The sequence below is a fragment of the Girardinichthys multiradiatus genome, chromosome 9, assembly GCF_021462225.1.
Source record: "Girardinichthys multiradiatus isolate DD_20200921_A chromosome 9, DD_fGirMul_XY1, whole genome shotgun sequence".
Taxonomy (NCBI): domain Eukaryota; kingdom Metazoa; phylum Chordata; class Actinopteri; order Cyprinodontiformes; family Goodeidae; genus Girardinichthys; species Girardinichthys multiradiatus.
The window spans coordinates 26,642,973-27,786,959 of NC_061802.1; the positions used below are offsets into that span (position 1 = coordinate 26,642,973).

Here is a 1,143,987-nt window from a genome sequence, read left to right on the forward strand (position 1 = left end):
TTATCCTTGACATTTGTATCAAGAGCTTCTTGGTACATTTCTTGACTCATCTTTCCTTAATTTATGTGAAGTCTGCCAGTGCCAAATGCTTAAATGCAGCCCACATCATGATGTTCCCACCTCCAAACATCACTCTCAGTATGGTGTTTGATGTGCAGTGTCATTTTTTTCTCCAAACATGGTGTGTGCAATGATATGCAGAGTTCAGTTTTGGTTTTATCTGACCAGACTATTTCCACAGTACTTCAAAGGCTTCTCTAAATGTTCTGCTGCACACTTTAAAAATATTTTGTTCTTCTGCAGTAGAGTCTTGTACACTGAGCATACATAGATTTCATTGCAATTCTGTGTATTACCTATTTTTTGTAGAAACAAGTGTTCCTGCTAACTCCAGGTCTTTCTGAGTTCTTAGCGAGTGGGCATTGGCTCTTGGATTTGTTGTTCTGACTCGTCTGGCTGGTTTATGGTGAAACAATGTTCTCTCTACTTTTGGATTATGTGCCCAAATGTGCTAACTGGAACATCCAGGAATTTAATTTTTTTATAGGCCATCAATTCAATTCAATTTGGTTAAGTTTTATTTACATAGTGCCAATCTCACAACACAATCATACAGATTTCAAGTCAGGTTCATACATTCCAATTAATCCTAACTATCAAACAGAGCAGTCAGATTCAGTTTATTATTCAAATTGGTTCAAAAGTTTTTCTATCCAAGGAAACCGAGCAGATTGCATCGAGTCAGTGACTTGCAGCATTCACTCCTCCTGGATGAGCATGTAGCGACAGTGGACAGTGTATTGCATTGACTTTGCAGCAATCCCTCATACTGAGCATGCATGTAGCGACAGTGGAGAGGAAAACTCCCTTTTAACATGAAGAAATCTCCAGCAGAACCAGGCTCGGAGTGTCTATGGGAGAGAAAAGTAAAACAATGTCAGTAGCTCCTTTAGTAGCTTCATCTAGGAGAGAAAGACAGATAAGCAAGTGAACTCTAAGCCAGTTTTTAAGGCTAGAGTATGAAAGAGAGCAGATACAGCTTGTCATGGTAAAAGCTCAGCCAATAGCTATGTCTAAGAGAGACAGGTTTAAACACTGAAAGACGGGGCCAAGTGTGTCATCTGTAGAAGGAAAGCATTGAAATGTTGCCAGCAGTATCCCAGCCGATGTCCCTCTCAAGGAAGGTACCACAGCTAAACACAGAGCAAGGCCAGATGTACCTTCTAGGAAGAGAAAAAAATTGAGAGAGAACATAAAGTTAAAAGTTGAAATAACAGCAAATAACGCAAAACTGGAGAGTAGTATGAGAATGTAGAGTGAGGGAATGTGGTCGTTATTTTCTCCAGCAGCCAAAGCCTATAGCAGCATAACTACAGAGATAGCTCAGGATAACCTAAGCCACTCTAACTGTAAGGTTTATCAAATAGTTAAGTTTTAAGCCTAGCCTTAAAAGTAGACAGGGTGTCTGCCTCACGGACTAAAACTGGGAGCTGGTTCCACAGGAGAGGAGCTGATAACTAAAAGATCTGCCTCCCATTCTACTTCTAGAGACTCTAGGGAAGCTAAAATAGGAGAAATATGATCTCTCCTTTTAGTTGTCATCAAAACTCTTGCTACACCCATTTGAATCAGCTGAAGGCTTTTAACGGCATTTTGTGGACATCCTCATAGTAAGGAATTACAATAGTCCAGCCTTGAAGTAAAAATTGCAAGGACTAGTTTTTCAGCGTCACTCCTGGATAGGATATTTCTAATTCTGGCAATGTTGCGGAGATGAAAGAAGGAAATCCTAGAAACCTGTTTAATCTTGGATTTAAATGACATGTCCTGGTCAAAATGACACCAAGGTTTTTAACTCTATTACTGGAGGTCAATTTAACGCCGTCTACATTAGTTGATTGACTAGGCAGTTTCTGTTTCAAAGACTCCGGTCCAAAGACGACAACTTCTGTCTTGTCTGAATTTAGAAGCAGAAAATTTAAAGTCATACATTATTATGTGTTCAAGGAATGCCTGCAGCATTTCTAACTGGTTGGACTCAACAGGATGTATGGATAAATAAAGCTGAGTATCATCTGCATAACAGTGTAAATGTATCCCGTGGTGCCTGGAAATTTTACCTATTGAAAGCATATATAAGGTAAAGAGAATTGACCCAAGAACTGAACCCTGTAGTACTCCACAATTAACCCTGGAGTTTAAAGATGATTGTTCATTTACATGAACAAACTGGAATCTGTCAGATGAGATTTAAACCAGCTTAGCGCTGTTCCCCTGATCCCTACAGCATGTACCAACCTTTCTAAGAGAATATTGTAATCGACTGTATCAAATGCAGCACTGAGATCTAACAGGACAGTACAGACACAAGTCCATTGTCTAGGGCCAGGAGAATATCATAATGACCTTTACCAGTGCTGTTTCAGTGCTATGATGAGACTTTTCAAACAGATCATTGCTGTGTAAATGCTCACACACTTGATTAGCAATTATTTTCTCACTAATCTTTAAGAACGGAAGATTGGATGTAAATTTGTAATCTATTAAATCATCTTGATTAAGAGAAGGTTTCTTAAGTAAAGCTTTGGTTACAGCTTCCTTAAAAGCCTGTGATACATATCCATTTACTAAGGATGGAATAATCCTATCTAAAATAAGGGTGGTGATTAAAGGGGACACTTTCTTAAATAATATGGTTGGGATTGGGTTTGACATACCAGTTGAAGGTTGAGAATAGATGAAGCTAATATTTTTGATAACTCAGGAAGCTTCACTGGATCAAAGCAGTCCAAACACATCAGTTTCTACAGTTGCTTCCAACCAGACACGTTTTGTGCCTTTTTGCCGCCCTAAGACGGACGGAGACCGGCCGCCCCCCGGTACCCGCAAATCGGTGTCGGTACCTATTTTCGGTACCATGCTAACGTCATCTTAAAGACTAGGCTTATTTACCTGGAGCAAACGAGGATAATGCGGCTGCCTCACCCATGTTGCTGGCTGCAGACAACGATCTGCTAACGGTGCCGAATGCAGGAGTTGTAGAAGTATTCCCGTCGCTGGCCTTGCACTTCGCGTCACAATATTGCAGCGAGCTTAATCTGCATCGCCTTTTGAAAAGTGGAGCCTTTCTCTCGAGCGCTTTCTATTAGCCATGCTTGCTTTGTTTACTGTAGCAGCGGCTTCTGACGTCACCACGCTGTGCTGCGTGCAATGCTGTGAAATTCGCCCACTCTTCAACTACCTCTGTGCAACACTGATTCTTAGGTACCGAAACATGGTAGCGTTTGATTTTACGTGAATAGGTACTCATCATTACTCTATAGCTATAAAAGTACCGAATTCGGTACCCATCCCCAGGTACGACCATGCCCATGTGTAAACATTTCTCATCATAGGAAAAAATTGTAAAAAAAAAAAAATTATATATATATATATATATAATTTCTTCCAGTGCCTTTTCCGCGGTTGCGGCCCTATAGCCAATTCCCTTGGTTTCATATACGACAAGGCCCTGCTTCCAATGCAGTCTCACTGAGGATGAAGTTATAATGTTCGGGAGTATGCCAATGATTTTATGTTTTAATAGAATCAATTGTATTTTGAAAAATCCCATAAAATCATTACTTCTGACCAAAGGGAATGGATGGCTCAACAGAGCTATGACTCTGTGTAAGTTTAGCAACTGTACTAAAGAGAAACCTAGGATTATTCTTGTTCTCTTCTATTAATGATGAGAAATAAGCTGTTCTGGCGAAGTGTCTTTATACGACAGTAGTCTATTTTTCCAGATTAGGTATGAGTCCTCTATGTGTGTAGAGCGCCATTTTCTCTCCAATTTTCAAACATTGCGCTTTAAAGTACGCAGCTCTAATTTAAACCAGGGAGCCAGCCTCTGAATAATTACCTTCTTTTTCGAGGGGGCAACATTGTCTAATGCACCACGCAGTGATGAAGTAACACTATGAAACAAGAGAATCAATTTGTGAAAGGGAATAAACAAAATGACTGCCCTCCACTGTGTTTTTCTGTTACACTAAGGAAGTTAAAAATGAAACAGATTCTTTAAAGGTTTTTACACCATTGTCTGATGATGATCTACTATAATGACATTTTCTTTCTCAATTAAATTAAACTCAAAGTTTATTTAAAATGCTCAGACAATCAGGACAAAAGGAGCTGATATTAATTTTCACTGTTGGGCTCCTGATTATTTTAAATACTAACAGATTTCAGCTGGTTTCTACTTTTGCAGCTTCTTTTTATGTATGTTAATTCTCTTTCATGTACATTTCCACCCTATTTGCTGGTAATTTATAGAGTAATTTGTTTTTAAGTGTAGATTACCTGGGTGTTATTAACATCTATGTGAATTACATGGCAGGAGCCTCGTTTGAAATGTGCTTACTGAGAAAACCATTGAGATGTTCAAAGCTTATTTTGCCTAATGTATCTTGTTTATAATTTGTCTAATGAAAAACGCAGGATTGTTTTCAAGTGACTTGGACATATTTAAACACACAAAAACAAGCGAAAACGAGAAGATGGCAGAACTTGTTAGCTCTGATTTGGTCAAGTAATCCATGAAGACACCAAAGTGTTTTGACGTACGTTTATTTAGTTTGATTTTATTTGGTTTAAAGTCCAGTCTTCACTGACTTGGTTTCAAGTCTGTAAGAGAGAGAGAGAGAAGGAAAAGGTTTATTTTAGATTTATTTAGGGTAATGCAAATAAGCAGTTATGAAATATGCATAACTAAGCCTCTCATTCAAAAATGTATGTGCTTCAACGAAGAAGAGTGCTTAATGTCTGCGGTGCAGCGTCACACCCTCAGACGCAGAGCAGATCACTGATAGGTCACGCTCCAAACACTGTCCAACCAATTAAAACCCTGAGCGTCTGAGTTTACGTCAAAAACGACTGCCTTCATTAAAGCCTATATATGGCCAGACTCCTCCCCTCTCTTTTTCTTTTTTCAGTTAACAAATGTCCCACCCACCTCCACAGAACCCAAAAGAATACCACAAAGGACTAACCTAAAAAGCTTTAATTATTTCAATAATTCCTCTAACGGGCTTTGATTTCATATTTATTTATTCATTTAAGGAAACAAGGATTACGTGAATGCAGCCGAAGTTTTGTTCGAAATGAAACCGAGGCCTACAATAAGTTTAACTGATCACCCTATTCCGCTTTAAATGCAAGTAATAACTTTATTCTCTTTACCAGAGTGCATTGCAATATAACGGATCCAGTGCTGTAAACTGTGCATGCTCGGTTTCAATAAGGTAATTCAACCGTTTAACTGTGACGAGTAGAGAGGAGCAGGAGGCCGCTCACGCAGATCAAATCATATTTAAAGTTAGGATTTAAACTTTACCAAAACCCATCACAATTCACACAGTTTTATTAGCCTTAACACGACAAGAGCTAGAAAAGCAGTCAGAGAGCACAGACCTCCGCCAACGCAATATGGGGTCACTGACTGCTGACAAGGTGGTGAACCATGTGGGAATTTCAAGTTGTCGCAACATGGTCTGGCAATAATGAGAATCCTTCAACAAAAAAACAAAAACATCACCACCAACATCTAATAATTTCCACCTCATCTGAAAATGTCATTAAAATCCGTTTAGAACTTTTAGACACATTTTGACAAAAGACACACAAACCAACGCCGACAAAAACGGCCTCGTTGGCGGAGGTATACATTGTGTAATAGCCTAAAATATAACTAGATCCATCGTTACCAAGACGTACTCGGGTAATGTATAAATCAAATCTGTTAACATTTGGGCGTGCCGCTTTTTCACAAATAATAACTCGGTCATAATTAACCCAAATGATTACTTTTTGATAACCAGAAGCACCAGATTTTATTAAAGGGAGGTATCCAACTTTGAACTAAAGCGTAATTCAGTAGCTATCATCTAATACGATAAGTTTATCCATACCAGTTTTGTGCAAGTAAATGGAATTATCTACCTAAATCAGGCTTAAAACAGAGCATACAAATATGGCCGCATTTATGGCCAACCCAGGAAAATATGCATATAAAGCCTTTTACAGTAGCGAAATCTATTATAGAAATGTCCATGTAAATGACTGTTTACATCGGCTGGCCTCGAGGTGTCGGTTTATTTGACCGCAGTTTTGCAGGGGCTACTGCAAGAATCAGGCGTTGTCACTTACCGCGTCTTGCAGTAGCCTCCGCTGTGACCCGCAGGTTTTGCAGGTCACGATCATGATTCGTGAACCCTTTGCACTTAGAGTAGGCCTCTGTAGGCTACTGGGTCCATCAGCTATCCATCTCTAAAGATATTCACCAGTGTCGTGCTCCTTTAGATTCACAAGGACTTCATGTGGTGTGTTTCTCAAATACAGATCGAAAAAAATAAGATGTTAGGGCCTTAATGTCAGCTCTGCGTTTAAACAATTTTGCTCCTTTGTTTAATGAATGGAGCTACTTGTTCTTTTCCTCCTTCCAAAATACTTTATTTTGCTTTGGTTTATTCGTAGGTGTACCAGGTTATACCTGCGCTGTCATAAGATACAGTGATAGTGATAACATTCTTGCAAGGTTGGTGTGGGCGGTATATGGCGATGCTCTCAGAGCCGTCTGTGGATTTCTGATGTCAGCTGACGCACATCTATTAACGCAACGGTGGAACCTATAAACTTTCATATTGCTGCTGGACTCCACGGCCAAGCTGTCGCAAAAAGCTCTTTTAATAAAGCTCCAGACAGAAAAGGGATGTGGACATGCACAAAGACGGATTTTCTTCGTTTATTCCCACGTCTGCATTTTGCTCATTAGAGGGAAGAATGAAAAGTGGCACAACTTTCTCTGCTTTCCTTGTCCTTCGAATAATTCAGACTAACAAGTTTAGACCTGACCTCGATTAACCTGTTTGTAGGCTCAATCTAGTGTTAAATGCAGCTTAAACATTCAAACCTTACCCTAAACAAACATTATTTGTGCGTTCTCCTTGCAATGTCAATGATGAATGGTAGAAATCTACCAGGAAAGCAAATGAAATAACAAAAGAACATATGACCAAATAAGCCATAGGCCACAAACATTTTATTTAACCTAAATATGAGAAATAGAATATGTACCCCTACTACTAAAACTGCTCTTCATCTGAAGACCGCCGAATTAGCAGAAAGACCTTCCCTTACATCACTCACAGGAGCCCAAACACTGCTCGATGAAATCAGCCGTCTCCTCGTGCTTGGCGTCTCGTGCCAGCTTCAGAGCGGAGTGTCCCAGATCGTTGGTCTTCTGGGGGTCCTCGGTCAGCTCCAGGAGAAGCTTCACCACCTCCAGGTGCCCCTCCTTCGCGGCCAGATGCAGTGGCAGGTTACCGTTTTCGTCCGCGAGATTCACATCCGCCCCACGATCTACCAGCACGCGCACTGTCTCCAGGAAACCCTCGCGTGCGGCATCGTGAGTCACGGTGAGCTTTAGGATCATGTCGCGCACGTTGGGGTCAGCTCCTGCCTCGAGGAGAGCGTTGACGAGAGCGCTGTTTCCCAGCATCGCCACCTGGAAAGGTAAGGAAAGTAAAGATGGAGGGAAAAATTTGAGAACTTTTGAGGTTTTAGGCCAATATTTTCTTACATAAAATAAAACGGGGGGGTACAACTCCTGTTATGACCCATTATGTGTCTTGATAATGGGGAAATTTTCCTTTTAATCACTGATCCGCATCTGGACCAAGAGTCAGAAACTTATTGCTGGAGGGGTGTTTCTCACTGTGGACAGTGAGTTCCTTTACGCTGTCTGTTCCAATGTGGAGCATCCTAATTTAACCTTTAGCCCCAGTGGAGACCTTTACCAATACGTTTTAGTTTTACAGTTTAAAAAGAACAATCACAAGCAAATCAAATGGGGTTATAACCTTGATTTAAAAGAATTCAGGGATTCAGCATTTTTGCAGTTTTTGGTTAACTCTGATATAAAGTTACCTACTGATACAAAAATGTCCCTGTCCTTCAAGTAAACCTGAGTGAAAGACGTCAAAGCAGCTGGTCATTGTTAAGATGGTATTTAACTGTTAAAAACACAGCTTTTTCAATAACCTTACTGATGAATGGAAGATTTGAGATGGGCCTGTAATTTTGCAATAGCAACTTGTCCAGATTATTCTTTTTTGACAGTGATAATTGCTCTAAATTACGTTCTGGGCATTGAGCTACAAGGGCTGTTGAAACAGTAAAGCAAGAATATCTTGTATTATGTGAAAATATATTGGCCCATCACACATATGCTCTTGCTTTTAATCACACTTATATCAGACAAATAACCAGAGTAACTACAAAATGCAATTTCAGATTTCATTTATCAAGACAAAAAAGCTATTCAAGCCAACCTAACCCTGTGTGAACAAGTAATTATCCCTTAATAACTGGCTGTGCCACTGTTGGCAGCTGCCATCAACATTTGCGATAACTGGCAATTCTATTGAATTCAGTTTATTTATATAAACCTGACAAGTGCTCATATCTTGTTACTGTGGTGAGCACAGAAACCTGACAGGAAGACGTCAACGCAGATTAGTCTCTTACATCTGTGGAGGGAGTTGACCCACTGTTCTTTTCAGAAATGTTTTAATTCGGGGTTGGGTTGAAGCATGATTGACTTGTTTAAGGTCATGCAACAGCATTGCAATTAAATCTGGACTTTGAATAGGCCACATCAAAACCTTCATTTCATTTCTTTGCACTAGTGGCATTTATTAAATGGTAACTTGACAGAAACAGGGTGTGTAGAGAAGGGAAGGAAGAAGGGACATGCATTAAATGGCCCGAGACCGGGAATCGAACCCATCACCCAGAACAGTCGAGGATTTTAGCCTCTGCATATGGTGCACCTGCTACCAACTGAGCCACCCAGTGCCTCCACAACCTTCATTTTGTTTTAATGAGCCATTCAGGGGAGGACATGCTGGTGGGCTTTGGATAACTGTCCTGCTACATAACCAATGTACTTGAGGGCGTATTTTAATTAGCAACATTTGAAAAGTGGCCAATACAGAAAGGAGTTGAGTTTTGGCCAAATTTGACTATTTAATGAAAAAACAATTCCCAACAGTTGCAAATATTCAAGGTATTACTTAGAAAATGTTAATAGGACCATTGATGATAAAAAAAGATTTCCAAGTTATTTTAAAATAGATACTAGAATATGTAATCCAACTTGAACGCACCACAGAGGTAAAATGCTATGCAGAGGCTTCACTGGTAAAAAAAAAAACACTTCTTGAAATGGAAGTTGGCTCGACGCAACAGCCATGTTTCATAAGTGTATAATCAAATTTGTGTGTGGTCCAAGCACTGTCATGTCATTTCATTACCCAGACTTTCACAAGCAAAATAATAAAACTAAATCAGTTATTTAACTAAATTAAATTCTGATCCATTTCATATTGGTGATATGAGCCTAAAATTGGAAGTATGAAAAACAGATCAGGGCATGATGTGTTACTTTTTGAGATCTTTTAGCCTACTTTATGTTGAGAGACAAAGTCCATTTGTATGTGATTTCTCGATTTCAGGTCTGGCAGTAATCAACCCTGGGTGTGGCCAGTGAAACTGTATTTAAGTTTTTGTGGTTAATAATGTAATTCATGATTTAACAATGGGGCAATAACTTTTTCACATGGGGCCATGTTGATTTGGATAGCTTTTTTTTCCCTTAATAAATGATGAATGATGATAAATAATGATAAATGTGTTGATGATCCAAAATATTTAAGAGTGGAAAAAAAAGCAAAAATAGAAGAAATCTGTAAGGGTGCCAATTCTTTTTTTTTTATACCATTGTACATACAGGCATATCTTAATCAAGCACAGGGATACCATGGACATTAACCAGATGCTTTTGGCAGATACAGGGTCGTGGTGGAAGGGGGAATAAGCATCTATTGCAAAGCTTGTTGGCAGAGCAAAGCATGAAGTGCTTTAAATATACTGCCAGAAGTTTGAGCTAACGTTGGACTTGATAAAACAAAGTGGACCAACACCAGCACATGACATGGCTCCCTAAATCATCACTGACTGTTAAGGTTTCACTCACGGACATTGATTTCAGAATAGTAGTCAAAATTTACTTTCCTCTGTTAACCACACTTTTTCTTTCCACTCAACTTTCCATTAATTGGCTTGGAGACATTACTTTGTTAACGCAAAGCTTCTTTTGCATTAACATTTGGTGGCTTCAATGACTGTCTGAAAAACGTTGTGGGAAAGACTGACTTAATGGCAAAATTGGGTATGCCATAAAGTAATATTTCAGATTTAAAAATATTTTTTATGGATCTTGTGCTAAAAAATACAATGTTTTGCACAAATTACAATATTTTCGAATTTTAAATAAAATAAATTCTCTATTACTATTGGTACTGAAATAAATATTAACTTTTTGGAGAGGCTTTTAGATTACCTCTAAGACTTGAAGCTCATCATCAGACATTGCAAACAGGCGCATTCTCTCAAGAGCTAAAAATTGTAATATAGGACACTACACAGCCGGGTCATCATCTGTTTGAACTGTTTCCCTCCAGTAGGTGCTACAGATACTTCAAATCCAGAACTTCCAGACTCACTTTACTATTCCTACTTTACTGTGTATTTTAAATTGCTGCATGTGTATTTTTTAGTATTTACATGTGTACCATTTGGAGTTGCACTCTGAATTTCGTTGTTGTACCTCAGTTAAATGACAATAAAGGCTTTCAAGTTCATGTTCAAACTTAAATTCAACATGTAAATTGTCAAAATACCAGAGTTCACAAGCAAAAAGCTGGTCAGAAATTAAAAGAAGGGTGGGTGTTGTGTGGTGTAGCGATAGTGCGGGCACACCACAAAGAGAAGCTAGTCCTCGATGCAGGCGTCCTGGGTTCGATTCCTGACTTTAAGACCTTTTATCACGACCAGAGACAGAGAACCCAAATTCAGCCAAACATAAAGTGATAAGTAAAAAGGTTTATTCAGTAACTCAGGATCAGAAAGCAGGTGAACATCAGTCAGCTTCCAGGAACCACTGAGGACAGAGAGACTAGTTAGTGGCTGAATAAAACTCAGGATTTGCAAAGAGTTAGATAAAGCCACTAACTTTCTCAGTCTGGGGATGAAGCACAGAATCCAGAGGAGGAAGTGATCCAGACAGTTAATGAGGAAGCGTCCAACAGACTGAAGTCGGATTTCCGACTGATCCAAATCCTCCGGGGAATCAGCTGAAGCTGTGACAGGAACACAGAGAGCTGTGATTGTCCTCTTGACAATAATTCCAGGCAGACTAGAGAGCCAGGCGGGCTCAGGCTGAATAAACCAGTGGTTAGGCTGAGGCATAAATCCAGGGACAGACACAGGGTCGAATTCCAGGGCTAGAGGCGTCACACAAGGGGCAGTCAGAGGCAGAAAACAGAGTCGAAATCCAAAAATCCAATCCGTCAGACAAGGAGCAGGCAGGCAGGCAAAAATCCGTGAGGCAAGGCAAGGTCAGAGAACTAGATCAGTCAAGAAGGAACGCTGGATAACTACTCACAAATGTTTTCGAAAATCTGGCACTGTCTGCCTGTCAGGTGGCTGTATATAACTGCAGCTCCACAGGTGTGTGGCATGACGGTGATTGCGCAGCAGCAGACAGGTGAAGCAGATGAGTTGATTGCATGAGTGAGAGCAGAGCAGGCAGACCGGCCAGAATCATAACAGTACCCCCTCCTTAAGGTCCGACTCTGGTCCGAGGCAGATCAGGATGGAGGCGGTGGAAATCCCGGATGAGGGTTTTGTCCACGATGAATCGTGCAGGAATCCAGGACCTCTCCTCAGGACCATAGCCCTCCCAGTCCACCAGATAACGTATGCCACGTCCCTGCTGTCTGGACTGGATGATGCGCCAGACAGTGTAGACTGGGCCATCAGCAAGATGCCGGGCGGGTGGATGGGGCCCAGAGGTGGGCACGAGACGGGACACCACATAGGGCTTGATCCAGGACACGTGGAAGGTAGGGTGAACTCTCATGGTACGAGGCAGATGTAAACGAACAGCCACAGGATTGATGATCTTGGATATGGGAAAAGGTCCCACAAAACGAGGTGCCAGTTTACGGGAGTCAACCAGAAGCGGAAGGTCCTTGGTGGACAGCCAAACCTTCTGTCCCACTTGGTAGCTTGGAGCAGGGATTCTCCGACGATTTGCTGTGCGTGCCTGCACCTCCAACATCCTGATCATGGACCTTCTTGCCTTTCTCCAGATGCGCTGACATCTTAGGGGCGCGGCCTGAGCAGAAGGAACCTCAGCTTCTTGGGACTGTGAACATGGGTGGCTGAAAACCAAACACGACTTGGAAAGGGGATAACCCCACGGCACTAGCCAGGAGGATGTTGACAGCATATTCAACCCAGAGTACATTTTGAGACCATCTTGTTGCGTCTGACTCACATAGTGCGCGAAGTTTGGTCTCCACCTCCTGGTTGGCCCTCTCAGTTTGTCCGTCCGACTGGGTGAAATCCTGAGGACAAACTGACTGTAATCCCCAGCAAGGAACAAAACTCTCTCCAGAAATGTGACACGAACTGGGGCCTTCTGTCTGAGACAATGTCTGTGGGTATGCCATGAAGGCGAAAAACCTCACGTGCCAGAATGTCCCCCATTTCCTTGGCTGAAGGCAACGTCTTGAGAGGGATGAGGTGAACCATTTTAGAAAACCTGTCAATGACAGTTAGAACTGTGAAGCCATTTAATACTGCAAACCTGTCACAAAATCCATGGCGACATGGGACCAGGGACGAGGAGGAATAGGCAGTGGATGTAGGAGTCCAGCAGGAGGGCGATGAGAAGACTTGGCTTGGGAACATTGAGTACAGGTTGTGACGTAATCTGTAACATCTTTGACTAGAGATGGACACCAAAACTGAGTCCGGACCATCTGCAATGTCCTGCTGATACCAGGATGACAGAACAGACGTGAATTATGACATGAATCTAGTAGCTTTGGTACGAGGCGCTCCGGAACAAAACACCGGTCAGATGGGCATGAAGCTGGGACAGGGAGATCTTTGATGGCATCTCTGACTTCTCCTTCCAGTTCCAGCATAGTGACTGAGAGTCTCACTGATTCCGGGAGAATGAACTCGTCCTCCCCAGTGCTCTGTGGTTCTGTGGGTTCCAGAATTCTGGACAGGGCGTCGGGTTTGCCATTCTTGACTCCAGGTCTGAAAGATAAGGAAAAGTTGAACCTTCCAAAGAAGACAGCCCACCTAGCCTGCCTGGGATTAAGGCACTTTGCTGATCTCAGGTACTCCAGGTTTTTATGGTCTGTCCAAACAAGAAAAGGTTCTTTAGCCCCCTCTAGCCAATGCCTCCACTCTTCGAGAGCCAACTTGACACCTAGAAGTTCTCGGTCCCCCACATCATAATTGTGTTCAGCTTGAGACAAAGTCCTAGAAAAGAAGGCACATGGGTGAATACGATCATCAGAACTTCTTTGGCTTAGGACTGCCCCAACCCAGTGTTAGAGGCGTCGACCTCCACTATGAACTGCTTGTCGGGTTAGGGTTCTTGAGCTTGACGAAGCTCAGGTTCTTGAGCTTGACGAAGGCTTTTTCTGCCACCTCGTTCCATGCAAACTTGACTTTGGATGACGTGAGAGCAATGAGAGGGACTGCAACAAGGCTGTAATTTCTTATGAAACATCTATAGAAGTTAGCAAACCCCAGAAATCTTTGAAGCTGCTTACGGTCAGTAGGAGATGGCCACTCCAAGAACGCCTTGACCTTGGAAGGATCCACAATGACTTGGTCAGGAGAAATGATGAAACCTAAAAAAGATGTGGTTGTGGTGTGAAACTCGCATTTCTCAGCTTTGACAAAAAGATGGTTCTGAAGGAGGCGAAGGAGGACAGCCCGGACATGATTTCTGTGGGTTTCTAGATCCTGGGAATAAATCAGAATGTCATCAAGGTATACAAAAACAAACTGACCGACCATGTCCCTCAGGACATCATTAACTAGGGCCTGAAAAACTGCTGGAGCATTGGTTAACCCAAAAGGCATCACACGGTATTCGAAGTGACCTGTGGGAGTGTTAAAAGCCGTCTTCCACTCGTCACCTTCCTTGATGCGGACCAGGTGATAAGCGTTTCTCAGATCCAACTTGGTAAATATCTTGGCTCCTCAAATTACGTCAAAAGCAGTGTTCATGAGAGGTAGAGGGTAATGATTTTTAATGGTTATGTCATTCAAACCCCTGTAGTCTATGCATGGTCTCAGGGACCCATCCTTCTTACCCACAAAGAAGAAGCCTGCCCCTGCTGGTGAAGAAGGAGGTCGAATAATTCATCCATAACACAAGATGGCGCCGCAGATGGTCCCCTCGGCGTGTTGGTGCGCATTGTTTTGTTTTGTTTTTTGCTTTAAAACGGTCTTCTGTGATGGTACCCGGAGCTCTCTCACCAGAGAAGAACTCATGAACATCAGGGCTACTACACCAGAGGAGTTATTTCCCACTTTTCTGCCTACTGCTCTGGAATTTTTGGACATTCCGGTCAAAGGTGCGCTCACCTTTGTTCACGCGGTGAAACGCCGGAAGAGAGGGAAACGGGCTGGGGTGCTGCTACGTCTTCGCCAGCGTGGACTACGAACACCGTTACCTGGAATATTTCTCTCTAACGTGCGCTCACTTCCCCACAAAAATTGAGGAACTACAACTGCTGTTGGGGAAAAACAGGGACTTTTATTCATCGGCAGCTTTGTGCTTCACGGAGACGTGGCTGTGCGGATTAATACCGGACTCTGCGCTGCAGCTGGCAGGATTCCAGCTCTACAGAGCGGACAGAGACACGGAACTCTCCGGCAAAGCGAAAGGTGGAGGAATCTGTTTTTACCTCAACAGTGGTTGGTGCAACGACGTGACAGTGATTCAGCAGCACTGTTCTCCAGACCTGGAAGCCTTCATCATAAACTGTAAGCCTTTCTATTCCCCCCGTGAGTTCGTTTCGTTCATCCTGGTCGGTGTTTACATCCCGCCGCAAGCTAACGTGCAGGTCGCACAGCGCATGCTCGCCGACCAGATACTGAGTGTGGAGCGGACCAACCCGGACTCCTTAGTAATTGTCGTTGGCGACTTTAACAAAGGTAATCTCACCCACGAACTCCCCAAATATAGACAGTTTATAAAATGTCCGACCAGAGAGGACAATATTCTGGATCACTGTTACACCACCATCAGAGACGCTTATCACGCCGTCCCACGTGCTGCACTGGGCCAATCCGACCACATCATGGTCCACCTGATTCCTGCATACAGGCAGAAACTAAAGCTCTGCAAACCTGTTGTGAGGACGACAAGGAAGTGGAGCAGTGAGGCTGTGGAGAATCTCCAGGCGTGTTTAGGCTGTACAGACTGGGATGTGTTCAGGACTACTACCAACAGTCTGGACGAGTACACAGAGGCTGTGACTTCCTACATCAGCTTCTGTGAGGACAGCTGTGTACCATCATGCACCAGGGTGAGTTACAACAACGACAAACCCTGGTTCACAGCTAAACTCAGAAGGTTAAGACTGGATAAGGAAGAGGCCTTCAGGAGTGGGGACAAAGACATATACAGAGAGGCAAAGTACAAGTTTGGCAAGGCAGTGAAAGAGGCCAAACGACTGTACTCTGAGAAGCTCCAAAACCAGCTCCCTCATCAAGAGGATGTTCTTCCTGCGGCAGCTGAAGAAATTCAACCTGCCAAAGACTATGATGGTGCACTTCTACACAGCCATCATTGAGTCCATCCTCACCTCCTCCATCACCATCTGGTACGCCGCTGCTACAGCCAAGGATAAGGGCAGGCTGCAGCGTGTCATTCGGTCTGCTGAGAAGGTGATTGGCTGCAGTCTACTGTCGCTCCAGGAACTGTACACCTCCAGGACCCTGAAGCGGGCAGGGAAGATTCTGGCTGATCCCTCCCACCCCGGTCACAGACTCTTTGAGACTCTCCCCTCTGGCAGGAGGCTGCGGTCCATCCGGACCAAAACCTCACGCCACAAAAACAGTTTTTTCCCATCTGCCACCAGCCTGGTTAACAAAGCCCGGAAACCACCCTGACACTCTCCGTTTCCCCCACACCCCCTTCATTTTTTTGCTGACGGACACCTGTAACCTGTAACTCTATGCGTTACATTAACGCTCAGCATGGACTCCTGCTTTACTTGCACACTGATCATCTGCACTGTTGTATTGCTCTTGCGTCTTATACTGCTCTATATTTACTCTCACTCACTTAAAACTGTGCACATATATTTATATTATATTGTAGATATGTTTATACTGTTTAATTTGTATTGTATTGCACCGACTACGCCAAAACAAATTCCTTGTATGTCCAAAAACGTACTTGGCAATAAAGCTTTTCTGATTCTGATTCTTTAGTGAATCTTCGACATAGTTTTTCACGGCTTGGTTCTCTGGTCCAGACAATGGATACAATCGACCCCTAGAGGGAGATGTGCCTGGTAGGAGATCTATTGCCATAGGGTCTGTGAGGAGGAAGTGCAGTGGCCCTGGACTTGTTGAAAACCTCCTTCAAAGCATGATATTTGGGAGGCACTTTAGATAAATAGGGGCATGTCTCCTCAATGTCATTTTCCGGAACATTGTCTGTGATAGCAGAGGAAAGACATGTGGCCGAGCAGGACCTTGCCCAGCCCAAAATCTCTTGGGCTTGCCAGTCTATGTGAGGGTTGTGTTTTTGTAACCATGGAGACCCCAAGAACAATGGGTAACTTAGGAGAATTGATGATCCTGAATGTGACTTCGTCCTGATGATTGCCCCCCAGTGTGAGTTTTACCTCTGTTATGTAGTGTGAACAGTTGATGCTGTGGCCATCCAACACCAGAACATTCTGGGTATCAGACGTGGGAATGAGCTTGATGTCAAGGTCTCTGGCGAACGACTCATCCATAAACTCTGTGTCTGCCCCTGAATCAAGAAGCACAGACACTTGTTCCCTAAACACAGCAGATTGATCAGGAATTAAGGCAAAAACAGGCTGTTAAGGTGCTAGTGTGGGAGCAGGTGAGTGAGCACAGCATAGCAATTACTGTTTCTACGCCGGCATCCAAACGAGAAATGGCGTGGTCCACACTAGCGTGCCATAGTTGTGTTGGCGATGGGTCCATCTTTTGGCCAGATTTTTCTATCACGACCAGAGACAGAGAACCCAAATTCAGCCAAACACAAAGTGATAAGTAAAAAGGTTTATTCAGTAACTCAGGATCAGAAAGCAGGAGAACAGCAGTCAGCTTCCAGGAACCACTGAGAACAGAGAGACTAGTTAGTGGCTGTAACAGGAACACAGAGAGCTGTGATTGTCCTCCTGACAATAATTCCAGGCAGACTAGAGAGCCAGGCGGGCTCAGGCTGAATAAACCAGTGGTTAGGCTGAGGCGTAAATCCAGGGACAGAAACAGGGTCGAATTCCAGAGCTAGAGGTGTCAGACAAGGGGCAGGCAGAGGCAGAAAACCAGAGGCAGAAAACAGAGTCGAAATCCAAAAATCCAATCCGTCAGACAAGGAGCAGGCAGGCAGACGGGCCAGAATCATAACATCTTTACTGCATTCAATTCAATTCAATAATACTTTATTCATCCTAAAGCATGTCTTACCCCTTCTTTCTCTGCCGATTTACAGTCTGGTAGCTGTCAATAATGACCACTAGTGCCTAAAAATTTAAAAAAGGAAGATAGAGGAAGGGTTCGATTGCTTTAATGCTAATAAAGTTTCTTTATAACTGAGAAGGATATATATATATATATATATATATATATATATATATATATATATTTTGTTAAAGAGTTTTGTCAGTTTGTCAGGACAACTGAAACATATTTTGTTAATGGGTGAGAGAAGCCCACAGTTCAAACAAGCAGAATGTGTTGGATTATTTATTCATCCACTGCGAATGAGTAAATCAAATTTTTTACTGTTTCCTGTTGTTTCTCCTGCTCTGGAAAAAGAAAATAACAACAAAATAACAATTAGGCCAATCCAGTTCATGTTTATTGTGAACCTACCAACTTATTAATGTGATATATATAGCATCTACATGGCTTTTAAAAAAAACAAAAAACATAATAATAATAAAAAAGGATTACCTAATAATTATCTTATAAAGTAGTCCTTTATAAAAAACAAATAATACAAATCATTACTTTATCTATTCATAGAGTCACTGCACTTGTTTTCTGGCTCTTCAAAAGTTTAGCTCATTACAAGACCTAAGAAAATTTCTTCTGACCTACTTTTCATACTGTCACTTAAAAAGTCATTTCAAAACTACTACAGCTTTTTTTTCTTAATTCTTTTTTTTTTTTTTGAGGCAATAGTAACCTTTATTTTTATCAGGTTTTTTTTCGACAGTAAGGTGACAGGAAAGGGGTGGAGACAGCCTCTGAATATGGGTTGCATATTTTACCCCTGCACCACTGCCGCGCCCAGGTGCACTGTCCCCCTTTAATAGTTACAAAGACAACTACAAATAAACCTAGATCAGGGTGTGCAATGATTAGAGGCACTCACAATGCTCCATTGAGTTTCTACCAGGCTACTGACCTTCTGAGTGTGTGTGTGTGTGTCAGAAAAGTCTAAAGCTTGTTTGTTAAATAGTTACTGCTGGAAACGAGTAATAATTTCAACGTGTGTTGTTTATGGTGGTGCAGCTGTTATTTCCTTCTGAATTACAGAATTACTTTATTTTGTTATATGATAAAAGTTTACCTTCAGTGTGAGGCCTGTACTTTTCCACTGAGCAACAACTACCTATTTTCTTTCTCTCTTTGTTCTTAAACTCCAAATGTTTTGTGTGTGTGGATATTTAGAAACAGAAAAATAATACATAGTAAAAGTATTTTCTCAGTCTCTTTTATGTCTGAGTAACATATTCACTGGTCTGTAAAAAATAGACATACTTTAAGTAGTTTAGGTTATAAACCAGATTAAGTGACATGACAAACTATAAAAAACATTAAGTTATTTAATATCACAGAATAAATTAGGAATAAATCTAACATAAATTTAGCACATTGTAAAGAAATTTCAGTTTCATTTTGAACAAAGAGAATTAAAAGTAGGAAATGCCACAATGTATCATACAAGTTATAGAATAATTTCATAACATTTTAACCAGAAAAAGTGAATGGTTTTAGAAATACCTGCAAAGCAGTTCTCCCAAACCTATTTCTTCCATTAACATAAGTTCCAGCTTGCAACAAAGCAAGCACTTTTTCCAGCTTTCCACATGCCGAGGCATTACAAAGCTGCTCTGTTGACTCCATTCTTGAGGGAAAAAAAGAGGTAAGCGAATTAGATCCCAGATATCGACGGTCTCCAAAGCACATGTGGCACAAGTCTCGACATAGTGGTCCAATATAATAAGACAGGCACCTCCTCTCCTGCTTGCATCATCCAGGGCCCTGCCTGCTGCTCTGACCATGGCAGAAAATGCTTATTTTTGCATAAAGCTGGTTGAAACAACTTTAGGGGAAATAGATTTGTGAAGCATATTCATTTATTCAATATTACTGTGAGGAATATGCGGTAAAGGGGAAAACATTTCCTTCTTTCTTCTTTATGCAATTATTGGATTACTTTCACTTATTAAAAGCTACATCTATTAATAATTGCAAACTGAATTAGTATAAATTCACATTTTACTTCACATACTTCAACTTAGACTTCACTAAAACTTAAAAACGTAGATAATGTATTTTAAATGTAGATATAATAATTTGCATAGCAGAAAATAAGCTACACAATGTTCGGTAATGCACTATTCAACAATAAAAGCATGAAAAACTAGCCACCAGCTTCTCTTCTCCCCAGATTAGGGCTGTATGATATATATTTGTTTCTCCTACATCCATGTAAGCTTAAAATATCTGCTAAAAGTTCAAATACTCTGGTATGCTGGAATATGCAACCAGATAGTGCTTCATTGGTCATTGGTCAAATGCAAAAATCTCCAAAATACGCCTACAAAATTTATTTAACTTTTAAGTTACATTATATTTTGCTTTATATTTTGTAGAATTATAAATCCAAGTTCAAAGTTGATCCAAGTTGTTGTTTCTCTAACTCGTCTATCTTTGGAGCCACATCTGTTAACCACACTATAGTCTGCAGTATATTTTCTGTGCATACGGTGAGTTGCAGTCTGAAACAATTAAAAATGGGTTTATAAAGGAATAACACAACAATCACGTCGAAAACAAATGCGGGACTTACTTGAAATGAGATCTGAACCGCCGCACGTGTCTTCCTCTTATTCAGCGCCCTGCTAAAGACTTGAATTAGTCGGTTGAACATGCTAAAAAATAATAAGCTCAATTAAAAATAAAACACCAATCAATACTGCACCATAGTGTCATTTACTATCGGTTCCCGTCCATTTTTAATCAACCCATAGTCTGGCATCATCCTGTACGACGAATCCTGCAATATGTGTCAAAATATCACTGAATCATAGCGAGGATCCTCGTATTTCCAGAGATGACTCCGTCACAGCGCGGATGATGCTGTCGCAGCCCGACTGAATATTTGCGATATTAATGCTCAGAGGAAGAAATGTCTGACTATAATACCCTCTGATACAAAAACGGTGCAATTAAGTTTCAAACTGAAGTGCTCCCTTTTATTCGGCTAAAAAAATATAACGTTCGGGCGCTTTGTTTGAAATTAAACTAAAAACAACTAAGTTGGCCTGATTGGACCATAGCTCATGAAAGGCGGTGTTTATTTGACCGAATCCTGGTAAAGAACCCGGATGTGCACCATTTTATCACCCGGAGAGGCAACTGGTGCGCCGCGTATGTGTGGTCCGCCCATTCGCTCAAACTGCTGAATGAACCGTTCACATCCACTTCCATCATGCGAATGATATTTCCACAACAATGCCGCCTGCATGTTAAACATTAAATATTTCGGAATTACTGAATAAACTCGGTGAATGTGCAGAATATGATGCATTCAAGACTGTTAATAATCACCAGGGGAACTCTAACAATTTAGATTTCGTTATTGCTCAGATCTCTGATAGATCGTCTCTGTTCTCATCCCGCCAACACACGCTTTGCCCTCTTCGTTAACTGCAAGAAACCCCGCTTTCACCCTTTCGTTGTCACCTCTACCAGGTCATCCGCCGGCGGTTTGTGAAGGAGCATTCTTGAGCCACCATCTCATTGCTGCGGCGTGGCCGGGAAAATGGAGAATTAATTTTAGAGCGCACTGCAGCGTGCTGATAACCTACAGTAAGGAAGCGAGAACCTTGTGTTTTAATGCTGCTACACAGTGCAGCATCTTTCTGCGTTATTTTGTAGCTTCACTCTCTGGGGGACATTTGCTCATAGGAGGTTGTAGTCATTAATGGATGTAATAGCAGCCTTTCCTGCATCAAATAGTCCTCTTATGCACCTCGAGATAAAAAAAAAAGCCCCTAACAACCCGTCGTGTCCGTCGTGTCTTTATTTCCTGCCTTTTTGTCTTTTTATTTTTCTATTTGTACAATCTTGCAGTGGAAATAGGACTGATTAATGGATATGCTGAACTGGCCCAAGGTTGTTTGAGCCCATAAGCAGTATTTTCTTCGGGCCCACATTATTTAATTTAGCAGTTTTCTATTGAGCTTTTTAGAGCTCTGAATAGGTTTCTTAAAACAGGGTGAACATCGTCAGACGGTGTTGTGCTTCATTTCTTTGTTATTCTGGAAAAAAATGAATTTAAGCAATTTTGGGATCTTGTTTTTAATGTTTGTTTTTCATCTGTTGACTCAGTTGTGAGTAATGTGTCCTAACTTCTACAGTTGAGCAGAAAAGTGCATAAATGTGAAAAGTAAAAATATTTAACAATTTAGTGAAACTAATTCCAGAATGTGAAGCCTAATCAGCAACAAGGTATTTGAGAAATTCACAATGTTATATTATAGCGTGTTAAAATAAATGTGTTTTTTTTTATGGGGAGAAGCTTAATGTTGCCTTAACATCCAACCACACAGAAAAGGGGTTAGTTAATAAATGCTCATTTCTTTTCGAAAAAGTTAACGAAATTAAATGTTTCCCCAGCTCACAAGCAGTGGAAATGTGAAATTAGCTTTAAATATGACTGCTAATTTAACTGTGAATATTTTTATTTGGATGTGCATTTTCCCATTCTTTGTCACTTATTATGTGTCATGGGTTGGTATGAGATGTGTGTGAAAATACCAGTGTAATGATATTTACGCAAAAATGTAAAACAAATATGTATAGCTAAAAAAAATATCAATTATTTCTACTGCTGCGAATATACACAACATTGTCAAAAGACATGTAAGTCTACTTTTACATGTACATGAACTTTGATGACATCCTATTCCTAATCTATAAGATCTCATTTGTTTAATGGACCCACCGTTGACAACAATAGCAACTTTGACTATTCTGTAAACATTTTCCACAAGTTCTAGGAATGTGTTCATAGTTACATGAGAAAACCAGAAATGCAGCCTCTGCTCTAATTCATCCCAAAGGTGTTCAAGAAGGTTGAGGTCAGGACTCTGTGCAGAACAGTCAAGTTTCTCCACACCAACTTTCATACACCTGCAGCCAGAAAAGTCATTGTAACACCAGAATTCATTGATTTGGTGGTGTGTGACCCAATACTTTTGGCAATTTAGGGTATTATTACAACATTTTTATCTTTTAGTTCTCAACCATTTCACTGGAAAAAAGAATGACATTGATGAGTCATATTGCACTCCCCTGCTGTCTTGTGGATCTAGCAGGAATTCATTTGAGTTTCTTCTAACACAAAGATCAGTCAAGTAAAGTGTAAATCATTCTGTTTCTTGCACAGTGCAACAACTCGCAGAGGGCTTCTGCAGTTCTTTATTGTGCTTATTTCTAACTTTTTCCATCACAAGGTAGAGTTTTAAGAACTCCAACACACAGTAAAGCATTGTCTGTTTTCTCACTTCTTTGTGGTGTTTATGTTTTTGTGTTGTGTATAGAGAAGGAAATAATAAACTTAAAACATGTAATTTTTCTCCGTGAATATGTTTCCAATGGGTTGACTGACATTTAATTCACTCCAGATTTTGGTAACAACCCAAGTAACCCAAAATAAAAATCAAAACAAATGAGTCCATAAATAAGGCTATGTACACTGGAATGGCACAGAAAGAATATTAAACATGCTTACTGAAATGTATTTTTTCTCTTGCTCTCAGTAGAAGACACACGCATTTTCTCTCTCTCCCTCCCTGCCGATCCCTGCTTCTGCTTTTTGTCTGTATTTTTCTCAGAGCCTCACTTTGCATATCCTCCAAACTTGTAAATTATGGATTTGGTCAGCTGGACTCTCAACGTAATTGGTCAAAAAAAAAATTTCCTACGGGAAGACAGGGTAAAGGAGACCCTCCTCTCTTGTCCAGGCAGGACGTTCTTCTCTGGATACACAATGGACTCTTGGCAGCAGTGGAAGATTGTGTGCCTGACTACAATGTCGGTCGAGGACGTAGAAAATGTGTACATATTTGGACTTTTGATAACAGGATTTCTGCTTTTTTGAGTTGGTGGTTACCTGACTTATCGAGTGATTCGCAAAACGCAGGCGGCTGTTCAAAGCGTTCCACAGCTTCCTGCGATGTTGGATGGAGTCTGTAGAGCGATCAACACTGAAATGTTAAGAGAGCAGAATCGCAAGCTGGACACGATTCTTGAACAGAATCGCAGCTTGGCAGCGGTTGGATTCAGAGGTTAAAGGATATAATCTTGGAGAAGTTGTACGCTCGAGACCTGCAGAAAGTACCAGAAATTTGGCTATTTGGATTCGCAATTGAGACATATAAGTAAAACTCTTAAAGTGGTTGGAAATTCACAACTGCCTGAACCACAACATTTATTGTTTTTCTAAATCTGTCGCCCCAATGTGGCATTGGCAACTTCTGCTAACTGGCTATCGACAAAATATCTCCTGGATGTTATATAAACACGACGTTCTTCCCCAACACTCCTCTACCAGCTGTGTGTTGATAGGACTATGTGGCCGATTGATAAAACTTTCGCCTCTCTTCTCAAGGACAATGGCGCTTCTATCAGTGTTGACAGTCTAATTCTTGCAAACACACTCAGACTTATATATTCACACCCTCAAGATCCCACCGTAGACTTGCTGAATCTTTACTTATGTGTGTGTTGCTAACACCTGCTGAGGTTTTTTTGTACTGTAATTTTTTTCCCTTCTATCTTACTTTACCTAAAGATGTGATTTCATTACTTTTCATAGATTTTACCAGCGAAAACCAAACATTATTACTAACTTGGACTTTAGCTGCTCTTACACCAATGACCCAGCTTTCTTAATTAGATTACTTAGTTCAACTTCAGCACCAGTAAAAGCAATATATTATTAGCACCTGAAAATGTGGATTAAAGCTGTTTTGTACCAGTGACTCAGCTTCACTAGTTAGAATTCAGTGGAATGATGAGTCTTCTTAGCACAAGATGCTTTCCCCTACATAGAGGACTTAATGATATAATTACCTCTTTAGAAAGATTGGTTTAGAACCAGCTCTTACCAGTAAAACCCAAAGGATTATTATTATTAAAGAAGGATTCATAGATTTTTAGATTTCTTAGCATTTGATTTGTTTTTCTGTGTAATTGTATGTACAGCGCTATGAGTGTCTCGTTACTGAAAAGCGCTATAAAAATAAACTTACCTTACCTTACCTTTAATACTTTGACAATCTGCTATATGGAGAAAATTGTTGCATAAATTGTTCAGATGCGGTTTTGATCCATTTTCCCACACAAACTGTCAATTACAGTCAACTTGGGTGATTTATTGAGCCCCTTGCTGTTCTTTATTTACTTTCTCCAAAACCATTTGAGAGTATCCCTGTCTGTGTATCTAGGGTTGTTTTGCTCATCCACACTCGTTTAACCTTTAGATTCTTCTTATTAATTTCTCTGTAAGAATGACTTCATCCTCACAGTATTTTCTTAGCTTGTCCAAATGTTCTGCAGCAAACTTTAAATGTGCTTCATCATCCTTTTCTTTTGCAGTGGAGTCTTGTGCAGTGAGTGTCCATAGAGACTATTGTAGTGGAGCACATTTTTTAGATGTTTTCATGGGAAAATGGTACTTGCTAGTTTCAGGTTTTTCTTAAAGATTCCTTTTTTTTCTAGATAATTCATTTTAAAGTGTTTTTCAACATCTAGAATTGGGCTCGTGATACTTTATTTTTAGGTTTTTATTGTTCCAATAACCTTAATTTAAAAAATTTGTTATTAAACTCCATTTCTCATCTGCCTCAGGGTCATCCTGTCAGGGCTGCTTCATCTCTCTGTGTTTTGCACAACTCTGTCACCAGATTGTTTTTCTTGATCTAAACTAAGATGCAAATGTGTAGCTCTAAGTCGTGGCTACAAATAGACATTCCATTGACTCATGTCAAGATGAGGCCTATGTTTAGGTTTAATGTTGAAATCAGATTTATTGCTCTCTGGTTGTGTGATACATTGGTAATGAAAAACCCTTTTAAAGGCTATCAGTTGGGAATTAACCAGCTGATATTAACTTGTACTGTTGGGAGCAGGATTCCTTTCTAAATACTGACAGATTTAATTTGGTTTCTTGGCTTTCTATTCTAACTTATTTTCTTCATGTTTTCAATGCTTATTCCCTGTTATTCCACTTAATTTCACATAATTTTTGGGCTAATTTGTTTTAATTTATTTACATGTGTTGGTTACTTGAGTTTGTTACAGTTGAGCTTCATGGTTTTACTTTAAACACGAAAGAGAAATCTATGGTACCAGCTGCTAAAACCGAGCAGATTACGTAAATTCCTGTTACGCAATCTGCTGCAGTCCTGAAATTCTAAAAAGGGGAACACACAAATTCCTATGTTGTGGTTCATTTTGTTTCAATCAGGACAAAATGAATGCTAGGTCTGGTGATGAAGGTCATGATAGCCATTTCCTGAAATGGTTGCAATAAAAATAGTCTGCCCACACATGCTGGAACTTCTCTTTTCTTTTTTGTAAGCAACAATGCAGCTGCAAAATACAATATGTTCCTTGAAAATGGTTGCTGACTATGGGTGATCTGAATCAATTACTCCTATGTTTATGGGATATTTTGATAATGTGTTTGTAAACATGTCTTTTTATTATAAGACCTGACCTAGAAGATACATGCTTTGTGGAACGTAGAAATGTTCAGCAAACTAAACACTACCAATGACAAGCTCAGTTAAACCTACGCCTACAGACACTGCCATCTGTTTATGTATCTAGAAATGTTTGCTAGTCAAAATATTGTCTTCCGGTAATGGTGGGGAAAAGAGAACTGGGCTAAAATGTTTCATATCCAGCTGATGCCTGAGCAGGGGTGGCCTATAAAGTCCCAGAGTAAATTCGGCAGATTTAATAGCTTATTTGGAAAGCTTTTATAATGTGGTTGTGGCTTACTGAAGTGGCATGAAGCTCATAACAAAAAGCCAACTGAAAGGTTGACTTTTTGTTTTAGCACATCTGATTTATTTCCTTTGTGGACAGTAAAAAAGGAAACAGTTACTCATAGCTGCAAAATTTTTGTTTCAAAATCAAAGGCCTTCAGTTAGTCTCATTTAGAATCAGGTAAGTTTTCCTGATATTAACATTTAAGTCAGTTCTAGCAAATGTGTAATAGCTTGAAATGAATATAGCTTCTGAAGAAGACAGTGATCTTTTTTATCTAAAGGGCAAGATTTGTAAATTTAATAAAATAATTAAAATGTAAATATCAATGTCATATTAGTCTCCATCATGCCATTTCTTTGAGGCTTCTTTACCTTTACCAAGAGTTTTGTGAATAGTTTCTAACTTTGGATTTTAGGAAATGTGTGAAATGTTTCATATTCCTGTATCACTGAATTTCTAAGCAGCTAAATATAACCTGGGTTTCATAATCAGTGATATAACCTTCAACAAACTAATCTGAGAAGTAAATTAATGCAAATTTACTTAGACTGCACATTATTGGGGACAGTGGTCATTAGTGGAGATGTTTGAAAAAAACCCATCATCAAACAGATGCTGTTCCAACAAAGATCAAATCTTATCAATTAGTGATGTTCTTTACATCACCTGCATGTCTTTCTATTAAAGCTAAAGGTCAAAGGGTCATTTTGCCTTCACTGCTTTGCTGAAACACGCACACACACAAAGTGCACACACATACACACACAGTTTACATGTTTCTTATTATTTCAGCTGAGGAAGTCACTTTCACAATTCCTCTTTCCTGTTGAAATCACTGGAAGTATCTCAAGTATAAAGCTACTTAGTTAAAGCCTAGAGGCAATTCTCAGTTAACCCAATTATCTCCTATTACACATGAGCAGAAATGTGTTGCTGGATTTATTTTATTTGTGGAAAACAAAATATGACAAACTGCTCCAACAATTTTTTATTTCTTTATTTTTGTTAATGTTACTGTTGCCATAGCAACAGACACCGACTGCTAGCTGTAATCTGTGGGAGGCACAAGGTCCAACGGAACATTTGACTAGCAGTGTCTTTGGAGGTGGGGAATGGGGTTTTCTTGGTTTATTTCCAGCGTTCTGTTGCCTTGTCTTAGTGGTCCAAGAACAAATATTACAACTTTGAGAGCCAGAGAAGATATTTTGTACTGAATCTACTATCATAATACACGTCCACAAAATTATTTGTTTAACACTTTCAGAGAGGCAAAGAATTTGCTTCACGTTTTTGTTTGAAAACACACGTTACATCCCATTCAAATATTTTAGTCCAGTTTAAAAAGTCAGAATGTTTCAGCTCAGAGCTCAAAATAACTCCAAGTCCTGATCTTCACTGACCTTTTCTCAAGTCTGTAACAGAGGGGAGATGAGAAAAAACAGAAGTGGATTATGATATAAACCTTTACAAACAGTATATCATAGTAATGCAATGACTAAATGTGAAATATACATTACTCATATCGTGAACTATAGCACAAAGGAGAATGTTTTGCTCTGTTTTAGTTTATTTATCCCGAAAAGACTCAGCGCTGTTTTATTGGAATTGACAGTAAGGCCTAGATCAGATTTAACTGTTTGTTCGCACTTCTCTGGCTCAAAAGATTGTATTAATCTTATTCTCTGTGTTGTAGAAAACCATTTATTGTTTTTGGCATATAAAGCTGCAGCGCATGCGCTGGTCAGTTTATAAAGAAGTAATAAATTATCCGACCGACGAATTGGGTTGAAGGAGGCCGCACTGCTGGAGCGGCGGAGTTTTATTTCAAACTTTTTAAATGTTAAATATATAGTTATATTTTCACGCAACAATTAATTTGCTGTCCTATTCTTTGAAATAAAGTAAGTTATAAAGACACACGGCCTGGGGAGCGCAGCGGATTTAGATTTTCTATGAATCTGTTTTTGATACAATCTGCACATGGAGGTTTTTGACCAAAAATATCTCACCAGTAAAAGTCCAGATCACTTTACGGAGGAATGTTGATAATCACCACATTTAAAGAGGCTAGAATAAAAATCGGTGCTGCCACAGCAATCAAACAGGCCTCCCAGTTATTGTGGCATTACAAGCGCCTTAATATTATACGGTTATGTATTTTATTTCACAATTGTGGTCATTGTCTATTCGAGCCATAGTTGTCGTGGTTTGCATTTAAGTAAAAGTAAAAAAAAAAAAAAAAACAACTGTTTGCACGGTAACATCACATTTTTTGGTGTGGTGTTACATTTTGTCCTCCAACAAAAATAATATCAACATAACCGCTCGATTTGGTAACTTTTCACAGAGTAGCTAATGCGTTTGCTCTGCTCATTTCGGAGCTAGAACCGGAGAAAACATCACAATAATCAAAGTTTTTGGTCATTTCGAACCTTCGCAGTAGAAAAGGGGCTGACTGCCACAAGACGTCTCCGGTTATGCGTCGATTTGCGCCCTCCAGAGCGAGTTTCGTACCTACTTTGTAGATATTTGTTTATGTCATCGGTTGTCAGTCACCTCAAAGGCCACGAAAGAAAAGATACAAAAGCCTAATTTTGTTTTGATCAGGTTGCATAATGTCTCATGTCAACTGACTCGGGGAAGAGAACCAGAACCAATGGACTTATTTCGCACAAAGTAATTACATAATAGGCTAGAATAGTGTGATGTGACACTTCCCTAGATATATCAACTCAAAAGGTACAAAATGCTAAATACAAGCTATGCATTTGTGACAACCATAGGGTTAGCTGTCACTGTGGTATTTTCAATTTTATAACGGGGGTTCTGTTTTCTTTTTTTAAATCTTTCATTTTAAAAGATTCAATTTCATATTTTTGTTGCAACAACCTCATTTGGGGGCAACGACCTCACATATGCCAAGGACTGAACATATACTTAAACAAAATCTGTATAAAAAACAGTATAAGGAACAGGACAACAGACCAGAAGTAAGCCTGCTCCAGCCCCGTGGTATTTCATTGACAAACAGTGGCTGATGCAGGTGTGAAGTCCAGGTGCGCTGGTTCTTTCTGGCAGCAGTTTGAAAAGGCCTCACCCACACCGAACTGGAAAAACAATTTTTGTCTGAGGATGAGTATTTGCATGCAGGTTGATGAAAATTCAACAGGAGAAAACTCAAACTTTATATCTGAGGGAGTGATGAGGTGATGTAGCAGTCCTGCTTTTCACAGAAACTAAACAATTTCTGATATAACGATGAGTGAATATCATTTCCGACAACCTCCGATTAAATAATTTTAATGCAGTTTATACCTAGTAGTCAATAGTTAATTTGAAACTCCTTCCCAGTGCTATCAGTTTATGCTCTGACTCTTCTCAGCATTACATCAAACAAGTATGATCAATTTCTTCCTGACACATTCCTTATCCATGTTGCACATCTTCATAAAAAGAAAGGATTACCTGTATGAAATCATGCATCTCTTTGCCAAAAATACATGTTTTAGCAGTTAAGCTGATGAGCACAGGCTGTAGCCTAGCAAAGAAAAAAACAATTCTAACTATAGTCTCCAGCTAGTTAACACCACTTGGAAGTAATTATGAACCACTGTATTTGAACCCCTTTTCTGGTCTCTAAATTAGCCCAACAGAGTAGAAAAGCATCAAGTTTTGACCTGACTTTGATAAACCCGTTAATCTGCTTTCTCATTGTTCAGTTATGCACATCTGTCTCGCCCAAATCATGCTCATACAAACTGATTCAAATGAACACAATTACAACACTGTTAGGAATTAGCCATATATTACTCATAATCTACAAATACTGGAGAGAAAAAAAACCCTCCAGAACAACAACAAACAAACCACTTATAAGAGCCTGGCCTGAGTTTCTCAAAGCTGCCATAGACTGGCTGGAACAAAGGTGATACTGTACATCTGAAACAAGTTGTGAGCAGAGCAATATCCTGTTTAAATATATTTTAACAACGGGCATGTTCCACTCCAAATGTATTAGAAAAAGTATTTTTTTTTTTTATGAATTGCATTTCACGCAGTTCATTCTACATTCAGTAGCTTCTTTTCCTTTCGTGACTGGTGTGAGCAGCAGAGATGATTTGTATTTCAACGTCAACAAGTCATTTCAAAAGTGCAAATAAGTTTTAGCTAACAGAATGAGTGTGTGAAAAATCTTTTGTGGTTTTACTTTCATATCAGCATCTTTCCACATTCAGCATTCGGCCGCGGCCCCTCTGGACCCAAAACCCTCTCCATGATGTGTCCTTAATTAGCAAGTTAGCTAAAAAATGAATCTTTCAAAGCAGTATTATTTCAAAAATAATAACACAAAGTTTGGTTGAGGATCTGAATTTTTACATGTGGTGGTGCCTCGTTTTCCAGTGCATTAGCCTTTATTTGTGACCTTTTAAAAATGTTTTAATGTAAACAGAGACATTTTTAAAAATCGCCTGCATTGAGAATGAATAAATCCAGTAAATGCCATATTTATATATTTTATTTATTTGTTTTTACAGAGACAACTCTTTAATTTAACTGAAATACTTTGTTTTATGACATGTATTTTTCCTATTTATTCTTTATTACATTTGACTACCTTATCTGTAACATTGACAAACTGTTCTTTTGCCACCTACTTTGGGTTGTGAAAAAGGAAAAGAGATTAAAAAAATATAAGATCAATTTATGTAAATGAATTTGAAAATTGTTTCAGACATCCATCTTTCTTGCAAACTGTTAAACCAATAGGTTTAATGCTTAAGGTAACTATTATGTTGATACCTTATATCAATAGCACCAAAAAAGTAGGAAGAAATGCTTGCAAATTGTAATGGTATTAAAAATTGAAAAAGTAATTACATTTTAGAAAAATCTACTGGAAAAAAAGAAAGGTTTTATGCTGGCCTGTAGAGCAGTTCTGCCAAACTTATTCAGCCTATTCCAACCCAGCAAAAGCAACACTTTCTCAATTTGTCCACTAGCTGAGGCATTACAAAGAGAGTCGGTGAGTGAGGCCATTGTTCATGAAAAATAAACCCTCCAAACACAAATGATTCAAAATTTCGCCAGGCTTTGAGGAAGACATGCCCCATAACTCTCCACACAGTGTTGATAAACTTCAAGCACCTCCTTTTCCTTTTGTAATCTGCATGGGTCCTGCCTTCAGTGCTGACGACTGTAAAAGATGGTCAAGTCTTCTTCCATACCAAGCTGTGATGATCAAAGAGCTGAACTGGAAACAGATGCCGTGTTATCCGTCTTAAATCATCGATTTGTGTAAAATTACTCTGAATGGGCATGGATTTTAAATAACTGTACTTTCGGGTCAGAATAATGGAATTTTACATTGACTTTTATTTGTTGTTACAGCAGATTTTCTCTTCAGCCACACACACACATACACATACACAAACACACACACACACACACACACACACACACACACATGCACAGAAGTGTTTCCAAATTAACCTTACCTGAAAAGGTATTTCCCCCTTGAATAATTTATAGGTTTTTATTGTAGAGTTTTATTGCTGATGGGAGGAAGGACTTTCTAAATTGTCTAAAATGTATGTAACTCAATGTAATATATATATATGTGTGTGTGTGTATATATATAAATATATATATACACACACACACACACCTGTATTACTGTATTAATATATATATATATATATATATATATATACTTGTAAATAAATCAGTTGTCTAGAATGCATGTAATTCAATTCAGTGCTGTGTTGTGTGTGTGCAATATAGCATGACATTGAATTACACTCATTTTAGACAAGTACCAGTAATTTATTTACAAATTCCAACTCTGACTTTAAGGACATGTGAGCTAGAAATGAGAAATGAGTAATGAGACTTGAACCGTAACACATACAGTATCTTCGTGGTCAATATGTTATTTTACACTTGAATTCATATCAAAGAGTATAAAAAGGCCTAAGGCAAAATGAATGACTGGGCAACGCCGCACTGATCCCAGCCAAAATATGATGTAATTAACTGTCACTTCCCGCTCATTTTCAAAATCAATAGAATAGAGCCTGTCTCTTACTGTATTCGCGCATCTTCCTGTAAGGTCGTCAGTTTAGGACGGAAATAACGCTCAATCATAGAAAGATTTCCTTTCATTTCCAGAAATAACTCCTTCAGGTCGCAGCTGATGCTGTCACATCTTCATCCGACAGAATATATATTAAATAATAAGGCTTTTAGTTAGAAGATCCCCGCTGACAATGCCCTCATTGATGAAATTAAGTTCAAGAGGATGCATATGAAGTGCGCCTTTCAGTTAGGCTTTAAATACAAATGAGATGCTTAGACGCTTTGTTTGAACTTACCAAAATGAGCTCAGATGACCTGATTGGACAGAACAAATCTAAATAGGCGGTGCCATAACTGAAAACTGGAAAAAGAAACCATCTTGTTGTAACAACGTGACTATGTGGATTTCAGGAAATGGAGGATTTAGTCCAGAGAACACAGCTCACTGCGGCATGTGGATATTAAGTCTCCTCAGCCTCTTTTTCATCAAATGCTATAAAAAAGCAAAATATTTGTAGTGACGTTAGAGATCAACGTTTCCGTTTCATATCCCAGTGTCTCCCTCTGGTGGCCAGATGTGCTATTACCTTATTCCATGTTATATTAATGAACATATCTTTCAACCTATACTTAAATATTTTATTCAAAGGATTCAAATACATCTCTTCTACACAGAATTGGGTTTTTTTTGTTTTGTTTTTTTAGCAAATTTGTCTAGTGGGCTTCTGTTGGTGCAGACAACCCTATTTTATGTATTTCAGAGTGTGATGTTTTAGTTTGTTTTTTCCCATTGATTCAGGTGAATAATTGAGAACAAACTCCCTGAAGATTCAGTTAAAAATAGACTGTGCATTGTACCCAGTCCAAACTTTGTCAAATTACCTTTCACTGCATTTACAGCTACTGTATTGAGTTACACGCCTTTTAGACAATATCTGGGGTATGTTTGTATGTCTAGAGACTACATTTTTTGCCTATTCCTCATTGCAAAATAGCTCACGCTTCTTCAGATTGGATGAAGAGTCTTCTCAAGCAGAAAATTTCAAATTTTGCCACAGATGCTCTTTTGGATTTAGGTCTGGAGTTTAACTGGGTCATCCTAATACTTAAATATGCTTTGATCATTGTAGCTCTGGCTGTATGTTTAGGGTCGTGGAAGGTGAACATCTGCCTCAGTCTCAAGTCTTTGCATCCTATGAAAGATTTTCTTCCAGGATCGTCATGCATGTAGCTCAATCCATCTTACCATGGACTCTGAGCAGATTCCCTGTCCCGGTGGAAGAAAAGCTTTCCATATCTTTACATGAAGGGATGGCCTGTGTTCAGGGTGATGTGCAATGTTAGTTTTCTACTCCACATAGAGTATTTATTGTTGTATTTATTGTTGGCCACAAAGTTCTGTTTTGGTCCCGTCTGACCAGAGCAGTGAGATGAGACTGCTTGGAAACATATTCTTCCACATGTTTGTTGTGTCCCCTATTTTGCCTGTGACAAACTCCAAACACAACTTCCTATGGCTTTCTTTCAACAACTGCTTTCTTCTTGCCATTCTTCTATAAAGGCAAGTTATGTGCACCAGAAATAGTCACTTACAATGCCATGAAAAAGTATATTTCATGGTAGTTTTTTCTTTGTTTCCTACTTCAGTGTTTTAGACCATCAAGAAAATTTCAAGAAGATCATTGAAAGATAACCTGAGTAAATAGAAAAAAAATGTTTTCAATACCAATAATACCAACCAATAACAAACAGTGTTTCCAAAATAACCTCACTTGAAAAAGTAATTGCCCCCTGAATGTAATAACTTGTTGTGCACCACTTCACTTAACAGCAACAACTGCCATCAAGCATCTGTGACAACAGGCAATAAACCTTTACATCAAGGTTCTGGCCCACTCCGCTTTGCAGAATTGTTTTAATTCCGCCACATTTAAGTATTGTCAAGCATGATCAGCCTATTTAAAATAAAGTCACAGGATCTCAAATGGATTAAAATCCGAAGTTTGATTAGGCCATTTCAAAAAACATAATTTAGTTTTTTTGTACCATTCACAAGTTTAATTTGTCAGGGAGCTGGGTGTTGCGCCTATATGGTGTTTATCTTTTTCCTGAAGCTGCAGGTTCACATGGTGGATGTAGCTGTGTTTTGTGGAGTCTTGCGCAATTGCTTCTAATCAGGTGTGTCAGGGGAGCTGTAAATACTGTATGTAGTAGACCGGTCACTCCTGGAAAGGTGCAGCAAGGTTCTATGTTTTCGCTATTTGTGGTCAATGGCTCTCATTGTGTTTGACTGAAGTTCCCAATCCTTAGAAGCAACTTTTTCCAGGCTGATATTATGTCAATGACTTTGTTTCTCATATGTTCTTAATATGTGTTGTTTTTTCACTTCATGTTGTAAGGGAGGTTCTGTTTAAGTAAATTCTTGTTTCTACGGGTCTGGTAGACCTCTGCTTCTGAGGTGTACCTCAGAGATTCATTCTTGTTCCTCTTTTGTTCACTCATTATTTGCTCCCACTGGGTGCTGTTTTTAAAAGTATTGCATACCATTTCACTTATATGCTGATGACTGTCAAGTCAATTTCTCTTTAAAACATAATGGTTTTGTTCAGCCTCTCCTTGAATGTCTCTGTGACATCAAGTAATGGATGGTGCTTTGATTTTCAGTAAATCCCTTCTATGACTTCTCCTGTCTGGCCCCGCATGAAAAAAAATCCAGCATCACTAACTTAGGTGTGAAAATGGACCCCAGCCTAAAACTTGGCTCACATGTCACCACTGTGGTTAAAGCATCTTTCTTTCAGTTAAGGCATCTGTCAAAAATTAAACCCATCCTGTCTGGACACCACCTAGACAGTAATTCATGCTTTTCTTACCTCACGCCTGGATTATTGTAACACTTTTAATTGTAATTAGCCAGGTCTACCTCTTACCCCTACAACTGGTACAAAATGCTGCTGTACAATTTTAAACTGGCACAAGCAAATGAGAAAAGATCTTTGGTTGATCAATGGAGAGGGCACAGGCAGCTTGAATAAAAGTCCACTCATGCCATTTGTCCTGCCATTCTTCAACACTACAACAGTAGGGTCAATGTGTTAGAGGTATTTCAATTCAATTCAATTCAATTCAATTCAATTCAAAGATACTTTATTGATCCCCGAGGGGAAATTAGAATTCCAGTACAACCCATCCAAACATACATCATGACACAAGACAAGGGGGGACGGGTCACCGAGGCTTTGCTGCCCACTCACAGGCGCTGCCCTTGTTAGATGAGAAAAGAGACCACATTAGGAAAGTAGAGGAAAAAAATCATATTTCACACTTTATCCTTAGCAGGATTCAGTTTGAGATTGCAAAAAACCTCAGCACAAAGAAGCAACAAGAAGACAAAACAACATCATGCCGGGAACGGTGAAGGTGGTGTGAGGGGTGCATATGTTTATCTTGAGCATGTGTGTGTGCGAGTGAGTGTGTGCAAGTAAGTCCATGAAGCACTGTCACAGAGGCCATTGTCCTTGATGGTTCGTTGGAATGTTCATCAACCGGCCACAAAGTTCTGAGCAGGTCCACAGATGTCCTCAGGGAAGGGAGGGGGCAGAGGGAGCAGAGCGTCATGTTTAGATAACATCCAGGAGAAGTTGAACATAGCCAGCCATCAAGGCCGTGCAGGGGAGCCAGATTCAGAAAAACAATAATTATTTGGGTTAGGCTGACTCTTAATTTTCCGTCAGCCTTGAGAGTCTCGCTGGTGCTTCTCAAAGGCGAATCCAAACAGCCAAATTCCTGGTCTTTCGCCAGATCCGAGCAAACAACTTTCTCCAAGATTTATCCCATTTCACCCCTGAGTCCAGGAACCGCAACCTGCCTGCGATCCTGTGTAAGGATCACATCCAGTCTGCGATTCAGCTCACGTAACATCTCAGTCTGAGTGCTGATCGCCCTGAAGATCCCATCATACATGCCAGGCAGCCTTACAATGGCTAGAACATCTGCTGACATTCTCCACATTTCTCGATATGCCAGGTAACCGCTGACTCCAAAAAGCAGAAATCCTGATATCAAACATCCATTTATATACACATCTTCCACATCCTCGACTGACATTATCGACAAACACACAATCCTCCACTTCTGCCAGGAGTCCATTGTGTATCCAGAGAAAAACGTCCAGCCCAGACAAGTTGGGCTCTCCTTCACCCTGTCTTCTCCTCGAGAAAATTTGATCAATTGCATTGAGAGACCAGCCGACCAAATCCATAACTAAGAATTTGGAAGATATGCAAGAAGAGGCTCCAAAGACAAGACACAGAGCTGAAGCAGGGCAGATATGGGAGGGGGTGGGAGACAGAGAAAAAGCGTCCTCCTCCAGCGAGAGCAGAAAGTAAGTTTGTTTATAGAATTAGCGTTTTTACAAATGTTAGTGGATCATAGAAATATTATTAGTTAGTGGACAAAAGTCACGATTCAGTAAGGGAGGACAGAAGCTAATAAAGACGAGCCCTCAGACTTTCCTACAAGTTCTTTGCCTGAGGGTGAAATGAAAAGAAGGGCAAATGTTCACTCCACTGAGTCTAATAAAATGCTCAGCGTAAAATGGTATCAGGCAAAGCCATCTTGCTCTGCAGTAGTTGAAGTGGTGTAAACCAGGCTTACATCCAGCAGCTACAGAAGGAATATCTAGTATATTGACACCTTTCTGAGCAGGCTTACTTTTAGTAAATCTTTATCTTACATAGGTGTATTATATGCATAATTTTCTGTCTGTGTGAATCCAAGCACTTAGCACATATATTTTGTTTTATATCAGTTGAAAAACTATGTAAAGCTTTTTCATCTTTGGCAACAAACATCAATGTTTTTATTGTTATTTTATATAATAGACACACTGAGGCACATTGTATGGATTGTATGGAGCTATAAATACAGAGATTGGGCAAAAACCTTGCAAAGGTTTCAAATATTTAAGACTCGCACGTAGGTTCACCCAGGATAACAACATTACACACACAGCCATAGCTACAATGCTGTGGTTCAGATCAAAGCACGTTCATGTGTTCGAATGTTCCAGTCAAAGTTTAGACCTAAACCCAATGAATCTATGGCAAGACAAAATTGATGTTCACAGATGTTCTCCATCTAATAGGACAGAGGTTGAGCTATTTTGCAAAGAAGAATGGACAAAATTTCAGCCTCAATACAGATGCCTAAAAAGACTTGTAGCAGCAGTTACAGCAAAGCTAAAGTTATACAAGGTATTAACTCAAAGGGGCTGAATGCATTCAGAATTCTTTAAACCACGCATCCTTGTTCTTCCACATTACAATTATGCACCAACATGCATTGATGTATCATACACAATCCCAAAAAAATACATTGAAGTTTGGAGTTTATAAATCAGCAGAAGGTAAAAAGGTCCAAGGGGTATGAACACTTTTACAAAGCACTGTCCACCACAAATGACAAGCATGAGACATAACCAACTGCAAATTTCTTGACAGCCCATATTCACCATAAAATAAATGGTTTCATTTTTTGTGATGTGTCAGTTGTGACTGAGCCAACACATTGGGTCAGCTCGTTTAGATGAACATAAAGAACTCGTTCCAATATGAAAGGTGCTTATTTTGTCCATGAGTTATGCAGACTAGGCACAACTTTACCTACTTTATTTTGTAATGACTAAAAGCCTGCACATAGTCTATGCTGATGTTCTTCAATTGCAGTATTTATGCCATATTAGTTGTGATAAACACCAGGATCCAGGGGTCATCACTTTTTTCACCTTCTTTTTTAATTCATAACTAAAACCGCTAAGAAATATTTAAACGTATGTTTAAATTTTCAAAAAGTATAGTTTGCTCCTCTGGTTATCATTGGTGATATTTGTATTTTGTATGCACATATACTTATTAAATATCAAAACTCTACTTACAAATGGAAACTATTTAGGAAATGGTACAGAGTAAACAGCTGTTTGGGAGGCGAAATAACCGTTATTTGTATCTTCTGGCTTGAGCCAAACATTCCGAATCCCGGAAAAGATTCGGAATGTCTTCATGTATTTCAAGTCTTCTCTCGAACGGTTTACGGCAGCCAAAGTCACTTTACGTCAGCGGTAAAGCAATGGGCTAGCTGACAATAATGATTTGAGATAACCGGGCACTGTAACGTAACTTTACTGAACTTTGTCTGTTTTGAGGCTGTTAAGTATATGTTCTCTTGAATATCTCAAATTGACTAACATTACCCACCCAGCCGCCTCTAAGCACCCAGTTTTATCTGTACTCAGCGTCTCTCTGTGAGCCAGTGGAGAGGTATTGCTTTTAGCCAGTCATTGCTATGGCCTCCGACAGCGGCGACAGCAACATGGATCGAGAAATGATCCTAGCCGACTTTCAGGTGGGTCTCTGTTTGTTTATCTCTGACATTGTGTACAGTCTGTAGTGTTCTGCCTGCTGTTGTTAAAACAACTTAAATGGCTGCCGTCAGAGACAATAACTCTGGTCGTAGGAAACAGCAAAGATCTCAGAGTTAGCACAAAGAGCTAACTAACTGACAGCTCGGTAACGGACATTTACTAACCGAAAGCTCGGTGTTTACATTACACTCTACCGAAACTGCCGGTCCAAGTATGGGATAACACTAGTATTCAGTGCCAGTTTAACGGACAATGAAGCTGCTGCGTCCATTAAAACCATCAACCTGTTTACATGTTGCCTCTTGTTCTAGCAGTTTAATACTTAACATCACACTTTGACACATTCAGGCTTTCTGTCCTCACACACCTTGTTTTGAATCAACTTGTTCTCAGCAACCATAATCGGTGATCTTCTGCATACAAGTGCTAGACAATGTCTTCTCTCATGTAAGTTATTTTTTCGTGTAAAAAATATTTTAACATTGAGGGAAAATTGGGTTTCCCAATTGATTTAGTTTAGAATGGCATAATTTCCATCAATAGTCATCACGCTATGATTATTGCTTCCTGATTGAATAAATTACCATTTGATAAAGTCATTTGTAAGACAAAAGTAAAACCACTGTCAATTCTGGGGGTTTAAGTAGAGATACAACACTGAATTGGCCAGAGATTGGAATCGAAGAGTTTTTGTCTGATTAGCAAGTCAAATACCTAAAAATCATACTTTCTGTTTTATTTATTTACAAATACATCCTAACTAAGAAATTCCACTATTTTGTGGCCTATAAATGCCTCAACCAGCAGCAGGTAATTTTAGGCAGTCGTTGAGTGTAATAAAATAAGATAAAATGTTGCGCACAGAAGCGTTCACGCATAAATGTCAAAAACAAAAATGAAAAGTTAAGTACACCCCAAAAACCCTAGACATCAAACAAATATTGAAAAGCGCAGTTTTTTTGTTTGATGATGTTTGTGACAGACAAAGGATCACTTGGAGTGACTTCCTGCAAATCCAGTAGAACTCGGTTATCTGATAGATTTCAGTCATCATGTAAAAACCCTTTTAAAATACACACATTCACCACCTTTAAGCAGCAGTTTGATAACAATTACCAGCGTGTGGGCGATGTAGTGAATATGCTCAAACATCTGAGAAAGAGGTCAAACCCAAACACTATCATCTACACACCAAAACATGTCATTACCAAACATATCAGCGCAAATGATCAGTCAGACCTGTGATGAGCAATCATAATGAAAAATGTCAACCAAGATATTTATTGAGAGTAATTTTCAGTACAATGTTTCGGTTGGTCTTGAGGCACACCAGCCATTGCATTAAATTGTTATGGCTGCCAAAAATCTAAAATCTGTTATATCATTCCTCCCATTTAAAGACCTCTTAATGAGACAGCCTGGTATACTAGTGTTACTCTGTAAGCAGCACGCGAACGTAAATATTCAATATACTGCGCAATAAGCATGTTACTTGTAAACTACTAAAGTGGGTGTTCATTCTATAATTTTGGTTAAATGTGAAAAAAACAGTACCAACAATTTAATGATCAGTGTTATATTTGCAGCAAAATAATTGTTGCACGTCTGTTTTAAATAAAACCAACTAGTTCATATTATACATCTGTATTTTAAAGTTTTTGTGCAAATCCAGTGAAACCTGGGTGTTTTTACTCAAGGTTCTTATAGTGTGAGACTCGTCCACCGGCCCAAACCTACGTGGTTCCAGATTAATGTCAAGTTTTGTATTTCAAAAATTAGCCCATTTTATATTCAGCTCAGTTTTCTAAAGAAAGTTAGGTATAATGAACAGACTTCAGACTTTTCATTTCTAAATCTCCCATGTCTCCGACAAGGTCATTAAAGGCTAGATTGGAGAGATATTGTTGGCTCTTCTTAAATAAGGACATCTTTTGTGATAAATGAGAGAGATATGTTGCAGCAGACCTACATTTTCATGGTCCATGCTACAGCAGCTGAACACATATTGCACTTTCTGTTTTTCTTTCCTTTCACAGGCTTGCACTGGAATTGACAACATCGCGGAGGCAATCACTCTGTTAGAGCTCAATAACTGGGATTTAGTGGTAAGTTCATTAACTTCTGGCTCTGGGCTTTACTCTTGAACATTTAGTTTTCAGTTCATCTAAAGTGGAAGTTTCAAGAGGGCAGTGATCATCCGGCGGCACACAGTTTGTTACCTCGCAAGAGTCAAAACCCTGTCTTCAGTTGGGTGACCGTTTCTGCCATGCAACCTCCCATCTCAGCAGAAGGTTGTTCTGACACAAAATTGTAAGTCCTGAATGGTGTGAAGGAGACAACGTGGTGTTCAGAAAGAGTGGGTGCAGTCTGGTTTACATTAATTCATGACGAGCCCCTTACAGTGATGTCCCGTTTGGAAGGGGTCAGTCTATAATTAGATGCATGCTGGCAGGAGCTCAGCAGCAGCGCAGACAGTGGGGGCTGGACTTTCTGCGGCGGTGGATCTGATGACTTGCAGTTCCTCTGCAGTGGGTGTTGGTTTTTGTAAAAAATTAAAAACAAAAACAAGGCTGTGGGATAGGCGAGGATCAGGGGTATGACTTATGAAGTGATAAAGGTACCCAGTAACTGATTTCTTTTGTTTATAATCTTTTAGATCTGTAGTTGAACAAATGTCAATTCCAAGGTTATTGAGCCATAATTTCATCTTCAAAAGTACTCTTTATCTACCCTTCAAGTTTGAATTATGATTAGGAATACTGATGCCTTGCTTTCTGTAACTGTAGCAGTTGCTGGAGCCTGATTAAGTCTTGCCTGCTTATCTCTTTGTCACATGTCACTGTAAACTTTTATTCTTCAAAACGGAAACTAAAATGAAGGGACCTACTTTTATTAGTTAGGTTGCCACACATAAACTCTCTTCTGTTACTTTTACAATATTGCATAATTTGCAGCAACTACATGGGACATTTCAGTTTTCCTACGTTTAAGTCTGAGCTATTCTTATTGTTATAAACACAGTTACTGCTCTCTGTATGCTAATAAATGAGGACCATAGTCTTCATGTACCAGACGTGCAAATGGTGCTAAAATGGGTGTATAGCTATCTGCATGTTCATATTGGGATTATATAAATGTGGGAAGCCCCATGCCTGACCTCCAATCATGTATGCAAGTTTAAATCAGTGTGAATTTACGGCGCAGCAGGGGAAATCAAGCTAAATTATTGTATTATTATGATTTACTTTGAAGATGACAAGGCCTGATTAGGCGAACAATACGTTTATAAAACCTCTAACTTCTAAAACGGTATATTTTTAGAAAGCTATGTCTGAGGATGGGTGTTTACTTCTGGACCGTGTGAATGATGTTTGCACTGAACAGTTAATAGGCCTACCACAAGATCATGACCAGCTTGTCAGGAGGTTTAAGCAGTCGGTGTTGTGTATCTTTGTTGTGCGTAGATGCACACAGGAGGTGAGGGTTTCCTGAATCAAAGGTTTTTTTTTTTAGAGTGAGTTTGTCACAAGTTTATTTTTCTCTTTCAAAGCATCAAAATATGGAGCTATGAACAAATCTTGAACCTTGATTACAGGAGGGGAAACTTAGATCTCCATAGAAAATGCTCTCCTAGCTGGGGTGTTTGGACAGCGAGGCCTGTCAGTGGGAGGTCTGGGAAATGTGAATTTAAGAAACGGGCCATCGGTTTATTAAAATAGAGACGGGTCTGCCTCTGATCAGCTGGAGGAATGTCCGAGAAAGTGTGTGTCATCATTTGATCTGTGCAGCTCTGCATAAAGTTTGGATCAAGTTGATGCTGTACGGTGTGATGAAGTGATGTGGATCTAAAATAAAAGCTCTCAGACAGACAAGATAACATGCAGCAGGTCTAAAAGGTGATGGTTTAATCCTCATCTTTTTGAAAAACATACTAATGAAATAACAAGATCTAACATAATATTTGCAAAGACTTTATCATTGTGAGAACCTGCTTTTTAGGTTTCGTTTGTGGCGCAGTCATTTAAAACCTGAAATATCAATAAGTTAACTGCGTTTTGTTCATTAATGTCCCAAATTCTGTGTGCAAAATTTGTCAAAACCCAGTTGTTTGTGTGCAGGGATTGGCCAGTATCCACACGGTTTCATAAATCAGACTATGATCATTTCTGCACCCAAATTTACTCTAGGTTTTCATAAACGAGGCCCTATGCCTCTGAGCCAGTATGTACAGCGGGGGAACATTTAGAAACACCAGATCTATTTGTTATGTAACAATTTAGCAGGGCCTTCTATCTCTGTGTTATTCTAAATCTTATCTTTAGTTATCAGAGGTACGTTTTGTCATTGTTGCAGTGAAGTTCAGTTACTTTGTATCAGCACTTTATCACTTCACTTTATGTCATTAACACTTTTTTATAATATAAAATTGTTCTGTAAAACAAAAGCTTCTTATATTTCTTTTTAGAGAAGAATTTAGTTTACTGTCTGTAAACACTGGCTTTTGTCTCACCTTTTAAACCTTACAAATATTACAGATAACTTGATATCTCTCTCTCCCCATTTGAAAACTGCATCACTAAACACACGTGCTTGTGCAATCTTGGCTGAAAGGTGCATTCATTTGGCCTGAAAACGGAGGGCAAAGACAAACTTCACAGATCGATTTTTGAGACCAACTTCTGCAACTTATTGGGCAAGCTCAAAATCTGCTTGTTCAGTCATCTTCTGAGCAATCGGTGCGTGGTTGTAACAGACATGAGCACTACATTTGAGTATCTGAATAGATGAAATAAATACAAAATAATAATAAAAAGGCCAGTCACCACAAAATAAAGACAGCAGAATAGCAGATCTCACCTATTCCCCACTCCCCTTGAAAGCAAGGCTCCATGTAGAGTAAGTGTTTGGCTTGTCCCCCCCTTTGCTCACAATTGCAACAGAGAAACACCTGCTTCAGCTGTAAATTTAAAAGTTTGTTTCAATTTAACAAAAACCCATGGAATGTTTTTCTGAAGAAATCTGTTTTAACGAGAACTTGCTAACAGGGTTCCTATGTAGTTTGGAGAAGTATGGAAATTTGAGTTCAGTATTTTCTAGGTCTGGATAAGTATGGAAAAACAAAAACAATAAGGAAAAATATTTGTTTTTCTCTACTCCATTTTCTTTCTTTCTTTCTTTCATTCAAAAAAGTATGGACATTGGAGTCTCTTAAAGTATTTGCATTTGTAAGTAAAAAGCTAGCAGGAACCCTGTATTGAACAATAAAAAAGACAAAATTTTCTTCTAAGCATTAATTAATAACTTCTTTTATTTAATTTAAAACATTTCTGTTGCTTTCAAGCAACAGAAATATGTCTGGCTATGATTTTAACCTGAAAATTCCAGCAAACATTATTTCACCTGTTTTCTTGTGTAGAATAGTGGCAGTTCGAGTGAATTTCAATTGTCCATTGAAACAAAAGTGTGCCTCTAAAGCTGACAGAGGTTGTATTTGTCTTTTCAGTGCCTCTTGTTCAGGTCAGCCTCTTTAAATATTCCAGCTGCCACGTTTTGACACAGTTGACTTGTTTGAAATCATTGAGCCAGCAACTTTCACAGTGTCTTTTTTTTTTTTAATGGTGACATCAGTGTCTCGGTATCTCGGTGAAACAAGCTCTTTTTATGGTGGCTCCTGTTCCTCTTTTAGTTGGTAATTGCTTTATTGTTTTAGATGACACGGTTTGAACTTTGTGTGTTACAGAGGAGTTGTCTGTTTTTCTTGTAGATTCTTGGTGATCTGCGCATTAAATAAACGTATTGGGTTGTAAAATGTACGTTTGCTTTTGTTACAGGCAGCCATCAATGGAGTGATACCACAGGAGAATGGGATCTTACAAAGGTAATGACTGCTTGACTATAATTTACAGTAAATCATACAAAATCAAGCTAGTCTTAAGTCATTGGCATAAATTAAATGATTTGTTAAGGTGATGGGATGACATAATCTAATGCTGTATAAAATTAGCTTCACAGACAGCCGTGTCCAATGACGGTGTCCAGGAAACTGTTAATCAGCTGACGGCTCAGTCGGCTACTAAACAGTGAAACAACAAAACAAACCACTGAAATTACTCCTCCGTTTAGTTGTAAAGACATTGGAGGCTGATGTGGCTAATAATAATCTGTTATGGTGGAGCCAGACTGAAGCTGATAATTAGAGCAGAAAAAAGTAGGAATCTGTAGCTACCTGCTGCTGTAGCTAATCAATAAAGAAAATGAGCAGAAATACAAAAAATTGTCCTGGGCTGCTGCTGAATACATTTGCATGGACCAGATCCTTGTTTAGACTGAACAAAATGTGCTTTGTATGCGTCAGATCCATGTGTGTTTTGGAACATAGTTTTACTATCGAATGATCCTTTATTTTTCCCCAAGTAGTAATATTTATTTGTATCGACAGCAAATTGACAGCACACAGCGGCACACTAAAGATGAGCAGTTGTAATAAAATAATTGCACAACTAAATCAGAGGTACTTACTTCCATAAAGGATATTAACACTAATGTTAAGTGTTTTTGTCTACTGTTTTGCCAAACAGGGAAGAGACTCTTTTAGATTCTATATTTTTATAAATAAGAGCTGAATTTTCACACTACTTATTGGTTTTGCCCTGATTGAGGAAGTTGAAACATTGTCGTATTGTAATTAATCATATTTATTTTTCTTTTATCTAGAAAGAACCCTGTGGTTTCAAAATATGTTGCTACGGTATCGACAGTGGCATCGAGTGTTTTTCTTAGTTTCAGAATCGAATTTAAAATTGTAGTATTGTGAAAACCCAGATAAAACCAATGTTAAAGGGCCTTTTAATTAAATTGGAGCAAAACTGTTTTTTGACAGGCTAACGTCAGCAAGAAGCTAGAAAAATGCTATTTACAGTGGGTTCTTTTCTAAGTTTTCTCCTGGGCATTGATATTTATGAAAATTAAATGAAGACTGCCAACACTGAGACTGAGGCAGTTGACATGGATGATAATTCCCCTGGTACGGTATTTATTATGAGGATAGAAAAGGAAACGTGTGAAAGACTGTAACCGCAAGGAAACCTTTCTGCTTAGAATGGAGGTGTTTTCCTAAAGTGTTTTTGTGCTCTTCCCTTTTTCTCCCAACCAGCAGTGGATACTTGTGAATGCCATTCACTGATCCCAACGCTCTAAAACTCGAGATGTTTCTGTTAAACCGTTGTGCGGTTTAGGTCCTTGAGGCACCAATATTGCAGCTCTCTCTTTAGAACACAGATCGCTTTGAATGGAGGCTGGTTGCCAGTGTGACCGGTGGCCAACACATTTACTAAATGCCTGGCTTTGTTATGAGAAGACTGGCGTTGCCCAGTAAACACTGATAATATGAGCAGGGGACAGTTGGAATGTACACCAACACTAGAATCATTTCCCTTCCTGTTTGTGGACTCTTTTCCAGACATTAATGGAATTAGAAAACAATGTCCCTGTTAGTGAGAGCACTAAAATAGTTTTTTCCTGCTGGTCTTACTCATAGATGCAGACATCAGGCATTTCCTGTTTAGTGATCCATGCCTGCCTGTTTGCCTTGGGAATAAATATGAGGTGACAGAAAGGCCCATTTCCTTTAGACATTAGGCTGGATGAGGAGCCATATTTATTTTTCCACCTCACGCAGCAAACAGGATGAGATAATGTCCAAACCCACTGAAAGAGAACTTGAACAAAGAGCAGCATCTCTGGGTCAGCAAATCTCCATAAAAAAACACTAGATGCTATGTAAAGACAGTACTCAGGCATAGAGTGGAGTTCTGCATTAACTGACCCAAAGTAATGAGCTGATCTGCAGAATAATAGCACATAACGCAGCTCATAACACTACTAATTTAAGGAAAAGTTAGGAATTGATTTACAAGTGTGTTAGTGATATCTTGCCAAGGTCATTACTGACTTCCTTGTTTGGTTTTGGAGTGTTTTTTGTTTTTTCTAAAAAAAACTTGATATTTTAAATTACGATATCAAGACTTTGTGATCAGTTGTTTACACATTCAGCAACTGTTTCATTTCCGGGCAGTGACTTTACCAGCGAGGCGAGCCAGGCCACCATGTACGGACCCCCCAGCAACCCAGAACCAGTTGATGCAGCAGCAAGAAGTGCGGGTCCACCCCCTTCCTCATCATCTTCCTCCTCCTCTCCTCCGTCGTCCTCCACTTCAGCATTTTGCCCCATCAACTCTTCTACCCGACACATTGTAGAGCGCCAACCCCGAATGATAAACTTCACGGTGGAATACAGGCAAAAATCGGTGGAGCTGATGCTCGAGGAGAGCAGCACAGTTGGTCAGCACCACACACATGACCTCGCACTCATAATATGCTCACACTCTGAGAGAAACGATTGTGCTTGGTAGAGCTGCACCAATCAGGTGCATCTCTATCATGTCAGATGCATCCTATTCTAGCCAATACTGACTTCTTTTGCTTTTTAAAGGTCTGAGTTGCATTTGACGTTTGGACTGACTCAAATTTTGGTTGTTTTTGCTAAGAACTGCTCAACAAAGAATTAAAAGAAATATGGTCTTGATTTGTTTTTTTGTTTTTTTTGGTAGAGGTATTAGCTTTAAACTCAACAGTTGAAAAACTTACAAGAATATCCCCATGTATTCGTCCCTGACCGTCCCTTTAATGTGATTCAATTTACAGGAGACATTAAAGGAATCCTCCAGACAGAACTCGGCATTCCAGCGTCCAAAATGCATCTCAAGGGATGGAAGAGTGGAGATGTGTCGGATAGCGTGAGTTCAGTATCTGTTTTTTTTTTTTACTACTAAGATTTAAAATCTCCCAATGATGTGTGAGGATGAAATTATCTAAAGCTGCTCCTTCTGTTTATCTATTTGGTGCATATTTTGGGTTTTAGCATTTTTATGTTACATTTATGTTTTTACCAATGTTGGCCAAAACATTCTGGAATAGTTTGCTAATTTTTAATGAGTGCGTTTCAGTTAAGAGAAGCATTTTTGTCTATGTGTGTAATCAGACGGTGCTGAGAAGTTTACACCTTCCCAAGAACAACACCCTATACGTCCTGACTCCAGACATCGCCCCTACTGCCAGCACCAGCAAAAACAGGTAATGTTCACTACCGCTGGCTTAACAACTCTTCTTTTTCCATCTGCTTTTTACAACAAGTCATTCATTCATTAATCCTGCTTCCCAAGCTAGATTGAGTACTTTAAATGATTATTGTACATGCAGTACTTACTAGCGAACACCAGGTGGAGATATATGTCCATTTATAAAACAGAATCCAGCCAACAAACTTTACCGTCATTGATTTATCAGAAAACCTTTGACCAGGCGTCGCACATTCATATCCTCACATCCACTGTGACATTTTGAAAGGAGCGTCAGCTGCCACAGTCCTTGTTTATGTAAATAATCATTTTATCCCCTCCTCGTGTATTTTTTCTGCAGAACATTGTTTTTTCTTGAATGTAGCCTTTTATCTAGGTCTTCATATGTTTTGCACAACATCCACACAAATCACAGTTTATGCCGTTTTCGAAATCCTGCACAGTTTAGGAAATAAGGGTTTGGAAAGAATGCTTTATCATTGTTCGGGCGAGCCTTTTCAGGGTTGCCCTTATGGTGTTCTTGACTATTTTATAGTGTTAGCAGCTTTTCAGTCTAAAGGGTGACCCAGACGGGGTCAGCAGTAATTCAATCACAGGTGGCAGACAACACTCCTTTAAATGCTTTAATCAAAGAAATGTATGTTTTTTTTTATTTCAGCGTCTTATTGTAGATAGATCAAAATATGTTTGAACAAATAAAAATGAGATTAAAGTGTACACAGATTGGACTGACTGAAGGATCATTTGTTGTTTTTACGACAGTGTTTTTGCAAGTATCACATAGTTTATGGCAATTTCTTGTCACGCATTTAAACCCTTGCGCTGTGTTTTACTGTCAGTGGTTCTGTAAACATTTCTTGGTAAAATAAGAAAAATGTCTGTTTTTCTTGTTAAAAAAACTTACATCCCAAAGACTGATCTTGAAGTATTCTAAAACATAATTATAATAATACATTTTAATATTATGACATGATGATGGTAATAAAAATGATAATGATGATTGTATCATTGAAAATAATGATCAATTCTATATATTAAATTTTACTTTTAAAGTTTGTTTTGTATTCAATATTTTAGATCCAATTTCTTTTTTTTCTTTTTTTTTTTTAACCATCTAATCAGTACTTGGGTAAGCTGTCATCTGAAGCTGTCCTCTTTTTGGCACAATGTGTACAGCTTGAAAGACTCATAGTTTAACAGTGATTCTTCCTTAGTTCTCACCCAAACAAGCATCCACATGTCAGCAGAACCCTTGTGTAAGTCATTTGGCAGTTTGCCTTTTTGCCTGCTAGTTAGGCTAAGTGGTAGCTATATTGTGTTGGCAGCTAATGGCCCTCATCTCCCCAGTCTTCCCTCCGCTGCGCTCCACATCCTCTCACTCCCCCACTAACTGCTGTGTCTTTTTAGCAGCACCGTTGCCGTTTCCCTAAGTGTTATCGATATCATTTTGGGTGACAGGAGCTCATTATTTTGCATCAGCTATTTTAGCTGCGGACAGTTGGGGCTGAAAGGTCCGGGCGGACTCCCATTGTGTATGTACGTGTATTTGTGTGTGTGTGTCTGTGTGTCTGATGACCCTGCTGTCATACAGGGAGAGGATAGGTGACAGATCACAGAAAATGAGGGGAACGGCCCTCCTGGAGGGAGACCAAACAAGCTGTTAGCTTGGAATAAAAATAAACTGTTCTCACACCATATACCCACAGTATGCTGACAATTAGTTTGCAGTGTCTGCAAATCTGTCGCAGTAAAAACAGGCCATCGGCTAACCTTTCCAGGTAGACTACGGCACATTATTAGCAAAACACCAACTCAATGCTGTAATGTGTTAGCATAAACAAAATTAGCTGGACTTTACTTCTGGTTTATTCCGTTTACCATTACAGTCATGATTATTAGGTGGACTTCAGCGCTAGGCATGGGCCAATATATCGTAGTGTGATAACATTGTGTAAAAATATCATCATATTTACACAAGAATTTAAAATTTAAATATATAACAATAAGCTTATTTAAAAAATCAGCCAAAAGCAACAGTTAATCTCACTGCTGCTAAAATAATGTAATATAGTGATTATTAGTTATAAAAATGTTATCTATAAATATTGTGATGCATAGACTGAACACAGGCTAAATGTAGTAGCTTGTTTACAGCTGGATTTGACTTTCTTGTGAGTGACACAAAGTAGTTATAGCACCTTGCTTTCACCCAGCTGACTGGCAATGTGCAGCAACAGTTGTGGGAGGGGCCACTTTGTGTTTTATGCTATGGTCAAAACAGTGGGAGAAAACTTGCTGTGGCTTCTCATTAAATTGACTATTTATTAAAACTATTTACTGGCTTTGAATCTGTAACTTTAAAACCTCTGTATACCTAAAATCCAGTAACTAAATTGTTCACTTGTCTCTTGATGTCATGTAAAACAAGAAAATTAAAGACATAAGTTTTAGTTTTTTAATAAGCAGTTTTTGAAATAAACTTGCCTTAGTTAAAAGCATAATCTTTGAAGCTTAAGTTGTAGTAATGGGTTTCTGACACATCAAAACCACACCACAGTGCTTTTGTGTCCATGGCAACAAATTCTTTTCACTAATTACAAGCAAAATGACTCGCAGCATCTCTTCTCGGGTGCATATTTTGTCCAAGGCCTTTTGAATTTTTCATCTGCTTTTTACCATTTGTAACCTAATATTGTTAATGTTTTTTTAAAGCTATTTTAATTGCTTGGAGATTTTATATTAGATCATTTTTGCATGTTTTGTGTATTAGTTTTGCAATTTTAAAACCATTTTTAGACATAAATAAAAAAAAAAAATGCCTCTTCAAAATAACCACAAAGTCAGCTGTATTTATAATCATTTTAAGTTAATTTGTTTTGCTCAGTTCTTTAAAATGTTTCTTTTTCAAATTCAGCCCTCTCTCTATATAATAAGTCTTATTTATGGTGTCTACACCTATGTATTTATTTGTAAATGTGTGTTGTTCTGAACTACAATTTAATTTGGTTACTTCTTCTGCTAAAACGTTAACATGAAAACATCTATCGTCACTTTGAACAGAAGCTGGAAACCATTGCAGAACAGCCGTAGTGCATGGGAGTCAAGATGGTCAATAGTGTTGTCCTCTTGTGAAAAAGTACAACTGGGTGCATGAAACACTAACATTTGGCAATACAGAGTAAAAAATTCAATGCAATTTCCCTCAAATATGTAGTCAGTCTGGTATCACATTAAACATGTATAGAAACGGTTGACCTTATTGTATCTCAAACAAAAATGAAATCTGCTTCTTAAAATGTGACATTATCGGACAAGATTTATTTTACTCAATGCACCAGTGTATTTTTTTGTATGAATGTATCAATGAAACTTGTGTCCTGTGAAAGCTCAGCTCTGGTCTACATTGTATGGTCACTATTAATCGTATCAAGTGAGTAGGCCCAAATTGTTGCTGGGTGACAACGCAAATGTCCCATGAATCGTATATCCAGCGATTGCTATGAGCCTGGCTCTCAGAGCACACACCTAAACCGAATCGAGCGATTATACAGAGCTGCACTGTCATTACGGTCGCCCTGAGCAAACGTTCCCTGCTCGTCTTGTTTGATTAGAAATAAATCTAGAGGCTCTGGGAGATTTTCCTCTGAGCACCAATCCTCCTCCGGTAGTTATTTAGTTAGCGATGTGATGGGCAGTTAGCAGTGCGGTGTGAAAGCCCGGGGTCTGAGGACAGCCATGTCGATGACTCTGTGAATACAAGAGAGTGTTGAGGAGGAGCTAATCTCCTGCATTAATGATGAAGGTCTGATGAATATTTAAATGGAGCCTGTTTCCTTTCTTGTTTATTCTTTGCTCCAGCTCCCAGCAGCGTGTTTGCCAATGAAAGGTTATTTTAATTTGAACTCTCAAAGAAGTTTGAAATTGCACAAGGACTCATTAGGTTTTATATGATTTTGTGTGCTTTTGTTTCTTTCTTTTTTTATTTGTCTTAGCCTCTTGTTCACTCAGCAGTGTGTGAGTGATCTAGCTGCAGAAATGTATAGCTTTAGGGGGAGATCTTATCAGGCTCGATGGAAAGGATCCAACAATTAGCATCTTCTCTAATTTTCAGACAAAATGGCAGACCGAAACAGAGCACAGCCTGAACGGTCTCACATTCTTCTGCTTTGTTGTGGATGTAAAATGTGGCGGAGGTAAGAAGACAATATGTGCAGTTCTTCATCCCCTCTTGGTCCCTGCTGTGAAGGCATGACGAGTTTGCTTGGTGTTTCAGTGTGTTTTTAAGCAGTTTTAGAAGTAAAAGCACAGGTTGCAATAATCAGAATATTTCAGTGAACAGTTTGAGAAGCCAGGTATAGGTCAATCTCTCAGTGCACATAGTGGGCTAGTTTTTTGTCAGGCACATGTCACATTGTGTGCATGCAGGTGCATCTCTGTGTCTGGCAATACTTCTTTAATAAGGTCTGGAGTCTGCTCTGTGCCAGAGGGACCCGCAGCTGAGACGACGGGCTTACCTCAGAATGAAACCAATCTGTTTAGCCTGCTCTTCTCCCCCTGCACAACGCTCCATTTTTGCTGCCCGTAAAGTTAAATGACATTTTCCTCCCTCACGTTTATGCCCACGTCAAGTGCCTCCAGAGATGTTGCAGGCTGACCTAGATGTCACAGACTATGTGTGTTGAGTGAGAAAGAGACCTCTGTTGGCGGAGGCAAACACGAAGACATCCGTATTTCAACCCTGGACTGCTTCAGGGTCTTGCCTCGGAGCCTCAGTGGGAAAAGGCACCCAGAGAAAGGGATATTAGGCTGGAAACGACCCATGCATCGAGCACATTTTCTGTGGCAGGTTGACGTTTCTTGGTGAAACCTTAACCTGCAGATACAGATTATGGACAATTCTGATTCTCTGTATGAACTATGTTCTAGAGGTTGTAAGAAGTGTCAGTCAGTCAGTCATTTTCTACCGCTTATTCCATAGTGGGTTGCAGGGGAGCTGGTGCCTATCTCCAGCAGTCTATGGGCAAGAGGCAGGGTACACCCTGGACAGGTCACCAGTCAATCGGAGGGCAACACACAAACAACCATGCACACACTCATTCATACACCTAAGGGCAATTTAGAGTGACCAATTAACAGGCATGTCTTTGGACTGTGGGAGGAAGCCGGAGTACCCGGTGAGAACCCACGCATGCACGGGGAGAACATGCAAACTCCATGCAGAAAGACCCCCGGCCGGGAATCGAACCCAGGACCTTCTTGCTGCAAGGCAACAGTGCTACCAACTGCGCCACCGTGCAGCCCAGAGGTTGTAAGAAGTGTATTCAAAATATTTATTTCTAGCGTTCCTGTCATTAATGGTTGTAGGTTATTTTGGAGAGGAGGAGACATCACGCTGTGTGTGTGAGAGAGAACAGTTGCAAAACTAAATTTTATTCATTTTGAACAAAGACAGAATGGTCTGAGTTAACATTTTAAGCCTAGCATTTTATACCAGGGGTCATCTCTAATAAAACTGTCTCCATGTGCATTCTCTTGATGTTTTAGATCATTATTTTAACCCTGATGTTTTCAAAAGTACGCCAACATTTCTAATCTACCATGTTCATTAACAGAAAAGGATTGAAAGCTCAGGATAAAAAAAGGATAAAAATAACAGCAACTTAGCCGTAATATGTTCTGCCTTCCTGTTTTCTAGTGGGAGTTTTGCTCTCCTTTGTGGCCTAAATGAATCGTGAACACGTTTCAACATGTTTAGGAAATGCAGTTTCCATTTAAATAACTTCTTGAAGGCATTTAAAAAATGCTTCATCTTAATTTTTTAAACACCTCACTGACACTTAAAATAGCAAGCTTTGAATCTTCTCTTTGTGACAACTTCCACACTATGTGGGGGTCATTACAGAGTGAAGTTAGTGTGACCTGGCAGCACTTAGGTATACCGAGGTCCCTAATTGAAAAAATGTCAGGCTTCTGGTTGGCTGGACACTGGTCAGGACTGATCAACCTAAAAATCAGTCGACTGTGGAGAACAGCCGACTTCTCTACTTGAAGCATGCTAGCTTGGTTTGTATATAATTATATTTATTCATGCAACAGGCCTCTTTAAACAGATGGCAAATTACAAGGAAATGACTCATTATGTATGATATTTTTTTTCATTTCCTGCAGAATGCACTCAATGATTGGAGTGGCTATATTTGTTGTATAGATAAGAACATTTTTTCCCAAAGTAAATCTTGAACAGAACTCTACCCACAAACACACATAGTGTTTTGTCAGCCTGCCATGAATGACTGATAAGATGTTCCTTCTTTGCTTGGAAGGACAGAGTAACACTTCCTCTCAGTTTACCCTCTATCGCTGCCTATTTAGGAGTTTAGCTGCGTGCCAGCAGCAGCTCGGGACCGTGTCCAAACATAATCATGATATTAGCAAGATCCTTATTTATGTGTCCCTACCCCTTCCATTTCTCCTCTTTCACTCTCTCTCTCTCTCTTTTGCAGACACACATGCACACCCATCTTTCGTCCTTCTGCTCAGCCCTATTACATATGCATCCATCCTTCCCACTTCCCACTTTTCCAATCTTCTCCAGTTAGCTACAACAAACATTACATTTACATATTGATTTCGTAGTTTTAGTCAATGTAAATATGCTGTCATTACAGTAAATTTGAGCTTCTGTTAACATAAGCTCGTCCAGATCTGCACAGATTAAGGGTGTGATTGCATAATTAATATGTGCTCTACATATTAATTCCCTCAGCCTCCTCTTTCTCTAAAGTCTTCCTCCTACCCTTGGTTTCTGAGCCCCGATTAAGTGCCCGTTTCGGCCCTTAAGCCTCCCATTGCTATTCACCCTCACAGATCCAGCGTTCGTTAAAAACGTTACTTAACCTCGCAGCTTATTGTAAATGAAGCCTCCAAAAGTTGAATTCCCTCCATCTTCCCTAAAACCTAATGAGTTTCTCCGACATCGCTGTAAGGTACTATGTGAGTTACTGGTGTCAGTCCAGAAGCAACCCGTCAGATCAGAGGTTACCTGTAAACACTCTTTGCTGCTGATATTCAGCAATTCCTCTCCTTCGTGATACAAGAACTGCAATATGTTGCCATAGCATTTCATTAGTTAACTGTTGTACTTTTTTCATTCATAGTAAAGAAATTAGATTTTATTTTGAAGTCTGGAAATAAAATCAGTCGCCCAGAGTTTTGCGTTTTATCTAAACCGTATGCTTCAATTCTTCAACCAGAGACTTCGGTGCATTTTGTCGGGATTGTTTTGTGATAGATCAACCAAGATAGAGTGTGAATGTCATGTAGATGGAAAAAGTTACGTGGTTTTGAAAAAATGTAAAAAGTAAAAAGCTAAAAGAAATCCTGTTTGCGGTTTCGCACAAGCCATTTCTGGTGACACAGGAAAGAGGGTGCTCCAGCAAGATAAGGCCAAGATTGAACTATTTGGGTGACATGCAAAATTAACACTATGCATCACGTTGAACTCACTATTTTCACTCTTAATACGTGGTGGTGGCAGCATCATGCTGTGGGATGCTTCTCTTTATTAATGACGGGGTAGCCGGTCGGAGTTGATGGGGAAGATGAACTGTATTCTGGAAAAATAAAACTTGTTGGAGGCCAAAAAAAGACTAGAGCTTGGACCTGAGGTTCACCTTTCAGCAGAACAAAGACCCTAAACACAGTCAGAGATACCATGGAACAATTTAGATGAAACATATTCATTTGTTTAAATGCCCCACTGAAAATCCAGATGTAAATCAAATTGATAATCTGTTGCAAAACCTCAGCAGTGATGTTCAGACGAATGAGCTTGACCAAAACATTAAAAGGCCAAAAAATCAAATAAAAAAACAAAAATCCAGGTATGCTTCTCTCTCCATTTCACAAGTACTAAAATACAGAGATTTTTTTGGTTTGGTGTGAACATTTTTAAGAGTTAAGAACACTTTTTGCAAGGCAGTGTAAATAGATTTAACAAAGGTAATAATAATTAAAAAAATTAAATAAGCAACAATGCATACAGTTCCACAGTTTACATAACTAACACTGAGGTGGAAGCCCAACCATATCATCAGGAGGGGATCCGGTTGTGCTACTGTAATTTGTTTACCATTCAAGTCTGCTTCAGAGGGGTCATTGGGTTTTGAAGATGAATCACTGAAGGCTGTCCTGGGTTTGTTGGCAATAATGCAGCTTGCTAGGCTCCATGCTGCTTCTGTGCAGGTGGCCATGTGCGAGAGCCTGCTGTGCTGAACGGTACTCTGGCCAGGCTTGTTAAGACACCACCAAGAAAGTGGCCGACCGGCCCCCCTTGAGGTGGCACCCACTTAGCTTGGGGCCAGCAGGACACTCTCACTTGACAAGTTTCAGCTTGCCCAATCTTTGTCTCAGAGATAATGTTTGATTTTCTTGCATCTTTTTTTTTTCTCATGTCATTATTCTGTGTTGCCTCGTTTGTTTTAATTTGCTTTACATTTTTTTTATTTTTATGACTGTTTTTTTTTTCCCCTTGTCGTTTAGCGCACTTCAAGATTCGCTAAATCAGAACTTCCTGCTGGTCATTAACCACCGTGAGGCTCAGAGGGACTACAGCCTCAATTTTCCCGGCTCCAAAACTATACAAGAGGTAAGACGCTGCAACAACATGGAGACACCGACCATGAAGCCAACTCACAGACCCATACAGAAGTTCCCTGTAACGCTCTCACCTACATAATATTATTGCACCTGATTCTCATCTCCCCATAACACGGCTTTCCTTCTATTTGCCAAACATTGCTAGTCTATCTCCACCATCGATTCATTATTCATCGCAAATGATCACATTTCGGAGCACATAATTACTCTCACAGCTGTGGTCTTGTACAACCCCATCTTTTCCTTCCACTCCCTGTATACACTGCGTCTTTTCCCTTCTTTCTTCATCTCTGCAGACTGCTGTGGCAGAGGCAGTTTAAATGACTGAGCATTGTTTGATCAAGGCATGCGGAAGTGCTTGAAAAGTCCATTCATTTTCTTCATCTGAAACTAAACAGTAGATTTGGCTGCTTATGAAATATTAATAGCTACTCATTCTGGACCCTGTGTGAAGGCAGAAACGGCTTCCGATCCACTGGGTGTTCTATCTGCATGGAAAGTAGTTTAAAGGTTAGGAAACGCGAACATATAAGCATGGGTTAATGTGCTTATGCAGATGAGTGTGTATTTGTGTGTCAGTGTTTGTGAGCTGAGACCATCACTTGACCACACATACATACATTACTGCCATGATCTCACCCCATCTGCTAAAGGGAGACCTGAGTACCTGAGTCATTCATAATTAACAAGTTCTCCTCTGTAATTTTGGGAAATACGCCTCACCAAGTAGAATCAGGTGGAATCATTGTACTGCAACTCTGAATTAAGAAATTCATGCTTTTAGTAGAGATACACCACTCAGAGTTTGAAGATTTTCAATCTCCCTTTTATGCTGATGCAGATTAAAAAAAATAAAGTTAACATTTCAAAGCGTCTTTTGCATCTTATATCAGCGAGTAGTGAGAGAAGCATTACTGAAACCTCTGTCTCTGTGTGAATATTCTATAGTATGATCCTTAGATCCTTACCTTGAGATTTCCAAAAAAAAACTGTCAACATTTCCAAATCCTCCATGTTCCCTGACAAACTCAAAAGGCTAAAACAGAGCAGCCTTTGCTGTACTGTGTTCACCCTTCCTGTTATCTGCTGAAGTCTTCCGCTCTCTGGGTCTCTCACAGCCTGAAGGAAAGTTGGTTCATTACGTGAAACAGTTTTTTTGTTTTGGATTAAACTGATTGATTGAACTGCGACAAACCTCTTCTGTTGTACAGTGTGACAGGATTTTCTATCAAGATTTTATTTTATTTAGCTCAGACAGTGGGATGTCTGAGTCCCATAGGTATTTGAAATCACACAGTGTGCCAAGATTTTAGAAAATACAGTTTTCTTTAATATATCTTCTTACATCTCTGTTTTTCCTCTGACTTCATTCTGAAACATCCTAATTGGCCCTGAAAATGGCTAACTTCAACTCTTCGTCACTCAGTTGCAACTTCCACACCTGAAGAGTGTTGTCAGTGTGTCCTGGTTGCACTTAGCTTTTGTGCAATCACCACTCAAAACTAGTCAAGCTGAAAATCAGCTGTTTTCTCCACACATCCCTAGTTGCTACCAGCTCCTTCTGTGGCTTATATGTTCTTTCTGGTTGTCATGTTATACATCCAAACTAATAACACAATCTCAAAGTAAAAGTCGGCCAGTCGTCTGTTTTGCTCTGTGCAGCCACTGTGGTTAATGCATGGACCCTCCGTACAGCGGAAGAACACATAATTAATAATCAGGCTTCTAACAGAGCTTGTAATGGTGCTAATTGATTAGATTAGTTTAACTAGCTTCTTAGCTGGAGGCTGCCTTCCTCCCTGGATGTCCTCCTCTCGTCTTTCGCACTCTCCAGTTTTCTCCTCATTTAATCATTTCTATTTTTTTTGTACTTTCACTCTCCTCTAAGGCAGATGGTTTTGATGAGCACCCACTGTGAACCTTAAGTGTTTCTGCTGGGATTACAAACACAGGGGAGGGGCCCATGTGGTGTGGGAGTGGGAGCTGCGGCCGCAGAAAAAAGAACCGAGGACTGTTAGCTTGGTGGGGGGGGGGTGCAGAAAGAGGCAAGAGGGGATGGAGAAGGGACAATGTGGGCTTAAACAGGCCTTCATGTAGCGGTCTTTTCCTTACACATGTTTGTCTTTAGGCATCTGAAAGTCCCCTGCTGAGAAAATGAGACCTAAAACTTTAACCTGCAGACATCAGATGTGTAGGCCAAGGTTAGGCACAGTCTCAAAAAATGCTGCTGCTTCCAAGAAGTGGAAAAATATTCAACAAGGTTAAAGTTGCTTTTTCTGACTTGCTTATGAGACAGAGGAAGGATAGTGAAAAATTAGGAGCCAAAAATAATAAAAGTAGGTACTCAGGGGTAAAGTAATTTATTTTCACTTACAAAGAAGATTGTAACATTTTCAGCCTGTCTGACTCTGTTTTTCCTCTCTTCTGGCTTTGCCATAATACTTTTTTCCTTTGCCGGTTTCTTATTTTCTTAGCTTAAGATTTAGGAGTCCTGTCTGCACATTTCACAAAAAAAGTCTTATCTTCTCCTTTTATTTATTTTGGCTGTCGAAACCCAACAATCTTCCCTTATCCCTCCTTTTTTTATTTTTTCTTTCTTTACGCCTTTCCCAGTGGCCCTCTTCACCCTTTTTTTTCTCCTTCTCCTAAACCAAAGTTTGTGTTGGTTCTTAATTGGCATAACCAGACAAGGGTTTGGGGTGGGGTGGTCTATGTTGCTGGCTAGCTTGTGAGCTAAGCTGCAGAGCAAATGTTTGCTAGGGGAGTACCGGGTAGAATAGGAATGGCTGCTGGGTCCCGATTTGTCCGTGACCAGACCACTTGTACTGGGGATTCTTCCCTCGTCTTGTGCACCCCCACCAAGGCCCCATCCCTTGCCCTGCAGCTGGGAGACATAGGGGAGCAAATGCAGACAGCGGCTGGGGGACTGAGAAAAGCAAGGCTGGGTGGAAAGCAAAATGAAAGAAAGGCATCTGGTGCTTAGATGGGATGAAGAGAAAGAACAAGAGAAAATGAGAGAAGCTTGTGACTGTTTAATGGAAACCTTTCCTTCTCTTTGATTTGCTTCCAGCCAGGGATTATAGGCAATTGGCATTTACAATGATTGGATCGTTAATTTTGTCGTTTGGTCCACTGGCCAGCAGCTGACTCTCCTTTATGTTCAAAAGAACTCAGACATACATACAGCTTTGGAAAAAACAGAGATCACTGCAACATTTCTCTGAAATCAGCCACTCGACATGTATGACAGCCATTTCATTGCAGTGCCTGTTGAATTCCAGCAGAAATACACATCATTGTACTAAATAAGGTACAGATTACCTGAGGAGACCTGGTGGGGAACTTGACAAGGTGCACGAAAGCTGCAATTGGAAATCAGGATAGTCCCACCAAATATTGATTCCTGAACACTTCCTAATTTAATAAGTAACATTTTCTAATTTAATAAAAAACACGAAGTTCACTCATTTGCTTTGTTTGGGCTCTGAAAATGCTATATTTAGATAAAGTGACAATATTTTGTATTCTACAAATAATTAACAGTTAGGAGAAAGGTAATAATTTGTAGGATGCAATATTTTATACACCAGTTGGGTCCAATAGTTTTCTTCATTTGCAGTAAGATTCTTCAGTGGTACATTAAGTCCAACCATGAATCATTGCTAGCTGGGTTTTTTGATCTAAAATATATATAATGTTTTAATTGGTTGCAGTTTGACTTATTTTTGACATGTCGCTCTTGGTAGACAGGGGGCAGCATTAGACAGTATTGCTTCATTTATGGTGTTTGTAACAAAAAATGTAATTTGCCCTCAGTATTTCAGGAATGATATGTCAGTCTGATTTTGAGTTATTTTGTCCTTTTTTTTATAACATTTTGTAGCCATATGGTTGCACCAAACTCTCATAATTGCACCATATTTTTGCATGTCAGGAGAGGACTGCGCATATCCGAGCTGTGTGGTTTCAGGTGGGTAGGCCGGCTGTTTGGCTGTGTTTTCTTTCAGCGCCGGGATTAGATTGTCCTCTGCCAGGTGTCTTTCGCTGTCTGTCTCTGCTCCATTCCGCTCCCACCTCTCACCTTCGGTTTCTCTGTGGTGGGCGTCAGTTTGTTGTTTCTCTGATGCTGCTTTAACCTCTGACTGCAGCCTCTTCATTACTAGTGTTTATGCCTCTCCTGTTCCTCCCTTTCCCCCCCAACTCTATATGTTGGCCGGCCAGCCGGTCAGTCAAATCCCTGTAGTCTGGCTGGTCAAACACAGATATTACACTCTGTAATAACACTGGCCACCCGCTTTGACCCCGGCCTGCTATCTTGGCCACGACGTCTCCTCATAAGGACAGACTGAGCAGTGTGATGTGGGATTTACAAGAGAGAAGCAAAGTGACTCTCCCACTCATTTATCATTGTTCTTTTAGATTGTCTCTCTTTGTTTGTACTGTAAATTGTGTTGCTCTGTCAGGTTCAGCACAAATATAATATATTTTCTCTGAGGGATTTATAACTCAGATAAAATCTTTACTCATCTCAACAAAAATATATTTATATCCAGGTGTGATGACATGGAAAAAATTAGTAATAAGAACAGTGTTTGTCCCTAAAATTAATACATTGTTAAGCAGATTCTTTTATTTAGAATCTAAAATGTCCTTTGTTGATGTGTTTGTAGCATTATTTAAATTTCCACCTCCATGAGCAGCAGCCCTGAGTACATCGAAGGACTCCTGTCTTCGGTGCACGTTACAAAGACAGGATTTGCTCCATGTATGGAGGGATTTTTCCTCTACAAAAGGTTGTTATTTCAGCGTCTGCGTCCTGCCCGCAGGGCCCGAATGTCAGGATTCTCCCGAACAAACGCACCAGAATCCACCATCATCAGAGCTCAGGCGCTAACTTGTGGCTTTGATCTGCTTTGACTTTCGCACATTCGGGCTGGCGTGAGGGCTTTAAACCAACAACCCACTGGAGGGTGTAACACGCCGCTTGGGTTGACAGCCGCTGCTGGCTGCTAACTGTTTAAAACTGAGGAATGTTATTAAGTGATGCTGATACAGGGTCGGCAGATGAATGGGAGAAGAGAAATACTGTTCATTTCAGAGTGTGCGGCTGTTGTTGCTGGGAATTAGCTGAGGCATCTGAGGAATGCCTGCAACACTGGCTCTATTTTATTTTTTTTTAGTTGTCTTCACTTGTGTTATCCGTGGAAACTTGTAGTCTTTGTTTTAGAGTTGTTAAACTCGATAATAAGTAGACGTGGGCCGCTATGAGACTCCAGGATTGGTAACATTTAGTAGTGATAACACAACCTCATTTAATCAAAGATTTAAAACATGATTTATTTGCTACTGCTGCAAAAATGACCCAAAATATTAATTATTCAAGTTGTAGAAAGTTTGTAAGATTTGTGTGTACTAATATGGATTTATAGATTGGATCTAAAATAGAATAAACAACCTAATATTCAGTAGTACTTGTTGCACAGAATATTATCCTGTATTATTCACTTTTCTTAAGAGTAACACTAAAATTAGACCTGGACATGAATCACAGTCATGAACATAAATCACTGTATTGAATCACAGTCGTTATAGCAATGTAGGTGTTTACAATATCGTGGTTGCAACGCACTGCTTGGATGCAATATTGGGTAAGTTTTTATATTTCAGGTGTCATGCATTCAGACTTTCATTGTCTTTTGCGACCACACTTAAAATAGATGTTATTAACCAGAGCATTTAAGCTCAAAGAGAATGATGGGGTCATTGTGATAATAAAAAAGAAATAGAAAACAAGGAAGATGTGGGTTAGTTACGATCAGTATCATCATTGCAATACTTGACAATAATATTGAAATGTCCTGTTTTTTTAATATTGTACTGTCTGTACTGGAAGTACAACAAGCTGATATTAGCTGGTTAATTAGATAGGCTACCTGCTTTAGTACCTAGCCTGCATTTGGCTGCTTTACAGACACACTTTGCTAGCTGTTGGTTTTAAGGCAGCATTACCTTAGTAAGATTGATTTTTGCTGCTCTTTTATGCTGAGGACATCGACACGACTTTTACAGTCGGCACGGATTTTAAAAAGACTAGGTGTTCACACTAATAGACTAGATTTTGTTTCACGACTGAAAGACAGGGGATCAGAAACCTAACACCTTTGCCTGCTGCTGGATAACAGATTGCAGGATTTTTTAGACCAGCTAAAACTAACTGAACTCCTCAAGCTCTCGAGAGGGTGACACTTTGGAGGAACCAGCACACCAGTTGGTGGCGCTAATAGAAGATGTTCTCTGAACTTGGACGGGGTAAATTATAATTCCCCATTATGTATTCTTCGTTATATATATCTTCTACGTTTTTTAATTTTATGTACAGTTTTGCTTTATGTATTTGAAACTATACTATGAAGCGCTGTGTGATAGTTTTATTGCGAAAGGCTATATAAATAAAATATATTTGTTTTACTCATGGCATTCCACGTCCCTAGAGCCAGCCTAAGCATCTGGAGATTGGGTCGTCGAGGTCTCCACCTTTGTCCGCTGCCCAATCCTCTTTGCACCGGTCCCTCTTGGTTCCCCCTGCAAGTGGTGGGCCCACTTGGGTATTGCCTTGCGTCTCTGGTTCGGGCTTGGCCCGGCTGGGTCCCGCAAGGAGCAACCCGGCCACCAGGCGCTCTCCGACAATCCCGACCCTAGGCCTGGCTCCAGGGTGGGACCCCGGCTCCGCTATACCGGGTGATGTCACGTGCCTCGACTTTGTGGGTCCTCATGAAGGCGTTTTGAAATGCTCTTTGTCTAACCAGTCACCCATAGCTTGTTTGCCATGGGAGACCCTACCAGGGGCATTTAAGCCCCAGACAAAATAGCCTCTAGGATCATTCGAGCACTCAGACCCCTCCACCACGTTAGGTGGCGGCTCAAGGAGGGGCTCTTGTCGTCTTCAGGTTGGAGGGGAGTTTCTGCCTCACGTGGAGGAGTTCAAGTATCTTGGGGTCTTGTTCACGAGTGAGAGAAGAATGGAGCAGGAGATCGACAGACGGATCAGTGCGGCTACCTCAGGTAATGGGGATGCTGTGCCGGTCCGTTGTGGTGAAGAGAGAGCTGAGCCAAAAAGGGAAGCTCTCGATTTACCGTTCGGTCTAACGTTCCTACCCTCACCTATGGCCATGAACTTTGGGTCATGACCGTAAGAACAAGATCCCGGATACAAGCAGCTGAAATGAGCTTCCTTCGTAGGGTGGCCGTGCACTCCCTTAGAGATAGGGTGAGGAGCTCAGCCATCCGGGAGGAGCTCGGAGTAGAGCCGCTGCTCCTCCACATCGAGAGGAGCCAGTTGAGGTGGCTCAGGCATCTATACCGGATGCCTCCTGGACGCCTTCCTCGGGAGGTGTTCCAGGCACTTCCCACCAGGATGAGGCCCAGGGGACGGCCCAGGACACGCTGGAAGGACTATGTCTCTCGGTTGGCCTGGGAACACCTTGGGCTACCCCCAGAGGAGCTGGAGGAGGTGTCTGGGGAGAGGGAAGTCTAGGTACCTCTACTGAGTCTGCTTCCCCCGCGAACCGGTCCCAGATGAAGCAGAAGACGACGAGTACAAGTACTATACTCATGATGAGAGATTTGGAACTTGTGTTTGAAGTTGTGACGTTGCTGGGTTTTGCAATGACTGTCAATGTTGGTTGTAATCAGAACAAGTCATTATTTCTTTCATGGAAAACCATTATTGGACAGAATTGATATATGATAAATAGGTTTGTTCTTTGTGTAAAATATTTCATTCAGGAATGTCAGTTGGTCAAGTTTGGTCCCATTACCTTTATGTTCAATAGGTGAATTGTTTGATTTATTTCTATATTATTTATTGTGTTTAGTATTAAATATATCTAAGAAATGTTTTCAAACAGCTAAATTTGTCTATCTGTAAGTGAGGAAAAAGTATAGGAGCCTTCTCTTAGCCAGCTGACCAGCAATGCGCAGCAGCGGATTGGGTAGGGGATTCATATTGCCCCTGGAAACTGCCATCCCTCAGGTACGGTCTCTGGCATTTCAGTAAACAAGCTTTAAATTGTGGGAACGTTATGAACAAAAATCTTAATGTTTTTGACTTTTAAAACCTCATTATAGCTTGATAATGAAGATCCTAGTTTGAAGTTGTCATTATAATTTAGCTTAGCTAAAGGGGTCATTGACAATGTGAGTTTTCTGCTGCAAGTATTTTGTACTAATGTTAAATAATCTGTTTTTTCTAGGTCAAGAGAAACGTTTCAGACTTGACCAACATCCCAGTCCGGCATCAGCAGTGGGAGGGATGGCCCGCATCGGTGTCCGATGATTCTGTAAGAGCCAAACACTCATTAATAAATAAGAGCTGACCTCTACATTTATCTGATCGGTTTAGTATCATTTCCTTTTTTTTAACGTAACGGCTTACAGTGAAACCTGGCTGTGTTTCTCTGTGATCATTCAGCAGATTTGTGTGAAATACAATGAATGGAAAAACACAAAATGGATAAAGAGATTACAAATGCTTTATGGTACTGAAGCATTTGAAAAGCTTGAGGCAGAAAGCACTGTGGCATTGTGGTGGTTTTGATGTTGCAGTACTCTTTGCTTAATGGCCACCATTTAAAAGTTCATGCAAAGGGTATGAGGAGTCTCTGACAATGTGAAGAGACCTGTTTCTGAAACACAGCTGGAACAAAGGGTAGGACACTCCAACCACCTTGTCATCTCCCCTCACTAATAATGTAACCAGGCATGAATTGCTATAATATTCACATGGGATGATACCCTTCAGGACAAAATACCAAGGACTCATTGTGTTAATGCAAAGATTGCAAATCAAACTGTAAAACATGATATAACTGGTTTTATTGACGCCATTAAACAAACACCGTCGCTAAATTAAGCTAACACATTGTTTATTACAGAAAAAGTAATCTAAACATGTATTTGGTATTTTTATTTTGATACCCTTATTTAAGCAAAAATAAAGCGCAAACATCTGCTAAATATTGTAGTAGTAAGTGTTTATTGTGCAGAATATTAGATCTCTTTATTATACTGTAACAAGCTGATGTTGGGTGATTAGTTAGTCGGGTTCTCTGCTCAGGTAGCCAGTCTGCCGTCAGCTGCCTAGGAGATACGACCAAATTAATTTTTATTGTAAATTAGGGAAAGTGTAACAGACTTCCCTGGCGGTGCACAGCAACAGATGGGGGAGGGGATTCCTGCATAACTTTGCTACGTAAAATTGTAGACAACTCTGGTCTCTATCTCTCTATCTTGCAGCACTTTCTCCGGCTCCTATCTAACAAAACTTTAAACAACACGAACCACTGGAGGAAAATATTTGTTATTTTGAAACTATTTCAAACCTTTTAAAACTGTAATATCAGTAATCACGCCATACCCAGGGCATATGGACATATTTATCAGAAAAACTAGCCATTCTTTTTGCCGTATAAATATTCTATGTTTGTTTGCCTATTTTTTATTGGATCTAACTCTGTGGTTTTAATTGATACCTAAAATCTCAGCTCAAATGAAAGTTTTGATTAGTATGTAGTTATACGTTGCAGTTTCAAGCCTTCAGAGAGTAAGATGTTGAAGCTAATTAAGATGTCAAAGACCATTCCCGTCCCGTGTCCCCTATCTGTGGACATTAAAGCTCACATCATTGAGTCCCGCTGACCTCGCTGTCCCACGGTTGCTCTTCCTAGCCATTCACTGTTCGCAGTGTCAAGCTGATCAGAGGTCGGGCCCATACAGAATGTTAAGGAACCTTTGACCCCTTTTGTCTCCCCACACTCTTTGACAGCATATGTGTTCCCATGCTAATTGTTTGGGATGGTTTATCATGCCACATTGAGAAGCTGCTGGGCACACATTCTTGGGTTAACCCTCAGCTAACGTTTTCCCTTTAGATCTGCCCGGCTAGTGTTTGGTTCAGAGTATTGCTGTTGACTTTGCCTTTTAAATCCATACTTTGACACATGTGTCCTATGCAATAAAAACGGTTTGTAATATGAGTGCACATGATAAGAATGAGCTGTTTCATTGTATCCAGTGTTTTGGTGAATACAAGCTTTTTATATCTGGTACCCATTGTTCATATTTCAAACCCTCAAAGTGAGAGAACAATAACTGCACCTGACTTGTTATTAAGCTTGTAAGCATTGACAGTAAAAGCAAATACATCAGTTGCTTTATGGTGCAGACATGGGCTGACAAAGCGAATCCACCCCTTTTACTTTACAGAAAATTGTTTGCTTCTTTTTTTTGTGTATCGCAACTAAGAGAAGCCGATTGTAAAGCCATCGAAAATCAAGCAAAATACAGCGCTACAATGCAGACTAACCTGCAAACAGTGTTGGGTTGCAACAGAAATAAAAATGTTAATGCAATAGGCATAGAATGCATTGAACTTATGTATTTGGTATTGAATGAATTTAATGTCGCCCAGTCTTGCATAACACAAGTTGTAAATAGTGCTTTCTATTTTTCTACACTAAAGCAAACCTAGGTAATTATGTGTAAAAAGCCTTAAAGTATGCATATATTTTAATGCTGTTACTGAATGTTACACCAAAACTTTAGAAATATTCTATATTTAATTTGAGAACATTTACTCAGTGGGGATAAAAGGTTAATAGCATCCCCTACAATTCTAATAAAATGTGGTTTTTAAAATAAAATTGTACTTATTTAATTTTACCAGTGTCTAAAAACTTTTAATAATCCATGACTTTTTTTTGCCAAGGGTATTGAAAAAAACGATGACACATAGACCCATTTCTCCCTACCCCTCTTCAAAACGGGTAAGACAAGAGAACATGCCATTAGAGTAGCGAAAGTGTGTAATGATGGCTATAAGTCAGGAAGTGGCCACAAGAAAATGGCTACTGATCTAAAGTTGGCCGTATCTACAGTCAGAGCAAGAATTTAAGAAATGAAATGATTGGTGACCTTGACAACCACCCAAGTTTGCCTTGCCACCACAGAAAGTGAGGAAGGAAAAATAATCTTCAAAACCCATCATCAGATAAATGCTCAGAAATTATTGGTATTTGATACTGCATGGAGACATCAGTTTATTCATTTTGAGGATTTTTACATGTATTTGGCAAGTCAAGCAATAAATGTAGTCAGGGATATATGTTCAGTTTCTTTTTCTTTAAATTAATAAACCACAGAAAATGAGAAAAGAATGAAAAATAAAAAATTCAAACATTTTAGCATTTTATTTTCAGTAATTGTAAGTCGAGAGGGTAGACTATTATTATTATTATTATTATTATTATTATTATATAAATGTTTTTCTTTTTCTCTCTGATCTAAAGGAGTTCACCAGTAGTTAAATACAAACAAATCTAAATCACATGTATATTTTCATGCAAAAACCTTTTAAAGATCTTTATTTCCAAATACATGCTTGCTTATTCACTAAAAAAAACAAACTCCATTTATATTCAATCACCAATCAAATGATATTCCTAATTTGACTCTAAGCCTTATAAGGGTATTGTATATTAATTGACCAATTGTTTTTATTTTTTGCTGTTTTTTGTCATCTGTGGACATTAGCTCATAGCTGGAGATTTATTGGCCAAAGACCATGAATAAATTTGAGCCTCTGTGCCAACAGAGAACCAGTGCTTGGCTAACACATAACTGCAGTGTCTGTTTTTTTTTCTTATTTGAGAAGATATTAAAAAAGCACAGAGAAGAGAGAGACAGAAGTGTAATAATGGCCTCTGCACTAGCCATAGCCCTCTTATTGAAACGTCTGAAGGTATTAACAGAGAAAGCCCGGGGCTTGGCTGGCCTAGCGGGCGGATGGAGAGCCAATGTGAGTGTCTAGCTCATTAGCCCAGTCTCATCTCTCGGGGTTTGGGCCAATAAACATGGCAGCTACAGACCCCAGATTACTTTCAGCTCCACACATTCTCATGCTTAAAGTTGATTTGGTTGTTAATTAATTCTGATTTTCCTTCAAGTATTTCTCAACTTATTTGTGTTTTTGCATCCGTGTGCTTTATCTATGCTTTTTTTTGCATTTGGGCTATTGCAAATGTAGGGCTGGTTATTGATTCTAGTGGTGAATATTGTACATAAGTGTGTCACTACTCCATGTAGGGCCTCAGCAACAATAGTTGGCATTAAGAGCTGATATAGTTCAGCTGAATTAGGTCAAGTTGTTTGAGTATCTGGAGTTACTTTGAAATATTCAATTCAATTGAAAAATACTTCATTATTCCCAAAGGGAAATTAATTGTTGTTGTAGCTCATATTATGAAGGTTTCCTCAAAGAGCCGTTGTAGATGCTGATGGCTGTGGGCAGGAAGGATCTCCTGTAGCGGTTTGTCTTACAGCAGATATGAAAAAGCCTCTGACTGAAGACACTGTTGTTGTAGGACAGTCTCATGAAGAGGATGATCAGGGTTCTCCATAATGTTCTTCATTTTATGAAGAATCCGTCTTTCCACAATGATCTCCAGAGGTTCCAGAGGAGTCCCCAGAACAGAGCCAGCCTTCTTTATCAGCTTGTTGAGCTTTTTTAAGTCCCTGGCTCTGATGCTGCTTCCCCAGCAGAAGATGGCAGAAGAGATCACACTCTCCACAACAGACTTATAGAAGATATGCAGCATCTTGCTGCAAACACCAAAGGACCTAAGCTTCATCAAGAAGTACAGTCTGCTCTGTCCCTTCTTGTAGGTGGCTTCACAGTTGCATCTCCACTCTAGTCTGTTGTCCAGGTGAACACCGAGGTATTTATACTCCTTCACCACCTCCACTTCTCCATTATGGAAATAGTTTTTGACTTATTCCTGTTTCTCTTAAAATCTAAAATTATCTCCTTTGTTTTATTCACGTTCAAGATGAGATGATTGTTTCCACACCATGCCCCAAAGCGGTCCACTAGCTCCCTGTACTCATCGTCTTGTCCATCTCTGATCCACCCCACAACTGAATCATCCGAGTATTTCTGCAGATGACAGGAGTCTGTCTTGTACTGGAAGTCTGAGGTGTACAGAGTGAAAAGGAATGGTGAGAGTACAGTCCCCTGTGGTGCTCCTGTGCTGCTGACTACCTGGTTAGACTCACAGCCCTTCAGTCTCACAAACTGTGGTCTGTTTGTCAGGTAGTCTTTGATCCAGGAGATTGTTGAGGCCTCCACCCGAGTCTCCTGGAGTTTCTGACAAAGTAAATCAGATTGGATTGTATTAAATGCACTGGAGAAATCAAGGAACATGATCCTCACAGTGCTACTGGCTTTGTCCAGATGACAGTGGGTTTGTTGAAGCAGGTGTATGATGGCATCTCCACCTCCAACTCCACAGTGATGAGCTGTCCTAAAACTATTCCAAAGTATTCTGCACCATGTGTCTCTGGGAGAAATTATTAAATGAAGAAATGTTGCATTGTTATATAACTATTACAGTTTCTTTAACTGACTATATAGTGCTCAAACATATTTAAGAAATCACAATGGCCGTATTTATTATATTGTACATTTATGCTAAGAAATAAGATGGGAAATGATTTAGTATTTAGTTGTAATTTTTATTTTATTTTATTGAGCATATATATATTTTTTTGGATTGACATTTCTGAAGACATTTACAGTGTAGTTTAACTACATTTCCTGTAGCAGTTGAGGCATTTACCTTTTGAAGCAACCAATAGCACTTTTTTGATCAACCTGATCAACAACCTCATAGTTCCACTTTGTTCTGCAAGTTATTCATTGTTCCTGAGAAAGTTCTTTAAGTTGGTGTGGTTTTAGTTTAATAAAGTCATATATTGTCTGAGTGAAAGAAAAGAGGCTTGTAAGAACTCTCACCTTTCAACAAGGCTGGTAGTTATGTGTTGCATCATCCCTTCAGGCATTGTCCACTAAATCTGTTTCATTGTTTATTGCGCTCAGAATGATTCAGGGCCTGATGAAGGTTTGAAACTGGATCAGGATGCATAACGCTCAGTTGGCACCTAACAGTGGATTGGTTTACAGAGTTTACTCTAGTGATACGGGGCGCTGGAATTGACTGCTGAGTCTGTTCAAGTGATGCTCATTTGGAGCAGGTCTGGCTCTAACCTCTCTTGCAGAAACAGCAGGATAAATTATTTTATGCCTACATATATAGAAATATAGATTTTCTCAATATTGCAAAGTTTTTTGACATTAATATGTCTTTTTACTTATAGCACATTCAAAGCCTTTACATTTTAGCTGTGCATCACTTATTGACATGCTACAATCCTCCTGTAATGGTTTAGTTTCCATTCCAACATTATCTCCTCTCTGGATTTACTAGAAGACAGTTTATAATGTTTTTTTCTTGGTAGCCAAATAGAGGATCACTAGAAGATGCACGCTGTCTTTGTGTGAATGTTTACTTTAGCATTTGTCTTAATTTTCTTGGGGTTTACTGCATCACAATGGTCTTGATAGTATTGGAAAAAGTTCCCGCTCAGATGCAAGTCTGATGGACTTTGCAATAGTTAAAACTTGACGAAGTTCATTTTACTCCAAGTAGATTAAAGCAAATACTCTGGCATTATTTGTGAATACCACAATGTAGCTCTGCCTTCAAATTCCTCTTGATTCTCGAGGCTTTGGCAAAGCTCTGCTGAACAGTGCTGAGGATGACAGAGGTCTGTGCAACAGCTGATTTGAGAGGCCAGTGGGACGGTAACGTCCTCTGTTGTTTGGGATGAATTGATCAAGCTTGGTCTGTTTCCAGCCCGGCCTCATCTCATTAGAGCAGCTTTGATTGGCAGTGCCTCCTCCACACCTGTTGCAGTGATTGACAGCCGGTGGAACATCCTTATTGCATCGCCTCATTCGTCTACCCCCCTCCCCTTGGGCCTGTAATTGCTGACATTTATGCAGTGTTTCATGGTGTTTGCTAATGTATTAATGCCGAGGAACCTCCGAGGTGCCTTGCCTTGTAGGGCAGCGCCTCTCTCCGTTTCCCAGCTGGCATTAAAGGAATCCTTCTCTACCTGATAGGCGTCTGTGGAACCAAGGGTTTATTGAGGAGGGCCTGGTGGTTTCCAGAGCAACAGGGCTCAGCAGTAATCTCACACACTACACCACCTGCCCCCCCCCCATTTCAACCACCCTCCATCAGTCGACATTCAGAACTGAAGTAGTCCATCTGACTGAGCTTCCTTATCTGCTAATGCAAATTTTTTTTTTTTTTGTGTATACCTCCTGAGTTGCTTAGCTGTATCTTTACTTTAGGAGGTAGGTGTCTGAAACTCTGCCTGCTTTTACGCATCCCAAAAATTCACTTCTGTATTTTGTCATTTTATGTCTAGTACAATGACGAGAGCAACTGCATTATTTCCCGTAAGCCGAATATTTTTTTCTATATCTTCTTATGCAATGATTATACATTTTTTTATATATTTAAATCTACTCAGAACTTTATAGATCAACCTCTTCTAAAGATATGACAGTGGAATGTATCTAATGTAAGGAATGCATCTGAAAGCAAGTTTTTCCAACTTTATGGCTAGCCAGTCTTTAGGTTTATGAGCTTCTGAAGTCTGAACTCAGATCTGGGGGATATGCTAATTGTTTTGCACAGAAGCCAAAGTAGCTGCTATAAATAATTAGGGATGAGTAATGTGGTGTTGCTGCTTAACGGGGACAGCAAATTATTGTCCTAGGAATTAGTTGTCCAGTTATTTTTAACAAAGAATTCTAATTGATGTTGACCAACATCCAGAAATGTGTCATTGCTAATTGTTGTTCCATTGGCATGTCACTCACAATGTCATCTCCTTTGCCGACATCATGGATAGCACAGAAAAAGTAGGAAAAACCCAACTCGGGATGCACAGAATGCATGTAGCAGCAACACTTTCAGCTTATAGCCCAAACAACGTTGTGTGTGTTTTCAGAGATGTTCATAGGTAGAGCTTTCACCGTGTTTATTATGACAGTCACAGTTATATGTGTCGCAACCATATTCGTCATCAAGGTGATAAGGTTTGCACAAGTTCTGACTTCAGGTGGTGTTCCAGTTGATTCACTATGCTCCAAAAGTCAAAAATTCACACTTTCATGTGCAAATTAACTGCAGCATAATAGTCAATCTCTCTGTCTTCTTTTTGCTTTGCATCTCCTTGTCTGGGTCTTGGTACAAACATGTGAGAATGGTATTTTTCAGCCTTGTTTTTTCTTCTTTTCTTACTCTTTACATACTCATCTCGTTCTCTCCTTGCTCTATACATTGCATGCTGGTGTGAGGTGGCTCGGTTTGCTGTGATTGTGGTTGCCTTCAGTGCAGCTGTCAGTGGTAATTATCTCACACTCACAGCCAGACACCTAATCCAAACACTGCCTTCTCTAGAAAGGAAGAAAAAAAATGAAATGGAGAGGGAATGGAGGGAAAGAAGAAGAAGAGCCGGGAGGAGAAACAAGGTTTAAGGGAAGAGGCACAAGAGAGGTGGGGGTAAGGAGGGAGAAAATTCTTTCCCTGTATCAGCCCCTGAATACTTACAGCCTCAATGCAAGTGTTAATTAAAAGAATCCAAAAAAGAGGAGCCAGTTTCTTTTGTGTGGAGATGTGAGAGAGGGTCATTTAAGGGGGGTGTTACCCTCATCTTCCCCCCGACCTAATGCCCTGCAGCGCTTCAACCTTGTTTCCACATTTTATTACTGAGCCGCCAAGCTGCACTTATGTACTTCAACATTGGTGAAAGCCATCCGGTCAAAGCTAGACAGAGGACTGAGAGGCACTCAACTCATTTTTTCCCCATTTCCAGCACTCCTCCTGGCATCAATGTCAGTTCCAAACCCTTCAGGCTGTCCTTTTGTGGGGAAGTGATGATCAACTTGATTTAAACACTTATTAGGTTGTTGGACAAAAGCCTCTCATTGTGAATAGCAGCGTAAAGGGTTTACAGCGATCGTCTCCGTACTCGCTGTCAGGATTCTCACATTTGATTGCCACTCGATTAAAAGAAATAGACTTGTTGTCTTCCTGAAAGCTCAGACCTCGTATGGCTTTCATTGGCTCTGCACCTACAGCCATCTGTGCTAATTCAACTCTTAGGCTTAGCACATATGAGGTCCTAATTGGCCATGGCTTTCTTCAACCCATTAAGACCTGATGCTACTTGTGAAAATACATGTTCTAATATGAACATTGTTCTTTAAATATGGGTTCATTGTATATTGTCCTTTCCTTTAGAAATCGGAGTCTGTTTCTTACCTACTTTGTTTTACCATTAAAGAGATAGTGTGTTTTTCATTAGAGATGCACAAATCAGAGTTCTTTGTTCTGTTTTTCATTCACTGTTTTTACAAAGCTTTGATTTGCCCATTGCCCCTTCCAGTATCTCCTTAAGAGCTATAATTAAATAAAGATATAATTATTCAAATAGCATGTTTTTTACCCTTCTTTTCTAGAGCAGTATTCATTGTTTTAACTAGTAGCTAATGACATCGTGCTAAACGTGTGAGAGAGAGAGGAGTCACTGTAATACAGGGTTTTATTAATCTTTTAAAATAAATTTAAAACTAACTTTGGAATTTTGCATGAGCAATTAGTTTGGCTTAATAAACAGTCTCTATGTATTCCTTAAACAAAGCAGACTGTTACCTTAACTCTTGACCCTTTTAAATCATTGCTCCACAATAAATCATGAACCACACACATTATAAAACACTATGTCCTTTCACATCATAAAAGGCGATCAACTGGGATCGCCAGCTGTGTGAGCTTTCAGCTAATGTTGCTGCGATTGCGGAATCAAATTGGTAACTTGCCGCCATCACTTTTGGGAATAACAAACACTTGTAGATCACTGAAGGAAAGGATTTAAAATGGGCTTCAGAGATCTCCAAAAGGCTGCCTACATTTCCAGATCTAGATTGTTCAATTACAGGTGGGTTGAAAGTTCAGAAAGATGAAACAGAGCAACTTTGCTGTACTCTGTTCAGCCTTTCAGTTTTCTGCTGAAAGTCCTGTTCTTTCTCACTCTCTTACAGCTTGTGCGAGCTTCAGACATGTCTTAACACATAATGGAGAATACAGTTTTTCTTTAAATAACTTCTGGCATGTCTGTGCTTCCTCAGTAGTTATCTCTTGCAGGTCTTGCGCCCTTTCAAAGCCGAAATGAAAGGTTAGGGTTAGTTTTTCTTTTAATTTGCTACTTACATTTCTGTTCTTCCTTTTCTTTTATTTTTGAAACCTCTCGCTTGTACTAAAAATAAATAGCTTTTACTGTTGACCTGGCGATACTTTTAGACGTGTACCTGCAGTTTTCAGAAATGAACAGGTTCATTGAACGGTTCTGTAGTACGTAACAGGTTACTTCAGCTACATGAGGCAAAAATAGCTTTTTTAGTTTTTCTTTTGCTTATTTGGGATGCTTTGCCTTCCTTGGTTAAATTTACTACAATACATGGGAAACAAAAAATAGTTTGTTTGTCATTCTAGTTGTTGTCCAACACATTTATTCTTTACAAATTGCAGTAAGGTGGTCTCTGAAAGAAAGCTCTTGCAGCCAGTGTTTGTGCGTCCTTTGGTTTTGATGTCATTATTGGTTTGTGGTTTTTAAATATTGCAAATCACTCTAGCCAATGTGCTTAAAATAGCACAGAGGACTGCTCATCAGGATGTTATTCTTTCATAGATGCCATGGGTAATACTAGCCTTCCCGTATATCCTTCTCTTTTTATAAAGTCCAAGGAGGAATCTGAGACACATCAGTCAATTGTAGAAGTGGTTTTAGTGTATTCTCAGTTGATTTTTTTAAGATCTCAGAAAAATAGTTGCTTGCTCCTCCAGGATCAATAGGATAGAGGAAATGTTCTCAGTTTAGCATTAAAAGCGTGTGTAAACAATTCAGATGTTAGGGAATTTGTATGCATATGAATAAATTTTACAAGGTTGCATTTCAACTTTACTTTCTACATTACATTGTTTACATATGTGTTGTGAAATTTTATATTTCTGTGAGAGAAAAAACTAATTCAACCTCAGTCAAAATGATTGAATATTATTTAGGTCACGTGGAAGATGTATGCAATAATATTTTTGTTGCTCCAAACAGCTGGCCCAAAATATGAGAATATTTTTCTGCTCCTGATTTGCTTTCCAACTCTCAGGAGATAAACTAATGCAACAGACATTATAGAAAGCAGGGAACATTGGCAGATATATTTTATCTATCAGTGCAAGTCAAATAGCAGAACATCTGAGTTCATGTTGCATTCAAGGTCTGTTGGCTACACTGATCTCTCCTATTGAAGAACTTGAGGCCGGCATGGGCAGTTGCTCCATTTCAGAGAAAAGCTCTGTTCAGCCTGTTCGGTCCTTTTCAGATTCAATTGGCGTTGCATGTAATCGTCTCTTGATTCAACCATGTCCAGCTGCTCTTTGTGTGTCTTTGCACCTGACAATAGAGCAGATAACAGGACCTCTGCAGGGGACACTCAGCTTCTGTGTTTCCCTTATCACACTCAGCTTAGCTGCCCTGCCCTGCGTCTCTGCTGCTGTTTAGAAGTGCACTCTCCCAGAAAAGTCTTTGCATCTGGTCTTTCTGATGGACTCTTAACAAATAGTCCAACAGTGATATTGTTACATTATCGTGCAGCTTCACTACACCCAGGAAGATGTGTATAGACGACTTTCAGGTGTCACTGTTGATTTAAAAACAAACATATTTTTATTACCAGAAAATGGGCTGCATGGTGGCGCAGTTGGTAGCACTGTTGCCTTGCTGCAAGAAGGTCCTGGGTTCGAATCCTGGCCGGGGGTCTTTCTGCATGGAGTTTGCATGTTCTCCCCGTGCATGTGTGGGTTCTCACCGGGTACTCCGGCTTCCTCCCACAGTCCAAAGACATGCCTGTTAGGTTAATTGGTTTCTCTAAATTGCCCTTAGGTGTGTGAATGAGTGTGTGCATGGTTGTTTGTGTGTTGCCCTGCGATGGACTGGCGACCTGTCCAGGGTGTACCCCGCCTCTCGCCCATAGACTGCTGGAGATAGATTCCCCGCGACCCATTATGGAATAAGCGGTAGAAAATGACTGACTGATTACCAGAAAATTTTGATATGAAGATACTTTCTTCATCTGGTCTCAAGTAACATCAAATATTTCTTTATTCTTTCATCCAAAAACCACCTTGGCTATATTGTTGGCGTCCCTGGACGCCAAAGCAGGAGACACTAGCTGTAATGAGTCCCCGCTGAATGCCAACATTTGTTCCATGCTGGCTTTGGGTCTGGGAGCTAATTAGTCAGTTGCTCCTTTACCACAGACATAGAACCTCACCGGTGGCTGTTGCAGGTGTAAGAAACCACAGCATTGTCTTCCCTCATTAGGATGATTAGCATGATTTTGATTCAATGTCATAAAAAATATGTCATATCTACTATGACTCTCCTGGCCAGCCCTGGATGTATACATTGTCTTAAGAAAGTATTTCTATTGCTTGAACCTTTTGTAATGTTAAAACCACAAATGAAAGTGAAGTTGAAAAGAGTATATTATTTTTTAAACTTCTTTACAAATAAACCCAGAAAAGTTTGTCATGCCTATGTATTTGGCCCTCTTTACTCTGATGCCCCTAAATAAAATGTATTGCAACCAGTTGTTTCGAATGCCATCAATTTATTGAATAGTCAGTGTAATCTCAATATAAATGCAGCTGTTCTGTGAAGGCCTCGGTGGTTAGAAAATATTGGTGATCAAACACCAACATCACCAGACGGCTTATGGATAGCAGAGAAGCAGCCAAGAAACCCATGGTAACTCTGAAGGAGCTGCAGAGACCGACACATCATGGAAGGAGGATCTATCAACAAAGATGGCTCTGAGTTGTGTACTTCACAAATCTGACATTTTGTGGAAGAATAGCAAGAAAGCTCTAGAGTTTTTAAGAGTTTTGTTTCAGTTTGCCACCAGTCATGTAAGGGACACAGCAAACACGTGGAAGAAGATGCTCCAATCAGCTGAGAAAGAGGTTGGTTCCTTGGTCTACATGCAAAGGATTATTTTTTGCAGAAGACTCACATTGCATATATTCCTTAGCACACCCTCATCACTGCAAATATGGTGATGGCAGCATCATGTAGTTGGAATGCTTTTCATTCAGAGAAGTCACAAGTAAGGTGCTTAAAGTTGATGGAAAGATTGGTTGAATGAGGATGTAAGAAACCTGTTAGAATCTGCAAAACACCTGAGTGGGTTTTAGGTTCACCTTCTAGCAGGAATCCAAGCCTGAATCCAGTAGATGCTAGTGGAAATATTTAAAAATTGGTTGTCATAGATGCCAATCCCTCTTCATCTCCATCAAGTGATCTTGAGCTATCCTCACCACACTTTTCAGATATTTATGTTTATGTTTTTCATAATTTGTATTTATTTTAATTGTTTAATCAGGTTAACCTGGTTAATTGATCGGTACAGTAAGTCATTTTAGTCAACAAATTTTACTCAGATGTTTAAAACGATTGGTGCTCTTTCCTCCCTATGTTTAGATGACATTAGCTCTCTCTGGAATCAGCTATCCATGCCATCACCTCAGTGTTTGTCGAAGGTCCTCACCAGCCAATGCCCAGGAACCCACAGAAGAGGTATGTAGCCTGAAATGCACAAACCCGGTCCTCACTCCTCTTCATTACTTTCACAGTCGTGCATGTATGTTACCTGATATGTAAATGCTGAATGTTTACAGTGTACAGATGTTCACATGATCAGTGACAGCGAGGGGGATGATTTTGAAGACGCGTCAGAATTTGGTGTGGACGATTCAGAGATGTTTGGAATGAGCTCTTCAAGTTGTCGGAAATCACCCATGAGTACGTATAAAAAAAAAATCTGTTTCTAAGTACTAACTAGGCTTGTATTACAGCTGAGCCTTTATAGAGTTTTATTTTGAAAACTATATAATGGCTCATTTAGAGTTTGACAGGTTCATTGTTTTTCGTCTTGCAGTGCCAGAAAACAGTGAGAACGAAGCGGATGCCTTACTTCATTTTACTGCCGAATTTTCCTCAAGGTGGGCATCTTGTCTAGTGATGACGTTAAGAACCGATCTAAAGAAGAGCAAAGACTTTATTGTACCTGAACAGTGAACTATGTGCTTCCTGTGTGTGTATCGTAGATATGGAGAGACCCACCCAATGTTCTATATTGGGTCTTTAGAGGCAGCGTCTCAAGAGGCCTTCTACGGCAAAGCCAGAGATGTAAGTAAACTGTTCTGCTGTTTAGACCTTTTAGGAACATTTTTAATTTAATGTGATATAGTATTTGGTTATATTAGACATTGACTGTCCGCCAGCACTGATGTCATTCTTACTTCATGTTGTCTGGTCCCTAGTTTATTGAGAAGTTTTCTTTGCATAAAATAACATAGAGCAAGATATTATTCATTCTGTATTCATCAGGTGACTTACTGCATTACTCCTATTTTCTTTTGTTACTGAGCTGGTGGGAACATCAAACATATTAGCCATTTTTATAGGTAATGTCTGGACATGGCTGACTCAGTCTTTTCCAAACCACAACAGAGCTGCAGTAAATTGTTTTACTGATTTTTGCTCATTTAAGCGATGTTGAAAGTGTCAATTAGTCACAGACTTATATGAACATCACTAAGTGTTCGTTTCTGACCATGTCTACATGTTTATCCTGAATATGTTATCTATAACCATGTCTTTATTAGCAGAACATGCAACAGAATTAGTCTTTTTTTTAAATGCTATCAATTCAGTAACTTGTAATTTAAGTGGGGAAAAAGCAGAAAGACAAAAGACCAAACTAAATCCCTTGATGGGTTTAGTAAAAACATGTAATCTGTTCCTAATTAAGGCTACAAAATAGATATTTTTGGACGGGCATATGCCATTGTTGATTAGCCACACATGTTAGAGGCCACATTTCATTTTAATTTTTATCAAAATTCAGTATAGAAATTTCCTCAGTGTTCCTATGCAGTCTGAAAAAAAAAACCAGGAATTTAAAATCAGTATTTTCCAGGTCAGGATCTGTATCTGTCCTTTTCTTCCGTCCTCCCTCTATTTCTTCATCCTTTCCTTTCATCATTGTGCCCTTTCTTATTTCCTCTTAATTGTTCTCCTTCCTGACTCCCTCCATTCATTCTACCTTTCTTCCTTCCTTCTTCCCTTCATTCTGCCTTCCTTCCTTAAATTTAATCCACCTTTATTTAATGTAACTGATTTGAGTATTAGTTTATAAAGATACAAACATCCAGGTTTTAGATTAATTACATTCTAAGATGAAAATCAGCAACTTTCCAGTTATTTAGTTAGCCTACACTAGGCCAAACTGACACTAAGTCAAAAAATAAAACAAATGTGTGTTCGGCTGATGATTCACAAGCATGTTGAACCACATTTAGCAGTGATAACTCCCTAGTTATGAAGGAGCAATCTTCTCATGGTGTAGCGGGCTAAGGCCGCATCTTTGATACATATGGGAGACCCAGGTTCAATTCCCGGTTGCGTCAGGAAGGGTATCTGGCATTAAAACTCTGCTGAATCTGTGTGCAAGTTGTACTGACTTGCTGTGGCGACCCCTGCATAAGGGAACAGCCGAAAAGACTCCTCTTCAGTATAATGTTGGGTTGTTGACATTTGTTATGTGCACCTTTCTGAACCTCCATCAGCAGTTCAGTTTGTTTAGAAATGAGACTATTATTGAGAAATTGTAACATTTCATTTATTTTCCACTTTTCTCTGCTATATTTGCTGCTGTTCTTATTTTCCTGCTACATGACTCGATATCAGTCAAACCTTAGCACACAAAAAAAGATTGTCCAACCTTTCAGTCTGCAAACAGTGATCACATTTGACTCAATGGCTGTAAAGTGTCTAGAGTTTATAGTAGAAAAATCCACAGCTCTCCACCCCTGTGCTTGTAAGTTCATATGAGGGGTTTAATGTGCTGTGTTTAATGTTCTTCTAGCAAGAGACTCTGCATTATTACCAGACATCTCACTTTGGTCTTTTTCTATGCTTCTTAAAGTATGTGATTTTGTTAAATCAGAATTTGCCAAGTTTTGTGCAAACAAACAAGGAATTTGTCTTCGTTTCCACTTTTCTCTCAACACACAAAGTACTAGAGAACGAAGTCCCGAGGCTGCCATCCGTGGCACCGTCTTGTTGACTAATTTTAAAACTTAACACAGACTACTGTAATCTTTCAGAGGGAAAAAGTAAAAAATGAAGCTCTGTGGCTTTTACAGTTTGTTGGTGCATTGAAGTGCCGGGCCTTGTGGTAAATCTACCAGAAGATCTACCCCTGGGAAGTTTAGCTGCTCTCTTGAATGATTTCAACTTCTAAATGATATTTTTCTGCTGGTTTCATGCCCAGTCAGACCAGACACACCTTTGTTGCACTTTGGTGTCATGTGAAGGTAAAGAGGCTGAATCTGAAGCCCTCAAGCATATTCTGGCTTGTTTTGACCATCTTTATCTCTGAGCATGCAGTGAGCATGGTCCTAGTATTTACACACTGCATGTGCAGTATGTCCTAATTTGTTCTATCATATAATATTTGATTAAATATAGCATTACATGTTGCTGATTTTATTTAAAACTTTTATACTTTTAACTATGCCCTCAGAAGGAAACAACCAAAATCATTCGTTTGATCCAGTCTGTGAAAATAGATTTAGTATGTAGCTTCTTTTTTATGTAAAAACAAAACTTTTGAAAAAATTATTTTTTGTGTGGAAGCAAGTTGTTTTTGATCCTATGACAGTTTCTCATAAAAAAAATAATTATAAACTTGATTTATTTAGCAAATCTTTGAACAAAATAAGGAATCCAGAATGTTTTATTTCAGGTTCACTGTTATGAATCTGCATCTGTTCCACCTTTTTGAAACGTGCTATTTGCATCATATTTAGTACAAACATGTATCTTAAAAACAAACCCAAACAAATCCCATGAAGTTAGGATGTTGTTATGAGATCATTTCTATAAACATTTTTTTAGGACAGGAGGTTGTTGGTTAAATTCTATATGGTACCATTTGTAATACATATTTTAACAATTAGACAATTTACGTAGCAAATAGAACTCAGTTAAAGCCTAGTTATTAAACTTGTAAAAACCTAAAGCAGAATGTTAGATGACTGTCTGCACCACCTGGAGTTTGTGACTCAAATATGTCTTATTGTCATAGTTTTACAGTGAATAATGCCATAGTGTAACACTGATTTAATTTTATCAGAAGTTGCATTAGCTTTTCAACCTGAAAGTCGAGGCTCTGCTTTTGCTTCCTGCTTTCACGTCTTGTTTTTCAGCTTTTTTTTTTCTTTTTAAGGATGCCTGTATCAACTGACAGCTTGTGTGGATTATGGCCTTATTAGACTGAGAGGACACAGGAACATGTTTGGTGGGAGGGAGGGTTCAGATCGTCACGCTCACAAAACGCGATGGTGATAAAGATGACACTGATGCTGCATTGTTTAGAAAATTTGAAATAGGAGAATCAGGCCAAAATGTCAGCTGGAAATGAGTCAGGAGAGGATAATGTGAGTTTGTTGGATGAAGGATGGAAAGAAAGTGAAATAAACAGAAAACTAGGAAGACATTTGGCATCCTGTCATTTTCCCAGCTGATCCCTGCTTCTAAGCCAGCACAATATGGCTGATGTCTCTGGTGTTCGCTCGCTCCGTACCATTGGTGCTTTACACAGTAAAGGGGCAAGAAGTATTTATTTTCACAGTATTTTGTGAGTTTCATTTAGCCTGCCAACTGGTTAAAATGGTTTATAGACGGTGGTTATGACAATTTCAGAATAAAAAAACAGTATCAATTTTGTTTCTTGTTTTGTCAGCATGGACGACAGGCCAAAACATGCTTATTTTAATGTTTTCATTATGCTGCAGTGTGTGTGTGCAAATTACATTTTGTCATCTATCGATTCAGCTTGTTTGCTTCCATTTAAAAAGAGATCCAGGTTTTGTGTAATCATGGTAGAAAAGGCCTACTTCATTAAGGGGATATTAGAAAAGGGCAGATCTGGCTGAAGAGAGACAACTTCTTCCTTTATAAACAGAGGAATCAGTCTCAGTCGCTCATAGCCTGGGAGAGGCTAATCACTAAGCAAAACACTACATTTGATGAAGTGTTTCTGAAGGTGTGTGTTGGGGCACTGTTGAGATAGACTCAATCCATCCTTAATGAAAATGCTTTGGGCTGCCGAGCTGAGCTGAACTCTCTCGGGGATTGATGGTTTAGTCGGAGCGTACAGAGTGATAGGCCACCCATCACTAACCACGATCCTCGCTAAATCCCCATCAACGCAGTGGTTAATCACTCTAACCCCACTCTCCTTCGCTCTTCACTCCTCTCTCGTCTGCCACACACAAAGACACATAAAAATTCATAGCCTTGAAGAAGAGGGGAGTTCGGGGATGTATCACTACCAAGTATCCACTTCAGATCCCAGCGATAGCCTTGAGGACTCGAGAGGAAAGAGCAGCAGCCTGACAGAGCAGAAATATGGGTCTTTGGTGTACTTATATCCATCAGCACAGAAGTGTAGAAACCAAATTAGCTGCTGACGTTACATGAACACCTTAAAAAACAGAAGTTATGATAGAAATAAAAATTTTGTAGCTGTAAACACAAGAGGTTCAGGGATTTCTATATTCTATGACATGCAATCTGTAAATATGAAAAAACATACAATAAGTTGCCTCCCCATCCTTCTCTTTTTCATTATTACCATGTTCTTGAGCTCTAGCATCTCCGGCACTATTTGTGTATCAGGTCTGGGCATCAACGACAGTAAAAGTCCATCTAACACACAAAATATATGAAACTTTAGATATAACAGCAAATGGTTTTCTTTATGTTTATGACTATTTACATTGTAGATTCTCAATGAAGGCATCAAAACAGTGAATGAGCACATATGCATTTATGTAGCAAACAAAAATAACTTTAAATATGTTATATTTTAGAATCCTTAAAGTAGCCGCCCTTTGCTTTATTGACTGAAATATTAACCCTCGGTTGTCTCTCAATGAACCTTTGGGAAGTTCTTTCAGTTCTTTTGGAAAACCATTTCAGGTGACCTCCTCATGAAGCTCGTGGAGAGAATGCCAAGAGAGCAAAGCAGTCATCAAAACAAAGGCTGGCTGTTTTGTAAAAATCTAAAATATAAACATGTTTAGAGGTATTTCACACTTGTTGTTTACTACATAATTCCATGTGGGTTCATTCATAGTTTTGTTGCTTTCGGTGAAAGCTTGTTAAACATCTTCTTGTTGAAAAAGTCCTTTAAGATAACCAAATTGACCCCCTTTGCCACTTAATCCGCCGTGGTGATGGTTACCCTGCCATGACTGAGGTAAATATTACTACCAGCCTAACTGAACCAGTGGCATTTTTAAATGTTATTATTCAGGGGTATAACAATATAAACAAGCTACATTTCATGAAAAAGTTATGAAGCATCATAAGAGCCTTTTAAGCATAGCATGAAGAACATATTACAAACTATAGATTGATGAGTATGAATTAAAGACTTGTGAATGATTTTCCTCTGAAGCCAGTACTAAAGCATGCACTGGCTTTACTTACTGTGTTTGCTTTTTAATAGTGGGTTTATTTAGGCTGTTCTACACATAGTATACTTTTAAAAACCTTTTTTTAAACCTAATCCATAGAAAATGATTCATTTATTACATTAAAAGCAGTTGGTATAAAAAAGATCCCTACTGAATCTCTCTTCCTGATTCTGCAGCTCTGAATGAAGTGTAAAAGGGTAAACACTTTGACAATGTTTTTACAGCAAGTATTGTGATAAAAGAACAATATCAGCTAGTATTTTGGTTTTATTAAAATCAGTTTTTGCTCCAGTGTGGAGCGCCCCAGCAGCTGAGTGTGTGTTGAGTACAGTGTGGTTTATAGAGCTTGTGGGTAGATATTAGTTTGGCTGCATTGTGGGATTTATACCCATGAGCAACCTCCCTTTTAATGCACAGTGTATTTTTCTTGTCATTTTGAAAAGGTCACTGTGTTGGCATGTATATGAAATAATGAAAGTTAGTACTGTTTACAAGAGAAAAGCCAGACAGGTTTCAGAACCAGTTTTTAATACAGCAAGTCTCCATGGAGCAAATGTAGGTTCCCTCGCCATTACTGTTGAGAATATGTCAACGGGATAGGTTGTTTTCATCTGCTAGGGGATGCTTTTAAAGTGCTTTCTGGTCAAATCCAATTAGGTTGACAGTTAATAAGATAAAGAAAAGATGTTACTGAGACAAAGCATTAATTTAAAGATGTTTCTCCCAAATTTAAATGAACTGTTATATTGTCCAGTGATGTCTGGCATAAGAAGACTGAAAATATGTTCGCTGTAGCAAGTGACTGTTTTTACCAAGTTACTGTTTTGTAATTGAATACACAGTTTACAGTTAGTATTTCTAACCATACTAGTCACATAGGACTGTGAAGTTAATTATATTAATTGTTCAAATTTGAATTTGGTGCCAAGCAACCAAAAAAACAATTGTCAAAGAAAAAACAGTTTTTGAAATCGTTATTGAGGCACAGTACACTCTGTGTATATGTTCTTATTTTGTAATCTCTCCCACCTGATGCTCATTTGCAAAAGCCCTTTTATTTGAGATGCAACCAACATGCTTAGTATCGTCGTATTATTAAAAGTCAGAGCAAGGAAAGATGGCAGGAAGAGAATGAGTTGACGTGGGGTGATACCAGTTGCCCGCAGTAGCCCTGGGCAACACATCAACCCTGTTTGACCACCTGCAATTAAACATTTTCTTATTAATAATTTTTGTGATTCATTTATTTATTATCTTTGGCTATTCAGTCTTCTAGTTGATACATTGTTTCCCCAAACTCTGTAAACAATTTAAAATCACAATCTTGACTAATATAATTAATGATTATCAGTTTTTCCATAATCAGGCAGCCCTATAATTCCTAATAAATTTGATGCTAAAGAGGGTTTAAAATGTTGCCTTTTTAATTATGTCTTTGTTTTTAAGCATGTTGAAATCCTGTTTAATAGCAGAGCTATGTAACACAGACTGCTCTCTCACACATAGTTATAAGTCTTTGCTCCCACAGACATAAAAATGAAAGACAGATCGCAGAAAGTCTTGTCAAGGCCCTTAACAAGAGTACCTGGATGAATGGTTGAACAGTCCAACATGTCAGATGGCTAATAGGAGCCTTTTCCTTTCAAATTTTCAGTTGGACAGAAATAAAAAAATGCCTTGTTTACGGCTGCAATGATTATTTTGCTAATTAGTTAATCTCTTGACAATGTTTTCGATTAACCTATTAATAATCAGATAGCAAAAGGTGCTTAATAGGGTATTTTCTTAATGAATTTGAACCAGGTGAAGCTAAAACTATGTCAATTGAAAGGCTCTGGATAGAGCATATTTACAGACAAAGAAGGTTTTTCATCTTAAATGCAAAATGTATATATTTTTTGTACAGTTTTGGCTTAATTACTGCTTTGAGTGGGTTGTTCTTTTAGCAAATATTGTGTTTTAGAGTCTGTATACTTCAGTTAACAATTATTTCATTGCTAAATTAGTTGATAATTATTTCAATGATCAATTAATCGCGATTAATCCGATTAGTTGTTTCAGCACTAATCTTGTTTGCGCCTCACTTTTTTATTTTGAGGTGTCCAAAAAAGGGTACTGAGCGATAAGTTAGCTTCTTAAGGACTAAGATGTGCCGTAATTGTTTTTATTTTATTTTAATTGTATAAATAACTGCTGCCTAGGGCTACACGATATTAGGAAATCTTGCGATGACGATAATAAGGATAAATATCGTAACGATGATATCAGGTGAAATATATGCCTATTTTCTTCTTTTCCCCGTTGTCCTCTGTGCTTCCAACACTCTGTGACCTTAAGCTTTTTGGGCAATGTCGTTTGTGTCCGGTTTGAGCATCTGCTGCCATGAGACTCTGTCCTACTGGCTAAATGCTGCATTACCATGTAAAGTGTTCATAGCCCTTGGAATATATTAACCAACAGTTATTGCACTCTGAACCGTCCTTTGCGACATTAATATTGCACACACTTATATCTTGATGACACAATATTCGCAATATATTGTGCAGCCCTACTGCTGCCCGTAACTTGGAGGATTTTAATGCTTTAGTAGATTTCCAGTGATAGAGAGACAGCAATGTAACACGGTACTCTTAAGAAAATCATTGTAAATATAATTACATTTTCAATTTATCAAAAAAGTAGTACAGAATATATTTTGAATGTTATATCTATTACTTAAAGAGAATTTGAAATCAGCCAATTTCAGGATCAGCAGATCAGAGCTTCACAAAATCAGCTCAGATTTTGGCCTCATATTCTGTAATTGGTGCAGTTCCTTAGTTGTGTTATTTGTGAAAGGAACGTGGTGGCAAGGGGGGTTGAAGCCCACCCGCTGCCATTACTCCTCTGAGCTGTCGTGGCCGATGTAATCTCTGTTGTTTGTGCTCGTAGCAACGTGTTTTGCATTGAGGTGATAGAAAGGTGTGGAGTGCTGCAGTAGTCGATTCACCTTGGGCATCTTCTTCCAGATTGACATCAAACTCTAGGTGCATTACTGCCACCTACCGGGCTGGAGATTGTTTCTCAGTGATACCAGTGTGGTCGAAATTAGACTACAGCCTTCAGCCCTATTTTCTTTCATTAAATATCATAATTACTCTTTTTATTGCTATACATCCCCCTAAGGTACTGAATGTCATTGCAATGTCTTTTGAAGAGGAAAAAAATGCCCACCTGAAGATGTTTGTTTTTGTGTGAATGGAGTTAAAAGGGTAGTTTGAATTAATAAAACAAGCTCACTTTCAATGTATTTTCTTTAGGTTGATTTTTGAAAGAAGGATGCTTAAATTATGCCCATAGACCTAAGGCGTGATCAATGTTCTATTGTGTGAAATCTTTAGTCACTTGCTCTCACAAAATGAGCTTAGATGCTGTTGAACAGGTGTGAGGAAGGGCTATGGGGTCACTATCTAGTTCAGGTTGGACCTAGTAATTTAGCTAAACTAAGGGATTTGCTCCTCCCTGCTAAGACAGGCAACACAAAAGATCTCACTTTGAAAGTTGAGAGGGAACAGAGGGGTATGGACAGTTTAACTAAGATGAAGGAGTTCAATTGGCCAAAATGCCTACTTTGATTAGTCTTTACACTTGGTCTAATTGAGCATGCATATTTGTGAGTATAAATCCTTCTTTGCCTGTGGGTTCAAACTTAAACTCAGGTTGGGACACCAGTATAAACCAGTATAGAGTGTGTATCAGGTTCTTTTTTTTTTTCTCCTCTCGGGTTGTAAAACTCTCACTATCCTCAGACTCATTCCTCCCTCTAGACTGAATTTGCTTGTCTTCTCAGCATGAGTGTTTAATCTTTTCATGCTGGTGAATCGGCCCAGTGAATGAGTCCCCAGGTCCTTCTCTCTAGGAGCCTCTGAGATTATTCTAAAGCACTAATCGTTGAGCAAACACAGCAGTGCTCTCCCATTCCCATTCTACACAGGCCACAGTATAGCACAACTTCTTCTTTCACTTCTCTACACATCTTACGCCCTGTGTAGATTTCTTTGCTTTCTGGCGCACGTAGCCTAGATTACTGCTCCTGAGAAACAGGCCCCTTAACTCCCACCATCGCAGCCCTGCTTAAAATGAACCAAGCACAGATTGAGTGTTGTTCTTATTTGTTCTTTTATACGGCGCAAAGTGACATGTAATTTAAAGAGCATTATTTCCTACATTGTCCCCTCAAAACCCTTTACTTTTGTGGGTGTGTTTGTTTTTTAATTAGATTGTCAGAAGGGAAAATCTAGCGGGCTTATATGATGGTGTCAATATCCTCGGATTTAGAGCTTCGTCAATATTGTCTGGCCTTGCTGCTACTAACCTGAGCAGGCTGCTGGCATTTGGTATAAAATAAATAGAGTGATTTGTCTGTTTTGTTTTTACTATATCTGCCTTGCATCCAAGAGAAGTTTTATTTACACCGCTCTCCACTTGCTATTTGCTGTTTTTTGGCGGCTGTGGCCTTCCTTTGAGCTGCACAAGTCTCTTCGCCTAATTGTCTTTAATATTGTTTCATGTTGCTTCACCCTCTCTTCAATGAGGAGACACCCCTATGTGGTGAGACTGTGGCACATAGTATTAACCTAAATCAGAGAGGCACCAATCAATCAGCCAGAGATTGAGGGGTTAATGTTTTCTTGATCAACTGTAATCAGTAATCGGCAAGTCAAAAATTGATTATCGTCATTAAATGCATCCAAACTAAGAAGTCCCACCATTTTCTTTCTAGAAATGGATAAACCATCATGTACTCAGCACGTACTATGATGCACTTTTTGTTGAGTGTAATGCAGAACATATAAACATGAGTGACGTACACTTTGTGCATGAATGGGGTTAATGTGTTTACTCCGTAATGTGGAGTCAAACCTGCTATCTCTATATCAAAAACTAGAGGACACTTTTTCTCTTTAATGTTCTTTCATCCTTAACAAATAATACTAAAAAGATTTAAAGAATTAAGAAAGAACCAATCAAGATGGTTATCAGCCTAATCAGTGCATCTCAAGACTAAAAAAACTTATTTGTGATTTGTTATTCTATTTTTTATTGCTTGTATTTTATTATCTGACGGGCTCTGATGTTTCTCTTTTTTTTGTAATTATTACATTGTTACCCCAAAATGTTTTCTTCAGTTGCTTTTTACAAACTGAGAAAAGCGGCTGGGGCCCACGGCCACTACTCTGTATTTTTGCTTCTTTTAAAGACGAGTCCTCTTCCAAATTAGAACAGAAAAGGCGTCTCATATCTCTAAGGCAAATACCCTGAAGGCTTAAGGGATCCACTCTGCTGATATTTTTGTCTTTTCCTGCCTTTTAATTTATTGTCTTTTTTTTATCTTTCTCACAGAGAAAGTTGTTGGCCATCTACCTCCACAATGACGACAGCGTCCTCAGCAACGTCTTTTGTTCCCAAATGATGTGTGCCGACTCTATTGTCTCCTACCTGAGCCAGAATTTCATCACATGGGCCTGGGATGTCACTAAAGAAGCCAACAAAGCCAGGTATAGCATCAGAATTGTCTTTGTTTCCACGGTTACTACTTTTTAAGTCATTATTATTATTACCAAATCTGCATTTTACTTCTTAAAGGTGAAATTTTCAGATTTTACTTATTTATTTATTTATTTTTTGCATCGAAAATGTTGTAGAAAAGATCTCAGAGTGCAAATTTTAATGGAAGCTGAAATAAGTTGCAAACATTTTCTGCTCCTTTTGAAAAAATGTACTAATGAAAAACTAGTTTATTTTTATTGGTTTGCTGCCATCTTGAAAAGTCTGGAAAATTAGAGGTTTCTTAAAACATAAGTTTTCATTAATAAAGTATGTACTCTACTTCTTAAAACATAAAAATTAGCATTTTGCAGTTTATTTTGGAACAAGGAGCACTTCAGATTTAGACAAGCGTCAATCTGTGCAAGTGAAATATTATAGGAACTAGGGATGCATTGATGCGAAAATTCAGGCCGATATCGATATCTTATAACAATATCCATTTTTTTATGGCCGATAACCGATATTTACTGATATTATATATATATATCTCACTACGCCTTCGAAACCGGGAAAAAACAACCACATTGCTGACATTGCTGCTCTGCTTCTGTAAAACACCCAACTGTCCTGCAATGCGTCTCTCTCACATGCCTAAACAAATGCCACGTGGCCAACTGCCACCCATCTCTCTCCTGAAACATGTACACACACCCAACAAGATGGTAATAAATATTGTTTTTTAATATCGTTCCAGTTTTACTTACCAGACCGGTACCAATATTTTACAAAAGAACACAAATCGGCTGATACCAATGTTAATGCCGATATATCGTGCATCCCTAATAGTAACACCTGTCAACCTGCACAATGGGAAAGACCAGACTGTACAACTTGTTGCCCTAGCACGTTCAGATCAGACACATCATTCAGTCAATAAATGAACAGCGAGCTGCGGCTGTTAATGTGCTTTTTGTTAAGTGTCGGATGCAGAAAAGGGGGAGAGGTGGTGGAGAAACTGGAAATGGCACAGAGGCACTCGTGTCTGGGCAAAAGAAGACAAGAATTAAACATTGGTTGCAGCGCTCCGACAAGTATTAAATTTGTTAAGTTGTAACAGGAAATGTAAAAATTAAGTGTTTTCTGTATTATAAAAGGTCTAATTAGGCTGAGATCACATTCAAAAAAGCATTGCACAGATGTTGCACAATAAGTATGTTTTTCAACTTTTGAAGATTTTTTATATACAAAACTATAGTATACAAAAAACTTTTGAGAGGACAATAAACCTTGTTTTTCCATTGATTTATTAATTGCTTAGGTTGTATTTCAATTCTATTTACTTCAGTGATATTTTTTATTGTTATTTGTTTTTTGCAGATCATTATGCAGACCACAGGTTGGTCTTAAATAGAAGCACCTTTCAGGCTCCCGTAGAGAGCTAAGCTGGTACCGTCTTTGATCAAATAAAATGCTGATTTAGTTCTGGACATCCTGCCACCTGTAACAGATGGACTTGGCCTCTAGCCTCACTTAGCTCTTGAAAAAGACTGAAGCCTTGACTTGGACTTGAGGATTTTGGGACTCATGAGCAGTCTTTATCTCAAGTAAACAGGGCACAAAGTCAGCCTGTATCTTATTGACAGACCACCCCTCTAATAGGGAAACATATTGTCGTCTGAGGCGGCATGTTTGATTAATCAAGGATTTTTGTGGATCACTAATGGCTTCCAACCATCTGTTCATGTTTTAGCTGTAGCTTCAAAATAATGACCACACAAATGTCTTTCAAACAGAAATCTTTATTAAATGCTTTTTAACTTGCTGTAATTGTTGGAAAATACAGAGTTGGTAGTACTATCTCTGTATGTTCATACAATTATAATAGCACCGTTGCAAAGTTTCTTCAAAATAAAACCGCTTCCTTTGACTTTAATTAAAGGATTATGCACATTTTTGCTATTTTTCTCATGTAAATGTTGCACTTTAATACTATTTAAAACAAACCACAGCATTCCCTAATAATCAAACACTATTTAAATGTTAAATAAATGTTCTGATAAATGTAGTATAGCATATTTTGGGTATTAAATTAAGAAGTTCATTTTATTTAAATAAAACCAGCATAGTTATGATTCATAACCTATAGCAATGCAGTGCTAAAGGCAAAGCAAATGGCTTGCATCCAATGAGGAAACATTAATTTTAATAAATAGAGATTTGGAAAAAATGACTAATGCACATCTCTACCACCAATTAGTCGTACAGCGTGTAGTATTCCGCTTTGACAGCTTTAAAGTTGAATAATGCTGTAACTGTGCCTTTAAGGCTGGCCGCCAGCTGAATCCTTATGTTTTATTCATGTGTGACTTCCAGTCTGGAGAAGTGAACAGTTTTTATTAATATTAAGATGGATGTGATAAAGAGGATATTGAATGTATCTCACCATGAGAAGATCTGCAAATCTTGGGAGCTGCCAGAGTGTGGAGGGAGATTGCAGGCTGTATCTTGTCCTTGAATCATGATGTTTTCTTCTTGGACTGAATTGTAATTGTTTAACTGTATAACTGCTGGTTACACAGGGAGTTTTAGGGAATGTTAAATCATGTACTGTTGGTGGAAACTAAGGCTAGATCTCTGTTTTGCTCTCTCTTCAGCTTCATTCTATGATTGAAGCTTGGAGGTTGCGTGCTAACAAAAGGCGTTGTGTTTGCACGGTGAGGCCCCTGATTGGGCATTTTTGACTAAGCTGTCTGAATGGAGGGTCAGTGGGAGACTCCCTTAGAATCCAAACATCTCTATCACTGCATTTATCCTGAAAGTCCAAACCTCTGTGCCCTGTTATGGTGATGTGATGGTGTCTACATCACCTGTTTGGTTTTTGTTTCCAACCTCTTTAACTTTTTTTGTACAGGACAGTGAATTTTTATTAAAAAAAATAGAACTTTTGTATTTCTCTTGTTTATTTCCCTGCTCTAACATTCTCCCTCTCTCTCTCCTAAACTTGCTGAGTTAAGCCTGCCCTCTGGTAGTAGTCATTTAAGAAAGACTCGCACCCTGACCTTACCCCTCCATTATTTCTTTTAAGGAAGCCCCCTCCTTCCTTCATTCCGCTTTCTTTCCCTTCCATTGCCTCCTTTGCTTTTTGCCCCAGCTGGGCCTTTTTTATTGCACATTAAAAGAGAGGCAACATCTGGAGCTTTTCATCACACACAGCTAGTCGCAGCTTTGCCGCTAACGCATGCATGCACTCGTGCGGGCTAACCCGCTCACACATACGCGGCCGCTCTGCATTCTCACGCTCTCTGGCTGATCCAAAGTGACTGCTGGTTGGCATCAGTCACACAGGCTGTTAAAAAGGTGTCCTAAGTGTGTGAGTGATAAACCTGCTGATACTGGAATGTGCTTGTCTCACAGGCATCCCTGTTAAATGATTAATTATGCATAAAAGCAGGGCTGGGGATTGGATGCCAGAGTTTTTGTCAGAATTGTGGAAAACAAATCGTACAGTCAGTATTCTGTTACACAGGGCCTTGCAAAAGCAATAATACCCCTTGAACGTTTTCACAGTTTGTCACCTTACAGCCACAAACCTCAGTGCATTTTACTGGGATTTTATATGATAGAACAAGACAAAGAAATGCATAATTGTGAAGAGAAACTAAAGTAATGCATGGGTTTCCAACAGTTTTATGAATAAAAATGTGAAAAGTGTGATATGCATTTGTATTCAACCCCCTTTGCTCTGTTACCCCTAAGTACACTCCTCTAACCAGGTGGCTTCAAGAGTGTTGTAATTAGTCCATCTGAGAGCATTATTCTCAGTATAAATCCAGCTGATCTATGAAGACCTCAGAGGTTTGTAAGAGAACATTAGTAACAAACAGCATGATGAAAGCAGACAGGTCAGGGAGAAACATGTGAACAAGCTGAAAGCCATTAAGGTTATAAAATAATATTCCAAGCTTTGATCATCAATTGGAGCACTGAAGGACAGGTCAGGCCTAGTTGAGCATTAATCACAGAAGGGGCCTATGGTAATCTAGAGGAGCTACAGAGATCCATTGTTCAGGTTATAGGATCTGTTTTGACAATTATTAGCCCTGCACTCCACAAATGTGGCTTTTGTGGAAGACTGGCAAAAGAAAGCTGTCATTGAGGGGAAAAAGTCAAAAGAAATCCTTAATGCAGTTTTCCACAAGTCATTGAAGGGACACTGCAAACGCTGAAGAAGGTGAGATCAAAAATATTTTTTTGTGGCCTGTGCTTGGTGGAAAAGCAACCCTACTGTGAAACATAGCGATGACAGTATTATGCTGTCTGGAAACCATTGCTTAGCTGGGACAGAGAAGCTGGTCACTGTCAAATACTGGGGAAACCTAGAAGAAAATCTGTTATAAGTTGCTGGACACATGAGACTGCGCCACAGGTATCACCTTCCAGGAGGACAATGACCTTAAATTTACAGCCAGAACTATAATAGAACGGCTTAGACCCCCGCATAGAGTGGCCTAGTAAAAGTCCAGATCCCCATGTTATCTGACAAAACTCAAATTAAATGCAAAGAAAAATGGGCAAAAAAGTCAGCATCTAAATGTGCAAAACTAATAGAGACATACCACAAAAGATGTAGCTGTAAAGGCAGCATAAGGTAGTTCTGCAAAGAAATGCCTCATTGGGCTGAATATATTATTTGGACAAAATAAATAATAATGTCTATCCACTTCAATTATTCACTACCCTGTCTTGGTCTGTGACATGAAATCCCAATTAAAGGAACATAAAACTCTGTGGCTACAAGATACAAACAAAATGTCTAAAGGTTAAAAGCTATGAATATTTTTGCAAGTTTGCAATAATTATGTCAATATATATAAATGTAGAGGTTAATATTTGTTTTATTTGTGCGCTCTGCTTCCTAAAATTCTGACAGTGTGATTATTCTGCGGTCTTAGTGTAAATTAACTGCGCACAGACCAATTTGCACACCTGTTCTGCATACCTGACTACTCCTTTAGACATACGCCGACGTGAAAACATAACTGGTTCGGAGGGAGAACAAAATGTCACTTTCAAATCAAAACATGTCCAGGTTAGCTCTGAAACAAAGTGCACAGTGAGCTACTGGAGCATCCGGTTCCCAGACTGCTCCCATACAGGTGCCTGGCAGAAACATTCCCCGCAGTGCTACTGTACTAACCTGATTCATCAGCTGCTCACTGGAGCAGACCTCAGCTCCTACCTGTCAGTTCATATCTTAACGCATCAGTTGGGCATTAAGAAATGTGCGATGACAGCGCAGGGAAACATTAACTATTTTTGCTGTAGAGATCCGTATAGAGAAAATATGATGGGATGGGTGACAAATTAGAAGTTGTCAATCACGTTGGCCGTTGACACGGAGTCTTAAACGACTTAGTGGCAAGTTTAATCAGGTGTTTTTCTTCCACGTTTAGTTTTCTCCATGGATTTTTAGAGGCCGTGGATCTGGTATGGGCTCAGTTACATTCTTTACCATGTTAAATTATACCTGGATGATGGTTGCTCCTCACCTGGAGCAACTCGGCTTCCTCCTGCCCTCTGTGTTGTGTCCGTACATGTTCCATGCCGAAATTCAGAATTGCTTTAAGTTCTAAATGCAGCCTAAATCGCAGTGGAAACGTAGTTGATGTAGGCCATGTTTCTTAGTTGTACAGTTTTTATGTTGCCGTTTTGTCTGTTTTCATTCTGAAAGACTGACTTTCTTAGATTTTGTGTTGGAAACCGAAGCACCTTGGCTTGTGCTTGGTTAGAGCTTAAAGATTAGGTTACCCTTCAAGTTGTTGTCCGTTGTTCTCTGGCCTTTCATTACAGGTTAGAGTTTCCCTGCGGGCTATTGTTATGGTGCGGCTGGGTCGAGGGCTGAACAGGGACAAATGTCAGATCAAAATGATCCTTAAGATTAGAGTGACCCATCTTTTTCATTGCGAGTCAAGGGTGACTGAGAGTTCATTTGGGGAAGTTCTGACTGAATTACAGTCCGAAGCATTTCTTTTCCGTGGTCTTTTTACTATTGCATCCGAGCTCACATGGAGCTTTGGTGCTCAATTTCTTAGTTTGAAAGTTGTGCAGGCAGCTTCTATAGCTTTGACTCCATCTTTAATGAGTTACACCCCTCTCTCAGGCAGCTGCCTTTCTATCTATGCTCGCTCTCTCTGACCTGCCCTCCCACCACCCATTCCATTACTTCTCGATTTACCACCCAGTTATTAAAGTAGATCTTATTAAAAGGCAGGAGAAAAAGCTAATCTATATTTGCATTCAGTCTATAGCAATTCATTAATATTATGACATTTACAGCGAGCTTGGCGGGGCCCCGGCTGCCGGCTACCCTTTTCCCTCTCTGAAATGTTAATTTAAAAAGTTCTGTCTTTGTAATGGAATAAGAAATCCTCTCTTGCCCTATCAATTCTGGGTGCCTGGTGAGGAATACTAATTCATCTACGCTTCCGATTGAGATAGCATGTCATTCTGATGGAAAAAGAAAATGCAGAATTGGTTTTAAAGTCCTTAATGCCATGAGTTGTGGGTATTTTTCATATCTCCTACAGCCTGACTAGAGTGTACCATTACCAGTTGTTGTGAAAATATGTGTGCATACTTGTGATCTGCATATTTCCTTTTTGTATTATTTCAAGTTACAAATTCTGATGCTTTAATGTCTGTAGCAATACACATTAAACAGAGCATGAATCAGATGAGATTTTTGTTTTCCAGACTTCTCACCATGTGTACGAGGCACTTTGGCAGCGTAGTAACGCAGACTATACGGACATACAAGACAGACCAGTTCCCCCTGCTCCTTATAGTTATGGGTAAACGCACATCCAATGAAGTTCTAAATGTTATTCAAGGTAAATGTTTTATTTTAACAACAAAAAAATTTCTGCATTATCTTTAGAAATTATGTGCTGAAGATTTTAACTTTCCGAACCTATTTTTCTTCAGGCAATACAACAGTGGATGAGCTGATGATGAGGTTAATGGGAGCGATGGAGATCTTCACAGCACAGCAGCAAGAGGACATCAAAGATGAGGTACGGCTGGAGCCTGTATCTTGCATTAGAAAACAAGTGGCAAACTGAGAATGTTTATGTTGTTTTGCGAAGTGATTCTGACATATACTGCTTGTCACACAGTACAGGAAGTGCTTTAATATTGTTTTGCAGTCTTTAGAAAAATTAGTTAAAAACAGTAGTTTAAATCCAAGTTTCTTTATTATGTTTCCACTCCATGAGGCCTTCGTGAGGCTGTTTCAGTCTGTTGTGTTTTACTAAATCTTAAAGACACAGTTTACCTGTGGTTCATATCTAACAAGATGAAGTGACAGCATAGCATTTATATTTAATTTTTGGTTTCATTAAATTTTGTCTTTCCGTACCCTGACCGCTGTGGTTTTTAGTCTTTGGGTCAGGGACTCATGCAGTGCCTTGAAAAAGTATTTCTACCCCATGAACCCTTTCACATTTTGGCACAATATAACCCTGATTTCAATGTATATATTGGGGTTTTATGTGATAGCCCAACACAAAGTAGTGAATAATTGTGAAGTAGAAGGAAAATTATACATGTTTAAAAAAGATCTATCTGAAATGAAAATCTAAACGGTGCTGCATGGATTTCTGTTCAGCTCCTTTTAATATGATACCCCAAAAATAAAACACTTTAAAGCCAATTAGTTGCTATTAGAAGTCAACAGCTGATCTTGGAAGAAGTTGCAATAAAGTAATCAAGTTGCAATAAGTCTAAAGCAGGGTGAAGTTATAAAACAATTTCCTCAGGTTTGAATATCAAACAGATGACGGTTCAGTCCACAATCAAAAATGAAAAGAGAACAGCACAAATGTATACCTACTTACACATTAGCCGGTCGACTAAACTGACAAGGAGAGCATTAATCCGAGAAGCAGCCAAATGACCCATGGTAGCTCTGGAGGAGCTGCAAAGACCTGGCCTCAGCAAAAATGTGGGAAAAAGAAAGATATAGTTGAAACAAATACATAGGATGTACAGTATATTAAAATGTTTAAAAAGATGACACATTTCTAAGGCTTTTTTATTCTTGATGTATATATATATATATATATGTAATGCTTTATACAAAAAGTAACATTAACATCTTAATTAAATATATAGGTTTGCATTTGTAACGTGACAGAATATTAAGACGTTCAAGGGATATAAATACTTTATCATAACACTTCTAGTAACAATAGTTGGAGCTGGAAAAGTACCTGGAATACCAGCGCCCATTCTAAGAGGGGGATTCATCGAATATTTTTAAACAGTGAAATCCACGCAGAGAGAGTCATGAAGGGAACTTTGTTTTTCACCTTTTATAAATTATGATTCCATAGTTATATGGATATATATGGTTATATTTGAGTTACTCTGCCAAACTGTCTTTTTAGTTCATATAGAGTGCGATGAGATTACTTTTTGTTATGTTTTGGGACACTTTAAATAGACTCAATTAAATTGAATTTAGACCATACACTATAATATCCAAGCAAGCATTTTAATTAGCTAATTGAAGTGCTGGGTTATGAATACGGTATGCTTTATTTCAGGTTGTCACAGCTTTTTGTCAGGCTTTCAAATTCTTCCAATTTTGTAACTACTGTATCTACAGATGACAGGTTGTCACTCTGGATTAGCTGTTAACTGTTGAAGAGTCAGCCAACCTAATTCCCTAACAATGCAGTTGTGAGTTTCATAACATCTTTGTTGCATGAGTTATGAGCAGCTAATTAGTCTCACACACACACACACACACACACCCTGAGGGTTAAACTCGTTCCAGTCAGTTCCTAGATACTGAGCAGCATCTTTTGTCTCTATGTTGTTAATATTTGAACAGTTTAATGGCTTTTTTTGGATTTGTCACTGTTGATGAAAGACAATCATTAGTGACAGCTTATAGGAAGAGGAATGTACATGTAGTGTTCTCTACGCCCAGACTGGTGAGTTTTAGAGTTTTATTATAATTGTTGCCAAAGGGAAATTGGTTCATAGACACCAAGAAGATACTTTTCTTATTTTCCTAGACATGAGCATGTTTTCCTACAAAATCTTTCTCCTTTTTGGGTAAAATGCTCTGCAAGCAAAAAGTCTTCAAATGTTAAATATTGTTCAAACACAAGCTGCTGCACAAGAGATGTGCGGAAAGTAAACACATAAAATGAAGAATTAGCATTTCACAGAATGCTTAAGAATAAGATCTTAGCAGACATTTGGAGCGGGTGGCTCTTGGTGGTATGTAGACATTTTTATTTAAACCAAAGAGCTATTGACATTTGACATATTCAGTCTGATTAAGTCTGGCAGATGTTTCTATTTTTCACAGGCCCTCAATCTTTTTTACTTTTAGTATTTTATTTTATTTTATATTGGTTATTATTTTTTCCCAGAATATTAAAGGAATCTGATTTTCCATGTTATAAAGGTGAAGCAAAGATATTTTGAGAAGGGCAATTGTTACCCAGAAAGGATCTTCTTTGTGAGAGAAACAACTCACAAAAGGAAGCATTTAAGGGGAGAAGTAATAATTTAAACATTCAGTGGTATTTAATATGTTCATTAACCTTATTACTGCAATGTTTCATTGAAATGAGAGCTTCATTGCCTGCGTCTTCCAAGTGAGTTTATCTTGAACTTTGCTGATTCTGTTGTCCTTGTAGATAATTGTACTGGTGAAATTCCTTGTTTGCTTTGCTTTCTTTCTTGTTACTTTTTTTTCTTTTCTCAGCTGACAGTTCCAGCGAATTCTCAGACTGTGTCTCACTCAGCCCAGGCATACCTCCCTGACACCACCTTCGGTGTCCGTCTGGAGCTGTAGCAGCTACACTTTGACTTCAGGCAACCTTATTGACACGACAGTCATTCCTGAGGTTGTCTGTGTTTTAGCTTAGTAGTTACTAACCGAGTGACTACTCAGTCCAGGTTTTTTGATCTACATCTGTCCTCATTACAGGGTTTTTCAGGTCGTCCTAAGGTCATGTCGCATTAACATCCTATAAAGTGTGAAAACACCCCCCACAAAATATATAGAAGGACCATTGTACTGCACAGACATAACAGTATACTATTGAGGTATTTTGCAGACATGCTTACTCTAACATGAGGTCAGTGAGTAAGCCAAACCAGAACCAACATCTAGATGCCATGCTTTATTCGGATCAGTTATGGGACCTTTAAACATCTTCTCTTAGTTTTGGTGGGAAGACTCACTCATTTTAAGAAGCAAGCCCACAGAAATCAGGTTAGGAAATTAGGACAAACAATATAAAATAACACACAAACTAAACTAGTTTTCCTGCATTCTGTCTTCAAATACACAGGGTCCACTTAGATGGTAGTTTTTCCTGTAGTTCCAGATCAGAACAGCTGCAGTCTATCGAATCTGTTTTACTTTGTTTAAAAAAAAGCATTTTGTGTAATGAATAAAATAAATTAAGGACATTAAGCAATAAATTAGTTTTTAGATTTCATGATTACTTCTTTAGATATTCAAAGAGCCTTACTGTTTACCTCCTCTGTGTTTCTGTACAGGCGTGGACACATTTGTTGGCACCAATGGTATATATGTGTAAAAAGCCTTTAAATAAATCTATTTTTTAATGTAGTAGGTTTACGGAGCCCACAAGGGGACATAGGGGATTTTATTATTTTTTTTGCGTCCCCACGCAATACTTTTGCGTTCGCTCGCAATACTTTTTGCGTAATGGAACAAACACTACACCTGTTTCTGAGATTTATTGAGTTTTATTTTGAAATCGGCATTCAATATAAGGATATTCAATAAGACTGAAGCACAGTTATTATCCATAAGCTGTCAGACTACTGAACTTTGGACAATAATACTGGACTAAACCACATTTGTGACTCTTAATTGCTGCTGCACGATGTGTACTTTTTTATTGCACGCCATTAGTGCTTTTATTTTTATAGTGAGTTGAATGGTTCTTCTTATCCCAAGCATTTCATTGCATTAACCTGTGTGTTAACCTGCAAATGACAAACAGGGTTAGGTTACCAATTCCATAACTGTGCTGTTTGTTTTGTGAGCAGTTTGTCATGTGTGGTGCTGTTCCAAAATGCACAGCTTCCCCGAGGTGAATAACAACTTTTGCGAGGGAACGCAAAAAGTATTGCCAGCGAACGCAAAAGCATTGCGTGGGGAAGCAAAAGAACAAAATTCCCCCATGTCCCCTCGCGGGCTCCTTACAATGTAGTTGGTTAACTTACAGTGAAAAAGTAGGGGAAAAAACTTAATTTGAGAAAATGTATCCAGTGGGGAAAAGCATACTATGTTAAGAAAGTCGTTAATTACTAATTAGATGTTTGTAGAAATTTGAATCAAGTTAAAGAATTAGAATATGCATTTAAAAGATGCTGTAGTTCCATTTTTTGGAAAGATTTTTACAGAGTACTAACATTTGTGTCACTGGTAATTTTATTAAAAACAGTGATATGTCAACATTGGATTTTATTTCCCTCACTAAGTAAATGTTCTCAAATTAATGGTTGGAATTTAGAGAACCCTACATTTTTCCTTAAATGAATGAATAATATAATTAATGAATTTATTTCAAGCCTTTTTTTACACTTCTTAACCAGGGGGGCCAGCAAATCTGTCACCATTTGTACACACACTAAAGTGTTTTGTTGGCTCTGTATTTGTTTTAAATATAAATATTTTGGACCAAAGATGGGACTTTGAGGAACTCCACAATTGATCTTTGGTAACTCTGATTCATCTTGATTTATTGTAACATAATAATAACTATTTTCTAGATAACTAGTTAGTCACAATTATGCTTTCCCTTCTATACTTTTTCTCTCTAGTTTCTGTAATACTAAACTATGTTTGATAATATAAATAGTTTTTTGACCAATAAATATCGCTATAGTCAAATTGTTGTTGTCCAGTGCTGAAAAATATCTTCAACCAGTCTCATTACTGGTTAAGAGAACAAATGACTAAACAATTACAAAAACAATTACATTAAAAAGATACATAATATTGTTTTCCACCAAAAACATACAATTTCTCCAGATCATAGTGTCATATGTGGACTTTAAATACTCTGCAAACCATTGTATTCTTTTTTTTATTTACATTTTCTCCAGCATCCCAACTTTTTTTGGAAGCAGTCTAATCTATGAGCTGTTTGGTCCCAAAATTGAAAAGCAAATTAAGAAGAGCCATTTAAATTTCTTATTTGTTTGCAAACATTGAATGTGTGACAGCTTGATTTTTTTTTTTTTTTTCCCTGAATACCAAGTGTATCATCAACACTAAAAGATGCCACATTTCATGCCAACGTGAACACGAGCCACAATTTAATTGTGGAAAATCTGTTTCTTTTTTTTCCTCCAAAGTTAAAGCTTTCAGAAACACAGTCTTTGTGCTGATACATGTTAGAGAGAGATTTGCTTCATGCTGCTTCTCATTAGTCTGTTAAAGGTATAGGAAAATGTTTAACCAGCTCCAAAGTGAGTATCATACTTCGGACTCTGTGACCTGTTTGCGTGACTTGGGGTCAGTCTATTGATGGCAGGCACTTTTGAAGCTTTTGTCCCTCTCTGCCATTCTTTTACAGTTTCCTTTCACTATTCCTCTATTATGTCAACCCAAAGCACAAATGTATCTTTGCATTTTCTGATTCAATGCAACAATAGACGCTGCCATTTTGCTTAGCCGCCTAGCTGCACAGTAGCCCTGTGATTGTCACAATGAGCGTACTTTGCCATATCCGGGTCGGCACACAGCATGGGCCTTCAGAAAACAGAAAACTAATGGCTGTGCAGTGTTAACACAATGGGACACTCGTATTTAGACCGAGTCTTTATGAAACACTTTGTAGCCACAGCAGGTAGAAAGAGAAAGGCCTCCTGTCCCCTTCCCTCTGTACAAACAGGAAGAGAGGGGCAGAATGAATGAAAGAGAAAGGGAGGGTGAAACTGAGAATAGGAAACATAAAAGAGGGTCTGGTAAATGACAGCCCAGTCACAATTAAATCCCTTCTACTGCTACTCTTTCATACCTGATGTTTGTACGTAACCACACTTGACATGCTGCATTTTCTTTTCCCCCGGTTCTTCCTGGCTTCTATTACCAGATCCTCAGCATAGATGTTTTGTTCTCGTTGTGTCCTTTATTATGTTGTTAGTTAAACAGGCCAAACTCTCTTTCTCACTCCACCCAGGACGAGCGCGAGGCAAGAGAGATGGTGAAGAGAGAGCAGGATGAGGCCTATCGCCTGTCCTTAGAGGCTGACAGAAAGAAGGTACGTTGTTGCAACCCCTAGAAAGGAGGTCTAAATTCTAGGAGGCACAGGGTGTAAGTAACTCGGAACTATTAAAATAAATCTAGCAACCAACAAACTTAAAAAAAACGAATAAACAAAACCCTGCTCAGTGTAAAAGGGATTTATTCTCACAAGGTCGTGGTTTCACACAGGACTTAGAGGAAGCAATAAACCTCAGCATCTTCAAGGCTAAAACAAGAACAAAGAATATTTATTTGACTCTCTGATGTAATAGCAGCTTTTTTCCTCTTGAGAATTAAAATGTTTAAGTGTTTAGTCTTTAAAGTGACTCCACATTTATTGTGTATTTAAATTATTAGATTTTTCCCACCATAGGTGCTCTTTTTGAGATCTTTTAGAGGCTGAGTCTTGTGCAAGATAATATGCAATGCGTTGCAAAATATTTATACCCCTTATCATATTTTGTCTACAACCACATATTTCAATGTATTTTATTACAATTTTTTGTGATGGGCCAAGATAAAATAGTTTTTAAAATGTGGAGTTAAAAGACAATGGTTCGTTTGTTTTAAAAATAATTCAAACGACAAACTTCTGAAGTTTAGTGTGTCTTTGTATTCAGCCACCTGCAGTTTCAGCTCCAAGTCTTTTAGGGTTTTCTGTCACTTTTACAAATCTTGAAACAGAAATTTTTGCCAATCCCTATTTTATTTAATTAACACTTACCCATACGATAATCTTTAACTATGCATCACAATACAACAAGCTATAAATTACAGCCTATTTACTGTTTTTTGTTCTTGCAACGTAAAAGGAGAGAAGTGCTTCGGTTTTCGCTTCTTCTTGCTTGTTGAGAAGTTAAACATTGGCATGCATTAAACTATGCATTCTGTTGTTGGGCATGTAAAATATTTTAAACTGAAATATTTGAGCTGTGATATTCTTTCAACAATTAACTATAATAAAGTGATATCAAATGTTTTTAACACTTAAAATTAGACATTACATTGGTTATTGTTTAATGAAAAAATTTTAACTGAGAAGATATTTACATTTGCACCTCCAACCTTACTTTTTAAGAGCTAAAAAACCAAAAACCTTTTTCCTTTACAAATGTGAGGTTAATGGCAGTGACTGTGGGCCAAGGGCTGAAACATAATTATTCTAACAGGTTCACTTCCTGGATTTTTTAGCCTAAAGCTCCATCCATCTTGCCATCAACTCTGACCAGCTTTCCTGTCCCGGCTTAAGGAAAACATTGATGATGCTGCCACCATCGTGCTTCACTGTGAGGAGAGCGCTTTCAGAACGACGTGCAGTGTTGGTTTTCTGCAACATCAAGCATTTTTCATGCAGGCCAAAAAGTTAAATTTTTTTCTCTCATCCGACCAAAGCACCTACTTCCAAACGCCGTGACCCTTTCATGGTTTGTTGGAAGCCGCAAACAAGACTTCTTATTGCTTTCTTTCAATAAAGGCTTGCTTCTTGCCGCTCTTCCTTTCATATTTACTTATTTGTTTTTTTCTGAAGTTAGCTGTTTGCACTTACTTTTAATTAGGGGTATCAGAGTAAAGGGAACTGAAAAATGCATGTCACTCTTTTCAGATTTGTATTTGTTAAAAATGTACAAGAAATGGCCATTTCCCTTCTACACCACAATTTTGCACAGCTCTGTGTTTGTCTATCATTAAATCTCAATAAAACACATTTAAATTGGAGGTTTTAAAGAAAAAAATGGTATGAATAGTTTTGCAAAGCTCTGCATTACTTGAGGTGTAATTCGATTTGTGTATTCTGGATTAAGAACCTTGTGCATATCAAAAGAGAGCAGGCGGTTTAGATCACTGATAAAACATGATTAATAATTAATCAAGCAAAAGTGACACAGTCTTGGAAACACATGGTAGTCAGCATTGCAGCCATTTGGGTTTTGTTGACCCATTTAATTTATTTTTATTTCCTTCCCAGAGAGAAGCCCAAGAAAGAGAAGAAGCTGAGCAGGTCCGCCAGGAACAGATGAGAAAGGAGCAGGAGGAGGAGAAGGAGGTGAGAACAGCATACTATGATCTTGTCCTCTTATTTTTATGTGTTTCTGAGCTTTGCTCTGATCGGTTAATTAGATTGTGGTTTTGGAGAACCCTGCCAGTCAGTGAACCCTGTGTGGTGATGTTTTACAGCCTGGTATCTATTTCAAATGAAGAAGATAACCCAATTATATCCTGTGCTTCTTAATGGCACCTTCCCTAAACACTGTCATTGTTCTGTATACCGGCTTTCTACGGGTAACGCACACAACGCCATATTCAAACCTAATCGAACAAAAGACGGCCGCAGGTCGAGGAGACCAGCCGATGCTCAAATATACACACAACCTAAGCAAACACATATTCACTTGAAAACAATTATTGTCTGTGAAATCGGGGCAAACACACAAGCAGACACAATGCCTCGCATACAGGAAAGTAATAATTGTCGGTAATCATGGCACTAATGTCGTACAGATTAATACAGTGTAGTCCTCAATGATTGTTATTTACTCAACAGCAGGGAGCCCAAAGCAGGCAGAGGTATCTGGTGACCTGGCTCCCTCAGATGATTCGTCACTTAACTTAAACAAATGACAACAAAAGAGCTCTGGACCTGGCCTTCTTAATTATACCACTGTAGTGAGCCAACAATACACAGTGAAAACAGTACACAATACCACAAACAGTACCCCTACTGTTCTTCATGTAGTTCTGGTTAAATTAATTTCCTCCTCACAAAAGTTCAGTGATATCTACTGGTGCTCCTAAGCTAACAGACTGTTAATGTAGTACATTTGAGCACTGGCTTTTTGCTTTATCTAACCAGCAGATTGTTTATTATATTTTTGTACATTTATTTATAAATCAATGACTACTTGAACTTGTTAGCAGAAAGCTTCTTAACCTACCAAGAAGTGTAACATGTAGTCTTGATTACTTAAAAAGCAGCATTAAATCAGCATTTTGAAAAAATATACCAACACTGATTTAGAATAGAGATGCACTGATCAGAGTTTTTTGACCATTATCTGTCTCTGGTTTGTAAACTTGCCAATATTGATTTTAGCCATTCACGATCTTTTTGTTTATAGAACTGTAACTACCCTCAGTCATGGGGCGTGGCGTGGTGTAGCGGTTGAGCAGACGGCCCATATAAAGAGGCTATAGTCCTCGACTCAGCTGTCCTGGGTTCGATTCCCAACCTTGAGACCTTTGCTGCGTGTCTTCTCCCCTTCTCTCTCTGCCCATTTCCTGTCGGGTATCTGTCAATATAGACCATTAGTGCCAAAACAATATTGAAATAACAATAATAATTACCCTCATTCAGGAAGACTATATTTAATGACAGCCTTTCTACGGTGAGCATTATTTATACCAGGAGCAGAGGCCACATCAACATCAACTGTGTGTGAGAACAGTCAATGTAAACCAGGGTTTTACCGTTTATTTTAACACAGGACGGACATTAGTGATTAGCAGGGTTAGCATTATTAGCTGTAACTGACACAAACAATTAAAGGAGACGTGTTTTCTTTTAACAGCAGCAGTATAACAATTAATTGCTTTAATCAATATAGACACAACATAATTTAACAGTTTTTACAAAGATGACTATAACAACATTGAAACATTTTTCAGGTATCTAAAAAGTGTCCGGCTTTGTTTTCTTTTTCTATCTTTATATATCAGTACCTCTCCATTTCTCTATCTGTTATATACTTTATGTTTTTATAAAATCAATCTTGTACAGCCAGGGGGAGTATTTCCCTTCTTAAGTTTTACTTAACTTAAGTTTTATTAAATGAAAAACCTTCACACTTGAGTAGACTAAAGACAATAACATAAAATAAGTGTATAAATGAATAAATGGATCTGGAGCAACTTTGAATGATCTTTCTATTTTAATTAAATGTAAGTGTCAAATTTATTTTATTTTAAAATTCCTTCTCCTTATCTGAACTATTAATAGTGGCTACTCTGTTAAATTTTTTATATGTCTTTCTTAAGCAGTAATTACTGTTGTACTACATCTACAGTGTGTTACCTAACTCTTGACAATGAAAGAACAAGGAGCCCACTATTCCACTTTTTATAATTAGTGATTACCTATTTTGTTCAGTGATTTCATTTGAGTCTTATGAGGCACCAACCAGCACACTGTGTGTTGGAAGACGTGCAGACACAACAAAAAACTCAAACTGCCACCAGAGAGAGGGCAATGCTAGAGGGAATGCCTTCCCTGTGATTTTCTGCCTTTGTGCAAAGAAAAGGGAGATGAAAGTAAGAGCCTCTGAATTGGGGGTGTGGTTGTATGTGAGCTGACATTATTATTTACCTCCTTCATGGGGTCTTAGCATACAGTTGTGTGGCTGTCAGGTGCTTCTCTTCCCCCTGCTCGTCATCTGTTTGCTCTCTGCGGTTAGCCGAGCGGAGCTGCTGGCGCAGGTGAATAGACGGGGAGATGCTCCTGATTATTTGTGCTGAGCTCCCTGGGCCTGAGGCTTGACCAAACGAGTGTACTGTGGTTTCTGGTGGGATGCTATCTCACTTGTTTGGGTGGATATGCCCTTGTGTGGTGTTCACTCACTGCATTTGTATGTGCAAAATGCGCACTTCTGTCTGTTATGTGTGTGTGTGTGTGTGTGTGTGTGTGTGTGTGTGTGTGTGTGTGTGTGACTTTGTCCCTGGGGGCCCCTTTAACCCAGTCAGCATCAGCTCGTATACCTGGGGGAGCTGATGGCGGAGCGGCACGCGCCCTACCCTGCCCACCCAACACCAGAAGCTGCTAATGAGCTACTGTTGTACACTCTTATGAAATATAATTGCATTATGGTGTGTAAATAAAGCCGGGGCGTGTTGTCACAGCATATGCTCCCCGGCTGGCCAAACAGGAACAACAAGCGGGAGGTGGGAGAGGAGGAGGCGAGGGGTGAGGAACATAAAGAAGTGGGACGCTCAGGGGAGCAGCTGAGGCACGTTTTTCTGGAACTCAGGAGAATTGATTAGCCTTGCTGTAAAGATGACAGTTGATGTTTGTGTTTGTACATGATAATCCACACATAGTCTATTATAGAACGTATTGTCACATTTGCTGTCTATAAAAAAATATTTAGCTGTATCAAACAAGACACAAACCCATCTTCCATAGAGAGATACTCTATAGCATCAGTCTCAGTTTAACAGAGCAAAAAGTCAGAGAATGAAAAATGTCCACGCTTGGTGCTTTTTACAATACTTGTATGAAACTTGGCATACGACCTTCTGAGCTACACAAGGCTTTAGGGAATGGGGTGAGACACAGGGCAGCTAATTTAATGATTATAATCTTAGGACAAGAGGGTTGTTTAATTAATGTTAAGCTACAGAGCTTCAAACAGACTTTGGGCTTTATTTCACACATTTTGATAAGGGGAGGACATTATGGACTGAACATTTTGTTGACAATAAAAATTGACAATAACATATTCCAAACTTTATTTGTCTTTTGAAGTGTTCTGATCTGGCAGCTTGTGCAGACACAGAGTTGGGTCTGGTTGCCATGAAGTGTCAGAGCCAGATTTGCTCTACAGGAGGGGGAACATTAGACATTCCCCCGCTTCACAGTTGACTTTATTAAAGTATAGGCGAGGCAGGCCATATCTGGTTCAGAGAGCACACTGGACAGGCCCGATAATTATAGAGAGACAAACAAGTGGAAATACTAATAGTAATAATGCTACTAATTAATACAGAGGGTTAATAACAATAAAAATAAAAAGACAAAAAATTCAAGGTCCTGAAGAAAAATTACAAATATTTATTGCAGTCTTTCTAGCCATAAAATGGTCACTACAGTCAGTCAGTCTTATATTTCTAACACAATTTTGCCTTCGAAATAAAGCGTATCCTTTATTAAAGGGTACTTCACCTTTACAGTTTTGAATTACTTTTCTGCTGAATGTTACAGAATAATTACATTCTATCAGCTTTTGAATCATCAATGCAACATGTATTTATGTTATCATGGAGCCAGTAGTTGAAAAGTAGCTTGAACAGCAGACTAACAATCCCAACATACTAACAGTTTTCCAGGTTTGCAAATGTTGTGTATTAGAGTTTATCAATATGATCAGAGAATTAGTCATTATTATCACATTCAATTATTTTTCTCCAGGTACATGATAAACGATAAGTTATTGCCTAGCCCTACTATTTGAGTATTTTGTTTGAACAGATTTTCTTTCATAAAGATTTTCATATTAGTCGTCTGTTTGCTAAAATGTGCAACACCTTAAATTAGACCAATCTGGAATTACATGGACTCTAGTTGTCCCTCTCATGCCTGACGTTTGGTTGATATATACCTGAAGGTAAGTAAAGGGAATAAAAGTCATAATAAGTTTGTGATATTGAGCTATACAAATAAGAACTGATTAATTTACATGGCAAATGTGATTGACTTGTTAAAAGGTAGGTTGTAGCTTCCCTGAGGGAAGCACCTGAATGCAAACTTGTCTGCTTTCTGTGAGCACTGTTTCTAAAATCATCAAATTACTTATATGATGAAGACGCTGGATTTCTATATATATATTTTTTTTCCTTTTTAGGCGATTCGTTTGTCGTTGGAGCAGGCTTTACCAGCTGAGCCCGGTGAGGAGTCAGGAGAACAAATCAGCAAACTGAGAATCCGCACACCGAGTGGCGAGTTTCTGGAAAGGCGTTTCCTGGGCAACTGTAAGCTCCAGGTCCTCTTTGACTTTGTGGCCTCCAAAGGATTCCCCTTCGAAGAATTTAAGATCCTCACCACCTTTCCTCGTAGAAATGTGAGCATTCGGCATATTTACTTACCAACATGAAGGAAATGTGTGGATATAATTAGGCACTGTTTACTAGATATTTCCCAGTCAAGATTTTAACATTAGCTTGTTTATTTTGTTTTACACTGATAATTGAAACCATTCACTAAATCGTCAGAAACGTTCCCTTGTTTTACAAACTTCCCAGTGGTAAATATAAATTTATTAAATTGTGTTTCAGCTGCTCTACAAAAGCAGGTGTAGTGGGATATCCAAGCACAGCCACCAAAGCAGGTCAAATGATAGGAGTCTGTTTTATTGTGAATATCATTGTAAAAAGGGAAAACAGCCTGGTTGTAGGGAAAATCCAGCACCTATAATGTCAGCCAACGTGGTTTGCTTTCTAACACTACGCCGGGGCATTCACTCGTTCAATGTTTTGTTGTTCTGGATGAGGAATTAAAGCCTTATTACCCTTTGAAAACAAATACAAAACATGTGACATAGGGCAGTAAACAGCCCTGTGAGGAGGTACATAATTTTCCCACCAATATCAAAATCCCGTAGAAGAAAATGTATCCATCCTCTTTTTACAAATGTATGTAAGTTAATTGAACTTACTGAAACTTGCAAAAACAGTGTAGGCAGTTCACCATCAACAGGGATTTGAGTGTATTCACCATCCTATGCTGATCGTTAAAAATGTCTTCATCAGGACCCCAAGCCGATACGTAGTTCAAGAGATCCATACTATTTAACATGGGTTCATTTATACAGTGAACATGAGGAAGTTACTGATCGCTGCAAACATCTTACATGAAATGCCTCGGTTCGTTTGTACGTGGTCTAAGTCTTTTGGCTCAAAAGGCTGCAGAGGGAATTTAAAATCGGTCCTATTATAACAGCTCTACGCAGCAGGTTTTGTCATATCCTTAGTTATAACTATCAGCTCTGCTGGAAAAATCCTTTGCTATAATTTGCTCTTTCAGTTGGACATAAGATAAACCTCAGGCCGCGAATGGAGAGCAGCAGGGATTATGGTAAAGGTAATCTGTTGTAATTTGCTAAAGGTTCAAAGTTTCTGTTTTGTTTTCTCTTTCTGCCTCCATCTTAGTCCTGCTGGTTTTGTGCTGTTGCAGTACTGCTGCACCGGTGTTTACTTGTGTCTAGGTTAAAATGTTTAATCTGTCCTTGCATCCTCCTGTGTGTATGTATTATTTAGTGAATATTAATTATTACTGGTCCGTTGTCCCTACAGTACAATTTGACAATGTTAGGATACAGTTGTCAGCACTAACAGTAGTATTCTCTTTGGCTCTTCTGTTGATGCTTGGCAGCAATCAGCTAGCTACAACCAGTCTTTAGAGGGCTTGGTCGCCACGCTCCGTGGTAGCAAGCTAATGAGCGCCGTTTTAACTACCAGTCTAATTAGCCGTGCTGCTAGATTTCCATTAATCAGGACAGGAGTGCATGTGGAGGGGTGGTAGTGGCTACAAAGAGGTGTGTGTGTAGGCTTGCCCAGACAGAACGCTATTACTGTCTGTAGAGACCGTCAGGGCATAAACACCTAACACACACATTAACGCGTAGCTCACACTCTCGATTCGACGCCATCGCACAATTCAACACATGCACAAATATTTTCAAGCAAACACATGCCCCGCTCACAACTTTGTCACTTAAAGGATTCACAGTTGTCTCTTTATAATCAAGAGTAAACATGTGTTTGAGACAGAGATAAAGATGTGCCTGCATCGCAGATGAAATTCCAGCAAAAACAGGATGGGAGGATTAGAGGAGAACGGGGGGAGAGGAGCCGGAGGAGGAGGATAATTTCAGAGCTGGTGAAGGAAAAGAAGAGAGAGGACAAGCGCTTGAACAAAGAAAAGATTTAATCAGAGAAACAGTCTGAAAGACAAAAGGATAGAGAAGACAAGTGGCGGCGATATTAAAAAGGAGAAAATGGGAGATAATTCCAGGAAACTGAAAGGCGAGGAGCCGAGTTTTAGTGCCAGTACGAGGCTGCGAACACAGGTCCCCGTCTAATCCGGCAGCTCTGTGTTGTAATTAAATGAGAGGGAGCATAGAAAGCTCCCATCCCGTCCAGACGCTCTCACTGTTCCTCTGCCAGGCTCAGAGGATAGAGGATAGAGCACTATTGCATTTGTAAGACTGCACAACTGTTGAAACATTCTCTTAGTTTTCAGTCTGCAGTGTCACTCTTTGTATTGCTCTCTGTGTTCTCTTCACTGTTTTCAGCTCATTTGGCTTTGCAGAATCCAACTTGAGAAAATTAACTAGAGCTGCAAAATGGTGTTATTCAGCAGGATAAAAGGCAAAGTTTATCTTGGGTATATATCTGGCTACAGACCTAATTACGTTTATTTCAGCTCTTGAATTTTAACGACTTTAATGTTTAGATACATCTGATTCATGCTTCTGCTACCTTCCCCTTCCTTAGCCAATAAGTGTCTATTAGTCTCCACATTTTGGACTCCGTGTCTTCCTCAACATTTGGTATCAGAGGCTTATCTCTTCAGCACTACAGCAGGCCTTACACTGGCATCATTTGTACCAGGCTTAGCCGTGCTCAGGGAACTAACCCTTCCTCCGTTTCTATGACTGTCAGCGGGTTTGACGAAGAGGTGGAGGAGGGGGAGCGCAGGGCTCTGTGTTTCAGTTTTCAGCTTTTCATTCAAGAATTTCCCCTCCTTGTCTTTGATGCTTGTCAAAGAAAAAAAAAAGGTCTTCTTCCTTCAGTATGTGGAAAAGATGTTTAGACTGCCATTAAAACGATTTTTCAATTGCCGCTTCCTGCTCAGCCGGTCACACAAACCCAAACACTGTCAAACAAATGTATTGGTTTGCTCAACGTGATACTGTAATGGGTGTCAACTCCTTCGTAATGCCTCGCCCAGCGTAGGATTCTTGTGTAAAACCGGAGATGGAGGAAAAATAAACAGTGACAAAAAAAGAAGCTGTGCTCTGTACTGAAATAGGTTTTACATCTGTTACATTTCTGTGTTTTGTCTATCTTGTTATCTGAAAGATTCCTGGGACAACTTGAGGGAGGTTAAACAGCCGTTGCTTTAAACGTTTTGTTTAAATTGCTTCTTTAGGTTTTTCTAACATTTTTCCATGTAATATCAACACCAGCTTCATAATAAGTCAGTGTTTCTTATTCTAAACACAGAGAGGTATATATAGTGTGTCAGACACCAAATCTGGTCTTAAAATCCCTTTTCACTCAATGTTTCATTTTGTTTATTGTTGCTTTGCTGAAAGATTTTTGGCGGTTTAGGAGGCTGATGCTGTTATTGGATTAATCTGTGATAGGAAGAAAGTGTATTCTGAACAATCTTCCCTTGATGACCTCTGATTATTTGAAAAATGTATTTATTTATGTTTTTTTTACTGTTTATTAAATGCGTCAAAAGTAAGAACTCCCACCCTTTTGTTTCTATAAACTCTTCCATGTCCTTTGGACACTTTTAGAAATTTTATAAAAATCAACTGAAGGTCAGGGATATATGCTTTGATGGATAAGTCAAGATAATTTTCTAATTACTTTATGTTAGATTTAAAGCTTCAACCTCTGTTAAAGGAACAGAAGAATATTTCTTCTGTGTTAACGTTGTTTGAGAAAAGAATCGGAATCAGTCAAAATCGAAAATCATTAGGTGAAACTTCGTAGGACAGGGAAACTCTGATTGGCCAGAAAAGCCTGATTGGTGCCTCTCTTGTTGGATCCTTCTTTAAGATTCTTTACTACTAAATTATACTTTTTAGTTGGTATCTAAATAGTCTATTTTGGATAATGTAAGAAACCAAACAAGCAATCAGAGTTGAAAAGCACAAACACCTGAAAAGACAAAAAGTGCTGTAACAGATGGCATGGCTGTCATTAGTTTCTGATGTAAGGTCTGCCTGTTTTTTATTGCAATTTTTTGGGGTATTTATTAAGATTACAAATTACAGTAAAAAGTAAAATCTCTGCGTGTCCCTTAGTAAACTGTAGCTGAAAATGATGCTTCACAGCTGACGGCATCAAACATCTCTTTCAGGTTGTTTAGTGCATCATAAAAACAATTATTGCTCTAAAAAATAAGCTGCCAAACATCGATACCAACAATTCATATTTGAAACAAGAACCCAGTTTTTGTTGTTTCCCCCAACTGCTGTGGAAAAAAAAAACTTAATCAGCAAAGATAACAATCCCAACCATATAATCGGATTTTTTGATTGGCAAAAGTTATTCTTTTTGCAGGACATACTATATGTCAAGATATGTCAAGAGAATATTAGGCAGCCTACTGAATCCCTACTGAATCTTTTTCATCATCCTCAAATTTTGCTTCATAGAAACACTTTTTATACACCTTTAAGTTGATTATTGAAGAACAAGCTGCTTTCTCATCTCTCCTCTTTCTTTCTCTTCTCCTTTTTTCTATTTTTGAATCTTCAGTTCCCCCCCGAGTCCCGTTTTTTTTCTCCCTGCTTTGAAGTGCCGTACTCTTTTTCTGTTCTGCTCTGTTCACGCCCCTGCACTACATGCTGTCAACGCTCCTGGCAGCAGATAATGATCTCCCACTGCTTTTGTAATTGGCCAAATAAACACTTGACAACACTAGTTTAAAACAGACAAGTTATTTGGTTTTAATTAACATAGCAGGGCCTGTAATGGCTTCATTAAAAATGCGTTATTTCAGCTGCACGTTTGATTGTGCTGGAAACGGACATCTTGAGGGCCCCGTGTTTATTTTCCCTTTCTTCTCTTTCACAGCGGAGCGTTGCTCGGTGTTGCCTCCTCTCTTATCGGCCTGCTTCATTCATTTCATTCTAGTGACGTACAATAATGTTGTTTAATTTAAACCTCACATTAATTGCTAATTATGCGGTTTTAACTGTGTTGAGACACCCTGTTCCTTGATGGTAAAAACACAGATTTGGTTTTATTTTTTTTTAATCAAGAGAGACGAGAGAGAAAATTAAAGATTGCTGAAAAGCCCCCATCTGTTTTAATGTTCGGATCCAATTTTTAAGTGAGGCTTTGTAATGCAAGGTATCACATTTATCTTTCTTTTTATCTCTTTAAAATGGATCTCGAGTAAAAAGATGTTAATTTAGCTCCTATTCTGTTGATTTATGGGATTTTTCTCCCAGTTATTAATTAGCTCCAGATGTTATTCTTCTAAATGTGAGATGAAAAGCTCAGAAGACAAATGTCATATTTTCAGCCATCCCCTAATTCCCCTTATTGATTTCACTGTCTGATTTAAAAAATCATATTGACTTGAGGTTAGATGTTATCTCTGTGCTGTTCTGTATGTATGCATGTGTGTATTTATGAATGCATGCATGACTGTATAGGCAGGAGAAGAGAGAATATGGCTTAGGCAGAGCAGAGGAAAAACAACAGCTTTGTTTGTTGACAGATGCCTCCATGCTTATGGTCTGTTAATTGGATAACAATGTAAACAATCACCGATGGCGCCCGTCTCCTGTGTCAGTGTGGCATGTTGTTTCCCTGCTTCTCTTTCTCAGAGTCAGATGCTGCTTTCTCTCCCTGGTGCACTCACAAGCACAAACCCTTCCACCCGATTTCACTCTCAAAACACACTCGTACTGATTCTGCACACACACCTGCTCCACCACAAAGCCTCATTTACTCCTACCTGATGCTGTGGTGTCATAACAGCCTGTCGGGTTCATTAGCAAGGCAGCCAATTGTGACGCGCCGCTCCTGAGGTGGGAAAAGGAACGCAGCGGTCCTGTTCGTCATTCCTCCCACCCCCCACCTTTGGGATAGAAGAAGTTTGTAGCACAGCTCATGTACACAGGCTTCTTTGCATAGCATCTCACCCCCCCCCCCCCCCCCCCCCCCCCCCCCCCCCCCCCTGCTGCTCTGTAAGGCACTTGACTGGGTGAAGGGTATGAGGACGATGTGCTCCCCAACACCCTGCTGAGATGTCAAGAGTCTAAATGACACATTTAAATGAGGACGGGGAAATGAAAACTGGAAACCAGCTTCCACGCGCAGTGACATTTTCAAGCACCTGTGGGAGACGGAGAGTTTATCTCACGCTGATATATCCTCCTCAGCTTCCCCTATTTCACTTGCTCTCTTTTTCTCTTTTCTCACCCTTTCACAGCCTCTGTTGTGGGGCAGCATTGTAGGAAAGGCAAGCACAAATGATAGGAGTAGAACTAAAATAACAATGGATAAAACAAAAATAAGATATATTTTTCCTCTCAGTGTTAACTAAATAAGGTCAGTTATAAGTCTAAACATTAAAACCACATTTAGCTAAACATCTAACTGAGATGTCATTTAAATGTAGACATTTGCTACTTAGTGGTATCAAGATATACCAAGGTTTTAAACATTACGGTCTCAAAATGACTCAATGTTTTCCATCATGCTATCATTTCAGTTTGAAGTCCATAAAATCTGAGTCTGCTTTAGTAGCTAAGATTGTTTGCACAAACGACAAATTTGACTTCGGTTTCAAGAACTTTAGAGGAAATAAATAAAGATGTAGGAACAGTATGGACATTTATGTGTATGCACAGCTATTTTTTTTATGTATAAAGAAAAAGGAAAAAAAAGGCATGTTGTGGTAGTGGAAGTATGCTGACTACTCTGGTTGTAAGCTGTTCATCAGAGAGACAGCCTGGGGGTAGAAACTCTGTGTGACAGCTGGTTTTTGCGAATCGTTCTCTGTGGCGCTGACCTGAAAGTCTAAACAGACTGTGACCAGGCTGTGTAGGGTCTGCAGTGATGTTAGCTGCTCTTTTCCTGACCCTAGACCTCCACAGGTCTCCCTGAAAGTCCACCATCATTTCCACAGTCTTGAGTGGGTTAAGTTCCAGGTGGTTCTGACCACACCAGTGTACCAGCCGATCCACCTCCTGTCTGTATGCGGACTCGTCACTGTCCTGGATCAGTCCAATAACAGTGGAGTCTTCTGCAAACTTTAGGAGTCTTAAAGACTGGTCCGCTGAGGTTCAGTCATTTGTGTACAGAGAGAAGAGGAGTGGGGAGAGAACACATCCCTGGGGGGTGCTCGGTACTGATGGTTTTTGTGCGGGAGAAGATGCTCCCCAGCCTCATATGGTGCTGCCAGTCAGTCATGTAGCTGGGCATCAGTTGACAGATAGGGGTGAACCTCTGGTAAAGGATATCTGAGTTGATGGTGTTAAAGCCTGGGCTGAAGTCCAAAAACAGAATCCTGGCATACGTCCCTGGGTGGTTGAGGTGCGGCTCCATAGACTTGTTTAAGATCTGAGGGGGTGCCAGTTGGTACAGCGCAGGCACAACGTCTTCCCCTCATGCCTATTTACATCTTCCTCACTGATCTTTAGTGCAGGCAGGGGGTCAGAAGAGAGAGAACGTGATGCTGCCCCTCCCTCACCTGTTGCTGGAGTCTGCCAGTCAACTGGCTGAAAGAAGGCTGCTGCACTTTTTCCTGACTCACAAGATAGCCAAATCTTAACAGTTTTGAAATGGAGAAAAGTTGCAGTATTAGTGTGTGAAGCTTGCTGCTTGATAAAGAAGCAGTAGAAGGGTATACAGGTTTTCTCTGGGTTCTTAAAAGTGTTAAAGAGTCTTCGATTTTTTTTAGTTTAAGGTCTTTACTGCACTTGGATCATACTGTTTGTACTTGTTTTAAAGTTTTGTTAATACTGTGAAGCAGTTATTTATTACTGTATGCAATGTAATACAGTAAAAACTTCATGCCACCCCATATTTTTTAGGTAAATGTATTAATTCTCCCTAATTCTGACTGTGCCACATTCTCTAATAATAATAATGAACTGTGTAATTTGTCTATAGATGGTGACCAGATGTAGAGCTGTGGCTCAGTTCATGGTCACGACTCATTTTTCGTTCCCTACGACGGTCGGTGTGAAGACTGAGACTTTACTTGTTGGGAGGTGTGACCTTTACAGCTCTCGGCTTGCCCTCTGACCTTTGTACAGCAGGTACAGGGAGCCGACTAATTATCCCGCTGTGAGGTTAGGAAAGGATTCCTAATCAGAGAAGGCTGATGCAGCAGTGATCAGATAAGCCCCGAACACAGCTCGGTGTCACACCACCTCGCCCGTTCAGCCCAGGTGTTAGATTGGCCCAATGTAACACAAAACCTCCAGTGATTAGCTCACATAAGCTAAGAGGCCCACAGGGGTGCTGGATGTCAGGGAGAGTTGGATTGTCCTGTTTAATAAAACAGCTCAGACCCCCTTTATGTTAGCTAACTTGATCAGTGGCGTTGTGGGTGGTACACCGTTATTCCTCTCCTTTTTAGACAATTGCTTTTCTGGGGAGTTTTCAGCAACGTTAAATGTTTCTCTCCTTTACACCATCAGCAATGCTTCACTTTGACCTTTTTCACTACCTAAATCAGTCCTTATTAACCATTTAAAAACACATCGGTTAATTCACTCTCTCACACTCGCCTCTCCTGTCCTGTAATCTTCATCAGTTTGTTCTGGATCGGGTCCCTTTTAAGAAAACAAACCAAACCATTCTCTCAGGGTAACTAGACTCTTGCTGCTCACATTTCTGCGTTTTTTATGCAAACATTATGTTAGAAAAATACACACACACACATTAAACTACAGCTACACTGTTCTCCACTATGAATCACAGGGGATATCTGACCAGACAGTCACAGAGGGATTTTAACGGCAGCGAATTAGCTGAGGCCCTGACGACTTAATATGGACAAATCTGAGGAGGCAGTTCAAATGTTTTAGATATGGTGGGAAAAGAGATTTAGAGTGCCTTGCAACCTTTAGTTATGTTACAACAGCAAATTCCAGTTTATTTTATTGGTCATTTATATAATAAACCATCCAGTGTATTGCATTACTCTGAAGTTAGTTTTGCAAATAAAAATGAAAAATATTGCTGTTCATTTCTATCAACTCCTACTGAGTCGATATTTTGTAAAACCACCTTTGACTCCATTTATAGCAGCAAGTCTTTTGGGTTATGCCTCTACCAGTTTTTTTCACATCTAGAGTCATTTTTTTGCCAATTCGTTGCAAATCTGCTCAAGCTGAGCCCTATTGGATGGACAGCCTCTGTGTGCGGCCCTTTTCAAGTCTTAAGAGAGATTCTCAATTGGATTTAGGTCTGGACTTTGACTGGACCCTTTTAACCCTTGAACATCCATTGATCTAATCCATCCCATTATACACTCTAACAAATAATCATGTAAATTTACAGTAAAAAAAAACGGCAGCTATAAATACCAGTATTTTACTATACATTTACATTGTCTGCACTGTAATTCATTTGTAAAGTGGTTTACTGTTAAAGTAAATACAGTGGTGGAACTAAATATACAGTAAACTACTGGCATCTGTAGCTGCCAGTAAGGCTAGTTAATGTTACTACTGCATTCACTTTATCAGTAAGCTACTGCAAACATTTTAATGTACAGTGTTAGTTTCACAGTAAAATAATGTAACCACAGTAACCAGTATTTCACATGTACTGTATAATTTATTAGCTGTAGTAGTAGTTGTAGACTAGTAGTACTTTACCCAGTGTAGGCTTCTTGTTAGAAGTGCTTAAGTTGCGGCAGTTTTCAAATGCATAATCATTACGTCACATTACACAAAAGAAGATAAGTGACATTCTATAGGACAGAAACAATCAAACCGTACACATTTATATTCTAACAAATGAAAGAAAATGAGCACATTTCCATGCCTCAGGGAATCAGTGAGGAAACAAAATTAGACCATCAATGTCAAGAATTAGCCATGGTTGCAATAACGCTGGAATAAAAATTGAAGAATTACAATTTGCAGTGTCTTATACTAGGTTTAACTGATCCGGCTTTACAATCTTGAGGACATAAAAAACAATGTTCTTAAAAAACAGGATCACATATCCATGCCATTGGGCCATCATTAAAGAAAACATAGAAAAAAGACCCCCAAAATCAAAAATTAAACATGGCCACAGTGACGCTTGAATAAGAATGTTGTACCATCCTAAACAGGGTTTTAAACTGTGAACTATTACTGGTTTGCAATAGTTCAAGTGTCATTTACTTTTTTAGGTGCAGGTGAAGGCACCATCTAGCATGAAGAAATATAAAAATATACAGAAATATTTCAAAGAAGAAAATGACAGCAACTATGAAGTGCCACTCAAAGTCCATCAGGTTTTTTATCAGGGTAGAAACATGCATATTCCCTGTCTGCAGTTTCTTATGGATTATCTTGCCTCCCACAGTGATGCTGCCGCCACTAGTTTCATGATGGAGATTGTGTTTTCAGTGGGATCTGTTGTATTACGTTTTTTGCTGCATAAAGCATTTTGCGTGTCGGACAAAAAGTTAAATGTTAGTCTCATTTGACCAGAGCTCCTTCTTCTACATGCTTTCTGTGTCACCTCCATGGTTTGTTGTGAACTTTAAGCAGGGCCTTTTATAGTTTGCTTTAATAATTTTCTTCTTGCCACTCTTCCACAAAGGTTTGTGGTGTGCACGCCTATAGGCCAATACATACTCCACAATAACAGAGAAATACCTTCTCTCTCCCTAGGCTGCCAGTACAAAATTAGTTCATTTGGTTCTTGCTACATATTCTTGTTCTTCATAATGTTGTTTTTTCACTAATGTTCTTTAACAAAGCTCTAAAGCCTTCACAGAACATCTTATGCACAACCCCAACATGCATTGAACGCTGTGATTGTTGCTGATCTGGACTTGTTACAGTTTTAATTTTCATTATATGTTTGTATTTGGACTTACAATAGAATACAGCAGCTATGTTTTTTCATTCTGTAAAGTAATGTTGGTTATTTTGACCAATATTGAAAATAACCTCTGGCTTGTATCAGGGTTTTAATCTGAGGTTCTCCCCACCTTGTTTCCCCTCAGATCACCCAGTTGGATCCAGGGTCAAATCTGCTGGAGGCCAAGCTGTTTCCTCAGGAGACGCTCTTCTTGGAGGCTAAAGAATAGGAACGGACCCCCTGAATGCTGAGAACTCACTGACTGATGAACCGGCTGGACTCACACTAGTCACAGAGCGTGGTGCCCCCTCTTCACAGTCTGGGCCAATCATACACACACACACACACACACACACACATTATCCTACCATCTCTCAGACGAGCAGACACTGGCATGCACATCCAGTGACACACACACACAAACACGCACGTTCAAATAAGGTTTTCTGCTCACGGCCTGTTTTGTAGTACATGAAAGTCTGGCGTTGCACAGAGAAGAAAGGACAATATCACAAGCACACAGCCAAATTTACACCTTCCCGAATCTCTGTCCTTTTCCTGCATTGTTCACACACCTGACAACTTCACATCTCCAAACTGCTGTGTCATGGTTCTCTCTCACAACACAAAGAACAATAACAGTGTTGAGAGACTGAGTAGACAAATCTTTGTCACAAAAAAAAAGAGAATAAATAAAAATTAAGGACTTCTTCCTGTTTCCTCATTTGATGCACCAAGGCCACTTTTTTTTAGGATGTGGTTTTTGTGTTTGAAATAAAAATGAAATGTTAAAATTGTAATAAAAAGGGAAATTACAACTAGATGTTGCCCTGTGAGGGTTGGGGACTCTGATCTCCGGCTGTATTTACCCCATTAACCGTTCCCTAACTCTCTCTGTGGAGAGGGGACACGATGTCAGTCTCTGCTTCCTCTGGTTTTAACTTGCACTACTCCACACAACAGAGTGATCCATTTTTTCCTCCTTAGTTTTCTTTTTTCTGACCTTTTTTTAGTTTGATGCTGTATTAGTTTTAGTTTGATATACATTATATAAAATATATGAATACAAACATCTTTGTCCTGCCCAGAAATCTGTTGAAACTTGTCAGACACACACACCCTTATATCATTAACTCATTTATACTGTATTAAGTATTTCAGAAAGACATTTATATATCTATCCTAATAGTATCTGAGTAGGAATGTGGGAAATGTCCTTCAGAGGTTTACATACACCTATCATAGGCATGCCCAGGGTTACCGTAATTTAGGCATTTAATTTTCTCTTTTTTAGAGCAAGGAATCTTTTAAGACAATAATTGGGTTCACAAGTTGAGTTCATTGTGGATTTTCTCATTTTTGTTTTACATTTTCTTTCTCTAATGCACATAACTTATACAGGTTCAAATATATACATGGACACCTACTTGACCACTGACATTTCGAAGCCATCAGGCTTCTGGCTGGACGTTAGACCACTCTGTTTGACAGAATTTGTTTAAATTGACTGGTTTCCTGGCACAGACCTGGCTTTCTATAAGAGTTCCCCAAATGTTCAAGATTACTGGGGTTCCAGAAGTTTATTGTTAGCCTGTTTTATCCAATCTAAAACCACCAGGGTCATTACATTGCTGAAACACCCAGGTTTGTCCAACTTTTAACCATCAGGTAGCTGTTGATGGGAGCTGAAGTTAAAGAATTTAATTAGTCCCTGCACACTGGGCAGTGCAGCCGTACTACTGGCACCATAAATTCCCCACAACACTGCCACCACCATGCTTTACAGTTTGTACGCTGTGTCATGTTTGAATGGCTCACCTTATCTCTACCAACATATGTCTTGTTGTGACTAAATGGCTCAATTTTTATATCAATTTTTATGGAGAAGCTGGTTCTTTCTTGATCAGTGACACTGGTGATCCATCATATTCCAGGTCAAAAGACCCCAGTCATTGTTCCTCAATGTCGTAACCAAATATCTGACATCTGAGGGTGATGGTTTGGGTCAGATGTTTGAAACAGAGCAATGATCCCAAACGCACATCACAGCTGGTTTTGAAAATCATAAAGCAGGCTAACATTAAGCTTCTGGAAAGGCCTCCTAAAAGCCAAGACCTTAACCCCAAAGTTGTGAACTTTGCTTAGATGTCTGCAGTAGAAAACGAAACGCTATCAATTAACTCTTCTGTTTCCTCTAAATGCCAGAATTATGCCAGAACCTTTTAGATAAGGTGCGGTCAAGCTGCAACTTACTGGGGACCAATTGACCAAATGTTTTAGGGTTATATGTATATGCTTGAGCCTGAATGTATACTTTTGGCCCATGTGGATTAGAGAATTTTGACAATAAATTCAAACTTGTGAATTAAATTCTTTTTTTCAAGTTGTATAGTAATTCCTCCTTGTAAAAACATCCTTAAATGCATAAAACAAACAAATCAGTGACATTCAGGTCCAGGAGGACGTCATCTAAACTTCGACTGGAAGGAACCTATCAATTTCTATAAGTGACACTATTCAGGTAGACAAAGCCAGAAAAAAAATACCGTTTTTACATTTTTTTTTACTTATGATCTAGATTTTATTTAAGAAAAAGTAAAAACAAAGTTGTGATTTTAAATGATATTTAAATATAAGGAACATCAGCTGCAGAAAACCGTCATGTCAAATATTTCAGGTGATTTTAGATCCATATTTCTAATAACTTTTTTTCTGATTCTCCCTCTTTAGTTTACACCAGAGTTTAAATGTGCGAGATCACATCTTGGTTGCCACAGGCAGACCTTTTGCTTACCTTTCCTAACAAATGTTTTAATACCCTCACTATCACACCACCTGCTAATACCAGCCACACAGTTTGATGCCTCCAGCAAGCAGAGATCACTGAGGCTTAGCCCTCCATCTGCTGCAGGGCTCCTCTGTCAGCTGAAGGCAAAGTTTGAGAAAGAGATGCCAAACATCTTTGAGGAAAATGTAGCTCCTTAATAAACCCTCATATCTGGGATACACTCACACATCTAAATGGTTTTCATTGAGTATTTCCAGTGTAAAAAAAACATGTTGGTACTCTCAGTGACATCTCCTTAATAAAAGTGTGAATAGTGTTGAAGACGGGGGGGGCAAACTGATGAGCCCCTTTTAGTAATTTCTGCTGTTACCATTTATTAAATTATTCTAGGAATATCTAAACATTTTCTAAAAGAAAATTGCGATTCAAACATTTTTGCTGAATTCGGCAAAGAATATTTAGTTTATTGTGACTACATCTCAATTTTCCCCTTTGACAGTTCGTAACCTCCATTTTATACCCTCAGTTTAATTTCATACCAATAAACAAGCCATTTCATTCCCATGTATTTACCCTTTACCTATCTGTGCAGTGAGGTATTCTGATAAATTATGGAAATATTTATATATCTTTAAATGCATAAATATCTTGGAAATTGTTATATTTAGCTAAAGATCTTATATGATCTATATGATCCCGTGTTTGGGCCAGCTGACAATAAAAAATGTGACCAGTTATGAATGTGACCTCCTAGTGGTAGAAATTTATTGTAATCACATAGCCACATTTTAAATCATCAGTTCTTAAAGCAGGTATGAAACATTTCCAAGAGCATCCAATGGCAGATTGCTCCTTTTTCTTACTTAAAAAATCTGTTAATGGATGACAAAAACTGCAAAGGTTCACAATGGGGAAGGCGTGACTTGACCAGAACCTGTTACGTTTTCTCCTCGGTGCTGTTGTAAGACACTGATTCTGTCCAGTTGTCTGTGTTTGCTATTCTAAATAATATCAATAGTTTTATGCCAAGTTGTTTCCTCAAAAATTATCTAGGAATTATATATTTTTTTGCTTTTAAAGTGCAATATAATGCACACATGGAACTATGTTTTTAATATTTAATGCTTTAGTGCACAGCAGAATGTAGGTCTACCTTCTAATAGGAGATCTGGTGACTTTACCTCCCTTCAAGTCGCTGTCATATGAATCTGATCTCTTGCAGAATTATTTCATATAATTTGTAAGCTTCTTCAGTTATTACTGCATTAGTCAGTTTCTCTGTGAATGTGTTGCTTCTCACGCGAAGAATGAGTCGACTTAATACGCTCAGTCAGCCTTACTTCCTCGGGTTCAGTCACACCGTGTCTTCAGGCCCAACTCAAGCACTGGAAGTAAATCCTGCTAATACACCGGGAAGAAAATGTTTAGACCCCTCTAGTAAAATACCAAGTTAGACAATTGAAGTGTGTACTGCTTTCCATAAGCCATAAAAGGTAGTAATGTTTATTTTTTATACTTAAAGGAAAGCAATTACAGTAAAACTCTCCTAATTCTTATCTTGAACACTTTGATGATCAGGTTTAGTGTCTTTAACAAGTACTTCTTAGCATTAGCTTTCTGTTCTGTGTAATTATGGGACTGTCTTCTATTTTTGTTTAGTTTTGTTGGTAAAAGCTGTAATCATTCCTGTGTGCAGTTTTAGGTGCGTCTGCCACCACTTTTGTGTTTAGAAGCCTTAACTTTGGTAAGTTTCTACCTTTTCTGATGTTTCTTATTTGCTGAAGATGGTATAATTATTAAAATACTGTGACATGGTAGCAAGACGAAATTTGAGAAGAATTTGGAAAACCCTTGCAATGGGAAAGGACATCTCAACATCAATATCACAGGACCATAATTGACTGTTTTTATTCATAAAGGTTCCTTAGATTGGGGAATTGGGATTGGGATTTCTTCAGAAATCATTAGAATTGGGCTTATCGGGACTTGCAGAAGCTGGAAAAAGGCACAATGCAAGCAGCATACAAAATGTCTTTGGCTTCTGTAGCTTGCAAAATAAGTGGTCTTTTTTGCCATAGTGCTGTTAACATACCAAATAATAGATTGTTTGACATATTTCAAGTGTGGTTCTGTGAGGTCTCTAACCAGTATCTTACCTGCAATAGAAAGAGATCAATGCTATCCGACTGAAAAAGGATTTCTAATGAATAAAACATCTAAATTATTCTCAGGACTGACTGAAAAGCAAACTTTTAACAACCTAATACCACAATTTAGGCCCTCAAAAAGTTCCCGTCAGTTCAAGTAAACTGCAATGATGTAGATTTTTATACCACAATGCTTTTGTCTCAGATAGTAAAGACGCCATACATCAAGACACGTCAAACAGTATGTCTATTCATTTTCGCCCCATGATCCTTTCAGTATACTTCTCTTTTCAAGCATCAGCATTTCTGATAAACTAACCATTGCTAAACAGTGGTGGTTTCTGTTATCTCAGCTTAATTCAACACAATGACTTCTATGTGTATTATTGGCAAAAACAGATGCATGTCAAATGATGTCTTATTTTTTTTTTTTTGCAAAGACTTATATCCCTGTCACACTATTGCATATGAACTCCAGTGATGATGATGACATGATACCACAGCATACACAGTTTTAGTCAGCATATAAGCCAGCCTGCCAGGGATTCTTTAAACAAGTTGATAATACCTGCCACATAAATGCTGTAGCACAATGTATACCACACATATGCGCCAGTGCTCCAGAATCAACACAGCAGCAACCCAATAAAAGCCTTATTTAATCTTATGCTATGCAGTGCAGGTGCTTTAATCACCTAAGGATGCTGATTGCTTGAAACGTTTGGCTTCACTTAATGTCTTTTTTGAGATATTTTTTTTGGCACTAGAGGCCTTTATTTTTGATAGTAGGTAGACAGGAAAGAGGTTCAAAGAGAGAGGGAGACATTCGGCAAAGGTCGCCGGGTCCGGGACTCGAACCCACTTTGTGCACTATAGCCTCTATATGTGGTTGCACGCTTAACCCCTACACCAGCGTCATGCTCGACTTAATGTCTGATTAATTTTGCTAACACCTTTGGGGCCCTAATAGATCATTGAAATGTATTTCCCAGATGGTCAGTTGATTTTTTTTTATGTGCTACAAATAAAGAAAGAAATGAAAATGCCATAGAGACAAGTAATGTACCCAGTCATGAGGCAACAGGACATGGAGTTTAAAACATTGATCCCAGTAAACAGACACTATTTAAATCCTCAAAAGTGACGCACATACTTTACAGACATGACAGGACTTGATGTTTGACAAAATCGTTTTCATTCCCTGACATTTACACACCTACAACACTTGTTTTACAAGACCCAAGCATGGATGGCAAGATAGGAAATAGTCTCACACAGCTTTAAATAGACTGGTTCCAGCTAATGCAGTTGATGAACATAGAAAGAGTTAGTTTGTCAGTCATCTGGATAATCACATGGTGCAAAGTGATAATAGACAAAATACACAATTTTAACTCTCATGAACTGATAAAATTGTGTAGATTAGAGTTGTTTTTATCTGTCAACTGTGTTTTCTTTGGTATTCTCCTTTTTGATCATCAGTTAAGTTAGCTTGTATTTCAGGATTCTTACCTTCTAATTGAGAGCTAACCACTCTGCTTTGGGTAAGACACTGACAACACATAAGTACTAAGGAAAACCCATCTTTGACAAAAATGGCAACAATGAACTTTCCTTTTAACTTGCCCTTGGTAAAGATTTACTCTGATACTGCCATAGAAGACATTAAAAGTCGGCAAGAGCACAGTTACTTTAAAGTAATAAATGTGTAACATTTGCAAAGCTTCAAAGGAAACAGTTATGTCTCTAAATGGGATTTGAGCGAGTAAGGGGTGCACACAGATGCTTAGGTTTTCCGCAGCATTGTGCGGTGGCTGCACAGGCACGTGCGGCTCGAGGCGAAGGCGAAGTTGAAACAGGGTGCGGAGCTCAGTGAGCGTGAAGCTGAATATGGTTATGAAAGAGGCAGACAGGTGCATCTTTGCTCCTCTGTCAGAGTGCGTAGTCCTCAGGAATCATTGCACATAGTGCAGCTCCTCTGAACTGTGAGATTACAGTTTCTATCCTGCAGCTTTCTGAATGAAACGTGCATAAACATGTTCACCCATTGTGCAGCAACTAATGATGATGATGCAGTCGGATATGCCCATGAGATATAATGATATTCCTCTCCTTTACCTGACCACACTTGTCATGAGATATTTCTTTTCTGCTGGTTGATGTTGACATTTATATAACACAAGTTTCTTGTCAGTGAAAATGTTTTGACTCTAACGTATAAAAATATGAATTACAGACTTCAGATCTGCTAATGTGAGAAAGTTGTTACAGATCAATTTCATCCATTTATCTGTTTTCTTTTGCCTATCGGTCATGAGCGGAGAGGAGGAGACCCCTCAGCAGACCCAGAACTCGCTGGAGGGGTCATACAGTGACTTGTAAAAGTATTCATAACATTTCCCTTTTTTCACATTTTTTTATGAAATCCTAAGGGGTTCCTAGACCAGAAGGAAGACACAGCACCTTGCAAAAATATGCATAACCCATGAACCTTTGAATGTTACAACCAGAAACATTAATGTCTTTTTTGCGATTTTTTGTGATAGAGCTACACCAAGCATTGTATAATTAAGAAATGGAAGGAAAATAATACATGATTTCAACATTTTATGACATATAAAAACTGAAACGTTAAATGCATTTGTATGCAGCCCCCTTAGCTCTAATACTCCTAAATAAAATAAAGAGCATCCAGTTGCTTTTAGAATAACTCTACTTAGTAAATACAGTCCTCTTGTGTATACTTTAATCTAAGTACAACTACAGCTGTTCTTTGGAAGCTTTAGAGGGGAACTGGAAAGAGTATGGACCAACAGCAAACCTGCTAAGACATGGCCATCCAACTGGACTGACAAGCTGGGCAAGGACAGCATCAATCAGAAAACCAACCAAGAGACACCATAGAAGCTCTGTGAGAGCTGCAGAGATCCACAGCTCAGGTGGGAGAATCTATCGACTGGACAACTATATGAGTCGTGCACTTTATAAATTTGTTCTTTGTAGAAAAGTGGCAACAAGAGACCCAAAAATGTCTCATTTGCAGTTTGTTAAAAGTCACAGGGGACACATCAATCATGTGGACGAAGGTCCTCAGGGTCCAATGAGATCAAAATGTACCATTTTGGCCTACATGAAAAATGCCATGCATGGCAGATAGCTAATACTAAACACAGTCTCCACAGTAAAACATGGAGATATATACAGGGAAGGTTGAAGGTTGACCGTCCATCAGAACAGCAACACTGAACATACAACCAGAGGTACAATGGTTTAGTGGTTTACATCAAAGCTTATTTAAGTGGTTGAGGGTACAATCAAAGTCTTAATCCAATTGAGAAGCTTCTTGACACAGTCTTCAGATTTATATCTATCTGAATCTTTGTGACAGAATCTGGTGTTCACAGACCTTCTCCATCAAATTTGGCGGAGCTGAAGCAGTGTTTTACAAAGAAAAGTTGGCAAAAATGTTCTGGTCTGCATCTGCTTATCTGGTAAAAACACAGTCCAAAAGACTTGTAGGTTTAACAGCAGTGAAAGGTGGTTCCTACAAGGTACTGACTCAGTGAGCTGAATATAAACATATGCCACACTTTTCAGATTTTGAGCTGTGTAAAAATGTAAAAACTAAATATAATTTTCAAACCACTTGTGCTACTTGTGTTGGTCTGTCATGTAAAAATCCCAATAAAACACTTTTAAGTTTGTGGCTGCAGCAAAGTAAAGCTTCAGGAGTTATGAAAACTTTTGCAAGGCGCTGTATATTCCTTCTGGCCTGAGAACACATTGGGTTCTCCATGACTGAGCTGGTATGGCTAGGGAGGGAGGTGTCTGAGCTTCCATCCTGGATGCGTTACCTTTGTGACCAAAAGCTTGTTTTCACATAAATTTAAAATTATATTTAAGTTAGAAATGTTTCACTTTTAATTTTTCAGTATTCATTGTTCAGTTTTCTTATATGTCATGTAACAAACTGCACAATAGATGTCTTTTAAAAAACTGTACAGCATTTACATTCATATTTCAGAGGATTTGAGTATATTTAGTTAGCAATTGCAATGTATTTTCTCTTAAAATGTTGTCTTGCTTTGGATGGATGTCTTAATCAGTGCCCGTCTAAACTGAACAACGTGGAAGAGGGTCGGGAGAAAGCGTGATAATAAGCTCACTCTGCCGGCTTCCCCAGCTAAAGATTCAGGATGGCAACATCAGGTTGCTGTCTTGCCTCTGTGATGACAAAAGAGAAAAGCGTTGATAGTGTTTAACCAGCCCCGCCGGGGTCAAGAATGTAGCCCACTGGCGACGAAACAAAATTCCTGAGTGATCTCCCCTTTTTCCTTTTGAAGTGAAACCCTCTGAAATCTCAGAGGCCGGGCAATCCTTGAATCGACGGATCCTTGCCTGTATACCAGACCGGCCTAACCTGGAGGGTCACCCCCAAGTTTACTTTCTCAGAGTCGCGGGCCCTGCTCAAAGAAACAGAATCTCTGCAGCTTAAACTGTTGTGTAGACACAAAAAGAGGGTCATCTCTGCGCCTCCGTCTCCTTCTCTTCACAGCTCTGTTTGTCAGCGACACAATGGACATGAAGAGACTTTGATTTTTATCCTAGATGGAAAAACAGAGGACATTTTATTTAGCCATGTCACAAATCTGATTAGGTTTGGCTTTTAAATGGCTCTAAATTCTTTAAAGGCTTAAATATGTGAGATTGGATCCTGTTTTCACATTCGAAGAAAGAAGGGTTTGTGTTCAAAGCTAAATTCATATTATTCAGTACATAAAGGAGAAAATATAGCATCCTAATTAAATGAAATACCATAAAGTGCAGAAAGTGGTTTATTTTCTCTGTTGGTTCTTAGATTAGTGCCACATTAAGGTAATAAGATCACATAATGTGTTATCAGCTTAAAATACTAGTCCAGATTTACTAAAAGATTAATGCAAATTCATGCTGCTTCAGGTCAAAGGCTTTATTCCTCTTCATTTTTAAAGATCAGATTTCAATGCCGCCATTTATCACATTTTTTTGATGATGTCTTGGAATCTATGCATGAATAATGAAATTCTATTTGTTTTAGCTTGAATTATCCTAATAATTGGTTAAAACGGCATTGTGAATTTACTTGAGTTCAGATGTGGTTTTGGCCTTTGGAAAACTCAGTAACTTCCAGTTAAAGGAACCCAATAACCATTTAATTTCAGACTGAAGACTTAATATCTCCATTTCCCACTTTCAGATCACTGCATTTTCATGCCACAGTTGATAAGAAAATGGTGTGGTAAAAGTGTCACGGAGCGGTTATTCTCATGCTGAGAACAATCTGGCAGCCAGCAATTTTTTTAATAGAAGAAAGTTTTACTTTTTTTTAACTAAGCCTGAGTAGAAAATTTAACGTATTGCAGAAATTCTTTGAACATTCAATAGTGTGGGTGAATTCATTGTTGTTTGCACTGATTGCAAATGTTGATCACATCTTTGCTCCTCGGATCAAGTCATCTTTATTTATTTATTTATTTATATAACCCCTTTTTAATGCCAGGAGCAACACAATGTGCTTTCCATGAAAACAAAGCAGGAAAACGGTTCAAACTTAAAATGCAAAAGACATAATTTATTCCTTATGGTAATAAAACTGGCAGCTAGACATATTTAAGCCACATATATACAATAAAGATTTAGGTCATATGTCATATTAATTTTAGCAACATGTTTCTTCTGACTGAAAGTAATAGTAACATTTTGGGCAGAATCCCCTCCTCATTCTGAGGGAACTAAAAATTAGGGTTCTGGTAAATAGGTTTTCCAACCTCAAAGACTTGGAGCTCATCTCATACAAAAACCAGTGAAAACATGCAAAATCTGGTCTACACGGAGTTTTAAATGCTGTATACCCAATAAGTGTTTTTTTTTTCACTGATAGCTGGGAAGTAAATAAATAATTTTAAAATAAAATATATTTAAAAAGATTAATATTGCTTTTATCAACTTTGCTACTCCCTCATTCATTATCTTTTGAGAGATGCTTGTGTCATTTCTTGTCAGAAACAAACAAAATGGTGTATAAAGAACTTTATATACATACATATTATAATAAGAGCACAATAACAATATTACCACAACAGCGTCAGATTCTTTTTTAAATCTAATTTTAAAGCGACAGTATTTTGACCTGGGGTTCAGTCTTATAGTTATTTTCATTGTACCATAAATATCACAGGCAGCTTCCCCAGATCTGAACAAACCATGAGGTATAACTAAATTACCACTAGCTGTGATCTTGCTAGTAAAAAACAAATCAATTTTAGGCTTAGCAGCAAGTCTGTATAATACTAGTGCAAAGATCTGAGAACTGGAGTCAAATGTTTAGATGTCTTAGTACCTATTAGTACCCCCTCTCTATAGCAAAACCTTTAACTTTTGTGATATAAGTTTAATGATGGAAAGTTTTAAGTGTAAAATGTATTATTACACCCTAATTTCATACTTTATTTTTCCATATAACTGAGATGAGCTTTGATTCTGAGCCTTAGCAGCAAACATGAGTTTTTCTGTTGCGTTTTTCAGTTCTTTGTCTGGTATACATGAGTTGATTTCATTAATTTAGAGAATGTGTGGGACTGAAGTCATCTGAAAACATCCAGAGACTGTGCATCCAAACTCTCACCTGGTGATGCATTGGAAAAGCCAATCTAACAAGACTTATTTAAGCTTAGAAGAATAAAATAAATGTTATTGTATGCAAAGAATCATTTTAAAGAATGTTCCTAGTTGACCTTTTAATCCTAACCTAAACTAAAATGCAAGATTATCCAACTAAGGAGCCAATTGGGACATTTAAAATATTTTTCCTTGATATCATTTAATAGGAGCTTGATGCTATATTAGGTGCACTGATCAACCAATAAAATTGATGTTACAAATTCCATACATTTTATTTGATTGACTACATTTGAATTAATATTTTTTAATATTTAATATTTATAATTTTAATTAATAATACAATTTAGATCATCTGATTTTCCTTCTATGAAATACAATGGTCTGAGATTATTGCAGAAAATATTCCTACAATGCCAATTACCTTTTTAAATCAGCTCTAACATGGCAACATCTTGGTACAGGGAGGTCTCCAACATATTTTGTTCCCATAACCACCCCACAGCATGATGCTGCCACCACCAGCAACAATATGCTCATGGTTGTGTGCACTATTACTTTCCCATAAATGTTTTTTTTTTTTTTTTACATAAGAAGCTCTAAATACATACAAAAGCAAGACTACAGTAAGGAAACAAAATGATGAGAAACCTTTGCCAACCTGCCTTTTTAATGAACTGCAGGCTTCAAGTCTTCTTCAGTACTATCTGCTAAATTAAAACATGAATTTTACTACCTTATGAAAGTTTTGACATGTAACCTCAATAGTCATTTAATGTTTTAAACTTTTATAACACATTTTTAAAGGAGCTACTGCTGTGTGACAGTATCGCGCCCATTCATTCAGTCTTTCTTTCATATTTTGCTTCCAAACAGCCAGACCATCCAGCCAGACTTTAACAAATTTTACATTTTTAACACAAACTTTCAGTATTGTCACTTTTTGTAAGTGCATAACACGACCAACGCCGCACTCAATGAATGTGAGAAGAATAGTTGACTGAGCAAACGTCTTTATTAAAACCCAATCAAAAACGTTTAGGTGGGGGTTTGTTACCAAAATAAAGTAGCTGGTGTTGCGATATAACCAGAACTGAACCTTGGATTTACAAACTAATAATTCAAAATTGAATTACCTTAATGACTAATCTTAAAAGCCTAATTTTATGGTGTTTAGCCTAATTTACTGATGTACAGGAACTGAGGGAATATTGAAATCTCCTCTCAGCTGTTGTCAATGCGCTAATGGGGACCGGAATTAATAATTAAGAGTTTAATAATGGCGTCTAATTTATTGTTGCGTCGCCTTTAATCTCTCAGGGCTGCATCCTTTTATGCTCCGTTTATTTATAACTATGTTCAGGTCCGTCTCCTCCAGCACACCGCAGAGGCCCTAGAATAAAAAAAGGTGGTATTCGGATTATCAGCCGCATGGGATAAAGCAATAAATGGACCGATGGGGTCCTGAATGGGTGCAGCGGTGTGAAGGGGAGTAATTACGGCTTCATATTAATTGTGTTCCCCCCTCCCCCTCTCTCTGGACACACACACACACACACACACACACACACACACTAGTGACATCTAGGAAGGCCCTGTCTTTGTGCGGAACACTTCAAGTTTCAAAAACAAGGCCAATTGAAGCGGCGCAGCTCAAAGCCGGCACCATTGTCGGCGAACACATTGAGTTTTGATTGGGGACAATGGTGTTTCTCAAATTTCGAGCAAAGAGAAAGCCATACTCCATCTGTGATCTCAATGAGCGCCTATTCATGGGCTTCCTTCTTTTCTGCGCCATTCGGCGGTGGAGAAAAGGAGGCAGATGTGGAGGGATAGAGCAGGGGAGAGTGCATTTTAATTGGCTGCAGTGTGTAGCTCTCTCTCTCTCTCTCTCTCTCTCACACACACACACACACACACACACACACACATTGTAGTTATATGCCGCTATAGTCTGTGCAGAATGGGGAGCGAGGGAGCCCAATAATCTCGCCGTGTTGATGAATACTTGTAGCCCATTCATTAAACAAAAATAATCCCTGCCAACCTACCTCGGGGGCAGAAAAACGTATTTTGTGTTTGTGTGTGAGCAGAAAGTGGGAGAAAGAGATAGATAGATAGATAGATAGATAGATAGATAGATAGATAGATAGATAGATAGATAGATAGATAGATAGATAGATAGATAGATAGATAGATAGATAGATAGATAGATAGATAGATAGATAGATAGATAGATAGAGAGAGAGAGAGAGAGAGAGAGAGAGAGAGAGAGAGAGAGAGAGGAGGAGGGGGGGGGGGGGGGGTTTGCTGGCCAATAGCTTTGGCAGAGAGAGACCCTTCAAATCTTTGAAATATTCATACGCCACTCTAGGGTTATCCCCCATTTATAAATAAGTGTTATTCTAGCGGCTGAAGAGCGATGCTTGAGGGACCTCTGTCTGCCTCTTCAGCTCAAGTGCCTCCTCATCTCATGGCCTTACAGCCCAGCAGTCACAAGGACATTTAACCAGCATGGACGACGATAAAGCATAAATAAATGCATATATAATCAATGCAGACATTCATTTATACTCAAGAACCGGACTATAAGTTAAAATAAATAACAAGATAAATGACATTACAAGATTGTCTAATGTTATGCAAAGGATTGTGTAAGAAATGATTGCTTAGACCAAGGATGTCAAAAAGATTTAAAAGCCTATGGTCTGCTGTTGGAAGCTATATGCACAATGCATAACTATGTCATCCTACATAAATAGGAATTATATGTTGTAAAGTGTTTATTATTAAGCTCCTGACAGAATTAGATTTAAAAAAAAACGGTTTTTATTCCATCAAGAACTGTGTTTCTGATAAGAAATGAGACAGGTATCTCTCAAAAGAAAATAAGACAATGTAGTAGCAAATATAAAAAACTTTTTATGTTAATTTTAATGAAAAAAAACCCCCCAAAAAACAGTGAACATTATTTCAATTCTTCTCAACAGGAAAAATCTTTATTTACATTTTACAGCAATTAAACCCTTCTTCTAATTGCTGACCAGTTTGTTTTACATGTTTCTACTGGTGTTTAGATCAATTACCTTTGATGAAGAGCTCTATTTTTTGAGGCTTAAAGTCCTTCTTATCGTCACCCTAATCTTTACCTCCCTCTAAGTCGAATAAATTCAGGATTTTGGCCGGGCCGCTCCAAGACGTTAATATTGCATTCAAATTAAAAGATTATTTGTCACTTTAATCTGCCAGGGGGTTGAATAATTTTGAGCTCAACTATAATGACCTTTTATCATATTCATTTATTTATTAAACAGAGACGAAGCAAAAATCCAAGAAGCAAAAATTGAAGAAACCAAGTGCATCTTACCAAGGGGAGCAGCTGCTGCTTTCAAATGCATTGATTAACAGATCATCACTGGTGTCTAGGTTGGCCGTTTCTGCAAACTGCTGCACTGGGCTAGTCAAAGTCCAGACTCCAAAGCAACCTTGGGACTGGCAAGGAAAGCTGGTCAGAATCCTTTCTTATGTGTGAGACTGATAAACTAAAAATTAAATAGAATAAACAACAACAACAACAACAACAAAAAAAACACTGAGAAATATTGCTCCTAAATGTGGATCCCAGTTGTTGTTGGATGTACTTAGTTTCTTACAACCAGCTTTTTGACTTCGTCTTTGTTTAATAAATAATTGGATCTGTTTCTTTTATGGTGTCCTAAGACTTGAAACTCTAACCTCACAGACCATGTAGGAATGTTTCATCTCTAAAAGTTTGGATGAAATGGACACTATTAACCTTGTTTGATTCTAAAGATTAACATATTTTATTAACAGTGCTGTATAACTTTATTATAAAGATAACCAATTTTGTTCATTCATGTTTTGTACTGTGACATTGTTCAGCTGCTATGAGGGTAAAACTGTGGTTGAATCGCTCCCTCCCTGCTCCCCTGAGTCTGCCTTATTTGAAGGAATGCATTTATCCTGATCCATTTCCCCAGCGCAGTGGAGCTGGTGTGAAGTGGCAGGTTAACAGCCTCTTGTCTCTGAGCCCGGGGCCTACACTCGGTGTGCCCGTCAAGCTTGTAAGTACTTGAGTGAACCCCCTCCTCCTCCCTGCTCCCCTCCTCCTTGTCCGTTTTCTTTTCTCCGCAGGCCCTTGTCTAACTGCTACTCTAACCTCTGCCTCCGCGGGACAGAGACGGCTGCAGCGGCGGGGCGACACGGGAGGAGATCCGGGCCCCGCAGGGCCTCAGGCGGGGCAGCGGCGGTGGGAGAGGCCGCTTAAGAAGGAGGAAAAAGGCTCCACCGGGGTGCAGGGGCAGCGGAAACATGCTGCTACATATGTTGGGTCAAGCATGGCCTTTGTTGTGATCCTAAAGGGTGTTAAAACTCCACTCATCTGTGTGGCCTTCCTGAAAGAAATGAAAGCATCGCATAGTTTTTTAGATGCATATGGGCCTAATGAAGTGGGTAAAAGAATGTTGGGTTTTCTAAATGCTCACAGTCACGTTTAATTGCATGGGGGAACATTTTTAATTGGACCAGGACGAATAGAGAACTTAATCCTCATCGTAATGCATATTTCTCACACATGACATTTCCGTTGCTGGACCAAGAACTCTGCTCAAACCCAGGCTGAATTCATATTCACCCATTAACTCTCATCATCAAACATTAACCCTTCATTTCGGACGGGCAGGGTGTTCCAGTTGTTTCAGTGGTGGGTTAAGGACCATGACTCTGTAGTCCTTCATTAAAAAATATACATTTCTAGGACCACTCTATACACAAACCCACTCACAAATGGAAATGTTTTGCCAGTTAACATTTTTTAAATAGTCCTGAGAGTTTGTTGATAGTTTTATGTTGATAGTTAATCAACATAAAAAAGTAACAAATACAATTTCTGAGCGTCACTGCTGGTGGTGGGTTTTGATATGGGCTCACTACCCAGGGCGGCATAGTTTTGGAGATGCCTCAGTGAAGTTTTTTATTGCTTTTCTGCATGTCCCAGGGTTTCCTCCAGTGTCTAGCACTGTGTAAGCACAGCAAAAAAAATGTGACTAGCAGATGGCTAAAGTTGCTATTAGGTTTACAGAATCTCATGTAAGACATCAGTTGAGAACAATTTCACTTTTTTATACAAATCAGGACTGGATTTCATTATCCATAGCTCTAAATCTAAAAAGATCATGAAGGATTAATGGGAACCCAGTTTAAGATTTATGAAACCTTTGACATTTTTGTGAAATCACACACACATGGGCACACAAAGCATTTTGTCTGCACATGGAAACACCTTCAAATATATGTGGGATGCACAAGAACCACCACTGATTACAACAACCAATATATTGTGGTTTGATGCAAAAGAAAAAAAGTATTTTGTGTATAATGTTTAGTTTTTTATGTTAAGTTTAAAATTAAATGTAATTGAACCTTCTTATGACAAGAATTATGTGATTTGCTCAATCTGTGCAGATTGTTATAAGAGGATAAAACAGCATAATGTTTTTGTAGTTCAAATACAGTTTTGAATGATTTAAATTGTTTTTGCAAAATTATCTTTAGCTAATTTACAGTGGTTTATTTTTAGCGTCACTGACAGGCATAAAAAAAAATCATTTCTGCAGCAAGAAACTCAAACAAACGCTGCATTCCTGTATGTGCAGCTTCTTGAAGGAATGTCTGATTTCGCGATGGGATATTTTAACCATGCACTACTTGAGAAAAAGCTTGAAAGGCAGGGAAGGTGTAGGGCTAAATGTAAGGGTAACCCTAGGAAATGAGATTCATCCTAAATCAGTTGTGAACACCTTCAAAATTAGTCGCTCCCTTTTTTTTTATTTATTTATCTCATAACTCAAATAATTGGCATTTATATTCTCGAGTCATCAGCGGTAAAAAAAAAAATTGTGTACTGAGAAGATGACACTCTTTTTCTTTCTCTCTTGTCTCAATCTAACACTTAGACCGAAACGCTTTTTTAAAGTTTCTATTCCTGAGTTGAACATCCATTATCTTTCCAATGAGAGCCGGGCCTTCTCCGCGATTTCCATCCGAGCGAGATCAACGCCCATGCAGATAATTACTTTGAATGTCAAAAAGATGTAGTTTTAATATCGTCTCTATTAGCCCGTTGGCTAGGTAATTAAGGTGCAGATGACAGCGGCGAGGGAAACAGATGGCATTTGCTTACAGTGATTCAGAAAGTAAACAATGAGCCTGGGAGTGGAGAGAGGAAGGGCTGCTGCAGAGCGCCCAGCACCCATTTATCTCGGCTTCAAGGCGTTGATCACCAAGGCTATTGTTGTCATCCTCAGAGGCATTGACAATTGTTGATTAGAGAAAACACCTAGAAGTTTATTTTTAATTTAGACTCCCAACAGCAGCATCAGTGGGCATGGCTCCTGAACGAGCAGGTGAAGAAGCAGGTGTTGCCCTTTGGCGGCTCTGGCGACGTCGACTTCTTCAATGTCTGCGAGCATCGAGGCGACATCACTTGTTAGTTAATAATGGAGGTGTAATCAGAGGCCACAGCTAAGCCTCGATTTTATAGACGGCAGTGAAGAATACGGAGTAAAAGGTTCTGTTTTAAAAGTCCATTGTTATCATTATTATTATTTCCATTTATTACATCCTGAACTATAATAAAAATACATTAAATAAACATGAAAATAAATAATGCCCAAACTAAACAAATACAACAATAAGTAGTTGCATCTTAAAATAAATTTATAACATATTCTTATGTACTATCTACTCTTAAAACATTTTGAGATTGCTTTTATAAACTTAACTTTTCATTTTTGTCAAGGCAGGAAAATGATTTAACCAGATGATTAAATGTGAATTGTTGCCGCTTAATTCATATTTTTTTAAAATGTCTCCATATTTTTTTTTTAAGTTTAAAATATATTTATTGAATATTAAAATAAAGGAAAAAATGAAAACGCAATGAGACACAAAACGCTTCCAGCACGTCGAGCGTGCGTCTTTATTTAATAATGAAAACAGCAAGAGTTGTACTGATTTATTTATCTACAAATTGCATATACCGCGTAACATTTTAATCTCGTTAAAATAACGCCGTAAAAGAACAAATGTTGTTTTGTTACACCTTTCTCATTAATTTGAACAGTTTAAAGCGCTCCGCTTGTTTTGGCAGGGTGAACTGGGACATGCAACATGCGGTCAATAACTGGGAGCAAATTACTTGATTCCCCCCTCAAATAGTTAATCTTACATATTCTTAAATCAACAAAAATATCTTACACTTACCTTAATGCAGAGATTAAAGACGCGCTTCAGGTTTAATCTGAACTCGTCTTGTAAATGTGAATTAAACTCTCATTGTGTAGACGCAATAATGTTCCCAAACGAAACAGAGCATTTTAAAGTAATATACAGAAACTTATTTAAAGGGATGTTAATTTCCCTTTATTATATGACATGAATTTACTTGTTTTGGACTCTTGCCGTAAGGCTGCATTGCCTGAAGTGATACCAAACGTGCAGTTTAAAATCTATAAAATTAATTTTTTTGGAGGTATACACTGCATCGATTTGAGCTTTCCGGGAACTCCCTTCAGATTCTTAACACTTCATATTTGAAAAAAAAAAAAGAACTCAGGTGGACACTGTTGAAAAAAAAAAGAGAGAGACACAAACCAATCAGATCGCTCCTTCTCCCTTTGGCCAATGACAGACGCCACATTGTTGTCAAATTTGTCTAATGAAAATGTAGGAGCAACAATAGGGAGAGGGGAGAGAGGGATCTGTATCCACTGACGATCTCAGGAGGAAGTTAGTGTCTCAGACTGCGGCTCCTGGACACTTTTTAACTTCTGATCGAAGAGGACTGATCTCTTCTTTCAGCTTCATCTCTTGTCGGATCTAAAATCGTTTCTCCACATATTTTCTGGATAGCTTCCACCAGAGTTCTGTTTCTAAGTCAGTTTGTAGAAATCGCTAACTTCAGTTGTTGCGCAGAGATGTTGCAGCAGATGTGATCAACTCAAGGTCAGTTCAGCTAAAACAGGTCGATCATCCAACATTGCTTACTTACTTAGTTTCTATTAAATAATTGACTTAGACGGCATGGATCTGAGACCGGAGCTCCCCACAGCGTCTTCCGCCTCCCAGGTCCACCCGGGGGCGGCAGCGGTGGCCGCGGCGGCCTCCATCCCGGTAACCATGGCCAGCAACCTGCTGCGTGGCCCTCCGCTGCTGCTGCGCGCCGCGGACAAGTATCCCCGCACGCCGAAGTGCGCCCGCTGCAGGAACCACGGCGTGGTGTCCGCGCTGAAGGGCCACAAGCGCTACTGCCGCTGGAAGGACTGCATGTGCGCCAAGTGCACGCTGATCGCGGAGCGGCAGCGGGTGATGGCGGCGCAGGTGGCGCTGCGGCGGCAGCAGGCGCAGGAGGAGAACGAGGCCCGGGAGCTGCAGCTGCTCTACGGCACCGCCGAGGGCCTGGCTCTGGCCGCAGCTAACGGTATCATCCCCCCGCGTCCCAACTATGAGGTGTTCGGCTCTGTCAACAGCGAGAGCAACTCAGGTGAGTGGATAGGAATGTTTTTTATTTGGAGCAGGTGGATTTACCTGTCAGCAGATCATTGCTTGAAGAAGTTGCTGTGAACTGTCTTTATACTGTATGGACCGCATTAAGAAGCTACTTCTTATACATGCAATATAGCATGATTTTTTTTATGTCAGACCCTTCGCCATTCTTACTTCAGTGTCGTAACATTAAACAAAAAAAATCTTACCCATGCAGTTACAAAACAATCAGGCTACTTCTCAGTTATTTATTTATTTATTATCAGAAATGTTTGCTGTGGCCTGCTGCATATATTGACATCTATTCAGGTTCAGATCCCTATTTGGGCCAGTTGACTCATATGGCCAGTTATGTCCCGTGATTAAACCACACTGACCCCTAACCCCAAACATGGAGATATATAACCATACTTTCTTACTGTAGCCTATAAGAGAAAATTAGTTTAAATCATCAAAGTCTGTGCAAAACGTCCTCATGGTGGGTACGAAACAGACTACAATGGGTGATGTTCCACTAAGTACGAAACGATCAAAACTGGAAAGGTACCAAATTACAAGATTTCCTGAGAGTTTCGAGTCAACTGACTAATTCCTAACTTTTTCACTAAGTCACCCTGAGGTGTTGCTATTTAGACCCATCCTGCATGCAGTAACCTGTTAATAATAATAAACCACTTTGACACCGATTCATCCTACACTTATTAAAAGGCTTCTCCAAAGGACACAAAGTATTCCTTCTTAGCTTTCACTAATCTGAGCACGGATGTTTGTGTCTGCAGAGGCTAGTATCCAGAAGTATGACCTGTTTCCAAAGACCCAGATGTCCGGCTCAACCACCCCTCAGAAGTCCGTAGGGAAACCTGGGTCCACCGAGAGCGACTCTGCTCCGGGCATGTCCTCCCCAGACGGCCGGCACGGAGGAGGCTCGGGGTCAGAGAACGGAGACAGCGAGTCTTTCATCAACTCACCGGTGTCCAAGCCTTTAAAGGACGGAGAGGAAACCCCCGGATCCGTCAGCTCGCTCGCGTCGGACTCCGGCTCCGAGACCGACAAAGACGAGCAGGAGCCCTCCCCGTCCTCCGCGGCCTCCCGGCACATGAACGCCATCGACATCCTGACCCGGGTGTTCCCGAGCCACAAGCGCAGCGTGCTGGAGCTGGTTCTGCAGGGCTGCGGCAAGGACGTGGTGCAGGCCATCGAGCAGATCCTCAACAACAGCGGCGCGCAGACCCCTAATAAGGCCGGGCCGGAGGAGACGTGGACGGCGGAGAGGATGGTCCAAAGCGCACAGCAGACTCCCGCTGCATCTGGAACCGCAGCCACTCCGACCAGGCCGATGCTCGCCGGAGCCATGACGCTGAGTAACCGCTCCGCGTTTTCTCCGCTCCAGCCGAACGCCCCGCACTTCGGAGCAGAACCCGGCACCTACCCGCTGGGGACCCACCTGGGACTGAGCCCGCTGCGGCTGGCCTACTCCGCGCACAGCCGCGGTCTGGCCTTCATGACGCCCTACTCCACCACAGGGCTCATGCCCACCTTGGGCTTCAGACCCCCCATGGACTATGCTTTTAGCGACCTGATAAGGGACAGGACAATGCTGCACAAAGAGCAAGGCTATGCCAGCAGCCTGTACGGGCCTTTAGTCAACAACACGCCGGACAAACAGTGAAACTGCTGGACTGAAAACACACTCCACTGCAGTATAACAAACCTGTGATGTGTTCTGTATATATTAGAATTACCAGACTTGTAGACAGTTGTTCAGAGAGGGGGAGAAACTAAACTGAATTATGTGTAACTTTAAAGCTTATTTTATGTGTTAGATTACAAAAATCTGGACGCTTTTCCCCATTTATCAACATCATAAAATTAAAGCGAACAAGTTCCAAGTTAAATCGAGCTGGGAGACACTTAGTCCTCCAACTGCAGGTTTTATGTAAAATTGTAATAAGATAAATATTTATCATTGGGTTTGAATTTTTATAGATTATCTTATTTTACAGCCAGCTGGCACAACTAAACAATTGGATAATAAATGGTGCGAAGCGAATAACGTGTGCAGATCTTTTTTCCCCCTTTCTTTGTTGTATGATTTCAACAATCTCACTTTTTGCCTGTATTTTATATATATATATATATATATATATATATATATATATATATATATATATATATATATAAAACCAATTGCATTTGGCAACATGAAATGTTTGACTTCTCATTTAGTCAGACCCACTGTTGAAAGATATACTGTCACATAAATATGCTGGGAATAAATGTTATTTTAAAAATGTGTGTAACTTGACTCTTATGTTTTACATTACAGCGCTGTCCGTTGGAATAATCTTTTTACAAGCCGAAAAAAACTAAATGTTGCGACTTCAAATTTTGCCAAAGTGTTCTTAGATAAGAAACTAAGATGGTTTATCAAGATAAAGAATAGACGAAATAAATAATGCGCAAAATCCTCTCTAGGTGAGATCTGCTTTTCCTAAACTATGCAGTGATCTAACTGCAAGTAAAGTGTTTGGCCTAAACTTAGAACACTGTTTTAAAGCAGAGACAAATTTAACTTGTTTAAACAAATACCAGACCAAAAACTATAAATCTGATTTTCCTTTGAATTGTTTTAAAAACAAACTATCCGGAGGCTCCGACATGAAATTTAATCCGTTTTAGGGCATTAGAGTCATTAGCGTTTTACGCTGTAATTTAAATAAACAACGTAAAGATTAGTTCAGATAAATAGACCTGTAGATAATAATAATAATAATAATAATAATAACAATCATTATTAATATTATTTTAAAATGTCCAGTATGCACTCAACAGCTTCCTCTGACTGAAATCAGAGGTTTTGTCATCATTCTTGGTGCTTCATTGTTCCATGTCATTAAATAATTTATTACAATAATTAAATCATTGCGGATTTAATAGCTACAACACACAAAAATAAAATAAAAATAAGATTTAAAAAATGAAATATAGTAAATGTATATTATAGGCGTAAATCAGACTGGGTTTTGTTTGATTTCGCTGCACATGATGCAGTTTTACAGCTAAGTCGCTGGATTGTGCCACCTATCAGCACTTTCTCTACCCGTTCAGGTAACATGACAACCACGACTCAATGCTCAAAGTGCAAGGGCTCCCCCTGCCGGTCAGTATTGTTAAAGAGATTCGAAAACATATCTCCGAGCATCACCACTCTGCTTCTTTACTGATTGAAAAACGTCCATTAAAAGTTTTTCTTTGTCATTGTTTTGCTGATGATCACCTGAACAAACGTGTTCGTGTAAAACAATATTTAGTTCAGACTCAAAAGTCAAATATTTTGTGACACTCCTGTGTCTTCCGCTGTGCTACAAAGCAATTATAATAATACAAAAATAAATAAATTAGAGTTTACATAAATGCAGATATCATTCCACGGAAAGGTGATTATATCTTTTTAAACTGGGAAAACCAACATTATTTAAAACGTTGTTTTGAAGCAGTTCATGGGTTGGATGCCGAGATGTCTGTGTGTGACAGACGTTACCGCTAGGTGGGAGTCTCATCAAAGGAACTGCATCCTCAGCATCATCCTAGATGTGAAGGACCAGCATCTGTAAATCCGAAGATGTGCAGGGCCTTGCAAAAGTATTCATTGAACCTTTTTTATGTTTTGTCACATCACAGTCACACAATTTAAGGCATTTATTTGGATTTTATGTGACTGACCAACACAAAGTAGTCCAAAGTTAAAGGAAACATTTTCAAAGGTCTTTGAAAATGTTTACATGTAAAAATCTGAAAAAAGGTGTCATGTGCATTTGTATTTAGTCCATTCACTCTGATACTGATTAAAGGTATCCCAGCCATTTTCTTTAAGAAGTCAGCAAACAAACAGCATCATGATGAACAAGAAACAGCAGACAGGTCAGGGAGAAGGTTGTGGAGATGTTTAAAGCAGGTGTAGAACACGGCACAAACCATCGTCCGAAGATGGGTCCAGAGACATGACCGTTTACACAAATTAACAATCTGGAGAAGGGGAACGTTGCTGAGGAGTGGACATCCCCTCGTGTTGGGTACAGTGTAAGCACGGTAACAATATAACTGTACATCAGCAGCTGGCACTATATCCTTTTTGATCTATTACTTCTGAGTTGGTGCTTTAGTAAAGAGGTATTTTAGATTTGTTTCATTTGTTGGGAATTTAGGACTCCATTGATTATCTATATCTATAGACTGGTCTTCGTTGAACTGGATTAGTCTACACTACACATAGATTATTAAAAAATATAATTTGACATGTATCTGTATTTTGACAAAAAATCATTTTCACTTCTTGTTTTTGCATATGTTTGTGATTGTAACATGACAAAATGTGTCAAAATTTATTTGGGGTGTGGATACTTTTGCAAAGGCCTGCAGATAACAGAAGATCCAATTAAAATGACTCTCATTAAAATACACAAAGCATGATGTTTTATTTTGTCTTACATACCAAGTTACATAAATAAACGGACCTATAGCACCCTCTGCTGGTCATCTATGTGCAAAGTGCTGGGATAAAACATTCCTTGTAGCAGCATATTCGAGATCAGCAAAGCAGAGGAAATCTTTCTTATCATGTGTGCATTTGCAGTAGCAGACAATAACTCCTAAGCACCACGTCTTGTTATTGTACAGAGACATAAACAGATATTATTTATCAATTCTTTTGCATTGCAGTATATTTACTAGTGATGTTGATGTGAAGATTTCAAGTGCAAATCCATCTACAACCATTCCAGTTGGTTTAAAAATATGGAAAGGAAGAGCCAGCAGCACCAGCTTGTAGAGCATTTCTGGTCTGTGCAATCATAATTTCTGTGCTCCATTCTCTGTGTTTGCTAATGAATAATTAGACAAAAGCAGATAAATAGCCACAGGCTTCCAGAGTAGCGCAGAAACATGAGGGAATCCATTTATGTTATTACTCTATACTTAAAACCCATTTTCATTTTTAGAAATGCTGTTTGGCTTACTGTGAGAATAATAAATAGATAACAGCAAAGCACCAAGACAACGACAATTGTGCACATTGTGGACTGAATTTAGTGCCTCCAATCTTACAGCTCGGTAAAAATGTAGCTAAACATATAAAATAAGAATTAAAGTTTTGTTTTGCTACAGTATGCACTAAAAGGTTTTATAGCTTGACTGAATCATCAACAATGTTTCATCAACGAGCTGCCACTGATGAAAATAACCAAAAGCCTTGCCTACAGCTACACAAATACCAACTGTTCCACATAATAATAAAACAGCAGATAGATTAGCTTTAGCCTACCAGTTCGTATTCTTTTTACTATTTAAAAAATAAAGCCAGACATTCAGGTAACCTATCAAAGTATTATTCAGGATGCACACTCTGCTTTTGAAAGGAGCCCGAGCATGTTTAAAATATAGGTTTAGTATTGTCTTTATCACTAAACAACCATAATAGTCTGTAGATTCTTTTAAGAACTAAATATCACTGTAATAATTATTTTAACGAAAGAAGACAGATAATTTAGAGAAGTCTAAGGATAGTAAATTAAGTAATATAAACACAAGGCAGTAATTGTGCAGTGGGCTGGAGTCATGGTACCCTCTGACCAGGTGAACAACCATGTATCAACACTCAGACTCAAGAGAAGCCAATGAACCTAGCAAGCATTTTTTAGGGCGGTATAAGAAAGCTGGTGAAAATCAATGCCTGCATAAGGAGGGGTTATAGGACATGGTTACAAGGTTCATTAACAAATAAATAACGTTTTGCAACAGTATTCTTGAAAAAATACTACTGCAAAAGTATTGCTTTGAACTTCCCCACTACTTTATCCCTGACCTTTTCTGCTGTGTTCCTTGGTCCTCATGATGCTGATTGTTCACTAATGTCTCTAACAGACCTCTGTGGCCTTTACCGAACCACTGTATTTCATTAAGAATAGCACACAAGTTGACACTATTTAGAAATTATCTGAGTTTTTTTTACAGCAGCAGTGGCGATCGAGGAGCTTGCCCCACATTTACCTTATTGCCACTTCAAGAATGAATTGATTAGCTTGTCGAGAGAGAGACAGCGCGGGCTTTGAGGAAAAACGCCAAAGGATATTTGGCTAACTGTTACCTCTCCCTCTCATCTTCTCCTTGCTCTTACTTGGTTTTACACTTACAAAACATGGCATTGCATTTCACTTTTATGCAGATGTTTGTCAGATATGTATTCCCGTTAAGAAAAAAAAGCACATACTGTGCAGCCAATGCTTTAGTGTCTTGATGACATTGAAGCCTAGATGGCACTTAACTTTTTAAAATTCAATGAGAAAAAGACTGAAGTAATGGTTTTTGGTAACCCCACTGAGACCACCAATGTGTTTTTAGATTCATTGGCCCAGTATAATAAGCCGGTTGTCAAAAAATCTGGGGGTCAAATGGACCTCGATCCTAAATTTGACAGTCAAATTAAGGCAGTGGTTAAGTTAAGCTTTTTACACTTGAGGCAGCGGGCTAAAATGCATCCAATTCTCTCCAAGGAGGACATTGAGACAGTAACAGTAATCCACCCATTTGTTACTACTCGACTGGATTACTGTAATACAGGTCCTTCTCAAAATATTAGCATATTGTGATAAAGTTCATTATTTTCCATAATGTCATGATGAAAAATTAACATTCATATATTTTAGATTCATTGCACACTAACTGAAATATTTCAGGTCTTTTATTGTCTTAATACGGATGATTTTGGCATACAGCTCATGAAAACCCAAAATTCCTATCTCACAAAATTAGCATATCATTAAAAGGGTCTCTAAACGAGCTATGAACCTAATCATCTGAATCAACGAGTTAACTCTAAACACCTGCAAAAGATTCCCGAGTCCTTTAAAACTCCCAGCCTGGTTCATCACTCAATACCCCAATCATGGGTAAGACTGCCGACCTGACTGCTGTCCAGAAGGCCACTATTGACACCCTCAAGCAAGAGGGTAAGACATAGAAAGAAATTTCTGAACGAATAGGCTGTTCCCAGAGTGCTGTATCAAGGCACCTCAGTGGGAAGTCTGTGGGAAGGAAAAAGTGTGGCAGAAAACGCTGCACAACGAGAAGAGGTGACCAGACCCTGAGGAAGATTGTGGAGAAGGGCCGATTCCAGACCTTGGGGGACCTGCGGAAGCAGTGGACTGAGTCTGGAGTAGAAACATCCAGAGCCACCGTGCACAGGCGTGTGCAGGAAATGGGCTACAGGTGCCGCATTCCCCAGGTCAAGCCACTTTTGAACCAGAAACAGCGGCAGAAGCACCTGACCTGGGCTACAGAGAAGCAGCACTGGACTGTTGCTCAGTGGTCCAAAGTACTTTTTTCGGATGAAAGCAAATTCTGCATGTCATTCGGAAATCAAGGTGCCAGAGTCTGGAGGAAGACTGGGGAGAAGGAAATGCCAAAATGCCAGAAGTCCAGTGTCAAGTACCCACAGTCAGTGATGGTCTGGGGTGCCGTGTCAGCTGCTGGTGTTGGTCCACTGTGTTTTATCAAGGGCAGGGTCAATGCAGCTAGCTATCAGGAGATTTTGGAGCACTTCATGCTTCCATCTGCTGAAAAGCTTTATGGAGATGAAGATTTCATTTTTCAGCACGACCTGGCACCTGCTCACGGTGCCAAAACCACTGGTAAATGGTTTACTGACCATGGTATCACTGTGCTCAATTGGCCTGCCAACTCTCCTGACCTGAACCCCATAGAGAATCTGTGGGATATTGTGAAGAGAACGTTGAGAGACTCAAGACCCAACACTCTGGATGAGCTAAAGGCCGCTATCGAAGAATCCTGGGCCTCCATAAGACCTCAGCAGTGCCACAGGCTGATTGCCTCCATGCCACGCCGCATTGAAGCAGTCATTTCTGCCAAAAGATTCCCGACCAAGTATTGAGTGCATAACTGTACATGATTATTTGAAGGTTGACGTTTTTTGTATTAAAAACATTTTTCGTTTATTGGTCGGATGAAATATGCTAATTTTGTGAGATAGGAATTTTGGGTTTTCATGAGCTGTATGCCACAATCATCCGTATTAAGACAATAAAAGACCTGAAATATTTCAGTTAGTGTGCAATGAATCTAAAATATATGAATGTTAAATTTTCATCATTACATTATGGAAAATAATGAACTTTATCACAATATGCTAATATTTTGAGAAGGACCTGTACACTTTATGTAGGGGTCAGTGCTTCGTCCATCACTTGTCTCTAGAAGGTGCAAACTGCTGTATCACGTCTTTTGACTGGCACTCAGACGTTTGAACATATTTCCCCAATCTTAGCTTCCCTTCACTGGCTGTTTATTTCTTTTAGGATTTATATTAAAATTATTATTATTCTGTCTCTCTGAATTTATTGCAGCCTTACACACCGACCCGCTCTCACTGAACGTAGGACTGAGAGTAAACTTAGAGGATATCGTGGTTTTGCTGTAGCAGCTTCAAAACTGTGGAATGATCTGCCTTGGAAATTGGACAGACGACCTCTCTGTCTGTTTTAAATCTCTTCTGAAAACCCATGTTTTTATCCTGGCATTTGACACCCTGTGAGATGTTGGTTTTAGGTCATTTTTAAATTAGATGTTTTAGTTGATTTTTTTTGCTGTTTTATGTATGTATAGAGCTGTTTACTTGTGTATTGTGTGTCTTAATGTGTTTAGTTTTTTTGTATTTAACTAATTTAACTGTCCAGCCCTTTGGTCCTGTGCTGCTGTTTAAAGAGCTTTATAAATTAAGTTGTATTTGATTGGTTGGAGATTGGGATCAAGCACAGAACCTTGTGGAACTCCACAGCTAACACGGCTATGTGAGAAATATTGTTTATAGGAAAAAACGAGTCATTTAAAATTCTAGAACCTTAATAAAACATAAATTACAGTTATCTGTTATAAAAGGTTGTGGTCAATCACTGCAAATGCAGCTTCCAGATCTAACAGACACAATGTCATTATGGAGATAATTTGTAACAATCACATTTGCTCTTTCTTTGCTTCAATGATTATAAGGCTGAATGGTCTAACCAGGGTCAAGATAAACTTGTATCTGGCCCTTTCTTTCATAACACCATTTGCAACTAGTCAGACCTCCTCAGGTACAGACTATCTACCTATTTATTTATTTACATGATATTTGTACAGGCAGCTGATTTGTAGAACGTGACTCGACACAGACAGAGAGTCACAGTGCTTCCCTGTTGCCAATTTAGTTCCTTATTCTGTTATAGAGATGCAAAAAAAGACAACAAACTGCTGCCAGAATTACCTGCTGTATGGGGCTAAATGAATCACAAAATACTACAGGCTTCTTCTTGTTTAGTGATTTCTGGGTAAAGACCCAGAAATCACTAAACACTAAATTGCTTTTTAATGAAAAACACAAATTGAAATGACTTTTTTTAAGACCGAAGAAAATATTACTCTTGTATTTCTATCCACCTTCATTGGTTAGTTCAAAACCTTTTGTTTTTCTTTGAAAACAGCCTTTTGAAGAAAGTAGTGCTTGTATAAAGGGGAAGCTGAAGACCATACATGTGTTGGGTGCTATGTAAATCTGGTCAGTTTGAAGCTCAGAGGTTGTGTATGACTTTAGACATGCAGCTGTGCTGACACAGCAGGAACACACTAAACCTCAAAATGTGCAGAATAACAGTTAATACTGCAGGGACACATAAGGTGTGCTGAAATCTGACAGTGTTCATGTGTGAGCGCTCTGGATTATTTACGATCTATTACTGCATGCTGCATGTGCACACTGTATTTTTTTTAAAATGTGTGTGTAACACATGCCTGAACAAAATTCTTGAGGAGGTGGGGTGTGTTTCAGTTTCCCTTGAGGCTACTGCAACAACTTGGATTTATTACCCACATAATTATCCGCATCAGGTGTTCAGTTCATTTTCCTCCTAGTGCCAATTGCTAAGTGACTACTGGGATAAGAGCATATCCTACACAGCCCTGGAAAAAAAAAAAAAAAAAAAAATTGGTATAGAAAATAAATGAATGAGGATTGTGAGATGTGAAAAAAAAAGAAACGCAAGCACACACACATACACTGTGCATGAAAAGCTGTGGTCCTTGTGACTGTGCGTACAAAGAGTGGCACGGGTGGACTGCTTGACACATTTTTTCAGCTCCACAAAGATGGTTACAACGTTAGAGGTTCCTACCAGTTTTTACTCTGTCCATACTCACTCTTATAAATGAGTGGGCAGTGAATGGGCTGCAGCGAGAAAAAGCAGCAAAGCTGGGAGGAATAGTCCAAAATGCTCACAAAGAGACAATGAAACCTTCTCTGCAGGTAATAAATTTGTCTTTCTAAATATAAAACTGCAAGGCCTTGCAAAAAAATTTCAGACCCCTTGAATCTTGAAAATTTTCATTCGTTATATCTGAAAACTTGTGATGGACCAACATAAAGTAGACTACAACTGCAAGGCTTGCTGAAAACTATACCTGGTTTTAAGTTTTTTGTAACAAATAAAAATCCTTAGCAAGCATTTGAAATGAACACCTTTCACTCTGACACAACAAAATAAATGTAGCATAGCCAACTGCCTCCAGAAAGTCATAGATAAACAAAATCGTCTTGCGTGTAATTTAATTTCTGTAAAAATAAGCTGTTCTGCGAATGCCACACATAGTTGGTGGATGAACAGGTCCAAGGTAACTCTGGAAGAATTGCAGAGATCCACAATTTGGGAGGGAGAGTCCGTTAAGACAACAAGTATCGATCATGCACTCTATAGCTTTGGCCCTAAAGAAAGAGATTAGTATTTTTGAAAAAGTCATGAGAAATTCCATTTTGACACAAGCCATTTACGGGACACAACAAACATGCGGAAGAAGATAATTAACTCTGGTGTGAACCACAAGCAAAACACTACATTTGGTGGAAAGCTAGTACTGCACATCACCATGAAATCCATCATATTGGTAGTAGCATCGTACTGAGAGGATGCTTTTCTTCATGCTACCACCATGTAGGAACAATCCAGGAAGAAAATCTGTTAGAGGAGGAAAAAAACTCGAGACTGGGGCTGAGTTTCTCCTTCCAGCAGGACATATACAGCCAGAGCTAGAATGTTTTAAATAAATGCTTATTGATTTTAATGCATGACCCAGTCAAGGTCCAGACCTAAATCCAATTCAGAATCTGTCACAAGACTCGAATATGCAGTTCATAGACGCTCTTCATTCAGTCTGACTAAAACTTGTCATTGTAACATGAGAAAAAGAAGGAAAACTTCAAGTGTTATGAATACTTTTGCAAGTCACTGCAGAATCTGTATGTAAAAAAATAAAGCACATGTGAACTTTGACTTCATTGTGTACTAGATAATGTGTGCAGTATATGTATGACAGATCTGTTATAATAATCAGTATTTATATTTTTAAAGATTAAATGGCCTAAACTATCATGCACATTTTATAAAAGAAAAAAAGCTAGCATTTCAAAATCTCGAGCTGCTGGTCTTGCCCAATGCTTACTGAGAGTAAAAACATCCATACACATACTTATATCCCCCCTGTCTACACCCCTTATAATATACATATAGAACACCATATGTGATATGCTAATAAAATTCTTAACACAGGTTGAAATGTTGCTAGCTTCTCCCTGAGCCACCATTCCTAGCTGTTCCTCATCGGTGCTTTCTGCTGAAACGCACAATTTGCAATGTGCAGTTAATGAGTTGTTGAAAGCTAAGAATGGATCCCATTCTAGCTGTAATTGTGTAAGGTTTCCCAAGGGGGGCAAGTCTGTGTGTATGTGTGCATACAAGGGAAATTTATGCATGTGTAATTCAGCAGATATGTGTGTCTTAGCCAGCCGGCTGCCTGTGCGTGTGTGTGTTTGCAGTAAGTGAATCAAAGAAAGAGCCAGAGAACAGATCTATTTTTTAAGTGGTCTTACGTCTTTTAGTCAAGTATCACAATAAAATCAACAACTACATATATATATAACATTTAATTGAAACCACATATTTACATACAATTTCAAAAAAGACACGTTAGCTGTTTTAGGTTAGCTCAGATTACCCAAACTATTTGTCTTTGCTAAATGCCAGAATAACGAGGGAGGAGATTTTCTAGATTTTCTTAATTACTTGCTACAGAATCAAAGGGTTACATACACTGAGTTAATTCACATCATTTGAATAAACCAGAGGCAGCTGTGAGTGTATTTTACATTTAGTAGAAAAAGGAGGAAATTGTCAGGCTTGAAAGCCTGAGAACATCCATCTCATCTGTGAAATACACGGGTGGCAGCATCAAGTTATGTTGGTGGAGAAAATGGTCCACTTCTCAATGTAACACCATGAACTTTACTTGCTTATTCGGTATGCCGTTAGTGTGGCGTACTAATGGTCCGTTGGTATCATAGAGGCCTTGATATTAATTCCAGAATCCTAGGACTTCCACAGAGTAGCTATACAAATGCAGACTCCAATTAACTCATTAAAGAGGAAACATGAATCAGCATTACTGAAACATGATGAACAGTTTTCACTCCTTTGTGTATCAAACAGACCAACCTTTGAGAGCCCATAACCCTATTAAGAGTTCAGCTGGTTTACTTTTAACGTAACAAATTTGGAATTAAATGCATACTGCAAACATAGAATACATTAATGATACTTACATTCCTGCCAATATTTTAAGCTTCCAACATATAAAAGTTAACTTTCATTTCTTTTTCACCTTATACATTTATATTGTCTGACAGCTGCATTATAAAAAAATATTTGAGATGTATGAAATTAGGACTTGCTATGACAGCTTATTATCGAGATACGCACAGGCACTGCTTTGTTGAGTCATATACTCTGAGATTAGCACAGCATTTCCCACCAGTTCTTCAGCTGAAGGCAGCAGATGTGAGGCTTAGCAGCACTGTTCAACCTTTACCAGGTGGAAAGATAGTGATGCAGCCCAGAGAGAACAAAGAAGCAAAGAGTGAATCATTTTTCACCTGCAACACTGACTCAGTGTCTCATGTAAAATCAGTGTTAGCCTTAAAGAGTGTTTACCGAAAATAAACAAATGTTTTAGACTTCCTTGTTACTTACTGAACAAACCTTAGCTCAGGAAAGAACGTATTATTGCTATTAATTAGTATGTTATAATTTAGAGTGGATGGTCTGAAATATAAAAATCTCTAGTAAAGCAACACTATGCTCTTTGTAGCAAACTTTAGTCTGGCCTTCATGTTTTTATTAGTGTAAAGGTTTCCTCTTTGCACACCTTCCATGAAAGTAAAACTTGTGCTGTCTCTTTCTGACATACAGTTTCATGTCAACAAGATTCTGCTGTAGCCCCCATGTTGACGATTATGGGCTTTTGGGGACTTCTTTAAGCATCTTGCTGACTGCTTTTAGTGTGAACATGCTTGGACATATTGGCAGTTCGTTTAAATATCCCCCACTTGTAGACTGCTTTACATACAGTGAAATGGCTGATTTAAGATAATTTTAGACCTATTTGAATCCCTTACCAGACTCACAACCTGCTGCATTTCTCTTTTACAAGGCCTCAGACAGCTCTTTCAGTCTCACCAAGGTGTTCACTCTGACTTTAATAGTCAGTCAGGAACACACATCTAACTAAATATTTGAGGTTTAAACAGGGCAAACATCCTTCAGCACGCCAAGTAGCAATGTTTTAATCATGTATATCTGATGTGAAACACGTGTGTGTGATTGTTACACAGGGAGGTGCTGTGTGGAAAAGAGGAGAAATCACTCTGACTTGACTGAATAGCAAAAGAAGTCAGTTTATTGTCTTCCAGTCATTACACAAAACCACAACTCTCTCTGCCACACTCAGCCGTCCATCCATATACCCTCAGACTCCATCTTCTCAATTAAAATGTGCCTATTACATCACAGGAAGGGAAAAGAAAACAGATTTCAGATAAAAAAATGTCAACATTAACAATTGTTAATCAATAATGAAATATATGTAAACATATATATAAGGATTATGTTTCTCGGCTGGCCTGGGAACGCCTTGGGATTCCTCCAGATGAGCTGGCCCAAGTGGCCGGGGAGAGGGAAGTCTGGGTCTCTCGGCTGCTGTCCCCGCGACCCGACCCGGATAAGTGGAAGACAATGGATGGATGGATGTAAACATATACAATTCAATTAAAAAATACTTTATTAATCCTGAAAGGAAATTAAATGTTGTTGTAGCTCATATGATGCAGGTTTCCTCAAAGTGCCGTTGTAGATGCTGATGGCTGTGGGCAGGAAGGATCTCCTGTAGCGCTCCGTCTTACAGCAGATCTGAAGAAGCCTCTGACTGAAGACACACTGTTGCTGTAGGACAGTCTCATGAAGAGGATGCTCAGGGTTCTCCATAATGTTCTTCATTTATGAAGAATCCTTCTTTCCACAATGATCTTCAGAGGTTCCAGAGGAGTCCCCAGAACAGAGCCAGCCTTCTTTATCAGCTTGTTGAGTTTTTTTAAGTCTCTGGCTCTTTTGCTGCTACCTCATCAGATGACGGCAGAAGAGATCAAACTCTCCACAACAGACTTATAGAAGATATGAGGAATCTTGCTGCAAACACTGAATGTCCTAAGCTTCATCAAGAAGTACAGTCTGCTGTGTCTCTTCTTGTAGACGGCTGCACAGTTACATCTCCACTCCAGTGTGTTGTCCAGGTGAACACCGAGGTATTTATACTCCTTCACCATCTCCACTTCTTCTCCCAAGATGGAAATAGTGTTTAACCTATTCCTGTTTCTCTTAAAATCTACAATCATCTCCTTTGTTTTATTCACTTTCAAGATGAGATGATTGTTTCCACACCATGCCACAAAGTGATCCACTAGCTCCCTTTTTTTCTGCAGATGACAGGAGTCTGTCTTGTACTGGAAGTCTGAGGTGTACAGAGTGAAGAGCAATGGTGAGAGTACAGTCCCCTGTGGTGCTCCTGTGCTGCTGACTACCTGGTTAGACACACAAGCCTTCAGTTTCACAAACTGTGGTCTCTTTGTCAGGTAGTCTCTGATGTAGGATATTGTTGAAGCTTCCACCTGAGTCTTCTGAGGTTTCTGACAAAGCAAATCAGGTTAAATTGCGTTAAATGTACTGGCGAAATCAAAGGACATGATCCTCACAGTGCTGCTGGCTTTGTCCAGATGACAGTGGGTTTGTTGAAGCAGGTGTATGATGGCATCTTCAACTCCAACTCCACAGCAATAAGCAAACTGAAGGAGGTCCTGGTAGTTTATTGTTTGCTTTCTCAGGTGGGCCAATAGGAGTCTCTCTAGGACCTTCATGATGTGGGATGTCAGGGCAACAGGTCTATAGTCATTGAGGACTGATGGGTGAGTTTTCTTTGGTACTGGAACAAGACAGGAGGTCTTCCACAACACCGGATCCTTCTTCTGGGTCAGGCTAAGGTTGAAGAGGTGCTGCAGAATCCCACAGAGCTTCTCTGCACAAGCCTCAAGGACTCCATGGCTGACACCACCTGGACCTGCAGCCTTGTTCCGATTCAGTCTCTCCAGTTGTCTCTTCACCTGACTTTGTGAGACACACAGGTGGAAGGTGGAGGCAAAGTGAGCATCAGCATCTTCTGATTTGGTTTAAGGCAAATATATAGAAGCAGAAGCATGGCTGAGGTGGAAGATAAAACATTTGAGGTGTGACAGGAAAGCTGTGGGTCAAAGGAGGGTGGAATGTCTGTTTGGCTGTGAGCAGGAGAGGAGGATGCTGAGTTTGTTTTTGAACTGAACCTAATGAGGAATGTTAAGTTTATTGGCTCTGTCCAGACCTCCATCGGACCGATCTTCTTTCTGCTTAAAGTTTGTGATCTTCATCCCTGACCACACATCTCTGATATTGTTTTGCTGGAGCTTGCTCTCCAGCTTCTTCTTGTACACCTCCCTTCTGTCTCGACTTAAATCGCTTCTGTATACTCAATAATTTCCTGTCTCCCTCTCTGAAGGCTCTTTTTTCATGTTAAGTAGGTCCTTCAGGTCACTGGTGATCCAGGTTTTGTTATTGGGGAAGCATCACACCGTTTTGGTGGGGATAATGTAATCCACACAGAAGTTGATATAGTCGGTGACACACTCAGTCATGGCATTGATGTCCTCTCCTTGTGGCTGGCACAGCATGTCCCAGTCTGTAGCCTCAAGCAACCTTGCAGGGCTTCTTCAGCTTCCTGTGACCATTTTCTCACAGTTCTTTTTATTACAGGTTGCCTCTGAACAAAGAGCTTATATTTTGAGCAGAGAAAAACAAGATTGTGATATGATTTGCCTAAAGGAGGTCTTGTTTTGGAGATGTATAAGTCCTTTACATTTGCATAAAGCAAATCCAACATTTTGTTTTCTCTGGTAGGAAGTGTAGCAGAGAGTGAAGCATGGTTAAAATCACCAGATATTGCCAAACGTATTGGGGTTTTATGTCTGTAGCTTAGCAACAACTGATCTGATGGCATCACATGCAGTGTCGGCAACAGCTAAAAGTATTAAGACCAGGGACTTGAGGACCCAAAATTCAGCCAGACACTATGTAAAAAGGTTAAAAGGTTTATTCAGCAAGGCAGGATCAGCACACAGTTAACCGACAGTCAGCTTCCACGAATCACTAAGGACAGAGAGGCGAGTTAGTGGCTGAATAAAACTCAAGACTTGAATAGAGTTAGATAAAGCCACTAACCTTCTCAGTCTGGGAATGAGGTTCAGAATCCAGAAGAGGATGTGATCCAGACAGTTTATGTGGAAGAGTCCAACAGACTGAAGTCGGATTGCCGACTGATCCAAATCCTCAGGAGAATCAGCTGAAGCTGTGGCAGGAACACGGAGAGCTGTGATTGTCCTCTTGACAATAATTCCAGGCAGACTTGAGAGCCAGGCAGGCTCAGGCTGAATAAACCAGTGGCTTTGCTGGGGTATAAATCCTTAAACAGAAACAGGGTCGAGTTCCAGGGTTAGAGACGTCAGACAAGAGGCAGGCTGAGGCATGAACCAGATACAGAAAACAGAGTCAAAATCCAGGATCCAAACAGTCAGACAAGGGGCCGGCAGGAGGGCAAAATCTGTGAGGCAAGGCAAGGTCAGAGAACAAGATCAGGCAGGAAGGAACGCTGGATAACTACTCACAAAATGTTTTCGAAAATCTGGCACTGTCTGCCTGTCAGAGGGCTGTATATAACTGCACATCCACAGGTGTGTGGCATGATGTTGATTGTGCTCCAGCGCAGCAGCAGACAGGTGAAGTCGATGAGTTGATTGCATGAGAGCAGAGCAGGCAGACGGGCCAGGATCATAACAAAAAGTGGAAATGTAAACTGTTGCCAAAATAACACTGGTGAACTCTCTGGGGAATTAATATGGATGAAAACTTACTCCTAACAGTTCATTATCTGGATTGCAGAGATGATACTTCACAGTAACGTGTCCTGGATGAAATCATCTGTTGTTCACAAGTACTGCCAGTCCACCTCCTTTACGTTTGCTGCTCCTCTTTAAATCTCTGTCTGCTGGAATTGTCAGAAAGCCAGGCAGAGAGACACTGGAGTCAGGGATATGATCCTGCAACCATGTCTCATTGAAACACAAAATACTGCATTCCTGATATTCTGGTTGGGTCCTTTGCAGGCCTTGGAGTTCATCCAACTTGTTTCCCAACAATCTCTCATTGCCCATCAGAATCGATGGAAGAGAACTTCCTCCTTCTCTCTCTTCTCTTTGCTCCTGCTCTGCATCCACGGCGCCTCCTTTTCAACTCATCAGGGATTTGGGGTTGTAGTTGACGTATAATTTTTGCTTTGAGTTGACGTATTATTTGAGCATGTCATGTATATACAGTACATACACAATGTTAAAAGTAATTTCCAACTTCTTTTATTTACTGTCAATTTCCAGACTCACATGCCATCCCCATGGTCGACCAATCAAACTCTTGCTCCTCCCAGCTCACACCCTGTAAAATAGCTGCACCACAAGATGGCTGCCACAGAGGCTGCCATGGTGATGTTTGGCCTGAGTGACTTAACCAAACATTTTACTAGTGCACTGGTGCACAATGGAATATCAGCACTCATCTTACAACATTCACCAACTGCTACAAAGTAGTTAAGGAAGAATTTAGGTAGAATCCTAACAATGATTTCAGTTATTTTAAGTGGGAATAAATGTTGGGATGTCCTATTTTATTCCTCACCGGTGATTGCATTTTTTCCACATTTTAAATATAAAAGGTCTTTCCTTCTTTTTAAAAGTTTAGTTATATTACTTGAATCTCTCGATATTGCTAAAATAGATATTAAACATCCATACGGTCACTATGTCAGGACAAACAGAGGCTTTCATAGGGTGTCCTAATTTTTTCACATTAGTCTATATTGAATACATTCATTTTTATAGCTTGTACTTGCAATGCTTGTTAAACTAGTAAATATTAAGGTTTACAAGATATGCATCTTTAGACATATTTACAATGATATAAATACAAGCAGAAAATCAGATGTTCAAACTTGGTGTTATTGGTCTGGAGTGGAGAAAAACTTCAGGAGGACAGACAAAAAAAACAAACATCCCCCTTCAGACACACCAATGTGGAATCAGAAAATAAGAGTGATAAATTATGTTGATGTGGTCTGTGGATCTTTGTAGATTGAACTATGAGGGGAAAGTGAGGATGGCAGGAGAAGTGAGAAGAAGGAAGATGGAGAGGATGAGATGAAGAGGAGTGAAAGAGGTAAACTGGGTCAGGCAGGAGAGTAGGGAAGACAGGAGGAGAGGACGATACTCTAGAAGCTTTATTGACGTCCCTCTCCCCCCATTGGCTCCCACTCCCACTGTCTGACCAGCAATTACAGCTCTCCAAATTATGATCTATACCAGCAGAGTGAACCTGACCACGGATGGAGATAGATGGAGATAGATTGAACTCTATCTCCTTCTTCCTCCTGTTTTTTTTTCAACCCATCTTTCTGACGTTCTCCTCTCTTTCCCTCCCAATGGTGACAGATGGCGTGGGCCCCTGGCCTTGGCCCCAGCAGATTGATTATTGATCTGGGGGACAGAGATGGATGTAGGAGAAGGAGAAGACACCAAGGAGTGACGGGATGAGGACCGTGGAGCTGCTGCAGAGGTGGGAATGTGGGAGGATTTCAAGGAATTTATGTCTGAAGAGAGGGACTTAAAGTATGGCAGGATGGAGAGAGGAAGAGGAGCAAGGAGGAGAGTGAGGATGCACAGCAAACATTTTCTTTCTCCTTCAGAGGGAGCTATTGACTAAGCTCCAGATTTATGGCAAATGTCTTTTTGGATTCTGATCAGGGCTTCCTCGTTTTGTCACTGAAAGTCATACACTAACTTTAAATAGATGTTAATCGTAGGTGCATACACAAGCCAATTCCACAAGAATGAAGGAAAAATACTGTAAGGAGATGTAGCAACATGTAGTTTGAATTCTGAGCAGTTTCAGTTTTCATTTTTTAGATAAAGTTATCTAAGCTTTCATTTCTGTTAGATAAACAAAGAACAGCTCAAAGTCACACTCAGAATATCTTCTTTTACTTATCATCCGTAAATGCACATTGGTTAGATATGAGTACCTGCCCCTGTGTTTGCGGTATGAATGTTTGTGAGCGTGCTGATGTGTTGGAAAGGTAAACGTGTCTTTCCTTTGCCAGACAGATGGCTATCAGCAAGGTTTCTGCGAGTGAGTGGTGCTTTACAGTGGAGCCATGAGGTTAAGCTGCAATCTTCACTGTCTCTCTTTCCCCTCTTCTTTTTCTGCTCAGTTCCTGTACCTTTCATCTTCTCAGTGTGCATCCATGTGTGTGTGTTCGTTTACTCCCTTTGCACTCCTATGTGTGAGCAGCGTTGTGTGTGATAAAGGAACAGACGCAGCCTGTTGGCTGCTGAGCATGAGTGTGCTAGAGGCAGATACTGGAGGAATTAAATGGCATGCAGGCCGCAGCCCAGCACACAGTTTACACTGGGCGCCATTGCTGACGGCTAAACCTGACTGTGTGTCCTCCAAAACTCATTAATTAACTTAAAATGACCAAAATTCATTTCCAGAAATGATCAAAATGCCTGCAAAGTAAGTGTTTAAAACATAAAAGTACAGTTTATATAGTTATTTTGGCTGTTAATTAACAGAAATTAATCATTTCTTTAACATGTGGTTCAGCCTGCGGGCAGAGAGAGAAATATCCCAGGAAGAGGTGACTTTGTGAGCATTGCCTTCAGCAGGAGACTAGATGCAGACAGGATAGCATTCTCATGGCTGAGTTTGTCTTTTGGGGCTTTATCTATGCAGATGAGTGACATCCCGTTCTTAATCCATGGGCTTTAATATAATGTCAGCCCATCCTTAACAGCTGGAACAACTTCAGCTGTTCTGAAAAGGCTTTCCACAAGGTTTAGGAGTGTGTTTATGGGAATTTGGATTTGGACAAGGAAGGCTGGTTCATAGTCTTTACTCGATTTCATCCAAAAGGTGTTCTGTTGAGGTCAGGATTCTGTTTCGACCAGTCAAGCTCTTCCAGATCAAATTTGCGCACATGTATGCAGTCATGTTTGAACAGGAAGGCACCATCCCACAAACTGTTCTCGCAAGATTGGGAGCTTGAATTTGTCCAAAATATGTTGGTATGCTAAAGAATGAGGAGTTCGTTTCATTGGAACTAAGGGCAGAGCCCAGCTCCTCAAAAAAAAATCTGGCTCCATAATCCGTTCTGCAGGAAACTTTACTCTTGACACAGTGTAGTCAGACAAGAGCTGTTCTCCTGGCAACTGCCAAACCCAGACTCTTCAATTGGATTGCCAGACAGCGAGGCATGTTACATCACTGCAGAGAACATATCTCCACCACTCTAAAGTCCAGCGTCAGATACTTTGCATCATAGTTAGTGATGTAAGTCTTGGATGCAGCTTCTTTTGTTCTGAACAGCACTGTTACTCCGATATGTACATGCATCAGGATACTTTATATTACCCAGCTGTGCAGAGGTTGTCTAAAATATTACAGCCATGTATCCACTCTGCAGTTTAAAACAAAAAAAAAATCCTCATGCAATAGTGCCTGTTTTGGAGAGGCGTTGCTCCAGAGGGTCTTTTCCGCCACAAAATTGCGTTTTTATGTTTTTAATTTGTATTCAAACTTTTAGGCTATGGTGATATTTGTCCTTCAATTTTGGAGGAATTGACAAATTTGCTGTATGGAAAACAGCTGGAGCCTCCTGAACTGATCAGACAGTCCTTGTAATGTTTGCACAGACCATACTTTCCCCTCCAGCAGCATAAGCAGTTTCAAATGGTCTAGAGATAATTCATGAATTGTTCAAAATTAATCATGGTGTAGTGATAAGGAAAGTGGTTACTATGATTGATTAAATTATAGATTTATAGATATTCAGGTAATAACATTTTTTATGCAGTTATCCTTTTATTTGTGGTTTTCCAGTTCTTTCTTTCTTTCTTTCTTTCTTTGAGTTCCTTGTGTAATGTGGTGCAGCATTAAGGAGCTAAGAAAACAGACATTTTTCCAAACAAATGGTGTCATCATGACTAGATAAATCTTAGTAACTGGATTCATTTATAACAGATGGACGTGTAAAAAAAAAAACAAAAAAAAAAACTTTGCTTGCATGTTATGCTTTCACAAAGCTAACACAGGTTATTTGTTTTTACAGCTTGTTACTGTTACCCTCGAGGCCCTAAAAACTGTTGTGGCTAATTTGAATGCATTGAAATGACAAGACAAAACTATTATGGGGTTTACAACATTAATTTGTATTGCCTTAAATTTCCCCTTTGGCACATAAAGAAAAACTAAAGTGTCATGTTAACATAATTATAACAAATGAGGGTTTCACAGGCTGTGAAAGCATGGTGAGTTTACTATTGCTAAAACTACACATCTGCATTCATGTCATATTTATCACATAATTTTAAGACTTATCCACAGCCCATGAAACCCAGTCTTGTAGATGAGTTCTTGACAATTTACTCGAAGTGTGTAATACACCCTGACACTTAGCAAGTTAGTGTTTACAGCATTTAAAGGCTGCTTTCAGCTGCATTACACCTGCACATCTCATGAAGCGGATGTGTGGCAGTGGGGCTAATGAAATGTCTCTTTGCTGTGGTGCAGAGGAGATTTATCTAGTGAAGCAGGAGGTGGCTGTCTCTCTGTCTGAATGTCAACAGTGGTGGATTCCTCCATGAATGACAAGAACCTGTTAAACCTCTGTCTCACCAGTGTTTGGTAAAAATTTAATGATTCCTCTTTAAATTATTCACATATTGTTGAATATTCACACTTTGTGATACATTTAAGGCATATTTTAACCATTTTTGTGTCTTTCTGTGTGGGTTTAGCAAGATCTGTTCCTGCATGTATGGGTTTTCTCTGGGTATTCCAGCTTCCTCCCCCCGCCAAGAAAATGCCCACTTGGTTAAATGGCAACTCTAAGTTGCTCATAGGTGTGAATGCATGGTTGAGCATCTTTGCGACACCCTGTGATGGACGGGAAATCTGTCCAAGATGAACTCCACCTCCTAACAACTGACCGCTGGAGACATTCAACACTGCAAGGATTAATTGGTTAAAAGAAAATGGGTGGGTGGATGGAGACAGTGAATGTTTGTTTCTTCTATATATTCTACTCTATACTCTAATTTTGGTTGATGTCGCTATGGAAAACTCCACTTCACAAATATAGGATGCTTGAAATAGAGCCTTCTGTGTTTTGGTGGTGATATTAGGATATTTTACCTTGACCTTAACACAGAATGCAGAGAGATCTGACGTCTAAGTGATACTTTTGTGGTCACTGCCACTTTTGATCTCTAGTAGTCGTTATTCTATCACGGACAAAGTTGAATCATCATGTTTGTTCAAAAACAAAAAATCATTTTATCCCTGTTTTGAGGATCTTTTATAGCTGAGAAATAATGGTTGAGCTTTATTAAAAGCTGAAAAAGACATCTTGCACAAGTGCGGAGAATAAGAGCCCAGTAAAGGTTGCCTCCAGGATCCCTGGTAATGTTGGATGTTGTGGTTAACATTGTCGGACCATTTGTTTGCTGAATATTGGACCATTTGTACGTTGCTGGACGTCACTACGCTGTTCAGCGTCATCGGCCATTTTGTACCCCAGGATAGTCTGCTACTACAAATCCCAGCGGGCACCGTGGCTGATAGGACGGGGCGTCGCAGCTCTGATGTCACAGTGGGCTATATAACATACTCTGAGACCACCCCCATTGCTTTTCAGCTTGGAACCGAGACGCGGTTACCGGCATCTGAAGCGCATTGCTCTGGAGAAGAAATCCCACATGGATTCTCCCATTGGCCAGAAAACTAAGTGAATTAAGCTTACAAGAATAAGAAGGCTTGTAAGTTTCAACTTTACCGATCGAAGACGTGGATTTAGTACGTAACCAAAAAACCAGGAGGTTTCAAGGAGAAGAAGTTTCATCCTTGTTTTCTTTGTTCCAGTTGACTAGTGACGGTCCGTCATATTTTTCACCTTTCTGCCAAGGAGGCCTAAAGGACGAGGACGGACCGCTTTCCTGAGTTATCCACGGACGCCTGGAAACTCTTCCCCCCCTTTTTCCTCTACCTCTCTGTCCAAGGAAGACTACATCAAGTAAAGTCAGTTCGTTTTTATTTTCTTTATTAGTAATAGCTTGGGCAGCATAGAGTAGGATTTTAGGGCAATTTAGAATCGCCACTTATAGTCTATTGTGTTCTAAATTGTATGTGCACGCCATTGTTTATTGAAACTTGATTGCAGTTGATTTCTGAGGCCGCCAAGTCTTGCAAGTTGTGTTTTTACTGTGTGAACACCTGAGCACAGGTGTGCCGTAAAACTGAACTGCTATAATAACCTTATGGTGAATATCAACCATTTTCTTTGTCTTCAACTTCATGCTTTACTGGCTTGCCGCCAAACGTTTTATGATTCTCTGTGTGCGCGGACCTCCCAGCATTGGGGGATGTTTTAGGACTACTGGTTTTAACTAAGCTACACTTTGGGAGTGGAACTCCCAGAGCTTCGTTCAACCATATTCCTTTTGTATTTTGCCATAACTGCTGGTTTGATTTCATACATACACAATGCTGTTTTCTTTTGTTTAGTTAGATATTTAACCCTTTTGTGAGGAACTTTGCATGTTTGATTAGGTGAAGATTATTGAATCGGAATAGCGAGCTGTATCAGGGCTGTTGATTTAATAAATATTCACGTAGATAAAGAGAAGCCGTTTGTGTTTATTTTGTGCAAGAGTGATTTGTCAGTCAAAATAAGGTTAAAGTTCCCCACGTTTCGGCAGAAACGGTTGATTAAACAGTGACATCTAATAATAGTTATCAACTATTACTGAGAATTTAATAATTGTAATTATCAAGGGCATTGAGCCACAATTACAACCCCAGAGGACATCTCTGATTTTGATACATAAATGAGGATTTTTGGTTAAGAAATGAATTTTCTCAAATTATGATTTTCAGTTATAATTATTGATAAATATTAATTAATCACTAATTATCATAATCCCAACAACATGTTTAAAATCCCTATCGATATGACAAAAAATAAAATTTTTCTTTAAACGCAACAACAATTGGCCAACTTGAATACAATTATCTTTCCTCACTAAAATGACAGACTGAACTCATTGAGCAGGATGAATATGCCATACAGACAAGTAGGTTTTGCAATTTACTCTTCACTAGTTAAATGTGCTGCCATTGGTGAATGTTTTTTGGCAATAAATCGATGGTGCAGCTCTCTGGTCAGTGATCTCACTTCTGGATTCAGTAGAAATGCCTTTTAATATCCCACCAAACCTTGAAAACTAATTAGTTTTTTTTGTTGTAGGTCCAACGTATTGTTCCACAGCTTTCATTTTTGCCTGTACTGGACAAACAATACCCTGCCCTACCACATGACCCAAGTACATTACAGTTGCTGGAGCAAACTCACATTTGGCCAGGTTGAGAGTAAAATATGCATTAGCCAAATGATTAAAAAGGCCTCTGAAATGTTGCTGTAGGATTTCATACACCATAGGGCATGACCCTGTAGGAGTACATGGCACTTGGTTTTATGAAAGATGAGATTTCACGTGAACAGTTTGACAAAGAGATCTGCCAATGACCCTTTAACAAGTTTGCTAACATAGCATGGGCCACTTTGTCCCCACAGTCCTCCATCTATGGAAGAGGGGACACATCTGGCTTGGTCGCAACATTCACCTTGCAAACATCAGTACAAAATACAAGGGTATTGTCAGATTTTGGTACAAGGAGACAAGGCGATGACCAACTAGATGAAGAGGGCTCTGCAATGTCATTAACCAACATGTATTTTACTTCAGCCTTCATGGACTTACTCTTCTCAGGATTAACATGACAGAATCTTTGGGTGTATTCACACTCTTCACTTTCGGCCCGCTTTAAACGGACCAGAGGTCGTTTCCCCCCTTGGTCCGGACCTTTTGTGCAGGTGTGAATACACTCAAGAGAACCCTGGTCTGGACCAAACAACCGGACCGAGACCCACTTTTTGAGGTGGTCTCGGTTCGCTTCCAAACAGACTCTGGTGCGGTTCGCTTATGGTCTGAATACAAACCGGCCCCGATCCAAACCAAAGTGCACGTCTCTTTGGACATAAAAAGCCACTGTAGCCGGTAGCAAAGGTGTGTCTTGTAAGGTAATCATACCTGATAAGCTGTGTGTTGCTTAGCAACACTACTGGCTTGTTGTGGGACAAGGCACGCAGAAAACGTCGGCGTTCGGCACGCATTCTCCGACGGGGTTCCAACATTATAAATGGAACGTCTCAAAGTCTGTGTTGAATGAGTTGCTCTTCACTCTCACAATAATATTGCAGCTGTAATAACGACATAAATATGCAGAACAGAGATGCTGCACGCAACACGTCTACAGCTGTTTTCCTCAATTTCTGGGTCTGTGCTCTGTCCCGCCCCCATCATTTCTGTCCAATGGGAACAATGATCGTCACCCGCGTGGCTTTGTTTACAAGTAATAGTTCACTTGCAAAAAGTACAATGTGAAAACAAACCTCACCAAATGAAAAAAATAAAATTTGCTTTTGGTCCGGTCCAAACAAGCGGACCAGAGGACTTTGCTGGTGTGAATACACCCTTTGTTTAATAGGTTGAGCTTTACCTCATCGTTCAGTGAGGTGGAAAAAAGTCACGCACCTGCCCTTTTTGCTCCTTGACCAAAACGGCAGAAGTATTTATTTATTTATTTACTTATTTATTCCCATAAGACCTCCTTAGACACCTAATGAAAACATGTATTAATACTGCTATTTAGCGTTATTTCGTAAGAGAGATAGCCTTCTTGTCACCTTGATATCTTTAACATTTAGCCCCACATAAATACACAACCAGGAAGTATGAGAACAACAAGCAGCAGCAGTCTGGAGTTGGCTTTTAATTATTTGGACTGAAAAATAGCTTTAATTAAGCTGTTAATTTGGAAATAAAACATTAGATCCTTCAAATTATTCCTAATAGATTATAGTTCTGGATAGATAATGTATGTCTTGAGCAATGAAAGCACTTTTGTCCTGTGAAAGTGTAAGATTAGTAAAAAAATAAATAAACATGACTCACACTCAAAGTCAAAATCCTTATAATACAGCCTGCAGAGGCTCAATGTATCATTTTCTCTCAAATGACTTCTGTTATGCAGCTATTGACTGAAAAATGTTTTTTCTTTAATACAAGGAGAGAAAAAAACAGGTAGTGCATTTTAAAATATTTTTTAGATTTTCATTCATTGTTTGTTTTTTTTAGTTTCAAGATGCCTTATAAAGAAAGACGTCTGAAACAAACAAACACGGAGCTGCTTGAAGCAGCCTTAGGTAGTGGATTGTTAACCAACTGGGTTAAATAGATTACAACATGTAAGAATTAAAGTTTGACAGTTTTATATAGTCAAAATACAGGTCCTTCTCAAAAAATTAGCATATTGTGATAAAGTTCATTATTTTCTATAATGTAATGATGAAAATTTAACATTTATGTATTTTAGACTCATTGCACACTAACTGAAATATTTCAGGTCTTTTATTGTCTTAATATGGATGATTTTGGCATACAGCTCATGAAAACCCAAAATTCCTATCTCACAAAATTAGCATATTTCATCCGACCAATAAAAGAAAAGTGTTTTTAATACAAAAAACCGTCAACCTTCAAATAATCATGTACAGTTATGCACTCAATACTTGGTCGGGAATCCTTTTGCAGAAATGACTGCTTCAATGCGGCGTGGCATGGAGGCAATCAGCCTGTGGCACTGAGGTCTTATGGAGGCCCAGGATGCTTCGATAGCGGCCTTTAGCTCATCCAGAGTGTTGGGTCTTGAGTCTCTCAACGTTCTCTTCACAATATCCCACAGATTCTCTATGGGGTTCAGGTCAGGGGAGTTGGCAGGCCAATTGAGCACAGTGATACCATGGTCAGTAAACCATTTACCAGTGGTTTTGGCACTGTGAGCAGGTGCCAGGTCGTACTGAAAAATGAAATCTTCATCTCCATAAAGCTTTTCAGCAGATGGAAGCATGAAGTGCTCCAAAATCTCCTGATAGCTAGCTGCATTGACCCTGCCCTTGATAAAACACAGTGGATCAACACCAGCAGCTGACACGGCACCCCAGACCATCACTGACTGTGGGTACTTGACACTGGACTTCTGGCATTTTGGCATTTCCTTCTCCCCAGTCTTCCTCCAGACTCTGGCAGACTCTGACCTTGATTTCCGAATGACATGCAGAATTTGCTTTCATCCGAAAAAAGTACTTTGGACCACTGAGCAACAGTCCAGTGCTGCTTCTCTGTAGCCCAGGACTGGGGAATGCGGTACCTGTAGCCCATTTCCTGCACACGCCTGTGCACGGTGGCTCTGGATGTTTCTACTCCAGACTCAGTCCACTGGTTCCGCAGGTCCCTCAAGGTCTGGAATCGGCCCTTCTTCACAATCTTCCTCAGGGTCCGGTCACCTCTTCTCATTGTGCAGCGTTTTCTGCCACACTTTTTCCTTCCCACAGACTTCCCACTGAGGTGCCTTGATACAGCACTCTGGGAACAGCCTATTCGTTCAGAAATTTCTTTCTGTGTCTTACCCTCTTGCTTGAGGGTGTCAATAGTGGCCTTCTGGACAGCAGTCAGGTTGGCAGTCTTACCCATGATTGGGGTTTTGAGTGATGAACCAGGCTGGGAGTTTTAAAGGCCTCAGGAATCTTTTGCAGGTGTTTAGAGTTAACTCGTTGATTCAGATGATTAGGTTCATAGCTCGTTTAGAGAGCCTTTTAATGATATGCTAATTTTGTGAGATAGGAATTTTGGGTTTTCATGAGCTGTATGCCAAAATCATCCGTATTAAGACAATGAAAGACCTGAAATATTTCAGTTAGTGTGCAATGAATCTAAAATATATGAATGTTAAATTTTCATCATGACATTATGGAAAATAATGAACTTTATCACAATATGCTAATTTTTTGAGAAGGACCTGTACAGCTGTTTGTTTGGTAGTGAACTTATGTTGAATTTTACAAGCAACCAGTTTAAGAGTTATTGATGTGAAGATGTACTGTAGTTAAATGTAGATTTATTCATTGCTAATTTCTTGCTCCTAGAAGTGACAGATCAGATGAGATGGAGACAGAAATAACAAGAGACGCTTAGCTACAGTCAACACAGGGAGGATGAGACAATGAGGACAAATAGAGAATAGACTAAGGGAAAAAAAAGACAATCATAAATAGAAGAGATTTAACCAAAGGTTCGGTGGTCAGTTAGCAGTATCAACAGGCGTAAACACTAAGGTATTTCATTTCATTTTCATTTTGTCTGCAGGTCCATGGTAAAGTTTGATGCACCTGTGCTGTTCTGAATGGACCATATTCACCTCCACTGTAAGTACAGAACATCCAGGCTGCTTTATTTATAATTAGGGCCTTTATCCCAGTACACTTAAAAGTTGTATTGTGCCTCTTTGTTTATATTTTTAACAGTGTTATGGTGTAAAACTAGATGTGTTCGGTGGTCTAGCTCTCTAATTTACATCTCAATACTTCGATATGATGAAAGGAGTCCTGCAGAGTGAAATTCTGATCACAATAAAATATTTAATGAACATCAAATGAACATTAAACTGTAAATAAATATATATATATATATATATATATTCTGTGGCATTAACTGAGTCAATGACATTTTTAGGAGGTCATCCATTAACCAGCCTACAATGCCAGGTGACTGTGTACTGTATGCCCAAAGACCAGATCATTTGGACTAAACCCAGTGCTCTCCAGTTTCACTTCTCGAGCTGCCATCATCAACCAGGACAAACCTTCCTCTCAGTCTTTCTTCAGCTGAGTGCAATAAGAACGCAATAACGTGTTCAAAAGTACCATGAATCTCTGGATGATAAGCAGATGATTTGGTGTGCTTAACATGAAATTGTTTAAACCCATACATTTCAGCAAATAAATGCAAAGAAATGTTATCTTAATCAATTTGAATAATTTTCAGATAACCAAAGACCAAAATGAACTGTGCTAAAGTAGTACAACTGCTCTTGCGGTTACAGTCCCCTACAGGTATGCAGCTGGATTCCAAGTATGTTGTACCGAGACCATTACAGCATGCAATCATTTAAAGACCTGAAAAAGTCTGCAGCTTGTTGACATCAATAAAATACATAACATATCTTCATGCAGATCCTTTGGAAACGTGTGGCACAATAAATTAGCATTACAGTCTCTTTATGGTCAACCTGAAATGACTCATTAATTAACTCTGGCTCATTGTCTATTGCTTTTTCATCAACCTGTCCATTATGTTGCTGGCACAAAAGAACTGGTGTTTTTTTCATGGCAGCCTTTCTAAAACATTCATTGGAAATCTTAGCGACAGGCAGGATAAATTCTTAATCGACAGTAAAAGCGTTCTTAGGTTTAGCAATGCGGTAAGCAACTAAAACTGATGATTTCAGACACACTTGTTGAGCCTTCAAAATGAGCTCCTTTTTCTTTGCGTTTCCTTTTGTTTTGTTTGAAAAACTACAAAGACGTGTGCTTAAATGCAGAGTTGCTGGTGTCCAAGTAGCATAGTAGTTTAAAAGTTTTTATTGCTTCATTAGTGTCCTGGCATGTAGCTCCACAGCAGGCTTGAAAAATATTAATCACCTTCTGTAATGAGGCTGTGATTTGAACAGGAATCCTGATATTTTCTTTTAAATGCAGCTTTATCTTTCTTGTCCATCTTGGATTTTTTCTGAGGTCACATTATCATATTTTATTTCCATTTTTGCTAGCTTTAAACTGTTGGGGTACAGGTGCTCAGACCTAACCAGAATTAAAACAATTTCACAGTAAAACAGCCTGCACCTCAATATGTGTGTAGTGCACTTTATGTTCAGAGTACATTGCCGTTTTTCCTTTTCTAGTTATTATCCTTTGGGGCCAAATACCAAATGATCTACAGATCCTTGAACTGATCACTGGGGACCCCGGGCTAAAAGAATTTCACTTTTACAGACTTTTTTAACAATAGGTTATGACAAGAGTAAACACACAAATCACATTTAGTGCTCAGTTACTTTAGTTTTTTCTTTTGTGCTGGCTCTGCAGGAAGTATGGGCCATCGTAATTCAGAGGGTCTATTTTAGCCGCTACCTTAAACAGATGCTCCCGTGTCTTGAGCATGTTATATAAATGGAAATGATTGGTCCATACAAAAGGAAGAAGACTGACTCTAAAAATGTATCACTGCAACAACCTTTACAATTAAAACCTTTAAAAATTTGCAAATTACAACAATATTTAAGTTCTCTTAAAAAAGTATTAACTAAAACAAACAAACAAAAAAGATTGATAGTGCTTATTAAGACACCATTTCACAGATAAATTAGATCTTTTAGTAATCCTGACTCGCCTCTTAAGCACTCCTTGCATATTTTGATACATCCTTATTCCCATATGCAGTGTGAAGAAAACACGTGAATGTATGAAGTCCTTCAATAAGCTCAATGGTGCTTTACTTTCTTTCAAAGGTTTTTAGTGTCTAAAAGCACCAAGAATAGTAGTTTATATGAAAAAATTTTAATGTGAGGTTGTGAACACACAGATGTAACTGAGTGTATTTCTGGTTGTTTAATCTCTCTATAAAAACCTGTCTTTCATCTTCTCCACACATCATCAATCTAACTGTGCACTGTTTAACTGTCAGGGACTAAACTGCAGGTAAATCCGCAGGTAAACACAGGTCTTAGGGTATTTATGTTCAATTATCTAACCTGTTAAACGGTTTGTATTCTGAAACCAGGCTGCAGTGTGGTGCACTTCTTAGTATTTGTCTCCCATCAAGAAGCCGGGGCCTTTCTGTGTCGATTTTCTCCATTGGCTGCGTTACTTGACTTCAAGTACTTCAGCTTCTTCCCAAATTACTGACACCATGGTGCCTTATCGGCAAAAAATAAACTTAAACATTTGCAATATATCCAAAAACTTGACTGACATGTTTTCATATTTATACATCATTTACTGGAAGAAGGACTTAAAACAGCCAGGATCTCTTTAGGGAGGTTCAGACTGAAACTCATTATAACAGATAAACACGTACAGCATCTATTTCAATAAAGTTTGCAATAAAAAAATGTTAGGTACATATACTTGCAATTACTTCTACGGTCTTAAGATTTTAATCAGGAGTGTATTTTCAGTTACAGATAATTGTCTAATAGACTGAATTATGATGAGTGGGTTTAATCAGTAACATTTATTTATTCTATACTAGTTTTATATAACATTGTTGGAATTTTGTTTTGCAAACTTATGTCTGTAAATATCTTCTGCAGTTTGATAAATCTACAACAATTAAGGACCTTACATAGCCTGTAACATGTCATGTAAACATAATAAAATCACTCTTGTATTTCAAACATAATTTAAACAATTTGATTCATCCTAAAACTGCCTTATTAAATAAATATTTGAGTAGAAGGACAGTGATATGTATTCACGGAGTCAGAAAAGAGAGAAATTCCCCCAAACATATTTGATATATGTTGATGAACTGACTTTCTGAGAAAGACAAGTTATTTATTTTTCACATAAAATACAGCAACAAAAAGTGTCCTTCAGAAAAGCACGCTCTATCAGGGACAGAAGTTCACTAATACATTCTGGATGAGTGCACACTTTTTATGCAAACCTCACTGCATCAATTTTTGGAGAACAAAAACTCTTCAGCTCATCTTTCAATGTATTCAATGACAAAGATGATCCCTTCAATAAAAATGATTTTGTTTTGGCAAATCAAGGACTCTGACTAATGTTCCTAAATGGACTATCATTTGTAGCTGTCAGCAGTAAACGGTAGACATGGCTGGATGTACACAGGATGGCTACAGCGTTTAAAACGGAACCAAACAGCTCTGATTGATGCTGCTGCTGCTCATCTTCTCCATGATACACCCACAGTGACAACACTTAATGCTCATATAACTGTGTGCATTACATGCTTTTGGTAAACAACAATTTGACTGCAAACTCAAATCTTTCTGCCGATTATATAGTCACATTTGTCTTTTAAAATGTGACCGTGATAAAATTGAATGGTCAGATATTTGCATGCAATGCTGGCCTCACTGAACAGGTAACAAAACTCTTGTGTTATTCCATTTCCATGTTGCATTTCTTCTTTTTTAATTTGTTGATTTAATTTTTTTCCCCCTTGGTGTTCCTGCTACTTCCAGCAAAGAGAAGACTTAAATAAAGGAAGGTGCAGGTGTCCCTTAGAATAAACATTTAGCAGGAGCTTGATGTTGTCTGTTAGGCTGATGAAAGGCGGGAAAGGATACACTGTTGGTCTGATTATAATTGTGAGCAGAACTGAAGAAAGGTAGTAAAAATAAATTGTGAATAATGTTTATTGCTGGACTCTTAATGCCTCACTGTTTAATACCGACCTAAATCCCTCAACTTCTCGTAAAAACTTCAACAATTTCGCAGCCGAGTAATCTTCCGATTTAATAACCTTAAGCTTCCCTAGCTCCATAAATCTGACGTTCTTACGCCTTTCCTCCCCAACCTCGTCCTCCCCTCCTCAACCTCCCTCCGTCCTCCCTCATTCCAACCCTCTGTACATTTTATCTCCATAATAGCACAAAGCGAAGCGAGCTGGCTCGAAGGAAGAGATAAGGGAAATTCCTGCCTGTATTTTAATAGCTTCGCTCAGCTATCTCTCCCTACCAACTCCTCAGGAGCTGCCAGCGAGCACACTCACCTTGGATGCAGCACCCAGAGGAGAATCCTACAGAAAGGCATGGCTGCTGAATGCCTGCTCTCTCTCTCTCTGTGTGTGTTACAAGACAGTGTTTGCAACATTTCTGTACTTGTCTGTGAGTTAAAGTATGCCAGAATGTTTGTATGAATGTCCATTTGTGTAAAAAAAAATGCATTTATACCTGTGCCTACTGTGTATAGAATAATGAGTTTGAATAGGCAATTATAGTTAATCTAATTAAGCAGAAACAAAATTCAGCAAGCTGTAGCTGAAGAAATCAGTCACAGGGAACAACAATAACCAGTTAACACAGACTTACAAAAGGCCAAATCTCTGAGTCTGCAGCTAAGCTGAATAAAAACACCTTTATCTGGGGGTAAATTCTCGCTGAAAAAAAGACAAAAACAGCAACAACATATAACTAATATCTCAATTTGCTATCTAGTAAATATAATAATTTCTTAGGTATTTGTTTAAAAAAAACCCGACAAAAACAAAACTGAAATATTTTTTTAATGTTAAAACTAGTGGTGTGGCATGATTAAAAAGGTTTTGTGATGAATTGATCACAATCAACTGCATTTTGATCAATTTGACACTATAATATCAGTTTAAATACATTTTGGTGCTTAAATAAATCAATAAATAGACATATAAGATTTGTGTTAAGATAATGTTCAGCAATTTCTACCCTGATTTACTGGAAACTGGAATGTCGTGGTTATGCTTTCCTGCTGTGGTTTGTCTGACCTTACAGATCAAGAAGCAGTTGCATTCAAAATATTGTGTTGCAAGTAAAGCAGCAGCTTTTTACAACATATTTCTCTGTCCCCATCTTCCTGACAATATTTGGTTCTGGTTGTATTTGATTCTTCGTACCATGGAGTGAAACTTTAAAATCTTTTGATCTTTTAACTTGTAGTTTTTGTTTTTTTCCCCATCAGTACTGGCTGATCATGAGAAACACATTTCTCAGTTAGTTAAATAAATTAAAAATGAGTTAATTTAGTGTTACAGAGCTTCAAATTTAAGTTTCTCAGCTTTGCATCCTCTATATGAAATGCACTTTTTTTGACATGCCTCACCTCCTGTCTGAATGCTGGATAAGTAACCAAAAGGCAGAAATGAAGTAAAAGCAGAAAAACTGAACCTCTTGGTTCCTAATTAACTATAACCTAGTTATCTATAATGTTTACTCAAAAAAACGCAGTTTTACTTTACTCACACTTGTGTTATCCAGCACTGTTTCCCCATATAACGCTATCATTAAATGGTGATGCTCTCATGACCTGCTTCCTGCCACCAGCCAAACATGAAGGAGGGGATGTGGGAGCAGCTTGTAAATCTGTGCTGCATTCACTTGCATTGGGACATCTAAAATCTACTCATTTTTAACTCTAGTTCAGATGACATATGGATTATAAATCGGCAGCACGCTTACATGCAGGTTTTTTTTTAGATCTTTATTTTATCTGTAAATAAATACCTGAAATAAGCTCTAGTTAAAAATTTCACACATCTAAACAATGGACATTCATGGACATATTTGTAATTGCTATTTAAGGGTGATCCATCATTGTCTTTATTTAGCCCAGAATAACATGTTGAAAACTGCTGCTTTAGTCCATCTGTTGTGTCTACATTTACCCTGAACAGAATTGTTAAAAGTCAAGGATGGTTGGCCGATTTAATGAACCCCACCACCTTCCAACCACCCAACCACATTTAGACATCTGTACAGTGGTTTTTAACAGCCTGTTAAAATGTCAGTTTTTGTAATGTTAAAAACTGAGTCGAAGATGAATAAATTTACATATTTCTCCTTCTTTAACATGACATATATGATGTTCATTTTAGCTAAAAAACTGTTAAATATGTTAGAACAAATATAAAATATAAAAAGAGGTTCAATAACATGGTTAAGCATGCAGACCTTTACACAAAAATTTTGTTAAGGCATCTTTTGATTTTTATTTTAACATTCAGTCTTATAAGATACACACCTAACATCAATTATTTTAAATTTAATGGAGCCGAAACTAAATTTAGTGGTCCGAGAAGGATTTTTCTGACCTTTCTTAAATTGCAGCTAAAGCTGCAGTTTGCAGAGGGGTCTGGACAAAGGAGTTTCCAAGAAAACATCCAGGCCTGTCAAAAATCTAACAAATCTTTGTGAGAGAATGTGTTCTGGTCTGGTGAAACTAAAATTAAACTTTGTTGGCCACAGTTATAAAAGGTAAGTCTGGCACAAAACTAACCCTCAACATATCCAAAGCAATAATATGTGGGGTTAATACTTTTTAAAATGGAACTCGAGTTTTTGTAGAGGTGGATAAAAATAGTTTCGATTTCAATCATTTTTCACCCAAAACCTTCAGGTGCCTGCTAGAAAGCTGAATAGTTAGAGATTTTATTTTTTTAACATCTCTGTTAGTCTAAGATCACATCTTAGAGTCGGGTAGACTCAGGAGGAGTAGGGACAAAGTTGGTTTGGAGTTTGCACATTCTGCCAGTCCTTTCACAATGCTGACATGGAACCAAGTATTTTTTTGACCCACATGCAGAAACTTTACCTTCAGAATGAAGGTAAAGGATTGTGATTTGTTCTTAGTAAAATAACAAAGACAATGAATCTGTTGCAGGACTTAAGCAATCAGGGTTTGACTGGGCCTGGAGATAGAGAAAACAGTTGAAGCAAATGAAGCAACAGCGTGATAGAATCCAAACTGTTGGTAAACAGTGTAGAACTTACTGTGGAAGGATGGGAGGACGGAGTTTGAGGGGGATTGTTAACCTGACAGCGACGTGAGGTGTGGTGAGTGGTCTCCAGAGTATATGGCAGGAGCAGAGCAGAAAAGGATCTTTTGAGTGCCAAGAGGAGAGCGTTGGAGAGCAGACAGGCAGAGAGTTTAGGTAATGAAGGGGCAGCTTGAAGGCAGTTGCGGGTGTTGGTCCAAAAGAAGACTGTCTTGGAGAGTTCTTGCCAAGGGGGAATCCAGAATTGGCATAAGGCTTCTAACCGGGAAACAGCAACCTGGGAAGCAGCAGAGAACTTCAGCTAGGCAAGGACTGGGACAAAACACAGCAAACATAGAATCGGGATTTCTAATCTCTTTAAAGGGCTTGGCTTATCTCTATTGGGTAGGTTAAGCATCAGACGAAGATGGATTGTCTCACTGCTCCTTATATTTTCCACAACCTGATGAGGATATAGCTGGCAGGTGTGCAGCTTGTCAAACAAACCTCACCTTTGAGTCAGATATTCCCCTCCTCACTCCTGAGAGTGCACTGTACCCACAATGTTGTAGTTTGCGGAATTTAGTTCACTTAAAGTGGACTGAGACATATGTTTTTTTTGGCAGATCAGACTTTGCGTCCTTGACTAAGTTCAAATGCACATTTACACGTCCATGAACAAACAGGATTTCCAACCAGATTTCCAAGCCAGCGATCTAGAGGTTGATTCAAAAAGGATGGTGTGAATGCACCCTAACAATACATCCAAATCAACTAAGTAATGGATTCATGACAGGAAAATTAAGGTTTTCGAATGGCCGAGTAAAGCCTAGAACTAAATCTCTGAACTCACCTGAAGAGAAGCTGTGAAGAAGAGTTGGCCTTATAACTAAATACATCTTATGTAGTGTGGGCAAATATTATGAAGTCAAGATGTGGCATGTTGACTGAATCTTGCCAAAGAAGACTAAATGCTGAAATTAAATCAACAGATGCTTAACCAAATTATTAGTTCACTAGTTTTCACATTAATGCAACCAAGGTATTGTCCCTTCTTATTTTTTTTCTTTCTAACTTGCTGTTTTTCTGTTGAATTCACAGAATATTTGTGACATTATTTGCTGAGCGCATTCTGAAAGTATTTTATTTCCTTTGGTGTCTACACTTTTGAGATCCACTGTAGGTGTCTTTATAGGTCCTTCTCAAAATATTAGCATATTGTGATAAAGTTCATTATTTTCCATAATGTCATGATGAAAATTTAACATTCATATATTTTAGATTAATTGCACACTAACTGAAATATTTCAGGTCTTTTATTGTCTTAATACGGATGATTGTGGCATACAGCTCATGAAAACCCAAAATTCATATCTCACAAAATTAGCATATTTCATCCGACCAATAAAAGAAAAGTGTTTTTAATACAAAAAACGTCAACCTTCAAATAATCATGTACAGTTATGCACTCAATACTTGGTCGGGAATCCTTTTGCAGAAATGACTGCTTCAATGCGGCGTGGCATGGAAGCAATCAGCCTGTGGCACTGCTGAGGTCTTATGGAGGCCCAGGATGCTTCGATAGCGGCCTTTAGCTCATCCAGAGTGTTGGGTCTTGAGTCTCTCAACGTTCTCTTCACAATATCCCACAGATTCTCTATGGGGTTCAGGTCAGGAGAGTTGGCAGGACAATTGAGCACAGTGATACCATGGTCAGTAAACCATTTACCAGTGGTTTTGGCACTGTGAGCAGGTGCCAGGTCATGCTGAAAAATGAAATCTTCATCTCCATAAAGCTTTTCAGCAGATGGAAGCATGAAGTGCTCCAAAATCTCCTGATAGCTAGCTGCATTGACCCTGCCCTTGATAAAACACAGTGGACCAACACCAGCAGCTGACACGGCACCCCAGACCATCACTGACTGTGGGTACTTGACACTGGACTTCTGGCATTTTGGCATTTCCTTCTCCCCAGTCTTCCTCCAGACTCTGGCACCTTGATTTCCGAATGACATGCAGAATTTGCTTTCATCCAAAAAAAGTACTTTGGACCACTGAGCAACAGTCCAGTGCTGCTTCTCTGTAGCCCAGGTCAGGCGCTTCTGCCGCTGTTTCTGGTTCAGAAGTGGCTTGACCTGGGGAATGCGGCACCTGTAGCCCATTTCCTGCACACGCCTGTGCACGGTGACTCTGGATGTTTCTACTCCAGACTCAGTCCACTGCTTCCGCAGGTCCCCCAAGGTCTGGAATCGGCCCTTCTCCACAATCTTCCTCAGGGTCCGGTCACCTCTTCTCGTTGTGCAGCGTTTTCTGCCACACTTTTTCCTTCCCACAGACTTCCCACTGAGGTGCCTTGATACAGCACTCTGGGAACAGCTTATTGGTTCAGAAATTTCTTTCTGTGTCTTACCCTCTTGCTTGAGGGTGTCAATAGTGGCCTTCTGGACAGCAGTCAGGTCGGCAGTCTTACCCATGATTGGGGCTTTGAGTGATGAACCAGGCTGGGAGTTTTAAAGGCCTCAGGAATCTTTTGCAGGTGTTTAGAGTTAACTCGTTGATTCAGATGATTAGGTTCATAGCTCGTTTAGAGACCCTTTTAATGATATGCTAATTTTGTGAGATATGAATTTTGGGTTTTCATGAGCTGTATGCCAAAATCATCCATATTAAGACAATAAAAGACCTGAAATATTTCAGTTAGTGTGCAATGAATCTAAAATATATGAATGTTAAATTTTTATCATGACATTATGGAAAATAATGAACTTTATCACAAAATGCTAATATTTTGAGAAGGACCTGTATGTGGACGACTTTTCTGACCTTTTTATTTTGAACCTCATTTTCACTTTCAGATGTGAGTCATGTTACAGGACCTGTTGAGTATGACTGTCTTTTGTTATTTCAGCTAATTGCATCCCTCCTGCTTTTGGTAACCAGCCATCAGCCGCATTTTGGGTTCCTGGTAAACCAGAAGGAGCAGCAGGAAATGTCTTCAGATAGTGAAAGATCTGTCTGCTATGCTTTTGTAGAACAGACTTTTTGGTTTGCATTATCACATACCATAAATCGGAGAAGCTAATTATTTTTCTCTACGAAGCATTTAAGACACAAGAAATTGGCATTGAAAGTAGTCAGAGAAAAAGAAAAAGCAGTTGCTTTTGTAGTATCTTTTTAGTATCGTCTGTTCAGATTTTAAATGTTTGCTGCAGACTTGACCAATATTTCGTGGAGTAAAAGGTGTGAACACACCCATTCTTGACCCATAAATATATTTGTCTGTGCCAGGGTTCATAGTGTATACAGCCAAATGTTCGTATGAGATAAGCATGTTTGCTCAACCTGGACATTGCCTCATGTAGGGAGGTGTGCAGTCTTCAGCTTGGACTGTGCCAATGTCCTGGACAACTGTAGGAGTCACTAGTGCATGCCGTGGTGGGAAAAGTACCCCTTCGTGGCCCCCCACCAACATTGTTTATTTTCTTTGAGTGCCCTTCCAAGCCAGACGGGAGCAATGCAGATTTAGACAGTCAGAAACAGAAACAGCACAGTTACTTCATTTTTGTGCTCTTAAGGGTCAAGGCCAGATGAAAGTAAAGAGTATTTTCTCCCAACAGATTGTGTCACTAATGGCGTTGTTACCTTCAGGGGCCACTTAGCCTAAAACGGCTCCTGTTTTGGAGTCCAGAAACTTAAATCAGTTTAATCTCCTGCACTGAGAAATTAATGAAATCATCAGAGACAAAATTGTTTTTTCCATTTTAGAAGACCTGGCTGATGTTATTATCTAGAGTGGCTTGCAGTTGGTGGAAGGAATGTGACCTGCTGGAGGAGACTTTAAAATTAATGCAAACAGCTGAGCTCAGAGGTATTCTAAAAAGTGACCACATGTGGATGTATTGTACATCATAAAATGTTTTTTTTTTTTAAATACCGCAAAATGTCTAAAATTGTCCTTCAAATAACACCTTTCTGACAGTGTGTGACTCAACAATTATGACTGTATTTACCTCCGCTAATAAAACACTTGAAAAGGAGGTTTTAAATCCTATCACATTGTTTTGATGTGTGCCTGCCAAAAAGGTGATCAACACTCAAAAGTCCACATGTTCTAGAGACCTTTAATCCATCTGAGTCAATAGACATCAAGGTGTTCATGAATGTTATTGTCAGTACAGAAAAACCTCCAAAAACAACTGGTGGATCTTTTGGAAGTGGAAAATAGAAGAAGGAAAAAAGTTGATCAGGCTCACAGCAGGAAACATGGGCTGTTAGATTCTGATAGGCTGCTTGCCAATGAGTGACAGAGTGAGGTGCTCACAAACTGTGATGACACAAAGCTTTTGCCAGTCAGTTTTGTATGGTAAGAACTGTTAAAGGAATCCACGTAGATTTTTACAGCAGGTGTTGGCATAGGTTTTTACAGTGAGAGCGGATTTTTATGTTTTTTGGTATATCTGAAACATCTCTATGTGTTTTGGTTATGAAACATACACAACCTCGTTTTTATTTTTTTTATTATTTTTTTTACGATAAGACAGATGCCCGTATTAAGCAAGGAAATTAAATTTTTTAGAAATGCACCGATCAAGCTTTTATTGTCTGACAAAAATTTCCAGTGTCCTTTGAGGTAATCAGAATCAGAATCAGAATCAGAAAAGCTTTATTGCCAAGTACGTTTTTGGACATACAAGGAATTTGTTTTGGCGTAGTCGGTGCAATACAATACAAATTAAACAGTATAAACATATCTACAATATAATATAAATATATGTGCACAGTTTTAAGTGAGTGAGAGTAAGTATAGAGCAGTATAAGATGCAAGAACAATACAACAGTGCAGATTGAGATTTTATTTCTTTGGATAATAAAAGTGCTTTCATACCTTCCAGTCAACTTCACCATCAGCTTGACTAGAAAATCTAAGCATAAAGTTTTGTTAACTCTACCTGTCTACTCATCCTATCCGCTCCTCCATGATTGGAGACATCTGCATGCGGACATTTGTTGTCTGTCCCAATAAACTACCCATTTAAATAGTGAGTAACATCACAAGATGAAAAGAAGAAGAAACATGCTTTAAGAAACATGCCATGAGGAGATCTAATGCTTTTTTCTATGTGGAACATTTAAAGCACTTTCTCACATTAGGCATGGCAAGATTATTTGTACAGGTCCTTCTCAAAATATTAGCATATTGTGATAAAGTTAATTATTTTCCATAATGTCATGATGAAACTTTAACATTCATATATTTTAGATTCATTGCACACTAACTGAAATATTTCAGGTCTTTTATTGTCTTCATACGGATGATTGTGGCATACAGCTCATGAAAACCCAAAATTCCTATCTCACAAAATTAGCATATCATTAAAAGGGTCTCTAAACGAGCTATGATACCCCATCTGAATCAACGAGTTAACTCTAAACACCTGCAAAAGATTCCTGAGGCCTTTAAAACTCCCAGCCTGGTTCATCACTCAAAACCCCAATCATGGGTAAGACTGCCGACCTGACTGCTGTCCAGAAGGCCACTATTGACACCCTCAAGCAAGAGGGTAAGACACAGAAAGAAATTTCTGAACGAATAGGCTGTTCCCAGAGTGCTGTATCAAGGCACCTCAGTGGGAAGTCTGTGGGAAGGAAAAAGTGTGGCAGAAAACGCTGCACAACGAGAAGAGGTGACCGGACCCTGAGGAAGATTGTGGAGAAGGGCCGATTCCAGACCTTGGGGGACCTGCGGAAGCAGTGGACTGAGTCTGGAGTAGAAACATCCAGAGCCACCGTGCACAGGCGCGTGCAGGAAATGGGCTACAGGTGCCGCATTCCCCAGGTCAAGCCACTTTTGAACCAGAAACAGCAGCAGAAGCGCCTGACCTGGGTTACAGAGAAGCAGCACTGGACTGTTGCTCAGTGGTCCAAAGTACTTTTTTCGGATGAAAGCAAATTCTGCATGTCATTCGGAAATCAAGGTGCCAGAGTCTGGAGGAAGACTGGGGAGAAGGAAATGCCAAAATGCCAGAAGTCCAGTGTCAAGTACCCACAGTCAGTGATGGTCTGGGGTGCCGTGTCAGCTGCTGGTGTTGGTCCACTGTGTTTTATCAAGGGCAGGGTCAATGCAGCTAGCTATCAGGAGATTTTGGAGCACTTCATGCTTCCATCTGCTGAAAAGCTTTATGGAGATGAAGATTTCATTTTTCAGCACGACCTGGCACCTTCTCACAGTGCCAAAACCACTGGTAAATGGTTTACTGACCATGGTATCACTGTGCTCAATTGGCCTGCCAACTCTCCTGACCTGAACCCCATAGAGAATCTGTGGGATATTGTGAAGAGAACGTTGAGAGACTCAAGACCCAACATTCTGGATGAGCTAAAGGCCGCTATCGAAGCATCCTGGGCCTCCATAAGACCTCAGCAGTGCCACAGACTGATTGCCTCCATGCCACGCTGCATTGAAGCAGTCATTTCTGCAAAAGGATTCCTGACCAAGTATTGAGTGCATAACTGCACATGATTATTTGAAGGTTGACGTTTTTTGTATTAAATACACTTTTCTTTTATTGGTCGGATGAAATATGCTAATTTTGTGAGATAGGAATTTTGGGTTTTCATGAGCTGTATGCCAAAATCATCCGTATTAAAACAATAAAAGACCTGAAATATTTCAGTTAGTGTGCAATGAATCTAAAACATATGAATGTTAAATTTTCATCATGACATTATGGAAAATAATGAACTTTATCACAATATGCTAATATTTTGAGAAGGACCTGTATAACGCATTTCAGCCACGAGACAATTCAAAGTGCATTACATGATGAAAAAAGTATATTGCAGTGACCAAAAAAAAAACATAAAAAAGTACACTGTAGTGGCATGATAAAAGTAAAGTAAAGAAAAGACAAGTCTGACCTCAGGTTAAAATGAACGATGTTTCAGGGTTTCAGCATTTTTGCAGTTTTCTGGATGTTTTTCCATTACAAAATGTTACAACTGCAAATATATGAATGTCAAACAGTTACTACTCAAACTGAAAAGCATATTGAATCAGCCACTTACAGACTTCAATTCAATTCAGTTTATTTGTATCGTGTCGCGTCACAATTCATTTGCACAGAGATAGGCTGATAAATAAGCTGATCTCTCAATAAGCTCTGTGTTGAACCAGTTCTATGTATACTATCACTTGTCAGTTCCCAAAAGTTCCTAGAGAGCAAATCTAAAAACAAAAGGTGCAGTAACACCTATACTCAAAACACCTGCTTTGGATTCAACAACTTCAATAACCTTTGTCCTATCTCCAACTCCAAAAAGTATTGGAAAAAGAAGTTGCATCACAGGTTCATGCCCATCTTTCAAACAACAACCTAGACGAACAGCTCTAATCTGGTTTCCGCCTTCGCCACAGCACAGAAACTGCCCTCCTAAAAATCTCCAATGACCTCCTGATGACAGCAGACTCTGGGCTATTGAGCATTCTCATCCTACTCGACCTCAGTGCAGCTTTCGACACCATCTCCCACACCATCCTATTTGAGCGACTACACTGTATTGGAATATCAGACACACCTTTGGATTGGTTTAAATCTTACCTGACTGACCACTCACAATTCATTCAGTTGAAATCTGCCACATCCCAGCTATCTCCACTCTCCTCTGGTGTTCCCCAGGGCTCTGCCCTTGGCCCAATCTTATTCATAATTTACCTCCTCCCTCTTGGTCATTTGCTCTATAAATGCAGCATCAATTTCCACTGTTATGCTGATGATACCCAGCTTTACCTCTCCACCAAACAATCCTCTACCTCCCCACCTACTTTGTGACTGTTTACAGGAAATCAAAGCCTGGTTTTAATCTAACTTTCTTAAACTCAACAATGAGAAAACAGAACTTTTCCTCATTGGGACCAAATCCATCCTCTCAAATCCTTCCACTTTTACTCTCATCATTGACAACTCATCTGTCTTTCCATCCACTTAATTTAAGAGTATGGGTGTCACATTTGATGGCACTCTATCTTTTCAAAGCCACATTAACAACATCACCTGCTCCGCCTACTTCCACCTACGTAATATTAATCGCCTCACCCCGTCTCTTGCACCTGACACTGCCGCAGTCCTGGTCCCCACTCTGATCACATCTCGCCTGGACTACTGTAAATCTCTTCGCTTTGGTCTACCCCATAAATCCACTCATAAACTCCAGCTGGTCGAGAATGCTGCTGTCCAGGTTATCTCCAGAACATCAACCACCAGTCACATTTCATTTGTACTTCAAAAGCTCTACTGGCTCCCAATCAGATACTGCCGGGAATTCAAAATCTTGCTTTATACATTTAAGGCCATCCATCACATTGCTCTTTCATTAATACTCCCTCCTGGTCTCTTAGGTCAGCCTCCTCTCTCAGCCTCATCATGCCTTCTGCTCGTCTGACCACCATGGGATTCAGGGCCTTTAGCCAATCTGCCCTCTGCCTCTGGAACGCCCTCCCTCCTGACATCACAATCACCGGCACCAGCACCATCTCTCCCTTTTCAAATCTTGACAAAAACTCATCAATTCACACAAGAATGTTTACTCTGATCAAGCACCACGGTCCTTTTTATTTTGCCTTCTGATTTCTTTTTATTGAGTGCCCTGAAAGGCACCTTGAATAAAATGTATTAATATTAAAATGGGCACAGCAATTACATTAAAAAAACTGTTAAAAAGTGCACTAAATACCAGTGGCCATCATTGTTTTTAAAGTAAAAACAACAAAAAACATTCTAAAAGCATGACCGAAACAAATACAGAAACTATCCAATTTATTGATCTGAGTCAGACGTTGAGATGTTTCATGAAATCATTTATGTGTTTTTTTTTTTTTTACCAGAAGTGTTTTGTGAACATGCACATGTGAATATGTCTATGGTAATAAACAGTATCCAATAAAATGAGCTGGATATTTGGTTGTTTGAAAAAATTTGATGGTGGTCAACATCTAGTTAATGTCCAAGGTAATAATTTACCAGCATTTGTGCATGTTATTAAAATTGGTTGATTGAAAATCAATGGCTAGGGGCCATTGACTTTTTCCAGGGAAGATGGGACCTACAAAGACCAAATGATTACTGTTTCACTGCGACTGTTCACATGTCCTCAGATGAAGAACAATGCTGCGAGAGGCTGTTGAGGTCTTTTGGGACTTTTATCATGAAAGTGTTTTGCTCTGTCCTTAAAGATTACTGTGTTCGGCCTGATTCACTGTCAGTAGAGAGATGCTGTCAGAAGACAATAAGGCTTTTAAATAGCTTATTCAGATTTGGCTCCTTTACCTTTCTGCTTTATAACTGTATGCTTGTGATGAAATGATGTTATGACAAAGACATTTTTATTTTCAACGCAAACTGCGACACTCAGAAGTTAAACTAAAACCAACTCGGAGGTGGAGGAAGGTGGGACAGGAATTTAGCAATTGTTTCAAGTTGTCATTTCTGTTACGTAAAAAAAAAAAGCAACATTAGCACTGTCTATTAGCATCTTAGCATAATTTCAATTTAGTTTATTTATATAGCGCCAATTCACAACACATGTCGTCTCAAGGCCTGAATTCAAATTCTGCCTCGGATCTCTGTGTGTGAAGATCTTACTTTCTCCTTGTGCATGCTTGGGTTCTCTCTTGGTACTCCGTCTTCCTCCCACAGGCAAAAAACATGTATGGATAGGTTGTTTGGTGTCTCTAAATTACCCTTAGATGGGAATGTGTGCCTGCATGTCTGTTTGCTCTGTGTGTCTTTGTGCTGGTCTAATTTGGACTGGTAACCTGTCCAGGGTGTCTCCCATAAGCCCATAAATCTTTAGTATTTCACCCGCTGATCACTGTTCAGAGCAAAGGTAAACTGGCTAATTAATTGGTGGATAACTAGTTAAATAACAATTAGCTTTTATTCCAGTGTAGATGTACCTGTCCTTGTTACATTCAAACTCTCACTCAGGGTTACAGAAAGCCTAAACTTAGTCAGATCAGTCATGTCACACTTACATAGTACTTAAAACACTACTCATACCTTAACCTCTTAGGCCCTAAGGGGTTTTAGAGCAATTTCCGGCTGAAATTACATACCTTGAATAAATCAAGTATAGCTCCACAGTTATAAGGCCTACATGCAAACGTTTGGCACCTGTGTTAAGGTAAGACATAAAATAATATTTTTCCAGTGGAACCACTATTGTAACTGTTACTATGTCTGATTTATTTGCAATTAAACAAAGAAAAAATAAACGTTTTGAGCCTTGCCAAAGGTTTTTTTTTAAATGAACACTGCAAAACACAATGGAAATCCTTTGGAATTTCTAGGAGAACCCCCAGGCTGCATTCATCCACATCTTCACTATAACTTATGTTGCACAAAACATTTAGAGGGCAATGTGGCAGATGGAAATGGCAGTTATGCAAAGGGCGTCAAAACGTTCCCAAATGTGTTTTTCACCTCATAAAAATAAAATAAAAGGGAATCTGGTCAAATAAAAGTGCTGATTTCCATTGTAGGTGTCCTTCTGCATATGACATTTGACATAGCCTTTGGTTATAACATTTACCCTGTGTATCATCAAATTGTACATTTGCAAATATAACTGGAAGCTAACGGAGTAGCGTGCAAGCTAGCAGCCGGCGGACAGCAACCAGCAGACTGTAATGTGCAAGCAAATTAGATCACCAGAGAAGGTGCTAGAAAGACAAGTTAAGCCTTGTTAAAAAAGTTGAGTGTCTCTAGTTTGTTATGATATGAGATATGTGGAGGTGCTCCAAAGAGAAAGGTGCTTTTTGTACCGTTTTGTTTACAGAGTCAGCAATGTCTGAGGGACCTTAAAATGCCATCGCCTGTGTTTAAGTTGCTGTAAAGCTAAAAGGTATTTGTGCGAAACTTATTTGGGGAATTGTTTTGTAAAGATTAAAGCTTCCTCTTGCGACATAATTAAGTAAACAAAATTGTCAGAGTTTAACCTAGTTTTGTAGACCGCCAAAAAGGGGTGTGGCCTAGCGGGCCGCCAGTGGGCTTAAGAGGTTAAGAAATATCCAGGTATGTATACGAGTAAATAAGGAAAAAGCTTTTGTATCTGTGGACATCCATAGATCTAAAGTGCATCAGCCATCTAAACCCCATCTTAACTTTATTTACTTTTAAGAAGATGTTTTTATCTTTCTATAATTTTGCAGGAGTAAAAGAAGAAAGGAGTTAAAACAAGCAAAAAAAAGGCAAAAAACCAGGAGGAACTAAGTAGGGATTAAATGTTGTCACTATTTGTTAGAGCCCAAAAATACACCATCTACTTCCCTCTCTGTCTGGCTTGGCAGCATCCTCGGGCAGTTTTGTTTAAGAAAGTGACTCAGCTCTTATGTAATAGTCCCTTGCAGCTTTCCACTGAGGCTTTTATGAAGATTTGGCTAAATCAAGTTGGAAGATTGTTGGAAGGCAGTTTCTGCTAGATGAAGGTGAGAGTGATGCATATGGAGAAAGGTGGAATAGCTGAAATTTCAAAGGTAAAGAATCTGGAAAATTATCCTGTGGCATCAGTAACAAGCTGTTGTAAGCAGTAATGCCTGCTGCAGCTTGTTACAAGGTCTGAGATACTATCATAAGACAGTAATGCTTTATGTTGTTGAGTCAAGCAAGTTAGAATGTATGGTCTGTCTTGTCTTGTCTTCTGTTTTACACGTATTTTTTTTACACATCTGAGTAATTGTTATTTATTGAAGAACGTTATCACCCCAACACTAAGTTGTTTTTATATTTGAACATGATAGGTTGCCATCATTGATTACCCTCATGACACCCTCCCCTCACCCCCATCCCCATCCCCAGACACGCGTATACAGTAAGAAGAATATCTCATGCAGTTACAGGACGTCATGTCTGGATATCTGTTTACAAACATCTTTTGAAGGCCCTTTTCCAAAATTCCCCAGCCTGCTCTGAACTACAACTTCGCTGCTTAGAAACCTAAATTTGCTCATTTTTGGCATCTCCGAATTTTATGAATAAATTAGCCCTGTGAGATTTGCTGCACTCATGGTAAAAAGAAATAAATTCTAGGGTTTTATGTCACAGATGCTCCTGATTTTATCAAGTTGTAAACTTATTTAAATTACAACCTCAATTGCACAAAAAGACACATCACAGATCCCACCACATAATTTTTTTAAATCAAATTAGAACAAAACAGAATGATAATTAGGAGCAGATAATGTATAAAGCATGAAAAAGGTCATTTGCTTTTAAATACCAAACCTAGGAGTGAGAAGTAGGATGGAGGAAAAAAGGGCGGAAATCTGAAGATCTTTGGCAAGAGTTCAGGGTGGCTCAGTGCAAACTGGGAAGCCTGGACACCCTTAGGTAAATTTGGAGGACCATGATTTAATAGATGTGAAAGGTTGAGGCAGAGGATGTGAGGGTCCAATACCTGGTTGTGCTGGAATGAGGGGTTTATATATTGTGACGTGGTGTATTACTAACATTTAGGGTGATTTTATGACCAGTTAGAAGATCTTTTTGAGCCTGTCTTTAGTGCATTTTTAGGTTTTTATTTGCACTCGATAAAACATGTATTTTCCTTTGAGAAGAGATTACTTACTATCAAAGCAATGATAAATGTAATCATCCAGCAATTCTGAGGCTGCAAAGGTTTATTACCCCTCCACAGCAGATTTAATAGTTTAAGTATCATCATTGGTAATAGATATGTAAGATGTCACTTTATATCAGCAGTTTAAGATACTGGACAACTCTGCCCTGCTTTATTTTTTTTGTCTTTTTAGTATTGCTCTCCTTCTTTGTGTTCATCTTTGTGTTAGCCAAAGCTAAGCTCATGTTTTAGATGTTGGTGGCAGTGAAGAGGCCTGCGATTTGATTTGTTTACAGGTCACAGTATGGGTCATTAAAACATCTTTAAACAAGTTTTACAAACATGAAGACCTGAGATTAAGTTAAAATCATAAAATCACCCTCAACATCTGCACTTCCCCTGAAACAGGTTATCGTAGAAGGAACAGTGGTGCTGAAATGTGTGTTTAGATAAGCTTTATTAACCGAGATGTGTAAACTTCCTGAATGCAATGTGTGCTGAATATCTATTTACTTACTAATATGAGCTTTTATTAGGGCTTGTGCTTGTAATGTTCAAAACCACATGAAGGACACACTCCATCCTTCATGATAGTCACGTTAGCATGATCTGCAACCTGCCCCACTAAATAAGATGGATGGCCAGAGGAGATGTGGGAAAAGAATACATATGAAAGCTTATTGTGCACATATGGTCCATTAAGCCCTTTCCTGCTTGTTTTTATGGCTGGTTTAATCTATTTTAATCTGTCAGAAAATCAATTTGTTCACGTCCCTGCCAGGTTGCAGAGTGGAGCACTCCATCACACGTCCACAGACCTTGCCTGCCGGAGCTCGGCATTGTTCTGGATGCTAGTCATCAGAAAAAAACACCATACAGAGATAAATGAATGCACTGATGGATGGATAGGGCGACAACGATGGAAAGAGACGGAAAAAGTAAGCTACAAGCAAGTTTGTGTGAAAGAGGGTGGAACAAAACATTGTTGGACAAATGGAAGAAAAACTGCTTGCAAGAACTAAAACAGACCTATAGCAAAATTTGATATTGTAGAGATTGTCTTACTATTGCAAAAAAAGATAGATGTGAAATAACTACAATGATAATGAAAAATGGTAAGCTCTTATTATTTTAACAAAAACTATTCACAGTTCAATCTCTTACAATGTAGCCAAAATATTGGCTTCCGCAATTTGGTTTTGTGTCCATTATGCACACAGATTACAATCAATGTTTCAGTCAGTCAATTAAAGACTTTTCTGACCTCAACTGGTTTTGTGCATGACCCAGAAATGTAAGCAGAATCATTTAACAACGAGAAAAAATAGGAAATAACAGCCTGGAGCTCAATTCAAGATCTTCCCTCAACGCATAAGGATAAACATGAGAATGGTGAGGAATCAGCCAACAAGGCCTTCGGAAGAGCCTGTTAATGATGTGAAGGCAGCTTGAATAACTGTCTCCAAGAAGACCAGTGATAACGAATAAGCTGCAATGGATTTAAATGTTGCAGCTTCCTGCCATAAAGGCCAGTGTTGGGCTTGCCAGAGAACACCAGAATGATTCAGAGAATATCTGGGCAGGTGAGACCATCTTCAAGCTTTTTAGCACGAACATGATTCAATGGCAGAACTGGTGATTATGTCCTGAATAATACTATCCCCACAGTCAAACATGGATGTGGAAACATTATGATTTGGTGTTTTCTGCTAAGGGTACAGGAGGAGTTTACTGCATTGAGTGGCTGATGAACAGGGCTCAAAACAGGGCTGCAGAAGATGGAAGGAAAACTGTCTGTATGAGTCTGCATGTTTTACGTTAAGCATAAGGTCAGTCGCATGCAAATAATGTTCCACATAAAAACAGAAAAATGGAAAGAAAATTCCTTTTAGTCAGTAAATTTATTTAAACAAATTAGATTTTTTTAGTATTTTGCTTGTTTCTGTGTAAACAGAATATTTAATATCCATGAGAAATATGCAAAAACAAAATCAAATAAACTCCTTTTGTGTACCGAAGATCTACATCCCCAGTCTGAGATGGTAAGTTCAGCAAAAAACAAAATAAGTTCTGTAATTTCTCCAAAGGGCTGCAGTGCTATGAGTTCTAATTTGACAGAACGAATATAAGAGCGGAAAAAAGTATTTTCAGAAATAATCTGTGGATTTAGAAAGAGAAAGGGGTGATACCTGGGATAAAGATGGAGGTTTGGCTAAATCCATTACACCACTGCTGTGGGATTATTAACACAGCCAGAAGTCACTGGGACTGATAAATACCCATATGAAGACATTGCAGGGGCAGTGAAATGTGTCACTTCAACTCCGGATAGCACAGAAAAAGGAAAAACCATTAAAATGGCATTTATTCCTCAGCTTAGAAAGAAGAAAAAGTCAATCTCATGCTAGTTTTTTTTTTAGGCAGAGAGGCTATTTTCCCCTTGAGCTGCTCGAAAAAGGAATACGCCTTATTAGCCTCTGCGATACACAGAGCGTTATTTGGTTATGCAGTGAAGCCTAAAACAGTGTCGGCATTTAAAGCCGCCTGGTTCTACCATCTCACTGAGTGATTACCTCTGTCAGGACTTCAACAGAGCATGCAGGACACACACAAATGCACAAAAACAGGCAAGAACACATAGACACCCCTGTAAAAACCATGCACATGCACACACACAGAGCGCATAAACACCTGTCCCCTAAAACGCCCGAGAGCTCTTATCCTGCCTTTGTGCTGCACCTCAATGTGCTGTAATTCTGGAGTCCTCTTTAAGATTTGAGGCCATAAAAGAGAAACGCAGTCAGAGCCATTAAATGGTGGTTGTGGGTGCTGGGATGCATCTGCAGCTCAGAGAAAGGAAACATTCCTACCATTATCCTAACACTCAGATCTGTAGGGCAAAGGGAAGGAGTTACTTATTAAATGTATTTTCTTTGTGATGCAAATGCAGTAAATGTTATGGTGTTAGTGAAACTGTTTTTATTTTAGTGACAAATGGAAAAAAAATAATGGAGCTGAAAACCCTCTGCATCATTTATGGGTTTTGCTCAAAAGTAGGAAGCTGTTGGCTTGAAGCTCCTCTCCAGCCTCTCTCCTCCTTGAACATGACAAAACTCGTGTTGAAGAAATAAACTCAGAGGAGGATAAAGAAATGCCATGGTTGCTGTGGACACTGATCTACTGTCTAACCAGGTCGCAATTAAAATGCAGAGAAAAAGTAAGAAAAGCTGGAAAGTAGAAGTTGAGAATATTGCACAAAACTGTTCTCCCTGTTCTCCATCCAAGGACATCCACTGAATGTTTAATTTCAGATCAGACAGTAGTGGTTTTTTAAGGATTTCCAGTGGGAATACCAATAAACAACCACCATGGATAGAAAACCAAGATGGCATTAGAAGGAGAGATGGAGGCAAAGCAGTGTGGCTTGTGACTAAAAGATATGGGAGAAAATGTGGAGGTTTCCTAATGTTTTGCAAACCATTGTCTTCACTTCAGTACGTTGCCCAAGTATTGGGTTTAAGCAGGAAAAACTACAGTTACTGTAAAATCCCTGTATGATAAATCCCTCTATGACTAGAGCAGAAAACTGCATAAGTATTGTGCTGTATGCGTTGTAGCCCAAATAATTTTCTAAAATATTTTTCAGTTCGAATTTAGGAGGACATGTTACTAGCTAAGTCACACTGCTTTTTGGGGTAATTTTTGAGTAAATACCCATGAAGTATGTGGATTAGAAACAGATTAATTTGGCAGCTTGCAACTACAAATGTTGAAGCAAAAAAAAACCTTTTCATAAGCTTGAATACTTTAAAAATTAAACACAATTACAGAAAAAGAATCTGCCTCCTTACAGATTTCATCAGATTTTTTGTGTTTGTGTCAAATTTAAATGTTTTAGATCATTGAACAAATTTTTATATCAGATGAAAACAAGCTGAGTAAACAAAAACTACAGTTTTCAAATGATGGTTTCATTTATTAAAGGAAAAAAGCAATCCAAACCTGGCCCAACGTGAAAAAGTTGTCCCCCTTATCTACATTCAGAGGGCGTTAGGGCAGGGATCACTAAGTCCAGCAGGCAAGAGGTGGGGTACACCCTGGACAGGTTGTGATTAACACTTTTTTGTAAAGGCTCATGCTGGGTTCCATTAACCTTGGAGATTGAAACTGGGAAGTCGGAATTTACATCATCTCTGAGTTGCAGCATTCCAGTTTCCTGCTTGTTTTTGTACACATCGCTAACTGTAACAGCAGTCTTACAACCATAACAGTGACAATAAACACTATATTAAGCGGTATTTCATGCATATAAACAGCATTAAAAAATCTCCTCTTATAAACACTGAAAAGTACTACGGGTAGGAGTACTATGACTAAATGTTACATAAATAATAAAGAATTGCCCAAAACTGTCAAAGTAAGAGCGGTTTACTACTGTTGATGCAAGTAGCAACCATTTTGAATATGGAATTCGGGTGTGGTCGTGTTGCACTGACTTTCTTACTGGTAATTCCGACATTCAAGGGCGTTTTGGTTGAAATTTCCTACTCTGAGGTCGGAAATCCCGATTTCCGAGAACAAATGGAACTCACTATAAGTTTAATTTTACAAGCCACACCCAGGATCCATAGAATCCGGATATATCTTAGTCTGACAACAGCAAATAGGCTAAAATATCTCAAAAAGCAACACATTATGCACCAATGTAAAGCTAATTGTAGAACAATTAAAAAAAATGCTATAAGGTGGAAAATACCTTTTCAAGGCACTCTTCTTAATTGCAAGAAAAGTGATGTATTGTTTCAAACATCAACATACTGTGTATCAGGGAAATGTATCTCTAAACGTTATATTGACAGTAAAGACTGTACCACCTTCAGACAACTTAAAACAGTTTAGTTTACTTATGTAGAACCAATACGTTTTCTTTTTTAACTCAATGCGTATAATATTATAACTATATGTTATAGTTTTAAAACTGTGTTGAATATTCCTTCACCTGACCTTCATACAGATCTTTGTCCTTTTGTAGCAACATCTTCCAATATTTACTAAATATATATATATTTTTTATCTTTTGTAAGGTTTAAAGTTACAGTTATTGCTTTTATGGTCCATAGGGAATAAAACTTTTAAATGATGTAGTTAATCTGCACTTATTTCCCTGTTACTCTAAGTGGATGATTTAGGGGGGGATTATATATTTAACAGTTTGCCCATAGCAGTCTCTAATGCAAAAAAATAATAATTGGCTCGACTCTAGATAGTATGGGAAATCATTGTGTTTATACTTAAATGTTTTTCACATTCATTGAAGTTTACTTGTCAGTTTGATGACTTGAAAAGATCTGCTCACCTATCTGGTATATGTGACCTCAAAAAATAGCTTCATCGTATTATACTTAAGTGAACTCTGGTTAGACACAATAAAGAAATGGAAAGCAATAGCGCCCCAGGTAAGACGAAACTATGCTGAGAGCAGTACTATCATTACCTGTCAGATGAAAGATATCGTTCCTTTGAAAAAAGGGGCCCTGCTCCATATGATTTATGCTTATTTGCACCCTCATATCCCTGCAATTCATCCATCTCTTTTTTTCTTTATGCCTTTTTTTCTCTCAAGTCTACTTACTCGAGGCATACATTTTCTTCTCTCCATTCACATGTCAGTTCCTCCCTCCACAATCCTTTCCCTGCAGATTTATTCAAGAATACAAATGAAATTCTCTTCCACTTTTGGCTTATATTAAATTCCTTCATTCAAACTAAGACTTGCAAAAATACTCCCACTGAGGAGATGTCAGGCCCCAGAGTCCTTAACATGCAGACAGTACACTCAGCTTCGTCCCCCTACTCAACATATGTGACCTGACCTGTCAAAGGCCTGGATAGACAAAATGAAAGAGAGCTTTCTGCCATTACTGAAGTGAGGCCATTTTAAAACACCTGCCTTCTCTCCATACCCTCTATCCCTGTGTGTCATATTCACCTTGTACATCTTTACTTTGTGCATCCTTATGCACTGTCGTGACAAAGTATTCAACCACAATGAACCTTTTCATATAAAGTCACACCCACAAGCTTCAGCATATTTTGGATTGGATTGGGATTTTGTGTGCAGACCAACACAAAGTAGTGCGTAATTGTAAGGTGGATGAAAAATGATACATGGTTCTTAAAACACATTACAAATACTTAAAACATTTTATAACAAAAAAGTTGGGGAAAAAAGTAAGTTTTACATTCATTTTGCTTATTAGCTCGAGCTCAGTCCTATTGAATGGATATTGTCTGTGGACAGTGTGATGGAAATTCTTGCAGTAAGCATTTCACAGTGTATAACCTTTTTTACTCCTCAGAACATCTGTGTTAGAGGAAGAAGCTGTAAAAGCCATTATCAGAAGTTTGATGGTTCAGACCCATCTTTAGGACAATGTCAGGAAGGGCAGTTAGGTCTGTTCCTAGATAACCTTGTCACTTTTGAACTTAAGAAGGGTTTGGGTCATAAAACACAGACTCTTTGCAGTTGAGATAACACTGTCATGTTCTGGTATAAATACTGTGTGTAAATGTTGATCGGGGCTCTGTTTCAACTGACTTGCTCGGTGACAGAGTCATTCAAACGCTGAATGCCTTTGAATAAAACTTATAAAGACAAAGTCTGGATTTTCTCTTGTTATGAGTCAACTTCTACCCACTTTGATAAGAAAATTTCACAACAACAGCAATATTTCTTACCACAGATTCTCAATTGGTTTGCAGTCAGGACTTTGACTGGGCCATTCTAACACGTGAAAATGCTCTGGCCTAAACCATGCCATTGTAGCTATAGCTTGGTGTTTAGGGTTGATTTGCTACTGGAAGATGAATCTCCACCTGGTCTAACGTCTTTTCTAGCATCCAATAGGTTTTCTTCAAGGATTGTCCTCACTGACCAGTTCCCCCATTCCAGCGGTAAATACGCATCCTCACAGCATTATTTTGCCTGTATTATGTTTCATTTTGGGTGATGGTGTCTTTGGGGTAGTGTGCAGTATTAATTTTCCCCCAGTTTTGAATCTAGGTAACTTTTAGGTCACTTTTCATCTTATCTTCCCAGAGCACCTTCTTCAACATGTTTTCTGTGTCCCATACAACTTTAAACAGGACTTTCCACTTTTCCACAGATGTCAAATTTGTGTTTCACAACCAATGGCTGTCCTGTTAAGATTTGTCCAGCTAAGCTGTGGACCTCACAGATATGAACTACCTTTCGTTGGTATATCACATAAAATATTCCCAAAAATACATTGTTGTCTATAACATGAGAAAAAACAGGTGTGATGAGTGGGGTATGATTATTTTTTTGTCTCTTTAGTCTAATCAGACTTAAGACACTGAAATGAAATGTCTGCAGTTTTTATTCACCCATTGGAGATTTAACATCTGGGTGGTTGTCCTTCAGAAGCAGAAGGGCCATATCATTATTAAAACTATTCTGATTCACAAAGAGCACTGGGAGAGGAAGGATATATGTTCCCCTTTCATTTAATGTCAGACTTTTAGTTCTGATCATTGAGGATTGAATTGGCCATCAGAGTTTGTGTTAAGCGCATATAATTGCCATTAAATCAAATGCACCCCTTAGTGGATTTAGGAAACAGCTGACTGGGACTTTAAGATGAGGTCTGTTTGAAAGACTGATGAATCAGCGTTGCATTCAGCAGTCAAACAGATGTTGTTCCCCTCCTGTTGCTGAAAAAATCCTATGGTGTCCTGCACGGGACATTTGGCACCCTGATGTCTGTCATTTTTCATCCTGAGATGGTTTTCAATAACAAGGGCAGGCAGGGGGCATTTTTTCAGCATATTATCCAGAGGAAATGCGTATATAATGCATGGCTCAGACATGGAAACACAAAGCACAAAGTGGCCTCGGCTCAGTGTGCTCCCGCCTGGAGAGCTGAACCAAGGCACTGCTGAAAGTGCCCTTGGAAAGAGAAAGTGTTTGGATACGTATACAGGCCTGTGGGTGGTGGACATCAGGACATCTTAAAGCTGACAGGTTTTATCATATTCCTCAGTGTGGACTAAGGGCTAAAGATAGAAAAGCATGTGAAATAAACTTCATTGCAAAAAAAGGCTGTCTTTAAATTTTTAGTAGCTCAGAAAGTTTCTGCCAGAGCCGTGTTCACAGTAGTACTATGTGGGAGAAGCAGCAGGCATTCACTGCAAAGTGTGAGGGGCATATGTTACTTTATTCTCATGCTGCTTCCGTACTATATCCGGAGAGCAGCAGCAATGGGCAAAAAATTGAGCAATGGACATTAAGGAAAAATAAAATAATATGAAAAATCAGCACTTCGAGTTCCACTTTGAGAAAAGGTGTACAAAAGAAGACTATATTGTTGTGTTTCTATCTCCTTTGTTTTTCATTTTTTAACATGAACAATGTTTGTTAGCTACATATGCAAAATTCAGTTAGTGAGTATATAGACAATGCTCATGTAAACCCTCCAAAGTTAAGATATTTCAAGTCAATGTCAGAAAAATGGTTTATTTAAAGTAACCTGGAAAACTGAAGGTCATTCATAATATTTCATTCTCCTTCATCTTTGGCTCTAACAAGTTTATGAAGATTCTGTTTAGTGTTTGCTGCTTCCTATCCTTTTAATAAATAATTGTTGTCTCCTAATGATATACAAAGTATTTTGTTTTCCAAGACCCTGGTTAAATATTTGGCCTTGATCACGTTGTGTCTTTGGAGCAAGAAGTCACTAAAAGGTCTTCTCCCAGCAATTTTCCTCCCCAAAAATTAAATGTAAATGAACACAAACAAACAAAATTAAAATAAATCTAAACTTTTGTGGAGTAAGAAGAAAATAAGTACGTTAACAAAGATTTTAATTGGATGGTGAAAATACTCGTTCTTACCATAGATTGAAAATGATGTTGGAGGAGAACAAAACCAATGTTGCTAACACAATGAGATGTATGGAGAGGTTGTGATGTTTTTCAGCATCAACCACAAATAAAATGTTTTAGTTTGCTTGCTTGTTTGTTTTGCGTAAAATACGCCAAAAGGTTTCCAGCTGATATTTTTGGGAAAATTAATAGATATTGTGAACATACACAAACTGATCCCTCTGCTTCCATTGTCAAGTCTGGTTTTAACTCAGAGATGTGCCACAAATCCATGTCACTCAAATAAACATGCTGCAAGCATACTTGCAGCACTAAAAATCTATCCTGTACCCTCTAGACAAACATTGATAGGAAGTGGAAAAGGACAGGTTAACAAAGATGCAGTAGCAGGAAAAGGTTTTTGTGCTGTTGACTGCCCTGGCTGTTATCAAGTGAATTTGTTAGCATACTTCATTAGCATAGTCTTTTAGCCTACATTAGAATAAATTGCATTTATAATAAAGTCTTCAGACATAAAGATACCACAAAAATGAATTTCACCTGTGAAACGCTCATTTCATCTTAAAAAACAAACAAAATTACTACAAATGGCAACATACCAGGAGATTGGTAATTGGCTGCTCAGTCAGCTCAAAGTTACCGGATTTGTGGCTCATACACTACCTCGTGTCCAAACTACGGCATTAGCATCCTCTTAATTTCTCCCACTGTCTCTCCAAAACAAATCCTTGCAGTATTCTTGCTTTAGTTCTCCCCATTGCTGTCTTTTTAGCACAAAGGCATAACAATGCTTACAAAATAATGATAAAAATGCAATTGTCATGACATGGTAAATATTTCACTTTGTGTTGTTTGGTGGCTTCACAAAGGTTTGAAATTACCATCAATTCAAAATCTTGTTATGATGTATGTTAAAAGTAAATGTCTGAGGTGGCAGGCTTGAGTATTGGCTATTCGAGGCCTCTATTTTGTCTTCCACTTGAAGAGTCATTTTGTATGAGGGGAAAAAAGATCATATTTACCTGAGTGAGTTGTTGATGAAAAATAGCTTTTGCAAGTAGTGGTACTAAAGTGACAAAATTAAAAAGTTTCACCACTGAAAAAAAACGACCAGATGTCAAGACATTTTAACATAGGCTGAAGAGTCACTGCTTTATCAGATTATAAACATGTGCATGAACTCAGCATGTCTATGTAGATCTAAAGTAACAGTAATGTGTTTCTAGAAGATTGTATTTTGCTAACATTTACAAGAATAATATATATGTTTTACATTCACTGACAGTAAGACAGTGTGTAAAACACAGATGCCTGATCCCATTCATGAGTAATTTTTTCAAATCTGCATCTGTCCAAGTCAGTGGGTATTGTACTGCAAGCTGTTTTAACTTTTTTACAAAACCCCACTGTTTAATTTGGCTATGTGGCTCTTTGGTTATCCTCCTTCTGTAAGCATTTTTGTGAGCCAAAAGTCATGTATAAGAGGAGGGCAATGGTTCTTTCTCTGTGTCCCAGAAGTAGGATTTTCCAATTCTTTGTTTGAAAATGCAAGATGAAAGACCACTGAACTTGGAACTCAGAATGGGAATTTAGAAATCACAAAAAAAATGTGGAAGCTCCAGTGGTTTTCGAGAAATAAAATAAATAAAATACTCCGAGCTTTGATGTAGTGCCATTCCCAGCTCTCAACCCTGACTTAAGAGACACATCAAACACATCTTAGGCTTTCTTTCTGGTTTGGTTCAAATGAATCTTAAGCTAAAGGTATTTTGGCTTACCTGGAGTTCAGTGGGAAACCACAATGCTCCAATTATATTCTGAAAAATCAACTTCTGCTGAACCATCAGCCTTCCCAAGACTTCTCTGACTGAAGACTTGATTGGTTAAACTTCTTCTTACACCCCACTGTTGAATTTCAATAGAAATATTACAGTACTTCTAACTAATTTAGAGTTTTATCCTTTCACTAGGCAGGGATTCATAGCAAACTCTTTTGTGTCGCTGAAGTTTTTTGTGTCAAGTCAGTCAAGGCAGATGCAAACTTGTCCTGTACTAAAAGCATTTCCTCTCACCTGCTTCCTTTTGCCCATGCATGCTATGTATAGTGGACTTTTTCAATGTGAAGATTTAAATGAATTGACTTGTTTGAGATTGAAAATGTTTTACTAAATGGTATTTCAAAATGTCCTGAATTTGATTGCTTTGATACTTGTTCTCCTCTTGCATTTGGTTGTTTCTCCAAGTACTCCAGTTTTCTCAGAAATCCAGTGTTCTCCTTTACTCCAAAAATATGCATGAAAAGTTTATTAAACACTCTAAAATTGTCCTTTTGTGTGAGTGTGCAGGTAAATGGTTGTTTGCGGTTGAATGGGTATCTTTTTTTTTCTCCCTTTGTTTGACTAGCAGTCTGTCCAGAGTGTTTCCTACCTCTTACCTATTGGTCACCAGCCCCACACAACACCATAAGCAGTTATAGAAATTAGATAGGTGAATGTTTGTTCCTGGTTTTGTTTGGACATTGTATAACAGGACTGGAATGCTACTCTGACTCTACTGGACCGGGGTTATAACTGGAATGGATTGGTTTGGAACATATTGGCTTTAATTAACATTTAAATTCGACGTCTGGACACGACGTGGCGCTGAGAAGAGCACAACAAAAAGTGTGCACCTTTTGTTGTAAATTGGTGCAATATAGTAAATAAACTATTCTCAACTTTACCAGCTTCATTAAACCAGATACAGATAAATATCATTAATAATTGTATGAGTGTGTGCATGAAAACATCTCGCTGAGCTGATTACAGACGTGGAGAAAAAACACACGGACTCTTTCATCATAGTACTGGGAGATTTTAACAGCGCAAACCTCTCCAATGAACAAATTCGAGCCGTAAAACAACCATCCCCCTACCTTCAGATTCACTGCCTGCACTAAAGATCTCCGAGGAAGATGTAAACAGACTCTTTCAGCGCATGAAAACAAAGAAAGCTGGAGGACCTGATAACGTCTTCCCATCATGCCTGAAAGCCTGTGCAAATCAACTCACCCCGATCTTCACCCAGATCTTCAACAAGTCACTGGAGACGTGTGAGGTCCCCTCCTGCCTGAAACGATCCACCATCATCCCAGTGCCCAAGAAACCCACCATCCTAGGATTAAATGACTACAGGCCTGTAGCCCTGACGTCTGTGGTCATGAAATCCTTTGAGCGGCTGGTGTTGAAACACCTGAAAGACATTACAGACCCCCTGCAGTTTGCTTACCGAGCAAACAGGTCGGCAGGTGATGCTGTCAACATAGGTCTACACTTCATCCTGCAACACCTCGACCACCCAGGGACGTACCCCAGGATCCTGTTTGTAGACTTCAGCTTGGCTTTCAACACCATCATACCAGACATACTCCACCAGAAGCTCACCCAGGTCAACGTCCCAGCCTCCACCTGTCAGTGGGTCAACAACTTCCTGACGGACCGACAGCAGCAGGTGAGACTGGGGAGCATCTTCTCCCGATCCAAATCAATAAGTACTGGTGCCCCACAGGGGTGTGTTCGATCCCCACTCCTCTTCTCCCTCTATACTAATGACTGCACCTCAGCGGACTTGTCCGTGAAACTCCTGAAGTTTGCAGATGACACCACTGTCATCGGTCTGATCCAGGACGGTGATACCACAGAGACAGTTTCTTCCCCCAGGCTGTTTCTCTGTTGAACATTTAATAGAGTACAAAACAAAAGCATACAGATGTTGCAGTCAGTCAGTCAGTCAGTCATTTTCTACCGCTTATTCCATAGTGGGTCACGGGGGAGCTGGTGCCTATCTCCAGCAGTCTATGGTCGCCAGTCCGTCGCAGGGCAACACAGATGTTGCAAATGCACCTTTTTATTTATATATGTGTATATTTGTATATTGTATATATGTATATGCTTTAATGCAAAAAACAAAAACCAGAGAGCAAAGTGTACCGGAGTCAAATTCCTTGTTTGTATGTACAAACTTGGCAATAAACCTGATTCTGATGTGTGTACATTTTATTTTGACAGTTAGGGTCTTGACAAATGAAAGCCTACAAAGACAAATGCTTTAGCATTACATTAGTTGTCAAAGGCAAGAAATTTATTTCATTTAAAGAGATTATGCTGAAATAAAATTGACCCAATATAATTTTCTGCATACCCTCTGTATAAATGTGCTTCTCAAAACTAGAATAAAAACCACCTACACTGTCGCACTGATACTTTGCACAGTTGTTTAATTTATTGGCATACAATCTGAATTTTTATGACTGACAAAAACACACATTGACTTTGGCACTAAATTGATAAATGAAACTCCAAAGGTCAACAGTGTGGTTTATTAGCTTTCACTCCAATCCCAAGACTTTCTGTTCAGTTAATATTAAAGTTATGCATGGTAAGCTAAACGCTACATTAGGGGAGCCTAGGGGAGTAAGGTTTGACATTGATGACTTTGTTGAGGGGAACGTATGTTTGAACAGATCACCCCTCTTTAAATATAGGCTGGTATTGAATCCCCATGGCCTGAAGGCTGGCGGCAAAGTATGTCTGCATGACATTCTGCAGAAAGAGAGTGAGGTGGGTGGGATTGCCTGAGTGGATGATGGAGCAAAGACAGAATGGGGTAAGAAAGGACATCAGAGTATTAACTTTTAAGCTCAGATTGAAAAAGTGTTTTTCAGCTGAAGTGATACATTTTTTACTGTTTGACTTTGAAAATTTAGATTTTACGTACAAAAAACTTTCCAGATGAACATTTAAAGACCTTGTTCTCTCTCTTTAATACTGATTGTTTTTCTCTATATGACATAAGAAAAACTGCTATAAAGACACAAATAATAATTGTTTACAGTGGAATGTGTTGGTGCAGATTTGCTCTTATCTTACCATGAGACTTTTACACAACTTGATAAGTATTAACAAATGTGCACTGTACCATGAATTACAAATAAACTATAAAAAAATAAAGTAAAATATTATTTAAGAAACAATTATTCACTAGTAGAGGGGAACAAGAAATGATTATGCAATAAGCTGTCAGAAAAGACACTGGCTTTTGCATATACAGTATTTACAAACAGTATTCACTGCTTTCCTGAGATGGCAGTTATAGCATATTTCAGTTGGTATTAACCTTTTCTTAAGAGTCTAGAAAAATCTTCCAGCTTGAGCAGATGGTAAGCACTGAAGTGCCTGTTGACAGGTAGCCTATAGCGTGATGTCTGGGCTGGCGGTATCACAAACGCAGCGAGACACACGCAAAAAAAAAAAAACCACACACCTATGCACACAAATTCCAGCAGCTTTAAGCCCTAATTGGTACCCAGAAGAGTTTGAGGGAGATGGAGACAGAGGGTGATATGAAAGAGGATATCAACATCAGAAATGCAGACCAGCTGGTCAACTATTTACTTCAAAAGCAGTGAAGGGAAAATTCACATTAAATGTTCAGTTTCACTCAGAGAAAACAATTGGAGCAAATTAAATGAAAGAAACAAATGCATGACATGCAGGATGAACCTGTGAGGTCTAAAGACAACAACGATAACAGAAACCCTTCTCCAAATTGATGTCTTAAATCTCAGATCTGCAACACCCTTTTCTAATTTTGTCAAATTTCTTTTTGACATCTCACAAACCTATTTGGCCATAACTGAATAAGATATTCCTGGGGGAGTATTTGTCAGTTAAAGAGTAAACACACATTTTGTACATATATTTCTGTAAGGATCAATATTTTCTATTTTGAAACATTACTAATGTAGGAAAAATAATTTGTGTAGCTATGTTTTTAGAGAGCTGCTCCTTCGAATCTAGCACAGATGATGTAAAATCATTGTTCTGCATTCAGAACTACAATCAAGAGACTCTCAAAAACAAAAGATGCAACAGAATACAAAACAACAGACTAACACCCCCATACTATACAGTTAATTAGTGTTCTCAGGCTTGCAAGCTTGCCCCTTTTTCCTCTAAATGTAATAATGATCTTTATGTCCAAATGCTTTATGTCATTTTTGTTTTAACAGACCACAGAACTTGTCTCAAAAAATTAAGGACTTTTTGCCTGAGTGCATTTGGATGTAATCTGGCGTTTTATGTCAGTTTTGGAGTGATGGCCTATTTCTTTTTGAGTTGCCTTTTGTCCGATGTCGGTACAGAACTCGTTTCACTGTGTATAATTGCAGGCTATTACCAGCTTCAGCCAGCATATTCACATGATCTTTTGCTTTTGTTAAGGGATCGATGTGTGCTTTTGCATCAAAACATGTTTATATCTAGGACACAAAACCAGTTCTCTTTCCTGAAAAGCATAATGACTGAATATTTCCATTCTGTTTCTATTTCATATGTTTTAAGTAGATGGGCATAGTACCTTGAGGTATCTGGACCAGATGAACCAGAATAGTGGAGGTCTGCATTAATCTTCCTGATATCTCGTCTGGTTTCTTTCAAATGATCAATGATGTCACACAAGAAAGCAGTATGTTTGAGTTACTCTCTCAAAACACATCCACGGGTGTGGCTCCATCCAACTCAAATGTTGTGAATTAACCTAGAAGGAGCTGTGAAAGCCTTGGAAACTCTTCTGGGCTTTCTATAAGTGTTGATAAGAGTAATCTTATTTGATCTAAATAATTATTATTGGATCTTTGTATTCTATTCTGTTTTATCATCAGTTTCTGATTTTTTTTTTTTTTTTTTTTGCTAGCATCAGTCTAGTATCAAGAAGAAGAAATTGTGAATCAGTGAGATTATTTTTTACCAAGTTAAATAAAGCTAAGTATTTTAGAAGCACAAACAGCACTTTAGGCAGATCTCAGTTAACTTAAGCAGCTACAACTTATCATCTATCCTGAAAGAGCGGTGAACGAAAGGCTGATGCTGCCTCTTCTTGACCCAGTACCAGAATACTGTGACATACTTAGATGGGCAGTACAAAGCCAAAAGAACTGCATCTTACAAGAACAAAATACTTCAATATTTCAAAAATCCCTACTTTGATATATACATCATATTATACAGTATAATCAAATTTAATGGCAATTATCAGCCGTTGAACTCTTCCGACTAACTAGAATGTTTTTTGTTTAACTGAAACTATAATTTTTTTCCACCATATTACCAATAAAACCTTATAATATCATTGTTTACCATGTTATTCTTTAAAAAAATTTACTCTAGTCTCCCAGCTGATAAACTGCAATAGATCTGTTTTGCTTTCACAGCAGCTTGCTTGACCTTTGTCAGACTTTGCAACTCTGTCTTTTGTGCTAGTGTTACAAGTATGACAGCACTGACAAAGAGACCAACAGTGAGGCTTTGCGCTGGTTTGTTTGTTAGTGTGTGTAAGTTACAGCCACACATTCCAACCAATGGTCTGAGGCCAAATGGTGCATTGAGAGGCTTTGCCAGCGTAAGTGGCCACTGGGGGCAGTGTTAAGAGTCTTGGAGGGATACACATACTCACACATACACAAACCACATTTACTAATGCGTACAGACAAACTCAGAAATGACTGTGTGTCCTGGAGGGACTGTGGGGTCGTTACCCTACTAATGGGGCCATATGGTCACAAAACAAACACAAACTGTTCCCCCTCTTTGCCTGTAATAAGGTCATGAAGACGCTGGTCTCATTCAGATGGAGAAACCAGTCGAGGAAAATGTGCCACTGGATGTAGACTGAACTCAAAGGATGGAGGGTCAGTAACCTGCAGCATTACCTTCCCATACCAGCCTGAGCAAAGTGGATTCAGTTATTTTATAGATGGAACTGCGAGGATAGCATAAATGAGACCTTTTACTCCAATAAACTGTAAGAACTGTCAAGCAAGGTACTAACAGTATCATGGTGTGTGGCTGTCTCGCTGCCAGAGCTACTGGGGCATTGCTCAAATAAAGGAGGACAATCTCTTAATGAGTCAACCTCATATACATATATGTTTGAAATTATGCCATCTGTTTTTTACTTGAAAGCTGTCTTTCTGTACAATTTGTCCTTGGAGAGATTGTTTAAAAGCTAATCATTAAAAGCTGAAAATTGATGACATTCTTGTGCATCATGCCCATAAGTATATTTAATGTGGATGTATATATCAAATTAGATTAACTCTTAAGAATTAACTCATCAGAGGATGGTGCTTTTTAAGAGCTTTTCGTATGTGTTGATTGAGTGGATGTGCTGCTGAAAAAAGGCTGAAGTGGGTGGAAGTTATCTCTTATTAAATCTTCTTCTGCAGGAGTTGTACAAGCTTTACAAGTGTATGTGAAGCTAACTGAAGCAAATTACACTGCGAGAGAACAACCAAGTAGAACATAAAAAGTAGTAGTAAATTAATATTTAGATACTGCATGTCTCCAGCTGAGCTTCTCCACATTTGTCTCACTGTGTTGTTGGAAGACAGAGCATTCCATAATGCAATTTTTTAATGAACTCTGCCTAATAATTCACTTCAAAATTCAAACCTTAGATGATTGGGCACTGGAGCACATGTGGGCAGGTCGGTGTTAAAACATGGTTAGCTGAAGAAAATCTCTTGCAATTTCCTCACTTCAAATTCTGTCTCACCTCAGAGGAAAATATTTTAAAGATGATTACTAGTTGTTGAGAGGCTGCCTTCATCAGAATTAAACTTTCATCTACAAAAACTGCTTTTCTCTAGGTCGTTTAAAATGTACTCTTAGAACCAAGGGTCTTGTCAAAATAATTTTACTCTTAAGCTGCTGTGTCTGCTGGTCACCTTGCTACACTGCCCTTCAGGCAAGTGCTAGGTTATTTCCAGATTTGTGTCATGTTTTTTTTTATTATTTTATTTTTTTAATCAATGCACTTAATGAATAACAAGTGTCAGAATTATATTCCATTGCAATACATACACTAAACATTGAAAAGATGTGCATACTGGTGAAAAGTTAAAAGCTTACTGAGTTTTAAACTAATTATATAAGAATATTTGCTTGAAATAGCTGCACATGACATGTATTGAAATGCAACTAAATAAGCAGTTTGTTGATCATATCACCATAGCCACCCGTTTTACAGGTTTCAGGAACATCATCTGCATTATAGAAGACCAGCTGTTAAATTGCCTTCTTTATGATTTAAAGGCCTTGGTGAAAGGTGTGCCTGTGTATGCAAAATACTCCTAATAATGATTATGTTAATAATAGATTTAATTCCTAATTTTATTTATTGCAAGTTCTCATTTATTCTTGGTCTGATCTTTAGATGAAGTGTAATTAATTAATTTAACATAGATTATAATTCTGAGAAATATAGAACAATCTTCTGATTCTCCAATAAATTTGTAATAGTGGTTGTCAATAGTACTATCAAGGAGTCATCCTTCAGATGGATCTTTGATAGATCATAAGCCAGATTTATTTTTGACCATTAAAGTGGCTTAATATCACTGCACAATCAGACATTGTTTATCGTATTTAGAATATTTTAGAATTACTTTTCCAACTGTGTGTGATTTTTAGGTGTGAAATGCTGTGCCTTATATGAAAAATAAAGTTTATTCAATTGCACTTTATGCATCTCTGCTTGTCAGTTTTGTCCCACCAAAACTTTGCCTGTTTTTTACTAAATTAACAGTGAATGACTATAAATGAGAAAATAATGTGTTAGTCTTCTTGTTCCCAGAGGCTTTGATTAAAACTTACTAACACTTAAGAAATCTTGACTTTTGGGAGAAATTGAGCAGTTGTTTAAAAGAGGATATGACGCACATTACCACTTGGTGGGGTTGTTAGTCCAGCTATCAGGTGCCAGGTGAAAGGGCATCATAGCATTAAACAGAATCCAGATGTGCATAGACAGTTTTTATTTAAAGAATCTCATCTGTTACCAAAGTGCCCATGGGAGAAAAAAAAAACAATGTGATCACGGTTTCCGTCCTCTAAAACTGCAGGAAGCATCCCAGGAGTCACAGCACCAGATAGCTGATATTCTCTCTTGAATTATTTTGTTAAGGTGAATCCCCTGGCATAAAAGCCGCATTAATTCAGTTCATGATTATTAAGGTTTTTGCTTCAGAAACAACAGTAATATTCTCTGAGGAATACTTATGCAACAGCACTTGATACCATCTGTTTCTCCAAAACAAGGAGAGTATGACCAGAAAGGACACACAAATACATTTATTATCAGTCAGAGAGATTATTGGTGATTAATGAGAAGTGACACCAGATAATCATATTACTATTACGCTATTCATATTCAGATTTTGTTCTGTTCCAGGCCAGCCCAGGAAAACAAAGTGACTAATCAAAAGCATGTCATAGGCAGACTTTAATAGATGCATTAGGATTGATATACCCCTGGGGTGATAGGGTTATTGCTCATACAGCAGAATCATCTGCACCGGCAATTAAATCATACAGCCTCACAGGTTCATTTAAGAGACCACTACATCATGTAGCCATAAAGAAAATGGTCAAATACGTGGCAATTTAAGTGTTTGAGCAAGAATATATTAACGGGATTATCAAAGTTGTCTCTGTGTCTGGAGCAAAGGGGAAGATTGAGCTGTGTTACATTTGTGACCTTTAAAATTAGGTTCACTTTATTCACAGAAGAGATTAAAGGAAAATATATGACTACTGTATTCAGAATAAATATGCTTTTTGTCTGTGGAGTGATTTTTTTTTTTTTTATAATTCTGTTTTCCGTAAATACTTGACATGAGTCATTCTAATGTGGAGCAAAACATTGCAAGGCACAGCACTTTTGTATTTAAAAGAACATAAAATATGTTCACTAATTTATTTATTTTATTTAAAAACATACATACATACATACAGTGCCTTGCAAAAGAGTTTCTACCAGAAACTCTACAAACTTAATTGTGGTTTGTTGGACTTTTATGTGATAGACCAATGCAAAGTGGTGCATTATTTTGAGGTGGAAGGAAAGGACATTTGAACAATTTCTACAAATTCAAATATGAACAGTGGTGTATTCATTTGTATTTAGCCTATTTTACTCTTAATGCCTCCAAATACTGTATAATCAGTTGCAACTAGTGTTGTTCAGATGTCACCTAATTATTAAATTAAGTCCAGCTGTGCACCTCAGTTAAATCCAGCTTTTCTTTAAAGGCCTCTGGGGTTTGTTGGAGAACATTAGTGAACAGACAGTGTCATGAGATATAAGATGTGATACATGATGTTGGCAACATGATGCTGTAGGGATGTTAACATGGAGAGCAGAAACTGGTAAGAGTTACATATAAATCTTGCAAGAAAACCTGGGGGAGGCTGTAAAAGGTTTGAGGTTCACCTCCCTTTAGGACAACAACCCCAAACATCCAATCAGAGGTCCACTGGAACTGTTTATGAAATATTCATGTCTTAGGATAGCCCAGTCAAAGTGCAAATCCAAATCTATTTTTGAATCTGGAACGAAACTTGAAAATTGCTTGTTATAAAAGTTCTCCATTCAATCTTGAGTTTGAGGCATTTAAGAAAGAAAAATGGGCAATAGTTTTAGTCTCTAGATGTACAACTCTGAAAGATGTAACCCAAAATGCTTGGTGTTGTAATAACTGACTCAGGGTGATATATGAATGCATGTCACTGTATCATTAATGTCCCACTTCACAATTATTCACTTATTTGTGTGGGTATGTCACATAAAATCCCAATAAAATAGATTAAAGTTTGTGGTTGTAAAAAGAGAAAATATCAAAAAGTTCAAAGGGTATAACTACTTTTACCAGACACTGTAGAACCAATGCCAGCTAAATTACACTAAGGTTAAAGTACTTGCTTTCTATATTTTTAGAAAATCATTTTCATTTGTAAAGTTACACATTAATGATGTTAGTCTTTTTCTATGTTTTCTACGTTTGTAAGCGGTTTATTTTGCTGTTAGACACGCTAACTCTCAAAGCGTTGTTGCAAATTTCCATTTTAAAAAGCATCACCTGGTAGGGAAAGGATAGGTGGGGCTACCACTGATGTGATCTTATCTTTTGCTTTCTCGAGTAAGAAACACACACACTGTGTTCTCTGTGCACTTGTGAGAGTTAGGGAGAGACGGGGAGAGAGGGTGAACAACATTCAGAAAAGATGATATGTGCATTTAACATGGGCAAGAGGAAATGTTCAAATACACTTTTGGCATGCATGCGCGTGCTGCTGCTGCTTTTTCACACCAGATTAAAACCTCCTGTGGTCAATTTGCTCTCCCTGATGTCAGGTCCCCTCCAAAGACTTGAATCTCTCGTAGCCTAGCAACCGTGGCTACAGCTAAGGGAAGCGCAGTCATGCATGCAACATTCCACCTGCCAAGGTGTGTGAGTGTGTGTGTCTGAATACGTTCTGTGCAAATATTTGAATGTATGATTTACTCATCCTTTAAGTGTTCAGATACTTGTCTGTGTGGGTGTCTCTCTCTGTTAGGCGTATAGCTGCATCTTTAACATGAATGACTATTGCTGGTGGATCTTGAGATAATTGCTCTAATATACTTTTTTTTGCTTCCCCCAAAATCCTTCTTTTAGTTTAACATTTTTTCCTAATTCTGAACTATTCTGCATTCCTCTGAAGTGACAAAAGTCACAACTGCTCTACAAGGAAACCAACTTTGGATAAGATTTACAACTTTCTTACAGTGAGCCTGACTCATGCTGTACATTGTATTGGATCTGGAGAGTAAATCAGGGTTATATTTTCCCCAGATACTACAGTGAATCAAAAATAAGCGAGAACAAGAGCGAGAGATTAAGAACCAGTACCAAACACCAGCTGGTCACTTAGCTAAATGTAGATGGGATTCAACATTTAGTGCTTTATTTGTTTAAACACTGGTAACTTTCCTGTAAATGATAAAAATGGATTACACAACTACCTTAATTTCAGAAGTGTGGTTTAGTTAGATTTAAGGGACACTGAGAATAGCTTTACCTTGATATAGGTAGGACATCACTTATGCAACTGAATTAGGATCAAGTTTGATGTCAAAAATAACTTAAACAGATAAGTGCTCATATCTATTGGACACATAGGATTCTGGAAAAGAAATTGTCCTAACAGAATGAATTAGGAAAATATCTGTAGAAATGTCTTGTAAATATGTTGCAATTTGTAAAAAAAAAAAGTACACTTATCAGGTGTTTGGATAAAGTACCCATTAAGCAGTACACATAACAGGAAACTGGAACTTAACAACGCGTTGTCGTCAAACCTAAAACTTGTTTATAGCCACCTTTAGGATACTTATTTGTCCCGAAGTTTATGGCCAAAAACGACAGCTTGTCTCAAAGCAAGACTCGTTTTCTTTGGATTGTTTTTTGCAAATCTTTTTTTGCAAATGAGAAGGTGCTTAATAAGAAGTATTACCTCTAAGTGGGAGGAGTAGTAATTTTGAAATCTGAAAGTTGTGGGTTCAATTCCAGCTTCCTCCTGCCACATTTCAATGTGCCCCTGGGCAACCTGAAGTTGCCCACGATCTGCGTATTATGCATCAATGTGTGGGCTTGTGAGTGCGATTGAATGTTGGGTATAACTGGAAAAGTGCTCTTATCCATCTTGTGTGATGTTTACCTTCAGTCTGTGTTTTTAGTTGCCTAAAAGATTTGATTTATAGCTTCTTCTTTATCTTGGTCCATTACAGTTCCTGATTCGTTCCTTGAATGTGCTTGTATTACAGTACATCAGGACAACTTGGAAGGCAGGTGCATAACTTAGGTTGTCAATGGGAGATTTCAAAACTTTAAGAGTTTAAATTTATTTAAAGATTTTACGAAGCTCGGTAAGTAGGCTTTATTTCTTGTCAACCATTTTAATCATATGCAAACACATTGCTATTGATCTTAAGCTGACATTACACCAAATGATTACAGTTTGAAGTTGATTCATAATAGTTTACTTGGGGCTCTGCACAATCTCATCACCGTGATCATTCGGTGTGAGGTAATGGTAAAAGTCAGTCCATATGGTGTAAAACCTTAATATTACTTGCTTTGTTGCTCTGTTAATATCAAAATATAACCCAGACAGTGGTTTAAAGAAAATGTTTTCTTAATTTCACAGCTTTCTGTTTTAAGTTATCATGCTAAAGCTCACAATATTTACAATAATTTCTCTGAAATTCAGAAATATGAATTAAAAAAGGCAAGCATTATGTAGTAAAGAAATCAGCTAAAATTTCCCAAAGACTTCTGAGGTCATATTCAAAACACCAAAATTACGTATTAGTTCATAACACAATGATCACCCAAGGGTAAAGCAGTGATAATAAGGTTTGCAGGGCAAATTTAAGTTCTTAAAGTAAATATTTTTATAGTGATTTATCCAGCAAGTCGGATGTCAGGGAAAATCTAACAAACCAGCACCCAAAGGTGCAATTTAAAAGCTATCTGTGTTGATCCCAGTCTGCCTATAAGTCACAATGTGATTGATGACTACTTGAGAGCTGTGTTTCGGATCAGGCACCCAGACTACCATTTTTCCCAGCAACTTTGTCTAAAGAACAGGCTACATTATATCAGCTTGTAGAGCAGTGATTGTGCAGCAAGGCAATTTCTCTAGTAGTCCATCTTAAATTATAGTTTCCTCACAGCAAAGTCTCATTTGGTTATCCCTTTAAACTAATCCTGTGGATGCATGGAAAGTTAAACATCTTCAGTCTTGATTCATTCGGTATGGACATGGAAAAAAAACAGGGCACAGATGCAGCTAATTGTTGTTGCTAAAACCTATGCAGAGGAACATTTAGAGAGGGCGCTTCTTGATTTATTCAATTATGTGATCTGTGGATGTTTTTTTTGTGACCTCAAACAACACCCACAGCTACCATCGTGGTCTGGCTGCCAACTTCCTGTCCAAGCTTTCATTTACAGCTATGGCATTAACTGTGTTGTTCCCTCTTCCTTCAGCTTTGGGTTGCTTTTTCCTCTAAATCCAAGATTCCAGTTGTTTAAATAGGCAAAACGTGTTTACTGCATAAACATACAGGCCAAGATAGATAACAGTTCATGAGTAATAATGCCCTTTGTTCAGAAATGTTCAAAACAAAACTTAGACAAGCTACAACAAAAGAAGGACATTCAAGGAAGTTTAATTAAAATAAGATTGAAACTGCTTTTTGAAGAGGAATGGCAACACAACCTTTGTTTCACGCTTTTCACAACATTGCAATATTGCATACTTTCTCGACCATAGATAAGTATCTAGAGTCATTACAGCCTCCTGATAAGGCCATGTACCTCAGGAAAATTGCAACGATCAACCAGGTGGATCCATATGTTGGTTTGTTTAACACAAATTGACGATTGGCCGCACAACAATTTTTTCATAGCCACATCATAGGTCAAAATCCATAAGATCAATATTGCCTTTAATGGATAATTACAATAAATGTAGACGAAAATTATTTATTTACCTGTCACAAAATGTGCAATATACACTCGGGCGTGAGTGAGGTTTAAGCCGTGCAAATCCGCCCTGGATATCTGATTCAACCACAGTAGTCGCCATAGTGTACTGAGTGTTTTTGTTTTCTCACACTGATTTTGTATCACGGCTGGCAGATGGTAGAATGAACATTGGTCTTGACCACCACGTGCAGCACAACACACAATTAAGCAAGTTTGCCCTATAGTTAAATTGAATGATCCGAAGTTTTGCTTCACTGATCAACGAAAACAGGATGCAGCTGCCACCCAACATGGTGATCGCGAAGTGCGTTCCATGATCGCGGCGTTATGTGAAAACCCCCCATTAAAAGAAATGCAATGTACGAAAATTAAACAGATTATATTTCAGGTGTTTTGAGCTACATTTGGAGAGAAAGCATTAAATTTGATATTTCATAATTACTGAGGGGTTAATTGATTATTTATTAGGTCACTGAGCTCTGTTTGTGACAAGGGTTACATCTAAAAGGTGTTTCTGGCCATGAAATAGTTGAAAAGAAAATGGGAGGGCGCTGCAGGGAGGGAGACATGAGCCAGCAGCAGCACTAGATTACATTAGCAAGGCATGAGGCAGCGAGAAGGTCAGTGAATCAGATACCGGTTCAATATAGCAGCCCGGCTGTGAGGGCAGGAGCTGAGCTGGTGTGCTATCCTAGCAGATTGCTGAGGAAACCTTGTCTTTGCGAATCTGTTTAAGGAATTTGAGCATGCTGGGAATGGACAGAAGAGCTGAGTCCTGAAAATGGCAGCACGTCCATTTCATCTGTGTGGGAGGAGGAACTTTTGTTGCTGAGTAGATATGTATTAGCAACACAGAAGACAAGCAGTTTCTGTGTCGTTTTCATCTTCGCCTCTGTTTTGCATAAATCAAATCACACCTGCATACTTTTATCCTACAGTATATAAAGATATTTCCACAATATTGCTTATTGTGTGAGATGTCTTTCTGGAGTTTGATAGATTACAGCATCATATGAAAATGATATCCACAGTGAAACCTTTTTCATTTTTGTTTTGTTTTGCTGCACTACAGTTTATAAAAATCAATTACAGCTATGTCTACGTCTGAGCTGTGCTGTGAATGAATCTAAAATCTGAGTGGCTAATAGATCACACTGACTTAGATATGGTCCCTCTAACTTTTAATGGCTGGCACTTACAGTAGATGACAAGTTCAGCACTCTTAGCCCATTATACTGTTAGTGGACACACAGTGCAATCAGGAGGGTCAAAGATTTTAGTGTGCTCCATCAGTCAAGTGCACCACTCAGTTGGATTCTAATTGACCTGCTGTAAAAGGAGTGGACAAGCTAGACCTCTCCCAGTGAGAAGTAATAACTGCTAATCGTCAAATTGGCCAGTAGGGGAAGTCAAATTGCACTACGGTCCTTTTAAACATCTGATGTTCAAACCACTGAGAGAAAAATACATTTATAATAACTAAACATGAAGTGAAAAGATCTTAGAGCAGAGCCTAATAGCAGAAAAGCACAATCATCAATGCAAAATGTCTAGATTTCACTTTAAACACAGGGATATATATAGGATACATTAATTAAATACCTATAAATTACATATTAAACAGCACAAAATCTACTAAAAAGGTGCATTGTTGAGAGTGAGAGGTGATAAAAAAACAAGCTTCCAGGAAGAATATATGGCACACTTGTACAATAGTTCCTTGAGTATGCCTGCAATACATAATGCTTAAAGTAATATTTGAGGTTTTTGGGATGGTATTCCCTGTGAAGCCTTGCTTTACAAAATGGATTTACCCTAAAATCACTGCCTTACAGTCTTCTGCCTTGAGAAAAGACACTGATCTCCCTTATGTTGACTAGCAAAAGGGTTTGACTTTTAAGAGTCATTGCAAAGCCACAAACCTGAATGTATCCAGAAAAATCCTTCTCATCAAAAACTAAAAGCAAGCCTGAGAAAGTTAAAGGCTTAGAAAATGCAGAATAACTGTTATCTAGAATCAAACACACAATATTGACTGAAGAATAACAGACATATTAATGTCTTCACACTTCAGCTACAACTTTGGGATTGACATTTTTAGGAAAAAATATATTTATATGTCAATACATCAATTATGTGTAAGAAGCAGGCAAAGGTTTTGAGTTTAAACCTCTGCAATAAAATAATTCAAATAAAATAAATTGTAAAACACTGGCAGGTAACATCGTTTAAATGCTTCCAACAGAGACGACTGTGGCTCAGTAGGAAGAGCAGTTGTCTTGCAATCAGAAGGTTGTGGGTTTGATTCCAGCTTTCTCCTGCCATATGTCAATGTGCCCCTGGGCAAGGCGCTTAATCTCAAGTTGCCTGCGTATCGGTGTATGAATGTGGGAGCGTTAGTGAGTGCGATTGGGTGACTGTGGCTCTAGTGTAAAGTGCTTTGAACAGTCTGTATAACTGGAAAGGTGCTATAAATTCAGTCCATTTAATGTAAGCCATATTTAAACATATTTAATTAGTGGTTAATTACTGTAACTTGAGGACACCATTTATTTTGAGTTTGGCTCTTTTCCAGATGTCAATGTTCATAATATTTATTTCCCTGGTGAATATTGCTTTTCTGAAATTGTTGTTTTTACTGTTTTTACATGCCAGAGATTTGCCAGGTGTTTTAAAGATTCATTGTTGTATTAAAAGATCAGTACTTCAGTTGCAGTGTGATGAATTGTTTTTGGTATATACACTCCTTGAACCCCTCCTTGAACCATCACCTTAACGTGGTGGAGGGGTTTGAGTGCTCAAATGATCCTAGAGGCTATGTTGTCTGGGGCCTAAATGCCCCTGGTAGGGTCTCACATGGCAAACAGGCTCTAGGTGATGGGTCAGACAAAGAGTGGTTCAAGAATCCCTCATGAAGGAAAAAATATCGAGGCACGTGACGTCGCCCGGTACGGCGGGGTCCCACCCCGGAGCCAAGCCTGGGGTCGGGACTCGTCGGAGAGCGCCTGGTGGCCGGGTTGCTCCTCGCGGGACCCGGCCGGGCCAAGCCCGAATGAGAGACGCGAGGCCATCCCCCAGTGGGCCCACCACCTGCAGGGGGAACCGTGAGGGACCGGTGCAAAGAGGATTGGGTGGCGGACGAAGGTGGAGACCTCAGCGGCCCGATCCCCGGATGCTTAGGCTGGCTCTATGGACGTGGAATGTCACCTCGCTGGGGGGGAAGGAGCCTGAGCTTGTGCGGGAGGTCGAGAGATATCGACTAGAAATAGTCTGGCTTGCCTCCACGCACAGCGTGGGCTCTGGAACCCATCTCCTTGAGAGGGGTTGGACTCTGTTCTACTCTGGAGTGGCCCACGGGGAGAGGCGGCGGGCTGGTGTGGGTTTGCTTGTTGCCCCCTAGCTCAGCCGTCTCGTGTTGGGGTTTACCCCAGTGGATGAGAGGGTCGTATCCCTGCGCCTTCGGGTTGGGGAGAGGTCTCTGACTATCATTTCAGCCTACGGGCCGAGTGGCAGTGCGGAGTACCCGGCCTTCTTGGCGTCTCTGTCGGGGGTGCTGGATAGTGCCCCTCCTGGTGACTCCATTATTCTGCTGGGGGACTTCAACGCCCACGTGGGGAACGACAGTGACACCTGGAGAGGCGTGATCGGGAGGAATGGCCTCCCCGATCTGAATCCGAGTGGTGTTTTGTTATTGGACTTCTGTGCTAGTCACGGTTTGTCCATAACGAACACCATGTTCAAACATAAGGGTATCCATCAGTGGACTTGACACCAGGACACCCTAGGCAGGAGGTCGATGATCGACTTTGTTGTCGTATCATCAGATCTTCGGCCACATGTTTTGGACACTCGGGTGAAGAGAGGAGCTGAGCTGTCCACTGATCATCACCTGGTGGTGAGTTGGATCCGCTGGAGGAGGAGAAAGCCAGTCAGACTTGGCAGGCCCAAGCGCATAGTGAGGGTCTGCTGGGAACGTCTGGCGGAGCCCTCGGCCAGGGATGTATTCAACTCCCACCTCCGGGAGAGCTTCGACCAGATCCCGGGGGATGTTGGAGACATAGAGTCCGAGTGGACCATGTTCTCCGCATCTATTGTCGATGCTGCTGCCCGTAGCTGTGGCCGTAAGGTCTGCGGTGCCTGTCGTGGCGGCAATCCCAGAACCCGGTGGTGGACACCGGCAGTAAGGGATGCTGTTAAGCTGAAGAAGGAGTCCTATCGGCTGTGGTTGGCTTGTGGGATTCCTGAGGCGTCTGACGGGTACCGTGAGGCCAAGCGTGCTGCGGCCCGGGCTGTGGCAGAGGCAAAAACACGGGCCTGGGAGGAGTTCGGTGAGGCCATGGAGAAGGACTACCGGTCGGCCTCGAAGCGATTCTGGCAAACCGTCCGTCGCCTCAGGAGGGGAAAGCAGTGCTTCGCCAACACTGTTTATAGTGGGGGCGGGAGACTGCTGACCTCGACTGAGGACATTATCGGGCGGTGGAAGGAGTACTTCGAGGATCTCCTCAATCCTGCCATCACGCATTCCGTGGTGGAAACAGAGGCTGGGGACTCGGGGTCGGACTCTTTCATCACCCAGGCTGAAGTCACCGAGGTGGTTAAAAAGCTCCGCGGTGGCAAGGCTTCGGGGGTGGATGAGATCCGCCCTGAGTACCTCAAGTCTCTGGATGTTGTAGGGCTGTCATGGTTGACACGTCTCTTCAACATTGCGTGGCGGTCGGGGACAGTGCCTCTGGACTGGCAGACTGGGGTGGTGGTCCCCCTTCATAAGAAGGGGGACCGGAGGGTGTGTTCCAACTACAGGGGGATCACACTCCTCAGCTTCCCTGGTAAGGCCTACGCCAGGGTATTGGAGAGGAGAGTCCGACCGATAGTCGAACCTCGGCTTCAGGAGGAGCAGTGTGGTTTTCGTCCCGGCCGTGGAACACTGGACCAGCTCTATACCCTCTACAGGGTGCTCGAGGGTTCATGGGAGTTTGCCCAACTGGTTCACATGTGTTTTGTGGACCTGGAGAAGGCATTCGACTGTGTCCCTCGTGATGCCCTGTGGGGGGTGCTCCAGGAGTATGGAATCGGGGGCCCTTTACTAGGGGCCATCCGGTCCCTGTACGAGCGGAGCAGGAGTTTGGTCCGCATTGCCGACACTAAGTCGGACCTGTTCCCGGTGCATGTTGGACTCCGGCAGGGCTGCCCTTTGTCACCGGTCCTGTTCATAACTTTTATGGACAGGATTTCTAGACGCAGCCAAGGGCCGGAGGGGGTCGGGTTTGGGGACCATTGGATTTCGTCTCTTCTTTTTGCAGATGTCGTGGTTCTGCTGGCCCCCTCTAGCCAAGACCTACAGCATGCGCTGTGGCAGTTCGCAGCCGAGTGTGAAGCGGCTGGGATGAGGATCAGCTCCTCCAAGTCCGAGGCCATGGTACTCGACCGGAAAAGGGTGGCTTGTCCTCTTCAGGTTGGAGGGGAGTTCCTGCCTCAAGTGGAGGAGTTTAAGTATCTCGGGGTCTTGTTCACGAGTGAGGGAAGAATGGAGCGGGAGATCAACAGACGGATCGGTGCGGCTGCCACAGTAATGGGGGCGCTGTGCCGGTCCGTTGTGGTGAAGAGAGAGCTGAGCCGAAAAGCAAAGCTCTCAATTTACTGGTCGGTGTACGTTCCTACCATCAATTATGGCCATGAACTTTTGGTCATGACCGAAAGAACGAGATCCCGGATACAAGCGGCTGAAATGAGCTTCCTCCGTAGGGTGGCCGGGCACTCCCTTAGAGATAGGGTGAGGAGCTCGGCCATCCGGGAGGGGCTCGGAGTAGAGCCGCTGCTCCTCCACATCGAGAGGAGCCAGTTGAGGTGGCTTGGGCATCTATACCGGATGCCTCCTGGACGCCTTCCTTGGGAGGTGTTCCAGGCACGTCCCACCGGGAGGAGGCCCAGGACACGCTGGAGGGACTATGTCTCTCGGCTGGCCTGGGAACGCCTTGGGCTCCCCCTGGAGGAACTGGAGGAGGTGTCTGGAGAGAGGGACGTCTGGGCGTCTCTGTTGAGTCTGCTGCCCCCGCGACCCGGTTCCGGATAAAGCGGAAGACGACGAGTACGAGTACATTGGTCCATCATTTATTTGATATGCCTAAAAATATCTATATTTTACTAATAGAATCCGCATCCCAGAAAGGAACGTACTGGGGAGGTTCTGCCCAGTCTGTAAGTTCTGAAAGTTTTTTGATGGTTCATTGGAATGTGAATGGATGGACGTTTTGAAACTGTTCCCTGAGAAAACCTTTACTACACTCCCTGGAGACAGACTTTATTTGTTTAAATGAAACAAATTTTTCCTGTGACTTAATTGAATTTGAAGGATATTCTTGGTTTGGTCATAATCGCTTAGCTCATAGGGGAGTGGTGAAAGCTTCAGGAGGTGTTGGTATTTTTGTTAAGAACTTTATTGTGGGGATTTCATTAGCTGTATTTCAGATCGGAAAGATTTCGTACAGTGAGTTGATGATGTTTCTTCTAGAATTATTCTGGATAAAATATTAAATAAACATGGGGAGGCCGTTATTGAACTTTTAAAGGGAGCCAAATGCTGCGTGCTTAAGGGAAGATTCAGAGTTAGATAATTTTACTTCTATTTTTGTAAGAGGTAAAGCAGTTGTTGATTATATTGTGACACCATACATGGATGTTAAAACATGTCTTGAGTTTAAGGTTTATACACCTTTTGATTTAGTAAAGATGACCGGATCTGAAGCTAAAGCTATGATTAATTGAGGCAGCAGGCTCCCTGATCATTCAGTATCATGTCTAAGACTTCAAATAGGTGAATCCTACATTCCAGGGAATATTATAAGCCCAGGCTCTCAACAGGAGATTATACGGATAAAAAGAACTGTTCCATCGGAATTGCTCTCTTCTGCAATGACTAAAGGTTCCTTCTTGGAAATTGAAGAGGAACTTGAAAAAGGGACGCATATGCAAAAAAGTGTTGGTTGTTGTTATAATCAGTTTTACGACATGGTGTATAAGGAAATGGATGTACAGGGGTTGGACAATGAAACTGTAACACCTGATTTTAGACCACAATAATTTATTAGTATGGTGTAGGGCCTCCATTTGTGGACAATACAGCATCAATTCGTCTTGGGAATGACATATACAAGTCCTGCACAGTGGTCAGAGGGATTTTAAGCCATTCTTCTTGCAGGATAGTGTCCAGGTCACTGATACTGATACTGGTGGAGGAAAACGTTTCCTGACTCGCTCCTCCAAAACACCCCAAAGTGGCTCAATAATATTTAGATCTGGTGACTGTGCAGGCCATGGGAGATGTTCAACTTCACTTTCATGATCATCAAACCAATCTTTCACCAGTCTTGCTGTGTGTATTGGTGCATTGTCGTCCTGATACACGGCACCGCCTTCAGGATACAATGTTTGAACCATTGGATGCACATGGTCCTCAAGAATGGTTCGGTAGTCCTTGGCAGTGACGCGCCCATCTAGCACAAGTATTGGGCCAAGGGAATGCCATGATATGGCAGCCCAAACCATCACTGATCCACCCCCATGCTTCACTCTGGGCATGCAACAGTCTGGGTGGTACGCTTCTTTGGGGCTTCTCCACACCGTAACTCTCCCAGATGTGGGGAAAGGTGGACTCATCAGAGAACAATACATGTTTCACATTGTCCACAGCCCAAGATTTGTGCTCCTTGCACCATTGAAACCGACGTTTGGCATTGGCATGAGTGACCAAAGGTCTGGCTATAGCAGCCCGGTCGTGTATATTGACCCTGTGGAGCTCCCGACGGACAGTTCTGGTAGAAACAGGAGAATTGAGGTGCACATTTAATTCTGCTGTGATTTGGGCAGCCGTGGTTTTATGTTCTTTGGATACAATCTGGGTTAGCACCTGAACATCTCTTTCAGACAGCTTCTTCTTGCGTCCACAGTTAATCCTGTTGGATGTGGTTCATCCTTCTTGGTGATGTGCTGACATTACCCTGGATACCGTGGCTCTTTATACATCACAAAGACTTGCTGTCTTGGTGACAGATGCGCCAGCAAGACGTGCACCAACAATTTGTCCTCTTTTGAACTCTGGTATGTCACCCATAATGTTGTGTGCATTTCAATATTTTGAGCAAAACTGTGGTCTTACCCTGCTAATTGAACCTTCACACTCTGCTCTTACTGGTGCAATATACAATCAATGAAGACTGGCTACCAGGCTGGTCCAATTTAGCTATGAAACCTCCCACACTAAAATGACAGGTGTTTCAGTTTCATTGTCCAACCCCTGTATATGGTATGGTTAAACAACTTATCAAAGTATGAAGACACGGTGTAGGTTAAATCAACCTTACTGGAACAATGAATTAAAGGAACTATGGTGTGATTCTTTTTTAGCTCAAAGACATTTTTTAAAGTACAAGGACCCTAGTAAAAGAAAGGCTTTAAAAAGCCAATTTAGATACTCTCAACATATCTTTGATAAAAAGTTGAGATACTTTAAGAGACGTTTTCAGCGATGTTGGGGTCTTCAGCTGTAACATTTAAAATGTAATCATTCACAATAATTCTGGAGGGAAATGAATAAACTTGGACCTCAAAAAATAAAACAATTCTGATGGAGATTCTTAAGGAAAATTGGGAATCATGTTTTGAACCTGATCTGGTATTAAAATAGTGGGAATTGGATTATAGTTACCTCTATGCTTGAAATAATTGTTTATCGTTTAGCGATCGATTTCTTGTTGAGATTTGTAAAATAAAACATAAGCTGGAAATTGGGATGAGTAATACAGCCTTCTGCTCAAATAATTTTTCCATTGCAAAGATTATTCAGGAAGAGGTGCTGAAAGTGCTGGACAAGGCTAACGCAACAAAAGCTGTTGAGATAGACAACTCCCAAATGACGTTCTAAAAAATTCTAAATTGCTTATTTCAGACATGTTTCTTCCATGGTATTATTCCTTCTTTGTGGAAAAAGTCAATTAGACGTATTAGTGGATGAGCAGAATGGCTTTAGAAGGAATCAAGCCTGTATTGATCATATTTATGTTATGGCTACAATAGTGAGAGTACGACTATATGAAAGAAAATTACTTTTGCTTGTTTTGTAGATTTCAAAATAGCGTTTGATTTGATTAACAGAAACCTTTTACAATATAAATGATTAAATCTTGGTATTGGAGGAAAGCTCTACAATGCTATTAAAGCTCTTTATAATGATCCACAGTCATGTATACAGGTAAACCACTTTGTGACTGGTTGGTTTCCAATCCCTTTTGGAGTGAAACAGTGAGATTTACTTTCACCAACTTTATTTGCTATTTATATCAATGACCTAGCCGAAGAAATTATCTAAGCTACTTCAGGTATTTGTGTGGATGGTTGGAATTTAAGTATTGTGTTGTATGCAGATGATATTGTGTTGGTTGTAGACACTAAGATTAATTTACAGAAAATGCTAGACATTTTAAGTTTATGGTGCAATAAATGGACATTGACAGTTAATAGTGATAAAACTCAGATTGTGCACTTTAGAGAAAAGGGGATGAAACAATTTGACTATATATTTAAAATTGTAATAATGCCTATAAGTTTCACTAGCTCTTACATATATCTTGGTTTTGTTTTTAATGTATTGGGACCCTCAGCCATGGATTACAACATGAAGTCCGGTACAAACATTTCTGGAACTTTCAAAATAAATTGGATTAACCAATTTTCAGCACAACTTAAGAAGGGGGGGTAACAGCGGACTTCCCGTGAGGTCACTGCCTATATAAAACCACCACCTTTCCAATGAATCGATCTCTTTTATGCCGATCTCTAGAGGATTGGGACAGGAGAGGCACAGCGCGCTAATGTCTGTTTGCAGGCAAAAGTATGAATGAATTGCTGTTTGTGTATCTGGTATTCATTCATAAAAAGGGGTAATTAAGGTACAAGCGTTGCTTGACTTTCTCTCTGAGATCTGCAGAAGCGAACTGTTTCCAGAGAGTTCCCAGCAAGCCGAGGGAAGCAGTTTCCCAAAGGAAAGACAACGGGACGCATCACCGTGGTCACGGCAGTAACTGTTGTGGAAATATAAATGCCTTATCATTAGTAGCTAAAGCTAAGATATATTTGGGATTTGCTGCTTATAGATTGATTATTATTAGGAGTTTTTAGTTATGCTTTTGAGAGTTAGAAAAATCCAACGGTGCAGGGCAGAGAAAAACAGATGTGTTCCTGACTACGCAGATGCAGCACCTCTATCCCTGGCCGGGTGAACAACTTTATTAGTCCGTGTTTTTCTTTCTTAGAGATTCAAGTCTAGTTTCTCGTACAGAATTAAGATGCTTTGACCAAATAAACGAACGCGCAGGAGTTTAGAAGGACAACTCCAACAACTTGGTAACCCCGACGTGATTTGGGAAAAGCGAGGACTTTCGGCTAAATCAGAACTTCACCAAAAGACACCGGGGTACCTCCTCACTTCTTACAAGGTAAGCAGAAACCTGTTTAAAACGAACTCTGCACTTTTGGCATTGTCGATAGGCCTAAATTCTTGGTGTCAGATGTCTGAGTAAGTAAAATGTTCTGCTAAATTTAAAATGTGTAGACCAGTGTGTTAGGATAATATAAAAGAGGTCAAGTAAAATAAAGTGAGAAGTGTGTTTCCTGAGCTTGAGGATTAGAGTCCTTCTGAATAAGTGTCCGAGGCCCATGTGTTTCCTGAGTTTGGCAACTCCACATGTTTTCTGACGAGAATTCATGATTTTGCTGGGTTGAAGTCCCGGAGGGTGGGGACCTCCGAAGTGTAAACAGTTTTCTTGAGGTTTGAAAGAAGGTTATTCATTGTATTCTGGAGTCAGAAAGCTAAGACCAGGCAAAAACACAAAGGTTTGAATGCTGTGTTCTATTCGAGTTCTGTCTCAATAAAACCAAATTACAGATGTAGTAAGTCATAAAACACATAGTCTGAAGTCCCGTGAAGCTATAAGTTACTGTGAACAGTTTTGATGAATCTGTAAGACCAGTAACAGTGAGTGCATGACTGTGAGTTATAAATGACATTTGTAACAAGACCAGCAAGAGAAAACTATGAGCTGGAATAGGATAATTCAGCAAGAATAGTTAGACTTGGAGGACATCTAGTGGACTCCAGAGAAAAGTACATAATACACAAACACATAAAATCGATGAGCTGTTCACAGAAGGGATAATTTGTGAGACAGACTTGTTAGGAGGAGTGTCTGAAAAATACGGTGTGACTGGAGAGAGGCGCAGCGGTTCGCCAGACTCTCATTGCAGGTGAATGAGTGCAGCATTCCTGTATGGAAACCTAACTGGTGTCAACAATGACAGAGTGCTGATAAGCTGCTTGGTTTGGAGGAAAATTGAGGTGTCTTGAGACGTGTGTATGTCACTCTCAAAATAGTCCAGATACCAGGGACACAGCGTGCCATATTTTCTGGACGGCCTCAGTTGACCAGTGAATGAACAGAGTGTAGTGAAGAAAGGTGTGAATACTTTTCAGAGTGCTAATACTTTTTCGGGTGCTAATACGTTTTTGAGTGCGAATACTTTTTTAATGCTAATACTTTTTTGAGTGCGAATACTTTTCACAGTGCCAATACTTTTCAGAGTGCTAATACTTGTTTGGGTGTGAATACTTTTGAGGGTGCTACAACTTTTGGTGAAGAATTTATACAGGCTAGTAGGATGGACGGTGAATATGACCGGGACACAGATGACTCAGGTTGGGTTGAAGAGGCACCGGTGTGGAAAACATTTAAGGAACAGGTGTGTGTGGTGAGGCAGTTGGTGCAGCAGACGCAGGAAGAAAAACAGGCAGAAAAGTTGATTAAGAAGATGAATCAGAAAATACAGGAGGAGGTCGAAAAAGATGGAACTGATAAAAAGAGCAGAAAAAACGTGGGAAGGTGGTTTTGGCTGAATATGAAGAAGGCTAAGAAAGAAAGAGAGTTGGCTGAGGAAAAATGCAAAAATAGTGGACGGTTTAAAGGGAAGTTTAAAGAAACAAGAGATAAAGCGGCAAAGAATGAGACGTTTTGGTCGCAAATTGTGCTGATATGGCAGGGAGGTAAACATGCTATGTTTGACAAACCCCACACAACACCCACCAACACACACACTGGAGATAAACCGCCACCATATGGTCTTCCTCCTCCAAAATCCGCCACTAAGGAATCTTCTTCTCCCACTCCATTGGGCCTTTACCCCACATTGGACATTTCTGGGGGCAGACTGAGGATTACTGGTTTGCCTGAACAAAACTCTCCAGCAGGCGGAGCTTCAGCTCCCCCACCGCAACCACCCCACACAGCATCTTTCTCTACTGTGTCTTCCGGACCTCTGTCCGCTCATATATCTCCCGGAAATCCTTTCTCTTCATCCGATTGTATCTCAAAATCATCCACAGATGAAGAACCCTCTCTTGACACATACAGAGGGTTGCCTCTTGACAATTGGAACGTGCGTCAGATGATAGAACGTCTCCAACAGATTGTTGACTCTGCAGGTCCTCTTGACTCATCTCTACCCCCACAGCCGCATACCAATTACTGCGAACTTAACCAAACTCCCACCCAACCCACTCCTCAACACACTCCACAAACCACACAGCCAACACAGGGCTCAGTAGTCATGGCCCTTAACGGCCAGTGGTACACAGGCCCCCAACCCTTGCCTACTCCTATTTTCGTTCCACGGACCGTCAATGCTTCCACCCCGGCGGATCCAGCCCCCCCAGTCAATGAGCCCACTAGTCTAGCGGACGAAAATGAGGAAGGTGTGGGGTCCTCATCCGTGCATAGTGGGCTCATACCTAACAGGTATCTTTTGCGTGAGGTGGCATCTAGGGAGCCAGGACATACGTACAATTTACTGCTTCTTGAACAGCCGGGGTCCAGAGGTCAAAGAAAATACAAACCTTTCTCCTTAGGAGATCTCACCACTCTGTGCGACAAATTACCCCCTATTACAGAGGGTGCATCTATTTGGTTGCAAACATTGGATTCTTTAACTGCAGGAACCACTTTCGCTCTAGGGGACTACCGCGCAATTGCAGCACGTTGCATGATACCACACAGCTGTAGAGAGGTTGAAGCAAATGCTCGCTCCCTTCTCTTCCCAGACACAGCACATTTCTCTCTCCATGCCCAAGACATAGGGGACGCGTTGAGGGAGTTATACCCTGTAACCAGGGGGCACACTATCCCTAAATTTGAATGGAATCCAAATACTAATCCAAGAGAATATTTGGACCAGTGTAAATCCATGTGGCAAACACAAACCGGTACTAATCCAGCCAATGAGAGCTCACAGAGGGATTGGTTCAGAGATGCTGTGTTAAGAGGCTTACCAACACAGGTTAAAACCAACATGGAGGACAATCCTGATTTGGCAGGGGCTGATACTGGAATATGGGACCGCCATTTAATTCACCATTTATCTAAAATAAGAGAGGAAAATAAGCAAGATGAGGAAGAACTTAAAACATTACAAACTCAGCTACTGAAAATGCAGTTAGCTGAAGCAAAACAAAAAGCTGGAGAAAAGAAGAAAGAAGGTAAAACCCCTAAAATAATGTATGAAAGTGCTGTGTCCCAACCTCCACAAGCTCCTCCCTTTCCTAGCCACCAGGACACGTTTGCACAGGGGCCTATGGCCTCTGGTCCTTATCAGGCACATGCTGGTCGCTTCAGGGGAGGGGGTGGGCCCAGGGGAAGGGGATTCCAACGAGGACCGCCACGGGGGGGAATGCTGATGTGTGATATTACTGCGAAGAGCCTGGTCATTGGAGCAGGAATTGTCCCTACAAACGCGCTCCATATGTCGGTTATGGATGGCATGGACCTATAGGAGGGCCTGCGAGACGCCCACAAAGGGGACAAGGTGGTCCATCACGTGGAGGCCAACAGCAGCAACCTTCACTCCAACTGCCAGCCTGGGATGAGCCAAGTCACTGGCCAGACCACCATTGAGGGTCCCCACAGAACCCCCCGGACAGAGGGACTGAGGACCCCTTACTGTCCGTGACGGTGTATGGACAAGGTCTTCCTTTTCTAGTGGACACTGGGGCTACATGCTCAACCATCCAACAAACCCCTCCTAACACTCTCTCCACAAGGACTACCACTGTCATGGGGTTTTCTGGGCCTAAACAGGTCCTACCTTACACCATGCCCCTAAGAACTGAAATAGGAGGGCAAATTTTGAAACACAGCTACTTAGTGTCCGCAGACACACCAGTAAATTTACTGGGCAGAGACATGTTGATCAAAATGGGCGCAACCATTCTGTGTGGTTCAGATGGACTGCAGGTGCATCTTCCTAATGGCACCCAACTCTCATGTGGCAGCAACACATTTTTTTCACATGGACAATATTTAATCCAGCCCTTGCCCGATCCTAAGGCTGACATTTACTGGGTCTTGCTACACCCAGAAACCACGGCATGCAGAGGTGTTCTCTCTTCCTTCCTTCGGTGGAAATCCTGGATCTCCACTCTGGCACCCTATGTTCCTCCCCCTGACCCACCACATGTCACACTGTTTTATGACAGAAATAACTGTGAATGCTACCAGGAAAGCTTTGCTGAAGAGCTGGAGGGTACGACATGGGACATTGTCACCACTGATATTTATGTAGCTCCAGAGGGAGTTGTCGCCTCTGTACAGTTATCAAAAGAACAGTAAGAGTGGTTTAAAATGTGGTCTGATGGCGTTCCATCGTTTCTTTAGCCCTCCATCCAGGACATGAAGCACGTGAGTTAGGGGGTGTGTTAAAACGCTCCCTCTCCCTACAGGATTGGCATCTCTCTTCAACTCCTAACCTCTCCTATTCACCTTCAGGGAACACGTATCGCATTCTGAATCATTCCACAGATGTAGGCACCCTGGAACATGTACAGTTAGACAGACATCATGGCAGGGAAAAATCAGATCACCCACTGGCAGCTGCAGTTGTACAGAGCATGCCCTCCACACTTTGGGCTGAAGGTCCTACGGACGTAGGTCTCATACACTGTACTCCTATTACCTTTCAGCTTACTTCTGATCAAGGTGTGTTGGAGCTGACTCCTCCTCGTGGAATACACCTATCTTGCCAGTAGAGAAAAAGGGGACAGGAAAATGGAGGATGGCACATAATTTGAGAGCTATTAATGCAGCGCTGTCCACTCCCACTGTCCCAGTTCCAAATTCTTATGTCGCTCTCACTAACCTTAATCCGGAACATGCATGGTTCACATGCATTGACCTGGCCAATGCTTTCTTTTGCCTGCCTTTAGCTGAGGAATGCAGGGACGTTTTTGCTTTTACCTATAGATCACATAGGTATCGATACACTCGTTTGCCACAGGGTTTTGCTCTGTCTCCAGGAATCTTTAACCAAGTTCTTAAAGACTCTCTACAGGACTGTCCCCTTCCACCACACACCACATTGATTCAATTTGTAGATGACATCCTTTTGGCAACGCCAACTGTTTCAGAATGTTTGGTGGCCACGGCTGTGGTCCTCTCACACCTTGCTAAAGCCGGGTACAAGGTCAGCAAATCCAAACTGCAAACTTGCAGAAAACAGGTTGACTTTTTAGGTAGAGTTATCTCCCAACCGGGCACTGGGATGTCCCCTACTCATCAGTCAGCTGTTCTTTCCCATCCCAAACCCATTTTTGTGAAAGACATGCTTTCCTTCTTGGGTCTCACTGGATACAGTAGATATTTTGTTCCAGGATACACTGATCTCACTGCTCCACTTAGGGACCTGGTCAAAGAGCAGGGCATGAGAAATCTCACTGCCCCACTGGAATGGACTCGAGAAGCTGAGGAAGCTTTTATAGCTTTGAAAACCAGCCTATCCCAAGCTGCACAGTTGGCACACCCCGACTACACATTGCCGTTCTATTTAGATGTTTCTGTAACAGCACACACAGCCAATGGCGTGCTGTTTCAGAAAAAAGGGGGAATAAGAACAGTGCTAATGTACATAAGTGTTATGTTGGACAACATGGAACAAAGACATCATGAATGCACCAGACATGCAGCAGGGATGGCTAAATTAATCCAGAAAACAGCCCATGGGACACTCCCTCCACATTCTCACATCACATGGAGTAGTGGCTTTTGTGAACTCAAAGACATTCACACTGCAGGGGAGAGAAAAACAGATGTGTTCCTAACTACGCAGATGCAGCACCTCTCTCCCCGGCCGGGTGAACAACTTTATTACTTAGTCCGTGTTTTTCTTTCTTAGAGATTCAAGTCTAGTTTCTCGTACAGAATTAAGATGCTTTGACCAAATAAACGAACGCGCAGGAGTTTAGAAGGACAACTCCAACACTGTGCAGTTTGGTCAGCGGACAGAGCGAGCCGCCCCACCCAACAGCTATGGAGATTAGCTGAAGCTAATCTTTTGTTCACAGAGCTTCCTTCAAACTTCGACGTCGCCCGGACAACTTTCCTCAGCACGGTTCACATACGAGGTTAGGTTTTGGGCAGAGAGAAGTAATTTAGGATGAAATGATCTAAACATTTTTTCATTTTATGAAGTTTGGTTTTGTTTGTGTTGAACTCAGCTATCTTAGTGCTAGCAGGCTATCTGCTCAGCACACATGCTCAGTTTTTTGTTCTGTGTTTGTTTGTTTTTAAAGTTAAGACAAACTTTACTTGAAGGGTGATTTTAAACACCGAAGATTGATCATGACGCACCGTCCGCGCGTATGCATTTTAACCCTTTTATTAACGATATTTTAAAGGTGTGTGTTTGATTCTGATAAGCTATAAGCTTCTTTTGTTAGCTTTAACTGCTAACAGCTAATAACACGTGTGGTTACAGCTAATCTGCTAAGATCAGTTACCCAAAAAGGTTTTTAGTTTTCAATCCAGTCAAATATTTCCCTAAAAATTGTTTTTCTAAACTCGATAACTAAGTAAACACCATTAAGCCCCATTTCTCCAGAAAGATTTGGTTCTTTTTCAAAATATTTCCTTAAATATTTTACCATTTCCTAAATAATATTTCTTTAAATATTATTTTAATAAATAAAGGCAGCTAATGAGACACCGTTGAGAATTGGTTATCCAGAAGGTTGGTTTTATTCAGCAGATCATTCTTTAAAATATTATTTTATCAAAATAATATTTTATCTGATCTTGCGTTGTGAGTGGTTGTCTAAACGCTTGCTGATTATTGCCTAAGTTAGTTCCAAGACTAACTTAACTTCACTTCCAGATTCTTCAAGATAATCCTTGGTTCTCAAACATAAACATTGCATGGTAATGTTGCATCACTCTTTTGGTCATGGTTTCCAATCATCTTTAATCAACTTGTTTATATTGTACATAGCCTATTAGTCTTCGTTATTCTTTAATTCTGCTTGGTAGTTTAGTTGGATTGTTTTAGCATAGTAAAGAGTTTGTTGATGGAAATATGTTTGACTTTGTGTTGTCTTATTTTTGTTAATAAATTCTTGTATTTTAAGAAATTGTGTGAATTCATTCCATGTGTGTGCAGAGTTTTGCTGTTCAATAATGTCAGAGCTTGGCTCACCCTTTTGATTTTGTCCTAATACCACCACCTTACTGGGCTGGTATTCACAAGACAACCCTTAACAGACCGAAATATTATTTGATAAAATATTAAAGTATTAATATTAAATAATATATTCATAGTCACAACAAATGGAAATATAGACTTTAATGGGAGAATGCATGTTCTGTCAGACTCAGCTGGAGCTTTGGGCTCTATATTGAAAAAAATGAAATTATGTCCTGACCTTAATTTTGTTACTTTTTTCTACCTTGGTTGACTCTATGGTATGTCCAGTTTTACGCTATGCTGCAGGGGTGTGGGGTTTTGAGGATGCTCCCACAAATGATGAGAACTGATGTTTTCTTTAGAGCTAGGAGGTGTTTTCTTGGTGTGCATAAGTTTGCTACTAAGCTGGCTGTAGAAGGTTTATAGGAATACTTTATGTTGTGATCTGAATACAGTTAAACTAAGGATGTTTAAGTAGTATGAAGATCAGTGGGTGCAGGACATTTGTGAGAAACCTAAACTTAGAACTTATATTCAAATTAAGGATGTGTTTCAAACGGAATTATTTGTAAAGTTAAATATGAAAAGAAGTCATTGTGTGCACAGTTAAGAACTGGTACTCTTAAAGTGGGCAGATTCAAAGGGGTTTCTGAAGACCAGCGTTTGTGTGTGTTCTGTGAAATCAATGTTGGTGAGGATGAATTTTATTTTTTATTTCATTGTCCTTTATATTTTTGATTTGAGAAATATTTTATTTAAGAAAATGCAACTGAAAAGTCCTGATTTGTTCTGGTTGTCTGAAGCTGATATATTAAGGTGGCTATTTAATGAAGAGACCTTTGTTTTAGCAAAATTTATCGAAAATGCTTGCCAACTGAGACAGAGAGTTTTGTATCCCTCATAATATATGGTTGTTTTGTAATTTAGTTTTGGCAAAGGTCTCGGTTGTGATTTTTGTTTGATGGTCATATTGGTGTTCCTTTTGTTTTGTGTAGAAGATGTATAGTTTTTTTATAAGCCTATGCAGGCTTGGTTCCACATGGTACATGACACTTCAATCAATTAATTAATCAATCAAGTGTCCACTGCATGGCTTAGCCTTGCAGTGGACACGAGCACATTTTCCTTTCAATATCCTTCAATATGAAAATCCTTTTCTGTGTTTTTCAGAATTCGAATACAAAAGTCTTTTGAGAACTGTCAGATTCCAAAAACGATAGTGGGAACCTAGTGCATTTGTTTCTTACTTTGTTTAGGGGGCTTTAGGAGAATTTGTTGTGGATGTGGGTCTTGAAAACATAATGCCTGGTTCAGACAGCAAGATTTTAAAAACACATACAAACAGATTTCACTCACAAACAATCAGATGTCAGACGGGAAATCTCGCAAACCCTCTCACGATCAAACGTTCAGATCAGATTAATCCCCCCCCCATGTCTCCTTCACCTTGCTTTCTGATAGGCTATAAGTCACAAATAAAAGGCTACATACTTGTTTGTCCTCTGAGAACACCCCACGTGGTAAGATATTGGGACAAGACAATCCCACATGTTGAATATCCCTGATTTCGGAGGTCTGAGCAGTCCCTACTTCCTTCCGAGCAGACTAGATCCCTCTTAACACACCACACACCACAGGAATATCTTATAATATTATCTTAAAAGTCATTATGATGATCAGGGCATGTTGGAACGGGAAAATCTGGTAAAAAATTAGCATATAAATCCTGCCGTGTGAACCAGGCATAAGCAGTTTTTGCAAATGGTTAAACATCTAACCAAGGTATTTATTCATATTACTACTGTCCTTGAATATTGGGTATTTTCATATTTCAACCTATGATGTGTTCAAAGTGACAAAATATGATTGGATAGCACCTTTAATTTGGTTAATATTACTTACAGAACTAATATCATGTGTGTAAATGCATAAGATTTAAACATGATTGTGCTTCACTACACCTAGGCCCGCACCTATTTGTACATTCTTGACAAATTATTATATGAAAATTAACATCTTACAAACAATATTAAAGCAATGTTTTATCCTAAGCCATTAAATGTTTTGAAGAGCAATGAGTTCAGTGCTTACAGATAAACCACCAGAGAGAGTCTTTTGTCATGGCTGCTCCTGCTTTTGCGTCCCTTTTAATCTGAAATGTTGAAACTAAAATTCATAATGAAGGAATACATTCTCCTCTGCATCAGAGTGCTGGTGTGTTAGATGTACGTCTGCTGTCATGTCTTCAAATTCTGTCTCATCCTTGAGGAGTCATTGTGGATAGAACTGCCATGGAGTTACTTGACTTTCTTTGATTTTGTGACAGAGTAAAGTACTTAGTAAGTGTTGGAGGATTTGACATTGTTTTTCTCTTTAACTTTGACAGGAATTCGAACTAGAGGGTGACACGGGAGTGGATTTTCTCTCCTGTCCCATCCCGCTCCCACAGAAAAATGTCTTGTCCCATCCCAATCCCAGACCAGCATAAAAGAAAAAATCCTGTCCCGTCCCACTCCTGGTAAATTGACTCCCATCCCGCTCCCATTTAGAATGACTCCCACTCCTGTGCCTCTCCCATTTTGGTTTTCTTCATTTAGTCTTTTGGCAATTTCTTTGTTTGAAGGACCAGTTAGGTCCCTGTTTTTAGATGTAGTAAAGGCCAGTTAAAGTAAAAAGAATAATAATGAAGAAAATATCAAACAAGGAAACAGACCATGTCTATCTTAGTTGAATAAACAAAATGTACATAGTTGTATTTTACTCATTTATTAAGTGATTGTTTCCTTTGAACAATGGCATTACTTTTATGTTTCAAATTGCTGAAATGAAAGAAAAATGCACCTAGCAAGAGAACTGTACTCGGTGAACAAAATGGCAAAAAGGCATTACCTTCACAATATAGAAACTGTACCTCAATGGTTCACAGCCCTGGTCCTCAGGGACCCCTTCCCTTCAAGTTTTAGATGTGTGTCTGCTCCAGAACATCTGATTCAAATTCTGACATGACCTCCTATACAGGCATCAAGAATGGAGGGTCAAACTGGACAAAATTAATACAATAAAATCATCATTAAATAAATAAATGTTGTGAATGTCCCATAAGTGAAGTAAATGTAACATGAAAGAAATGTAACATTAAATTAAAGGTACCATTTATTTATTTAATACATCATTAGAAACAATAAATGTACAATTATAACATGAAATGGACTATTATTGCAATTAAATGTGCCACTGAATAATTAACTATAATTTTAAAGACGACATGACGTAATTAGTGGTACACTTAATATTTAATGATGTATTAAATAAATTGTACATTTAATAGTACATTCAATTTTTTTTCTATTTCACAATATCTTCCCTTGATGAAGCCTTTCCCCTCTACTGTGGCAAAGGCTCTTAAATCTTTAGTGCACATGCAGCAGTTTTGTTGGTCAGATGAGAGTTGACATGTGATGGTACTTTTCGTTTGATGAATGAAAAGCTGCAGGGCTGATTTAATCCAGAATTTGTCTTACAAGTGTCCCTTAATCACTGGTGTACTTGATTACAACTAAACACGTTTTACAAGCAGCAGACTGCGTGGTAACACCGCTACATTCAACTCTCCTGAAGTTCGGTAATATTTGCGACTTTCCTGTCAGCTCTATGATTTTAATAGATAAGTCCTTATTTCTTACTTTACGTTGCAAATCCAATTTTACCACGTCCAGTTCTACACCTGGGTTTGCTCCCTCCATCCTGAACGCAGGTGGAAAACATCGATCAGAAGCACTTTTGGCTTGTGGGTCGTGTAGTTCGTTTGACTCGCATTATAGTATAGGCTTCCTGGAAAAAAACTACACAATGGCGGCGTCGATCCAAGTTTTTTTTTTTCTTAATGTTTATAACAAGTCTAAGTTTTACATTCCCAAAGACAATTCATCCTTGTTTGTTCTCCCTCCTATTGGCTCCTATTGGTTAGCTCCCGCTCCCGTCTGCTCCAGTTCATTTTTTATCCTATACCGTCCCAATCACGTGATCTTTACTAATGCTGTCTCCCGGCCCGCGGGATTCCCGAAAAAATGTCAGCCTCTAATGCGAACACACACAGCTTCGCTACTTTAACGCCTGGATGAAGACACTGACTGGTTGTTTTGACAGCATGGACAGGTGGACCTTTTCAATGTCAAATTCTTGTTTTAGGAACTATAGGCAAAGCAGTGGATTGTAAATGCATTCCCTTTCCTTAGACAGTGTTTATCAAAAAAAAAAATAAAAATACTTTTGAGGAGATGGGGATACAATTTTTAAAAGGTCTGTGCGGTTGATAGAAAAAATAACAGAAAGTGCTTATGGTAATGAATGGAAACAAACTAAGCAAACACGTAATAAAATAAAATAAAAATAATACATAACTTAAATTTGAAAAAACAAAAAACAAATTCCTATTAATTAAGTTTTGAATAGTGGCCATGTTCTAACTCATTATGAAGTTTGTGTACTTTTTTATTAAGGTGCTGTTTTAGACCGGCTGACAAGAACCCCCAAAAAACTGTTTGTCCTCAACATCTCCAAGTTGACAGTAGCTTTGCCAGAGAGAGATACATTCTGTTCACATTTGTCAAGTAAAATAAAAACAGCATCATTAAGGTCAAAGTCCTAAAAACATTTAAAGCCCCTCATGAGCCTATCTCAAAATGTTTGTGCACTGGAGCCCAAATGATAGAAAATATGTTTATAAATGTAGAAAATGCTGAGAGCCTGGCACCTTAGAGACAGCTTATCAATAGCCTTAGCATAGTTGCTCATATGATTTAGGCAACTATGCTATGAGGCTAACGTTATATCATTCATTGCCAAAGAAACCTTTGTAATAGGGGTATCAGTTGCCAATACATAATAGGAAAATTAAAATAGAAAAATACTGAACATTCTCACCTTAATAGTAAGCCACCTATATGGATGCTGTAATGCAAAATTTCACGTCTTTTCAAGCAATCGCTAATGATAGTTTTAAACTTCTACTTTTCTAGCTTCCTGCAGCAGCTAACTGAGCTACAAGGCTTTGCTCACATGTACATAAACAGGAACAAAATGAGAAAATGTGGTTGCAGTGGTGTTAGTTTTTATTCTTACCTCAATAAAAGGACTAATGCTAAGAATATTTTTGTTCATTATCCACCTATTAAAGTGTTTTTTATTTGGCTGCTGCTCCTTTAAAGTTACTTTTAACTTGCTAAATCATTCAGTCTGAATTCTCCAGTTACATTGCATTAGCAACAAGTATTTAGATCTCACTTGTAAGCAGAATTTTCTCCAAGAAGTGAAAGGGTCTACTGAGTTTTCAGAAAAAGTGTCACTGCAATTGTTAGGTATGTGTGCCTGTGTGTGTGTCTTCCTGCTGCCTGATAGGAGCATGTGGCAGACGTTATCATTGTTTGTGTGTGAATGTGTATTTGGCGTGCTGGACCGCAGTTGGAAAGCGGAGCGAGAATCCTAGAATCTGTTGGAAGGAGATGATTGGCTTCAGAACATGGTGGCCCCTTTGTGACAGATGGTTGGGTGATGGGCTAGCTGAGCTGAAATCACCCACTCACACATATGTGGGCTCCCACAAGCCTGCACACAAACACACACACACATGCATACACAAGGCAACATTTAAAAATTCCCTTACATAATCCAACAAGCATGTCTACATATGAACACAAATACAAAGAGTGTGCAGTCTTTATCTATATACTTATTATTATTATTATTAGCTCTAATGGAAAATCCAGAAAATTGAGGTTTGCCAATATAGAAATATGGAATAATGACACTCAAACAGAGGCAGATAAACAAACACACCAGGTTTGACAGTTAGACAGATGCACAGACAAACGTTTAGGCAGACGGGTGTGACTCTGGATAATGGCATAAAAACAATATGTACTCTAACCAGTGCCAGTGTTTTGGTTTATGGGGGGTTTGCAGTCTTGGGTCTGACAATGCAGCTTTGCAGTGTGTCTCCCTGAACAAACAGGAGGGGATCTGCTGCCTGCTGTTTCTGCTAGCCAATACTGCTCTCACTGTCACTGCCACCACCATCACAGCCGTTAGTGCTGCAGCAACAAATAACACCGCTTCGCTTGCCATAAAAGTGTACGCTGTTAGCAATGCCAAAACTAAACATCCAGCCAGATTTGGTTAGACAGAGGATAAAAGCGCACCCACAGATAGCATTAATGGAAAAACTACACCAATCAGTCTGATTTTGATGACCCTTCAAATATTGACTAGCTTACTCTTTTGCTGTTGTGAGGGAAAAATGTTCGTAGGTCCAGAAATATGCTGAAGTAGGTATCAAGTTTAAAACAATCATGTTACGGCAGGTGGTCAATGATCCCAGGAGAACTCTGCAACAAGGTAGACAGTGTTAAGTAGTTTCCTTTTTAGAGGTCACAATGGCTGATTATCTTTTTACATATCAGAAATTGATTTGAAACATATCAATATCCCTGTCAGGCTCTTCTTTTCCAAGTTGTATTCAAAGCTCCTACATGTATATACTGCCTTTGACATATTCCTTGAGTCTTATTTACCTGTGTTGGGAAAATTCTCTTAAAGGTTAAGAGTAGTGTCTAATCTCTAGTTCCTCCAAAAAAGGTGAAAGATTTATGCTAAAATCACAAAATATCCTTAGAGAAAGGAGTAGCATTGTAACAGTTAGAGCATAGTGTTGTCATAAGTCACAGGTTGAATGATCAACTCTATATATAGCTGGACATACATTTGTTAGATGTTGTTGCTTTTAGCAATTTCTCAAAACTTTGTTGTTGTTTTCTAGTGTCTGCCAGAATGATGAAATCAAACTTCATTATGAATTCAGCAGACGTGGAGATGCAAAAGTTGTTGTTGCTGATCTCATCCGTTTGTCTCCAGATTAGCGGGATGTTTTAAATCAGTTTGAGCTTGCTGCATGTGATAAACAGATTCAAGAATTACTTGACCTAATTGGAAATCCAACTAGAGAGATTCTGATTTCAGATGTTGTTGGTAGGCTTACCTTGTTGTATCAGCAGAAATCACAACTGGAAGCTAAAATATATTTTCAGTTACAGACTGACCATCAGATGGCCCTTGAAAGACAGAATGCTGCAAAGCTTGAACTCTCAAAAGCTGAGGAGAGGACAGAAAAAGCTGAAGCAGAGTATGATGATCTCAAGGCTCAAGCTCTCAAAGCTTCATCCCAAAGGGGGGAACAGACCCCCACCTCTCAGGTACCTGATTTGCATTTTCACTCACACCAGCCACAGCAGGGGGCAGACTCAGACAGCAGGCATCCAGCACCTACACAGTGTCCCCTTCCTAAACTTTATCAAAGTGTTCAACTTACTTCCACAGACTTTAACAAAAGTGTTTGAAGTCAGATGGTCTCCAGTGGTGTCCTGCCAAATCCCATTGCAGTGAACAACCACCAAAATGACCAAGTGCCAGACTCAGCATGCAAAAGTGGTCCAATTGGGTGGGAGGAGCAGCCTTCCAGCCTGATCGGCACCCCTCTCACTTCTGACTCTGTGTCGACCCCTAGGGGCCAGGAGGGACGCACATGGTTCTCAGGTGACTCAATCCATCCTGACCCACCACCACTTCCACGAGTCCATTCATTAGAAAGCTCTCGTTTAAATTATGAGAAAACTTGTTTCCTTCCCCAGAGGTTGAATCATGATCTTCCACCATTTAATGACTTCTCAGATGGACGCGGTCCACCGGAGCATGGTGTCCGTTTCAAACAGCTTGAATCCCTTGCTAAGGACATAGAAGTTTTTGATCCAGGTAGCCAAGAGTCAAATATTGAGACTTACCTGCTTGAGGTTGAACATTGTCTTCTTGACTTGCGTTTTCCTTCTGATCGTGAGAAGCTGAGGCTTATTTGGAAAACAACAGCTAAGAGTGTTCATAAAAACTCTTCCTCCATAAATTAATGACAACTATCCAGCTCTTTGCCAGGCTCTTAGAGAGGAGTACTATGTTTACAGAGATGAAGCCACTGCCACTATTAATGCTTTGACAGTTTTGCAAAAACAGGATGAACCTCCCCGAGAATATTTCCACCGTTTAAAGACAGCTTATTTTCAGGGATGTTATGCTCCAGGTCTTGAAGAAGACCACATTTTAAGTCTTTGTTTCTTCCCAACCTCCAAGTTAGCGTGCAGTATGAAGTGACCATGCATTGCATAACAGAGAATCTCTCCATGCAGGAGACTTGTAGATATGCTCAGCTTGTGTGGGAAACACGTGTCTGTTTAGACAGAGCAGGAAAAGGCAAAGTTAGAGTGTTAAACATTCAAACTGAGAACAGGCCTAAGAAGAAGCGCAAAGTCAGTCCCCAAGTGATGCAGCAGAACCAAGGGGGTGGTAACTGGCGCCAGCCACAACCCGAACAACCAGTTAAAAGACAAACACCTTTTCACAGTGCAACATCAAACTGTAAGGTTGGTGGTAAAGAATGGAGCCACGCCAAAGATGTCATCACAAAGGAGGAGTTTGAGATGATCTGCAGGTGCGTTATAACTGAGGTAATGGCATTCCTAAAAGACACGGCAAGCCGTTGCAGCCCAGAATCAACCCTGTAAAATCTATCAAACAAGCTATGAAGATAGTAAATAATTTCCAACACCCCATATTCTGTTTTAATCTTTTTCTTTTTAAGGTTTTGAACTTGAGAAATTATTAAGGTTTTAAAAGCGGTATTATTATGGTGTGAAAATTATAACATGATTTTTTTTTTTTCCATTAAAACATTTTATTAGTGTTAGTCTCTGCCCAAACCTGCCTCACTCCTGTCCAAACACTAACCTCTGAACCAAAAATTAACTGTTGAACTCTGCCTACCTGCAGGAACCCAGTGACTCTTTTCACATGGCTGAGGACAGATGGTTAGCCCCAAAGACTGTGAACTTCATCTCATTCTTCGGAACTAAAGGGGGGATGTTGTATCCACAACCATGGATACAACGTGAAAGGCCAGTACAGACTTTCCTGGAACTTTCAAAATAAATTGCATTAATCTACTTCCGGCACAGCCAGGAAACGGGGTAACTACGGACTTCCTGTGACATCACTGTCCAAATAAAAGCACCGCTGTTGCTACATCCTGCTTCTTCCACACGGCCTCCAGAGGGACCGGATAGGGGGGACAGCGCGCTAATGTCTCTTTGCTGGCAAAGACATAAATTCTTCAAACTGGATCCAAGGGTCTCATAAGATCACACGATCATATGCACAAGTTAAGTACTGATGAATTACTGTTGAAAGAATCCGGTATTCATTCATAAAAAGGGGAAATTAAGACATAAGCATTGCTTTACTTTCTCTCTTAGGCCTGCAGAAGCAAACTGTGTACCAGAGAATTCCCTGCAGAGACGCTGTCTCTACAAACCAAGTCTGAAGGAAGGACAACAGCCCCGCATCACCATGGTTACGATAATGTGCAGTTGGTTGGCGGACAGAACGAGCCGTCTTTCATCCACAGCTACGGAGGTTAGCTGGAAGCTAACCCTTTGTTCACGGAGCTTTCTTCAAACGTCGTTATCGCCCGGACAACTCCTCCTCAACACAATTCTAACGAGGTTAGGGTTTGGGCAGAGAGATACTTAGGATGAAATGATTTAAACGTTTTTCATTTTATGAAGTTTGGTTTTGTTTGTGTTGAACTCAACTATCTTGGTGCTAGGAGGCTATATGCAGCACAGGTGCTCAGCTTTGTGTTCTGTGTTTGTGTGTTTTTAAAGTTAAGACAAACTTTACTTAAAGGGTGATTTTAAACAGAAGATCGGCCATAGCGCGCCTTCCGCGATTATGCTCTTTAACCCTTTTATTGACGGTATTTTTAAAGGTGTGTGTTGGATTCTGGTGCTAAGCTATCAGCTTCTTTGTTAGCTTTAACTGCTAACGGCTTAGGACACGTGCTTGCCTGCTAGGGAATATTTACCCAAAAAGGTTGTTAGTTTTCAAGCTAGTAAATAATAGTCCCTAAACATTATTTTACTAAATCTGATAACTAAGTAAACACCATTAAGCCCCATTTCTCCAGAAAGATTTGGTTCTTTTCCAAAATACCTCCTTAAATATTTGACCATTTCCTTAATAATATTTCTTTGAATATTGTTTTAATAAGTAAAGGCAGCTAATGAGACACCGTTGAGAATTCATCCAGAAAGTTGGTTTTATTTCAGCAGATCATTCTTTAAAACATTATTTTATTAAAATATTTTATCTGATCTTGCGTTGTGAACGGTTGTCTAAATGTTTGCTGATTATTGCCTAAGTTAGTTCCAAGACTAACTTAACTCCATTTCCAGATCCTTCAAGATAATCCTTGGTTCTCAAACATAAACATTGCATGGTAATGTTGCATCACTCTTTTTGGTCATGATTTTCAATCATCTTTAATCAACTTGTTTATATTGTACATAGCCCTTTAGTCTTCCTTATTCTTTAATTCTGCTTGGTAGTTTAGTTGGATTGTCTTAGCATAGTAAAGAGTTTGTTGATTGAAATATGTTTGACTTTGTGTTGACTTATTTTTGTTAATAAATTCTTGTATTTTAAGAAATTGTGTGAATTCATTCCATGTGTGTGCAGAGTTTATTCAATTCAATTCAAAGATACTTTATTGATCCCCGAGGGGAAATTAGAATTCCAGTACAACCCATCCAAACATACATCATGACACAAGACAAGGGGGGACGGGTCACCGAGGCTTTGCTGCCCACTCACAGGCGCTGCCCTTGCTAGATGAGAAAAGAGGCCACATTAGGTAAGTAGAGGAAAAAAAACCATATTTCACACTTTATCCTTAGCAGGATACAGTTTGAGATTGCATAAAACCTCAGCACAAAGAAGCAACAAGTTGACAAAACAACATCATGCCGGGAACGGTGAAAGTGGTGTGAGGGGGTCCATATGTTTATCTTGAGCATGTGTGTGTGGAAGTGATTGTGTGCAAGTAAGTCCATGAAGCACTGTCACAGAGGCCATTGTCCTTGATGGTACGTTGGAATGTTCATCAACCGGCCACAAAGTTCTGAGCAGGTCCACAGATGTCCTCAGGGAAGGGATGGGGCAGAGGGAGCAGAGCGTCATGTTTACATAACTTCCAGGAGAGGTTGAAGATAACCAGCCATCAAGGCCGTGCAGGGGAGCCAGATTCAGAAAAACAATAATTATTTGGGTTAGGCTGACTCTTAATTTTCCGTCAGCCTTGAGAGTCTCGCTGGTGCTTCTCAAAGGAATCCAAACAGCCAAATTCCTGGTCCTTTCCGCCAGATCCGAGCGAACAACTTTCTCCAAGATTTATCCCATTTCACCCCTGAGTCCAGGAACCGCAACCTGCCTGCGATCCTGTGTAAGGATCACATCCAGTCTGCGATTCAGCTCACGTAACATCTCAGTCTGAGTGCTGATCGCTCTGAAGATCCCATCACACATGCCAGGAAGCCTTACAATAGCCAGAACAGCTGCTGACACTCTCCGAATTTCTCGATATGCCAGGTAACCGCTGACTCCAAAAAGCAGAAATCCTGATATCAAACATCCAATTATATACACATCTTCCACATCCTCGACTGACATTATCGACAAACACACAATCCTCCACTTCTGCCAGGAGTCCATTGTGTATCCGGAGAAAAACGTCCAGTCCGGACAAGTTGGGCTCTCCTTCACCCTGTCTTCTCCTCGAGAAAATTTGATCAATTGCATTGAGAGACCAGCTGAACAAATCCATAACTAAGAATTTGGAAGATATGCAAAAAGAGGCTCCAAAGACAAGACACAGAGCTGAAGCAGGGCAGATATGGGAGGGGGTGGGAGACATGCTGTTCAATAATGTCAGAGCTCGTCTCACACCTTTCTATTTTGTCCTAATACCATCGCCTTACTGGGCTGGTATTTACAGGACAACCCTTAACAGACCGAAATATTATTTGATAAAATATTAATATTAAATATTAAATAATATTCTCAGATTCATAGTCACAAGACCTGCATGATTATTGTTAATTTCCTTATTCTGCTGTGGTAAGTGTTTTTTATCAGTAGTTAGATGTTTCTTTCTTAGCTATTCCTGGTGCTTAGTTTCTTTGTTAATTCAATGTGTATTCAAGTTTATTCCCTTTAGATCTCCATTTGTCTTTTCCTTCTTTATTTAGTGTTGTTTATGTCTAGTCTCAGTTTCATCCTTTAGTTGCTCAGCCTTCCCTCTTCACTGCCACCTGTCAATTAAGCTCATTTATTCCACCTGTGCCTGCCGATTACCTTGGGCTCTCTCACCTGTGTCTTTATGCCTTCTCCTCACTTTCCCCCTGTATTTAAGCTCTCTGGTTGTCATTTTTCTTTACTGGTTCCTTCAGTTGATGCCATGCTCCTTGTTGTGTCTTGGCCTCTGCTTCCAGTGCTACACATTTCAACTTTATGGGAAAGAATGTTTTTGTACGTTTGTTCTTATTTTGATTATTAAAACATTAAACCAGATCTCTGTTCCTCTCTGAAACTGAGTCCAGTGCAACTAAAACTTAATCCAAAATCTGCTTCTAAATTCAGACAAGACAGAAGTTGTCGTCTTTGGACTGGAGTCTTTAAAAAAAAACTGCTTAGTCAACCACTTAACCTGGGTGGCATTAAATTGACATCCGGTAATAAAGTAAAAAACCTTGGTGTTATTTTTGACCAGGACATGTCATTTAAATCCCATATTTAACAGATTTCTAGGGTTTCCTTCTTTCATCTCCGGAACATTGCCAAAATTAGAAATATCTTGTCCAGGAGTGATGCTGAAAAACTAGTCCATGTAATTCTTTACTATCAGGATGTCCACAAAATGCAGTTAAAAGCCTTCAGCTGATTCAAAATGCTGCAGCAGGAGTTCTGTTGAAAATTAAAAAGAGAGATCATATTTCTCCTATTTTATCTTCCCTTCATTGGCTCCCTATTAAATCCAGAATAGAATTTAAAATTCTACTCCTCACATATAAAGCCTTTAATGATCTAGCTCCATCATACATCAGAGATCTGATTGTTCCATATGTTCCTAACAGAGCACTTCGTTCTAAGACTGCAGGTTTACTGCTGGTTATTAGAGTCTCTAGAAGTAGAATGGGAGGCAGATCCTTTAGTTATCAGGCTCCTCTCCTGTGGAACCAGCTCCCAGTTTTAGTTTGTGAGGCAGACACCCTGTCTACTTTTAAGGCTAGGCTTAAAACTTTCCTTTTTGATAAAGTTTATAGTTAGAGTGGCTTAGGTTATCCTGAGCTATCTCTGTAGTTATGCTGCTATAGGCTTAGGCTGCTGGAGGACATAATGACCACTTTCACCCTCTTCGCTACATTCTCATACTAGTCTCCAATTTTGCATTATTTGCTGTTATTTCAGCTTTTAACTTTATGTTCTCTCTCTTTCTCTTCCTAGAAGCTACACCTGGCCTGACTTTGTGTCTACCTGTGACACCTTTCTGGAGGGGGGCATCGTCCAAGCTTCTGTTGGGAACAACTTAATGTTCACCCTCTACCCTGTCTTTCAGTGTTTAACCCTTTCTCTCTCCTAGACATAGCTACTGACCGAGCTTTTACTGTAACTAATTATATGTGCTCTCTTTCATACTCTAACCTTTAAAATGGGCTCAGAGTTTATCTGTTCTTTCTTTCTAGATGAAACGACTAAAGGAGCTACATCCATTAACATTTACTTTTCCTTCCCATAGAAAGTACTCCTGGATCAGTGCTTCTTTGTTCTCTTTGTGTCTCTGCTCTGTTTTCTCAAACCCCCAGTCGGTCGTGGCAGATGGCTGCTCACACTGAGCCTGGTTCTGCTGGAGGTTTCTTCCTGTTAAAAGGGAGTTTTTCCTCTCCACTGTCGCTACATGCATGCTCGGTATGAGGGATTGCTGCAAAATAAACGCCAGTGACTGTCCACTGTCTCTACATGCTCATCCAGGAGGAGGGAATGCTGCAAGTCTCTGACTCGATGCAATCTGCTGGGTTTCCTTAGACAGAAAAACTTTATATGCAATTTGAATAAATAACTGAATCTGACTGCACTGTTTGATAGTTAGGATTAATAGGAATGCAAGTACCTGACTTGAAATCTGTATGATTTGATTTAATTGACTTTGTGAAGTGCCTTGAGACGACATGTGTTGTGAATTGGTGCTATATAAATAAACTGAATTGAATTGAATTGATACCCTTTCTTTAGGCAATTCCCTCATTTTAAGCATATAGAAATGTTATGGTCCTTTAAGAATATATTCAAGAATTGCATGGGTTCAGCATAGTTTTGTAAAGTATAGAGTAAAATTTGTTGAGTAAACAAAAAGTGCTAAGTGAGAACCTCCTAGTTGTTTTGCATTGCTTTTAGCTGATTTTTTTAATTGACCACTACCAGGTGTACTTTTGGCTCTGCATGGAGCATTTGCAAGATGCCCAGTAGCTATCGGCTATGTGGATATCAGTGACAGCGCACGACGACATGTCGCAGGCTTACGGAGCTGTTTGCTGTGAGCCTTTGCTTGCCACAGCAGGAACTGTTGTCAACTCAACAGCAGCTGTGCTATTGTCGCTTTCATGGTTTAAATTGCTCTGGATTCCTATACCAGGTGCAAAACCTACAGCTGCAAACTGCCAGTGCCTAGAAGGGTTTTCTCATTTGTAAGACCAACTGGACCGCATCATCTGTAAAAAAAAAAAAAGGAAATTAATCTCAACCTGTTTAAATTTAAACCGTCTTGTTTCTCTGCTTTGCTGAGAAAGCGCATCAAATCTTAAGAATAAAAGTGCTGACAAAGGGAAGGATTTAGCAAACATTTATTGAAAACAAGTCTGGTTTGCTGTCTGGGCTGGAATCCAGGTTGTATCCCAGGAAGTAGAGGCTGGTAGAAAATGGCCTGGTAGGTCCCTACAATTAGACTGCACACGTTATATTGTTGTGTGTTGTCTTAATGTCCATGCAATACTTCTATTCAGGTTAGAAAAATTCCCAGATACCACTCTATTTGGAAAAAGATAAAGATTAGACTCAAGGATCAACTCCAGCTGTTCACATCCTCTTCATTCACCTTCATCTTTGAAAATTCAGAGATGCTGTAAGAAATTTGTATTCTTTTTGTATTTTCATGTTGTCAGATATGGTTGTCATATTTACTGCAGTCACTGTAAAACACAGGTTTATTGTTATTTTAAAGTCACCTCAATGTCACCGGCCTGCTGTGATTTATTATTGTGTCATGATCTAATTGTTGTGCATTGGGAACTGCAAACAAGGAACATCAGTTTATGCAGCAGCTAGTGCCGGTTTATTCTGTTGAACACAAAGTAAGTTAAGTACAAGAGCTTCACATGACTAGACTTCAACATCCTGATCTCTACTCAACAAGGCAATTTGCTTTAATAACACATGATCCTAAATCGCTTATATTATAGTCTGTCATGCATTCTTTCCTACAGAACGGAGGTAAAAACCACTGCTGTGCAACACAGTGCCTCCACCTCTAGTACAGGGTAAGTTCCTGCTCTGGACAGCCAATTTGTTTTATTTGAGAAATAATTTTCATTAGTATGTAATCTTCAGCTTTCAACAGGAACAAACCTTCCTTAGAATAATCAATCTGTTTTGTGTACTTTCAGACGAATTCTGCTGAAATATCAATAACAACGACCTGATTACCTAGAATGTAAAGGGTGGAACATAGTCGGGCGTACTGTGAGCAGCGCAGAGTCCTCGCATACTGTCCACGGACGTTTGAGGTTCCATAGTCGAGCATACCAATTTGCTACATTTCTGGTGACAAATTCATACATTTTCCACACTTTCTGACATGGCGTAATCGGACAGGAAGACAAAGTTAATTTGCTGTGTAGTTTTGGAAAAACAAAGAAAAGAAGGTGGTTTTAAAGGCCATTAAAACCATACTAGGGATGAAGAAGGGGAATGCACCTGTCAGTGCTGCACAGACAAGATGAGTTGCTCAGAGCAGTGTGAAACAGTATAGGTGGAATATGAAACAGTTCAATGTGGAGACTTTTTCTTCTTTATTTCTTTGACCATAAATGTCTATATTTCTAATGGTGTAAATATTACATTTGATAATTTTTCTAAATGCTATAAAAAAGTATTTAGTAGTTTTTAATGGTGACTTAAATATTAAAAGATTAAAACATATACTCACCTGGTGCGACGCTGGTGTAGTAGGTAAGCGCGCGACCACATATAGAGGCTGTAGTCCTTGAAGTGGCCGTCCCAGGTTCGAGTCCCGGACCCGGTGACCATTGCCGAATGTCTCCCTCTCTCTTCACCCCTCTTTCCTGTCTACCTACTATCAAAAATAAACACCTCTAGTGCTGAAAAAAATATCTTAAAAAAACTTAAACTCACCTGCTAGTACCGGGTTGGACCCCGTTTTGCCTTCCAGTACCTTGTTGAACCTATTCCTTCGTGGCATGGGTTCAACAAGGTACTGGAAACATTCCTCAGAGAGTTTGGTCCATATTGACATGATAGCATCACACAGATGCTGCAGATTTGTTGGCTGCACGTCCATGATGTGAATCTCCCGTTCCACCACATCCCAAAGGTGCTCTATTGGATTGAGATCTAGTGACTGTGGAGGCCATTTGAGTACAGTGAACTCATTGTCATGTTCAAGAGATTTGAGATGATTCGTGCTTTATGACATGGTGCGTTATCCTTCAGGAAGTAACCATCAGAAGATGGGTACACTGTGGTCATAAAGGGATGGACATGGTCAACAACAATACTCAGGTAAGCTGTGGCGTTGACACGATGCTCAATTGGTACTAAGGGGCCCAAAGTGTGCCAAGAAAATATCCCCCACACCATTACACCATCACCAGCAGCCTGAACCATTGATACAAGGCAGGATGGATCCATGCTTTCATATTGTCGCCAAATTCTGACCCTACCATCTGAATGTTGCAGCAGAAACCGAGACTCATCAGACCAGGCAACATTTTTCCAATCTTCTATTGTCCAATTTTGGTGAGCCTGTGCAAATTATAGCCTCAGTTTCCTGTTCTTAGCTGACAGGAGTTTCACCCAATATGGTCTTCTGCTGCTGTAGCCCATCCACCTCAAGGTTCGACGTGTTGTGCATTCAGAGTTGCTCTTCTGCATGCCTTGGTTGTAACGAGTGGTTATTTGAGTTACTGTTGCCTTTCTATCAGCTCGAACCAGTCTGGCCATTCTCCTCTGACCTCTGGCATCAACAAGTCATTTGCGCCCACAGAACTGCCGCTCACTGGAAATTTTCTCTTTCTCAGACCATTCTCTGTAAACCCTAGAGATGGTAGTGCGTGAAAATCCAAGTAGGCCAGCAGTTTCTGAAATACTCAGACCAGCCCGTCTAGCACCAACAGCCACGTTCAAAGTCACTTAAATTACTTTTCTTCTCCATTCTGATGCTCCGTTTGAACTGCAGCAGATTGTCTTGACCATTTCTACATGCCTAAATGCATTGAGTTGCTGCCATGTGATTGGCTGATTAGAAATTTGTGTTAACAAGCAGTTGGACAGGTGTACCTAATAAAGTGGCTGGTGAGTATATATGGTAATAAAAATGAAAAAAAAAAGCACTAATTCTTAAATGTAATAATGTTGGCCTATAGACAAACAGGCTTGGCTTCCTGCCGCACAGAGATGCAGGGACAGGCATGCACTACATGTGGGGGAATTGATGTTGTGTGCGCAACAAGGTAGAACTTTAACAATGTAAAAAGATGAGATTTTTGTAGTATTCAACCTGCTAATCAGAGCTGAACAATCTAAAAATTGACAGATTTCACTAACTGGGCAATTTCTTGGTATATCTCTAATTATTTCTACAGTAAAGTTAGGGATTTAGACATGAGATCTTCATTTGTATTTAGGGTCAATCCCATGGGTCATTTAAGAAACCTCAAGTCTGACAGTAATGTCATACTTATGGCTAAGCTGTTTCTGACTGTTGGCTAAAATGTATTAAGAACAGAGATCTTATTTTCACTTCATCCAAATTGCTTATCATCACCATAAATCTGGGCAAACTGGTTGTAAAAACAGTGTGATTCGTGCTTCCAGTCACATTACAGGATATTCTCCCCACAAAAGTTTGATGTTTAAACTCATCCCAGTCTTCATTATGTAAATTTTCCTTTCCGTTTCCTATCCATTTGTCTGTGAGTAAAAAATGCTGTGTTTTACTCACAGCCACTAACACTTCTAGAGCCATGGCTTTTTGCTCTGTAAAGCAGCAATGTGTGTCATCAGATGCCATTAAAAACTCCTTTATGACATAATGTTGGGATTAAGGTGTATAAACGGCAACATAATATGGTTAAAATCAGCATAATCTGCATATTTTAATTTGATTAATGTTATTCACTGCAAATGTATGCTTATTCAACCCAAAGTAAACAGAAAATCTTGTTTACATGCAAGTGTATTAAAAATAATGTCTTGCTTCAGTTAATATTGCAGTATTTCAACATGCTTTCACTCTAACTCAAGGAGAGGACTTCTGTTAACTGAAAAGAATAGAAACAATGAGTAACACCACTGTATCTAGCTGAGAAAAACTCAAGGTGGAGAGCCAGAGCACGCAAGTTTGCTTAGGAAGCATTAGATGTACAGGTCCTTCTCAAAATATTAGCATATTGTGATAAAGTTCATTATTTTCCATAATGTCATGATGAAAATTTAACATTCATATATTTTAGATTCATTGCACACTAACTGAAATATTTCAGGTCTTTTATTGTCTTAATACGGATGATTTTGGCATACAGCTCATGAAAACCCAAAATTCCTATCTCACAAAATTAGCATATCATTAAAAGGGTCTCTAAACAAGCTATGAACCTAATCATCTGAATCAACGAGTTAACTCTAAACACCTGCAAAAGATTCCTGAGGCCTTTAAAACTCCCAGCCTGGTTCATCACTCAAAACCCCAATCATGGGTAAGACTGCCGACCTGACTGCTGTCCAGAAGGCCACTATTGACACCCTCAAGCAAGAGGGTAAGACACAGAAAGTAATTTCTGAACGAATAGGGTGTTCCCAGAGTGCTGTATCAAGGCACCTCAGTGGGAAGTCTGTGGGAAGGAAAAAGTGTGGCAGAAAATGCTGCACAACGAGAAGAGGTGACCGGACCCTGAGGAAGATTGTGGAGAAGGGCCGATTCCAGACCTTGGGGGACCTGCGGAAGCAGTGGACTGAGTCAGGAGTAGAAACATCCAGAGCCACCGTGCACAGGCGTGTGCAGGAAATGGGCTACAGGTGCCGCATTCCCCAGGTCAAGCCACTTTTGAACCAGAAACAGCGGCAGAAGCGCCTGACCTGGGCTACAGAGAAGCAGCACTGGACTGTTGCTCAGTGGTCCAAAGTACTTTTTTCGGATGAAAGCAAATTCTGCATGTCATTCGGAAATCAAGGTGCCAGAGTCTGGAGGAAGACTGGGGAGAAGGAAATGCCAAAATGCCAGAAGTCCAGTGTCAAGTACCCACAGTCAGTGATGGTCTGGGGTGCCGTGTCAGCTGCTGGTGTTGGTCCACTGTGTTTTATCAAGGGCAGGGTCAATGCAGCTAGCTATCAAGAGATTTTGGAGCACTTCATGCTTCCATCTGCTTAAAAGCTTTATGGAGATGAAGATTTCATTTTTCAGCACGACCTGGCACCTGCTCACAGTGCCAAAACCACTGGTAAATGGTTTACTGACCATGGTATCACTGTGCTCAATTGGCCTGCCAACTCTCCTGACCTGAACCCCATAGAGAATCTGTGGGATATTGTGAAGAGAACGTTGAGAGACTCAAGACCCAACCCTCTGGATGAGCTAAAGGCCGCTATCGAAGCATCCTGGGCCTCCGTAAGACCTCAGCAGTGCCACAGGCTGATTGCCTCCATGCCACGCCGCATTGAAGCAGTCATTTCTGTAAAAGGATTCCCGACCAAGTATTGAGTGCATAACTGTACATGATTATTTGAAGGTTGACGTTTTTGTGAGATAGAAATTTTGGGTTTTCATGAGCTGTATGCCAAAATCATTCGTATTAAGACAATAAAAGACCTGAAATATTTCAGTTAGTGTGCAATGAATCTAAAATATATGAATGTTAAATTTTCATCATGACATTATGGAAAATAATGAACTTTATCACAATATGCTAATATTTTGAGAAGGACCTGTAGATGAGCTCAGACATGACATACCCTCATTGCTTTTAACTCTATATAATGGGACCCAAATTAAGGGCTGAATTCGACCAATTAGAGGCCAAACCTTTAAGGCTGTTGGAGTAGAATACGAAATGTATTTTTTTCCTGCAACAATGTGAATTGTGAAACTCAGTTTGCATGATCCATTTTTCGACAATTGAAAATACTTTGGTTATTTCCAACTCCACAGTTTTTTTACATTTACTGCTGCAATAGTCAGTAGCGAGCTGGTCGTGTGTAGTTACTGTGTACAGAGACAAATAAAACACATCGAGGATCTCATTACTGCTTCCATTATCTGTCCTGGCAGTTTGCTTTATTGGGAAACCACACTGTGACTGGCGAATGCCCCCATGATGACAAGAACCTACCCAGATGAAGTGCCCTTGAGAAAGGCATTGAATCCTTTCCAGCTTTAGGCAGCAGGAGAGCAGGTCTGAACTGTGAATCTGCTCCCTGATTTCCATTTGAAGCAAATATTATTTATAAGGGAATCATCTACCAGGAGTTTCTGTGCAAGTATTTTTTTAAAAGATGATGAAAAGCTCAAATCTATGAAAAACTGTTGAAAGGGTGCCGAAAATTTTATAACCAATACACACCAAACTGAAAAAAGGATTTAATGGGAAACATCTTTTCCTTTTCTTGTGAAGGGAAATAAGTCACAAAATGTTTTAATTTTGCATTGAGTCAACCCATTCCTCAGTTTTATCATCAAAAAGAGCAGTTTGGTTCAGTCTTCAGCATCCTAAGGGTCACTTTGTGTAGCGGATGGAGGGGTTGATGCATCACACCAAACACAAACAGACTCAGATTTTCCCATGAGACCACGTACATTATTTACACACCATCTGCTGGTCCAGTCATCAGTGGATGAAGTTCTATCCTGTTTGCCTCTGCTGCACGATTTACAAAACAGCTTAGTTAATGTGACATTGCCGATTCACACACGCAAATATATATATATATATATATATATATATATATATATATATATATATATTATGACACATGAAATCTGCCCAAAGTATTCGAATATGTAGGGGCAACACATTTCTAAATGTACTGGCTTTAACAAACCACGATTTCACACACAGCCCACAGAGTGATGGCTTTCATTATGTTCATGTCTTTTGAGAGGTCGACTAATAGGAAAAATGTTTAACATGTGTTGTTCTTAACATAATATTTTTTATGCATGGATCACAAACTAATATCTGTGTTTTTTGATTCAGTTTTGGTTTGAGAGTCTTGAGAGTTTTGTTTGACTGCTTTTTATTAGCTGTGTGCTTAATATGTGGCCCTAAGTCATGCTATGAGTAAAACCTTCACTTCAGTTGCAATGTTTTTATTTAATTTGTAGTATAGAGGTGCTTGGTGCTTTAGACATCTTTCCAACTCAGGGTTGCAGTTTTGTCTTTGTCATTTCAGACTCCTTACTTACAGATCAAGAGGTGTGGTTTCTGTTAAAAGCAAGTACAATTTTTAAGGGAATAATTAATGCCTCTAGAAACAGAACAACACATTCTCTCCACTCACACTCCCATTTACATGTTCTAATTAATCGAAACTTATGCTAAAGATAAATGCTAAAGATTAGTGGGCTTACAGAGTTGGAACAAATGTTTTATTTGACACTTCACACCCAGGTCGTAGGTCGTTCCTCGTCATTTTTGTAGTTTGATAACAGAAATAAAATTATCTATTGGCACAGAAACAAGACAAAAGACACGAGATGGGACACCACATAGGGCTTGATCCGGGACACATGGAATGTAGGGTGAACTTTCATAGCACGAGGCAGACGTAAACGAACAGCCACAGGATTGATGATCTTGGATGTGGGAAAGGGTCCCACAAAACGAGGTGCCAGCTTACGGGAGTCAACCAGAAGCAGGAGGTCCTTGGTGGACAGCCAAACCTTCTGTCCCAGCTGGTAGCTTGGAGCAGGGATTTTCCGACGATTTGCTGTGCGTGCCTGCACCTCTGACATTCTGATCATAAACCTTCTTGCCTTCCTCCAGATGCGCTGACATCTTAGGGGCGCGGCCTGAGCAGAAGGAACCTCAGCTTCTTTCTCCTGGACTGTGAACAAGGGTGGCTGAAAACCAAACACAACTTGGAAAGGGGATAACCCCGTGGCACTAGCCGGAACGGTGTTGACAGCATATTCAACCCCGGGTAAATTTTGAGACCATTTAGTTGCGTCTGACTCACGTAGTGCGCAAAGTTTGGTCTCCACCTCCTGGTTGGCCCTCTCAGTCTGTCTGTGGGTGAAATTCTGAAGACAAACTGACTGTAATCCCCAGCAAGAAACAAAACTCTCTCCAGAAACGTGACACGAACTGGGGCCCTCTGTCTGAGACAATGTCTGTGGGTATGCCATGAGGCGAAAAACCTCACGTACCAGAATGTCCCCCATTTCCTTGACTGAAGGCAGCTTCTTGAGAGGAACTAGGTGAACCATCTTAGAAAATTTGTCAATGACAGTTAACAGAATTGTGAAGCCATTAAAAACTGGCAAACCTGTGACGAAGTCCAAGGCTATGTGTGACCAGGGCGACGAGAAGACTTGGCTTGAGAACACTGAGTACAGGCTGCGACGTAATCTGTAACATCTTGAGAGATGGTCACCAAAACTGTGTCCGGATCATCTGCAACGTCCTGCTGATACCAGGATGACAGAACAGACGTGGATTATGGCATGAATTAAGTAGCTTGGGTACGAGGCGCTCTGGGACAAAACACCGGTCAGGTGGGCATGAAGCTGGGATAGGGAGGTCTTTGGTGGCATCTCTAACCTCTCCCTCCAACTCCAACATGGTGACAGAGAGTCTCACTGATTCCGAGAGAATAAATTCATCCTCCCCAGAGGCCTGTGACTCGGAGGGTTCCTGTATTCTGGACAGGGCATCCGATTTGCCATTTGCCAACTTGACTGCCAACAGTTCTCGGCCCCCCACATCATAATTGCGCTTAGACGATGTGAGAGCATTAAGAAAAGTAAGAAAAGCACGGCACTGGTCAGGATCTCCCTTAAACAGCTCAGGAGGCATGAGTCTAGGTTCTCTTACCACAGCGTAAAGATCAGGAACTCTGGGGTCAACAGGCTGTGAGGGCGCTGACATGGAGGCAGGAGTCATGGAGCATAGCATAGAAATTATTTCCTCCATGCCGGAATCTAGACGGGCAATAGAGTGATGAACATTAGTGCGCCACTGCTGTGCTGGCGATGGGTCCATTTTCTGGCCAGATTTTACTATCACGACCAGAGACAGAGAACCCAAATTCAGCCAAACACAAAATGATAAGTTAAAAGGTTTATTCAGAAACTCAGGATCAGAGAGCAGGAGAACCACACAAAACAGCTGGATTCATTCTGAGTAGTCGATTTCATAATTTATTTTAAGGGTGTCAGAGTATACGGGGTATGCCATAGCTTTCAGAATTTGTAAATTAAGTATCATTGACCTTCCACTTCACAGCTATTTGCAATGTTATGTTGTTCAGTCACTTAAAGTTCCAGTTAAAATGTGTTTTTATGACATGACAACGTGAAAAAGTTTAAAAGGAGGAGGTGAGAAGATTGCCTTATTTATGTACAAACATCAACATTTCCGAAGGGTTTTAAGATCTCCAAATAGCAATGTGAAGTGCAGCTATCAAATGGAGATGACACAGATGTTTTCGAGCACTAACATGATGGACATGCTGCAAAATACCAAATGAACTTTATGATTAAACAAACAGCCCATTGCGTCTGATCATTATCTGAATGCCAAAGCAGAAAATTGAAAGGGCCACATTCATCTGAGAGCAACTCAGTTAATAAATAACTCACGGAGTAGCTGTGTCTCTTTTGATTAGACAGTGTGAAATCAATAAAGCGGACAAAGGGGTGAAGAAAGGTATCCCATTAATGTCAGGAGTGTGATCCAAGGAGAGCCAGAGGGCAACAACAGCCCGCCCACCGCAATGATTTGACTACGGATGATTTGTCAAAGACAAGTAGCTCCTTATGAAATAATATGCTTCCGACTGCGAGGCTCATGCTTGTCATTTGGCAACGCAGACTTCTACATCTCAGCGCGGCAGGATGCCGACATTCACACCACGGAGTGAGTGTGATCAGCTCTCACCCAGGCAGACGAAAAGTGGGTTTATATAGAAACTGAGAGGCAGTTTCATATGGCTGCACCTGGTGACAGAATATGGTGAGAATTGAGCCATATTAAACCCAACAACTCCCTGGAATGAGAGCACATTCACTTCCTTTGCAATTTAAACCTCTTGTTTTCATCAGATATTTTCACTCATGAAGCATTTTTGCTTTACCCCATTCAAAGTAGAAAAAAAAGTGCTGGCTTACTTACTGAAATTAATCTGAAATTCAAATTTGCAACAGTTGTGCCTTGAAGTAAGTATGCCTTTTTAACTTGGTAAATAATTTCAAAAAGATGAACAGATTCGTGGCGTCCCCCAATGCTTCGGTGTGAGTTGCAGATCGTTATGTTTTTAATAAGACATAAAAAGTGAGCGTCTGAACACATCACAATCCAACAACCATGATATTTTTCTCAACTGCTGTGACCTAAAGGGATTCTGATTATAAACCTATAAAGATATGTGCAACTCACTAAACATTATTTACTCTGAAAAGAAAAACTGTTGAAACAAATGATTGCATACACAGTAAAAACAGACACAATTCCCGTAGGTTTAGTCTGACATTAAATCAGACTAAACATTTTTCTGTTTTAGGTCAGTGAGGAATACTAAAATAATTTTTATTTGCTAAATGCCAGAATAATAAAGGAGAGGACATTTTTACACAAAAGGCATGTTTACAAATTGATATTTTGCTTCACTGCATGTGCCACTAATTTAATGACATACAAACCATCAACATGCTAATAAATAGTTTATATTAGACACCTTAACTACATTTGATATGTATGGCTGCCATTGAGGGATAGTAAACTAGAGGTTTCTTGATGAGCTCCAACTCTTCCAGTCAGATCTCTAACTTCAGATTGCGAGTTCAAAGGGAGCATATAAACAGCGCGGGATTGTCCAGGCAGGAAGGAAAAGGGTTCTGTATGCCAGACATTAATGTGTTTTGATGTAAAATGTGCGAATGAGCCCAGCAGCAAAACCAAAAGACTTTGTGAAGAGGCTGGCTGATGCAGGTAGGGGAGTGTCATTTTCCACAGGTAAAAAAGTTCTGTACCAATATGGGGTGGGAGGCCACTCATGAACATAAAAAGCCAGATTATAATGTGCAGATATAATCAGGGACCTCATCTTTTTGTTCCAATTTGTGGTTAGAACTGAAAGGATGTGTGAGCAAGCAGATTACAAACCTGACTCAGTTACACCAGCTCTGCCAGGAAGAATGGGCCAAAATTCCCACAAACCATTGTGAAAAGTTGTGGATGCCATTTAAGGAGTAAAATGATTAAACTGCTGTTTTAAACTGCAAGGTGCTGATCATTGAATGGTGTGTTACTATGAAGTATTTATTTTTTTATGGCTCTCCTTCTATTTTTGCTTCTTTGTGATCGATGTTGTTTCGCTAGTAAAACTGGTACAAGTCAGTGTCTTTAATATGTTATTATTCTGAATGTAACTATTTATGATTCCTGGGTATTACTGTTCAGAAGTGGGGAATGTTGACAGTGATACCAAGTGGTCTGATGAGGGATAAATGTCATAAAACTGTGTGCTGTTGTATGAAGCACAGGAACAAGCTGGAATAAATCTAAATTTGCTCTCATGTTATTCACTGAATCTTGTCAAGTTATTTTGCAGGTTGTTAGACTGGGAAAGATGAAAATGGGAATAGTACATTGTTACTAAGACTTTCTGAGGCTTTTATGACTGCATGTGAACATGATTGACACTGAACGTAAAGATATGTAGAACCACCTTTAAGCCCTATTTATCTGAATTGTCTTCATTTCCTGTTTAAACCAGAAAGCTCGGTGCAGGCCACGCATGAAAAAGGGAGCTAATTTGAAATAAACTTGTTTTTAATTTAATCATGGGAAGATGGTTGCCTTTATAAGGTGGCCAATGGAAGTAAGGTGGTGTACACATGATGTCAATCTCTCGTTTCACATCATTCCAATGGTGTTCGATATTAAGATGCTGTGAATGTGGAGGCCATTGGAGTACAGTGAACTCATTGTCATGTTGAAGACACCAGTTTGGTGAATTATCGAGCTGTAGGCAACCACCAGAAGATGGGTTCACAGTGGTCATTAAGGGATTGACATGGTCAGCAGCAATACTCAGCCAGGCTATAGTGTTCAGGCAATGTTCAGTGGATACTAAGGGACCTGAAGTGCCCACATTCCTATGGGCAATTTAGTATATTAATTCAACGTAACAGGCACGTTTGTATGGATTACTCGTACTCGTCGTCTTCCGCTTTATCCGGGACCGGGTCGCGGGGGCAGCAGACTCAACAGAGACGCCCAGACGTCTCTCTTTCCAGACACCTCCTCCAGTTCCTCCAGGGGGAGCCCAAGGCGTTCCCAGGCCAGCCGAGAGACATAGTCCCTCCAGCGTGTCCTGGGCCGTCCCCTGGGCCTCCTCCCGGTGGGACGTTCCTGGAACACCTCCCAAGGAAGGCGTCCAGGAGGCATCCGGTATAGATGCCCGAGCCACCTCAACTGGCTCCTCTCGATGTGGAGGAGCAGCGGCTCTACTCCGAGCCCCTCCCGGATGGCCGAGCTCCTCACCCTATCTCTAAGGGAGTGCCCGGCCACCCTAGGGAGGAAGCTCATTTCAGCCGCTCGTTCTTTCGGTCATGACCCAAAGTTCATGGCCATAAGTGAGGGCAGGAACGTAGACCGACCAGTAAATTGAGAGCTTTGCTTTTCGGCTCAGCTCTCTCTTCACCACAACGGACCGGCACAGCGCCCCCATTACTGTGGCAGCCGCACTGATCCGTCTGTCGATCTCCCGCTCCATTCTTCCCTCACTCGTGAACAACACCCCGAGATACTTAAACTCCTCCACTTGAGGCAGGAACTTCCCTCCAACCTGAAGAGGACAAGCCACCCTTTTCCGGTCGAGTACCATGGCCTCGGACTTGGAGGAGCTGATCCTCATCACAGCCGCTTCACACTCGGCTGCGAACCGCCACAGCGCATGCTGTAGGTCTTGGCTAGAGGGGGCCAGCAGGACCACGTCATCTGCAAAAAGAAGAGACGAAATCCACTGGTCCCCAAACCAAACCCCCTCCGGCCCTTGGCTGCGTCTAGAAATCCTGTCCATAAAAGTTATGAACAGGACCGGTGACAAAGGGCAGCCCTGCCGGAGTCCAACATGCACCGGGAACAGGTCCGACTTAGTGCCGGCAATGCGGACCAAACTCCTGCTCCGCTCGTACAGGGACCGGATGGCCCCTAGTAAAGGGCCCCCGATTCCATACTCCTGGAGCACCCCCCACAGGGCATCACGAGGGACACAGTCGAATGCCTTCTCCAGGTCCACAAAACACATGTGAACCGGTTGGGCAAACTCCCATGAACCCTCGAGCACCCTGTAGAGGGTATAGAGCTGGTCCAGTGTTCCACGGCCGGGACGAAAACCACACTGCTCCTCCTGAAGTCGAGGTTCGACTATCGGTCGGACTCTCCTCTCCAATACCCTGGCGTAGGCCTTACCAGGGAGGCTGAGGAGTGTGATCTCCCTGTAGTTGGAACACACCCTCCGGTCCCCCTTCTTATGAAGGGGGACCACCACCCCAGTCTGCCAGTCCAGAGGCACTGTCCCCGACCGCCACGCAATGTTGAAGAGACGTGTCAACCATGACAGCCCTACAACATCCAGAGACTTGAAGTACTCAGGGCGGATCTCATCCACCCCCGAAGCCTTGACACCGCGGAGCTTTTTAACCACCTCGGTGACTTCAGCCTGGGTGATGAAAGAGTCCGACCCCGAGTCCCCAGCCTCTGTTTCCACCACGGAATGCGTGATGGCAGGATTGAGGAGATCCTCGAAGTACTCCTTCCACCGCCCGATAATGTCCTCAGTCGAGGTCAGCAGTCTCCCGCCCCCACTATAAACAGTGTTGGCGAAGCACAACTTCCCCCTCCTGAGGCGACGGACGGTTTGCCAGAATCGCTTCGAGGCCAACCGGTAGTCCTTCTCCATGGCCTCACCGAACTCCTCCCAGGCCCGTGTTTTTGCCTCTGCCACAGCCCGGGCCGCAGCACGCTTGGCCTCACGGTACCCGTCAGACGCCTCAGGAGTCCCACAAGCCAACCACAGCTGATAGGACTCCTTCTTCAGCTTAACAGCATCCCTTACTGCCGGTGTCCACCACCGGGTTCTGGGATTGCCGCCGCGACAGTATGTATGGATTATATGAGAGGAAACCAGTGTACTCAGAGTGAATCCACACCTACATGGGAACAACACAGAAACTCTGTACAGAAAGGTTCAAGCCTGGCCAGGACCTCCTGGCTGAGAAGCAATATTGTTAACAACTTCGCCAGCACACACCCATCTTTCTGGAACCAGTCTAGGTGTGATTAAGACTAATAGATTTATAGGCATGCAAGAAGTTTATTTCATTTAAAGCTTGTGTTCTACTTAATTCCAAACATATGCCTGACAATAACAAACACTGGCCATTGACAGAACTTCCTTAAGGGTTTCCTTTGTATTTCCAAGCATGCAGTGCGAGGGCCAATCTTTAATTAGCCATATTTCTTGCAACTATGGTCACTCTTTTTGTTCATTTCAAATTCTTCTGTAATAAATAGTTTTCATTTTGCTCAGTTTACAAAGCTGTAATACAATTTTCAGTTTTTTGATTGAAAGTCTTGGTCGTACTTTTTTCTGGGATTCACCATACATAAAAGGTAAAAGTATGGCTAAAAAAGAAACACAGATGAGAAGGTGATATGGAATATAACTGAGAAACTTTTGAATTTGGCTTCATCAATGCATTAAATCACAAGCAGTGTTTTCTTAAAGGAAAGACTTTGTTTTGCCTTTAACTGAGAATTTCCACAGTTAACATTTCATATGGACCTGCTCCACAGAAAACTTGCTAACAATCATTGGTGTACCACTGCATGCCACTGCTCGGCTACTCTTGCTTTTATTATTGGAGCAATTGTGGTATTTTCAAACTCATCAATTCAAGAAGGGACATGGGATCTTCCATGCATTAAACTGTATAATCCCCCATTTGTTGTTCCCTGTAGGCTGATGCAGGTTTGTCATTGATCTTTCTGACCTGGGTTATCTCTTAAAACCTTTGTAAACTTGATTTAAATATGACTCAATTGCATTTGAATGAATCAGATTCCCAATAGCTTTAAGGCGCTAATCATCAGTATCCTGGCTGGGTCTCTACAGTTTCAGAAGGCCAAGCTCTTCCTTTCAACTCAGACTTGTGTTGGATTCGATTTGCCCCGAAGGTCAGATTTCAGAGTTTGGAATACGATCAGAGCTGAGTTGAACCTGTTCTTGTTGGCGGAAGCAAAACCAATGGGATTTGCTAATTGTTGTGGTGCTAACTAATATAGCAATACAATGTATTTCACTCCATTCTATGCATGTATATGCATTTTATACAGAGAAAGACGTAGTCAGAAATGTGATTTTACAGTACTGTGTGTTCAATCATTTTACTGAGATACAGAACTTCAAAAGTGAAAATTAACAGTATCTCTTCAGCGTTCACTACATTTTATATTCAAAGCAGCCAGATGGAATATGAACTCAGGATTGGCTGCGAACCTGCATCTTTCCAAATGGGAATCCAACTTAAAACCGGGATATTCTTACCACAAATCAATATATAAGAAAATCAGTGTAGTTTTTAGACAAGGCATGCATACTCTTACTGGCTTAGGCGATGAGGCATTCCAAGGGTAACAGATGGATTTAGCTTTTAAATTCAGACTTTGGAGCTTTTTTATAGACAGTACAAGAAAAGCTCTGAAGTTATGCAACGGTCATTTAACACAGCAGTACAGTTCAGATGAGGTCACCAAAGATGCTAAATCTGTTTCAAATCATCTTGTGAGAACAGAGACAAACCAGAAGATATTTGCCTGTTCTGTAACCACATTGTTCTGTCTGTGTTGTTTATGATCAGAGAAAAGGTCAAAATGATACAAAAGAAAATACAGAATGAACATGAGCATTACATGCACACACCAGGATAGGAAGACAGCAGTTATATAAACAGCTCATGAAGCTCACTGAAAAGCCCAGGTCTTTCTTGGTCAAAAAGAACCAATCTGTCCATTGTTAACATTGACAATGCCACATTGCCTTTCTTGTGTTGTACATTACCTGCGCTTTTATAAAATGCACTGTGCAAAGCAACATTAAGCTAAAGCAGGAATCACAACCAAGGATAAGGACAATTTAATTTGTGGACCAGTGGGGTTTTTTGTATAAATAAGTAACAAAGCAGAATGTGTACAAACTGGAAAAGTTGTTCCTCTTTGCCAGGTTGTAAGTCCATGTTGGTGATAGAAGGGTATACCCTTTACATTTCAAATTATCCACAAACAACATCTGAACAACTTTGCTTTCTTTTGCCTCATCTGAAATTTTGAGTTTTCTTCTTCCAATCTAACAAAGCATTGTAATCTCCTAAGTCCTCAGTTAAGAAAAAGAGTTGGGACATATAAGGAATTTGAAGAAAAAAATAAGTTGTGGTATCTGTAATGTTTTAATAAATAAAATCCTATATACAGGTGCATCTCAAAATATGTAACAGTTGTAGCCCATGTCCTGAATATGTGTGTTTAGTGCCTCTTAAAGCACTGACTCCAGCTGAAGACCAAACATTGTGAATCTCTGCTAAATGGGTGACCCATGGCTGTGGCGATCTCTGACTTTTTCCTTCCACTCAACTTTCCATTCAGACGCTTGGATAGAGCTCTCTGTAAACAGCTAGCTTGAGCGATGACCCTTTGTACCTTAATATTCTTGTGAAGGGTGTCAGTGACTGCCTGAAGACAACTACCAAGTCAGCAGTCCTCCCCATGATTTTGTCACAACATATTTAAGCATTAAAACGTTTGCTTCCTTTTTGAATGATCTCTATCAAAAATCTTCAATACTCTAATATTGTGAGAAACCAAATTTTGGGTTTTCATTGGCTGTTAATATTAAATCAACTTTTTTACGATATTTAAATTTATGTAGATCCACCTATTATTAGTCCAACAGTGAACTATGTATCATTACACTACAGTTCAATTGTCTCTTTTATTATCATCCTCCTCTGCCTTCTGCTCAGAATTCATATCTCAGCTTTTTGTTGATGTCCAATATTTTCTTCATTACATAAACAGACATTAATATTTATTTATTAGAAGTTGTTGGTGTTTTTCTCTCTGCTGTCCCTCCAATGACAATCTCCCTACCCAAATAAGACTGATCGTTGTCCTTTATTTCCCATAAATGGATGACGCCGCAGTACATTTACAGTTTTAGTTTATTATTTTCCATTATAGTTATACAGAAAATAATTGGAGGATTAGGCAGAACTACAGGCTAATCTTAAATGATGCAGCTGCTGTTTGTGGGATTTTTGTTGATTGCTCTGTTTGTTGCGCTCAATAGTCATTGCCAGAAGAGTCAGTAAAACCTTTTAAATAACTTGTATTTCTTGCAAAACTTAATTTGCTGAACTTTCTCTATAATGGCTCTCAAAACTTCTTCTTACTGTCTTTTCTAATTAGGGATAAAGAGCATGGTGGCACAAAGGTAGAAATACAGGGGGCAGTGTTATCTCAGTGATGTAGCTGAATTTATTTCTCCCTTTTGTCCTCCAGCTTCTCCTCAGAGGGGCACAGTAAGATCAGTGGTGCGTTTTACGTCTGCACTGTTACTACCTCACAATCATGACCGTCTCAGTAGCTTAAAGGTCAAACTCAACACACATTAAACGTGTGATTTAATGGTGCACTGTTGGTGTGTGGTAAAACTAATTTCAAACCTTGAGAGACAAAAATGGGTAAATATATCATGGCAGCAATTTTAATGTCTTCTTATTAACCATAAAAAAGATATTTGTAAATACCAGAATAGCTTTTAACCTTTGAACCGAGACCTTAGTGTAATTGCTTTTGATTAAAAAGGTTTTTGGTCAGTTAAACTGACAAATCTTAGCTTTATGTTTAACATTTCTCCAGTCAGAAGTTTAAATACACTCATCATCGTCAAACTAATTTTGGATTTTCTCTAATACCCCGAGGTAAAATTATACAACCAGGCTCAAATTTATACTTACACACCCACTGATATTTGGTTGAAAGTCTTGTAACAAGTTGCAGAGAAACTACATGCTTTTGTTGCCATCGTCATACACCCAGTAAAACTTGATTGCTGATTTATTTGTTGTGCTCAGTATTTGGTATTAAACCACTATTCCAGTCAGAAGTGCCAGAAAAATGGTTGGTCTTCTGGCACAGAACTGTCTCTTAAGCATAGTCTGTCAATATGCAACAGGATCAAGGTAAGGGCCCTTCTGAAAGCCTAACAATAATCTAAATTCTCCGTTCCAAAATCAGTTCATCTGAGTGTGGGATCATTGTCCTTTTGGAACATCCAGTTGTGTCCAAGTTTTAAACATCCAGGTGTTAATTTTAAAGCGAAGTTGGATAATCTGTAGGTAGTGCTGCTTCTCCATTGACCCAGCCTCTTAGTGCACTGCACCAGTACCAGTGGAAGCAAAACAAACCCTTAACATGATGCTACCACCACCATGCTTGACAGTTGGTATAGTGTTCTAAGGTTTGAATGCTTTGCATTTTACTCTTAAAACATTTCTTGTCTTTGTGGACAAACAATTCTATCTTTAGCCTGTTCACATGGACAGGTGAATAACTATAGTTTAAAGCAGAGGTCTCAAACTTCCATCTTTGGGGGACACATGTAAAAGTTGCAGGAAACACGGCCTTGAGGACTGTAGTTTGAGATTTCTATTTTGATGTGTCAATTTTGGAGTTCACAGTTGAACTTGGATTCATTCTGGACAGTGGCACTGGTGCTTTTGCATCTCCTAGTTTATGATTTTGGGCTAATTCTGAACGTCTTACACAATTTCCTGAGGATGACAGTTTTGGTCAGAAGGGCGAAACATGGCCACAATTAGGCATTCAAACAAGACAATGATCTCGCACTCATTTAAGTTTGTTTTGAAAGGCTTTCACGAAGCTTTCCGAATGGCCTGCCCAGAGACCTGAGCTTAATCCCACTGATTATTTGTGGACTATGCTTAAAAGCTGGGGAAACACCCAACCAGTATAAACAAATTACACCAATTCTACCTGGCTTGAGATGAAACCTGATTTGGAACATTTAACCAAAAATAAATGTTTATACACATGGCTTGTATGGATTACAGAAAATTAACGATAATTTCAAGCTTTTGCACCCAATTATTATTCTTAAACAGCCTTAGACAAAAATTATAGGTTGTGATCATTCCAATCTCAAAATTGAAAAATACATGCCAAGGATGAATGTATGTAAACCTCTCGCTGGAAGTGTGTGCATCATTATATGGGCTCTTCTCCTTACAAATTCTTAGAAGAATGTTTCTTCAAACTGATTTTCATCTTTTAGTTAAACTAGGATAAGAAATGATCATAAGCAAAGAATTCACAGTTCTCGTGCAACAATGTAAATTAGAACACACAATATTCATGCAATATCATAATGACAGCAGACTGCATGGATGCAATATTTGTTGCATAATTTTTATTTTGAGGGCCATGCATGCAGATTCTGAATACTTATATATTTAGCCAGGTGCAGAGATTTTCACTGCCCTTGATTGCCAGACTTGGTCTAGATCTTAGAGAATAAAATGCAAAAGCTCACACAGAGTGATGAGGACAACATGATGATGAGAAACAATAAGGAAAAAGAGGAAACATGTGGGTTAATCACAACCAAAATGGTTATTGCAATATTTAACAAAATTATCACAATTTCCTGTTTTCTTAAGGTTTTGTGCAGCCCTAATGTGAATTTAGTTTCCATTATGTAAAGGTTGAAGTATTTTAATTCTGAATGACAAGCAACCTCCCAGTTTTTAACACCTCATTTTATTGTCCCAACATTCAAAAGTACAAATAATTTAAACACAACAGTTTTATGAAAAAGAAAAAACAAACATTTACAGCAAGATTTTTATTTTGTTTCCAGTTTCAGAAATGACCTAAACTAGCAAGGATAACATGAAGTCATTCATCGCAGTAATTGGATTAATAATAAGAATACTAAGAATAATAGCAATAATAATCATAATAATCATCATTGATAAGTGTTAAGTAATAACATAAGCAGGAGAGAGTAGAGAGAGCCACAGTCATGGGGCCCTGTGAACATTTTTTCATCTTTTTTGTCTTTAAAGATTTTGTTTATAGATTTTTCAGATAGTAAATAAACACGTCTCAGGAGGAAAATGAAAACTGACAAGAGCCTAGTTCCTCTGTTCACCTTCCCTCCTCCACTACTGGCTGCGTTGTTCCTATTGGCAGGCTGCCACTATAAGGCGCTACGGGGGGATGGTGTGAGCCATAGGGGTCGGGTATAGAGCGAGGTGACGCAGCCCCATGTTTCAAACACACACACACTCTAAACAATCACCCTTTGACATCTCCATCACATACTCGCACACACGCATTCAAGGGTGTGCACTGAACGAATACATTTAAAGGGTTTCCACTTCACACAAAAATCTACTCCAGTATGCAGGCAAACACTCTCACTTCGACGTAAAGGAACACGTGTACAAACGTGCACAGATGTGCCCCCACACAAACGTGCACACCGTGGGTTTTAGGCAGCAACACAAGCACGCATCCTAAGAGTTGAAAAAGTCACACTGAGTACGAAATCCACACATCAGAACATTCTACTGGGGTCGTTGCATAATTCAGGCCCCCGACGGCGGAGGGGAGCATGAAGGGATCTGGTTGGTCTGTTGCTGTTTAGACGTGATCGGAAAATGGGGATGATGATATCGAGATGACCCGGTTTCTCCAGATGGGAGAGAAGGATGTAGCTACGCGTGTGAACGTTTCAAATGCTCCCCGACACACTTCCTTCATGTTTTCAAGCCTCAACAACAAACAGAAAAAAAAATCCAATTCCTTATATTTATACTTCTGGAACCATTCCCTTACCTTTTACCTTTCAAAATATATAATATATATCATATTAGAGTATATAAAATATAGACTCAGCACAATCCCGTTTTCAACCTCCAGAGTATTTCTCAAATATAGCAACAACTGCTGCAAATAGCAGTTTGTGTGCAATGGTAACAACTTTTTAAAAGATTTGTTGGTGTCATTTGAAAACATGATGAATATTCTTAAAAATAAGTTTTGACTCTTGTGTGATCTGTTTAGTCCAGTGCAATGAATGACCCTCAAATAACAATTTGAAAAAATGTAAATCTACCCAAGCCTCTAAGAGCTGTAGTTTGAATAAAAATGTTTTTTTTTTGTTCTTTTTTTTACTGAAAACTGAAAACTATGCTTTCAGACCCACATTTTTGCATAAGGTTTCATCACAAAGCGGTAGTAAGTGGAGGGAGGGTGTGGACGGAGTGGCTTTTTTAGAACTACACAAACTTATCACAGGTTATATTGAACCAGAACAACTGTTTATAACATTCTAATAAGACTAAACTGTATTGAAAAAGATCTAGAGATTTCATTTTTAACAAGACAAGGAAAAAAGCAATAGCAAATTTAACTATTAACTAGGTTATGCATAGCGAGTAACTGTTTCTAGTAATAAGGGAAGAGCGTCCCCCAACCCTCCAGACATTTTTTTCAGTTTTCTTGACTTTTAGGTTTTTTTATATTGTAATTTTGATATATTGGTACAAAGCACAAATGTACTTAAAGTTCTCTCAGTGCAGTGGACTACTGGAAGAGCCTCTCCACTAGTCGCTTTGTTCCCTTTTGCTCAGAAACGCCCCCCTCCCTGTACCAGAACCACGCAAATACACAGACAATGAAACAAATAAATACATAAATACACAGATAAATTAAGCAGTTAATAAATATAGAATAAATACAAATAAATAGGACAAATAAATAGTTTAAAAATAGATAAGTAAATAAACAAATACACTTATATTCTTTACGATTTTGTTCGGTTTCTTTTGCCGCAGTAGTTAACTTAAAAGTTAATCCAATTTTTTTTTTCTCCACAAGCAACATGACAACAATTGAACAGTTTCCTCACGATTGTTTTCTAAATAACTGAACCACCACTTCATAATAAACTGTCATATGAAAAAGACAAGCTCAAACGAAAGAACAGTGACAACTCAGATAAGTACAGTAGATATTGTAAAACAAATGTAGACTATATATATATTTATATATATCATCTATTTGTACACAGCAAATAAAGACACAGTTGTCATAGATCCTTTTTAAGGAAAATATCTAGACTAACAGAACTAGCTAATCATCATTAAGTTTTGACAAACGTATCAAGCTCAGCGAGAAACCTAAAAGTCTGCAAGCCAAACAAAACAAACATAAAAAAAATGTACAAATTTGTTCAGTGATTCTTACAAGGCCCCAAGTTACTTTAATTTCCGCATAGAAATGGTCTCACCAGATTTGTGGGCCGACATTAAACAAATATTAAACAAAGAACAGCAGCTCAATTCAATGCCAACATCAAAGTATTTTTTTCTTTAAACAACACATAGAACAACAAAGTTGGATATTTAAGATATGTGAACAATGTAGTATAGCACCTACGGTTGATCGCTAAAAGGAAGTTCTCTTCAAATGTTAAGTTCACAAACGCAGAGCAAAGAAAATGATATAGATAATGTATAGTACGCTCTTTAAATGGATAGATGTGTATATATCTATGTACCGATATCTCATATTGACTTGTGACGCAAAACAAGAAAACAAATGACAAAAGGGTCTTCTTGCTTTGGGCTCTGGACTATAAGGTTTTTTTAGGCCTTGGAAAGACCCCTTTCCCATCCCTTTTGGGTATCGCTGTTGAATAATTATGCACTAGTACACATGTGAAAAAATTACCAAAATCACCTGCCTCGGTTTGCATCCTCTTTTTCACAAAATCTTCCTTTCTACAAAATCCCGACCGACTTGGCTTCACCGAAAAACAACAACCTGTGATCCTATAAAGTACAACGGCAGAACGACAAGACAAGGTGGTGCCCCCTGCCGCCCGCCCCGGCCCCCCCCAGTTAGCCAGTCAAAATATTTTTCTCTTTTTTTTTTCAAATCCAGATTCTTGTAAAAATTCTTCAATAATTATTATTTTAATTATCATTTATAAAAATAGATCTTCTTTCTATTTATTTTCATCTTTTTCTAAACTCATTTTTTCCAAGCAAAGAGATCTTCTCTTTGGCAACAGTGTTATTTTTTTTTTTATTATCTTAAATTACTGAACATGTCATCAGGAAAGCTAACCCATCCCCTCCCTCACCCCATCTCCCTGAATCCCAGTGAGGAAAGACATTATGTTTTGTTTGCGATACAAAACAAAAACAATGTTAGAAATTGTTTTTTCTACATCTGAGTTACAGGGATCATAGAATCCCATCTATAATCAATAAGGGGACGTTTTTAAATACACGCTACAAATGAATGAATGGTTTCACCAATTTAAAAAAGAGCCCCCTCCCTTTCACTGATAAGGGAGGTGTATAATACTAACGACAGTGAATCCGGATTTACAAAAGAAAACTAAATCCTGAATCAAAGACAGAGAAAAGGCTCCGGTCTTAAAAAGGACGTTCTCTTCTCTGAAATCTGGGGATTTGCTACTCTTTACACAGAAGAGAAAAAATATCCAACAACCACAACAAACAAAAAGAATATACAATAAGGAGAAGCCTGCATTATCACAGGAGCTTCGAAAAAACTTGTCAACATTTTCATCGTTTAATTTTTGTAATACTCAGGCAACATTGGCTTATAGGTCCAAAGTTATAATATAAGCCATTTATAGTTCAATTTGTTAGATGGTTTGTGGGCTGCTTTCTGTTCCGGAGTTTGATTCTGCTGTGTTGGATGGCTGTAGTAAGATGGTGGTGGTGGTTGAAGGGACCTAAGGGACGAGTGGACGTCGGGGAGGATCGGCGGGGGGGCAAATTTGGAGCAGACAGAGGCGTGGGACATCTGCTTCTACCTGTCGAGAGTTCAGGACTTGTGTGTCTTGTTAGTCTTGAAGGAGACTTGCAAGACGCGGTCACCCAACCTGTAGCCGTTGAGGCTGGCGATGGCCATGGCCGCCTCGTCGTAATTCGTCATGGTGACGAAGCCAAAGCCTTTGCACTTGTTGGTGTTGAAGTCACGGATCACCTTGACGTTGTTGACTGCGCCAAACGGCCCAAACAACTGCCAGAGCACGCTCTCGTCCGAGTCCGGGGACAGGTTGTACACAAAGATGCACCAACCAGTGCCCGTGTGCCCGGGGATGTTCATGCCCACCAGGCTGGTCATGCTATCAATGGTGATAGGAGAAAACCTAAGAGAGGAGGCAGAGTGGTGGGAAAGACCATTTGAAGGTAAGTGTTAACAGAAGAAATTATGACATAAAGAAATAATCTGCAATAAAAGATAGTTCAGACTTTTTGAAGTGAGGTTCTGTTAAAAAGGATTTAGGCAGAAGTAAACTCTCTATATTTAATAGATTACAATTGGAAAGTTTACTTCAGTATTTCAATTTAAAAAGTGATTATATACACTCACACACACAAATATATATATATATATTCATTGCACACAGTGATACATTTCAAACCTCTTTTTAACCAGCGACAATTCAGAAAAACTGAAATACTTGGAATATATCACTGTGTTTGTAGTGAATTTGAATTAGTTTAATAAATAAACTTTTCAATTATACTCAAAGTAATGGTTTGGACAAAAAGACCCCAAATTGTACATTACGGTTAGTAGGTCTTAAAAGCTTAAGTTAACAGCTAGTGTGGGAAAGGCCAAGATTAAAGTGTACCTCTAATATTTCAAAAATGTTCAATCTCAAAAATGTCATAGCATTTCATGCAAACACATTTTAACAGGGGCTTTTATTTACAAAGAAGCCAGTAGTTAGTTACGCTGGAGATGGATGGAGGGAAAAGGCAGACTGCCACAGATGATCTTCCTGTGTGGAGTATTTTCTGAGTAACTGCCTGATTGAAAAGTAAGGCCCCCCCCCCCCCCCCCCCCCCCCCCCCCCCCCCCCTTTTTTTATACCACTTTACTTTTCTTTAAGCCGGTTACTCTAAATGCTTTAAATGTTCTGTTCCCAGTACTTTCTATATAGGAATATCATTGATGGTGCACATCCTCCTACCTACAGCTATGCCCAAATCTATTCATACCCCTGGCAGATTTAGATTCAAGATTATTTATATTCAGCCAATCAGTAGGCAGGTATATCTCAGAAAACAATACAATTTAAAAAAAGAGAGTTAGATTTGAAAAAAAAGAAAGGGTATTTGAACATTTTAATAAAAAAAGTATATCAAAGTTTATGTATACCTTTCTTAATATTCATTGGAAAAGTCTTTATCGACATTACAAGAATTAAACCTTTCTTTTAATTGCTGACTATATTTTTGTATGTTTCTATTGGTATTTGGATGATTTATCATTGGCGATGAGCTCAAAGTCTTTGAGGTTGGAAGGCCTATTTGCCATCACCCTAATCTTGAATCATTTTGGGCTTAAATGTACGTTTCATTTGTAAATTGTATTGGCTTCTTTGTTAATGACAGAATGTAAACACGATGACAAGTTCATAAAATAGTGCTTGAAGAAAGCACTATGATGTTTTTGAGACTAATAGTTTTAAGGTGGTAGAAATCCACTTTCTGGTCCCTTTCAGACTAGCCGTTACGATCTCCAGAATCTGCTAATCTGGATTTGTACTAAATGAAGATGCCAAAAGAGTTAACTCTTTTAGAGAAATATTAAGAAGCTCTCTAAGCCTTCTAAGAAATATTGAGGGCTTCCTTAACAGCACACTGCTACAAAAACTCTGAACTTCCCCTTTAAAATCGCAATAAACTGGCATTAATCTTATTTTTTTGCTCCTCAAACTTTCATAGCTTAGATGCAATACTGGATGCTATGTTTTTCTCTAAAGCCAATTCCCCAGTGAAATGCATACACACTAATCTCAAAACCAGATCCCACCAAATCAGATAAATAAGAACATACTGTATAGGCCATGTATCGTAAAGTATAATGTACAGGTTTGTAGCGTGAGTAGAGCTGTCACTAAAGCCGTTCAAAACTGATTTACAGTTGCCCTGTCAGGACTGACGGCAGTGCTTTCTGTGCTAAGCTGTACTTATGCTGAAGGAGATGCAGATGAGCGTTCTCTCTTTGTGTCCTCAAGTGGCTTCTTTCTGTGCCCAAATTGCAGGAAGTTGTTGAAATAAACCATTGCTAGAAATTCATCAAAGATCATGCACCAGCCTGCTAAATTTGTTCTCATTCGTCTCATAATCTTCCCCTTTTTCTTGTGATGCAAGAGATTTGATTCCTCAGTTGACTTCACTTAATTGCCGTTCCGCTAAAAGGAAAAGGGGGATGAAGAAAAGAAATCTCGCCACTTTTAAATAAAAGGTAAATGAAATAAAAAGGTTCATTTCTTATTCTAGCTCCCTACAAGAAACTACTATAGGCATTATTAGGAGTACTTTAATTGAGATTTCTGCTTTACTGCAGCTGTCTGAGAGAAGGCAGCCTTCTCATAGAAAAAAGGAGGGGGAAAATGGGGAGCAAACTAAATGGAAAACGGAAGCACTTTACAGCCCAGTGACATTAAGGTACAAAGTGTATTCCACCCCCTCCTACAGGGTATTCTCTCTTCTATTTCAGAGCTCATGGCACTGATCGATAGTACTGCATGCCACTTGGTCCCTCAAGCCTTCTCTCTCCTGTGTCTATATATGGTCGGCAATCACTGCGACCTTCCTGCATGACTCATGCAGAGTCTGCCTCTGGCCATGATAAATTAAACATAATTTAAAAAGTTGATTAACTTCAGTAATTCAAATCAAAAAGTGAAATGCAGTTGTTATGGATTTCTCACACAGAGTGGTAAATTTCAAGTATTTAATTCTGTCAATGTTCACAAACCATATTTATACCCAAAATTCCGTTTCTCAAAAAAATATTTTATACAGGATTTAAAAAAGATTTAATACCAAAATGTCAGCCCAATAAAAAGTATGTTCATCTATAGTATACACACTCAATACTGGGTTGAGGCTCCTTTTTGAATTATTGTATTAATGAAGCATGCCATGGAGCTGAACAGCCTGTGGTGCTGCTAAGGGACCCCTGGTTGCTTTAATAGTAGCCTCCAGCTCATCTACATTGTTGCCTCTGGTTTCTCCCATCTTGGCAATACTCCATGGATACTCTGTAGGGCTTAGGTCAGGTCACTTTGGTGACAAATCAGGCACAGTGATACCATGGTCATTAAAGCAGGTATTGGAACTTTTGAGTTTTGTACCTTTTTCTACCACACTTTTTCCTTCCACTCAACTTTCTATTAATATGCTTGGTTACAGCACTCTGTGAACAGATAGCTTCTTTTGCAAAAACTTCTGCTGCACGACAGTCAAGTCATCAGTCTTATCTTGAACGTCTAGGCAAGAACAGCGCCATAACATAACATTTCTTTTTAAAAAATCATTTTCATTGGTCTTTGCAATATTCTATTTTTCTAACCCCCAGATTCCACATCCTCCGCTCCAGTACGTACCCGTTCCGTTACAGACCGCCTCCGTCAGTCCGTGAAATGCAACGTCTACTACATCCGCGGTAACTGTGTCAAGCTCCAAGTTCCTTGGAGCCCGAAGAGAGCATGCACCAGCAGTACGAGTTACGCAACTTAAGCCTTTCAGAATAAAGCATAATATATACATAAAATGAACATATTGATCTATATATACAGTGCCTTGCGAAAGTATTCGGCCCCTTTGAACTTTTCAACCTCTTGCCACATTTCAGGCTTCAAACATAAATATATAAAATTAAAATTTTTTGTGAAGAATCAACAACAAGTGGGACACAATCATGAAGTGGAATGAAATTTATTGGATGTGTCAAACTTGTTTAACAAATAAAAAACTGAAAAGTGGGGCGTGCAATATTATTCTGCCCCCTTGCGTTAATACTTTGTAGCACCACCCTTTGCTACAATTACAGCTGCAAGTCGCTTGGGGTTTGTCTCTATCAGTTTTGCACATCGAGAGACTGAAATTCTTGCCCATTCTTCCTTGCAAAACAGCTGGAGCTCAGTGAGGTTGGATGGAGAGCGTTCATGAACAGCAGTCTTCAGCTCTTTCCACAAATTCTCGATTGGATTCAGGTCTGGACTTTGACTTGGCCATTCCAACCCCTGGATACGTTTATTTGTGAACCATTCCATTGTAGATTTGGCTTTATGTTTTAGATCATTGTCTTGTTGGAAGATAAATCTCCGTCCCAGTCTCAGGTCTCTTGCAGACTCCAACAGGTTTTCTTCCAGAGTGGTCCTGTATTTGGCCCCATCCATCTTCCCATCAGTTTTGATCATCTTCCCTGTCCCTGCTGATGAAAAGCAGGCCCAAACCATGATGCTGCCACCACCATGTTTGACAGTGGGGATGGTGTGTTCAGGGTGATGAGCTGTGTTGCTTTTACACCAAACATATCGTTTTGCATTGGGGCCAAACAGTTTGATTTTGGTTTCATCTGACCAGAGCACCTTCTTCCACATGTTTGGTGTGTCTCCCAGGTGGCTTGTGACAAACTTTAAACGAGACTTTTTATGGATATCTTTGAGAAATGGCTTTCTTCTTGCCACTCTTCCATAAAGGCCAGATGTCTGCAGTGTACGACTGACTGTTGTCCTATGGACAGACTCTCCCACCTCAGCTGTAGATCTCTGCAGTTCATCCAGAGTGATCATGGGCCTCTTGGCTGCATCTCTGATCAGTCTTCTCCTTGTTCGAGATGAAAGTTTAGAGGGACGGCCGGGTTTTGGTAGATTTGTAGAGGTCTGATACTCCTTCCATTTCAATATGATTGCTTGCACAGTGCTCCTTGGGATGTTTAAAGCTTGGTAAATCTTTTTGTATCCAAATCCAGCTTTAAACTTCTCCACAACAGTATCTTGGACCTGCCTGGTGTGTTCCTTGGTCTTCATGATGTTCTCTGTGCTTTGAACAGAACCTTGAGGCCATCACAGAGCAGGTGCATTTATACGGAGACTTGATTACACACAGGTGGATTCTATTTATCATCATCAGTCATTTGGGACAACATTGGATCATTCAGAGATCCTCACTGAACTTCTGGAGTGAGTTTGCTGCACTGAAAGTAAAGGGGCTGAATAATATTACACGCCCCACTTTTCAGTTTTTTATTTGTTAAAAAAGTTTGACACATCCAATAAATTTCATTCCACTTCACGATTGTGTCCCACTGTTGTTGATTCTTCACAAAACATTTAAATTTTATATCTTTATGTTTGAAGCCTGAAATGTGGCAAGAGGTTGACCAGTTCAAGGGGGCCGAATACTTTCTCAAGACACTGTATATAATTAGACATTGTGTTTTTCCAGGTACCACCAAAATATCTTTTTCCTGTTTGCTACAATTGAAAATATGGTACTTGATCCGACGGGAGCAAGACGGAATGAAACAGAAATATGGACTTGTTCCTAATTTGATGTAATACCACGGAGAACGGGTCCATTGATGGTGACATTTGGAGTAGTAATGTGGAACCGCTCTCATCAATTAACATAACGATGGAGTTGCTGTGTTGGTTCGACGTAAACGGACGTGAGCGGAATGGAGCGCTAACGGAGGATGTGGAATCTGGGGGTAAAACATAATTTTTGTTTTCATTAGCATAAGCCATAATCATAAAATTTAATAAAAATAAGTAATTTAATTATATTACTATGTGTATAAAGAACTATCTAGGAGTTTTACCTTTTAAATTGAATCACTGAAATAAATCAACTTCTTTTAATTTAGGAAGATTCACTTCTGGTTTGATTGCTTTTATGTTCTCCTAAGTCAAGCATGTTAAATCTAGAAAACCTCTGCATTCTCCTCTGCAACCTCTGCTTGAAGTGAAACATTTAACACCGGCTAAGGAGCTTGATGTCAGTGACACTTTGGAAATTGCCAAAGGGCGCTGTTGTCAGGATGTGGAGTGTGCCTACATGAGCATGTGTGAAAACATGTATGCAAACTTAACAATCTGAGCAGAACAAAACATGAACCTGTTACAGAGACCAGGGGTTGCATAGCAACAGTGTAGCTGACCAGATATCTATTCGGTCCCTGCTAAACCTAAACCTAAAGCTAAACCTAAACCATCCCAGCTCTTAACACTCACTGAATAACACTTCCAATTTTGACATTTTTAGGCAAACCAATATAACATTTTGCTGAAGCCTTCCAACTGACTTCTGTCCCCTGTGCTTGCAGCATGCAACATGGCATTGTCAGCACATCAAACATCTATCACCACAGTAGCTGCTGCTCTGCGTTATGTAACACCTTTGGTAGCAGGACAGCAAAATGAAAGATGGGAGCCGAAAAGAAGGAAATTGAGAAGAGCGGCGCAGTGCAAAGCTTGAGTTGTCTGCAGTGAAACAGCATTTCCTGTTTCCAGCAGGGATCCAAGTTCATCCAACCTTATCTCACGTATCATTTCCTAACTTCTATAGAAACTGCTAAGATATAACAGATAGTTGTGCAATTTTGTCAAGTCTTACACACTGCAGATGTGCAGCTGATTATAATGAAGAGGGAGTATCTTTTAGAGCTACTGTAAAATGAGAAGGTAGGAGAACCTGAATCCCCTAGAATTAAAAGAAAAATAATGAAAGCACATACCTATAAGTCTTACACCAGAGAACAAATTCTGTTCAGTACACAGAAACAACCCAAAACAATCCAAACAACACCAGCACTTGTCATAATCAAAAGAAAGAGAATTCATCACCACTGAAAACAAAGACTGACAGTTTTTTGTTTGTTACACCTGAGGAAGTTGGAAGGGAATCAATTCAAACTGACAAAAGAAAAAAAAAAATCAAACAAATTTAAGAAATAAAAATGCCTTCGACCTTGAACAAATTCAAACTTAAAATGACTGCAACAATCACAAGGAAAACTAAATAAAAAAAAAGAAAAGAAAAAAGGAAGTTGAAAAACCATTGAGTCAAAATGGACATCTGGCATTGGGTGAAGTTTTTAATTACCTCTTTACGCCATAGGCCATATTAAGCAAATTGTCCAGCCTGTAAAGAGAAGGAGGGTTCTGGGGTTAATGGCGGGCAGATGGTCGACTCAATCAATGGAATTAATGTTAAGTCCCTGCAGGAACTGCATGGACCTCCTCACTCATGAACAAACAAACCCATCTATTGTTGGTCCATTACACTGAGGAGCCCCAGCAGAAAATGCTATCATCAGTCCATGAATCTACAGTACAATCACTATGGTCTGCACTATACTTGCTTTCTGAGTAGGCACTGCACCTGCTAAGACCAAGGTAGTATGCCTCAGGAACATTCAGATTATTGCAGGAACTTGCAATTACTTATTATACAGGACTTCATAAGTAAACTGTTAATAGTTTAGCACTGCAGTTACATATAGATCACTCACTGCAGGCAGAGTGTGAGTGCATTATTGCATCAGGCTTTACTGGCATGACAGTAAAGCCAGAATGCCACACCATTGCAAATCATTATCTTATCATACATGCAATAAATTGCATGTGGGTTTCTGCAGAAGTTATGCCATCACACTGATGGTTTATTAGGATGAAGGCAAATGAATTTTGTTTATCCAAGGTTTTTATTTTGCACTAACTCAATTAAGAGAACACCTAAGATGGCAAGGAAATGATCCAGAGTTCTGTCAGTGTAATGGTTTGGCATTTGAATGATGGTGAGTGAGAGAGGGCAATGATGATTAGTTGGTTTTCTATGAACAACAAAAGCATGACTGGATGTTACACTAGCCATGACACTGTGAATGTCTGTCTTTGTGGTTAGGGTCAACCTGTTAAAAGATAATGGGTCAAGTGGAAAAGCTGAGTGTTAGTCAAATGGCATCCTACGTCTAAAAGGGTTAGTTTTTGGGAGATGTTTTGTCTTCTTAATCATTTCAGCCTATGTGTGTCAGCCACTGTAGTGGGCTAGTGTAAATTACAGTTTGTGTCGGAACGCTGGGCTTCAGAAACCTGTGGGCTGTGTGAAATGTTCTGTTGTGGATGGATGCAGGCTGCTTGGTGACTCAATGACCTTCATTTTTCACTTGGGTCTGGCCTGTCTCATGTCTTATTAACTCCTTTGGCCTAATGGACAGAGGCCATGGCTTATTGAGCAACAGCTGGGCAGCGATGCCTTGTTCCCCTTGAAAACACTACAAACTTTGACTTGACTATAAAGGTTGTTTCTGCTTGTCTTTCGCAGTCAACAAGTCATTACACATCTTCTTCAATATTTGCTTTCGGACAAAATTGCACTGAAGCATTCTGCTCTAAGATTTGATATCAACTAGCCAATTCAGGAGCTGATAATTCCTGTTATGTTGCCATTTACATCCATGTGAGACAGTGATCAGTTACATTGCTTGGAGTTTACAATTGTGCATAAATACATACATAGATGGCAGATTGTTGGCGATTTAGGAACACGCCGCATACTTTTTTCTTCTATTGTAAATGTTTGTTACATTTAATTATTGGATTGAAACAGCGTTCAGACAAAATTACTTCTGGGGGTCATCAAATTCTCTTTTGCACCTTTATATGGGGAGATGACTCCAACTTTTGGATCAATGGTTTATTTTGGAACTGGTCCTCTTCATCATCTCTTGAAGAGCAGAAACAGGTTCTACTTGAAATATGGATTAAAAGTCCCCAAAGCCTCTGACTGTATTTTTTAATAGTTTAGTTTATTAGCTTATTAGTTATTTATCAGGGACTATGTAGGAAAACATTAATCTCACAATGAGAAGAGATGCTTTGAGCCAGACTTAGCTAAAGCTACTTTCCATCTGCAGTCCCTGGGCAAGTGTGCACAATAAAACAATTCACAATACAGAAAATTACCATTCTCTCATTTAAAATACGTACTTTGGAGTTCATATACAATTACAAAACACATAACCTAAAAAGGTTAGGTAGCCTAAATTGATAAATACTAAAAATACAAGGTACATATAGATCATCAGTAGATAATTTGGAATTATCCACTCATTTAAAATAGGTACTTCGCAGTTCATATACAGTACAAAACACATAACCTAAAAAGGTTAATTAGCCTACATTTGTAAATACTAACAGTACTAGGTACAAATAGATCAACAGTAGATAATAAGGAATAAAAGGTATACGCATCATTAGGACTGATGTTGACACAGTTGATTATTAATAATGTGTTTTTTTAGGTTTTGAGAAAATATTTGCAGATCTACACATAACTTCAAACTGTCTGGGAGCTGATTCCATTGTTTGATGGATTTAAATGAAAAAGCTGATTGTGCAAATGTAGAACGTCTTTTTTGGACAACAGATATGGACCTAGTTATCCAGGTTGTTTGATTGGAACACAGTTGAATACATTTTTTTAATGAAGGGGGAGCAATATTATTAACAATTTTGAAAATCATTTGTAAATTTAGGTATTGAACTAATTAAAACCTAGCAAATTGTATTCGCTAAGGATGTTACAATGGTGATAATGACGTGTTTTCTACCTTGACGTGTCTAACACCTTAAGGGCTTCGTTATAAAGAGATCTGAGTGATTTCAGTGCAGTCCCATTAGCCTGAGACCAAGAAGAAATGCAATAAATGATGTGGGAAACAACCATAGCATTGAAAAACATCAAGGATGCTTCAAGTGTTAGGCTGTTTGTTATGTGTCTGAGAGTAAAGATGTTATATTTGACTGAATTACAAATTTATTTTTTTTATGTTTTTTGAACCTCAGGGTTATATCTAGGTGGATTCATAAATATTTAATTTCAGAAGATGATTAATTTTTTGCCCATAACACTAATATTCGGTATGTCTTTAAGTTTCTTGGTCTTGCTAAAGTAAGGCACTGTTTTTCAACACTGTTGCTCAAGGCCCACTGCCCTGTATGTTTTATATAGTTCCCTGCTTTAACACACCTGATTCAGATGATTGCAGGTCAGTAAAAGGCTGTTAATTAGCCATCAATTGAAATCAAGTGTGCTGAACCAGGGAAACATCTAAAACATGCAGCACAGTGTGCCTTGTGGACCAGGGTTGAAACACGCTGCTTTAAGGTACTTCTAACTGCAATCTATTGCATAAACTGTTAGCTCACCAATCCAAATCATTGAATTCTTGTGTTCCAGTCACTTACATGGCTGCGGGTGTATCAAATGTAGCACCTAGGCATGCAGACTGCTTTTGCACATTTTTATTGTTTAACATTTATTTTATTTTACACATTTCTTTTAAACATTAGGGTTACTCTCAGGAGCTCAGTGATTTCCACAATGGTACCGCTATAGGATGCCACTCATGAAATTTCTTCCCTACTAAATATTCCACAGTCAGCTGTTAGTTGCATTATAATAACAGCAACTCAGCCACAAAGTGGTTGGTAAAGTAAAATCACACAGTGGGGTCAGCATATGCTGAAGCGCATAGTCTGCAGAAGTAGTAAACTCTATGCCAAGTCAATAGCTACACACCTCCAAAACTACATGTAGCCTGTTGAAGAACAGTAAGTAGAGAGCCTCTTGGATTGGGTCTCCATGGAGGAAGAGCTGCATCCAAACCTGACATCATCATGTGCAATGCAAAGTGTCTGTGCAGTTTTGAAAATCTGGGCTCACTAGACTCTACAGCAGTGGAGGCATGGTTTCTGGAGTGATGAATTATGGCTCTCTGCCTGGGAATGAAATTGATGAATCTGGGTTTTGTCAGTTGCTAGGGGAACGACACTACCTGATTGCACTGTCTCAAGTGTAAAGTTTGGTGCAGAGGGGATTAAGTGAATCTCCCTGCATCCCCTCTGCATCCCCTTGGTGCAGAGGGGATTATGGTGTCTAGCTTTTTTTCAGGTGAACCCGGTCCCTTAGTTTCAACTCTTAATGCTTCAGAATACCAAGACATCTGAACAACTGTATGCTCCCAACTTTGTGGGAACAGTTTGGGGTTGCCCCATTCCTTTTCCAACATGACTGCACAAATCAAGACCCATAAAGACATGGATGAGCGAATTTGGTGTGGAAGTAGCTCAATGGACTGCACAGACTCCCGTTGCTTTCCCACAATAAGTGAACTGCACCAAGCAACATACGGTTTCAGGCAGACCAGAGTTCATTTGCTTGGCCCGCACCACAGCTTGGATGAACTTTTAAGCCTGCCCAAACAAAGCTGACTACCTGAGGAGACAAAGTCAGGTTACAGAATTGAACGACTTCTGTTTATTCTGTCATATCCACCTATTTTGACTTCCATAATATAGCTGCATGATAATAATAATCATTATAATATCGTTATTATTATTTTTTTTAACTACAACTTGCCTTGAGAGATAATAGTTTAGCAGTCTTTTAATCTTTCAGGGGAATTTAATACTGTGATAGTTTTTGACTGTAATTAAATAGCTTACAAATTAGAAATCATGCAGAAATTTGTCTTCTAACATAGCAGTTAATTCCATCAAATAATTATGAATTGTAAATGAATAATTAAACATGAACAATGTTATATGGTAGCAACCTACAGCGGTTATAATCTCTGGTTTTAACAGTTTATATAATTTTTGGTTATTTATAGGCCTATTTATTCCAGGATTATAGCGCAGTTACTCACATAGAAGCAATTTCCTTGCCTAGAATAACAAAAAAATCCAAAAGCAGCCTGAAAACAATGAACTACAGAGGAGAGAAGGTTATACGGAATCATTAAAACAGTAATTAGCCTATTATGTGGGAAGGGAACGAACAGTCTGCTTTGTGGGTAAATGAGTCAATTGGAGAGGAAGCTCAGAGAAGAGGTGCTCCATGCCCAGGAGCATCAAGACATCTGCTGGCTGTGGGGGCCACAACAAAACAACCTGCTGCTAAGACTCGCTCCCTTCCCTTTCTCTCCCTCACATGCATATGAACACACACGGATGCAGATTTACCGTGCAAACACTCCTGGCTCTTCACACTGCCTCTAGAAGCACCACAGACACAATAGGGCTTTTGTGCTCCCCGTCAATGCAGTCAAATGGAGGAAAGGGCGCTTTTTCTTTTCTAAAACAAAAATCTGTTCAATTAAAATTGGTTCCTGCCCTGGAAATAATGAGGCTAATTTGCTAATTATTAGCATTAGTTAACAACTGAGGATCAAAAACAACCTTGGGATGTAGGGCTTGGTGTATTGTGTTGGGAGTCGATTGTTTTTGCTGTCTTGGAAATATACTGTACAAGTACAATATACATTAACACGTGTTACAGCAGGCCCATGTGGTGCTCAAACCTGGGGAGCAGTTCCTCATTACAATGGCTTTAATTAAGGAAGATGTATATATGTGATACTACTTGTGACTTCAGCTAAAAATGTTATCCTGCTCTCACCTTACATAATGTTATCGTTTTCCCATTTAGACGTTTGTCTGAAGGAGATACTGTTTCAGCTGCATCAAAGTGATATTTAGAATTTCAAACAATGTTAACCTAACAGTATTTGCTGTGGGCAAGTGCACATTTTGACCATATCATCATTTTTATTTATATTTTCCTACTCCAAGTTGAATAAATTTGAATGCTTATTAAATTTCAGCTGATGATGTGGTGTATATTTGTGTAATGAAGGAAAGTGTGGCCAAAGGAAGTCAACAGTCTATATCAAGGTGTGCATAATTATTGGAGAGTTTTTATTCCTGTGGCAAAATGGTCCAAAAATGAACCCCAACTGACTGAAAAGTCAGAAATTGGAAAAAAATCTTTCTGAGGGATGAAGCAATCTTTGAATTACAATGATATTGGGCCTGATCAAAGAATCATCAAATATTTTGTTGCAAACAGTCAACCGGGTCGCAGGAAATGTGTTGAGAAAAAAAAAATACAGAATAGCTGTCACAGTTTTGAGAAGAATCAAATGTGAAGCTAGCAGGAACCCATTCTCCTTCAGTGCTGTCACATTACAGAACTGCAACCTAATGCAAGGAAGACTATCACTAAGACATAAAGGGGTGTGGGCTGGTATTCTTAAAGATGAGCGACTTTTTCGTATATCCGATGGTCTCAAAGTCAACTTCATAAACCTACTGCCAGTTTTTAGAAGACACTTTCTTCAAGCAGTGGTGTAGGAAAAAGTCTGCATCTTTCAAAAATACCACGATTACAACGCAGAACAATATTCCATCACATACATCGAAGGACTGCACTGTGTGGCTAACCAGTGAAGGCATTAAAGATGAAAGAATAATGACATGGCCGACTTCCTCACCTGACGTGGCCCCAATTGAGAACCTGTGGGTTCTTCTTAAACAGAAGATTTAATAAGACACCTCTCAGAAGCTATAGTTGCTGCTACACAAATAGTTAATCGCTAACAGATCAAGACTATAAATCGAAGGCTTGTGATTGGTATTGAAAAAAATGGTGACTTTACTGTTCACTGGTGTTTTTTATGTCAGAAATGTTGATACGTATATTTTATTCTATCTTGTGCAACTAAAATAATAAAGCGAGATAGGACGCTTTTCATCTAGTCGTATAATAATTCTCCACACTAACATTTGCTCAATAATTGTTCACACACATGTATTCTCATAAGAAGCCTCAACCTCACTTTTACTTTCTGAAATATTCATGTCTGAGGTTTATTGACATTTTGAATTGACTGAGAAAACTGCAGTTGTTCAAAAATGTAATTGATCCTCAAAAATACAACTTAATATTTGGCCCAAAAAATACAACCGAAACCAGATGCTTGTATGCACTGTTTAAAAAGATGGAACCTGTTTATGTTACTGTCACTTGTCAAAATTATTTCTGTCTGCCAAAATAATGAAATAAATATTTCTTTATATATTTTTTTAAGTTTCTATACATTTCTTTTGAATTTTGTAAAATTGCCTTTTAAACTGTTTGACTAAGTTAAAACCAAAATGTTCTATAGGACTGAGGTCAGGGCTTTGGGATGACCACTTAGAAACATTTGACTCTATTGTCCTTAAGGCACTTTGTAACTAACTTGGTGGTATGTTGAGGGTCATTGTCCATTTGGATGACACATTTGTGCCCAAGCTTTACCTCAATGTCTGATTCTTGAGAGATTGCTTTAATATTTTCCACATACTGTTCTTTCCTCGTGATACGTTTATTTTGTGACACAGCAAACATCAGCAACATGATGCTGCCACCACCCTTCGTAGTTTGGATGGTGTTTCCCAAGCTCTCTTGTATTTGTTTTAAGGCTGATACTCACATTTCACACCAAAACACGTTCAACTTTAGAGTACAGAATGCATTTCCTTCTTGAATTGTTTGATGAGTAGACACTCATATGGTGTTTATACTCATGTATAATTGTTTAAACAGAACCGAACATTGCACTTTTATGTATCTTGAAATTTTACCCAAGGATGAATCAGACCTATGGAGGTCCACAATTCTCTTCGTGATATCTTGCTTCATTTTATTTTTGTTTACCATTCTTTCACAGAAGAAAGCAATGTGTTTGAGGTGTTACCTTAAAATACATCCACAGATGTGCATCTACTTAACTCAAATGTTGTTAATTTACCTATCAGAAGCTTTTAAAATCCCTGACATCATCAACTGGGCTTACCCAAATCATTTGAAGTCATAGTATTCTTAGTGTAAATTTTTGAATTTGAAGGAAGTAAAAAAAAAAGTAACCTATAAATTATCTGTATTATTATCCTGGCATTTTGCAAATATAAATAATTTTGATAATCCCAACTGATCCTTTAATTTTGATCTTGTAAGCGAAGGCGTCTCAGCTTTATTTATAGATAAGCTGTTGAAATATAAAAGCCATTAAAACATACAAATTATACTTTGTATATAGAAATAACCTGTATATAAGGCTGTATTAAATAATCTGTTGGTAAAATGTTTTTTTTACAATTAATTTCTGTGTTTAAGAATCCGTTTTAAAAAAAGGGAAAGTAGCGCTCACCGAGCACATTTATAACTTGAAAAGTGTTGAGGTTTCAGTGAGGGGCTCAGGAGCAGAGAGCAGGAGCGGGAGGACACAGTGAGGAAGTGTCCTGTGGTTGTGAGTTGTGATGAGAAGTGACAGCTCTCCTGCGGAGCCTGTAAATTGGCTTGGCGTATCACAGACACGCAGCCACGCTACATCGCTCAGGTGTCACACCAGGGAAGCTGCTCCAGAAGAAAAATACCTTCCAAGCTCTGACTTTGATGGAGTAAACAGCCCGACTAGCTTAGTGTTATTGTAACAGAGAGGAAATGTATAAGCACATGTTCTGTCTGCAATTCTGAAACATTCTCACTGGATCTGATGATGGAGCGTAATGTGTGTCAAGGAGTAAGACAAAACCATCTCTGGATTGTTGTGTCATATCCAAGCAACAAATCAGTTTCAGGTCAGTGTGAACTGTAAGAAATTATCAAGTACAAAATCATTAATGCAGCATGTTTGTGTGTATAACATTTAGCTGTGGTTTAGCTTGAGAATGACAAACCTGGGCAAAAACATCTATTAGAACTGAAAATTGCTTAACATACTAATGAAATCCCATTTAATTTAGGAATCATTTTATTTTAAAATCTTCTGTTTCCTCCTCATTAAACTGAATAACCGAAATCAGCCTGCAGGGCAGAAACTTGTGCCTTTGTGAATTGCCAGCCATTTTAATTTTGGTACTTGTATTGTCCTTTTGTTCAGCTTAAACAGCGCACAGCATTATCAAGAGTCATTATGAGTGACAATGTTATGTGAGGTAAAAAAAAGTGTGTGGCTTTTTAAAGTTTTTTAGGCCTAATACATGTTTTTGACCAGGCCAAAAAAGATGCAGTGAAGAAACTGTCATGATGGCAGGGAAATGAAATGACAAGACATAGAAAGTTTTGAACGACAGAACCCCACAGTCTCTTCTTAACAGTTCCTCTCTGATCGGGGTGGACCCACCCAGAGCACTTACTGGTATATCTGAGACCTGCACCAGGTTCAGAGCTCTTAGATGTTGTTCAATCAGGGGATGTATTTGCCAAAATGACTGTTCTCAAGAGAAAAATTGGTCTCAGTGGTGTAACACAGACAAAGAGATGAGTCATGCTCTATCCTTGTAGGCGTTACATCATCTTTTTAAACAATCTATGAATTTTATTTTATGCAAATATTTCCCAAATCATACAGCAGACATTTTGACAGAGAACAATAGTTGTCAATTTTGAGGCTTATCATCTTCCTGCTAACTAAACATTAAGTTCTTCTTACATGTTCCTGGTTTTATACAGGTCCTTCTCAAAATATTAGCATATTGTGATAAAGTTCATTATTTTCCATAATGTAATGATGAAAATTTAACATTCATATATTTTAGATTCATTGCACACTAACTGAAATATTTCAGGTCTTTTATTGTCTTAATACGGATGATTTTGGCATACAGCTCATGAAAACCCAAAATTCCTATCTCACAAAATTAGCATATTTCATCCAACCAATAAAAGAAAAGTGTTTTTAATACAAAAAACGTCAACCTTCAAATAATCATGTACAGTTATGAACTCAATACTTGGTTGGGAATCCTTTTGCAGAAATGACTGCTTCAATGCGGCGTGGCATGGAGGCAATCAGCCTGTGGCACTGCTGAGGTCTTATGGAGGCCCAGGATGCTTCGATAGCGGCCTTTAGCTCATCCAGAGTGTTGGGTCTTGAGTCTCTCAACGTTCTCTTCACAATATCCCACAGATTCTCTATGGGGTTCAGGTCAGGAGAGTTGGCAGGCCAATTGAGCACAGTGATACCATGGTCAGTAAACCATTTACCAGTGGTTTTGGCACTGTGAGCAGGTGCCTGGTCGTACTGAAAAATGAAATCTTCATCTCCATAAAGCTTTTCAGCAGATGGAAGCATGAAGTGCTCCAAAATCTCCTGATAGCTAGCTGCATTGACCCTGCCCTTGATAAAACACAGTGGACCAACACCAGCAGCTGACACGGCACCCCAGACCATCACTGACTGTGGGTACTTGACACTGGACTTCTGGCATTTTGGCATTTCCTTCTCCCCAGTCTTCCTCCAGACTGTGGCACCTTGATTTCCGAATGACATGCAGAATTTGCTTTCATCCGAAAAAAGTACTTTGGACCACTGAGCAACAGTCCAGTGCTGCTTCTCTGTAGCCCAGGTCAGGTGCTTCTGCCGCTGTTTCTGGTTCAAAAGCGGCACCTGTAGCCCATTTCTGCACACGCCTGTGCACGGTGGCTCTGGATGTTTCTACTCCAGACTCAGTCCACTGCTTCCGCAGGTCCCCCAAGGTCTGGAATCGGCCCTTCTCCACAATTTTCCTCAGGGTCCGGTCACCTCTTCTCGTTGTGCAGCGTTTTCTGCCACACTTTTTCCTTCCCACAGACTTCCCACTGAGGTGCCTTGATACAGCACTCTGGGAACAGCCTATTCGTTCAGAAATTTCTTTCTGTGTCTTACCCTCTTGCTTGAGGGTGTCAATAGTGGCCTTCTGGACAGCAGTCAGGTCGGCAGTCTTACCCATGATTGGGGTTTTGAGTGATGAACCAGGCTGGGAGTTTTAAAGGCCTCAGGAATCTTTTGCAGGTGTTTAGAGTTAACTCGTTGATTCAGATGATTAGGTTCATAGCTCGTTTAGAGACCCTTTTAATGGTATGCTAATTTTGTGAGATATGAATTTTGGGTTTTCATGAGCTGTATGCCAAAATCATCCATATTAAGACAATAAAAGACCTGAAATATTTCAGTTAGTGTGCAATGAATCTAAAATATATGAATGTAAAATTTTCATCATGACATTATGGAAAATAATGAACTTTATCACAATATGCTAATATTTTGAGAAGGACCTGTATATACATACACATCACACTACTGATAACATTTTTAAATAGACACACACTAGATATTTTCTGCACAATATATAAAGCACTATGAGAAGATCACATATTTTGTTTCTGACATTTGAAAACTCTGCTTGACACACATCTTTCAAAATCACATGTGCCCTTTAATCTGCCTGAACCCTTACCAGACATATCCTGGGTCAACTCACCTGAACCTCTGAGCCTGGTGGTGAAGGGGGCCTGGGTAACGGCGGTTGGGGGACTGGTAGAGTTGTGACAGAAGGGCTTGGCTGGTCTTCTGGCTGGGGTTGTTGGCAAACTTAACGGTGATGGGCTCAGCGGCACCCGATGGCTTCTGACCATTCAGGCCCTTGATGGCCTCCTCAGCCTCTATCCTCTTATCGAAGCGGATGAAGCCCACGCCTCGGGAGCCACCTGCGGGGCCAGAAGATCAAAAACAAATGGAGGACTCCTTTTACTTTACAGGTATCACACAGAATGTTAGTTTAAATGTATATATCTTATTTTGTTTTAAAACATGTATCCCACTTTTCAAACTTTTGTGGTTATTAATCTTGTATTCTTTGTCTTCAGTTCCACTTCGGCCAGCTTTAAGCCCTCATCTGCTGCTACTAAGCTTCATCTCCATCAACCCCTACAACAATTATCATCCTGTGCTCTTAACATCAATTAAACCAAATATCTCGCCATTGACTCTGAGTTTGCTTTTGAGTCCCTTTTGTCTAAGAAGTTCACACTTAGTAACTTAAGCAAAGCAAATATACAGGTAAAATTAAATCCAAACCACAAAATCTGTTTTTTGGCAGAATATAGAAACCACAATAAACAAATTTAACAAGAACGATTCAAATAAGTTAACATGACCAATATTACAATTTAATTTATTCAAATTAAACACAAAAGTTTGTTTCTCCCTTATGACAAGCATCTGGGGTATTTAGTACAATAGCTTTTAGCTATTATAACCTGCTGGAAACATGATTCATAGCCAGCTTATGGCAGCATTCCTGAGGAATCTTGCCAACTTCTTATAGATAAAATGCCTCTAGTAAAATATTATTCTTGAGATTGCTTGGTCTATTGCAGTTGTCTTTTCAAATCCCACCAGAGATTAACAATAGATTTTAAATCAGGCGACTATGATGGCAATTTCAGTAGTTACCAGAACGTCTTTTGAAACCAAGACTTCGTGGACTTTGACGGAAACTTGGGATCAGTGTAGAAGCTACAATGACACACAAGCCTCAGCTTCCTCACAGACAGTAGTCACTTTCTCATTTTTTCATACTTGATTGAATTCATCTTGCCTTTTACCTGCTGCAGGTTTCCCGCTCCAGAGGAGGCTGACCAGCCCCAGAGCATCACTGAACCACTGCCAATTTTTGGAATATGCTTCAGTCTTCCTCCTCTAGAAATATCGCTGATTTAATGTCCCAAAAAGTTACAGCTCTGATTCATTGCTCAACAGAACAGATTTAATAAATGTATTTGGTTTGGCTTAATAACTGTAAGCAAAGTAGAGTTGATTTTCCTTGTGCTTTTGGGATATTGCAGATCTAACACCTCAGTATTTAGTATGTGCTTACAGTAGCTGCTGCCACCAGGTCTTGCTGCTGGTCTTTTGCTGTCAGTTCAGGGTTTTTGACCACTTACCCTCCTCAGCAATCTGGTGGCTCCATTGATACCTTCCTCTTTCTGCTGGTGCTGTACCTTTAACTTTAAGCTTGTGAATTATGCTTCCAGCTGAATCTAAAAACATTCAGGGAATTATCAAGCTTTCAGCATCCTATTCAATGGTCTCTTCTCTAAACTTTTAGATAATTTTTCACTTGGCGTCCATCGCTTTTAAACCTAAGTTACCAAACTCTAACGTCATCTTACAGCATCCAGTTAGTTTCATTAAAATCTATCCTCTGACATATCATTTCATGCTGCCAAGACCAACAAAGCCCCAAGAAATAAGATTCAGTTTATCTTGATGAAACCATCAGACTGTTATTTCTTCTTAGTGCAACTATCAGCGAAGCAAACTAAACAGAAATAAAGCCCAGGAAGTTCCTTCATAAAAAGCTTCCTCGCTCGTATGTGAAAGCCACTGTGATAGTTTGGTCCAAAAACACTACTGCAGAAATTTAAAGGCCTTATCTCACCACCGTGCACCTCCTATTAAATAGTCGGTGTATTTTTGAAGAAAGAAAATAAATTTCACACTAGTAAAACACATTAGAAAAAAAAGATCAAAACCATGACAGGTAAACGAAAGGAGCCGAACACCAGCCAAAGGTCACCAATGGAGGGCAGCATAACAGGTTTTTAAAATCCAGCTGACTGAACAGCAGATGCCTGGTAGACCCAGATAGGAATGTCTTGTCATTTGTAGTAATGTTGTTTAACATGTAAGAGAAGAGCACTTATTCACGTGTTTCAAAGAGAAATTTATGTTCTGTGGTGGTTTTATGTTTTGAGATGTTATTATTTTAATTGATTATTTTCTTTATCGTCAAATGCTAATGTAAACAAACAGAATAGTCTCCTGGAGTGAATGAAGTGACTGTAAACAAATTGGCTAACTCCAGTTAGGAGCACAGTACAGCTTTTGTCTGTTAATGCAGTTCTGTGTCAACTTGCCCCTTCATCCCTTGCTACCACATGGCCATTCTTGACACTGAGAGCAGAGGAATGCTACTTCAGCATCAGGTGAGAGATATTGATTGGATCATGCATATAATTACACTATTCTTTAATATTCTAACAGGCAAAGCAAACAAAAAACATGTTTCTTTGGACAGTCATTTAAAAAAATCACAACTCCTCCAAACACCTCTCTGCGTTAGAAACCTAGGTTTGGTCTGGAAAGTCACTTTACATTTATGGTAGAGATGAGCAGGATTAAAATGCAAACAAAAAATGTTCTTTTGACATAATTATTCACATAAAAATGATTTAAAGTTGATTTTTAAATGCCAGTTATCCCCCTTTCAAAATTCATAGCGTAAGGTTTCAATGACTTGAATTATTTTAAATTATGGAAATTCCTTAGAAATAAATACATTTCCTCCTGGCTATCAGATAAACATACTTTAGGAAACAAGAAGCAAATGATGTAACAGATTTTTTAGAAAAAGCACATTATTGTAATTTTAAGAACTGCAATGGTACAATTGCCTAAAAATAACAGTCTGGTTCTTATGAAGACCTGCTACTCTGAAGAGTTCAACGTCCTTTATTTGAGGAAACAGGATTAAGAATAATTCACATTATAGACTCATTCCTCAGTTTAAAGCTGCATTGTCCACTCTTTTCTTCTACTCTCTGCAGTCACAGTCAGCACACACTCTTCTTGCATTGTTCTCAGTGGCATTTGAGCCGTTTCCTTGGAGACACTTTTTTGACTGCCACCTAAGAGGAACATTTAGAGATGTGCTTCCCAGGAGGTCCTTTATTGGTGTCTGTGAATGCTTTGTGTGTTTTATTGACTGTCTATGTACGGATGTGTGTGCATATTGTACATGCACATTGGTATCTATTAATGGATGCTGTGCATCGTTTTAATGAGGCTGCCTGAATGGCCCAGAGGATGCTCGTTCAGTGACAGCAGCACTCCGCCAAAGAGACTATTTACATAATACTGTGTGCACAGGCATGTCTGTGTGACTGAAGCTGAATAAAAGAAAGGCAGTAAGAAAGAAGCCAATGTTGTGTTTGAGGCATCATTGTGTGCAGCCTCTTTCTCACACTTAAAAAGCTCTCCTTATTGTTATTCCACATTTTTGTACATGCCATCCTGCTCCCCATTTCTTTTTTATATACAATTCCTGTTGGCTTGTCCCATGGCACTAACTCCCCTGAATTCTCATTCAGAGAAGCACCTTGACCATCTCACTCTCTTTTGTTCTTGCTTCCTCAGTGGGGCGCAGGCATCACAAGGTTATTTAATTTCCAGCCAAGCTGCATCATAAAAATACACTCTTTGAAAGCAAATCATTAATTAAATATGTGTTATCCTGTTTCCACTCCAGTGCTACACATAATAAGTAGTATTGGTTTTACTCCTTAAAAACATACTAAGAAAAAATGTACTAATTATATTTGCGACAAAGTTGTTTGTCTTGTGTGTCTCTACGTTGCCCTGTGATGAACTGGTGACTTCCTCAGGGTGTACCCAGCTTCTCGTCCAACGACTGCTGGAGTCAACTGGTGCTGTTGTTTACCTTTTGAATTAACATAGATGTTTGAAGTTGGACAAAACATTTGGATATGTATTTTAAGTCACAAGTACAATTTTACTTGATGCAAGCTAGCATAATTTCACAAACGGATCTATTCAGAAATGTTCTTTAGTCTAAAGACTGACCTGTTACACATTTTTCTTTTAGTGCTTTGTTTTTATAATATAAATGTAATTGTGATTTTAAAAAAGAAGACAATTTTTTCCTATTGGCCAAATTTTATTAAAGCATATAAAACAGCTATTTGCTCTACTTATCTATTTTGAAAGAATTTATTTTATACATATATAAAAAGAAAAATAATTGGGAAAAAACAATGTTAATCCTTGTGATTGCTAGCTTAAAATCAGCAAGGCTCCAGCTTTAAATTTTAGACACATATCTTACCTGAGAGTCTTACCTGGCTGCACACATAATCTCCATAACCTGAGCCGAACCACAGTATTTCCCTTTCAGCTGTTTAAGAATTTCATTAACTCTCACTGTAAATTATTTTGTTTCTTTTCCACATTAACGTTCCTGGTTCCCTCTTCCCTGACAGGCTTTCACAATTTCCCCTGCCTTTTTTACCATTGTGCCAGCTCTGTACCTGTACATTTTAATTAGGTTGTCACGGGCAGAAAAATGACAATTCTAATGGGATCTGCACAGTGCAAACAACTACTACTGCTGCTCCAACTGCTTCATTTATTTATTACAGTTTTTGGCAAGTGTGAGCAGTGTGAGGTAAAATTAGGGGCATTGCTGTGTCTCTAGAGCTCCTCTTGGGCAACAGCCATTTACTGTTGTTGTAATGGACGTTTGTAGCTTATTAGATTTCTCCTAAGCACTAAATACAATAGCAGCATACCTCTCCTTCACAACTGAAATCAGCACAATTTCAGCACACAAGTATTTTGCTAAAAGACACTCAGATACTCCAAGAACCTTGCTCAAGGGCACCTCAGTGTTAGTCAAAGGAGTGGAGAGTGCTGCTCATATTCTCGCTCCACCGCTATGAGAAAGAAGAGAGGACCCTGTTTCTTCCTTTAATCCTCATACTTGTTTGGCCTTGAGCTTCTCCTAAGCTGGTTCTCACTGGAGGCCCTCCAGATAAATGCTTGGCATACAGATGAAGCTCTGGCACAAACGCACACAAGAATGCAGGCAATTATGTCGTGACTTGTAGAAAGTTCTGTTAGGCACAAAGTGTGAACACAGATGAGTTGCACTAGAGACTCTCTAAAAAAAGGGCACAACTGTGTCCACTTCATGTCTGTATGTGACATACATCAAAGATATCCACATGTGAACCATTGACCCTCAACATAAACTGCATAGTAAGAAGGGGAGAGAGGCATGGTGGATAATAAACCAGGGTTTTCCTCCACACTCAGTGTCTACCCACATGCCTTATCATGTCTCACTTTTCCATTTTGCTGGTAGTTGTGTAATAAGAACATTTTACAACAGACTCTGAAAATGATAATTAGGAACAATTTAAGACCTAGATCCAAAGGTCTCTGATACATTGTGATACATTTATACAACAAGGGCAAAATATAGAAACTGGTTGGTGGGACCTTCATGTCTGTACTATAAATTGGTGATTTGCTGTATATGAATTCCTCTTCTCAACACCTACATGCTCTGGACACTGTCTATCATGGAGCACTAAGGTTTATCTCAAACCTTAAGGGTCTTCCTCATAGTTCTTTATTATCTGCTTGGGTTGAATAGGGTTGGATCTATATGACAATTCTTGGTTTGTTTCCATCATACCTACAGACCAAACTAAGAAACAGGCTAGAAATCTTCATCTTCATTCTCAAGGAATATTCCTATCTGCTCCTAAGGTCCATACTAAACTAGGAAAAAAACTCTTCAAGTATCTCTTCCTAAAACCTTAGAAGCACTGACATTTGGTCACAGGTGTGTTTGCTAAATTTTATGATCTATTATCCTTTAAGACTATACATCAAGACTATCCTTTAAGGCTATAATCCGGAAACGGAGAAAGTATGAAAAAAGTTCAAGCCTACTAAGGTATGGCTGTCCACCTAAACTGACAGGCTATGGAGGAAGAACATCCATCAGAGAAGCAGCCAAGAAACCCATGGTTACTCTGCAGGAGCTGCAAACACCCACAGCTCAGGTGGGAAAATGTGTTGACAGGTCTCCTACAAGGACTGCTACAATTATAAGAGAGACTACATGTCTCTCTCTTGTAAATGAGATCAGTCTCAATTAGATTACCTGTCTAAATAATAGTAAATAAAGTAAAATTAGACATCCACTACACAGATCTCACCTTTCTGAAAGCATGGTTAGAAAAAAAAGGGCTATTCTCAAAAGAAACCACATGAAGTTTTGTGTGGTAAAACACTGGAGGTGGTAGCAACATGCTGTGAGGATGCTTTACTTTGCAGGCAAAATAAAGCTGGTAGACGTTGAGTGGAAAATGGTTGGAGCTAAATCTGGAAAGAAAATCTGTTAGAGCACTCAACACTTGCAGATGCCAGTGCACCAAATGGTTGTTCTATAGACACAGGGGTGCTGAAAACAAATGCAAGCTACTCTTTTTAGATTTTTATTTGTAGAAAAACATGTAAAAACCATGTCACCTTTTCCTAGAATAATATAATAATAAAGAGCCTACCTTTACCTTTTGGGGTTATAACATGACAAATATGAAAAAGATCAAGGGGTATAAAATCTTTTGAAAGCCTGTACAATATTTGGAAGCCCTAAATCCAGAATATGTCTGGTTCATTCCTATCCTTTTTGTACATACATTCTAAGCTCCTTTTTATTTTATTATTTTTGCTCTGTCTGGCCTTCTTGATCTGGAAAAGGCCAAACCCAATTGTTCTTGTAGTCTTTCACTGCCACTCTCTCCCGCAACAATATGTCACAGGTGGAGAACAGTCTAGCTCTGCTGACATTCTGGTATCAGAAAAAAAAAATAGTTTGGTGCAAAGCATAACAAACCGTTGTCAAGATCAGCACAAGGTTCAGGGTGTAGCATTGATAGCCTAACATTTCTGAGGGGAACTTTCCTTTATGCGACTGCTCTCATTTAGACTGTAAATATTACAAACATATCTTTCAGCAAAAACACGTATACTTTGAGCCAACTCTTATGCACAACTTGCCATTTTCAGAGAAATTCATAGCTTAGAGGTTGGTATTTTCACCTAATGATAGAAATTTTGAGAACTATGATTCCAGCAAGAAGAGTGGGAGGAGAATGCTGCCTAAAATGAGCAGGCAAATTACAGACTAATCCAAGAGATCAGTAGGAAGAAGGCTTGATATGATAAGACTACCTGAGGAGTACTGTAAAAGAGCACTGCTACATAAGAAGAACTGATGTTCACAAGAACTGATTTGAGGCTGTTTGAGGGGCAGCTTTGCAAACAAGCTTTGCAAACAATAAATTTTATGTTTTCAGTCTGATTTACTTTAGTTTATTTGTTTGGCAATACAAATCTTGGAGATTTCCTACATCTGTTCAGTTTGTTGCTGTATAATCTTTCCCAATCTTCTTATTGTCACATAATTTTTACATTAAAGAGAGCACATATTGTTCCTATTAGCATTAATGACCCAGTTAGCTGTCCTTCTGCTCCTTGTTCGTCCTGCCACTCATAAAGACATCAAGAATTAAGTTGCTTGAGTCACAAAGTTTAATTAGCAGCCTCTAGATTTTGGAGCATGTTTGTTTTATTATATTTATGTTACAGAGCTGAAAGGAAATGTTCCACTTACTGTAGTGCCCATAGCAGAAAAAAGAAAGATGGACAATAGGTAAGTAAAGTTTGTTCACAAAACATAATGTTATACTGTCTTTTGTTCATTCAGAAGTATCTTGGAACATCTTTTGTGTTTAGACTTGAAAACAAAGATTTAAAATGTAGGTTTAGAACATGGTTTCATAACAATATGAAAATCTTCTGACTCAGGTTGAGGAGGAGAAAAGCCTCCAAACCACATACAGTGCAGTATATACAAAAGGAGAAGACAATGTAAACACATGGATTTACAGGATTAACAAAGAGAAAATAAAAGAAATTGTGTTTAATTCATTCAAAAATGACACATTAAAAGGTTTCTATCTCTTTCTATAATATTCCTTTGAACATAAACAAAGATTTTTTTTCCTAATGAGGTAGAAATTAAGCCTTATCCATTTTCAAAAGAACATAAAGCCGCTAACAACAGGTTTTTGCATGTTGGATTAATAATAAATGGCTGTAGGATAACAGTTAAATTCTTTATGTGGTAAAATCGTTCCTAACACAAAGAGTCCTAAACTACAACAAAGCTGCGCAGGAGGGGGAAACCATAGCATACATTTTAACAAGAAAATGTTTATTTTGGGACTTCCAGACTCAAGATGTGACTTGGACTTGGGAAAAATGGTTTGCGATATTTACTAAATTCACAAAATGTACATTATTTTAGGAACTCCAATTGCTTTTGGACACTACTAGAAGTTTAGAGCCTGGGAAACAAACTTTACTGACTAGGACTAGATTTGATTGTTTTGTTTAAGTCTTTCCAGCTTTCCAGCCTTCAGCGTTGTCTTAGACCAAAGCAAAGTTTTGTTATAATTAATGAGCTTCATTGGATTTAACCAATCCAGCTTACTATAATCAGAATTTGTCCTACCTTATATTTAGCTTTTTTACACCCTTGTCATGCCATATTAGTGTAATATGCCATGTTTATTTTTCTGCCGTTAAAACATAATAACATAAACAAACTAGCAATCTATGAGGCAACACCCTGTGACTGTCCTTTTAAGCAGCCCCAGAAGCCTACCTCTACTTATCAAGCACCTGCCAGCCATACCGCTGACATTAGAGCACAATGTACTTACTAAAGTACAGCAGTCTGTCTTTCTCACTTACTTTCTCCCCTTCGCACCCTTTTTCTAGCCTCCCTTTCCTCCACAGTAATCAACAGAGGCTTACGTAACTCTCTCTACTTGTGCTTATCTCTCTATAACACACACCGACAGGCATATTGTCTGCTTTACTAATAACACGCCACCTCAGACTGCGGTGAGGGGAAACAGGAGGAGAGACGATGGGGGGAGACGAGAAGTGAATGCCAGGGTGGGGAAAGGTAAGGCTGAGAAGAAAAACGAGAGTGCAAAAAGTAGAGACAGGGAGTAAAGGAAGGAAAGGACAAAAGGAGAGAGAAGGTGACAGAGGAGAATGTAAAGAGGTGACAGAAAAAAGGATGATGATGAAAGGAAGCAGTGCTATTCTTGCTCGCTCCTTCCCAAACAAAGCCACTATTTCTCTAAAATCCACTATCATTTCCCCAAACACTGACTGACTGACAAAGAGAAATGACTGCTCCTCTGAGAGCCCCGGAAAAAGGGAGAGGTGAGAAACCTGGCTGCCGGGTAATGAAATAACCACACTTTCTGTTTCCTTTTCAAACACACACAGACCTTCATCCATCTAGTGAACTGTATCCTTGTCATCAGGCCCACACAATTAAGAAGACAGAAACAAGCATGATGGTGTGTGTTTACAAGTAAAATATTGTTGTTTCAGAGGGCATTCTGCTCCATCACTTAAGGGCTTTTATCTTTTATGTAAGAAACTACAACATGCCAACTGTATCAAATAATTAGACCTACCTTTCGAAAGGATTTTTATAATATGGCAGAGTGAAAAAGACACCCTCTTCCTGCTGGCTTCTAATTAGAGGCAGAAAAAATGCAATGTCCTTGTTTTAAGTAACATTAGTGAGCCTGGATACAGATGGCATTTGAAAAAGCAACGCGAGGCGAGGCAAAGAGACTTTGAAGAGTGCAGGTGCCCTGTGCTTTAGCCTCTGTCAGAGCATAGCTCCAACCATCTGTCTGGTGTGTGCATTTGTAAGAACTGATCCACAGTATGTGTTTTTTGCGTGTTAGCTATTGCAGAGATGGCATGCACTCTAATGATTAAAGGAAAAAAGGCAGAGATAGAAGGCACTTCTCGACTCATATTACCTTGACCGCTTTGTTCTCAGATACTTGGCCAGACAGAGTGGTGTTATTATTCAAGCTAAAAAAGAGGTGAAAACTACTACACGAGAGCAATAATCGTCTTTCAGAAAATATTTTATACTTAATTTCAAGACTACAAAATACAGTCATGGATTGTTCAAAAACAGAAATAAGAAAACCAAAGAGCATATACAATATGTCACCATTTTCATGGCACTTGGTCCAAACTTCAGGTGTAATATAATTAAATTCTGTTTAAACATATTGAAATATGAACTAAAATTAATCTAAGGCAGATTCTAGAAGGAAGCAAAGGACAAAAGGAGGTTCAGAAAAAAAGTCTGAATTTGGCAAAATAGATTAAAAAAAAAGCTAAACACAGTTACTTGAAAATTTAGACACCACATATAATGTTCAGTTCTTTTTTTGGTTTATGTTTGCATATTGATATCTAAAGTCATTTTTGATTTATTTCTGGAATAGAAATTGAATATGTGATCTTTAAAGAAGTGTTATAATTTCAGATTTTGTGTTTAGTGAACATTAAAGTGACTACAGCGAATAGGACTGTGCTGTAGATGCCTATAATCACTAATCTCATTGCTTACAAAGAGAAAATGTTCTTAAACTAAATACAGGTCCTTCTCAAAATATTAGCATATTGTGATAAAGTTCATTATTTTCCATAATGTCATGATGAAAATTTAACATTCATATATTTTAGATTCATTGCACACTAACTGAAATATTTCAGGTCTTTTATTGTCTTAATACGGATGATTTTGGCATACAGCTCATGAAAACCCAAAATTCCTATCTCACAAAATTAGCATATCATTAAAAGGGTCTCTAAACGAGCTATGAACCTAATCATCTGAATCAACGAGTTAACTCTAAACACCTGCAAAAGATTCCTGAGGCCTTTAAAACTCCCAGCCTGGTTCATCACTCAAAACCCCAATCATGGGTAAGACTGCCGACCTGACTGCTGTCCAGAAGGCCACTATTGACACCCTCAAGCAAGAGGGTAAGACACAGAAAGAAATTTCTGAACGAATAGGCTGTTCCCAGAGTGCTGTATCAAGGCACCTCAGTGGGAAGTCTGTGGGAAGGAAAAAGTGTGGCAGAAAACGCTGCACAACGAGAAGAGGTGACCGGACCCTGAGGAAGATTGTGGAGAAGGGCCGATTCCAGACCTTGGGGGACCTGCGGAAGCAGTGGACTGAGTCTGGAGTAGAAACATCCAGAGCCACCGTGCACAGGCGTGTGCAGGAAATGGCCTACAGGTGCCGCTTTTGAACCAGAAACAGCGGCAGAAGCGCCTGACCTGGGCTACAGAGAAGCAGCACTGGACTGTTGCTCAGTGGTCCAAAGTACTTTTTTCGGATGAAAGCAAATTCTGCCTGTCATTCGGAAATCAAGGTGCCAGAGTCTGGAGGAAGACTGGGGAGAAGGAAATGCCAAAATGCCAGAAGTCCAGTGTCAAGTACCCACAGTCAGTGATGGTCTGGGGTGCCGTGTCAGCTGCTGGTGTTGGTCCACTGTGTTTTATCAAGGGCAGGGTCAATGCAGCTAGCTATCAGGAGATTTTGGAGCACTTCATGCTTCCATCTGCTGAAAAGCTTTATGGAGATGAAGATTTCATTTTTCAGCACGACCTGGCACCTGCTCACAGTGCCAAAACCACTGGTAAATGGTTTACTGACCATGGTATCACTGTGCACAATTGGCCTGCCAACTCTCCTGACCTGAACCCCATAGAGAATCTGTGGGATATTGTGAAGAGAACGTTGAGAGACTCAAGACCCAACACTCTAGATGAGCTAAAGGCCGCTATCGAAGCATCCTGGGCCTCCATAAGACCTCAGCAGTGCCACAGGCTGATTGCCTCCATGCCACGCCGCATTGAAGCAGTCATTTCTGCAAAAGGATTCCCGACCAAGTATTGAGTGCATAACTGTACATGATTATTTGAAGGTTGACGTTTTTTGTATTAAAAACACTTTTCTTTTATTGGTCGGATGAAATATGCTAATTTTGTGAGATAGGAATTTTGGGTTTTCATGAGCTGTATGCCAAAATTATCCGTATTAAGACAATAAAAGACCTGAAATATTTCAGTTAGTGTGCAATGAATCTAAAATATATGAATGTTAAATTTGCATCATGACATTATGGAAAATAATTAACTTTATCACAATATGCTAATATTTTGAGAAGGACCTGTACAGCAGGACCAAATCCAAGCCAAAACATAAAATAAAATCATTAATTTCTTAAACAGGTTAGTTCATTTTTAAAGTGTTCTACAAAAGGTAGTGATTCATTTATTTATCAATCACACTTGAATATTTAATTGAACGAGTATTATATATATTAAGGACGACTTATTGTGCCCCAAACCAATACATAGGGGTAAATTGGGGTCCTGGTCAAGGGTTTTTTGTAGTCCCAGACTAAAGTCATCTGTGTCAGGCATGTCCCTAGCTAGCTGTGCTAATGGTTTTTGTGCAACAAGTTATTAAAAATCATGGCCTATTATCTTGTGCGCCGCTTGGAAAATTGTATAAAAGGCCATTACCGTAGGACATTATTGTACAGACCTGTCAACTCTAGGTTTTTCCTAACAAACAAAGTGTATTTTTACTCGTTACAATGATGAGTGAAACAGAGGCTATTTTGGCTGCCATAGATTTATACTATGCGTGTGTGGAGAAAGGTTGCGTATAAACATAACTCATTGTACTTTACAACTTTCAAAGCAAAGCCTTAGTTTGTGAAGCAGTAGAGCAACTTTTGCTTTACGTTCTGTCCACAGACTGACTAGAACTCCACTAAACTATGTGACAAACAAGTCATATCAAAACAGAGAGGAGTCATACTAACTTTAGCCTAGCACTTCAGCAAACGGCTTCGCCTGAAAAACATCATCAGCAGGACAGAGATGTACCTGTATTAGAAATGTAGCTTTATATGTTGAGTCAGATGTATGTTTTGAAATGAACAAATAATTGGAACACATTTTATGCAATACCTTGTGTTTAGGAACATTATAGTAGCTGTCTTAACCCTGCTTAGGACACAATGTCAAGAATAATGGATACTGCATAAATGTCCAGGTGAACAAGTCAAGGGAGACATGGTCAGAGCAAAAGATGGTGTGATACTAATAAAATGTAGTCTCTCATTTCACTGCCCTTTCAATTTACAGTGTCCAAGCAACTACATTTTAAAATTAATTGGATCCATATTAAGGACAAAAAAACCCTTCTTGGAACATCTCTAATGATTGTGATTATTATTAATATATGTAATGCTGAGCGGGACTTGTTCAGTGGGAACATTATGCACAGCAAACATGAAAGGACCAAAACTCTTCCTTCAAAAGAAATGTACTCGACAATGATAACAAGGTATTTGTGGGGCTGCGTATTTCTATACTGATCAGCTGATCAACACCTAAAAATGTTTTTTTGTAGTTCTTAGTACAACAGTTGTAAAATAAAAATTAAACAAATCAAAAAATTTGTAGTAGAAAAACAACATGTTTTGAAGTTTGACTGAAAATATTTAAAGCATGATGTACATGATTTACAAATGTTTCTATTCTCTTTTTACGCACATTGTTTCTGTTCCTCATGTGCGGAGATGTAGCTTAATTTAGTACTAAGGTGATCATTACAAGCATTTGTTTCAACTACACCTATTAGTAGCACCACCAATGATCATGGTGAGCTGGATTACAGCACAAATGCTTACAACTTGTTTCCATGGGAATCCTTCCCATTAACACCTTCCGTCTCTTACAAAAAGGAATGTGGAATCAGCCTTTTCACAGTCAATCCTTACACAAACTGAGCAGCAATTTAGTTTCATATTAGAGCTGTCTTTGCAGAAGCCACATCTGCAAATCAATTATATTTGCACCCATTGATCAGGTAAGCACTGACCTCTGTGTGCCTGGAGGTCTGGGAGGAAGAACTACGAATAGTGTGCTATTGATCGGAAGCTGCCGCTTATATTTTGTCTGTTTCAAATTGAGCCTTGCCTACACCAGTTGCAAGAACACTAAATCACTGCCTGACTGCCTCCCCGAAGGTTAGAGAGACAGACAGGGGAGGGAACCTGGCACTGTTTCACCAATAGAGAAAAAAAATATGCTTATCCATTCAGAGGCAATCAATACTCAGAGGAAGAGAAAGAGGAGGGTAAGGAAAAGATGAAGAGATTCTCTTGTCAAGTCAATTTTGAACTCGCTCCCTGAGTCTCAAGGGCAATTTGGCAGTTTTAGTGGATATTGTTTTCAGCATGCCTCTGACTGTTAAAGATGCTAAGAGTGATGGTCTTTAAGATGCTTCTGGTGTTTGCGGACAGAAGAATGACCGCAGGGGGTGCATCCTGTTGATGAGGAGGTCATTTAGAGAACAGACTCTGTGTTCCCAATTTAGCAGCGCAGGAGTTGCGGATCATCAGCCCATCTGCCAGTGGTCACTGGAAAGCTCCCCCATACTTCAACAATGTTCTGTAGCATTGCTTTCAGTATTATTTTTGTCTGTGCATCAATCCACTTTGAAGTTTCCCATCACTGTGGACATAGTAAACTTAAGACTTAAATCAGTCCAAAGCTTTATACGAATACCAGACCAAATTGAATTTACTTATTCAAAAAAATATGCAGAAACATGCCAGTGAGAAAAAAAGTTTTAATTACTTTTTCTTCTCAAGAGACGTTTATAAAATTGTCATAATGGCAAAGCTGATGTCGGGTCATTCTGTGCACAATTAACCGAGCCCCAAAACAATCTGACGAGGAGGACAAAACATGTCTTCCTCTGTTTTCCTTTTTGCTTTTCTTTCTTATTCAGTGCTTACACTTTTTGGCAGTCGCAGGAGAGTATTAATTTGCAGCCCATTTCTCTCTTAATGGCAGTGAGTGTGTGGGTGGGTGTGTTTCTTCTGTCTCCACAGTATCAGAGAGAAGAAAAAGATGAGTCAATGATGCCAGCATACTACTCTCAGAGCCGCTGAAAGATCCTCCGTGTTTTTAATCACCAGCAACTCTAACATCTAATTAATCATTAACATTTCTCCTGCTGATCCGCGGCCCTCTGGGGGCACCTCGCAGAACATCCCTCTCTCGCAATATCTACGTTTGTGTGTGTGCATATGCACTGAGTGTGTGTTTCACTTCAGAAGCATGTTTGATTGGGTGGTTGTTAGGACATCATTTACTGTAGTTGAGGCTATTAGCATGCTGAAAAACATCTCCTGCTCTGCAGCAGTTCTGACCAATATTACATGTTAATGTACATATCAGGATTCTGTTTTTTGCAGGTGATAGACAGGACGTGATTGCATGAAGCAACCTGAAGAGAGAAAGGAATGGGATTTTATTCATACCGAGGTATCGATTTTGCATTTCATCTGCTAACTCAAAACATCTCTATTTCTAAGACCCAACTGAAGCTCCCCTTCTCAGTACAACCATCCAATAGCAATCCCAAAGCACTCTACAAGGGTTATGCTTCTTCCATACTAAGTTGACTACATATAGTTCAGGATTTAGTGACTCCTCGCAACATTATTAGTTTATAATAATATGGAAGGCATGTCAAACAACAGGCAGTGCAAGCAAAAAATTGTGTGAAGAGAATGTTTTTATTTTCATTTCAGTTATCACAAGGGCTCAACAACTGTAATTATCTGTTATACGCCTCCTCATACATATAACACATGCATGTTATATGTATTTCTACTGCGACCTACAGCTGAGCAAGGATACCACGCACCAAACTTTGAAACAAAATAGCCCACAGACAAACAAGTTACATAAGCAGAACTGGATTTAATATGTAGGTTTCAGGTGCTTTATTTCTCATATAAAACCCAATTTTAAAGATTTTTTTTGTATCACTAGTGGTCTTTATTTATTTACGTATAATAATTTTTCGAAAGTAGGCAGTCAGGAAAGACATGCGTCTCCGGGGTCGTCACTCAAACCTGGGACAGCAGCGTTGAGGACTGAAGCCTCTGCACATTGGTCGTGTGCTGTACTGCTAAAGTCTCATTTTAGACGCAAAAAGAGAGAAAGTAAAAGACAAAAGAAAGTGATGCAGCTTTAGTGAGAATACCCTGAATACCCTGAAGAGGATGAAGTGTAAACAACAGTCTTGAAGGAGTTCCCAGAGATGCTTAGCACTTGTTGGCCCTTTTGCCTTCACTCTGCGGTCCAGCTCACCCCAAACCATCTCGATTGGGTTCAGGTCCGGTGACTGTGGAGGCCAGGTCATCTGGCGCAGCACCCCATCACTCTCCTTCTTGGTCAAATACCCTTACACAGCCTGGAGGTGTGTTTGGGGTCATTGTCCTGTTGAAAAATAAATGATGGTCCAACTAACCGCAAACCGGATGGAATAGCATGCTGCTGCAAGATGCTGTGGTACCCATGCTGGTTCAGTATGCCTTCAATTTTGAATAAATCCCCAACAGTGTCACCAGCAAAGCACCCCCACACCATCACACCTCCTCCTCCATGCTTCACGGTGGGAACCAGGCATGTAGAGTCCATCCGTTCACCTCTTCTGTGTCGCACAAAGACACGGAGGTTGGAACCAAAGATCTCAAACTTGGACTCATCAGACCAAAGCACAGATTTCCACTGGTCTAATGTCCATTCCTTGTGTTCTTTAGCCCAAACAAGTCACTTCTGCTTGTTGCCTGTCCTCAGCAGTGGTTTCCTAGCAGCTATTTTACCATGAAGGCCTAATTCACACAGTCTCCTCTTAACAGTTGTTCTAGAGATATGTCTGCTGCTAGAACTCTGTGTGGCATTGACCTGTTCTCTAATCTGAGCTGCTGTTAACCTGCGATTTCTGAGGCTGGTGACTCGGATGAACTTATCGTCCGCAGCAGAGGTGACTCTTAGTCTTCCTTTCCTGGGGTGGTCCTCATGTGAGCCAGTTTCTTTGTAGCACTTGATGGTTTTTGCGACTGCACTTGGGGACACTTTCAAAGTTTTCCCAATTGTTCGGACTGACTGACCTTCATTTCTTAAAGTAATGATGGCCACTCGTTTTTCTTTACTTGACTGCTTTTTTCTTGCCATAATACAAATTCCAACAGTCTATTTAGTAAGACTATCAGCTGTGTACTGTATCCACCTCCTGCACAACACAACTGATGGTCCCAACCCCATTTATAAGGCTTGAAATCCCACTTATTAAACCTGACAGGGCACACCTGTGAAGTGAAAACCATTCCAGGTGACTACCTCTTGAAGCTCATCAACAGAATGCCAAGAGTGTGCGGAGCAGTAATCAAAGCAAAAGGTGGCTACTTTGAAGAACCTAGAATATAAGACATATTTTCAGTTGTTTCACACTTTTTTGTTCAGTATATAATTCCACATGTGTTAATTCATAGTTTTGATGCCTTCAGTGTGAAGCAACAATATTCATAGTCATGAAAATAAAGAAAAATCTTTGAATGAGAAGGTGTGTCCAAACATTTGGTCTGTACTGTATATGAATCACCATCTTCCTAAAAGCTTTGCACAAATGAAAAGACGTAAGAGGTTTAATGCATTTTTCCATTAGATAAATTATGGCAATAATTATAACATCCGGACCGGTTAGTCTGCTTTAAAAATCAGATCATGCTGCCCTTTTTCTTTTTATCAATACGCTTTTTATTAATTCGCTTAATTTTCTTTGCAGATGCATTCCTCCTGTTGTCACACAAAATTAGGCAAAACCATGTTGAGCTGCACATTTTAAAATCCAGCCATTACAGCAGGTACGTTGCAAGCACTGAGGGACTATTCTGATGTTAGATGCAGTGGAATCAGTGATTAAATGTTAATGGAACTGGTTTCTTTAAACAAAACATGTTTTAAAATGTTAGCATGTAAAAAGCACCTGTTTCTTCATATGAGCCTTCCATTTTTGATTTGAGCATTTGTATTATTCTCACTGTGTAAATTAAATATTGCATCATTTTAGATGGACATGTGAAGCCTCTTCACTTTAAAACAGTCAAGAATGAACACAATGAATAATTGAACCTCTTGTGAACCGTAAATGAAATGAATGCTTGAAAAACCTTGACTTTGTGTAACCGGGAGTGCTTGAGCTGAGCTGGTGTATTCATAGAACGTGGCCTGGGCCTCAAAGCTAAAAAACAGAAATGTAAATGTGCCTGTGACTGAAAAATCCACAGCAGGTTGTGCAGCGGTATGGCAATAGTGTTTGTTAAAAATAGAGTGATAGGAGACTACTTTAAGCCTTCCATATGTATTTAAAAATTGTTTCTGCGTTTTCTGCACTTCTGTCTCCTTAGCTTTATGTTTCCATCCTCCATCCCCTCATTTCCTTTTCTTCCCACAACTGTGCTCATCAACACCCTCTCTTAAATTTTTCCTCTCTTCTTTCTGCTCTTCTCTTCCTCTGCTCAGTGTGCAGAGGACAGGCATACACTTCACTGCCAGCAGTGATTTATACCGCTTAGGCAAATGAGTGTGGCTTACAGCATGTTGCTCCTTTTTCTGCTTCATCAGTACACATTGCACATAACACTGGAGCAGGTTGGAGCCTGTAGGCAGACATACAACCACTGAAATTGATCTAAAAGACACGCTGGAGGGGTTCCTCTGCAGCACAATGGGCCGATGTGACTCATTTGTGTGTTTTGGATGTAGTGTGATGTGTAAATGGGGGGAACATGTTTTATAGTTTGTCCTCGACAGAGGAGCTTGTTCCCGCCAAAATGGCATGCTAAGGTCATTCACTGACTTACTAGGTATTCCTAAAGCACCACAGGGGACTGTACTCTCACCATTCCTTTTCACTCTGTACACCTCAGACTTCCAGTACAAGACAGACTCTTGTCATCTGCAGAAATACTCGGATGATTCTGCAGTCGTGGGGTGGATCAGAGATGGACAAGAAGCTGAGTACAGGAAGGTGGTGGACCGCTTTGTGGCATGGTGTGGAAACAATTATCTCATTAAGATTAGGACCAAAACACTTATTTACAACAGGCAAAGTTAAAGTGGTGAGCTCAGTTTTTCAAAAGATAAGTATTTGTGTTAAGTAAACGTTTCAGTGTAGGGGTAACATTTGATCATTCAGATGCAATGCCTACTATTACTAGAAGAAGAATGAGAATATTATTATAGTTTATGTATACATGAAAACAATGTATTCATCCAACAATCTGGCCTCGTCAAGAGTCACAGATGCTTATTTGGGCCTTTGAGAAAAATAACTCTCCACTTTTAGGTTTCAATGTTTTTAGGTTCCAATGTTTTTAGGTTCCAATGTTTTTAGGTTCCAATGTTTCAGAAACTTTATCTCAGCTGGACAATCCTCTTCATTTTTTACAAAATAATTGTAGAATAATTAGTGCAAATGATTTCATTCAGTTGTGGTCTACTGGTGTATTATTCAGCTTTAAGAGTCTGGCTCCCTGACTTTTTTGCCATCAAGTTTCTATGTAGAAATAAAAGACAATTCCAAGTCTAGTAAAACAAAAACTTTAACAGCCTGAGAGAATTAGCTGAGGACAATTAATTTTTTTGTGTATTATCATTATGTGTCTAATGTGCAGGATCTTTGTGAGCACATTGACTCAGTCAATATCTGAGACTATATCTGTTTTTAATGTTTATTTTATAAAAGTGTTGCTCAAAGTGCAAGTTATGTATTTATTTTCAGCCAGTCACATCAGGGATTGATGCATCCGAGCATCTGTGCAACACAGGAAAGCACATTGATCACAAGCTCAGCAAATAGTGGGATGCTTCTTCAGGAAATTATATTTTGGATGTTAGCAGAATTTGTGCTGACTGACCAGTGTAAGTGCAACATGGCAGAGTTTTTTGCTAAATGTTTTCAATGATGCTACAAACATGTAAAAATTAACATCATTTATATGATTGTATCAAATAAAGTTTTTAAATTATTTTTTTTACTGTGATATGACAGCATTTCAATAAAAAAAACATGAAAGGCTCCTCAGACAAAAACATACTAACCTGTAGATTTGATCAGATGCAATAATCCACGTAAGTAAAAGGATGCTGGGTCATTCTGACTGATTATACAGTGTGTCATGGTGTCACACAGTTAGGATAAAGGAGGCGCTGCCCCATGGATACCTGTGACCTGGTCGACGAGAATACGGGAGGTGATGATGCGTCCGTACTGGGAGAAAAGCTGCTCCAGTTCCTTCTGGGTCATGGTCTTGGGCAGGCCGCTGACATACAGGTTAGCATCACGGATGGAGGCTGAGCTGGGTCGTGCATACGACACCTGGTGGGGACAACAAACAAAGACTTCAAACTTGTACACTACAATCCAGGCTTTTGATGAGTGCATACATTAAAATCAATGTTTTAAACATACTGATCTTGTGAGTGTGTTTTGTGATTGGGAAGGGGTGTGAATTATTTGATGTACAGGGAGGAAAATGAGACTGTATTTTTCCTCCTTGCCTTGGGGATTATCATTGTTAGGAAAAGATTTAGCTGCTTTGAACCCCAGAAAGATAACACTTCATACCTCAGTCAGTTGTTTGTACGGGAAGGTATAGAAAACAGTGCCCTGAAGAAAAAACCACAGGTGGCTTCACTCAGAAAAGACAACTCAGGATAACAGCAAAATACTCACTTCACTATTTATTTGAAGTGTTATTCTGAGGGAAAACATTTCTAAATACAAAAGAAAGGCATTGATTTCTTAGGCTGGTAAATGTCCTGGTTTATTAGACAATAGAGACATTATTAGAGGAATGCTTCATTGCAATTCTTCCACCCATCTTTTCTGGTAATTTGCTTTGCTACGAGTGAACTTCCACAACATCTCCTTTCAGGTAGTGATATAGCATGAATCCCATTACTACTCCTGCTGCTGACTGATGCAGCTTTCCCTTCCAGTACTTTCATTACACCTGACAAGCAGTGACATAAGTCGTCAAATAAGGTGTAAGTCAGGCAAATATAGTGGATATGTGGTCATATCCTTGAGTAACAGCATGGAAATCCTGCTTGTTAGAGAATAGGATTGGGAACAGCTGGCTTTCTCTGAGTCTCACTTTTCTTTCACACGTTTCCCTCTTCAGCCTATCTGCTCAGCTCCCCTGTCTTCTTCTTCCTCCCCTGCCGCTCTCTCCCTTTTCCCTGCCTGGTTATTTTCCATCGGTTTGCTTCCTGCGTACTGCCTCGCTAAACCTTTCTAGAGTGTGCCTTTTTATGCCCCCCTCTCTTTTTTTGGTTTTTCCTCTTTTCTTCGCTGTACAGCTCTTCCTCATTTTCTCTCCTTGTCAGCCAACTCCAGATGTCTAATCCATCAACACCTCCTCAAGCTGTGAGCAGCATTGTGCAGTGCGATGCATGTGTGAAACAGGAGTGTACGTGCGCTGCTTGTGTGCAGGAAAAAGTTTGAAAAACTAAGTGCTAAGATTAAAGTAATCACAAAGCAATCACAGGCGAACGCTGGAAACGCTGTCTCGGATTGTGTGCACACGTGTCACTGTGAGCTCTTCGCACCTTCAGTGCGCAGCTTCCCCTCACACCTCGGTGGGAAAGCAGCACCGCTGACAGAAATCGGAGGTGTCACGACGGAGGAAGCTGCACAAGTAAAATCAAGTCAAAGGCACATTGCCCGGGAGAATGTGACTCTCTGGACTGAGCACACTGGCAGCGAGTGGGAAGGGTGTGACATGAAGAATGACAAACATAATTTTAGAGTAACTGCGCTGCCTTTTAATTAACCTTGTTGCCTTTAGGGGGTTTGAGTCTGTTGTGGGAAGAGAAAGCACAGAAAGGGGGTAGTGGGAGGAAGAAAATTAAGTGTGAAAGAGTGATAGTGTCAGATGGAGATGTAGTGTTGTCTTCTGTCATGACAAAGAACCTCCTTTATCTCAGGAACAACTTGAGGCCGTCTCTTGCGTCATTGAGAGTGTAAAAGAAAATCTACAAACTCAGACTGTAACACTGTGCAAACAACCTCAAACCTTCACAGAAAACACACGTTTTCACTTACCTCTCCAGGTTGACTGTTTCACATTTTACCCTCTTACTTGTATGTGCTGACCACTAGATGGCAATTACATGCTTCTGCTTTTAAAGGGCTTTGTAAATAACTTGATCTAAAATAAGAATCCAGGGATTGTCCTCAGGCACAGAGTGCAATGGTTAGGATTTTACATTTCTCATGTAAAAATTCCAAAATTCAAGACTAAGATATTGTTCTTTGTTACTCTTCATCCCATTCTGAAAATGTAATTACAGGAGTGCACTATTAAATTTAAATATATATATTTCTACAGTGGTTAGGCTTTAAATACATTATATTGCCCAAGGTATTGGGTCACACCATCAGTCAATTATTGTGGTGTTACAATCACTTCCAATTCTGTTTTTCTCATCTATGAACACTCTCCTAAACCTTGTGGAAGATGTTTACAGACTAGTTATTGTTGCTATTGCTGGTAACAGATGGGTTGGTTGGATGGATAGATGGACAAAAATAAGGATGACCGAATACATCTTGAAATACACACATTTTCCATCATTTGTTTTCTTTTCCCATACTTATCCACACCTTGAAAATGCTTAAATCAGATTCCATATTTTTTCTATAATTTTCCAGTCTGCATTGGGCACAAAATGATACAGCAATTTAGGAAAATTTAATTTAATTTAAAAGCATAATTGACCACAGAAAATTACATTCAATCTATTTTGAAATATTTAATAGGCAGATAAAATGTGTGAGTTAATATTAGCTTTAAATTGGGAGTATAACAGGATGAATCCTGAAACAACCTCACTTAAGCATCTTTAATCTTAGCTCATCTCTGATTATAGTGCATGCAATATTGTTCTTACAAATTCACATATCCATTACAAACAAGTCATTACGGGTTTCACGAGTGACAAACAGCGATGTAATGCTAAAGACCGAAACCTTCACTGAACAGAGGCCAAGTCAGGCAGTTTATTACTGTTGAGGGAATGAAGGGAATCTCTGGGATTTCCTGTATGCAAACAAGATAATCCCATCCTATTAGATTACATCAGACTCAACTAGATCAGATTAAATAGGATGACAGAAAGCATGAATCCAGGGATTGCAGCAGAGCAACAGATTACAGCACCTCTTAACAGCAACACATCAGCAGGCGTTGCTAAGAAAGGGATATGTGATGGAAAAATTAGATTAGGCTCATGTTGTTGTGACAGCATCTGGAGAATAAGTGCATGCAGGGTTTCACTGTTTTGGTCGTAAAATGTGTTTGGATGCAGGACTGTGCAGCACAGGTACAGATTTATCCATTTTATCTCAGTGACAACCAAAACGCCTGGCTATTTATCCTGAAAAAACACTCAGTGATAAAACAGGCTTAGAGCAAAATGGATGTTTGATACAATTCTTCCATTTTACTCAATGATATCTGTATAATTTCACCTTTAAAGTTTGACATTTAGAAAGGTAATTAGCACATCAACCACAGTCACAAGCCATTTAAAAGGTGTCACTTTGATTTAGATGGTCTTTTTATTTCTCTTGGCTAAAGCACATTAATCCAAAATCACCTGGCAGCACATTCTATACCAACATCGCTATCTGAAAGGCCTCCCAGACAGAAGAAAGGGAGGCCTTTCAATTTAGCATGGCCTCCATAACTTTGTGAAATGCAAAAAGATAAGTTGACCATCTTTCTTTTTGTGACCTTTTGTGTCAAATGTATATAAATGAACACAGCATTGATTACCTTGATTGTTTTTGTCTGAAGTCTGAGTCCATTTAATGTGTTGATGGCTTTCTCTGCATCCTTTGGGTCAATGTAGTTGACAAAGCCGTAGCCAAGACTCTGCCCTAAAATAAAGAGAAAAAACAGAAACAAAATAAGTGTTATGGTGAAATTTCTTGTTGTTTTTATGTTTTCACCTGACATAACTTAACTTAAAATGATCTCATTTCACCTTACCTAAAATCTCTGTTATTGCCTCTTAATTTGTAGTTGCCTGTAATCTGAGGAACGAGCTAAAATTATTGCCTATGCAAGTGCATTTAGGTCCATTAAAATACAGTAATTGAAATTAATAACTCTCAAAGGTAGAAACATCCATACTATCTGTGTTGCACTCACAAGTTTCAGTCTCCTTTATTTAGTGACAACAGTCTATAGAATGTAATGACTCACTTTAAATTAAAATAAATTGAGCTGTGCGATGAAAGATTTACAGCATTTTGTTAATGTCATTTCAAAAAATGCCAAATCCCACACCTCTTTTCCTCTAGGGTGAGTGTGTTTTATACAGCAGACCCCCCCTGGGAGTGAGGCAGGACTGACATCTCTCTGTGTTTCCCCTGCGGATCAAGCGTTTCAACAGGCTTAGGACTTTTAAAGCAGAAGCCTCCAGCCATCAAATGCTTTCGTCTGCCGAGCAAACACACCCTATCCATTAATGCCACACACAAGCTCCAAGATTCCCAGGCAGTTCAAGCAGAGCAGCATGTGCATATTCGTTGCTAATGGGAACAGACAGCGGTTAGTCAGAGACAAAGTGAATCACAAAATATGGAGCATGGCTCTTTCACAAAGTAAATACTTTTGGGCTATGGATATCGCAGCACAGAACAGCTCAGAAGAGAGCATGGGAAGGGCCAGAAGGGACTCGTAGTCCTAACATCAAACAGCTGATGATTTTTCTCTTCTTCTTCTCCTCTCCTCCCTCTCCTCCTCTGGATTAACGGTGGATTATCAGACACTCTATTGTTAATTAAAAACCTGCCATCCTGGAGAGACCACTGCTATTTATATCGAGCCATTCTCCGTTCACTCTTCCTCTTGGACTCTAAACCCACTTCAGGTGTTTAGTTTGGCAGTTTAAATATAACTCTGAGAGAGGCATTCTTCTGGCTCCAAGTTCTTTATTAAAACATACATACATGAGCAGGAAATGACGAAGCAACATAGAAGAAAGGAAAAGTGTGCATAAGAATGTGGGATTTTAGTGCTACTGGAAAAACAAATGTGTGGATTAAATGCATACATTTAGGATTATTTAACAAATATGATGAATGAATTTAGGATTAGTTTGTGGAAAGATTGAATGAACTTAGAGTTATTTTGTTAATAGTATGTACCTTATGTTTATCTATTCAATGCGATTCAATTTGCAATGAAATTCCAGATGAGCTCAGCTGAGTCTTTTTTACTTTCCAGATTCCCCGCCTCTCTAAAATCCCTTGTTCTGACAATCAGCAACACAAGGTTATCGATAGATGTTAAAAATATCTCTCAAATACGTCTATAAAGATGGACTCACTTCAATTGAAAGTGGTGTTTTGACACAAAATCATCCCTAGCTCTGTGACACTGGGTCCTTTTGAGTCCTTTAAGACATTTTTTTCATTTTCAGAAACATTTTCTTTACAAGCTGATTTTAAGCTCTTTGCAAACATTTAAGTAAGGCACATACTCCTCTGTGGAGGTCATTTTCATTGTCATATAAATCAGCATAGCTGGAGTCCTAGTCCTCACCACATCTAGGCGTGCACAGTACATTAAACATTTACTGTCATCACAATACCAGTGTGTAGTATTTTTGTGCAGACTGACCAGTGCAACTGCAACATGACAGATTTTGGATTTTGGTTTTATATGGTAATAACAATCAGGTATAACATTATGACCACCTGCCTAGTCCTGTGTTGGTCCCACTTTTGCTGGTAAAACTCCCCAGTCCGTCAAAGGATAAACTGGCACCAAAATGTTTGTAGCAGATCTTTTAAGTCCTGCAAGAGAGGTGCGGCCTCCATAAATCTGACTAATGCTCAGGTCAGGACCTCAAACTTGTTGTTGTGCTCCTCAAACCCTTCCAACTAAAAGAAGCTACAGCCACCAGGAAAAACCGTTTCCATCAAAAGGTGTACATGGTCTGCAACAATGCTGAGGAGTTTGGAACATGTCAAAGTGACATCCACATGGAAGGCAGGACCCAAGGTTTTCCTAGCAGAACATCTGCTTACCTCCCTTCTTCCCATAGTTAATCCTGGTGCCATTTATTTCCTATGTAATCATTTAAAAAATAGATACATTTTGGTTTAATTTCAAAATTTTATTGAACTTAACAAACAATAAAGCAATATTTACTAACGTACAATATTCACACGCTCAAAGGGGTGGGGGAGTATAAATTTATATTAACCCACCCTATCTCCTGCAACATTATTCCCATCACTTCTTATTCACCAAGAAAAAAATCTTTAAAACTGTATATTTCCAAACAAGAAAAAAGTGAAAAATAAATAAATAAAATAACAAAGTGCATTCCATAAACCACGGTGACTATCATCTTAAGACAATATTACAATGTACAGTAATATAACAGTAATAATTATTCAAGTCTGCTATTTGTCTATAATCATCTTGGGGTTTAAAACTGGGTTTTAAACTCATAATTCATCACATTAGACTGCAAGTTCTGACACTCATGTGCACACTGTGGCTGTTTTTATTAGCGGACAGGGCCAGCATGGAGACCCTGACTGGTATACAACTATCCTGCTCCATATGCAACAAATTCTGCTGCTTTGTGATTTTTGACACCTTTCTATAAGTACTTCTTTATCAGTTTTCGCTACTCTAGCCTGTCTTTTGGATCGGACCAGAGGGGTGAGCTTTTGGATCCCTATATGCATAAATGAGCCTTGTAAGCCCATTGCTGTGTTGTCAGTTCACCATTCGTCCTTCCTTGGTCCATTTTTGACAGATACTGACCACTGCAGATCGGAAAAACACCCCACAAGAGCTGAAGTGCTGTAGGAAAATTTTAAATACAATCCATTTAGCGAAACTGTATTACTTTATAAAAGATGTATGTTTATAAATGATAAGAACCACAGAATGTTCGCTGATATTTCATAATTACAGAAAATATGGCTGCGTCTGAGGCAGTGTGACGCAGCTAATGAAAAGCCTCGATAAACAGCCTTTAATGGGATTGTAGCTGAAAGAAAATCATCCTTGTGCTTATCAATTAACTGAATAGATACATTAACTTATATATTTTAATCATCAGCTGCTGAATGGTAGAATCCAAATGAAGCTTTGCTCTTGAAAATGGCTTTTTAATGAGGTAAGATAGTTACATGTTTTTGATTTGTTAGCCCTTTACGAACATAATTTAACAGCACTGATACAAACTTGCTTGGTAGCAAAAAGCTATATTTTTTTTATAAAAAAAGAAACGTTTTATATGTGAATGTATAAAAGTACCAATGGTATGTGGGTCCTCAAATGTAACATGTGAAGTATATAATCCCTGAGCGTACAGTAGGTTGTTAATGATAGAATATGTGCAGTTCAGATACCGCAACAGAGCTGCAGTGCTTTATCACAGAGTGGCACATGTCCGCCTTCACTGAGAGACTAACCACGAGGGGTTGGAGGAGTAAAGAGGTGGGGGCTAAGCTTCACTCCTCTGGCAGACCTTTTGTGCAATTGGACGTAAATTGTATAGGGAGGTGGGAATGTTTTTTTTAGTGGTAAAAATCACTGCTATTCCTAGCGAGCAGCTCTTTGGTGTGTTGGCGAGGAGTTATGACTAAGCCATTATTTGTTTCCTGAGGAACAGCAGGTTGCCCAATGTGTGAGATGAGAAAATGAATGTACTTGGAGTTGGTGTCCTGCCTGCTGGCACCAATATGTAATTTTATTTTTATTCCCGTCTGTGCATACACAAATTCGTATACAGTAGGTAGAAAGGAGTAAATCAGCACTAACTTTGCAAAATCATATATCTTTATATGACCGGCAGAAGTGGATACATGCTGGGCTACGCGGGCAAACATTCAAGTTTTACAACATTCTTATAATGCTGTGGGCTATATGGTGCACGATCATATGCACAAAAAAGAGATACAAGTGCTTATTGGTTGTCATTATTTTGTACCTTTTGTTGTATTATGTGACTAAGAGCCTTGAACTGCAGACATGAAAGCATCTCCAGCTCATACTATCATTAGGCAACACACTATACTCTCTTTGATCTAAAGTGGGAGCTACCAAATGAAACACGTAGCTGCGAGAACCTATTTTACAGTGTACCTCGCTGCGCTCCATTGTTCCCAATAATACTCTCTGAAATTGTGCAGCTATTCATCAAAAAAGTTCTTTTGAACTGTAGATGTTGCTGTAAAAAAAGCGCTGCAGTTGCATGCAGAGGCAGAAGCAATTTGTAGTGCTATTGTGTTCAAATTATATTTAAATTGTTCATTGTGTATTTTCATAAAAATAACACATGTATGCAACACATGGTATCCTGGAAAATCCATGCATGACTCTGTGCTTGATGTTTTAAAAAAAAACAAGATATAAAATATATTTGTGAGATAGGACCTTTACAAGCTATCTATTTCAGTTTCCCATTGTTTCCCACTTTCTGTCAGCAGCTGGATATTTCTGTCACTCAGAGGTCAGAGGAACACGTAACTCAAACTAGCAAAGGGGAGCTGCTGTGTGTGCAGACCAAGAGAGCTATGAGCAAATGATGCAAAAACTCCTGAAGACAACCAGCAGCACTTCTATGTCACAGAATATTTAGCTTAATTGGAGCCAAATTTTAAACTTAAAAGTCATTATCTGTGTCACATCTCATGACTTTCCCCTTCACAGCTACAGCGACTTCAGGTAGAGTTATTTAATGCTATGGAGCTCCTCAAGATTTAAAAAGGTACCCTGTCACCAGCTTTATGTCAAACCACATTTCACTTTCCTCAGAGACTCTCAGCCCCTTTGGGAGCAGGAAGAGGGACTAAACACAAAGAGAACAAACGACTACAGTGCCTCAAATACCAGCAGTACAGTAAGAGCGTACCATGTGGCATGTATCGAGTCCATTTAAATAACTAAATTCATAAACAGAGCCGCATCCCCCGCACACATGCATCCACTGTAGATCCATCTCCCACTCACTCATTCAATGCATATTTCCCTCCTGGGTTGCCAAGGTAGCAGTCAGGAGGCTCCCACTCTCAGTTCCCAAGGCCCTGCTTCCACCAACACAGATACACACTTGCCCACGTAGACGCTCAGGGACAAACACGCACACACACATTTAAGCCACCCCCTCACGGTGGCTCCCAGAGCCTCGGGGCCAGTGGACGGCAGCCTGCAGTGTGTGGGCTTGTTGTTTAGCAGTGTAGCTCAGAAATAGGAGGAAGGCAAGCTGACAGACCAGACCGAGGAGCCCCCTTCGAGTCGAGGATAACCCTGTTATGTCAGGACAGAGAAGTATAACATCCTGAGCCAGCCTAGACCCCTCTGAGCCCCTTTACCCCATTCGACTTGCATAAAGTACATTAAAGAGTGAAAGGTTGGAGGGCAAGAAACCAGCCTGGAGGCTCACTCTGCCTTTAGGTACAGGGCTAGCACGAGGGACAGTCACAACCCCTGTGTTCCATGAAAAGGCCACTCAGAGGGAAATGAAAGCGGACAGAGGATGTCTGAGGTGAGGGTCACTAGAGGAACAGTGCAGCCAAGCAAGCTCAGTACGAACAGTTCTAGGTATAGAGATGAGGCAGGGAAGGGGACCTGAAGGAGGGAGGGTGCTGAGAGGGGAGACAGGACATTCTTGGGACTCTGAAACTTTAATGTGTGTCTGCCTGCTTCTGTATGCACCTCTGAGCCTGTCAGCTTTCCTAATACCTGGCTTTAGAGATGTCAAATCCTTTTTTCATCTCTTTCCATGTCAGCTTTGTTCACACTGTCTTCAGCCTTCAGCCTATTTTCAGGTTCAGATAAATGCAACCTGTATGTGGGATATAAACACCAAACCAGATCTTTCCTGGTATGATTTTAGCAAGGATTTACAGCAGTTTGTAACTCCTGAGAAAAACATCACAGTTAGGTGTTTAAGAGGTAATGTTGGTGAAAACAGCTCAAATTTTAACTTGGAGCATGAAAATAATCAGCTTTACTCACGATTATGGTGTGAATATTAATTTTTGATCTACTAAAACAGAGTTGTAGATCAGTAATATAGTGAATATTACCTCCAGTGACCTGATATGATTTAGTTCTGCAGTGTCTTAAAATAGTACTCATACCCACTGATTAATTAGTCATTTTATGACTGCAATGTCAATGCTTCAGAGGTAAAAATCTTAAAATCATCCAGCGTATTTGTCTTCAAGTCCACTAAGCCAACCCTTTTATGGACGACCTTCGAGGGCAATTACAGCTGTAAGTCTTCTGGGGTATGTTTCCACTTGTTTTACACATTTAGACGCTGAAATGTTTGCCAAATGTCTTTTGGAAAATAGCTCAAACTCAGTCAGGCTTCCTGCAGAGTGTCTGTAAACAGCAATTTTCAAGTCTTGCCACAGATTCTCAACTGGAATTCAGTCTAGACTTTGGGTCATTCTAACACAGGAATGTGCTTTGATGTAAAGAATTGGACTGTAGCTCTGGCTTAATGTTTGGGGACCTCTGTTCCAGTCTAAAGCGTTTTCCAGCCTCTAACATCCTTTCTTCATATATTTAGCTCCATCTATCTTTCCATCCACAAAGACCAGCTTAAGTGACCCTGTTGAAGAAGAGAAACCTAATAACAAGATGCTGCCACCACCAGTTTCTTTGTACGAATGTGGCAGTTTTCTCCTAAACATATCATTTTGTGTGCAGTCCAGATTGTTCAAATATGTTTTTTTTCTGACTAAAGCACCTTCTCCCATATATTTGCCTAAGATGGCTTGAGTCAAATTTTAAATGGAACTTCTTATGGGTTTCTCTCCCAAGAATGGCATTCTTCTTGACGGTCTTGTATAAAGGCCAGACTTGTGGTGTGCACCAGTAACAGTTATAGATCCTTGCAGCTCCTTCAGAGTTACCACATATCTTCCTTTTCAGTTAAAGCTCTCCTTCACTGGTCTGCTAGCTTGTTTGGATGACCCCATTTAGGTAGCTCTGCAGTTGTGCCATATTCTCTTCATTATTGGAGGATTGCATAAACTCTTCTGTTAGATTAAAAGGATTTATAACCTAAACTCCTCAAGGATGGTATCCCTGACCTGTTGGATGTGTTCAGTGGGCTTCATGATCTTATCTTCCACAAACATCTGTGGCCTTCACAGAGCAGCTGTGTTTATAGTCAGATTAACTTTCATACAGGTGGGCAGAATTGAGATTTCAGATTTTTATGGATCCTTTCACTTCACAATTATGTTTGTCTTTATTGTGGTCTATCACATACAGCTACAACAAAATACACTAACATGACAATGTTACAATTTGACAAAACCTTCTCTCTCCATCTAGTTTCAGTCAACATCTGATTGGCTTACTACATTGTCATTATAATTTGCATCAGTTCCCTTATGGTTAACTGTAATAATCAACAAGATGTGGGACTGCTCCAGCACCCCCCACCCCCCAAACGGCTACCGCCCCACTGAATTTAAATTCTTGCTTCACCATAGAAAAGCTATTTTATTCTCCATATCATTATGAAAACAAATGTGCTCCTTTCTTCTCCAATGCAGCTGATGCAGGAAAATTATCCTGTGAAATTACTTGCTGACAAGGATCAGTCAATTAAATTTCTGTGTGCACTAGCATATGTAGATGTTTGGCAGTGCTGATTCAGTACAAGTTCCACATGAATTTTTCTCAAGTCTTGAATACAGGTTTTAACTGGTGTCTAAAAAGGTATCACTTAAATTTAGCCCTCAGGTTGGTTATTTGTCTGTGATTATTTTATTTGCTTTTTCTAACATTTAAAACAATAGGGAAAAGAAATTAACACAAATATGTTTTTTTCCTCAATAGCTAGTTTCCTGAATGTTTTAGATGTTCCTCTGGTTCAGCACACCTGAATTAAATGAATAACTTATTACAAAGCCTGTAAAGAGCTTCATGGCATACTAAGAAGATAATTAATCCAATCATTCTGCTGTGTTGAACAAGGGACAAGTGTAAAACACTGGCTCTTGTAGACTAGAGTTGGGCACTAATTGTCTATCACATAAAATCCCCATAAAATAAATTGAAGTTTGTGGCTCCAAAACCAAAATGTGAAGAAGTTCAAGGGTTGTAAATCACTTTCCAAGGCACGGTGTTTTCTTCGCATCTATACAGGCAGACAAGACATGAACAGGTGGATACCCAGGGCCTGTGTGCATGTGTGTGTATATGTGTGGGTTGAAGTGAGCTAGCTTTAAATAAAAGATTAACCTGCATGTCCCTGGTGTTTTATGAAAGCACCAGGCAGAAGAAGTTGCGCAAGCAGGCATGAAGGTAGGCGAGCAGGCAGCCGTGCAGGGAACAAGAAAGACACCCAGAGGTGGCTCTTCTACTGGCTGAAGTCAGCCAGAGTGACAGACAAAGCTGAAGTGTCTACGCCTGCCAGCACTCGCCTGAGCCTCACGCCATCCTGGCGTCATTGGATTTGACAAGAGCAAGTCCACAGGAAGCAGCGAGGATGCTGAGGACCTGTCTGTCTCGCATACCTCTGAGAAGTTCATGTGCTAACACCTTGTCAGCAGGTTAGTCAGGACTCGAACACTGCTGGGAAACACATGCAATTATTGTTTGTTTGAAGTGGGCTTGCTCGCATTTTAAATAATGAAGATAATACTAAGAGAACCACCCTTACTGGTAGATAGAAAATATATATCAAAGGGCTTTTGAGAATATTTTTGTAAATTTTTCTAACTACTAAAAACCAGTTTTGTATTTTTAACTCAGCATAACAGAATATGAAAGAAGACAAGTCTTATAATTCCCACCAGTATGAATAATTTGGAACTACTGAAATCCCCGACCCTAAAGTTTCAACATAGCAAGAGAAATACTCGTCTTAAAATCATGACACACTCAGAAATTTTAAAAGAAAGCCTCTAAATGTCGATCTTCCTCACATTCATTTGCACATTTTAATGATAGATGAGGATAGGCTTCTAATGTACGCTGCAGCCTGAAAAAAAAGAGATCTCTTTAGACTTACCACCCTCCCTCTCCCAAACCTGGCTTAGTCTGTTAATGATTTGGATAACTGTTAGAGAGCATGAAGCCTCTTGGCGTTCCCTGCTGGAAGGAATCAGTGCTTTGTTAGCCTAAAAGTTTGCACGGGAAAATTGCACCCATGGGAGAGCAAAACAGGCATACACCGCAGGGGTAGACAGAGGGAGGGCAGGATTTATTTATAACACTTTTTGCATTGATGCTAAGTCATCAGGTAGTCCTTGTAGTGCAGAGCAGAGAAGCACCATAAATGGATAAGAAGTCAGCGAACAAAGATCCTCGTCCCTCTCAATCTCCATTTAGGAGCAGAGCAGATTTACAGCGATGCTGTTCCTTTCTCAAACTCTCTCCAAGTATCTGCTGCTCGCCTGGTTCCTCACTGTGTCTGCTTGGCAAATCACACTTAAAGGGAGTGAAGAAAAGAACCAGGTGGAGAGAGAACGCGTTGATAGTGATGATGATAGCATGTGGTATCCCAGGGTTATTTTTAAACACAACATCCACCATTATCCTGACGTATCCGACTCTCAGGCTCCATTTTGTGACCCATTATGGCTTAAGAGGAAGATGGTCCAAAAGAGGAGCTGCGGAGCAGAAGAAATATGCTTCAAAGAGTGAGAGCCCAGGAGGAGGCAGCAGTGTTCGGCCTACAGCCATCCCCGGTTAACAATCAAACTGTCATTTCTGCTGGACTTTTAGTTAAGAGGAAATCAAATTTAATGATGTAGCTCACATATATATCTGTGCATGGGTGTGTTTTACTTTCTCACCATGCTTGCCTGCTTGCTATCCCATGGCTTGGGGATCTTGCCTGCCTGCCTGGTGTTCTTTAATGAGATTATCAGGAGTAGAGTGTCAGTAAGTAGGATCTAAAATGAAAGTCATTATGGAGCATTATCATGGAGCTGTGCCACCACCCCAACCCCCCTCCCCACCAAAGATCCATCTGCTGCATGGCCACCCACACAGCCACTACGCCCAGATTACAGCCGTGATTAGCACCGCAAAGTGCTGCTTAATTTAAACACCTCTGGAGAACATGTGGCAGTTTGCTGCATGGCTAAGTTGCCATTCTTCAACACGCTGGGGATAAGGACGCTGTACACGTCGCAGAAAACAAATCTTCTCAATCACCTGAATCGTAAGGCTCGCACACAAGTCCAATCATGCCATGTAATGTGTCACTTCTTAACACATTCAACAAATGCAGCTTTTTACTTGCCTTTCCTCATGTAATGTGATCAGTGAAATAAGCTGTTTGCTAAAAATGCATGTCTTTCCTACCAATTAGCTATTGTAGTGCTTGTGTACAAATGAACATGAAAGAAAATGAAATTTTAGAAAGAATTTTGAAAGTGTGCGCAGAAAGTGTTCGATTTTAGAACAGAATACGGCTTCGAAGTACTTTGTACTAAAAATCAGAGCTCTCCAGCCTCTACAGCAGTCCAACATCACTAACCAGATCAATTACGGCTTTTGGCGGAAACTATACTTCTACATGGCTAGTAATGTACTAGAAGGTGTAATAGAGAAAAGGAAAATCGACAGAGCAGTGAGAACATGCATGCCACTGCTTCTGTGCAACTGGATAATACATTTTGTTTTAAAATAATAGAGATAGCAATAACCAGTGAGCCTGTTCATTCTGTGAAAAAAGAAAACTTTTAAAAAGCACAAAATAATGCTTCAAAAGCAAAGTATATGATGTTGCTGACAACTTGAACCAATTTAAAAGCAACTTTAAAACTGACTTGTCCCATAGTTTATGTTGAGAAACAAACATTTTGCAACCTGTCACAGCGAAGCTGAAAAATCTTATTTACTTAGGCCTTTTGCTGCTGCTGTTTGGGTTTTGTAATTTTTTTGCTCTGTTGAGGCTCCCCTTGTGACAGTAGCTGGCAGCATTTAGAAACCTGAATAAAATAAATGCATCTAATGGTAGCTACCTTTCTTACTTCCTGTTCCAAACACACTTCCAGCTACAACAACCAATTGCTCTACCCATCAGATCAACAACTCCTTACTACCTGAACAGATTTTGTATTTTCATCTTCATGTATTCTGACCGAACCAGTAGGCTAAGCTTAATAACTGCAGTGGATTATATTATAAAAGGAATATATTATGTTTACACAGGCAACCTTTTTATATAGGCAACATACCCATGTACCTATAAACAAACTCCATCCATCCATTTTCTATACCCGCTTCTTAAATACAGGGTACCGGGGGAGCTGGTGCCAATCTCCAGCAGTTGGTTGGTCCATCGCAGGGCAACACAGAGACACACAGAACAATCACAAACACACCCACTCACACCTAAGGACAAATTAGAGACACCGTCAAACTTAATAGTCATGTTTTTAGACTGTGTGAGGAAGCCAGAGTACCCAGAGAGAACCCACACATGCACAGGGAGAACATGCAAACTCCATGCAGAAAGACCCCCGGCCAGTAGTTGAACCGAGGATGTTCTTGCTGCAAGGCAACAGTGCTACCAACAGCGCCACCGTGCAGCCCATAAACAGACTCAATAGAGTTAATAATATCCTGTTTTTCTCTCAATTTCTGACTTAACATATACCTCAAGAGGCTTAAGAAATGTTTTTTTCTTCAGCTAAACATGTGCTTGTGAATTAGTTGTGACAAACCTATAGCTTCAGTTATGTTTTTAAGACTTATTTGGAAAGACACCAAATTACATGGTGATTTTCAATTTTTTCTGTGTTACTTATAAATATATGAATATAAAAAAGCAATAACCCAGTCCTATTTTCATACCTGTGATCTTATCACGAACTAGCTTGCAGGACTCGATTTCACCGATGCTACCGAACAGGCTGCGGAACTCCTCCTGGGTCATGTTCTGGGGCAGGTAGTTTACTATGAGGTTCGTCTTGCTGTCGTCGTTTGTTGGACCGGTCTGCATGGGCGAGGGGCAGCCACGGCTGTTGTTGGTTGGGCCGTTGGCTGTGGTGCCTCCGCCGCTGGGGCCGTTTGTCACTGGAGTCTCCATGTTACTGATGATCTACGAGAAGAAGCAGGAGGAGAAAGGGGAAGATGAGAAGAGGTTCATGAGAAAGAAAGGACAGAGCAGAATGAGGAGATGGAAAAACATGACAATCATTGGCATAACACAAAAGATTTTATTTTTAAAAAATCAATTAAAAAAAAAATATTTTTTACTAAACATTTTTGAAGACAAAAACAAAAACAAAATGCAAAAACAATAAAAAAAGGAGTACAAAATATATAATGTGTAAGTTTTCACTAAATGATTTACTCTGTTTCCATAAGAATAGAAAAAGTTAATGACAACTTTTTTACTTTTTGACAAATTTGTACCAGAAACATTTCATCCTCCTTGATTTAACTGCTCCAACAATGAATACCATATAATAAAAAAAATTAAAAGATGTTTAAACATTTAATATTAAAATATAACTGAATAAATAAATCCAATCTACAAATTCTTCAACAATATTATATAACTAATTTTTTCTTTTTTAAATCATACCTTAGACAACACACTGTTTAACTAAGGGTGACTATGTTCATCAAAGGTTTTATTCTGCCAAAGTGTCCACATTTTAACCCACGGCGGAACAATATTTTCAAACATACAACAATGAGAAACTATAATCTCTCTGGTGCAGCATTTGGCTGCAAACCACCAGTTCCACCATCATGTCTCACAATTTATATGAGATCTATTTCTGAAGCAGCAGTAATGTCCAATTGCTTTAACAACATGCAGCATTTCTTATGTCCATGCATTAATTTCTGCTGCCTACAGCAAAACTAACTTGCAGAATGTTAGCATCTACTATTATTGGCCTGAATTTACCTCTTCAAATGTGATTTTACTTAGAGTCGAGACATTTATGTCACAGGTAGAGCTTTGTAAATCCTGGCATGGCAACACCTCACACTTAAAATGCAAGAAGGAACATCGGGTGCTAGTTAGAGGTTTAAATAAGACAGGCTTCATCTGTTACCACATAAGGAGGCTTTGATCACTGGAAAATAGTCTGTAGCTGAAGCTTATTCAATTATTTAAAAACATTCTAGGAGCTGGTCAATTTGGTTAATAAAATATTGGATCAATCTGTCATTTATTTGAGAATACTTTAATAACAAGGCAGAGTTTAAAGAGGATCAAATGTTTAGTTGATAAAATAAGACAAAAAACTTCCCTGGGATGTGCCTGCATTTTAACATTATAGACATTATGGATTCCTATACTATAATGCCACAAGAAAACATAACAACTGTTTAAATCCTCCCATTATGACTAAGAAACTCAAAGGTGTATAATTAATATAATCCCTTAATGCTACTAAGCAAAGTCTTAGAAACAAATGTAGATTCCTTATTATCAGATTGTTAAAACCCCATTTTGTGCACAAATACACAGTAACAAACACATTATTCACACTGCACACAGTACATTTAACATCTCTAAACATTTAGAATACAACAGACACAAAGAAACTGGTAATAATCCACCATACTGTCAACATCGTTGACTGATGGCTGTTGAGGACTGCGGGAGAGGAGAGCAAAAGGGGCAGCCCTTCAGCTGGCAGCCTGATGGCTGATGCTGCTGCTGTGACAGAGGGAGGTTTGCACATTTTCATAGGTGGTTTTATGCAGAGCATCTCAGGATTCACACAGTGAGTGTAAGGTTGGTGTGAGTGTGAGAAAACACAGAAAAAGGTCCAAAGAAATGAGAGCCAAGAGGAGCTGGTTTCCACTATTGGTTTTCTACCAAAACAGTCTGAATTTTGTTTATTTCAACATTAATAAAAACTACACAGACAGTTGGGTTAAACATGTTCACGCAATCAAATGAAAGCTCTATTGTGTACATTAGGGTGTGTCTGTATATAATAAAGTAAATAGTCCGTGTTTCCACTTTAGATTGCTTAAACCCGAAGCGTAACAGATACTATTTTTATCACAGGTTTTAAATCTATTCCCCGTTTGTTTTGGGCTGTATTGACGGTGATTCTGCATGAAGAGTCACGAAGTAGTCTACTCGTGTTCTGTCTTACAAGAGCAAAAGCACTTTTTGACCTAACAATATGACACCAAACACTGATGATGCAAATGTCCTTTAATCTGATTAAATCAAATCCGTAAGTCATCGGTCAGATCTTTTCTTTCTCCTTCTCAACTATTCAGCTTTCATTCTATTTTTAGCTATCCTTAAGTATGAGCAGAAAGGCTGCACTTGGAAACGACAAGTCCTGCTTCTCTCTATTTCTGGATTATCTAAAGGCGGGGACGGTGTTCTAATAATATAGCTCAAAGCTCAATTAAAAAATTTCCTTCCAACTCCAGAAATAGTTTCCAGGAAAAAAAGTCTAAATTACACACATACAGTGTGCTCATTTCTTGGCTTTAATCACCACTCTTATATGTGCGTATCTATACATGATACAATAAATAATAAAACAGACTATGTGTAGCTTTACAGGCAAACACACTTACATGTTTTAGTTATATTAGTACGGTAATACAGGTGCATTTCTACATATTACAAAATCTATTAAAAGTTCAATTTATTTGTGTAAACTTACAGAATCTCTACTCATATTATAGAGGTTTGTTACAAACAAAGTGGTTTATTTGAAGTGCTTTTTTCTGGTGATCCTGATGATTGTGCTTTACAGGTGATGAAAACCCAAATTTCAGTCTTTTGGAAAATTAGAATATCAAATAAGACAGAAAAATATTTTAAGAAAAAATCTAAATAACACAGTGGAGCAACAAAAGGAGATGCCATAGCTCCCTATATCCTCAATAAGTCTGGAAACTTCACACTGCACCACAGGCAGCTTGAAGTCTGTGCCTCTTTACTCTTCCCCCAGACTCTGGGACCTTGATTTGAAAATGAAATGGAAAAGTTGTATCTGCAAAGAGGAATTTTGAGCAACAGTCTAGTCTCTTTTCTCTTTAGCCCTAGTAAGGCGCATCTAATATCTCTCTGTTGTTGTCCAATCAAAATCAATACTTTGTTACTCTCCCTAAACTCTTGAACAGGTTTTGCAAGACTATGGTTATTCCTGTAGCTTGTGAACATCTTTTTCTATCAAACTTTTGCTTTCCACTTAATTTCCACTAATTCTCTTCGATACAGCACTCTAAGGACACCCAGCTATTTTAACAATGACTTTTTGCAACTCTCCCCCCAATCACTGACTGTCTGTCGAACAACTGTTTAGTAATCAATCTCTGCAATGATAGTTTTTCTGTATTAAACAGCCCTTTTCATTAGTCTTATGTAATGTTAAAGGTTTCAGAAAAAAATACATTTTGGTTTTTCATTAGCTGCAAGCCATAATAATCAAATTATTAGAAATTAACACTTGAAATATATCCCTCTGTGTGGGATAAATATATTTATCCCATAAAGAGAGGCTAAAACATCCATCCTTTCACTGATTTGTAGAATAACCTTTAAAGTGAAGCTGGTTTTTCTAACACCCTTCTCTTCCTCCATAGTAAAAAACATGCCAGCATTCTGCTTCCTGTTCCAAACACAAAAATGCAAGCACAGGTTTTCTGTGCATCCACAGTGAGTGGAAGAGCACACACTCAAAAGGCACCCCACACATAAGGAGGCTGAACAATGGCTAAAGCCCACAGCAGAAAACAAACAGACAGGGAGATGTCTTAAAACCTCTTAAGATGAGAGCTGCATGCAAATTGTTCTTTTGACAGTATCCTTCCCTGCTCACTCACCGCTCTGCCACAACAGAGATACAGAGACAGGCTGAGAAAGACGAGGGGAGAATGGCTTCTACTGTAGCCATAACAGAGTTGATTGGAGAGGACCTTATTAAATCTGTTTACGTTCCCTGCTGAGCACCATTCTGTCAGAGAGACTTTGAACTCCATAGGACATATTCTGAGGAGTTTTTATAACAAAATGGCTGCCTCTAATTAACAAGGACCTGCAGAGTCTCAGCAGCCAATTATATCGCTCTCCTCATCCCTGCCCACCAGCATTGGTGGTGCTTAGTGGTTCGCTTCATGTTGGTTGTGACGCTCAGGCTGTCCCTGCTCTCCCACTGTGGAGCCTGGTGATGGGGACACAATTCATTGCATCCATGTCTTGCTGACTGTGCACAAACACAGCACTCTCGGAACTTAGTCTCAGAAGTTATAATTCAAGCCCTATATAGCACAGACAGCACTGGTCTTTTTTTTTTTTAAGTAATGCACCCACTGGAAACCTATATTAATATTTGATAATAATGATTAAAAATCTGTGCATTATGTCCTTTCCTAAAACCATAATTTTCAGAAGAATAAAATGCCTTTACAACAACTATGATGAAAAAGTGTTGAGTCCTTAAACGTTTCCATATTTTATCCCTTTATGACCTCAAACTTGATTGTATTTTATATGGATTTTATGTCACAGACCATCTGTAACCTGAACCTGATCTATGAAATTGAAGCAAAAGGATACATGGATACAAGTCTTATGTAACGTGAAAAGTGTGCAATGAATTTACATTCCGCTGCACAAGAATATGTTGTGGAACCACCTATTGGTGCCAATACAGCTACATGTCTTGTGTGGGTATATCAGTACCAGCTTTGCAGATTTAGAAACTAAAACTGTTTTTCTTTGCAAAGGATCTTAAGTTTAGTCAAAGGAGATGGAGACAACAACTTTTTTCAAGTCTTGCCAAAGATTGTCAATTGGATTTAAGTTCAGATCTTGACTGGGCCATGCTAACACATCAATATGCTTTGATCTAAACTATTTGGTTGTAGCCCTGGCTGTATGATTAGGGCTGTTGTCTCGCTGAAAGGTGAACTCACACACCAGCCTCAAATCTTTCGTAGCCTCTGACAGGTTTTCTTCTTGGACTGCCGTGTGTTTTTCTCCAGCCATCTTCCCATTAATTTTATCAGCTTCCCTGTTCTGGCTGTAGAAAAGCATTTCCACAGCCTGATGCTGCCATTTCTAAATTTAATGTGGGAAAGGTGTGTTCAGGGTACAGTTACTTTTGCACAATACATAGCAATTTATATCTTATCTGAGAGCACCTTTCTCCACATGTTTCAGATTTGTGGAGTGAACGTTATCCTGTGAGTAAAGTCTCCAACCTTAGCTATGGATCCCTGTAGCTCCTCCAGAGTAGCTAAGGGCATATTGGCTGCTTCTCTGATTAATGCTCTCCTTGCTCAGCCTGTCAGTTTAGGTGGATTGCCACATGTTGGTAGATTTGTAGTTGTGTTGTACCTTTTTATCTGGATGATGGATGGAACAGTGCTGTGTGAGATTTATAAAAGCTACCTAACATGCAAAAAATATTTACTAACTAGGTGACTTTGGCAGGTAATTGGCTGCTCTGGGTTTTATTTATAAGTATCAGAGTAAGGGGGGTTGCCACACATTTTAGATTTCTCTTCTCTGCTGTTAAACATTTCAAAACGATGTATAATTTTGCTTCTACTTCACAATTATGCACATCCTTGTGTTGACCTGTCACATAAAACCCCCCAAAATAAGTTAAAGTTTATAGTAGCAATGTGAAAATAAGCAAAAAAGAAGTACAATGTGTATTAATACTTTTGCAAGGCAAAGTAGTTTAGTGAAAGCCTTAAAGAAAAGTGCATGGGAGAAAAGTAATACTGGGGAAGGTTTAAAAAGTACTTGAGTGCTTAAAACTAATGACAAAAATCAAAGAAAAGCAAGGTAAAAATGTGTCTCTGAGTGCCTTAAAAGAAGAAAATGTCTCTCTGAAATGTCACAAGGGACCTGTGTGAATACTTTTAACCATTACAGCGTGAATATGTAGATAGAAATTTAAATTTAACACACATGTATTGATTTCAAGACAAAATGAGTGTCAGAATATCTATTGAACTCCCTCAAATAAGTTGAAAAGATGAAAACGTCAGCAGCAGAAACAGCTTCCTCTGCCACGCATTCTCCCTGCTCTCTGCACTCTAAACCCCCTGTTCATCAATCTCTGCTCCACTTCCAACTGTCCCAGTCAGCAGCATCACCAACCAGTGCGCAGGTATGTACACAGTGAAACATCAGATTATATCACTTCATGAGTGTGTAAAATGGCTGGGCCATCCATTTGGCAGAAGTAGTCTCCTTACCATCTTTGGCTGTGTCAGCAATCCCTTCTCTGCCCAGCCCTGGAGCTGTGGGAGCTCTGCCTGACGCCACTGTGTCTCTGTCGACCCCTATGGAGCGGAGCACAGGGAGGGAGGAACGCACAGCCCGCCGTCAACATCATACACTCACTTTTCAAGGTAAAGGTAATGGTAGGAATTGGGGAGTGGAAAAGGGGGATGATCAGGGTGTTGGGAATGTGGCATCTTTTTTGAAAAAAAACACTGCTGCGCATTTAAATTTACCACAAGTTAAAACCAAAACAAAGACAGGTAGTTCAGGAGTATGTTTTCATAGGCATGACAATGGAAGTGAACATTAGGAATTGCGAGACATGATTTCAGTAAATTACTGAATTTTTACAACAAAACAAATGTGTCCATTGAAATTTGTAGATGGGTGTTGTGACTCCAGTGACCTTGGCAGGGTTTATAATAAGGGCTTTCCTCTTGCTCTGAGGGTAAACAAGCCTCTGGTTGAAGAGACAGAAACGGCACAAATGAGCAGGAACTCCATTCACTGGAGCGAGGTCGAGCTTAAACGCCCGTAGCTACCTATGGATGCTACAAGAGCCAATTTAGCGAGAGGGGAGGAAGAAAGAAGGTATGACCTCTGCCTTCATTTACTCCTTCAGAGAGACGAGGAAGGGAGTGAGGGATCAGTTGGGAGGGAGAATAAAAATGCAAGGGTTGAGTAATGGAGAAGACACTTCCAATTGTTCAAAGGAAGGGAGAGGCAGAGGTGGGAGAGAACAGACAGAGTCTGCACATGTTCTGTTGTCAATGTGTCTTGTAAATTCAGGCAGGAATGCATAATGGAGGTCTAAATGAGAATGAAATGTCAGTTAGAGAGGAGGGATGAGGATAGGAAGGGGAGAAGAGGTCAAAGTAGAAAGGAAGACATGACATCTTCCAGCTGACAGGAGGAGGTAAATATTTTTGGCATCATCAAAAAGACAAATCATTCAAGCCTCTTCTTGTTTTAGTGTGGCGAGGGTCAAAGGATCACATTTGAAACCGGGTTGGGTAGAACATAAATGTGGTTGGGAAAAATTGGTTATGAAGATTTAATTTTGTTTACATTTAATAATTTATTTGGTGGTAAAGACAATTAAAGACAATTAAGGTGGATGTAAATAATTAACACACATCTGTTTAAATGCAAGGTTTTGTGAAAAAAATAGCTGAGGATGAATCATTTAGAGCTTTTCCACTTTGTGGTCCCAATGTGACCTATAAGCTGTACAACTCAATTAAAACAAATACAAATATTTTAGGGGAAAAACAATAAACTAAAATAATGTGGTTAAAAAAGTGTCCAAACTCTTAAATACTCTATCAAGCACTTTTTGATTTTATAAAAGCACTTAGTATTTTTGGCTAGGGCTCCATCAGCTTGACACGTCATTACTTGCCAATATTTGTCCTTATTTCTTTGCAAAAACCCTCCAAATACTGTACGTCAGATTGTGAGGGCATTTCCTTTGCACAACCCTCTTTAGATCCAACTGTGGATTTTCAACTACAACCGCTCTGGTTGAACCCTCAAAAAATTTAATCTTTGTCTGGTGAAACCATTCTTTTGTTGCTTTTAATGTCTGTGTTTGGGTCAATGCCCTGGTAAAAGCGGGAGTTCCTATTCATCTTCTGCTTTCTAGCAGAAGCCTGAAGGTTTTTTTGCCTGGTTTTGACTGTTATTATGTAATAAATATTCCCTCCAGCATTACTAAGGCCAGAGTTCTAGTTGACAAAAACTACCCCTAAGCATGATACTGCCATACCATGCTTCACTGTGGGTATGGTGGTTGTTTTTTTAAATATTTGGTGTTTTTTTTCCCCACAGCAAACAGGATGGGTGTTTTACTGTATAAGAAAAATATACTAGCTTTTCACCATACCCAAAGATATGAAAAATATTGGAAATGCCACATAGCCAACAGAAATTCCTGCAGCTCCATTAATGTTGCTTCAGACCTCTTGGCAGCCTACCTGAACAGTTTTTATCTCAACGTTTTATACATTTTGGAGGGACATCTTGGTAATGTCACTGTTGCATTATAGTTTCATCACTTGATAATGACGGTATTTACTGTGTTCCATATTATATCTAATGCCTTTGAAGTTCTTTTGTACCTTTCTTCCAACTGATCTCTTTTGACAGTGTGATCCCTCTTGGAAGGTCTTTACAGACCATGGTTTTTGCTGTTAGACGACTTAGAAAATGCAATGAAAAGTTTACTGGAGAATCTGAAGTTCATTTTGGGTTACATTGAATGATGGCAGATGTTTATTGATTGCGTTGTACAGGTCATAGGTCACATTAGAGGTGAAAAATGATCTTAATGATTTTTCTTGGTCTCCTTTTTAAATCACAGGGGTGTGTAGAATTTATATACACACTAAAGATGCACATATGAGACCATATGAGAGTAGAGTTTAAACAATGACAAGAATAACTAAATCCCAGGGGGTGGGGGGTAAGATGTCTTGCCTGGTCAGAACTTAAAGCCAATGAATACAATATAGCATAACTGACCAATATTCTTTAAATGTATGTAGTATGCATATCAAAAAGATTATTCCCTTATCCTTTAAAAGTAAACTTGAAAAGCTTCCCTGAAAAAAGGAAATGTTAGGCAGAGGTGAAACATCAAACACAATTTTCACTGACTCTGCAAAGCCGTCACTTTACATACTAAGTGAATGGCGTGCTGCAGCAAGCAGGCAGTGCTGGATTTCGGTCATATGTAGAAATGCTGTGATAAAAATGTGGGAAGCAGCAAGCAAATGCATATGAGTCTCGTTTCCAACAGTTAATGTAGCGCAGGGGTGCGAAATGTCGGGAAAATGAAGCTTGCATTTCTTAGAGGGAGAGTTTACGTCTCTGCATTTCATTTTCGAACCACTTTTTGATGCTCAGTGCTCAACCATTTGATTAAAACAAAAAAGTTCCAGGTGACACATACACACACAAACACCCACACACAGTTTAACCTTCCTTCATATCCTCGCTATGGTTGTGTTTATCACACAGCAACACACATGTGCTGCTTCAGATAGAATCTGCAGTGCAATTACACAAGCCAACCACTGAGATGAAAAACCGCTCATGGATACATTTTCAATTATTCAGGGAATACATTTCAGTCGGCTCTCAGATGCTGGAAAAAGTTACTATATAATCAATACACTGTATAACATCATTAATATTTAAAGCCACAAAAGTGCTTCCTGTCTCTTTGGGCTCACGGCCAGTGGGATGTGGGCATTGCAGTCAAAATAGGACAAGCCTTCTCCACCTACAGCAAAGAAACATTTGCTTTTCTCTAATATTTGAAAAATTCCTTTTTAAAAAGCCTCACACAAAGTCACCTGGAGCACATTTAGACTGAAATTTAAAACGAACATGATTGAGAGGAAGTCTGCTTTACTTCCTTACAGCATGGTCAACGTTGTCACTCCTTGTCTGCTTTTAGTCAATAAAACTACCATTATATTATTGCTGGTCTGGTGCAAGCTTGCCTCTCCCCCTTTCTCTTACAGAGCTTAGACAATCAATTTACCCTGACTTGGCCAGTACAGATAGAGGCTGGAGAAACTGCAGAGCAGACGCTGAGATGCAGGATCACTTCACAGATAGACACACCACCTGACAGCTACAAAATGGAGCCAGTATTCAACTAATCTGACTTGATAAACTTTGTCTCACAATCTTGCTTCAGGTGTTATTTTTCTTCTGCTTTTAGTTAAACCTTGACCCTAAATTTAATGCAACTACAGAGATAGAAGAAACCACAGGTTCGCCTTTCTCTGCACCCCAAAGCCAACACCCTCTTTCCTTTACTGAAAGTGACTCTGATTTGAGGTTCCTATCAAACCGACTGAGACACAAAGAGATTAATACGACTTTACTATCTCAGTTCCTCTGCCGGTTGGGTTGCGTGTAATGCTCTCTGTGCTATTGATTTTATATTTCTCTCTCCTCTTCCTTTCTTCCTGGCTGTCTCTCCCTCTCACCATCGCTCCACCTCCGCCAGCCTCTTCCGAGCCTCTGAAACGTCCTGCAGGTCAGACGGATACTGGGCCGGATCAATCAGGGAAAGTAATCTGGGACGCCTCATGCACGCAAGCAGACACACACACATCACAAGTACTGAAACACACACCCTTCCTCTGATGCACTCTGGCCTGCCTGCCTCCAGTCTCATCGATCTGCATCTACTTTACCAAATGGATTCTTCTCTTCTATCCCCCTCCACCTCTTTTCTCCCTGTGTGACTCAGAATAATAAATGTTCCAGACTGTGCAAGACGTGTATGTAAGCAATTTTTCATTTAACTTTGGCTTGACTTTTTTCCCTCTACCGCCTCTCTTCTATTTCTCTTTTCCTTTTTGTGATGTTCCAGTCGTTTATTGGGATTGATGCAGCTTTCTCACAGATTCCTTTGTAGTCTCTGTGTAGTGGGTGCACGCTTGTGTGAGGTCAAATGTCATGATAGAATGTGACCTAAGTTACATCAGGCACCCTAACAGAATCCAAATTTACTGATGGATTGTTTTCATGTCGAAATTGTATACTTTTCCAGACTGAAGGTTTCAGAGTTCTCAATGCTTTATGTTTATTTTAAAATGCAAACTACAAACGTTAACATGGAGGACAGATGAAAGGAAGAACACAAGGAAGGTGGGTAGATAGGAGATAAGCAGTGGGTGCTTGACATTTTGCCCCTTCCCTATTTTGTACTTTTGAAATTTTTGTCTTTTTGTACGTAACTTTCATGGATGTTCTATATCCACTTTAGCAACACACGTCTACCTCAAAGGAATATCTTTTAAATTGGTTTAGGTTTACTGTAAATATGGTCATGCAACAAAATTAGGTCATGGCAAAAAGGTTGCTCAGTTAATTTTGGTGTGATCAGGGGTCATAAACTCAGCACCCACAATCAGGAACCAGAATTCCAAACAATTGAAGTATGGTGTTTAAATAAAATCTTCAGAAAATAAATAATTATTAAATGAAATTACACATGAGTAAGAACCCATTTTTTCACAGGTATATTAACAGGTGTGAAGAAAACTGGGGTGAACATACCCAGAGGTACTATCAGCCGACTCCAATAAGAATGAATAACATGTGTTATTCAACCTTAGAGATCTTAATTTCACTTTGTTCCTTCCTACTTCTATTTCACACCAGTAAACAAACCACTTTCATGAATTATGGAGAAAAATGGTCATAAAAAACATGAATATCCAAAAAATCAAATATAACAATTTAATTGAATATTATCTATTACAGCCTACTACCATATATTTGTTTTGGCTCTGATCCCTATTTGGCATCAGCTGACTGTTATAAAATATGTTACAGATCATGACCCCTGATCATAAATGACTCCAGGTGACTTCCTGCGGGTATTTATTATTTACAAGCATATTTCCCCACAGTATACTGGCGTGTATGAATTGATGCATGGTCGATATGAAACATCCCGCAGTAGATGACATCAATTGAAAAATCAAGTATGAAACAACTGAGATGCGAAATAGCGCAGGGGCAAAATAAACAGCACAAATATTTTACTGTACAGTTTTCCTCAGACTTCACTACAGATTTAGTAAATAAACTGAAGTCATCTTATTATTTTTTAATGGCTGATGCAAGTTTTCCACTCATGGTTAAAACTAAAAAGTTATACTCCTTCGTGGGCAGTCAAAAGAAAGAACATCCAATGCTTTAAGCACAATGACCTCTCATTCTATACAGTTAAGAGCAACATAATGCCTGTAACACACACAGATATTAAAGTCTCCATTGCTCAGCCACACTGTAGGAGGAACTGGAGCCATTTGTCCACTGGCTGAATCCCAACTCTGCACCAACGCATGCAGAAAATTGTTGAGCATCTTGACTCTAGAGATGACACTTCAATTTGTGCAGCTCCAGTGACTGGTGCTCTGCAGATCCTCCCCTGTGGGGGTGTGAGATCAGTTGGACACCTGCCTGGCCGTTTGGCCGAAGCCCGGAGCACAGGGGACCGGGCCTTGGAATGAAAGGCCTGGCCTTGCCCGTCAGCCCGATCACTGTCCCTGAGCCCCCCGGCCCTGGCCCGGCCCCTTCGGCCCTCATCACTGTTCATCTAGCTTCACTCCTGTGCCAGTAGCAGTCCCTTGCTCTCCCCTCTTTGCTCCTAATTCTTGATCCAACTGTCAGCTGTGGCGTCATCCCTCCTCTCAGACATCAAATCCCCATCAACAGCTTGCCAGCCTTTGTCTCACTTCTTGCTGCTGCAGATTGCACCTCCACTTCCAGCTCAAGCTGAATCAGTAAGATGTCTTTGTGGTGAATTAGTGTCTGTCCTGTTGTAATCCTGGGGTGTGACAAATGGCAGTGATCGGCCGAGGCACTAAGGACATTTTGTGGATTAAACAGGCTAAATCGTTGTCCCATTCCAGGCTTTCCCCTCTCTAATTACATTTCAATGTGGGTAATGGTTTTAGTGAAGATGTTATCTGACTAGGGCTTCACAATATATAGAAAATATATAGTGTTTACAGTACTAATATTCCAACCACAAATTTGAAATACAAAATTCCAAATGTTATGAATTAACAATCTGCCAATTATATATTGGCAGTCAATAGTATATTCTGCCTGTTTGATGCACCCTTATTATGGTTGATGCTAGCAGAGAAACGATTCCTCAAATAGTTTGAGTTCCTCGATTACAAAAATGATCTGCCTCTCGGCTTCGTTAAATTCCGTTTAATTATTCAGTGTGTTCCAGCCGGTCGGTTATTTGTGTTGCACTATGCTCTCACTTCCGCTAATAATAGCCTACGCTGCTGATGCGTAGATGCCAAGTGCAGTTATCAGCTACTGAGGGAGATGGCGAGGGGTGAAAAGAAGTGCAGAGATCACTTTAAATTTAACAGAAAAGAAAACAGTACTGTTTGTGTACTGCTTAACTGAATTAGCTTTCCATAAAACAATGCATAATTCCATAAAATGCAACACCTGAGCAGGTAACATTCTTTGCAGCACTACATGGGAATGTGCAGGACATCGAAAAGTAAGGTTCGAAATACAAATTTGCTGTTTACCTTTCTGATAGTTAATGTGTAATTATTTCTTGTCTGTTCTTGCATTAAAAAAAACAGGAAGAGTGTAACTTGGCACTTAAGAACAGTACAAGGGTTCTATTTTATCCAGAAGACATTCTGCTTTTTGATGTTTAAAAAATCTTTTAAAAAAATTCAGAATACAATATGCAAGAAACACTTTATGCACTCTTATGTTTGTGACCATTTTCACTACAGAGGCAGCTAGCACTTTATTGATGCTAAGTCAACCAGAAAGGGCTGGGCTTTTGACACGTTGATGTTAGAACCTTTTTTATCTGCGGATGCATCCTTTGCAACAAAATGTTCAAGTGCACACTAAAGAAATATTGTGTTATTGCATTTTTAGCAATATAATGTTGATTTTTTTAAAAGAATTGAATTATTTGTTTACTTGCATTTTTTCTTTTATGTATTTCTATTTTTCAGAAAATAAGCTTAAGCAAAAATCTACAGAATGTGCCAATATTTTATCCGATTGCTTTATTAATCGTAAGAATAATTGATAGAATCCTCATTTACTAAAATATTTGTTACCTGCAGCCCTAGATGATGCTTACACATCACAAAAATGACAGCCTGAGACACTGATGGTCCAGATCCTGGATCCTTTACATCAAAATGAAAAGTGACACAGGGAGGAATGATAAAAATATGTGGATCTATTGCAAGCAATATTGCCAATTATATCAAGGGTTTCTGCAAATTTTGGTAAGATTAATAAGACTATTATTTAAAATTTAAAACTCATATAAGTTATAAAAAACAACCAAATGACTTGTTTACTTCATGGCTTAATTTTATTTTACTTATAACCTTAGGTTTGTTACATGAAACAATATCAACTTGAATATGTGTTTTTTTTCAGTAGTGGTATTAATGATGGGTTTCGGCCAACTATTTAAACGCTAGTTCCCAAGCCAAACCTGGTTAATATACAAGTGAGAGCTGTGGAAAACAAAATGTTAATTTTAGTAAAACATAAAAAAAGCAAGTTTAGGAAGAAAAATCTTTCTGGGGTTTGCGAGGAAGAGAATAAATTCCTTTGCCTATTGCTACCCTGAATCATGGGTAAAAATGCACGGATTAGGCTTTTCTGGTTTTGTTTGAGGTCTGACCTACTGACTTAAATTTTACCAATCCAGAATATTTTTTTCCAAAGGACTATGACAAATAGAAGAGAAAAATGTGCTTCAGGTTTCCTGACAGAGGAATTGGTTATGAATTTAACAGAAAACTAAGGAATTACAAGAATATCTCTATTTATGAATCAAATTATGTATCCCAACTTTTATGAATTTTTTATTATTTAAACTAAAACAAAAAACAGAAAAAAACATCAAATATATGATGTCGGTTCATGCATGTATAGTCTAACAATAATACGAGATTATTTAATAGGAAAATCTATTTATTTTATTATTTGATCTACCAATTACCAGTCAGGGCCAATCAAGGGAACACTGACCTATTCTGATATTTGGCTAAATGATTGATGCGTCTCTAATTGTGGGATCTGTAGTTTTTTTCACTGTATAACTCCAGAATTCCAGAGGTACAACTCACGCAACAAATGAATGCTCATTTATCACATTAATCCAAAAGAAAGTTGATGGACATAGCAACTAATGAACAAGTTTACTGATTTAAGGCATAACAACATTTATTTTAAGACCTAGTGTGAAAAAATCAGTTTATTTAAGCCTTTTAAAGGTTTAAAATGGAGAATATTAAATTTAAGACTTTTCATAACTTTCTGAGACCATGCAGGAACCATTTACATCAAGACTGAATGATTTTGTCATATTGTTCAGTCTGATATCTAAACAACCTTTAGGACTTATTCAGCTTATAACAGCCTTGTTATTATTACTAGTAAGATTGATGACTTATGCAAATAAAGGAGCAGATTTGAAATTGTAGGGCAGTTCTGCTGATAATATGAAAGTCACTGTTTTGTCTGTTTTCATATGAAAACAAGGTTTTATGTCTTTTTCCAGATATCACAACAGAAAACCTACTTGCTAAAACCGCACTAAGATATTGTGAAACTTATTGTGACTGTTCTTTAAATAAACATAGTCTACGGAACAGACCTGCACCACTGTGAGATGCATTTAAGTGAAAAGCTAGCACTTTTTTCCAGTGCTCATTTCTGTGTTGAGCTGAAGTTGCTTTTAGTTATAGGCTGGGACACAGAGTGGAGGATGTAAGAAAACAGCCTGCGAGGCCAGGAGAGCGAGGCAGGCTGATCCGACTGAGTCAGCAGCACTGTGTGTCATGACAGAGGACAGCACTTCCACAAGCGGCATGCAGGTGAATGGGACTGTGCACCTGTGCAGGCAATCATCCGTAGGTGCGAAGCTGCACACTATCAAAATGCACTGATGCACATTACCTATTTGCACGTGTGACTATGCTCACAGTTACAGTGTCCAACTGCATGTTTTCGGTTACAATTCCAGCCAACTACAAACATCTGAACACTGCTTAATCATGCAGCTATGCTCATTTGCTGGCAGGCTAAAAAAGTCCCTAAAGGTGATAAGAGTCAAAACTGATACTTCTAACTGCTCTGACTGAACTCAATTTGCAGCACAACACACAGTATGAGTTCTAATTAAAACTGCTTTGAGGCTGGAAGTGGTGATATTGGATTTGTTGAAACAGGTATTTAAAAAAAAGCTCTAGACAGCCTGAAGATATATAAGAACAATACCTACAGCCCAGCCCAGAACAGGAGTAAGGTAGGGGCACATTTATGGCTGCTTAGCAGGAGCAGAGCTCTACCTAATTTAATCACTGTTCCACCATCAGACACATCCTGATTGTGTCTGTGTTGGTGAGTGTGTGCATGTCTGCGCTGCAGCAAAGGCATAGAGCTCCAGCACATAGACATTAGCTGACCATTGTACTCAAGAATTCATTTCACAGTCTTGGGTGCTGTGTAAGTGTATGTTCGTTTGTGCACTAGTGTGTCTATATAATCTGCTTATTGGTTTCCCTCTGAACCGGAGCTTAAATAATCTAATAGCTGCAAGGGAAAAAAAGGACAGCCGTCCGTCATCTGTCTTAATGAGTTAACAGTTTGATAGAAGCAATGAATAACTCAAAACTACATGTACTCGTACTCGTCGTCTTCCGCTTATCCGGGACCGGGTCGCAGGGGGAGCAGACTCAGCAGAGACACCTAGACGTCCCTCTCTCCAGACACCTCCTCCAGCTCATCCGGGCCCATGGCCTCTGACTTGGAGGAGCTGATCTTCATCCCAGCCACTTCACACTCGGCTGCGAACGGCCCCAGCGCATGCTAGCGGGGGCCAGCAGGACCACGTCATCTGAAAAAAGAAGAGACAAAATCCACTGGTCCCCAAACCAGACCCCTTCCGGCCCTTGGCTGCATCTAGAAATTCTGTCCATAAAAGTTATGAACAGGACCAGTGACAAAGGGCAGCCCTGCCGGAGTCCAACATGCACCAGGAACAGGTCCGACTTAGTGCCGGCAATGCGGACCAAACTCCTGCTCCGCTTGTACAGGGACCGGATGGCCCCTAATAAAGGACCCCCGATTCCATACTCCTGGAGCACCCCCCACAGGGCATCACGAGGGACACAGTCGAATGCTTTCTCCAGGTCCACAAAACACATGTGGACCGGTTGGGCAAACTCCCATGAACCCTCGAGTACCCCGTAGAGGGTATAGAGCTGGTCCAGTGTTCCACGGCCGGGAGAAAAACCACACTGCTCCTCCTGAAGCCGAGGTTCGACTATCGGCCGGACTCTCCTCTCCAATACCCTGGCGTAGGCCTTACCAGGGAGGCTGAGGAGTGTAATCCCCCTGTAGTTGGAACACACCCTCTGATCACCCTTCTTATGTAGGGGGACCACCACCCCAGTCTGCCAGTCCAGAGGCACTGTCCCCGACCACCACGCAACGTTGAAGAGGCGTGTCCTCCTTGAACCGCCACCTTAACGTGGTAGAGGGGTTTGAGTGCTCGGATGATCCAAGAGGCTACGTTGTCTGGGGCTAAATGCCCCTGGTAGGGTCTCCCATCGCAAACAGCCTCCAGGTGATGGGTCAGACAAAGAGCGGTTCAAGAATCCTTCATGAGGACTAGTACATCGAGGCACGTGACGTCGCCCGGTACGGCGAAGCCGGAGTCCCACCCTGGAGCCAGGCCTGGGGTTGGGACTCGCCAGAGAGCACCTGGTGGCCGCGTTGCTCCTCGCGGGACCCGGCCGGGCCAAGCCCAAACAAGAGACGCGAGGCCATCCCCCAGTGGGCCCACCACCTGCACGGGGAACCGTGAGGGACCGGTGCAAAGAGGATTGGGTGGCGGACGAAGGTGGAGACCTCAGAGGCCCGATCCCTGGATGCAAAACTACATGTAGCTGCAGAGAAAGCAAACGCTTTGCCAACAGTGGAACAAGCTGAAAGCTAATTCCCTTCCTATTCCAAATCACTTGGAAATCATCTTCTTCTGTGGAGTGATGTGTCAAATAATTTAATCACCCAGTAGGTTTAAACTATATTATAAGACTACAGAATACTAGCAATTAAAGATCTTTTTTATTTAAAATCTTTTCTGCTGGCCTTACTGCTGGTCATTAATTATTTATATTAGGAGCAGTGTCCAAGTCACGCCACATGTGTGAGAGAGTAGTCGCTGTGAAACAGTGTTTTATTTTAAAGCAAAGAGAAATAATACAGAGTTCAGCATTTTATATTAGCAAATAGCATGATTAAGAAAGTCTCCATAAGTATTCAACAAAAAAACGTAGATCACCTTCTGTCATGTTTCATGACAGAGACCGGTATCTCAACAGGATAAAACAGAGCAAATTTGTTGTACTGTATTGTACTGGTGAAAGTCTTGCTCTCTCTCACTGCAGCATGAATGAACCCAAGGCAAGTCTCAACATGTCATCGTAAATACAGTTTTCTTTAAAATCACTTCTTACATCTCTGTACTTAAACATCTCACTGATGGTGAAAATGGCTAACTTTGAGTGCACTTTACTCAGCAACAGTCTTAGGCAATCCATTTTTTTGTCTATCCTCAGGAACAAGAATCGTGTATGGGTCCCTCTATCTTAAAAACACATTCTTTATTTAGCCAAGTTTAAAAAAAGTTTAAAAAATGAGTACACCCAAGCCTTTTCAGTAAAGCTAGACTTTTGTTGTCCTATTCCCTATGAAATTAAAATAAAAGCAAAAAACTATCTAATCCATCTGCATCCCCTACATGTAGTTATGGCCTAACTGGTATCATTCTTGAATTACAGTTCAAGGGCTGCAAATGGCCTGTTGGCTGCACTTTGGACACCCCAGACTTAAGAATAATTTTCAATTTTAACAGCTCACTGTCTTGGTCCCCTTATGGATGCAATTAAGCTGCCTATTCCAAGTTATTACACATTCTACTTATATTTCTGATTGTTAGAGCCTCACATTAAGTAACATTAAGTATAAATTCTTACAGAAAAACTGCTCCAACAGGAAAAGAGAGAAACAAAGGCCTACAAAGGATAGAGGTGCAAACAGCGGAGGCCTGCGGCAGACCAGCTAAACCATTAAGAGTGGCGTGTATTCAAATGAGCAGATAAATCCCCCCTGCTGCTGTACAGTGCAGAGTAATTGAAAATGCCCACAGGAGGCTATCTCTGCTCATATACTGTGGCCTAAGCCATGGCGACAACATAGAAAGGTGGTGGCTGATTGCTGTAAAAAAAAAAAATCCTACAACAGTGTGAGTCTGACAGTGAGAGCAGGAGAGCCGTGACAGATAGCACACTTCTCTCTATTTTTCTCATTTTCTCCGTCCCTGTCTTTTCGTCCTCTACACCCAATATCAATTTAACAGGTGCTGATCATGCCTGCTGGTGATGTTTATCTGGGGTGATAAGCACTGAATGGCACTTTTTCCTGAATTTCCATCTACATTTCCATGTGTAGGATAGAATGCAACCCTCACAACTTGCTAATATTCCACTTTACTCAACTCAACAAATATCAATATTTCCTGTTGTCTGATAACAACACAATCACTGATCACATACTGTATTAGTGAGGAGGAGGCTTTCTGTATAAAGTAGCTTTCCATTTTAAATTGAGTCATCTCCAGCATTATGATCTTTATATAGGGCGGACCCATCTTTATGAGTCATCAACCACAGTTTGACCTTCCATATCCCTCCTACCCCTGTGGAGTTATAAAACGTTGCCATGTTTTGTGCTAGCCAGCAAATTAGCAAAGTAATTAATTTCAGTTGCAAGTATTTTTTATATCCACTGGCAGATTTAAATGTAGTATGTATTATAGTTTCATTAAACCAAGAAGATGGTTTCTGATTTAAACTGAGACAGGCATAATCCAAAAGATAAGAAAACAATGGAAAAGGAGTATCGATTAAAGCAAAAAAAAATATTTATCAGTTTTTAATTTACATTTTAATAAAAGAAGCAAACCTTTCCTATAATTGCTGACCAGCTTTTTACATGTTTCCACTGGTATTTTACCGATTCATCTTCGGTGATGAGAGCTTTCTAAAAGATTGTAAAAGAAAACAAGAAAAACATTGTAAAAGAAAATGTTTATACTAACCCAAATGTTCTTTTCCTCTCCAATAATCTGAATCCCACGAATGTAACACAAGAGAAGGAAAACAGACTTTCAAGTGCAAAGAAATTATAAACAATTTGCTTGCTTAATTTGAGACTATGCATTCTTATCCATTTCCCATTTCACAGTGCAATATTTTCCATTCTGAAATTTCCATGTGTTTTCAGCCAATTTTAAACATCTAAATAGAGATGTTAATGTGCACCATTGCAGAAGAATTTTCAGACTTGACGCCTTAATTATGTGACAAACAAAAAAAGTGAAAAACAACCGACTCTAAATAAAGCTATAGGGTACAAAAATATAACAAGAAACAACATCTCTCTGCTTTTCTCCTAATAAATATTTGTTTTAAAATCCAACTGTCCTTACCTGTTCCATCACCTGAGCAACATGTGCACATTAAGCATCTACAGGTACATGTCTGCATGTGCAGTTTAATTGGCAGCTATATAACAATAACATTCAACTTTTTAAGTTAAGGTATGGACATATATTTCCAAACTCTTAATTTTTAATCTCTGTTAATTTAACCCAGACATAGAAAGACCAGACCTAAAAAAAAATACGACAAAAAACAAAACCAAACGCCTTACTTTTCCAAGCCTATCAAGACATAGTAGGAATCCAAGTAGGCCCTCCGTGAAGAATATGTGATTTAAAATGGAAAGAACACCTGAAGTTCTGTTAAATGTGAATACTCACAATAGAGAAAATGGACCATTCCCGTCTAAAAGAAAACATCAGTAGGTAAGATTAGTCTTTAATGCTCCAGTGTGAACTCTACCATATATTTTATGTTTACACACTAAGACATCAGTTTCTTAGATCATATTACCATAACTAGTGATTTTTCAGTGAGCTGGCCTGTGTTCATTATTTACCAATTTACCTTCGACCGGTTCTGACTGATGAATGGTCAAATACTAAGAATCAGATGTTTAGTGGATCATAACTGAAAACCTCCACTTTTTCTGTCTGTGAACACATCAGGAAACATGTTGCACTGTATTTTTCATTTAGTTTAGTCAAAACCTGAAAGGGTTGGGACACATGTTTTGATGTATAAATAAGGATAATGTTCATTGTCTGTTGGATTTAAAACTTCTGCCTTGATAAAAGAATGTGTTGTACATGTCCCCTCTGATCCATGTTTGTAGCATTAATTGTTAAACTAAAACAAAACAATTGCATAAATAGACATGCATATGTTAGAAAAAAAACTGAATAAGTGTCGGCCCGTAAAGGCCCGATCGGCTCATCTCTAAACAAAACCTGACATCCTGGATGATTTGTTTCATGTTAGAATTTAGGATTTCCTCCACAGAAACTGGCTTCAGCAAAGAAGGATCTTCCATCATTTCTTTATGAGCTGTTAATAGGCTGTTAATCTTCTTTAAACAGAGATAAACAATGCTTTACAGTAAACCTAATGGAGCCATCATTGAACTTTCCAATACACCTAAATCCAGCTTGTCTCTGCATCTTTCCAATATGGACTGTTACTGTTTAGAGCAGTGGTTCCTAACCTTTTATCCTAAGAAGCCCCTCTTCTTATACTGTAATTGAGCTACCATTGAGCTCACATGCACACTTGTGCGTGCACACACATCTGGATGCATTCATATAATGCACACTGGAGGCCAAAAGGAAAAACTCCTAATTCATAATTTGTTGCTGGTAAAACTTTTCATATTTTTTATTTCCCTGAAAACAAACAGCCATCTTAATCTCCCCATGCCTCTGTCCTGGGATCAGATTTCATGATGTAGCAGTTCTTAAAGCGTTTGCTTTCATTGTGAAAATAAGCTAAATCATCCTACATGTATCCAGTAGTGAATGAGATACAGCATAAACCTCAACTCATCTGATTGTCTGAAACATTCCAAAACCTTTTTTTATCGTTGTCTGGAAACTTTTTCTCTCACTTTGAATCAGCCTGAAAACAGGTAAGAATCATCAGAGCTGCGTTTTTGTAAGCCGCACTCCTGTTGATAGGCAGGTTCTGTATTAACAGTATATCAGTATACAGGTCCTTCTCAAAATATTAGCATATTGTGATAAAGTTCATTATTTTCCATAATGTAATGATGAAAATTTAACATTCATATATTTTAGATTCATTGCACACTAACTGAAATATTTCAGGTCTTTTATTGTCTTAATACGGATGATTTTGGCATACAGCTCATGAAAACCCAAAATTCCTATCTCACAAAATTAGCATATTTCATCCAACCAATAAAAGAAAAGTGTTTTTAATACAAAAAACGTCAACCTTCAAATAATCATGTACAGTTATGAACTCAATACTTGGTTGGGAATCCTTTTGCAGAAATGACTGCTTCAATGCGGCGTGGCATGGAGGCAATCAGCCTGTGGCACTGCTGAGGTCTTATGGAGGCCCAGGATGCTTCGATAGCGGCCTTTAGCTCATCCAGAGTGTTGGGTCTTGAGTCTCTCAACGTTCTCTTCACAATATCCCACAGATTCTCTATGGGGTTCAGGTCAGGAGAGTTGGCAGGCCAATTGAGCACAGTGATACCATGGTCAGTAAACCATTTACCAGTGGTTTTGGCACTGTAAGCAGGTGCCAGGTCGTACTGAAAAATGAAATCTTCATCTCCATAAAGCTTTTCAGCAGATGGAAGCATGAAGTGCTCCAAAATCTCCTGATAGCTAGCTGCATTGACCCTGCCCTTGATAAAACACAGTGGACCAACACCAGCAGCTGACACGGCACCCCAGACCATCACTGACTGTGGGTACTTGACACTGGACTTCTGGCATTTTGGCATTTCCTTCTCCCCAGTCTTCCTCCAGACTGTGGCACCTTGATTTCCGAATGACATGCAGAATTTGCTTTCATCCGAAAAAAGTACTTTGGACCACTGAGCAACAGTCCAGTGCTGCTTCTCTGTAGCCCAGGTCAGGTGCTTCTGCCGCTGTTTCTGGTTCAAAAGCGGCACCTGTAGCCCATTTCTGCACACGCCTGTGCACGGTGGCTCTGGATGTTTCTACTCCAGACTCAGTCCACTGCTTCCGCAGGTCCCCTAAGGTCTGGAATCGGCCCTTCTCCACAATTTTCCTCAGGGTCCGGTCACCTCTTCTCGTTGTGCAGCGTTTTCTGCCACACTTTTTCCTTCCCACAGACTTCCCACTGAGGTGCCTTGATACAGCGCTCTGGGAACAGCCTATTCGTTCAGAAATTTCTTTCTGTGTCTTACCCTCTTGCTTGAGGGTGTCAATAGTGGCCTTCTGGACAGCAGTCAGGTCGGCAGTCTTACCCATGATAGGGGTTTTGAGTGATGAACCAGGCTGGGAGTTTTAAAGGCCTCAGGAATCTTTTGCAGGTGTTTAGAGTTAACTTGTTGATTCAGATGATTAGGTTCATAGCTCGTTTAGAGACCCTTTTAATGGTATGCTAATTTTGTGAGATATGAATTTTGGGTTTTCATGAGCTGTATGCCAAAATCATCCATATTAAGACAATAAAAGACCTGAAATATTTCAGTTAGTGTGCAATGAATCTAAAATATATGAATGTAAAATTTTCATCATGACATTATGGAAAATAATGAACTTTATCACAATATGCTAATATTTTGAGAAGGACCTGTAATAAGGCTGCATTTCCGACACAAGCAGTTCCTTAAATCATGATACAAATATGACTGGCAACCTGTCACCGGTATTTCCTGCCTGTCTGTCACTCTCTGGACCGGCAATGGATAGCTCTTGGAAGCCACTCCGTACAACCTGCACAAACGCTCATACACCACATCCCTGGCTTTGGAGCCAACCCTGTTGTTGCCCATATAAAGGTTTACTACAGAAATGTTTGGTACATGATTTATATATAACGTTTGATTCAGGACGCTGCATCTGCTTGTTGGTCCCAGTGTAAATAGAGATTTATGGCCTTGAGTAGTGCTGTTTTAACCATAAATCCACCTAAAACTGATTATAGGGTAGTTAAATTTGTTATTCTATGTGACTATAATTCCATAAACAGACTTCGCATAAAGCAGCTGTATGTGTAAAACCTTCATTTAAACTTTTGATCAATATTTGGTATGTGTGCCAAACATATTAACGGCCTCTTTGGAATTAAAGCCTCACCCCGTCCTCCAAGCTCTCAAGAGCCACTTTTAGAAGGACGGGGCCCACAAGTTGGGAATAACTCAGTGATCCCAGCTGATGCTCTAAAGAAATGCAAGATACAAAACTTTTCAAATGTGTAAGGTCAAAATCTTTTTAGACTTCTAGTGAGATTTAGTTATACTAAACTCTCTTGTTCAGCCATATCTCCAACATGATGGTTACATAACAATTGCACATCTAAGTTCACAAACTGAGGTCCCATTTTTAAAGTCGACCTATACATAATGTTTTTTTTTTCTAAAACTTGATATTGCTCCAGCACATTTTTCATGTAAAAAAAACAAGACTTAGCCAAGTTCTACTTGCCAGAGGTCTTGGTCTTTTTTACTAAAGTTCACATAGATTTATGCTAGATATGTCTACAGTGGTCTACAGTAAGGGAGGAAGATGAGAAAGAAAGTAACGACACAAGGAAGCAAAGAATGAGGGACACAGGAGGGGAACAGATGGATGGAAGGGAGGAAGAAAAGTAAGACAATAGGAAGGAATGAAGGCCACAATGTACGCAGCAAGGGAAGAAGAAAAGAATGCCACAAGGAAGAAAAGGAGGAACCTAAGGAAGGAAGAAATAAAAGGAAAGACACAATGACGTATGGAGAAACTGAAGGTAGGAAACACACATGAGGGAAAAAGTTAGCACACAATTAAAGAAGGAAAAAAAAAGAAGAACATGAGGAAAAGAGAAAATATGAAAGGATACACAAAAGAGAAGGAGGAAGGAAGGACACAAAGAAGGCAAGATATAGAACTTAGGTAATGGGACAATGAATTAACTGTTGAATTGCAAATATTTTTCTAAACTCTTACTTTCTTTTTTATACTTATTCAGACATGGAATTTTGAAATCAGTGTGGTCGAACAGATGGTTTAGGTCTGAATTTTTACACACCAACTACTGATACCATACCGAAGACTGAAAGCTGTATGCTTTGTTCCCAGGCCCAGATGTGTCTATTACCAACCACAATGCTGCTATTTTGTAGCATGTTCAGTTGCATGCTGAATCTATAATTTATCCGGCTACAGAAATATATAAATGTTTAACACGTCAGAGGCGGCGGAGGCCTGTCAAAAGCATGACCTTGAAACGTCCTTTAAAACATCACAAGGCAGCGGCGCTGGAGCCAGTTAAGCTGCCAACGCCGAACAACAGGCAACACGACACAGCTGTACTCTAACTCGTACTCGTACACACAATTCCTGTCTGACTGCTGATGCCCCCCTCCCAACACCTTATTCCTTTTTTTCCAGGGATGCAAAATGCAGATGAGAGGAGTCAGCCGCTTGTGCACAGTCTCAGGAGAAACTGCCAGCCAAATCTGAACATCTGTATGAATACCAAAACGTGCAGGGTACAGTCTAGGATGCTAGAGAGAGTGTGAAGGAGGAGGGGGAGACAGAGGAGATGAGTGGATTGAAAAGAGTGAGGGAAAGTAGACAGGAAAGCCAGTGCGCCTCTTCCTTTATGTGTTTTCGACTGAACAAAGAGATTCAGACGCATTCCTTCCACCGTATTTTCCATCAGGATATTTATTCTAAAAAAGCAGCTCTGCACAACAAGGGCTCGGTCCTGTGTTTGCTAGTGGGCTGAGGCGCTAACACTCCCCAGCTGATTATGTGTCTGTCTGTAGCAGTTTGAGATGCTGCCAAAGGAATTAGGTCTAGTATTTGTGAATGTTGCTCCCCTCGCAGCAGAATGCCTCGCCGTGCCTCTCGGATTTCGCTCGTTTTTAAAACAGAGCGAGGAAGAGACAGAGAAAAAAAACAACATTTTAAATAAATGAAGAAAATCACTGTGGATGCCTATGAAATTTTAACATAACCATTTTGTGAGTCTTCATGTATGTTTAGGCTTCACACAAAAGGAATATTTAAAAACCAAAGCGTGCTAATTGGGACAGGAGATTTTGTTTTTTTTAAGAAACATCTTATTCAAACAGGCTTTGGGCTCATTAACTGCTTCCATCCTGCTTTTGTTTGAAGGAAAGTGGAAAAGACATTTAAAGATAAATAATATTGTGCTATATCTACTCTGACACTGTAGTGTAAAACGATGATAGGCATTACGTGTTCATAAAATTAACTAAAGCTTGCTTAAAGTATGAGAGGAAAAACTAAATAATCTCAGTAGATCTGTCATATTTTTAAAAATGCAAATCATTATAGTAGTTGAATTTTTAAACACCACTCCCACATATTTATAATGGAATATGCTATGCACCATTAATCTACATATTTTAAATAAAAAAATAGCTCAAGATTAAAATTGTGTCATTGATTTAATCAACACATGAACTGTCAAACTAGTTTAAACACGGATGTACGTTGGATGTTAATCACCTTTTATCAATGTGGGACAACCATCCTCATGGAGACATTTATTTTCTTTGTTGTCATAAATAATCCCACAAGATTTTAAATGCTACCAAAGAAAAAGCAACATTTCCATTCATTACTTTATCATCCATGTTACAGACAGAATCCAACTAAATGACCCAGGAGTCATTATCACCACTATCTTTATTCTGCTTTAAAGCTCCGTACAGTTAGTTGTCACTGTTAACATTTAGCAGACAGACCTCTGCCCACATGTGTCAGCTCCAATGAATTCTTCACACACATGCACATGCAGCTACAGAGTGGGCATTTATAACAACAGCATAAATAACACTTGAAAAACAAAGACACAAACACACTCAATGGGACCATTTAAGCCCATCTAAGACTCAGCCCTCTTAACTTAAAGTAGGAGACTACTAAAAGCGGGTGTTTACCACTTGTCCTTGTCTGAGATGCACTTAGTGAAAGTCAGGACGACAACTATTCTGCATGTTGATGAAGCATTTTCTTGGTTGCTCTCTTGTGTGTTGTGCATTAAGTAGAATCGATAATAAAGTTGAATTTGACAGGAGTCATCCACCCGTGTAATGCCTGGCACTTTTCATCTCTGCCGGCTTATCTGAAATTTCGTTGAAACCGACAATGAAACCTTCAGTAGTGAAGAAGCTTCACGTTAAATAACAAGCTTTTTCATCTTAAAATTAGTATATGAAAAGCAGAAGGCTGGTTTACATGAATTGACTGAGTCTGTTAGTGAGATAGTTTTATTATAAGAGGCTTAACATGGTGATGAGGGAGGTTTGCTGCTTCAAATTGAAGTTCAAAACTAAAATGTAGACATTAAATGTACAGACTTTTAATTTATAAACTGATTTGAGTAAAGGTCTGTTGTTATTCTTATTGTTATTACTTCTCATCCAATAGTGGTGCACCGATGCTAGCACGGTTGCCTTAAAGCAAAAAGGCCCCGGGTTTAGATCTCGGCTGGAGTCTTTTTGTGTGATGTTTGAATGTAATCCATGTGCATGGGTTGGTTCTCTCCGGGGACTCTGTCTTTTCCCACTCCCCCAAAACATGCATGCTAGATCAACTATTAAGGGTGAATATATCCATGCATGGTTGCTTGTCCTTTGTGTCGCTGTGATGGACTAGCCACCTGTCCAGGGAGACAGGACAGGTGGGATAGACACCAGCCCCCCTGTGATCCTGCAAGGAATAAGATGCCATAGAAAACCGATATATAATCACTATTATGAAATATTTCTTGACATTGCCAGCCAGATTTACATGAAGCCTAATCTATAAAGTCCTGTCTTACATGTTTTAAGTCTGATGATGACTAAACAGCAGGAACTCAACAACAGATCTGTGACAGATCTGTGTGTAACACAAAATCATAAATCCTTGTTCCAAATACTTGAGTTTAATAAACAGGTATTATTATTAACAATTTAAGGATCATCACAAAGGGTTAAAATTAAAGAAACCTATTTAAGGCTTGATTATTGGCATGTGTAACATAAAAAGCAAATCTGCCGAGAGTAAGCCACAGACAGTATTTGGCATGAGGACAGTATAAGAAAGATTAAGAGGTAACTGCTTCTCTGCCAGAACATCTCCATCTTTTCTTTTCGTAATGTGATTTAGCATTGGGTTTAATCAGCTTCTAGTTAACCATGTCACTCTGCATGTGGATAAACGTCAGTGGTTCCTCTAAGACACACACACACAAATAAAACTACAGAGAACTAATAAGACAGACATGGGAAATAGAGATGCACTGAGTAGCCTTTTACTGGGCGACACCGCTTTCTGTTTTGTCCTTTGAGGTTTGAGCTGCTAATTCCAATTTTAAACTAATCAAATTTTCTTTTTGATTTTTTTGATTATTCCCATTTACGTCAGAAAACGTGTTTCTAACCAACAGTGGGAGTGGTTTAGATACATTAAATGGGGAAAACAAACAGCTTTTATCAGTAATTGACCTGCGGATCACTGATCACAGCCGAACAAAGAAAAATTGGCCGACCTGAATCTCTGGCTGTTCAACTGGTGCATTTCATGTTTTTTACCCGCTGAATATTAATTTACTGCCTGGTTACTTTTGCTTTTGTTTGTATGCTAGTTTTCTATCCACCACTTTTTATGATGTTTTAAAATCACCTTTATTGCTCCTCAATTCAATACTCACCTTTCAACAACACAAACAAAGGTCTACTGCAACCTTGATTCATGTTTTTTATATATATGGTGACATGTAAATCACTCACCAGCACACAGTTTGTGTACAGCAGCTAATAAATTCCTAACACAACCCCCGCTATCAGTTCTGATGTGTAACCTTGAAGCACATGGTGTTATGCCTGAGGGTAGTAGAGCCAAAGCACACTTGTGTGTACATTTAAATAATTATATATACAAATAAATTATAAATACGTACTACTGGGTCCTATCAGCCTCCCTGGTGCACACTAATCAAAAACCTTTAATACTTACGAGCATTTTACTTTTTTTACTCCCTCTTCTACTCTTGCTCCTTATTCTGCTTTGATGTTTATTTCTGTCAAACACTGCACACTCTTGCAGATGTAATCTGTATATACAGCCTACATAATATACAGTCTTCTTACATCAGTCATGTGTTCCTGCCTATGCAGACATGAAGCTAAAGGCGTCAATGTTTCATAAGTAAATACGTCATGAAAGGAATCGCCTTCATTTAAGTTAGCATTTTGATGCCATTTCACTAAAAGAAGCATGAGCACAAATATTATTCATGGTACTGTAAAAGTTAGCAACACACCATAAAAACAAATGGATGCGCACACAATTCAAAGCAATAGCTGACTCCATTCAGAAAGAAATAAGGCTGTCTATTACAGGTCACAAAGACAGGAGGAGTTTGCTAGTTTTATTAGTAAACCTGTCACCTTGTTGTCAGGGTGGAATGGTTTCAATGGATGTTATAGTGAGTCCGGGGATGGTGAGCAAATCTAATAACTTAAGTAGCTTAACATCTTGAGTCTCCATGCTGGCAGTCCTCAGTAAGCATGGCTGGTTACCGGTATCAAGGTATGCCAAGGTTTTTAAAAGTTTCAAAACCGCTACAATTTTCCAATATTTGGTTTAAAGTCCCTTAAATGAGAGATCAGAGAAGGTGCTGCAATGATTCAGAGTTTTCTATGGCTGAATGGAGCATATAGTAACCCAATGTTGCTCCTCCCACACCTGTTGCTACACACTGCTGGTCAGCAGACTTAAAGAAGGCTACTACTTATTGGGGCTTTCTTTGAGTCTTATTGTTATACATATTACCATATTAAGGGCTTCACAAAAACCTGTCTATACATTGGAGTTAACATGCCTCAATTTAAGGTTTTTCTTGATGCAGAAAATGCAGAGAATGAGCAGGAGATTTTTTTGGTGTTTTTATAAAAACAATTTTCATGAATCTCAAACCATGTTTTATTTTAGCTCTGATTTAAAAACTAAAATCAGATACCAACTTCAGTATCATTAGCCAGCTGTGGTGTACAGACATGTTTTGTTATAACACTTACACTGTGAACAGCTGGAAATAGCAGTAATAAATAGGAAACTGTTTCAGGGTGCTGCCCCCTGACACAGTGGTGTCCTGGATGAAGAGCCATAATGCCACTGTTACTGATCCCCCTAAATATAAATAAATGTTATTTACTAGCAGACTTGTTGTGATTGTGATATTGTACATATTATTGATGCAATGACGATTGCAATTTGATATATTGTGCAGCTCTAACTCTTCTTAGGGCAACTGGAGGCTGGCTAGCACAGCAGACAGTCCAACTAAAGACCCTGCTAATGTCAGCTTGTTATACTCCAGTGTTCTATATAGTCTAACAAAAGTTAGACTGCTCTATACAATAGGCGTTTTTACTTAAGAATGAACTACTAACACAATTTGTTAGCAGGTTTTTATATTTTTGCTAAAGTTTATATTTAAAAATCAAAAGTTATAAATTGCATTATAATAACTGTGCTATAATCGATGTGTTATAATATTTCAGTAGTCATAGGAATAATTTTTGCTTTTAGTTACAAACAAAACCCATAAAACCAGATACATTTTAGTTTGATATTTTTAGTGTAAAAACCGTGATACCATTGTATTTTTACTAGGTTATCCTATCGGCCCATGCCTACTGCTCACTAGGCCATATTATTAAAAAAACACAAGACTTGAGGAAAAGTCATTGCACAATACTTCCATGAATCCATGAATGTTCAAACTTCCAGCACATATATTGTATCTTTCTTCACTTGCTAGGGCAAACATGCTCCCACTGTGTGTACACTGCCTTGCTTAGTAGCATTACTACTCATGCAACTTACATGCAATACTTTGGATACAGTTTCTCGCACATGTTGAAATGCACCCAGCTTTTACAAATGTACAGTCCACCCTGTTGCAGGGAAGATTCTTCTTGGTGCAGACTTGTACAAAGGCAGCAAGGCGGGGGGAGACACAAAATGGGTGCTTTTCTTAAGTTTAACACATTCCTTCCTTCTTTTCCTTCTCCAGTTTTCCATCCTTCTACGCGTGCACCCACACAACTCCTATCATTACCATTTTCTGCCTCCAGAATTTTGAGACTAACCCGCTGCTTCAATCTTCGCTGCAAGAAGGAACCTCACATGCTGCATATGAAATAGTTGACCTGTACCACTGCAATGGCTGTGTAGAAAGCCGAAGTGCTATACGCGCTGTCAATACATGTTTAAGTATAACCAGCCCTTGCTGCAGAGGAATGCTTAAAATAAAGTGGCAGCCTTCCTTACCATCTTAAACCCATTCCACTCCATTTGGGAGATGCCAGCCGTAGTCTCACAGTCCCCTCTCTCCTCAGTTACACCAACGACTCAGAAAGGAAACCCCCCCTCCTACACTGTTTAACTATCTCTCTGTCTCAGTCTTCTCTGGCTCTGCCTTCTTATGTTTCCACCTGCTTTTCTTCCTCTTTTTATCCTGAATCTTAGCTCACGTTAGAAGACTGCGCAGTTGAGGTGTACGGAGAAAACATTGCCTTCATCTGTAGACGCTGTGAGGAGAATGATGAGTCTGGAGGAGAGCGCTGAGCTGCAGCAAGGCTCTCTCTCTCTTTCTTTCTCCCCCTCCCACCTTGCCCCCACATCCCTCCCTACAACCTCCCACCCAGTCGCCTGCTCAGCTGGAAGGTCAGAGCCCGCCCCTTCACACCAGTAGCTCTCTCTGAAAGCCTATGATTGGCTTGCGGCATTGCCTGTCATCTACCCCTCCCTTTAGCTTTAACACTTTCGCTCTCTGGCTGGCTCCGAGCCTTCATCGGCACACGCCAACCTCTGGCTGCTTTGGCAGAGAAAAGGCTTTCTGAATCCCAGCAAAGCAATCAATCGGAGCTGAAGTCTGTGCTTGAGTGAACCAAGCAGAGCAGAGCGGAGTGGTTGCAGCCTCAGGCGTTATGGTAATAGGATGCCTGTGCAGCACAGTGTATATATATTAAGCTATTACAGTGTGCATGTTAAATCCTCTGTACATTACACTGCTGTATGCAAAACCACATCTCTTTATTTTGTACTTCTTGTTTCTCAAACACATAAAGACTTCTATAAAACAAACTGCTTTTCATTTTTACAAAACAGTATATTAAACTCTTTGATTGCCTTATTTTTTATCAATTGTTTCAGTTGCTCAGCAATAAAATAGCCCACATAAACGCGAGATAAACAAAACGATGTATGCATTCATAAGTAGATAGTTTCTAGTTTTCCCTTATTTCACTTTAAAAAGCAATCTGCAGATCTGTCCCAGCAGCTTTAGTGGCTTCATTTGTATCACCATTTTGTACCCAAGCATTGCCATTTTGCCACCTTCCAACTCTCAATTCATAACTGCAAAAGAACCATTACATACCTATGTACCTAAATCATTGCATGTCAGTTTATTCTTCTTTGTAGTGACATATTTTCATAAATTATGCCCATAAAGAAAAATATATATTTCGTGTAAACTAAGTGAATTGTGTCCTATTCACATTTATTTCAGATTGAATCAACTGGTGTCCGCCAGCAGTTTAGGTCATCTTATAAATACTCATAAAACAAACAAACAAACAAAAACTTTTACCAACTTTCCGCGGGGTTCTACTGTCTTTCAGGGTCATAAAAACACATTCATTTACTGTGAGGGGAATTACTTCAAATCCTCGATTGTCTAGCTTGCCCGAAACAAGTCCCTGACGGGCACGAATTGACGAATCGTCGATAAACGTCCCGCTACAGACGGCTCAATTTCTTACCCGAAAAGGTTGCGTACAAAACGACCAAAACTACCAAGGTACGACATGACGAACTAACAATACTAAAATAAGAGCATTTGATATAGCTTGGAAACAAACATGGTTATGTGTCTGATTGCTGCGACAGGCGCTACGGTTTTACCATTAAAAAGTGGAGCTGGAGCCGTAATAAGGGACAAACTGGTGAAAATACAAGTGTCCCCTACTCACTATGACCATTATGAGTCAGCCTGCGGTTGTAGGAGCAAAACATAGCTGTTTCCAGCCGGCAAACTACAAAAAAAAAAAACACGGAAAAAGCCGAGGAGAGTGTTGGTGAGGATCAATGAATAAAAGTAAACCGAGAGAAAGGGTGTGGATGTCCTTACAGCCCCGTCCCGTGCTACAGAAAAAAACATAGCGAGGCACTAACCAGCGCCTACCTTGTCCCATGAAAACTAATTAAGAAATGTGAAGCAAAGCTCTTTGATTGGCTGAGGAGGCGAAGAGGGGGCGTGGCGCTCTGGGACGAGAGTGGAGGAGGTTTTGTTGTGAGTAGTTTGCCCATCATGAGCAGTGGAAACTATTTTCTATTTGTTTACGCCCATAATAATCCGTCCCCACGCTGCTAATACTTATGCATAAGATAGGTAGTGTTTTGTTTTTTTATCACAGAAGGTGTCCAGATCCAAGCTCGTAGTTGTCAAGTCATGGGAAATCCTTTCTTTCTATTTACCTGTAATTCATACCTCTTTTTAAACCAAAATCAAGGATCAGTCCCTATTTGGTAGCTCTTCCAATCCAGCTACTGTTTAAAAACTGTTCCTACTCATATGAATAGAAAGCAGCACTGGACCTGCAAAAGTTCCCTATTAATTTAATTGAACTAATATATAATAATAAAAAAATGTCTTTGAATCATTTTTAAAGTATCTAATATTCATAACCTGGCTGAACCTTCACATGTACACTTGCTCACATGCATACAGGTCCTTCTCAAAATATTAGCATATTGTGATGAAGTTCATTATTTTCCATAATGTCATGATGAAAATTTAACATTCATATATTTTAGATTCATTGCACACTAACTGAAATATTTCAGGTCTTTTATTGTCTTAATACGGATGATTTTGGCATACAGCTCATGAAAACCCAAAATTCCTATCTCACAAAATTAGCATATCATTAAAAGGGTCTCTAAACGAGCTATGAACCTAATCATCTGAATCAACGAGTTAACTCTAAACACCTGCAAAAGATTCCTGAGGCCTTTAAAACTCCCAGCCTGGTTCATCACTCAAAACCCCAATCATGGGTAAGACTGCCGACCTGACTGCTGTCCAGAAGGCCACTATTGACACCCTCAAGCAAGAGGGTAAGACACAGAAATAAATTTCTGAACGAATAGGCTGTTCTCAGAGTGCTGTATCAAGGCACCTCAGTGGGAAGTCTGTGGGAAGGAAAAAGTGTGGCAGAAAACGCTGCACAACGAGAAGAGGTGACCGGACCCTGAGGAAGATTGTGGAGAAGGGCCGATTCCAGACCTTGGGGGACCTGCGGAAGCAGTGGACTGAGTCTGGAGTAGAAACATCCAGAGCCACCGTGCACAGGCGTGTGCAGGAAATGGGCTACAGGTGCCGCATTCCCCAGGTCAAGCCACTTTTGAACCAGAAACAGCGGCAGAAGCGCCTGACCTGGGCTACAGAGAAGCAGCACAGGACTGTTGCTCAGTGGTCCAAAGTACTTTTTTCGGATGAAAGCAAATTCTGCATGTCATTCGGAAATCAAGGTGCCAGAGTCTGGAGGAAGACTGGGGAGAAGGAAATGCCAAAATGCCAGAAGTCCAGTGTCAAGTACCCACAGTCAATGATGGTCTGGGGTGCCGTGTCAGCTGCTGGTGTTGGTCCACTGTGTTTTATCAAGGGCAGGGTCAATGCAGCTAGCTATCAGGAGATTTTGGAGCACTTCATGCTTCCATCTGCTGAAAAGCTTTATGGAGATGAAGATTTCATTTTTCAGCACGACCTGGCACCTGCTCACAGTGCCAAAACCACTGGTAAATGGTTTACTGACCATGGTATCACTGTGCTCAATTGGCCTGCCAACTCTCCTGACCTGAACCCCATAGAGAATCTGTGGGATATTGTGAAGAGAACGTTGAGAGACTCAAGACCCAACACTCTGGATGAGCTAAAGGCCGCTATCGAAGCATCCTGGGCCTCCATAAGACCTCAGCAGTGCCACAGGCTGATTGCCTCCATGCCACGCCGCATTGAAGCAGTCATTTCTGCCAAAGGATTCCCGACCAAGTATTGAGTGCGTAACTATGCATGATTATTTGAAGGTTGACGTTTTTTGTATTAAAAACACTTTTCTTTTATTGGTCGGATGAAATATGCTAATTTTGTGAGATAGGAATTTTGGGTTTTCATGAGCTGTATGCCACAATCATCCGTATTAAGACAACAAAAGACCTGAAAAATTTCAGTTAGTGTGTAATGAATCTAAAATATATGAATGTTAAATTTTCATCATGACATTATGGAAAATAATGAACTTTATCACAATATGCTAATATTTTGAGAAGGACCTGTACACCCACAATGCACTGAGACACATGTTGCTTCATGCCATTTACATGAAAAAATCATGCAAATTGAATTACACACTACATTACAAAGAGATACATTTAAGTTGTTGGCATAAAGGTGTAGTCATTTGAGTTCACATCCAAAATTGTGCTGCCATGGCATCAATTTATACCTTTAAAACCCAGCAAATTGTAATTTTCTGTATGACCTACACATTTGTAAAGGACTATCTGCAGATCAACTAGGGCTCAGCTAACCTTTGGGTATGGGACACATAAAAACTTGACATCTATGTTTAGAAAGACTAGACTCTTCTTCTAGCTAAAGATTAATCTGAGGGAAATTAAGACAGTACACCTTGCAGCTATATGATCTTTAGTCACAAATAAAATCAAAACAACCAGTATTAAACCAGTAAAGTAAGAACAAGCTGCATTTTGCTGAAAACTTGGATTGCTGGTCCATCAGTAAAACAATTATTAGTCAAAACATTAACCAGTACAAGCTTAATTCTGAATATAATTAAAATGTAACGATTAATACAAACCTTCTGCAAACCAAAAAAAAATGTTACAGTGAGAAAAGGTTTTGAAACCTGAAGTCTCATGGCAGGGTAAATATTTTAAATCTCTATCCAAAGGTTATTTGTATCTGAAAAAATGAAACTACAGCACCTTCTACAATTAGATTTAATAGCAACAGCATAATCTAACAATATAAAGTTGTGCTAAGTCTCTGACAGTGAACTTTGGAAATATATTTTTTACTTAAAAAATCCTAAACTTGTGTATTCTTTTCCAGTTCAGTTTGTTTTAAATGCTTTGAATATTATTCTGACTGTAGATATAGATATGTTTAGTTGAAAAGCTATTTCTTGTAGCCATTTCAATAATATACAGTTCCACATATTTCTGCCTGTTTTGATAGGCATTTTTCTTGTCTTTCCCATATATGAAGAGTGGTTAAACAAAATGGGCCCATGTCACGCCATCTTTATACCTCAGGAAAATAGAAAGGGATGCATTACTAACTAAAGGCTAGACACTCTGATTTATTTCAAAAAGTTAGAGGTTACATAGCGGCATTACTTGAATTAAATATTCTCATGTCTTTCCTATTTTGAAGAGCTGCAGGAAGAATGATTAAATAAACGTTTCTTGACAATCTGATGAACTTTACAAAGTATGAATTCAAAAATTATATTCAGGTTTTTCTATACCTTCCCTATACTTATGCAGATTAAATACTGGATTTTCCTAAACGATGCACCACAACTTACTGTAGGCCCTGCTGAATATTCATCACCTGCTGTAATTCAGTCCACTTATTACACACATATTGGATGTATATGTAGCCTACAAATAAAATTTCACCATGCAACCTACAAATCTAGAAAGTCAATTTTGGCCAAGGGTTCAAAACGCTGCTCAAGTTAATTCAAAATAAGCAACAAAAGAAGGTAGAAAATACTGGACCTGACAAAAAGGCAGCTCCACTGTGTCTCTGCTTCCTCTCTGACCTCTCCACCTGTCTGGTTAGGTGCAGCCAGGCTAGCCTGGTGGAACCATGTGCCTGACATACTAATGAGAATCTCTACTACGCCCTCAATTAAGGCTGTGCAGAACACACACACACACAGGCAGGGTGTAAGGCGGGTTGTACAAGCTCGCTATTATTTCATATAAAAAAGGAAAATATTCTGGCACTTGCAGGCTAGAGGCTAGTACCAATCGTATTTTATTTTTACAAAATAGAGAGAGCATAATGCGGAGTGAAACACAATGAAAACAGATTAAAATAGAAATGTGTCTGTTTCTTTTCCTTTGTCACATGCTTCTTTATCTTCTCTGCTTAAGAAGGGGAAAGCAAAATATGCAGCTGAATGCTACAGACAACAGACCCTCAGCCTTCTATCCATCTTTATCCCTTTTGCTCTGACCTTTTTGTTTAATAAAGGTTTTGGGTTGGACCTAAGAAGAAAATGACTTTGTGTCACATGCCCTTCCAGACTCATGTCTTATCCTGCTCTTGTTATTTTTTTTTCTAAATCTACTCTCCATTGACTTAGTCACACATCACCTCAGATAATTTAGTTTTTGTTGCGTCTCCCTTTAGAGTGAAATAAGGTGGGCGATTGTTTTTGTATTTCATAATGGACAGAGTTGTGAGGTTGTTTTCTCTCCCTCTGATATGATCTAAATTAGCTTTTTTTCTAAATGAGAATATGATTTGAAAGGGAAAGTAGTCTCTCACAGTTTTCTTGCATGCCGTGTTATTTCGCTAGATTGCTTCATAGGATCATGATTTTAGAAAGCAACAACAACTGCCACTACTCAGTAAATTAGCTTTAAATGCAATCTGCTCCTAACAGTGTGTTTTGTCATGATATAAAGTCGAGGCTATATTAGTGCCTGTGCATTATAATGCCGCATATGGAAAAACATGGGGAGTAGTTTAACTGTTCTAATAAAGGCATCCATGTTGAGATACTTAAAAATCTAAATGTCAGTAATACTGCAGTGTAGGACCTGACCTCTTTCTCTTTAATATGCATATTCAAATGCAATATGGCAATGAATAAAAGCAAAAATATCTAATAAGGAATCAGGGTTAATGATTTAAGAGGTTCACTCTTTTACAGATATTTCTATTTAATAAAAAAATAAGTGCATAGCATTGATTTGATGCTTTATTTGGCCTTTAAGATGATGACTGAAGCTAAATAGTTTTTTTTAGGAGATAAATTATATTTCTTTGCTCCTGCAGCAATATGAAAGTTAAAAAGCTTTTGTGGCTATAGACCAGGAGAGCTGGCCACCCTGTCAGCAATGTGGAAACCCCATCTCACTTATTGGCTCTGGATTGGATCCACAAACACACACATACATAAGAACAAAGAATCGGAAGAAATACACTAACTAACGCATGCAGAGTATTCATGGTTCAGTATGTGATTCTCACAGTATGATAGCTTTGAGTAAAACTACCACATAGATAGATTTAGGAAAAATATAGAATGAACACCTGCTACATTTAGACGAATCTTTCAGTTATTGTTATTCCACATTACATTTAAAATGTCTCCTATATTATTTTAAAACAAACACATTTGTCTTTCAGATAAAGGCAAAAAAGTAATGGTGTGGACTCTGTATACAAAAGATGGATTTTCTTAGTTCACAACTGAAATCTCAACAACAGCCACCCTGCAGTCAGAATGCCGACTAGGGAAGTCAGAGGTCACTGGGCAGCGATGAGTCTAGTATCTAGTTTGGCTGCCATATAGAATATAGTAAATGTTGGTACTTTAAACCATTTCGAAGCTCTTTAGGTTTGTATTACATTAAAATTGTGGCATACACTGTATACGTAATTAACTCTAGTCAGGTGTGATGTCATGTTCCTACATTCAAGTCCCAACTTTCAAGATGAGACAAAGAAAGCGGCGTAAGCAGTACTTTTTCAAAGCCAGCTCACTGGCAGTGTGCAGCAACATGTAAGGCAGGGGCAGCAACATATTTCATGCTAGACAAAACTCCAGTCACCCCATCAGTTTGTCTGGCATCACATCAAAAGTACTGGAACGATATGATAGAAAAACTTTGCATATATTGTACAGTAAATACTCATCTAGGCATGTGCCATGATAACCTCGAGTAAAAATACCACCCTTTCACGAACGGTCTCAGGTTATCTTCACAAAAAGTCAAAACAAAGAAAGTTTTATTTTCCAAACAGCCAAATTTGTCCCTTTTGGAAAACAGTAGGAAAATGTAGGGACCTTCTTTCAGACAGCTGTCAAGCAGTGTACAGCAACAAGCGAGGGAAGGGCATCCCTGCACTATTCTATTCTCCACAAAGCCATAGAAATCTCTGTTCCCTTCAACATCTGATTAGAAGGACTTTACACCTTAAAAACGTTTTTGAAGTTGTCGCTTTTTAAAACCTTAGTACCTTAAAACTGCTAACCGGTCCATGGCTTTCCCCCATCACACATTAAAAAACATATATATTTCAACTGATGTGTCATACCATGACGCTTTTAACGGCAGCCTATGTGAAGCATTTAGGCCCGGATCACAAACGTGCTTTCAGCTTGTGCTTCCAAGATGCTGCTTCTGAAAGCAGAGTCCCGACTAATTGTCATGAACTCCTCTTGCCCTCCAACCTGCCCACCTTCCTTAAAACTCCTAGTCATAGTCTTAAATGGATTAACTGCAGGCTGTGCTGTTCCTCTTATGCACTAAGATGCTCTTGCACAGTATATCTCTGCCACTTCCAGGCAAATTGGTTTGTTGATACTGAATCTAAAGGTCTGAACTGTGGTCGTGCTGCTCGGGTAGCAGACGGTCCTGAAGAAAGTGTGAAACAGAAGGTATAGAATAACGCGTGCAGAATTGCAGGTTTGCTTTAAAAAAAATGCAGAGTGCAGGCAGCGATAATTATGGGCGCCCTTGGTTTGAGTCTTGTTAACTGTCAGACCCAATGTTTCAACGCCTGTCTTATTTCTCACTCTGCATAACAAGTCTTCTATTTAAAAAGTGAGGATGCCAGCTGAGGTATCACCTCAGCCCTCTGAAAGAAAATACCTTGATTATTAACATGAGCAATAAAAACTTTTATTTATTTATTTTCTTTAGCGAGGAAAACTCATCTTCACAATTGTACGTTGGGTTCAGCTAAAATTAATGCAAACAGGGACATGAGGCAGAAAACACATTTTCAAACAGAATTATCACCATTACACAGAAAGGCTGCAACACATTCACTGTAGACAAAACCGTATTTCAGCAGAGCTCAGGAGAACAATGAAATCCTTATCGAGTCTGAATAATTTTATTTCAAAGTATCACCTAATTTACAGCAGCTGATTCACCAGAACAGCTTCATACATTTATTGGCGCAGTGTTTTCTCCTTTACATGGGCTCTTCTTGATTCGCCCTTGAGGGATAGATTTAGTTAGTCTATTGAAGTTCTGGGAGAAGTAGCATCTTGCTGTGCTACTCAGACTGATGACTGCCCTTTTTCCTGGCAGGTGTCCACCCTCTGCCGGTAACAATCAGCAAATGAGAATCACAGACTTCAATGTGTCTGCGTCCCCTGGCAGTGTCGAGCTCAGTGCTGTGGAGCCCCAGACACCAAACAGCTGTTCACATGATAACACATCGCCTTCTTCATGCGACAATAGCTTGTTTGGACTCGATTGACTTTTGTAAATGGCACATTTACAATGTTTCTTTGGGTAGTTTCATGATCAGAAGTGTATGAAGCAACTGCTCTGCTGACGCAGGTTGAAACCACAGATTTTCATCTCTTTAAAAGCACAGAGAGATGGGTGTGCTTCTGCCACGAAAGCTGCTACTAAAAGGAAAATGATGTCCAAGACAGGACCAAGTCCAAGAGAAAGATAATGTGGCCAAAAGCTAGATAGGGGTGTATACGAAGTAAAAATGTCTTGAAATCCATTCACAAAGCTCAATTTTTGTAAATGGTAAAAATAAATGTTCTTTTAAATTGAGACTAACCATAAATATCACACCTCAGCATCTAATTATAAATGTTATAGGGTCCAATGTTTCACAATTAAAAGAATTTGCTCAACATTTAAAAGCCATTGATTTGCCAGCTTATACGATCATAAACATCCTGCTGACAGGCTAACAGTGACTGAAAATACGTCAGAGTGCTTACTGACAATGCAGGCATAATCGAAGAGTGTTAGCTCATTGTTCTTGGTGCTTAATGTGAGAACTCTGATATTTCACATCTTGGATAATCTATAGCTAGAGAATTACCAACGAAACCCTGGCATAACCTCACATTTTACAAGTAAACCATATGACTGACATGTGTTATATAAATCTATACTCATTTAAGACCTTTATTTGGTAATAAAAAAATAAAGTTAATCTAGTTGGAGCTCTTCCCCACCATCCTATTTCCTGCGTGACAGTGGGCATGACACACAGTTAGCTTAACCCCTGCCAATGCCACTCTCCCTGCTAGAAACGCCTTAGATCAGAAGTGAATTCTTCACGCTGATTCCAGAACAAGGCTCCGCTGCATTTGTCACAGCCACTTTCTTCAACTTTAACTCAAAGCTGTTTGCTTTGGCTGGAGCTCTGCAGACAGCGAAGATGTGACAGGGGGCTGTTTGAAATCCACGTCTTGAAAAGCTGTGTCTGCTTAATGGAGAGCAAATGTTTCAATATGTAGGTTCTGCAGGAAGTCTGTATTTAAAATGAGCTTTATAGACAACTGCTTTTTTCTATTGGTTTGGCTAGATTTGGTTTAACTTGTATCATATAATAGTAAATTCAGTGCCTTTCAAAGTATTTATAGTTCTTAAACCTTTCAGCCTTTTGTCACAGCACAAACACAAAAGTCAATGTATTTTATTGGGATTTTATGTGATAGACCAACACAACAGTGGCAGTCATTTGTATTTATCCACCTTTTCTCTAATACCACTGAATAAAACGATTGCCGGCAGAAATCACCTTCATAGTAATTGGGAATTTTATCTTTATTTTAATACAGCTGTTCTGTAAAGGCTTTGGATGTTAGATAAAGAAAACTTCTCAATCCATGTAGAAACCATGTTAGAAACCAACAAATAGTAGAACATGGCCATTTCACTGTTCCTCTGCCTGTATGTTTTGGGTCATTGTCCTGTTGGAAGGAGGACATCTGTCCCAGTCTCAAGTTTTTTGCAGCCTCTAATAGGTTTTCTTTGAGTATTGACCTGCATTTAGCTCCACCCATCTTCCCCTTAACTCTGACCACCTTCTGTGAAGTCCATGCAGAAGCAAAGTATAACCACAGCATAATGCTGCCATTACCATGTTTCACTGTGAGGATGGTGAGTTCAGAGTTCTGTGTAGTTAGTTCACGTGTCCTACATGGCTTGTAGGACACCTTAAATAGTATTTCTTATGCTTTTCTTTCAACTATTTTTTTTCTTGCCACTCTTCCATACAGTGCAGATCTGTGTGGCATAAAGCTAATATGTTATCTTGTCAACATATTCTCCCACCTTAGCTGTGAATCTTTGCAGCTCTTCCAAGTAAGGTGGGTGAACATGTCTTGATGACTTTGAAGTTCTGTGCCGTACTCTTTCCAATATTAGATGACAGATAGTTTAAGCTTGGGATATAGTTTTATAACTTATCCCTGCATAAAACTTCTTCACAGTATTTTTTCCCTGACCTGTCTCAGGGGTTCCTGGGTCTCGATTATGCTGTTTATTTTCTAATGTTCTCTAAGAAACCTCTGAGGCCTTCACAGAAAGCTCAATTTAACACACATGACCCTTTTTACTAATTAGTAGATTTCTGCAGGAGTTTGATTTAACAGTATCAGACTAAAGGGAAAGGAATACAACAGTAAAATTTCTTTAAACCATGTGCCATTTTCCTTCTACATCACAATATTGCATGACTTAAAAAACCGTTTATGATTTTAATGTGACAAAATGTGGAAAAGTTCAAGGGTGTGAATACTTTTGCGAGTATTAGCTGCCTATTTTATACAACAGATAATGACGATAATAGTTTTTGAGGCGAACAGAGTTGAGAAAAAGGCCTGTGTGCGAGACCAGGAAGGCTTAGCTATGCATTCACTGTTCGGTCTGGCATGTGTTCTGGCGCTGAGTGTGTATTCTCAACAGGACTCTGGTGGATTAGCGTCCATTTGGACGACAGAGTGGTCCGCAGCTTGTGGTGACATTCAACTTCAGGAGGCCAGCAGGCTTCGATTGGATAATAAAGTTTTGTCTTGCTTTAACGATGTAATTATATGTCATGAACGTACAGGCATGTGCAACATTAGTTTCATTCTGATTCACTTTAAGTATGATGACAAAGAGAGCAAAGTGTTTTCAATTTTACTGAAAGGTTTTGCAGTTTGGATCAGGCGTATGATGGTGGCTGCAGTGCCGTGGGTCAGAGGATCATGGGGGCTTACTGGTGGGGTCGGGGGTGTGAGGACGGCAGCCTATTTCACGTTTGATCCTGGTAGGGGTACATCCATCCTCACAGGGTGACTGCTGTGGTCCATCTGGTGCAGGCTTTAATCACAACTCCCTCCACTTACCCAAACACACACACAAACACAAACAACACTAAGCACACAGAGCCTCCCACCCGAGGCTGCTGCTCACTATAGGTAAGCATTCTTTATTTTTTTCCCTCCTATTTTTCTGTGAAAATTATTCCTGTTTCCTCTTTTAAAGATTATGCTGTTAAGACCTGAAGCCGAAAAAAAAAGTAATACCCGCTATATGTCATGGTGTTTTAAACCTCATCAAAAGTCAGATCTGCTTAAATGACTGCACTGCGTGGCTTTTGATAAGGGGTAACCTTTCAGAAATTAGACACATCCAGAGTCCTTTACAAGTCTGGCTATCGGCACTGGGGACCGCAGCATGCCCACGCCGCACAAATCCATCTCTGAAAATGTCACTTCATGCTTGAAGAGAAGCCAGGGTGTAATGCACCAGGAAAAACTCGACTGGTTTCAGCTTAAATGCCTACATGCTTTGAGATATGTTTCAGTTATTTTGTGTTGTTGAGACATTCGGTTGATTAAGGAGGAGTCAGGGTGGAAAGCACACACTGCACTACCTAAAAAATATGGTCGTACTTTAAAGATAGGTGGACTTTGTACAAAAAAAAAAAACAGAGTAAGAAGGTATTTTTGGAATATCGTGCAAGAGGAGGTAAAATACCATTTTACTATAACACATTTAAAATTTTCATTTTATTTAGTCATTTATACACCATATTTTAAAGCAAACTTTGTTGAACAAAGTACAGGCAAAATAAAATAAAATGTAACACAAGAGAAGAGAATAGGTGAAAAATATAATAAAAAGAGCTAATAAAAGAAGAAAAGCCAGCTAACTGTATCAGGGCATAAAGGTTGTTTAAATAATTGTGTTTCCAGACATTTTTTAAATGGTTTCTATTCCTGGGCAGATTTCACAATATTTCTAGTTTGACTGACTTTACATTAATGCAGATGGTAGAACATGTTTATCATTTTAAGAAGTAGATACTTTCCATAATGAAATTATTACAACATTTGTTTATTTATTTTGAGTATAGCTTTGTGTTAGTTGTTTGTATCAAGATTCCAAGGTTTTGAAACAATTCTATTTTCAAAACCACAAAAAAGGTGTCATTCTATTCCCATCGTACTTTTTACTTTTAATGAGACTCCAGACAAGGTGCCAGAGTGACGGAAATTACTACCCCAGCTATATCGAGCACATAATAATGCTGCCCCTCCTCCACCTGTCGATGTACTGCTCATCAGCTGGCTGAAAGAGGGCTCCTATATTTTTCTCACACTTACAGCAGCAGAGAAAAGCAGTGCTGTTCCTCTCTCACTTTCAGAAACTGCTATAGCTTCCTGGTGTATCGGTCCTACCGATACACGGTCTAAAATCATTTCATTGACGTGCAATAAAATGTGAGTTTTCTTAAGTTGTGTAAAGGTTTGAGTACAACTTGCTGACAGAAGGCGAGCACACTTACAGGTTGCAAAAAAATATGGATAGTTAATGGATAGATAGATGGTGTGAAAACTATATACATTACTATTAATAGGACAACGCTGATTTAAAACTATGGTTGGCAAGTTACAAGAGATGTGTGTGTCAAGCAGCTGACTGCAGGGTAGCTCCCAGAGCATATAGCCTGACTAATTGACCAGTTTGTTTTACTCCCAGTGCTACTCTACAAAGAGAAGAAAAGCAAAAAGGGAAAGTAATCCAAAAAGAAAAGGATTTGAAAACAAACACTAAGTTTAGTAGCTGTATATTTTATATTCTTACTTAATTCTATGTAACAAGATCTAAGAAAACAATATGTAAATGTTCAAATTAACTTATATTTATTATTTTAGCATCAAGCTGAATGATTATAGCTTCTGCTTTAAATTAAAGTAATTACATCATGTTACACATTTTTGTTTTAAATCTTTGTGGTTATACCTTGATGTTGGTGTACTTTACCCTGTAAGAATCTCAGATTGGACCATGCATGCGGACAGGTATACAGGATTCAGCTACTGGACGTCTTTAAGGGCGCGGTGGTCTGCGGTAACTTCAACGGTCACCCACAAATGCACAAGTCAGCTTTATTCATGGTGACAGAAGATACTTTGCCTTGGCAATTAGGAAATCAATGAAAACGAACTCGGCTTTGGAACTATCAATTCTAAAATAGGGATGAAACAGTGTTGTTTATCAACGAACCACGTTCGCATACGCAGACATTCGCTCATCTATCAGCAGTATTGTCAGCGCCTCTGCATCAATGGGCACTCAGCTGTGAACTAATAAAACAGGTTTTTCCTCACGACTGTTTTTATAATGACAGTAGCGCATTGTCTGGCCAGGAGCGACAAAAAATGGCATCTTTTATGAAATAAAAAAAAAAAGACCACTTAATGTTCTTCTTGACAGGAAATTGTGTTTGCATTGTGATTTCTTTTGTCTGTGGAGGAGAGGGATGAGCAGAAGCCATCTGAGTGAGATTATCAAAGGGAAACATAGGTCAGAACAGGGCTCATTCCGACTAATACCTCTTTTGTTAGGGTTTGAAAGGTTGGCAAACGGATATAAAGCCGTGTTTTGAAATCGCTGTCGGTTTTACAATATATTAAGAAAAGCTGTATGATCTAATGCATTTAACTCCAACGCATATTTTATAAGGAAAACAGGGTTGTCTAAATGTAGCTGTAAACGTAGTCAAACAGTGAGATATTATCTCAACAGATTTACAAACACAGTCCTCATTTCTTCCCAGACTTGTCTGTTTCATTATTCTCTCTGCATTTATCTCCTTTCAAATGAAATAACTGCTACTGGATGAGAAAACATTGCTCTGAGTTGGCAACGCATTTTTCCCTAAAATTAAATGTTGTCTTCTTTAGGAAACTAAATAAAGGAGCAGGAAGTACGACTCTTCTTTTCCATCGATTAAACTGTACAAATCTCTGCAACAATTCATAGTCACACTAAGGATGTTTAAGGCGCTACAAGTTAGTTATGTCAATCCATACATTTAAAACATGCTGTCAATCAATATGGGACTAATAAGAGCTTGAGTTATTCTACTTTGCCTGTTGGTGGTGGCTGTGACCCTTTTGTTCATAGATTATGGAATATGCTTTTTTGTGTAATATTCAAAAGGTTTTTGTGTATTAAACAGACATTAGCAGTTTGTTATAGCTGTCCAGTTGTGAGTAGAAATTTTGTAAAGTCGGAGATTATTTAAGAGACATCCTAAGTAACCTTTCACTGGATGTTGGCCCTTGTGTTTGCAGCATTCTATGCTGCTGGGTTCACATGCATGAATCAAATCCACTGCCTTTAAACTATCATTCACAGAGCTGATGAGCACAAAATCTAAGTGAAATTTCAGCACTTAAAGAAATCCTAGGGATATAGTGGCATATTGCAAAACTATACAGAAACCAAAAGAGAAAGTGCATTGTCGGCTTGCAGCATTTATGTACAGTATCTGGGAAGACAAGTGTGTGTGCTTGTGTGTATGGATGTGTGTGTATGGATGAGGGGGTGCATGAGCCCGCAGACACCTGCTCCATTCTGCAGTGATGGCTCCCAGCGGGACACAGGCTCAGCTGCTGATCACTAGGCCCTCCCTGCAGCACTGGTGGCCAACACACACACACACACACACATCTTCCGACAAATGTGGACCCCCCCAACCCCGCACCCTCTGCAAAAAGTGTCTGTGCTTTTCCTGTGGCTGACACACCACATGTGCTCACATCAACCATAAACATGACATGATGCACTCACACAAGCTGCACAGCCTGAGCTCATGTGTGATGCTGAATGTGAACTCAAATGTGAAGCAGGGTGGTCATAACTCGCTCTACTGTAGTGGGAGATACGCTATAGGCGTGATATGGTTGAGTAGTATGTCTTTTTTTTTTCTTTTTTCCTCTACAAACCCTATAGCTGAGAGGCTTCTGCTGGACAGAACACTGCATCAAAGCAGTATATAATTTGTGAATGAGAGCAGGGAAAAAGGACCATCTTGTGCCTATTTTCTCGAACTTTTCAGCATTTAAATTTTCACCCGATCATTTAATCGTTCACAACATCACAACAAAAGCCATGTTTGTTATTTTATGTGCCAGCCTTGTGTTAATCAAGCGCCATTGTGCTCATGGCCACGATTATCATTTCTGATCCCGCAATTTGCACATATCTCCATTTCTGTGTTTCTCCGTCTCCGAGCGTCTCTTTCTTTTCACTACCGCCATTCAATGTGCTTGCACCTGTTTGTGCCTCGATGACAGCAGGGTTGTAGAGCATAAATGAACTAATTTCCTGGATATAGACAACACAGCAATCAAGGAACGGGGAAATGCAGTGAGCAGCACAGATGGAAGGAGCTAATTATTGTTATGAAATAGAGATGACCTCTAACTATCTCCTGGCTGCTGAGATTCGTTGGTGAAAAATGTTTGCCAGTGTCTGCAACGCCAAACGCCATTTTTACCTCCCCTTTCCTTTGGATGGGGTTGTTGTGGGGTTTATGCAAGCCTTCATTTTCAATGTTGAAACAAAAGATTGTAGTTGTCAAACAAAGCCTAGTGTCACATGGAGAACGACAGATGCCTGCAGTGGGTAATCAGAGGAGCTTTCCTCAAATTAACAACCTTCAGCTCTGAAGCATGGAGCACACCAGGCCAGTAGATGTGAGGTTATGAAAATTGGATCTTAGTGACATAAATGAGATTATTTTGCAATTCATTTCCTATAAACAAATTGTACTTATTTTTTTTAATATGGTCATCTTGTCCGCCCTAAAGCTGCAAACTTGAACCTGCACATACTCACTGTGAATGCTGGAGCATTACTTTGTATGCCATCAATCATGCAAATCTCTGTGTGCTACATTTTAATAGCTTGGGAAACGAATTCTTTGAATGCTCTTTTGAATGCACTGCCCAACAGCTTTAACCACAGGAGGCACACATACTAACACGCAGCTTGTTGCACAAACACACACACACACACACACACACACACACACAAACATACCTTGACACATGGACATACCTGAGCACAAAATTTTTTTCGTGTTTATTTAGTTGAATTGTAGAATTTCTATGGATGAAATGTAACTCTCAATGAATTAACAGATACTTAAAGTGTTTCATTAACCAAAAATGTGCTCATTTATTGACGAACAACAATATTTAAATGGCGCTACAGAATACTGCACCAGCTTAAAGATACAATGCAATCCAGCTTTTGAGGCTTTGCACACCAAAGCAACCAGAATCTTCCAGCACATTTATCTAATGCATGCAAATGATCTTGCTGTGCTTAATGAAGGCACCATTAATCACTTTAATGATGGTCTTTTTTAACCAGAGTAATCATCCACAGACACACAAATCCACACACGTGCACATTTTTAAACAAATACACAAACAAATGCGCTTACACAAATGCTCACACAAAACCGGAAAATAAATCCCCAAAATAAACCTTTACCAAGCCCTTTTTTTTGCCAAAAATCAAATTATGCAGGAATTTAATAACAATGGGTTTAATTAATGTTATCCTACTTCTGTTTAATCTGTTCACGATGCTCCACCTTACTTAGTCAGTCACCTGAAAATACCATCTGATAGGCTGCTGAGAAGATTAATCCAAAAAGGTATTATGTTAAATGTATTTATGCAATAAATTCATGGTCCAGCACCTTTATGCAAGCAGCTGATAACAGTTGGGTCTAAATAGGCAGCGGAAAATACAACGCTTTGCATAGATTCCTGTGTAACAAACTGCAGCAATGTGCTTGAATTCCTGTGACAATTTAAAGCAAATGTAAGGAATCACGGCCGAGATTTTACCCGTCGCATTTGCATAGACTTGATGGGAACCCCTGGGTACAGTCAGCAGCAGCAGCAGCAGCAGCAGCATGACGGTGGGTTATGAAGGCTTACGGGAGGCTCCGGGGTGTGGATCTGAGCCAGTTTGAAGGGGAGCCCGAACCAATGAAGAGCCCGCAGCAGATTAGACACCCACAGTTTCGTGTTGCTTTTTATGTGGCCAGTCGGGGATTTTCTTACACTTCTTTTTTTTTTTTTTTTTTTTTTTTTGTCTGAACGCTGAAGATTTTCTCAAGTCTCTTTTCCCACAAGTATCTTTTTTTTTTTTTCACTATGTAAATTGCAGAGTAATGTTGACTCCGGTGGAAAATGTTCCTGCTATCTCTGGTACTTGATGGGAATTTAACTGACAGAGGGTTAAAATCAAATGTAATTGGAAATCCATCATCTTACACATGTTTAAAGATTATTCTGTCATTTCATAAGTTTTACTTGAAGTTTTTGGAAACACATGCACATGCAAAGATATTTCATTTTTCAGCAAGGACCAAAAATAAATGTTTAACATATTACCCACTCATTCGCACATGCAGGCACGCATAAACACCTCAAACTCCCCTGATAACAGGCTGACTGGCAGAGGCTAAAGACGGAGTAGGCGGTCGTAATTGAACAAAAATAACAATGTAAATATTTGCTAATACCATCCACTGGGGATAAGGGCAAAATCCCACAAATCGGTTTGGTCCCTTTGCACCCCTTTATTTTTCTCTTTTCTTCAACACACAACATTTTTTTTTTCTTTATCCAAACTCCTATCTCCCTGTTTCTATTTTCGTAAATAACCTTCCCTGTGTTCAATAAAGAGATTTAGATACATTGGTCTGTCTACTATCCTCTTACCAGGGGTGACCTGTAGCCCATCTGGGCGGGCGATGACGGGGGGTCCTTGGGAAATGGCGGCGAGTGCGTCTCGGGGACGGAGCCCACGCCACTGGCTGCCAGTCCCGAGAGCTGCCCGTACCTCGCCATCATCTTGAGATGCTGCTCACAGAACACACACGCTCATACACGGATACAGGAGGAGAGGGGAGGAGAGGAGAGGCACAGAGATAAAAAAGGGAGGGAAGAGAAGGAAGAGGGGTGTGAGAGACGGGAAGGAGAACAGATAGCAGCAGGTATAGGAAGGATGGTGGGAATGCTAGAGGGGAAAAAAACTGAAACTTGGAAGGAAAAGAGGGAGGTAGACAAGGATTACAGAAGACTCTGCTCTCGCACATGTGTGAATGTACACACTTACACTTGCACACACAGTTTTAGCCCCAGGTGCGCAATTTCACTAGCAAGCCTATGTTAGATGGGCTCGATGGCTACATTGGTTTTGATGTGAAGTCTAAGCACTGGCTCTCAGTTTATGATTACAAAGCAGAATGAGTGAGAAGCATCTTTCCCCCACCCCGTAACAACCAGCGTGCTGTTATCAATCATCCCCCTCTGTCTTCTAGGAGCAAAGACACATACGCAACACACAGGACAGAATGGTTGGCAGCAGACGTACACAGGTGAAATGTGGACAGTTGTAACAAGAAATAAGGAAAGAAAATCCAGATATCTTTACCTCGTTGCTCAACAAAGCAGCGTTGAGTGTTCGGCTTATTTCAAACATGTTCAGATTCGATGATGATGTTTTTGTTCTGTCCTTTTCTTTAATTTTTCTTTGGATTCTCTTCAGTTTTTCTGCTCCCTCCTGATTTCTTCTCTAGAATCGGGAGTCAGTCACTCTGTCCCGGGAACACAGAAAAAGAAAGAAAAAAAAAAAAACTGAAATCAATTGAAAAAAAGAGGAGAATACAAAAAAAAAAAAAAAAAAAAAAATCCTCTTTCTGATTTGGGAGCTGTGATTTTTCAGTCCTGTTTTTGGGGGTTTTGTTTTTGTTCTTTCGCTCCCTTGTCTGCTGATGCACTTCTGACTGGCTGTGGCTGTTAGTTGGAGTCGTTTGAGCCCAGGGTCTCCACCGCTCACGCACAAACACGCGTCTGAGGAGTCAATACGCTGTCTTTTAAAATCTCCCCAGAGTCAGCACATTAAAGGCAGGCAGTCGGTGGGTCGGGCTGGCTGGCTCCCTTATCTGTCCCCCGCACACTGGCTCACACAATACGCTCCGATCCTCACACTGCTCGCTAGCAGATTAGCCTGTCCCAAAACATAGCACTTAGTTTAAACTCCCCTCCCTTTTTGCTCTCTCGCTCTCTCCATATCGCTCCTTCTGGCTCCCTCCCTCTCTCACTTCATCGCTCTCCTCCGCTTCTTGCTCTCTCTTCCTCCAGTCGCTTGTGGGTTCAGGCAGCTACAGTTCACCGTGTGACCACAAGGTGGGAAGACTGTTCTAGCAGCATCTCCGCCACATCCCTTCCTTCCTGGGCATCTCATATCATTTGGATTTTCCTGTTTTTCTCCTTCTTTTGAAGTGTCGGTGTGTAAGACATGTAAAAACACACCCAAGCCCCCGGTTCCCTTCCAAAGATGATCTAACAAGTCAGTGGGTATGAGGAGCATCATTGTCAGTAATTAGTAATATAATCATTCTTTAATTAAAACATTTTTTATAGAGAAGTAATCAGTGTAATAAAACATGCAACACCACAAGGGACTCAAGTAGAGTTCAGTTTTAGGATACCTCTAAGGGAAAATTAGGCCGGGCTGAGCTTGAAGGTCAGGTGGTTGTCCTTTCTCCTCTGCAGGGTGTGGCAAAGGGGGATGACGAGGCAGCCAGTCACAGCCATGGCAGGAGATCCCAGCTCTACGACAAACAAGTAAAAAAACAAAACAAAAACATGACTCGCTCTTTCATTACGTTAGTAACACCTTTGATATTGTCAGAGTTCTGATTTCATCTGCTTTTGTGACTCTTGTAAACTTAAGTAAAGATGCCACAGATACATTGTATCATGGTGTTTATGTCAAAATGTATAAAATAACCTAAATGGTTTCATTTACGACAGAGAAGTAACAATTATTCCTACAAAGGAGCGTGTTATTAGACATAAAGCCATACTGAAACACACGATCTGAAATTATTTATATTTGCTAAATGTCAGAGTAATGGGAGAGAGCTTTGCTTTTTTTTAATTTTTTTTTTATTACTATCTGATTCAGAAGTTTACATACATCTTAGTATTGCAATAGTTTGCTGCAGTTTCAGCCCATTCTTCTGTAAGAACTGGTGTAACTGTGTCAGGTCTCCTGGCTCTGCCTAGAAATCTTCTATGGGCCTGGTATCAGGGCTTTGTGGTGGCCACTCTAAAACAATGAAGGTCTTGTCCTTAAGCCACTGTGTAACAAATTTGGTGGTATGCTTAGGATCATTGCCCATTTTGAAGACAGATTTGGGCCCAAAACCTTAGCTTCCTGACTTGAGATATTGCTTTAATATTTTCACGTTCATGTTCTTTCCTCAAGATTACATCTACTTTGCGATTTCCACCAGTATCTCCTACAGCAAGACGCCCAAACAACATGATTTTACAGCCCCCGTACTTCACAGCTTGCATAGTGTTTTCAGGCTTGCAAGCATCTCTCTTTTTCCTTCAAACTTAACAATGCTCATTATGGCCAAACACTTCCATTTCAGTTTCACCAGACCACAGGACATGTCTCCAAAAATTAAGGGCAACACACATTAGCGGCATCAGACGTGTGTCAAAAAATATGCCCCGATTATTTTCTATCAAACAGCCCACACTTGCTGGGTCTGGTCAGTGGCCGACGCTCCAACGCACAGCGCCCAGTAATCCTTTTGAAACCTGTTTTATTAGGAAGCAATAATACTGTGTACTGTCACAAAAGAAAACAGTGTTTTTGGCATGTTAAAATACATGAGTGGGTATTTAAATATAAATATACCAACATATTGATCATCTCAGTATTACTGCTAATAAGTCAGCCAACAATAAATTAAGGCTTGAGGGTCTGTTAGTCTACTCACAGTGGCAATAAATTGCTCTTTTAAAAAATTTATAGTTATTTTGATTTTCTTAAAATGTAGGTTTTCCGTGGTAATTTCCCAACCTTTTCCTGACTCAGTATGATAAGAAAGGGAACTTCCCCCAGGGTGAAAATGATCGGACAGAACAGATATGGGGAAGTCTGAGAAACACTTGACTGTTTTAGTCATTTTACCAGTTTCACTCTATTTGCTCTTTGTACCAAAAAAAACAAAAACAAAAAAAAAAAAAACAGAACAACTTGCATTTACTGTAATAAGCTTCTCAGCAAAGCAGCAAACGCAGTCTTGTTCAGGGAGTAGGGCTTAAAAATTTGGAGAGTTTTTGAATTTGGAAACTTTCCATGGGAATTAATGATAATTAATGGAAATAAACAGAAATAGATTTAGAATTTTAAATATTGAAAATCAGTGTTAAAGGCAATCTCCAAAACCGACAGATTTTATTCAAATACACTTGAGTGCATCTCTGCTATTGCTACATCCATCTACAAATAGTAGAGATTCCTGCAGGGGTACAAAAGCAAGTACTGCGCAATTTCTCCATCACATGCACAGATATTTTTTGAGAAGTCTGAACTATTGAGGCCACATTTTAGGGCCCAAATTACAAGACTTTTAAATCCAAATAATTGAGCCCACAGAGTAAATAAGTGAGCAGGTTGTTGATGGGAGGTGGGGAGGGTGGGCAAAATTTAAATGTGTGCAACAAGCAAACATGAGAAAAAGCTATTATTTATTAAATTCTTTACAATCTTCTAGAGGATGCAAGAAATGTTCTCCCAGCTTAAAGACAGCAGGATTTTTTTTCTTGGACTCTATTTAAGTACATTTAAAACTTATTATGTGTACAACTGGTGTATTTGTCGACCTGTCTTGAGTAAATTCATGTTTTCTTTGGGCCCCCGGGTGAGAAGAGGGGGCCTAAACAGCTGCAAAGTCCATATATACCTCAGGCTGTAATTTTAAAACATTGTTGCCTAAATAAGATTGATGGGTAGTGCTCCTTTAGGTTCTGTGCATTATTCTCAGTATTTGTCATGACCAGAATTATTTCCAAATGTAAGAAAAGAAAAACTACACTCACATTTTTTCAGCCAGCTGACCGTCAGACTGTAGCAAGAGGTGGGGGAGGACCAGCATTGTTAATCTACACTTATATGGGACGTATTAATGGTCTGGTGGAAGCGGATAGCTGTTTTGAAACTATAACTTTTTAAAACCTTGACCCAGCTCATGCCTAATCTGCTGCAGTAGAAAATAAGTATAAATATTGTTTAAACCGAAATTTTGAAGAGGTTTATTTTATAAGTGTTATTTAGTTAATTTTTACTAATCAAATCTTAACTCTGTCTTACTCATGACTTCATCAGTATGGCAAAGGACTGATTCCCAGTTCTTTAAATGTGCTTTTCGCTGTCTTGAATTAGAGTTAGCAAAGTGGCCAGTTAATAGCTGTCTATTGACACTGGACCATCTGTTTAGGTGGACCCTGTCCAACACATACAATGGAGGAGGGGGTTGAACAGGGGGATGAAGACACAGAGAAAGCAAAAAAAAAACATGACAGAGATGAGATGATCATGAAACTGTAATCTGCACTGTTAACAAATTATTTTGTAAACCAATATTTATGTTAACAGGGAAGATGAAAAATATGCTGAGACTCACACCGTTGTAGGATGCAGCATGTAACAGTGCTTACACGTTTTAAATTAGCACATGGTCTTCTTTTTGTAGCATTTTCATTCACTGTAGGATATGTGAAAACATCTCTAACAACATTACTGTGTTTTGGCACTGTTGTACTATCTCAGCTCCAATTCAATGTTTTTTCTTTTTCTTTTTTTCACTTAGAAAGGGACTGCTTTAGCCACATCTCTGTCTCGTAAAGCTCATGGTCTCTGGGGACAGCTGGTCCGGCACAGCCCTGGGGGGATCTGTCAGTTGAATCATCCAAAGTGAGGGCTGATTCCTCAGTCAGCTGCCTCTCAAGCCTTCCTCTCTGACCCAGCCTCACTCCCCTGAGCCCCATGATTTCTGTCACCATAGTGATTCTCTGTGTACCGTCGCCTGGTCTCTGCACCCAACCGATCCCGCCGCACCACCCCCATCCCTCACACTCTCACCCAGTCTCGCACAACAGCATGTCTCCAACTCTGTGCCCCTTGTCCCCACTTGTTTTGATTTTTGCTTGACTTGTTCCTTCACTGATGATGGACTTTATGTGTGAAAAGTGCCCAGCGTGGCAGGGTAAAAGGGTTTCCCTGTACTTGGTTGAATATAAATACTAAGACACAGATTTGCTTCCTTTAAACACACAAACACACTAAGTGTGAGGACAGAGTGATAAACAGGAAATTCTTTCTGATTTAGCTTTTTGACAAATACAGATCCTTCCCAAAATATTATCATATTGTGATAAAGTTCATTATTTTCCATAATGTCATGATGAAAATTTAACATTCATATATTTTAGATTCATTGCACACCAACTGAAATATTTCAGGTCTTTTATTGTCTTAATACGGATGATTTTGACATACAGCTCATGAAAACCCCAAATTTCTATCTCACAAAATTAGCATATTTCATCCGACCAATAAAAGAAAAGTGTTTTTAATACAAAAAACGTCAACCTTCAAATAATCATGTACAGTTATGCACTCAATACTTGGTCGGGAATCCTTTTGCAGAAATGACTGCTTCAATGCGGCGTGGCATGGAGGCAATCAGCCTGTGGCACTGCTGAGGTCTTATGGAGGCCCAGGATGCTTCGATAGCGGCCTTTAGCTCATCCAGAGTGTTGGGTCTTGAGTCTCTCAACGTTCTCTTCACAATATCCCACAGATTTTCTATGGGGTTCAGGTCAGGAGAGTTGGCAGGCCAATTGAGCACAGTGATACCGTGGTCAGTAAACCATTTACCAGTGGTTTTGGCACTGTGAGCAGGTGCCAGGTCGTGCTGAAAAATGAAATCTTCATCTCCATAAAGCTTTTCAGCAGATGGAAGCATGAAGTGCTCCAAAATCTCCTGATAGCTAGCTGCATTGACCCTGCCCTTGATAAAACACAGTGGACCAACACCAGCAGCTGACACGGCACCCCAGACCATCACTGACTGTGGGTACTTGACACTGGACTTCTGGCATTTTGGCATTTCCTTCTCCCCAGTCTTCCTCCAGACTCTGGCACCTTGATTTCCGAATGACATGCAGAATTTGCTTTCATCCGAAAAAAGTACTTTGGACCACTGAGCAACAGTCCAGTGCTGCTTCTCTGTAGCCCAGGTCAGGCGCTTCTGCCGCTGTTTCTGGTTCAAAAGTGGCTTGACCTGGGGAATGCGGCACCTGTAGGCCATTTCCTGCACACGCCTGTGCACGGTGGCTCTGGATGTTTCTACTCCAGACTCAGTCCACTGCTTCCGCAGGTCCTCCAAGGTCTGGAATCGGCCCTTCTCCACAATCTTCCTCAGGGTCCGGTCACCTCTTCTCGTTGTGCAGCGTTTTCTGCCACACTTTTTCCTTCCCACAGACTTCCCACTGAGGTGCCTTGAAACAGCACTCTGGGAACAGCCTATTCGTTCAGAAATTTCTTTCTGTGTCTTACCCTCTTGCTTGAGGGTGTCAATAGTGGCCTTCTGGACAGCAGTCAGGTCGGCAGTCTTACCCATGATTGGGGTATTGAGTGATGAACCAGGCTGGGAGTTTTAAAGGCCTCAGGAATCTTTTGCAGGTGTTTAGAGTTAACTCGTTGATTCAGATGATTAGGTTCATAGCTCGTTTAGAGACCCTTTTAATGATATGCTAATTTTGTGAGATAGGAATTTTGGGTTTTCATGAGCTGTATGCCAAAATCATCCGTATTAAGACAATAAAAGACCTGAAATATTTCAGTTAGTGTGCAATGAATCTAAAATATATGAATGTTAAATTTTCATCATGACATTATGGAAAATAATGAACTTTATCACAATGTGCTAATATTTTGAGAAGGACCTGTACAACAAATTATCTATTTGATCATTTTACATTTTAGAAAAAAGACATTTCTCACTAAGAGAAATATCTTTGCAGAGCCAAATCTACAGTTTCCCAGAGGTTTCTGTTTTAAATAAATTATTTGGAGGATTGTGATAATGCTGAGCATCCTCAAGTCACCTGCAACCTGTGATTAAAAGAGTCAGTTTTTAGGTTTTTTTTGACATTCCTGCAGATCTTACTTTAACCACATGTGAAGCAATGTTCTAAATATTCAGTGATCTAAAATGCTTTCACGGACAGGTGTAAATCTTCTCTCCTGAGACATAATTAAAACGAGAAGGACCACTGGCAATAAATGTACGTTTTATACTTTTAGGTGATTTGGCTTTTCAGTAATGAAAATTTAGAATGTCATATCTATCACAGACAGAATAACCAGCTCATCTATCAAATTAAGAGCCACTAAATTACCACTTAAAATCCATAGAATTATTAATTTATCATGCTATTTAACCTTTATACTCCAGTAATATTTACAGTCATGGTAAACAGAAGGTACACTCCTATTACATTTGAGATTTTTAAATATTGTGTATGTATAGATGTTTTGGAGTTTTCTTATTTTTTCACAATGTTTTCTATTTTGGCCTCATCTTTGTTTAATCAATAACAACAACCTGTGATATGATGTGTAAAACACAAATGTTGAAATAGCTAAAACTCAGCACACAAATACTCTAACAGCTCTTACATCTAGATGTGATTCTGTCTTGGGTGCTTGTTGTTTGAGCCCCGGGCCCCTTAACTCTCCTCTCAATTAGGCTCTGCTGGTTGCTGATGTTAGCAAACATGCTTAGCACCACACGGCTACAACCTTTTGGTTAATTGGCTCAAAGAAAAATTATCTTGATTTACCTGCATACTGTGCCCGCCCCTGCTGGACTTAGTTTAACTTTGTCTATTATTAAAATTGATTTTATGTTCTGAGCCATTCAAATGTGACAAAGATACAAAAACCAAAAGAAGTAATATAATAACGAATGTTTGTGACATAATTTTTCTTATTAAAATAAAATTCATAATGTAAAATTCCAAATCAGAAATATTTTATGTTTTTTTATGAAATTTGTTTAATATGTAATAATAATAATAATAATAATAATAATAATATAAAGACATGCCATGTTCTTTTGCTAATAGCAACATTTTGTTTTTCAACCCTTTTTGATTAAAGCTTGGAAACAAAAGAACTTGTAGTGTTTCTAATTCATTCTTCTCATGCTCTATAATTCAATTTCAGTCTCTCTTCAAAATAATTGATTGTACCACAATAAAGCTCTTTAATTGGCACAGCGTTAAAGGAGTGGCATAGCATTGGACAGCTATTCAATTTTCAATTTTAACAAAATATTACAGAGCTGCTCTGCATTCTCTTTTTGTCATATGAGAAATAATCATTCAGACTCATCTACTCCATGGCCTGTTGATGCTCGCTGTCATATATAGATCACAGGCATGGAGTCATTCACTCCTGTTACACATTGCTTATAAGCTGAAAATTAGCAGCAACCTGTATGCCTCTTGCCCCAGGAGCTTCGCGCTGGCTCTTCTCATGTACTTAATCAGGTGCAGCCTTTGTAATGGGATAGGAATAAGGCCAGACTTGATTGGCCCTGATGACATCTATGCTCCAATTGTCTAGAAAATCTTCAGCTTTAATCAATCTTCTGGATAATTCCCAGTCTCTGATGGCTGCTTCCATTATTGGCTTATTTTTCTCTCTCAAAATACTATTTAAATGGGTTTTATTTCAGGTATGGCAGTGATAAAACTGAATAATGCCAAGTATACAGATTGTACTGCTGTGTAATGGGAGCATTTTCTTGTATAATACTGTGTGCAGAATGCTAATGTGCCAGTTGCCCACACAGTGCTGAACACTGACATTAGACACTGATCATTCTGTTTATTTTGGGAAATAAATCAGAGCTTCATTTCAAAATTGTGCCACTCCAGACTCGAACCTTTGAATTACACCTATTTCAGGTAAACACCTAGATATACTGATACAACCAGGAGCAAACTTCAGCTTTTTTAATCGTGGGTGCAAAAAACAATCTATTGAAGTAAACATACCTGCACAGAGGTGCTTGCAATGCAAGCCAGCGGCTCTCATGGGCTGAGCCTCTTCCTCTCCCTCTTCCTCCTTCTCCGTTGCCGTGGCAACGCACTAAAAGCGTCGGCTGCGCTGATGGAGAGGAAGATGGAGGAAAACACTGATAGAAACGTCGAGGCTGGTGTGTAAATATGAGCTTTACATTGCTTTAACCTCACTTATACATAAGCAGAAGGGAATTTCACGTCGACCTGCTGCCTGGCGAGTAGAAAGCGGGCGCTTTTAGCCATCGGTGTGTCTTTATACTGATGCTGTCGGACGGTATGCTAATCGCCAAGCTAGCAGGTGAAAGGATGTAAACACAGACTCCCATATCTAGCAGTTGTGAGCTAGCTTGGCCAACAGTTATATATCATATCACAGAATATTAAAATAGTTTAGTTACCTTACGAAAGAACGGTAGCACTTGTGCAATGAGTAGGTACCTAGCAGTGTGCAGAAAACTACCGAGCAGCTAATAATGGCAAACGGTTCTGCTTCAAACCCAATGCCATAATCCGATAACATAATAATGAAAACAAATGAACACACCTTATACTTTTACTTCCCCCTTATAAGGTCTTACAATCTCTTTCTCCGGCTGTTTTGTTTAGTTAGGTAGACTATAGCTGCGCACACGTGTGTTTATTTTGATCCCTCTCTTGTCATGAGTAAACAGGGTGGCGTTCATAGGGAGGTGGTCATATCTCGCAGCCAAGCTGTGTATTTTTCTTCTTTTCTTATCTCGGATTACTATAATTCTACTAAAACTAGCTCTCGTTGAAACTGGCACATTATAAGTTGTCACTAATATCTAATGCATAAACATATGTGACTTAACTCGCCCTTATGTGTTTGTTCTGCAGCACACTTCATTTTTATGCTTGTTGTGGCAGAACAAAAATATAATGCCATATTTACAGTATTCCATTGACAAAAAGTTCCTTCATGTATTGAAGTTTTTGCCTGTTGAAAAATATAAATATATAAATAAAAGAAATTCAAAACTAGTTTGTTTAAATGAGAGGATTTCTAAACTTAAAATAAAATGTCTGTTACAAACAGCAATCTTCACTGTAAAGAAAATACAGTGACGCATTACTTTGTGACATTCTAGGGTCGTATTAAATTTAATGAGAGATTATTTCATGTGTGAACAGTATGCTTTTATATAAAACGAAATAAAGTCTGCTGCACATTTTTATGGAAAACCTTTGAATCAAGTTAGACTCTTGTTTAGTTTAGTATATTTTGCTTGTTCTTCAGGAAGTGAAACTGGAGGGGAAGATGCCTTAGTAGGGAATGTCAACAAGCTCACGGTGAGCCCACCAGGATACACTGGACCTCTACGAAAAGGACATCTGATTTTTGATGCTTGCTTTGAGAGCGGTAAGTAGCAACACTGAAAAACATAATGTCTGAACATGTATAGGAAGTCTTCCTCCCATATTGATTTCCATGGCTCATGGGTTTAGGAAGAAGGAAAGCTGTTTTTCATTGTTATATTTAACACCTTACTAAACTATATTCAGGCAATTTGTGTGGTAAAATTGTTGCAAAAATAATTAATGTTATGTGCAGTTGATACCAGATATTTACATACACTGTATGAAAAGTCACATGGTCTTGTTTTCTCACTTTCTGATATTACGTCAACTTAACATTTCTTGTTTTAGGTCAGTTATTATTACCAAAATTATCTCTGTTTGTGAAATGCCAGAATAATGAAAAAAATAAGTTTTACACTATTCCATATTTCATGGGAAGATCAGCCAAAATATTAGGAAGAATATTGTCGCCCTCAAGAACACAAATATATAACTTCCCTGGGAATGTCCAGCATAATATCATTCATGAAGTAGACAGGTTCAGTGTCCCAGAGATTAAAATGTGCAAATCAACACCAAAACGAAAACACAAGACTTTGTGAAGATCCCGGCTTAATTTGGTAAAGTAAAGCCTTTCTCCAAAGTGAAATAGGTTCCGCACCAACGCAAGTTGAAAGGCTGCTCAATGACGAAGAAGCCATTACTCCAAAAGCAACATTGAAAAGCAGGTAGCAGTTTGCAAACACACAAAGGGATACAGACAAATTTTTTTCTGGAGACATGTGGTCTGATGAAACAAAAATTAAGTGTTTCACCAAAATGATCATTGCTACAATTGGAAGAAAAAGGGGAAGCCTGCAAACATAAGAGGATCATACTAAATGTGAAGTACGGGGGTGCCAACATCATGTTGTTTGGATGTTTTTCTGCTGGAAAACCGGGTCCAAACAAGGGCTGCTACTTATCTCATTCAGTTACACCGGTTTTGTCAGAAGGAATGGACCAAAGTTCCTGCAAACTATTGTGAGAGGCTTGTAGAAAGATACCCAACATGTTTTCCCCAAGTCAGAGTTTAAAGGAAGTTGTGCCAAATACCTCATGTAAACCTCTGACAATAAAATAAAAAGCAATAAAATACTCTCCAAAAATCTCTCCCTCATTATTCTGCTATTTGGCAGAAATAATTTTAGTAATTCTAAGTGATCTAAAACCATAAATGGTTAGTCCGATTTAATGTCAAAAAAAGTCAACAAAAAGTTAAACAAGATGTTTTTATAGTGTATATAAATATCTGTCTGATTTCTGTTGGGTCTCACGTTGGACTTTGTAGGATGTCAGTCCATTTCCCCATTAATCAAAACTGTTGATTCTAATAGTTTTTGTTTTTGTAATATCAAAAATGCTTCCATGTACAAAGTATTTTTCTATGTTATGTTAGTGTGAAATTCTGGTACAGTAACAGGGTAAATTTATCTGGAGTCTTGATCAAAGATTAGGATCTTAGTGTTTATCCCTATCATAGTTTTGTTCACAGCTTTTTTTTGTTGTATAACAATTTTTTGTCTTTACACTTTTTTTTACATTGCATATACAGGTCCTTCTCAAAATATTAGTATATTGTGATGAAGTTCATTATTTTCCATAATGTAATGATAAAAATTTAACATTCATATATTTTAGATTCATTGCACACTAACTGAAATATTTCAGGTCTTTTATTGTCTTAATACGGATGATTTTGGCATACAGCTCATGAAAACCCAAAATTCCTATCTCACAAAATTAGCATATCATTAAAAGGGTCTCTAAACGAGCTATGAACCTAATCATCTGAATCAACGAGTTAACTCTAAACACCTGCAAAAGATTCCTGAGGCCTTTAAAACTCCCAGCCTGGTTCATCACTCAAAACCCCAATCATGGGTAAGACTGCCGACCTGACTGCTGTCCAGAAGGCCACTATTGACACCCTCAAGCAAGAGGGTAAGACACAGAAAGACATTTCTGAACGAATAGGCTGTTCCCAGAGTGCTGTATCAAGGTACCTCAGTGGGAAGTCTGTGGGAAGGAAAAAGTGTGGCAGAAAACGCTGCACAACGAGAAGAGGTGACCGGACCCTGAGGAAGATTGTGGAGAAGGGCCGATTCCAGACCTTGGGGGACCTGCGGAAGCAGTGGACTGAGTCTGGAGTAGAAACATCCAGAGCCACCGTGCACAGGCGTGTGCAGGAAATGGCCTACAGGTGCCGCATTCCCCAGGTCAAGCCACTTTTGAACCAGAAACAGCGGCAGAAGCGCCTGACCTGGGCTACAGAGAAGCAGCACTGGACTGTTGCTCAGTGGTCCAAAGTACTTTTTTCGGATGAAAGCAAATTCTGCATGTCATTCGGAAATCAAGGTGCCAGAGTCTGGAGGAAGACTGGGGAGAAGGAAATGCCAAAATGCCAGAAGTCCAGTGTCAAGTACCCACAGTCAGTGATGGTTTGGGGTGCCGTGTCAGCTGCTGGTGTTGGTCCACTGTGTTTTATCAAGGGCAGGGTCAATGCAGCTAGCTATCAGGAGATTTTGGAGCACTTCATGCTTCCATCTGCTGAAAAGCTTTATGGAGATGAAGATTTCATTTTTCAGCACGACCTGGCACCTGCTCACAGTGCCAAAACCACTGGTAAATGGTTTACTGACCATGGTATCACTGTGCTCAATTGGCCTGCCAACTCTCCTGACCTGAACCCCATAGAGAATCTGTGGGATATTGTGAAGAGAACGTTGAGAGACTCAAGACCCAACACTCTGGATGAGCTAAAGGCCGCTATCGAAGCATCCTGGGCCTCCATAAGACCTCAGCAGTGCCACAGGCTGATTGCCTCCATGCCACGCCGCATTGAAGCAGTCATTTCTACCAAAGGATTCCTGACCAAGTATTGAGTGCATAACTGTACATGATTATTTGAAGGTTGACGTTTTTTGTATTAAAAACATTTTTCTTTTATTGGTCGGATGAAATATGCTAATTTTGTGAGATAGGAATTTTGGGTTTTCATGAGCTGTATGCCAAAATCATCCGTATTAAGACAATAAAAGACCTGAAATATTTCAGTTAGTGTGCAATGAATCTAAAATATATGAATGTTAAATTTTCATCATTACATTATGGAAAATAATGAACTTTATCACATTATGCTAATATTTTGAGAAGGACCTGTATATAGGCGTTATTAGTGTTGACTCAACTGTTTCGCATTAATTAAAACATAACATGTCAAGTATTGTTAAAGGGATTTTTGACCACTTTTGACCAGTTCTGCTCCTTTGTTGATCTCAAGTTTCCGCTGAGCTAAAGTTTATATATTGCTTTGTTTTCAACATTCACCCAGCCAAACATTCATGCACATACGAATGCAGAGTAAGCAAGGAAAGTCTTTGTGTGGATAAATTTCAGTGCGCAGATTTTGTCCACAGGTTTCATGGAGACCGAGATGTGCTTTACTTCTTTTTGTGTTAAGGCATGTGTTAACTACTGACCTTGGAGTCATTATCAATGAAAACGTGGCCAAAATAGTTATTATTCTCATAACACATTTAGATAGTGTTGTCACTTTTGGTACATTATGTAATCTACATAAAGCATAAAACAAATCAAGCAAAGGCATCAGAAGGATAAGAAAATGCAAAAACTAGCAATCGGTTTTGCACAGACAAGAGCCTTGTGAAGGTCAGTGGAAATATATAGAACCACTGCATAAATATCTAAGTATGTCACATTCTGAGGTATCAGTGTTGTTATTGGCCTTTTTATAAATTTGCCTTTTCCCCTGATGACATGGCCAGAGGAGCAGGGACATTGATTAATAGCCTCATAGCTCCCAAACAGAGATCAGCTAACATATGAGTATGCCTTGCTCTGGTTGTATCTCCTGAATGATTAATGGAACTGATATTAATCTCTTTCCAATAAATGCATTACCAAACTTAGAATGGGGCGTAAATTGATATTTTTGAGCAAACGTCAAATTAATACCCTGCGACTGCTTCATTTAATCATCACTGGTTTTATCCACATTACTTCTGTGATGCTCTGTGTTTTTCTGTCTCTGTCTACCACTGTGTCTTACCTGCATACTGCAGTAGATTTGACTCGAATGATCCCCCTCTGTATTTAAAGTACAGCATCTTGCAGGCTTTAGCCACTCTGTACAATACTGGGTTCTGTCCTGCAAGCAGCCATACTTTAAAATAATTTCTTTATTAAATAAAAAATATGTTCCATGTTTACATTAAGTTCAATTGAATACAAATGTAAAAAGTTCAAACAAAAGAACCCCTGAAAAAACCTTAATGGCTGTGTCAGTGGAAATAGTAACTGTTAAAGTGCAAAGAAAAAAGGTCTGTTGTTTCATTGGTGTTACAGTTGTTTCATAGGTCAAGTATATTAATCAATATAAGATGTGCAGATTCAGGATGTTGCCATTTCATACCTTTGCAGATGTGGTTGTTTTCTACTTCTTTAGGAACAAGAGTACCGTCATTAACGGAACATCTTGTTCTGACCATGCATCAATTCATACCTGCAAAGGGGATGTTTCATACCTGCTTTGATAACTGAAGATTTGGTAATGAGTATTTTCTATGTTCTACTAATGGTTTATTGTAAGAAAACTAGTTTTTATGGATTAAAAGAAAAATATCAGGTTAAACTCACCTGGAGATGTATTTCTTTAAACTGGGGTCATATTCTCATGTCAAATGGCCCAAACAGGGATCAGAGCCAAAAAAAAAACAGGTAGTACAATGTAAAATAAGGTTTTAAAATAAAATTTTACACCTTAATTAAATTATATATGAAAGTTCAGCATTTTCATTACCACTTTATTTCTATAGTTGATGGAAATACTCAACTAGAACAATAAATAAACTCAGAAGGCATGGTGCCGGTACATGGGTACAAACTAGTTTGTCTAAGGGCAATGTGTAGTTAAGAATGGAGGGTACAAAATGGCAAAGAGACAATTTGAAAAATATTCATCAAAAGAGGTAATACAATTTAAAGATAAAATGCATACCTAAAGTTAAAGGGAAAACTTTTAAAATGAGAGGCTGTTTCTCACACATTCTATCCAATATTTGAGATACAAATGACAGCCTTGAAATTAAAGACAATTGTGTAAGCTAAAGGCAAACTTGTACAATACTCAAACCGAAAGAATTGGTCAGTATGACAGCCAATGTCTGTTTCAGTGCTCATAGAATGAATTTTTGAAACACTTCACTTCAATCTCAGATTTTCTATACATGTACTGTAGAAACTGGAACCGGAAATCTGATATTTACATGCACTATATAAAAAGACACAATCTTTTTTTTGTCACTGTCTGATATTAAAACATACTAAACCATTCTTGTTTGTGGTCAAATTGGATTATTAAAATGATTTTTATTTGTAGAATACAGTATCTCACTAAAGTGAGTACGCCCCTATTTTATTTGATTTTTTCCTGGGACAACCCTCAAAATATGACACTTTATCATGTAAAGTAGTCAGTGTACACTTTGTATAACAGCGTACTTTAAGTCAGACAGTTATTTTTTTTTAGACATTGCATGGTAACACCTGGTTTAACAACATACGTTAAGGTGCTTATCATCCCTTTTTGTAAGCCATGTGCTAAAGACGTCAGATATGTCCAACAGACTTACATACAACAGATGTCCAAGGCAACAGATCCTCTACATCAGAGATAATGCACAATGATCTTGGTCTTCAGTTTTTGGTACTGACACATTATGCATTACATCTGTTTTCAAACTGACTTTTTATGACAGCTAATAGAGTTGTTTTTGTTAACTCAGATATTCAAATAGAATTGCATTGGTGGTGAGGAAATCATATACCCCTATAGGACAATAGAAATGAGAAAATTTCACTAATCTTTTACCATTAAGTTCCAGCCTGTTGTTTCTTTTAATGGCGCAGATATATAAATGAAAATGATAATTATTTGGCATAATTATTAAAAATGAAATTCAAATTACATTGTTATCTTTTCACTCTGTTTTGTTTCATTTCGTCTCCCACTTAGCTGAGGCTTAAAAGTTCACCTTTTATGACCACATTCTCACAGTGTTGCTGAGGAAAAAGGCATCAAGAGCTAGACAGGAAGCTGACAATGGTGGCATTGTTTTACTGCATGTCTGGACCATCCTTCAAATGTAATTAAGCCCTTATTAATTCATCATACAAGTCTCTGTCAACAATGACTTACATGGTGAAATAAAGTCCCCAGGGGTGACAAGTGTTTAATGGGCTCTATTGATAGGCTCCTTACAGTAAATTCACAGCATAATTCAATTCAATTCCATTCAGTTTATTTATATAGCGCCAATTCACCACACATGTTGTCTCAAGGCACTTCACAACAGTCAGGTACATACATTCCAATTAATCCTAATCATTGAACAGTGCAGTCAGATTCAGTTATTTATTCAAATTGGATAAAACGTTTTTCTATCAAAGGAAACCCAGCAGATTGCATCCAGTCAGTGACTTGTAGCATTCACTCCTCCCGGATGAGCATGTAGAGACAGTGGACAGTCACTGGCGTTGACTTTGCAGCAATCCCTCATACTGAGCATGCATGCAGTGACAGTGGAGAGGAAAAACTCCCTTTTAACAGGAAGAAACTTCCAGCAGAACCAGGTTCAGTGTGAGCGGCCATCTGCCACGACCGACTGGGGGTTTGAGAGAACAGAGCAGAAACACAAAGAGAACAAAGAAGCACTGATCCAGGAGTCCTTTCTATGTGAAGGAAAAGTAAATGTTAATGGATGTAGCTCAGAGCCAGTTTTCAAGGTTAGAGTCTGAAAGAGAGCACATAGAGTTAGTCACAGTAAAAGCTCAGTCAATTGCCATGTCTAGGAGAGAGAAAGAGTTAAACACTGAAAGACAGGGCCATGTGGATCATAGAGGGTGAGCATTAAGCTGTTGCCAGCATAAGCTCGGACGATGCCCCTCTCCAGAAAGGTGTCACAGGTAACACAGAGTCAGGCCAGGTGTAGCTTCTAGGAAGAGAAAAGAGAGAACAAGGTTAAAAGCTGAAATAACAGCAAATAATGCAAAATTGAAGAGTAGTGTGAGAATGTAGCGAAGAGGGTGAAAGTGGTCATTATGTCCTCCAGCAGCCTAAGCCTATAGTAGCATAACTACAGAGATAGCTCAGGATAACCTAAGCCACTCTAACTATAAGCTTTATCAAAAAGGAAAGTTTTAAGCCTAGCCTTAAAAGTAGACAGTTTGTCCATCTAGAGCCCACTGATGGTCATTGTTATACTAAAAACCACAATGATTGGGATAACTCTCTCTGTCAGATTGACCATAACCATTGGAAAAGAGAAGGGGTCATACAGGTAGCAGAAATGGAGGGCGTGTTTGTACCTCAACCATAACTGAGCCGGTTTAGGCTAAACCTGACTCCCCCTTACTCCAACCAACAGGGAGGGAGGAAGACGGAGGTAAAAAATAAGGACGATAGCTCACGATAACCTAAGCCACTCTAACTATAAGCTTTATCAAAAAGGAAAGTTTTAAGCTTAGCCTTAAAAGTTGACAGGGTGTCTGCCTCACGGACTAAAACTGGGAGCTGGTTCCACAGGAGAAGAGCTGATAACTAAAGGATCTGCCTCCCATTCTACTTCTAGAGACTCTAGGAACCACAAGTAAACCTGCAGTCTGAGAACCAAGTGCTCTGTTAGGAATATATGGAACAATCAGATCTCTGATGTATGATGGAGCTAGATCATTAATGGCTTTATATGTGAGGAGGAGAATTTTAAATTCTATTCTGGATTTAACAGGGAGCCAATGAAGGGAAGCTAAAATAGGAGAAATATGATCTTTCTTTTTAATTTTCATCAGAAATCTTGCTGCAGCATTTTGAATCAGCTGAAGGCTTTTAACTGCATTTTATGGACATCCTGATGGTAAAGAATTACAATAGTCCAGCCTTGAAGTAACAAATGCATGGACTAGTTTTTCAGCGTCACTCCTGGACAGGATATTTCTAATTTTGGCAATGTTCCGGAGATGAAAGAAGGAAACCATAGAAACCTGTTTAATATGGGATTTAAATGACATGTCCTGGTCAAAAATAACACCAAGGTTTTTTACTTTATTACCGGAGGTCAATTTATTGCCATCCAGGTTAAGTGATTCACTAAGCAGTTTCTTTTTTAAAGACTCCGGTCCAAAGACGACAATCCAGGTTATACAGCTGTACAGACCTGCCCAGTTTATTTGTAAGGCACTCAGGAATTTAATATTGCAGATTCTTTAACAGGTGAGTGAATCTTATTTGTTATTCAATCAAATCGGTATAGCGAAAATTCTGGTAAGTCTTGTACTAAACCTAATGAACGGCTTTCGGTGATATGCAAATATTTAGAGTTTATTTTGATGTTTTTCCTTTTTTCTACTTAGAGAAAAACTTTAGTGTTAACTCAATCTGGGAAACATAAATACCCTTTTCTACATTTCCTTGAGCACTGTCAGCTTTTTAGAATTAATGAAATCTTGCAATGTTAAACTAATTAAGAAAACATTTTCTAAGTTCGCTTAAATCACTAGAAATATTATCAACATTGTTTACAGTATTTTGGGCATGGCTTTGAGCTGTCAAATGTAAGCTGTTTTTAAGTTTGGTCATTTGTTTATTGTTATTAATTCAAATCTAATTCAAAACAGTTTGCAACAAATGTCTCAAGGCCCTTTGCAAAAAAAGTGAATTCAATCCAATTATAAAGACAGGTTTCAAGTCAAGTACATACATTCTTAATTGATCCTAGTGATCAAACAATGCAGTCAAGTTCAGATTACAAGCACATAGTTATATTATTATTATTATTATTTTCATAATTGTTAATATTATTTGTTTACTCATTTTTAAATGAGCATTCATTGTCTCTGACATGCTTGAACCCCAAAAAAACAAAAAAAACAAAACAGTATCTCCTGGTCAAATCCCAGAACTACTGTGACAGATTATGTGCTTTTGTCAAGGTGAGAATCAGCCTTCTTTTATAAACTCGGACAGATGACAGAAACAATCCCCGTTACTGAAGTCAAACTGCTGTCATTCATGTGCATACTCAGGATATTTTTCATAGTGAGTACATATTTTCAGCAGTTGTATTTATTCTGTCATGTTTATGTTTCTCCTGGGCGAATATTGTGGACCGTATTCAGTCTATATGGCCTATCTTTTTGTTTCAATTGCCTAAATCCTATGAAAAATTACCAGAGTTATAGCTTGATAGAGGAAATACTCTGATAGAAACAGTTATGTAGGGAAAGAATTTAGGCAGTACAGATAAAGGAAAACACAGAGCATTAGTGGCTGGGGTGGATGGGAGTTATGTACAAAATTCAGCCAGTGTTGTCAGGAGATATTTATGTACTCCAGAGTGCCCTATGAATCAGGATAGTCAAGTTTCTATTGATTAAATAGGAGAGAAAGGTTTTTACAATCAAGCCTGATACTCAGAGTAAGTGACTTGGAGAGTCCTAAACATGCTGCGGTATATTCTGTCACTCCTATATTCACTCCTGATGTCTAATGTATTGAGATGATCTCACAGTCTCGTGCTCTTTCTCTCTTCAATGTACTTGGCAGCAGAGAAGTTTCACTGCTCAAATCATTAAATGGCCTCTCCAGTTTTCCCTTTTAGCAGTTTTCTCTTCTCTCTCATTCCTTTCAGTCAGTAGTGAAGTATGGAGATAAATTGGGGCTGTCTTAGGACTGTTGGAAAGACCATTGCTCCTGATTTATGCTATTTGCGGACCATTTGTAACCATAAGAGATTAGTCTTTATTATTATTGTGGTTTTTTTTTTACTCTTCTCTTTCCATCTTTGACTTTCTTCAGACATTATTGTTAGTATTATTACTCTTTCCATACCTTAATCTGTGCTGTCTGTTGAGGATATATGACCCTTAGGGTAAACTTTCATCAGAGCTCTGCAAAATAACAAAAAACTCATGTCATGCATGTTTATAACTTTAGAATTACTATCCCTGAATAGCCATAAAAAGGATGACTGGGATATCTTATATTGTGGAGACAACAATGATTTTTTGTACATCTTTCTGTGGATGAAACTGGATATTGATTAAGTGTAAGTCCAAGCTTTCCAACTCAATATCTCAATAATTAATATAAATTTTTGTTTTATCACAAATGGCGCCATAGTAATGCTCACACTTACAGCGGCAACATAGTATTTCTGTTACCCTCCAAAGTTGTTGGCACCAATAGTAAAAATAGCATAGTTTTACAATGAAAGTATAAGGCATGAATATGATGTTTTACACAGTTCAATTTTCAATTTTTTTGGCCCTTCTTTAAAATGTGAAAAAAAGACAACATGCCCTAGAAGTCAGCATACTTGTGTTGATCTTTACAGAATGGAAATGGTTACAAGAAAAACTTGCCTCAAGTGACCCATATCTACAGTCAGAGCAACAAATAAACTGTTTAAAACAACTAGAACTGTGACAAACAGGTAGGTGTGTCTTGCTACCATGTTTAGTCAGAAGGGTGGTAAATGTCCAACATACACTGTCAGAGAACTGCAGCAAAGCGTGGTGTCCAGGGGGTCACTACATCTCCATAACAAACATTTATTTTAAGGCTGTTGTACACCAGTCTATGACTATATTGACTGTGATTAATGCACTTTTTCCTGACCACTAGCTTTTTTTCCTGTCGTCACAGTGTCCCAACCACTCTCTGTGAGCTTTAGCATCTTGGTCATCAAAATCTATCAGTTGTGTTCATAAAAGATAGTAAAGGTTTATCCAAATAAAAAAACAAATAGATAATTAGCAAGCAGACTCTGAATGTATGGCACCTGAAATATATTGCATCCACTCTGTTCTTTGCCATTGTTATACTGCACATGTTGAAACTGCTATGATGACTGCAAGTTTATGCTTGTTTTTTCAGTTGTTTTCAGGCAAAATGCATGCTTGCCGTTATTTGGTGTTTGGTCTTTTTATTTGCACATGTGAGCAAAATGACTCCAAAGGTGGCCAATCTAGAATTGAAAGGAATTACAAGTGGAGTCAAACATTTGGTTATTTGGCCCTTGCACAATGGCCGTGCCTTGCTTTTGGGGGAAATTTCAACCAATAGATCGAATGGGAATAAGAGCAATTTCCGTTTTTTTGTGCAATAGAAGCATGAAAAAGGGAAACTAATGTGTTTTGTGCATTTTAGGAACTTGGATGTCATGGCAGACATGATTTTTAACAGTGTAATGAAAAAGATTTAAGGGGCAAATGGTTTGTCACTTCATCCTGCCTGCCACTATAGTGCTTTTTGTGCAAGGCTTTGTATCTAAGTTCTATCTAATTTTGAAATGACTAAAACATAATTGTTGGCCTTGTGTGGCATGATATCTGAACACTTCGAGCTTTGATTGCACCAAACAGCTCAGAAGTTGCATTGACTCCTTTTCAATCTATAGCATCTACTGTCCCCCCAAAGGAGGCAATGGCCGTTTGTCAGGAGAAGGAAGTGACACAATACTGAATTCATCTGTTGTTTCTATCATATGGGCCTCGCGGTGCAGTGACAGTTTGTTTTGCCATGGAACATATCAGTGTCATTTCATGGAAAGCAGAGTGGCAATCTTGTCTGACATTCAGGTCTGTTGTGCATGGTTATTTCTAATCACTGACTGAACACATTGGCTCCGTTTTAGTAGTAAGGGATGCCAGGAAGTAGTACAAACAACCTCTGTGTTATGTAAGTTAATTGTTGATGGCTCTGATATGGTCTACTCATAAGAAACCCAGTCAGTACCTCATATTTTCAAAATGTCACCAAATGCTAGCAGCAGCGAGCTGTTTTGAAAATTGTGAATAATGAAATGATTTTATTATCAACCATATTCACGGTGTGACAGTACGATTTGGAAAGGTTGAGGTGAAAAAAAAAACTCACGCACTTGATATTATGGGAACTGACATGTTTATAATTCAAAATTGGCATTGTTGTTACTTCATCTGTGCTGAGGGAGGTGGTGTGATTCAAATGAGTCCAGGTTTGTTGTTTTAAAAAACAAATCCAGCTCCAGGCTGTTTTTGTGCTCTAAATGTTTTTTTGAACTTCACTACTCATTGGCTCAGAGCCTGATTCTAGCATCATAATAGAAGTGTGTCAAAAGTGAATATCACTGCAACCTGATTTTCTCATTGCAAAAGTGATGCTCGCACACCAGGCTCCAGTGATTCATCCAGTAATTTATTCCCTTGCAATTCCTGACACCATAACCACAGCTTCTGAGCAGGCGTCTCATTTTTCTTCTGAGACAAGATTGTGCAGTTTGGGAAAATGGTGAGGATTTGTAATGCTTTAGCGGTTCATGTTTTTCAAGCTGTCTGTGTTTATTCTGCTGATTTATGTAGACAACGTCTCTCTCAGATCAGTTTCATTGATGTGCAAGAGTTTGTTTGATAACAGAAATTCATGTACAAAATATAGTCACAAAGTGAAGGGTGAAACACTGACAGGATCAGCATTGTGAAAGAATATACGTTGCTTTAAATAAAGGCTGATATGATGTGGGGGTTCTACTCAAAGTAAAACGTGTTGAAATCCACTCCCAAGGCCTGTTTTTCCACAGCCATTTCCAATTGCCTGTTTTAGCAAATATGATCATGATTTAAAAATGGTCTGTTCTAAATTTATGCTAGTCAAATGGTCAAATACATAGTGTTGATCATGCATTTACTTAGGCATTTATTGTTTTGAATTTTTCCTGGTCAGTTAGACAAACTTAGGACTTTGAATTGAAATTTGCCTTCATATTTGTGCGTCGTCAGTGAATCATAATAGCAATATATATATATTGCTATTATGCAATAATATAATTGAATATTATCTCATTAATCAGTTGGACTATCTGGTCAGGGAACCATGCCATGACTGTTTTTTTTTTTTTCAAACTGTATTCTTTCTAAACAACTGTTTTTAATCTTTTTTCTAAGTCAGAAAAATGTGTGGTTGTCTTTTTTTCAGTCAGCTGACCAGCAGTGTGCACTAAAAGGTGAGTTAGGGTCTTTTAGTGCACACTGGTAAACACAGCACAGTGGTAAAATAACTGTTGTAAAAACTATTTGGTTTTCTGACAAGCATTTTGAATTGTGTCCAGCATTAACCACTGTCATTTGGCTTCTAGCCATTTCACTTCTCAGCTTATTATAAAACTGATCAACAGCAAAAAGAGAAGTTAAAGGGCAAGCAAAGCAAAAATCGTAAATTACCAAAGCAACTCATTTTAGTTTAAGTAGCAACAGCAATGTTTCCTTGAGGGTCAATACTTCTAACTTCAGATCAGGATCCATCTGTTGGTGCACTTGCTTACATGTGTGTACTTTATTCTACAAAAATTGCAAATCAAATGCAACCATTTTCACTTGAATGGCCAGACCTCTAGGTACATATGTAGAAAATGTGTTCATACCAATTTTGTCTATGACTTATTGGTTATTGGCAAGTAATTTCTTTCCTCTTGTTTTACTTCCTTTCTTTCATTGGCTCCCCGTGTTTCTAAAGTCATTACAGACCAATCAGCCCCAGGTCTTTAAGTGTGCACCCAGGGGGAGCAGTAGCTGTAAATAAACACTACTGCGGGCTCTCCGATAACATGTAACCAAGATGATAACAGCCCTTCTTAGCAGGCCAGTTGACCTTCTCCTTGCCTTAGGCTTGCGACGGACTCCAGAGGCTCTTTGTGCTTTTATCTCCAAATTCCTCTCCACCTTTAGAACTTCTACTTATGATGAGAGGGAAGCATGGAGAAAGTTACTTCCAAAAAAGGAAGAGAAGAGATTTGGAGATGGGGATGTTTTGAGTGCAAGACATCAGGCTAGAACAACAAAGAATGGACCTAAACAGCTGTTCTTCTGCCATTACAGTTTCATCTGTGCCCATTTTTATACAGTTTTTGTAGAGCTTAACAGAATTAACAGACCTGTACTTATCCAGTGGCCACTGACAGTAGATTCAAGAAGGAAAAGAAGGAAAAGTTAGAGCAACACTGACACAAGGGCAGATATAAAATTAGTGAAAAAGTGAAGAAGAACCTAGGATGGCAGTGTCAAAAACTCTGATCATCATTCAGAAAACTAACCTATCATCTTAAGTTCGGAAAACAGATGAGGGTGAAGATTACACTCCTGCATGGCTCACTATTCAGTGCTAATGCAGAGTGTCTGGCAGTAGCATGTCCAGAGCTGTGGGGCTGAAGCACTGTCTGGATGAGATTGATAATACAATTAAGCTAGTCCCAGTATGAATGCATCACTATGACCCATTACTACATCAACCACTTCAGATGGAGCATACAAGTCTGGCTCTAGGGCCTTTTGGAAGGAAAAAAATACAATTATGAAAGGCTAGCTGGAAAATGTGTTCTCTTTAGAATGTGCAGGCAGGCCTGTTCATCATCAGATATGTGTGGGCTGCCTGCATATCTCACTGCTGTCCTCAGGCCGAGCTTTCTTCATCTATATTGAAACGAGGAGCTCACTGGAGCATGGATGGACTCATAACAATATGATTTTTTTTATCCTTATTGTCTGCTCTTATTGTCTGCTCTCATCCTTGGTTTGTTGTATGTTCAGATTATTTTCACAACAATTTCTACATATTGTCTGTGTAAGCTGTGCATGCATTTATCCCTTTCTGTGTAATTTCATGGATTTGAAGTTGATTTAAATATAAAATTTTAATTTGTATTAAAGTACCTTGCAAAAGCTTTAAAAGCTCTTTATTTTTTAAGTTCTACCACAAAGGAGGAAAAATAGGACTTTATGTTTTTAATTGTGTACAAATGCAATATGTAAGGCCAAATGAGTTTTCAGAATTTGTGAAAATCAGTAATTGGTTTACCAGATTCATTCTTCAACTCAGCTTTATATTTTGAGCAAACTATTAACATTTTTAAAATGGTCTTCAAGAATGGCTGTGAATGGTACTTTCCAAATTTCTCTTATGGATGTTACTCCAGTTTTCCTGTTCCATGTTATGATTATCCTGCGGTACTAATAATGTTGAGTGAATTGTGAATAGAGGCTAATCAGTGTGCACTAGTATTGAGCAGTCATCCACTCTTAAATATTCAAGGTTTGAGTTAGTATAATAATACAAAAAGGTGCTCTGCTTTTACCCCTCTTTTAGGGATCTAGCTTGAATGCCTCGTTGAAATTCTTCACAAGTGCATATAAATAAATTAGAAAGTATTCAAAAAGTGTATTAATTTCACTAATACAATTTTAAAAGTAAAATTCTTATGTTATATATTCATTAATTGCACACAGTGATATATTTCAGGTGCTTATGTCCATTAATTTGTATGATTACAGAAGGTTCTCATCTGGGCTTAGCAGAAAAACGTCTTGACTGTTACTAAGTGGTCTAAAGTCCTCTTTACAGATAAAAGTAACTCTTCCATTTCATTTGGAAATCAAGGTCCTAGTCTGGAGGATGAATGGAGAAGGAGAGAATGCAGTTCTTCAAGGCCTATTGTCAAGTTTCCACAGATAGTGTTGACTTAGGGAGCCGTTTCATCTGCTGGTGTTGGTTTTATCAAGTCCAAAGTTCTTCCCGTGCTCTAACTGTACATTTTATAGCACTGAAATAAATAATATGGATATTCTGACCTAGTCAGATGCACCTTTCATTTTTCTGACCGTGACCATGCCCCACTGTGGATGAAAACTGTTTTCTTCTTATGTGTGAAATCTTAGCTAAATTTCTTCTTCATATATTCCTTCAGATATTGTTCATCTGCTGTAGAAAATTATTTTGTTTTGTGTCCTTCACTAACTCAATGTGCCAATATTAGTTTTCATCTTATAGCTTTCATCTTATAGTAAACATTGGCAGTATTGGAGTACAAATTGGACACAAATTGTGTTTGTGTGATGGATTCCATGTTACAATGAGAGACAGGGATAAACAATGTTTCTGGGCTAAGTGTTACTTCGTTTAAGCGCAAAGTAAGTTAAGCCTGTTATTTTATGTATGAATATAATATGTTCCTCTGAGTACAAGTGTAAAGACTGCACTTTGAATTGATTGAAGAAGCAACCAATCTTCTCAAACAAAACAAAACTAAGATTCAAGAGGCCCTTATAAGCCTGTAGAGCTAGTGTTGCAGTGAGCAACATGTCACAAATTATAATTAATTTTTAATACTTTTATTTAAAAGAATATCATCGTAGTTCAACTTAACAGAGGAAGAAACTTCGTTTGAGATCATTTTTGGCACCATACAACTGTTTTAGAACGTGTCTTGTTGCTTTTTGGAGTGTTTGCATGGAGAATTTTTTGCTTTTTATCCAAACAATGGGTTTAAAACATCCAATGTGCTTTTAAGATAAAACTCAGTTCATAGTATTTCTGTTGCAAATGCAAAAACTATAGGAATTGGTGCATTGGACTCTTGGTAATTCCTTTTCTATTCCAGCCACTTATATGACTTTCTCCATGTGTATGAATAAAGTTTTTATCTAATAAACCAAATATGCCGTTCCCATCCTGAACAAGAAAAAAATTATTTCTGTCGTTTGAATAAATGTTTCTTAGCTAAAACTGTCAAGAATTCTTGATAATATTTATGTTCATTTTATGTAGTATTTACAGGGGTTGGACAATGAAACTGAAACACCTGGTTTTAGACCACAATAATTTATTGGTATGGTGTAGGGCCTCCTTTTGCGGCCAATACAGCGTCAAGTTGTCTTGGGAATGACATATACAAGTCCTGCACAGTGGTCAGAAGGATTTTAAGCCATTCTTCTTGCAGGATAGTGGCCAGGTCACTATGTGATACTGGTGGAGGAAAACGTCTCCTGACTCGCTCCTCCAAAACACCCCAAAGTGGCTCAATAATATTTAGATCTGGTGACTGTGCAGGCCATGGGAGATGTTCAACTTCACTTTCATGTTCATCAAACCAATCTTTCACCAGTCTTGCTGTGTGTATTGGTGCATTGTCATCCTGATACACGGCACCGCCTTCAGGATACAATGTTTGAACCATTGGATGCACATGGTCCTCAAGAATGGTTCGGTTGTCCTTGGCAGTGACACGCCCATCTAGCACAAGTATTGGGCCAAGGGAATGCCATGATATGGCAGCTCAAACCATCACTGATCCACCCCCATGCTTCACTTTGGGCATGCAACAGTCTGGGTGGTACGCTTCTTTGGGGCTTCTCCACAACGTAACTCTCCCGAATGTGGGGAAAACACTAAAGGTGGACTCATCAGAGAGCAATACATGTCTCACATTGTCCACAGCCCAAGATTTGCGCTCCTTGCACCATTGAAACCGACGTTTGGCATTGACACGAGTGACCAAAGGTTTGGCTATAGCAGCCCGGCCGTGTATATTGACCCTGTGGAGCTCCTGACGGACAGTTCGGGTGGAAACAGGAGAGTTGAGGTGCACATTTAGTTCTGCTGTGATTTGGGCAGCCGTGGTTTTATGTTTTTTGGATACAATCCGGGTTAGCACCCGAACATCCCTTTCAGACAGCTTCCTCTTGCGTCCACAGTTAATCCTGTTGGATGTGGTTCGTCTATCTTGGTGGTATGCTGACATTACCCTGGATACCGTGGTTCTTGATACATCACAAAGACTTGCTGTCTTGGTCACAGATGCGTCAGCATGACGTGCACCAACAATTTGTCCTCTTTTGAACTCTGGTATGTCACCCATAATGTTGTGTACTTTTCAATATTTTGAGCAAAACTGTGCTCTTATCCTGCTAATTGAACCTTCACACTCTGCTCTTACTGGTGCAATGTGCAATCAATGAAGACTGGCTACCAGGCTGGTCCAATTTAGCCATGAAACCTCCCACACTAAAATGACAGGTGTTTCAGTTTCATTGTCCAACCCCTGTATTTTATAGTGCATTAGTCTTGTAAAAATAAGTTTGTAGGTTTCTTCTCCTTAAAAAGAAAAAGCATGAACTGGTTTCAAAATAGACCTTTTGTGTTTGTAGTTTTTAAAAAACCTCTGCAGTTTTTCTTACTCATGTTGAAGGAAAGAGTGAGGTGGCGTGTAATCACTTGGTTGTAATCTTGATTGTCTCAATAGGCTGGTTGCTGTGTAGTCACAGTCATTGTTGTCAGATTAGTAACCTTAATTTTACGAGGATTAAACAAATCAAACATATCAAATCAAACATGCATCATAAGTCAGCATCATTGCCTGTGACAGGTGGATTTAACATTATTCTTCGAACTTGCATGTATATGTGAGATTTTTAAAAAGTTGGAACTTTTATTTCAAACAGAATAAAGTCAAAGCCCAGCCATAAATATTTGATTTAGTTTTCTTTACCTGTTGGGTTTAGAAAACTTTGCGGTGACCTGTTTAATCTTCCCTGCAGATGATGCGATAAGGCATCAGGGGAAAAGGCGTGTTGTGTGAAGTCATGAGGCACGAGATTGATGTCGCTTCAGTGACAACTTGCCTTTAGACAAGAAAGAGGGAGACCGAGTAAACCCAGACGTTTAGCTGCAGGACTAAACTGAGCCCCCTTCACTGTGGCTGCTGCTGGCTGGAATCAATTCTATCTTTATCAGTCCCACTCTTACGTGTCCAGGAATCCTCCTTACACTGCAGAGCAGCCGAGGGGAAAACTGATGTGTTTTCCAATAATGAAATGGAACACAGCAAAAAATAAATTTAAAAAGGTGCCAGGCTGGTCTTCCTCAGCTGAACAGACCTCTTTGTAATATCATATATAAAATTTTCATTCGTTTGCTATCTTTGCTGTCAGTTTGATTAAAGAACACTACTCAATTGAAGGTTGAAGTGGGTCGTGGTTATTTTGGGAGCACTAATTCACTCATCACTTCAGTTCATACTTTTAGTGTTTTGAATGCTTCAGTCTCTGCTCTCAGGAATCCGGACAGCTGTTTAAGTTGGCTGAGTAAACTCCATAACCATCACTGTATTTTGTTCTAGCTATTGTTTTTCCTATTGCTCCTATTTCTTTGTCTTTTACGTTGTATTTAATGTCTTTTTTGTAGTTTGCAAAAATCTTTTAAGTTTTACATTCAAAAAGCCTTTTATTTTTGACAACAATAAGCCTTTATTTAGCTAAATATTACTTGATTGTCCAAAGAAATGTTCTGTAATATTTTTCTTTCATGATTCATGCTTTTTGTTGGTTAATGTTACTTTTGATATTGTGCAGGTCTATTTTCTTAACATACACAGATTTGAGGTATTCAAGATAATCTCATTATGTTTCTGGACCAGTGACGACCTTTTTCACCTTCTTGTTCACCTCTTCAAAGTGCATCTAAGATGAAAACTATATTTTTCCTTATATACCTCGAAACATTGAAAAATCTGGTCACACCCCACCAAGAAATAGCTTTTATCTGCATTGTTTAATTATTAGTCTGCTATCCAAATGAATATTTGAAATTTGGAAGACAATTTAACTTGTTTGCAGTTAACACAGTGTTTGTCAAGCTGCTGACAATAAAGTGGTCAACCTCCATCATACATTACATTTCTCGTACTCGTACTCGTCGTCTTCCGCTTTATCCCGTACCAGGTCGTGGGGGCAGCAGACTCAGCAGAGGTGCCCAGACGTTCCTCACCCCAGACACCTCCTCCAGCTCCTCTGGGGGGAGTCCAAGGCGTTCCCATGCCAGCCGAGAGACATAGTCCCTCCAGCGTGTCCTGGGCCGTCCCCTGGGCCTCCTCCCGGTGGGACGTGCCTGGAACACCTCCCGAGGAAGGCGTCCAGGAGGCATCCGGTATAGATGCCCGAGCCACCTCAACTGGCTCCTCTCGATGTGGAGGAGCAGCGGCTCTACTCCGAGCCCCTCCTGGATGGCCGAGCTCCTCACCCTATCTCTAAGGGAGTGCCCAGCCACCCTATGGAGGAAGCTCATTTCAACCGCTTGTATCCAGGATGCCGTTCTTTTGGTCATGACCCAAAGTTCATGGCCATAGGTGAGGGTAGGAACGTAGACCGACCGGTAAATCGAGATCTTCACTTTTCATTTTGCTCTCTCTTCACCACAACGGACCGGCACAGCGCCCCCACTACTGCGGCAGCCGCACTGATCCGTCTGTCGATCTCCCGCTCCATTCTTCCCTCACTCGTGAACAAGACCCCGAGATACTTAAACTCCTCCACTTGAGGCAGGAACTCCCCTCCAACCTAAAGAGGACAAGCCACCCTTTTCCGGTCGAGAACCATGGACTCGGACTTGGAGGAGCTGATCCTCATCCCAGCCGCTTCACACTCGGCTGCGAACCGCCCCAGCGCATGCTGTAGGTCTTGGCTAGAGGGGACCAGCAGGACCACGTCATCTGCAAAAAGAAGAGACGAAATCCTCTGGTCCCCAAACCAGACCCCTCCGGCCCTTAAAAATGTAATGCACAGCTTACATTTTTATCTCCTAATTGTGTGGCCGATTATATTTATCTACTTTCAAATGCATTATTACATGTGTATTACCAGCTGGGCATAATCTTAAATTTGTGTTAGCTAAAATATTTGTGTATTGCTTCATATGAAATGTAGTTATGATTTTTAGGATTATAAAGAACATGAATACACATCTGTGTGATTCTAAACAATGCAAGGTTTAGTGTATGCCAGGCCACGTGTCTGCAGTGTAGGACACACTGTTACCACGAAGTCTATCGCACTGTGAAACAACTGGCTATTACTGTTTTAATGGCTGGCCACATAAGTGAATTCCACCTCCGGCCCATGGCAGGCAGACTTGCACTTGCAGTGCAATGATGCATCTGCATGGCAGAAACTATCCATCCAGTGGATAGCTACAGGCTGCAGGTTGGCCCATTGTGTAGACTGAGCACTGTGACTGCTCCCACTTGTACTTCTATAATGGGATTATATTAGCCAAGTTCTTTTGCTCCCTCTTCATCTCTCTCATCTTTGTCCTGCTCCCTTACACACAAACACACACATGCCTGTCTCTGATTACCCATGGGAACCCTCCGTGTATATCTTGGCCTTGCCCTAACATTAACCGTCACAACTGAATGTCTAACTCCTAACAGGTACATTAAACCTAATTGTAACCTAATTTTGCCCCTTATCTTACAACGTAATATGAATCCTAATTTGTAGAGGTACCACTGTCCCACAGTTTGTGTCATTTGACCCCTATTTACTTGTCGAAAGGGGTAGATTTTAAGTGCTACAAACAGCACTTTTCAAACTTCCTGCATGTCATAATTTGTCAACAGTTCCGTTTAGGTTATCAGACTGAGCAGGTTTTTCACAGAGCTAATTTAAAACTTAAATATACTTTATTAATCCCAAAGGGAAATAAAATTTTGTTTTAATTCATATTATACACGTTTCTTCAAAGAGTTGTTGTAGATGGTGATGGCTGTGGGCTGGAAGGATTTCCTGTAGTGGTCTGTATTACAGTAGATCTGAAGAGGCCTCTGGCTGAGAACACTCTGTTGTATGAACCAGAGAAGCCAGGCTGCCAAGGATGTTTGGGACATGTCAATAATATATACCGCATGTCATATAAGGCTGGTTTTGGCTTGGACTAAGGTGCAGAGCAGAGTGAGGGAGCCGCATGGTGAATAAAAGAGTTGTTTAAAAATAATAACCATCAAGAAGCTTACAAAAATGGCAGGACAGACAGGACAGAACATGGGAAGGGAAGATTTGCAAGGTAGAGAGATGAAACCAGAGAGTATAAATACTGAAGGCAGTGGAGAATAGACCAGAGAACTGAGGGAGCTAAACGGAAGGAAATAAGAAGCAGCTGGTGGAAGGAAACTGAGGGAGAGTGATTAGTTAAAACCAATGAGCAAGGAATGCAGGGAAACAAAACCTCTAGGTGAACAGGAATAAGTAAACAATGGAATTAAAGAACATAAACATGAAGGAACCAGACCTATAAGGAAATAGAAACTAAAACATCTAAACACCAGAAACCAAGAAAGTAATCTGAACACAAGGATAGAATGATAAATCTAAACATGAACTAGAATAACAGCAACTGAAAAACGTGGGGAAAACAGACTAGGAACTCAAACCCAAACCCGTTACAGGCAGATCATGACACCGCACACATACACCACTTCTAGAGAATGAATTCTGATTCAACTCAAATATTGCAACAATAACATATAATCACATTCTACACTGTCCAAACACTTCACTCACCTCGGGATGCCGAATGCTTGAAACTAAAGGTGAAACTGATGGCTTTACTTGTTGCCTTATCAATTAAGCTAATAATTATCTCACTAATTGGGATAACTCATAGAGCACTGACATATTATTATCATTTCACTTTAATGTGAAAAAAGAAAATTAAAATAGTGGCGGTAAAGGAAAAGTACCCAATCATGATGCTGCACAACACTGTGAATTCCATACCCTTATTCCCTGTATGTAGGATCTATGAAGAATGACAGTGCATAAGAAGGGAGACACATACTGCAAAGACATAAAATGACTCGATATTCAATAAAACTCTCTATCCGCATAATGCGACCTACATAACAGTTTTGTCATTGCACCAGCATTCAAGGTAAGATAGGAAACTGTATAATACCAAATATAATTAATCAGAATAACAAACTACTCATGACCAGGGGTGTTGAAACTAATAAAAAAATATTAAACACTGAAATCACTTATATTGGAGTTTCATAGCATGATTGTAATTTTTCGTATAGCCCTTATTAATCACAAAATGAATTTGGACACATCTGACTCTTAGTAAGAAGGAGAATCACAAGGTAGTTACAATTATTTTTGTTGTTTGAAAGGGATTCCCATAAGCTGAAGTTCTCTTTGGTTTTCTACCCCACAATGATTTAAAGAACATACACAGCAACCTTCAAATTCATTCTTAAGGGAGTGAATTTAGAGCTGTTTAATTTGCAAACAAATATTTGCATGCTGTGTTTATGATACTAAAAGTTAAAAGTGCAACAAATACAATTTTTTTCCTTCCCTCATTCTTGTTTGTTTAATGATTTTCATGGGTGTGAGAGGGAATGGAAGAAGGAATATTCTGAGGAGCACAGAGGGTTTCTATTCAGCGTTTTCCTCAAGGAGACCTTGTCAAGTGTAAAATCTTGTTTAGAACCAGCAATTGTGCTGTGTTGGGCTGCGGCAGCAGGCCTAAGCTCTTCATTGAAAACCAATTTGTTAATGTCTAAATGCTGTAGTAGTTTTCCCTCAAGGGCAGAGATTGATATTCAGCATAACCTGCCAAGACAGCAATGAAGAAGAATATTTAGAAGAATGATACTCCAGAGGAATTATGAATTCTCAAACATTAAAAATTTGTCTTTTTCGTCTTCTCTTAGTGTGTTGTTCATTAGCTTCACTTAACACAATCTGGCTGTGCTGTAAACAAACAACTAAGATATTTCTTGACAAATCTGATTAACTGTGACTGTCTCTTAAGGCCTACACAGATTCAAAATATAAATTCCCAGCATTATGTAGTTTGTCTTTACTGCCTTCAATGACCATTTCAAAAAGATTAGCGAGCCATTAATGCTAGTTAAATACTAAATGATATGGGATTGATTAAAAGGGTCAGGCTACCAGCCCACCAAACTGCTTGAATCTGGAGGTAGTCACCATAAAATTAAAACAGAGATCAATGATGTGTCATATCCTTGCTGCTCTGTGGGCTGAACATGTAATTCTAACCTTGAGGCTGTGGGCATCTTTCACATCAGGCCCTCCAGCGTCAGGCTCAATAACCCAGTCGCCCATGGCTGCTGTCTGTTGCTATCCATGCTGTATTAACAAGCAGAAGTAACAAATAGTCTCTTTCTGTCATATCTTATATGTTTAGCTGATATTGACTGTAACACACCTATGGGTTACTTTTGCTTTTCAGTCAGAAATGCCTAAGAAGGGTGTAGGAAAGCTTTAGTGTTTAAAATGGAGTGCATAAAGCGCAGCGATGGTATGTATGCAAGTATAACATTATGACTGAGACAGGTAATGTGAATAACACTGTTTATCTCTATCAGGTTACCTGAAAGTGGTCAGATATATTAGACAGCAAATAAATTTTTCGTCCTCAAAGTCAAAATATTAAACAAAGAAAATATTAGTAATTAGTCATTTTGTACACCACCAAAAAGACCAACAATTGCCATGTGAGCATTAGAACTGGACCACAGGGCAGTGAAAGATGGTACCTTGGTCTGATCAATCATGTTTTCTTCTACATCATGACGGATGCCACTGGAGGTGATGTGTTACTTTGGGCAATATTCTGCTTGGAAACCTTTGGTTCTGCCATCCATGTGGATGTTACTTTGACACATACCTATTTAAGCATGGTCGCAACCCTTCATGTAAACGTAATTCTCTTAATGGAGCCTCTTTCAGCAGGCAAATGCGCACTGCCACAAAAAGATTTCTTCAATAGTTTGAGACACACGACAAGTGTAATTGTAGACTTGACCTCCAAATTCCCCAGATCTCACGCATCTGTTGGATGTGCTGGATAAATCAGCCAAATCCATAGAGGCCACATTTTGCAACTTCTAAAATCCTTTTCAAATTTTAAAAGTTAATGGCTAATGACATAAGTCACTAGAATATTTTTTTTTTTTTGTATTTATGAAATTATATGAATTAGCTGAAAGGAAACAGGGATGAATCTTTCGGTACATTTTCTAGTTTTTTCATCTTTGTTATTGTCAGTTCTATGAACTTCCCTCATGTTTGTGCAAGTTTCTTGACACAGTGCAGCTTCCGACAGTAGCAGCTGCTTGACTCCATCTCTCATCTCTGTCCTATCTAAGGTCATTACTTACTATCAATGGTTGGGGATAATTCAACACTTTGGTATTAAAAACCAACTTTGCACTCTCTGTTAACAGTTGCTTCCAACAAGTTCACGTTTACTTCTGTTTTTTGCTAACAAACAACTGTTTTTGTGAAAAGTTGCAGAGTAATGAGCAGAAACCTTCAAAAAGTATTTTGGAAATGTTTAAAATTACACATGATTTATGTTTATTTTTTGGAGATTATTATATCATTGGCAACAGTTTACTTCTTTTTAAATGGAAGATTTGAATAGTTCATTTGTTTGTTTTCATAAAACAAAAAATAAAATAAAGATTTGCTCAAAAATTGAAAACTGCTTTTGTTTGTCAGTTTTTTCCTGTTAGAAAGTCAGTTGCTCCTCAGTCCTTTGTACATAAGTGAATATTGTGGTGTATTATTATGTTTCAAATACAGTATGTACTCAATACTGTAGTAGAGTTTGATACTGAGAAAAAGGTTGTAAGTTTCTTCATAGAACCTGGATGACGTGGTTGTGTTTCTTTTTCTGAATACTGCAAACTTACTTGTGAACATTCTGTTCTTTGGCAAAAGAAGAGGGATCCCCTTTGACAGTGAGATAGTTAGCCCATCTGTTTGTAATCACTTGTAAATCTATGCACAGGTAATGCTGCTATGACGCAACCTGTCACCAGGTGGTCAACAGTACCCTGATGGACAATTGTTAGGTGGCACTGGGCCTTGCGGCCTGATCAGTGTGCTGGCAAACCTTACTCTTGAGCATCTGCTTGTTTTACATCAAAAAGTCTAGTTGAACTTTAAAACAAAAAATTAGACAGCTCTTATGTGTTGGGTTAAGCTCAGTGTGAGTGAATAGAAGATGTCGTGTGGTTATTTGTAGGTGCAACCTGGGTGAGAAGACCAACACACATTTCTTTACTCTTATTTGATTCTGCTTTAACTTTAATATTTGTATGCGCAAAAGCATCAGTGTGAGTACAAGCTTGAACATGTGGGAACTAGAGGGCATTATCCAGGCGTACTGATAAAATTATCAAAATTTTAATCACTAATATTCACAATGTATGCTTTTTTCTCCCACCTAAACAAATCACAGCTAAAATCAATGTGACATAATACATATGACCCAGTCCCAACTGAGAGGCAGTGACCCAGCAGCATGTAGGTCATACATGCTACTGTAGGTCATAGTCCAATGTTCAGATTAGTGTCATTACAAAACAATACACTTATTGTTATAAAACAGTTGTAGCGTGTTTCTGTATTATCACATTTAATTAATTATTTGATAAATTTTTCAGGTTTTTTGAGATTCCTGTCTTTGTAATATTTTATTTCGGCAGTGTTTCACTGTGGGTAATACAGATGTTGCAGAAGAACAAAGCAACTTTAGAAAAAAATAAGTATGAAGAAAATTCATGTTGCACTAGGTAATATTGTTAAGATTTTCAAATATAGTTTTATTTCTATAGGTTTTGCTCACCTAAGCCAAAGATTCTGCACTGTAAGTGCAACATGAATTAATATGCATTTTTACTTTGGTAATTCAATAAAACAAAATTAAACAGTAATAAGCAGAAATTTTATCTTCATTACCGCTTTGACAAGCTACAGAGGTTTTAGATTTAACCTATAATTTACTTTTAAGTAACTTAAAAGTAACATTGGATTAGTTTTCGCATAAGGTGATATTCATTAACTCGTTTTGATAACAAAAAAATAAATAAAATTCAGTCATTGTGTAGACTTCTATGACAGCTGAGTCTTGAAAATAGTTCCTTTAATTAATATTGTATGCTTCTGAAATTTTTTGTACAACAGAGAAAATAATTAACCATGATTTGTGAAAACTCTTGTCTACAACATACTGATGTAAGCTGCTTGGCTTTGTTTGCAGGGAATCTGGGCCGTGTAGACTACATCAGTGATTTTGAGTTCGACCTCTTCATTCGACCTGACACCTGCAACCCACGCTTCAGAGTCTGGTTTAACTTCACTGTGGAGAACGTCCGGGAGACACAGGTCAGGATCATCTGATCTTGTTTGGTGTTGCCAGTCATCAGTCATCACTGTGATTTTTCTGTTGCCTTATTCACCCAGGTCAAACAGACTGAAACAAATGTTTTGTCATATCTTTGGTCTTGAGAAAATATGTGTATTTTCATTATGTCTGCACACATATGGAAAATCATCAGATTTTTACCTAATTTAAGTAAAAGAAATGCAAGAAACGGTCAACAAAAATATATTTCAAACAATCAGTCAATCCTTATTACAGATTTTATTTATAGAGCACTTTAACAGGAAGTGTTTTACAGAAATAAAAGCAAAGCAAAAACCATGCAAACAATCATCAGTCTCACCAAAAAATTCAAAATTATTAGTATGAAAAATGGTGTATCAGTCATAATTTAGAAAATAATAGAGATAGATATAAACAATATGAACCCACAATTTCTAGAACACTTAAAATGTATTTCTACCATAAGACAAATAAATTGTTCAAACATAATTTTTGTTTATAATAAGATCTAAATGGTAGAAAAAGTCAAATTAAAATGACACATCTTTAATCAAATAAACAAAATGTAAACATTTTGCAAACAGATAAAGAAATAAAGTAAAACATGGATACAATTAAATGTTTTTGCTTACTTGACACTGAAGTTTTGTTTAAAATGAATAAGGTTTATTCTTTCTGATTGGCAAAGAAAAAAAAACTTGACTTCAGTTTAATTTAATGTGTGCAACGGATCCAACATACCTGGTAATATTTAGTTGGTGTTGCTGCAGCACAAAGAGGTAATGTCCTCTTGAAATAAAAGTTGTAATATTTGCCAGCTTCCTAAAACCAATGAGCGTAGCTTTGTTGAGAATACATCTAAAGAATATCTAAGTGGTTCATATACAGTTTAGATTGAAGTGCATGTGGCTATCCATCAGTACATTGTAAATGTGTTAATAATTTGCCATATTTACTAGGGATGAATCGATTGATCAGCCAGCCGGTCGATCCAATACTTACACGTGACTCTGATCTTATCCACTGATCTTATCTGCCAATCTTATCTACTTGTATAACCTATTGAGCAAGTTTAGTTTCTTTTTAAAATGTGAAAAATGAAAGACTAAAGGCACTGCAATGCTCTAGTAGTACCTCATGTTCAGTTAAAACAAGTTTGTATCTTTTCACGGGTATCGTTCAATGTTTTTCAATAAAATAAAACTTTGTATTGTGATGTTTTAACACCTGACAGTCAGTTATAAAAAAAATCCATATCGACCAAAATCAGAATTGGCAGGTCAGGCTTTATAAAAATCGTAATCGGTGATCGGCCAGAAAACTGCCATCTGTGAATATTTACCATTATTCTTGCTCATAAGACAAAAACAAATCTGCACATTGATATTATTACCAGAAAATCACAGAAATGATAAGAGCATTTAATTAGTTCATAATTCTAAACTAAATCAAGGTGTCTTTTTAGTTTTGGTTAATGCTTTCTGTTCTTGGCTTTCTTCTGAACTTTATGATGTATTAATTTTAAGTCTAAGCTCAGACCACTTCTAGACCAGATAGATCACGACTATGAATGCACATTTACTTAATAAGGACTAGATATAGTTTGTACATTGAAAACAGGTCTATTGGATACCAAGTATGTACTGTTAGATAATTTTTCTTAATTAATAACTTAGAAAAGTACAAAACTTTGTCCCAAATTCTGTTTTAGGTCATAGTTTTTTAAACATCTGAACATTTGGCTTGTAGAGTATTTTAAGGAAAACTTTGCTTTAAGGTAAAGTAATTTTATTATTAAAATAATTGATGATAAAAATATTACCTAATAATGATTCGATCAACTGGTATTGCTTTTGTTATGTCAGATTTAGCACATATTTTGTCACTTGATGCCAGATTCTGTTTCCACTGGAACCCTGTTCAACAACATTAAACTCAGTGTCTTTTAAGGAGAACAGAAAAAAGGTTTCTCACAGTTTTATGCTTTCACTGACCTTATGGGCAGCACTAGCTGTCAAATTTTCTTTCTGAATGTCCTTTGCCACATCTCAACGGATTTAAAATCTGTTTTCATAACACCACTTGTTTCTCCTCAGACGTGAAGTTGTCGTCTGTTTTCTGCCTCACTTCTTGTCAGTTTCTGAACCTGAGTCAGCCACTGGAAAACTCAGTGCCTGTGATTGGCTGACAGAGGCAGTCACATGCCTCAGAGATACAGTGCAACAAAAAATGTGAACATTTTGTTTCAGTATAAACAGTCTGACAATGTTGGCATTTAGGTATGGGTAACAGCTCCTGTAGAGTTTAAAATAACATGAGAGAAAAGAGAAAGATAGAAAGCTTAAAACTGGTTGCACACACTAAGAGAAGGGGTGTAATTAAGATGGAAAAAAATCTAGATTTTCTAAAATGAGCAGAAATGAGGTGACATGAAAAGGAAGCAGTAATAAGGAAAGTGTTCAGTTGAGGTAAATCCTGTGTTTTGTTGCTGCTGCTGTTCTGTTGACTGTCCAGCCCTGCCTATCTGAGGCTATCAGGCCAATCAGCCCATCTCCCCGCAGTGCTGTAGTCAGCACTAATCACATTTTATGGCACTGAGATGAATGGGAGGCCTCAGCTCGGAGCTGAATCGATCCCAGGCCAGATAGACCAGTACCGTCAGGCTCCAACCTGGACCAACGAGATATTTGCTGTAAAGGCAAAATGACAGAAAACATGTAGGACAGAAACAGAGATCAACCAAGCTGAGGAATAACAATGATCATTGGAGATCTGTTTTAATATCATGTACACATATGAAAACAAATGGAAGAAGAAGCCCCCATGCAGCCTAAACAGGTGTGGTGGCACAAACTACTGCCGTCCCTACAGACTTTTTAACAAGTTTTTTTATTAGAAGCTGTTTCTTATCTGTCCAATTTCCTTTCTCTAAAAGGTCTTCTGTGACTTTAATCTATAACAGTAGAAGGTGTTGTTGGTAAGTGCTGCCTTTGCAATTTTTCAAGGAGCGTTCATGAAATGTGTACAGGCACCGTGATTAGATTTTTCACTATGTCTAGAATAATATGAGTTCACATAAATCTCCTTTAGTTTACACCAGAAATGAACATATGAAACAAAAAATAAGCAGAAAAGTAAACAGTCCAAAAGTAAAAGCTTGAACAAATAATCCAACCAAGTGTAGCTACTGTATAAGCAAGAGACTGCGCTATAAAGATATCAGCGGGTTCCAGGAAAGAACTGGCCTGTTGGAGTGTTTCATCCAGCTAAGCCTTGCTAACACTCAGCCTGAGCCAAGGGAATGGGGAACAGTAAAAGCCCGTGATATTGGAAGTGAGATGGCCATTTTGAAGGAATTTAAGCTGGTGAAACAGATTTGGTCTGCCTCAATCAGCTTAGCAGCTTTGTGGAAATTGGCTTCAGCGTAGCACCGGTTATGATGGGTGGCTGGATGGATAGATGTCTCTTTTTTGTATGTCTTTCTTTTTTGTGTTTATCGAACCACTCACTTACCTCAAGAAGCTAAGACTAATTCTGATTAAGTTTGTTGCATTGACCGGGACAAACTGACCACTCAACTCTTAGGCATGCTTAAATTCAAGTCACAACTGTGTAAAACATGATGCAGACATAGACGTTTTATTGAGGATGACAAAATATCTACAGAATACCAACATCCTTTCTTTCCTCATCTATGTTTTCTGTTTAGTCCTTATTTGGATATTTTAGGCTACTTAAATGCTAAAATACTGTGCATTATATTACTTGTGTCAATTATAGACATGTTCAAAAACATTTTACAACCCTGGTGGTACCTTAAATTGAGCCTTAAGAGAAATATTCTTTAAAACAAGTCTTTGTAAATGAGAACATTAAGGAGTTGTTTGCCTGCTGCAGGTCCAGGGATTAAATCACATGTCTTCTGATTAAGATGTGACCACTTTAATTGTAATGTACATCATCTAATGCACCTTGGCACCAGTGGACCTTGGATAGCCAATATAGACTTAAAATTGTATCATGATATTTTGTGGTAGTTTTTGAAATGACAATAAAAGGGTTGACAAAAAGTATTCAAATTTAGTCCTTTTGGTCTGAAATCACTCACTGCTCATAGTCAAACCACTGAAACGTACCCGATAAATATGTATCTTTTCTACATCGTTTTCATTAAGTTTTGCAGTTGTACAATAATAACAGTAATGATTCCAATCAGTAATATTTTGAAACAAAAACACAGAATTGATTAGCTCAACCCTTTTTTTTGAGCGACAGCCACCTAGAAGCATCTTCTGCTCCCTCAGTGACTAGCTTTATGATCTGTTTACTTACTGTTCTAATGCTTAGGATGTTCTTGGCCCTGCCGAGGGACTTGCCTTCAACACTTCTGTATCGCTCCTTAATAGTGCTTGCTGTTTGTGCACTGTTCTACCAGCTCAGAGTAGCTTGTTCTTTTCCTCTTGTGTGGTTGAGCCATGATTTTTCTAGAACCATCAGTTTTAACTCCACTAAAAGCAACAGTACCCAAAGCTCCCCTGTTTGCCTTTTAAAATCACTTTGAAAGATGCATTTATTCCAGGATATGGAGAAGATTAGAGTAATCAGTAGAGATGCACCAAGAAATCGTGAGTTGAATCAGTCTTTTTTCAGCTTTACCGATACTAACCTTCTTTGGACAATCATTGTCTAATCAGGTATGCGTCATATTGCTACCAACTCCCACTAACTGCAGCACTGTTCGATTAGGAAGTTTTTATCGCTAGAAGAAAGCTTAAGATGAGCTATTGTCAATATCGGTGAGAGTGTTTAAAAATAAAATGAGAGGAAGTGCAAAACCTCAAAATTCAGAATTGAAAAATAAACTTTTATTTTTTTAGGAAGACATGTTGGCTCTTTATTTAGGCTACTACAACAGAGAGGAAGACTTCAGTGGGCGTGCTGATCATTCCATGCTTTCACCATTTTGTTTTGCAGTTTTGGTTGTTTCGTAGCACTTCGATTTTTACAGGCCATTGACATGTTTTGTTGAATTGGTGATATGGGGAATTGGCCCAGATCCAACTTCAGTAGATAACAGGAAGGGTCCAACTACTGTGAACAGCAAAGTTCATTTGTTTTATATGTTTGAGCTTTACTCATTGTCTGTCATAAATCAGTATGAATTTAGAAGTGTTGTAAATCTTTTGGAGAAGTCGAAGTTAAGGAAAAGATTTACATTAAGGTTGTTGAACTTCAGTCCTCGACGGATGGCTTCCTGCAATTTTTAGATGTCTCCCTGGCCCAAAACGCTTGAATTAAAATTCTTAAATTCAGTCAAGTTCTCAAAGAGTCCTTTTAATAACCTACCTATTTGTTTAATGTGTGTTGAAGTACAAACTTGTCTAAAAGTAGGAGGACTCCACCCCTTGAATATTGGCGTTGACACCCCTGGTCTACATAATTAAGGGAATACCTCTTGTGACTGTTTTTTACAATTAGTAATGCTAGCAATGCTAATAGCTAATGTAAGATGCTAAAGGAAGTTTGAAATGTTGACTCTATAATAATTTTGTCTTTGTTTAAAACTAGTCATAAAAGATTTTAGTGCAGAACCGTCTGATGGGGTTGAGTGACTGTCTATAGAGGTGTAGATGTAATAAATGGGGTTTAAAGTGTAGTGTTCTGGACTCACCTTCTTATGTGATGAATTTCCTCTATTAGTTCTGCAACTGTATGTAATTTGGGCACCCGTGAAGAACACACTCATGCTTGTTGCGCCGCGGGCTCTGAACTAGGGCTTCACAACTTATTGCAAATATATGATCATCATCATCACAACAGCAGTGTGTGCAGTATTAATACCACAACCTACTGGGTGAAATGCAATATTTGTTAGCAATTGTATTCTAAGTGTAAACAAATTGGATGCCAATAAAATCTTTCATCCTTACGCTAACTTATCCAAAGATAGTTTCGAGGAGAATTCAGAGCAGCATAAGGACAGATGAGAAAGTGATGTGGGAGGAAAATGTGAATTTTTGACAGCTGATGTTGTCATTGCAATACTTAACAAAAATATTTTGCTCTCAAATTATTTTCAACCATTGCTCAGCCTTTTCTACATGCTTTCTTTCTGAATAGTAAAAAAAAGGCCGAAATTAACATTTTACAAATATGTCGTAGAGCATGTTCTTTATTTTTTCTTGTTCAGGTGCAAGCAGTGTATTTGTATACTTTCTATTTACAGATGCTTTAAATAAAAGTGGAAACTGTACCAGAATTCGTCTGGATAGAAGATATCAGAGTCACTGTTGACTTTGTTCTCATCTAAAATGATTTCCTCTTTCAGATTTGCATAGTATCGATATAGTAATTTAAAGAAATATCTCCTTTACTTTAAACTAAATTAAACAATGCTGTTAAAATGGGATCTGTGTAAAAGGTTTGCCTCCACTCCCAAAACTGTTGATCTGACCTGTAAATTCCTTGTACCAGTATTTCACTCCGGCTTTCCCTGGCCCAAACTATGATCAGAAACCAATCGGTGAGTAGACATAACACTCCTCTGAGTAAGTTGACATGCCTTTCCATTCTGCTTTAGGGGTGTGTTTGATGTCAGGCTCTGTGAAGGGCACGGCTGTGAACTATTACCATAGGAGCCTTCGGGGAGCCATTCATAGAAGACAAGCTGTAAAACCTCGCACCGTGTGCCTTCAACTCCTCAAACCGCTGCAGGGGTGATTTGTAAGCCTCGCTCGGTAAGAGAAGGCACAGTGTAAGGCATTTACGCTCCATAATAGGAGAAAAGAATGAACCGAAGAAGAATAGGCCATGTGTTACGTAGAATCCCCAAAGAGCTGTGCGTGTTTCACCTTTTCTGACAATGCTCCCCTACATGTATGTGTTTATCATTTTAAAGAATGTTAAAACTATCATGGAAGCATTATAGATCCTGCCTTGGTGATATCAATCAGCTGATGTTCCTTTCCTGTAGCTGCCACCTTTAGTAGTATGGTGTAGGAAATTGCTATAAATTAAACCGTTGTCTGGTTTCGCTAAATTTGCAAAGTAAATCCGAAGTGATATCGCAGAAATCCTCTAAAAAAAGAGAAAGAGAACTACTTACTGTGTAAATGTGCCGTGACTTACCACTGTCTGGTTTATTGTCGAGGATATCTGCAAAATTATGTGACCTCTGGGAAGAAGAATATAATTTTGTCACTTTGATTTTGAGTTTTGTGTCATGTTTTGGATTTTTGTTTCTGGTGGATTCCTGGTCAAGATTTTTGTCAAATATGCTGTGTTTAAGTATTGTTTCCCTTGTTTATATTCTGTTTTAGTATTTATTACAGTCACCCATCCTCAGTTACGTTTGGTCTCCTGCTCCCTCACTGCTGCACATCAACCGTTAATCTCCTCATCTTTTCCTAATTCCTACAATACCTTCCTAAAGTATTTAATCTTTATCAGTTTTCTTTTAATTGTTTGACAGGTTTTACATACTTGATCTCTATCCCTGCCATCACACCTGATTTGCTTTTCTTCTTGTGTTACCCTGCTTTTGGATTATTTACAAAGTTTGTCATGGATTATTCTTTTTTTTAATAAAATTCCTCTAGTTTGAGACATAAATTGATTTTATGCCCGCACAATGGCACATTTTGATGATAAACAGGGTAAATGTCATGAGCAAAGGCTATGTCATATGCAGAAGGACTCCAATAAAAATCAGCACTTTTATTTGACCAGATTCCCTTTATGTGAAAACACATTTGGCACAGTTTTGGGTACATTTGGCTGAATTGTGCTAAAATCCCAGCTCTGCCTGGCACATTGCCCACTAAACATTTTGTGGAACAAATTTGCTTCAACTGTTTCAGTCCACATTTGCTGCAGTTATTGTCAAAATGTTGATAAAAACAACCTGGGGCTTCTCCTAGGTTTTCAAAAGGATTTTTTAGGTACCTGGATGTGTTAAATCTATCTATAGTGTAAACCCTGTACAGGTATCAGATTCTGTCTTACAGGTACATTTTTACTCCTAATAAATTGGCACACTTATGGTATAGCACTTAAAAGTATATAAAGTATAGAATTTAAAACAGATAACACAAGTACATGTTACTGTCCTTTAAAAATTCAACTTTATTCTTCAGAACCACAAGCATAATTATACATAATTTTACATACAGCTGCAGTCAGAAGTAGACATATCAATCACCATGGATTTTATATTAAATATGAGATTTGAATGATTTATAAAAAAAAAAATCCAGGGTTTTTGTTTATGATGTATTTTGACAACTTTAACTCTAAATCTTTGCTTTTAGAATTAGTTTAGAGTATTCTTTAGTTTCTGTTTCTTTTTATAGACCATAGTGCCTGTGTTTTTTAGTAGTCTGTTCCCTTTGTGCACTGTGCTCTGTTTACCACTTATTCACTTTCTGTTTTTTAGTTTTTTGTCACCTTTTGATTTTGTATTTTTAATCTCTTTTGAGTGAATTTCTACTTAGTGATTGTTTTGTTTTCTGGGTTATGTGCTGCTTTTTTTTTTCTGTTTAGCCATTCTGTCCCTTTTAGATTCCCTCGGTTGTCATCTGTTTTACCCTTTAATTTTTTTCCACCCTATTAGTCTCACCTGTTGCTCATCCCAGTTATTATTCCGCCCAGTATATGTTTTTCCCTGGTTCACTCACCCTTTGCTTGTTCCAATGTTTTAACTCTTTGTTTCTGTTTCTGGGTTTTCTGTAATTAATTTCCTAATTCGTTTAGTAAGTTGTCGTTTTAATTATTAATTAACTCATTTGTGCATCTACCCTGTTTTATGCCTGCTTGCATTTAAGCCATCTGTTCAATATACTTTATTTACAGATGTACACCCAGATTAATTCATTATGGAGTTCTGTGGTGACCATGATTTAATCTAATTCTGATGTGAATACCATAAAAATAAAGGAGGAAATTAGGAGCTCTTATATTTTCGTCTACAGGTTACATAAAGGTCATTATTTTGTTTCTTATGTCAAAGAGCCATATAAAGGCTTTAAAATATATTTACTGTGCTATTTTTGATACTTTTACTATTGCACTAGTTCCAAAATCAACAGTAGATTGATTGTTTGCCTACTAAACAGTGTGAAATCAATTACTCATAATTAAATGCAACAAACTATCTGTGTCAAGGAACATGTTTAATTTTTCCTTTTTGTTTGCCACTTATTCTATGTGAGCAGTGGTTTACAAGTTGTAGCAGGATAGTGTGATTTTGAAAAGATATACTCAACAACAGAATGCAACACCAGTTTAGTTATGGTACTGCAGTGACACATTATTATTTTTTTACCCATTGGTTGTGGTTTAGACCATCAATAGCCTTCATTAAAGAGGTTCATATTTGATCCTGCTGTTCAATTGGCTCTGGACAATGTTGGAAAGTCTGTTTCTGCTATTTTCATGTGGTTTATCATAAACTCCTCTTCTGCTCAAAGGTTTGTGCAGGTTTTACAGTCACATCACCTCGCCAACCTCACGCCTGTCTGTTCCACCTCTGCTCTTCCCCCTGTGTCCCTTTCATCCCTCCGCCGTCATGTCTGAGTTGTGATGTCCTCCAGCAGACAGTGGTACAAAGACAGACAGGTCTCCAGAGAGGACCACTGGCTGAACATAGGCTAATCATCACTGGCGTTGCACGGACATGGACAGCATGTAGCTGGTTGGTGGCAGTTGCTTGTAAGATTACCACATCGAGCATTCCTCTTGGAGATTTTATTTGATAAAGCGTTGGGATTAGACTCCAAAGCACAAACTCACTTATGCGCTTCACAACTGGATATCTGGTCCTTCTTGGGTCTTTCTTCATTTTCTTGTTTGCATTTTCTTTTCTGTTCTCTCTGCTTGTGCAGCATATGGTTCATGATAGATAGGCATGTATCCCTTGCTTGTTGTTCTTCTTCTTTGAAAGTTCATTTCCAAACTACCCCTGTTTATAGACTAAAAAAGTCAATTTAGTCTGGCAAAGGGATTATTTGACTTCACACACACCTCACATATACCGAGAAACTTGACAATCATAGTTCCACTGCACTGAAGGAAGTGAAGGAAATGTTTAAAGGACCAAAACCTGAGTCATTTTGTCAGGGAGGTATGGTATCACAAGTTACTGTGTTTTATTAAAGGCATGTTTCTTAATTGTCAGAGCTGATGCTCCAATGATCAGTTCATAAAGGCTTAGACAAAAGCACAGAATGAATTTTCAAATTGTCCTCCTGATACCAGAATGAATTTTCCCTGGGTTATCTCTGCTGATGCAAGGTTCCTTATCAAAATTCATTGCCTTATTTTTAGTTTGAGACGCTTTAAAAGGAAGGAGCAGAGATTAGGAACATGCTTTGAAATAACACAGGCTTTTTAAAATGCATTCAGATATTTTTTATTAAAACAACAGACACTTATACTGAGCTTATAGCTCTCATTTTCAAAAGACTCAAAAATATAAAGTAAAAGTTATACTGAATACATATGCCAAGTGCTTTAGTTTTGTACCATGATGTACCCCTGGAGTCCTCCATAGTTCTCTTTGACAATAAAACAGATAAACAAAACATAAAAAACGAGCAGAATGTTTTTAAACTCCAGGTCTATTGTTGTTGAAGTAGGGCCTTATTTACCTGTGAAAACATCCATGATTGTTTCTTTGTTTTTGCCAATCAAGATAGCCATCTTTGGAGTTTAGAACAGTCAAATGCAGCTAAACTTAACACATTTTCTTAAGATAGCATACAAGGCAACAAAGCAATCAAGTGATCACATAAAACCGCTTGCCAAACTTTTTATATTTAAGGTATTTTGGATGTTTAAGGACCTAGTTTACTAACCTACTGAAAAAAGAAATAAATTTGAAAAACTGCAAGAGCACAGACCCAGCTGGGTACTCCAGCTGACTCCAACAGTCCAAAACCACGCATTTTTAGGTTAACTGACCCATCCAAGTTGCCCTTAGGTGTGTCAGGATTCCTCTACAATCTTGTAAAATCTGTTGTCTCTGCTGTGCTTGTATTTGTGTTGGACTGGCATGTTGTACCTCACCAGTTTATTTATTTATTTATCTCAGAACACCAAAATATAAAACAAAAAACATAGCCATAGACTTGTACATTTACGCTTGGGTGCCTACTGCTTGCATTATTGTTTGCCCAAATTATTATGCATTTATCAATCCATCTCAAGTAGAGGACACAGTTCTAACTTTCTTATATAGTTAAAACAAGTCAATCAGACAATCTAAACATAAATGTATTTTTAACATTACTCAACAACCATCACCAGATCTCAAAATGCGCACTCAGAAAAATTTGGGAAAAACACCAAAAAGTGCAGGTATGAGATGTATTGCCAGAAATATTCAAAGACTGTAGAGCACTGTATAAATGTGCAAAACCTCTTCCTTTTAATTGATGCCATCTAAATATTAACATCAGTTGTAACAACCAGGGAATTGAAATGATTATAAAGCAATCTGAGGCTATCCATATCATCATAGAGATCCACAAATAATAATGTGGGTGTTTTGTGAGGGATGCCATGATTTAAAGATAGATTTTCTTTCTCTGAAAATGAACTCTCTGCGTCTGTTCTTCCATTATTTTTCAAATAAAATCGGAAAAATAACTTTAGTTGCACTATGGATGTCCTCTTGCTTTTTCACTGAACTTAAAAAGCACAGCATAACAGGCTGCCATTGTTCATGCTCCAGCAAATCCGTCGGATAACATGAGATGCTAAAATACATCACAGCCGTGTCTACCTGTGCTCTGACTCCAGCAAAAACACCGGACTGATTCACTTCCGCAGTCAGCTGTCAGTTTAACCAGAAGAAAGCAATGTTGGGTTATTTCTACTAGTCTCTGCTTGAACCTAGGGTTTCAATGCTGCCTTAAAGTCATTATATTATATTGTAACTTGTAACCTGTAAAAGAAGTGAACAAACATTTGTGTTTTCTTATTTCTGCAAATAGCCAACCCTGCCCACCCTAACTACATGTCACTGTACCCCACCTCTTGCCTTTTGATAGCTAGAAACAGTCATGAGCTCACCATCAATTGTGAAAATATGTTTGTGGAACATATATGTCTATTTTTTCAAACTTAAGTATGATGCTGATATAAGGCAATGCTTTATTACAACTGATTTTTAATTCTACATTTTCTAAATGAATCAAATATTTCAGATTTATTACCATTGATTTGCATATTTTACGTGCTAGAGATTCACATGTAAACATCCATCTTGGCATCTGTGTGTCAGAGTTTTCCTTATCCAAGTATATTCTGCAAGTTTTGAGAGAAAAGTGATCAGGAATGAAGGAGAACGTTGTAAGAGTAAAGGAGGAGAAGGGAATTGCTGAGGTTCCAGCAGGAGGCTTTTTATGGGGACTTGGTAAGGGCCTTGTGGAGCTGCTGTGCATCTGCATGAAATGATGAGTCTGGTGTCAGGACATGGATCATCCTTTTACACCGAGTAATGAATACAGATTGCACACCGGATAGAGAGGCTCTGCAATCTGCTGCACCACAAATGAAACAACTGCCGTTCTAATCAAATAGTCTTTTCATGCCAACGCAGCCCACAACTTGGGCTAAATTCAATTCCAGATTCACAGATTTCTGGGTAGGTGTTTGGGGAGGCACCCAAAGCAATGGGGAGTTATAAATGTTGTAATTACAGTATTGTTTAATGTGCATGTGTGCAGACATGTAAGGCATGTTGCTGTTGAGGGTTCCGAGGACGGGAGGGGCTTGGGGGGTTCGAGGCATTATGTTGTCATTAACCACTTGCTTATTGTAGGTAGCAGTTGGAGCACTGAGTCCAATCACAGCAAACACACACACAGACACAGACTTCTGCTCAAATGCACACATTTAGTCAATTATGCCAACCAGTGGCTTGGGAGAGCACGTTTTGTGTATTCTGTATTTAGGGAACAGCGAGGAGCTTTGAAGGAGAGCCACAGCGCCTCTTTGATGCTGCTTTTGTCTTTTGTTTGTGTGGTTTAATAATTTAATCAAGCCAAACGTCCTCCTTCTCTCTGTAACTGTCTGTTGGTGGAGGCTAATTACTCGGCAGATTGTTCTCCTGGTGCTAGAGATGAGAGTTTAGATCTAGAGCGGGGATGGGGGGGGGCGCTCATGGCTGTAATTTAACAGTGTGCTGATGGACCAAACTGTCTATTGGCTGCTGCTTTATTGTTCAGGGATGCTGTTGACATGTTGCTATTTTAATATACACCCTATGAGGTGAAGGGCTACAAAGTATTCAAACAAATGTCCCTTTTTATTCAGTTTACTCTCTGCCTGTATGATGGACCAGGTTGGACTATTCCTGCCTAAATCTAAGGTCATTCAGGGACAACAATGGGGCAATTGTTTAGTCAACAGGTGGCATAATTTAACGTTCTTCTTTTAATTCAGATAAATCTATTGAAAAGTAGCTAAAATCACTTCTTGAATGTGTAAAATATGTTTTGATTGTTTTTAAATTGAACGTGACTAATGTGCTTAAACAAGTACAAATACAGATAATGAGAGATTAAAGATTCCAGGTGACGGTGTAATAGTGGCATCTTTTGGTTTTAAAAGGCTACCTTTGGTTTTTATGCAGTTTTCTAAATGGGCACCTTTAACTTCCTTTTCTGTTCATCCTAAAATGTTAATAAAACAAATTATATCACAGTGAACTGTGGGCCTCAATCCAAAAGAACACCTTCAAATATGTCCAAGCTGTGTCTGGCTTTAATTTGGAGCATTTAAGATTTTCTTTATCTAATATCTGGGTTTCTTTTTGAATGCAGTTTTAAATAATTGATTGTTTAAATTCCCTATACAGCCATCGTCAGTCAGCAGTAATGACTATCTTATGTTTTATCCCTCATCTAAAGTAAAGCCAAAATCTTGTAAGTTATTTTATATGAGTGCTACTCGCTTAAATCAGTGTTCTTGTGATCAGATCAACTGGGAAATGAGATTACCATATCTTCTTCTCTTCTTTATAATGCACAGCTGTGGTCAGATATATTCCCATCATGAATGCATTCTTATTATACTTTGAGGATACTGTGAGGTTCAGAAATATGAAGCTTTATTTTGCAGTACTTTAAAATGTTGGAATCCCAACATTTTCAGTCTATTTCATTTTTTCTGATTTAGAACTTCACAGTTCTGACTTTTGAGAGTTCAAAATGTTCAGAAGATTCAAAGTAAATTCCAGGACAGTCAGGGTTTCTTGATTTTCAAGTCATTAACCAAGTCTTTTAAGCAAAAGTGAGTTTTTTAGCTATTATAATTGTTTGGTATCCCTGTTCTGTTGAGGTGAAGAATCCCGCAACACTTGAAATACCAGCAAACAACTTTATTAGCAGACAATTGTGCTTTGGCTTGTGGTATTCATCAGAATCATTACAAAACACCAAACAGTTTGTGTTTAATAAAAAAGTATATTATAGCAACACAATTCAAATAAACCAGTTACACATTCACACATAAACAGGCTGACCAATCAGCTTTCAAATTATGTATTATAGGTTGTTTTCTAGGATTCCATGTGTTGCTAGAGTCTTCATCTCATCAGATTGTTGTCCCTCTCCATGTACCTTGGGAGTCGGTGAAGTTGCGCCAGTAACGTTTGTATCTTTATTACGTTGCAAAATGAATAGGAGTAAATGATTAACTTAGGGTAGATGTGCTGTCATGCCTTTGCTATAGAATATGAAAAAAAAGGTACTTTCTACCTGGATACCTTCTTCACATTGTTTAATTCTTTCAGCCCACTATTATGGCTTTATTTTCCAATAAGACATTCTTGTAGGTTATGTGATAATGTTATAGTGTGTGGGATTTTTTTTCTCCAATATAGCACACACTATGTATTGTATAATTAAATGGTCAAACCAAAGAAAGTTTTGCAGTTCAACTTTAAGATCCAGACAGTTAGCACTATTAGTATTGCTGTACAGCAAGCTTAGATATTTAGTAAATTTATTGCCTACATTATTGCTTATAGTTTGTAAGCATTTCTGCCTAAATCAAGATACAAACCACACTTTTCAACCGCATAGTAAACTGATTGTTATGTTAAAAAAATTGTGCCTTGGGAAAGCTGAAAACAGACGTAATTATGTCAGCTTTTGGTTTATTTCACATATTTTAAAATACAGAACTACCTAGATATAGATGTGCAAAGTCTCCTAATGTTACACAACTTTGTCAGTTGAAATGCTCATTTATGTTCACATCATTAGTGCGTATTTAACAGCTGTTCCAAATCACTTAGTCACAAATACTGTCTACCAGCTGCCTGCTGAGTTTTTATCTGGTGTGGCATTGTAACACAGCAATAGTTCACTTTTAATGCAAACACATACAGGCCTCTGAGGTCAGCAAATTCTACATTGTACGACTTTAATAGGGTCCTGATTTTATTATTTAACAAATAAATCATTTACTGGTTTATGCCAAAAATTATGTTTTTAAAGTTTTTCTTTTTATTTTATTTGCTAGTCTTACTACTGAGACTGTTTAGTTTAATTACAGTGTGAGCGCCGAAGCCAAAAAGAGATCCAGGTGATGTTGCTGCATTTTGAAAGAGACACTTTCAGACTGTGCTTTGACCCCACATGGCAAGGTCAGGGCAGTAGGTCTAATTTACTCCATGTGCTGTCAGTAACACTAGGTGGGGATTTAGCTGCAGGTGGCATGGTGGCCCAAAGAGCATGCTGTGAGGAGAGACATTTATAGTCACTCCAGTGGCGAGGGTGACACACGATTACTCTCTAATACACACATAGAGTGTGAGATTATGTGGTGGCCTTGCTGATACATTACCGGTATGTTTCTGTGGCTTGTTTATGATTATATGTGATATGCAGTGGTCCATGCATAGTTCTAGCATCACAGCTTCACATTGTGGAGGTGGTGTCAGCAGGACTCTCTGTGTGTGTTTGGTTCCTCTTCATCATGGTGTCTGCAGGTGTTTATGCCAAAGTCAGATGTCACTAAACAAAAAACAGCATCTATTCAAGTTGGTTGGACCAAGTGTGTGCGTAACTAAGTGTGTGAGCGAGTAGGAGCCCTTGGGGGATACAACTTCCTGTTCTGAGATGACTTGGTCACATCTGGTGTGAGTGTTTCATCTCTCAATGACCAGAACCAGCTATGGATGGGCGCACTAGCACAAAGACACAAATGCAATCATTGAAGTTCAGCAACACGTAACCCCCAATGTTGCTTCAATCATTAATCTTTGGCAGCACTCCACCAACATGTGGCTGATATAATTTAATACAGGCAATCAGATGAAATACCTAAGGGTAAGCGTTTTTTTTTCAGACTTTCACTGATATAAATTTCCATTTAATTGCATGGCATGAACTTGATCTATTAGGAGAAAGTAATGTAATGGCCTTATGTTTCAGACAGAAAAAAAAACACTGTTTCTGGTGCAAGGTGGATCTGCATAATATCAGAGCACATAAAGTGTCTTGAAAAAGAAATCACAATCTTCAAGGTATTTTATTGGGATTTTACACATAATTCCTAATTGAAAGGAATATGAGACAAAATAAGTCATAAAAGTATACCAAGGCATGTGGCATGCATTTGTATCCAGCTGTCCTGAGTCAACACTTTACAGAACCAGATTTTGCTGCAGTAACAGTTTCAAGTCTTTTGGGATAAGTCTTTGCCAACTTTGAACATCTAGTAAGTAAAATTTCCCCCATTCTTATTTGGGTGACTGGCTGACATTCAGTCAGATTGCAGTGAGAGCTTCTGTGAACAGTTACTTGCTACAGATTGCTACAGATTCTCAGTTTGATTTAGGTTATTTTAGCACATGAGTATGTTTTTATCTAAACTATTCAGTTGTAGCTCTGGTTGCTTAAGGTCGCCATCCTGCTGGAAGGAACCTTCACCCAAGTCTTATGTTTTTGTAGCCTCTAATAGTTTTTTCCCGGTATTTCCCTTAAATGAAAATTTATTCATCTGACAGCTCTTACCAGCCTCCCTGTTCTTGCTGAAGAAAGCATCCCCACATCACGATTTTGTCATCACCATGTCTGAACTACGTTGAGGGTGATGCGCAGTGTTAGTTTACCCCATACATGTTTTGCCTGTAGACCAACACAGTTCAGTTTTGCCAGGATCTTAGATAAACAGATCACTTTCTTTCAAATGTGTGCTTTGTTCACAGCGTTGCAGACTTTAAATGTTATTTTTAATAGCTTTACATTGGTGTGGATTCTATATTAACCATGACAAGACATTCCTAAGTTTTGAAATTAAAGGCAGTTGGATTTATTTTCTGGTTTTACCCCTCATCCAAAATTTTTCTCTAGTTCTGAGCTGAAGAAATATTTTGCATGAGTTTCAGGCTTATAATCTGCAGTCATCTAATTTAACACAATTTGACCAACAAAATACAGTTGAAGTTTGTGGCCGTGTCAGTAAAAAAACATGGAAAAGCTCAAGGATTTTCAATACTTTCGCAAGGAACTGTATTCAGACAAAAATGCACAACTTGGCTCTACTTTCAGTTTTTATTTCATAGATTTCGAACAAAATACACTTTAGATTTTCTCTAAAACAAAACTTTGATGGGGGGGTCACATTGCGATAGAGACACCTCACTGCTCTGTTCGCTCTGCATGTGTGATATTTTCACCATGGTGGCGGCTCTGCTAGAGAGCGTTGTGTTTGAGAATAAACAGATGTTGTTTGTCTTTCTGATGCCATGATTTAGCATATCCAGGGAAGCAGTGGACCTGCGCCTTCCTGTAAGCTCACAAAGGAATCCAAGATGGAAATAGATCAAACGGACGAGCGCTATTTCACAACAAAAGTGAGCTGAGGGCTTCTTTTACACAGCGGTGCCCAGAAACAATATGGTCTTGTGGTTTTATCGCAAAAACACACGAGGTTCAAAGGCTGGTCTTTTCTCTGTGTGGGATGTAATCTGATCATGTTCACACTGAGACTATGCTCTGTTCACGTAGTTATACTTCAGTTTTCTGTCACAGCAACAAAGGCTTCAAACAGAGTATCTGCAGAAATTTTTGCAGAAGATATAAACCTATTTAATGTGAACTATTTCCTAAGATATTAGGCAACCACTGTTCAATGAATAACAAATATACTGTCTAAGGTGAAGTTTCACCTAAGCAACAAAATCCTTCTCCTAAAACAACAGGAATGCCAGTACAGATGATAGCTGGAGAGGTAGATAGCAAGAAACACAGTGTTCCTCTCCACTCTAATTGTCCTGTCATCGCTAGCCAACATAGGACTTTGACAGCCTCTGTGTGCTGTCAGATCCCGAATCCCAAAGGAAAAGCTTGCCTCTGTGGCTAGTGGATCCAGCAAGCACACAGATATCAGCATACTCGAACGAAAAGCCGGAAATGTCAAGGACCAAGGGAATGAGAGAAGAAATTGAATAGAGGAACTCACTGATAAAAAAGACAGAGAGGCGTAGAAGTTTGGTTTATAATGAGCCGTTAAAATGTGAGGGTTGCTGAATTAATCAGACTGCCAGAGCTCAGAGAAAATAGGTACAATGCTTTTCATGTGACAAATGTGTAATTAAGAATGATTTTTATACAACCCCCACCTCTCTCCCTCAACACATACACACACCTTTGATGGACTATAGGTGGGTGGGAGGAACAAAGCACCACTTCTCAGTTTGTGTGGATTTGTATTTTGGTCTAGAAAGTGAACATGTATGAGAGTGAAATGGAATAGATGGCTTTAATTACAGTCCTATCAAATAACACCAGCTCCCATCCCCCATAGAGTCAGATGGAGTGATGGAATAGGATGTTTTCATTTTGGCATCTGTTTTGGCTGTTTTAAGAATTGACACCATGTTGTTCAGCCAGAATATTTGGATTTTTAAGATTATCTTTATCGCCCACACACAACATGTTTGTTATGACTTCCCATTTAATCATTGACAGCAGAGATGTTTGATCACTGGCTTCAGAAAGCCTGCCTACAAATTTAGTTTAATCCACTGCAGTTTGGCAAGATTCAGTTTTCTTCACTTTGGATAATTAAAACTGTAAAAGGGTGTGGATCAAACTTTCAGACTGGGTTGATGAGAGTGAATTTTAAGACAAAAAAAATAACTGAAATATGATGAAGATCAGATGCTGACTTCATAAATAATTAAATAAAACAATCAAAAATTTTACCTGCAGTTAATTTTTTAAGTATGAGCAACACATTGGTTTCTAAGAATATCCCTTCATCCATCGGTTGTCCTGCAGTTATCGTAGAGGGCAACAGGTCCAAGAGAAACGCCCATACATGCCTCTCTCCAGCGACACTGTCGAGCTCATTCTGGGGATCCCAAAGAGTTCCGAGGGCTGAAGAGATACATTATATTGCTCAAAGTATTTGTCTGTCTTCTTTTCCATGTACATGAACTTTGATGACATCCTATTCTCAATCTATAAGGTCCAATTTGTTGATGGACCCACTGTTGCCAGCAAGGGCATTTTGAACTATTTGGTAAAAATCTTCCATAAGGTTTAGTAATGTGTTCATAGTTAGATGAAAAAACCAAACTTGCTGCCTCTGCTCTAATTCATAACACAGGTGGTTAAGAAGGTTAAGGTCAGGAGTGCAGGCTAGTCAAGTTTCTCCACATTAAACTTTATACACCTGTACCAGTGGAAGTAATTGGAACACCAGAATTCATTGATTTGGTGGCATGACCCGATACTTTTGGCAATATAGTTTATAACAACCCTTTAGCTTATACTGGGCCCATCTCGATATCCCTTCCCACTGGGACATGGACTTTGGGTATAGAGGATCAGGAGCTTTACTCCTATTAGATGATCAGCCTTGTCCTCCTATGTACAGTATAAGTCATGATCCATATCTCAGGATCACAATCCAAACATTTTTCACCATTACAGCTAACAAAACCCCAAATGGTCAGTCTCCCACTTCACCCTACAATCAGTTTCAAACAAAGCACCAAGATACTTGATCCTGGTGTCATCTTGAAACATATTACATTTAATATCTACATTTAATTCATAATTTTCCAAATGTGTGCAAATGCTTTATTACATAACAACCAGGTTGATTTACCTTAATATATTGAATTATTATTTGAAAACAGCTCTTTGTATTTACTGAGGTTATGTTTGTCTTTTAGAATTTGTTGGATGGTTTGTCTGAACCAATAAATAGCTTATTAAAAACCTTTAAAAAAGAAAAACTAAGCAAACCTGAAAGAAAGAAATAATCATCTTGGGTTTAATATTTGCATCTGTATTATTTGCAACCTTGAAATAGTTGCATCATTATTTCATACATTTGTTGACATAGGAAAAATAATTAAAAATTGTGTGTGTGTGTGTGTGTGTGTGTGTGTGTGTGTGAGAGAGAGAGAGTTGATGCTCCTGCAGAAACTGCGCTGTCTGACATCAACCCAACTGCATTAACCTCGGCCTCTGTATCTGCAGAGCCCACCACTTCTATTTCTCTGCAACAAATACAGGTCCTGGACAAGGGCAGTCTGGCAGCAAGCATAGTTAATGACTTATTTACCGTTTAATGGTTGTATACCACACCACCACAACAATTAATGAAAAAAAATCACATTAACAAACAGTGGGGGTACCAGGTGGTAGAGGTTATTTTCTCCCTCTAACTTTATCTGAGCTCTGCCTTCTGCTCTACACTGATAAACTCTTACAGACCTTACCTGGAGACAGACAGACTGGCAGGTGCAAGGACGTCTACTTTTACTGACTCCGGGAAAAGAAAATGCATATTTGAGATATTTTCTCCTGCTCAATTCCATTCCGAACAGTTTAATAAAGCTTTACAAATCCTAACAATGTAATTTGCTCTGTTTGTTTTTGCCAGGTTTGACTCTTCTTCATATTTCTCTTCCTTCCCACAGTCATCTGATTTTTTTTTTTTTTTTGGTGTTGGCTGTTGTTCTTCCCAGCTCTCTTTTGCCTTGTGAATGCCATCACTCAAGCAGTGAGAAGTTACAGGCACTTTGTTGCTGACCATGGTGCTGAAAGCCTCCTGCCTTCAAATTGCCAGTGTTCATTTCATGGTTCATATACCCAGTTCTCAATTTGTCAGGGTGCCATTAGCCCCAACGCTTATTTCTTTAACCCCTTCCTACACAAATAATAACAAATCAAATGCGCATTTGTTCTCCCCCTCAGCCACAGCACGCCTTCCATTGTCTGAGTTTTAGTTAAGATAGACAAAACATGCCACATGAAGTTTCCATTATTTTGTTCTCTCAAAGATTTCCGGAAACTTTGTTTCCCAAAGAAATAATAACGTCATCTTATCCTAATGCAATCCTGTTCGGAGTTTGCCAAAAAGAAAATCCTTGTGCTACAAAACATTGTGCTATATGTAAAGTCTAATTCTTATGAGCTTCCTTGTTTGGGTATTTCCAGTTTCAACTCAGTGCTGTCATCACAGCGTTTTCATGTTTGTGTGCTGCCTCCATCTGGCCGTATTATGTTTTTAATTAAGTCAGGAAACTCCTTGTCATCCGGTATTTTACTCAAAGTAAAAACCCTAGCAATATTAATAGGTATTGCTTAGATGCTAATAAACTTTTAATCTTTCATGTTTACTCTTATCATAACACTCTTTAAATTGTATTGTAGCAGGACAGACCCATCAATATCAACGTTTTAAGTTGTGACTTTATTGATCACATGCATACTGTTAGTTTATAGGTAATTCTAAGTAGGTATATTTTTATGGCTTTTAAAATTAGTAACATATGCATTTCAATGATTTGGAATATAATTAAACTGTTTGCTATATTATATTGTTTCATTTCAATAAATCAATTCTAAAAGTGAAATTTATACAGAGATCCCTATACACAGAGTTACAATGTCTCACAAAGTGATAACACCCCTCACATTTTTGTAAATATTCTATAATCTTTTATTTTTTTCACACGTCCTGTTGTGACATTTCAGGCATACCATATAGAGAAGCTGGTTGCCTGCATGTGCCAGGGCAGATTTGCTTTACAAAAAGGATATCTCAAGAAGGAATTTCAATTGCGTGATTGACGTTATTAAATCAAGACCAGATCCAACATTAATGTAGACAGGCCACATTGATGTAATCATAACCTTTGTTTTTGTGTGTGTGTTTGGAGTAGTGGTGTTGGTGGTGGAGGGGGGATAAACAAGTGTGTTGATTGATTGGGTGTATGTGTGTGAGTTTGTCATCTGAAGGTGCATGGTTGTTAAAGTGGTGAGAACATTAGACGCAGCCACACCACTATCTCTCGCCATGCAGGCCAAAGCCCGGGACCCAGCCTCTACATGGCACAGGGCCCCCACCAACCTGTGGCAACAAGGTCACCCAGCACCAAGCAGGGGAGACCCACCCAGCACCCACACAGACAGCTCCCCACCATGGGGTCAGTACAGTGTGGCATGGAGGCAATCGGCCTGTGGCTCTGCAAAGGTTTTAAGGAAACCCAGGTTGCTTTAATAGTGGACTGCATGGTTGGCTCTGGTGTCACTCATCTTTACATCAGACCAGTTTGCTGGCCAATCCTGCAGAGGGATACCATAGTCATTAAAGAAGGTATTGGTACTTTTTTTTTATTTATTTTTTTATATTTCCGGCACTAGTGGCCTCTATTTTTCCATTTTTGACAGTAGGTAGACAGGAAAGAGGGGTAGAAAGAGGGGGAGACGTTCGGTAAATGTCGCCAGGTCTGGGACTCAAACCCAGGACAGCCGCCATTCGAGGACTGTAGCCTCTGTATAGGGTCACGTGCTTTCGCCCCTACACCATCACGCCGCGCCAGGTATTGGAACCTTTGAACGTGTGGACAGGTACCATGTCCTACTTGAAAATCTCCATAACACTTGTCAGCAGAAGGAAGCATAAAGGCCTCTAACTCTCTCTGACTTTGATCCTAATAAAACACTGTGGACCAACATCAGCTGACATGGCTCCCAAAATAAACTGTGAGTCCCGGAATTTCACACTGGACCTCAGGCTGCTTGGATTCTGTCTAGCCCTTCTGTAGACTCTGGGACATTGATTTCTAAATCAAATGCTAAACTTACATCTTAAAGGAGAACTTTGGGCCATAGAGCAACTTCCTTTATCTATTTAGCTCACATCTCACACCTCTGGTTTGGAGATGCTTCACAAACAGAAGGTGATGGTATTACGTGATGTCCTGGATTCAGTACGCTTGACATTTTTCATGTGTTGTTGCCTCCACCTCTTGCGGCATTTACAGCTGCAAGTTGCTTTGAATGAGTCTCTATGAGCTTGCCACATCCTGCCACTTGGGGCTTTGCTAATTCTTCAAGGCAAAACTCCTCCAGCTCCTTCATTTGGATTGTTTTTTGCTTGTGAACTGCGATCTTCAAGTCTAACCATACATTCTCAACTGAATTGAGGTTTAGACTTTGACTAGGCCTTTCCAATACATTCAAAATGTTTTCCCTTAAACCACTCAAGTGTTGCTTTAGCAGTATGCATCGGGTCATTGTCCTGCTGGAAGGTGAACCTCTGTCCTAGTTTCACATCACAGCCAGACTGACAAGTTTTTCTCAAGAATATTCCTATATTTAGCACAATTCCCTCAACTCAGACCAGTTTCCCAGTCCTTGCTTATAAAAACATTCCACAGCATGATGCTCGATAGTGTTCTTGGGGTGATGGAATATGTTGGGTTTGCGTCAGAGATAGCATTTCCTTGGTGAAAAATAAAATTTTAGTTTTATCTGACCTTCTTCCATACATTTGGGAGTCGCCCGCGTGCCCCTTTTGGCAAACGTAATACATGCCTTCTTATTTTTAATACTAAGTAATGGCTTTTTTCTGGCCCATCATCTATAAAGGCTAGCTGTGTGGTGTACGGCTTATTGTGGTCCCATGGACAGATACTCCAGTCTCTGCTGTGAAACTGCAGCTCCTTTAGGGTTAGCTTTAGTCTCTGTGCTGCCTCTCTGAGTAATGCCCTCCTTGCCTTGTCGGCGAGTTTTGGCGGGCAGCCCTCTCTTGGCAGGTTTGTTGTGCTTTCCATTTGAAGGTGATGGATTTGATGGTGGTCCAGGGAATCAGATTTGAATATTTTTTATAACCCCATCCTGACTTGTACTGCTCAACAATTTAGTCCCTGACTTGTTTGGAGAGCTTCTTGGTCTTCATGGTGCAATGCTTCTTACTTAGTGGCGTTGCAGCTTCTGGATTTCTTTTGTTTTTCTTTTTTTTTTAGAAAAAAGTGTGTTTATACTGACAGATCATGTGACACTTGCAAACAGATGGACTTCATTTCATTGAATATTTAACTTTTGAAGGTAATCTGTTGTACTAGAAGTTTTTTAGGGACTTCATTGTAAAGGGGGTGGATACATATGCACATGGCAATTTTCGTTTTTTTCATTAACAGGCCTTGATACTGAACTCTGTAAACAAACAGGTTTCTTACAAAAGAACTTGTGTATCTTATCCTCCTTTGTCTGCTGGACATCTGTCAAGCCAGATGTCATTCCCATGTTTGTGTAGGCCAGATGACAATAAAGTCATAAAAAAGTCATACATTTCTGCATTAAATTTCTGCATTAAAAATCCTTTTTATGGGTCTTAATATAATATTCTAATTCTGAGGTTTTTTTAATTAGCTGTAACCTTTAATCATTAAAATGAACAGAAATAATCACGTGAAATGTGTCAATGAATCATACTATATGACATTCACTTTTGCAATATAATTACTGAAATAAGGTAACTTACTGATGACACTCTAATTTACTGAGATGACCCTATATATTTTGTCCATTTTGTTTCTTCGTTAAAACCTTTTAAGCTACATTAATAATAACAATATGGGAATTTTCCTTCACCTAAAGTAAGATCCCCACTCATCAAATACAGTAACAATATCAGTTTCTATTTCCTTTCTATGGATGACCTTCATTTTTAAACCACCTTATTTTGCTCTCAAACTGTCCTGTGTGTCAAGTTGGATTTTGGAGCAGTATGATGTCAGTCGCTAACTAAATGTGTTTTCCAATCTATCTGCTCCCTCGCCCTCCCTCTTCTTGTCCTTCTTCCTCTGTATCTGGACTTCCTCTGTCCCATGTGTTTTGGGGGCAATCTCTGTGTTGTCTTATCTCTTGTCTAGCTTCCTGCTTTCCTTCCTGGCTACGCACTGCCCTTGCCAGCATTCCTCTTAGGTCTCAATAAATAACCTTGCACCTATCTGGCCCTTAGCTCTACTGGCTGTTGCAGGAACACATTTGTTAAAATATCACCTGCTGTAGAGAGAAAACTGATACTGCTGCATTGTGCTCCAGGCAATACAGGTCCTTCCAAAAAAATTAGCATATTGTGATAAAGTTCATTATTTTGTATAATGTACTGATGAAAATTTAACATTCATGTATTTTAGATTCATTGCACACTAACTGAAATATTTCAGGTCTTTTATTGTCTTAATACGGATGATTTTGGCATACAGCTCATGAAAACCCAAAATTCCTATCTCACAAAATTAGCATATTTCATCCGACCAATAAAAGAAAAGTGTTTTTAATACAAAAAAACGTCAACCTTCAAATAATCATGTAGAGTTATGCACTCAATACTTGGTCGGGAATCCTTTTGCAGAAATGACTGCTTCAATGCGGCGTGGCATGGAGGCAATCAGCCTGTGGCACTGAGGTTTTATGGAGGCCCAGGATGCTTCGATAGCGGCCTTTAGCTCATCCAGAGTGTTTGGTCTTGAGTCTCTCAACGTTCTCTTCACAATATCCCACAGATTCTCTATGGGGTTCAGGTCAGGAGAGTTGGCAGGCCAATTGAGCACAGTGATACCATGGTCAGTAAACCATTTACCAGTGGTTTTGGCACTGTGAGCAGGTGCCAGGTCGTGCTGAAAAATGAAATCTTAATCTCCATAAAGTTTTTCAGCAGATGGAAGCATGAAGTGCTCCAAAATCTCCTGATAGCTAGCTGCATTGACCCTGCCCTTGATAAAACACAGTGGATCAACACCAGCAGCTGACACGGCACCCCAGACCATCACTGACTGTGGGTACTTGACACTGGACTTCTGGCATTTTGGCATTTCCTTCTCCCCAGTCTTCCTCCAGACTCTGGCACCTTGGTTTCCGAATGACATGCAGAATTTGCTTTCATCCGAAAAAAGTACTTTGGACCACTGAGCAACAGTCCAGTGCTGCTTCTCTGTAGCCCAGGTCAGGCGCTTCTGCCGCTGTTTCTGGTTCAAAAGTGGCTTGACCTGGGGAATGCGGCACCTGTAGCCCATTTCCTGCACACGCCTGTGCACGGTGGCTCTGGATGTTTCTACTCCAGACTCAGTCCACTGCTTCCGCTGGTCCCTCAAGGTCTGGAATCGGCCCTTCTCCACAATCTTCCTCAGTGTCCGGTCACCTCTTCTCGTTCTGCAGCGTTTTCTGCCACACTTTTTCCTTCCCACAGACTTCCCACTGAGGTGCCTTGATACAGCACTCTGGGAACAGCCTATTCGTTCAGAAATGTCTTTCTGTGTCTTACCCTCTTGCTTGAGGGTGTCAATAGTGGCCTTCTGGACAGCAGTCAGGTCGGCAGTCTTACCCATGATTGGGGTTTGGAGTGATGAACCAGGCTGGGAGTTTTAAAGGCCTCAGGAATCTTTTGCAGGTGTTTAGAGTTAACTCGTTGATTCAGATGATGAGGTTCATAGCTCGTTTAGAGAGCCTTTTAATGATATGCTAACTTTGTGAGATAGGAATTTTGGGTTTTCATGAGCTGTATGCCAAAATCATCTGCATTAAGACAATAAACGACCTGAAATATTTAAGTTAGTGTGCAATGAATCTAAAATATATGAATGTTAAATTTTCATCATGACATTATGGAAAATAATGAACTTTATCACAATATGCTAATTTTTTTAGAAGGACCTGTAGAATTTGGTGCTGGAGTTAAAATGCCACAACACAGGCAGTTGTAAGCAAGTTCACAGCTTAGGGAAACAAAAACAAAAATATAAAATAAATGAGAAAAAAAAACTCTTTGAGCTCCACATTTTTGGATATGCCTTAACAGATCTCAATATGTCTAGGCAAAGTTCCTTAGATTTTGTGGCGCTATTGTCACAAAATCTGGTATCCTTTTACTTGACATTATCTAAATTGGAATTGGCAGAGAGAGAGAGAGGATACAAACCAGGTCTTGAACTTATGTTGATTCTATGAGCCTCACTACTTGAGTTGTATTTAGAGCTGCATGTTTAACAGTTTAATTCTGTCTGGAAATGATATGATGTCAAACATCTATGTCAAATATACAGTTTACAGGAAAAAACATGGCCTTTGACAACACCAGACTTTTCTGTATGTCAATGATCTGAAAAATAAAGCCAAACTAGGCATGAGATGTTCAGCCTTTTGCAGAATCTTTGGATTAAGTAACTGCAAAGGCAAGTGAATAAAAAGTAAGAAAGAAAGTGAACTTTGAATGAGAGAAAAAACATCTGAAAACACACCTCACAGGCTTTCTGCTTTTGATGAGTATGATGCACTTGTATTTTTTCTTGAGACATTTCATTTTTATTTATCTTGATTGATTTAAATACACATTGAATCAACACCTCATTAAATGTTCAGTTCTGTATCAAGAAATGTTCACATAATAAAGTCTGTTGTTTTTTATGTATCTGTTGAAAAGAAAATGAAAATTAATCTTGTTTAAGATATCACCAAAAATGCATTTTCTAGCAGAGGAAAACTTTAGAAGACTTTACCCCCCTTAATAGGTAATACTACCCCATGTGGCTGCTTTAGTGGGAAGCTTCTTGTAGCCATATACCAGTCCCTGATGTCGGTCTGAGGAAAGTTTGCCCCATTGTGAGATGTTTGAGGGGTTTCGGGGTTCAGTTCTGCATCAGCTTAGATTTTCCTTCAGCACCCTCTAGATACACTATGGGATTCATGGTTAATTATGTGATGGTGAGATGGCCAAACTCCTACTGCAGCAAAGCACCCCCAAACCATGACAATTCTACCTCCATGCTTCACAGCTAATATAGGTCTATTTTCCTGGAATGCTGTGTTTGGTTTATGCCAAAGACGTTCTTTGTTCTGGTGTCCAGAATAATCAATCTGTCCAAAGAACATTATTAAAGAATTACTGGTCTTTTGTTCTCTCTGTCATACTCCATTCTGGCCTTCATGGTTAGGAGTGGGGTTAAAGTGAACTTGCTTGGTCAGTCACACCTGGGCACGTTGCTCCCTTCCCCGGGAGTCTACAACGGTAACGGTAAAGACAGTAGATTGATGGTTAAATGGATTTAGAGACAATGATGATGTAATTAAACATCAGTAATCTCTTTTGTAAAATTTATTTGAATATTTTCAACACTATCTTGTAATTTCAGTTTGAATTAATCCATGGAATGAATACCACTGCATAACAAATCATATATTTTGAGAGCAAAAAAAATTACTATAGCTGGCTAGCGGCCCTCTGCATTAAGGAGCTTCATTAAAAAGTGAAAAAATGCTCCATTTTTTTTTGTTCTACTCCATTTCTCCCCAAACAGTCCAATGATCAGATGAGACACTCCCAGATGACCAGGTAAGAGTAAGAAGCAAAAGTTCCTTTCTGAAATCCGCTATTATCCAGATGGCACCATTAGCGATTAAGCCAGAACATTTCTCCCCTCTTATAATTGACTCCATAGGCTATTAGGCAGGTTGGCACTAGGATAAGTTCACTGGTGCACACTCCAGATGTTGTCTTTGTGTGTGTATGGGTCTTTGTGTGTGCAGTTGCGCATTAAGTGAGAAAAAAGTGAGAGTTTGGCTGTTGTTGCGCGTGCTTGTGGTGGGTCCAAGGCTGCCCACAGATGGACACAGGGCTGGGTGGGTGCTGGGAGTAAGTCACATTCAATTATATCAACATCTCTATTGGTCTGTTTGTTTGCAGGCTCTCCATCTCCCTATCATTTTGTCTGTCTTTCTTTTCTAGCCTTGGGAGGAGAAACATTAAAGTGTTCTGTTTTCTGTGCAAGATCTTTATCTTTGCTTTTTGGCTTTATCTTAAGATTAAATTAGCTCTCATCCGTTGTCTGTCTTTTTAGTTTGTGCGAGCAAAATAATATTTGACAGACTGCATCAATTTTCTGTTGCTGTTATTAAATTGCAAATAATCCAAGGAGATGCAGTACCAAACTGAATTATTGTGGTATATGCTGTAGCTAAAACTCCACATGGATTTTACCCAATAACCTTTAAACAATCAATGAATGCTACAGAGTTCCTAAGCAGTCCGGAAAAGTATGGAATTTGATTTGAGCATTTTCCAGGTCTGGACCATTTGGGAAACTAAATATAGCACGTGAAAACATTAGCATCTCCAAACTTATTCCCTGCCCTATTGTCTAAAATATTCTCCCATCTGTCTGTGTATTTTCCATTTAAATGTGATGTACCAGGAAAACGTATTGACCCCGATACAAATTTTTCTTTTTCCTTTTGCTTTTTTGTCACTCTTAAATGTTTCAGATACACAAACTGAAACTTTTAATTTTAGACTAAGACAATCTAAGTCAACAAAAAAACACAGTTTTGCGTCATAATTTCCTTTATGATTAGGAAAAAGTGATTCAAACCGACCTGTCCCTGTGCGAAAAAGTAATTGACATGTGCACCCTGCCAAAAAGTCACAAGTATCAAAGAGTATCTTAAATTGCTGTGGTGACATTTAGCGGAATTGTTTTAAATCAGCCATAATAAATACTTTTTTTTTAAAGATTTTTTTGTGCCACTAGTGGCCTTTTTTGTTGTTTGAAAATAGGCAGACAAGAATTAGGGTGAAGAGAGGGGGAAGACATACAGCACAGGTCACCAGGGTTGGGACTTTAACCCGGGACAGCTGCATCAAGGACTGAAGCCTCTGTATATGGGTCGTACGCTCTCCCGCTATGCCACACACTGCGCCCATGATAAAGACTTTTTAAATGTAAATGCCTTGTTTAACCCATGCTACAGCATCTCAATCGGATTTAGGCCCAGACTTTAAATAGGCCATTTAGAGGTGGGCTTCCTTGTGTGCATCAAAACATTGTCTTGATGCATAGCCAAGTGAGCCTGAGCTTAATATACAGTAATGATAGTAGATGGCCAGACATTCTTATTCAGAATTTTGTGGTAGATAACACATTTATGGTTTCATCAGTTATTTTAAGTTGTACAGATCCTGAAGAAGCAAAAAAGCCCCCATTCACCACACTATTACTACTACCTAATATGTATATAAGATGTTCTTTTTTTGAAATTCTGTCTGAAATCCAGTTTTATGCCACATGTAACGACACGCCAAAAACCTTCACTTTTGTCTCGTCCGTTCATCAAGATGTTCATCAAGATGTTTTCGGCAAATGGTAAATTGGCTATTGTGTTCCTTTTGGTAGAATTAACTTTCATCTGGGATCTCAATTTTGGTTGCCTCTTTTCCCACTATCTTTCTTGTTGTTGGATCATGAAGACTGAGCTTAGCTGAGAGAAGTGAGGACTGCAGTGCCTTAGATGTTGTTCTGTTTTTTTTTTTTTTTGTTTAGGAGGGGTTTACGAAGGCCCAGCTCACTTGGAAAGTTTAATACTGTTCAGTCTTTTCTCCAATTATTGATAATGCCCTTTTAGCCTACTTCATGCATGTGGACAGATTGATTCTATTTAAATTATTGCTTGATTATACAGGTCAGCCAGACCCCTATAAAAATATCTGAAATACATTTAAAGTGAAGTTTTGCATTCAGTTGATAGTTCTGTGGGCCAACAAAACAGCATGGAAATGTGTAAGAACCCTGACACCGATATTTTTCACTTGCATGATTGTAGGTTTTCTGGTTCCAACCAACCATTTAAAGCTACCTCATGTATCACCTTATCAGAGCTACATCTCAGAACTTTGCACAGCCTTAGCCTTTTTTTAGGTTTTGTATTACGTTACAGAATGGACTTTTAGTAATCGTTTTAGGGCTAAAAAAAGAGCTAAAATGCTATTAATTATTCATCTCCCCATGGCTAGTGGTAAAGAGAATAGGCGCTCTAGGGTTTCCATCAGCTATTAGAAAACAAATCAATGCACAAGGCTGAGCTCCTTGTCATTACAGAGCCATCTGCCCTTTACCATGACTTTCAAGTGTAGGCCAAAAAATTCACAGTGGCGCTCTTTTCAAGAGGGAAAATAAAGTTTGTTTAAGGGAGGAGTTCATTAGGTTATTAGGTTTTGTAAACTTAAGCTGGAATATTACATTCACAAACTCATCCCTCTGTGAAAAGGCTTTGTTTGAATGTGACATCAATTTAATTTGTGAGATTTGTAGCTAGTCCAACAGGGTGGGTTGAAGACATCTTGTTTATGTGAGCAGACATGCACAAATTCATCATGAGCCCCCCAACACAAGGTATGTGATGTGATCAAAGAATGCAGTTTCAGGTCCCTAATCAAGTTTCTTCTGCAAAATACATTGTAACTCAGCATCAGCATAATTATGAACCGAAGAAATCTGTGGAGAAATTGAATAAGCTAAAAGAACAGTAATATGATTGGGAACTAGGAGAAATCAATACAGCACAGCTCATCATCATCTTAACGCTGACCTGATTCCTGCCTGAATATGAATCTTTGGGGGATTCAGCCTAATTCAATCTGGTGGAACTAACAGGTTCTCTGTCCCCTCAACATGGTTGACAACAGTTCTGTCTTGATTTAGACTACTGGGCTAGAGTCCTGCTGGGACGAAACAGAGCTCTGCAAAAAGTAGCTACAGCTTCATTTGATCCACTTCATAGCATGAAATACTACATACGAGCCTCAATTTACAGTTAGCCGTCACTGTTAGATAAAAAAAACAACAAAAAAAAAAAAAAAACTGTTGCACTCTTTATATATTTTTTGAGAAGAAAGCCACCTGAGGCAGCTCTTGGATGAGTATTGCACACTTCATCACAGCATTTGACAAACAACCCTACCATGAATCTTCAGCCATGTTGACAAATGATTCTACTGTACAGAGATTCTCAGCCTCATGGGTGCAGCTCAAACATAATAGCTCCACCCAGATGGAGGTAGTAGGTCTAGAAGATGGTGAATTCAGCAATAACAGCAATTCACTCGGATGAATGAAGGCTGAAATACTGAAACACATATTGAAGTTGTGTGCGCCTTTTCTTTTACAGCGTATATTTGTATATCTTTATATTTTGGGTAGGACATTCTTTTGACAGGACAAGTTTTAATCATCCAAAAATCAGAAGAATAGCAAGAAGAAAGTAATTGTTGATAGATAGTCATAGAAAGTCCCATTTGCAGTTAGACACAAACCATGTAGAGAATACAGCAAACATGGTAGAAGATTCTCTATTCAAACTGAAGTATTCTCTTGAAACTAGTAGTCTATTGGAACTAGTATTCTCTCATTTAGGGTCAACAGGTTACACTAAATAATCCCGACTATCAGTGCAATCTACTGCTCACTGCGCTATCTATTTATCTATTGCCTAATCTGCTGTGCGTCTACCTTCTTTAGCAACACCATGAAAGAACTTAGCTGTTTTTAGCAGCTCTTTTTTAAAACCATGCAGGCATAATGAGGCTCAGCACCTAGTTCCTAGAGGCTTGACCTCAGCCAATAAGAGAGAAGGTGAGGCAGGGACACTTCTCCAAAGACTGCCCTCTTCGCCTCTGTTCTGCCACCTTTGTTTCTACATTTCCAGCTGCAAGTTGCGACAGAAATGACGACAAAGGAATGTGAAAAAGAAAGACTGGAGCAAATGGGCTCAGAGAAATTCTATTGGCACTGTAAAAAGAGAAAAAGTTAAAGGAGTATGACTTATTTTTCAAGGCATTCAATTTATACTATGAAGAGTATATGTATTTCTCTTTATTGTATCTTTTGGTTTCTGAACAGCATTTCAAACATATAGTTATGTTAAAAAAAGCAGACCTATTTTTGTTGTGAAATCAGTTTTTTTTTTTATATGTGACCTTCCACTGTATCCTAAAACTCTACTTGGACCTGATTAAAAACATGATAGCTGGCTAGACATGATTTCTTGTTGTAGAATCTTTTTTATTTACCTTCATTTTATCTTAACAGATAAGATAAAAAAAAAGCCCAGCTCGCTCTACAAATAGGTAATCAGAGCTGAGAGGAAAGAGCACCTCTGATGGCAAGGAGAATCCAATGTCAAGAAAATCAATATATCTACCCCTTCTCAAAATCAAAGCTTTTTCTCTCCTCCATTCTAGTTTACACAGATAAAAGCTTTTTCTGCCATGTCCAATCAAAGCAAGCAAAGCAGATGTCAAATAAGTGCAAAATGCTTCATTAGTTTGTTTTAGAAAATAATTCCTCAGTGCTGTGTCAACTCCCTTCCACAAAAAACAAATATCTAGATCATTTAATACGCGAAAGTTTTGTTTTTTTCCCCGTTGGGGAGTGTCTTCTGTTTGATTGAGTCCGATTTGATTGTGTGCATTGTGTTGTTTGTGAGGGAAGCTCGTAAATGTTAAACAGTCCAGTAAAAGGCTATCTCATCCACCGGTAGCAGAGGATCATGTCTCCGGAGTCATGCAGAGAATGGACTCAGGAAACAAACAGCTCTTGCTGTCTTGTTATTGGGAGTGCTCTGATAAGGTGGAGGAGGGAATGTTGAGGGATGATTTTAGGTGTGTCTTACAGACTTCCATGTGAAGATTATCAGCCATTGTAGTTATGCACTGCCATTGTCCTGCATCAGCATTGTAAACAACACTTTAGCCTTTAGCAAAATCACCTCTTGTGCCATGATTCGCGGAGCTCAGTCTGTCATGATACCTACTTAATTCCGATGGGTTATTGCAGATCCTTCTTGTCGAAGTGTGCATGTGGGAGTGTGTGTGTTTGTGCACAGAAAGAGATCATTGCTAGCCTGGGAGAAGGCAACAAGTTATTCAACAGGGGCGCCAACGGTGGCAAAGCCATTTCCAGTAATGTCCTCTTTCTGCTACAACAATTGTGTTTAACCCCGGTGGCTCCAGCTGGTCACTATTTGTCATCCCACTGCTTCCCCCTCACCTCTCTCCATGCCTTCACACTCAGACACAATAACAACAAAAGTTTGGCTCATGACTGCATGATGGCATGCTACTGACTTTGTCTGAATTGTATAGTTAGCTCTCATTTCAAACAGTAAATAGATTAAAACAACAGTTTTCCATCTGTTTTGATATTATGGTAAAAATTAAAGTTCTACTACCTGTTATCATTGCTGAATTTCTTTCATTTCTTTTCTACTTTTCTCATTTTTCCTCTTACACCCCTCCTTACTCTCTCTTCCAAGCCCACCACTGTGTCCCTTGGCTGATGATCTGCGTGTGGAGGTGATTTATGTCTGGCACTCACTGAAGTCCCTTTGCAGTGACACATACTCACAATCTCATAAACACACGCACAAAGGCATAAAAAACACACTCGAACACACATAGGTAAGACTGCAGCTGTGATACATTTTAATTACAGTTTTAGTCAGAAGTAATTATGGTTTTATATCTAGAGGGACAGCTCAATACACATCCTCCCACAGGCATGTGAATGTGCATGGAAATAGACACAAAAGACTACTCAAGTACATAAGACACACCTTTTTTCACATTTTAATGATTCTTTGATGCCTTGTTCTCTGTTGTTTATGTATTTTTCTGTTGTTTTTGTTCAACATGTACTTAAAATTGTACTTACAGAACATATGAAAGCAATGTAAGTTAAAAAAATAGGCAACAGTAATGTTACCTCCTGCTGTTTTGAAGGTAAATTGAACTGAAGTGGACACATTCAGAGAAAAACTAATTTTGTGTGTAAGAAGTTATAGTAGAAACAGAGTAGTCTCAATGTAAATAAGTGTGCCCAAAAAGCTGTCAACAGGTTGTGCACTGTAAATATAGATATTTCTATATAATCGATACAAGAAATGAATCCTGTAAGCTACTCTTTTGCATTAAAATTGATACAAACTGAGCCTTTTTTATCATCACAAGCTGGCACACAAGACCACACAGCAGAGCTGAAGACATTCAGACATTTCATTCCATGATTATGCACATTATTTAATTACTGATTTAGAAGTGTGTATCACACAAATGTATTGTTTTATAAAAATAAAGTTTAACAAATGGTGTAATTTTTCACTGCAGCATTCCCTTAGTATTTCTGGACACAAACATAATCAAATCACATCAACTCAAATCAAGTACAAACCCAAAGCTATTTGCCGCTGCTTGGGCAATAAAGTGTTATTTAATTTTTTGAAACAAAACGTTACCCTCAGTTCGAAGCTATTACTGGAACGACTGTTTTTCAATCAACAAATGAACATTTATAAAACTTTTTTTTTCTGAAAAAAGGTAAAGTGCTCAAGCACACATACAGGTCCTTCTCAAAATATTAGCATATTGTGATAAAGTTCATTATTTTCCATAATGTCATGATGAAAATTTAACATTCATATATTTTAGATTCACACTAACTGAAATATTTCAGGTCTTTTATTGTCTTAATACGGATGATTTTGGCATACAGCTCATGAAAACCCAAAATTCCTATCTCACAAAATTAGCATATCATTAAAAGGGTCTCTAAACGAGCTATGAACCTAATCATCTGAATCAACGAGTTAACTCTAAACACCTGCAAAAGATTCCTGAGGCCTTTAAAACTCCCAGCCTGATAAAACTCAAAACCCCAATCATGGTTAAGACTGCCGACCTGACTGCTGTCCAGAAGGCCACTATTGACACCCTCAAGCAAGAGGGTAAGACACAGAAAGAAATTTCCGAACGAATAGGCTGTTCCCAGAGTGCTGTATCAAGGCACCTCAGTGGGAAGTCTGTGGGAAGGAAAAAGTGTGGCAGAAAACGCTGCACAACGAGAAGAGGTGACCGGACCCTGAGGAAGATTGTGGAGAAGGGCCAATTCCAGACCTTTGGGGACCTGCGGAAGCAGTGGACTGAGTCTGGAGTAGAAACATCCAGAGCCACCGTGCACAGGCGTGTGCAGGAAATGGGCTACAGGTGCCGCATTCCCCAGGTCAAGCCACTTTTGAACCAGAAACAGCGGCAGAAGCGCCTGACCTGGGCTACAGAGAAGCAGCACTGGACTGTTGCTCAGTGGTCCAAAGTACTTTTTTTGGATGAAAGCAAATTCTGCATGTCATTCGGAAATCAAGGTGCCAGAGTCTGGAGGAAGACTGGGGAGAAGGAAATGCCAAAATGCCAGAAGTCCAGTGTCAAGTACCCACACAGTGATGGTCTGGGGTGCCGTGTCAGCTGCTGGTGTTGGTCCACTGTGTTTTATCAAGGGCAGGGTCAATGCTGCTAGCTATCAGGAGATTTTGGAGCACTTCATGCTTCCATCTGCTGAAAAGCTTTATGGAGATGAAAATTTCATTTTTCAGCACAACCTGGCGCCTGCTCACAGTGCCAAAACCACTGGTAAATGGTTTACTGACCATGGTATCACTGTGCTCAATTGGCCTGCCAACTCTCCTGACCTGAACCCCATAGAGAATCTGTGGGATATTGTGAAGAGAACGTTGAGAGACTCAAGACCCAACACTCTGGATGAGCTAAAGGCCGCTATCGAAGCATCCTGGGCCTCCATAAGACCTCAGCCGTGCCACAGGCTGATTGCCTCCATGCCACGCCGCATTGAAGCAGTCATTTCTGCCAAAGGATTCCTGACCAAGTATTGAGTGCATAACTGTACATGATTATTTGAAGATTGACGTTTTTTGTATTAAAAACACTTTTCTTTTATTGGTCGGATGAAATATGCTAATGTTGTGAGATGGGAATTTTGGGTTTTCATGAGCTGTATGCCAAAATCATCCATATTAAGACAATAAAAGACCTGAAATATTTCAGTTAGTGTGCAATGACTCTAAAATATATGAATGTTAAATTTTCATCATGACATTATGGAAAATAATGAACTTTATCACAATATGCTAATATTTTGAGAAGGACCTGTAAATATTACACATGTAGAATTTACTGTGTAGGGGATATTTTTGTCTATGAAGTCCATGTTAGAGCTGGATTTGAATCTCTTTAAAAAAAAAAGGTATTCATGGGTTACAGGCTAAGTAGTACAAATTGACTAACCAAATTTTCTTATTTGTTTACCCTTCTGCTCTAAGCCAGTTGCTCAGATGCACAGACTGGAAAGTAATACTACGATAAGAAAATTTACCGTTCAATGCTTACAGATGACTTTGTTTTTATCCATCCCGCCATCAAGAAGAGCTTTGATATTAAAATGTCCCTGTAGCAGCCCCTGTAGGGCTGTAATTGGTTGAAAAGCATGATGATGCTCATCGAAAGCCAATAGGGATCATCATCCTGTTCTTTCTGAGACCCAGGCATGGCAGTGTGTGTGTGTGTGTGTGTGTGTGTGTGTGTATGTATTCATTCTTCTTCTTCATCTTTTGATTTTTATTGGTGGTTGGAAAACTAATTTAAGTTCATTACCACCACCGCAAGCAGTCATTGGAAGTGAACAGCACATGTGAATGAACACAATGAACACAAAAATACGTTAAAGTGTGATGAACTAATTATCAGCGTTAAGCAACAGCTGTGGTAATCCAACAATAACGCGTTAACGTGCCCAGCACAAGTATAAATATAAGCAACATGCTGACTGCCCGCTTAGGGTTGGTGTTAGGTTATTCCTTTGTTTAGTAGTAGGAGCAGCTCTCAAGAGAAAACAATTAACCATACATTTCAACATTAAGGAACAGAGTAAATTCAATAACACTATTAATAAAGGTTCCTGTTATTGAAGACCCACACTGATGGTGTGTTCACACCGAACGCGGATTCTGCAAATATTTCGCGTCATTTGTGTGCTTTTGCCCGCTTCACATTCCGCGTGAACTCCACCTTGTCATTTGGCAACAAGCGGCAACGCTTCGCCGTGTCATCAAATAGGAGGAGCTTCCAAAAATGAAAATATGAAGCATAATAACCAGAAACGTGGAAATTGAGCAGGACTGCTGCTATATTTGCATTTCCTTGATTGCATTGCAAAAAATCTCTTTTAAAATTATTTCTACAACTGAAAAATATGTATAATAACGCCATCAAGAATATTATCTCTAGAAAGTGCTATTTTGTCTGCTGCATGCAAACTCTAGAAAGACCCTGCATCAATCAAAGGCAGGAGCTTCTTGTTGCAACCCAATAGTCCTAACAACTTTGCTACCATATAGACCGCAGTGACTATATGATTTTTGATCAATAAAAAAATTATAACAAATAAAAATTTTTTTTCTGTTAAGGTATTTCTGCTTTGGGTTCATGGCAAACACTAACCCCAGATAGTGAGTAGTCTGTCCAGCTACTGAAATAAATACAATTCAATATTACCATTTCAACTGCATGAAAAAGTTGCATCTGCCTAAATTTGATATTTTGACTGACATGGTAAACATCCAGAGAACTGACATTAAGATAGTGGACTCTTAAATGTACCTGGGAGTTCACCTGAACAATAAACTGGAGTCACAACACTGATGCTCCTTACAATACGGGTCAGAGCAAAAGCTACTTGCTAATAAGACTGAGATTTTTTGGAGTACCGGGGTTGCTCCTGAAAGCCTCTTTTGGCATCAGCCATTTGTGTTGTAGTATGTTTGAGCAGCAGCTCATTGATAGCTGAGAGCAAGCGGTTAGATAAGGTCATCAGAGAGACCAACCTTGTCCTAGAATGCCCCCTTATCCCAGTGCAGGTGGTGGAAAAAAGAAGAACTCTGACAAAAATACCGTCATTGTTGGGCAATTGTTAAATTACCCACTCAGTTGCACATTTCTTTGAATGTGAGAATCCTATTTTTAATAGATGTACAATATTATTTTCTTATGTTGTAAATTTTCCCTTACTGTAGAATCTCTCTTATTTATTTGTTTTTTATATTTGTACCCTTGCGTATTTCTGTTTACCTTTCTATTTGCTGTTGGTACACCTGAATTTCCCCACTGAGGGACAATAAAATATATTTCTATTCTTCTATTTTATTCTGTCAAAACTCCAGTAGTATTAATTTTTCAAATAGAAATATTTTTCCAAGAGAAGTCAAGAGCATTCAAAACTTCTTTAACTTCCTTCGGTGCTCTTCCAAGTTAAAAGAGTTTGTGGAGCACTGCAACACACATTGCTCGTCTTGCATTGACTTGAACCAAGTGATGGTGTGAGTGGCATCAGCTTGCTCTAATGGTATTCTGAACATATCTGCTGTCCTGCAGAAGGAACAAGCAAGAGCTGCTAATTGTTGCATGGCCAGGCCCTGAGCCTATCCCCTATCCCCGCATAGCCGAACCAGATCCTGGCAAATGTCCACCTTGTTAGTCGGAATCTCTCATTACTTGATTTTACAATATCCAAAAAAACTATATTTTAAACTTTTGTAGAAAAAAATAATAACTTTTTGGTCAAATTTCCCACCAACTTAGAAATTATTCTGACTCATTTATTACTTCAGAAGCTGATTCAGTTATTAAAGTAACCATGATGCTGCATTAACTTGGTAATTATTGTTCTAAGTCTAATAAAGTTCCACTTGAGTTGATACTTCTTTGCCACCTAGCGAGTATCTTTTGAATTAATCCTTCAATAGTCTAGTTGCTTTTGTTTTTATGCCCTCAATGCTAATATCACATGCGCTTCTTCAGATGAGCTATACTTTAGGTCTCATTGCCATTTGACCAGTACTCATCCAAATCCATTCTTCACCTGTCACTGGTAAAAAACACTCTCTCTGTGCTATTATCCATAGTGTGCTGTTGGCTCTGTTTGGTTTAAGGTGGTGCTTTAAATACACAAATTCATTGTAATTTACTTTGTGTAAGTCTCATAATAAAACTGTTATGATTTGTGGGTGTTTTTGGGGTTTTATTGGTCATATTTTTAGTTGGGGTTTGAATCATGCTTCGGTTTTCCTGGTCATGCTTTAGTTTTTGTATTCATGTTTTGCTAAGTTGTGTTCTTGGATTGGGCTTCTGGTTATGCTTTGGTTTCATGTTTTTTCTAGTTATGTTTCTATTAGTTTGTTTTATTGATTTTCTGTTTTTGTCTCAGTCACATTTTGTTTTTATTCCTGCATCTGTCTGTCGTCTCAATCAGCTTCACTCGGTCCACTTGCATCTGTAATTAGTTTACTTGTTTCACCAGGTTCCCACTCCATTTATACACTTCTGTTCTCTTCAGTGATCGTGCAAACATCACATCTCATGTCTCTGATTTGGATCATGCCATGCTTGCCACGCCTGCCTGTTTTGTTCCTGCCTTTCTAGTGAGTGCGTTTCTGTTGTTCAAAGATTGAAACTTTTTAATTACCGTCATGCTGCCTGCTTGTCTGCGTTCCGGGGTCCTCCATTGTACCACACCTGACAAAAACAGTGCCAAGAACATACAATAAATAAGTTTACTTAGCCATGAGAATTATTAGAAAAGAGCCAATCCTCACCATTGCACAACCCCAGGCTTGAGAGTTTGTTGTTGGTTATTAGTCTCAACATAAGAAAAAGCTACTTGCTACAAGTGATATTATATACAGTACAGACCAAAACTTTGGACACACATTCCCATTCAAAAAGTTTTCTTTATTGTCATGACTATGAATATTGTAGTTTCACACTGAAGGCATCAAAACTATGAATTAACACATGTGGAATTATATACTGAACAAAAAAGTGTGAAACAACTGAAAATGTGTCTTATATTCTAGGTTCTTCAAAGTAGCCACCTTTTGCTTTGATTACTGCTCCGCACACTCTTGGCATTCTGTTGATGAGCTTCAAGAGGTAGTCACTTGAAATGGTTTTCACTTCACTTCAGGTGTGCCCTGTCAGGTTTAATAAGTGGGATTTCAAGCCTTATAAATTAGGATGGGACCATCAGTTATGTTGTGCAGGAGGTGGATACAGTACACAGCTGATAGTCCTACTGAATTTGTATTATGGCAAGAAAAAAGCAGCTAAGTAAAGAAAAACGAGTGGCCATCATTACTTTAAGAAATGAAGGTCAGTCAGTCTGAACAATTGGGAAAACTCTGAAAGTGTCCCCAAGTGCAGTCGCAAAAACCATCAAGCGCTACAAAGAAACTGGCTCACATGAGGACCGCCCCAGGAAAGGAAGACCAAGAGTCACTTCTGCTGCGGACGATGAGTTCATCCGAGTCACCAGCCTCAGAAATCGCAGGTTAACAGCAGCTCAGATTAGAGAACAGGTCAATGCCACACAGAGTTCTAGCAGCAGACATATCTCTAGAACAACTGTTAAGAGGAGACTGCGTGAATTAGGCCTTCATCGTAAAATAGCTGCTAGGAAACCACTGTTGAGGACAGGCAACAAGCAGAAGAGACTTGTTTGGACTAAAGAACACAAGGAATGGACATTAGACCAGTAGAAATCTGTGCTTTGGTCTGATGAGTCCAAGTTTGAGATCTTTGGTTCCAACCACCGTGTCTTTAAGAGGTGAATGGATGGACTCTACATGCCAGGTTCCCACCGTGAAGCATGGAGGAGGAGGTGTGATGGTGTGGGGGTGCTTTGCTGGTGACACTATTGGGGATTTATTCAAAATTGAAGGCATACTGAACCAGCATGGCTACCACAGCATCTTGCAGCGGCATGCTATTCAATCCGGTTTGCGTTTAGTTGGACCATCATTTATTTTTCAACAGGACAATGACCCCAAACACACCTCCAGGCTGTGTAAGGGCTATTTGACCAAGAAGGAGAGTGATGGGGTGCTGCGCCAGATGACCTGGCCTCCACAGTCACCGGACCTGAACCCAATTGAGATGGTTTGGAATGAGCTGGACCGCAGAGTGAAGGCAAAAGGGCCAACAAGTGCTAAGCATCTCTGGAAACTCCTTCAAGACTGTTGGAAAACCATTTCAGGTGACTACCTCTTGAAGCTCATCAACAGAATGCCAAGTGTGTGCGGAGCAGTAATCAAAGCAAAAGGTGGCTACTTTGAAGAACCTAAAATATAAGACATATTTTCAGTTGTTTCACACTTTTCTGTTCAGTATATAATTCCACATGTGTTAATTCATAGTTTTGATGTCTTCAGTGTGAAGCTACACTATTCATAGTCATGAAAATAAAGAAAACTCTTTGAATGAGAAGGTGTGTCCAAACCTTTGGTCTGTACTGTATTTGTAATATGTTGTGCAGCCCTAGTATTGAGTATCAAGTGTATTTCATAGTATCAGTATTTAGTTTGACCATTTTGTATTGTGAGATGCCTAATGCACTGTTGCATAAAATATTTAACCAAGAAGATTCTTGCACTCACTTATAAGAGCCATCTGATTTATTGTCAACATTATTACAGTTCGTGACTCAAGGACTTTGGAAGGACAGCAGAGACAAACAAAAACATGAATCTACAGCTTGACGTATTCAGTATGTCTAACCTCTCTCTCTGACCATTGTAAAAGGTAAGTGTAGCTAAAAAAAACAGCAAAGATGTTTTCATTAATTTGCACTTCACAGCTGATGTGAGACACACCAACCTTCTAATACTTTAAGAGAGGATTTGACTTAAGGCGTAGTGTAAACTGGCAGATTTCCTATTGAAATTTCAGACATTTTAGTTTCTTCCAACTAATGGAGAAAAATATGGCAATTAGAACCGCTTTTTTGGGAATTTTGCAAAATTTTATACTGTGTAATTTGACACAAAGAACTGTTAAAGATTAAACATATTCAAATGGGCTGGCAGTGCTCAGTTTATAATGAATTAGCATACGTGTGCCATCATAACTATGTTAATTCATGCATTATGTCAACATCTATAAAACTTTTTTCATTGAAAAATGATAAAGGATGTAAACTAGTTCATGATGTTATTGTTAATTTAGTTCAGAATGTTAAAGTTGTGAGCTATGAAAATAAATGTATTCAGTTTTAACCTGTGTGAGCTGAACTTAGTACAAAATCTTAAAGGTGAAATACAAGATTATTTTAAGTTTTTCTATTTCTTGTGAATGTCCCTAAGGAATTAGTCAGAGGATACTACATCCAGTAAGTTGTGGTATTTTTTGGACTCAAGTTGGAAAATAGGTGGGCATTTTGGTACAAATTTGATGCTGACGGACAGCTGTGCATTCTTATAAGCCCCAATACAGCTTTCAAAAATTCTCAGTGTGAGCTGTCTTTCTTAGATTGTGTTTTGTAGTTGCCACTGATGATACTTCCATCATTTAATATTAATAAATTTCACAAAAAATGAGTCAGTGAATGTTCTTTGTCAGAATGATGTTTTTAAGTTCTAGTGATTCATGTGTAGGTTTACAAGAAAAAAAAGTTTTTTGCTTTTATTTGGCACATTTGTAACTTGGAACGGGATGTGTGAGGTTCAAGGAACCATGGTGAGAAGGAGAGCGCACAGAGGGATGAGAAAATGATTTGCGCAGACACAGATAGGCTTTGCACTGTAAGCTCAGTTGAAGAGCAGATTTGGAAGCTGTGAGACTGTTGTACTATCCTAGAGTGCTGACAGGGATGGCAGGCTGAAAGTGTGCTAAGGAATGAGAAAGAAAAAAAGTGCAAGAGAGTGTGACTATTTACATGGGTGTATTGGTATGCTGTGTGTTTAGTGTACTTGCACATGTCAGGGTGTATATACTCCACACAGATGGAGCGACTTCTCAGGGATTACTGTGTAACTGGAAGAGGAGAGAGGTGGTAATTGCATTTTAATTACAGTGTTGATGGTTTTGGGCTCTGCCAGATGGAGGGTTCTTTAAGTATAAGAACAATATAAATCAAATGGCTGGAAAATAAAACAGCCTGTTGGTTTCTGGTTACCTGCCGAACCAGGTTTCTAACCTTGAACCACTGTTGATCATGATAAGTATAGATCAGCTATAGTATCCAAGGTGAAAAATAGCCCTTTGTGTCCCTTTTGTGTCAAGGGGATTGTTATTCTCCTCCTATCCTGGAGATTTTCACTTTTTGGGAAAATAGCTGCAATTAAAAGTATGTGAGCCATTAAGAATTTCTGATGTTATAGAATAGATACCGAGTACCCTGGAAATTTGATACATTTGTACGTCTATTTGTACTACTCTTTGTACACAAACAAGGAATTTAACTTTGGTTTCAAGTGCTTACAGTGTACAGACACTAGGTATAAATAAAAAGAATAAATACGATGAGTAAATTAACAGTCTCAGAGTTCCACGTTATGTAAACCATACAGAATTGTGATTATAATCATTGTACTGTATCTATATAGTTTATGTATTATTTGATTTTGATAGACTTAAGCAAGACTATTGAAAGCTAAATAGAAACGTAAAATTTGTCTTTGCTTTGAATGTTTGAAAAGTGTACTGAAGTCGCCTTCTTTCAGCCAGCTGACCAGCAATCTGCAGCAGAGGAGCAAAGGGAAAGGTGTTGATTTGCTCTATGCTCTGTGTGGCTGGAGGAAACTCCTGTCACTTTCTCTGGCATTTCATTTAAAGGGCTTTAAACCACAAGGGCATTATGAGGGTAAAATTCAGCAGTTTTTAAACAGTAACTTTTTAAGACCTTGGTATACCTTCATACCAGTAGAGTTGTTTAAAAGCAGAAAAAAATAAACTATGAATAATAATGGATGTGCAGTATCTGGAGTGGAGGCATAATAAAATACAGTGCTTAAAAACTCAGACAGTTAAAGTGAAGCAAATGCATGTTAGGGCTCATGCAAAGTGATAAATGAAGATTTAAAAGCGTTAGTATTTTGTAATACCATAATAGATTTTATAATTCTAAGAAATATCCTTATTGTGTATTGTATTTAACTTCAACGGTACCAAAATTTGGTCCATGGTACCAAGCAGTCATATTGTGTGATTAAAATTATTCCACCTTTCTTATTGTAATAGTCATAAACATTCATAAATCTAAAATAAAAATCAAGTCAAACAAAAGGAATTTTAATAGGCTTTCTATTTCGGATAAAGACCATAAACCAGCCAGACTACTTATTCTTTTTTCTATGAGTGGTCAAGTGACAAAATACTTACAGAGCAGGCTCCATGAAGCTGATAAGACCAGTAAAGCTGTGAATACTTTTAAGTATCCCAAGTAAAAAAAGAGACGAGATAAAGGACAAACAAAGTCGATCACCAACGTTTGGGATAAAATGCCAGAACCGGCCCTCAAAGTGAAAATTACTCTGTCAGATAAGTACAATGTGATGTGGGTCAAGTTTTAAAATACCAATGTGTCTTTATTACAAAGTGTCAAAATGTACAGTTTACAGAGTAGCTTGTTAGCTAGCTTTTTCCAAATGTAAGGCAGTAAAATTACAGATTTTTTGTGAGGGTCAGTTTCAGATAATTTACAAATCAGACGGCAGTCACTTCACTCGACTATGAAATCTTTGTCCATTCTTCAGTGCAAACTCCACCTCATTTAACTCTCCATCAGTCCAGCCTTTCTCTTTTCTTCAGATAAGGATTTTTGTATGCGTGGTTCTTTGAATTCACCTCCCATAATCCACTGCTAGGTAGGCGCTGTACCTAATCTTACAGCTACTGCAAGGTTTTCTACTGGCATTGGCTACGCTGTTGTTTCTCAGTACCTGAGAGAAAGAGTTTCACTTTAACAGTACACACACATTATGAGTACTAATTCAGGATGCAACTGAAACTTTTGTGATTATCGTATCATCTTTAACATCAGCAATAAATGTGGCACCTGTTCCTCATTTATTGTGCACATTTATGTGCATCATCCCATATAAACTACCAGTGAGGCTGATGCTGACCCATAAAACTCTTTTTTGATGTGTACATACACAAATATTGCCCTTTAATATTGTGGATATTTTAAGTATTGCCAGAGACGAGGAGTTCATCCCATTTTGTTGACAGGAAAATCAATGGTGAGATTGACCTTTGTTGATCTTAGGAAACAGGCAAACATCTATTCAGCAACCCTCAACAGAATTAGGCTGGTATTGAAAATAACTGGATGGATCCAAAATTCATTTTTAAAAGATTTCTGGGTTTTAGATTCTTCGATTTAACTGTAATGAATGAGTGAAAATTAGAAAAAGTTGAAGGGATGACACGCAGCAAAAGTTTCTTGGTCGATATGAGCTGCCAAACACACTAATAAATGATGCAATGAGAATGTCAGAGAAGTTTGTGTTTTTTGCTCTTAGACAAGAACTTTTTTTTATAGCCCCTTTGTTCAGTTGTCAGAACTGTTTTGTGCTTTTTCTTACAATTGTTGGTAAGACATTTTGCTTTCACCTGCATATCAGCAAGTTTATGAGAATGACCTTTGCCAACTTCCTCATTCAGATCTGTGTGCCAGTTTCCTAACTGAAGATCTCACCTTCTCTGCTTAATGAAGCAAGCATTGCTGCAATGTGATATAGAGTCAGCAATTTTAGAAGTCATTCTTGCTGTCAGGATCATTTGTTTTTATAATTTTGACTTTTCATTACAAAGGCAGACTGCATCATTTATTATTGTATATTAGCCCAGGCACATTACAGTGCAGTTATCTAGAAACTATGAAAAGCAGCAATGTGGGTGAAAAAAGATGTTTATTACTAATGAGAATTTTGACAATAACATACAAAGTACTTACATATAGGAATTTTCTGACTGCAACATTAAATTTCAGGACTGAACTAAACATGTTTTAGGTCAGGTGAAAGTAGAAATTAAAAATTTGAGCTAACTTTGTTCCTCCAATTAAGGTGAGTCCCCCAGCTATGTGCTTTGTGACAGCGTGACCCTTGCAGGGCTGTGAATCTGACACGACCAGCAGCCCTGTGGCTTTTATGACCTGTGGCTGTTTCCATCTCTCTCTCTCTCTCTCTCTCGTTGTCTCTTTCTTTCCTTCTCTGTTTTTTTTTTCCTGTGCCACTTTCTGTTGTTCAGTCTCTCCTGCTTCTTTGCTGTTTGCATACTGTCTGAAGGAGATAAGGCAGTCCTGATAAGCCTTTGACTTCTGTCAAAATGCTCTCCCATCTATGCAGACCTGTACCCTGGAGAAGAAATGTATTTTGTAAGTCATGCGTTGACAAGACCGCTCCCAGTATGAGACTGACCAAATTAGTTTAAAATACACTGGAAGAAAATTCCTGCCATCTTTACCTTTCAAACTTACTCAGAAAATTAAAACAATGACCAAAAATTGCATATATTTTGTGGTGTGTGGGTGGAGAGTTATTAAGATAGCACCAATGCCTCTTTCTTCCTGCTCAGTTGGCTTAGAAATGTAATTTCCATCTTAACTCAAGAGTTTGTCTGACTTTTTCAGCCATTTAAGTACACAACGCAACCACAAGTTGTTTTAACCTTTTAATTAACATTGCTCAGAAGCACACATGGTGGTCAGCTTAGCTATTAGTCCGTCTGAGTGCGAATGCAGTCATATGACAAGCAGCAGCACGTCTGGTGGCTTAATGGGGCTGGTACATGGGTCATTTTAATAAATTTACCAGTTATTAAGAATTTATTCCAATATAACCCAAAGCCCACACCCCTCCTGTTATGGTATTTTTGAGCTCATTACAGACTTTCGCTTCACCCAAAATGGAAACCATTTTGGGCGATTTGCAGAGAAATGACTTGCGTTTGTTGTAGTGTAAGCAATAAAGAACAGTTTTAACAGCACAGAAAATGTAACCAGCCCTAAATTCACTGATTTTATTCAACAAAAGGTGTTATAAAGTAATGAGTTCTAACAGTTAAATGATTTAAATTATTAAAAAAAAAAGCAGGTCAGATTACAATTACAAAATAGGCATAATGCCGGATGTGAAAACATTACAAAATTACATACAATTACATATTATAAACTTGACTAATCATTTGTACTAATAATGCGTACAACAATGTGGTGTAAAATCAGGCCCATTTTTATTACCAGTTGGTCAAATTTGATCACACAATAGCAAACTAAAACACAGACAGAAATGATGATTAAGATATTGTCTTTACTTATCAATGCAGCATGCTTTAGTTGAAGGCCTTCGATAATTGACAGTAATCCCTTTGCAACTGGACTGAATATTATAAAACATAAGTATTGTCATTGATAACAGCCTGTCCTCTGCTACTTAAAAAATGCATTATAGAGCAAAGATGTAGCAAAGATGTAGAAGCTAGAAACCATAAAACACTATTAATTTGCTGCACCTAACTTTAAGTCATGCAAACCTGCAGGAACCATTACCAGTTAAAAAGTACGCTGCATCAGCTTTAGCAATTATTTTGGATTTTATAATCATAATACATAGTGTAGTAGAGGTAAACGCAACGAAATCACACAACAAATTGTGCATTAAAGGTTTGGCTACAACAGTCTCTTACAGTGCAGCCAGCATTAACCTGTTTTACATAACTAGCTTAGCCCAATTTGGAACAGCTGAAGATCAACTTAATTTAAAATAGCAAGAAATCTTTGCATATAATTATGTATTGACTCTGCTTACATATGATTACAGTGCAACTTCATTCTTATCAAGAAAAGTTCAAGGTCAGGTTTGCATATGTTAAAACTGAATAAAATACTTTTTGGATACGTTTTTACACCCCTAGTACGAACTGGCTTGTTTAATTTATTACTTCTTTCTTTGTATAAATTCGACATAGAAGGAAGTTTTTAAATGTTGTTAAATTAAGTCATTTGTTAATTAGCAGATTACTTGGTGTATGTCACCATGTGGTATTTCTAATTTAGTTTCAGCCCATTTATTTTCATGTCTCCAATTCTTCAAACTGTATTACAATACAACAGATTGAGATGGTTTTATTTAAATATTGTCATGTTCATGTTTTTAAAAAGCAAAATAAATCTGAACTTGTGACTAAAAACCACCCCAGTATTTACTTTACATTTCCTCTAAAGCAGTTCGGGGCTCTACTGTAACAAAGTCCTGATAATGTTCATGTCATCTGACAAACCCTCCACCCACATACTTATAAACAACATTTGTGCTGATATTTTGGCAATTCCCAGTTGTACCAGGATCGTATAAAAAGGTTACAAGTGGAAAAGGTTTTTTTCCTGGTTTGCAGTGTTTTGTGAGTTGAATCATCACTAGTCTGGGAGAACAGCATCCTCAACTCCTGAAACCATTTGTTGTCCTTGCGAAGGCCATAAGAAAACCACGATAAGTTCAACGTTCACTGGATGTTCATACCAGTTAAAAGCATCGAACCATCAACTGTGAAATAAAAGCCCATGTTATAAGTTCTCTATTCTAAAGGATGAGGAAGACATAGTTTTTTATTAAGTACATTTGAACAGGATTACACATACTTTACATTCTGTTTATTGAGGCTGAAAAGGAAAAAACGTTTATGACAGAAAGCCTTTTGACTGTTTATGGGGAGACAATTTTCTGTTTGTCTTCCCTTGTTTTTTTGTTGGTTTTGATGTTATACACATCAGCACAAAACCTACACTCTATTATTCGTGCACATATACAGAAGGCACTTTCTTTTTTGTCTCCGATGTGCCAGTGGTTGTTGATAATGAGATTCCTACAGGACAAGAAAACTCCAGGAAGGTTGACTGATGGCCCACTTTAAACATGACAGTCTCCCTACCCCTTTTTTGTCCAATGAGACACAAGAGGAATTGAAAAATGGAAAGGGAATAAAGACAGACTGCATTACACATATATGACTCATGTATATACAAACACATTAACAAATTAATGTGCTAGCATATTAATGCTATACAAGCGAGATTGGAGGCGCACACAGTTGCAGTGGCTCTAAGCTTTCCTGGTCAGTGCTTTAAATGCTTGCTTATATGTGCATTGTTTCTTGTTTGATTCTTTGGAGCAAACAACATCTACAGTCGGCATGATCTCTTTAAAATAGGAGCTTTGATTGCATGTTACAGCTGAGTTTCTCAAAACACACACAATCCCGGCAGATAAAGCTAGAAGTCCCAGATCTCCGTGGATTACCATCTCCATGGTAGTGAGACGAAGGTGGTGCCGTGAAAGGAAGGAGAAGCGAGGCTTTAGAGCTGATGCTTTTCTAGGCTAAGGAGACAGCCACACAGAGCACCGCTCACAAGCCTTCTTCTCATAACAAGATGGGTGAACGAGGCTTCAGATAGCAACAAACAACATCATGAGACTGTTGCATTCTGTCGGTCTGAGAGACCTGGTTACACTCAACCATACCGAGTTACCGAGCTAGCAGGCTACACTGCGCAGGGCCAGGACAGGACACGGGACTCTGGTAAGAGCAGAGGAGGGGGGATCTATGTGTACATTAATAACTGCTGGTGTACTAACACAGTGACAGTAGAAGCAACTGCTCCTCGGACCTGGTGTATTTCAATGTTAAATGCAGGCCCATCTATCTCCTGAGAGAGTTCATTGTACTCTTGGTAACTGTTGTTAATATCCCACTGGATGCTAATGGTAGCTTGGTTGTCAGACATAGCAGCCTTGCGCATCCTGATGCTGTGCACAATATAACTGGGGACTTTAAATGGTAAATGGCCTGCACTTGTGTAACTCTTTATCAAGTCCGAGGAGCCCAAAGCGCTTTACACTACAATCAGTCATCCACCCATTCACACACTGACAGTGGTAGGCTACATTGTAGCCACAGCTACAATGGGGTAGACTGACAGAATTGAGGTTGCCATACAATCGGTGCCACCGGGCCCTGTGACCACCATCAGCAGGCAAGGGAGTTGAAGTGTCTTGGCCAAGGACACAACGACTAAGACCGACGGAGCCCCTGCTGCCCCTGACTTTAAAAGTCATGCGTACGTAAAGGCAGTGCTCCCCAAATTCCACCAGCATGTAAAGTGTCCTACCAGAGGGGCTAAAACAGTGAACAGCATCAAGCTGGGTTATAAGGCTAGGGTAGTACTACAGTGAACAAGTCTGACAACTGTTCCTTGATTTTAATTCCTCCCTATGCTCACCTCCTTTTACCATCACTAAAACTGTCACATCTTGGCACAATGATGCATCTTAGCAGCTGCAGAACTACTTTGACAGGACCAACTCTGAGATTTTTGAAGTTCCAGACCAGAAGGTGTTCACATACAGTATTCTATGTTACCAGAGAGCTCCATCAGTTGCTGAAGGAGAGAAACAACACCTTCAGGTCAAGCAACAAGGGTATCCACAGCACAGCTTGAGCAGACCCGAAGACAGGTATCAGAAAGGCCGAGTTGGACCATTGGAAGAGGATCGAGGAGCACTGAGAACATCTCCTGTCCCTGGATAGGTGCTGAGGGACTGTGCAGACCAGATTGCAGGAGTCCTTACCAGGATTTTCTACCTTTCCCTGTCCCAATCCACTGTTCCACCTGTCTGAAATCCACCATTATCCCCCTGCCCAAGGGGTCCCACATTTCCAGCCCTAACGACTACCAGCCAGTTGCACTGACAGCGGTGGTCATAAAATCCTTTGAACATCTGGTAAGGGCTCACATCACATCAGACTGGTAGGGAAACTGAAAGGACATTGGACTGCCATACTCCACCTGCATGTGGATCCACATCTTCCTGTCAGGTCCCAGCCAGAGGGTTAACTGGGTCAACATATATCTTCGGTCCTCAGCACCGGCTCTCCATAGGGTTGTGTGTTGAGCCCCTTGCTCTACACCCTACCCTCTACACCTGCGACTGCAACCCCACACACCACAAGAACACTATTGTCAAGTTTGCAGTGGTGGGGCTCATCTCTGGGGGTGATGAGTTCAACAACAGAGACTAGGTGGAGTGGCTGACAGCGTGGGGCACAGAGAACAACTTGCTTCTCAACATATCCAAGACCAAGGAGATGAAAATTGACTATAGTAAAAAGAAAACAGATATTCCACCATTGACCATCAGTGGACACTGTGTGGAGAGGGTGGCTCACTTCTGCTTCCTTGGAGTCCACATAGAGGAGGATCTGGCCTGGAGCGTGAACACCTCTGAGCTGTCTAAAAAGGCCCAGCAGAGACTGCACTTACTGAGGATGCTTAGGAGAAGTAACCACCAGCAGTCTTTAGATTACTGGTGTCCTTCTATCTGTGCTCTATTGAGAGTATAATGATCTACTGCATCAGTAGCTCAGAAGAGGGCGTTCCAGAGGGTCATTAACGCAGCCCAACCGATAGTTGGCTGCCCTCTCCCCCACACTTAAAGAACTTCACAGTTCCCACTGTCTCCAAAAAATCCCATAACAACATAAAGGACACTTTTCATCCAGGTTACGCTCTGTTTGAACTGTTACTGTCAGACAGACGCTACAGACAAGGACAAGCAGATTCAAAAACAGTTTCTGTCCAACAGCAATAGCTAAACTAAAGAGATGCAGTAATGAGAATAGATCAATCAATATGAATGTTTGTACATGTGTTTTTTAATTTTATCTTTTTGACAAACGACTTCTGTTTCTTTTGTATAACTTGTTTATTTTTTTGTGCACTAACCAGACAGCTTCTTTATTTTGTTGTACTTGTGACAGTGACAATGAAGACTATTCATTCATTGATTCAGTGATTGATTGATTGGTTGATTGATTGATTCGTTCATTCATTCAAAATACTAAGTGGGAAGGTGCAGCTATTAAGGTTTGTTAAATTTATTGTAAGTAGAGAATTATCTTTCAAGGTTATAATGTTTAGAACAGTGTTGCATAACCAGTGCTTTCATGGGTGAATGGAACATTAAGGAAAAATGGATGTGAGTGAATATAAGGCCATTGCACACCTCTTTTTGATCAACCTCTTATAAATGTGTCTTAATGTGTTGTGTCTGATCTCTGATGGGATCCCTATGAGACAATAAATAATTACATGTTTTTTTGCTGTCATTTCAGGATGTCTTTTCATACTCATGCTCAGCTTTTCCAAGCGCTCACAGGTGGTGTAACATATACAATATATTTCTCAGATACAAAGGTTTGATGAAGTACCTGGTGCCACAGAGGACAAACAGAACTCATTTCCTGCCACTGCCTTTGGACTTCATCTCTATTCTCATTTCCTCGCTTTGCTCCGAATACAATAAAGCCACTTTATGGCGCATCCACAGCGGCATGATGTTGCTTAATGTATTTTTCTTTCAGAAGGCGACAGTCATCAAACCCTCAACAAGGCACATTAATCTCTGACAGAATTTTAGGACCATTCAAAGCCATCACTGATTTGTCTAATATGCGCTGAGTGTCAGGGAAACATGTCTACAGCCTAGATGGGAACTGCAGATTAGTTTTGGCGGTATGCATTTTTAAAACTGTTGTACCTTTTTGAAAAATATTCTGTATATGTCACAATATACATATATGGTATTACTGTCTAAGTAGATAAATATTTGTCTGCATCAAATGTAAAACATTTTAAAGCCCTCTGATATATTTCAGCCACTACTTTCCCCAATTTAAAATGCAACAAACAGTTACAGGTTTTTCACAAACATTGCATAATTGAAAAAATGGATTGAAACAATAGAAACATAATGGCACCATCACAAATTTGTTAGCATTGCAGTGAGGTCACATTATCAGCATGTCATCTCCAAGAGTTTTACAACTAATATATTAGCCTCATCAATCTGAATAAGGGATACAGCCGGCTGCAAACTTTCCAGCTGAAGACCCGATACTAAGATATGCATGTATAGCACAGGAAGCATTCTCTTTGAAATGTGGAATCTCCATGTTATTTTTTCAACACCTCTTTGTCTTTCAATGTGTTACCCAGCACTGCTGCTGTGTAGGTTTTTTTTTAGATTGCTGCCTTAATGAACTTCTTTATGTTTTAGTTCGTTCTTTAAAAGGCCACAAACCTTCTTAATAAAGACCCATTCTAAAATGTGCATTGATGGCACTGTATATTGAACTACAGTCGTTATAGCAGCATCAGTAGATCCAATATTGCAAAGGCAAATGAGTGTTTTGATGCATTATGTCATACCTTGCAAGATTAGTGCATTCGTACTCTGATCATGTGTTTGTTCAGTTGGATGGACTCCTAACTGACCTTAATGCCTACATCTGATATGTATTTTTTAGCTGAGGTACTAAAGGTCACTGAGATTGGTGGAGACATTGTGGAATTATAAAAAAAAAACATAAGTTGGATGATTGTTAAAGGTAATTGATGTTTATTACAACTTTTAGCAATAGCATTGCAATTATATATTTTCCTGATAAAGTGCGCCCATATCCCACAGCGAAGAAAGCATACTTTGGTATATTTTATCTTTCTGTAACACAGGCTCCCTTTAATAAAAAGTCAGTTTTTTGTCAATCTTCTTTTTTCCTTTTGCCTTCTGTGTTATTATTCAGAGGCTACTTCTAGTTCAGTTGTTTTCTCTTTTGCTGCTTCTTTCTTTCTAAGAAGATGTTTTGTATTTTTATTCTGTTTGTAGTATAAGGTTTATGCTATTTTGGGTGCTGGTTATTTCACCCCTTTGCAATTTTGTATCTTTGCAATTTTGGTCATTTCATACCTTATGAAACACCATCAAACCTATTGGCTACCATGGCACTTTTTTACACTCACCATGTTTCAGTTCCTACCTGCTTTGCCAGGACTCATACTCATACTTGTTGTCTTCTGCTTATCGAGGACGAGTTGCAGGGGCAGAGGTCTGAGCAGAGATGCCCTGACATCCCTTTCCCAGACACCTCCTCCAGCTCCTCTGGGGGAAGCCCGAGGTGTTCCCAGACCTGCAGAGAAACATTGTTCCTCCAGCATGGCCTGGGCTCCCCTAGGACTCCTCCCAGTGGGAGGTGCCTGGAACACCTCCGAAACAGATGCCCAAACCAGCTCAACTGACTCCTCTTGATGTGGAGGAGCAGCAGAGTAGGCCTACACTGATCTCCTCCAGGATGGCCTATATCCTTACCTTATCTGTAAGGGTATGCCTGGCCACCCTGCAGAGGAAGTTAATTTATTTTATCCGGGATCTTGTTTTTTTGGCCATGTCCCAAAGTTCATGCCAATAGGTGAAGGTAGGAACATAGAAGGACTTGTATATGGAGAGCTTCGCCTTTCGGCTCAGCTCTCTCTTCACCATAGTGGACCAGCACAGGGTTCTCATTATTGTGGCGGCCACACCAATCCATCTGTCAATGTTCCGCACCATTCTCCCCTCACTTGTGAACAAGACTGTGAGATACTTGAAGTCCTCCACTCGAGGCAGGAGCTCCCTTCCAATCTTCTTTGACAGTCATTTTCTAAATATTGATCATAGTTTACTGTAAGAACATGTAGTCACACACTCAATGGAGCAAACAATATTGTGGTGTGACTGTTTCCCAACCCCTTTGAATTATATAAAACCTACAATTTCTATTGTAGTTGGTGAGTATTTCATAACATCCTTCCAATGAGTAATGGATGTGTGTAATCAAACCTCTATAGTGCTAAATGTTGTGCTGTTCAACTGACTTTAGAAAATACAAAGTACAGATACGTTTTCTTTTAAATGCCACACTCTTACAAGAAGCCAAAGTTTTCTATAAGTTCAGACCTGAGAAGAAAGATAGGGTAATGTAAGATGATTATCCAATTGATGTTCTCCTCGGTTCTTAAGTTATATTCCCAATGTGAGGTGTGCACTCTAAAGTAATAATCCTGCCTAAATGGAAAACATGGCTTGGTCATAATCCAGCTGCCTCTCTGTTCCCCAAGTGTCTTCGTTAAACAATCTACCATGGTAATGAAGTGTTAATCTGCTCCGCTCTTTACACAAAGGATCTGCATGTCTCCTAGAGGCAAGAACAGGTACACAAAGGAGGACTCTATTCTTTGTTTCGTTGTCGTGCTCCAAAAAGAAAAGACTCAAATGTGCAGGCATAAAAGTAGCTGTAATCACTTTCGAAGGAGAACTTTGGCAGCTATACTTTGACTTTAAAAGTAACTACACTTTGACATTTGTACATAGTATGTAAAAGCTAGTTTGATAAATAATTGCCATCTTTGCCCATGTTTCCAGCTGTCATTTTAAGGTGGGTTCAAGTTGTAAATCCTGACAGCATCAGGTTTTTTTTTTGTTTTTTTTTTACAGAACCTGCAATCTATCAAACACTTTTCCAATCTTGCTCCTAAAGCAATTCACACCTTTCATATTAGGCTGCTGTGCTCAATAATCTGGGGCACTAGGCGTCTAACTGTATTAATCCATTTGCACTTTCCCCTGTTGATTAGAGTGCATGTGAAATGTGGCGGTGGATTGGCTGGTATAGGCCACTGGTAGCCTGAGGAGGCAGCAAGGGTGTGAGGTTTCATACAGCCATGTCCACATTCGGATTATGATTTATTACCTGTCTTACCAAAAACGATATTAAGAGAAGGGAATACGCACACACTCAGTGTCAACAATAAAACATGACAACAATAAGTGTGCAACACATTAATCTATACAGCGTGATGTAAAATTTGGACTGTTAGAAATGGGGATTTGTATGTACATTATAATTAATCACAATCTCAATGTTATTAAGACTTTTCATTTTTTAATTAGATTTTTTGAAGAACATGGCTTCATATGTAAAACAGCATGTCCACAGGAGTTTACATTCATTACTGTGCACTTTTATATCACAGGCAACAAAAAAACAGAATGGGGCTGATAAGAGAGCGAAATGAACAGAGGAGAGAAATCAGAATCCCATACAGTTGAGAGCACTAGTCCATTGCAAGTGTGGCAGAGGTCAAAGTCAATTTCAAAAGGAGCAGGTCTTGTATATTAGAGTTTGGGGAGATGGGAGACCCCTCCTGCTCTCTATCATAAAAGGCCTGTGCCAGAGCAGGGCCACTTGTGATCAACATGGACCTTGTGAAATCCCCACTGAACTGAACGGTCTTATTGAGGGTCTATAAGGAAGATAGCTACAGAAGGTGCACACCAAGGCCTGGCATTAATCATAATTTACAAACCTGCAGGAATCGCTTTGCTAAGCTTCCTGTGGGAAACCGCTTAATTCAAATCTTAAAACATCTAAATCGTGAAACAGGAAGGTCTGCTGCATTGTTTACAACATAACAGCTGAACTATGAATATAAATGTTTTTTGTTTAATTTTCCAAATCCATGGATCAGTGTATCAGATTCACATTGTATGATAACCTTCAATAAAAATACCATAGGTTCATGGTATTATACAGTAGTATTAACAGAAAAAACTGAAATGTATAACAAGATCTTATTGGTTTTGTCTGAAAAGCAATAATAATTTGAATGACTGTATTTTAAAAAAAGATTCACATGGTTGTATTAATGTTATCTGTAAGATTAATTTATTTTTTATTTTTATTTTGATACTTGGACATACAAATGGAGAGTGAGAGAACATGGGGGGGTATGTTGACAATCACTTCGTATAAAATCAGTCTGCTATGTCAATAATGTCAGTGATTGGCAAATTAGGTTCATTCAGGAAAATATTTAGTAAAATCAGTTGATGATTTAAATTTAAAGCTGTAGATCTTTTCGGTTTCTTTTTTTTTTAAAGAGGTATGTAAGCAAAATATAGAATAAACACCAGCATAATTTGGAAGCAGTTTTTAAGCAAACATTCTTATTGTGCAGAATATTGTTCTTTTAATGTCTTTCTGCTGTTTTTAGGAGGATAGGAAATTGGTATTAGCTGATTAATTAGTCAGGCTGTGTACTCAAGTAGCTAGCCTGCAGTTGTCTGCTTTACAGAAATGCTGCTCTTAGCTTTCTAATTATCTAAAACCAAGGCAGATTGTTTTTTCTTGTAATCAAGATAAGTAAGAGGTGAGTGATCGCTGTTGGACAGAGACTGGTTGTTAGGGGGTTGCATGGAAAAACGTTGCTTTAGAAATACAACGAATGGCCTGAGGTCGGGATTCGAAATCTGGATAGCTGGGTTAAGGACTTACACCTTCTTTATATGGAGAAATCCTCCCTACAGTTACACCACGTGGCACCCCAGCTACTTGCATTATTTTATGTCTATGAAATTAATATAAGCACCTGGTTGTAGGCTAACAAAACTATAATAAGCTGGCAATAATGAACCAAGCTATTTGCAAAAAGTTATGATGCTTTACCAACTAATGCTTCTTTTTATGACCTAACAACTACCAAAAAAAAAAAAGAAAACTGGTCCCGTGTCTTTCTCTTCTGTCAGTTTTACTTAAATACTTAAAATTGTGTCCCCAATTAAGCTACAAATTATTGCTAGAGTATCTACCAATTATTACACATCTAAAATCTGGAAAGATAGAGAATTCAAGTCACTATCTCGATCACTATATACAGAAAGCTGAATCCAGAGCATGCATGGTGAAGTCTGCACAATTGCTACTCCACAGGGATCAATGTAGTTGTACATTAATTAAAAAAACTGCACTTTGTGTGTTGTTTGTAATAAAGTAATACTCTCTTGGTGCATCTGTATAGCTGTTTTTATGTCTTCCAATAGTTTTATGAGTTTTATGGCTGAAGCACAGTGAGAAATATTAGTCTTTGGCTACACAGTTAATATGGTTTGGTCAAATTGTTTTACCCTTTCCTTTTGCTCTTATAAGGCAGCTTTAAATAATGTTAGATCAATTTATTAGGAACACAATCATCCCTCAACAAAAATAATGTAAGTCATTTTTCATGACTGATACCCAAGACCTAATTTACGGTAATAATACCACCCTAGACGTTTGCCAAGTTTGAATTTGTTGATGTAAAGTAAAAGCTAAAAGCTGAAGACTTGACAAGTGTCCACTCCAGTTGATTAAACATGTGTTATTGTCATTGATAGTCAAGATATTTCATAGCCATAAATGAATGAGATGTGAATACCAGTTAGAAAGAGCAATTCTGTGCATTTGAGAAGGCCAGCTTTAAGCAATGAATTGACAGAATAATTAAATCTATTTGAAGTGAAACTGAATTGTAAAACATTTTTGCAATTGCAGTACTTACAGTACTGCATACATACATTAAAACTGGAATTCAGTATGATTTGCCTTGAAGTTGTTTATTTTGTTTGATTTTACACAGAAGATCCCTTGAATTAATTATGACTACCCTCAGAGGAAAAACTAATTGGCTTTCTTTGTTTTCTACCAGATCCTTGTCAAACCGTCCAGTTTCTTTCTGTTTCAGCCTCAAGAGGTGCTGCCAGTTCATTTGAATTTCATTTTGCACTATCTAATTACCTTCCAGTTCTTGTAGTTTGTGTCATAAAGTATCTGCTATGTCATCTATCAGATTTCTAAAATGAAGATCAATTTGCCTTTAAAAATATACAAACCTTTTCTCTGATGCTTGATGATTTTAAAATGGATTTCAGTGCATGAACCAGTTACGAACTAAAGAATTGAATGGTAAACAATATTTAATCCTGAAACACTCATTTTCTCTCTAACTTTGGAGAGCAGACAGGCAGATGAGAAGAGGTAAGTTGGAAATGGAGCCCTGCAGGAATCGTAAAGATTGGAGGTGTTGCCAAGTAAGTATTGCAACCATGGTTCAAAGCTGGAAACTCAACCACTTTTTGAGGAAATCGTTGCTTTAGAAAAATTCCAGTTTGGCCTTAGATACCCGCAGAGTATTGAATCTGCTTTATTAATTCTGTCAGTGGACTCTAAGTGCCCAGTAGCTCTGGTACTTGGTACTGGATTTTACAGCTGCCTTTTATACTGTGGACCACTCTGCTCCTGTCTTGCCTACATCACTATGTTGGTATCCGTGGAACAACTTTGAATTGGTTTACCTATTACCTCTTCTACTGCTCCTCTTTCATGTGGGGTGCCACAAGGTTCCATTTTAGGCCCTCTTCTCTGTACCTCATATACATTATGTTGCCATGTGGCTTAATCATAACCTAGTAGAATGTCAGATTCTGTTGTTATTCATAAGATTTGCTGATTTAATTACTGTTAAGGCCGGGATACAGTAATCCACTACATTCTCTCTTTGAGAGAAGCAAATAGTGGCTAAGCCAAAACCTTTTGTTTTAAAGCAAACAAAAACAGAATGGATTGTATTTGGTGACAAAGCTGGCACTGACTATAGAGTTCTGACTGCTACATTTAGTGACCGTGTCAAAAGGCTAAGGGTCAATTTGGACAAGCATTTAAAGTTTGGCAAACAAATTACCTCTGTAGTTCTGTCTGGCTTTTATCAACTATGACTTGTAACTAAGGTCAAGCCTTTTCTTAACTGTTGTGACCAGGAGAAGGCTGTTCATGCTTTTATCACTTCCAGAATTGACTATTGCAGTGCTCTCTATGTGTCCCCCAGTCATCCATTAGTCGTCCCGGACATGTTCAGAATGCAGCACCTCACCTTTTAACTCACTTTCCCAGGACCCATTACACCTGTTTATCTTCACTACATTGGCTTCCTGTCTGTTTTAGAATAGATTTTTTGCTTTTAGTATTTGTTTTTAAAGCTCTTAACGCCCTTGCCCCCCCTTATAAATCAAAGCTCAAGACCTTTTTATTCAGGCACCATATCTTAATACTTAAGACATGGTGGCACTTCTGGTTTTATCTACTTTATTTTATCTATTTTGTTTTATCTATCTTGTTTTTAACGCGCTGCTTTTTATGTTTTTTTTATCATCTCTCTGTGTTTTTTATGTATTGTCACTAATATTGTGAATGTGAAAAGAGCTATATAAATAAATGATAGATTGAGAAGTAGCCAGATAAGAAGGAAGACACTCTGGTGGAGACACAAGAACAATCTCAGGTTAGTGATTCTAAAGTATAAGGAAGGGGTACCAATTATGTGTTTTCACTTGTCACAAAGAGACCCACGTTAGTTCAAGCATAAGTCAGATGCATGGTTTGTCATTGTCTGGGAGTCCTGCTGGTCTTCTTATGCAGTAGCTTCAAGAGCTTCATGTAAAGGAATCAGTGGCTCTGCAATCATATGAGACCATGACTACAGGAAGGGTCATCCCAGGATCATGACAATGTAACCACTTTAGATTATATTAATTTATCTAATTTTTGTGTTTCTCCCCTTTTTCTTCTTATATTTACTTCTTGGGTCTTTGCCTTCTTGAAAGTGAGTGTTTGACTTCGTTCTGTCTCCAAACCTAAATCCAAAGTCACCATTGCACTGTGGCAAGCCTGCTATCTAGCTGTCAGTCAGAGCTATACTGCAGATGGGCTAGCAATGAGTGGTAATTGATGTGAGTAGAGTTGACATCCTGGGCAGAGTGCTTCAGGTTGGTCTCTGACTGGGACCGAGCAGCTCATCATTGCCAGTTATTAAGCAGCTTGTGTTTTGCCGCATTTGGTCAGCAGGGATCAGAGTGTGTGCATGCTCAGTATGAGGGATTGCTGCAAAGACAACGACACAATGCAAGGGACAGTCCACTGTCGAAACATGCTCATTCAGGAGGGCTGAATGCTTGATGCAATCTGCTGGGCTTCCTTAAATAACAAAACGATTTAAGCAGTTTGAATAATGAACTGACTGCATTGTTTTATAACTAGGATCAGTTGGAATGTAAGTTCTTGAATTGAATCTTAAATCAATATGACTTTTTTATATTTTGGAGGTGCCTGGAGCCAATATGTGTTGTGAATTGGTGCTATATAAATAAACTGCACTGAATTGAAACTGGACTGAATTGAATTCAAATTGAAGTGAATTGAATTGTTTGCGTGTTTACATACAAATGTGTGTATATTTTGGGGGAACAGGAGTATGGGCAACATGTAATTTGCTTGTGTATTAACAGAAAAGTAGGAACCAGGCCTGAAAAGGTTATTGTAATGACTCCATGATAGAACAGGAGATTTTCAGTTGTCTTTGTGATAACCTTGCGCCAAAGGCAATTTTCTGTTAGAGTTATCTGTGTTTTGTAACTAGTTGGTGACTGCTGGTTCGCCCCATCAAGCTGTGAGGTCACACAAAAGAAAACCTCCAGAGTTCAGGCCTGATTGGCTGCAGTCTGTCTATACTTTTCTGGCTGGCTTGTTGGCCAGTTGGCCCACTTGTTAGTTGACTTGATATTGTTAGCTTGACTGCTCAGCGGTGCTCTGTGAATGTCCTGATAAAATTATCTGCGTTCCGCAATGTGCTGGAACATCTGCCCTCTGCCGAGCCACTGTTGCTGCTACTGCACATTAACTTTTTTGGAGTTATAGTGTTTATAAGCATGTGTCATTTAAACAAGACCAAACAGTCTGGCTGTGGATGAATACATATGTATTAGGACTTATATTAATTATATCTGTGTATAACCTATAAAATTAAAATTTTTCAGCTTATGAACATTAACTTTGCTGGCAACAAGTTGAACGACATGAAAAACTGGAAGTTATGTGAAATTAAGAAAAAAAAAGATACAGTATAAACCAGTGGTGATTGCTCTAAGACTGCAAGGGAAGCTCAGCTTCCCCTAAAATGTCAAAAAATAAGTGATCAAATATATACTGTTGTGTGTACATGTCATTGACTAAATATGCGCTACAACGCGCTCAACGTTTGTTCAGAATCAGCTTCTTATCACTGGTAATGACACGGCTTTCCTCTCCCCCATTCCCACAGCTTCACAGTGCTTTAAACAGTGAGTTCAATAGCGAAGGAAAAATGCTGGGCTTTGTCCCGCCCATCGGATGCTCAGCGTCTCTGGGGGTCTATGGTGCAGTGGGCTGGCCCGGACGCTTTTTTCGTTTTCAGATCTGCAATAATTTTCAGATACCATTGAGGTAACCAATTTATTTTTATGTAGAAATACAGTATGTTGTGTATTTAATTCATCAATGAGCAGGTTAAAAACAACAAAATGTTACAGTCAAATAATTTTCCATTTTTATTTAATAAACAATTTAATAATTGTGGCCCAAGACTACTTTTTACTTAACAGTTTTGGCCGAAGTTTGGACATCTCTGTCATCGTTTTAACGGGCGACTTGACCCACATGCAGATAACACTCAGAGAACAAGTGAACGGTTAGGACGTTTATTTCTAGTAGAACAGAAAACAACAACTGACAAGGCGAGCCTTTTGACGGGAACCGGAGGACTGCAGGGGAGGGAAAAACAGGTCAGGTAAGTACCAGGCGTATGCCAGCTAACAGTTTCTGATTCAGCAAGCTTACAGTCTGCAGGGAGGGGGAGATCCGCCAGGGAGAGGGCCGATGAGTTTGGAGAACATGGAGTCTTCTCTGAGGGACCACCTGGAGCTTATGTGGTCCGAGCGAGTTGGATTCGTTGGAGGGTGGACAGGACGTGTGCACGCAAGGACAGGAGTACAGAGAGAGGCGGACTGCCAGCTGAAGCTTGATCCTGGTTTCTCTAAGGTTTGGAAGTGATCTGTCACCCGACAGGAGCGTAGACCAGGTTTGAAGCCGCTGTAGGAAAAGCGAGACAAAAAGGTAAGTTAGACTTCCCACAATCTAAGAGTAACGATATTCAAAAATTCTTCAAAGACAAGAACTAGGCCAGGTAGTGGTACCGCGGTAGGCAAAACACTCAGGCAAAGAAGTGCTGGCGATCTGTCTTCTTATACTCCCTCCGATGATCATCAGGATGAGAAACGCCTGTCGCACCCTCAAGACACAGACCTTAGCCGCAACTAGTGGTGGAAGATGGTTAGCAGGAGAAGCAGAACTGCAGACTCTGACAATCTCTGCTATAGGCCTATGGTTATACACCACAACAAACAGAGCTGTCCATGGTGCTGTAATTTCTCTGTCTCCTCTTTGTCAAAGCAGAGGGCTTCACTAACTTACTTTCTACTCCCACTGCAGATAGCAATGATAACCTTATAAATATTAACTTAGCCTTTGTCATACAGTGGGGATGTCCTGTATTTCATGTTGAATATTGATGAGCTGTCTTTTTATTGAGAGTCCATATTTGATTGGTACTCTATATTCAAATGTCGCTCATGTGTCATGGGACAACATGAACCTTGCATAAAGGGGTTTAAACACGTAGGGAAAATCCACATATTGCATTCTGCTTTTGTATCAAAGCCAAGGTGGATTTAATGTCCAGACTTGATGGTGGAGTCTGCATCTTGAGCTGTCTGTGGTGCTGAAATGCAGCTAGTCTGCACGGGGAACTGTGAGCACCTCTTTGCCATTACTGCACAGGTCTTTCCCATTGTAAATCACAGTACACTCAGTGAATATTAATCTTGGCAGCTCAATTAGCTTGAGGAAATATTCACGGCTGTAGCAGTGATCTGAGGCACCCCAAAGAGTCAGTGAATAATATGATCTGCTCCTAACACCTGTCCACATGGTTCCTCTATTTCTGTGCAGAGATTGGAGAATAATTATGTTCTGTGTTGCCTAACTCTGCATTGTTCGTGCATAAGGAATAAATCAGGAGTGCTGGACTACTACAGACCAGGAAAAAGTAGCGTTTCTTATATACACCTGGTGCACCAACATGTACATTTTCAAAAACCGTGCATCTGGCGGTGACAAATTTGTTGGCCCATCTGGGCCTGGTGGAGTGTGAAAAGTCACCTCTTTCTGTCCTCTCTCTCTATAGATTGTGGGCTGGTGTGGTCCAGCTTTTGGCTGCAGATCCCACACATTGCTCCAGACTGTGTCACTCACCCTCTGCTGTCCTCCATGGTTGAGAGAGACAGGACAGCAGAGCAGATTTCTCTGTGTTTTCCTACACTGGCGAAGGCAGCATCTGCCAACACACATCAGCCTTGCAGCACCTGAAGGCAGTTGATTCCCTTTTCATTACTGCAAGGCGAACAGCTTGTTCTGGGAAGGATATGTTTTGTGTGAGGTTGTGTTTGCATGATTGGATAACAGACTGTTCAGAGATAAATGCAAATAGATGACCTATAGCTATGCCAAATATTTTATTAAGAACTAAATATGTTGTAATAGTAGCTTATTTTTAATTAGAACTCAGGGATTACAGGTCCTTCTCAAAAAATTAGCATATTGTGATAAAGTTCATTATTTTCTATAATGTAATGATGAAAATTTAACATTCATGTATTTTAGACTCATTGCACACTAACTGAAATATTTCAGGTCTTTTATTGTCTTAATATGGATGATTTTGGCATACAGCTCATGAAAACCCAAAATTCCTATCTCACAAAATTAGCATATTTCATCCGACCAATAAAAGAAAAGTGTTTTTAATACAAAAAAACGTCAACCTTCATGTAGGCAATCAGCCTGTGGCACTGAGGTCTTATGGAGGCCCAGGATGCTTCGATAGCGGCCTTTAGCTCATCCAGAGTGTTGGGTCTTGAGTCTCTCAACGTTCTCTTCACAATATCCCACAGATTCTCTATGGGGTTCAGGTCAGGGGAGTTGGCAGGCCAATTGAGCACAGTGATACCATGGTCAGTAAACCATTTACCAGTGGTTTTGGCACTGTGAGCAGGTGCCAGGTCGTACTGAAAAATGAAATCTTCATCTCCATAAAGCTTTTCAGCAGATGGAAGCATGAAGTGCTCCAAAATCTCCTGATAGCTAGCTGCATTGACCCTGCCCTTGATAAAACACAGTGGATCAACACCAGCAGCTGACACGGCACCCCAGACCATCACTGACTGTGGGTACTTGACACTGGACTTCTGGCATTTTGGCATTTCCTTCTCCCCAGTCTTCCTCCAGACTCTGGCAGACTCTGACCTTGATTTCCGAATGACATGCAGAATTTGCTTTCATCCGAAAAAAGTACTTTGGACCACTGAGCAACAGTCCAGTGCTGCTTCTCTGTAGCCCAGGACTGGGGAATGCGGCACCTGTAGCCCATTTCCTGCACACGCCTGTGCACGGTGGCTCTGGATGTTTCTACTCCAGACTCAGTCCACTGGTTCCGCAGGTCCCTCAAGGTCTGGAATCGGCCCTTCTTCACAATCTTCCTCAGGGTCCGGTCACCTCTTCTCATTGTGCAGCGTTTTCTGCCACACTTTTTCCTTCCCACAGACTTCCCACTGAGGTGCCTTGATACAGCACTCTGGGAACAGCCTATTCGTTCAGAAATTTCTTTCTGTGTCTTACCCTCTTGCTTGAGGGTGTCAATAGTGGCCTTCTGGACAGCAGTCAGGTTGGCAGTCTTACCCATGATTGGGGTTTGGAGTGATGAACCAGGCTGGGAGTTTTAAAGGCCTCAGGAATCTTTTGCAGGTGTTTAGAGTTAACTCGTTGATTCAGATGATTAGGTTCATAGCTCGTTTAGAGAGCCTTTTAATGATATGCTAATTTTGTGAGATAGGAATTTTGGGTTTTCATGAGCTGTATGCCAAAATCATCCGTATTAAGACAATGAAAGACCTGAAATATTTCAGTTAGTGTGCAATGAATCTAAAATATATGAATGTTAAATTTTCATCATGACATTATGGAAAATAATGAACTTTATCACAATATGCTAATTTTTTGAGAAGGACCTGTATGTGAATTGTTTTGTTTAACAAAACAGAAGGTCAGATGTGCATGCTGTCTTCTTTTTATTCCCTTTTTTTCTTTTGTCACCTCACCAAGGTGTTCTTTTTAGATTATAAACATTAAAACAGACACATTTTGATGGTTTCTTTATCGTGTCTGTATGATCTTGAATGTGAACTACTGGTCTGCAGTTCTTGCTTTTGATCTTTATTGCCCCTCCAACCAAATTACTTTATATTACTTTCACCACAGGGAATCTGGGGAAAATATTTAGATGTCAGGGGAGGAGTTATCTCTGTCTTTCTGGGTGTCAATACCTTTTATTTTGCACACTGTTACTCTCCAAAACCTCCCCAACTCTCTCCTACACCTATCTTCTACCTCCTGACACTTAGAAAATAAACTTTTCCATTCCATGCTTAGAGAAATGTAAAACTACATGGCGAGCCAACAAAAGGAGAGAGTTCTTTTAATGATACTGCTGAGGTCTTTTTTTTATCAGTCTCACGCTCTTCATGGTTTTTCTCCTCAATGTCCTTTCGATCCGTAATTGGAAATTTCCCCCTGCTTAGACCTGTCGGAGTGAGGGACAATGTGGCATCCATGTTCTGTCGAGCATGGTCGAAAGAAATAGAGCATTGTCTCATGGAGGCGATGCAAGCATGGTCTGGGGACTTATCTAAATTGAATATCTGACTTGTTTTTTAGACTTATAATGAGAGTGACACACGCCACTGACAGCCCTGCTCTCTTTGAAAAGTTGAAAGATAACATGGAATGGAATACATAAAAGCACATCAGTGGGAATACTCCAAGCCTGCGTTGTATTATTATAGATGGATAGAACAATGTTCCCACCCAAACGCAGGAAAACATTTCCTCTGTGTCTTTCTCTGTAAACTTCAGCTGACAAATACAGACATAAAAACAGCTTACATACAGTCATCACTTCAAATATATATATATATATATATATATATATATATATATATATATATACTCGTACTCGTACTCGTACTCGTCATCTTCCGCTTATCCGGGACCAGGTCGCGGGGCAGCAGACTCAGCAGAGACGCCCAGACGTCCCTCTCTCCAGACACCTCCTCCAGCTCCTCCAGGGGGAGCCCAAGGCGTTCCCAGGCCAGCCGAGAGACATAGTCCCTCCAGCGTGTCCTGGGCCGTCCCCTGGGCCTCCTCCCGGTGGGACGTTCCTGGAACACCTCCCGAGGAAGGTGTCCAGGAGGCATCCGGTATAGATGCCCGAGCCACCTCAACTGGCTCCTCTCGATGTGGAGGAGCAGCAGCTCTACTCCGAGCTCCTCCTGGATGGCCGAGCTCCTCACCCTATCTCTAAGGGAGTGCACGGCCACCCTACGGAGGAAGCTAATTTCAGCCGCTTGTATCCGGGATCTCGTTCTTTCGGTCATGACCCAAAGTTCATGGCCATAGGTGAGGGTGGGAACGTAGACCGACCGGTAAATTGAGAGCTCTAGATAGATAGATAGATAGATAGATAGATAGATAGATAGATAGATAGATAGATAGATAGATAGATAGATAGATAGATAGATAGATAGATAGATAGATAGATAGATAGATAGATAGATAGATAGATAGATAGATAGATAGATAGATAGATAGATAGATAGATAGATAGATAGATAGATAGATAGATAGATAGATAGATAGATAGATAGATAGATAGATAGATAGATAGATAGATAGATAGATAGATAGATAGATAGATAGATAGATAGATAGATAGATAGATAGATAGATAGATAGATAGATAGATAGATAGATAGATAGATAGATAGATAGATAGATAGATAGATAGATAGATAGATAGATAGATAGATAGATAGATAGATAGATAGATAGATAGATAGATAGATAGATAGATAGATAGATTGATTGATTGATTGATTGTAGATTCTTACTGAAGGTATCAACACTGTGTACGAACACATATGGAATTATGTAGCGAATAATTGTAAAAGAACTTTAAATACGTTTTATATTTTCGATTCCTTAAAGTAGCTGTAAATATTAACCTTTGGCCGTCGCTCAATGAATCTCTGGGAAGCACCGGTAGTGTACATACATAACTATATACTCTTACAGATATTTGAATAAATATCTCTTAGCAAGTTTTAAGGCAGCCACATGTTTTTTAGACATATTTTAGCACTTTTCTTGGAAAAAGTGATAGAGTTGATTTTCACTGCTATATTTTATGTCACAAGCCTGGCTTTTGTTTCGGTTGAGATCAGGCCTTTGTGTTAGCAATTAGCATACTTTATGTACTTGAAAACCAGTTTAGATTATGATTTGGGAATCGTTGCCATGTTGGAATACCCAACTGTATCAAAGTTTCATCCATCTAATCCAAACAGCCACGCTCAGATGAGAGAAAGTAGGCTAGAATGATCAGAAACTACCTGCCAAGACCCAAATCTTCCATTAACTGGAAATTGCTGACATATTAGTAGGACTGTCTGCAGTGAAGCCATATTATATTAGATAGAGATAGAAAAACGTTTTATCCAATTTGAATAAATAACTGAATCTGACTGCACTGTTCAATGATTAGGATTAACTGGAATGTACAGTACACACCAAACGTTTGGACACGCCTTCTCATTCAAAGAGTTTTCTTTATTTTCATGACTATGAATATTGTAGCTTCACACTGAAGGCATCAAAACTATGAATGAACACATGTGGAATTATATACTGAACAAAAAAGTGTGAAACAACTGAGAATATGTCTTATATTCTAGGTTCTTCAAAGTAGCCACCTTTTGCTTTGATTACTGCTCCGCACACTCTTGGCATTCTGTTGATGAGCTTCAAGAGGTAGTCACCTGAAATGGTTTTCCAACAGTCTTGAAGGAGTTCCCAGAGATGCTTAGCACTTGTTGGCCCTTTTGCCTTCACTCTGCGGTCCGGCTCACCCCAAACCATCTCAATTGGGTTCAGGTCCGGTGACTGTGGAGGCCAGGTCATCTGGCGCAGCACCCCATCACTCTCCTTCTTGGTCAAATAGCCCTTACACAGCCTGAAGGTGTGTCTGGGGTCTTTGTCCTGTTGAAAAATAAATGATGGTCCAACTAACCGCAAACCGGATGGAATAGCATGCCGCTGCAAGATGCTGTGGTAGCCATGCTGGTTCAGTATGCCTTCAATTTTGAATAAATCCTCAACAGTGTCACCAGCAAAGCACCCCCACACCATCACACCTCCTCCTCCATGCTTCACGGTGGGAACCAAGCATGTAGAGTCCATCTGTTCACCTCTTCTGCGCCGCACAAAGACACGGTGGTTGGAACCAAAGATCTCAAACTTGGACTCATCAGACCAAAGCACAGATTTCCACTGGTCTAATGTCCATTCTTTGTGTTCTTTAGCCCAAACAAGTCTCTTCTGCTTGTTGCCTGTCCTCAGCAGTGGTTTGCTAGCAGCTATTTTACCATGAAGGCCTGATTCACACAGTCTCCTCTTAACAGTTGTTCTAGAGATGTGTCTGCTGCTAGAACTCTGTGTGGCATTGACCTGTTCTCTAATCTGAGCTGCTGTTAACCTGCGATTTCTGAGGCTGGTGACTTGGATGAACTTATCGTCCGCAGCAGAAGTGACTCTTGGTCTTCCTTTCCTAGGGCGGTCCTCATGTGAGCCAGTTACTTTGTAGCGCTTGGTGTGAACCGGTTGGGCAAAACCCCATTTATAAGGCTTGAAATCCCACTTATTAAACAGGGCACACCTGAAGTGAAGTGAAAACCATTTCAGGTGACTACCTCTTGAAGCTCATCAACAGAATGCCAAGAGTGTGCGTAGCAGTAATCAAAGCAAAAGGTGGCTACTTTGAAGAACCTAGAATATAAGACATATTTTGAGTTGTTTCACACTTTTTTGTTCAGTATATAATTCCACATGTGTTAATTCATAGTTTTGATGCCTTCAGTGTGAAGCTACAATATTCATAGTCATGAAAATAAAGAAAACTCTTTGAATGAGAAGGTGTGTCCAAACTTTTGGTCTGTACTGTATGTACCTGACTTTTGTGAAGTGTCCATGTGACATGCGACAACATGTGTTGTGAATTGGCGCTATATAAATAAACTGAATTGAATTGAAACTGAATTATATTATCATGGTGTGAGAGGGTGCTGACCAAGAAGAGAAATCTTTGATGGTCAGACGATACAAAGCAGGAGATGTTTGGCCACAATGAAAAGCACTCTGTTTGGAGGAGTCAATGTAAGCCTTTTAAACCTGAGAACACTACCAGCTTGCAAACAATGTGCTGGACGAATCATGCTGAGAATCTGTTTTGCTTCTAGTGCTTCTGATGTCACTCACAAGGTGGTTAGAATGATAAAGAATGAGGACCACCACATATATTTTTAATTTCACCTCAAGTGAAGACTTAGATGACAGAATTATTGACAGAACACAGTATTTCCACAGGACAGTGAGCCCCCATATTCAACAAAACTGTGGTAAAGCAGGCAACCATTAAGCTTCTGGAATGACCCTTATTTCAGACCTATAGAAAATTCCACTAACCAATTTAGATTAACACATTTTTTAAAAGAATGTGGACAAATATCTACCCAGAACTATGGCAAAAGGTTGTTGATGGCTGAAAATAAGCATGTCCTTAGGGTGCAGCTTTTTGAGGGACATTTACCCAAATATTACTGGGGATCTATGTATATATTGGAGCCTTTATTTATAATTTTGACCATATGAGGATTTGGAGTAAATCCACAATAAATTCACTTCTTGTTTTAAAATGTATATGGTCTCATTATTCAATTATTAAATATATGGTTTAATGCATCCTCAAAGGCCCACAGTTTGTTTGACATTGATGGCTATGATAAGTGGATCTAAACTTCTTACTGGCACTACAAATGTTATGGTTTTTACTTATTTTGTACATGCTTAAATTCTTGTGTAAATGTTAAACTTTTTGAAAGATCTTCTTACTTCAGAAGCTTGCAAGTTTTTCTCCATCATCAAGTTATACAATTACCAGTATATTCAACAGCATCTTTTTATTTGCTTATTTGGGGTATTTATTGACTCCAATGTCTATCCAAAGGCAATGCAAGGCTTATAGCATTTTTTTCTTGATCTTGTTTTGGCTGACTGCTTCATCCTCCAGTCGGTAAGATAGCCTGGATGAGATTTTTATTAAATTGACTTGTTCTTTTAACCTTGACTTCTGATAATGTCATCCTTTAGAGGAAATTAAAGTAGCTTGTGAAACAAATTGAGATATGAGAAGAATGGCCTCCTCTCCTTTATTTTTAGAACTATTACTGTATCTCTTTTTTTAATCTTTATTTTTCCCCCTTGTACCTGGCATAGAAAACACTGCAATCATTTGTTTCTTTGACCACATCACAATTTCACCCGAGAGAAAGAAAGTTTCTCATGAACCATTATTCTGTCCCAAAGTACGTCTAATGGGCAGCTTATTGAAAGAGAAAGAGGACGTTTTAGCTGTGATGAAAATGTCGATGTAAAGAAAACATGTCAGTCCAGAACAAGAGCCCGTGTATAATGAGCAGGGAGATGGTCTTAAGGAGAATACTAAGCAATGGTGATGACAGACAGGCTGACAGGCTGGCGCAGACCCTGCCACTCAGGAGACTAGAGGAGAGGCCAGGGCAGTTTCTATCACTGTCAGTGCCCTCGCTGCCTATTTTCTTCTCACTGTCTCTGCATGTTTGTGTCTCAGATCTCTCTCAAATGTTAGGATCACGTCTTTAGTTTTTTTAAGCAATATAAATGCATGTTTATCTGATGTATAGATATAATTTCCATATAAGACAAAGTGCTGGTTAGAAGCCATCGGCATGATTGTCAAATATTTGGTGATGCATTTAAATTGTTCCTTTTCAGGGTCGAAGGATTTTACCAGATACAACTCAAATTTTAAGACCAAGATCAATCGATCGGACTTTATTTATTAGGCATTTTTGTATCGCCAGGTGTAACATTATTTTCTTTACAGAGGTTATAACAAAAGACCAGACATACAATCACTGGACACACACAGTAAAATGATAAAACAGACAGGGAAAGCAAATAATTATATTAGAAGTAAAATAAAGAATTAAAAGAGGTATAATTCAATCAATCAATAATTCAAGTCATAGAATTGAAAAATTACACAAACAGGTGTATGTATACATACACCTCCAACATACACCCCCATATTTGGATAAATGTCTTGTACACATTTCACTGCTATCAACAAGGTCCTGGCCAAATTCTGGCTGGATATTTAACCTCTCATCTTCTCAGAAACATTACGTCTCATTTCCTTTGATGTTTTTCCTGGAACAATCCCGGCTTCTGAGCATATCGCATACATTTTCATGAACTGAGAGGTTACTGACCAATAAAGAAATGCATGCTCCAAAATCCACACTTTCATGCTTAACATGGAGCAGCAAAAAATTCTGGAAATAAAATATATTTAGTTGAGACAAATTTTTTAGCTTTTTGAACAGAATGACAAGAAGAATGTTTGGTGGAGTAAACGCAAAGCTTTCAGACCTAAGAACACTGTACCAAGCATGGTTGTGGAAGCATAATGCTGAGGGTTCTTTTTGGCTGCCACAAAGTGTCTTATGAAATAGCACCAACCTCAACCCTACTGATGATTTATGAACTATGTTTTCCAGTCTGTCACAGAACCTTGTTAATTCCTTCAAAAATGGTAGTTTTCTGCAACCTGTCAAGTGAACTTTAATAAAGGACTATTGGAGTGTATGTGTATACTGGAGCTTTTATGCATATTTCTACCCTGTGTGGATTGGGGAAAATACCAAGTAGAAACTTGTGCATCTTGTTCATGTTTTAAAATTCATTTGTTGAATGATCATTCTACCCTGAAAACAGAATAGTACAAAAGCATCATTCAAAGCCTTAAGTTAACCCGACATTTCTCGCTAGGATAATAGTGTGGAAAGCTCTGACATGCACTGTGCATTTTCTGGCTTTGGATTTTACAGTCTGACAAATGGTCCAAATTAATTCATTACTAATTTTCCTTACATCAAGCCACTAAGGAGATCATGTTTCTTTATTTCCTTTCTTTCAAACCCTCTATAAATCTACCCTGCTCAACCAAATGAGGAGTAGTAGAACATAAATGCATAATGTATGCCCACATGGCTTCATCATAATGAGGTTGCTGATTAGCACCAGCTAAAGTAGAGAAGGTGAAAAGCCCTGGCCTCAAATAGATGTGCAAGATTTCACAAGATTTTGTTTCCTTTGCAGTGGTATGGTGCTCTTTCATGTACAAGCTTGCAATACATGTAATCACATTTAATTAAACTAGATTGTGGGAGCTAATGTAATTGAGTTCCACAATGGATGTTTATTGCAACAAAGTCTCAGGGCTGTCCACCTCGTTTTCTGCTGCATTTCACCTCTCAGGGTCATCTGTCTGTGTGTCAGAAGAACGCGAGCATCGGGTCTTATATCTCTGATGGTAAACTAATATGATAGAGCAGCCCCATAGAAAGTAGCTATATTTAGGACACTTTGCTTCCTGCGGCGGTGCCTCTTGCGTCCTGCAAAGCACCTCATATCCACTTTTGTTGAGTCTCCTGAGGTACAAACGAGTTATTGAACCGATAGATACTGCATTTCAGTGACAGACATAAACTTTTATTCCTAGGTTTATGTGATGAAACCCAGTGACAGTAGGTTGATGTTTGCTGCAAGGGCATCTTGTTTTGCTGTCTGACATTAATTCTATATTTCCCGTCACCTTGTTGAATAATTCAGCTTATTATACCTTTTTTTATACTCTTGAATACTTCTTTCACATGCAGAATGAATTTCTACTGACTAGGCTGTATTATGTAGAATATTCAGTGTTTGGTCTGAAACCTTTCAGACATTAGGTGATAATGTCCACAAGATAAAAAAAATTCACATCCCTAACTGTCTCTGTGTATGTACTTTCTTATAGCTTTATTCTTTGTTTTGCTCACTCCTGTGCTCCAGTGTATTCTGAACGGTCCTTTGTGAAGGTCATCAGTGGAACTGGAAAGTGATCTTTGCAGAGTCAAACGGATGCGAAGTACAGATAGTACATTGTTTATCTAATCTTGTATCAGTGCTGTAACGAAGTACAAACAAAGTCGTCACACAATCAGATGAGGACTCAGAAGCCTTTTGCTCTGTCAAGGACTTGATATATCTGCCCTGGAAGTTGTGTACATCAGAGCCTTTTGGCAACTGTTTATGCTTTACTTTAAAAAGTCCAGGCTTATATATGCTTTATAAAAATTTTGGGTTAAAATAGGAACATTCTATGGAAAGTAGTTATTGATTAACTTTCACCTTGACAGTGTGTGACACATATCAACAACTATTTATATATTAAATTATAAACATTGAAGGTGTCTGACTGCTGAAAACTGCTTTGTTACACAGTTCCCAGTGATTCCTTTGAAAATAATTAATAATTACCCACTGATAAAATCTAATGATCTGTTCTGTGTTACCATGTCCAACACCTGTTAATGACAAGAATTGACATTTCTAATATTATGCATTATGTGTTTTAAGCCACTGAAACCTATCCAATCCAGAATTGGCACACTTTTATTTTAGATGCTCAGGCATTACATGAGTGCCTCTGTAAACAGGGAGCTATGATTTGCACAGGCTGCATTTAGCTTGCTGGCAGTTAATGGAAACTATGCTGTCCTTACAGCTTCCTGTGCTGCATTGCAGTTATAAAGCAGCATACATTTAGTTCTCTATGATGCATCAACAGTTACATTGTTTGTCAACTGTATTCTAATGTCGATGTTGTTGACTACGCTTACCAATCTTTGCGACCCTTTGTGGAGGTGTTCGATAAAAGAGGTTGTGAACAGGAAAGTGTCAACAGTTATCAGACAGCTGAAGATAAATCAGGGAGAATAGAACACTGTAAACACTGCCACTTTCCCCCAATTTAGAATACAACTCATTAAAAAATGGCAAATGTTACTGATATGGCTTATTAGGGCATTCTATTTTATTTGTTAAATTCTGATATTCCATTCAATATTTTTTGCATTGCAGAAATTGTACAGCTTTGATAATAGTTCATTTGTACTTTTTCTCCTTTTGGAGCGTTGATGAAAACAAATAGACTTTCAAAGTCATATAGTTTTTTCCTACAAAATGCATTTCTTGTAACATAGAATACAGCTCTGTATTAAATTCATCTGTGCTCTTTCAAAGGGCCAACAGCCTAACTGATACAGGATATGTCTTACTTTAAATTAATTGACAAGGATATGTTGCAGATGTTTTTTTTACCAGTCTACCCTCCATAATTGGGAAGCTGTTTAAAAAAATAAAAACAACATGAACTGTTTAGAGTTAAATATAAACTCATACAATGCTCATACAATGCAAAATGCCAAAATCTGAAAATGTGCAGAGAATCCTCGTAAGGGTCTGCCTAATGAAGCTTTAGGATAAACAAATAAACTTGTTTTATGTTTTCCAGTCCCTTCAGGTTTAGGAAGAATTTTAGACTTTTTGTAAAAAGCATGCCCAATAAAAAGGCTCCAGGCCCAGATGGATTCCAAACAGAGTTTTACAAAGAATTCTGGAATATTTCGGCCCCAATATTCCAAAGAATGGTGCAGGAAACCGAAAACAATGGCAGACTTCCGCCAAATATAAATTCTGCCAACATCAATCTTTTGTTAAAACCAGGAAAAGACCCAGTACTCCCTACCAGCTACTGACCCATATCCCTTATTAACGTCGATATCAAAATAATCTGTAAAGCCCTCGCAAAAAAGACTAGAAAAGGTTACTCCTCTCATAATACATCCTGAAATGGTTTTATTAAAGGTAGGCATTCATCCACTAATTCACGCAGATTACTTAATTTAATAGACTATTCCAACAGTAAAAATATTGAGACCAATATACAGGTCCTTCTCAAAATATTAGCATATTGTGATAAAGTTCATTATTTTCCATAATGTCATGATGAAAATTTAACATTCATATATTTTAGATTCATTGCACACTAACTGAAATATTTCAGGTCTTTTATTGTCTTAATACGGAGGATTTTGGCATACAGCTCATGAAAACCCAAAATTCCTATCTCACAAAATTAACATATCATTAAAAGGGTCTCTAAACGAGCTATGAACCTAATCATCTGAATCAACGAGTTAACTCTAAACACCTGCAAAAGATTCCTGAGGCCTTTAAAACTCCCAGCCTGGTTCATCACTCAAAACCCCAATCATGGGTAAGACTGCCGACCTGACTGCTGTCCAGAAGGCCACTATTGACACCCTCAAGCAAGAGGGTAAGACACAGAAAGAAATTTCTGAACGAATAGGCTGTTCCCAGAGTGCTGTATCAAGGCACCTCAGTGGGAAGTCTGTGGGAAGGAAAAAGTGTGGCAGAAAACGCTGCACAATGAGAAGAGGTGACCGGACCCTGAGAAAGATTGTGGAGAAGTGCCGATTCCAGACCTTGGAGGACCTGCGGAAGCAGTGGACTGAGTCTGGAGTAGAAACATCCAGAGCCACCGTGCACAGGCGTGTGCAGGAAATGGGCTACAGGTGCCGCATTCCCCAGGTCAAGCCACTTTTGAACCAGAAACAGCGGCAGAAGCGCCTGACCCGGGCTACAGAGAAGCAGCACTGGACTGTTGCTCAGTGGTCCAAAGTACTTTTTTCGGATGAAAGCAAATTCTGCATGTCATTCGGAAAACAAGGTGCCAGAGTCTGGAGGAAGACTGGGGAGAAGGAAATGCCAAAATGCCAGAAGTCCAGTGTCAAGTACCCACAGTCAGTGATGGTCTGGGGTGCCGTGTCAGCTGCTGGTGTTGGTCCACTGTGTTTTATCAAGGGCAGGGTCAATGCAGCTAGCTATCAGGAGATTTTGGAGCACTTCATGCTTCAATCTGCTGAAAAGCTTTATGGAGATGAAGATTTCATTTTTCAGCATGACCTGGCACCTGCTCACAGTGCCAAAACCACTGGTAAATGGTTTACTGACCATGGTATCACTGTGCTCAATTGGCCTGCCAACTCTCCTGACCTGAACCCCATAGAGAATCTGTGGGATATTGTGAAGAGAACGTTGAGAGACTCAAGACCCAACACTCTGGATGAACTAAAGGCCGCTATCGAAGCATCCTGGGCCTCCATAAGACCTCAGCAGTGCCACAGGCTGATTGCCTCCATGCCACGCCGCATTGAAGCAGTAATTTCTGCAAAAGGATTCCCGACCAAGTATTGAGGGCATAACTGTACATGATTATTTGAAGGTTGACGTTTTTTGTATTAAAAACACTTTTCTTTTATTGGTCGGATGAAATATGCTAATTTTGTGAGATAGGAATTTTGGGTTTTCATGAGCTGTATGCCAAAATCATCCGTATTAAGACAATAAAAGACCTGAAATATTTCAGTTAGTGTGCACTGAATCTAAAATATATGAATGTTAAATTTTCATCATGACATTATGGAAAATAATGAACTTTATCACAATATGCTAATATTTTGAGAAGGACCTGTATTATCTCTAGATGCAGAAAAAGCATTTGATAGAGTTAACTGGAAATTCTTGTTTGCACCTTGACTAAATTTGGTTTTGGAAGCTCTTTCATAAACTAGATAAAAATATTATAGTTCCCCAGCGGCATGTATCAGAACAAATAACCAAACATCTTCCTGCTTCTGTCTTCAGAGGGGCACCAGGCAGGGATGCCCACTTTCCCCCTCACTATTTGCTATTTTTATTGAACCACTAGCAGCAGCAATCAGACAAACTAAAGATATTAAAGGCATAAAATGCAGGAATATTGAACATAAAACATGTCTTTATGCAGATGATGTATTACTCTTTCTCCAGCATTCACAAACCTCTGTCACTCAGGTAATTGGACTGATAAATTCTTTCTCAAGAATTTCAGACTATTCTATAAATTGGTTAAAATTGACAGTTCTTCCAATTAATTGTTCTTTCAACAATTTTCCTAATATACAACTACAATCATAGAATATTACATATTTGGGCATTAATGTGTCTCCTAGATTGGCAGATTTAACAAAACTAAACCACATCCCGCTCTAAGAAAAGTGGAAGATGATCTCACTAGATGGAAATCTCTACCCATATCACTCTCTACCCATAAAAATGATGGTTTTGCCAAAAATCAATTACTTAATCTCAATGATCCCAAATAAACCGTCATCTGACTGGTTTAGATCTCTGGACTCCTCCATCACTACATTTCTCTGGAAAGATAAGCCCCCACGTATTAGCCTAAAAACACTACAAAAGACCAAAGATAAAGGAGGACTAGATCTGCCTAACTTTCATCTTTACTTCTTAGCTAACAGGCTACATTACATCTCAAAATGGTTTAAACACAGTTCTCTAGATGAACCCTGGCTAGACGTAGAACAGACATTATGCAATAATATAAAGATTTCCGATCTACCATTTACTAGCTCAAATATAAAACGGCATGTATGCTTCTTCCTCAACGCCTCAACGTCAGCACCTCTCTGACAGCATGGTGGGAATATCTAAAAATGACAGGGTCTTCACTAATCCCATGCAGACGTACACCAATCTGGAACAACCCTGACATCCTACAAAAAAATAATATGATACATTTTCCATACTGGAGGAGTAAAGGAATTGAATACCTAGAACATATATTTGAAGGAATCCCATTTAACAGATTAATTATACAATACGGGATGGACAAGAATACATTTTTAGAATATCAACAAATTAAATCTATAATAAAAATTTAATTTAGACTTAAAAACGTTGGGTTACAAATGCCATCAAGGGTACTTGAGTTCCTAAAACTCAATTCCCCCAAATTAAAATCTAAAATATACAGGACACTGTCTAATATAGATGAATCAATTTCCCTTCCTATTACGAAATGGGAGGTGGACTTATCAGTTAACTTTGACCAAACATTCTGGTCTCCGATATGTTCCAGAACTTTTAAACTGACAAGTAACCCCAGTTTGCAATTAATACAATATAAAATCCTTCATAGAGTATACTATACAGGTCAACGGATGTTCAGGATGGGCTTGGCACCTTCTAATACTTGCTTACACTGCACAAGCAATGTACCAGACAATTACATCCATGCACTATGGTTATGTACACCCGTTCAGAGGTTCTGGTGCCTGATATGTGAAGACTTATCAAAGTGTCTGAGATGTAATATTTCACCTTCCCCTTCAGTTTGCTTGTTGGGCAACTTAGATGATGTCACCATAGAGACAAATTCAGTTCACATGGTTTTCACTGCCTTATGCATTGCTAAGAAAACTATCCTCATGAACTGGAAAAATAAAAACCTTCTTAATATTAATCAGTATAGAAATTTTCTGTTGGTTTATATAATCCTTGAGACAGCCTCTGCCTCCACGTCAGATCAATCTTTCTGGGTTCCTTTAAGCGGCTCCATCACCTAGTGGGGGTGGGGCGCCATTGGCTTCATCCTGTGGGCTGTTGTGGCGGATTCAGGGGGGGGGGGGTTGTCTGGGTTGGGGCATTTGGGGTGTCCCTGGGCTGGGATCGCTGGGGGGGTCTGGCGGTGGGGGCTGTGGTCCGGGCCGGGGTGGGGCTTTGGTGGCTCTCGGGGGAGACATTTGGTAGCTGCATGCGATGCTTTCGAGGGGCCTGCGCCGACGGACATAGGTCACTGGTCTGGTGGCCGTGCTGCTCCTGGGTGGGTCTGGGGTGGGCTTGGGGGCTCGGGGTTCAAAGAGTCTGTACCAGCTTTGTCATACCTCTTCCCCACGTCCCCGGACAAATCTTTTCCCCCTGCCATCTGTTTCATTTCGGACTTTCTTTCTCTACGCATAGCCTCCGTAATCCATCAACTGTTTTATTTTATTCAACTGATTTACACTCAAACTTCCACCTTGTGGAAAACCAAACTTATCCTCCCAAATTAAAGCACATTTAACACAATCATCCCCACCTTTTTTCTTTCATTATTTTATAAATCGCAGAGTCTGGAGAAGGAGGCACCCCTGATGCCTTTGAGGTTCCGGAACCCATTTTTTTTTCCTTTACCCATTCAGCGGCACATCTGCCGTCTGGCTTTTCTCCTTTATGAGGTGTAGAAAATTGCAAAAAACCACCCGCAAAACCCTGTGTTTTGCTTTATCTTATTGTTACCAATAAGAACCTCCTTGTATCCTTACAGGGTGACCTGGCCCTCAGCTGATGTCCTCCCTCTCGCAACTCCGGAACCTAATTAATTAGTTAGGAGATGATGGTTAATGTGTGATAAAAAATAATATACATTATATCATACAGAGCAACTTCTCACCCAGATATATTTGAAGACAAATAGTTCGGATCCAATCGGCCAGAAGCCGCAGGTGGGCACGAGGTCTCCCCTCCGTAAAATGGAGGTCGACTGAGGACAACTTTGTCTCCAGGCTGGCCAGGCGTCCGTGTCCCCTCCTGCAGTTTCCTCTGGCATGTTAGATCCTGTTCGTGACGCCAAAATTGTAGTAGATTTTTCTTATCAAAGTGTGAGAGAAGTTGACTCACAACAAGAGAAAATCCGGACTTTGTCTTTATAAGTTTTATTCAAAGGCATTAAGCATCTGAAGACCCTGTCACTGAGGTTAGTCAGTGAAGCAGAGCCCCGATCAACATTTACACACAGTATTTATACCAAACATGACAGTGTTATCTCAACTTCAAAGAGTCTGTGTTTTATGGCCCCAGACCCTCCTCGGGTTCAGAGGTGACAAAGTTATCTAGGAACAAACCATCGGCTCTTCCTGAGGCATCACCCTAAATGATGGGTTTTAACCATTAAACTTCTGATAATGGCTTTTACAGCTTCCTCCTCTAACACAGACGTTGTGAGGAGTGAGGTAACCTAAAGGTCATACACTTTGGAACACTTAATAAAAGAATTTCCATTACAGGCGTATCGCCCCCGGGCTGGGGTCCTGGCTGGGCCTTGGGGGTCTTGGGTCCTGGCGGGTATGTCGCCGGAGTTTTGGGCTGGTGCATTCCCGGGTGCCCGGCCCTGGCTTGGGGACCTTTGGTGCATCGGTGGGCATAGGGGCCTCCGAAACTGGCGGGTAGGTCCCATCTCATTGCAGGTGCTCCTTCCTTCAAGGAGCACATTCTGCTGGCGGGGCGGAGGGTCTGCGGGAAGGGGTGGGGCGGGGTCAACTTGGGTGTCCAATGTCTTATGTGGTCTGGGAATTGTTCGAAAGTTGTGGTGGGTGTAGGTTTCCTTCTGGGGTGGGGATGAGTGGTTGGCCTTGGATGGGTGTGGGCGTCGTTTGGTCTTGGGTGGTTCCGGCTCGGTTTCTGGTTCCTTGTCTTGGTTCTGGTTACTGACGCCAGTCCCCTTTCTGTCTGGGGGAGGGGGTTCGGAGGGGTCTGCATGGTTCGAGTGTGCGGGCTGGCCGGGGTTGGTCGCGGGGTGGACTGGTCTCGGCTTACGGATGGGTTTTTGTTTTGGCTCTGTGAGCACTCTTGCCTTTTTTGGGCCTCGGGGTGGGTCTTCTTGCAGGGCGGCTTCTGGCAGGGGTATGGGTGTCGGGCAGGTTCTAGTACCTGGATGCTGCGGGTCTTCTTTATGTGAGGGTGCACTTTCACGGGGGGGGCTTTGTTTTTGGGGGGCTTGTGGGGGCGCGTTCGCGCAGTGTGAGTTTTGTGTGCAGCTTTTGCTTTGGGTGCTCTTTGCTGCATTCCATCCTCCGCTGTATGGCGTGCTGTGGTGTTGGGGCGGGGCTTTGACCTCCGGGCGTGGGTGCAGCAGGGCGGGCGTTGCTGAGCTCTGCGCTTGCATCGGGTTTCTCGGCCTCGAACTGGGGTGGGGTTTGCTCGTTTGCTGGATGGTTCCTGGTGGGTTGTGTGTGCTCGGGTTTAGTGGTCTTTGACGTGCCCCTATGAATGCACAGAAGGATGTGTGGTGTTGTTGTAGCGCTGGCTCGGGGGGATTTGCGGTGTGGCTCGGCTCGGCTCTATCGTTTTTGCTTGGCTGACCTGGATGTAGGTGGGTCTGTGTCTCCGGATGGGGGTGTGGCCTCTTTGCTGCGGGTGCTGGGGCCTTTCTGTGACACCCTTCGGCTTGACGGGGCCGGCGTCTTTCCCTTAGGCATGGTAGTGGGCAGGGTGGTGCATGGTGGGGTCTGCTTGACTGCCCGGCTGGCCCAGTGGTCTCGGTTCGCCTTTCTTTAGGGGGGGGGGGGGGGGGGGGGGGGTGCATGTACCTATCCTGGCCTGGAGCTTGCATTTGGGTTGGTTGCAGTTTGGTGGCGGCCTCGGTGTTGGAGTGGGATGTGTTTTGTTGCCTGGTTGTGGCTGCTGTCTGGTGCCAGGCATCGGGGGCTGGGCGCTCTGTTGGCTCTGCCCCTTGGGTTCGGGGGCAGCCGGGCGTGCTGGTCCTGTGCCCTCCTTTGTGTGGCGTATTTTGGTTGCGCTGGGCCGGCTGATCTGCTCCTTTGTTTGGAGTGGGGCTGCATTCTTTGCCGCTTGGATGCTTCTGGCTGGCTCCTTTTTGTTGGGGGTTGGTGGCTACCTCGGGCGGCGGATTGGGTAACGGTGTTGAGGATCGGGGTCTGAGGGTCTGGGTGGTTCCGGGGGGGGGGGGGGGGGGCTGTGGACGTTGGTCTCGGTTTTCAGTTGGTTCTCAGGGTCTGTTACCTGTCCCTAGTCTTTTGCCCAGCAGATGTTCCTATGTCTCCCTCCTTTGTTGGGACTCGGCAAACGGGGGTCCCTATTGGGGTCAGCCAGGGAGCAGTTGGCCTGCATGGCCCAGGTACCCGGCTGGTGCATGTATCCCTCTCATGGACTGGTGTGCTGGGGCTGCTGGCGCTGTCTGGGGGGGGTTGGGCGGGCTTGGAGGTGTGCTGCTCTGCTGGCTGTCGTGTCCGGGGGGGGGATTGGGGCGGTGAGCTGGGGGGTGGCATGGAGTGGCTGCAGCCTGTGGGGTGAAGGCGTTGTGTCCACTTCTAGGATGTGGGGTCACCGGCGTTTGGATTGGCTGGGCGGCGATGGGGGAGCTGAGGTGGATAGTGTTTCTCCCTGGGCAGTCGTTGCAGTGGCAGTCATGTAGTGTTTTTTGTGGCTGAGGGGGGCGTGGTGGGGGACACTGGCCCTGGGTGCCTGCCGCTGGCTGGGAACCTCTTGGTGGGTGATTTTTTCCCATCATGGTGTGGGGTCGGGGGTCCTGTTGTGGGTGCGGTGCTCGGTGGGGTCTGCCCTGTTGCACCAATGGGCGGGGGTGGCGTTGCCTTGCCGTAATGGCGTGCTGTGTGGTGGAGGAGCGGGGTGCGGCGGGGTGCTTAGAGCGGGGCTATGTGTGGAGCTTGCGCTGTGTGGTTGTGGCTTCATCGGCTTCTCGGCGATGGAGTTCATCTGTGGGTGTGTGCGCCTGTGGGGGAGGGGATTCGTGGTGTTTGGGTTTGGGGGCATGTGTTCAATATCGGTGTCCTTGTTGGGGGTGGCCCTGTGGGGAGGTTCTTGTTGGGGTTCACTGGGGGTGGGAGACTCATGGGGTTGGGATCGGAGCTCATTGGGGGGTCGGGACTGCTCCGTCCTGTGGCGGCTCCGGTTGGCGGGCTGGTATGAGTCATGTGGACCCCTCTTTTGTACATAGCCCCCTCTCCAGAGGTGGATGGGGTTGTTGGGGACTGGGTTCGCGGCAGGGGGCAGGGGCCTGGCCGGGGTCACCCGGGTCTGGGCGGTGCCGACGCTGTTTGCCTGTCTCTGAGGGAAGGGGACCACCTCCTGGGTCCGGGGGCTGGTTGCCCCTAGGGGGCACCAGCTTCTGGACCTGGGAGTATAGAGTATGCATGGGGAGTGTGAGTGAGTGTATGACGTCCATTGTTGTTTGTCTTTACGTTGGGTGCGAGTGATTTTATGTGTATGCATGAGGGTGGGAGTGGTTGATTGTGACTGCCCCCTGGACTCTGTCGGGCGTGTACGGCTGCCGGCGGGGCTTGTGGGCTTGTTGCTGCGGCTCCCTCGGGCTTCTGCACTGTCGCTGCCTGGCCCCCTGGGCTCTGTCAGGCCTCTGCTTGGGGAGTGGTGTGTCCCGGGGTCTTGGGCCTCTGGGTCCATGGCTGGATCTGTTGGGTGTGGACGGCTGCCAGCGGGGCCTGTGGGCTCGTCGCTGCGACTCCCTGGGGCTTCTGCACTGTCGCTGCTGGGTAGTTCCCTTGGGACTCTCCACTGCTCTTCTCTGGGGGGGTTGCGGTAGTCCCGGCGGTGGTTCTCCTGGGGTTCCTGTGCTTTGGGGGGCCTTTGGAAGTCTGTGGGTCGGATTTCCTCAGTGTGGGTGTGTGTGGGTCCTCACACACGCATATTTTTGTGGAGAAACCTTGTATACAAAAGCGCGTCCACACTCATACTCACAGGTGTTAAGCTTCAGGTGTTGACAAATGTTCTATATTGGGCTGCACCTCTCACTAAGTACATTTTACATTCAGAAGTACGGTGTACTATTTTGTATAAAAAAACAGCTGCAGGTGTATAAGCAAGCAGAGTGTAATCTTGTATTCTCTTCATCCTTCTTTCTCTCCTCCACTCTTTCCTCCTTTTCTCCACTTTTTCCCTTTTCCCCATCTCTCTCTTTTTCAAGCTTATTTTTTCCTTTTCATTTCAGTCTCCATGTCTGTAACAATTGAAACATTCCCAAAGAAGTTTATAATAAAGTTTATTTTATAAATATCAAGCAGATCTTTAAAGCGTTAGCTGTAATGCTCCAGTTGTGAAAGTAAATCTGTTGGGCAATTTCTTGGCACAATTCTGAGCGCTACTCTGCTGGACAGGACACGGTAAAAAAAAAAAGACTTTTTGTTTGACAACACATTTATCAGGGTCAAAAATAGACTTCAGTTATGATAAAATAGTCTCACAAATTTTCCAATTGTGGAGTTTTATAAATGTGAAAAACGCTGTGAAAAAATGTTTTATTATTATATGTATATATATACACACATCTATATGAGACATGTTTTATAAGCTACTGTTTTACAGCATAAGTATCAATTGATTTAAAAAGACCTCATCAAAGGTCAAAGTTCTTTCTTCTGCTTCGCCATTCAATCTCTTGATAAGCAAATGAGATTTCCAGAAATTGACTGCGATCTCCCTTTGCTCCAAGAGGCCCCTGAGTGATTGTGTGCTTCTCTGTAGCTGGAGTCAAAGCCCAGGCACTCTGTGGGTAGAATAATGGTGGCAGTACATTGACTGAGGTCTTAAATTAAGAGTACTTATCTTAATTGAACATCTGAAATAATGTTTTATTTACAACAAAGGGAAGGTGGCGCAGAAATGAAATAGTCTGGGCTGCTCGATTGCTGCCTGCCTCTCTTGTGCTCTCTTTCGCTGTGGTTGGTTAAGCTTCACTTGCTGCAGTATACATTTCTGATGAGCCTCTCATGGCTTTGATGTGGGACTCAGCAACGTAAAGGTCATCATATCATTATGACTAGTTCAGAGGTCTTGCTTTCTCATTACCTGTTATAGATTAGGTAAAACGTATCTGGGACTGCTTCTATTTTTATTACCTTTTGATGTACTTTCAATGCATAAATGTATTTTCATTTCATTTTGTGCTTTAATAGATTTTTGTAATCTCCAAGATGTTGGTCAATTACACTCATGAACAAAAAACTTCCCCTGGAAAAAAACAAGAATTTCATCTGACAATAATTGTACTGACTGAATTAATTTCTAAATAATTTTCTCTTCTGTTAGAATGCAATGACTTGATGTTCTCTTGAAACAAGAAATGTACAACCCTTTTTCCCACCCTCTGACGTTCAGTCAGACTAAACTTGTCCGGTTTTAGGTCTGTTGTGATTGCCCAAATTATTTATATTTGCTAAATGCCCAAACAATTACAAAGATTTTGTTTTTGAATTATTTTTTTCAACTTTCTTTAAAGGCAGAAAGTTTGCATAAACAAAGATTACTGTGCATTTAAACAATTTGGGAAAGCGCAAATGACGTTGTCATGGCTTTGTAGGCTACTGAAACCTAAAACATATACAGGTCCTTCTCAAAATATTAGCATATTGTGATAAAGTTCATTATTTTCCATATTGTCATGATGAAAATTTAACATTCATATATTTTAGATTCATTGCACACTAACTGAAATATTTCAGGTCTTTTATTGTCTTAATACGGATGATTGTGACATACAGCTCATGAAAACCCAAAATTCCTATCACACAAAATTAGCATATTTCATCCGACCAATAAAAGAAAAGTGTTTTTAATACAAAAACGTCAACCTTCAAATAATCATGTACAGTTATGCACTCAATACTTGGTCGGGAATCCTTTTGCAGAAATGACTGCTTCAATGCGGCGTGGCATGGAGGCAATCAGCCTGTGGCACTGCTGAGGTCTTATGGAGGCCCAGGATGCTTCGATAGTGGCCTTTAGCTCATCCAGAGTGTTGGGTCTTGAGTCTCTCAACGTTCTCTTCACAATATCCCACAGATTCTCTATGGGGTTCAGGTCAGGAGAGTTGGCAGGCCAATTGAGCACAGTGATACCATGGTCAGTAAACCATTTACCAGTGGCTTTGGCACTGTGAGCAGGTGCCAGGTCGTGCTGAAAAATGAAATCTTCATCTCCATAAAGCTTTTCAGCAGATGGAAGCATGAAGTGCTCCAAAATCTCCTGATAGCTAGCTGCATTGACCCTGCCCTTGATAAAACACAGTGGACCAACACCAGCAGCTGACACGGCACCCCAGACCATCACTGACTGTGGGTACTTGACACTGGACTTCTGGTATTTTGGCATTTCCTTCTCCCCAGTCTTCCTCCAGACTCTGGCACCTTGATTTCCGAATGACATGCAGAATTTGCTTTCATCCGAAAAAAGTACTTTGGACCACTGAGCAACAGTCCAGTGCTGCTTCTCTGTAGCCCAGGTCAGGGGCTTCTCCCGCTGTTTCTGGTTCAAAAGTGGCTTGACCTGGGGAATGCGGCACCTGTAGCCCAATACCTATTCGTTCAGAAATTTCTTTCTGTGTCTTACCCTCTTGCTTGAGGGTGTCAATAGTGGCCTTCCAGACAGCAGTCAGGTCGGCAGTCTTACCCATGATTGGGGTTTTGAGTGATGAACCAGGCTGGGAGTTTTAAAGGCCTCAGGAATCTTTTGCAGGTGTTTAGAGTTAACTCGTTGATTCAGATAATTAGGTTCATAGCTCGTTTAGAGACCCTTTTAATGATATGCTAATTTTGTGAGATAGGAATTTTGGGTTTTCATGAGCTGTATGCCAAAATCATCCGTATTAAGACAATAAAAGACCTGAAATATTTCAGTTAGTGTGCAATGAATCTAAAATATATGAATGTTAAATTTTCATCATGACATTATGGAAAATAATGAACTTTTTCACAATATGCTAATATTTTGAGAAGGACCTGTATAACATTTTTCTTATTTACTAGAGGTCACTCAGCTAGGAAGACACCATTACTTCAAAAGCAACATAAAAAGCCAGATTAGAGTTTCAAAACGCATACCACCGAATTAGTTTTTAATGGCTTAAAGAAAACAAAGCCCATGTTTTGGAGTGGCTATCACAAAGCCCTGATGTCAATCCTTTAGAAAATGTTTGCGAGCAATGCAGCCTAAGCAGTTCTGTCTGGAGGAATGGGCCAAAACCCCAGTGAACTATTGTGAGGAGCTTGTGACCCAAGTCATACAGTTGGATGTGAACTTTTTAAGTTGAAAAAAAAAAAAATCTCTCTCCTTTTATTCTCGCTATTGAAATTGTTTTGGTAATCCTAACTGACCTAAAGCAAGAAAGGTTTAGCCTGATTTAATGTCAGACTGTGGACAATGGTTATGTGTCTTTTTATAGTTTATGTACACAAATACTTTCAACTGTATTTGGATAAAAAAGAATGACCATTTCATTTATTTCATTTTTCAAGAAAAAAACAGACTTCATGAGATCCCCAGCTTTTCCAGACCATTGTTAAAATAAATTATTGTGTCTAGGTTTTTCAAATGACCTTTTTGCTTTTGCTTTTATACAGCAAACAGTTTTGCATGGCCTACCATAACATGAAACTGCAATACCTAATTAGCTCAGACCCCATTGCTGGAATTCATAGGGAGAACCACTTATGTGTGTGAAAGACAGAGCAAGAGCTCTGAAAACAGAAGCAAAGTTGCCCTCAAAAACTTGATTATAACGACGAGGTTTTCCCACAGCATTCATCAGTCTCATTGTTGAAGCTATTGCCATGATTGGCTTTCCATCAGAGTGATTATGCTAATTTCAGCCAACCAAATGTCACGTCCAGCCTCCAGGTACACCTCTCCTGCTCTCCCAAAGGCTATTTGGCTGGCATGATTGAAATAGCTGATTTTAACTGAACACTGGCTTACCTTCTTTTGATCACTTCAGTGATTACATGAAATTACTAGTTCTGAGGGAGAATGGCTGTAGATAGCATTTAGCCAGCATGAGTGAGAGAGAGGAAGGCTGGGTGGAAATTGATTGAGATTTTCAGCAATTATCTTTCATTCTTTGTGCAAAATATACCAGGTTTTCCTACTGTTTCCTGCTTTATGTGGAGTGGTACATTAGTGCAGATTTGTTTATAATTCAGCAACTTTTTGGTGGCATTAGTGATTTTTGTTTGTGTCAAAATGTTATAGGAGCTTATTAAAGGACCTGATATGAAACCAGAGTGAAATAGAGATGGCAATTTTATTGAATAATTAAAATCTTTGGAGTGTGGGAACACAGTATTTAGTTTCACTATGACTTGTAACAAATACAGGTGTATCTCAAGAAATTATGGGATTTGTTTTAGTAATTCAGTTAGAAAAGTGAAACTTGTATATTTTATAGAATAATCACACACAGGGTGATAGATTTCAAGCATTTATTAATATTAATTTTGATGAATATAGGTAACAATAATTAAATTACAACCCAACTCAGAAAATTACAATACATTGCAATACTTAAGAAATGCATATTTGGGTCTGGGATGTCTCATCTTCCTCTTGACAATATCCCAATATTCTCTATGGGGTTTAAAACACAGGAATCCAATGATCTCTAAACCCGGCATTGGTACTTCTGGGAGCATGGGCACATGCTAAGTCCTGTTTGACAAATAAATCAGCACCTCCATACAACTGATAGAAAGCAGAGTGGTGCTTAAAGTGACCTAAAGTTTCCTGTTGGACATCTGTACTGATTTTTGACTTGGTGGAACACAGTGGATCAACACCAGCTGATGACATGGCTCCCCAAAATATCGCAGATTCAGGAAACAGTGGATGTGAAACAACTGAGATTCTGACCCTCAGCACTTTTCCTCCAGACTCTTAGAGGTAAAAATGGAATGTAAAATGCAATTTCAACTGAAGAGAGGTCTTTGGACCACTGTGCAACAGCTCAGGCTCTTTTCTCCTCAGCCCAGGTAAGACACTTTTGACATTGTCTATGGTTCACAAGTGTCTGAACACAGAGAATGTGACAATAGTAGCCTATGTCATAGATATATCTTTGTATGGTGGCTAGAGCTGCCCAACAAATTGAGAGCGTGCAATATCCCAATGGAAAGGACAACTTGGACACAATATGTGCTAGGTTAACATATTTCAAGTGTCGTGCATTCACACTCTGCATATCAATAACATCTTTTTTCAGTTGGATGGGCCCGGACTGCTCTCCATGTCTTCACCAAGTGTAGATTTTTAGTGGCTAAGATGCTGAAGCTCACAGCGGGTGGTGCGAGCATTGTGTCTGGACTGACTCCCTCAACTCTTGAACGGCTTTTTCTTTACAGTCATCTCGAGGATGCAGAAACTCCTGTTGCTTGTGCCCTGATTCAACCACATTTTTTCCTTCCCTTCAACATTCCATTATTATGTTGACAATGTGATTGTCTTCCCAATAATTGTGTAGACCATAACATAACATTATGTATTAGAAATCATTTTCTGTTAGTGTAATATTCTAATTTTTAGAGTTAATCAAAATTAACTGAAACAGCTGCTTTGTGTGTAATCAGTTTACATTGGATTCACTTTTTGAAGTGTGTTGCTGAAATAAATTTTACTGATATTTTCATTAACTGAGATGTACCCATACAATCACTGCAAGTACATGAAAACAGTTTTTGATTCCAGTAAAATTTATGTTTGTAAGTATGTGTCTGGTTGAGTATTTCCTGTTTATTGTATTTACCCTAAATAGAAATAATTGTTGCAGGTCTGTCTTTCAATAGGCTTGTTTGTACATGCGTACATTTGTGTGAGTGTATGGCTCCTCTCAAGTCATGTGTGCCATCTGCTACCTCTGCAGGAGGCGCCACCAAGAGCTGATGTTGTTGATGCATCATCACACCCTTCTCCATCACCTGTCCCACACTATTACCACACAACGCACTGACTAATGAACCCAGCAGATATACTTTTTCTTGTGATTCCCTCTGTGGGTGTGTTGACCTGTGCGTTCAACTATAGGAGCGTGCGTGTGTCGTTTAGGCGCTATTTCTGATGGGCTCATTTATCATTATTAATTCTTCATACCAACATGAGTCATGGCAACCAAATGTCAACGAGTTTCTTTACAGACATAGTATTTCATTAGTTATCTGTCTTTGTCTGCATCAAACTGAACAATTAAAATGCTTTCAGTCATTGTCCCTTCTTTTTCTGAACTATATAAGGACTAATTGTCCTCTGGGAGAGATCATATATAATGGATGGCTTCCTTGTCACTACCGTTTAGTCTAATGAAACCCCTCATCAGAGTTGAAGATCAATGGTGACTTCTGTCTGTGTTTGTCAGTCAAAGTGTTAGCCCTGTGGAGTGACACATAGCTTATCTGACTGGTCATTAGGGTGAAGTTAAAGGCTAGTAATCCTAACTTGTGACTTCTGGGAGCCCTTTTCTCATTTATTCTCCAGTTCTTTTCCAAATAATCTTCTGTTTAGGTTTACTTTTACTTTCAAATGGTGTTTCTGCATTTTTTTGGAAACTACCTATTTTGTCCTGGTGGCTGAGGCAAAATCTACCTTCTTTTTCAGATTTTCACTTCCTTTTGTTTTCTTTCCTTTGGTGGTGGTGCCACCAATGGACACTGGCCCTCGTATTATCCTGACTCTGTGTCCATTATACTTCAAATATAAAGTCGAGTTTTGCCATTTGAGTCTAAGTCACACACACACACACACACATACACACACACACACAAATGGTAAAACAGGAGATATAACTGCTTAAGAGGGATCTTTTTAATTGTTACTCTAGCAATCTTTTTGCCGTGCTGAGAATCTTCTTCTATTGAGTTGTTGTTTATGTCGACGTTGTTGCCATCTGCTGGTGCAGAATATATATCACCTTCCAGATCATAATGCCACATGCTATATGAATCCAGATTCTTATTTAAAATGTATATACATAAAATAATATATATATATATATATATATATATATATATATATATATATATATATATATATGGCTGACCCTCTTCCCCACCGTTTTTTTCTTTTTAAAATGCACACTACAACAACACGCATCAACACCACATTTGAGCTGGCGGAGGCAGGCTTGGGGTCTTTTCACATCCCCGTTCGCTATTTCCCATCTGTGGTCGGAGGCTGGGAGAGGGAATGGGCCCTCTCTGTGGTCGGGTCTGGGCTGGGGTTGGGGGTCGGGTCTTTGGGATTCTCTGGTGCTGGGACCGGCGTTTCCGCTCTCTCGGGATCGCTTGGGTTCCCTTGGATCTCGGCCCCTGGCTTTGGGCCCTGGTCTGCTGGCTGGGGGGGTGCCGGGCTCCGGCAGGGGGGTCTTAGCCAGCGTTGATTGGGATGTGGCCCCGCTTCGGTGGAGGGGCTGGCCGGCTGGACTGCTTGGTGGTCCGTGGTGCGCCATGCGGGGGTGCGGGTGGCCGGCCGGCTGGGGCGCCCCCGGGTTTGGGGGATGGAGTTGGCGGGGTGCCCGGTAACTGGGGCCACAGTGGCCATTTTCCACTGCTTCCTTCTGTGGTTCTGGCTCATGGTCGGGCGCCGGGCTGCGGTTGGCGGTTGGGTGGGTGGGTGGGGCGGCGGAGCATGTCTTGTGACTGCACCGGGGCGGCTGGCGGGTTGTTCTTGGCTTGGAGCGGTTGGCCTGCATGGCCCAGGTACCCGGCTGGTGCATGTATCCCTCTCGTGGACTGGTGGGCTGGGCAGGGTTCCCGTTGTGGGTGTGGTGCTCGGTGGGGTCTGCCCTGTTGCGCCAGTGGGCGGGGGTGGCGTTGCGCGGGGCCTTTGCCTTGCCGTTGCGGCGCTGTGTGGTGGGGGAGCGGGTTGCAGCAGGGTGCTTAGAGCGGGGCTGTGTGTGGAGCTTGCGCTGTGTGGGTGTGGCTTCATCGGCTTCTCGGCCATGGAGTTCACCTGTGGGGGTGTGCCCCGGTGGGGAAGGGGATTTGTGGCGTTTGGGTTCGGGGGGATGTGTTCGATATTGATGTCCTTGTTGAGGGTGGCCCTGTGAGGAGGTTCTTGTTGGGGTTCACAGGGGGTGGGAGACTCATGGGGTTGGGGACTGCTCCGTCCTGGGGCGGTTCCGGTTGGCGGGCTGCTTTGAGCCATGTGCACCCCTCTTTTGTACATAGCCCCCTCTCCGGAGGTGGATGGGGGTTGTTGGGGACTGGGTTCGGGGCGGGGGGGTGGGAGCCTGGCCGGGGTCTGGGCGGTGCTGACGCTGTTTGCCTGTCTCTGAGGGAAGGGGACCACCGTATTATTTATATATATATATATATATATATATATATATATATATATATATATATATATATATATATATATAGTCTGTATATGTAAACCATACATATATGGATTAGTGTAGTCAGAGCCTTGTGGGGACCCCCAAATAATAAAACTCATATGACATTTGGTTTTGGTGCCCATTGGTGGAGGTACCCTTTCCTTTCCTTTTCTTTTCTTTTCTTTTTCCTTTTTCTTTTTCTTTCCTGAGCTCATACAGACAAACCCATGCTCAGGGGCACCTTGACAGCACTTATCACACGAGAGTCGCCTGCAGTGTTACTCATTTCCTCTCTCAGCCTTTTTTTCCCCAAGCCACTTGCAGCCTTTGAATCAGTGACCGGTTCACATCATGACCTCAGCAATGCATGCACTTGTCATTAAAGGAAACTCTTAAAAACCCTGCAAGTAGCAGTTTTGGCTTCAGTAAGATTTAAATTCCAAGCCCGGAGCCACTCAGCAGACACCCATTGCTCCGGAGTGCTTAACACCAGGAAGTTAGTTCCAAACCACTTCTTCTAATTAACCTCAAATAAGTCCAGTGTTAATGTTGCAGAGATGCTCACTTTTGTGTGGTTGAGTGGGCTAAAGAGTTACTGGGTGTGTGTGCGCATGTGTGTGCGCATGTGTGTGTGTGTGTGTGTGTGTGTGTGTGTGTGTCTGTGTGTGTGTGTGTGTGTGTGTGGAGGGACGGTGCACAGGCCAGTGAAGAAAAAAAAATCTTAAGCTTAATACATTATCTTTTTTTTTTTTATTTTATAATTTTTTTTAACCGTGTCCTGTCCAGCAGAGTAGCGCTCAGAATTGTTGTTTGAGTGCCAAGAAATTGCCCAACAGATTTACTTTCACAAGCGGAGCATCACAGCTAATGCTTTAAAACTCTGCTTGATATTTATAAAATAAACTTTATTATAAACTTCTTTGGGAATATTTCAATTGTTACGGACACGTAGACTGAAATGAAAAGGAAAAAAGAAGCTCAAAAAAGAGAGAGATGGGGCAAAAGAGAAAAAGGGGAGAAAAGGAGGAAAGAGTGGGGGAGAGAAAGAAGGATGAAGAGAATACAAGATTACACCCTGATTGCTTATACACCTGCGGCTGTTTATTTTTTTTAACAAAATTATACATGGTAATTATGAATGTAAAATGTACTTAGTGAGAGGTGCAGCCCAATATAGAACATCTGTGTGTCTGTGAACACCTGAAGCTTAACACCTGTTAGTATGAGTGTGGATGCCCTTTTGTATACAAAGTTTCTCCACAAAAATATGCAATAGCGAGTGTGACAACCCGCAGACCTGCCCCATGGTCCCTGGACAGACACTGAGGAGATCCGAGCCACAGACATCGAAATGCCCCCCAAAGCACAGGAACCCCAGGAGAACCACTGCTGGAACTACCGCAACCCCCCCAGAGAAGAGCAATAAAGAGTCCCAAGGGAACTACCCAGCAGCGACAGTGCAGAAGCCCCAGGGAGTCGCAGCGACGAGCCCACAGGCCCCGCTGGCAGCCGTCCACACCCAACAGATCCAGCCATGGACCCAGAGGCCCAAGACCCCGGGACACACCACTCCCCAAGCAGAGGCCTGACAGAGCCCAGGGGGCCAGGCCCCAGCAAGCAGCCACCGGGAGTGAGCCAGCACACACCAAAGCACCCAGCCCTGGACACCGAGAACCACAAGTACACCAGCCGGGCAGAGACTCCAACCACCGGCAGGTTGTGTGGCGGGGAGGAAATAGGCCCCCCATATTAGGGGGGGCCTATTTATAAGCTGATCCAGGAGAGGGAGCAGTCCAAGACCCAACCTATCACAAAAAAAACAGGCACAAACAGTCACAATCACCCACTCCCACCCTCATGCATACACATAAAATCACTCGCACCCAATGTAAAGACAAACAACAATGGACGTCATAAACTCACTCACACTCCCCATGCATACTCTATACTCCCAGGTCCAGGAGCCGGTACCCCCTAGGGGCAACCAGCCCCCCGACCCAGGAGGTGGTCCCCTTCCCTCATAGACAGCCAAACATCATCCGCACCGCCCAGACCCGGGTGACCCGGGTCCGGCTCCCCCCGCCCCGAACCCAGTCCCCAACAACCCCCATCCACCTCCGGTGAGGGGGCTATGTACAAAAGAGGCAGATACTTTCAGCCTGGTTTACTCTTTATTTTTGAAGATGCTGTAATGAGATGTTCTCATTTTAAATGTTCTAATTTAGATAATCTTGCGACAATGTTGCAGATTATAGTTCCTGGCTATCTGCTTTACATTGTCGTCCCAAGTAACATATTATCATTTCACTAACCAAAGAAAAAAGGGTTGAGGATTGGAGTGATGTTAGGCTACATAAACACATTTTAAGGTTCATAACTGATCAGAATCAAACTGAAGAGTGAATACTATTCCTTTCCAACTAGTTTTATGTCATTAAAAGAAGCACAAGAGTATCTCCTCCAAATTGATTCAACTCACTCAACAGTTAAGCCTTAAATTAAAAATGTAAAAACTGATGTGAGCTGGGAATCACTAACATCAATAGTCAAATATAGCTATTATTTACACTCCTTCCAATCTACACAGTACTTATTTAAAAAAGATTAATGACCAGAAAAACTACAATAATTAACTGATTAAAAACCTCGGCTTCACCAAGAGCTTGATGCGTTCTCAGAAGCTGAAAGGAAAATATTTTAGCCTCTTTAATGTAGGAGAGAAATGTGAGAGTAAAGATATAATCCAGTCCCCAGAACCACATTTGGGAGCAGACCAACTTTAACAGCACCAGACAACAGCCTAAGCAAAACATAACAAAGCATCTTACCCAAGGACTGAATCACTCAAATTCCCCTCTGTAGGGAACACCATTGGTTCAGACACCTGTAAGTCTGCTTGATTGACTGTCTAGTCTCAGGATAAAGGATTCCTCTTTAGAGGGAAGGCAGGCCTTTTTTTTCTTTCTAGCACAGTTTGTTGGATGGTCCCATATTTGAATCCTATTGAACTAGATTACTCAGATGAAAGAATACCTGTAAATGAACTTGTTGGATTAGGATCAAGCTTGTCTCCACAAGGTGTGAAAGACATACAGGGGTTGGACAATGAAACTGAAACACCTGGTTTTAGAACACAATAAGTTATTAGTATGGTGTAAGGCCTCCTTTTGCGGCCAATACAGCGTCAATTCGTCTTGGGAATGACATATACAAGTCCTGAACAGTGGTCAGAGGGATTTTAAGCCATTCTTCTTGCAGGATAGTGGCCAGGTCACTATGTGATACTGGTGGAGGAAAACGTTTCCTGACTCATTCCTCCAAAACACCCCAAAGTGGCTCAATAATATTTAGATCTGGTGACTGTGCAGGCCATGGGAGATGTTCAACTTCACTTTCATGTTCATCAAACCAATCTTTCACCAGTCTTGCTGTGTGTATTGGTGCATTGTCATCCTGATACACGGCACTGCCTTCAGGATACAATGTTTGAACCATTGGATGCACATGGTCCTCAAGAATGGTTCGGTAGTCTCTGGCAGCCCATCTAGCACAAGTATTGGGCCAAGGGAATGCCATGATATGGCAGCCCAAACCATCAGTGATCCATCCCAATGCTTCACTCTGGGCATGCAACAGTCTGGGTGGTACGCTTCTTTGGGGATTCTCCACACCGTAACTCTCCCGGATGTGGGGAAAACAGTAAAGGTGGACTCATCAGAGAACAATACATGTTTCACATTGTCCACAGCCCAAGATTTGCGCTCCTTGCACCATTGAAACCGACGTTAGGCATTGGCATGAGTGACCAAAGGTTTGGCTATAGCAGCCCGGAAGTGTACAGGTCCTTCTCAAAATATTAGCATATTGTGATAAAGTTCATTATTTTCCATACTGTCATGATGAAAATTTAACATTCATATATTTTAGATTCATTGCACACTAACTGAAATATTTCAGGTCTTTTATTGTCTTAATACGGATGATTTTGGCATACAGCTCATGAAAACCCAAAATTCCTATCTCACAAAATTAGCATATTTCATCCGACCAATAAAAGAAAAGTGTTTTTAATACAAAAAACGTCAACCTTCAAATAATCATGTACAGTTATGCACTCAATACTTGGTCGGGAATCCTTTTGCAGAAATGACTGCTTCAATGCGGCGTGGCATGGAGGCAATCAGCCTGTGGCACGGCTGAGGTCTTATGGAGGCCCAGGATGCTTCGATAGCGGCCTTTAGCTCATCCAGAGTGTTGGGTCTTGAGTCTCTCAACGTTCTCTTCACAATATCCCACAGATTCTCTATGGGGTTCAGGTCAGGAGAGTTGGCAGGCCAATTGAGCACAGTGATACCATGGTCAGTAAACCATTTACCAGTGGTTTTGGCACTGTGAGCAGGTGCCAGGTCGTGCTGAAAAATGAAATCTTCATCTCCATAAAGCGTTTCAGCAGATGGAAGCATGAAGTGCTCCAAAATCTCCTAATAGTTAGCTGCATTGACCCTGCCCTTGATAAAACACAGTGGACCAACACCAGCAGCTGACACGGCATCCCAGACCATCACTGACTGTGGGTACTTGACACTGGACTTCTGGCATTTTGGCATTTCCTTCTCCCCAGTCTTCCTCCAGACTCTGGCACCTTGATTTCCGAATGACATGCAGAATTTGCTTTCATCTGAAAAAAGTACTTTGGACCACTGAGCAACAGTCCAGTGCTGCTTCTCTGTAACCCAGGTCAAGCGCTTCTGCTGCTGTTTCTGGTTCAAAAGTGGCTTGACCTGGGGAATGCGGCACCTGTAGCCCATTTCCTGCACACGCCTGTGCACGGTGGCTCTGGATGTTTCTACTCCAGACTCAGTCCACTGCTTCCGCAGGTCCCCCAAGGTCTGGAATTGGCCCTTCTCCACAATCTTCCTCAGGGTCCATTCACCTCTTCTCGTTGTGCAGCGTTTTCTGCCACACTTTTTCCTTCCCACAGACTTCCCACTGAGGTGCCTTGATACAGCACTCTGGGAACAGCCTATTCGTTCAGAAATTTCTTTCTGTGTCTTACCCTCTTGCTTGAGGGTGTCAATAGTGGCCTTCTGGACAGCAGTCAGGTCGGCAGTCTTGCCCATGATTGGGGTTTTGAGTGATGAACCAGGCTGGGAGTTTTAAAGGCCTCAGGAATCTTTTGCAGGTGTTTAGAGTTAACTCGTTGATTCAGATGATTAGGTTCATAGCTCGTTTAGAGACCCTTTTAATGATATGCTAATTTTATGAGATAGGAATTTTGGGTTTTCATGAGCTGTATGCCAAAATCATCCGTATTAAGACAATGAAAGACCTGAAATATTTCAGTTAGTGTGCAATAAATCTATAATATATGAATGTTCAATTTTCATCATGACATTATGGAAAATAATGAACTTTATCACAATATGCTAATATTTTGAGAAGGACCTGTATACTGACCCTGTGGAGCTCCTGACGGACAGTTCTGGTGGAAACAGGAGAGTTGAGGTGCACATTTAATTCTGCCGTGATTTGTCAGCCGTGGTTTTATGATTTTTGGATACAATCTGGGTTAGCAACCGAACATCCCTTTCAGACAGCTTCCTCTTGCATCCACAGTTAATCCTGTTGGATGTGATTCGTCCTTCTTGGTGGTATGCTGACATTACCCTGGATACCGTGGCTCTTGATACATCACAAAGACTTGCTGTCTTGGTCACAGATGTGCCAGCAAGACGTGCACCAACAATTTGTCCTCTTTTGAACTCTGGTATGTCACCCATAATGTTGTGTGCATTTCAATATTTTGAGCAAAACTGTGCTCTTACCATGCTAATTGAACCTTCACACTCTGCTCTTACTGGTGCAATGTGCAATCAATGAAGACTGGCTACCAGGCTGGTCCAATTTAGCCATGAAACCTCCCACATTAAAATGACAGGTGTTTCAGTTTCATTGTCCAACCCCTGTAGTTGACCACTAACTTTGCAAAAACTATTTGCAGTATTATTGAAAAGTATGATGCTGTCAAACAAAAGATTTAACACAGGCAAACTTAAGGAATGGACGATTAATTCTGTTCCTGAATCCAGAAAAAGCTTCCTGGTCAGAGGTGTTTGAAGCACACAAACTAAACGGGAGCATTTAGTTCCAGGTAGGAGTTGGTCGACGGATCAGACACAGGTGTAGGAAAAGTTGAATGAATCAATAGAGATTCTGGCAACTATTTATATGTAAATATTTTCCCTTAAGGGGTCAGAGAAATGCTTAAGCTCTACAAATGTCAAAAGTAAAACTAATCTGTTACTTCAGCCTAATTAACTGACATTGTTTCCAGATTCATTCATCTTTCTGCAGTCGCTTCATTTAATAAAATAGATCATTCACATTCAGTGTTTAACCAATTTATGGTTAATTATGAAATATTTCAAAGCTCTGTAGACTTTTAAATGATCAAAATAAGATGATCACCCTTAACAATACTCCTTACTCCAATTTTAGAGACACCTTCACTTACTGTGTTCTGCATTAGGATGAACAGCTTGTATTAACACTGCCAGGGTCATAGTCTCCTCATGTTTTTGGAGCCCAGCTTTCCATTGTGCATAAGAACTTGCTTTGTCCAAACCTAGGGTTCACACTCTTCCATGTCTTGCTTATCTCCTGTAAACACGCTAATCTTCCAGACGTTTTACATGATGTTAACTTACACAGTTCCAATGCAGTGTATGTTGAATTTCTCTAGATTTCTGTTTACCTTTTAAAAATGGTATACCAAATAGGCGTAAATAAGACAGTTGATTTGTGACTTCCTTATTTTTTCTGCATTGTCTTTAACTGGTATTAATGTAATTAAGTACACAGCTGTAAAGTACAAATGGCCTTACAACCAATACTACCTGTGTATGCTGTCTTCAGCTCTTCCAACTAGGATTATTATTGTCAGCCAAAGATCTGGACCACTGCCTCACATCATCATGGACTTCCTGCATCCCCCCTATAACGTTAATTATCTTATTGAGCACAGAATCTCCAAAAGATAAATGTAAGATATGTGCCTTACTAAGGCTGGAGGCTGGGGAATAAAGGGAGGCATGGCGAAGTGGGAGGAAGGATATAATTATTACTGATAAGTATCGATCCTCCATCTCTGCCCCTCTGTTTGCCCTGCTCGCCCTCCCCGCCCTTCCCTGCCTATTGAGTTACGGGTCTGCAGTGCCTAAGTAATTTGTAATGGGCATTCACTGTGGCAGTGCAGAAATCCTATTTTGTGATGGCCAGCTAATGTGATCAGGACCATTTTAAGCTGTTTTTTTGGAGCTCTGAAATTACATCTGTTTCTCAGAGGGCTCTCTCTCACTCTTTGTCTGCCTCACTTTCTCCTTGTCCCTCGCTCTCTCCCTCTCTGACTGATGTGATTAGATTGGCAAACTACGCCGCTTGTTTGGGCTTCCTTCCTGTATGACACCCAGTCACCCACACATCCTCACAAACAGACATTGACCAACTTTGATGCGGCCGCCTTGTCAGAATTTTCTTTGACCCATCTACAGTTATTATTATCAGTCGGCACTGGGCTCAAGCTCAGGTGGTTGTCCTACAGTAGAAACATCAGAGGTTTGACTCCCAAACCCCCACCCACTAGGTAATGTACTTTGTAGATGATACACAGTGACTCTCAAATGTCTGAACACCCCAGTTAATGTGCCAGGATTTGTGATGTAAAAAACAAAACCATGTAAATCATTTAAATGCTTTTCCACTTTTAATAATGACACATAGCCTGTACAATTCAACTGAAAAACTAATCTGCTGGATGGCAAAACATAAATAATAACCTGGTTGCATAATTGTGGACACACTTAAGCTAATACTTTGTTGAAACACTGTATGATTTAATTTTGGCATTGATTCTGCTATGGTAGGAGTTTCTAACCATCCCACATCTTGATTTGATATTATTTGCCCATTATATCTTCCAGACCTTCTTCAGTCTATTAAATTGTGAGCACATTTACTATCCGCGGCCCTCCACAGGTGACTGCAGATTTTCTGTCGGATTTTGCATAAATTGGGCTAGTCCATTGCAAAACAAATTTTCTTCTGATGAAGCTGTTTTTAGTTCATTTTGACATTTACTTGGGATGCTAACAAATAAAATCACATCCTCAGTTTTTCAGCAGACACCTAAACGTTTTAGGCCAACACTGGTGATTGTAACTACTTCATCAATATTTACAAAAACCCCTGTTCTATCTAAAGAAAGGTAGCCCTGTGGGTATGATGTTTTTCAGTGTGGTGCTGTTTTTGTGTCAAGTGTACCTTTTGGGATTATGGGCCAAATGTTCAAGTTTGGTTTTATCAGACTCCCACAAGGAGAATTTGGGACATCCAGTCCTGGATTTTTTTTCTTTGAAATAAATAGATCTAACTTGCAACCCCATTGCATAGTTCAGATATATGGAAAATACAGGAGATTTGTATCACATGCAAAACACAAACAGTACTTACCTGAAATTCTTGCTGTTTCTTCAGTGTTATTGTCCTCTTCTTGGCAGCCTCCCAACCAATATGATATTATTTCTATCCTTGTAACCTCACTGTAAACTATTCAATTAATCAATCAATCAAGCAAACAATCATTGTTTATGGCACCTTTTATACAGCCATGCTGATCATAAAGTGCTTTACAAAGGTGCAAAACAGAAGGACACACACACACACACACATAGAGTGTATATATAATCTTGATTTTAACCAGTGCTAACATTTTCTCTGTTTGGATGTATTGCTTTCTGGCATACAAGTTTCTTGTGGAAGTATACGTATTGTCATCAAGTTTAGCTGACCTTGCTATTATCAGTCAGAGGAAAAAAAACTGAGTACACCTTCACTGCTTCCACTGAGGATAAAAGAGGAAGTTGAAACCAAATGCACTTTCTTATTTGATCATCAACATATGCCAGCACCTCTGTAATATCAGAAGTTCTAGCAATTTGCTGGTCAGGAGCATATAGCTGTGTGCTAACACAATGTCAAGATATGTCAATGTCAACAATTTGAAGTCCATCTCTGCAGTGAAAAAGAGTGTTCAGAGGTTAAAAAACAATTAAGACAGTTCACAGTCTTCCCACGAGTGGACAACCCACCATTTTCACCCTATTGTCTCTGCTGGCCTCAGTTAGTATGTCAAAGTTAATGACACAATTAAAAAAAAAATTAAAAAAATGGAAAACTCTGGTTTGTTTACAAGGTTTTCTGGTCAAAGGCCTATTTTGAATAAGAATGAGGCAGCACAATGTATGTTTGCAAAGCTAAATCTGAATTAGAAGACTTCTGGAAAAATTAGAAGTAGTAATTGCTGATCATAATTCACCACTGATCAGCAAAAATATCTCATACTGACTGTTGAGCACGGTGATGTAGCGGTTATGATTGGTACTTGTTTTGCAGTTTGTGTGCCTTGCAGTCACTGGGGTGACCATGAACTCCTCCATATACCAAAGTACTCCAGTCAGTAATGAGACCATCTGTCCGATAGCTAAGGCTTGGATAACATTTGGTTATGTAACACAATGATGATTAAAATCCAACTGTTAGCTCTACGCCAAAATAATTTTAAAGAAGCCAATATCCACAAACATCAATGAATGAAGTAATGTAGTAAAAAAGTTCCTCCACAACAATGTGAGACACAACTTCATGTTATTGCTGCTAAAGGTGGTAATATAAGCTAATGAATCACTGGGTGTTTCTTCCTGCCTGCGTGAGAAGCATCTAAACTTTCTATTTTCAGTGGCTGTAGATTAAATGAAGTAGATTTGACCTTCACCGTTTTCATAGTACCCTCATGTGTTTTTCATTCAGAATATTTCATCGCAGAGGATAAAAATATAATTCTTAATATATGCACTGGTTCCATAATCCACTGCAAAGCCTGGAGATGTTTATAATGGTAATGAATAAGTTCATCAGTGGTTCCACAGCCAGAGGACTCTCTTTTGGAGGTGAGAAAAAGGCCTTACTGAGACACAGTTATTAAACTCCCGGCTTGGGTAGTTAGTAAGCAGCCACAGAAGATTGTTAGTACAAACATCCACTTACAGCTCACGCTTCCCTCCGCCTGTGTCTGAACACAGCAGTCCAACCCAGCCCAGTGCCAAAGCGCTGTCAGAAAACTGTTCTTTCATCAGGAAACATATTTATTTCCTTTTTGCCAGCCTGTCTGCCAGTCCCCACGGAGCTGTTTGGTTAAGGCAGAGATTTGACAGAGTTGAGACAGAGAGAGGGAGACTGAGGGCTTTTGCACATTTATGTGTTAAAATCAAAGTGCTTTGTGTGAAATAGGGAGTTTGCCTGTGCGTGTTTGTGGGCCTGCATACATGTGCACGTGTGTGTTCTGTGTGGCAGTGATAGCTGGCAGCAGGTCTGAGTCTTGCTGTGTGGTAGCTCTGGGGCGCAGCTCACACTGGTGGGGGTTACAGGAGAAATGGGAGGAGGATGTGGGGGAGGGTGACAGCCAAACGCTCGCCCTTGGGCTCCCCAGATGCCTAACTGCTGAGGTGGAGGATGAAATATGTATGTGTAGGCGTGTGTAAAAAGAGACTGGGAACGTGGGTGCACACACATACACACGTGTGTCTCTAAACGCTCAGATTCTGCTGATCCAGCAGCCTCCGCTCAGCTCCTCTCTCTCTTCCTCCTTCCCCCTTCCTCTCCTCTCCTCCACTCCCCTGCTCCCTCTTTATGGCAATGCACGTAGGTCACCTTCTCAGTTGCTGAATTTAATACTCAGCTGGAGAGAGGCACGAGAAAAAAAAAGGCAGCAAAGGACCAGCAGAAGTGTGGATAGTGGAATTTTTCATTTCTTTCACAGGGAATTTTCAGATCATTTATGAGGCAGATTGTGAGGACATCCACAGAGAAAAACATACGAGCATCTGCCCGAGTAGCACAAATACACACACGAGGACACACACAGGCACATGGTGCATTGAAGCTCCGTTGGTTGATTAGCAGTCGGGTCACCTTTCTCCAGCTGTGAGTGTAGTTCATTTAGATGAGTGATAAAACAGGGAACATACTATAGCTGCAGGCTCACAGCAGATAGCAGCGATGGCCACCACACGGGGAACACATCGGCAGCGGCTCAACCCACCAAACTCCCCAAGCAACCAACAGAATTTCTTTGTTCCTCACTCTATGAAATTCTGGGAAATACAGATTTAATACCTGGGCTTTTTGTTATTTAAGACTATAAGCTGCAGATTTGCAAATACAAGACCTTTTCATCCACTTCTACGCCTCCAGCAGAGAACCTGATTTTTGTTACGGACCAATCAAACCAAAAGCATTAGGAACATATTGTTATTCATGGAACTCATAAAATTGTTTCACAGTTTATTTTAGAAATTTTACTTAAGACTGTAGGGTACTGGGATTGAATTATTATACCAAAAGAGGTTTATTTTTAAACCAGCCTATTTATGGGGTACTATGCTGTGACTAATGCTACATGCTAGTGAGTTGTAGAAAATTGTCCTTAAATGATTTTACTGTATACCTTTTTTATATTTCACTTATGCATCAATGTGAAATGTTTCATTACTTTTATAAAAACATGGTAGATGTGACTGTGATTACACAAATCACAAAGAACAGCATTTGATATTGAAAGTGTGATACGATAAATATACTGTGATTGTCTTCATCTTAACATAGCAGAAGCTGTATTTCTTGTATTTGCTATCTAGTATTTAGTATTTAAAGTGCACATCTTGAGACTTAATTTCTTTTTCATCATGTTTTACCAGACAGCTCAAGCTCAGCCTGAGTGGATGAAGAGCATCTCTGTACATACATTTTCAAGTCTTGATCTGAAGCACTCAGCTGTAGTTCTGGTTCTTTAGGGTTGCCATCAGCCTGAGTCTCAAGGTTCCTCCAGCCTCTAACAGGTTTTGTTCCTCTGTATTCATGAGACTGAATTATGGGTTTCTTAAGACAATTGGTACCACCAGATTTTAGAGGTATCAGAGTAAAGGAAGTGAATCCAAATAAACACCACACTTACCATGTTATTTTCCTTCCACTTCATAAATATACAGTATTTTGTATTGGTCTATCACACAATTCCAGTGAGTTTCATTGAAGTTTGTGGGTGTAATTTGACAAAAATCTTAAAAAGTTCAGGGGGTGTGGATAGTTTTGCAAAACAATAGAGCCAACTAAAGAGAAATGGGACAAGGTTTAAGGTAAGATATCAAATACCCTCATACACTTATTTTTCCCCTGTTATCTAACTGGACGGCTATTCAGCATTATGCTGCTAATGAAAATGAAAATGGACAGAGTGACAGACATACCTTAGTCTTCCAGCTCCTCAGGAATCCTGCCACATGGGGGCATGCCTCATCTAATGTGCGGTCTGGTTACTCACTACTGTAGGGACGTAAATATTGGTTAGGGTTGCACCTTTGTGTGTTTGGATGTGTAGGGGATGAAGAAGTCCTTGTCTTCACCTGGCTGGCAGAATGCCTCCTGTTCAATCTGTGTTGTGTCAAACTTAGTTACCTTCCACCACTAACAACAGATGTCTGGCTAGCAAAACCTGCACCTTGGGTTGTTGTTTGTGCCCTTAGGTATCAAACAGACACACATTCACAGAGCTGGTTGTGTTAGCCGTCTGTCAGTCAGCATCAGTAGCTAGCACCTTTATTACAGCTGGCGATAAGTCGGTGAAGGAAGGAAGACTTTGATGGAGTCAACGGCAGCGGACAAACAAAATCTCAAAAGAGGGTCAAGATCTTGTGTTAAGCCTTGCTTTTTTTCTCAAACGAGTTTGTTAAGGCCTTGCAGTACATCAGATTACTTGGGTAAATTGACAATTTTGATTTTAGTAAACTGTATCTGTTTTTTGGACAAATCAAGTTGAGCACTTTTCAAACAGAGGAGTAGTTGTTGAATGGAAGCAAAATAAAAATAAAAATTACATGACCAAGTTTTCAAAGCTTCAAAATACACATTATAAAACAGGGATGTTTTATAATGTGTAACATTCCTGGGATTATAAGCAAGAGGCTTATTTGCGAGGCCGTAATACGCATTACAATGTCATGATTTGTTGCATAGTAGCCACAGTTTCATTTTGTGTATATTAAAATATTTAGTAAAATTAAAGTGTCTTTCCCTGGTGTACCTGTTGTACCTGTTGATGTTTAGTGGTAGTCTCTAAAACTTGCATTGCTGCTTTGGGATGTAGCATAGATGTTCCCTCTTTCATTAAGATACATTCCATTTTGTTGCCTGAACAGAAGGATGTTTGCTGCCAGCCTGCAAGAACATCCAGCTGAATTCAGAGGCGTTGCTTTGGAGCTGGTCAAACACACACACACAAGAAAGAAAAAAAACGTTTTCCTTACATGCGGGTGTTAATGCTGCATGTGTACTAGAACCTTATAAGTTATCCTCTTATCCTATAGATACACATGAGCTGGAGAAAGCAGTTGTGTAGTTTCCTTCAAGTCAGCCCTGAGCCATGCCTGGCGACTCAATCTATTGCCCAGCAGTGCAGTTTTGTCAGCTGGGCCATCTTCTCAACTGCTGTCCACTCAACTTCTCCTCCATATTTAAGCCATCTATTATTTTGCACAAATCATTGCTTCCCTTAACTCTATCAAAAACCAGAAAAAAATCTGAACTTTAAGAGGATGGAGCCAAACATAATCTATTACTCCTGAGAGTAGTGAGAGTGGCTGCTGCAGACCTGCACGCCACAAGTCTCATAATAATGGATATTTAATTGAGCTACGTTACAACACCTGCTGTCAGAGAAGACAATAAAATAAAGCAAATAGTGCCTTTCAAGAGTCTGGCACATAATAGTCCAGTACTTTAGCAGCATATGTCATCCTCATTTAAACGGATATCATTCCCCTCTTACAGTGCAGTTCCTTGGCTTTTACCTAGTTTGGAGAGTTGACACAATAAAAATATTATTTAACCTAGAGAGAACCATCCCCTACCAAAATCAAAAACACAAATACTGCTCCTCTATAAAAATAATGTTGATGTGGAAAAACATTTGGATGGTCACAATGGAGGTGCCACCCATTCTGTGTGGTATTTGGATATTTCTTTTTAAGGTGTTCATTAAATAAACTTTAACTAGTTATTTGACAGATCAGGACATTGTGTAATATAGCTTTATCGGCTACCCTGATTTAAAAATAGTTAAGTTCTGCAGCACAGGGTTCATGCAGCGATACTTTTATGCAGTAGGTGTTGACTCAGTTTTATTTGGAGGTTTCCTGCTTGAACTGGTGTTGTCTCACTCTTATTTTATTAAAGGGGTTTATGATATTAAGTCTAAAATTAGAGATAAAGGTACTTGTTAGATAGCATGAATTAATTTTATACCTTCTTCCATTTTAATGTATATTTGGTTATGAAGGTACTTGTTTGTGAAAGGTTGATTCTTATTACAGTGGCAATACATCGCTTCACCTTACAATGCTCAAGGCTTAATTACCAGGTATGTTTCCAAATAAAGGACTACCCTATAGCTAAATATTTTGCCTCAAATTACACTTGTATTATCACGTTTTAACACTTTTGCTGCATTTTTAACTTACTTGCCTATTAGTGACATATTTCCCTCTAATCATCTACAGTTAATATATTTTTTTTTATCAGCTAAATATATAATACCAAAGAAAGCTATTTTGTGAGCTGAAATGTAAAGGTAAATGATTTAAAATGGATCTAACTTTGTGCAATCTGCAGCACTTTGCCATGCTGCAGTAAATCATTCCTTGAAAGCAAACATTAGACTGAGGTACAAGATATCCTGCACCAGTTTTACAACAGCAGGCTTACTTTAACTCAGTGCCAAGACAGTTTCAAGGTTAACATATACTCATTGATTTCCGAATCAGTACCACAGCCTAATTACCCACAAATCCATTTGTTTCCCCCAATGGCCTGTTTCAATATTTCATTCTTGTAAGGCTATGTCTACAAAATTAAACCTAAATTAAACCATTGTAAATGTCTCAGACAGTAACAGAACAGGTTTCTGTCTCCGGCTTCACTTATTTTACTTTCACTGTAATTGTGTCTATAGATGCAGTCAAACAGCTTGAATTAAAGAAAAGGTAAAAGGTAGAGAAGTATTTAAGCAAAACCATCAAAGGTATAGTTTGGTTAATGTTCTACAAACAGGTCATTTATGTTTATTTAACTACTTCCCCATTTTGTTCTTTTTTTAAATGTGCGCATTATGCACAATATGATGTAATTTTATGATTCACTTTGTGAGTGCTTGAAGAAAATCGAATACTTGTAAATTTACTTAAATTCTCTGAGTACAGGCCAAAACCTACACCCTTTCTGTCAAATACACACACACACACACACACACTCACACACACACACACACACACACACACACACACACACACACACACACACACACACACTGTTGGATAGTTGGGTAGTAACACATGCACATGCAGACAAAGGTGCTCACACACACATCATCTCAGTATTGTGGATTGAGCAGTTAAGCACCAGTAGCTCCCCTTGTGGTAACTTAAAAGCTGTTACTGTTTGGCTGTGTTTTTTTCATACGTGGGGCATGTAGTGCAGTTAGAACTATGATATGTGCTTTCTAACGATAATATCATAACATTTCGACTTTCACTTAATTTCTTGGCCTACATTTTCTTATATACTAACCTCTGCTCTGCCAAGACTCTGCTGAGGCTCTGTTTGAACCAATTCATTCAGGGTTATTGGCTGATGATTACAGCTTGCCTTTGTCTTAGAGTCTATGCAGTTACTACACTGCCAGGCATTACCTTTGTATTTTACCCCCTGTCTGTTTGATTTATGAGCCTGGTTGCTTGCATGTTGTGGAGTTCCCTCCCCACCAATTTCCTAATTAATTCTACATTTGTTTCATACAGACAGCTATTGCCTCAAATTGATAATAAGTGGCATGTTTTTTACAATTAACTTCACCCATGCAGAATTTATTGGTCTATCCAATTCTCTACTCTTAGTACTTTTCCACTCCTTGTCCCCTGTCACCTCTCCTCTTCAGCTCTGATTAATGCTGAACTGTTTTATTTCATGCAACTTTCCCTAAGTGATTTTTCTGCATGCCTGAGGTGGGTGTTGGGTTTTAGCCCAAAAAAGAATAGGAAAATTCCTAGAGCGAATTTCCATTGAACAGTGCACTGCAAAGCTATTCAACTTAAGATCTTTTCACATTTTCTGTTGCAACTTGAGCTTCTGTATATTTTATTGGATTTTATGTAGAGAGAAAATTATGAATGGTTTTCAAAATTATACAACAAATAAAAATGTGGGGTATGTCTACACCTAGCTCCCCTGAGCTGATACTAATTAGAACGGTCACGGTAGGGTTTGTGGCTGGACCACAGCGTAGACAAGAGCTTGGCAACAGCATTTTCGTAATGATCTTCAGCTTTATTCACAAGTCATGAACATGGCAAAATGTATCAGGTATCGCTGCAGGTACAAGCAAGAGACAGTCCCAACTTACTTGAATTGTCACCGCAGGAACGTAGCAAAAACAATGTGATCGGAGGAACCAGCAAAGGACAATGAAACAAAACCAACTAATATACAGAGCGAGAACACAGGCAGGTAATCAAGGAGCTAAGAACAGGTCTGACAAGGAGGCAGGGAGGCAGAGGGAGCAGGTGAACCTAATAAAACTAAAGCATGAGGAAAGGAACTAAATGACAAGACAGTGAGCAGACCTAAAAGAAACTATAAACCAAGATAAAATAAAGTATAAGAATCAAGAATTAACATGAACTGAAGGAAACCGAGAAACTGGAGGGAACACAACAACCTAAGCACTTAGCAAAATAGAAACCATAAGGAAACCATTCTAAGTAAATAAACAGGAAAGCAACGCCAAGGGAACTAGGAGCGAGAGGAGAGCACACTGGGGGCAGAAGAAAACCAAAACTGTCAGAGAACAGAAAACTACAAATAACATGAATACAAAACACAAATAAGAAACATCTAGCTAAAAGTAAACAAAACACAAAACCAAAAACAAAGTCCAAAATGTCCAAACCCTGACAAAAACCACCTTTGGCTGTGTTTACAGTTACCCAGTCTTTTGGGTAATGTCTCTATCAGCTTTGCACATATAGAGGCAGCATTTTTGCCAATTCATATTTGCAAAATACCTCAAACTCAGTCGGACTGGATGGAGAGTGACCATCAAGACTTGCCACAGATACTCAAAAAAGGTCTGAGCTATTCCATTACAGATCTGGTTGTATGTTTTGGGTCATTGTACTACTGGAAGAACCTTGACCTATAACAGGTTTTATTCCAAAAGTATTTTTATTTAGCTCCATCTGTCTTCATCCAGCTTCTCTCACCTGCTGAAGATGCTGCCATCACCCTGTGTCACCATGGAGATGGGTTGTGTAGGGCATTGACTTCATTCTTGCTGCTCTTCCATAAAAGCTAGATTTTTGGCAGCACAACTATTAGTTTTGGTTTCAACAGATTATCCCACCTGAGCTGTGGACCTCTGCGGCTCTACAGTTCTAACACAGTCATCAGTCTGGCTGACTGATGACTGACCATTAGATGTTAAAAGGTCAAAAAAAAATTTATAACCTAACCTTGCTTTGCACTTCCTGACCTGTCTGCGGTGTTTCTTTGTCTTCATGATACTGTTTGTTCAGTAATGTTCTCTAACAAACCTCTGAGGTTTTCACAGAATAGCCGCTTTTATACTTTTATCCTGAGACACACAGGTGCCCAAAATTTGCTAGTTAGGTAACTTCTGAAGGTATTTAGTTCTACTGGATTTTATTGAGGTATATCAGATTACAGGCACCTGACTAGAAATGCTTGTCTCACTTTTCGGATTATTTTGTTAAACATATTCTGGATTTTCTTCCACCTCATAATTTAGAGCTACTTTCTGTTGGTCTATCACATAAAATTTAAGTATACTACATTAAGGGATGTGGTTGTAACATAACACAATGGGAAATATTCAAGGGGCAATTGTGAGGATGAGCCATGTGAGAGCCTGCATCTTGGTCATTTGCAGTTCAATTCTGAGGAGGTGCAACACAGATGACCAAATATATATTGTGGTCATTTCCTCTTAAACAAATCATTTCTGCGTGTTAACATGACCATTAACCTCTGCCATTGAAAATCATTAATTTTTCTTCAATGACTACATTAGTCATCAGCTTGGTCTGTTGGTGCTGCAGCGTCAGAGATACAGGCTGGGAGACTCAGAGACAAAACTGTTGGAACTGCAGCAGACGGTCAAAGTCAAGCAAGAGAAATGTGAGCCCACACCCATAGTATGCCTTATATCAACTTATACATACATGGCCACTCATACAAGGGCAGAAATGCATTTGAACACTAGCACAGCTTGTTCTGTCACCACCCTTATCAAGAATTTCATTATGCCTCCCAGTCCTTGATAATTAGGTGTCCTCTGCTCTGCCTGCCTCTCTTGCCCACGGTAGAGAAATAGACCTGTCACTATTTGGCCACTTGAAGATTCAACAAATGCTAAGCAGTAATGGCTTGCTTTTTAGCTTGAAATGCATTGCAATGACTGCAGGGACATTTTAAAAAGAAGAACCTATCTTTTTCCATGTTCTTTTTTTGTCTCTCTTTCGTGTGACTTCTACTTCCTGCACCTGCTTGAAACTTTGACAAAGCAGATTCAGGTTACTGAATGGGACAAGTCAAAGAGCTTTTGTCTTCATCAAACTGTGATTTTTATTTATTTTTTTTGGCTGAAAGGAATCTAAAGAGATGCAGAGCTGTAGAAGACAGAAGAAAAAAATGATGAAGGAAAATATAGATAAGGGTGTAAAAAATGTTAGAAAATACAGTTGATTGGAATAGAGGAGACTAAAGGAGAAGAGAGATAGAGTTTGTGGCCTGTGGTTAATCTCTGTTTTACTGATCTGGCAGTTACATGGCAGCTGAGACCAGCACACTGCCAGGACTGAGTCTCCAGCCACCTCCCCTTACGCGCAGTTTTCATCTGAAACAATTATTCATGCCACTTATTTGTTGTTCTGACCTGCTTACTCTAAATCAGAGATGATGAGGTGGCTGGTTTGGATTTGATCCCACCGTATGCTGGGCAGAAAGCACACCAGCTTGTCACATGGCCATCAAGCAGGTTTTCCACCAGCAGAGCTCTTGTCCTGTGATTAAACTGCTGAAACAATGCCTGATGTAATATGTCTCATTAACAATAGCATCAGTCAAGGACAGTGCATAGACATCATGGATGAAATGTCCTTGAATCTACCACGGAAAGAGCATCACTCGAGAAGTTAAGTAGTATGGCTGTGAATGGACTGGTTATGACTTGCATCAGGGAACTCATTCCACAGACAGCATGCTGCATGATGCCGTGGGGTCGCACTGAGCTGTCATGGACCAGTAATCTATTTCTCTACCTGTCAACCCCTTTAGAGAGAATGGGACAAGTAAAAAGTAGCCTTACTAGCACCTTTACTTCACATGGTCTCTGTAAACAGGGCTTTTATGTTGCTTTTGGAGATAAGGTATTCTCCTTTCTAAACTGCCTTTAAGCCCATGTTGGCAAATGACTTGTTTCAGTGTGGATAATGACATTATTTAACCAGATTAAGTTAGAATCTTCACAAGGAATTGTGCTTTTTTTTTTGGAGTTATTATGCACATTTCTCACCAAAACACATTCATCACTGGGGCACAGAATCCATCTCCTTTGTAAACAGTAGGATTGCCTAACATTCCCAGAATCTTTAGGGTGGTGTGTTGTTTAAACAGATAACAGTAGCACCTTCAGGCGTCAGGAAATTGTACTTAAGGATGAACCAAACATGTGGAGGACCATATTTTGCTTGTAGATATGTATAAAAGGAAGCAATGGGTTTGAGATGCCTCTATTTAACTCAGATGTTGTGTCCAAAGCTTATAGAGCCATGCCATCTTTTTTATCTGGGCTTTCCCAAATTGTTCAAAGGCATATTAATTTTATTACTTTCTTACTGACAAAAGTAATCAAAACATTCTCAAAAAAGTTATATCTTTTAGTATTCTGGCTTTTAGCTTTTAGCTGACCTTAAACAGAAAAAGTATAATTAGTATAATTAAGTCTAATTTAGTATCAGAGAGCCAGGAAGAAAATAGATGGAGAACATGGTCCACTTGGACTCTATGTCTCCAACATCCCCCGGAATCTGGTCAAAGCTCTCCTGGAGGTGGGAGTTGAATACATCCCTGGCCAAGGGCTCCGCCAGGCGTTCCCAGCAGGCCCTCACTATGCGCTTGGGCCTGCCAAGTCTGTCCGGCTTCCTCCTCCTCCAGCGGATCCAACTCACCACCTGGTGGTGATCATTGGACAGCTCAGCCCCTCTCTTCACCCGAGTGTCCAGAACATGCAGCCGAAGGTCTGATGATACGACAACAAAGTCGATCTTCGACCTCCTGCCTAGGGTGTCTTGGTGCCAAGTGTGCCGAGTGTCCAAAACGTGCGACCCCAACACGAGACGGCTGAGCTGGGGGGCAACAAGCAAACCCACACCAGCCCACCGCCTCTCCAGAGTAGAAGAGAGTCCAGCCACTCTCAAGAAGATGGGTTCCAGAGCCCACGCTGTGCGTGGAGGCGAGCCCAACTATTTTTAGAAGATATCTCCAGACCTCCCACACAAGTTCAGGCTCCTTCCCCCCCAGCGAGGTGACATTCCATGTCCATAGAGCCAGCCTAAGCATCCGGGGATCGGGCCGCCGAGGTCTCCACCTTCGTCCGCCGCCCAATCCTCTGAAGAAGGAGTCCTATTGGCTGTGGTTGGCTTGTGGGACTCCTGAGGCGGCTGACGGATACCGTGAGGCCAAGCGTGCCGCGGCCTGGGCGGTGGTAGAGGCAAAAACGTGGGCCTAGGAGGAGTTCGGTGAGGCCATGGAGAAGGACTACTGGTTGGCCTCGAAGCGATTCTGGCAAACCGTCCACCGCCTCAGGAGGGGGAAGCAGTGCTTTGCCAACACTGTTTACAGTGGGGGTGGGAGGCTGCTGACCTCAACTGGGGACATTATCGGGCGGTGGAAGGAGTACTTCGAGGATCTTCTCAATCCTGCCATCATGCATTCCCTGGTGGAAACAGAGGCTGGGGACTCATGGTTGGACTCTTTCATCACTCAGGCTGAAGTCACCGAGGTGGTTAAAAAGCTCCGCGGTGGCAGGGCTTCGGGGGTGGATGAGATCCGCCCTGAGTACCTCAAGTCTCTGGATGTTGTGGGGCTGTCATGGTTGACACGCCTCTTCAACATTGCGTGCCGATCGGGGACAGTGCCTCTGGACTGGCAGACTAGGGTGGTGGTCCCCTTTCGTAAGAAGGGTGACCGGAAGGTATGTTCCAATTACAGGGGGATCACACTCCTCAGCCTCCCTGGTAAGGCCTACGCCAGGCTATTGGAGAGGAGAGTCCGGCCGATAGTCAAACCTCGGCTTCAGGAGGAGCAGTGTGGTTTTCGTCCCGGCCGTGGAACACTGGACCAGCTCTATACCCTCTACAGGGTACTCGAGGGTTCATTGGAGTTTGCCCAACCGGTCTACATGTGTTTTGTGGACCTGGAGAAAGCATTCGACTGTGTCCCTCGTGATGCCCTGTGGGGGGTGCTCCAGGAGTATGGAGTCGGGGGCCCTTTATTAGGGGCCATCCGGTCTCTATACAAGCGGAGCAGGAGTTTGGTTCGCATTGCCAGCTCTAAGTCGGACCTGTTCCCGGTGCATGTTGTAGGAGGCCCAGGGGACGGCCCGGGACACGCTGGAGGGACTATGTCTCTCGGCTGGCCTGGGAACGCCTTGTGTTCCCCCCAGAGGAGCTGGAGGAGGTGTCTGGGGAGAGGGACGTCTGGGTGTCTCTGCTGAGTCTGCTGCCCCCGCGACCCGGTCCCGGATAAGTGGAAGACGATGAGTATGAGTACGAGAGCCAGGAAGAATGAGATTTCTATCAATTCGATTTTTCTTAGTATATCTCAAATGACTATGATGAGGAATCAAAAGAGTTTAAAGACTTGTCTTTAAGTTGTTGTTGTGGTGCTGGAACACCATTTTCGAGAATCAAAATGCTTATTCTCATACTGGGAAATGCAAATGCTTATGCATATGTTGTTCATAGAAAAGAACGTTAAGACCAGACTGCATGACTTTTTTAATCATATCAAAAGTCCATATGGGTTTAATCTTCTGTAAAAACCTGAAAGGGGTGCCAAAAAACTTGTTGGTAATGGATAATTATGTTTAACCTCTCTAAAAAGGAGGATTTGTTTTAATGAGTCTTAAATACCTAAATAATATAATAACATAAAAATGAGAACCACAACAGTTCTTTTTTCCCCCGGTTTGCAAAACAGCCCTATTTTCTTTAAGTAGACCATAAAACATGGAGAAAATCTGAGGCCAGCGTGGGTACACAGTGTTATTAAGAAGTCTTGTATTCATTTATATCCAAAAGAAAAAAACAAACAGAAAGCTTCTAAGCATTGTTGTAATTATGAATCTGAGAATATTATTTAATATTTAATATTTAATATTCATATTTTAATATTTTATCAAATAATATTTCGGTCTGTTAAGGATTGTCCTGTGAATACCAGCCCAGTAAGGCGATGGTATTAGGACAAAATGGAAAGGTGTGAGTCGAGCTCTGACATTATTGAACAGCATAAACTCTGCACATATATGGAATGAATTCACACAATTTCTTAAAATACAATAATTTATTAACAAAAATAAGTCAACTCAAAGTTAAACATATTTCAATCAACAAACTCTTTACTATACTAAAACAATCCAACTAAACTACCAAGCAGAATTAAAGAATAAGGAAGACTAATGGACTATGTACAATATAACCAAGCTGATTAAAGATGATTGGAAATCATGACCAAAAAGAGTGATGCAACATTACCATGCAATGTTTATGTTTGAGAACCAAGGATTATCTTGAAGAATCTGGAAATGGCGCGTTATGATTAATGTTCTGTTTAAAAATCACCCTTTAAATAAAGTTTGTCTTAACTTTAACAACATACAAAGAACACAAACCGGCACGTGTGCTGCAAATAGCCTGCTAGCACTAAGATAGCCAAGTTTCACAAAAACAGACTTCATAAATGAAAACGTTCAGATTATTTCATCCTAACTGTTAATCTGCCCAAACCTAACCTCATGAACCATGGTGAGGAAATGTTGTCCAAGGGGCGAAGCTTGAAGAAACGTCCACAGTCAACAAGCGGTTAGCTTTCAGCTAACCTCTCGGGGGTTGAAGGTGCATTCGCTCTGTGAACAAAAGGGTTAGCTCCGGAGCTGTAGCTGGGCGGCTCGTTCTGTCCGTCAACCAGCTGTGCATACCGTAAACACGGCGGTGCAGGCCGTTGTCCTTCCTACAGACTCGGCTTGCAGAAACAGCTTCTCTACTGGGGATTTCTCTGCGACACAGTTTGCTTCTGCGGGGGCTTCGGAGAGAAAAGGTAAGCAACTCTTATACCTTAATTTCCCCGTTCATAAATGAAGTCACCGGGTACACAAACAGTGCTCCACTCATACTTATCTTGTGCATATGATCGATGATCTTATGACACTCTTGGATCCAGTTTGAAGAGTTTATGTCTTTTTGCCAGCAAAAGATATTAGCGTGCTGGGCTCTCCTGACCGGTCCTTCTCGAAGGCCGTGTGGAAAGAGAGCGGATGTAGCAAAAGCTGTGCTTTTATTTGGGCAGTGGCGTCACAGGAAGTCCGCAGTTATCCCGTTTCCTGGCTGTGCCGGAAGAAGGTTAATGCACTTTATTTTGAATGTTCCAGAAAGGTCCGTACCGGAGTTTAATGTTGAAATCTATGTCTGTGGGTCCCAACAGCATCTACTTGGAAACAAGGGAAACATGGACTTGCTAATATTCTCACAATATTTTTTAAAGGCAACATTGATGACATAATCTTTGTTTTTTTTAGTTTACTTCTTCTTTGCACTTTTTTAGTCTTCTTCTGTAGTGCACATGCGTGAATATTCAGAAAGTAAACATAAACATGCAGCTTGACTAGAGACTTATTGCAGTTCCATCCTTATTAACTGTTTGGTCCAGGAATTATTATAAGCAAGGAATTTGATTAAGCACCTGTTTTCAATTTGTTTTTCCAGAACCAGTAAAACTGCAGCTGTTTTTTAACGTTTAGGATTTGCATTAAAAATGGTTAATTCTAGGTAACTTTTTGATGGCTACATGAAGTGTTCTCACTAAGTTGTTGATTGTAAGCGTTATTAATGCTTTTAAATAATAATTCTTGTTTCACAATTTGCTGTTTTTTTTCCATAGTGCACAATGGATGCATGTAGCTAATTTCAATTCAAACCCCGTGAATGGCTGTTCAAAGGCTTCCATCGCTCGAGTTTCGTTCCATCACAGAGTGAGAGGGCAGTTTGAATGCACTGAGGCCTCTGCCTGCCGGATAAATAGGGCTGCTCTGTAGTAGATAATGGCTGAGTCACATATTATATTTATCCAACTCAATAAAGCAGGAGTAGGCAGGCAGATTACTCTGCCCTGAGTCAAGGAGATAATGGTATCTAGCTGCTAGCTGGCCCAGAACAGGCTCCAGACAGACCAACAGGCCGGGAGACTGGCAGAAAGTGCTGCTAAAGAAGTTGTACAGAGATGCTGTTGCCATGAAATTTCTATGGCCCTCCAAAGCCAGGGGCTGCTTGTGTCAAACCTCTGCTGTGCCATGAATGTCACCTTTCTTGTTACCTTCCACCAGCAGAATTCCTTCTACTTTTAAGGATCATGGATTTTGCTTGTCAGATGTTTTTTTTTTTTCTTTTTCCAAATCTACACTGTGCAGAATGAAAATTTTATTTTTGCAGGAGACAGATTTAGCTTATTTTGGGACATACCAATATGCTCACGTTATTTGTTGTCCCGTTCCCAATGTAGCATTATGCATTTTAGAACTGACACTTTGTAGGGCATGAAAGGGGAGATAAATATGTACACGAAAGACTAAATCCCACACTGTTTTAATAATGATGATAATGCCGGACGTTCCGGGTGGTGCCTAAATCCTTGAATCTTTTATGACTGTGTCATCGTCATACAGTCTATACAACGAAACATTCCAGATACAGAGCAAGCCCTGTCTTTCCCCACATTTTTCAGCACTGAATATTCACCGCTGCTCTGGTGATTTCTTTAATATTTTACAAAGTTTAAAACCTCAAAAGAGGAGGCCACATTTCCAACAAGGCAACTCAAATACCCTCAGAGGTACAAGCTCAACTCGCTCAGCCTCAGAGAGAGAGAGAGAGTGACACTTGAATCTCACTTTGTTTCACTTTGTCTTCCTAGTGCCTCTCCTTGGTCATAAAGCTCTCCATTTACCCAACTCCATCCCAGAGTCCATTCCAATTTCTACCTCTTTGAAAGTGACAAGTGATAAGGATGGATTATCGTGAGAGCCAAGAATTCCTCAGGATAATCCTTCACAGACAAAAGACTGGGACATGCAGGCTTTTTTAAAAGAGAGACTCAAAGTGCTGGTTTGTTGGGCACAGCTGTTTGACTTTCTAAATTTGCTTTATTCAAGGCTCCGGAGAGACATGATTTGAGTCGGTGCGTTTTTCAGCTCTCTGTATAAAGTCTCGTCTCTCTTTCCCCACTCTCCAGTGATTGCTATAAAAATGTCTTTGTGATTACTCAAGCTCTGATTGGGATGCTGCGGCTCACTAAAACTGTCTTTGCGGAATAATGCAACTGAGCAATTCAGCTGGAATTAAGCAAGTTGTTTTGACCATTCATCTTGCTTGTTATATCCCAACACTAAATATTTAGACTGATATATTGTTTGTATAAGCAATAAACTAAAGATTTTACTTTCTGTACTTAATACCAAATTGAAATGAATTGTAAACAGAAAACTAGTCATGAAAATCTTGAGTTGTTACAAAAAGACATTATGTTTTTGTTATTCCACATGTTAATTTGTGGTATTTTATTGCAGGTTAATGCAAAATATTAGTCTATATTAGCAGTATTATTTAATCTTGAATTTGAACACAGTTTGTATCAGTCCTGCAGTCTGTTTTAATGAGCAAAGGGTTTGTATCATCATACAGCATGCAAACATCAAATACTTTTTAGTGCCTAATTGAGTTTAGGGCCTCTATTTGTTTTCCATTTTGCCTAATGCTTCCTTCCAAATATAAATATGAACTCTATTTAGCTCAATAATTATATTTGATGAATCAGATTTTACTCCTTTGAGATTTTTAAATGTAATTTAATAATCTAGTCTAGTCTTGCTGCTGGGGATAAAGCAAGATAAGGAGCAGGAGTAGGAGAAATTGAATCACCCATTCAATTTAAACAGTTGGTGGTCATGTAACATATGCACTTAATGTCCATTCGGAAAAGTACTGGTATTTACACATTACAAAACATTTCTCTAAATTTCTTAAATTGCCTTAATCCACAACTAGGCTACAGATTTTGTCTACTTGCAGAGAATCAGAGGTTTTTAAAGGTGTAGGTTCCTATTGTAAAAACAGGAAAAATGGCTCCAATTGTAATAAACTTTACAGTAACTTTACAGTGAATTTACATATTTATTTATTCATTTGTAACATATTCTTTGCCTTTGTATTTATGCATCAATTGACCTAAAGACTATGTTTCTTGTGCTGTCAGAAGAAACTGATAAACTTTTATAAACCCACTCAGAACATGGAGAACATGCGAATAAAAACAGTTATGCTTTTTAATCTTGCTCAGCCAGTGATGTAATACATTCCTAAAATGTCTGTTTCTGATTCTTAGTGTTAAGAGTAGAAAATGTAAGTTAACTGTCTTTAAAAACTATTTGTACAGCTTTGTTGTTGATTGTATGTTTTGCTCTGCAAAGCAATATGAGCAGCATCTTGGTAATGTTAGTTTCACTGTTCTCACTAAGTAAACATATGTATAGCCAGGCTCCTTCAGCAGCTGCTAAAGTCAATTTAAATTACTGGTATTCTGAACTAGAGAGACACCGATCAAAGTTTTGTAGCCAATTCTTTGGCTTTAGGAGTTATGACATAGAAATAAGCAATAAAATTATTACAAAATAGTTTCTGTAGCTTTTCTGGCCTGACGGGCCATTTATTGAAAACATAGGCAATATCATGCCGTCTGTGTTACAGATCACTCACTGAAAAACATTTTACAAACGGCTGCATGGTGGCGTAGTTGGTAGCACTGTTGCTCTCCAGCAAGAAGGTCCTGGGTTCAACTCCCAGCTGGGGGTCTTTCTGCATGAAGTTTGCATGTTCTCCCCTTGTATGTGTGGGTTCTCACTGGGTATGCCAGCTTCCTCCCACAGTCCAAAAACATGACTGTTAGGTTAATTGGTCTCTCTACATTCCCCTTAGATGTGAATGAGTGTGTGCATGGTTATTTGTCCTGTATGTCTCTGTGTTGCCCTGTGATGGATTGGTGACCTATCCAGGGTGTACTCCTCCTCTTGCCCACTGACTGCTGGAGAGAGGCACCAACTCTTCAATAAGCGGTCAGACTGCCAACATTTCCAAATTATGCATATTCCATACCAGACAGAGAGTTAACGTGTTTATATAAAAAGACAGGCTTTACAAGGGAAAACTTACTGGATGTTCTCTGTGTGGTTACAAGGATAAAGTCTCGTAAATCTCTTCTACAGCTGATCAAAGGTGTATTCTGAGACACAAATTGAGTGCTGGAGAGACATCTCTGCATTTCAGAGCATGGGATTCCTGCCCACCTTCTTCTGCCCCTGGCAAAGGGCTGTGATCCCCTTGGAATATTTGACAATTTCAATCTATCTTTTTGGCATTAATTGTCTTGTCATCCCTGCTTAAGATCTTTACTTAGTCAAACAAACCAGGGTTGGCAACTTTTGCCCCCTTGTTACTCATGTACCTTTATTGCATAGACAATTATCTATGGCTCTCTCTTGGGCTGACTGAATCTCACTCTCTGCTTTACCAATCATGTTTTAGTTAAAAAACTAAACATGACATAACTGAACCACATTCTGGTTATTTGGGCTTTTGAAATATCTAAGAACTGTCTACATCTACAGCAGTCCCTAAGCCCCAGTTTTTATATCAGCTAATAAAAAGGACATAAAACTAGATGTTGATAACTTGAAAATGTTCTTAATGGTTCGAAAGCCCATTCCTTCACAAGCTGTTAAGAACTGTGGTTTACAGTCTGTTAGGAATGTTTTCATGACCATTTATTGCAATGTTTTAATTAAATTATTCTTCTGAGCCAACCTGATATTGAGAGCGAAAGAGAAAGAGAGAGAGAGAACAACACATAGGATATTATAATAATCCTAAGCCACATCCTGTCATTGAATGCACAGATATGTCTAAACAGCCTATGAAAAATCAACAAACAAGTCATTTAAGAATTTTTATGCCATCAATAATGAGATGTGGGTCAAGGTTCACGTCAATCAATGCATGCATTTTGGTCATGCAGCAAACTGCTCCAGACTAAAACGTTACATGCTAATCATCTTTTATTGAAAGTAAAACTGAATTTTTTTTTTCTCCGGGTACTTTTAGTAAAAAGTGGACTCCCAACCCTCCAGCAGACTATAAAATGTAAAATGTATGATTTCTGATGAGAGATTCTGTGACTGGTGCCTCTGGCTCAGGTAACAAGATCCTTTTTAGAGACAGGGCTATGTTGTGTGACTTTAACAGTCCTGACTATTTATTTGCATGTACGCAGCTCAGACCTTTGTGATTATAGGATAATCTGTAGCTTCAGTGATGGATGTGACACCAGTGACAAGCAGGCAGCTCCCAGAAAGTGTCCCAGCTTATAAAGCTGTTCTACACCACATCAACTCCTCACGCTGATAGCTTTTCTGATCCCTCCTGCCTCTAAAACGTTTTGAATGATCAGTAAAGTCCAGAACAGTTGGATCTGCACACATGTTCAAATCTTAATGTAAACAATAAAATCTGACTAAAACCCCAGTCATGTCTACACTGGTCGTTTTTTAAAACGCTAGAAAAAATAAAAACATGTTATTAGAAAACCTACACACAAGAGTTGCTGGATAGCTAATAAAGCATTTGGTTTGAGTGTGATGCTATTCTAAAGCAGAATCTTTGGATATTCAATATTTTAATTAATAACAAGGTCAAAATGACTCCCCAGTGGATAGGAGCACTCCAGAGGTGAGGTTCAGACTGGAAGACTGCCAATGTTCACTATGCAGTAAATCTCTAGACTTAGGCACACTTTGTCTTTGTGACCATTTCAACAAATTTTGAAATCCCATTTACTGAGGAAATATTTTGTGTTGAACATAAGAGGGAAATCTTATTTAATCACTGTTATGTAAGTTTTCCATCATTGTTAGAGACCATTTAGAAAAGTCAAACATTACACAACTTTGCTTGGAATACCTAATGAGGAACAAAAAACACTTAATGGCCTATAATAGTTGCCTAAACTGTGAAAAGAGTCATGCCTGGTTTTGTGTTTTGCATCTACAGAGGTTTATATTAAGTCTCTGTTGACTTTTATGATAACAATTTTCATTTTGTTACATTGCAACATTTAAAAAGTGTCCATTGACTGGAGTTTTGGTCAGATTCTGTCATTTTAGAAAGATAATGTTCAGAAGTAAAATTATTTTAAAATGTCAAGGATGCTGTAAAGGAAATGGTGATTAAAACCTTGGTGAAATTTGATCATAAAAAACAATATATTTCAATATATATAATGTAGTGTTTGACTTGACTTGACTTGAACGCTTCATGGAGTATAAACACGGATGTAAAAGAAGCTGGTGGAGAAACATCTACATCAGCGACTGTTGAGCCCGGCCCATTTCAAATCTTTTCTGTGACCCTTGCCTCTGTCTACCTGATTGCTTAAATATCTTTTGTACACTGAAATCAACACAGACTTCACTGTTGCTCCTAAAATTGGCTGCTTCCTCTTGCTATCTCTAACAGTACAATTAGACATTTTTTTGACCCCTAGAAGACTGCTCTCTGAGGATTTTCCAGTAGTCTTCTATTGTCCTTTTGTTAATTCAATTTCAGATATGTTCCTGCTTTCCAGAAACTCCTCAGGGGGTCTTTAAAAGAATGTACTGCAGGATTTCCTGAAATGCCAATGAGTACACCTGATTATCTTGTCTGCTGTCCTGCATTTTCCCATTAGCTACTAAAACTAGCATACAACCTAAGCGTCTTTTTGGCACAGAGTAATTTGCTCTCTGCATCTTCTTCATGCTCTCTTTTTCTTCTGGCTTTCACTTAGTTGAGAGCAGATGGTTATTAGGTCTGAGCTTCCCCTCTCAAATCTATTTCCCCCTTCTTCAATGTTTGTGCTAAGTGGAGACCTTGAACACTACGACCAGTTCATCCGCTTCACCGCGGTCCCTCCTGACTTCTTTTAAAGGTGCTTTCATTTAATCATTTCTTTTAAAAAGATTTTTTTCTGGGGCAGTATGAGGTCACAGATCACATCAGGGCTGCTTTCCGACTCAGTGACCATTTAATCAAGCCGAGGTCCATTTCTCAGCTGCTCTTTTCAGACCACCTTTTCTTCCTGGTGCTCGGGTGAACTTTGTGGCCCCGCTCCTCAGAATCCTATTCCTACCAAGACTTTTGAGGGGACTGGGTAACTTACATCTATTCCCTGGGATTTAGAGCTTCACTGGGTGTTCTGTAAAGGTCCACAGGCCAAACTGAAGTATTGGGCCTTGATCCAAACATCCAGTCTATTACCAAAACAGGTACGAGATACTGCTCAATTCAGAAGTAGTCCTGTGCAAATGTTTTAGTTATAAACAACTGCTACAGGTAATTGCTACTAACTAATTATGTAAATATATCTGTTGTGTGATTTTTATTTTTTTGCAATTTTTTCTAAAAACATCTGCTGTAAATAAAAGCAGTTTGATCCATTGTCTTCTGCCTGTGAGAAATTCTTCTGTACTAGAATGAGCTCTAATTCAAGTCTGTGCATTTCAGGCACTTTTTTTGCTCTAGTCTGTTTATATACACTGCCACGCCTAACAACGTTCTCCAAGAGCACATAACATAAAAAAGTGTCACACCACCCGTTATTCTTTTAATGAATAATAATGGGATTCCTTACATGAAACTATAAAAATTTTTACTGTTGAGTTTTATGTTACCTACCAAAAGTTCACAGGAATCCTGAGTGTAAAATAAAACATGCACATTTATGTTAAAATTGTAGGGAATTTGTTTAATTTGCATAATAATCCTAATAATGGTGTAATCTGATAAACGTGTTTTACCTGCGGTTCCCAACCTTTTTCATGAGGCCACAACTTAATTCTACAGTAACAGCTGTGCCTGCACTTTTCTCCATCTGAGCTGTTTTGCTCACATGCATGTGCTATTATTTGTGTAACTCCTTTTCTTTTTTGTTACGCTCAAATGTTTCAGATCATCAAACAATTGTTAATGTCAGACAAATAGCATTTTTGATTAAACTATGCTCTGTACCAGAAAATCCTAAAGGAGATTATCCAGTTATCAGTATATGATCCTAAACTTGACCACACTTGGAACACGACAGTGACAAAGCACACCAGCAAGTTCACCACTGAATTTCTCAGAGATGCTAATAAATAATAATAATAAAGGTTTTTGAGTAATGAATGTCCAGACTCACACCAGATTGAGATGCTTTGTTATGGCCTTAAAAATAATGTTTTTGTTTAAAAGCCTCCAATGTGGCTGAATTAAAGCAATTCTGAAAAGAACTGAGGTCCAAATTTCCACCACAGCAATGTCAAAGTTGTTGCCACCAAGTGAGGCACAGCCAATTAATATGTTTATGGGAAAATCACTTTTTCAAATAGGGACAGGTTAATTTAAACAGTTTCAATAAAATCATAATTTGATAAGTGCATCTTGTATTTACCAAGGTCAGCTTTGATATTAAAATCCATTTTGATGTACTGGTAATCAATAAAGTGTGATAACAGAATAGAAGAACTCTGCAAGGGGCAAATATTGTTTCAGAAACTTTTTCTAGGACATTTTCGTTCCATTAAACAGGTAAACCTTTAAAATTGGTCTTTGTACAAAGAGGAGTTTTCTGAGTGTCTACAGACGCAAGTTAAAAACTCATAAGCAACTAAATTATCCGCCAATTAGGAAGAGAAAGAATGACCCAAAACTCTGCTTGCATGAAAGCAACAGCATGTCCTTTCATAGTTCAGCACTTTTTGCCTGTGTTCCATTGAGTCTGGTCACCAAGTAGGTTTGAATGCAGGCAAGCACGTTAGAGATATTTTAAGCTATGAATGTAGAAGTCCACAAACTTGTAATTCATTTACAAAAACATATCAACCTCCGGGCCACCAGGGTGTTTCATTTTTTCATTATTACACCTCATTTAACATTTTTCTAACTCACATCTGTGCTTTAGTTTTTTCATGATGATTCAAGATCCTGTATCTGTTTGTTTCTTTAGTAGTTAATCCCCAAACATTCCAACTGGTAATGGCATTTCCAGAATCAGAAATGTGTCCACCTGCCAAGTTATTGATGATGTTTTGCTGAGCTAACAGTTTATTTGACCATGTGTCACCTCTCTTGTCTGATGGACGCTCAACATTCCACATCTTTTTCTCCAATTTTCCGCACATGATCTATCTTCGTTCTCCATTACACTTTTTGTAAACAGAATCATGTTGTGCAACTGTAATAACTGTCCCTTGTGAAACACTTGATCATGTGAAAGAGAACGTGACAACTGAACAGTAAGCAGGTATGCAAAATAAATAAATAAATCATCAAGTCAAATATTTTTGATTCAGATCTAGTTGAAAACATCATGATTGGCCTTGACTTTGTAGTTCTTTGGCTTTTGGATCTCTGCTTTTTAAGTAATTATGCCTCAGGAAGTTTAACTGTTTTTTTTCCCATAAATGTCTTATCCATTTCCATTGTGTTTGTTTATTCTGAAGTGGAGCTTTAGCAGAGGGTATTTATTGATGCTTGAATCTATGCATTTTTTAAAGTAGTTTCCTTATATGCAACACACACTAGTGATGTCAGACACACGTTAAATAAATATGCCGTAATTGTTTTCTATGAAACATCCCGGTTCGGCAGTATCTGGTCTGCAGCCGGTGCTTCAAGGTGTTACACCCAGCAATCCTTTTCAAATCCTCCAAATGTAAATCCTAATACATCCCAGCCCCTTTTTTTCTGCGCTACTTTGGTTGTTTTTTTCTATGGTTGGATTGTAGCACCATTTCAGGTGGAAAGATATTTTTAAATAGAAGAGGAAATATTAATTTTGAGGTTGAGAAATATCCAGAAATGTATGATTTCAAGGATAATGACAAAAAAAAAAGATATTGCCTGGCAATCAATTTCTCATGGGGGGAAATCTAATTTAAGTGAAAATATAAAGAAGAAATGCTAAGCAAATATTTTTAAATTGTTTACAAAATTTATATAACATTTTACCGTAGAGTTAATTCATTTTAGTTTTGTAAGTTTATTATGTATTTTTCTTTTGGTAGGCTACACAACCTCTTGGCATAAATGCATAACTGCATTTGGCTAAAATCCACAAATAATAGAGATCTATTCTGTTTACGGACACTTCAGCATTATATATCCAATATGTGTTAAAAGTGTTTTTTTACACGCTGCGTTGCAATAACTCCATTGTGCATTCCCCTTTAGAAAACCTGTCAAATAAGATTTTTTTTTATTTTTTATAAAACTTTTTAAACTGAATTTCTGAAGGCTATGGACATTGTTGGGTTGTCATGGTTGACTTGCCTCTTCAATCTGCACAAAGGACCAGGAGGGGCATCCTGGGATGTGGGTCCCAATTTTTAAGAAGGGGACCGGAGACTGTTTCAATTATCGAGGGATCACACTTCTCAGTCACCTGGGGAAAGCTGACTCTGGGATGCTGGAGAAGAGGCTCTGGCTGATATTTGAATTTTGGATCCAGGAGGAGCAATGTAGCTTTTGTCCTGGCCATCGAACATTGGACCAGATCTTTACCCTTGTGGAATTGGCTTAGGGGTCATGAGAGTATCCTTCTCTGGTGTACGTGTGTTTTGTGGATCTGGAGAATGCCTACTATCGTGTCTCCTGAGGTATTTTCAAACGGGGGCTTCAGGAGTATGGGGTATCTGTGTGGCCTTTAAGGTCCTTGTATGCCCAAAGCAAGAGCTGTGTTTGCATTCTTGGCTGAAAGTCGAGCCTGTTCTCTGTGTGCATTGGACTTCGCCAGGGCTGCCCCTTATCACTGATCCTGTTTGTTGTGTTTATGGACAGGATGTCAAGGTGTAGTTGTGGAAAAGAGTGCGTCTAGTTCGTGAACCTCAGGATCTCATTTTTGCCTTTTTGAGGATGATGTGATTCTGTTGGCCTCTTCAGACAATGACCTTCAGCGTGCACTGGACCAGTTCGCTGTTGAGTGTGAAGCGGCTTGGATGAGAGTCAGCTGCCTTAAGTCTGAGGCCATGTTGATTGACCCCAAAAAGATGGACTGACCCCTTTGGGTTGAGTGTCAGACTTTGCCTCAAACAGAAGAGTTTAAGTATCTTTGGTGTCTTGTTCACGAGTAATGGTAGGATGGAAGGGTACATGAACAGAGGGATTGGGGCTTCGTCTGCAGTAATGTGGGCACTGCTCTGGTCTGTTGTGGTGAAGACAGAGCTGAAACAAAAAGCAACGCTCTCAGTTTACCAGTTCCGACCCTCACATATGGTCATGACATATGGATTGTGACCGAAAGATCGAGATCCCGTGCACAAGCGGCCAAAATTAGCTTCCTTCTTCAGTCGCTACCAGTTTTATAAAACTGGGTGTGTGAAACAAAGGAAATTACAGAGAGCAGCATGAATCTTAGAAATAATAAACATAATTTTAGGAACTAATTTGGGTCATATTTGCAGACATTTCTGAATTAACATTGTTCAAACAATGAAGGGCAGCTTCTACTCCCTCCCACAGTCATATTTCATTAAGTATGATGGAAAATCTTGAGTCAGTGTAAAGTCAATGGCTGACTGAGATATTTTAATTAGCTCAATAAAGATTTGCTTTTTCATTTGTAAAGTGTTTTTGGTTTTAAAATATGCTGTGTGCTGTTTGATTTTGATCTGTTAGTCTCTGCCATGTGTGTTGATGTTGCTTTATTGATCTGTTTTGCTGCCAATCGATAATGGGTGTGGTGTTTTCCATGCTTATCAGACCATAATCAGTCAGTTGAAGAAAAACTATCACATTATGTTATGCATGATGTTCCAAAAGTTACTTCTCAAATTAATTGTATCACCACTTCAGTAGGTATTGGAAACAATTTTGTCATTTTTTCTTTACTTGGGTCTGAGGGACTCAAGAAAGCCATTGTTCAACCCCCTTCCTGTCAGTTCCCTGTTTATTATATTTTCTATGCCAATGCAGCTAAGTTGTCCATTTTGCTGATTTTTTATCCACAGACAATAAACAGACTAATCATTTCATGCTGATAAAAAATGCCACAGCTGAAATTTTATGCTGTGCCATATTTTAATTGACCCTCTTGGAGAGAAATAAGGCTGTGTAGTTGTGTGTATGAGTGTATCCATCCGCATATGTCGAAGAGCTTAATAGAGAAGATTGCTTTTTCAAAGCATGTCAGTCTCAAAGACAACCAAACCTCAGTGCTCCTTTAACAACTGGAACCTCTTTGTAATTACTCTTCCACATCTGCTTCAATTCTTTCTTCATCTCATGGTACAGCTCAGTTATGTATTACTCCTTTTCTATTTTACTGTCAGCAGGGACTGCCACATCTAAGATCCATTCTTCATTCTTTGTCAGACACCAATATATTTTATTGGTTGGCTGTTGGGAACATGAAGTCCCACCTGTTTTCAGCTTTGTTGTTTCCATCCAAATTTTGTGGGTTGCCTCAGTGTTGCTGAGATTCTTGAGAAATGCCTTTGCACTTCCCCTGACAGTCATGCATGCAATACAGTATTTACTACCTCTGACCTTTCAGCTGACCACATCTACTGGCAGTTTTTTTCATTTTAGATTGGACTTTTATATGTCAACAACCTCCTGTTTGTTTATTATATATTTTTATGGGCTACCTACTGTCTCCTCCTGCATGATTTTGCCCATCCCAGAGGTCTGCAACTTGTGGATCTTTTGCTCATCCACAGTTTTTTCTACTATCCAAAATTTTAAAAAAAATTTGTTTTGTTTTTATATAAAGAGGTAATAAAATGCAGGTCTAAGTAGTTTTTCTATTTGTTTTCATTTACTACTTAGTAACTTCCTCAACACAATACCAGTAAGAGTGCTAGCAATATTTTATAAGACATTTTATTATCATTAGGTTGTAAGCTATATGTTTGTTAACTACATTTTCCATAGAAATGGATGATTTATAGAAGAGAATGGATATATCCTGTTGTGCAATGATAAGTTTGGTTTGGCTAAGTGCTCAAACATCTTGAAACATTAAATGCACCCTCTAGCTGCAGATATGTTCTTGATTAGGCTGATGAGCTTCACCTGTGTGAAACATAAGGAGAGACTTGAGATGAATGACATGGAGAGGAAACACTGACTTTGAAAAATACCCATCTGGACTGAAAACAGGCTGGGTTCACTGCCCTTTGAGGCACTAGATTGAGTTATTAGGGGAAACTGGATTAGAAACTGCTTTCAGGTCTAATTCACTGGAAGGCCAGGAGAGCTAGTATCATTGTTCTCTCTTGCCCGCCAAAACCGGTCCCTGTAGCCATTTTTTGATTGTGCTAGTCTCCCTTGACACAATTAACCCCTTATAGACTATTGTCATGGATTGGCCTCAAACCACCACAGTGCCAAGGTAGTATATGTGTACATACCAGTGATGACACATTTTCAACACAGGAGTAAACTGGAAAAACGTTGCTGTCCTCTAGTGGTCAGAGTTACTCCCAATTATGTTGAATTTCACTACATTGCATATGTATTACCTATGTTTTTTCTGCTAAATTCAAATAATATTGCTTCATTTATTTTTGCAGTCATTTTTTACATTATTGTAAATATATTCAGACAGTAAACTGTTAGCACAACATTGTGTTCATGAGATGAAATTTTGGCAATAATTTTGGGAAAAATTATAGACAATATTTTATCATTAAAATTTTACAAATCAAACTGTTGAAAATAATACGTCATTTTTTTTGCTGGTCTAATTTAAAGAATCTCAATTTAGTGTAGAATGATCCAATTTAGGTTTGATCATTCTAATTAGTTTTAGATTTAAACTAGAGATGATCAAATAAAGTCTATTATATTGTGAAATAACTCTAGTTTAGAACCTATAGGAATCTACAAAGCAGATGATAACTTCAGCTTTATTAGTGGCTATTTTTTTTTTTCATATCTTGGTAATCACTTGAAATAGTGTCAACATAATTTACAGTTCACTTTGAAAAAAAGAACATTGTGACAATCTTGACAAACTTGAGCTGTGTCTGCAATGCTGCTTCAGTGCTGAAGTCATACAATGTAGATTATCAAGTGTATAACTAGTCAATGACTGTAGCTCTGTCTTAGGGCAAACTGCAGTCTGACAAGTGTGTATGTTTCATCTGTTGCTATGTACCCAGCATGTTGGGGAACATTTGCAGAAAGCAGATGATGTTCTGCTGTGGAATCTGTTATTCTCAGCGTTCATCCTTAATGTAGTATCTCAGCAGTCTGTTTTTCTCACAGGGTCGTTGGGTGACGGCCCTCACTGGGTCTCAACACTGACCTGTGACATCACTTACTGCTGATACAGCACAGCTGTCATGAATAAGCCTCTGTCCTTCAGCCTAAATCCTCTTCTAGAGATGTTGCTGCTGTGAAAAAAGACACTCCCGCACTGCCTTTGACCCTTGTTTTGTTTTGTGTTTTCAGCAAGCCTTCAAATTAGGCTGAATGTGTTATATCAGTGTGTCCAAAGACATGTGGAAGCTGTACCGAGAGAAGATACTATGAATGTGTGCTGCCAGTTGTGCTGGACCCTTATTAACTTCTCCACCTCCTCTCTCTTTACCCAGTCTCCTTCATCAGCTCATCTAGGGCTGAAGTGATACATGTGCCTATGAAGTGTCAGTAGCGATAAAGATGCCGCCACTTCACTGTTTTAATTGGAACCTTTGCTGTTGATGTGTGAACAGCTGCAGGATGGAGAAGGGCAGATCTATCATCATTACCCTCCAAAGACCACCTAAGGTTACATGGCAACAGATACGGAGGTGGAAAACCCCCGAAGCTCCTGTTTGTTTATGATTTTATTTTTACACTTTGCATCTGTATATTATTATGTGGTGGTAAAATGACTAAATTAAGAGTGTACATGTGGTGGACTATGTAGCTGATGAACAAAGTGACTAGCAAAGGTTTATTTATCGACCCAGTGTGGGGTTCACACAGTCACACCAGTTGACTGACTCATAGTCACACACGTTTAGATACCCGTGTGTGAATTCTTTAGTTTCCCTGCAGACACAAATCTATTATTCATTTCAAAATGACTCATTTTTTGGCCCATGGCGCCTAATCGTGGTGTGGTGCCTGACCAAGGGGGAGTGATTTTCTGATTAATGCAGATTCTACAAAGAAACAATAGGGTATAGGCTCTGATGTCTGATATTAAGCGTGTGCACATGTGAAACAGTGGTTGTGGCAAGATGTAGGATAACCTAATATTACGTTTCTCAGTGCGTACAGCATATTTCTTAAGGGACAGATCTGCTATGCTTTTCTTTGTTTAATTCCATCATTACATTTGAGTATAGTGTTTTTATTCTGCCTGACAGAGTCAGATGTGTAAGTTTAATTAATTCTTGCTAATATAAGACTCTTCCCTCTTCTTACTTTGTATCGTAAGTCACCCTTTTTCTTCATATTCAGTGTAGGGGAGTATTAAGTGGTAAATGGCTTTGGTGGCAAATTGTGGCAAAACCTTAGCATAGTTTAGTGTTCTCAAAGTACCAGAGGTGTGGTAGTAAACGCAAAAATCATGGTTTGGTACATATACTTTTACTTTATGCAACAGTGAACAAAGAATGCAATTTGTTTTATTTCATTTTATCAATATGTTGTATCATTTCAAACAGTGGCTAGTGTAGAACTGACTGGAGATTTGGTTTGGTTTTTGTAGTTATAAAAGGATGACCAGTTAAATATAATGGCTTAATAGATATTTACACAAAAATAAACCTCTTGAAAACAGAGGTTATGAATAGTAATGAAGATTATGAATATTTAATTAAGACTGCACACATTTGATAAGAACATTTTTTTAAATCACTTTGGAGTTTTGTTATTAAATAGACAATTTGGTGTACGAGTTGTATTTGAATGCACCATAGTAGTGCGGCTTGTGGGAGAAATCCTCTTGTCCCTCATGTCAGATGGACTTCTTCAGACATTAAATAAATCAGAAAAACAACTGCAGTGTACATAAAAAGTGTGTGTTACCAGCTCTAGAGAGAAAGGTTTTGGACCTCTGCACACTCTGGACTAACAAATAGTGGAATTTATTCATGAGTTATTGTGATTTAAAATCTCTCACTTTACATGTTAAACTAAATACTCCTTAGTGGTGTTGTGATTATGAATCTGAGAATATTATTTAATATTAATATTTTATCAAATAATATTTCGGTCTGTTAAGGGTTGTCCTGTGAATAGCAGCCCAGTAAGTCGATGGTATTAGGACAAAATAGAAAGGAGTGAGCCAAGCTCTGATGTTATTGAACAGCCAAACTCTGCACACATGGAATGAATTCACACAATTTCTTAAAATACAAGAATGTATTAACAAAAATAAGTCAACTCAAAGTCAAACAAATTTCAATCAACAAACTCTTTACTATGCTAAAACAATCCAACTAAACTACCAAGCAGAATTCAAGAATAACAAAGACTAATGGGTTATGTACAATATAAACAAATTATCATTAAAACTGGTTGAAAATCATGACCGAAGGAGTGATGCAACATTACCATGCAATGTTTATGTTTGAGAACCAAGGATTATCTTGAAGAATCTGGAAATGGAGTTAAGTTAGTCTTGGAACTAACTTAGGCAATAATCAGCAAACGTTTAGACAACCATTCACAATGCAAGATCAGATAAAATACAAGTCCTTCTCAAAATATTAGCATATTGTGATAAAGTTCATTATTTTCCATGAGGTCATGATGAAAATTTAACATTCATATATTTTAGATTTATTGCACACTAACTGAAATATTTCAGGTCTTTTATTGTCTTAATACGGATGATTTTGGCATACAGCTCATGAAAACCCAAAATTCCTATCTCACAAAATTAGCACATTTCATCCAACCAATAAAAGAAAAGTGTTTTTAATACAAAAAACGTCGACCTTCAAATAATCATGTACAGTTATGCACTCAATATTTGGTCGGGAATCCTTTGGCAGAAATGACTGCTTCAATGCGACGTGGCATGGAGGCAATCAGCCTGTGGCACTGCTGAGGTCTTATGGAGGCCCAGGATGCTTCGATAGCGGCCTTTAGCTCATCCAGAGTGTTGGGTCTTGAGTCTCTCAACGTTCTCTTCACAATATCCCACAGATTCTCTATGGGGTTCAGGTCAGGAGAGTTGGCAGGCCAATTGAGCACAGTGATACCATGGTCAGTAAACCATTTACCAGTGGTTCTGGCACTGTGAGCAGGTGCCAGGTCGTGCTGAAAAATGAAATCTTCATCTCCATAAAGCTTTTCAGCAAATGGAAGCATGAAGTGCTCCAAAATCTCCTGATAGCTAGCTGCATTGACCCTGCCCTTGATAAAACACAGTGGACCAACATCAGCAGCTGACACGGCACCCCAGACCATCACTGACTGTGGGTACTTGACACTGGACTTCTGGCATTTTGGCATTTCCTTCTCCCCAGTCTTCCTCCAGACTCTGGCACCTTGATTTCTGAATGACATGCAGAATTTGCTTTCATCCGAAAAAAGTACTTTGGACCACTGAGAAACAGTCCAGTGCTGCTTCTCTGTAGCCCAGGTCAGGCGCTTCTGCCGCTGTTTCTGGTTCAAAAGTGGCTAGACCTGGGGAATGCGGCACTTGTAGCCCATTTCCTGCACACGCCTGTGCACGGTGGCTCTGGATGTTTCTACTCCAGACTCAGTCCACTGCTTCCGCACGTTCAGAAATTTCTTTCTGTGTCTTACCCTCTTGCTTGAGGGTGTCAATAGTGGCCTTCTGGACAGCAGTCAGGTCGGCAGTCTTACCCATGATTGGGGTTTTGAGCGATGAACCAGGCTGGGAGTTTTAAAGGCCTCAGGAATCTTTTGCAGGTGTTTAGAGTTAACTCGTTGATTCAGATGATTAGGTTCATAGCTTGTTTAGAGACCCTTTTAATGATATGCTAATTTTGTGAGATAGGAATTTTGGGTTTTCATGAGCTGTATGCCAAAATCATCCGTATTAAGACAATAAAAGACCTGAAATATTTCAGTTAGTGTGCAATTAATCTAAAATATATGAATCTTAAATTTTCATCATGACATTATGGAAAATAATGAACTTTATCACAATATGCTAATATTTTGAGAAGGACCTGTAGATTTAAGTCTGGACTTTGTTAGTAACTTTCTAACACACTAAAAAACACACAATGCTTTAAGTTAAACTATTCCCTTGTATCAGTGGCTTTATGGTTAAGGTCATTGTCTGGGTAAAAGGTGCGCAGTCTTTTGCAGTTTCTAACACATTTTTTTCAAGATTGCCTTATATTTAGCTCCATCCATCTTCCCATCCACTCCAAGCAGATTCCCTGTCCCAGCTGAAGAAAATCACAGCATGCTGTCACCACTACCATGTCTTACTGTGAGGATTCTCTGTTCACCATTGGGTGAAGTGATTTTCCGCCCCACAGAGCATTTTGCATGTAGGCCATTCTCATTGTACCAGAGCACATTTTCTCTATCCAAATGACTCGTGGAAAAGAGCACAGAGGATTTCTTATGTTTTTCTTTTAACAATGGCTTTTTTTTTCTTGTCACTCTCCCATAGAGCCTAAATTTGTAGAATGCCTAATTTGTTGTTGGCCCTTTCAACAGACACTTAAGCTGTAGATCTTTGTACCTCTTAGTTATCCTGGACTTTTTGTTACTTTTATGTCCAGGCTGTCAGTGGATGACCATATCTTAGTCAGTTTGCAGTGGAGCCGTACTCAACATTTTTTTGATTGACTGATCTGTTTGTTTTATAAACCTATGCCTCGTTAAACTTGTGTGAAGACCAGAGAACTGGTGTTTTCCTCGATCTTCACGTTTCTCTTTGTTCTATAACAAACTTTTGATGCCTTCAGAAAATAGATGCATTTATATTATCAATAAAGTGCTCCCAACTGATCTTTTTAAACAGGCCAACATTCAGTAGATTTGTCAATTTTTGAAAACCGTACATCATGGTAGGTGCAATCCAGTTACGTGCTAGTATGTGTTGGTAAACTAAAAAAAGTTTGTGGTTTTAACATGAAGGAAAATGAAACTTCAAAATTATAAATACTTTTGCAATACACTTTAGCCTTGTATGGTTTGGTGCCATTTTTATGACTTTCAGCAGGGTGTTCCTTTTTCATTAGGCAGAATGTAGTTCACTGCACAACTTGTAGACTGTTGGTCAAAGATAATTTTTATTTGACCACAAACAGCAAACGTTTTGAGTTCAATGTTATTCCCAGCTCCAGTCTTACAAAATACTATTTTTTTGAGCAAGAATATTAATGAAACCATTTAACATAAAGCCTTTGAATGATCATGACCAAAAAATGGTAGCGATAATAAAGCAATTACTATTTTGAGACAGCAATTAGCCTGGCACCTTCCTCCAATGCTATAATTACCAACAATAAGAGGGGTGTGTTGGATCTATTTGTTGGGGAAGGATCTATTTTGAAGGAGCTGGAAGCTCTAGAGAAGATGAAGATGGAGAAGATAGGCTGTCAAAGACCAGGCGTATCATCCCGAACATACTATTCCCTTTTGACACCTCCACAATAACCTTAGAGAGGAGCAATTGCTTTCCTCTGTCCATACACAAATTTCAGTGTTGTTTTGCACACATCTCTCCATTATGAGTGTTTTTTTTCTTTCTTTTTTTTTGATCTGTGAGCGGATGTTGAAATTGAGGAAGTGAGATGGAAGAAACGAGGCAGGCATGGATGGACGGGGGGGTGGAGTGAGAAAGAGAGATTGGTTTTCATGCCTGGTAGTCAGCGAGCCTGTAAATCTCCCAGGAGCGTTGTGGAAGACAGCAGAAGGTTGATAGTCATCCATCACTCCTGACAACCCCGGTGCGCTGGAAGGGCCTGACAGCACAGCCCTGCCTGACAGAGAGAGTTGGGGGTCCGCACAGAAAGGGAAAAAACAGCAGAAAGATAAATAGAATGAGATGCTGACTATAGAATGAGCAAATTAACTCTTCCATGTTTAAAGCAGGCAGTGAATTGTGAAAGGAAGGTAAGAAGATAAATAGGAGGAGAGAATAGAAGTAGTGAAGGCAGAGGTTCAGCAGTTGGTTTTTATAGTCACTCAACTTGCATTGAGTGCGTTTGATGGCAGTTATGTTACTGAGGAAGTTAAGCTGGACAGGCTGGAACAAGCTCATGAATTCATAACTTATAGCTTGGTGTTTTTTTTTTATTTAACCAAGAAGTTTGTTTCTGAAAGTGAAATGTGAAATGAAACTCTCAGAAAATCTGCCAGAAGTATGAATAACTATGGGGCTCAACTGTACAGTTTGCAAATAAATGAAAACAAGAACAATGTAAATGGCTCTTATTTCTCAAAATCACACAATCAACAAAATATCACTTTTAATGTCTACTGCTCTAAATATTTTTCCACCCCTTCATGACAAGCATCTTTCATACTTAGTAGTGCACCCCTTTCCTTTTATGACCTGCTGCAGATGTGATTTATGGCCAGACATCAGCTTGTGGGAGAGTTCCCGAGGAACCTTGGCTCACGCCTGCTAGGCTAAATCTTCCAGTTCATTAATATTCATAGGCTTGTGCCGCAACCACCTTTCTCAAACTTGACCAGAAATTCCTTTCTATTATCCTATTATTATGAGGAAGTTGCTGACATCCCGTGACTCTTTGTGCTTTTGGGTCAGCAGTGGCGTTTTGGACTTCAACCATGGACACCTTCATTATTTTGTATGCACCTTACTGTGAAAACTAAAACCTCAGTGGCTGCTGCCATCAAATCTTGCTGTAGGTATTTTGTTTTTAGTCCCCTGCCTCCTTGGAATATAGTGGCAGATATTGTAAACTTCCTCTTTTTGCCACGTCCACGTGGCTTAGCCCTGTTTCTTTAACCAAAAATTAGCAAACTATGCTTCCAATTGTACCACTAGAATAATTCAGGGTGTTTGCTGTCTTTTTGTCCATTTCCTCGTGCGAGGCAATGATTTCTTCTCTAAACCTTCTTGTACTATTGTCCTGGTTTAGTCATGTTTCTTACATGCAATGGAACCTCACTTTCAGCAATTCAGGTATCTGAGGTGTTCTATCTCAAGCAGATGCAGCTAATGCATCTCGTGATTGGGGTCATCAGGCAGGCCTGAGACCACACCTGAACTGTTAATGTGTGCTTTTATGAAGAATTTTGTTCAAGGGGTTGAATACTTTTGAGACTGCAATAGTCATTGAAAGTAGGATTTAGTTTGAATTTGGATAAAATCTTTGTATTAGTTTTACTAAATCAATTTTGTGTTACTTATCTATTGCCGTTTCAACAGTTTAGAATTTAACCTATAAACCTGATCTGTGGGGGTTGAATAATTTTAGGTGCAACTGAACGCTTGATTCTTGTTTAGATACGGTGGACCAGAATATGTTCACTCATAAAAGCTCTACAGCAGGCTTAAAAGCCCTATTAAAATGACCATTTCAAGTCGATGTGTTTATATCATGTTCTGTAACCCAAAGTATGTTTTTATTTAAGAAGTGAAACGGGATGGAGGGTTGAAGTTGACTTGCCGCTGTTGCATCTATGTTTTACACTCCTATGTCTTTATATTTTGAATATATAATTGTGTGTGGGTCTCTGTGTGTGACCTCTATCTGTGTCTGAAGGTTATTGGCCCTCTGCCATCGCTTTGTAAAGAGGAGCCCTAATTAAAGAAGTTCCAGTTGACCATTGTGTTGAAATGGAAGGGAGAGATTGCCTTTCAAGTCAGTGTCCAATGCAGAAACTTCCTCCTCCTCTTGCCGAATAAAAGAGTCTGATACAGAAAGCCATGAATGCCTAAACCAAACAAAGGCTCTTTAAAAGACTGTCACCATGCTATCTGATATCTCCTGGACCAGCACTGCTTTGAATAAATCTTTTTCACTGAAGGAAGGAGAAGGAAATTAAAAGCTGACATTCAAAAGGCTGCAGCTAGGGCTCAAGGCCCCCAGGATCAATACCAAGGTATCTCACAACTTTCCCCGCATATTAGCTCATGTTTCCACAGAGCATCACAGACTAAATAAAATCAAACCAAAACCACCTTTTGGAAAATAACTGTTGTTTTGTGACTTTTAGTCCGTGTGAGTGAGAGAGCTGACTGAGATGGGTAAAAGGGGCAGGGTGTGCCTTCTGTTTCTGTGCCTTTGTGTTTAAAGGCTCCTCTTTCTTGTGTCAGCACCTTGAGTTGACATTGGTCATTGGCGATTAAAAGTCATTTCAACAGCATCACGCTGGAGAGAGAGAGAGGAGGAATCAAAGTAAGAGAACAGGAATAGTAAAGTGTGTTGTCTCTAGGTGGAAGGAGGGGTTAGTTTAAGCAACATTCCTGACGTTTTTGTATAGGTCACATTGTCAGCATGCAGCTTTGTGAACAGTCTGTCAAGTCATGTATAGCAGCCTTACTCAAGGTCATGCATGTTCTCCCGAAGGAGTTCTCTGTCCCCTTTCTCCCTGACACGCAAACATGTGTCCCACCCTACACATATTAGACTATGACCTTCGTCCACTCCCACAGCTTCTCAAACTTTCCCTCTGTGCTGCCTTGTCACAACGTTATCCCCACTTATTGCTGCCTTGTAGCCTTACTCTCTGTAGCCATGGTTTATAAGACAGCTGAGCCACCTACCAGAACACATCTTCTCCGGAATACCATGCCTGGGAGTTTCTTACAACCAATAAAAGGGCTCCTCTTCCTAAATTACTGCCAAAATAAATAGGCAGCACTTTAACAGGTCATAATTAGTTAAGTGATTATCGTACGTAATTCTGTAATACAGCATTATGCATGAGCTCATGAGCATCAAATCAGAATATTAAAAAAATTTGCCATTAATAGGCTTAGTAAATTAATCTGCTATATTCCACAGTAGCAGTGACTATGTATTTCTATTTTTGTCGTTTGCTTTGATTCTGTGTTTCTGAGGATATTTTGTGCTCTTGGTTGTCAGGTAGTCCCTAGTAGTTTGGGGGACAGGCACGATGTGCGTCAGTGATCAGGCTGATCAAAGACAACAAGAGAAGAACAGGCAGGGCTGTCAGCAGACATCAGTTTGCTTATATCTGATGGCTATGGATATAGCTGACAGAGCTACTAGTTTGTGTTATGAAATCAGAGCGCAGCCAAGATGAATTGGTGTACCAAAATAAACCGACTAGTTACTAATACAAATGTTCTGTTATGTAATTCCTTTGGTTTAAAGACCTTTTAATGTGATGCAAAGTGTTGAAATGACCAGAGTTCTCCAGCTGTATGGTGTAATGCAGCTCAACCCCTCCCTGACGTTTTACTGCACACTTCTGGTCAGCTGACTTAAAGTTTCTATACTTTAATTTGCTTAGAAGAAAGAAAAATTTGGATGTTTGTAAATACTTCTGGCAATGAAAAACTGTCATAGTGTGCCAGCTAAGGGAGAGCCACCCATTCCCTTTTTATTTAGCTAACACTGTTTTAAATTGTTAATTAAATAAAAGAGCAGGTGGTGTCACTAATTAACCAGCTAATATCAGCTTGTGTTTGTCCAAAAAGAGCAGAATGTCAAACAGATTTGAGATTCTGGGCAATGAGCACATAAACACTACCTTGATATCTTGGTGTTTTTATGTCAGGTTATACTCTGAGAAACTCCTACTGGCTAAAGATGTGTTTTTCTTGTTTTTTTTAAATGTACGTAAATCCAACATAACATTTTTTCAGAGTAAATATCAGGGTTTCTACACTGGCATGGAAGTATGGAATTTGTATTTACTATTTTTCAGTCTGAAATAGGTCAGGAAAATAAAGAGCATAAAAACATTCACTTTTCCCACCAGATCTTGTTTGGGATAGGGAGCTTGAACCTTTCACTGCTTTCCTTTGGTGAAAGAAAGGTTCAACACAGAGACAAACACAGGCCACACACACACATCGAAGTTCAACTTAAACACAACAGTCATTCTTTGTTGTTGGACTGTTTTTGGAAAAACCACACATTCATGAAGATGAAGTCGGTGTGTTGGTAAGTGTTTTGGTTTCAATAGCTTTTTTAAACTCTGCTTCCTGCAATTCATGCATGGATTAACCGAAACTGTGCATGTACAGCAATAGGATATATTCCACAGTAGCATAAGATACATTTAGAGTATAGGTTAGGTTTACAGGTTTGGTCATGACTGAATATTTTGACACACACCAGAATATGCTCCAAAGCGGAGGAGGCTGAGAACAGTGTTTGCAAAATGAGAGTTGAGAGTTGTATTTGCATATGGAGTATACGTCATATATAACTTTTCTTCTGCTGTTATTCCTGTGGTGCAGGGATATTTTTTGTTGTGACATCTAGTGCTTAGGAGGGAGATTGCAAGAAGCAGGCTGCGTTCAATGTATTAACTGCAGCTGCAGCAGGTTGGTAGACTCTTTTCCTGCAAACATTGAAGAGGACATGTTGGTTCTGTAAACTTATTAACCTTTGATCTTTTATATATACATTGAATAGTTCCATTTCATGATAAATTAGCAATAAAAAGCAATAATAACATTGTATTCATTTATTTAAGCGAGGTGAAGCATTCTGCTGCTTTATGGGTTACTGTGTACATTTTAATGTTATTGTTGTGGTTGTTCTGGGTTTTAATACCATCTGACAAACTAAGTGACATATGCATTACCACGTCCAACTGGACTGAAGTGAATGCTGGAATTATGTATACTCAAAGTTAAGTAACATCACTTTGACATTCATCACTATTTACATTTCTACCAGTAATGTTGTGAACAGTATTATATGCACATCATTATCTAATGTATTCAAAACCTTTCAAAATGTCCTAAATAAAATAAAATTAAAGACTTAAAGCTTTTCTACGCAAATGGCAGTACTATACATCACAACATAGATTTAATAAAAGATTTAGAGTTAAACATATTTCCAAACCTGTGCAAGGAGGGAATAGTTTTCAAATCTAAGATTCAAACATGTTTGGTAGCCATGGCTGACATTAAAGAATGGGTTTGCAACTTTGCACCAGCTAGCATTGGTAACTTGTATGGCACCTGTGTGGGACTCAAAATAAATGCACATTGTACAGCATTGTCATAACATACAGGTCCTTCTCAAAAAATTTGCATATTGTGATAAAGTTCATTATTTTCCATAATGTCATGATGAAAATTTAACATTCATATATTTTAGATTCATTGCACACTAACTGAAATATTTCAGGTCTTTCATTGTCTTAATACGGATGATTTTGGCATACAGCTCATGAAAACCCAAAATTCCTATCTCACAAAATTAGCATATCATTAAAAGGGTCTCTAAACGAGCTATGAACCTAATCATCTGAATCAACGAGTTAACTCTAAACACCTGCAAAAGATTCCTGAGGCCTTTAAAACTCCCAGCCTGGTCCATCACTCAAAACCCCAATCATGGGTAAGACTGCCGACCTGACTGCTGTCCAGAAGGCCACTATTGACACCCTCAAGCAAGAGGGTAAGACACAGAAAGAAATTTCTGAACGAATAGGCTGTTCCCAGAGTGCTGTATCAAGGCACCTCAGTGGGAAGTCTGTGGGAAGGAAAAAGTGTGGCAGAAAACGCTGCACAATGAGAAGAGGTGACCGGACCCTGAGGAAGATTGTGGAGAAGGGCCGATTCCAGACCTTGAGGGACCTGCGGAAGCAGTGGACTGAGTCTGGAGTAGAAACATCCAGAGCCACCGTGCACAGGCGTGTGCAGGAAATGGGCTACAGGTGCCGCATTCCCCAGTCCTGGGCTACAGAGAAGCAGCACTGGACTGTTGCTCAGTGGTCCAAAGTACTTTTTTCGGATGAAAGCAAATTCTGCATGTCATTCGGAAATCAAGGTCAGAGTCTGCCAGAGTCTGGAGGAAGACTGGGGAGAAGGAAATGCCAAAATGCCAGAAGTCCAGTGTCAAGTACCCACAGTCAGTGATGGTCTGGGGTGCCGTGTCAGCTGCTGGTGTTGGTCCACTGTGTTTTATCAAGGGCAGGGTCAATGCAGCTAGCTATCAGGAGATTTTGGAGCACTTCATGCTTCCATCTGCTGAAAAGCTTTATGGAGATTAAGATTTCATTTTTCAGCACAACCTGGCACCTGCTCACAGTGCCAAAACCACTGGTAAATGGTTTACTGACCATGGTATCACTGTGCTCAATTGGCCTGCCAACTCTCCTGACCTGAACCCCATAGAGAATCTGTGGGATATTGTGAAGAGAACGTTGAGAGACTCAAGACCCAACACTCTGGATGAGCTAAAGGCCGCTATCGAAGCATCCTGGGCCTCCATAAGACCTCAGCAGTGCCACAGGCTGATTGCCTCCATGCCACGCCGCATTGAAGCAGTCATTTCTGCAAAAGGATTCCCGACCAAGTATTGAGTGCATAACTGTACATGATTATTTGAAGGTTGACGTTTTTTTGTATTAAAAACACTTTTCTTTTATTGGTCGGATGAAATATGCTAATTTTGTGAGATAGGAATTTTGGGTTTTCATGAGCTGTATGCCAAAATCATCCATATTAAGACAATAAAAGACCTGAAATATTTCAGTTAGTGTGCAATGAGTCTAAAATACATGAATGTTAAATTTTCATCATTACATTATAGAAAATAATGAACTTTATCACAATATGCTAATTTTTTGAGAAGGACCTGTAGTTAAGGTACAAAGTTGCTACCCAGAGCTAATTTGGACAATGAGGTGATAAATTATCACAACAAATCTTTCTTTACTAAATGCAGTCCTGCCCCAAAGCAGCAGCAGTCAAACAATTTTATTGCCAGGTGCTGTGGCTGGCAATTCATGTTAAAAAGTTAACAAATGGTCCAGGGTTTGACATTTGTGGCTTAATGTTTTTAATGAGATGTTTGGTCCTACCTTAACCTTGATCTATAGCTCACATCACACAATCATTTACTCAATGTAAAATGTTTCAAAAAGAAAACAGCAACTTTTAAAATGAGGTTTTTTCCCCCATCGGCTTTGTAAGGAAGTATTTTGTGACTCATTGGTTTTGATCAACTACCTCATTAATTCCCTGCAGAACCATTATAGTTAGTTTCTGCTCTGAGAGATGTAAAGTCTTACTCATTGCACTGCTAAGATTTTTCAAATTCATGTTTATAAAAGCAAATTTATATTCATTACAGCATCTCGGAGTGTATTTACTAGAATTTGTTGTGTGTCTGTGTGTGTGTGTGTTAGTAGCATGTGTGCATCGATGTTGTGACACCTGTTCCAGCGTGTCGCTTATCAGAGATGAGGACGACACAGGGTTTTGACACTCCCTGTCGACATGACAGCTCAGAGAGTATGGATGTTAATCTCTCCTAACTGCTTATAGTGTAATTAAATCTTCCAGGGCAACACACATGTGTACACACACATACAGTACATGTGAGAACTTCTAATTTAGTACTTTGTGTATCTATGTTTTTGAAAATCCTGAGAGTTAGGCCTGTGGTGGTGTGTTTGATATTAGAGCTTTGACAAAAGGAGGAATTCATTACGTTTTTTGGTCTGTTACGCTCACAATGTTTATACATATATTAATCTTCAGTTGTAGTGATTTTAAATAGCCTATAAACCACTTCTCAGTGGTAAATTAAAACATGGGATCACTTTTCAGTTGTATCTGACCTAGATTGGTTTTGCAATAATTCTGTCTTTTAGATGTTTTGAACATTGTGTATTCTTGTCCTTCAAAACATATTTGCTCTGTTAGCCCCGTCTTTTGTGTTGATTTTTTTCTGGTCTTCTAAAAATATCTGTTCCCAGATATGGTGGGGCTTGCACATATTTTCTCCTCTCCAGCTTAACCTCTTCTCGTTGCCATCAAGGTGCTTCAGTTTTCTTTCCGCTGTCCTGCCATATGTATCAACTGATGAACGGATAGGCAGTCTGTTAGCTTGTAGAAAAAAGGATGCCAAGATCTTGACCAGTGATTTTAAAAAAAGAGAACTCCGCAAGTTTCTACCACTCTTTCACCTCTAGCAAAAATATTAATTTTGTAAAGGTATTGAGCAGTTTGAAAACAATGACCTGTATACCAATGCTGCTCATTCCCAGGTTGAGGACCAGTGTCCTTCATGTTGTAGATCTGTCCCAGCTTTAGCATACCTGACATAAATCTGGCTTTTTTAGGAAAAGGTATGTGTGCACAATTATTTGGCAACTATTAATGTTGAGAATTATTATGCAACTAAATCAAAATTTCATCTCATTTTAAAATAAGCATTCCTGATGTTTTAAAAAACAAAAATCAGTGAGCGATAAAGCCACCTTTCTTCTCAGTACCAGACACAAACATTTGATTCATAGCTTGTCAGTTTCTTGGTCTGTTGACGATCAGCTATTAGTGTTGCAGCAACCACCATCTCCTAAACACTGTTTAGACATGTGCTGTTTTCCTCGTACTCATACTTGTCGTCTTCCGCTTATCCGGGACCGGGTCGCGGGGGCAGCAGACTCAGCAGAGACGCCCAGATGCCCCTCTCCCCAGACACCTCCTCCAGCTCCTCCGGGGTGAGCCCAAGGCGTTCCCAGGCCAGCCGAGAGACATAGTCCCTGTTTTCCTTCTCTGTTAATCTTCTGTTTAAGAAGGTGAGGAAGGTGGTCATATGATTGTTCTTTCATCATTATGGTCTTCACTGGCTAGTGGACCCCTGTACCACTGCTTGAGGAAAGTGTCTTCTAAAAACTGGCAGTAGTCAGAAGCTGATTTTGAGTCCATCTGCAATAAAAATGTCACATTTTATTCTTCTCAAATCTTTGGCAGCTAATCTGCATCTTTATTCTCCACTCATGTCATGCGGCCCTTTTGCCTGTTTACAACAAAACATTTGATAGTTCTGTTAACATGCCCAATATCACGTCACTTCAGATTGCTGCATCCTTCTGAAAGACTTTTTTTGTTTTACTTTTTAGAGCCGCTTAAGTTTCTTTTTTTATCCATTTTGCCTGAGAGAAAGAAAAGTGTTTTAACATTATGGTGCAGAGTTTTGGTGCATATTAGTCTACCTATTGTTTAGGTGTTGCCCAGGGGTCACGTTAACCTAATAGTTTCTGTTTTTGACCAGTGTTTTTTTTATAGATAACAATTTCTAAATTTTGCATTAATTTCTTTAAGGCCGTTAGTTGGGACATTGTTGCTGTCAGTTGTTGAGATTGTTAACTTTTCTTTATTATTTTTCAATTGACTGGCAAGAAGTTTGCCATATTCATTACTATTATCAAAGTACTCCAACTGCACTCTCTAGATTTTAAATTGTATTCTTGCCTCTAGTATTTTGTTGGGTCCTTATTTAAGTTTTCTTATTTAATTAAACATATTTTTTTCTTGAGATGAAGCATAACTTCTATACTTCATCTCAAGAAACCCTTCCACGGGAAGACAGGGTAAAGGAGAACCCTCTTGCCCCAGCCGATACATTCTTCTCTGGATAAACAATGGATTCCTGGCAACAGTGGAAGATTGTGTGCTTGACTACAATGTCGGTTGAGGACGCAGAAGACGTTTATGTATTTGGATTTTTGATAACAGGATTTCTGCTTCTTGGAGCTACCTTGGAGTTACCTGACTTATCGAGTGAGTAGCAAAACGTGGGCAGCTGTTCAAAGCATCCCAAAGCTGCCTGCGATGCTGGATGGAATCTGCAGATCAATCAATGCTCAGACTGAATTGTTCAGAGAGCTACGCCGCAAGCTGGATACGGTTCTTGAAAAGAATCGTAGCCTGAGAGTGGCTTTTGGACTCAGAGGTGAAAGGATTTAATCATGGAGAAGGTTGTTCGCTCCAGAACTGCAGGAAAGTCCCAGAAATTTGGATATTTGGATTTGCAATTGAGAGATAACAGTAAAAACTCTTAAAGTGGTTAGAAATCCACACAACTGCTTGAACCACAACATTTATTGTTTTTCTAAATCTGATGCCCCAACGTGGCATTGGCAACTTCTGCTAAGTGGCTGTCGACAAAATATCTCCTGGATGTAATGTAAACATGTCGTTCTTTCCCAGCACCCCGAACAGCTGTGACCCAGATAAGACTTTCCGGCCGATTGAGAAAACTTCCATCTCTCTCCTCAAAGACAATGGCGCTCTATCTGTGTTGACAGTCTAATTCTTGCACACACAATCACAGTATATATTCGCACCCCCAGGATTCCACCTCACTCTTGCAAAATCTTTTCTTCTTGTGTGTTGCTTAGCCCTGCACCTAATTGCGTGATTTCATTACTTTTTCATAGATTTTTAGTTTTATCAGAAGGATTACCAGTGAAAACCAAATATTATTAGTAATTTGGACTTTAGCTGTTCTTACACCAATGACCCAGCTTTCTTAATTAGACTACAATGGACTGTTGTTACTTAGTTCAACTTCAGTACCAGTAAAAGCAATATATTATTAGCACCTGAAAATGTGGATTAAGGTTGTTTTGTACCAGTGACTCAGCTTCCTTAGTTAGAATTCAGTGGAATGATGAAACTATCAATATTATCATCTTCTTTTAGCATAAGATGCTTTATTATGAAGAGTGACTTGGAACCAATTTCGACCAATAAACCCAGAAGGATTATTAATTATTATTACTCCCAAGGATTATTAATGTCATTTGATTTTTTTTTTTCTGTGTTTGATTTTCTGTATCATTGTAATGTTTTTCCTCATGTACAGCGCTTTGAGTGCCTTGTTGCTGAGAAGCGCTATATAAATAAACTTGACTTGACTTAAAAGTATTTTGTTTTCTATTCTACTTCCACTTTAACTGCTCTTTCTTTTTTATCAGAGGACACCAGAAGAAATATTAGGCTGATCATTTATTTTCAAATAGTCTGTTACTGTTACTGGTGCTTGGTCACTTTTAATGAAATAGGATCACATCCCCCCTTTATAACAGAGTTGCTGATTATAAAGAAGTCTATACCGGAGTAAGAGTGGTGGATGAGAAACAGGTAAACTCCTTATCTGATATGTTACATGAGCACCAGGCATCACATTGACCAAAATCATTTATATACTGCTTTAGTGTATTAAATGACTGCCTGTCTAACTCAGAGTGAGGTAAAAATCTCCTCCATCAAACGTGCAGTTGGGATCTCGTTGTATGACATTTCGCACAGTTTCCACTGGGTCTTCTTCTGTGCGCTCAGGAATGCTGGAGAAAACATAGGTTGTCCCTCATGCTCCTCACTTGGATGTCCAGTTTAGAGTCCTTAATTTTCCTGTTGTCGCTGGTGAGCTGCGTCATTTTTTTGTACACCTTCCCTCAATGTCTTGTTCTCAGCCGTCAGCATTGCTGCCTGTTCCTGGTTGTATTCTAGTGATTCCCTCAGGGCCTGGAATTCAATGTGCAGAACTTCTACCAGGGTCTGTCTGGCATCGAGGCCAGTAAGCTTCTGGCCGATACAGTCTTAAATGTCTTTGTAGCTCTCAGGTGGTGGTACTGGCAGTGCACTCAGACCGTGTGCACTTTGATGTTGCATCTGCCGCTGGTTTCTATGGTTTTCCCATTGTACTCTCTGAAAACACTCATCAGTTTAGCTCTCCAGACTGTCAACAGTTTCTTCATCCAGGGTGTTGTTGATGAGAGGAAAAAAAAACACAATGGTAAATATTTCAAATGTATATATTTGACTCGGTTTTATTGGCTTGTTTTTATCTGAGCTGGAAAATTGTGCGCCGCCATGCACCACCATGTGGTCACGTTCGTGATAACTCCCGTTTGTTCAGCTTTCTTTGAAGTACACAAACTCTAATATCAAGTATTTTTAACTCCATGTAACATACAAATGTTCTTTTCCATAGACACGTGACCTTTGTGTTAGTGGTTCTTTTGCAAATGCAAGCAAACTCTGGTCAGTTTGTCTCGATGCTCATTTATGGACATATGTAAGCTCAGTTACACCAAACCTTTGCTGTGACTGCTCAAAAAGTAGATCGTTGTCATGCAGAGTTTATTCCAATTAGTTTGTTGCTGAAACCAGCCTCATCCCTTTGTAGATGTAAGGTTTTTATAGTGCTAACATTTAAACTAATAAAGTAGCACCATTTTGAAAAATGGGGGCTTTAGACGGAAAACCAGAGAAAATCTATACATGCACAATGAGTATTTAAACAAGATTAGAGCTTTGATTTTGGATCCATATAAAATATGGATCATGTTGTTTTACACAGACAGCAACATGCAGCGTAGACGAAAAGATGAAAAACTGCCGGAGAAAAAACTCAACATATAAATAAAACGTCTAATTGATTTTGCTGAAAGTGTCAACAAAAGCCACAGGAATTTGTACTGCGATTAATAGATTAAAATGCACACATTTTTATCTAGACACAATACTGGTCCTTTCAGCATATGATGGTGATGGTAACTGACAGTATCACCAGGTCTAGGTCTATAGGAATTTAAAAAAACATATACACTTTCTATACTAAATGCAACCACAAATACAGCAACCTCCTGCAATTCGCTGATATGCCAGCTACGGGTCTATTCAGTCCTTGTTCGACTGTCCTACAATTTCTTAGCTGTAAAGAAAACGTTTTGTACCTGTTTGGTTAACAGTTACATCTGAGTTTGTTTCTCATTGTATTTAAAGATTTCTAGGAATTCAGGAGAAAAATTTGCATAAATATCCTTAAATATGACATGAAAAATAATTTCTGAAATAAGTGGTCAGTGCTGATTTACTCCTGGAAAAAGATATTATAAAAAAAATTATTATTAAAACATTATCTGATCATACCAAAATAACCCTGACTGACCTCCTCTTAGTAGTCACTGTTTGAGTCATAAAAACCCAATAAACAATTATTAGTTTATAGAAAATTACTTTAAATTGGTTTTCAAAGTGTGTAAGTCATCCCAAAAGCATGTACGTATTGATGCATTGCACGGTATGAAATATCTGGCAAACAGCTTGGCTACTGTATATTGTTTGTTGCCAAGTTTGAGCCCTGGGCCCTTCCTACCTGCTTTTTTTTAGCCCCACAATGTGTGTGTGTGATTGTTTTTACTGTTTAACTCAAATGTATTCAGAAAACCACATAATGTCTGTGTATATTGTTCTTTCTTTCTTACTTAACATTACACTTGTTTTTTTTCTTTATTGTCTTTCCGTAGGCAGAGGAACTCCATTTACTTTGAATTTCTTCCCCTTAATAACTTTCCTCACCTATTTATCTCTGTGCATGTGTTTTCTTGTCCATTCGTCTGTTTGTGTGTTACTGTTTTTACCTTGTTTAACCACCTTTTCCTCCGCTTGGCTGTTTGTGTATCATTGTGACTGTGATTCTCTCTTCTTCTTTTTCTTTCTTTTGCCTATGTCTTTGTCGTCTGTCAAGACTTAGCTCCTTCTGAGTTAAACAGGCAAAACAAAAAGATTACAAACAGTGGGCAGAGTGAATCTAAAGAGGAAGACAATCTGAATTTGTTGTGGATAAAGAATGGGGAAAGAGGCTGTGCAGTCAAAGAAAGCCAGTGGAGTCAGGGTAAGGCTGTATTTGCCTGAGGGGAAAAGGCTGAAAAGTAGCTCTCTCAACAGATGTGCGGGGCAGTAAAGTGTAATTGAAATGCCAGCAGCAATGGTCTTATCTCCCCGCTACAGGAGCCTGCTGCCAGTCTCAACATCAGTTAGATGTCATTTTACCTAAGTCTGAATCAGCCTGCTACAATCCGCAATCCTCATTCCTGTGATGCTAGGCAGGGGGAAAAGGCAGAAATGGATGAGGGAGAAGAAAAAAAAAGAAACGAAGGGAGAGGAGGGTGGGGATTTTGTAATAGGATTTCAGTAGCACCCAGTTAACTTCCACCACCTGGACTTAGTTGGTAATTTGATACACCCCATCAATAGGATTCATTTACACCACCATGGCATTACCATTGCCATTTCTCTGACTTTTTAAATATATATATAAATTGATTCACACATAGTTCCACACTTGTTCTGATCCTAATCAAACTGGAGGTAGGAGGAAGGTGGGGGAGATCTGTTCCAAGATATATAATAAAATGTCTATATAGACATTGCATATAATATACAAAGTATTTAGACCCAGAGGAGGTTTACAGCCAGATAGCACAGCTGTCCGCTGTGCTCTAGGCAAGGCTTAATGTTTTTTTTTTGGGGGGGGGGGGTTTGCGACCAGGCAGCATCCCCTATGGGAAAACCCATAATGTCCTCCCAGATTAAAGGCTGGCACTCCTGAGCTGCTGCCTTTTATCAGAAACCTTGCTTCCACAACATGGGATCATCTGCAGGACATTAAAGCTGACTTATTTCTAGAATGTAATCCTAACGTGCCATGATTTTTGTGCTACTGGTTATAGTTGTGGTGGCAGTGACAACTTCTCTCCACAACCTGCCAGCATGTATGGCTTTTTTTTTCTGGTATCAGAGTTGTAGCAATCTAAAAAGCAAAACAATACTTCTGAACTAAATGTACTCGTACAAAGTTTTCAGAAAATTTAACAATTAAAATCTGAAAAGTGGGTTGTGCATTTGCATTCAGACCAACACACACACACCTGATGCAGTTAAAGTTGCAGATCTTTTGGGGTGTGTCTTTATCAGCTTTGCTCACCGAGAGAAATGTTTGGTCCATTCTTCTTCACAAATTACTTGAAGCTCAGTTACAATAGATGGAGAGGAACTATGATTGGATACTCTCCATCTAATGCTCTAAACTAGATTTAGTTCTGGACTTCGAGTGGACCATGCTAACACATGAGTATGCTATTATGTAAACCATTTTATTGTATCGCTGTATGTTTTGGTTTGCTGTCCTGCTGGTAAACCTCAATTCAAGTGTTCTGCAGCCTCTAAAAGATTTTCTTTCAGGATTGCCCTGTATTTCGCTCCATCTTCCCATCAACTCAGACCGATGTAAAACAGCATCTTCATAGCCTGATGGTGTTTGGTTTCAAAAGTATGGAGGAACACTCCTGCCATTATTAACGCTACATACATAAATAAATAAATGACTAAATAAAATGTGTTCTTGGCCAAAAACCTAGTTAGAAATACATATTAGTGTGTCATTAAAGGCAACAAAATAATATAGATTTATTCAATAATTGATCAGTCAAATATAAATTTATATTTTGAAGTCATTAAGTTTTTTCTTGGACTATATATCTTTCACTGTATTAAATGCAAGTGAATATTTTGCTGTTTTATTTTTCCTAGCACCTTAATTCCTTTCATTCCACTCAAATATATTTAAAGAAAGTTTTTTTTTTTCCATGCATCCATTGTTTTCCTCTTATCCGGGGTGGGGTCGCGGGGGCAGCAGCCTAAGCAGAGAGACCCAGACTTCCTTCTCCCCAGCCTCTTGGACTAGCTCATCCGGGGGAATCCCAAGGCATTCCCAGGCCTGTCGAGAAACATAGTCCCTCCAGCGTATCCTGGGTCTTCCTCTGGGCCTCCTCCCGGTGGGACATGCCCGGAACACCTCACCAGGGAGGCTTCCAGGAGGCATCCTAACCAGATGCCTGAGTCACTTCAATGGGCTCCTCTCGACGTGGAGAAGCAGCGGCTCTACTCTGAGTCCCCCATCCTCCCGGATGACAGAGCTTCTCACCCTATGTCTAAGGGAGAGCCCAGACACCCTGCGGAGGAAACTCAGTTCGGCCGCTTGTATCCATGATCTTGTTCTTTCAGTCATGACTCAAAGCTCTTGACGATAGATGAGGGTAGGAACATAGATTGACCGGTAAATCGAGAGCTTCGCTTTTTGACTCAGCTCTCTCTTCACCCCGACAGACCGGTACAGCGCCCACATCACTGCTGACGCAGCACCAATCTGTCTATCAATCTCCTGCTCCATTTTTCCCTCATTCGTGAACAAGACCCCAAGATACTTGAACTCCTTCACTTGAGGCAGGACCTCCCCCCCAATCCAGAGAAGGCACTCTACCCTTTTCTGGCTCAAGACCATGGCCTCGGACTTGGAGGCACTGATTCTCATCCCGGCTGCTTCACACTCGGCTACAAAGTCCAGTGAGAGCTGTAGATCACGAGCTGATGAAGCCAATAGGACCACATCATCCGCAAGAAGCAGAGACGCAATCATAAGGCCACCAAAACGGATCCCCTCAACACCTTGGCTGCACCTAGTTTATGCACCCATAAAAGTTATGAACAGAATCGGTGACAAAGGGCAACCTTGAGTCCAACCCTCACCGGACTTACTGCTGGCAATGCGGACCAAGCTTTGACACTGGGCATACAGGGACCAAACAGCCTAAAAAGTTACTTTTCAAATCATTTTACTGTCCTTATGCTCCTTAAACACTGATATTTTCCCTTCTAATATATCCCTGTTGTATTTTGTTACCCAACAGATTGCCCTGAGCCAATTTATTTCCATCTTTTTTACATTCCTTGGTCGCTGTATTATCTTTTCCGTCTCAACATTGTTGGGACAAAATGAAAGGCTTATACAAACTTTTCTGGAACTTTCAAAATAAATCGCATTAACCTACTTCCAGCACAGCCAGAAACGGGGAATAACAGCGGACCTCCGGTGACGTCACTGTCCGAATAAAAACCCCGCTTTTGCAACAAACTGACCTCTTCCACGCAGGTCCCCAGCGGAACTGGACGGAGGGACACAGCGTGCTAATGTCTCTTTGCGGGCAAACAGACTTAACTCTTCAAACTGGATCCAAGAGTGTCATACGATCACGCGATCATATGCACTAAGTTAAGTAGGAATGAATTGCTGTTTGTGTGTCCGGTATTCATTCATGAACGGGGGTAATTAAGGTACAAGCGTGGCTTGACTTTTCTATCTGAGGTCTACAGAATCAAACTGTGTTATAGAGAGTTCCCAGCAGAGACCCTGTCTCTACATCGCCGAGTGGAGCAGTTTTCCCGGTCTGAAGGACAACGGGAGCGTATCACCATAGCTACAGCAGTAACGTGCAGTTTGGCTGGCCGACAGATCGAGCCGCCCCTCCCCACAGCTACGGAGGTTAGCCACAAGTTAACCCTTTCACTGTGGATGCTTTCTTCAACTTTGTCGCCCCGGACAATTTTTCCTCAGCACGGTTCACGTAAGAGGTTCTGTTTTGGGCAGAAAGAATATTTTTCGTTTTCATTTTTCTGTTCAGCACATGTGCTCAGTTTGTGTGTTCTGTGTTTGTGTTTTTTTTTTTTTAAGTTAAGACAAACTTTATTTAAAGAGTGATTTTAAACACAGAAGATCAGCCATAACGCGCTATCTACGCTTATGCATTTCAGCCCTTTTATTTGTGGTATTTTAAAGGTGTATGTTTGATTCTGATGATGAGCTATCAGCTTCTTTTGTTAGCTCCAACCGCTAGCAGCTAAGAACACGTGCTTGCCTGCTAAAGATCATTTACCCAAAAAGGTTGTTAGTTGCCAATCTAGTGAAATAATATTTCCCTAAATATTATTTTACCAAACTTGATAACTAAGTAACACAATTAAGCCCATTTCTCAATGATTTGGTTCTTATTCAAAATAATGTTTCTTTAAATATTATTTTAATAAATAAAGGCAGCTAATTAAACACCGTTGAGAATTGGTCATCCAGAAGGTTGGTTTTATTCAGCAAATCATTCTTTAAAATATTATTTTATTAAAATAATATTTTATTTGATCTTGCATTGTGAATGGTTGTCTGAAGGTATGCCAATTATTGCCTACGTTATTACCAAGACTAACTTGACTTCACTTCCAGATTCTTCAAGATAATCCTTGAACAACATTGTATGGTAATGTTGCGTCACTCTTTCGGTCAGGGTTTTCAACCATCTTTGATCAACTTGTTTATATTGTACATAGCCCATTAGTCTTAGTTATTCTTTAATTCTGCTTGGTAGTTTAGTTGGATTGTTTTAGCATGGTGAAGAGTTTGTTGATTGAAATATGTGTGACTTTGAGTTGACTTATTATGTTAATAAATTCTTGTATTTTAAGAAATTGTGTGAATTCATTCCATGTGAGTGTAGAGTTTTGCTGTTCAATAATGTCAGAGCTTGGCTCACACCTTTCAATTTTGTTCTAATACCACCGCCTTATTGGGCTGGTATTCATAGGACAACCCTTAACAGACCGAAATATTATTTAATAAAATATTAAAGTATTAATATTACATATTAAATAATATATTCATATTCATAATTACAACAACATGCATCTGGTAATGTTAAAACAACATGGGACAGAGACATCTCTGGAAAAGCTTCTCTCCTATTGGCTAAGGTCCAGCCTCTAGGAAGTAGATGCTGAGCCTCATGAAGGCTGCCTGGTTGTGAAAAGGAGCTGCTAGCAGCTGCTAACGTCTGTCATGTTGTTGCTAAAGAAGTTAGGATTTGGTGGTAAATAGTTAGTTATCCCGCTGTTAGTCGGGATATTTTACTATATTCTGTTGACGTCAGCTGAGAGAATGCTTCATGTAGCCAGAGTACTAAGAAGCATTCATGTTTACGCACCGGCTTTCAACAGAAAAGTGTGACTCAATGTAAGAATTTTTTCACAATTGAACTAGAGGAAACACATTTTAGGAACTTCAACGTTAAATTAGCGTCTTTAAACATTTACAATGATACTTCCTGAATAATATTAAGATATACTTTATTTTTGAAAAATATATGGTAAATATGGCCAATATTATTCACCATATTAAGAACTTTTTTTAAAGTAACCTGTCATTCAAGATTGAGTTCTGTCCTGATTAGGAGTTCAGTTTCTATAAATGTCACTATAATTCATTTATATTTCATGTGGGATTTCTAAATTAAACCCTCATAGAGAAGTCTATTTTTAATTTTATTCAAAGATTACAGCCCTGCCCGCTGGGAAGATTAAGGCCAAAATAGGGCTTGTATCAGTCAGAGTAGGCCTACATGTAGAGAGAGTTATTGGAGAAACAAGCAATCGATATAGTATATTTCAAAATACAACTGGAACTCAAGTTTCCAAACCTGAGTACCCTACAGGTCTTACACCTCTGGATAAAATATTGCAGGTATGCTGAGAAATATGGCTTCATATTTTGACAGCAGATATGTATATTTTTAGTAATAGATGGTCAACTCCAAACCTTAAAAGGAGTCAGTCTCTGGCAGACATTTTCTTTTAACCTGATGATTATAGTGTAACTATAGGTAATATTAGAATATTCCAAGGGTGTAATGTAGAATTTCCACATCAGAAAATAATGAAGTGACATCTAGAGATTATGTAGCTTCATTCTACAAAGCTACAATTTTCTTTTAAAGGCGTTATGAATAGAGTACAAGATAAGGAGATATTGCCATATTAGTACTGCTTTAATTCTCAAATCCAACATGAGACGTGGATAACCCTTTTTAATGTTGATACAGAGAGGAATCAGCCTGGGACATCAGACAGATTTACTTCAAAAGGATTATGTATATGATGAAATATACATAAATGTTCAATTTTTAGGGACTTGTTTTATATTCCATGTCAGATGTGGATGTACTTTAGTGACATCCATGGATGCTAAACTTTGAATTTAGATAGAAAAAGCCTGTGATAATGGACAATTTTCTTTAAATAATATTATTAATATAGTGCCTCATAGTTAATGTCCCAATCTAGGGATTTCATTGTGAAATTCCGCTCCATGTATGAATAATACTTTTGAGTAACATGTTACTTGTTTACCCTTAATTTGGACAAAAATCTGTTTTGTTTCATTAAAAATGACTGATTTAGGTAATTTCCCCATGTTTTTGAGGCTTTAATTTAGAAATAAATAAAATATAGTGACATCAATAGAAGCTGAACTCCTAATCAGGACAGAAATCATCCTTGGATGACAGGTTAAAAGGGTTCTTAATATGGTGAATCATGTTGGCCATAATTACCAGGCTTTATTTTTGAAAAATGTATATCTGAACATTATTCTGGAAGTATCATTGTAAGTCTTTAAAGATGCTAATTTGAAGTTAAACTTCTTAAAATATATTTCCTCTGGTTAGATTGTGAAAACAGTCCATTATTGAGTCATGCTTTTATTTAGAAAGCCGGTGCATAAACATGAATGCCTCTTAGTACTCAGGCAAACTGAAGCATTCTCTTGGCTAAAGTCAAAGGATACAGTAAACGATCCCGACTAACAGTGCTATCTACCTCTGAATCCACAACTAGTCTAACTTCTTTGGCAACAACATGACAGAAGTTAGCCTTTGCCAGCAGCTACTTTTCAGAACCAGGCAGCCATCATGAGGCTCAGCACCTACTTCCTAGAGGCTTGACCTCAGCCAATAGGAGAGAAGCTGAGGTGGTGGTGCTGTTGCAAAGACTTCTCTGCCCCGCCCCATTTGTTTTAACATTATCAGATGCATGTTGAGACAGAAAAGACAATACAACGAACAAGGAATGTAAAAAAGAAAGATAGAAATAAACGGGCTCAGGGAAATTTGTTGGGTAAAACAATACAACAAGGATTTATTAGAGGTGAAAATATCCGTGCTGGTCCTCCATAGATGTGTTGTGTTAGATTTTCATCACACAAGGTCTGTATGTAGGACAAAGTTTATTTTTGTTCAATTTCACCAAAGCACCATTTTCTGCATTTGTTGCTTTTCCGTATTTTTTGCTGTTATCGAGTCACCATTTACCTCTTGACTGCTTCCCCTATTAATGCTCTCCTCACCCGGCTTGTCAGTTTAGGTGGATGCCCTTGTTTTGGTAGAGTGGCAGTTGTGCTTTCCCCATCCACTTCCAGACAATGGGTGGACGGTGCTCGATGAGATGTCAAAAGTTTGGCATATGGTTTTATAACCTAGCCCTGCTTTAAGTTTCTTTATTCCAAAGCTGTCTGCTGTGTTCCTTGGTCTTAATGGGGCATTTTGTTCTCAAACAAATCTTTGAGGCCTTCACCGAACAGCTGGATTTCCCTGGGGGCCAAATGTCTCACAGATCTCTATTTAATCCATTAATTTAAAAGGCAGTTGGTTGTCCAGGAATTCCTTTAGGTGTAGGTGTATCAAACTAAAGAGGGCTAAAAAGAAATGCTCACCACACTTTTCAGATTTGTATTTGTAAAAATTTTCTAAAGCCATTTAATACTGTTCTAGTTCACAGGAGTATTGATACACCATTGTGGAAAACATTGGTTCTAGTCGAAGCAAAGTTTTGAAGCTCTATTTAATCCATGTTTACTGGTTTTCCAAACATATCTTAACTACTTTTGTGAAATTATTTTACACTATAATTTGAAAATAGTGCAATTTTTGATCTGTGAAATTATTTTTTCATTTCAATTTTTATTTCAGAGGGTGATTTTCAACATTGTTAACTTCTCAAAGACCAAGAGTCTGTACAGAGATGGCATGTCCCCTGTAGTCAAGTCTACCAGCAGGCCAAAATGGTAAGTAGAAATGTTCATCTCGAACATCTCACTTTATTATTTCACATTTGTACATTTTATGTCTTTCATCTAGTATAATAATCCACTCACAGAAATTGCTAGAATGCTGAGGGTATTTATATTGCTTTCTCTAACTTTGAAGTGCTTTTCCAATCTGCCCAGTAGTTTACACACAGGTTCCCAAACAAACACACACACGCACACATGCTCACCTCAAACGGAAACTTTAGCTTTCCAGATTGGATGCATCTGGGTACATTAGCATGTGATCCTATGGTTTTAAGTCTGATGGCTGTCTGATGTAATAACGCTTGACTGATGGATGCAGAGATGTGTATGCACGCATGAGTGTGAATGAATTGGTGGGGCAGGAGGGAATGGGCATGGTGCAGTGAGGTTGGGCAGGGTGTCTGCCAAGCAGGCTGGTGTATTCAGCGGGCCGGAGAACAGGGGAGCATGATGAAGTGTTGCCATCCAAGAGGAGCCCTGACATCTGTCATCAGTTGATGGAGGGCATCGGCAAAAGAGGCAGGCATCTGCCACCCTAAGCTGTGCACGTCTGGTATCCTCGTTCTTGCACCGACCATAGCGTGCCGGGCACAGGCTAATAAGAAGAGACAATGGGCACGAAACCGTAGTCAGAAAAGATGAACTGCTGTCTGCAGTAGAGCAGAGTGCAACATGGTGCAGCTTCACTTAACCTCCTTGCTCTTTGTTTTCATTCCTTGTTTAGTTGCAGCTGTCACTGTTGTTTGCTCATGCAGAGGTATGGCTTTTTTTGTGGTTTTAAAGCCTCTCCTTGTACCTGTTCTCTCCAACTATTTATTCAGAGAGATGCTTGTTTTGAATTTTGCTTTATCTTTCTGATGAAAGTAGTTGATGTGATGGTTTGGCACTGTAGCGCAGCATAAGTCCTATCACTTCTATATATAATAAAAGTCTGTGAATTTTTCCCCCACAAGTTAATTTCCTGGAACCTTCTATTTTATCTTAGCCATTTCTCATGCATTGTATAAAAGTGGGCGTAAATTGTATTCACTGATGTTGAAAGGATCACTCCTACTACTGCTGGAGTGCTTCTTTAGAGAGGTCTGGTTCAGCGTGTGTGGAAGAAAGGGAGACAGCCGTAAAAATAGTCATGATTGGAAACAATAAAACTATAACAAATAATTATTTTACAGCAATTACATTTCTTTCTTTTGAAAAGCTGCTTCAAATTTTATTGATAAGTTTAACTGTGACGGGGGGGTGGGGATTTTGGTGTGACTGATAGGGGGGTACCGCTGAGAGGCCGTCGGCCCCAGGTGTACACTGTCTGCCAGGAATTGCCTGACGGGTGAGTTGATCCCATCCTGGTGTAGAATCAGTGGTCCTGTGTGGGTATGGGGCCCAGTGGTGTCTGCTCTGTTTCACTTGTATGCGGTGGCTGGGTGGCGCAGTGCAGGGCCATGCCTTGTCGTCGCAGCCCACTGTGTGGTGGGAGGCACAGTGTGGCAGGGTGTGCTTGGAGCAGAGGCTGTGTGCAGGGCTCACACTGTGTGGATGTGTCTTCATTGGCTTTTCAGGGGTGGAACTCTCTTGTGGGGGTGTGCCCCCTGTGAGGAGGGGATTCATGGCATTTGTGTTCAGTATCATGGGGGTGGGAGGTTCATAGGGTTCAGATTGGAATTAATTGGGGGGTTGGGGCTGTTTCATACTAGACGGGGTCGTTTGGACCGGATGGAGTCAGGGCTGGGGGTCGGGGTCTGTGCCGGGTCGTTTGGGTTGTGGTGGTGCCCGACTCTAGTCTGGACTGGTGTCTTTTCAGTAACGTTGATACAGTACGTTATACTGTAAATGCATTTGTTTGTCTCTGTGGTTTTCTCTCTCTTTCTTGGGGTTGTTGAAGCAGACTTTTAGGGTGTTATCTTGTATTCTCTTCATCTTTCTTTTTCTTGTCTAGGCTTATCTCCTTATTTCCCTTTTAACTTTTTGCGCCACCTCTCCACTTTTTTCTTCTTTTTTTTATTTTCATTTCCATCTCCGCTTCCATTGCATTTGAAATATTCCTAAAGCAATGTCTATACATTTTTTGTATATATGTATATATATATGTATATATATATATATATATATATATATATATATATACAGTACAGACTAAAAGTTTGGACACACCTTCTCATTCAAAGAGTTTTCTTTATTTTCATGACTATGAATATTGTAGCTTCACACTGAAGGCATCAAAACTATGAATTAACACATGTGGAATTATATACTGAACAAAAAAGTGTGAAACAACTGAAAATATGTCTTATATTCTAGGTTCTTCAAAGTAGCCACCTTTTGCTTTGATTACTGCTCCGCACACTCTTGGCATTCTGTTGATGAGCTTCAAGAGGTAGTCACCTGAAATGGTTTTCACTTCACAGGTGTGCCATGTCAGGTTTAATGAGTGGGATTTCAAGCCTTGTAAATTCAATTCAAATTCAAAAATACGTTATTAATCCCAAAGGGAAATTAAATGTTGTTGTAGGTCATATTATGAAGGTTTCTTCAAAGAGCCGTTGTAGATGCTGATGGCTGTGGGCAGGAAGGATCTCCTGTAGCGCTCTGTCTTACAGCAGATCAGAAGAAGCCTCTGACTGAAGACACTCTGTTGTTGTGGGACAGTCTCATGAAGAGGATGCTCAGGGTTCTCCATAATGTTCTTCATTTTATGAAGAATCCGTCTTTCCACAATGATCTCCAGAAGTTCCAGAGGAGTCCCCAGAACAGAGGCAGCTTTCTTTATCAGCTTGTTGAGCTTTTTTAAGTCCCTGGCTCTGATGCTGCTTCCCCAGCAGATGATGGCAGAAGAGATCAAACTCTCCACAACAAACTTATAGAAGATATGCAGCATCTTGCTGCAAACACCAAAGGACCTAAGCTTCCTCAAGAAGTACAGTCTGCTCTGTCCCTTCTTGTAGATGGCTTCACAGTTGCATCTCCACTCTAGTCTGTTGTCCAGGTGAACACCGAGGTATTTATACTCCTCCACCACCTCCACCTCTTCTCCCATGATGGAAATAGTTTTTGACTTATTAAATGGGGTTGGGACCATCAGTTGTGTTGTGCAGGAGGTGGATACAGTACACAGATGATAGTCCTACTGAATAGACTGTTAGAATTTGTATTATGGAAAGAAAAAAAGCACCTAAGTAAAGAAAAACGAGTGTCCATCATTACTTTAAGAAATGATGGTCAGTCAGTCCAAACAATTGGGAAAACTTTGAAAGTGTCCCCAAGTGCTAGTCGCAAAAACCATCAAGCGCCACAAAGAAACTGGCTCACATGAGGACCGCCCCAGGAAAGGAAGACCAAGGGTCACCTCTGCTGCGGACGATAAGTTCATCCGAGTCACCAGCCTCAGAAATCGCAGGTTAACAGCAGCTCAGATTAGAGAACAGGTCAATGCCACACAGAGTTCTAGCAGCAGACACATCTCTAGAACAACTGTTAAGAGGAGACTGTGTGAATCAGGCCTTCGTGGTAAAATAGCTGCTAGGAAACCACTGCTGAGGACAGGCAACAAGCAGAAGAGACTTGTTTGGGCTAAAGAACACAAGGAATGGACATTAGACCAGTGGAAATCTGTGCTTTGGTCTGATGAGTCCAAGTTTGAGATCTTTGGTTCCAACCACCGTGTCTTTGTGCGGTGCAGAAGAGGTGAACGGATGGACTCTACATGCCTGGTTCCCACCGTGAAGCATGGAGGAGGAGGGGTGATGGTGTGGGGGTGCTTTGCTGGTGACACTGTTGGGAATGTATTTAAAATTGAAGGCATACTGAACCAGCATGGCTACCACAGCATCTTGCAGCGGCATGCCATTTCATCCGGTTTGCATTTAGTTGGACCATCATTTATTTTTCAACAGGACAATGACCCCAAACACACCTCCAGGCTGTGTAAGGGCTATTTGACCAAGAAGGAGAGTGATGGGGTGCTGCACCAGATGACCTGGCCACAGTCACCGGACCTGAACCCAATCGAGATGGTTTGGGGTGAGCTGGACCGCAGAGTGAAGGCAAAAGGGCCAACAAGTGCTAAGCATCTCTGGGAACTCCTTCAAGACTGTTGGAAAACCATTTCAGGTGACTACCTCTTGAAGCTCATCAACAGAATACCAAGAGTGTGTGGAGCAGTAATCAAAGCAAAAGGTGGCTACTTTGAAGAACCTAGAATATAAGACATATTTTCAGTTGTTTCACACTTTTTTGTTCAGTATATAATTCCACATGTTAATTCATAGTTTTGATGCCTTCAGTGTGAAGCTACAATATTCATAGTCATGAAAATAAAGACAACTCTTTGAATGAGAAGGTGTGTCCAAACTTTTAGTCTGTACTGTATATATATATATATATATATATATATATATATATATATATATATATATATATTATATCAATGGGAGCATTGATATGCTCCTCTTGTGAAGGTAAATTTGTTGTTCTTCTTGGCACTCAGATATCAATTCTGGCTACTCTGCTGGACAGGACACGTTAAAAAAATTAAATTGCAATCCATGTACAGTATTTATGTAAGCCTTAAAATGTGTAAGCATTTATACATTTAGTGTTTGTGTCGCTTTATTCTCCTGTTATTTAGATCCAGCAGAAGCTAACATCACTGACGCCTTAATCAATTTGCCTCTATTTGCTTCCAAGGCTAAAACTGTTTTAACCACTCCTCTCGGCACCATGCCATCTAAGGGCCATAAAGTCTCTCACACTTGTAAAGCTATTTTCAACTGTGTCTAGGCTTCCAAGATTGCAGCTGTCATTGTCTGTGTCCCCAGAAAGTGGTCAAGAAGCTTTTAACACAACCTCCTCTATTTGACTTTCTATGAGCACAACAAAGCACAGACAGCTTCTAAACTAGCAATCTTCTTTTTGACAGTTGCAGATATGGAATAAATAAAAAAAGGCTGGGTGGAAAGCTTCACCTGTCTGGTCCAAACTCGCACAGCTTAGGTGTGTGTGGGGGGAGCTGAGACATCAAGACAGACACAGAGGTTTAGAAAAGAAAAACGCAAAAAACAAGACAGAGATTACAGAGACAGGTAGACACAGAAGAGAGAAGTGGAGAAAGTGAGCAGCAAAAGATTGCTCCCCACTGCCCACCAACCTTATGTCTGCTTTTATCAAAAGGATCGTCAGTTTTAGCTAAGGAGATGAAGCCTTTATCTCCCTGTGCAGGTGCCTTATGTCCTGGGGCTCCAGCTTCGTTTGGTGCTGGAGGCTGCAGAGCCTGACTGGCCTCAGCAAAGCTGGGCATCTTGGAGAGAGACAACTGGCAGATTACAGTCCAGCAGGACATTCACTGCTACAGGTGGAGGGATCTATCGTTTATCCCTCGCTCAGTCCCCTTTTTCCTTCAGTCCATTCCTTCATGACTTTTCTAGCAAGGAGACACCGGAAGCCTGTATTAGCTCACATTATACCACAGCTACAGGCTACATGTTTGATAAGGTAAGATTTACAGGCAAGGAATGCATTACTTTCTGAAATTTGCAACAAATTGATAAAGTTGTCATGAATAGATAACTAAACTATTTTTTTTTTCTGTGCTGTGGAAAAGCAAAACTGACAGCCTCAATAGAGAAACAGCTGGATGCCTGCAGAGCTGTTACTTTGCACCAACATTACTACCGTATTCATTATTCATTGTGACTTCCAAAAATACCAATAGGCTCTAGAAACTGGGAATTGACTTAACATTCAGAGTGAAAAACTGTGAGTGTTTGAGTCAGAGAAAAGAGAGCAAACCATATTTTCTTGTACTAGTCTGTCGAACACAACAGCCCCCTCGGTGACAGTAAGTGCCAACCGTGCTCCCTGCGGTCTGCTTGTCGTTAGACTGCTAGAGCAAAGAATTGCTCAGGATCCTTATTTTCCGAGAAAAGCTAATTAGAAAGTCAGGGAGCGTGGTGAAATGCAGCTGTTGGAGGCCGAAATGGCGTGACTAGGTTAATGGCTAGCATGGTTACACGGGACTTCATGAACCATTTAGGAAAAGGAACAAATGGGCTGCAATAATGGGTTGTTTTATCAGTTTGTGTGCAAATGATTGAAGAATATTTTTTTTTAATTGCTAAGTTTTGCTTTAGTGCTTATGCTGTGAACAGCAAATTTAAGGGCACTTGTCCAATTGCATATTTGACCAATCATAGCAGAAAATCAGTGAATTTCAGCATCTAGATGTGATGTAGACAACTTGCTGATGTTGAAACTAAGCATTAGAAAAAGGGAAGATGGGGAATTTAAGTGACCTTTAAATGTGGCATGTTTCTTGGTACCAGACAGACTGATTTGAGTATTTCAGAAACTGCTGATCGAATAGTATTTTAACACGCAACCATCTTTCAGGTTTAGTGGATGGTCCAACAAAGAGAAAACATCCAGTGAGTGGCAGTTGTGTGGAGGAAAATACCTTGTTGATCTCAGAGGGCAAATGACAGACTTGTTCAGGATGATAAAATAATCAGGAGTAGCTTAAATAACCAGCCATCACAACCAAGATGTACAGTATACCATCTCTGAGCGCACAACACATGGAAACTTAAGCAGATGGGCTTTTGCAGCAGAACAGTACACCGGAAGAACAGGAGACTGAGGCTACAATTTGCACAGGTTGACCAAATAGGTTGGGTCTATTAAACAATGTAAAAACTCTGCTCTAATGAGTCGTGATTTTAGCTGCAACGTTCAGATAATAGGGTCAGATAAACAACAAGAAAGTATGGATCCTTCCTGGCTTATAGCAAAGGCCACAGCCTACCTCATTATTGTTGTTGACCATGCCCATTCCTTATAAAACCAGTGTTCCTGTCTACTTCAGCAAAATAAAGCACCATGTCACAAAGCTTCTCATTCCAATAGAACTCCTTTGGGATTTAGTAAAACAGGAGACTCTCATCATGGATGTGCATCCAACAAAGCTGCAGAAATGATGTAATATCACATCAATATTGACCAATATCTCTGAGCAATGTTATGTTTCCAATAAATTGTTGAATATGTCACAAAGAATTAAGGCACCACTGAAGGCAAAAGAGGGACCATCTTGGAAAAACCAAAGTGTACTTAATAAAATCACAAGTCATTGTATATCTGAAGATCCAGAGGTCAACATGACAGTTTCAGATTCCTCATTTTGTTCAAATATCAGTGAGTGTGAAAATATAAATTGTTCATTAATGATCCTCAAATTGCTTCTGGTACTACTTCTGAAATCCTTGGCTGATTATCAAATCTTACTTTCCCATTTCTTTCTTTTAGTTCAAGTCCTGAAATGCTAAGGTTTATCTGTAACTTCCCTTTCCTCTTGAAGTGCAATAAAACCTGCTCTCAACTCTTTGAGCCCAATCTAAGGCTGTTTTATTGCACAGCAGTATTTTACTGGTAGTCTGATTGACTTCACTTAAATGCAGCAACCAAGTGGTTTTCATTTTTATATCTTTTTTAACTTTTTAGAAAAGCACCGATAATTCAAGCTTTTTTTTTTTTTTTTAAATAAACTCTAGTTGCTAATTCAATGACAAGGAATTTTTTCTTTACATAATCTGTCTTATTAGACTTTTGATACATTTCATATCAAAAACACTTTTTTGGAATGTCTCCTTTAATTAACTTTCCACTTTTTTGTTAGTCTGTAGTTGTGTGGATAAAAATAGCTTCACCTCTAACTAAGCTAACGGATGAACAGTCCGAGTTGGGGGGGAATTAGTTGCCAAACATTGCTTCTAAAGTTGGAACCAACCAACCTTGATCAAGGGTAAATCTATTTATTTCCTCTTGCACTGTATTAAAGGAGGCAACAAATAAAACAGAATACTGTTTTTTTTTTTAAAGCAGCTGTGCTCAGCTGCTAGTCTGACATGTAGGCATGTAGTCAGTCAATCAGTGAGTCAGTCAGGTAGTTTTTGCATTTCAACTGAATCCTTCCTGTAAGCAGGTGATGCAACAGCAAAGTGAAATTCTATTTGGATACCTCTGCCTCCCCATCGAGGTGCATGTTTGCAGTAATTGTTCTGTCAATCAGCAATGCTCCATCCTGCGTTTTATTGTTTATTTTTTGACTTGCCACCTGTTAAGTCCTGGCAGAGGGTGAGGAGAGGTGAGACAGAGGGCGAGAGGAAGAAGCTGGATACATCCACTGCTCTGTGTGATTCTTCCTGCTAATGTTTTGTTTCTGTTGGGGCGTGTGTGTGTGTGTGTGTGTGTGTGTGTGTGTGTGTGTGTCTGTGAGACCCACCAAATTCACTGGTTGTTTATATGTTTATAATAAGTTTATTAAACTTGTAACAAATTATTTTGTTTGCTAGCTTGTTTTCTTTAATCAAAAGCAATAAAACCTGAATCTAACAAATCACAGTAAGTAAAATGTAATTAAGTAAAGAGAAAATGAAATTATCTAAAAAAATACTGTCCATGAAGCTGTAGAGTCTATTATGGAAATATTTGATGAAAATTAACCAAAAATCATGTGGCTTGCAGTACGAAGGAAAACTGCACTCGTCAGACTCAAAAAAACCTCTTATCCTGTACAACACACCTCCCCTTCCTCCAACTGCTGCAGTGCTGAGCAGGGCCCTCTGAATCTGAACACAGACAGTGTGTGATGATGGTGAGGGAGATGGTTCCTCTCTGGAGGACAGAGTGTCAGGCAGCAAATTGAAGACGGACAGACTATAAAGGTTGTATGATAACTACAGCAGACCTCGCAGGCTCCTCCTAAGGTTCAGCACACATCTCGCTCAGCTCCACGCCTGCCGCTGAGCCACTTGCACAATTAACCGTGTGCCATGCCTTTTAATAATAGACATTTTAATTGTCGACAAATGAAGAGTGATGTAAAATAGCTAATAGCTCATGCTAATTAATAGGGGAATTGAATGCTTGTTAATTAAGGGCAAACAGGACAAGGACCTTCTCGGTTAATTTGAGCAATAAAACCGAGACGAACGACTGATTTCTTAGCAGATCCGCTGCAGAAAAACACCAAGCAACCCTTTGCTCTGCTGTCTGAAAACATGAAAACACTTGTGGTCCACATCTTTGCCTTTACTTTTTTATCCTGTGGTCGGAATCTGAGATGCATGCATAAACTAAGCATACACAGAAGTAATATAAACGAGAATGGCCTGGCCTCCTTCATACGACTCCCCAAAGACAAGAAGAAATGAAACAAATCCTACCTATATAGTGTCCTCAGAATGCAATAACAAAGGCTATTAGCCACAAGTGTTTCAGTGGTATAATAAAACGTCTGATTTGTTTTCATGTCTAGCTGATAATTTAAACAGAAACCAATTTCTGTTCATATTTAGTACAGTGGTGTTCTGCTTCAGTTATTTCTTTGTTTCCTCAGTTTTCTTTAGCCGAGCTTAGAACTGAACCAAAAAACCAGAGGTTTACTGTATTTCAAGCCTGTGTTGCTTGGTTTAAAAGCTATATTGCCATGTTCTGAAACATACTCCTTATTATACTTGCAGTATACTGTGCCTGAGGCTCCCATCTCAACGTTGAGACCTGAGATCATTTAAAACGGAGACCATATTCAGTGCTGTCTTGTTGCTCTCATTTAGGAATGAAAACTATAACAATCACTTGAATCTTCTTGAGTTTTAATATAAGATCCTAATATTAAAGAGATGTTATGTATAATGTTCCCTCTCAGTCAGCTTTGTCTACCAATCGAGAACTACGTGATTTAAAAAAAAAGTTTTATAAAAACAAGGCACAGAAGTATGTGAAGGCAAGAACAATGCGTTTCAAAGTGTTTATACCCTTTGAACTTTTTCATATGTTGTTTCATCACAACTGCAAACCTTAATGTATTCAACTGGGATGTTCATGTCCAACATGTAGTTGCAAATATTGTTTATACTGCACTGTTTAATCCATCATCTAAAAATGGTAAGAGTACGGGGGCAGCTGCAAACCTATATAGTTGTTCACCTAAATTGACTGCTAAATCATCATTTAATTTCCCTTTGGGATTAATAAAGTATTTTTGAATTGAATTGAATTGAATTAAACCAAGGGGAGCATCTATCAGATAAGCAGCCAAGATGGCACTGGTAACTCTGGAGGAGCTGCATAAATCAGGTGGGAGAATTTACAGACAGGGTTCTCAACATAATCATTATTTTCATGTAATATTAAAACTAATTATTCTTCAGTCGAAATAAATGCAAAATGAGCCATTTTCATTTTAAGATGGCACACAATTTTGCAAAGCAGTCCTGCAGACACACACCCAGCCTGCCACTGTTACTAACCTACAGGGAAATGTCCAGCTTTCAAATGACCAGCGAACCTCCCAATAATCCTCTATTATGTGGCAAAAGATTAGCTGCTAATGTGGCTAATAATAAAATAAGTAAACATTAAAAAATGGTGGAACCAGACTTAAGCTGATAATTCAGTCAGAACCTTTGGCATATTACCCTGTTTACTCTGGTTGTACCAAAGAAAAAAATTTGCAGAAGGACCAGAAATGCAGAAACTGAACAGAGCTGCTGCTGAATTTGTTTGTCCGGACCATATTCTTGTTTGCACTTTAAAAAAAAAAAGCCTTTATAATGCTCAGGTCCTTGATTATTTGGTTTTGCAGTTAATTGCACAACTTAATGCAATTGCATGTGCTTCTACAAAGGAAATTAACACTTGTCGCCTGCTTTGCTGTACAGGAAAGTGACACTTTTTTCTATATACCGTAGGTGCTGAATTGCGTCTACATCTTGGTTTTACATTAAAACAATGGACATATTTTCATGCTGTAATTGTTTGCAATTTTCTAGACTTTATTGAGTCTTGTCATGCAATCCACAAATCTCTTATTGAAGAGTGGCATAAACAAAGCCGTTTAAAAAATAAAAGTTAGCACTTTACCATTCAAGGAACATGACAAAATAAGGAAGAAGGTCCCCTAGTCAGATAAGATAAAAATGTTTTTGGCCTACATTCAAAATGGTAAATGTGCTGCAAAACTAACTGCACATCACTCAACTCACCACGTCCACAGTGAAACATGGTGACGGTAGCATCATCATGTGGTGATGTTTTGTGGGGGTTTTTTTGTTTTGTTTTTTAACAAAGGCAGGAAATCTGGTCGGATAGATGATGCTAACTACAAGGTAATCCTGGAAGAAAACCTGTTACAGCCTGCAAAAGACCCAAGACTGGGGAAGACATTCACCTTTCAGCAGAACAACGACCTTAAACATACCAGCCAGAGCTACAATATAATGGTTTACAGCATAGCATGTTATTGTGTAGAAATGGCCCAGTCTAAGTCCAGAAATAAATCCAACTGAGAATCTGTCACAGAATTTGAAAATTGACGTTCAGAGACAATTTACATCCCATCTGACTAGGATTTAGCTATTTTGTAAAGAACGGGCTAAAATTACCCCCTTTAAATATGCATGGCTGGTAGAGACATGACTAAAAAGATTTATAGCTTTAATTGCAGAGAAAGGTGGTTCTGCAGCGTATTAACTCGGAGGGTCTGAATAAAAAGGCACACTACGCTTTTCAGATTTGTATTTTCCAAATTTGAAAACCACAAACAGGCATTAAATTGTGTGTCATAAAATACAATAATACAATGAGGTTTGTGGTTAAAACATAAAATAGCTCAAGTGATTTAAATACTTTTGCACCACACTGTATCAATTAGTGGCCAATCCACTTTAAAGGAACAGACTGATGTATTAATCTTAGTTCCAAAAAAAGAAGACATAATCTGCTTTTACTGTTTCCTAAAGTTGTTTGACTCAAATCCAAATCTGGTTGGGTCTATATATTTTATGCAATTTCATTACAGACATTTTCGCCTTATTGCAGTTGTGTTAAAAGGGTTTAGAGGGAAACATTTGAAAGAACTGTTCTACTATGAAAGGCTGCTTTTCTGTTTCCACTTCTCAATACCTTCTGTGAGTCCTATTCTTTTAGTTAGAACAAATTAGGATTGCGAATGAGTGAGAGGGAGTTCACTGAAACTCATTAGTATCCTGCCAGAGGTTGTGAAAGAGGATTATGTGGAGGAAATAATGGGACAAAATATAGCAAATAGATTAATAATCTTCATGATGATAAGGATGCGATGCGATGTGTGTCTGTGGGTGTGCACATCACCACATATGCCCAGTATTGCAATGAAACATTAAGTGTATTACGACAGAGAGGCACCTTGCCCCTGACTCTCTATTCAACCCACAAAATGACTTACAATGGACAGTTTTATGTTTGCCTGGAGGAGAATTAAAAAGCCACTTCATTTCCTCTTTCACAGGCTGGGTAGGCATGTCAGCACAGCCCTCCCTCTGAAAGCGCTCTAATCTAAATGCTTTTGTCAAGGGAGATTTGGTAGATTGCAGTAGGTAGAGGTACAAATTGGTTGTGTCATCTTATAATGAACTAGGTGAGGCGTTGCAGTTTTTCTGCAGCCAACAGCCTGATGATTACTATACTGTAAGTCACAGCTGCCTTTAGTATTGCAGACAGGGGACCTCACCTTCACCCCACCTTGTTCAGGAAGCCTGTTCTCACTAATTTGGCAAAATGTTTTGTCAGGGTAAGCCCAGTAACTCAAAACACATTTACAGCTGGGTTTCTTAAGTTATGGTATACAAAAGCTGCAGAACTTGAAAGTCCAAGCCCAAGTTTCTATTACAAAACACATCTGCCTCCCTGCCACAAATGTGTGATGTGCAGAGTAAGTGTAATTGTTTTCATACATGGTTGTATGTAAGTGTCAAAAACCTAAGATCAGTGGCTCAAGTTCAGGTTGAACCCCTTACCCTATGCACATCAGGGATACCATGGTGGATCCTGTCACTTGGTGCTTTTGACACACATTGAAAACATCGTACTGAATTGTACTGAAACTCAACTAGTTACTGGACTTCAATTTTGGATTGTTTTATTAAAGGCATCTACAGTTCTGAATAGAACCGGTTAGAAAACTATTGGTGGGTGCACATGACTAAGGTGTGCATTGTTTAAATTATTACAGGCATCTTTTTCTTTTTTTTTTGGAGTCACGTGAAGCCAATTTGTGTTGTGTTTTATGCATTGAACACTGAGCCCTAACTAAATGCTTATGGATATCTTTGTTAGCTACCTATCAGAGCTTACAGGACTGCAGTAAAGTAGTAATTAATGATTAAACGAAGAATGCTGCTTAATATCACTGTTAGTAATGCAACCCTCAGAAACATAGTTGTTTAACAAAATATAATACAGTTCAAAATTAAAAAACACTTGGTTCCGAAAGGGGAATTATATGTTGTCGTACCTCATATTATCCAAGTTTCTTCAGAGTGGTTATAAATGGTGATGGCTGTGGGCAGGAAGGATATTCTGTAGTGGTCAGTATACAGCGGATCTGAAGAAACCTCTGACTGAAGATACTCTGTAATTGTATAATAGCTGTAATATTCTTCATTTTGTAAAGGTTCCGTCTTTGCGCAATCAACTCCAGAGGGTCCAGAACAGTCTCCAGAACAGAACCAGCCTTCTTTATCAGCTTGTTAAGCTTTTGAACCCATTAACTGATACTGCTACCCCACAGATGATGGCAGAAGAAATGATGCTTTCCAAAACAGATTAATCAGTGTTTGCAGAAAAAATGCTACACATCTTCCATAAGTTTTCTCAATAAGAACAGTCTATTGACCAAACTACTAGGTGGGAATATTTTTGCAGATTAATGCAGTTGTCCTGGGAACTTGCTTGTATTTGCATGTCACTTGCCTGTCACATTTTTATCAAGCTTTTCTAAGATACGACTGCAAAGAACTTATTCTTCTTCAGTGGGACTAGATTAGCAAATGTTTTATACATAGAACACTACAGGGTCACAGACTTGACTGTATCAGGCCCAAAATTTTGTTTTCTGGACTCATTTATTTGCTGTCAACGAGAGGTAGTGAATCAGTAATGCAATCAGTTCTCAAAACTGTGGAAAAATGTGTGTGTGTGTGTGTCTATGTGTGTGTGTGTGTGTGTTCCTGTCTTGGCATCACAGTGAGAACCATTTTCCCAATTTAACCATCAAATTGAGGACCGTTTGTACCAAAGTGAGGACATTTTGCTGGTCCTCACGACCTATTTTGCTAACTGTTAGGTTTAGGACTAAGGTGTGAATTGACTTTAGGTTAAGGTTATGGTTAGACATGCACTGGTAATGGTTAGGTTTAGGGTTATTGTCAGGGTTAGGGCATAGAAAGGGTTGAAAATGACTGAAAATCAATGGAAGTCAATGGGAGTCAACACATGGTCCTCACTACATATAGCAAAACAAGAGTGTGTGTGTGTGAATGTGTGTGTGTGTGTGTGTGTGTGTGTGTGGGTCCAAAGCTTCATTCAGTGGGAGGAAGATCTAAACCATCTTTTTAGTTCCTAAGTGCAATTTCCTCTCAATGCCATTTTCACTCTTTATGTTGCTGCATCATCTTTCTCAGTGGACATGGACCATTTTAAATATTTTACTGAAACTTGTCTCGCGTCTCTGACCATGTGTTTCTAGTTGTCTGAAAAGAAAGTGGTGAACTGGAGTGTAAATTTTGGGGAGACTAAATTGTCTCAAAAGAGGACTGTAATTTAAATCCTGCTGCAGAGTTTGTCACCCTACATGCTTTTCCTGTGATGTCCTGAGATGGGAATATGACATACTGAAAAGACAATATGTTTGCTTTCTCAATTCTAGCAGGTAACACTAGTTTTTTGTCCATGTCATATATGTCATATATTGCCAAGTCAACTGCGGTTATTTTAAGTATGTAAAGTTTATTTGCAACAGATATAGTAGAAAATTGTAGTCATCACTGGAAAGGTATTTTGTCATCATTTCTAGTCATACTACCTGAAGCCTTTGTGTGTTTGAACAAGATGGTTGTTGATGTCTCAAAACGTCCAGGGGTCCATTTGCAAAATTGCCATGGAACCCCACCCCCATATATGTGCCAATCACAGATAAAAGCTCGACCTGACAGCTCGATATTATGTTCCTGTAGACAGCAATGCGAGTGTGTGCGCATGTATAGGTCTCCTTCTGCCTGGGCGGCTTGGGGTGTGTGCTTGGCTTGCTCTATGAATGTGTGCATCTGTTTGCACTTGCATGTGTTTGTGTTTGTCAGCAGGTTTGTTGACAACACTGTAGGACATCAGGGTGGGATTGCTCTGACTGTGAGGAAATGGTTCATCTGAATATAGATGGGTCCCATCTGGAGGCAGTTGGCTTCGGCCTTTTATAATTTTGTAAGCAGCTAAGCATCTGGGGCCTGCTAATGAAACCAAAGGCACAGGAAAAGGCCCTGGGCTACTGCAGGCTGCCTGTAGCTGTCAAAAATGCTAGACTGGGGACAGGGATAAGAGTGGAAAAATGGATGGAGGGAGGCATGAGCCAGGAGGAATGAGTGTGTTGAGAATATTGGATATCTTAAAGAGACCTCGATGACTCCTTTGAGACAACATTCAAGAAACCCAAGTAGCCCATTAGAAAACCGAGCCATAAAACGAAGACAGTGGTGTCTTTATTGTGGCCCATTAACTTGGATGTTTATGTGGAGATAGCTGCTCAGTGTGGTACTGTAATGAGCAATACAACCATGCCCATGCGATGACTGATGTTTTGGGTTAGTAAAAGGAAAGAAACGTTCTCTAGTTAAGCAGAATTAGCAAATGTCAGCTTTTGAACCATTTGCTACCAACATGGCTTGCATGAAATTTATTTGTGACCTCATGGTTTTTCCATCAGGGCTATGAATCTTTGCTGGTTGGAAAATTCAATTGAATTTCTCAGCTGTGGGTTGAATAAAGGATTATTCTGTTCCCTTCTAATCGTGATTGACCTGCCAGTGATTTGATGCATCTTGATTTCCTTTTACAACATGTTTCAGCCAGTAGTTGGGACCCTACAAGTTGTCAGTGTTGAACTGTAAGAGTTGTATGCAATTGCAGATTGGGTACAGTAAGATTGGGGCCCTTTTTACACGAGGGTTGGAAAATAACCCTTGGTAAGACCTTTTTAGTCCAGTAATATCCCAGCCTTTTTCTTCATGGCTCTAAATTAAATTGTTTTACTTTACCAAGGTTATTCCATACTTTGCCAAGGTCAAAGTATGGAATAAAACTCACACATTCTGTAATAGACACTCAATGGAAAATGTGATCAAAATCAATGTCATGGCTGCAAGCCATAGAAAGGCAGCAAGCTGGAAAGAGGACAAAAGTAAAAACTTCAGAGACCCCAAAAAATTAAAAAAATAATAAAAAGGATTTTTTATGGACCCTGAATTACCACAATCTAGGGGTACTTTTCAGATATAGATTTCTTGCACAACTGTAAAGGAATTCAAAGAGATATGTTGGAAAGTCCAGTTTCTTTAATGTTGAGTTAGATTATCTGTAGGAGGCAGGCACTGTCATTTCTGTAAAATAAAATTTGTTAGTAGTATAAGTCATAACACAGCTCCGAGGTATTGAAAAGCTGGTTAAACAAGTAAAAAGATCCTGAACTATCCTACTAGAGATTTGACTACCTTGTTTGTTGTACTGTTGGTGGACTGCCTTGACAGCCTCATTAAATGTTGACAGATCACTCAGGCTAGCTGTGTTTCTTCAATTTTTAGGTGTAATAGTAAAATATGTTCATTGAGCTTTTTAGTGTTACTTGCTTAGCAAGATAGATTTAATATGCTGTTTTTCTGCTTTCTTGTAAGCAGATAACTTGCATGTGCCCTGGCCAGATCTCTGTTTTTGAAATATTATTTTCACACAGCAGGGGTTTTTCCCTCCAATATGTCATAGTGAAATGAGCATAGGTTTGTCATAATAACACATAATGCAAGGTACAGTTAAATGTTTAGTTTTTTTCTCTCTTTGCAGCACCACAGAATTGCATCCTTACAAATGAAACAGATTTTCTGTGTGGTCTTTTTTATATCTAGCAATCCAACATTCTCTATCTTGTCCAAGCTAATCTGCCCTCTATTAAATATCAAATTTACAGAAGTTAATTACATTCTGTCCTCCTTCAGAAGGGTAAATGTCCCCGTTCAAATAAGTTGCATCTTCTAATCTATACACAGTTGAATCCTGGTGGTTAGAAAAACTGTACAGAAAACCTTTTTTTCACTTGCAAAATATATGTTTTGTCTGGTTTATCCTTGGGTACAATTTCTAGATGCCTGAAGGTGGCTCATCTGGTTCATCTGTTTAAGCAGATATCTATAAACCCTGGGAATGTCCAGCCATCACATCGGGGGTGACTGTGGATCAGTGGGAACTTTAGTCATTCTGCAAAGTCGGTCCAAATCCAGCTCGCTGACACCTGGGCAAAACATTAACCATAAGTTACCAACTGATTTGCATATCATTGTATATAAATAGGATCATGTTTGAGTGCAACTGGGTGAATATGTCTCTAGTGTAAAGCTCTTTGAGTTGTGCTACATACAGGCATTTTACCATATCAGAGACTGGTTCTGTGTCCCAGAAATGAAGGGGTTTTGATGTAAAATATACGCATATCAACTCCAGAACAAAAGCACAGGACCTTGGGAAGGTACTTGATGAAGCCACGAGTGTTAATATTAAAACAAGATCTGAATGGATATAGGCCGTGGATCAGAGGAAGAACCCATTACTCCAAAAGCAGAACAAAAGAAACAATAAATGTTTGCAAACAGCGCAAAGACAAATACCTTACTTTTTGGAGACATGTCCTATGGTTTGATGAAAATAAAATTGATATATTGCCAATGTAGTAATGGCCATAATGACCATCACTACATTTAGAGGAGAGGGAGGGACACTTACAAGACTGAGAACACCATTCCATGAAGCACAGAGGCAGTAGCATAATGTTGCTTTAGGAACTGGTGTGCTTCCTAAAGTAGATGGAATCATGAGGAAATACTGGAGGAAATACATTTAAACAACATCTTTAGACATCAACTAGGAAATTAAAGCCTGGGCACAAAGGCATTATTCAAGCAGCCAGTGACGCTAACAATACGGCCAAATTATTCACAGAGCCCTGATCTCTGTCCCAAGGAAAATTTGTGGGCGAAGCTGAAAGTTGTGTGTGTGTGAGAGAGAGAGCAACACACAAGGCAACCAGCAAACCCAACACAGTTACCCCAGTTCTTGCAACAGGAATGGGGGAAGATTGCAGGAGAATATTGTGAGAAGCTTGTGGAAGAACATCTAAACCCAAAGTCATACAGGAAATATCTGGTTTCAGCTCTATTGGTGATATCACTTTTAAGTGTCTCGCATCTAGACCTTCGCATAAATCTGTAAAAGATTAACCATAAAAGAACCTCTTTCTAAACATCAGAAGAGTAAAAGTTACAAACTGTGATCGGTTCCTCCATTCTGTGTCTTGAGACTTGCCATTCCTCTTTTTTCACATTCTCACCTTCACTCCAGTTATGTGGATGGCCCTGAGCAACTGTACAATCCGCAGTGGAGAGTGGTTTGCTTAGGGGATGGAAAGCCACAGGTCCTTTTTCCTAAACTTTATTATTATAGCACCTTTATTACTATGTCTGCCTGATTTCCCAGTGGCAATGAAATGAAAAAGCAATTGGTCCTCCTTTTTATTACTGTCATCTTTGTTTTTCAGACCTAGAGAGTAAAATTTCCTGAACTCAAAGAGTTGCACTTTTTTTTATCTCTGTCTGAAAGCAGGAGGAAGAAAAACAATAACTGGGAAAATAACAATGGAGATCATAAAAACATGAACTGTCACAAACACAACTGAAACCAGAGGACCACCAGCATGCTGACACCCACCAGTTGTTTATGACTAGATGAGTCAGTAAGTGTCGGATGGTGGCCTATCTGCCAACTCCTACAGTCAAGGAAAATATGTTTTAGAAGAGATTAAGATCACAGATGGTGAGGGAACAGGGATGTGGAGAGAGGAGGCAGAGGTGGAGGGTGACAAAAAAAGAGTTGGCGTTTAGAAAGAAGAAAGCAGAGGAGGAAATATTTGCAAAAAAAAGGTGTTTAAGGGATAAAGGGGGAGATCAGGAAGAGGACTCCCTGGGGGTCTTTAGTAACCCCATGGAGACATGCTGACGGGAGATCAGACTTCTCATCCACAATGCCTCAAATCATTTATTCATCTGCCTCATTAAGGGAGAGTGACAAGGCTGCATAAGGACCCGCAGGTCACTCACTGTTCAAAGAGAGCTTCAACTGTATCAGCTATTTATGGGTCTGAACATAGTCAGTAACGAGCAACAATTGATTATGTACAATGTTTTATTTGGAATCTGTCTTGTTTAAGCATGTTCAGCTTTTCATGTTGTCACTTTAAATCAGCACTGCAGTCTGTACAGTATCTTCTACATTTTTTAACTTGATCCAATTCTTGATACAGCAGCAGACAGTACAGCATCACAATGCCTGCCCTCCAGACCTTCACATGTGTAATTATAATTGAGAAAGATAATTAAGAAGGCGGAGAAGAAGACAGATCTTGTCATTTGGAGAACAATGCTGTCCAATATTCTCATGTGTATTCTTCTTCCTGAATTATCAGCTGATGTGTTGGTGCAATCAGCCAGAAAGCTTGCTGCTCCATTTGAAAGCCGTAAATGTCAACACACAAACCTCTAATTTAGTTAAGATTCAAAAGTTAATGACATCAGAATGGTTGTTATGGGGGAAGAAAGATTCATGTTGGTGTGTTCTCACTGATCTAATCATCTTCTGGTCATTTGTCACACAAAGATTCACCCTGTGATTCTGTACATTCGGTGTTTACTACTGGTTCTGCTCAGACAAACACTCACAGGGATAGCCAATGATAAATTTTTAATTCTGGCCACAATTTAACTCAGATTTGTGCTCGTCAGGTTTGTTATGGGTTTATTTCCCCTAAACCTCAGTACAGTGCTGCTGATAAGAGAAAGCCTGATCTATAATGACCTACCCCTGTGATAATCCCACTCACCTGCCTCTATCTCCTGAAGGTTTGCCCCAGTTGCTGCCTAAACAACACCATCCAACTACTAATGCATATACTGTTATTTGTGTCATATTTTGGCCTGATCTGTTTAGCTTCATTTTAGATTATTTTGCAAGTTATTACTTCTCTCCATGTCAAGGCACCTAAATGCTGGCATGCTACTGGTAAGGAAAAAATATATACAAAATATTCTATTTGATCTTAATGCATTCACATACCTCTCTGTAGCCTTGAAGTGTGTCGTTCTGTGGGGAGGACTGCCAGAGGTGCTGCAGTTTATATGTCAAAAACTGCTTCTTGTGCTTGTTTGTAAAGGTCAGACCAAACAAGTTCAGTAAGATCCCTATGTAAGGACACAATGTAACAGAAAGATTGCACCTCTTCTGGATTTTTAAATTAACTATTTTCTACACACATGCAGGATTGGCATATTATGACAACATCATGAAGTGTTTTTTCTGTAGACTATATAAAACAAATTCAAGATTTTCAGACATAATGCATGTAAAAACAACAAATAAAAAAATACAGTATTGTTGCATTGTTATTGTCCATTAAATGTTTACACATTTTTGACTGTGTTCTTTATAGTCAGCAGTGGTTTAAGCATGGATCCCATTTTTGCCGAGACTCTTTCTTATTGTGGAATCATGACCTCTGACCTTAAATGAGACAAAAGAGGTCTGATGACAGAGCTTCAGATGTTTGTGATGTCCTAGATGAGAAGTTGGTGCTTTCTAAGAGCAATTTTGGTAGGGGGGGCAACGGTTTCACCGCTGTTTAATGTTTTCTCCCTTTGAGGATAATCACTCATTGTGGGTTACTGGACTCCTAAAGATTCAGAAGTTACTTTGTTACAAAGTGATGTCAATGTTGTTTGAATTTCTTTAAACAAGGCCTGATTGTTTTTATTCTTTTTGCCTACTTCATGTTGTCAGACAGGTTCTATTTAAGTGGTTTGTTCATTCTGTGGGTCCGGCAGTAATGGGTATAGCAAGTAAAATGAATTAACCAACATAGTTTGGTTAATGAGTCACTGCAGCAATTAGGTTTTACATAGAACCAGGTTGGTTTGGATAGCTATATCACTTAAAAGACAAAACCATTTGAAGACTTTTTTTAGATTAACTCAGTTTATCTGAAAACTTTAGGGGCAAAAAGCAAAAACAGAAGAAATCTTGGAGAGGGCAATAACGTTTTTACAGCGCTGTAAATACTAGACAAATTAGTAGGTTCTCAAAAGAAAAACTGGAAAATTAATCTTTTGTCTAACTAAAATTTTTAAATTATGCCATAGTTATGGGTCTACTTACAGTTGGATACAATGTTTTATTATTTTTATATATATGTTAAATCTGACTTAATAGTGGTATAATCTTGGTATGTACAGCTATACCATGACATGCTCTAATAGGTACAGTTATGCATGACAGTATAGCTCCAAAAGGATCTAGAATGATATGTTTAAATACTAATAAGTCTGCCACCATATAACAACGCTCTGTGTGCGTGTGTGTGTGTGTGTGTGTGGTGTGTGTGTGTGTGTTTCCATTGGTGTGTACTGGGTCTTCACTCACTCATTCTGGCATCTTCCCTGCTCTCCTGGCCAAACTAGCAGCTGGCAGATAGAGATTGCCCACTCATCAGGCCGTTAAGGTTAGGGTTAGGCATGCACTGGTAATGGTTAGGTTTAGGGTTATTGTCAGGGTTAGGTCAGAGAAAGGGTTGAAAATGACTGAAAATCAATGGAAGTCTATGGGAGTCAACACATGGTCCTCACTACATATAACAAAACAAGAGTGTGTGTGTGTGTGTGTGTGTGTGTGTGTGTGTGTGTGTGTGTGTGTGTGTGTGTGTGTGTGTGTGTGTTTCCATTGGTGTGTACTGGGTCTTCACTCACTCATTCTGGCATCTTCCCTGCTCTCCTGGCCAAACTAGCAGCTGGCAGATAGAGATTGCCCACTCATCAGGCCATTTTATCACTTGGCCCACAGAGTTCAAGGAGGCTGTCAAAGACCAAGCTCAGGAGCCTCCTCACTTATCACGTACACACACACTCACACCACCAGTTTCAAGTGGAACAACTTTGCCAGTGAGCCCTTAAAAAGAGTAGCTTGACACACGACAAATAGTTTGTCAAAGAATTAAAAGAACAAGTGCTAACATGCTGGCAGCAAGGCAGGTTACTCAAACTTTTTTTTTGTTGTCCACTTGGGGTTTCTTGACATGGCAAATGGTTCTCTGCTTATCCAAAAACACAGCAGAGTTTTGCTGCTGACAGAAACACAGAAAATCAAGATGTTTTTGCCAGGAGCAGCCTTAAGCCCTGGCTGAATTATTAACCAACATAAAATACTGCCTGTTACCTGGTGTTGGTGGGTAGTATTTTTTTAGATATTCCATTGTTGTTTTGATTTTGGAACCAACCTGCATCTTAAATTAGCTTTTGAAGTGGGAGTTTTTTTTTTGTGTTTTGCACAATTACATTACAGATGAGCTCATGATGTGCACATTACACAAACAACATTGAGTGAGATGTTAGTTTTTATGTAACATTTACAGCTTTGCCTTCTAAATCCCTGATGAGACACTCATCATTTTAATTAGATTGAATTGTATTTAAATAGGACTTTTAAAACACGAACATACATGCAATGGTAACTTTATTAGGTACACCGGACCAATTGCTTGTAAACACAAATGGTAAATCAGGCAATTACATGCCTGAAGGTTAAGTCATTTAGACATCCAGATATGTATATTCTGTAATGCAAAAACAAAACCAAAGAGCAAAGTGTACCGGAGTCAAATTCCTTGTTTGTATGTACAAACTTGGCAATAAAGCTGATTCTGATGATAAGGACCACTTGCTGAAGTTCAAACCAAGCAGTAGAACAGGAAAGAAAGCCGGTTGAAGTGATTGTGGACATGACATGGTTGTTGGTGACAGTTGGACTGGTCTGGATATTTTAGAAAAAGCTGATGTACTGGGATTTTCATGTGCAGCCATCTCTAGGGCTTAGAGAATTGTCTGAAAAGACAAAATCTATGTGAAATTGCCTTTTTGATGTCAAAGGAGAATGGTTCTAGTTGATAGAAAGGCATAAATATCACAAATAACCCAATTTTGCAACCAAGGTATGTGTAACAGAATGTCTAAATGCACAACTCAATGACTCTTGAAGCAGAAGACCACACTTGGTCCCTCTTCTGTCAGCAAAGAACAATAAAACTGAGGCTATAATTCACACAGATTAATCAAGATTGAACAATGACAAAATTGTTCCTGGTCTCGATTCTCTGTTTCATCTGTAAGGTTAAGATGATAGGGTCAAAAAAAGGTTTTTGTGGATCCATCCTGCCTTGTATCAGAGGTTCAGGTTGGTAGTATAATGGTGTGGGAGATCTTTTCTCAGCACACTTTGAACAGCTTATTACCAAGTGAGCATCATTTAAACATAACAGCCTACCTGAGTATTTTTGCTGACCACGTTCATTCCGTTATGACCACAGTGTTCTCATCTCCTGGTGGCTACTTCCAGCAGGATAATGAACCATGTCATGAAGCTCAAATCATCTCAAACTGGTTTCTTAAACATGGTGATGAGTTCATTGTACTCCAATCATCTCCACAGTCACCAGATCTCAGTTTAATAGATCTCCTTTTGTATGTGGTGGAATAGGAGATTTGCATAATGGATGTGCAGCAACTGCGTGATGCTTTCATTTCAATATGGACCACAATCTCTCAGGAATATTTCTGACAGCTTGTTGAATCTATATTGCCTAGAATTAAGGTAGATAAGGTAGAGCTGATTCTGACAAGTGGAGAGTTGGAATCTATAGTTGTTACTGAACAACGATGGAATTCAAGAAACCATCCGACCAGGCCAGCAGGTGCAAAATGATTTTTTACAATCATTTTCATGAAATGACTAAACCTGGAACAACATTAACACAAAATTTAAACATGGGGAACTTAACTTTCAATAGTTAGTTATTGAGAGAGCCTAAATTTGAACTTTAAGATTAAACTTTGTTATGCATTTGCACAGCAAATAAAAACTATTTACTATCTGGACTGGTCAGGCTCCTGGTCCAAGTCGTTTCCTCCTCTGGTGCCTTCCATCTCACTTACTCCCTCCCTCCTTTGTCCTACTTAGCCAACTACTGCAAAATCACTTATCCTTACCTTGCTTTCTCTGTCTCCTGCTAATACACATTAGCAGCCAGCAGCCATATGTAATAGGGCTTTTCGTGCCCCTGCTGATATAATGGCTTCACTGACACGTCTCCCATTAAAATTTGGACAGGCAGTGCAGCTCAGGAAGCCTCTGTACATTTTAAAATACCATTATGTAACTTCCATAAACGAGCAGCCGGGTGTCAGTAACTTTGGGAATAGCTGGGAGAATATTTTTTGTTTGTTAAACTTTTCCATTTTCCTCATGTTTTTTTAAGAGTTCCTTCCTCTGGTCTCTCCCATCTTGGGATAGAAACCTTTTAGTGGAAAAATAAGGAGGTACACATAGCTGCATTACGAAACTCATCAGATTACTGTGTAACTAATTGGACATGTCTGCTGTATCTAATAGGCTAGTTTTTAATCTTACAAATCTGTACAGTACCACATACAGTAACAAGATAGCATCTGTTACTTCATCATTTGTGCGTTGGGGAACTGGGGCCCAGACCCAGATAATGTGATCATCAGCAGCGTCCGTTACCGTGACGAACGAGAGCGCAGATCCCACCTGATAAGTGACATATTCATTTGTTTAATTAAAACGGCTTGTCTCATTGTGGTTAGGGGTCATTTTAGAGAACGTTAGAATTAAAGCAGGTAATTAACTAAAGCCCCAGATAAGGAAAACCAACAAAGGTGGTTGCTTAGGCCAGTATAGAAGGCAAACTTAATCTATCCCTTCTGAAATCCCACAAGGTAGCTCACTTTATTAAAGTCTGATGCCACAACCACTGCCCACCACCACAACATGATGAAATATTTTCCAGCTGCTGGGAAGGAGGAAACAAGGGAGGTGCTGGGAAGGAACAGTTGCGATTGCACACAGTGAAGTCTATAATACTGGTACTACACGAAATTAAGGCAATTAAAGACTGCTTGTTATCTTGTCTGAGAGCAGGAGAAGAACTTGTACAGCAACAAGCACCTTGACAAAGAGATTTGTTTGGCCAATGGAGTGTGGCATTAATTATCACAGCCTGATTAAACGCACCAAGCTTGAATGTATGTCGTTTGTCTTTACAGCCTTAGACACTATGGCAGCCAACAGAATCCACTATTTTGGAGGTCTCTTAGGGGTATTTTTAGGCATGGGACTTTTTTTACCCAAAGTTAGGAGGCAATGGTGAAGTGGGATATTTATAGAATTAGCAGGGTAATAGTGAAAATAGTGAAGGAGGGTGGAAACTAATGTACCAATAAGGGGAGCTTCAGCTTTTTCCACTTATCTTCGTGCCTCATGACGGAAAAAGCTCACTTTCAGTCAACAGGTTTTAAACTAATGTCTGGTGTAAGAAGCTTATTAGAGAGAGTTCCTGCCATATCTCTTGTGATCATGAAAATACATTATCTCTTCCTGTTAAGGTTTCCATGAGGCATCTAGTGCATACTTTTAACTCAGCATATTTAGTAAAAACTGAGGATTGGAAGGCTGTGATTTTGGGCTCCGGATCAATCCTGAAATATACATTTTATTATCTGCCAGTGCCCCTGTTTTCTGATTCAGAAGGCTCATACCCATTCTTACCTGTTCATTTAGTGTGGTTTTAGTCCATATTCTTGTCTTCTGTAGAGTTGCCAAATATGAATAGAAACTGGTGGCCAACAGGCCTCAGAAAGTATCTGTAGTAACATGCTTTTTTCTTTCAACTCTTATGACTTTATTCGGATGTAAAATGTTGATAAAGCAATCTAAAAAGCTGCTTTATTTAGCAAATAAATTACGCAGCAACTATGTATTCTAACAGTCCTTTCCTCCGTGACCTATCACAGTTTATTTAAATTGAGGTAACAGTTAAAGAGCAAAACAAAAAAGGAGTTGAGTATTTTGGCCACACAATGTCAAAAACATATGATAGTGACAGTTTTAACTGTTTTTACTAACTTTTATTAGTGCGATTAGCATTGATAATTGGAGCAACAGTCTTTCCATACGTTTTCTATATTGTAAATATTTATCTGACAGATAAAGGTTGAAAGCTCAAAGAATAAAAATACTAAACCTCATTGCTCCTGTGTATAGCTCCAGTACAACATATCTTCTGCTGCTCTAAAAGTTTGCACCATAATGCTTCCAAAAAGGTGAGTATAGATTGCCCACTGATAGCAGGCTTCAGCACACTTCAAGGGCTATATCTCCCTCATACATCATCAGATCCACTTGAAATGTAGTATACATGATCATGAGTTAATGATGGACATGAGTTAATGATGGACATGTTGACACAGTCAATTGATCACTTTAGCTCTGCCCAATAATAAACAAATTAGTGTAGCTTCCATTAGGAAGGTCCGATTCACGCCAAACTGAATATGGTTGATGTTTGTCAACCCCCAAAGAAGCTCTATTGGATTAGATTGAAATTTGGATCAATAGCATCATTGGATCCACTTGAAATGTAGTATACATCATCAAGGATCAATACTGAACATGTTGGCACAGGTAATTCATGACGTTGTTTTAGCCCCACCCACTAACAAACAAGTGTGTGCAGCTTCCATCTGGAAGGTCCGATTTATCCGAAATTTTGAATGCTTCTCGCCAGACCAAATCTCTGCATGACCGAAGATCATATGACATGTTGCTCACAGTGCCACCTAGTGCCGACGTGTTGAAGTGAAGCAGTGTCATTGTCGGAAGCGATGCCAGGCTCCCACGGTCGCTGCACAGGCTGAGTTGGCTTGAAGTGCGAGGGCCTTCAATGCTGCTTGCAGCTTTAATTTCCATATTGGATCTAATACGTATATTGAGTTGGATCGGGTCCATTTCTGTTCTGATTCTCCTTAAAAGATCTGGTCGACTCTAGTTTCCTAACCATCCCAAAAAATGCTTCAGCTATTCCTAAAATTTTAATTTTAAAATAAGACTTTATTTAATGCTAAATTAGACACAAGTCACACACTGTATGTGGGTCTTGCTATCCTCCTACTTACTCAAACAAAGGTTATGTCAGCTGCTGGAAGGAAGGTGGGTGTGCGCCTGCTAAAAATCCACAACCAGCTCCTTGCTTTTCCTCACATTGATCAGGAGATGGTATCACTGGCACCAAACCACAAAGTCCTGAGTCCAGTCTGTACTCTGAGTCATCCTCACCTGGGATGAGGCCGATTATGGCAGTCATCAGAGAACTTTTTAGATGGCAGCCTGGAGATTTAATGGAGAAGTCTGCAGAGTACGGAGTGAACAGGAACAGTGCCAGCACCAAACCAGACAGAGACAAAACCCTGTGACCTCACATACTGAGGACGGCCAGTGAGGTAGTCCAGTATCCACAGCTAGCAGGGAATTTTGGGTCACTGGGTGGCAGCCCGCACAGTGGTGCTACCGAGAGCTAACAGCTGATCTCTGGTGTGGGGCCATGGTCAAACACAAGTGCCAAAGGAAAATAAGATAAAAACAAAGCTGTCCACAAAACAGTCAGATTCTTTCTTTGTTCAAGCAGGGTGGAAAAAACAGGAACAAAAACACACTCTTAACAAATAGGTTTAAAAAAACCTCAGGACTGAATGGGAGCTGCTGAGAAAGGCTGCCTGCTTGTGCACTGCCAGAAGAGAGTTGAGAGTGTCATAGTCTGATACTTCGTTAAAAGTAACGAAGGAAAGGCCATGTATGTGCATGCAAACTCCTTAGCTGTACAGGGCTGTAAATTACACACTCTATTCAGTATTATTAGTATTATACCTCACTCACCAATTATGTCTGGATGCTTTACCAATTCCTTACGACAGGCTGTTTTTTGCATCAGCTGGTGTTAGGAGTTACCTTCTCTTTGTGTAAATTGGGGACCAACGATAGTTCAGGAATGTTGCTAGCTACCACAGATTTAACATTATGGGAAGACCTTGCTTAGCTGTCCTCATTGGTCTCAGCCAGAGGTTGTGCTACACATTTTCCTTGTCATTTTGACTGACAGGGTCAAAATATGCTGTCATAATCTATTTTTACCCATTACTTTATTTTTGTAATGATAATAATTAAACATTTAATAGCATTTATTTTTATTCATTTTCATTCATATTCAGTCTGAACAAGCTGAACAGAGAATCCACATCAAACAGATGAATACATTTAACATTTTCCCCGCAGTTACAAAAAACACTCACAGTGGTCCCAGACTAACTACATAAAAACAATTAAATTAAATGATGCACTGGAATTACATTGCCACTTCAGCCAAAGTTTTGAAATCAGGGAATATGTCTCCAATTGAAGTGATCAGAAGTTGGCAAGACTCTCTGAATGAGGGGTTCCCTGAACTTGCAAGCATGCATTAAGGGGTGAAACAGCTAATAAATATGCTTACTCGCCACCAAGTGGTCAGGGGTGCACTCTGCAATCTGGGAAAATGACAGATGGCCTTTAGATTTTTTTCATTGCCGTTTAACGAAAAACGGTCAAAAACAGGTAATATTTGGTTAACGTGACCCCTGGTTTTTTTGAGTTTTTTCCAGTCAACTTCAATATAGTCCTTCAACACTAGTTAATTTGGTTAAGAAAACTGCTGTCTTTGAACCAAATACATGTGGCTATAAAATTATTTAAAAAAAAAGAGTATCCAAATTAAAACATACAGCTACGTACATCCTAGGTCTTGTCGCTTCTGACAGTGTTAACATTCAAGATGCATTGCCAAGGTACTAAGCTAAAGACACCATGTTTACTCCTTAGTCTGATCAGATGTGTAATAAGCATTCACTGTGGTTTCATGTAATCGCACACTAAGATAACTTACAGTAAGTCGTTATGCTGCTTCAGAAATTTGTAGATAGTCCTAAAACTATGAAGCGCTTAACCTGCTCTCTCTGCATTTCCGTCCCACAATGGCGGCTGTCAGTGTACCCTCGAGCGTGGGGATGCTCGAGGGTACACTCCATCCCATAGATTCCACACAAAGACTAGGGAGCTGAAGCAGTCTTTCTATCAACCTAGTTTCAGAGGTTACAAAAAAAAAACTGATATTAAATGCGTAAAATCAAGGTCATCAGAAAAATAATCTGCATGAACTATAAAATGGTGTTGTAATCCATGCACAAACAAATTGCCTGTGATACTTAAAAGCTGACCGTTCAAAACACAGCTGTGTGTCTTGTTGGGAGTTTGGCCAACTTAATCACAGACAGCAGAACTACAACAGCTATCAGGGGCCAGGTCTAAAAAATGCCATTATCAGGTCTCTGAGCAAGTACCTCAGACTCTGGACCTCCTTTTTTGTTTTGACGGGTGTGTCTGAAAACTCCTCATTTAATGGACCAGATAGCACTACCAGTTCACCCTTCCAATTTATCACTCAAAGGATAAAGAAAGCTTCACTCCCTGATGTGAAAGTACAAGACATAACATTAAAATAGGTTTACACAAAGCTACAGTACCATCAGGAAGACCTATATTCCAAATTTTTATGTTCTGCTAGGTCTCAGTGAACTGGTAACAAAAAAGTCCGATTGATAATATAGAGCTAAGCATCAAATTTAACTTCATGAGGACAAACTGTTTTTTTTAAATATCTGATATGGTGTCTAAAAAGATGGTAGTAAACTTGTACTAAATATCAAATATCCATTTCCTCAGACATCTATAAGTGCACTCACTCTCCCATATGTACAAGGAAGTAGCTTAATATTGTGCGAACATCCAAAAATCACTTTACGTTCAAATAAATCTGCTCATATTTTTGTATTAAAATTGTTATCTCAGTGGGAAAGTTTAAAGCATCAGTGCAACATTCATCGTGAAAAGCCATCAGATAAGTTTGTCCACTATAAGAACACACAAGGAAAAAATCTGGACAAAATGTGCAATTAAGATGAGCAATAAAAAGTGTCACTATCAGGACCTTTATACACAGTTTGATTTCAGAGCTGTGTATAACAGTAGAGTTATTCTGAAAAGATTAATGATAATACATTAAAGTGCAATGATTCATCTGTATTATCAGTTTGTTTTGAAATTGCTTAAATTAAATGCAGTGCAATCATACTTACCAAAGTTTTCCAAAACAACTTTTTTGAACTGACAATTAGACGTGATGGATTTACCCGCGAAGAGTTTATGTATAAGCCTGCATCTTTTTGTTTTTTTTTACAAGTTTTACCGTTTTTAAACGATTCATTTTTTTAAGAACACTTTCATATTTGTGTTTAGGATTTGGAATCTGATGAGTACACATCAGGCAGTTGTGTTATTCTTTTCCTTGGATACATTGGATGTACATACATGAAGCAGCATGAGATGGAAATGCTCAACAAAGAAGAGAAGAAAAGTTGAGAAAATATGTCTACTTTCCACTACTGTGTGCTTTTAAGTGAGAACGTTATAAAATGTTAAACAGATGAGATAAGGCCAGAAAAGGCTGCATTTATTTAAGTTGTAGATCTTTAGCAGTTAAGCCGTCAATTATATCTGCTCTGTATTTCTCCGGTCTATCAGGCTGAGTTTAGTTTTTCTCTCTGTGTCTTTCTCTGTGTCCTTTACTCAGAATTTAATGTGCACAACACATACTCAAAGAAAAATACAGCCCCACTGCTCAAGCCCTCTCAAGGCCAGGAAAACAAATATGCCCATTTTCCTATTTGATTGGGTGTCAGTGTGGGGAGGAAGGGGGACAGGTGTGATGCATAAAATGACCCTGCGACTCCATCACGCACACGACAGCTTTATGGTGAGGAGGTGTTTCAATCACGCAACTGCCCTGCAAGGCATCAATCAAGACAAGCATACACATACACACACACACACTGCAGACACACTGACTTACCCTCCTATCATGACAGAGAAAGGGCAGCAGAGTAAATGAAGTGCACGTGATTTAACAGACTAAAAATCAGTTACCATGAACTTAAATATACACTGCTCAAAAAAAGAAAGGGAACATTCAACACATCCCAAACCTGAATGAATGAAATTGTCACGGAGTGACATTTTGGACTTTGCTTGTGGCTTTGTGCTAACTTTTGTTCAGTTGTTTCCATTTTGGTTTAGGCTTCATGTTCATTGGTTTCTTTTCCTCCCTCTATCATTTCCTAGTATGTATTGTATTCCTGCTTTAGTTATTGTTTTCATTTGGTTTGGGTTGTTTATTTTGTAACTTAGATTCTCCTTATGTTCTCCTTATTGTTTATTTCTTAGGTTATTGTTTCTATTTTCCCCTCTAGTTTCTCTGTTTACTTTAGTTTATAGTTATTCTAGTTCTTTATTTCCTCCTCTGATTTATTCTCTTGCTTAGTTTGTGTTTTCTGTTGTTTATTTTGTCCTTTCACTCTTCCTCAGCCTTTGTATTTGTTTCACCTGTTCCTGCTGCTTCCCTGCCTCCTTGTCGCACCTGTTCTCAGTTCCCTTGATTACCTGCCTTTGTCTTTCCCCAGTATGTTAGTTGGTTTGGTGTCTCTGTTCGCTGCTGGTTCCTTGTGTTCGTCACTACCCCTTTCCCTACCATGACTATGTTTTGTTTATGCTTCGCTTATGCTACGTTTTGCCAAGGTACCTGCAGTGTTTTGTAAGCTTTTGGATTTTGTCTCTGATTCATACCTGCAGTGTTTTTGTTAAGTTTTTGACCTTTTTGAGAATAAACTAAGATGCGGCTGCCAAGCTCTTGTCTGCACTTTGGTCCGACCCAAAATCCCTCTTCGACATTAAGAACCAGCCAAATGGACCAAGCATACAATGGTGTGATTACTCTGTGGGAGTACCTGAGACGGGAAGCGGAGAAGAGCTCACGTCAGGCTGCAGAGGAGAGAAAGTAGCGGTCACTGTTTTGGGGCTCCAGGCTGGCCATTCCCCTTCCGGGTACCGGTCCGCTGCACCACAGACCCTCTCGTCATCCCTGGAGTAAGTCACTGGCTCCAGTCTGCTTTTCCTCCTCGTTTTCGGAGCCAGAGTTGCCTGCAGCGCACTCTCCCAGTTCGGAACCTGCCCCGTCTCGTCGGAGATGTCGCCGGCGCCGCAAGCATTCCACAGCAGCAGCAGCGCCTGAGCTCGTCATGCCCTCTGCTGTTCTTCAGCCGCCAGTACAGCCTCCAGCCCCAAGTAGGATTGAAGCCGGGCTGGAGGAAATTAAGAGGAAACTTATGAAGAATCGTTGCTGTAGATTCGTGCTCCATCTAATGGATCACCCAGAGGATCTGGACCTGATGCACTCATTACTTCAGGCTGAGTTTCTTGCTGTGGGATGGTTAGACGCTCCAGCTCCCGTTTCCGCTGGAGGTCCCTTCGACCCTCTTCTCGTGGCCGTTAAGGCAGCCAAGCCGCTGGACTCACAGCATGCAGCCAAGCTGCCAGAGCCTCAGCCGGCCGCTGCCGGGTCTACAGAGCCTCAGCCGGCCGCCGCCGGTTCTATAGAACCTCGTCACGACACGGAGGAGCCCGTGGGCGGGCTGCCTCCACTTCCACACCATGCTTCGGAGGAGCCCGTGGTCGGGTTACCTTCACGACCTGGTCCAGAGCACCTGCTCAGTTTCCTCTGGGGGGTGTTACTGGAAATATGGACTGACTTTTTGTCTTTGCCTGACACACTGCAGCCTGACTCTTTGCCTGACACACTGCAGCCTGACTCTTTGCCTGACACACTGCAGCCTGACTCTTTGCCTGACACACTGCAGGCTGACGCACACCATGACACACCAGAGCATGACACACCAGAGCCTGACGCACACCATGACACACCAGAGCATGACACACCAGAGCCTGACGCACACCATGACACACCAGAGCATGACACACCAGAGCCTGACGCACACCATGACACACCAGAGCATGACACACCAGAGCCTGACTATGTGATGACTGACTTTTTGACTGACCATGCACCTGACGACTCTAAGCCTGGGTCCACGCCGGACGACAGTGCCAAGTCTTCTAGGTTCCAGCCTGGGTACACACTGGACGCCAGGGCCAAGTATTCTGGGTTTCTGCCTGGGTCCAAGCCGGACGCCAGGTCCAAGTCTCTGAGGATCTCGCCACGTCGTAGATTGCCTGACTCCTCGCTTCATGGGTTTGCGTGGCATCTCCACTGCCAGACTCCAGGCAGCCTGCTTCCTCGTCGCAGGCCTCCGAGGCGGCTGCTTCCTCGCCGCAGGCCTCCGAGGCGCCTGCCTCTTCGTTGGCTCCTTCGCTGCAGGCCTCCGGATCATCGGCCTCACCGCTGGCTTCGACGCTGCCGGCCTCCTGACCGTCGGCCTTTTCGTTGGCTTCGTTGTCGCAGACCTCCGGATCATCAGCTCCTTCGTCGTTGGCTTCGTCGTCGCAGGCCCCCTGATCATCGGCCTCCTGGATTTTTGTTCTCGCCTCTGGAGATTATGGACTTTGTTTTGTTCATTGGGAGTTACTTTTGTTTTGGACTCTGGCCCTCCTCCCAAGGCCTCCCTCCGCCCACCCTGGGTGGGTTGTTTTGCTTTAAATTTTTGTTAGTTCCCAGAGGTCGTCTGGAATCCGACCTTGAGGGGGGGGGGTTATGTCACGGAGTGACATTTTGGACTTTGCTTGTGGGTTGGTGTTAACTTTTGTTTAGTTGTCTCCATTTTGGATTGGGCTTCATGTTTATTAGTTTCTTTTCCTCCCTCTATCATTTCCTAGTATGTATTGTATTCCTGCTTTAGTTATTGTTTTCATTTGGTTTGTTTATTTTGTAACTTAGATTCTCCTTATGGACTCTTTGTTTATTTCTTAGGTTATTGTTTCTATTTTCCCCTCTAGTTTCTCTGTTTACTTTAGTTTAAAGTTATTCTAGTTCTTTATTTCCTCCTCTGATTTATTCTCTTGCTTAGTTTGTGTTTTCTGTTGTTTATTTTGTCCTTTCACTCTTCCTCAGCCTTTGTATTTGTTTCACCTGTTCCTGCTGCTTCCCTGCCTCCTTGTCGCACCTGTTCTCAGTTCCCTTGATTACCTGCCTTTGTCTTTCCCCAGTATATTAGTTGGTTTGGTGTCTCTGTTCGCTGCTGGTTCCTTGTGTTCATCACTACCCCTTTCCCTACCATGACTATGTTTTGTTTATGCTTCGCTTATGCTACGTTTTGCCAAGGTACCTGCAGTGTTTTGTAAGTTTTTGGATTTTGTCTCTGATTCATACCTGCAGTGTTTTTGTTAAGTTTTTGACCTTTTTGAGAATAAACTAAGATGCGGCTGCCAAGCTCTTGTCTGCACTTTGGTCCGACCCAAAATCCCTCTTTGACAGAAATATTCTCATTGAATACTTTGTTCTGTACAAAGTTGAATGTGCTGACAACAAAATCACGCAAAAATCATCAATGGAAATCAAATTTATTAACCAATGGAGCCCTGGATTTGGAGTTACACACAAAATTAAAGTGGAAAACACACTACAGGCTGATCCACCTTTGATGTAATGTCCTTAAAACAAGTCAAAATGAGGCTCAGTATTGTATGTGGCCTCCACGTGCCTGTATGACCTCCCTACAACGCCTGGGCATGCTCCTGATGAGACGGCAGATGGTCTCCTGAGGGATCTCCTCCCAGACCTGGACTAAAGCATCCGTCAACTCCTGGACAGTCTGTGGTGCAACGTGACGTTGGTGGATGGAGCGAGACATGATGTCCCAGATGATCTCAATCGGATTCAGGTTTGGGGAACGGGCGGGCCAGTCCATAGCTTCAATGTCTTCATCTTGCAGGAACTGCTGACACACTCCAGCCACATGAAGTCTATCATTGTCCTGCATTAGGAGGAACCCAGGGCCAACCGCACCAGCATATGGTCTCACAAGGGGTCTGAGGATCTCATCTCAGTACCTAATGGCAGTCAGGCTACCTCTCATGAGCACATGGAGGACCATGCGGCCCTCCAAAGAAATGCCACCCCACACCATTACTGACCTACTGCCAAACCAGTCATCCTGAAGGATGTTGCAGGCAGCAGATCGCTCTCTACGGTGTCTCCAGACTCTGTCACATGTGCTCAGTGTGAACCTGCTTTAATCTGGCACAGGGCGCCAGTGGCGAATTTGCCAATCCTGTTCTCTGGCAAATGCCAAGCGTCCTTCACGGTGTTGGGCTGTGAGCACAACCCCCATTTGTGGACGTCGGGCCCTCATACCATCCTCATGGAGTCGGTTTCTAACCGTTTGTGCAGACACATGCACATTTGTGGCCTGCTGGAGGTCATTTTGCAGGGCTCTGGCAGTGCTCCTCCTGTTCCTCCTTGCACAAAGGCGGAGGTAGCGGTCCTGCTGGTGGGTTGTTGCCCTCCTCCACATCTCCTGGTGTACTGGTCTCCTGGTAGCGCCTCCAGGCTCTGGACACTACGCTGACAGACACAGCAAACCTTCTTGCCACAGCTCGCATTGATGTGCCATCCTGGATGAGCTGCACTGCCTGAGCCACTTGTGTGGGTTGTAGAGTCCGTCTCATGCTACCACAAGTGTGAAAGCACCACCAACATTCAAAAGTGACCAAACCATCAGCCAGAAAGCATAGGTACTGAGAAGTGGTCTGTGGTCCCCACCTGCAGAATCACTCCTTTAATGAGTGTGTCTTGCTAATCGCCAAAGATTTCCCCCTGTTGTCTATTCCATTTGCACAACAGCTGTGAAATTGATTGTCAATCAGTGTTGTTCCTAAGTGCACAGTTTGATTTCGCAGAAGTTTGATTTACTTGGAGTTATATTGTGTTGTTTAAGTGTTCCCTTTATTTTTATGAGCAGTGTATATCATTTTTCTTCTAATTGTTTCTCCAGTTATATAAGCTGCTTTTCAAACTTCTACATTCCTCAACTTTAAGGTTGCGAGTAACTTTTTACCCTTCCTTACAGTTGTAATTATTTCAATCCAACGTTAAACTAATTGCAAAGTCACCACAGTACATAACCAACATCTCAATTGTTTAATTTTTTTTATGTAATTAGTCTGGCCATAACCTTTTGTCTCACAAACACATCAGATAAATGCATAAATCTTAACTGTGGAAAAAAAAACTTCAGAAAGACCCTAACCCTCCTCATCATGCATTCTTTTATACTGGTTACATCAGAGCTTCTTTGTACATGTAATGGTTCTCTTTCTTTTTTGTAAAATTGTACAAAGAAAAGAAATACATATGTACACACTAAGTAACTTCCAAGTACAAAATAATAAGCATACAAATAAGGAGACCCTTTTGAGTGACTACAAAATAAAGGCATGTTTCATAACACTTTGAGTGGATGGCATTGCTAGTGTAACAGTCACATGACGTGAAATTAGGCATCTTCTAAAAGGGTAAACTTCTACCTGCATCCAAATAATTTATGTTAAAACATTGTCAGAATCTGATGATACATGCAAAATGCCTTAATAACTTATATTGTAGACTTTAGGACCAGGGTTGAAAAGATTGCATTTGAGGGCCCTGTCCCAATACTCGCACCTTCACCCTTGTGTCCCTCAATTGCGCGTTCCCGTTGATGGGTTCAAGTGTGTAGTCTGTCCGAATTCCCCAAAATGGTATTTCGCCTGCCCCCTTTGCACCCTTGATCCACACTTCTGCTAAGCGCACCTTTATCTCTAAACCACAGGTGTCAAACTCCAGTCATCGAGGGCCGTGTCCTGCAACTTTTAGACAGGTATGTGTCAACACACCTGAATGACTTTAATTAGGTCATTACCAGTACTCTGTAGAACTCAAGGGCATGAAGAGGCGATTCAGTTATTTGATTCAGGTTGTGGACACATCCAAATGTTGCAGGACACTAACCCTTGAGAACTGGTCTTTGACACCCCTGCCTTAAACGATACCCCAACTTCACTTCCATGTTGCTATAACCCTCTGCAGGTGTGGTAGTACATACTGTACAGTTAAGTCCAAAATGATTCAATATGTTTCTCCTGACTGAAAGAAATGTTAACATTTGAAAGTGGCCTAGCCAGAGTCTCATATTGAATCTGATAGAGAATGTGTTGAGGATGCTAAATATTATGATGATGAGGAGGAGGCATTCCAACCTCAAAGACTTTGATTGCTGTAATACCAATGAAGGTTTATTCATTGAATATTCAATTCAATTCAATTCAAAAATACTTTATTAATCCCAAAGGGAAATTAAATGTTGTTATAGCTCATATTATGAAGGTTTCCTCAAAGAGCCGTTGTAGATGCTGATGGCTGTGGGCAGGAAGGATCTCCTGTAGCGCTCCGTCTTGCAGCAGATCAGAAGAAGCCTCTGACTGAAGACACTCTGTTGTTGTGGGACAGTCTCATGAAGAGGATGCTCAGGGTTCTCCATAATGTTCTTCATTTTATGAAGAATCCGTCTTTCCACAATGATCTCCAGAGGTTCCAGAGGAGTCCCCAGAACAGAGGCAGCTTTCTTTATCAGCTTGTTGAGCTTTTTTAAGTCCCTGGCTCTGATGCTGCTTCCCCAGCAGATGATGGTAGAAGAGATCACACTTTCCACAACAGACTTATAGAAGATATGCAGCATCTTGCTGCAAACACCAAAGGACCTAAGCTTCCTCAAGAAGTACAGTCTGCTCTGTCCCTTCTTGTATATTGAATATTGAGTGTGCTATAAATAATTTTAACTTGGCTTTTTTATTAAATATAAATAACGTTTTTTGTACACATTGATTCTCCTTTTACATAGTTTTTTTGTTTTTTTTGTTTTGAGAGGGCTGCCTAACTTCCTGCCAGAAACAAAGCTCCTAGTTAAATGAAAATATTTGTAAATCCAGAGGTTATTTTCTGCAAGGTAATTTTGTTCTTAACTGTACCCGTTGGAGCAACTGTTCTCTGTAAAGATGAACAAGAGGGTGCACAGAAGCTATAGTGAGTTTCCACAGCTCACAATCCCAAAAATAAGCTCTTTTCTAAAAAACTAAACGTTAAGCATGCTCTTGTTTTTTGTTATTTTTTTTGCATTTTTCCCTGCAAAGACAAAATGATTTTGACTTTAAGACTTTCAGTTTTTACCTGCTATTTTCTTTCTTATATTATTTTAAATGACTAAATTTTGTTCTTTCGTTGGCCTTAATGAGTGTAAGTGTTAACTTGACTTTGCCATGAGCGTCTCTTCCTGATTCTCCAAACCGATATTGCTTTAGCTGTCTACTGCAGATGAGACAACAAATGAAACAGAACAGAAGAAGCTGAAGTATTGCAGCACTAGGTTTTCCTTCTTTCTTGCCTTTTACTGTGTTTATCTGCACAATGAGGATATGAATAGATGCAGAGCTTTTCTGAGTGGTTTTGTCAAGAAGGTTTAAGACTTTCAGATGGAAGGCTTAGATCCCTCTTGTGTTGTGAGGTGCTTACTTTGCTGTGGTGTCCTTGAGTAAGAATAACTCCCTACCAGCCTAATGAATGCTCTTCTGCTTGTACTTTCCACTAGTGAGATGTTCTTCCACTTAGGGGCATTTCTTGTCTTACAGTTATGTTAGATATTAGACAGAGCATTAGTTTCTTCACTGTGTTGCTGCATATTGAAACGGGCATCGCCTTTATTCATTTTAGGCTTTGCAATACAACACCGGTATACCGGGAGAAGCTGTTTTTGCATAAGGAAAATAAACAGAGGATGGGTTGTCATCATACATGCAGGTAAATGTGTGTGAACGTGTGTTGTGAGAGGTTAAATGAAAGTCAGTGAGAACACATGGGGCATCATAAGCAGACAATGAAAAATGAGAGTAGAGAAGCTATACAGCTTATTTCCCTGTGGGAACAGCTACAAGCAGCCATAGCTTTTGGTGATAATCGCTCTGTGTATGTGTGCGAGTGCATGTTTTTCTTTCTTTTTTTTTTTTTTTTTTCAGTGTGGAAATGGTTGAGCAAATTGAAAACGGGAATACGTGACAAACTCAGGTGGCACCTCAGTGTGGGTTTGTGTGTGTGTGTGTGTGTGTGTGTGTATATATATATATATATATATATATATATATATATATATATATATATATATATATATATACCACATTAACCCTTTTCATTTCTCAGAGGCTGCCATTTGATTAAAGCAGGAATCGATTTCTAAGGAATGTCATCTTCATAAAGTATCAATTCGTCATCAGGCCTGCAATAGCTTCTGTGTGATGAATGTTGTGTTTAAACATCAGTTAGCTTCAGATACACCTATTTATTGCTGATTTCTTTGCTGATTTTAGAGCAGCGCTTTTTGAAAGAGGTTTTGATGTTTCTTTTTACAGTACATTAAACAACATACAGTTGTTGGAAGTAGTCAACTATGAGTCATGTTTGTATGTTTGTCTATCTCTAGTTTGAAGGAACAGCAACAAAGGTCAGTGCCTAACACCATCCTAAGGAACTTGTTTTTTCTACTACTTGAATATTGTTTGTAGTATAAAGTGCTTTGGGGTCTCTGGGGACATGATAAAGAGGTATACAAGTGCAAGCCATTTACCATTTGTTTAGGCCAACCAACATAATTATTTGTCCTGCCAAAAACATTAACTTAAAGGATGGATCTGTTTCTGTTTATTCATTACAAGCAACATTGTACAAAATCTGTTTAAATCTTGTTTTGGCAGCCTGATCTTAATGATTAGTTTGTATTCGTTTAGTAGAAACTAAAAATATGTCAGGTGTAACTTTGGACCAACAAAGTGATTCCTAAAAGCTGATAAATATCTGAGGTCTTTGCTCAGTTTTTTCCCCCCCAGCTCATACAAATGACTTTGAGATACTGTTCATATGCCATTGATGTTTTAGTCCTGCAATTTCTTTGGCGTCTGTCAAGTCTCTCCAATGGATTAATGGACACAGGCCTTTGTGCTGATTGGCATGTGACAGTGATTCAGAACATAATATAAAGGTAAGTTACCAAACAAAACAAAAACAATAATGCTTCCAAAAGACAAAAGAAAACTTTGAAAGACCAACAGCATACCCAAAAAACCCCTGGATATGATATTTTTTTTGCACAAATGATTAAAACAGATGTGGATAAAGACATTTTCCTTGGACTATATATTAATTACCCTTTGAACTCTTTGACATATTGTCATGTTACAACCACAGACCTTAATGTACTTTGATGACATTTTATGTGATCGACCAACACAAAGTACAGGTCCTTCTCAAAATATTAGCATATTGTGATAAAGTTCATTATTTTCCATAATGTCATGATGAAAATTTAACATTCATATATTTTAGAGTCATTGCACATTAACTGAAATATTTCAGGTCTTTTATTGTCTTAATTCGGATGATTTTGGCATACAGCTCATGAAAACCCAAAATTCCTATCTCACAAAATTAGCATATTTCATCCGACCAATAAAAGGAAAGTGTTTTTAATACAAAAAACGTCAACCTTCAAATAATCATGTACAGTTATGCACTCAATACTTGGTCGGGAATCCTTTTGCAGAAATGACTGCTTCAATGCGGCGTGGCATGGAGGCAGTCAGCCTGTGGCACTGCTGAGGTCTTATGGAGGCCCAGGATGCTTCGATAGCGGCCTTTAGCTCATCCAGAGTGTTGGGTCTTGAGTCTCTCAACGTTCTCTTCACAATATCCCACAGATTCTCTATGGGGTTCAGGTCAGGAGAGTTGGCAGGCCAATTGAGCACAGTGATACCATGGTCAGTAAACCATTTACCAGTGGTTTTGGCACTGTGAGCAGGTGCCAGGTCGTGCTGAAAAATGAAATCTTCATCTCCATAAAGCTTTTCAGCAGATGGAAGCATGAAGTGCTCCAAAATCTCCTGATAGCTAGCTGCATTGACCCTGCCCTTGATAAAACACAATGGACCAACACCAGCAGCTGACACGGCACCCCAGACCATCACTGACTGTGGGTACTTGACACTGGACTTCTGGCATTTTGGCATTTCCTTCTCCCCAGTCTTCCTCCAGACTCTGGCACCTTAATTTCCGAATGACATGCAGAATTTGCTTTCATCCGAAAAAAGTACTTTGGACCACTGAGCAACAGTCCAGTGCTGCTTCTCTGTAGCCCAGGTCAGGCGCTTCTGCCGCTGTTTCTGGTTCAAAAGTGGCTTGACTTGGGGAATGCGGCACCTGTAGCCCATTTCCTGCACACGCCTGTGCACGGTGGCTCTGGATGTTTCTACTCCAGACTCAGTCCACTGTTTCCGCAGGTCCCCCAAGGTCTGGAATCGGCCCTTCTCCACAATCTTCCTCAGGGTCCGGTCACCTCTTCTTGTTGTGCAGCGTTTTCTGCCACACTTTTTCCTTCCCACAGACTTCCCACTGAGGTGCCTTGATACAGCACTCTGGGAACAGCCTATTCGTTCAGAAATTTCTTTCTGTGTCTTACCCTCTTGCTTGAGGGTGTCAATAGTGGCCTTCTGGACAGCAGTCAGGTCGGCAGTCTTACCCATGATTGGGGTTTTGAGTGATGAACCAGGCTGGGAGTTTTAAAGGCCTCAGGAATCTTTTGCAGGTGTTTAGAGTTAACTCGTTGATTCAGATGATTAGGTTCATAGCTTGTTTAGAGACCCTTTTAATGATATGCTAATTTTGTGAGATAGGAATTTTGGGTTTTCATGAGCTGTATGCCAAAATCATCCGTATTAAGACAATAAAAGACCTGAAATATTTCAGTTAGTGTGCAATGAATCTAAAATATATGAATGTTAAATTTTCATCATGACATTATGGAAAATAATGAACTTTATCACAATATGCTAATATTTTGAGAAGGACCTGTAGTTCATAATGGTGAGGTAGAAAGAAAAATGGTACACGGCCTTAAATCAATTTTGCAAATAAAAATCTTCTTTTTTGGCAACCATTTTATTCATCCTCTTTTACTCTGACATCCCTAAATAAAATCCTGTGTAACCAACTGCCTTTAGTGGTCATGTAATCAGTAGAAACTGTAGATCCATGGCTGGTGGGAGAACTTGACAGGAAAACTAGCCTTAGTCTTGCATTCCACAAATCTGGCCTATATAAAATAGTGGCATTGAGAAAACATTGTTGAAAGAAAGCCATAAGAACTCATGTTTTCCACAAGCCAGGTAGGTGAAACAGCAACCTTCTGGAAGATGGTATTCTTTATAACTTTTGGCCTATGTGTAAAAGCCTTTGTCCAGCAGAAAACCTACACTGCAAATTTTCCTGAACACACAATTCCCACAGTAAAGTGGTGTCAGCAAGAACATGAAAACAAGTCAGAGTCAATGGGAAGATGAGTGTAGCTAAATGCAGGACAACCCTGGCATAAAATCTTAGTGACTAGTATGGAATTGAGACTGGGGCACAGCAATTTACCTTCCAGAAGGACAACTCCAGAGCTGCAATGGAAAGGTTTAGATCAAAACATATTCGTGTGTTTGAAGGACCCAGTCCAGTTCCTAGCCTAAATACAATTGAGAGTCAGTGGCAAAAGCTAAAGATTAATATTTTCCAAGTCTGACCGAGCTTGGGATATTTTCCAAATAGCAATGGGTGAAAACTTCAGTCTCTAGATGTGGAAAGCTGGTAGAGACATACTGCACAAGATGTGCAGCTGTAATTTCAACAAAACAAGACCAACAAGAAATTTATTCAGGGAGCTGAATATGCACGTCACGCTTTAAAGACTTTATGTAACAAAAAAATGAAAACCATGTATAATTTTACGTCAACTTCGCAATTATACACCAAAACTTTCAATAAAATTTAGTCATAAACCAAATTGTATGTTTATAACGTGACTAAAAATGAACACTCTTAAACCTTTCTTTTTCACTTTTCACAACAATTTTAAGTTACCTTTAGCCTGATCATGTTTTTCATCAGTTCCTGTGGCTCGTCACACTGTGTAATATGTTATGACCTTTTGGATGTTTTTGAAAGAAAGCACAATATCATGTTTTAAAGTTGTTGTTTTTAAAGATGTTTGCTCTATTGCCGTTGAGAAGAAATGAAAGGTGGGTGGTCAACATCTACTTCCTCAATGTTTACTCTTTTTTTAAGGCTTTTGTTCCCATACACAGGAGTGCAGAGCACTGCACAGCTCTTTGTCTTCACACCAGCTGTGTATTGAAAGGAGTGCATCAGCAACACAATAAAAGCAGTTGTAGACCTCTGTTGATCCCTGTATCAGAACGTTTCCTCTATTGTGCCTCTGTGTGCTCAGGAGCAATACAACAATGTTTAAACCCTAACATACAACATAGTACAAATTTAAAAAGAGGATTTGGCTCCAGACCTATAAATGTTTTCTGTTACAGAGGCATAATAGATCACTGGACAATTCAAAGATGTGGTAGTTCTTAATAAAAGGGCAAAGGACAAAGTAGAAACCTTGAGGTTTACCTTGTGTTTTTAATTTGGGTCATCATTGATGTTCAGTTGATTTTTTTATTTTTTTTTAACAAGGTGTTTATTGGAGCTCATGAACATCACTTTCTACCACTGAAAAGTGTACTTGTTTATATTTCATTTCCAATCTTCTATCACTAAATCAGGAAGAATACAGGAAGAATACCTCAGTGGCTCAATGTCAGCTGTAGCCATCATAGTTTAATAGACACTTGACCTTGAAATTTAATTTTTATTTATTTAAAGGTGTATCTCTTTTCTCAGAGAGTAGCAGACAGTCATGGTAGGTATTAAATTTATTTTATTTTAATTCCTACATGAATGCAGATCTGGGTCACAGACATAAATCCTTGCATCCGTGGTTTTTCCTTCAAATCAGATGTACACAGACTGAAGCCGACGCTGGTACAAGGAGCTAAAAAATATTAACATGTTACGCCCATACTTAGATATTTACTGATTACTTAGTAAAGGTACAATCATTTTTATTCATCAACTGGACATCGCCAATATCACTCAGGTCTAAAGCATGAATCTGATCAAGGCCCCAACTTGAAGTTGTTTTAAAAGCTTGTTTCCTCCCTTTTGTGCATCAGTTTCTTTTGTATTAGTAACTTTATGATCATGTTCCTAATGTCACTGTCTAAAATGTTGATCTTCTTTCAGCTGTAGCTTTGTGGCACAATGTGCTTTGTGGCTTACATTTATGTATCATGCAGTAAATATATCATGTTTTCATCGCTATACATCTGGAATCACTTACCATTTTCTGTAGTTGCTATCCTAATTGTTTGAAAATGTCTGATAACATGAGTGTTTTGTTTTGAAGTGACTTTAGGGTCCTATCACAACTTTCTTTTTATTTTACTTTGCTGGCATAGTTTTTAAATCAGAAGAAACATTTGTCCGTTTCATTCTTCTTTATCATTGTCTTGAACCAGACTGAATTATGCATGAGGTTGGTCTCTGTCACTGTAATCTGTTGCAATTACATTTTGCACCATGTTCATTTTTAATAAATGGGGTTGTACCCATTTGTAAGGGAATTGTTCATTTTTTAATTACATTTTCAGTAATGGCTGCAGTAAATCAACACAATAACTTACTGAATACAATTTAGTTTTTAATTATCCTAATTATGCTGCCCTCACTTTGTAAAGCCACCATATTTAACCAGTCTGTTTGTGGTGATTATCTCTACGAACCTGTCTACCTGGTAGCTTCTTTAAATTTTAGGAAACAATTTCACATATAGCTGCTCATTGCAGGCCAAGAACCATGATTTTGATATTCTTTATGTTATTGGTGGCATAGTTCAAGTCTTAGTCAATGATGACACCTAGGTTTCCTGCATACTCTCGGGTCTTTAGCCCCACACGTTTTTTGGGAATAAAAACAATGACTTCTGTCATTCTTGAATTTAGATAAAGGAAAGTCTGTCACAATCAGTTCATGGATATTTTGGAAACACTGACTCTGTGACTGTAATGGACTACAGTCCTATAGCGACACAGAAATACGAAGTTGTATGTCATCACCATAAATATTATAAGATGTTGAAGTACTCCATAATCTGAGGAATCAAATACATTTTTTAAAAAGTGGCCCGAAAATGGAGTCTTGAGGAACCCCACATGTGACCTTTTTGGTCACATAATTACCAAACGATGCAAAGTAGTCCTGGTCTCCTAAGTATGATCTAACCTAGTTTCACTCAAGACCGACCTACACACATCAATCCATACGTTAGGATCAGCTGTGTCAAACGCAGCACTGGGATCCACTAAAACCAAAACACGTTTTACAGGTGTTGGACAATGAAACTGAATCACCTGGTTTTAGACCACAATAATTTATTAGTATGGTGTAGGGCCTTCTTTTGCGGCCAATACAGCGTCAATTTGTCTTGGGAATGACATATACAAGTCCTGCACAGTGGTCAGAGGGATTTTAAGCCATTCTTCTTGCAGGATAGTGTCCAGGTCACTACGTGATACTGGTGGAGGAAAACGTTTCCTGACTCGCTCCTCCAAAACACCCCAAAGTGACTCAATAATATTTAGATCTGGTGACTGTGCAGGCCATGGGAGATGTTCAACTTCATTTTCATGTTCATCAAACCAATCTTTCACCAGTCTTGCTGTGTGTATTGGTGCATTGTCATCCTGATACACGGCACCGCCTTCAGGATACAATGTTTGAACCATTGGATGCACATGGTCCTCAAGAATGTTTCTGTAGTCCTTGGCAGTGACACGCCCATCTAGCACAAGTATTGGACCAAGGGAATGCCATGATATGGCAGCCCAAACCATCACTGATCCACCCCCATGCTTCACTCTGGACATGCAACAGTCTGGGTGGCACACTCTGCTCTTACTGGTGCAATGTACAATCAATGAAGAATGGCTACCAGGCTGGTCCAATTTAGCCATGAAACCTCCCACACTAAAATGAAAGGGGTTTCAGTTTCATTGTCCAACCCCTGTAGATGCATCGCTGTTAAGATGTATGTCATTTAAAACCTTTAAAAATGTTAAAATGTTAGAAACAATGTTAAAATATAGTTTCTGAAGCAATGTTTTTGTCCTCAAGAAATCTGGAATGCATTTAATTATCTCAAATACATAACAGAAAATGCTTTTATTACTGTGCACTAAACAAAGATTCTTAAAAAATGATTGAATGTATGAATTCATTTCTATTGATAAAATCTATAATAGAATGTTTGGCATTTGACCCACACTAGATGATTACAAAACATTAACTGGTCAAAGTAGGATTGAATTAGGATAAACTGATTAGATTTTTTTAAACGTTTTGAGAAAATCTTTCGGCTGTCAAAAACAAAAAAATAAAAGGAGTTGTTAATTTTCAATGAACGTTTAAAATTCTTCTCGTTATGTTCTCTTGAACTTAATACTTTGTACCATCGCATGAGCTGACACCCCCTACATATTACAGTACTCTTGAGTATTGTAGAATATTGTTTAATAATACATACAGAGTTGTGAATTCTGGTTTCGTGTTTCTCCTCAGTATTATGCCTGCTCAGTACTTTGAAATCACAGGCTTATACTTCAGTCCAGCTGCGGCAGCATCTAACTGTCTAGTTGGTCTGTTCTTATCTCATGTCAGTCCAAACAGCACACTCCTGACAAGTGGTATTTGACTCCATCAGACTCTGACACACAGAGAGCGAGGCAGACAGACAAACAGGGAGGATGCTGAAAGGGAGAGAGTGAAAGAGAGATTCTGAGAGGCGAGTCATTCCAGAGCACCAGGATGTGAATCACTGCCAATCTTTTCATCACAAGCAGACCTCTTTTTGTCTGATAGAATAATCAGCGCACACTCGTCAGGAGAGGGAAAATTGCCATTCACGCTCAAAAACATGGCAAGGATTGCCAATTATCTGCAGGTTTTGTTTTTCTTTCTGTACTTTCCATTTGCATACTGTTCCTACGAGAAGGTTATTTTGAAGTGCTTAGACGATTATTGTCAGCATGATATTATGCGAATGTGTCTTATTAGCGCACAGTGCATTCAGACAGGGAAAAGGTCATAATGTTTCTTTGTTCCCATGGCTCTTTTTCCTCAATTAAGACTAATCACTGAAGTCTAGCATTGATCCAACATTTCAGCCTTTCTCATAGCAGGATTCTGATGACGTGTGTGAGAGAGAGAAGGATCAGGTTTAACACCACAGACAGAACTGTGTAAATCCTGCTCATACATGGAAATTTGTGACTATAAACGCCACTCTCTGATCTCCAGTACATCAAATGATTTAACTCTCAGGTGTAATGGAGTAATTTCTGCCTCTTTTTTCTCAATTCCCCATCTCTACTTTCTTCTTTTTCAAACTACTCTAAAATATTCTCCCGTTCAGCTCTGTGACAAGTCATCTGTTGCTCAGAACAGTGAGAGAGCAAGTCCATCAGTCGGACAGGGTCCTGTATTCGTGTATTGGTGAGGGTGTTCCTGCATAAATTATGCTGTTTGTTTCATTTCTCTTACCTTTGCCTTTCAGGCTGAAAATCCTATTGCAGCAAATGTCTTAAGCATTTGAGTAGTATTAGATTGTAAAATAATGGTGGATTTTCAGTTTTCATCGAACACTGATAATGTGTAGTGTTAGACCTTAGACACAGATTAAAAATACTTGTTTACAATTTATAAACACCAGTCTGAATATTCTCATTGTCAGCTCACTGCTCCTCCAGGGCTAGCTAACTGTTGCATTGACTGGGTAGGTGGAAGTTTGGAAATTATAACTGGTTCATTAGTGTTTCAATAGATGAAATAGATGAAGTGGCGTTTTCTAAAATGCAACAAAACCTTTTTTATGTGTAATTTATTTTACCTTTCACTTAACAGACACAACTGCTATAGAAAAGTTTTTAACTTGTATGTGTCTTCCAAAGTATTTTAGGTTATTTTACACTCACTTCTCACTTGACAAGATCTGGTGGCACAAGATCCTGCAATGACAAAACCCCTTAATCTTGTATTCATGGAATATGTTCTGCCATTCATTGTCTGCATGTGACTTGGGAAGTAAATGTATTATTTTGAACCACTAATAAAAATGTTTTTTAAACTTATCACCCTCTATGTTTTGAGATTTTTAAGCTAGAAAGGAAATTGTTCTTGAGTTGTTGCACTGTTTTGTTAAAGATTAGAAACATGTTTCTTGCACAAAATAATATGCTGGTCCCCTCTAGCCAAGACCTACAACATGCGCTGGGGCGGTTCGCAGCCGAGTGTGAAGCAGCTGGGATGAAGAGCAGCTCCTCCAAGTCCGAGGCCATGGTTCTCGACCAGAAAAGGGTGGCTTGTCCTCTTCAGGTTGGAGGGGAGTTCCTGCCTCAAGTGGAGGAGTTTAAGTATCTCGGGGTCTTGTTCACGAGTGAGGGAAGAATGGAGCGGGAGACGGATCGGTGCGGCTGCCACAGTAATGGGGATGCTGTGCTGGTCCGTTGTGGTGAAGAGAGAGCTGAGCCGAAAAGTGAAGCTCTCGATTTACCGGTCGGTCTACGTTCCTACCCTCACCTATGGCCATGAACTTTGGGTCATGACCGAAAGAATGAGATCCCGTTTACAAGCGGCTGAAATGAGCTTCCTCCGTAGGGTGGCCGGGCACTCCCTTAGAGATAGGGTGAGGAGCTCGGCCAACCCGGGAGGGGCTCGGAGTAGAGCCGCTACTCCTCCACATCGAGAGGAGCCAGTTGAGGTGGCTTGGGCATCTATACCGGATGCCTCCTGGACGCCTTTGTCGGGAGGTGTTCCAGGCACGTCCCACCAGGAGGAGGCCCAGGGGACGGCCCAGGATACGCTGCAGGGACTATGTCTCTCGGCTGGCCTGGGAACGCCTTGGGCTCCCCCTGGAGGAGCTGGAGGAGGTGTCTGGGGAGAGGGACGCCTGGGCATCTCTGCTGAGTCTGCTGCCCCCGCGACCCGGTCTCTGATAAAGCGGAAGACTACGAGTACGAGGAGTAACCTAGTCAAACTTTAGGTCTAAATCCAATTATGATGCTATGGTATGACATTTAACAAAACTTGTATGCATGAAAACTCTCCAATCTGTAAAATCAAAACAATTTTACAAAGAATAGAAAAAACCCTCTATAGCAATTTAAAGATTTATTCCCAGTTATTACAAATATTTGATGGGCATTGTTCCTGCCAATGGTTGCACAAGCACTTATATTTATGAGGTCAGTATTGCTTGTCTGATAGGGTCACATTAAAACTGCACATCCTATGTATTAAGTGTAGCTTTGAATTATTTGAAAGTGAAAAAAAGCAAAAACAGAAGAAATTGTACAAGGGCAAATTCGTTTTTATGTGTCTGTACGTGCCAGTGCTAGATTGTCGGCTTACTAAATTTAATACATATCTCTTAAATTGTTCATGCTTTGTTCTCTTTATTTATGACAATTGTATCTTCAGTATAATAGTAAATAGTCATTTGTCCTGTGAGAAAACAGTCTCTAAACCCTGCAGGCAAGCTTTTTTTCTACTGAGTTTTGCTTTGTTTTCAAATGAAACTGTAAAATAGAACTACTATATCTCAGTGTAGACTCATGCTTGTTTTATATATTTATATCTTTGACATTCAGCAGGCAGCAGTGTGCTGTGGTGGGAATAATAGGCTGGCTTTTTGAGAGCCATAAGCCTTTAAGGGTAGTAAAGCTCTGGCTGCTGCGGGCACAGGCTCTCTTCTGTAATAGCCTGTAATTCCTCCTGTCTATTATAATCACAAAAACAGTCTGACAGCCTGAACACACATTTATGGATATGTACATGTAAACAACTGTTTTTTAGGTATTTTTTAGGTATTTTTTATCCATTTTGTGGTTCACTGGCAATCTTTCGTCGGAAATCTGTGCTGTAGAAACACGAATCCTGAGAAAGTACGGGAAGTTTTTTAGTATTCTTGGACAAACTGAGAGGCATTTACAGAGCTTTCTAAAAGTATACAGAACACACATATTGTCAATTACAATCACAAACTTTAGTGATAGAAGTTTGGCATTTGTTTGTGTTTAGCCCTCCTTTACTCAGCAACCTAGTCCAACTAATTGCATTCAGAGGCCACCTATGGAATTGAGTTCACCTGGGAGTAATGCGATGTATCTTTATTACTCCAGCTGTGATGTGAAGAGCTCAGAAACACAACAGACAGGTCAGAGATAAAGCTGTTCAGTGTGAAGTTTAAAGTAGGGTTAGGTTGAACATCTTAAGAGGCACATTTTAAACCATCATCTAGAACTGGAAAGAGTATGGCATTTCAAGATATGGCAATCTACTTAGACTCTCAGAATGGGCAAAGAGAACATAAATTTAAAAGGCAACCAAGAGGGTAACTCTGGAGGAGCTGCAGAGATCCACAGCACAATGCTGACCTTTTTATAGAAGGGTGCAGTTGAAGAAACCATTGCTGAAAGATATTTAATGAGAAGTGTTGTTTATAGTTTGTAACAAGTCATGTAGAGGACACAGCAATCATGTGGAAGAAGGTGCTCTGATCAGATGAGAACAAAAATATTGGCCACGTGTTAAACGCTATATGAGGAGAAAAACTAACAATGCATATCACAATGAACACATCAGCAACCCAGCAAACATGATAGTGGTAGCATTATGCTTTGGGGATACTAGTCTTCAGCAGGGAAAGGAAAACGGTCAGATGGTAAGAGGGATAGACCAAAATGCAGGCCAATCCTGGAAGAAAACCCTTTTAGAAGCTGCAAAAGACTTCAGACTGGGTGGGAGAAAAGAAAACTTTTCAGCTGGAAAACAAATGTAAACAAATACAGCCAAAGAGCTATAGAATACTGAATGTCAGAATGGCCCAATAAAGAACCTAAATACAGGCAATCTGATGACATAAAATTTCTGTTCAGATGCTCATCATCCTATCTGACTGAACTAGAGCTTTTATGAAAAGACCACTTGGCAGCTTTGTCAGTCTCTTGATGTGAAAAGCTGGTGGAGACATACCAAAACAATCAGCAGGCATACTTGCAGCAAAAGCTGGTTCTACAAAGTATTGACCTATGGGGCAGAATGTAATAACATGCTACAATTTTTGAATTTTTATTTAAAAAAAAGAATCAATCATTTTCCTTTCACTTCACATTAATGCACTATTTGCGTTGGTCTAGCACACAAATCCCAATACAATATGTCAAATTTTGAGGTTGTAATGTGATGAAATGTGAAACAAGGGGTATGAATTATTTAATAAGGTACTCTTACTGGAGTTTGAAGAGAAAAATTATTCTGACAAAATAGAAGAAAAACAGGTTCCATTATACCATATATTCACACGCTGCAACAAAAATGTTCCCCTTTTTCCTCCTGGTAGATTGACTTTTGGTTCAGTCTCTTCCGAGACTGAAAGGGAATGAACTGAAAATAATTTAGGCAAAGGTCAGAACAGTTAGGCAGTTTGTGTACCATTGACCAGGTGTCCTTGTATTTGAAAATCAAGCTCTTAAGAGAGATGTGGCCCTGAACTCATCTTCTGTGCAAGCTGCACACATAAATGCTTCTACCTACAGCCACAAGAAATTGTGTGTTTGGGCGGGGAGATAGGATGGTATAGGTACCAGACTTCTCTCCCTGCAGCCCCGTGGTGGCCGGAGAAGTTAATTGGCAACATCTGGCTGTCTGGAAGCCTCAGTGCCCATCCGTGCTTCTCCTCTTTCTGCCCCACCTTCTTCCTTTCCATCCGTCCTTCCCTCCAGTGGGTGCTGCTACCCCTGGCACTCGTGTGGTGACACCGGTCCTGCTGCAAGCTGTGAACGTGTGTGCATGTGTATCTATGATATACTGGAGAGTATGGAAGCAGACAGGGCAGCCAGGCACCCAGCTGCTCCCTCTGAGCCAAGGGAAATGTGGGCAGACAAGCTGGCATCTTTGTGCAGGGCCCTCAGGGAGGATCAGGGGAGAGGGGGACACAGGAGGGGAGGAAGGAGGGGAATAGCACTGAATGAGTATAGTTTTACAGATCACTGACAGCCACAACATGCGGTTTTAACGCTGATCACACTACAGATTTTGGAAGGTCTTTTAGTTTGGCTTCAGGGTTAATTTAAGTGTTTTGTGCTGTAATATTAATTTTACAATTTAAGAAAATATCAAGCATTTCATCTCTGGGAAAACCAAAGTTCACTTCTCTCAGGACTGAATATTTCCAAGGTAGCTTAGTTACTTTGTTGTTATAAAATAAATACGGCAAATACAAAATAAGGATGGCAAACAAGATTGTGTACATCTATTTGAGGATGACAGTATTCCAAAGTTGTATGGAAACTTTGACTTCTTTGTGATTATTGTAATAAAAGCCAGAAATATTCAGGACAAGAAAAAAACTTGGTGTCTTCTAAAAAGGAAGCAGAACAAAACGTTTTAATGCTTTTCTTTTCTAAAGACAAGCTGCGCCACAAAAAAGGTGTAAGAGTTGTATTTCCCAACATTTCTATACAGTGTCATAACGTAGAAGCTGTGAGTTGACAACATGCAGTGCAGTTCTCATATAACAAGATGCTGCCACAATATAAAAATGTGTAACTTGCAGCAGTGGTTACATTTCCCTTTAACTACTTTTAAACTCCAGCGGGGAGTTTGCATCTCAGTGCAGAACTTGGTAAAGAAATAGTAACCTTTGTACAATTTATTTTTGAAGTTATTTTTCCTGCGGTCCACCACAGCTAATGCATTTGTTGTTGATACTGAGATATTTTAAGCTTAATAGTAACATCTGCGACTGCTAGGTGATATGAGGGTTAGCACTAGTTCATCCTAGAAGAAAGTTGCCTGTTTAAATTGGAGTTTGCATTTTCTTCTCATGCATGTGGGGTTTTTCTTGGTGCTCAATACTAGAACTGTCGCAATAAGCAATAAATCAATCGCGTGGATTAAATTAATTTCATGATTAATTAAAATGAGCTCGATAATTGCCATTGTCATGCTTGTTTGTTTCCTCCCCTTCTCGCTTCGTTAACGTAGGGAGGAGTGAACTGTTGCGTCGGATATTTCCTAGGTGCATGATCATGTGCCTCCATAGTGTAACATGAGAACCCTGTGAGGAGTAGCAAGCCAGAGAAACGCTAGCTGATATTGGGAAAAGCAGAGATGGAATTAGTTTTAAAGCCGAATGCGACAGCTGCAGTGTGGGAGCACTTTGGATTCAAACCGATTGACTGGTTAACGACACCTTACCTGTGCGGGCCAGTGTGTCGCATTTGTTGTAAACAGTAGCAACTAAACGTGGCAATACAACAAACATGCATCTGTACCTCAAACATAATCATCTAATTTAGTTTCCCCAGCTGGGAAAAAATCTACGACTGGGCCGTCTTCGTCTTCTTGACAGTCCATAATCACTAGAGTATTTAATAATTTAATCTGACAGAATCAAGTGGCTACAGATTCACATATGCCCTGTTGAGGCTCATTTTCAAATGGAGTGCTTTTGTTGTTAGTTTGCACTTTTTGTGTTATTGTTATTATTATTTATTATTGTAATGCTCTGGTTTCCTTGTATTTCCTACTTCAGTTTCCCGTTTAGTATCTTTGTGTTTATTTATGGTTTGGTATTTGCTCTCTTTTATATTCTACTAGGTTACTAGTCTTATTTTCTCTGTGTTAGTTTCTTTTCTAGTTGTAGTCCTTTCTTGTTTAGTTCCTCTAATTTAGCTTTATACTCCAGCTCCTCTGGTTAGGCTGTGTTTACTTATTGTTCATTTTGTTTACATTCTAGTCCTCATGTTCTCTGCTTCCCTTACAGTCTATTCGGTCAGTGTGGTTTAGGTTTATTTCCTTTTGTAGTCAGGGCTTCTTTATGGTGTTGCTAGTTCTTAGGTTGTTGTGTTCCCTCCGTTTTCTCAGTTTCCTTTAGTTCATGTTTATTCTTGATTCTTATGGTTTATTTATCTTGGTCTATAGTCTCATTTAGGTCTGCTCACTGTCGTGTTAATTAGTCCCTTTCCTCATACTTTAGTTTTATTAGGTTCACCTGCTCCCTCTGCCTCCCTGCCTCCTTGTCTCATCTGTTCTTAGTTCCTTTGATTATCTGCCTTTGTTCTCCCTCAGTATATTAGTTGGTTTTGTTTCCTTGTCCTTTGCTGGTTCCTCCCGATCACAACCCTCTGGTTATGTTCGTTCCTTGCTACGTTCCTGCAGCGTGAAGTCTAGTAATTTTTGGCTCTGAACTCCAATTACTTACCTGCAGTGTTTTTTGTGACGCTTTGACGGATTTGGAATAAAGCTCAAGATTTACTTAAGATGCTGCTACCAAACTCTTGTCTGCACTTTGGTCCACCCCAAAACCACACCGTGACAAGAGGTACATCAAATGTCCTGATTGACTACATATTATGTAGAGAATTATGTTACTCTGGAAGATTGATCCGCTTTACTGGAGACACATGCACTCTATTGACCTGCATGCTCATTAAAGAGGGAATCTTCTTTGGACCTGTTTTTAAAATTGAGATATCTTGACCAGGATATTTTTTGCCAGATAACGATCCCAGTTATTCAAGAACAAGTGTTTACTAACACTGATGCGGTCTAAAATCATATACACTCTTTAGCTAAGTGCAAGAAAATAGCACATTACATGTCATGTTATCGTAGTTAACTTGCCAATTTCCTTACAGCTGCAGTCCTTGATAAAAGTCGTCTTTCTGCTACTCATGACTTATGCTGAATAGTTAATGAAGTGCTAGGTTAACACTAGCATGATCATTTGTTGTTTTCATGTGACTCATTGATAACTTTAACCCTATTTCAGTGCGGTTGCAGTTATTTGTGTGTGGACAAATATCACAGAATATCGTCCTGCTTCATAAACTTACATTCAGCGTCTCAAAATGTATTGATTAGAGTTTCTTCGGCTCTCTCTGTGTCGCTTGCTAGCATTGCAGCAAACATAAAATAACAAACATCGGGAGTTAAGCTTAAGTAGGGACTGCAAATTTAAGAATACCTCTGGTTGCCCTGTCCCAATATTTCGGATCATTTTGGAACATCCTCAATTTAAAGTGAAGACTTTTTACAAGCTTCAATCCTCGCTGTTTATATTGCATCACAGCTACAAGTAGACATGTTTAAACTTTTACATTAAATTGTTGGTTGTGTTTTTACTCGTGACAAAACGTACAGTGTCGAATGAAGTAATAAATCAAAGCCAGTGGCACAAGTTAATTACTTGTTGATGATACCTGTTGTTGTCGGTTATCTTTCCACAAGAGAGAGTTGGTCTGATCGACGAGAGGGTGTATAAGGTGACCTCATTGCTGTGGAGAATTTAATAAGTGATTTCAGAATGTGTCATATGAGTTGCATTTCTTTTCACTGAGTAAATTCTCTAAAAAGAATGAGCTCATCTCTGTTGACCTGTTCTCCATGCAGACACTACAGTAAGTGTTAATGTTAGTGCTTGATCTGAGATCAGTTGTGTCTGTGTAACAGGGTTGACTCATTGTGAGATCAGACAATGTTCTCATCTTGCATTTTTTTGTCATAGTGCATTTATCAATGATTTCATTTGCCAAAACAAATCATACTCAAAACAATGTGGCAAAAGTGAAGACGCCACAGTTGCCATATTTCTTGCATATTTTGGATGGATTTAGAGAATCGAAAATGTATCATATATGTGTATCACATGATTACTAATTTAGTGTAAGCATATTAATGTCTGTACATACATCTTTTGTCTCTGTGCACTTATCTGTTATTATAATGACTTGCTCTGGCGCCAGTCTGTCTGTTCCATTCCACACTCTTGTACGCACACATGCTGTCGATAATGTAATGGGAGTATAATGTTGCACTTTGGGAAATGCCGCATCACACAATTATAGGTGGATGGTCTCATCTTTCTACTGCCTCAAACCTGCTAACACACAGGGCCCAGTGCTCGCTCATCTCCTCCCTGCTTACCCTTCATCTCTCATGGGGGGCTTAATGCTGAGATCATCACATCTGTGTTATTGTGATGGTTGTGTGTATGTACTTTCTCTGTACCTCCCTTTTGTTCTAGACTAACCTGCACCTGCCAGGTTGCCCCATAGGGTACCTTTGGTGCCAAAGTAGTGAGGGCACAATGATCATTTGCTCTCTGCTAATTGCCTTGCTGTCCCACAGGATGTGAGGGATTGGGCTACCATCAGACCCAGCATGGCTCCTCTAGCTGACGCCCCCATGGGGGTGGTGTTTGGGCTTTTTGCTTTATCACTTACCTAGTAAGTACTTTAAAGTGTTTTCCATTGTATCCTCTATTTTCCGGCGTTAAATAGGTTGCCCACCCCTAATCAATATTTTTTTTTTTTTATAATGTAATTAAGTAAACAAAGTTAGATTTATTTTTATTATGTATCCCCTTTTTTAGGGTGTTATGTTTCTTTGACGTTTTCCCTCTGCTTTTCTCCCAAAGGCCACCTTTCACTTAATTGTGTGGCCCTCTACTGGTGCATTCAGGCACTACCACCCTTCCCACCATCTAAATAAAACAGCATTTTAAACAATTTATATTTATATTTAGATACCAATCTGAGTGTATGCATCATAAACAATAGCTTTTTAAACTCTTATTTGTGAAAAAAAAGCTATAAAGGAGAGTAAGTGAAGAGATTTTTCAGAGAAGAAAGTCAGATTTATTTATTCACTAGATATTTTCCTCAGTCACTCTCTCTGAGAATACCAGCTAGGGCTGCTGCTGTAAATCCTCTTCCAATTTCCTCTCAGTGCGCCTCCTCAGAGGTGATAAAACCATCCCATGTGAATGTTTTCATGCTGTACATCTCAGGAATTTCAATCAGATTTGGTGTGGAAAATAGAAGTTTGTTAGAGGCTAGTGCTCTATCATGTTTTAATGGAAGTTCATTTTCTTGTTCTTAATAGTGAATGCGACATTGGACTTTGTTTTTTTTTTTTTGTACACCAATCAGGCACAATATAATGACCAGGCAAATAACACGGAATATCTCCTTATCATGGTAATGATCGGAAAATTTAGAAACATTTTGTCCTGAAAGACTTTCAGTCGCTTACATAAAGGACAGATTTGGCTGTTCAGAGGGAAATTATAATTTATTTTCATAGCTTTTTTGTCACTCTTAATTGCTTCAGGTCAAACAGCTTTTAAAATCAGGCAAAATTAATCTCAAATACAAATAGAAAATTGTTTCATATGATTCCATGTACGGGGAAAGAGTTATCAAAGGCCGTCTCCCAAGGTTAAATCTAAATAAATAAATAAATTAACTAATTAATCACATTTTAGCTTCAAAGTCACTATCCACCCCAGGTCTAAATACTGCCAGACCTGTAGAATTAAGAAAAAACTTGAATAGAACCTGTCTGACAACATGAAGTAGGCTGAATAAATCACAAAACCAAAACATCATGCCCCAATCTAAAGATATCCAAGAACAGTGGAGAAATAAATACAAAGACATTTTTCAGGCCGGGATTACAAATAAATTTTCTTAGGTTTTGGGACTCCAGTTAACTATAGTGACAGGCATTATTCATGAATGGAGAAATGAGAGAATCCCAGTGAACATTATCAGGAGTGCCTGGCCTACCAAAATGACTCCAAGAGCTCAGTGACGACTCACCAAGGCCACAAAGACCCCAGAGCAACATCTAAAACACTGCAGACCGCCCTCACTTCAGCTAAGGTTTGCGGCTGGGTGAAACCTATTGGCGGGAGAATTTCAAGGCCAAAACCATTGCTGACCAAAATGAACAGAAAAGCCCATCTCACATCAGCCTCCTACCTTAAGAGTGATTCACTTCTCTGCTGAGAGCGACTCTGAGCGAGGAGACGACAGAGATTCCTCTCTTAGTGAGGAGGTGTGGTTGACCGTTGCTAGGTATGACGCTGTCTTCTAAGAGCTGTGATAGGTTGTTAAAAGAAACAACAAAATACACTCAAAAACCGATGATAGACTTTAGACTGGATTCAGAAATCTGTAAATAATGATGATAAAACTTAGCCAAAGTAAATTAATTGTCACACAGTATAAAAATGTTTGAATGTAACTTATTTACATGCTCCTCGTTATTTTGATTTGCTTATTATTATGTTTACTCGCCATGCTGGTCATTTTCATACTGCATCTATTTCATATTAATATTAAAATTCAGCATTTTACCTTGATTGCCTTCTTGTGTAATGAGGTTTAGTTTGGTAAAATTATAAAACAAAATGGAGAAAAAAAGGTGGAGAAAACCAAACTTGACAGAGGCGCAGAACCTGCTGCTGGAGGAGAAGAGAGGAGTGTTGAAAGGTAGATTTGGTCCTGGGATCAAACAGGCAATCCCACGCAGATCAATGCATCGTTCCATTTGCTTTCAGCACCAGCCTGGAATGTGAGCAGCTCTGGTACCTGCTGCATTCAGAAGCTAGAGAGAGGATTGCAGCACACCAGAGAACTTCTCCACAGACAAGGAGCATTGTAGATGATCATTTAGGCTGCTGACATCATGTAGTCATGTCAGTCATTTTCTATACCGGTTCTTCCATAGTGGGTCGCGGGGAAGCTGGTGCCTATCTCCAGCAGTCTATGGGCGAGAGGTGGGGTACATTATGTACAATACAGCAAATACTTCTTCACCTCATTTACATCTTCCTTCTATGTATATAGTGCTTTGATTATTGTACTGTTGTCTAGAGTTTGTAAATCTCTCTCTCTCTCTCTCTCTATCTATCTATCTATCTATCTATCTATCTATTTATCTATCTATCTATCTATCTATCTATCTATCTATCTATCTATCTATCTATCTATCTATCTATCTATCTATCTATCTATCTATCTATCTATCTATCTATCTATCTATCTATCTATCTATCTATCTATCTATCTATCTATCTATCTATCTATCTATCTATCTATCTATCTATCTATCTATCTATCTATCTATCTATCTATCTATCTATCTATCTATCTCTCTTTCTTTCTCTTTCTCTCTCTCTATGCACTGCTCATAAAAATAAAGGGAACACTTAAACACAATATAACTCCAACTAAATCAAACTTCTGGTAAATCAAACTGTCCACTTAGGAAGCTACACTGATTGACAATACATTTCACAGCTGTTGTGCAAATGAAATAGACAACAGGGGGAAATCTTTGGCGATTAGCAAGGCACTCAATAAAGGAGTGGTTCTGCAGGTGGGGACCACAGACCACTTCTCAGTACCTATACTTTCTGGCTGATGTTTTGGTCACTTTTGAATGTTGGTGGTGCTTTCACACTCGTGGTAGCATGAGACGGACTCTACAACCCACACAAGTGGCTCAGGAAGTGCAGCTCATCCAGGATGGCACATCAATGCGAGCTGTGACAAGAAGGTTTGCTGTGTCTGTCAGCGTAGTGTCCAGAGCCTGGAGGCGCTACCAGGAGACAGGCCAGTACACCAGGAGACGTGGAGGAGGCTGTAGGAGGGCAACAACCCAGCAGCAGGACCGCTACCTCCGCCTTTGTGCAAGGAGGATCAGGAGGAGCACTGCCAGAGCCCTGCAAAATGACCTCCTGCCGGCCACAAATGTGCATGTGTCTGCACAAACGCTTAGAAACCGACACCATGAGGATGGTATGAGGGCCCGATGTCCACAAATGGGGGTTGTGCTCACAGCCCAACACCGTGCAGGACGCTTGGCATTTGCTCTTCACAGATGAAAGCAGGTTCACACTGAGCACATGTGACAGACGTGACACAGTCTGGAGACACCGTGGAGAGCGATCTGCTGCCTGCAACATCCTTCAACATGACCGGTTTGGCAGTGGGTCAGTAATGGTGTGGGGTGGCATGTCTTTGGAGGTCCGCATGGCCCTCCATTTGCTCGCCAGAGGTAGCCTGACTGCCATTAGATACCGAGATGAGATCCTCAGAACCCTTGTGAGACCATATGCTGGTACGGTTGGCCCTGGGTTCCTCCTGATGCAGGACAATGCTAGACCTCATGTGGCTGGAGTGTGTCAGCAGTTCCTGCAAGATGAAGACATTGAAGCTATAGACTGGCCAGCCCGTTCCCCAGACCTGAATCCGATTGAGCACATCTGGGACATCATGTCTCGCTCCATCCACCAACGTCACGTTGCACCACAGATTGTCCAGGAGTTGGCGGATGCTTTAGTCCAGGTCTGGGAGGAGATCCCTCAGGAGACCATCCACCGTCTCATCAGGAGCATGCCCAGGCGTTGTAGGGAGGTCATTGAGGCACTTGGAGGCCACACACAATACTGAGCCTCATTTTGACTTGTTTTAAGGACATTACATCAAAGTTGGATCAGCCTCTACTGTGTTTTTCCACTTTAATGTTGTATGTGACTCCAAATCCAGGCCTCCATTGGTTAATAAATTTGATTTCCATTGATGATTTTTGTGTGATTTTGGTGTCAGCGCATTCAACTTTGTACAGAACAAAGTATTCAATGAGAATATTTCATTCATTCAGATCTAGGATGTGTTATTTGAGTGTTCCCCTTATTTTTTTTCCAAGATAGTTTTTCCAAATGTATTTTTTCTTTGTGAATATGGGCTTAGATCAATGTTCCAGAAGTTTAACTGACTTGATATTAAACTCTGGTTAAAATGTTTCTTGAAGTTTTTTTGGCCAGTGTATAATCCAGTCACAGAAATTTACATAAAGCGATTCTCTCTGTATCAAACATATCAACAGAAGAAACTAATGGCGTCATTGCTACAATCCTTCTTGTGTTAGACGAGCCTCCAAGATGTATGACTGTTCTCAGTGTTTTATGGAAATAACTTTGCACTTTATGTCAGCTGCATAATATAAACTCAAGTGAAGCGCTGCGGGTATGATCTGATATTGACCGAGCTGATTCGGCTAACTCACCTTGAAATTCATTGAGGTCTAAAAGCTGCCAATCCTGTGACAGATCAGCTAATGAAATTCCCCCGGCAATACATGAATATCAGAGCTAACAGAGGGCTGGAGATAACAGCTTTCCGCTGTGCCTCTAACAATAGGCAGCGGGTGAAATAGCCACCTGATGGAAGAACACCTTCTGGGTGTTTTGATGCCGCCATCAGGTGAGTGTCTTTTACATGCACATGTTTCAATCTCATCAAAAGGCTGTTTTTGACCTGAGAAAGCTGTTAACGGTGTGGTGTCTCCACAGGTGGGCAAATTTCAGCTCCCTTGTTACGGAGAAGTCCATAACTCACAAGTGTTATTGTTTCCTGCAAATCCTTATGGCTGACAACAGGAACCACTGGCATTAATCCCTTGTGGCATTATTTTTATTTTGCGCTGTCAGACCGTAGTTTTATGTGGTTGTCATTGTGCTTACACATTCAAGCTGCAACAGAAATGTTCCCTCAAAAAACCCCAAAATGAAACAAATTTACTCCGGAGACTTTTATTGTCTGTATAATTGGAATAAATTGACCATGCATGTATCTACAGGGGTTGGACAATGAAACTGAAACACCTGGTTTTAGACCACAATAATTTATTAGTATGGTGTAGGGCTTCCTTTTGCGGCCAATACAGCGTCAATTCATCTTGGGAATGACATATACAAGTCCTGCACAGTGGTCAGAGGGATTTTAAGCCATTCTTCTTGCAGGATAGTGGCCAGGTCACTACGTGATACTGGTGGAGGAAAACGTTTCCTGACTCGCTCCTCCAAAACACCCCAAAGTGGCTCAATAATATTTAGATCTGGTGACTGTGCAGGCCATGGGAGATGTTCAACTTCACTTTCATGTTCATCAAACCAATCTTTCACCAGTCTTGCTGTGTGTATTGGTGCATTGTCATCCTGATACACGGCACCGCCTTCAGGATACAATGTTTGAACCATTGGATGCACATGGTCCTCTAGAATGGTTCGGTAGTCCTTGGCAGTGACGCGCCCATCTAGCACAAGTATTGAGCCAAGGGAATGCCATTATATGGCAGCCCAAACCATCACTGATCCACCCCCATGCTTCACTCTGGGCATGCAACAGTCTGGGTGGTACGCTTCTTTGGGGCTTCTCTACACCGTAATGTAGCACCCTTACTGCTAGGCAGTGGTATGTAGGCTACTGGGCCAGTTCTAGATTCGCTAGTGGTGAAGTTAAGGTTATAAGAACCAGGATCAGAACAATTTAATTGTATGCCGGCAGTTTAATTAATACAAAAGATAAGACAAACAGTTAACAAATAATTCCAAGCATGCTAATTTGCATATGGTACCTTTAGAACACTTTATGTTAGATTTCTCCTTATTCTGTATTAAGGATTTAAATAAAAGGAGTTTAAACTCAAATATATTCCTGGTCTAATTTTTATTTCTATTTTGTGTAATGACCGGTCATCTAGCCTAATTTTGGGTAATAATTTGATTCTGTATGCTTAATTTTAGGATTAAACTGATCTTCAGATTCACACAATCTACCCAAATTACTTCTCTTTAGATCAACAGTGACACTTTAAATTATCTTTACAGTTATCCTCTAAAGCTCTGTCACAATACAAAAGTTTCAAATAAAATCAACATATCTTGCAAAACAACAATAGAACAATGTTTCCATGGTCTTTAGTTTAACAAAGACTTCAAATGTTCATCAGCAGTGTGTGCTAGGTTTTACACACTTCCCTTTTAAAGTTCAGTCAATTCAGAAGAACTCCAATCCCTACCACGACCTTGGTGTAGCAGTGAGCTTAGAGTAAAGATGGATCGTGTTGTGTCCTGATGATGGTCCTAGGAATCATGGGTTGACTCGCCACTGGACTCTCCGAAGTTTCAGACCAAAATCCAAAGTCTTCTCAAGGGGAAATAAAACCTGGCCAAAGTTTGTCCTATTAAGAGTTTTAGTCTTTTTCCAGTTCACGCTCCTCCCTCAGTAAGAAAATGATTAAGAGTCCTATGGATATGTTTAATTATCCTCCAACTTTGTCGTGCTAGCAGCTACTTTGTAGCGCAATGCTCATCTGCTCTCTCTTGCAGCGAGTGAGGGAGGGGCGCTCCTGGAAAACTTTATTGACAACCAAGCAGTTTACAACATTGCTTTTAAATAGAAAATAACACCCCATGAACCATTTATGAGGGCATCTACACTTAACTATCATAATGTGTATATATATTTTATTTTAATTTTTATTTTATTTTATTTTTTGCTTTTCCCAGTAATATTTAATAACTATTTTTTTTAACGTAATTATCAACTACCTGTGTACTGTTAAACCATCAAAATTTTCTAACTTTTTGACAAGGGTTACAGTAACTCTCCCGGATGTGGGGAAAACATTAAAGATGGACTCATCAGAGAACAATACATGTTTCACATTGTCCACAGCCCAAGATTTGCGCTCCTTGCACCATTGAAACTGACGTTTGGCATTGGCATGAGTGACCAAAGCTTTGGCTATAGCAGCCCAGCCGTGTATATTGACCCTGTGGAGCTCCAGATGGACAGTTCTGGTGGAAACAGGAGAGTTGAGGTGCACATTTAATTCTGCCGTGATTTGGGCAGCCGTGGTTTTATGTTTTTTGGATACATTCCGGGTTAGCACCCGAACATCCCTTTCAGACAGCTTCCTCTTGCATCCACAGTTAATCCTGTTGGATGTGGTTCGTCCTTCTTGGTGGTATGCTGACATTACCCTGGATACCGTGGCTGTCTTGGTCACAGATGCGCCAGCAAGACATGCACCAACAATTTGTCCTCTTTTGAACTCTGGTATGTCACCCATAATGTTGTGTGCATTTCAATATTTTCAGCAAAACTGTGCTCTTACCCTGCTAATTGAACCTTCACACTCTGCTCTTACTGGTGCAATGTGCAATCAATGAAGACTGGCTACCAGGCTGGTCCAATTTAACCATGAAACCTCCCACACTAAAATGACAGGTGTTTCAGTTTCATTGTCCAACCCCTGTATGTGTATGGGTGTGTGTGTCTGTAAATATATATATTTTTGCCTATACTTAGAACTATATATAGAAGTGTATATAGATTTGTGTAATATGTGAGGCGCATGTCATTTTTATATTGTTAATATATTAATGGTGATTTTATTTTGTAATTGTTATATAGTTAATATGGAATAACTGAGTAAATTAAATATTGTTTCAGTCTTATTGAACATAGTATTGTATAATTTAGAACAAGGAAACAGTACAGGGTATTAGTTCTGTTGTATCCAGCCAGTGTCTGTGTTATTGTGATGTTAATTTTACCCGTTGTGGTCCTTGTTTCCTTCTGTTTACCGCAGCCTAGCTTGCACCTCTTTCTTGTTTCTCGTAATCACTTGGTCTTGTTTTTCATTGGTTCTCCCTGTATTTCCTGTTTGTATTTTAAGTACTTAGTTGCCTTTGTTCCCCGCTGTGTCCGGGGTCATACTTATCTCTGTGTCCTGGTCATACCTGGTCGTGTATCCTATGTCCTGGCCCAGTTCTGGTTTCCCTGCCTGGTCCGTGAGTGAGAACAATAATTCTCGGACTTACCATCATTCATCTGACTCCTGGTGTGTCCTTCTCTGTACTTTGGTCCTACCCGCAACCGCAGAACATGACAAGTACATTTTGGATAAGGGGTTGGAATAAATAAATTTGTACTTCTTCCCACTCCTTTTCATATATGTCAATCACAACAGTATTTCATTTTATTGAGGAATTATTGTGTTTATTTTGGTTCTTTTACATGTTCAAAATAAAGTGCTTAACTAACTGACATAGTGGTGTAGGTGAATGTTACTGGATAGTCTAGTGCCTTTGACACTTATTAATACTTTTTCACAGCCAAACCAAACATATTATTGCACAACATATGCCGCTATTACATAAGGGCCATACTTATGGAGTGCACAAATACTACTTGTACTATTATTACTGACACACCTGAGCTGTGGTTCTCTGCAGCTTCGCCACAGTAACTATGGACCTCTTGAATGCTTCTCTCATGTTCTATTTGTCCAGCCTGTTTATGTAGACAACCAGATTTGCAGATGTGTAGTCTGCTTTATGCTTTTGGATGATATATTTAACATAGCACTGGGGGATGTTCGGGACTATAACCTAACCCTGCTCGAAACCCCTCCACAGCTTTCACCCTGACCTGCTGTGTTCCTTGGTGTCCAAGATGCTGTTTATTGTCTCATGTTCTCTAACAAACCTCTGAGGCCTTCACAGAACAGATAGAAAATTGGTTTCAATTGATTTTATTTAGAGGTACAAGTGTAAAGGAGGCTTAGTGCAAATAGAAGGCACAGTTTTCAGATTTTCAAGTTTGATCTATGCTTTTACTTTAAGGTTATGTACAACATTATGTTGATCTGATGCATAAAATCCCAATAAAACACCTTTGAGTTTGGGATTTGTGTTGTGAGAAAATGTGTAAATGTTCAAGGGGCATGAATACTTTTGCAAGGTACTGTAAACGACACATTTATAAATCCACAGTCAAATAAATACATTGCAACGACCACATGCAATACACAGCGGCCCAACCAAATTACAAAGCCAGCGCAGGTTGCCTAGTAACTGTGTCTCCAGAAAGCTTTGTTGCAACTTGATTTGCATCCAAAAAACTGGATGCTCCAGGAATATATATGCATGCCATCATGCCTTCACACACATGCACATAAACACACGTGTCCTCACTTACACATGTGAATATGAACTCCTGAGGTGATTCAGAAGCAGTTTTCTGCTTGACTTAGCATGCAAGCAAGGGCACAAAGCTGTGCTTTAAAAACAAAGCGCCCATCTAACATCTGGTATCATTTTAGAGAGCCAGTAAATGATGTCTCTTCAATTATTGGAGGGGTAATACAGACAGGGGGAAGAAACTTGTCATCCGGTGCGAAATGTTTGCCAAACGGACTTACTATTTGTTTTAAATGAGATGGTGCGACTGTGTGGAGCTTGACAGTTATATGGGCACACTGGGAGACATTTAACCTTCCTAACAGTTGACGGAATGACAGGCCTAAAGTGACAACAGTGATATGGAAAATAAAAGGGGTTCTGTGAGTGTGTGCGTGTTTAGTTTTAAGGCGCTGTGAGTTTTGTCCAGCAACTTTTTGCCTCTGTCAGTGAAAGCGCTTAGAGCAGACATGATTGACGTGTCCCCTACGCTTGATTGATTTGAAAATATAGACAAAGTGTCGCCTGTATAAAAGCTACCAATTTATAAGCCTTCATCTTGGCACCATCAGGATCAGTGCAAGAGTCTGTAGTAACAAATTTTTCTGAAGTAGAAATGCCACGGCACACAAACTGATACCTCGCTAAAGGCTGCCTACTAATTCTGAGATTCTTTCCCTTTGTATTCTCCTCTTTTCTCTTTATCTTTTGCTTTGTCTTCTTACTTGTCCCTTTTTCAGTTTGTCTTTCACTTTCTGCATTTGCCTAATGTTTCCCTCTATTCTTCTTTGCTCGTCATATCTCTGTATTTTGCACAGCTGTGAGGAGATGCTCTGGAGGTTAACTTGTCCCACAGCTCACTGCGAAAGGAATGACCTTGATGTAGCTCACATACGGTTTACGTTTGTGCTGCTGTTTCTCTGTGTGCCTCAGTGTTTGTTTGTTTCTGTAATCACTGAATTGTAAAACTGGGTGTGAGTGTGTTATCATACCAGTGGAGCCTCTCATTCTTTTTCCCCCTCCATCCCACGCAATGATAATTCTGTTTGGCAATGACACCTCTGTGCCACGTCAAGAGATGGGCAAGGGAAGAGGCACAGGGAGATACCATTTGGATAAAACAAATTAGTAGCTTCAGAGCAGCAGCCCTGACTGCTCAGATAACCAGAGAGACTGTGAGCACTGATGTGCATATACTGTAGATTTCTGTGCTTTTTTTCTCCATGAATCAGTGATGTCTAAATGAGGCAAAGCCCCCTTCTTTAGCCATCACCATCCATACTGTTTTTTTTCCTCCATAAAACGTCACAGAGCTATATAACTCTAATGCTGTAATGGGACAAGCAACTTTAATTAAAATCAATAGCCAGGACTGTTTTAGTCTCTGGCAAGGTCACACATCTCCCAGCAGGGAGAAGGAGAAATGGGGAGAAGGGGGATTGCATGGATGGATGCTGGCAAACAGGGAAATATGTAAAAAGGTGAGGTGTCATCATATTTTAATTAACCCGCACCTCAGAGGGCTGGTACGACAAAAAAGCACCAGCGCGCTTTGGAGCCGAGGGTTGAAAACTCATTGGTGTCACATGGATGTTTGGTTTGTCCTTCCAAGTACACTTGAGACTCAAATAGTTGTGGAGTTTTAGAGGGGAAAGGGAATAATTTATTTTATTTTGTTGCAGGGTTTATATTTTCCTTGAGCTTTTGTTCTTCGCTCTTTGTCCATGCTTTGCAGGCTGCTGGATAACCCTGGTATACTGGCTGTTGTTGGCAGCCAGGGTGTGGTATAGCTAGCCATTATCTGCATTAGTATTCTGCAGAGAAAGCCACATGCAGAGATGTTGTCTTTTCTCTACCTCTGAAGGAATAATCAGCCCTGGCGCTTGCTCTATTTCCTCTATAAGAGGCTGAATGGTTTAGCTTTTTTGAGTCACAAAGTACCTACAGAGGTGTTTTCAAGTTCTTCCCAATGTCTGTGTGTTCACTACCGATGTCTGTTCTAGATCTATGCAAAACCTTATGTATTAAGGTGTCCATACACATAGAAGTCTGGCTCTCCTGTCTGGTCCTCTTCTTGCTCCTCTTCTTGGTGGGTGAGTCAAGTAAAGAAGTTGACTCTGTCTGAGCTGGCAAAGAGCTGTCCATGCTGTTTGATTATCAAGTCTTGTTTCTATCTTGATCCTGATAACATCATATCTGATCAGTTGCCAGAGAAGTGGCCGCACTGCTAGCCACCATCCATCCCCGTATATCTGTGTATCAGTTCCAGATCTGCCATCACCCTGCTCTCTCATCTTCGCCTTATCTTCTTATTCCACCTTTCTCCAAGACCCAAAATACACCAATCACTCATCATCTTTATCTCTTCCCTGCTTTTTAACTGTGACTTTTACGATCTCTTTTTTCTGCCGTTGCTCCCTGAGCTTAGGCTTGTACATTTACAAGTCATTGATTGAAAGGACAAGACCAAAGACATTTGGAGAGAGACAGGAAAAAGTATGAATTTAAAAAAATGAACAAATACAATTAATAGAAGGTATTCCTGTTTCCTCTTTCTTATGAATGAGCAATAAATTAGAAAAGAAATGGGGGCAGATTAAACCAGTGAGGGTGGGTAAAAACAGTTCTTTGGACTGCAGCAATCCTATCCTGGGGCCGCATGTATGAAAGAGTGTGCAACTTTCATACTAAAAGTTGGTGGTAGGGAGAAATTCTGAAACTATAGCAGCGCACAAAAAAATCCAAATGTTCAAAAATGTGCGTAGACACTGCACACATAGCCTTCATACATCCCAATTTGCAGCTAATTCTGCGCAGCTGAACGTGGCGCTGGAACTGCCTGGTCTCTGTCTGTCAACAAATTTGCAAAATAGTATAAATAGCCGGATGGCACCTACCACATGTCCAAATAACCGTGGCAACGGGGACGGTCAGTAAGGCAAGAAAGCGGAGATTCACTGAATATGAAATGCAGATCTTAGTGTCCGAGATGGAGGCAAGAAGTTCAAATTTATTTGGCAGTATTTCCCCCAGTATAAATAATACATTTTAAAAGCTGAGTGGCAGAAGGTTAAATATCGTTATTACGGTAGGAGCTGAATTATGATCCTTGGCCAGAATAAAACTTATTTAGCAATTTATGTGTCAAATCCAAAGAGCACTATCTAGCTTCTGCAGCTCTATTATAGCTGGCGTGACTATTCCTCCCATATTTCTATTAGGAGGACAATCACCACACAAACGATGTAAGGTACTTTAAATCTTTAAACCATTCAGGACATCACATAAAAAAACATCACCTTAGAAGCTAACCACCGCGCATGGAGCCTGCTTGAAGTCTGTTGCCAACACAACTATTATAATTAGAATAATTATAATTATTATTATAGTATGAAGGACTCATCAGTTGAGGAGGCCAATGTGCCACTGCGTTTGTGGGACACATTTACATATCACAAATAGATTGAACATATATTGAATGAAGATGCTTTCTATTCACAAAAGCCAATTAATTTGTAGATGGTGCCCTTATAGCAGTCCAACTCTGATTACATTTTAAAACAGGCAAATTACTGCACATTCCAAAATAATGTTTACCATCTTAGCCACAGTTTAGAGGAATTTAATATATATCTAAGCAACATGCAGATGAAGCCGTCCTATAAGGCTGGCATGGCCCGGCTCAGCGATGACTGTTAAATACCCGACCTGTCAGTCAGCTCCTCTCTGAAAAGCCCTGGTTGAACGGACTGCATCGTAGTGAACATGAACTGGCACCAGCGATGCACGGTTCCTCCTGAATTTCCTCTGTAACACCAAGGCCAGTTCCGTGCGGAGCTCCAAAATAATTGCCCTGGGCAATCAAAACTGGCTATGTCAGCAGGTCAGTACGATCTCTGAAAAAGAAATCCTGCCTCCAACTTCTTCCCGCTGCCAAAATTTCACGCAACTCTTCAATCACACATGTCCACCTTAGGAATCATCGCACCTGACTTGTTTGGTAATAATCTGCTGATCCAACACGTTTTCTTTTTCGGTGAGAATGAAAGTGCCCCCGAGATGATTCACTAGCATTTTATGCTCCTCAGCGCTCAGACCGATGTGCATCTACATCTACAGATGACAGAAACAGAGGCGAAAGCAGATGAAGTTTTACAGTTTACATCTGACTGAGGTTGTTTTCACCGTTTTCTGAGGTGTGTTATGTTATCGTATGAGGCTAAATGTTATTCAGTTTCGTCGCTCGGGTTTAAACCGTAAAAGCTCAAACTCATGAAGAAATATCAGGTTTGATGCTCCATGAATTAAATAAAATTGAACCAAGTATTATTTCATTGTATTTAGGAAAGGTTTAGTTAAATGTAGCTTCTTACTGTCAAATGAAAAAGTTTGAGAGGCTTCCACACATTTTTACGGCAGATCAACGATTTGCGTGGGTTTCTGCAGACTTTTACGTAATGCTGATTTTCGTACATGCCGAGTTGTGCGTAAAACATTGCGCAGCAAGGTATTTGCGCGTAAGTACGCTTCGTACACGAGGCCCTTGGACACTATTGACTGCAGGTTCAGGCCTATACTCGCCTTATCTAATACCTGACCTAACATGATAAAGTTTGCGTAATGCACAACACTAAATGCATTACAAACGCTAATATACCAGCCGGTTACTCAGACTAAATACTGAGAGATTGGTCACTGAATAAAAATAGCTCACACAATAATACAGCAGTTTCAGTCAGATGTTGCAACTATATCATATTTACTAAAATACAAATTTAAACAATATTTTGCTTTATTGTGTTAGCGGGCTAGTATACAGAGGTACAATACAGGATCTACAGATATAGATAAGCTTGTCAGCATTCCTGGTGAAATAAGTTAATCATTTATGGCAGCAGCATAACATCACACAGAATTTAGCAAAACATCCAGCCTTTAAGGGGTTGGGGGAATAACTGTTTTGAAGAAAATTGCCAGTGGCACAAAAATTTGAACACCTGCTACTTTTTGACCAATCCTCTTCGTCCAGCGCCTGAGTCATCGCTTGCACTCCCTTATATCCAGCTCATCCCAAATCAGAATCAGAATCAGAAAAGCTTTATTGCCAAGTACGTTTTTGGACATACAAGGAATATGTTTTGGCGTAGTCGGTGCAATACAATACAAATTAAACAGTATAAACATATCTACAATATAATATAAATATATGTGCACAGTTTTAAGTGAGTGAGAGTAAATGTAGAGCAGTATAGGATGCCAGAGCGGTACAACAGTGCAGATGATCAGTGTGCAAGTATGGCAGTGCAAGTAAAGCAGGAGTCCAAGCTGAGCGTTAATGTAACGCATAGAGTTACAGGTTACAGGTGTCCTGTCAGCAAAAAAAAAAGGGGGGGTGTGGGGGAAAGGGAGAGTGTCAGGGTGGTTTCCGGGCTTTGTTAACAAGGCTGGTGGCAGATGGGAAAAAACTGTTCTTGTGACGTGAGGTTTTGGTCCGGATGGACCGCAGCCTCCTGCCAGAGGGGAGACTCTCAAAGAGTCTGTGACCAGGGTGGGAGGGATCAGCCAGAATCTTCCGTGCCCGCTTCAGGGTCCTGGAGATGTACAGTTCCTGGAGCGACAGTAGACTGCAGCCAATCACCTTCTCAGCTGACCGAATGACACGCTGCAGCCTGCCCTTATCCTTGGCTGTAGCAGCGGCGTACCAGATGGTGATGGAGGAGGTGAGGATGGACTCAATGATGGCTGTGTAGAAGTGCACCATCATAGTCTTTGGCAGGTTGAATTTCTTCAGCTGCTGCAGGAAGAACATCCTCTGCTGGGCTTTCTTGATGAGGGAGCTGATGTTTGGCTCCCACTTGAGATCCTGGGAGATGATGGTTCCCAGGAAGCGGAAAGATTCCACAGTGTCAATTGTGGAGTCACAGAGGGTGATGGGGGCAGGTGGGGCTGGGTTCTGCCTGAAGTCCACAACCATCTCCACTGTCTTTAGAGCGTTGAGCTCAAGGTTGTTCTGGCTGCACCAGTCCAACAGATGGTCCACCTCCCATCTGTACGCGGACTCGTCACCATCAGAGATGAGTCCGATCAGGGTGGTGTCGTCCGCAAACTTCAGAAGCTTGACAGACTGGTGACTGGAGGTGCAGCTGTTTGTGTACAGGGAGAAGAGCAGAGGAGGGTACTAGCAATTGTGCAATGGCTGTCATAAACAAGTAATTATTAACATGGACTCCAGTTGAGTGATTATGCCACTGCAATAAAAGATTAAGTTATTTGAAATATTTTTACACCTTTTTGCCAGGAGTGTCAAGAAATGTGTTTATCCATTCTTAATTATGTGTTTCCGTTGAATGTTCACCTGTTTTTGTTTTTTCCTCATTCAATCTAATGCCTTCTATTAGAAGCATTTATATGATGGCTGCGGATTATTGCCAAGTATTGATTACCTCTAATCCTGGTTCTTCCTCATTATTTAAACTCAAAATGGTTGTTTTATTTTCTCCATTAATAACTGGTGAAGTTTAACCTCTGTACTTTTTACATGAAAAACCAGTCATCATAGATAGCCTGCATTCTTTACCATGTATTTGTGTTGCAGGCAGAGGCTTCCACCAAAAAACGTCTACTACTACCGTTGCCCTGACCACAGACGCAACTATGTCATGTCATTTGCCTTTTGCTTCGACCAAGAAGACGATGTTTATCAGTTTGCCTACTGCTACCCGTACACCTACACCAGACTGCAGCATTACCTTGCCAGCTTGGAGCGCAGAAACCTCCCCTATCTGCAGAGGGAGCAGCTGGGACTCAGTGTGGTAAGTCCCAATGAAAGGCAACACAAGCAGGTGGGCAAAATGAAAATGTGAGGTACCTGAAAATGTCTAGGGTTAAGGGAGGGCGTTTAAATGATGACTAGGATTAGACATGGAGGGGTTATGTGACATGGTTTGTGGCTGTAAGATTAAGGAGACCCAGACTGGTAACTTAGGTGTGCCTGCTGGCCATAACTTCGTTCTCATGTTATTATTAGGATTGTTACACTGGGAGATGACAAACTACAAGCTTCTGAATGTGTATGTGTGTGATCAGCAGAGCTCCCATCTCAGCAATGGACGCCAGTGTATCATACATGCTGCCTGCAGTCTTGTCTGCTCTTATCAAATAATTGTTGGAGAAAAACTCATTAGAAATGCTTGAGAGATTATGACTTTTATGTCCTCCAACATTTGTCAGGGAAGCTTACTTCAAGGAAGATACCATGAAAGTACAGGTACTTGTAAGGAGCACTTGACCATAAAATGCTGAAATTACTCTGAAATTTAGAAAGCATGGTATTAAATGGCTGATAGCACATTTTTTTAAAGTGCAAAACCCTTATAAATTAAAGATGTAATGACTTGTGTTAATAACGAAAGCAAAGAATATTAAGAGTCACATATTTTCTTTGTTCTTTTGTGGTAATTCTGCGTTTAACATTTGTGTGCAAACAAGTTTTTAAACGTTGGTTTAGGATGGTGATGCCAGGGCTGTAACAGCAAATCCTTTTCGTTATTTATCCAGAAATGACTGAAGAGGTTATCAGTTGGACATGAACAACATTTCTATTCCCACACAGAAGCCACAGCGAAGTTTTCTGATACATTTATTGGCTTGTTTTAGATTCAGAAACATCAATAAATTCAAGAACGCTCCAAATGTTTTCTGGCTGCGTCCAAAATATAAAATGCATTTTGGTGGGTTTAGTGATCACATAGACTTGAACTTTATGAACAGTGTTAAGCAAGACCCAAATAAATAAACAGAATGTATAGCAAATTCATCACAGAATCACACAACTACAAATTGAAGACCAACACAAAGTATGGAAAGGGGGAGAACAAAGAACTGTTTGTAAAACAAAGAATTAAAGAAATTGAAGTTTGTTTTATAAATAATAATTTGAAAAGCGTGGTGTGCATTTACATTGTCACCCTAACTCAATACTAGCAGAACCTTTCACGGCAGTTAAAGCTGAAAGTCTGTAGCTCAAGCTCAGTCAGACCGGATGGAAATCCTCTTTTAACATCAGTTTTCATGTTTTACCGCATATTCTCAGATGGATTTAGCTTTGGACTTGAACTTGTCTCTGACTGTATTTTTAGGGACGTCCTGCTGGGAGGCGAACCTCTACCCCACGCTTAACTCTATGCATCCCCTAACAGGGTTTCTTCCTGGATTGCCCTGTATTTAGTGTAATCCATGTTCCCGTCAACTTGGACCAGATTCTCCATCCTGCTGAAAAAGCATCCCCACAACATGACTAGGAACCACTTCAGTGTTTAACGGTGGAGGTTGTGTGTTGGTCTCATCTGACCAGACACCTTCTTTCACATGTTTTTCGTGTCCCCTTGGTCGCTTGTGGCAACTGCAAACTGTACTTTTTATGGCTTTCTACTTGGCGCTCTCATTTAAAGACCAGATTTGTAGAGTTTACAACCAATAGTTGTGCTCTGCAGCTCCCCCAGAGTTACCATGGCACACTTGGCTTCTTCTCTGCTGAATGCTGTCCTAACCCAGCATACTGGTTTATGTAAACAATGTCTTGGTGGGTGTGTAGTTGTGCCATACTCATACCCATTTTCTAGTGGTGTGCTGAACACTGTTCTGAGAGATATTTAAAGCTTGAGATATTGTTTTATAACCTAACAGAACATTAAGGCACGGTTTCATGCAAGGCAGTAATTCTCAGCTGCATGAGGGCGACACTTCAATTTTTGATTGATAAAAAACAATAGTAACAAAAACAAGACTTAAAAAATGGTTTAGAAACTTTATAGACGAACAATAAAAAATAAACAGGCTTGGTTTAGTATATGCTTTCAAAGCTACCAATCATTCATTTAGACATGACTTACTAGAAAGAGCCGACTCTATGAATATTTACCATATGTAAGTAAATTCCTCATAGATTTAGAAAATTAATAGCATGAAAGCCCTAAACTGAAACGACTATTATTTATGCCTGATTTAATGTAAATTTGTTCTGTTAAAGTGAAGCATCTCTGTTCACTGATTCTTTATTATTGCAGTTTTTAATAAAAAGATGAATTGTTTGTTTTGTTGTGGCAATTGCATGCAATGAATGGTCAGACATAAATCTAACTGTAATATTTCATTATGGTGTTCATTATGGTGTTGTGATTTTGCCTTCACAGTTTTGCAGTGTTATGAACACAGCAAAAATCACTGATGTGCAATACATTATAAATAAAATGGACCTAAGCTATGACAGCTAAAAAAATGAAGGCTTCATGAATCTCACTGGTGCTGATAACAAATCTTCTTTTCTTCAATCTCTGCTACTGTTATGTGTGTAGCAGTGTTGGAACTAAGATATACAATTCAGGCTGTGCAGCACAGGCTCTTTTCACTTTATTTTTAAGCTGCATCATTTCTCTTCACAAGACAAAGGGAACAGGGAAAGGACAGACTTGGTTGGTTCGGCTCACAGAGTCAGTATTAGTATTCACAGTCATACAGAGGTTTTATCACCATATTTTTCTCTTTATGTTCTCTGGGCCTTGGTCCCAGACAGCTTAGCCCCACCCTCTCATATCTCTTTCCCTGACTGCTCCCTCTCTATCTCCCTCTCTCTCTCTGTCTCACTGTTGCCATTTCTTGTCTCTCCTTCGCATTTACATTTGCAACTCCACACACACACTCACAGGTCAGAGGGAAAGAGATGAGAATGGATAAAGGAAGCTTTTCGACTGCATCAAAGTTTAAGGACAGATTGCTGTAATTTCCAAGGCAGAGTCTTTGGATACGCCAGATCACGGGTGGGACATCAGAATAGTTTAAACCTTCTAATGGGTACAGTTATCTCATAAGGGTGGAAATAGGATTTAGGGCCATTTGCACTGGCATGCTTCTGTCGTGCTGCCTAATTTGTTTCCTATAATGTATTCCTCAATTTAATAGACCAAGCAGTCTGCATACTTGAGATACTTAAAAAGTTTATTTCTTATTTTATTTTTTTATATATTTACCACAGTAGGATCTGTGGCATTTCTGATAATTATGTCATGATTAACGTTTGATTTCACCACCAAGCAAATGTAAATGAACAGGAATAAGTCAAATAAACATGTACTTAAAACTTAGTTTGGACAAAGATATGCAATCGTCCATCCATCCGTCAGAAACGATGCACGATGAAACTGAACCTTATTTTTTGTTACATTTTGAAGCTGGAAGGGAAAAAACGTTTACCCCAACCATTTATAAAAAAAATATGTTGCAACATAACCTGCTTTGCTAGTGTAAGATATGTGCAGGTGATTTCTTTTTTATTTTATTAGCATTTACCAAAACCATAGGTTTTTGTTTTTTTTTACTTATGTTTAATTAAAATGTTGTGCTGCCAGGTTTTGCAGACACCCGCTAAAGCACGTCTTGAGTATGAACCAAGCAGTTTCTGTCACAGCGTCTGAAGTCGCATGTTTCTGCTTTCTGGGCAGCAATGGTTATTCAGTGAATTTGTCTACAATCACTTTCTTCAGTCTTATTATTTAAGTAATAAATTGCCAAGCAGAACTAACAGAAAATACATTTCTTTCGTCCAGCTGCTAGGATATCATCCAGGCCAACCTATTGTTGTGGCTCATGTATACACTGCTTCACCACCTCATTTGCCCTGGTGAAAACATTATTGTTCCCTTCATCGCTCCCTGTCCATCTTTGTATGAGTTCTCGTAGTTTTCTAAATTCCTGCAGTAATACACCTACTGCCCATCTTGACCTTGGGATGCCACTATGGATGGTAATTTACCAATGGGTCTGTGGTCACCTTGCTAAACTTCCCTTTCTTCGCATGCTCAGCTATTTCTGTATCAGTTTCATAGAAAAGAGGATTGTGGTGAGATCATGACTTTAAACAGTGATTTCATTTGTCAGTTTAATGTAGAGTTAGGATTAAATGTTTAGACTGAACTGTCATGTTTTCATATGTGTGGTCTTGAAATGGTCTGTTTAACTGGGAATCTGAGAGAAGTGTAGACAGGTGTGACTGCCTGGAGATTAATTAATAGGGCAGGTTGGGGAGTATTTAATTTTTACATTCACCTCATTCTCACTTTGTTCTTTCCCTCTTTTTAGACTTCAGACAATAGGAGTGGAATTCACCTATTCAGGAAACCAACACTATAAATAACATTTAGTGGGAAGGCCCCTGCCGTCCTGATTTCTTGTCTTTTTCCACTTTTCTGCTTACTGTTGATTATCTGAAATTATTTTTGTTTATTTCTTATCATGAGGAGAAAAAAAAAAAACTCCAGTTAATGTAACTGATCCAGAGTGAAATTATGTTTACTAAAGCTTCTACTGTACTTCTGTAGCTACTGGAAGGCAAATTAGAAAATCTGTACACATTTAAATGTTATTAGAGTAAATGCATGAAAAAATATTCAATTACAATCGATCTGGGTACAGATGAAACTTTGTCTGGGTCTGGATGTGGGCCACCACTTGGTGAGCTCTATTTATTTAGAAACTCATCATTTGAAGGTTTGCAAACTTCAAACTTCATTGTTTTTCCATTGAAAAAGTGTGTCTCCAGCCTTATAGTTTAAGGAGATCTGTCATCTTGGAGTAGAGTTGCTGCTCTTCCACATTGAAAGGGGTTGATTCAGGCGTATAACCAGGATTTTTTCAGAAGTTTTTCAGGGTCCAATTGAGTACATCTTGGAAGAACTATACTGTACGTATGTATCTTTTCTGGCATGGGAATGGCTTGGGATCCAACAGACTGAGCAGGAGAGTTTCCCTGGGATGAGGAATGTCTTGGTTTCCCTTCTGGTCTTCTGATAAGCAGGTGATGGATGGATTTTTGTTTTCATTATTCATGTTAGGTCTTTGCCAAGGTGTTATATTTATTCATGTATTTGTAAAACATACCTAAGGTATTTCTGAAATGTAAAACTTGAATGTTTGCTTCAAGCGTTGTTGCAGTTTCTAAGTACACCTCAGCCCCAACACAGAGAACTTTAAAAGACATACTCCCACACACAAAGACTAAAATACCAGAAAAATCCATCTTATTTCCCAGAGGAGAAGTTTTTGATTCTTCCTGTGCTTGCTCTGCTGGATTCATGGACTTGTGTCTGCTCGTCAGGTTCCCGTCTGTCTGAACATTTCCTTTAGAGGACCATCCTGACAGTATCTAAGAAAACTGCTTCCTCTCTTCCCCCTGAGGCGCCCCTGTCCACAGAGGTTCAGAGAAAGAGACAACAGGCTTTCGACCTGCTACAATACTAACAAGCCTCTTTGAAAGGACACCTACTATTTCTGTCTTTCAAACTATTTCCTAATTTCTTTATGCTCCTCAAGTTTCCCCTGGCCATCTAGAATTGAAAGCACCCTATTTGCCCAGCCTGTTTGTTGACAAAGCATTTTTCTTTCCCTCTCACCAGTAGGCAAGGTCTGCCCTGGAGTTGCAGAGGCAGCAGTTTGAGGTTTTTCTTTGCTGGCCCCGGCGGGGAGGGAAGGGCTACGACACTATTAGTCACCTCTGACACAGCACAGCCTCTGCCTGTAAAGCAGATGGAAAGAAAGTGTAAATGAGATAGCTGCCTCATGGTGGGAGAAAGAATTTGCCACCTATAAGCCTCTGTGCCACTTGCTCACCACCAGCAGAAATGTGGTTTGCAAAGTCACATCAAGTAAAAGCTATTGATATGAACATCATGGAGCTGAGGTGTCACATGCACAGCTCTGTTTCTCTGTTTAAATCCCACAAATCAGATCAAGATTGTGATTGATCACTTGTACTGTGCTAAAGAAAAGCAGCATTAACTGTCAGCTGCAGTGACTTAACTTTGCTTACAATGTTGTGATTGAATTTGAGACTTAATCCTGTGTGTGGTGAGTGTTCATTTACCATGTCTAAGTTGTCTGCTCTGTGAGAGTTGTCTTCATGAACCTATTTTTGGGCTGTGTCTTGAGCAACAAGAGTGGAGTGGAGCAGAGTGGACACTGTGCCTATATCTGCCTTTCTGCTTCTCTCTTTCCTTATTTCTGTGTTTGTACACTGTGTGCCAAGATCCAATCAATAGCCACTCCAGCCATGGAAAAAGAAGGTCAGCAGCCACACTGGAGGAGCCTGGGTAGGCAAACAGAAAACACCATACTTCAAGCTGGGCTCCGTGGACATCCATTGTGTTAACAGAAGACACTTTCAACCTGGACTTTCATATTCAAATGTTGTATTGGCTTTTGCATACGTCATGCATTGTCATTGACTCTCAGACCAGCATCTGTTGTAGTGAAGTGCCAGTTTTAATTACACTGACTAATTAATGGCAGCGTTTTCTGTTAACTGACTCTGATACGTGAGATCTTGACACAGACACTGTTCTGTGAATGGATCTATGATAGGTTTGTAATAAAGAGAGCCCTCTATTCACTGAGTGTTTTTCAAAGGCCAGCTACAGAATAATCAACTCTTCCAGTGTGTGGGTGAGGTGATGGTGCAAAGTGAAACCATGTGACAGACAGTTTTTTGTTTGTTTTTCTGTTTGTTTGTATATAGTGGCAGATGTTGATACGGGTGGTGTGCCTCATTCAACTGGGCCGCAAAACTCTATTTATCTGTATATCCAATCAACAGGGAGAGACCTTCACCATGTGATATGCACAGTTAGTAATAAGTATAATTAATAAGTATGAGCATTTAAATTTGGGCGTTTGCCTTTGACTAAAGAAAATGTTTGCATTTATGTTTGGATATGATACAGGTTACGGTTTTACAGTTTCCCAAACTCCTAAGAATTCCCATTAATTCCCATATTTAAGATGGAAAGTTTCCAATTTAGAATATTTCTAAATTTCCGCAGCTTAACTTCTGACGGAAAGTCTCCAGAAATTGCCTACCCCTTGGCAACCCTACTGATTTAGTGAAAAAAATGTCAGAAAGAAGGACATTTAAAAGTATCTTTGTTCAATAGCAAAAAAGTCAAAGTTTCAATGGGAGAATTCGGGTTCTTTACTGGAGCAAACGTCCTGGTCCAACAAAAGTTGCATACCAGGAGAACTTTCACCTTTTATCCTTCAGCTTTTATTTTCAAGGCATGACTGGATAATAAATCTAGAAAATGTCTGAAATATGACCCCAAATTTACAATGATAGCTCCATTAGCTGGCTTACACATATCAATAGACGGATATTTCTAACTTTAAGTTGTTTTTCATAAGTTTAGTTATTGTTTATTTTCTATGTGTTGCTAATGTTAGCTGATCCTTGCCATTTGTTCCCTGGATTATTTATTTGCCATCAATTTTTCTTTGTCTGCCTAAGGAATTTTAGCATTTTACAAGCAAGAAACTAGTTGGCATCAGGCAGAAAAAAAGTCTCTTTATCATCTGGTTATATGTTAATCTCAGCCTACAGCAGGTGAGCATCAGAACTGTGAGGAAATTCTTTGTAGATGGAAAGGTCATCTCTGTATTGTTATGTGTTTCTTGGCAGCTATTTTTTTTTTTTGTATTTCACTTAATTAGTGAATGACCCCTAATATATTAGATACATGCAAGGGAATATCTTTAGGTTACCACAAGAATCTGAGAAAAGGTTGAAGCTGAGTAAGAAGGTGATCCAGAGGGAGCCAAAGATAAGCAGGTTTATGATCTATGTCCTTATGTTATAGTGCTGTATGGCATCTTATCTCCAGCTAATGGTTCCCCCAGGATACTAGCTGCTTTGTTACGCATCTCCAGCCTTGCATCTCTCCCATCTCTCTGGTGATCAAGAACACAGTAATGAAGGAGAGGACATGAGGGCTGGAAGGAGGTGTGGGGGTGCATTAGCCAGGCTCTTGATGTGTCGTTCGCTGTGAAAAGGAGGGAGTGCAGTTTGTCTTTCTGTGATATGTTTAACTTTGCAGCACAACTCAGCTGTGTGTGCACTTAAAAAGAATATGGTCAATAAATAGATTAAGAGGTACCACATGTGAGGGTGAATTTGTTTTAGGACAATCACACAGTCTTGACTCCTTGCTGATTTTTATTATAATGCTCATGTTAAATCACACAGATTTTTGGCCGCTCAGACAGAAATAATATTTATTTAGGAAAATGTAATGTATTCACACCTTAATGGCTTTGCGGTCTGTCTCTGCTCAATCCCTCTCCCATATTCTTTTGTCCTTTTCTGTATTTGCATGAATAGGAATTAGACTAATGAAAAGATCTGTGAAATGGCTGGTGTCTCGGGGCATGCAGTTCATTGAAGTGGAGCTCTCTGGTGGGTTGAAAGTTCAGAACTCGCTTGATAAAATTAAATAAAAAAGATTAACATTATCTCAAACTGATCCTTGGTGGCTGATAGCAGACACATCTTTCTTTCTGCCTCTCGTTGTCTCCCCTGCTTTTTAAGCATCAGAGGAAAATGTATTCCTATCCTTGCAGCTGTGTTACAGCCATCTTTCTGTCCTCCACTACCAATGGAAATTTACTCTGCCTGCGTCTGAGATGGCTTCGAGGATGGAGCATTGAGGAACAAGCACTCACTCCATCTAATTTGGGTGTCAGGGTTTGGTTCCCAAAGGGGACACAAAGAGGAGCAAAACAGATAGCATTTAAGGCTTTTAATAAATCAGAATACACCTTTTTGACAGTGTAATTGCTTTCCATTGCCTGGCCCAAGTTCAACAGCACACAGGCAAGAGGGGACACAACAAGAGAGTGAGCGCTGAGTAACGTAGAGTGGGCTATACAGTAAATTATTTGTTGGAGGGAAAAGAATGAAAATTAATGAAAAAAGAGCTGCCTGCCCTCCAAAGGCAGCCAAGCTTGAAATTCACTTTGAGGGAAACTTAATTTGTTGTAAATGGGCAAAAAACATATTACTGCAAAACGCGTGGTGGGGGGTGCATGGTGTGTCCGTCTGCTGCGTTTGTCGGCATGTGTTTGTGGCAGATGAGGAACGCCATGCTCTGAATAGCTCAGCTGAGCAGGGGGAGACACAGGAGGCTGTTAATAACTCCAGTAACAGCATTCTCTTTCTACATGACTGCTCTTCAGAACTCACTTCTAGCATGTCTGAATACAACTCAGGAATGTGGAGGAGAACTTAACGAAAGTTACTTTTAACTCGTGCATCATTTTTTGTTTTTATCCATGTGCTTGTATGTGTGCAATACATGGTTTTGTTTATGCCTCACATAGATTTTACCCTTTTTTCTAAAGGCTGATACAATACTGACTTTAGAAGTTGGACATTCAACCAGCACATGCAAACTGGAAAGAGAAACCATTTTATACCAATTCAAGTCTAAAATATGTCATAAATCACATCAACTACAAAAAATTAGACCATCGAACTAATTAAATATTGGACAACAATAACCTGAATAAATACACCAATACAAAGCTTTTTTCAAATTATGATTTTATTTAATAAGGGAAAAAAAAGCTATTCAAACCAGCCTGTCCCTATGGGAAAATATAACTGTCTACCTATTTTATATCACGAGCTAACTGTAACCACATCTGTTGGTTCAATTTCACTAGCCACACCCAGGCCTGATTATTACCTGCTAGTCGGTATCTCAAGAAATCACTTAAATGGAACATGTCTAACAACATGAAGTAGGCTAAAACATCAATAAAATAAAGTCAACAATGGATAAGAAACAAAGTTAATATCTAACATTCTTGAAAGAGTTACAAAATCATTTGTGACCAAAGAAAGAGCCATCATTTACAAAAAGAGAAAATGGTAGTGAAGGTTCCTAGAGTGACCAGCCTACCAAAATTTATCCAAGAGTGTATTAATGACTACCAGGAGGTCACTAAAGAACCCAACACATCTAAAGCTCTGCATGCCTCGCTTGCCTTAGTTAAGCGCAGTGTTCATGACACCATTTCAGAAATAACATCATACACACAGTCAAAAATGGGGGTGGTAGTGAAATAGTCTGGGGTCACTTTGCTGCTGCAGAACCTGGAGGAGTTACCACATATGATGGAACCATGAATATTGCTCCTAAGAAGAAAATCCTGAAGGAGAAAATCCAGCCTTCAGTATGATCCATAGCAAGTGCATCTTGAAGGGCTCAAAAAATATTTCTGATTGTTCTAGTTAAAGTCTGGATTTAAATCCAATTCAAATGCTATAAATCAAATGCCTCAATGTGGCCTAGTTCAAAGAAGAGTGGGTCACAATTCTTTGACAGTGATGTAAAAAACTGATGGCCCTCCTTGTTGCCCAACAGGCACAATCCTTTCTTTAGGCTGCAATTACTTTTTCACACAGGGCCAGGTTGGTTGGGATAGCTTTCTTTATAATGAAATCCTTTTTGAAAACTGCTTTTTACTCAGGTTATCTTTGACTAAAGTTGAAGTTAGTTTGATCTGAAAGATCTGTGTGACAAAAATGCAAAATCAAAACAAATCTGTAAAAGAGCAAATACCTTTTCACATCACTGTATAAATGTCTTTTTAATGCAGGAGTTATTGATTTAAGGGGAATGTTTAGGTGTCCCCCCGTCAAAAATAAGCATTAAAATCACAAGGAAATGAAATATAAGTTCTTCGCAGGTATTAGATTGAAATTTAAAAGTAAATATATCACCATGACGTTTGAGTAACGGCGAACAAGCCTGTTTTCATTTGACCAGTGTGTCGAACTATTCTTCTGTTGACTATGCTGAAAATGTACATTCATAGCAAAAAAGTTTCTGTGACTATCCATAATGACATTAGGGGAGCTAAAGACCACCTCACTGCTTTCCCACCATTTAAGAGAAAATGTACCAGCCTGGTGGTGCTAATCCAATGCACTTTATTACCTTATCATCAGCAAGTGTCACGACCTCTATAAAAGCAGTTGTGCCAGTTTGCTGGTCTGGATCACACACTTGTGTGATCCAGAGGAGGAAAGAAATTACCATTGAGCTTAGAGTAATTGTTGCTTTACATCAATGTGGGAAAGAGTATAAGGCCATTTCCAAACTCATTGAATTCTGCCAGTAAAAAACAATATTCTCAAGTGGAAAACAATTAAGGTAGTTGCCAGTTTTCTCAGGAGTGGACATCCCAGTATATTTAAGATAAAGTCAGACTGTGCAGAGGAAAAAAAAAGGAAAAGAAAACATGTACTCAATCTCAGACCCCAGTTAACCTGTTTAATGTTAAAGTTCATGACAAATACTATTATACAAAGACTAAAGAAGTTGGGCTTGTTTGGAAAGCTAGCCAGAAGAAAGCCACTTCTCTGTAAAAAGAAAGCACAACTTAGATTTGCAAAGCTCCAGTCGTAAGATGTGGTTTTTGAAGTAGGGCCCAAATGCAGACAGCAATGTGGGATCAGTGATGAGTAATTAAAAAAATAAAAAGCAAACTTCCTAAAGGCAGCATAAGGACAGCATGACATGGAGCACAGGACGAAAAACCAGCAGGACATAGGAGCACGAAGAAAACAGTCAAGTACATGGAAGGTAACAGTGTACCTGGGAGTCGCACTGGAGAATCCAGCAGTAAACAATAAGAAATCAGAAGTTTAAAGACTGAGGCAGGGGTGGAGGATGACCAAGGAAACAGATGAACTAATCTGAGGATAATGTGGAGCAGCCGGGCTCAGAAGGTAAGCAAGAAGACTGAGGAAGGGAGACTAAATAACATGCATAGAGTTGAACTAAGACACAAAGTAATAGAAACCAGGGGGCAAGACTAACACTGACCAAGGGAAAAAACTCCAAATGTGAAAAGAACAGAGCACAACAATAAACTGAGAAATTAAACACTAAAGAAATGTACTAAGGCAACATAATTTAACAATAATGAGCTCAGGGAAATTAACTGAATAAGGCAAGGCTGTAAAGAACATAATAAACAACAGGGAAATAATCAAAACACAAATCAAAAGACAACCAAAACCCAAACACCTGTGGATCGTGATGGCTGCACACACCAGACTACAGCAATGCCCTTTGCAGAGGTTAGACAAAGGTAAATATATTTAGCCATAATGTACAAGATTTGGAAAAACTAAGCACACCATATCACCTTGTACCAGTTGTCAAGCATGTTGATGGAGGGGTAAAGTTTTTGCTGGTTTTACAGTTACATTATCTGAACAGACTGGCATCTCATAGTCACTCGGTATTAATTTCTCTGCACACTAAAATGTTGTAGAATGTTAATACAGTTCTACAACAGACGGACTGAATAACAAAATAATAAAGGTTTTGCCATGGTCCAGTCAAAGTCCAGTCCTCAACCTGATTGGAATAATAAAGTAGCAGCCAAAAAGGATGTGCTGAAGTAAATCCTTTAAAGCCTCAATGAACTGATACAATGACATTGTGAAAAATGGGCTGCGTGACCTACAGCTATCTGATAGTCCTGCAGAAAATGGCTACTTCAAGTGATTACTATCATAGGTGGTTATTGAAACTATTAAATTGTAGAGTGTTCTTAGTATATCCTATTACTGTACTAACAGTCATTAAAACATTATTGTATTCATGACTGTATATTCATACACATAAAAAAGTCACTGGGTTTGAAGAAATTAATACTGAAAATATAGCACAAGCAGTCTGATAATCAGGTCAGAGTATGAACTGAGTCGGGATATCTCCACCAGAGGTAACAGACCAGAGTTTGTGCTCCTGTTGGCCTTTCTGTTTTTCACATTTACGATGAGAGAAATCTCATATACTTAAATCAACTGTAAGCAACATAGGAGATGACAGATAGGTTTTTGAGTCTGAATTTATTAATAACTAAATAACACAAGACTATAGACACATTTAGTTTCCATCTTTTTTACAGCTTTATATCATGCAGAATCCACTTTTTTAGTCTTTAAATACATTTTGTTGTGTACTTGGAGTCTGTAGGAGTGCAGAAAAGTTTAATTTAGTCTTTCCAGGTGTTGCAGTGATATCTTTATATTGCATTTGGGTCGTATTTTTCAGTCTGTTCAGTTTTCTTTATCATCTATTGTGTTTTTGAACTGTTGAAGTTCAAATGTATTTGCTGTGGAACAGCTAAACAAGGTCATGGACTTCCAGCTGATCAATTTCGTGTTTTCGCCATTTTTATTTCTCGCTGCAATTTTGTAGTTCAAGCTCAAGTATGCCTACGCTGAAAGAGGGTAAGTTTGGTTCGGTTGTTGGGTGTATTAACCCATACAATTCATTACGCTGTCTCCCAGAATCAAAATCTCTTTGAAGTGTCTGGTTAAATTATATTTTGGAAAGCTACTCATATCAGTAGGGAAATTTCTGTTTGTCTGTGCGAAGCACATCAGGGATGAGTTCTTAAGCAACTTCCACCAGTATCAAGAAGGATTTGCTGAAAGACTTTATTCGATTAAGGGGTCAGTTCCTTCTGTTTATGGAAACGACAGACACAGCAAAGTGGTAAGTTGAAAATAATGCTAAAATGACAGCAAACTTTATTTTAGACATGAATTCATTGTGTCTTAATATGACGTCCCGGCCATTGTTTAGATAGCAGTAGCATTGAGCCTTTTGCTTATGTTAGTGCTGTGTGCTGCTTTTAGCTGCATGAGGATATAACTTATGAAGAGCCTCAGTAGCATTTAAAGAGACCGGACCAAAGCGAGTTGCTGTCAGATGCACCTCAGAACGGGGGTAAAAGTAACAATAACAAGGAATACAGTCCAAACTTTTGCAGTTCCACTTTGTATAGAAAACAACTGAATGATTTTAAATGTGAAAAGGAAGAATTTAAAAGCATGATATGTAGGGATGGATACCTTTTCCAATTAAACCGATACGGTAAACAAATGACCAAAAGAGGATGGAGTAAAAATAAATAAAGGTATACTATTTTACAAATTGAAGTATCACTAACTACAAATGAAAATGAAGCAAACTTCTTTGCTGTGAACTACACTCTCCCGGGCAAGAGCCAAGTTTGCTCAACAGTGACTTTGCACTTCGCATCAAAAATATCGCTGCAAGCGTAATCTGCATCGCATTTTGAAAGTGGAGCAATACTTTCGAGCGCTTGCTATCAGTCATGCTTGCTTTGTTGACTACTGACGTCATTACACTCTTGTGCGTGCAATGCTGTGTTCATGTCCGTCATGGAAAATCGCCCACTCTTCCACTCCCTTAGTGTCACAATGATGCGTTTAGGGTACATGGTACTGTTTGATTTCTTTGTAAATAGGCACTCGGTAGTACCAACGGAATTCGGTCGATATCTACTGTATAAGAAAACCAAATTCGGTACCCATCCCTAATGATATGTCTCCTTTGAAAGACAAGGTGAACTTCACTAAAGATGGAACCTATTAACAAGATGGCTGAGTTATGACTAAAAATCCATTAAAACCTATGTAACATATAGTTCACCCTTTATCAAACAATATCCTTGTCATTTTCTTAAGTTTTTTATTGTTGTTTTATTGTAATTTGTGATCTAACTGAATAAAATTCACCATTGCCAAAAACCACTCTCCATATTTCATGTACGTGACTTGCAGACATCATAGGAGGTGCTAGTCTCCACAATGGAGATTTTGCAAGTACTAATATGCGTAAAGGACAACTATTTGAGTTTTTAATCCTTGTTTTTTATTCACATGTTTTTAGTGGACTTGTATTCCTTACACTGAGCCATGTGTTGAACACCACAGTGTTTCTGGATATTTTGACTATAACACAATGAAAGCAGGACATAATGACATCCAGGGTGGACTGGAATGAACAGCAATTTTATTTTAAGAAATACCTAGATTTTTGACCAGGGCTCCAACATGACTACCAATAATTGTTCACCAAGCAGACTTGCTATAGCTCCACCTAAACCAGCTAGCTCCAGCATGACTTTACATGGGACATGATTCAACATGTGTTTTTTAAATTACAGCAAGGTGGGTTGTAGTGTCTAAATGAGCAAACTTTAAAATGTATCTCCCAGCTTATTTTGCGCAAGTCAGAAAATTAAGCTCTCTGCTCATTTTAGGCACTTTTCAGAGTGTTTAAAGTAAATGGCAGTGGATTTGTATCTTCTCCATTGGGACTGCTTTGCTGGCATGTCTCGTAATTGAGCCAATAGCAACAGAATATGGTGTATATGAATGCCAAACGTGAATGAAAATCAATCCACTGAAAAATATCAAAAAGAATATGAAAAGATTTATATTGGTTAAGGTTCTAAAGACAATCATTGTCCTAGTCTGCTCAGGTCTCGGCCTTGGCACCCATGTCCATCATGGCTTGTGACTCAGTCAGATTCTGGCTCAGGCTAGACAGCTTGCAGCAGGAGTACTTTGTCGGAGCTATAGTCCTCACCTGAAAAGTTTTTATGACAGGATAAAAATTATTTTAAATCCATGTCAGAATCTGTCCAAACTCATTCATCCATTATTTTATTTCATAAAACAAGTCCCCCTCAGATCTTTGTCAGCTCTTGTTGTTGACAGTTGCTCTTGGGACCCTTCTGACCTAGAACCACATTGGGTGACCAAGATTGTTCACTACAGAAACACTAGTTGTTTTTAAGCACTTTTTTAAACCATACAGTTTGGTAAAATCCTGCATTAAAAATTTGTGAATTTTGCATCCCACTTATACAGTTGAAAAGGAAATGCACTTCTGGCCATTTACATTGAGATGGATTTTCTCAGTCTTTGTCTATGGAAATGGTGGTGCAACGTTTTAACGGAGAAAAGACCTAAAACTATACAGGACACATTAAATGTGCAGTTTTGTGGAGACCGTGATCAACTTTTATTTTCTTTTAGTTGCGTACGTTCTATGTGGTGAAATTAAATCCTGTCACTTCCACTCAGTAAAAAAAACCTTTAGGTCACTTATAAATTTTTGTGCATGCATATTGTACTGTCAACCTCAACGTTACACATATGGCTGCAAGCTAATCTGTATTTACTATACATAGCTTGGTGTGTCTGCAGGGTTAGTTTATTTCTGAATCCCATATACAGAGGACTGATTCAATCCAATAAAGTTTGTGATAAGCTTGAGCTGAAAGCCAAGCATGACTGACAGGTCAGGGTTAAACTATAGGATTGTACACGTGCTGCAGTTTTATCCTTGCCTGCAGCTATAGACAACACCACTCTACAACTGCATATGCTACAGATCCTCTATAAAGCAGATCAGGCATCACATGTGATCTAATTAATGACCTGAGCCTCTTGACTTGACTGTTTTCATCATTCCCACTTCATCGTGGACTAAAGGGTGCAAATGCTTGACTTTCTAGCAAGCTACCTATATTTTTAGGGTCAGTTTACGTGATACTATTGCCCCTTGAATCTACAAAAGTCAATGGGTTTTAATGGATTCAATGGATTTTAATATTCACAGTAGGATCCTGGTTTTTATTATATTAAAAACCATTCCATTATAAATTAATTATAAAGTTTTCTTACCTTTTTAAAATTACACATCAAGCATAGTATAGATTCAATTTTATCATTCAGTCTTTGTTGATCGAAGACTGTCAGTGTGCCACCACCATGTTTTACTTTGTGTGTGGTGTTGCTTTGGTGATGTTCAGTAATATTTTGTGGCAAGCATCTTTTGGAATCTTCTTTGACTAGTTTCTGATGTTTTTTCGTAAAATTAGTAGAAATATGTGGTTTTTGTGAAGTCAGTCATCATAGGAAAATCAGTGTTGCACAGATTACCTAGATGAAACATTTGGTTGGATTCTATATTTTCCGTGTTATGCATTCACAATCAATAATATATTTGCCCTGTAGGAGGAATTAACTGCCCTCATGCCTACACCTGTAGTATATGTTAAGTGGCTGTGATACTAAAGCTCACTGAGAGTGGTCTGTCCTGCCTCTATTAGATTTTACAGGATAAATGTTACCCTACAGTTAGAAAAGGTTTTTAAATCATTTATCATAGCTGGGAGTGTGTACACCTATTAGGAAAACTGTGTATGCATCTGAGAATACTGGTTACATTTGAAGTGTACTTTTGTTGCCAAGACATTTGTTTCATTTTTCTCAAGGCAACAAATGGCCAGCAGTGTCAGTTAAAAAGGTGTTTGCAGAATTAATTTGATCTTTCATGTGTGATTTGTTTAGGGTTTTGTCGCTCTTTCCAGTCTGCTCGCCTGTCACCCATCCTTTAGCTAGGGCTCTGACTCCCCGACCTCCCTCAGGCACAGCCCCTCTGACTTAGACCAGCAGCTCAGCATGCCTGAGGGGGCCTGGAGACCTCAGATAACAAAGAGCTCTTGCCAGATCACTGGCCTCCCATGCTTACTGAGGCATTAACTCACCACAAGTTTTTTTCCAAACATGTTTTTTTTTTTTTTTTATAAAGTACGTCTTCTGCTTGTGCAAAATACATTTTAGGGGTGTCTCTTTTTTTAAACTGAAAACCAAAAAAAGAAGGAAAGTGATGAAAATGTTCCCATTTTTTTCATTAGCTTTACAATTCCTCCTAAAGGCTCATGTTTTTACTTTGCCACTGTTTTAAGTGTGTGTATATATGTGTGTTTTCCCCCATGGTTTAGTGTAAGTGTGAAAAAGATGGATACCAGAGTCTTTCTTTCTCCTAGGGCACCATGTGTCCCTTCTCTCTCCTGTCTAGGCTCGTCTGCACCTGCATATTATGATATAGTGCCTGTGTTCAGCCAGTCGATTGCCTTTAACAGGACTGGGGCTCACTGGCCTAATTGAAAGGAATGGAGGCCTCCTTTTTATCAGAGTCACGGCAGAGCAGAGTGCAGGGTCCATAGGGCGCTCAGGGACATGGAGGAGATGTGTGGGTTCTCTTTTTGTTGCACTCTCCCTCACAATTGCAGCCTGTTGTAGTCCGTTTCTTTCATTCTCATTTCTATTTCTTTGTCTCATTGTTTGATGCCATCTGATGGCTGTGGAAATATTTTACGGGAAATGGGTATGCTGTTTCCCATCAATCCTTTTCTATATTTTCATGCAGGAGTTTCTTTTGATAGCAAGGGAGAAAAAAATCAACACTAGTCTCCAAGAAAAATGTCTTAATTTTCCATTTCTTTACCTCGTACTTTTGAGACATGTCATGTGTATGGCTTCGCTTTTCAAGTTTGCGTCCTCGATTCTTTTGTTTAAGACGGATCTTGAAAGGAGCCATCTCTTTAATGAACAATTCCTGCGTAGGTCTGCTTTAATGAGAAAGCAACACTCACATACACTTTCAGCTTGTTATGTGTTGTGAAATGGCAGCTAGATATGGACAAATACATGCCATGATATTGGAAGAAAACCTAAGAAACTTCTCAATCCCTTACATTAACACACACACTATAAATCCTACTGAAACAACTAATATTTGGTTGAACTAGCACAAAAGAACCTATAACTTTAAAAGATGTACCCAGATGTGCTTTTGTAAACCTCTGTATTATCAAAATTAAATTTTTTCACATTGGTTATACATTGTAGTGACATCAAAAAAATTTTAGATCTTTTAAAAGACAAGAACTAAGCTGTGCTTTCCAGCTGTTACACTGAGATGCTTGTACTACTTCATCGCTGTCTATTCATTCATTCGGTTTCTGCTCCAGCTTTATCCTTGATGACCGTTTATCAGTTTTAATGTGAGGATTCTACCCTTCAATAGAGACAATGTTGCATAACTGAATTCATATGTTAGAAATATGTTATGTATGATATGTTAGTATGTCTGTAAGGTCTAAAAAGCAAGAGTGTTGGAGTGAACCAAAGTATGAAGAGTTAGTATGGTTGGACCTTTAACTGCAGCTAAGATCCTTGAGTGCTAACACCAGTTCCCTTGATAATTAGCCATGTTTCCTACTTATCTCAACCCCTTTGATGACAGAAAGGAGAAGGTATCATTCTAGTTCTTGTTTCAGGAAGATAGCTGTGCTCTCTTGTTTTGGTTTATTGTTTAATTTGTCAATGGTAATTTTATTTTCTCTTTTGTTGTGAAGGTTGTCTACATTGATGCGTCCTGTTTAGTTTATTTATTGTTTCCTCTGTCCACCTGTTCCTTAGTTGTAAACGTTGGACCTGAATCCATTGAGTTATTTATTCCCATTAGTGTATTTACCCAGGGCTCTTGTGTGCTCATTGTCAGGTCCTTGACTTCCAGCGTCTCAGTTTAGACCAAAACTATTCATAGCCTCGGCAGATTAAGCTGTAAAAGTTTCATTCAACCATGAAGTTTGTTTCTAATATGAGAAAAGCATTTCACAAAAGGCTGCAAAACAATCTAAAACTACCAGTTTAAAAAAATTGGTTGTTGAACATTTACACCATTCTTAATAAACAATGGAAAAATATTAGATTTTGATTAAACCCTTGTTATACAGCTGACCAGCTCTTTTGGATGTGTCACTTGTATTTTGACAATTTATCCTTGATGATGAACTCCAAATCGTTCATGTTGAAAGGCCTCCTTGCCAATACCCTAATCTTTATCTGCCTGCACAGATTCTTAATCAGATTCAAGTCAGAAATCTGACTATGCCACCACAAAACCTTAATATTTATTTCAATCTGAAGAAACATAGTGATGAAATTAATATTGCTTTTAACCTAAATAATAATTTTGACCTTAACTGTGCATGACTATGGTTTGCTCATTGTCAGGTGACTGTCTTCCAGGGTTACAGTTATGTTTGCCATGTTTCTCTTAATAGTTTGGTCTTGGTTTACTGATTTCTTCAGTTTTTGGTTAGTTTTAATCATTTTTTTAGTTTGCCTGCTAAAGCTTGTTTTGTGCTGAACCTTTTTAACCAGAAATTTCACCCCAAACACCTACCACCAGGGGTTACTTGCATTCCGGCCCTGTCTCTGCTTTAGAACTTGACATGACAGATCTTTGCCATAACCATTGTATTGTTATGTCATGAATCTCCAATTGTGAGTACCAATCCCTCTTGCAAAAAGTCTGATTGAGTGGAAGGTTTTCCCTATATACCATAAACTATGCAAATAGCATAGTTTATGGTATATTCTAGTGTAGTAGCACTGTTACAATATAAACAATTTGCTAGTCCATTTGTATCTTGATCCAGTTCTTTTTCATGGGAATTTCTTGGTTCCCTAAACACCTGGAGAGGACTTAGTTAACCTGTTAGACTTTTCTCAGGTAAAAATTCATATAACTGTACACAGAAGAACTTTATTAGAGTTGATGTTACTCTGTATCCACAGGTTGGCAGCTGTTTTACTCTCAGGATGTCTGTACCCCCTGACTGGTTAAACCTAGCATCCAAAGTTGGGGGTCAGTCATGATGAAGGCAGCATCATGCTGTTGTAAAACATTGGTTTTAGAGAGGAACATAACAAACCCTTAATCAGATTTATATTTCAATAAAAATTGAAATAAAAATCGGTAGATAGTAAGCGCTCTGAAGGATGTTACAATAAAGTGTTTTTAGGTAAACTCAAGTGAGAGTACCATAACTTAACAAAATATATTTTCAGAGGCATAAGAATAGCAATTCACTGATGAGCTTTTTCTTACTTTATTGAAGTTTAATGTCTTCCAAAGGAATTATATTCCCAAGTTGTGTGGCCATTCCAATAGAACTTAAGGCTGTCAATTCTTCCAAGGATCATTGCCTAAATGAAAGTTTTAAGGGTTTTGACTTTACCAGTTTTACAATAAACTTCAGAACAACATGTTCAAAACATTATATGGTGAAAACCTGGATTATAAGTACTTTGTCACTAAAGTGCATTTGTAAAGCTATGAATTAGGTATGTCCCTTTCTTCCGTAGTAGGATCCTGTTGCAGCCTGCTGGCTCAGTTTAGGTTTAACCGAATCAAATCACTTTCCTCTAATGTTATGTAATTTAATTACCAAGTTTGAGCCTCCCTGGTTAAATTTTTTATCAATTATGTCACAATCCATGTTTTTCTCTTTATTTGATGTTTTCTTCAGCTCGCTGTCAATCGTGTAATACAGCAAATGAACGGGTCACTCTTCATGATAGTAGATGGACAGTATTGAGGCAGTTTTAGAGGCAGTTGCGCTGACTGATTTCTGTGTGCTCTGCTTGAAAGGAGTGGCTTGATTTCAGTTCTTGTTTCTTTTAGATGTCTTTTGCTGGCATGCACAAGTTTATCAACATCTAAATCCTATACACAGCACATTTCTATTTGGCAATGCGTAGAAAGAAACTAGACTTTTTTTTCTCAAGCTTTAGTCCCTCCCCATGTTTACTGTAACAAAAAAACAAAAAAAATGACAGGACAAAAGGGAGGGTCTCTTAAATAATGGTCCAGTTTTATCTCATTGGTGTGGGTTGGATAAAGTCTCCCTATAGTGTACCAGCTGTCAAACTTCCTCTCTATGAATTCAGAGAAGACACTCGAGAGGTACATAACAGCTTGTCAGGGGCTCTGCCAATGTCCATTTTCTTTCATTTATAGATCAATAGTTGTCTTTATTTTTGATTCCTTCTCCTACTTGTTCTTCTGTCTCTCTCCATTCTTCTATTTGTCTTTGACAGGGCAGCCCTAAATGTCTGCTTTAACTAGCTACTCACAGCCCTCCTCACAACACATTTACATACGCATCAATCATGCTGTCAAAGGTAAAGGCATGACTGCGTGTAAAAACCTGAATTGGATTATGGCCTTGTCTCATCCTTGACACTGATTGCTTGGCTGGCTGGCTGACAGGCCTGTTGATTCGCAAGCTAAACAGCCTTAAATATTATGGGCTGCAATTTCTTTCTCTATGTGTGGTGATTGTTTACTGCATGCATATTTAGGTGAGAAAAACAAGCCATACAATTTCAAGACAATTTAAATCTGCAGGTATTGAACTAATTAGATGCATTACAATATTACTTGAAAAAGTAACTTTTGTGCTGTTTCTGTAAGCTTTTGGTAGTTAGGATACTTGCTTAAGTGAATATAATAAACAAATTGCTTATTCAATTCAATTCAATTTTATTTATATAGCGCCAATTCACAATACATGTTGCCTCAAGGCACTTCACAACAGTCAGGTACGCACATTCCAATTAGTCCTAACTATTGAACAGTGCAGTCAGATTCAGTAATTTATTCAAATTGGATAAAAAGTTTTTCTATCTAAGGAAACCCAGCAGATTGAATCCAGTCAGTGACTTGCAGCATTCACTCCTCCCGGATGAGCATGTAGAGACAGTGGACAGTCACTGGCGTTGACTTTGCAACAATCCCTCATACTGAGCATGCATGTAGCGACATTGGAGAGGAAAAGCTCCCTTTTAACAGGAAGAAACCTCCAGCAGAACCAGGCTCAGTGTGAGCGGCCATCTACCATGACCGACTGGGGGTTTGAGAGAACAGAGCAGAGACACAAAAAGAACAATGAAGCACTAATCCAGGAGTACTTTCTATGGGCAGGAAAAGTAAATGTTAATGGATGTAGCTCCTTTAGTCGTTTCACCTAGAAAGAAAGAACAGATAAACTTTATCACAATATGCTAATATTTTGAGAAGGACCTGTATAGAAACTCACCTGGCCAGAATCCCAGTTTTAATGTCAGTCACTCAATGTGCTCCAACCCACCACACATGTATCCCTAAACGTTCATACAGCTCTAATGACAACATTATCACTCCTTTTTCACAGACAAGTCACAATTAGTCCCACTACAAACACTGTGGAACATGTGATATGTTTTCAACTTGTTTTAGGCACTTGAAAATACATTTGCACATATTCCAATGGACCCTTCGTTATTGGTCAATGTTAAAAAAAACAATTAACCAGCAGCATGTGGCCAAGTGAAACATTTTTCATTAAAAAATTTAAAGGTTCTCTGAAGTTGAGTTCAAACACTTGAGCCTGAGGTTAAGAGCCAAGAATGTGAGAAGGAGGAGGAACGGACTGGCATAAGAAGCCCTCTGTGGCTGAGGCTGAGAGGCAGCCGTGTGTATCACCAGGCTCATCATCACGGCTCATTTAAGTGTTTGATCCCAGCAAAGGCACTCAATCCTAGACGAAAAGTTCATACCACCCAAGGGTGGCATCTCCGTAGCTTATGCTGGCAAACACAGTATGGCGAGAAAAGGAAGCTTAACCCCCAAGAAATTACCATCTGCCAACCTTATTCCCCCTTTCAGATGCTTGTAATTAATCTGTTGTGTAAATGCTATTTTTGCAGTATATTTAAACTAAGTGGAAAAAACATCATGAGAGCTCATACCTCCTAATTAGTGTATATTTATGGCAATTAAATGTTCTGCTTTTGCGGCTTGGATGAGACTAACTAAAGGAATTCTTAATGTCTGACCCTGAGATATGTACTATTTCACTAATGATGCTCTGAATACCAACAACAAAGTCTGTCCTAACCATCTGTAGCTTTTTCAGAATAAAATTCATACTGCTTTTATTCAACAGCTAAGCAGCATACATGGAAGATGTTTCAATCTACAGGTGGACAAAGTAGGTATGCTGTCATAAAAAGTTGACTGATTTCACAATTATTGTGACCGTTAAACATGACGATCTCCGCAATGTTTGTACTCTCTTCTCTGCATTATGCCACTGTCTTACGGCAGAGAGTTTGACCACGTATATTTCACTATCCAATTATCAGGTGAAATTGGCTGTTTAATTTTACAGCCTAAGTGAAGGCACTCTCTCTCTCTCGAAATGATGGCAGTTCAGTAAGTCCCCGAACATCCCCCTGGGCAGCCTGCTCGACAGAGACAACTTTAATGTGTGTATGTGTGTGTCTGCCCAGGTGTGTGTTTTTGTAAAGTGTACTACAGGCACCAATGAATTATAAATCAAACAAGGTGATGATAACTTTGGGGTTGACACTGTGATCCATCGTCTTGCCTCCGCACTGACTATTCCATTTTAGCCAGCAGCAGGCTGCGACTGAGAGGCTTTCTACCACAATATAATTGTTTAGAAGTAATGAGGTGGAAAAAAAGGACAGAGAAAAGGAGAAACACAAGGGAGGGAGCTTATTACTAATAGATTGGAAGGGAAAAGGATGAGTGCATTGAGGTAAGCATATACAGGTCCTTCTCAAAATATTAGCATATTGTGATAAAGTTCATTATTTTCCATAATGTCATGATGAAAATTTAACATTCATATATTTTAGATTCATTGCACACTAACTGAAATATTTCAGGTCTTTTATTGTCTTAATACGGATGATTTTGGCATACAGCTCATGAAAACCCAAAATTCCTATCTCACAAAATTAGCATATTTCATCCGACCAATAAAAGAAAAGTGTTTTTTATACAAAAAACGTCAACCTTCAAATAATCATGTACAGTTATGCACTCAATACTTGGTCGGGAATCCTTTGGCAGAAATGACTGCTTCAATGCGGCGTGGCATGGAGGCAATCAGCCTGTGGCACTGCTGAGGTCTTATGGAGGCCCAGGATGCTTCGATAGCGGCCTTTAGCTCATCCAGAGTGTTGGGTCTTGAGTCTCTCAACGTTCTCTTCACAATATCCCACAGATTCTCTATGGGGTTCAGGTCAGGAGAGTTGGCAGGCCAATTGAGCACAGTGATACCATGGTCAGTAAACCATTTACCAGTGGTTTTGGCACTGTGAGCAGGTGCCAGGTCGTGCTGAAAAATTAAATCTTCATCTCCATAAAGCTTTTCAGCAGATGGAAGCATGAAGTGCTCCAAAATCTCCTGATAGCTAGCTGCATTGACCCTGCCCTTGATAAAACACAGTGGACCAACACCAGCAGCTGACACGGCACCCCAAACCATCACTGACTGTGGGTACTTGACACTGGACTTCTGGCATTTTGGCATTTCCTTCTCCTCAGTCTTCCTCCAGACTCTGGCACCTTGATTTCCAAATGACATGCAGAATTTGCTTTCATCCGAAAAAAGTACTTTGGACCACTGAGCAACAGTCCAGTGCTGCTTCTCTGTAGCCCAGGTCAGGCGCTTCTGCCGCTGTTTCTGATTCAAAAGTGGTTTGACCTGGGGAATGCGGCACCTGTAGCCCATTTCCTGCACACGCCTGTGCACGGTGGCTCTGGATGTTTCTACTCCAGACTCAGTCCACTGCTTCCGCAGGTCCCCCAAGGTCTGGAATCGGCCCTTCTCCACAATCTTCCTCAGGGTCCGGTCACCTCTTCTCGTTGAGCAACGTTTTCTGCCACACTTTTTCCTTCCCACAGACTTCCCACTGAGGTGCCTTGATACAGCACTCTGGGAACAGCCTATTCGTTCAGAAATTTCTTTCTGTGTCTTACCCTCTTGCTTGAGGGTGTCAATAGTGGCCTTCTGGACAGCAGTCAGGTCGGCAGTCTTACCCATGATTGGGGTTTTGAGTGATGAACCAGGTTGGGAGTTTTAAAGGCCTCAGGAATCTTTTGCAGGTTTTTAGAGTTAACTCGTTGATTAAGATGATTAGGTTCATAGCTCGTTTAGAGACCCTTTTAATGATATGCTAATTTTGTGAGATAGGAATTTTGGGTTTTCATGAGCTGTATGCCAAAATCATCCGTATTAAGACAATAAAAGACCTGAAATATTTCAGTTAGTGTGCAATGAATCTAAAATATATGAATGTTAAATTTTCATCATTACATTATGGAAAATAATTAACTTTATCACAATATGCTAATATTTTGAGAAGGACCTGTATGTAATATTTAAAATGTTATTTAATTCAGTTTATTTATATAGAACCAATTCACAATAAACATCCTTCTAAGGCACTTGAAATGGAGGTCAAATTCACATCCTACGGATGTACGTTAAAATGCATTTGGGTCAAAATTCAATTTACAAAATTCCCACTCATTTGCATCCATTTATGCAGTTGGGTTCAGATATCAATACATAGTTCAATTCAATCCTGATTATAATACAATACATATAATCATGTCCTTTTATTCTAAACAAGGCTGGGTAGGAGCGGCCATCTGCCACAATAGTGATAAAAGGTCCAGCTCAGACCAGGCCAGAGCAGTGACCCTGGTGACCGACAGCGTGTTGCATAGATATACATTTTAAGGCATCTTTAAGGTGCCTCTGTTGAGGCAGTGGACACTTGGATAGAGAACATTTATTATCGTATGTACATTTGGGATGAAAGGCGCTACCAGCCAGATAAATAAAAGTAAACTAACCAATTAAATTTTAGTTGAGGGCACACGTGCGCCCACCCTTACAGACCCACACAGTTGTATGTACAGGACGTTTTGACACAAAAGACCACTTCTCCAGTTCTGATTTCGTTTACAATTTTGGTAAGAAATCAATAAAAAGTCAAATAATAATAGATGTTATTTTAATCAAAGCAAAATCTCAAGGTGTGCACAGTGCGTACAGTTGCAAGCGCCACCATATGACACTATATAAATAAGTTAGACAAAGCACCTAAGGAAAACAGACTGATATAGCTGGGGTGTCATGTTTCCTGGTAATTTCCTGACCCACATGCAGAATCAAATGAGGACAGAGACTGTAAGATGACTTAAGCGATTTATTTACAATATCAGAATAAGTATGTACTGGTTGAACATGGCTTCGGTGTTCTGTTACAGCGGCGTCTGGCGAGGAGAGAAACTGTTAATGGGCGTTTGAAGCAAGAATGTAAGCCGATTGTCTGAATGACGTTTTGATTTTGCACAGCTTACTGTGTGACGAAGGAAAAGTTGACACCAAGGTTTGTCAGTCCTGGAAAGGGTTTGTAGATAAAATCTTCTGCGGTGAGTTTGTTTCTTGACGAGTCTTGGATTTGGATGGAGTGGGTGTGAGCTGGAGAAGAAATAGAGAGCATTGGAGAGCGGGCAGGCTGAAGGCTTTTGGACGTGTTAGAGCTGTAGTTGACTACCGAGGAAGTGAATCCTGAGTGCTACTGTGGCTTAGTCAGTCTTAAGGAGGAGCTTGAGGTTGGCTTGGAGTCAGCTATGGAAGAGCAACCTAAGAGGCACAGGAGTCAGGTGATGAGCTGGGAGAGAAAATCTAAAACATGAACAGGACTCAAAAATGATCAAACAATCATTCAAGTAAATTCTGACTAGATAGGTTGAGCCACAGACATTAATACATAGATGCCTCTTTGACTGGGTTGGCCCACTGCTGAGACGTAACTGTGTGTCCGCCATATTGCTGGAGGCTAGGCTTGACTTTATTTCATAAAGCACATTTTAACAGAGATTTACGTTAATGCCGTCCCTTATTTAGTCACACACACACACACTTATGTTCGTAGGTACGACGGAGAGTTAGGGCCAGGCTAAAAAGTTTTGTTTTTTTTATTACAAGAATAAAGGCAAGATTTTTATGAGAACCCTCACAAAAAAGCGCAGCTCTCCATGATTTGGTTTGGACACCTAAACGGTTCGAACAATTCCATGCTGCACAAGTAAGACGCATTTTGGCTTTCTGACTTGACTCCACAAAAATGGCGGCGACATCAGAACACTGTTCAACATTCGATAGGATGTCTACATATTAATGTCTATGGGTTGAGCAGGCAAAGCATAGCAGTCTCTTAGCTCCTTAATTTCCCAGCAGCTTAATGATGGAATTAACAGCAGGCGGGTAGACTGCAGCCAGCGGCCACGACGTCCATCATGGATCCTCTGTGGTAAAGATCTCACATACGCACTAAAACTCACACTCACAAGCCAGGATATGACATGGTACTGCTTTCAAAGAAGCCTCAGTTTTAATGGTTATGGAATTTTACATTGAAAATACAAGCCAGTGAAAATGTTATAACTGTGAAAGCAGGGAACCCCTTCTCCCCTTAAAGCAACCTTTGGCCACAAGTTGTCAGCTTTTACAAGTGAGGTTGGCTGCAACAAGTTTTTTTCTATTATTCATCATTCTGTTCATTAAATGATTCTGCTAATTAATTCAATGAACAGACCTGTAAACAGTTGGCACATATAATTGTGTTAATTTAATGGTAGCTGCTCATCAAATGTTGGAAAAGAGCAAGGAGTACCAGTTTGGGCAGATAACATTGATTCTGGGAAAAACGAGGGGGATGAAGAGAGCTGGAACAGGAGGATGTCTGCAGCACATCTACCTTTCCACTCTTAAGATCAAAATTACCACCTTAGATGGGAATGAGAATTTTAATTAGAACTCGAGGCTATCTCATCTTAGAGTGCGTGGAGCTAAAAGACTTAATTCCCACCACACGCTCCTGTATACCCCTCCCTTACCTTCACCGGCCACTTTGTCCATTATTTAATAGGCTCTTTGTTATCCATCTACTTGGGCTTGCCAGGTACTTAAAGCCCCTCCATTGGAATATTAGGTATTCTGATGAGGCAGGCAGCTGTGCATTTTACACAGATGGTGCCGTCTATAATCAGCTCTCCCAAAAGAATGCCTGTGCTATCTTAAACAAACCTATTCTTTATATGACAATAAAACAGAGCTGCAAATTGTATTGAACAAGATAGATGTATTTACTGGCGGCATGAAATGCTGTGGCACCCCACAATTCAGTTCTTTTTTTGGTTGGTATATTTGTATTACTGAATGAACTCTTTAAAAAGGACGTGTAAAAGGAAGGGTAATAATGGACATGAATAACATTCAGATTCATGCTCTTTAAATGTAGTATTATTGGTTGGAATGGTTAGACCTAAAGAGCTTGTAGAAAATCTGTACATTTAATTCAGTATGTTTGTCAGACAGGTCAAGGACACGTTTATAACCTTCACAATGTGTTAATGAGGTCCTTTTGTGTTTTATGTATTAGGAAAAAAAATATTTCAATTTTATTGTTGTAGAAAATGTCACATTGAAATTTTGCAGCCACAATTGCAAATAGTTTTAACATCTATGGTGTCTCATCCACCTATTGGTTTAATGAGGCGTTTTGAAAGGCCATATTGTATGAAGGGTGTTTATTTGCTATTCCTAACAAAGTGGTCTGGTGTACAAACCTGAACAGTGTCTTAGATGTGAAGAGGTTGAAACAGAATTGTTGTCTGATGTTAAGCACTATGCAAAAACAAGAGTTTCAACAAAATCCCATTTATTTTACCTCCAACACATTGCCAGCCTGTAAATTAGTGTTTTGTTTCATGTTTTTACAGGGCCTTGCAAAAGTAATAATAACCCTAGAACCAGTGATGATCACATTCAAATGAACACGTTCATGAGTGGAGCTCACGTTTTTGGGAGCTTTGTACTGAAGATTTTGTTAAACTTATGACCGCATTCTGATATTGGCCACCAGTATTTATTTAGATTTTGTGGTTGTAAAATTGTCCAAAAAATGTGCTGTAAGTGCTTCTGTTGCCTTTTCCAAGACAACTTCAACTTTCATTATCAGGCAGTTATTCAGTAATGTGGGCCAAACAACAGACCTATGCCATATCCACTCTTTATCAATTTGATGGCAACAAGAGGGTTTAAATAAAGTATTTAAGCTTTATTTCAGACAAAACATGACAAGTGAACAAGAACTAGTTCATGCTGAAGCTGTGAACTTAATTCAGACTGCTTAAGTGGTGAACAATGAAAATGAATTGATGTATTTTAAAATGGCTGAACTGAATTTAGAACTAGTTTTTGTTAAGGGTGAAATGGCAAAAAACTGCCAAGATTGTGATCAGTTTTTCATTTTACAACCTTAAACCTCAATTTATGTATTCGTTTATGTTACAGACCAGCACAAAGTAGCACTTGCCTGAGAGTTGGAGGGCAGGGGCGGACTGGGACAATAATCCAGGCTTCCCAGCCTGGATTATTTATTATTACCAGCGAATTACCAGTGAATTAATGCAAACCACCAAGACTGAGATAAATTGAGCACTCTTTGGATGTCTTCACATGTCAACTGAATGCCAACAAGATAAATGTTTTTGCTGTGGTGCAATATTATGAACTCAAATCACATAAACCGAAATTATCTTCACCTACATTATGCTATGTACTAACTCACTAATATGACAATCAATCGTAGTATCATACAACAATTGATTTGGAGTTATTCTTTGACTTGTCTGATGTAGGTGGTACTGAAAAATAAATCCAAATCCTTGGAGTCAGGGCAGGAAAAATAATCAAATGGCTTCTCCTGACTTTGATGTCTATCGTTGTACTTGTCTTCCCCCATCTCTCTCTCTCTCCTGAAGGTTCCTGCTCTGACTCTTTACTGCTGCTGTCCACCACCTCCATAACAACAGTAGCTCTTGCAGCACTTGTTCTGCTCACTGTACTGACACTGCTTTTTTCACCACCTTGGTAAAGAAAATCCAAAATCCACCCATCATTTCCATGCATTCTCTGTATTCATATAACAACAAATATTTTCCTTATTTCAACGGGATGTTACCTGGTTAAATAAAGGTTAAATAAAATAAAAGATTTGAATATGTATATAATTTATTAGTGGAGTTTATGAAGGGAACAGTAAAGCTGAATTCCTGGACATTTACGCATTAAACAAATTTCGTTAACCCTATTTTAAAATTTGCAGTACCTAATAATGTTTCAGTAAGTCAGTTTTGACCTGCTTGGTTCGTAAAAGAGGAACTACCCTCCTTTAACTCTCACGTTCGCTCCATTTTACATAGTGTACTTCACCGGCGCTCAGCCTGCTGTGTGTCTCTGCACTGCTGTGAGCTGCTGTGTGCTATGAGCACTGCAGACAGCCTTAGGAAAAAAAAAGGAGGGGGTGTGTCTGGCTTTACCTATTGCTGTGGCAGTCTGTGGGAGTTTCAGTCAGGCAGATTCCCGAGTGGGCTGCACCGGGAAGCACTGTCCCAGTGCTCCCGATGGCTCCCAATGGCCAGTCCGCTGCTGTCATTTTACAAATGATAATCTACAAAGTATGAGGTGTTTATGTATTCTGACTCGTTTAAATCCAGTGCCCTAAATGAAATCCAGTGTAACCAACTGCATTCATGGGTAATTTGTTTACTAAATAAACAACACCTGTGTGTAATTTAATCTCAGTATAAATCTAGCATCAGAGGTTGGTAGCAAAATATGGATGAACATACCAAGGCTGCCCGCAGACAGGTCAGGGAGAAAGTTGTGGAAAAGTTTGAAAGAACCTTCCGTTTACAAAAGAATGTCTTAAAGTAAAAATATCTTACAGAGGTTTCAGTCCATCTGAAAATGGAAAGAGTACGGCACAACTGCAGTTCTACTAAGACATGGCTGTCCACCCAAAATGAGGAGAGCAATAATCTGAGAATCAGCCAAGATGGCCATTGCAGCTTTGGAGGAGCGGCAGAGAACCACAACTTAGGTAGATTCACCAATAGAACAACTATTACTTGTGTACTCCACAACTCTGGTCTTCATGGAAACATGGTAAGAACAAAGCCATTGTTGAAAGAGAGCCATAAGAAATATATTATGCAGTTATCATTGTATGGGTCACAGCAGGCATGTGGAAGAAAATGAGGCCAAAATAAAAATTTTGGCCTACATGCAAGATGCTTTGTGTGATGGAAAACTAACACTGAGCATCACTCTGAACACACCATCACCATGTTGAAACATGCTGGTGTGGGGACGTTTTTCTTGGGACATGGAGGGACATGGAAGCAGGTCAGAGTTGATGGGGAGATTGATGGTGCTAAATACTGGGTAATCCTATAGGAAAACCAGAAGTTAATCTCCCAAAAGAAAACCAACCGTAAAGATACAGCCTGTATATGGGTGTGAATGGCCCAGTCAAAGTCCAGACCTAAATCTAATTGAGAATGTGTGGCCAGACTTGAATACTTAGAAGGTCTCAGTCCCAGCAAAATATGTTGATGTGAAAAAGTTCAAGAAGTGTAAATACTTTTGGGAAGGACTTTACCTGTTTACTGTTATCTGTTTGTACTATTACAGTAAATAAGGGAGTAACTTATATCAGGTTTGGGCTGGAACCTTATCAATGAAGTGGCTCAGGCTGTAATGGGCACTATAATTACCTCTGTAATTCAACCAATGATAAGAATCTCACCCAGTTTCCTGTTTTAATCCCACTCATCTATCTTTTTATTTACCTTTTCCTTCCTCTCACATTTTTGTTGTTCAGATAGTGTTCTTCTTAATCTGTTAAATGTTTATCATTTATCTCTAACTTGGTCTGCTTCTTAATACAACATCAGGCCAAATCAACGGATTCATATTATAAGTGCAACATGCCCAGAAGCAAACTCTGTGATCGTAGCAAATGAAATCCCAGTTATTGGAAATGGGATTGAATTTGCTTTTGCTCTTACTGCTGATAAAGGTGCACCTGATATGATAAAAATATATGGATGCATATACACAAACACTCAATGGTAGACGCACGATACCCTTTATTAGAGTAGAGCTCAAGCATTTAATGATCACATTCATTGTATTTGTATCATTTCTGTAAACAAACAATTTTACAATATAATACAGAAGGTCTAAGGTCTAAAAAAAGAAAAAAAGATTAAATTTTTCCTGTCATTTTTTACACTATGTCATGCTCATCATAACCTTATGTGTTCCCTGTTTATAAAACTAATATACTTAAGTGGAAGTCCAGATGGCCTAAAAAGTATGTAGCTTTGGTATTTATAATGATACTACAGTCCGAAAAGCAATTCCATATGCTCAAAAAAAGTATAAACTTACCATGCAGTACAGGCTTCTTGCCAAATTGCAGATATGCTGAAGAAAAAAATACTGGAACACAGTTGTGTTTCAAAATAAATAAATAAATAAGGTCTATCCAGAGGGAAGAGTGTGTCTGCCATGAGTGTTCACAGCATGACAGATGAGGAATCCCACTGAGTATAAATAATGCAAAATGGGCAGAGTAAGTGACTGGCTCAATGTGTATAATCAAAGTATGATTTTCAGCTTTACTCTTTGAAAGTTGACCAACATGTAAGAAATGTTCTGTGATACAAGACTGCTGCTTGGAAACAATGGCTGTTGCTCAGTAAGAGCTTAGGGATGTCTTTAATATCGAGGTTTATTGCTTTAAATATATAAAAATCACTGGTGGCGTCTTGGTGTGTCTGTTTTTTGCCTGGCAGGTAATTTAAAAAAATTAATAGTGGTTTGGTTGTGTTTAACATGGTTGACATTCAACATGGTTGCATCCAAAACAAATGCAAACATACTTTTGCTGATCTATTATATTTTTTTGTACTTTCTATAATTATACCAACTCATCATTTGTGGTATTAATATTATGCAGGAGCATAGTCCACACAGGGAAGGTGTGTCAAAACAGAGTTTATTAAAGGCTGCATGGCACTGTCTCTCAAGGACTGCAGTTCGAGACCCTTTCTCTAGACCCTTTTAAACAGAATATCTGGATAAAGATTCCTACACTTCTTTTTTGTAACAGAAGAAACTTGACTCTACTGCTTCAACGCAAGTAAACTCCATCCCAAACTCCTCCAGTCATTTTAACTTATGTCCAGTGTGTTGTGAGTCCGAGACTGTTCAAAAGAAATCCTACAGGCTGCCAGCTCTGGCCATACAGTCACTAAATAAACTTGCCTATAATTGTAAAATAGCTCAATCTGGGAGCATCAAGGCTGGATGCATATCCATTGTTTATCTTGCATCCTTGTACCATGAGCTGAACGGTAAGGGATATAAAGAAATCTCCAAAGCTCACTGGAGCAAGAAGTAGCATCGTTGGGTCTCTGGTTTATCATCACAAGTATAAAAATACGGAGTTTGCTAAATGGTACTGGACATTTTCCAAGACCCTGGAAACCTTGTTGGAGCATGACAATACCAAGTCTTTGAAATACTAGGAGATTTTAAATAAAAATCTGGAGGCATCTGCGATGATCCAAAATGTTCTTCTCTGTCTATGGACCTAAATCCTTTAGAGAAGCTGTTGATGAGCTAAACAGAGCTTAAAGGAGAACCCAGAACACTGGAGGATCTAGAGGGATTGTACAAAAAGCAATGGCCATAAACCCCTCTCTCTGTATAAACCAACCTTGTGGAATCCACATCTTCACCCGAGGTGCCAGTAGTTATGGAGGGCTCTGTGTTGTTCATCCACAGAGATACACAATACAGCTTACTGTAGCCACCACAGGACCACACTTGGCATGTAGCCTTTCCTGCACTCTCCTGTAATGTGATTTGTCCTCTCTGCTGATACCCCAAAATGCCCTCTTCTTCTGCCCCTACCATCGAGTTAGCCCCCACCCAACCCACTTCACCCCACCTCCAATTTTCACACTAACCCAATTAGCAGCTCATCAATAATGCTCAGCATTTCATTTTGTTGCTTTAATTAACAAATTCAATTTGCGCGAAACTGCTGTGAAAACAAATTAAAAGCGCAGCAAATTAAAAGCCCTCAGTACCAACGGATACAGCTAAGGTGATTACAGATGCGTGAGGCGACAGTTTTCTTGTTTGTTTTATCACAGGAGGGGTGACGAGACTCTTAAGAGGAGGGGAGACCCTGACTGAACTACTGGTATAGGATCTGAAACTCCAGGGGAGGCGGGAGAAGCCGTTTGCCTGTACAAGGAAGATGGCAATAGGCTGAGGCTAAGTTTGTGCCTGTGCATCATTAGCTACATAGAGGTGCCACTACTAATTAACCCAAATTATTATGTTGGAACAGATCAGCACAATGTATGGTCTAACTGTAAACATGTATTTTGAATATTTTAAAGTAAGCCAAACATTAGGTTTGTACCAACATCAAGTGCTAATTCCAGACACTTTTTTTATTTTTACCTGCAGTCTGTACAGGCCTTATTTTCTCTTTTAGTCCCTCTTTAGCTGTTTAAAGGCTGAAACCAGTCTGATTGTAATTCATGTATGACCTAAATATAGATGGGGAAATACTGGTATTTTGTGTAATTAGTTTTCTTATTTGGTAATAGTAAATTAATCATCCAAAGTTTTGAATACTTTACATTGCCTTTACAAGAACCAGTAGTTGTTACTACAGTAGAGATCAGAATAGGCCAATTTTCCATTTATTGGCTATGTTTGGCGATAATCGGGTAACATTTTTTTCCTGTTTATCAAATAAAATCTAAAGAAAATCAGGTAAAGGTTAGGGGTTTGATGCATGATTGATATGGTAATTCCTTCATTTTGTGTTGGATTCAAAATTACTACTTTTATCAAAAAACCTATAGGACATGTTCTCTTTTGTGTCCTTGTCCTTTGAAAGAAAAATGGGACTTAGACAAAAAAGATTGGAATCAGCTGGTCTGATCTCAAATAAAATTGGAAAATGTTGGCCATACAGGTAAAAACCAGATCAGTAGGTGTCACTTATTCCCTTACAAAGCATTTATCACTTTATCAGAGACTATCGAACAGGTTTTTATGTAAGAAGATTAAAGATGGAATTCTTTACTATGCCAACCCTACACAAAAGAGTCATCACATTTATGATATTCCAAGAGCAAAATGATTAGATGAGTTTGTTAAACCGACATGCTAATATGAAATATGAGGTATTAAAATGTACCCAATCTTTATGAAACTCATCAGACACTTTTTTGTGCACATCTCCATGTGCTTCTTGTCTGCCTCAGTCTTTCTTACCCGTTGTATGTATGGTGATTGTCTGGCTGCTTTAACAACCTTTAAGATTTCATGTGATTAGCAAAAAGTCGGTTGTTTGTTTCAAATCAAATTCCTTCTGCTTTCTCTTTCTTTTGGTGTTTTCTTTATATATGTGTTACAAAAGTGCATGCGTGCTACACAAAAGCACTACTCACCATCTTAGGAAACGAGTTCACATACGCTTTCAGTGTGTTCACACATCTAATGGAAAAAAACACTACAGCTATGGTCAGAGCTTTACATACAGTCATCATGAGCATGAAGAATTCAATCTGGGCGTTTATTATTTTAAAAGTGTTTTTAAAGGTGGAATTATCAAAAACCTATTATTTTTTATTTAATAATTTAAATAGGCTATTTGACCAATCTTCTCCAGAGAATTTGTCCATTTGAATTGGTTGGTATCCTGGCAGGGACCTGTTTCTCAGGCACAGTCTGCCGGTACACTTCCCAAAGATCTTTCCTCGGTTTTATTTAAGACTATTCTTCCCCATGAAACATCATTAAAAGCACTAAATTAATGTGACGTTTATACTGATGATGACCTTATTAACAAAACATTTCCATCGTACAGCCACAAAGACAAGCCACTCTAAGCAGCCTCTAATCATTAAAAAATCACCAATGTAGCCATCATTATTCTGTGCATATTTGAGCTTTCTTAAATTAAATGTTCTTCACAGAACCACAGGAGGCATGGAGTGGAAAACATTGAGTGCTTCATATAAAATGTGTGCTGGACATCTCCCATTCTAATGGATAAAACATAATAATTGAAGCAAATGTTTAAAAGTCTGGCTTTATTATTCATTTAATTATAACAACTCAAACCATAGGCCTCTGGATGCTAACCACCACTAACTGCTGTAACATAAACTCAGTGATCTGTCATGGCTCATTCAAGCAGAATCCATCCTATGTGTTAATAGCGTGAAGTTATGAGTACCGAATGACACTTGCACCGTGGTGTTCCCAATCGGTTTTCTCTTTAAGTCCCGTGCCTTGCTGGTCCCATGGCCATCAGTGCCAAGTTTACCCTGAAAGCAGACTGAAAGATGCTAAAATAAGTCTCAAAAACCTGTAAAATGTTGTAAGAGGACCTACAGTATGGTTTTGCCTCTGTTATGAAAGTGCATCCCTGTACAATCAGATTGATACTGCTTAAGTTTCTCTTTGAAATAAAAGTGTGCAAGGACTAAAGACTAAAGTTTCCCACATAGAACAATGATAAAGACCAGGATTTATGGAAAGATGTTATTTGGACAGAGGAGTCTAAATTTCAGTTGTGTTGCTACCAGAACAAAGGACATGTTTGACCTAAGCCAAATACATCTTTCCAGGAAAAGAACCTCATTCTAACTGTGAAGCATGGAGATGGATATGTCATAGATTTGGGATCCTTTGCTGCAGCAGGACCTAGCCAGCTCACCATCATAAAATCCACATGGTGCTTGAGGAAAATGTGGCACCATCTGTAAAAAGAAATTTAAGATGAAGGAGAACTCATTCCTGCAACATGAAAATGACCCAGAAACATCCAAGTAAATGCAGCAAGGACTGCTTGAGAATTAGGAAATGGACACTGCTCGGTTTAGCCAAGATCTTAATCTCCTTCAAATGCTGTTGGGAGACTTTAAATGGGCTGTATATGGAAGAAACCCCTAAAACATCTCACAGCTGAAAGTGAGGAGTGGGGCAAACTTTCCCCAGACTGATGTCAGAGGCTGGTAGATGGGTAGAAGTGTTTAGCTGAAGTTATTTCAAACGGGGTAAGCCTAGCTATTAGGGGGCATGGAGTCATGGTGGCATTGTCCTAATATTTTTCCAATTAGAATACACATTTTCATATTTTGTTTAATGAGTTATTTTTTATGTTTACAAGTAAATAAACCACAACATCACTGTGTTGACTTTGACCTCCCTTGCCACATTGTTCCTTTCAGAAATCCCACAGAGATGGATATAGGGGGGCTTAAGTCCCAGCTTAAAGCGTTTAATTAAATTTAATTCAGTTTTATTTATATAGCGGCAATTCACAACACATGTTGTCTCAAGGCACTTCACAACAGTCAGGTTCATACATTCCAATTAGTCCTAACCATTGAACAGTGAAGTCAGATTCAGTTATTTATTCAAATTGGATAAAAACTTTTTCTATCTAAGGAAACCCAGCAGATTGCATCCAGTCAGTGACTTGCAGCATTCACTCCTCCTGGATGAGCATGTAGAGACAGTGGACAGTCACTGGCGTTGACTTTGCAACAATCCCTCATACTGAGCATGCATGTAGCGACAGTGGAGAGGAAAAACTCCCTTTTAACAGGAAGAAACCTCCAGCAGAACCAGGCTCAGTGTGAGCGGCCATCTGCCATGACCGACTGGGGGTTTGAGGAAAAAAACAGAGCAGAGACACAAAGAGAACAAAGAAGCACTTTAGTGAAAGGAGATTATGATACTTCTTACTGGAACTGTATACATGTCATGATCAGTGTAGGTTTGTTTCCCTCTAATGGTATATGGAGAAATATCCATGTCACCTGGTACTGATAGCAAGCCGAAGCTGTCCTGACTGGGAAGAAGAGAGGGAATGATGAAACTTAATGTTGTCCCACTTCTTAACTGACATGTGTAATGCTAAGTGTGAGCTCTGGTGAGTTTGTCTTCTTCAAACAAATGTTGTTTGAACACCATCCTTCTCTGTCTTCATCTGTCTTTGCTCCACTCTCACTCCAAACTGTGATTAGAAGTTCCCAGACACCAAACTGTGCATCCATCTGGTCCTAACATCAACATCTGTAGAGGCTGTTGATTGTTTTGACACAGAGAAAAGACATGCACATCTTGCTATTTAATTGTATATTTTTCCGAGGACCCCCCTTCTTGCTTCTATCCTTTCTGTTCTCTCCATGCAGCTAATTATTGTCCTGCTTAATTACCAGTAAACACAGCAGCCCAGCCTGATTCAGCTTTAAAGAACTATTCAGCAGTCCATTCCAATACCTGATTGAACTCAGCTTAATGGGAAAAGTTGTGCTGGAGAAAAAGCTTTAGTCACACAACATTTTGTCTCATTTCTTTTCTAATATGTTTGCATTTGTCTGCTCATTTTAAGATAAGACATTTTAAATACGTTTACGGCATTATCACAAAAAAAATAAAAATATCAGGCAGAGAGACTGAGAACTGTTTTGGAGCATAAACGTATACACTTTCACTATTGCTGTTGGATCCATCATGGCGATAAACCTACATAAAAAAAATACACGTCTTCTGACCTTCAGCTCCAATTAGGCCCTCGAGGAGATACGGATGAACTTTTCAACCTTGAGTCCTGTCTATTGATACGCCAATACAGTTGCTGTAGAGATGGGTGAAAGTGGCGAGTCAATATACAAGTTTATTGTTAGAAGCAGGAGCAATAGTTTCTGTCACACAAACATAAAAAGTTTGTTGACATCTCTGAAGGCTTGAGCTCTGAGTCCCATATGGAGGAATTTCAGTTCCATTTTCTCTCTCTCACATTTGATTGAACCCACCCGATAGAAAATAATGGAAATATGAAAGCCTCCAAAGCTAGGTGGATTTTCCACTATACTGCTTGTTTTGTGATGTTTCTTAAAGATAAAAACATTTCAACCCATACTTGAATAGAAAACACACCATAATAAAAATGGAAAGGTCACTCTTTTAAACTTCCTGATGGAGGACTGTTCTCCCAGCTTGAAAATAAGGTAAACAACATCCATTTAATGCACTAATGTAATGAAAATGAACCTTATTGTTCATGATCTGTTTCAGATTTGTGCAATCAGTCATGTCTGTTGAGTTTATAACTGATTTAAAGCAGAGTTTTGATTTTCTTGACAGGTTAGGATTTCCTAATGTCTTGTTAAAATGAACATGATGTTGTTTGCTTAAGGAAGAAACACACCAGTAACTTAATTCATTATTTATTGTAGTAGCATAATCCTAAACTGAAACATTTTGAAAAACCTAAACTTTAATCAGAGAAAGAGATGTACAGAGATGTTGTACTGACACATGAAAATGTTTGTGATGGTAGGACAAAAAAGCCTTTTTCTTAAAGCTGCTTGTCAAACTTTGGTTGGGATGTGGATTGCATCTAATTGCTGTTATGCTAACTTTGTAACCCCAAGATGGTTCTCTCAGTTGTATTTCTCTGTTTGGGAGATGTGGAGATTACTTTTTTCACTTCAATTAACCTCAACATCACCATATGATTGCAGGAAAACCTTTGTTCTTTCCCAGCCCTTGTTTATTACAGTTGCAGTCATTTGAACTTGAAGATTCTTCTGATTGTAAATATGAGTGATGCTTTCCCATTTGAAGGGTGAGAAAGAGACATGGGCATCTTTGCCATGTTATATTTATAAATCAAGGAAACGGGGAACCATGGATGGACAGTCTGACTAATAAAAAAAAAAAATAGTTTCTAAAGCACTCCACAACAGATGCAAATGCTGAGTAACTGAATAGCCAACTGGGCAACATTATCGTTGCTCTGTTACATATTGCCTCCATAATCACTTGGCTTCACTGAGTCCACTCCTTCAGCACAAAATGGTGCCATTTTTTGTATTATGTCCTTTTTAATTTTTTCCTCTGCCTAAGCCAATAATGGTAATGGGAGTCCTTGATCCTACGTCATAGTGCTGCGGTGTTGTGTGTCCACCTTGACAAACATTGATTCACTGTTTCCTGGTAAACATCAGGTCACTCCTCCATCACTCCATCAGGCAGGGGTCAGTCACAGCCCAGTGGGGATATGATGATAGATAGAGCCCATCTGTATGTGTCTGAGCGTGATTCAGTCTGCTTGTGTGTGGAAGTATCAAGTATGCTATCAGTGTTCTCAAGTCATTGATTGGTCCCCAGTGTCAAGATGCTACCATTGATTCTTTGCTCGGTCAAGCTAAAAAGTCTTAGCTCAGCAGAGGATCTTAGGATACTTATCCACAGACACCATGTACTCCTAAATCTGCTCGAAAAGGACTTGGAATGTGAATTGGAATTGGAATGTTAAGTAGATAGAAATATCAGCTGGCCGTTAAAATAGGCTGATATTCACCATTCTTTTGAACATTGGTACTGTCTTCACCGGAGTTAAGCAGTATACACCAAGGAGGTCCGTCTTTGAGTGGCATGTGGTTACATCAAAAGGCTAGATAGAGACCCCAGAAGAGAGTCAGTGGGGCGCTAGTGTCTGTGTGCTTCTGGATTAATGGTAAATTTTCAATCTATTGTAGTTTAGTGAGTTCTGACAAGAACTGGGACATAGGTCCCAGAGCAGGTAGTTCTGAGACCTGTAATTATATAGATGTTTTATGCACAGTGAAACTGCCAAAGATCAGGTCCCAAGGGAGAAATAGTTTGAAAAAAGCACAGTCCTTAGATAAAATATGAATAATTACAGTGATGATAGGCCAATCGTTTCTCTGTGTCACATAGTTTGGCTTTGCCTCAAAAAGACAACACCAAATGCATCAGGGCAAATGCCTTCCTTCCTTCCTTCCTTCCTTCCTTCCTTCCTTCCTTCCTTCCTTCCTCCCTCCCATGTAGGGTTGTGAGAGGGCTGGTACCCAGAGAAAACCCTTGCATGCATGGGGAGAACAAGTAGAAGTGTACTGTTACAGAAATCATAGCAATTCATCCAGCGCACGAGATGAGAAACTATACACAATATCAGATTCGTGATAAGGAAATTAAATTTTTACTTTATTTTGGGGAAGTCTAAGAATCATGTTTCACAATAAACAGATTCACAGTTTAACAGATTACAAACTTTGTTTTAAAGAACATGTAATCAGTGTAAGACAAATTAGTCAATGTTTGACTTGTCAATGTGTTACATCTTGGAAATAAAAATGCTTAAAGCATTGACTATGCCTTGGTTTTGTTTTTGCACAAACACAAGGAAGGTTTTGTGAATCTGAAACTGTGTTTTAAAAGTGGCTGCTCGGTGTAGAGCTTTCAGGTTCAGGTTTGTCCAATGCGTATTTTAGATTTTGAAGAAATGCAGTCAGGATTCCTTAAATGCAATGAAATAGATGTTTTAGTGTAGCACTGACAAAGTTCTGAAACTGATCCCAACTTTAGCATGATTAACATCCAACGTTGAGCCAATCGTGGTATTATTGCAGTGATTACATATCATTCATGTCTTCTCGCCGTTTTATTGTGCTATAACCAAATACTGCCCTAAAAACCATTTAAAAGTTGTGGAGGCCCCTCCATTGTTTTTGTAAACACATGTTAGCAAGTCCTACGGCAACAAGTCAAGGACTACTTCCTTTCTTACTTCAAAATGGTGTCTAAGACACTCATCTTTTATCTCAGGTCCCCATAATGATAGCTTAGACAAAGACAAAAACTGGATAGTGCTTCAGGAGAAATACAGTATCATATTATTTAAATATTGTCTTTAAATATCTCCTTGGCCAACACTGGTATTGGGTCCAGCCATGGATTATAACATTTAAAGCCAGTTTGATCTTTTCTGGAATTTTCAAAATAAATCACAGTAACCTACTCCTAACTCAGCCCAGGAACAGAAGATGTAACAGCGGACTTCCCGTGACGTCCCTGTTTGAATAAAACCCCACGTTCCAACAAACAGATCTCTATCCATGCAGGTTCCAGACGGGAACCGGACAGGAGAGGCACCAAAGCAGTATGTCTCTAATCAGTAATGTAATGAGACAAGCGTGACTTGACTTTTCTTCTGAGGCCTCCTGAAGCAGCCCTAATCGAAGCGGATTTCCCCACGGCCTTGAAAAGAAGGCCAGGACCGCATCGCACGCCTTCCTCTGTGCACTCGCAGCCACTCAACGAGCCGAACATGCCTTTGTCATACGGTTCAGCCCGGCCAGCTAAAAGCCCCTCCCCACAGCTACGGAGGTTAGCTACAAGCTAACCATTTGTTTACTCACATGTGAATGTTTTCCTAAATGCCCAGGACAGCTTCTCCTCAGCACAGTTCACATAAGAGGTAGTGTTTGAGCAGAGAGGATTAGTTTAGAGTTAAATAATCGAATTAATGTTTGTTTAATGACGTTTGTTTTTGTTTGTGTTGAGAAACACAGCTAATGATGTGTTCTGTGTTGTGTTTTTAAAGTTAAGACAAACTTTATTTAAAGGGTGGATGTTAAACACAAAAGATCGGCCATAACGCTGTCCATGCCTATGCATTTCAACCCTATTAATAGTGGTATTTTAAAGGTATGTGTTTAAATCTGGTAACCAGTTATAAGTTTCTTTTGTTAGCTCCAACTGCTAATGGCTGAGAACACATGCTCGACTACTTTATGAGTCAGCTGAAGATCATTTACCCAGGAAGGTTGTTAGTTTCCAATCTAGGAAATTATTTTTCCCTAAATAATATTTTACTAAACTTGATAACTAATTAAGCACCATTAAGACCCATTTATCCAAACGGTTGGGTTCTTATTCAAAATAATATTTCCTTAAATACGATTTTAATATTTTCTTAAGAGATTTCTTTAAATATTATTTTAATAAATAAAGGCAGCTAATTAAACACTGTTGTGAATTAGTCATCTAGAAGGTTGGTTTTATTCAGGGAATCATTCTTTAAAATGTTATTCTATTAAAATAATGTTTATGTGATCTTTGTGAATGGTTGTTTGAAGGTATTCAAAGACTAACTTAATTTCATTTTCAGATTCTTCAAGATAATCCTTGGTTCTCAAACATAAATAACATTGAATGGTAATCTTGCATCACTCTTTCGGTGATGGTTTTCAACCATCTTTGATTCACTTGTTTATATTGTACATAGCACATTAGTCTTCCTTAATCTTTCATGTTGCTTGGTAGTTTAGTTGGGTTGTCTTAGCATAGTAAAGTTGTTGATTGAAATATGTTTGACTTTGAGTTGACTTATTTTTGTTAAGAAATTCTTGTATTTTAAGAAATTGTGTGAATTAATTCTGTGTATTAAGAGTTTGCTGTTCAATAATGCCAGTGCTTGGCTCATCCCTTTCAGTTTTGTCCTAATGCCACCGCCTTACTGGGCTGGTATTCAAAGGACAACCCTTAACAGACCGAAATATTATTTAATAAAATATTAAAGTATTGATATTGAATAATATATTAATATTCATAATGACAACAGTGGTGTGATATGTCAAGTTGTTTTCTTTGAACTGACCGTTTAACACTTTGAAAAGAGATAATTCTATTCAATTCAGTTTATTTATATAGCGCCAATTCACAACACATGTCGTCTCAAGGCACTTCACAGAAGTCAGGTGCACACATTCCAATTAATCCTAACCATTGAACAGTGCAGTCAGATTCAGTTATTTATTCAAATTGGATAAAAAGTTTTTCCCAGCAGATTGCATCCAGTCAGAGACTTGTAGCATTCACTCCTCCTGGATGAGCATGGTAGAGACAGTAGACAATCACAGGCGTTGACTTTGCAGCAATCCCTCATACTGAGCATGCATGTAGCGACAGTGGAGAGGAAAAACTCCCTTTTAACAGGAAGAAACCTCCAGCAGAACCAGGCTCAGTGTGAGGGGCCATCTGCCACGACCGACTGGGGGTTTGAGAGAACAGAGAAGCACTGATCCAGGAGTCTTTTCTATGGGAAGGAAAAGTAAATGTTAATGGATGTAGCTCCTTTAGTTGTTTCACCTAGAAAGAAAGAGCAGATAAACTCTGAGCCAGTTTTCAAGGTTAGAGTCTGAAAGAGAGCACATAGAGTTAGTTACAGTTAAGCTCAGTCAATTGCCATGTCTAGGAGAGAGAAAGGGTTAAACACTGAAAGACAGGGCCAAGTGGGTCATCGGTAGAGGGTGAGCATTAAGTTGTTGCCAGCAGAAGCTCGGACGATGCTCCTCTCCAGAAAGGTGTCACAGGTAGACACAGAGTCAGGCCAGGTGTAGCTTCTAGGAAGAGAAAAGAGAGAACAAAGTTAAAAGCTGAAATAACAGCAAATAATGCAGAATTAGAGAGTAGTGTGAGAATGTAGCGAAGAAGGTGAAAGTGGTCGTTATGTCCTCCAGCAGCCTAAGCCTATAGCAGCATAACTACAGAGATAACTCATGATAACCTAAGCCACTCTAACTATAAGCTTTATCAAAAAGGAAAGTTTTAAGCCTAGCCTTAAAAGTAGACAGTTTGTCCATCCAGAGCTCATTGATGGCCATTGTTATAATAAAAACCACAACGATTGAGATACCTCTCGCTGTCAGATTGACCATAACCATTGGAAAAGAGAAGGGGTCATACAGGTAGCAGAAATGGAGGGTGTGTTTGTTCCTCAACCATAACTGAGCCAGTTTAGGCTAAACCTGACTCCCCCTTACTCCATCCAACAGGGAGGGAAGAAGATGGAGGTAAAAAATAAGGAAGATAGCTCAGGATAACCTAAGCCACTCTAACTATAAGCTTTATCAAAAAGGAAAGTTTTAAGCCTAGCCTTAAAAGTAGACAGGGTGTCTGCCTCACGGTCTAAAAGTAGGAGCTGGTTCCACAGGAGAGGAGCCTAATAACTAAAAGATCTGCCTCCCATTCTACTTCTAGAGACTCTAGGAACCACCAGTAAACCTGCAGTCTGAGAGTGAAGTGCTCTGTTAGGAACATATGGAACAATCAGATCTCTGATGTATGATGGAGCTAGATCATTAAGGGCTTTATATGTGAGGAGGAGAATTTTAAATTCTATTCTGGATTTAACAGGGAGCCAATGAAGGGAGGCTAAAGTAGGGGAAATATGACCTCTCTTTTTAATTGTCGTCAGAACTCTTGCTGCAGCACTTTGAATCAGCTGAAGGCTTTTAACTGCATTTTGTGGACATCCTGATAGTAAAGAATTACAATAGTCCAGCCTTGAAGTAACCAATGCATGGACTAGTTTTTCAGCGTCACTCCTGGACAGGATATTTCTAATTTTGGCAATGTTCCGGAGATGAAAGAAGGAAACCCTAGAAACCTGTTTAATATGGGATTTAAATGACATGTCCTGGTCAAAAATAACACCAAGATTTTTTACTTCATTACCAGAGGTCAATTTAATGCCATCCAGGTTAAGTGATTGACTAAGCAGTTTCTTTTTTAAAGACTCCGGTCCAAAGACGACAACTTCTGTCTTGTCTGAATTTAGCAGAAAATTTAAAGTCATCCATGTTTTTATGTCTTCAAGACATGCTTGTAGTCTATCTAACTGGTTGGGCTCATCAGGATTCATGGATAAGTAAAGCTGAGTGTCATCAGCGTAACAGTGAAAATGTATCCTAGGCTGCCTGATAATTTTACCTATTGGAAGCATATATATAGTAAAGAGAATTGGCCCAAGTACTGAACCCTGTGCTACTCCACAATTAACCCTGGAGTTTAAAGATGATTTATCATTTACATGAACAAACTGGAATCTGTCAGACAGATAAGATTTAAATCAGCCTAGTGCTGTTCCCCTGATCCCTACAGAATATCCCAGCCTTTTTAAGAGAATATTATGGTCAACTGTATCAAATGCAGCACTGAGATCTAACAGGACAGCGTAAGTGAGCCATAGTTGTCTTACTATCTGGAGAAGACAAAAACAAATGTGTGTGGCACTTTATAGCACTGTATAGTTTGCTACCTGTCGATCAGTTTATAGTAACTGTACACACCAGTTGTTTTAGAAACTGCAGTTCGTGATATTCGAGGTTGTGCAGAAGAATGACTGTGTTTATTGTGGCTATCCTCTCCATTCCCTCAAGAAGAAGCTGGTCTCTGCTTTCCCAAGGAATAAATATTTTATATAATTTGTTGTATTTTTAACTAAGAGCTCCTGGTCACGCAGCATCACCTATGATCCCATCCCCACTGCTCCCTTTATCTCCCATTTCTACTTTGTGCACAGCTAACATTACCTGACACTCCTATGTAAATAGAGAGATGATCTCTTCTGCTACTGGCAAGCAGCTTTTTCCCTATAAATCTTAGTTATTGTAACCCCTATGTCTTAGACACCTGTATTTCTCTGACTTCATTATATTTAGGATTTCAGCAGGCCAGTAAGCTATGCCCCAAAATAACCTGAACAGCTCATCCTATTAGTTCATTCTTACCTCACCTCTGCTCTGTTACCAAGGGACAATGACTAAGATTCCTTTAAACACACAGACAGTAGAATGTTTCCATTTTGAATATAAAGTGCTTCTTCATGTCAGTTCAGTGCGTGTTTGTGTGTGTGTGTGAGAGAGAGGGTGTGTTTGTGTGTGTGTGTGTGTGTGTGTGTGTGTGGTCTTACTCTGAAGAAATCCCAAAGTGAAAACAGTGACTCAGTCCAAGTAAAGTATGCAGAGCTGATACATGATGAAAACGGCAGAGGAAGATAGATTAGTCATACTGTTGACCAAGATGGTCTCACTCTGAACGCCATCAACCACTGACCCCTGCTGTGACTCTGTCTATATGATAGGCAGATCCTGGTGTCTGTTTTTGTAGATGTACTTCAGTGTTTCTCGGTGGACAGCAGGGACCATTATTTAGGATCTTTGTCATGCTTGAAGGGGAACCTCTGCCTTAGCATTTTGCATCCTCTTGCAGGTTTTGCTCTGTATTTAGCTCCATCCAACTTCACATCCACTCTGACGAGCTTTCCTCTCCCTGCTAAAAAAAGCCCTATGCCTCATAAAGATGGTGTTTTCAGGGTAAAGTGCAGCTACTTTTTGCCACAGAAAGCGTTTAGCACATAGGCCAAAAGGTCCAGTTATGGTCTCATCTCACCTAAGGGTTATTCCAGAAGGGTGGTTCAACAAACTCTATCTCTCCATGATCTCTGGGTTGGCTTATCCTTTACAAAGACACTCTGAGTTTACCAAAGCAGCTGATCTGATTCAAAGTCAATCAACCCTGATTATCTTAAACTTGAGTTATGCTAGTTCTAGGGCACACAGAAAAGCAATCAGCCATCATCAGTAAAGCTCTGGATATTCCATAAAGAAATTACATGGCAGCAGTGGTCTGCTTGAAAATAACTGTTTGACTAAATGTAAAACTTTGAATGCACTTCTGTAGATATTAAATATTTATCTGTAGTCACAATTGTAACATACAGCTTAGATTAGTGTGTGGTGGACTGAATAAAATGTTTTCATTGTATGTTGTTGTATATCAGGCTAAAAGCAGGCTTTGACTAAAATTGAAAGTATAAAATAAAATTACAGCTTTTATAGTGAGTAATAAGTTCCCCCAATAATCTAAACCCACAGTTGTGTTTTAACACAAAACACAAAGCCCCTTTCTGCTGATATCCTACTGAATACATTCATCATTTTACCCAATTTCAATATTTTTAAAAATGTTTTTTTTTTTTTTTTTGTCCTTCACAAAAGAAGAATAATGCAACACCACGAGCTGCCACGGGGATAAAAGCAGAGAGGAATACAGCAACATGCTTTGTTTCACGTCAATTTTCTACCCATTAACTTCTTTCTAAACAAATTTTATAATTGTGTCCTCAAGAGAGCAGGAAAGATTCACACAATGGGTTTTTAGTTAATTCCATGTGAATTCTGCATATGAAACCATCATGCACAAGAAACTGTTTAAAATATTATCCACATTCTAATATATTATTAATGTAACTGTCATATAGGGACATTTTGGACTTTGGGGGTTCTTGTGAGGGTTTATTCTGTAATTTAGATTCTCCTTATGGCTCTTTGTTTATTTCTTAGGTTGTTGTTTCTATGTTCTCCTCTAGTTTCTTTGTTTACTTTAGTTCATAGTTATTCTAGTTCTTTATTTCCTCCTCTGATTTATTTTCTTACTTAGTTTGTGTTTTCTGTTGTTTATTTAGTCCTTTCACTCTTCCTCAGCCTTTGTATTTGTTTAACCTGTTCCTGCTGCTTTCCTGCCTCCTTGTTGCACCTGTTTTCAGTTCCGTTGATTATCTGGCTTTGTTATTCTCACAGTATATTAGTTGGTTTTGTGTCTTTGTTGAGTGCTGGTTCCTTCTGTTATTACCCCGTTCCCTACCACGTCTATGTTTTGTTTATGCTTTGCTTTGTATACTATGTTTTTACTATGCTATGCCTTGCCATTAGTACCTACAGTGTTTTTGTTACGTTTTTTGCCTTGAAGAATAAATTATGATGCGGCTACCGAGCTCTTGTCTGCATTTTGGTCCGGCCCAAGATCCTCCCTCGACAGTAACACTCTTAAATTGCTGTGGCAGAGCTTTCCTTTATTTATAAGTTTGGTTATTCTTTTTTTTTTTTTTGAATAACAATAATAATTATTATTATGATTTTGGAGGGGGGGGGGGGGGGGGGGGGGGGGGGGGGGTGGGGATGTTGACTTTATCAGTTTATGTCTGTGATTGTTTTATCTTTTTGGACAATTTATAAACAAACCAAACCAAAAACCTTTTTCTTTTTCTGTATTTCTGAACCTATCCAGTTTCACACCCAAATATTGTCTTATACAGTTAGTGTCACAATTTTCGTTTACACTATTGTAAGAAAGTCTTTAAATTGTTACAGGTTGTCTTGGTTCTTTGTGGGGTTTTTTGTTCATCAAAGATAATAAGCAAAAATATATGAAAAAAATATACACATTTCAACATTTTCTTCAGACTAAAGATAAGGCTAAAATTTGTTTGTAAATATCAAGACAGTGGACCACAGAATCCTACTACTGTAACCCTAATTATGCTAGAAGGATATTTGCAGGACGTGTCTTTGCTGTGGTTGTTTTGGCTGGAGAGGTTTTAATCAGCAAAATGGTTGAAAATTGTATCCCTGACTGTCCTTCCATCCTTGGATGTCTGCACAGAAGATAGGATGGTCAATGTTCTGTACAAAAAGATATTGCTTGCTGTTTTCCTGCTAAAGTAAAGTATTAAAGGTAACAACACATGACAATGGCATCACACACCCCCCTTGTGGTGACCCAGAGCATCTTCAGGGAGTGAAACAGGTATCTGAAAATGATCATAAAAACTTAGGCTCCAATCCTGGGTCACATTAAACACTGACTAAAGGGTCTGATTAAAGTTTCAGCAGAAAGGGACATGTTTTATCCTCCAGCAGGTATCAGTGAAATCATATAACTACAGTGCATATATTTAATTTTGTTGATGAGAAAAGATTGAATAGTTATACAAATTTAGGATTATTATCCTAGGCTCATTCTTAATGTTGTGGTCTTTATCACATAATCCTGGCAGTACAGAAAATGACCTGTGGGCAGAAGTTGGCTGTGATTTCTATTGTCATTTATAAGTTAGTTATTATACGTAGACAGTGATCCTCTTATAATATTTACATTCACAAAATCTCCTTCATATTCTGCAAGACCAGCTCTGTGGGATTTCTATGCATCCCGTGCAATCTGAAAGCTCCTCAGAATTAGTTACATACTTGTATATTTCTAGTCTGAGGCTACAGCAGAACACCCAACATCATTTTATCTAATATAAAATATATAACCTGGAATGTTTTATTGAACTTTGAGATTTACATTACCCAACTTGTAAGAATCCTGTGAAATCTATCTGTGATAGTTATAGGTTTGTGCCTATAGGGTGCTTCAGTTCTGAGACTTTTCTCACAGGTTGACAAACTGCTGCCTCATATTATAAATAAAGAAGCTCTAATTTGCATAAAAATGGTGCACAATTGTGTGCTTTTGGCAAACAGTGATTTAATTGAAAAAGTGATGACATGACAACAGCTTAAGAAAATAGGAGTTGAATAAAAATAATAGTACTTTAACACCACCCACTAGATGGCTTCTTCGGGTTGGTGGGGATCCGCATTCTGGGTTTCTCAAAGAAAACCTGCTAGCTAGCAGGTTCCCTTTACAGAGTCTGCTACTGAGGTAATATATGAAGCTCTCTTTATAAAATAGAAAACCCAAAGTTTCCCCTAATTCAGGGTTAACAAACCCAGAGTTTTCACATAAGCAGCTTTCTGGAATACCGTATTCCAAATTGTAGCTGTTTCCAGGGCTTGTACCAAACTTTAAACTGAATACTTTGTGGCTGTCTTTCTGCACATTATATGTTCTTCCACTTTCCCATTAAGGCCAAACTTTTAATGTACAGCACTAATATTTCGGTCAACCGATTATGCCACTTGCCCTATTGATCTCTGCAGCTTGTTCAGAGTTACCATTGAATTCTAAGTTTCTTCCCTGAGTAATGTTCTTTCCATGGGATGGTTTAAGCAATGCTCAGTAAGTTGTTGAAAGCTGATATTGCTTTATAACATAACCCTGCTTTATACCTCTTTACCACTTTATCCCTGACCTGTCTGCTGTGTTGCTTAGTCTTATATCATATGATATATGACAACATATGTTTTCTAATGTTCTTTATCAAACCTCAGACCTTCATAGAACAACTGTATTTATACAAAGATTAACTTTACAAATAGGTGGACTCTCTTTACCAAGTTAAGCTTTGAAGGCAATTTATTTTCATCCTTCCATTGTCTATATCTGCTTATGAACACTCCAGCACAAACAGCCAGCCATTAAGTACATCCACTCTATCATTACTTCAGTCTCTAAACCTACCATGTTTTCAACCACTTGGTAATGTTTTGTTTACATTAATTTACAGAACTGCTAGTTTCGTAATTAAGCTGAAGGTTTTTTGATATTTATTATGGCTGCATCTTTTAGCATATACAAGGTAAAGTACTGTAATGAATGTGGACTTAAAGCACAGACTCTTAGTGTTACATTTTAATGAGTTTATATCCTAGCACAATAAAAGAAAAATCACTGCTCTTCCATATGTAGAGCTCCTCTTCATGTCCTCAAATGGAATTTCGCAAATTAATATAGTTTTATAAACTGTACATCTTTGTATTTTTAGGCTATTTTTGGAAACAAGTCTTGACATAAAGGGTTTCAAATGTATCCTGCTGGAAGTAACCATCAGAAGATGGGTACACTGTGGTCATAAAGGGATGGACATGGTCAGCAACAATACTCAGGTAGGCTGTGGCGTTGACACGATGTTCAAATGGTACTAAGGGGCCCAAAGTGTGCCAAGAAAATATCCCCCACACCTTTACACCACCACCAGCAGCCTGAACCGTTGATACAAGGCAGGATGGATCCATGCTTGCATGTTGTTGATGCCAAATTCTGACCCTACCATCCGGATGTCGCTACAGAAGTCGAGACTCATCAGACCAGGCAACGTTTTTCCGATCTTCTATCGCCAATTTTAGTGAGTCTGTGCGAATTGTAGCCTCAGTTTTCTGTTCGTAGCTGACAGGAGTGGCACCCGGTGGGGTCTTCTGCTGTTGTAGCCCATCCACCTCAAGGTTGTGCGTGTTGTGGCTTCACAAATGCTTTGCTGCATACCTCGGTTGTAACGAGTGGTTATTTCAGTCAAAGTTGCTCTTCTATCAGCTTGAATCAGTCGGCCCATTCTCCTCTGACCTCTAGCATCAACAAGGCATTTGCGCCCACAGAACTGCGGCTCACTGGATATTTTCTCTTTTTCGGAACATTCTCTGTAAAACCTGCGGGAAAATCCCAGTAGATCAGCAGTTTCTGAAATACTGCAGTCCGTCTAGCACCAACAACCATGCCACGTTCAAAGTCACTTAAATCACCTTTGTTCCACATTCTGATGCTCGGTTTGAACTGCAGCAGATCGTGTTGACCATGTCTACATGCCTAAATGCATTGAGTTGCTGCCATGTGATTGGCTGATTAGAAATGTGTTAACGAGCAGTTGTACGACAGGTGTACCTAATAAAGTGGCTGGTGAGTGTATTTACACACACATAATTTTTTTGGGGGGAGTCGAGGTGTTAACTTAGAAAGCCGCCCAATAGTTCTTGCTGCAATGTAATTTAGTCATATTGACTTAGAATTAATTTTAAATGAGCTTGTCGAGCATGTCGTCTGCATTTTATTGCTCCTCCTTTTTGTCCCAGACAGTTTTCTGCATCCTCTGTCCTTATTCTTCCTCAGTCTCTTTCATGTGTGTCAGATAATAATCACCAAATATGAAAAGTAAATTCTGTAGGAAAAGTTGGCAAATGGTTTTGGGCTAGATTGTGTATGAATATTTAATTTAGTCATAAAGCAGGGATTTAGTGCATTAATGGTTTTATCCACCTCTGACACTCCATTTGGCTCTTTCCTCATTTTCCTGCTTTCACTCCAGTTAGGATGGTGGGACAGTCTGCTGTCTCATTTGCAGATTGGTTCATTTAATTACCATATGTATACTGATTTAAACAGTATGGATTTCTTTAAAGGGGTGGCGGTTGTCAGATTCATATTAGATAACAATTTGCTGAACAGAACATTTATTCTGCTTATATTCTAGAGAGACTTATTGAAACGTATAATCATAGAATCAGATAAAAGCATTAATAGAGAAACATTGTGTTCTGTCTTTTTAGCCACAATATAAATTTTCCATTGGTTGGAAATCTTTGCAAAGCTCCACCTTTTCCAGTTGTGTAGGTAAAGATTGAGCTTCATTGTGAGCTGCACTCTTAAAACATCCAGGAATAGAAGCACTGATCCAAACTTTCTGCTCAGATTTTATGTCTAGAAAAAAATGTAATTTTGCTCTGCTGTTACTCTGCACCCATTGCGGGTGTGTTTGTGACTTCATTCACTTGGTTTTCTGTGTCCTCGGACTGCATAATAGCTGGCTAGAAAACAGTAACAGCTGGGTGCTTTTCACCTTTGACTCTCATCTGTATTCTTGTTTTCTTACCTGATGGCACTTTAACTGGTAGGTCCAATCAGAATTCACTCGTTGGAAGCATCTCTGGATTTTGGGCAGATAGATTTTGACTCCTAATAATCTTAGTCTGCCAGATTTCTATACAGGTTCTGTCCAAATTCAATAACAGGTCAGTCAAATAAGAGTGGAGGAAGGTTAAAGCTAAATGTTCCCAAGCTAGTTTTGTGATCTCCTTTGTGACCAGGAAACAACACTTAGATCTACAATATTTAATCTGAGTAAATATCTAAGAGTTACCAAGAGGTAACTCAAAAGACAAAAAGAAAGATTATATGCACTAAGTCTAGGTTATAATGCCTAACTTTAATCTAAGAGGAAAATTGGAACAAGAGATAAAGTCTCTGGATCATCTTCGTAAGTTCTTAGTGACCTTTTGGTCCCTCTCAGAGCCATTCAGTAACTAGTGGAGCAAACAGTGACAATTGTAAGTTGGCATGATGTAAAACATCTTCAGAACAAACAGCCTTGTCTTTATGAGGATATCATCATGGAAAACTCTTTACCTGTAAAACTAAACCTGAATCAGTTTCTTTAAGAAGAACCAGTTATGTAGTCATGTAGTCAGAAATGATTGCCATTATTTTTTTATTTGATGGTATTTTGTTTTTATGTTCTGTTGGGTCTGAATGTTTTATACAATTTGTATTTCTATTTTAAACTTTGAATACAGAAATATTGTTTGTTTTTTTTAGGTAACCAAAAGACCAATTATGGAAAAACATTGCAAATGACGTAGTGTTATTATGGACTCGTGTTTTCTTTCCCAATATTGCGTTGAGTTTGCTTTGCTACGAGGCCATTTATGCTGACTTGCAAAAAAGACAGTTGTGTAGCTCAAAGTTCACACCCGGGTTGAGTGTCCTCAGTTACAGTAGTCTGTGGAGCTGTCAGTCATAAAAATAAAATGCATGTCAAATTTGTTGCTTCTGAAAACTTACCTCAAGGCTGTGAAAGACAGTGGAGCTTAAAGGGTTACAGGATTGTCATTCATATAGCAACTGAGGTTCTTTGTATTTTCTGTAATCTGTTGCAGTGTATGTTGAGGGAAGTGGAGCTAGGCTGACTTCACCCAGTATGGGATTCCTCAGCTGTTAGCTGTGTTCGATAAAGATTAATTCAATCCTATTTTCTGCTCTGAAAAGCTTTTTCCTAATATTATTCGGTCTGAGTCAGATTCTTCCCCCTTTTCCCTCTCTCTCTCTCTCTCACCATGTGTGAGAGTGTCTCCTTCCATAAGAAACACTAAGCACCTTATCCATTTTGGGACTAACAAAAGCAGCAGGAAGAGAAAGTTGTGGTAATGTGTTGTAATTCTCTCTCACAGATTCATTATCTTTGTTTGGGAACTGCCAGAGTAAACTCCGCTCACACTTTTCATTTGCTGGTTTATACACCGTGTGACAGTTCGAATGTGTCTGTTGGTATGTCCATGTGGAAGAAAGTGTTAGAAACAAGGTGTTGACTTGGAGGACGGTTTAAGTTTGAATCATCTGCAGGTGTGTTCATTATCTTTTTGCTTATATCTGTGTTGATGAAATTAGGAGTCGGTGTGCCACTGTTTCACTTGCTGAAATTTGTAGAATAAGTAGAGGGTACGGAAATGTCTGAGTGATTGTTTAATCAACCTAATTAAATAAAGTTTTAACAGGTCACATCAGATTTTCCCTGTAATTTATCGTTTTCTCCTTAAATTAGTCTACATCCAAGCATTTGCTTTAGCTTAAACACAAAGTTAACTTTGCCATAACATAATGTTCCTACTATTAAACAAATATTTAAATTATGATGTTAAACATTAATGTTTGTCTTGGTAGAAATTATTTTTATGTCATATGAAATAGTCTGAACATGTTTATTGCCATTTTATTTCGACTTTAATAGAGGCTCTTTAATGAATGAATGACAGCTGATAAATATTTATTAGATAATTTTGCACTTAGGGTATAATAAAATATGTTTAGAGAAGAATACTTTGGTTATTCAATGATTTCACCTCTTGTATACCACTCAAGTGACAACAATATATACTTACCATCGTAAACATAGTGTAATAAGCCAGTGAATCAGTTTTTATTACGATAGTGTAATCTCAGTCTAAAATCTTTAGAAAACCTCAACCTTTAATGAGTTCATTTATTAAGTAGGTTAAAAAAAAATCCCTATCTCAAGTCAGGAAATGTTTTTTCTTGTAGAAAATCATTGTTGCTAAAATTAGTTGTGACCCATAAAATAAATATAACATAAGCATTTTTCTGAATGTAGCTTTCAGTTTTTAAATGTGTCAGGAAACATTAACTCTGTAAGTCCCCTGGTGTATATACATGCCCAGTGTTAGGTATGGTTGAGGATGTGTAATGGTAGGGATTTGTCAAGTTTTTCATGGGTGTAACCCAGGGACTCAACCCTGGTGCTTAAATCACACATTTTCCTTACAAAAGTAGCACCATTTCATGGGAAATAAACAGGCGTTCCACTGGTATAAAATGTATTGCCAAAGAACATTATTACAACGAAGAAATCACTGACCAAAAACAAACTTCTTTACTTTATCTGTCAGTCAATTAGTTTATCTATCCACTTAGCGGTTTGTCTATCTAACCTAATTTACTTTTCAACCCCACCCTTTAAAATCATGTACAATCCCTTCATTTAAATGCATATCGACTAGAATATCTTCACTTTTATCAAACACCAATTTGTAAAGGCAACACCTGCTCAACTTTTGTTCAGTATCAGCTTCTTATTACTGGTAACGACGCGCCTTTCCTCTCACTCATTCCTGCAGCTTCACAGTGCTTTAAACAGTGAGTTAAATAGCGAAGGAAAAATGCTGGGCTTTGTCCCGCCCATCGGACGCTCAGCGTCTCTGGGGATCTATGGGGCAGTGGGCTGGCCTCGGCTGGCCCGGACACTCAGCTTCTACATGATGTCTGAGGCTGAATCACTTTTTGATTGACAGCGAAATGAGTGAATCAGCGATCTTGAAATTGAGCTTCCCCTCCTTGAAAGACCAGCATCCGCCACTGGTGTACACTGACCTCTGCTGCTACGTGGGCACTGGTCTAAGCCTCCATACCTCTTTCACCCCTTGAGAGTGACACTGGTGTCCATTCCCATATAGTTAATGACCCATTTAAGATGGATGTTATTGGAAATTTAATTTTTATGTTTAGGAATATATGGATAGAGTCTTGCAAAAGTATTCATACCCCTTGATGTTTTTCATATTTCTAATTTTACAACCACAATTTGTGAAGCATTTTTTTCAAATTGTATGTAATAGACTGGCACATATTTTCAACAAGAAAGAAAATGAGACTTGGTTTTGAAACCTAATCTAGAGACCGGTTGAGGCTGGTGGGTTCAGACTGCCGTACAGTGTTAGATTTATAGTCTTACCTACTCACATCACTCATCTAGTGATTGTTGGGGTGTGTGTCTGATTTATTCTCCCTCATGTGGAGAGCTGTGGAGGAGCTGCAGAGATCTGCAGCTCCTCCCTGCTGCTTTTCAGATTAATTCTTCCTTTGTCAGGCTGATCAGTTTAGGTGGACAGTCATGTCTTGGTAGGTTTACAGTTGTGCCATGCTATTTCTTTTTTTAGCAGATGGACTGAACAGTCCTCTGTTGGATGTCCAAAGCTTGGGATTTTGTTTTATAATGTAACCCTGCTATGAACCTCTGCACAGCTTTATCCCTGACCTGTCTGTTGTGTTCACTGGTGTCCATGGTGCTGCTGCTTGCTCAGTAATGTTCTCTAACAAAACTCTTAGGCCTTCACAGGGCAGCTATATGTTGTGGTTAAAAAATTTTAATTACCAAACAAGATATTGATGATCGTCGCTCAAACGGCTATATTAATCTTACAAGATGAGAACAGCATACAAGGCAAACATTCTGGTGTGTGTCCAACGTGCGTTCTAACTGGGCAGGGTGCAAAGCCCTCTTACAGCAGACACCAAAACTCCCTACATTCTTCAGGTTAGATCAGATGGGCTTTGTTGTACAACTTTCACAGGAACATTGAGTGAGAATAACAGGACGTTCAACCATAACAGACGTTCAACCTTCTCTGTGTTTCTCCATAAAGCCTGACTGAACAGACTAAGCTGAGTACATGTGCAGCTGCACGAACATAAATCAGACCTGCAGCTGGTGGAAGAGGGAGTGAATACTTTCATCACATCACATATGATGGAGTAAAGCTACTTACTTAATTTTCCATAACAATGCTGAGATTAAATGACTAACAGATGGATTCCATTTACTGACGAGGTGACTTCTGAAGGCAATAGTTGGTTGCAATAGATTTTATTTTGTGGCATCAGAAAAAAGGCGTCCAAATACAAAAATAAAATATTAAAACATGACCCATTTCCCTCCCTCTTCTTAATTATCTGCTACTATGTGTTGGTATATCCCACAAAATTCAAGTAAAATGGATTTAAGTTTGTGGTTGTTGAGAGGAGACTGTCCAAGGAGGTGTATATGCTGTTTAGTGGATCCATTTCCCTATGTATTGTAAATCTCACTTTTTGAATAAGAGCATCTGCTGAGTACTAAAACAAGTATTTAGCAGCTTTATCAAAGGATTTCCCAATACGATGCAGAGTTGTCTTCATGTAGAAAAGAATCCAGGTGTGCTGAACATCTCTTTGCTCTCCCTTTTCAAATGGTCAAAGCGGTGCTTTAATTTTAATGACATCTATAGTCGTAATGCTAGCACTGACTTTGACCCACCCATAGTGTGTCACACACGCTCTACCAACACTCTATATGCATAGGTACAAACCCTTCATCCTTTCCTTGGATGTGAAGATCTTTTTACCTAAGGGACTGGTATTTCAGGAGTTTTGAGGTGTTTATTATTTCAGTGCTCAGCAGTCAAGTATCTGTGTGCACGTGTGCAGTTGTGTGTATGCATGTGGGCTAGCCGCATGTTAAAGAGGGGGGTAAAACCCTTACACTTTCTCCAGACTCCTTAGCTGCAAGAGAGATCAGGTGTAAAATTGGACACTTTATCGAAACACAACCCCATATGTCCTGATGCTCAACACACAAACACAATAATGGAGGAATAGTCCTTACAAACCAAGACCTATCGGAACAGTTGTACCATTTACTTAACAGGGTATTTAGAGTGTGGTTTCTCATGCAGCCTTCCTCTTATCATCTTTCATAAGAGTTATTTTCAATGTCCTCAATTCTGCCAGAATAACCTGCGCTTTATAAATAAAACTACACATTAAGTCCATGTCTCACTTTTAAGCTGCTGCTCAACTGTTACTAATTTTATTCAGAGGGGAAAATCAATTTTGTACATGTGAGATAAATCAATATACTTTCTGCAAGACTAAAATGTGAGAATTGATGAAGCTACTGATAACTGTTTTGTGACATATATCTTTTTTCTTCCAGCAACAAAGACGTCTGGACTTGCTAACCATCACCAATTCTGGTAAGTTCCTGGGATTTTATTTCCGTGGCTTCACTGTCACCTGCAATTGACCCAACACAGCACCACCTTGACGCACAAATGAACATAATTTGCTATGATTCCAAAAGAAAGCTCAATATCGGTCAACGCTAGGAATCATTATAAATTGTTTTTTTCTGTTCGATAACTTGGTTTGATATTGATTTGAAATGATGCAACGTGCCAGCAAAACTGTGGGACCCTCTTTGAGGTGTTAAAAGGAAGAACATGCCGTTTTCTGGGTGCCTTGTTCACATATCTGCACAGTTCGACAGAGGAGTAAGAGCAGAGACAGCTTTGCTTCTGTTGTCAAAAGCCTTGCAGCAGGACCACTGCTGAGTTGATGCCTCCTGATCTGTTTTTTTGAGCCTGTTTTAAGGAAGGCTGTCTGTGGCTGTGATGCCGTAAATGTAAAAAGACCGCAGATTTTTAAAGTCACAATGCGCACAGCATGAATTTTTGTGCAGTCAGAAGAAACAATTGCATTGTTTTTCAATTATTTCTTTCCATCAATTCCTTTATGTGGGTTATTTGGGTTACATATTTAAAACACCGTGTTTAATGTAAAAATAAAATAAAATCTTCATTAAAATCTTTAGGTCAAACGGATAGACAACTCTTAATATTAAACTAGATAATTCAAAAAGATTTGAATTTCAACTTTAGAGAAATGTTTATTTGTTAGGCTCTGTCTGAATTGATAGATGTATAGCCTGTGTTAAAATTAACTTTCACTTTCATAACCTTCACAGTAAATTCAAAAACATAATGATCTGATTTAAGCTTACAAATCGCTTATTCCTCCCTCCAACTCCATATGCATTTTTACCTCTGTCACTAACCCATAAACCTGGAGTAGATTAAAAATATTTTGGCGATGATACTTATAAGTAAATATGGTATGGAAAAGAATTTGCCCCAACAAACAGTGTTTTGTTTACAGCGAGTAAATAATGGTTGAAAACCCGCTCCATTTTTGTAGAGGCACATGCACCCTCCTCAAATCTGTCCTCAAATATCTGCTCGGTTTTGTTGCACCTCTAAGGATTTTGTGGAACCTGCTTCTTTAAAGGCAAAATAAAAGTTGCTGTGTAGTTTATAGCCTTTCACCATCTTCCTGATCTCTACCATGTCAGCAGAACAAATACATTAAGTTGTAAGCAAAAGATGCTTCTAAATCCAGATGTGCATCTCTCATAACTCTAAAGTTCTTTGACAAACCTTCACAAATACCAAAGGTGTTGTTGATTTCTTGAAATGTCCCTGTCCTCATCTTGTTTTCTAAGCCGTACATAAATCATTACAGCTGTAATAGTGGTACAGATTCATTTTGAGTTATGATATGCTGACAGATATAAGCAACACATGTGGAGACATAAACCTTTGTGTGGACTAATTAAAATGTACACATTCTTTACTGTACTTACTACTAAATATTTTTAAAAATTATCATTTACTCTGTACTCTGTTAATGGATGTCATTAAGATTCAACACACAGGCTTTATATGAAAGCGTGTATTTTGGAAAGTTGCTTATACTGTGTTCCATGTGCTCAGAAACATCATGTAGTCGGGCATGCATATGGTGCTTTAAGTTTGACTGGAAGTGGGAACGTGTCACAAAGTAGCTGCTCAGTTAGAAATCATTGCCAGTCTCTAAGAGAGGCAGCTGTGTGAGCGAGGGATCCACTGAGATGGAGAGTGAGGAGGAATGGAGAGAAACAGATGGCAACGGGGAGGAAGATACCGAGACCCATATGTCTAAAGTATCTGGATGATCTAATATGCTTTGATTAGAATAATGCATATGTGAGGCTCATGGAGACCCAGTTAATTTAGCACGTTTACGTTGCAGCTGTTCCTCAGGTCCAGGGCAGAGGCAACACTCAGCTGTGACCTTGACTGTCTGACAGAGGGCAACCAGAGGAACTGAGATTTGGGAAAATATGAGATTGTAAGATGATCAAAACAATGTCATCTCCAATTGTGAAGTGAGAAGGAGAAAAAACAAAACACTTCCTTCTCTTAATGTGATGGATAAATAAACACGTTGTCTGATTAAGCAACTTTCTGTGAAATGCCAATGTAGCTTAAAGCTGATTTTAGCCACTTCAAAAAGGAATAGGTAGTCCTTTCGGCCTTTTCTGGCTGAGTAATTTCCAAGCTTTTGTCAGGTCACGGTAACAGTGTCTTTTCCTTGATACATTTTGTTTTAATTCTTATCTTAATATGGGACGATACGTATACAGCAGTTTCTTATTTTTTTCTCTTTTTTCTCTTATTTGTCTTTTATTGAGGTAAAGTCAGTTCCAAAATTTATACTTCTGAAAGATTTAGATTTTGGGTCATCTTTAAATTTTATCAACATGTTTCTTGTGGCTGAAGGTAATATTACACTTTTTGGAGTGGCTTTTAGATTACCGCTAAAAATAAATAATGAAAATACCAGTGGAAATGGACAAAGGGTTTTTCGGCAATAAGATTTATGTAATGCCAATAAAGATTTTTCCATTGGTTATTCAGAAAGACGTGCAATTGTTAAACTTAAAAACTATAGATATTTTCTTTATATGTTATCTTTTGAGAGATACCCCGTGAGAAACAAACTTCTTTGTTGAATGACAATAATTTGAAACCTAAAGATACCTGGGGTTTTACTAATTTGGGGCTTAACTGTATATTTACTATTTTGAGGTTGCTGTACTTTAGAAAGGTTGTGAGTGGTATCAGAAGTAGTTCTGATCAAAGCATTTTCCAGCTAAGGCGAATAAGAATCCGCTCCACACTTTAAAGGATCCTAAATCATTTTATATGAGTTGATGGATTTCGGATAACCTTCTATGAAGAGGCACTTTATACATGCCACAGGCTGAAAACTGGCAAGATAGGGCCACCATGTGCGGCTCGCCGTCTGTCAGTCTGAGGCCTGCTTTTTGGTTTTGTTTGTTGCTATTTTATGTTTTTATCATTTTTCATCAGACAGCCTCTCAGTTTTCAGCTGCTTTTACAGACTCTGATTTTCCTAACCTGAAGTGACATATGGATAGAGATGTTTATCTGCTATTGGATGATTTTACTTCTGTCTGTTAAAGTATTCTGGATGTTATTGCTCCTTTCAAGACCAAACACTGCATAGCATCCACAGAGCCGTGGCTCAATGACCAAGCTCTTGGTTGGACCAAGAGTGATGAATGACTGAAAGACAGAGGTTTGATAAATCAGACCTGTTGACAGGATGCAGCACTACTGTTGGGTCACTGGGCTCTTCTGGCTGTGTGTCTGTTAGGGATCTTGGGGTGATCCTCGACTTAGTTTTAAATTCAATAAACAGGTCAGTGCAGTAGTCCAGTCTAGCTTTTATCATATGAGGCTTATTAGTAAAATCAAGGATTACCTTCCTCATGATGCCCTTGAGAGGGTTATCCATGCTTTTATTACATCTAGACTGGAGACTAGACAAAACGACATGATCATATCACCTCAGTTTTGTAGTCCCTCCACTAGCTGCTTTTCTTTTATAATTGTTTTTAAGATTTTGCTTTTAGTTTCTAAATGTCAAAATGGCCTGGCCCTCTTTAATTTAATGAGCTTTTACATCCACACACCCCCAGTAGATCTCTAAGATCTCAAGACCAGAAGCTCCTAGATGTTCCCAGGACTCTGCTCAGGACCAGGGGAGACGGAGCTTTCTTAGCCACAGGGCCCAGGCTCTAGAACAGGCTTCCTCCCACAGTCCAAAGACATGCCTGTTAGGTTAATTGGTCACTCTAAAATTGCCCTCAGGTGTGTGAATGGTTATGTGTGTTGCCCTGCGATGGACTGGCGACCTGTCCAGGGTGTACCCCGCCTCTTGCCCATAGACTGCTGGAAATGAATCCCATGATTCATTGCGGGTCGAAGTAGATTGTTCAAACGGAAGTGGCAAAGGCCGGAGGACAGAAAAGCTGTGAATTAAATTTGGATATAGTGCGCATTCTGTGAAACAACTGAACTTTTACAATGTTTTTAGATGAGAATGTAGTTGTGTAAACCTAAAATATCTGATCAGTTTATCAAGAAATTGCTTAAATGCACCGATGTGTTCGTCCGCTGCCCCAGCAACTGCTCGCCTCGCCAGCTGTCAGCTGACCGGGTGGTTGAGGTGCGCTAAACCCTGAGAGAACAGCTGACTCCCGGCACATTGCTTTCAATCCCGCAGATATAATTCAGTCAGATGAAATCTAATATTAATGTTTGGTTTATTTATATTAATAATAACAATTATTATTATACTCAGCAAATAAACTGATTTAAACTTTGTTCCTAAAGTTAACATGTTAGTGTTTAAGTTGTTGAAAGCTTTACAAATAAATTAAACAAAATGTATTTGTCATCATTGTATTTTATCCAGTGTTAGATTTCTATATCTATGAAAACAAAAAATATTTTCAACATTTTAAATTGCTGAATAATGAACAAGATCATAAAACAATAACATTTTAAAACAAAACAGCATTATAAGCCATCAGCAATATGGAAAAGGGTAAATAAAAACCGTGTTTCACAGTAGAGACAGCGTTATTAACCTTCAGGCTCCATTTGTTCGCTTCACAGCTATGATTTACAACATGGTTGCTAGGCAACAGACGTTACGCTGAGATAAGGGCAAGAGAAACGCAGACCAACGTAACACTGGCGGCACACTATGCTACCCGGCATGTTTAGCTAATAGCTACAGGTAGCATAAGTGTTACTGTTTGACCATCATTTGTTTACATGACGCTTTTTATAGATGCTCATTTGACTTGATTGACATCCGCCAAGCTGCACTGCTCCAGCTCAACATGCCGTAAAGGAAGTTTAACCTGATGTGAAACATAAATCGATGAATCTGTGTTTGATTAATCTGTGGCTATCCTCAAGGACCTGGATGTGTGACACAAAAAAACTGAATTTTGGAACTGAAATTGAATTACAGACCTGAAAGTAAACGTAGTCAAAATTTATTTTTAATACAACGAAGTACATTTTAAAATTCAGTTTCAAACCATAAAATTAATTTTCAGTTCAGTGAATTTCATTTTCAAACCAATGCATATAATTTCAAATTACACAAATACAAATTCAGTCAGAGCAATTGAAATTCAGTTTCTGATGGCACAAGTTTCTTCCCATAGACTTACTTGCTTGACGCTTTACTTTATTTGAAATGCTTTGAAATGTTGGCATTGTGCCAGCATCATTCAGGTTTCAGTCTACCCCCTCGGCACAGGCTGAATATTTCTTTCTTAGAATCTCCTTCCTCTGATAGCTGTAGAGCTCTGTGTGTGCTGCATAAATGATTGCAGGTCATTTTTCAGCCTGTTGTTGTGCGGCCTTGAAGAGCAGTATATTATATCCGTAACTTGGCAGACATATTTTATTCTGACCTGATGCTATATTACTATTCGTAGCAGGTGAACAGACTTACAAACACACATTGCCTTAAGAAGAGTGACTCAGATAGGGAAACGTTTTCGTTCCTTCTCTTCCTTTTTTCTCATCATCTCCACACCTGTCGTGCTCTCTCTTGATGCTTGATTGGCTCACCAGCATTCTCGTTAGCTGCCGTTATTTATTAATGATCTTATTTAATCACATTGCTGTTGTTGTGTGTTAGTAGCGAAATGTTGGATTTTTCTCTCCATACACGATCCATTGTTACCTTTTCACCATCTGTTTTTCACTGCATGGGCAGCAGTTGGAATCACAGGGTGTGAACAAACTAATAGGCTCTAGTGGCTTTATAACTCACTGTGTCCGAGATTTGATGAGGATTCTACCTCGGCTGTTCTGTTGGTCTCTGTTTCTAATGGTTTTCATTAGCTACTCTAAAGAATGAGTCACCCTTTTATATAATCTTAATAGAAAACCGAAGTAAAACTAACACAAGGAAAAAAAATCACTAAAAAGCATGAGGTGACCAACTTCATGCGTGTGTGTGTATACTTATAGATATATAAATATACATAGATGTATATCTCTCTCTCTCTTTCTTTCTCTCTCTCTCTCTCTCTATATATATATATATATATATATATATGTGTGTGTGTGTGTGTGTATAATCTTTCTGACAAAAATGATGTAACTGAGTCAGGTTTTTGAGGTACTTTGTTTGCTATCACCTTTTTCATCTGCCCACACATTTTCTATAGGATTAAGATCAGGGCTTAATGATGGCCACTCTAAAATATTTGCTTTGTTAGCCATGAGCCACTTTGTAATCTATTTGGTGGTATGCATTGTAGTAATTATCTTCTTTAATATTTCAACATGTCGTTTCTTCCCCCTCTTTTTGAGATGTGTATCAGTCCCTTTGCAGCAAAACACAAACACATATTGATGCCCTCCCAGTATTTCACAGTGTCTTTAGGGCTTGCATGCTTCCTTCTGCATTCTGCATAGTTGGCAAACCTCCTCACTCTATGCTCCTAAACATTTGCAGTTTCTGTTGTTCTCAATTGCTTCCAATGTTTTATAATACCTCTTACAGTTGACTGTGGAATATTTAAATATGAGGAAATTTTATAACAAGGCTTATTGCAGAAGTTCCATCCTATTACGGTACCATGCTGGAATAAACTGAGCTCCTGAAAGCAACCTCTGTGTTCGGCAACACCTTAATTCAATGACTTAGGTGTGTTAGCAAATACATTTGGGAATATAGTTTATATGTTGCCAAAAAATGCATAATGTTTCTTTTTAAGAGTGGATAGTAAATTACATGGTTGTGTTTATCTTTTAATGAATAGCAGGTTGCACTAGTTGAAAAATCTGGAGGAGCATCAAAACTCTCTGTAAAGTGTTAATATTCTCCACACATGCCATAGGCCTAATGCATACAAACGCTGATAAAAAGCCAACAAAAAACACATTGCATTTCTACCCTCCCTCCTTCTCATTTCACACAAAGTTGCACACACACTCCCACACGCAGACCCACTCAAACCTCACTCGGCCCTCTTTAATTGGACTCTTGAGCAGCGCACGACTGCATCTGGCTCCTGTTGAACACAGCCTGACATTTCAGACTGCTGACCTTTCCAGCCTCGCCACAGCTAAATAATGATTAGTCCTGGCAACTGTTCCACCGCAGCACCATACATGTACACATAACACACGCTCACAGGTGCAAACTGCACAAAGCACAACAGCACCTGCACTAGAGCCTTTGTCTTTTCACAGTGAGAAAATGGGGTGCAGACATTGATTTGAGAGGTCATTGTCATTCTTTTGGTTTATCGATTAGATTGTCCTTTTCTATATCTGCTGTGAGCACCCAATAATGTGTTGTTCTAAATTAACTCTGCTTGCCTCTGTTTAGATTCTCCTTTCCCCTTTATTCACGCTTAGCATACAGTGGAGAAAAAAAAAGGTCAATCATATTCATGAAATCTGTGCCGATTGGAGAGGATGGTTGTGTCTTGAGTGTGTGTGTATGGGTTTGTGTGTACGCACTGGTCTTCTTACTTTTGGGTCTGAGCACAGAGGCGTGGAGCAAATGTGTCTAAAGCTATGAAGGAGCGCAGAGATAATAGGCAGTTCTCAGATCTCCTCTGACGTTTTTTCCTGTTTCTCATTCAGTCATTTTTTGCATTGCATTTCCTTTTCCATGCTGTTTCCATCAGATTGGAATAGAAATGTTCTTCATTAAAGCTTATCTCCTTACAGATGTTTTTCATGTTGAATTTGTCTCTTCTTCCAGAGAAGACCACTGTACACATCTCTGTTGTCAGAAGGCACATTCTGAACAATATCTGATCATGAGATAAACCACATAAATGTAGAGTTCATGTAGTTCCTTTCTGATTTTAACTTAAGTTATACCAACTTAATTAAACCATTACAGTTCTCACAATGAGAGCCTACATCTGCTGCATTATATAAATGTGCTAGTTGAAAAGCATGTCTTTTGATTGGTTGTTCCCTGGTGGTCTTCAAGGTTGTAAAAGGCTAAGGTGGAATGTCCAAAATGTCCAAGTGTTTCATGCTTGATTTGCCACAATATCACAACAGATCTTTGGACTAATCTGAGATTGTTACGCATTCAAAAGCTCGGAGTAACCTATTATTGCCATCTCTTGATGTCTTTATAAACTCTTAAGCATAAAGCTAAATATGAACAAAACCTTCAAAACTGCTACTGTGTAACCACAAAAGTTAAGTTAAGTTCCTCTTTTACCTAAGTAGCCAGTTTAGATTAAGTAAAAAATCAATCCAAACCATCCCATTCACATATGACAAAGTATTGGGCCCTTGTTGAATCATAAATTAAATAATTATGGGGAAGCAGAGTTGACTTTCCAGGCCTTACTACTGCCAGACATGTATCAGAATCAGAATCAGTATCAGCTTTATTGCCAAGTTCGTACATACAAACAAGGAATTTGACTCCGGTACACTTTGCTCTCTGGGTTTTCTTTTTTGGTTTTTTTATGCGTTGTAAGATATATTTATGCATATATCTTAATGTCCTTAAATATACAAATATACACATATACAGAGGTGCATTTGCAACATCTGTATGCAGTTGTTTGGTACTCTATTAAATGTTCATCGGAGAAACATCCTGGGGGAAGAAACTGTCTCTGTGGCGGCTGGTTTTAATAAACAGTGCTCTGTAGCGGTTGCCTGAAGGTAAAACTCTAAACAGTTTATGTGCAGGGTGTGTGGGGTCTGCAGAGATTTTTGCAGCTCTTTTTCTGACCCTAGACCTGTATAAGTCCTGGATGGAGGGAAGGTCAGCCCTGAATATACTCTCTGCAGACCTGATTATTCGTTGCAGTCTGGACCTGTCCTGTTTTGTGGATGAGCCAAACCACACTGAGATGGATGAAGACAGGACAGATTGAATGATGGCAGTGTAGAAGATGACCAGCAGCTCCTGTGGAAGGTTGTACTTCTGGAGTTGCCTCAGGAAGTACAGTCTCTGCTGGGCCTTCTTTTGAACAGTGTCTATGTGTGAAGACCATCTCAGGTTCTCAGAGATGGTGGTTCCTAGGAACCTGAAATGGTCCACAGCTGTTGTGTTGTTGAGGATGGTGACGGGGTGTATGGAGGTGGTATTCTCCAAAAGTCCAACACCATTTTCACAGTCTTGAGTGGGTTGAGTTCAAGGATCAAGAAATAATTTGAAATCCCAAATGGAACCCCTCTAACAACATTCAGTAGGCTAAAAGATCTAAAAAACATAACATTTTAGGCTTTAAGCATCTTCACTTTAAAAACTGTGGGGTTTTCTGCTTCAAATTTCAGTGAAAGCACAATCAGATTTTTTCAAGGCCACTGATTTACCTCTGTATTCTGTTACCTCAAAACCCACAATTAAAGGATCTGTTTAAAGCTGGGGACACACTATCTGACTTTCATAGTTGTCACAGATGATGGGAAGACTAGGTGTTCACACTAACAGAATGGTTTTTGTTTTATGACTGAAAGACTGAGGATCAGACACATAACTGATGGATCACAGACTATACGGTTTTTCAGAACAACTAAAACTAACTAAAACACATCAAACTGTCATGGAAACTCTGGTGAGGACGGCAGTTTGAAGGATCATGACATACCAGTAGGTGGTGCTACTTAGAGTTCAAATGGGAAAGAAATCATTGAGATGCAATTTAAAATGTTGAGTTTAATCCACAACTAAATACAATTTGGGTAGTGTTGACTGTATGTTTAGTTATAACGAGAGTTTGGAACATGTTTGTGAGGTTATGAGTTTGTTTGTGGATTTTGGAATGAATGTTGAAATTGCCTGTAATCTAAAAATGTTATCTCTATCTTAACAGACAGCAATATCATGTTTGGGTAGGTTCTCACAAATAAAAATTACTGAACATTTCTGAGAAATCTGTATATTTGGGAAATATTTCATGCAGAAATGGGAATTCATTAAATTAAATGGAAAACCCATCATCACCTCCAGCTTTGTCTAATTACTCCTCAATGAAGCTCTGCTCCACCAATCAGCGTCAAGTCTGCATTTTTCCCCGGCCAATCATCCTTCAAGGCTCCGCTTTAAAAGGTCTTCATCTATGGATCCATCCGTTCTGCAGCTGAACTTTGATCCTCCTCCACCCCATCTCCACCATTTGGCCTTCAAACTCCTTCCAAATCTCCTCAAGCCTCCACTCCACCACCAGGATCGGATCTCAGGGGGGAAGACATCTCTATATCTAACCCTAAGATGTTCATTCAAGCGCATATGTCATTCTCAGTATTCGCGTCTTCCACTGGGGTCCAAGCGCCAAAGAAATAAACATTCACTAATAATTGCATCTCTGTCTTCTCTTTGTGAGTCTTTCCAGGTTGAAATTCCATTACCTTTATGTGCAACAAGTGAATTGTTTGGTGTTTTTCAATGAGTCTGTTGTTTGTTTGTTTTTTTTTGGTTGAAGACTGTAATAAAAGTTTCACTTATCTGAGCCGCCATTTTCCTTCTACCGGAGTGTGAATATTTTACATCCAAAACATTAATGAATATTGTTGAGTAGCCAACATCGCAAGACATTAGTTTTATTGATTTCAGTGAAGGTGCTGTCAGTGTTGTCAGGTGGAGCACCAGACTCGACACCCTAATGTTTTCAAAATACACTCTAACTGATAAATAAAACAGGGATACGAATCTGATCCAATAGAAGCTTTCCTTTGAATATTAGATAAAGTAGGGGGTTCTTACCAGGTTAGCTCTTAACATTGCTCAGATTACCAAGAGGGGAAACAGTTAATAAAAAGCACACCATTAGGAATACGAGGGCTGTAAAAAATGGTTGGGGCTCAGCTTTGTTGTCGTATTATTGTCAGCTAAATCGACCCCCTGAAGCTACAAACAAATCAAGGCTATATTTTTGCTGTATAGTAAAAATATAATACCACTTTTATTTTGATTTGTGTAATGTGGAGAGATCATTTTATTTCCTTCTCCCACAACTTCATCTTTCTCTTTGATGTCTCGTCATCACTTTCCCTGTCATTTTTACATTTTGCACAATATCTATGAGAAACAAAAGACAGTTAATTTGAGCTAAATTTCCCTGACATTTAAATGTGGGTAAAGTATAGTTTTCTATAATTCCTCCAATCCAAGTGTTTTGTTATTTAAAAGCATCTATCTCAGGTAAAATTCTCCGGGCTTTCAGACAAACAACATGATGATACATTGTGAATGCTTGTCCTTGTTATAGTGGCACCATTGTTTTTAATAGAATGTACTTTTCTTTGGCCCTATTAATGACATTGTGGTTTATATAATTGTATCTGCAGAAGCATCCTGTGTCCCCCTCTGAAACCGTATGAAACAGAGACTCTTCGAGTTGATGTCATTTTAACTTTACTTTGATAAAAAAAAGATGTCTGTGTCACTGCATTCATCTTTGTATCTTCTTCCTGCAGATAAATGGAACACAAACCCCTTGTGTGTTAGAGGCTTTTGTTGTTGTCTAGACTTTCATCAACTGATCTTTATCAGCCAGACCAATTTCCCTTGAGTTTAGATAAAATGGGAAAAAAAAACATACATTTATTCATTAAGCGTCCATGTCCTATTCATTTACCCACATCGCTTTTAACCATACATTTTAGAGCTAAAAGAAAACAAAGATCTGATGGAAAAGTTGCAGTTTTGTGTGTACTCAAGTTTGTTGCACTTTTTACCCATGCTGACTATGGTATGTGACTTTTTCCTTATAAATATGCTAGGCATGCACTGATCAGAATTTCATGGCCTGTTTAAAATCTCTGTTTTTGATTAGTGTTGACCTGCCAATACCAATTTTAGCTGATTCCGAACTATAATTGAAGAATGACCTCATCCAAAATGTTTATTTTCTTGCCATCCCGCCATTAGCGATCATTTATATTAGGAAGAGGTGATGTCACACTTTGTGAGAGAGCAGTTGATGTGAAACAGGGTTTTACTAATGTATTAAAACAATGACTGAATGGTTTACATTTTAAAATATCATTAGTATCTATCAACTGATAACACTGTCAATGCGACTAGTATTACTAACAGCAGTCTCTGTGTGTGTAGAATGATTATTTGTAGATCCTTAACTTAACTATGAGATTTCCCAGAGGCTGCCAGCATTTCCAAATCCGCCATGTTCCATGATAGATTGAAAGCTCAAAGGGATCAAGCCGAGCAAGTTTCCTGTTTTCCATTCAGCCTTCCTGTTGTCTTCTGATAGTCTCTCTGTCTTGTAGCCTGAGTGAACGGTACACATGTCTTGACATTTTGAGGAAAACGGTTTCCTTTTAAGTAGCTTCTTAAATGTCTATGTTTCTTCTGAACATATTTTTAAATGCCTTACTGGTACTAAAAATGGCTAACTTTTCACCAAGTAACAGCGGCCACACCAAAGGACTCTCTTTCTCTGCAGCGCTGGTAACACTTGCATATGGTCTTTGACTGACCAGAAAAAGATCTAATTTTAAAATTTTTGATTGCGTGGTCTCTGACAGGGGCCGATCAAACTAAATATTGTCAGTTTCTGGTCACCAGCCAACTTCTGTAGGTGCATCTCTAAAAAAAGCCTAACCTGTTTATTCTTTTTCTCTAGTTGGTAATTTATTGGGACCTAACTGTGTTGATTTTTTTTTTATCTTTAAATATTTTATCATAATTCTATTTTTAAATTAACTACAACAAAACTTCACCCCACCCACCCATGAAGATAAATATTTTAAAAATAACAGGAGGGGGCAGCAAATGCACAATGTTTACATAGCAGACTATACAAATGTAACCAATGTTTCACACTTAGATTTATGAAAGGTGAAAGATTTCTTTCCTGCAGAAGCCAAATATTCTTGACCTGTACCTCTCTCCATAATCCTGTGTTTTACATCAAACAACCATAATTTCAAACTGCAGTAACGCGATAGAAAGAGAAGGAAAAAAAGACAAAAGACAGACGGTCTATGTTACAGATTAATTTACAGGGCAGCTGCTGCACTCCAAAAAACCTTTCAGGGAATTATCCTAAAATTGCTTCACCCAGGTCAGATCCTAAATAAAACAGCAAAACCTCTTTAGACCAAGACGCAACTGAATTTTGATGGCCCCCCTAATATCACCCCTGACTAAAAGAGAACTAGAGAACAGCACATAATTTCCCACTCAAGTAACATGTCTCTCCTTAGTCGCATCCACTGCATGTAAAACCTCCATGCCGAACCCTACTATAGCGGAGCATGTCAAGAACAAACACACCCAAGTGGCCCTGATTATCACCACACCCAGTACCTTAGAGATCCAAACCGGAAAACCGAAATCTACTGGTAGTCCAAAGGACCAAATGTAAAACTTCAGTAGAATACCTACGTCTAATCTGTGCTGAGACTACCCCAAACTGCAACCAAGAGTTGCAGAACCCACCAAAAGCAAAAGCTGATTCCCAAACATCGTTTTGCTTGTTTGATGTTATCAACCAGCTGGTTTACATATCTGAGCTGAGGAATAATCTCTGAATGGCCCTTATAGATCCTGTTTTGTTTCCCCGTTGTAGTAATGTAGAGATATGAATGGCTATTAAAGCTGGAAACTATTTATATGAAAAATACCTATCAGCCTTTTGTGTAAATGAACAGCTGTGAAAACAACACTTCCCATTACTTGCCCTAATTATATCCTTTCTTGGTAAATTTGCATATTTTATCTTCCTCCTCCTCATTATGGGGGATCATGCTTCCATTTTGATGTAGTAAAAAAAATAACATAAAACAAACAAAGAATCGATGGATGGATGGGAGTTGGGGGGAAGAGGAGGGGAGAGGGGTGCGCTGTCCGCCTCATATTGAGTATTTTCCAGTTGATTCTGTTGAAGCTTTCTCAGCAGCGTAGCTAAATAAGCAGCAGCATGCTAATGAATGGAGAACGAGTGTGATAATTTACCAAAGAATGGAGGACTGTGAGAGATACAAGTCAGAGAGGAGGGAGGAGGAGGGGACGGGGGGTGTTGGTGGCAACAGACTGCTGAAAATATTTATTTTCAAACAATTATTTAACACCTGTCACCAGTCTATATGCCTGATGGTTCTTTTCTGTCAAGCCTATATTCATAATACTTAAAGTAAATATTCCCCGTGTTGCAAATGTGGTAATTTCACGCACTGTACACACAGCCGGCCATGTGTTTCATGCTTTTCCATGCATAAAAGGGAGAGAAACAGAGAGAGCGCTTAACTGGGAGGACACTGAAATGACAATATACTTTAGAAGAGCAGACTGTTCGTCCTCTTTCTAAAAGGACGATGTGATGGAGGCAGTAAACAGTCTGTGCGCCGGCTGTGGGCTCTGAGATTATTTCTTTGTCACCAGCAGAGCCACCAGTGTTGCTAAGTACTGCTGTGGAGAAAATCCTCCAAGAGAGGACTGATTGGATTTTTGTTCCAGGGAGCCTTTTGTGTTAGCAGCATAGGGACTAGATAATAGAGGTTGATGCCACTTGGTCTCTGTGTTACGGCTGAAGGATTGAGTCTTTTGGACTCTTGAATGTGTGTGTAGAGGTAGAATGTCAGTCCTAACAGCTACTGGATCAATGTTTGGAGTCTTTTGCATCATCTTAGCTCTGGAGCCGCTAGAATGCTAATTATCGCAACATCTGGGCACTTGGCTAACAATACATTTTTTTTTCTATGCAGGAAACTTTAGCAAAAACTTTAGAGAAAAATGTGTCAGTTTTATGAAGTAAAGAAATGAGTTTAAACATTTCCTGTATATTGCAGGATATTTATAACCTTCTGTTTTTATAGTGTGTTGCTCAGTCAGATCTGAGTACATATCACCTGCTGTTCATATTAATTCAAAAGATTATTGATTGATAACCTTCAGGAACATCAATTATTCTTATTGTCATTCTGTGAGCAGGCAGGTCAGACTACATATTCAGCAACCAACTAGCAGGCCAAAAACAACCTCCTTACAACATCCTTTATAGTCCATTGAATCCAGGAAATTCTTAAGCTCACTATTGTGCTATTGCAGTCTTCTGTGTGTGTGTGTGTGTGTGTGTGTGTGTGTGTGTGTGTGTGTGTGTGTGTGTGGGTGATTTTGTACTGACCTCTGTTTGAGACAAAGGAATGATATGGATATATTTTTACTGGCTGTTTCGCACAGATTGTTTTTCTTACTGTCTCTAAGAGAAAATTTTTCTGTGACAGAGGCGAGGTGGGACTGTTGTAAAGCTTTGTACCTCAGGCCTTACAACTGCTGCAGCAGATGTACCAAAGATGCATGCCATACCTGGAAAGCAGAGGAGATGCATTGTATCCAATTCATAACCTTTGAACTTCAGCACATTTTGTCACACTAAAGTCCAGAACTTCAATGCATTTGATCAATTTTATATGATAGACCAAAGTAGTTGTGTACACAATTGGCAAGTAGAGGGGAAATGACTAATTACTTTCTTTTTTATTAAAAGAAATCTGGTGTGTGTTTGTATTCAGACCCTCTTACTGTGATAGCCTTAAATAAAATCCAGTCCAACTAATTCCCTTCAGAATTTACCTAATTTGTAAATAGAGTTCACCTGTGTGTAATTTAGTCCCATTGTAAATACAACTGTTCTGCCTCAGAGGCGTGTTAGAGAGTGAGAGAACATTGGTGAACAAACAGCATTACGATAACCAAGGAACAGATCATATAGGTCAGGGATAATGATTTGGAGAAGTTTAAAGCAGGGTTAGGTTATAAAACAATTTCCCAACCATTGAACATCTCATTGACCACTGTTCATTTCATCATCTCAGCTTTGGGTTCATTGCAAACCTGGACCAAACATATTGAGAAGTATATTCAGCTACTGAAAAAAAAAAAAAATTCATTATTTCCATCTCAACAACTGTCTAAGCAGTTTGTCCCGATATCCATATTGCGTACATAGATTTATTGAGCAGCCATCAACACACCGTCGCCACAACGGTGTCAGCATTATGCTTTGGTAATATTTTGTATACGTAAGCTGGTGAGAGCCAAAAGGCTGGATGAAAACTTTGCAACAATAGAAGAAAACCTTTCAAAGGCTGCAAAATAACTTAGACTGGGGTGGATGTTCATCCCCAAGAAAAATAAGGACCATAAACATAAAGTACAATCAGAGCGATAATGTAATGGTGTAGATTGCAGGTTTCAAAATTCAGTCCTTGAGAGTGTTCTGCAAGTTTTACATAAAATTATGATCAAATAAATGGAAGTTTGTGGTTGCAACGTGACAAAATAGAGATAATACTTTTAAAAGGAACTTTCCTTTTTTTTCAAAGCAGTAATCTTAGGAAATGTATGGGGTTATTTCCAGTATAAAGTAAGATATTATTGCTCACAAGTACTATTATACACTATTATAGGTCTAGAATATTCATCAGTAATCGTGCTTTTTATAAAGCTTCCACAGTGTGCAAAGGGTTTAGATTCCCTGTGAAGATTAAAAGCATATTTAGACATTAGAGGGGAAAAAAAGTTCTGAAATTCCAATAGACTTAAGAGAAGACCCCACATTTTTGCTGAAAAATAAACTTGTAAAACAAATGTTGACAAATATAACTGCCCTCTTTATTACTCTCAGAGTCTATCTTTACCTCCTCCAAGACTACCGTAAGCTTGAAGCAATGATTCTGTGAAGGGATTTAAGATCAGAGACCTTGTCTGTCCTTGACTTCAGTTTGTGTGTATGTGTGTATGTGTGCCTGCCTGCATGGTGGTCCAATATGGACCGTTAGTTGTCAAATCACATTGCCCCTCAGTGTGCCCCTGCCCCTTATCATCTGATCCCTCACCTAGCCCAGCCCACACAGGTCTCCGATGGCCTCAGTGAGAAGCGAGCTCCCAGTTGGCCCAGGTTTTATCTGCTATTATCTGTCAAATGCCCCGCACCTTTGAGCTCAGCCAACCCTCCTTGATGATGGGCGTTTTGTGGTCGCCGGTCCAATCCCAGAGGCTTCCTGCTGTCACCGACGGCAGCAGAAGGTCTCTGGCCGCCGGCGTCTCTTTCTGACAGTCTCCCTGAAGGAAATAATAAGTACTAGAAGCACAGAAGAGAAAAGGACAAGGTGGCAGAAAAAATGCCATTAAGATGAGCAGTATCCTAACACACCAAAGCTTCCCACCAGCTAAGTGCTGCAGCTCACCTGGCTGCCAGATAAGCGAAGATTAGAGAAGAGAATGTGGGAACGGTTTTAGAGGTATAAAAAATTCTCTCTAAAACCTGGTAACAGCTTTGATACTTTCAGGACTTCTTGTGATTTGTCTGACATTTGATGCAAACACAGAAAGGACAAAGATGGATGTTTTTTACTTCAAAGAAGCACTTTTTCATATAGGTGTTTTTTTTTTTTTTTGTTCCCTGTGGTCAATTGTTGACTGTATAAATAACAGTTTTGTGAGTTTTCTATCTAGTTAGCAGAGAATAACAGTCTGGTGACAGTGGCAGGATCAATACAGGTCTGTATCAAGAGCTAAAGCAGCCCTAATGAACTGAATTGACTGCTGCTGAAATATGATCAGTATTTCTCTGGTGGTCATTATGTTCCTTATGCAGAAGATCAATGTCTCTGGGGTGGATCACTGAGTATGCACAGCATGGCAGCAGGGCCAGTGCTGATACCCTTCTAAATACATAATGAAGGATTTATTCACTGTGTCTGTGCCCGTGTTTCAGTCAAAGGTCTGTTTTCAGGCCCCGCAGCAGCAGGAACTGGTGTGCTGGTGTGAGGCAGTGGTGTTCATTTCATGGCCTTTCACTTTTTAAATTGGTGAATGCCTTCTTTATGGTTGATTAGGAATTCTTGAACAGCTAATTAAGATGGATAATAAACAAAAGTCTGGGATGCCTCAAAGTAAACCACAAAAATGCACAGTAAACAGTGGCAATGGATTCTAAAAGCAAACTCGTCATTTTGAAACCAGACAACCACATCTTTATGTTGCAACAAATTTTGAGGATCAGTCAAGAACGTTCCCCCAGCATGATTTTTCATCCTCGCTTTCAGATGATAGGTTTTGTCTCACTGCTGGGTCTGTTGCCTGTTTGCAGCCTGCCTGCCTGCCTGCTTGTCATGCCAACAATCCTCACGCATCCACCTGTACCAGCATCTGTTTATTCTGCAGACTGGAACAGGTGCTTTCTCTCCATCAGCTCCTTCACATTGTACTCTTTTCATGCACACTTTCAAGCACCGTATACAGATCAGATATTTTATTTTACACTTTGTTACTCTGTTTGTGTCTCTTACGGGACGCAGACGGGCGTTGTCCACTTCAACTGTGGATCCATCTGTCCGTCTGTCTGCAGGAACTCTTTATGATTCCAGTCGCAGGGCTGCAATGATGACGTGTGTCTAATTTCATCAGCAGCATCATTACTGCTATTATCCTGTGTCTCCCTTTAATGCAGGCTAATGGATGACCAATAAAGATAGATGAGCCTGGCAGTGTGGAGCTAATAGACAGGACATGATGTCTGGCTTCTGTCCTGACTTGAGCATTCAGCCGATCAACTTCCTCAGACAGATAAAACAGCTCAGTTTTTATCTTAAGTTGCTGCTCGCTTTTTAATAAATAGCTTTATCATCAGCTAATTAGCATGCCAATATTTTAGAACAAAATGAGAGTGGATTTTGTTTTTTTTGTGTATGACTAATTATTGAAAACTTAGTGTTCTGGGTTTAGTAAATGAGTAGCAGCTGTGAATTTAATTCACATAATGAAGGAAAACAAACACACCACAAAAAAGAGAATACAGCATCTGACATTTTGGGTGTCTTTCACTAAATATTAGTTTTAGCACAGAACAGTATTTCCATTTGATGAAAATCCTCGAATTCCTCCCATAACCAACAACAGAAATTCTTACTTGTTTAAAAATTCAGACACCCTATGACAGCCTGTGTGTTATCCAACATATTTGAACCTATGGATATTTCCTATCAATTTTGGACAATACTGAAAATTTCAAGACATAAAAAAACTGAAGATAACCTTTTCAATTTTTCTGTCAAATATCACAAAATAAACACAAACTCTGGGGAGGAATAATTTTGCAGAGTCCTACTGTTCCCATTTAAAATGAGTAAAATTATACTCAAGGGTATCATATCAGGTGTACATAATGAGAACGTTGTTACTCTGGGCATCTTTTACGATGTTTACACCTCAGATATTTAGTTTAGTGTGCTCCTGACTGTTGACATGAGAGTGAACTTTAGGGTAGGATCTAAATCGCTGTCTGAGGCCTTCAAAAAGAAGGTTGTAGCAGCTTGAACGCATGTAGAGGAGGTTTAAAGGGTCTCAAAAGAATTTGAAATCAGCCATACCACTGTATAGAAAATAGCCTGCTAGTGGGGGACATTAAACACACCCAACATGCCGAGATCTGTCTCACCGAACAAGTTCCACCCAAAGCAAATTCATTCAGCAAGATGATAAAGGAAGCCTGCAAAACCTTAATGTCTTCCCAGGACCTACAGCAGAGTCTTGCCTATGTTGATATGAGAGTGCATGCTGTTCATCCAGAAAGAGATTGCACAAGCTTAATTTATGTTGCCATTTAAACTATTATCTTGTCTGTTGACTACTGTTGGATTATTGCTCTGTCTCAGGCTCTCTATTTAAATTGTACAGCTATACTCATTTCAACTTGTGTTTTTTCCTATAATTTAATCTTTATACTTTCTCTAATGCATATACATTACATGTATATTTTGTTGATCTGTTTGCACTAATGTAGATGCTACTCTAGAAAATGATTACCTTCTGACATCATAAAGTCTGCCTATCTGTCTTTATTTTTTATTTAAATCTTTTTTTTTTTATGTTTTCCTTTATCAAGGATAACTTTTAATTATAGAGGATGCTGAATAACGCACATGAGTTGCTCCTGTTTAGATTGGGTTGAAGTTTAGATTTTACCTTTCATAAAAACTCCTAATATGATCTCTAAATTTTGCAGTTATTTTATAAATATCTTATGTATCTTAAAGAAAAAATCATACAATGCATGTTTTTTCATGTTAGTCTTCTTACAGTCCTAGATGTTAAGTTAGCATCATTTGTAGACTTGGTGTCATGATCCTGATGTGTCTGAGTTTTATTTTCTTTTGTGTTTTTATTCTGATCATTTCTTTGTTAGGTTCCTTAGGTTTACCTTATTTAGCTAATTTTCCCTGTGCTGTTTATGGTTAGTAAAGTGTTGTCTTATTAGTTAATTTCTTTGTATACAGTTTGAGTTTATTCTGATGTTCTTTCTAGATTTAAAATTATTTTTGTAAGATCTCTGTTTATCTTTTCCCTCTTTGTAGTTTCTTTGTATCACTGCTTAGCTCATCTGTGTTAGTCTCCTCCCTTCAGTTGCTCTGCCCTCCCTCTGCCACAGCTGCTCCACATCTCATCTGACTGCTCTTCTGGTTGTTTGCCATTTTTTCCTCCCCTTCCTCTGAATAAAGGTTTCTGCTATCTCATTGTTCCCTGCTGGATTCTTCCAGTCCCACCGTTCTCTGCCTAGTTCTTTATCTCTCCGTTACCTGCCATTCTTCATCGCTTGTTTATTCATGCCGTTTTGTTCCATGACCTGTTCCTTATGTGATTACTTCCTTTTATTATTAAAACTTAATTTTTATCACAACCACACCCTGCACTTGGTTTCTTCATTAACCACATCATGTTAATCCAAGATGGTGTTGCAGATGGCAGCACTTTGCGTGTTTTTGTGTGCTTATTTTACTCTATGCCACCATTCTGTGGTCACTTGCACTTCACAAGGTAAACAGCCAGGCATGCTCATCAAGTTTCAGCAGCAGGGACTCCACACACCCTTACCCCCAAACCACCTGGCTAATGTCTGCTCCCTGGCTAACAAAATGGATTAACTGTTTCTTAACTCTAAAAATGTGGACTTCTGCGAATCTGCCTCTATCTCTTACTGAAACCTGGCTCGGCGAATACATCCTGGTACTTTGGGACTTTGTGATTACTGTCTGCTTCATCTCATTCCAACCTATGGGCAAAAATTAAAAACTTTTAAGCATTGACTGTACTTTGGAGAGTTTTTGAAGCTTCAACCTCTGATCTAAACCAGTTCACTGACGCTGTGACATCATACATCAGTTTTTGTGAGGACATGTGCAGACCTAGACCTTTCACACATACAGCAACAATTAACCATGGTTCACTTCAAATCTAAGAAAGCTGTGTAAGAGCAAGAAAGAAGCTTACAGGAGTTGGGATCAGGCCCTGTATAAGCTGGCCAGGAACAAACTGACGAAGGAGATCAGGGCAGCTAAGAGAAGCTAAAGCGAGAAGCTTAAAAAATAGCTTCTCAGGCAACGTCTCACCTGCATTTTTAACGGTTTGAGAAACATCACAGGCTACAGGAACCCCCTCCCCCCGTGCTGAACCCTTGTCCGTCTACATTGCATTTAAACAGAAAAGCTCCCCATGCACCAACCAACCACCTCACATCAGACCCCACTGCCTGGATCTAAGATCTCTCAGGCAGATGTAAATAGGTTTTTCCAATGTCAGAACTGCAGGACCTGACAACATCTGTTCCTCATGCACTGAGCCTGCACTGACCAACTAGACCACATCTTCATTCATATCTTCAACAAATCTCTGGAGCTGTGTGAGGTTTCCACATGTATTAAATGCTCCACCATCATCCTGGTCCCCAAGAAACGCGCCATCACAGCATTAAATACAGTGGGGAGAACAAGTATTTGATACACTGCCGATTTTGCAGGTTTCCCCACTTGCAAAGCATGTAGAAGTCTTTACCTCTTATCATAGGTGCTCTTCAACTGTGAGTGATGGAATCCAAAACAAAAATCCACAACAATTAATTAGCATTTTATTGCATGTCATAAGTATTTGATCACCTAACAGCCAGTAAGAATTCCGGCTCTCACAGACCTGTTAGTTTTTCTTTAAGAAGCCCTCCTGTTCTCCACTCATTACCTGTATTAACTGCACCTGTTTGAACTCGTTACCTGTATAAAAGACACCTGTCCACACACTCAATCAAACAGACTCCAACCTCTCCTCAAAGGCCAAGGCCAGAGAGCTGTGTAAGGACATCATGGATAAAATAGTAGACCTGCAAATGGCTGGGATGGTCTACAGAAAAATAGCCAAGCAGCTTGGTGAGAAGACAACAACTGTTGGCGCAATTATAAGAAAATGGAAAACGTTCAAGATGACGGTCAATCTCCCTCGGTCTGGGGCTCCATGCAAGAGCTCACCTCGTGGGGCATCAATGATCATGAGGAAGGTGAGGGATCAGGTCAGAACTACACAGCAGGACCTAGTCAATGACCTGACGAGAGCTGGGACCACAGTCTCAAAGAAGACCATTAGTAACACACTACGCCACCATGGATTAAAATCCTGTAGCACACATAAGGTTCCCCTGCTCAAGCCAGCACATGTACATCTGAAGTTTGCCAATGAGCATCTGGATGATTCAGAGGAGGAAAGGGAGAAGGTCATGTGGTCAGATGAGACAAACATAGAGCTTGTTGGTCTAATTTCCACTCACTGTGTTTGGAGGAAGAAGAAGGATGGGTGCAACCCCAAGAACACACAGCCAGGGCAACTAAGGAGTGGCTCCATAAGAAGCATCTTAAGTTTCTGGAGTGGCCTAGTCAGTCTCCAGACCTAAACCCAATTGAAAATCTTTGGAGGAAGCTGAAAGTCTGTATTGCCCAGCGACAGCCCCAAAACCTAAAAGGATCTGGAGAAGATCTGTATGGAGGAGTGGTCCAAAATCCCTGCTGCAGTGTGCACAAACCTCGTCAACAACTATAGGAAACGTCTGATATCTGTAATTGCAAACAGAGGTTTCTCTACCAAATATTAAGTTTTATTTTTCTGATGCATCAAATACTTATGACATGCAATAAAATGCTAATTAATTACTTAAAAATCACACAATGTGATTTTGTGGATTTTTGTTGTAGATTCCGTCTCTCACAGTTGAAGAGCACCTATGATAAAAATTAAAGACTTCTACATGCTTTGCGCTGCAAAATCTATAGTGTATCAAATACTTGTTCTCCCCACTATATTTAATGCTGTGATGGTGCGTTTCTTGGGTACACTACAACTACAGTGAACTGCAACGATTACCTGTTGCCCCAGCGTCTGTGGCCATCAAATTCTTTGAGCGTCTGATGTTGAAGCATCTGAAGGACATGACAGGCCCCCTGCTGGACCTCATGCAGTTTCCTTACCTGGCAAACAGATCGGCAGATAATGCAGTCAGTCTGGGACTACAGTTCATTAACTCAAGAAGTACAATCTTTCATGGGAGCTCCTGGTCATATTCTACACTGCCATTGTCCAGTCTGTCCTGTGTTCATCCATCACTGTGTGGTTTGGCTCATCCACAAAACAAGACAGGTTCAGACTGCAATGAACAATTAGGTCTGCAGAGAGGATCATTGGGGCTGATGTTCCCTCCATCCAGGTCTAGGGTCAGAAAAAAGGGCAGCTAACATCACTGCAGACCCCACACATCCAGGACACAAACTGATTAGACTTACCTTTAGGTTGGTGCTACAGAGCGCAATTTGCAAAAACCAGCCACCACGAGACAGTTTCTTTCTTTAGGTTGAATAAATAAATCAGCTCTAAAAGTAAAATATCCTGAGATTTAACTCATGTGTGTATGTATTAAATTTTGTTTTTCAAACAAACTTCAAGACAGAAGTAAACTACTTTACATCAGAAATACAGAACTGGGTGGATTGAATAAGGGTTTATCTATAGTAATCATTTTAAGGAGCTCTACAAATCACAATACTGTGAGCTAATTCAATCAAAGTCAATACAATCTAACTATACAGATTCCAAGTCAAATACTTATATTCCAATTGATCCTAGTTATCAAACAGTGCAACCAAATTCAGTTTATGATTAAAATTTGTTAAGTTTTCTATTTAAGCAAACCAAGCAGATTGTCAGTGACTTGCAGCATTCACTCCCTTGGATGAGCATGTAGACACAGTGGACAGTTGCTTGCATTGACTTTGCAGCAATCCCTCATAATGACCATGCATGTAGCAACATGGGGAAAACTCTTCTTTAACAGGAAGAAAAATCCAACAGAGCCAGGCTCGGTGTGAGTGGCCAGCTGCCACAACCGACTGTGGGTTTGAGAGAATAGAACATACACACAAAAGAACACAGTAGCACTGATCCAGGAGTATTTCTATGTGAAAAAAGTAAAACGTTAAAGGCAGTAATAGCTTGTTCAGTGGCTTCATCTAGGAGAGAAAAACAGCTAAACAGATAAACTCTGAGCCAGTTTTTAAGTATAGGGTTTGAAAGAGATCACATAGTTAGTCACAGTAAAACCTCACCCAATAGCCACATCTAGGAGAGAGACAGGGTTAAACACTGAAAGACAAGGCCAAGTGTATCATTTGTAGAAGAACATGAAGTTGTTGGCAGCAGCAGCTCAGCTGATGCCCTCCTCCAGGAAGATGTCACAGCTAAATACAGAGCCAGGCCACATGTTGCTTCTAGGAAAAGAAAAAAAAAGAGAGAGAACATAAAGTTAAAAACTGAAGTAACAGCAAATAACACAAAAATGGAGTAGTATGAAAATGTAGCAGAGTGGGGGAAGGTGGTTATCATGTCCTCCAGCAGCCTAAACCTATAGCAGCATAAGTACAGAGATAGGTCAGGATAACCTAAGCCACTGTAACTATAAGCTTTATAAAAAAGGAAAGTTTTAAACTTTGTCTTAAAAGTAGACTAGGCTTATGTGGTGGGAGTCCATCTTGTAACTGGTGGGTTGCGGGTTCAAATCCCCACTCTGTTAGTCTCAGTTGTTGAGTCCTTGGGCAAGACACTTCACCCACCTGTGCCTGCTGATGGTGGTCAGAGGGCCCGGTGGAGCCGATTGTATGCCAGCCTCACTTCTGTCAGCCTGCCCTGGGGCAGCTATGACTACAATGTAGTCTACCACTATCAGTGTGTGAATGTGTGCATGAATGGGTGGATGACTGATTGTAGTGTAAAATGCATTGGAGTCCTCAGACTAGATAAAGCGCTGTACAAGTACAGGCTATTTACTATTTACCATAGACAGGGTGTCTGCCTCACAGAGTGTTGCCACACACCCTGTTGGACTGTCAAAAAGGCAGCCTTTGAGAATCTCGGCAGTTGTATCTTGTGTACAGGTTTTGTCTTGTCATTCTTATATTTGCAGTAGGGCCATGTGAAAAATTATTTTGTACTGAAGGTCTCTCACATACTATCTGGATTATGAGACAGTGCCATTCAGTTTAATAGAAGAAAATGCTCAGTCTGTGTACATCTTCCACCTGTTAGAGGATATGAACCCATAAGTAATGTAATATAGTGAGACACTGCACAGTACCTTATTGTGCTTTTTGAGGAACCTCCCATCAACATTTGGTGATATTTCCCTAGATTAGTTTAATGGCACAATGGAGGACATTTAAACAGACAGGTGTTCCTTGTGTAAATAATGAGCACTTAAGACACGTAGCGCTTCGAAAACTGAACAGCCTCATGTTGACAAGCCCAGCTTTGAGGACAGAAAAGCCATTGAACAGAGGCTTAGATTAGCAGTAATCCTGTTTGACTTATTCAGAACCTTCTCAGATCTCTCTGGTATGGCCTGCTGGGTATGATGAATTATCACAACGCAGATGTACTAGATAAGTCTTTGAAAAATTATGATAAAAACATATCTACCTACTGAATGAGAGCTGCTCAAACAGCCTAAATTATATAAATAACAAATTTAGAGTAATTAAATCAACATTTTTGTTTGTTTTTAAAACTCTTGTATATCTGACTCTTGGGACCCTTTACACAGCACACTGAACAAACATCATGAGGAAGTTGGCATTTGAAACGGGAATAATCATAACTAAACAAATGCCTTAAACCACGAAACACATATCAGAGAAAGGAAAAAAAAAACTCTATATTGTTCTGCATCAGTTATTTTTCAATTACAGCAGCCGAAGCAGAACGAAATTGTTAGTGTCATTTATCGACTGTGGTGCCCTCTATTAGAGTAACAACTGAGAGAAATCCATCCTGTTGTAAAACCCACCTGTCTTACAATAACAAAGAGTTAATTTCTGTCAGCTGTCTTTAAGTGTTTTGCGTGCTATACAAGGAACAGATGAGGAGCAGGAACCACATGACTGCACACAAGGACAGATCACATCTAACTGGGCAGGTAATCATCCCGAGGACTTTTCTCACTGATGTTCCATGAAAAGGTTTCCTTATAAGACAAACTGAGAGGTAAATGGTGTCCAGATCGATTAATTTTAATGACCCTTGAGATTGAAAAGTCCTCCCTGAACTCTGAAATTATTTAAGATGTTTAGAGAGGATATTTTATCAAAATTTCAGCTGGTTTATTTTTTTAATACCACAGCTGTTTGTAAAACACTGGGTTTCTATGCAGTTTAGAAAACATGAAATCAGATTTTTAGCATTTTTTTTAAGTCCAGAAGTCTGGAATAGTAAAACTAATTATAGGGCAATGTTTAAGTTTCTAGTCTTTATTACTTATTCTATAATCTAAAGGATCACATTTTTTATTTCTGAATAAATTAAAAGTTTGATCCAACTCATTGATCGTTTTGTGTTTTGAGTTGATGAGGACCCACAGATTACAGACTCAAACAAAATTAAAAAAGGGCACTTTCACTGCTTGTTTGGCTTCTAAGTGCTTGGTCATACCTGCAGCTCCTAAATTGGGTTCACTTTAGATGGGACGCAAAACATTAAAACTCTCATTGTTGGGGCAAATTAGGGGTTTCACATCACAAACTGTGCTTAAAAGAATCTATATTTGATGTGAAACAATCCTGTCCCCATTTGTTTAAGGTTTAAAATGGTGCAAATCTAAGTTGGTGTAGATGTCAGATAAAGCAGTTAAACAGCCCCAAATTAGATCCAACTTGAAATCTGAGTACCCATGTATGGGTTACCATTATCTAGGTGTACAACGATTTTAAAAAAATACAGTTTCAAAACCATCATTTGTCCTTTTAGGGAGATGCCAGAGATGGTGCAGTTTTCTAAGACTGGATTGGGCATAAGGCATTTCATTGCTGGCTTGCCCCACCTATTGCTGTGAACACATCGCTTTCTGACACTAAATTACATGCTTTACCTTTTGATGTCACTGCACATATATGCTAAAGCAAGTGTGTTCTATCTCACCTCACATGCAATAAAAATATAAAATGTAAAATACTACCTCATCAACATTCATTAGAATTTTAGATATGTTTTATTTTATTTATTCATCAATATTTGTTTAGTGGTTAAAATAGTACATTGGGCACCAATTGTCTGCTGGTAATAATCCTATTATATGAAACATAATGAGAAAGTAAACTTAATTTAAATTTGTACTTATCTATTTTTGACCAAGTGGAAATGGCTTGTATTACAATTAAAATGTTGCTGTGTCTTGCAAAAGTATTATTCACAGTGAAACATGGTGATGGCAGCATCATGTGGTGGGGTTGTTTTTCAGCAGCATAGACTGTTTTTTTATGTTTTGGCAACAACACACAAAAAATGCCAAGGGGGCTGAATACTTTTGCAAGGCAATGTAGATCTTGTTTTAATGTTTTGTGTAAATACGGTGATACAGTAATATCGTGGCATTTTTACTCCAGCTTATTATATGGTGAGAATCTCATATCTGCCTAATAGTTAAATCAGAGTCAAGTCTATGCAGTTTTTAAATGAAAAATGTGTGGGAACCCTAGAAACAGTTAACACTATTATAAACATCTCAACATGTCCTTAAGACTATGGTTAAAGTTATGTCTATTACTTTTGCCTTGATGATCTATCCTGGTAATGTGGACCAGGCAAGAGTAGCCGAGCGCAGACACCATCCCCAACCCCCCCATGAGTATATTTTTTTAATACTTTGTGAGGAAAAACTGTCAACCATATCCAAAGTGCAGGACCAAAGAGAACTAAATAATGTATGCTTTTGTTAGGTTCTTTGAAGACGATATGTGCTACGCGTTTCCCGTTTCTACCATCGAAGATTTCAGACCTCTGCACAGAACAGATTTTGATAATCAGAAGGTGTATCTGGTTCACAGAACTGAGGAGAATGGCTGCGCAGGCCAGCCGTGCGAAGCACAGATCCTTGCCCTTGCAGGTAAGTTACTCCTCCTGACACGCCGACAACGGTTTTAATGCTCGTTTTATCTGTCTGAACAATTAACAATCCCGTGCGTGTACGTGGGAGAGTTGTCTAAGCGAGTGTTTTCCGTGGATCCGTCAGGACGTGATCAGCTGGAATCTGACAGCAACAACAACGTCCTCCGCCGTAGCTAGTGAGACATGCTAGTAATGTTTGCTAACTTCAGGAGGCTGTCATAACTTGTATGTGCTTCATAGATTTTTAAATTTGTAGCCTCTAGTTGCATTAGTAATCTGCTCTTCTTCTGTAAAGCAGAGTTAGCGGTTTATGTGTATAGCATTTAACGCTGACAATCCAGAGCAATTGTTTACACCACGAAGCTAACGCTGCTAGCTTACATTAGCATGCTAACTACTAGACGCCAACTAAAAGCGGGCATAGAAATATCAGTTTTTTAAGAAAGCATTCGTTCATCTGTTATTTTCAGAGAGGTCTCAGATGTTATTACAAGTATAGCAAGAAAGCGTTTGTTAGGCGGCTCGCCGGTTAGCTTCTGTGTAGCTTTGTGCTACAGAGTTTGCGGTGCTGCAGTCATTTCCGTGTGACACGTCCATCCATCAGCTAACATGTCACCATCCTGGCAGTTTGGAAACACTGATACTGTGCTGAGCTTTGTAAACGAAACGTTTCCCTGCTCTAGTGAAAATGTTTGCACACTGTTGTTTTCTCTTGCTATGAAATGTTTAGCTGCATCCTTAATACTAAAAGTGAACTGTCTGGGCTGCGAGACCAGGACAATGTCCGCGCACATACCGCAGTCCTCCGAAACGTTTTCCCTCTACAATGCTAGTTAGTTTAGTGGGGTCAGAATGACGGGAAAAAACAATGTTTGGATTATTCTTTTTGTAGACTACTTTCAACTTTCACTACAAACATGTGTAACTTTTTTAAAATGACTTTACAGATACAGTAGAGGAATTTGAAGACTGTATAGCCCAAAAGAAGATGAAAATTCCCAAGATGTCCATCAGGAATTCTGGGAAGTCTATCGTGAATAATTTTGGTGAAGAGAGATTACCACTGAGGCATAAAAAGGTAGGCTAAACCCATGTAAGATGGCTGATTTGCACTGCAACAAATATTTTTATATCTTAATTACAGTTATTTATACCAGAAAATACTTACAAATTATTTGTAGCAAGAGAACAGTTTTTTTTTTTTTTTTTTTTTTTTGTCCTTTCATTGTGCACTCGTGATAGTACTGCAAACCTTTACATTTTAAAGATAATAAAATTTTCAATAACTGTGATTTAGTCAAATCATCCTTAGATATTGCTCTTTAATTCTGCAAAATAGCCTAATTGGTTTTTACTATACTGCTCATGTTTAACTACATATATGACCTTGCCATGTATAAACATCTTCTCTTATTTTTTTCATTTGCCTTTTGATGATTTGATATCACATTTCCATAAACTTGGCTGACATCCAAAATCCTGTACGTTATTTTTACCATATGCTGGATTAACACAAATTCAGCACTCTGGACAGCTGCCCTTTCCCCGGCAAATCCGCTGAGCGGCTCATCAGAGAACTCTGTGACTCCTCTCCTCTGGTCCTACTGAGATCTGCACAGTCAAAACAAACCAGTGGCAGTCTCTGTTATGTCTTGTATAGACTGATGTGGATTTGTCATCTTTTTGTTTGAATCCTATATAACAAATCCTATATGAATTCTATATAACAAAATCATAATTTCACAAAGTTATTTTTAAAATGTTTCCAGGTCTACCGCTTGATCTACAGCTAGGTCACTAGGGTGCTAAAGCACTGGGAGCGTGGTCAGGTCATCCTAATGATGGAAAAGACAGCGTAGGGACGAAAATCTGTGTTAATTGATATCATTATCAAAATACTACACCATTATATTGCAATGTTAGGTTTTCAGCCCCCCTCATATAAAGCTGTTCTCATATCAGAGAACATATATGCCAATATCTGTTTGAGTATTAGGACACACTTGTGTCAGTACAATTTCATATCTGTCATATTCAACTTTCTTTTAGTCACAGTTTAGATCTCATGTGTCTTACCCATGCCTTTTCTAACATGCCATTCCGTTTAGGCCCTTTCTCACAACCATGGAAAACCCCTCTCTAGCTCCTCTAAGAGCCTCGCAGCAGTAGTGGCTCGCCTGGAGAGAAATGCAGCCAACTCCTATATGGAAGGTGAAGAGGACTTGGATGAGGACCGGTTGGCTGAGGAGGGAGAGGATGCAGATGACGAAGAGGAGGAAATGGAGGCAGAGCATCGGCATCATCACCATCAGCAGCAGCAGCATCTGGAGGTGGACGCGCATTGTGTGTCCGAGGTGGTGGCGGCCGTTGTTCCGAGGGTTTTGTATGAGGAGCTGGTTCACAGCTACAGGCAACAGGAGGAGGAGATGAGGAGACTGCAGCAGGAGTTGGAGAGAACCCGCAGACAGCTGGTGCAGCAGGCCAAGAAGCTAAAGGAATACGGCAGCTTGCTGACAGAAGTCAAAGAACTGAGGGACTTCAACAGGAGGCTGCAGGATGTACTCCTCATGAGACTGGGCAGTGGTGAGAGAACAGGAGCATGCTCTCCGACACACAACCCTGTGCAACCTGTGGTACTCAGATAATTTCTGACTTTATCAGTAAAGATAAAGTTGTGCATTATATCAGGTGTTATTGAAAATGAGTGTGCGTCAAACTCGGACGTATACATTTTTAGTCTTCGTTGACAAACTAATGCTGACTTTGAATACAGACAATGGATGAATGCACAGTTTTGTTTGTTCTTCAGGAAGTACTGGCAGTCTGCTGCCTTGATGTTAGGTTCCAAGCTTGATTAATGGAATTATAAATAAATATATTTGATAGCACAAAGAGGAGGAGCATATTAGGAAGTTGTTTATGGAGGACCAGAAAATAATTGTCCGAAAAGAAAATAATGCCGTCTGCATATCAGAATAGAGGTTATTTTTTCTTAGAAACGAATGGATTTTGAATCCACATGCATGCTCTTAATTTTGTGCAGTTTCGTTTGTTTGTTTTTCTGGGCCATCTGACATCAGCTCACATACAGTACATACAGTAAAGACCCAAATTAATTATACCCCTGGTAGATACACGTTTAGGTATTATTAGTCAGCCATTAAGTTATTTTTTGAGTGGAAGTGAGATAGACTTTAATATTTTGGCAGCCAATAATTTCTCAAGCTGTGTTTTTGGGTCACTGTCATGCTGTAAAATCCAGTGGTCCCAAAGACCAAAGTTTCTCTGCAAACTGCATTATGATAATGGTGATGAGAATCTTGTTGTAGTCATTTTCTTTTAGATTCCCATTGGCTAAAAAATACACACCCAAAGCATAATGTTTCCACCACCATGCTTTAATGTGAGGATGGTGTTCTTGGGGTTGAATGCTTGATCTTTCTTGTGAAGGCTACATTAAAGTTTGAGCTTCATCTGACCACAAAATGAAAAACAAGAAGCCTTCTTCTTTGCCCTGAGAAAATCTTGCCGAGGCCAAGCAGGTATTTGTGGTTCTCTAGAATCCTCCTCGGTCTGCAGCCATGGAGTTGAGCAGCATGCAGTGTCCAGTGGACTGTCTGCCTTGAGATGTTGCCACCGCAATGGCCCACATCCGTCAGGAGGGCCTTGGTGGTGATGCAGCGGGGAACGCTTTTTGGCTGTGGCCACTGTACAGACATTTAAGTATAGCGCTTCGTAGCCCTTTTCTGAGTTGTGAGCAGCTGCAGGTCCTCACTGAGCTGTTTTGTTTCTCATGATTTGCCACAAACCATCTGCAGAGAGTTGCTTTTTCATGTGTAGAGTTGAAGAAAGCATATTTTGCCAATAAATCACTTGCTAAGCTTTAGAGCAGCAAAGACTATTTAGAGCTGAGTAGAACATTTTCCCACAGTCTCTCACAATATACAAAGGGTATGAATACTTTCCGCTGTGCTCTTTTACATGAAATAGAAGTCAAACATAGAAATTAATTAGTTTTGGCTGAAATTTATGGCTTATTGTAATATCACATTTTGACACATTGGTCAAATTAAAAGATGACTTTTAAATCTAAATCTACCAGGGGTATAAAAACAAAGTTTTAACTGTAAATATTATTTGGTTCTTCAGGTTGTTGAGAGGTCCGCTCTAACCATGACAAACTGTATGTTAAAAGCCCCCACATGAAATGCAGAAAGCATAAATTGGCTATTGAGAAGATGTTTATCTTTTTAGAGATGAATCTGTTAGGTGACCACAAAAATAAAGAAATGTTTAATTTTTTTTTAATTGGGACCTTTATGTTATTTAAAAATATCACTGTGATATTTCTTTAAATTAACTATTTGGTACAAAACATTCATCAAGAGTTCAGTGGGTAAGCTGAGACTTAAGCTGATACTTCAGTAAGTTGATTTATTTAGATGTTAATATTTCAGCATTATTGTTCCTCACCAGTCTGTAACACTTGGTTGAGAGTGAAAAACGAAAACAAAATGTCGTTGGGCCATATACATATTTTTTTTAAGTTTTGAGTCATCACAAGCCTAGACAAGTTACTCTGCTTGCTATGAAACCCCAGTCGGTTAAAACTAGTTGAATATTTGTGCTGGATAAGATTTTAAAATGTACTAGGAGTATTGTTAAAGCTAGTGTCATAAAGCAGTGTGCAGAGTTAAGCTTTAGCAGATGCTAGTGTTTAGATCAGACGCCCCACAGATCCAAACAGAGGTGTCTAAATGCAGGCAGGACCATCTAATAACCCGGGTCCAGATTAGAGTCAGTCTGCGAATAGAGTGCATCGTTGACCGATATTAAAATTCATCAGCTACACTGGAGCTTAGCGTGGCCAGCTATCAGAACAGCTTAGTTACTGTCACATGCCACGGGGAAGCCCAGAGCTAAAGCAGTCAGGAAACAAACCAACGGGTACTATTCCAGCAATAAAAACAAACGGAAGCCTAACGTCTTTATGTGTTTCTATTCACCACGTTTACTGACCATCAGTAAATGGCTGATTGAGCTGGAGATGAGTATCCGGTCGTTGTCTCTGTAATGTTGAATGTCACCTTTGTCTCGTAGAGCCTATGCACAACAATGGCACTCAGACAATCAAGGCTGAAGTGGTGGAACCTATAGTTGAGGCCCAGGAGACATGCAGAGAAGAAGCAAACACAAGTTCAAGCTATTCGCCCTCGCCCAGAACAGTGTACACCTGTAACGATGGGAAGGTGAGTCTAACTGGGCTTAAAGCTTAATTCAGCACTTTACTTGTTACATTGTTGCCACCTTTAAAACTGGTTCTTTCATTTTAAATCATGAATTAACCCATCTTTTACAAGGCATTTGAAATTATCTATGTAATAGATCTTGTTTTCTTAAATTCTTTTCTCTGCCATTAAAAACTAAATATTACATATTGAAAAATGAATCGTCTACTCAATATTCATAACTTGGAACCAGAAAGATGTTATAGAAACAGATTTCTGATTAAAAAAATTTTTTGTTGATATATTTTAAGATTATTTATTATTGAACAAAAAAATACCTTAATGTGTCAATTAGTTAAAATTTGAAATGCATCAATCATTTCTTAAAAATATCATTAAGTGCCGTTAAGTATTAAGTCTTTATTTTATTCACAAAACAAATATTTCATATTTATAATATATTGTAAATGAATTAATGTTATTCATGAGTGTTACCAATCACAGTCAGTGGCCGGGGCTAATACAGCAGTAGTGAAGCTTATGGGTCTGAAGTGGACTTATTCCTGCCATTCAGTTTGAGGCTGTGAACCAGTTATGTGAACAATAAAATAATAGAGAAATGCTGAATTAATACGATTTTAAAATATATTGACTTATTTATTGAAGTTTACATATAATTATTTCTTACCGATTTTCATAGATTAAATAATCATGAATGAATTCATTTATTTTCAGTTTGATTTAATAATTTTATTTCCGTAATGATACGTATATATAACTGTTAAAGGATTTGTTCACTTTTGGTAGTTTGATACTTTTGGCACTCTCTAAAAATCATCTGTTTTATTTGAGTACTCTTCTTTTCTATATGCTGCGAAAGGTGTACATAGCTCTAATAACCCCCAACAACTTTCACTTCTTGATTTCGTATTCCTGCCCATTTGCTTGAGCGTGACCGTAGCTAGTGGCCTGATTTCTGTAGGAAATGCTCCATTCCCTGTTAACAACCACAAACTGTGAAACATGCTGTCGTTGCTGATCAGTCCTTTCCCCTTTGCTGCCCCGTCCTAGCAGGTAAACAAGGTTGAGAAGATTATTATTGTTCCTTCAAGCCCAGCCAGCATCATCAGTGTTTATTAGCCTGTTAGGGATCTGTACTTCCCCCACTGCTGTAACTCAACCAGCCGCCCTGTCTCTGATGATGGGTCTGCGGAGAGGGGGACGAGACCAGTACTACAAGCTCCTGGGTCCGTGGCCACTCCAAGCGTGAAGAACACTTGCAAATTAGAAGTCTCCTACATCAGGGACCTCATATTAATTATTTGCACGAGAGGAATTTAAAGTGACTGACAGGTTAGCTCTAGTGAGAGTGCAAAGAGAGGTTAGGAAAGGAGGGATGGGGAGAAAGAGATAAACGAGGGCAAAAGGGCCGTGAGGATGAAAACAGCCTTGTCTAACTTTAAGGCCAGTAAAAAGCTTGTCTGCTGGCTTGCAGCCTAAAGCACATTAACTGCCCAGGGAAAAGCTTTTTGGATGCTAGCCTAAAGACTTTACGGTGATAAGAGAATAGAGAAGGAAAACAGACATACATTTGCCCCCTGTTGCATTACCTCACCTTTAAGACCAGGTCAGTCTTCCTGGCCAGGCAATCAGCTTTGAGTGTTTTGCAGAGGTATATACAATGTACACTCACATCGTGTAGAAAGCTACAAGCTGAGTTATAATGTGGTAATCAAAGCTACGACCTGTGACCTTTTGTTTACTTGTCACAGCAGGTGAAATAGGCTCCTCCTTAAACCAACAGTCAGGTCGAAGTTGGTCCAAGTGGATTTATTTCCTTCACCAATTTTTGTGCTGGAAGAATCAGGTAGCAGAAGACTTTGAAGCATTTAGCATTGACTTGATATTGTTGCTTACCATTTTCAATTAAATGTATATTCAGGGCTCATATGATTCACACCATGACTTGAATGACTGGACTTAAAAAATAATAGGTGAAGGTGAAGTCTTTGACTCACTGTTGGGTTTAATCCACACTTTATTACTTCTGGATAACATTGTAATGCTACATTTAAAGTGACTGAGGATATATTGGGCAAAATAGTGATTGTACACAACAGTAAAACAGAACGAGCTTACCTGTTTTTTGGTTAGGAAAACAGAAAAAAACTTGGAATTAAAAAAAGGGATTTAGTAAAATGAGGCAAATTGAGTCCTTGCATTATTTTAATAAAATCATGAAAAAATAGATAACCCACCTAATAAGCAGGCTGATGACATACAGACGTGGACAAAATTACTGGTACCCCTCAGTTAATGGAAGAAAAACCCTCAGTGGTCACTGAAATAACTTGAATCTGGCAATGGTAATAATAAATAAAAATTCTATGAAGATGAACAAATGAAAGTCAGATATTGCTTTTCAAACATGCTTCACATGAATTATTTAAAAAAATAAACTAATGAAACAGGCCTGGACAAAAATGATGGGACCCCTGAAAATAATGTGACCAAATGGACATGTTAAATCAAGGTGTGTCCATTAATTAGCATCACAGGTGTCTACATTCTTGTAATCAGTCAGTGGGCCTATATATAGGGCTACAGGTAGTCACTGTGCTGTTTGGTGACAATGGTTTGTACCACACTTAACATGAACCAGAGGAAGCGAAGGAAAGAGTCTCAGGAGATTAGAAAGAAAATTATAGACAAGCATGTTAAAGGTAAAGGTTATAAGACCATCTCCAAGCAGCTTCATGTTTCTGTGACTACAGTTGCATATATTATTCAGAAATTTAAGATCCATGGGACTGTAGCCAACCTGCCTGGTCGTGGCTGCAGGAGGAAAATTGATGACAAAACAAAGAGACGGATAATATGAACGGTAACAAAAGATCTCAGAAAAACCTCTAAAGAGATTAAAGTTGAACTTCAAACTCAAGGAACATCAGTGTCAGATCGCACCATCCAACGTTTGAGTCAAAGTGGACTTAATGGGAGACGACCAAGGAGACCATTGTTGAAAGCAAATCATAATAAAGCCAGACTGGAATTTACCAAACTACATGTTGACAAGCCACAAAGCTTCTGGGAGAATGTCCAATGGACAGATGAGACAAACATTGAACTTTTTGGCAAAGCACATCAGCTCTATGTTCACAGACGTAAAAATGAAGCATATGAAGAAAAGAACACTGTCCCTACTGTGAAACATGGAGGAGGGTCTGTTATGTTCTGGGGCTGCTTTGCTGCCTCTGGTACAGGGTGTCTTGAATCTGTGCAGGTATCATGAAATCTCAAGACTATCAAGGGATTCTAGAGAGAAATGTGCTGCCCAGTGTCAGACAGCTCAGTCTCAGTCGCAGGTTATGGGTCTTGCAACAGGATAATGACCCAAAACACACAGCTAAAAACACCCAAGAATGGCTAAGAGGAAAACATTGGACTATTCTGAAGTGTCCTTCTACGAGCCCTGACCTAAATCCTATTGAGCATCTTTGGAAGAAGCTGAAACATGCTGTCTGGAAAAGGCCCCCTTCAAACCTGAGACAACTGGTGCAGTTTGCTCATGAGGAGTGGACCAGAATACCTGCTGAGAGGTGGAGAAGTCTCATTGACAGTTATAGGAATTATTTGATTGCCTCAAAAGGCTGTGCAACAAAATAGTAAGTTAAGGGTACCATCATTTTTGTCCAGGCCTGTTTCATAAGTTTATTATTTTTTTTTATAATTCTGTTGAAGCATATTTGAAAAGCAATGTCTGACTTTCATTTGTCCATTTTCATAGAATTTTTATTCATTATTACCATTGTCAGATTCAAATTATTTCTGTGACCATTGTGGGTTTTTCTTTCATTAACCGAGGGGTACCAACAATTTTGTCCATGTGTGTATAAATAGCAGAACACATACATATTCCTTTTAACATTTCGCTCATACAGTTGTGAAATGCCATGCAGATTTTGCATTAAAAAAGAGAAACCTCTAAAACTAGCCTTTGCTGCTGCTTTGCTACATAAAAACAGTTCTTGATCAGTTATTAAGAGCCACTGTGGAAGGCCCACAGAGCCACTGAAGCAGCAGGTTGCCAGATATGTACAACGAGACCAATCAACAGATGGAGCGTCTGCTTCATTTAAGTTATGCTTTCATGCAGCTCAGCCTGTGGGAGATGGGTGCGGATCATTACACCCCTTGACTATTTTGCGCCTGTGTGGTCTGGTCATTTCTTTTCTGACTTCTTCAGTTATGAAAGTTATGAGACGTTTTCTACAACCCATGTGTCCATTCGTACCTACCAGTGGGAGGTCGTGTGCCTACTTTGACAACTGACAATTTAAAGCAATTTTCTGTATTCTGCTTATTGTCTACACACGATAAGTTGCTTAGTTATTTTGCTTCGATCAGGGTTCATCTGTCGTATTTCATAAGAGCTGGCCCAAATGCAGATCAAATATATGGGAAATAGTGTAACATGAAATTTTAATTAAGTTATATGCAGTTAAATTGAACATAAGATGTGAGCAATTTTATTTATCTCCATAATTCATGTAAATCCTTAACTACAAAAAAGCAGACTCGCAATGGTTATAATTACATGGGTACAAACAGTTTTGTTTAAGGCTTTGAGAATGAAAGCAGGAAGGCGGGAAATGACAGCACTGCCTGATTGGAATATGAATACAAAATGGCAAATGGGTGCAAAGGCCTAGAGCTGTAAGGGACTTCAACTTTTTAAAACAGAAGCCCCCAAGAAGCTGCTATAAGCTTCTTGACATCTTGTCTCTGGACAGAGGACTGAAAGAGCTAAGGAAATGCTCTTCAGACTGCCTGTAAATAAATGAACAAGGAATTATATAATGGATCTTTCATGGTGGGACGTTTTTGGTCCTGCATTAGGGAGCATGGAGTTCTGATGGAAAGGAAAGGTGCAGCTTTTATTGTAGGTAGCGAATAAATTCAAAATAAGTTGCATTTGAACATTTCTGGTATATTAGAAAATTAAACTTTAGATTTGACAACCTGAGAAAACAGACAAGATGTACTTTCTGCCAGTTTAAACTTACTTGGGTATTTATTTGCAACTTGAATTGCTCGTTTAGATTGTTTTAACCATACTATTATTCCTTAACACCACCACAGCAACTAGCCTTGAACACAAGAGGCATATCAGAGAATAAATCAAGTTACTGATACTGTGTGAGCGTGACGGCATCAGAGTGGATTTATTTGTGACCAAAGTTTCAGCATCAGCTCAGTCTCTGCTCTCCAGGATTCTTCAGGGCTCTTGGTGGGATTAGTGCCACTCTAAGAATTACAAACGACTGTTGGGCCAACAACAGGACAAGACACTTATCATCTCTGCTTCACTGGTCCATCTTGTTTAATGCTGTAATCTGAGCTGTTACCAAACCCTTATAGATTTTACATTGGTCACATATCAGGTCTTAGGGTTTCTTAGTCTGAGGATATACTTGCCTATGGCATTTCTAATCTGTCAAAGGCTCTTGTAGATATGCAGCATTTTCTGTCAAGCAAACAAATGAGACAGCTTTATAGGAGCTGTAGTGTGTGGGCCAGTTGGCGTTCAACCACTTCAGATAGGCATAAAAAGAATGTGCTGTTAGAATGATTGTTGGTATACTGCACCTTCAAACCTTCGCACATTTATTTATGTTCTAACTACAAACTTTTTTATAGGGATTTAATGATAGACCGCCACAAAGTAGTGCATTGTTGTGAAGTAAAGAGAAACAAATTTTTACAAAACGCTTTGCAAATAAAAGGCCTTTTTTATGCCTATATGAGTCAAAACTGTATAACCAACTTTTGTTTCTCTTGAAACATGGAGAAATTTGTTGCCCTTCTTTACAGAGAGGTTCAAGCTCAGTCGAGTTGGATTTACTGCAGCTATGAACACGTGTTTTGCCACAGATTCTTAATTGGATGTAGGTCTGGACTTTGACTGGGCTATTCTAACATATAAATAATATATCTTAAACTATCCTCTTGTAGCTTTGGATGTATGTTCAGGGTAGTTGTCTACCTCAGTCTCAATCCTTTTCCGGCCTTTAACAGAGTTTCTTCCAGAATTGTCCTGCATTTACGGCCATCCGTTCTTCCATCAACGCTGATCAGCTTTCCTGTCCTTGGTAAAACAAATTTGGTGGCAGTTGTTAGCAGCAGATTTTATTGAGGGGTATCAGAGTAAAGGGGGCTGAATACTAATGCACACTTTTTAGATTATCTGTAACATTTTCATCCAAAGGAAAGTTTCCAGTACAACAATAATGCTTTACTTTGATTTGATCAGTCAAATAAAATCTCAATAAAAAAAATTTGAAAGCTCAGGGCGAAAGAATACTTTGGCTTAGGACTGTAACAAATAAAACTGCATCACATGGTTGTGTCTGGGATTTATTTATTTTTTATATCTCCAGTTCACCCAAAAACAAAGCATACATTACTGTAATAGACTGACTTTTGTTGGTTACAACACATATTCAATGTGCATGACACGGCCAATGAAAACGTTCATTCAGTGCTCATTTACATTTTCCATATGTTGTCTGCAGGTACATCTTGGTGGTGGGATCTGGGTGGAGGAAGAGAAATGGCATCAGCTTCAGCGGACCCAGGGAGACTCCAAGTTCACAAAGAACCTCGCTGTGATGATTTGGGGCACTGAAACTCTTAAAAACCGTAGTGTCACAGGTGTTGCCACTAAAAAGAAGAAGGACGCCCTGCCCAAACCTCCACTGTCGCCCAGCAAGCTGAAAATTGTCAGAGGTAAGCTCAATTAAAGTCAGAACTTCAAGATTCCTAAAGGAAATACTTAAGCTTAAAAACAAAAGTTACATAAGAATAGGTTTTTTTTTCACAAATACTTATTTAGTAGACATCAAAGATAAGATGAGCAGCTTTTCATCTGATGCACTGACTCCCATGACTTTCTTCTTCCCCAGAGTGTCTCTATGACCGAGTGTCTCAAGAAACCGCCGACAGCGCTGAGATCACGCAGAGATTGTCCAAAGTGAACAAATATATCTGTGAAAAGATAATGGACATCAACAAGTCCATCAAGAACGAGGAGCGACGGGAGTCCAAGCTGCTAATCAGACAGACTGTCAAGATGGAGAACTTCACCTATGATGGCATATAGTGAACAACTGTCACGTCAGCGCCTTCTGCCCCTCGTTGTCTGCAGGATCTTTAGGGGACCTGGTATGGGTGGGTTGGGGAATGCTGTCACTGTTCGAGAAGTGGTCATATTTCTTTTCCACAGGTCCCATCCTCGCTCCCTATAGAGCAAGCATCACATTCATCATTTCTTTCAGTGGCTGCCAGACGGCTTTACCCACCTGCACACGAAATAGTTTGATATGAGCTGGAGTGAGTGTTTTTATAAGCTTTACTGATGCATTGGTACAGAAGTTTGTGCATATGTGTCAAAAAGACAGATAAGATGTGATTGTTAATTTATTGTTCTGTGTCAGAACATCGTTTTGAGTCCTGGAACTTTTAAAAAGTAAGAGGTTATTTCTGTAGGTAGAGTCTTCTGATGCTGTATAATTGACGATGCTAGCTAACGGGTCTTAGACTGTTAGGGATTTGAGTGTTGGTACTAAATACATAGGATGGGACGTCAGGGTCTCCAATGCACAAGTCTTAATTAGTAACAGCCATATGACGGTTTGCTCCAAGAGATTAACTTTGAATGTGTGCTGTCTCAACTCCTTTACGACATCCGCTCATAAGAAGAGTGCTTACAGAGGGTTGTTGGAAAGAATGACTCCAAATTATGAGTCAGTAATGCTATATTTGATTTGTTTTATTTTTTTACCATTCATGTTATTAACATCTTCCATTAATGTATGAGCTCTAGAAAGGATTTATATTTTCCAGAGATGCACCGATCACTTTTCTCGGCCAATACCAATTTTAGATTATCTGTTTTCGTAAGCACCATAACTCATAAAAGACCTAACATTGAGCTGCAGTTTTGTTTGATAGAGATCATTGTTTTGAATCCAAAATGAAGAAACCAAAATATTTCGCCCGTTTAATCTTTAAAGCAAATGTCCCTAGTCTATATCTGATTTTTAATAAACTCAGTGTACATGCTGTTGGGCTGGAGTTCTTAGTTTTGGTGCATTTAATGAGCAGGCAAAAACATTTTTCTTTTGACCTGGGGGTTAAATCAAATTACCCCAGGTCAAACTGGTGCATCTCTTAATATTTTTCTTTCAGTCATTTGAATAGACTGTGGAGTTGTTATGGTACAGGCATGTTGATGACTTGAAAAGCCTTAAATGGATTTGGCAATCTCCTGGGACTTATATCTCCATGGGTTTTTTTTATTTTTATTCTAGTAAGCTGTGATTGTAAATGTTTTAAGCTGAAGTGATGAAGCTTCACCTGCACTTTGCTGTGAGAATGTAAGAGGTGGCCAGGTACAATTTTTATGTGTGGTTTGCACCATCCGATAGAGGTGAACAGGACTAGCTGCCAGGTGAAATATCCGAGCACAGCTCTGCACAACCCAGGTCATCTTGTTGTGACAGCAATGTTAGCTGTGGGTAAAGCTGTCTGCTGCACTACTTTTCTTCTTTTTTTTTTCTAAGGTTGTCTGTCCCTGCTGAATCCCATCCTAACTCTCTCTTCTGTTTAGTCACACCACTGGGGAAAATAGTAAGGTTGCTCCAGTGACAATTTCCTTCAAGCCATGCCATCAAAAGTTTTAAAACGTTCTTTAGTTGTGTATGTTTTTTTTTTTAATATATATAGGATTTTTCTCTCCTGTTATATTGTTTTGATCTGAAACGGTTTGCGTGGCTGTCTGCAGGCTGGAACTAAACACTGCAGATTGAAATCTCAACTGTGACCTAGCTGTGGCTAACTGTGAATCTGCTGCAGAGCTGCCCATCAAACCTTTCTCCTCTTCATATTTGTAATTCCTGGATGTCTCTCAGTTTATTTTTCTCCATCAAATTTTTCTGTTTGTTTGTCTTGGTTTGTGTCATATCAGCACTTCATATCAGCCTTTCGTTAAGCTACTTTATGTTCCAAAATAGTATAGAAACAAATGCATATGTTTGTCACCAAAGTTGACATAAATTGATTAGTCGTTTTACAGCTTCAAGGTTCTGGTCATGTTTGATGCAGTGTTGTCCGTATTATGTCAGTTCCTTGTATTACCAATTTTTTTCCTATTTTTGTTTTATATATGAACAGTTGGCTTTAAGCTAGATGCGGTCTTCAAATGTTGATCAGTAAACAAATCCACCTCACTCTTAGCCAAAGTTATCCCAGAGGAACAAAAGAGGGAGAGGGAGAGAAAGAGTTTCCTTACTAACTCAGTCTGTATATTGCAATCACAACCTCACTTTAAATCAACAAGAATCTATATTCTTGAACCGTTGGGCTCTCATATAATTAGATGCAGCGATGATCAACTCATATCTTTTACATTGAATGCACTTTAAATTTGACAATTGCTTCAGTTTCAAACAGTTATTTGCCATAATAGTTCTTATAGATTAGGGCCTGGTTACCATTTTATTCTCATGAAGCACCTTATGACATTTTGGTTTATATATATTTCATTTTTATTATTAGAACAATATTGACCTTTTGGAATGCCTCTGGCAAACTAATGTCCCATAATAAGCTTGGTAAGTGTTAATATTTAACTGTAAGATTTAGGTCTGGAGATATTTAAAAGGCGACATTAAAACTGGAATCCACCACTCCATCATCTCTTCCTGGACATTTATCCGCTACACGGAAAGCGACAAACAATTCACATTAAAACGGAAACGACCAGTTTAAAGACTTTACCTTTGAAATGTTTAAGATGACTGGAGATTTTGCTTTAGATGAACAAAACTACATGCTGTTCACATGTATAAATATGACTTGTATAGAATTCAAATGGAGTATTTTTTACAAATGAGTTGTAACTGTGAGGACTGAATAATGAAGCTGAAAAATGTTAGATGCAGACTGAGGAATCAGCTGGGTTTGCACAAAAAAAATGGCCAATGCAAAGGTACTGGAGCTTAGTGAATAACAAAGGTCACAATGGTGACTATTGTCTTTTTTGTAAACCAGAGTACCCTTTTTTCGTTTTGTTGATTCTCTGTACAAACTAAGATAAGGTCCACATGTTGGAACCGTGTATTGAAAATACTTGCAATTTAAAAGGAAAAAAAAAAGCTTTCTGCTGTGCAGGCCACCTTACTGAAATTCAGATGCGTTGTTGTGTACTGTGTTTGTGTTTCTTTGTTGTTCAATGCCAAAAGAGGGTGTGGTTGTAACAATGGCTAAAGAGAACATTTATAGAGCTATTACATCATCGTTTTGAAAGGCTGGATTCCTGGAGCGAGATTAAAACCTATAATCCCTTAACTAAAACCATCTTCAGTGGATGAAAGCTGTGCCATCACAGATTTAGCCTAATCTGCGACGACACGGCCAATCTTTCAAGAGAGTGGCAGAAGTTTTGAAGGCCTATTCGTAACGTACATATTGGAATAGTGAGTCGTGGATATTTTGGGCTAATTTGACTCTGGAACACAACACCATAGCAGTAGTTTTAGAAAGGAAACCTGCTAGATACGATCCTCTTGTGCCACTTCTTGTACCTTACTCACCTGCTTTATGGATTACGCTGTGAATACCTGTTAAAGCTTCACAAGACAATGGAGCTTTGTTTTACTTTTTCATACTTACACTGAGGATAGAGTGATCCAGTTTTTAAGCTTCACTCAAGATGGATATCTAGCAGTTTGCAGAGCCATACTGTTAATGAGACACGTTACTGTTTGAGCCTCAGATACATAAAAAAACAAAGATATACATTGTTAGGCATATATTTTTCTTAAAAGTATCAGTAACTTTGTATACAATCCACAAACCGTCTCTACTTCATCCAACTTCACCGTCCTACCTCATTGTTACTCTGGTGTTTGTCAGTAAATGTAAACTATATGTGTGTGTATATTAAAAAATCTATAGGAAAAGGTATAGCTGGTTGCTCTCAACATGTACAGCATATAAAACACCTCAATACACAAATATCATTCTTAAGTAAAATTCGTTTTCTTATCTGCTTAAAGATGCTGCTGTAAAGGGGGTTTCTGTGTGAGGGGGTTGTCTGAATATATATATATATATATATATAAATATATATATATATGGATCTATATCTTTGCTCTTTGCTATGTTGTGCAGTTGATTGATGACTATGTTTTGTCTCTGTATTGCAATCTGAGATTTTTACTGGTTGACGGTGCTACCAGCAAACAGTTTGAGAAAAGCAAAAAGAACAACAACAAAAAAACTGATCTACCGGACCTCAAAATGGTGCTGTTTTTCTATGTTTTTAATCGTCATACGGCTCTGTGTGTTATTCAGGTGTGTTAACCGCCGCTATCCCCTCAACTAATCAAATCCTGAAGCCAAAATGTTTTTTCGCAAGGGTGGTAACCCTGCTGTTACTGTTTTAAAATATATGCTATCCATCCAAATATTGTAGATAGTAATTATAGTCTCAATTTCAGAAGTACCTCAGAAGTTATTTTAAATGGGTGCATCCGCTTCTGTCATTTTCCTTTTGTTGCAGTGTGTTTTCAAGAATATCCATTTTTACTGGTTAGATCAGGTTATCATTATAGACGTACATGGATAAGGAAGCAGTGTGAATCTGAGTAGCAAAGGCAAAGGCCCTCGGCAGAACCATAGTCATTTGGGTCAACCTTGCTTTGTAGATCAGGGTCCGTTTGTAGTCGGGGATTATACCACACTAATATAAGCAGAAATTAGCAAAGTGTTAAAAAAAAAACAACACAGGGCTTTCTCAGACTTGTTTGGTTTACTTTGTCAGTTGGATCAGTTGATTTTTATTCACTGTCTGTGTTTATCTGTGTATTTTTTAAATGCTAACCTTCAGTTTGTCTTCGCAGAAAGTGCATTACATCCTCTTATATCCTGTCCCCTGATCCCCACGCTTCAGTATTTGTTTTCCGCGCCAAAGTGTTTGAGACACTTGAGTGGACGTTTCGTTTCTGTCTTCTTGAACCCAACTTTGTCAGGCTGACGCCTCTCTACTGTGAGTAATGTGTGTTCTTAGACAGCAGCTGGTTCTCAAGGAGGCACTTTTAAGCCATTTGGACTGTTTATAATGGTTAGCAGTGACCTTTTCTCTGGCCTTGGGGGAGAATAGAGTCCAGAGAGTTGTTTGTAGTTCCTATGCAGGTGTAGAATAACTAACCTGGTGCCACATCACTGTTTGATGGAGGGCCAGCCACAGAGATAAATAGCAGGAGAGAACTGAATGTGTCTGCACAGCCTTGAGGTAGAGTCAAATAGGACAATGGCGATATGACAAATCCGTACTAAACTATTATGACGTTTTAAGCTCTTTTGATTTGAATTAAACTGAGCTATATTAAACCTATCTGTAGAATTTAATGCTTTGCAGTTATAGTTGGGGGAAAGACAGGGTTTCTACTTTATGGAGTATTTATTGTTGGTATAATAATGTTGAAAGATCTCAATACTATTGCAGTAAACACTTATTTTACCCTATTGTAGCCTCCCAGTGGCAAACCACATTTTACAGAAAGTCCTATAGGTATAAATGATAGTGTACATGTCTTCGCTGAACCGGCCACACCTCTGCTATGCGACTCTTTGACGCTTAGCAACCTGTTCTGTGTTTTTTCTCTTGCTGCATTCAGGAACACCTGTTTAAATGTATAGATAAACAGAAATAAATCAAGACTTTTATTCTATCAGCACAAACCTCTGGTCTTGCTTTTTGTGTCCTTTCTTGCTGCAGAGTTTAGGCTTTTCATGGTGTTACTCTGTTAATGTTAACATTATTTTGTCATCGGTTTGACCTGCTCTGGCAATTGTGGTTCTGAATTTTATTGTAGTTACTCGTTTTCTTAACTTTTACCTGCACTACCTCTTCAAAAACATTCTAATTTCTCCTGGTCTCGTGGCCAATCAGTGAACAGCAATCTATTCACACCACATGTAGTCCCCACTCAGCCTCGGTCGGACCTGCTCAGGAACAGGGACCAAAAAGTAGATACTGGTTCGGACAAAAGAGTAATGGAAACGCTCGCAAAGTGAGCCGAGTAGCGTGGAGCGGAGCCTGGCTAAAAGTTACATGATGAAAAATGTTTTGTGAAGGTCTGAGGTTTATTAGAAAACCTTAGTGAACATACAGCACCATGAAAACCAAGGACCACAGCAGACAGGTCAGAGTCTGCAGAGGTTTGATGCAGGATTGGGTTTTTAAACACAATTCCAAGCTACATACATCTTAGAGCTGTTCTATCATTCTAGAAATGTGTAAAGAATGGCACAACCACAAACCAGCCAAGATATGACAGTTCACCTAAACTGAATGGGTAAGGAGAGCATTAATTGGGCCAGCAGCCGAGACTCCTAGCATAAGTCTAGAGGAGCTGCAGAGACCCACAGCTAAGGTAGGACAGAATAGGTATTTATCCCGGTGAAAGTCAAAATCAGTTCAGTAGGAAATCAACAGGACATAACATGTCTCAAACCATGCAGGGGACATTACTGAACACTAATAGAAGAACGCGCTCTGGTCAAATGAGACCAAAACAAAAACTTTGCCCTACATCTACTTTTGGGAGCACAAGTGGAACTATAGACTGAAAGGCAAAGCTGGGTTTCAAACCATAGACCCTGTTGCAGCGCAGTGATGGTGCAGATTTTATTTACATTTTAAGAAAAAAAATTGCTTGTTAAAACTTTTCTATAACCTCAACAATCAATGAAAAACCTTTATCATTACAGCAATCATACCCCTATAATTGCTGACCAGCTGTTTGTATGTTCCCACAGGTATATTGATGATTGTATCTTTGATGATGAATTCTCAAGTCTTTGAGGTTGGATGCCCTCCTTACTATCACCCTAATCTTCATCTCCCTCCATAGAGTCTCTATCAAAGTCTGGACTCCTGCTCAACAACTGTAAGATGGTAATTTTACTTCCAGTCAGTAGAAACCTATAGGCAAAATAAAAAGATTACTTTAAACCTAAATCTACTGGGGGTATAATTAAAATTTTAACTGTCTGGCAGTTAAATAATGACAGCAAAATTGTCAATTCAAATTCTCAGATGCTTCAAAGAAAGTTCATTGTGGCCATGCCTGTTGCTCTCTTACGCATTTTCATTAGTCTGAAGACTTCAAAGAAAGCAGTAACTTCATTTTCACAGATGGTATTTTCATCTCTCTGTATTTTAATCAGTTTAACCTGGTCAGTAACTTAAAGCAAAAACCTATTTCAGACCTTTTATGTGTTATTTTAACTTTAGAATACCTTTTAACTGAAGTTGAGAGAGTTTTATTATTTTTTAAATTGTGGCTGTGTGCTGAATGGATTTCATAAAACCTTGGTGACCCCTCGGTTAATGCAGCTTTCTCAGTTTTGGAAACTCTGTAAACTTTTAATTTCAATGCAGAAAGTGAAATTAGTGTTTTAGATTGTCATGCGGGTGCCTGGATTAACTTCTCCAGTGCGTCACCCGGGAGTCTGACATCAGAGATGGGCATATTTCCAGATAGACTGACAAAGCCATATGAGCTGTGTTGTTGTACATTAAAGATGAGTATATCTATTAAAGCTCTCAGTGTCCTTTCAGGCTACATCATTTACTGTAGAGTTGTATCATACACAGGGTTCCTATGCAGTTGGAAAAGGTATTGTATTTAAGTAATTTCCATCTAAGGAAGATTTATTCCCTATTCTATTGTCTAAATATCTATATGTCCACCCAGTTATCTGTCCACCCATCATTCATCCATTCTTTTATCCATTTTTCTTTGTTGTCCAGCATCCATTGATCCAACTATCATCCATCCATATACCTATCCATCCATCCATTCATCATTCATATATCCATCGGTCCATCCTCTTCTCTTTATCCATCATCTAATGTTTTATCCATGTTTTGCTTTGTCCATCCATCCATCCATCCATCCATCCATCCATCCATCCATCCATCCATCCATCCATCCATCCATCCCGCTCTCCATCCTCCCCAAAACCTGGCCAAGCTGGAGCCTGTAAGCATTTGGTGCACTCATAAATGCATGTTTGAATGAAGCTGAGGGGAATAATAGGGCAGTTGTTCTTAATATCAGCCTTCACAACAGTATGGCAGACCTGATGCTAACTGTGCTGTATTGGCTCTTTCAGTTGTCATGTGTCCGGCCTCCCTCTCTGCAGCACATGAAGACTGGAAGTTCTCTATCTAGCCTATCACATGTCTCAACCATATTGCAGTATCAGCTGAGCAGCATGAGAGCAAGATAAGGCAGAAATTGAGTGTTGGCATATCAGATTGGTTGCAACACGGCTGGTTTGTGGAGGCTTGAATTAAAAACGAGCCGCCTCATTGAATCCTAGATTTGGATGAGTCCACATCGGATGAAGACTCGGCCACTGAAGGCTACTTCCTCCCTCCTCCAGCCCCAGCCACTCCCTCTTCTTGCACACTGATACATTTCCATGCATTATTGCTTCTGTAAGCAAGAGTTTTGTGAGCCCAGGTTTTTTCTACAGCCCAAGGAGAATTCTCAATGTCATTATCGCCAAAGGCTGCCACATGTCTGTAATGTATTACCGCCCGCCTTTATTGACAGCGCGATGATTCAGTGGTGGCGATGATGGATTAGTGGCGGATGGGTCAGGCTGGGCTGGGCTGGACTGAGCTGGTCCAGATTGGGCTGGGCTCTGCAGCCTCTGCAGCTTGCCTTTCTGTCGCATAAACACTATCTACACTGCAGTATTCATTTAGATGGGTTGTAATTATATCACACACACAAATATTTTATAGTTTTCTAGACCTTCATGGAACACTAAATCAACTAGTCCATCTTTTGTGTCTCACCGCATGAGTAATATATTGTAGTAGATGAGGTTTTGTGGTTATTATGAAAATATAATTGTTTTTGTTACCTTATGGAAGGACAATTACAGAGGAGATGCACTAGATTTATGTTCAATGTGATGTTAACTTTGTACGTTTGGACATTTCCAGGATTACATAAACACACAACTTGGATCAAAGACACTAAGAACGAGATTTTTCCTTTGAAATATGAAATTCACTTCATTTAACCCAGCCATTGATGCTGAACTACATTTAATTAATAGCCACCAACTAATAATCTGAACTCAACTGGCGAACTTTACAAGCTTTCATTACCTCCACACTGGATAGCTGTTCTTCACTGTAATTGTGGTCATACTCTGTCCTCGCTTCAAGGAGATAAATGACATTAGTCTTAATTTCTTACTGCGTACTGCAGCAACTGACCACCACAACAGCTGCTCTTAATCTTCTTGGCCTCAACAGAAAGAAGAAATACACCCTGTGTTCTTGGTAGAGCACATATTTACCTAATCGGAGCATTCGAGCAAATTGCACAGCATAAAATTTATTGCACACTTAGCAGTCTTGATAAGCTACATGATAAATATTCAGTGTTGTTCGTCAGCCATTCTTATTATGTTTTAAATTTCTTTAAACTTAAAAAAAAAAGAATGCAGAGCAGTAGAAAACAAAAGATACAGTGTAGGGCCTAAAAAACTGTCTCTAGCAGATGAATAGTATCTGAAAGTCATGTACTTAAGAAGACTTGACACAGACAACTGACAGAGCCATTATCCTTCAAATCAGTTAATTCAATTCAGTTTATTTATATAGCAAAAAAATTTTAAAATATACATTAAATAATCTCAAGTTATTTTACAATTGGTCATTAAATGTTTCTGCAGAACCTGATGGCTTGCTGCAGAGCTAAAACATTTGTTTAAATCAGGTGTGTTGGACCAGGAACATACATCTAAGACATGCAGGACAGAGTTGGGACTTCTGCTTTATAAGAGATACTGCACAATTCAAACCCAGGTATAAGGAATCCAAATTAATTCAAATTAAATTACAATTGCCCCACTTTATTTAAATTTATTTAAAAAACAGTAATAAATCATATAGGAACATTTAGATCCAATTACATAAAGTACAATTCAATACTACTTATCATTCAGTGCAAAGTCAGCTGATCATTTAATACCGGTTGGCAAAAACCATCTATTTAGGGAAGTTTGAGAGACTTTTGTTTCACACTGATTCATAGGTCAGAGTTAAGTGGTTTAACAACCAATAAAACACTTTTCTCAGGTACAGGTAAAGTGAGGGAAATTGTCCAGTGAAAAACTTTAAAAGACATTAAAAATTTTTGAAGAATTATTAAAAGAGGCCATGTTAAATTATTATAAACTCTTGCTCCCTGCAAGAAGAAAGAAAAGACGTTGCTTTTCCAAAATCTGACCAAGATATTTTGATTTTCTGTAAAACGCAGAGTAGCACTGTTAATTTATGCTTTTTCACACTTAATGAGTAGTCGTTCTCCCTCTATCCACCTGACTGTTCACACTTTGTAACCTAACTGATGAGATATACTAGCATGTTTTAGCTCAACATGTTAATTTCTCTTTGCCTTCAGTCATATTCAGAGGTCCTTATCATTTCTAAGGTGCTTAGTTGCTGCTTCAGTGATAAAAAAACTGACAAATGATGGACTCTATCACTTCCACTGTGGGGTGAATATAAAACTATCCTCTCCTAAAATACACACCCAGATACACATGTGTACATGTCTCATGTATGTAGAGGTACTCACACGCATGCATACTTAAACACAGAACATCTAAATGGCCTCTATTAATGCAGATGGCTCCCCCAATTTACAGGATTCAAAGTGATGATGAATTTTTCATACTCTGAACATTTAAGCTAATTACGACCCAAATGAAGCAGGTTTCAGTGAATCACCGTGGCAGGGAGTGCCGATGGCAGCCAATGTCACTGTCACAGTGCCACTCCATGGCACCTCCCTAATCACTACAGCTGTTTAATATTCAGCTCCCACTGCTCTCATGTCGCCTCTATCCTTCCTGACTCACCTCACCTCCCTTCATACATTTTTTCCTCCTCCGTCTCGTTTCTTTGTGTCTCGTAACTTTTCCTTCTCTCTCACTCTGACTACGTTCACCCCTCCACCCTCTCCCACACATGCCTTTGTCTCTTGGTGCCTCTCACTGTTGAGCTGTTGTTTAAAATGGAAATCAACTAATTGCACTAATAGCATTTTAATGATAATTTAATGTAGGAAATAAAGCTTGTTACAAGCTAAGTAATTTTGTTGGATTTCAAGGACAATCAATCTGTGTCCGATACAATCTGCTCACCTTCTTGATGATGGGTGTAGGATATCAACATTGTATTTTCATTCAAGCTATTGACATTCATGTCAACCTCTACAGATGCACAAAATCACCACAAATATGAAGGAGAACTTAATCAGAATCAGGACTGCCAGGAATTAAATAATGGGATATGACTAGGACTTTAACTGGAACCGTGTGCTTTGGTCAAATGAGATTAAGACTGAGCTTTTCAGCTAAAAAACACTCCAGATGGGTGTGGCATGAAACAAAAGATTGGGTTCAAAAGCCACTAACGACAACTGTGGCAAAAGTACAGTGGGGGAGCTGTGATGCTATGGGCCTGTTCTCTGTTGAAAACCCCTTTGAACCTTGTTAGAGTTCTGACAATTATGAACTATTTGAAATGCCAGCTGACTTATGATATGTGATTAAGTGTGAGATCAGGTAATGTTATTATTGGCTTCTTGCTGAGGCATTTGAGCAGCAGGGTGTGTATTTGTAGCAGTGGTTATATTGTTGGCATATATGCAATGCTCTAAGTAGTGACACTTTGTACACACCGAAACATGTACAAAGCAGTCTGCAGCGGCAGTCTGGCTTAGCTAGAGATTAAATTCCACATGCTAAAGTATCAGATGCATAATATTTTCCTAATGCAGTACATGCAGCGTTTTGCCAGTACAACGTAAAGCAGACTCGTGAAAATATGATGTACGTGTAAGTGCTGTCCTATAGGCAAAAAGGGGTGGGTTGTACAAAGTATTGACAGCAGTGTGACAGTAGGGGTCACAACTTTAATTTCGTAAACACTTGACAATTTCTTCCCCCACAGTAAAAAATGCAATGAGTGTTGAATTCAGCTGCTGAAATAAAAGTACATTTTATGTAAGAGTTTTTACACTCCTACTACTAAGGGTGTCAGTAAATGGGGAAGTCACTGCATATTCAATTCAATTCAATTCAGTTTTATTTATATAGCGCCAATTCACAACACATGTTGTCTCAAGGCACTTCACAACAGTCAGGTACATACATTCCAATTAATCCTAACAATTGAACAGTGCAGTCGGAGTTAGCTTTTTATTCAAATTGGATAAAAAGTTTTTCTATCTAAGGAAACCCAGCAGATTGCATCCAGTCAGTGACTTGTAGCATTCCCTCCTCCCGGATGAGCATGTAGAGACAGTGGACAGTCACTGGCGTTGACTTTGCAGCAATCCCTCATACTGAGCATGCATGTAGCGACAGTGGAGAGGAAAAACTCCCTTTTAACAGGAAGAAACCTCCAGCAGAACAAGGCTCAGTGTGAGCCGACTGGGGGTTTGAGAGAACAGAGCAGAGACACAAAAAGAACACAGAAGCACTGATCCAGAAGTACTTTCTATGGGAAGGAAAAGAAAATGTTAATGGATGTAGCTCCTTTAGTTGTTTCACCTAGAAAGAAAGAGCAGATAAACTCTGAGCCAGTTTTCAAGGTTAGAGTCTGAAAGAGAGCACATATAATTAGTTACAGTAAAAGCTCAGTCAATTGCCATGTCTAGGAGAGAGAAAGGGTTAAACACTAAAAGACAGGGCTATGTGGATCATCGGTAGAGGGTGAGCATTAAGTTGTTGCCAGCAGAAGCTCGGACGATTCCCCTCTCCAGAAAGGTGTCACAGGTAGACACAGTGCCAGGCCAGGTGTAGCTTCTAGGAAGAGAAAAGAGAGAACAAGGTTAAAAGCTGAAATAACAGCAAATAATGCAAAATTGGAGAGTAGTGTGAGAATGTAGCGAAGAGGGTGAAAGTGGTCATTATGTCCACCAGCAGCCTAAGCCTATAGCAGCATAACTACAGAGATAGTTTCTGTTCAGATTATTTAGTTAAACGGCGCTTATTTACAACAATGTCGTCTCAAGGCACCTCACAAAGGGTCCCACTGATGGTCATTGTTATACTAAAAACCACAAGGATCGGGATACCTCTCTCTGTCAAACTGATTATAACCATTGGAAAAGAGAAGGGGTCATACAGGTAGCAGAAATGGAGGGTGTGTTTGCACCTCAGCAATAACTGAGCCAGTTTAGGCTAAACCTGACTCCCCCTTATTCCATCCAACAGGGAGGGAGGAAGGTTCCCTCCCTGATAACCTAAGCCACTCTAACTATAAGCTTTATCAAAAAGGAAAGTTTTGAGCCTAGCCTTAAAAGTAGACAGGGTGTCTGCCTCACGGACTAAAGCTGGGAGCTGGTTCCACGGGAGAGGAGCCTGATAACTAAAGGATCTGCCTCCCATTCTACTTCTAGAGACTCTAGGAACCACAAGTAAACCTGCAGTCTGAGAACAAAGTGCTCTGTTAGGAACATATGGAACAATCAGATCTCTGATGTATGATGGAGCTAGATCATTAAGGGCTTTATATGTGAGGAGGAGAATTTTAAATTCTATTCTGGATTTAACAGGGAGCCAATGAAGGGAGGCTAAAGTAGGGGAAATATGACCTCTCTTTTTAATTGTCGTCAGAACTCTTGCTGCAGCACTTTGAATCAGCTGAAGGCTTTTAACTGCATTTTGTGGACATCCTGATAGTAAAGAATTACAATAGTCCAGCCTTGAAGTAACCAATGCATGGACTAGTTTTTCAGCGTCACTCCTGGACAGGATATTTCTAATTTTGGCAATGTTCCGGAGATGAAAGAAGGAAACCCTAGAAACCTGTTTAATATGGGATTTAAATTACATGTCCTGGTCAAAAATAACACCAAGGTTTTTTACTTTATTACCAGAGGTCAATTTAATGCCATCCAGGTTAAGTGATTGACTAAGCAGTTTCTTTTTTAAAGACTCCGGTCCAAAGACGACAACTTCTGTCTTGTCTGAATTTAGCAGAAAATTTAAAGTCATCCATGTTTTTATGTCTTCAAGACATGCTTGTAGTCTATCTAACTGGTTGGGCTCATCAGGATTTATGGATAAGTAAAGCTGAGTATCATCAGCGTAACAGTAAAACTTTATCCCATGCTGCCTAATAATTTGACCTATTGGAAGCATATATTTATAGTAAAGAGAATTGGCCCAAGTACTGAACCCTGTGGTACTCCACAATTAACCCTGGAATTTAAAGATGATTTATCATTTACATGAACAAACTGGAATCTGTCAGACAGATAAGATTTAAACCTGCCTAGTGCTGTTCCCCTGATCCCTACAGCATATTCCAACCTTTCTAAGAGAATATTGTGATCGACTGTATCAAATGCAGCACTGAGATCTAACAGAACCAGAACAGACACAAGTCTATTATCTGAGGCCATAAGAATATCATTAGTGACTTTCAGCAGAGCTGTTTCAGTGCTTTGATGAGCTCTGAAACCTGACTGAAACTCTTCAAACAGGTCATTGTAAATGCTCACACATTTGATTAGCAACAATTTTCTCAAGAATTTTAGTTAAGAATGGAAGATTGGATATAGGTCTGTAATTTTTCAAGTCATCTCGATCAAGCGAAGGTTTCTTAAGTAAAGTTTTAATTACAGCCACCTTAAAAGCCTGTGGTACATTTCTATTTACTAAGGATAGGTTAATTATACCTAAGTGGGGCTGGTAATCAGAGGGAACACTTCCTTAAATAATTTGGTTGGGATTGGGTCTAACATACAAGTTGAAGGTTTAGTTGAAGCTAATATTTCTGATAACTCAGGAAGCTCTACAGGATCAAAGCAGTCCAAACACAGATCAGGTTCTACAGTTACTTCCAATGTTGTCTCACTTGCTGAGGATGAAGTAATCATCTTCGGGAGTATGTCAAAGATTTTCTTTTTAATAGAATCAATTTTATTTAAGAAGAATCCCTTAAAGTCATGGCTGCTAAGAGCTAAGGGAATGGATGGCTCAACAGAGCTATGACTGTGTAAGTTTAGCAACTGTACTAAAGAGAAACCTAGGATTATTCTTGTTCTCTTCTATTAATGATGAGAAATAAGCTGTTCTGGCTTGGAGAAGTGTCTTTTTATACAACAGTAGGCTATTTTTCCAGATTAAGTAGGAATCCTCTAGGTGTGTAGAGCGCCATTTTCTCTCCAATTTTCTAACATTGTGCTTTAAAGTATGCAGCTCTGAATTAAACCAGGGAGCCTGCCTCCTATTAATGATTACCTTCTTTTTCAAGGGGGCTGCATTGTCTAATGCACCACGCAATGATGAAGAAACACTATGAACAAAATAATCAATTTGTGAAGGGGCAGAAACAGAATTATTGCCCTCCACTGTGTTTTTTTGTGATAATGAGGAAATTAAAAGTGGAACAGATTCTTTAAAGGTTGTTACAGCATCGCCTGATAATGATCTACTATAATGAAATTTTCTTTCAGGTGTGGAGTATTCGGTTAAATTAAACTCAAAGGTTATTAAGAAATGGTCAGACAGGACAGGGTTATGAGAGAGTATTGTTATGTCTTTACACTCAATGCCATATGTCAGCACAAGGTCCAGAGAATGAAGACAAAGGTGGGTAGGTTTGTTAATGTTTTGATCAAAGCCAATTGAGTCTAAGATAGCATTAAACGCTATATTTAGGCTATCACTTTCAGCGTCTACATGAATGTTAAAATCCCCCACCATAATAACTTTATCTGTATTTAACACTAAATCAGATAAAAGGTCTGAAAACTGATCTAAAAATTGAGAGTGAGGGCCTGGTGGACAGTACAAAACAACAAACAGAAGAGGTTTTAGTGCTTTGCAATTTGGATGAGGAAAACTAAGGATTAAATATTCAAAAGAGTTGTAGCTATTGATTGGTCTGGGGCTAATCAATAAATCCGACTGAAAGATGGTTGCTACTCCTCCTCCTCGCCCAGTAATTCGAGGAATGTGAAAATTTAAATAATTAGTAGGAGTTGACTCATTTATAGTAACATAATCCTCTTGCTGCAGCCAGGTTTCTGTGAGGCAAAATAAATCAATCTGATTGTCACAAATCAGGTCACTAACTAGCAAAGTCTTTGAAGAGAGAGATCTTATGTTCAGTAAGCCATATGTAATTGTTTTATTTTTCTTTTCGGTCTGAGTTGTGTTTATTTTTATTATATTTTCCTGATTTCCTCCTTTTAGATTATTTTTTAATCTATTCAATTTTGGCCATCTTAATAGGGTAATGGGTGGGTAGCAGTACAGAAGCTGCAGAGAGGAGTGTTAAACTACGACCCTGCTTCCTGGTCTGAACCCTGGGTTGTCAGAGTTTTGGAGAACTAATAAATTCGGCCAGATTCCTAGAAAGAAGAGCAGCTCCATCCAAAGTGGGATGGATGCCGTCTCCCCGGATCAGACCAGGTTTTCCCCAAAATGTTCGCCAGTTATCAATGTAACCCACATCGTTTTCTGGACACCACCTAGACAGCCAGCGGTTGAATGACAGCATGCGGCTAAACATGTCGTCACTGGTCCGATCGGGGAGGGGACCAGAGAAAATTACAGTTCCGACATTGTTTTGGCAAACTTACACACCGAAGCAACACTAACTTTGGTGACCTCCGATTGACGTAACCGGGTGTCATTACCGCCAGCGTGAATAACAATCTTACTGTATTTACGCTTATCCTTAGCCAGCAGTTTCAGGTATGATTTGATGTTGCCCGTTCTGGCCCCTGGCATAGCATTTAACATATGTTAGTAATTCACAATATTAAAATAATGGAAGACAAAATGAGTATTAATTGTCTGAGGCACAGGGTCGTGTTCTGTTCTGGAATTTGTGTGTTATTTTTAATTTGTATGATACACTTAAGCTTCACCTTTAAAAATTGCCAGATATCAGTAACCATAAACTTGTATATATTTTCCTTTTATTGCTTTTTTATTTCTGAATTCTTTTGAGAAAAAAGAATAAAGCTCTAAAAGCATACATGGAGTTTAAAAAACTGCCACAGGCGTTAGCTTTCCTTTTGTTGTGACTGAATTCGTGTAGTTCAACTTTAAGACATTATCCCCTTTCATCATAAGGTCTGTTCTGAAACCAGCTTCATGCCTAGTGGTTATCCCTGCCATTTTCCTTGTTTGTTGTCATCTTGGCTTATAATCAATTCTCTTTGAGAAATTAACATACCTGAGTTGTTTCATGTCTGCTTATCTGAGTGAGTCATTGTTCTCTGAAGAGATTAGGTTTCCCTCATAATCCCTTATAATCAAAGATGAATAGATCCTTTTGCATTTGGACTCCTCTGCACATTTTTATCAATCATTCCCCACTCAGACTAAAAAAATTAAAAATGATGAGGAGCTCAAACTAGAAAGAGAAAGGAAAAAAAGTGCCCTGAGAAAGAAAAACAATTCAACTTGTCTTTTTATGTTCATGCAGTCAGTGGTCATTTACCAGACCTCTTTATTTAAATGGTAATGTGAAGCTGGCTAAACAGACGTGGCAAATCAGCGTGAGCAGGAGGGGGGCACTAGAAAGCCTGTGGTCTTTTTTTTAGGGAGTTTATCTGAGTCTTTCCCTCTAGAGCCTTGCAGGGTTTGGAGCTGATTGAGGATAACTTTTCAGTGTTGGACCATTATTAATTAGGTGTTATAGATTACCCCATTCCTAGCAAACCCCGCAAAACACTTTCAAATGAACTTTCTGTATCAAATGCACCTGGACTGCTTGGAGACACAAACGGACACAAACAACACAGACATACCTAATCATACCTGGTGATACTGAGACTGTGGGCAAAAAAATCAACATGTATAACACCGGTGGCTGATTACCACATTTTCAGAGTAAATATTATCCTGAGGGCTTATTGGAGAGACTATATCGTTTTTTGGAGAATTAAACAAGAGCTGCTGGTGAAGGACTTGTTTATCTTTTACCCCTGTTTTAACTCGGTTTCCATAAGGTTGTTTGATGGGTATGCAAAGTCAAACTTTCTTAGTACTTATATTATGCTTATGTACACACTGCAACAATCATGCTGGATATCCATACTGATATGGAATGGTTAAAGTGTTAGGAACCAAAGGATGCCACATCATTTGATGAAAATTTAAATTATGAACCCAGAGATGGCTTAATTCGAAGTCACAGAGAAATTTAAACTGAAAAACTGATCCAGCAGGCTAGTCCAATTTGCTGAAATTTTTGCAGCAACACAAAATGGTGCTCAGTAGTTTGTATGGCCCCCATGTGCTTGTATGCATGCCTGACAACATCGGGGCACACTCCTAATGAGATGACAGATGGTGTCCTGGGGTATCTCTTCCCAGATCCTAACCAGGGCATCACTGAGATCCTGGAGTGTCTGAGGTGCAACCTGGTGGAATCGGATGGACCTAAACATGATGTCCCACAGATCTTCTATTGGATTTAGGCCAGGGGAGTGTGGAGGCCAGTCATTGGTATCAGTTCCTTCATCCTCCAGGACCTGCCTGCATACTCTTGCCACACGAGGCCCAGCATTATTGTGCACCAGGAGGAACCCAGGACCCACTGCACCGGCGTAGGGTCTAACATTGGATCGAAGGATTTCATTCCGATACCTAATGGTAGTCAGGGTGCCATTGTTTATCCTGTACAGATCTGTGCGTCTTTCCATGGATATGCCTGCCCAGACCAACACTGAACCCCCACTAAACCAATCATGCTAAACAATGTTGCAAGCAGCATAATGTTCATCGCAGCTTCTCCAGACCCTGTCATGTCTGTCATATGAGCTCAGAGTGAACCTGCTCTCATCTGTGAAAAGAGCAGGGTGCCAGTGCTGAACCTGCCAATTCCTGTGTTTCCTGGCAAATGCCAGTCAAGCTCCACAGTGCGTGCCAGCGAGCACAGGACCTACTAGAGGACATCAGGTCCTCAGGACATCCTTATGAAGTTTGTTTCTAATGGTTTGGTCAGAGACATTCAGTGGCCTGCTGGAGGTCACTTTGTAGGGCTGTGACAGTACTTATCCAGTTTTCAGCCTCAGATGCTCTTTCTGCATGAGAGTGCAGCTTTTATCATGTTGAATTCTTTGCAGCTGTTCCCATTTTTTAAAATTCAAGATTTAATGAAGGAATGATCCTTAGTTTTCCTTCCTTCCTTCCTTCCTTCCTGCCTTCCTTCCTTCCTTCCTTCCTTCCTTCCTTCCTTCCTTCCTTCCGTCCGTCTGTCCATCCGTCCTGTTGCGGCGTTTCAGTCAAAGCATATGGAGCAGATGGTTGCCTACATGTGCCAGGGCATTTTTGCCTTACAAAAACGATGTCTCAAGATACGATCCTAATTGCAGAATTAACTTTATGAATTCTGGATTCAATCCAGCATCCATTAGGCAGGCCACATTGATGTTATAGTAACCTGTGTTTGTATGACCTTCAACCATTTGAGTAATTGTGTGGGTGAGTGGGTTGTTGGGCATATGTGTAAAAATGGGTGTTTGTGTTGAGTGGATGTGTGTGAGTGCAAGTTTGTCACTTGGACCTCAATTGTTAGTGTGGCGAGAACGGTAGAAGGCCTGCAATCCACAGCATGTAAGGGCAACAAAGGGCCGGTAGACCTGGCTAATTAGAAAACAAAAACGGCTAATTATAGTATTAAATAAGTGTAAAGTATGTGCTTTATATACTGTAATCGGTCTTCAAAAATAAATCAAATTCAATTCAGTTTATTTATATAGGGCCAATTCACAATAAGAAGGCAATTTAATTGAATCCTACAGACAGACTCAAAGTTAATTACATACATTTCAAATTGATTATCAAGCAAAGTAGTCAAGTTCAGTTTGTTATTCAAATTGGTAAAGTTTTTCTATCTAAGTAACCTCATCCGATAGCATTGAGTCAGTGACTTGCAGCATACATTCCTCCTGGATGAGCATGTAGAGACAGTGGTCAGTTGTTTGCATTGTGTTTTTGACTTTGCAGTGATGCTACATGCATACAACGAGCATGCATGTAGCAACAGTGGGAAGGAAAACTCCTCCTTAAAAGTAAGAAACCTCCAACAGAACCAGCGGCCATATGCCACAATCGACTGGGTGGTTGAGAGGACAGGACTTGCCCACACACAAAAAGAAACACAGAAGCAGGTGCCCTCTATGATAAAGAAAAGTGGAAAGGTAAAGGCAGTAGTAGCTCAAAATAGTACCCTTCTTATCTATAGTCTTCTTTAAATCATTTAGTTTACAATATAGTGCACTATTCAGATATTTTGCAGTGGGGTTCATAATCTTAACTTTAAACTTTAGTTGCTGACCTAAACTCACTTGGCATTCTGCTATTGTAACCTCAACTAATTACCATCGGTCTTGGAAAAAATTAAAATGCAGCAATTCTCCACAAATCCCAGCTGTTAAGCAACTCTTCTCATTGTCATCCTGAGTTACAGAATGTGAGAAATTATTAGAACAAAGTCACAATCAGGAAAACACATTTTAAACCTTTGTCATGTCTGAACAGTCAATATAAATTCTGACAAATTAAAGGGTGAAAGAGTGCTTGTTGCTTATTTGCACACATGCATTTCTCAAAATACTTGTTTATGAAATACTTAACAGCTTTTCATATGATGCTTGTCATTCGCAAAACTGATCAGCTCAAAGTGACCTTATTTAGCTGTTCCGCAGCAAATACTGTGACGTAGCAGTTGGAAAAAAGTAACAGATGATTGAGAAAACTGAATGACTGAAAAAAATGACCCAAACAGAATATAAAGATATTTACGCACCACTTGAAGAGACTAAATTCAACATTTCTGCACCCCTACTGACTCCAAGTACACAACAAAATGTATTCAAACGCTAAAGAAGGGGATTTTGTATGATATGACCCCTTTAGGATAACCCAGTACCCCAAAATGGGAGTCTGAGTATGTTACACCACTTTTGGGTTGTATAGAACAAAGTTGCTCAGTCTTTGTTCGCTAAGGCAGAAATAAAATTACTGTGTTTAACGGCCCAAACAAGTATTGATGTTTTTTGAAATGTCTGCACTGCTCCATCAACCTTGAAAACCTTACATAACTATTTTTAAGTGTACTTGTGGCTGAAGACCAAACTGACACCTGTCTCCTCTGTTCAGTGTCATTGTGCACCCCTTGTCTATAGCTATGAGTTACACACACACACACACACACACACACACACACACACACAAACACACAAACACACACAAGCCTCTGCCAGCAGGTGCTTTTAATGGGCTGGTGTTAATGAGAGTCTTGTTTAGACCTGTCAGATGACCCTAGGTGATGTAGACTGACACCATCTCTATGTTCGCAGCTATGGAGGTCACCATACAGGCGTATATATACACCATGTGTGTGGAGGTGTCGGTTTTTGCATGTTAATTTTTTTCACAGAATCCTTTTTGCTTTTCCAGAACCAGGTTTATAATATAATATCAACAAAAACCACATTTTTGACTGTGTAGTATTTTGGCATTGTAGTTGATGCTAATTTCAATCCACATTTGATCCTTGAGGCTGTTACAACTGGAGAAATTGTTCTTCATCTATGGGGTAAGAATGCTGCCAACAAATGTGTATGTAAAGACAGAAATGTGTGCATATTAGTCAATAGTTGTGCATAAGTAAAATCCAAAAGAGGTATTGCATATTTTCTCTGTAAGAATACAAAATAAAATGTTACAGCTTCAAGAAATTACAAACACAAAGTTCAAGTTTACATTTGTGGTTTATTCTTTATGAATACAATATGCTATAACAGTTTGTGAATACGATTTATTTTCTATGAGAATACGAATTTACATCAGCGACTTGGCATCCCGTGATCTCAGGCTGGTTAGTGGGGCATAGTTAGTCGATTCGCTTTGCGCATGCGCTGTCAGACTCCTCCCGCCAGTAAATGTATGGGAGGTAATTCAGTCTAAAATGAATATTAGGAACAGAGGGGAGATAGGGATGAAATCAAGAGTATTATAAATAAAGCATTGTTCTTATTTTTATGAAACACAAAACTAAAACATACAATATACTGGGTACAGTTAAACAATGATGTACAGTAGGGGGCGGTATGCACCTCTGAACCGGCAGCAGACGAACAAGAAGAAGAAGCAGCAGCACTAGCGCTAAGATGACGGACCAAGAAAATATGGTACAAAGCCAGGTAATGTTAAAAAGTTTATATATGTCTTAATGTCGTTAATATATGCTCTTGGTCCGTCATCTTGGCGCTAGTGCTGCTGCTTCTTCTTCTACCGAGATCACGTGACGCCAAGTTGCTGATGTAAATTCATATTCTCATAGAAAACAAATCGTATTCACAAACTGTTATAGCATATTGTATTTGTAAAGAATAAACCACAACTGTAAACTTGAACTTTGTGTTTGTAATTTCTTGAAGCTGTAACATTTTATTTTGTATTCTTACAGAGAAAATATACAATACCTCTTTTGGATTTTACTTATGCACAACTATTGACTAACATGCACACATTTCTGTCTTTACATACACATTGTTTTTGACAGTGTTCTTACCCCATATTCATCTGTCAGCTCTCTTATAATTTTAACACAGTAATTGATTTCTAGGACATGAAGCTAATTATTGTCTCACATGACATCGTGATGGTTATGGCATCTGGTTTTATATTTGTGATGAAAAGCTGAATCTATACAATTAAAATTAATGTTTTACAACCATCCCACAAACAGTTTTTTTTAAATAATCACCTTCTTTAAGAATTCATTAATGTCACTAATTAACCAGGAAACTGTTAATGTCAAGGTATTTCAGACAGTAATCACATAACATTTCATTAACTTCAAGGAGCTAACCTGAGTTTAAACTGTCTATGAATCTCCTGCGATAGATGCAGTGTGAAGCAGGAGTCCCTTTACATCATGTTAATAAAATATTGATCCAGCACATTTGAAGAGGGTGGTGTGAGGTGGGCCTTTTAGTTTACACACTGGGTCCAAGAAGTCTTTAAAATGTGAGACGGTGTTTAACAAACTACTGGCTAAAGGTTTTTTCAAAGGCTTGTATGAGGGTAGGAACTCAGTTTCCCTGAGCAATTCTTTGATTTTTGACCTGTTCCTTTTAGTGGCGCAAAACCTTTCATTTTACATAAAATTTTGCTTCACCCTCTGAGTTTTTCAGTCTGCTTTTACCCACTTGACTCTGACAACCCTCTCATTATTTATGAATCTGTGTTGCCCCTCCCCCACCTGTTGCTGTACATTCTCAGCCAGCTTGCTAAAAGACGTTCAATAGACTTTTCCCTCTGTTGGCACTTAAATGCCCCTATTAAATTTCATGGCAAATTATTCTATCCTATGTGTAAACATTAATTTTTATTAATTAATGTATTAATTACTTTATTAATGAATAGGGTGTATTGTTTTAGCAGCAGTCAAAATACTTTTTGCATGCATCTTTAAAAAGAAATTATATTATGCTATTTTTGTTTAAACGTTTTATATAGATACAATGATTCTGTGAAGCAAAGGATTTTATTTCATGAACATCTCTCACTGGTTCAGGCCTACTCTCAAAACATTCTTTTTAAAAATACAGTTAAGCTGAAAATGTCTCAAGTTTTTATTCAACCAAGAAGTTTGTTTCTTATTGGAAATAAGACAGACATCTCCAAACAGATAATCCATGACAGATAATACGTGTACAAGGGTGATATTGTTGAAAAGAAATTAGTTTTTACATTTTAACAAAAAACTTGCATGTGGAAAATGATGTATATACTTCTCAGTAATTAGTAGAAAGGCCTTCATTGACATTACAGCTATCACAACCTTCTTATAATTGCTTTTCTCATGTCTCCACTGGTATTTTGGCAATTTATCGTTGATGATGACCTCTAAATTTTTAGCTTGGAAAGCCTCTTTGCCATTACCCTAACTTTTAACTGCCTCCTCATATTCTGTAGCAGATTTAGTTTGGGTAGTCAAGTTTTTGTAGGCCAAAACAAGAATATTATTTCTAGTCAGAAAAAACGTGTTGGTCAAAGGTAAGAGATTGCTTTAAATTTAAATATTTCAGGGATATAAAACCTTTGGCTTAGGGGAGTGACTGACAGGGAATTATTGGTAAAAGATATAAGATCCTTTATATAAGACGTAGCAGTGTGCAATGTAATAGTGTGCTACAAAATATTCCGTATTTTTCTAACTAAAGTAGGAACACGTGTTTGTTTCATCTCCAAAGAACCTGTTTTCCTTCTGTGTGCCCAGCAAGTGTTTCCCAACCTTTAGCACACTCACTGCTAGTCTTTCTATATGTGTTGACAGTGAGACTGTTATCTAGCTCGCTGTGAGGAGCACAATTCAAAGAGTGGTAATCGCCTGTGTTGGAGCCAAGCAGTGGGAGTGCGTGTGTGTTTAAGTAAAGGAGACTCAAGCTGACAGTTTGCCGGCAGCCTTGCACCTGCACTCGGCAAGGTGTTGATCTCAGATGGGGGGTGAAGAGAAGAAGGGAGACGAGAGGAAGCACAGCAAAGGATCCAACGCAAGGTGTTGAGGATGGATTAAAAAAGACTTGAGGATGAAAAACACAGGATAGGAACCCTGTGAGGTGGCATAGATGTGGCATGTAATTCCTTTTTTTCACTTGTATGTCTCCTCGCTGGGTGAGTTTATGCATGCCACAAGTAAGTGAAAAGGTACAGCTGTGCAGTTGGCGACTAAGGAGAGCCAATTGAACTGATTAATTCTTTTATAAGTGGCAGCCAAGACCGGAGTGCAGCCAGAGACTCATTTGTCAGACTGAGAACAATACAATCATGGCATGATGTTTCACTCTGTCTTTGGCAGAGGAACTAACAACTCTGTTTCTGCATAGCCAAAACCTCCTTTGATTGCCCAGTGGTTAATTCAGTGAAAAAGGCAGACGGACTATTAGTTTACTATAAGAGTTTACTATCTACACAAGGTATTCTCAAAACTTAATGTGTTTGTCTCTTTTGCATTCATTAGTTGTTTTTAACCTCTTGGCAGAGAAGTTGGTTTGTTGCTGCCTACGGAGAAGCCAGACCTCCACAGCATCTCTCTGGAGGATACTCAATAGCAGTCAGGGAACTTCATGGCACTGTCAGCAAAACACATGGCTTTGTACCCTGAATTATTAAATACCCTGCTAATGATTTAATACATCTTATCTAATCTGACAGGGGATGATTTAATGAAATATAAAAAAACTTTGCATTTAATCTGAGGCATTGGAGGCAGTCCTTTATTCACCAAGTTTGTGCACATAAACAAGGAATTTGACTTCAGTTCTACTTGCTCTCAATGAAGATATTTAAAATATAAATGTATAAAACAGAGAAAATAGCAATAAAAGGGTTTTCTTTTGTGTAAATAAATGTATATATATATATATATATATATATATATATATATATATATACAGCTATTTTACAAAATTACAAACGACAAGGTTGAATTGGTGCAAATGTTCATGGTAGCAAACAAGTATGGTAGTTTTCAAGGACAGTTTTGTCTGATGATATTTACAGCACTGTCTAGCCCAGCTTAAATCCTGACAGTAAAAAGAAAACCACAGACAGACAGATGGGAGGGGGTTAACTGGAGGTGACATGTGTCCAGTGTTGGTGTCCTCAAGTGACATGCTGCTCTCACCCATATGCTTGTGCTGCCCAGCTCACTCTTCAAGACAATGATGTCTGAACGGCAGTTTTCCCATCAAGAATGAGATATTTTCCTGTGAAATTATGGGATTTTTTTCTTGGTGATGTTTTAGTGTTACAGTCTTAAAGCTTTGCAGTGTTTGTGAGTGCGCTCATGCAGAATGAGCAAACTGTGCAACATGTAACGTTATTTTTCTGAGCAAGCCACATTCAAAGGTAATTCTACTTTTTTCATTTCCAATTAGTTCCTAAAAACCTTGTTTTGAAATGGCGTTTTCTTTCTATTTACAAGCATAAACTAACTTGAAACAAAATACAATAGGCCACTACAGGCCTGATCTTCAAAGATCCCAAACAGCAGGTGCTACTTTGCGTATACTACAAATAAATTGCACGTGCAATAAGCGTGGATTTTCAAAGACTGCCCGTGCATTGGATAACAGGTGCAAAACAGGTGCACACCACCCTATTTAAATGAGGAAATTCCGTGTGCTACTGGCTGGGACAAGAGGAAAAGCAAACATATCCTCTGCTGTGTTGCTAGAAATATGCAGGGATTGTTACGCTGCATCATTATAAATGATCCGGTTGCTGATTTTTTCCTTCTGTTCCATTCGGCCCTTGCTTTTCTGGACCGTTACATTTAGTTAACTTTTGTTGTGATACTCACAGCAGGTTTGTCATCTGCCCTGACAAGATTATTTATTTTATCTTTGTGCAAACACACCGTCCATGTTCCTCCTTTGGTGGACAGACGTAGTAAGGCGTATTCGTCACTTCCTGTTTTCGCTGTTGTGGATTGTTTGGTGTGTAAAGGCTCTCTCGTTTGATCTGATTTCTCTCTACTGTGATATCTCTTACTTGTTCTAATACATAAGCACGTTAAAACACATACTTTCTGTTGCTGCTTTCCTTTTTGATAAAGCTTATAGTTAGAGTGGCTTAGGTTATCCTGAGCTATCTCTGTAGTTATGCTGCTATAGGCTTAGATTGCTGGATGACATAATGACCACTTTCACCCTCTTCGCTACATTCTCACACTACACTCTAATTCTGCATTATTTGCTATTATTTCACTTTTTAACTTTATGTTCTCCCTCTTTTCTCTTCCTAGAAGCTACACCTGGCCTGACTCTGTGTCTACCTGTGACACCTTTCTGGAGAGGGGCATCGTCCAAGCTTCTACTGGCAACAACTTAATGCTCACCCTCTACCGATGACCCACATGGCCCTGTCTTTCAGTGTTTAACCCTTTCTCTCTCCTAGACATGGAAATTGACTGAGCTTAACTGCAATTAACTCTATGTGCTCTCTTTCAGACTCTAACCTTGAAAACTGGCTCAGAGTTTATCTGTTCTTTCTTTCTAGGTGAAATGACTAAAGGAGCTACATCCATTAACATTTACTTTTCCTTCCCATAGAAAGGACTCCTGGATCAGTGCTTCTTTGTTCTCTTTGTGTCTCTGCTCTGTTCTCTCAAACCCCCAGTCAGTCGTGGCAGATGGCCGCTCACGCTGAGTCTGGTTCTGCTGGAGGTTTCTTCCTCTTAAAAGGGAGATTTTCCTCTCCACTGTCGCTACATGCATGCTCAGTATGAGGGATTGCTGCAAAGTCAACGCCAGTGACTGTCCACTGTCTCTATATGCTCATCCGGGAGGAGTGAATGCTGCAAGTCACTGACTGGATGCAATCTGCTGGGTTTCCTTAGATAGAAAAACTTTTTATCCAATTTGAATAAATAACTGAATCTGACTGCACTGTTCAATGGTTTGGATTAATTGGAATGTATGTACCTGACTTTTGTGAAGTGCCTTGAGACAACATGTGTTGTGAATTGGCGCTATATAAATAAATATATTGAAAACTGAATTATATTGTTCAATGTAACTCGCAACAAATTGGCCAATCAATATTAACAATATAAAAGACAAATATGTCAATTAATTTGTCTCCCTTGATCTTTTCACTATTTTCGGAGACTCACCAGGTTCTGTTGTTAATTTGAGAGTATATGTTTGAAGAGTTCGGAGTTTATTATAAACAACCACAATATTTAAGCTTGAACGTAATATTAGCAACATAGAAATTGATTGTTGTAGGAGTTGGCAATCTGTATGTTATAGCTTTGCTAATTTTAAAACTTTGCGTCACAAAACTGTCCTGCAAAAAAGTTGAATCGAACATTTATGTATGTAAAAAAAAATTATTTTCCAATGATTTTACTAAATTCGTTTTGTTTGTTTTGCCAATATTTTAATGATATACAATGTGTTTGATTCTTTATATTGTTTTTGGTGACACAAAATAATTTTTTACTGCATAAACAAAATCCTCCCCTTGCATATGTTCACATTTAAAGAACTTAATCAAACTGATCCATCTCCAATTGCACTGCAATAACATAACGTTACTGTCAATACAATGTGTTTAGTGACAAGGTTAAAGCTTTCACTGTCTTTGTCACCACATGGAAAAGCTGCCTTAAAAACTGTGATTTTTCACCTGCTAAAAAGTGATTTTAGCATCCAGTTTTCAAATGAAGGATTTAATCTGCCTTATAATGTTTTTAGTTCTTTCTTATTAATTATATTATCAACATCAAAGCACAGTGGGTCTTTTGCATGATGTGCGATTACAGGCTGTGTGCGCTTGATCAGTTATGTGCGCATTTTGCCATGATCAGGTTTGTGCGCGTTCAGCAGATGATCACTGACAGCGATGTTACGCTGGAATGATGTTGAAGTGTTGGAAGGAGTTTTACCAAAGGAGAAATATCATGGCTTTTGTTAGTGATTGGCTCCAAATCAGAGCTTCGATAATCCTACATAGAATCCTCTATTCTCATCTATTTTTTATATTTTTATTTTTGACAACCCAAATCTGTTGGCACATGTACAGAAGATTCTCTCTACCTGTCATCAGTCATTCTATCTATGCCTCCTTCTGGCCAAAGTGACAGCAGACATTTCTGCGTCCCAGTTAGCACCTGCATTTCAAACGTGCTAAATCCACACGTAAAAATTGCGCCCGTAAACCGTTTCAGGCTTTGAAAAGCGCATTGCATGTGGTGAGGGATGACATTTGCATATCCCCCTCCCATGAATTTGCGCGTTTGGGTCATTATCATATGTTTTTTTTAATATTCATGAAGGCAAACACGCTAAAATGTTTGCACACGCAATCTGAATACCACTTCATATGTAGATCAGCTTTTATCAGGTTTGTGTGCAGTTTTGTACACAAAAATCTTTTTAAGATCAGGCCCTATGTGTACTGTGCTTGGGTAAACATAACATGGTCCCATATAATCATATTTATACAAACTTTTAAGAAAAACAATTATCCATGTTTATCAAAAAACAAATGAAAAGTTATTCCTAATAGTACGCAAGAATCAGAGGAGTCAGCATAAAAGGCACCAGAACAGGCTCTTTCTTACATTTATCAGCGCGTTGGGCATGCTCAAACAAACCTTCAGGTAATAACAGAACAGCTGTACCTTTTTGCTCTGATCCTTTCAAAAACACAGAACTAATTCACCCTGGCAGCCACCTGCTTCCCTGACCAGCAGAGATTGACGTTAAGTTCTTCAAATAAAATAAGTAAACAAACTGATGTTGGAAATTACTTTTAGAAAAAACCCTACAGTAGGCCTGTCACTGAATATTAGTTTTAATGTTATCTATACAACTTATTTATCTGCTTTTGATACATAGACTTCAAGATAAACTCCTATTAAATTCAGTAATAGTTTAAAAATTCTTGTTACATATTGTTAGCACTTTTTTGCTGATTTTTTTTGGGGAGAATCTGGAATCTGACCCACAACCTTCCGATTGCAGAGCATCTACTTTATACACTGAACCACAGTCACCACATAATCACGTGTCTAATTAGCTGATATTTGGCCAATTAATCAGTATTTGTTCAGGTAGCTAGCCTGCAATAATCTGCTAATAAGACACTCAACTGTATCTTAAAAACAGTGAGGTGTGATGGTTTTTTATGTTTCCACACAATGACTGTGTGTTTAGTAACCTTTTTCAAACAGCTATTACCTCTTTCTTGTAAAAAAGGGAGAAGCTAATTGACATAGTGCAGCAACACTCAGGGTTGGGGTGGGGCCTCGTTACTCTACCCCTCTGGTCAGTTCAGCATTTTTTCTTGCATCTCAATAAAGGAATTTACTGTAGGAACAGTTTGAACTAAATGTTCTGAGGTTTAAATCCATAACCATTTAAAACCTTGACTATGTCTTGATACTGGTTAATGTGATATTTCTAATTGCGAAATTATGAAGTTGAATGTTTGGTATAATTCTTATGTAATGCAGCATCTATAAACTACTACCTTAATCCAGCCATTTATCATCATTCTTTTATAGTCTGTACAATATAAGCAAAGTTCTATTTACATTCTGTGTGTGTGTCTCTTATTCCATTTGTTTTGGGCTGTGTCCCTTAAGGCTTGCCATAGACTGGCAGAGTGTTGATCTGAGTGTCAGTGGGTCTCCTTTCCCAGCATTCCTCTTCTCCACCAGCTGACAGACAAGGTCACAGACTCATCCTGTCTGTCTTCCGCTGCTACTGACAGCTCTTCCTTTGAGAAAGCCCTGCACAACCATGCACTCCATGACATGCACCATCACCAATTAATATTGCATCACCATTTTCCAGGCTGCTCCCTATGGACCTCAGGGTTTTCTCAGGGTTTGATTCCTTGTTTCTTGACCTCACTCAGCCCCTTTGTGAACGGGGAAGACTAGATTACACAATGTGCTGCACAGATTTATGGTGATATTGAGCAATTAGTGATGTTGTAAATTTGAAAATAAAAAGAGATAAACTCATTAAGACCATTTATGTAACTTCGCAGAGATGAACTCTTGTACAATAATTTATTCTGTCCTTTCTTGCACAATTTAGATTTTCTTCAGCCTTATTTGTAGGTTTTGGGTTGACAGGGAAAATATCAGACTGTTGTTTTACGAGTTTAAATATTTTTTCAACCATTGCTTTGTTAAGTAAAATACTATAGCTCACAATAGTAATTTTCCTTTTCACTGGTCTAAGTTGAAAATACTGTGTAAGAAACCAAACACTAGGCAGCTGAGAAACCCATCTGAAAGTTGGTGAAGAATGAAGGTGTTGTGCATAGAGCACAGTGATGGTTCTTGAATGAATCATGTTCTGGATAAGCTGCTATTTCTGCTGCTGTCCTCCCAACCAATAAAAAATGCGTTAAATCATCTGAGAGCTGGGCTGGACTGGCCTTCGGACGTAGCGGGCAATGCCCTGGTATTTGTAAAATATAAATAAAGAAAATAACATTTAAATAATAAAACATTGTATTAATTGATATATTAATTAATTTATTTATTGTTAAAACAAAAAAATGATGTAGAAATAAAACTATTAATAAATACATTTTTCAACTTACAGTGCTATTTCAGCTTCCCCTAAGGTTATTGTTTTTGTCATAATGATGCATGAGCACACTCACAAACACAGAGGTAGGTAGAACACCCAAAATTTGTACTGATGAAAAAATAGCACTACTTCATCATTAAAAGTATTTGGTAAACACTACTCAAATACAGAGTAACTGCTTGATCATAACATCTGAATAAATATTTATAATTATGTCATCAAACAGACAAAAGTTATTTGCAAATTCTGGTATTTTAAAGACTGAAATGAAAAAATATAGAACTAAATAACAGGATTTCAAAATAACAACTTCAGTCAATTGGTAATATATATACTCCTGATCAAAATCTTAAGACCTGTTAAAAATTGCAAGAAGCTGCATGTTGCACTATCATTTTTTGTGCAGTATCAGATAAATCTGTCTGACCTCACCCCTGTCTCCTTCAGAGCACCAAGGTCCGTGCAACCTTTTGTGTCAGCATGTGTAGCTACAAAACAAGCAATTATCTCTCTGTTCACCTAGAGCTTACTTAAACTACACTTTAACTGATCTCTTCTCTTTCTTTACTTTGTCTTTCTTTCTTCATCTCTCAAGGCAAGTTTTTTTGTATAACACATTTCAATGACATGGCAATTTAAATGTTATATATATGAGTAAAGCATAGGACGAGAAACAAAAAAAACATTGCATTGTCTTATTTAAGGTATGGAAAAAAAGTTAGACAATAGACTAAAACAGATGATGTTTCAGTGAACAGTTTAAATAAAACAGTAAAGGCAACTTTAAACAAATAGGGTTTTAATCTTGATTTAAATAACTCAGTTTCAGCACTTTTACAGTCTTCTGGGAGTTTCTATTCAATATATATATATATATATATATATATATATACCCTCAAATCACAACATGTTATCTGAAGGCACTTTACAAAGTCAATTCAATAGAATCAAAACGGATATCAAGTCAAGTACATTCAGTCCACATTCCTCATTTTTGGTACTGGTTCCGGGGATGTAGAGAAGATTCACATTTTCACAATTTTTTTTTCTCAGAGTCCTCTCAGAGAGCTTATATCTTAGCTTAAAAAAATCCTGCCAAGGACTCGTAGCTTAAGAGTGATTCAATTCTCTGCTGAGAGCGACTCTGAGCGAGGAGACGACAGAGATTCCTCCCTTAGTGAGGAGGTGTGGTTGACCCCGTTGCTAGGTGTGATGCTGTCTGCTAAAAGCTGTGATAGGTTGTTGAAAAAACAACCAAAAAACAAAAGCGCTCCTATGGATTAATGGAGAGAAATTAACCGATGATAGAATTTAGACTTGATTCAGAAATGTGTAAATCATGATAAAACTTAGAAAAATAGATTAATTGTCACACAACATCAACATAGCTTATCTACATGCTTGGCATTATTTTTGATTTGCTTATTATTATGTTTACTCACCATGCTGGTCATTTTCATACTGCATCTATTTCATATTACTTAATTTCCTATTAATATTAAAATTCGGCATTTTACTGTGATTTCCTTGTATAATGAGGTTTAGTTTGGTAAAACGACCAATAGAAAAAGGAGAAATAAAGGTGGAGAAAACCGAAATGAACAGAGGAGCAGAACCTGCTGCTAGAGGAGAAGAGAGGAGTGTTGAAAGATAGATTTGGTCCTGGGATCAAACAGGCATTCCCGAGCAGATCAAATATGGGCCCTGAAAAAGAAGTCCTGTGTAGTCTGAAAGGTTGATACGCTGACAGCAAATCTGCCATTCATTATTTATAAACTAGCAGGACTATGTTAAAGTCTATTCTCTGAGATACAGGATGCCAGTTTAAGGACTTTAAAATTGGGGTGATGTGCTCTACATTTCTCTTTCTTTCACACAATCTCTTTTTGGTTTATTTCCTACTTTAATGTGCCACCATATTATTCAACATGGATATTTTTGCCTAACTGAGGACATTTTTAACATAGTTACTCTCCTGCATGTAGGCTACTGGGCTTTATTTTTTATTTTTAACATAACACAATGTGGGCATATATCCTATGGTATGTCATGTGTCTCTGCATATCATATTACTAATCATGGTGGGCTGCCGTGACCAAGAAATGCCAGGGCCATTTTTTGGTCCCAGTCCAGCCCTGCTGATGGCACATACTAAAAGCAAAACTTGTTTAGGGCACAAAAGACAGATTGTTTTGTGGCTCTTACATGCCTCCGTTTCTAATGCCAACCTGGGCAACTGCTTATGTGGCCCATGTCAAAAACTGCCAAATCAGTGCATATTGCAGTGGCCACCCAACAAAGGTTTCTAGCTTGAATGTGAGTTCATAAAAAGGAATAAACTGCAGTAGATTGGAGACCCAGGAAAACCATCACTCTACCCAGGAGTGTCAAAGCACTCTGTAAAAATAATAATAATAACAACAATTACAATTCTGGCAGCATTCAGGCATATGTAATTTCCTTTCCAGTTCTGACCAGCATGTTAATCTGATATGCATACTCCCAGGGAGTACTGTGTAAACAGGATACTTTATATTAGTAAACCATGCAGTGATTGTGTAAAATATATTGATAGTAAAAAAAGAACCTGAAAGTCTCACTATTTGTGTTTTACTTAGTAAGGCTTAAGTGCACTGCAATCATAGTTATCAAAATGTTATTTCAATGACACAATCTGCCACGCTCACCTCTAAGTACCTAAAATTTCAGGATTTCTGTCCACCAAATAAATCATACTTTTAATCTAAAAATCCTCTCTGAAACAATGGGAATTCAATTCAATTTAATTCAATTCAGTTTGACTTATATAGCGCCAATTCACAACACATGTTGTCTCAAGGCACTTCACAAAAGTCAGGTACATACATTCCAATTAGTCTTAACCATTGAAGAGTGCAGGGTCAACATTGCTTTTGTTTCCTGAAGATGAAGAGTTCTGCAACTTTTGAAAAGTGCGCTGCATCGAGTTACAGTTTCCATTGCATTTCATCTTTTGGTTTAAATAAATGAGTCCCTGTAGGTTCACTGGAGAGTGTGAAGCTCCTACATGTATAGAGCTAAATTGGGGCCATATTGTTAGTTTGAAAACAAAAATTTAAACTGAAAAAAAATTGGAACTGAAAAAAACTGAACCAAACAAATTTGAAACTGAATAAAAGAAGGAAATTTTTGAAACTGAAAAGAAAAAAATTAAACTGAAAAAGGTTCACTCCCGATTGTCCAGACACACAGAAAATATACTTCTTAAAATAGTTTAAGAAATGTGGGTAAAATTGCTAATGTCTGAAAATACAATTTTGGGGTGTGGGATCTCCATGTCAATTCAGTTGAATATTTGCAGTGATCACTAATGTTGTCATACAGTGGGTTATTGATGGACCAAAATGCAGAGAAGAACTCCTGAAGCTCGAGGTTTTCAGGTAAGATGAGTCTTTATTATCCATGGCAGGACACAGCAGGTGTGCAGCAAAAACACAAGCAGGTATGACAAATGTAGGTATTTCTATATTTTTTAGTGGTCACAGCCAATAAAATATTTCAACCTCAAACATTGTTATGGTACCATTTGAAAATCCTGTCATCTCTAATATAGCTTCAATATTTGTAGCTAAAGCTGATAAGTTATTTCTAAGAATAAAATAAAACAAAGTATCCACCTTTTTGCAACATAAGATGCTCAGGACAGGCCCATCAGAGGAAGATTACTTTATGGATTTCTTCAGCATGTTGCCACCTTCTATCATTCTGTTTGTGCAGCTACTGTTACAGCTCTGTAGATCCATTTTTCAAACTCTGAACTACTTGCAGTAAAAGACACAACACCTCCCTGTGACCTTAGCAGATGACTTATCCTCCCACCTCTGGGACTGAGTAATGTGTTTGTGGCTCTGAGAGCTGATATGGTGCTGTCCATCTGGGCTGGGGCTAGGAGCAGCTCGAGCGGTGCCGATGTATTTGTCTGAATCACAGCTCCTGGTGCGCCCACTTGACTTGTCCTCTCATGCGTGCGCGCTCATACAGTTTGCTGACACACGGGCACAAATGCTTCTTTGTATAGTTTGATGGAGAAGCGTGGGGAGGTGGTCATACCTTTGCTGCTAAAGCATTCACCTGGCATCTCCTCAGCACTGATTTGACCTGCAGGTGTGAAGCAAACACACACAGACTGTGCTGTGGATCACTTGTTCTGGTGTGTTTCTTGAAACAGATGTGCGGTCAGGGTGTGAAGGAGAGGCAAAATATGTCAGTCAGCAGATATGGCTACTTCTTATTTTCCATCACATTAAAAGGATAGAAAGTTTAATTTTCCGCTCAGGAGCTGTGTCTGTCTCTGTGTTGCTGATTTCATTTTAAAAGCTGACTTTTTCAAAGTCTGTGTGTGTGTGTGTGTGTGTGTGTGTGTGTGTGTGTCTGCTCACAGATTGCTAATCTCTCTAAAGTCGTATTTGTTCTCCAGGTTTGCCCCCACTACAAACATTTCCCTGATCAAAGCTGTTGAAAAAACCTGCCACTTCAAACAAGTATACACACACACACACATGCATGCATTCCAGCACAACTCTACATGTTGTCATGGAAACCCTGTTAATCCTAAACCAACCATCACGCAGTTGTTGCATCAGGCAGGCCTATCAGGAGGCGGGACGCACAAATGGGAGCGATAAGCTGAATTACTGTTTCACTTCTTGTTTAATTTCACATCTAAAAGTTTATTTTCATCACTTGAATTATACATCAACGGAATGTCTGTATTTACTTGGCATTCGCTGCATTTTAATTCAGAAGATGCCACGCCCCATTTTTCCAGCTTCCCCAGTGAATCTTTTTCATTTTCTCTTGACATTCAAATATCCCATTCATAAGATTCCCCAAGTAAGGAGTTTAATTTCAGGACACAAGTACTGGTATCTAAAAACTTTTAATGGTAACTTTATCAGGGACCTGTACCAACAGCAGCTGGTATTTCCACATTTAAATCCTTTTAAATAAATGTACAGTAAGAAAAAGGCAGATATATCCTAGAGATCTTTTTTCTCTCTTTAAATTACATGAATGAATGTCAAATCCCCCTTAAAGTAGAATAAATTACCCTCTACTCAACCTGGAATATATTTTCCTTCAGTATGATTTGAACTGTGATTATATTTTGTTTTTGAAGCTAATTTTAACAAAATAATTTTCTCTCACAAAATGTAATCAGAAGTTCATCATTAGGTAAAAGTTTAGTAGCTGTCATTCCCTGATTTGTTCCTCATATCCTAACCATTAATCTGAACCGTTGGAGGTTAATCTGCTTGTTTGTGTCCTTACATAAAATACCGACTATGGACCTGATCTTCAAAAGATTTGTGTGTACAAAACCGCACGCAAACCTGTTTTCATCAGCAAAGCTGATTTACAAAGGAGCGGGTAATCGGATTGCGTGTCCAAAATCAGCGGACCTGCGGGTGCAAACATTTTAGCGTGTTTGCCTTCATGAATATGCAAAACATATGATAATGACCCAAACGCGCAAATTCATGGGAGGAGGATATGCAAATGTCATCCCTCACCACACGCAATGCGATTTTCAAAGCCTGAAACGGTTTGCGGGCGCAATTTTTACGTGTGGATTTAGCACGTTTGAAATGCAGGTGCTAACTGGGACGCAGAAATGTCTGCTGTCACTTTGGCCAGAAGGAGGCATAGATAGAATGACTGATGACAGGTAGAGAGAATCTTCTGTACATGTGCCAACAGATTTGGGTTGTCAAAAATAAAAATATAAAAAATAGATGAGAATAGAGGATTCTACGTAGGATTATCGAAGCTCTGATTTGGAGCCAATCACAAACAAAAGCCATGATATTTCTCCTTTGGTAAAACTCCTTCCAACACTTCAACATCATTCCAGCGTAACATCGCTGTCAGTGACCATCTGCTGAACGCGCACAAACCTGATCATGGCAAAATGCGCACATAACTGATCAAGCGCACACAGCCTGTAATCGCACATCATGCAAAAGACCCACTGTGCTTTGATGTTGATAATATAATTAATAAGAAAGAACTAAAGACATTATAAGGCAGATTAAATCCTTCATTTGCAAACTGGATGCTAAAATCACTTTTTAGCAGGTGAAAAATCACCGTTTTAAGGCAGCTTTTCCATGTGGTGACAAAGACAGTGAATGCTTTAACCTTGTCACTAAACACATTGTATTGACAATAACGTTATGTTATTGCAGTGCAATCGGAGCTGGATCGGTTTGATTATTTTGTTTAAATGTGAACATATGCAAGGGGAAGATTTTGTTTATGCAGTAAAAAAATTATTTTGTGTCACCAAAAAACAATATAAAGAATCAAACACATTGTATATCATTAAAATATTGGCAAAACAAACAAAACGAATTTAATAAAATCATTGGAAAATAGGTTATTTTTACATACATAAATGTTCAAATCAACTTTTTTGCAGGACAGTGTTGTGATGCAAAGTTTTAAAATTAGCAAAAGCTATAACATACAGATTGCCAACTCCTACAACAATACATTTTTATGTTGCTAATATTACGTTCAAGCTTAAATATTGTGGTTGTTTATGATAAATTCCGAACTCTTCAAACATATACTCTCAAATTAACAACAGAACCCGGTGAGTCTCCGAAAATAATGAAAAGATCAAGGGAGACAAATTAATTGACATATTTGTCTTTTATATTGTTAATATTGATTGGCCAATTTGTTGCGAGTTACATCGAGCAAGATAAAAAAAATAACCTTGTCAGGGCAGATGACAAACCTGCTGTGAGTATCACAACAAAAGTTAACCAACTGTAACGGTCCAGACAAGCAAGGGCCGAATGGAACAGAAGGAAAAAATCAGCAACCGGATCATTTATAATGATGCAGCGTAAAAATCCCTGCATATTTCTAGCAACACAGCAGAGGATCTGTTTGCTTTTCCTCTTGTTCCAGCCAGTAGCACACGCAATTTCCTCATTTAAATAGGGTGGTGTGCACCTGTTTATCACCTGTTATCCAGTGCACGAGCAGTCTTTGAAAATCACCGCTTATTGCACGTGCAATTTATTTGTAGTATACGCAAAGTAGCACCCGCTATTTGGGATCGTTGAAGATCAGGCCCTATGTGTGCAACATGCAATGTTGTTCAAAGACAGCACATTAAATAACAATTATGCTAGTTATTAAACTTTATTTTTTCACATTCAGATATTTGGCAGTTACCAACATATAGGTATATTGAGGATTTAAACAGGTTTGGTTTGAAAACCTTTATAATTTCCATCTCGTTGTTCCTACAGTTTAATATCCTTTTTACAAGTAAAAGTGCCTGAGTGAAAGTGGTTTTCCCTGACTGTATAGAGCGTAGAGTAGGAAAGCAAACTCCCACCTGTTGCTGTGCCCGGTCAGCTGGTTGAAAGAAGGCTACTGCAAAGTTCACTCACAAGATAGACAAATTTGACTGTTTTGTAATGGCTCCTGCCAGCCCTCATTGGTTTTATCAGGTTATCACTGGCACGGTACAAGTGGCATATCTGTTGAACAGATAACTGCAGGTTGGCTAGCCCAACTAATCAACCAGATAATGTCCGTTTGTTATACTTGTTCTACTCCATAAATAGGAGAACACAAGAAAGAAATAATCTACACTATCGGTACCAAAAAACCCTGCTAAATGTAGTTGGAGTTTATTTTATATTTTACTTAAGCTTTTATATCAAAATAACACTAAATACGTGTTATAACTAATCTGTTTTTTACTAAAATATTTCAGTTAATGTTGTCATACAATGAGAATATCATACCACTCCATGTCCTAAAACATTTAATCAAACTATCTAAAGAAGAAATGTTGACTAGTTGTGACTGTCAACAAAGTGAAAGGTGCGGTGAGGTCACCTACCAACTTCAAACCCTGACTGGTTAGCTTTTAAAAGATGATACGATGTTTTTCAAGTAGGGTTCTGTTGAAATATTATGAGCAGTTTTTAACTTAGCTGCTGTAGATAACACTCATTAAATTTTCATTTAGTATAAATACAGATTTGTTTTTCCTGGAGGCTAAGGCTGTTAATCAGGGCATGACCAAAACAATTGGAGACTTTGACTGTATAAAAATATGTCTGATTTTGTCTTTCCTCGTGGAACACAATGCTGTGTAACTAGAATATTTTTTAGTATTGTTTCGTGCATCTTTCTGCATTTCTGCATTTCTGCATCCAAAATGGATGGAGCTAATTAAAGTACGATTACATAAAAACATTCCACATCTATTTAGTACAGTGGTTCATTTGAGTATAATTAAGGCAAGTATATTTATATAGAATATTTCAGCAACAATACAATTCAAAGTGCTTTACAACTTTGCAGTGACAAACAAAGAACATAAAAATATACATTGCAGTAGCATGATAAAGGAAAGTAAAGAAAAGTTGTACTACAGACTAAAATTAATTAATGTTAATATGTTAGGGCTGAACGACCCTCCTGTTGGAGAAATGTAAATCTTTAACCCATTCATTGATCCACTCTGTGCTTTTTGGTCTATAGTTATTACCATAAAGTCAGAAAGTCAAACGATTCTCCCTGGGGAGGAGACAATTCCTCAGAACTCTGCTTCTGTCCCATTTCAAAACATTGCTTCTGTCTGCTGACAGAACTGTGACAGAACTTTACTTCTATCTCCTGTCTGGGTAATGGGGGGGAATGTTTCTTTAAAACCTGCAGACGTCTCTACGGGAGTTTAGATCTTTCTGGCACTATAAACGCCTTCCTCCTTGAAAACGAATCTTCTCAGGAGAGCCTCACTCAATCACCAAGGGGAGGGGTCTTTGCCAGTGAACTGCACTTCACCACACACAATCAGGTCGACCCCACTCCTTTCTAAGGTAGACAATCCCAAATGACCTTTGTTGCCAGTAGAAACCTGTAAAACTGAAGGTTTGTTACAGGTTAGTGGAGCATAAAAACTGAATGCTGCTTCTCCATGTTTGGTTCTGATTCTGGGGACGGAGAGTGGACTAAAACCAGAAGACATGAGTGGTCTGGAAGATTGACATGACAACAACAAATCTTTAATGTAATCTGGTGCTAAACCATTCAGTGTTAAGACTTTGAAACTGGGTTGATGTGCTCTACCTTCTTAGTTTTAGTCAGACTTGTGAAGACATTGTTGCAATAATCAATTTGACTAAAGATAAATGCATGGATGAGTGTTTCAAGCTGCTGCTAGGACATTAGTTCTTTAATCCAGGAAATGTTCTTACGGTGATAGAAGGCCTACTTAGTGACTGTTTTTATGTGGCTCTGAAGGTTCAGGTCTGAGTCCATCGCCACACCCAGTTAAGGAAAATAAGAGACTTTTAAAAAGCAAAGTCATGATAATAAAAGCATTTCAGCATTATTGCATGCAAAAGTTGTAACCAGCGCTTTGAGTGTCTCGTTGCTGAAAAGCGCTATATAAATAAACTTACCTTACCTTAATAAAACCTAAACAGGAGAATAGTCAATATATTGCCTTGGCCCTTCCAGATTAAAAACAAAACAACTCAAAGACCTAACAATTTTAAGATATACGTGGCTTATTAAAAGGGAAATAATAGCCAAATCATAGCTACAAATACCTAAGTTAATGTAAAAAGCAGCTTGAAGAAATAATGTTTCATATCTTTGTTTTCTTTTGGGTTTTTGGTTATTTACACATTTAACTTTCTGAATTGTAAATCTAATTCTGAATGTAATACTTTGTGCCTCACAGTAAGATAAACTTCAGCTATGAATCCCCAGGATTTTTCACGGGACCGTGGCGCAGTTAATTACTTTCATGCGTCTGTATCACAGTTGTGCTTGCCTGAAAGTTGCATTGTGAGAAGATATTTTGTTGTTTCTGCAAATTAAATTTCAGAGGTTTTCCTAAATTAATTCGATAAGAAGAAATAAATTGTTTTGCGCACTAACAAGCTCAATTTATTTGTCAATTTGCTGAAAAATGAAAATCATTGAACATGTTTTGGGGGAGATGTTTTTTTTTAGCTATCTAAATTAGAGACTCAGAAATTAAGATGCCTGTTCTACATAATCCATGCAAGAGCTCACCTCGTGGGGCATCAATGATCATGAGGAAGGTGAGGGATCAGCTCAGAACTACACAGCAGGACCTAGTCAATGACCTGAAGAGAGCTGAGACCACAGTCTCAAAGAAGACCATTAGTAACACACTACGCCACCATGGATTAAAATCCTGCAGCGCACACAAGTTCCCCCAGCTCCACCCAGTGCATGTCCAGGCCCTGAAGTTTACCAATGACCATCTGGATGATCCAGAGGAGGAATGGGAAAAGGTCATGTGGTCTGATGAGACAAAAATAGAGCTTGTTGGTCTAAACTCCACTCGCCGTGTTTGGAGGAAGAAGAAGGATGGGTGCAACTCCAAGAACACACAGCCAGGGCAACTAAGGAGTGGCTCTGTAAGAAGCATCTTAAGTTCCTGGAGTGGCCTAGCCAGTCTCCAGACCTAAACCCAATCAAAAATCTTTGGAGGAAGCTGAATGTCTGTATTGCCCAGCGACAGCCCCAAAACCTGAAGGATCTGGAGAAGATCTGTATGGAGGAGTGGTCCAAAATCTCTGCTGCAGTGTGTGCAAACCTCATCAACAACTACAGGAAACAATATCTGTAATTGCAAACAGAGGTTTCTGTACCAAATACTACGTTTTGTTTTTCTGATGTATCAAATACTAATGTCATGCAATAAAATGCTAATTAATTACTTAAAAATCACACAATGTCATTTTCTGGATTTTTGTTTTAGATTCCGTCACTCACAGCTGAAGAGCACCTATGATAAAAATGAAAGACTTCTACATGCTTTGCAAGTGGAAAAACCTTCAAAATCTGTAGTGTATCAAATACTTGTTCTCCCCACTGTATGTATAGACAGATCCACAGACAGACAATATTACAAGATTGCTACCATTGATAAAGTCCATGTTTTTCTAGAACAAAACAATGATATTTTTCCATCAACATAGCTGACTCTTAAAATATTACCATGATGGAGTTTCTCATGTATTCCTTCTGTAACTCTGCAACTCTTTAAAAATAGCAGAATGTGTTGAAACTATGCAATTCTTGACCTTTTAAGGTGCTTTAGACTATTTGCTAAATTGTAAACTGGTATAATAACAAGAAAAAATGAACAGCTTTAACGTTAAATATTCCTTTTGACATCTTTCACATTTGAGAGTTCTTTCATGTGCAAATTAAGGAAATGTGCTCGGCTCTTTTGTTAACGAAGAGTGCATATTATCACGTTGTCTTTTTTTGCTTTAATGTTGTTTTGGTTCGTCCCAACGGACTGTTGATTTGAGTCGAGCACTAAGTGGCTGTTAATGACACAAACATGACTGTGTTTTTAAAATAGCAGACTGCCCATTAGACGGGTATTAACAAGGTAATGGGCTGTTACTAAACTGCTGAATGACATTGCCGCTGCCGCCTCGGCCGAGCCAAGCCGTGCAATGCACACTTGTACACCATATTCAGTCAACGATAAATAAACAATAAATAATTTGAACAAAGCCACAGAGGAGACAGATTTCAAACTTAGCGCAGCTGTGGACAAGAAAAAAGCATTATAGGTAGGAGCTAACAGAAGTGGAAAGAGAAAAACTGACTCTACGACATAGCTGGGAGGCATGAGTGTGGTTATTAAAGCTGGGATGCCCTATTGTTGTTTACTTCACCCCAGCTTCATTGTTGTGTCTCAGAAATTATTGATAGGTATGAAGAGACAAAGTAATAAAGAACTACACATCAGTTGTGTCTGTACATTCGGACTCCCTGTCTGCTCTGTCTGTCAAATTAGTTTTAGTTAAAGCTTCTTTCTGCCATCTAAATGATATTCAGGACCAGGCTCGGTCCTCTCTTTTTATCAGACACAGAGGGACATGGTCATGTATTTTGTGTCAGTTTGTGCACATGTAGCCTTTTTTTTGTAGTTGATTGCATTCTGCAAACACACAGTCGTGTACGTGCTCCAAAGCTCACATGCGCACAAACACACTCTAGTAGTGTGGTGCGCCGATAGGGCAGCACAGTAGGGGGTATATCCCTGGGAAATCATTTCTCCCACTCCTTTCTTCCTATTTGTAACTGGTCCTTTCAAGCAAGACGGCCCTTAAAGTTCAGTGGCGCATTCTTCAAAAAAGGCTATTACTGGCTGCCTCTGATTCTGTATCGTGCCGCGCACAGACCAGCCATCCCTCGTTTTTATGTGCCTCTCCTCCTGTCATCGTTTTCTGAAGCCAAGAGAGGAGAAGTCAGGGTTTTGGAAAGGTCTGTGACCAATGCCTTGAGACCATAAGCAATCTCTGTCTCTGACTTTGCTCCAGATGTCCGTATCCCATTGGTAAAAGGGGCCTATTGCTTTTGATGCTTGTCAGAGCTACTGTTTTGTCTCTGTCTTTGTAGATCCCTGTCATGCCCTTTATGCTGAGTGTCTATCACAGTAATTCTGAAGACTTAGACGGCTTTTAGAGAACAACGTGTGACTTTTGGAGATACGGGTGGCATCTAAAGTGTGCGAAGAAAGTCCTGGTGCTGTTACAGACTCTGTGGAGAAGGAATACAGATGTCCATGCAGACAACAGACTATGATCATAGAGAAAAGAGTCTTAGATTTTTTTTTGTTAGCTAAGTGGCTCCAATGCCAATTTTATGGCTGGTGATAAACCCATGGTTTTAACAGTTGTTATCTAAGAGTTGGTGCAATTTTCTAGTTGGAAGGCCTCTGCAGCGTAGGGCAAAGTGGTTTCAGGCAGGATTTATAATTAGAGGCTACTCATATTAAAGGATGGTGGTAATTTGGCCCTTCACCATTTGTACAGTTTTGGTCTTTTCATACCGGACTCTCGGGTGCAAAAACGACAATCTGCAACAGGCAATTTTGTACCAACCGCATAGAGGCCATTATTTTATAACCCTGGGAAACATGGGCAGCGGCCCAGGGTGGCATTAGAAGAAGGATAAACTATTATGTCCTCTCTGACTTTAGCAAGAGTGCCTCACTCTTTAATTTCTTGGGCTTTCATAAAAGTCAACTAGGTCAAACAAATGGGGATCAGGACCAATCAATGAAACTTGTGATACTTAAAATATTGCATATTGAATATCTGAATTTATCAACGGGCAAAACCATGGGTGCAAAAGAGGGGTGCCATTGGTAAAAGGGGGAATAGAGTATTTAAAATAGTAATGGAGGTAAGCAAAAACAACAACCTTAAGATGCTATCTACATGACGTGAAAGCTAGTTTTCTTGCCAGGAAACTGTAAATATATGTAGATGGGTACATGGAGATAAATAATTATCTTTTTGAGTCTTTTAACAAGATAATTATTTAGAATATGTTTTAAAATAAACCAATTTTTCTTCCTACTGTATAAATGTATTTGTATTTTTTGTGTGAGATTATACTATTTTACCAATACAGCTGTTTTTGGTAGATGCCACCACAGGTTAAAAATCAGTCAAAGAAGGGATGTATAGAAAGTACCAGGTTTGTTGTTTTTTTTAGGTAAATGCAGAACATTTATTTTTTTTTTTAATTCCTCCAGTAATCTTCCTGAAACTTGTTCACTTTCATCTGGGAATCCCTGCTGCTGCACTGATGGATCGAAGAAATGCTTGTAGAAACAAAACCAGACGAAATAGCAGCACTGGCATCATTTTACAGCTTAAAATTAACATAGCAACTGTGCTGTCCATGGTGCTGAAATTGTGATAACAATTATGATTGGATCTCTTTCTTGTGTTAGTTTAATCCTAAACCTACAATATTGTTTGAATTCTACTAGCTTTTAAATATTCTGTTGTTGTCCATATTGAAGAGTGCATACCTAGAGATGAAAATATATTAATAATATAAAAGTGTCATGAAAATGCATGGTTGTTGGCTGAGCAGCAAGACTACAATGACAAGGCCAGTTTTATACATACTTTAAAAACTGCTGCTGAAAAAAAACCCACCAAGAACAAGTCACATCTTCCATTACATATTTCCAGTACGTTTTTCACAGTAAATGTGTGGTGTAACCTAGGAGCATAACATGCAATATAACTAAGGGAATTTACTCATGCTGATCGCACTGTACTCAGCTGATACAGTGTTGTAGTGTGAGAAGATGTTTCTTCTCGTAAACAGTTTTTTAGTTTGCATGTGTAGCCTCCTTATCCAGACCAGTTTCCAATCACCAGTTTTTGTAAAGCTTGAATCAGTTAATACTGATTTCTTTTTAAGAATTATAGAGTCAGAATCATCCTTTTTGGCCAGGTTTGTGTGCACAAACAAGGAATTTGACTTTGATTACCGGGGCTCACATTGTACCGACATTAACTATAAATACATAAACTAAACTAGACAAAATGAAAATAAGGATAAAGGAGTAGTGTGTACATGTATGTATATGTACAGCCATTTTTTTTATGAATATAAAGAAAAATATTTGTTTCACAGCAGTAGCTGACTACCCTGGCTGCAAGCTGTTCATTGTGTTCATCGGCGAGACAGCCTGGGGGAAGACACTGTCTCTGTGGCAGCTGGTTTTTGCAAATTGAGCTCTGTAGCGCCTACCTGATGGTAAAGGTCTAAACAGATTGTGACCAAGATGAGTGGGGTCTGCAGTGATGTTAACTGCCCTTTTCCTGACCCTATACCTGTACAGGTCTTGGATGCAGGGTAGATCAGCCCTGACGGTCCTCTCTGCAGACCTAATGGTTATTCGGAGTCTGGACCGGAGTTCTGTTTTGTGGATGAAACAAACCACGCAGTGATGGATGAACACAGAACAGATGGAATAATGGCAGTGTAGAAGATGACAAGCAGCTTCTGTGGAAGGTTGTGCTTTTTGATTTACTGTAGGAAATATTGTCTCGGCTGGGCCTTCTTTGAAACAGTTTATATGTGTGACATAATGTGGTGTCTAGGAACTGGAAGTGATCCACAGTAGACACAGTGCTGTTGAGGGGAGGATGTGTGGGGGGAGTTCTCCAGAAGTCCACCATCATCTCCACAGTCTTGAGTGGGTTTACCTCTAGGTTTTTCTGACTGCAGCAGTGGACCATCCATTTCTCCTCCTGTCTGTATGCAGACTCGTCAATGTCCTGGATCAGAATAATGACAATGGTGTCATCTGCAAACTTCAGCGTTTCACTGTCTGGTCCACTGAGGTTCAGTCATTTGTGTTCAGGGAAATGAGGAGTGGGGAGAGAACACATCCCTGGGGGGACGCCGGTGCTGACGGTTTTGGTATCAATGTTTTACTGTCTAACCTGCTGTTGCAAGTCAGTCAGGAAGCTGGTGATCCACTGACAGGTCGGGGCTGGCACTGCGAGCTGGGTGAGCTTCTGGTTGAGGATGTCTGGTTTCCAGGCCAAGCTAAAGTTTACAAACATGGATCTTGGCATACGTCCCTAGGTGGTCAAGGTGGTGCAGGATGAAGTGCAGTCCCAGGTTCACTGCATCATCTTCTGACCTGTCCTGTTTTTACCTAAATGTGGCTTTATAGACTTTTAGATTGCTTAGAAGGATTCATAGATTTTTAGATTTCTTAGAAGTATTGTATTACAACTATTTCATACCAGTAAAAGACAAACATTATTAGTATTTGAAAGTTTGGACGAAAACTGTTTTATACCAGTGACCCAGCTTAGAAGGATTCATAGATTTTTAGATTATTAGAAAGATTGGATTAGAACCAGCTCTTACCAACAAACCCCCAAGGATTATTAATGTCATTCGATTTGTTTTTCTGTTGTTTGATTTTCTGGATCATTGTAATGTTTTTCCTTATGTACAGCGCCTTGAGTGCCTTGTTGCTGAAAGGCGCTATATAAATAAACTTGACTTGACTTGACATGACTTGACTTGTGATGTTTCAACACCAGTTGCTCAAAGGATTTCATGACCACAGATGTCAGGGACAGGTCTGTAGTCATTTGACCCTATGATGGTGTGTTTCTTGCGGACCTCACACAGCTCCAGAGACTTGTTGAAGATCTGAGTAAAGAAGGGAGTCAGTTAGTCAGTGCAGGCTTATAGGCAGAAAGGGGAAGTACCTGAATACCTAATCTTAGAATTGGAGAAATTCTAAGATTGAATACAGGCCCAGATTTTTGAGTTTCTGAGCAACCGATGAAGGATGAAGCGTGTATATAAAATGGATTGATGTATAATTTTGTAGCTTTTAATTTTGTGGATAGATGTGATGTAGCCTCTCTTATGCTGCAGTAATGTAAAGGTGCACTCCACGGTGTTTAACTGTTGGGTGTTATCACCACTGCAACAAAACTTACATCTGAAAACAAGTTTTAAAAGGTTTGAAAATCAGACCAGATCTCCTTTTATTATGGCAAGAGATTTAATACTACAGTCAGAGTGTATCCATCTATGTCACACAAATAGTCGCACAGCTCACAATCATAGCTCTCTGCTGTGTGGTCAGCAATGGCTGAAGGCCTGCATTTTACCATTTCCCTATTAACATAATTAGAAAGCCCTTTAGCTCAGGCCTGAATACTGATGGTGGGATAGCACCTTGTTTCCCATCCTTTCTGTCTCTCCAACCCTCATCTCCCTTTGTCTATGTGTCTCAGTCTGTCACTTCCATCGTCTGTGACCTCCACTGTCATTACGCCTGCCCTTGAGAAGCAAAAATCTTTCCATTTCACAGGGACCAGCCATAAGGGGGCTTGATTGTGGCAAATTGATCCATAATCACAGTGCTCAGAGCTTTTTTGTCCTGTCGCCTCTTCATCTCCACTTGAGAGGCATGCTGTTGGCATATTTACATGCTGCCTTCTCAAGGGTTTCCTCTGCTCCCACCCTTCTATCGTTTCCTTTTTTATTCCCCATCTCTTCCTCCCTTCAAGTCAGTCCTTTTATCACTTTGCCAACCAATTTTCTTTGCTCTTCCTTTCTGTTCCTCCACTTTCTGTCTGAATGTGATGCCAATCACAGAGTCTCAACATGAGCATTGTAATCCTCTCCTTACCGACCGCTGACCGAAGCACCTCTGCTTTTGATTGAGCTCTTGAGCTGCTCACATAACGCTGACGGTCATGATAGAGGAAATGAACATGTAGGGGTGACTTAACCTGAAAAAAAAAAACATATCATTATTATGCCTGTTTGTCTTATTTTATTTTTGTAACTGGGTTGTGTCTTTTATGGACACAGGACTTTCCACAGTAATTGAGTTGAAGAAATAAGTATTATTCTTCAATTCGCAATAATCTTAGGCCAATTTGCCTCTTTACAGAGGTTACGCAAGCGTATTGAAAAATTTAATGAAATATACATTTTTACAAGTACAGCATTTATTTTTCCATCATTACAATTCAGATTTGCATCGGTCGTGACATCAATCAGTGGCTCTTCCAATTCCATTAACATTTCAACTTTGTCACTACCAGATTAGTTTTAAATCCTTGCCAAATCATGCAAAACTCGTGAAACTGCAGATCCATCCCACTGAGATGAGCTTTAGCAGTCACCTGTATGCTGGCTGCAAATACATTAGTCATCCTGAAAAACCACCTAATATTTGGAAAACATCCTAGCTGTCAAAGTCCACTGCAACGTTTTTCGGATCCATGCCTCTGTTTGTCAGAGAGTGGGGTGAGGATTGATGTATTTTGTTTTTTTTACCCTGACAATCTGCTATTACTTCATGAGTCATCCTAAAATGTCAGCTAGTTAGGCAGATAGATGCCAGATCATTTTTCATTGGGATAATTTACAGCAAGCAAAGCAAAGAGTTTATATTTCCTGCAGAATTAACCTAAAACAGTTTCTCTCTCAAGCTTTAATTTGAAATTATAACATTAGACCAATCCTGGATTTGACTAGGCACATTGTTGTACACTATGTCTAAGTACAATTACAACTATTTGTGTATTTTTTTTCTTTGACACTATCTTGCAGTTTTTGTCCCTTCCCCAAAAACAAATGTATATGTTGGTACCCCTTGTGTAAAAGGCTCTAAAACTGATATTTTATGGCAGTAGCTTAATGTCAAAATTTTCATTTATATATTTTTATTGTGTTGTGGGGGGTGGGGCTAATGTTAAGAAAAATGTGTTTTTGTTTTTTTTTACTAAATCATGGGTGCCACAATTGTTGGTGCCTCTCCTGTTAATTTCCTTTTCATTTTTTAAAAATACATCTTTCAGAGTTCATACTACAATGTACTCTTACAAGTTTCCCAGTGCTATTGGAGTGGAAACAGGCCCACATCATCACAGAACATCGGGCATGCTCGACAATGAAGGGCTTTTCTACATGTCCTTTTCCGCTTCAGTTTTACACCAAACCCACTTGTTTGTTGCTCAAAAAGCTCAACGTTGTTCTAATATGACCAAAACATACAATTTCCAGTTGAAGTTCCAGTAGAGGTTAACAAATTCCACGTGTTTACGTTTGTGACCACCGGAAAGAAAAAGCTGGGGTTTTTTGCAAGTCTTCCTAACAATCAGTTGATATACAGATATTGTTTAATGGTTTTTTATGGAGACTTAGTGATCCCAAGATTCCACTCTTTGTTAACAGTGAACTTTGGAGATTTTTTTTACCTGCCTTACCATTCTTCTCACTGTGTGTGGTGGCAAGACAAATATGGATCCCGTCCAGCCTTGCGGCCTACAGCTAAAAGTAATGGGGCTCTGTCTTACCTCATATTTATGCTTCAGTGTAAGGGAGAGGAGATTTCTGGGTGGCTGGGTGCAGCTGTGCACCAGAGGTGCCCGAGAGTGGCTCTGACGAGGGCCTGAGCTTCGCCAAAAGTTCTCCAAGCTGGTAAATTGGTTGGTCGTAAAGGATGGTTTGCTGCTTGCACCCAGGAATTTTGGCACCTCCACTTCGCCCAGAGCTGGTCCTGGTGGCAGTCAATGAGCGGGACCAGCCTGTCCAGCAGGTCCTGTCCAACAAGGAGAGGTTCTGTGTTCAATGGACAAATGTAGATGGGGTGCACCAGAGCCATGTCATGGATTGTGATGTCCAGCCTCACTGGTCCAGCCGACCAGTGATGCACGATCGGCCTTGGGTGTAGCTGGTGATGCTTACATCACAAGCCTCGACCTGACATGGTTTACTGAGGAAGAGCCTAGCTCTACTTGAACATCAGGTTGATCTCTGACCCTGTGTCAAAAAGTAAATTCAGTTTGACACATCCTCCTATAATGGTCAGACAGTATAGATGACGTGTGTGGTCATTTTGGTTTGGTCTACCTAAAACCTTGAAAAAAAGGTTTGTGGTGTTTCTACTGGCGGGGTTGTGTTTCCCACGCCATCAGAGCATATTTCCGGATCTCTTGCATTGTAAGGGTTTCACCCTTGGGGGAGGCACTGGAGGCTGCTCATGGTGCACCGGTGGACCCTGTGCTCCACAGACTCGAGTCCTCCGCAGCAGTTGAAGGCTGTATGAACCACCTGAGTCCGAGGGAGAGCTCTCCTGTCGCCTTGGCAGAGGGGGGATCGTAGAGGAGGGTGCTATAAGTCAAGTTTGATGGCTGCTTGCCCCTAAACATTGAAATACTTACTTCTACTGAGTCCACTGCCAGGTATTGTCTGTGGCTGTCCACTGCAGTGGGGTGGGACACCGCACCACTAAATATAATCTGACCACACCCACCTGCTCTGGACTCCATGGATGTTTGGGGAACACCACAAGCCTGACAAGGAAATCTTTGAAGACAGCTTCTACTTTTCCCAACTCTGTGTTAAAGGTTCTTTCAGGGTGTTGCGGTTATGTCTCACCTTCAAAGGTTTCAACCTGTGAGGTGGGTTTACCTCCACCACCAACTTCCTGGCTCAGGACTCAGCTGCTTCCTACCTATCTTCTATTTCTAGGAATTCACACCTGATGGCATCTATCATCTGCAAAGAATCATCCAGCTCAAACTGCAGTTTAACCCGCTGTTCAATCTCCAACATTAACCTTCGTTCATATAAAAGAGTTAGTAGACCTAACTCATCGGCCACCCGTCTGTCTTTTGGTGGGTTCTTAATGATCTGGAGCAACTCCTGAATCCTTGCTTCACATTGCTCAATGCTATAATAACTAAGACCCTTACGCTCCTCTGGGGATAACAGAATCAATGCCCCAATTACGTCTTGTGCCTGCATCCCTGTGGAGTCCACCTAACCCACAGCTCCAGCAGCCTGGGATGTTTTGTCCATATTATCTGAAATGCACTATGACAAAACAACAACAAGCACAAAACAAACCAGCTGTTATTCAGCTATGAACAATCACTAATAAACAACATGCACTCCGACCTATACACTCAGCTAAATGTATGGCTTTATACAAATACTGCAGGTGTAGAGGTGTGCTTAAAATGGATGCACAGGTTATTGTTCAACCTGTGGCTTACCCAAGTCTGTGCTTGCAAGGAAATAATATATATTAATATATATATATATATATATATATATATATATATATTATGAAAGAAAATAAAAAAAGTTAAAATAAAAATTAAACTGGAATAAACAAACTAAAATGTTCAAATGTCATTCTTAGCTTCAAATGAATGTTAGGAGTGCTATGGGTCACTTACCTTCTAGCAGAACCTACAAAGTTATACAATTAAAGTTAGTTGTATGAGTCTGACCAAACATGCTTCAAACACAAGGTGGTGGAAAACACTAACCTTATTTTGACAGATATTCACTCTTACACAAAAAAAACAAAAAACAAACGCTGTCTCTTTATCTATATGAAAATAAATTAAACCAATAACCCCTCTTATAACCAACTATTTTTGTTCAACAACTTCTCACCTAATTAAGCATGCACTATTCCATGGAAGGGGTACATTAATAACCACGAATAAGGAGGCTGAGTATAGATGAAGATCAAACCAGCAGTTTATGGGCTGAGTGGGAATGAGACAATTTGGATTGACATGGAAAATAGGAGCAAAATTAAAAACAGTGAGGCCTTCTTTTTGGTCTGTGGATGCATCTCGATAGCGGCTGTCAGCTGTTATATGGTACAGCCAGGCCAGCTCAGACGAGGTAAAGCACCTAGCAGCTGGCCCCTTAGCTGCAAACAGCTGAAAGCAGACTAGTCTCGAAACAAAGGGTAATAAAACTCTGAGGCAGGAACCCAGTGGAAAAACACAAAGCCAGATCAGCTCAAAAAATAAAGTAGAGTTTTAAGGAATACGCTTCAATTACATTTATTTTTCATGGGATTATGGCACCAATAATAGTACCACCAGTGATTTTGTCAAAAATATTTTTTCTGTAATGTGTTTTTTTTTTTTTTTGAAGCTGCATGAATGTTCTCAAATTAAACATTCCATTGTTCACATTTTTCAGGGTGAGAGTATACTCCTGCAAGGAAAAATGTGTTTATTTTAATGTTTTTCACACATCGTAACAAGGTTGCCAACAAATTTGCCCATGTCTATAAACTATGTACAGTAGTGTTCATTCTTGTGTATCTCAGAGAAAACAGAGGCTCTATTATAAAACAATTAACTATATTTCTGCAGTTTCTCCAGCTTTCTGCAGAGCTGTTTGCCACCCTTCTCCTCGTGGTTCTGAGCGTTTGGCTGTGTGATGCGTGGTGCGTTCAGTGACAGGAGACGCTTCATGAATGTGTCAGAAGGCCTTGGCAGAACCCTTGCTTCCCCACAATAAGATGAGCTGAATAAATCTGAAACATGCCACAGGCTCTGCAGCACCTACACCCACATGCAAACACACAAACATTTAAGTCAGGGACCTGGTCAATTCCTGGGGAAGAAAACAGAATCATAAAACTCTTATTACTTTAGAGCCCTCTGCTCTTTGGCACAGAGCCCCATCCTTCTCTGTCTCCCTCTTTATTTTTTTCCTTTCCTCCTTTCTGTGGCTGGTCGTCCTTGAGGTGGCAGAGGAGTGGTGTTATAGCAGGTGGAGTTAGGGTGTGTTTTAAACGGCTCAATGCCTATTGAACCTCACTCGACTGGTCAGTGCGCAGCGCTGCCTCCCGTTTCAAGGCTCTGTATAAATTCATCGTCAGTGACAATTTACGGCTCACGCCCATCCTCGATGCAATGCTGCGAGCGGATCGTCGAGCATGGCTTGTTGCCATTTCACCGAAGTGAAGTCAATTTATTAGTGTAAAATCCACAGAACAGAGATATGGGGATGCCTTGGTTGTTGAGACATGCAGTGGGAAACTGAATTTATTAGTTTTTTATACTGTTTGTAATGAACAGGGCAGCTGTATATACTTGATTTAGAATTTATATTCTGTTTTCTTATGTGCTTCAGTTTAAAACTCACTGCTATTTATGATCCATCAGGATGGCTATGGTTTAGTGGCTCTCATGTCAAAAAGGTTTAGACACAAGTGAGATTTAGAAGCATCTTGATTAAATTTTCTTTTAACAAGGGTAATTTCTTTTAAATATCTGCCATGTCTTCAAGAAGTCCTGTCAGGGCTTCTTTTGTACAGGCGGAAGAGAAAAGATGACCAAGATCTCAGTTAATTACATCATGTCACAACTTATGAGCGTAGGCCCAACGTTTCTGAGAGGGTTGTCATAGAAAGAGCTGACCAGCACAATCAGGACTGACCTTCAGAATCCATTTGATTTATGTTGTATTTTTTTTATTCCCCAGCATTTTTCTACACCCATGTAATTTACATATTTATCTGAGCTGATCCGAGTTTGACATCATTCAGTTTTTTTTCTTACCTCCCCTTCCTGGCAAGCAGCAGGAGAATGAGCAGCACTGCATCGTGTGGTGCGGTGCATGACTTTGGCAGGTGAGAAAAATGCTGAGGTAGCACTTTGATATGGAGGTGTGGGCATAAATTGTGCTTCTTGCTGCTTTCACTCACTCATTGTCACCCGCCATCTCCCCCCTCCCAAGGTTCCATACTCTCACTGTGGCATATACATAAATTTTTACATGCACACTCATTCATGTTTATATATAAATATATTTATTTTTTCTTAACCGTGTTCTGAACTGTTCTGATGGTACTCAGAAGATGTGAGACGTGGTCTCTCAGGAGAAAATACTGTTCTCTAAACAGCAGGGATGCAATGATGAATTCACATCACAAAAGAGTTTGGATGCTTAATAAATGTAAGCCACAGATGGAGTGTAATATAAACTCCAGGAAGAAAATTACAGCAGCTACTTGACATAAAATCATACTGAGGTAGAAAAAAATCAGAGCTTAAAAGAAATATAAAAATATGCTAATACAGGACATCATCTAGAACTAAATCTAACTGTCAGTCATTTCTGCTGCTTAATCCATAATGGGTCACAGGGAAGCTGGTGCCTATCTCCAGCAGTCTATGGGCGAGAGGCAGGGTACACCCTGGACAGGTCGCCAGTCCATCACAGGGCAACACACATACAACCATGAACACATTCATTCATACACCTAAGGGCAATTTAGAGTGACCAATTAACCTAACAGGCATGTCTTTGGACTGTGGGAGGAAGCTGGAGTACCCGGTGAGAACCCACGCATGCATGGGGAGAACATGCAAACTCCATGCAGAAAGACCCCTGGCCTGGAATTGAACCCAGGACCTTCTTGCTGCAAGGCAACAGTGCTACCAACTGCACCACCGTGCAGCCCTAAATCTAACTGTATTACTTTTTTATGTGTCTTGTCTTCAATATAAGGAATAGCAATGCAAATGTAGATTAAAATGTTTTAGGTTATGACATTTCATTAATTGGGATATTTTCAGGACAACTAGAGAAGGAGTTTTGATAAGCAATACACAAATGTTACGTCAGCACTCCCAATCTCTTAAACCATTCATTTGTTTTATGATAGTGGAAGTGCCAGTGCCCCATGGGGATAGAACACACCCTGGTGCCCCCCAGGGGTGTGTTCTATCCCCCCTCCTCTTCTCCTTCTATACTAATGACTGTACCTCAGCGGACTCGTTCGTGAAACTCCTGAAGTTTGCAGATGACACCACTGTCATCGGTCTGATCCAGGACGGTGATTAGTCTGCATACAGACAGGAGGTGGATTGGCTGGTATACTGGTGTTGTCAGAACTACATTGAACTGAACCCACTCAAGACTGTGGAAATGGTGGTGGACTTTCGGAGAACACCACCCCCATACACCCCCCTCACCATCCTCAACAACACCGTGTCAGCTGTGGACCACTTCAGGTTCTTAGGAACACTGTTCGAAAGAAGGCCCAGCAGAGACTGTACTTCCTGAGGCAACTCAAGAAGTTCAACCTTCCACAGGAGCTGCTGGTTATCTTCTACACTGCCATCATTCAGTCTGTCCTGTCTTCATCCATCTCAGTGTGGTTTGGCTCATCCACAAAACAGGACAGGTCCAGACTGCAACGAATAATCAGGACTGCAGAGAGAATAATCAGGGCTGACCTTCCCTCCATCCAGGACTTATACAGGTCTAGGGTCAGAAAAAGAGCTGCAAAAATATCTGCAGACCCCACACACCCTGCACATAAACTGTTTAGAGTTTTACCTTCAGGCCGCCGCTACAGAGCACTGTTCACTAAAACCAGCCGCCACAGAGACAGTTTCTTCCCCCAGGATGTTTCTCTGATGAACATTTAATAGAGTGCCAAACAACTGCATGCTGAAGTTGCAAATGCACCTCTGTATATGTGTATATTTGTATATTTAAGGACATAAAGATATATGCATAAATATATCTTACAACGCTTAAAAAAAAAACATTTAAAAAAAAACCCAGAGAGCAAAATGTACCAGGGTCAAATTTCTTGTTTGTATGTACGAACTAGGCAATAAAGCTGATTCTGATTCTGATTCTGATTCTCATTAAGTGAAGCCTCCTTAAGAAAATACTTTGGTAAATCCTAGAAAGGCTTGTGATGTGTTGTTGCATTTAGGCACTTTATCAAACTTTATGTTCATACATTGAAGACATAACTCTTTTTGATGCAATGGAATTGCAGAAAATATAACCTAAGTAATTAATAAAAAGATGAGGGTTTGAACAAGAAGTAGTTGCGTTACACAATAAGAAAATCCCTTCTAAAGGTTTTTGTTGAACTGCTGCATTAGTTATTCGAATGACAGACTGCCTAGTAGAAATTTGTTTCTGTGATTTAGCTTGTGCTACTTTCCTCATCACTTCAGTCTCTGATTGGCTGCTGTACTATCGTGAAAAGTCTGCACTGTGTACTAAAAGCAGTAACATTTTCCTGTTCTAGTAGTTTTGGCTCATGTAGTTTTCAAAGATTTAACACATTTTATCCAAGTATAAATGCCAGAACACAGTATTGCATTGGTAAGTGATCAGCTAACTCCACCATTAGTGAATCTTTATACTGCTGTGATTCACTGCAGTCCCCCTTCCAAACACTAGGTGGCACTGCATAGACAATATACTGCCACACAAGAGGAGTAACAGCATAAGATTCCTACAGGAAGTACCTTCTTCATACACAAACCTAAACATAACACAATCACTGTTTTCAAAATGTTTGGTCAATTACTACATTACACCTGGCCCTTTAAATTTTCCTTCATACTCTCATTTTACTGGTCTCAAAAATCCTCTGACTCAGAGGGAGAAGAATAAAAGCCGCTAAACCCTTTAATAGTGCACTATATACTAACTGGAAACTTCTGGGCGACGGTAGCCCAGGAGGTAAGGGTTCTGTAACCTCTGGGTTGCTGGTTTGAACCCCCCGCTTCGTCCATCTCAGTCGTTGTGTCCGTGGACAAGACTCTTCACCCGCCTTGCCTGCTGATGGTGGTCAGAGGACCCGGTGGCACCAACAGTATGGCAGCCACACTTCTGTCAGTCTGCCGCAGGGCAGCTGTGGCTACAATGTAGTCTACCATTGTCAGTGTCTGAATTGGTGGATGACTGATTGTAGCGTAAAGTGCTTTGAAGACCTTGGACTGGATAAAATGTTATACAAGTGCAGGCCATTTAGCATTAGCTACACCTTGTTTGTACCAGGATGACACCCATTGTACATTCAAAACCACCTTAATGGATTAGACTCAGCAAGGTGTTGGAAACAACCCTCAGAGATTTTGGGCCATTTTGATGTGATGGCATCATGTAGTTGCTGCAGATTTCTGGCATTCATAAGGAGAATCCCTCACTTCCCCACATGAAAAAGAGCTCTGTTGGATTGAGATCTGTTGACTGTGGAGGCAACTGGAGTACAGTGAGCTCTGTAACATGGCAAATTATTCTGTAGGAAGTAGTCGTCAGAGGATGGGTGCACTGTGGTTGAGTACAAACAGCGTGTTTAAGATCATACTACAGAGTACATATCTGAATTGGATTTAAGTCCAGACGATGGCTAGGCTTCTCCAAAAACTTAATTTTGTTTCTTTTATGAGAAAATCAGAGGTAGCCTTGCCACTGTGCTTGGGACTGTTGTCCTCCTGCAGAACCAAGGTGTGATTGCACTTAAGGTCTTGTACTGTTGGTTGGCCATTTTCCTGGAGGATTTTCTGAGAGCAAACTTCAGGCAAAGTAGCTCCAAACCCTTACACTACCATCACCACCATGTTCAACTGTCAGTATGATGGTCTGTTTCTTAAATGCGGTCAGTTTTTGTTCAGATGTAATATGATACACACAAAAGTTCCACTTTTGTCTTGTCAATCAACAGAATGTTGTCCTAAAAGGGGATCACCAAGATGTTTTCTTGCAACTGTGAGAAGGGCTTTCGTGTTGTTTTGATCAGCTGTGGTTCTGGCCTTGGGACTCACCCACTGATGCCATTTTGCCCAGTCTCTTTCTCATTGTTGAATCTTTACTGAAGCAAGTGAGGCCTGCAGTGCTTTAGATGTTGTTCTGGGTTGTTTTGTGGCCTCCAGGTTGAATTGTTAATGTCCTCTTGGAGTAATTTTGGTTGACCACCCACTTCTGAGAAGGTTAAAAACTGCTGCATGTTTTGTCCACTTGTGGATTAAGGCTTTCACTTTGGTTCACTTGTATCTCAAAGTCTTTAGAACTCTCTTAAGACTGAAAGATGTCAATTAATTTGTTTTTTATTAGATGATGTGTTGTTTTTGAGATCTTTCAGCCATCAGAGAGGTTTAATATCAATAATTTATGATATCTGCAAGTCAGGTAATAATTAGGCCTGGTATAACTTGTGAAATTGAGCTCAGCTTTCTAAAAAATGTGATTTAATCAAAGTTAAGTCATGATTTAACAAGGGGAGCAGCTACTTTTCCCAGAGGGTCAGGTTGGTTTGGATAGTTTTTTCCCCTTTTAATGAATGTAATCGTCATTTGAAAACTGCTTTTGGTGATTATTCAGGTTATCCAGTATTACAATTTGTTTAATGACCTGAAACATGACATGTGACAAAAAAGCAAAACTAAAATATATATTTATATAAACATAGAGATATATATAGATATATATGTAGATATAAAAGTAGATATATATATATAAATATAGTTACAGCTATACATAGATATAGATATATAGATGTATATAGTTTTGTATCCAAATATATTTTTATCTATAGTTATAGAAAGATTTGGTACAGATAAATATATGGAGATAGATATACATATATATATATATATATATATATATATATATATACTCCTAAACCTTCGAAGGTCAATGCAGTTCTTTGGTAGAAATATCCTCTTTTTAGTTCATCAGGTTTCGGTCAGTTTGTGCCTTTATTCGTACCTGAGGCTTTTTTTTAATGCTTTTGTAAGTAATGTTTTGTATTTGGGTCGACTTCAGCTTTTTGCCTAAAATATTATGGCACCCATTTGCCGTTTCTATCTCTTTTATGTTCTGTTTTAGCTTTATTCTCTCAGCTGTCAGAGACGACAGACCAGCAGGTCTCTGTTTATTCTTTACCTTTCAGTGCAACAACAGAAAGGTATTTGTCCTCATGCCTTTATTTCTTCTTTTTCCTTTCTCTCTCCAGGTTTCAGTTGGTTTACAACATTTCTACAGCATCACATATTTCTCACACACATGCTGTACCTGTTTTAAGTGAACACGTCATAAAATAATTTTAGCTCTGTAAGGTAATATACTCCCACTCTGCCTGTTATAGACAGCCTCATTCTCTGGTGCTTCCTGTTACCATGGAAATGCTAATTTGTTAAATGTGTACCCTTGATTGAATTTGAGGTCGCAACACTGGAAGACATCCCATTAGTTCCACTTGCAAAAAATTGTAATAATAAATAAATAAATAACTGGAAGGTTATAGTGCCACCAGTGTAAATTTCACAATGAACTTGAGGAATAATTAGCTTAAATTTACTTTACTACACAAAGACCTGCTCACAGCAACTGGAGATAATGTTCCCTGAGAAACATCACTTCGAGACATTTTTAGGTATTGTTAAAAATCAGAAGCTTGTTACAGACCTCATCTATCCTACAAGAGTGGAAATTTTTAACACATGAAATCTTTACTTATTTTTGCACAAAAATCATCAAATTTGTAGTGTTTTTTTTTTTTTTTTTAAGTATTCAAAGCCAAGTTAAAAAAAATATTAATGTATTACAACTTCCATGAAGTGAAATGTGGACTTGACGTCAATGTAGAAGATGCTAGTTGTGTCTTGTTCAACTCAGTCAAACTTTCTGAGTTCTCAATTGGAGAAGAAACAACGCACAAAGTCGAACTTCCAACTTAGAAAGTCAAAGTTTGCTGAATTGTTTTACATCAAAAACAGTCAATAAATAAAAAATGCATTCCTATGAGGCTTGTTTATCTGATAAAAATACCTTTTGAAAATGACAACCTTTAAGCAGGCGTTAAACATACATTTAAAAGCCCACATTTCTGTAATAAAATGTTGTTTAGTGGTCTGATGTAATATTGTAATCTTAAATGCCATGAATATGCGCACAATTAACAGAAATAAAAGCTAATAAAAAAAGGTCTGTATGTAATTCATCTTTATACTGTGTTTCACTTACTGAATTGAGTTAGTGAAATAAAGGAACTTTGCAATAATATTCTATTTTATTGAATAAGACTGTAGAATATAGTTAAAGGTGCTGGTATTAGCTATTTACTAGCTCTTTTGTCTCATTGAACAAGGTCCACAGGTAGTGCCTTAAAATAACTATTTGTGAACATCATCCTTTAGTGTTTCAATGCACAAAATGAGGAGAAATCTTGTTGGCTTGAATTGATAATAGCAGTGAGCACCAAAACAAACAGCAAACCATATTATTTCTTAACTTACAGCTAGAATGCTGTCAGCTTTGGCTTGATTTAATTTCCAGCTCCAAGTCAGACAACAGATATAAATCGATAGAACGATTCCTTAAATGTATGGGAAATATTCTCTCTCTTTCTGTCATGTTGCTTAGCCTATTGTTGGGAATGCTAAGTTATATAATCAGTTAATGGTTTTATCTACATTTTAATTTATTTTCCCAGCCATCAGGACTCTTGTCAGATTACGAGATGTTTTTCTCCTCTGGTTTATATAACTTTAAAAGTAAATAAAATATCTGTTAGGTGACAAAAACTGGTGTTTTATATAACTGACAAGACAGTGATGCTGGTTTGACATTTAGCTCAGTGCTCCTCTTGGAAAGCATTTATTGTTGAAGAGTTGATGTTTACTGCTCTTCCCTTTTACTACAATTTCTGAAAACTGTCAAGAAGAAACCTGCAGAGTTTGAGGATTTGTGTTGAAAGATATCCTTCAGTCTCATTTTCTACCTTGTCTTTTTTTTCTTTTCTTTTGACCTTCTGTCAGCCTCCATCTCTCTTTAATGCCCCAGCTACTGATCTTCACTGCCACCTTGGGGTCAGGAGATGCTGCTGCATCCCTTTGCCCTTAAGGCTCAACCACAACTTGACCCCAACCTTTCATATGAAATGCTACCGTCACCTGAGTCAAATTTGTCAGGACATTCACTCTATCTATAGCTTTATTTTCTGTAGGTTCTCTGAGGATGTTGTGGTGAGCCTGCATGGAATAGTTGGGCTTCATTTTGTGCTACAATGCTTGATTGCTCACACCCAGAAACAGCAATGCAGAGATACAGGCACATAAACAACAACAACTACTTGGGGAGCATTTGTTAGCGCTCTGAGGAGACATACTCACACAGACACACAGAGCGATGTGGGATAAAGCGTACATCCTCTGTGAGCTCCAGGAGCCTGCTGTAAGAGATTGTTTTAAAGAAAGCAGTGAGGGCACAATAACACTGAGACTAAATGTAGCATGGCCATGATGGCTGAATTCCCAAGTAAGTCGAGACCTTGGCAGCTTTCTTTGCTTCGGTTTCCTGGTTTTACTGTAGGGAATATGTGTGCCTGTGCTTTTACTGCTTTACTCTGCGTATTGTGTATGTCGGTTCTATGTTGTTATACCTCGGGTCTATGTGGTAGCCTCAGGTTGAGACCACAGCTGAATTTCTGTGTGATGGAATTTCACAGCCACCAAGCTCCCTTCATCCGGCCAAGACGCAAGCGCTCACATTTACAACAGCTCCGCCCCACAGAAACTCCTGAATGGCAAACCCATTTGTCTCTGTGAAGGGCAGAAGGAAGAAAAAGCTAAATAAATTCTGAGGCCGAGCACTTTAATAGAACAATGCTTTTTTTTTTTACAACTCCTAACTACTTAAACAGACACACATGCACACATTGCTCTGAGGTTAAATTGGAATTAAGGAGAAGGAAAGGAGCTTAGCCTGTTGCTAATTAGCATTTTCTCTGCTCAGCAGAAGAGAGCGAAGGAATCGATAAGATATTATGTTTGTGTATAGCAATGAGGGGCACAATCACTTCCATCTATTAGCAACAGCAGAATAGAAGGGAAACACTGGCAAAAGAAAAACACAACAACAAAACTTTGACCTCAATGGATTTAAGCTGGACTTGGGATGTAATGAATGGATGCTGCTTGTTTACCCTGTCTATAGTGCTGCTTTTTAATCTTTGCAATAATTATCACCAAGCTATTAAAATAATCATCAGTGTTTAATCTGCTATTTTTTTATTTGTTGGATTTTTTGGCCCTTGATCCCAACTTCAGAAAGAAATCATTGGAAATTATCTTCAACTTAAATCTCTTCCTAGTCAGTGAGGTCACCTGAGGGCAAACACAAAGAAAGAAAATGACAACAGTTACACGCTCACTCCTGACTTAAACACTCTATCCATGTTATGCCTTTCTAGTACCTGGTTGAACCCCTTTATGGCCTTCAGAGCTGCCTTAATTATTGGAGGTGTAGATTCAACAAGGTGTGGGAAAACAACTCAGATATGTTGGTCCATATTGACATGATGACATCACTCTTACTGCAGATTTGCAGGCAGCTGCAATGAGAATCTCCCTTTCCACCACGTCCCAAAGACGCTGTATTGGATAGACACATGGTGACTGGATTAATACTATTATGTTAACAAAACCAGTCTCAGATGATTTACGCTTTTTGACATGGTAGGGTTTATATGAATATATGAAGCTTATTATCTTAATAAAGGGGCCAAGTGTACCCAGAATTCCATTATACCACCACCACCGGTCTGAAACAGTGATACAAGGCAGGGTGGATCTATGATTTACTGTTATTTATATTTATGGCATATTTTGAACCTGCCTTCTGAATCTCACAACTACAATTAAAACTCATCAGAACAGGCAACATTTTTCCAATTGTTATTTTCCAGTTTTGGTGGGCCTGTGAAAGCTAGCCTTAGTTTCTTGTTCTTAGCTGACAAAATTGGGTCCTTGGTTGGTCTTCTGCCCATCTGTTTCAAGGTTTGATGTGTTTTATATTTAAAGGTGGTTTCATTCACTGTTGCCTTTCTATTGTCTTGAATCAATCTGCAAGTTCTTCTCTCACCTCTGACACAAAGAAGACACACCTGCTGCTTCACTCTTTTACAGAACATTCTCTGGAAACCAGAGAGATAATGTGCTTAAGTAGATCAGGAGTTTGACAAATTCTCAGCCACCTTTCCTGTCCATTTTGATGCTCACTTTGAACTTCAGAAGGTTTTCCTCCCTACGTTGGTGCCTAAATGCATTGGGTTTCAGCCACGTGATTGGTTGATTTATTACCTATGTCAACACACAACTCAACAGGTATGGCTGAAAAAGTGGCTGTATGGGGTGTAACAATACATCCAGTTCACAAAAAGAGACAGTGAACAATGTAGAGTTCATTGTAACAAATATCAGGTGAAATTTCAGCAATATTTCAGTGAACTATAAGATTCCCCTCTTTGTTTTCAGAATTAAAGGTCTCATGAATCACTTCAAACAACTTGTTTTTTTGACGAATCTGTAATCATCTGTATTTTTATTTTTATCCATGTCTAATTCTGTGATAGTCTTAACCCCAAAACTGCATCAAAAATGCTTGTTTTATGTTTTCACTGAGTTTTAAATATTCTCTGTTAAGTGTAGAGTTATCGAGGTCAAGTTTAAGCAATGCATCTATTTTAGATTTTAAACTAGAGATAAAAAAATGTATTGCTGACTTACTGAAGACTTTAAATATTAAGTCTTTAGTATCCTGTCTTACCCTGTGCCACCATTTCTTTTTTTCTGCTTAGTACGTAAAATGCTGCCAGATAAAGGAGTTAAAAGTTGAGTGTTGTTGGACAGCCCAATGAGAAGTCTTTGTTAGCCAACACTGACAACAAAATAACTACTTCCTTTTTACTTCAAAATTAGTCTTTATTTGCCTCTTTATCTGTGGCTCATAATGAAGGTTTGTATTTACTTCTTGGAAAAAGCCCCATTGGGAGAGCAACTGGATAGTGCTGATCTAGGCAGACCTTACTTTAAAAAGAAATCATGTAACATTTTAATATCAAACAATCTGTCTTAAACATTACACCATTTTAAATTTACCTTTACAAAAGTAATAGAGGAGAAGATAGGAAGCAAAGAATGAGGTGAGAAAGGAAGGAAAAGGACAAACCATCTGTCCATCACCCTCTATAAAGTCAAAGACCAGAAAGAAATCTTTAACCATACATGAAAACTTCACTCAGAGAAGATCTCTTTCAGCTCACACCTGTTGCAGCCTGATCCTGACCCCTGCAGATGTATAATTCACCATGACTTTTGAATATTCTGTGCAGAGTGTTGGCTTGATGTTTAATTCATGCGCTCCAGTGTTACATTAGACATCCAAGTCTGAGGGTTCTTACCCAATCCTTAATTAAATTACAATAAGGTGGACATATTAATGACTCGTTTCCCTATCCTAGACTGCTCCATCTTTATGCATTGACAAAACCATCTTTTTTCATTTCTTGATTTCCTTATTTGCTTTTACATGTCTCTGCATTCTCTTTCTGCTGTTTCTTTACAGAAAATGTGAGTTCAGAAAGGGAGAAGAAGCTCGTTTTTCTCACGGCTCGTGTTCACCCTGGAGAGTCTCCGGCCTCTTTTGTCTGTCAAGGTGAAATAATTATTTCATATTGCTTTCACTTTTTTTTATTGGATTGAATTTAGCAGAGCTATGTGGTTTGTTACTGTGCTTTAATGTTTTAAGTTTGTCTATTTTAAAGTGTATCATCATAATTGGCCAGAATTTAATTTGATTTTATTTGACCATTTCTGTTTAGTACAAATGATAAATATACATTATATTTAGCATGGGTTTATTGAGTATTCTATTTTTTAAATTATGAGAGATGTAGTCACAAACAAATAATTTAGAAAAATTTTAACTGCTTGCAACCATTTTCCGTTTTTCTCGGTGGACATCATTGGAGACAAGTAGATGCAATAGTATTAAGTTCAACGTTTTATTCAGGTGCTACAAAATGGCCTTAATTGTGCACCACTGCAGTTGAAGGTGATTCATATTCAAGCTAAAAGCTCCTTCATTTTAGCTCTATGAGTATTCAAGGTAAATTAACAATACAATACACTGCTCAAAACATTAATGGAAAACTTTTTAATCAGAGTTTAATAGAGGGAGGGTTTCATCAGTGTAAGCTGTTTTGGTGTTAATGAAATTAACAGGTGCACTAAAGGGGCAACAATGAGACGACCCCAAAAATAGGAATAATTTTGCTGGTGGAGGCCATTTTTTTCCTCCTCATTTTTTTGACTGCTTTTGAGTAGTTTTGCATTTGACCAGGGTCAGTGTCGCTACTGTTTGCATGAGGCGATACCTGGACCCTACAGAGGTTGCACAGGCAGTCCGACTCCACCAGGGTAGCACATATGTGTCATTCCCAGAAGGTTTGCTGTGCCTCTCAAAACATTGTCAAGAGCATGGAAGACATGAAGTTACTCTAGGAGAGCTGGACATGGCTGTTGGAGGTCCTTAAACCATCAGCAGGACCAGTATTTTCTCTTTTGTGCAAGGAGGAACAGAATGGGTTCTGCCAGAGCCCTACAAAGTGATCTCCAGCGGGCCACTGGTGTGAATGTCTCTGACTAAACCATTAGAAACAGACTTCATGAGGGTGGCCTGAGGGCCTGGTGTCCTCTAGTAGGCTCTGTGCTCACTGGCCAGCACCATGGATCTTGACTGGCATTTTCCAAAGAACACCGGAAATGGCAGGTTTGGCACTGGTGCCCTGTTCTTTTCACAGATGAGAGCAGGTTCACTCTGAGCTCATGTGACCAATGCAAAAGGGTCTGGAGAAGCTGCAGTGAACTCATGCTGCCTGCAACATTGTTCAGCATGACCGGTTCGGTGGTAGGACACTGCTGGTAAGGGGAGGCATATCAATGGAGGGACGCACAAACCTGTACAGGTTAAACAATGGTACCCTGCCTGCTATTGGGTATCAGGATGAAATCCTTAGAACCATTGTTAGACCCTTTACTGGTACAATGGGTCCTGGGTTCTTCCTGGTGCATGATAATGCCTGACCTCATGTGTCAAGAGTATGCAGGCAGTTCCTGGAGGATAAAGGAATTGATACCATTGACTGGCCTCAACACCCCAACAGAACCTCTCTGGGACATCATGTTTAGGTCCATCCGACGCCACCCGGTTGCCACTTAGAATCCAGGATCTCAGTGATGCCCTGGTTAGGATCTGGGAAGAGATACCCCAGGACACCATTCATCATCTTATAAGGAGCATGCCCCGACATTGTCAGGCATGCATACAAGCACAGTTTTTAAGTCTAAATTTATCACTGAATTTGAATAAAACTTGGTAATACAGGTCCTTCTCAAAATATTAGCATATTGTGATAAAGTTCATTATTTTCCGTAATGTCATGATGTAAATTTAACATTCATATATTTTAGATTCATTGCACACTAACTGAAATATTTCAGGTCTTTTATTGTCTTAATACGGATGATTTTGGCATACAGCTCATGAAAACCCAAAATTCCTATCTCACAAAATTAGCATATCATTAAAAGGGTCTCTAAACGAGCTATGAACCTAATCATCTGAATCAACGAGTTAACTCTAAACACCTGCAAAAGATTCCTGAGGCCTTTAAAACTCCCAGCCTGGTCACTCAAAACCCCAATCATGGGTAAGACTGCCGACCTGACTGCTGTCCAGAAGGCCACTATTGACACCCTCAAGCAAGAGGGTAAGACACAGAAAGAAATTTTTGAACAAATAGGCTGTTCCCAGAGTGCTGTATCAAGGCACCTCAGCGGGAAGTCTGTGGGAAGGAAAACGTGTGGCAGAAAACGCTGCACAACGAGAAGAGGTGAATGGACCCTGAGGAAGATTGTGGAGAAGGGCCGATTCCAGACCTTGGGGGACCTGCGGAAGCAGTGGACTGAGTCTGGAGTAGAAACATCCAGAGCCACCGTGCACAGGCGTGTGCAGGAAATGGGCTACAGGTGCCGCATTCCCCAGGTCAAGCCACTTTTGAACCAGAAACAGCAGCAGAAGCGCCTGACCTGGGCTACAGAGAAGCAGCACTGGACTGTTGCTCAGTGGTCCAAAGTACTTTTTTCGGATGAAATCAAATTCTGCATGTCATTTGGAAATCAAGGTGCCAGAGTCTGGAGGAAGAATGGGGAGAAGGAAATACCAAAATGCCAGAAGTCCAGTGTCAAGTACCCACAGTCAGTGATGGTCTGGGGTGCCGTGTCAGCTGCTGGTGTTGGTCCACTGTGTTTTATCAAGGGCAGGGTCAATGCAGCTAGCTATCAGGAGATTTTGGAGCACTTCATGCTTCCATCTGCTGAAAAGCTTTATGGAGATGAAGATTTCATTTTTCAGCACGACCTGGCACCTGCTCACAGTGCCAAAACCACTGGTAAATGGTTTACTGACCATGGTATCACTGTGCTCAATTGGCCTGCCAACTCTCCTGACCTGAACCCCATAGAGAATCTGTGGGATATTGTGAAGAGAACGTTGAGAGACTCAAGACCCAACACTCTGGATGAGCTAAAGGCCGCTATCGAAGCATCCTGGGCCTCCATAAGACCTCAGCAGTGCCACAGGCTGATTGCCTCCATGCCACGCCGCATTGAAGCAGTCATTTCTGCAAAAGGATTCCTGACCAAGTATTGAGTGCATAACTGTACATGATTATTTGAAGGTTGACGTTTTTTGTATTAAAAACACTTTTCTTTTATTGGTCGGATGAAATATGCTAATTTTGTGACATAGGAATTTTGGGTTTTCATGAGCTGTATGCCAAAATCATCCGTATTAAGACAATAAAAGACCTGAAATATTTCAGTTAGTGTGCAATGAATCTAAAATATATGAATGTTAAATTTTCATCATGACATTATGGAAAATAATGAACTTTATCACAATATGCTAATATTTTGAGAAGGACCTGTATCATGAATTGCTTAGATAGTCGAATTAGAACAAAACCAGAGGATGAAACAGACTCAGCACACAGGATAAGACGGTAAATGAGGTTTATTTCTACTGTAGACTTTGTTTAAGGAATCTTGAGTTGGAGTTGTCCAGAAGCCAGAGGAGGAGGAGGTAAACCCAGGAATCCAAGGAGAGAGAGAGAGAGTACTGGTGATGAGAATATTTACAGTGCAGTCCTTAGGAGAGAGTATTACCAGATGTTGGCAGGCAGGTCGACAGGCAGACAGGCAGGCAGACGGATAGGCAGACAGACAGGAGTCCACATAACTGAGGTTATGATCCAGCAAAGGTCTGTATCAGCAGCTACCTTAAGAAGCCCATGAGCTCAATAGGAGAATGCATTGCAGCTGCAGACAATGAGCTGCCAGAACCAACTAGAAGGGGAGGAACAGAGATCCTACAGGTAATGTTCATTTTCATCAAATAATGTGGTATCCTTTTGTTCCTAACACATTAACCATTCCATATCAGTCTGGATATCCAGCATAATGTTTTTTATATGATTTTCCAATTGAGATCTGATGTGTTTGCAAAGTGTTCCTTTAATATTTTTTGAGCAGGGTATAAGTTTTACCATTATTTCTAGTTTTCTAACAGACAAGGTTATCCCAAGGTTATGCCAAATTCAAATGTTTATTGAATGCAAATGAAAGATGAGCTCCATGTCCAGTGACAAAGCAACATAACTTTGGGGTGTTTAAACCCCAAGATTAATAAAACTTCCACCTAACCTTAACGAACATTAAAGTTACACAAAAAGTAATGTTTACTGGTGAGTCTGCATAAAATCCTAGTAAATACAATCCAATATTAGAAAACAATGGATTGAGTGATTTTACTCCAGAGTAACCCAACAATCTGAAAACATATTTGTTCATCATTCCTTTGTTTCTGGCATCCATCCATCCATCCTCCATCCATCCATCCATCCATCCATCCATCCTCCATCCATCCATCCATCCATCCATCCATCCATCCATCCATCCATCCATCCATCCATCCATCCATCTGTGTCCCTCTATCTGTGTCCCTCTATCTGTGTGTGTGTTTGTGTGTGAGGCTCATTATAAATCAGATGATTTGGCTTTAAGCCCGCTGCATGCTGTCTGCTTTTCCACCGTCATCAGCTCTATTCCATTTGTATTGATTTAGGCTTGACGTCTCCCATTTCTCTCCTGATTCTGATGATGCCCCCTCCTTGTCCTTTTCTTTCTCCTTTTGTTTCTCAAAACTCAATTAACTGTTAAGCTCACCCCTTTTTTTTCTTTTCAAGTCTTTTTTTTGCCACTGTTTTTGTGTGTCTGTGTCTTCCTGGGTGAATTTATATGTGTGTGTAATAGGTGTCATTGACTTCCTGGTGAGCCAGCATCCAGTTGCTCAAATCCTGCGTGATCATGTGATCTTCAAGATAGTCCCCATGCTGAATCCTGATGGAGTCTATCTGGGAAATTACAGGTACCAATGAATGCATTATTTTGTATATAGTCCTGTGTTTATATCATCTAACATTGCTTTTATCTCCTTAAATCTAGCTTTAAGAAGCCTAATGAACTTATATAGCTAACAGCGGTGTATTTGTTAGGAGATGGTATTTGGCTTCAGGGCTGTTATTTCTGCCAGCTCTATGTCCATCTTCGCCTTCTCTCTGTCTTTAACATTGTTGCTGCTGCTCTGTGGGCATCCTCCTCTCCTCGGCTTTCCTCTGTTCTCTTTCCCGTCTTCATAATTGCCTTTTACTTAATAGGCTGAGCCCCCAGAATACTAATGCTCACTGAAATAGGCATCAGCAGTGTTCTCCCACTGTGTTTGTGAATGCCATCTAGTGGTAATATGCCACCACTGCTTTAGAAATACATCTGCAAGGATGCTACCCCACCAGTGAGCGACCACAGCTTAAAGACCATTTACATTAGTTTGCTTTCATACTGAGTGGCGATAAGCTTCGTAAATAGTGACTGTCATTACCTCACCAATCGCAGCTGCCAAGTTATGGACAGTGGCGTGCTCCCTGGCCCTCACAGAGAAATATAGCATACCAAGCAGCCATCTCTGCAGGATACAGCGGAGAGCAGACTGGAACATGCAGAGCAAATAATCAATGGCAGTTAACCTGAGATGAGCATCCTGTTCATGGCTGGCTGCTCTGCAGTTTCAGGGTAACGGTAACACCTGTGTTATTACTTGCAACTTGAGCAAATGTCAAAGATCCAAAAGACAACGAGTCGGGCAGATCAGGCCGCATCCCTGCATGTCAGCATCCTATTATGGCAGTTAAAGGTGGCTGTTGGTAAAATGTGTACAACCTCATCAGCCACATCTAGCCCAGACTATTACACATTATAGGACTTTTATTCAGACATTTTCTGGACTGTCTGTATCCCTGCTGTTACATAGACCCTAACATCTTTCAGAGGAGATTTGCATGTTGCCAACATTGGTTTCTAAAACAATGTCTCTTTTGAGATTTATTTAGTTTTACTTTAAACTGAATTGCAACATCAATATTTGGCTGTTTAGGAGGTATGCCATTATTGATAGTCAGGTAATTTAGGGTAAAATAGGTCCCCTTCATAATAAAAGAAAAACCTTATTTTCTAATTACAGAATAGATGATGAATGCAGAGGAGCTTAAAAAGTTAAATAGATGGTATATGTAAGTAAGTTTTTTTCTTCCAAAGTTATTCTAGTGATGGGCCCAGGCTGGTGCAAAAGCCAGTTCTGAATTGGTTGTGTAAAGCAGAGTTAAGAACCAGTTTGGTTTTCCACAGTCTCAGAGATAGCACAAAGCCTTGAACTACAACATCTGTTTTATGTTTGATCCTCTTTCTGTGGTATTCCTTACGGGATCACTTTGCAAGAAGAAAGTTCAACTACACAAATCACAGTGCTACATGAGCTGTTTGGACAATTAAATAACTTGGTAACCATTTCTTAATATGACTCTGCTGCATTAAGCAAGATCTACCAGATATTAATTGTACAGAGAAAAGGATTTTTGTTGTTTTTTCCTTAATATACAATACGTGAAAGTAACTCTGGAGTTTTAGGTGAGACTCTCTCAACGCTTTACTCAGTTATTAGTTTCCATCAACCCACCCTCAGTCCATGAGATTCTGCGCTCTGGGTCAGTAAATAGATTCAGATTTATTATTTTTTTTGGCCAGAGTCAGTGCTCTGGTATAGGAACTGGGTCAAGGCAAACACTTGTTCTGGTTTAGAACTGCAACTGATTTTGTCTTTAGCATCTGGTGCCTTATGCTGCTTAAGTTCTGTGCAGCTCTTTGGTGCATGCCATCTCACTCTTTGCCCTCTATAATGTCAGGTAACCTTTAAATGAAGCCCACTAATGTCAGAGATACTCTGGCATAAATAGATTTACAGACATTAGGTTAGTACAACTTTATTTCTTTCTTGGTTTTTGTTGTGTACACTGTCTACCATCTGTAGATTAGTGCAAATGCGTAAAACTACTGACTAGATGTGTATTTATGCACAAGAAGAAAATGATGTCAAATGGGTCACTTTTGGTATTTACAGTGAATTTCTTGGTTTCTTTGGTTTCTATGTATTTTGAGTATTTCATCTTGTATTTTTTTCTTGTATTTTGATTTTGTCCCTAGTAACTGAGCTAGTTTGCAAAACAACACTCTGTTTGCTGACAAGGATTATAAAAAAAGCTTTCCACAGTGGAAATCTTTTTAGAAAAGAAAACAGGAGTTGTATCTGTGTAGACTGGATATCCGAGGGCTATTAGAATTGCTGAGGTAAAGGCTCATTTTAAACATGCCCACGGTCACTTTCTGTGCAAGAAACTAAACAAGATCATTTTTATGGGATTTTTCACATTATTTCAGAATTATCTGACTCTGTTTCCACTAGTACACGCTAAATGTGTGTTAAAGGAGCAGTTCAAAGAGTTTTTTGGGAGACTTTTGACCCCAGCATTGCTTTAGCCATGCCTGTTATCTTATTTCAAATTTTGATGTCATTTATGTTACTACCTGTTACTGGTGCACCATTGATAACTTTGCTTTTAACTAGAATATGGGAGACTTTGTGGATAAAGAATTTTTTAACAAATGGAGCAGAAAATATTAGTTTTTAAAAATATATGTGTTAATGTAGGGTCCTCAGTTTTCATCCCCTCTCACCTGTCTCTCATCTTAATTCAGTACACCTGTCCCCCACTCAGTGGTCCCTGTCAGTCCTTTCAGACCCTGTTTTTTCCAGACCAGCATCAGATCTTCCTGTGTTACTGCTGTTATCTTGGGGTTAGTCCTGTTGCTGGCGCTTTTGCTTTCATTTGGTCTCTCATTTAAATAATAATTTCTGAATGCATAATCTGCCTTGTACCTGCTTGAATTTGGGTTCAAACTCTACGAACTTTACAAACTTATCAGGAATTTATTATTTCAAAAAATGCCTTCGCTTTAAACGCAATCTATAATCCTGCTGCAGGTCTAGAGCTGGTTTATTGCTTTTGTATAATCATTTGTGTCAGTACATCAGAAAGGGAAAATGCAGGAGATTCTCCCACTAAATCCATCTGTGTGTGTGTGTGTGTGTGTGTGTGTGTGTGTGTGTGTGTGTGTGTGTGTGTGTGTGTGTGTGTGTGTGTGTGTGTGTGTGTGTGTGTGTGTGTGTGTGTGTGTGTGTGTGCGTGTGTTTTCATACAGGTGTTCTCTGATGGGCTTCGACCTGAACCGCCACTGGCAGGATCCCTCTCCATGGGCGCAACCCACGCTGCACGCTGTTAAACAGCTCATAGTGCAGATGGACCAAGACCCGGTGAGCATGCTTTCACAAACACACATGAACAATTTCTTATTTTGTGCCCCATGCTCCTTCACTACACAATTGTCTGCTGGTTCCAGGAACAGTTCTCTGTCTCCCTACTTGGTTCAGCATGTTTCTAAAATCTGTGTGCAGGGCCTGTGCACATGGGAGATTGGGAAGGCTAGTCAGCACCTCCAGAATGTCAGCTACCCTCTCTGAGGCATTCAAAACATATTAGTGAAGCAGGACCTTGCACTTTGAGTCTTAAACTCTACTTTAACTTTTTTTTCCCTCAAGTCTTAGTCTTTGAGTTAGGGTAATGCTACGCAGACAGACCAGGGGGACTTTTCCCTCTGTGTTCCTGATGTTAATTATAAGCCGAGCGTCAGGTTGGTGGGATTACTGAAGGTCAGCGCGTGTCCTGGGAATGCTCTGCCCTTTTGTACTCTCCTCTAATCCTGATAAGAGAGTGAGCAAGCTGGGGCGGGATGCGGGGCAGGCCAGAGATGTGGTGAGGCGAGGAGCTGGCATCGGGCAGATTAACCTTTTCCCCAGGCGCTGACACACTGATCGATAGACTCTGTCATGGCAGGGTGATCCACTCATGCCTGTCATTTACACACACAAACCTACACACAGTAACACACATGCTGCCAATGAGACAAAAAACACATAAATGCAAACAAACACAGCTATTGGTGATGAACCAATGCATGATCCAAAGAGTCTGAATTATGATCTGTCAGTTTTATTTTCTTTCTAGTGTCTGCTTATGCAATTTAATTAGATTTGTCTATAACTTTTTTTACAGCAGGAGCATCCAACCTTGAGCATCCATTAACATGTGGACTGAATTTCCACTGCAAATGGCCGTGAATACAAAAATAATGCTCACAGAGAAAATATTATTTAACCTATTTGGGCTAATGATAAAGATTAAAATCAAACTATGGACAAACTACAGCTGTATTAAAAAAGATGTTGCAACCCCTTCTTTTGACATTGCTGTACATTGAGATATTGAGGGGTAGATGCATACAACTATTAGCGAGTGTTAAATGTTAGCAAACCTGAGTTTGTGCCTGCTTTTAATTGTTAAACTAGACACAATAGCAGACCTGCTGCTAAAATCACCTCAACAAGCAAATAACTCTGCGCTGACAGTTTCTTCATATCTAAATGTGGTAGTAGGTAACATTTTTTGGGACACCTAATGTACATATTTATGTATATTTAGGTAAATCACAACCAGAGCAAATAACTTGTTTTGGAAAACAAAAATGTTTGCTTTAAGCAGAATGCACTGAAATAATTAGGTCTGGAAAAAGAGGGTGGTAATTATGGCACAGCAGGAAAAAAGTGGAAAAAAGTTTCAGTTACTCTGCTGGCATAACAAAAATCAAGTAAAGGATTAAATTCTGTCTTTTGGACAGATCTGCATTTGTAAACCCATTCTATTAACACACACAAATTCAGCAAAAATAAAATTCCCCAAGACAAATATCAAGGGACCCATCAACATGAACTAAAATTAATACTAAAACATAAACATAAAACAGTTTTCATTATCACTAATTGTGTTTGTGGCTGAAGAAAGTACACTATTACAAGATAAATTATGTGGAAATGGCTCCTAGCTGCTGGACTTGGTGGGAGGAATTGCTCATGCATGGCTTCGGTGCATTCTGCTTTGTGAATCCAGTGCAGAAAAGGACAAAGCAGGGATAAAAATCTTAACAAATTAGTAAATACAAAAAGCAGTTTTCAAATGATTAAGGAAAAAAAGCCATCTAAACCAACTTGGCCTGATGTGAAAAATTTGTTAAAACCTAATAACAATTATAGCTACATCACGAATGTGCGATAACTGGCAGTTATTTTGTTATTTTGGCCCACTTATCTTTGCAGCCACATTGTAGTGTCTTCTAGTACGAATGATATGTTTAAGGTCATACTACTGTATCTGAATTGGATTTCAGACCAGACATTGGCTTGGCCACTCTAGAACTCTATTTTATTTCCTTTTATTGATCAGTAAGAGGTGGCATTGTTCCTGTGCTTTGAAACATTGTCCTCCTGCAGAACCAAAGTGTGATTGGGTTTAAGGTCTGTATTGATGGCTGGACATTCTCCTGGAGGATTTTCTGACAGAGAGCAAAATTCATGATTCCTTCAATTATGTAAAAGTTGTCCAGAACTTGATGAAGCAAAGCAGCTCCAAAACCATACACTACCACCACCATGTTTGGCTGTCAGTATGATGGTCTGTTTCTGAAATGCTGTTTGTTTTAGGCCTCACTAGTCCACAGAATGTTTCCTAAGAGTCTTTGGATCATACATTTTGTTTGGAAGATGCCAGATGGGCCTTCATGTTCTTTATGGTCAGCAGTGATTCTGGCCTTGGAACTCTCCCATTGACACCATTTTGCCCAGTCTCTTTCTCATTGTTAAATATTAACACTGACCTTAACTGAGGCAAGTGACACCTGCAGTGCTTTAGATGTTGTTCTGGGCTGTTTTGTGACTCCTTGGCTGAATGGCCAATGTGCTCTTGGTGTCATTTTGGTTGACTGGCCACTCCTAGGAATGTTCACCACTGCTGCAAAATTGCTGCATGTTTTCTGCTTTTTTTGTTAACTCGGTTTGTCTTAATATGATATTAATGTTTGATGTTCTGAAACATTTTGCTGTGACAGAAAAGCAAAAACAGAAGAAATCTGTAAAGGTGTAAACTCTTTTTCACAGCACTATATTTATCTTCTGTTTCTGGATGTATTCAGATACTTTTCACCACAGTACTGTAGCATTTTGGTCATAGACATAGAGATGTCTATGGTAGTGGCAAGTTCACCCCCTGCTGGTCTAGAGTCTGCACTCCTTTTCACATGCAGATGACACCCTCCCACCACATCACCACCACCATCAGCACTTGTCCTGCTGCAGCCGCTCTTCTTGTTGATGGTTTCCTTTAATTGTGCAGAGTTAATTTGTTAGCTCGGTCAACCTCTGCCTTTTCCGTTTTTCTCCTGCCACAGCCCGTTAATCCCATCAGACCCATTATTGATGTCTGGGGCTCCCTGATGCCAGTTTCAGTGCCAATTCAGTGCCGCCATGAGCCCTGTGCTGGTGTCCCCACCTTTCCCATTCATAATCATTACACACAGTGGGCACTGAGCCTAATGAGGTGGACAAGGGTTGGAGGGTTCTGCTGCCACAGAGAAAAAGTTGAGCAACAGTAGTTTGCACTGCCTTGAAAAAGTATTGCTACCACTTGAGCTTTTTTTACATTTTGTTGTGATACATCAGCAAGGTTAAGTGTATTTTATTGGTGTTTTATATATGATAGAACCACAATAAGCAGTGTTTAATTTTGAAGATATTTTTTAAAGGATTCATCGCTTTTACTCTGACATCCACTGGTTTGCATGCAAAACAGTGTCTGGCAGAAAACTAACATTGCACATCACTCTAAACAATTCATTCCCTCAACAAAATAGAGTGGTGGCAATATCATACTTCAGGGAAGATTTTCTTCAGCCAGAACAGTAAAGCTGGTCGGAGTTGGTGGGAAGATGGATAGAGCTAAAACAAGAGTAATCCTATAAGAAAAGCTCTTAATGGCTGCAGAAGACCTGAGACAGATGCAGGAATATTCGTCTTCCAACAGGACAATATCCATAAACATACTAGCAGTGCTCGTCAGAGTTGATGACAAATTGGATGGAGCTAAAAACGGGGTAATCCTGGGCAAAAACCTGATAGTAGCTGCAAAAGACTAGAGTCTGGGCCAGAGGTTCACTTTCTTTCAGGGCAACGACCCTAAACATACTGCCAGAGCTAGAATAGAATGGTTAAGATCAAAGCATATGGGTTAGAATTGCCCATCCAAAGTCCTGACATAAATCAAATTGTGAATCTGTGATCTTCACAAAAGTTATCCAACCAATCTGACTTTCCTTCACCTAGTTTGTAAAGAATGGGCAGAAATTTCAGTCTCTGATAGAGATGTACACCAAAAAACTTGCAGAAGTAACTGTAAAGAAGGATTGATTATTAATGTACACCTTAGTTTTCAGGATTGCATTATTAAAAATTGTTCAAAACCAAGTCTCATTTTCCTTCCACCTCCCAATTCTGGTCTACTTTATTTTGGCATTTTCAATAAAATACCAGTAACAAGCACTTTATGTTAGGGTTGTAATGTGAGAAAATGTGAAAAGGTTCAAGTGTTAATGGGTCTGTAAGCCACTTTCTCCATCTACTTAGGTTTGTGTGGCTATTTTTTCCAACACAAAATTACAACTGTTATAGGATATAATGTCTAGTCCGTTCCAGTTATTAATGAATTTGTATTTACGCTGGAATAGAACTTTATAGAACTTTATATTTATATAGAACTCCATATATTCAATCGCAGTTATTATTGCAATATCAATGTTTTGAGGCCTTCTTTGGCTGGATATCACATTGGTGCCATGTATTCATACTCTGCATGCTAGTTATATACCTGGTCAGTTGGATGGTCTCCTTCTGCTCTTGATGCACACCACATTTATATTTGGTGCCTTATATGCTCAAAGAAAATGTTGGGAAATGTAATGATTGAAAAATCTGAGTAAAGAAAATGTTGGTCAATTGTAATCAATATGATCATCGCAATATTCAGCAACAGGGTTGCAGTTACATGTTTTCCTGATGTTGTGCAGCCGTACTTTAAAATGATCTCCTTAGATTCAGTAAGAAAATGAAGGTGCCCATGCTTGCAAGGAGTCAGAATAAACAAGCAAAAATAAAACACATATTATCCATTGTGCTGCCTTCTCTTTTATTCATTCTTTGCCACATGTTTTTTGAGGGAGCAACTTTAGAATATATAATGTACAGTGTGTTAATTAGACAAAAGTTTCATTATAAAGTTGCAGTGAGCCATAAACATAAATCAGCCCCCAAGGCTTTGACAATTCCCGTGATTTTTTTTTTTTACATCTTTAAAGTCCTGCAGGTCTATGCAGAAGCGTCATAAATCAGAGTCACGTTGCCATCTGTTCCACAAAGAAACCTTTTTCACTCTGAGACCCCATCACCCATTTGAGTGAGAGTCACTTTACTCTCTCCAAAGTGAATCTCCATCACTGTGGATTCAGCAGCTTTCTTTTTTGATGCTGAAATAGCTTTCTTCTTCTGTTCAGGCAATAACTTCCAATTACTGGTTGTGAGCTTTTGACAAGTGTCATTTGAATCAAAGCATGTAGAAAAAGCTATCTGTTCTCTTTTATATTAATTATATCATGTAAAAACAATTTCGCCAACATTTGTATAGATATGAAAATGTTGCTTGGAAAGTTTGCACTTACTAGTTTAAATGCAAAAGTTTGACCTAAACAAGAATTGATGTTTTAAACTACCAAAATTAATTCCAACAATCAGCTAACCTGGAAATGTTTTATTATTGTATGTTAGAAAGAGGTTTTAATATTGCATGTCAGGTAGACTTCAGAGTGAAGATTACAATAACAGAGAAAATTAGATCAAAAGCTCAGGTACAGATATAAAGGCTGATTACTTTGAAGATAAAAAATCATTGCATTTTTTATGTTCTAGTTTTACAACACAATATATTTGGACCTGGATACATTTTAATAGACTCCAACAGACCAAGACCCTCATCGTGTTATTGTATATTTGTCTTGATGTATGAATATCTGCAGCTCTTTAGTAAAGAGTCTCTCTGTGCATATGACACTGTAGTATATATGATTCTCCAGCTGCCCTAGTTTTTTTTTTTTTTTTGCAAATGTCAAAAAAATCGATCACATGGTCATTACAACTCTAAAACATCGTATTAGTTTTTCACATATACACCATTGCTACAATATAGACTATATGGTTGGCAAATTAGCCCCACTGCTGTATTGAATACTGCCATATTGAAGCATACAAAAAGAACTGAATATAAAAGGGTTGAAATGCTGAAAAGTTGTTATGCTTGAGAACACACTAACATTATCAAAAAACAATCTACATTATTTTCCTTGACGATAAAAAAAAACATAAAACATTGGTCGGTAGGGTTTCTGTGGAAGCCCATTAATGCCACTCTGATGAAAAAAAAACCTCTTGGATCTCATAATTGTAGCTTAACTATATTTGCTCCAACTCAAAAACTACAGTACTTAGACACTTCAGCCCTGGACTGGATTTTTCTCCACTAATAGCAGAATCTTATAAACACAATTTGGGATTTATGAAAGCTTTATTTGATTTGTGAAAGTTCCATAAAGGGCCATATTAGCACTTTTTTGGCATTTGGACCACATTAAAACTGGTCCTGCTTCAAAAATACAGTTCTGGCGTTAAGTACCCCTGCGTGGGCAGGGTGTGACCCGCTCCAGGGACAGTGACACATGGGGACTGGGATGGTACACCTGTCAAACGGTAAAGCAGGTGCTCTAGGAGGACACAAACCTCCTGTGGAGCAGAAGGAAGATTTGATACATCTGTTGTTTTTTCTGTTGATTTTGTTAATTTAATAAAGTTTAACATTACACTTGTAAATTCTGAAGAAAAAAATCTCCAGATATGTGCTTTAAAAAATGACTCGTGGGACCAAAGGAACTGTTAAGTGGAAGACCTCGCTAATGATTTGGAGGACAATAAGACGTCCATTTGCCTGTTTTATTATTTATTAGCATTAAAATTAATAATTTGTTGGTAAAACTTTTCTCAATGTCTCTGCAGTTTTTTGTGTGGCCAGCTGGTAACATAGACTGAAAGTGGTCACTACATCCAAGGCCAGATTACTCTGCCTTGGAGCAGGACTGGTTACAATATGGCCAAAAAAAAAAAAAGCAGTAATTTGGCCCCTTAGGGAACTTTCCCAAATCAAATAAAGCTTTCAAAAATCGCAAATTGTGTTTATAAGATTTTGCTGTTAGTGTAGAACAATCTAGTCCAGGTTTGAAGTGTCTAAGTACTGTAATTTTTTAGTTGGATTAGATTAAAAAAGCTCAGGTAATGAAAATGAGATGGAATTGCCCTTTAACCGTTTCCCGAATCGGAAACTGCAATGTCGTAATAATGAGATCTTTTCTCATAATTATGACACCAGCCTCCTGCCTACTTACCTTTGCATCCCACCCCTAACTTTGAGTTAGTTGCAGGCATAAAATGTAAGATGTTCATTGGTTTCATAGGATATAAAATACCCACTCATGGTTGCGGCCAACCAGTGCAGTGCACATGCTGGGATATTGATAAAGTAGATATAAAAATACAATGGGTCTATAGATTCTAGAGGTACACAAAAGTTGGAGCAATGACCAGACCATCACATTACTTAATCTCATGTTATGCTGTGCAAACGCGCTGTCTGCACTGATGATGATTCACCCACCTCAACATGCTGAATGCTTGGTGTGGCTCCAACTGATGGCAGCTCCCACTACTCTGTGACTAATCAAGCTTAAGATTTTGACAACAAAAGTAATATACTGTAACCTGTGAGGCAGTAAAACTATGTGAATTCTAAACTTTTTATCCCAATATGCAAGCAATATACACTCATTTAAAAGACATGGTGATCCACAAAATGCGTTTTGTTTTCGTTAGTTAGAGCCATTTAACACATGTTTTTCAGTATGCCAATATGCATGACAGGACAGAAAATCTGTGGCACATCAGCTGAAGGATCAACTGCTCAAGATGGTTATGCAGAGATTTGACAAACTTGTGAAGATTTAGCAGTTTGCCATTGTTGTTAATTTTAAACCATCTTTAACTCTAATTTGTAAAGACACATATTGCAGCTCATTACAATAATTTGTTGTGTAAATAGGCTAAATACAAATTAAAATCAGATGAAAAGTCAGTTATCTAGTGGCATATTTTTAGTTGCATGGTGGTGGCATGTATTTTGAAGTTTTCAAACAGCTAATTATGTTATTACTTTTTCAATTTTTTCTTTATTTGTGAAATGGGACCGTTTGGAGACATTATTTCACAATACTTCACAACGTCAGGAAGTATATCGAGTTCCTTGTTTTTCTTTGTTCCTTCCTACATTCTTGTAGCTTCGAAGGCAAGCTGTCTCCCTTTTGAATGATGCTGCAATTAAGCCTAGTATTTATTTCATTCTCTTCAACATCTTTTTGACAAAGGTTGAAAGCATTAATGAAATGTATTTGATGTAGTTGATTTGTTGAGTATTTGGTCTTGTGATTTATACAAATAGATCTTGAGAGAAAGATGTATAGTGAAATCAGATATACACAGACAAGATATTTAACGATTTCTAACCCCATTTTCATGATGAAAATAAAGATCTCATAAACATCTGTTTATATTTTCACTAGAGCTATGCAGTTTAGAAACTTAAAATGGTAATATAGGCCATTCATTTAGTTCCAAATCAGAAGCTGTTATTGAGATACCAACTTCTTTGTTGGATACAATCAGAGTTTGCGCTAGACTTTTTCAATGTTGGTGAATTTGACTGCCAGGGTAAAAATAAATCGGTCATAATCTATTTTAACCCGTCACTTTAAATGATAATAATTAAAAATTCAATAGTATTATTTTAATTCATTGTAATTAATATTCAGACTGAACAAGCTAAACAAAGAATCCACATCAACTACATGAATACATTCAACTTTTTCTTGTGGTCCCAGACTAACTACATAAACAGTGAAATTAAATGATTGCACTTAAAACATGAACAGATCACCTGCTGTGATCACAACTTCCTCCTGGTCCGATTGGACCTGAATTGGGCACCTGTATGTTTGTGATGAAATGTCTGGAGTGGGATTGCTGCAGAGGCTTTTGTCATGAAGTTTTGGACTTTTGCCTCGGACAAACAACTTCTCATGGCTGTTTCAATGTGGTTCTGGAGGCTGAATCCACGCTCTGCCACCACAGAAGCACCTCTTCAGCCAAACTTTTTATTTCAGGGAACATTTCTTTAATTGAAGTGATCAGAAGTTGGCAAGACTCTCTGAACAAGGGGTTTCCTGATCCAGCAAGCACTCGCTTCAGCAGGAGGAAACAGCTAATGAATTTGCTAACTCGCCACCAAGTGGTCAGGAGTGTGAATTCCAATCTGTCAAAATGACAGACGACCTTCAGAATTTTCAGCCACGGTTTAAAAAAACTGTCAAAAACGGAACATATTTGGTTAACGCGACCACTGGGTGCAATAGACAACTTGTTCAGCTGACTGATGCTTTGTTTTGTTAAGGCTTCGCCCCCCTTGGCTTTAAGCTATGTTGTTATGTCAAAAAAACATCTGTGTTCATGGCACAAAGAAAAACCCATGTTTTCTCCTTAAAAGGCACGTTTTTGTTGCCTTAGATTTTGTAAAGAGTGAGGGAGAGTGAAAGTGTAAAGTACTTGTGTCAAATGTGGATCTTGTAAAGGAAACTTATCTCTTTCACTTCTGGCACCTTGTGTGACCTTGATGCCTTTAAGGTACCATTGGCTGGTGTGTTGCTTGACACCATTACTTGACATTTTGTACATTGCCTGTGTAGAGCTATCATGCTCTGTTTGGAAATATTAATGCATATGTGACCACAAACTAAGATTGTGAAACTTTTTTTCCATCCATTTAATGACAAACTTACTTAAACTGTTTCATAAAAATTCCATCATTTGCCATTTGTAGCTGGACATTGGTCAGCAGGGAAAATGGCTGAAAGAGCCAGTGATGCAAGGAGCTATAATCTGTTCCCAAGCCACCCTGTTGTTTGTTTTGAAAAGAGAGAAATGGACAAGGAGGAAAAATAGGGAAGGAGACTGAAGAAACAAATGGACCCATCTTCTTCCTAAAGCACTGTTTTTCCAGCTCATTTATCAAAACCAGAAGAAGAATTCTTTTTGATTGGCTGATTACTAGAAGCATTCATCACTGGGCAAATGTATCCCCAGCAGTCTGACATTGCCATTTTGGATAATTTGTTAAGGATGACAAAGAGGTCATTGTTTCCTTGGCTTATTTTTGACCTTTTTAATGTTAGAAAATTAATTTTCTATGTGGAACAAATGTATTAGGTCCTGTCACAGCATCTAGATGGATTCTGTGCTCTGAAATTCTTCCTAATGCCCTTCTCTTGTGTCTCCTGCAGTGCTTCTTTACAGTCTCTCTCTCTTCTTTTGTCTCTCTTTCTTCCTTTTTTGTCAGATCTGCCTCATGTGAATAGCTGACTGACTGCATGTTTTTGTATGAATATTTGTTTCTCCCTTGGCCACCTGTATTTTCTCTCCTCTCTTCATGTGCGTTAAAGCGTCCTCTGGTGTCATCCTACCATTTCTGATCCATTTCTAAAATATACGGACAATTTCTCTCCATCACCCCTGCGTTGTTTCAATCCCTTCATCATCACTCTTTATTCCCCCTCTGTTGGAGCCTGAATTGTCTACTTATCGCAAGAAGATACAGATGAAACTGTCCCACTTTTCCATACTTTTTGCTATCTTTCTCAACGTATCTCCAAAAGGGCTTTTAACTGTTTTCAATTATTCAACACAATATCTCAAATTATTTCATCCTTGCTCTTTGTCTTGTGATATTTTCCTTTCTGCTGCCAACTGTTCTCCTTTTTCTTCTCCCAGATAGATGTTTTAGCTTATTTGTCACTAATAGGCCTGGCTGTGCCCAGTCAGCCTGATTACAAATCACCTCTGTGTTCATAAACAGACAAATACCACCATTAATTTCAGAGCACTGTGCAGAATGAGGGAGCAGAGAGCAGAAAAAGTCAGACAAATATGAACGAGAAGAGGCGAAAGAGAGAAGAGTTTTGTCATTTACTCTCATCCATGAAGCAGGTCATGCCATCTGCCATGTCCTGTCACTGGTACATCATTTCAGGGTCACTGACCAGGCGTGCCTGTGGCTTCTCAAACTGATGCTTTATTAAGGTTTTACTTTGTGAATGCATTACTATTTTCAAACTCTTTCTGGAAAAGAGATCATTAGTTAGTTCTGCATTACACTGCCAGTTTATGGATAAACCATTTTGAATGCAATGCTTTGCAAAAGTATTTAAACCCCTTGTACTTATTGAAATTTTGTGACATTGCAACCACAATGTAGAATGTATTTCATTGGTGTTAGTATTGTATTCCTTGATATGTGTGGTAGAACAGCAGAAAGTAGTACATAACTATGAGATAGAAGTAAAAGAATACATGCTTTTAAAATTTTGCAAATAAAAATCTGAAATGCATGCCCTTTGCTCTTATACCCCTGGCCTTCAAGGTATAGTGGCAAGAGGAAAGTCATTGTTAAAAGAAAGTCATACAAGTCCCATATAAAGTTTGCCACAACCCATGTAACAATGGACAATAAACCTGTGGGAGAAGGTGTAGCTTTTCTGCTTTATGCAAAATGCTATGGACTTAGAAAAAATAAAGACTGCAGATCACCCTGAACATAGCATCCACAGAGTGACACCTGGTCTTGGCTGCATTAATGTTAAACTGTATTAATTTGTCAGAATGATCCTGTTAAAGTCCAAACCTAAATCCAATGGAGTATTTGAGGCAAAACCTGAAAACTGGTGTTTATAGACACCCTCCATCCAATCTTGCAAAGCTTGAGCTATTCTGCAAGGAGTAGGAAAAATGTTTATTGAAGTTTCTAAATGGGCAAAACTTTTAGGGTAACATCCAAGGGGATTTGAAGCTGTAATTGCACCAAATGTAGTCCTCAGTATGAATGAACACCACACTTTCAAGATTTGTATTTGTACATCTTTAAAAAACATGTATCATTTTCCTTTAACTTCGCAATTATGCGATACTTTGTCTTGGTCCTTCATATTAAATTCCAGGAAAGTACATTGTAGTTATGTTTGTAACATGACAAAATGTAAAAAAAAAACTGCAAGGGGTGTAAATACTTTTGCAAGGCACTGTATGTAGGCCTGTTCAATTCCAGGACTAAATATTGCAGTGACAATATCTACTGCAGTTATTCTTTCTTTACCATCAGCATAACTTGCCCACAACTTTATGTGAGCTTCACCTTCTTTGTCACTAAAATTTATAACAGGTCGGGAAATAAAGAATATTTAGAATCATTCATCTGGCCTCCTTTGTTATTGCCTTCCAGGGTGTGAATGCATGACAGATGAAATATAACAGATTGCCAAATATGACATCCAGACAATATTATGTATCTCTACAGATATGCAGCAACCTCATCCTTTAATAATATGGTATCACCACATTATGCTGTAGAAGATGTATCAGAGTTGAAACAACAGGATTAATCTTGAATGTGTTGGCAGAGGCACAAATGTTGTGTTACAGTATTTTGCTACAGTATTTTTATGCTAAACTGTTTTTATAGACTACTAAAGAATCCACTTTTTAAGAATTGACCACTCATCAGGTCCTGAAATTTTAAAAACATTATCTTTGAGATATTTTGTAATCACTTTTGACTTGAGTAGCATATCTGTTTTTCGTTATAGTGGAAAATACAAAGATAATTACCAAACATTGCCAGGACTGTTGAGAGAAGATGGTTTGGTGAACACCCTTTGGTCCTGCTTCTTACTTATGGCCTCTTTCTTGCGCAGAATCTTGCGTAAGCCCACTCCTTTTTTGAAAGACAACTCCACACTTGAATACCTCACTAGTAGTGGTAGTGGTAACCTTTTCTTCTCAGAACGTATTATTTTCAAGATTTCCCAAACAATCATAGTTTGCGCAATGTTACTTTGATCAAAGAAAGTAACTTTGCACCAGCCTTTTGCTGTGCATGCATGTACTTCCTGCTGAACTTCAGTCTGATCCTGATGTTATTCTTGCTTTAAAGTGGCTCCTTTGATTTGATGCTCTTCTTGCCAAAAGGACTTGGTCCAAAAGTCGTTATCTTTCTGTGCATGCAAATACACTCGGATCCACCTGCTGCCACTGTTGAGCAAGCTTTGCATTGATGGTAACATCGTACTGAAAGTGCATTTTACAAGAGAATACTGTCCTACTGCTTGCACTCTTGGACATTTCCCAACAGTGAGGCAGTTTTCCAAGGGTACAATTAGACTGTTTACACAGCTTAAATGTTTATGTAACATAACACTGTAAAACATCTGTAAAGTGGTCTGTAGCAGGAATTGAAGAACTGCTTTGTTCTGCCATGAATTTTGAATAAGCACTCTCATGAAGGAATAGGATAATGTCTCACTCAAGCTTAAATAAATGCATGACTAGTATCAGCATGTAATGAAGTGATTCAGTTGTAAATTTAATTATATTATATGCATTAAGAATAAATATTTTTTTATTTGATTATTTATTATGTATTTAAATAATTCATTAAGAAATAAAACAACCACAAACATGAAATCTAACTACCTACAGGGAAATGTTCAAGGGGTTGGAGAATGAACCTTCAGATTTTGTTTATCTGATACAGTACAAGATTGAACAAATTGTCCTTTTCTTCCTGAAAGGATAAACTTTAAAAATCTTTAAAAAATATAAATTTTTTAAATTAACTTTAGAAATACTTTGAAAAAATCAACAGGTCTTCTGATGCCAGAAGATGGCCTAATTATAGGACAGAATAGGGAGTGTCTCCAGTGGGGTCAGATGTTTACTTTCTCTGAACCAGCTTGGCTTTTGCTCTGGGTCCCGTCAGCTCTGTCGGCTTTGTCTCTCTCGGAGTGAAGGGTCATCAGCCCTGGGTCAAAGCAGCCCGGGAAGGATACTCTGAGGCTGGAAGGCTGTTGGACGGGCAGCCGGTCCTCTGTTTGGAATTTAGAGTCAAATTGTAAGGAGTACGAAAACCTATTTTCTGAAACATTAGAAAATGTTAAGGTGAATAAAAACAACACGAGCCAAGTTGTTCCAGGTTTGAATATATCATTTGGTCGCAACATCTTGGTTCTGTGTATCAGTCCATCATTGTTGTCTGTTATTCTTTTTCTTTTTTCTCTGTTTTTAGTCTTTGCACACAGAAGTTAAGTAGTGTATGCCATGTGTGTGGTAGGAAAAATGGCAAAAGAAAATAATTATTTCTTTCAAACTTGTTTGTTTACACTTTCATTTTGATTGTCATTAACATTGCATTTTGCACAATTTTTAGAGCACAGTCTGGGCTTGAAAATTGTGTTCAGTCTTTGTCAGACCAGTGAACTGTTTACATCTATACATGAATAAGTATGTTTAAGGTCAGTTTTAGTGTTTCTGCAATATGAACAACCTTTTGTCAAACTCACCCCCTAATTTACACATTTAAGCAGTTGTTGCAGTCATAGAAGGACCAACTCAATATAAATTATTTAAATTTTCATTGAACGTAGTACCGTATCCAACCCGTTAGTTTAATATTGCATGAATAACACAGGCAACCTTTGTTTCCTGAACCAGCAGCAGTCCCCCTTCTTTTCAAAAGGTATGCTGCTGTTGCAAAGAGCTTTTTTCAGGGGCCTGTAATCCTGCTTCAATCAGCTACTTTTCCTTTCCGTGTACAGATAAGCCCGCCATTTACGGCCCCCACTGCACTCCCGCACCCGACTCTAATTAATATGCAGCAGATAAGTACTTGTCTGACAAAATTCATTCGTTTGACCTTCTGGGGTTTACACTAAACTGATTGCCGTCGTTGCAAGTTCACCCTGAGTTGAGAGTTCTCTGGAGTTTCTGCAGCAAGATGGGGCTTTTATATTTCTCCGAGAGGCTTAATTTGGACACTTGCACTCTCTGCACTTCTATCTCTCCCTTTCCTAAATTGTCTTCTGACTTTCATTCAGTAGTCTCTGTTTCTTAATTGCCCCTAATTGCTTAATTACAATTTCAAATGAACAATTCTGGAGGTCAGAGTGGGTTTTTAATTGAAGCATCAATCAAAGTGGTGGGGCCTTCAGAGCCGTCTTGGTTTGAGTGACAGAGCATTAACTAAGCAATGTAGTAGACTTGGACATGACATTGTCAGGGCTCCATGGCTGTTACTACAGATCCTCTGATGTCCTTCAAAGAGACCTTCACAGCTTCATGTGAAAGCCTTCAGAGTAGGGATCAGTATGACTTGTCATAAAGCCAAGGTTCAGGTGCCTACCTTTAATTTTTCTTTCAGCTATGTATTTAAAGATACAATCTAGTGGTGTAGTTTGTTCCACCAACAAATTTTCACCAACAATAAAAACAAAGCAGATGGATGAAGAATTTATTCCACTGCAGAATTCCACATAAAGTTTTAAAGTCTCCTGAAGGAAAATTTATTATGATTGTGTGTGTGTGTGTGTGTGTGTGTGTGTGTGTGTGTGTGTGTGTGTGTGTGTGTGTGTGTTTGTGTGTGTGTGTGTGTGTGTTCCTGTCTTGGCATCGCAGTGAGAACCATTTTCCCGATTTCACCATCAAACTGAGGACCGTTTGTACCAAAGTGAGGACATTTTGCTGGTCCTCACGACCTATTTTGCTAATGGTTAGGTTTAGAACTGAGGTGTGATGTGTGTGTGTGTGTTTGGGTTGATTACATCACAAGAGGCACACAAATCAAGATGTTCAGCTGAAGTTGGTAAAAATTGTGGTGGGTAAGGATCTTTTGACAGATTTTGAATCTGGAGCCTTTTGGTTTATTTTCTTTAGCAAGGAGTTCAACTTCACATGTTGAAGTCAGAGTTTAATCCATACTGTTGGTTAGCACTATGGATTAAACTCTGTCAGCCCACCATTTGCATCTATAACAGATTCAACTCCTCTGGGAATGCTTGCCATACAGTTTAGAAGTGTGTTAGTGGGAATTTTTGACCATTCTTCTAGAAGTGCCTTGTTGGACAACAAGGCCTGGTTCTACTACATCCCAAAGGTGTTTTGTTAGGTTGAGGTCATTCAGTTCTTCCACACCAAGCTCACTTCTCTATGGCTTTATGGACTTTGCTTTGTGCGCTGGTGGACATGTTGGAACAGGAAGGAGAAATCCCCAAATAGTTCCTAGGACTGTTGGGAGAGTAAAGCTTTACAAGGTAGATTGGTATGCTGAGGCATTAAGAGTTGTTTTTTTGTAAAATCCCAAAATCCAAATTTGTTCCTTGTCTGGCCAGACCAAGAGGCATGATTCACCAGTTCAGTGAACACTTCTTCATTACTCTAGAATCCAGAGGTGGTATGTTTTACACCACTGCACTCAGCTCTTTGCATTGCACTTAGTGATGTAGAGCTTGGATGCAGCTGCTCTGCAATGGAAACTCATTCCTTGAAGCTCTTTATAAACTGTACTCAAGTTAATCTCAAGACCACATGAAGTTGTGAGATCTTTACCTCTTGATTCTGCAGAAAGTTGTTAATATCTGCATACTATGACCCTCAGCATCTGCTGGTTCTACTGTGATTTTATGTGACTTACCACTTGTGGCCGAGTTGCTGCCAATCTCAATCTTTTCTGCTTTGTAATAATTCCACTAACAGCTGACTGGAATATTTAGAAGTGCGTAAATTTCATGACTGAACCTAATGCTGGAATTCACTGAGCTCCTGAGAGCGACCCATCCTTTCTCAAATGTTTGTAAAAACAGTCGGAATGGCTGGGTGCTAGATTTCATATACTAGTTGCCACTGATCTGATTAGAGCACCAGACCTCAATGGTTTAAAGGGGTGAGTGAATACCTCTGGAATTATATAGTGCAATATTGTAATCCCAGAATGTGAAGGTGTCTGTGTTAAAGTTGATACATTTTTTCCATGGTTGAGACTCTTATCTCGAAATAAGAAAGGAAACCTTTATTATACTTTTATTATAAAGCATTTTCAGTGCTTTTTTAGTACTACCATCACCTTAGATTGAGACAAGCATAAAAACCGAAGTGTGTGGATTGGTCAAACATTGACTGAAAATGTCATATACTGATTAAAAGCTTTTTAAAACACAATTTGTGACTTGTGAAAGCATTAGACCATTAGTAAAAAGCGGAAAAAATGTGGATGTATCCCTTGATAACTGTATAATACTAAAACCCTATCTTGACTGATATTCATAATGTGAGCTGGATGCGATGCACCCCCCCACCCCCTCCACCACACACACACACACACACACACACACACACACCTGACACATTATTATTGCTGTTTTAAACTAAATGGACATGAACGTGGTGGCCAATTAATGTCACTCTTCCCAATGTGTTACTTTGACCACGTGCCTGTCCACCTTTCTTTACCCCCAGCCCTTTATGCCTCCTCCATTTTAACTTTCCCTTACCTCCACTAGAGGGGGAGCCCTGAGTGATTATTAGGTGGTTATGCCTTGTCAAGACCCTGCTGGTTGGATATTGTGCTCTCCACTCTTTTTTGTTTCTCTAATAAACCTGAATTTCACTATCTGTCTTTTGTATCTTCCTTGCATCCTTCTTGTAATCTTTTTTTCTATTGGCTGCTCCCTTTCAGTTTCATTTATTTATTTACCTTTTTGTCTGGTGTTATTTTTCTCTTCTCTACTTCACATCACCACTGCTGCTCACTTGACTGTATTAAGCTTTTTCTCTCCCTCCCTCTCTCTCTCTTTCGTTCTTTTTCTCTTTTTGTTTTTCTGTTGTTTCTCCTCACCTAACCACCTCCCACCCCTCTCCTCACCAAGCCACACCTTCTACGGCTGCTGTTCCTCTCCTCTGGGGCTCCATCCATCAGGTTGTCGGGGGCTGCTAGCGGCGGACTCCCAGCCCCATATTTCACCGCCAGCCAGCCAAGCAGCTGACAGCACAGCCACCGCCAGGAAATTGCTTTGGCTGTGAGCAGAATTTCAAACACAGCCACACTGCGTCGCCTGGGCCCAAGCATCGCTTCCCTCTCTCTGTCTCACCCCAGCCAGTCTCTGCTCACACATCTTTGTTTCTCTCTCTCTGTCTTTCTCTCCCCCCCCCCCCCCCCCCCCCCCCCCCCCCCATTTGTCTTTATATACTTATATCCCCTATTTTTCCTCTCTTTGTCGCCCACCCCTTTTTTCTGTAAGCTCTTCAATGCCTCCCCTGTTACTTCACAAACACACGTTGCTACAAGCATATGCATCGGTTTGCCTTTTATCTTTTTCTTCTCTGCTTCCATCCCGCTATCTCTTTCTCTCCTTTTCTCTCCACACATTTCTCCCTCTCCTCCTGTTTATGACCCACAGGGAACAAGGTGTGGAGCTGAATCTGTAATGAATGGAGTGGGAAGAAGATAAAAGAGGGAAAGGAAGAAGAGTAGAGGGATAAAACTGGGAGAGAGGCAACACAGTGATAAGATAACGCAGGCAAAGGGGAGGGAGGCTGGTGGGTGTCAGTCTGTTGTTGCGGGTCAGAAGGTGCAGTGGGGTATGTTGGTGTGTGGGGTCTTCTCAAAATAATTTTAGAGATCATTTTTACCACATTCATCCGCTTCCTTGCGATTGAGTTTAAAGGATATTCATATTGTAAGAACTTGAAAACGATGACCAAGACAAAGCCACAGCTTAGGTAGAGGTAGGTCAGTGTTTCTCTATTTTAGATTACAGATTTTCTAAAACAGAATTTTATTTATTTAAATTACTTATTTATATTGTTAACCTTCTTGATGATGATATCCTGATGGAGTTTCTGTGTGTGAGAACTTTATTAAATTATTTGCATAATGTTGACTTAACAGGTTTATCTAATTTTAGGCCTATAGAGGTTCTCGAATGTGTACACACTCCTGTTAAAAACAGGTTTGTGTGATGTAAATAAATCAGCTCATGATGAATAAATTCCAAAAGCTTTTTTTCAGATATAATATTTATACGATATACCTGAAGAACAAATAAAGCTGTTGGAGAAAAAATGAAATGAAATGCTTCAATAACTTAGTTGCTTAACTGTGCACCCTGAAGCACACTGATCATAATTTAAGCATTTTATTTTCTTTGGTACATGCCTAACATCAAATATAGAGAATCTGATTAATCTGAAATAAAGTTTAGCTGCCCTAGTAGGATTCACCTGACATTTACGTCATTTAGCTAAAGCTACAGTTCACAAAGGTTACAATGGATCAAAAGGATTTCATGGTACCAAAAGAATCAGTCAGGGGATGAGCACAAAAAAAACAGTATTTTATATATACAGTACACTCTTTCCAGATAGATTGATGTCAATGACTTGGTTTCATATCTGATCTTGAATTTGTTTAGATTGAGGCATGATGTATTTCTTTTAGAGCTTTTTCACCCAACTTTATAATGTGATTTGTTGATTCAACAGCTGTAGCAGTGAAAAGACCTGGGCCTTGTTGGTGAAACTGAACCAGAAAAATGCAGCTTATTACAACTAATAATAAATACCAGGGGGAAATTTTACTTTTACATAGGGTTCAGATAGCCCTTCATAAACTAAATTATGATTTGAAAGACTGATTTTGAATTTATGCTGGGTATCTTTGTTTGGTAATATGTTTGATAAAAAAAGAAAAAAAACTTAACAAATCTCCACACAGCAGTATGGCACAGATAAAAAAAAACAATTTTCATGGTTCAGGTGCTTTACAAATAGTTAAATAAAAAACAGTTGTGATATAAAAACAATAAAATACAACAGAATATCACAGAAAAATAAATTAATACAATACAAAATAAGAGTTGCACAGCAAATGTAAAGATATCCAGCTCAACTAGTGCTAATGAAAACAAATGGGTTTAAGGCTGGGAATTTTTTTAATATTAAGTATTAAATTACACTGGCAGTAACACTGGCGCCGGATCTTCAGTTTCATTTCAGCTGGTGGCAGACAAGCATATCAGGCTTTGTGGAATTAGCTCTAACAAGCTTTAAATGTTTCCATTTATATATCAGTGTTAGTTGGATACCTGATGCTCCATCACGTTGTTTCTTTGGAAACTTCTCTTTAGCTTGAGCAGACTTTTATCATGAAAATTTGTATTTATTGGAAGGTTGTTAGATCTTACCAAATCCATTGATGCACATTTACAATTTATTATTAAGGAAGGATTAACAAATGGTGAATATGGTGAATCTTGGGTGTCCAGATGTGAGTGTTTGTGTTTATACTATATTCCTCTCAGCTCACCAGGGCATGTACTTATTTACGGTTTGCCCTTCAGAAGGACAGCCTGATTGAAGTTATGTCTGGGTGGCTGGCTCCTTTCAGGTATGACTCTAATCTCAGGGCACAGTGTCTGGAGTGGTCATAGCTTTCCCATGGGTCAAAGTCTTTCCCAGGGGAGAAAATCTCTTGTCAGTCATTGCTCATGGGCAGAAAACTATCTCAGCTAACCCTCTGTTATTTTGCCTTTTTTCTCTTTTCACTTTTTCTGCTGTCAGAGTGTTAGTTTGGAGTTCTACATTGATGTCCATTCCCACTCCACCATGCTAAATGGCTTCATGTATGGAAACGTGTTTGAGGATGAGGAGCGCGCTCAGAGACAGGCCGTCTTTCCCAGACTGCTGTGCCAAAATGCGCCGGACTTCTCCTTCGTAAGTCTAACTAACACAGAGACACACAGACACCAGAATAAGGGCCCAGAACCCAGAATTTCTACTGCTTTGCTTAACAGCGTGAAATAATCTTATCTCAGCAAGTCCTGGTGAAGTGAGGCACTGAACTGCTGCACTGTAAGTGGCAGACACTTGGGAGCAAAACTTGGACTGTCTGCCTTTGAAGTGTAGTTCTATGTATTGAAGGTAGATGTTGATTAGAAGGCCACATATGATTCACTGGTTTTGAATTAGGAGAAAGCTTCATCATACAGACTACATGCATGAGGTAATTAGCAGCATATCTTAAACCTAGGTCACTCAAGTGCCAATGCAAACTTGTGCATATACTAAATTAGATATATATAAGGGTAAGATGAGTGTATGAAAAGGTGTTAACTTTGATCCCAAAAGAGAAGTGAAAAGGATAGGGCAGCCTAAAACAACCTTGTGAAAAAAATACAAAGCATTAAATTAAATAAATATATATTAACCTTACATTAAATTATTTAGACTTTTGTAGTCAAGTATGTTTGGGTTCCAGGTAAATTATGTCAAAATTAATTTTCTCATGTGCATCATACATGTGGAAAGCATTGCAAATGTCAATAAAATTAAAGATTTAACAACAGCTATCATGAACACAGTTTGCTTCTGTCGACCTCAGAGAGAAAGTCAAGCAACGCTTGTAGCTTAACTACCCCGTTCATGAATGAATACCGGATACACAAACAGCAATTCATTCGTACTTAACTTAGTGCATATGATCGACTGATCGTATGACACTCTTGGATCCAGTTTGAAGAGTTATGTCTGTTTGCCAGCAAAGAGACATTAGCCCGCTGTCACTCCTATCTAGATCCTCTCGAGATCAGTGTGGAAGAGGTCAGTTCGTTGGAAAGCGGGGGGTTTATATGGACAGTGACATTACGGGAAGTAAGCTGTCTGGCTGGAAGTAGGCTAATGCAATTTATTTTGAAAGTTCCAGAAAAGTTCGTACCGGACTTTCATGTTGTAATCCATGGCTGTGGGTCCCAACATTCCCATTATTCTTGACAGAAACAGTGAAGTTTTACTTTGTTTACCTCTGGAAGTTTTCTAACAACCCTTATATATTTGAGTTTGCTTCTTTAATGAGGGTTGTTGATGACATTTAAACCTATGTTTCTACATTTGTTTTTTTCTCTACCCCAAATAGTCTCTATCTTCCCAGCAAAAATCTTGATTTCCTTTAATCCTGTTTATTATTATATTGATGCTCAGTTTTTTAGGAGTTTTGATCAAGAGGTTGAATCAGCCACTAATTGAGAGTTTTACAAATAACTATCTGTCATCTCCATGAGGGAAACATTGGATCATTGCATCTCTATCAGTGACTTCAGTTTTGTTAGTCTAAGCGAGATCTCCAGGTTCTGACTTTGCCTGCAAAATTAATTAGATTTTATAGCCAGAAACAAAAATCTTGAAGGTATGAAATATAAATAAATTATAGAATGACTTTCCACTGTGTTTTTCAATGGAGGTAGGTCATTTTAAAAAGTGCTTTTATGAAACAGAGCCTTTGGTCCCAAGTCTCTCTAAACACAAACACCATTACTATATGTGGATTACTCCATAGTTTATTTAATATCAGAGCAAAACGGCCTGTTTCAAATGGAAGACAGATTGTTTTGTCATCAAAAAAGGCCTTTCTCAGAAGAACTTGTTGAATGGTTTTGGCCTCATATTGGCCACACAGAAAACTACAGAGTGAGTACTCCTAAAGATCCCCTCTAATTTTTTTCTTAGTGTTTGAGCTAAATGATTGACTGTATATTAATGATGAGACGTTGCTCTATACTACCACATCCGTTGTACTAGCTTAAAATAGCATTTATGGCTTATCAACATTGTGAGAAAGCTATCTGTGACCACCTTTTGGAGTGCAATTTAAGACATTCTCCTCAGAATGTTTTTACAGATAAAAACTGTAGTGCAGTTAAGCCCTCCAGAGTCAAGTATGGAATGACTGTGTATAAAACTAAGACTTTTAGCTGCTTCCATTCACTGCTGCTAATTATGTTTATTAATAATTATGTTGTTATTTACTGGTGAATTCAACTTGAAAAAATGCTAAAGTGAAACAGAATGCAACATCTTAAAAGTCTTGTTTTTCTTCTGGCAGTTTTAGAACTTAACCATCGGCGTCAAGATATTTCGTACCAGTGTTTGCTGCGTAAGGTTGGTTTTGACAAATCCTGTTATCTGTCATCCCTCATCAGGGGTAGTTAAATGTGTGATCCTGAGTCTTTCCGACATCCAAACAAAACAAAAAAACTTCCTGCTGAAACAAAGCTGCTAGAGAGCAATTTAGTTCTTTTTTTAAAATCTGTGCGGGCAGTGAAAGTAGTGTGGTGTGAATTTGACTTTAAATGAACAAGTGAAAACAGAACTACAGGTGTCAGGGCAGGTTTGTTGTTGACTCTGCTCTGAATACTTAGCTCTACAATTAGATTTGAAGTCTCCAATACCTGTGAAACACAGGCAGATGCTATTTCTCTTTCTGTTTTGGCAAATTTTTTTACCATAGTGCTTAAATTTAAAACCCAGCTCCCTATTTCTCTATGACGCTGTGTACTTTGCCTGTACCACTATGTTAACTGTCTTTGGAGCATCTGCCCCCTTTCCTTTACATGATGATATAATAGTCTGGTTTTGCCACATGGTGTACCTATTAAAATAGTCTGGATGGAGTAGAGCAGGAGCAGCGGAAGATTCGGCTTTCCTAGAAAGTGGTCTGCTCTTGTCATATGCTGCAAAGAGTCCGCTGTTAGTGACTTATTTACAAATGACACATCAATAGTTGGGGCTGCACGGTGTGGAAGTTGGCGCACTGTTGCCTTGCAGCAAGAAGGTCCTGGGTTTGACTCCCGGCCGGGGATCTTTCTGCATGGAGTTTGCATGTTCTCCCCGTGCATGCGTGGGCTCTCACCGGGTACTCTGGCTTCCTCCCACAGTCCAAAGACATGCCTCTTAGGTTAATTGGTCTCTCTAAATTGCACTTAGGTGTGTGAATGAGTGTGTTCATGGTTGTTTGTGTTTTGCCCTGTGATGGACTGGTGACCTGTCCAGGGTGTACCCCGCCTCCCGCCCATAGACTGCTGGAGATAGGCACCAGCTTCCCTGCGACCCACTATGGAAGAAGCAGTATAGAAAATGACTGACTGACTGACATCAATAGTTGCTACGTGCTATGTGCATCAGAATAACAGTGCTGGTCAGAACCGGACCAGAAATGACAGCGTTTACCTGAATGTTGGCAAACGTTTTGTTATTTTTTAGTATTTTTTTGTCATAAGCCAGCAGTGGCTACCTCTAGTCCTTAAGAACCAGAGTCTGGCATGTTTTAGATGCTGCAACACAGCTGATGAAAAAACTGAATAATCTCCTCGGTATGTCAGCAAGTTCTACAGAGTCTTGAACCTTTCATTTGGGGATATATCATGCTTTTAAATCCTTCGTTTTTGCACTTAAATCATTCAGTTGTGGTCTATGAAAAGTGGAACTGCTAAGCTACCCACCCATTACCCTATTAAGACAAAATTGAATAGATTAAAAAATAATCTAAAACAAGGAAATTAGGAAAATCTAATAAAAATAAACACACCTCAGACTAAAAAGAAAAATTAAACAATTAAATGTGGCTTACTGAACATAAGATCTCTTCAAAGACTTTGCTAGTTAGTGACCTGATTTGTGACAATCAGATTGATTTATTTTGCTTCACAGAAACCTAGCTGCAGCAAGAGGATTATGTTACTATAAATGAGTCAACTCCTACTAATTATTTAAATTTTCACATTCCTCAAAATACTGGGCGAGGATGAGGAGTAGCAACCATCTTTCAGTCCGATTTATTGATTAGTCCCAGACCAATCAGTAGCTACAACTCTTTTGAATATTTAATCCTTAGTTTTCCTCATCCAAATTGCAAAGCACTAAAACCACTTCTGTTTGTTGTTTTGTACCATCCACCGGGCCCTCACTATCAATTTTTAGATCAGTTTTCAGACCTTTTATCTGATTTATTGTTAAATTCAGATAAGGTTATTATAGTGGGAGATTTTAACATTCATGTTAACACTGAAAGTGATAGCTTAAATTTAGTCTTTAATGCTATCTTAAACTCAACTGGCTTTGCTCAAAACATTAACAAACCTACCCACCTTTGTCTTCATTCTCTGGACCTTGTGCTGACATATGGCATTGAGTGTAAAGACATAATATTTTCTCATAACCCTGTCCTGTCTGACCATTTCTTAAAAACCTTTGAGTTTAATTTAACCGAGTACTCCACACCTGAAAAAAAACTTCATTATAGTAGATCATTGTCAGACAATGCTGTAACAACCTTAAAAGAATCTGTTCCACTTTTAATTTCCTCATTATCACAGAAAAACACAGTGGAGGGCAATAATTCTGTTTCTGCCCCTTCACAAATTGATTCTCTTGTTCATAGTGTTACTTCATCATTGCGTGGTGCATTAGACAATGCAGCCTGCTTGAAAAAGAAGGTAATTATTCATAGGAGGCTAGATCCATGGGTTAATTCAGAGCTGCATACTTTAAAGCACAATGTTAGAAAATTGGAGAGAAAATGGCGTTCTACACACCTAGAGGATTCCTACTTAATCTGGAAAAATAGCCAACTGTTGTATACAAAAAAAAAACACTTCACCAAGCCAGAAGAGCTTTGATATCAACATCATTGATAGAAGAGAACAAATCCTAGGTTTCTCTTTAGTACAGTTGCTAAACTTACACAGAGTCATAGCTCTGTTGAGCCATCCATTCCCTTGGCTCTCAGCAGTCATGACTTTAAGGGATTCTTCCAAAATAAAATTGATTCTATTAAAAAGAAAATCTTTAACATACTCCCGAAGATGATTATTTCATCCTCAGCAAGTGAGACAACATTGGAAGTAACTGTAGAACCTGATCTGTGTTTGGACTGCTTTGATCCTGTAGAGCTTCCTGAGTTATCAGAAATATTAACTTCATCTAAACCATCAACTTGTATGTTAGACCCAATCCCAACCAAATTATTTAAGGAAGTGTTTCCTCTGATTACCAGCCCCATTTTAGATATGATTAATCTATCTTTAGTAAATGGATATGTACCACAAGCTTTTAAGGTAGCTGTAATCAGAATCAGAATCAGAATCAGAAAAGCTTTATTGCCAAGTACGTTTTTGGACATACAAGGAATTTGTTTTGGCGTAGTCGGTGCAATACAGTACAAATTAAACAGTACAAACATATCTACAATATAATATAAATATAAGTGCACAGTTTTAAGTGAGTGAGAGTAAATATAGAGCAGTATAAGATGCAAGAGCAATACAACAGTGCAGGTGATCATTGTGCAAGTAAAGCAGTGCAAGTAAAGCAGGAGTCCAAGCTGAGTGTTAATGTAACGCATAGAGTTACAGGTTACAGGTGTCCTGTCAGCAAAAAAAGGGGGGGTGTGGGGGAAAGGGAGAGTGTCAGTGTGGTTTCCGGGCTTTGTTAACCAGGCTGGTGGCAGATGGGAAAAAACTGTTCTTGTGGCGTGAGGTTTTGGTCCGGATGGACCGCAGCCTCCTGCCAGAGGGGAGAGTCTCAAAGAGTCTGTGACCGGGGTGGGAGGGATCAGCCAGAATCTTCCCTGCCCGCTTCAGGGAAGCGGGCAGGGAAGAAGCAAGGTTTCTTAAACCTTTGCTTAAGAAACCATTGCTTGATCGAGATGACTTGAAAAATTACAGACCTATATCTAATCTTCCATTCTTATCTAAAATTCTTGAGAAAATAGTTGCTAATCAAATGTGTGAGCATTTACACAGCAATGACCTGTTTGAAGAGTTTCAGTCAGGCTTCCGAGCTCATCATAGCACTGAAACAGCTCTGCTGAAAGTCACTAATGATGTTCTTCTAGCCTCAGATAATGGACTTGTCTGTACTTGTTCTGTTAGATCTCAGTGCTGCATTTGATACAGTCGATCACAATATTCTCTTAGAAAGGTTGGAATATGCTGGATCAGGAGAACAGCACTAGGCTGTTTTAAATCTTATTTGTCTGACAGATTCCAGTTTGTTCATGTAAATGATAAATCATCTTTAAATTCCAGGGTTAATTGTGGAGTACCACAGGGTTCAGTACTTGGACCAATTCTCTTTACTATATATACAGGTCCTTCTCAAAATATTAGCATATTGTGATAAAGTTCATTATTTTCCATAATGTACTGATGAAAATTTAACATTCATATATTTTAGATTCATTGCACACTAACTGAAATATTTCAGGTCTTTTATTGTCTTAATACGGATGATTTTGGCATACAGCTCATGAAAACCCAAAATTCCTATCTCACAAAATTAGCATATTTCATCCGACCAATAAAAGAAAAGTGTTTTTAATACAAAAAACGTCAACCTTCAAATAATCTTGTATAGTTACGCACTCAATACTTGGTCAGGAATCCTTTGGCAGAAATGACTGCTTCAATGCGGTGTGGCATGGAGGCAATCAGCCTGTGGCACTGCTGAGGTCTTATGGAGGCCCAGGATGCTTCGATAGCGGCCTTTAGCTCATCCAGAGTGTTGGGTCTTGAGTCTTTCAACGTTCTCTTCACAATATCCCACAGATTCTCTATGGGGTTCAAGTCAGGAGAGTTGGCAGGCCAATTGAGCACAGTGATACCATGGTCAGTAAACCATTTACCAGTGGTTTTGGCACTGTGAGCAGGTGCCAGGTCGTGCTAAAAAATGAAATCTTCATCTCCATAAAGCTTTTCAGCAGATGGAAGCATGAAGTGCTCCAAAATCTCCTGATAGCTAGCTGCATTGACCCTGCCCTTGATAAAAAACAGTGGACCAACACCAGCAGCTGACACGGCACCCCAGACCATCACTGACTGTGGGTACTTGACACTGGACTTCTGGCATTTTGGCATTTCCTTCTCCCCAGTCTTCCTCCAGACTCTGGCACCTTGATTTCCAAATGACATGCAGAATTTGCTTTCATCTGAAAAAAGTACTTTGGACCACTGAGCAACAGTCCAGTGTTGCTTCTCTATAGCCCAGGTCCCCCAAGGTCTGGAATTGGCCCTTCTCCACAATCTTCCTCAGAGTCCGGTCACCTCTTCTCGTGCAGCGTTTTCTGCCACATTTTTTTCTTCCCACAGACTTCCCACTGTGGTGCCTTGATACAGCACTCTGGGAACAGCCTATTCGTTCAGAAATTTCTTTCTGTGTCTTACCCTCTTGCTTGAGGGTGTCAATAGTGGCCTTCTGGACAGCAGTCAGGTCGGCAGTCTTACCCATGATTGGGGTTTTGAGTGATGAACCAGGCTGGGGGTTTTAAAGGCCTCAGGAATATTTTGCAGGTGTTTAGAGTTAACTCGTTGATTCAGATGATTAGGTTCATAGCTCGTTTAGAGACCCTTTTAATGATATGCTAATTTTGTGAGATAGAAATTTTGGGTTTTCATGAGCTGTATGCCAAAATCATCCGTATTAAGACAATAAAAGACCTGAAATATTTCAGTTCGTGTGCAATGAATCTAAAATATATGAATGTTAAAATTTCATCATGACATTATGGAAAATAATGAACTTTATCACAATATGCTAATATTTTGAGAAGGACCTGTATGCTTCCAATAGGTAAAATAATCAGGCAGCCTAGGATAAATTTTCACTGTTACACTGATGATACTCAGCTTTGCTTATCCATGAATCCTGATGAGCCCAACCAGTTAGATAGACTACAAGTATGTTTTGAAGACATAAAAACTTGGATGACTTTCAATTTTCTGCTTCTAAATTCAGACAAGACAGAAGTTGTCTTTGGACCGGAGTCTTTAAAAAAGAAACTGCTTGGTCAATCACTTAACCTGGATGGCATTAAATTGACCTCCAATGATAAAGTAAAAAACCTTGGTGTTATTTTTGACCAGGACATGTCATTTAAATCCCATATTAAACAGGTTTCTAGGATTTCCTTCTTTAATCTCCGGAACATTGCCAAAATTAGAAATATCCTATCCAGGAGTGATGCTGAAAAACTAGTCCATGCATTTGTTACTTCAAGGCTGGACTATTGTAATTCGTTACTATCAGGTTTTCCATAAAATGCAGTTAAAAGCCTTCAGCTGATTTAAAATGTTGCAGCAAGAGTTCTGATGAAAATTAAAAAGAGAGATCATGTTTCCCCTACTTTAGCCTCCCTTCATTGGCTCCCTGTTAAATCCAGAATAGAATTTAAAATTCTCCTCCTTACATATAAAGCCCTTAATGATCTAGCTCCATCATACATCAGAGATCTGATTGGTCCATATGTTCCTAACAGAGCACTTCGTTCTCAGACTGCAGGTTTACTGGTGGTTCCTAGAGTCTCTAGAAGTAGAATGGGAGGCAGATCCTTTAGTTATCAGGCTCCTCTCCTGTGGAACCAGCTCCCAGTTTTAGTCCGTGAGGCAGACACCCTGTCTACTTTTAAGGCTAGGCTTAAAACTTTGCTTTTTGATAAAGCTTATAGTTAGAGTGGCTTAAGTTATCCTGAACTATCTTCCTTAGTTTTACCTCCGTCTTCTTCCCTCCCTGTTGGATGGAGTAAGGGGGAGTCAGGTTTAGCCTAAACCGGCTCAGTTATGGTTGAGGTGCAAACACACCCTCCATTTCTGCTACCTGTATGACCCCTTCTCTTTTCCAATGGTTATGGTCAATCTGACAGAGAGAGGTATCCCAATCATTGTGGTTTTTAGTATAACAATGACCATCAGTGGGCTCTAGATGGACAAACTGTCTACTTTTAAGGCTAGGCTTAAAACTTTCCTTTTTGATAAAGTTTATAGTTAGAGTGGCTTAGGTTATCCTGAGCTATCTCTGTAGTTATGCTGCTATAGGCTTAGGCTGCTGGAGGACATAATGACCACTTTCACCCTCTTCGCTACATTCTCACACTGCTCTCCAATTTTGCATTATTTGCTGTTATTTCAGCTTTTAACTTTGTTCTCTATCTTTTCTCTTCCTAGAAGCTACACCTGGCCTGACTCTGTGTCTACCTGTGACACCTTTCTGGAGAGGGGCATCGTCCGAGCTTCTGCTGGCAACAACTTAATGCTCACCCTCTACCGATGATCTACATGGCCCTGTCTTTCAGTGTTTAACCCTTTCTCTCTTCTAGACATGGCGAGTGACTGAGCTTAATTGTAACAAACTCTATGTGCTCTCTTTCAGACTCTAACCTTGAAAACTGGCTCAGAGTTTTTGTTCTTTCTTTCTAGATAAAACGACTAAAGGAGCTACATCCATTAACATTTACTTTTCCTTCCCATTGAAAGGACTCCTGAATCAGTGCTTCTTTACTCTCTTTGTTTCTCTGCTCTGTTCTCTCAAACCCCCAGTCGGTCGTGGCAGATGGCCGCTCACACTGAGCCTGGTTCTGCTGGAGGTTTCTTCCTGTTAAAAGGGAGTTTTTCCTCTCCACTGTCGCTACATGCATGCTCAGTATGAGGGATTGCTGCAAAGTCAACACCAGTGACTGTCCACTGTCTCTACATGCTCATCCAGGAGGAGTGAATGCTGCAAGTCACTGACTGGATGCAATCTGCTGGGTTTCCTTAGATAGAAAAACTTTTTATCCAATTTGAATAAATGACTGAATCTGACTGCACTGTTCAATGATTAGGATTAATTGGAATGTATGTCCCAGACTTTTGTGAAGTGCCTTGAGGCAACATGTGTGGTGAATTGGCGCTATATAAATAAAACTGAACTGAACTGAATATATTTAAAAACTTTGTTACTTTAAACAGAAGCTTTGATGAATGTTTTTACATCTTTTACTAGGCCTGCACATAGACACAATCCCGTCTCAAAGGTTTGTGGATTTTTCTCTTGACCTCATAACTTGGTTTTCATGAAGACAAACACCATCAACTGTTTGACCTTCTGCAGACCTTCCTTGATTACATCCAATTAATTCAGTTATGTTCAGGTGGACTCCAATCACAGTGTTGAAGCCTCTCAAGGATCTCTTCTAGCTGTGGGATGCTCCACATCCTAATTACAGATGTCATAACAAAGACACTTATGTTAATCAAATACTTCACTCCTTTGATTTTTAATTTTAAAGGGTTTAACAAAACACTTTAACAACTTTGTCACTTGTCTGTATACAAATTAGGAAAACAAAATATATGAATGTCAAAAACTCTAAAGAACTTGAAAACCCTTCCAGTTTTCTGTGCAGGCAAGTAAAAGGTCAAATCACAGTGTTTGACTATAAATGTAGGCCAGGATGGTTTAGGCTACCCAGTGGCTGAATCTTGGTTTATATTGACAGTGGAAATCCCTCCAATGGGTCACACATACACCCCCTCTTTTTGACAAGGAATTATCACCTAGTTCCTTCTATTGTGCTTCATTTACTAAGTGACATTGACATTTAAAAGAGGAGCATCTTAAAAGTATAATGCAGACTAACCGTAATTACCTATCAATACTAACATACATTATAATTGAATCCAGACCACATACAGTCCATACACATACAGTATGAAAATGTTACTTAGTATCAAGTCACTACTGTGGGGTGTGTTAGAAACAATGAGCTCAACTCCATTTCAGGAGAAACTCTCTTTCTGTACCCGGGAGGCTTTTGTGACAGCTGGCCCAGGGGTCATCTCCCTTTCTGCGCCATTGTCCCCATGACCATTCAGCACAACCTAAAACCCAGCGCAGCAGCAGCACAACACAATCATGGCAAACTCCCACCGGCGGCCGTCGAGTCTGCATTTCAGCAAGTCAACTCTCGCTTCTGTAGAGTGAATTTACAGTGAATGGAACATTTTTTCACACTCATCCCCAGACAGCGTCAAATTGTGTGTTATAGCTGACACGCTCAGAGCTGAAATAGATTTTTCTCCCACACTTTGTCCATTTACAGCCAGAGTTTGTAATAGCATTGTGTAAATCTGCTAAAATGAACTCCCCTTTGCAAGTGGCTCTGAGTGAGAAATCCCAGGACATCAATGCATTTTTACTAATGTGACATGTCAGTCAATACTTATCATAGTGGTTATACGTATTTCTTTGCATCGAATCAATATACTATCACACATGAATATTTTGACGTAAAAAAAAAATTCTGTCTTTGAAATACCATAGTAATATTGCCTATTGCAGGTTTGTAGGATGCCCTGCTTGTGACCTCCAAACCTGACTGAGATCAGGGCCACACCGAAATATTGACTTTGTTGTCATTAAGCCACTTTGTAGCTAATTTGTTAAAACGATTAGTCATTGTTCATTTAGAAGATCTGTTTAAATCCTGATTAATGATTTAAGATTTTGGTCCAGTAATATAATAAACTAATAAACATAAATACTCAAAATAAGTTAAAAATTCTGTTTTTGTTTACTCTCCTCTTCAGTAAATATTTAGTGTAAAATAGTATGACTTTCCCTAAAATAAGGCCAGGCCAAAGTGGTTTCTCGCGCTGCACAACTGGAAATCAACTAAACCCTCCAGATTATGGGTCAGCTGTATTCGCAAATAAAACCCAACTAAAAGGAATTAGAACAGAGTATTATTTACTTCTTAATATCACAGATTAGAGCTATATACATGTACATCTTAAAAGATTGGAATATTGTGAAAAGTATATGTTTTGCCTAAGTGTAATATCAGCTAAACCTGGTCACCAGCTGATTTCTTGGTGTATCTCTAAATAGTTTTGTGTAAAACAGGGAGACAAGGCTATCCACATGGTTTGTTCAGTACAGTTTTGAAGCAGCTTCACATTGTTCAAGCATTTTTTTATGAAAACAAATGAAACACATTGATTGGACAAACAGGACTTTGTCTTTGAGATCGAAAAATAAGATTATTTTCAGGAGAACGGCAGATTGATCACAGGAAATTAAGCTAACTAATATCCTCATAATGACATTTTGGACGATTCTATTAATATATTAATCTAGAAGATCAGATTAGTTTCAGAGGTGTTGTGGAGCCAGAGCTCTCTAAGATTAATTCTTATGGCAATTTCAAATTAACTTTACCTTTCAAAGACAGCTGCTGCCTCCACTGTGTACCATCAATGCACAAAATTGGCACATTAGGTTGAGCTTATAATATTCTTGCTATAAAGGTTGGATATAGGCATGTCATCTATTATTTTATGAACAAATGGAGCATGATTGTCCATTGATTCTGTAATTACTCAGATTACTTATTCCAACGTATTCAGTGATCTTATTAAACACTCCCTTCCCTCTACTATAGGTTACTGTTGCTGTATCTATAATTTAAATATGTCTTTCCCTTTTTGGCCAATTGTGTGCGACGCAATATGATGTGGCAAACTTGTTAGCAAACAGTTCCTTAATAAAACATCATGCAGACTCTGAGTAGCATTTCTGGTCTTCCTTGAATCCTTAGATATATATAAATGGCTCATTACCTGCTAAATGAAGCACATGTGTTTGCAAACTGCATGCTAAATTTCCTGTTTGATGACTGGCATGTGGCATTAGGTTGCTTTTTAGTATGCTGTTTGCTGAGAAACAATGCAGATGAAAGCAGCGAGAGTGAAACAACAAAGTGGCAGACCACTGAGTAAAACATCAAGCTTACAAAGAATGTGAAGCTCTGTGGTTTGGTTTATTGCAAAAGAGAAATAAACTAAACATTTTCTTCTGGAACACTGACAAACTATTAATTTTACCAGACTTGTGTCATAGTAAAGTAAAATAAACATAGTTCTCAATATGCAGGTTTACTAGTTATTTTTGGAATGTGCAAAATCAGACCAGGAGACAGACCCTGGTTCTCCAGGTTTCTCTCTTTGGGAATTAGCTCGGGGTGCAGAATGCTAACACACTCTCTTCCTTTGAAGCCAATCCTTAAATTTATTAAGAGTAACCATTTTCTGTGCCAGGCAAATTAATTGGTACCTCTTGTTAAGATGTGTAAAAACTTAAATTAAATGCATTTTTTATTACAGTAGAATACTCACACAATTAAGAAATTTGAAACAAACCTGACCTTTAATTTAAGTACATTCATTAAGTAGGGACAAAAATGTTTAAAAGAAAAATGGGTGAGTGATCATTTTTTTCACAAAGTTACTGGTAGCGGAGTTGTTTGCATCCCTGCTGTCAGTAGTTTCTACAGCCCTCTTTTGGCAATATAACCGCACTTATCACAAGGTTGGAGCAAAACGTAAGAGGCTCTTTGACCATTCCTCTTTTCAAAGACTTTCTAAGGTTGTTCAGAATCCCAAGTCATTTTTATCCTCTCTTCTCTTCAATTTACACTAAGGTTTTCTATCTGATCCAGATCTGAAGACTATAATAATCTCGAAAGCTTGATTTGGTCTGGTGGTCATTTCTTAGTTGATTTTGCCATATGTTTTGGATAATCTGGCTGAAAGACCCATAGACAACCCATTTTCAGTTTTCATTTTCAGTCCACCAGATTCCTATGTAAAATGTCCTAGTATGTCAAAGAATTCATGATGCTATGCACTGGGCTGAGGTTCCCTTGGCCTTAGTAGAAAAACAGTCCCAGAGCACCACAAAGCCTCCACCATGCAGTGGTAGTACATGTAGAACTACCATTACAACAGTGAGCTTTGGAGATCTTTTTAACCTCCTTTACTATTCTCCTCACTATGTGTGGTGGCATTATAAATATTAGTCTTCCTTTAGCCTAGTTGCCAATGGCTAAAAGAAATAGGCATCTGTGTTCCATCATTCCCCAGGAAAAAGAAAGTCATGGATTACCAATTAAAAGTTCCTACATTGATCAACTTTTAAAAAACATATTAAATAGCTTTAGTTACATTTATTTTAAAGGAGTTATTAGGAGTACCAATAAACCCAACTCTGCCACTGTTGAATTTGCTAAAAACTATTATCTTTAATTATTACATTTTGTTTTTGATAATTTGTCAAATTTGTCAACTGTCTCAATGACTTGACTGTGTGACTCCTTTGTTAATATGATTATCATCTACTAATACTATTGTTACTCAGGGTTTTAATGCTATGATACTTTAAACTATGTTTTGTGATGGTTTTATTCTTTGTGAATCACATAGACTTCTACTTGAAAAATGTGATATGAACAAAGCTGATTTAACCGTTGTACAAATCTATAGGTGACACTTCTTCCCTAAATTAGATGAGATGAAGTTATTTTACAATTTGGTGGGAAGAATTATTGTTTTTAGCATATTTGTCTGAAATATAAACTAGCCAAATGTGTGCTTCCTGTCTTTTTTTTAACTATACTGCATTAAATAACTAGTCTTTTAAGTCTCAAAACTGAATATTTCAAACAGGAGACGTTTGATTTTATAAACTTAAGTCAAGTGCTTGTGTGGGATTTAGAATTCATAGATTACTTGAAAGTGTTGATTTGAAGTAGATGTTTGCCAACAGAAGCACTTTACCCCAAATCCTGAGAAGAGGTTTTGTGATTAACTCACCTGCATTTTATTTTTTGTTGTTTTTCCACCAGTCGAACACTTCTTTTAACCGTGACAAGGTGAAAGCTGGTACCGGTCGGCGATTCCTCGGTGGTCTTCTTGATGATACTTCCTATTGCTACACTCTGGAGGTGTCCTTCTACGGCTATATGACAGTTGCCAGCACCGCCCCTGTGCCATACTCTGAGGAGATTTGTATCCTTCATCGTGTGTAATCCGTGAGGCTCAAAATGCATAGAACAGCAATAACTGTCTCATGTTATTTGTTCTCTCTTCTCATCTGACACTGACACATGCTTGCAATCATCAAGATGCTTGAATCATTATTTTATTGTTGTTTTGTGCTTAATTGGGAATATGTGCATGCATTTGTGACTCTGCATGTCAAGTCATTTGTACTTGCTAGAGAAGCAAGTTGCTCTTTTGTTGCCTTTTGTTGCGACAGATGTGCAGTGGCAGAATGCGGATGATATCTGCATCTATTGATTTCATTTACAAAAGAGAAAAAAAGAGAAGGGCCTTTGTCGACATGTGTAGCGCTGCGTGTGTGCACGGTTGAAGCTTGGAATAAACAGTGAAACAAACAATAGTCCCATCAGCTTCAAGCATGCACAAACAAGCACAGATGGATTTTAGCACTGAAGTCGAAGGTCCCAGGTGCCTTAATGGAGCCAGATAGGAAGGAAGTTTTCCTTCGTCTGACCTTCTCAGAGGCGAGGACCTCCTGAAAGCTGGCTGTTAGTGGTGCGATCTTACCGATAGAGTGATCGAGAAGAAGGGGAAAGAGATTTTGATAACGACAAGGGCCCTACACATGAGGAGTATGTGCTCTCATGCACTTGCACTGCAGGTGGAGGGGCAGCTTGGTATTAACGCAGCCCTAGTGCCCTCTAGTGCCAAGTACTGGTGGTCTCTTTTAGTATAGATGAGGCACGGTTAATTAACACACAAGTAGTAAGCAATTTAAAGATCCATTCCACATACTGATCAGCAAAACTCTTTAAGGTGATGATTTTTTTTTTTTAACAAACAAAAATGTATTCTGTGAGAAGAGAACGAAGCAAATGTGTAACAGTCAGGCCATCTCCTTTCAGCTGGTTTAAAGTTATCCTCTGAAGTCATCAGATCTATAGATGTTAGTTGTCATCATATTAAGGTAGAGTCCATGTGCATGTACCACAACAGCCAGGCATTCAGGTGCATTGATAGGAATATAGAGGAGCAATAAAGGCCCATAAAAGGTTGATCATTGTGTGTACATATTCTAAATCTAATAAGTGTCATTAATAAAAAAACAATTTTCTTATCATACTCAAAACTCTGTTTTAAGGCAAAAATATTTGTCAGGGAGCCCTAACTGCATACGTCATAAAAAGGAATGAGAGGAATATCAAAGTTATTCTCAGAATCACAATATTAATATTTTAGTTGATCATATTGGATCTGATTACTAATACAATATATATAATTATTTTACTAGTAATCTCAACAATATATTTTAGTGTTTAATTAAATAGAAAGTAATGAAAAAAAATCACATAAATATGAGCTCCAAGTCTCCAAATAGAATTCCCAAAGACAACTGAGAATGAAGGTTCATATCATCATTAGCTGATTAAAGATTTAAAATTTCTATAAATGTCACATTTATCTGAGGTAAACACAAGTAAACACAATTATTTGTACAGACTTATGTCTGAACAAAAGTTGGAAAGAGAAGAAAAGCAATTTATTTAAATGGAGGAAGACCTTTCAGGTACTGCAGGTTCCAACACCAGAGAACAGCCTCTCTATGAACCAGACTGGGTGCCTGGACCTACAGTTCTGAACATCCCTTTCCACAGCTTACAGGGCGGGAATAATCTCTTGCACATCAATCCGACTCAGCCTCAAAAGTGTTTCTCCAAGGTGATAGAGGCTGTTTATCTGGCACAGGTTGGACATTCTGAGGAATTCTGTGGAATTCAGAACCGAACTGTAAGACTGTAAAATAAATAATCTTACTGGATGAACTGGATTCTAGTCTTTACCACATCTGCACAAAGGTAAAATAAAACAAAGCTTGCTGGAAGGTTAGACAGTTGACAAAAACTAATGTTAAGGAGAATTTAAACAACAACCAAATGGATCAGTGTTGATCAACTCTTCTCATTCTCTTTTCAGCTTAAGCTCTTTACACTGAAGGGGGAACCTAGAGGTACCTAGCATGCTTAGCTTAGCTTAGTGTAAAGCATGTTACTTCGCAAAAGAAACTCATTAAGAAAAATGATTTCTGCTTTTTCTTTCAAATATTATGATGAAGGCCATTTGCACAAGTCTGAGTGTTTCTAACATGACAGGGTTAGGATATCTGGAGTCTGTGCTAAACATACAACCCGGAAGATAGAGAAGAACTTGTAGAAGATTAAAATAATTTAGCCCTACAGTCCATATTTCTTTAACTGTTGCTTTAACATTTTGTCACATCACAACCACAAATGGCAATGTATTTTATTTCAATTTTGTGAATAAACAATAATAAGCGCTTTAGCCTAAACATACTGTGGTGGCGACATCATGCTGTGGAGATGACTGTTCTTTCTCATAGTAGCTGGTCAGAGTTGATGGGAAGATGCTGACCAATACTGGAAAAAACCTAATAGAGGGAGCAAAAGAGTAGGGTAGGGGTGGAGGTCTACCTTCCAGCAAGATCATTCACCTAGAGCTACAATAGAACGGTTTAGAGCACAGTATGCTTATGTTCAGAATGATCCAGTTAATTCCAGACCTAAAATAAATTGAGAATATTTGGCATGACTTGAAAAATTGCTATTCAGACACTATTCCTTCATTACGTTATGCACTACTTTGTGTCTGGGTCTTCACATACAATCCCAAATAATATACACTGTGGTTGTAAAGTGACAAGAAATGTAATGTGAAAAAGGGCTAAGAATACTTTTGCAACCCCAGCGTACCTGTCCAGGAATGTGTGTGTTTGAGAGGACAGGTTGCTGAGGAGGAGGAGCTACAGAGATTGGGCAGGCAGCAGGGGAACATAATATACAGTGGAGATTGGGGTCAGGCAGGTTGAAGGAACAGACCATGTCACTTTTTACGCCCCAGCAGTCTGCTTGATGGAGCGTGTAAATCATCAACAGAGACCTTTAGCATGCCCACCCCACCACCCTCTACCTGCCCCTCTTTTCCTCATCTCACACCAACACATTCCTCCAAACTAATTCACGACAAATAAAAACCTTCGGCCCATAACCACAGCCACCTTCCCAGTGTCTTTCCTCACCTTTTCATCTGTCCTTTCTAACCTTCCTCACCACGGTGACTTGCATCCACCGAAATTGAAATCTTAACCTTTCAAGCAGCTAAGACTTTTGTCACAGTTTGAATGTGCTCAAGAAAATGTGTGATACGCTTTCTGTGGCTATGTGTGTTTGTTTTTGATATCTCTGCTGCACTCTTTTCTCCTCTACAATGTCCTGTCCTCTCTCATCCCATCAGCCACAACGTAACGGCTCATTATATCATCTAGTCAAGCTGAGAATGCTCCTCTCTGAAACAGCAGGGACAGCTTTTCTTGTGTGTATGACTTTTTATCGTCCTCTAATCATTTAACAACCATGTTTGTTTGTTACCCAGTGTAACTGTTCTTCAGCCTGTGACTACAACATCCATAAGTCTTATGGGGTGCTTTATATCAATTTGTACCTGTTTAATTTTTCACATTTTGTCATTTTACAAGCACAAACTTCAATGTGTTTTGTTGGGATTTAATTGAAAGACAAAGTAACAAAAATTATGAAGTGGAAGGAAAATTTTATAGGGCTTTCAACAGTTTTTACAAATATAAAACCTCGAAAGTTTGGTTGGTATTTGTGTTCATCCCTCTTACTGTGATACCCCTTAATAAAACCCAGTCCAACCAACTGCTTTCAAAGGTGTTCTAATTAGTATATGGCTGGAAACCTACTGAGAAATGATCATCCACCTAAGCTGACTGAGTGACCAAGGAAAGCATTAATCAGAGAAGTCTCGAGGGCAATGGTAACTCTGGAGGAGGAAAATACATTTACAACTCAGGATGATCTATTGACAGGACAACTAGTAGTCATGCACTCAACAAATCTGGCTTTTACTGAAGAGTGATAAAAAGAAAGCCATTTAAAGTTCTTAAAATTAGCTACACACCGTGTAGAAGAGATAGCAACCATATGGAAGAAGGTGCTTTGTTCAGATTAGATCAACACTGAAGTTCTTTGCTTACATGCAAAACAGTGTAAATGGAAAACAAACACTGCACATCACCCAGAACAAATACCCACACTGAAACTTGGTGGTGGCCGCATTATCCTGTGGGGAAGAACACGTGTTGGAACTTACAATTTACTTAAGACTGGGGTTGGAGGTTCACCTTCCCACAATGCAAAGACCCTGAACTCACAGCCAGAGCTACAGTGGTGTAGCTCAGAACATATTCTCTTATTAGAATGCCCCAGTCAAAGTCCAAACTTAAATCTAATAGAGAATGTGTTGCAAGACTTGGAATTTGGTTGCAGACAGAGACTGTCCATACAAAGAATGAGGATAAACAAAAGGCAAGAGATCCCCATAAAGACATGTGGCTGTAAGGGTGGTTTGACTAGGTATTGACTCAGGGATGCTGAAAGCAAATGCATGCTACATTTTTGAGATTTTCTTTTCAAATTCCCATTCCACTTGAACTTTGCGTTGATCCATCACAAAAAATCAAATGAAATCCATTGAAGGCTTCGCGTGTAATGTGACAAAATGTAAAAGAGTTTAAGTGATCTTTTTTTACTTATTTATAGTACAAAAACCTTGGTTTCTGCTGTCCAGACCGTAAAGTTTGAATATAAGTGTAGAGCAGATCAAGGTTGAAGGAATCTGGGATCTTGTTCAAAACACAGCTTGATGTTTTCTCTGTGTATGAGTGCACTTCAGTATGCGGGGATACAGTAGATGCATTTTATGTATGATTACACAATGTACTTATCTCTTATTTGCATTTCTGTTTTGTTTTCTATGTTGCTTTGAAGGAACTTTTAAAAGTAATTGAGGGCAGAATGCGTCCCTGAAAGATTAGGTTTTTGTTTTTGTTGCAGTCAGTCGAGAGATTTTACCATGTTCAGATTTTCACTACTGAAGGACAACTCACTTTTCAGACTTTCCAATTCAGCAAGCTTGCAGATTTTCACCAGAGGTTGAGTTTTTCACTTGCAGTCTAATCAAGCAGAGCATTGTTGGGCTGCTCAACAGCTCTGAGTGACGTCACAAGTTGATAGCTGCGTCACCTCTCTGCATGTGTGTGATGTCTGACTGTCGGCCGACGCAGCAACACTTGATGTGCACGTCACCGTAACAGCAGGACTCCGTGAATGCCAGAGCTGCCAGTGGAAAAACAACATGCATCACTGAACCTGACACCCAACGCAGAGGCTGTGACAAGTATGCAAATGATATAGCTGGGAGGCAAATATGCTTCGCTACCACCCATCATGCACATCACATCACACGGATATGCACAAATGGCTAGGTGCTCGCATATGCAAGCAAGCAAACACACACAGACACACACATTTATGCACACGGTTGATTGCACAAATATTGTCACCATGCTCAGATGAACAGGTGTCCTCACATGAGTTCTCCCAAAAATGTAAAAGCCGACATGCCCAAATCCATGGATATTGTTGAGGTTTTTGGACAAACCGATAGGTCCGGAGTTCTTGGAAAGTCTGAAAAAGTTTGAAAACATAATTTGAACAAGAAAGACTACACTTTTAAAGATTCTTTCAGTTTGGGTAGCTGCTGCAAACAGTTTAAAGCAGAAGGAGTGTACGGGGACAACAAATGTACTGAAAGAATCTTAATTAGCAAATGTTAACATTTACTTAAGGTTTAGTGAAGTCCCATATTTGAACAATTAAAATGTTAGGAATGGACATAGATGGAGGTACTTAAACTAGATAACCTTAGCTGACCTGGTATTAGACTACACTGATGGCCAAGAAATAAAGAATGTGACACCGGTCCTGAGACATCTTTAAGAGCAATTAAACAAAATACACAATATGGTTTTCCTCCTTTGTATTATTCTCAGATTTTCTTCTGTCCCTTATTTTAAAACATACATGTGCAAATGACAAAAAAAAAAGAGTATAGAAAAGCATGAACTTTTAAACTATAGAAGGCTAAAAGTGCCTCAGTCCAATAAATCCACAAATTTTACATTTGTTATTCTTTTCTTAAAAAGAACAGAGGCCTTCCTCAATTTTCTTACACTTATTATTAAAGTTAAAGAGCTTGTATATCTAACAGGGACAGTTTGTTCTATCAGGGATTAAAATCAGCTCCTTTTTGTCCTCTTGGGCCTCTGGACGTGAGGTCTTTCACTGTGTTGATTTGATACTGGGGACAAAAATGTCCCTTTCCGTATTGCTGTTGTTGACTATCCTTGTAATTAGCATTGATAATTAGCTCTCTACGTGTCAGTGCACTGACAGGACCTGCCAGTCGCCCATATTGATGGCTCGAATGTCCCCTTGCTTGTCTCCTTGTTAACTCCCATCCAATCTAGACAGCATTTTGAACGTGTCTTGTTAATTCCACCACTAGGGGCCTTGTTGTCTCTTCGTCACGTTGTCTCACTGTCTGGGAGGACGGGGGACGAGGAATGAGCCGCTGAAAGATGCTAAATGTGCTGACTGCAAACAGCTGCAGTAAACAAGTCATGTTCCACCCCTGTCTCTTGTCTCCCATGCCCCGTAATCTCATCAGCGTCTAACCTGGCACGCCCTTGAGCCATGACAATGACCTGTGATTGATTAGACAAGACCATTATTGTGTACAAAGAATACCTGTCCATGAGAGGCAGGCAAGATGCTGACACACAGCATACACCCCCTCTGACCTCCCGACAGTGAATAATAATATTGATAATAAGAGTTTATTACGCAATCTAAACACTATGATTAGGATTAGTCAATGTGAATATTTAGCAGAGATTGCTTGGATGTTAATTCAAGCTTAAAGTGCTGTGAATAAGTATTTTTCACCCTATTTTTGCTTTTTTTTTTTGTCACACTTAAAAGCTTCAGTGCATCAAACTAATTTCAATATCAGACCATTTTAACCTAAGTAAAAACTATTTTCAAATGAGGATTTCTTTTATCACCTGTAAAAGGGAAACGTTATCCAAACCAACATAGCCTGTTAGAAAATATACTCGCTACTCTTTTAAAATCATGAATCAATTTGGATCAAGTTAACTGATGATTTAACTGAATAGCCACACCCACGCCCGATTACTACCAGACTTGTGGAATTAATAAATCATTTAAATAGAACCTGTCTGACAACATGAAGTAGGTAAAACAGATATTGTTTGGACTGACGAGACAAAACAGAAACCTTTTGGAAGGTGTGTATTTCATCAAACATGCTAAAAAATAAATGAATAAAGAAGTGTTTTAAAGCAGCTTAACCAGAGTCTGGATTTAAAGCAAATTTAGACACTCAGGCATAACTTTGAATAGGCTGTTCTTTATTGAAAACCCTTCAGGATGGCTGTATAAAAAATTTTTGCAAGACGAGTGGGCCAAAATTCATTCACTGTAATGTAAAGACTCATTGCCAGTTATCGCAAATGGTTGGCAGCAGTTCTTGCAGCCAGGCATGCCACTCCTAGTTGTTGGGTTCAGGGTGCAATTACATTTTCATAGGGCCAGGTTGGTTAGGATACATTTTTTTTCTTAATAACTAATCTTCATTTGAAAACTTCATTTTATCCTTGTCTGATATTAAAATTTGTTGGATCTGAAACATTTAAGGGTTTTGTAAATACATTTGGTAAAAAAAATTTGAAAATGTCAAAGTGCAATACGAACCATTGCCATGGAATGATTCACATGTGTTTGCCTTGTCTGATATTAAAATTTGTTGGATCTGAAATATTTAAGCGTAACAAAAAAAACAAACAGCTGAAACGTATAAGGGGGCACATTTTTTTCACAGCACTGTGGATATTTTGAGTATCTCCATGCCACCCAACAGTGTAATCCAAGCTACAGCTTTCCTGGCTCCCATACACATAACTTCCTGCTGCATCAATGGCTTCGTTCCAGAACCTACGGTTTCCCCCAGCGCCAAGCCAAGCTGCAGTCAGGGCATCCTCCGTGTCTCCGACCACATACCCAATGGAAGAAGTTCTCCTTCAGAAGCTGACCGTCCATCACAAAACCTCCTGTAATAGACGGTGAGTCGTGACGAGACAAGCTGAGAGGCCATCTGCGCGCGGTGGGGTCCGTGAGATATTTTTGTCGCTGAGTGTGCCTGGCTGCAGAACTGGCAGCAAACTCTGCTGATGAAAAAAAACAGGAAAATCAAAAAACTTTCCAGAGGTCAAAGTGGAGACATCAAGGATGGAATGAGGATTTAACGTAGAAGCTGATTTTTTTTTTGCAGAATTTTAAGAGTCAGAGGGCAAATGAGATGATGTATAAAAGAAAGCAATAATTTTCAAAGCGTGCAGACTTTAATTTACCTGGGAGTCATTCAAGTTTGGTCTATCGAAAGGTAACTGTTGGTAAATAGTTTAACACTAAAAATAACATTTCCCCATGACATATTACAAAGAGTTTCATCATCCAAGGTGTATAATTTTACACAATTATTCAGAGAATCCAGGGAAATCTCTGCTCACAGAGACTGATAATCAATTATGGCAATGATAGCAGTGATCTTGAGCCTTCAGGGTGCCCCATTTAAAACAGACATAGCCTTTAGCAGAAATTTATATTGAAACTCCAGGATACATTGAAAGAAGAATCACAAGGTATCATGGAAATCTGATTCTAACAGTGCAGTGGTTGAGTTAAATAAAATAAGTGGCTTGTGTCTACATTCTTCAGTGTCCTTTTGAAATAAAGCTGTGTTTCAGTTTGTTTTGCCATTATAAGCTCCTGTAGTGCCTCCCAGAGGAATGTTCTGTGTTCTGTCTAGAATGTGATGATGAAGGAGCTGTAGCGCCCAGTCTGTTTGTGGACAGTTTGTGAGGAAAAAAATATTTGATCCACCAGGGTTCCCACACAGTCTGAAAAGTATGGACTTTGTTCAAAGTTTTTTCCAGGCCTAAATAAGTATTCGAAAATAAAAATGAAGTATGGAGTCTTTTTTTGCTTTCCCATTGTCTAACAGTTGTCCTTCCTTCCTTAATGTCTATACGACTTAGCATTTTGCTGGTTCCATAAAGCATGCCTAGTATAGAAATATCTGCCATAAATTCACAGTTGTTTTTTGTGTTGTTTTTTGCAGGGGGGGTCATATTTGAAAAAGGGTGAAGTGAGAACTCTTAAAATTAGAGCCCTTAGAAGTAAAAATGTCTAACGTAAAACGTGTGAACCCCATAACCACATTATGACATGCAGGTTGTTCTAGTCCTTAAATGTTTGGGATGATTGTGCTAAACAGAACTATAATCAATAAAAAGCGGTCTGACTTAAGTGCTCCATTTCTCCAGAAACTTCAGTGTAATGTGAATTAGTGATGTCCTCTTCTCTAGATCAGTTGGCCCCTGGAGTTGTACTGAGGGCAGGATAGATTTTACTATGTTGTACTGAGTTTCTCAAAGCACTTCAAGACAACCAATGTCAGCGTTATTGGTCTCTAGTCCTTTAGATCACAGGATTTTTGGGGATAGGAATAATGGTGGCAGATTTTAAGCAGGAAGGAATAGTGGTGTCAGTTTGGACACACACACACAGAAACAGTGCAGATCTCGCCTAACGAAAGGCTCCCAGACAGCCAGATGGTGAATAAACTGTATTCTGGAGACATGTGGAGAGGTTTTCCATCAGCCTGTGGTGTAAAGAAGGATGTCCAGTGCTGACTTGTGAACATACAAAGGCCAAATGGTGGCACTAACCACAGAGGGGGCTGCTTGCTCATTCACAGTTCTAATTTGCCAAGTGTGTTAGTTGTGTGTAGGTGTTGCTTGAGATTCTTTGGGGAAAACCATTTTAAAACTAAGCACCCAGGCTGCCTGTTAGAACTGCAAATGTATTATGATCAACTACTGTAAATGTTTATCATGTAGTGTAAAAAAGTTTTTTTTTTTGTTTTGTTTTCCTTTTGCACAGCTAAGACAGATGGATAGTTCATTACATGTTAGGCTGTATCTGAGTATCAACAAGGTAATGACCAGAAGAAAGATGATGACACTCTGCTGCTTCATCAATTTACAGACAGGTGAAGGATGGAGGCAGCCAAACATCAGTGGCACAAGATTAGGAAAAACCCTCATGGATCTGTTTGTTCTGTGTCTGAATGCATTTGGACATTACACATGGATGGAAGATGGTTGAAAGGGGAGGATGAGATGTATTGAAACAGACTGGCAGCTTGTATTAATGTGTTTTCCTAGTGCACTCACTTCAGCAACTCGATAAAATTTACTCCTTGTAGTGGCAATGTTCTTATTTATCCGTATTCACCATATCCTCACTCTTGGTGATTGGGAACATTGTTGGCATTCAGCGTTCTTCTGTTTCTTCATTATCTGAAACTGACTGGCACCATTACTTGCCCTGCTGTCCTAATAATCACAGGCTTGGCAAAAGCACTCATAGCTGCTCGACTGTTTTATAAAAGCATCCAAGTTATTGATAGGGTTCCTAATGTAGTAAGGGACAGCTGAGATGATGTGTGCACTCACCTCTGAATTTAAATTAGGCTTCAGTTTATAAGTAATTGCTTTGTCTGACTCATACCAGTGTCATACATTTGTCTGATGTGAGTAAAATACAGTCAATTTAGCCCAACTTATGTTAGCAGTGTGTTGTAGGCTGAACATTTGCACTGCTCGTTTCTTTAGGTGCTTGTTTTTAGTTATTTATTGCTGATCCCCAGGTTTGTTGGCAAGAACAAACACTGTGTTTTAAGCCTTTTTCATATGCATGCTGCATATGTCTGAGGATTTATTCATGTGACACATCATTGATCTAAAAAAATGCAATATGCTGTAAATACTCATACATTTTTAAAGTTTTATTTGCAGGCTGTAGTGTTGTTTAGTGCGCAAATTTTGCACCTGATCTCCTGATTCTCAGGAGATGGGGTGAAAAAATAAATCACACATTCATCCATCCCATCCATTTTCTTAATCTTTTCAAAAATACACAAAATGTAGAGCTTTCTGGCAAGGTCTAGTCATTTCATCCCTTTACCATTTAACTTTTGGGTACAACAAGAAGCCAACTTCCTGGGGATGTTTCATACGAGCCATATGTCCAGGGGAACATTTTGTATTGTTATTTAACAAATGACGATTTTTCTATTATCTCTTCATATTCTACTATAAAGAAGCATGATTATATGACTATGATAAGTATTAGCTACCAGCATGGTGCCACTCAGTTATTTTGATTTGATCAGGGGTTATAATCTCTCATGTAAGAGTAAACAGGGCCATACAGGAATCACAACCACAATCAATATACATCTACTGTATTGTATAATATTTAGAAAGTAAAGTACATTAAAACTAAACCATATGGGTCATTTTCTGACATATTGTTTGAGTTTTTGATTCAGTGATGTGCCTGCAGCCATTTGATCAGTTTCATACTGGTTTTTCTTGCTGCCTTGGTGACACATCTAGTTTTGCATTGATTAGCCTCAGACAGAGGAAAAGTCTTGGTTTTCTTCAGTCTACAGTTGAAACCAGATGTTTACATGCACTGTATAAAAATACATAACGTTTTTTCCTTACTGGCTGACATGAAATGTTCCTAAATGGTTTAGTACATGAATATGAAATGCTTTGTTTTATTGGTGCAAAACAGATGTAGTTGTGAATAAATGGCAACGTCTGAGTGAAAAAAGGTGAAGGGATGAATTGGCCCAGACTCCCCTCACACAGAGTATTCTGACTTGTCAGTCTGGAAAATAAAAAGCACATGTGGAGTATGGTTTTAAGCCAGCCGTTTTGTTCTTTCTGGGGGATAAGAGCGTTTTATGCTTTGAAATGTTTGCCAGTTTATGCTAAGTCTCTGGGAGGTATTGCTCTGAAGCTTTTAAGTAAAACAGCTGCCTCCTGCTAAGAGCAGTCAGGAAAACAAAGGGAAAGCTACAAATTATAAAAAATTACAGCACTCAACAATATTATGCTTAAAGGTTCTGTTGGATAGAAGGTGCCATCTGAATAAGTCAGGACAGGATTTTTGTGTGGTTTCTCAACATGAGACTCCTCATCTTGCATGATATTTTAGGTCCCATTGTTCGCACAACTCATTTTCTACCACATTTATATTTACTCCACATGTTCCATTTGGTCATGTGTGTTTGTCCGGCTGCGTTTTCAAAATGTTCAGTTTCAGGAGTAGAATAAGCCTTAATTCCCTATCCTTAGATATGAAGCTGGGTAGGAATGTGGCTCGAACTTTCCTGGATTATTACAAACTCAGCAACCTCATCAAGGACAACAGACCAACTAATATTCACAGGTATAACTTTATGGCAGTATTAAAACAAAACAAAACAAATTCTTTTCTGTTGCTGTTCTGTGATTGTAATGCCACAACCTGTGTAAACCATGATGATATGTTTTTGTGTGCAGCACTGATGGTATGTCCCAGACAGGCAAAAGCAAGACTGGTGTTGGCAGAGACACAAGCGACAGGAAATCGGAGAAGAACCAATGTTCTGGACGCTCGTAGATGCAGACTGAAGCATTGTGACAAGAGGATCCTTCAGACTTTGCATTAATGGTTTCCAAATCTCCTTGACTATCTATCCATACATCTATCTTTTATTAGTATTGTCCGCGGTCTCTGAAAGACTAGGTCCAGTTACTAATCCAACACAAACTATATTCACAAACACTCACACCTAACCATGTGTATCTTCAGTTAACTTAATGCATGTTCTCGGACTGTTAAAAGAAACTAAACATACACACGCACGCACACGCGTGGGGGGGGGGGGGGGTCAGATGAAGCCCTAAAAGTTATTTAAGGCCGCTTTTTTTGTTGAGAAAATATATTTGTTAATGTAATGATTGACTTGTTGTTTTTTGTCAATTCATTAAATATTTAACCACTTCATACTTCTGGTCTACTTGGTTTTGTTGCAGTGCTGTAAAGCCTATTGTCCTGAGATTAATATAGATTACAGAGATGTAAAGCAAAGTGTTCTCTATATTTCTCATGCTAAATCCTTGGACATGAATTGTGAAATACACTGGGCCACACATTGTCTTAAGGGAAAATATTTACACCTTTTAAAGTGTTTTACATTTTGTTCTGTTTACAACCACAAACTCCACTGTATTTAACCAGGATTATATATTGTAGAACAAAGTAGTACATTATTGTGAAGTGAAAGGAAATCATATGTGGTTTTCAAAATCGTTTACAGAAATTTAAAAACTATGAGGTGTATTGTATTCAGCACCCTTAGAAATTACTTTCTAGAACCTATCTATTGCTTCATATGTAGGTTTTTTAAGGATTATGCCTCTACAAGCATTGCACTCTAAAACCTGGGATTTTGTTTTCTAGTCTTCTTTACAAAATAGCTGAACCTCCATTAATTGCATAGAGAACATGTGTGAACATCAATATTCAAAGGAAGTCTACTTGAACACACAAATATCCTTGGATCTAAAGCATTCCACTGTCCTCTGGCTGTATGTTTATTGTCTTTTGCAGCCACAGATTTGCCCTGTTTTTCGGCTTCCCAGTCCTAAGGAATACAGCATACCCACAGCATGATAGTGCTACCACCATGTTTCACATTGAAGATGTTACCATGTTCATGTGTAGCTTGTTTTCCACCATGTATAGTGTTTTGTAAGGAGGTTTAAATTGTATGATTTGGTCTCATCTGACGAGCACATTCTTCCAGCTGTTTGCAGTGACCTCTACATGGCTTGCGTTAAATTGCAAATGAGACTTTTTATGGTTTTCCTCAGTAATTACTTTCTTCTTGTCACTTTTCTTTTAAGGTGAAATTGGAAGAATCCATGACTAAAAGTTGTACTTTGAACATATTCATCCACCTGAACCAAATGATTATCAGGAGTCTTGTGGCTACTTTCCGGATGAATTGCCTGGCCTGTCAGTTTAGGTGGTCGAGTATGTCCTTTCCGTTTTCTGATTAACTAAACAGAGTTCACTGAGATGTCCAAAGCTTGGGATATTGATTTATAGCCAAACTCCAACTTTAAACATCTCCACAATCATATCCTGTGTGTTCCTTGGTCTTCACGACGCTGTTTGTTCATCTTCTCTAACAAACATCTGACATGACCACAGAATGGCTGGATTAATAGTGAAATCTCATTAAACAAAGGTTGGCTGCATTAGGTTATATTTAGGGCAAAGGGGCATTACAAACCCATGCCACACCATTTAGTATTTGTAAAAAAAAAAAAAAAAAAAAAATTCATTTTTCCTCCCATTTTACCAATATGCCCTACTTTGTCTCACATCCAGTCCAATAAAATACATTGACGAATGTGGTTGTAGTGACTACATGTGGAGTTCAAGGACAGAAATGCTGTAACAAGGCACTAGAATTATTCATCTGTTTGACTTGCAGGAATGAATTGGTATTAAAAACTTACAAACAATAATTAAAACGTTACCATGTACGAGCATTGCTCTCATTTGTACCTCCTTGTTTTTATGAAAGCTGGTATTAGTTAAGAGTTTTAGTTCATTTTTAGTGGAACCAAGACACCTCTCCCCAGACATTTTATCGTAATAGAGATGACTGCCCAACTGGACAGAGATTATTTGGATATTCGCGGCGATTTGTAGCTGAAATCCTGGCTGAACATGTTCAGTTATTTGAGAAGGAGACAGAGAGCTCTGATTTGTTACCTCGTGGTCACGTGACTCCACATCCGCTCTGTGCTTGTTGCTGTTATGACGACGAACTTTGGAGAGTCAGATGAATGGTGGCGATGAAGAAGAAGGTTAACTCCAACAGAAACCACCAGAGGTCTCTAAGATGTACAGTGTACCTGGACATTCAGACAGTAAGTGTATCCTTCTGCTGCCGCTTCGGTACAAAATCCAGAAAACTGACTTGAGGCTAGTGGTTTAGGGGCTTAAGCTAGCTAGCAGGTTTACATCCTGTTTTCCCGGTCTCCCAAAATACCCAGTTAGTACACCAGTTAATTTGTGACAGATATGTTGATGTCGCTTACCAGACGATATTATGCTTTTACATTTACTTTAGTAGTAGTCATACAGTGCTGTTCATGTTTTATAAAATTCCGAGGTGGCCATTGGAGTTTTAAACACATGACACGAAAGGGTGATCAAAAATAAAAACAAAACCGAGTGGTTTATTTTGAACTTTTAAATCCCAGTCATGCACATTAAGTGATTTTTTTTATGGTTCCTACTCAGTCTGGAAATTATGGAATTTATTTTTCTGTGTGGTAATCCATCAATTTGTCTCTCCTTCAGTCATTCATTCTTCCATTTATCCACCTAATTATTTTTTCCATCCATCCATCCTCTTCCTTATAGTTTTTAGTTTTTTACAGGTTCTGTTTTTAAAGCCTGGCCACTGTAAAAAAATGTCTGGTAAATTCATTGAACTGTTTTGTTTATACTTTAAACTAGCTTTAAAAAGACCTAAAATGTAGGAATTTTGAGTGCAGAAAAGTACAAAATCTTGTCAGAATACTTTGTAAGAACCTTGGAACATTTCTTATTGTTATAAAGTAAATGTACACTCACTGGCCACTTTATTAGGTACACCTGTCCAACTGCTTTTTAACACAAATTTCTAATCAGCCAATCACATGGCAGCAACTCAATGCATTTAGGCATGTAGACATAGTCAAGACGATCAGCTGCAGTTCAAACTGAGCATCAGGATGGGGAAGAAAGGTGATTTAAGTGACTTTGAACGTGGCATGGTAGTTGGTGCCAGACAGGCTGGTCTGAGTATTTCAGAAACTGCTGATCTACTTGGATTTTCATGCACTACCATCTCTAGGGTTTACAGAGAATGATCCAAAAAAGAGAAAATATCCAGTGAGCAGCAGTTCTGTGGGCGCAAATGTCTTGTTGATGCCAGAGGTCAGAGGAGAATGGCCAGACTGGTTCAAGCTGATAGAAAGGCACCAGTAACTCAAATAACCACTCGTTACAACCAAGGCATGCAGAAGAGCATCTCTGAACGCACAACACGTCGAACCTTGAGGCAGATAGGCTACAGCAGCAGAAGACCACACCGGGTGCCACTCCTGTCAGCTAAGAACAGGAAACTGAGGCTACAATTCACACAGGCTCACCAAAATTAGACAATAGAAGATTGGAAAAACGTTGCCTGGTCTGATGAGTCTTGATTTCTGCTGCGACATTCAGATGGTAGGGTCAGAATTTGGCGACAATATGAAAGCATGGATCCATCCTGCCTTGTATCAAAGGTTCAGGATGGTGGTGGTGATGTAATGGTGTGGGGGATATTTTCTTGGTGCACTTTGGGCCCCTTAGTACATATTGAGTATCGTATCAATGCCACAGCCTACCTGAGTATTGTTGCTGACCATGTCCATCCCTTTATGACCACAGTGTACCCATCTTCTGATGGTTACTTCCAGCAGGATAACGCGCCATGTTATAAAGCACGAATCATCTCAGACTGGTTTCTTGAACATGACAATGAGTTCACTGGACTCAAATGACCTCCACCGTCACCAGATCTCAATCCAATAGAGCACCTTTGGGATGTGGTGGAACGGGAGATTCGCATCATGGATGTGCAGCCGACAAATCTGCAGCATCTGTGTGATGCTATCATGTCAATATGAACCAAACTCTCTGAGGAATGTTTCTAGTACCTTGTTGAATCTATGCCACAAAGGAATAAGGCAGTTCTGAAGGCAAAAGGGGGTCTAACCTGGTACTAGCAAGGTGTACCTAATAAAGTGGCGTGAATAATAATAAAGTGTAGATTACTGACCAAACTTACTAGACATTTAATTGTTTTAGAATTTATTCTTTCTTTGACATATTTATTTTTGATTTCTGTAAAATGTGATCAGACACCTGCCACCTATCTATAAATGTTCACTTATGTTGCAAGGTTAAAGTATTTTGAAAATTAATCAAAACTCAAGTTAAATACATTTTTTTTATAGCAATTAAGTAAGCTAACAGCCATCGGCCTACCTTCAGGTGAGGTGGTGATAATTGTTCTTAACTTTAAACTGTTGTTGCAATTTGTTGTTTTGTGTGCAACACTTTGACCAACAGCAGTTGCTTTTAAATTTACTATATAAATACATTTGATTTGAATTAATTATACTGAGAATGATATTTCTAACAATGCCAGACTTAATCTAAATGTGAAACTGCCACTGTAGATTTATGAATGAATGAATTAATGTATTCTTGCAAGGAAGGACTAATCTGTTGAATTGCTGACATGGTGTTTCCAGGTTACATGCCCAGGGGTCCTTCTGCACAAAAAAAATGAAATCTACCTCAGTGTGCGTCTAATGGGCCAGTACAAGAAGACTCCATGTTTGCCACCTCTTTTCCCTTTACTGTTCAACCACAGAATGGTTTTTGTCAAGGTGAGAATAAAACAGCAGACCTCAATGAAATCACGATGCTCTCTTGTCCTCTGCCTGCAGCTGGTTATTAGTAGAACGATTGGTTTTGTTATAACTGTTGTAAAACAAAGTTACGCATTGACTTTACCAACATTGGATCATTATTGAAAACTACCCATCGCGCAGTAGATTTTTGTTTTTCTATTTGAAACATTTGTCACCATTTAATCCGTACTACTTGAACAATTTTTCACATTACCACCATAAGCACCAGAGTATACTATTGGGATTTTAGCGTGTAGTTGTAAAGTAGAAAAAAAATAAAATAAAAAGTATTAAATAAAAATCTGACAAGTATGGCATATATTTTGTAGCCAGCTGCCTTTCCTTTGATATATCTAAATAAAATCCAGAGTCCAGCGAGAGATTTAATCTCTGTATAAATCCAGGTATTCTATGAAGGCCTCACTGGTTTGTTAGAGGATATTAGTGAACAAATGGCATCATAAGGATCAAAGAACACACAGAATAGGTCATGGATATAATTGTGGAGATGTTTAAAGTGGTATTTGGTTCTAAAATCATATCCCAAGCTTTGAACATCTTACGGAGCATGGATATCTACCTAAACCAACAGACTGGGCGAAGAGAGCATTAATCAGAGAAGCAGGTTAGAGGTCTAGGACGGCTCTAGAGGAGCTGCAGAGATCCACAATTTAGGCGGAAGGATATGTTGATAGAACAGGTGTTATCGCAAATTTAGTCGTGACGGACGAGTCTCAAGAAAAAACATTTGGACACACCAAAAATGGAAGAATGTGCTTCGATCAGGTGATACCAAAATGTATTTTTTGGACCTGTTTGCAAAGCACTGTGTGTGGCGGAAAACTAACACTGCACATCATCCCCAGTAAAACATGGTGGTGGCAGCAGCATGCTGGGGGGTGCTTTTCGTCAGCTTTAAAAGAAAAACTGCCCAGAGTTGATGGGTGCAGCTACATACAGGGAAATCCTGGAAGGAAGCCTGTTTGAGCCTGCAAAACAGTAGAGAGGTGTTGACTTGACAGAGCTGAATAAAAATGCACACTGGACTGGAAAAAAATGTTCTATATCTTTTTCCTTTCCCTTCAGAAATGATGTGCTGCTTTGTTTTGGCCCATCACATGAAATTCCAATTAAATACAATGAAGTTTGTGGTTGTGACGTGGACAAAATATGAAAAAGTCTTTTGGTAGGCACTTCACTTCTTTCTCCTTCTAACTGGTTATACGTTATTGGGATTCCTGAGATTGTAAGATGACTGTTATTATTTTTGAATACATTCTTGATATTGTTACCAGCAATCATTGCAGTTTCACTATATCTCAGTGTTTCCTTATAAAGGTTTGCCTGTTTACACTGAGAATGGCTGAGATAGATTCAGGCCTGTCAGTCTGCTGTTGTTATTAATATCGATTTGTTTTGTTTGTACTCTATCTGTTTTACCAGACCTTCTCAGGCGTTGTTGACCCTGCTGATGTAGCTGACCTCCTCGAAGGTAAATGGCCATCTGGGATTTGCTTGCTCATCTCTTAGTCCTGAATTTGTTCTTTGCACGCTTAAAGACTATTAGCTGAGATAGCAATCATTAGCTTACAGACTGTTTATGCTTTCCCTCTCCTCAGCTGACACAACAGTTTTTGAGCTGATTCAATTGGTCCCTCCAGGTATGCTTTTTGATGATGCCATATGGACATGTTAAGCTCCACTCAGTTAAGTCATCGCAGTGAGAAAAAGGAGGTTTTTATTGCAGATTAAATGTAACTGTGTGTTTCTGTTACTGTGCATTGCTTTTAGAGGGGGAGATTCTTGCCACGGTGGAAGAATGCAGCAGAGATTTTCTGTACCCTGGTCCCAGTCTGGTTGCCAGAGAAGAAGCTGCAGAAAGAGACATACTGATGAAAAGATCTTCCACGTTTCCTGTGAGCCGGTTATCTGTTGTGCCCTTTATTTCTGTGATCTGAGATTAGGTTTGTATAGATCAGACTTCATGCGGTTCATTATTGTGCTTAATGTATTTTCTGATTGTAAGCAATAAACTTCATTATCAAGGAACTTTATAACTTAGGAGGATGAATCTATTAGATTCCAATTTGCCTATAAGTTTCTTTAATGGTATTTCTGAAAATATTTCAGAAAAATATTGTTGCAAAAAACATCTGTGGAAGGAAACCTCAACCTTTGTCTAACCTTGACGTCTTTTCTGCAGGTAACATATTTAAATGCTGAGCACAGTAGAAATATCAGCCATAAATTTGTCATTAACGTTTGTATTTAGAGTTTAAATATCGGCTGAAGAGAGAATGAGCATTTAAGTCAGGTAGGCCTGGAAGTTTGACCTTCAGATTTTTTATGTTTTTCTTTTTTACTTGTTTAGAATCAAAAATATTTGTCATGGAGTCACATGGAAAACAGAGGTATTTTAACAAATCTAACTATTGGGTAGCTAGGTTTTGCTTTTATTTGTTTCCAGCTTACAAAAGCACAAAGCCAAGACATTTAAACTGCACACCTTTACACCAGTCAATCAAGGACGAATTTCACTGTTTTAAAGCTGATTTATGCCTCATATAAATGCTACAGAAATCACCATGTAATCTACAGTGATCAGGACCAAGACATTTATAAGGTGGAAGAAAATTGTTACTTCTTATCTTAGTGGATTTGACATCTGTGCACCTGATAAGATTACCAAATCAAAAGCTCTACTGTGTCTTTGATAAAGTGTTTTATTCAGAAAAAAAGAAGTTGACTATCTTAACTCTATCAAAAAAGTTTAAAACATGCGTGTTTGTTTCATGTTTTTCTCTTTCTACCACCTGCTTTCATCCCCTCACCTCTCCCTGACTGCAGTTTGTTTTTCTATCATTCCCCTTGTCCTCCAAGGCACCAACTGGCATAGTGAAATGTCTTTAAACACCGTTCCCCTTGCCAGTGCTTTTATGTGTTTGTGTTTGAGGACTACGTAACAATTTAGATGTCTTTAGCAAAATGCCATATTGTTTAAACATCACTAGAGCCTTTCTGTTATTCTGCTGTTTGTTTTTTTTCCTTGTCTCAGAAACAGATTGAAGATTTGTGCTTGTAAATTGGTGTCCCTTACAGAGCTTCTCTGAGTGTCCTTTTGTCTTCCTCTCACTCTTAAAAATGTTGTTTTCTTTGTTGTCCGTCTCTTGCCAGGGAATCTCTCCTAAAGTGGAGTTTGCAACGGTATCAGTCATAGAGGAGAGTGGTGGAAGAGACAGCTGGGCTCCATCACCTGTAAGTGTGTCTGTTTAATACATCTTTGTGAGTTTGTTTGCTCTTGGCAGAAATATATGATCCCGCATGTCCTGAATGATCTATAGAGGATCATAAAGAGTGGTGTTGCTCGCCATCACATTTGTCTGTTTTCTCTAAACATACCCAGCCTTTGTTGTTGCCATGACTACTGCCCATAGGAGCAGCACTTCGAAGGGTGTTTGTTCCCTCTTCGTAAATGTAATTATGGGAAGGCAGATCGGTGATGCTGATACTGAGGCTTCTTTCTCATGTCAAGTTTTCACACCATAATATCTCTTTCCATTTTATATGCTGGCACTCATCCCTGGGGATTTTAAGGTGGAAGTACTCAGGTCCGATAAAAATGTTATCCTTTGTCTTGTCTTTTGCTGTTATGATTTTGATCCCCCTCTTTCTTTCTTCTGGTATATCTCAATAAATTAGAAAATTATTGAAAAGATAATTTCATTCGCTAATTCAGTTCAAAAAGTAAAATGAACATTTGAAATTGCATAAGACATATAGAAAAATCGTTTGCTTATTCAGAATTGTTACGTTATCTCCTACACAGAATCTTTTGACTTAATAGCTGACCAGCAGAAAGTCATTGACGTCCTCCACAAGCAGGGTAAAGCCATCAAAGTTCATTGTTAAGGATCCTGGCTGTTCAGAGTTCTTTTATCCAAGCATATAAGCAAGTAAAGTTAAGTGGAAGGAAAATAAATATGGCAGAAAAACAAGCACAGAATCAAAGTTGCTTGAGGCCCATTTTGAAATTTCCACTCCGTTATGTTCAGGTTTTGGTCAATTGTCCAAATTCAGCAAGGTTGTGTAGCAGGAAATTTTTGAGAACTTGATGCTTCTTTAATACCTCAGCAGAGCCACAGACATTTCTTCTCACCGACATGCCACCCTGATGCAATAATTGAATGCAAAGAATGCACAAGAGGGACATGGACATGCTTTTCAGTAGGCTGACTCTTCCATATCTAAAATCCATTTTTTCTTTGATGTGTAATGAATTTATATAATGTAGGAGTTTCACTTTTTCAACTGAATAACTGCAATAAAATTAACCTTTCAATGATATTCTCATGGGGCTGCACGGTGGCGCAGTTGGTAGCACTGTTGCCTTGCAGCAAGAAGGTCCTGGGTTCGATTCTCGTCCAGGGGTCTTTCTGCATGGAGTTTGCATGCGTGGGTTCTCACCGGGTACTCCAGCTTCCTCCCACAGTCCAAAGACATGCCTGTTAGGTTAATTGGTCACTCTAAATTGCCCTTAGTTGTATGAATGAGTGTGTGCTTGGTTGTTTGAGTGATGCCCTGCAATGGATTGGCGACCTGTCCAGGGTGTACCCTGCCTCTCGCCCATAGACTGCTGGAGATAGGCACCAGCTCCCCTGCGACCCACTTTGGAATAAGTGGTAGAAAATGACTGACTGACTGATATTCTCGTAGTGAAATGCATCGAGTAACGTGTTCATGGTTTGTCTTTGGTAATTCCAATCGGTATTGGCTCTGTTTTTTATTTTTTGTTTTTTTTTTATTTTCCCCGACTATACCATATATCCAGGATAATAATTTCTGAAGTAACCAATAGAAATAGTCCTCTGTTGTACGGTTTGTTTCAAATCAATCGTGTTCTGTTTGAGCACACTTTATCTCATTCACAGGGAACTAAGAGGACTCAAAAAGAGGTAAAAACAGCATGAATGAAAATTTGTCACAATCTCTTTGCAGCATATGATCTTTTACACAGCGGTTGGCATGTTGTGCCAAACAGACTCCCATGCGTCTCCCAGGTGCACTAACCTAAGCTAAGCCATTAGTTTGAATGGGATGTCACTGACAGTGAAACAGATTGTCACAGTGTTCTGCAGCGGCCCCTCAGGGTGATGCCTGGATCAAAGCAGCGCTGTGGCTGTCAGACAGTAGGATTTCTCCATTTTCTCTCGCCTAATAGCTTCTCAGCATAGGCATTTTCCTGACTACATGTCTCCCCTGCTGACAAGCCTTGTTGTTTACTAACACAGCTTTAGGAGGAAGGCGACTCCCACAAAACCTCTGCACCCATCAGTATAAACACAGTCGTAGCCAACATCTTAACTTCAGAATAACAGTGGCATCTTTTGATGCGATTCTTTTGTATTAACATTTTGGATTTCTTTTCTTCTCCAAAAAACCTGAATTATTCCTAATTTCATATGATTACGGTGTCTGCAAGTAAATTGTTTGAACTGAAATATTGCCAGAAGTGTGAATTTGTAGCAACTAAAAATATTTGTCTCTTTTGGGTCAATTGCTTCAGTTTTTCTGCATTCAGATATTATGACCATGATCCCACAGGTAAATAGGAGTTGACTAAATTAAGCAGGTAAACTTGAATAAGAGTTTTCCAAGATTTGTCTTCAAAAGGACCCTTACATGCAGACCTAAAAAAGCACATTTAAAGCTGCCATAATGTAGGGTTTTGTAATTTGAGTATAAATTCAGTAACGTCTGTGTTGTTAGTGGATTGCAATCCAGCACACATCTTAGTGGAAAGCTAATTCAGGACACACGTTTATGTCCTTTTCAGGCATCATCTTCCATATTTATTTTCTTCAGTTCAATTAACCTAAAATAAATTAATCTTTTGTCGCAATAGCATATTCTCACTTAAATTGTTATGAAAGAATTTGCCTTTGAGTGCATTGTTTAGTCTGGGAATCATGCATCTGTCTTACATTACAATCACATAAAGATATAAGGCTTACGTGCAGAAAGATAGAAATATAAGATGACCGTAACATTATTTACTCTTGCTACACTTTGCAGATGATGTGTGTCCTCTGACCTCGACATGTCAAATGCTTGCTGTGGCTCCAACTCTCGGGCGACTAAACCTATTTTTTGATCAACTCCGCTAACACATATTTGACCTCTTTGGGGCACTCATAAACCGTATTGACCTTTTGAGCTTTCAGACCAAGATGATGTGCTGATCTTTTAAATAGAAAAATAAAAATTAGATATCCTTCATACCAATACACATACACTATACTAAACGGGGGACAGCAGACATACTTTATAGACGTAATAATACTTAATGCATCCCAAAATGTGCTAGATTTTTTTTGTTTCGACCCACATAAAAAGTTTTTTTTTTTAGATATGTCCACATTTGTTATGAGTATAAACAAAGATAAACAATGTTAGAAATAATTGTTTTCAACAAAATGACTGGTGCCACAATCCTCCCCCCCAACAATTCTTATAACTGGAGAGTTTTACATTTATACTTTATTTTTAAGTTGAGCAGAATGCATTTGTAATCCACAATTTCCCTTTCCCCTGGGTATATAATGTCACATACTATTTTATGTGACATAGATTGATTTGTCTTCTCTTCAAAATGGAAAAAAAATAAAAGAACACGCAATTCAAATAAGGCTGACGTGCTGTGGGCTTCATTAGTCAGCGGTGCCAATTATTGTGGATGGAGCTGTAATTCCTTTCCATCACACACAGGTGTACTTAGTTTTGTCCTTTCTGTCAGATGTCATCCTAAAATGATCACTGCTCAGCACCTCCATGTTTGCACTGTGGTTAAGGGGATTTAAACAAGTAACATTCTGAAGTATTTAGACAGAAGCTACAAGGATAGCTGTAGACGTTAACCGTCCTGTTACTTATTAACATGCCAGGCTTCATCGAATGATGTCTTTATCCTCTAAAAACCTGTGGTGAAAATAACAGCTGATCACATTAGTCAAGCCTTCTGTTCAGAACTGAGGACTCGAAAAATGTCTTGCTCTCGGTGTCTGTCCAGCAATGAAAAACAGATATGGAGATTCAAGGATGAGGACATATGTCCTAATTCCATTATATCAGATTATTGTCAAATGATTTATTCGTCTTTGGTTTCTCTTAAAAATAGTTTTAATGCGCTGTGATTTTCCTAATTAGCATTTAGATTATATTTGTTTTCGAGCCGGCCAATGTCTTTTTATCATATTAAACTAAGAGACGGCCATCAAATGCAATTAACATTTTCTCTTAACTTATTTATCCCTGGTTGGCATTACCTGCAGGATGTGAGATATTGCTTCAGAGAATGATGTTAGTGGCCATTAGAGTTATTGGAGTAATTCTGCAGAGGTTGTCTCCATGGCAGTGCAGACCGCCAGAGCTGTTTTCTTATAACACTTAAGTGGAATAATTTAGCTAATGGTTTAATGGTTTTGTCCAGCGAGAGTAAGTCTGTCAAGACTGAGTGCAACAGTCTTAATGGCTAAAATGGGGGATGCTTTCGTAAAAAGGAATAAATTAAGGCCTTCAGAGAACTTTGAACTTGCTTAGACATGTGGATGAGAATGTCAGCATGTTAAGTCAAAGTTAACGACCTTCTCTCTCTGTTGTCACAAACAGAACTGTTGTCGTTCTCCGGTGAGGCCATTGTTAACCCCATCTCAGCAAAGATCAACAAAGAAATCTTCACCATTAGGTAAAACAGATGGTGGTAATTCAGACTTTTTTGTGCGGAAAGACTGGGAGGAAAAGCTAAACGTCAAGGCCGCAGGCACGAACTGTGCTCTCACGTCAACATCTAGACGCTCTCTTTTTGCAACCCCGTCGGACTGGAGTCCTCAAAGAAACAATTACAGGAAACACAGTGACACCAGAGCTTCTGTGGACGCTGGGTACCAACAACCTACAGTTTCCTCGAGGGCACGAACCCTGTCCTCTTACACGCACCGCAAGATGTGCCAACTGTCTGAGGACACCAGGCAGCGACTGAGCCATCTCCAGCTGGGGCCTCACTACTTTCGGAAAGAAACGGAGAGCAAGCCACCGTTTTTGGTTTGTCTATTTTTTGTTTTAGATTCCTTAATTTTTTCACATGCATCCAGTGTTTGTCCAAACAGACAGTTAAAATACACAGTGAGATTCAGGTCAAATGTTCTATGTATATAGAACCAAAACAATTGAACAGGCCAGTGAGTGCTCAGAAAATTAGAGTACTTGGGGGAAAAAAACGGCAATTTGGTCTTAAAATATTATTTCCATCATTTCTGGATTTCTTCAGATTTTCTCAGTAAGAATGGGATTATTTTTTTTTTTTTGCTCTGACTGCAAATCTGTTGTGAACGATTTCATACCTCTTCAATGGTTATTATCTATATCAGGCCCATTTTCTTGAGATGGCTTTTTTACCTGCAGGGCTTAAAACGTCCAACTGGTATTTTTATTTTTCAGATTTGTCAAGTGAGAAAAACTAAAAAGGGAGTTCTTCTCAATTAAAATGTTAATTAACATTTTTCCTTTTTCTTCCCAAGAGGTGAAACACATTAATAGTGCAACAAAGATTTCTGTGTTTTTCTATAGAGCAAATAGAACTAATACCACTGTCTATTTCTAATGAGTAAACAAGTGATAAACAACAATAATAATAATAATGATATGTTAACGATAATAAAACATAATAAGTTAATTAACAAATAAAATAATTAAATCAATTAATTATACTAAATAAATAATAAATTACAATAAAAGGGTTTGCCATTGGAATAATAAAATAGGATTAAAAGTGATAAAAATTAGCTTTTAATTAAGCATGTAAACTGTGGTTTCTGAAGAAATAACACGCCAGATGTGTCCAGTATCCTAATAGGCATTCAGGGACTGTCTGTATAGGCGGATTTATCAAACTGGGTAGTGTAACAATATATGACCCAAATAGGTTTTAAACTATACATGCAGACAATGACAGGGTTCCTAGTCCATATAGAGACTTATTGAACCCAATTGATGTATTTTCCAGGTCTGTGTAGGTATGGAAAATAAAGACAGTATGGAAAAATATATGTTTTCTTTTTTGTGTCCTTGTTCTTTCTTCTTTTTGTCTTTTCCTTCCCTGCATGCTTTCTTTTGTCCTACCTCCCTTATTCTCTTCCCACTTCTCTCTTTTCCTCCTTCCCGTTATCGTTTCATCCTTGTCCTACCTCCCTTCTTTTTGTCCTTCCATCATTGCATCCTAAATCTCCTCTTTCTGTCCTTTCTTCTTTCCCAGTGTCCTTCCGATGTGTCCCCTCTTTTGTCCTTTCCTTCCTCTTTTTTTTTTTCTCATATCCTTCCTTCTCTCCTGCTTGTGTCTGAAGGCCAACACATACTCACAAGAACAGAGAGATTTGTTCTTTTACCTGTGGTGGTAAGTACAAGCACAAAGATCTTTCTGGTCAGGGCATTTCATACTTAACAAGAACTGAGGTGCAGCATTCTTGACAAGTCCGGATAGGAGTGATGACCTCCTGTTCTTGCAGCCCTGGGAGAGAGAACAATGTTCTCTGTTCTTGTGGAGGATGTATAGGTCTTTGCTTTCCTTCACTTTGTCACATCCTTCCTTTTCTTTCTTACTTTTTTCCTTACTTCTTTCCCTTCTCATCTTTCTTTCTGCCATAAATTCATAGTAAACTTAGGTAGTTTATATTTTACAAAGAGTGCAACAGACTAGATCTGGAAAAGTCTGGCATTTTGACAGGAAATCTGTGTAAGAAACCTGAGTTTAAACCTGAGTTTTAAACATGAGTTTATGCAGTCTGAGTAAAAGCCTTTCTCTCCCCTCTCTACACTTCTACACTTTTTAGAAACAGCCATGAGGGATTCTTCTTTAACTTCTGCTATTTAACTTTCCTGAGCTTACCTATCTCTACCTGGTCATCCGTCTGTCCATCCATCCAAAGACGATTGATCGTCCTCGGTTTACCTGATATCCGGTCCCTAGAGCGACCCGTTGACACTCTCCAGCTTATTGTGGGGGAACCCAAAGTGTTCTCAGGCCAGAGGGATATATGCTCCCTGAACCGTAGTCTGGATCTGGCCCGGAGCCTCCTCCTTTCCCTTGATCACATTCAGCAAAACGATTTATATTATGATAAACATGAAGGAATCTAAAAAGTTACTGTTTTCCAAACCGGGATTAAAATAGGAACAACATGCAGTTAAATCTCTATTAGCCCGGCCCATAAAACCAACATCATGCTTGTGGGTAAAATCTTACAAGGTAAAGACGGCTAATAATGTAATCATAGTGCTCTCTGATTAAAAATCCGGCAATAGACGTGTTCTGAACACATGGTTTATAAGATTAATTGGAGGCTGAGTTGCTGCAGGTCACACCTCAGTGGGGGCTTCCCAAAATTTCACTTAATCATGCAAGCAGATTAAGTTAAGGGTGTAGTAATAAGGCGGTGTTAATCTTTTTATCTTAGCTTTTAATGGATTTTGACGTCATGAGCGGACTTCGACTACTTGTGCTCAGTTATCCTCACTGAGGAACCTGAATGCGATTTGAAAGCTCACGTTCTGATTTTAAAAAAGAACAATCTGGCTGAAGTCACTGGTCTCTAGAAGTTACACATAAAACAAAGTGAGTTTCTTAACGTACAGTCTAATGGGAAGGTTTACTGTACAGTTGATGGGCCTTACATCCCCTTAGTTATATTTTTCATCCACATTAGCTCCTAAATACCAAGGTATGGCTGTTGAAGGCCTCCGCACACTGTTCCCAGAACCGATTATTAGATGCTGGGTTTGTTTTGTTTTGGTCACACTCATTAATGAATTTCACTTGATTAGAGCTGTTATTTTATCTAAAGGCAGGAGTGTGCTTTCCTGCCTCTGCATTTCCTGAGGGGTGATCCTCTTTCTATAATTAACCCCATTAATTGAGTGTCAGGCCGCAATTAACAAATAAACACCTCATGAAGTAGTCTAGCCTCACGAGGAACGAATTATCAGTGCGAGTTTCAAAGCTCCAGTGCTTCTTGTGTGCAGAGGAAAGTCGTTCCTGTTAAACAGAATGCAATTTGCTTCAACAAAAGTAAAAAGAGGTGAGAAAAATCCTATTTTTGCTTCATGTGGAACAATGGAAATGTGGTTAATCTACTCTTTGGTGGTGTTTATTTCCTCAGTGCAGCAGGAGGAAATTATTGGCTTTTTATTGTGACATTTAAAGTTTTGTGGCACAGATTAGTGGATGTTATTACAGAAAACATGTGCAGGTGTTTCAGTTTAAACATAAAAACAGCCAAACCCCTTCATGCTGTGATGTTCCAGGTCCCTGGCTGCAGTAATGCCCCCGGGATGGGGACATCCTCCTCCTCGACATTGAACAGCAGCATGCATAGACGCTCTGTCAGTTTCTCAGCTGGACACACAGGTAGGCATCAGAATCTTGCAAACACTACTATATAAATTATTACACATTTAGTACAATGGCACTTTTCATCAATAACTAATTTTCAAATTTAGAAATGGCGAATATTTCCAGGTTTTAGGCATTAAACACAATGAAGTTATGCTATTTTACTATATTTATAAAAGGTTGAAATCTCCTTATGTTAATGCACTCTCTTATGTTAAAGGAACACACCAGGGTTCAGCAACCTGAGGCTTCAGAGCAACACGTAGCTCTAAACAACCTGGGATAAAAACTGACCTTGTTTACATCTATGAAATTAGAAAGGGTAGCTTTTGCATCTCTAGACAACATTCGGAGCAAGCTCTATGGATATATAATTTGAAAGCCTGGTACTCCAGCTGCAATATGGCTATAAAGAGAGCCCTGCAGCTGAGATGGTCACTGGAGTGTCCCTACCCTCTGGTCAGGAACGGAGCAGCTGCAGGAACAGGACTCTAAACATTTTCAGTCTTCTTACACCCTTACCATGAATTTCCTGAGCTGCTGCCATGATGCAGACAGTGCTGTTGCATCGCAGTAGAGTCATCAGGTTGCTACTCAGCTTTCTGCCTCCCACTGAGGCATGTTAAATTATTGCATTTATTTATGTTTTTATCTGTTCAATATGTTTTACCAGTAATCTGTTGAAGATCGAAGAAAAATGCTGCCCTATTTTGTTGCATAGTGACAATACATTGATTTGATTGGATAATTTTAAAATGGTCGTGTTGCACTTCTAAGCTTTTCTTTGTCTTTTTGTAGATTCTTCTCTCACTGGAAGTTACAGACAGAGAACAGAGAGAGTAAGTCTGATTATCATGTTGAAATTAGGACATCATGCCAAAGATATTCAGTGAGAACCAGGTCTGGACTTTAACTAGGCCATTCTAACACATGAATATGCTTTGATCTAAAGCATTCTCTTGTAGCTCTGGCTCCAGGGTTCTCTGTCCTGCTGGAATTTGAACCTCCATCCAAATTTTCATTGTTTTGCCGCTTCTAAGCTTCATCCCATCAACTCTGACCATCTTCCCTGTCCCTTCTGAAAAAAGCATCCCTACAGCATGATGCTGTTATTCCTGTTTCACAGTTGGGGTGGGGTGTTCAGGGTGACGTTCAGTGCTTTTTTTTTTAAATTAATCACACATGGTCTTTTGCATGGATGTCAAAAAGTTAAGTTCCACAGTTGCTTGTGTCCCAACATGGTTTGTGGCAAACTGCAAAAGAGACATCTATTGGAGACAACATTGGAAATAACTGCAGAACCTGATCTGTGTTTGGACTGTTTTGATCCTGTGAAGCTTCCTGAGTTATCAGAAATATTAACTTCATCTAAACCATCAACTTGTATGTTAGACCCAATCCCAACCAAATTATTTAAGGAAGTGTTCCCTCTGATTACCAGCCCCATTTTAGATATGATTAATCTATCTTTAGTAAATGGATATGTAACACAGGCTTTTAAGTTAGCTGTAATTAAACCTTTACTTAAGAAACCTTCGCTTGATTGAGATGACTTGAAAAATATAGAACTATATCCAATCTTTCATTCTTATCTAAAATTTTTGAGAAAATAGTTGCTAATCAAATGTGTGAGCATTTACACAGCAATGACCTGTTTGAAGAGTTTCAGTCAGGCTTCAGAGCTCATCATAGCATTGAAACAGCTCTGCTGAAAGTCACTAATGATATTCTTATGGCCTCAGATAATGGACTTGTGTCTGTTCTGGTTCTGTTAGATCTCAGTGCTGCATTTGATACAGTCAACCATAATATTCTCTTAGAAAGGTTGGAATATGCTGTAGGGATCAGGGGAACAGCGCTAGGCTGGTTTAAATCTTATCTGTCTGACAGATTCCAGTTTGTTCATGTAAATGATAAATCATCTTTAAACTCCAGGGTTAATTGTGGAGTACCACAGGGTTCAGTACTTGGGCCAATTCTCTTTACTATATATATGCTTCCAATAGGTAGAATTATCAGGCAGCCTAGGATAAATTTTCACTGTTACGCTGATGATACTCAGCTTTGCTTATCCATAAATCCTGATGAGCCCAACCACTTAGATAGACTACAAGCATGTCTTGAAGACATAAAAACTTGGATGATTTTTTGCTTCTAAATTCAGAAAAGACAGAAGTTGTCGTCTTTGGACCAGAGTCTTTAAAAAAAAAAAACTGCTTAGTCAATCACTTAACCTGGATGGCATTAAATTGACCTCCGATAATAAAGTAAAAAACCTTGGTGTTACTTTTGACCAGGACATGTCATTTAAATCCTATATTAAACAGGTTTCTAGGATTTCCTTCTTTCACCTCTGGAATATTGCCAAAATTAGAAATATCCTATCCAGGAGTGATGCTGAAAAACTAGTCCATGCATTTGTTACTTCAAGGCTGGATTATTGTAATTCGTTACTATCAGGTTGTCCATAAAATGCAGTTAAAAGCCTTCAGCTGATTCAAAATGCTGCAGCAAGAGTTCTGATGAAAATTAAAAAGAGAGATCATATTTCTCCTATTTTAGCTTCCCTTCATTGGCTCCCTGTTGAATTTAGAATAGAATTTAAAATTCTCCTCCTCACATATAAAGCCCTTAATGATCTAGCTCCATCATACATCAGAGATCTGATTGTTCCATACGTTCCTAACAGAGCACTTGGTTCTCAGACTGCAGGTTTACTGGTGGTTCCTAGAGTCTCTAGAAGTAGAATGGGAGGCAGATCCTTTAGTTATTAGGCTCCTCTCCTGTGGAACCAGCTCCCAGTTTTAGTCCTTGAGGCAGACACCCTGTCTACTTTTAAGGCTAGGCTTAAAACTTTCCTTTTTGATAAAGCTTATAGTTAGAGTGGCTTAGGTTATCCTGAGCTATCTGTGTAGTTATGCTGCTATAGGCTTAGGCTGCTGGAGGACATAATGACCACTTTCACCCTCTTTGCTACATTCTCACACTGCTCTCCAATTTTGCATTATTTGCTGTTATTTCAGCTTTTAACTTTGTTCTCTATCTTTTCTCTTCCTAGAAGCTACAACTGGCCTGGCTCTGTGTCTACCTGTGACACCTTTCTGGAGAGGAGAATTGTCCGAGCTTCTGCTGGAAACAACTTAATGCTCACCCTCTACCGATGATCCACATGGTCCTGTCTTTCAGTGTTTAACCCTTTCTCTCTCCTAGACATGGCAATTGACTGAGCTTTACTGTAACTAACTCTATGTGCTCTCTTTCAGACTCTAACCTTGAAAACTGGCTCAGAGTTTATCTGTTCTTTCTTTCTAGGTGAAACGACTAAAGGAGCTACATCTATTAACATTTACTTTTCCTTCCCATAGAAAGGACTCCTGGATCAGTGCTTCTTTGTTCTCTTTGTGTCTCTGCTCTGTTCTCTCTAACCCCCAGTCGGTCGTGGCAGATGGCCGCTCACACTGAGCCTGGTTCTGCTGGAGGTTTCTTCCTGTTAAAAGGGAGTTTTTCCTCTCCACTGTCGCTACATGCATGCTCGGTATGAGGGATTGCTGCAAAGTCAACACCAGTGACTGTCCACTGTCTCTACATGCTCATCCAGGAGGAGAGAATGCTTCAAGTCTCTGACTGGATGCAATCTGCTGGGTTTCCTTAGATAGAAAAACTTTTTATCCAATTTAAATAAATAACTGAATCTGACTGCACTGTTCAATGATTAGGATTAATTGGAATTTATGTACCTGACTTTGTGAAGTGCCTTGAGGCAACATGTGTTGTGAATTGGCGCTATATAAATAAACTGAATTTAATTTATTTCAACAGCAGCTTTCCGCTTGACACCAGACTTGGGCAATAATTAGTTCTCTTGTCAATATTTTCTCTACCTGAGTTGTGGATCTCTGCAACTCCTCTAGAGTAGTCATGTGCAGCACCCTTTCCATTTTCAGATGATGGACTGAACAGTGCTCCATGAGATGTTCAAAGCTTGAGATATTATTTCATAACCGAAGGACAGCTGGATTAATATTGACATTTAATTACACATAGGTTACATCTGAAGGATTTATTTAGTGATATTTAATGTAAAAGGGAGGGAATATATATTTAGGCCACATATGTCAGATTTTAGTTTTGAAACATTTTTGAAAACCATGTTCTCCATTTTTCTTACACTTCACAGTTATGAGCAGCTCTGTGTTGTTCTAATGCATACAATCCTCATAAAACACACTGAGGTCTGAGGTTGTAATGTGACAAAATGTGGAGTAGAAGAAGTTAAAGTTGTGTGAACACTTTTCAAAGGCACTATACGTCAGCATGTCGGAAACATACCTTATTGTCAACAATGACCGCCTGGGAACACAAATATGTTCTTTGTATTAAAAGCCATTTTAGGGATAAAACTAAAATATGTATAATATACTTTTTTTGCATAAATAAACATGTTTGTCTGAAGGTTTCAAGGTGAACCTGGTCCACAACTTGAGTAACGTTTTTTTTTTTTTTTTTTTTTTTACTTTTTCTAGATAGAATCGCCTTCAGTGAGGGTCCAGACGTCTCTAAAGACACAGTCCCGACATGAAGCCAAGATCAAAAGCCCTATGAGGGGTTCTGCCTCAGTTCGGTGTAGCCTGGCTGGATCAGAACCAGGAGGCCTTCTGAATGTCAGAGACAGGTAAATCCCTTCCCCTGGCAGGGTTTTCACATTTTATTCAGCTGTTTAAACCAGAAAAATATGTCAAAATGAAACCATGTTTGGTTCAGTCTAAAAATATGTCGGTGGCTAAAAGCAGCAACATGACGAAAGGCGATCAGTCTGCCGTGTGTTCGAGACTTTACTAATTACCAAAACATTCTCAGGTAAGTTCTTGTTCTTATGTGTTACATGTTAGATGTGAAGAAGTATTTCAGCAAACTCAGACAGTGCAACCTTCCTCGTTGTCACACTGAAGCCGGAGCGACCATAATCCTCATTTTTTTCCTGATGTTTACCCTGAATTTGTCGAGATCCATCTGTGCGCATCATTTGTGTTTGCCCAAAAGATCTTGAAAGCAAAACTGGCACCTGTACCAGTTCCCAATTACCGCGTACAGCAAATATATGAAAATCCCAAGAGGTGTTTGCATACGCTGCTGCTGGGAAATCTCTGTGTGTGTGTGTGTGTGTATATACATACACATCTAATCTTTAATTTTGATCACACTCGACGGCCAGGATGAATTCCCCTCCACCTTTTAAATTACAGAAGCTGATGTCTTGTCATGTTTGGTCATTACGGACGAAGAAGGGCAGCGAGAAGGGAAAACAAAGAGGAAATGGTATCGATTTGTGTTTTCTGCTTGAGACTGATGTATTTGGCCCGATGCACACTTTGCTACGTTCAGAGAGACCTTGTCATCAATCACAGGAGATGTCAGCTGAGCGCGTCAATAGAAGCGATGTCCCGTTTTGTTTGTTTGCTCTGCTTTGCTCAGTCTATAAGTAAACATTAAAATCAATAGACAATCTTAAACTGCAAAAGTAAATTGCAGAAAATGAATGATACTTTTCTCTCATCTGGAAACGTGGCAGTATTTGCTGGGTGGGAGATCAGACTTGGCCTTTGTAGATTCCCTCCGACAGGGAAGGGGGCACGTCGCTTCCACCAATCTCTGATCTATAAAGAAAATGACAGATGCCAGTGGCAGCTTTTTGCCCTCTAAGCCTCTGAGTCTCAGTCTATTCATGTCTCGGAATGATTTGTCCTTGATGACTTTTTGAAGCAGGTACCGAGTTTATCTGATTACAGATGAAAAGCTCCTGTTCCAACACTGCCAGGTAGGACGAGATACGAGTCAATCTGGCAGTTATCACCCCTCCAGCACCAACAAATGGACGTGGACAAGAGGCAATAAAGAGGGATTTGTTTTTATCAGTGCAATCTTTTGCGTCCGGACTTACTGTAAAAGACATTTATTGAGCACCTATCAAGATATATTATTGCATTAAGTACCACACCCTGTTGGTTGTTAATAAGTTATTTTTGTTAAAATACCAATAGTTTGAGTTATTTTGAGGAAAAGTCAGAATGATGTTTAAAGGAAAAAGAAAGTAATGTTATGTTTAACTGATACCAAAGACCTTAAAGTGTTAGGGTGGGATGTTCACATCTTTTCTTTGGTTAGAGCACAGACTAGTGGGCACAAGTTACATTATCAAAAAATATTTCTTTTTTTTAAATAACATGTGCAGCTCAGTAAATTAGAAGATCTTTGAAAAGTAAAACTCTTACAGAGTCCTGTGAAAAATGTTTGCCAATTTGAGATTTCTTCTGTTTCTGTGTCGGGGTCCAGTTTGTCACGCTTAAATGTTTCAAATCATTAAACAAATGTTGCAGACAGAAAGAACCTAAGGAAAAACAAGAGGCCGTTCTCAGTCGACTTAAAACCACTCTGTATACTGTTATGACCAACAAATATGCACAATTAAAATTGGTTGTCTGTGTTTTGGTAAACTAGCCCTCACACTTGATGGAAACTTGATCAAGATGTTTCATCCTTCTCAGGCTTCAGACTGGTCCATCCTACTGGGAGCAGATCCACAGCAGAGTCCAGAGGATTCTGCAGACTCACAAAATCACCTGGGACCACAGAAGAAGCTGTGACTTTTAATCGACTGCATGACTGTTTTTACTGCAAATTCTAGACGTTAATTCTACTAAGGCATCCAGTGTTTTTCCAATAAATTGTATATTAAGGGATAGCAGAGCAATATGACCTAGTAAGGTTTAGGGGGCTAAAAAGTCTGATTCTTACCTGCACTATTTTAATAGAAATCAAAACTAGAAGAGTCAAACCAACCCACACATGTAATATCTTCCCTTTATTGTATTTAACATTTCAAACACCTGAAGCATGTTTCTTTTTCCTCCTACCAATCCTCTGGGCAACATTGGATGTTTAAATTAAACAGAGCCTTTGTCTTAAACTGGCTCTGGTATACAGAAACATCGATATGCGTGTGTGGGAAGGAGACATGGAAGATGTAAGCTGCAGCTGTTAAGGGCTCGCCTCTCGTAACACAAAAGGGAAGCATGAAGATAGCCAAGAGCTACCGCTGGGAGCCCGAAGCTAAAACAGGCTGAAGAGATTTGAGCGAGAGAAAAGGAACAAAAGTAATCCCGAATGAAAGAGCAGGCGACAAAGAGACTAAGCTGTTACTGAAATGCATTCAGCTTCATGTTATTACATGGAAATGTCTTCATCATTGACAATCTAAGCTGTGCATAATGTTTTTCAGCTATTTCACCTATGGGATGGTATGTAATTCTGCCATTTAGGTATTTAGCACAGCTAATCAAATTATAGCCATGTTGTGATCCCGCCACTTCTACATTTAGTGACACTAGATGTGCAGAAAGCTCTCCGAGGAGGGAAGCAAGAGTAGTTATTACAAAAATAATGGACAATCTGACCTACTTTAGTATTCATGGGTTTTCTGCAGAGGCAAAAAAAACCAACCATTGCACAAGTTCAAGAGTTACAAAAAAAAGTCCAGCAACTTTGTCACATCAATGTAAATTTATTCTGCAGTTCAGATACGATCATGATATTTAAAACAATTGTTTGCTTTAAAAAGCTTTGAGTCCTCAATCACCAGAATCATTTCAAGGATGGTTGTGACAAAGTTAACTTGTTTTTAGATACTTTGAAATTGGTTCAGTATCAATTAAAAATCAAACTTAAGTAGCAAATATAATCTTTATTTATTGATCACTGTGCAGTTATGAAATCATCTCGTCTTCAAAGATCGGGATCCAGTGAAGCTTAGTGTTTCACTGTCAATACAGTCGTCATACTCTCTGATTCATGGAGGCCCGTCGTGCTGAAGGACTGAAAGCCAGTGTTGATGAAAAGCCCCTCAGAATCAGGGGTCACCATATCTTCACTTCTTCTTATGAAATTTCTTCTTCTTGTTCCTCTTCCCAGCTGCTTGTGCTGCTTTCTCTGCTATAATTTGCTGGTACTTCTTTTTGTTTTTTCTGGAACAACAGAAAAATGGATTTTATGTTCATGTTTTTAAAAGTGTGAAACGCAATAAAAGTGACATTTGACATCCGCTGGACGCATCTTGGTTTTAGCAGATGTATTAAGTCTCTGTCCGCCACAGGAATTCATTGTCTGCACTTTACCAGGTAACGATAAGCTTTTACAAGGGATATCTATTTCTTAATTACTGTCCAAATTGATATTAAAGGAGTAACTAAATATCTATCTAATGCCCCTTTTTCACTGGCTCGATTTGGCCCTACTCGATTCCACTCGCCTCGCCATGCAAACGTTTCTATTACTGTTTTGTCCGTACCGGTACCTAGTTTTTTGGTCCCTGCTCCTGAGCAGGTACGACCAGGGCCAATTAGGGACTACATGTGACGAGAACAGAATGCTGTTCACTGATTGGCCGTGGGACCAGGAGAAATTAGAAGGTTTTTGTTGAGACAGTGCAGGGAAAAGTTAATAAAATTCAAGAGCAACTACAATAATATTAAAGACCACAGTGGCCCTAGCAGGTCATACATGTAATTTTACCACGTACAGATCATAAAGCAGCCTGAAGGCTGACAAAAGAAAAAGGACAAATCAGCTTTCTGAATTACATGCAGGCAGAGCACTGTATTCAATAACATCCTAAACCAGTTGATCACACATAAAATCAGCTGTTCAGAGGCACAAACATAACCCCCAAAACAATACCACCATGAAACAACGTGTTTGGTTCGGACATTTACTGACAGTCCTTTAGCGAACCAGCGTCTGCAGGAGGAGGGCGCAGACAGAGAGCAGCTGCCCGTAATCAGACTGCCTGCATCGCACCAAACGGGAGGATGAGCCCGCTGAATCTGCGGAGCACGAATATGCAACCTAAAACTAACTTCAAAAGTCATAAGTCCACTGTTTTGCATTTTTAAGTCCTTGTCCTCGTTATTGCCATGGATAAGACAAAAACTTCCCCGTGAAACCCAAAATTGTAACTTCTGGCAAACTTTGGAGCTTCACCATCCAGACAGCAGCGTCTCTGCTTCTCCTGACACCCCCCCCCCCTCACATCAGAACCCCTGAGCCTTATTTTTTTGTATTTATTGTTTTCTAAGTCCTGGCTGGGCTGTGGTCCAAATAATTATCCTAGTGGATCATTTCAGACATAAAAACAAAACATATTCTTGCATATATATTAATACAAACGTTTTTGGAATTTATTTTGTTTTTATCTTTACCATTTGACGCAGATTACTTCAATGTGATAATGTAACACAGTAACGTTAATAGCAGCACAGCTACACTCATGGCTGGAGGCGGGGCTTCAGCCACCATGGCTTCAGCCGTTGGCGGAGGCAGAAGCGCCTGACCTGGGCTACAGAGAAGCAGCACTGGACTGTTGCTCAGTGGTCCAAAGTACTTTTTTCAGATGAAAGCAAATTCTGCATGTCTTTCGGAAATCAAGGTGCCAGAGTCTGGAGGAATACTGGGGAGAAGGAAATGCCAAAATGCCAGAAGTCCAGTGTCAAGTACCCACAGTCAGTGATGGTCTGGGGTGCCGTGTCAGCTGCTGGTGTTGGTCCACTGTGTTTTATCAAGGGCAGGGTCAATGCAGCTAGCTATCAGGAGATTTTGGAGCACTTCATGCTTCCATCTGCTGAAAAGCTTTATGGAGATGAAGATTTCATTTTTCAGCACGACCTGGCACCTGCTCCCAGTGCCAAAACCACTGGTAAATGGTTTACTGACCATGGTATCACTGTGCTCAATTGGCCTGCCAACTCTCCTGACCTGAACCCCATAGAGAATCTGTGGGATATTGTGAAGAGAACGTTGAGAGACTCAAGACCCAACACTCTGGATGAGCTAAAGGCCGCTATCGAAGCATCCTGGGCCTCCATAAGACCTCAGCAGTGCCACAGGCTCATTGCCTCCATGCCACGCCGCATTGAAGCAGTCATTTCTGCCAAAGGATTCCCGACCAAGTATTGAGTGCATAACTGTACATGATTATTTGAAGGTTGACGTTTTTTGTATTAAAAACACTTTTCTTTTATTGGTCGAATGAAATATGCTAATTTTGTGAGATAGGAATTTTGAGTTTTCATGAGCTGTATGCCACAATCATCCATATTAAGACAATAAAAGACCTGAAATATTTCAGTTAGTGTGCAATGAATCTAAAATATATGAATGTTAAATTTTCATCATGACAATATGGAAAATAATGAACTTTATCACAATATGCTAATATTTTGAGAAGGACCAGAGTAAATGCCTTAAAATAAATCAACTATTGTAGCAGCATAATGAAAATATCCATCCTTTAATTTCAGTACATTTAAGCCATGGAAAACAATTGTTTCCAGATAGAAGCGACAGCTACTAGCACCCCTAACAGTGCCCAAAGTTAACTGAAGCATTTTTAATACAGTATACATGAAAATGTAATTAGTAATTCATGACGTTTGACCCATTTTACATAGCCACTCTTCAAAATAGGGAAGACGAGAGAACATGCCTATCAAGTAAGGCAACTGTGTGGAAATCTTGACAAGTCGAGAAATGGCTACTGGTGTAACCCTGCCCATAAATACAGTCCAATAATAAAACAATTGTACAAACTAATAACTGTGACAAGCAATGAGCAGAAAGTCCTGGGAGGTCACAACAATCTCTGACGCTCATTGTTAAAGTCAACTCATACTGCCAATGTTAGACATGCCCATTACTTCCTATTAAAACAACCCACACTGGTGCTGTCTGGTCCATCAATCCACCCATGATCCTTATCCGAATCTGTGCTGCTCAGGAGCTTCTGACAAAAGTATCCAGGGCTAAAGTCCAGTTCAAAGAGAACCGCAGACAGAAAGCTCCAAAAGGGCTTCTGCTGTGCTCACCTCTGTAGAGAACTGCAGTAAAGAGTGGCATATTGAGATCGCCATGTCTCCATGATGTTTAAGTGCCAAATATATGGACGGCATGCCAGAAAAAAAGTGTTTCCGGACCCATCACCGCTGAGAACCTTAACTGGTACCATTTACTTTGATCATATGAGCAAAAACCTCACTAGAGTTTGGTGTGAAACAAAGGATAAATATGTGGAAAAACACCTCATGGTCACGGTTTATTACGGTGGAGGATCTGTGATGCTGTGGGCCCGTTTCTCTTCCAAAGCTCCAGGCAACATAGTTTGAGTGTATACCAGGAATACCAGGATGGTTTTAAACACCTTCTGGTGTCAGGAACCATCAACAACTGAAGCCTTCCTATGAACTGTCAGAAAACATCACCCTTCTTTGCACCGCCATCTCAGCCCTTAAACCACACTTCGAAGCTAAAGGGGCCAGCTTGGTAACCTCCAGCCTTAGGTCATTTTATCAAACACATCTTTGCTTCTAAATAGAAAAAAAGGATCTCTGGGCAGAGCTCCATAACTGCAACCAAACACGGCTGGTGTCAGTTGTTTGACACAAAATAAAACGGACCGATTTCTCGACGCACGTTGTGCTTTAGGAAAGGGCCCAGGACCCTGGGTAATCCAGAGGGATTGTGCAAAGATAACTGGTTAGAGATCCTGCGCTCTGTAGGGTCCATCCAACCTTGTTCGTGGATTAGACGTTGCTGTTTTAGTGACAAAAGAGGTTTGTCCAAAGTTCTGACAGCATAACTGTTGGACAAATAATTTGCTGTAAGAAAATATTTAACATGGGATTTTTTTTTTTTTTACATTTTTCCCTTAGATTATACTACCGCAATAAAAGATTGATTTAGTTTAAGGCTTTTTTTTTTTTTTTAAACACAGTACCTTCTCACCAGGGCAAAGACAAAGAAACTCTCAATCAGAGGTTAAAGCTTGTTGATTTCAGTGGACAATCCCCATTTGGGAGTTTAACTTACTGTCTGAACTCAGCATCATTCAGCAGCTCCTCCACCATGGTTCTCTTCCTCTCCTTCTTGGGAATACGGGAATGATAGAAATCAGCAGGGCTGTCCACCACTGTGCCCACCTGTGTCAGACATGTAGAATGGGATGAAACGTCATGCATGTGATCGCTGCAGCCTTGTAGAACAAGTTATTCAAAAGGTAGATGTTTACACTTCAAACAGATTAATGAAGATGTTTGCATTTTTGTAAGGAATCTGAGATGCCAGTAAACAATGACCTGGAAATATTTGGGGAAGCCATCTCTGTCGTTCTTCTTGTAGAACCTTTTTGGATCCAAGGACCCTCTCATCTTCAGGACCTGAAGGTCCCCTTTCAATTCCTGGGAAATCTCTGGAGCCTTCATGTTAAACCAGCCGTCTCCAGTTGATTTCTCCCTCTCTGCCTGAATAAGAAAAAATAAAGACATCAATTAATTAAAAACAAGTTTCACTGATGCAGTTTAGGTTATATAGCAGCACAAAAACTAAGAAATGGGTGAACCCATAAACTAAAGGTTTACTCTGTAAAACTTACTCTGCGTTTCAACTTTAAGGCTTGTTTAGATTCACTGTACGGAGGCACTGCATCCTTCTTCTCAAAGTCTGGACCGATCACGCTCTTCTTCATCACCTATGGACAGGAAATTCAAAAAACTGCAACCCTGAACTCTCCTCTAAAAAAACAACTCTGAGTAAAACAGGCCAAAGCCCAAAAACTTGGACAGAAACTATAAGCACAATCTGAATAGATATGACGTTCATTATTCATTCTGCACCTCAGCTCACCTTCAGAGAAAGAGTAACAAAACATTTACCTCATCCTGGCTCTTCTTTTCCTCTAGATTTTGCAGTGAGCTGAAGACGGGTTTTGATTTGCTGCCATCGAAACTGATGTATAAACCCCCGAGCTCCTTCACCCTGAGGCCGGGGTCAATACGGCTGGACAACTCTTTCCTGAAATTAATAGCCAGAGAGAATTCCTCAGGAACAGCAGCCATGTCTCATTCCTCTGTATGGCTTTAATCTAACCTGGAGGCTCTGCAGTCCTTTACATGAGCAATCTGCTTAAATAATTATCTCCCTACTCCTCAAACCTGTACCTCATAACTTAATAAAGAAGCAACTTAAACAGTAATTAACAGATGATTTTATCAAGTGTTGCTACAATGTTGCAGAAATCTGTATAATCCAAACCCCTCTTAAAGGTTAATGAGCAAATAGGTACCAGTCCTTTAAATTGGGATAACAATGCCCTCCACATTTATCAGTCTCCCTGGTAAGAAAAAAAAAAAAACAGCTTAAACTAAAATCTCCTTTCAGTAGTACAGCTATACCCAAAACAATCTCAAAAATACAACTGCTTACTTAAGTACCTTTATTTTCGGGGAAAATGTCCCCAAGTAAGATATGAGATAAGATTTTTTTTGTTTAGTTTCAGAAATTTAAATAACCTTCCTCCATGACCTTCCATTATTTGAGTGTATAAAAACGACAAGGATGATGCCCATTTCTCTAGGCCACTCCACAATTTCCACAATGGGAAATGTGAGAGAGCATGTGATTCAGGCAAGGCAGATCTTTGTGTGAATCGAACGCAAAAAAATAGCTGCTGATCTACCCCTGCCCTTGGCTACAGACAGAGGTAACTAAAACTGGGGCAAACAAGGCTGGATGAGTAGCCAGGTTTGTTCTGCCGCCAAGCACATTGACAGGGTTCCTACAGACCCTGGAAAACCATGAATTTCAGAACCCGTGCAGTGAGCTCCTGGTTAAGGAAGCCAAAAATAAGCCCAAAGCTCACTGAATACGGCCCTTTGTGGTGTCACCTGGGTGCCTGAAATTGGAGACAACCTGGTGCAAAGAATACGATGGAGAAGAAGCTAGCAATGTCTCCACATCCAAAGCCAAGGGTAGAGGCGTATTGTGAATTACAACAAAGCTGGAAGTAAAGAGTGAGGTTAAGTGATAGAAAATAAGATGCAAGCTATTATTAAAAAACTGTTAGTGATTGTTTTTCTTTAAAATGTTTACTCTGGCATCAGCGAGTACCATGTTTGAACAACTGATGCCCTCCTATATATCTGCATCCTGATCAGCAGTTTTCTTTCATTTGTGTCTAGTGGCAAACACAGATCATACCATCTCCCATCAGCCTTAAAAAACTGCAGTGTCCTCTTGGGTCCACAGGTCTCCACAACTATCTGTTATTTTAAGGCTTTTGTTCACATCTTTATGCGACACGGCAGTAAGTGTGGAGGAAGCTGTAGCTCATCTTAGATTTAAACATAAAGGTATTTTCGAACTTATTTTCTACAATTCTATTAGGCAATTTTGCCTGCGAGGCTCTGAAACACACAGCCCAGGTTTCCAAATGACTGAGCAGTGTGCAGACTAAGGAAAACCTTCTTCCCTGTGTCGGATGTGAACATATTAAAATAAAAAAACCTTCTCCTTAACTCTACTGAGTCTTTAATAACTGGAATAATCTATTTCACTTACAACTGAGAGTTTCTGCTCGAGAACAGGACTTTCGAATCTTCGTCATCGTCCTCGCCCCCCTCGTCGTCTATAAACTCTTCATCTTCCTCCCCCTGTGCAGCTCCTTTATCTGCATCCTCCTCTTCCTCTCTGTAGAACTGTTGGTCAGCATCTTGTCCGGGTCGAGTGTCAATCATAAACAGCCCATCAACTACTGATGCTTCCTCAGACATGTTGGAAGGTTCTCCTCTTCTTTGTGCTCTGCCCCCCAAATCATCCTCATCTGATATTAGTTCCTCCTCTTCCTCATCAAAGTTATCTTCATCGTCACTGCTGTCTAGCAGGCTGATTGTTTTCGTTTTTTGGACAACCACGTCTTTAGATTGCTCCTCTGAGTCAGACTCTGCTGAGATCTTTACCTTCTGGCCTACTGTCGCCTGGACTTCCAGTTTTTCCTCGACACTGGGCTGGATTTCCACAGCATCTTCATCCTCCACAGGCTCTTCTGCCTGCATGGGATGGATGTCTGCAGCTACCTGCTTCTCCTCGATCCTCTCTGTCATTTCAGAGTCCGTCTCGCATACTGTTACTGGAACAGATTGGATACTCTGCACTGGCTCTGATGGTGGGATCGTTTCCTTCATCACCACCATTTCCGAGGCCTCTCCAGCTTTATTTTCAGAGGACAGCTCCTCCTTCAGGTCTTTGGTGATCACTGCAGGCTCAGCACATACCGACTCTGAGAGTCCCACATCATCTGATGGACCTGTTTTCTTCTTTTCTAATTTTTCGTCATGAGCTCCACTGGATGTGAGCTCAGTGTTGTCCAAAGTTTCCTGTTCTCCAGATGTTTGGATCTTTTCTTCCTCTACCAGAGTGCAGTCTGGGTCTTCTCCGATCACGGTGCTTTCTAACTTAGAATCATTTAACAAGCTCTGCTCTTCGCCCGGTTCTTTACTTTTTTCTAAAACCACACCGCTGGTTTTTGTTGACCGTCTAGATGTTGGAGCTCTCCGATTGCTGGTCCCTGATCCTGCACGGCTGCTGCAGGGAGTCCCTCTGTTTCCTGCTGATGAATTCACTTCCTCCTCGGATTCTGAATCCACAGTAGCTTTAGAAACAGCAGACCGGGTTCTACCCGGTCTACAAGTGCTCACACTGTAAGTAGGTCCAGACTCAAACCCTTCAGAGTCACAACACGGTATCTTATCGTCTTCCTCAGTGGAAGCTGCTTTCCCTCTCATTGCCTTGGTTTGTCGAGTTGTTCTGGAAGGGGACTGAGAGCTTTCAGACAGCTCTTCCAGGTGCATGGGAATAGGACGGATTGGCCTTCTGGGTCGCCGTCCCGACACGCTGGATGAGCAGCTCTCAGCCTCAGAGAGCTCTGAATCCTCAGTGTGTCGTCTTGCGGATGATCTGGTGTGAACGACTTTCCTCTGACTTCTTGTGACTCTCTGAGATTCAGACATCACAGAGCTGCAGGACTCAGTCTCCGGCGCCATTTCCCCTTTGCCATCTCCCACCTCAGTCTTTGCAGAGTCAGAAGTCTGAGCCAGATTCCTTCTTGTGCTTCGACTGCTGCGAAGTCTAGGTTTAGCTGCAGACACGGCAGAGGAGCTCGACTCCACCTCAGATGTCTCATGTTCCTGAAGCTTCTCACGGAGCTGTGTCCTCCTTCCTCTGGTCCGTGTAAGTGGTGGCTCGATGTCCGACACCGCAGAGCAAAGAGACTCCACATCAGACGTGTCCCCTTCGTGGATGGAGCCCACTGGAGTGGAGGGCTGATCTGGACTGTGGAGTCTGGAAGTTCTGGTGCATCTTCGCTTTGAGGTGGTGGCAGGCGTATCTAAGGGTCCACCTTTGCTCTTCTTTTGCTGACTGCAGGCTTCTGTGATGGTCTGCTGGGCAGGGCATTCATCTTGTTGAGCCCTCCTGGTTCTTCGGGTGGTGGGGGGTGTGGCCTTTTTAAAAGGAAAGACAGTTAATAGCAAGGCTAGTTTACAGGCATGTCTCAATAAATTTGAATATTATTCAAAACTAAATTTATTTCAGTAATTTAACTCAAAAAGTGATACCCGTACTATACACATTAATTAAAGAGTGATAAATTCCAAAGGTTCATTTATATTAATTTAAATAGTCGTGGTTTACAGCTAATGAATCAAAACTGGAATATTTACAAGAAAAATGTGTAGGAATCCCGGGTTTTGTTAACAAAACTTTTCCTGACTTCTCCGTCCTCTATGTTTGTTTTAAAGTATGAAATACAAACATTAATCATGGATGCATGGCAGATAAAAGCAAGGAAGAAAAGAAGAAAGGAAAGCAATGAGGAAACTAGGCATGAAGGATGCAAGGCAGGGAAAAGGGAGGACACAAGAATGGAATAGAGGCAGGACAAGGACAGATGGAGGGATAGAAGAAGGGGAGGTTAAAAACAAATAGGAAGGAAGGAATGGTAACAGGAAAACAGGAAGGTAGGACAACAAAATGAGGGAATAGAGATAGGACACAAGGGAAAAAAGGCAAGAAGGACACAAGGAAAGAGAAATGCAGGTCGGACGCTAAGAGGAAAAGAACGGGTAAAGAGGACACAAGAGGAGAAAGAAAACGGACAAGGCAAGAAGGTTGGATGAATAGATGGAGGTAGGAAAGTATGAAAGGAGAAGGAACCGTGAAAAAAGAAAGGAAACAGAAAGACAGGGACGTAGGAAAGAAAATGAAGGAATTGAGGTAGGACACAGTGGGGAGAAATGGAAGGACAGGAACAATGAAAGACAAGGAAGGAATCAAGGCAGGGTGCAAGGAGGGAAGAAAGAAAACAGGGAAGGGAGATAAGACACGTGGAAGAATAAAAACAGGAAGACACAAGAAAGGAATTGCAAGGAGAATGAAAGACATGAAGGGAATAAGGACACATGAAAAGAACGTGGGCAGAAAGGAAGAAGGAAGGCAAGTTTTCTGCAGATGTATGAAGCATAGGGTGAGCTAGCATTTTTAAGGGAGCTGACTGGAGGCTGACTAGCAGAAAGTCTGACTAATCAAGATAATATCAGCTTGTTGAGGCTGGTATTACTCTGTAAAAAGCAGACGGGAAAGCTGGATCATGTGCAAAAGCATGGTTACTTGAAAACTGCTAAAGTAAAAGCATGTTTATTCTGTATTTTTCATTCATGGACATCTGTTAAAACTGCTTTACAAAAACCTTAAATTTTATTTCAGTAATTAAACTAATTAAAGTGAAACTTCATCTTTTATTTTATTTTTGTAGCTGAAATAAACCATAAATTATTGACAAGAACACATCTAATAGTTGACATTGAGTGAAAACAAACTTTCAAAACACTCGTCTGTGTTCTCTCATTCTCCCTGTATGTGTATATTAGACATGACCCAGCATGAGATTCCCACTGTATAGTAAGTAAACAAAAAACATCACAGAATTGTTTTATTTAAACAAACATTTGGAAAAAAAAATATCTATAACATGATCCTATTACGTCTGCATAAAACAGAACAAATATCCTTCCCACTGCTGCCTATTATAACCACGGTTACAATGTTATCAAAGACATTTATTTATAGTAATTTCCACTTTAATATTACGCAATAAACTTAATAAACATGCTGCTGATTGCATGGCAACTGTGGTTTTCCCCAGCCTTAGTTTTCAGCAGTGTTCCCCTACCATTATCCAACGTCCCCCCAAGCATGTGTGTGTGTGTGTGTATATATATATATATATATACATATATATATATATATATATATCCCACAGGCACAACCCTCCACCCCACCACAATAAGTCTTATTTAGGCAGCTGGTTAGCAGTGTGCAGCAACAGAAAGGGGGCTATTTTATTCTGCCAACATTTGTAGAAAACCCGTCAGCCCAGTATTTTCTCTAGCATCTCAGATGAAGAACTTTAAACGGTACCACCAAAAGTTTTCACATATCTTAACCTACAGTATTACTTGGTATATCTTCAAACTTTCTAATGTAGCATGTATGAAACCTAACAAGGTGTGAAATTTACCATTAAAACGGTAGGAATTAATATTTTAGTATCAGGAGGAATATTTGATGCTTCTCTGTTTTACATAAAAGCAATAATACTATACTTGTTTATATATAGAGAGAGAGACAGAACGCAATACTGTGGTATTTCCTACTAGACAATACCTAATCCTGATAAGTAAAACTATAAGCTTGAAAGAGTAGGTTTGCTTAATATGTTATATTGTGGCATTTATTGACAACAGACATTTAGCAATAGAAAACTATAAATTAAAGTTTTGATTAAACCATTACTTTTCAAGCTTTTATGAAAATTGATTAAGTTGAAACAAACAAAAACAAAATGATCGTTTCTTTTTAATTCTAGTTTTACAGAAGTTCTCCTTGTTCAGTGAGAGCCCTCTTTATTTTTCAAACTACTTGGTTAATGAAAAATATTGAGGGTATAAGAATTTACAAGACAGGGTATCAGTGAAGTCAGAAAGTAGCTTTTAGTATTTTCAAGATAAGCTTGTATAAGTCGCCACCTGTATGGGTTTAACAATTGCAACCTGTGCATTCAGCGCTGTCGGATTCATGTGTTTTATTCAAGCAGCCTCTGTGATGAAAACATGTAGAAACTCAGATCTCCTCATGTTTGTCCCACGTGAAGCTTCGGCAGATCCACACGCGTGGGCCAGCATAGGCGTGACAGATTTAAATCTCCACAGATCAAACCTCCACAGGGCCTCTGCGTGTTTTCAGCTTTTAATACACGTATCTTTTACACGTACCTGGACCACAGACTGCTTTTCCTCGGCTAATTTAGTCGGAGAGTTCACGCGTCCTCCTCTTCTGGTGGCCACCATCTTGGACGCGACGTTCTGTTTTCACTTCCGGCTGTGAAGACGAGACATGACTAATCGATCCACGGAGAAAAGCATCACTAAAAAATGGCAGCAGCAACAACAACAAAAAAAGAATATCTATCTATCTATCTATCTATCTATCTATCTATCTATCTATCTATCTATCTATCTATCTATCTATCTATCTATCTATCTTGGCATGTCAAAAACTTTTGGGTTTTGATGTAAGAAATGTGACGATAAACATTTTAAAACTTTTTCCAAATATTACGTGACTTCTGAACAATAAAAAAATAACAAATCTGTTCAGGGGAGGTGAATTAATGTGTCATGGTCAGATGGCACCAAGCTGAACTTTTCAGGCACAATGTCAAAATCACCCGAATAGACATCATGCTCACAGTGACAGCTGGTGGTGGCAGCATCAGGATCTGGTTACTTTCAGATATACCTGGGTGTTTACCAAGATGGATGAAATTATGAAAGGTTGGAAATTCCAGCCCGTTTTGGCCAAAGATCTTCAGGTGCCTACAAAAAAGCAGATTCAATTCAATTCAAAAAACACCATTAAGCCCTATTTCTCCAGAAAGATTTGGCTCGTTTCCAAAATACTCCCTTAATAATATTTCTTCAAATATTATTTGAATAAATAAAGGCAGCTAATTAGACACCGTTGAGAATTAGTCATCCAGAAGGTTGGTTTTATTCAGCAGATCATTCTTTAAAATATTGTTTCATTAAAATAATATTTTATCTGATCTTGCATTGTGAAGGGTTGTCTAAATGTTGCTGATTATTTCCTAAGTTGGTTCCAAGACTAACTTCAATTCAATTCAATTCAAAAATACTTTATTAATCCCAAAGGGAAATTAAATGTTGTTATAGCTCATATTATGAAGGTTTCCTCAAAGAGTCGTTGTAGATGCTGATGGCTGTGGGCAGGAAGGATCTCCTGTAGCGCTCCGTCTTACAGCAGATCTGAAGAAGCCTCTGACTGAAGACACTCTGTTGCTGTAGGACAGTCTCATGAAGAGGATGCTTAGAGTTCTCCATAATGTTCTTCATTTTATGAAGAATCCTTCTTTGTACAATGATCTCCAGAGGTTCCAGAGGAGTCCCCAGAACAGAGCCAGCCTTCTTTATCAGCTTGTTGAGCTTTTTTAAGTCCCTGGTTCTGATGCTGCTTCCCCAGCAGATGATGGTAGAAGAGATCACACTTTCCACAACAGACTTATAGAAGATATGCAGCATCTTGCTGCAAACACCAAAGGACCTAAGCTTCATCAAGAAGTACAGTCTGCTCTGTCCCTTCTTGTAGATGGCTTCACAGTTGCATCTCCACTCTAGTCTGTTGTCCAGGTGAACACCGAGGTATTTATACTCCTCCACCACCTCCACTTCTTCTCCCATGATAGAAATAGTTTTTGACTTATTCCTGTTTCTCTTAAAATCTACAATCATCTCCTTTGTTTTAGTTACGTTCAAAATGAGATGATTGTTTCCACACCATGCCACAAAGCAGTCCACCACCTTCCTGTACTCATCTTCTTGTCCATCTCTGATCCACCCCACGACTGCAGAATCATCCGAGTATTTCTGCAGATGACAGGAGTCTGTCTTGTACTGGAAGTCTGAGGTGTACAGAGTGAAAATGAATGGTGAGAGTACAGTCCCCTGTGGTGCTCCTGTGCTGCTGACTACCTGGTTAGACTCACAACCCTTCAGTCTCACAAACTGTGGTCTGTTTGTCAGGTAGTCTCTGATCCAGGAGATTGTTGAGGCCTCCACCTGAATCTTCTGGAGTTTCTGACAAAGTAAATCAGGTTGGATTGTATTAAATGCACTGGAGAAATCAAAGAACATGATCCTCACAGTGCTGCTGGCTTTGTCCAGATGACAGTGGGTTTGTTGAAGCAGGTGTATGATGGCATCTTCAACTCCAACTCCACAGCGATAAGCAAACTGAAGGGGGTCCTGATGGTTTACTGTTTGCTTACTCAGGTGGGCCAACAGGAGTCTCTCTAGGACCTTCATGATGTGAGATGTCAGGGCAACAGGTTTATAGTCATTGAGGACTGATGGGTGAATTTTCTTTGGTACCGGAACAAGACAGGAGGTCTTCCACAACACCGGAACCTTCTTCTGGGCCAGGCTAAGGTTGAAGAGGTGCTGCAGAATCCCACAGAGCTGCTCTGCACAGGCCTTCAGGACTCTAGGGCTGACATGATCTGGACCTGCAGTCTTATTCTGATTCAGTCTCTCCAGTTGCATCTTCACCTGACTTCTTGAGACACACAGGTGGAAGGGGGAAGCAAAGGAAGCATCAGCATCTTCTGATATGGTTGATGGAAAACATGTAGAAGGGTCTAGGGCTGAGGTGGAAGATAAAAAATGTGAGGTGTTACTGGACAGCTGTGGGTCCTGTGGGTCAAAAGGATGTCTGGGATGTCTGTTTGGCTGTGAGCAGGAGAGGAGGATGCGAAGCTTGTTTCTGAACTGAACCTATTGAAGATTGTGTTCAGGTCATTGGCTCTGTCCCGACCTCCATCGGTCTGATCATCCTTCTCCTTGAAGCCTGTGATCTTCTTCATCCCTGTCCACACATCTCTGATACTGTTTTGCAGGAGCTTGCTCTCCAGCTTCTTCTTGTACGTCTCCTTGCTGTCTCTTATCTTGACTTTAAGTTGCTTCTGTAAACTCCCCAATAATTGCCTGTCTCCCTCTCTGAAGGCTCTTTTTTTCTTGTTAAGCAGGTCCTTCAGGTCACTGGTGATCCAAGGTTTGTTATTGGGGAAGCATCTCATGGTTCTGGTGGGGATGATGTTATCCACACAGAAGTTTATATAGTCGGTTACACACTCAGTCATGGCATTTATGTCCTCCATGTGGCTGGCACAGTGCATCCCAGTCTGTAGCCTCAAAGCAACCTTGCAGAGCTTCTTCAGCTTCCTGTGACCATTTTCTCACAGTCCTCTTTATTACAGATTGCCTCTGAACAAGGGGCTTATATTTCGAGCAGAGAAAAACAAGATTGTGATCTGATTTACCTAGAGGAGGTCTTGCTGTAGAGATGTATGAGTCCTTGACATTTGCATAAAACAAATCCAATGTTTTGTTTTTTCTGGTAGAGCAGCTGACAAACTGATGAAATGTTGGAAGTGTAGCAGAGAGTGAAGCATGGTTAAAATCACCAGAAATTGCCACAAAAGCATTGGGGTTTTGTGTCTGTAGCTTAGCTTAGAGGGATCACTGTGAGCTCAAGCATACTGTACATCCAAATCAGCAACTTGCTTCTGCCTACCTGTGGGGCTCTATGCAGCAAGATCACATCACAACACTCAGAAAACTGCACTGTTCTAGATTTTGGAGTTTAAAAAATTGCTATTGGTCTATATAGCCCCCGGAGGTCTTGGGCTAAAAGGCATACGTCAGTTGACACAATGAGCCACCTTGAACCCTTAAGTCATCGGGGACATGTTGAATCAGTGTTTTAGTTTTTATGTTCCTTAACTCTTTAACACATATCTTAGCTTCTGAAAATCTGAAATGTGCTCCAAATAGGCTCCAAATTTGATTGTAACCTTTCCATTAATGCCCCTCAACTTTTCTGTGGAACATTATGAATTGCATTGGGTGTCAACTATCGGCACTATAAAAAAAAAAAAACTTGGCTCACAAACTCAGATGACTGTGCTGAAGATTCTGTTTTTACTCTTTTTTTAAGGTTTTGTTTTCATTACTAATGGCCTTTATTTATTTTTAGTCTTTGAAAGTGAGCAAACAGGAAATGGGGCGGAGAGAGAGGGGGAAGACATGCAGCAAAGGTCAACGGGTCACGTGTTCTACCCCTACATTCCAAGATTAAAGAAAAGTGCAGAAAAAAAATGAAGCATGAACACAAAGTCCTTTCCAGAGTGTTTTTACACTCTTTTTAAAACTAAAATACTAAACATCACCATGAATTCATGTGCAGATATTTTCACAGCAGGGGTTGGCTCTAAATATTGAACCTGGAACAAGCAAAGCGTGGAAGAAAGAAGATGAAGACACAAAGAAAGCAAACAATAATGAATAAGCCACATGGTAGGACAAATGTGGACACAATGGATGAATGTGGGACATAAGGATGGAAGAACCAAAGGAAGGAAGGAGAAACACAAGGAAGCAAAGAAGCATTAGAAGAAATACTGGAGAACAAGAAGAAAGACAATGGAAACATAGGACATGGGGAAAAAAAAGGAAAGATAAAATGAATAAAAGGAGAGATGGGCAAAAATAAGACAGTTGAATGGAAGAACAAAAGGAAGGAAAGCAAGAAAGGAGGGACAGAAGGAAGGAAAAGGACCCAATGGGACAGGGAAAGAATGGAATATGAGAGAAAAACTACAAAGAAAAGACACGAGGAAGGAAAAACATATGGGAAGGAAGAAAGAAAGTCAGAAAAGTATACAAGGGGGCAAGGAAGGACAGAGAAAAGGAAGGTTGAACACAAGTATCTAAAGACAAAAGGAAAAAAAATGGATTGAAGGAAATGAATGTTAAAAGGAACCCTGGGACTAGTGTCAATATTGCAACATACTTTGTCAAATAATTTATTGTACATCTTGTAATTGTGAGTTCAGTAAATGCAGTACATCAGTCAAACAAGCTGCTTAGGACCAATTAAAATATAATTAACAAGTACTTAATAATGATTACATTTTATACACATGTTTTACAATAAAAATATCTTCCTGTTTTAAGACAGATGAGTCAAAAATATGCTTCCATCCCTTTAATAAAGCCAATTCATAATATACAGATATAACATTTTAAATATGTTGATAAAACAGTTTTCAGTCAATTAATAGACACCGTCTGAAAAACAGCCGTATTTAATAAAATAAAAATGGATTGTCCACATCTTCTTTGTGTGGAGTCTTCAGTGCTGTAATCACAATGTATAAAGGAGACAAGCCTGCTAGTTGATCTATTAATATTGCTTTACTCAGATTAGTTTTCTTTGTATGTTATCATCAAGAAAAACAGCTAGAAAGCATGATAAATTACATAGCTCCATATTTACTCAAATGTTAGTAAAAAACTGGACTTAACCACCGCATTTGGGTTTTAATTTGTACACTAGGTTTCTAAATTAATGGAATGATAGTTGTGAAATCCAGAAAGCTTAACTCTCTATGGCATGGTGTTGCCTTCAGGCAACAAACCATTATTTTGGGCCACACACTGCCCCTTTAAATTTTTCTAAGTAAAACATCACATTAAAAGTCTGATGACATATCTGTGACCAATGAAATTTGAGTTGGACGTGGCTTTGACCTTTGTCTTGGGATGAAACAGTCCTTTTTGGGACCAGCTGATTTGGACACACTGCTAGCAGAAGGTAAGATAAATTTAACTTTTTTACATGTTTTAATTTAAATAACTTTGTATAAATATCTGTGATGTGCATGAATAAGTAAAAAAGCATATTTGATTGAGTAAAGACACTTTTTGTCTTCATTTATATACTAAAATGGCAGTTTTTCATTCGTTGCCTCAGGGCAACATTGTGCAGTTAGACCACTTTTGTGTGAACTATAACATGCTCATGGATGGAGATGTGTAGGGATGCGTCGTTATCAAATACTCAATTTGTTTTCTGTACTATCACTATTGCTCACAGGAAATGGATGCACAAACATTTTATGGGTGTAAGGAACATGATCAAGCGGTTAGGCTCATTCCTTCCGACAGTGAGATTGAGGAGAGTGACAGTGGGGAAGAGTGGACTCCAAAATCAGGTTTGAGGGAGAGTTAGGAGATCAGGGTTCAGTCAGTAGAGTAACATACTGAATGGAATGAGCATGTGTGTTCATCAGTGGGTGAGGAGAGGTATATATGACCTATTCTAATTTTATGCTTACTGGTTTCTTTTTAAAACAGATGACCTGCCTGATGACAATGAGTCTGTGGATGAAGAGGAAAACGAAGATGATGAAGTATCACAGGAAGCGGTTCCACGCTTACCCCGTTGGAGAACACCCCACAGCGCCAATATCACTGATTACACACAATGGCAGGCCAGTCTTCCAAAATCAGACAATATCAATTCCCGCTACGAATACTTCAAGATGTTTTTTTCTGAAGACATTCTGGAAGTAGTTGTAGAGCAGTCAAATTTATATGCCATTCAGTGTGACATCAACAAGCCCCTTAACCTCACTACAAAAGAACTGGAGCAATTTATGGGTACAGCAGTGTACATGTCGTTGTTTGGATTACCAGGCACCCGCATGTTTTGGAACAAAGCCACCCGAGTGTCCCAGGTAGCTAACACCATGGCACTAAACAGATGGGAATTCATTAAAAAATCCCTGCACTTCAACAACAATGAAGTGAGACAAGGAGAAAATATTGATCCACTCCACAAAATCCAACCACTGGTCACTCATCTTACCTCAAAGCTGCAGACGATACCAATGGGTGAGAAGTTGGCTGTAGATGAGCAGATGGTCCCTTTCAAGGGAAGAAATAGACTCAAGCAATACCTGCCAGCAAAGTCAAAGAAATGTGGCTACAAGATATTCATCTTGGCTGGCTCTGATGGTGTCCCGCCCAATTTTGAGATTTATACAGGGAGAACTGCGCAACCACCTAAGCTGCCAGATGTAGGAGCAAGTGGCAATGTTGTCCTTTGCCTGGCTCAGCCAATACCCAGACAACAGAACTACAAGGTGTTCTTTGACAACACCTGTTGTTCATAGCAACAGATTACCAGGTGTCAACTTGATGTGTGATGCTGAGTTGAAGAGAACTGGTCGTGGATCTTTTGAACAGAAGACTGCCTTGGTTGGAGAAACCACCTTGCATGCCGTGAAGTGGTATGATAACCGTTCAGTCAGTCTTCTCAGCAATTTCATTGGAGTACACGCACTCACTGACGTTGATAGGAGGGATGGCAAGCAAAACAAAAATCATCAAAGTTCCCTATCCTGCTGTGGTGAGAGAGTACAATAAGAGTGGATCTGGTGGACTCTCATTAAACTGTACCGCAATAAAATCAGGTCAAAGAAGTGGTACTACCGGCTGATGTTCCACTTTATCGACATGACCATCGCAACTGCCTGGCTGCTCTACAAGAGAGACTGCAGCAGGACTGGGATGAGAAAAGAGGAACAGGTCAAGCTTTATACATTCAAGTCATATATTGCAGAAAGGTTGTGCAAAAGTGGCAAGAATCTGGAGCGTAAGAGAGGTCGTCCCAGTTCCACAATTGCTGGGGAATATGAAGAAGAGGAGAAGAGGACCCACTACATCTATTCCAGTTCTTGATGTTTGTCTGGATGCCACAGCCCACTGGATGGTCATGGATGAAAAGAAAGGGAGATGCAAGGTACCAGGATGCAAAGGTACACCTAAAGCCAAGTGCCAAAAATGTGACGCCCACCTTTGTTTCACATCTACTAGCAACTGCTGGTGGATGTGAGTAGGAATGATTTTTGTTCTGTTGTTGAAGGAAAACCTTTTGAAGTGTTTTTGAAATAAAACCTCTTCTAATGTATTTATTGCTTGTTTGTTCCTGTGGAGATATATTATGTGTGTGCATTAATTATTATTATGTTCATAACCAGTGTGGGAAATAAAATGTATAACCTGTATTAGTGGCCTGCAGAATAGTATTGCAGAAACTTGGCCTTGAGTGTGGTGAAGCAGAAAAATACTGAAGAACTGTAGGGGTGATAAAAGGATGTGAACAGATTAACAGGCCAAGTACTCCCTTCTCATACCAGCAGAAAAGCAGAGTGCAGGTGCAAGATATGCAGAATAATAACTTTCTAAATATGGTCAGCCGGAAAAGTGTGTACGTAACTATATGTGTGAAAAAAACTGTAAACAGGGGCGCTGCCCATTCTTCATGTGTGTTTCAATAAAAGACATGAGCCCAGTGAAAAAGCTCAGAAGACATCTCGGCTGAGCTCTTCTCCCTGGGCCCAGGTATTTTTGAATACAGCTGTCTCCGTGTGATTTATTCTAATGTGTGTGATTCTTTCAGCTTACGGTGAATAAACGAACGCGCAGGAGTTACCCGTTAAAGGGAAACTTTAACAATTGGTGACCTCCGACGTGATTCACGGCTGAATCAGGGAATTTGGACAAAGAGAGAGTGTGACAGACGAACCTCCTGACATCCAGGGGCCCCACGACTCATCAAAGGTAGGCAGAGCCTATTGTATTAAAGTCTGCCGATTATGTATAGGCCAAATTATCTCTAGGATGTCAGTGGTTCTGAATGTTATTACTCTGCAAAACTGCAAAAGAGTGTGCATTAAGTGAACGCGTTTAAATGGAGTCAGATATGAAAAGCTGAAATAAGACCGAAGGTTAAAGTCCTTTTAGGTCAAAGACCGAAGGTTAAAGTCCTTTTAGGTCAAAGACCGAAGGTTAAAGTCCTTTTAGGTCAAAGACCGAAGGTTAAAGTCCTTTTAGGTCAAAGGTTAAAGTCCTTTAATATTGCTGAACGTGGCGTCTCAACTTATCAATTGACGGATTGATAAGACAGCCAGGTTGAAGGTCTGTGGCTTGGCAAACCACAAAGGGTTAAAAAAGAGAGATCTCTGGATTTTATTTTTTTTTTTAAACTTAGAGGTTCATTCAGAAATTTTACAAGGATTAGAGGCCCCATCTAGTGGACAAACGGAGGAATTACACAAGTGACTGGGAGTGCAGTCGAATTTAAATCTTTGAACACATATTCTGACTTAAACATGCGGTTGGATTGTTAATTACTTGAGTGAAAATGAAATGCATTTGTTGTATACAGGGTGAAGTGGCTTGTAGTGGATTGTTTTTGCATATTTGTGCATATTTCCTGTGTGCGAGTGTCTGTCACAGGTTGAATTGAGGAAATACGAGCTGGAATGTGTGTGTTTCCGACTGACGCTGGATGATTATTTGGGGAAAAATAAAAAGACAAAGTACTAGATATAACTGTCTGTGTGGTGGATTATAGAATAAATGTGAATATTAAGTGGGGTTTTTTGCTGATATTAAACGGTAGTGACTGTGGGAAAACGTTGACTGCGTATATGTGTGAGTGTCTGGGTAAATCCAGCAGAAGAGCAGAGAGATATATTATGTAAAAGGAGCAGGTATAATCTGTCATACATGGAATAAAAAACATGGCTCAGATTGTGTGCATTCTTGATTTTCCTCTTTGAGAGAAGTTAAATTTCAGCATTGTCAAACTCAAGGTCCACGGGCCAAAACTGGCCCCCAGAAGTTTAGTGATTCTCCAGAAGTAGAACCTTTAATATGGTGATTATTTGCTTGAATGTTATTTTGTCAATCAATAAACAGTTTTGTTTACATTCTGCCACAATCTGCCTTTTGAAAATGTTTTGAATCTTGCTCTTTATGTATAAAAAAAAAGAAAATAAAAATTGGCTAAAGTCTGCAGACATAAAATGAACCTGGATTGAAGCTCTAACTAAATTTATTTAATCTGAGATCCTCTCCAAATGCAACAGTATATGTCAGTCTACATGAGATACTAACAACTTCACCTACTGGTATAATATAAAGATGTGAGTGAATATGTGAAACAAACAATGATGAAAGTTTTTCAACAGGTGATGCTCATCCAGGAGGAAGACAGTGTTCCTAGGAAATGCAGCTCATTCATTAACAATCAATTTTTCTCCTATAGGTGGAAGTTTTGCTGACTAATCATAGGATGGATCTATGAAACATTATGTGCACAGACCAAATGACCAAGGTTCTGACTGACCTATGAACCTCACTGACCTGACAATAATAACATGACACCCAACAGATAACACCTTTAAGGTGGACCCACTAAGACCACCTTATTGATTCTTGGTGAATAAAAAAAAAAGAATTGAAGCGTTCAAAACAGACCTAGTGGAAACAAAAGGGGATATGAGGAAACGATGTGCATTTTAAGAATAATAGAAGTCAAATTATGTTCAAATTTTTACAAATAAAATTACTCTGACAGAGAAATAATTAAGTAGTGTGTGAATGTGTGTGAATGGGAATGACTGATTTCATTGTAATGCATCTTTGAGGGACCTTAAAAGCGCTAATAAAGGTCTGATGTTCTGATGATCTTTGCCAAACTTATATCTTAATAAGGTTTCCAGAATCTTTTCCGAAAAATCATATAAAGATGGCAAAGGTTCTACCTGTATTGAAAATACTGATAACCATAAGAAAGTTCATAGACCCGTTTTCAATTTTTCACAATTCTTTTACAAACAGGTTATTTAAACTTTCTTGTGGCCAAATGTCTGTGTTTGACTTTCTGTTTTTGTGAAATAAATGTCTGTTTCATGTTATGTAAAAATTAGAGTCCTCAACATTACCATAATAATATTAGGTCAGTTCTCTATGATAAAACAAAAAGATTTTAACAGACGTTTAGACTTTTTCCAGTCAGGTTCAAAATGATCAAATTACACTCAAACTTAACACAAGATGAAATGAACCTTAACAGAATTACTGGACTGGACTGAAATAGAGAAAACTTGAGTTAATTGGAACAAACTTTAGTTACTTGAACTAAATACAAAGCTGACTGAAACTGTATGTTGTATCTATAAAACTGGGTAAAACAAACTAAGTTATAATAAGCCTTTCATTTTTTGTGTTCATCAGTGAGTGAGTTTTTATTTTTAATAAGAACTAAACCAAGCAGTATTTAAAATAATAGCAACTACCAAAAATAGTGATCTCATTTTTAAATGTAATAAGGACAGCGGCTACAGTGACACATTGGGAAGACCCACGTGTCAAGAGGGGAATATGTCACATCTGGTAAAGCATTAATCCTACACTATAAATTTTTCTGACTATGCAAAGAATTTTTGCAGATCATGCATAATTTGCTGCAAACACAGGGGAAGACGTATTGCCTAGTGGTAAAAGATTAACCTAGTTACACATTTCTTCCCCACATATGGTATCCCACAGATTATAAGGTCAGATAATGGAACTCATTTTGTAAATAAACTAATAGAACTAAGTTCTAAAGCATTAGGGGTTCAAGATTAAGGAAAACAATGGAAGAAACAGGGAGGCCATTGGCCGAAGGCCTATCCCTGGTTAAATTATGGATGAGAATAACTCCAAATCAAACTGGTCTTACTCCATTTGCCACCTACTGTACATCATTGTATAACTCCACCCTCTATATTCTGAGTCTGAGATCACGTGACACCAAGTCACTGATGTAACTTCGTATTCTCAAAGAAATAGTACATGGCGGACCGTTTTCTCTGTCCTCTGACATGAATGAAATAGAGAAAGCACAACAGGAATGGGACAGCTGTTTAAAAAGCCATATTAACAGGAGTTCCTGTTGACATGTGGGCTGCACAGTGGCACAGTTGGTAGCACTGTTGCCTTGCAGCAAGAAGGTCCTGGGTTCAATTCCTGGCCTGGGGTCTTTCTGCATGGAGTTTGCATGTTCTCCCCGTGCATGCGTGGGTTCTCACCGGGTACTCTGGCTTCCTCCCACAGTCCAAAGACATGCCTGTTAGGTTAATTGGTCACTCTAAATTGACCTTAGGTGTATGAATGAGTGTGTGCTTGTTTGTATGTTGCCCTGCGATGGACTGGCAATCTGTCCAGAGTGTACCCTGCCTCTTGCCCATAGACTGCTGGAGATAGGCACCAGCTCCCCCGCGACACACTATGGAATAAGCGGTAGAAAATGACTGACTGACTGTTGACATGTGTCAAAAGATGAAAAATAATCCTGATTTGCAGGGAACAGACTCCACAAAGTGGGGAAAAAATATTTAATTCACCATTTACATACAGCTCGGGAGGCAGAGAAAAAGGAGAAAGAGCAGCTACAGAATCAGCTCCTTAAATTGCAGCTGCAAGAGGCCAAAGAGAAAATTAAATAAGAGAAAAATGATATAATGTTAGCTGCAACTCAACCTGTTCCTCCAGCTGCGTCTGCACCTCTAGCAGCACGCACCCCTAAGTCTATGACTGATCAGTGGCAAGGAGGGGGACAACTCCCTCCTGCACCGTATCTATTTTATAATTACAGGTACACGTGGAGGCGGATGGCATGTTGGTGGTCAGCTGGTCGTGGTGGATGGTGTGGAGCACCCAGAGGAAGGGGTGGAGCCAGCAGGGCACTGGGAGATGTGTGCTACAACTGAGGTATGGCACCTCTACCACCCCAGCAGGGCCAGTATCCACAGATGGGTGGACACTCGTCTTACTGCCCATACTGACGCCCCTGAGGAGGACCAAGGCAGCGTGGGCACAGCAGCTCCCATGTTGCCTGCAAAGGTGGGAGAGAACTGTCTGAATTTTTTAGTGGACACTGGAGCTACTTATTCCACCATAACACAGCAACCTCCTAAACCACTGCTCTCTACTAAGACTGTTTCTGTGATGGGCTTCTCAGGGGCTGCATAAATTCTGCCTGTGACTGTACCACTTCCTGTTCAGATTGGGACGCACAGAGAAAATCACCCTTTTGTGTGTTCACCCAGCACACCTGTTAATTTGCTGGGCAGAGACTTATTAGTGAAGCTGGGAGCATCAGTGCTGTGTGGTACTGATGGGTTAACGATAACTTTTCCAGATGGTTCTTTTTTGGCATGTGGATAAATACTTCAGCATGGACAATGTTTTACAGCCAGTTGCAGAGGAATATGCTGACATCTACTGGAGACTGTTGACCGAACCTCCAAGCAGCATCTTCTCTGTGCATCAGCTGTGGAAACCCTGGATTCAAAGTCTCTGCCTCTACACCCCTCCGCCTGACCTGCCCCATGTCACTCTGTTCTACGACCGTTGTCACACTGAATGGTACCAGGATTTGTTTAATGAAACAGTAGAAGGTAGGACATGGTTTATTTCATCCAAAAATGTTTATGTGGCTCCTGAGGGTGTGGCTGCAACAGTTGATTTAACACCTGACCAAGCAGAATGGTATTTACGGTCAGATGAAGCTGTTCTTCATGTTTCTCTTTCTTTGCATCCTGAGCATCAAACTCTAAGAACACTGACACATACTGTATAAATGTACAGCTACTGATGAAGTTCTGGTGTAGCAGGAGATGCAGATACATCATCCTGGAAGAAAAAAAAATAGATCATCCCAAAGCTGCAGCTCTTTTGCAGATCCTACTTTATCAGTTATGGGCTGAAGGGCCCACAGATGTAGGATTAACCCCATGCGCCCCAGTTTCTTTTCAGGTTGCATCTCCTCTCGCTTATTTGGGTTCCACAGTATCCGCCCAAAAAATAAGCTCAGGAAGGCATCAGAGACATCTGCATAAACATGGATTCAAGGTTGAAAGACAGGCTACAGCAAGTGCTACATCCCAGGTTACATCGATCTCACACAGCCCCTCAGAGACCTAGTCAGAGAACAGGGCATGCGAAATCTCAATAATGTCCTTAATTGGACACACGGAGTAGAGGAAGTCTTTATTGCGTTAAAACAGCTTCTCTCCAACGCGGCAGAGCTTACGCTCCCAGCTTACACCTCACCATTTTATTTGGATGTTTCTGTAACAAAACCGGCAGTAAATGGAGCTTAGCTTCAGAAAAAAGGGGGAGAGAGAAGAGTGCTGATGTATGTTTCAGCAATGATGGATAACATGGAAAAACGCCACCCACAATGCACACAACATGCAGCAGGGATGGCAAAATTAATAAAAAAAACAGCTCACTTAGTGATGGGACACCTTCTGAATGTTTTAACTCACAGTGTGGTGACATATGTGAACTCTCAAAGTTTCACCATGACAGCTCTAAGACAACACAGGCTCAGCAAAACCTTGGAGGCCCCCAAACGAGGTTATCGTTTCTCACTGAGTGTGAACAATCTATGTCTCATCGTAATTATTACAGATTTCTCCACAGTCTTTTTACAGCTTTCTCCAAGCAGATCCCAACAGAACCATAGAACAGGGTCGGAACCTCCACGTCAGAAGCAGAATGGGTCCTTCTGAAGGTCATCAAACGGAAGTGGTCTGAACCAAGGTGGACCGGTCCATTCCAGGTCACAGAGAGAACCTCACATGCGGTGAGGGTCAAGGGGAAAGGAGACACTGGTATCATTGGAGCCAGTGTGCAGCAGCAGAGGCACCACAGAAATCGCTGTCAGAACTCCAGCAGAACCTGAGGGACAACACCAGCACACCAGAAGACCTTTCTCACCCAATTCAAGGGGCAGAATAATCCCCTAGGGTGAGAAAGCGTTCATTTACACCTAAAGGTTAGTCTACATCTTAGGTGCACCGTTAAATTAGACCACTTAGCTCCAGGTCAGTCTACACCTGTGAGTGAAGACCAGGACATCACACAGAAGAGGCGGATGTGATCGAGCTTTCCTCTCTTTCACTGGGGGTCGTAGCTGATCTCCCACCGAAGAACTGAACATTCTGAACTTTTGAATAAAAAAAAAAGAGGTCTTTTGTGTTTCACCATATTGTTAATCCTCATCTCCCTTTGCAGGTACCTTCGAAAAGTATGGGAGGTGAAAATCTAGGACCCAGGCCCGTTAAGGGTTGGGTCACGGTAGGTGTAGATGTTTTAGCATTCTTCATTGTTGCATTGATTTTTGGATTGTTTTGTGAACTTCCATTCTAGACATGCTCTGATTGTCGCCAAACTGAGAATCTCCTGGAGGACTGGATAGCGGGCATGTTTGGACACTGGAAAGGGTTGATTGTGTCGTTGTTTTATGTCCATTGCTGTTTTTGTAGCTATTGTGGTTACCTGTGGCTGTTGCTGTGTACCATGTATACTACAACCATTGAAGGGAAAACCGCACCTCCTCCTCCTTCCCATATGATGCCTTTGCTTGCGGTTTATGCTGACGAGAAGGACGAAGATTAACCAGTAAGACTAATTAACAGGGCATCTGATATGTATTACTGTCTAGGGTGCGAATACTTTTTGTAAAACTTTTTAGGGAACTAATTCTTTACTGTCTAGGGAACAGAAGGATTGTAGATTATATTGGCAAAATTTGACAGACTGTGGAATACAGCACCGATGGACACCCTCCAGTTAGAGGGTTCATGACTCCCTGTCAAGATTTAGAAGGTTGTAAGCATCCTTGGGACTACAAAGGCCCGACAAGCAACAGTCCCTGGGCACAGGGCGTGGCATTGGAGGCAGGGTCAAAAAGCATGATGACAAACATTTCCTTCTGCTCCACAGGTTGTAATGATTGCTAAACTCTTTTATTTAGCATCTCCAAGTAGTGGTGAAGTCACATAGGTGACTTCAAAAGGGGGAAATTGTGGAGATATATTATGTGTGTGCATTAATTATTATTATGTTCATAACCAGTGTGGGAAATAAAATGTATAACCTGTGTTAGTGGCCTGCAGAATAGTATTGCACAAACTTGGCCTTGAGTGTGGTGAAGCAGAAAAATACTGAAGAACTGTAGGGGTGAGAAAAGGATGTGAACAGATTAACAGGCCAAGTACTCCCTTCTCATACCAGCAGAAAAGCAGAGTGCAGGTGCAAGATATGCAGAATAATAACTTTCTAAATATGGTCAGCCGGAAAAGTGTGTACGTAACTATATGTGTGAAAAAAACTGTAAACAGGGGCGCTGCCCATTCTTCATGTGTGTTTCAATAAAAGACATGAGCCCAGTGAAAAAGCTCAGAAGACATCTCGGCTGAGCTCTTCCCCCTGGGCCCAGGTATTTTTGAATACAGCTGTCTCCGTGTGATTTATTCTAATGTGTGTGATTCTTTCAGCTTACGGTGAATAAACGAACGCGCAGGAGTTACCCGTTAAAGGGAAACTTCAACATTCCTCATTCCACTTATGAAAGAAATACTACAGTGTTAAGAAAACCATGGCGTTTTAGTACCCTCATAGCATATTGTTGCCCTGAGGCAACACACCAAAATCTGGTGGGGGGGGGCAGGGTGGGGCACTTTTTCTGATTGATATATTATAAGGACCCCCCCAAGCTCCCAAAACTAGGGTGAAATATTTTTTTCCTCATAAAATAAAATGTAATGCCATAGAGGGTTAAAACTAGATTAGATATGTTCAAAACGAATTTATTTTATTCCTTTTCTCTTTTATTTACAGTACCAATAGTGCTTTTATTCAGAACATTTTTCTAAGCTCCATTCCCACATATCAAGTGCAAAGCAGGTAAGTCTGGGAGGAGAAGGGGGCAGTAGAGAGGCACTTTAAATCAAGACAATTTCCTCCACGTTGAACCAAGGTTTAGCAACCAACAGTTTCTAGTAATAAAACATCATTTACTGTGTGTCTGAGCGGCTGTCTGAACTGCTGTTGATGGTGATGATCCACCAAGTGCTTATGTAAGACAGAGATACTGGTAACCACTAAGTTCATCTTTTAGGTGACTTTATCAGAAGAATAAATTACTTTAATTACTTCATGACGTTCAGTGTCCATTAATCAGAGCTCTAACTATATGTGTCAGAATGACAACTGAGGAAAATGGCATCATCCGTGTGTTTTCCTTCCTCCCTTTGTTTGAGTGCTAGGGGTTTGCCCTCCTCGCGCTGACCAGGTAACCCTTGGATCTGATGATGCCGCGGCTCTTGACAATGACAGAGTAGCGGAGGACCCACTCGAGCCTCCACTCGGTGGGGCTCAGGCCTGGCGCTCCTTCCTGCATCGCCTCCTGGAATGCAGCTGCTGACATCAGCTCTATGAGAAGAAATAATACATTTCTTTTAAAGGAAATTTAAAAACTAATCAAAGAGAGGAATGGTGGTGTTTAAATTTTATACCAGATCTATTTTAAGGATTTTTGCAAATTGCAGAAGGTGAAATTGAAGACTAAAGTTAAAGACCAACATCAATTAGTAAAAAAAAATTAAAGTAAGTAAAAGCACAAGTACATTCATTATAAGTTTGTCAAACTGTGTTTTTTCAGTTCTAGCATGTGATTTGAGTGCTTTTACACCTCCAGTTTACACCTCCACCTAACAGTATATTGAAAGCTCCAGAACAGTTGTTGGGCCTTAGCTATTTTGACATCTCTGTTTTCAAGCAAAACACTTAAATATAAACTTTCCCAAGACAAAGGAGCTGATGGAGGATAATGTAACACAAAAAGCTTTTGTTTAATTGCATAAATATACAACATGAAGACACTGTGGCGTCTTGGGAAAGATTTCTTTTGACTGGACTTACTGTATTCCTCCATAATTGGGTTTGCAGTTTTGTCACATTGTAATAACACCACAGTTAGCGCTATATAGCACAAAAAAAACCAAATGCCACCAGCCCACTTATCAAGGGAAAAATGTTGGGGGAAAAACATCCGTCTTTTCAGCCTGCATTGGTTGCAGTGGATAAATAAGCCCAGCAAGAGGACAAAGCTATCAGAAGATTTATCAAAACTTTGAACTGAATTTCCAGGTTACTTCTTCTACATTCCTAAGTCATTGGTAAACTATTATTAGTAGCATTTATTTATTAATTGAGATCATTACATTTATGTTTTGCCTAATCTATAGCTGGTAAAGGTTAATTCACTGTGTCGCTTTTTGTCCCCCTCAACCTTTCATGCATTTGTGGGAAGAGAATAGTTTATAATTTGTTGTAATTGATGAATTACCTAATTATTTTATGGAAAATATTTATTTTATAAAATAGTTTTTTTCTTCCCTAACAGTTGTGAGTTCAATGCCTGACTGATGGGTAAAACAAAACTAAGTTTCACCTTTGGGGTCGTTGTGTGTGAGCAGCTGGATGTCAAACTCTTTGGCGAAGGCTGTCAGATCAGGGGGCATCACGCAGCAGGAGGCCAGGTTCACCTGATTACTGCTGGGCTTCACCTGCTCCAGGACAGGAAACATGGTTTCACATTTCATACACACGTTGACAAAATTGTTGGTACCCCTCGGTTAATGAAAGAAAAACCCACAATGGTCACAGAAATAACTTGAATCTAACATACAGTACAGACCAAAGGTTTGGACACACCTTCTCATTTAAAGAGTTGACTTTATTTTCATGACTATGAATATTGTAGCTTCACACTGAAGGCATCATAACTATGAATTAACACATGTGGAATTATATACTGAACAAAAAAATGTGAAACAACTGAAAATATGTCTTATATTCTAGGTTCTTCAAAGTAGCCACCTTTTGCTTTGATTACTGCTCCACACACTCTTGGCATTCTGTTGATGAGCTTCAAGAGGTAGTCACCTGAAATGGTTTTCCAACAGTCTTGAAGGAGTTCCCAGAGATGCTTAACCCTTGTTGGCCCTTTTGCCTTCACTCTCATCAGACCAAAGCACAGATTTCCACTGGTCTAATGTCTATTCCTTGTGTTCTTTAGCCCAAACAAGTCTCTTCTGCTTGTTTCCTGTCCTCAGCAGTGGTTTCCTAGCAGCTATTTTACCATGAAGGCCTGATTCACACAGTCTCCTCTTAACAGTTGTTCTAGAGATGTGTCTGCTGCTAGAACTCTGTGTAGCATTGACTTGTTCTCTAATCTGAGCTGCTGTTAACCTGCGATTTCTGAGGCTGGTGACTCGGATGAATTTATCGTCCGCAGCAGAGGTGACTCTTGGTCTTCCTTTCCTGGGGCGGTCCTCATGTGAGCCAGTTTCTTTGTAGCGCTTGATGGTTTTGTGCGACTAGCACTTTGGGACACTTTCAAAGTTTTCCCAATTGTTTGGACTGACTGACCATCATTTCTTAAAGTAATGATGGACACTCGTTTTTCTTTACTTAGCTGCTTTTTTCTTTCCATAATACAAATTCTAAGAGTCTATTCAGTAGGACTATCAGCTGTGTACAGTATCCACCTCCTGCACAACACAACTGATGGTCCCAACCCCATTTATAAGGCTTGAAATCCCACTTATTAAACCTGACAGGGCACACCTGTGAAGTGAAAACCATTTCAGGTGACTACCTCTTGAAGCTCATCAACAGAAGGCCAAGAGTGTACGGAGCAGTAATCAAAGCAAAAGGTGGCTACTTTGAAGAACCTAGAATATAAGACATATTTTCAGTTGTTTCACACTTTTTTGTTCAGTATATAATTCCACATGTGTTAATTCATAGTTTTGATGCCTTCAGTGTGAAGCTACAATATTCATAGTCATGAAAATAAAGACAACTCTTTGAATGAGAAGGTGTGTCCAAACGTTTGGTCTGTACTGTAGGTAATAATAAATAAAAATTCTATGAAGATGAACAAATGAAAGTCAGACATTGCTTTTCAAACATGCTTCACATGAATTATTTAAAAAAATAAACTAATGAAACAGGCCTGGACAAAAATGATGGTACCCCTGAAAATAATGTGACCAAAGGGACGTGTTAAATCAAGGTGTGTCCATTAATTAGCATCACAGGCGTCTACATTCTTGTAATCAGTCAGTGGGCCTATATGTAGGGCTACAGGTAGTCACTGTGCTGTTTGGTGACATGGTTTGTACCACACTTAACATGAACCTGAGGAAGCAAAGGAAAGAGTTGCCTCAGGAGATTAGAAAGAAAATTATAGACAAGCATGTTAAAGGTAAAGGTTATAAGACCATCTCCAAGCAGCTTCATGTTTCTGTGACTACAGTTGCATATATTATTCAGAAATTTAAGATCCATGGGACTGTAGCCAACCTGCCTGGTCGTGGCTGCAGGAGGAAAATTGATGACAAAACAAAGAGACGGATAATATGAACGGTAACAAAAGATCTCAGAAAAACCTCTAAAGAGATTAAAGGTGAACTTCAAGCTCAAGGAACATCAGTGTCCGATCGCACCATCCAACGTTTGAGTCAAAGTGGACTTAATGGGAGACGACCAAGGAGACCATTGTTGAAAGCAAATCATAATAAAAAGCCAGACTGGAATTTGCCAAACTACATGTTGACAAGCCACAAAGCTTCTGGGAGAATGTCCAATGGACAGATGAGACAAACATTGAACTTTTTGGCAAAGCACATCAGCTCTATGTTCACAGACGTAAAAATGAAGCATATGAAGAAAAGAACACTGTCCCTACTGTGAAACATGGAGGAGGGTCTGTTATGTTCTGGGGCTGCTTTGCTGCCTCTGGTACAGGGTGTCTTGAATCTGTGCAGGTATCATGAAATCTCAAGACTATCAAGGGATTCTAGAGAGAAATGTGCTGCCCCGTGTCAGAAAGCTTGGTCTCAGTCGCAGGTTATGGGTCTTGCAACAGGATAATGACCCAAAACACACAACTAAAAACACCCAAGAATGGCTAAGAGGAAAACATTGGACTATTCTGAAGTGTCCTTCTATGAGCCCTGACCTACATCCTATTGAGCATCTTTGGAAGGAGCTGAAACATGCCGTCTGGAAAAGGCCCCCTTCAAACCTGAGACAACTGGAGCAGTTTGCTCATGAGGAGTGGACCAGAGTACCTGCTGAGAGGTGGAGAAGTCTCATTGACAGTTATAGGAATCATTTGATTGCAGTGATTGCCTCAAAAGGCTGTGCAACAAAATAGTAAGTTAAGGGTACCATCATTTTTGTCCATGCCTGTTTCATGAGTTTATTTTTTAACATAACTCTGTTGAAGCATGTTTGAAAAGCAATGTCTGACTTTCATTTGTTCATTTTCATATAATTTTTATTCATTATTGCCTTTGTCAGATTCAAGTTATTTCTGTGACCATTGTGGGTTTTTCTTTCATTAACCGAGGGGTACCAACAATTTTGTCCATGTGTGTACAACCCAGGACAATAGAGATTCATGACAGGGTTGCTACATGATTTTCATTTCAGAAACCCAGACTTTTCAAGTCTTAGATTTCTGGGAAATTTCTCAATCATTGTTTTAGCCCAACTTTAAAGCTGAAAAATCGCTGAAACCAAATACCCAAGTAAAACTAAAGGTACAACACTTCCAAATAAAAAAGTAGCTGCTGTTCTAATAAGTTTAGGCTTCAAACATCACAGGGTTTGTTTTTGTTTTTACTTGTTCACTCATTTCACCAATCTCTGTTCATAAACCTTGAGATGAGCATGCGTGCATTTATAGGGTTTTAGGCAGTGGCTCTAAACGTCAGAGATGCATGAAATGATAAACTCAAGACTAGGGGGCCTCATGTTCAAGGGGCGCATACGCACAAGATGTTGGTGCTACGCCTTTTTCTACTGAAAAGTTCAGGTGTATCAATAATAAGCTGAACGTGGAAACATTCGCAGCCCCACAGCAACACCAAGGCTATTGCATACACGTTTCTACACCAATTGGACCCTTTGGCGACACCTGGAGGCTATGTCGGGAAACTGTCAAGCATGTGCATTTTTCTGGCCCAGGATAAGGACTGATTCATCATTTGCTTTAAGGAAATCCTGTCACTACTGTGCTCTGAGCTCTGGTCCAGAACAGCGAGGAGCTGTGCACTGTCCTAATCCATACAGCTGCTGGACCACACTGGTGTTCCTAACAACAAAAGGTATTCAGACCGAGTCGACTGTGTATGGGATGAAATTATCTGTATGTCAGTTTTATCAAATTTCCGTAAAGAGCAGCTGAACGGGTCAGAGCCAGTTTTCCTGATATAACTGGAGCTTTCAGCTGCACACATATTGCTTAAGGCGTCATCACAAGATGACTATATTTATGCTAACTGGAGGCTTTTCTATTCCATCAGTCTACTATAAATGCATGTGATGCACAAAGGCTTTTACCAAACATTGTGGCGAGGTAGCCTGGCACGATTCATTCATTCTGTGGTTGGTAACAGACTTTAAAGGTGGCACAATGCAGGACTGGTGGCTTCCTGGTCTGTACTTTCATTTAAATATCCCAATATTAAATCTGCTTATGTACATCGAGCCTTTGCACTAACCCTCTGCGCAAAGGGACACAGTTAGTACGTGTTCTAGTGTTTAAAGCATAATTTATTGACAGTGATTAAACCAAGAGGTTTTCCCTGATTGAACCAGAATTTTAAAGCGTTATACCAAGCCCCTGAGTGCTTCATGCAAGTGGTGCACAACATTAATGGATGTCTGATTTTGCACATAAAGCATATATAGTGGCTGAGTCTGTGTTTTCACACGCCTCATTTAGGAGTTTCTTCAACCCACATCCTATTAACTTCCTCGTCTTCCCATGAGAAGACATGAGTTCTGACCGTGCAGTCCAAAAAATCACACATGCAGAACTTTTTTACATCTGTTTTCAGTCCGTGTATGCATGGCTGTTTACTCTGTCTCCGTGTTGCCCTGCGATGGATGGATGGATGGATAGATGGAAGGATGGATGGATAGATGGATGGATGGATAGATGGATGGATGGATAGATGGATGGATGGATGGATAGATGGATGGATAGATGGATGGATGGATGGATAGATGGATGGATGGATAGATGGATGGATAGATGGATGGATGGATAGATGGATGGATGGATAGATGGATGGATGGATGGATAGATGGATGGATAGATGGATAGATGGATGGATGGATAGATGGATGGATAGATGGATGGATGGATAGATGGATGGATGGATAGATGGATGGATGGATAGATGGATGGATGGATAGATGGATGGATGGATGGATAGATGGATGGATAGATGGATAGATGGATGGATAGATGGATGGATGGATAGATGGATGGATGGATAGATGGATGGATGGATGGATGGATGGATAGATGGATGGATGGATAGATGGATGGATGGATGTGTAAATTAAGGTGCATCAAGGGAGGAGGTTGGTATACTGTAATGAGAGTATACCAATTCTACTTTGACTGGGATGTACAATGGAAATGTGTTTAGATTCAGGCATACGAAAACCTTCCTAATAGATTTTTTTGTGAATGTGCAGTTTTTTGGACCCACCACCCAGGCCCCAGTTGTAGTAGATAAGGAAGAAAAAAAAGACATTAATTAAATTAGATATTTATGATCTTTTCAAAGTATCAGCAGAGAAAGTCAGGAAACAGATATTTTCCCAATGTTCTGTTGTTGTTTCAAGACTAAATAGATAATGGGTATCTATTTAGTTAGATTGATGTTCCCCAGTCAAAGTGCAGCTATTTCTTTTCTAGTTGCTCAGTTGTGGTGTTTCAAAGTGACCCAACATTCGTACTCAAACCAAGAGCCAATGGTGCTTCTTGGCTGTTTTTTGAAAACAAACATAGGAACAGATTTGCTCCCTTTAAAACACTGAGATTAGACAGAATTTCATTATGACATCACAGCTTGGAGACAACAGATTGTCACCTACATGGGCCCAGTTGTAGAGTTGCTCCAGCAGATCTTTGTCCAGATCAGACGTGCCAATGGCTGCGATCTTCTGCTTCCTGACCAGAGCCTCCAGCTCCTCCCACACTGGCTGCAGGTGAGCCAGAGTCTGATTGTCACCCTCCACAGGTCCAGGGGGCGCTATGATGACAGAGTCGAGCTGGGACACTGCCAACGTCTGGCAAGCTGGAGGTGAGAGAAAAAGACAACAGTTATGGATAAAAAAAAAAAAGAGCTGTGGCATTGTAAGAAGCCATGTTGGATTTTTGTTAAAGCGATATAAAGCTCACCAATCTCCACTGCATCTCTGATAGCTGACTGGCCCGACTCACAGAGGAAGAGCTTCACTGCAAAAACAAAACATCCATCAGCATGTTGTCTATTAACTGCAGTTTAATCTGGTGAGGTCAACTTTGTGGCACGTCTACTTCTAGTATTTATTTGGATACATTTACAAAAAAACAAAACAAAAAATGCTTCATTCATAGATGAACATGTTTTTATCAACTTGTCAGAGACTGTGCTGACCAATGATTCTATTCAGTATTTGACAAATAAGTGGAAAACTAGAAATATTTTGTTTGGATTGCGTCTGTAGGAGGAAAAATCTCTCTGGATGGGAATGCTCATCTAAAACAGAGTCCGATTACTCTAACAGCTTCTGAGTTTGATAGTAGGTGTTCACCTACTATCATGTATGTATCCTCGGTGTTCACCTGGATAACAGACTAGAGTGGAGATGCAACTGTGAAGCCATCTACAAGAAGGGACAGAGCAGACTGTACTTCTTGATGAAGCTTAGGTCCTTTGGTGTTTGCAGCAAGATGCTGCATATCTTCTATAAGTCTGTTGTGGAGAGTGTGATCTCTTCTACCATCATCTGCTGGGGAAGCAGCATCAGAACCAGGGACTTAAAAAAGCTCAACAAGCTGATAAAAAAGGCTGGCTCTGTTCTGGGGACTCCTCTGAAACCTCTGGAGATCATTGTGCAAAGGCGGATTCTTCATAAAATGAAGAACATTATGGAGAACCCTGAGCATCCTCTTCATGAGACTGTCCTACAACAACAGTGTCTTCAGTCAGACGCTTCTTCAGATCTGCTGTAAGACGGAGCGCTACAGGAGATCCTTCCTGCCCACAGCCATCAGCATCTACAACGGCTCTTTGAGGAAACCTACATAATATGAGCTACAACAACATTTAATTTCTCTTTGGGATTAATAAAGTATTTTTGAATTGAATTGAATTGTAACACAGAGCCCAGCAAACCAGCACTGACCTGAAACCTTCAGTTCATCTCTTTCTTCAGGACTGATAGCATCCGTAGCCTCTGGAATGCAGCAGTCCAGTGTGTTTGGGAAGTCCTGTTTGACAGGAGATAAGTCTACATGTGAAACTGTGATACAATTTTTTATTTGTTTTTCAGAGACATGTTTAAACACTTCTCAGAAAATAATTTGGGTAAAAAAAAAAAAAAACACATTGGAATAAAATATTGTCTTTCGGATCAATTATCCAATGAATTTAAAGTCAAAAATCTTAACTAGCCTTACAAACACTATTAAACAAAGTGGTTGACTATTATGTTTAAAAATTAACCACAAAAGATTTTTTCTGCACTTAATACACTGAATTAAATATTCAGTTATTAAGAAATGTTTACATATTTTTGTATAATCTTATTTTTATTTATCTCTGAAAAAGTTATTTATTTGCACATAACAAAAAGCCTTTACAACACATCTTACACACACGATGCTTGATACCAAGGAACAAACAGACGAGTAAAACCTGAACACACGGCTAACCCCAAATGTCCTATTCTCAAATTTCCACAGCAGCAAAAGTGTCGTGCAAACTTTCTGAGGACATAAAACCCCTCACACCAACTAGTCAGACCCCCCCAATCTTTACTCGAGTCTGGCGGGAATGTTAATAAAAGCTGAGGCAGATTAGCTGAGCTCAGCAAAACATCCAGTGCAGAAGCAAGTTCAGCAAAGCTTATGTCCTGCAGCCTACATCATTTGACTTCAGTCTTTTCAGAAGATATTTGTTTAACCAAATCATTATAATTTGATGAGAATCTCCAGACCGCCTGTGATAAAGGATCTGTGCCCTCACTCCCTCCATTTAAACCAACACAGATGCACATTTGGAATGGCGCCTTTGGCAGGCAACACTGCATAAACATCAACTGTGACAGCTTCTGTTCAGAAAGCCCACAGGCTTCCTCTGATGTCCATTACTGCTGTTATTTTACTTTAACAAAACACTGCGATCCAAATAGCTAAGGGCGTGGCTGCACGTCCTTTACATTCTGTTCATGTGACCATACAACAGCCAATGCAAATATTTATTTTGCCAAAAAAAAAAACTACAAAATAAAAACAGCTGTCTACTCACTGCGTTTGTAGTTTTAGCTGAGGACAACCAGTCCCTCAGCGTGGCTTGGATGCAGTCTCGGAGCTGAAAAATAAAACACAGAGTTGGAGTTCAAATAACACACAGATGTCTCAGCTAAACACGACAGCATGGGTTACAACATATTATAAACAATGAAATCAAGTTGGAGCAACTTCACCAAACTATGGAAATCTATTTACAAAGGGGAAAGACATGATCAAGTGAGTGGAGGACTGTTGTATTAGACAACACTCTGATATAGCACACGAGTTGCACCATAAGAGTGAACAACAATGCTCATAACAATAAAAATAATGGCAAGATTGCTCTACTTCGATCAAATGACTGGATATCTAGGAAGTAACAAAATAAAATTCATTTCTGCACAACAAACTAATTTGGCATCACTAAATTTGACTTTTAGTCACCAGGTAAAAAAATAAATAAAACTTGTTCTCATTATATTGAACACTGTGTCCAAGTGAGTACACTGCAACCTTTGCCCTTAATAACAGTTATTATAAGCCCAAAGAGCAACCTATCCCTAAGTTATGAAAGGAACACTACATGCTGTGTCATGCTTTGGTGGATAAATGTCAGGGACAACAATAACACAATGAATGGAATTGGAGAAACATCAACCAAGCCCTCTTTGTAAACAGGCACCACATACAGTGCCTTGCGGAAGTACTCGGCCCCCTTGAACTAGTCGACCTCTTGCCACATTTCAGGCTTCAAACATAAAGATATAAAATTCAAATTGTTTGTGAAGAATCAACAACAAGTGGGACACAATCGTGAAGTGGAATGAAATTTACTGGATGTGTCAAACCTTTTTAACAAATAAAAAACTGAAAAGTGGGGCATGTAATATTATTCAGCCCCTTTACTTTCAGTGCAGCAAACTCACTCCAGAAGTTCAGTGAGGATCTCTGAATGATCCAATGTTGTCCCAAATGACTGATGATGATAAATAGAATCCACCTGTGTGTAATCAAGTCTCCGTATAAATGCACCTGCTCTGTGATAGTCTCAGGGTTGTGTTCAAAGCGCAGAGAGCATCATGAAGACCAAGGAACACACCAGGCAGGTCCAAGATACTGTTGTGGAGAAGTTTAAAGCCGGATTTGGATACAAAAAGATTTCCCAAGCTTTAAACATCCCAAGGAGCATTGTGCAAGCAATCATATTGAAATGGAAGGAGTATCAGACCACTGCAAATCTACCAAGACCCGGCCGTCCCTCTAAACTTTCATCTCGAACAAGGAGAAGACTGATCAGAGATGCAGCCAAGAGGCCCATGATCACTCTGGATGAACTGCAGAGATCTACAGCTGAGGTGAGAGAGTCTGTCCATAGGACAACAATCAGTCGTACACTGCACAAATCTGGCCTTTATGGAAGAGTGGCAAGAAGAAAGCCATTTCTCAAAGATATCCATAAAAAGTCTCGTTTAAAGTTTGCCACAAACCACCTGGGAGACACACCAAACATGTGGAAGAAGGTGCTCTGGTCAGATGAAATCAAAATCAAACTGTTTGGCCACAATGCAAAACGATATGTTTGGTGTAAAAGCAACACAGCTCATCACCCTGAACACATCATCCCCACTATCAAACATGGTGGTGGCAACATCATGGTTTGGGCCTGCTTTTCATCAGCAGGGACAGAGAAGATGATCAAAACTGATGGGAAGATGGATGGTGCCAAATACAGGACCATTCTGGAAGAAAACCTGTTGGAGTCCGCAAGAGACCTGAGACTGGGACGGAGATTTATCTTCCAACAAGACAATGATCCAAAACATAAAGCCAAATCTACAATGGAATGGTTCACAAATAAACGTATCCAGGTGTTGGAATGGCCAAGTCAAAGTCCAGACCTGAATCCAATCGAGAATCTGTGGAAAGAGCTGAAGACTGCTGTTCATGAACGCTCTCCATCCAACCTCACTGAGCTCCAGCTGTTTTGCAAGGAAGAATGGGCAAGAATTTCAGTCTCTTGATGTGCAAAACTGATAGAGACAAACCCCAAGAGACTTGCAGCTGTAATTGCAGCAAAGGGTGGCGCTACAAAGTATTAACGCAAGGGAGCCGAATAATACTGCACACCCCACTTTTCAGTTTTTTATTTGTTAAAAAAGTTTGACACATCCAATAAATTTCATTCCACTTCATGATTGTGTCCCACTTGTTGTTGATTCTTCACAAGAAATTAGAATTTTATATCTTTATGTTTGAAGCCTGAAATGTGGCAAGACGTTGAAAAGTTCAAGGGGGGCGAATACTTTCACAAGGCATTGTAGAACCACAATACAAAACCTGTCAAGAACTGATCTGACTGATGAATTTAAGGAAAGTCTGACATCATAAACAGATCAGTTACAAAGGTTGAATATGTAGAATATAAACTATGTGTGTAACTGGAATGTGTGGAAATAGGGGGGTCAAGCTTAGGGAGTGAAGCATAGAAGGGGCCTAGGGGAGTGAAAACATAGGGAGTGAGAAGCATAGAGAGTGCAAGGTCATAAATTAGAAGAGGACAGGGAAGGCCAGAGACAGGGGAGGATGAGTTGCATGTTACAATCAGAAGTATTCCTTATTTGGACCTAAGGGACTGTTATGTTATACATGTGTGACATGATATATGTATATGTTGAACACACCCTTGAGACTGAATAAAACGAGCTGGAAGCAAGAGTTGATCAGAGTTGGGCCTGCAGCTGCATGGGGCCTCCATCTCTCACTCTGCGCAGAAGGTGAACATAAGTAGATTGTACTTGTGTTTATTTCACTCTTTGAAACCTGTACCCAAATCAACGGACCCGGGGAAGTAGAGATGGCTTCAACAATTATTAAAAGCACACCTAGTAATTTCAGATTATCTCATCATACAATGAACAATGACATTTTAGGTAGCCTTTATCTAAAAAAAAAAAAAAAAAAAAACACAGAGAAATGAATTTTTAAGGGTTTATCTCTAGTAATTTTCATTATTATTCTTTAAGTTTTTAATACAGAACTGTTATGTTATGGACTACACAATAAATGAAAACCCCTGCTGACTTGCAAACAGTCACTGACACAAGCCACAAGGAGGACAAGCAATAAAAAAGAAGCTAGCTGTTCACACGGTATATCCTGTATCAAAGCATATTATTATTATGAAAAGTTTGTAAGGAGGTAAAAAAGTGTGGCAGAAAAAGGCACACAAGCAACAGGATAACCACAGCCTTGAGAAGATTGTGACGCAAAGACCATTTAGGAGGTTTGGGAGAGAATCACAAGATGTGGACAGCAGGTAGCGTCACAGCTTCAGGGGTCAGATGTATCCAGGACAAGGGCTACAACTGTCCGATTGCTTGGGTTAAGCCTCTCCTGAATTACAAGGTGTGTTACCCTGACTAAGGAAACAAAAAGAAATGCACTGTTGCTCTGTGGTTCATGTTCTCTCTTCAGATGAAGGAAGATTTTGCATTTCATTGAAAAAAAAAAAAAGATCAAGGTCTCAGGGTCTGGAGGAAGAATGTAAAGGCACATAATCCAAGTTGTGATGATTTAGGGAACTGTGTCAGTCCCCGCAGATGTAAATGTTGATCGGGGCTCTGCTTCACTGACTAACCTCAGTGACAAGATCTTCAAACGCTAAATGCCTTTGAATAAAACTTATAAAGACAAAGTCCAGATTTTCTCTTGTTGTGAGTCAACTTCTCTCACACTTTGATAAGAAAATTCCACTACACCACTCATGTAATCTATTTAATAGTAATAACATTTGCCAGAGAATCATTTATTTGTAGGTGAATAAATCACTTATTCTTTGCTGCTCAAAGTGTGCCAAAGACAATCATTGATCAGATGTCCCAGGCTGTAAACTATGGAGCTAAATTGGGGCCATAAAGTTTGTTAAAAAAAAAACATTTGAACCTGAAAAATTATTTTGAACCTCCCCCCCCAAAAAAATTTGAAAACTGAAAAAAGTTTTGCAACTGAAAAAACCCCCCAAAAAAACAGATGTGAAACTGGAAAAAACAAGTTCAAAACTACTTTTCAGATTCAAGTTTTTTTTTCGAACTTGCAGATTTTTTTCTTCGGCTTCAAACTTCTGGCCCTGTTTTGGCTGACAGCTCAACCCAGCGGCTGAACAACATATTCCCAGCTGTTGCATTCAGGGACCGTGGGAACTGGAATTATCTGTAATACATCATCAATATTCTATATATATATATATATATATATATATATATATATATATATATATATATATATATATATATATATATATATATATATATATGTGATTGGTTTTGAAAGATAACATGCTTCACCGATAGAACGAGCACAATTTTAGCGTCACGAACAGGATCTAACGTGCCAGAGGAAACCGCTGTAGGGGACACCTGGCCAGCCTGGAGACATTGTCCTCAGTCCACCTCCATTTTACTCAGGGGAGTCCTTGTGCCCGCCTACAGCTTCTGGCTGATTGGATCCGAACTATTTGTCTTCAAATATATCTGGGTGAGAAGTTGCGCTGTATGATACAATGTATATTATTTTTATTACACATTAACCATCATCTCCTAACTAATTAATTAGGTTCCGGAGTTGAAAGAGGGAGGACATCACCTGAGGGCCAGGTCACCCTGTAAAGGAATACAGGGAGGTTCTTATTGGTAACAATAAGATAAAGCAAAACAAAGGGTTTTGCGGGTGGTTTTTTGCAATTTTCTACACCTCATATCGGAGAAAAGCCAGACGGCAGACGTGCCGCTGAACAGGTAAAAAAAAAAATGGTTCCGGAACCTCAGAGGTATCAGGGCTGCGTCCTTCTCCAGACTCTGTGATTCATAAATTAATGAAAGGAAAAGGTGGGGATGATTGTGTTAAATGTGCTTTAATTTGGGAAGATAAGTTTGGTTTTCCACAGCATGGAAGTTTGAGTGTAAATAAGTAAAATTGTTAAAAAAAAAATAGTTTAAATAGTTTAAAGTAAAACAGTTGCTGGATGGAGATGGAAAAAATAAAAAACATAAGAAAAAGATTAAAAAGCACAGAGTGCATCAATTAAGGGGTTAAAGAGTTAAAACTTTCCTGCAGGAAGTATCGTTTGTCTTAAATATTGCGATCAGTCGGAAAACAAGGTAAAAGTGAAATGGGACATTAGAGATGCGAAAAGAAAGTTGTTTTAGAAAGGAGTATAGTTCATGTTGTGGAAGGAAGTGACAGGCAGGTGGACAACTGACTGACTGATAATATTTCTGTGTGCAAAATCTGAACCTATACTAAATGTTTTCTTCCGTCTCTCACACACACACACATGCACACACACACACGGGATTTGAGTGCAACATCTGCGTTTTTGAGTCTAGATTTAGAAACCTGCCCTTCCCATGGCTACACCATCAGAGACGCTTCTTCATCATGGCCTGAAAGAGAAAGGGTCTGCCTGCCTGCTGCAAATCAGAGTGAGTTTCCACCAGAACGAAACACAGAAGAAGTCTGGCCCCAAACCCACTGAGATGGACAACGATCCATGCTGTTTGCCAAAACCAGAAGAGCGATACACTGGATTTATATTGAAAGCACATCTTAAGAAGAGAAACAGGCCGGAGCAAAGTTCTTTCTCCCTCCTGGAGAAGTTAAAGTGGACAAAGAAGGATAGAATGTCTCACCAACAGACCTGGGAAGGGCCTGGGTTGTTTGTGGACTGATAGAGGACTGTGTGCCATGACAGTCTGACTCTGGAGCGATTTAGAAACTGATGGGGGTAACGTACAAACACACACACATTTGCATAAATCTTTTCCTATTTTCTGCAATGAAGAACGCTTATTAACCGCTGCTCATGTGACGCTTGCTTGACGGTGACAGATATAGCGGGTTAAAATATTATTTTAGGGTTAGAAAAGTATCTTCAAAAGGGTGATAACTTAGCTCATTTGATACTTTCCAGTTAATTCTTTTAGAGAAACAAGTTCTCTTTCATCGTGGAATATTCAGGGTCAATTATTCTAGTTATTAAAAGCAGAGGAAGTTAAAACATCTCCAAAACTCAGCAGTAACCATGTGTTTCTATGTTATTCTCAGGACAGATCTCATGAAGGAGCATTTTTATAAAACCCAGCGCATGCGTAACACCTGATGGGTTTCTCCTTCAGCCATTATTTTCTGTTGTCAGAGTTTGTATCCCATAAATCTAATGAGTAGAGACCTCATTAAAACAGGCTTAGTTCTACTGCAGATGGTCTTCATACAGTCTCTGACACAGTATTTACAGTTAGGTGCAGTTTTTGTCTGCAAGTGTTAACTGACGCTTATGGAAAGTACAAATTCATTGTTTTTCACAGCAGCTGCTGGGAAGAGGTTATATTAGGGTTTTCTTCCCTCTTCTGATTCATGCAGCGTGTTGATTTACACTGTACCTTATATCAGGTCCTGACAAAAACTATGAAAGGCTTCGTTCTGCAGTTTCTTTCCCTTTGGGGAAGGAAAGAGAAACCTAATCAGTTCTGTGTTGCATAGAAATATTAAAACACTTGTTGTTTTCTAAGATATCACCAGCTAAAACTTTTAAAACTTTTGAGAGTAATTGGTTTAGCAAAACAAACCTTTAAAATGAGAACGGGAAAAAATTGGGTTATTTTTGAAGGTAAGAAAGATTCTGATTGGACAGTGGTACCACACAAAAATAAACTAATCTCATGTTTCCTAAAAGACTGCATAGAAAAGGCCTTCAGAACTGTGGAATTATTTCCCGCCACAGTACCAAATCTTTTAAGCATGCTTTTTCTTTATTTTAAAACAGATCTGTGTTTTTGTTTTGTTTTTGAGCTTGGGTTTTTCTTTTAGCATAATGTTGTCTGAAGCTTCTTATGAACTGGGTTAGGAGCAAATATGATCTGAGGTAAATTAGGAGCTGTGAACTAATGATTTTTAAATCTGATTATCGTCCAAGCAGAAATAATACACCAACAGGTCTAGGGATATTTAGCCCATCCTCTCTTCAATCTCTGCAGAAAGCTAACATCATTGTTCAATGCAGTAGTACTCAACCTGTGGTTCCTGGACTCCTGAAGCCCGTGAGCCATAGATTTTGGGTCCATAGAATTATAATACTTAATTAAAGGTAGACCGATTACCTATTAAAATAGATCTTAGCTTAATTTCTGGTTAAGTCTAACACTGCATAAAAACGTCAATGCCGACTTAAAATACTTATTTGCATTTAACCTGAGCAGAGAAATTCTTGAATACAGCTGGGATCAAATTGAGCCAAACAAAAAGAGAACTATAACAATAACCCTCAGGATTGTAGTTATTATTATTACAGAATTACAGTACAAAGAATTCATGTTAGAGAAAACTGTTGCTGTGCTTCTAAGTAGTTTGAGATCTGTTTGGACTATGTGCACTCATCTTGGCCAGGGATATATTCAACTGTCACCTCCGGAAGAGCTTTGACCAGATTCCGAGGGATGTTGGAGACATAGAGTCCGAGTGGACCATGTTCTCCGCATCTATTGTTGATGCTGCTGCCCGTAGCTGCGGCCGTAAGGTCTGCGGTCCTTGTCGCGGCGGCAATCCCCGAATCCGGTGGTGGACACCGGCAGTAAGGGACGCTGTCAAGCTGAAGAAGGAGTCCTATCGGCTGTGGTTGGCTTGTGGGACTCCTGAGGCGGCTGACGGGTACCGTGGGGCCAAGCGTGCCACGGCCCGGGCGGTGGCAGAGGCAAAAACTCGGACCTGGGAGGAGTTCGGTGAGGCCATGGAGAAGGACTACCGGTTGGCCCTGAAGCAATTCTGGCAAACCGTCCGGCGCCTCAGGAGGGGGAAGCAGTGCTTTGCCAACACTGTTTACAGTGGGGGTGGGGAGCTGCTGACCAAGACTGGGGACATTATCGGCCGGTGGAAGGAATACTTCGAGGATCTCCTCAACCCTGCCATCATGCATTCCCTGGTGGAAACAGAGGCTGGGGACTCGGGGTTGGACTCCTTCATCACCCAGGCTGAATCCTTTGGATTGGCAGACTGGGGTGGTGGTCCCCCTACATAAGAAGGGTGACAGGAGGGTGTGTTCCAACTACAGGGGGATCACACTCCTCAGCCTCCCTGGTAAGGCCTACGCCAGGGTATTGGAGAGGAGAGTCCGGCCGATAGTCGAACCCGGCTTCAGAAGGAGCAGTGTGGATTTCGTCCCGGCTGTGGAACACTGGACCAGCTCTATACCCTCTATAGGGTGCTCAAGGGTTCGTGGGAGTTTGCCCAACCAGTCCACATGTGTTTTGTGGACCTGGAGAAAGCATTCGACTGTGTCACTCATGATGCCCTGTGGGGGGTGCTCCAGGAGTATGGAATCGGGGGCCCTTTATTAGGGGCCATCCGGTCTCTGTACAAGCGGAGCAGGAGTTTGGTCCGCATTGCCGGCACTAAGTCGGACCTGTTCCCGGTGCATGTTGGACTCCGGCAGGGCTGCCCTTTGTCACTGGTCCTGTTCATAACTTTTATGGACAGGATTTCTAGGCGCAGCCAAGGGCCGGAGGGGGTCTGGTTTGGGGACCAGTGGATTTCGTCTCTTCTTTTTGCAGGTGATGTGGTCCTGCTGGCCCCCTCTAACCAAGACCTACAGCATGCACTGGGGCGGTTCGCAGCCGAGTGTGAAGCGGCTGGGATGAAGATCAGCTCCTCCAAGTCCGAGGCCATGGTTTTCGACCGGAAAAGGGTGGCTTGTCCTCTTCAGGTTGGAGGGGAGTTCCTGCCTCAAGTGGAGGAGTTTAAGTATCTCGGGGTGTTGTTCATGAGTGAGGGAAGAATGGAGCGGGAGATCGACAGACGGATCGATGCGGCTGCCGCAGTAATGGGGGAGCTGTGCCGGTCCATTGTGGTGAAGAGAGATCTGAGCCGAAAAGCGAAGCTCTCGATTTACCGGTCGGTCTACGTTCCTACCCTCACCTATGGCCATGAACTTTGGGTCTTGAACGAAAGAACGAGATCCCGGATACAAGCAGCGGAAATGAGCTTCCTCTGTAGGGTGGCCGGGCACTCCCTTAGAGATAGGGTGAGGAGCTCGGCCATCTGGGAGGGGCTCGAAGTAGAGCCGCTACTCTTCCCCATCGAGAAGAGCCAGTTGAGGTGGCTCGGGCATCTATAACGAATGCCTCCTGGACGCGTTCCTCGGGAGGTGTTCCAGGCACGTCCCACCGTGGGGAGGTCCAGGGTACGGCCCAGGACACGCTGGAGGGACTATGTCTCTCGGCTGGCCTGGGAACGCTTTTGACTCCCCCCGGAGGAGCTGGAGGAGGTGTCTGGGGAGAGGGACGTCTGGGCGTCTCTGCTGAATCTGCTGCCCCCGCGACCCGGTCCCGGAAGACGACGAGACGAGACAGATATATATATATATATATATGTGATTGGTTTTGAAAGATAACATGCTTCACCGATAGAAGCAGCTTACATGAATACACGACGCGCATCTCAGAGGAGAAAATATGATCTTGACAGATTTGCACAGCATTTTAAGTCCGTGTTGGAGATTTCCCATGCTCCCAACATAAAGCAAAAGGACCGCCAGACTAAGCAACGGTATGAAACCTGATGCAAAACGAGCCGGTATTTACCGAATATCCTTGCATAATTAAGCCTGGACTTGTTTTCACTGGACTGGACCCGGGTTTCGGTTTCTGGTGCATTTTTGACTAAAACGTGTTTGGTCTCCATTTAGTGAAGTGACTCACAGCGTGACCCATGTCTTGTTTTGTGGATCATGCCAAGCCTGTCCTGCCTGTCAGTTTATTGTTTTGTTCCTGCCTCTTCTGAGAGTGAGTTTTTGTTTTTTATTAAATTGTTTTTCACTTACCATCATGCTACCTGCTCGTCTGCATTCTGGGGTTCTATCTCGCAAGCCCTAACAAAGAATGCTCATCGACACACATTACAAGGATAAATGGCCCAAGGTTTGTCATGAATGACCTGTGGCTGGGGCACTGGGTTTGATGGTGGAGCAGGCTGTAACTGGTTTGATTAGAATGCAGCAGCACACTTAGATTAAGGATGGACACCAGCTACTACACAACCTACCAGATAGACACCACAATGGTGACACATAGTCTACTGATAAACACTGAGGGAGGGAACATCCATTGCATCGGAGTGCCAGATATAAAACTACATGTGACCTTCTATCGAGGCTCTTCCTCATCCTTTCACAGATGCGACGGTCTGAGACGAGCCTCGGCGCTGATCTCTGTAATCATTCCTCTGCCTAATTTAGATTAAAGGAGCTGAAAGTTAGAAACTGTATGAGAGTCGTTCCTTTAAGAGTCAGTGTTAGATAGAGTGTGATCGCTTGTGGGGACCAAGGATCGGAGAAACTCCGAGAGGTCTGACAGCCAACAGGGTGCGGTTGCTCGGACAAACCTCTCCTCTGCTCCAGTCAGGCAGATCAGCTCTGCTGCGCGCTGGCGAACAGCTGATCTGTAACACATGAACATGCGCTGCAGGGCGGCCAGCTGAGCGGACAATGAAGAGTGAAACACCGTCCCACTAAGCCAGCGGTCCACTGGGGATTTCCTCGGTTGCCCCATATGCCAGTTTGCCTGGCTGTGAGTCACTTCCCTAAATGAAGACCAAACACGTTTTAATCAAAAATGCACCAGAAACCGAAACCCGAGTCCAGTCCATGTGAAAACAAGTCCAGGCTTAATTATGCAAGGATATTCGGTAAATACCGGCTCGTTTTGCATCAGGTTTCATACCGTCGCTTAGTCTGGCGGTTCTTTTGCTTGATGTTGGGAGCATGGGAAATCTCCAACACAGACTTAAAATGGTGTGCAAATCTGTCAAGATCATATTTTCTCCTCTGAGATGCGCGTCGTGTATTCACGTAAACTGCTTCTATCAGTGAAGCTTGTTATCTTTCAAAACCAATCACATATATATAGAATATTGTTGATGTATTACAGATAATTCCAGTTCCCACGGTCCCTGAATGCAACAGCTGGGAATATGCTGTTCAGCAGCTGTGTTGAGCTGTCAGTCATGATTCTGCACCCCCGTGATCTGAGGCCCCGCCCCCCACGCCAAAACAGGGCCAAAAGTTTGAAGCCGAAAAAAAAAACCTGCAAGTTAAAAAAAAAAAAAAAAAAGGTTTTTTTTTTTGTTGTAAAACTTTTTTTCCAGTTTTCAAATTTTTTTGGGGGGAGGTTCAAAATAATTTTTCAAGTTCAATTTTTTTTTCTTGTGTACAAACTTTTATTTTTTAGCTTCAAATTGTTTTCTACTGAACAAACATTTATTTTTCAGGTTTAATTTTTTTTTGTTTGAACAAACTTTATGGCCCCAATTTAGCTCCATAGGCCTATTCACTTCCACCTGACCCATACAGATTATCAGAAAATGTTTTAAACATAAACTGAAACTTTGGAGTTGTACTGAAACAGCTACATCTATACGGATAAATGTGAAACAATTGCTTATAAGCATTCTCCAACTATTATTATTAGTATTATTTTTTGGCTCATGTAAGCTTAAACCAGCCTTATTTAGTCTGAAACACACCAGTTTAAACAGTAGGTTAAATGTTTAGCAGCCTAGCTTAACGTAGAAGCTAAGCTAACAGACTAACAGGTGACTTAGCATCTTTTTATGTGACTCCATCCTTACCTCCTCGCTGGGAGAACCTGGACACTTCTTCTTAAGCCGGCTCCGGTTCACTAAATTCCCGGTGTGGAGTCGGAGGGTCTTGCCGTGGTTCAGCAGCCCATTCCCCTCAGCGTTAATGTTGGTGTTTTGAGGATCCATGTGGCTTTCAGTTGCTAAGCTAAAGAGTTGCTAAACACTGTATTTGCTGCGTCGAAATGTGCCAAGCGAGCTGTTTCCCTCAGTGGCAGACAGAGTGAGTAACTACAACTCTCACCGCCAGATATACAGGCAGAAAGATCTATTGTTGTCAAACTGATGTGCTCAGGGTGACTTGCATTCAGTAACTCGCTGCTGTAGAGCGCCCTTAGTGGCTGTTACTGACACTAAGCCGGTCGGTTTCGCCCACACGGAGGAGTCCCTCAAACTCCTCAAACATGAATTGCATGAGCTGCACTGTTTTTGTTAAGCCAGTAGATGGCGCTGTTGTGTTTGTACTAATTTTAGTACGGCACAGCTTTAATGATCTGAAGGTCTACAGCTCCTTAATTGAATCCTAACCCTTCTTTTGTAGACCCGGAAGCATGTTTAGGGTCATTGTCAGAGGTGGTTTCTGATAAAGTTCATACGGCCATTTTGTGGCACCCTTCTGTGTTGAACAGGCATCCCCTGCTTGCTACTGGGAATAGGAAGACTGCAGGCTGCCCTGCATGTGATCCTTTCCCAGAATCGGAGGTAGGTTACTGCATTTTAATTGGTTGGGAGCACAGCAGGGCTAGTAATTCCAGTTATTTGAGAACTGTCACTGGTCCATGACCCGCAGGATGGTGATCTTCCTTCCCATATCCCAATTATTTTTCAGCCTCTAACGAGTTTCATTGCTGTTTATTTTGCTCATTCCGTTTTCCCATCAAATTTGACAGGTTCCCCTGTCTCTGCTGAAATAAAAGTACCCCACTATATAATACTGTGACCACCAAAAATGCAGTTTAAAAAGTTGGGGGCTGACACAGAACCCTTAACTGATTGGACCTTTGGACCTATCTCATTTTTTACCTTTAAAGTTTTACTTTAACAATGAATTAAAAGGTGCACTTTTAGCTTCAGTCGTGTTGAGATACAATCACAGTTTTCGTCTGCTAGATCAGGGGTCTGCAACCTGCAGCTCCAAACCTGTAAGTGGCTCACTTAATATATGAAACAATGAAATATTGTTATCTTTTGTTTCATTCTTTTGTTCTGGGCCCCAGTGAAAAAGCACTGGTCCCACCCTGCCCCCACTGGTAAATTTGGTCCAGAACCACCACCGGTCTCAGCATTTTTCTCCTCTTGCCTGCTTTATTTTGTGTTAAAGGGGTTAGAACCCAATTTCTGTTTTCCTCCCATGTCAATGCTTTTTGCCATATGTTTTTAATAAATACCTGTTGAATAATACTTGTTAAAATACCATTGTAAACCTTGTAAATTGGTCATGCATTTTCATCTACCAGAGAGGCCAGCAGAGCTCTGCTGTTGCATTGACTGACAATGTCAGAGTAAAAACAATTAAGATGGATGCCACACTCTTTAAATGTTGTACATTTTATTTTGAAAGCATGTTTCTTGTTTTTTCCAGGTTAAAATCATGTACTACCTTGTATCGATCTGTCACGTTAAATTTCAATTCAATACATTGTCTTCCCATGATGCCTCCGGCTGTATAAAAGCATCCCCCCTTTCCAATGGTCCTCTCTCTACCACCTGTGTGGAGAGGCAGCACGCTAATGTCTCTTTGCTGGCAAAAAGACATAAACTCTTCAAACTGGATTCAAGGGTGTCATAAGATCACGCGATCATATGCACAAGTTAAATACTGATGAATTACTGTTGAAAGAATCCTGTATTCATTCATAAAAAGGGGTAATTAAGGTATAAGCCTGGCTTGATTTTCTCTCTGAGGCCTGCAGAAGCAAACTGTGTTCCAGAGAAGTTCCCAGTAGAGTCTGAAGGAAGGACAACGGCCCCGCATCACCCCGGTTACGGTAATGTGCAGTTGGTTGGCGGACAGAACGGACCTTCTTTCATCCACAGCTACGGAGGTTACCTGGAAGCTAACCGTTTGTTCACGGAGCTTTCTTCAAACGTCGTCGTCGCCCGGACTACTCCTCCTCAACACAATTCAAACGAGGTTAGGGTTTGGGCAGAGAGATATTTTGGATGAAATGATCTAAACGTTTTTAATTTTATGAAGTTTGGTTTTGTTTGTGTTGAACTCATCTTGGTGCTAGCAGGCTATCTGTAGCACACGTGCTCAGCTTTGTGTTCTGTGTTTGTGTGTTTTTAAAGTTAAGACAAACTTCACTGAAAGGGTGATTTTAAACAGAAGATCGGCCATAGCGCGCCTTCCGCGATTATGCACTTTAACCCTTTTATTGACGGTATTTTTAAAGGTGTGTGTTTGATTCTGGTGCTAAGCTATCAGCTTCTTTGTTAGCTTTAACTACTAACAGCTTAGGACACGTGCTTGCCTGCTAGGGAATGTTTACCCAGAAAGGTTGTTAGTTTTCAAGCTAGTAAATAATAGTCCCTAAACATTATTTTACTAAATCTGATAACTAAGTAAACACCATTAAGCCCCATTTCTCCAGAAAGATTTGGGTCTTTTCCAAAATACGTCCTTAAATATTTTACCATCCCCTTAATAATATTTCTTTGAATATTGTTTTAATAAGTAAAGGCAGCTAATGAGACACCGTTGAGAATTCATCCAGAAAGTTGGTTTTATTCAGCAGATCATTATTTAAAACATTATTTTATTAAAATATTTTATCTTATTTGCATTGTGAACGGTTGTCTAAACGTTTGCTGATTATTGCCTAAGTTAGTTCCAAGACTAACTTAACTTCACTTCCAGATTCTTCAAGATAATCCTTGGTTCTCAAACATAAACATTGCATGGTAATGTTGCATCACTCTTTTTGGTCATGATTTCAACCATCTTTGATCATAATTCATTTATATTGTACATAGTCCATTAGTCTTCCTTATTCTTTCATTCTGCTTGGTAGTTTAATTGGATTGTTTTAGCATAGTAAAGAGTTTGTTGATTGAAATATGTTTGACTTTGAGTTGACTTATTTTTGTTAATAAATTCTTGTATTTTAAGAAATTGTGTGAATTTATTCCATGTGTGCAGAGTTTGGCTGTTCAGTAGTGTCAGAGCTTGACTCACCCTTTTCTATTTTGTCCTATTACCACTGCCTTACTGGGCTGGTATTCACAGGACAACCCTTAACAGACCGAAATATTATTTGATAAAATATTAAAATATTAATATGAAATATTAAATAATATTCCCGGATTCATAATCACAACATGGGTCAGGTTTGTACCTAAAACCATGACAAATGTAAAGAGTCAATATTAACAGTGTTGACTCCTTTTCTTCATAACTTTTGCAATTCCCTCTGAAACGACGAGTTTCAGTTTCTGGCAAAATTCCAACTGACCTATGTTAGTCCGATCAGTGTTTGGAGTGAAAAACTTTTTTTACGTCTGTTTATCCATTTGCTTTTTTTAAAAAGAAGGATGACCCCAAGTTATCACAAGGTTTCTTGGAAATTTCTTTGCAGTAGTCAACAATTCTAATGCAATGACCTTTGAGCCACTTCTTTATCACTCTTGCTTTAAGATTATGTTGGAACGAAGGGAGATCGTCTTCAAATTAAATGTTGAAAAAAGTTGGACTCTGGATTTCTTATACTGCTGAATTCTTGCCAAAGGTCTGTTGTAGAGTTGCGAGTAAGTCCACTCCTATATATGAGAAACAACTGTACACATGGGTTGTATCAGGAAGCTTCACTTATTGGCAGCACACACGAGTGAGGGGAATACTAACCTTTTCTTTCCCAGACAACTGAGTTCCATGATGTTCCAAACAATCGTAAGGCGGATTCATCCGTTCATCAGAGAGAACAACTCTGCACCGGTCTCTTGTCTATCATCATTCTTCCTGAACAATGTATGTCCTTAATAAGCTTGTTGTACAGAAAAGTTGACCTTGCTGTATTTTGTGTCACAAAGCCATTGTCCAAATGTTTTTGTCTCACTCAAGTCCCAGATTCTCTCACACCAACCTGCTGCTGAGGCTGAGTGAGCTCTGTAATGGTAGCAACACCATTCTGTAATACACTCCTCAATAGGAGAGCATGACCAATGCCTGCTGGACATTCTTGGATGTCCCAAAGATTTTTCCCTGCAACGAAACCTCTCAACTTGAAACTTAGAAGATGCAGAAAAAAAGTGCACCCCCTTTATATACTGGTGTTAGAGAGAAAATATTTGAAGTATGAAGAGTTTTTAGAATGTACTGTAATGTGTGGTTTTTGTACACTAGTGCCTTTAAATAATATTTCCCGTTTATGTTTGTTCAGGTCATAAGTACCTTGAAAATAATATTTTATGATAAACCTTTTAAGCTTATAAAGCTCTTTACAATGATTTCAATTCACTTGATCCATGGTATAATCAAAAACTAACTTAACTGTCACCTTAAAAACAGAGCTTTCAAAGTTTGCAAAACACAACATTGATCTGAAACTGCTTCTTCTCTTCTCAGCTGGTCTCAAGCAATCAAAACAAAAAAGGCAGAGGAATCTGAGGTTGAGGGAATCTTTTCTCTAAATTCAAGAAGCCACAGATTTGCCACAGTACATCATTCTATTAGAGAAGGATTGTTAGATCATTGTTTGGGTCCAGCGATGTTGGAAAGTTGGACAGATTCAAAACGCAGACTCAGCAATTTCTAAATAATAAGAGAAGACAATTATCGTGTGGTGTTGGCCGTTCAAAGAAAGCCTGGGAGCTATCTACAAAAAACAATCAGAAGATTAAAGTTCATTAAAATTATACAAACATTTAGTGTTGTGAAAAGTATTTGAACCATAACAATTGTCTTTTTTTTTACTTTTTGTCTCACTTAGATGTTTCAGATCAACAAACAATGTAATTTAATATCTAATAACAGTAAAATCAGACATACACTGAAAGGACTGATGATTTTATTTGCTATCTAAACCAACCTGGCATTGATAACTGGTAACACCTGCCATCAAAAGTTTGTGATACCTGCTGCTGAGTCTTTTACGACACCATGGATGAATTTTGGCCCATTCAAATATGTTTTTGGGAAATGTGAAACAGCTCATTAGTCAGCAGTGGTTTTTACCTTAGAACTCTCTCATGGATGACATGTTTGCTCAGGTTCTTTCTTATATCTTAGTCAAGAAGACTGAGTTAACTGAAGCAAATTAGGTCTGCAGTGCTGTGCTCCCTGTGTGTTAGGTTTTGAGTTTTATTTCCTTGTCTGTTTCTCTGCACTTCCCTGTTTGTGTTCTTCAGTTAGTGTTATTTCAGTTTATTCATATTAGACCAGGTTTATGGTTTATTGTTGTGTTTAGATATTTATGTTCGTCAGCTCATCTCATTGTTTACTCCCTATATTCCTCTGTTAGATTCCCTGATCATCTGTGTTAATTAGCCTCCCTCCTTCAGTTGCTCTGCATTCTCCCTGTCACTAACTGCCCCATATATTCCTGATCAGCCTCCTTTGTTCAATGGTCCATTAACCACTCTACCTCAGTATTTCTACTTTCTGGTTTTTGCTGCTCTCCTGTTCGCTACCCTAACTACTATCTGCTCCATGTCGGTCTGCCTACCTGCCTAAGTCCCATGTTGTAAGTTCCAGTTCTGTTTTCACCAAAGAATACCTTTACTCACCTTTTGTTCCCACATTCCGTTCTGCACATTGGTCCAACCCAAACCCAACAAATCTCAACACTTCTGTGTTCTTTGGTAAACTTCTGCTTAAATTCTCAATCTGCTCTTTGAGTACTTTTGGTAGGCCGGGCACTCCCAGGAAGGTTCCCTATTGTTCTATGTTTCCTTTATTTGTGAACGAGACAGGTTCTGTTTAAGTACATTCTTAAGCCGCAGGTCTGACACTAATCAGGCCTGAGTGTGGTAAGTAAAACTGAACCAAAAATGTGGCTAATCACAGTAAATTGAAGATTTAAAAGAAGGGCAAGTATATTTCCACTTAGGGCCTGGTTGGCTTGAATAGCTTTTACCCTTAATAAATGAAATCATCATTTGAAACCTGCATTCTGAAATACATTTTTACGGCACTACATATCTTGCATAAATATCTGAAAGAGAAACATTGCAGGCCGATGTTGCAATTTGTAGCTGTTGTCTAGGTCCATATTTCAGATGGTGTTGTGTTTACATCTGTTTCCTGTTGAGATCTAGTTCCTTAAGCTCTAAAGAAAGCTAAGCACAACACCTGCTGATGTGTCCATACTAACATTGGGCAAAAGCAAAAGTACTATTTAACAAATGTTTTAATTATTTTTGCAAAACTATGTACACTGCTCAAAAAAAGTAAAGGGAACACTCAAATAACACATCCTAGATCTGAATGAATCAAATATTCTCATTGAATATTTTGTTCTGTACAAATTTGAATGTGCTGACAACAAAATCCCACAAAAATCATCAATGGAAATCAAATTTATTAACCAATGGAGGCCTTGATTTGGAGTCACACACAAAATTAAAGTGGAAAAACACACTACAGGCTGATCCAACTTAGATGTAATGTCCTTAAAACAAGTCAAAATGAGGCCCAGTATTGCGTGTGGCCTCCACATACCTGTATGACCTCCCTACAACACCTGGGCATGCTCCTGATGAGACGGCAGATGGTCTCCTGAGGGATCTCCTCCCAGACCAGGACTAAAGCATCCGCCAACTCCTGGACAGTCTGTGGTGCATCGTGACGTTGGTGAATGGAGCGAGACATGATGTCCCAGATGTGCTCAATCGGATTCAGGTCTGGGGAACGGGCGGGCCAGTCCATAGCTTCAATGTCTTCATCTTGCAGGAACTTCTGACACACTCCAGCCACATGAGGTCTAGCATTGTCCTGCATTAGGAGGAACCCAGGGCCAACCGCACCAGCATATGGTCTCACAAGGGGTCTGAGGATCTCATCTCGGTACCTAATGGCAGTCAGGCCCTCCAAAGAAATGCCACCCCACGCCATCACTGACCCACTGCCAAACCGGTCATGCTGAAGGATGTTGTAGGCAGCAGATCGCTCTCCACAGTGTCTCCAGACTCTGTCACGTCTGTCACATGTGCTCAGTGTGAACCTGCTTTCATCTGTGAAGAGCGCAGGGCGCCAGTGGCGAATTTGCCAATCGTGGTGTTCCCTGGGAAATGCCAGGCGTCCTGCATGGTGTTGGGCTGTGAGCACAACCCCCTTTGTGGACGTCAGACCCTCATACCAGCCTCATGGAGTCGGTTTCTAACCATTTGTGCAGACAGATGCACATTTGTGGCCCGCTGGAGGTCATTTTGCAGGGCTCTGGCAGTGCTCCTCCTGTTCCTCCTTGCACAAAGGTGGAGGTATCGGTCCTGCTGCTGGGTTGTTGCCCTCCTACGGCCTCCTCCACGTCTCCTGGTGTACTGGCCTGTCTCCTGGTAGCGCCTCCAGGCTCTGGACACTATGCTGACAGACACAGCAAACCTTCTTGCCACAGCTTACATTGATATGCCATCCTGGATGAGCTGCACTACCTGAGCCACTTGTGTGGGTTGTAGAGTCCGTCTCATGCTACCACGAGTGTGAAAACACCACCAACATTCAAAAGTGACCAAAACATCAGCCAGAAAGTATAGGTACTGAGAAGTGGTCTGTGGTCCCCACCTGCAGAACCACTCCTTTATTGAGTGTGTCTTGCTGATCGGCAAAGATTTCCCCCTGTTGTCTATTCCATTTGCACAACAGCTGTGAAATGTATTGTCAATCAGTGCTGCTTCCTAAGTGGACAATTTGATTTCACAGAAGTTTGATTTCCTTGGAGTTATATTGTGTTCTTTAAGTGTTCCCTTTATTTTTTTGAGCAGTGTACAAATGTTACTAAAGTGAAGAACCTTTGTGTTTACTTAAACATCTGTCGCTACCATGCTACTTTCATGTTGCATCTTGCACTTTCATCTAAGGAAAAAGTTGAAAAATGAAAAGCATCCAAAAAAAATCCAAACTTACTCCATTGCAATTGCCATTTAAACTTATATGTTACTTTGTAAATAGTGTTTTAGAACCAATGATACACTAACTGTGAAATATTAAATGATCAAAAATCATTTCATAAATCATTTAATAAAAAACTATGAAAAATTATTTTAAAAAGATTTAAAATTGTCCGGCCTTTTTTTATTCAGTCACGTTTTTGTACTTGTATTTCACAACAGTGTGTTTTTCCTTTTTCATTATATCTGCTTCATGTCTGCTTTACAAAACGGGCTTAGACTGAGTAAGTATAAAAAGACTTAATAATCTAAATCTTATTTTTTATTTAACCAGAAAATACAGTGTGTCATTGTTAATCAAAGTAAATGGTAAATGGACTGAACTTATAAAGCGACTTTCCAGTCATACAGACCACTCAAATTGCTTTACACTAGAGCCACATTCACTCAATCATACTCCAATACACAGATTAGTAGGCAACTTGAGGTTAAGTACCTTGCCCAGGGGCACATCGACATGTGGCAGAAGGAAGCTGGAATCAAACCTACAACCTTCCGATTACAAGACGACTACTCTTCCCACTGAGCCACAGTCGCCTCTTACACAATTACACATCAAATCTGATGCTGTTAAAACCTTTAAGAACATTTGTTACAAGTCATTTCATCGCTGGGTGCTGACTAATGCAATTTGCCCAAACCTTGTGGCGCATTATTACAGACACCTCAAATCTGACGTTGCTGGAATTGAGCCACTGTACCAAATCCAACCAAGACATGTCAGAGTGTCTTCTAGTAAAAAGGCCTGTTGCAACATCCCAGCATCAGAGCAGAAAAAAACAGGGTATTGAGTAAGATTCAGCTCAATTACTTTCACTCTCTGTTCTGTCCTGAAATTGCCCCAACAGCAAACTCTTACTTTTGTGCAATGTACTTTTCTCAGTGTTATGCAATCACTGGGTCTATCAGTGTGTTATTGTTACTAAAACTACTTGAGTTGCAGGTCTTTCAGTCATCATTATCATTTGGAGAGCTGTGAAAAGTAAAATTCATCAAGCGGTCTACTCTAATCCAAGAGCGTGAAAAGTTTTCTTAATGCTCTCTAGTCCCCAGAATAACAGTGAAAGAGAACACTGGCCCAGACTGCAACTTGGGTATAAAAGCATTACTACAGAGTTCCTATGCAGTCTATTAAAGCCAGAAAAGGATGGATTAAAAAAAACAAAAAAAATCAATTGCATAAGGAAAAACGTTTAAGTTTCTAGACGTTTTTTCTTATTTTACTATCTAAAAGAAAACAAAAATCAAAATTTCAGAAAAAAAGGTTTTCTTTATATACTTTTTATTTAGATGATAGCCTTACACTTTTAATTGACACACAAAGGTTTTTGTCCAACTCATCAACTAATACTAACATAAAAAATGGCAATGCCACTGTTTCTGTTTTAATTTTTTTGTTATGTTTTTTGGCATCTAGTTTATTTTGCATCTGGTTTTAAACTGAACCCACTTCAGTTTACACTTACTGGCCACTTTATTAGGTACACCTGTCCAACTGCTCGTTAATGCCAATTTCTAATCAGCCAATCACATGGCAGCAACTCAATGCATTTAGGCATGTAGACATGGTCAAGATGATCTGCTGCAGTTCAAACCGAGCATCAGAATGGAGAAGAAAGGTGATTTAAGTGACTTTGATCGTGGCATGGTTGTTGGTCCCAGACGGGCTGGTCTGAGTATTTCAGAAACTGCAGATCTACTAGGATTTTCACGCACTACTATCCCTAGGGTTTAAAGAGAATGGTCCGAAAAAGAGAAAATATCCAGTGAGCGGCAGTTCTGTGGACGTAAATGTCTTGTTGATGGCAGAGGTCAGAGGAGAATGGCCAGACTGGTTCGAGCTGATAGAAAGGCAACAGTAACTCAAATAACCACTCGCTACAACCAAGGCATGCAGAAGAGCATCTCTGAACGCACAACACGTCAAACCTTGAGGCGGATGGGCTCACACAGGCTCACCAAAATTGGACAATAGAAGATTGGAAAAACATTGTCTGGTCTGATGAGTCTTGATTTCTGCTGCAACATTTGGATGGTAAGGTCAGAATTTGGGACAACAATATGAAAGCATGGATCCCTCCTGCCTTGTATCAACGGTTCAGGCTGGTGGTGCAATGGTGTGGGGGATATTTTCTTCGTACACTTTGGGCCCCTTAGCACCAATTGAGCATCGTGTCAATGCCACAGCCTACCTGAGTATTGTTGCTGACCATGTCCATCCCTTTATGACCACAGTGTACCCATCTTCTGATGGTTACTTCCAGCAGGATAACGCGCCATGTCATAAAGCACCAATCATCTCAGACTGGTTTCTTGAACATGACAATGAGTTCACTGTAGTCAAATGGCCTCCACAGTCACCAGATCTCAATCCAATAGAGCACCTTTGGGATGTGGTGGAACGGGAGATTCGCATCATGGATGTGCAGCCGACAAATCTGCAGTATCTGTGTGATGCTATCATGTCAATATGGACCAAACTCTGAGGAATGTTTCCAGTACCTTGTTGAATCTATGCCACGAAGTATTAAGGCAGTTCTGAAGGCAAAAGGGGGTCGCACCTGGTACTAGCAAGGTGTACCTAATAAAGTAGCCGGTGAGTGTAGATGCCAAAAAATGTCAAGTCTTTCCATTTTTGGAAGTGAAGGTATCACTAATGAAAAACTGTGATTTGTCATTATTTTCGTAATAGCTCTGACCCACATACAGAAGAACACTCCGGAGAAAATAGAATGAGTGAAATGATATTTTACTGTGCCACAAAATAATCAGGAACGTAAACGGGCGAAACTCCAACTGTAAAGGGAGAGGGGAAGAGAACTGGTGAAAACAGGGAACAAACGTAACTGAGCGAACGACAATAATTTCAGATAGAGAAGTGAACGGCTTATTAAGTAGGTGCGGTCAGGTCGCCAGGGGTAAAGAGATTCGGGATCAAGGTTGTTGTAGCAGGGTTTGTTCTGTTGATTTCTTAGGTGCTTCTTGGGTGATCTTGGAGACAATTGAGTTAGTTAGTTTGTGCAGATACTTGCGTTGGAGGGTGGACAGGGTACGCTTATGCTTAGGTCCTGAAGATGGAGGAAGCAGGAAACTGCCAGCTTGGTCAGTAATCCAGATGGGAACAATAGTTAGGAAACGAAGTCCTCAGAATGTAGATAATCTTGGTCACCCCAAAAACTCCTGGACACGAAGTCAGTTGTTCAGTGATATAAATCCAAAGTTCAGATTCTTAGTCTGGGAAGGGACATAAACAAAGTTATTCCAGATCGAAAGACAAAGCATAGACTTAGCATTGGCTGAGCTTGTTACCACAGAAGGTAAAACACTCTGGCATCGAAGTGCTGGCAGCCTCCTGCTAAAGTACTCCTCCAAGCAATCAGCAGAATAAGTCGCATCTGTCCCCAAGCACACCTGAAAACTCCAGCACCATCTGAAACACTGAGACAATGTTGCAAGCTCAATACACACACACACACACACACACACACACACACCATATCTTGACATCGTCCCCCCCTCAACGACCGCCGCCTGGCGTTCGAACCTCTAGAGATCACAGCCTTTAGTTGCGACACATGGAATGTAGGATGAATCCGAAGACTTGCAGGCAGATGAAGACGAACTGCAGAGGGACTAATCACAGTCTCTATTTCATAGGGACCGATGAAACAAGGCGAAAGTTTCCGAGATATGGATTTGAGAGGTATATCTCGTGCTGACAACCATACCTTCTGTCCAGGCTGGTAATCCGTCGCCTGTCGGCATTTCCAGTCAGCGAAACGCTTGTTTTGGTCAGTGGTACGGTGGAGGGTCTGGATAGTAGAAGTCCAGATGGACTTGCAGCTTCGGACATGTTGGTGAACTGATGAAACCGTGATGTCCCTTTTGTTGACAGCAAACAAAGGGGGCTTATAACCAAGGGAAGCTTCAAAAGGGGAACGACCAGTAGCTGAAGAAACGTGGGAATTGAGTGCATACTCAACCCAGGGCAGGTATGAGCACCAATCTGTAGGATTTGTGGAAGTGAGGCAACGTAATGTGGATTCCAGTTGTTGGTTTAATCTTTCAGTTTGACCATTGGACTGAGGGTGATAACCTGAGGTCAGTGAGACTTTAGCTCCTAGGGCTAAACAAAACTGCTTCCAAACCTGAGAGATGAACTGTGGACCATGGTCAGAGAGAACGTCCTGTGGGATTCCATGAAGGCGAAACATGTTTCGTGAGTAGTTTGGCTGTTTGTAGGGCTGATGGAAGCTTCTTGAGGGGGATGAGATGGCAAGCCTTAGAGAAACGATCAACAATTGTGAGAACTGTAGTCATACCTGAGGAAAGGGGTAGTCCAGTGACGAAATCCAATGCAATATGGGACCAGGGTCGATTTTGGATGCTGAGTGATTGGAGAAGACCTGCCGGTGGTTGGTTACTGGGGTTATTCCTGGCACAGGTAGCACAAGCCTGAACAAACTCCTTCACATCTTTATGTAGAGAGGGCCACCAAAACCTTCTTTGTACTAATGCAATGGTTCTACTAACACCAGGATGGGCCGAAAACTTAGCTGAGTGAAGCCAGTCGATAAGTCAAAAACGTACTTGAGACGGAACACAGATGTGGTTTGGTGGTCCAGTGCCAGGGTCAGGTTCCTGTTGTTGAGCCCTATAAATAGTGTCCTCTATCTCCCACCTGAGCGCTCCTACCGTCCAGCAGGGCGGTAAGATGGGTGCTGGTTCATCCACAGAATCCTCAGTGGCAAACTGTCAAGAGAGGGCGTCAGTCTTGGTGTTCTTAGGTCTGGGTCTGAAAGAAAAACAAGTCAAAACGAGAAAAAAATAAAGACCACCGAGACTGGTGTGGGTTAAGTCTTTTGAATGACTGAAGATAGGCCAAGTTCTTATGATCTGTCCAGACTCGGATAGGATGCTCAGCCCCTTCTAGCCAGTGGCGCCATTCTTCAAGGGCCAATTTGATGCCCAGTAGTTCTTGGTCACACACGTCATAATTTATTTTGATGTTACTGAACCTACGGGGGAAAAAAAGGCACAAGGATGAAGTCTCCCATCTTCTGAGTTCTGTGATAACACAGCTCCAACCCCAATGTCTGAAGCGTTGACCTCCAGAATGAACTGTCTTGAAGCATCTGGATGAACTAAGATGGGGTCTTGGGAGAACTTTCTCTTTAGTTCCTGAAAAGCTGCTTCAGCTTCCGATGACCAGGAGAATGAGACCTTAGAGGAGGTTAAAGCAGTGAGTGGTGCAGCATTAAGACTGTAATTCTTAATGAATCGTCTGTAAAAATGAGCAAATCCAAGAAAGCGCTGTAATGATTTCCGTGAGTCTGGCTTAGGCCAGTCCAGCACCGCGTTCATCTTCTCTGGATCAGTACGTACCTGTCCACCCTCAAGGATGTAGCCCAAGAAAGTGATTGAAGACTGGTGAAACTCACACTTCTCAGCTTTTACGAACAGGTGGTTGTCCAGAAGACGCTGAAGGACTTGGCAAACGTGTTTGCGATGCTCCTGAATGTCCTTGGAGTAAATCAAAATGTCATCCAAGTATATGACAACAAAAATGTTCAAAAAATCTCTGACCCTGACCAGATGATAAGCATTTCTTAGATCTAGTTTGGAAAATATGGTAGCACCATGAACCGGTTTGAAAGCAGAGGTAATGAGGGGAAGTGAGTACTTGCTCTTAACAGTGATCTGATTTAGGCCTCTATAATCAATGCATGGTCATAATGAACCACCCTTTTTCCCTACATAGAAAAATCCTGCCCCAAGTGGTGAGGAGGAAGGCCGAATAATACCTGGCGACAGGGAGTCATTAATATACAGTAGTTCTCCATAGACTCTTGTTCAGGACGGGAGATGTTATAAAGTCTACTAGTAGGCAGAGGGGCACCGGGAAGAAGATTGATCGCGCAATCATAGGGCCTGTGAGGTGGTAAGGACAGGGCCTTGGTCTTACTGAAAACTCTCATTAGATCATGGTATTGACGGGGCACATGAGACAGATCAATAATCTCATCCTCCTTATTGACCTGTTGAGGTTGACTCGAGGAGAAGGCTGACTGAAGACAAGATGAGTGACAATTAGTAGACCAGGATTCAATGCGGCACTTAGACCAATCTAAATGAGGGTTATGTTCCTGTAACCAGGGAAAGCCTAGGTCTAAGGAACCCTTGAGACACTGGAAACACAAAAAAGGATGTCTTCTCCCTATGGTTACCTGACAATAAATGTTCTATGGGTTTGATCCACAGAGTTATTTGCTGTAATCTTTTACCGTCTAAAGCTAGGACAGAATGTGGAGAATCAAGTGGTTCCACCTCAATGCCTGCCTGGTTTACCAACTCGGTATCAAGTTCTGTTCGCAGCCAGAATCTATCAAAGCAGATAAGGTCATAGTATGCTGATTAACTATGATAGTTTCAGGTAAACTGAATCTGGGGGCTTTACTAATCCATGTACGGTCCACCAACCCCCCCTTCACAGTTGGTGAACCCTGTCTTTTGGCGACCCGGGGCAAACAGGACAAGCAGCTACAAAATGCTCTGAAGAGCCACAATAAAAGCACTGTTTGGACAATTTGCGTCTCTGTCTCTTCAAATGTGAGACGTGTGCGTCCTACCAACATGTGCTCAGGTTCAGGTATTGGTTGCTGAGGTGGAGTATTAACATAAAGTGGAGAATTAGTCTTCGGCTGGGGTCTGTAAAAGACCTCTCTGCTCTGGCTCTTCTTCTCTCTCTTAACCAGTTGTCAACTCTAGTCGCTAAAGTAATTACCTCGTCTAATGTAGGAGGTTCCTCAATCATGGCTAACTCATCCTTTAAAGAATCATCTAGAGCGTGCATAAAGGTAGTCTTCAAAGCTTCGTTATTCCAACCAGAAGTAGCAGCTAGTGTGCAAGATTCGATAGAAAACTCAGTAATGGATCTATGATGCTGCTTTAAGGCTCTCAACTGTCGACCTGCACTAGATTTATCTGTCATAGGGGAAAAGGTTTATTTAAACCTGAGAACTCCAGCGCCATCTGAAACACTGTGACAATGTTGCAAGCACAATACAAACACACACACACACACACACACACACACACACACACACACACACACACACACACACCACCCAGATCCCGACATGATTAAAGTCATCTGTACTTAATTTAAGGTCATTTAGTCCAAATTTGTCCAAGTATTATCAACTTAAACAGATCTACGTTTTTGCAAATGCCAAAAAACAACGCGCCATGGTCTGCACTGTTATTTTATGATTTGTAAAAATTAAAACAAATATTAAAACCAACGGTGGGTTTACAGTATCAGGGTAAACCAGGGTTTTAAAATGTTTGTAAGATCTTTTGTCATACTGTTCTGACAGTTCAAATCCTTTTTATTGAGATGTCAAAGAAATTGCCTGATATCTTCTGAGCAGCTGGCTACCTGAGCAGACAGCCTTACTAAATATCCAGATAGCATTAGCCTGTTTTACCTGTGTCATTTTTCTAAAGGGCAGAATGGCAAAGTTGTTCATATTTACAAATAAAAATTTAAGTATTACAAAAAATGTAATAACTTAATAACTACAATAATTGTCATATTATACTTTAGCAGAAGTATGAGTAATTGCTACTGTTTTGATTTAATTAGAACCAATAAGATCATGTTACATATTTTTTTTTCATTACTTTTTGAAGATATACCATTATACTGTGAAAACCGTTATGTTTATAGTCATGCTTAACTCATTGTTTATTTTTTGTTATTTTTTCAAAGTAGGCAGACAGAAATTGGGATGTAGAGAGGGGGAAGCCATGCAGCACAAGTCTCTGGGGTCAGGGCTCGAACCTGGGAAGCTGCATCCAGGATTGGGGCCTCCTTATATGGGTTGTGCTCTACCTCTACACCACACACCACAGTATACTGTGATTTTATCAGTATCCCTTTTATTAATTTGTTTGATTTCTAAAGAGCATCTGTAGACCCCACACTTGATTCACAAATTGGACTTTGGAAACCCTTCTTCTAAGGGATAGATTTTCAGGAAGAGGTTTTAAGATTAGTTTAGTGGTTCTAGTTTCAAGTTCTTACCAGTTTCTGGAGGGTAATCATCAAGTTAGAGGCATACAAACAGAGAAAAAAATTACTGTTAATAAATATTTAATCTCTACTTTCTTTCATAGAAAAGAACTGTTGCAAACTGCTGATGCAGATGCAAAATTTTGTTAAAATGTTTATAGTTTTGGACATTTGACAGTTCAAAAAGGTATTAAACTCTTTTATAATCCTGGTTATTTGGAAAGCATGGCTACTCATCTTAAAATAACTCAAAAAGAGAGCGCTGTTTTTTTCTTTTTTTTTTTTAAACAAGCAAGTGAAAGTTGCTTATTTTTTCTAAACAACAGCATGCTGAGCACAGAGCTGGGTCAAAGTGGTCAAAGTTTATTTGTTCTGTTTTTGCAGTAATGAAAAGAGGATGAAAATAATCTCTTTCACTGAGGAATGACTTTTTTGACTCTGGCTGCAAGTGAAACCTTTTTATCCCCAGATTAATCGCGACTCAATGGCAGGAAATCCCTGCAGACAGGGTTGAAAAATAGATTTCTGATGTTTTCACTTGAATCTGTGAGAAAATGTTTTGCAGTCACACATGAATGTACAATTTGAGGCACTGAATTTTTAGTCATGTAATGAATTACATATGGTGCTGTAAAACTCCACATGTGGCAAAATTTAAATATTCAGCAGATTCAGCTTGTAGCAGATACGCCTCTCCATAAATACTGAGTTGGACTGATTTATCGTCCAGTCCTGGTTTTATGCTTCTGACTTCATTTCAAAGATCAATGGTGTGTGGAGGTGATGACAGACAACCATGAGTACAAGAAGTGAAATAGGCTGTAAAATTTTGCCTCGTATTTCAAAACATATTTACATGCAGATAAAAGTGTGGGAAATGTTGTTGACAATTTGGACTCTGAGGTCAGATTCTTTGTGTTTTTGCTACGGCTTATTATGTTTTAACAACTCGGAGGTGGGGGTTGGTTCTATTGGAAAAGAAGAAAGTTCAAAAGAATAATTAATTATTGATTAATAATAAGATTTGTCAAGAATTGTTCAGTCTGTCAGAAGTCTAAAAAAGGAGCTCTAATACCAACTTTTCGAGGGGAAAGTAAAAAGGGAAGATGAGTTTAAAGTCCCAAACCACCTGGATGCCTTAGATTTCATCACCAAAACCATTCCAGTAGAACAGAGAAGAAAAGCTTTCGTGGCCTGAAATGCAGAGACAAGACAGAATTAAAAAAGTCTTTCTGACCCAGTTAGGCAATGCCTTCTTGAAGGATTCAAGTTTTTTGTTAGATTTGATAGACTTAATTCAGCTCCGATGCTTGCATGGAGAAGTGACATCATGGGGGACTGATCAGCCAATCAATGGATAACGTGGCAGCTATGTGAAGTTAGACAGTCAATAAAAATAGATTCTACTATTTTTCCTGAGACATTTTGTTTGACTGAGAGCGATCTCTTGAAGTTCCAAAAAAAAAAAAAAATTGTCACTTTAGACATATTGGCAATAACAATAATAAATATTGTTTTTAAAGTTAGGACTGATTTTAAATTTTGGGATGACCTTTTTTATTTTTAAAATAGTGAAACACAATTATTAATTTCAAGAAAGACTTTGATTTGCATTGACAGGCATTTAGATCAAAGTTTATTGAGTACAACATCTTACAAGGTCATATGCTCCTCATATTTTCCACCGGCATGGAAAAAAGGGGTAATTTTGACAAGATCTAAATTTTGGTAAAGACAATTTCAAAGTAACCTGGAGAAAAGTAAAGATATGGTAGGAAAAGGGTAAAATCTGCAGTGTTTGTGTGCCCTAAAGAATTTATGATTGAAAATGACAGTAAACCGAATTATTAAGCAATATTTTCAAAAGTTACTATTAGACTGAAATGACCGTGAAAAAGGTCAATCACTTGTTCATTTCTTGGTTCCAGACCTAAGACACACAATCCAGAAAACAAAAGAAAAATAGCAAAAAGAGCAAGAGGCGATCAGTCCAATAAACACTTTAAGTGTGTGGTTTGGAGATGTTTTACAACAATACTTTCATTTGGGGGTTTGGGAATGTTTCTCATGTTTTTTTGTTGTTCTTTGTCTTTGGAAATGGCCCAGCAAAGCCGACCACCAGCAGTTTAATTACCAAAAGCCATACAGCCTCTCTTTTTTTTATATTTCTAAATATACATAAAAAAACTAACTTGGTTACATCTAAAATGTAATAAAACAAAGACAAAATGTAACAAGAATCCTCTAGTTTCTTTATTTTAAATTATGGCTCTACTAACTTCAAATTGTAGAAATACTTTTAGAAAGGACAACAAAAGACAGAAAAAAGTAAAACTTTTCAATGAGGCTTAGTCTTGAAAGTATAATGAGAAGGAGTTGGGTGAGAAAAAGTTATGTTTTGAAAGTTCATTTTGGACTATTAGAATAAAGAATGTCTGGATTTGATCATCATTCATCTTTATCTTTTAACCTCTTAAGCCCAAAGGGGTTTTGTGACGTTTGAGCTCAAAATAACATGCGCAAATCTAACAGAATTGTTCAGATAGAGAATTGACATCCTCTATCTAAACAATCATTATGTTAATAATTATGTTTTTCAAATGGGAGTGATAATTCTGGCCTTCCTTTGTTGCTGGTTGAGGAAAACTTGGGTGGATTGTGACAAAATGTATTTTTTGAAATCTGTGAGCTCTCTGCAGACATGCTGGTTTTGTGTAGAAGTCGTGTGGTGAACAGCTGAGACCGTGTTTTGCGATTACGTCATTTTGTGGAGTTTGTTTATTTTCTGATTCAACTGCCTTTAGTTTCAACTGTTTATGGTGTTTGAAGAAATGGTTTATATCAGCGTTAAGCCAAAATTCTACTATTTCTGTGGATACCACATATGTTTATGTATAACTGATGGAACTTAAAGTAAAGAAAGTAGAAGAAAACAAAAATTAAATACTGCCCCCAGTACTGGGTGTTGGGCTTATTTAGGTCATAAATAACCAGTTATCAGTAATCGAATACTTTCACAAATCACTCCTTAGAGATGAGCAACATATTTAAAAAAAATAAATGCTATCCATATGAAGCCTTGTCTGCATTCATTTTGAAATTCTACTAATATTATAATAATGTTGGTCTTGGGGCAAAGCTTCATGTCTGGTCAGGCAAGGATCCAAAATTGGAGCAGACAAGTGAGCAGCAGAGGAAAAATGAGCATGGAGAGCAAAAGCACTACAGTTCTGCAACAGTGCAAAATCCACCCACTAACAAATATTAAAGTTTTAAAACAACCAAGCAGTCAGACCATAACCACTACTTGTTTTAACTTTCTGCTTAGCTGTCTGTCAGAAGAGGCTTGATTGTAGAACAGATTGGAGGTGCACACACGTGTCCACCTCCATACTGACCAGAGAGAAGGGTTAGTACATTTTAATAATCAGGCAATAAGTAGGAAACTTTTCACTTTCTGAACTACAACTCACTACTCAGCTGCTCAGGTACAGCTGAAATGATGTTAAAGGACAGGTGATGCAAACATTTCTTTGTTCACTTATGTTTGGAAGATTTCGCTTGTATTGAACTGAAAATGATCATTTATTTGTTAAAAAAAGAATTTTCCCAATTTCCTTCTTTGTATGTTGCCTTTACACAATTTCATCTGAATAAAAGTTTGAATTAATTGCAAATTATTGCACACAATCTGACTTTTCTAGAAATTAGGCTGATTGCAAATTTACAATCCCTTTGCAGGCTTGACATTTGGTTTAGTTGCAAAATTACCTGAAAGAGTCCATAGTCTCCCACAGACTCAAGATTTACAGGAGAACAGATGTGATGTTGGCTGCCCGTGGTCATAAAACAGACCATGACCAATGTGACATATTTAGGAATGTGATATGAATCAGCAATATCAAATAACTTGCAGATTTAAAAGAAAACAGATGTGAATCATCAACACACTAAGAATTACAAGACTATTATTGGCCTAAATGTGTTTAGAATATCCAACTTCTTCCTTACTTCGGTACTGCAAGAGTCAATCTTATTAGTGGGTTAAACTGCTCAACCTGCACCTATACAGAAATCTTTGATCATGAATATTTTTTTAATAAGGGTTTAAAATTTTCAAAAACAGATACATTACTCTATATCATAGGAGATCTTCTACTTTTAATGCAAAAATGCATGAGCCAAATAAGACCAGAATGGTGGAGACATCACTAGGAGCTGATCAACCAATCAACCAAAGCAGATGACTGGGGTTGTTTTCACAGCAGGACAAACACAGCATTCAGATAAAACAGTTCAGCAAGTTCATGTGCTTCTTATATTTTGGGAAGCCTGAGTGCCCAGCTACTCTAATAGGATTTCTTTATGAACAGATCTGTGGTTGAAGTTTTGAAGGGTCCTGGAAAAAAAGCCAATCTTTTGGACAAAAGGTAAAATCTTAGATGTGTGCGTGTATTACAACATATACAAAAAAACATAGTTTATCAAATTAAATAGAGTTCATTTCATAAAAGACCTTTTTCTATGCAGGTTCTAGAGATTTGAATATGAATAACAATCTCCATGTTTATGTTCTGAGATAACTTCTAGTGTTTCTCTGTGGACAATAATGTCATGGCTTTGTTTTTTTTTCTTGAGAACATTAAGAAGGATTTTGATAGATTTACTTGTAAACCTCTGCTTAGCCAGTAAATTACTTTTGTCATAACGTTAACCTGCCTTAAAGTTCCTCTGTGGTTCTGCCTTGAGTAAACATAACATTATCTGCATACAATGAAGTGTGAAATTAAGTAATCCATTTTTTTACATGCACCTTGCTTTATTCAGATTAGAAGCATTTTGACATGGGCAGAGTTGTCGGATTTCTCTAAACCAACCACAGAAGAAGAAGTTGTACCTTCGCCTGTGCTGTAAAAAAAAGAAAACAACAAATGCAGAGGTAGAGGCTGACATTTTTTCGGGAGTCCCACGGGTCACGGGATTCCCGCGGGAGACAGCATCAGTAAAGATCACGTGATTGGGACGGTACAGGATTAAAAAATGAACGGGAGCAGACGGGAGCGGGAGCTAACCAATAGGAAGGAAAATAAACTTGGATCAATTGTCTTTGGAAATGTAAAACTGAGACTTTGTTATAAACTAAGAAAAAAAACTTGGATCGACGCCGCCATTGTGTAGTTTTTTTCCAAGAAGCCTATACTATAATGTGAGTCAAACGAACTACACGACCCACAAGCCAACAGGGCTTCTGCTCGGTGTTTTCCACCTGCGTTCAGAATGGAGGGAACAAACCCAGGTGTAGAACTGGACGTGGTAAAATTGGATTTGTGACGTAAAGTCAGCAATAAGGACTTATCTATTAAACTCATAGAGCTGACAGGAAAGTCGCAAATATTACCGAACTTCAGGAGAGTTGAATGCAGTGCTGTTAACATGCAGTATGCTGCTTGTAAAACGTGTTTAGTTGTAATCAAGTTCACCAGTGATTAAAGGACACTTGTAAGGCAGATTCTGGATTAAATCAGTCCTGCATCTCTTCATTCATCAAACCAAAAGTACCATCATGTGTCAAGTCTCATCTGACCAGCAAAATTGCTGCATGTTGTGCACTAAAGATTTAAGAGGTAAGGTACGGAAGCCCGTGAGGGGACATGGGGAAATTTATTACTTTTGCGTCCCCACGCAATACTTTTGCGTTCGGCATTTTGGAACAGCAGCACAGATGATAAACTGCTCATAAAACAAACAGCACTCATATGTGATTGATATGGTTCATTTGTCATATGCAGGTTAACACGCAGCAAACAATGCGATAAAATGCTTAGGATAATTAGAACCGTTCAAATCACGATAAAAACAAAAACACGGCGTACAAAAAAAAGTACACATCATGCAGCAGTAATAAGGAAATAAAGTGTCACAGATGTGGTTTCGTGCAGTTTTATGGTCCAGAGTTCAGTAGTTTCTTTGACAGCTTGTGGATAAAAACTGTCTTTTAGTCTGATTGAAGATAATTTTATTTAAGGCCGATTTCAAAATAAAACTCAATAAATCTCAAAACGGATTTAGTGTTTGTTTCATTTTTGCAGTTATCTGGTTTGGAAACTATCCCACAAAGTATTGCGAAATAACGCAAAGACTATTGCGTGGGGGCACAAAAAAGAGAAAAATCCCCCCTTGTCCCCTCGCGGACTCCGTATAGAAATGCTTCATCAAGGGAAGATATTAAATAAATATGTTGTGAAATAGAAAAAAATTGAATGTACCATTAAATGTACAATTTATTTAATACATCATTAAATATTAAGTGTACCACTAATTACGTCATGTCGTCTTTAAAATTATACTTAATTATTCAGTGGCACATTTAATTGCATAATATTCCATTTCATGATATAATGGTACATTTATTGTTTCTAATGATGTATTAAATAAATAAATGGTACCTTTAATTTAATGTTACATTTCTTTCATGTTACATTTACTTCACTTATGGGACATTCACAACATTTATTTATTTAATGATGATTTTATTGTATTAATTTTGTCCAGTTTGACCCTCCATTCTTGATGCCTGTATAGGAGGTCATGTCAGAATTTGAATCAGATGTTCTGGAGCAGACACACATCTAAAACTAGCAGGGAAGGGGTCCCTGAGGACCAGGGCTGTGAACCATTGAGGTACAGTTTCTAAATTATGAAGGTAATGCCTTTTTGCCCTTTTGTTCAACAAGTACAGTTCTCTTACTAGGTGCATTTTTCTTTCGTTTCAGCAACTTGAAACATAAAAGTAATGTCATTGTTCAAAGGAAACAGTCACTTAATAAATAAGTAAAATACAACTATGTACATTTTGTTTATTCAACTAAGATAGACATGGTCTGTTTCCTTGTTTGATATTTTATTATTTCTTCATTATTATTCTTTTTACTTTAACTGGCCTTTACTACAGCTAAAAACAGGGACCTAACTGGTCCTTCAAAGAAAGAAATTGCCAAAAGACTAAATGAAGAAAACAAAAATGGGAGTGGCACAGGAGTGGGAGTCGTTCTGAATGGGAGCGGGATGGGAGTGGGAGTCAATTTACCAGGAGTGGGATGGGACAGGATTTTTTTCGTTATGCTGGCCTGGGATTGGGATGGGACAAGACATTTTTCTGTGGGAGCGGGATGGGACAGGAGAGAAAATCCACTCCCGTGTCACCCTCTAATGCAGAGGTGTGTTGGTTCTGAGTGTTCTGAGCATCCAGAATGGAGCCGACTCATGTTTTAAGAGTGGTTGAGGGGTTTTTGCTAATCATATTTAGGCCACAGGCTTAATGTGGCAACAGAACAGTTGTTTCCCTGCAATTGTGCATCTTGCCATTAAAAGTGGAAATGCATCGCATTGACACAGAGCACACATGCACAGTCTGCTCAGTTTGACAGGATCTGAATAAGTTTTCACATGCTGTTCGGACTGACAATCGACATAATTGGTAAATGAACTTATATAGCGCCTTTCCAGTCATACTGACTACTAAAAGCACTTTACACTAGAGCCACATTCACCCAGAAGCACTCACTAATGCGCACACATTCATACACCGATACTCAGATCGGTAGGCAAGTTAAGTCCCTTGCCCAAGGGCACATCATCATGTGGCAGGAGAAAGCTGGAATCAAACCCGAAACCCTCAGATTGCAAGACTCTTCATACTGAGCCACAGTCGCCTCCACCCCTGTCATTCAGAATAAAATTTCATTCCAATCAATTACTTGTCGGATATAAAAATTTGTTTTTTGATAAGAAACATTTGATGTAACAAAAAAACTGAGAAAATATGTAAGCATATGTCTATAAAGCATGACATAGTTGACTCAGTAATATCCTATGTATGTTGAGAAAATACAGACGAAATCAATGTTTCAGTTGTATGAGAGGTGTCTGGGTGGTATTGATGTGTATCTGTGTGTGGCAACATGCTTCATTGTCATGACATGACAATTTTTTAGGGGCACCCATGGAAAAGATCAAGTTGCACATCTACTGATGGCAGTCACTGGAGGAGGTGTGGTAAAGACTGAGCAAGGAAGAAGGCAGACTATAAGAGTTCACACTCAAAGCAAACTGAATCAGAGCAAAAGTGTTTTCTTTCGAGACATCGTGTGGACTGCTGAATGTGTGCACGTAAGTTTTTCCTCTGCTTCTCTTGCTTTTGCATTGCTTGGTTTTGTAAACATGTTTTCAAAACACTGAGTTCAATTATGTGCAACAGATAGGCAGTGAGTGGGAGATCTAGCAGTAAATTTTGATAATCTTGCTTGATTTCGGTAAACAACATTCAGTGTTCCAGAGAGGGAACAGCTGGACACAGCTGAATACCAGACAAATTAAATACGGTTCATCAGGGGTCGGAACATTTCATGCAGAGTAGGACAGATCTGGGAAGCTTTCAATGAAGAATAATTAGTCTGTGTATGACATTATTATGGGGAGGTGGTGAGAGACTTTGCATGCATGCTCAGCTCTTTTATCTTTCAATATTCTCTGTGTTTTTCCAGCAGACAAAAAGCAGCAACAGCAAGAACTGCAGCAACCATGAAGTTTCACACTCTTGTCATCCTTCTGCTTTTCACTTGCATGTACCTGAGTTTGGCACAAGGTGAGTGAATAACATTAGCCTTACATGAGGCTTATTGTTTCTGAATTAGATTTTTTTATTTCTTTCCTTCCAATTAAATCAATGTTATGCAGAGGTTTTCTGTTTTGACCATAAATTGAAACCATACAAGGCTTGTTTTTGCAGAAATGTAAACAGGCATGGAGAAATTGGAAGTTTTGGGTAAACAAAACTTCAAATCTTATTGTGCCGATTTTGCAAACCACGTTTCTTTAAAGAAGAAACCAGTGGCTGGAAAACAACTATCGCTTTTCAAAGAGAGTGCATAATTTTCTACAAAGGCTTTTACACCAAAGTTGTATCTGTTGGGACTTGTCAAATATAGATCACTATGACAGATGTGATGACAGATGTGATTAATTAAGAAGATAAAACTGGTTGCTTTGAACAACTGAAGCATTTGCTTTTCAAAATAACTTTACATTTAGATAAAAATCCGTTCTTGCATGCATCTCATACTTTGCGTCTTTTTTATTGACACTGTCAAAGCAGACCAACTAGCTTCACATCTGCCTCAAGTATTTGAATGTTTTAAAAAGGCTGTCATCTCATGGAAGCACTGACAGCAGGCAAAGGATTGACAAATATATTAGTTTATTAAATAATTATTATTTTATCATAAAAAAATCTATTGATGTTGATAATGTAGCTGCAGTCTTTAAACCTAGAGAATAATATTTGGTTCCATTTGTTGTCATATGAATCTTTTATTTGCAACAGCCATTGATTGGTTAAATAATTGGAAAGCTTTACTACACACAGAGAACATAAGAGCAAATTATGCATTGATGACTTTGCTAGATATTTACATAAACTCATCAGAATCTGTAGCCAGCTGGTAAGGACAGTGGAAATAAGTAGGTCAAGAGATTCATTGTTTAAACATACATTAACATCAGTAAACAATATTACATGCCTTATTTCTGGGTTTTAAAAAAAAATCAAACAACCCTTCTAAGTTTATAGAAAGGAACTGTGAGGGGGAACTTTCCTGGATGATATTGGCTTTGTGCCCCAGGATTTTCAAAACTCTAATGGTACCAAAACAACAAAGAGAGATTATAATGGTTTACTAACTGCTGAAGAAAAAAAGTGCATTTGTAGTCAGCTGCTAAAAAGTGGGCATGCCTTAAAAAAAGCCTTCACTTTTGTATCTTCCTTTATTTTTCACTTCTTACAGGCTCATACGATAACTGCTGCCTCGGCTATGTTGGAGAGATTGGAAAACGTGCAAAGAAGAACATTGAGACCTACAGGATACAAGAAACAGATGGTGATTGCAACATTAGAGCGGTTGTGTGAGTACCAAATGTTGTATCCTGCTCTTTACTGCCTCAGAGGTTTTTTACTCAGTTGTATTGTTAGAATTTGCAGCTGTCCAGCGGCAGATCAAAGCAGTAAAATCTGAATAAGGTATAAAATGTTTCTGCTGTGTGCAGGTTTATGATGAAAAGGAAACGCAATGGATCAATGTTAACTCTCTGTGCCAATCCTGGTGAAAACTGGGTGCAGGTGCTGATAAGCAATGTGGATAGAAAAATCAAGAAAAGGGTAAGAAAAACAACATAGACTCACAGTTATGTCCTACCAATGACCTGCAGATGATTTCACCCACTCATCTTTAAAAAACATGTGTCTCTGCAGGCTGCTTAAAGAAGAAACGCCAAAAAGCAGAGAGAAAATGGGCCGTTTCACCTCCCTGTCAGGCGTTGTTTATCATCTTTAATCACATGGATTGTGTTTCAGTTATTTTTATATTTCCTGTTGCTGAGAGAGAGTGTAAATCACATAAGCAGTCCTTTATAATTTTACTTATATGAGCCACTAATATGTTACTGTTCACTTCTCTGTGAAGTTTAGAGCCAGCTAAGAATGGGCTGCTCTTCGGCAGCTTAAAAATGTGAGTAAACATGTGTCTGTGACAAAAAAGAAACACCTTAGTGATAAGCTTATTTTCCTTTTTATATATACATTTATACAACAGACTTTCCTAATTTTATATCTGCAAACTCCAAAATGTACATTGTTTTTCCTTCATCAAATAAAAAATGTATAAAAACAAACAAAACAAAAATCTGGGTTCTTATATTAGTTTTTAATTTAATTAGAAAATAATAACACACATCAAGCTGTTTTAAATCAGTCCACCCTGACCTGATTTTGAGCCATTTGTTAGTACAAGTGTAAGAAAGTAAGAAAACGCAGCTTTCCTCCAGGGATCTGTTGCTTTGTTTGATTTGGCATCAGCATGAGCCACTAAGACTGCGTTATCCATCTGTCAGCTCAATAAAACAGGCCCTGTGCACAAAGCCCATTTGGCAAGTTAAAAGAGATCTTTGCAGGAGGTGAAGGTCTCCGATAAAATGTCTTTCTAATGAGGATAGTAACCATAATTATTAGTCTGCAGAAATATGCCTTGGTTAAAGCATCACATAAATTTAGAGGCACATTAGAATTAAAATAAATTTAAATATGTTGATAAATTATGAATTAAGATAATATGTATTCATTATGATTTATTAATGTATCAATAATCATTAAATTTTATTTATTAATCATTTTAACATTTATTAATAATTACGCTATCATAAAGATTACAATTATTAAGGTATACTTTAATTTAGTTACATAAAAGAATATTTCCCTACAAATTTGCATTGTCCTATATATTTTCTTTCACAAAAATTTATTTTAATGTAGCTTTAATTAGCTACTTTAAACCATATTAATATACATAATGGCATAATATACATAACAATCAGTACCATAATCAGTGTCATAATTGTTTAAAATGCTGTCTTAAGGATACACTCTTTCCTTGTCACTGAACAATCTTTATAAAAAATTGAAAAGTATATGTATATGTCTCAGACTGATAGGTATTCTTTTGTCATCAATTTTAAAAACTAAAGCTAATTTAAGGAATATAAGAAAAAACACCAGTAGCCAATAATTAACATAATCTGGAATTAGATAAAAGTCTACTTACAGTTATTTAATTATGAAAAAATAAACACAAAAACAAATAAAGATAAAAACAAAGTTGCTAAGCTATTTCTGATACTCTAGAAAATAGTACTAGAGCGAGAATGGAAAGTTTTGTGAAAGAAAAATTAAATGATCATCATGTTATTTATAATAACTAAAGGCCTTAATCTAACGTTTATATACAGTACTGTGCAAATGTTTTAGGCAGGTGTGAAAAATGCTGTTAACAAAGAATGCTTTCAAAAATGGAAGTAGTAATCATTTATTGTCATCAATCAACAAAATGTATGAACAATAGAGAAACCTAAATCAAATCAATATTTTGTGTGACCACTCTCTGCCTTCAAAACAGCATCAATTCTTCTAGGTAAACGTGCGCACAGTTTTTGAAGGAACTCGGCTGGTAGGTTGTTCCAAACATCTTGGAGAACTAACCACAGATCTCCTGAAGGTAGACTTTCTCACATCCTTCTGTCTCTTGTAATGTAATCCCAGACACACTCCATGATGTTGAGATCAGGGCTCTGTGGGGGCCATGCCATCACTTCCAATAATTCTTGTCCTTCTTAATAACTTTCGCTGTATGTTTGGGTTCGCTCACTTAGCATTTTGTAAATTGATAAAAATAAACAATCCTCATTTGTTTACAGCAATTTTTCACACCTGCTTAAAACGTTTGCAGAACTACCTTTAAGACATGAGCTTCTCACACCAGAATCCCCAGGGATAGAAATGGAGAGTGCCTCGCTGGTCAGAGAGGCTGTTTATTTTCTCAGTTGTATTCAAGATTTCAAACACTTAACCATTCTACTGATTGAAAAGACAGGTTAACGTTAACACAATATTACTGTTTAACATTAAATATCTTCTACATTAACTTCTGCCTGGACAATACTGTCCCTTCATGAAGGTACAGTGTTTCTCCAGTAACACGTCCTGGATCAACCATAAAATAAAGGCTCTTCTCAAGGAGAAGAAGAGAGCCTTTAGATCAAGAAACAAGGAGGAGATGAGAGCGGTGGAGAAGGGACTGAGAAGGAAGATCAGGGATGGATAAAAACATTTATCAGAAGAAGATGGAGGACCAGCTAGAGCAGATCAACATTTGTGGGGTTTGGAAGGGCCTAAAAACAATTTTAGGTCATAAACCAAACTCCCAGGCTTGTAGGAGATTAAGGTTTGGCGAATGATCTGAATCATTCAGAAACTTAGTTTCTGATCATAAGCAGTCTCCTCTGCTGCTCACTGGATCTAGAAGAAGCTTGAACACATTAATATGAGAAAGTGAGATCTGACAACAAAGAATAAGTCTTTCGTTGGTTTCACCACCATGCAGCAGGCTCCTCAGACATAACGGAGTAGCACATTGGAGTCTGGTCAACTGCCTGGCTAACATTAGCAATTTCAGGTAATTTGTCTAAGATAAATACATGTGCTAATGTTAGCTGGGTATTTACAGTTAAGATGACCCACCATTTTAGGTTGAGTATAACTTGTTAACTGCCCTAATTTTGGTATAAGATGTTTTTATTGTTATACTTACATAATTCTGGCTGCAATGTGATGCTGCGTTGAGTGCTGTAGCCGGAAGAATGCCGTTGTAATACCAGCGACGTGCATCAAAGACGGGGCACTCTGTTACTTCTACATCATGAACCCAGAAGTGTTTAATCATGTTGGTCATGTTGGCCCTCCATTCTATTGCAAGTGTTGCACTGAGCCGACTGGTCATTTATTTTATGAAAGTTAAACCACACTTTCGATCACCACCTTACACTGTCCATGATTTTGCACACATTTCCTGTGGGTGTTCCTTCATTGGTGTTCGGTGGCTTCTACTTCTGGCCAGCGGACTAGGTATCGAAACTAGGAATAGACATTAAAAAATTGGAAAGATTCCAGGAGAAATGAATGTTTGTCCTGGTTTTAATTGACTCCATGTCCAACCATAGCATTGAATCAATATATTTTTAAAAGGTATTCATCACTGGATAGTTTTGAAGTATTTCCCATATTCTTGTTTTAAGAAGTTAAATTCCAAGTTTCAGACTTCACCCTCTCCCACATCTCAAATATTATGTTAAGCACTTTAGTTAAACCAAAAAGATTTTTTAACTCCCTTTCTGCCTTGTGAAAATTATAATTTTTTCCACATGTTAGATCTTTTGTAATATACTAAAGGATTACATGTTCCCTCACGAATGGACTCTCCAGCTTCTCGGAAACTGATACATCTCGATTTCATTCCTCAAAAAAGATGCCATTCATTTAGCAAATCCTGATGGACATGTTGTGAAATGCCTTCAGACGTCATTAACATCTTGGTCTACGGGCTGAGATTTCTACCGTGTAAACCACAATGTTGTCTCAGGTGTTGTCCCCTAATTTTTATTTTAACAGAAGGCAAAGGTGCATGAATTTATGGACACTGGTGCTTTGAAACTGTGCCCACATTGCACAATACTCACACATCACAATTTCCTTTTGGTGTTTAGTTTTCAACTCCCACCTTTGTGTTAAACACTTATCTAGCATCAGCTTTAGAAGCTTAATCAAAAAACATCACAAACAGGAAATGTAAAAATGTCTTTCTTACAGAAATACAGTAGACCGTGTGCTTGTTTTGTCTTCTTTTTAAATTCACCAAGGTGATTCATTTTCAGTAATATTTTTTTCCCCTGCAGAAGTAAGCAACCGCTTCATATGTTTACTTCAGTTAGTCTAAGGTTAGTTAGCACTGAGTTTAATGTAGTTTAACTTTGTTTATCTGAGTTAAGTTTAGTTTATGTGAGCCTAGTTTAGCTGTTGAGTTTATTTTAATTTTTGAGTCTGAGTGCAGTTTATCTCATCTTACTTTAGTTTACCTTAGTTTAGCATACTTTAGTTGAAATCAACTTAGCCTAGTTTTTGTGCAAAGTTTAGTTTATTAGAGCTTAGTTTAGCTTAACTTAGTTTAGTTTATTTTCACCTTATTCAGTTTGGTGTGGTTTTATTTGAGTAGAGTTTATCCTAGTAGAGTTTAAATTATTTGTTTAGTTTATCTGAGTGTAGTTTTGTTTAGTTTTGCTCATCTGAGCTTTGCTTATAATATTTAATTCACACGTTCTTAGTTTAACTTGCCTTAGCTAAGTTTAGTTTAGCAGAGGTAATTTTGGTTTACTTTATTTCATCTTATTTTATTTTTGTTTGATTTAGTTTAGCTTTGTTCAGTTTAGTTTTGTTTATTTTTGTCAGGTCTAATTTATTTATGCTCATATTAGTTTAATTTATAGGTTGTTTTCAGGTAATTTAGACTAGTTTAGCTTATTTTTTACTTAGTTTAGTTTAGTTTAGAAAATCTTAGTTTATTTAAGCCTAATTTTGTTGACACACCAAGATAAGATAAACAAAGAATTATAAAGAATTAATTAATGATATAAAATCTGCATACACACATGTCATTTTCATAAACTCAGTTGCAGCACATGAATTAAATGTATTTTGTAACATTTATAGAAAAACTATTTTCAGCCAAGCAGGAAAACTTAGCAGCATTGAATTCAGAAAATTAGGGGGTTGCGGTTTTATAATGTTCACACATTTAAATAAGGTCTGACATCTTGAAAACCTTGGACATTTTAACTCGTATAACTAAAAAATATATATTTTCCAAAATGTCTGTAAATAATACAAAAAAAACAATGCCTGAGAAAAAACAAACTGCTCAGCGCTCAGCAAACACCATTAGTTCAGCACGTTTTAATTCACTTGGATCTGTCAGGCTGAAAATCAAACAAATAAGTTGTTTACTGTAAGTATTATCTTATCCTGCCTCCTCTCCTAATAAATCATTGGGTTCAGATAGGGTTACATACTTTCGTGATAGTCTAATGAGTATGAAAAGACAAGCAAATTCAAGTCAGAACAGCTTTTGATGAAGAACAGTGAATGAGAAACCATCCCAGTGGTCTCAGATGCAGCGCAATTGCAAAAGTTACCAGAACTGTCTTTTTGACTCAGATCATCAGTGTGAAAAGTCAAATTGTAATAAGAAACAGCTTTTGCCTCAGGCAAAAACCGCTCTTCTCTTCATGTCTAGTTCTGACAGTGACAGCTTTGACCTATTTAATAAAGTATTTCACCTACAGTGGTGGGAGCTTAAAAACTGACATGCAGTTTCCCTTAACGTCCTCACAATGAGCCTACACTGAGTATTGAAAGTCAGCTAAACTCTTCCTAATCTCATATCTCCAAGGAACAGGCAGTTGTTGTATTTGGCATATTTATTCAGAAGAAGAGTGAAACTAAAAATCAGAAATAATACATATACTGAATTACATACACAATTATGAAAAAAAAGAAAAATCACAAATTAACAAATGAAGGCAGGTGTGAACCTGAGCACATGAAGTAATATTCCCTATTTCCTTATATTTGCCATTCCAAGAGTCCTGTCCTCTATCATTTAGGCTTTGAAAGCTGTGGTGAAGCAAAGACATAAGAAATCCAAGGAGAGAATCATAGCCATCACGACAAAGGAATCTGCAGTTAGTTTAACATCAGATATGTGGACCTCTATCAACAGTGATGCATATCTAGCTGTGACATACCATTTTATGGAGGCAAGCACTTCTTTTCATTCTGTTGTTTCAGGGGTTCTGTATTTCCATGATGCACATACTGCTCAACATTTGAAACAAGTAACTGCTGCACTTATGTATGTCAGGGTGGGGAATTACAAACAAAGTAACTTGCCTTGTCACTGATGGCACAGCAACTATGGATTCTTGTGCCAAGGAGCTTTGTTGGCATCACACAAACTGTGTGGCACATGCTTTAAAATTTGCTTTAAAAAAGCTTTGGATCAATAGACTATGCTGTCTGACATCTGGACAAACTATAGGAAGATAGTGGTATATTTCAATAGTAGTACCACTGCAAAGGTTAGTTCATTTCTTTCACTGTAATATTCTACATGACTGCAGTGACAATTAATTTTTGTTAACTAATTCTGAAGGAGAGGCTGACAGAGGTGCAGGAGCAAATAGGTGGACCTGCACAGCAGCTAATTCAAGAGGTGGATGCACGTTGCAACGGTACATAGCTAATGCTCCAACGTGTTTATGGCCTCAAAGAACTTGTAGCAGCAGCTTTCGCGGGCCTACACACACACACATTAGCCCTCTCCCATCAGAACAGTATAAAATTATTGCACAATTTGGAAAAGTACTGTTCTCATTAAATGATGTTGCAATGAGCTGTCAGAGGCAATAGAGAGTGTCAGACTCAAAAGTCATTTCCCTTTTATCAATGCTACACCATGCACTGGACGATGGGGAAATGGTAATTGTCATAACTCAAGAGAGCACAGCAGTGCATGACAGTCTAGGGAAGTGCTATATACTTTGCTGGCAATGAGCATCATGTCACTGGCAACACTACTTAATCCTAGATTTAAAAAGATAGGCTTATTCAGCCCCAATAATGGAGGAGATGTGAGGAGGAGGCTCACTTCTGAATGTGCTGCTGTTTTACAAAACTCACAATCAGTTTCATCCACAGCTTTATCAACCAGAGGTTCTTAGCCTGTAATTCAAGGTTCATAGATACATTAAAATTATCAGAATCAGTTTTATTGCCAAGTTTGTACATACAAACAAGGAATTTGACTCCGGTACACTTTGCTCTTTTGTTCTGTTTTTGCATTACAGAATATACAAATTTACAATTTACAATGTACAATATACACATATCTAACAAAAAGGTGCATTTGCAACATCTGTATGGTGTTGTTTTGTACTCTATTAAATGTTCATCAGAGAAACAGCCTGGGGGAAGAAACTGTCTCTGTGGCGGCTGGTTTTAGTGAACAGTGCTCTGTAGCGGCGGCCTGAAGGTAAAACTCTAAACAGTTTATGTGAAGGGTGTGCGGGGTCTGCAGAGATTTTAGCAGCTCTTTTCCTGACCCTAGACCTGTATAAGTCCTGGATGGAGGGAAGGTCAGCTCTGATTATTCTCTCTGCATTCCTGATTATTTGTTGCAGTCTGGACCTGTCCTGTTTTGTGGATGAGCCAAACCACACTGAGATGGATGAAGACAGGACAGACTGAATGATGGCACAGTAGAAGATGACCAGCAGCTCCTGTGGAAGGTTGAACTTCTTGAGTTGCCTCAGGAAGTACAGTCTCTGCTGGGCCTTCTTCCGAACAGTGTCTATGTGTGAAGACCACCTCAGGTTCTCAGAGATGGTGGTTCCTAAGAACCCGAAGTGGTCCACGGCCGATACAGTGTTGTTGAGGATGGTGAGGGGGGTCCACCACCATTTCCACAGTCTTGAGTGGGTTCAGTTCAAGGTAGTTCTGACCGCACCAGTGTACCAGCCGATCCACCTGCTGTCTGTATGCAGACTAATCACTGTCCTGGATCAGTCCATTGACAGTGGTGTCGTCTGCAAACTGAAGGAGTTTCACGGACGAGTCCGATGAGGTGCAGCCATTTGTGTACAAGGAGAAGAGGAGTGGGGATAGAACACACCCCTGGGAGGCACCAGTACTTATTGATCTGGATCGGGAGAAGATGTTCCCCAGTTTCACCTGCTGCTGTCGGTCCGTCAGGAAGCTGTTGATCCACTGACAGGTGGAGGCTGGGACGTTGAGCTGGGTGAGCTTCTGGTGGAGTATGTCTGGTATGATGGTGTTGAAGGCCGAGCTGAAGTCTACAAACAGGATCCTGGCATACGTCCCTGGGTGGTCGAGGTGTTGCAGGATGAAGTGTAGACCTAAGTTAACAGCATTATCTGCCGACCTGTTTGCTCGGTAAGCAAATTGCAGGGGGTCCAGCCAACTTTCAGGTGCTTCAACACCAGCCGCTCAAAGGACTTCATGATCACAGACATCAGGGCTACAGGCCTGTAGTCATTTAATCCTACGATGGTGGGTTTCTTGGGCACCGGGATGATGGTGGATCGTTTGAGGCAGGAGGGGACCTCCCACGTCTCCAGTGACTTGTTGAATATCCTTGTGAAGATCGGAGCGGGTTGATTTGCACAGGCTTTCAGGCATGATGGGGAGACATTATCAGGTCCTCCAGCTTTCTTTGTTTTCATGCGCTGAAAGAGCCTGAATAAGAGCCTAGCTTCTCTTGGCTGCTTTGTTCTCCTTTGTTAGTCTGTTCCTGGCCTGCCTGTACCGCGCCCAATCTCCACTGCTGTGAGCTTCTTCCTTTTCCCTGCGCAGGTTCCTGAGGTGTGGAGTAAACCATGGCTTGCTATTCCCAAAGGTGCAGAAAGTCTTGGTCTGCACACACATGTCCTCACAGAAACTGATGTATGATGTCACCACATCAGTTAGTTGGTTTAAGTCAGTGGCTGAGGTTTCAAAAACAGTCCAGTCTGTGCATTCAAAGCAGGCCTGTAGCATCTGCTTTGATTCCTTAGTCCACTTCTTAACAGTGTGAACCTTGGGTTTGGAAGCTCTTAGTCTCTGTCTGTAGGTTGGGATGAGGTGGATTAGATAATGATCCGAAAAACCCAGAGCAGCCCTGGTAACAGCATGATATGAGTCCTTTGAAGCTGTGTAACAATGGTCCAGTGTGTTTTTGTCTCTGGTGGGACACTTAATATGCTGTCTGTATTTGGGGAGTTCTTTGGAGAGGTTTGCTCTGTTAAAATCTCCCAGTATTATGATGAAAGAGTCCGTGTATTTTTTCTCCACGTCTGTAATCAGCTCCGTGAGATGTTTTTCAGCGGCAGAAGTGCAGCCATGCGGTGGAAAATATGAGCCAATTATTATAAACGAGGAAAACTCTCTCGGTGAATAAAACGGTTTACAGATTATGGAAAATGACTCCAGATCCGGGCTACATGTTTTTCCCAGCACTTTTACGTCTCTGCACCAACCTTCATTTATATAAAAGCAGATTCCGCCTCCTCGCCTCTTCCCTGATAGCTCAGCGCTGCGATCCGCTCTGAGCTGCTGGAAGTCCGGCATCAGCAGTCCGGGATGTTTTCACTATTGTATGTAGTCATTTACACTAGTCATTTATTAGTCTTTTTGTCTTGGATAGCAAACTGTGGTATCGTTTAAGCATCAAAGTTCTGCAGACAAGGACCCAAAAAATGCTATATATTTCTCTAAATCGTTAAACAAAAAAAAAGGTAATGAAGAACATTCAGAAAAACCCCAGGCCAGGATTTGATCCCAAGACCTTCTTGCTGCTAAGCAACTGTGCTAATCAACTGTGCCACCATGGAGCCCCTAGTAGCTAATATCACTAAGACCACAAATATTAGAAACTTTTGCATTTTGTTAGCATTTATAAATTTTTTTAATATGTACAAGAATATTTACAGCAAGTAACATATTTTCAGAACTTTCATTTGTTCCAACACTCTCCCTGCCTGGTGTTTGTCAGGATGCCACATTAACCTCAGCTTGTCTCTTCTTCTGGTAATAGGACTACTATAACCCCTGAAATGGGCCTACCAAAGGTCTCTCTGAACATATTTAAATTGTTCAAGTTGAGCAGATTGTCTAATTCTCTGTACATGATTGTTTACATACACGCAAAATCTTCAACTGCGATTCCAGATGTATCTGTATCTGGATTCTGAAACACAAAAGCACCTGTAAAAGGTTGTGGTTCAAATCAGGGCCAGAAAGGAAAACATTCATAGAGAACCCCTAAACTGAGCACTTCATTTCAAGGCCACTCTAATCTGCCCAGGTTTTTAGAGGTGGTCAACATCAAACATTGGGAGATACCATCTCTTCGTCTCTTTGGTAATTACTCATGCCAGTTATGCATGTTTTTTTATCTAGCATGCTTTGCATAAAGTCAGGAAAATGTTTACTAATTTCTGGCTTTTTGTCAAGTGTGTGACAAAGCAATATGAGCCTCTTAAGGGCATATTCTCTGTTGTCTGGAAGACTTTGTCTTAGGATAAGAACGACGGTGTCTTGAGTTCAAAGTGTTCATTGGTTATCTGTGTTCAAATGCAAAAAAATTTGCTCTGCTAGGCCCTTCATTCAGCAGCTCTGAGACAATCTTGACATGTAATGATGACATGGGAAAAGCAGCTGTGTGGTGGTTTGTCAAATTGAAACACTCTTTCCGTTTAAGATGGTTCTCACGTGTAGACAGAAAGCTAGGCCTTTAGTTGTCCAGGATATGAGTCTTCAAACTGTCAGCTTCTTCAGGTTTATGAGCCTTATGGAGACTTACATCTCTCACAATGACTCAGCCAACATTCAGTCTTTGGGCATATGGGGCATAGTGAGATCCATTGAATTATTGCCATATATTTGAATTTAGAGCAAATCGCGACCAATGAGCAGACAAATCTCTGCATGGGGATCCAATGGTGGTAGCTTAATAGCAATTGACATTAATGGAGATGATGTTGAGCAACATCCAGTGGGATTTCTGCTTGGTTGTAAAAGATTGCATTACACTTAATGCGTATGGAGAGAGGTAGAGCTGTAGACCCACCCAGTTGCTCTATGATAAAACGTTGAGCCTTTCTCCCTGACACCTGCACATGTCTTCAATGTGTTTGGAGCTGTTGTTTCATTCGCACGTAACGTATGAAAAAAACCCACTTTTAGCAAGTCACCAATTACCTTGATAATCTAATGTGACATATATGTTTTTGATTTCTTGATGCCATCCGGTAGGGTAGATGTGAACCAAACAGATTTTTGAACAAGAATTCCCATAAAACCCTGGTGGACATACATTTGTGTACATAGATGAAGCTCTAGGATCTGTGGTAATCTCTCACTCTGCAAAGCACCGGATGCTTAGGTGTTTGCAAAGCTGCCCCTGAGTGTGGCACAGACTAATGCTTCTCACTCTCGCATTCAACGCACTTAATGGGCATCTCCCAATTTTTATATATCTCGCAATATATTAATATATATACTAAGCCTCAAAAAATTACAGTTTCATTCAGTGTCAAGGAAGATTGAGAGGGAAACACTGCTGCGTCCAGAATGTCATTGGTAAGTTCCCACACGCATGTAACCTTTTGTTGTCCGATGAGCTAACCCCTCCCTCCTACTTCCCTATTTCTAAGGGGATTGCTCATTCCAGCTCTCCATCCATCGGGTCCGGACTTCCCTAAACCTGGAAGGTCTTACTAAGGAGGTTTACTGGAAAATCTGTTTAAGCTGGTGACACGCCTAACCTCTAACAGCCTGCATCCAAAAGTCTCGCCCTTCTTCAACTGGTGGTCTGGACGACCAAGTAGCCCACAGCAGTCATCCACTCCTCGACAGTCACTTCTGTTCCCTATTTTACAACTTGCAATTGGTATATGGGTTAGGTTGATTTTAATGGCTCGGCATGAGCCCCAAGGGCATTGTTTTAACAAGTGTGGCTTAAGGCAACCTATAAAACCTCCTAAAATCATTTGGAACCAGGCAACAAGACTTTTTACCACCAACGAAAAACCCAAAGATAAGGTGACTCAAATAATTGACTGTCCACAATAAATCTAGAATTGTATATGCTTTATTTAATTAGTAATGCTTTTGCAGGGGTCAGTAACAGTTTAAAAATCAGCAAAACCTAATAATTTGAATAATAGAAATAAATCAATCAACTTAACCTATCTTTCCCTAATGCTGAAACTGGTAAGGCTGAAGAGGCTTTGGAGACGGAGGCTCACCATAGATCTGAATGGAATGATTTCTTCAGTAGGCAACTAGTGATTGTCTTCTTGGGTGAAAGGCAAATCTTCAGTTTTTTTCCTCTAAGTGGACAGGTGCTGATTTTTGGGGTTTCGATGGTCAAGTTGGAAAAAAAAAAAACTATTTTTAAATTTAAAAAAGCAGAAACTTTGTTGGCATATGTTTCAAAAGTCGGTAGTTTCCAGAGGCTGAATAGTTGAAGGAAACCTTTGAGGTGTAATTGAGGTTGGTTCAGGACTTCCAGTAGCCTGAAACGTAGAGCAATCAGTTGTTCACTGACCAAGTTCACTTCAGTTGTCTTGGTAAAAATGCAACAGATGGAATTCAGATTCTCAATTTTGAATTGCAACTCTTCTCAGGGCACACGGGTTGATCTTCTTTATAATGCAGAATTTGTCAGCGGGGCTGCGACTACAGTCTTCTGTAGCTTCTTTCTCCATCTGATCTTGTTCGCTGGTCTTCTGTGAGTAAACAACCCCATTTCCTTCTTTGGCACAGTTTTTATATCGCAGATAGCCTGACTGCTCATCCCCTGTTGCTGGGCAAGCTTTCCCATCATTGAGTTACGTGGTCACCGTGATTTTTCAGTGCTGTCTCCCAGTCTCCGTAGACAGTTGTAAACAGCCCAGCTGGCTCCCTGTGTTATGACTTTTGCCTGTTTTTCGACCTTCACGATTCCCGCTCCAATCCTTATGCCATGACTTTTGCCTGTTTTTCAAACTTCAGACTGATGAAAAACAGCGTGCACCCAGCTTCTCGTTTCTCACTCCCATGCTTGTTATGACTTGAGCTTGCTTGTTGACCTTCCATCCATGTCCAGTTCCCATGAAGCTGGGTCTCCTCTGCCCCTCCCGTCCTAATGTTATGACTCTGCCGCCTCTGACTCCCAGGCCATGGTGCCCTCCTTATCTGCTCAGCCTTAAGCTTTCTAACACAGTATTCCTCTGTTTCTTGCTCTCATACCAGTTACAGCTAAATAAAAACCCCATCACTTCATTCTTTTTATTCATACAACACAATTGATTAACATTACCCCTCTTCATTATATTTAATAATTGTAGAAAAATAGAAAATCATCATACATTTTTCTTTGATTATACTTGTAGTTTTCTTCTTCTGAAAAAGATAAGACAGTCACAGTTAATGTGTGACTCCATACAGGCCTCTTCAGTCCTCAGTTCCAGAGTGCAAAGATATATTCATTTTACTGTTTCATGATATCTTATCCATGTAATATGATCATTATTTATTTGATACTCTAAAAATTAGGCTCTCATTTCATCATTTGTGATTGTTGTTAAACTCAATCATAAAACATACACCAAATGGGCCCCCAGACTACATAGCTTTAAAATGTGAACATTTACTGCTGTATATTTCATTAATCTAATAATGAATGTTTAATTAATTTCTGCATGGATACATGGAAAGATCTCACCTCATTTTCACAAGTAGTAAAACCGCTGTCAGAGTGTTTAATACCTTGCCGTATATGGAGATGTATAAAGAAACAGTGTGTTGCATCAGCCTGAACAACGATAATGAAGTCATCATTTTTTAAGTATTGTTTTCTTTTGATCTGAATCATTTAACCATTAGGGACTTGAAGTTTAATGCCTTATAAATTCCCCCAAAGCATTAAAGCATTAATCAGGAGGTAGGTCAGGCTGCAGTTCAATAAGTAGGTGAGCAAATCTTGAAATGTGCAGACAGAGTCTACATAGCATAAGATCAAGTAGTTATTGTTGAGTCATTGAGAATTTTTCAACATGTCTGAAAAGTGTGTGGCAGTTTAGCAAATGATGATTTCATTTAAAAAGGAAAAAAAACTATCCATAGCTACCTGATGGACCTGTGTGAAAAAACAATTGCCTCCTTTGTTAAGGAATGTTTCTACAAGTTTTATGGGTCTACCATGAATCAGGCCTGGGTGTTACTTGTGATATGAAACTTAGCTTTCCAAAAAATGTGGTGAATCACTTTTAATCTAGTTTTAAACACAATGTCTGATAAAATGAAGCAGGTTAAAAAATGTTGAAAATTAACAACTCGTGCCTCAATCTAAATAAGTTCAAGAAGTAATCGTTATGATTCTGGGCTGTTTGTCTGCACTGCCTCTGTCTGCTGATCATCTCTGTGCTGAAGCTATTATGGTGATTGCTTTCACCTGCACCTTCCCGGTCAGCTCCTAATCAAGCCTCACCCACTCCACATGTTCACCTGGCTTTATTGTGTGCCAGTTTTGCATATTCTGATATATACAGGTCCTTCTCAAAATATTAGCATATTGTGATGAAGTTCATTATTTTCCATAATGTCATGATGAAAATTTAACATTCATATATTTTAGATTCATTGCACACTAACTGAAATATTTCAGGTCTTTTATTGTCTTAATACGGATGATTGTGGCATACAGCTCATGAAAACCCAAAATTACTATCTCACAAAATTAGCATATTTCATCCGACCAATAAAAGAAAAGTGTTTTTAATACAAAAAACGTCAACCTTCAAATAATCATGTACAGTTATGCACTCAATACTTGGTTGGGAATCCTTTGGTAGAAATGACTGCTTCAATGCGGCGTGGCATGGAGGCAATCAGCCTGTGGCACTGCTGAGGTCTTATGGAGGCCCAGGATGCTTCGATAGCGGCCTTTAGCTCATCCAGAGTGTTGGGTCTTGAGTCTCTCAATGTTCTCTTCACAATATCCCACAGATTCTCTATGGGGTTCAGGTCAGGAGAGTTGGCAGGCCAATTGAGCACAGTGATACCATGGTCAGTAAACCATTTACTAGTGGTTTTGGCACTGTGAGCAGGTGCCAGGTCGTGCTGAAAAATGAAATCTTCATCTCCATAAAGCTTTTCAGCAGATGGAAGCATGAAGTGCTCCACAATCTCCTGATAGCTAGCTGCATTGACCCTGCCCTTGATAAAACACAGTGGACCAACACCAGCAGCTGACACGGCACCCCAGACCATCACTGACTGTGGGTACTTGACACTGGACTTCTGGCATTTTGGCATTTCCTTCTCCCCAGTCTTCCTCCAGACTCTGGCACCTTGATTTCCGAATGACATGCAGAATTTGCTTTCATCCGAAAAAAGTACTTTGGACCACTGAGCAACAGTCCAGTGCTGCTTCTCTGTAGCCCAGGACTGGGGAATGCGGCACCTGTAGCCCATTTCCTGCACACGCCTGTGCACGGTGGCTCTGGATGTTTCTACTCCAGACTCAGTCCACTGCTTCCGCAGGTCCCCCAAGGTCTGGAATCGGCCCTTCTCCACAATCTTCCTCAGGGTCCGGTCACCTCTTCTCGTTGTGCAGCGTTTTCTGCCACACTTTTTCCTTCCCACAGACTTCCCACTGAGGTGCCTTGATACAGCACTCTGGGAAATTTCTTTCTGTGTCTTACCCTCTTGCTTGAGGGTGTCAATAGTGGCCTTCTGGACAGCAGTCAGGTCGGCAGTCTTACCCATGATTAGGGTTTTGAGTGATGAACCAGGCTGGGAGTTTTAAAGGCCTCAGGAATCTTTTGCAGGTGTTTAGAGTTAACTCGTTGATTCAGATGATTAGGTTCATAGCTCGTTTAGAGACCCTTTTAATGATATGCTAATTTTGTGAGATAGGAATTTTGGGTTTTCATGAGCTGTATGCCAAAATCATCCGTATTAAGACAATAAAAGACCTGAAATATTTCAGTTAGTGTGCAATGAATCTAAAATATATGAATGTTAAATTTTCATCATGACATTATGGAAAATAATGAACTTTATCACAATATGCTAATATTTTGAGAAGGACCTGTATTCTACTCTCTGGGCGCAGGGCAACACAGAGACATATAGAACAAACAACCATGCACACATTCATTTACACCTAAGGAATTGCTGATTAGAAAACAGCATTTTGTATTTAATTAGGGTAATCTAATATGATGTATTAATGTAAAACCAGTAAGTAAAAATGAATAACTAAAGTGAGTGAAAATTCTCCTCAACTGACAGATTTAAGAACACTTTATGATTTCATAATTACTTCAGTTTAGGATTTCGCAAAGGCCCATACATACAACAGACCGTTTTAAATAATATTTTGTCAAGGACATGAATGACTTGATTTTAGAGGGTTGAGCAAGTTGAACTGTCCTATTTTTCTCACACAGGCTTCTAGTCCCATTGGATTTTCCTTCTAAATAACTTGTCTATATAAGGCAAAGTGAGCAGTATTTCACAATAACAGCGGCCTTGTTTTCATGATCCAGGCACATTAATCAGTCATCAAAAACTCAAACCTGGTCTTTTACTGCCAAATGCAATTACAGCCAAAACAAGCTTTCGTATTCAGTTTACTTTCTGACTAGACTTCATACTCCAAAAAGTGAAAGGACGAGTAGGGCAAAGAGTTTTGTATGCATGTATGTATGTATGAAAGAAAAGCAGCAGAGTACATATTAGTTTTAGGTTTCAACATCCCATTTAATTTTCATGCATGAGTTGACAGGATCAAAAATGTTTATATTCTCATGTATGTCTATATGCAGTAAAGCTTACTGCTTTCATCATCTTACCAGTTTAATTATCTAGATGTAACTGGTCTGAAATTATTACTTTCTTTGTCTCAAATACATGTGTCCATTATTTTTTTCTTGCATAAAACGGCTTTAGATGGATGATCTTTAAATTTTCTTTTCAGTAATACCACATGAAATGATAACATCCTGACTAAGAATGACTGTGTACACAATACTGCAGATATTTTTTTTTCTGAAGTGGAAACAATATTGAGCAAGAACAGGTTTACCTAAATAAACAACTATTCAAAAATGTCTTGGCACTTAAACAGAGTTTGATAATATCTCAGAATTGGATCCTACTATTGAGATGTTTACACATACATGTGTGAACAGCTAGCAGGCTGAAGGTGAATCACTGCATTGCGAAACCCTAAGTCACTAAAACTGGCGCTTTGACAGAACAGGTGCCTGCAGACTCTGTCAGAACTGGCAGTAAACTGGGAGCTGAAGATTATGGGAGAAAGACACGTTTGGGTTAGAACCCTGAAGGCAAAACCCAAACGTGAGGTACAAGTAAGGTGAAGGAACATTATTGAATAACGTCATTTTTGAAAGTTTGCGATTAAATGTGGAAGAAAATAGGATGAAGACTTCATAAATGTTTCGTAATTCAACATTAGCGATTTCACTGTAAGTACATGAAATGAGTCCAAGATCTGTTTCTGAGAACTCCCTTGCAAGTTTCAGGTTTTATTGATCCTTCGGGCTTATAAACAAAAAGGGAATTATTCTACATCCTAGAGCAAACCTCTTTGTAATAACCGTTTTGATGAATGGACCTCACTTTTGTCATTATTATAATCATGTGAAGACAACTGGCATTAAGTTCAATTCAGTTTTTGAAAAGCATTTATAAAAATGTTGACGTAAAACAAAATGTCAACAGCAGGAAATGTATCAGACAGTCACAGAGCAACGTTTGGGTCCCAGATGTGTCTGTAACTGTGAGAAAGGTTCTGCCTTTACAGCCATTTAGATGAAACATGCAAATTTTCTGAGTCAATTCAGGAAACAATTGTAAAGAAAAAAAACTTTTGAAATGGCACCAAACTGGATTCACAAACTATTAACTTATGAAATCTGCCTTTTCCTCTGGAGTTGTTTTCAGCCCCCTGCTTTGTTTCAATTGAAAAAACAAAGTGTTTTCTCTTCGTCTCACTTGTTTGGATTACCTGTGGCCTTGTCTTACTTCGAGGGTTTATGTTCTGACTAAGAGGAATTTGAAGATGCTGATAGCCATTCAGAGACAATGTTCTGCGTCAGTAAGCTTGCTGTAATCAGAACAGAAAGCTACAGCTTATGGCTTAGCAGATCTCATCCTCCATGGAAGGGCCATTTTGATCCACATGTGACATAGCAGAAATCCTGCTCTAGGCTACCAATTCTTCTAAAACAACTGTAGCTCATGTTTTTGCAAAGCAGGCTTCTATTACATTGTTGAACTGAGTTATTAAAAATCTCCATCTTTCAAACCATTTGTAAAAATCTTAGAGGGAAAAACATCTCTGGATTGCAAATTATCCAAGTTATTATGGACAAAGTCTGAATCTGCGTCAATTAGCAGGTCTGCCACTGTTAATTTTTATTATAGTATTACACAGACAGCAGAGGGAACGTGTTTGCCTACAGATGCTTCCGACCACTTGTTAGGACTCCCGTACTCATCAGGGTGATGCGTTGAATATCCTACGGTCTCCACTAGCCTCCTCTTCTGAGCCCGATGGAGGAGGATTCTGTAGGCCCCTGTCAGCGGGCTTCTGCAGTCTAAACATGGGTTGTTTTCCAGATGAACCTTTGAAACACCTAAAGCTGACAGGAAATTCTTCACCTCTTGCTCCTCCATACTCAAAGTCTGATTGGCCTGGGTAAAGTAGGCTGGAGATGTGGGCAAAGAGACATATGGGCGAGGATACTCTATCCCCTTGAGCCAAGTGCTGTTTGTAATCTGCCTGATGGAGGAGCGGTCAACAGGCACATTTCGTAGCATTCCCTTAATGACAAGCTGACAGGGATCAGGCACAAACGAAGGGATGCTGTAAGACCCCTGCAGGATGTGGCGCCTCAGCCTCGCAAGGTTTTCTCCGTAGAAGGGTAAAGTTGCTGTCACCATGAAGTACAAGAGAATACCTAAAGCCCAGATGTCCGAATGGCGTCCGATGTAGCTTTTTTGCCTGAAAAGTTCGGGTGCAGCGTATGGTGGGGAGCCACAGAAACTGGTGAGAAGCTCATTAGGGCCACATGTTGTGCTGAAACCAAAGTCCCCAACCTTTATGCAATAACTGGTGGTGTAGAAGATGTTCTCGGCTTTAAGGTCTCTGTGCACAATGTTGTTGTCATGCTGAAAAATTACAAAGAAAAAATATTTTAAGTACAAATAAATAAATCTCACTAGACTCACCTAATAAAAGACAGAATGCAGCAAACCTAATAGGTATCTGAGCCTAGAAAGCCTAAAGCAGAGGCAGTAAAACCTTATACAACACCATATCTTCAAATACTAGTGCAACAGTGCTTGAACTTTTTCACTTTTCTGTATGACATTGCAAAAACAAAACAAAATTAAAGCTGCAAGCAGCATTGTAGGCCCTCGGAGCTCAGCGCCGCTGGGCCTCTGCAGCGACCATGGAAGCCTGCCATCGCCACCTGCACGCCACTGACAAGGCTGCTGCTCAATTCCACGTGTCGCCACTAAATGGCACTGTGAGCAACATGTCACATGATGTTCGGTCATGCAGAGTTGTGGTCTGGCGAGAATCATTCAAATTGTGGGGGAAATTGGACCTTCCAGATGGAAGCTGCACTAACTTGTTGATTTGTGGGCGGGGCTAAAATTATGTAATGAATTGACTGTGCCAACATGTTCAGCATTGATCCATGATGATGTATACCACATTTGAAGTGGATCCGATGATGTATGAGAGAGATACAGCACTTGAAATGTCCTAGGGGGCGCTGTTTATCCAAATTCCAATATAATCCAATAGAGCTGTTCTCTAATTTTCATCAGCTACACAGCAAGATAACGATGCTCCAATAAACAGACTTCTCTTTCTTTTTGCTGATTTATTGAAGAATGGCCTCTGACCATCGCCTTCTCTTTTACCATCGTAATACTGAAATATACAAAACATGGCATTAGCTAACTAACATTGCGAATCAGCCGGTTACATGTTTACTGCAAGCTAAAATAAAAGTTTTCACAAATAAATGTACAAATTATCACACCACTGTTACACAAACAATGACAATTACTATGTTCGACATTAACCAATACTTACGGACAAATCTCGTCCAAAACAACAACGTATTAAGGTTGATATTAGCTTTCTTTATCGACTCTCCGACATTACGTTCCGCCATCTTGGCTCTGTCTGCTACCTTATTTTCTTTTTCCCAGAATAACCAAAATAATATCATAAACAACCACCACAGGAAGTTCTAGGGTGATTTACAAAACCTTCTTATATAGTGTAACTTAGAAATGGCAAAACAATGTGCAATTTAGAAGCCGTGGCATGACATCAGAATTCGCCACGCCGCCTCAGTCACACCCTGCAGCCAAACCAGTCAGTACTGTAGACTATCTTAGACCATCATGTTATCTGTCACTTGGCACAGTTTCACATTGATTAGGTGAAGGACACCAAATATGGACCATCAAAAGGAAAACATGACATTTCCTGTTCTCAGGGGGCGGGGCTTTGATGATGTCAGCATCTGAGCAGTGAATATTGTTCAGGGCCAGAGGCAGATCAATCTCAGAAGGTTTCATATTTCTGTGACTTTCCTTGAAGGAGCTATATCAATTTAGTTTTTTATGGCGAGAAGTCATATTCTGAGGCTTGGGCATGCCCACACGTTTTATGTACTAAAAAGCTTTTGATAACTTTTGATTCCCAGTACCTTAAGAGTATACTGAGTTATTTTCAAGTCTCTAATTCAAAAGCTCTAGGAGGAGTTCGCTCAGATATGCAGGCTAAAAAGGGCAAAACCGGGGTCAAAATGGCAACTTCAATCCAAAATGGGCGACTTCCTGTGTGGTTTGGACCCATGCTCCAAGAGACTTTTTTTGTAGATCCTGGGAAGTTACATATGTGTACCAAATTTCACAATCCTCGGTCAAACCATGGCTTGGGGCTGATTTTTTAAACTTTTCTAGGGGGTGCTGTGGAAGAATTAGGTCACGCCCACCAAATATGTCATCAGATCTCTGTTGGGGACTGGACTAGGATCCATCATATTAAATTTGGTGCAGATCAGATGATCTATGTGAAAATTAGAGCCAAACTTAGGCCATGGTGTGACGTCAAATTTTGCCGCACCACCACGGCCACGCCCTTTTATGAAAAGTCACTGTGCTTCAAACGAAGTTAGACCCACTAGCTATCGGTCACCTGACACAATTTGAAGCGGATTGAGAGTAGACAGCCAGATAGCGACCTTTCCCAGTAAAAAAATTTACTTTCTGGTCTGAGGGGGGAGGGCTTAGATGAAGTCAGCATATGACCCTATACGATCGTCGGGAACCCTAAGTCCTCCTTCATGCCAACTTTGGTGTGATTTGGCATTTCTTTGTGAAAGTTGTTGCATTTTTTCACTTTGGGCGCAAACGCCAAGTTCATGCCCTGGCCGCGCCCCCTAAACATGGGCGAAAACTCACGATTTTGATTACTTTTAATCCCCCATGCCTTAACTGCATATTGACCAAATATGAAGCTGATAGCTCAAAATCCCTAGGAGGAGTAAGACGGAATAAGATAATAATGGAATAAGAAAGAATAAAAAACACTACGATTACAAGCTTTGTACCCAGTGGCACTGTGTTTGGATATACACAGAAAAGTTGTGTGAATTCAAAATATTAGCAGGGAAAGTTGGAGTTTTCTCCCAAATTCATCATCAAAACTTAGGCTCCATTTACACGACAACGTTTTCTGGTGAAAATGGAAAAGTTTGGTTGTGGCTGTTGTGATTATGAATATATTATTTAATATTCATACTTTAATATTTTATTAAATAATATTTCGGTCTGTTAAGGGTTGTCCTGTGAATACCAGCCCAATAAGGTGGTGGTATTAGGACAAAATTGAAAGGGATGAGCCAAGCTCTGACATCATTGAATAGGAAAACTCTGCACACACACAGAATAAATTCACACAATTTCTTAAAATACAAGAATTTATTAACAAAAATAAGTCAACCCAAAGTCAAACATATTTCAATCAACAAACTCTTTACTATGCTAAAACAATCCAACTAAACTACCAAGTAGAATGAAAGAATAGGGAAGACTAATGGACTATGTACAATATAAACAAGTTGATCAAAGATGATTGAAAACCATGACCGAAAGAGTGATGTAACATTACCATGCAATGTTTATGTTTGAGAACCAAGGATTATCTTGAAGAATCTGGAAATGAAGTTAAGTTAGTCTTGGAACTAACTTAAGCAATAATTGGTATACCTTTAAACAACCATTCACAATAGAAGATCAGATAAACCATTATTTTAATAAATTAATATTTTAAAGAATGATTTGCTGAATAAAACCAACCTTCTGGATGACCAATTCTCAACGGTGTTTAATTAGCTGCCATTATTTATTAAAATAATATGTAAAGAAATATTATTACGGAAATAGTGAAATATTTAAGGAAATATTTTAAATAAGAACCAAACCTTTGAGAAATGGAGCTCAATGGTGTTTACTTAGTTATCACGTTTAGTGAAATAATATTTAGGGAAATATTATTTCTTAGCTTGAAAACTAACAACCCTTTTGGGTAAATGATCTTTAGCGGGCAAGCACGTGTTCTTAGCTGCTAGCGGTTGGAGCTAACAAAAGAAGCTTATAGCTCATCATCAGAATCAAACACATACCTTTAAAATACCACAAATAAAAGGGTTGAAATGCATAAGTGTGCACGGCGTGTTATGGCCGATCTTCTGTGTTAAAAATCACCCTTTAAATAAAGTTTGTCTTAACTTAAAAAAAAAAAACCACAAACACAGAGCACATAAACTGAGCACATGTGCTGAACAAATAATCTGCTAGCACTAAGATGACTGAGTTTTTAACACAAACAAAACCAAACATCATAAAACAAAAAATGTTTAGATTATTTCATTCTAAACTACTTCTCTCTGCCCAAAACACAACCTCTTACGTGAACCGTGCTGCGGACAAGTTGTCCGGGGTGACGAAGTTGAGAAAAGCTTCCACAGTGAACAAAGAGTTAACTTGCAGCTAACCTCTGTAGCTGTGGGGTGGGGCGGCTTGCTCTGTCGGCCAGCCAAACTGCACGTTACAGCTGTAGCCACGGTGATGCGGTTCTGTTGTCCTTCCTCTATGCCAAGTGGAGACCCTGTCTCTACGCCAAGTGGAGACAGGGTCTCCACTGGGAACTCTCTGGAACACTGATTGCTTCTGTCGACCTCAGAGAGAAAAGTCAAGCAACGCTTGTACCTCAATTACCCCTGTTCATGAATGTATACCGGATACACAAACAGCAATTCATTCCTACTTAACTTAGTGCATATGATCGCGTGATCGCATGACACTCTTGGATCCAGTTTGAAGAATTATGTCTATTTGCCAGCAAAGAGACATTAGCCCGCTGTGCCCTCCATCCAGTTCCGCTGGGGACCTGCATGGAAGAGGTCAGTTTGTTGCAAAAGCAGGGTTTTTATTTGGACAGTGACGTCACGGGAAGTCCGCTGTTATTCCCTGTTCCTGGCTGTGCAGGGAGTAGGTTAAAGCGATTAATTTTGATAGCTCTAGAAAAGTTCATTTCGGCCATTCATTTTGTACCCATGGCTGTGGTCCCAACACGCTTCTACCATTCATTTACATGACAAAGAAACACGTTTTCTCTGAAAATGGCACAATATGAGAACGGGTTCCAGAGTGCAATCGTTTGAAAACGTCCCGGTTTCCATTGTCATGTAGATGGAAAAAATGTAAAATCTGGAAATGGGGAAGCTCCTGGCTCACGCGCAGTATGACTGAAATTAGTACAAATTAATGTGCACACGCACAACATGACAACTGCCGATTCGTTTAAAACCCACAGAAGATGAAGAAATCAACAATGACAATGATGGGTTGCAAAGTACTTCCTCGTGGTGTTGATTCTTTTAAATCTCTTTTAAATCTGCCCAGTTTTATAAGCAGGAGGTGTTTGCACATTACACCACCATTACACCATTTTCACGTCTCTACCGTTGCCATGTGAACTGAGATTGTAATTAAAACGTTGTCATGTAGATGTGTTAATAGAAATGGAAAGAAATTATGTTTTCAATGCATCGTTGTCGTGTGAACAGGGCCTTAATAACATCCGAGGCGAAAAAATGTTTACCTACACTTCAGACAACTTCTAACCTAAATTTGTTACACACCCAAAAATCTTCCTTGGTGAACTTGTAACTTTAATGTTTGAAATAACATAATTGGGAGAAATACATGCTCATCAGCTTTTACTGTTAATAGTGTTTATAGTGGATCAGTGGGAGGTTTAGTAAATAGCAGGATATGAGTTTGATTCCTGCCTCTCTACTTCATTGTCCTGTGGCAAGGCACTAAGTTGCCTATGAATGTGTAAGTGGTTGTGAGTGCAGTATTGTTGAGGCTTGTATTGATAAAGTGCTTTGGAAAGCACATATACCATTTTACATGTAATTCCACATGGGCTTCACATGTAATCCCAGACATTTTTACATGTGTTTCACACATCACACCATCCAGATGCTGCAAATCAATGTGTGAAAACACGTGACTTACACAGGTTTCAGATATCTGGCTATTTAACGTTAAATTTGGTAAATCACAATCACAGATGATTACATGTTTTAAGATGTGATTTTGCACATATGAAATTCATGTGTTGTTTCCATAAGGGGAAACTGTACAAAATGATAATATTTCATTGTCAAGACATGTCTGAAATGTATTTTGCATCACAGCATGCTATTATAGACAAACATAAACAAATACAGTCTAAAGTACACAGTATAAGATGAGCAGAAAATGACGCTCCAAGCTGGTTAATGTTCCATGATTACTTTTCATAATTGGCTGACGTATAAAGGTGCTTTTCAGTTCATAACCTTATTCAACTAAGGAACCTTGTTTCTTGGACCTGCTGGCAGTGGTATGTATTAATGATTCAGAGCATGATCAGGGTCAGGGGTGATTGTCTTTGCTAATTTTACCATTACACTGTATACAGTTTAGACATCTGTTTAGTGACATCTAGTGGCAAATTTCCAGACTTCAGCTAACTGGACAACCCGACAATTCCCCATTCCAAGGGATTAAAAAAACTATGGGTTACTTATAAATAAATAAATATTTATCTATTAACAAATAAAGAAATTTGTATTCATACAAAGAGAAGAACAGCCAGTGCCTCCTTGGAGGCTGTTTTGTACTGCTCAGCCATCAGTTTGTATCCACCAGGGGAATGTTTTGAGCATGTCTTTATGACGCCAATAAATTATATCTACCAGCTGTAGTTCACTTAGAGTTATTTTGCTTTGATCACAGGTCACACTGACCAATCTGTCATATTTCATCAGAGGTGACTGGTCCAAATGGGGGTCGGAACCAAGCATAGCCCAGGACCCCCGCAGCATGTAGAACATTGTTTTGTCAAATGCACCTTGCAACTGTCTGATAATAAACCTAAATTCATAATGTGGTGTTCTTTTAGCAGCTCTAAAACTGTTAGGGTCTGTTGTTTTAGCAGGAAAAATCTTGGAAATTTTTATATGACGTTAAATTATTTTTATTTAAAATATACTTTATATATTTTTGTTTTGGGTATGAAATCTTTCACAAACTATTTTGAAGGGTAATTAATTTCCTTAATCAAAGAGCATTGATTGCACACATTACAGGAAGTAATGAGATTTATACAACAGAAAAAGATTTTTCACACTATTAATACTTTAACAAAACTTTTATGATTGCATTGAAACTAGTGATCTAAAGAATCAATATTTAACCTACTAATAATCAGACTAATATATTTTAATGATTAATTATGTAAAGAAACAAAACAAAACATAGGCAAACATGAAATCTATTGTTTATCAAAAATATAATCATTATGTCTCTCTAAAATAAAAAGGTTTCCTACATAGTTTGGAGGTCTGAAGGAAATGTTTGGAGAAGAAAAAGGAGAATTTAGAGGGATGAAGGCCGTTGAGGACTGGAATGACTTGCCTTAATCCTGGCGTCACCTCTTAGTTAACCAGACTGTGCCCTGAATGGTTTTGAACACACTGAACATTTCCTGTTTCTCAGCTAAGGTGACAGGGGAGTCTCGGCACAAGCATTCATTTTGAAACCTAACTGAGTTCTAAACTACCAAAACAAATTACTTTAATTACTTTATGATATTGTTTTATATTTATTCATATGTAAATAAACAGTTTAAGATCATAAAAAATGCATGTTCTGAAAGTCTCAGGAAACCAATTTTGAAATAAAGTGTTATTCATGTTTATTCCATTGTCACGGTGAAGACCTTTTGCACAAGCCTTGGTAGCATTAACTGAGCGGTCATGCTATAACATGTACCAACTCTGAGGATCACGTAGAGTCAAAAATAGGTAATAAATCTTTACCATTTCTCCAAACTGTGATACCATTGAATGCTGCGTACTGCTGGTAGAATACCAAGAAATCTTAAGTATGCTAAAAAGTATCCATAAAACAAACCCCTATGCCAAAAGATGTGGTGTTTGTTTCATCTTTTCCTGCAGGCAATCCTGTCACCTCAATTTCAACATAGAGAAGAACTGTGACATTTGAGGCTAAACAAATGAAAATCTCTGGAATTAAATCCAGGTCTCTCAGAACAAGATTAAGTGACTCTTCAGACTTCCTTAATCCTTGTTTTTTGTGGTTGGTTAAGAATGTTTGTGGAGTGTTTAAACAAACCTCTTACATTGGATTATATTTTCCAAAAGTATTAATCTTGGCAAGCTGGTTGTAATAATATTGTTTTGGTTTGGCTGCAGCTTGTAACTTGTTTTGCCTGACATTTTAATCTACCTCTGTCTCCTTTCTTTCTTAAAATTAAAACAATAAAAACCTTCTGCTCTGCAGGTGGAAATATAAAAAACCCAAATCCTACAATGATTAAGTCTTTAAAATAACTAAAATTGTTTTCTCATTACTCAGTTAATGAGTAAAGGGTATCGCAACACTCCATCCCACATGTGGGGCAGAGCTGAAGTAAATGATGATTAATAGTGACACTATGGGCTCACCATGTGTTTCACAGCAGCAATGATCTGTGCAAAGACCACCTTTGTTTCCAGGTCATTCAGCTTCCCCCTGGTGGTGATTCTAGAGAACAGGTCCCCACCGCTGCCATACTCCATCACCAGATACAGCCTTCTGGTGGTCTCGATCACCTCATAAAGGCGCACTATGTTGGGGTGACACAACTTCTCCATGCAGCTGATCTCAGAGGAGGCCAAAGGCTGGCTCTTCTTATCCTGACGAAACTTGTCAACAATTTTAACAGCGACTCTCTCTGCAACAGGAGATGAGACGCAGGACTGTCAGTGATAAATACAGTGAGGACAGAGGGAGTTTATGAGAAATGCAAGTGAACTTCTATTGCATCCGCAAGAGAGCAGAACACTTACTTTTGGCCCCTAATATCACTATAAAGTCTTTTTTTGTTTTTGTAATGTGAAATATGACGAAAATAGGTTTAATTTTAATCCAACATAGTGGGACAATATGAAACATTCATAAAAACAAATTTTAAGTCTTCATATTTACTTGATAGATGCTGAGTTATCAGTTTCCAAATAGAAATCTTAAAAACAGATTGAGTGTGTTCTAGAAAAAGCTCCTGGCATTTTTCAACTAGGGCGACGAGCAATGCTAAGTGAAAAATACCAAGCATTATTGGGATAAAACCACATAAAAAACACAATTTTTAAACCTTTAGTCAAGGCATGGATGCCCAGCTTCACTGTAGAGAAGTTTCCTTGGCCGACCTCTCCACGCAGCTCATAAAACCCAACCCTTCGGCCGAGCATCAGGTCACTGATTATCTTCTCATTGTGAGCCATGTCATAGATGACCCTTTCGATGGGAGTTTGCTTGATTCTTTCTGCCTCAGTGAGCTTTGGGATGGCACTGGTGGCAGCAGAAGTCAGGGGAAATGCTGACCTTTCCACCTTTGTGGACTCATCGTTGACTTTTTTGCTCATTTTTGGCTTTGGCCATAACCGTGTTTTGATGGCTTGAAAAATTAAGAGAAGGGGAAAAAAACACAAGATGATGACAGTACAGAAACATTACAGTGCCTTTGAAAAGTTATCAGACCCCTTGAACCTTAGTAACCAACCAAACGTCAGTGTATTTCATTGAGACTTTATGTCATAGATCAACACAAAGTAGAGCATAACTGTGAAGTGGGGTACTCGTACTCGTCGTCTTCCGCTTTATCCGGGACCGGGTCGCGGGGGCAGCAGACTCAGCAGAGACGCACGCCCAGACGTCCCTCTCCCCAGACACCTCCTCCAGCTCCTCCAGGGGGAGCCCAAGGCGTTCCCAGGCCAGCCGAGAGACATAGTCCCTCCAGCGTGTCCAGGGCCGTACCCTGGGCCTCCTCCTGGTGGGACGTGCCAGGAACACCTCCCGAGGAAGGCGTCCAGGAGGCATCTGGTATAGATGCCCGAGCCACCTCAAGTAGCTCCTCTCGATGTGGAGGAGCAGCGGCTCTACTCCGAGCTCCTCACCCTATCTCTAAGGGAGTGCCCGGCCACCCTACGGAGGAAGCTCATCTCATCCGGGATCTCGTTATTTCGGTCATGACCCAAAGTTCATGGCCATAGGTGAGGGTAGGAACGTAGACCGACCGGTAAATCAAGAGCTTTGCTTTTCGGCTCAGCTCTCTCTTCACCACAACGGACCGGCACAGCGCCCCCATTACTGCGGCAGCCGCACCGATCCGTCTGTCAATCTCCTGCTCCATTCTTCCCTCACTTGTGAACAAGTCCCAGAGATACTTAAACTCCTCCACTTGAGGCAGGAACTCCCCTCCAACCTGAAGAGGAAGAGCCACCCTTTTCCGGTCGAGAACCATGGCCTCGGACTTGGAGGAGCTGATTTTCATCCCTGCCGCTTCACACTTGGCTGCGAACCGCCACAGTGCATGCTGTAGGTCTTGGCTAGAGGGGGCCAGCAGGACCACGTCATCTGCAAAAAGAAGAGACAAAATCCTCTGGTCCCCAAACCAGACCCCCTCCGGCCCTTGGCTGTGTCTAGAAATCCTGCCCATAAAAGCTATGAACAGGACCGGTGACAAAGGGCAGCCCTGCCGGAGTCCAACATGCACCGGGAACAGGTCCGACTTAGTGCCAGCAATGCGAACCAAACTCCTGCTCCGCTTGTACAGAGACCGGATGGCCCCTAATAAAGGGCCCCCGATTCCATACTCCTGGAGCACCCCCCACAGGGCATCACGAGGGACACAGTCAAATGCTTTCTCCAGGTCCACAAAACACATGTGGTCCGGTTGGGCAAACTCCCATGAACCCTTGAGTACCCTGTAGAGGGTATAGAGCTGGTCCAGTGTTCCACGGCTGGGACAAAAACCACACTGCTCCTTCTGAAGCCGGGGTTCGACTATCGGCCGGATTCCCCTCTCCAATACCCTGGCGTGGGCCTTACCAGGGAGGCTGAGGAGTGTGATCCCCCTGTAGTAGAAACACACCCTCCGGTCACCCTTCTTATGTAGGGGGACCACCACCCCAGTCTGCCAGTCCAGAGGCACTGTCCCTGTCTGTCACGCAATGTTGAAGAGGCGTGTCAACCATGACAGCCCCACAACATCCAAAGACTTGAGGTACTCAGGGCGGATCTCATCCAACCCCGAAGCCCTGCCACCGCGGAGCTTTTTAATCACCTCGGTGACTTCAGCCTGGGTGATGAAAGAGTCCAACCCCGAGTCCCCAGCCTCTGTTTCCACCAGGGAATGCATGATGGCAGGATTGAGGAGATCCTCGAAGTACTCCTTCCACCACCCGATAATGTCCCCAGTCGAGGTCAGCAGCTCCCCGCCCCCACTATAAACAGTGTTGGTGATGCACTGCTTCCCCCTCCTGAGGTGCCGGATGGTTTGCCAGAATCGCTTCGGGGACAACCGGTAGTCTTTCTCCATGGCCTCACCGAACTCCTCCCAGGTCTGAGTTTTTGCCTCTGCCACCGCCCGGGCCATGGCACGCTTGGTCCCACGGTACCCTTCAGCCGCCTCAGGAGTCCCACAAGCCAACCACAGCCAACAGGACTCCTTCTTCAGCTTGACAGCGTCCCTTACTGCCGGTGTCCACCACCGGGTTCGGGGATTGCCGCACCGCAGACCTTACGGCCACAAATAGAAATCGGAAAAGTGTGGCGTGCATTTGTATTCCTCGAGTCAACAGTGTAGACAGTACTTTGTAGAACCACCCTTTGGCAAAGCATCCCCACAGCAGGATGTCTCCATCACCATACTTCTCCACCCCATGTAGCAATTCTCAAGTTGGACAAAATGTTTTATTTAGGCCTCATCTAATTGGAGCACTTTCTGGGTGCACTCCATGAGTTGTGGAGTGCGCAACTCATAATTGTCCTTTGAATAGATTCTTCTACCTTGTGGACACCTGCAGCTCCTCCAGAGTTGTCATGGGCCATTTGCTGGTTTTCTGATTCTTGGTGTATTTACCCAGCATGCAAATTTAGGTGGATGACCATCTCTTGGTAGATTTTTAGTTGTGTAATACTCTTTTCTTTTTACAGATGATGATAAAAAGGGGTCAAAACAAAAACACTTCACATTTTTCAGATTTTTAATTTCCAGAAATGTATTTCCTCCTGATCACAATTATGAGCCACTTTGTGTTGGTCTATCACCAAATACAAAACATTGACACATATATATATATATATAATTTGCTGCTCTGCTATCAGAGTGTTTGACTCTGATGGCAAATCCGCGTGTTCATCCGCGGAGACAATCAGTAAAGCTGTTCCACAGCTAGAACATCGGTAATGGGATTAACCTCCATGTCATCTTACTTTGTCCTGTGTGACATAAGACGTCTGCCCTCTTTTGCATCATCTTCAATGGAGAGTTTTCTAGTGTTTAGCTTTTGGATGGAACATCTGCACTAAATGTTCAAGATGGAAGCAATTCAAAATAGATTCAAACTATGTAACTGATCTTTGTTTTACTGCCCAGAGAACTGAATCTTAGTATTTGAACAGTACTTTAAAAAAGCTGATCTTTTAAAACCTTGGCTGAAGCTTTTGTTTTTGTCAAACGGGAAATTATTTCCACTTTCATGCCAAAGTTGCACAATGTTCCTTTTTACAGGAAGCTGGAATCAACAGCTTCAGCGTTTTGTAAGGAGCTGGTAAAATAGGGTCAAGAGTTTTGTTCATTTGTCAGCACAATTGATCTTTGAAAACACTGCACTGCCAAATTAGAGTTGCTGATCCAAAAACAAACTAATTTATTTTATATTTCAGTTTGAGCTCCCAGCTGCTGTGTTGTGATACTGCCGGCTAAATTTAGCTGATGCTTGGCAAACATCCCGAGATAATGAGGATTACTAGCCTCTCTTAGACGGTATTTGAGGTACAAAGTTATTTTTAGGAAACCTTACTGGCACTAAGACATTTTAAAGTGCTTCCAATTATGGTCAATGTTAACCGCTGGGATTTCTCTGAAAAAAAGTCAACCCCCTGTCTGGAGTGATATTAATGAAACAACAAAAAATTATTTGTTTTTTCTCATTTTAGATGTATTATTTCACCATATGTTACCTGTCATCTAGGCTAATTTGAGAGACAATTAAATGAGCATGCTTACCTAATCTAAATAATAAGTATAAAACTTGAATTTATATGAAATTGTTTTTCTCTGTATAAAATAGTACAGAGCATCTCTGAATAACAAGATGTAAGCAGTTATACAAGGTAAAAATTATTAACAAAATCACCTTAAAATAAATTTAAAGTCCAATAAGCATAAGGTCTGTTCTTCGATGAAATACAACATACTGTAATGGGATAATTTAAGCGTCATAGTTCATGATCTTTAACCTACTAGTTAATTTAGTCCTATTAAATACAGGGAAAACACTCATGAAGTTGCATGGTTGTTTGTGTGTTGCCCTGTGATGGACTGGCGACCTGTCCAGTGTGTACCCTGCCTCTCGCCCATAGACTGCTGGAGATAGGCACCAGCTCCCCCATGACCCACTATGGAATAAGCGGTAGAAAATGACTGACTGACTGAGACACTCATGAAGTGAATTTTAGATAAATAAATAAAGCAGAAATTCTTACCTGGGAGTTGTGGGTCCTTCATGTCTGTCCCTGAGGCTTTACCACCTGACTGTGACCAAACATGTGAATAGAGCTTCAGAGGACTAATTCACTCACAATCCTATTAAAACGATGTACTAGTGGACGGCTCATTATCTCCTCTGGCACAAACTGACCCCACAAAAGTGTTGAAAACATACTTCCAGAGTTTAGAGCAACCATTTGCCCATGTGCATGCAGATTACAGTGTGTTTATTGCAGATGTGATGTTAAAATTAGAATGTAAGTTAACCTGTATGCAATTTAGACCACTGGACCAAATTTTATTCAGAGTTTAAAAAAATTATTAAAGCCTCGGCTCACTAGAGCATGGATACACTCAAAACATGACAGATTAATGTGTACATTTGTTTCCTCTACATTAAAATATTAAATATTATACATTTAAAAATTTAAATTAGTAAGATCTTCAACAGTGGTGCTATAGAACAAATCACTTGCATAATCCAAAGGAGCACTAAGGTGAACATGATGAATTCCAACACATGGTGAGTCTGTTCAGTGCAGAAGGAAGGCAAAGTGGGACAGGAAAATATAAGGGTGTGTTCCATTTGTACCAGGAAGTTGTAATGTTTAAGCAAGTCAGAAAAATAACATGTAATTCCACCTGATCTTTAAAATACAGCTTGGAAAGTTGGAAGTTTCTTGCAACACTTGATCTCAAAATCCAATATGGCTACCACACATATAAGAAGTAGTAAAAGTTGCCAAAATAACTGTTTGTGTTTGTATCACTTTGAAACAGTTGCCAGTAGCAATGAACAATCTCTGGTAGTAAGTATGTTACACTGTTTGTTAAAAAGAGATCTAAAATATACTGTTATTGTATGTTTTGTCTTGCTCATTGTAGCTAGCTGGGTCACTGCGCACAACATTTAGCAAATTCAACTGGTGTTCCAGCTAGCAACAGGAACACTTACCCACCATTCAATGATCTGACTTCTGAAGTAAAAGCAACACACCAAATATATACTGCTGAAGTGAATGGGTTTTTTATTAATAATTTCCACCTTACTCTTTAGCTGTTTTTTCCAACAACAAACTTACTTGTTTAAATCAAAATTAAAACCAAAACTTGTTACAACTGTACAAAAGGCAGACAACACAATGATACTCACCTATACCTTCTGATGTTTTAACCACAAGAACATAGTAAATAGATTCCACTCAGGCGTAATTTAATCTGAGTATTAATCCAGCTCTGTGGTTTACATGCAAAACACAAGCTGTAGAGAACAACCAACATTACACAACTCCCTGAAGACACCATGGTGAAACATGTTGGTGGCAGCATAATGCTGTGTGAATGGTTTTCTCCAGCAAAAAGATAGGAAAGCTGATCAGAGATGATGGGAAAATGGAAGGAGCTAAATAAAGGACAATAATAAAATGAAACTGTTAAAAGACCTCCAAAAGATGAGGCTTCTAGCAGGTCCATCTTCTAGCAGGACAACAACCCTAAACATACAGCCAGAGGTAAAATGGAATGGTTTGGATGCAAGCAAATGCCCAGGGCCCATTCAAAGACAAACTGAGAATTAGTGGTAAAATGTAAGCAAAACAGTGCTCACAGGGAATTATGGAAAAGGTGTGCAGGTCCTTCTCAAAATATTAGCATATTGTGATAAAGTTCATTATTTTCCATAATGTAATGATGAAAATTTAACATTCATATATTTTAGATTCATTGCACACTAACTGAAATATTTCAGGTCTATTATTGTCTTAATACGGATGATTTTGGCATACAGCTCATGAAAACCCAAAATTCCTATCTCACAAAATTAGCATATCATTAAAAGGGTCTCTAAACGAGCTATGAACCTAATCATCTGAATCAACGAGTTAACTCTAAACACCTGCAAAAGATTCCTGAGGCCTTTAAAACTCCCAGCCTGGTTCATCACTCAAAACCCCAATCATGGGTAAGACTGCCGACCTGACTGCTGTCCAGAAGGCCACTATTGACACCCTCAAGCAAGAGGGTAAGACACAGAAAGAAATTTCTGAACGAATAGGCTGTTCCCAGAGTGCTGTATCAAGGCACCTCAGTGGGAAGTCTGTGGGAAGGAAAAAGTGTGGCAGAAAACGCCGCACAACGAGAAGAGGTGACCGGACCCTGAGGAAGATTGTGGAGAAGGGCCAATTCCAGACCTTGGGGGACCTGCGGAAGCAGTGGACTGAGTCTGGAGTAGAAACATCCAGAGCCACCGTGCACAGACGTGTGCAGGAAATGGGCTACAGGTGCCGCATTCCCCAGGTCAAGCCACTTTTGAACCAGAAACAGCGGCAGAAGCGCCTGACCTGGGCTATAGAGAAGCAGCACTGGACTGTTGCTCAGTGGTCCAAAGTACTTTTTTCGGATGAAAGCAAATTCTGCATGTCATTCGGAAATCAAGGTGCCAGAGTCTGGAGGAAGACTGGGGAGAAGGAAATGCCAAAATGCCAGAAGTCCAGTGTCAAGTACCCACAGTCAGTGATGGTCTGGGGTGCTGTGTCAGCTGCTGGTGTTGGTCCACTGTGTTTTATCAAGGGCAGGGTCAATGCAGCTAGCTATCAGGAGATTTCGGAGCACTTCATGCTTCCATCTGCTGAAAAGCTTTATGGAGATGAAGATTTCATTTTTCAGCACGACCTGGCACCTGCTCACAGTGCCAAAACCACTGGTAAATGGTTTACTGACCATGGTATCACTGTGCTCAATTGGTCTGCCAGTTCTCCTGACCTGAACCCCATAGAGAATCTGTGGGATATTGTGAAGAGAACGTTGAGAGACTCAAGACCCAACACTCTGGATGAGCTAAAGGCCGCTATCGAAGCATCCTGGGCCTCCATAAGACCTCAGCAGTGCCACAGGCTGATTGCCTCCATGCCACGCTGCATTGAAGCAGTCATTTCTGCAAAAGGATTCCCGACCAAGTATTGAGTGCATAACTGTACATTATTATTTGAAGGTTGACGTTTTTTGTATTAAAAACACTTTTCTTTTATTGGTCGGATGAAATATGCTAATTTTGTGAGATAGAAATTTGGGGTTTTCATGAGCTGTATGCCAAAATCATCCGTATTAAGACAATAAAAGACCTGAAATATTTCAGTTAGTGTGCAATGAATCTAAAATATATGAATGTTAAATTTTCATCATGACATTATGGAAAATAATGAACTTCATCACAATATGCTAATATTTTGAGAAGGACCTGTATATATCAGAATATGCAAAACTGGCACACAATACTTTTTAGATTTTTCTTTGCAGAAGGTAAGAAAAAATAGGAAAAAACTCCAATGAATCATTTTACCTCCAGTTCAAAACTATTGCAAGTTCAGCTCATGACAAAATGCGAAAAGGGTTTATCCTGAATACTATTACAAGACATAGGCTATTGTAAAAAAAAAAAAAAATACCCCCCCAAAAAACAGACAACAGATCCCAAAAAATAGACAAATAATGTGTTGTCTACTTATGACAAATCTGGACAGTTTGGTATCATTTTCAGTGTTGGTTGAAGTGTACCTCCAAATGACCCCATTCTGAACATTTAATTTCTGTCTTTGTCAGATTGACATTGATGCTGTTATATGCCTATAGCATGCCGTGCTGACACAGATTTAATAGCCTCTGAATAAAATCCGAAATTACACCTTGTTCGGTATTTCCTATTTACGGGCTCTTCAGTTTTTGCTGCTGCAAGTTACACTTTCAGTGGAGTAAACAAGGAGTAGTACTTTAACTAATTTCTACTGCCCTCCAGTGGACAAATCATGAGGTGAATTTAATTTTCTTCATATTTAGTTTGAGAAAGCCTTTTCACAGCTGAACATAAACAATGAAAGTTTAACCGCGTCGCTATATACAAAATTAATTATATTATAGCCATATTCAGACAATAAACTATAATCCTGACATTCCGACAGCATGGTGGCGGTAACATTCCTTGAAGGGCATTCCACTCTAGCCAATGATATTGGCCTGATTCACAGCTGTCCAATCAGCGATAAGCATTTGTTGGCGGTGCCTAAGGTGATTGACCAATAAGCAGAGGTAATTCAGCAACAACCGGAAGCGCATGCTGGCGCGCTCCTAGAGATGTTTGCGTTGTAACATATACACATAGTAACAGAGCTGAGTGGTTTTTAACGCATTCAACGTTGTGATCATCACCATAGAATGGCAGCTGCCGTAGAAGCGCCTGTCCCAGCGGAGCAGGACCCTGCGCTGTGCGGTAGTGAGGGGGAGACCCGCGGGGCCGAGGTGGAGGAGAAGAGCCAGCCCCACAAAGGCTCCACCGGGCCCGCCGTGCCCCACAGCCGCTTGTCCAAACTCCCGCTGGCCCGCATCAAAGCACTAATGAAAACAGACCCAGACGTGTCCCTGGCCAGCCAAGAGTCTGTGTTCATCATCGCTAAAGCCACGGTACAGTTACACCTGCAGGGACTGGAGAGCACCAAGGCTTTATGAAAGTGCCACTGTTGGTTTTATTGCAGTTAGTGACTTTTATTAGAGCTAAACACTATGTGTAATTTTCCTCGGTCTCTATGTTATCAGTATATTCAATATGTTTTTATTTTATTTTTATGTCTCCTAGGAGTTGTTCGTTGAGATGATTGCCAAAGATGCTCTTGTGTACGCCCAGCAAGGAAAGAGGAAAACATTACAAAGAAAAGACCTGGGTAAGTGCTCTGACTATGGTTTTAATGTCATTTTGACCGCAGGGATTTCTCTGAACAAATCCAACAAATTTAATAGTTTTTTGATCGTTTTAGATGTGGTATTTCTTCATATGTTACCTATTTTCTAGGCTAATCTGAGATACAAGGACTTTATCTAAACAATAAATATAAGGCTTATATTTCTATAAAATATATTTTTTCTCTGTATAAGATTACACACAGTGTTTGACAGCCTTTGTAGAACAGTAGGAGCTTCACTGAATAAAAAGACCGAAGCTGTTCTATAAGCTAAACCTTCTGACAATGCAGATTGAAGGTACTCATCTGAATACGTTTTTTGTGTTGTGTGATTAAGCTTGGAGGTTAAGAAGAAATCATGACATTTGAGACTTTGCAGAAATGTTTAGGATTTTATATGCAAGTTTGCACAAGGCATTGTCTTTTAACAGATTATAAGAGCGTAAACAGGACACAGGATTCGAAGCCTCTGTAAGGTTAGGGTTAAAATATAATTGTGTATGTAATGTTTTACATCAGCTACTACAGCAGTGTGAGATATTTAGGACACCCGTGCAGCTAAATGTTGTGAACCAAGGTATGTAGACTTCACATGTAAATGATTTATTCTTAAAATGCTTTCATAATTCAGTACATTGATGCCTCATGAAGTCTGTGGACCTCCACAGCCTCATACAACCTCCACCATGCTTTTCAGTTAAGGGTTTTATTTAGTTTGTGAGAATGATTTCATCATCTTCACTTGACTGCATTCTCAAAGAGCTCTAATGTTTATGTTTATTTATAATAATTTATATCATAGACTTAGTAATAGACCCACTGAATCAAAGGGAAGATTTCAAAAAGAGCGATAACGAGAGATAGAGGTACAGCGTCATGAGAATCCAGTGTTATAATGGTGAAACTACCAAGATACAATGCTCATTATCTTTATGGCAGAAAAACTATGATTACATTGTTGGACTTAATGCAAACTTAGAGAATATTATATGCATATTTCATAGTTGTATTTCAGAGTTTTCTGTGTAAATGCTCCAGTTTAGATGAATGATGTAAAAACATTTTTATTTACTGGCCTCAAACTCCTTTCGCAGGGGATCGTTGTTCTGCAACTTTAGAAGTACCTCTGTTTCAGCACACCAGAAGCGAATAATTTGATCATCTTTAGGATTCTGTAGATCTTCACTGAATGCTGAGGAGGTGGTTCATCATTTCAGTCGGGCTTGCTGGACTTGCAGAACACTGGCCCTCAAGGACTGGAGCTTGGCACCTCAGTCCTGAGGTTTCATCATGGCCAACTGCATTGGTTTTTAATCATTTCTTAGGCTGTTTTTAGTCTCTGTGTGCTGTAGAAAAATACGAGAATTGGATTGACCCTCGGTTTTGGTAGGTTCTTCAGGAATGTAATCAGATACAAGAATGAAAATAATACCAGACATCCCTATGATATAATTTATTACAAATGCACTAAGACAACTTGCTTCAACTTATATTTGTTTTAAAAGCATCTTTGTTGTAAAGTCATATCAACCCAAAATGTTTAAAGGAAGCTGATAAATTTAAAGCTAGAAAACAACAATTAGATGGTGGACTATTCCACAAAGCTGGTTCAGGGGAGTGGGTATTTCAATTATCAGATAACACAAAGTTATTTGGCCAAAAACGTCCAACTCTGACCGCTGGAGAACAGTGTCTGTCATCGTAAAGGATTTGGTTTCTTGACATCTTCGGTATACATTTTAAATCTCAAATGTAGTTTGTAGATGGTCAGCATGTATTTGTTAGTGATGAAAATGTTAAAAGGGGTTGTCATTTTTTTTGTTCCCACAGACAATGCTATTGAGGCTATAGATGAGTTTGCCTTCCTAGAAGGTAAGCCTTGTTCAGTCAATAAACACATCAGTTTAGTGCTCAGATTTTTGTTATTCTTTTCGCCACTGTTATTCTCTTGAGCAATATCCTAATTCCATAAATAAATGATTTCTTTCTGTGCTTTCCTGTTTTCTCTGCAGGCACGCTAGATTAAAGACTCCTTTACAAGACCAGTGAGCAGATGTCATTTCACCCATCATTCAACAACCGTTCTTTGCAGAAGCAGCTGTTAGGAAACTTTCTGGGACATTTCTTAATCTATTCACAGCTTTTATTCAGATGACCCCTTTGGATTTCTTTAAACTGTAATGTGTATATTGTCCTGTAAATATTTGGGAAATTCTACCATAAAATAAAATAAATTTTATGTTTTTAACAACAGATTTCTGTCAGCATCACATTTTTGTAAAGCCCCAATTTCTTAAACGCAACTCTTTTAAGCTGAAATGACGGCTCCCAAATTTATGCAAGAAAAAACATGAAGTTGACCCTGTTATGTTGTCAAGGGGGCGGAGTCTCAGAGCCCAGTTGACAAGCACAGTGCTGTAAAAATGATTTGCCTGCTTATAGATATTTCTTTTTTTTTCTTTTTTTTAATACATAGATGTTGCAGCTTTTTAAATAAATGTTAATATTTCAATTAAGGGAAAAAGCTATTCAAACAAAGCCAAAGCTGTTAAAAAGGTTGTGCCACCCTTGACGGCAAGAGCGCCCCTTCAGTGTTTGCGATAACTTGCAATGAGTCCCAAACATCGCTCTGGAGAAATTTGGTCCAGAATTATTTTAGCTCAGCCTCATTTAAGGGTTTCCAAGTGTGATTATAATGATTATATTATTTAAGTGTTGTCTTGTGAATACCAGCTGAATTAGGACAATAGTGAAAGGGGTGAGCCAAGTTCTGACATTACTGAACAGCAAAACTGCACACACATGGAATAAATTCACACAATTTCTTAAAATACAAGAATTTATCAACAAAAATTTGTCAACTCAAAATCTTTACTATCCTAGAACAGTCCAACTAAAACTACCAAGCAAAATGAAAGAATAAAGAAGACCAATTAACTCTATATAATATGAACAATGAATCAAATATGGTTAAAAACCACGACCAATAGAGTGATGCAACATTACCACTTAATGTTATTAATGTTTAAGAACCAAGCATTATTTTGAGGAATCTGGAAATGAGGTTAAGTTTGTCTTGGAACTAACTTGGACAATAATTTGTATACCTTCAAACCACCATTCACACTTCAACATCAGATAAAACATTGTTTTAATGAATTAATATTTTAAGGAATGATTTAAACCAACCTGCTGGATGACTCATGAGTGAAAATAATATTTAAGGAAATATTTTAAATTAGAACCAACAACCTTTCTGGATAGATGATTCTTAATGGGGTTTAGTTAGCTATCTTTAAGTAAAATTATATTTCCCTAAATGTTATTTTAGTTTTCAACTAACGACCTTTCCGGATAAAGGATTCTTTATGCACTCATAAGATGCAGGCAACTCACATGTAACCATAGCCTTGACCGGAGCTCGCTGTTAGTGGTTTCAGCTAACAAAAAAGAGAAACCTGACTGCGGTCCCAGTACCTCTCCTTGAGGTCCTGTGAGAAAACCGCTTCAATTAGAGCTGCTGTGGGGAGCTCTCTGGGGCACAAGTCGCTCCTGTAGGCCTCAAAAGGGAATATCAAACTTGTCTCAACTACCACCTTTTTATGAATGAATGCTGGGAACTCGAACATCAAATCATTACTTAACTTTGTTGCATAAGCTCAGCATGATCGTAGTCACTTTTAAATCCAAGGATTCTTCAAAATAGAAGCCTTACTCGCCTGCGAGTTTCAATGCCTTCAGCCGATGCATGTTCTGGTACCTCCATTAGCCGCTGTCCGCAGCAGGAATGAGACCGAGCAGAGGTGTCTTTTGGGTCAAAGATTCCAGCTCTGACTCCTCCTCTTCCTGGGCTGAGCTGGAAGTGGTTAATGCGATTGAAGTTCCAGAAACGATCCTACCGGCCTTTAATGTTGTAACCCATGTCTGGGTTACCAACACAAGGTTGAACAGGCTGTTTGAGGTCGTGCCACAGAATCCCAATCAGATTTAAACCAGACTTTGACTAGACCAGTCCAAACCTTTCAGTTTGTTTTTGAGGCATTCAGAGGTGGACCTGCTGGTGTGTTTTGAATCATAATGCTTCTCCATAACCCAAGTGCATTTCAGCTTAAGGTTGCAAGCTGATGGCCAAACGTTCTCCTTTAGGGTTTTCTACCAGAGTTAACCCTGGTTAACCTCTGGTTTTCTGGTTACACTAATTACAGCAAGTAATCCAGGTCCTGAAGCAACAAAACACCCCGAGACCATCATACTACTATCACAGTTTTTGACTGTAAGCATGATAATTTTTTATTAAATGCTGTTAGTTTTGCTCCAGATATGTGACACACCTACTAAAAAGTGAAAAGTTTTTTTATCTCATCTGTCCATAGAATATTTTCCTACAAGTCTTGGGGGCAAATAAAATGTTTTTTTGTAAAAGACAGAAGGGCCTTTTGTGATCTTTTTGGTCAGTGGTGGTTTTGGCCTTGGGTTTTGCTCACAGATACCATTTTTGCCCAGTCTTTTTCTTCTTAAATTGTCAACACTAAGCATAACTTAGGCAACTGAGGCCTGCAGTGCTTTAGATGTTCTGTGTTCTACTGTGGTCCCCAGGATAAAATGCCGATGTTGCATGGAGTAATTTTGTCAGGACAGCAACTCCTGAGAAGGTTCACAATTGCTCTAGGTTTTCTCCATTTGTGGATAATGGCTCTCACTATTTTTTGCTGGAACCTTGGAGATGGCTTTTTAACCCTTTCCAAACTGATAGATGTAATTTTTCTTCATATGTGTTCTTGAATTACTTTAGATTAGGGCAAGATGTGTTGATTTTTCTGATCTTTTAGCCTTTCTTACGTTGTCAGATGGGTCCTTATTTAGTGATTTCTTAATTGTACAGGTCTGGCAGTTTATTTATGTTGTAACAAGAGGAGCAATCACTTTCCCACACAGGACCAGGTTTATTTGAACATTCTTTCCCCCTAGATAAATGAAATCATCATTTGAAAGCAAATTTCCTGTTTATTCAGGTTGTCTGTGTCAGATATGAAAGTTTAGTTAAGAAAATGAAAAATTTAAGTGTGATAGGTAGTGCAAAAAACTCTGTAAGTGAAGAATGATGAAGGCGTACTACAGGGGTGTCTTACTCCACACCCCAAAAGCTAGCACCTGAATCATAATTTTTACTGGTTCAGCACACCTGAATCACATAAATGCTTTATTACCAGGCCTCTGTAGAATTGGATGACATACTGAGGAAATAATTCAGCCATTTAAATCCTGTTGCTTTAGTGTTTGTATAAGAAACTAATTAGGGATGGTTCAAAATGCCTTGTATCTGAGGGTAATGGCATAAAAGCAGTAAAAAGTGAACTTTTTTGATCAGGTATAGCAAGTTCTGCTTTATTGGGTGGTTCCATTCTGGAGATGCATTTTTAATTATTCCATGTGATGCCTGATGCCTGCAGCTTACTGGCACTAGCTGGTATTTTCCATAGTGAACTTCTGGTATGCCACTAAACCAGCAAGTAATACACAATGTGATATCAATTGGAGTCCTGCTGCAATCAGTAGAGCCTTCAGTCAGGTATGTTCAGACTGTTTTTGAGAAAATGAACTGCAGAAATATTTTTTCCTCTAAATACAATTTAAAAATTAGTTTGACAGGTATCACATGTGGGAGAAATATAACATCTAATGACTGGGCTTCCCACATTACCTCTAAGATTGAGTTCAGATACCCTACAGAAGAAGATAATTTCAGCCACTTGTGTTTGGGATCTTGAGTATCTTAATTGATACGTAGTGACAATAGCTGAGGGTTAGAACATAGACAGACTGGTATATTAACAGTTTTGACATTCTGCTCAGCTACTTCTTCATGACAGCCACAGCCATGCTCAAATTACTGCAGACAAAACCGCAGCCTGGCTACCCATCTCGATTTTTCTTATTATTCGCCAATCAAACATCAAATACTTGGACTGCTCCACTTGAGGGAGAGATGGAAAAATCTAAATATGTGACACTTAAATTGCACGCAGGTGGACTATACATACATATATAAAAGTCCACCTGCGTGCAATTTAAGTGTCACATGATTCGTAAGTATAAACACACCTTTCCTGACCCCAGAAGCTGCAACACCACTAAGCAAGAAGCATCATACCATGAAGACAAAGGAGCTCTCAAATTAAGTCAGGGTGGGGTTATAAAAAATATCCAAATCACTGATGTTCCTCTGGAGCACCATAAAATCCATCATCTTCAAATGGAAAGCACATGGTACCACAACAAACCTGCCAAGAGGGGGCTGCCCACCAAAACCCACAGAGTGGGAAAGGAGGGCATTCCTCAGAGAGACAGCAGAGACAACAAAGGTGACCCTGAAGGAGCTGCAGAGTTCCACAGCAGAGATCTGAGTATCTGTCTGTCGGACCACAATAAGCCATACAATCCATAGAGTTTGATTTTATGGAAGAGTGGCCAGAAAAAAAGCCCTTATTTGGTCTTAAAAATAAGAAAGCATATTTGGAATTTGCCAAACGGCAGGTAGGCAGCTCCCCAAATGTATTGAAGAAGGTGCTCTGGTCAGATGGGACTAAAATTTAACTTTTTGGCCACCAAGGAAAACGTTATGTATAACCCAACACGTCCCATCACTCCAAGAACATAATCCCCACAGTGAAACATGATGGTGGCAGTATCATGCTGTGTTTTTTTTTTTTTTTTTACAGCAGCAGGGACTGGGAGACTGGTCTGAGTCGAGGGAAAGATGGATGGTGCTAAATAAAGGGATATTCTTGAGCAAAACTTCTGTCAGTCTGGCTGTGATTTGTAGGTTCACGTTCCAGCGGGACATTCACCCGAAGCATACTGCTAAACCAACACTCGAGCGGTTTAAGGGTAAACATTTAAATGTGTTGGAATGAATCTGACTGAAACGCTGCCAATAGAAATCCTAATGTTTTGGTGTTAGAAGACACTGCTGGTGAAAAGAACGCCTTACACACAAAGTTGTCTGTTAGATACTGACACAACATTTGTCTCTTAAGTTATAGGAGCCTTTATACTGTATGTCTGATTATGATTCATCAGCCTACTTAAACGGCATTTATAAATTACTCCTTAAATGGTCAGGCTCTAAAGTGAAAATTAGCAAAAATCCAAATACCTTTAAAAGGGCTTTTAAAACGCTGAAGAAAGATTTAAGATTTAAAAGAAAGGATTTGCAAGACAGCCTCACTTTCTCTGTGTGAGCTAGCAAAACAAATCATTAAACTCTACACAACAATTTATTTAATGGTTCCATGAACACCTTTTCAGACAAAATGGGATAGATCCCAAATGGCTGTGGCCCCCAGGTGGTGTCGCCTCCATTGTTGCACTGTCTTCATTCTGTTGATCCTTTTAAAAAGCAGCTTAAAACCAAGTCTTTTGGCTTTTAACTAGTTTTAGGCTGCATGATGGTATAATCATGCTGTTTTATCTTTTCTTTCATGTTTTCTGTGTTTTTAATGCCTGTTTTTATTGTAAATCACTTTGTGTGAAAGGTGCTATATAAATAAAGTTTAATTCATACTACATTATTGACACAGTTCTGTAAACATTTAAATAAAAAAAAGCATTTCCTTTTAGATTCTTCAATTCAATTCAATTCAGTTTTATTTATATAGTGCCAATTCACAACACATGTTGTCTCAAGGCACTTCACAACAGTCAGGTAAATACATTCCAATTAATCCTAACAATTGAACAGTGCAGTCGGAGTTAGTTATTTATTCAAATTGGATAAAACGTTTTTCTAACTAAGGAAACCCAGCAGATTGCATCCAGTCAGTGACTTGCAGCATTTTGTCCTCCCGGATGAGCATATAGAGACAGTGGACAGTCACTGGCGTTGACTTTGCAGCAATTCCTCATACTGAGCATGCATGTAGCGACAGTCGAGAGGAAAAACTCCCTTTTAACAGGAAGAAACCTCCAGCAGAACCAGGCTCAATGTGAGCGGCCATCTGCCACAACCGACTGGGGGTTTGAGAGAACAGAGCAGAGACACAAAAAGAACACAGAAGCACTGATCCAGAAGTACTTTCTATGGGAAGGAAAAGTAAATGTTAATGGATGTAGCTCCTTTAGTCGTTTCACCTAGAAAGAAAGAACAGATAAACTCTGAGCCAGTTTTCAAGGTTAGAGCCTGAAAGAGAGCACATAGAGTTAGTTACAGTAAAGCTCAGTCAATTGCTATATCTAGGAGAGAGAAAGGGTTAAACACTAAAAGACAGGGCTATGTGGATCATCGGTAGAGGGTGAGCATTAAGTTGTTGCCCGCAGAAGCTTGGAAGATTCCTCTCTCCAGAAAGGTGTCACAGGCAGACACAGGCCAGGTGTAGCTTCTAGGAAGAGAAAAGAGAACAAGGTTAAAAGCTGAAATAACAGCAAACAATGCAAAATTGGAGAGTAGTGTGAGAATGTAGCGAAGAGGGTGAAAGTGGTCGTTATGTCCTCCAGCAGCCTAAGCCTATAGCAGCATAACTACACAGATAGTTTCAGTTCAGATTATTTAGTTGAACGGCGCTTATTTACAACAATGTCGTCTCAAGGCACCTCACAAAGGGTCCCACTGATGGTCATTGTTATACTAAAAACCACAATGATTGGGATACCTCTCTCTGTCAGACTGATTATAACCATTGGAAAAGAGAAGGGGTCATACAGGTAGCAGAAATGGAGGGTGTGTTTGCACCTCAACCATAACTGAGCCGGTTTAGGCTAAACCTAACTCCTCCTTACTCCATCCAACAGGGATGGAGGAAGGTTCCCTCCCTGATAAACCAAGCCACTCTAACTATAAGCTTTATCAAAAAGGAATGTTTTAAGCCTAGCCTTAAAAGTAGACAGGGTGTCTGCCTCACGGACTAAAACTGGGAGCTGGTTCCACAGGAGAGGAGCCTGATAACTAAAGGATCTGCCTCCCATTCTACTTCTAGAGACTCTAGGAACCACCAGTAAACCTGCAGTCTGAGAACGAAGTGCTCTGTTTGGAACATATGGAACAATCAGACCTCTGATGTATGATGGAGCTAGATCATTAAGGGCTTTATATGTGAGGAGGAGAATTTTAAATTCTATTCTGGATTTAACAGGGAGCCAATGAAGGGAAGCTAAAATAGGAGAAATATGATCTCTCTTTTTAATTTGCATCAGAACTCTTAGGTACAGAATACATCTATTAACATTACAGTTCAGTCATAAAAATAACAGCTTACATTAATGGTTTCAAAAATAGTTAAATTAAAACATGCCTGCTGTTTATGTCACAACAGCTAGAAAGCATAACTTGTTACTTGAACTTGACTGAAATATTCTCAAATCATGTATTGAAATACAATGTTTAAATTAAAAACAGCGATACTTTATTTACATGTCTGGAAGCCATGTCATGAGAACTTGCTATTTTCAGCAGAACGTTTTAGATATGCACATAGAGCAAAGCAAGCCTGTGGTGAAATACTGAAGTTCAAATTTCTCCCTCAACACCGTGACACTGAGAAAAATCACATCGTGCCAGGAATGTGTGTGAGCCTCTTCAGACTCTAGATGTGTGTTGTTCTTCCAGGCAGTACTTGTAAAACACATCCAAAGTTTCCAGTTTCAGACTCCAGGCCCAGTCAAGACCTTAAACTTGTTTGTGGTGGGGATTTCTAAAATAAATTCCTGAACATGCTTAAGCTGATTTTTCTGGGTCTAGAGTTACAAAGGGTAGTGAAAGAGAATGATGGGAAGCTCAGTTGTTTGATTTCAGGAGAGCAACAGTCTACTCCCCTGCAGAGGAATGCTTAACTGGCACAGGGGAATACTCTTTTTAATATATATATATATATATATATATATATATATATATATATATATATATATATATATATATATATACAATCACATGATGAAGGATTAGGCAATGTTTTATTTTCATGATATAAAATATTTATTTGAAAAATTGAAGCTGAACTTTCCTTTTCCAATACAGAACCTGAACCACCCATTTGAGGCTCCACAACATCATAGATTTAGCTCTGATCATGAGGCCTTGCTAGTAAAAATATGCAAATTATGTTGCTTAATTTTACTGTTTCAAAGTATCACTAAACAAAAATTGTTTTTATATTAAATAAAACACAACCAAGTATGTTTTTCCTTTATGACATTTTGGGAAAAGTCACCCTTATCTATTGAGTATCAGCTGTTTTCTTGTGGACATTTCCTTAATTATGTAAATCAGTATGCATCAGCTATGCATGAATGGCATGTTTATCTGTCTTTCCCATTTTGAAGAGCAGCTAAGAGGGGTGAGCCTCTTTGTCACATCACATTATCACCCCAGGGGAAACAGGAAGTAATGCATTCCTTTTACTAATAAATAAAGGTTCCTAGACACTCTGATCAACTTGAAGTAAAAAATAAATAAAAATATGCTACATTTACATTACACTTAGTCTGAAAATTATCAGAGGTTCCAAAACAAATGGTGGCAAAAGAGATGTTAAACACCAAGAAGACAAAAAAACAACTTATTTTAATGTGGGGTTTTTTTCTGCCCTGAAGAAGTACTCATTAGATTTTGCCACAACAAATGAATTATCTTTTATTTTAATTTTACCAGTAGTGACATCAAGCCACAGTAATTAACCTAGAATTGGTTGATTTGAACCAGGCAAAAAACTATGGAGGTAAGCTCATTATTTTAAGAAAGGATTAAAATTCCTTTAGTGCAAAAATAATGAAACAAAATGTTTTTAGGCATCTGTAGTCAGAACTGCATACCACAAAGCTCTTTTTGTCTGTTTCACAATCCCCCCCCCCCCCCCCCCCCCCCCCCCCCCCGTTTGCCTTTATTTAAAGATTATGTAAAGTATTTCCCCCCCTGCATTTTATCCCTCAGTAATCTGTTTCAGGTACATTAAGAGTCTGTTAGGCTGCACGTCCAACTCAGAGGGCCAAGCTTTCCATCAACTCCAGGAGGGCACAACATCCCTCCTTACATCCCCAGAATGTTTCCCTAAGTCAGGGAAGCATTAAATGTCCTTCCTATCAGTCCTGGGGTTGTTTTTTCTTTGTGATTCCCCATATTTGTGGGTCAGCACGACAGATATTTTAATCAGGGCAGAGATTAACACAAAGATGTCTCTGGCTCACAGGCATACCTGTATTTATGAGAAAGGTATGTTTTTGCTGTTTAGATTCCAGCCTGATTTGTTGGGTCAAATTTTTTAACCCACACCCATCATGCACACACACTCACATATACCCATCCTGTATGTATAAACAGTGCACATTTTTACACCAGCCTCACCCCTCAGCACAGATTGTATATTTTCATACCATGAATTCCAAAAGGACATATTGTTGCCTTCATGTCTGGACAGTTTATTTCCCCTCCAGCCCCACAAAGGCATTTTGCGCTTTCGTTCAAGAGTGTGCTAACACAATGCCAAAAAGGAATGACATCAACAACTAGCTTAGAGAAGCATTTTCTTCCTCTAGATGACTGCAGGTGTGGGTCGCAGGAAAGCACAAACCTTTTCTGATAAGAAATTGTTTCACTAAGATTTTCGGTTTTAATGCCACAGATCCCTGGATCACTTCTTTCAATTAAATCAGAAATTGCTGTCTCCAGACTTGACTTTCCTTACAACCACAAAATGTGTAGGATTAGCTTGAAATAACTTTACAGAAGTGGTCCTCAAATACCATTTTGCCAACTAAATGTTACCAAAGTCCTCATGAGTGAAACACAAACAGATAGAAAAATGAGACTTTCAGCTGCTTTCACTAACTCTAAGGTCTACTGTAAAGTAGACGATCTGGTTGTTTGGAGAAATGAAATGGGTTGCACACGCATAGTACAACTTCAATCTCAAGGCTGCAAAAATTTAGTTTTTCTAAATTGCAGTTCTTGTCAAAACGCTCTTCAATCACTGTGGTAAAATGGAGTAAAAGACAAAAATTCAATCTGGGAGACTCACCCCTCCTCCAGCTTCATCCAATGGCTTCTTTGCGCCAACCAATCAGCTTCACGTCTGCAACAATCCTCAGCCAATGATCCTTCAAGGCTCTGCATTTAAAGTTTCTCATACATGGATATCTCAGCTGTCAGTCGAGCTTCGACCCTCCTCCACCCAATTGCCTCCATTGGATTCTCAGTTCCATTATCATCAGGCCTCATCTCCTTCACCAGTACCAGATCCTGGGGAAGACAATTCTAATTCTAATCTTAAGACGTTCATCAGTTCATGCATTATCAGCATTCATGTCTTCCTCTGGGGTCTGAGCGCCAAACAAATAAACATCATTGTGTAACTTCTCTAATTGCATTTCGTGTTTCTTATTGTGAGTCTCTACAGAATTGAAATGCAGATAGACTATGCTCCCCACAAAGTGCTTTTAAATGTCTGGGTTGGGTGCTGGTATTTTAGGTCTTCAAGCTTCTGCATCTCAGATAACCTTTTGCCCTATATTCACATTGTCATTGGGCAAATCACCATATAAATCTTGCCTTATGAAATTACACTTGAGCAGGAGACTTTGATACAAATACTGTCTTGGATTTGCCATTGTGGTATGATGGCAATGGTGTGCAGGTGTAGTGTAGGATCATCCCTCTTGGACGTTTGGCTGTGTTTTTGACTGTCATGCACGTTTTCTTTGTTTCACACTTTTTTTTAAACTAATTTCTTGTGATGGACATGTAAATCAATACAAAGCTAGATACAAAGCTAGCTCCAAGATTATTTTGTAAATCCGTACCAGCTGTTTTACAGAACAAGTTTTTTTTAAACAAGGTCGAGGAAAAACAGATCTCTAATCAAATGAAACATGCCTGTGTCAACTTTGTTTGGTGAGGTGTGCTTTATAATTCTGATAAATTACCAACCATAAATAACAGGGATTATGTCAGTAAAAGGCTTTTAACTAATCTGCAGCAGGAGCTTCAGATGTCAGGCTTTGGTCTCAGTCCAACAGGAAAAACCTGGAGTAGGATCAAGAGAATCTCTTCATTCATAAGTAGCCATAAGAAATCTTACATCTTTATGAACATAAGAGAAGAAGACAAATACTTGTATCTATGAGTACTGCTTCACTGCAGGTGAACAGAATAACTCATACACAGGGAATCTTGATATCCCACGGGCCAAAACCATCATACTTACTGTGGCGTAATTGTTAGTCACACTCTTTCCATATTAAGGTGATGGTTTGAACAGAACTCTGTGATAAAAGTTTTGGATATGATCTTATAACCTGACCCTGCTTTAAACCTCCACAACTTTTCCCTGACCTGTCTGCTGTGTTCCAGTATGATGCTCTTTGTACTGTAATGTGCTCCACAAACCTTTGAGGACTTCACAGGACAGCTGGATGTATAATGAAATTAAGTTATGCACAGGTGGGGTCTATTTACAAATTATTTTACCTCCAAAAGCAATTAGTTGCAGTGGGTTATATTTTAGGTTATCAAAGAAAGGGTTAGATATCATTCGTTTAGATATCATTTTCTATATATTTCACAGTTGTATGGTAAAATACATTTCAACCTGGAAAGACTCACATAATGGAGAAACAAAAAGAAGACGGTTAAAGAGTTTATTAATGAAAGATTATTTCTTTGGCGCTCGGACCCCTTAGAAAGACGTGAACGCTGAGGATGAAATGAGTTTGAATAAACATCTTATGATTATGATTAGGTACGTCTTCCCCCCTGGGATCCGATCCTGGTGGTGTAGGCCTTGGTATGGAAGGAGTTGGGAGCCTATGGTGGAGAAGGGGTGGAGGAGGGTCGAAGCTCAGCAGGTCTTTAAAAGTGACCTGGGAGATGATTGGCCGAAGAGGAGTGCCTACCTGCCATTGATTGGAGTAGCCAGTGAGGAGTGATTGGACGAGACGGGGTGGTGAGTCTTCCATATTGAATTTTCGTTTAAACTCCATCTCAAAAGTTTAAACAGTTTAAAAGGCAATGCAATCAAACACTAAGGACATGTATGTAAACCTCTGAATTTGAAAAAAAAGTAATAAAAAATTATCTAAACCATCTCCTAATTATTCTGGTATTTAGCAAAAACAAATAAGTTTAGTAATCCTAACCAACCTAAAATGTCCATCCATCCATTATCTATACCTGCTTCTTCCATAGTGGGTCGCAGGGGTGCTGGTGCCTATCTCTAGCAGTCTACGGGCGAGAGGCAGGGTACACCCTGAACAGGTCGCCAATCCATCACAGGCCAACCCAAAACATTTAATGTAATTGATTGTCAGACAGTGATATAAAAGAAGGTTAAGTGTCTTTATATAGTGTATGTTAATATATGGTTGGAACATTAAAATTTAGCAATTTACTAATATTTACATCCCCTTGCTAAAACAAAACTAGTAGAAGAATCATCTTATTACTACAAAAATACAATTGTATCGATGTCAAAATAGTATCTTCCATAGATTTAGGTAAATAAGTTGCAAGAGTTATTTTTGGTAAAATGTCTGCAATGTGCCAACACAACACTGTTTTACCCCTTCGGTTTAACATTTTTTATGCCTAATTGGGTCACATGTCCAAGATAAGTCACTGATTGATTGAAAAACAGATAAAACTATAAAAGTATTTTAGAAATCCTGAGGAAACAATGCTCAGGCTTCTACTGTGCAAAAAAAAAAAAAAAAACACCAATCTGTGTTACTCTTCAGTAAAAATAGCAGGTTGCATGAAAGGCGAGCTGAGAACTTGATATGAAAATGTCAACTGTTGGCTTGAGTTTGTAAAAAGGTTGGTTGGAGGGATCTACAGATCACATCTTGCTAAAACATCTTTGTGTCTGGAACAAGTTCTTAATATGCACCAGATGAGGGAATATAAAATTTCCCCAAGATGAGTTGTTAGCACTCTTGCCTTGCAGTAAGTTCTGGGTCTAAACTCGGGCCTTCTCCATGGAGTTAGCAGGTTCTCTCTAGGTTCTCCTTCTTCCTCCTCTTGACCATTTGGTGTGAGTATGTGCATGCATGATTGTTTGTCTTGTTTGTCTATATCTGGCCCTTTGATGAACCAGCGATCTGACCTCCGTGTTGCCCACTGGCTGCTGGAAAGTAAAGTATTCAGTCACACCACCAAAATAAATCAACTCTGGAATTCTGAAAAAATAATGGGTGGATAAAAAGATAAAAATATTTAATAATGCTGGAATAAAAAAAATTATGTGAAAATCATCTTTAATAAAAATACTCCTCAAGAACATAGGAATGTGAGGTATTTGAAAAACATTTGATTTTAACTGACCTCTGCTGTGAGAAAACCCTGGTGTTGAGCATGTACAGTATCACTTAATCAGTCCCACAGGACTATTTCTTTTATTTAAAATGTATCTGATGATATATTTAAATACACCACACGTTATTTATTACACACATTAATTTATTTAGCTCTATGTAGCAGCAATTTTTCATCCATAATACAGTGTCAGATTTTTTGATTGATCATTTTCCACTCTGCTTTTGTTGGATATGTAACATTTTTGTTATGTGTTTCTAATATTTTTCCCTGCAGAGTCAGAGCATAACAATTCCTATCTGAAACAGATGCAGGGCTACATTTCCTCTGGTTTTTGTCCTATAATCAGGTCATGGAGCTGTTTCCCATTTAAGATGCTACAGGTGAATACGTCTTGCTTGCATGTTGTAGCTCCCCTTTACTCTTTCGCTATTCGGTTATGGCAGCAAAGTTCCTGCTTCATTATGATTTATGTTCAGAAAGAGAGAGGCTGTAGAGCTCTGGGATTGTGCTATTATTCAAGTATTTGTATCATTTATTTTTCAAATATTTTCCAATTATTTGGTGCAGAATAAGCCAAGATTTAAGATCAAAGGGCTCATATTAGATTTTACTGCAGTCAGACTTCAAAGTTAACTCTGAATGAGACATAGAAGCTCTGTTAGTTACAGTGCCATAAAGAGTGGGTGTAAGTCAAAATTATACAAGTTCAAATATGTACATACACTCCTGCCAATATTTTGATAAATGGCGTTAGAACATTGCAGAGAAACTACTGTGTTTTCCAGACTGTAAGTCACACTTTGTTTCATAGTTTGGTTGATCCTGTGACTTATAGTCCAGTGCGACTTATATATATATATTTTTGTTTCCTTTTCATGACGCAATGTTTTGACTGATGTGACCTATACTCCAGAGTGACTTATAGTCCAGAAAATACAGTAAATGCTTTTTGAAGCCATTAACAAAGTCCTGGCATAATTTTGGCTGACCCACTCTTTTTCTTAGAAAGGGTAGGGTTAATTAAAATTGGTTGGTTGTCTGGCACAGACCTGGTTTTTAAGCATAGTCCACACATTTTTGATAGAGCTAAGGACGGGTCATTCCAGAACCCTAATGTTAGCCAGCTTTATCAATTCCAAAACTGGTTTTGAATTATGTTGGGTGCTAATTTTCCAACTGGAATGCTTGGTTTCAGTCAAAGTTTCCAATGGCTAGCTGTTGGGTTGGAAGAAGTTAGAAAATTGGAAGTTCGTCATTAATATTTCTTATTCCTCTCACTTGGTGCTATGCACCAGAACCACTGTCTGCATAACAGAACCTTATAATTGCACTAGCACCCCTGCTCAACAAGACAAAAAGATTACATTTTTACACAGAAAAGAGAGCTCCAGTAAAGCCATGTTTGGTTTGAACAGCCATCTGTAGCGACCGACTGGGGGTCCAGAAGTACTTTCTATTTAAACAAAAAATGAAAATTATAGCAGCAGCTACTGTTGAAATGGTTTCCCCAAGGAGCAAAAACAAAGCTAAACAAGTAAGCTTTGAGCCAGCAGCAAAATCTATGCAACAGAAAATGAAGAACACATTGTTAGAGGCAGCAATAGCTCCTTTAGTTGCTTTGTCCTGGAGAGGCTCACAGTTAAACATAGAAAGACAGGATACAGACAATTTGTGTTGTCTATATAGAGAGAACATTAAGTTATCTCCACTGATCATAACTCCCCTCTAAAGATATTTGGATTTGTGTTGCTGCAAAACTCAGTCAAGCTTGAAGGTGTCGGTTTTGGAGCAGCTTCTTGTTCTTTGGTCAAATGTTGCACCCAGAATGAGTGCAGAAGCTAGATGGTGACTAAAAGAGGCTTGTGGTTAAGGAGCAACTTACTAAGGGACAGTTAACCAGATATTAGTGGGGGCGTATGTAAACATTTGAGCCTATAAAATTCTGCCCCTGTAGGGGTTAGAAAAAATCCTCAATAAATTAAAACGTCTGCACCAATGCAGGTTTAAAAATGAGATCACTGACATCCTTAAAACCCCCACAATATTATGGTATCAATGCCCATAAGGAGTGTATGTCACCTTGTATAATTTTTAACTGTTGAAATGGAAAACTGCTTGGTGCTATTTGCTTGCTAAATAACTGGGCAGATGATTGGATTTAGGTGTTGGCATCAGGCGTGTTACTTGTCCTTATCTCTCTTTTGATATCTATTTAGTCCTTAAGGCAAAACATGCACCAGTGGGGGAAAATGGAATTTAAACCCTTAAATCAAAGAAATCAGGCTTGGCATCCTGAGCGAGGACATGAGAAGGGAGAAACCAGGGAGAGGTGGGATGAATGTGTCAGGGGAAAAAAATATGAGGGAGGAAGAGAGTTGAGCAGGAGGTTGACTGAGGATGGATAAACAGAGGGTGGGAGGGAAAGATGGTAAGAAGGAGAGGTGGTGAAAGTGAGTGTGTGAGAGATGGGCAGGGAGGTAGAAAGAGAGGGAGGGTGTAATCTACAAGAGGCAGCCATAGAGGGAGAGGTGACAGAGTAGATTATCCTCTCTTCCCTGCCAGTCTCACCATGTTCATGCTGCAGACGCTGACTGTTCTCTCTCTCACTGTCATCTTCCTGGCATCTGTAGAAGGTAGGACACAGCTATTCTTTGAATATCTGTGTTTATTTTGTGTCTGGCATAGATTGCATGCAACCTGCAGGTGGGCAGGGTGGCAAATTGAGCGATGGCGAACACGAAAAAGGAAAGAAGAGGGAAAGAGGCATGGCAGCATTGAGGATGGAGGCACGGATGTAAACAGAGGGGCAGAACGCAGGACGAGGATCTGAAAATCACACGCATGCAGAGCTTCTTTTATGAAATGAGGCATTGGAAGTCTGCATCATCCAAGGCATAACAAAGCATCTCTTTCCTTTTTTTACAGCTCTCATTGCTCCTACTCTTCAAATCTCACTTTATTTTGTTTCCACATTGAATGAGGAAACATGATGCCAAGCACTTGCTCTCCCTCTCCTTATCTCACTAATTTCTCACACTATATAGGGTTAACCAGTGTATGTACTGTGACATTTGTATGTGAAAGAAGGAGTGTGAATTTTTTTTAGAACAAATAATGTTTGTAATGTGGAAAGAATGCATAATCTTTCTGCAGTTGACTTAAAATTATTCTTGGTTACAACCAAACTTTTTAATTGCACTTTTGATTGAATCTTATGAGGTAGCGCATATAATAATCTAAAGTGTCTCTTTTGTTTTCCAGGTAACGGCGTGCAGATGCAGAGGGATGTCCAGTGTTGCATGCTCTACTCCCAGGGGAAGGTGCGTACTAAAGATGTGCTTCGGTTTGAGGTGCAGACGGAAGGGCCCGACTGCAGCATACAAGCCATCATGCAAGTATTTCAGCAATCCACTCCTGGGGCTCAGGAGTGCAAAGCAATTTGGAGGCATGGAAAAAATGTCTCTCGTTAATACAAGCGCAGGGCTGCATGGTCCAAGAGGCATTACCATCTTTCCAGGTCATATTGTTATGGCAGAACTTCTCACTGTAATTGCCAGAGAAGTACTAGAGGAAATATGTGGGAATAGCAAGCTGTCTGAAAATACCTTTCAGGCCAGCTGAACCCTGCAGCACTCACTCAATCAGTCAGTCAATCAGAGCAGCAGGGTTTAGTTAAGTAAATGACACCGTGATACCTGTTGTTGCCAGCAGTTCTCAGAAATCTAATGTAGCAAGAGAGTCTGCTTTTGCATATGATTCAGTTAACATAAACACAGATGTTTTCCCACATCCAAAATATTTCAACACTTCCCCTTGATTTCTTACAACCACTAATTTTAATGTACATCAACAAGATTTTAGGTGACCAACCAACACAGGGTAGTGCATAATTGTGAGGTCGAAAAAAAGGTTTGCATTTGTTCTGTGAGGTCAGTGGTAATTAGTTGCAGAAATCCACAACTCAGGTGGGAGAATCTGTCGACAGGACAGCTATTAGCTGTGCTGTCCTCAAATCTGGCCTTTATGGAAGAGTGGTAAGATGAAAGCTTATGTTGATACTGTAGAACAGCATAAGAAGTCTCATTAGCAGTTTGTCACTAGCAAACAAATGAAGCATGTGGTAGGAGGTGGCCTGGTCAGATTAACCAAAATTAAATTTTTTGGCCTACGTGCAAAATAAATAATAAAAAGCTAACACCGCAAACGACCTAAACAAACCATCCTTACTTAATCATGTTGTGGGGGTGCAGCAGGGACAGGAAAGCTGGTAAGAGTTGATAGGAAGACTGATGACGCTAAATACCTGGCAGTTAAGGCAGCAAATGTCTCGAGATCTGAGTGGTGGTTCATCTTCAGCAGGCACACAACCTTAAACATACAGACAGAGCTACAATAGAATGGTTCAGATCAAATCATATGGTGGAATGGCCCAGTCAAAGTCCAGTTCTAAATCCAGTTGAGAATCTGTGGTAAGACCTGAAAATTACTGTTCACAGAAGGTCTCCACCCAATCTGACCCAATCTTTGGAAGGGGAAAAGGTGGTAGAGACGTAACGCAAACAACTTGCAGCTGTAAATGTGGCAAAAGGTGGCTCTACAAAGCATAAGAGGGGATGAAAAGAAATAGATGACACATTTTAGATTTGTATTTATAAAAAATTAATATTATAGTTTTAATATTATAATTTTCCTTCCACTTCACAACTATGCAATACTTTGAGTTCACCTATCACAATAATGCCAAAAAATCACACCAAAGTTTATGGCTTTAAAGTGACAAGATCCAAAAACACTCAAGAGGTATGAGTATGTTTAGAAGTTACCAGCTGATATATTTCAGCAATTTGTTCTTCTGTTCGTTGATATTTTTCAGCCTTTATAACAACTGACAAACCATTTCCAGACCTTACACCCTTCAAATGTGTTATCCGTCAATTGTTTGGTTAACCTGAGTGTGAGACTGTGCACTTTTTCTTTGTAGTCTTTACACAAAGAAGGCAGTGAAATGTGCAGACCCCAGAGATCGGAAGGTGAAGAGGTTGTTGAGGAAGCTTCTGGAGAGACAGAGACTCAAGAACTACCAAACCATGTGGCTGCTGCCTCATGACAACCTGCCCGTCATGTCAGAGGTCAGGCCTGAACCTCCTGGCAACTGCTTTAACCTACTAGCCACTTTCAACAGAGCCTGATTATCTTCCTTGTGTAGGAGCCCACAGTTGACACTAAGACTTGAAATAGGACAGCACACGTTTAAAAGAAGGTCTGCATTCCACTTAGATGAAGTTCTGCTTCTGTGCAGCACACACAGGTGTAGATGTTGAATGCAGGCCTCCGTAAAATATTAGAGTTACTATTTCAAGACAAAATCTGTTCAGTGTAAGAGCACAATAAGCAGTGGGGATCTGTAAATGTTCTTACAATTGCATGTGTGCATGCCAGCTGGCATGGGCCAGTATGAGATTTTCACTGGATGTAAAAATACCACGATTTGACTGTGTCGCAGTTTTACATGAAAATTTAAACCAACATGTACATCATAATCCAGTTAAAACAGAAAACCAACATTTAATTGTGCTGCTGTAAAATGATATATTTAATTGTACCTGCTAGTTTTCAAGTGCTTCATGCACAGAAAATACATTGGATTCCTTCAACATATGACACAAAATATAACACAAGTGTATCAACCTAGTAGCTGGTTAAAGAATCTTCAGCATAAGAGACATGCTTCCTACCACTTGACAGCCACACCTTTAAAGCAACATTATCTTAACAAGAGTGGGTGGGACTCTTTAGTTTCCACACCTTGATGTTTTCTGTTTATCGTGACTGGAAATGTTTGTAAACTGTCAAATTTGTTTTTCATATACGCAAGCAAAAACATTTACAGCTTCTTTTACAGTGGTAGGAATGGTTTCAACTAAAACCATGTTACACCTTCTGCCAACAAATTTAATTCACAACAAACTAGCAAGTGAACAGATGTTTAGACCAATTGGTGGGGACAAGAGTAGAATTATTTATTCTAAATATTTGGTCATTCTTAAATAACTATTGCAATTTGAGTTGTTATTTCTGACTACCATCATGCCCATTACCCACCAGTGTCTGCCGGTATGGAACAAATTGCTCTGAAAGACCGACTAGTAAGATCGTTAACATCTGACGATCACAGGGTCTCAGCACAAATTTCAACCTGTCTTTCAGACATTTCAACATGGATGAAAACCCATCACTTACAACTAAACCTATCTGAAACTGAACTGCTTGTCTTCCCAGCCAAACCGAACTTACATCACAATATCTGCATCTAAACTGATTCCATATCTCTGTCGTGTGGTGTCGTTCCATAATGCTGGTTCCACCGAGCGCTACCAGAACAGGGGTGTCCCTGCCAATATTCAGAAAACTCTTTAAGACCCAGATTTTGAGAAAGCATCTAACACAGTAGCATCTGCCCTGTACTTCCCTCCATGCTGGCATTCAGTTTTCACCTCTGACAGAACTTGACTAGTGGTCGTCTTTCTAAGTAGTTTATTGTTAGCTTTGATATTAAGTGCATCATTATATACTCATTTGTAAGTTGCTTTAGATAAAAGCATCTGCCAAATGCATAGACATAATAATAATAATTAATGGATCAGCAAAAGGGACTAAATTATCACACTTGGAAGTTGGTGAACTTTATCTTTGCCACAGCCAGCCAGTGGTCTGGCAAATGAATCTGTTGCTGGTAAACCGATGTCACCCTCCAACATTATCTTAGTGGGCTGAATTTTGTCCCTTTTGCTACTCAAGAAATTAGAACCTGCAAATCATCCGCAAAAACGTGTTTTATCTCATCCTTTAGGGTAAATACAAAGTCAAAATGTAATTTACAAGCAGGCTCAAAGTTATCCACACAACTAGCAGATTTTTTGCCATTATGTTTCATCTGACTGGATGTGTTATTAACATTTTGGAGTGACCTAGCAATAGTCCCACATTGAATATGATAGAGAATCTGTGAAGGGGGCTAAAGATTAGGCTGATGGCAAAGAGACCTTCCTTGCCATCAGCCTCAAAGACCTGGAGCCCATCAAAAACATGACAGGAAAAAAAACTGTGCAAAAGCTGTAATGCCAAGAAAGACATTTTAATTGTTTATTCACAATGGTACAAATAATTTTTGATATGCCATTTCTTTAGTTGAAATATAAATAAAACCATAGAGTGTCTTTTTTTCTTTTGGGATATGTCCGTGTGATATCCAATGAGAAACAAACTTCTTGCTACAGTCAAAATCTGACCTGGGCACAAAACATTTTGAGCCTAACTGTAAGTTTTGATTATTATGTACCTTCTCACCAAATACATTGTTTTCTACTGTTGTGATCAGGACAAAAAAGACAGCTGGGCAGTTCTGAATGTGCAGGAATGAAGCACCATCAACGGTGGAGTTAGTCGTAGTCATACGTAAGGCTTCTCTCAGTTTTTCAAAATTCATTAACTTTTAACTGAATTTTATTAGAATTGTTGTGTTTTATTAATTGTGTCGATGTCTAATCCAACATTGTTTAAATTCTCGTCTTATTTTGCAGGCCAAGTAATCATTCAGCAGCTCGTTGGCTTTACTCTGCGATGCTTGCTGATATTCCAGTAATCTTGTGTCTCTTTATCTGTCTCCTTGGCACCAGACCTGGGCAGCAATACTTATTTAAATGGCTTTATATATATATATATATAGATATATATATATATATATCTATATATATATCTATATATATATATAGTTATATATATATAGATGAAGATATGATACTGCGATACTGCGCTTGAAATATTCCCAGCATGTCGCTGGAGCAATCTCAGAGGGGGAGTATTATTTGTAAGATAAGTTGCAGTGATTTCTATTTAATGGCTTATACTGTTATTTGCCAGAGTCTGCCTGAAAGTATCACCCTCTGAAATAGTGTAAACCCTTGTGGCTGATGTGAGATCAGTGAAACAGCATTGACATTCATATATTATATCTGCAATGTACTCTGTGCTTATTTGTGACATGTACTGCGTAAATAATGTAACAATGTAGATGGAGTTTTGTCAAATTCAGCTGAGTTTGCAGAAAACTGAAAACATGTTTTTAATATTAACTTGCACCTTGCTCTTTTCTCCTTTGGCTTTCTTTTAAAGTATTTGTACTAAGACTTAAGGTCTTTATTGAGACCAGCTTGGAATATAATCACAAAGTGATGATTTCCACTGGCTTTAACTTACTTTTTAACACATTTTGTCTACTTTGTATATTGACTGTTTGTAAAATATAAGTGGATCTTTTGAAATTTGACCCATCGGCATCAACAGACCATTGGCATTAACTATAAATTTGCAGTTTACTTTTGTCTTTTTAATTAATGGTTTGTCATTGAACTATGCCAAAGCACTCATGAGTCAATCCATTACATAACAAGGCTGTTAAAACTTAGAGGGCTCCAATATGTGTAAAGTGCACAAGCCTTGTATGGTAGGGGAATGCACTGTATCTCAAGTGAATTATTTTATAAATCAATCTTGAAACATTAACTACAGCTGGTATTGTGTTGTTTTGTTTGTGGGGGGTCTTGAGCTGTAGTGCACGTTTATAAAGTATAATGTGTCAATGTTTGTCATGATGACACAAATGCCCGGAAGCTGGCATGCAGAAAAGCAAAGCAGTTGTGTAACTAAACCAAACTGAAACTTACAGCAACTGAGGTCCAAGTAATAGACAAAATCCAAAACAAGTGAAGGAGGCAATAACAGGTAAAACACAAAGCGAACATCAGGTTGTTAGACAAAAGTGGAAAAGGGGAGCGGAACAAGTACAAAAACAGGCATAAGAAACGGAATGATCTCACACTTAACTATAGATACAGGAGATACATATGTTGGGTGGGTGATTATTAAAACAAGCAACCGATGAGAGTGATTAACTGAGTGGAAACAGCTGGGAGGCAGAAGACCAGAGGTAACTGGGCTGGCTTAGACTTATTGGCTAGACAACCACCAAGTCTGAAAACAAAATAACAGATTGTATCCTGCCTCTCGCCCATTCACCAGTGGAGAAAGAAATCAGCACCTATGCAACCCTGTAATGATTAAGAGGGTTTAGATGAATGAAATGATTATAAGATTGAATAGGTATTCATTTGAGATGAAGATCATGAAAAATTTGGAGGCTGTCCACCATCCTCATTATTTTTATCCACTTTGGTGGTTAAAATGCACCACAGTTTAATGTCATCATGCTTGAAGGCTGGAACAGTATTCTTGGCCTTAACTTGATTTCAAACATACTTCTTGTAGTAGTGGTAAAATTGTCTCACGAGGTTGGCTTGAAGGTTTTTCTTTTAGAGCAGGATCTTCTTTCTTGGCTGGAGTGCTGATGTGATCCACAGTAGATTTATGATAGGCTTGATCCTCTCTGGTTCTTGGGTTTTTTTCCTGTCCCAAGACAGTTTGGATCTTGGACATTGATAAATGTGTGGCACATCAGAGTACTTAGAAATTACATATAATTGTTTAAAATGATTAACTGGAATCTATAGTCTGTGAAAATGACTCCAAAAAACATCCCCAACAGTGTGGTGCTGGTGGTGTAGGGGTTAGCGCACGACCACATATAGAGGTTATAGTCCTCGAAGTGGTCGTCCTCGGTTCGAGTCCTGGACCTGGCGACCTTTGTCAAATGTCTCCACCTCTCATTGCCCCTCCTTCCTGTCTGCCTACTATCAAAATAAAGGCCTCTAGTGTTAAAAAAAATTCTTAAAAAAAAAAAAAAAATTTCCCAACATGTTTGAATCTTTAGTTATTTTTAGACCTTTCTTTTGTTTTGAGTGTTGGTAACACTAATGGCTGCTGATTAATGGAAATAAGCTAAAAGGCCTTAGCCTTATCAACTTCCAAATACATTGTAAAACCTTTTAGCACATTGTATTACCAGGCACCTTAAATTTTGACCTTTACTGAACTAGAAAAAAATTCAGCAATAAATCAAAATCTGTGGACCCAATTACTGTTTTTCAAAATTATCAAAATAAGTCTTTGTATTGTCATTCAACATTAAAAAGGAAAATGTTCAATGAAATGAAAAGGACAATGACAATGGTTAGTGTATGTAAATTTAGGATCTCAACTGTAATTTAAGTAATCCTAAACTTTTACCATTTGACTTTGACACAGATGGTTCCTGATTTACGAGGGACATGTTCTTCAACCCTGCTCCTCAAGGCCCACTGCCCTGCGTGTTTTAAATGTTTCCCTGCTTTAACACACCTGATTCAGATGATTGCAGTTCATCAAAAACGTTGTTAATCAGCCATCAATCAATATCAAGTGCGTTGAAGCAGGGAAACTTCTAAAACATGTAGGGCAGTGTGCCTGGTGGACCAGGGATGGAAAATACTGTACTTAAGCATATTTAATTTGATTTCATGTGATAGATCAACAAACTTGTGAAGTGGAAGGAAAATTATACATAGTATTCAGATTTGTACAAATAATACAGCCAATCAGGTAACCCTAAATATAATTCTGTGCAACCAATTGCCTTCAGAAGTCCCCTTATTAGTAGAAAGTAATTCAATTCAATTCAGTTTTATTTATATAGTGCCAATTCACAGCACATGTTGTCTCAAGACACTTCACAACAGTCAGGTACATACATTCCAATTAATTCTAATCATTGAACAGTGCAGTCAGATTCAGTTATTTATTCAAATTGGTTAAAATGTTTTTCTGACTAAGGAAACCCAGCAGATTGCATCCAGTCAGTGACTTGCAGCATTCACTCCTCTCGGATGAGCATGTAGAGACAGTGGACAGTCACTGGCATTTACTTTGCAGCAATCCCTCATACTGAGCATGCATGTAGCGACAGTGGAGAGGAAAAACTCCCTTTTAACAGGAAGAAACCTCCAGCAGAACCAGGCTCAGTGTGAGCAGCCATCTGCCACGACCGACTGGGGGTTTGAGAGAAAAGAGCAGAGACACAAAGAGAACAAAGAAGCACTGACCCAGGAGTATGTTTTATGGGAAGGAAAAGTAAATGTTAATGGATGTAGCTCCTTTAGTCGGTTCACCTAGAAAGAAAGAACAGATCAACTCTGAGCCAGTTTTCAAGGTTAGAGTCTGAAAGAGAGAACATACAGTTAGTTACAGTTAAGCTCAGTCAATTGCTATATCTAGGAGAGAGAAAGGGTTTAACACTAAATGACAGGGCTATGTGGATCATCGGTAGAGGGTGAGCATTAAGTTGTTGCCAGCAGAAGCTCGGACGATGCTCCTCTCCAGAAAGGTGTCACAGGTAGACACAGAGCCAGGCCAGGTGTAGCTTCTAGGAAGAGAAAAGAGAGAAGAAGGTTAAAAGCTGAAATAACAGCAAATAATGCAAAATTGGAGAGTAGTGTGAGAATGTAGCGAAGAGGGTGAAAGTGGTTGTTATGTCCTCCAGCAGCCTAAGCCTATAGCAGCATAACTACACAGATAGTTTCAGTTCAGATTATTTAGTTAAACGGCGCTTATTTACAACAATGTCGTCTCAAGGCACCCCACAAAGGGTCCCACTGATGGTCATTGTTATACTAAAAATCACAAGGAGGGATACCTCCCTCTGTCAGACTGATTATAACCATTGGAAAAGAGAAGGGGTCATACAGGTAGCAGAAATGGAGGGTGTGTTTGCACCTCAACCATAACTGAGCCGGTTTAGGCTAAACCTGACTCCCCCTTACTCCACCCAACAGGGAGGGAGGAAGGTTCCCTCCTTGATAACCTAAGCCACTCTAACGATAAGCTTTATCAAAAAGGAAAGTTTTAAGCCTAGCCTTAAAAGTAGACAGGGTGTCTGCCTCACGGACCAAAACCGGGAGCTGGTTCCACAGGAGAGGAGCCTGATAACTAAAGGATCTGCCTCCCATTCTACTTCTAGAGACTCTAGGAACCACCAGTAAACCTGCAGTCTTGAGAACGAAGTGCTCTGTTAGGAACATATGGAACAATCAGATCTCTGATGTATGATGGAGCTAGATCATTAAGGGCTTTATATTTGAGGAGGAGAATTTTAAATTCTATTCTGGATTTAACAGGGAGCCAATGAAGGGAAGCTAAAGTAGGAGAAATATGATCTCTCTTTTTAATTTTCATCAGAACTCTTGCTGCAGCATTTTGAATCAGCTGAAGGCTTTTAACTGCATTTTGTGGACATCCTGATATTAAAGAATTATAATACAGGTCCTTCTCAAAAAATTAGCATATTGTGATAAAGTTCATTATTTTCCATAATGTCATGATGAAAATTTAACATTCATATATTTTAGATTCATTGCACACTAACTGAAATATTTCAGGTCATTTATTGTCTTAATATGGATGATTTTGGCATACAGCTCATGAAAACCCAAAATTCCTATCTCACAAAATTAGCATATCATTAAAAGGGTCTCTAAACGAGCTATGAACCTAATCATCTGAATCAACGAGTTAACTCTAAACACCTGCAAAAGATTCCTGAGGCCTTTAAAACTCCCAGCCTGGTTCATCACTCAAAACCCCAATCATGGGTAAGACTGCCGACCTGACTGCTGTCCAGAAGGCCACTATTGACACCCTCAAGCAAGAGGGTAAGACACAGAAAGAAATTTCTGAACGAATAGGCTGTTCCCAGAGTGCTGTATCAAGGCACCTCAGTGGGAAGTCTGTGGGAAGGAAAAAGTGTGGCAGAAAACGCTGCACAACGAGAAGAGGTGACCGGACCCTGAGGAAGATTGTGGAGAAGGGCCGATTCCAGACCTTGGGGGACCTGCGGAAGCAGTGGACTGAGTCTGGAGTAGAAACATCCAGAGCCACCGTGCACAGGCGTGTGCAGGAAATGGGCTACAGGTGCCGCATTCCCCAGGTCTAGCCACTTTTGAACCAGAAACAGCGGCAGAAGCGCCTGACCTGGGCTACAGAGAAGCAGCACTGGACTGTTGCTCAGTGGTCCAAAGTACTTTTTTCGGATGAAAGCAAATTCTGCATGTCATTCGGAAATCAAGGTGCCAGAGTCTGGAGGAAGACTGGGGAGAAGGAAATGCCAAAATGCCAGAAGTCCAGTGTCAAGTACCCACAGTCAGTGATGGTCTGGGGTGCCGTGTCAGCTGCTGGTGTTGGTCCACTGTGTTTTATCAAGGGCAGGGTCAATGCAGCTAGCTATCAGGAGATTTTGGAGCACTTCATGCTTCCATCTGCTGAAAAGCTTTATGGAGATGAAGATTTCATTTTTCAGCACGACCTGGCACCTGCTCACAGTGCCAAAACCACCGGATAAATGGTTTACTGACCATGGTATCACTGTGCTCAATTGGCCTGCCAACTATCCTGACCTGAACCCCATAGAGAATCTGTGGGATATTGTGAAGAGAACGTTGAGAGACTCAAGACCCAACACTCTGGATGAGCTAAAGGCCGCTATCGAAGCATCCTGGGCCTCCATAAGACCTCAGCAGTGCCACAGGCTGATTGCCTCCATGCCACGCCGCATTGAAGCAGTCATTTCTGCAAAAGGATTCCCGACCAAGTATTGAGCGCATAATTGTACACTATTATTTGAAGGTTGACGTTTTTTGTATTAAAAACACTTTTCTTTTATTGGTCGGATGAAATATGCTAATTTTGTGAGATAGGAATTTTGGGTTTTCATGAGCTGTATGCCAAAATCATCCATATTAAGACAATAAATGACCTGAAATATTTCAGTTAGTGTGCAATGAATCTAAAATATATTAATGTTAAATTTTCATCATGACATTATGGAAAATAATGAACTTTATCACAATATGCTAATGTTTTGAGAAGGACCTGTAGAAGTTGAAGGTTTAGATGAAGCTAATATTTCTGATAACTCAGGAAGCTTCACAGGATCAAAACAGTCCAAACACAGATCAAGTTCTGCAGTTATTTCCAATGTTGTCTCACTTGCTGAAGATGAAGTAATCATCTTTGGGAGTATGTCAAAGATTTTATTTTTAATAGAATCAATTTTATTTAAGAAGAATCCCATAAAGTCATGACTGCAAAGAGCTAAGGGAATGGATGGGTCAACAGAGCTATGACTCTGTGTAAGTTTAGCAACTGTACTAAAGAGAAACCTATGATTATTCTTGTTCACTTCTATTAATGATGAGAAATAAGCTGTTCTGGCTTGGCGAAGTGTCTTTTTATACAACAGTAGGCTATTTTTCCAGATTAAGTAGGAATCCTCTAGGTGTGTAGAGCGCCGTTTTCTCTCCAATTTTCTAACATTGTGTTTTAAAGTATGCAGCTCTGAATTAAACCAAGGATCTGCCTCCTATGAATGATTACCTTCTTTTTCAAGGGGGCTGCATTGTCTAATGCATCACGCAATGATGAAGAAACATTATGAACAAAAGAATCAATTTGTGAAGGGGCAGAAACAGAATTATTGCCCTCCACTGTGCTTTTCAGTGATAATGAGGAAATTAAAAGTGGAACAGATTCTTTAAAGGTTGTTACAGCATCGCCTGATAATGATTTACTATAATGAAATTTTCTTTCAGGTGTGGTGTACTCAGTTAAATTAAACTCAAAGGTTACTAAGAAATGGTCAGACAGGACAGGGTTATTAGAAAATATTGTTATGTCTTTACACTCAATGCCATATGTCAGCACAAGGTCCAGAGAATGAAGACAAAGGTGGGTAGGTTTGTTAATATTTTGAGCAAAGCCAATTGAGTCTAAGATAGCATTAAACGCTATATTCAGGCTATCATTTTCAGTGTCAACATGAATGTTAAAATCTCCCAATATAATAACTTTATCTGTATTTAACACTAAATCAGATAAAAGGTCTGAAAACTGATCTACAAATTGAGAGTAAGGGCCTGGTGGATCGTATAAAACAACAAACAGGAGTGGTTTTAGTGCTTTGCAATTTGGATGAGGAAAACTAAGGATTAAATATTCAAAAGAGTTGTAGCTATTGATTGGTCTGGGACTAATCAATAAATCGGACTGAAGGATGGTTGCTACTCCCCCTCGCCCAGTATTTTGAGGAATGTGAAAATTTAAATAATAAGTAGGAGTTGACTCATTAAAGTAACATAATCCTCTTGCTGCAGCCAGGTTTGTGTGAGGGAAAATAAATCAGTCTGATTGTCACAAATCAGGTCATTAACTAGCAAAGTCTTTGACGAGAGAGATCTGATGTTCAGTAGGCCACATTTAATTGTTTTATTTTTCTTTTCGGTCTGAGTTGTGTTTATTTTTATGAGATTTTCCTAATTTCCTCCTTTTAGATAATTTTTTAACCTATTCAATTTTGGCCGTGGGCAAGACACTGTCTTAATAGGGTAATGGGTGGGTAGCAGTATAGAAGCTTCAGAGAGGAGTATTAAACTATGACCCTGTTTCCTAGTCTGAACCCTGGGTTGTCAGAGTTTTGGAGTATCCACCTGTGTGTGTTTAATCTCAGTATAAATATTATCGGTATGAATACAGTGGCTCTGTGAAAATCTCAGAGGTTTGTTTGAGAATTTTAGTGTACAAAATGCATCATGAAGAACCAAGAGAACAACTGCGAGCTGCAGAGAAGTTTAAAGCAAAGTTAGACTATAATAACAATATCCTAAGCTTTGAACAAGCACACAAGAGGCCCCTTGTGACTTTGGAGGAGCTGCAGAGATTTGATCCAGTCGTTATCTATACCTGCTTGAAAGCCATTGCTGAAAAAAGGGCATAAAGAGCACAGCAAACATGTTGAAGAAGGTGTTTTGTTTAGACGAGACAAATCTGAACTTTTTGGTCAACATACAAAATGCTGTGTGGTAAAAAAAAAAAAAAAACACTGTACATTAATCTGATACCACCCCCACAGTGAGACGGTGGTAGCAGCATCATGCTGTGGCAATGCTTTTCTTCAGCAAGGACAGTGAAGCTGATCAGAGAAGAAATATGAAGTCAAATACAGGCCAATCCTGGAAGAAAAACTGTTGAAGACTGGTAGAGGTTTACCTTCCAGGAGGAAAACTAACATAGAGCCAAAGCTGCCATGGAATGGTTTAGATCAAACATGTATTTATTATACTTTCTCAGTCTAAAATCCACACCTAAATCCAGTTATGAATCTGTGCCGAGACGTCATCGCTGTTGACAGATGCTCTTCATTCAATCTAACAGAGCTTGCACTATTTTGCAAGGAAGGAAAGGAAAAAAAACATTTACCATAGATTGGCAAAGCTGATAGTGACATATTCCCAAATCATTGCAGCCATAACTACTATAAACTGCTGTTTTACAAAGTATTGACCTAGGAGGGTAAAGAAATTTGAAAACCATACACTGTTTCCCTTTTACTTAGTTTATTGTTACTTTGTGTTTGTCTATCACATAAAATTCCAATAAAATACATTAAGCTTTCAATTGCAATGTGACAAAATGTAAAAAGAAACATCAAGGGGCAAACACCTTTGCAAAATCAGTACAGTGCAAAATAGATGAATACTGCCGGGGTGCACTCTGGAGACGAATTAAAGTCATATTAAATTCAAGACTGTAGTGTTTTGCACAGGACAAAACCCACAGTTGCACAAGTAGAACACAAAAACCCCACAAGGAGCTCCATTTTTATCTACAAGGTTAGAGCAAAAAATTGACACCAGGTTGGATTGATAAGAGAAAAAACTGGGAAGAGGTGAGGAGACAAAAATAAGGACATTTTTGTTAGTTGTGAAATGAGTAATGTCTCTTGCTGTCTCAATCTTCTATTTTTTGGAATCATGATATTTTTTTTTTTGCTGGTTAGAAAGAGTGCTGGTATTAAATTAATGTAACTGACCCAAATGACAAACTATTAAATGTAGTGTGTTTGGCATATAGCTCAGTATCCCACGTTTGTCTGAAGGAGACCAAATAGCTTCTGGAATATATCCTCCACAAGGGGTAGCCACAATCACAATAATGAGAATTACATTTCAGTTCCTGAGACATTTATTCATCAAATTTTTCATACAATCTCCATTGAAATCTAGAGCTGCTCTTCCTTAGAAAATAATGTTTTATTCATAGTAACAACAAGCATTAAAACTAAGCCTTATTTCTGAACAAAAACACATTGCACAAACTCACAAAAGCCTTGAACTCACCAGTAAAGAAATGCATTTGTATTCAACATCTCAAAGCTTTTACAATATTTTTTCACAGTACTCTTCCATAAACCATCAAGAACAGTCAATGCAGATTTCTGTTTTAGTTTTCATGTAACAATGTTAAGTTACTGGTTTACTTGATACAATTACATAAAATACAAGAAAACGCAAAACCTCCACAATCTTAGTTACACAGTGTTGTGAATGGAAGATAATAAAAAACAGTGATAGCATTGTTGCTGTAGCTAATTCTGTGACTTTACTGGGTCACAGTAGCACCAAATAAATATCGGGTGTCAAATAAACATCTATAAGAAAGCACAGTGTGAAAAATCCATTATATCAAGTCACCACACTTAAGTCCTTTTTGCCTTTTCCCAGTGTTAAGCAGCCAAGTACATCCAAAGTCAGTCTGAATTAAATTGTGTAGGAAAACTTAAATCAAATTAGTTTTGACCCATGAAGAAAACAACTCAGTAATTTATATTTACAACCTGCTGAACTAGAGTGTTTTCAGGTGTTTGGTAAAAACTCATAAAACTCCCATTAGAGTAGTCAAGATGAAAATGACAAAAGTGGGAGTTTTCAAAGGAAATAACGTTTGTAGTAAATGCTGGTCCTGTTAAAGAAAGGGCCTCAATGCTCAGATGTAATGCAAGTAGAGAAAAACAGTGAATTCATAAAGCCTGAAGTGTTAACTATGAGCTGTATAACTCACCCAAATATGGCTGAAAACTGGACTTCAGTCAGAACAGCATTTAACTTATATATTATATTATATATTATATATATATATACTTTCTTGGATAGGACTAACATTTTTATCAGAAAGCCTCATTAAAAATGAAGCAGCACAAGATGCTGCACAGTTGACTTATTTGTTGTTTACTATTAAGGTCCTTAAGAAAGTTATTTATGTCAAAGACACTCACTCACTTTTAACTGAAGTTTTATTGTAAAGTTCATTTTCGGAGAAAACAACTGTCCTCACATTGTGGTCTCGTTGTTCAGGTTGTTGGGAGTGTCATTGTCCTGGCAGATGAGCTGGTACGGCTTCTCGTTCTCCTCAATCACAGAGTTGCGCAAATCAGCATCTTGATTCTGTAGTTCTTCACGTGAAAGGTGTTCCACAATGCCGGCACCAAGCGAATCACCCAGCACATTGGTAGTTGTGCGCAAACGATCTCTGCGTCGTTGATAGGAAAAAAAGATATTAGAGTGTATAAGTAAAAGATGGGTATTCTATTCTGCTAATCTGGTTCTTGATGTGAGCGACATGGCCCACCAATGAGAGTGGAAAAGCCTGTGGGGTGCCATTAGAGCTCCAAAGAATTAAACAAGGTGATGTCAGTTGGGGACCTAAATGGTTCTATGTGGTTCAGTGGGTCTGGTGGCTGTTTGAGTCACAGAAAATGCGGTATGTCAGGTGAACCTATTATGCAAGAAGCACCATTGCAAATACCAACCAAAAGCATTGCATGTATCAACTACAAATATCCTAACAGGCTTTCTAATCTGTTGCTCTGCATTATGTATCAATAACCTTTGTAGATGTGCAGCTTCTGGGCTCTGTGAAGCTCTACAATGACATTTAGGCAGGCACAGTCCCAGACCAATCCCTGTCAAGCTGACATTTAGTGGGAACTCACAAGAACCAATCCACAGTGATGATCAGTGTTATGTCCTCCGTGGGCAGTCCCACCGATGTCAATACGATCACCATGGTCACCAGGCCACCCTGAGGGATGCCTGCTGCTCCGATGCTGGCAGCCGTTGCTGTGATACTGAGTGGGAGGAGAAAGGGATGGAGAGAAGAGTGGAGACATTTAATAAAGGGAAACAAACAGCACATGTCCACTCATAGTGGGAGTAAAGGGATGAAGCCAAACAATGAATTATTACACTACCTACTGTGTTACACATTCACTCCACAGTTAAGATATCTTAATTAGAAAACACGTCTTGTGCAATATGCTTTCAGAAAATCTTAATATAAAGTCAGTTCTTCGAAGGACGAAGGCAGATATAAGAAGAGAAATCCACTGTAAATCTGGGTCTGTCCCTTGCACTTCAACTAATCTTCTAGTTCACATTGAAGATTTCCACAGAAACTTGTAAACCTCCTGGAGCCTTGCTAAACACCTAAATCTCTACTCTAAACACGTTTATCAGTCATATGTCAATAAATGTTGCAGACAATGTTTGATGACAAAAACAACCAAAGAATGTATAGGCAACAAAAACTTTGATTTGCATTTGCAGCTGTCTCTGACAGATATCAACTTCTAAATATCAACAGGTAGGCTCCATTTCTTACTTCTCTATTCTACAATTGAAAATGTCTCTTAGCAAGATTACTCTTAGCGTCTTCCTCAGTTTTACAATAGTAAAATTGTGCTAAATTTAGGAATTTTATATTTATTCACTTTAACTGTAAATCAAAAAATCTTTTTTGGCTCTGTAGCTCTGTTAAGCAAGATTTGCTGTCATTTTCTGAGTCCATGACATCATAAGAGTTTTATTACTGTAATGTTGTGTTTGATTTGTAAATGGTGGTCTGAATTTTCCAGCATCATGTCAGAAAATGAAACCAAATGTTCACTGAAGTCAGAATTACAATTCTGTTAAAATGTTGTTAAAATCCAAAATATTACATTTTTATCGGCTCGTATTGCTAACAGTATTTAGAAACACCACAACAATGATCAAATTCCACTGGTTTTGTACCTGCTACAAGATTGCAGTCAACTTGTAATGTTAGTTCCAACTCCCAGTTCTAACTGGGAACTGGGAAAAATTTAATGTAGCGTGACATTTTGTAATGTTCTTAGCCACAAAGAAAATGACTATATAATGTACAATGCAGAAAATTAAAAACTGAGTAAAAACATATATTTATTTTGCAGTAATTTGATAATGAAATTATGTTGGCTTTTAATAACAAAAAAAGGCTTTTAGCTCTGGTATCCAAACATAGAAAAATCAAAACTGATTATTTTTTTGTTTTAATGCAGTAGAATATACCAAGAAATCAATAGACATGTTCACATTAATTTAACTAGGAGGTTTGGTGAGTTGGCTTAAAATGTCTCCAGTAATCACCAACAAAATTGTACAAACTAGGCCAATCATTTAGGTAAAATTATAATTACAATTTTGCATTCATCATACTTTGTATTTGGTTATTAGATGTGGTGAAACTTGTGAACCTGATGGTGAGAATCTGCCCAAAGTTCAGGTCCATGCCATTGACTTGAGCAATAAAGATGGCCGCCACAGCCTCGTAGAGGGCAGTCCCATCCATGTTGATGGTGGCACCCACAGGAAGGATAAAGCGTGTCACCCGTTTATCAACGTGATTGTTTTCTTCAAGACATCGGAAAGTGATGGGTAGTGTAGCAGAGCTGCAACGGAGAGTGTAAAAAGAGAAATTATGGTATTAGTAATAACAGTTCATCAGCCACCCACTGTCTTTTCCTTATTGGCGACTGGGTTGTGAAGGTAATTGGTCCAGCAGGGACACCCCAGACATCTCTCTCCATAATGACAATCTTTAGCTCAGCTCTGGGTGATCCTCAGGAGCTCCCGGGCCAAAAATTATTTATTGTCTCAAAAACCTCCAAAGGCAGGTACCCAGGAGGCATCCTGATTAGATGCTGAACCATCTTATCTTACTCTTGCATTACTACTGCATGTTCCCCTGAGATGGTGGAGCTTCTCACCTTATCTCTACAGCTAAGTCCAGCCACCCAACAAAGGAAATTAATTCCAGCCTCCTTTGATCACAGTCTTACGGTCATGATCCACAACTCATGACCGTAGGTGACGGTTGGAATAAAGATGGAGCGGTAAATGGAGAACTTCCCTTTTTGTCACAACCCTTTGTTCTTTTCAACAGGCCAGAACAGAGCTGAAGCTGTTGTAGTTGCAAAGGGTACGCCAATACCATATTAAAGCATTAAAGAATTAGAAATGGGATTTCATTATATTTTCTGTGTGTGTAAACAGAAGTGACTCAGGTGGTAAGAGTTCATCCTGTTACCGGTGGGTTGCCGGTTTGAACTCCCGCTTTGTCTGTCTCAGTCGTTTTGTCCTTGGATAAGACACTTCACCCAACTTGCCTGCTGATGGTAGTCAGAGGGCTCGGTGGAACCTGTGTATGGCAGCCTCACTTCTGTCAGTCTGCCGCAGGGCAACTGTGGCTACATTGTAGCTCACCACTGTCCGTGTGTGAATGTGTGTATGAATGGGTGGATGACTGACTGTAGTGTAAAGCACTTTGGGGTGTCTGGGGACTTGATACAGTGCTACACAAGTGCAGGCCATTTACCCTTTACTATAATACTTTTGGAATTATAAAAAATTTGATTAGTCAAGATTTATTCAAAGAATATTTGGGGCAGGTGTCTAGCTCCAGTCCTCTAAGCATGGTGTCCTGCGTGTTAAAGATGCAACCAACGCAGTTGAATTAAATCACAGCTTGTCATGAGGTTCTACATAGGGCAGGTGATGACAAGTTTGCAACCCCAATTCCAATAAAGTTGGGACGTTATGTAACATGCTAATAATAACAAAATACAATGATTAGCAAATCCTGTTCAACCTATATGCAATTGAATACACTACAAAGACAAGATATTTAGCATTCAAACTAATAGACCTTGCTGTTTTTTGGAAATATTCACTCATTTTGGTTTTGCTTTTGTGTCCTCTGGGCCAAAGAGTAAAACGACTATCTGGATTGTTATCAGAGCAAAGTTTAAAAGCCAGCATCTGTGATGGTATGGGGTGTGTTAGTGCCCATGGCATGGGTAACCTGCACATCTCTGAAGGCACCATTAGTTCTGAAAGGTACCATTAATGCTGAAAGGTACATACAGGTTTTAGAGCAACATATGCTGTCATCCAAGCAATGTCTTTTTCAGGGATGTCGCTGTTTATGCAGCAAGACAATGCCAAGCCACATTCTGCACGTGTTACAACGGCATGGCTTCGTAGTAAAAGAGTTTGTGAGTTAGACTGGGCCATCTGAGGTCCAGGTGGCCCAGTCTCCTATTAAAACCATGTGGCGCATTATGAAGTGCAAAATACAACAACCTACACCCTGGACTGTTGAGCAATTGAAGTTGTACATCAAGCAAGAATGGGAAACAATTCCACCTACAAAGCTGCAACAATTAGTGTCCTCAGTTCCCAAATGCTTATTGAGTGTTGTTAAGAGGAAAGGCGATGTAACACAGTGGTAAACATGCCCCTTGTCCCAACTTTGTGGGATGTGTTGCAAGCATCAAATTCAAAAATAAGTGAATATTTGCAAAAACACAATAAAGTTTATCAGTTTGAACATGAAACATCTTATCTTAGTAGTGTATGTAGGTTGAACAGTGGCGACAATGTGTAGGGAAACATAAACTCAACAAGAAAGAACGCTCTAACCAAACCAGACAGAGGCATCCATTTGGACCCATAGGGTAAATTGATGCAAAAGAGAAATAAGACAGCAGAGAAACATTTTAATGGTGTAACTCACCTAGAGGATGTCCCCAAAGCAGTGATAAGGGCCTGCAGCAGGCCGCCAATGAAACTGTAGGGGTTCCTTCTGGTAACCAGAAAGTAGAGCAGCGGCAGGACAAAGAGTCCGTGGATCAGAAGACCCACAATGACAGATAAAGTGTACATCCCCAACTGACCACCCATTTCTGCCAGGTCCTTCATCTCCACTATTTTTCCAGCAATCAGAAACAGAATTCCAACAGGAGCGTACCTACAGAAGGACATGCAGTAAACAAACATGACAAAATGCCTCTGAAAGGCTTAAGACTGTGAGCAAATTTGCATGTTTCAGTGTTCATTATAACCAACAGTTTTTGAAATAAGTCAAAAAAATCCATTTTACATAAAGAAAAGATATTGAACTTTTATTTACCAAATGATGATGGCTACCAGCCTCATTATGGCCTCGTTTAGGCAGTCAAAGAACTCTTTAAGAGCTTGTCCCTGTTCTTTCATGTTTCCAATGACCAGGCCAAAGCACATGGAGAAGACCACCAGACCCAGAGCGTTCACTCCGGCCGAGGAGCCAGACACAGGAACCGTTTCCTCCACTGTCTCCTGCAGAACACAACAGAAACACCAGTTTGTAAAAGAGGTGCAGGGCTTGAAACTGGAAAACAGAAGGTAATGTCTTGATTTGAATTCACCTGTATGGGGTGTAGCACCCTACTTAAGTTTTCCACCAGGTGAGGGTCTGTTATATTGAGAGAGTCAGTGAGGTTCAGAGTCACCGTCACATTCCTCGTGTGAACAATCTTCTTGTAAACTGTTTTATGCTGCAAATAGACCCATGAGTCAAGTTATCAAAGGGATGTGAATACTTTTACACAGTATGTTAAACGACATAGGTTTGAAGTAATTTTTTGTCATGTAAAATAGACCATAACTGGGAGGAACACACAGATTTACCTGAATGAAGCATGCTTCCACCAGATTGGGGGGAAACATGTTCCTAGATGGAAAAGACAAAAACTCCAAATGAGTCAAAACTGGTTTGTTGAAACTGTTTGAAATATTGCAAATAACCCTGCAATAATTTTCAAAGCAGACTTTAGGACATAGGATGGACATTTCTCCACTGATCATCAAAGGATCAAAAGGATATTATCAGTCAGGAGAAGAGCACAGTTCAAAACATTATACATGCATTGTGGCACAGTAAAAACAGTTATCAGTAACTGGAGAAAATATGGGACAAGAGACGCATTACAAAATCTGAACATTGTTTCATAATTGACAAGGAGACAAGATAGAATCAGATGAAGGACACTGCAAAGACAGCAACATTGAACGAGCTACAAGAATTTCTGGTTAGTACTGGTTTTGTTCTACATGTGACAGTAATCTCCCAGCATGAAAAGCAGCTTTAACTTTTGTCCATAATTGCAAAAAATGTGCTTGTCACAGAAAACAAAACAGCACATAACCAGAAGAATACTAACCCCACTGTGAAAGATGGTAGTGGTGCCATTAAGCCCCCGGATTATTTTTGCAACAAATTTTTTATGAAGGTGTATTAAGTGCTAAGTAATTCTGAGTAATTCCGAAAACCAGTCGGTTTTGACCCAAACCCTTCAGGTGTCTGCTGGTTAAACTGAAGATAAAGATGGACCCTGTATATTCGCATCAAATCAACAAACAAATAATTTGACCAAATGAATATCAAAGTCTTGCAATGGCCTATAAGTTATGCAAGGCGGAGTGGAAAAATATTGTCAAGTCAGGATGTGCCCTTCTGACAGATTCCCGCCAAGGAAGTCTGAATGCTAACATTAAATTACAAGATGTTTCTACAAAGTATTAGTTTAGGAGTGTGCACACCTAAGCAACCAGCATGTTGCAGTTATTTTGTTCCCCCTAACAGGTTTGTCTGTACTTTCAATTTAAATGCCATCAGAAAAACCTGGTATCGGTGTATAGACTTTTCAGATCCTCTTTCTGTAACAATTACATGTAATATTTTGGGCTAACATGTTGATCCTCTGAGGCCTTACCTGATGAGGTCCAGAAAAGCATCAGTAGCTTGAACTGGTTCAATATTTCCATTTTTCACCATAGGACTGTCCCTGCTGCCTCTCCCTGGCCGGATGATCATGACGATGACGATACCGATGAACACTGCGATCAGTGTGGTCACCATGTAGTAGACCACCGCACGTACACCCATCTTACCTGATGCTTTGCTGTCCAATGAGGAGATACCTGTGAAATGGATAAATTGTTTGTGTGCTGTAAGTTTACACTTTAGAAACTGCAAAAAACTGTTGAAAATGCATCATAACTTTATTTTCTGAATTTCTGAGTAAAATATATTCAATAAACAAGGAGACAATGTTAAAGCAAAGGGACTTGGAAACAAATTTCAGTAATCAAAACCATTTCAGTGCCTAAACGTTAAAGTTCTTATCAAGACTCATCAGAAGCCAACCTGTGACCAGACTGGAAACAATAAGAGGCAGCACCAGCATCTTCAGCATTCTCATCAGGAGCTCCCCAGGAAAGGAGAAGTATTTTATTTCCCTCAGGGAAAGGTTGTGTGGGCGTAGAGCAAAGCCCAAGATTACACCTGGGCAGAAACAAATCCCCATACATGCAAACAAATAAATAAAGCAAAAAACAAAAGAACCAAGTTACCAATAGAGAAAACAGTGCAACATGTTTTAATCTCCACTGACCCAAAGCCACAGCAGCAACGGTGAACAAAACAAACAGGTTCCTCCTGAAAAATCCTTTGAGGCTCTTTCTGCTGATGGAGCCGATCCTCTGCTTCATGCTGCTTGCTCTTCTCTCCATGGCTCTGCAAAGGCGCCTCCTGAGGTCAGCTTTGTCCAGCACCCGTGGTTTTTCTGCGTCCTCGTTTAGGAAAAGACTTGCACTGTTGGGTGGCTTCTCATTCATAATAAGCTCCAACACCTGATCCAGAAGGCAGGTCTCGTGGGAAACTGAAAGATGATTAAAGCAATATTCATCCCTATTCTATGTTTTGTCTTGGATGGAAAATCACAGGGAGATACCAACAAGAACTAGATTTGAGCCCCTGTGTAGGACTGCAAGTCAAAACAAAGCAGTGACCAAAGGTTAAACAACACCTAATATTAAATAATTTTATCACTGTCCTATCGGCATTTTTGATTAGTTTTATGTTAAGTCAAGCATCTCCACAGTACGTAATCTCAGTCATTTCTAAGCAATGTCAAAATGTAATGCAAATAGAATTTAAAATAGTTTCAAATTAGAGTTTATTTTTACTTGTAATAGCAATAAACTAAAAGGTTGCTATTTATCACTACTCTGGGACCTATTTCTCAGAGAATTGATGGAGCAGCATCAAACCAATATGTTGAGTCATGCTGCAGATATCGTTGGGAAGGTTTCTTCATTAAGTTGTCACTTTACTTTGAAAGTACATGACTTTATGCACATGTTACAAAGGTCACTTTAATTAATTACTAATACTAATAATTATCTTGTTTTAGCTGTGGAAAAAAATCCCCAAACTCCATACATTCAGCATATCCTGTCTCGATAGATCTTTTGCTGCTTCTGTCTGAGTTTAGCTTTCACTATGGATGAAAAGCCTCAAGTCTGGTTTCCTAATTATGACTAAAGCAGGATAAACTTCCCATTTTAAAATAGCATAGGCAAAAAAAAAAAAAAACGGAATGTTTTTTTTAAATGTCCTAAATGAAAAGAGCTGTCACAGCACAGTACAATGTTAAATTACTGAACTTTCTTCAGACTTACCTTGTTTGCTTTTCCTCACTGTGCAAGTAGTAACACGTGGCTGCTGGTCTTACTTCCTCCTATCTAGGCTGCAAACCTGCTTCCTCTTAAACAACCCCCATCGCGAACATACTTGACTTCCTGCGCTTTGACTCAACAATATTTTCATCTGTTTATCTAATTACTGCATTATGCAAGGGCATAATCACCTGACTACAGTTCATTTTTGCATCTTTTCTTTTTTCACTGGTTGGAATTAAACATTCTCACATCGATATATATATATATATAAAACTGAAAAATATCTAACTGAAAATGACTCAATGTTTTACATAGCTAAATTTAAAAAAGGTTAGATTAGCACATGGCCATGCAATGCAACGTCAAGATATGTCAAGGAGCACAGAAAGAGCCTTATCAGCTACGGAGACTGCCAGCATAAGACTTAATGCCAAAAAAAATTATATCATAGTGGCTAATAATTAAAAATAATTATCTGCCAAACCTGTTACCACTTGCATGATATCAATACATGGATCACAAGCAAACCCATGGCTTTTAGAGTGACGTCTCATGGGAGTTTCAGACTCTGCGGCTTCTAGTTTTCTTACAAAATATTAAATCTTTTTTTAGAATTAAATTAAATTAACCATCAATCGGAACAAGCTGATATGAAATAGATAAGTACATGGCTACAAAATGTCTTTTTTTTTGTGTGTGTACAACATTGTAGCAGGCTGGAACAAAATGGCAATGCATGCTACCAAAGGGGGGTACTAATTGGCATTTGTGACCCAGAATGAATTTATATGCTGACATCTTCCATTTTAAAAGCATTATTTTTATTTAAAAAAATAAAATATAACTTAGTTGGCCTCAAACTCAGGTCAGTTTTAAATCCCATTTGTTTTATATAAAAGATTACTTGGTCCAGCTTTGTGGATCAAAATTTAATATAACAGTAAAACAAATTATTTTACAACTCATCTGTCTGTTTAATATAAACTGATACTGGTCATGTAGAAATGATTTGTTGTTATTGCTTAATAGCAAAGATGGATATTATATTCGATGAGGAACAAAACAGTTGTACTAAAAGGCCAGTGGAAATTATTACCGGCCTCTAGACGATCAATCCAAAAGTCACAAAACAAACAGCCGAACTTACATATATGACAAAACACTAAATATGACAATATAACCAGAGAAGTGGATGGACAGCTAGTGGAAGGTGGTGCATATTTCACACCCCAACAGCAACCTAAGACTACCATGTTAAAACATAGACACAGACATATTATCCCAAGATTTGGCTTATTTCTTGTTTTATTCAACTATATTGTTAATTTAATATTAATTGTTCCCCAACATGAAGCAGGTACATGTTTCCTGTATTAATACATAGCAGTTCCTGCAATGCATTCCTAACTTTGAGCAGAATGCTCAGTATTTCTGACAGAGAGAGGCATAATTTAAGGTGCCCATTGATTACTCACCACTCATGGTTACAGTCTCAGTCAAGCAGCTCGATTTAGGCCAGGTGACGGTCAGAGCTTAACGAGCACACACTGCAATGTCCCTAAGCTTGGGTAGTGTGATTGGTTCCAGAGCACAATGATTACACATCTCTGCTCTGCACTTATAAACAGACAGACATGAAATGCCTTTCCTATGGTCTGACCTTCTCACACATCCACACACACACACCTGGAAAACACACACACAAAGAAAGGACTGACCACCTTTCACTGCATCTGTGTGAATCAGGAGGGCTACACCCACATCTAACACAGCAAACTTTTGATGGGATACCATGACCAACATATCCAAACAAGGCTTTGCCCTTAATCTACATATAAAGGTGAATTACATTAACATACTTTCTATGCAGAATCAGGTTTCCAAAGTTTATGGATAGAAACCTGATAAAGTCGTTTCCAAAGTAGACAAAACAAAAGTAGAATGAGCAAAGTCTCTGTTCATCAAGTTCTCCCCGCTTTAAGCCAAGATAGATGCCATCCCATCTTAAAATGTTTATGCAGTTTTAATTCAAATCCTTTAACTTTAATTCACTTGGAATTGGTGGTTAAATTTGCAATAAATGGTCTTAGAGACAGCAGAAGGATAAAAAATGATAGATACAGTAAATCAAAAGTGAATGCAGTCAAACCTCAACAGGAAGATAGAGAATGATACTTGAAATCCATTTCTCTCTCATCACTTGTCAAAAGATTGAAGTAGGATATTGACACAAAAATAGTTTTTTTTTTAATGGACATAGTACATCTTAAAAGAAGGCTTCGCTTTTTCACTCTTTATTAACGCTTTTCATCTTATTTTAAGGTACTTCACTTTCGCATTTGGCTTCCAAACTTGTGGGAATACATGGTGAGGAATGTCATCTGTGGTAAATGGAGTTCATATGATATGTGACAGGAGGATTTTTTATTTTTACTTTTTGTTCAATGGCATAAATCTAATTTTACATGTTTAGAAACCCAGAATTAGCCCTATTCTAGAGCTTTAGAAACACTGTCTTTCACTGGTGAGATATACAGCTAAATTATTACATTGACCATGTTATCAGTGGTGTTGTTTTATAAGATTCATTAACAGAATTTATCTGCAAAGCTTAAATCTTCCCAACATATACCAAGGGAACAGGTCCTAATACTAGCATATAGAGTGCTACGAAACGTTCTTGCCGTCTTACATTTCTGATAACTGGCAATCAGTTATTTCAATCACTCTGGAAGATTTTTGACCCACTCCTCCAGAATTATGTTATTTAAGCCACAGTAGAATTTTTATGCATGAACAGCCTGTTTAAGGTCATGATACATTACGTCAATCAGATTTACATCTGGACCTTGAGGAGAATTCATGGTTTCATCAATTACAGCAAGTTGTTCAGGTCCCAAACCATCACACTACCACGACTATGTTTGAGTGTGATTTTCTGTTTCTGAAATGCTTTGGTAATTTTAGACCATATTTTATCTTATTTTACATGTCTTTCAAATTGTTCCACTTTTGTCTAGTCAAGAATATTTTCCATAAAATCTCGGGGATCATCACAAAATACTGGATAAATGTGAGAAGGCTCTTTTTTTCGTTTGGTTGTTTTTATTTTTTTGTTGTTTGTTTTGTTTTCACCTTGTATCTCTACCCATTTTCTTATTGTTGAATCAGTGACCTTAACCGAGCCAGGTGAGACCAACCAAACCTTTGCTGTTGTTTTGTATTGTTCTCTGAACTCCTGGATGTGTCACTCTTGGAGTCATCTGGGTATGTCAGCCATTGTTCCCCGTTTTTCCTCTATTCGTGGAAAATAGCTCTCACTATTTTCTAGTCAGGGACTTTGTTTCTTATCTGTTCTTGATTTTTTTAATGTGTTAATTTTAGAGATATTTTAACCATCTTCATGTTGTCAGGCAGGTTCTATTTAAGTGATTTCTTGATTTTACAGGTAAGGCAGTACTCAGGCCTGGCTGTGATTAGAGAAAAAGCACAAACATTGGGGTTAATCACAGTTGATTCATGGTTTAACAAAGAGAATAATTCCTTTCACACATTGGGATAGCCTTTTCCATTAATAAATGAAATCTCATTTGTCTGATATTAGAATTTGCTAGATAACATGAATACATTATATATAGCGATAGTTTCAAAGATTTTTATGAGACATGGTTTGAATGAAAATAATGAGAGTAAAACAATGAGTTTGAAGTCAAATGAAGCAAAATTTAAGAGGATTTGCTGTCACTAATTTTAGTGGAAGTAGTCTTGTCTTTAGTTTGCATCTTTTATTCACAGTTTTCTTATGGGGTTTTGTATTGTCATCTATTTCAATTTAGAATAAACAGTTTTTACAAATAATTACTATAAAACGTCTTACAAGTCAAGAAAGCAGACAGACAGATATACATACAATATAAACTAATTCACCCTTTAAGAGTATTTCCTTGTGTCAGACTTTCATAAGTTGACCAATATCTTCGTTTTGTATCTTGTAGGTCTTCAGAACATTGACACAGGGAATACACAAAAATATATTTCAAAAGTCATTTTTAACAATCTACACTCTGTTATCGGTTAAATAAAAAACATGAAAAACTGATTACACACAAGTCTCACCCACCTGTTTGTCCAAGACGATGCTCACTCCATCATGTGTATCTCGCTGTCTTTACTACACTGCTTGCTGCTGCTAATGAAGCAATGATGCCCACTCAGACTCTCCCCTCATCATCCGCGCTGTAAACTGGCTTTACAACGCAATGTAGTGGCTTGTGCTTTGCAAGGAGGCACGCCTTGGACATATGCGTGGGTTGAAAAGAGGTTTAGGATTTTACAGGGGTGAAAATAATTTATTTGTGTCAAAAAAAACCTGCATGAGAATGTGCCCCTTTGTTTGGGATTTTACTGAGTCTGGCTAAACGATTCTTTTAGAACATGCAAGATACAAGTCATTACACAATGTATTTGGGTCCTTATGGTTGTAGACAATACACATACACAGTAGGTATTGCTATGACAACATGCATGTGCTCACTGCTGAACTCCGGGGAACTGATTGTATCTGTTACCCTGCTGGCATCCAGCTACCAAGCTCTCTGCTCCCACACCCACACATCACACTCATATTTGCAAAATCTGCATTAACATGCATCAACATAAAGTGTATAGAAAAAGATGCCCCTGGGCAGCCAGCTAAGCTACACCGTGTATTATTCTGAGAGAATTACAGTAAGTTAACACAGGAATAAATTTAAGTTTGCATAGAATGGATAAATGAATCATTTTTTTTACTTTATGCGGCTTAAAAATTATTTATTTAAATTGTCACAATGCACAGAGTGGAGGGCTATAGATTAAATTGATAGCTTCTAGATAATATTCTCTGAAATTCACAACTGAGATTTGAATTAACAGATGGCATTGGATGGAAATAGCAGATGGCATTGGCTTAGCTCAGGTTTGATATAGCTTGAATACATTTAATTAAGTGTTTTCTGTTTGGTTGTTTGCAGTTCCCAAGCAGGTAAACACAGCTCAACATAAGCAAAAACTTGGGTGGGGAAGGATTTTGGAGAGGCTATGGAGAAGGACCTTCAGCTAGCTTCAATGAAGTTCTAGAAAACTGTTTATTCAAAAGTAAAAAACAGGGAAAATCCCTGGGGTAGGATGGGTATGGTGTCTACAGCCCCAGACTGATAACTGTGGAGGATCTTCTGAATCTGGCCACCATGTCCCCTGGAGGGAAGGCAGAAGGGTAGGGCACCAGAAGTGGAGGAGATTTATCCTGAGATGCTGAACGCCCTATAAAGAACAACGTATTCAGAACAATAATTTTACAAAAAATCTATACATTTTGCATTTAAGATGAAAAACTTTCTTTGTCAGTAAATATGCTCTATCCAGAACTCCTCAAGTGGCATAGCTGTAGCTTCACCTGGTTAAATTCTGCAAACAAAACTACTAGAACCACCTTTCGCTATCCGATTAGTAATCGATTAATCGAAACAATAATGGACAGATTAATCGATTATCAAAATAATCATAAGTTGCAGCCCTAGTAGACATGATCTTTTTCTTGCAGACTTGCTGACAGGGCCATGGGAGGTTGATTGTTCAGTCCACATGTGTTTTATGAATATCAGGCAACCTTTCGTTGTTGCGTGTTGCAGGAGTGTGGGTTGCAACTAATGCTTTTAAGGACTATCCAGTCCGTCCCTGCATTATCATCACAAAGTCAGGTTTGTGTTTAGGATGGACTGGAATCCACCAAAGCAACTTCTTGTCTCCAGTCATATTTGTGGTGTTCATGAATCAGATCTCAAGGCATAATAGTGGAGGGGGTGTCTGGTTTGTAAACCTCAGGGTCTCATCTTTGCTTTTTTTTTAGATTATACATTATTTTGAGGTGGTTCTGTTGCCATCTTCAAGCCATGACCAATATCATGCAGTGGAGTGGTTCTCCAGAGAATCCCAAGAGGAAAGTCAACCTGTCTAAGTCTGAGACCACGGTTCTTCACCAAAAAAGGATGGGCTGTTCCCTTCCAGTTGAAGGTCACTTTCTGGCTCAAACACAGGAGTTCAAGTATCTTCGTATCTTGTTCATGAGTGTTGGTAGGATTGAGCAGGAGCCTAAATGATGGATTGGGTCCTTGTCTGCAGTAATGAGGCACTGCTTTGCTATGTTGTGGTGAAGAAAGAGCAGAGCTGAGAAGAAGTTACTAAATACAAGCACATAAAATTATCTTCCTTAATCTGGGGACACACCACACGATTGTTTGCCCGATTTTACCTCTGATTCACAGTCAGGAAAAGTCTGCATCAAGATTTGGTAAATCTTCTGGTAAAGAAAGGACAACAGCAGTTGCTATTCCTTTGCAGGATGAGAAGATCAAATCTTCTCCCTCCCATGTGTAGCCTGAACTCCTAGAGTTCAGGCTACACATATTAACACTCTTTTCTTTTGGTATTTTTAGAAATGTTCAGATCTTGACAAATATGCCAAATGTCACATTGAGTAGATTTATAGAAAGCCAGCAGTTAGAATATGTTTTAAAGATAAAACCAGCCGAATCTACAGCACAATAAGAGGTTTTTTGATTAAACTGATCCTCAATCTCTAATCGTCTCTTAATTAACAGGGGAAAAACGTAGAGATGCCCACTGAATGCTCATGAATGGATTTACACAGAAATAGTTCCAACATTTTCTTATTCCTGATGCTAGATGTGGGCTTCTCTCCGTTTCCAGTTTGGTGTAGGACCAAAGTGATAAAGGCACACTACATCGCCATGGAAACACAATTATCATCCCATAATGTAGGAGGCATGGATCATGCATGAACCACGCTTAGGTAGTGTAATTTCTCGCTTGTCCACAAAACAAAGACACTTCAGTGTTTTCTTTAACTGGCCTTTTTCTTTCTTCCTCAGTTCATCACAAATAATTTTCATATGATGCCAATTCAGAAATTTGTGTTAATGTTGCAGAATCAGACAAGCTGTGAGTCTGATCTCTGGCTGAAATGTTTGTGCAACCATATTATTGTCTCTAAACATTATGAAAAGCAGAGAAGTGGAATGAAGCATGCTTCCCTCTCCCTGAAGTGCACACACACACAGAGATGGTTCGCTCATCAATTATTTCTTAAAGAAAGGATTTTAGCACAGCGTTACCCAAAGATGACCCCCGCCCATTATGCGATAGGTGTTATTTTCCTACTTGTCATTAAAACCTTGCCAGATCATTTATAAACCACAACTGGGCCTGAGTAAAAATTAAAAGGCATTCAATTTGTCAAGCCTTAGATTTCAAATGATTTCACTACATCTTAGATGGATTCATTTGGTATAGATCTTCAGTATGTAGGAGATGAAAGTGCAAAAAGCTCTCAACATCAAAATGCCACAGAAAGGTCACAGCATAGATTTTTGTTAGCTTTGAAATGTCAGCTGATTATCCAGGCCTGGTACTGTAAAAGTGCTTGGGAGTTCAAAAAAAAATAAAAAAATATATATATATCATCTATAAGATGGATGAGAGAACATGCAAACTACATGGGATTCGAACTCAAGACCTTCTTGCTGTGAGGATACAGTGCTACCACTGAGCCAGTGAAGACAGTTGACAGGTTCTCCATTCAGTTATTCAAGACAGTGCTCTGTTAGCAAAAAACAGCCTACGAAACATTATTTGGGCTGTTATTTTTTAATCATAAATATATCAAAATATCATGGTCCCTCTGGCATATAACATTAGTGAATATATACCATATTTTGTATTTTAGTACTAAGCTTTAAACGTCAATTAGGAAAAAAATTAAAGAGGTCATCTCAATTAATATATTTTATCAGTTGTGGGCCTAAATAACTGATGTTTAACCCAGACAATGCAAATAAAAAGAGAAAAAAGGAACAAATTACCACAGTTTATTTTAGGTCTTAAAATAATAAATCTGAACTTGATTTCCACCCAGTTGCAATTCAAAACCTCTCTGAATTAGATCTTATCGGTACAAAGCCTTTAATAGTGGGGTACATTTCTACTAAAATATGACAACATGAAGTTTTAACTCCTAACCTGATAAACATCAAAACTGATGTAATTAAATCCCAAAACAAATATTTAAAAATTATAACCGGTGTCAACCATATATAATAATACTGTTCGTATGAAGTATAAGCAGATTCACATGAAAAGAAAATAGATAACCAAAAAAATAATAATAAACCCCATACTTTTATCATTAACTTTTAAACAGCATACTGTACCGTTAAAAGGAAAGAAAGTATCCCAAACCCTGCATTACTGTAATAAATGCCTGGCAGTATCTTGGCTTTAACTTTGGCATTTATTGCAGCAGGTTCTTTGTTTTAGAAAAGAGAAAAACTGCTCATTAACTGTCATTAACATGATTTTCCTTAGAGTATCCAGTATTTGGTCACAAAAGGATGTGCTAAATTTAGTGTTACACTCTTGTGCTGTGATGTGAAGCTTTACCTCACTTCACTGTTCAGGTCATTACATCTCTTACTGAGTTACAATAACAGGCCTTAAAGGGACAGCTGATACATTTATAGCAATCGGGAATGTACTCCAGGCTCTGATAATAAGTCACCTAAACCTTAAACAATCAGATAAGCTGTGTTTGACTTGTATCTGTTAGCTTGTTTTGCATTGATGTAGTTTTAAAAGGCCACAGTGCAGCTGCATTTGGAGATGTTTTTAGCAATTATGAAAATGTTTGGTCCTTTGCTGTCCTTGCGTTGCTCTGTGCCCCTCGATCACTGTCTGGGGTGATTTGCCCTTAGACTGTTTAACAACTTCTTCCAGGGATCTCCTAGTTATCAGTAGTCTCACAACATCTTCCCTCTTATTTGTCAGTTTTTTGCGTGCCTGGTCGTGAGTCACCATGGTCATATCCCAGCCATTTACCTGGGAGGAAGGAGGACAGTCTTTTCAAGATTCAGTCGAGGAAAAGCAATAGAAATTACAGCCAGGATAACACTCGTTCACAGCTCCTTTCTCACACTTTAAAGCGGCAAACAGTGCCATCTTGTGGCTTCCGCATGCAATGACAGAGGTTTTTACTACCCACCTGCATGATTTTGTCTCCCATTCTCAACCCTGCAACTTCTGCTGGTCCTCCTGGAGTTATCCTGGTCACATAGATTCCCTGTTGACAACACAAACACACCCCTTTACACAAAGGTCTTGCTAAATAAGATATAAAACAAGAATATTTGAGTAATTACAACAACTAAAGAGTAGCCAATACATGTAGTGCATTTGAAATACAGAAATAACTAAAGCAGTTCATGTCAACTTAGCCCTTCTGTTGTTTTTCGGAGGAGTTTTTCAGAGAAGCGTCTTTAGGCAGTCGATCCACTAAAACTTTTTTTTCTCACTTTTTTTCTTACACATTAACTGTATAAAGAGTGATTAATTGAGATAAATGTAGTTTTGTCTGGATGTATGAAGCATAGAGCAGTGCATCGCTGTCTTTACCCCTACTTTACTGTGCACTAGTGGTCAGCTGGCTGAAAGAAAACTGCTATACTTCCCCTGGCATTCAAGACAGACAAAATTCAAATGTTAAGAAATATTACCATTTGTGCAAAAACCGGGACCACCCATTAAAATTATTAAATTTATCTGGTTTTAATTTTAGGTTTTTGCTAGTATCTGTTAATCACAATAAAAAAAATATTAAATCCAAAAACCAAGTTTTTCCTTTTTTTTTTTTATCTCCAAACCCGTAAAATGACAGTCTCATCACCTAGACGTCTGGTTAAGTATTTCAGCTAAATTAAATTAAACGAGTGCAATGACAACACAAACAGCATGAAAAATACAATAAACTGATTTGATCTATTTCAAGTGCTTTCTGTTTCTTCCCTTTGTAGCATAAACATGCTTCAACCATTATTATGCATGTAAGTTTGCTTTATTTCTGAAAAGGATCTTAACACCTTACACTCACAACACCAAGGGGGAGTCCCAAACCCACCTCCTAAAACTTTATGAATCAGTACTTTATTTTAGCAGAACTAATAGGAATAAATGTTTCTTTTCAGTTTTAAATAAAAGCAGACCATGTCATAAATCTTTGATTAACATTTTTGTCTTGGTACCTTACTACGATGAAACTGTGGTATTTTTATTCAAGGTTTTCATACTATGATCACCTCTTACCAGCCCCGTTTCCTGAGAGAAATATGAACAGTTCATTTGTGGCCTCTGAGTGTAGAAAAGGCTCGAACAATATGAGGATATAATTAAGATCAACACTGTCTCCATGACCAGCACCTACTATATCAAATTTATTATTGTATCTCAGTTGTTTGTGCAGAAACATTCTGGTTGGAATTTCTTCTATTTTTCAAAACAACAACGTTCTTTAGAGGTTACCGTCTTCTCCACGTTGTAGGTTGCAACCTTATGGTGTCACACTTAAGCTATTGCTTATGCGGCATCTGATGTAAACTTGAGCTGCAAATTTGAAAGAAGTACTTTACCAGCATCTGTCAGTGGATTATATATTTATAGTATTTATACTGCAAACACCTGTGAGAAATCATGATTCCTTTTTGTTTTTCATGTTTGTATTTTTATCATCTCTGCAGCAATCACGTCTGATATGACGACAGCTAATAATGTAATCGCATAAGTTCGGCTACATCTTTGAGGGAACTTGTGGCTCAGATCATGGACAGCAAGAGGAGACACAGGAAACATGTGGAAGAAGGTGTTCTGGTCAGATGATATGAAAGTGGAACACACTATGTGGCAGGGCTGCATCATATTAGAAAAAAAGAGAGAAGAAAGAGAGAAAAATCTTCCTATTTTCCTCTCTTTCGCATCTGTGCTTCATACACTCAATGACCCTTAGCCTTTCGGGGGATGTCATTTGTGTCCAGTTTGAGCCTCTGCTGTCGTGAGACTTTTGTCGAACTGGTTACATATTACATTAACATGCTGATTACACATGGAATATATAAGTGCAATAATTGCATTCCAGTCCTTTGCAATATGAATATTGCACACACCGATATTGCAGTGACTATATATGCATGATATATTTTGTATATAAATATATCAAAGACAGCCCATCAACCTACACACACACCATCTGACTGTAAAACATGGTGGTGGCAGCATCATGCTGTGGGATGTTTTGTACAGTAAGGACAGGGAAGCTGGTCAGGGATGATGAAAAAGATGGATGGAGCTAAACACAGGTTGATCTGGGAAGAAAAAATGTTAGAGGCTGCATAAGACTTGATGCTGGGGTTGAGATTCAACTTCCAGCAAGACAATGACCCTAAACATGCAGCCAGAGCTACAATTAAATCATTTAGATCAAAATATATTCATGTGTTAACATGGCCTAGTCAAAGTCAAGACCTAAATCAAACTGAGAATGTGTGATGCTCTACATTCAATCTGACTAAGCTTGAAATTTTTTGCACAGAACATTACAGTTATTCACCACTTTGTCTGGGTCTTTTTCTTAAAATGCCAGTAAAATACATAGAAGTTTGTAGTTGTAACCTGAAAACATCTGAAAAAGTGCAAGAGGTATGAATACTTTTGCAAAGCACCATGAATATATATACTTGGATAAAGACAAATACAGACAATACACTTGAGATTATTTTATAACCCAGACTATTTAAAGAATGTGGAAAAGACAATCAGAAATGCTAAACAGCTGGAGGCAGGTTGTGACAGGATAAGGGGAAACATGACGTGTTTTCAAGCACTCCCGCCAGCTTAACATTTTATGCAATAATCAGGTAGTATAGGACTCTGCATAAACCTGCAACATTTCTTTGCATCATTCACATATTTGTGTGTGTGGCTTGTTCTCACATGAGGCCATGAATAATACGTTCAGATCTGTTTTTCATTTAAAGCTCACCAGAATATGCAGAGTTAAATAACAGAGAACTGATTTTCATTGCCTTCCCTTTTTCTCTGTAGCATAAAATAAGTCTTAGCTCTTAGCTGAAGAATAAAGACCCATTAGAAAAAAACGGGATAATTATGAATGTTTATTTTTTGTTTTCTGACCTTATCAGACTTGTCCTCAGAGAAAGGGTTCTGCCCAGGGTCCTGGTCAATACCGCCTCCAATGCTGAAGCCCAGGATCAGATTTTCTCCTTGGCACAGTTTCTGGATCTCAATTCTTTGCTGTTAGAAAACAACCAAACAAAGTCCATAATCAGATATTTAGAGAAACGTTGAGTATAGGCTGTTGGTATACTGGAAGCTATTCCACACTTATGAAATCTTTACAGGTGGTGTGTCATTGTTGCTCAATTGTGTCATTACTGGGTTGTTCAGACATGAGGCTAGCATGCACCGGCACAAATGCAGGTGTGAATGCACTCTGACATGGTTTTATCTGCTGCTACAAAGAAATAATAGAGTGAAATAAAACCTTCACTTTTCTTTCTAGTTTAATACTAAAATAACTGTGTTCTTAATTTAACCGTTCAATATTCTTACAGCGATATATGCCCATCATTTTTAGTTTGAAGACCGTCTTCTGGTAACATTAATAAAGAGGCTGTGTCCTGTACATGACAATCAGCTGTAGTCTCACAGCCCAGACAGATGGACGAGTCTGAATTCAGAGCTCCCCGAACACAAAGGCTGTCTGTGTGCACGTTGATTAATAACCACATAGACTCTTTAATACAATGTCTAGAGATGATGTCATTGAAGATCTTAATCTGCCAATGAGTCAGGATTTCCAGTTAAAGAGGTTCTTGTTTTTAAAGCCTTGCAAATTATGGGCAGTTTAAGTTGAATACAGTCTAGGATATCTAAGCTGGTAATCCATGACTTCATGTTTGCGCAGGGTGCTTAATATGATGTGACACAGAGGATTATTTCTCTGAGCAACACTTCAAAATGGGAAAGAGAAGAAAACATTTCCCAGCAGAAATGCAGATGTGTGGTGCGCTTCATAAGCTGGAGATGGTGGCAAGAAAATGGCAACTGGCCATGACAAAGAAGGCTCGACTAGGACCCAAGTTTACCCTACCACCAAGCATGTGGTGAGGAACAGGATGGTAACAGAGGAAGAAAATATAAAAAACTAACAGTATCAAACAGCAGCAGGAAGTGACATTTTTGGGTCACGAAGTTTGCATAGAAATCATTAGAAGCTATCAACTTGACAACTGGTTGTTTGGGAGGTATGGGAGGGGAAATCCTTTCCTGTTCTTGCACCACAAATTGAGACTGCTAAACTCTGCTGGGGGTTTAACAGGACCTGGTCAGATGAATCCAAGGTCGAGCATGCCAGAAAACTAGAAATAGGTCATTGCTGGATCGTTTAGCAGGGAAAATTAACACAGAGTAAAGCCTATAAAAAAACCAAAGTGCCAGCAACATTAAATCAAAATCTGTCAGCTCTTAAATAAAAATACCCTCCATATTATTATAACATCAGAAATATCAGAGGGTCTTATGGACCTGTTTAAAAATAATTTGAATGCTGTTTATGGCAATTTTACAAAATAAATACACATTAGATACAAATACATATTATCAAATATCACAAAAGTCAGTGATGATGTTTTGCAGCTTTAGATTCAGTTCATCACATTGTTGTTGGTAAGCAGAGAAAATCAAAGGTAGGCAAGTCGGAAAGTTAACCTCTTTTCAACAGAGAGAAACAAATCCCAACTAGTTATGTCTACCACTAATGAGTATTGTTCGTGCTGACCTTCTCAGTTTTTGATACAGCCAAAAATAAAGCCAGGAAATGAAAAACAACGCAAAGAAAACATAACTGATGTTGCGTTTACGGACACGGAAGAAATCACACACCTGGGGGGTGACGCCCCTGTCAGGACATTTTCATGCTGCGCAAAAGTAACGATCGGGTAAAGTCATGTTTAAAACAAGAATACATACATATTTCATAGAGTATTTACCAAGTTATATGGCTGAATTTCCAAACAACGACAATGTTAGTCAAAAGCATGAACAATAGACTCCAGTTCAATGAAACACGGCCCGTCTCCCAAACTTACCACAACTGCAGTCACTGGTTGACCTGGGACAAACGACATCGTTTAGCGGAGATTTCAACAAAAACAAGTTTTAACAAAAGTAACCGTAAAGATTTTAATAATGCGTTTTCAGTAACGACACAACTTCCTAGGAGTTGCCAGCAGGCTGCTAACTGGGAACCAGATGATGTAATCTCGCCTCCTAGCAAAGGAGGTGTGAGTGTTACTTACACCCGGGCAGCTAAGGAGGGCGGTGTTAACACCGCACCGCACCGCACTACAGACACACCTAGCCGCGTCAGAGAAGGAGAGGAATGATTATTGTCCTTAAACGGAACTGGCAGACAGTTACCTTATTTAAAACAATACTCCTTTATGGCACAACCTCATTTGTCTATAGTGCTGCATTTCATTAGACTATGAAGTAATATTGCTGAATTTAATTACATCTGAGAGCCATCAGGACCAAGTTATATTATTATTATTATTATTAACACACAATACAAAACACAATGTAAAGACGCATTCAACAAAAAGCCTGTTTAAACAAGAAAGTTTTTAACTGCTTTTAAGAGTCCAAACGTACCAGGATAGGTAGACTGTTCCATAGCATTGGTGCTGGAGTCTGGAAGGCTCTGCCCCCCTTGGCCTTTAGTCTGCTGCGTGGAGCAACTAAAAAATGTTGAGCCCACAGACAGCAAGTAGCAGTATATTTTGTCAGCAGATCAGATACGTTAACTGGGGACTGGCTGTGTAGTGCTCTGTATATTAGTGTGAATTTACTCAAAATTAGCCAATGTAAAGAGTATATAATAGGGGTTCTGTGAGCTCGCTTGCTGGAGTGTGCAAGTAATCTCACCATGCCGCAGCATTTTGTATAAAATTGGAGGCGTAAAAGGGATGATTTATCCAAACCAATAAACAGGGTTTTACAATAATCTAAACGCAATGACACAAATGCATAGATTATTCTTTCAAGTTTAGCCGAAGAGACCATATGTTTCCGTTTAGAAATGTTCCTTAAATGAAAGAAACAGGAGCGAGACAAAGAGTTTATATGTGAGTCAAAGCCCAGAGAGGAGTCAACTATTACACCAGGTTATTGAATGCTGGACTTAGGAGTTAGACAAAAAGAAGCAAGAGTCTGACTGATTGTAGTACAGGAGGAGTAACAATCAAGGTCTAAATCTTTTTGGTGTTTAAAACAAGGTTGTTGCTGGAAAGTGTTAGGAATAACCTTTATTAATTTGCTCATAGCTGTTTTTCCCATTTATACTATAGTTAAGTAAAGTATAAGTTCTCATGTTTCCATTTTGTTACAGTAGGATAAGAAGCTCATAGACATACAGTACAAGGATAAATGGCCCAAGGTTTGTCATAAATGACCTGAAGCTGGGGCACTGGGGTTGATAGTGGAGCAGCTGGTATAACTGGTTTGATTAGAAAGCTACAGTACACTTGGATTAAGTATGGACACCCGCTACTACACAATCTAACAGATAGACACCACAATGGTGACACATAGTCTACTGATAATCATTGGAGGGAACATCCATTGCATTGGAGTACCAGATATAAAAACTACATGTGACCTTCTATCAGGGCTCTTCTTCATCCTCTAACAGACGGCGACGGTCCGAGACGGTAGCCTCAGCGCTGATCTCTGTAATCATTCCTCTGCCTTAATTTAGATTAAAAAGAGCTAAACGTTAGAAACTGGTTGAGAGTCGTTCCTTTAAGAGTCTTTAGATAGAGTGGTGACTGTTTCCAGGGTCCAAGGACCGGTGGAGCTCCAAGGCGTCTGACCGCCAACAGGGTGCGGTAGCTTTGGACAAAAGCCAATTACTAATCAGAGATAAACAGTGGACAAGGGTTAGGGTTAGTGCAGAACCAGAGATGCCAGCTAAAACCCTCAGTCTATTCAGTAAAATTTTACGTTCAATGGTATCAAAAACTGCACTAGTAAAATTATAATAGAACAATTTCCTGCATCGGAAGCCATTAAAATATCACTGTAAACTTTAAAAAGAGCCGTCTCAGTGGAATGCAGTTTTTGAAAGCCAGACTGAAAAAAGTCATAAATCTGTAGCTTACATAAGCCCCTTTTCCACTGTCTGAAGGAAGCCCCAGGCTTTTGAGAAGCCTCAGGGTTTGGAAAGCCCAGGTTGCATTTCGCGGGGCTTTACTTTCACGAGTGAATGGTTTTACTGTGGAGATGGTCTTTTCAGCTTTCCCGGGATTTGCTAAAAGGACGGAGCTGTATGCAACGAGCCTTGGCACCAGTAGCTTCAGTAAAGGCTTACTATATAAATTAATAATTTTTATACCATTAAGTTGACCTCAGAACTTCATCTGTGCAGTCAGTTAATCAAGAATGAACAGTTAACAGTTTTTTCAGAGTTTTCAGAGCAGCGGAGCTCCGCTTCCAGGCTGGTCTGGCTGCTAAGCTAAGCTAAGCTAAGCTAAGCTAAGCTAAGCTAAGCTAAGCTAAACTAAGCTAAGCTAAGCTAAGCTAAGCTAAGCTTACCAGGGAGCTGGACCAGGACTAGCCCACTTACCACTGCCTGTTCTCAGCCCAGCACTCTGGGATTGCCCACTACCTGTCATCTGTTTGTGGCAGCTGAAAACTATATAAAGTGTTTAGTAGGTATGTGGTGAACAAATGCAAGTACCAGAAGAGAGAACGAAATATTTGTTGCCGGAAATTTGTTACACTTTGAGTTATTGTAGGAAATAATTGTAATGGAGGGTCATATCTCTGAAGGAGCACAATAACGGTTTCATTTTGCCAATAATTGTCATTGAGTGTAATTGTGGAAAAACAAGTAAATGCCTTTTGGCACTGCAGACCATCAACACAAGGAAAGGAATTCAGGAAAATTTTAGATTTCAAGTACATTAAGTTATTCACAAAATTATCATAATCAGAAAGTAACACAGCATGCTGAGGGTGAGGAGACACAAAATTGTTGACAGTGTCAAATAATATCCTAGGGAAATTATTCAGAATATTGTAATAAGAGGATCTAGCCTCTTTCGCTGTCTCATTATAAGAATAAAAAAGCTCTTTGAAGTACTCACAATGGACAACCAAACTCATGGACTTCCACTGTCTTTCTGCTTTCCAACAGGAACGTAGAAGGCCATGAGTCCGATTGTTTAACCAGGATGAGCGAGAAATGACTAGTTTTATAAGGAGCAACCTGCCTGAGAACGGTAAGGCAGTGTTCATTAAAATAATTAAGGAGGAACTTCACATTATCATGAGAGAATGATGTAAAATTAAAAATAGAAGAAAACTTAATAAAATAACAGCATAAATAAATCACAATAAATCACATGCACTTAATACAAACGTGAGAAAAAGACTGAGTCTGAGACTGACTTATAATCACTGAAGACAACTTTGCTTATGTGATCAAGAGTAACACCATAAATAAAAGCCAAGTCCAAGGCGTGCTCTAGAATACTAGTAGGACCAGATGTATGTTGAGCAAAGGTAAGAGTCCATGATGCTGAGGAACTCTGTGGTTATACCATTGGATTAGTCTTCAGCATGAATATTAAAGTTTTGATAACCCAGCCTAATTTAACAGTGGAAGATAAAGAGTCTTTAAGATCCAACTGAAAACATAAAGCAGACCCAGGTGGAAGATAACTTAAAATATCATATATAGGCTGTGCACGCCAAATTTTTTATCATAGTCACCCCTAAAGGGCTGAAAAAGCTTGAAGAGGTCATCTGGCACAAAAATGCCTTTTTTTTAATTCAAGCTGCCCCAGCTCCCCCTGCGAGAAATCCCAGGTGTACAAAGGAATGATTAGTCTCCAGGACACATTTCTGAAAGATGTGAGTCTTCATCTTAGTGCTGCCAAGTCTCAGAGAAAAACATAAAGTCCGGTACCTCACCAAATCCAAATCCAATTCATCTATAAAGCACATTTAAAAACGGTAAATTTGCCCAAAGTGCGGTATAAAAATAAGATAAATAAAAGACATAAAGCTAAGACATAAAACAGATATTTAAAACACTTATACAACAGAAGAGAGACAATAAAAAGAGTACGTCAACTCCACTGGAGCAAACACTACTGAAAAATTGTGTGTTTTTAAAAGAGACCTAAAAACAGGAAGATAAGATGACCGTCTAATATTTGAGCGCAGTGTATTCCAGAGTGTGGGAGCCACAACAGAAAAAGCCTGATCTCCTATAAGTTCCTGCCTAGATTTTGGGACAACAAAAAAACAGCTGGTCGACTGATCTAAGGGCTCCCGAAGGAAGTCAAGGCTGGAGAAAATCAGAGAGGTACAGAGGAGAAAGACCATTTAGACATTCATAAGCAAACATTAGGATATTAAAATTAATTATTTGATGCACAGGGAGTCAATAGTGGACAAGATGGGTTAGATGTGCTCATGTCTGTGTGTTCGAGTTAAAAGACGGGCAGTAGCATTTTGAACAAGCTGAAGTCATGAAAGGGATGCTTGACTGACACCAGCATAAAGTGCATTGCAATAGTCGAGACAAGTTGAAATAAAGGCATGTAATATTCTCTCCAAGTCAAGTATCGACAAAACTGGCTTATGTTTTGCCATTTGCTTGAACTGGAAGTTCTGCAAAACAAATCTGTATTGTTTATTAAATTTAAAATGCTAGTCCATAATTACTCAAAATTTGTTAAATGTTGTTTGATGTATGACTTGAGGCAACGAATATTAATACGCGGGTTGCTTGAGGTACTATTAGGTTTGAATAAAAATAATCTGTTTTGCTATTATTGAAGCTCAAACAATTTAGACCAATCCAAGCTTTCACATCGTCGAGGCAACTTCAAAATTCAATTCAATTTAAAAATACTTTAATAATCCCAAAGGGAAATTAAATGTTGTTGTAGCTCATTATGAAGCTTTCTTCAAAGAGCTGCTGTAGATGCTGATGGCTGTGGGCAGGAAGGATCTCCTGTAGCGCTCCGTCTTACTGCAGATCTGAAGAAGCCTCTGACTGAAGACACTGTTGCTGTAGGACAGTCTCATGAAGAGGATGCTCAGGGTTCTCCATAATTAGGGGTGTCAAATTATCGTGTTAATTGCGATTAATTAATTACAGTCATGCTTAGCGCGTTATGTTTTTTAATCGTGTTAATCTAATTTTTAATCTCCAACTCTACTATTTCTGTATGAGAGTTCCCTTTTTATGAAATCTGTTTTTTTATGCATTGGGCTTCTTGCACTTGAGTTATTGAGGGTGGAAAACAATGGTCAATCACACCCTGAAGTGGACATTGATAGGCTGTCATGGGTGTGTATGAGCTGATAGGCTCAAGTGAGTAGCGGAGAAGAGACGCGAAAATGGAGGAGCATGTGAGAGTTGTCGGTCCAATGACTGGGAAATTTACATTCCAAAAACACGACGACGGCACCATTGATAAAGGCAGAGTGATATGCCTTCTTTGTAAGGAGTTTGCTTACCACATCAACGCAAAGCACCCAGTCGCGAGTGCCGCCGCCACAGTTAATGTTAGCAGCGAAGACATTAGCAATTTAGCAAGCCACAGCAAAGCTCTTCGCCAATATAAACTCGAAGAGAACACCCCACGTATGAGCAAGTCTGCAACCGACAGGCTGACAAATGTTCTTGCCAAGTGTTTAGCGTTGAACTGCAGGCCGATTAATATAGTGGAAGACGAGGGATTAACAGGTGTTGCAAAATGCGTCCAATGACCCATCATACAAGCCACCGTCCAGGTCGACAATGACGACCAAAATCGGCAAGATGTACGATGGTGAAAAGAAAAACAAACTTGAGATTTTGGTGAAGGACTCGCCCAACTATGTTGCTATAACCGGAGATCATTGGACCTCAGCTGGCAATCACAGCTATTTGGGAGTGACCGGACACTTTATTGATGGTGAGTGGAACCTCAACTCATTTGCGCTGACCGTCATGAAAACAGAAACCAGGCACTTTGCTGATAAATGTGCCGAACAGTTCCTCAAGGTGGTACATGACTGGGGAATTGAAAACAAGATATCCACCATTGGTACAGACAATGCAGCAAACATGCTGGCTGCTATGAGAGCCCTTCCATACGAGCACATCGCCTGCAATGCTCACCTTCTCCAGAGGACCATCACGGTCTGCCTCGATAGTAGTGGGTTTGCCGGTGTACTGACAAAGTGCCGCAAGATTGTTGGCCATTTTAAACAAAGCCCTGCGAGTACCACAGAACTTAACCAGCAACAAGTAGCACTTGGAAAAATGAGCGAGCAACTTCTACAAGATGTACCGACCAGGTGGAATTCGACACTAGAAATGGTCTCACACCTCCTATGCAACCGAGAAGCTATCCAGGCTACATTGGACCAACAGAACCACAGATTGGTCATGCCAAACGAAGCTGAGTGGGGGAAACTGCAGAGGCTGGAGGTCCTGCTTGAACCATGCAGGTAAGCCCAAATAAACACGTCCATTATAATCAAAAACTATTGTCACATGTTAGGTAGTTACATTTCAGAACAATTAAATTGGAAATCAGTGACACTTTAGTTTAAATATACAGCTAAGTTTATTTTTGCAAACTTATCCACAGCTCAGTCAACTACCTCTGTAGGTAGTTGACTGAGCTGCTGGGTGGTGAGGTCTACATCTCTTGCTCTGTAGTGCTGCCTGCTTTTTGCCATCTGGACTGTGTCATGGACATCACTGATGATGATCCAGCCTATGTGGTAAAGTTCAAGAACACGTTCCAGAGGGACCTGGCAGCACGGTGAGTTGATGCCAATGAGACATGGTTCAAGTTGGCCACAGCACTGGATCCACGTTTTAAGGATTTGAAATGTCTTCCAAGAGAAAAGAGGGAACAGGTAAAGACTATAAGGATAAGCTGGCAGAGCCCAGAAGAGAAGCTACTCTCCAGCCCTCCACAGAGTATGATGAACCAGCTCAGAAGAAGAGGAGGAGCGTTCTCCTGCTGGGGTCTGACTCTGACTCAGAAGAAGATGGAATGATGTCTGGAGAGCTGCAGCGCTACAGAGGAGAGCCCAGCATCAGTATTGATGACTGTCCCCTGCAGTGGTGGTATGCTCACTCAGGAGCCTATGAAAAGCTGTCAGCCCTAGCACGCAAGTACCTGGCCTCCCTGGCAACCTCCATACCTTGTGAAAGACTGTTTAGCCTTGCAGGCCACATAGTACAAAAGAAAAGGGCAGCCTTGCTCCCAGAAAATGTGACCAAGTTGGTCTGTGTCAGCGACTGGCTGAAGAAGAAGAAATAAGAGGCATGAGGTCAGCAAAGCTGCTATGTCCTCTGCCTACTAGAAGTGATAGTTTCAGCACTTTATTTTTGTTATGATGAACAATTATTTTTGGTGTGCTTGCTTACAGCATTGTGATTGATAGGTCTGTTTTATTTATTTTGTTATCTGAAGCAGAGGAAAAGCAACGAGTTCAGTGTTCAATAATTTTATTGTTCATAAAAGTGTTCTTGCCATTTTATATGTTAACTTACAGCATTTTATACAGACCTGATGTTTTAATTTTTAAATTATTTGGAAATTTTAAAAAAAAGAGCTCAGCAATATTTCTGCCCTAGTGACAGAAACTACAGGTTGAAAGCAGCACTTGGGACTAGTCTCAAATACAGCGGAATGTAAATGGCTAGAACTGCATCTGTTCAAAACAATAAATTATTTCATAAAACCACTTTTTTGTTATATATCAATCTTTTGATCTACCACAATAATGTAACAAATTTAAATTGAAATACCTCAACCAAGTTAAGGGCCTTTCTCAGCAATTTTTAGGTGAGATTAAAAAGGAGATTAATTAGATCAATTAATTACAGATCATAGTTAATTAATCTCTCAATTTTTTTAATCTATTGACATCCATAATATTCTTCATTTTATGAAGAAGGCTTCTTTGTACAATGTTCTCCAGAGGTTCCAGAGGAGTCCCCAGAACAGAGGCAGCCTTCTTTACTAGCTTGTTGAGCTTTTTTCAGACCCTGGCTCTGATGCTGCTACCCCATCAGATGATGGCAGAAGAGATCACACTCTCCATAACAGACTTATGGAAGAAATGCAGCATCTTGCTGCAAATGCTGAATTTCCAGCAATTTGAATTTTAATAAGAGATTGGATGGAACATGGATTATTTGTTAGGCGCATGTAAATCTGGTAAAACTGCTATGCAGTTGTCTGCATAGCAGTTGAAGCAGATGCCATGTTTTCTAAAAATAGACCCTAAAGGGAGCAGGTATAAAGAAAAAGTCACCATGTGAAGGCTGTGGTCCACGGCATGGTTGTCTTGGGTACGATTCCTTGTCTCATGTTATTTGCTGCATGTCTTCCCTTTCTCTCTCTGCCCTCTTTCCTCTCTGATTACTACACAATAGAGGCCAGTCATGCCAAAAAAATTAGAAACAAAGAAAATTGTTTGTGGTTTGCATATTTAGAGATCTGACAGTATCAATACTTTCAAATATAATTTTTATTTTGTTTTAGCTCAAAACTCCATCACCACCAGCAAGAAAAGCTTTAAAAATCCTGCAAGACACTTTGACCAACCTGTTTATATGTCTAGGTCTACTGTGACTTTGGTGTAATCCAAGTAAATGATGGTGTCCTGGGTTTTTTTAAGTGAAATTCTGAAACTCTAAAACTGGTAATTCTGTCTAGTAAAATAGGAGATGATGAAGTTTTGTATATGCCTAAAAAAGCCTTCCCTGGTTAGACTTTGTTCTTGCAAAGCCTTTCTTGAAATTTAGCTGATGCTGTTCTTTTCAGCTAGATGATGAGTCTAAAACACATGTTTCCCATTAGACTGGCATGCAGGGCTCTGATATGTCCTGACAAATGTCATATACAAGATCTAAAGCTCTATCAGACACAAAACACCAAAGACAGTGTACTGAAAGGCTTGTTGTATTTGAAATTTTACTGCACAGCATTTGCAAATATTACAAAGTACCAATTTCAAAGTGATTTAGTAGTGTCATTTAACAGCAAGGAATGTATCTGTCGAAAGCATAAATGTGATATAATGTTGTAAAAACACGACGTAAGCAAATAATAAGTGACAAAGATATGTACAGATATTTTCAATGACAAATGTTTGCAGCAGCTTTTTAACTCACGTTTATGCCTGTGAAACTAGTCTGACCAATAATTATTACCTCTCTTTCAGCCTTGTTACATAATTTTGATATTATCAAAAATGTCCTTCATATGTCTGTAGTAGCATTCAACAATAATTTACATAAGATACATACAGGTTTCCGTTGCTGGATTTGTCACTTCCTTGAAGTGTAAAACATTTATGGAATGTTTTACAGCCTAAGTGATAAAAATGGCAGCAAGCTAGCATTATTTATATTTGTTGTGTCACTTCTTTGTAGGTTGTCTTAGCAAAACGATTTGAAACAGTGCAACAGCTAATTTTGAAAGGAAGATGTCACTGTTCCCACTTTGCCTCAGGATAGTTAATTATTTTTTAGTGCTGCTTTTTAAAATTACAAACTGCAAACATAATAAATGTTAATATCTAGATCAAGCGAAGCTAACAGACTGATTTAGTTTCTTTTAGGTTGACCAATGATGCTGTTTTTTTAACAGTTATTTGTGTGTTCAAATGAACTTGCTTTGACATTTTGCTCTCATGAGCTCCAACAATGAAAGCGATGGAGCTGTTTAAGGTAAGCCTGGTCCTCCTCATGACAACAACACTTGTTCTATTTGACCTATCAGCTGAATGGATAAGGTGGTTTAGGGTCCTAGAGGTCACAACCTTGTAGTCAAGATTTACTAATCTAGTGGCCACTTATTACTATTTATTGATGGGGCTGCAGTGTAATTCCCAACATAGTAATTAGGTAGAGTGTTAAAATGAATGCCAGTATATCAGTAGCCTGGAGCAAAAGGTGGAGGTGATCGGTACTCCTGAGGTAGCACTTCATCGTTCAGTCTCACATCTGTGTGGCAATAAGGGGAACCACCAAATGTGAGCTCCTGGTATTCATTCTCCACAACTTTGCTGCTGTCATTCGGCTCTTTAGTGATTTCTTCATAGAGGTTTTCCTGCAGGTTGGTTGTCTTTTTCTGGAATTTCATCTTGAGGCTCTTCAGGTTTGTGACAACTGATGGCCTCAGCTCCTGGAATTTTAGTGGCTGGACGATGGTGCAATGTTTTCTCTCGACGGCTGGGGATTCAGAGGAGCTCTTGGGCACTGAGGCCATTCTGGTGCAGGCCAGGTCCTGCTTCTGAGCGATGTGATTCCTCAAAGGGACTTCAGGAGGCGAAGTCCATGGAGAGCTATCAGCTGTGAATTTTTTCCTCACCTTTGGCACAGGCTGTAGATCACAAACATCAAACAAGGCACATGTATTTATATTTTTAAATCTCAAGCATCTCTCTAAAACATGCAGTGCAATAAATTGAGAAAATGTAAGATTAATAAAATTATTATCCAGCAGCTAAAAACTAACTATGCTTCAACAACGCCAGCTGTTCCTATTAGTCAGCCACCTGATTTATGCAAATTAGCATTCCATTCTCCATAACACAGATGTTTGTGTTACTTTGAATGTGTGTGGGGGGGGGGGAATACCGTCTGCTGTAAGCTGGTGGTAAATATGGCACAGGAGAAAAAAAAAGAAAAAGAGGACAAAAACAACATGGCAAAGGAACATACAAAGAACCATTTAACAATACGTATTCACCAGTTAGTACAGCATGTTTGCTTAGACCACATGCAAAAATCTAACAATCTGATACATTGTTAATATCAATCTGCGTCCAAATAAATCAGTTAAAGAAATGTATTTCCACTGCCTCATATCTGCAGCATTGTTCACTGATCATGCAAATCTATTTTGACGGGATTCTCAAGAGCAGAAATTCATTGGGGTTAAATAGAGACGATTTCTCAAAGTACTTTTTTTGGGGGGGGGGGGGGGGGGGGCACCAAAGAAAGACCATGTGTCACCAGAGGGTAATTATTACCATCTGAATCAGAATTGGCAAAAATCATATTAAGACTGATCATCAGACTGATTTCAACAGTGTTTAGTCTCTGATATATGTATAGAATACATTTTTCTAGCTGAGTCCAAAAGGCTACCTTGACAAAGTATAAAAGCAACTATAATTTATTGTAAAGTGAAAAAGAAGAATCAACAAAAACTCCCTTGTTCACCACAAAATGTATGAAAAATGTAAATAGAAACATTCCTCTTGAAGGGACAACGCTTATTTACATCTAGAGAATTTATAAACCAAGGTTGTGTTTCTGGTAAAAGGAATTTTATATAGCCAGGAATTATTTAAGCATCTTCTAAGTAAAAATGGAGAAGAAAACAATATTTTATATACGTTACCGAAGTTGGAAGAGGGGCAGTGGAGTGTTTGACACCTTCCTCCAAACAAGGGTAAAGCCTGTTTGGTTGGCTATTTGGGAAAGATATTGCAGAGTTCATCAGATGGTTGGGTCGATGAGGAAGGGGAGGGGGAGTATGGTCCACTGGTTCTGGGTGACTCGGAGTGGGTTGTCGGAGGTTGTTTGGTAGCACACTGGTGGTATAGCTTCGGGGTCTTTGGGTAACCAACAGTTGGGCATAGTTGACATGATGTTCTGAGGACTAAAATGGAATTAGACAAAGGAGGTGTTGATTCAGTTTTGGACTTAATTCAAATTGCACACAATTTTTCCCACTTTTTTGTTAAAATATTGTTCAGTTCTCTTCAAATCATGTGAATCTGGGTCAAGAAGAACAAACCGCCCATGTCCTTACCTGTCCGCAAGCAACTGTGAGCACCTGATTGAATGGCATGATAGGAGTTCTGCGGTAGAAGTCCACCAGGTCCTGTAGACTTGTGTGAGTCCTATTCTCCCCTACTATGACATAATGGCCATCCTCCATTGCCTCAATCATGAAATGTCTGCAGTGTTGGTCCACACTGAGGTAGGCCAGCACAAGAAAGTGAGGACTTTGAGCTCCTTGTGCAATAGGTATAACAAAGCTTCTTAAATGCTGCAAACACTCACCGATATGAGAGGGTGTAGCCAATTCTGCTCTCACTGACTCTGATAAGGAAGTAGCCAGGCGGCTTGAACATCAGCAGTTCCTCTGCTGTCCTACACAAATCAGCAGATAGAAAGGTATTTTTTACACAAGCACTTTAATCTGTAAATTTATTTTAAACAGCAGTACAATTATATTTTTAAATAGGTCCTATTAATAGTTACAGAACAATAGACTTTTGCATAAGCACATTCACATATCCTCACATCCATAAATTATATAAAGTTGAGACTCCAGAATAATAACTAAATAAAGAAAGACTGTCTTTGGTTTGATTCAAGCACCAAAAATATTTCTTTTAGGATCATAATGACTCTGCAGTCATCAACAAAGTAAACTGAGACCCACTTAATGGTGCTTTATCATATTCCATTGTCTATTGTATAAATTGGTTGTGGACAGAGAAATTAAGCAAGGAAGATTACTAATTTGTAGCACAAGCAAAGGTTAGGGCAGAGTAAATATTGCAGTAAACCCATAGCAAATAATGTTGTTTTATTAAATAGGTCAGGCAACAGCTGTCCTTCCCTCATTTTGCAAACAATCAGAGTCCACTTTTATGTCTCCCACACCATAGGCCTGTAAAAAGCACAGAACAATGAAAGAAGGAACTAACTTAGCAAGAAGATTAATGACAAAAAATTAAAGGTCTGGCACGTTATCTGTGTGCATTTCTGAATCTGTGTCTGGCTTATTATGATCATTTCTACCTTACTTCAAACTGATCCTCTATCAATACGAAAATCAGTGGGCGTCTTGTTTTGCAAATGCAGTTTGGGAGAAGTACAGTTACACGTTAAGCTATAATTTCAAACCAAATGTACATTATGACATATGACTTTCTAATAAGAATCAAATCATATTTCACCTGGTAACTACTTGTAATGTACGTTGCAGGTGGAGGAAATGTCTGCTTTGCTTTAGCATGAGGCTGAAAAGCAAGAAAATGTTCCACATTTTGTCATGTCACATCTACCAACTTCATTGTATTTTATTAGGATTGTATGTGTCTTTCCTTTACTCTTTTTTGTTTCTTTAGGGATTGTCCTGTATTTAGCTCCATCCACCTTGCCATCAACACTGATGAACTTCTGTGTTTCTGCTGAAATGCTGAAAAACATTCCCTACCACAATGTTGGCACCACAATGTTTCACAGTAAAGATGGTCTTGAACTAGCAGTTTAAAGCTTTTAGTTTTAAAGTTGAATTATGTGAAACAGTTCAAAGTTATGAATGCCTTTGCAAGGGACAATTCAGTATTTATTTCCAGTTTTAGTAAATTAGTAAATGGTGAAGATTTAAGACGTGTTTAAAACTTTGTTAATGCAAAGGATTTATTTACTGTGTTGTCTTTACATTTTGTCTTCATTTGTGCTACACTTTTATAAAAACTCCCTAAAATTTTGTACTCGATACATTTTCAAGAAAATATTAAGAAAAGTGACACGACTGGAGCTAATTTAGGTTTGGGGCAGCTTGGTAAAACAAACATTACACCCTGTGAAACTGATATGATTATTGTACGAGATTAGTAAAAACGAGGCTCTCTGTTGTACATTACTCAGTCACACGTTGCATTGACAGATGGCAGGTGGTGATAGACTTCCAAAACTTACTTCCTTGTAATGATCCCATGAAACCAATCTGGGACTGAGCCGTTCCTGAACACATTATGGAGCTGAGACTCCGTGAACCATTTGAAAGGATCCTGTTGGCCATGTGTCGGCGTATTCCACTCCATCATTCTGACAAAATAAACACACTGTTTTGTTCTGCTGTAATGGGCTTGCAAATGACTTTTGTATAGCTTGCTGACTCCATATAGTAGATATTTGTACATGAAGGTCATTTTGTGTGCACAGTTTAAACCACAGACTCATTAAAACACCCTTCTCACTTTTCACTGTTCCGCTTTAAGGGAGAGTCCTTTCATGTGATACCGTGATCATTGTTCCTCTGTAAGATTCTCAACAAAAGCAAACTTTCACATCTAACTATTTTCATTCAAACCACATACAACAAGCTGCATTTAAAGAATAAAAAAAGCACTTTTACTCTTAAAAATTATATGACGACAATAATGATCTGCTCCAGTTCTTTCTGCGACGTTGAGCTACCGAACAACTGATATCCCTTTTGTATCTGATTGAATTATCTTAAAAGTTATCATTCTTTTTTGAATGAAGGTCATAATTTAGAATCCAAGTTGTAACTCTAAGCCCAGCTCAAAGCAAATGTGACTCACCTTCTCTGGCGGCTTCACTGTGAAATGACGCTGCAGAGCTCAATCACCTGACAACACCTGGGGAAGGGAGGAGGCAAGCTCCTCCAGTGGCAGAAGCGGTTTCAAAGTCACACACATTTAAATAAAATGCGGTGTTTTACATTTGCAAATGTGCTATCGATTTCCGTAATTTTGTCATGCTACAACCACAAACTTTCATGAATCTTATGTGAAGTTTATATGACTGATGAACTCAAAGGAGTGGATAATATGGAAATTTTTTAATCGTTTTTAATTTTTTTGGAAAGTGTGGATTGCATACATAGTTAAGTCCACTGATTCGATACTTTGTAGAACAATGATTTAACCATGAGGAATTGTAGCAACAGCTATTTAAGGAGTATGTCTCCGCCAGCTTTGGACATATAGTGTTGTGTTTTGCACAATAGTTCAAGCTCCGTCATATTTGATGTCTGTGAGCAGCAATTTATTAAATCTTACCAGGTCATTGTCCAGCTGGAAGGTGAACATCCAGCTGGTATTTAAGTATTTTGTAGCTTCTAACAGGTGTGTCTTCCAGGATTGCCCTGTAATGTTGACCAGCTTCCCCGTACCTGCTGAAGAATGATGTTTCCACCACCTTGCTTTAGTTTTTCAGGCTGATGTTCAGTGTTAGTCTTTCAGCACACATAGCATTTTGCTTGTTGGCCAAAAAGTTTAATTTTGTTCTCATCTGACCAGCGCACCGTCTTCCACATATCTGCTCTGTCCCTGTGGGTTAAATCAAGCTGCAAATGGGACTTCTTAAGTCTTACTTCAACAACAGCTTTTTTTCTTTTTTCATTCCTAAAGGCCAGATTTGGGAAGCGCATGACTTGTTGTTCTGTCATCAAATAGATCCACCTGACCGTGGATCTTTGCAGCCCCTCCAGAGGTAACTTGGGGCTCTTGGCTGCTTTACGGATTAATGTTCTACCTGGGTGGTCTGTTAGCTTAGGTGGACGCCACGTCTCGGTAGGTTTGCAGTCGTGCAATACTCAAAATTTTAGGATGACGGATTAAGTAGCATCTAATGAGCTGTTCAATGTTCGGGATATTGTTGCATAACTTAACACCAGCTAATAAGCAACTTTATTTCTGACCAGTCTGCTGTGTTCCTTGGTCTTAATGATAATGTTTGTTTCACTAATGATCTCTAACAAACCTGAGGCTTTCTTAAAACAGCTGTATTAATATTGAGATTAAGTTACATTTAGGTGGACTCTACCAATCAGTTTAGGTCTAAAGGCAGTTAGCTGCATTGGATTTTATTTAGGGCAATCAGAGTAAAGGGGGCTGACGAAAGCACACCACACTTTTTAGAATTTGCATTTGTGAAAATGTTCCTTCTACTTGACAATTATAAACTACATTGTGCTGGTTAAACACATACCATCTCAAGTTTGTGGTTTCCTGAAGTTTATGGTTGTGACGTGGCAAAATTCTTCAAAATATTCTAGGGGTGTGACTACTTTTACAAGGTCGAACAGAGGGTTAAACAACCTCTAAATGTGATTTTGTATTTCTGTAGAAGCGCATGGCTCTGTGTGTTTACGATTATGAGGAAAAAAGTAATTGAATCTTTTGCACTGTGAAAACTGACAGCTTCCTTATGTTTAATGCACCTACTTCATCTCTTTGACTTGTCTTGTTATATATTTCTTTACACAGAACAGTCTATGTGTTTTCCAATGTTTAATTGATAGTTGTAAATCATCCTGACTACTCTTACGCTTGTTGGAGTTAAGGCCTTGCAAATATGAAAGTTAACTTTCGTTTCTCAGTTAAGAGACAGAAAAATTAATACAGTGATCCTGCCAGTGTTGCATAATCTAAAGCTGCTCAAGTCTACAAAGATAAGAGGTTATGTGAATTTTTTTAATGTAATATATCAGTAAATCTTCAGCGTAATTTGTTCCTGAAAAGAAACGTTGGCATCCATCCTGAAGCTCTAATAAAGCAACAATCCAAATATTCACCTTAGATGTATTAGTCGTTATTTATCTTTCTTGCTTGTCATGGGCTAGCTCATGATACTGGGACTTTTTTTCATGGGCAGAAGAGCAGTGTTACTGCTCTGTTTTTAAAGAAACGAGTTTTGCTCTGTACCTAAAGATTAGCAACTCAGATTGACAATACTCTCCATGCACAAAACTCCCCCTTTAGGTCTTTTTATTCGATTTAATACAATAAAAAATTACCACAAGCACTAACAGAAAATACTTTTTGGGAGATAGTAAAATCCAAGGGAATTAATAAAATAGTCTCCAGTTTGCTTTCAGTGACAAATTAACAGCTTGGTGATCTGACTCACTGAGCAGACGTTTCAAAGCGGCTTTTCCTCACACATGACGAATGACTCATATTAAGTCTAAACAAAGGTCAAAGCATGCTGATTTCCATCTGTGGCTGTTTCTAAAACAGAAGTGTTAATCTCCAAGGAAGTATTTTTCAGGGGTTCTTCTCCATTTACCTGCAAATGCATTCTCTACAAGCACTAATGCATGTGTTTCCAGTAAAAGAACAAAAGACGGCTTTTTAATTCATCTATAGCTATTTTCTGCATGATTTGAGAGGAAAAGGATTTGCAAACAGACTGTTTTATAACCGGGTATTGGTCACTTTGTGGTGTGCCTACACATCTCTGTCCTGTCAAAGAGAAAAACTCCAGGTACACACAGGCAGTTGGTTTTAGAAGCGAATTGTGAGCTGCAGCTTAATTATAAACACATTTGAATTTGACCTACTTGCAGGCTGAAGAGGAAATGTATCAGTGGCCAGTTTTTTTTATAGATATTAATAAAATGCCATTTTTGGTCTGAAGGCCTGCTTTCAGACAGCATGTCTCTTCATACAACTTTGCACCACCTGCCAGTTTATACTGCTGATTATTTGCATAGGGTAGAACAGAAGCGAAAGTGTGACACTCAGCAGTAACGAGAAGAATTTCCAACACAAAGCTGAAAATTATGTGTTGTGAAACATCACTTCTTATCAAACACAAGTGGTAGAGATTGTTGAAATAACTTGTGATTTACAAACACAAGCAGTTAGGATTTGTCCCAAGAACAGACAAAAGCTTTTAAATAAGTTTTAAATAACCCAGGATAGTTACAAACAATGCTGAACTTATTCCCAATTAAAAAGTATACGAGGGACACAGTCGAATGCCTTCTCCAGGTCCACAAAACACATGTGAACCGGTTGGGCAAACTCCCATGAACCCTCGAGCACCCTGTAGAGGGTATAGAGCTGGTCCAGTGTTCCACGGCCGGGACAAAAACCACACTGTTCCTCCTGAAGCCGAGGTTCGACTATCGGTCGGACTCTCCTCTCCAATACCCTGGCGTAGGCCTTACCAGGGAGGCTGAGGAGTGTGATCCCCCTGTAGTTGGAACACACCCTCCGGTCCCCCTTCTAATAAAGGGGGACCACCACCCCAGTCTGCCAGTCCAGAGGCACTGTCCCCAACCGCCACGCAATGTTGAAGAGGCGTGTCAACCATGACAGCCCTACAACATCCAGACACTTGAGGTACTCAGGGCGGATCTCATCCACCCCCGAAGCCTTGCCACCGCGGAACTTTTTAACCACCTCGGTGACTTCAGCCTGGGTGATGAAAGAGTCCAACCCCGAGTCCCCAGCCTCTGTTTCCACCATGGAATGCGTGATGGCAGGATTGAGGAGATCCTCGAAGTACTCCTTCCACCGCCCGATAATGTCCTCAGTCGAGGTCAGCAGTCTCCCGCCCCCACTATAAACAGTGTTGGCAAAGCACTGCTTCCCCCTCCTGAGGCGCCGGACGGTTTGCCAGAATCGCTTCGAGGCCAACCGGTAGTCCTTCTCCATGGCCTCACCGAACTCTTCCCAGGCCGGAGGGGGTCTGGTTTGGGGACCAGTGGATTTTGTCTCGTCTTTTTGCGGATGACGTGGTCCTGCTGGCCCCCTCTAGCCAAGACCTACAGCATGCGCTGTGGCGGTTCGCAGCCGAGTGTGAAGCGGCTGAGATAAGGATCAGCTCCTCCAAGTCCGAGGCCATGGTACTCGACCGGAAAAGGGTGGCTTGTCCTCTTCAGGTTGGAGGGGAGTTCCTGCCTCAAGTGGAGGAGTTTAAGTATCTCGGGGTCTTGTTCACGAGTGAGGGAAGAATGGAGCGGGAGATCGACAGATGGATCGGTGCGGCTGCCACAGTAATGGGGGCGCTGTGCCGGTCCATTGTGGTGAAGAGAGAGCTGAGCCGAAAAGCGAAGCTCTCAATTTACTGGTCGGTCTACGTTCCTACCCTCACCTATAGCCATGAACTTTGGGTCATGACCGAAAGAACGAGATCACGGATACAAGCGGCTGAAATGAGCTTCCTCCGTAGGGTGGCCGGGCACTCCCTTAGAGATAGGGTGAGGAGCTCGGCCATCCGGGAGGGGCTCGAAGTAGAGCCGCTGCTCCTCCACATCGAGAGGAGCCAGTTGAGGTGGCTCGGGCATCTATACCGGATGCCTCCTGGACGCCTTCCTCGGGAGGTGTTCCAGGCACGTCCCACCGGGAGGAGGCCCAGGACACGGCCCAGGACACGCTGGAGGGACTATGTCTCTCGGCTGGCCTGGGAACGCCTTGGGCTCCCCCTGGAGGAACTGGAGGAGGTGTCTGGAGAGAGGGACGTCTGGGCGTCTCTGCTGAGTCTGCTGCCCCCGCGACCCAGTCCTGGATAAGCGGAAGACGACGAACGAACGAACGAACGAACGTTCATGTTTAACTGGGAATTCATTCCGGTTAATCTCAAGGCACTTTAGAGTCCTTAAATTGACCCCATGTGTCATCTTGAGTATCATATCAGTTCTTTAATATAGAATGGATGGATAATATGAAAACAAGTATTAAATAGAACAAAAACAGAAGAAATCTGCTCATAGGAGTGCTAATGGTAAACTATGATCTTTCCATCAGGGCAAAAAGAACCTAATTCGCTTGAAGGAAAATAATCTGAACTTTAACAGTGTAAGATACACTTACTTGTATAGATTTTTATAATTTATTTTTGAATTATTTCACAATGAACTTTGCATATTTCACTAGACGGCCGTTGTCGTACAGAATATATATTAATAGAGGAACAATTTAGAGGAATTAATTCATATTATACAATACTGTCTTTTATAGTCCATCAGAGTAGCCTCATTTACCTTCTTGCTTCTGAAGGAAAATATAGTATGCAATTAAAGTGAGAACAATCATGTAAAACATCTTTTAAATGACAAATATTTTCACTTGTGAAAGTTGCAATTTTTCCCAAACTGACAAGTAAGCATTTAACACCTTTTTTAATATTGGCACATAGCCTGAAACCACTACTGTCAAAAGTATGAACATGCTGACAGCATATTTTCTCCATTCTTTTCTCGCTTTATCCTTACAGATCTATGGGGGGGCTGCTGGAGCCATCTCCAGCTGTCAGTGGGCGAGAGGTGGGGTTCGCCCTGGACATCTTCACACAGAAACTCATCAATGCACACACTCACTATTACCTACAGGCAGTTTAGACTTGTCATTTAACCTAACATGCGTGTTTTTTAACTACTGAAGGTAGCGTGAGTACCTGAAGGAACCAACCCATTCACATCCAAAACAGCATTTTAACATCTGAACCCCAATGAAAGGTCAGCCATGAAATACAGTGCCTTGCAAAAGTATTCATACCTTGAACTTTTCCATACTCGATACTGTCACAAAAGTGTATGTGATAAACCACCACAAAGTAATACATAATGTGATTGGAAGGACAATGTTGCATGGTTTTAAGGATCTGAAAAATGCGGCATAAATTTGTATTCAGCCCATTTTACTCTGGTACCCCTAAATAAAACAGAACTCAATATGTAATTTAATCTCAGTGTAAAAGCAGCTGCTTTCTGAAGGCTTCAGAGTTTTGTTTTGAGAACATTAGTAAAAAAAAAGTGGATGGTCTTCAGATCAGATGAGACCAAAATTGAACTTTTTTGTCAGCATGCAAAATGCTATGTGTGAGGAAAAACTAACGATGCACATCAGCCCTGAGCACACCTTTCTCACCATAAAAAATGGTGGTGGCATCATGCTCTTTAGCGGGGACAGGGAAGCTGGTCACAGTTGATGGAAAAATGGATGAAACTAAACACAGGACAATTCAGGAAGAAGACCTGTTCTTCAAAAGACTTACTGAGGTAGAGATTCAACTTCCACCAGTACAATCCAAAACATACAGGTTGAATACAAATTCAAATCACACTTCAGATTCTTTTGTCTTTTAATAATTTTAAAAACCAGTGTCCTTTTCCTTCAACCTCACAAATATGCATGTTGTGTTGGTAATTGCTTAAAATCGCAATAAAATAGTGACTTTTGTGGTTGTGAAAAAATGAAAAAGTTCAAGGTAAGCATAACAGGAGCTGCTCATTCCTTGTTTTTCATCATCAAACATGTTACTGATTGCTAAGGAACATGCATACCCAACCAATCACATATGCTCCTTCCTCTCTTAAATGCAAATGACTTAAGCTCTTGAATACTAAGTCATAAATTAGAAAAGCCCTAATTAATAAACGTACAATAAAGCATCTTATGTGATTCCTATCAGTGCAATTGATTGGAAACTGCAGAAAATAACTAGTCAAATCTGAGTGAGGCACTGCAAAAAAAAAAAAAGAACCTACAGCTACAGCTGTAACAATAAGGTAAAACAAATGGTACTGAAGTATGAAGAAAAACAGCAAAATATTTCAAAGAATCTCTTTAATAAATCAAAAGGTACATATATCTACAAAAAGTGTAGATCAATAGAATTTATGAAACTACAGTACAATCATTGAAGATCTTATTTACAATTGCTGAAGTATTTATTTTATTTATTCCACATGGAGCCCATCAATAATCTCTGAGGAAATCCCAGACCTACTTTAGGAATGTTGAAGATATGCAAACACTGTCGAATTTTAAAGGACAGAGAATCAATTTACTAACCAAATGGTGCTTTACACTTCAATGAACTGGTAAGAGCAAACCAAAAGCTGAAACTATAAGTTAACCCCAAACTAGACAACATGGTGTGACAAGTTTGATTCGCTAAACTTTACAGCACCACGTGTAATTAGAGACTCTCATTGGAAAGAACAATGATATGAACTCAGATTTATAATAATTTCCTATTTTCAGTCCTCTGAACATAATTCTGGAGATCGGCACCTTCCTAATTCCAAATATTAAGCGTTAAATCACATGCGCGTAACCTTTTTTCCTTTCAGCTTTTACCACGCACAATATGTCAAGACAGCAGGTCAAAAACCAAGCCGACCGTCTGAAGACAGGCAGCTCGTGGGCCGTCAGGGAAGCTTGAAGCGAACTGTAAAAACATTCAACCAGCAAGCGGGAATGCTTTGGTAAACATTTGATGGACTCGTTGGCTTACAGTGCTGAGGCGTCACAGCTCAGGTGCTTTCAAAAGGACCAAAACAGGTGCGTAAATCTCTTGTGCAATAATATCTTTTTTTTTTTCAGTTAAGACAACAAACAGTCATTAAATGTTAAGAACTTTTTTTTGTATAAACAGGAAGAACAAAAAGGAGAAAGTGCATACTCAATAAGAACAGGAAAAGGGCACTTTGTCATTTTGGTGCTGTGTTTTGTTTCACTCCATAAATACTGCTACAGCACAGCCCCAATCCAAGGCCCAGGAAAACTGTTGAGTACGTGTTCCCCCATTGGAACGGACAAGTTGATCAAGTAGAAAAAAAAAAAAACAATGATTTCATCATTGTTGCGATTCCTCCAGGTGTCTGGGTTTGAGTGCGACCTTTCATCTTCATTTTCCTTAGGCCTGCACCGACTACGAGGCAACCGCCTGAGTAGTTAATGAGCACAAACCAGATGACATACATCACATTGCACATCAAAGTGTTTGCTTGAAGCGTGGAATGTTTCAGCCTACGAAATCAAGAACGAAAACGGTGGATAGGAAATGTAAATCCTACAGTAGCTGTGATGAGTAAAAGGTACTTTCTCATAATCAGCGACACACATATATATTTACATGCTGCATTTTACATGTCGTTGATGTAAAAACAAAAGAAATCGACCAGGCTGTCAGTGCAAACATGTGGCAGGATCCGGGGTCCTGTTGGTTGCAAGAATGAAATAAATAAACTTTTAAATGACATGAGCCTAGAGATGTGAGGAAAAACGGTTTGATCGTCTTCAGTGTCTCACCAGGAGACAACCTTTAAACGTGAATAAAATTTCTGGATTCAAGTCGAAGGTGTCAGTGTTTAACAGAGGCCGCAGCAGCGAAATCCACTGGTGTCGTAAAGGAAGACTAGAAGATAAACCGAGGAAGGATGTTTTTTTTACCGAATTAATCACAAGATAAATTTAGAAGGAAGACAAGGGAGGAGGAGTAAAACAGGCATCTGAATGTGCTCTGTCCAGTTCTGTCCAGTGGGGGACGCAGTTAAGGCGACGGTGGATGCCGACGCTTCCGTCTTCTCACAGAAGCGTGCAGCGGAAGAAGCTACTCTTCTTGGGCGGCTCTGAAATCTTGACTCCCTGATTGCTGCTCTGAGGGTTGTTGCCCTCCTGAAACACAGAAGAGAGTCGGTCGTTGTGGGAAAACAGCAACAACAAAAAATACTCTAACTCCCAGTAAAATGTGTAGCACAGTGTTTCTACTCTTACCAGTTTCTTGTCCATTTTTGCTTTAATATCTCTAGCGAGGGTTAGGAACGCCTGCAGACAAAAACATGCAAGTCCATTAGGTCCGTCTCAGATGAATGCTTCAGGAGAGGTGGTAGTGTGTGTATTTGTGATTAGCAACCACAGAAGAAAAAAAACAAATGGTCTCTTATCCTTTCCCCCACATGCAACCAGATATACCACATCTGCATAATGCTTAAACAAGTAGTCATTGTGCAGTGACAATACCACACTGTTGCATCAATAATTAGGATTATTTCATCAGTGGGCCCATTTCTTAAATAAATGTAGAAGGCACTTTCTGCATTTATACAGACTTTGAAGTGTGTAGGACATAAGCTTTTTATGAGACATGGATCAATCTTCAGCATCAAAATAAACAATGGTTTCAAAACCGCGAAAAAAAAAAGACTGTCATACCATTTCTATGCTTTAAGTCCTTCAAATGCTGTGCCAGACAATGTCACCATCTGATTTTTTTTACGACTTTATGAAGCCAAGAGTATTGCAGGGGTGCCCCTCAGCCACATGTTGCTGCAAACTGCAGGTCAGCTGGCTGACAGAGGGCAAATACCCTTTCCCCCACTCACAAGAAAAAAAAAACGTTTGGATGTTCAGAAATATTTCTGGTAACCGAACACACAAATAGCAATAGAGTGAAAATTAAAGAAGTGACACCCATCACTCTTATTAAAAGGTAAAGCTAATTTAAATCTACCGGTGGTAAACTACAAGCAGAGTGTGTGATACTGCAGCTGACTGCAGATCGCCTACTGGAGCAAATAGCCTGACAAGTAAACCAGCTAATATCATCCACTACACCATCTTACCTGTGCAGGGTCGCTGGGGGACTGGGAGTTATATAATGGCAAAAAGGTACAATATTTTACACAATAATAACTTAAAATCTCTCACAAAAATGTCTGTATATTCTATATAACAATAAATAAATGTAATAATGTGTTAAATTAGCTAATAAATAGTTAAATGAGTTTAGCAGCAATTGGGAAAATGTTTATTTTTATGCTTTAAAGAAAAGCAATTAGATCACGTTTTTATTTACTGTAATGCCATGGTATTTTTACTCAAGGTTAAAATGAAACAATCTTCTGCAAATCCATGCTTATTTTCTCTAAGACAAAAACACTGAAAAAAAGTATAAAATCTCTATTAAAAACAGGGGTGCATGAAAGAGTCTCAAAACTAACAATTCTTTCTATTTTTCTGCTTTTAGAAACATGAAAGAAAAACTATCCAAGCAACCATAAAGTAGAGGTGCATTGTCAAAAGACTACACTTCCCAGTGTAATTTGCATACTACACAACGCAGTTTTTTTTTTATTATAAACTATACACTATATTGTTCTGCCCAAAAAGTCTGACAGGAAGTAAAATGTGGTCCCCGAAAGACAGCCTGAACATTTAAACGCTTATAAGGAGGCAGCATAATCTCCATCAAGGTAAAATATTGAAAATCCAAAGCTGAAGATAGTCTACAGAAGGCTGCTGCCTAATCTACTGTAAGTGCACTGTTTGTTTGGGGAACTGAATCTGAATAATAGAGTTAATCTACTGTTCTGAATGCTGAATTTTAAACAGGAATCTGCAAACAGCAACCCTGCCAAACTTTATTCTGCAGATGATACAAAGACGTGTCATTTTTTTCAGTAATACCAAATCATTCAGTCGTTTAAACGTCACTGGGTGTCATTGCACCATGCTGTAACATATGGGATATTCTTACAGATAGCCTAGAGTAAAAAAACATGTAGAAAGAAAAGGGATGAACTTACATTCTCCACATTGATGTTTGCCTTTGCACTCGTTTCCATGAACTTGATACCGTAATCCAGTGCCAGCTGAACAGGATACAAGAGAAAAAGTCAGAAACTATACAGAGGAAAGACGCCATGAGATCCCAGTTGTCCTTACTTTCTCTCCTCTCTCTTTGGACACCTGTCGCTTGTCATTGACGTCACATTTATTCCCGAGGACCATCCGCTCTACATCTGCGGAGGCATGCTGCAGGAAACAACTTGGTGAGGTAAATAGGTATTTACAGTAGTGAAATATATTGGTACTATGTGGCACATATAATCTCTGCAGAATATTAGCACCAAAAACTGAAATGCTTACATCTTCTATATTCCTTATCCAGTTCTTGATGTTGTCAAAGGACTTCTCGTTGGTAATGTCATACACTAACATGATGCCCTGGAGAAACAAAAAGAACCAGTGAAAATTGAACCCATTTCCTACTGATCTGACAGTTAAATCCAATGTCATTTTCTGTGCTTTATGTTTATCCGACTCATCTGTATATTTTTAACAAAAAACAGGCACGCAGCTAAACCTGAACTAAACGAGAGGCGAAAGAAACAGTCACTTAGCACACTTGTCATTTTCAAGGTGTGCAAAGAATCACCAAGAACACCAAAATGAGGCGTGGCTTTTAAAAGGTTTAGGATGAACCTGCTGAATGTCGCACACGTTCATTTTCAATGTATCATCAGTAAAGATGACGATGCAACTCACCATGGCTCCTCTGTAGTAGGCAGTCGTGATGGTCCTGAACCTCTCTTGTCCTGCCGTATCCCTAAACACAAAAATATTTTTTTTAACACAAAAAAAGTTTCATTTTTTACCAGTATTAGATTCCACTATTAGGCAAGACGCTTCTCACAATGTTCACATAGTTTGCAGAGATGCTGTTATAAGTAGCCCCTTCTTCAGCTAAAAAACTAAGCTTGTGACCATGATAAGCATTAGGAACTGGCTAAAACCAGTGATAAATATTTTTGCATTTGTCCATCTTACCATATCTGTAGTTTGATCTTCTTTCCATCTAATTCTATCGTTCTAATTTTGAAGTCAATGCCTGAAAAAAAAAAAAAGGGAAAACACCAAAATTTAAGTATTTTCATCAAGTAAAAGTAAAACTGTGCATGTTGTTTACAAAACAGTCAAATAGTAGATTGGGTTATAAAGTGTGAAGGGGAAGTTATTCAATAAATCAATTTAGATATTTTGGGATCATACTGCACCAAACATCATTTAATATATATATATATATATATATATATATATATATATATATATATATATATATATATATATATATATATATATATATATAGGAAAAGCAACACTGTCACTATTTTAAACATATTAGACAATATTTAACAACTGGTGCATGAAATCTATAATATTCTTAATAAGTAGAAATATTCAATCCATTTACCAGTTCGGAAAAGCAAAATACGTTAATACATATTTACATATGCACTACATATTTTAACTTTAAGGCTTTTATGGGACATTAAACCATTGACCTTTTTTTTTTTGCACAAATTAACAATCCATTATGAATTATAGATGAAAACCGGTCTTCATGGCTACATGAAGTACATTCTTAAGTTGCGCCCATGTTTGTTAGTGTAATAACAATAAATATTGCTCATTAAAAACAGAAAAAATAAGCGAAACTTTTATAACCAATGGATTTATTGCATGATCTTAAAATTAACTACGTGTTTTCTGTTACGTTGTCAATAACAGATCGAAGTACAGGCCAGCTGGTCATAAGGAAAATGACACTGCCAACTAACTTTGTAGCATGTTACCTCTGCTGTCAAACTCTGTCTAGCCTTTAAAATAATCACAGCGGGCCCAACACATACAAAAATCAGAAATACCCATGCTTTAAAGCATCCAAGTCAGGTCAAATATCAGCGAAGGAGCCCTAAAGAGCCCTCGCTCAAGCCGGTTGGCGCATTTCCTGAGTCGCTGAATGCTAGCCATAAAAGTTAGCACCAACTTAGCATGACGGGATGGGCTGCTCCGGTGCCCCTTTTCTGTCAATTGCGGCGTTAATAATACGAGTTCCACTCACCTATAGTTGAGATAAACGTTGAGTTGAAGGCATCTTCTGAAAATCTGAAAAGCACGCAGGTCTTCCCGACGCCCGAATCGCCGATTAAAAGTAGTTTAAACAAGTAATCGTAAGTCTTCGCCATGTTATTAGCTAGCTTACTACTGCGGATATCCCGCCCGTTGTACAGACTGAGAGGTCGCTGCTGCTGCGGGGCTTCCCGTTGGACAAATCAACTGTCACTCTGTGCCGTCGTCGTGGCTCCGGAAGACCGCTGCCGTCCGGGTAGGTGTGCTCGTTTTGGAGACTGTTGCCACCCGGAATGACACTTGAGTACATTTGATATGTTTAGGACTGCCCTAACGTGTTCTCTGCAGAATGATGAAGGTGATGTGAAAAACTGTTTTGTGGTGCTGAGACGGAAATGAGATAATTCAACACGATCAGTGGAAGCAAATCGTTACCATATTTCAAATGAAAAAGCATTTTCAGAAATGCTTTTTTCATTTTAAGAATGTGGCTGCATTGTTTGACTCAAATGAAATTAGTAATCAATAATTCTATTTGCATTTTAATTTTCTTCTTCAAGACTGCTCATTCTTTCACTTAATTAAAATGAAAAAGACATTTGAGATTTATTTTTCGAAATGTACCCCAGCAAATAGATACCAAAATTCAATTTGAAATGTAAAATTTGAAAATGAAAAAGCATTTCCAGAAATGCTTTTTCATTTTAAGAATGTGGCTGCGTTATTTGACCCATAAATAAAATTAGTAATCAATCATCCTATTTGCATTTTCTTCTTCATGACTGCACATTTTATGCCATGATCAAAAAGAAAATAAAGCAGACATTGCTTTTTCGTTTTTGTGGTCTGCCCGCAAAGTACTGCCCAGAACTCGAAAACGAAAAAGCATTCCGAGCTGCGGGCGCAGCAGAGTGACGTCAGCAGCCGCTCTTCCTCAGCTCCTTGCTGACCGAGCAACCCATTTTGTTCGGTAGGGGGCGCTGTGCACGTCTGCATTGCATTACATTACAAACGTGCCGAGAAATTGATTGAATTGCAGCAGGGAGCTCAATTTGTGGCAGTGGCCGGCAGAACTGGTAGTTCCGGTGGCAGCCTCATGGCCTGGGACATCCAGCGTGTTTTTAAGCATTTATTTATATTTTTCTGTGAGTGACGATTCAGAATAGCCGCTCGTGCTCTATAATAAACCGGCTGTTTGTGCAATAAATCTTGGTCATCTTTTCAACACGTCACACATACACATAGTGCTATTTATTTTCCATGTCAAGTAAATACAATCACCTTATGTTATGGGTCTAAAACTGTTTATTAAATAATAATCAATAATGAAATCATTATGTAAAGCCAACAGGCTATAACAACAATGACATCCCATTTGCCCATAATCAGCATCAGCTTCCACAAAAACAGCGGCGACCGCATTGGCAAGCTTTTACGGCCGGTCTACCACCTTCTGGCATAAAACAAATAAAAGGACAATCAGTTGTGAATTTTATGAAAAAAATTATATGTAAAAAAAAAAAGATTTACCCTTCTTAATAATCTATGGAAAAAACGTTATTGTCTTTATGGTGATTAAACCCTTCATATAAATGCTGACCAGCTTTTTGCATTTCTCCACTGTAGCTGTGCTGATGAGCTCCAAGTAATATCCGACTCAGGTCAGGATTGTGGCTAAGCCATTTTGAAATGTTAATAATAATAAATATTACTACTACTACTGCTAATACTACAGTCCACTACATTGGAGGTGCTTGGAAAACCATCATTTGTGAACAAAACACCAACATATTTAAGCCCCGTTGCTTGGGGCAAAGATTGACCCCTAACCTGAAGGGAGCACCTCTCAATGGCTGCAGTTCCTAATGAAGTTCATCACTTGAAGACGCCATCACAACCACGACATCTGCAAAAAGTAAAGTTGAGAACCTTAGGCTTCAAACCAGACACCCACCTCTTCACGACTTCACCTTGACAACCCACCCATAAACACCACAAACAGCATTAAAGACAAGTGGCAGCACTGGTGGAGACCAAACCCCATGGGAAAAAGCTCAACAGCAAAGAACATTGACACAGTTCCTACTTTGGATACACAAGATAAACCTTAAGAGCATCCTTGACACCCTGGACTCCACAGCACCCCAACCAACACATAATCTACATATTACTTTTTTATTAGATTAATAATTGTGGTAAATGTTAAGATACCCCTAAAATTCTACTATTATCCAAAAAAATAAAAAAAATAAATAAAACAGCAAAGCTATGGACACAAATTCACACACCTTAAAAGTTAGAACTACTACATTTTTTATATTTGTTAAACAAAAAATTTAATTAATCAGTAACTATACAGTTTTATGTAGTAGCCTATTGGTGGTTGAACCACAAACTAGGAAAAGATAGAAGTTCCCAAGGATTTATTTTATTTTAAGAATTTATAAAATTACGTCACCCCAGACCTCGTGGTAGATGCAGTATAACAGATATTTCTCCCATATAGTATTGTTCTGGCCTGTTGAGAATTAATTCATCCAGGATCCATGCTCCTCCCCTGGACTGAGACCTGCCTCCTGCTCAGTCTCCTCAGGAACATCAGATCTCTGACTTGTGAGAACGGAGCAGGTGAATCTGGGAGCAGACCTTTACACTCACTTCAACTCTTCTGTTTTGTACTGGAAAGAACATCTTGGGTGATTAAAATAACCATGTCTGTAAGTAATAAATATCCAGTTTTATCTGTGTTCTTCCTGTTTTTAACATTAACAGATACTGAATTTCACTGCTTAAATATTTTTGAAAGCAGATATAAAATGACGAGTATAGATTTGCACTGTTGTAGGCTTATTTGTCAAAGATATGTTATTATATTATCTGTGTATATTCCTATACCTGCCATAAATGGCCTAGGAACTTGTCTGGACATGTTTCCTTGCTTCAACTAGAATTTCATTCATCAGACTGTAGGGGGCAGTAAACAACCTCAAATATCTAGGGATCCTCTTCAGTTAGAGACCTGACCTCAGACCATTAAATCAATTATAAAGACCAACATTTGGTAATGCTCTGCTGACCTTTGCAGCTGGCCAAGGATTTGATGCACCCCAGTCTTGCAGATGAGAGGAGAAAACACAAAAAGAAGAGGCTGGTGCAGAACCCCAACTCCTACTTTATGGATGTCAAATGCATCGGTAACCACTTCCCCAAAGCTCATTGCAGCACAACAAATCTCAAAGATTACTAATAATCCTGGTCTAATTTATCAGGCTGCTACAGGATCTCCACCATCTTCAGCCATGCCCACACAGCGGTGGCCTGCCCCGTCTGCTATGTGATCCTCTGCAGGCCACGAGGGGGGAAATGCAGACTGACAGCAGGTAGGAGCATCATCACAAAGTGGTGCTAATAAGAAATCAGTTTTGTGTTTAAATGGCAGGTAGTTGCCAACATTATATTGTTCTCTACTTAGGCTGCGCCTTCAGGAAGAAATGTTCCTGAGTTATATTTTCCCAAGACATCCACTAGGAGGCAGCAGAACGAACGATGAAATAACTGGATCGGAGTCACTGTGTGGCTTAATAGAGAAATCACCTCTAGACGATTCACATCTTGTAATTTTGGGATATTTTAACCCTCATGTGGGTTTTAATGAAGATGTCTAAAGAGGAACATGCTTGTACACTCCATTATGCTTAACTCAAAATGTATGAAGATAATTATCTATTCCTAGCATAGAAAACCTCAAAATGCAGAACGAGTCAAATGAATCAGAACTTCTGTAAAACATTTATTGAGGGTTGAACATGGAGGGGGTGGTACATGAAATGGGGCAAAAAAAAAAAAAAAAAAGGGCCTTGATAAAAACTTTTAGGCCCCCTCCAAGGCCCTGACATGATCTGATACCATCACAAAACAAAAAAAAGTAAAACATTTAAAGATTTAATTGTCTGTGTCATGTGTTCTTTGGTCTTGGCATTTCCCCTGGAAAATAAAAAGTGGCATAGAAAGCAAAAAAAAAAAATATTCAGAGCATTACAACTTTTCACATACCTAACATTCTCCTACTATATACAATAGTTAACCATGGTTGATAAGACGTGACAGAGCTTCTGGTTTGGGGTCGAGCTCGCTCAAGTGTTCTGATACTGTAGGAAAGGTAGTGCAGCCAGCTCGGACTCTACAGACTCTCATGAAACCCAATTTATCAAAGGTTTGACGCACTGTAAATATCCAAATGTTGTTCTCAAGTTGGTCAGAGTTGCTCTGAAGTTCAGGATTCTGATTAATCGTAAATAAGATTAAAGTGAAGGAGCAGCTTTGCCTTAATAGTGTGTTTATTACTAACATGAAAAAAACCTTTTCCATCACACAGGCTACCATCCAGATTAAAACCCAAACAGATTTAGGAGGACACGGCTCAGACAGGCACAGATTAAAATAACGTCTTTAGTTGCATCCTCCTAAAAAAAAAACAAAAAAAAACTTGAGTGCCTGAGCAATTCAACCCATAGGATTTAAAAAAAAAAAAATGAACACACAAGCAAAGACTGGTGTGCTTGTATGATGTCAATTTGAGCCAGTTTAAGATCAGAGACCAAATCAGGCTTCTTTGATTGAATTTTTTGTATGTTCTTTCTAAATAGGTCAGTAAAAATCTTTTTTGGAAGAATTTCCTGCAATGGCAACTGGAAATAAAGAATTAAGCAATAAGAAAAAGAGGGGGGGAAAAAACACCAAGGGACAAGCATTACGTTAATCCTGTGGGGAGTGAAGGTTTTACAACTCGAAATGTGGAATGGAGTCGAACGTTTTAATGGAATGTTAATGATGATCTCATCCTCTCTATCTTCCTCTCCGGACGTTTATAAGCTGTTCAGCTCCTGCAGGGTCTGGTCCAGGACTTGGTGCATGCCCAGATTCTCTTCTTTGGCATGTGATAATTTCTCTGAAGAAAGAAGAAAGGTGACATGTTGAGCTCTTAAAAAAACAGCTGAAAACACAGCTCAGTGCCTAAAGAGAGGACTGTTTTCCTGGGCTGATGTTTTGCATAAGTACTCGGGTTAAACTGTGTCACATGCAAAACTGTAACCACAACACTGTGCCTGTCATGCATAAACTGAATGACTGTTAGAAGACAATATAGACCTATTAGAGGACTGAACTATAGGTGTTATACTTAAACCAGGGGTCCTACAAGTCTACAAGGGGCTGAAAACTGTATTAATTCAAAGTAAACTCAAACCAAATGTCACCAAAAAGCCTCACCTTGTATACAAGACTGTCAGGTGTGCCTTATGCAACAGAAACCAAGCATCTTTATATTATAGCTACAAAAATGACAGTAAACCATGTATTCATACCTCTTGAACTTATTCTTATTTTTCCAGGTTACAACCACAAGCGTCAATGCATCTTATTGGGATTGGATGTGGTAGACCAGCACAAAGTAATGCATAATTGTGATGGCAAATGAAACATTGTTCTTTTTAATTATTTTATAACTTAACATAAAACAGTGCCGTTCCCACATTCTTCTCAGCATTGTAGCCTTGATTGGGCCATTCAAACGCACAAACATGCTCTCCACTGTAGCTTCGACTGTATGTTTAGGTTCGTCTGTTCTGCTGGATCATGAACCCCAATCCCAGTCTCGTGTTTTTTCCGTATTTTTAGCTCATATTTCTTTGAACTCCAGAAGAACTGGGAAGCTGTTTATTTAGAGAAAAAGCATCCCAACAGCAGGGTGTCATGTTCAAGGCAATGTACAGTTTCAGCTTTCCATCAAACGAGTGTTGTGCATGTAGGCCAAACAGTTACTGTAAACATTGGTCCCAGCAGAGCAGAGCACCTTCTTCCACGTTTGCTGTGTCCCTGCAAATGGAACTTCTTGTGGCTTTTATTCCAACATTGGCTTTCTTCTTACCACTCCTCCATAGCAGTCAGATGAAATGCAAAAATATGAGTTGTCCTGTAAACAGATTTGACCAACCAGCTCCTCCAGAACTACCAAGACTGCCTAATTATTGTTCTTCTTGCCCAGCCTGTCAGTTTAGGTGGACGATTATATCTAAACGTTTGCAGTGGTGCCTTACCCTTACCATTTTCTGATAATGGACTGAACACTGTGAGAAGTTCAAAGCTTGAGCTGTCAGCTGTGTTCCTTGGTCTTTATGATGTGGTTTGTGCGCTAATGTTTTCTAGCAATCCTCTGAGGCTTTACAGAAGAGACGGGTTAATACTGATTTAAGTTACACACAGGTGCGCTCTATTTACTAATTAACTTCTGAGGCCAGTTGGTTGCAGTGGATTTTATTTAGGGGTATCACGTTAAAGGGAGCTGAATAAAAATGCAAGCAACACTTTTTAAATGCAGAAATATGTTTAAACCATGTATGGTTTTCCTTCCGCTTCACAATTATGCACTGCTTTGCAATGGTCCATTTAATAAAATCTCTAAAATATTGGAGTTTGAGGCTTTAATGCGACAAAAAGGGGACAAATGTTTCTGTTACAGTCATAATTAAGAACAGAGACAAATTCTGCAAAGTAGGAAATAAAGAGACTTTAATGAAATAGTTTTGCCAAGCAAGATGAGTAAAAGGCACATATGATTTGCAGGAGAAAAAGCTACACAGACTGTGGCAGAAGAGAATCAGAGCAAGCAGAAGATGCCTAAAGAGATGTCATATCATTGAGGGCATGGTCCAGCTCCTCACTAATGGCCTTGTACTTCAGCTTCTGAGCGTACAGCTCATCTGGAGATCAAAGAGGTCGACAGCCAAGTACAGGCGGGTGGCAAGGACAGCAGCAACACAGACAAGCCAAAAGCAGCATGAGAGACAGTTGGAGACAGGAAAGAGAAGAGGAAAGATGGAGAAGACAAAGAGAAAAAAAATTAGGTCAGGCTTTTAAAAAATATGCAGAAATGCTTGGATTAAAGAATGATGCATGTCTAATTAGGCTAGCAGCTCGTTTGCTGGGTGAGCTGTGAGCGTTCAAGCCCTCTCTCAGTGTCTCATAAAGCTGCTCCAATAACTCTATAAAGTCAGCTCCCTGTGGTTCATCAACTAAATAATGCTGACCTACAAAACATGCAAGCACATTCTGTCCTCTTTGCAGCCTCGGAAAAAGGATCTCTTCGTATTTGATTGGCAGTTCCCATAGTTTTGGTCCTCAACAGTGTTTTATCCTCCGGAAAAATATTTCCACTTCTTCAAAGATTTCTTTCAAAACAACTTGCTGTTTGCACTAAGAGTGCATTAACCTGCGAAACAAAGACCATAATCCGTCTACACTTTAACCAGAATGGTAACACTTGCATACCTTCCAGGTCATCAATGGACTTTTCCAGTTTGGTCACTGTTCTTTCTGCAAACTCTGCTCGGGTTTCAGCCTGGATGGAGTTCAGACACACAAAGTCAGCGAGCCTCAACAAAGTAATCCAGCGTGCACCACTGGAAAAGTTTTCCACATTCTTTTCTGGGTGTTTTGCAGTAAGAAAAATGACATGTCTACCCATTCATGCCTGAGACACCTTTACATTTGAACCTGTCAAACCAAAAACAAAACCCAACAAAAATAACAAAAATGATCCCCTTACTGGCATAAAAACCGGAATAACAAACAAGCTTTTCTTGTATTATCTTAAATCTTTTAAGGGATGCGAAATGGGGCACAGTTACTGAAATATAATCCTGATATGACAGTAAAATCAGAGAGGAACATCTTATTTTAACGATCTGGATCTCACCTCCTTCAGTTTGTCAGTCAAAACTTTGATCTCCTCCTCATACTTGTCCTCTTTTTCTGAGTACTGTTAACAAGACAGGAAAAACATAAAACTAAATCAGTTGCATTAATATAAACGTGTTCCAACTTGCTTTCACCTGCAGATGCATTTAGTGTGAGCATTAATGAACAGCTGCAAGAACAAGGAGGAATTACACAGCGTAAAAGTAAGTTCCAGGCAGACAAATATGTTGGTTTGTTCTGGGAACAAACTGAGCTGTGCCGTCATCCATGACAGGCCTGGCAGAAGAAAGTAAAAGCATACCATTCAATGCAAAGGGAAAGTAGGCATGTGGTTAAACTGGCATGCTGTCATACTGCATGCCTAATCCTGGGGGGGGGGAAGGCAGAACAAAAGGGAAGCGCAGGTGTCTGCAGCTGCCATTCGCAGACACACCCAACAGTGTTTTACACCGTCTCCTCACATCTCTTAAACCTTTTCACATTCTGTCACATTACAATCACCAACGTCAATGTATTTTATTGGGATTTTATGTGAGGCATAATTCTGAGTGGAAAAGAAAAGTTAGAGGTGTACAGGCACCTTTAAATGATTACAGCTTCATGTCTTTTGAGTCGTATCAGTTTTGCACATCTGCAGGCTGAAATGTCTGCCTATTCACAAAATAGCTCAAGCTCAGTCATATCAGATGGAGAGCATCTAAGCATCGATTTTCAAGTCTCGACGCAGATTCCCAGTTGAATGCTCACAGAATAATGCTGCCACCATTGAGTTTTACATCTAGGCCAAACAAAGTTTGGTTTCATCTGACCAGAGCAGCCTTCTTCTGTTTCCCCTATATGGCTTGTAGCTCTTCAAGAAAGCCCAGATTTGTAGATTGCACACATATTAGTTGTCATGTTTACAGATTCACCCACCCGAGCTTTGACTCTCTGGAACTCCTCCAGAGTGACCATGGGCCTGTTAGCTGCTTCTTTGATTAATGCCCTTTTTTCCCGACCTGTCTGTGTAGGTGGACGGCCATGCCTGGCTAGGTATGTACAGGTCCTTCTCAAAATATTAGCATATTGTGATAAAGTTCATTATTTTCCATAATGTCATGATGAAAATTTAACATTCATATATTTTAGATTCATTGCACACTAACTGAAATATTTCAAGTCTTTTATTGTCTTAATACGGATGATTTTGGCATACAGCTCATGAAAACCCAAAATTCCTATCTCACAAAATTAGCATATTTCATCCGACCAAAAAAGGAAAAGTGTTTTTAATACAAAAAACGTCAACCTTCAAATAATCATGTACAGTTATGCACTCAATACCTGGTCAGGAATCCTTTGGCAGAAATGACTGCTTCAATGCGGCGTGGCATGGAGGCAATCAGCCTGTGGCACTGCTGAGGTCTTATGGAGGCCCAGGATGCTTCGATAGCAGCCTTTAGCTCATCCAGAGTGTTGGGTCTTGAGTCTCTCAACGTTCTCTTCACAATATCCCACAGATTCTCTATGGGGTTCAGGTCAGGAGAGTTGGCAGGCCAATTGAGCACAGTGATACCATGGTCAGTAAACCATTTACCAGTGGTTTTGGCACTGTGAGCAGGTGCCAGGTCGTGCTGAAAAATGAAATCTTCATCTCCATAAAGCTTTTCAGCAGATGGAAGCATGAAGTGCTCCAAAATCTCCTGATAGCTAGCTGCATTGACCCTGCCCTTGATAAAACACAGTGGACCAACACCAGCAGCTGACACGGCACCCCAGACCATCACTGACTGTGGGTACTTGACACTGGACTTCTGGCATTTTGGCATTTCCTTCTCCCCAGTCTTCCTCCAGACTCTGGCACCTTGATTTCCGAATGACATGCAGAATTTGCTTTCATCTGAAAAAAGTACTTTGGACCACTGAGCAACAGTCCAGTGCTGCTTCTCTGTAGCCCAGGTCAGGCGCTTCTGCCGCTGTTTCTGGTTCAAAAGTGGCTTGACCTGGGGAATGCGGCACCTGTAGCCCATTTCCTGCACACGCCTGTGCACGGTGGCTCTGGATGTTTCTACTCCAGACTCAGTCCACTGCTTCCGCAGGTCCCCCAAGGTCTGGAATCGGCCCTTCTCCACAATCTTCCTCAGGGTCCGGTCACCTCTTCTTGTTGTGCAGCGTTTTCTGCCACACTTTTTCCTTCCCACAGACTTCCCACTGAGGTGCCTTGATACAGCACTCTGGGAACAGCCTATTCGTTCAGAAATGTCTTTCTGTGTCTTACCCTCTTGCTTGAGGGTGTCAATAGTGGCCTTCTGGACAGCAGTCAGGTCGGCAGTCTTACCCATGATTGGGGTTTTGAGTGATGAACCAGGCTGGGAGTTTTAAAGGCCTCAGGAATCTTTTGCAGGTGTTTAGAGTTAACTCGTTGATTCAGATGATTAGGTTCATAGCTCGTTTAGAGACCCTGTTAATGATATGCTAATTTTGTGAGATAGGAATTTTGGGTTTTCATGAGCTGTATGCCAAAATCATCCATATTAAGACAATAAAAGATCTGAAATATTTCAGTTAGTGTGCAATGAATCTAAAATATATGAATGTTAAACTTTCATCATGACATTATGGAAAATAATTAACTTTATCACAATATGCTAATTTTTTGAGAAGGACCTGTAGTTGCTCCATAGTCTTTCCATTTTCAGATGATTGCAAAGAAGTGTCTGCTAAGTTTCCTTGGTCTTCATAATGCTGTTTGTTCGCTAATGTTCAAACAAATGTTTGAGGCCTTTGATAAATCCAGCTGTTCTGTATAGATCAAATAATACATAACTGGATTCTATTTAGACAGTTGGATGGAAATGCTACATTTTTAATTCCAAGTAAACTCTAAAAACCATGTGTCATGAATGTTATACTAATTTGTGTTGGCTATGACAATATTTGTAATTGTACATGACAATATGTGAAAAAGTTCAATGTCGTATAAATACTTTTGTCCTTGGTGGCTAATTGTGCTTAAATCACAGGTTTTATGGGTTTTCTCTCAGCAGTTTAGCAGGGAAAACACATTGTGCAGAAAGGAGGACTTCATTGATGTAACGTAGCTCGCCTGAATTTACCGTCTATTGAGCCATGGTGCAGCCTAAATGACTGGACCCATCAGTGTGAGGAAGAGTACGTTCTCAGAGCCAGACTCTGTGTTCATTATGCACATCATTTTATATATTTAGACTGTGTAGAATTAGACAGTATGGGATTTTATGTTAAGATGTTTTACCCCGGCTGTCTGACATTCCAGCTAAAGGTGTTTATTTAATGTTATGGCTATAATTAGTCCTTAACAAAAGTGTTGTTTTTTTGTTTATATGTGAAACTTGTGTACCACCTTAGGCAAATGTAAGACTTGTCCGAGCGTTTTAAGCCGCTGCCCTCGAAGGCAGCTGTGGGATCAGCTGCCTTATTAAGTCCGGCAGGCTGACTCACTTCCTCTTAAAACTTCTCTTAAAACATATTTTCTCTTTGGTTTTTAACTCAGTTTGAGTATTTGTTTCATGAATTGGTCAGTATTGTTACTGTTTTTCTGTATTTTATTGTTTTTATGCTTGCTAGAACTTTGCCTTTGTATTTTTGTGTTTTACTTTGTTCTTTTATCCGTTCACAGCACTTTGGTCAACGGTGTTGTTTTTAAAGTTCTTTATAAATAAAGTTGTTCTTGTTTTATCACTTGAACATGTGTGTCTGATGTTTTCATTGTTGGCCGTTCACCCTCACCTTCTCCGCCTGGGCTTCTAAGGACTTCAGGTTGTTGGTCACATTTTTCAACTCCTCCTCCAGGTCACTGGCTTTACTGCACAAAAAAACACAAGAGACACGCTTGGCTATAATGTGAACGCTTAAAACAACAACAACAACCAGGCGTTTCTAAGTGTATATGTTGTAAATATGCATCTGTGTGCATCTTCGCCTTACCATTCAGCGAGCTCAGCCCTTTCCTCGGCTCTCTCCAGCTCCCCCTCCAAGATCACCAGCTTACGAGCCACCTGAGATAGACAATGTTTCGCTTTACCAGGGGCAGTTTTCACAGTTTTGGGGGCATTTCAAGTCTCCTTTAATCATTAGGCTGCTTGCATTTGGGACAAACTATAAACACTTTGCCCACATTACAATATTGTGAAGTGGGCGAGTGGTTGTATTTTATGAATCTTGTTTAACATGCCCCAATACACCAAGACAACTGCAGGCTGAAAAACTTGCTACTTCACCGGGCCAGTGAACAATCAGTGCTGCCAATCCTAGGTCACAAATTGGAGGTGTGCAGAACTCTCCCTGGCTCTGAGCCCCAATCCAGCCATACCAGCCATATTCCTAGGTGCACGCAGCTGAACTGAGGAATGAAAGAGCTTTACCTCCTCGTATTTACGGTCAGCTTCCTCTGCGATGTGTTTGGCCTCTTTCAGCTGCATCTCCTGAATCTCCATCTTCTCCTCGTCCTTCATTGCTCTATTCTCGATCACCTTCATCCCTCTGATATAAAAAAGGCGAAATATAAATTTTTCAAAATGACTCCTACCTTTATTATTCATTATGCGAAAGCAAGGGGTTTGACTGATGCAAAACCATCCGACCTCTCACTCTCATCTGCGGCCTTCTCTGCCTCTTCCAGCTTCTGCAGCGCTGTGGCCAACCTCTCCTGGGCTCGGTCCAACTCCTCCTCCACCAGCTGGATCCTACGGTTAAGACCTGCGACATCACCTTCTGCCTGGAAGATAAAATGGAAAGGCAGAAGAGAACTTTAGTCAATTATAGGAAAACATCAAACTAGAATGAAAGAATGACAGGACAGGATAAGAAGCAGGAACAGGAGAAACAAAAATTTTAACAAATGCACGAAGAGGTATTAAGTGACTTCATTTCTTTGAACTTGTTTCCTGCCCAATTTATTTGCTTTGAGAGCATTTTGTGGCATTGTGTTGAAAGAATAGATCATGGTTTCTACACATGCTTCATGTCAAAATGACATACTTTCCCAGGTTCAAGTTTAAACGTATAAATGCAAAACATCCACAAGAATTTATGTCAAATATTTCTAAAGTGGTCAGGGTTTGAATATTGAACCGGTAAAAACCAGAGGTTGTAAAGAGGAGGCATGGACGGAGGAACGAACATACGAAAGATGGATGGATAGACGGATGGATGGATCTTTTAGAAATTGAGACAGAATAGTCTGGAAACATAAATATTTTTTGATTCATTTCCTTTTTCCATGCTTATGTTGGAAAATATAAATAAAAATAAAAACATGAACATTAGGAGGATTAATGCAAGCATCTTATAGGAGAGCTGCAGTGACTACGACAAGTTTCCACCTAACCACCTCTTTTTTTATATAAGCATTTTCAAAAGAGCAAAGATTCAGTCTACTTTAGACAAACACAAATGAAAGTGTTGTTTTTTATTTGAAAAAGGTTTTTAGGCAATCAGTACAAACATAATACAGGCCTGTAACGTGTTTCTTTCTCAGAAAACATCTGTTAAAAGATATTCAAATATAACCACAAGAGCGTGACCATAGTGCCATGACTACAGGAAAAATATTCTGCCTTATCATTTAGGCATTTTAATAATTCAACATTAACTGTCTAAATCCAAAACAAAGGCAACGCCTGGCTGCAGGTGGACTACAAAAACCACCCCGTATGTTAGTGAGCTGTCAGAGCTGCTCTTGTTAAACCAATCAGTGAGGAATAAGTAACAGCTGGGGGTCCATGGAGAACTTCCTATAGGCCGCCTGTAACAAAAAACACCACGGTTTGAAACCGAGATCTTTTGCAATATCTGAATGAAACGCCTTCTAAAACTCAATTTCCAGGCAGAAATCAGCCAAGCAAGGTTGGCAAGTGCCCCCCCCAATCTGCCCTCGGTAAACAAAGGAGGAGAAGGGGAAAAGAGAAAGCAAACATTGAACTATCCAAGCATTTCCTTTGCTGTAATCAACTGTTCTAGCCAAGGATGCTGCCTTCAGATTGGACTTTAGTCATCAGAAGCATGAGGGTGGACCTTTAAATTGTTCAAATTGCAAATAATCCTAGAAAAAGCAGCTGAAGGTGCAGCACAGCAGTTAGTAGGCCAGTGACTGATTAGGTAATCATGAGTCCAGAAGTCAGTTCAACAGTCAAAGGGTTTGCCATTTAGTTTGCAGGTGGATGAGTCATTCTGCATGGCATTGGGTGAGACTGAAGAGAAAAGACTCACAATGAGGAGGAAAGGAGAAAGCACAAAGAATGGCCCAGGTCTCAGTGAACAGAAGCATTATGTCTGTTTGTGCTGAAACTTAGACTGTTCTTAGACTTAGACTGTTCTTTCATATTCATATTTCAGGAAATGAAAGTACAGTTTTCAGCTTCCACTGCCTTCTGTTCTCCACCTCTCCTTATTCCTGCTCAAACATTTGGCTACCAACCAAATCTTCCCACTGATATTTAAACCATCTACTCTCTGCCTCCCGGGCCAAGGGAGGGCCACTGATACCAGACAGGAAATGTCTGTCAGACCGTCGTTATAGTGTCTCACAACAGTCAGCTCACGAGAGAGGAAAGGCAGCCCACTGCAGAATGAATGAATGAATGAGAAATAAATCTCTCAGAGCATCTTGTATTCTCATCAGCGTCCGTCGGCACTCCATCTGGCAGGTGAGAAATGTTGCGCAGGATTAAACTCCAGCCTGAAACAACAGATACCGTCATTTCCCGGCGTTCCGAATGAGGCAACAAGACGCCGTGGACACAAACAAACGTGCCTCAGGCCACAGACACAAATGCTCTGAAAACCCACATATGTAATTACCAGCCCATTTCATTCCTGTTTGTGGCTGAGTGTAAAAGGACATATAAAAAGAACCACACAAACATAACAAACCAGCTAAAACTACTTCAGTGGCAGCATGCCTTTGTACACAATTAAAGAGGCGTGATCTGGTGCCTTATCGGTCATTAAACTTTCACAAACACTTTAGGTGGAGATCCCCTCACGAACAAACAGCTCTGTGCTCAATTCAAAAGCTTACAGGTCCTTCTCAAAATATTAGCATATTGTGATAAAGTTCATTATTTTCCATAATGTCATGATGAAAATTTAACATTCATATATTTTAGATTCATTGCACACTAACTGAAATATTTCAGGTCTTTTATTGTCTTAATACGGATGATTTTGGCATACAGCTCATGAAAACCCAAAATTCCTATCTCACAAAATTAGCATATTTCATCCGACCAATAAAAGAAAAGTGTTTTTAATACAAAAAACATCAACCTTCAAATAATCATGTACAGTTATGCACTCAATACTTGGTCGGGAATCCTTTTGCAGAAATGACTGCTTCAATGCGGCGTGGCATGGAGGCAATCAGCCTGTGGCACTGCTGAGGTCTTATGGAGGCCCAGGATGCTTCGATAGCAGCCTTTAGCTCATCCAGAGTGTTGGGTCTTGAGTCTCTCAACGTTCTCTTCACAATATCCCACAGATTCTCTATGGGGTTCAGGTCAGGAGAGTTGGCAGGCCAATTGAGCACAGTGATACCATGGTCAGTAAACCATTTACCAGTGCTTTTGGCACTGTGAGCAGGTGCCAGGTCGTGCTGAAAAATGAAATCTTCATCTCCATAAATCTTTTCAGCAGATGGAAGCATGAAGTGCTCCAAAATCTCCTGATAGCTAGCTGCATTGACCCTGCCCTTGATAAAACACAGTGGACCAACACCAGCAGCTGACACGGCACCCAGACCATCACTGACTGTGGGTACTTGACACTGGACTTCTGGCATTTTGGCATTTCCTTCTCCCCAGTCTTCCTCCAGACTCTGGCACCTTGATTTCCGAATGACATGCAGAATTTGCTTTCATCTGAAAAAAGTACTTTGGACCACTGAGCAACAGTCCAGTGCTGCTTCTCTATAGCCCAGGTCAGGCGCTTCTGCCGCTGTTTCTGGTTCAAAAGTGGCTTGACCTGGGGAATGCGGCACCTGTAGCCCATTTCCTGCACACGCCTGTGCACGGTGGCTCTGGATGTTTCTACTCCAAACTCAGTCCATTGCTTCCGCAGGTCCCCCAAGGTCTGGAATCGGCCCTTCTCCACAATCTTCCTCAGGGTCCGGTCACCTCTTCTCGTTGTGTAGCGTTTTCTGCCACACTTTTTCCTTCCCACAAACTTCCCACCGAGGTGCCTTGATACAGCACTCTGGGAACAGCCTATTCGTTCAGAAATGTCTTTCTGTGTCTTACCCTCTTGCTTGAGGGTGTCAATAGTGGCCTTCTGGACAGCAGTCAGGTCGGCAGTCTTACCCATGATTGGGGTTTTGAGTGATGAACCAGGCTGGGAGTTTTAAAGGCCTCAGGAATCTTTTGCAGGTGTTTAGAGTTAACTTGTTGATTCAGATGATTAGGTTCATAGCTCGTTTAGAGACCCTTTTAATGATATGCTAATTTTGTGAGATAGGAATTTTGGGTTTTCATGAGCTGTATGTCAAAATCATCTGTATTAAGACAATAAAAGACCTGAAATATTTCAGTTAGTGTGCAATGAATCTAAAATATATGAATGTTAAATTTTCATCATGACATTATGGAAAATAATGAACTTTATCACAATATGCTAATATTTTGAGAAGGACCTGTATGTGTGTAGAGAACATATTCTCTGCGATGAATGACAGTAAAGGGGAAGCCTGAAAATCCTGAGGGTGCAGTTGTACAGTAGGAAGCGGATTTCCCTGAGCAAAATGATTTACCTTCAGGCTTCGCCACAAGAGCTAAATGGAATGACAAACCTCACTGCTGTGATCGCTTCCCAAATAAGGATTTGGAAAAGGTGACAGAAAATGGACTGCCCACCATTCTTTCATTTCCTCCCTTTAATTGGGCTCTCCTTCAGCGATGAATCTCTCTGGCCACCCCGCCCTTAGCACCTACTTTACATTCTCCCATGGAGTCGCTCTGCCTTATAAGGTTAACTAACTCTGGAGAATGCTTGTGGTTGAGTAAGATTGTGACAATAAGCAAAAATGTCTGTCCACACACAAACACACACTGAAAGGCAGTTTAAAGACACTCAGGCTGAATCACCCTTTCCTAAGGTCATCTTTACCCTCCCACCCCCCTTTTTTTTTTGAGAAATAGAGACACAGAGAATTACTGCTCTATGACTGGTTGTTAAGAAAAATAACAGTGGAATATATTACTCTGCATATTTTAATAGTTTTTATAGTCAAACAGCCTGCGTTAGGAAATATTTTATCTTATAATTATTTTTAGTTATAAGTAACATTGATAAAAGACATAATAAAAAACTTGTGATTAGATATCACAGTGGGTTCTGTACCCTTATAAATATCCTGACTGAAAACATTTACATTAGGAGTGGATTTGTTTCTTCTTTCAGCCAGCTCACCAGCAGCGAGAAGCAACACGTGGGGGAGGGGCAGAGCTGTGTTACTCTGTGCTCCATGAAGCCTGAGAACATGCCAGTACTTTCTGGTACATCAGGAACAGTATGATGAAACTATGTTAGTAGTTTTGACAGTAACTTAAAAAAAATTAGTATGCCTCGATAAAGCCCAATCAAAGGTGAAAAACACTCCTTTTTTAGGCCCAGGGGTGGTTCAAAGGTCGTTCCTAAAAACGTTATTTGTGTAAAGAGCTACTTCCAGAGGGGTGCCAGCCTATGTATTCACAGAAATGTTAGAATCTTAGCTAAAAGCTGATAAAAACAATTTCTGCCAATACCAAACATAGCTAAAACTACAAGCAGCTGAATTAGAAAGTAAACAAAATGCACAAAATGGCATCATCATTTTAATGGCCATTTAATTAACCAGCAGAACAGGTTGAGCAGAATTATCACTCATATTTGAAAAAACTCAATTATTAAAATAATGATTATTTAAACAGAGTTTGTAATTTCTGAGAAAAACTATGTTAAATTTATGCTTGTTATTTCCTGCGCAAACTTCACCAAAACCCCTTGGGGCCTAAGAGATAATAAAAAAAAAAAAACTTTCAATGGTTGCAATAACCATTCATTTTTTTCAAAACTGTATTTATAACCTACCATAACTGACCATATTAAAGTAATGGAAAGTTGAAAATTACATTGTTGGATTGATTAAAGTGGGATTTTTTTTTTCATGGCACCCAAATATTAAACTACATGTTATTTGAAGGCACTATATGCCCTAAATATCACAAGAACGTTTTTGATGTTTGGGGGAAAAGGTGAACACAGTTTGATCTAGACCTTACTCTTCAGAAGCTTTTTAAAGAAGTACCTCACAAGAGATTATCTGCTCAAGATTCGTTCCTGAAGCTACAACAAGGCTATTATGTTGAAGGGAAGCTTCTCAAAAGAAACTCAAAAGGCCAAAATCTACAAATTATCCTTTTTTTTCCTACAATTCAATGAATACACCAAATCTAACACCTTCCACCATTCTCAGTCTATAATTGCATAAACCAATAGCGAGTATTTGAGTGCACACCAAAACTCGGCAGGGAGAGAAGGGGAGAAGACATGCAGCAAAGGTCTCAACGCCAGGAATGAAACCCAGGACATCTGCGTGGAGGACTATAGCCTCTGTATATGGGACACCCGCTCTACCGCTACACCACGCGGCGCCCCATGCAATATATTTTTTTCTAAAGCCCATCAGTATAGGTCACAATCAACATAAGTAGGTCAGATCAAACAGAAAATGTTGGCTTTGGCCTAGAAAAGGCTGATCGATAATAGAAGGAAAAGCGGAGAGGGTGTATCGGTGCAACTGTTTATCATCGTGTAGACTGGTTCAAATAGATTTCAAGAGAAGGCATCTTACACTGTAGTGCTCTAAATATTTATTACTGTGGTGGTCCTGTAACACTTGGTCAAATCTGGGTATTTTCATTCATCCTTCTCACTAAGAAACAGACACAGAATGTAACGACCGAAGCATTTGTCATTCCAAAATATCACTAGTTAGATTCAGATGGCTTTTAGATTATAAATTATAGTTTAGAATTTGTTTTAAGTTTATAACATTTAGGTGCACAAGACGAATAAATAACATCCGTATATCGCAAGCAGCAAAAATTGGGATTGGAAATAGATCTTAGAACATTTTCCACTTACCATTCAGCAGCTGAAAATGTTGCCAAAACATTAATGGATAGAAAAGATAACAATCCCTTAATTTAGCTGTGAGCTGAATGGAGTGGGGGTCTCACACATTGCTTCATAGATACTGTTCCATTTAGTATATCATGTAAAATGTACATAGAAAGTAAACAAGCTTTATTTTTCTGATATATATTAATTATAGTGCTGCACAATCAGGAGAACATTATTGTTGTTGTAAAACTAAATGTTGTGATGACTATATTCACTTTGATTAACCCACATGTTCTTTCTTTTTCATCAATGCTCTTTCCTCACTATTTTCTGTGAGCTTTAGCTTCTGAGCCACTATAAATAGACATGGTTTGCATCGAGGACACTTCGAAACCATCTAAAGGGCCAAAGGAGTGTTTTGGCTCGTTACGTTGTTGGGGATCTTGGGGCACAATGACTTCTATGTCGAACCCTTTTATTCACTTTGTAAACTCTGGTGAAATCAGCCTCTTCAAACAAACTGAGATGTTCAGGACACATTCACTCTTGTGGCAGATGAAGCCTTATTTAGGTCTACACATCCACAGGTGATTTAGACGTCTTCCTAACCAAAAATATCTCCAGGCTTAGACCTTATGTCTCCATTTCAGATGAACTTTCTTCCGCAAGATAAGCAGCGTTAGAACCTTACTTCTTAGAGACACAGTTCAGTTCAGAGTGGCTTTAGAAATACCTGGGTGTATTTTGTGCACCACAGTCGGGAACAAGGATGAAAGAGGAATCCAATTAACGGCCAATTTCAGGGCAGTGGGCTAATGAGCTGCACAGTGCTGCAGGGGTTCTGGGTAAGTTATTCCTGACAAAGATGGTTGCCATGCCCAGTGTGAATATGTGATGGTGTGAGAGACAAAAGGCATGTAATCTCTCTCTATAAAGACCTGGCATGCAAACACAGTTGCATGAAGTATAAGCTGCTCTGTTAAGAAGCATGATATGTAAAAGAATATCATTAAACATCCAAGACAAGGCTAACAAAGAGCACTTTCTCTGAGCTAAATGTAATCTGCAGCCATAGCTCCGAATGTTATCAGACTTTCAACAGGATCTTTATTTGGTTTCTATTCCTGAGCAGAGGCTTTATGAGGAAACCGCCAAACACACAGGGAATTACACTTTTTAAGAGACAGCTTAAATAGTTTTTTCTCTGAACTAATAAAACACAGGTGACTTACAAGTTACACAGACATCCAAACAGTTTGTAGATCTTTAAAGGTAAAATAAAAATACAATTTCTGCACATTGAAATATTGCAAAAGTCCCGCTGAACTCCTCATTTCTTCTTGGTTCCAGTGTCGGTTTGACTGCCAAGTGCAGAACCATTACTCACATTTTCTAAATGCTATTTGTTGACATTGCAGCAAATTTCGGTTGGCTTGCCCTAAATGCACAAATATATTCTGCTCCTCACTCGAGGGAGAACCCAGAGCCTTGGCCTGCATAATCAGCGAAGCCACTAACATGGGGGTGTTCCTCCGAATGCCAGGGACCGCCAGAAAGTATCAACATGTGGCGGTTATATTTGGAAAACTGAGCTATTCCCAGGGAGAAGGTCCAAAGAAAACACTGAAATCAGGAAGTAGACCTTTCTAAAACTCTGTGAGAGTGTTAGAAGGCCAGCTGAAAAACTGCAGGAAAGCAGCAAACAGACAGGAAACTTTTGTTGACTGAAGTAATTATTTGCAAATTAAACTCATTTATTTTCTTGTATCAATGACATTTTACCTGAATGAAAAGGTACTTTTAGTGGCATTCTGTTGTGGTCTGTTGTTATTTGATGCAATTATTCTAAGGAAAAATAGAAAATCTGCATTTGTTATTATGCAGGTTTTAAATATAAGTTGTCATTATCTTTTTTAGCCAAAGTTAGTAAGAGTCCTTGTGGAAGGTCCAAAGAGCCACTTGTGGCTCTAGATCCATTCTGCGTAGGGCTGCATGATATTAGAAAATCATGCGACTGCCATTTATGCCTATTTTTTTGTGCCCTCTGTGCTTCCTACACTTTGTGACCTTTAGCATTTTGGGCGATGTCATTTGTGTCCAGTGTAATAAACTGTGGTCTTGAGTCTCTGTACAGCTGGCTGAATAGTATGTCAGCATGTAAAATGCAAATTCATAATACTTGGAATACATTAGCCAACAGGTATTTCACTCCTTTCAGTCGTTTGCTATATAAATGCTGCACACACTGATATTGTGATGACAATGCAATATATTGTGCAGCCCTAGTTCTGTGGCCGTTTCCTGGTGACTAGACGTCAGAAAGTTACCAACATCAAGGCATATCCAGGTTTTAGCAAAATTACAGATTCAAAACTTCTAAAATTTTATGTCATTTTGTTCCTACAGTTGAAGATCCTTTAAAAATTACGCCAGAGCGACCAGGATTTACAGTACTGCAACGCTCCCACTCGCCCATGCTGTTGCTGCACACTGCTGGTCAGCTGGCTGAAAATGGATTGCTACACTTTTCCCATGTTTACAACAAAAGCAAGACTGACTGGAAAATATATTTATGACCAAAGCAATTTATAGGCATGGTGTGGAAACCAAAGGGTTGCCTATTAAGGTAACATTGTGTTAAAGCTGGGTGTTACACAGCTGGCATCAGGCTCTAGCTGGGCAGATAGCCGACTAACTTACTCCCAGTCTTACTCTATAACGATCAAAATGAAAAAAGTTTAATATTCTTAGCAATATGCACTTTAAAACTACAGCCTAGTAAAAAAGAAAATAAATGGTAGAGATATTAGAACTGCCATTATCCACATGTTACATAATTTCCAGCAGCTGTTTTAGATAAACGATTGGATCGTGCAATAAAATCTTTGTTTTAAAATTGTGTTGTTTCAAAACTGCTGTACTTTCACTCACAGGTTATCAACCAGCGAGAATCACATTCTGGCCCATGCTTACATTCAAAGAACATTGCTGACGTCTTCTCATTCATTAACACTTTCATACATGTTCAATGTCAGACAACAAAAGACTCGTGTTACACACAAACTATTCAGGATCCTTTTCCACCTTCTGATAAAAGGATTGTAAGCAAAACCTTCTTTGCTGCAGCTGTTAAATTCAATCTTATATGGGGCTAAAGCTGACAGACATATTTTATCAATTAATAAATCAATGGCTTCCCTGTTTTGCTGAATCAAAACACTTGAAAGAGATAGGAGTAAATGCAAAAGCATTGTAGCCTAGCAGAAGTTGTAAACAACTATCTGGGATCCAACTCCACCTCAAACACTAATCTTCCTGTTGATCTGGGCTGGAGCTCAGGGACAGGAAGCATTAGGAGTAGAAGTACAGGAAGTGCTGGACCAGAGTCGCCAGACGCCATCCTAGGAGGGGCCCTCAGGGTGGGGCATACATCAGCCAGGGTTTAAGTCCCACTTCCCTTTTTTTTTAAGAGAGATTTTAAAAATTGATCTGTGTCTAAACACTAACTGTCACCATGGTGAACTGCATGTTCCTGCTTGCCAACATAACTGCACTAAACAAGCAGAAGATGTTTTATACTCCAAAAGAGGAATTGCCTGTTTGATACTGCTCTCCCTCAAATTATTAAACTTCTTAAAAGCATCAAACCAAAGTTCCACACTGTTAAAAGCAGCTAATCTGGTCCAACCGGTCTCCTTACGCAGCTCAAACAACAAAAATGATTATCTATAGGCTGCTCCGGAGTAACTGCAGACCAAGCAATTACTTTTCAGCTTTTTGGTGATAGATGTTGCCAGCGATGGTCTGTTACCTCTGCATTTTCAAGTTCAATGCACTCAGCGAGGTTCCTGTTTTTGATCCCCTCATGCTGGAATGAAAGAGTGTTTTTGTGCGAAAAGGAAAGACTCCCGGTTGTCCTAATTACTCACATATGGGACCACACCGACACTCGCCACACAAGCATGCACTGGAATGGTTGACTGTGAACGCAAACAGAGGCACATGTGCAATGTCTGAAGCTGCTTCTACAAAAAGAGGCAAAGAAAAAAACGTTGGATGACACCCTCTGAAAATCATCAACAGTGGGATGTAGCTGACGCATCTGTTAACTTTAATCTGTGATGTCAACATTTGAGCCTGTACCACAAGCCAGGCAAACGCCCTATTGTCAAATGAAAAAGGTGCCCTGTTACCTAATAGGCATCCTAACAAAACGGGTGACTCCTCCAGCAGGCCTGCTCCTTTCATCAGTTCCGGAGCCATATCTTCAGAGTCGCACCTTCCTCTCCTCCCACTCTGCTTAAATCTTTCCACCAGTCCTTTAATTAAACAAGCTCCTATGTAATGCACCATAAAGCCATACCCAACTGTGCTGTTTGCAGTTTTTCTTCATACTACTTTTACTTTTGCTGGTTTAAGTCATAAAACTCAGATGAGGCCATTGTGAAAGAGACACAGCGGGCGTGAATATTTCCTACATGTCCAAGCAAGCAGGTTTGTGGAGCTTCAGATAATTTCAGACCAAGTTATGTAACGGCAGAGTGCTGAAATGTAAACACATGCAAGATAAGGTTCTTTCTTTTATTCCTTTTTCCTCGATAGTTCACAGCTGGGTCAGACTAAGGTTGGTTTGTTAGTGGGGTGGGACTTTTATAGTTTTGATCCTCCAAAGGATTTTTAAAATAACCAAATAGTTTGTTATCAAGGACTTATAGAAGCAGAAAATTGCAGCCCACAGTTTTAAAATGCTGAAACTATTCATTTTTAACCTAGTTACATGATATTTGTACGATCTGAGAGTTTAGATTAAGCGCTAGTTTTAACCAGACATGAGCCAGTTAACGCTATCAATGCATACCAAGGTTTTAAAACGTCCCATCATAGCTTTTAGATTTAAAGTCCTTTCAGTAGGAAGCCAGACAAAGTACTGCGAGGGTCCGGAGTTTCGCTAAGTAGAGTAACCCAGCCACCCTACCTCTTAGTGCTCATTGCTGGTCAGTTGGCAGATATAGGGCTACCAAACTTATAACAAAGACAAATTCAGATGCTTGAAAAAACTTCTGATGCAAAAAAGACAAGACAGTCATAAAGTGGTAACTACAGGACTGCCATTCATCACTCTCTTTGTAGAGTGATGTTGCTGCGCAGCACCGTCAGATGAAATCAGACCCCTACACCTGTTCGTTGCTTACAAGTCATGCAAATCTGGTGACCCATCACTCTCATTAAGCTAATGCTGTTTCGGAAAACTACAGTGTGCTGGCAACGAGCAGAATGTTGGTTAAGCAGCAGACTGCAGGCTAGCGAACTGTGCTGAAAGCCAGGTTAATTAACAAGCTAACATCAGCTTATTTTATTCATCTGTGTCCAGTTCCTTTCCTCAAGGGTCAGTGTCCAGCATGGTTTAGATGTGTCCTTGCTCCAACACAGCTGATTCAAATGGCCGAATTACTTCCTTAGTATGCCACCCAACTCTGCTTCGGTCTGCTACTGAACCATCAATTTGATTCAGGTTGGTTAATTCGGGGCAATGTATAAAACATGAAAGACACTGATGCTGGACACCACTGCTCTATGAATGGGGAAAAAGAACCGGCCACTATCATGTTTAGTTGAAAAATACAGCTAATGTTTGTGTTTACTCTATATTTTGCTTAAGTCTGTCTGAAAATTTAAATAATAAATGAACATCAATCATAACATTATTATGACTGCAATGATAAACTTGTAAAATTATTTTAGCAGAAGAAGGATTCATTGATAATCTTCTGTTTTTAATAAAAGCAATTGGATCATCCTGTACATTTCATTCCAACTTTCTGTTTACACTTGTGACATATTCAAAAGTGACAATGATTAGAGAAGGCCAGGAAAACTACAAATCATCCTGTTTAACATTCAAATCTCTTTTCTTACAACGCAAGTTAAGGCCTTTTCATATTTAACGCTGTGTTTTGTATTTTCTTATCCGCTTCAGTAGGAAAACATCCAAACTGATGTACCTGAGCAATACAGTTTGAAAAATAAACCAAATAAAATATATTCCTAAAATTTCTCACAAACACATAAAAATGTTACCAAACTCGTAACAACGTCCACATGTATCAACCAGAGGTTACTTGACCAGCCTAATTAAACTTTCCATACAGATGTCTACGTGGTTCATTCGCGTCAGTTCTGAAGCGGCCTGCGAGTCAGACACCACTGAGCATGCGCACGAAGGAATCCAAACTTCTTTTTTTTTTTTTTTTCATTACAGACCAACGCCTTGCATTGTGGAACAATCACGCCCGCGTAAGAATCAATGACATGATCCAATGAGACGTTTTACAGCCGCGGAGGTGAAAGCGAAGAGTCCAAAAAAACAGTTCACCAACCTGACACAATATGAGAAAAAAGTCTGAGAGGCGTAGTGGCGTTAAAAGTGGGAGAAAAGAAGTAGAGCAGGAGGAGTAGACAGTCTCACTTTTTCTCGGAGCTCCCGTTCACTGTCCAGCTCTCTCTGTAGGACCTGAGCCCGGTCCTCGGCGTCGTCGGCTTGCTGCTGCAAACACTGAATCTTCCTTTTCACAGCATCCAGAGAGTTCATGCCTGCCATTGTTCTCTGTTTGGTTGCTTAAGATTACACGTAGAGGGGGGGAAAAATACAACCGGGCTCTGCAAAAAGGCGTACGCTGCAGCTTCCTACTTACTGGGTCAACCCAAGTTGTATAGTTAGAAAATAATATTAAAAATATTTAGAATAAACTTTGATCGCTTGTTTACAGAGATAGGAAAAAATACTAGATGTCCGTCCTGGACTGGTATCTGAGGAATGTAAAAGAAAACAAGAACAAAAAAACAAGTCGTTCAGGTCCGGTAAAAAAATAAAAGGTATGGAAAAGTTAAATAAGTGAACGGTGTGAGTGTCCAGGTGATCTCCACATATGGCTCATGGGCAGACCAGATAGTCGTCCTGAGGAATGTGCGCAGCAGGTTTTGGTCCCGGGTGTGCGGAGAAGAGCAGAGTGCCGGAGTGAGCCGAGGAGGCAGAGAGATGATTGGTGAGGTCAGAGAGGAGGCGGGACGTTTAAGCGTGTGCGTGTTTAAGATGGTCACTGTGACTGATGTGAGGACTATGTACCCAGAAGATCAAAAACCCACTATTAATTAATTTGATTCTGAGTTTGCAGCTCCACCATCTGATGTTCTCTTCAGTCATTGTTAAAATAACATTTAAAGTAAGAATGGAACTGAACACGCAGGTGCATCACAGTAAGTCAGATTTATTCACCTCCGCATTTCAGGTAAAAAGTGAAATTCGGATATTAAATTGATTAATTTCGCACGGTGGTATATTTCAAATGCTTAGTTTTGTTCATTTTGATGGTTATGGCTTCTCTAAAAATGTCGACATTAGGGAAGACCAGTGAACACTGATTTTTAATACACAAATGTCCGCCCACTCAAAGTTATGGGGATGCACTGCATATATGCTCTTAAAAGCCTGCTCGGGGTAAAATACTTATGACGTTGTGTCTGGTTCGGTTAACACGAAGTATGTGACAGTTGTAGCCCATTTTCCATACATTGCAAGGCTTGTGAAACACTGTCTCCACACCTTGTGAATCTCCCCCAATTCTTGAATGGGCTTTGCTTCATAATTCTTTCAAGGCTGTGGTAATCACTGTTGCTTGTCCGACTTATTTATCACAAGTTTTTCTTCCACACAACTTTCCATTAATAGTTATGAATACAGTTCTTTAAGAACAGCTAGCTTCTTTAGTAATTACCTATCGTGGCTTACCCTCCTTGTGGAAGGTGTTAATAATTGCTATATTACCCATTATTGTGTAGGCCATAACATGGACATATTAAAACATTCCGGCATTAGAAACATTTTTATTGGTCTAATGTAATATTCTATTTTTTTTCCAAGAAACTTAATATGGGGTCTTTCTTAGCTGCAACACATATTCTTCTAAATTAACCAAAATAATGGTATATAATATTACTCCCTGCATAATGAATCTGTATAACATTTGACTTTAACTTTTTAGAATGGAAGTGGATCTATGAACCAAATTCTGCTTGTGGGTTTCTGCTATGTGGGGCAAATTCTGTTTTCATTTGAAATCAAGAAAGTATGTTGATTTCATAGTCAATAAATTGTATGTTTATTCAAAACACCAGGTTATAATCAGTTTTTAGTTAGATTTCAATTAAATAAATAGTTTGAGCTTACATTGATCACAAAAAGATGTTCATTTAGTCTATTTAGAAAACCCACTGTATTTTATTGGGATTTTATGTAACAGACCAGGGCAAAGTAGTGCGTAATTGTGCATTGAAAGAAAAAAAAAAAAGCATAGTTTTTCCAAATCTTTACAAATGAAAATCAGGAAAGTGTAGCATGCATTTATTATCTGAGTCAATACTTTGTAGAACCGTTGTTTACTGCCTTTACAGCTGCAGATCTTTTGGGACATGTCTCTACTCTGCTTATCTAGAAAATCAACATTTTCCCCATTATTTCAATCCCAATTAGACTGGATGGAGAACATTTGTGGACATCAACGTTTAAATCTTAAAAATTGATGTCCACGATTGAGGTCAGTACTTTGACCAGACCATTCTGATGCATGAATGTGCTTTGGTCTAAACAAATCAAGTGTGGCTCTTGCTGTATGTTTAGAGTCATTATCCCAAAAGTAAACATTCCCTTTGTTACAGTTGAAGAAGAAATTATCTCTACAGCATCATACTGCCATCACCATGCTTAAGTTTTTGGATGATGTGTAGTTTTCTGATCAACATAGCATTTTACATGTAGATAAAAAAAGTTAATTTTACTCAATTCTCTCATCTGACTGGAATAACCTCTTCCACTTGTTTGCTATGCTTTCTATATGGCTTGAACTTTATGGCCAGAACTTTATGTTCTGTGATAAATAGTTGTCTGTTCAACAGATTCTTCCAACCTAACCGTAGATCTCTGAACCTCCTCCAGAGTTACTATGGGCCTCTTTGCAGTTTCAATTATTAAGGCTCTCCTTGCCTAGGGTGTTGGTTTAGGTGTACAACCATGTCTCAATAGATCACAGTTGTGCCATACTGTCTTTCCATTCTCAAATAACAGATTGAACAATGCTGTGAGTTGTTCAAAACTTGGGACATTGTTCTATACCCTCGTCCTGCTTAAAACCTTCCCACTTTACCTCTGACCTGTCTGGTGTGTTCACTAATATGTTCTGGCAAACCTTTAGTGCCCTCATAGGACAGCTGTATTTATCCTAAGATTAGGTAACACAGAGGTGGAATCTATGTATTAATTAAGCCACTTTCACTTGGATGCAATGGATTCTATTTTGGGGTATCATAGTAAGATGGCTGAATACAAATGCCTGCTGCACTTTTCAGGTTTTTGTTGGTAAAGGCTTTTTAAAGTCATGCACTATTTTCATTCCTCTTCACACCTAGGTCCTTTTCTACTTTGTGTTGATCTATCACACAAAATCCTTATAAATACGTTGAAGTCCATGGTTGCAACATCCCAATTAGTGAAAACGTTAAAGGGGAATGAAAGCATCAACAAGGCAAACTACTGTCTGTTATTTTTATAGTTCAAAATATCTAATAATTAAATAATAATTCATTACTAGATGAATAAAATAATTTCCTAAAATGGTTCAAACAAAGCATTTGATTTCCACCCAAATTATTAGTTCAAATGTGTTTGTCTGGATCCTGTCCTGTTGTGCCTTTGAGGAACCATGTGAGTGTTTGTCATAAAAGAGTGAGCAAACATACATAAGTCTCCCACCTGCCAGCACAAACTAATGTGCCTAGTGTGGGTGTAAATCAGATTTCTGCTTCCTCCTTCATGTGTCCCTTGTAGTCCTGCCTGTGTTTACCCTTCATCGTCTCCTGTTCACATGACCTGCCTGGGAACAAATATTGCTGCGTGAATTGGCTGGAGGCAGCAGAATCCAGCTCAGCTTCGCCTTTAGCTCAAATTCAAACATGATGTTTGCAGAAAGAATAAAATCTTCTAAAATCAGTCTCAGGTGTTGATCGATCCCCCTTTCTCTGATTTGCTCTTGCACCGGAAAAGCTAGAAACACAGATTTTATTAAACACAGGAGTGTGGGACTTTCTGTTTGCCTTAGCTGCATTCTCCACATACCTCTGCTCCCCCCCATCCCCCACCCGTTTTCTCTCTCTCTCTCTCTTTCTCTCTCTGCTTTCTTCACCACCACAAACTAACTTTCCCCCCTAAGCCTGGAAGTGCTGTGAGTTATAAATCCACCCACCACAACTCAATGGTGCCATCTTTATCTCTACAGGCAGCGCAAAGGTTGGGATCTTACAATCATAAGTAAGACTCTGTCTAGTAGCCTGATCTAGCAATAAACAGTGATGACCTAAATATCGACACCAGTGGTCTCGTTCCCTTTTAGAAAATCAACTTATTGCCTAAGGCTGATTCAAAACACTGCTTTCCAGCAGCTTCCAGTTTTTCTGGACAGTTCTGAGCATTGACATGTGTAATGACTTGACTGCTGCTTCTAATGAGCGACATGCCGTGGTAATTTGTGCATGTGGAGCAGAACATCTTTACTTCTTGTTATTTTCTTATCACTGGCATCACTGGAAATGTCATACATTCATAGGAAACATCTGTCTTTCCACTTCAGGGTTCTACCTATTGACAGTTCTGGTCAGACGTTTACATCCACTGATTTATTTGACCTATTCTTTTATGGAGGTTGGTTAATTATATGTCATGCAAAAGCAATTATTTTTTTTAAAACAAAAACTGGCTTTACAAGTTTGAATTTGTTGTTGATTCTCTCTAATACAGGCAGGATAAAAATTATACATCAAATATGTGCATAGACCCTTACTAATATTTGGGTGAATGTCCTTTAAGATACACCCTGAACACGTTGTTTTTAGCCATACCTTTCGACCCAATTCTGGCAAAATACCTGACCAATCTTCTAGCCAGAACTGGTAGAGTTAATTTACTGAAACTTAGTTTCCTGACATGCTTGGCTTTTAAGAACAGATGTGGGAAGGGCAGTACAGAACCAGAATATATTTTCATTACAAAACCAGTTGTAATGCCTGCTCCTATTGGAACTTCCAGTTGTCTCCAAGTTTTAGCCATCTGAGCCAAACTGACCAGAAAAGGAGCCCCTACTCTAAAAACCTTAAAGCTGGAATGTAATGTGCTGTTGCCCACATGGTCAAGCTAAACACCTTCTGGAAAAAAAAAAAATTCAATGCCAGGAGAGACAAAGATCAAACTAACTGGACACAATGACACCAGTCATGCTGAGAGGATCAAGCCTCTCAGCAGTTAAGGTGTTCAAACCAAAGAAGACTGCATCAACTGTTAATCACAATGGTGGCAGCATCATGCTGAGGGTTTGCTTCACTGCTTTAGACGGTTGGTTTGGAAATCCCTCACATCAACTAAAATAGAAATTTGTGGACTTTGCTTAAAGCCTATGCCACGATACCAACCAATTTAATCAATAACCAGTTCTACCAATAGTAGTCAAATATTCAGCCAAATTATCCCAGAAGCGTGATGATGGCTTCACAAGCATGGCTGAGCTGCAACATCCTAGTACTTGTAATCTAATCATAGTGGAAGTGTATGTGTAGATTTGAGTTTGAAGTGTTGTTGTATATTTTTCCAACTTAGAAAAAGCAAGAATCAAAGAACTGATATGATAATCATATGTCGAGTGTTCTCACTGGGACTGTATTTATGTTCAGCTTTGTAAACTGTTGCTCATGAGCCCAATTTATCCATGTTTCCTTGTGAAGCATCCCCGCGCTGTCCTCAGAGGGTGTTCAGTCACTGCATGTAGATAATCCTACATGTCCCAGACTCCAGCTGTGTGTCCGTATGGCAAGGTCCTCTCTTCTCTTTGTGTGGACACAGAACAAAGCTGCATTTCCCTGGGATATCCTCCTTGAAGCTCTAACAATGGCACATCTTGGTGGAAGTTAGAAGAGTTTTTTCCTTCACTAAAGTCTCACTGTTCAGCTTAATGGTTTTTAATTTCTTTTAAAAATAACTCCCTGGATTCTCAATTGTTTTTGTTAAAATGCCATTTCACCAACACACATATGTAAATATTAACACATCTTTGGTGTGAATCCAAATGTTTCTTTGGGACTATCATTGCCCTGGACTTAGTTTTTCTTTCTTTGCCTTCCACACACACATAGTTACTGACTCAGGCAACAAAACACACTCTTGTGCACAAACATGCTCTCCAGTGCCAGAGGAACCAACACTGACAGAAATACAATCTTGTGGTTTGTGGTGATGCTAACAATCTAAAATATGGTCTTTTCTCCCAGATTGTACTGATTAACTGCCTGACCATATTTCCTTATATACTAAGTTATTTCTTTATAAAAATAACATCTTAATAAAACCTGGCATCTTTTGGACAGACTCCTTAAATCTATTTAGGTCAGCACTAATTTACTCTGTAAACAACAAACAAACTAAAAAAAATAAGGAGGGACATAAAGGTCTCATCAGACCTGCTTATGATCTAATTCTCTCATAGGTCAAACATTAAACAACATTTTGCTCGTGGATGCTCAAGATTATGCCACAAATAAGAAGATGTGAAAAGAATTTTTTTTAAATGTGTGTTATTTTATAGTCTGTGGTTAAATATTTCATGGAATCAGATTAGCATTAATCAGTAAACACTTAGACTATGGATGTTCTGAACAAGATTTTTGTGTCCCTGATACCAATCCGAGAAATAAACAGTAAGATTAGGCATTATGCAATAGCGAGTTCCATTCGGCTATTCTCTTTGTCTTCTTTTTTGACAGTAAAAAACTTTCTCCCAACCAAAGTTTCTGCAATATGAGGTTCTGGCACAGGATTCATTAGCTAAACAAAACTCCTATAATGTTCTGACAGCATTTAATCTAAAAGGATCACATCTTTATCATTTGTTTCTAAAGATAAATCTGTCTTGTCATACCCAGTACACACCTGTCTCATTCTAGATGACAATATTGTTATTTGGAGCTGTCTGCTGAAGTGCCAGACTTATCCTAGCATGAATAATCTGTTTTGATAAGACCCATTGATCATTTGGCTCCAGGTAATGGAAACCTGTTTTCCTGCTTAATAAACTGTATGCTTTGCTTTCAATGTCGTAACATTTCTTGTCAGGTGTTTCTGTTGTGGTTTTTAGTCAAATCTGAGCACAATGTGCAGAGGAGGTCACATAACACATGCAAACAGCAAGCGGTCAATACTAAAGGGTGAAAAAGTCTTAGATTATTGAGGGGAAAAAAGGCTTTTTAGATAATTAACAATGTGCACAGCATATATTAGAGGTTTGCAACCTGTGATCACAAACATACTCAGTGATTTTACAAACTGGCCAACACAATGGATGCAGTTGATATAAAATTACAGGCAGAACACCAACAACCCGGATCAGGAATTGGGCTTAGTCAGAGACTCCTACACCAATCGTTAAGAAAAGCCTTGAGCAGGACCTCAGTTTAATACTAAGGAACAGGACATCTCAAATTTTAATGTGTATTATGTGTGAAAGTATTATTTTAAGTTAAATCTTTATTCTTAATGTTTATTGTTCCACTGGATGAGTATTGCTTGTGTTTAAATTTGAAAGGATCATTTTACTGGTGGTTATTTGATGGAGTTAAAACTGATCTCACTATATTATGTATATAGCTTTACAGCTTAAATGTACTGCTTTATGTTGTAGAAGCTGATGTTTAGTTGCTCCAGATTATAAGACAAAAACTCATTTCTCAAAAAGCAGCATTTTGTTGTTATTTGTGTTTCATTTATTATTTTTGGAATTTAACAATTAGTGAAATGCTTTGCATTTAGAAATCCTTCAGCTTGTCTGAGATGTTTATTGCAAAAATATATTTATTTTCTGCAAAAATATCTCTTTTTTTAAAAAACGTTGTATACATGAAAATAAGTCTCCCCATTCTGGCTGGAACTTTCAAATACATTAGAATAAAAAACACTTTAGTAGTGACTCACTGAATGCCATGCATAATTTTTACTGTTTAATAATAATTCCCTCTGATGTATCTTTGCTGTTTGAATGACTCGAATGGATGTGTGTGTTCGGCTGAACAGATTACAGCTTAACCATTTGCTTATCTTTTCGGAGTGGCTACACAGGAATGTTACAGTCTCCGGAGAGCTCCAAGCCATTCTCGCTGGATCAAAGTAAACTTACAGCTGGTGCTGGCTCTGACAGACTAGCTGTGGAATAATGGGCCTCTAGTTTCCATTGTTGCTTTGGTAATATGTGTGTAAGTGTGTGGTCGGTGTGTTAACAGAGCAAGTAGTTGACGACAAGAACAGGAGTCTGTTTTCAAACTTTTGCTGGGGATTCAGTTTTGCTTGTGATGCCGAAGGTTTATGTAGAGGAAATAAGTGTGAGGATGTTTCACTCACATCTGCAGCCGTCTTCTCAGACAGCTCCAGTTTCTCCTGAGCGTCTTTGAGGCCCTCTGAGAATTTGTCCAATTCATCTTCAGTCTGCTTCAGCTTCTTCTGGAGATCCAACAGCTCATCCTCCAGCTGCAACAGGACCGAAGGTTACTTCTGTTGTATAATAATATTTGTAAACATTTATTGGTGAAGATTATAAAACACTCTAAAATATAAACAAATCTTTAACTGCACCAGTATGATCTCACATTGTAAAGTGTGGATAAACATAACCTTTAATTTTAGTATATTTATTCATTGGGAAAAAACACATGTGAAATAATAAGTTGCACATTTGTTTGTATCCCCAAAATCATGTAAATATCAAAATAGGTTAAGCATTTTTTTTAAATCCAACTTTTGATTGAATATCTGGGAGCTTACAATTATTAATCAATGAATTTTTGTTTCCTTGGTAGATAGATATGAAGTGACACTAAGGCCTACTTATTGTAGCCACCACACACAGTCAGCAGGATGGTAAGGAAGGCAAAAAAGACCTGAGTTCACCAAATATCTATAACTAGCTTTAGACAGTATTTATATGGCAAACAATTGGCAGAATGCATCTCAGGGAAAGCCTTACCGGTCCTGCCATCATAAACGTAAACATGTGAGGTTTGCTTCACTGAGACTTTAACTGAAACTGTGTGCTTTAAAAAGACTGGGATTGAGCTTTGGGCAACAAACACTCCAGGTGGGTTTGGCATGAAACAATGAATCAATATGTAGAAAAGCACCTCATGCCCACTGCTAGGTATGGTGGAGGATCTGTGATGCTGGTTCTGCTTCTCTTTAAGAGTCCCTGTGAACCATGTTGGAGTGCATGGCATCATGGACTTTTTGAACTACCAGGAGATTTTAAACAAAAATCTGGTGGACTCTATAAGAAAACTTGAAATAGGTCGAGATTGGGCCTTCCAACAAGATCATGATCTTAAACATATGGCCAAATAAACTTAGAAATGGCTTCTCAATCATAAAATCAATCTTCTTCCATTGCCATCTCAGCCCACAGACATGAATCCTATTAAAAACCTGCATGGTGAGCAAAATAGGGAACCCAAGACTTCAGAGTGGCTGTGCCAATTTAACCAGTCAAAAATTAATCTCCCTTCCCTGTATGTTTCAACCTTGGGACCAAGAATAAGAGAACACTTTTGTCCTTTTGGAAAAAGTGAAATTTACAAACTACTGCCAGCAGGGCTATCAATAATTTTGCCACAACTAATTTTGCCAAAACTATATATATTTTTATGGCCGCACGATATCAGGAATATACAGTACTTTGCAAAAGTTTTAAGTAGGTGTGACAAAATGCTGTAAACAAAGAATGCTTTCAAAAATGAAAGTGTTAATCATTTATTTTCATCAATCAACAAAATGCAGTGAATGAACAAAAGAGAAATCTAAATCAAATCAATACTTGGTGTAACCACCTTCTGCCTTCAAAACAGCATCAATTCTTCTAGATACACTTGCACGCCGTTTTTAAAGAAACTCGGCTGGTAGGTTGGTCCACAAACCTTGCAGAACTAACCACAGATGTGGATGTAGGCTTTCTCACATCCTTATGTCTCTTCATGTAATCCCAGACACACTCCATGATGTTGAGATCAGTGCTCTGTGGCTCTCTTCTTAACGCTAAAGGTAGTTCTTAATGACATTGGCTGTATGTTTGGGTTCGCTCACTTAGCATTTTGTAAATTGATAAAAATAAACAATCATCATTTATATTGCTGAAAGCATTCTTTGTTTACAGCATTTTTTACACGTGCCTACAACTTTTGCACAGTACTGTATGACAATATAAATTAAGATTAATCCACTTTTCTGACTTTTCTCTTTCTTTACCCCTTCACATTGTCCCTAGCATTCTCTGTGAGCTTTAGTATCGCAGCCTCCAAACATTTACATAAGCTGTGGACATTAAGGGCAAACTGAATGCATCCAACTTGCTGCTAATGTATTCAATATGCACAGTGGGAATGTTAGACACTTGAAATATGGTATCCTACCAAATTGTGCATCCAAGCCATCATTTATGATTGTGTTACTGTTCCAAGGATTTTGTGATGGCAGTTGCCCTTCAATATGTTGTACAGCTCTACTTATTTTTTTACATGATCTTTTTTTCTGTCCTGAATAAATGTACTTAACTTAAAGGCTGAAAAAAACATTTTTAGTGTGAGTTCATGCTGCTGCAATAAAATATTCATTGATGTAACACCTCTTAAATTTCTATATCAGCTGTGCAAATGCATGGGACTGGCTCTGTATGTTCAACACCTTTCACAAATGAATAAACATAACTTTAAAATAAAATATTTCAGCTCATGAGCTTAAACAAAATAGCTCACATCTCACGGTCAATTTTATTAAGTTAGGTCAGGGAAGGTTTTAAACATTACTGATAGCAAAGCGGTGGCTGATTTGAGAGTCTAATTGTGTTTATGATGTAAGGCAGCATTTAAATGGTCATGGTAGCTATCAGTCTCTCCTGACAAGAACACCAGTGTACAGCTGATATCTCGGTTTCTCCCTCACACACACAGAGACAGAAAGTTAAGTGTTTGACCTAATCGGTGTCACCCTGAGAGCCTGGGAAGTACGTCTGATAATCCAGCTATATTCCACTCTGCCGTTCTCTCCTGATGCCAAAAATACAGCTGTTATCAGCGAGAACAGACATTTGGAACCAAGAGAGCTGCTGTGTCTTTCTGGGAATGTGTGTACATTGTGTTAGAAACACCTTTGCAAAAGCATCATATCTACTGAATTAAAAATGCCAAGTTGAGATGTTTCGGTCAGCTCCTGGGTGGTCTCTACCAGAGCTCACTGGTATTCTGATAACCTTTCTTGTCTCAGAGACTCACCTTAAACTGGTTAAAAACTGTTTCAAAGTGTAGCTTCTTTAGTTTCTTGCTAGTGACTTAGAAGGTGGTTTGTGACCATAAAAAGACATGAGATTCTGTGTGTTTATGTGCAGGATTGGTTGTCTCAAGTTTAGTTTCCTATTTTGGGAAAGCTTTCTCTTTTGTACAGAAGAACAGAAGAAAACATATTCCAATATTTTCTCTTTGGGATAAACTTAGTCATGCCTGTAAATATGCTTAATTATCAAGATATGAGTGATGAGGAAATACTTATCAGTCTATAAATCCTTTTAGACTGTTTCAGTGAGGGAATGTTTGGTTTCGAAGCTGAACATAACTCAAGAACTTGATAAAAATAAACATTTTAGTCTAAGGCTCAAACGCTGCGGATATTTTGCTTTTAAAATCAGATTTCTGATAAAAAATAGACTTGCCGTTTCTTCTCAAACTGCATTTTTCCCACCTGCTTGCATTTGTCCTCTGCTGCCTTCTTGTCCGTCTCTGCCTGCTCTGCCCGGTCGATGGCGTTCTCCTTGTCCAGTTTCAGCATCTGCATCTTCTTCTTGATGGCCTCCATGGTGGCAGTTCAGTTCGTTTTCTCTGATGTCAGGTAAAGCACCTTGAAAAGTATTTTTATTGCCCCCTGTTGGGTTTTTGAGGCTGGGGATGTGTTAGTCTTGAAGTAGAGAGCAACAAAAGGAGAAAAGACAGAAAGGGAGAGGACAGGAGGAAGGAGACAGAAAAAGATGTGGAAAGAGATGGAGAGTCCAGCCCTATATGGGTAGTTATTTCGGCTGCAGCAGAACCTCTCCTGTCAACCTCTCCTCCTCCTCCCTCATCTCCTCCCATGTTTAGGACTCCCTCCCTCAATCATACCTTCCTCTCCATCCTTGTTCCCCTCTATTCATTCCTTCTCTCAACTCTCCTTTTAACACTCTGCTTTCACTCCATCCTGACTCCCTGGCTATCAGCTTCTCAGAAACTCAGAAACTCTCTCCACTCTATCAAACTTAACCCTTTCTGTGAGGAACAACCAAGCTGCTCCACTCCACATCCACTTACTCTTCAACCCTGCCAGATCTCCTTTTTTGGGCTGCTGGGTTTTCACATGCCTATAGGTCCTACTTCCACATATGGCCTTTTGTAAGTTTCCCATTGAAACTATTTATCTTACACTTAGAGGACAAACATGTGATTGATAGAATAAGATGTATGGATGTAAATATTACAATATATACACCCAACAATACTTGAAGAAATCCTGCAAAAGACTTGTGACACGGTTGGAGGTTCAGCCTCTAGCAAGAAGGTGGTAAATGGCAGCAATTACATTCTGCAAATGTGCCCCTTTCTTATCAATATACAAAGCTGTTTTGGTTTTATAACTTCATGATGTAATTCAGCTACTGTATCTATAGCTGCTGCTTGTGCAATTACAAAGCGCAGATGACAAAAAATTACGATGACTATACAAGACAGCCTCTGAAAACAAAGCTTTCATTCTGTGCACCTTGTATTAGAGTTTGATGAGTGAGCAATGAAACCAGAGAGGGAATATATGAACAATGCAGAACAATTTCCAAAGGCAACTTGTAAAGAGGGAGAAAATATGTGCAAAGACCAAAGAGTAGGGTCTGTAGTAAATATGCCTTAGCATGGATGTGGGCGCCTGGACTGGGCAGTAAAAATGACAAACTTATGTTTTTAAAAAGTGTCTTTTGTTTTTTTTTGCGTGAATCCTCCTCCTCGTTTAATAAAAAGCCAGTCATTTATCAAAACCTTCAAACAATGTTGGTGTTGGTTGAAGTAGTGTGGGACATATTCTATAAATGCCAACAAAAGTGAACAACAAACAAAAAATGTAGAAAAGAAAAATATGTAATTCTGCCTTTACTATGACCGTAATATCTTGATGTGTATTTGTATATATAGATGTATAGTAAAATACAAAATTGTTTAAGTGTTTGCAATAAATAAATGACACAAAAACAGTTAAATAGTTAAATAAAACTAACATAGCAAAATAAGGTATTTTCCAAATTCACCATTAAATCCTACTTTCAGTGACTAATGCAGTCTCAGAACTCTTCATAAGAGCACATATTAATAAATCACGTGTGATCTTCAGCAAACCTGATGCAACCAATCAAGGGTTTCATTAGTTGCATCATGTGCGCTTAAGATAAAACACCTCAGATACCTGAACTGTTGACAGTTTTGTCAAGAGAATTTACTGTTTAAAGTTTAGGAAAGGGATCACTGACTTACAAAAACAAGAAATTGTTTACATTAGATAGCAAAGCTCCTAGGAATTCCTGGAGATACAGTTGGAAGCATATTTTGCAAATAAATGCTAATCCACCATATTCCTTAGAAAACAGAAACCCAAGACTGACTACAAAAGAGCTGCAGCAAGGCTTGGTAGCAGCAGTCACTGAGGTTTCAGTTTCCACATACTAAACACTAAAGGGCTCCGTGTCTTGACTCCCAGATAGACACCTCTACTGGCCCAGAAGCACACAAAAAGTCAGCTGCAATTAGTTCATAACTGTATAAATAAGTGAAAGTTGTTTTTGGAGGTTCTGTGGGGCAGGCAATCAAAACTGTAACTTTTCAGAACTTTGGATCAGAGCAATGTTTGTAGAAGAAAGAATGAAGCATGCACTGAAAAGAACACCTTGGCAACAGTGAAGTATGGTGATGGCTCAGTGATGTTCTGGGGCTGCTTTGCTTTGTCTGAACCTGAAATGGTAAATGGACTGAACTTATATAGCACTTTTCCAGTCATACAGACCGCTCAAAGCACTTTACACTAGTGCCACATTCACCCAATTGCACTCACTAACGCTCACATATTCATACACCGATACGCAGATTGGTAGGCAACTTGAGGTTAAGTGCCTTGCCCAGGGGCACATCAACATATGGCAGGAGGAAGCTGGAATCGAACCCACAACCTTCTGATTGCAAGACGACTACTCTTCCTACTCTGGCGACTGTGGCTCAGTAGGAAGAGTAGTCAGTAGAAAAACTACAGTCAGTAGAAAAACTACAGTGTGTAGAAGACAAGATTGATTTAATTACGTATCAGGAAATACTGGTAGAAAATGTCATGTTTGGTATCATTGGGGCTTCAAGAAAGACAATAGTCCAAATTATATCTCAAAGTCCATCAAGGCTTGGTCCCAGAAGAAGTTCTTAAAGATACTAGAGTGGCCGTCACAGTCACTTGACTTTAACCTTATTAATAATCTCTGTTGGGATTGTGGTTGCAGCACACAACTGGAGGCCTTTGCACATGAGGAGGGACCTTAGATTCATGGGAATGCTACCAGAAGCTGGTGCCTGGCTGTGAATCACATTTGCAGCAGGTCCTAATGATGAAAGAGTGCTTTTAACTCCTAAACATGCCTGTCACGAAAATGATGAATAACTGTGGACTGCAGAGTTGCATTTTGTGTTTAATTTGGTAGGAGCTATTAAATTCCATCTTGTTTCATTTGTTTATAGCAAACAGCTGCTAGTTTGTATATTTTACCAATAAACACAATTTGCAGTGGATGTTGAAGAAATCTAGGGGCAGCAGAAAAATTGTTTTATTTTGTGGACAAACTGAAAATCTGAAACCAAAGGAAATTCTGGACTTTTGACTCATTCATCAAAATCTGTAACATAAATTAAAAAATCTGTAACATAAATTTAAAAAGTCCAAAACAGTAACAGATATGATTTCAATGTTCAAAGGAAAAGCACAAAGTGCCCTTTTTGATCAAAGCACGTTGACGACCAACAAATGTTGATCAATGTTCTGTGCATGTTAAAATAAACCAATGAAAAAAGGAGTCCTTGATGGGACATCCTCCGGCAAATCATAAATTCTGAACAAAACAAAGTATTCATTAATTGGAATATCGTAGAAAAGATTCTTGTATCTTAGATCTAACAGTTTTGTCAGAACTGGACAATCTGACACTGAAAAATTACTTTCTTTTTTCTTCAAACATCTCTAATAAAAAATTATGTTAACTTTGCTTGTAGGTCCAAGTTGTAAGTTGCATATTCTCCATACAGCTTGACCCTACATTGACTCTCCTTCTGCCCCTAACTGTTCACTTTTTTAGAAAACTTTCTATCTTAACATTTATATATTGTAAAACCTCTGCTAGGCTTTATTTATTTAGCTATACTGTCGATGAAGGAATATAAGTGTTTGTGTGTGCTATTCTAAACTGCCTCGCCATAGGATCTGCTTTCTAAGTATCTTTGATTTATTTAGATTTATTCTTTTAGTATTTTAGCATGTGTATTTCTCTCCAGCTATATGTATTGTTCTGTTTTTCCTGTTAAAGATTTGCAGTGTTTCTAAGGTGGAAACTGCCTCTTGCAACTTGAAAAGGCTTCAGTACCAGGCAGAATAAAGTTATTATGAACATTATTAAATGTTTATTTTTAAAGGAATATAAAAATATTTTTGATTGTTAGGTCCTATTTTAGGATTTTTATCATGTATCAGGTCACACATCTATATAAATATCTATATCTACATCTACTGCAGAAATTAAATCAGACTAAACTTTTCAGACTAAACAGAATCATGATCAAGGGAATTATTTTATTATTCAATTCAAACTCAGAAGTTTATCCAGACTAGAATTACTAAGCGTTACACAATTTGGGAAAGCCCTGATGTTGATGATATCATTGCTTTGTAGGTTTCTGATTAATTGACTACATTTGAGTCAAACAGAAGCACACCTGTGCAACACCTCAAACACACTGCTTCCTTGTGTGACATCATGGCAAACTCAAAAGAAATCAGCCAAGATATCCAGAAGAGACATGAAGACCTCCACAACTCTGGTTCATCATTGCATGCAATTTCCAGATGCCTGAAGGTGCCGCATTCATATGTTTAAAATATTATACAGAAGTCTAAACAACATGGAAACGCCCAGTCATCAAACCAAGCAGGAGGGAGGTGGGTTCTTTGAAATAAAGGTGTTTTGGTGCAAAATGCACTGAACATTAGCAAAAGGCCTTATGACGATGTGAAGATGCATGTAAGAAAGAGTCTTTATCTACTGTAAAACCAGTCCTCATGTCCTCCAAATGTAACAATGATTATTGTTACATTTGGAGGAAAAAGGAGGAAGTTTGGAAGCCTGACAGCACCATATGACACTGTAAGGCACAGGGGTGACCATATCATGTTGTGGGGTCTTTTGCTGCAGGAAGGACTGGTGCACTCAACACAACAGATCCCATCATGAAGAGAGAATGTTATGTAGAAATATTGAAGCAGCACTTCAAGACACCAGCCAAGAAATTAAAGCTTGGGGAACAAGTGAGTCTTCCAAATGGACTATGACCTTAACCTTATTACCAAATTAGTTATAAAGCAGCTAAAGGCAAACAAAGGCACACATTTCTGACTGGCCACTCACCAGTTCTGTCGGGAGGAGTGGGCCAAAAAACCAGGAACTAAAGAAGCCTGTGGAAGAAAACCCGTAACATTTGACCATAGTCACACAGTTTAAAGGCATTGCTACAAAATATGGAAATTTAAGTTCAGAATTTAAAAAAGAAAAAAAAAAAGTCACTATTTTTCATAGAAATAATATTGGTTTTCCTAACTGACATAAAACAGCAAAGGTTTATTGAGTTTTAATGTCAGACAGTTAGAAAAGAAAGAATTGTGTTTTTTTAATAAAGTGTATGTAAACATCTGGTTTCAACTGTACATCTGATATTGCAACAACACTCCGACTTAAAGCCTAAGAAACAAATATAGAGATAGGAACATTTTTATCTTGTTATTTTTATGTCTGTTGGCCAAAAACCTCTCATTTCTCTCTAGGGCTTTTTGAGTGATGATGCCTTTTTTCCTTGAAAATTAAAACTACAGTTAAACCCATGTTTTTTGTCATACTTGAAAAAATGAAAATTCCTTTATGATGTTTAATATCTTCAAGAAAACATTATGCTTCTTTGGCATTTTCCAGGTGTTGTTCGTTGAAATAATCAACTTTATCCTAAACGTGACAACCAGCCTCATTGGTACCTTGCTTTGCTTTTTGAAGCAAGCAGTTGTTTGTCTCTTACACATACTGTATGAATGCTGCAATGTTAGGTGAGTCACTCATTGAACATGAAGGATATGTTGAGTATTTTCTCCTGTTGTTCCAAGCATGCTTTCTTCAGCTGCTTTCCAGTCACAGGAAGGCTGTGGATGGACCCATACTGAAGAAGAAGGGCATCCAATCAAAGGGATTTTTTTTATTATTATTATGTATGATGAATAACAGATCATGTTGTGGAGGAGGAAGTAGAAGAAGTAGCCATAGAGGAAAACGTCTGCCAAGCTGAACCATCTTTGCAGTCTTCCTACAACCAGAACAGCAAATCGTCTCACTATGGGTTCATCAGTGAACTCATGTACCTTTGGGGTGGAAACACGGAGCATGACTCATGTAGACTGTGAAGCACTTTTCTTCTGTACCTTCTTGCCCTCTTGTAGACAGAAGCACATATTTCCTGTGTGACGTTAAGCTTCTGAAGTGCCTGTAATGATGTCACAACCCCCACAAGCAACAACACTTACCTACTCACACCTTCTCCTCAGGCTTTCCTGCTTAGATTGGAGCTAGGCGATGAGACTTAGGTCTGCATGTTAGAACATCTTTTTTTTAAACACACCATTGTGTCACAATCTCCTCCATAATTACCGTTTCACAACTTCAGCTGTCATCCCAGATGTACTTCATTAATATGTTGTTACACACAACATGAGTGAAATGCCTCTGGTACAGAAAGTACTGCATGTTCATCAAGTTTTTTTCTGTTTTTGTTTTTTTAAATAATGCTAATTATTTATTCTAACCTAACTGACTTGTGAGCTCAATAGAAATCTCTACAATTGTGCTGCCTAGAGGCCAAACCTGCACCTCAGGTTCAGGTGGTGGGAATTAATTAGTTAAGAAAAACAAGAATCTCACAGTTCACATGCAAAGTATAGATAAATGCTCTCTATGGCCTGGAGCATGTTATAACCTCTGTTGTAATGCGTACCAACAAGAGCATTGTTAAGATGTTCTGTTCAATCCTCTCCTAGATATTGGGTCAAATAATTATCTGTGACATTAGTGTACTGTCAATAAAAGTGTTTACTTTCAAATCATGATCACTCACCGTCAGTAATTGTTCCATTATGAAATAACTTCCTATGAGTAAAAATTGAGAACATTCCTGACCTGTGTGTGCTTGGAAGTAACTACAGAGGCACTTCCCTGGCACATGTAGGCAACCAGCTTTTATATGGTATGAAAGGCCTGAAACGCCAGGACAGGAGACTTGGAAAAAGGGAAAGTAACAGAGGAAAACGAGGGGAAATTGTCAGAAATGAGATTCCCATTTATTACCTTTTTTAACTAAAGATGTTGGTTCTCAAACCATGGTTTTTTCATGGGGGGATGCATTTAGTGCTAATTGTGGTGTTAATCATATTCAAGGTAAACACAGGTGTCAAACTCCAGTCTTTGAGAGATGGTGTCCTGCACCTTTAAAATTAGTTCCTGGTTCAACAGACCTGAATTAAATGGCTAAAGTAGCTCCTTAGAATGCAGTCACAGTCATCAGAGTCCTGCTAATGAACTCATTAGTTGATTCAGGCAGGATGAAGCAGAGACACGTCTAAATGCTGCAGGACAACAGCCTTCAAGGACTGGAGTTTGACACCTGTGCATCAACACATTGAATGTTAGTGTTCGAGTGAAACAGAAAAATGTGTTGGTGGATAATTTTGATGGGTTTAATTTATTTTTTAAGTTAAAAGTCAGATCTTGAAAGAACATCTAACCAAACTTAATAATTTTACAGGTTCAAATTTTAAAACCAGGGTCATTAGCTAATATTTGTGCTTTGTGACTAGGCTTACTATTAGCGATACATACTAATAACACCAAAATAACATCAATTTATTTCTTTGGATTTTAGACTAAAACTAGAAGGAAAAAATTCCAAGTTCAAACTTCAAAATTTCAATTTGGAGTAAAATTTGAACTCACTACTAAACTACCTCAGCTAGGAGTGTACAACCTCAGTTTTAATTGTGTCCCTGCTGCTACAGAGCTGATTCAAATGGCTTAATTACTTCCTCAACATGTCAGCAAATAAACATTTTGTTTTATTTTTACGTGCTGAACCAGGAACACATCTTAAACTTATTTACCAATTTATTGGTGAAATGTCTTTATTTTAATAAAACCTAGCAGATAGCATCGAGTCACTGACTTTGCAGCAATCCCTCCTGAACAAGCATGATGATATAGTGAATATTGATTGCATCGAGTTGTTAACTTTTCTACTTTTTTAACTTCATTAACCCAAGAATCTCCTTTCTCAGCTACACTGATGAAGTATTTGTGGGCATGGTTTGAGTTCTCTTGCTTGTAGTTTCCCCTTTAAGACTAATGAAGCAAATGGCAGAAGCCTCATTCTGGGAGCATTCTTGTTTCTGGGCCACTTCAGCTGGGACATGCTTCAATTTAGTTTATGTAGCGCCACTTCCAAACCCGTCATCTCAAGGCACTTTACAAAAAAAGTCAAATAAATTTAATCATTCAGACAGATTCCAAGTCAATTATATACATTCCAAATTGATCAAAGTTATGAAACAATGCAGTCAAGTTTGGTTCATTATTCAAATTGTTTAAAATGTTTCCTGTCTAAGGACATACAGCAGATTGCTTCAAGTTGCTGACGCCGGCTTTTTTAGCCTCTCTGAATTGATCTTCTCTATATTTGTGTTGGCCTTCCAGTTTCTCTCTGCCATCGCAGGTTCCACCCCATCATTTGTATTGCAGAATTAGCAATTGGTTTTCATGGTGTATCTCCAATCCAGACCCACTTTTGTTTCTTCATATCCAGGCTGATCAAATTCTGGTTTATTTACCCAACCAGGTTGGCATTGGAGGTGTTTCTGCGCCACCTGATCTAAAAGATGTATTAAAGACGTCTGCTGATAAATGCCTGGAGCTTGTTAGTGATGCTTTTGTTCATTTGCCATGTATCAGATCCATGCTAAACGAGATGTTGATGTTGTTGATGTTGAAGACAGGGTCCTGCTATGGAGGGAGAGCACCTTACATTGCAGTTCCAGATAACTCCACTTGCTGCACATCAATTTGTTTCTATCATTTGGATCTGCAGGATAACAGGAGGTAGGCTGGTGCATTTGTCCTGCACTCCATAGACCAGAGGTAGAACACATGCTATGCACATCATTAATTCATCACTGCAAAACACATACACGCAGGACCAACAAGAATACACATACACTGTATCTCTAAACAAAAGACAATTTAGAGTGTTCAGGTATCTAAAACACATTCTTTGGACTGTAAAAGGAAGTTGGAGTACCAGGAGAGAACATGCAAACTCCACACACAGAAAGGCCCCAGCTGGGTTGTAAGCCCAGGACCTTCTTGATACAGTATGAGGAAACAGCACTAACAATTTTGCCACCATGCAGTCCCTGTCCATCCATTTTTTTTACCTGGAACTCTTGCCTTTCGCCAGTGTTCAATACTGATTTCTTTGCTAGACTTTACGTATTTAGTGTGTGTGCACTGCCTTGCTTTGATGTGGCAGACCTAATTTGTTGTGCAGCATATTTCTTATTAGAAGTTGACGAGCTGCACTTCAGCAACTTAAAGATATGAAGGCCTGCAAATCTTCATCCTAGTGACATAGTTAGTCTAATACAGATCTCTTTTATGATGTAAATGATTACATGAGCTTACTTAATGCTCCTTGATGAATGATCAAACATCCAAATAATTTTATATCTTTTTTCCTATCTAGAAAATTGTGCAATCAAAACTTTTCTTGTGACAAGCAGTGGCCCAAAGGTTTACTTCATTAAAGTTTGCCCCCTTTTACACATCCAGTAAGTCCAGTTTTCTTGCGTCCAGGTTTTCTGTTCGGGACATTCCATCCACTGTTTCCACTTATCTGAGATCGGACCACAGTTGTAAGAGGACCATGAGGGAAACCAAGGTACCTCTCTCCACAGTGACACTCTCCAACCCTTATGAGGGATCCCAAGTCGTTCTTTGGTCTAATTAGATATATAATCCCTCCAGTGGGTTTTGGGTCTGGCCCAGGGTCTCCTCGTGTTTGGAACTCCTCCAAACATAGTTGCCTGTGAGGAATCCTGATCAGATGCTTGTACCACCTCAATTTATCAAACAACCACAAAGGCCAGATGAGGAATTTAGTGAAGCTGTTTAATCATCCCCATGATCCTGGGGTGTATTCTGTCCATAGCTCTGTGCTTTGTTACTATCTTTCATGGAAAACTAGACCCAGGGGAAGGGCTCAGACAAGGAATTTGATGACAGTCTCGATCCCCACAGCGTTTGGTGAACCTTGAAGAGATAAGAGAAACCGTAACTTTAGTCAGACATGCTTTGGGGACTTTGCCAGTGGGGACCTGGGGGTTGAGTCTTATCACTTGGGACTTGTCCTGACTTGTCCTAAGCCCAAAAAAAAGAAATAGTTATGATTATTCTTGGTCGAGAACGAAGTTGCACAATATGTGGAGTGTGCTTCTACCAAATCTGTCACTACATATCACAAAAGTTTTAAAAAATCTAACAGGTTTCAAATGATAAATTGGTAAATGGCCTTGACTTGTATAGTGCTTTATCTAGTCCCCAGAGTGCTTCACACTGCAATCAGTCATCCAGCCATTCATACACACATTCACACACTGACAGTAAACTGACAGTTTCAACACTAAACTGACTCAAGTGGGAAGAAAAGTGCTACGTTCACAGAAAGTGCAACACAATAAAATCCCATTAACACCTGTGAGTTTGCTATAGTTAAAAATGCAGGTCAAAGGAGACACAGTCACATGGTTAAAGTGTGTGATAAAAAGTAAATTCATGACATGCTGATGACACACCAGCTTCAGGAACTCTGTCCTCTGCAGACCTTATAAGGAGATTCTTCCTTGGAGTAATTTACTATCAGACAGACTGACTGACATGCTGACTGTTCACAGTCAGAGAATGCCGGGGAGATGAGACGTTCAGTCAACACAAATCATCCCCTGCTCAGTAAAGCTGCAGTTATTATCACCGCTCTGCACTTCTTCCCTATCCACGAGGGCTGCAATTTAGTTCCTGTCTCCTCCTATGTTTCAGTGCCCAAAAATGTTTTTCCTTTCTTTCCTGCTTCCTCCTCTCGCCTGCTGCCTTAACTTCAGGTCTCATATTACAGCTTTTTCCTGTTTGACCATGTTCTCACCTACTGTTAACTATGTGTACTCATATACAGAGCCACATACATCTGGCTGTAGCTGAATTTCACCACTTTGGTCACAATGTAATAGCTGTGTCTGTGCGTCTGTGGAAGGGTGACATTAACAGGCAGGGTGAGTGAGGATGAGGAGGGGCTGGACTTCCAGCTACAGAGTAACAAAAAGGAAAACCCTCCCACAGGAAACCAGCGCTCCGCTCCACATGGCCTTTTAAGGTAAAAACTCCCCAAAACTCTTCTCGCTGGGGAAAATATAGTCACAATTAAAGCTGCACTAAGAATGGGAGGAAACCATTCAGTTTTGAAAGAAATTTATGAAAAGTTAACATAAATAATTTTACGCATTTATAATCAGAGACTAAATTTGGACAGAGGAACTTGTCCCAATTTTATTTAACCTAGCTGTTTGGCTTTTTTTTCTGAGCTGTGTGGATAGTTAAGCCAGATTTTCATAACATATCACTATCAGAACATTTATGACTGAAATTAAACAGCATGCCTGGTCTTGGCTGTATCTTTACGACAGAGTCATTGGACTGCTGCTTACACAGATGAGAAACATTCTCATCTACTGTCTGAGTCACATTAATAAGAGTGTGGGAAACAGGCCCCATACATTTTTACCACATGGGAAAATTATCTACAAGTGGAATGCAATGTAAACAAAAAAACTCCATCAACAAACTACACTGTTTACTTAAGGAAATGGTGTGCTATTAAGAACATTGCACGTAGCAAATGCAACAGAAGGTTGCTAATAATATTTGAAGGAAGGAAAACATTGTGTCTAGGTTTTCTCTTGGTTTTAAACTCACATGATGAAGCACCAATCAGGGAAACTTGTTGATGTAAATTAGTGATGCTGATGTCTTGAGACTTGCAATCATTTTACAGCAGAATAAAATGTTTCCAAAACCTTATGCTGCCAGATAACGTGGATTAGTTATCGTAACTTTTTTTAGGCAACATGCTTCTAATGAAACTTAAAGGGTCTTGAGAAGCTGTATTTTTCCCCAAACTATGTATTAACCTTAACACCCTCATCTTGCTATTGTTGATCTATCTTATGTTTTAACTGTCTAAGAAAATAATTGCTTTAATATTGCCTAAAGGTTTTTTATCACACCAAACGATTATTTTGCTTAAGTGTCACAACTCTGAGATGCACGTGTATGTGTAATAGGAAATTCATAGGAAATTAATAGGAAATTAATTACATAGGAAAATCATGTGAAAACTACCCATATGTCACAGAACCTGACCTGATAACATCTCCTTAGTTTATGCTACTCTGTGCAGACACTCTGTCTGCACAGATGAAGATTCAGTCTACTCATCATAATGAACGCTTGAAGTTGCTGACATAGCAGGAGAGTTGGATCTACTTTCAGATTTATTAAGCTAATATTTATTTGACCACTTGTAAGCACCCATAGGCTGTGCAAAGAGGATGAAAATTGCAGTCCGAGATGGTCAGGTGAACATAAAGTATGTAAAAAGAAAAACACAAGAAGTGGACCTCACAGCAAAAAGTAGCTTAAGTTTGTCCTTAAGTGAAAACTTTACACCAAGGCACAAGCAACATGCAAAAAAGGGAGCAAAAACAACACACATATTTAAAATATGCAGCAAAATTTGATGTTTCATTCATGGCTCTTAATTTCTTTGCATTTGGGCCCACGCATAATTGGTTTTTCGAGTCAACATCCAAAACATATGGCAAAGCAAGAAAAGGTGCAAAACTGCAAAAAAAAGAAGTAACAATTCTTACAACTTGACTGAAAATGTTGTGTGAAGGGCCCATCAGAGGACAGAGGTTTGGGGGATTTTATGTTTTTTTTGATACATATCCTTGGCAGAAAAGCATTTAGATGACCCATTTGACGGGTTTTTCTAGCATTTAAAACAGCTATATCTCTGTAGGAAAACATCAGCTGGGTTTTGCTTCCATATCTAGTTCAATTTTGTGCATTTGTATAAATTGTGTGAACCAACCAACAGTGTGTTCCACTCTGTGCTATTTATACAGTTCTGAACCATCAATGCCCGGATAACTGTAGATGTGGATTATAGGGGTAAGGCCTTTGGATCACACATGTTCTGGTGATTCCTGCTGACCCTTGTAGCAATCCATCTTTGTGTCCTTTAAAACTTCTGGGAAGTCTGTAGCGTGGCACCCCTCATTTTCCTGCTGGTTGAGGACCCTGCCATCTGAGTGGGTTACGATGATGGTTAGATGCATAAAATCTATCAGCTGACTTTTAAAGATAGTCAGGTCCCAAATTCTTCTGCTGCACTACATCTAAACAAGAAAATCAATGGCCTTAGCTGTCAGTGGCTTGATTGTTGAAGTTATATGGTGTAAAATATGAACACACAGACTAAGTGTATATTTTTAGGAACTAAAGACACATTCTTCTAGGGTTAGTAAAAAAACAAAATATTACTTATGAGTATTTTAGCATTGTAAATGGTTTTAATTGCAATGGTTATGGTTATAGTTACAGTTTCCCTTAGGCTAACATAAATCACTCCCTACAAATGTGATCCAACAACTGTAAATGTGTGTCTGCATATGCAAGACTCTCACATCATGACCTGTCTGGAAAAAACAGAGACATCATTCCCTCTGTTGTCTTAAATCTTTGTCTTTGGCATCAACATATGCCGGGTATGTGCCTGTGTCCTCACCTCGAAGCTGTCTCATCTTGCCCACTGTTATCTTCACCCAACATTTGCCTGCTTGACATTGTTTACAGAGCTTTTGCAAATAATGATCTGCAGCTGAATAGCTGTCTCTTGCCAGTTTGTTAGACTTTATCACCTCAACAGGCTCATTCTCAGAAACATATGCTGATGCTGAGGGAGGAGGGAGGGAAGCAGACCTAGGTTTCTTTCAACAGTGAAAAACGCCTGAAGGGTTGTAACTCTGAGAATAATCTAGTGTGGTTCATATAACTCTTGTTTTGTTTTTTTACAAATAATGTATATACATTTTGTTGCAAATACAGCTGCAAAATGGGATTTTTATTGTGGTTTTTAATCTTTGCAAAATAGCTTAGTTTCGATTGGATTGGATGGAGAGCGTCTTTGCACAGCACTTAACGTCATGGCATAAGGACGCTCTGGACTTTGACTAGGTCATTGTAACACATTCATATGTTTTCATCCAAGCCATTCCATTGTGCCTCTGGCTGTATGTTTAGTGTTGTTATTCTGCTGGAAGATGAACCTCTGCCCCTCTCTCCAGTCTTTTGCTTCCAGGATTGATCTCACTTTAGCTCTTTAGATCTTCCCATTAATTATTACTGGCTTCCAATTTCCTGGTGAAGAAAGACATCTTCCCTCCATGATACTGCCACCACCATGTTTTACCATTAGAATGGTGCATTTAATATTGTGTTCAATGCTTTGCACCACGTGTAGCCTCATGCATGTAGAGCAAAGAGTGATTTTTTGGTATCATTTTGACAGAGCACATTCTTCTGCATGTTTGTGGTATATTCTATATTACTTGCATCTAAATTTTAACTTGACATCTCACGGGTTTCTTTCAATGATTTTCTTCTTATTCATAATAAATTAGATGTTTCTAGTCATGTCATTTTAGAATTAAAACATACCAAAGAGAAATTCCATATCTTTTACTCAAACATAATTTTTCACAATACATTTGGTAACGTTTTTGAGAAAACAGATGGGGTTTGGTAGTGTTCTCTGACAATCTTGTATTTTAAATGATGTGTTTGTTGTAGTAAGATTAATGCTATCTTGTTAGTTTACATGGCAATGCCTTGGTAGGTTTGCAGTTGTGCCATAATCTTTCCAGATTCGGATGAATTTTGTGTAAAAATGTAAGTTTCCGTTTCCCAGTTATGCATTACTTTATGTGATCTTTGGCATAAAATCTCAATGAAAGATATGAAAATATTAAAATTTGGAGTAGTTCAATTAGTGTGAAGATACACTATATTGCAAAAAGTATTTGTCTGTCTACTTTTACATGTGCATAAACTTTGATGACATCCTATTTATAAGGTCCACAGTTGCCAGCAATAGCAACTTTAACTATTCTGTAAACATTTTCCACAAGGTTTAGGAGTGTCTTCATAGTTAGATGAGAAAGCCAGAATGGCAGCCTCTGCTCCAATTCTTCCCAAAGGTGTTCAAGAAGGTTGAGGTCAGGCCAGTCAAGTTTTTTCACACCAAACTTTTATACACCCGCAACCATGGAAGAGATTGGAACAAATTTATTTTGTGGTGTTAACAAATACTTTTGGCAGTATAGTGTGTCTGCAATGCACGGTTTGTCCTGCAGATTATTTTCTTATCTTGAATTCCTGCACCTTCTCATTACAAAGTTTTGCAAACAATTAAAACAGGTTCCTGAACTAAAAGCCAGACTTCTTTGCCTCCTCAGGTCATCTCCTGGGGGAAATATTTAGCTGTTTAACATCTGAATACTCCAGGTTCTCACTTGGGTGTGAATTCAGTGCTGAATTACTGAGTCTGCTGGAAAAGAGATTGATGAAAGTGGTGAGAGAGCATAGAAAAACTATAACGATGTGGACTGTATAACCAAAACAATTAGTTATTATGAGCTATAAAGCGCCATAGAGCTGAGGGAAGCCATGGAGTGGATATATATTTAATCTCTGCTGCTTTGACAGCTTGTGTACATCAGCCTTTAGTATAACATGATGTTCTGTAAGAGATCCAATACATTTGGTTTCCTCCTTTTTTGTGTTTGTAAATTATATTAGGCTTGACCTCTTGGAAGTACCCAAGGCCAAAGCTGTTCACATTTAAACAAAGCTGTACTACAGAGGTTATCTCAGGGCCAGCCTTCAAGATTCTGAGCAGGAAGAATGCATGACGTTAGCCCACAGTCATTCTGCTGATACACTGCTGATAACTACCAGTACTACCCTGTAAGGTGAATCATGAAGTGTTGTTAATGCCATCAAGTCATATGAGGTCAAAGGTCCTACTATGACTGAGCAACACCCTCCCTGGATTGGAAATGAAAGTAAATAGAAAAAAAGGAGATATGGGGGCTTTGAGAAAATCCCCACTGTTGATCCCCGCAGCCAAATCTGACTATAAATGGAGCCAATCGAACAGCTGTTACAGATTTACATCTTGAGGCGAGCTTTTTTATTCACACAGAAGTCTTTACTGTAACATTCAGCAGCTCACTGCGTCACTTTTAGAAATTCTCTCCTCCCATCCCCCTCTTGTGAAACCTCCCCAGGCTGCGAATCCTCATTCTGAAGGTACTCCCCTAAAATATGCAGAAGATGACCATCCTTCCCCTCCAGCTGCTGCTAGGGGTGAGTTTGCATCTTTCTGCTTTGCAGCAACCTAGCGTTTAATCCGGCCAGTCTGGCCTCAGAAAATTCTCATTGCTGGTTATCCAGTGAGGGCTGCACTTTTCCATTGACATCTAGACAGAGGAGTTACTTATTCAATAACTTAATGATTGTCCTGCTCTTGTTCAGTAAATTTGTTTCCCCAACTACATTTCATATCATTTGTATTGTGCCAGGTGTACAACTCATAGTCAAAGTAGAATCTGCAGTTTACATTTCTGCCCTCTTAACCAGAGATGGCAGTTGTGTGTGCAGAGGTCTGACCTCAGTCCATACTCACACACTTTTAAACATATGATTTCATTTAAATACTAATACAAGAGTCATTTTTCCATACAAACAAAGGAGGACATGCATCCAGACTACTGATACAGTTGTAAAGTCCTTTCTTTGTTTCATGAATCACTTTTCAAATCCGTTGGTGCTTTTAGATTTTAACCCTAACCTAATTTCTCCACTTTATTTGGTGCACAGATGGAGAGAATGGCTTGCATTGTAATTCAGCATGTCACACCCATTCTCCCTGTGTCCCTGGTTGGAACTAATGCTGGTTTCTATTTGTGGGGGTGTCCCCTCCTTTATGTGCTGCTTGGACGCCAAGTATGATAATGGTGTGTGAGCAACTCCCTCTTCTGGGTTACCAGGATATCACACACATTTACTGCAATTCCTTCCTAGAACAAAATGATGACATATTGTTCCTTTTAAAATTATTATAACCGTTTAAAATTGTTTGACATAGCCTTCTCACATGGGAACATGGTTTAATTCAAACCAATTCACTGTATCTCTGCCTTGTGCTTTGGGGTTGCTGTCCTGCTAGACTGTGAATCTCTGCCCCATTTTCAAGTCTTTTGTCACCTTTAACATGTTTTCTTCCTGGATTTCTCTGTATTTATATCCACCCATTGTTTCATCATCTCTGATCAACTACCCAGTTAACCATGAAGCATGATGCTTCCACCATCGTGTTTAGTTGTAAGGATGGTGCGTTTAGGTTGATGTGCAGTGACAATTTTTTCCCACATAAGCCAAAAAAAGCTTAATATTTTAGTCTCATCTGATCAGACCACCTTCTTCCATGTTTGCTGTAACTAATAATAATTTTTTCATTACTGTCCCCTGCATGACTTTTGGACAGCTTGATTTAGGGCTTTTTATGGCTTTATTTTAACAACAGCTCTCTCCTTGCCAGTCTTCTGTAAAGGTAAGATTTGTAAGGATTTTGACCAATACTTGTCCTGCTGAAGAAGTCTACCATCTGTGCTGTGAATCTCTGTTACTCCTCTAGAGTTGCCAGTAGGAACACAGCCATGTCTTGGTAGGTTATTCGGTTGTACCATACTTTTCAGATGATGGCGCATACCATGCTCTGTCAGATGTTTAAACCATTGGATATAATTTCATAACCTAACCTGGTTTAAAACGTCTCTAAAACCTGTTCCCTGACCTGAATTAATTGTGAAGCTCTAGATTTTATTTAGTCGTATGATGGTAGAGATGGTTTGATACAAATCTATGCCACAGTTTTCTGATTTTTATTTTTAAAAACTTTGAGTATCTGATAATCAAGAACATTGAGGTTAGGGGTTTGGTTCAGTTATAGTGAAGAAGGCTTTGGGATGTCTAAGAATATCCATCCAGCACAAGGACTTTCTCCTACAGACCTGACTTTACATTAGAATCAGGAAGGTCTGTATAAACAATAAGGTGAAGACTTCTAGCAGAGAGATTTGTGACTTGAAACACAAATATTTCTAAAATAAGCAATTTATGTCTGAGAAAAAATATCTAAGTTACTTTTTCTGATGAATCCTGTCTTCAATTGCTTGGGACATCTGGAAAATCAGAGGAAAAACTGTGAGCAACCATAATCTCACCTATAGAGCACCAAAATGGCTACAACTCTGTATGAGTTTGCTTCTCATAAAATGGACCGGGGGTACTGCCTCAGAACACATCCATTAATAAAGAGTGCTTTAATTTGATGCATGTGCTAATGAAAGTCTTGGAAATTTATGAAATGTTTTTAATTTATCTTCAGTAAACCATAAACTATCAATCCATTTTCCATAACAGCTCTGTCCTTGCATGGCCAAGGGAGGAAGATGGTGCCTTCCTCCTGTATCCCATGGGAATGATGTAACTATGGAAACATATCTAGCAAAATTTAAAACATTCATGTCACCACCAAAGCTTTAGGACCAGAGTGTGGTTGTGGTTTGTAACAATGTCTGCATTATCAAATCTGGGATTTGAACCCATTACCTTCTTCTTGCAAGGCAACAGTACTAACAACTGCACCCCTGTGCTGCTTGCACCACTGGCATTTGTGTATTCATCTTAAACATATTGTTTCTTTTAGTTCATTTACACATTAAATGTCTGGGTCAGAAATACACACATCTGCATCTTGACACATTAGTCATACACAGAAAATGATCTTGAGTGATAGTCTGCTGCACTCAGACCACTGATAAATGAAAACACATTTAAGCACATTAACAAAACTCAATTTTCATATGATCAAAAAATGTTGAGTGGGAAGAGTGCAAGGGGTTTTCTGAAACTGATTTGTTTCATTTTAAGTTGTCTTATTTTTTCCAACCTTAGTCTTATCAAATGCTGATTTTTTATGTTGATTTCATGAGCAGAGACTGTGTCTAATGATCTGCTGTGGAGAGACCTCGTCTGTCCTTTTGCTTTGAGTAGCCGAAGAAGTCCTGACCTTGAGCCCTGAGAAAGCAGAAGTCTTCTTAGGCAATGTCAACAATGTACCCGATCCCCCACGACACCCCCCAACAGCTGCAGCCACAATCCACCACCCCCACCTCCCCAACCTCAAGAGGGGCCCTGGCACCTCCAACCCCCACCCTGATGTTCCCCCCCACCAGCCCCTTACCCACGCCGGGGACGGCTCTTTCCATCCAGGAGAGGGACGTCAACAAACTCTTCTGGAGACAAAAAGCTGCTGGACCGGATTCTGTCTCACCAGCCAGCCTGAAGCACCGCGCTGATCAGCTGTCTCCAGTCTTCACAGACATTTTTAACACCTCACTGGAGACATGTCATGTGCCAGCCTGCTTCAAGTCCTCCACCATCATCCCTGTTCCCAAGAAGCCAAGGACTACAGGGCTTAATGACTTCGACCCGTCGCCCTGACCTCTGTGGTGATGAAGTCCTTTGAGCGCCTTGTGCTCTCACACCTAAAAGACATCACCGACCCCCTCCTGGACCCCCTGCAGTTTGCCTACAGAGCCAACAGGTCTGTAGATGATGCAGTCAACTTAGCCCTTCACTTCATCCTCCGGCACCTGGACTCCACAGGATCCTGTGGATCCAGGATCCTGTTTGTGGATTTCATCTCTGCCTTCAACACCATCGTCCCAGTTCTGCTCCAGGAGAAGCTCTCCCAGCTGAGTGTGCCCGACTCCACCTGCAGGTGGATCACTGACTTCCTGTCTGACAGGAAGCAGCGCGTGAGGCTGGGGAAGCACGTCTCTGACTCCCTGACCATCAGCACCGGTTCCCCCCAAGGCTGTGTTCTCTCTCCTCTGCTCTTCTCCCTGTACACCAACAGCTGCACCTCCAGTCACCAGTCTGTCAAGCTTCTGAAGTTTGCGGACGACACCACCCTGATCGGACTCATCTCTGATGGTGACGAGTCCGCGTACAGATGGGAGGTGGACCATCTGTTGGACTGGTGCAGCCAGAACAACCTTGAGCTCAACGCTCTAAAGACAGTGGAGATGGTTGTGGACTTCAGGCAGAACCCAGCCCCACCTGCCCCCATCACCCTCTGTGACTCCACAATTGACACTGTGGAATCTTTCCGCTTCCTGGGAACCATCATCTCCCAGGATCTCAAGTGGGAGCCAAACATCAGCTCCCTCATCAAGAAAGCCCAGCAGAGGATGTTCTTCCTGCGGCAGCTGAAGAAATTCAACCTGCCAAAGACTATGATGGTGCACTTCTACACAGCCATCATTGAGTCCATCCTCACCTCCTCCATCACCATCTGGTACGCCGCTGCTACAGCCAAGGATAAGGGCAGGCTGCAGCGTGTCATTCGGTCTGCTGAGAAGGTGATTGGCTGCAGTCTACTGTCGCTCCAGGAACTGTACACCTCCAGGAACCTGAAGCGGACAGGGAAGATTCTGGCTGATCCCTCCCACCCTGGTCACAGACTCTTTGAGACTCTCCCCTCTGGCAGGAGGCTGCGGTCCATCCGGACCAAAACCTCACGTCACAAGAACAGTTTTTTCCCATCTGCCACCAGCCTGGTTAACAAAGCCCGGAAACCACCCTAACACTCTCCCTTTCCCCCACACCCCCCCTTTTTTTTGCTGACAGGACACCTGTAACCTGTAACTCTATGCATTACATTAACGCTCAGCATGGACTCCTGCTTTACTTGCACTGCCATACTTGCACAATGATCACCTGCACTGTTGTATTGCTCTGGCATCTTATACTGCTCTATATTTACTCTCACTCACTTAAAACTGTGCACATATATTTATATTATATTGTAGATATGTTTATACTGTTTAATTTGTATTGTATTGCACCGACTACGCCAAAACAAATTCCTTGTATGTCCAAAAACGTACTTGGCAATAAAGCTTTTCTGATTCTGATCTGATCTTAGTATCAGGTAAAATAGTACCATGGTCCTGAATTGTACTGTATTTTATTATTTATATCAAATGTTAAGGATTTCAATGTCATTTTTCTATAAGAAATGTACACTGCAATGCCATAAAAAAGACACCTATTATAGTTAAGATAAATACGTTTTTTTACAAAGTTCATTGGGGGAAAACTAGCTGTTAATCTTACTTTGTTTGTTTAAATCAATAATATCACAAGAGGCACAAGAAAGAGAACCTGATCAGCTGAACAGCAGCGACTTTTGAAAGTTGTTTTAACTTTTCCATCTGATTGGTTTTGGTCCATTTATAAATTGAGTAAATCCTGTGTTCTGGTACAACTGGACTCATAAGGCTTTCCACCTGGCCATTATGTTTACTAGAGGTAGCAGGTGAAGGTGATGCAGTTCAGTAGGAAATATCATTGGGACCTGAAACATCAAATGAAGTATTTGAATAAGAACATGCACAAAAGATGATAAATAACAAGTAAAATGTGAACGGAACAGAATGAATGGATAGAAGCTTGTTTTTGGGTGGGGTGTATTATATTGTGATTAAATAATAACGTATATCAAAAGTGCAAAACAAACCTGTTGCTCTATAGGAGACAAACTAAATCTAAACTGAGTTTGACTAATATTTACAGAGGATTCTTACTAACAGCTGTAAAAATTTAATTACCAACCACATAGACTTTAGGGGAAAATACACAAACTGAATGAACACAATTTTCTTTTGCTCTGTTTTCATAAGGGCAGTTGGCTGTGGCGCAGTTGGTAGCACTGTTGCCTTACAGCAAGAAGGTCCTCGGTTCGACTCCTGGCCGGGGGTCTTCCTACATGGAGTTTGCATGATGTCCCCATGCATGTGTGGGTTCTCTGCTGGTACAGTTCAAAAACATGTTGGGTTAATTGGTCTTGCTAACTTGCCCTTAGTTGTGCATGGTTGTTTGTTCTACGTGTTGCCCTGCAATGGACTGATGATCTGTCCAAGGTGTACCCTGCCTCTTGCCTGAAGAATGCTGGAGATAGGCACCTGCTCCCATGGGACCCTGTATAGAAGTAGTGGGTACAGAAAATGGATGGATGGATGTTTTCAACATCTTCCTCTAGGGGGCAGCATTGCATTACAAACTAAAACCAAGCCTGCTGTTTATTTGTTAAAAAACCAAATTGTGTTTGGTTTGTTGACACAATCATGTTACGAGAATATTTGTAAGAACCAAATAATTAGTTTTGCTTTTACAGAAGCATAATTATTTCCAGGATTTACCAGTTTTGGATGGTCAGCTATGAGCACCTGTGATGACATAATTTTCCCAAGTTAATAAACCTCTGCATGCCATATGCGTAGCTACCTGACAATAATGTAAAAATACCAAATTATGTCACAGTCCCATCTGATTTTCAGACAGTAAAAGGATGGCATATCTGTGTCAAGAGTTTGGATACAATGAGCTCATTATGAGCATGCCACAGAGTGAATATTGTGCTGTATACAAAGAAAGGGAAAGACATGACCTTTCGTGAAGGGGTTCAGGTGTGTGAGGGGGTTAACTCTTTGATGTGTCAGCAGAACGATTTGATTTGATAATTCCCACAACCTGTGAACCCTCAGAGAAGCACAAAAAACTAGTTTACCTTGCATTAATTATACCATGATCTTTGTGTGGCTCCAAATGCCAGGCATTTGTAGGGCCAGATTAGATGACTTGAGTGGTGCAGGCTTGAATTAGCCTCAAAAGCAACCGAAAACACAGAAAAATATCAGCAGTTAGACATTAAAACCTCATGAGAATTTCACCTCCAACAGAATGAGAAGAGGACAAACAAAACCTGATTTCTGAGCAGAGAATCTATACATTACCTGTTTCTGATTGCATCGGTTACAGAGATGTTTGTCTTTGCTGGCAAATATGCACAGGTTTGCCAAAAAGTAACATTAACCAACCTTTGAGCATGTATGAAAACTTGGGGATGATAAATCCCACATGAAAATGCTTCATCTGTATCAAGGATATTGTTTCGTAACTCTTGTGAAAATTATACAATGTGTGCAAAGAATGAAGCAGGCTGAGACCAAATATCATCTCATGAGAAAAACATTGGGCTTCAGTCACCCTCTGTCTGAGGCCTACAATAATCTCTTAACAGTTTAAAATAAAGATAATAAAGGTCTAGTTTCTTCATAAGATGACATTTTGCAGATATTCATTATACGTGAGAGTTTTACATTTATGTAGCTTAAGATAACTGCTGAAGTAAAGGAAGATTTCACCAAAAATAAACAAATTGTTTATAAGTGGAGCAGTAAAAAAACACGAGTCATGAGTTGCACTCCTTTTACTAAATGAGCACATAACATATGGAATTAAACTTTTACATGATTGTGATTATGTGCGTCTGTGTATGGGGGTGCAGTTGGATGTATGTGTAGCTATGGGTGTGTCTGAGTGTGCAATGTCATGGCCTGGATCCGGGTGATTCCTTATCAGCCAATCAGATCGAAACGGGAGGTTTTTGGGTGGGGGGTTGTCAGTAAATGATTAAAGGTTGGGGGAGGTTAAATTCTAAACCAGGCTGTGAAACGTCAACCCTGTAAAGTGAGAGGTGTAGTTTGATGTCTGCCGTAGGTCCCAGACCAACATTTTGTCTGATGCAGCTTAAGTTTAAAATCTATTGTGAGGTTGGTACATTTAGACTTAGACTTGTCTCTTTTATCATTCCGATTTGCATCAGCAGATACATATCAGGACAAGATTTTGTTGCAGTGGCTCAGGAATCGCTCATCTGGATCAGACACCAGGTCTTGTTGATACACTATGAAGGGAGAAATAGTAGTACTGTAGATTTATGACCCAAAAGACACCAAGTCCATTCAACTGTTTTTCAATTTTTCAAGTGTGTAAATATGAAAAACAAGATTTCATCATAACATATAATTAAGCTGCACTCTCAACAAAACTATAATTTTGTTCAAAGGAGTTAGACTTTTTTGTAAAGTTTGATCTTGATCTTTGAAAAATTTATTTGTAATTTTAGTTGCGTTTACACAAATCTTTTGTCCAGAACCACTTGTGATCTTTAAGGAAGGCATTGTAATGCAATTTTTTGTGACCTTAAAAATACTCCAGTTTCTTAAATCTACGAAGATAAATATATGTTAAAACCTATGTTTCAGGTAGATGTTCCTCATTTGCTCATGTAGTTGTCAAATGTTGCTTCACAACACCCACTAAAAATAAGTAAACCTGAGAGACTAAAGGAAATCCTACAAATTGTTTAGTGGATTGCAAGAAAGTCATATCTGCTGATTGAGACGAAAATACCTTAATGTATTGCGGCATAATGTAGTGATAGCGCTCACCAAAGAGCAGTAGTGGTTTTGCTCCCTGCTCAGGGAATCATTCATCAGGGGGTAGCAAGAGCGTTTGAAAATCAGAAAACTCTTTTTGTATAGTTTACTTGCCAGGACAGTCAGGATAGAGTGGAAGCCTCGCCATCTCGTACTCGTCGTCTTCCGCTTATCCGGGACCGGGTCGCGGGGGCAGCAGACTCAACAGAGACGCCCAGACGTCCCTCTCTCCAGACACCTCCTCCAGTTCCTCCAGGGGGAGCCCAAGGCGTTCCCAGGCCAGCCGAGAGACATAGTCCCTCCAGCGTGTCCTGGGCCGTCCCCTGGGCCTCCTCCCGGTGGGACGTGCCTGGAACACCTCCCGAGGAAGGAGTCCAGGAGGCATCCGGTATAGATGCCCGAGCCACCTCAACTGGCTCCTCTCGATGTGGAGGAGCAGCAGCTCTACTCCGAGCCCCTCCCGGATGGCCGAGCTCCTCACCCTATCTCTAAGGGAGTGCCCGGCCACCCTACGGAGCCTCGCCATGTGGACTGAAAATATACACTGTTGGTGGATGAGGTTGGTATTAGATTCATGTAATCTAAATAAAAGGCTATTTTGTTTACTCTTTTTTTAGGAATCAAGAGTACATTTGATCATCTCTTGTTCAAAATATGAATTACCCATTCCTAAGACCTTAGACCTAAGACCTAACTTCACTTTTTCTTTATGGCTTAAATCCCATTTGAAAAGACATCTATAACCCTTCATCTAAACCAAGCTTTGTTTATTTTTTTTTTACGAAAACATTTCTAAGCCATGTAATTTCCCAGGAGGTTTATTGCACTGTGTGTGACAAACATTATCATCAAACTTTCTTACTACTAAAAGATCTCATTGTTTTTTTATTTTTGTTTTGACACAGCAGTTGTGTTTTTGAAGACCTTTCATCTCAGCTGCCTGTGGTATTGATGATTTTAGATTGTAAGCCACTGAGATTCAGGGCCTTTCAGTGAGGAATTCAGTTTATGCAAGAGAATTTAGTCTGACATTTCCCAGATAAGGAGCTTGCAAATTGCATTTTTATACCCCAGAGGCTTATTTAACATCGGTCATTGTTAGTAGTGATCTACAGAACCTTGGAAAAAGTACCTTTCCTAGGATTGCTGCCATTATGTTTTACATGTTTTGTATTTAATGTTTATATTTACTTTGCCATTTCTTCTCTTTAACGATTGAACATACTTTCCTGAAGAAAATACGTCCCACATACCTGCAAAGAGCACATAATTAATCTTTTTGGTGCACTTTAGGATGTGGGCTTTGAAAGGTTAAGGTTAAGTTTGACAGGTTGCTGGTCAAACTCCTGAGCCACAGCAGTTCGTGGTTTGTTGAACTGGTTTATGCATCAAAACATACTACTGAGGTTGAAGAAAAACATCACATTTTGAGTACTGTGTAGATAATTTGATATATCCCTGTCAAACTACTGTGCATTTTCCCATTTGAGTGTCTGCACTGATAGAGATTTACTCACCTCAGCATGACAAATGAATTCATCTTATGAATATATGAACTCTTATGTATGGAGCACTGAACTTTAATCCCTAGATGGTCAAATGGGTGTTAAATACAGAAAGAAAAAAACAAGGAGGTAAACAGCTTTTATCCCAGTACACATGCACTATACCATATAGGAGTGTATCAAGTGACACCCACACTTTATAATATGACAGGACTTGATGTTTCTTAATGTTTACACCCACATAAAACGTATTTTTAAAACACCCACTAACATAGCAA

General features: G+C 39.4%; 19 protein-coding genes and 3 long non-coding RNA genes across 43 annotated transcripts; 10 read left to right on the forward strand and 12 right to left on the reverse strand.

The window, feature by feature from the left end:
• Positions 1–4,597: 4,597 nt before the first annotated feature.
• On the reverse strand, positions 4,598–20,705 carry cdkn2c (cyclin-dependent kinase inhibitor 2C (p18, inhibits CDK4)). Of its 4 annotated transcripts, none has more exons than XM_047375471.1 (5): positions 20,408–20,705; positions 20,276–20,327; positions 19,204–19,327; positions 7,180–7,546; positions 4,598–4,668 (listed from the first exon to the last, which is right to left on the reverse strand). In XM_047375471.1, exons 3-4 carry the CDS (start codon positions 19,324–19,326, stop codon positions 7,181–7,183), a joined length of 489 nt encoding a protein of 162 aa, XP_047231427.1. In that variant the 5' UTR covers position 19,327; positions 20,276–20,327; positions 20,408–20,705; the 3' UTR covers positions 4,598–4,668; position 7,180. The 4 variants fall into 4 exon arrangements, with proteins under 4 accessions (XP_047231427.1, XP_047231429.1, XP_047231428.1 ...); XM_047375473.1 differs by having other exon boundaries at positions 4,609–4,668; positions 7,189–7,546; positions 20,276–20,324; XM_047375472.1 differs by having other exon boundaries at positions 4,609–4,668; positions 7,189–7,546.
• A 6,770-nt stretch (positions 20,706–27,475) lies between these two features.
• Positions 27,476–32,906, reverse strand: LOC124874354. 2 transcript variants are annotated; one of them, XR_007039778.1, is made up of 4 exons: positions 32,579–32,906; positions 31,639–31,744; positions 29,479–29,600; positions 27,476–27,905 (listed from the first exon to the last, which is right to left on the reverse strand). It is a non-coding gene; the product is annotated as an uncharacterized LOC124874354 (long non-coding RNA). The 2 variants fall into 2 exon arrangements; XR_007039779.1 differs by lacking the exon at positions 31,639–31,744.
• A 5,751-nt stretch (positions 32,907–38,657) lies between these two features.
• Positions 38,658–121,475, forward strand: faf1 (Fas (TNFRSF6) associated factor 1). The gene is made up of 19 exons (XM_047375305.1): positions 38,658–38,970; positions 41,026–41,094; positions 44,821–44,867; positions 47,064–47,329; positions 47,693–47,784; positions 48,030–48,121; positions 56,668–56,773; positions 65,037–65,123; positions 78,295–78,390; positions 78,492–78,615; positions 78,752–78,815; positions 78,921–79,002; positions 89,748–89,902; positions 96,648–96,784; positions 96,879–96,967; positions 103,142–103,222; positions 105,173–105,250; positions 109,818–110,033; positions 120,911–121,475. Exons 1-19 carry the CDS (start codon positions 38,911–38,913, stop codon positions 120,992–120,994), a joined length of 2,025 nt encoding a protein of 674 aa, XP_047231261.1. The 5' UTR covers positions 38,658–38,910; the 3' UTR covers positions 120,995–121,475.
• Positions 121,476–139,446: 17,971 nt separating this feature from the next.
• Positions 139,447–143,217, forward strand: dmrta2 (DMRT-like family A2). 2 transcript variants are annotated; one of them, XM_047375330.1, is made up of 3 exons: positions 139,447–140,382; positions 140,456–140,920; positions 141,702–143,217. In XM_047375330.1, exons 2-3 carry the CDS (start codon positions 140,461–140,463, stop codon positions 142,589–142,591), a joined length of 1,350 nt encoding a protein of 449 aa, XP_047231286.1. In that variant the 5' UTR covers positions 139,447–140,382; positions 140,456–140,460; the 3' UTR covers positions 142,592–143,217. The 2 variants fall into 2 exon arrangements, with proteins under 2 accessions (XP_047231286.1, XP_047231285.1); XM_047375329.1 differs by having other exon boundaries at positions 139,449–140,920.
• Positions 143,218–159,999: 16,782 nt separating this feature from the next.
• Positions 160,000–185,717, forward strand: LOC124873338. Its single transcript, XR_007039501.1, has 3 exons — positions 160,000–160,091; positions 169,859–169,917; positions 185,424–185,717. It is a non-coding gene; the product is annotated as an uncharacterized LOC124873338 (long non-coding RNA).
• Positions 185,718–265,823: 80,106 nt separating this feature from the next.
• elavl4 (ELAV like neuron-specific RNA binding protein 4) lies at positions 265,824–383,558 on the reverse strand. 4 transcript variants are annotated; one of them, XM_047374829.1, is made up of 9 exons: positions 374,943–375,654; positions 374,228–374,368; positions 330,283–330,369; positions 323,926–324,172; positions 311,887–311,990; positions 308,270–308,420; positions 288,078–288,315; positions 277,048–277,086; positions 265,824–270,284 (listed from the first exon to the last, which is right to left on the reverse strand). In XM_047374829.1, the coding sequence occupies exons 1-9, from the start codon at positions 374,988–374,990 to the stop codon at positions 269,957–269,959; spliced, it is 1,383 nt and encodes a 460-aa protein (XP_047230785.1). In that variant the 5' UTR covers positions 374,991–375,654; the 3' UTR covers positions 265,824–269,956. The 4 variants fall into 4 exon arrangements, with proteins under 4 accessions (XP_047230785.1, XP_047230782.1, XP_047230783.1 ...); XM_047374826.1 differs by lacking the exons at positions 265,824–270,284; positions 277,048–277,086; positions 288,078–288,315 and adding exons at positions 376,003–376,125; positions 383,447–383,558 and having other exon boundaries at positions 308,220–308,420; positions 374,943–375,105; XM_047374827.1 differs by lacking the exons at positions 265,824–270,284; positions 277,048–277,086; positions 288,078–288,315; positions 374,228–374,368 and having other exon boundaries at positions 308,220–308,420; positions 374,943–375,646.
• agbl4 (AGBL carboxypeptidase 4) lies at positions 383,454–862,748 on the forward strand. Its single transcript, XM_047374823.1, has 13 exons — positions 383,454–383,607; positions 384,732–384,854; positions 411,576–411,700; positions 569,910–570,004; positions 642,227–642,443; positions 701,300–701,339; positions 806,432–806,521; positions 811,240–811,354; positions 814,576–814,687; positions 834,956–835,108; positions 849,663–849,825; positions 862,055–862,148; positions 862,262–862,748. The coding sequence occupies exons 1-13, from the start codon at positions 383,466–383,468 to the stop codon at positions 862,359–862,361; spliced, it is 1,569 nt and encodes a 522-aa protein (XP_047230779.1). The 5' UTR covers positions 383,454–383,465; the 3' UTR covers positions 862,362–862,748.
• bend5 (BEN domain containing 5) lies at positions 729,287–747,596 on the forward strand. Its single transcript, XM_047374825.1, has 6 exons — positions 729,287–729,559; positions 730,509–730,639; positions 731,670–732,144; positions 734,662–734,810; positions 741,365–741,578; positions 741,755–747,596. Exons 1-6 carry the CDS (start codon positions 729,376–729,378, stop codon positions 741,949–741,951), a joined length of 1,350 nt encoding a protein of 449 aa, XP_047230781.1. The 5' UTR covers positions 729,287–729,375; the 3' UTR covers positions 741,952–747,596.
• On the reverse strand, positions 851,260–858,719 carry LOC124873834. Of its 2 annotated transcripts, XR_007039645.1 has the most exons (4): positions 857,841–858,719; positions 855,260–855,383; positions 854,804–855,032; positions 851,260–851,585 (listed from the first exon to the last, which is right to left on the reverse strand). It is a non-coding gene; the product is annotated as an uncharacterized LOC124873834 (long non-coding RNA). The 2 variants fall into 2 exon arrangements; XR_007039644.1 differs by having other exon boundaries at positions 854,804–855,383.
• A 1,774-nt stretch (positions 862,749–864,522) lies between the features above and the next one.
• On the forward strand, positions 864,523–885,448 carry spata6 (spermatogenesis associated 6). 3 transcript variants are annotated; one of them, XM_047374772.1, is made up of 11 exons: positions 864,525–864,688; positions 867,110–867,247; positions 868,715–868,763; positions 868,891–868,932; positions 869,063–869,187; positions 870,446–870,526; positions 874,937–875,368; positions 878,624–878,726; positions 879,510–879,550; positions 883,235–883,383; positions 885,254–885,448. In XM_047374772.1, the coding sequence occupies exons 1-11, from the start codon at positions 864,605–864,607 to the stop codon at positions 885,357–885,359; spliced, it is 1,350 nt and encodes a 449-aa protein (XP_047230728.1). In that variant the 5' UTR covers positions 864,525–864,604; the 3' UTR covers positions 885,360–885,448. The 3 variants fall into 3 exon arrangements, 2 of the variants coding, with proteins under 2 accessions (XP_047230729.1, XP_047230728.1); XR_007039638.1 differs by lacking the exon at positions 879,510–879,550 and having other exon boundaries at positions 864,523–864,688; XM_047374773.1 differs by lacking the exon at positions 874,937–875,368 and having other exon boundaries at positions 864,523–864,688.
• Positions 885,449–886,429: 981 nt separating this feature from the next.
• dnttip2 (deoxynucleotidyltransferase, terminal, interacting protein 2) lies at positions 886,430–898,046 on the reverse strand. Of its 2 annotated transcripts, none has more exons than XM_047374770.1 (7): positions 897,920–898,046; positions 893,151–895,090; positions 891,467–891,605; positions 891,187–891,282; positions 890,891–891,055; positions 890,625–890,734; positions 886,430–886,729 (listed from the first exon to the last, which is right to left on the reverse strand). In XM_047374770.1, the coding sequence occupies exons 1-7, from the start codon at positions 897,992–897,994 to the stop codon at positions 886,633–886,635; spliced, it is 2,622 nt and encodes an 873-aa protein (XP_047230726.1). In that variant the 5' UTR covers positions 897,995–898,046; the 3' UTR covers positions 886,430–886,632. The 2 variants fall into 2 exon arrangements, with proteins under 2 accessions (XP_047230726.1, XP_047230727.1); XM_047374771.1 differs by having other exon boundaries at positions 890,621–890,734.
• Positions 898,047–914,048: 16,002 nt separating this feature from the next.
• Positions 914,049–935,703, reverse strand: gclm (glutamate-cysteine ligase, modifier subunit). 2 transcript variants are annotated; one of them, XM_047374001.1, is made up of 7 exons: positions 935,304–935,703; positions 923,647–923,709; positions 922,523–922,607; positions 921,534–921,590; positions 921,227–921,429; positions 915,711–915,828; positions 914,049–914,689 (listed from the first exon to the last, which is right to left on the reverse strand). In XM_047374001.1, the coding sequence occupies exons 1-7, from the start codon at positions 935,439–935,441 to the stop codon at positions 914,520–914,522; spliced, it is 834 nt and encodes a 277-aa protein (XP_047229957.1). In that variant the 5' UTR covers positions 935,442–935,703; the 3' UTR covers positions 914,049–914,519. The 2 variants fall into 2 exon arrangements, with proteins under 2 accessions (XP_047229957.1, XP_047229958.1); XM_047374002.1 differs by having other exon boundaries at positions 915,711–915,825; positions 935,304–935,702.
• Positions 935,704–959,530: 23,827 nt separating this feature from the next.
• On the forward strand, positions 959,531–962,222 carry ccl25b (chemokine (C-C motif) ligand 25b). Of its 2 annotated transcripts, none has more exons than XM_047374200.1 (5): positions 959,531–959,661; positions 960,036–960,136; positions 961,335–961,452; positions 961,594–961,705; positions 961,799–962,222. In XM_047374200.1, exons 2-5 carry the CDS (start codon positions 960,073–960,075, stop codon positions 961,805–961,807), a joined length of 303 nt encoding a protein of 100 aa, XP_047230156.1. In that variant the 5' UTR covers positions 959,531–959,661; positions 960,036–960,072; the 3' UTR covers positions 961,808–962,222. The 2 variants fall into 2 exon arrangements, with proteins under 2 accessions (XP_047230156.1, XP_047230157.1); XM_047374201.1 differs by having other exon boundaries at positions 959,606–959,661; positions 960,039–960,136.
• Positions 962,223–978,296: 16,074 nt separating this feature from the next.
• LOC124873508 (serine/threonine-protein kinase NIM1) lies at positions 978,297–993,800 on the reverse strand. The gene is made up of 4 exons (XM_047374202.1): positions 993,764–993,800; positions 989,367–989,669; positions 988,678–988,946; positions 978,297–980,731 (listed from the first exon to the last, which is right to left on the reverse strand). Exons 1-4 carry the CDS (start codon positions 993,783–993,785, stop codon positions 979,979–979,981), a joined length of 1,347 nt encoding a protein of 448 aa, XP_047230158.1. The 5' UTR covers positions 993,786–993,800; the 3' UTR covers positions 978,297–979,978.
• A 4,042-nt stretch (positions 993,801–997,842) lies between these two features.
• pole4 (polymerase (DNA-directed), epsilon 4, accessory subunit) lies at positions 997,843–1,000,747 on the forward strand. Its single transcript, XM_047375316.1, has 4 exons — positions 997,843–998,219; positions 998,392–998,476; positions 1,000,325–1,000,366; positions 1,000,507–1,000,747. The coding sequence occupies exons 1-4, from the start codon at positions 997,974–997,976 to the stop codon at positions 1,000,518–1,000,520; spliced, it is 387 nt and encodes a 128-aa protein (XP_047231272.1). The 5' UTR covers positions 997,843–997,973; the 3' UTR covers positions 1,000,521–1,000,747.
• A 15,492-nt stretch (positions 1,000,748–1,016,239) lies between these two features.
• On the forward strand, positions 1,016,240–1,022,354 carry ccl44 (chemokine (C-C motif) ligand 44). Its single transcript, XM_047373977.1, has 5 exons — positions 1,016,240–1,016,425; positions 1,017,054–1,017,183; positions 1,018,774–1,018,921; positions 1,021,171–1,021,247; positions 1,021,373–1,022,354. The coding sequence occupies exons 1-4, from the start codon at positions 1,016,362–1,016,364 to the stop codon at positions 1,021,210–1,021,212; spliced, it is 384 nt and encodes a 127-aa protein (XP_047229933.1). The 5' UTR covers positions 1,016,240–1,016,361; the 3' UTR covers positions 1,021,213–1,021,247; positions 1,021,373–1,022,354.
• Positions 1,022,355–1,030,775: 8,421 nt separating this feature from the next.
• Positions 1,030,776–1,052,381, reverse strand: slc1a6 (solute carrier family 1 member 6). 5 transcript variants are annotated; one of them, XM_047375024.1, is made up of 14 exons: positions 1,052,321–1,052,381; positions 1,049,343–1,049,420; positions 1,044,369–1,045,549; positions 1,044,176–1,044,245; positions 1,039,180–1,039,446; positions 1,038,933–1,039,070; positions 1,038,499–1,038,706; positions 1,037,414–1,037,456; positions 1,037,152–1,037,280; positions 1,036,878–1,037,062; positions 1,036,482–1,036,715; positions 1,034,161–1,034,355; positions 1,032,601–1,032,735; positions 1,030,776–1,032,137 (listed from the first exon to the last, which is right to left on the reverse strand). In XM_047375024.1, the coding sequence occupies exons 5-14, from the start codon at positions 1,039,400–1,039,402 to the stop codon at positions 1,031,939–1,031,941; spliced, it is 1,689 nt and encodes a 562-aa protein (XP_047230980.1). In that variant the 5' UTR covers positions 1,039,403–1,039,446; positions 1,044,176–1,044,245; positions 1,044,369–1,045,549; positions 1,049,343–1,049,420; positions 1,052,321–1,052,381; the 3' UTR covers positions 1,030,776–1,031,938. The 5 variants fall into 5 exon arrangements, with proteins under 5 accessions (XP_047230980.1, XP_047230979.1, XP_047230978.1 ...); XM_047375023.1 differs by lacking the exon at positions 1,044,176–1,044,245; XM_047375022.1 differs by lacking the exons at positions 1,044,176–1,044,245; positions 1,044,369–1,045,549; positions 1,049,343–1,049,420; positions 1,052,321–1,052,381 and adding an exon at positions 1,041,724–1,044,159.
• Positions 1,048,160–1,054,484, reverse strand: tax1bp3 (Tax1 (human T-cell leukemia virus type I) binding protein 3). Its single transcript, XM_047375027.1, has 4 exons — positions 1,054,297–1,054,484; positions 1,052,321–1,052,440; positions 1,049,343–1,049,420; positions 1,048,160–1,049,179 (listed from the first exon to the last, which is right to left on the reverse strand). Exons 1-4 carry the CDS (start codon positions 1,054,333–1,054,335, stop codon positions 1,048,970–1,048,972), a joined length of 447 nt encoding a protein of 148 aa, XP_047230983.1. The 5' UTR covers positions 1,054,336–1,054,484; the 3' UTR covers positions 1,048,160–1,048,969.
• Positions 1,054,485–1,063,184: 8,700 nt separating this feature from the next.
• On the reverse strand, positions 1,063,185–1,068,099 carry hsh2d (hematopoietic SH2 domain containing). Its single transcript, XM_047375393.1, has 5 exons — positions 1,067,973–1,068,099; positions 1,066,320–1,066,409; positions 1,066,066–1,066,231; positions 1,065,652–1,065,912; positions 1,063,185–1,064,625 (listed from the first exon to the last, which is right to left on the reverse strand). Exons 1-5 carry the CDS (start codon positions 1,068,095–1,068,097, stop codon positions 1,064,176–1,064,178), a joined length of 1,092 nt encoding a protein of 363 aa, XP_047231349.1. The 5' UTR covers positions 1,068,098–1,068,099; the 3' UTR covers positions 1,063,185–1,064,175.
• Positions 1,068,100–1,075,364: 7,265 nt separating this feature from the next.
• On the reverse strand, positions 1,075,365–1,081,552 carry LOC124874340 (ras-related protein Rab-8A). The gene is made up of 8 exons (XM_047375668.1): positions 1,081,227–1,081,552; positions 1,080,152–1,080,212; positions 1,079,870–1,079,930; positions 1,079,471–1,079,548; positions 1,079,267–1,079,356; positions 1,079,128–1,079,193; positions 1,077,317–1,077,367; positions 1,075,365–1,077,217 (listed from the first exon to the last, which is right to left on the reverse strand). Exons 1-8 carry the CDS (start codon positions 1,081,348–1,081,350, stop codon positions 1,077,128–1,077,130), a joined length of 621 nt encoding a protein of 206 aa, XP_047231624.1. The 5' UTR covers positions 1,081,351–1,081,552; the 3' UTR covers positions 1,075,365–1,077,127.
• Positions 1,081,553–1,083,766: 2,214 nt separating this feature from the next.
• On the forward strand, positions 1,083,767–1,085,180 carry LOC124874341 (40S ribosomal protein S27-like). Its single transcript, XM_047375669.1, has 4 exons — positions 1,083,767–1,083,951; positions 1,084,320–1,084,428; positions 1,084,504–1,084,614; positions 1,084,707–1,085,180. Exons 1-4 carry the CDS (start codon positions 1,083,781–1,083,783, stop codon positions 1,084,733–1,084,735), a joined length of 420 nt encoding a protein of 139 aa, XP_047231625.1. The 5' UTR covers positions 1,083,767–1,083,780; the 3' UTR covers positions 1,084,736–1,085,180.
• tpm4a (tropomyosin 4a) lies at positions 1,085,012–1,118,377 on the reverse strand. Of its 4 annotated transcripts, none has more exons than XM_047375664.1 (9): positions 1,117,962–1,118,369; positions 1,114,587–1,114,712; positions 1,093,591–1,093,724; positions 1,093,372–1,093,489; positions 1,092,935–1,093,005; positions 1,092,737–1,092,812; positions 1,088,988–1,089,050; positions 1,088,561–1,088,630; positions 1,085,012–1,086,182 (listed from the first exon to the last, which is right to left on the reverse strand). In XM_047375664.1, exons 1-9 carry the CDS (start codon positions 1,118,073–1,118,075, stop codon positions 1,086,100–1,086,102), a joined length of 855 nt encoding a protein of 284 aa, XP_047231620.1. In that variant the 5' UTR covers positions 1,118,076–1,118,369; the 3' UTR covers positions 1,085,012–1,086,099. The 4 variants fall into 4 exon arrangements, with proteins under 4 accessions (XP_047231620.1, XP_047231621.1, XP_047231622.1 ...); XM_047375666.1 differs by lacking the exon at positions 1,085,012–1,086,182 and adding an exon at positions 1,087,785–1,087,992 and having other exon boundaries at positions 1,117,962–1,118,377; XM_047375665.1 differs by lacking the exons at positions 1,114,587–1,114,712; positions 1,117,962–1,118,369 and adding an exon at positions 1,106,571–1,107,124.
• Between the last annotated feature and the right edge of the window lie 25,610 nt (positions 1,118,378–1,143,987).

What these genes read in the sequence shown, in the direction of transcription:
- gclm (XM_047374001.1), bottom strand. Translation starts at nt 935,441, where the DNA reads ATGGATCCTCAAAACACCAACATTAACGCTGAGGGGAATGGGCTGCTG. An exon ending in CAGAGATGCAGTGGAGATTG is followed by an intron (nt 921,430 to 921,533) that starts GTGAGCTTTATA and finishes TCTCACCTCCAG; the next exon opens with CTTGCCAGACGTTGGCAGTG. An exon ending in AACTCTACAACTGGGCCCAT is followed by an intron (nt 915,829 to 921,226) that starts GTAGGTGACAAT and finishes CCTGTCCTGGAG; the next exon opens with CAGGTGAAGCCCAGCAGTAA.
- spata6 (XM_047374772.1), top strand. Translation starts at nt 864,605, where the DNA reads ATGGTGGCGATGAAGAAGAAGGTTAACTCCAACAGAAACCACCAGAGG. An exon ending in ACAGAATGGTTTTTGTCAAG is followed by an intron (nt 867,248 to 868,714) that starts GTGAGAATAAAA and finishes CTGTTTTACCAG; the next exon opens with ACCTTCTCAGGCGTTGTTGA. An exon ending in TTTCTCAGCTGGACACACAG is followed by an intron (nt 878,727 to 879,509) that starts GTAGGCATCAGA and finishes GTCTTTTTGTAG; the next exon opens with ATTCTTCTCTCACTGGAAGT.
- ccl25b (XM_047374200.1), top strand. Translation starts at nt 960,073, where the DNA reads ATGAAGTTTCACACTCTTGTCATCCTTCTGCTTTTCACTTGCATGTAC. An exon ending in GTACCTGAGTTTGGCACAAG is followed by an intron (nt 960,137 to 961,334) that starts GTGAGTGAATAA and finishes CACTTCTTACAG; the next exon opens with GCTCATACGATAACTGCTGC. An exon ending in TGCAACATTAGAGCGGTTGT is followed by an intron (nt 961,453 to 961,593) that starts GTGAGTACCAAA and finishes TGCTGTGTGCAG; the next exon opens with GTTTATGATGAAAAGGAAAC.
- LOC124873508 (XM_047374202.1), bottom strand. Translation starts at nt 993,785, where the DNA reads ATGAAGGACCCACAACTCCCAG. An exon ending in GAAGGACCCACAACTCCCAG is followed by an intron (nt 989,670 to 993,763) that starts GTAAGAATTTCT and finishes TAATTTTTCAAG; the next exon opens with CCATCAAAACACGGTTATGG. An exon ending in TTGCTGCTGTGAAACACATG is followed by an intron (nt 980,732 to 988,677) that starts GTGAGCCCATAG and finishes GTAATTTTTCAG; the next exon opens with CATGACAACAACATTGTGCA.
- bend5 (XM_047374825.1), top strand. Translation starts at nt 729,376, where the DNA reads ATGTATGCTTTTGTTAGGTTCTTTGAAGACGATATGTGCTACGCGTTT. An exon ending in CCTCATGAGACTGGGCAGTG is followed by an intron (nt 732,145 to 734,661) that starts GTGAGAGAACAG and finishes TTTGTCTCGTAG; the next exon opens with AGCCTATGCACAACAATGGC. An exon ending in ACACCTGTAACGATGGGAAG is followed by an intron (nt 734,811 to 741,364) that starts GTGAGTCTAACT and finishes TGTTGTCTGCAG; the next exon opens with GTACATCTTGGTGGTGGGAT.
- LOC124874340 (XM_047375668.1), bottom strand. Translation starts at nt 1,081,350, where the DNA reads ATGGCGAAGACTTACGATTACTTGTTTAAACTACTTTTAATCGGCGAT. An exon ending in GGATAAGGAATATAGAAGAT is followed by an intron (nt 1,079,357 to 1,079,470) that starts GTAAGCATTTCA and finishes TGTTTCCTGCAG; the next exon opens with CATGCCTCCGCAGATGTAGA. An exon ending in CAAACATCAATGTGGAGAAT is followed by an intron (nt 1,077,368 to 1,079,127) that starts GTAAGTTCATCC and finishes TTTTGTCTGCAG; the next exon opens with GCGTTCCTAACCCTCGCTAG.
- agbl4 (XM_047374823.1), top strand. Translation starts at nt 383,466, where the DNA reads ATGCAAGCCAGCGGCTCTCATGGGCTGAGCCTCTTCCTCTCCCTCTTC. An exon ending in AGAACGTCCGGGAGACACAG is followed by an intron (nt 411,701 to 569,909) that starts GTCAGGATCATC and finishes TTTTTATTTCAG; the next exon opens with AGGGTGATTTTCAACATTGT. An exon ending in AGCAGCTGGGACTCAGTGTG is followed by an intron (nt 642,444 to 701,299) that starts GTAAGTCCCAAT and finishes TTTTTCTTCCAG; the next exon opens with CAACAAAGACGTCTGGACTT.
- tax1bp3 (XM_047375027.1), bottom strand. Translation starts at nt 1,054,335, where the DNA reads ATGTCGTTTGTCCCAGGTCAACCAGTGACTGCAGTTGTG. An exon ending in CTGAGGACAAGTCTGATAAG is followed by an intron (nt 1,049,421 to 1,052,320) that starts GTCAGAAAACAA and finishes TGTTGTCAACAG; the next exon opens with GGAATCTATGTGACCAGGAT. An exon ending in TGGGAGACAAAATCATGCAG is followed by an intron (nt 1,049,180 to 1,049,342) that starts GTGGGTAGTAAA and finishes CCTTCCTCCCAG; the next exon opens with GTAAATGGCTGGGATATGAC.
- dnttip2 (XM_047374770.1), bottom strand. Translation starts at nt 897,994, where the DNA reads ATGGTGGCCACCAGAAGAGGAGGACGCGTGAACTCTCCGACTAAATTA. An exon ending in TCGAGCAGAAACTCTCAGTT is followed by an intron (nt 891,606 to 893,150) that starts GTAAGTGAAATA and finishes TATTAATTTCAG; the next exon opens with GAAAGAGTTGTCCAGCCGTA. An exon ending in AATGATGCTGAGTTCAGACA is followed by an intron (nt 886,730 to 890,624) that starts GTAAGTTAAACT and finishes CTGTTGTTCCAG; the next exon opens with AAAAAACAAAAAGAAGTACC.
- hsh2d (XM_047375393.1), bottom strand. Translation starts at nt 1,068,097, where the DNA reads ATGGAGTGGAATACGCCGACACATGGCCAACAGGATCCTTTCAAATGG. An exon ending in TCACAGTTGCTTGCGGACAG is followed by an intron (nt 1,065,913 to 1,066,065) that starts GTAAGGACATGG and finishes ATTCCATTTTAG; the next exon opens with TCCTCAGAACATCATGTCAA. An exon ending in CTGCCCCTCTTCCAACTTCG is followed by an intron (nt 1,064,626 to 1,065,651) that starts GTAACGTATATA and finishes TGTGATCTACAG; the next exon opens with CCTGTGCCAAAGGTGAGGAA.
- cdkn2c (XM_047375473.1), bottom strand. Translation starts at nt 19,326, where the DNA reads ATGGAGTCAACAGAGCAGCTTTGTAATGCCTCGGCATGTGGAAAGCTG. An exon ending in TTGGGAGAACTGCTTTGCAG is followed by an intron (nt 7,547 to 19,203) that starts GTATTTCTAAAA and finishes TTACCTTTCCAG; the next exon opens with GTGGCGATGCTGGGAAACAG. An exon ending in CGAGCAGTGTTTGGGCTCCT is followed by an intron (nt 4,669 to 7,188) that starts GTGAGTGATGTA and finishes TCTCTCTTACAG; the next exon opens with ACTTGAAACCAAGTCAGTGA.
- elavl4 (XM_047374829.1), bottom strand. Translation starts at nt 374,990, where the DNA reads ATGTTTGAAATAAGCCGAACACTCAACGCTGCTTTGTTGAGCAACGAG. An exon ending in CACCAGGCTCAGAGGTTCAG is followed by an intron (nt 277,087 to 288,077) that starts GTGAGTTGACCC and finishes TTCTCTTTACAG; the next exon opens with GCTGGACAATTTGCTTAATA. An exon ending in ATGGCCTATGGCGTAAAGAG is followed by an intron (nt 270,285 to 277,047) that starts GTAATTAAAAAC and finishes CTCCTCTCTTAG; the next exon opens with GTTTTCTCCTATCACCATTG.
- tpm4a (XM_047375664.1), bottom strand. Translation starts at nt 1,118,075, where the DNA reads ATGGAGGCCATCAAGAAGAAGATGCAGATGCTGAAACTGGACAAGGAG. An exon ending in CAGAGGACAAATGCAAGCAG is followed by an intron (nt 1,114,713 to 1,117,961) that starts GTGGGAAAAATG and finishes GTCCTGTTGCAG; the next exon opens with CTGGAGGATGAGCTGTTGGA. An exon ending in GCCGCAGATGAGAGTGAGAG is followed by an intron (nt 1,093,490 to 1,093,590) that starts GTCGGATGGTTT and finishes TTTTTATATCAG; the next exon opens with AGGGATGAAGGTGATCGAGA.
- dmrta2 (XM_047375330.1), top strand. Translation starts at nt 140,461, where the DNA reads ATGGATCTGAGACCGGAGCTCCCCACAGCGTCTTCCGCCTCCCAGGTC. An exon ending in CAACAGCGAGAGCAACTCAG is followed by an intron (nt 140,921 to 141,701) that starts GTGAGTGGATAG and finishes TTGTGTCTGCAG; the next exon opens with AGGCTAGTATCCAGAAGTAT.
- faf1 (XM_047375305.1), top strand. Translation starts at nt 38,911, where the DNA reads ATGGCCTCCGACAGCGGCGACAGCAACATGGATCGAGAAATGATCCTA. An exon ending in GCCAGCACCAGCAAAAACAG is followed by an intron (nt 48,122 to 56,667) that starts GTAATGTTCACT and finishes CTTGTCGTTTAG; the next exon opens with CGCACTTCAAGATTCGCTAA. An exon ending in AGTTCTAAATGTTATTCAAG is followed by an intron (nt 96,785 to 96,878) that starts GTAAATGTTTTA and finishes ATTTTTCTTCAG; the next exon opens with GCAATACAACAGTGGATGAG.
- slc1a6 (XM_047375022.1), bottom strand. An exon ending in CGTTGCTGCTGTGGCTTTGG is followed by an intron (nt 1,039,071 to 1,039,179) that starts GTCAGTGGAGAT and finishes GTTTCTGCCCAG; the next exon opens with GTGTAATCTTGGGCTTTGCT. An exon ending in GGGTGCTACACCCCATACAG is followed by an intron (nt 1,037,063 to 1,037,151) that starts GTGAATTCAAAT and finishes TGTGTTCTGCAG; the next exon opens with GAGACAGTGGAGGAAACGGT.
- LOC124874341 (XM_047375669.1), top strand. Translation starts at nt 1,083,781, where the DNA reads ATGCTCCTCCCCTGGACTGAGACCTGCCTCCTGCTCAGTCTCCTCAGG. An exon ending in TGATTAAAATAACCATGTCT is followed by an intron (nt 1,083,952 to 1,084,319) that starts GTAAGTAATAAA and finishes TGACCTTTGCAG; the next exon opens with CTGGCCAAGGATTTGATGCA. An exon ending in TATGGATGTCAAATGCATCG is followed by an intron (nt 1,084,429 to 1,084,503) that starts GTAACCACTTCC and finishes CTAATTTATCAG; the next exon opens with GCTGCTACAGGATCTCCACC.
- pole4 (XM_047375316.1), top strand. Translation starts at nt 997,974, where the DNA reads ATGGCAGCTGCCGTAGAAGCGCCTGTCCCAGCGGAGCAGGACCCTGCG. An exon ending in TCATCATCGCTAAAGCCACG is followed by an intron (nt 998,220 to 998,391) that starts GTACAGTTACAC and finishes TATGTCTCCTAG; the next exon opens with GAGTTGTTCGTTGAGATGAT. An exon ending in ATTACAAAGAAAAGACCTGG is followed by an intron (nt 998,477 to 1,000,324) that starts GTAAGTGCTCTG and finishes TTGTTCCCACAG; the next exon opens with ACAATGCTATTGAGGCTATA.
- ccl44 (XM_047373977.1), top strand. Translation starts at nt 1,016,362, where the DNA reads ATGTTCATGCTGCAGACGCTGACTGTTCTCTCTCTCACTGTCATCTTC. An exon ending in CTTCCTGGCATCTGTAGAAG is followed by an intron (nt 1,016,426 to 1,017,053) that starts GTAGGACACAGC and finishes TTTGTTTTCCAG; the next exon opens with GTAACGGCGTGCAGATGCAG. An exon ending in ACCTGCCCGTCATGTCAGAG is followed by an intron (nt 1,018,922 to 1,021,170) that starts GTCAGGCCTGAA and finishes TGTTGTGATCAG; the next exon opens with GACAAAAAAGACAGCTGGGC.